This window comes from Stegodyphus dumicola, chromosome 6 (genome assembly GCF_044657685.1).
Source record: "Stegodyphus dumicola isolate Sdum_Otavi_A_Nest chromosome 6, ASM4465768v1".
NCBI lineage: Eukaryota > Metazoa > Arthropoda > Arachnida > Araneae > Eresidae > Stegodyphus > Stegodyphus dumicola.
Window position 1 is genome coordinate 154875453 of NC_140773.1, and position 1153433 is coordinate 156028885.

Here is a 1153433-nt window from a genome sequence, read left to right on the forward strand (position 1 = left end):
CATGGAATTTTCTCATTTAATTACTTCTAATAATTAAATAATAGTAATAAATATAAATTTGAAGTACTCAAAAATCCCATCCTTATTGATGAATGGCTTCATATTATAACTAAGTTCTTTCGACCGTATCAATAATTGTTGATGAAAATATTTCACAGCAGCTGAAATGGGTGGCAACAGTTTTAGATGTAAACACAAATCATGTTCTCTTCAATCAAATATTTTAAGTTTGTAATACACTAAATTCATTTCGCTTTCAACTATAAAAATTAAGGTAGAAATCCATATCCTCATCAGGTTCGTAAACTAATTCTTTCTTAATTATTACTACTTAATATATGTATATGAGTACTTTCTAGTTGTATAATTTTTATCGAAATATGATTAAAAGAGACGTTCAGAACTAATAAACGATTAAATTACAAATGAGCTAAAAATGTACCACATTAAAAGGCAAAACTTACAAATTTTGACAAAAAAGTGGAATATCTGAAAATGTTTAAAAAATAGAAATAAAAAACATATTTTTACAGTTTTGTGTAACATAAATAAATTTTTTATGTTGTATTATGAAGGAGTAAGTGTAAATTGGTTTTAATAAGTAAAGTTTAAATACATACATACTTATCTAAATATTATTTTCGCTGAAATTATTTGTATTTTTAAAGATTCATATTTTCAAAAAGAATTTTGATAATATTTTTACCAGTTCACTTAAATCTATTTGTAATATGGTATTTGATAAAGATAAAACTGATAAAAACTACTGCTGGGTTATTTGCGACGTCTTGCAAATTATTGAAAAAGTTAAAAATCTTCAAATCTACAATATTAATTGTTATGATTTTGAAAATTTCTACACGTTTCTACCACTCAAAGAAATTTACAGAAAGTCTTGAGCTTACCACATTTTTTCCTGAAATACTTACTATTCTGGATTTGCAAAATGGAAAGAATTTCTACATTTCTTGCTCTACTATAACTATATCAAACATTCAAAATTTCTTTTCCTGCAAACACATGGTATTCCAATGGGAAGTTTCTATTGAATTCATCTTTGCCACTTATTTTTATTTTCTAAAGAATTTAAGTTTCTTAAAAGCTTTTTTGATAATGATTTCAATAAATCTGAACACACTTTCAGATATATTGATGACATTATTACTTTCAACAATTATAATCTCATAGAACATGTCTAACTAAAACTGAATGTCTAAAATTTAATAAGACCAATAAAAATCAAACATTAATAGAATATCTGGATCTTAGTATACATAATCTTAAATAAATTAGCCTTTTTATAAAAGAACAGAACTTTTATACTATTAAACGTATAAATTGGAACTCCAAGGTATCTAAAAATGTTATAGTAAATACAATTATTAACCAAATTTGCAGAATTAAAAAATTTTGTGCTGAAATAGAAAAACAACAATAAGAAATCTTAATTCTCACAAAATTAAAAAAAGTGAAATTCTAATTAAGTTCATTAACAGGTTTAAAAAATATGGAGTAGTCTACAGCCTATAAAGCTTTTTAAAAGTATGAATTATTTATCCGAAAGCTCCAATAAAGAAGGATGTTTTAGAAAGTTATATGGGTTTTAATTTTGATTTATTTTTCTTTTAGTTTCTTTGCTTTACTGTCATTAACTACGAAGCCTCCTATTTTCAAGTCGCCATGATAAACCCATGAACTGAAGACTTTTCTAACATTTGTACTTTACTTCCTTTTCTGACATTCCTTTGCATTTTTCATAAGACTAAATTTATAATTTTATGAAAATTTTACGTAAATTTTATATAAATATTTTCTAAATAGCATTCAATTCACCATTGGAAATCTTTAGGCACTTTTTACATTAGTTTTTAAATTGCAAAAAACTGACTACCATTTGAGTATCTAGCAATTTTTAAAGTATATTAAATACTTGAAATTTATATGTTAATTATAATGTTCTTGCTTTTTTTCTGTTTTTTTATTCTATCTCTTCTTTTTAATTGCAATTTTTTTCAACATTTTTAACTACAATTTTTTAATTTAAATTTGGGTTTTAATTTAGAAGTGACTAATTTTTTTACAACTGGGAATTTTTCTTTGTCCCCTATTTAGTTTACATTTAAAAGTGTTAGCATTTTTCTTGAATTAAAAGTTTTTCTTTGAAATTCAAAATTCTTTGCTTTGGTAGCATTAAATTCACTTTTTTTAGAGGGCTTTCTCGACTACGGTTTTGTAGTTTCTCCAAAGAGGCCAAACTGGCAAACCTAAGCGTCTCAGATCCTAGCAGTTATTTTCATTGTTTCGAACTGATGTTTGAAAGAAGGTTCTCGCAAAATTTTGTATAAAATGTTTTGCTACATTGTTGATTATTCTCAATTTTAAAGACTTTACTCAATGAAAGTTTTAATTTTTACCACGCATTATGAGTAAGTTTTCAATTTTGGGGAAGTTCGTTTTAAATTGGGAAAAATTTCATTAATGAATTTACTTTGTATTTTTGTCATTTTTCTTTCTTTGGGGAGGACCAGAAATTTCGGGTGAACTGTTAAGATTAAAAAATATATTGGGATGGTTCATCAGATGATTCTGGATACAGAAAAGCAAGAATTATTTTATGGAAATGTAGGTCTAATTAATTTCGATGTATCCTCCTCCTGACTATGCTATGTCGGAGTTAACTAAATTCCTCTTCTTTCGTATTCTTTTTTACTTCATTTATTTTTGATTTTCCTTATCTAGATTTATTTTAACTTTTCCAGAATTCTAATTCTATATTTATAGGATTTTTTGAAATTTGTTTATTTGAATTTTATTAATTTCATTTTGTTGGTCTTTGTGAAATATTGGTTCTAAATTTCATTCTTTATGCATTTACTGATAAATTTTCGGCGGTGTAATGCGAGAAAATTCTCGGAATGACTTTTATTTTACATTGGTGCTTAGGCTCCCTTGTAAAATTTCTGTCTTAACACATGCTTAGAAACTTTCATTAAAATGCCGGAACGTAAATGAATGCATCTTCATCTTAAGGGGGAGGCACAGCTGCAAGACGTTAAATAATAATAGTAATTTTTTTTGTTTAATAAATTAATTATTAATTTATTAATTATTAATTAATTTTTTGTTTAATAATGTTTTTTAATTTTAAATTTTATATCATTAACGTTATCCTCTAAAATATCTCTTCGAAATGGAAGAATTTTAATGTTTGAAAAAGAAAATTCAAAAATCAATTTTTCATTTACTTTGCCAGCGATATCAAAATAATATCAAGCTCCTTACTCTTTTTTAATTCTTGTACTCTATATAAGACGAAGCAAGACAATTAAATTGAAATGTATTTCGAAATTTCATTTTCAGATCGTGTTTCCGATGTTGAAAACGAAAATATGGCTTTGAAGGAATACGTTTCTGCTTTCATAAACAGTAACTTTTAAATGTATTCTGTTAAAAATTTTGAATAAAAAATATGAATTAAAATTTTTATTTATTGAAAATGCGTAATTTCTTTGCATCTTTCTTAGCTTTGCTGGTTACTTTGAGGAATTTACTGCAGAATCTGCATGACTTCATCCGAAAGTACAATCCTTTCCCTGAATCAGAAACACTGGAAAAGGAGGCAGTTTTACAGTCATGTTCCTTATATTCTGGATCTGGCATCAGTTACATCAACCTAGTTATTTTGCTTGCAATGTTTGCCATTTCAACAGGTAATTGCGATTTCATAGTTAATCAGTTTGCTTACTGTCAATAATGAAAACAATTTATATGGGTCACTCAAATAAAAAGGTTCTGAATATTATAGTTGTGTTCAATAATGCAGAAACTAATTTAGTATTGCACTCATCATTGTTTATGATTTTAGACTATATTGTACTGTCATAGATTGAAAAATGCGAAAATAGCATTGGTATTTGTAAACGGAGAGCTAAAATATATAAAAAAATACTATTTTAATTAGTACAGTTCCTATCTACTGAAAATAAATATCATGTAAGAATTCATGAAGGTTTAATATGTTTTATGCTGGCAGTTAGCAATAACAGGCCAGGGATGTGGAGTAAAACAAGTGCCATTCTATAAGTTCATTTTTTCCCCTAAAATGTTAATTTGCAGGGAGTTCCTTTAAACAACTTATCTAGGAATCATTACAGTATAGCATACCATGTAAATGTTATCTATGAATAATATTATCTGATTAAATCTTGTACACACTGGATGGTCCAGATATAATAAATTTAGAACCTGAGAAGAAAATAGATCTAAAACACAGCTTTATTCAATTAGTTACAGATCAGAAATAAATTTAAATGCGCCACACATTTATTTCATTTGCAAGAAAATGATTATTTCCTAAAAATAAAAACGCATTTTATAAAACTAAGTAAAAAGATTTAATTCAACGTAAATACAACATAATATTTACGTTACTTATATATCTATCCTACACTCTCTCCACGCACCTGTATAAAACACCACTGGAGGCGTTAGAGGCAACAATAATTATAATATCTCAGTAGTTACATTAGCAATTCTTAAAGTTTAGTTTATGCAGTTTTATAATCCTCTCTTTCCCATAAACGGCAGAAGGAATCATTGTCAAATAAGGACTAAAATGTTAAAATATATATATATATATATATATATATACATATATATATATATATATATATATAAAATCTGAATTCATATGGTGATGGCTATAGAAAAACAAGATGGTTGAAGATAATTAGTTTGGCATTTCATGATGGCCTCCAAAACCCACATGGAACTGATAAGTCAGACAAATCTGCTGAAAATAAGTAAAAGCTGTCATCCAAGAAGGAGAACTAAGATCACGTGATCCAACCTGGTGGTCCATCTAGTGACGTGATAAGAGAAATTAAATTTCTTATCACATTATTTCTCCACATTTAGTGCGTGGCACAGCTGTATAGCCCTGATTTAAGATACTATTAATGAATATTGCCTTGGGACCTCTTTCCATTTGTCCTCTGAAAAATCAGAGACGTTTGCTGATAAAGACCAGTGGTATTTTTTCATATCACCTGACATTTTGAGATGGACGAACAGCTCATTGTAAATATTAAGTACTGATTCTGCATGCAATGTAAAGACTTCTTTGAAAGCGGAATCCAGAGATTAGGTTAGAATTATATGAAACCTGACTACAATGAGGAATACTTTTGAACAACTCGTACAAATATTATAAATGTTTGCCCAAATTACATAACCATCATGAATATTTTGTACAATTCGATACCATTTCTTTACAATATCTTTGACAGTGATTGTCGAAAGGTTTGGTGCTTCCTTCGACTCTTGTGAAAATATTAGTATAGATATGTTAAGTTAGAATTCTTTTAATTGTAATTCTTTTAAATAATACCTTTATTCAATTTCTTGCAAAACTCTATACGAAATTCATACGAATAACTACTTAACAATTTTTTAAAAATAAAAATAATTTAGTTAACCCTTTTCCCCAGGAAAAAAAGAAAATCCAAAATAGCTTTAGGACATCATCTATCTCCAGAAAAATTAGGATCCTACAAAAGTCTCCCTCATGCCTTTTTTTTAATTATGGCAACAATATTGAAATACCATTTGACTTCATGTCTGAAAATTTAGAATGCAAATAAATTCCAGTTTAGTATGTTCTGTGATATTTTAGGACGTTTCATAAAGGAAAATTAAATAAAGTTAAGAAACTAGTTATTTTCATTTAAAAATAGAAACAATATCGCTAGAAAAATGCTGAAAATTTGAATTTGCTCTATTTTACTGCTTGCGGTGTTATGAAGAGATTTAGAAAAGGAAACCGAATTATAAATAAGGGAAGAAGCTGTCATCGCCAAAGCTTGCTCTTTGAGACCGCATTTTGTACTCAGAAGAGTTTCAAGAAATCCATGCGCAAATGCTGAAACACTTTCTGCGTATTAATAAAACATTTGATGCACGAGTTTCCCTTGAAACTGGCGGGTGAACCATTAGATTTGCAGAATACCATTGTAGTACAGCTAGAGCAAATAATTCGTATGCAAGAAAAATAAGTAACTCAGGTTTTTGTTTGCCATCTCAATAATAAATAGAATTTTTAAAAAATATATAACTAAATTCAAGGATCTTAGTACCTAGAAGACGAAAGTGTCCTATTAGGGAATAACTTACTTGCAGCAGGACAAGGTAATTTAGTTTTTATAGTGATGTTCTAATAGATCATACAAAATGTTTGAATGGTTTAGAAATGAACTTATTGACATTAAAGCAGATTTTAGGTATCGGGGACATTTTATCAAGACAAAAATCGTAAGCAGGCTGCTTTAAATATTTCCTTTTGATTGTTGGGCAGTCACTCAAAAGTGACCAAATATCACCTCAGCTTCCTGATTTAAATAAATTTGAATATATTTGCAGCAAATAAGGTACAGTTTATGAAACAAGTTTTTATTTTATCAAAAGTCGATATATAAAAGAGATGAAACAAGAATGGAACAATTTTAATGCAGAAGTTATGAAAAAACTTATTTCACCCAATATCAAAACACTCCCATTTTGTAGTAAAATCAGAGGAATGGCCCATCAAATACTAGACGTTTTAAAATTTAAGTATTTTCGGTGCTTTTAGTAGATTTTTCTTAGAATCTCAAGCCATTTGAGGTTTTTGTTGGAAGAGGGCGGACGCTGACTAAATTTGTTAATTTTTAAAAATTTTTGAATCATTATTTGGATACATATTTTATATAATTTAAGGAAGAGAATAAAGACGATACATAATATTACAATTAAGAACATTCTAATTTAATTTGAATACACTCCTACTGTAAAAGCAAAGCTACTGAGGCACTGTTGAAGATCCATTGTATATAAAAAAGTTTTACTTTTTAAACATAATTTATTCTTGTAATTAAATGCTTTGATTGAATAATTCCCAAATTGATACAACAAAATATTCCTTGTCACTCAGAAATTTTTGAAATAATTACTGTTGAAAATTACTTAGACAATGCAATAATATCTAAAATAATAATAAATTTCAAATTGAATTTTTGATGATTTTTCAGAATTAATCATTAAAGTTGAATTTTCATAGGCCACTCACAATCTCCAGGAAAAGAGGATAATTATCCGAACGAAGCTGAGATAATTACAATTTTTTAATTACTTTTATAACGCTTCGCAAACTCAAAATATTGACTCTCGATAAAATGTTGCAACATTCACTTTCAACAAAAGTCTTATAAATTACACATCTTTGCTCCTCTCAAATATAAATATCCCTATCAATAAAACTAAATTGGTATGTCAAGATTATTCAAAAGCTTTTATATATTAAAGGGTTCTAGGTAGAGGGCGAAGAGAAGAGCAAAATTTACATTTAATATTAATAAATGTAAATTCATTAATATTAACTGCAATTATCATTTTTATATAAAAATATTTAATATCAACATGTAAGAATATTAAGTATTTGAAAGACACATAAATACGCAAAAGGAAAACAACGAACATTTTTAAGACACATTTAAAAGCATAAAGTGTTTTTAGAAATACAGGAAGTTTAGTCCTTATATTCGGAGAAGTATGCACTATAAGGTGATACTTTAAAATAAAAATATTGTTATAATTTTTAAATAGAATTAATAAGGCCCAAAACAAAGCAAATTAAAGGAGCAAAAACCTAATGCAAAATTTTAAAGATATTATTAGTTTGATCCATGCAAAAACTTTTACGTCGCAAAAGAGTTTTAAAAAATCAAGAGCTGAAAAGTAAGTTTGAAATAAAAAGGTATTATATTAGCAATTATTTTCCGAAACTTTTGAGAAGAATAATGCAACTATGTACTTTCTGTATGCAAATAATTTTATTCTTTTCAGCTTTAGCAGCTCACAAATGGAAGCACTGGAGAGAATTGTTTGATTCATTTGCTGTTGGGTCCATCATTTATACAATGTTTTCTTTAAAGAAATACATTTTTGCAGCCATAGATTCAATTATCTCAAGCATCCAGGTACGTAATTGTAGAGAGATATCTTTTATTGAAAAGTCTTCTCGTTAACCGGCTCCATTATGTACAAATTTTAATGAATATTTGAATATAGATTTAAAGGATTCAGATTAATACATAAGAGGGAAATAAATTTAATTTAAGAAGTCAGAATATATTTGTTGCTTTTGTAAATGAAAGCATATTTGTTGCTTTTGGAAGTCAAAGTATATTTGTTGAACAAAAAGCCGTTTTAATGAGTTCTTCGCTATATATTTCTCTAAAGAAGATTAATTACGTGAGGCGAAAGATAGAATTATTATCCATCATTTAAAAACTGGAAATCAAAGAAAATTCCTTGTTGATATTTCCTGTCAATTTTTTATTTTTGCATGGCTAATTTAGAATATGATATAAAACAAACATGTCATGCATTGCAATATCTAGTAAAATAGTATGTCAAATCCTAGAAATCTTTTACAAAAGTGCAGAGGAGTGCGTAGGTTTTTCAGAGTCAGCAGAGGTTAATGCTAAAGTCCCATTATTCAGGATGATTAATTTTGCATATTTGCAATAATGTAGATGTTTACATGAAGTTTTCGAGTACCAAGGCAGTCCTAAAAAAAAAACGGAAGCAGTGCATAAAAGCATCAGAAACAGTTTTAAAGGCAGTCTTGCTTCGCAATAGATATGATTGTCCATTAATACCGCTTGCTTAAGCTACGCATATGAAAGAAATCGTTAGAAGAAATCAGAAGAATCATCATAAGAAAATATCAGTAATATAAATTATGAGAAACATTAATGTGCAGTATTATTTATGGAGATTTCAAAGATACTTCTTTGACAAAATCTGGTTGGATAAATTATCATCAGATTTTATGTGCGTGTAATAATGAAGATAAAATGTAGCATTGTGTTTAAAAATTATAAACTAATGATGGGTACTAACACCGGAAATTAAAAATCTAGTTCTTACTATTTAAAAAAAAAAAAAAAAGAAAGAAAGAAAGAAAGAAAGAAAGAACGATTACTTGCCACTTCTACAAAATCAAGTTTGGTTTAATGGAAAAAAAAATGTGACTGGAATATATAGAGAAAAATCTTTGTTTTCCAAAAGCAAAATTCTTAAAAATAAGGGAAATCAGATTTAAGGAAGACATCTTTTATTGATTTTTCAAATTATAGAAATTGTAACTCATTTTATTATTATTTTTTTTTTTTTTTAAAGCTGAATAAGGTGCATGGTAACTTCGTACGTAAAGCAAAAGAGAAAAATTACAAAAGAAATAACTAGTGAAATTCTGAGAACTAATATATTTGGGTGTGACACGGTAATTAAGCTTCATTTCCTGAATTTCGTCCTGAGACTTCCTATTAGAATTTAAAAGGCGTTAATCAACAAACATTAAACATGCAATAAAACATGTTATATATAGATATAAAAAGTCAAATTCGAACCTTATTCTAAGGAAATTGTCCCATAACTTTAATACATATGTAAAGAAATAAAACATTTTTGTAAAAATCAGTTGCTTAAAAAGAATTCATGTCTTAAAATGTTAGCAGCCAAATTTTAAATCAAAGCATACAATGACAATGTTCGAAGTTTTTGTAAAATAAATAAATAAAATCTATTGCTCAGTTCTTATATCATTGAATTTAAGTTGGAAATTCGTAACAAGCTTTCGCAGGTAGTATTTCAAACCCATATTCGTAGAAACATTAAAAATGGTGCATTTTTGATTAATATAATTTACTTCCACTTTTTTTAACTTTATTTTCAGTGTACTTTAATCGGAAACATCCTTTCATATTTAACATGAAAAATAAAAATTAGTTGAAAACACTACTAGGTTTTTCTACCCTTAAATTAGATTCCTTTATTTAAAAAAAAAAATTCAAATATTTATTAAAATTTTGCAAACTGATTCTTTCCAAATTTCCAATCATTCCTAACAGATGGAAGCACCAGCCCATACCTATGCGCTGGTGCTGCCATCTGATGCTCTCAGTAACTTCTACTACCCTGGGCTCTTGGAAGAGCGAAAAAAAGATCAGAAGGAAAACATTTATCATTTTTATACGATTTATTTTGGTCCGGCACAGTTTAAATAGTACCTTTTAAAAGAATCTAAAAATATCTATGCCGAGCTGTAATATAATCCTTAAGTATATGGTTTGAATTATCACTGAAAATTAGTGAAAAAACTTTTTTTTTTTTTTTTTTTTTTTTCATTTTTATGGCGGGCTCTAGCTATTTTTAGGCTTTCGCCACTATTAAGGCTAGATGTGGTGGCTATTTTATTATGGAGGTACCCTTACTTCCTGTGAGGATAACACAATTTGCATTGTAACAGATTTAAATAATATTGAAATCTTGTAGTTTAAATAATTTAAATAGATGAACATTAAGGTATTTGTGAATGGCAATATTTGAAACCAGACTCGAGTGCCTCGTGCGACTCTCGCACGAAGAATGTAATTTATTTTTAAATGTTAGAATATGTTTTCTCTTCTTGTTTGTATGTCGCCATTTTGAGTGCTAAATAAAGTTTTTTTCTGTGTTCCATCATTGGAGTTGCTTCATATTGCCAAAGAAGTATCACAGTCTTAATTATTTTGGAGGCACCGGCGAGATCGAATAATCGTGCGTATTTTTATTTTATTAGTTCATCACTGAACATAATATTAGCGATACCAGATTATTATTTCCTGTTAATATTAAATTGTCTTATTTTATTACCGTATTTGATATTATATTTAATATTCATTTTAGTTGTGCAGACGGTAGATATTTATATTGCTCTATGTTATTATTCTTATTTTAATCACAATTAATGTGGTAGAGAGAATGAACTTCATATAATTTAAATATTTAATTTTTGAGCTATTTTGAGGAAATATAAGGAACACAGTGTTCGTTAATTTTAAACGTAGAAACAATGTCTTACTTAGGAAGAGCTCGTAAGGAAGATTTGCAAAATCTCGCAGCTGAACTGGGAGTTCATGTGACTGCAGATTTGAAAATAGTTGATTTAAAACAGAAAATTGTTGAAAGTAGAGATTATGATGAAGTCTTCGTCAAAGGAGTTTTAGACACAATAATAGAAGAACGGAAAGAGAAGAACGGAAAGAGAGGGAGGAAAGAGAAGAACGGAAAGAGAGGGAGGAAAGAGAAGAACGGAAAGAGAGGGAGGAAAGAGAAGAACGTAGGAGACAGGAAGAAGCAGAAGAGCGGAGAAGGAACGAACAGTATGAATTAGAGAGATTAAGACTTGAAGTAGAGACAAAGTCTCAAAATACCGGACAGATCCGGCCGAAAACGGAGCTGCGTCACCTTATGCAGAAATTCGATGACAAGAAAGGAGATATCAGTCTATATTTGCTATTGTTTGAAAGGCAAGCAGAATGGGCTAAAATTGATAAAGAAGAATTTGTATCTCATTTACTAGGACTACTTCCTTACGAAGTAACCTAGTTAATAGCTAGAGAACCATCCGATAAAGCTAAAGACTATGAACACGTGAAAAATTTATTGTTAAGACGGTTTAAACTAAGCCCGGAAAAGTTTAGGCAGAAATTTATGAAACATCAAAAAAGTACCGAATCCACATGGGTGGATTTCAATTATGAAATAGAAAATTATTGCAAAGAATGGGTGACTGGTCTAGGAGTTAAGACTTTTGATCAGTTGCTAGATTTGATGGTGCTTGACCAACTTAAACGTCGAGTTCCTCCTGAAATTCGAGATCATTTTCTTGATGAACGGGTAGAGATGATTTCATCGAAAAAATTAGCTGAAAAACCTGATGCCTATGAAAACGTTTGTGGAAACTTTCAAAAGAGGCCTGTAGTGGATCGGCAGAAAGAAAGATACAATGCGCTAACTCAAGGTAAATTGAGTTCAGATAATAAAAATAAAACTGAAAAAAAATTGTCATCAGGATTTAATTCGCAAAGCTGGTTTCATAGACCTAGAAGTCCACGTCCAGATGATAAATATGAAAAACGAAAAACGCCACAATGCTATCAGTGTGGGTCCTATCAACATTTAAGACCCCAATGTCCAAAACTTAAGAATAGTACTGAATCTCCTGCTAATCTTAACAGAATTAGTGCAAAACCAGAGGATAAATTTCTATTACCTTATACTAGTATGGGTTACGTAAATGGTCATACAATTCCTATATTAAGGGATTCAGGTGCTAGTGTTGATATAGTTTGTCGCAAATACATCACGCCGGAAATGCTGACAGGTGAAAATGTGTGGGTGCAACAGCCATTAGATTTGAATCCAACCTGTTTACCATTGGCTGAGATCGAACTAAATTGCGATCTTGGACGAGTAATAACTAAGGCTGCCATTATTAGAAATGAACTCGACAAAGGAAGGTATTTATTAGGCAATCGAACTTTTGCACTGTTGAATAAACAAGGAAAGGAACCTGATAGTTGTCCTCACCAGGTTAATGCTATCTCTACTAGAGCTCAAACGAAAAGAGAAACAGCCGAAGAGAAGATCTTGGAACCGATGAAGGAAGAAAATAAAGCATCCAGAGATGTTTTTGAAGAAGAAGATAATTTACCGGAGCTAAATTCGGAAGATGAAACTCTCATGAAACTGGTAAACATTGACTCAGAAGAAATTGCACAACTTCAGTTTGCTGATAAGGAACTGTCTAAAATCATCCAAGAAGTTAAAGAAGGTACATGCAAAAATGAGAACTATAGTCTGACAGGAAAAGAACTTTTAGTTAAAAAAACGACGGATAAAATGGGCTTTGAAAGACAGCTTGTCGTTATACCTGAAAAACTCAAGCCTTCAATTATAAAGATGTGCCACGAAGGAACTTCTGGTCATTTGGGTGTCAAAAAGACCAAAGACAGACTTGCTAGATATTTTTACTGGACGAGGTGTTACAAAGAAACTGAAGATTTTGTAAGAACCTGTGATGCTTGTTAGCGCGCTGGAAAAGGAAATGACAAAAAGAAGGCTCCAATTGCATTAGTACCAGTAATTTCCGAAATATTCACTAAAATAAATGCCGATGCCGTTGGTCCGCTACCTATTTCAAAGACTGGAAAAAAATATATTATTACAGCTCTGTGTATGTCGTCCAAATATCCAGATGCTGTTGCGGTGACAGACATTTCTTCGCCATCTGTGATTGATGCTTTCTTACAGATTTTCAGTCGTATGGGTTTCCCAAAAGTGATCCAAACAGATCAGGGGACCTCTTTCGTCAGTGCTTTGACAGAGGAATTTTTGGAGCGTTTCGGCATTAAACATGTAAGAAGCTCTGTGTATCATCCGCAGAGTAATCCTGTTGAGCGATTCCATAGAACGCTAAAAAGGGTGTTAAGAGTCGTATGTATAGGAGCGACTTCGGATTGGGAGAATTATCTACCATCAGTTCTTTTTGCTCTCAGAACAGTCACACACGAAAGCACTGGTTTTACACCAGCAGAATTAGTTCATGGCAAAAACCTACGAACGCCAGTCACTTTACTTTATGAGCAGTGGCTAGAACCGATTGAAGAAAGTAATAATGTTGTCAGTTACGTTTTCGAACTTATTAATCGAATGAAGAAATGCCAAGAACTTGCCGTGGAAAACATGAAAGAAGCTCAACAACGGAGGAAAACATGGTACGATCGAAACGCAGTGAAAAGAGAATTTGATAGAGGAGATTTAGTTCTTGTTTTATCAACGAATCGTCAAAATAAACTAGAAGTACAGTGGAAAGGACCTGGAAAAATAGAGCAGAAAATTTCAGAAACCAATTATATTGTAAGTTTCGAGGAACAAAATGAGCCAAATCAAGTATATCACATTAACATGCTTAAACCATATAACAAAAGACCAGAAATGATTAATATGATAACTGAAGTGGAAGGAGACTTAGAAATGGACATTCCTCGTTTACCTTCCAATCCAAGTATATTAAATTTTTCGGACATCATAGAGGAGAATGAACTCGAGAAAAGGTTGAAATCCGAGCAAATAGAAGATTTACGAAAGAATTTATGGAAATATTCTGGTTGTTTTTCAAATAATCCTGGACTAACAAACTTAGTTTGTCACGATATTGAGCTATTAAATAACGAACCAATACAAATAAAGCCATACAGACTGTCACCCCGACAGACTGAAATTCTCAAAAGGGAAATACAGAAAATGCTCGATCTTAAAATTAAAGAGCCGGGAGAATCGGACTATACATCTCCCATGATTTTGATAGAATCTTCATCAAAGGATCCTCGGCCTTGTATTGATTATCGTAAACTCAATGCTGTTACTAAAACTGAATACTATCCTTTGCCTAATATTGAACAACGTATCGAAACTGTAGCAAAAGCAAAATATATTACCCTATTAAATTTATCTAGAGGCTACTGGCAAATTCCGTTAACAGAAAGAGCCCAAAGATATGCAACATTTGTAACTAGTTTTGGAAGTTTCAGGCCTCTACGTTTACCCTTTGGATTAAAAAATGCCCCATATTTTTTAGCAAAGTTATGACTAAAGTCCTGGCTGGATGCGAAGGTTTCGCTGTACCATACCTGGATGACATTGCCATTTACTCAGAAAACTGGGAAGAGCACCTTAAAAACTTAACTTCTGTTCTAGAGAGAATACAGAAAGCAAATTTACGACTAAAACCATCAAAATGTAAATTTGCACAAGATCAAGTGAGATACCTAGGCCATGTTGTGGGACAAGGACAACGAACCCCGGATGAAGTAAAGATCCTGGCTGTAAAGGAGTATCCTACACCTAAAACCAAAACAGAAGTACGTGCTTTCTTAGGACTGGTAGGGTATTATCGCCAGTACATACGGAGATTTTCGGAAATTGCTTCACCCCTCACGGACGCTTTGAAGGGGGGTAACAAAAAAAGGAAATATACAATGGTCTGAAATATGTGACAAAGCTTTTAAAAATTTAAAAGAGTTGCTATGCAAGAAACCAATTCTGTATGCTCCCGATTTTGATAAAAGGTTTATTATACAAACCGATGCCTCAGACAATGGCATGGGTATAGTACTATGCCAATTAGATGATGAACAACGTGAACATCCTATCTTGTATATAAGCAAAAAATTTACTAAGTTTGAAAAGAATTATTGTACTACTGAAAAGGAGTGCACTGCTATCATCTACGCTATCAAGAAACTGCATTTTTATCTGGATGGTCAGCAAGAATTCTTGATTCAGACTGATCATAATCCTTTGGTCTGGCTACAATCCAACGCCAAATGTAACTCTAGATTGATGCGCTGGGCACTCTCATTACAACCTTATAATTTTAAGGTCATTCATCGCAAAGGATCTTTGCACAAGTACGTAGATGTTCTGAGTAGAATTAAGTAATGTAATAACTCTTAGTGTATGTAACCACGTTCAGGATTTATTTATTTATTTAATGTATACTCAACTGATGTATTTGAACGTTCTCCATTTTTTTCTTCCTATTTAAATGTGGTGTAAAAATATTTGTTTAAAACTTAAAATTTTCGGCCTGAAAATTTGGAAACTTATGAGAGAAGTTATCTTTTCTCTTTAAGCAATTGAACAAGCCGAGCTTATAAACTTTCGAAATTTACAGAACTTTTCCCTTCGGTAAAAGTCTCTCCGTTCCGTTAGGGAAGAGGTTGTAACAGATTTAAATAATATTAAAATCTTGTAGTTTAAATAATTTAAATAGATGAACATTAAGGTATTTGTGAATGGCAATATTTGAAACCAGACTCGAGTGCCTCGTGCGACTCTCGCACGAAGAATGTAATTTAGTTTTAAATGTTAGAATATGTTTTCTCTTCTTGTTTGTATGTCGCCATTTTGAGTGCTAAATAAAGTTTTTTTCTGTGTTCCATCATTGGAGTTGCTTCATATTGCCAAAGAAGTATCACATCCATGCGTTCTGCGGGCGGCTTTCCTAACCACTATACCGTCCGTAATTAGAGTAGAAGTGTTTAAATAATGTAAATAATGTCTGTAGAACACTATAGGGAACCAATATTTTTCTTTAGAAGTTTTGAACCCAAAGGTAAATTCGAAAGAACTTTAAATAACATGTAAACTGCAAAGCTAAGCATCTAAAGTAATTCATTACATAATCCTTAAAAATTGATTGTATTAATAAATTAATATTCTATTGATTAATAAATTAATATGTACACTTACCAAAATTTTGTTCGAATTGATCAATGTGAAATTATAATGAAATAATGATTTTCGTTTAATTTTTTCCACGAAATGTATGCAGCTTTAAAATATAGTGCAATTGCAAAGTTCCCGAACTCTAAAATTTGTTTTCCTCATGTGTCTTAACATAGTCATAGAATACTGTTTATATTATGAAATTTCTTCCAGTTTTACATGTTATTGAAATTTATTCTTATTACTTTTGAACTGAATTATCATTCAAGAGATCACACTTTCTGATAAGTACCATCTTCAGTCAACTTTCATGTGGTTAATGGGTAAATTCTACCTCTCCCCTCCTTCGTGGGGAGCCTTCGGCGCATACCTTCGTGGTGTAATGTTAACACACTCGGCATATTCGAGAGGTCCAGGTTCGAGTCCCGGAGAGGGCGTAGCTCCGTTTTCACGTCTCCAGCATAAAAAAGAAAAGGAAAAAAAAAAAAACACGACTAATGACCATGGGAAAATTAGTTCTGAAACATACACTGACAACAGTAAATTTAAACACAATTTCTAGGGGTTATTTTATTCATTACTAAAACTCATAAAACACTTTCTGTATTTTGTTATAAATGTGTTTTTATATCTTTAGGTAAAAGATGACCAGAATGTCCAAAGGGATGATGACTTGGAGACATTACTGAAAACTCTATACGTGGTGAAATCAACCTTTCAGTCCTTTTCGTTGTGTCCTACATGTTTGAGAAATAGCGTTCAGTCTTCAGGAAAGCTGACGGGATTCTTAAGCGAGAGAAATTTAAGCAACCTCGAAGATAAGCTGAAAAATGCCATAGACGCCATTCATTTTCATCAAAGAGCTCAAGCTTTAATGAAACTGAAGAGGCCTGGCATGTTAGAGAAATCTACACAAGTAAATTTTGCAGAAGATGGGTTTAAAGATGACAGTTATGAGTTTTATACAAGAAGCATTATAGTAAGTGCGTATTCACTTCTGTGCACCTTTATATGAATTGAAGGGAGTACATTGAAATTAAGTTGAAAAGTATGAATAATGTTCCCCAGTTCCAATGAAGTCATTTTAGTATTTCTTTCGAGAATATTTTACTCTAGACGCTTGCACATACTTGTATTACTAATAAATTTAAAATTACGTATACGTCAGCTTAAAATACCTAACATTTTTCAGCAGAAAGAGACAAAATTCATTACTAGTAATTATTATCTCATGAGTAAAGATTCTCTGTGAATTGTAGTATCGTTATTAGTGCAGTTTATTTAAGAGGTGTTGATGCTTTATTATGTAGTAAGCAGTGTTAAAAATTTTCGGTGTGCTGATAAAGGATACTAAACGTGGGTACTTATTGCATATGCTAAACTACCATTATATTTATCGTTGCTGTACCTATTTATTTTGATTGTTTTTTACTTGTTTTGATTTTTTATTTGCTTTCGAAAAGGTCAGAATTGCTGTACCTAATATAAATAAATAAAAATCTTTTGGTGCTGTCATAATATTATATCTATATCAGTGGTTCTTATTCTTTTTTTTTTTTTTTTTTTTTTTTTTTTTTTGCCCATGCACGCCCTTCATCACTGCCAGACGGCCATCCTCCCTCTTTTCCCAAACTCAAAAAAGGCATATACGCATTTACTTAAATTTATATTTTTTAATGCGTACTATAAATTAGGCAAGGGGATGTATAGAAAATGTTGATAAAGACCAGGAATTTAATAAAAATAGTCTTTTCTATCCCTAAACTAAAACTAAGTACTTAACAGTAAATAAGAGGTCGACCGCATTCTTCCCTGAAACTTTGAAATTCCCCTCAAGGGGAATTCTACTTTGGTTAAGAATCCCTGATCGATCTTATGAGCAGCGAACTCTCCTGCTAAGGTATTATAGCTCTCACTACAATGGTCTTTCTCTCTCTCTTAATTCTGGATGAAGATTTTATTTGGTGACAGGCCGAGGACGATTTTTTGTCTTATATTTAGTAGATCTCTATCCTCGTGTGGGGAGAAAAACCTTCTAAAATTGAGAATATTTTGCTGGAAACGCGATAACATAACGCGATTTTTCCCATCTTAAGCTTTATATTTTCTTGAATTTGATTCCATTTTATTTATTGAATAAAAACGGAATTTCTTTGTAAAGAATATTCTGAAGTTATTTTAAATATTACAAATTTTACTTTGTTTGAACAAAATTATCCTACGAAAGAAAAATTTTGTATATAAAAAGATTTATTGGATGTTATAATGTAAAATTACAATAGCTCGAATGGCGTAAAGTGATTGATGAAATAAAGATGGTCATAAGAAAAGAGATCAAGGAACACCGAATAATTAATTTTGTATTAATACCTTATTTCCATTCTTATCACTCAATGTAAACTATTATATATATTTATGTGTACTATTTATCATACGGCTATGTATTAATAAACTTTGTGTATCATTAATCTATATTGATAAACAAAGCTACATAAATAGTTTGTAGCATGTTTGTAGTTTGTAAAAATGTTTGATAGCATTTTACGAATAATGATCTGATAATGATGAATATAACCTATAACATTCGTAGCTAAAGTTCCCAAATGCATTATAAATAATTGAATATAAAATCCTTATAATAAATAGAAGAATCCCAATGAGTAAAGTAAAATATTTTGCATTTATATTGCAAGATTAATAGAAAATGTTAAATTTACATTGATAAATTCCAAATTTTTATACTCATAACTATTTTTTAAAATTTTAATAGTAATTTATTCCATTTCTTCCATTTAGGATAGTGAAAAGCCATGCATTGTTGGAGATTGTACAAATCAAACTATGGAGCTTCAAGAAATACCTAAATTACAAAATGAAGCAACAGGAAAATGCGCCGCTGTGACCCAAGGGAATGTTCTGAGCATTCAAATAGAATTCGACAGATATCTAAGGCTATTGTAAAATAGAAAAATGAAGTTAAACTAATAGATATATAAATTAAATCTTAAGTATAATTTCTTTCTTTCTGCGAATAGTGTAAAATAGAAAAACTCAGTTTTATTGCGCAATTCCTGTAACTCATAAAATAATCATTTAATCGTTTTTGTGCCATTTGGTAAAGAGTTTGTTATATTTCCCTTTTTTGCTTCATGTACTTACTGAAAAAATTGCTTTTGAGGAGAAACACTACAAAAAGGAGCCATCTAAACAGATCAAATGGGGTAAAATTAATTAAATATGCCTGTTTTTAACTGTTTAAAAGTAAGCCTATCTGCCTTGAATATATATTATATTCTTTTAGAACTTGAAAATAAATTATTTTATTATAACTATTTTAAAAAATAAGCTGCGTTTCTAACAAGGATATTTTACCAGAAAAATGAATATCATCCTATATTTGGGCCAACAAGATAATTGGATTCAGACTCACACGAATATTCGATTTCAGATTACTTAGTTGATTTGATTAATTTTGAGACTTTGTTTTACTTGGTTTTATAAATCACAGAAATAAGCTCTTTAACTGGTTTTCTTAGAAAAAAAATCTCGCAGTTTTCTTGATTTAAATACACGTTGCGCCTCTTCGCACAACATAACTTTTACAAATGTGTGCCTTTTATATGTACTTGAACAACAAAATAAATAACAATGTTCTTTTAAACAGTAATATTTGAATCTTGTGCTTTAATTATCTGTTATTTTTCATTCCATTCTCGAAACTAATTCTTATCCCTAATAACGAATACAATAAAAACATCCATTTGTTTACAAATCACAAAATCATTTCCTCTTCTAACGCATTCAGAGGTTTTAGCTACCTAATTAAAATTTTTACTGCGAGAAACAGACACCGAGATTGGAAAGAAATTAGAAAGATTGAGGATGCTTTATTTACAAGACAATGTACACAATAAAATAGAAAATTTAAAAATAAAATGGCGTGCCTCGATCAACGAGTTTTTTTAAATTTAACTGGTGAGTACCATCTCCAAAGTCACAACTGCTTCCGTCTCCAGATACTTTTGAAGCAGGTCAAAATGAGAAACCTTCACAAATATTTTACACCTGATGACCCCAGTGGCTCCACACAATATTTTCCATGTTTCTTCAGATTTATCGGACGCTAAAATAAGATTAAAAAATAAATAATTTTGTAAAATTGTTAGAGTGTATTTATATAAAAGATGGCAAACACATTAACATTTCCCACATTGCCCATTATATCACATGTATATACATTTATAATAAACAACTATTTAAAAAAACGCTAAGCAATAAAACAAATGAGGTACTTGTTGTTACCAATCTCAGTTGCCTGACAATGGTCAGCACAAGTGAACGACATTCATCGTGGCAAGGAGTCAAATGCCTCTGCCGTTGGCATGAGCTTTGAGCAGCATATAGCTCAATTTCTCCCCCAGTTTTGAGGAAAAGCATACCGGGTGGACGGGTCTGAAGGTCTTCCACCCCCTTCCCCTACCATCAACCTCTCGAGAGAACATTCAGCTCACGCATATTTAGAATGCCCCCATGTCGCACAAACATTATACATTTACAAACATCAATTCCTTCTCCGGGATTCGGAACCGGGCAAAAGTCACCAACCACTGTCCCTACTGGCGGGAATGAAAGACTTTATCTATAACCGGACTAAACAAAATTCATGTTGTATACAAATGAATATGATTTATGTCATGGAACGTATATGGCGGAAAACTCGAGAGCCGCGGCACGATTATGACAGCATGCAATTTTAAACTCAACTGCCCTTAACTAACCCTAACTCTAATGCCTATTTCTTTGATTTTTATAAGGAAATTCAGAATCATGAGAAATTATGTATACTTTTATTTCAGCGTATTTCGAATAAAAAAAAAACGCTCTTTGTCTAATAGAAGAAAAGTGTTCAGAACTTTGAAGTAATATAAGAACGATTTTTTTCCCAAATTTTAATATTTTAAAGTTTTAATCTAAGATCTCCAGTGCACTTCTTTAGCCTAGAAATTTTAATCAATTTAAATTTAAATGAGATTATGTTAGAAATAAATCTGTATAACCATAAACAAAAAAGTTCTCTGAAAATTTTGTAGGATGATTGGTGTTTGTTCTGTAAGTTTTTTTCTTGCAAAAAATATGATACTCGTAGAAGAGGTATGTAAATTAGGTAAAGTTTTTTAATACGGAAAATCCCAGTAAGGTTATTTGCATAAGGAAAGGGATGCTTCGTGGAGGAATTTATAAGGGAAACTGGCTCGCATTCACGCTACAGAAAAGTAGAGAAAAACACTAAATCCAAATATGCAGCCAGCTCATTCGCCTTCAGCAGTCTTAAGCGCTCGGTGAACTCGTGGAACCGGGAAAGCTTGTAGAGTTAATGGAATGGCAAAAGTGGGGGTTTTAGAAAGATGATAATAACGATAGACTCATATCCATTATTTTGCATCTATGTCCTTTTTTAAGTTTAAAGCAAGTGTTAAAGTAAGAAATAATACTACTTAACTATTTAATATGAGTAAATTTGCAGGACTATAATGTCAAAGTAAGAAAACCTTCTCCTTCAACTGCGGAAGTATAATTGGCAAAAAGATAGAAATGTGCTTGCGTGGGAACAACAGTGTTTTCTAGTTAAATTATAGAGAAGGACGTCTCTGGCATCAGTTATGGACTACAAGGCGAAAGAATAAAGCAGCTGAAAAATAAATTTGTTTAAATTTGGAAAATTTAGCAAACTACTGCAAAATTACTCCTGTTATGCTGATTTATGTTGCTTATCAATAAGTTATGCTGATTATGTTGCTTATCAATTTAACTTCTATATTACAGATTTCGTTTTTCATTGTTATTATTATCGGAAAAATCTTGATTAGTTCTGACTAACACAGAATTTCACTGTTCGTAAATTGCCAGAATAATGGACTGTGTTAATTTAATAACATCAAATTAAGTAAAAATTTATAGGAAATCATTTTCAGAAAAATAGGAAAATAATATGCCTGCTGGGAAATAAAAAACAAATATATTCACGAGTCCATAATATCTAAGCAGTTCTAAAATGAGTGAATGACAGAAAAATTGAGCTTTAAGAATATCATAATTAATCCGTTCGCAACTGAATAAATTTTTATATTTCCTCAAATATTTAAAAAAAAAAAAAAAAAAAAAAAAAAAAACTGCATATTTGTAAAACATACATTGCTTTAAATGCTCTTTTACATGAGTATGAATTTGATTGATCTGAATTAAATTTTGCATGGTTTAATGCACATGTATGAAAGAGATATAGCAGTTCAAAACGTATGATGTTTCATATCTATACTTGCGCACTTATCTATACTTGCTCATATAACTTGCGCATTTTTCAAGAGAAAAGAATGCGATGTAATTGAGGTGAATTATTTTTAAGTAAAAATACTATTTTCTTATTTAAATTACTTTCAAGAATTTAAAAATTATTTGAATGTAAGACTATTTATTGTCTTTATATACAGAGACAAATAGAGCTGTGATGTTCATTTGTTTAGTCGAATACGACAAAGCATCATAATATGAAAACGGCAAATAATTCCAACAAATATTACATTTCAGTTGGTACACAGAAGGAAAAGAAATTCATTATGGTCTTTAATAAGTTTCGCACTAAATGAAGTTTTTTTTTTTTTTTTTTTTTTTTTTTTTTTTTTTTTTTTTCAAATTTTTACTAACTTTTAACCTTTTTAAAAAATCATACAGTTTTGCTTTTCTCTTATTTTATGTTAATTTAGTAATAGCTAAGAATATGGATATGCTTATGGTTATAATACTTGACTCTGCTTTAACCTTTGCTAACATGCCACATTCGAGGTTTTGCTGAACTACTCGAATAACGAAATTTGTAGATTTTGGTGTTCATAAAATTCTTCCTCAGATTGGTAGCTACAGTAAAGAAATTATAACTGTAGACTTTGAAAAAAAAACCTTCATAAAGATAATTATTATCTTAAAGTGTTCTCGCGAAATTTTGAAAATCGTTGCAATAGCAATAAAACACTCCGTAGTTTAGAATAAATTTTAAAGAAAAAATTGCTTAGTATTTTATGTATTAAAAATTTAATGGAAAGTCAAATTACCAGAGCTCAGCTCCTCATATTGTATTTTTCTTCGGCTTCGTCTAACATTCTTAGGGCTCGGAGTGATTTTTCATCAGTGTCATCGTCGAAAGCACCCCCGACAGATCTCTTTTTCCTTCCTGCACCGGCTGGGGCTCCTGTTCCTGATAATGTGGAACTGAATCGATCGCGCACTCTGAAGCATAAAAATGAAAAAAAATCAGTTTGCACATTTATCTGAAATTTTTGCAGAACATTTACACACACACCATATATATGCACAGTATCATTATACCTTAACAGAACGTAAATCCAAAATGTAAAAGTAGGGTTAATAACAAATAACATTATCTGAAAGGTTAAAGATTCATTTCCTTTTCAGATATGCTATAAAATGCAAAAATAAGGTACCTTTTTTCCTAAAAAATTTAAAATACGATAAATCTTGAAAATACAAAAGTAAATTTTCAAATATTTCACTTTTTATAGAAAAAAATAACGTGCCAAGAAAAACCGATTGTGGTAAAACACAACGTTGATTGAAGAACATTTTATTTCAGCAAAGGCACTTTCAGCAACTAAAACAGATCTTATTCAACTGCAACTAAATGAAAGACAAACAAAGATCAAACAAAGATCAAACGAAGATCGGCTAACAAATATCAAGAATTTGCTAGAAATACCCATGATATCCTTTACAATGAAGATAGGAAATAGGTAATAAGGGAATTGAACACAAGAAAGTTGCACCATCTAGGACTAGAAAATATATTCAAAAACGAATTCTTGATGGATGGGTGCGAAATATGGGTTAGAATTTGAGTCATTGACTAGTGCAGAGAGATTAATATGGATATGGGAAGCCTCAAAAGAATCTGATACACCAATTGAGGAAGTTATTGGATGATTTTGACGGAAGTAAAATTGAATTTGTAGCCCAAATAATGCTGGCATTAGGAAATTTATTTGTTTTATTTTTTCGAATGCAACACTCCTGCTCTCTGATGCGAAATTTGTCAGCTTGCTTTGTTTATGCGAAGTACTACAAGCTGCACTGCTATAGAACACTATTTTAGCGTTCCTTGTCAGCTAACGTAAAACATGCATCGATCAATGCTGTATTTTCTAACTCTTTTTCTGTTATTTGACAGAAACAGTTAAAACTGCTTCAGATAAATGTGTATGAAAATAAAATGTCAAAGAATATATCTAAATTTTTCACATACATATGAAAATATAAAGCAGATGGAAGAACCATGACAGGATATTATAATAAAAAATTAATTATTTTTATAAATTATCGTATAACGGGTATAAGATATTTTCTCCCTCCTTTCCGACTGCATTTGTGGTGTAATTTCAAGCGTACTCGTTTCGTATTCAAGAGATCCAAGAGTTCGAGTTCCGGCGAAGGCACTATGTATTTTTCACATCTGCTGCTTCAAAATAACCTAATGACTCTACAGGGTTATAATGAGTTATGTATTTATATAAATATGCTACGCTTAATTTATTTAGTTAATTAGGACTGATAGCAGTACTACTGATTAAGCAACATGTTTTTCTTGGCAATAGTTTCAACAACTGTCTTTCTTTTCTAAGCCAATTTGCATTAACTTAAATTCAGAGTAAATAATGAGTGTTCGAAAATTACTCAAATTGTATAAGCTTTCAAATTTTTTCAAGCATACGACCTGCTTCTTTTGAAAGCAATTTTTGTAACTGGAATGTTTGCAACAAAGAATAGGTACTTCAAGATTTTTTTTTTAAAAATTCCTCAGTTTTTCACATATCAGCATGAGAAAATTTTTATGATACACTGTATAATTACACATTTACAGTTTTAAGGGGAAGAATTTAAATCATGGGCGATGGTCTCCCAGCGAATGAGAATATATGAAGAACAACGTTTAAAATAAGGAAAACCGTGACAAGAAATTTTCTATTTTATGAAATCCTGCTCTTTTTGAATTTTAAATTTGAACCTAATAATAAAAGCAGCCAAGGACTTATCTTTAGGCTGACAGAGGTCTTCTGAGAATGATTCAGTTATAAGATTTTGTTCCATTGGGTATTAGAATGCACAACTGAATATCATACGCGTATTGGATAGCCTAAGGAAACGAAAGGACGTCAGAATAGAGTCGTAAAAGCACGTGAATAGTACCGGTTAATTTATAGACATTTGTAGCCGTAGCGGATTAACTGCAGAAAGAGAAGTATCCATCCGTCAAATGTCAAATAGTTTTCAGAAAGAGAAGTTGTAAAGTCATTAGATATTTATTTCGGAATAGAAGACGTGAAAACTGAGCAATGCCCTCACCGGGATTCGAGCTCTGGACATCTTGATTGTTGGCGCGAAATTACCCGCGACGGCATGCGAAGGTCATCTGAAGAGTTATCGAGGTAAAAAGTACAAATAATCTCCTATAAAAGCAACTACTGAGACAAGGTTTACTTCGGCGCTCCTTCTACAGACCTTATTAAATGTTTCGGTGCACGAATAATATGGTTGGAAGGTCAATAAAAAACCTCATTTTAGTAGAATTCCAGATGGTCTTCATGCTAGTTTTAGAAAATTTTCTTGTTACGTCTCCATTTTGGGACAAATGAAACACCAAAGCATACTAGCCTAAGAAGAACTGCCTTCAGTAATCTGAAAGCGATTCGTAGTATCAGGTGAAATTCCTTTTCTATCTCTAAGAAATGCTGGTCTTACTGCTTAAGTCAATCCAAATTTCATCAAGCAATTTGTCCTGGCTCTGGATAGAAAGCTGGCTATTTTGAAACACTTCTTGGACTCTGTTTTCAAATTATCAATATATGAGATTGAAGTAATAGTTTTCTTCACATTTCAGATAAAAATCATGGTAAAGAATAAGAGTTCTTCTAAGAAAATCATTGCCTTTGAAAAGAGATTTAGGATTTGTAGCTGTGATTAAAACCTTCCTGGGTCCTTGAATGTCCTACAACATGCTCATATTAGATGCCTACTTGGAAAATTCAAGATAAAAGGATATAAATGAGAATTCAGAATAAGGTGAGAATTTTCACCATGACATGCGATGGTCATAACGTTGTTAACAAGGACAATAGAATAAAACTATGATGGATTGCATGTGGGAGTTATTACAATAAATTTAGAATGATTTTGAAGATAATTCCTCCACTGTTGAGAGAAAAAGTGCTAATGATAAATTTCTGTTGCATTCATGCTTTTGCAACCTGATTCATACTAATCTTTCTGAATATACTACATACTCGTTTCATAAAATATAATTTTTTACATTATTTACTTCACAATATCTACTGAAAGCGAACTGCTTTTCTTACGAAACAAGGTAAACTTTCAATTAGTCTCGCCTTAAGGATGAAAGTTCTAATGCTTTATCAGTTTCTTTATTTTTGTATCCTACTAAGAAATAACTAACAATGTTTGACTTAAAAAATTAAATAAATAAGGTAAAATTTAATAAAAAAATAAGATATTATTCTTAAGCATTACCTATTGAAAAACATGGGTATCCGGCCCATGAAGTTAGCCATACCGATCATGAAAAGTATGGGTTGTATGAGAGCTCCAAGAGTAGAAAGGCCTCCTATGAACTGTCTGTCTTCCACTGCTTGTCTTCTTTCCCTGAGTTTGCCGTTAGTTTCATCTGAAGGTCTGCAGTATGCTTCAAGTATAATGGCCGCCAGTATTACTACAACTAATGTTGATACTTGCCAAGAGGTCTTCATTTTCAGTGATCCTGGAGAGCAGAAATGGGTGTTACTGCTGTTATTTCATCATAAACAATTAAAGTAGAAATGAATATAGGAATACTTCAGAAGGCTATTTTCCAGTTACATGTTTTAAGTGAATAACAACATAACAGCCAGTTGCAGTTTAAAAATGAAAATTGTAGTGAAAGAATTGCTATCTTCAAATACATAATTAATTTAATTGAAGTAAAGCATTAGCTTGCTTAAATAACGTTCGGTAAAAAGGTTTTAACGAATACTTGCTTTTCTAGCACAAAGAGGCGTTAGCCCAGAAGGGCCATTAGTCTCGAAACACATTTTGCGTCGAATCACTAAAAGGCCTGCATCACTTTTCAAATTTTTGCCATCAAATATTACTGTCCTATATTATATTTAATGAAATGAAATAATGAAGCATCTACATGAATGTATGTATGTTTCTCGCACTGTGAAAAAACAACAGCACCCAGAGTCATCAAATTTTAAATAACGTAGTCCTCCACTCATTTTACCGAATTTTCGTTTAAAAACTCAACGATTTCTAAGCGAGCATTGGCAACACTGAATGGAATAAAACAATCTCCAGCGCTCGAGAATTTCTATCGGAAATTCTAAAGGTATACTATTTAAAAATATTTTTAGCTCAAATGAACGTTACCACAAATGCTCGCATGTGTAAATGAAAAAAAAAAAAAAAAAAATTTGGAAGTAATATAAAATCTGAAACCTTTCAAATATATATGTTTTTTTAACTCGAGGAAAATATAATTTTATCCTTGTGACTAATAATGACTAAATGGTTATTCATTTTTTACATGGTTCACCTTCATTCATCTTGAGTTTACTACATGGTATCAGTTCAGAGATATGATTTTCTAATTAGGTGACATTTTTGCAAGCAGCCCCGGTGATAATTTTATATATCTGTAAACTAAGCTTCAATAAATTATTCTTCAATTATTTCAATGCATCATTTGAAAAAATCAAGTTTTTAGAAGTTATAGATTCCGGCGCCTTTAAAATTCACATGTTTAAAGCAGTAAGAACTCAACATTTTATCGAGGTAAACTATGAATAAAGCTATAAGGTATTTCTGCCGCCTTCGTAGCGTGACATCGTGGTATAGTGGTTCTGTACGCTGTGCGGGTATTCTAGAGGTCCGTGGTTCGATTCCCGGCGATGGCGATATTCTTCATCTTGCTTGCTTACAAACAAAATACTTAATGAACCTATATATGATTATATTATTTATGATGAAAATTTATGAGGAAATGATCTTGCTATCTAATATAAAATTAAATAATGCATAATCTTCCGAAGCGTTTTTGAAAATTATTCTTTTATAACCTATTTTTTAAAGAAATGTGATATATTGTAAATAGACGGGATATTTCGGCAAGATTACTTGATTACTTTTGAAATTCGGTTGTAGGCTAATGCCTGTAGTTAAAAAAAAATAAACAAATAAAGCTGGCTGACTTTCATCCTATTGCAGTTTTGCTCATGTGACACCTCAAAGTAAAAATTATGCGGGAGGAAAAATCCTTGAAATAAAACGTTTTTAAGGACTATTTGTAAAGAATATTTTTAATTAATCAGGAATCCTTCAGTCGTTTTAAAGATGTTCTATGGTTATACAATCTAACGTATAAAATTGACCCTGGAATTTTTTTTTTAAAGATTTAGGACTTAAATTACAGTTTACCGAAAAAAACGAACAATCAATGGTTAGATATAATTTGAAACCCGAATTGTATTAGATGTAAAAATTTCAAATTTTAGCATTCCTAGAGATTAAAATCTGAAATCCATGCTTCTGAACTAATTTATATTTGACATAAAGGCAATTTTTGAAAAGTTTGCATCAAAAAATTTATGTGCGTGACTTGTTTTCTCCATGAATTTCATAGAAGAATGGTTGCCAGAGCCTGAAGGAGTGAGACTTCGGCTCGCCATGTATATAGAGTGCCCCCACGCTGCAAAAAAACTATACATTTTACATACATTCTCCGGGATTCGAACCAGTAAACTTCCCTAACCACGATACCGTCTGGGTGGCATATACATGACAATATAGGTGTAAGATCCCCAGAAATTTGAATTAATACTATTTCGAGGAATTTTATTCGTAAATAGATAAATCATTATTTTCAGCTTGAATTATTCGAGTCTGCCAATCCTCTTCCTCTAAGTTTTAAGTTAACTTTAAGTTCGAATTCTTTGTGAAGAAAACTTTAATGGGATCAAAACTGAATCAGTTTAAGCATTTAATTTATTTTATTCTTCTTAAACTGAGACATTGAGTTTACGACCACACGAATAATGTTTTGGAAACATCCTTTGTAATTTTCAGTCAAATTTGAATGTTAAACCTTTATAAAGATTTGCATTCACTAGTAACATTATTAATGGTTGTAAGAAGCATCATATGTATTGATAGCAAGGTGGTAAGAATTAGAAAAATTAGCTGTAGCAAATTCATAATGAAAAAAGGAGATGCATGCTTTTCTAAACTAACTCTAGATGTTAAAAAATATTTTTAATATTTTAAACTTTTACTTAATTATATTTTTAATCATATCAGTTAGCATCTTGAATTTTTTCCATATATATGAAAAGAAACTGAAAATTAGCAATGGCAAATACCTACAAAATTCAATTGTATTAATAAGTTTTTTACGGAAACATATTTTCCTATAGATTTTCCTAGGTCTTGCTAAAAGACGAATTCTAGCAACAAAGAAAACGATTTTGTTTGTTGCATAAAAAAGAATGCACGCTAATTATTTTTACTTTAAATTAAATAACTTTGAAATATATGGGGAATAATTTTGTAGAATAAAAAAACAATTCCTTTTTTTAAACCAAAGAAATTGATGTTTTGGTAGCTTCATACATAAATGATGCAATTTATAAATTAAAAAAAGCTGAAGAACTGCGATTAATTATTAATAGTTTAAGGAACAAAACAAAATCCTGCAAATGTATGTTACAATTTAGCTACATAATAATAAGAAAGAGAAATTAAAATATTGCAGACATCCCTCAAAACTTTTAAAAGAAAATTTCAGGCTATGGAAATCAGGTAATAAAAGATTTCATTTCCAACTAAAATAGCAATTTTCATGTTATTTGCTATGCATTAATTGTTAGATTTTACAGTCCAATGTTTCAGATTTTTCTTAGTTTAAAGTAATGGATCATTTCGAATCCCCTTTGTAGAATTATATTTCAAAATGAAATTTCTATAAAATCCTTCCCGATTATTCAAAACTACCCAACTATTCAATCTTCTTCCCGATTATTTAAAACAACTTCTTCGATTATTTAACTTTTTTCCTTGCTTCCTTCATCGAAGTTTGGGTAGTAAATTTTTTAACCACCTTACAGAAATATTGTTCTGAATAAGCGGATTTCGTATTTCGGTAAAATGAAAAGAATTCCCACTCGAGGGATACCTTGAACACGTTTTTTTTTTTTTTTTTTTTTTTTTTTTTTCAATAAAATAAAGAGCCAGTTTCCCTTAGAAAGTCCTCCGCGAAGACATCCCTCCCTTTAGGCAGATAGCCCTAGTGTGCTTTGCCATAATTAAATACACCAACAATAAAATAAAAGCCCACCTGCATTTTCAATAATTAACTCATTTATATCTATCATTTCTTTCTAACTCATTTCATTGCTATCATTCCCACCTCATTTTAAAATTGCATAATTAGACTAATTTTAAATGTTTTTTTAAACCAATGCGGGCCCTCAGCCGACTTCGGCTTGGCGACTGCTATAGCCAGAATTGGTTGTCACTTTATTATGGAGGCACCTCATAGGCGGGCTATTTTTGCCTCCTATGAAGGAACGGACAGTTACAATCATGGCTTCTCTGGAATTCGAGTGCGAGACTTTGGTTTGACACTCGGCTCCCCCTCCCTATACCGTTTGGGCGGCTCATTTTAAATGTTTAGCTTAAAATTATTTTATGCGCTAAACTGGAAACGACATACGAATAATGGATTGATTTTTAATTTTAAATAATTTTTGACTTGTTTGAGCTTTACCGACAAACTCTTCCAGATGTTACATTGTAACAAAAAATTTCTACAATGAAACTATTTTTTGTGTGTATTTAATTTTAAAGTTACACACTATTACACAGCGAGTTAAAACGTATATCTCTATAAGGAGTAAATTCGAGGTAGCAAAAACAAAAGCAATTGCAGTTAGTATTCGTAGAACTAAACAAAAGATACATGATAAATCACTTCAGTTTCAGAGCGTCTTTTCAACATGTACTTTAATTGTTAGCTTCGAAAAAATTACATAAAGCTTCTTTTCATGAATAAAAATCTATTTATAACCATGTTAAATTATTGAAACTTTAGTCAATGAAATACGCCTGACTCTAGAGGCTTTGAAAAAGGCCTTAGAATACCTTGACCTGCATATGTTTATGGAAAGAACAACTGTTAAGCGAAGCAAGAAAAGACATCGTACTAGGCAAACAATCAAAAAGGTCGCTAAACTCGAAGAACAAAAGACTGCTCAGGGTATTCACGAATGTAAAAAAGATGATGTAGCAGCAGACGTTGATTCGTTATTTAAAATAAGCAATTCTTCCGCTTTGAATTTAATTATTTTGCTTAAATTTCTTATGTAATTAATTATTAATTCTCCTAACTTACTGCTTCAGTCAACAGAAATTAAAAGCGAACTGTAAAATTATATTTAAGTTTTTAAAATTTATTAAGACAAGATTGTTATTGTGACATTTCTGAGATTTCGCTATTTTTTGTTTTGAAATAAAGCCATTTCTAAACAATTTTTAAGAAATCCTATTAGCTTCTCAGAGTAAATTTTAAATGACTTTTGAGAGCTTTTATTGCTTTTTATAAGTGATTTTTAACTGTATTTTAAAAGAGGCAGAATTATTTTTTAAAGAAATTCTCTTTCACTCTTGTCTATTAATTAAATAAACATAGGCTACAAGCAATCCAAATAAATCGAGTTGTAACAATAATAAAAAATGGATATATTTGAAAGGAAATTGGGTTATTTTAAAATTAAATAGTAAAATATTACCAAATAATGTTGTTATTTGTTGCTAAAAGAAGTATTTAAAAATTATGCTAAAATTCCATGAACACATACTTCAGCATGACATTAAACACAAATGTAATAGTGTGAAAATAGTACAAATCTCCTTTAATTAAAATACTGTTCCGAATTTTATACATAATTAAAATAATTATAAATAATTTTAGTGAAATTATGTTTCAAACGGTAGTACTTTTTTTTTCTTGTATAATGTAGCATGAAAATCTACAGAGGTGATGTTTTGCCGGAAGAATAAGAACACAGGTGCAAGTCTATTTAGCATGGAGTAAATGGCTGTCTTACTAAAATGGCGAGATATCGCCAAGTTGGCAACGATTTTGGAGACTAAATTTTGTCGCCAAATTTGGTGAGCATTTGGCAACAGGTTTTCAGACAGCTAAAATATAAAGGTTAAAAAGAAAACTTAAAAATTTATACTGCATGCGTATATGTAAAAAATTCATCGGAATTAATAAATACATTTCGAGTGAGAAATACATGTTCTTACCAAAACGTTTCTTGAAGTAATTTACATAATTTGCAAAATATGAGTTTATTAGAACAGGAACAGAACAAGGTTCAAAAATTTTTAAGTATTAAGATTATTTAATCACGGCAAAGCAATCCTGGCTACCTGTTTAAGAGGGATATGCATAAATTGCAGAAGGGAACAATCCTGTATTCACACGTTACACACACAGAAAATCTCTATAACTCCTATACAAAACTAGCTAATTCGTTAGATTTGAACACGACTTTAACTGCCAGAACTACGCGATTTAACCCTCGGTTGTTGGTGGACCAAGTGGTAAAATAGCCAGACTAAATTCTTAAGTGAGCTATTTTAAGTGAGTGATCATATATATACATATATAACATTTATATATATGTTAGAGAAAGGTATCTGGACGGTTCAATGTATGTGCACCAAATTTCTCATCAGCATTTTCAGTATATCGGAAAAATAAGCTTATAAGGTATGTTAAAAAAATCTTTAAGAGCAACGCTTCTAGAAACGTTCATAAATATTGAACAGTGCCCATAAACACTAAATGAAAATAAACTGAACGTTGGATGACATCTGTACGTACGGACAAAAAAAAATGGATTGTGAAAGGGATATAAATGGATTCAGAAGAGAATTTTGCTTGACGTCTATACGTACGTACTTACATATATATGCATCTTGCATAATAATGAATAGCCGTAGAACGTTAAAATTTTGTACATGGGATTGCTATGACATGCAGTTGTGTACTTTGTAATAATAACTTTTGTAATTTTTTAAACTAATTTATTTGTCATTCCTATAATTATTAAACGTATATCAATATACTATATATAATATATATGTTTAAATAATGTCAGAAAAAATGTGTATAATATAACAAGCCGTACAAGAAAGGCACGTTGTGCCCACATCGGATATTTTTCTTTTACATGTAACATGTATTTCTACATTTCTGAACTTATTCTATATTCACTCATTTTTTATGGAGAGTTTCAAAGAAATATGGAAATGGTGTCAAAATCAAAATCTGGCCTGAATGAATACTGAAAATATTTATGAGATGGAGGAATGGCAAGTCAAAAATTAGAAAGAAAGAACTGTATTTGACTATTTTGAACTATTTTGACATCATTTTTGTAGCCTTAGTTCCCCTGACGTTACGATATTCATGCTTCGGATGTTTATAGACGTTCATAACTTCCAAAAATAAATAATTCTAATACATTATATGTGGATATAGGAAATATATATGCACAATATGAATGTTTGCGATTATTTTTAGTGAGTGATTACAAAGAATTATTTCATCTTATTTAAGAAAGGAGATGATAAGAAAGTTCAAAGAGATACATTTTAAATACTTATTGTTAGATATGACCTATAATATGATGCTGATATAACTAGGAATTTTAATTTTATTCTAGAATATACATCTTTTAGCAAACTTGAAGTGCTCTCGAAATCAAGCTCATAGATATTGTTTTAGTGTATATTAATTTAGCTTGATGAGCCTATTTTACTCAATCTCTTTCGATGTTATGTTTCTTTCATCTAGTTTGTTCACTAGTCTTCAATTACTAAATAACTGCAATGTATACACCGAATTTATTCACCGAAAATTTATTGCTTGAAAAGATTATATATATATATATATATATATACACATTTATTTTTCAGTTGAAAGCTACAACGCTGAATTTTACGGGCCTTATTTGTGACATCTTAGATTGTATATTTAAAGTAGCATGACTAATGACTGTGAAGACCGAAGAAACAAGGGAAAGACGGATGTCAGTCTTTATAAATTGCATAATAATTTTAAAATAATCGGTTTTTCTAGCTAATTATCGTAAAGAAGATAATAAGATTATGAGATTAGGGATCAAAATGCAGCGTAATACTTTTTAAGAGGACGAAAACGGTAAATATTCGAAATTGTCTTCTTAAGTATAGTGAGTTTGAGTGAATCCGCAGCTAGATTCTTATCAACACGCTTCAACAATAAATGCAACACTCTAAACTAAAGTAATATCAGAAAGAAATAAGTAAAATTTTTTAATTGTAGAAAGAATCTAAGTGAAGTTAATTTTATATAACGTGTCAAAATTATGAACTTGAACATTTCCAAAGTCTAGCTAAATTGAGCTTTTTCAGCCAATGTCTAGATAAACAGCGTTTGTTATTATTGCTAAATTAGAATTTCCTCCTTTATGGGATTTCATACATCGGTATACCTTCAGGATATTTGTAAAATAGTAATATTTTTAATTAAAATTTATTCAGTGAACTTATTACTTCGCCAAATGAACTCTCACTAACTTTTATTGCATTACAAGCTTAATTATTCAAAGAAAGACCTATTTTAGAAAAAACAAAATATGTTTTGGAACACAAAGCTAATTTAAAACAAGCATTACCTATTTTTAAAATGACTTAAATAACTCATATTAAGGTGTATACTATTTAACTAATGACTTAAATAGTAGACACCTTAATATGAGGAAAATAGAAAATTGAGCGACCAATTATGCCAATGTATATCTTAAATTGGGCGATGCCCAGAAAAGGTTGCCTGGGTATTACTGTTATGAAGAATTGTTTCGACACCAAGGTTAAATAGTTTTACTTCTAGGTACCATGTTATATCTGAAATTCCTATATTGTTAAATGTTAAATATGAAACTACTTGCCGTTAAAGGGAGTGATCGTATAGTGAAACGTGTACAGCATTTTTGCGTTGTGAAAAAAATGCATTCCGGGACCGCGCCGTGAGAGGATCGAAAACATAAAACATATACAAGATATAAAGGAAAAGTTCATATTAAATATATAAAGAAAGCATACTGCAAGAGGTTCCAGATTAAATATCAGTTTATTCAATTACAACACAATAAGAAAAATCTTAACCTCATCTGAGAGTCTGTTCATTTAAATTCATAAAAAAAACTTAAGGTTTGTCTGGTGATTTAAAAGAAAGGGAAGGGAAACAATTTATGGCCTGAGAGTTAAATTTTAGATTCGACGTTGTTTTTACTGCTAAGGACGTTTTAGAAAAAACTTGCCTAAAGTTCCAACACACCAAAAAAAATAATACTTATCTTGAGTGGACATCTTGAAGTGGAGGAGAGCTCATATCTTAGCTCTATCCTTACGTCACTTGGCAAATCCGCAAGCCAGAGACTCGAACGGCACGACAATAAATTACATCAGCTATACCGTCAAATCTTACGCCTGCTACTGGTTTCCATAGAAGAAAATTATTCCCACTGGAAGCAAGAGAACAGCTTACACCGCACGGCTGTCTGCCTAGACTCTCAGCTCCCTCAAGGAAAACGTAGACAATTAAGCTAGGCATTTTAGAGAACGGCTAACGCAGGCTTCCAGTTGACTAAGGTGACATAATTCCTTCTGTTTTCAAGTCGGAGTTCAGAGGACATCGTCCTGACTTTTGCCGATACAGATAGAGACCCAAGTCTCTGTTAATTTTTTTGTTATTCGCTCAACAGTTTTTTTTTCTTCGCATTTTTGAGAAAACCCGCGGCCGGGGAGCATAATTGCCGCTCCCCGCCGGAAGCACTGCTCGATGCCGACTAAATCTTTTCCTTTCTCCTTCGCAACACCCACAAGTTTTTTCTCAGTCTCCGTCAACAAGTCCAGCAAGCCCGAAAATCAGCGAGTCAGTCAGTGAGTCAGCCAAAAGTCAGTGTGTCTAGAGTAAGTGTGTATCCAACTCGAATTTCCTTCGTCCCCTTCACAAAACGGGCTCCCACTATGGCTTCACTTATCGCCCCCTTAATTATGGCAAAATCTTCGTTTTCAACTCCAGAATGCGGAAAAAAGGGTGATCGCGCATGCGCGCCCTTCTTCACTTAGCCAACAACCGGACCCTCAATCGCCAAAACCTGAATGACTTACATTGAAAGACAAGTAGCAACCTTTGACCTTTCCGTCACGTACTTTCCTCTCTTAAGGTCAACTAACAATGAAAATTCTTTCTCGAACATTCTAAAGCGCGCGAAATCATGACTTGGCGAAAATTGCCTCCCTTTCCCTGCTTCTTTCACAATGAATAAAAGTTTGTACAAGATTTACAAATAAAAGAAAATAAATAATATTCATTTATACTAAATAATATTTCCCGAAGCATCTGTTTCTCCCCAAAATTAAAGCCTTAAATTAAATAATTCAGAATCAAAATAAAATTTAAATTTCCATAAATCAAAAAATCATTCACCTAATTTTTATAACGCTATCCGGTAATTTCTCTACATAACATTACTAGAACATAAAATTACAATGTCCTCACATCCTGTGGTAATGTTATCTTTTCAAACAGAAACAAATGATGCGATATTGATGTAATTAGCTAAATGGATAAACATAAAGTTAGAAGCTCATTTGTATAAAGTGATAAAACTGGTCTTCTTAGGATTCTTAGGAAACAATTTTCATTCAATAAAGAATAGTATTTTAGTCAATGTTGGAAATATTGAGATAACAACTATTACAAAATCATGAATTAATTTTTATTTCATTATTTTTAACATTAACTTAGAAATCGTATAACGTGTAAAAGGTATGATAGTCAAAATCTGCATTTTATTGATGACAGAAGAAGCGAAGCGATAATGAGAATAATAACGTAATTAAATATTCACATTACAAAGGCAAAATTTCAAAACTGCCTTCTGATAAAAAGATTACTTACATGTATGTTCAAGTAATGTGGTCTTCTGAAATGCTGATTTAAAGATACCGCTTATTTAGAATTTGATAGCTGAACAATAGTGCAGGTTCGACGTTTCAAAGCAAATAGCTCTGAAACAGTGCTTCTTAGGATTAGAAAAACGAGTATTTATTGTCTTGGCATGTGTCGACTACAACTCACTGGTATCAGAACACAGCAGAGATTCTCGAATAATTCATACCAGCAGCAGGGCTACAATGTAATGAATCTCTCACAGTTACAACAGAAGTGAAAGTATGATATTTCCAAATTATAAAGTTCATGAATACTTTCAGATATAGTGCAGTGTACCCGCAGATTCAGTTAGGTTGCACTGTTAACTGAATTCCAATGGATATGAATAAAATAAGCAAAGCCATTGAAATTGAATTATTCCTACAGAATCGAATCGTGTAGGCGGCCTTATACATATCAACAGTATGTCATTGGAGGTTACAGCGCCTGGATAAGGAAGATGAGGTATGATAGTGAAAATGATGTTTCCAACGGAAATTTGGGGATTCATTATTTCCGAAGAGCTATTCCTGACTATTGACAGTTATTTGAGTATCACTGAAGACAAGGTTCATTCATTCATATCAATAGCATTTACTAAAGTTGCTCGCTGTTATATACAAGTTCGTTTAATTGATTACGATGTAGAGTGTCACACTTTTAGGCAATGATCCACTAACTCAAACTCGTAAGAAGTGAACAAATTATCGCTATGTCTAGATGAACAGATAAATGTTAAAGATTCTCTTATTAACAACTTAATATAGCTGAACAGAAGGCACTTCTTGTGCTTATAAAACAGCCAGCATTCATGGCGTAACTCAAAAATAAAAATCTTCAAATTAAACTAAATCTAAGTCGCGAAAGATGGCTCAAGCCTACACCGGTGTCATGAGCACTATTGGTAAGAATCAAAAGCAACGCGAAAGGCAAAATAATGAGTAGAACGTCAACTAGTAACGTGGCCTTCAGCAGGTGTAACACGCAGTCTGAAATCTCCTCTTACATCCTATCTCTTTCTACCTCATTTAAATACGAGCGAACTAAAATTAGCATTCTAGCATGAAAGCTGAAAGGGAGAATTGGCAGCGAAGATGCGTAACATAAAATACTAAAATAAATAAATACTTTACAACGGTAAAGCGCATTAGGGCTATTTGCATTAAGGAAGAGATATCTTTGTAGAATATATTTTAAGAGGAACACGTTCGTATCCAGGGGAAACCATATAGTATACGGGGAAGCCATAGAAGTTCAAGTATGGGCAATACATTTGCTGAGGATCTAAACCCAAGTTGAATTACAGCAATCAGAGGTTTTATCCTCTCGGTTATTTGCAGGACAATGCTTAGAGAGAACTTTTTTTTTTTTTTTTTTTTTTTTCTGTGCGAGAAACGTGAAAAATCAAATATGCCTTCTGTAAGATACAAATTACGGATGTACGCTGTGCACCATCTTACAGCTACATCACGCGCAAGGAGAGGCGATTATTCCTTATATTCTCACACATGCGGCTGAGAAGACAGGAACGAAATGTAGTCGGCCAACTGCTGATGACCAAATTTCGTTCACCACATTTTAGGCGGATGACGACTACTGAGTTATTAAGGTTAATGAAGTCGGAAACGCGAAAATCTGTGTCCTCTTCAGGATGTGAAACATGGATTTTCAAATGGCTAGTTGGATGTCCTATCAGTTACAGCACAACAGCACGCATAAGAAAAGGCGATATTTCCTTAAAAATGAAAGCTGTGATACTGGTTTAGAATGGGCAAACTGTGGCTTAAGAAACATGATGATCAATTTTATTTCCTGTTATTTCCTCCATATTCTTCACATTTAACATTCATAGTATGAATTGAAGAATTAATTTGCACTATAATTATGCCCTAATTACGGATACTGAGAAAATTATTCTTGAGATCTGCTAACAAGTAACGGACGACGCATATTGCCATTTCATCGAACTAGTGCTTCATGACTTTCAAAGTGGATAATGTTTTGAAGGAAAAAGGATGTTCCTTATTTTATCAGGCAGGTAATCAGAATGTAATTGCTCATTCGGTGTAATTTCATAATTTCACATTATATATCAGTTTTCATACAAATTGGTATTTTGCTTTCATACGTGCATATTCACTTTACAATTTTGTGCATAATAATACATTTTAAAAAATATTTGGAAGTAAGGTGGCGCACGATAATGGCGAATAAAGTATGTCTTGTCAGTTTCAGATAGTAGTAACAGCTCACAACTAGTAGAGTAAGTTCAGTATTTGATTTTTGCATTCTGACAGTTCCTGTTAGGAATCCAGCTAAAGTTTTTTTCCATCACTAAGGGGCTTCAGGAGTGAGAGAAACGTAACTCTTTTGGTGTTGTCGCACGCTTGCCTACAGTTTTGTTCTTTTTAGTTTTTTCTTTATGATGCAAGTATGCAAGAAATACCTGTTTACGCCGTTTGGACCTTCTTTATTATTTTTACAGACACCAAAATATGAAAGAAATTGACAGCGTGTGCTGTGGTGTTTAAAAAAGCAGCTAAATATGTATTTTTATTCAATGTTTTTATGTAAAGTGTAGGTCATATTGTGAAAGTGTCAGCAAAATCAAAGTTTATGTCATTACCACATGAAGCTCAGACACAGCTCAGACACCACTACTATGAGGTATTTCTCATACCCTGCCAATAAAAAATGGCTAATAAAATTTGCATATTTATCAATATAAAATATAATTATCATCAACTGGCCTTGCTCAGCAGATTCTGACACGACGATATTGATAACCGACTCACTTAGAACTGAGTTCAACAAGGCTTGATGTTCAGGTAGAAATGATAGCGCATTTTTCCGAGGACAGGAGACCTGATCTCTGCCCTTGGATGGTACTCAGATCTTTAATGTATCAAACACTACCTTCTAGGACTTCCCTACTATTAATTATGTTTTTCCTTAATTTCTTTGCTCTATTATGATGTTTTTCACAAGACATTATTGCATATTTATTATAAAATTATGGCATTTTTTTAGAATTCAAGGTATTTAAAAGAACAATTATTTTTTTAATGATCACAAAGTACAACATATATGTCACTGTTACTTATAAAGAGTCTAACGAACATAATCAAAAAGGCGACAAATGAAACTATATAAACATAAGCCTCAGGATAACTATTGTTTACATAATTTTGTGAAACATTAGCCGTCGTGGCTTAAATATCATTTTCCCTATGAACCCAAACTACTGTGAACGGGATCTTCATTTAGATATCTGGGCCACCGTTTACATCAGCTGTCATAAAAAGTAACAAAAAATTCTATTTGAAATTCCGTTCCTCTCTAAATTCTCTTGCGTGCTAACCTCTTGCGGGAACCGACTACCTTAGACAGTAAAAACTAGGAAATGAAAACTTTGATGACTGAAGAAGCCTTGACCGTGGTTTTATTACATGGCCGTTGACTTCAAAAATGACGCAATCGGTTGGCAAATAGGACGTTAGGGATATTTCCAACCCAGCCTGTGGCCAAATTGGAAACCGAAATCTTGGTTCGAGATCAACAGCCCCACAAGTGATTCTTTGAAAGGAAAGTAAAAATTGGGTCACTACAACGCTTTTGCTTTTTTCTCGGTTGTAGACAGCGGTTTCACCCGATATGTGAGAAGAATAGGAATAAGATAATTCATCATGTGGAAAAAATAGATTCGGAGTGGCTTGTCCTGCTTCTGATTGACTATTAAAAGCAGCCCATGTAGCATTTAAGCGAACGAAGATGTGAAAAAGAAAAATAGATAAAAGAAAGTTATTGAAAGAGATAACGGTTTACGTTTTAGGAAGTTTAGTTTACCGTATAAAGAATGAAAGTGCGATGAGCAATAGCAATAAATAACTAAAATCAGTCGGTTATTAACTTATTGATTTGTTTAGAAATGTCTAAAAGACATCGTTTGAAATATGATGAGTTTTAGTTATTTCTTTTAATAAATGGCATGGAACTTTAGAGCTAGTATGACACCACTACTATGTATGAAACATGTGGTAACTTTTAACTTACTATCTATTTCTACAAGGTTTCTTCTGCTTTGTCTTTTCTCCATTTCATACAATGAGAGTTTACTCCGAAAAATATGCAAAGTAGTTGGAACACAAGAACAAGAGGTTTGGAGGCATGAGATATTCAACCTCAAAGGGTTAACTGTAATTATCTGAGTGCTCTTCTATCAAACGGAGTTTTAGCTGCTCAATACTTGGCTGCCCCTTTGATGGCATTATACTTACAAAAAAAGGGGGGAAGAAGAAGAGCCATTGATTTCTGTTTGCTAGTTGATCATGGTGATAAGAAATTAGATCTATTACCATGCCTTCTTTCTGAAGAATATATTAGATGTGCAAAAATTAATTACCTTCCAGAAGCAGCTTTTATGTTTAAATTTCAATTGCACTAAAATTTGCAGTAAATTTAATATTTAGGCATTTTTCCGTATTGCAGCTGCCATGAACTTTGGCGAATGTTCTAATTCTAAGCAATTTGTAACTACAATAATGGTTTACAGATGGTAAACAATTACACACATAGACACGCGAAATGTGTGCCGGGGGATTTTCTATCTGTCATTACTTGCCACTTCCCAAAATGGTTAGCAATTGCGTAACAGAAAAATGCTAATTTTTATTTAGACAGTGGATAGGTAACTGTAAAAAAACTACCCCGGTATTGCATAATATGCCTTGATGTTGTAAAATAACTCCATTTTTATAACAGGCCTCTTAAAAAGTATAAAAAAATAACGTAGGCTAAGATTTTAAAGAGCAAATTATAATGCGTTTAGATATTCAATATCATCAATCTCATGAAGCTTAAGGATTATGAATTTATTTTGATATTTCAGGCTTCAAAGAATTTACTTGTGTGCCGAATGTACAAGAATAATTATGAGCTATTTTCTTATAGGAAGTCTTCCATAAAGGCATGCCCTTCGGCAAATAAAGCTCCTGCGATTTGCTGTATTAAAAGAAATTAAAAATAAAAAGATTTTCATTCAAGAAACCATAAAAAGTTTCTTTTGCATGTCTTTTAAGTTCCATTTATAGCATAAGTAATTTCCAATTATTTTTAACATGCTGATAAATATTAAAATCATGTCACTTGTCTATGATTAACATTTGGTTCAGTTTTTTGCAAATTTAGTAATTCTTAAAACCTTCATTGCTGGAGTTTTGCTGTCGACATTTTTTCGCAAGGTTACTTAGGGGAAATGAAAATTAAGAGGTATACTACACATGATATAAGGATAGGTATCTTTATATACAATTTCTTCTTGAATTTTCCGCTGCCATGAATGAAATAATTGAATGCAACTGTTACAAAAGGGATTTTATCCACAGTCGAAATTTTTACCTATTGTAAAAATGAAACGTTATAAAATACTTAATTCAGTGCATGTGTATGAAGCACGTAAAATCATGCTGCAGTTACGTTCATTTATTAAGTGCATTTCTCGAAAACATTATTTTTTATCTTTCTCAATCTACCTTCAGTCACATTAAATATTTTACAAACTAATTACTGGATTAAACTATTTTCAAGATTTCCGATGTAATGTTATTTGTTTTACATTTTTATTCCGAGCTACGTATGAAACCTTAAAATAGTTTGAAAGCAAAAGCAATTTATATAACACGTTTTTCAAACACACAAGAACAGTTTATAAGTCCATTTTCAAAAATACATTTTATTCGCAAATGATGGATTGTTTTTAAAGTCCGAAAAAATGAGTATTTGATTAAATAAGGAAAGAAGTATGTATGAAAAGACAATCGGTAAGTTGGTTTCCACTTCAGTTATTTACGATACAAGAATATAATAGTATATTGCGTGCTAAATTAATAAGTGTAAACTCCTCCAAATATCGCGTTTTGCTGCTATCAGTTCTATCTTTCAAAAACTAGGGATTACTTCCGTTATGTAATTCATTTAGAGTTAGTAGTATCTAATTTAGGTAACTATGAAGTATTCTACTTTCAAATAAAAATAGCAAACATATAAAGAGGTCGTGAATAAATGGCGTACTTCAGTGAAATACTTCCTTGTAAGATAAAAAGAAAGGTATAGGCGTTGACCAAAGCCCCAACTGCTCGAAGCAATTGAGTGAAATTATATTTTATAGTCTACTAGTTTCTTTTATTAAATGGAAGATGGGCTACTTACGTTTTGTATATGCTTTACACAATATTCATTTTGCCACAACAGTAACGATGCTAGCTCTTCGAAATCTGCAGAAACAGAAGCTTACTCGAGTAAAAAACTTAAGTATTTCACAATTTTAAATGTGGCTTTGATACAGCGACTTGAATATGAGAAAATGCCTGCGCGAGAAGTTCCAAACGGATGAGGAAAATATTACAATAACAATCATACATAGAAAATGAACAAAGAATCTTCAACTGGTTATATTGCACAGTTGCTGTATTATTATTTCTACAGCTGAATCATTGTCAGAGATTAATAAAGTTAAAAAGGTCACTTGAAAAATATGACTACCTCCATCAATGACAGGATTTTAGCCGCATATGCGTATACATACTTTGAATAAGGTTCTTGGTATGTTTTTGTTTGCCGTCTTCAGCAATTGCATAGCTCATGGAAGACATTGAAATGTTGTAAGAGGTCTCTAAACCTGAATATACCCTCTATAACATAAAAGCGATGCGCCAAGGAGGAATTAGCCTAGTGAGACGAAAATCGGTAGATATGGTGTACATGCATTGGAAACAAAACGCTAGCAGTATCATATGAATTGAATGTTTTATTCAGGAAATACAGCTACAAGAGTCAATAATATCAATAGTGTGTCAAGTCAATAATGTGTTGCCCTACCTCTGGCCTGATCCAAACTGTTACCCGCCTGGTCATTGACTCATAGAGTTGGTGGATGCCCACCTGCGAGAATATTTGCCATACACATTTCAATTGGCGAGTTACATCGGAGCGATCCAGAGACTCTCGGGAACGCCTACTCGTTAGACACTAAACAGTAGAAAGGCGTGTTGTACGGTCGACATTTTTTCTAGGAGTCCTTGAACAGAAGGGCAACACTACGGGGCGCAGAGCGGGGCTGCAGATCGTTGACATACCGCCGCGCTATAAGGGTGTCACGGATGACAACCAAACATGAGCGGCTGTTAAATGAAATGGCACTCCATCACTCCTGGTTGCTGGGCTATGTAGCCGACAGCAGTCAAGTGAGTATTCTACGGCTTTCATACGCCTACTGACATATTTTTAATGGCATCAGGGCTTAATTCGAAGCGGGACTCATCGCTAAAACAATTTTACTCCAGACCGTGAGATGATAGGCCGAATGCGCCTGGCACTATTGTATACGTGCCTGGCGATATGCAACAGCGTGCGGTAGTGGGCACAATGGCCTCCAATGAAGCGCACTGGACTTAGTTGAGCCCTCCTATTAATGGCTATTGCAGTCACTGTTGTTCCGTTACACATCAGATCATTGATCAGGACACATCAAAGGCTGCGAGCTCTGCTCGCGTTCTCTCATCGATCATCGATCTCGACCAGTCACTACCTCTTGATGCTCTGTATGGCAAAGGTTCAATACATTTTTGCCAACATCGTCAAATGGTGACATCGCTCCGACACAAATTTCTAGTGGTCCTGCAATATGACTACCCTGCTTCTTGCAGTCCAGTTGTACGTCCTCTTTCAAATCGTGACATCTGCTCATGTTGTTGGTGAACTCATCTGCGAGGCATTGATACAGTGAACGTGGTTCGAGGGAGCCCCATTAACTCGGAATTTATGCCTTAGCATTGAAATTTCGTTTTTCTTATACACCATCTATATGCTTCGTTGAAACGAGCTGGAGTTCCAGCTGTTCGGTCACTGTCCGTCAAAAGTTAATTATTTGCATATTTTGTCGTAAGGTATGGGCATACACGATTTCGTTTCATTCGGATAACTTCTTCTCGGTGCTTCGCATTTTATGTTATAGAGTGTCTGTTCATTTTCTTGAAAAATCTATTGTGAAATCGTCATAGATTTGTTTACTTTAATTTTAAGCTATAAAATTCGTATTATTTTTCTTGAAGTTAGCACGTATTATAACAATTTTATCATACCTGAATCAATGCTGTATCATATTATCAGTTCGGAGTTCAGAAAATGATACTTAAAATGAGTTACATGGGTTTGGAGTTATTTATTATTTAAACGAATACTTTTTTCGTTGTTTTGATTGATGTTCGGGAAATGACTCGAAGATCCAGTCGAAGGAGTACTAAAATGTCTTGGAACTATAGTTCGAGAATTCCATTTCGCACAAACTGAAACTGAAGAGTTCATTACTCTTATCTAAGTCTCTTTAAGTCAAACCCATTTTATTTTCTAAAACGAATATTATCGCTAAATTGAAGGATTAGCTATGTGTAATATCCTCGGTCTTGTGCTTGCTGACATTTACATGCACTATTTTGATGTCAAATTATTTTGAGAAATTAGTTTTTTGACTCTCGATTCGCTACTTAGACAGTAGATTCGCGCCTTTTGATGCTAATAAAAGAGATTTAACACAGATTTTATTTGTTATTAATTCGATTTATCAAGTCAATCAGTTCACTTTTGAAGTTAAATCTGACAAAACCCTTCCCTTTCTTATTATTCTTATAATCCGCAATGAATCGAATTTCAGCAATACTACTATTTACCGCAAAGCCTTTTCTATTTTTTCCTCCGCATGCTAAATCTTCTTTTCACTATTATGTATTTTGTACTCTCAAAGTTTGTTCCTCGGAATCTTTGCTTCATAATGAACTAAATTATTTAAGATCAATTGCCACTGACAAAGAATTTAACCCTTCGATGATTGCTAAATATGTCAGTCGTAAATCTGTAATGTGAGCTGTATTTGCAGCGGCAGTGCGTAGCTGTGGTAATCATCAAAAAGTTCAAGCATTTCCATTTTGATATAAAAAAAGACATTTCGATGTTAGAAATAACATTAATAACCTCCATTCTTCGAGTTCCACGATTTTTCCTCATTCCACGAGTTCTTCCATTTCATCTTTCTATCAGTTACAAAATTGCAATGGTTCTCTAGAAGTTCAATTTTAAAGTCATTTTCTCATCTGTCAATAAAATCCATGGTTCTGTTCTTAAAGATTCCATTTCTGACATCAATTCTGGAGAATTTATAGTCTATTTTGCGAGTGTAGTTTGAGCTATATATAGGGCAAACTTAAAGAGAGTTAAAGTTTCGCATCAAGGAATAAGAATCTTATGTCCAAAAAGGTGAAATTAATGAGTCTTTAACTGCTAATCGTAATTGGAAATTTAATCACAATTTTGTCTTGGGATATGCACAAATTATCCTATATCCTAGTAAAAATTATAATTTATAATCCAGAATGAATCTAATTTCTGCATTACCACTTCCGTTAACACTTTTCTGTTCATTCGCCTCTCTAAGACAAATCATGTCACCGGTAAAAAATGGCTTCTTTTTACTATTATGTAAAATGCTTTTTCAATTATCGAATTGGATTTCCTTGAAGCTTTTTGCATTTACAAAATGTTATCTTGTTTAGTTAATGACTTTAATTCCAACCCAGTTCTTCCTAACGCTTTTAAGATTCCATTAACTTAAATTTTAAACTTTAGTTAGAATTTCTGCCGACAGATCGCAATATCTTCTCTTCCACTTTATTTACTTTTGGTATAAATATGGCCGTGGCTTACTGATCAACGGAACTTGAGGATTTCAACACGGGTCAGGCCCGGTTCGGGACTCAATCATGAACTGGCAACAACAGAACCTTTTCGCCTATTGAGTACCAGTATACTAACCGTAATATTAAAGTATCAAAGATCAACAGAACTCCCTTCGTTGCAGATATCTTTGCTCCTGATGAAGAGAGATCTGTACCTGTTTACCTTCGAAATGGATAGAGTATCAACTAAATCTACGCCAAACCCAAAACTGTAGATCTGTTTAATTTTGATTCACTTTGGCGTGTTTCTTTTTTTTCTTGAATGATTTATTGTTTAAAGTATCTGCTTCTGCTTGCATTTACAAAATTTTGCAGCTGAAAGGGTCAGGTATCTTGAAATAATTCAAAATATAAATTTTTTGTGATTTATATTAAATTTTGAATTTTTACGAGCGTTTTGAAACAAACCCCATATAAAAGTTTGTTGTTTAACCAAAATTACGATAAATAATAGTTTTAAATTTTTTCAATCTAAACGGTGGATACTTTATTTATATTTGTATTTCAGCAAATACATCATATTAAATCCCTTAAACTATATATAAAATGCTTCTGTATGCAATTTTATACAGATATATGGTTATATATAATAGAAATGTTAACTTAAAATGAATAAATATATTAATCTATATATTTATTAATTTTAAGGAAGTAGTTTACATCCCTTTGCCACTAAATAAGCTAAGTTAACCTGTGCTCTGAAAGAGGAATGGAAAATTTACTTTAGAAAATGGTAATCACTTCGGAAATAAACGTGCCACCCCTTTGTGAGATCTGTACCAAAATTTGGGATCTACTATCTGCTTTTTTTTATCAATGCCAAGTTTCTTAAATTTTTAATATGAAAGTATTTTAGAGACGTCATCCTAGATTTTTGAAAATTCCGGAGGGCTTTTATTCACACACAGCATTTTATACACTAAACGTTAAAGACAAACAAAAAATAGAAAGTAGAAAAAATAAAATACGAAAATAGGCTTGAAGAAATATAATGCAATTGAAATAAAATACAGAAGAGCTGCATAATAATAACCATCTTGTAATGCTTAATTTATTCATCTGCTTTCAAACATCAGCTTACTGTATGAATTATATGCTTTACTGGAAATGTGCATTCTTTTTTAGTAGATAAGGTTAAATTTTAAGAACATTACTTTTATATGAATTCGCAACAAAAGTAAATCCCTTAATCTCAACGAAAAATTATTTTAAATAAAATAAATTGTATTTTGTGTTACTAGTAAGTACTTCAACCATTCAGTGGCAATTATTATTTATTTTTATCGATATAGAGTTCACTGAATTATATAAAAATGAACAGAGAATTTGCATCAAAGGATGAATATAAAGCTCCATTTTCCCACCACAGCAATACGTCTCTTGTACAAAATTTAGACTCTAGACTTAGTGTTAAATGTTTACATTTTACTCATGTAATAGAGACAAAAAGAATTTATACGTACTATTGAGCACAATCATTAGAAAGATTTCCACAGCTTAATTTATCCTTTCACTTTTCAAAATTAATGATTGATGACCCACATTGAAAACTGCTAGTATACCAAAAGTAAGGAGGTTTATCAAAACCAAATATCTTGCACACAAGGCGACGATATGATTGCAGGAAGAAGAATTGTTATATTAGTTCTGTTATTTGCACTTCACAATAAAACAGTACACGCTTTTGCTCAAAATGCTGCATCGCTGATAACTGAAGACAACCGTTTGCGTGAATCCGGAGATGCCTTGAAAAATACTTCTTTAGGTCATGAAATCTAAACTAATTTATTCTACATGCGAGGAATATCGCACGAATTCCGCTTACCTGATTCTTTCTTCCTTGAATGTATGTTAAACAGTCAGTATATTCATTCTAACTTTAAATGTCAACAGGTACTTAGAAGTTTTGTATGTTTTAACTGAAGATATTTTCTGAAACTCAGCGAAACACTAAATAATTCATAAATTGTGTTTGAATGCAATAGGTTACTTATCATACTAAATGGAAACGTGATGTTATATGCTTATTTTCTGATATACTTCGCTGTTAAAAGTTATATCCCTTGCTTGAAATTTGTAATATTATAATTTGGCAGTTGGAGTAATGTACTCTCATACAAAAATGTATTTAAATGAACATCAGCCGGGACAATGCGGTCTTGTTATAATGAAAACAGCGTTAGAGAATTTTTCTATCTTTCCGCGCAGTGTTTCATTTTAAACAAGAAGGGTTTAGCAAAGAAACCCATGTTTCTTTCTTTTTAATTCAAATATAGATCTGTATCCTTCCCAAACTCCTTTATCTACCAGATGTCTCATTTTTTGACAGTGTTATTCTCTCTTTTCAGCTAAGTTATACAAGCTTACTATTTTCAAACTATTCGAGATACTCAAAATGATCAAATGTCCGATCTGTGACAAACACCAAAGCAGAATATTCTCTGGATGCTCCTAGGAATATCAACAGTGCAGAAGAAATGTCTAAATAATTTTTGTACATTTCAAACACATCTATCTCGTAACCATTTCCTTTGAACTTTTAGAACACAAGAGCATTTCAGTAAAAAGTAATTTCAGATATATTAGGACTTTGATAAAAGCAAATTTTCATCGAAATCAAGTACAGCAGCAATTGAAATATACTTTTCATGCAAATGCTGACTCCATGCTTCTTGGCACATAAACCAATCAAGTTCGTTTTAGAAATCATATTATAATTTGGAAAAAAAATATAAACAAAATTTTAGCGCGCCCGTGATGAATTCAAGTTAATCTGAAATCGTATTATTATCATTATAGAGAGTAACCGTAAGATACCTCTAGACACGCAGAAGTTTGAAAATGTGGTGATACATTTAAATATTTCAGTATCATTTGCGACAAAATAACATCGATTATTTTAGGAATATTAATATTGTTTTAGGAATAACCAGGAAATTAGGAATAATCAGGAAGTGATTGCTTTAGGAAGGAATAATCAGGAAGTAAAGTTTTATGTACACCAGTTGTGTTATAACTTTCTTTTCTAGTCTAACTTTCTTTTAATTCAAATTAATTTTTGGCCATAAATTACTTTTTTAAAATGGAACATACATTAAACAAACTAGATCAAAATTATATTTCTTCGGAAGGAAAACATACAATAAATTAATCGGTTCAGAAATTCATGAAATATGAATTGCAAAATTCGTCGTTTAGTGCAAATTTGAAATGAAAGGCAGAATTAATTTCCAGAACGGACATCTTAATCTCCCATTCTGTGGTAGCTATTTATACGGCGTTGACTACTAAGGTAGAAACTGCATAGAATATTAATAATAGTAGAAGAAGACCTAAAGAAGTTTCGAATAGTATTAATAGTTCTTAATACTAATTGAGATGGCTGGTAACAGAAGTTGCCCATCTTACTAAATACGATTTCGCTTTTTGACATAAGATGGAGGAAATGGTGATATTATAGTTGTCTTTAGTTTTCTGTGTAGTGTGCTTAGAGTCTTGCATATAAATGTAACCGTTATTATCACTTATAGGATGTGAATTAATTGTCTTTGTTTGAAACAACTGTCTTTAAAATACTTATTATTTTTTAAGGATAAAAAACTAAATGTATAGAAGTTACGGTAATAAAAATCAAATTCCATATTTGTTTATTAAGTGGAAGAATTCAAAACACTTCTCAATAAATGTATTTCGCAGTAAGCTTAGATTATATAGTTAATCAATATTTACAAGTAGTTCAGAAGTATACTATTAAAAAATCATACGTTGCAAAAAATATCTAAAGAAAGAAATTAATGTTAAAATTTTAAAATGGGCCAAAAAAACAGCATTAATTTGGCACAGATTTTGAAAAAAAAAATTATTGTTTACAAGAAAGATCAAACACAGTTCCTCTTTTCCAAAAGGAAAAAAAAATCGTAAAAGTGTTTTTGTTCCTGAAGAAAAGAAACTACTGTTCGATTTTCCTCAATACCGATAAAAGTTTAATCAAAATATAATCCAAATTAAGGTTGTTTTGTCTAATTTAAAATTTTAAACTGATGTGTTCCTCTTCCAGTTTTATTTAACGTTAAAATTGTAAGTGTTTTTGCACATTATTTTATCCTGTTTATACTCGATTTAAATTTATATTATATTTAATTTTCATAATATATGCATGTTTTATTTTAACTAATGTTTTGTTAAACACCTTGAAGGAAAGATAAACGTCGTGTTTTATTATTTTTAGTTCACGGATTTAAGTTCTTGTAAAGTTTGAAAGTATTCTCACCTCATTTGGGAAATATTTATTACAGACTTATGCGAAAGCGATTCAGCGAGAAAAATCACGGGTACGTCGTGAATAATTCTTTTTCTTATTAAATAAGCTCACTCTATTATTAAATGCTGACCTATAAAGTAAGCTTATGTGAGAAGGGAGTCCATTGACCCCTTCAGTTTTCTAATGAAAACTGCTATAAAAGGGCCTAGTTTGCTATTTCATAGCATTTTTAAAATTTATTTCCATTAATTAAAAAAACTTTAAGGGGTAGTTTGAGTCTTTGAAGCCCTCCTCTCTCCTTCTTTCTAAATGTCCCTTTCGGAATCTTCAAAATTTTTTGAGTCAAACAAAAGGTAGAAGATTTAGCTGTCCCTTGCTGAGTGCATGTATGGAGTCGACAGCTTGGCCGAAAATAGGGGTAACTGAGATTTGATTGGTTGTGACAAGTTTCGACATGTTTATTGGCAGCTGTACTCGCCACTCATGCTCAGTACTGTTTCAAACATCAACTATTTTTGTGTGTAAATCGAGTTTCTTTCCTCCTCCGTGATCTAATGCATGTTTGTTGGTGGAAAATTTATTTTCATGCCATAAAGCAAATTTTCTGTTATAATTGTAGTTAGTTAGTCGTAGAAAGGCAAAGAAAAATGTCACAAGTTTTGTTCGACAAGTGTACGTTACCTATTTCGGAGAAAAATAGGAGATCAAGGCAAAACTTAGGCACCCCGCTGCATTTGCTCAACATTTGTTGAAGGAATTGGATGGTGGTCAAAGGGTGAACAAGAAAAATTCAGATTTCGAGATATAATGCTGTGGCAAGAGCCAGTGAAATTACAGTAATAATTGTTATTTTCGTTGGACTAATACTCATGGTTTCAGTATGAAGAATAAGAAAAGAATCGTCTATGCAAATGTCGCATCTGTTATAAGTCCAATTCTTCATGGTCCGGACGTATCAGTGCCAATTCTACCAGAAATTTTACTTGAAATAAACGGTTCTATAATAACGGTTCAAATGAAGATAACGTCGAGGAATACGAACCTGGCGATAAGTGCGCAACAAAGCACTTGAGGCTTAAGGAGGCACAAAAAAAAAAAAAAAAAAAAAAAAAAAAAGGATTTTCTTCCATATTTTGAATTTTGCATTTTGAAGGAAACTGTTGCATTGATGTTCATGGGTTTTTGAATCAATTTAACATCACACATGAAAGTACCGACTTGAGATTGTTCATAGATTCCTCCAAAAGGAGCCTCAGAGTTAGTCTTTACAATGGGAATACGAATGCGTCAATACCCGCTAGACATTCTGTCCATTTAAAACAGCGTTACAAAGATTTGGAATTCAATTTCGATATAGTTAAATACGATGGTCACGTGTGGATTATGTGCGGGGATTTAAAAATAATATTGATGTTAGGGCAGCAAGGAGGGTACACAAAATTTCTTTCTTTTTGTGTGAATGAGATATCAAACATAAAGGAAATCATTGGAAAAAGATTGGCCGAAAAGGACTTCATTAGGAATGGGACCAAAATTATGCTTTAAAAAGCTCTTTTCCAAATCTGCATATTAAATTTTATGAAGCAATTTGTTAAAGTTTTACTAAAAGAAGGTCAAGGAGGTTGAAGGAGCTTGAAGAGCCTTTAAAGATGTAGTAACCAACTTTTTGGGCAATGATAAGGGACCTAACTTTAAATCAATCCCTAAGAATATGCTGCAGCAAACATTTAGGCTATTCCATGAGCTTAAAGGTTTCCCTTGCTAAATTCACATTTGGATTATTTTCCTGAATATCTGGGTGCGTTAGCTAAGAGATTAGTGAGAGATTTCATTAAGGCGTCAAAGAAATGAAGGTATAGGGAAATATGATGGCTGACTATTGCTGAATGTTACACGGAGATGAACCCCATCAAGAACATAAAAGGGAACGCATGAAGCAAAGCATAAGTACTCCACGCAAACTTCGGCACATGAATTAAAATCGTGTATTTACGTACATTGTTTGAGTATAAGCTAAAACAAAAGAATAAATTCTAAGAAAAAAATTGCAATCTGTTTTAAAGTTTAACATTTTAGAAACTTTTCGCCTTTTTACAAATTTTGAAAATTGGTATGTCCGGAAGCCTCTGATGTGATGAGAAAACAATAAACGTCATTTTCGGATTTAGCGCTAAAAATGCATAGAACTCAATTAACAAAAATTAAAATACACGCCACAAGCCAAGTTTTGCAATCTTATGTTATCACGTGTAAAAAATTATTATATTTTTAGAAATAAAAGTAAATTTTAAAAACTTTGCATTTATTTCTCTCATTAATAAATCATATAACAAGAGGCTTTAATTTTGAATACCTGTTTTTATAAAATGCTTTTTAAGAATCCTAGTTATACATTCCCTGTCGTAAGTTTTGTTTTAAAAAGGAAGAAAATAATTCCATCAGTCTTCTTTGTATTCTAAAACAAGTGGAACTTAAGTTCATTTTATTTTAACTTAGGATTTGTTCCAACTCTAAGAAAGAAACGCAACAAAAATGCTTCCCGCAAGTACAATAATCTCAAATGTAAGAAAAAATTATTTGTTCCTTCTTTCCCATGCAGAAGAATCGTGTCAGTGGAAGGTCATTTCGTTAAGTTTGACCACAAGGTCAAGAATAAATCAGAGTCACAGCTGTGTAAATGACAAGGGCGATGTTGAAGACAAGTTGCTTAGCGGAAGACTAGCATGGCATAATGAACTTACAAATTCGTGCGTTCCGCTAGTTTGCTTTTAATTTACTGTCCTCTGTCAGGATCAAGTAGGTGTGAAGGGGTAGTTGACTTTTAAGGACTGAGTGTTATTAAGGATTTTTTGATATATTGAATAGTTTGCTTATTTATATCTCTAGCAGTCATATTCATTCGACAAAGATGATGTTACTAAAATCTAATTAATGCCTCTAACGTCTGTTTAAAAAGAGTCTTGGAAGTACTGAATCTAGATTTCTTGATAAATTACATGTGCGTGCCTGTTTAAGTAAGAGATTTATTTCAGCAATTTAAGATATTCAGGAATAAAAATGTCACAGATAATTTATAAATCATACTTCGATAGGGAAAAGTTAAGTAAGGCCTAAAAATAGTTAGAAATCGTACAATCTATGAAAAAACATTATGTATGGTAATAATATCTTGCGTTGTAGTTGTTGCTATTTATTGCAATAAAATTCTTTAAGTCTGCTCTCTTAGATAAAATTAATAAAATTTATGTTCACCAAATTAATACGACTTAGACAACTTCTAAGTCGTACCACCTATAGCGTAAATCGTGTTACGTTTAAAACGGAGCGATTACAATAAAATCTCCTCTTCCTCAATTTATTTATTTATGCAATTAATTCAACAATGATCATACTTATTTTTTCATTTCCTTGTTAACTCCAGGACGAAAGTCGTATATCCATCCTTTGCATTTCAGACACTGAATCATATTCTCTTCTCGGTCTTACAAATATTGCAGGGAGACGAACATAATGTGAGACAAGGGAGTAACTCACTTTGCCTGAAGAGGCACAGTTGGCGTGATATTAAGGCAAATATTTAAAAGGTACAATTTAAGCGGTGGTACGACTTACACAACCTTACCTTACAACGTAAATGACTTCTTGCCATTTTCTGAGGATAATTATCAGGGCCCAATCACTCCTGTTCATAGTTTTCAGAAGATGATTCCGAGAATAGGAATTTATAGATATTTATGGGGCGTTTTCAGCTTTTTTTAATTTCAGGTTTTTATAAATTATAATACTGGAAAATATAATTAATTTCCTCCACGTAATTCCTAGCTTCATTTATAGAACATAAGTTTAATATTTTCAGCGTCATAAGTGCAATAAGAAAAACATAAAAAATAGTGTATCTTTTTTGTCATTAACGAATCTACATTATTTTAGATGATTTGAATGAAAATATATTTTGAAATTTATTTTATTCAAAGTACATGCGCAATTAAAATGATTGACGAGAAAGATATAAACAAAAATTGGGATATTTAAAATTTTTATAATTAGAGTAAAATGGCATAATAGATGCAATGCAGTCAAAGGACACTAAACTAAAAATTTCTAAAGAAAATCATTCATTATTTAAATATTATAGGCAGGAAAATATTTTGTAACCACAGACACTAAAATGCAGTTATTTATTTCTGTAATTTATATGGTATTTTCTCCCTTCTTTCTGTATGCCTTCGTGATGTGACGGTAGTACTCTCGGCACTTATTCGGAGAGGGCATTGCTTATTTTTCACTTCTCCACTATCAAAAAATCCTAATCACTCAACAGATTAATTGCCGGAAATGGTTGCAGTGTGTTACCCAAAAACTCAATTAAAATATATTTTCTCAAATTATTGGATTAATCAGGCCTATCCGAAATGTTTCTGATCTCAAGCAAACTTCTTTTTTTGCTTCATTAATGTTTTTATATATTTATTATTCCCCTTTTATTTTCTTTTACAAGTACAGAAGTTTTTTGAAATCAAGAAAATATCTAAGAAATTTCTTTAATGAAGCTTACAGAAAAGTCATCGTATTAATGTTTTGCATAAATTTTACAATACTATTGTAAATCTCTCGCAAGAATGTTGATGAAAATGAGTTTCACAACAACATAATATCATGGAACAATCTTACTTACACTATCTTCGTTATAATTATAAATCTTCTTTAAGTATCAAAGAAATGAACAGAATTTATTTTAGACCTTCAAATAAATTTATACATATGTTTTATTTTAGCCGCCCAGACGGCATATTGGTTAGGGAAGCCTTCCCTTTATAGGAGTCAAAATTGGTCGCCCATTAGGTGCCTCCACAATAAAATGACCAACAATTCTGGCCTTAGGAATGGCCAATTCTGAATAAGCAATTGTCCACCACTAAACAAAAAAATCTTTTTAAAAATGAAATTGATCAGCGATTTGATAATATTTTTAAATAAAAAAATTAATATTTTAAATATTTAAATATTTTTAAATAAAAAAATAAATATTTTAAATATTTAAATATTTTTAAATAAAAAATATCTTTTCAAAAATGAAATTGATCAGCGATTTGAATCACTAACACAAAATTTTATAAAAAGCAATTTCGAAACCAAGAAACATAAAAATCACTAGATTTCAAATAAATAACTGCAGTCTGATTGTGGTATTCAGATTTCAGTTTAACATCTTAAACTGGGTAGTTATGATAAGCTGGGTATTTTTAGCATTAGTATCCCAGAAATATAAAATAGAGGTTATAAAGGCTTGCATTTAAAATGAGCTGTCAAAATGGCAGAGCCAACTGATGGAAATAAATTGCAATGATAGTCTTTCTTGATAAATAAATGCCATCTCAATCTGTCGTGTTGAAAGAAATTTTTTTAAAATTAAAATTGTAATTTTATTTTCCCCCTTTCTTTTGATTTTGCTTTTATTTCTCAGCAGTATGACGGTATGGAATGATACCTATCAAGCTGAAAATATCGCTAATAGCAGCTTCTTTAAATATCTTACGATAGGCTCTTAAAATATAGGATACATCGCTTTTGTAAGTTTTCTGTTTCAAAAAAGGAAGAAATAAATTTCGTCTGGCATGTCTTGGCACACTATCTGAGCAATTTGGCAATAATGCCAAATGAGGTAATGAAAGGAAAACAAGTAATGAAGGAAAAAAACGTAGACAATACTATATTTATATTTATATTCCTATATACTATATTTCGCGTGCCCTAAAAAAACTAATGGCTATAATATTTAATGCAAGAATTTATTTATTTATTGCTGTGTAAATGCAAGTGTTCTGACAACGGGCAACGGAAAATGGTGCTAAACTTAATCTGCAAACATCATCTACATATAAATTTTGCCTGCTATTTCGAGACATATGGCTTGCAGCTATTTAAGTTACGCTTAGTGGTACAGTCAAAACTGTGCGGTAATTGGTGCATGAAGTATCTAGGAAAACACTGAGAACTTTTCAAATTTCAATAGACAGTAAGACCCATTTGGCGATCTTTAGCAGCTCATTTCAAAACTTCTGAGATATACTATATTCGATGAATATGAGTTCTGGACATTTGTTTTTGTGCAACATTCTTCTTGCTTATTTGCTTTTTGCCTGCGATTTTTTTCTAATCGTCTGACCTATTGAAGCATGGGACGCTACTTTTGTATTTTCTGAAGATGACATTTTTTGATCATCTTTTAGATTTTCAATTTCCTCATGCTAAATAGGGCGTGTCATGGTTAAGGTAAGTGTTACTTTTGGGCGAATCTCTTGCCAACCCATTGCTAATAACTTCACGCGAATGTGAATTCGTTCTCTAAAAAATTTTTTTGGGAAAATAACACGGCGAAACTTCTTTTTATTTGCAACAATGATAAAATAAAGATGACAACTCCAGCTGTTGGAAACGAACGAAGAAAAACTATTTCCTGAATGATTAACCTTGATTAGATCATAGGCAAGTAGATTACGGTAAGAATGCTGTAAGGCGTTTTGCAATGAAAGATGGAATATGCGCTCCTTCAGTTTTAATATGTTTGAAAGTCACATTATGGGAAGTCTAAGAAGGAAAGACATGTTGCTTAATCTTCAAGGCCGTGCTCTACTTAACGAGAGCAACAACTAAAGATAAAGCAAAAGAAAAGAAAAAGTTCCGTACCGAAATATGTAATATATGGCGTAAGAAACACATTTTTATTAAATGCAATAAACATGTAAATGTTCTTAAGATTTGTTAATTGAATCCAATATAATGTAAACGTATTGCAAATTAAATCAATTAGATATGTTTTTGAATGAAATTAGAGTATAAGTTATTAAAAAGTGGGGGAATGTTTTTTTAATCGAAAATTTCGATTTAAAGATAAAAGTCTTGTGGAACATTAAATGTGAATAGTTAGTAAACTGGCTATTGATTAATCATTCATGGTTTCTTGAATAACTGCGTATTTTCTTTTATTAATATCCTACTCCTATACATCTAATTTTAGATATTTGGTTTTAAATTAACAGCCAACAATTTATAATATATGATTTTAAAATGCATTCAGGGCTGGCTAGGAAGAAACTCCTTGCTTTGAAAGATTCATAGAACACTATGTAATACAATATCTGCTAGTCATCAATAATGCTATACACGAGTGATTATGCGTACAATTATGAGATAATAAGTAGCTTATTAACAAAAAAAGAGATACCAGGAAAATTATAACATATATTACAAGTCGATTATCGGTAAAATTCTCTAAATCATAATCATCGTTTTTCAACATCCTCACACTTACATGGCATACATAATCACAGCAATTGTGATGGGTTTTGTTCATTTTAAAGAACTATTTTCCTTCCTTAATTCTTTGCCTCTTTTCTTGATCAATCTAAATATATTTAAAGAAATGTATACTATTAAAATCTGTGAACGTCTACTCGTTTGTTTGTTTACTTGTAACATCATCCCGGAACGGCGGGGAGTTGACTTGAGAAACACCCATAAATTCCGTAATTTAGTGGAAAGCCATTTCGACCATTATCATCTTAGTACGACTTTAATTAGCCGAGATATTAATTAAAAACTCCGAAAACTCTTATTTTTGCACTCATTTATTCCAGTGGCAACAGTCTCGCACGTTCGAGGTAAAAAATGGTTTTCTCGAAAAGTGCTGCTACTGCTCGCTTTCTCGCTTACAAATCGTAGAGTTTGTCAATCGTGAATTTGTAAGTTTTACAAAATATGAAAGGAAAACAGCACTGCCAAGCCTTAAATATATTATTATTGTATAAGGTCACATACTGACGTTGAAGAAAGCACATGATTATATGTGACGTCATTGTATGTTGAAAAGTTTCTTTAATGTCAGTAGTTGGTAACTATTTTGCTTCAGGTAAAGATAACTGATACGATACGTTATTGCAAAGTTACTTCTTTTAATGATATTGAGAGAAAATTGTTGTATTATGTTAAATTTAAATCATGACGTCATACGTATATGTATTAACCTAAAATGTCAAAAAATTTTGTTTCCTGGTTTGACAACAAAAAATTATTTACGAATTGATTGTTTCTTGGAAAGAATGAACTTATTTCATTCCTATTGAAATGTTTTTATACATTTTCTTTTCAGGTGTACATAGAACTCATAAATTGCGCTTGCTACCCAACCGGTATAGAAGTTAGCATCGCTGACTGCTGTGCCGAAGGGCCCGGGGTCGAATACCCGAGAAGACATGGATGTTTGAAAATTTAGTGTCCGTGCGCCATTGGGGCACTCTAAGTATGCAGCGAGCCAAAAGTCCTCTAGAGGTTTTGGTAGGGGAAGAGGAATGGAAGACCCTCGGACCGTCCCCTTCGGGGTGCTCTCCATCGAAATTGGAAGCGGAACTGAAATAAATCTCATTGTCATCTATAAGGTACTCAGGGCTGTTGCCAACGGCAGACGTAAGACGTAAACTTGCGCTCCTTGTCAAGAGGAATTTCGTGGGCTTCGGCTGACTATAGGTCAGACAAGTCAGCATTAGAAACAACAACAAGAAATGGGCTTTGGACGCAGTCCGCTCATCTGGCCAGCTTGCTCGCTTGTCTTTACATAAAATTTGTCGAAAACTGTTTGAAGATAGCGGATAGTGTTACATATTTCCTCTTTATTTCAACCATCTCTTGAAAATCAGTTATCACCTGTATCATGTTTCTTTATTTAATCTCTTTATAAATGTATTTTTGTTAAATTATTAATCACCTGTACACGATTTATTCTAATAACCTCCTTAAAAAGCTAGAAATTCAATCTTTGATGCTAATATTATAAGACAATAAAACACTTTATTAGAAACTGATGATATCTGGTCCACTGAATCTCCTTGTAAAGTCTTTGAATGAAGCAGAAAGCTTAATGTTAATTCATATATGAAATATTTGATGTCTGGTTTCGTAAAAGAGGAAGGTTTAGAAAGATAGAAGATGTGCAAAAACACCGGTCACTATTAAAACCTTTTCTGTTGTTCAAAGTCTTCGAAATATCGGCGATATAAATACATGATTGCCATTTTACATTTTTGAGAAGACAAGCAGTAATCTATACGATTTTATCATTTCAGTATGCTCTAGATGAATCAGCTCAAGAAAAGCCAGTAGAAGAATGGGCAGAAGAAAGTTGAGATGAAAATGAAAGAGTAAATATGAGGCATAGTGGGGACTTGAAATGTCAAGCAAACAAGCTATTAGACTATAAACAAACTGAGTTTCAATAAAACGACGTTACGTTTTGAGCATTATTTCGGGAAGTATTCACCATAATATCAGAAAGAATGTAAGTATAACTTTCTTCAAAATAGCCATTTTTTTCTTTACTACTAAAATTCCACACATTCGTTTTCTAGTAGAATTTTATAAAAGGTTAGTAAAGTTTGGTTTCATGACAAATATTGTGACTTTTAAATCAGACTAAAAGTCGTCACTTTCCTAGTCAGCTACGGTACTTTTCCCATCATCAGAATATCAATGTTCTCCTCTTTCCTTTTAGTTTTATAGAAATACATCTGAGAATAGTAATTAACTTCAGTAAAAGTATTTATTAATAATAATGAAGCCGTTAAATGGAAACCATCGTTCATTTATAAATTCGCTGTCATCAGAAAGCTTCAAAATATTATTCAAAAAGCTACTCACTTACTTTTCAGCACAAATAAATTTACAATTTTAATAGAAAAAAACATCCCTGTAATTAGCAATTATTTATCGATTTTCGGAGTTACAGTTTTATATTTTTTCTCTTTTTCTCCAGTAACCAATAAAGTTAAGTATTTCATACGTAAAGAGTAGTATATATAATTTAAAAATGCAGATTTATATTTCTAAAGTGTTATTAATTGTATATACGTACTTTCCGAAATAAAAAAAAAAACTAAGTACTTTATATCTTTTTTTAAATATTTTTAAAAGAAGGGAGTATTTTCTTGTATATGAAAAATCAGCGGAATGAAATTAGATATAAATTTTACGCTTTGTAATTTAGATTATAAAATACAGTAGTAATTTAAAAATCTTTTTGATCTCAATATTTGTGCTAATTAAAACATTTAATATATTTATTTGAAGAAGATGCTGTAACATATAGAGCTGTTACATAATAAGAAAAACAGAAGTGAGTTCGAGTTTTAAAATATAAGATTCTCTTAACATGAATTCAGTCCGTACACGAAACTGCTCCGCTAGAGGCAAACTTTCTTACTCTCACTGCTAAAACTATGATTAACCTGAAGCCATAAATAACACGAGATATCCGCACCTAGCTGGTAATTAGGTCAACGTTAAAAAACATACGCAAAAAGTTATTTGTTATTGTTTTTTATCATATTTTATAATCTTTCTTTTAAAAGGAGATATTTCTGATACTGATGCATCTGGTAACGACGTGCATTAAGGCGTTATTCGTTTTGTTTCCTTTTTTAATATTGTGGTTACTTGCTGCATTTTGTTTTTAATTTTCTTTATGGCTTATTTATCGCGGTTATTTTTAAGAATGACCGAGAAAGAAAATAACAAGGTAAATATTACAGCTTAAATTGGATGATATTGAAAAAAAAGAAACTCCGGGAAATTCTTTTATGAACATTGTTACATAATAGCATTATATAATGATTAAACACAAAGCCAAAATTACGATATTAGTTCTTGTGTGAAAAACTAATGAAGTTATTTACTTATTTTTAAAATTATGACTCCAGTTTCTGACCGAGAGGGCCCGGAGAAAGTTAATTCTTTTATACCTTGCACGTGTTTTCGTGTTTAGTTTTAAATGCACGAATCATTTAATTTATTTACTTTAGTCTGCATGTAAAATAAAAAAAAAATGAATTTTGTTTTTGATTTAATTTCAGGGTTCTAAAATTAATAAACTAAACAATTAAATGAAATATAATTAAATGAAATATACACATCAGAAAATTATAACGTTTTAGAAAAATAAGTAACTTTTAGTGAAATTAAAAATTAAATTTAGTGCAGTTAAACACGATAAATATTTATTCATATCTTACATGCACTGGTTTCAAAATTAATTTCAAACTCACTAAAATATTTTTCAAAGAATGCTTGGCAAAACTGAATGAAATTTTGCTACGGAGCAAGTAACTCTTAACTACGTAATTTCGTGATCAGAAATTAGTTTTGAATAACGTATGAAATTTAAATATAAAAGGTTAGAAATCAAGTTAGTAGTTAAAATTTATAGTTTCGAATTTCAGTCACCTTAAAATCTTTTAAAGCCTCAGGAGTTTTAAAGACGGTAAAACTACGTTTTAGTTCTTCATTCAGTTTTTAAGAGTTTTCTGTCTAGTTTAAAGCTGAAAATTTGACTCCCTATTTTAGGTTCTGGGTGTCCTCGAATTCAAAATCATTCATTCAGTAGTTTAGCTACGCGCCGAAAAACGTTATTTTCTTTTCTATGCGAAAGCCAAATTTTGTGCATATGTTCTTATGTTAGACAAAGAATTTTATAACCTTCAATGTGACCGCACTAAAAAACATCAATATTCTTTGATGCAAACCAGAAGAAATACTGTAGAGGATATTCGATCCCCAGGTAGCTCTATAGCTAAGGGCTGTACTGTAAGCTTGTGCACGCAGCACTACTAGAAACGCTCATAAAATTTTAGCTTTAAGCGATTGATGAGTGGCAATCATTAAAATTATAAAGAAAAGTCTTAGAATTCCTTGATTTTATTTCTAAAATCTTAATTTCACTGGCGCTACTAGCTCTATGCTTCCAAATATTCAAAAACGCTCATAAATTTGAACAACCTAATTCTAAAACATTTATGTAATAATAAACATATAAAAACTATGTTCATGGAATAATAAACATATAAAAACTTGTCTATGTTTTTTCCCCATTCGTTTCTTTAACTGAAAAATAATTTTTGATAGAGGATTAAGAAGAAGCATTGAATTTTAATTCGAGAAAGAAGACGGAAAGAGATTAAAGGCATTTTCTTTAGTTATTTGTTTGGTATTAACTGTAATAGGAACTGTAACATAATTTGGAATTTTTAGAGATTTCAGAAGTTTTCAAAATGCTCTAGAATTCTTAGAATATTTGAAAGGATTTGGATATTATTGCAGAGATTTTTAATACAATAAGCGATTTTTCTAAGTATATTCAGGTAAAATCCTAAGAAAAAAGCTACGAAAAGTTCACTCAGTGTGACTTTTTGGTTACTTCTTAACTAGTGCTTTTCTAGTTAAGGTTTTAAGCATTTAGGAGGGGTGCGAATCAGGATCGTGCTTTTAGACATACTACTGATGCTTTAATTTCACAGTAAAGTTATTCTACCGAGGAGGGGCCGGGTAACTAACTATTTATCCATTTACTTAGGGTAAATATTAGATGTCCTCCTCCCTTCTACATAACATAACATAACTATTTATCCATAAATGTTCAATCAATGTCAAAATAATTTCAGACAGGTGTTATGGGGCTTGTGAGAGCTCCTCTCGCCGTGATTTGTTATTTAATATTATTTCTATGAGGACATATGGGACTTGTTTTAATTTAATTTTATATTTTTAGTGTTATGAAAACAGATCGTGCAAAATGGCATATTTCCTGATATTGGCGGAATTTCTTTTTTTGACGTGCGGCTTTAACAATACAAATCCGAGAATTTCTTGCAAAAAATTTTTATTATTATTTTATTGTATGTAAGCAGTATGTCTTGCAAGAGAAGTTACAAAGTTAGCTACAAAGACAATGTGCAGTTGCCTGGCAGCCGAATGTCTGTTGCAAAGTGCCATGAACAGTGCCATGAATCCTCAATCTCTGGTAGGAAAATTCTTTAAAAACTTTTGTTTATCTCTTTGAGCAACATTTTACTTTGACATTTATACAACATTTTACAACATTTCTCTTTGAACAACAGTTTATTTTAAATTATTTATATCGATACATCACAATTTATCTTGAGTTATTCAGATATTTTTCCACTTCAGTCTTTGACAGTTCTGTTTTCGATAGCCAAAATTTTCCATAGCAAGCATTCCTCTAAATAAAAATTTGGAGCATTTTGATAAAGTTTGATTTGGGAATTATAATAAGTGGCTTATTTACACCTAAAGTATTTGTATTTGTTGAATATTTTTTTAGGTATCGTCAAATTTCCTGATTTAAATTTAGTCTGCATACAACGAGTAAGACTTGCATGTAAAGTTATCATGGATTTACTACATAAGCTATACCTTATTTGGGAAATACTACTTAATTCTTTGCTAATGCTTAAGTTAGGAATAACTAACTTTTGTACGCATGTTAGGTTAATTTAAGAATACGTTGGTTCTGCTGATTTCACATTGCTTTATGAATGTTGAAAATGCAAAGAACTTGAAAATAATAGTAATATATTTTTCAAATATTTTCTCTATTAACATTCAGATCAAGAGTAATAAAATGTTCTTTCGGATACAATTTTCAATAAATACTTACAGCTTTAACGTTAAAATCTTCGTAATAAGAAATCATGAAAAATCCTAGGAATTCCAGTGAAGCAAGGAATACATGAAACTTAATTTTTAATAATATTTTCAATATTTCCAAAACCCTAAAGATGGTCAAAAGCATTAATTATATGTGCCTCCCAAAATGTCTCCTCAAGAAAAACTATAATTAAAATAAATATCGAAAACGCTGCTTTGAACCATAAGAAATCATTTTAAGGGACACCAATGTATTCCCTATCATAAGTAATATAGCGAAGGGAATTTTTATTTGACACGAAACATTTAACCTCTAGGGTTGATGCAAAGAAAAACTGCATGCAAATTTTAATAAATATCTTAAGTAATTTCTTATTAGATCTTGTAATAACATCCACTAGTTTGCCATTCAATTAGGATAATATTTCATAATTTCCTTCTAGCAATTAATATACACTCAACTATAGACACTCAGTCTTCGACAAGAAAAAAATTAAGAGCAAAGAAAAATCGAAAAATCTAGATTCTGATAATTCAGAATCCTGAAACTTAAATTTCGAATTCTGCATTTTGACATTCAACTCAATTTACCGAAAACGTCCTGTGTTAGTAACTGGAAGGCCAACGCTTACGGATAAAAAATGTATAACGTTGCGCGCCTCCAACTTGCACGCAACCAAGAGGTGACTGTGAAAGCTGTATAAAACACAGTCTTGTAAAGAGTTTAAGTCCCTTTTTATTCAACGTAATAAATTACAATTGCGTCCTCTTGACGCTTACAGACGGTGCCAACTCGGCAGCCAAATAAACATAATAACCTGAAAAGAAACTAAAGACAAGATTCTAACTACGAGGCTCTCTAAAATAACTAACTCACCGCGTTTTACAATACCGCTGCTAATTCAGCAGACTTGAAGCTCACTGGAACGATTAACACTACTTCCCGCCAAGCACATAGGCCGAAACGCGGGGTCCTTCAAATTCTCGCTAACTACCTCCGCGCTCGCTAAGTAAGAATATCACACACCGAACTTGTTTCCTCTCTATTTAAATCATACTACTTCCGCTGATAATTTGAATCCTTGCGCGTTCTACTGAAATTTACATATTCTGGCATTGGCAGTTCTAGGGGAAAGTAAGGCTTGACAGGAAAGATAGTTTAAACTTAAAATAAATGTTAGTTAAAATAAATATAAACCCTACAAATGATTCAAGACATTTAATATACATTTACAATCTAACTTGAGTTGTGATGAAGTACGAAAGGACTGTTCATTGTGGTATCTGATCTACTTCCGTAAATTACTTTTAAGTGAAATACGGCTGTCTGTTCATGTTAGAAGTGATTAAAATATGGTTATTCTATGAAATAATTCCGCCGAGGTCAAATTAGTAATTAAGACGCAGTACCATCATAAATGCCTATAAGTATTGAGTGATTAATAGCGCGAGGATATATTCAAACAAACTCCATTTGAAGATAATTTTTTGATTTTTAATTTAGATTATTTTTTCTTAGTTACTCAGAAGGGATTGTTTTAGGTTATTTTAATATTAATGCATAAATTAATTTTTAAATAAAAGGAAGTATTTATAAAGTACTGCTGAGGAAATAATTAATGGGGAACTGAACTAAGTGATTTACCATAATCCCGCAATCCGAATAATTTCAATTAGTAAGCGGAAAAAATATTTGCTGCCTTAATTAAAGACCGCTATTCACACATTTTTAGCTTTCAAGGGTATTTTTTCCTTTAACTTTGACATTAACCTTCTGACACATATTTGAATTTTCCATCTACTTCGCATTTCCTGTTCGTATTCCATTTGTGAAAGCAAATTATCATATGATGTTAGAGTTTTAGTTACGTTAGAATTATAAATTTTAACAGCTATTTCAGTTCTTCATTTGCTGAAAGTATATAGGGATTCAAATTCTATAGAAATCTTTACATGGAAAGCGAATTGTCCCAGTTTCTGAGGGTTTTAATGACTATAAATGGGATGAGTTTCAGCACGAATTTTGAAGTAAGGGAGATATTGAAAAAGATCGCTGAATTTGATTAACATATAAACTCTTTATTTTATCGCTTACTAGATAAATTATGTTATACTTAAGCAATCTTGAGGTAAAATGTAATTCAAATTATTAATTAAAAGACGAGAAATAAAAGATACATACTGAAATCTAAGAGCAATTATTTAGATTTTACTTTTTATTTAAATCTAATTACACTAAAATAGAATTGCGTGTAATATAATTACAATTCTTTTTTAATTTCACTTTTATGAATAAATTCAAGTAACATTTTTCCTTAGCAGTTAGAAAATGTGAAAAAGCGTTTGGAATTTAAAGCAGTCATCTTTTTTCGAATGAAACTATATTTTACAGTCTTAAAATATATATAATGGAAATTGAAATTATATAAATTTGTGAGAGTTATATTCTTAGTGTTTTAGGCGTGCTTCCTTCGTTTATAAAGACAAACAAGTTTTTCGATCAGCATGTTGACTTAATTTTAAGAGCGTGATGCAAATTTTACATCATAATCCTAAAATTAAATCAACATGATGATAGATAAAACCATTTATAAAAATGAAGCATATTCCATTATCCCCTCTAATATTAAAGCATATTTTCCAACATTTTTCTCTTTAACAATCTGTTTATACTATTTTAAATTCCAATCAAACTGTGCATATTCTTTCATAATCTAATCTAAATGTGCATTTTTCTATTTCCTTTGAAATTTTAAGTTGCCTAAAGAAAACTAAACTGTTTTTGATCATCCTATATCAAGAAGATAAAATTACTTCAGAGGCAATTGATTAGTTGATCATTTGTGAACTTTTCAGATTCTAGTATCAACTCTATAAAAGGCTGTTAAAAATTAAAAATTTTATTAACAATTCCTTTAGTTTCTCATTAACATTATGATGCAAAATTAACAGTTCTCATTATGATGCAAAATGTGGATGTGTTTTTAACAACAATTTGTCATCTGTCAATAATTTTGCTACATTCGATACACATTTACATACAATTATTGAAATTAATAAAAAAATTATCAATAACAGAGAACACCAACAGAAATGTGTCATATTGTTGTTTTCCAAAAAGGGTAAACACAAAAATTCGTGAGCTGGTTTTAAATGGCTATAGTATAAAGTATTTAAGAAGCAAAGCAGCCTCAGTAAAGAATTTTCTTCATCCACATTTGGAAAACGGTCTTTAGTTTTAGAAAAATATTAAAAATAAAAATTTGCATTTTTATTTAAGAGAAAATAATATTAGAAAGCACTAAAAAATCACACATTCTTATTTCTTGCAGCACGTTACAATTGCACTTATTGTACACTGCTCAAAACAATTAAAAGATATTGTAAATTTTATATAAAATAAAGATATAAGCGAAATGTTTTTTGCAGAAAATGGAAGAAGAGAATCACAAATAATCTGTGGAGTATGCTAATTTTGAGTTCGACGTCAAAAATGTCGCTTCAGCGGCAGCGAATGAAATTTGACTTTCAACTGAACAAAAGACAATGAAGACAAGGATGATTGGCATTCAGTGACTGCTTTGTTTCGATGAGTACGATGTCTCAGCGAAGTCATTTAACCGATTTAGAAGCTTGGAGAGTTGTTGGTAGGTTAGAAGGGGGCCAAACTCAAGCCGAAGTAGCGTAAGCCATTGGAGTATCACAAAGTGTGATTTCCAGGATCTGGAACCGTTTTTTAGAAACTGTACAGGTCGAAGACCAGGGCAAGGTCGTAGACGGGCAACAACGCCCAATGAAGATCGTTATTTAGTGTTAACGACTCGGAGACACCGAAATATGAATACTACTCTTCTCCAACAACACCTTCGCTCGGCTACTGGCACCACGGTTTCAACTCAGACTGTCCGAAACCGACTCTATGGTGTAGGTCTGTATGCTCGCCGACTGATGGTACGTGTTAGACTAACATCAAGGCATTGTCGCGACCGCATGGAGTGGGCAACAGAGCATGTGAACTGGAGGAGAAATGAATGGAGCAATGTTCTACTTTCTGACGAGTCCTGCTTTTCTGTTCATCCTGATAATAGGCGTATTTTCATCTGGAGGGACCGTGGCAGTAGGAATAATCCTGCGTTCGTGCACGAAAGTGTCAGATTTGGCGGTGGGGGAGTGTTGGTGTAGGGTGGCATCTCCATTGACGGGCGCACAGACCTCTACATCATTCGAGATGGACCTCTGACTGGTCGCCGATATAAGGATGAGATCTTCAGACCTATTGTAGTCTCTTACGCTGCAGCAATTGGAGATGACTTCATTTTAATGGACGATAACTGCAGGCCACATCGTGCTAACCTGCTGGAGGATTTCCTTTTCGAGGAAGGAATCGTACGAATGGAATGGCCAGCGTGTTCTCCAGACATGAATCCAATAGAGCACGTTTGGGACGCTCTAGGAAGACGAGTTGCTGGACGCCAACCACCCCCACAAACTCTTCAAGAACTGGAAAGAGCTCTTCTGGAAGAGTAGGACAGAATACCCCAATTCGTGATTAATAGCCTCATTGACTCCATGCCTCAAAGGTGTTCAACGTTGCTGGCCGTCCGTGGAAACCATACCTCCTACTGAAAATGATTTCCTTTGAAGAAAACACCTTTTCCTATTCTTTTTTTCTCATATGCAGAAATTGTGCTTTTTTCCTTTTGTACACAAATGCGCAATAAAATGCAATTTTTCTGCCAAATATGTATAATTTATTCTCATATAACCTACTACGTCTGTCGACCATGTATCAATCAGCTAAAACGTTTCCCAGCCACAAGATCCACCTAAAACCGCAATATCCTTTAATTGTTTTGAGCAGTGTATTACTATTAAGAGTATAATAGAGTGACTTATAAATATACACGGTTTTCCATAATCAGTGTTAAGATATGCGAGTGATTTCCATGTGAAAACTGTTCCAGTTTTTCCATATCGAGCTTTATGAATGAGATACTAAAGTAAAAAGCATCGTGACGTTACTCAAGTCTTTATTCTTTAGATTAAAAGCTTTTAAAATATCTTATGCATGCAACACACATCATTAACAGATGAATTTCAAAGTAATCTTCATACTGTTTCAGGGAAAACTTGTAAAGGAAAAAAAATATTGACGAATGAATGTTTACTTATAAAAAAGATTTCTTGATGATAAATGACTTAAATTTTCTTCCTAGCTATATTAAGCAAATATTTTTATAATTAAACTGAAATATTGATTAACTTGAATAATAATTTATTATAACAAAAATTCTTCAAAATGTCTACTGTTATTTATGAAACAAGCATCGATTCATCTCATCATCAAACTGGGAGAGAAAAACGCCAATGTTAATTTTAAAATCAGGTAAATATGCAACCTTAATCTGGCATAGCTTTTGAATAAAACTTGACATTCAAAATCTGTGATTGTAATTTTTTTCTAGTAATAAATCCTCTCAGCATGGTTTCCTATAACTTTAAAAAAATTCCTTTGAATATTTAGATAACACCATTAGTAGCTTAGATTCACATTAGAAGGTTGTCGGTCAAAGTGCTGATGACAGCTGTTGTCACCAAGTTGGCAGAGCTGTCAAGCATTCTAGAATCGCATTCTGAATGCCAGTAATATCGTGCATTTTGTCTGTCAGAGTTAGGGCTGTAAGCGTTGCTAGAGAGATATGTTCATGGTTCACTTGTAGCTCATAGAAGCATAATTTTAACTGGTTATCGCTTATTTGAACATCTTTCTACAAACAGTCAAGCAGTTGTTGTATTATAAGGCATTTCTCCCGCCTTCTTAGCGTGCCTTCGTGGCGTGGTGGCCTGCACGCTGAGCGCGTATTCCAGAGGTCCGCGATTCGATTCCTGGCGAAAGCGCTGCTCATTTTTCACACCTCCGGCTTACAAAAAAACCTAATGACTATGCAGTAGCGCCCAAACTAAGAAGGTGGTGGATGATGATTCTTCACACCCAGGATTTGACAATTGAGTACCCTAAAACCCCAGTCGCCCTTTAAAAGAGGGAATATATAAGGTATTTCTCTCGTTGGTGTTCTACGCCAAATTAGATATAAATCTCAGAAAGAATCGTTCCTGCTTCTACTTCGTTACTCAAAAAATATGTCTGGAATTCAAACCAGGTTGTGATTACTTGATTAGTCATCTCTACTTCATCAATATGTCATCGATGTGGAATTGTGAACTGTGTGCCTTCGCTGCTTGGATGAAGCAGCATTGGATTTAACCCATAGTCCTTCTGATCAAACATTTACTGAAGACACGATCTTGGACGACGAGAGATCTTCAGGTTTGTTGGTAACATTCTCAGTCGCAGAGTTAGTTATTTTATGCTTCCTTAGTTATTTCTAAGTTTCAAACTTAACTGTTTCATAAATCGTTGGTATTTTATACTTTAATTTCATATCTATAACTTTTATTACGTGATTTTATAAATTTTGTATTTTATCTATCTGTATACTAGGCCGAAGGATTTGTAACGGATATTTGTATTTGTAGGCTTACTGTATTTGAAGCTAACAAAACTGAAACGTAGTTTTGTATCTGTGAATGTTTTACGAAATAATACGCAATTCGCTTATAATATAAGAGTACGTATATTTTTCTTAAACTAAAAGGGGGAAACATTAAGGTTTGTTTGTTTGTGAGAAGCAGCCACCTGCCTGGCCACAAGTGACCCTATAACTTAATTAGGCTATTCCAGGAGCTGTTGGGGGTATGTGAATCACTTCTAATTTCATATGAATAGCTACGAAGATACAAATCCGAAATTGCGACCTAATTTCTAAAGCAACCTAGGCCACGACCCTGCCCTTTCAAGGAAAAATTCCTTTCATCTGCCTCGAGGCCAGGTAGGTCGGTGTCTAGTGACTTAATAAGCTGCAGATTAAGGGGATCATTTTTGTTCCGCTTATTGCATAAGAGACGGGAAACCATTAAGACGTTATATTTTACAAAATTAGGTATTTCTTTGGCCAAGATAACGATTAATTTTTCCATTCGAAAAAATATATTGTTAAAAGAAATATTATCTATGTATAACTGCCGATATGCTGTTTAATAATTTTTAAGGTGTATTTCTGCAGTTTTTGAAAGAAATAACTAATGCAAAAGCAATGTTCGGTTTCAAAGTTAATCAAACTGCAGTACTTCCTTTAAATATAAGTAAGTTTATTAAGAGTATCCACAATTTGCCATATATTGTTGTTAAGTAATACACCCTAATTATTTTATTTACTTAGGTTAAGAACAATTAAATGAGAGCAGTTGATTTCAGGCAAAGTATTAGCACCATCCGAGGAATTTTCAGTCACGGCATTATCTCTGTGCTTTTCTAAATTACACTTTTCTTGAAAAATTACCAGTAAAACTGGTAAAACTTAAATAAAAAAATAATTTATTAATGTCAGTTTAAAATCCTATTAAGTGCTATAAGTTGTATTAATTTTCTATGCTTAATCTTCCACTTTACATTTTCAACAAATATTTGTTACTAAATAAAATATATGAAAGTAAAAATTATCTTTCTTTCCATCTTGCGCTCACAAATTATTATGCGAGTAGCTTTTTACAATTATTAAAGCCTGAAAACGCATGTCTGCGATGTTATCGTCAAGCGATGATTTGTAGGTACTTTATTTTTTATCATGATATTTTCGACGACGATGTTTTTAAACTGCGATGTGTTTGTTCCACGACGTTTTCGCCTTGCGTTGTTTTCTCCGCGATGTTTCCGTCCGCGATGTTTTCGGCGGACATCAAATATACTAAGCTCTAGGCTGGCTCAAGTAATTTCACCAGCGACATCAAATATACTAAGCTCTAGGCTGGCTCAAGTAATTTCACCAGCGACATCAAATATACTAAGCTCTAGGCTGGCTCAAGTAATTTCACCAGCGACATCAAATATACTAAGCTCTAGGCTGGCTCAAGTAATTTCACCAGCGACATCAAATATACTAAGCTCTAGGCTGGCTCAAGTAATTTCACCAGCGACATCAAATATACTAAGCTCTAGGCTGGCTCAAGTAATTTCACCAGCGACATCAAATATACTAAGCTCTAGGCTGGCTCAAGTAATTTCACCAGCGACATCAAATATACTAAGCTCTAGGCTGGCTCAAGTAATTTCACCAGCGACATCAAATATACTAAGCTCTAGGCTGGCTCAAGTAATTTCACCAGCGACATCAAATATACTAAGCTCTAGGCTGGCTCAAGTAATTTCACCAGCGACATCAAATATACTAAGCTCTAGGCTGGCTCAAGTAATTTCACCAGCGACATCAAATATACTAAGCTCTAGGCTGGCTCAAGTAATTTCACCAGCGACATCAAATATACTAAGCTCTAGGCTGGCTCAAGTAATTTCACCAGCGACATCAAATATACTGAGCTCTAGGCTGGCTCAAGTAATTTCACCAGCGAGTAAGTTCAAAGCAATCGGCTAGCGAAATGCCAAAGCCAGAATAATTATTTTAAAATAGAGCTAGTAAAATTCTAAAAGCTCTAGGCTAGTGCCAAAAGCTCTAAGAACAAAAAGTCATCAGTTTATATGCACTTAAATGTAATTTGCATTCTCGCAAGGAATACGGAAGGAAGAAGTTATAGTAAAGATCAACTGGTTAACACAGAGTACGTTACAAGTTGAACTACTAAGTGTTACAAAGTGTTCCGACACTTACATGTAAAATTTCCACAGATATTTATAATTAATAATTACAGGGTTCTGGATACTTAATGAATAACGAGGTTTGGTTTACCTAGTACGGAGTCATTAACTGACAAAACAAACATATTTTGTTTTGTAATTACTCTTCCAGTCGAAGCGGGCCAACCATTTGCTGAGTGGTAAAGTAGTAGAACGCTAGTAGTCGTAGAACGATCCGGGGTTCGAATCCTGGCAAACGGGTTGTATGCATGGACGTTTTCGTGTTTTTGTTTTTCATGTGTAACGTGTATACGAGCAAATTTTCCTTACAAAATCCTCCATGAAGCATACCTCTCCTTATGCAGATAGCCCTCGTGCGCTTTGCTACAATCAAATATACCAAATCCAAGCATAAATTATTCTTATTCATTTGGTAGTATGTACTAGAAAATGATTCTAGTTTTTAAGTCTATTCTATTTCCATGAATAAGCGAGTTATGGGTAAAGTGTATAGGAGTTTTTCCGTTGAACATATCTAAGCACAACACATATTATATTTTATTGATTAGACATTTTTCTCTACAGATATGGGATACTAAACTTTTTATTCACGATTTCTTCCACCAGCATTACTTAAACTGCATACATAAAATTCTCTATCATATTCTGAGAATATTTTTAATTGTGAGAATTTTGATATTTCAGATTCAAGATTCAGAATTTAATCGTATAAGTCTAAAACCACCACGTATATACTGTATTATGAATTAAGGATCGGTGAAATTATGTCTTGAATTCTGCTTTACTTTTAGTCGAAGAATAACTTGTATTTAGAATATAGAAATCTATCCTTTTGGATAAGTTTTAACGTACAGTTTTGAACAGGAAAACTGAAAGATATATTAAGCATTCTAACCAGTCTGTTGGTCGTTTTACATGCTATTATCATTATTTGCCTCAAAATTACATCCAAATGTTTACAATCTTCGAACAATGAACGATCAGTTATAAATTATGAAATATTTTATTTCATATTGATACAAACGTATTTAATTGTCTTAAATTTATTAAAATATCTTTGTCTATTTTCTTTTATTCCATTGCCACAGATCAGTTTTAAATTAAGACATTTTATGTGGCAACTTAGCTGGATGTTTAGCCAAGTCATAAGGAAACCTATAATAGAAAAGCCGAGTTTTGTAAATGTTTCTCTAATTCTCTAACCGTTCTGGAGCCACAACGTATTGTTGCTTGTAATAAAATTATATTTATTCAGACTAACACTTTAATTCCATACACAGTATTTTCGTTCAGTGAGATTGAAATTATGAAAACGACTTATACATTTTATTAAATCTTTAAGGTAATAAACTAATGAAAACCATAAAAATAATGAAATTTGTATTTTGTAATTTAGCGGTACTTCATATATCAATAAAATATTCATATAGCTTCATATATCAATATCGATAGCAATGAAATTCACTAAAAGATTTTAAAAGGAATAGAAAATAAAATAATAAACCTTAATGAAACTCAAAAATTATATCAGCTCCATGATTAGTAATGACTAAAATAATACAAAGGTATAAATGTAGTAGGTTTAGCACTATATCAAACACAGTAGGAAATATAATGGAAAAAAGGAAAAACATGTTGAAAAAATACCTATTGAGACATGGAAATACAATAGATTTATTCATACTAAGTTTAAATACCTACTGTTATTCTCTCATTTCTTTCATTTCAGCGAAAGTGAAATCCTAAATACACTAAGCCAATTTAAATCCTCCATGGTTCAATCAAGTAAATAGCCAATTAATAGCAAAAAAAAAAAAAAAATGAATCCCATTTAAAGTAAACAAAATCTACCTAACATACGACTTCAGTACTGCGGAGAAAAGAACTCCCATTATAACCAATCTGTATCAGAGAAAGGGAGTGGTAATCTATTGCCACTTACCTGGGTAGGAACTCGTCTTTAACTACTGGTGCTTCTTCGTCTGAATGCGTCCATGAGGAAGGCAGAAGCTTTTATAGAAGTCAGCCTACTGACCTCCTCTGATTTGGTATTAAGGTTGCCATTCGGTACTTTCTCGCTTGTTCATTGTTTGTGTTTTTTTTTTTTTTTTTTTTTTTTTTTCTTTTTTCATGAGATGTGTAGGAGAAGAAGCATAACGCTGGCGGAATTTTGCTCAAGTCATGCATTTAAAAGCATTGCTCCTGAAAAGGAAAGTTTTGGAATATCTTCTTTTATTGTTAAGTCCAGGAAATATGTGTAGGATGTGTAGAATGTAAATTCTTCGGTATTAGCACTGGATTGAATGCATCAATTTTCAAACGTTTCATAACACCATTCACCGTTTAGGAACAATATAGAACATATCAATATCAGTGAAAGTCTTTTAACTTAATTTGTTATTCAGTCATTCTCTAACAGTGTTTGGTTTAAGACTTTTTCTTAATTAGTCATTTATTATGATTTAAGTCTTTACTACAACTTCCCTATTCCGTATTCCTCACAAGAATGCGAATTAAATTTTGTGTAATTAAGCTTAGGGATTTTAAAGTTTAGATCTTCTGGCCCCCGCGTCTTGCTGTTATTTACTCTCGGCAGCTCTGCTTAAAATTACACTTTGACTCTAGCGTCTTGTTATCCGATGTTTAAAATACGCGCCGGTAGTTATCTGAGCTAGCTTAAGTAATCTATTTTATGTCTAGCCTTAGACTACGTTATTTTTTCTATGTTTACATTTAACTTTTGTTATGTTAATTTAAAAATATCCACAAGTAGTGGAAGTTTTATCTGTAGCATAAGCTGAGCTTACTCTACTCAATTTAAGATTCAAAATTATTTTAAACTTCTTCAGCGGTGAGTTGTTTTAAGATGTAGCGATAACGCGCCTATCTCTCTAGTAAGGTCTTTAGAAATTTAGCTTGCAGTTACCACAGAATCCTTCAAAGTCATTCATTCTCTTAAAACTAGTTTGAAAAAAAAAAAGGAAGGGATTAATTAGTTCATATCCTATGTAGGCTGACTGAAATGTTTCAAAACTCATTCGTTTATTCAAAATCAGATGAAAATTGGCATTGTATTTTTTTATTTTTTAAATTTGTGTCCTTGACATTAAACTACACCTTCCACAGCATTTTATAAGCACTTTAAAAACACGAAAAAGGGTATTTTGTGATATCCTTTTCAGGCCACGGATGTGCTACTGAGAACCTCTACCCTACCTTTTGAATGTTGGGAACTCACAGAAATCACATGTCACTAAATATAGTAAAAAAAAATTGCTGTGTCTTGAGAAGATACGGCACTTTCTTCCTCATAACTCAGGCTAATATTTTTTAAGTAACTTTTCTATGTTCAGAATCTGAAGAAATTCGTAATGTCCTTGCCAGGATTCGAACTCCAGATCTCTTGATTACGCGTTGGACGTGCTTCCAGTTACGTCACGAAGGCATACGCGAAGAAGGGAGGAAATACTTTATACACTGCACCCTTTCAAAGTGGAACTGGGGAAACATGTCTCATGCTTCGTCTGCTGAGTTTCAGCTCAGTTTTATTTTTATTGGCATACACTAATAGAAATATCTGTTGAAATTTCATAAAATATCCTGTCAACTACCCATAAGGAACATTATATCCTGTATTTATGAAGCTTGACACTCAAATTTCAGTCGAAACTATTGTAGAGTCATTAGGCTTTTCGGAGCAAGAAACATGAAAAAATGTCGAAGTCGTCATCAGGATTCGAATTCCACACCACAATAGCACGCCCTAAGGACGGAGAAAATTTTTTACAATGTTTGTAGTTTTATTTGATGTCACGATATTTCTTTCTTTAAAAGAGTATTTTAACCTTTTATTCTAAGCGCGACGAGAAAAGTATATCTTATTATGCAATACGATGTATTCTAAATTACTATATTTTTTGGGAAAACTTATTTTTACTTTACCTTTCTTCGACTCATTGGTGGGCTCACAAAGACATTATTATATTCATATTATACATTTTCAACTACATATTTAATCCAAAAGGCGATCAGTAAAACTAATTACATACTGGTTTTGGTTTTTGTTGCGATAAAAATTTCTTAGCAATCGCTTTGAAAAAGAATTTGAAGCTTGTTCCTTTAGCGATGTTGCTAATAATAATCTATTCCTGTAGAAATTTCACCTCTCTTTCTTCTTTTATAGGAAAATCCCACAAGCACAAATTTTAAAAATCGAGTTTAAGACAAAAAATAATCATAATTTTTCTATAAAGCCGTTGGAACTAGGAATACAGCAAAAAGAACGCATGCGAAAATGGCCCTGTTGGAAATGATATTTGTCTTGCTCATGGCTGCCTGAATAATAGTTATGCGTTTTTGGTATATTCTAAAAGCATTGGCGATTTCTACTAAAGTGGTTGCTATAATACGTAAGTACCGAAAATAGTTAGATAATTGTAGAAATTAATTACGATATTCTGACATCACTGATAATTTTATTATTATTATTGTTATTATTATTGGAACTTCTTCCTCCTGTATGAATACTGACTTTTTCTCTCGTTACGAGACTGTCAAAATCTGGGCTTCATCCAGAGCTTCCGTTCTTAAACCATGAGATTCGTGTCACTTTGATCCTAGTGTGATTAGATTCGCATTCCATTCTATTCCCCCTCCTATTTTGGAGAAAGATTTATCATATCGATGTTGGAGAGCCTTATTACCCTCTATGGATTTATTTGGAATTAACTTATTAGTTAAGCCTCTTGTTAAAAATTTGAACCTCATTTTAAGATCGAAGCCAGAAGACTAGTGTCTTTATCAAATGAACAATTCAGAGAACTTTACCAGATCCGAGCAGTCTCTACTTGACTACGACACTAGTGATTTCTGCTTAAATATAAAACATGTAATTTGATCTTAACTCATTGACCGGATTATCATCTGAACAGACTCGATATCACAGTATATAACTGCGATTTCAAGTTAAGATGGCGTTTATACCCCTTAAATGTATTTTTCTGAAAGGAACTCTGTATTCCCCCCCCCCCAAGTTTATCATTATTTATTTGATGCTCTCATTACATAATTAGGTGACTTTTAAAATTAGTTATAAAAATAGACATATGAACGATTTTCCCGCGAAACCTTATAAGGTATTTCTCCGGCCTTCTTAACGAGCCTTCGGGGTGTAGTGGTCTGCACGCTCAGCGCGTAACTGAGAGGTCCGCGGTTCTATTCCCGGCAAAGGCTTTTGCTAATTTTTCCTCTCTACGGCTTTTCCAATTAACCTAATGTCTCTACAACCTTTCTGTGCAGCTTCAGTATGCTTTCGTAATTATTGAACCCATGTTTTTTGTTTTTGATGTGTTTTGAAATTAATTGCTATTGCTTAATCAAACTTGGGCGAGGTTTTACTCTATAATGGTAACGTTTAGAAGTTCGTAAGTAAATAATAACATAAGAAGATTTTATCAGTTATAAAATCAAATATTTATCACCATGTCGAAGCAATTTTTGTCCTGCAGATACTTTCAAGGAGGACAACTTAAGGGAAAGAAACTTATATTCACAAAATCCCATATGCAACCAAACTGCTACTCGAACCGATTACAATTAGCAAAGTTTGTCAAAATAGCTAACAGGGTCCCGTAGGTGAAGAAACAAAATGAATAAAGAAACGAAAATGAAAAGATTTTCCGCTTATTTAAAAATAGGAAATTTAAAAGAAAAATATTTAATTTACTGATTTTCTGAACATTTTTATATCTGAACTAATTACATCTCGAAATGGCTGATTGAGTGCCTCATTTAATCATTTCTTACGTCAGCTAATAGCTTAGTGCGAATTTCTTGAACTAAGAGGGTGATAATAGTTACAGCAGTGAGCCTAGGAACAGTTTGAGCTTCTACGAAATAAATTTCTGCTAGTTTGCATTCGAGATCTACAAGTTGCTATAGTATGTAAAATTAGTAATGAACATTTTTCTACAGCAGGTCTCTGTTGTGCCATTAAATCTTTGCTAGCTTGAGCATATAATTTCAGATAGGCCGTTGTAACCACTGATAAAAACAATAACTAAGATTTTAAGTACATTTATTATAATTTATCAATAGTTACTCTCCTGAGACTTGAAAAGAAAGGTACGATTCAAAGATCTATTATGCGACTTGCCATTCTAAATTAAATTAGTTCCTTTCTCACTGCAGAAGAAATAGTAACGAGGACAAGTTTATGAACTAAATTCTCAGTACGATGCTCTATGTAGTTCTTACTTCTTCAGTAGTTTATTGAGTTTCTGCTAGATACCCGAGACAGTTATCTTGAAATTTAAGGCTACTGAAGAGAGTTGTTTTTTGGTAGTAATTAAGTTAAAATTAATATATTTTAAAATGTCAGAAGTTTCATTTAACGAATACACTCTGCGTACAGACTTATTTCATCTAGCAAGAGTGCATTAGACTATATGAAGCAAATGTTAACATTGTTAATAAAACAATCCAACAATTCATTAATTAACCATTCTAATTAAGATGCAGTTGTATACGACTTCATTTCTGCATCTGGATTTGTGAATAATAAAAGTATAAGAACCCATAGGTCCGAGAGTGCAAACGTTCGTATTTTAGCGCCTTTATTGTTATTTGATACATTTCATACAGAGTTGATGTAGGTAAGGGTACCAGAACACAAACAAATTTCTGGGACCCTGTTTAATTATATCAGATTAATATCACGACCTAGCATGCGTCGAGATATTAGTCTATTAGGTAAAGTGTCAAGCAGAATAAATATGAGTCTAATCTTTCTTACTGCGACCTATCTGTGGCCAAGTGGCTAAGATCGATGAATACTGGTAATTCGACCTCCTTTGGGTTCGAACCCAGGCGAATGGGCTGGTTGCATGTACGGTTTTCGATGTTTTCCCCATATGTTCCATAGATACTAGCTTGTTTCTCTCAGAATGTTCTCCCCGAAGACATCCCTTCTCTAAAGTGAACAGCTCTCATGGCTTTGCCATATTCAAATAATCTAACGCAGTGGTCTCCAAACTTTGTCGTTCAACGGAACCCTTAAAAGTATTAGGTTTTTCAGGGGTACCTCATCCTATCCTTAGAAAAATAATCTCAAAAGAGTATATTATAGGTACTTTATGTAAGGAAAGTTAAAGAAGCATTGCACTTTTTAATATAAAATTAATGCAGTTTACACTTCAACAGCATTAACTCGTGCTCCAGAAGTCACCTTTTTTTGCGTTATATTTAGAGATTGGGGTGTGCTTGCATTGTTTTGCCCAAATTGTTGAAGTCTAGCTCTATTGATGTTATCTGCACTCGCATTTCAAATTCTGCCTTAAGGGTTCTGGGGAATATAGATTAAAGGCGCTGATCTAGCCTAAAATTTCTTGGTGTATAGCTTCCTTTCCCTCATCACATCTAACCTGTTTAATGGAAAACTGCCTATTCAGGATTCTTTTATAAATATTACCCTCTTGGTATATGTCATCTTTTGTAATGTTTGTCTTTGACTAACTTTTAATTATGTGACGCAGTATAATAATTCGTAAGTCTTACCTCACGCTTAATTTATATACAACTGAAAACACGGAATGGTTTATATACAACTATTATAAAAATCTATAATCAGAGCAGTTTTGTAGTGATTTTAAAAATAATCAATTCAGGCGAATGGTTACTTGAAAAATTTGCTTCACCAGGTTTTATCTGTTTTTCTTGTGTAAATACAAATATAAGGCCTAGTCCTTTAAAACTCCTCCATGAAGCCATCGTTCTCTTTACAGACAACTCTTGAGAGCTGTGCCTTAATTACACTGTAGAATTACTGTTACTTTGCGTTAACCGGTTATTTGTAATTTCAACATTTACTATAACTTATCCTTTACGTTTCCTTACCAAAAATGTAAATGAATTATAGAGTATTTAAAGTGAGGTTCTTTGGATTGTAAGACTGAGCATGTTTCTCCCTCTTGAGACTACATAATCAGGACTTAATCGGCTTTAGGAACATGACGTGTCCTGAATGGGAACAGAGAGCTTACTCAAGCTATGTTCAAATATGTGTGGAATGGACGACACAAGAAGGGATGGTTAACTTTACCCTTTATTTTCCACAATATTGCAGGCACTCCCGCACTTCGGGATACAGAAACCAACCACTTGTGGTCTTAACGTAAAAATATAAGAACTATTAACTAATTAAATTTAAAACAAGATCTAACTTTGAATGCTTGATACTAATACTAAGACTGGCCGCCTTTTAAATTATTACGTATATAGTATGCAAACTGCTAAAAACTACAATACGTTTAAAATAACGAGAGGACTAAACCTCTGACCTTAAAGGCGGACAACAGCTGATTGAAAACTCGTGCGGAATGCAGTGGCAAGGCGGCTCACATTCTCTCTATCTAACTCTGCTCTTGGTAAAAAGCCACAACTTAAATACTTAAGCGTTAGCAAGCACAATTTGCATAAACAAGTTAACGCGTTTATTCTGGCCGGAAGTGGAAAAATAAGAGAGGATAGTAAAGTTTTAAAATAAAAACGTTAGGAAAACTTACGATCCTTACAACTTTACTAGGCTTCCCCAGTTCTGATAAGACTGAATTTATCCGTCTTTGCATTACAGCTAGCATAATTTAAATCGTTACGTATATTGAAATTTGAGTTAACTTATCGTTTAATTGTGTAGTCTTGACTACACAATTACATTTTAAATTTTTAATTGGACTGTTTAATTTGACTAGCTTACATTTAAAATTTTTAATTTGACTATTACTTTAAGTTGCATGACTAAAAGTGGTGGCTGATTATCAGAGCACGAGATGCACATTTCATGCTCAAGCTCTGATTTAAATAAAAAGGTTTGTTTCAAAACTCTGTAGCTCATTTCAGATATAGCGCTACTTCGCTTAACGTTTGTTCGGATTTTGATGCTAGTTTATGCTCCAAAGAAAAGTTAAACTCTATTAAATCTATAAATTAAATGATGTTTTGAGCACTTCTGTAGCTTATTTCGATATTTTGTATTATCGTTACAAGATTGCAGAGCATAAAACTAGTATTTACTCTGTGGTTTTGGAATTCTAAAGAGGATTTTAAAAGTTCATAGATTTATTCCTTATTATTTGGTTTATACGGTTCTTTTATTCTTGATTTTTTATATTTGTTTATGTCTTTTAATGGGTTGTGATTGTCGACATTTAAACTGTTATGCCGGTGAGAAGGTTTGACCAAACTTCCAGTTAAATCAGGTTGTGTAGCCTTCAGCTACTAGACGTAGTTTAAAATTTGAAACTAACTATTACTTAAAGTTACATCGCAACAATTAGTTCGCTGGATTGTAAGCACGAGTCGAGCGTTTATGTTGAAGTTCTGATCTAATAAAAAGATTAATTTTCAAATTTTCCCAAGAATCTGTTGTTAATTGCAAACGCAGCGATAATTCGCTTCAAATCTGTTAGCAGTTTGATACAATTTTATGCTATCGGAGAATATGAAACTCTATAAAAGAACTAAATAAAAAGTGCGTACTGGCAGAAAGCAAAAACTGCGACAGAAATGCCATAGATATCTAACTACTAAACAACAAGAAAAAAAAAAAAAAAAATTGAACTTCACCCCCCCCCCCAAAAAAAAAGAATCTGAAAGGTTTCAGATTTTAAATTACGTTCAAAGGGACGTTTCTTAACATTTTTTGTGTTACCTTTATTTATTAAATATCATATTCTTCGCACTTAAGAAATCCTTGAGTTTGTTAATCAAAAATTCGTTAAAGTTTTACAAAATAGGAAATCGATAATAAAACAAATTCCAAACTTAAAATTTTGGCTTCCAGATGCCCATATCCGTATTCGCAGAAGGATTACGTCATTCAAAATTGGATGGCTCTAGGTACCGTTGTTCTATCAAAGTGCGAGAAACATACATACGTTTATGCGGATTCTTCATTATTTAATTTCTTCAAATATAATACAGGGTAATAGTGTTTGGTGGCAACAGTTTGAAAAGGGTGGTGTATTTAATTATGGCAAAGCACACGAGGGCTATCTGCCTAAAGGGAGGGATGCCTTTCGTGGAGGACTTTCTAAGGGAAACTGGCTCGTATACACGTTACACATGGGGAAAACCACGAAAACGCCCATGCAGCCAGCCCGTTCGCGGGATTCGAACCTCAGACCGAACTACCAGTGTTCAGCGTCTTTACCGCTCGGCCGCTGGTGGGCCTGTTTGAAAAGGGAAACGGGCATTCAGAGTGATTCGAAGCAAAATCGCGAAACTAAAACAATAGTCCCTGAGGCACAAAGCCCCTTTGGACTAATAAAAAAAAACATTTTCTTTTAAATCATTTTTAATCAGGGAATCAAAGGAAAGTTAAAAATCAAAACCGAAAAAGATGTTCAGTTTTAAATGTGACTCAGAGACCGGAAGAATTAAAGTTAATTGCAACTTAAGTTAAGAAGCCAGATAAAAATAATTATGGTAATAAAATTACTGCATTCACTGTTATATCGAAGAAAATATGCGAATTACTTCTTATTATTGCTTATTATTACTTCGAATTAGACCTTGAAGTGAAATATGTCAGAAACAAAACAACTGACGCAAAGAAAAGCGTGTTGCAAAAAGGTAACGAAAGAATAAAAAATATATTTCAAAACCAATAACTGTTTTATGCAAAATCAAAAATATCGGCGAATAAAATGAATACCTATTGCACATCATCAGATTTCTTATTCAAATTTCACTATTATTTCTTCATTATTCTTACGCAGTTATGCAGTTAATAAAAGAAGAGTGCTTGGGCAAAATAAATACTGTTTTCACAAGTATGTAAATTTAGCGGAAGAAAAGGCAAAACACTTTTACTTTCAGTGCTACTTTTATATAACAACACCAACATTAATCGCACATGTCACACTTTCTTTGTTTCATTGCTCCGTAGGACAGAATGGCAAAACAGTGTGTGACCTATATTTCCGAACTGTCCAAGATGATTGTTTCCTCTTCACTGTTTCTGAAATGGAGAGCAATTAAACGCTCACTGTAAGGCTAAGGTAGTAAGAAAGAAGGGAATCCCCGCAAAAGTTCCGTCGTAAACGGATTTCCGTGGGGGTGCCTGAGGAAAAGCGCGTAAAAATACTTTTAACAATAAGGAACAAGACTTTCCATATGACGTAAAGCGGAAGATTTTTCGCTATGAAAGTTCCCCATTCATCATATAGTTTCTACAAGAATATCACAATGACCACAACCGCGGGATTTTCTTTTCCACTGTAACTTTGCCCAGTAGGATTAGGTAAAAATAAATAACAGCATATTGCAAACCTTTCTTCACGATGAAACAATACAAAGAAATTCTCAAAATAATAATTTGCTGCTACAGCCAGTTGCCAAATGAAAAGGGTAATCATATTGTTCACTTATACCAAGAGGAAGTAATATATCAAGACAGTCCTAATTTTTATTTCAATTTATAAACCCTCTACAGGAGAACAAAAAGATTATACATTGAAATAAAAACAAACAAAACCTTTTTCGATCAAAGAATTAGTGAAATTACGGAATAATTTGTAAAAATCTTCAAAAGGAATGATCCATGCTTTGCAGATGCAAAGATGAAAAAAAAGAATGAGATTACAGTTAAACTTACGTTTAATTAAGAGGTGTCCGAGATACGATTCCATTCTTTCTTTTTTCCCCTGCAGGCATTTGTAGTGTATAAATAACTACAACATCATTATTTAAACATGATAATGAAACAGCCACATGGAAGCAGATTTTTTATTAATTATATTATCGTTATTCAGAAATAACAAAGTACGACTTGTATTATTTCGGAAGCAAATCGACTTCCTCTTTTATAATCCGAACAATTCACTGTTAATATGAAGTGTACATAAAAGAATCCTAGTGAGTGAGAATGTCTCATTAATTTCCAGTGCCACCATTTTATCCTCCATTTTCTGCCGAGAGATAATCAATTCTCTTTAAGTTTTAGGTCTTTCATTTTATGTAGAAAGCGTATGTTTCTCTAATGTTCACTCGAAAACATTAGGCTAATTTTTTATAAAATTTATTTGATTAATGGTAAGGCAAAAAGCTATCTACGTGTTCATAGAACAAATAGAAACCAACAACAATTAAGCAATAATTTAAAAGACGGCCTAATTTATTTCTTTCGGTACTGTTTTGCAACAAGAGAACTTTCAGCTGCCTAACAAATACTGTATTATAATTTATTTGCTTTGAGTAACTGAGCATAATTAAACAATTATATCAAATTAAAAACGATATCAACGACTGCAAAGCTTTTAATAGTTAACTTTGTTAATGTGTGAATATATCTATAATTATGGAAACATTTTTGTACGGCATCCAACTATAATTCAAACAGGATTTAATTTTAAAATTTTTTTTTAATTTAAAGTATTGAAACACTAAAGAGGATTGTCAGAAACGGCAAGCAATAATAAATAAATAAAATAATAAATAATGTATAATTAAAATTAATTAAAGTGAAAAGAAAAAATAATAAGCTAATAATAAATACATAAATAAATTAAAATTTTATAAATATTCCATTTAATAATAAAATAAACAGTAAGTGTACAAATGAATAATAGAGCATTATGAAATTTTTATTAATTAATAACTTTGAATAACAAGCAGCATAAAAATTAAATTAATGAGTAACCTTTGAATAATAAATGAAAGGTGAGTAAATTAATAGCAGTAAGAGATAATACTTAGGGTATAAGAAATGTAAGCATTTTGAACTGTATTCTTTGTGTTGAAATAAAAAGTGCATCTTTATTTTAATATTTAATTCATTTAAAGCCTTCATGATTAGATGGATATCGCTCATAAAAATCCCTCTTCCCGATGGGATCACACTTCAACATGGAGATTTTCTTTCTCAGCAGCTCAGACTTTTCCGCATATTTTGTTTTTCCTGCGGAAAATGAGGAGTACATTCAGTATCTAATAACAGTAAGAGTTTTATTAATTGAAAAGAAAGTATTGCATTAATAATATATTGTAATTCAGTTGTAAAACAAAGTTCAGGATTTCGTCTTATCTGAGGCTTCGGTAAAATGAAAACTGGAGTCCAGCTGAATTTAAGTCCTGCAAATTAAACAAAAATATAATACCATGTGACACAATATTATATTAAATTACCATACACTAGGCTACTCTAAGTTATCAAGAATAATAAATTAAGCAGAATCTTTGTGACAGCATGACTTATTATGAAAACATCGTTAAACTAAATTCAAGTTTTTTTCCTCTCACGAAGAAAGAAAATCTGCCAATCATTCATTGTGATTCTGAAGGTTCTACGTTTTAAAATATTGGCGAGCATTGTTTTAAAGTGAGGCAAACTGCCATTTCGTAAATACTATATTTAAGAACTGTTAGGTAGCTGTCGTCGCGTGAAGCATCAAGGCGCGCCCTCAGCTTGAAAGCATTTTCTGAAATTTAACCTCGTCACGGAAGAATTCACATTACCCACCCGAAAGAGAGGGAAAGTAGGGAAGAGCTTCTTCATCTTCGTCCCTGATGTCCGTGTCTCAAGGACACAGGTGTTCTTTGAGATAACAAGCATAGTTTGGGCCTCTCTTGAAGGCCCGCTGGTGACTTGGCATTTAATGTGAAATCCTCTGTGAAAATAACTATTACTTTAAGAAAATATAAAAATGTATATTTTTTAGCCATTTACTTACTGTATTTACTGTATCTCATTACTTCTGAATTAAGAAATTTAGAACCAAATCCACAAAGAGCCAAAAGAAATGAAATTCAAAAACCAGTGAATTTCAAAACTTCCTATAAATATGTATATAATCAATCCAAAGGCAGAAAAATTAAAATATATGTACTTTTAGATTTCTTAGTTAAATGTTTTTGACAGTTTTGAAAATGAAGATTTCGGCCCTATTTATGGCTGCAGAGGAAGAGCCAAAGTTCGCTTTATAGAATTTCATTATTTCAGGCAAACTATCGGCATTACAAAATGTAACTTTCATGTAATTAATGACTATTCTGATCAATTAATTTGATATCGAAAGACAAAGTGATTTAAAAGTGAACTTGAATGAGGAATCTTCTTCAAACATTTAAACAGTTTAAAACTCTCTCTCGATGTATACTATATTACTTATCTGCAATCTTGATTGATATATTACATTATGGTGATATAAACTAACACAAAGTTCGTGCAGGAATATGTCTTCGTAGAAAATATTCCGATGTAAACTCACCCCTATTTACATTAAAGGAGAAAAAACTGCTAAAGTCTCAGATGGTCACTTTGTTTAACTGTTCAAAATAGAACCCAATGCAAATTAACATAATTTTGTGACTAATTGCTAAGCCACAATTTACTAATTTCATAAATTAACTAACAGGGGTAGCAATGAAATAATTTTAAAAATAAAGGGTATATATTATTTATATATATATTATTTTCGTCACTTTTTTGTCATAGAAAAGTGTATCAATTTTTAAACTTAATGCTATGAGTATTTAAAATATAGTAATGGTCAACAAAGTGCTATATTTATTATGATTCGATATGAGTAACGTTTGCAAATTAATTTATAGTAATACTTCCTTTGCCACCATTTCAACAATAACTGAATGATCTGAACTTTCGATTGCTTTCGTTAAGTTGAATAAATTAACATTTTGCAAAGTGATGATAGACATTATTTGAGAAAGAGGAAGGTACAAGAAACGTACTGTGTAATCAAATGTAAATGCAGTTTTAAAAGGTTTCCTTATATCAATGAATTTTCAATTATTGTAACCTAATTTCTGCAGTAACATTTTGATGAATTACAGAATTTTAATTTCATATAAGTTAGTTACAATTATGCTTACAACGTAAGATGTTTGATTGCAATAAAAATATAGTTAATCCTTATTGTTAATGTTCAGTATGACCACCAGCTGACAAATATTCTAAATTTTATATGCTAAGTATTATATTCTAAGTGCTATATTCTAAGTGTTGTCTAATTTACAACATAAATAAATATTACTCATTGTAATAATGGATTTTCTGCAAAAGTTGACAATAAGAATATTTTGATTCATGCAAGAGTAATGAACCAATTTACGTGAATATTCAGAGCATCTAATTCTTTTTAACAGGCTAAAACAATGTAGTTGTTAGCCTAACGCAAAAGCAGACAAATATTTTCTCATGTAAGCATTACCTTATCACAAGATGTGAATCCGCAGCTGATAGAGTCAGCATATGTTTAGGATTTCCTGTCACCCATGTTCTGAAATTATGACTTATACATTATGACTTACCATTGTAAAGGAAAAGAGGTTTATGAAATCAAATGTCGTATAATATGCAGCTGTCGCTTCCTTCAGTTTCATGAGAAAATCGTCGTTTAGACACGTTATCTTTCCAAAATAGCCTCAAAGATAAATTTTTACCTTATAGCAGTACAAGCACCGTTTATGTATCCCGCTTAACAAAATATTCAATGCCTAACATCTCGTCACGCATGCAGCACCCATTATTTTAGAGTACTACGAAGAATCCAGTCTGAAGTCAAACAAGTTGTGGCTAGGCAATATTTACTGAGAAGCAACGATTGCTTCCAGCGATCTCAGAATAATAGTGTTAAAAAATACTTGTTAAAAAATACAGCGTTCTAATTTAATTACTAAATTTATATAGATTACAGAAACTGTAACATTTTTATAGCTGTTGCTACTGAAATGTAGATTGAGGTTTAAAGTTGTTCTCCTCTGCATATAATTACATAAAGCAAGACACTGAAATCGAAATATTACTCTTAAAACATTTGTACTAATGACCCTGTATTTAGTATTAAAGTCATCCGTAAAACACCCTTACGCTTAACAGTATCAAAAGCTACACACAAAGCAAAGAAAAAATGCAATAAATGAAGCATTTATATGCCAAGTAACTGCTTTGACCTTATGCCAAAAATCTTCTTAAATGGTTGCTAACTGCGTATTTTGCATTCTAAATCGCGATCTAACATTGTTTTCCACATCTGTAAGGATAGGAGGTGAATTCAAAACGAGAGATTTGAATCCCATTGTTGTATATAATTTTTTTTTATTGTTCTCACTTCATGCTTAAAAATAATTTATGTTCTGGCATGCGTGCTGCTTTATTCAGATTCCATTCATAAAACGATTTCAATTCTTCAGATTTATTGTTGGTATAACAGCATTTACTTTTGATGCTGAAAGTTATGTTATTTATGTTTTCGCTATTTTCAACTGGAAAGCACGGTATAATTACTTTTAGTAACTAAGTGCTTTGCTAATCATGTACTACCATAGCATCAATCAATTTATAGTTAATAATCTCCAAAATTAAAAACAATTATGTACAAGTACTGGTCGTTTATACATCTATTTGCATCACAATTTAATAAAAAGATTTTGAGTATTCTCAATGATTTCCATAAGTCAAATTATTTGAAGTAATAGATTGTAAGCTGTAAGGTAAGCAATAAAGGTGAGACAATGTTTTTCATGTCATCAGATAAAACTCAAGAATGTACACGCTTCGAGAACTACAGTTAGAAATTCTCTCAATTTATTTTTTTGAATTTCCTCGAAATGATAAGGAATGAAATTCTACGGTATTGCGTATTTGCTGGGAGTGATTACGGCTGATCAGGATAGACTGTGAGAGATCGAAATACTGACCTAAGCAATGTTATAAAGAATTTTTGACCAATTCTAGGGAGTGGACCTACGCAATGTCATAAAAGATTTTCAACTAATACTACAGAGTAGACTAGGGTACCGAACTAAGGTGTAAAACGCATTCCAAAGACCCCAAATGGTGATTGCACTTTGTGATGAGAAGAAAATGACAAATGTTCGAAATGCTCATTGTTCAACCTGCTAGTAATAGAGGCTGTCCCATAATTTCTGAGTATAAAGCAGAAAAGAAGATGATGGAAAATCAATGTTTTCGTAAAATGGCTGGCTTTGCAGACCAAAACAGCGGAAATGTTCTATTGATGAAATATATAGAGTATTCTAAAGTAATAAAAAGACTAACAGGAGAAAATCCCATGTGGGAACTTGCTTTGGGAGGAATTAACTACTTCAAAAGCTTCCAAAAGGTTATTTCTTATTTTTACGAAGATGTAAAAACTCAGTGTCCACTATTAAAATTAAAATTAGGTTTGTCGGGAACGAAGTTACTCGAGAAACTGAACATCGAAGAAATCGGAGACACAGTTCCCAGTTTATCATCCAAGATATTATTTCACTTGAAGTTCCAGCCCTTTGGGTGTGTCTAAATTTGTATTCTTTCTCGAAAGCAAAGGTTGGCTTATTCTCAAAATCAGGTGCATAATTCTTTGACTTTTTAGGGTGGTTATGGTATATATGATGATAACAGGTATCAGAAGTCAGCTGTTACGTTAAAACTAGTATTTGATGATAAAAGCAGACAAATGTGACTTTTCTGAATTCGAGACAAATATGATTATAGCCATTATTCTAGTAAAGGTCTTGTTCTGTTATTTGAATAAAGTTTTCATAAAGCATTAGAGTCGAACTAAATGTACCATAACTGTGACTGTAAGTGCTATCGCGAAGAAATAGAAGCAAAATGCACGAATGCTGAAAACAAAATTTAGGAAATTCGAAGTAGGTGAAAACACGTGTTAAAATATACCTTTCTTTCTGTATCAGTTCCTTAAAATTTTAAAATATACTTTTTCTGTGCCAGTTCCTTGTAATTTAAGAAATGGTTTTGGTAGCTCATTTAGTATCATAATAATTACCTGGCAGAGAATTGCACAGTTTGAGCTACTGTAACAGATCAGTTTTACGCATGCCATACATCATTATGACTGATGCAAAAGCGTCATTTGGACTGTATCATTTGGAATGATGATACCATAGCGGAGCGTTTTTACCAAGCTTTGTTCTGCCAACCGAACAGCTGGCTCTGTTCTGTACACAAGTTCTGTGGAGGCTTTATAATGCTACGGAGGTTTTTCTCATCTACAGAACTCTGACCGTAAATTATTTTACCATTAATCATAAACCCAATTACGTACTTTTCAGGGACAATTCGGTCAGTTGGGTCATATCATGAATATTGTAAGATTACTGAACTATTTGTGACTGAACATTATATATTAATACTTTATGTCTGTTGTATTCGAAAACACCACTGGAAAGCAAGCCTAATTAATCAAGGTTAAAAGTGAAAACGCACCCGTAATAATTAACAAAAGTAAAAAAATGAACGAAAATTTTAACTTCATATGCTAATAAAGCATCTTTTATTAAATAGGCTATAGTTTATCAAAAAAAGCCTAATAAGTATAAAAATGATTTAATTTGTTATTTAGTAAGTTACATAACGTTCTTTCAAAAAAGAATATATCAATTTTTTTAGAATGAAAGTTTTTATCGTACTGTGAATCACGGCGAATATAAAATTAGAAAATAAAAACTGTAAGTTTCAATTCGATTAAAATTCTCTAGAACTCTTTGTTACATAACTGTTTATGGCAAAGCATTAACGAGCTGTCTTCCTTGCCCAAGGAAAAGAGTATTCAAGGATAACTTTATGAAGAAAACAATCTTTCTCTCTCATTCTATTTAAATATGTGTAAAATTAAAATCCCAAGCAACCAGTCTATTCGGTGGAAACTGAACTTGATGCCAATTATAGTGAGCAGTAGTCTTATACATTCGATCGTTGGTAGGCAATTTTAGTGACATTATATGATGAAATTTAAGAATATGTTTTCAGTTACTAAAGCGATAATTTAATATTTTACAACTATTTTTGTTTAACTATTGAATATAAGTTTATTAAAGGAGCTTATAAAAGTTTTTTCCCTTGGGTTTAATCCCTGAGCTATTATTCAAAGTTTCACAGCTCGGAGATAAAAGAGAGATAAAAGAGAATAACACTTAGTACAAAAAGATAGATTCATTCGTCTGTTCAATACAATAGAGAATTCTAAGGATTCATTTACATTTCTTTCCTTTCAACTACTCCGCTGTGTTATGCATTAGAATTTCATAGGTTAATTTAAGCAAAAGTATTATAATTTTAATAAAGTATGAAAATTCTAATAACACTCCTAAACTCCTCAGTGAAACGTAGGGTTATTATTATTTTAATTAATAAATTACTATGATTTAGACCTTTAATAAAACTTCTCCTTTCTCATTTCCTTACCACAAATGTAAATCAGTTCGAGAGTATTTAAGCTGAAATTTTTGAATTGTAGGACAGACAATTCTGCCTCTCGAGGCCATGTTACTAGTAATCGACAGCTCTGGTAAGATTGTAATTCCTTTCTTTGTGTTTTTGATGCCGATATTTAAAGCAAGTGAGAAGTTCTGAATCAACTTAAAATCTATTGCGTAGTCTAGATAATAAGGTTTAGTTTAACTTTTGAATTTGACAGTTATTTTCAGTTAAATCGCCACAGCTGATGGCTGAATTTTTAAGCACGAGACGCGCATTTTATGTCCACGTTCTGATTTAATAGAAAGGTTATTTTAACCTTTTCAAGTCTCTGTCCTTAAAAAAAAATCATCTTATTATTGTTTTCAGATATTCATGACCGAGATTAGGTAATAAAAGAAGATAAATAAAATAGAAACCAAGTACTTTAAAGAAGTATGAATTTTTTCGTCACATCGATTGTAGACACAAATATACATTAATACGCTTACAAACGATACTTATAAACTGTACTTTAAGTAATTTACTACGCATAGCTAGCACAGTTATACGAGCCATATCTATAATATCTAGAAAAATATGTGAAGTTTTTTATATGACATCATCTCACAGACGTTGAATGTGAAAAAAAAAATCTAAGACCGCAGTACTTAGATAGTAATCCATATGGTGTCGTATGGTACCACAGTTTCTTGTGTCTTTGGCCTCTCCTCTACAATTCCTTTAAGCCCAAAGCAGCGTTAATCCAGAACAGCTATTACTCTCGAAACGGTATTTTACGTCGAATCACTAAAAGCGTTGAATCACTTTTTAAATTGTTGACATCAATTATTATCGACCTGTGTTACATTTAAAGAAATAAAATAATGAAGAATCTGCATGAATTATGTATGTTTCTCGCACTGTGAAAAAACAACGGTACCTAGACACATCGCATTCTGAATGACGTAGTCCTCCACCCGAATATGGGCACATGGAAGCCCGAATTTCGAATTTGTTTTATTATATATTTCATATTTTGTAAAACATTAACAAATTTCTGATTAAAAAACTCAACGATTTTAAAGCGAGCAGTGGCAGCACTGTAGATATGTTGTTTTTAAATACTTTTAGCCCAAAGTGTAACTAGACCAATTGCTCTCGAAACGTGTATATGTGTGTAAGCGAAAAAAAGCCCCTTTGGGAGTAACATAAAATCTGAAACCACATAAAAAGAACACAGTACCATAAAAGGAAATCATAACTGGTGATATCCGGCGACCTAGGAGGCCATTTTAGAGGACACTGTTTTATTACTCCACCACGACTAATTCAGCGATTAGCTAATTCTGTGCCTCAACATCACGGTGAAAATTTGTGGGTGCAACATCTAACTAAAGGAAACAGTTTGTCCGATTCAGCTTGCAACAATGGCATTAACCAGGTCTGCAACATCTGAAGTAAATTCTCCAGTAAAAGGTTGTTCCAGTTCTCCAGTAAAATGTTGTTCTTTTACTGGAGACCTTTTACTGATTCTCCAGTAAAAGGTTGTTTTTCAAAGAAGGAAAGCCCATAAAGTTTCGTGTGAGACATGGCATAAAAAAATTGACCTTTGGAGAATCTCGCTTGTTTTCAACAATGTTATGTAGGTTTTCTGTTCCCCAAACTCTACAACTGTGCCTGGTTACTTTCTCTTTTATATGAAATATTGCCTCGTCCGAAAAAAAATATCGAATTCACAAAAGCAACATTTTGTACTACAATGCACAGCAAAACTGGAATCTCTGATCTTTGTCTTTAGTATCTATCTTTTGCACTAACTGTAGTCTGTATGGCTTCATGTTTAATTTCTTACTCAAACACTTTACAAAGTCGTTGTTGACATTTCTAACTCATGCGAAGCTCTGCGTATAAGTTTTCTCGGACTCCTTTTGAAAGATTCTCTCACTCATTCAATGCCATTTGCATTTACACCTGGCCGACCATATGTCTTCTTGGCACACAAACACCCAGTTTCAACAAACTTTACATTTCAACTGTAGATAACGAACTTTACATTCCAACTGTAGATTTCAGTTCTAGTTAGTGCTGCTTGCCCGTACTTCTTCCTAAATTTTTGTTGGATATCCGCATTACTCTTTGTTTTCTCAAATTCTGGCACGCAGAAAGCCTTCTCAGTTCCAGGAAGCACTATTTTGATTATGGTACCACCTTCGCACCTAGGTGCGTAAAACTGCACGTCACACTTGCAATGAAGAAAAAATTTATAACTTTACTATTTGAAATGCTGTATATCGCTTCTTTGCTACAATAAATTTTTTAAAGTGTTCTCGGAATTTTGAAGCGCGCTGTAGACCACTGTAGCACTTTTGAATAGAGTTACATTTTTATTTTCAGTATGTAAGGTTTTGTATTTCTCACTACTGTCTTAATTCTCAATATTTACCAGTTTCGATGAATTACCAAGACTGTTAGCCTCTCGTTAAATGCAGAAGAAAACGCTTGAGATCCTAACAGTTACTTTTACATTCATTAAGGTTTCATAGACTAAACATAACAAAAATTGGCTTTTAGTCTTTCTAACAGATGCAGAAATTCTAAACTGCTAATTATCAATACAACAGATATTTAACGTTTGACTGAAAATAGCTATTAGTCTTTCTTTCTATGCGATTAAATGAAACATGTTATAAAATTGAAATCACTTAGCCCATCAAATTTCACTTTTTTTCTGCAGAATATTAATCTCTTTCAGCTTCTGAGCATTAGAGGAAACAATTTCAATAAATCACTGCACCAGCCGTCAGAAGGCAGATAAAATATGAAAATCGAGTTAATCAATATAACACCATTTTTTGGTTCACATCTTTTTTTATTTATGCATACATCTGAAGGGTACAATAAGAAAGGACCAAAAATATACTAATTTTAGATAATCTGAAATACGACACCAAAAGTTGTAGTTAGATTGCAATGTTTTTATTTTTAACTAAAAACTGCAAACAAAAATAGTTTCTAATATTTCCATTCAATATATGGAAAAGTCTTTACTTAGGCTATGCCTTTAGCACAAAAAATATGAAACAATTTAAATTTCCCTTAAAAAGTTCATGTTGTTGCGCTGCTTACTTAATGCAGATATTTATAATCGATTCGGTAATGTATGCAGTGCATTTTACATTAATTATGCACTTTATAATTTATAGGTCATTACTCTATTATTCGCCAACTGCAAACGCCAAGCAACTCTTTCCTATTCAGCACTATCGGGTGTTTCCTCTTTCATTTAAAACGCTATATAGCATTTTATTTTCATCTACTGTTCATTTCATTCCGTTATTTCTTTCCCCTTAGGCGTGGTTTATGGAAATTGTGATTGCCAACAAGCAAAACAAGTAAGAAGACACTTTCATTTATGTTTTCCTTTTCTTACTAGGCGTGTGTTGTTCTTTAGTAGATAACCCTAACATGAAGAAATTAAAAATAGAAATATTACGAAAAGCTAATAAATACCTATTCAGTAGTACTCATTTCAGCTTTTGAATGCTTCATGCACTATTACGAAAGTCTTGATACAAAAATAACTATAAAAGTACTCCATATGCGTTTATACTTTTCCGAGTTTTGAGCATGCGATGATATTAAATTTCTTGACAATATTTCCGTTTCTTTGAAAGTGTTGACAAACTATTAGAACAAACCAAAGCAATGGTAACATGTTTTTGTTTGGGAGGGTTAGAAAATTTCTATATAGGAGTGGAGCGTAGACGAAGGATGGATGAAAATTATTTTTCAATACCCAAACAATTTAATTCGTCAAAAGGAAATATATCCATCTTTAACTATGATTAAGACGTAACTAAGAATTGGTAAGCTTATTATTAAATAATTTAGGATTTCTTGCACAAATTTTCCATTCCTAGTTTAAAGCATGTATTGCATAAAAGAACAAAAAACTGCAGCTCGTTTTCCCATAATATCCCATACGAGCTGTACAGAACTTAGGTTTGGGCAAAATGCAGGTAAGTCGAATTGTTGTGTATCCTTAGTCTGTTGAAGATTCTACACTGATTTGGTTCGACGAGAAATCGTACTACCATCCTTAAAAGAACCACTTTGCTATTGGCAACAAGATGAGACTCGAAGTGATGTTAAATAACCTCTTTAAAACAGCGACGTACCGTCATGGTGTCATTGATCAGTACTTGTAGCTCAATCCGTCCATTAGCCTTTATGCCATTACATTATTCCAGCACTATCATAACGACATCTTTTTCGTATACATTCTTGTTAGTTTGCCTCATTATTTTTCATAGCGATGAACGGATGTCTAGAATCTGCTTGAAGACTGAACGGACTTTGCTGTCTTGTCTAATTTCGGAGGATCTGACACTGATAAAAGACCTTTAAAATGATTTCTGAATAGCGCCTCACGAACGACCGGTCTTTAAGCATTTAAAGCATTATCTTGCATAATTCTGATATCGTCCCACAGGTTGGTGGAATAATCTCACTATCCATTTTGTGCTGCAAAAGATGCGATTTGCAAATTTGTTTAATGTTATTTAAGTTTAGCCGCTGTAGCTAAATAATTTGGGTAATCCGGCGAAGTATGCGGTTTTTTAAGTATAAATATAAATGAAGCAGTGTAAAATGAATAAGCAAATTTCATTCAAGCACATAGACACTACTTTGTTCCTAACGTTTTAAAATCTCTTTGACAGCTGAAAAATTCCTTTTTACAAAAGTTGTTAGGTTTTTCATTTGTGAACAAGTTATCGATGTGCTGTTTGATACTATTCAAAGACGTGACCACCAAGCTATTCAGAGAATTTTGAGGTGACCTGAAGAGATTGAAATCCGACAGGATAAGGTCTAATGAATATGCGAGGTAACACAAGACATCTCAATGATATAAAGTGAATTTTTGTCGGGCATTCACGAAAGGTGGAGTACAGCATTCCCATATTGGACGAGAGCACCTCGAAAATTGATCAGTTCTGAGCTCTTTGTTTCGATTTCTACTTTTGAAACTGCCATTTGTGAACAGTATTTTTTCGAATTTATTGTCTGATATGGTGGCAATAATTCGTAATTTGCAGTTCTTTTATAGAGTCGTCATATGCATACTCTTTCGGTATGCATTCCATTTTCGATGTTACTAAAGGAAGTTCTCCTGACTTATAACACTATATTATTGTATACACGATATTATTGTATTGTATCCAAGTCTCTTCTACGGTAATGAAACTTCAAAAAAGGAGCTTCTCTCATTTTTTCCCGGAAAAGCATCACAAGCCAAAATTCGAGTAAGTATATTCTTCTTTGTGATAATATAGGGTACTCATACATCGTAGCAGCGTATATAACAAATCTTCTTCGAATGACCATGTACTGTACGTTTTGGAATATTTAGACCGTCTGATGGTTGCTTAACTGTGTAAAGTGAATTCTCAGCCATAGCATATTTTAATAGGTCCTTGTTTACACTGGATGATTATCTACCTCGGATATCATATTCGAAGTTGAAACTTTTATGCTTAAACTTCTGAAACTGCCTGCAAACTATGTAATCAGAAACAGTACTTTATCTATACTTAGAACAAGTTTTACGAGCAGTCTGACTCGCATTTTGCCTTTTTTAAAATAAAAGAGAAGGTGATGAGGATGAACTTCTGTGTTCCTCATTCTTAGCTTTACATTTAGAAAAAACGCAGCAATACATGCAAGAATTGAGAAATATTAGCAAAAGAGACCATATTTGAATATCTACTTAACAAAGTTCTCTCCTTATCAGCAAAAGCAAAATAATTAGAAGAAAATGCGCTTTAATTTGAAAAACCGCAGAACTTTCCGGATGACACAATGGATATTTTGGTGTTTCTCGCAGTCATATAGAAGAACGATAACTTCCCACATTGCGTCTGTAATGCATTCCAGTCGTTTGAAACTCTGTTCAAAGCCTGGAGTGAAACTTCTGCGAGATTCTAAATTCTATCGGTAACTAAGGAACCTTTTTACAAATTTCCTATAAACATTTTAAGTATACAATTATCAAAATGATGTCTTTGAGAGACTGAAATTTCGCTTTTACTATTGTAGGGTTTATATTTATTTTAACTAACATCTATTTTAAGTTTAAACTATCTTTCCTGTCAAGCCTTACTTTCCCCTGGAACTGCCAATGCCAGAATATGTAAATTTGAGTAGAACGCGCAAGGATTCAAATTATCAGCGGAAGTATTCTGATTTAAATAGAAGGAAACAAGTTCGGTGTGAGAGTTATTCTTACTTAGCGAGCACGGAGGTAGAAATCCAGAATTGAAGAACCCCGCGTTGCGGCCTATGTGCTTGGCGGGAAGTAGTTGCAATTGTTCCAGTGAGCTTCAAGTCTGCTGAATTAGCTGCGGTATTTGTAAAACGCGGTGAGTTAGTTATTTTAGAGAGCCTCGTAGTTAGAATATTGTCTTTACTTTCTTTTCAGGTTCTTATTTTTATTTGACTGCCTAGTGGGCACAGTCTGTAAGCGTCAAGAGGACGCCATTGTAATTTATTACGTTGAATAGAAAGGGACTTAAACCCTTTATAAGACTCTGTGGTTTATACAAGCTTTCACAGTCACCTCTTGGTTGCGTGCTAGTTAGAGGCGCGCAACGTTATATTGGCGCCCGAACACTTATCGAACTGAAATGGCCGAAAACTGGATGGAAGCCGCTGGACAACACCAAGAAATGACAACGCAGTTAGAAGGATTTGGATACCTGGTCCAGACTTTGAGAGCATCAATCAAGCCAAACGCTATTTCGACGGAAAAAATTCGGTGTCCGTATTTTTAGAAGGTATAGAAAACCACTTTCAGCTCTATCCTGTGCCTGAAAGACAAAAAGTTGCTATTGCCACATCAGCACTAAGAGGACAGGCCGCGATATGGTGGAAAAATATAGGCAAATTTCTTCTAGGTGAATTTGGAAGCCCGACGTATACATTTGAAAATTTCAAAAAATCGTTAGTAAAGGCCTTCCCCATAGTGAAAGATCGCGCACGGCTGGAAGCCGAGCTATATAGTTTCTATCAACGGGATACAGCACAATTGACGGACTTTATTTTACGGAAAATCAAGCTAACGGATATGCTGTATGGCAAGAAACCCGATGCGGAGATTATTGAAATAATATTACCAAGATTGTTACCCGCTGTCCAAGACTACTTTGAAATTAGAAACCCAACCACATTGCAGGAACTTTTCGAATTGGCGGTGAAATTTCAAAATCGCAGAATAGCGGAAAGAGCGAGAGGGGAAACATATTCTCAAAGTACCAGAAGGAAGGAGGAAACCAGAAATGGAAATCGCTCATATGGGGGAAAGAACTATCAAGCTAACGCATCGAAACTCGAAGGTCAAGGCCCCAAAAGAAAATTTGAAAATAAGCATCCGCGTACCCAGAAGACACAGATTGAAAGGAAAGCTTTAAACGACTAGAGGGGCCTGTGAAAGGGAGGGTCCAGACCCCGGAAGTTTTAGAAAAACCCTCAAATAGACATCTAAATACAGTCATCGTAAAAAACTCACAGCTACCAATTATACAAGTCCTGGTTGGCGATGTACCAGTAGAAGCCCTCATCGATACAGGGGCAGAAGGAAATTTCATGAGTGAAAAGTTCTTCAAAAAGAATTTTTATAGGATACGACTATTCAAAACCAGAAATACGGAAATTATAGCGGCGCAAGGAAAAACATGTTACTGCATCGGGAAAGTATCATTAAACTTACAGATAAAAGAGGAAAATCTCAAAGTATTAATTTTTGTGGTGAAAGACCTCCAACACTCTCTTATTTTAGGTATGGACTTTTTAAGGGCCGCGAGGGCCAAATTAAATTTTCAAGATAGTTCCGTGGTGCTGGAGATGGACCAGAGGGTGGTGGAACCGGTGGAGACACCTGAATTTGACCTTAGCCATTTGAATGACCAGGAAAGTAAAGCAATACAGCAAGTGGTGAGTAATTTTTCTCATTTGTTTTCAGAAAAACTGGGAAACTGTCAGATCGTGACTCACAAGATTCAATTAAATGCCGAAAAACCTTGTAGAACTAAACCGTATCGCTATGATAAACAAAAAGACTTAATCATCGAAGAACATATTCAGGAGATGTTAAAGAATAAAATAATAACGCCCATAAATAGTGAATACGCGAGTCCAGTCGTACTATCTAGGAAAAAGAACGAGTTTCCTTCTTCAGATAAAAGGGCTTGGAGGTTTGCTATCGATTATAGAAAACTAAATAGCATAACTAAATTTCCAGTTTACCCTTTGCCGGTTATAGACGAGATCATTAGACAGATCAAATCGACGAGATATATGTCTACTTTGGACTTAACGTCTGGCTACTATCAAATAGCTATGAGACCCGAAGATATACATAAAACCGCGTTTATAACAAAATCGGGCACTTATGCATTTTTACGCATGCCTTTTGGGTTGTGTGGGGCCCCATCAACATTCCAGAGAGCTATGGACATTGTTCTAAAGCCTGTCCTAGGAAAATCAACTTTAATTTATCTAGATGATATAATTATAACGAGTAGTACGTTGGAACAACACATTAATGACCTCGAACAAGTTTTTAAATTATTAAAAGAGGCCGGTCTTACAATTAACGCCTCAAAATGCAAGTTCGCAACTAAAGAACTTAAATATCTCGGTTATAAAATTTCGCAAAAGGGTATAGAAACGCAAGATTCAAAAATAAAAGCTATTAAGAATTTCCCACCGCCCAACACCGACAAGAAACTTTCGTCTTTCCTTGGACTATGTTCTTACTATCGATCTTTCATAAAAGATTTCGCTAATATTGTTGAACCACTCTTAGTAATCAAAAGAAAAAAGAGTAAATTTACGTGGACAGCGAAAGCGAACACAGCTTTTGAAAGATTAAAAGAAGCGCTTATTAATGCCCCTGTTTTAAAATTCCCTGAGGGGGACGAAAACCTGGAAATTGCGGCAGATGCATCAGACTATGCGGTGGGTGCGGTTCTTATGCAAAATAACCATCCGCTGGCATTTTTTAGTAAAACATTGAATCAGACACAAAGGAATTATACAGCTACAGAAAGAGAAACATTAGCCGTATTAATGGCTGTACACAAATTTCGAGTTTATTTCGGCAAATCGCCAGTAACAGTCTTTTCGGATCATGCGGCTGTTGGTAGACTTTACTCGGGAAAAAAACCTAACGCCCAGGTTAATAAGATGGGCTTTAAAACTCCAAGAATATAATATCACAATAAAATATAAACCGGGTAAGGAAAACAATGTAGCTGACGCACTTTCTCGTATAAAACTGGACGATGAAGGTAATGAACTTAAATGCGCTGTGTTGACTTCAAAAATTTTAGATTCTAGAGATACGGTTATTACTGAACTGAAAGCTGATCCTGAATTTGGAAATATCTATGCTTATTTGAAAGACCCCGAAAGCTTTGAGCATACAGATATCGATGCGATAAGAAATAGAGCAAAAAACTATGAAATAATAGATAATTTATTATTCTATACGAAAACAACAAACGAAAATCTTGAGTATAAGCCAGTCATCCCAGCCTCGCTTCTATTAAGCATTTTGAAGGAGTTGCACGAAAAAAAAAAAACAGCGGGCCACCTGGGGGTCAGGAAGACTATAAAAAGGGTACGCGAGGCGGTATATTTCCCGCAATTATACAAAATAGTAACGGCGTATGTCAGGTCCTGCAATCAATGTCAGTTAATAAATGATATTAATTACAGCCCGGCCGGGTACTTAAATAGCATTCGCGCTACATTTCCGAATGAAATTTTAGGCATAGATCTCCTTGGTCCCTTCCCCCAGAGCGAGTTAAATAAAAATCGTTTTCTTTTAGTAATAGTAGATCATTTTTCAAAATGGATAGAAATTGTTCCACTTAAACGCGCGTCAGCCAAAACAGTCGCAGATGCATTCTTACACAGATACATTTTAAAATACGGTGCACCGATAAAAGTCATTAGCGATAACGGAAATCAATTCATTAGTCAAATATTTGAAAACATATGCAATGGACCTGATATACGCCATATCAAAATGGTTCCGTATAGACCACAGGCTAACATAGCAGAAAGAGTTAATAAAAACATTGTAAAAATAATTCGCAGTTACGTTAGCACATATCACAAGCGCTGGGATGGCTACATAAATGAATTAGCTTATGCTTTAAGAACGGCACATCATGATACTACGGGAAAAACTCCAGCAGAATTATTTTTAGGCAGAAAGTTAATTACGCCTTTAGATAAATTATTCTTTGTGCAACAAAGAGAGCAGGAATTTAGACAAAAGGACGTGCAAAAGCTAATTGATCAGGCGCTTAAAACCTCGGATACGGCAAGAAATAGGCAGAAAATTTATTATGATAGAAAACGCCGTGAAGCAGATTTTAAAGTTGGGGATAAAGTATTGAAACGGAAATTTTCTTTATCATGTGCCCCAGACAATTTTATGGCAAAGCTAGCTCCAAAGTTTGAAGGCCCCTATGTAATTCAGGAAATCAAAGGAGTAGTCTTATATCTTAAAAACGAGAGAGGGGAAATCTGTAAAGCAAGTCCCGACCAGGTGAAAAAATACTATAATCCAAATGATTTTGAAATCCTTAAAAGTTTCTTGCAGGACTCAAGTCTAAACGAAATAGAAGGGCCAGAGACTGCAACAACTATTCCACCACCCAAGAAACGGAGAACTGAAGAGAGACCTAGCACTTCTACAACCCGGACGTCGGTATCAAAAAGAAAAAAGGATTTTCAAACTCCGGCGTTTAAGAAAAACAAAAATACAGATGAACCGGGTAAAGAAACCGTGGTAAAGACGAAAACACCACCTACAAAGGATGGCAGGAGAAATTACACATCAAGGAGAACGCGCACACGGCCACAGAGTCAGGTGCCAGCAAGGCCGCCGTTCCGGAAACTGAAACGCCAACAGGAGGCACAGAAGTACGAGGAACAGAAGAAATTCAAGGACTCCAGACTGGAGGACGTCAAGACCAGCCGTCCCAGGCAGAAACGCAAAGGCCAACAACCAGACGATTACTCCGTCAAGAGGCCAGCATGTAGAGGACGCAAAAGAAAGAGCAACGGGGACGACACTCGGAGATCAATAAGGAGAAGATTGACATCCATGACACCTCTAACTTGGGATCAATTTTGTCAAAAACGGATGACGGAGTTTCAAGCATCGAAAACTCAAAGATAAGTTAAAACCTTCTATTATTTTTTTTTCTCTTTTGTTCCGAAATGTTATGCATAAGTACGAAGTTCTATGTTTTGACGAAAGTCAATATGTCTCGGTTGAGACTTAGTTTTGTTTTACTTTATTTAGCTAAGGCAAAAGTATTATTTTCTTTAAGTGTAAAAGCTAAAAACAAGCATTTTCTGTTGGTCGAAAGACTAATTCTGTTATGTTAAAGCCAAAATTTGGCCGGAGATAAAAATAACTTCGTATTCTTGTACTAATAAGAATTTTACTTTCAGTGCCGCCAGCTTGGCGAAGAATGTGTAAAGTAAAAATTTATTTTCTCTTATTCATTTTATGGTAAATTGTAAAAAGCATATGTATTAAAAATTTGTAAATGTATGTAAAGACTTGAAGGTTATGTAAAAGTAGAATTTAGTCTAGAAGCATAAAATTGTAGATGCTAAAAGTGAATGCTTAAAAGCAAGGAAGTCAAAATTTAAGTACTAAACTGTAAAGTCATGCTTTAGAGCGAAAGCCTGCATGTTTAAAGATGAATGAGGGGGAAGTTAGAATGAATGTGTTTTGTAGGGTTCTCCACCTACATTTGAATTTTTAAGAATATTAAAGTAGCTCATTGAGTTGTAGAATGTCGAGTAAGGTGTGTCTATTTGGTTGTTGAATTCTAACAAATCATGGTGGTTAGGGGAAGTGTTGTAAGACTAAAACACGAATATTCCCGTTTGACACCACATACGGTGGAGAGCCAGGGTAAAGTTAAATTAATGCTTGAAAAATTGAATGAATGTGAAGTAAGCAATAACTAAGAAAAACGAATCGTTAAAAACAAAAATTTATTGTGTCAAGAAAGTGTAAATTATAATGTATGTAGAAAGATACTGATACTTATTCCTTCCAGATGCTGGAAGGAAAGACCAAGATTGATTGATGAAGTCCAGGAAAAGTTGCTGTAAGAAGAAAGCTTTGTAACGAATAACAGAATTTTAATATATAATTGTTACATAAGATTTTTTTTGTGTAAACGAGGCTTTCGCCAGTTAGTTCAGAATTAGATAAACTTACAACAGGTCGTTTGTAGGACCTGCTTCCAAGTTTTCCAAATTCTGGCAGCGGCAAATGTAGGGTTTATATTTATTTTAACTAACATTTATTTTAAGTTTAAACTATCTTTCCTGTCAAGCCTTACTTTCCCCTGGAACTGTCAATGCCAGAATATGTAAATTTGAGTAGAACGCGCAAGGATTCAAATTATCAGCGGAAGTATTCTGATTTAAATAGAAGGAAACAAGTTCGGTGTGAGAGTTATTCTTACTTAGCGAGCGCGGAGGTAGAAATCCAGAATTGAAGAACCCCGCGTTGCGGCCTATGTGCTTGGCGGGAAGTAGTTGCAATTGTTCCAGTGAGCTTCAAGTCTGCTGAATTAGCTGCGGTATTTGTAAAACGCGGTGAGTTAGTTATTTTAGAGAGCCTCGTAGTTAGAATATTGTCTTTACTTTCTTTTCAGGTTCTTATTTTTATTTGACTGCCTAGTGGGCACAGTCTGTAAGCGTCAAGAGGACGCCATTGTAATTTATTACGTTGAATAGAAAGGGACTTAAACCCTTTATAAGACTCTGTGGTTTATACAAGCTTTCACAGTCACCTCTTGGTTGCGTGCTAGTTAGAGGCGCGCAACGTTATACTATGTTATCGCGTTCATAATGTTGATACAGTCTTAGTTGGTGGTCCTGACTTCCATTGCACTTGCTCTAAAGTTACTCGGTGACTCTTAAATGCATGAATCAGAAATCTGTGCAATCATCAGCTTTCTACTTTAGTTTCATTTCTTTATATAAGAATGATATGAATGGCAGAAAGATAATGAAGCTTATGCATCATTCTTCGCACTTTGTAACGAAGGAATGAGTTTCAGTTCTTTTGATTTTTAAGGGTTCGGAATTACAAACATCAACTAAAAATTTCTTTTCAAGATTACAAAGCATTTTATCAGCTGAATTGATAGGAAAGATATTTTATTACTCTTAAGCTTGATTAACTATAATAAAATTATTTAATACATTTCCCATTTAATTCTGTAAGCTTTGACGAATTTACCTATACTTTTCATAACCTTTCCAGTTGCTTTGGAAGCTTTTCGACTGTCCAAAATATAAGTTATAAACTTAAAATTTTTAAAATTTGCTCGAAACGCCATATGATACTCAGCACCTCAGTCTGAAAAGTACAACAAACCAGTAAGTTGAGTGCTGCAATTCTTGGACAGTTTTCTGTGTTAGTTTAATACTGAAAAGACTGACTAACACAATAAGCCTTACGTGAAATGTCTCTTATTATGTTGGAACTCAAAAGAAGCACAAACATTTGAAGACAATATTCAGTTTTTTTGATAGATACTGTGATTTTTGTAATTCGAAGATGTTTCCAGAATATTATTAAGAATATTAATGTTATACTGTATTCCATAAATATTTTGTGAGAATGATTGGATTCTTTAGTACACTGGGAAGCAATCGCGTCGATTCGATTTTCTTTGCTATTGCGAAGCAATCATACTACTTCTGATCTATTACCAATGCATAGATTCTTTGTACCTGCAAATAAAAGTTAATTTTATTCGTTAAAACATCTATAGCTTAAGTTTTTCTATTTTTGTCTGTGTTATGTTATGTATATTATCGATGCATTGGCATGCGCCGCTGGAAACTGCCAAAAAACTGCAAAATTTTATGGATGCTCCCATTTTCTGCTTCCTCAAGATCTCTCAAATTAAAATACGATATAGCTTAACTAACTGAGAGACTTAAGAGTAATATATGCTCACTATTTCTGATTGATACAATTTATAATAGAACTAGCTGGCAATTTCGTAAATAATTTAAAACATTTTTTGCATTATTATTGTAATTAATATAAGCGATACTTCGTAATCTTAATTTAGAAAATTTGAGGGACTTCTAACAATATTTTTATCACATTACCTTTTTCATTTTGGATTTTCAGTTTATAATACAAATAGCATCTATAACAATTTTATAAGACAATACTAATGTACTTGCTAAACGCCAGAAAACTTGAATTAAATCCATCAAAGAATACAGAGCAAGCCTACCACCCGAAATTGAATTTCGAAGAATGTCCTGTTCCATAGATGTCTTCGTGGTTCAGCTCAAGTGTTACGGAATACGACTTAATTTCCCTTCTTAAATTCTCCACGAAAGTATTCCTCTTATGGAAGATAGCCCTGGTGTGTTTTGTCTTAGTTAAAATCAATTAATTAGTATTACAGATGCATTTTTCTCTTTGGGAGAACATATTTTTTTCTCAGATTACTTTATTGTAAGAAGATAGAATACATATAGCTTTCAAAATTCGCGTTAATATTTTTTTATAAGTAAGGTTTTCGGTTAATAGCAAGGTATTAATAGTTAATTTGCAAAGGAATTAAAACATTTCAGAATTTGAAACTGAGCAGTATACTAATATTCTACACTTCCGTATAATCAAAGTTTAACTATAATTTACTAATCAAATTTTTAAATCAAGGAGGGCCGTACGAAAAGATATTTTTTTTTCAAATCTCTAGGATGCTCAGTATTGAAACTACCTGTTTTAAAAATTATCTGCCTTATTTCACGAAATTTTTCAATGATAATTTCATATGTAGGATAAATAAAGATGAAGCATTTCAAGTTATAAACAAACGAATTAATTTTTGTATTAAAATTAATGAATTGAAATTTGAGTATAAATTTTTGAAAATTTTATTTTATTTATTTGTGAATTTTTTATGAAATTCAAACTTAGTGATTGTAAAATACTTCAGTTATCTTGCTTTCCTCCGTAATTACGTGATCCTCTGTGTTATATTTTATACAGGATTATTCAGAATTCCATGAAAAATTTTGAAAATTTCTAGCAAATAAACTGCGCCACCCGATGTTAAATTTTGCATCACTGGAATAGGAACAAACAATCAAGATTCTTTTACACATTTTAATGCTTACCGTATCCGCCTCTTTGATAGGACAGAAACTTATGCGATAATCCGTTTCACCCAATACCTGTGCCGATATGACATGATGGCGATATGGTTCTGGGCATTAATGGAGAGTGGATGTACAAAATATCCTTGACCAAATCTTCCCACGAAAACGTCACATGGGATTATAATCAAAATTTGATTCAGATAGTTTTATAAATGGTCTTCATTGCAGATTTTGAATCGGATATTTTCGCAAACGGTCTGTGTGGCAGCGAGAGGGAGAGGAACGCATTTTCTTTCATTCAACTATGACAGTAGCCATCTTGTTTAAGTAAATTTTTCTAGTGACGCATGTATGTCTGTTACGTAAGAGATAGTGGATATACTGAGGTTTGATGAAATATGAAGAAAATAATCTTGAGGAGGCCATTTCTATTTCAATACATTAAAATTTGGTACATGTTAGGTAATTTATTTGCTGAAATTTTAAATATCTCACAGACTTGCAGATAAAGACTGCTTTATGTAAATTATTGTACTTGTCAGACAATTGCAATTAGAACTAAATACCAAATTTTGTACGTGTGTTTTGCTTTCATGCATCAGATTTGCTACAGTGTAAAGTAATTTTTACTTAATGATAAATGAGCATTCGCACCTGCCGAATTACTATCATTTCGTCATGGCTAGAATAAAAATAGCATTTCATTTTGTGAATATCATTTTTCATTTTTTGAAAACTCAAAACGTATGTAGGATAAATATAGATATATATATATATATATTTATCCTACATACTGACATCAAAGACCTTTATGTAAAATTGCTTATGTAATACATATTTAACATGTTACTATTCTTCCCTATATTGTGTTCCTTTCGATGATGTGCAGGCTATTGTTTCAGTCTCAATGCAGTGCAAAATGTGATATAAAAACAGTGCATTAATCGTTAATAATGCATAATTTAGCTGAAAAATGGTAGAAAAGTTATATTTACAAATTTAGCATAAAAACAGTCATTTTAAATATAGAAGACCATAATATGGGTCAGTAACAATGTGAGAGACAAACAGATTCCAATTAAACAAGGAAAACTATGCAATTAACAACGGCATTATTAAACCTCTACTGAATGTTTGGTGGTTTCCGATGCAGCTCACTGGCATTCATATTTGTCATTAACACTGCTAAATACTTTCGTAGTATGTTAATAGTGCAATAATCTGAATAAAAGGATAGACAAAAGTAAGTTAAAGATTTCCTAAGCATATAAATGATCATCACATAAATCCAGAGCTAAACACATACATGTAATTATGAGTGTGATGAGTTAGGTTTTAATTTTCTGGACATAGCTTTACCGAATTCACGCATACTTCGCAGATATATAAGAAATGAAGTAAGGAATCCATCGTAATGATAATCGAACCGCTTACGTTTAAAATTACATTATTTAAACCGTAAAGATAGAGGGTTATTTTTATATTATTTAATGAAATAGTAATGTAACAGAATTTGCGTTTCTGAATACTGCTGCTTAATAAATTGGCACGCTCAGCTGGTCATCTTCCAATTTCGAGGCATTCAAATTCACGGGCTGCTTGATGATCAATTTACGCACAATTAGCTGTTCTAAATTTGATATGACCTTTCCTATTACGTAGCTTTCAATTAATCTGGCTGTGATAGCGTGAGATGCACAAACTCTCAAGAGAATCATAACCATTTTTTTATTCTTTGGTCTTATTTGCGGAATAAAGCCTCAAAGAAAAGAAAAAAAAAATTCCATTTTTATTTCGGATCAATGGATACAGGAACTATTTTTTAAGGAAAGCAGAAAAATTCTTTTTTCGTTCCATTCACAAGATTTTATTTACTTACGTAGCAAAAGATAATAGTATGTATTTAATCTTTCAAATTATTTAGCAAACTGAAAAAAACTGATGATAACTCAAAAAATGCGCAAGCAAACTGGACAACAATTGGGGATAATACATTATACAACTTGTACCTTAAAAATACAAGAAAATATTATGCGGTATATTTAGGATTTGTCAGCGAAGAACATAAAAATCACCTATTTTTGGACATAAAAATTAAATGCACAAAGAAAAAATTATCATTTACGAATATGATCACCCCGAACATCAATACAGGCGTAACAGCGATATCTTATGTTGAAAATGAGTTGCGTGGATAGCAATGTCGAGTGATCCAGCAGTTCTAAGCCCATCTAAGGTTTAGAGGAGGCGGTTGGAGGTCAGCAATACGCCTCCCGAGAGCGTCCCAAACATTTTCATGGAATTTACTTTGGGGAAGCTTGTTGGCCATTCCATTTGGATTATAGTTTCATCTTCAAGAAATTGTCGCATTACGAGAGCATGGATTATCTGCTTGCAAATGAATACCGATTGCGGCAGCGTACGGACGAATAGTAGGATCCAGTAAATGATTTATGAATTTTCAGATTGTTCAAAACTCTGAAATGGCAAAAGTATTGTAATTACGCAAGCTACAACTTTCCACCGTTCTACATGAGCCGCCGCTCATTGGATCTTCAAGTAACTTTTACCATCGGATGTGTAAGCTTTCCAGGAGAATTTTAAGACCAAGATCAAGTCGTTCTATTAAATAAGGAATTTAATATTATTAAATTTCTGATTTTACACACGGTGTGGAATGCGATTGTGAACTCTGACCTTGAGCAAAAGGCCGTTGCACTCGTCTCCCCCTCCCCAACGAAATTCGCTACGGAGTGACCCCAAAGAATGCTTCAAAAATAGAGAAGTGGGCGTTTTTATACACAGTGTTAATAGTAGAACTAATTAGTGTACCAAGAGAGGGTTAGCATCTTTGATCTCTGCTCATCGAGACGGATCCAGGTTTCTTTATCTGATGAAATTCTGACTAGTGGTTCGCAAATTACGGCTTTTTTTTTTTTTTAAACCTTAATTATTCATCTTAGTGTGTTACATCAGTTCTCACAGCGTAGTGTGTATCATGGTGAGTGTGTTGACATCAGTTCTTACAGTGTAGTGCTCATTAGTGCGTTATAGTGATCTGTTCTAATTGTGTTGTGCCTTCGCTTTTGGATTACCTAATTCAACAGATGAAATACATAGAAGATAAACGACCAAGGATTTCCCAGCTGAAAAGAGCAATCCACATAGCAGTGTGACGTAGCAGTAAGAATCAGAAACTTAAGACTTATTAGAATTTGGAAAAGTCCGCCGGATTGTACGTTTTCTATAACTTTTCTCGCTAGTTCTTTAAACTTCGGTTTTCTCAGCTGAAACTAACAATTAACGTAGTAGTGTGAGCTAATTAGTGATTCAATGATAGTGTTGTGCGAATACAGTGTTCTACAGCGTGTGTGTGTAGTACTCAGCACTATTAGTGCTTAATAAATATTATTGTGTTTACTTCATAGAGAACAAAGGAAGCGCAGAAGAAGCCCTGCAATCAAGGTAGGATTGTTTTAATTATCCGGTAAACAAAATATCCGATAATCCTACGAGCAACAATTAAGATTGCATTACATTTACACAATAGCAGTCACCTAAATAGCATCAGAGTAATAATAGCTGTTTAAAACTTATGATTTTGTGCGTTCAATTAGGAGCTGGTAAATTAGCTGCGTATTCATTCCTTAATCCTGTATACCACCCTCCTAAATATTAGCAGTTTTGCAAGGATTCGTTTCAGTGATCGTATCTTGTATATTTTTCTGTTTTATACAATTAACTATACTTATATTTGTGAGTGTTTATATATCAGTAAGTGCTAGTATCTGGTGTAATATATTTCTAGCTTAATAATAATAATAATAATAATTAATTAATTAAGTTTTTTCCCTTAATATGCGTTGTATAATTATATAATTATGGCTTACAATAATTTAACTAATTAAGTATTTATGCTGATATTTTGTGTTATATACTTCTAGCTAATTATAATAATTTAATTGATTTAGTTTTTATACAGAGAATAGTTTCAGCGCTTGTATTCTGTGTGATATCATGTTCTATACCTTTATTATGCGGCCCATTTATTCATTGATCTTTACTAATTAAGCAGTGTACAGCGCTACTGCTACTTTATTAATTGAGCAGTGTGTTACCTGTCATATTTGATTGAGCAGAGTATTTGTCATATTTAATTCAGTCATATTTGATTCAGTGATGGTATCTTGTATATTTTCCTGTTTTATACATTTAACCATACTTATATCTGTGAGTGTTTATATATCAGTAAGTGCTAGTATCTTTTGTAATGTATTTCTAGCTTACAAAAATTTAATTAATCAAGTTTTCCCCCTAATGTGTTGTATAATTATATAATTCTGGCTTACAATAATTTAGCTAATTAAGTATTTATACTGATATTTTGTGTTATATACTTCTAGCTAATAATAATAATTTGATTGATTTAATTTTTATACAGAGAATAGTTTCAGTGCTTGTATTCTGTGTGATATCATGTTCTATACCTTTATTATACGGCCCATAGACTTTTAATTGATCTTTACTAATTAATAAGTGTACAGTTCTACTGCTACTGTTTTAATTGAGCAGTGTGTTACCTGTCATATTTGATTGAGCAGAGTATTACTTGCATTACTTATCACTTTCCCAGATTGAGCAGAGTATTCCCACTATCCTGATTGAGCAGTGTATGACCAGTGCTTATGTATACTCATACAACTTATCTAGCGGCATTTCTACACTGGTAAATAAAGCAAAATACCCCTTGATTGCTATACTCAACTTCATCATCACCCATATTCCTTCCAGCACAAACCAGCACTATGCCCTATGCAGAAGCGTCAGTGCGCCTTTGCAAATTCGACGCAGCAACAATCGTAGTAAATGAAAGTCTTAATTACGAACAAAAGATTAATACACTCTACGAGAAAGCCAAAGACATTGGCACCAGTACAAAAAGTAACAAGTACCTGTTACCGACAGAGCAAAGAAAGAAACTATTGGTCATTTTAGAGGCCTTCCTGACTCTAGCCACCAGAGGACCTGCTGCCACTCCACCTCCAGCTAAAACCAACACAGGTGTTAATACTGATTCAGGACTCTCCTACTCTCCACCTCAACCAACAATACACCCAGCAGCAGCTCCGGTTATCGAGCGTCCGTACGCGCAAGTGGCATCACATTCTACGAAACACACACTTCTTATTTACCCAAAAGAAGACTCGAACACCACAAGGAAAGTACTAAAGGAACACCTGAACGCCAAATTCCCTCTCCGACCACTAGGTGTAAAAATACACTCAGTTAGAAATATCCAGAAGGAGGGGATTGCTGTTGACTGGTGGGTGACACCAAAGAGGATCTCACCCACCTCACAAAGACGGTGTCCGCCGATAACATCGCGGCAAAAACATCGCGGACGAAAACGTCGCGGAGAAAACAACGCAAGGCGAAAACGTCGTGCTACAAAACATCGTGGGAGAAAACATCGCAAAGAGAAAACATCGCAGTTCTAAAACATCGTGGTACAAAACATCGAAGTCGAAAATAAAGCGGTTCAAAAACTTCGCAGTTTAAAAACATCGTCGTCGAAAATATCGTGATAAAAAATAAAGTATCTACAAATCATCGCATGACAATAACATCGCAGACATGCTTTTTTTCAGGTTTTAATAATTGTAAATGGATATTTATTCCCATAATGATTTGTGAGCGCAAGATGTAAAGAAGGATAATTTTTACTTTCACATTTTTTTATTAACTAATAAATTTTTGCTGAAAAAGTAAGAAGGAAACTTAAGCATAGAAAATTAAATGCAACTCATAGATTATACTTTTCGTGAAAAATTACCAGTAAAAACTTTATAAAATATGATTTATTAATGGCCTTTGTTAGTTAACTATGTCGGTTTAAAATTCTATTAAGTACTATAAGTTGCATAAATTTTCTAGGCTTAAATCTCCTTCTTATTTTCTCAGCAAAAATTTATTAGTTAATAAAAAATATGAAAGTAAACGTTATCCTTTTTTCCAACTTGCGCTCACAAATCATTGTGGGAATATCCATTTACAGTTATTAAAGCCTGAAAAAAGCATGTCTACGATGTTATCGTCATGCGATGATTTGCAGATACTTTATTTTTTACCACGATATTTTCGACGATGATGTTTTTAAACTGCGAAGTTTTTGAACCGCTTTATTTTCGACGACGATGTTTTGTATCACGATGTTTTAGAACTGCGATGTTTTCTCTTTGCGATGTTTTCTCCCACGATGTTTTGTAGCACGACGTTTTCGCCTTGCGTTGTTTTCTCCGCGACGTTTTCGTTTACGATGTTTTTGCTGCAATGTTTTCGGCTGTAACCCACAAAGACACTAGAAAGCACGCAAGGCAAACAATTTGCCAAAACAAAACTGCCAGCAGTCAGACTACCTAGAGTCACAATCCACGACGTAAAACTAGACTAGACGTCACCAAGGAGTACATTGAACGGGCACTAGGCCCTGAATACAACCTTACCAGCAGCACTACAAAAGTCTTATACCGGCTAAAAGATAAAGCAAATGGCGTCAAATGGGTGCTGGAATGTCAGCCATCAGCCTTCCACCGCATCATGCAATACCCCAGATTGTATCTTGGCTGGAGAGTGCACCGAATTGCTGAATTCTTCAACACCAGACGATGCTTCCAGTGCCAGGAGTTCGGGCACACGCAGCAAGACTGCAAGAACAAAGTCTACTGTGCGTACTGCTCCGGAAGCCACAACGTCAAGAACTGCAAATCCGGGATGGCCACCTGCATCAACTGTGCAGACTATAACTACAGAAGTAATAAAAAAATATCATGCGCCCATCCCGCCTATGACATCTCCTGTCCCACCTACAGCAGTTACGTTGAAAGAATCAAACGCAGCATAACCTACGAGTAATAGCACTGCGGACGTCCATCAATCTATGCCTACAGACTACAACAACCAAGTAACATTTAGCCCCATAAAATGCGTCCAGATTAATCTACAAAGAGCGCAGGCAGCGACATCTCAAGCAGTCACTCATGCAACATCCCACGATGCAGATCTACTCCTGATACAGGAACCTTATTGTAGAGAGGGTCAAGTAGCAAGCCTTCCCATATCGTGGAAAGTCTATCAGCGTAAAGCAGAAACTAACGAACAATCCCCCAGAGCCGCAATACCATGCACAAACCCCTCCTGGTCTCCACTAGTCATCAAGCAAGAACGAGACTTCGTTGCCATCTTATTAGCATTCAATAACGCACAGTACATAATAGCTTCAATTTTCTCTTCCCCAACGGACAGTATCACTGGCACCACCTCATACATTCTTGACACCATACAACGATGCCCTTCAACCCCTCTGCTTCTTAGTGGTGATTTTAATGCGCATAACACCATATGGGGATATGCAGATACTACGACGAAGGGACAGGAGCTTGAGGACTTTCTGGCAGCCAATAACATTCATCTATTAAATACACCCGATTCCACACCTACATTTGATAATACCTATCATGTGGGCTGGCCAGATCTCACCCTCTGTTCAAGCAACATCGCAAACCTAGTGCAGGACTGGACTGTGGTCGATGATGAAAGCTGCTCCGATCACAAATACCTTCACTTTCTCATAAACTGTGACACGAAAATCAGTCCTACGTAGGTACAGGCTTCCAGGCAACAAGATCTTCCAGGCATCTTAAGTAATGAGGAAAACAACCTTGCGCTTCACAACAGCCCAGAAGGCATGGAGATTTTCACAGACCGACATTTTGAAAACCTTAAAGCAGCCTGTAGTGCATTACTCCCCACACGCGCAACGAAGAAAATACAAGGAGTTAAGTGGTGGACGAAAGAGCTCAGACAACAACGGCAAAAATGCAGAGCTATCAGACGCCGCATACGTTCCACCACCAATGAAGACAACAGGAAAATCCAACTATTGGCGATATTCCGCAAAGAGCGCGCTCTTTACAAAAACAACATACTAGCGGCCAAAATTACCAGTTGGAGGAAATTTTGCACCGAAAACAGCAATCCGTATGGAATCCTCCACAAGCTAGCCTCAAGTAAAATATATCAGCCAGCTCAAATCTTCATGCAGCCACCAAATACAAGCAACGACAATCCAGTACAAAATACAGCCACTACAATCCTCAACTAAGTCTTCCCCACAGACAACGCGGAGGAAGATACGCCAGTACAGAAAATTGTTCGCATGAATACCACCATCCCACCGACTCCACATGATATACCATTTAGTGACAAGTAAGTCAAGCAAATTTTCCGACACCTACCCCTGAAAAAGGCCTCCGGTCCGGACGGCCTGGACTATTGCATCATCAAAGTTGCCTACAAAGCACGCCCCTCCTTCTTCTACAAATTCTTTAACCAACTGTTTGACAACCAAATATTCCCGCAGGCATTCAAGAAAGGACAAGTTGTCCTATTCCTGAAAAAGAATAAAAGCCCGCAAGACCCGCGCTCTTTTCGCCCGATATGCCTTTTGCCAACCCTGGGCAAAATTTACGAGAAATTAATTGTTAACAGACTAAAATATCATCTCCATAGCCACAATCATCTCAGCCCCAGGGCTTATGGCTTTCGCACTGGTCTGTCCACTACGCATGCCCTCTGCAAAATTCTTGAAACAATTCAACGCAATAGAACCATAGGTTTCCATACAGCTTTCATATCCATTGACCTCCAGAGTGCGTTTGACACACCCTGGTGACCAGCGATAAGACAGGCCCTCCGAGACGCACAGTGTCCATCCAACCTCTTCTGCGTTTTCAGTAGTTATCTAGAGAATCGTAGTCTTCTCACAGCCATCAACAACGACACTACCTTCAAAGTGCAAGAAAGAGGATGTCCCCAAGGCTCTTGTGCTGGACCGATTCTCTGGAATTTAACATTCAACGCTGTACTGGATGCAAACTGGCCACGACATACAAGTGTCATCGCCTACGCAGACGACGCAGCTCTTCTTGTCAAAGGTCGCACTCGTGCGGAGCTCGAGAAAAACGGCACCGAAGTCTGCTCCCTCCTCGCCAATATCTGCAGCAACTTAAAGCTTACAATCTCTACCGCAAAGTCATCAGCAATAATAATATCCAAAGCAGGCACGAATCCAACGCGCCGCCCCTGTTTCAAATTACAAGGAGCCAACATAAAGATTGTCCAAACGCTAAAATACCTAGGTGTAATCTGCGATAAAATACTAACCTGGATCCCTCACATCCAAGAACTAAAGAACAAAACATCAGCTATAGCCAGAAAGGCGCGCGCCTTCCAAGGTAAAAACTGGGGTCAGAATCATCATATTCAGAAGATCCTCTACCATGCGGTAGCTGAAAAAATAGTCTTGTATGCTGCTGCCGTATGGGCCCAACCGATGGGAGGACGAAAGATCAAACATCTTACATCTCTTCAACGACCATTCGCCCTGAATCTCTGTAAAGCGTACCGCACCACAGCCACCAGCTCAGCGACAGTCCTTGCAGGGCTCATTCCACTCCACATAGAACAAGAGGCAGAACAAGAGGCAGTCTACACCACCCTCATATACCTCCGCAAAGATGCAACATTTGGCAACATAACATACAGCCCTCTGCAATTTCAAAGCCCAGGTAACACTCTTCACACTCATCCTGCACGTAAAGGCACAGGAATAAGAATTAACATCTCACGGATACAGCCACTGTCAATGACGCGAGTTTCAAGAGATACGCAAATATACAGCGACGGCTCTAAGCAGGAAGACGGAGTAGGCAGCGCCTTTGCACACTATGACAAAGGAAGAATCATCCATGTATGGAAAGGACGTCTTGACTTAAACAACAGTGTGTTCGGGGCGGAGGTGCAGGCAATTATAACCGCGGTAGATTACATTTTCAATAATATTATAGACGGGCGAAAATTTTCACTGACAGTATGTCAACGCTTCTAGCACTAAATAATCACAACCACACCTCGCCCTTGATCATCAAATTACAACAAATTTTACAGCGCAACCCGCAGAAACATCTCTCTTTAACATGGATCAAAGGCACATGCAGAAAATGAGGGGAATGAAGCAGCTGATAGCCTGGCCAAGCAAGCAGCCACTGATCCAGAAGCTGAAAAATCACAATCCCAGCCCCTCCTTCCTACCTCAAAGGGCTATTACGGGGTCAAGGCCTAAATCTTTGGCAGGAAGACTGGACGCACTGCACAACTGGAAGACGTACATACAGCTACCTTCCGAAAGTCAGCACTGAACGCAACATTGCAATAGCTCCTCTTACGGCTTATATTACGGAACACGGCCCATTCCCGACCTACTTCAATAGACATGGCATAACAACCACGGACATATGCGCCTGCGGAGCGGAAGACTCCCCAGACCACTATGTTTTTGAATGCCATCTGACAGCAGGAAATCACCTCCCTCTTCCCATCAAGAATAATGAAACTTATCACCGCTTCCTTATAAAGCACAAACCGGCAGTAAATACAATTTGCAAAGTTGTTAACAAGCTCAAGAGAATGGGCCAAGATTTGTGCTCTCCTCATTAACCAAAACTCTCAAGGCATGATACACTAACTAAGTCAGCATGCAGTTCCACATTCTCAGACACATAAGTCTACTCCTAAAACTTACATAAGTCCCTATTACAGACACGTTTCAAATAATGTACAATCAAATGTATTTAACATTTCCTCTTCTGTATATGCATAATACTTAATTTTTTATTTTTATTTATTTATTTATTTTATTTTATTTTTATTTTTATTTCCTATGAGCCTGTATTTTAATCCTATTATTTTGTAACTGTATTTTTGTATCTGTATATTTAATTTGTATTTTTATTTGAATTTTATTGTGAATGTGCAAAATTACCATAGCAAATTGCAACAACAAATGTCAAAACGGTAAAACGAATGCAATCTGCTCTTGTATGACCATGTAAATGCTCTTGTTAACATCCTAAAAAGCTCCCGAGGCGGCCTCTTGAGGCCCCAGGAAGTTGTTCCTGGTTAGTGGAGGGCGCGGGACACATGCCTGTTTACCTCTGTTAGACATCAGGCGTCCCCGTCCTCCGTTACCAACCAACCAACCATTTTGCAACTTCAGACTGTCCTTGACATGCTTCTGATTGGCCTAAGGCTCTATAACGCAGTTCTGATGGCAAATATCGCCTGAGCTATGCTTATATCCTGCTTAAATTTCTGAATCGTATTTAGAATGTACTTTTTGGACGAAAACGAAAATAACAATAAAACAATAACTCAGCAATTAGGTAAAGAATTAAACCCTTGAAATGTAACAAAATTAATTCTTTCTTAACTGTGTCTAGCAGCCAGTTATCCTTAAAATGTCCTCTCCGAAAGCATCCCTCTCCTTAGGCAGATAGCCCTAGTGATCTTTAGTATAATCTACTAAAACTAAACTTTCTTACCAGTACGTAATCTAGTAAAAAGCAAATCTTAAAAATCATTCTTGAAGTTCAATTACAATTCTGTCTCTAGACTTTTTTTAATTAATAATATTTTACTTAAAGTAGGGAAAGGTTGGAATGTTTCAGATTCGAAGCGGATTTAAAAGTTCCTGCAGCTGGAGCTCATCTTTTGTAATTTATGTTAAGAATCAGTCTTCAGAATTTTTCTGAAATGTTTCTTGCGTTCAAAAAAAGGCTTTTTTTTTTTTTTTTCTAAAGCCGCTTTTCTCGACTTATTATGTTAATACACTAGATTTGATGGTTTAGAAAATAAAGTCGATTATGCCTTTAGCGAAAGCTTATGGTGTCAATACTTTTGTCCATTATCAGAAATCCAGAAAAATGCAGGTGCATTTTCCCCCTACTTTAAAGGTCCCGGGATTTAGGATCTGTCCTTTAGTAGAGAGTATCGTCTGAGTGATATGTTTGTTAACAGAGATTTGATTATATATTTAATAATATAAATCACTAATACAATGAACATTATTTGTATTATAATTATATCATTGTATATAAGTATCATTTACTAATTATAATACAAATGATACTTATATATCATTTGTACATAAGTATCATTTGTATTATAATTAGTAGCACGCTACAAAATATTTTAACTCAATTTGCATTTTAGAAAGCATATAACACATAAACTTCAATAAAAATGAGTGTCATCTCTTGCTTCTTTCACCTGTTTGATGAAGAAAAATAACAAGCTCGAGGAAGTGGTTATTAAAAACGAAATATGAGTAATAATATGCGCATAATAAGAGTATAACTCTTGCATAATAAATCGTTTTCTTTGCATAAAATATATGAAAGGAATGTTCTTTCAGCCTAGAGTGTAATGCATTTAAATCAACATTAAAACATACATAAAAAAAACACTTCTTAATATTGCTTTTAAAATTCAGATTTTAATGCGAACTTTAATAACAGGTATGCGACAATAGTTAAAAATCTTGAAAAATGTACCTCATGACGCTCTCAAACTAAACAAACAAACTGCTTTTAAGGCTATTTCGGTAGCTGAAATTTTTCTTCAGGCAGTGGAAATACTTTATAATTAAGGAAAGTCACGACTTTCGTCCGGATGAAAACGTCATTCCTGAGGGTGAAAACTAAAATTCCTTTCTCCCCGAGGTAAGGAATCGACCTTCGAACGAGTCGTAGACCACCTGAAAAATGTTTCGAGCAAGTTGTTTTTCTTTTTACCGGCCATCTCAATTTGTGGGTCACGAGAGGCCTCCAATTCTGAGGGCAATAGAGGTGCAACTGAGACATAAATAGTAGCGTGTGATTTTTGTGTTTTTTGTTCGCTTTGTTCGAGCTGGCGCCGAAAGTGCGCCACAAACAGTTAAAAATTTTCTCCACCTCACGTCGAGAGCAGACGAGGTAGTTCTTGATGCATGAGTGTTTGTTGAAGCCTTGACACAACAGTTGGTTCAGTTCAACTGCTTCGATAGCGACAATTCACAAAGCATGCGTTCTTCCAGGAAGTTTGTTGGATGAGTAAGCGAAATAATTGTATATAGCATCCTTATTGTCAGAATCAGAAATGCAAGTGATTGGGTATCATTTGCATAAGAAGAAAATTGCTTTCGATATAGCCTCTTTTATGTACCTCAGTTTATGCAAATTTGGCAAATGGTATAATTGTTTTGTTACTGTACTAATGGCTTTCGTGGTATAATAATTAAAAGAATGATGTAATTTGCTTCATGATAATTTAAAAATGGAATATATTTACTTCTATTAATTTTAATTTCTTTTAAAGATAAGCATTTCTGAATTCTTCGTAAAGTCTTTCTTCAGTAGTAAATATAACTATTTTACATCCGTCTGTGGTCAAGCGATAGGATGTTCGAACTGGAAGAGAAAACATACATTTTACATAAACTCAGCAGTTTAGTCATACTATTATCAGTCAGAAAACCCTCAACGGAGGCATTTTCCTCCCACTGCAGAAGTCACTGAGCTATTCCATTGCATTACACAAACAAACAATTATTTAAGAATATTTTGACTTTTATGATGCTTTCATTTAGATTTATTCATTTAACTGGTTTGAATTTTTTGTTACTATATTTTTTACTTTTTAGCACGATGGATAATAGCAAAGCCAAATGGTAATGCTCAAACGCCTTTTTATAAACTCCGGTTTTGGTTGTACTCAAGCCCCTTTTTATAAAGTCATATATTTAATACTAATATCGAAGAAATGAATATTTAATTCGGATGAAGAAACTATGTACTCGCGCAATGAACAACAAACTTCAAAAGCCGTTTCCATGAAATTCATTCAACAATTATATACGTAAAAAGCGGCAAGGAAAGAGCAAAACTTCAAAGTGCAGTCGGTATTTTCCCTTTGAATAATATAAAACGCTCTGAAGTGTTAAAAGCTGCAACAAAATGAGGCGAAAGTCAACAGGATTTCCAAGCTGTTTAACTGATCTGCTTAGTACGTTAGGTTACGTACATTTAATAAAAATAAAAAAAATAAAAAGGCTGCAACTGTTTTTGAAAGTGCAGAACAGAAATAATTCTGAGAGGTATCGATAATACCATAAACAAATACATATTTATTGTTCATGATGCACTGTCAAAGTGTAATTGATGGGAATTTAATTTAGTGTACAAATTATTAATTATGAAGGCATTTAAATTAGTAACGAATTTATTAAAATTTTTAATCCCAGTTTTATGCAACTTCCTTTGAACAGAAGACTGGAGGTGTTTTTTCAAGTGTGTTGCGAAGAGACGGAAAACTTCCTTTTGTCGGAGTTGTTTATTATGAGGGTTAGTCGAACGGAAGTGGGCTTAACGTAACCGCGAGAAAATGTATGGTGAAGAGGTTTTAGCCTCTTGAGGTCAGTTATACTTTTATCCGGCAATATTGCTTTTCCATGCTAGTAGGGTTTTGGAATTCTCCTAGGAAGTCACACTGCAATAATTTCACATCAGATTTCACATTACGGTATGACTCGTCCGGAAACCTGATAAAAATTCCACACTTTCCACATTGTATTTGTTATGCATTTCATTGAAATTTTGAGAGGAGTGTTGAAGCATTTGTTACAATTCGTGTACATAACGTAGTTTTTTTTTTTTTTTTTTTTTTTTTTTTTTTAGGATTGGAATATCAGTTACAGTTTCTTAAATGCATTTATCATATTAGTTTTTTATATTAGTTGAAAGATTATTCCATCATTACAGCGCTGAAAATTGCCTTCATCATTATACCACTTGAAACATATACTTCATTACTGTAACGTTCAATATGCATTTTTAAATTTTACAATCTTTGCTCATAAACACAATGCGTTACTGTATGTTTGAGACTTTAGATATATCATACAGGTTTTCTAAATAATACACTTTCAAATGTTAATTATTAAGCTCCTTGAGGAAAAGCTTCCGGAGGTTATATTGTTCTCAATTTAGCAGGTTCCGTGTCTTGGCAAAATATAAAGTGTTGCCAGTTGAGGAAAATACTTGTTGCAAGCGTCGAGCTCAAGCTAGCCACTGAAATAATTGCACAGTTATATTTTAAATAAAATTAAACCTTTTCTTTATGTAATAAGTGCATGAATCTCCACGGTGCCAATTTAAGCACCTTTGTCATTTAATTAATTTATTTCAAACATACAATTTTAGATTCTGTTTTTTTAATTTTGGGAAAGTAGTTCTTAAATTAGCAGGCATGTCATAGCTGCTGGTTTAAAATTGCTTTAGGTGCTACACTGAAATGTTCGTAACAAGATCAAGTACTTCCTTACAATTTTCATATATTTGATACAACAAAAATACTTCACTTTTTAAACTTTAAAATAATAAACTTCTAAGGTGTTACACTCACTCCAATCTAACGTTTTCAGAATTTCCGTAGCCATTATTGTGTATAACCGTAATTATTATTTTATATATGTTTATAATATAATCACGTCTGTATTTTTGTGTATGGAATTTCATTCTTTGGATGACTAATGACAACTGGAAGAGGAAACATACATTTTACACACGGCAATTCAAAAGCTTAAATTTGCAATTTCTTGCAACTTTAAAAGTACGGAACAGACAAAAACCGAAGCAAAGATGTGCAGAATTCAAGAAAACTGTCAAATTGAATATGAAAAGTAAACTGTATAGATTTCCAGATGGATTCATTTTAGAAGAGGTAATATATATTTTTTTTTTTTTACTTCCCAGAATACAGAATGCTATATTACACTTTATACAACAGACCCAATCGATTTTAGATACAGAAATATTAGAAAAGTTATAATATTTTTTAAAGAACAAGCTAATCTTTTGCTATATTGGCTGGCGTTTCTTACAGGCAAAATAAAGGAAGAACTCTTGAGTGCTGATCCTTATGTGCAAGGTTTAACTCTAATTACACTTTATACAAACAGTGAGTGACCCTCCTAGGCTGCCAGACAAATTTTCGCCCCGCCCTTAAATCACAGTGACAGATGAACAGGTGATAGCAGATCCGGACACCTGGGCGGCTTATATAGTCTAAGCGGGTGTTGTCTGTATCCCACAGCTGTCTAGAGCAGCACTTCCTGGTGCTCTACAAAGGCAGCATCGGGAATTTGTTGAATTTACATTCTACATAGATCTCATTTACATCCTGATCAAAACTAACGAAAAGAACTGACAATAAAGTTCCAAATTATAAGAAAATATGTTAGTTAACACAAAATATGCTTTACATCCCTTATTTTACACGCACTTGTTCCAAAAGTATGTAAATTAAATAAAAATTAAAACTCTTCTTTGTACGTATAAGTTGGTACATGTATATAATTAAGGTAAATAAAATAAAACTTAATTTAAAAAATTTAGTTATTGGCAATAACACATGAATAGTAGTAGAACTGTAACAGTAGATCATTTTATTCTTTTCAATAAATTTGGCTAACTTCGAGATTCATAAGGTTTATTTTAATTAACACCCAGTTTCTTATATTAAATCTTTACTCTGTTCTACTTTCTGTCAGCTTTATCAGAAAATGAAGATTGAGAAATCAGAGACATTAGTATTTAATAAATTCAAACACACATAATACATTAATTACAATGAAAACAAATTAAACACATAATACATATTATACGAAGTAGCTGAACATTATATAAATCACAATACATACAATGTTGCTCAAATTACTTCATACAAAAATTGCTTTTGAGATACTTTAAACATAGAATACAGAATGCTATATTCTTTCGGTGCAATATGTTAATTCAATATGCATATATTATACTACTTATTAAATGCATTTTGCGTAAATCGTCACACATTATATTAAGGTTAGCAATTTTTATATATTATATAAAGATATTTTATATATTATTAAGGGTATACGTTTATATACTATTAAGGGTAGCAATTCTTTACATATTATACAGTATTGGACCAGGCGCGGATTTTACAAGATGCAAACTGTATTAAGAATAATAAACCACAGTGAGAGCAACAATGGCAGAAATAAACTAAGACATTTAGTATTTCTGCTAGCACGCTCTCTATGATAGTTACATGCAAGGCAGAGGACTACGATAGGTAGAATTTGAGATCTCTCTTAATCTCCATTTCCTGGGCCAGTTGCCAATAAACATTCTCTAAACTTGGATTCTTACTCTGTTTTCTTAATCTTCATTTTCTGATAAAGATGGCAGGAAGTAGAACAGAGTAAAGATTTAATATAAAAAACTTGGTGTTAATTAAAATAAACCTTAAGAATCTCAAAATTAGCCAAATTTATTGAAAAGAATAAAGTGATTTACCATTACAGTCCTACTATTCACGCGTTATTGCCAATAACTAAGTTTTTAAATTAAGTTTTATTTTATTAAACTTAATTATACATATGAACCGACTTATACGTACTTTTTAATTTTTATTTTATTAATTACTTTTGGAACAAGTGCGTGTAAAAAAGGGATGTAAAGCATATTTTGTATTAACTAACACATTTGCTTATAATTTGGAACTTTATTGTCAGTTCTTTTCGTTCGTTTTCATCAGGATGTAAATGAGATCCGGATATTTAAGGCAAAGTTATTGAAAGTTCAAACAGAGTGCTTTTTGACAGAGACGCTAGACGTACTACTGTTATCTCGCCCAGTTATGTGAATTAGTTATCCGGCTTTAACAATTTTGTAACCCGCATTAAAATCGCGTACTTAGTAGTTGAACCAACACTTGTTAGGCTGTTAACATTTGAAGTTCCTATCATGAAATTTAATTCAAATTTTAAGTTTAACGTTAATTTTTTAACATCTCGCAAGTAGCACTTTGTACAAGTTGCGTATTTATTCAGCTGAAAGCTTTTAATAAATGAGTTGTTCAAATCTTCTGTTTCAATTGTTAATTTCACATATGAAGCGATAGTTAAGAACTTAATTTATTTCAGAGACTTACATTTAGCGCCCTAGTGCCTCAAAGAAAAATGCTAAGATACGGCACGATATTTAGTCTGCCTCCTACCTCCCCAAGATTTCAAATTGTAAGACGCTGGCATACCTTGTGAAAGGGTTGGCTACATATTAGATACCATGCAAGCGCCCACGAACTCAGCCATCAGCTTCGACAGAAGGAAGGTAAAGGTAAAGGTAAAAGTATGGTTGACACCAGCGATGTACCATAGGTCAACTGGTAATGCCTTTCCATACAAACTCTTTGAAAAAAAAAAGGAGTGGTAATTGCAAGTTTTATAAGAATTTGCATAGACTGAAGCTTTTCAAAAGGTCTAGAGTTTGTCTCTTATGGAACATTGTGCAATTCCACAGTACGCCCCGCATCCGGTATTTATTAAAAATAATGGTGTAGGGCGTAAGTAGATTACAAAATTCTCGGAATACAATTTGAGATTCACAAGATAAATTGAACATCTCATTTGGTGCAACAAAAATAGGAGATAAACATAATTAATAAACAAATAAACATAATGAGCATAATGAGATAATTATAATTAGTACTGGCAACACGATGTTAAAATGAATTGTTATAATAATGCAAAAGAGGTGGGTGTCCATGGGTTATTTCAGATATATTGGTTTATTGCAGTTTATAAAGTTCACGAGCGGAGCCATTTTGTACATAATCACAGCATGTAAAAGTTCAGTAAGTTTAAACTGTATGTGGACTTACACTTGACAAAGATCTAGGCCGTAGGAAGAGAGTCGTTGCATAATTTTCTGAAACTTTGGATATTGATGTTTATCTTTAATCAAAAACCTTTGGAAACCTTTTGAATATTGGAGAAGCGTTAGAAAGTCAGTTTCTATCACAAACCGGTGGGCGAGCAATAGAAGTCATAAGAACGGCCGCGGTTAAAGATCTATCACACAAGTTGGTTAAGGGTACTGGAAGGAATTTGTTAAGAGAATAGGGTAATAAAAATTTACATATGATGTATTGAAGGCCGCATTTTGTAGAGCTTTTCCAGTAGTTAAAGAATGGACGCGTTTAAAGGGCTGAATTTTATGGGAAATATCATCTACAAGCGAAAAACAAACAGCGCTTATTTTACGGAAGGTCCAAATTGTAAAACTGCTATTTAGGAGAAAACCCAATGCTGAAGTTATTGTTAAAAGTTGATGCTGTCAAGATTGCTGCCTTACATTCAAAAATATTTGGAGCTCCTTTGTATATTCCTATACAAGAAATCCCTATACATTAGAATAATTATTTGAGTTTGCGATGGAATTTGAAAGTGTGAAAGTATGCTTAAGCGAGAGTTCAGTGGAAGATTTAGCAGTAGTATAATAAATCTGTAGTTGAGAAATATTATAGATTTTATGTGAAGGAAACTTCTGTAAGCCGGCAAACTGTTTCATCGGTTAAATAAAAGGGTGATTTCCAAAATGAAAAGATTTGAAGAAGAGGAAAGCCGGTGATGATAACAAAGAGAGCAATTTAAACTGAGGAGGGCTGTGGCACAGACATATCAGTCTCCTCAGAATAAAGATAAATGCCTCTTAATTTCAACTGAATACTGTATTCATGAGAAATGTCGAATTGCTGTATATGTAAGTTGTGCTAAATTCATCTTTCATCCATCATATGATATGTGATGTAATGAACGTAGCGGTCTTTATCAGAGGTCCTCCAGAAACTGCCGGATATTCTGATATTTATGGAAACCACGATGAAGAGCGCAGAACATTTCGTGATAGCTGTTCTTTTCTTCAAGGGAAGTTATTAAAATGTTCTCGAATAACAGGGTTCGTACACTTTTCTAAACCCGGAAATTAAGTACTTTTAAGGACCATTAATAAAAAATTAAGGACCTATGAGCAAATGGGAACTGAATAAATTCAATTAAAAATATTATCCATGGCTGAACTTCACTTTTGTAATACCATCCTAAAAATGAAAAAGATCCCTAAGTAGTATGCATTATTACTAAACATGAATTAATTAACAGAATTATTAATAAGTATGAGAATAAAATATACTTTATGCAGTTTATCAAGTAGCGTTAAATATTTTACACTTATAATAGACATATTTGAAAGAAGATAAGTGACATTTACGTCTTACTAACAGTTAGCTTTATGTTGATTTTTTTATGTCTCATTTTGTCACATACTTGGTCAGTCTAGAGGTTTAGTAAATAGCAGGTAGATTTTATGTCAAACGCCATAGATTAAAATGAGAAGTAAGATCATAATCAGCATGATTCATAACAAAAAACTGAATTTTGTCACCATTGCTGCTTGTCTAGAGAGAGACCTGTTGATTAGAACAAACCTGAAAGGCCTGACGTAGGCGCGGTTGGTAAATGCTGAAAGTTAGGCTCTGTTTGATGCAGTTAGTGTCGTAGCTTCGCGTAGAGTTTCAGGGATTATAACCCAGTTGATAAACTTTAAGGTTCCAATAAGCCATTAAAACACCAAAGGTGATAAACTGTTTTGTATTGCTTAAGTCTCACTAGATGCAAAGAATAAGTTTTACTTGAATTTTTACATTTTTGAGTTTTATCTTGTGACCAAACTGAGTATTAATGAAAGGCAATAACTCGCTTTAATATGTAAAGATAATTTTTAAGGATAAGCAGTTATAAATAATTAAATTAGGTAGTTTGATAATCTTAGGCATTATGGATTTACATGGCGACTATTAAATTTTATTTTTTAACAATATTTGTTAAAAAAACCTTATTAAAATCAAAATCTAATAACATTTCAGAGTTTAAAATACATGTAATTTATCACATTAGGATAATTACACATTAAAAGCTACAAAACATTAACTAAAAGCTACAAAACTTATGTTTTGTAACAAAAACACTCAAAAAATATTTATCCGTCATTTTAATTTGAAGCCTTCCCAAACATTTTGGCTACTTTATATCGATTTCCTTCTCTTAAAGTATCTTTTCCAACAAATAAAGATTTGTCTCAATGTGCAAACCAATGCCCTCGCTAGTTCAATATGCAAACCAATGCTCTCACGTGCTTTATGTCCTAACTTGTCAACCTCTCCACAATGTACCTATTAGGGTTTACTTGATCTGGTAAATGTTAAATAGTCCAAAACCCCCGACAGACATGAAGCATATTATAGCTATGTCTGAAAGTATTTACAATATCAGAAAAAGGCTTGAATAAGCTTCTTAGTTAAAAAGAACTTAGAACATAAAGGTATTTTCTAATGCTAACAAAATCAGTTACAGCTCACGGTGACGTAATTAAACAAGAACAGTCTAATTCAAACTAAAAATGTGGATTAGTGGTCAACGATTGTACAATTTATTTTGGCTCAGTAACTCTGTCATATGAGGAAATAGAAGTGGGAAATTATAGTAAAGGCTCAAATCATAAACAATTGGGTAATTTACATAATAACTGCATATATCTTTTAAGAATAATTTTCTTTATGTATTCAGTTTCTTTCTTCAACACGTTTCCTTTTCATTTTAGAATTTTTGGATTTAATTAAGGATTTCTGTTATTCTAAAGAACACACAACTTTTAGAATTTAGTGATACACCAGACTACAAAATCTAGAAATGGCAAAACTTTTAGAATTTAGAGCAGGCATTGGAAGCAGAATTTAAAAGGGCATTAGGCAGCAGAATTTAGGATCCAGAGAGGTTGCATCAGGTGGGAAAATGTGTACCAGCTCTGTGTGTAATGCATTAATACATATTAGATGAATCTTTTAAATTGTAAGTTTTCAATTTATTTATTAATAAAATCATCCCTATCTATAATGCCTGCCCATGTTATAAGAATAGAAAAGTTTTTGATATTTTCCATGCTTGTGTCTAGTGAAAAGTAGAGAAAATAAAGGGAATATAAACACGTTAAGATTCTAGTATTCGAAGTAAAACATTCAAATATTACGTTTTCATTGTTCTTCCAGAAATTCTCCAAAATGTAAGAAATTTATTGCAAACATTCTGCAAAATACATCCATTACGTGTTGATACCATGGAGACATTTTTCATTTTGTCATACATTTCTCGAATCTTCTAGAATCGTGGGTCTATGAATCTTGCCTTCAAATCCTTCTAAACTTTCCAAGCTGCAATGTCTAAAATCCTAAAGAAAAATTATTCCTACCAATTCTGCAACCGCGAAAAGCCAGAAATATTTTGGAAAAAAAGGAGGGAAAAGTGTAAAATTATAGAGAAAACTGGTGACAATCAGATGGGAAAAAATTTTACTATGAAAAAAATTAAAAAGAAGACGTTTTTAATTAATTGCATAGCTAATTTTGCTTTTGCTTAAAAACTGTTTCGTAAATTGTGCTTTTGGCATTATACTTTATTTATTTTTCAGATTAAAAATATTGCATAATAAGTTGCATATAATATGACAGCAAAAAATAATAATATTTTATTTTAATGTTATTTTTTAAATATAATTTAAATATATTACCATTATTTTAATGAAATTTATCAATGTTACGATGGTTTAAAAAATCGTCGAAAAATTCTCAGATAATTATTTGATGATTAAAAATTTTCTATAGAAACTGATCTTAAAATCGCCAAAATGTTGATTAAGTTGCCAAATTTAGAACAGTTTAATAAAAGAATTCACATACCCAAAGCAAAAAGTTGTTTAAGAGCTTTTTATTAGAAAAAAGGAATTTCGAAATGCTTATGTTTCACTTCTTGCTTAGAAAATCGAGTTTCCCATCATTCATATTAGAAATAGAAACAAATTATAAACCATGAACCCATTTAAAAGATAACCATATATGTCAGTGAATAACCAAAAATATTCCTCCAAAATGCTAATTCGCACTCAAAATGGCAGTCTTAAAAAAAGACAGAAATTTCAGATGATTAAAATTAAGGACCTTCTGCCGATTTTGGCCAAACTTAAGGACTTTCAAGAACCAAAAATGGATTCCAAAAAATCTAAGGACTTTTAAGGATTTTTAAGGACCGTACGAACCCTGAATAAGCCTTCCTTCGTGAGCATATAAACTAAATTACAAACATCATTCAAATTGTTTTCTTTCTTCTGAAAAATAATTTATGCTCCCATTTTGAGGAATGTTTTGAAAATTCTGTATTTTAAGAATTTTGAACTAAGATAGATATGATAGAAGTAACTAAGAAATGGAATACAGCAATCTTTTGTTTTAATGAGTTGTTCCATAATTACTAGCTGACTGCGGCAAGAATAGCCTGCAAATTTAATTACCTGCAAAGCATCATTAAAAGAATACTAAATGCCTATGGAAAGTGAATGGATTTGGTTGATATAGTTGAAAATGTATTTTATTTAGATCGGAATAGCTTATAATGTTATGGAGAAACACGATGTGAGATCAGTGATTTTGCCCGAATTCAAATTAAATGTAATATGTCTGAAACATCTAGCAGTACCGATAAAGCATAGCAATAAATTGCCGGCACAGTGACTGACTGAACTCGTCGAAGCCTGTTTTTAAGAATTTATGTCAGTGATGCTATTGAAATACGCCATAAGCCATGAGCTGGGTATTCTGGTTGTGTATGTTGAAGCAGAACTAAGACAGAAAGTTGGAGAAAATCAACCTCCAAGTTATGTGCCCTCACTGCTAAACTTAAGTCGTCAGCTATAGTTTCCAGATAGCTGGAAGCTAAGTGTAAAAAGAATAACTAGGATCGCAAGAACTCACCGACAAACAACAGATTAACATTTGGAAACACACATTGCTTTCCCAAAGCGTTAGATTACCATTACTTTTCTGCCTCTGATACTTATGGTTAAAGGAATATGGCTGATTTGGGACAATCGAAAGTGAACAACGCAGTAAATCAATTAATGGGAATCACCAGAAACAAATGTCTAAACCAAGTTTTCGCCCATAGAAGAATTTATATCTCTGAGTAGTGCACTGCCAAGACAAGGGTGCATTCAAGACTGCAAGACAAGGGTTCTGAGAGTGGCCAAAAGTTCACAAGCGAAGTATACTGGTTCAGTTGGTGAATGCCACCAGAATTATGCAGCAAGCAATCATTCAGTAGTCAGTCATTGGATCCCAAACTTCTGAGCTGAGATGTTTGGTCTTTTTATAGAATGGAAAACGTGTTACGGATAAGCAATGACTCGTGAAACAAACAAAGAATAATACCCCTATGTGGAGTATGAGTAATTGTTTTTGCTGTTGTATTTATAATCTGTTGTATTTATAATCCACGTATTTGTTAAATGAAATATGGTGATATGTAGCAAGTATTTGACAAAGTGTTATTGGATTAAATGACATCAATTTATGCAGCATGTTTATTGCCTTATAATTTTTTAATGTAATCTTCATGTGCTTTTACATCATTTATAATTTAAAAATTCCTTAAAAATGTTTCTTTTTCTGGTTGCACTACAAAAATGTTGTCAAAAAGTTAAAATATATAAATAAGTTCATAGTAAGTCTAATTTTGAAAGAAATTTCGGAGAGTGTGCTACCTGCTGGGAGGTTTCATGATTTTCCCAATTTATGTGGATACGAGCCATTTTCCTTTAAAACGTTCTTGCACGAAGACATCCCTTTCCTTAGAGAGATAGTGTTCTCGTGTGCATTGCCATAATCCAAAGAACCTAATATAACATAATCTAAATTTAAATGGCCTAAAATACAAGAAAAATCTATTCAGGGCAACTGGATCTCTGGTTAATTTGAATTCTGTTGCATTAATGTTGATATTTTAATATATCGTTTGAGTTAATATCCTTTTGAATTCATATTTCAGGCGTAAAGCTTTTTTAGATTGCACCTAATAATTCTACATAGCATGCGGTTATTATTGCATTGATCAGTTTGAGCTCCAGCATATTTTCAAATGATTAACAATAATAAAGAATGTAAAAAATTATTTTTTTCGAAGGACTCTCAACCGGCGTTCCAACTGTGATGTTTTAGTTGAACATTTTCAATGCATATAATTTTTGGGTCAACTTACCTTGATAAGTATAAAACTGACTATACGTATGTAGGAAGAAAAGTACAGAACAGACCGCGTATTTGAGTTCAAAGTATTTGCATAAATTTTAATGTTGTTTCATCTTCATGCAGTAATTCTACTCAAAGTGAATTAAAAATTTCAGTCAATTAATTTATTTCCTTGGTACTAATAACGTGCCAACTCATACAATTTCAATTACGTAGAGAGGCCTATATATGAGTTGCTGCATCTGTAATCAGTAGTCAGTAGCACTAATTCAACTAAATCGACTGACGAAAATGAGTACAACGACAGAGGATAGATGGCAGCACTACTTTCGTAACATACAATTTCTTAACATTCAATAATATGAAGTCCAAGTTATGACCAACAATAAAGTAATGAACAAGTAGTTGTTTCAAAAACAATTTTTATATTTATTGCTCTTGAAATTATGATTATCTGGTCAAATTATTTAATATTTAATCTCAAACAGCAGATCATGTCTCAAGATATATGCGCAAAAGTACGTGGAAAAGAAATCTATCCTGTTTGAACTGTAGCATTTAAGTAAATCAACCTGGTTATAGATGGCAGCGCTAGTTTCTTAAATATATGGCTATTTTCTCTTACGGTAGAAAGCTGCGTCCCTAAAATAATACTATTTCCTTAACACATACAAATTTTATGGATTAAATATTTGTACTGTAAATATACATACTATGTATTGTTCTTTTTCAATTTAAAGAAATAAGAAGCATAAATGTAAATTCTAAACCTTAATGTAAGTCAACGGTCTTACAACAAAGATACATTTAACGGGACACTTTGTTTACTTTATTTTTTCAATTAATAACTAATTAGGTACTGCTAATATAAAAAATTTCAATAGAATAGGAAAGTACCTGATACGTTTGGACGAATGTTTTGATATACTTCAGACTCTAGTAAAACTGTAATGTACATCACTGTAAATATAGTGCGTACTTTTTATTTAATATGTAAATACATATGTCACTTAATTTTCATGTTTATTAATTAAGTATTTTTTATTTATTGAACAAGCAAAAGAATTAATTTTCGTAATTATGAAAAACAAAAGGCGACTGAACTTGTATTTAGTTTGATCCTCATACGTTCCTTATTTCCTTTTGGTCATTGGTTAGCTATAAAGTATTATTCTTAGAAGCAAGACAGAAATCTTTTATGAATTTCATAAAAATAACCCCAAGTTTATATCATATATTCTGGAAAAAGTTGATTTGAAAATAGAAAGAATGTTATAAACTGATGCATTTCCTTCAAATAACACAGTTTTAACAAATCAATAATATATAACCCTGAAGCGTCATTCGATTAAAATCAAATTAAGCGCAAAGGTACTGTAAACTCACTGTTGCGAAAGACCAAATCATCACGTCAATAACCGAATAGCAGCCTACCATGGGACATAGAAACAATAAGAGTCGATATCGATAGTAAAGCTTGAACTTCAAAACAGTTGTAAAAAAGTTTGCATTTGTTTGAACCGCTAGGAAGTACAGTATGTCCTGATGTTGGACTTGAGTATATATGTGCACACGAACAAAACTGAGAAAAGTTGTAGCACTAACTTGAAATTGTGTAAATGGTTGACCTGTTTCCCAATATATAGAATGGAGCAAAGTGGCAACTGGACGATTATTGGTGCCAATGATTCTTAGAGGATACATAAATGCAGGGATACATCTATTAAAGTATGTTAATAAAAATAATAATAATATAATATAGAGTTTAGATAAGTTCTGGCAACAGTGAGTCATCAGGAGATCGTGCTTCGCGATACTGTCGTTCAAAAAAAAAGCTATAGTTTGTAATTCCAATAAAAGCATCGTATTTTTGCTCTGCTATTCGTTTTTCTCTTTATTTTTAGAAATACCTTTTTAGGTTATGTATTTTTAAGAAATACTTTTTTAGGTTATGGGTCAAGCAAGCTCCCATATTGCGTCAAATGTTTTGAATTGATGTTTTCTCGAAGAAACGGAACTCTTTAAGCCTAATCAAGTAAGTGTTTTGTTTTCGTTATAGCAATCGAAAGTTGTTTAGAAATCAGAGTATGGAATTATCTAAGGTCCAAGTAAAGCCTTTATCAGGTGAAAGCGATTGGCTTATATGGAAATAGAGGATAGAATTTGTTTTAAATTATCATCCTGGTGCTTTAGAAATTGTAGAAGGAACTATAATGAAACCAGAAATTCTTCCTGTAGATGCTCCGATTGCTCAACAAGAGAAATATAATGAAGCTGTTAAGAAGTTTCAAAATGCAAACACTAGTGCTATGATGGTATTAACGAATTCCATGACGTAAGAAACTCTGCAAAAAGTTATGAGATTTCAGACTGCTAGAGAAGTGTGGTTGGAATTACATAAGTTATTTGAAGCATCATCAGAAAATCAGTTGTATAATATATGCATGCAATTTTTTCAATTCAAGTGGAATGAAAATGATAATATGGCAGTTCATCTTTCCAAATTAAAAAACTTATGGAATGAGTTGAATTCAGGACTTGAAAAGAAAAATGAAAATAAGTTACCTGACATACTACTCAATTGCAAGATTTTAGATGTCTTACCAGGACAATACCATTTGTTTAAGTCAAGTTGGTTACTCTTGGGTGAAGACAAAAGAACAGTTGATGAGTTAACAGCACAGCTTTTCTCTCATGTAAAAGGATTTAAAAGTCATGAGAAAGGCAATACGAATGAACAAGTGGAATTAGTAATGTCAAAATCTGAAAACCAAAAGCAATATAAAAAAGACAAATTCAGAAGAAAACCAAGAAAAGAAGATATTTGCAATTATTGCAAAAAGAAAGGACACTGGGTAAAAGATTGTAAACAATGGATTGCTGATGGAAGACCACCCAAGAATAGGTTAGTGAAAACCAATGAAGGAAATACAGGCAGTGTAATACTGACGTCCATTGACGAAGAAGCTAAGACTGATCAAACATCTTTTTGGATTGATAGTGGAGCTACAAGACATATCATGAATTGTTTCACATACTTTATTGACTTTATGAAGTTTGATAGTCCCTGTACCATCAAGGCTGCTGGAAAAGAAACTTTAGTTGCTCTTGGTAAAGGTACAGTATGTGTCAAAACAACTATTGGTAGTAAAATCCAAAGAATTTACCTTAAAGATGTTTGGTATGTCCCTGAGATAAACAGAAATTTATTTTCTTTACTTGCTGCTCAAGATAGAAATTCGAATAGTAAATTTATTTCAACAGTTACAGAATGCTGGTTAAAGGTTAATGGTCAAGTAGTGCTTTTTGGATCTCGCAAAGTATATGGTACTTTATACAAGGCAGCTATCGAACCTATTATGCCTAAAAAAATTATAGAAGTGCATGCTGCTGAAGCAGACAATTCCTTCTTAGAGTTATATCATCAAAGATGGGGACATCAAGATAAACGTCCCATTAAGAACATGCTTGAGAAAGAATTAGGAATTAAAATCCCATTTGAAAGAAAATTGTGGGAACCATGCATTTTTGGCAAAGCACACCGTTTACCATTTGGCATAAAAAAGCCAGCCAGCAAGCCTGGTGAATTAATTTCAGCTGATGTCTGTGGACCTTTTGATGAATCTTTCCAGAAGAAAAGATACTTAGTTGTGTTTAAAGATAGCTACACAAAGTTTCGTTATGGGTATTTTATGAAGGAAAAATCTGCTATTGTAAATATGTTACAACACATGCTTGCACACGCTAAAATTTTAGGACATCCAGTCAAAGAATTTCTTAGCGATAATGGAGGCGAGTTTGACAATGACAAAGTGCGTGCTATTTTGCATTCTGAAGGTATAACTCAAAGACTAACAGCACCTTATTCTCCTGAACAAAATGGCTCCAGTAATGCGTACATAAGTACAATAATCGAAGTGGCAAGAACATTTAAGTACTCAAATTCTGAAGCTCATTTTCCTGCAGCAATGTGGGCTGAACTAGTCAACACTGCCATATATGTACTAAACAGAACTGGCAAATCATCAGTAGAAGGCATGAGTCCTTATGAGCCATAGTTTAAAAAGAAACCTCGAATTAAGCATCTTCGTATAGTAGGATCTGTGTGTTATGCCCATATTCCTAAACAAAGAAGAAGGAAAATGGAAAATGGATAATAAGGCTACAAAAGCTTATTTAATTGGTTATGATGGAGACGAAAGATACCGACTATGGATCAAAGAAACCAATATTGTGATCTGTTCACGTGATATTATATTTAACGAAAAGCTCACAAATTGTGAAGAAAGGGTGAAGTTACCTATTCAAGATCAAGATAGCCTAATTTCTGGCTCTGAACATCAACAAAATTCAGAAAAAGATAAGTCAGAAAAGTTTCTTTGTGAAGAAGATAATTCAGAAAAAGAATACAACAAATAAATATCTGGAAATATATCAGAAGAACATTTTGAAAGACAAGAATGTGAAGATATTAATTTGCAAAATAATGCACAGTCAAGATACCTAAGAGATAGAGCTGACTTGAGAAAGCCAAAGCGTTTTGAAGATTATATAATTATAAGTGAAGCTTCGATCAACTGTAAGCAAAGTGTTAATTTGAAAGAAGCTATGAATTCAGAGATGAAATCATTGATAGAGAATGAAACATGGAGTTTAGAAAAATCGCCAAAAGATGCTAAAGCTATACCATGGAAGTGGGTTTATAAGATCAAAAGGAATCCTAATAGCTCTATTGATAAATTCAAGGCTAGACTTGTTGCCAAAGGATGTACTCAACGTTTTGGAGTTGATTATGATCAAACGTTTAGTCCAGTAACAAAGTTAGGAACTATTCGTTCAGTTTTGAGCATCGCAGCCAATGAGAAAATGCATCTTTCTCAGTTTGATGTCGGTTCAGCATTCTTATATGGAAAACTTGAAGAATCTATATACATGCAGCAACCAGAAGGATATAGTGACGGTTAGAAGAAAGTCTGTAAGTTGAAACGCAGTTTCTATGGACTTAAACAATCATCACTCTGCTGGAATAAATATTTTGGAGATTTTGTGTCACAGCTAGGCTTTAAGACAAGTGAAGCTGGTCCATGCTTATATATAAGAAACAATAACGGCAAGAAGCTAATCGTATGTTTATATGTAGATGATGGTTTAGTAGCATCAACAGATCTACAAGAATCTGAAAAATTTCTCAGAGAATTGAAGTCGAGATTCAGAATCACAACTAAACCAGGAGTATACTTTCTTGGACTTGAAATTAAACATCTTGAAGATAGAAGTATTAAAATTAGTCAGCAAGCTTATGCAAGAAAAATTCTTCAAAAATTTGGGATGGAAGATTGCAAGCTAGTGTCAATTCCTATCCTGAAGGAAGATCTAACTGAAAAGAAAAAGGAAGATAAATGAATCAGAGAAATTTTTCCTTATAGAGAAGCTGTAGGAGCTTTAATGTATCTTATGTTACGGTACAAGACCAGGTTTAGCTTACTGTGTTAGCATTCTATCACGTTACCTAGAAAATCCTTCGAAAGATGATTGGAAAAAAGTGAAACGTGTATTCAAATACATAGGATTTAGGATTTAGGAACGGGGAAGACGGGCACCACGCCTTTACCATTTGGTTAATTGGTTTAGCGCCGTCTCCCCACTACGTGATCCCAGCCGTTTATTGATATTAGCAAACAGATACATAATTTGAAATGAATACAAAATTTGCAATGATACATAATTGAAATGAATACATAATTTGCAATGATACACAGTTTGGAAGGTAAAAAAAAATGCATATGAACAGTAGGAGAGTACGGAACAAACAAACAAGTCATCTGTAAAAATACTAGGCTCAAATATGCAATAGTTAAACAAAAACATATACAAAGACAGAAAGTTGCATACAAAATAAAAAAGAATTTGCGGAAAAAGCTATACTTGCTGACTGAAACTATCCATATTGTCAACAATAACTATAGTATCGACAGAACTATATTACTGACTGAATGCGATATTTGCAGATCGACTAGAATTATTTACTGATAATGTTATACTTGCTGACTTAAGAATGAAACTAGCTAACATGAGACAAGTAACAATGATATTGAAATTGTGTACTAAATAAAAAGTAGACAGATTCTTACACATAGCAGGTTCTCTAACTAAAGGTGTTACATACAAGAATAAATACAAACCAGGAATTCTAGAATGCTATAGTGATGCAGATTTTGGAGGCTGTCAAGAAACAGGAAAATCAACGAGTGGAGTAGTGATATTATATAGTGGTGGAGCTATATCATGGATTAGCCAAAGGCAAACAGTTGTTGCAACTTCGACGACTGAAGCAGAAGTAATTGCAGCTAGTGAATGTTCTAGAGAAGTAATTTGGTTAAAGCGACTATTTAGTGATGTAACCAAGTTACGTGAAACTCCAGTAATTCAAGTAGACAACGTCGCTGCAGTGAGACTGTCACAAAACCCGGAGTTTCATCGACGTACAGAACACATTGATATCAAGCACTTTTTCATACGAGAGAAAGTTCTAGAAAAGGAAATCATTGTGCAGCAGGTACCTACAGAGGCACAAGTTGCTGACATAATGACTAAACCTTTATTTAAACCGAGACTGTTAATTCTTTGTGATAACATGGAACATTTGTGACTTTTTTCTTTTAATTTATTATTATTTTTTTACAAGGGGAAGTATTAAAGTATGTTAATAAAAATAATAATAATATAATATATAGTTTAGATAAGTTCTGGCAACAGTGAGTGTTGTCGTCATCAGGAGATCGTGCTTCGCGATACTGTCGTTCAAAAAAAAAAAAAGCTATAGTTTGTAATTCCAATAAAAGCATCGTATTTTTGCTCTGCTATTCGTTTTTCTCTTTATTTTTAGAAATACCTTTTTAGGTTATGTATTTTTAAGAAATACTTTTTTAACATCAACTGAACGATACGAAGGGCGACAGTTTTATGATTGTGTGTCTTTGAATACGGTACAAAATCAGATATATGAATCTTTCTCAGCTCTGGATTAACCATTACGAAACATAAGCACGTATTTAGGCCGTCAAAGAAAGGGGACAGCACACCACAAAAGGGTCTTTATGTATTCAGAAAAGACGGCACCAAAAAATTTCCCACTGCCGGTGCTACCACAGAATGCATGATGCTGCTAAACCAAAACCGAGAAGGAGAAACAATGAAAGAGAAAGTAGCCTCAATATACGTATGTTGGGGTACCAAAATCGTTTAAGTGCTTAGGGCCTCTGATCCGGCCCTGATCCTTGTATAAACCTTGGGTACATCAGCCGAATGAATACGAATGCAGCATCAAAACTATTACAAGATGACTTATCTGAAACGGACACTACGTTCCACGACTCTATATTTTCATCTGCTCACTACTTCTGCAGCCGGTACCATTTCCAGAAGAGTCCGCGTTTATCAACGTGCAGTATTGTTCAACGAATTGAGAGTGATTTTTACTAATAAAATACGCTTTGTAATGACAGTCATTAGCCTTGCTCATATCTGTTTTCTATATAGTCTAAATTCATCAATCTGGAACAAACTGAGTAATGTCAAACATTTTCACATATTGATTTAATTGTTTAGAAAAGCATATATACGACGCGATTTGCTTGACTGATGTCCGTATCACCCTCACGGCAACATAGAATGTGGACAATATTTTCTATCAGTTTTATAAGTATTCTTATGATAGTATTTACAAGCAATTTTTGAACAAGAAAATACTTTTTCACTTAAATCACAACATTCGCAGAACAGCACTCATAATATTGACACCACCTCTTATTCTATTCCAGTTACTCGATTTCTGCCTGTTCAGCCATGTTTGGCACTCGATACATCGTCCCTATGCCCATCTTAGAATATCCTGGCACAGTTTGACAAATGGTCTACATTTGATTTGTTGCAGAACATTATCCTTGATATGTATTTCACAGAGTAAAGCAAATGTATTGTTTTCTTCCTTGTTACAGCAGTTTCATCTGAATAGCTGGTTCTGCTGTTCTGAGACCATAACAAATTTTTTTTTCATGGGCATGATGCTTATCAATTTTTATTTCTTAGATGATACTTTACTGTATCCTCGTTTTATGGTAGACGTGTGCTGTTATGGAAGGTATCTTTCGACGAAATATATTGTTAAGCTACGTTTGCTTTTAAAACAATAATGCAAGTAAGAATTAATGTAAAAAACCATGAGCTGAAGTGCAAAATGTTAAGTCATAAAATTTACAGTTTTTTAAATGCTTTTCATCTAATTTTCATGTCTGCATTCATTTTGATGTTACTGCAGTTCCAACCGAGAGAATTATACGTGTTGGTTTTAATTAACAGACTGATGGTTAGATTCGTGGATTCGTTTCCGTAAACGCACAATTAAACTTGCTGCTCTTTTGGGATGGTGGTTAGAATTGTTGACTACTTTGCTGCTGGGTCTAGTTTTGAATCCCAGAGGTGGCATGAATGCTAATAGCTCTATATGCCTTTTTCGTACGAGTGATATCCGTCGGTCCTCTGTGATGTACCCTGGGCAATGTTCTAGGTGAGATGATGAATATGCTCGTCATTTCCGACCAGTGCTTAATAAGAAACTATTCTACAAATGAGGAACGGATAAATAAACATGTGATTAGTTCGTTTTCGGCAAAATTTAAGCAAAATTCTATTCTTCAGTTTTAGCAAAATTTAAAGCAGAAATAGAAGCTTGCAGTCATGAAATGGAGTTGACAGAGCTAGACAGACTTTTTCGTGTTAAAGCTGTTATCAGATGATATTATAATGATTAAGTATGCTCCAAATTATAGCACGGGAGAGAATACTCCAGCCTGTATAAGTCTACAAGCATGTAAAAAATACAGTATATGTGTTTCACGGTGAAAGATCCTCTAAAATGATAATTTTATGTACGTAAATGATTAATGATGGGAGAGTAATTTTGATCTTTTTCTAACTAATATTATAGATGCAGACAATAGAAATAAGTCTGCATAACGAAAACTCAGGTACTCATTTTTTCCTGTTTAATTCTGAAAGCTTTTGTATTCATAAGCATCCATTTTGAATGCCCATAGTTCAACACCTTTCTTCAAACATGGCGGCTACTCAGCGGTAAATTAATTAGATAGCACTAATGATTTTATCTGGTAGTTACGTTTCTCTCTAAATTCTGGCAGCAGGCTGGGAAACGAATATTTTTGTGGCGTTCTTCGTGCGTGTCAAATGTCATCACTTTCCTCTAAACTGCTTTTTCTCAGTACATAAGTAAAATCCTCGGGTGTTTTCTCGTAAAACACTGCTAGCTATCTAACATTATAAAGTTTTTCCTTAGGTTTTCAGGGAATATTTTTCGAATCTGTAATATTACCCTTGTACCCTTGACTTTTACCTTAGGCTGATGAGGTACGGCACGAAAGAATGTTTTGCTAATTTACTAAATTCGAGAACACTCTGTATAGAATGCTATGGAGTTCCAAAAGGACTTAAAAAAGAAGGGTTTTAAGGTTGAATGAATTGCCATTCAGATGAAATCTTATACAATAAAAAATAAAATAAAAAAAAAAATAGAGAAGCGGTTACATATTCTCTTCTAAAGAAATAGCGAGCATGAAATTCCTCAGGAAATGTATCCCTTATAGGTAAGTAACACTTTTCAGATGAAACATAATTTAATTTAAAATGGTTTAAAAAAGTAATGTTACGATATTCAAGTACCAGGAAACACTACCTCTGACAATATAAATCTAAAATGCGGGGGTTTTAGCATAGTGTAATATTTTGATTCTTTATCGAAAATATTAACAAATTTAAGCTAAAAAAATAAGGCATTTCGGGAAAACACTTTTTCCCTAGGCTTTACGATTCACGATATTTCAGCACCATAATGAAAGCAATCCTTCTCAGCTCACAATGATTCAGCTAACGGCTTAAAAATTATTTATTCGATATTCTAGCAATCTAGAGCAGAACTTTATGGAAAACTTTGAGTGTAATGTTGGGTAAGACTGGCAGCTGTATTGAAAGAAGAATGAATTCATAAATGCCTTCACAATATCTTGGGAAAATATTAAAATTTAAACTTTATTGCTTTGCAGACAAATCGAATGAGGAGGATAATTAAGAATCATTGCTTTCAGAAGATAATAACTTAAATTTTAAACAAGAATTGTTCAGCTTTAATATATTTCTATGATAAAGCCAATCAAAATATATCATGAACCTTTATTATAGTAGTTGTATTTTACATAATTTCTTTAAGTTTATATTAACTTAGAGAAATTTGATTTATTTCCTAACCTTCGATAAATAAATTTCAACGGATTTTATTTTACGACTTTAAGTAGTTCTCAAAAGCTTTATATTTCAGAGAACATACCCAAATGTAAGAAAATCGATACAATGCATTCAATAATAGAGCTTGTTCAGGTCAGCTTCTTGTCGGTGAACAATATTAATTACTCATGGTGCAAGAAAGAACAACTTTTTCCTGCTGTTCATATAAATCTTGCTAAATGCTCCATATTAGGAATAATACTTACTTGTTCTGTACGTTTATGCTGTTCAAAATAAATCGAAAACTTAAGATGCTTATGAATGATGTTGATATACTTAGTAATATACAAAAAAGAAGCAGGCCAAAATAAAACACCTGATAAGCTTTGCTGCTTGAGGAAAAGAAACTCAGTGCCTTTCTCTCTCAAAATGCAATTCAAATTCAGTCTAAGGTTAGAGTTAATCAGTTTTTAATATACGTAGTTTTTTAATGTATTGTTTTTCATTAATCAAATGGGAATTTTCAAAAGTTATTCAAACCGTATGTATGTTTTTGAAGTTTATGGTGACATTTTCTATCGATATAAAAATTCTTTGGGAAATTCTTTAGGAAATAGTTTTTCTAATGCAAAATTAAAATTAACATTTTTAAGAGGCAATGTAAACATGTTCTTGATCTAAGAAAACAGTGCCGAACATTTATGGCAAATACGATATTTAAAAATGTACTTATTGTACGATATTTATTTGAAAATAAAGCCATGCTTAGCTAATTTTCGCTCTCTATCACGAAATGCGATGTTATCTGAAACAGCATTTTTTAAGTGTAAACCTGAAAGAAATGTGCAGTGGTACCTCGGTATACATCATTAATCCGTTATAGATATCAAGCCCACCAGCGGCCGAGCGGTTAAAGTCGCTGAACACTGGTAGTTCGGTTCGAATCCCGCGAACGGGCTGGCTGCATGGGTGTTTTCGTGGTTTTCCCCATGTGTAACGTGTATACGAGCCAGTTTCCCTTAGAAAGGCATCCCTCCCCTTAGGCAGATAGCCCTAGTGTGCTTTGCCGTAATTAAATACACAAAAAAAAAAAAAAAAAAAAAAAAAAAAAAACGTTATAGATATCTTCGAACTTACAGCAAACTGGACGCATTTGTTATACGAACGTTTCCAACAAGAAATAAAGGGAAAAAGATTAAAGCGTTCCGATGTAAAAATCCTATCAATATTATTCTAACATGTTTAATACTGAAATAAAGTACATATATGCAAATGTATATTTATCACTTTTCTGTCTCTTTTTCATTTGTAAGGTTTTTACTTAGACCTAATTAAGGATCCCCAGTTTCATTGTATACCTATGAAAAACGCAAATCAAGACAGTTTTCTTAAAAAGTTCACCTTAAAAAAGTTTCTTAAAAAGTTCAACAACGCAATTAGAAAATTTAGAGCTTTTTTCTCATAAGAGTTTCGTATTAAGGGAGCCACAGCCGAGAAGTTTTAATGGAAATTTATTTGCACATATGTGACATATGATACACCATAATATTGCACTCGTTATCGTTAAAAAAAGGAATTTCACCACCGAAACGTAATCCTTATACTCTTCCTGTTGTTTCTTATTCATAGAAATGTCATACTGCATATCCTATTTTTCTTATTTTTGTTTAAATTGTAAATTTTAGGTATTTTTCTAGCTTCTTGTAATTGTTCGGAAAGCATTCCGCATTTAATTACTAAATTTTTACTGCAAAGGGGCAATTTGCCCAGAAGGACTATTAATTTCGTTTCGGCATTTTGCGTCGGTTCATAATAAGCGTTGTTTCCCTTTTCAAATTGTTGCCACCAAATGTTATCTCCCTGTATTAAATTTTAAAAAAATCAAGTAATGAAGAATCTGTATTGTATGTACGTTTCTTGCATTGTGATAAAACAACGGTACCTAGAGCGACCACAGTTTGAATAACGTATTCTTTCATAGAATGTGGGAAGCCCTAATATGAATTTGAAATTTCTTTTATTAATTTAATTTTTAACTAAGTAGTTTCATCTAATGCTAATTTTGCTGCAACGCGCTTAATTCTGCACTGAATATTTAGCTACGCGTGACAGTTTACTGTAGTTTCCAACTTTAGTAATAGATGGCAGCACTAACCAACTAATAAAACTCGTATTTGCATAAAAAAAATCAAGAAAACTTCACTATTTATTGCAGACTTTTACATATTTTCACAAATTGAGAGCTTTACTATTTTAGATTAGAAAAAGTTATAATAATAATTTTCAGCTTCCTAGCATGAATGCACCTCATATTCTCAGGGCAATAAATTCTATAATATTCTCTTTATTAAAGCATTTTTGAATCTCTCTTCCAAAGCCTTTGGAAAGACAATATACATTTTACAAGTACAGTTTATTAATTTTATATTTGCTGTTTAATAAATGCTGCACATCACTTGCATTTTGATTTCATTCATGACCTCAACATTTGTAAGGAAGAAATTATCTCTTTCTTCTTCTCCTTCTTCGTTTTTTTTTTTTTTTTTTTTTTTTTTTTTTTTTTTTTTAATAATGCATTTGTGACATGATGAGAGTTTCAAAGTAGGCATCTATAAATGCAATAAATGAATGCATTGCCCATCAAAACATTTAATATAAGAATTTTGCCATATGTTTACATCAAATCTAGCATTATGACACTTATCGAGCCAGTTAACTCTAATTTAATTATTTTTCAAGTGTCGTAATTTTATATTTATCTGATTAACGTTTAATAAGAATTTTACACTGAATTTAGATGCAACAAGACAAGCGTGTATGTGATATGTGATGATTTGAATCTAGCATATTTTCATTTTAAAAAGTTGCAAGGTAGCACTTTGAAACCTTTAGTCGCAAACGAATTGAGTGGGAAAAGAAATCTTAGTTTTATATCTTTTATGTTTAATCGTAATTTAGGAAAAGCAACTCTGAAAGTGTCCAAAATTCTTTGCGAGATAATTAGGAAAATATTTAAAATTGAGAGATTATCTACAAGAAAGCGTTTACATTAACATACATTTAAAGTCAATATTTTACAACTGTCTAACCGCAGATCAAGCCTTTTGGATATAGTCGTGAATATTACTTTTAAAATAGAATTTAATTTTGATATTACTCCACACGTCTATGTTGAAGGCTTTTTGTTATTCAGGATTCACAGGAGAAATCATAAAGTAACAACAAAACTAAAGAGGCTTCCTCATATCAAATGGAAGAACGCGGTATGAAAAGGGCTACCTTGGCTTTCATAATAGACTAAACTTTCAAATATGACTCATTGGTCTTATAAGAAAGATAAAGTATTCAAATTAGCAAATAAACTGAAGGGATTGTCCCCAAAATAAAGAGTAAGCAGAGTATTGGCAGCTTTGGTGGTGTACAAAACAATTAACTATTTATCACGATCTCAGCCTAACAACTAAAAGAGGCAAGTTGTGTCCATTGAAACCTTGTGATCAATGATCCGCCCAAGTGTTTATAAATATTGGTACAGCCAAAGTATCCTCTTCGCTTTAAAACCACACAGAACAAAACCAACTAGTATTTAAGCTACAGAAGAAATCTTCAGTCTTGATTATAAAATATAAGTTAAATTATCGTGATTTTACTGAAACAGAAGGTAATACGGCAGCGAACATTGAATGAGAAATGAGAAAATGAATTAAATGAATAAATAAATAAAATGAAGATAGACATCTCACTTATTTCTTTGGGGTAATTAATAGAAGGCATGGTAAAAGACGAAAGTTTCATGCTGTGACATAAATTTGGGGAGAATGCTGGAACTGGAAGAATTAGGTTTGAAATATAACTAACTCAGAGCCTTAGATTAAAACATTAGAGCAGATCATTTTAGAATCCAACCAGCCATAGAATACGATATTTTCCAAGCTACCCATTCCAATTCTTAAAGAAAGAAAATAAAAGAAAATATGGAAAAAAAAAAAGGGAAGCTGATTATAAATATTTCTGCTAATGGGCAGGAATGTCTCTGGTGACATTCTAACTCGTAGGTAGAGAGTCCCAGAAGGAATTAAGAGTTTTTTTAAAGAGAAACTAGCTCATGTTCTTGTTATACATAAGGAAAAATCCCGAGCTTTTCTAATGCATAACTGATGGAAAAGAAGTAACTAGATCTTCGAAACTAGTTCTGCCAGTTTTATCACATTACGTCAAACTTGTTTTTATTTATTTATTTTTTGGTCTTGAGAATTAGAAATGTAAATGTTTATGCCACTTAATTATATGTTTATTTATTTCGGATTTGTAATGTAAGCGTTCTCTTGATAAATATAAATATTTTAAATTTAAACAAATTTTAAAATTAGAGAGGAAAACTAAACGATTTCTCAAAGCGTAACTGTATTTAATGTATGCATAATTTTATTAAATAACTCAGATGACCAAGATCAGTCTACAGAATTTTTTTTTATATACAATGAATATTTTAAATTCGTTTCAAAATTTATAAATGCCTTTATAAGTAAGGTACCTATAAAAGTAAAGGTACCTTTATAAGTAAAGGCATGCAATAAACATTAAAAAATTGTCGTATAGCTTTTCCTCGAACACTTATGGAAAGAGATTAAATTCCCGATATTTCGAAAATAATCATGACTTTATTAAAATCATCAACATTTTTCTCGAAACTGAACTTTACAGAAATAAACTTACAGTTGTAGTATAAGGTATTTCTCCCGCCTTCGCGGGGTTTTTCAATATATTCTGCTTCGAAATAACCTAATGTCTTTACAGTGGCGCCCGAACTAAAAGGTGGTGGAGGATGATTTTTCATCACATGCGACATGCGACGGAGGACGTGGGCACCACCCCTCTACCAATACGGTTAATCGGTATAGCGCCACGTCCACCTTTATCTAAATAACCATACGTGTTCATTGTGCTAATATACTAATACATAAACATACATACAAATTTGGTACTTAATACAGTGGCGTTAAAGCTAATTAATGTTAGACACTGGATAATACATTGCCATGTTACAAGGTATATGCAAAAGCATGGATACAGTAGCATATATACATAACATGTGTACTCATATGTTGAGTACACTATGATCCTTTGAAGCATTATCGTTAGATTCCAGAAGACATGTACATACTGAAATATTAGGTGTGCAATGTTATGCCGGAATAAGTAATTAGTACAGTGAATTAAAAGTTAGACCCTAGATTAGTACTGTGTGGTACAGTGTCTTGCTACTGAATTATTTGTACTGTTTCCTAAGTACATTAACCAATGCACAAAGATATTAAAACACGTGTATTAGGTACACAGTAATTAGTGGATACGATTTTTTTTTTTTCCTGTGATTTTTCATCACAGGGATTCCGCAATCGGGGGCCCTAATCTCCAGTCGCCCTTTAAAATGGGGAGTATAAAAAGTGTTTTTTCCCTGCTTTCGTGATGTAACGGCAGCACACTGGACGCGCATTCGAGAGGTTTGAGGTTCGAGTCCCAGCGAGGGCACTGATTATTTATCACATCTCCTGATTTCAAAAAGTACCTAATGTCTCTACAGTGACACCCGAACTAAAAAGGGTGGTGGATGATAATTCTCCACCACCAGGATTTGGCGATTGGGTTCCCTAATCCCTTGTCGCCCTTTATTTACTTATGTATCACTTATATACTCCCCTTTTAAAAGGGAAAGTATATAAGTTATTTCTCCCGCCTTCCTAACATGCCTTCGTGGTGTAATGGTCAGCACGCTGGGCGCGTATTCGAGAAGTCTGGGATTCGAGTCCCGGCGAGGGCATTGCTCATTTTTAACATCTCCTGCTTTCAAAAAATACTTAATGTCTCTGCAGTAGTTTCACATTATCGATAGATTTTTTTTCCTGCTTGCAAAACGTTTGCCTTCCCTAGTCAGATCGACTAGACAGCAAATTTATGGAAATTATATTAAAGATAGATCGATCAGTCGGTCACCTATTATTAAAATTTAATGGTATTACTGCTTTACACAGAAGTACCGACTTACTCTTTCCAGCTTCTATAATAATTTGCTCCCTCAAAGTGTTTAACAACAGAAGACATTTCTGTTGGCAACCACACTCGCAAACAATAATTGCAAACACCGCACTTTTACCGACAAACACCGCACTTAATTTCAATTTAATTTTTTGGGGAAAATTGTAATATGCTGTTCTTAATAATCACTTTAGTCTTTCCAAGGTTTCGAATTTCACTATTCTGTACATTTAATGTATAACATTTACTGAATTTCTGAAATGCGCTCTGAATGTAATATTTTACATAATGGAATATGTGCTATCTCTGTTTAAGGCTAATTGTATCGGTATGGATGTAGAGAGGGTACATTCATACACGCACAAGAAAGCAAATGTTTTAGAATAGAAATTTCTAGCCACAACTTATTATTTGAATATAATTCACTATCTCTTCTCTCTCAGTCACTCTTTCCGGTATACCTCCCTTCCCTGGAAAGCCCTGTACCGATGACCGATGACATACTATACCTACCGCGATACATTATAGTACGTCACCTTAGCTACATTATAGTAGCACCCTAGACTTTATGCATTCAAAGGCTTCATTTTGAAATGTACAAAATTTTACTAAGTTTGGATAAAATTCTATAACAGGGTAGAACTAACATTACATCATGTAAATTTCAGAAAGAATTGGAACTTATTTTGTCATCGAAAATGAGCTTACGGAAAATCACCATTCACGTTGGCCGATTTCTTTACCATTTTCGAAATATTCACAAAAAACTGATAAAAACGCACTTAAACTCTGCTTTAAAGGTTCTACACTGACAAGAAATGTTTTACACTTCTTCTAAAGCTTAAATGATTAGTGCCATCTAAGAGTTTTAATACGAACTGATAACGATAAAGCAACAACGGCACGTGATCGGTGAATGTGAATTTCAATTTTATACAGAAATCGCTATTTTTGAACGAACAACCAACTTTTTTAGTCAAAACTTACAGAATAACTGAAAAACACTTTTTAAGCGCGCGCATTGTCTGCGGTAATTTACATTTCTTAGTGGTATTATGTTGGTTAGCGTAGCAACGTGAATGCGTTACAGTCTTAACTTACAGTCCCGGGGATCTTTTCGAAGAAAAGTTGTTTTTCTTTCAAATTCATGGAACTTTCAAGAAAATGTTCAGTTTAAATACATTATTTTTTTTACAAGAGAAAGATCAGTTTAAATACACATATAAAATGTGATATTCTAATACTACAAAAATTTAAACAATGGAGTTTTAAACTTCCTAGAATGTATATTTTTAGTTGTGAGATGTTTGGCTACAGCAACTTAAACTGTCAGAATTTTGATGGTGCTTCCCCTTTCTATGCGCAACTTCATAGTTAAAACGTTGTAAGATCAAAGCTCATTGTAATAGTCTAGGATTAGTCCCAGTGTTTTTATCCAACCATACTAGAGGATTATGATCAGACTAAATAATGAACTTATGAGGTCCATCTGGGTAGAATTTTAATTTTAGGTCTGCAAAGACAATGGCAGCACACTCCCTTTCGATTGTACTCTACTTCTGTTCAATAAGTGAAAACTTTTTGCTAAGAAATATTATTGGATGTTCTTTGCCTTTAGCATTTATCTGTGATAATACAACGCTAGTACCAATATTCGAAGCGTCGCAATATTCGAAACGATAAATGGTTGAGAAAAGTTTGGATTGTATAAGACTGGATTTTGTGTTAACCGTTTCTTGAATTGGCAGTCATCAGTCCAATTTATGGTTGATTTGCAACATTTTCCTTTTAAAACATCTGTCAGTGATGCAGAAATCACAGAAAATTCAGAAATATAGCTTCGATAATACCACGCAAGTCCTAAAAATGACTGGACTTGTGTTTTCGTCGTAGGTTTAGGGAAGCCCTTTATGGCTTGGATTTTTATTTTTGGCAATCTTCTTTGATCTTGCCCTACTACATGACCTAGCCATTTGAAGGTCGTATGAGTAAACTGACATTTCGAAGGCTTAATATGCAGTTTAGTAATTTTCATCTTCTCCAAAATAATTTTTAAGTGCTTCAAATGTTCTTCCCAGGTTTGCGAGAATACTGCAACATCGTCAATATAGGGTACAGCAAATTCTTCACAGTTTCTTAATAATCCTGCCATCAAGCGGCTAAAAGCATATGCTGCATTTTTCAGCCCGAAAGGTAACCTTAAGGGTTTAAATGTTTCAAACCTTGTCACAAAAGCAGCGCAACGCGGGGCTCGTTTAGTTAGTGGGATCTGCAAGTAACCTCGAGTAAGATCTAGAACAGTTATATATCTGGCAGGTGAACTTTTTCCACTAAATGTTCAATGTTTGGTAAGGGAAAATATTGTGTCCTATTTGCCTTGTTCAAGCGGCAGTAATCAATGCATGGTCCTGCCTCTTTTCCAGGAACTTCAACCAGGATGCGTGGAGAGGTAAAATCCGATTCACCTGGTTCTATTACTTTGAGTTCTATGATCTTTCCTACTTCAGTTTTTAAATTCTCGGTTTGTCTGGCAGACATCCGATAAGGTTTTGCGCATATCTATATCATATTCGGCTTCTAATTCTATATCATGTTCAGTAAGGTCAGTACATCCTGGTTCATTAGAGATAATACAGGAGTACTTGTATATCAACTGCTTTAAATCTTTTCATTGGTCTTCAGATAATAGTGAATTCAACTGGATGCCTTGCAAAACTTCAGACATTTCAGTATCTGCGCTATAATTTAGATTCGGTGTTTCATCTTCATAGTCGTTTATCCTGTCTTCTAAACATAGCAAGTTTATATTTTCTGCTCGTTGAAAATACGGTTTCAGCATATTAATGTGGTACGCTTGAGTTTTATTTTTCTCGATAAAATCGACTACATAATATGTCTCTGATAGCTGTTGAACTATTTTTCCAGGACCTACCCATTTAACTGACAGTTTGTTTGGTTGAGATGGAGCTACAACTAGAACTAAGTCTGCTTCTTGAAATTTAAGTTCTACTTGCGACCATACCAGAGGTTTTGTCTTTCAGTAGTTCGAAGAGAAAATAAAGCCTGAGGTAAGATTTTATTCCAGTCCGGACCAGATTCTAGACATAGGACTCTAATAATTCTTTTTAAAGTTCTATGCATCCTCCCTACAAGATTGCTTTGTGGGTGGTAAACAGAACATTGTACAACTTTAATTCCGAATTTTTCTAGGAAATTTGATGTCAGCGCACTCGTAAAAGATGTAACTTGGTCGGTTTGGACACCTTTGGAAATCCCATTAAACTAAAAATTTGAAGGAAAACATCAGCAATCGTGGTTGAACAAAGATTTGCGACAGGAACTGCATCAAGATATTTTGAAGACATGCAGATTGCAGTTATAAGGTACTTATATCCTGAAGGTGTCACAGGCAGAGGTCTACAAGCATCAACATTTATTTTTGAAAATATTTCTGTGATAACAAAGACAATTTTCAAAGATTCTTTCTTTCTATCTTGCGGCTTTCCAATTCTTTGACATTTGTCACAAGTTTTAACAAAATTCTCGACATCTTTGTAACAATTTGGCGAATAAAAATTTTTGAATAATGCATCTTTGGTCTTCGTTGCACCAAGATGGGCTGAAGTTTCTTCATAAAAAATAGTCGTCAACTGCTTCCGATATTTTTCAGGAACAACAATCAATAATCTTTGTGCTCCATCGCGATCTTCGTTTTTGTAAAAGAGCATTTGGCCTTTCAACGTGTACCTCATACTTTTAGAAGATTTTATTTTAGCTTCTTCATAAATCGGCTTCAATTCGACTCTCTCCTTCTGTTCTTGTATAAATATTTCTGGAGAGGCCTTTATCAGATCTAGTTCTGAACGTTCATAGTTTCCAGGAGGCAAACTTTCATTTCCAGCCAACGTGTCTTTGTCGTTAAGCTCAATTTCAGAATTTAGCTCATTTCTTGAGACCAAATTTTCCGTTTCTTTTAGTCGTCGCTGTTGAGAACGAATTTGTACAGCGTTTATCATATAAATTTGAACTTCTTCAAATAATGCAGCGGTTTTGTTACCTAGAATAGTGTTTCTCAACCGCCGGTCCGCGAATTTGAGGGTTATTTTTGCCTTTATGATTTATTTATGTGAAAAAATTGTGCCAATAGGTCGAATTCTTAAATTTACCGGTCCGCGAGAACATACCGAAATATTTTACCGATCCGCGAGAACATACCGAAATATTTTACAGGTCCTTGAAGTAAATTCAGTTGAGAAACACTGACATAGAAGATACCTTCCTTGATCTAATGAATTTTTTAAGACTGCAGCCTTTGTTATTATATGACCAAGATCGCATTCAAGCTCTACCTCAGCGAAAGATAAGCACACTAGACGTTCTTCCATAGGTGTTCGTATCCACAACGTTTCACCCGTATACATGGAAGGCTCTACATATGTACTTTTGGCAAATTAAATCCAAAGTTGCATCGGTATCTCTAAGTATGGGCATTTTATAGCCATTTACTTTACTTAGGCTGGTATATGAAGACATAATATCCTTAAAACTATTTTTAGAAAATTCATTTGAGGGTACAGTTTCATTGGCTGCTACAGTTTCTAAATTCTTCTTGAGTTTATTACATTGAGGTCGAAGTTGCGAGTAGGATCTGCATTCATAACAATGAGGTTGTCACCGTTTCTCAAATTCCCTTTCATGAATTTTATTAGTACATTCTGTTTTAATTATAGGTTTAGGATTAAAATCTTTCGAGATTTCTTTAGGATTATGTCTATTATGATAACCACTTTGCATTTCGTTCACGTTTTGAGGACTTTCTTGAAGTTTTAAACCTTGTTTTTTTAGAATTTTCCCTCTTAAAGCTAGCGGCAACACTCTTCATTCATATTGCCAAATTTTTTATTAAATTTGAAACAAAAATATATTACTCTTTCCAAAGTAGCAGTACAAAGTTTTACTGCTGTCTAATGACTCACGCATTACTGCTTTATATTATAGAATATAACTTAGAAAATTTCAGAGTCGAATTGAAAATAGCTATATATTGAAACTGAAAAAAACTGTTTCAGTAAATTCACGACCTAAGCGATTAAATGCGATGAGACGAATATTTAGGGATACTTATTCAACTCGATGATTTCCACGCCCTTTTCAAAACTGTGAAAAATCTTTGAGATATGGACAATATCCTAATTTGAGATTGAGAACTCGTTTTTAAAACATGAAACATTTTTTTGGTTTATTTATTTATTTTTCTCTCAAATAACTGTTACAGATGTTTTTAATACTTCGGACTGAGGTTTAAGAATCAATAATTTTTCTCTTCAGTTCTCTGGAAATTCACTAAACAGAGAAACATCTGGATTTTTGTGCTTAAAATCCAGATCGATTTGAGGATTCTTATTTTCGAAATCTCTGAATATCAAAGCGTCTTTTTGATACATAGTAATTACTTTGTTCACATTTCAAATGGTTTTTCTCGCGGTGGTTTCTATGCCTTTAAAAATGATTTAGCTGCTTAATACTCTCTAAATGGTTGGTTGATCAACCATATGCTGTTGCATATTGGTAGTAGTCAAAAGTTTTTTTTTTTTTTTTTTTTTTTTTTTTTTTTTCTAATGTGCATTCAGGTAGTGTTTAAATAGGAAAAGGAAGCAATTTTGAATACTGCTGCATTTTCTATGGCAAAACTTTTAAATAATAAAAAGCCTTTATTTTGTATTATCACACGTGAATGTTTTGCATATTTGAGAACTTGTGTAAAACTTTGCCGCTATTTATTTTTCATTTATGCATTTCATTGTTTTGTGACGCATCAATGCGACTAAAGCCAGAACATTATACGCGAAGAAGTATATTATGTGTATGATTCTTGAAAGCTTGTTAAAAGCTTTAAGAGGATTAACAATAAATTCCGAATCCAAGTCGAATTTTGAAATCTGGCTATTATCTTAGGGAAACGTTTAACTACATCTTGAGAAATGGGATAACGAAGACATCTAGGAAAACAACGGCCACATCGAATATGCAAAAAACATTGAAGAGTTGCCAAATTTGTAAACCATTAAACTTTCTCTTAATTTTGTCATGATCAATTTCGACTTAAATATCATACTTCTGGAAATCCCACTCTCTATCTGTACGGAATATAAGGAAGTTCATCCTGAACTGTTACTTAGTCAGACAAAAACATTGCTGATTTCATTTGTCTACTTACTACCTAAATAGTTTGATTTTTCATTTAAAATTTCATTAAAATGTGATTTTCCTACTTGCGCGTATCATTTCTGTGAACTGGTTCACTAGAATTAAGGAAATCTTGATCAATTGAGTAACCGCTATATCTGTGTAAAATGGCCGGTTTTTGCTGTTTTGACACAAGGTTTAGAAGTATTATTGTATTTAATATCGTATGAAAGTTTCGACTTGTCACTTTTCATTGTCTCAGTTAAAAACAGGATGATTATGCATGCAATACTATTTAAATATATAATTACGCATACTTACGAACTTATAAATGCATTTTGTATTTCTTTATTGATGTTAGCAAAGTAATTTTCATTGATAGGATGAAGGCAGTCATACCTTAAAGATTTATCAAAATTATAATTTGTTTGCTTGAGCGCATAGTTGGTCTAAAAGCTATGTTCAGAATTTCAAGAATTGAGCAGCTTAATGATCAGCAAATGAGCTGCTTCTTAATGATTTTGAAAATTACCTTTAATTTTATGTTAAAAAATAATCATTGGGGATCATAAAAATAAAAGATAAAATTAGGGAGATGTAATTCGATTATTTTTAAAAGCAGGTTGGTTCAGTTAGACATTATTTTTCTAATATGGAAAACAAAATAAAAATAAAAATATAAAAATAGTGATTTTTTTATCCATAATACAGCCTGCAGTATTTATTACAATTTTATATCGATGACGAAGTAGATAATTTACTTTTTAAAAACATGTTAAAATCTGGAAGAGTAGAAAAAAAAAATAAAGTATCAGGAACATAGAAAAAAGTGTACAAAATTTCACGGTCATAAACTAGCTTTAGTTGTAAAGACATTGCTGCATTAAAAATTTAGCATATTTTAACATTTTAAAGGTAATGTAATTTACGATTATCTTTCACATAATATTATATAATATTTTTTAAAATTATTGTGTAATTAAAATTTATATTAAATTACTCACACATTTAGACTTAAAAATTGCATTATAAATTTAAAAAATAAATGTGATTGTATGAATAGTTTAACGTATCCCAGCAAAATCTTTTCTGGTTTATATAAAAATGGGGCGTTCTTGGGCGTTGTAACATATACACGTACCTGAGCAAGTCACACATAATTTGTAACCTATAAGTTTTTCAAAGTAAATTTGCCAAAGTTTTAAAAGTAAGAAATATGCTTTACATAAAACTACAGCAATCTCATATACTGCTGAATGAAAAGAAATTTACTGAAAAGTCACGCCACGTGCAAAAAACCTTATAATACTTGAATAAGGCTGTGCCGTTAGAGTACTGTTTGAATGAAAAGTGCTTAAAGTGCTGTCATCCGGGACAATCTGTTAGCATAATCACCTGAGCGTAATTAGAATAAAAGTATATTTTGACTGCTTTATCAGCTAAGTGATATTTTGCGGTAAACACTTGTGACAAAACTACAACAGATGATAAACTGGAAACAGATGATAACTGATAATCGAATAAATGTATGCCAGGACAAAATGGACAAACATCGTCATTGAATACGCCCTCATCTTTTGAGAGAAGATAGGGGAATATCAATGTTAATTTTCATTCATCGTTGATTTCCTTAAGAATCAAATACTTTAAGAAAATCAGCTTTGTTTTAATCTCAGTGCTTTTTTTATGGAAGATCAAAGGGTATAAAGCGATTTCATGTAACTTTTTCTCAGAAATCTGCAAATTCCGGCTTCATACGACGTTATCACTGTAATTGAAAATTAGATTTTCATCTGGATATGGAGATGGAGAAATGGAATTTTCTTCCAAATGGAATTTTCTGACACCAAAAATAGCACAAGCAAAACATTCGAAATCTGAAATCATGTTGATGATTTTTTGGATAATTTGGTAATTGTCAGACACAAATTCAAACAAATTCATTCTTATGTTGCACACTACATGCAAGTTTTTATGCGTTTACATGAACATGTCTGAAGAAACAAGAGAAGTATAAGTTACAGCATGACCTCTTCACCAGAACAGCACTTCCAAACACATAGTCATGCCAGTTGAAGAATTCAGATGAAGAACAAATCCCAGTACGTCCCACCTATTTTAGTTGCTGAGTTATAGGGTTCAAAGTTTCCAAAAATTCAAGATATCCGAAATTATGACAAATGCTAATTTTATGATGAATACAGAATCATTCTTCCAGTACTCACGAAAATGGCATGAGCGCTGAAATTAACTAGAGGGGTCTAATGAGTATCACTCCATTAGGTAATACTTTTTCACATTTCAAATAAAACTACCTTTCAAGTATTATCTGATAAGTTTTTGAACATTGTAAATTTAATGTTAAGCTGGAGAAATATATAGATTAAAGAAATTAAGATTAAGATCCAGCGCTTTGTCAAGCAGATGACGAAAAGCAATAAAATTCTACTCACGGTGTAAATTATGATAGATATTGGCAAAAAAGAACCTTTACATACATATATGTCAAGAACAGAAACAAAATATGAACTGTAAGAGATACTATAGGTAATAAATAAGTGTGAGAGATACTGTGAGGCTTGTAAGACTACTCTACGTGGAGCATCAGATTTATACAAAACCTTAGACAAATGTGTGAATTTAAGAATATATGGAAATGTTTTAATAGCAAAATATTTTACTTTTCATGTTCTCCCTCTAAATTACTTTGAGAAAGAATTTTGCTTTATTAAGAAAGTAGCCGTCTAAGCTTGACTTTTAATAAAAATGACAATAAAAATTACGCTATCTTAAAACTGAGGTTTTGTTAAAGGTTTTTTTTTTTTTTTATTTCAACTTTGCAAAAGTCAGTTTTAATTTACGTGTGTATGTCTTCCCATATATTCACCTACTTCTTATTTTCTAGGCACTGTAAGTCAATCTGCATAACTTATACCTCCAGTTAAATTAGTTTATTAATTAATTTAGTTTATTAAAATGTCTTTATTATGTCATCTGTAGTTTTACTTTTAAAAGTTTTATATTGCTTTATATTATACTTTGAATAATTTAATTAAAAAAAATTAAAATACAATCAGATGAACTCAGTTACTTGATTTACTAAGAAAAAGAAATGATCTATTTAACTGGAGTTCAAGATGAAGAGTCCGAATAATTGATATTCTGCTGTATTGTAAGTTATAGATACTTTTCAAATGCAGTCAAAATTATTCAGGTTAACAATGATTATGTAATCTTAAATATGATGATGCATGAGAAAATGCTAACTTATGAAGTGATAATTTAATCTGAAATCTTATACATCACTCGACAAATCCTGTAATTTTTTTATTAACAACGCGAATTACTCGATAAGAGAAAGTTTCAACGGAATTATAAGCTTTGTATTAAATTACTAACTTTTTTCGTCGTAAATTGTTTCTATTCTGTCAATCATAACGTAATACGTACGTATTTGTTACAAATGCTTATGAAAAATTTAGAAAAGCAGATAAGTAACGTAAATCAATCCACGATACTCTATCTTCTGGAAATTTTTAATGGGTTGACGATCAAAGTATGTAGTTGAATGGTAAGTGCTTGAAAAATTTCCAGTTTTTATTGTATCTAGTGTATCACAAGTACAATTTCAGCAACGAGAAGATTATCATTTTCTGTTTCAATTTTGTTTCTGTTACAATAGTTTGAACAAAGGAAACGGTGAGTAAAGATATACGGCAATTCGTCACATATATTTTGAGGTATACTAATCAGCATAACATTCTGATTAACATAATTATTAATCTGATTTGATCGATTTTCAGTGCAAGCACAATAAATATTTCAACAAACCACGCTCAAAAATCTCTAATATCTCTAGCTTCAGTACCAAAATATGTTACACAGTAATTCATCACCAGTTTTGTACTGGATGACTTGAGAGTTGCTTGTTTCGTTAGCTAAAGAGAGGACGTATGATGTTTATAACTATTTTTATCGCCTGTTCTATGTTGTGTAGTAGTCTCATATTACAAGGAAATATAATTTTACTCCACTACGTTTCATTATTTCTCACTCATAGCAGGTTTCGCAACAGTTGTAACAAGTTAGTCGATTGGTGCCGTTCTACGAACAGCATTTATTCGCATCTTGTCTCTGTATCGAATTCTGGTTATTTTCACAAAGTTTCAAAATTTTTAATATTATAGTGATCAAATTAGGATAAACATTTATCATAAGATGGTTCCTAAATTTTTCGCGATTAATAATGTATTTAAATCTTCAAAAGCGGATTATTCCGTTTTATTTGTTGTTAAAATTGTCAATCTCATTAAAATATTTATTTTCAGAATTTTATAGTATTTCGATAAATTTCGTAGATCTAGACACAGATATTCTAACAATAGTTCGAAATATTCTTACAGTATTTCAAACTTCTCAGAGATATTAATTTAAATTAGAATTTTCACTATTATACATACTATTGCCTTTAAATAGTCAAGTGAATGCATAACAACATCTCTTATTTTAATAAATATCTAAAAACGCATTATTTTAACAAAAAGTCATAACAGATCCGAAATAACTTTCTTGTGTGAAATGGCTAGTTAATTTTCTGAACATAAAATAAAAACACTCGAATGAAATCCGAAAGTATTAATCTGATGAATTCATAAATCATAAGAAAGCTAAACATCTTCATAGATAATAGTTATTGTGTAAACATGATTTTTATTTTCATTCTCAAGAAGGAATTTCTTAGGACTTTTCTTCTAGAGCGGTAGAATAAAACCAGATCCACTTAATTATACAATTATTTGCCTAGCAAAGTTGAAAATTATGCTGTAGGTTTATTAAAAAATAATTACGATATAATTTTATAGCTTTTATTATCCTACGTAGAAACAACATCATTCGGATAAACATAATTTCAACAATCGTTCTTTCATTGACATTAATAGGAAAAGTTCTATCAAAAATTTAATTGACATACAGAGTTCAGTTAACATAGGTTTCATTAAGAAACCAACAAATGAATCAAATTCATTTTTACACTTTTTCATTTATGTTCTCTGTAAAACTTTAATTCTATTTTCAAAGAAGTTTGGTACTTAATTTTTGTACATTTATAAATATTTCCATCAGCATATCTAAGTTTCAATAATCTCAAAGTTTAAAATATTCATGCAGTTCTTCGAAGGTATTCTTGCTTGAGGACTATTAATGAAGAAAGTAGAGTTTGAATCCATTGATAAACATAGCACCTACACAGCAGTAACATATGAAGAAGAGAAGTGGGAAGTACCAGCAATCTCTGCTAGAAGTTAGGTTCTTAATGATATACCCGAAGGAACGCCGAGGTTCTGTTAAAATGGCGCCAGATCTTCTTTCAGTTCCACCGAGTCCGGATTTAGTGTGTTGACGAGTCATTTCAGAAGTACAATCAGGTCACCTGGAAAATAAAATGGATTAAATTGTAAATAAGTAATACAAGTCGAAAGAAACTATTATTACTAATGTTACGAGATATATTCTTGAAAGTCCTGATTTCCTTTCCATGACAGAGATCTTTTTCTAATTATTAATTAGTGTTTGTGACCTCAAGCATCATTAATAAAGTAAGAACGATATAGCACTAAAAGGGAAGCGTAACGTTAACATATTTTTAATTACATAATTAGATCCATTAAAAGCATACAGTCTTACTGCATTAATATGAAAAGGGAAACAAAAGGAAATATGTATTTAAATAAATGTAGCATACAAATTTATTATTGACTTATAAAACGTCTTCTACAAATGGTCTACATGAAAAGTAAGATAAGCAGGCTTACATTCGTGAGAGCATCAGATACATAAGCTTTAATATGTTAAATGAGTTCAGCTGAAACGTAATTAAATTATATAAATGTTATACCTGCAGAAAGATTAAACAAATATGTTACGATATTTTGTGTAAAGAATGATAAAATTCAATCTTGAATTAATGTTATTTCGAAGCACTCTGTTATATTTTTTCCCTTTCAGACGGGTAGCATATTCAGCCTTGAAAACACACGAATGTTTCTGCCCATTTCAGGGTTCCTATAAATACATAGGATTTTCTGTAAAGCCAATACAAACATAATGTCGGAATTTAATTTTCAGTTGAAGTTGAAATGATTCTCTACAATTATACGTATCTTTTTATTGCTATAATTTCATTCTTGTGTTTTGAAAACATTCAAAGTAACCACAAATGTTTTCACCAATAAGTAAGAAAGACGAAGACACTATCTCTGTGAATAAATCAATCAGCAAGCACATTATTTACTTATTTAACTTAAAAACTTTTGCAAATTATTTTTAATTCCTCTTATGAAGTAAAGAAAGTATTGTAATTGCGAAAAATTTCGGGTATCATATTTCAAGGAAAATAATAATTTTGACCCCTCTCGAATCTATTTAAACGATGTTTCTGTGTGACATCTGTACCTGTACGGACAGAATAAAGGACTCTTTTTTATCCCAAAAGGATCGTAAAATGAATTAAAATGGATCCAGAAGAGACTTTTTTGTGACGTATGTATCTCGTACGACTCAAAAATGACCTTAAGACGCTGAAATTTCGTATATGGGACTGCTATAATATGCTGTTGTGCACCTCCTCTTTTGCTTGCAGTCGGCTGCACCAAACATACCCACTCTGTTCTCTGGCTCAGCTCACTTTCTTTTCTTATATATTGGTAAATTGAGCACTGTTTTGCTCTAAAAGTGATTGAACTATGTTGTTTTTATGTTCTTGTTAAAGTTTTATGCCTTTAGTTAATCAGTATGCAATAGTTGTAGAATTATCAACAATTTAAAAGGGGCGCCAAGCCTAACGAGGCCACCATTTGTTTACATTTGAAACTCTTAGTAGAAAAGTAAATTAAATCAGTTGATTCACCAACTTAAGTGTTTTTTTGCCGAGTGGGGACCAAAAGTTAACTTTCAATTTTGTGCACCGAAATATATGTCTTCCTGCCCGCTGGCCGAATAGTAAAATCTCTAATTTTAATTGTAAAATTTTTTTTAACTGTTTTCAACTATATTGGGTATTTTAGGTTTTACTGTATTTCACATTTTTATTGAAGGTGTTTTGAGATTTAATGTATTTTCGCCTTCCTGCGAAGTTAATTTTAGTATTTATTTAACAATAAATGTGGTATTATAAACAGAAAACATAATAAATGAATTTATAAGGTTATTTGTTCCCTTCTTTCCACATGCCTTCGTGGCGTAACTTGAAAAACGCTCGACGCGTATTCTGGAGGTCCGAAGTTGGAATCACAGCGAAAATATTGCGGTTTTGTCTAGTTTCCTTGCTTCAAAAGATTTGAAAAGTCTGTATTAAGTGACGCCCAAACTAAAAGGGGGTGGACGATAATTCTTTACCATTTGGATTTAATAACTGGTACCCCTAACACCCAGTCGCTCTTAAAAAGGGGGAGTATATAATATTATTTATCCCTCCTTTCCTCAGGCCTTCGAGGTTTAATTAACAGTACACTCGGCACGTATTCAGAAGGGCCGGAGTTCAAATCCCGACTAAGGCATTGCGGATTTCTCCACTTTTCGAGCTTAAAAAAATTCTTAAATGTCCCTATAAGTTAAAATAAAAATACCCAGAAAAAAGGTCAAAAAAGTATAAACGTTACATTTGAAGTTAAATAAAAAAATCATGTGTACGATAGGAAAGTATAATAAATACGAGGAAATTAAAAATTAGAGTATGCTAAAAATTGCGAAGGTTAAAATTTGCTAAAAGGCTAAAAATTACATCTGAAATTAAATAACAGTACATCAAAACGTATATCTGAATAATTACGCTCATAAAATATAACAAATGAGCCAAAATTCAAAATATGCTGAAGATCGCAACCGTCAAAAAGTAAGAAAGAATTGGAAAATTACATTTAAATAAAATAATAGAATGGAACGCGTATTTGAATAATTGCGCTCCTAAAATATAAGTTAAAATTAAGAGCATGCTGGCAATTATGAAAGATAGTCTGTGTAAAATGAAACAAAATGATAAAAATTAGTAATATTAAGAAATAAATGTCATTGTGAACAGAAGATACAAGTGAAAAGTGAAATTAAAAGTATTGAAATTCCATCCGCAGGGAATGTTTTTTTAAAATATGCGATAATAATTAAAAATTTACATCTAACATTATTTCCCTGAGAATTAATCAATAAATTTGGAAATAATAAGAGCGGAAACCTTTAAGGGTAGATTTGGATAGAAATTACGAAATAACATATATATAAAGAAAAATACAAGTTTCAACTGGTAAAAATTTGAGTTAAAAGTAATAACTGAAATTATCCCCGGTAAATTTATTTATAAATAAAAGATAATTTCTTATCAAAAGATTTCTTTTATCACGATCACACTATCTTTGTCAGTCAACTGACTGCCTGTTGTACCACGCTCCGCCTACGAACTTGCGCATTGGGCCACCTGACGCAGAACCGGTACTTTCCTACTACTGATGTTTTTAATGTTGTGATAACAATGATGGCTTAAGGATGAGATAGCAATCACTTAACCCTATTGAAGCGAGACCAGTTCCTCCAACATTCTCCCATCATATAGTATTACCCATTTCCCCTTCTGCATGAAAAAAAAAAAAAAAAAAAAAAAAAAAAAAGGTAACATTAATGCTTTTCAAAATATTGCTGTTATCCATTATCTCATAAACCCTCCTTGTTGCTGGTCTGTATTGAAAGAGGTTTCCGAAATGTTAAAACAACTAAGGGTTTATGCGTTTTATATTTAGAAACATATAATTAAATACTTAGTAACAACTGTATTGTAAACAACTGTATTAATTCATGCACGAACTGAATTTTCGTTGCAACGATAAACAAGTGATTTAGAAAGTTGAAACAAATTAATAAATATTATGAAACTTTCCAGATCGATAAAATAAAACTAGTTGCAGAAAACTTTTCCAAAATCTTCCAAAAATGCCCCACATACTAATCCAGTCATTAATAAAAATAATCATACAACAATAATACGGTTTGAATGGATCTCCTTCAAGTTGCATGATAATGACACTTAAATCTTTGCTGCTCTGTTTCATTCGGTTTACGAAATCGTAAGTTCTAGTTACAAAAAGAGTTTCCTGACTAATGTAAGTATGAAAAATAATTGTTGTTTACGTGAACTTATCTCAGGTATAGAAAGAATATATTACCTCACTTTAAATTTTATTTTATTCCTTTTTGATCATTGTAAACTAATAAGTTACGTAACATGTGCATTAAACAAATTATATTCTTATTTATTTCTGTTTCGTCTCGTTTAAACTTTAGAAAACTGAGGATTTATGTTTATAATTGCAATTAAACATTTAAATGCATGTTTCAAGAGTCTAATGTATTATATTGCATCATGGAAATGAATTTAATTAGAAAGAAGAGAAATAGAAAATGCTTTAAAAAATTTCAAAATTATATAAATAAAAATGAAAATATTAGCCGCAGACCTTATTACAAGAAAAATACAAAAATCAGACTTTCAAAGCTAAAAGTCTAGCGCTAACGCAGCTAAGATTAATTAAATTAGTAATGACAGATTATTCCTTAGGAAAAAATAGAGTAAAAAGGAAGTAATTAGAAAACTGTTGCAAAATAGAAATTAATGATAGAAATTGATTTAGTTAAGAATTCATTTAGAACAAACCTTTTAAAAACTAATAATATTTATTGTTGATTCCATGGGACGGCTTAACATGCCATTATCACAACTATCACTTTTAAAACTTCACTTGTGTTCACCTTTTTCTTTGTTTTGGGAAGTGAAGCTTCACTTTACATACGGTATTTCTGTTTGCATGGACTGCATAGTACATGTGTTACTATTAATGTAAGTTTTAAGTTTAATCCATGGTTTGGGAATACTCATAAATATTTACTACCTATATACTTTAATGTTAATTAATGTTTCGGTGTACGCCGTTTCAGGTTAAGAAGCATTTCGTGGAAATACTCTACTTTTGTAAATGAGGGGAATTGTACCTTTCTTTCATTTTCAATAAGTTTTCAAATTTCAATAAGTTTATAAAGTTTTAACCAATTCATCGCACTAGTCTTCATTTATTAATACTCTAACTAAAATATTTATTTTAGCTTTGCGTTTACTGTTTTGTATAAGTTGAGTTGGTTGTTGACTATAGAAAAAGAGAAAATTTATCTCATTCATTTGATTTCGTTTATTTATTTACGAAAAACCACTCGAGGGCTATTTGCTTACACACGTTATACATTGCGAAACCCACAAAAACGCCCATATAGCCAGCTCGTTCCCGAGGACCCAACTACAACTTTACTCTCAGCCGCTGGTGGGCCCCTATTCATTTGAATTAGTCCCTTTTTCCAGAAAATAAGATTAGTCATTACTCAATAACACGCCCTGTGATACTGAATATCTGTCCTGAAACTTGTAAGGATCCTAAGTTTTACTAACGTTTATTTTATTTTAAATCTTTACTATCACTTCTTATTTTCTACTTCCGGCCAGAATTAAAAGCTTTAACTTATTTATGCAAATTTGTCTTGCTAACGCCAAGTACTTAAGTCGTGGCTTTTTGACAAGCAAGAGAGAGGAAGGAGCTATTAGAAGCAGGCCGCTTGCCATAGTAGTTTTACTCGGTTGCTGGTTGCCTTCAAGGCCAGAGGTTTAATCTTCTTGATAATTTTAAACGTATCGTAGTGTTAGCAGTTTTCTGTACTACATACGGCTTTTTGTTAATATACGGACAATCTTGGAGTGAGGCACTTGTTCGATTAATCCAAAGTTAGTTTAGTTAGAGATTAGTTAATATTTTTATATTCTTACGTTCAGACCACAAGTAGTTGGTCTCTGTATTCCGAAGTCCGGAAATCATTGTAAAGAGAGAAAAATAAAGGGTTTCGTATACCCTTCCTGTGTGTATTGTCTACTTCCCAAATTTATTGAACATAGCTTTAGTAAGCTCCCTGTTCCGAGTCAGGGCAGTTAATGTTCCCTAAGCAAGTAAGGAAAAAACAGAACCTGATAGTGGCGCCCGACGAAGAAGAATAACCATGGCCGAGTTTCAAGAAGAAACTGTGCTGCCTGCAGAAGCGGCTCAGAATCCAGAAATGCCAGCTGCCGCCCTGGAAGGATTTGGTTACATCGTCCAGACCATGCGCGCATCGATGAAACCAGAAGCAACATTCAATGGAAACTCACCGGTAACCAGTTTTTTGGAAAAATAGGATGACCACTTCATGCTGTATCCAGTGCATGAGTTCCAGAAAGTCACCTTAGCTACCAGCGCTTTGAGGGGCCAAGCGCTTAATTGGTTCAAATGTATAGGCAGAAGCCTCTTGGGTCAAGCGGGAAGTCCCACCTATACTTACGAAAATTTTAAGACTGCCTTAGTAAAAGCCTTCCCTGTCGTAAGAGATCGTGCAAGATTAGAAACGGAACTCTTCAGCATATACCAGAAACGAATTGAAAATCTTTCAAGCTTTATTTTAAGAAAAAATCACGTCTTCAAACTCTTGTATGGAAACCGTCCGGATCCTGAGATAATTCAAGTGATTTTACCGAGGTTACTTCCCCAAGTACAAGACTTTATTGAATTAAGGAATCCGACTACACTGGAAAAGTTATTTGAGCTAGCAATTCAGTTTGAAAGTAGAAGAACGGCGGACATTGAAAGAAGACGCCAGTATGAGCAACGAAGACAATTTGGTGCGCCAAGACCACAGCAAAGTCAAGAACACGGCTACAGAAGCAAAGCGAATCAGTGGGCAAGGAAACCCGAGCATTCCAAAACAGCCGGCGAACGTCGACAGTTCAATAGAAAGCCACAAAAAAAGTCTGAAGGCCAGTGGAAAAAGAAGGAAAGCATGGAAAGAAAAAAAGATTTAAACTAAAACGGATTTCTGCTGACGGGAGGGTGCGGAAATCCGAAGGCCAAGAAAACCCCTCTTCCTTCAAGTTAAATACAGTGATGGTGAAAAATTTGACTCTTCCAAATATTGAAGTGTTGGTGAATAACATCCCGGCCACCGCACTCCTGGATACAGGCGCGCAGTGTTCCTGTGTGGTAGAAGATTTTTTAGGAAGTATTTCCGTAAATACCGCATATATAATTCGGATAATACGAGAGTGTTAGCTGCGCAGGGAGAAAGATGCAAGTGCATAGGTAAATTACCGTTGTACATTCGTATCAAGGACGAGCAAGTAAAGATTATGTTTTTTATCGTAAAGAATTTGCAAGCACATGTCATCTTAGGGATAGATTTTCTTTCAGAGGCAGAAGCAACGCTGGATTTTAACGAAGCGTCCCTTAAGCTGACGATGAAACCAGTTCGAGAAGAAAAAAAAGAACCACCAACGTTAAACCTCGACCACCTGCCTAAGGAAGAGCAACAAAAAATTCGACAAGTGGTAAGTGAATTTGCTTCGTTATTTAGTGATATTCCCGGATTTACTCAAGTATCGACTAACCATAGTATCGACACCGGAGATTCACTGCCAGTTCGCCACAAACCATACCGATATGATATGAATAAAGAAAAAATTATAGAGTGGCACATTCGAGATATGTTACGTAAAAAGATCATAACGCCCATCTCAAGTAGTTATGCTAGCCCGGTTGTGTTATGTAAGAAAAATAATGACTATCCGGTAACACATCCAAAAAGGTGGCGTTATGCAATTGACTATCGTAAATTAAACTCCATGACTAAATATCCGGTATATCCGTTACATATTATCGAAGAAATTCTAAGGAACATAACTTCTACCAAATACATGACTACTTTAGACTTAACGACTGGTTAATTTCAAATAGAGTTTAGACCGGAAGATGTGCCTAAGACTGCTTTTATAACCAAGTCTGGCACTTATGCATTCCTGCGTATGCCGTTTGGCCTTTCAGGGACACCGGCAACATTTCAGCTATGTATGGACATTGTGCTAAGGCCTGTTCTTGGAAAGTCCACATTTATCTATTTAGACGATATCATTATTACTAGTGATAATCTGGACCAACATGTACAGGATTTAAGACAGGTGTTTTCATTATTAAATGAGGCCGGTCTAAAAGTTAATGTCGAAAAGTCCAAATTTGCAGCCCCTGAATTAAACTACTTAGGTTACAAAATATCTGAGAAAGGAATCGAGACAGACGAATCAAAAATAATCGCTGTGCAAAAGTATCCGCCGCCAAATACGGCGAAGAAGCTCTCTTCTTTTCTAGGACTTTGTTCATATTATAGGTCCTTTATAAAAGATTTTGCAGCTATTGCTGAACCATTGTTAAAATTAAAAAGGAAAAAGGCAAGATTCTCGTGGACGGTCGAAGCCAATAGTGCTTTCGAAAAATTAAAGCAAGCATTAACGCAAGCCCCTGTTTTGAAATTTCCTGAAAATGATGAGAATTTAGAAATCTTAGCAGATGCTTCGGATTATGCGGTGGGAGCGGTACTTTCCCAAAATCAGCAGCCCGTGGCATTTTTTAGTCGAACTTTAAATCAAACACAAAGAAATTATTCCGCGACTGAGAGAGAGGCACTTGCAGTTCTGTTAGCAGTGCAAAAGTTCCGAGTCTATTTTGGAAGGGCGCCAATAACAGTGTATTCTGATCATGCGGCGGTAACTAGATGGTACTCAGGGAAAAACTTATCCCCAAGGTTAATAAGATGGGCACTCAAGTTACAAGAGTATAATCTGGTAATCAAGCACACCCCCGGAAAGGAAAATATCGTAGCAGATGCAGAATAAAAATCCAGAATAAAAATAGATGAAGAAGGTAATACTGTAAAGGTGGCAATACTCACAGCATGTACGATGAATTCCCGAGAAACTGTAATAACCGAACTGGGTAAGGATCCTGAATTTAAAAACATTTATGAGTATTTAAAGGATCCTGAAAATTTTAGCCACCAAGATATTGTGGCGATAAGAAATAGGGCGGCCCATTACGAACTAATAGATGGTCTATTATTTTATACAAAAACTACGAATTCCAACAACGAATTTCGACCTGTTATCTCAGCTAGTCTTAGATTAAATGCACTGCAGAAGTTACACGACTGCCCATTAGCTTCTCATGCTGGTATTCGAAAAACCATCCAACGCGTACGCGAAGCAGTTTATTTTCCTGAACTGCAAAAGTTAACAAGGGCGTATGTCCAGTCCTGCCCAACATGTCAAGCAGTTAATTATATTAATTTCCGCCCGGCCGGGTTTCAAAATAGCATTAAATCCGAATTTCCAAATGAAATAATTGGCATCGATTTATTGGGCCCTTTCCCAAAAAGTCAGTTAAATAAAAGTCGGTATCTCCTTGTTATGGTTGATCATTTTTTTAGTAAGTGGACCGAAATTGTTCCCTTAAAACGAGCCCCCGCGAAATTAGTTACTGATTCTATTTTAAATAAATATATTTTAAATTACGGGGCGCCCCTAAAAGTTATATCGGATAATGGTCCTCAATTTGTAAGTAATATATTTGAAGACATGTGCCAAAAACTGGGCATACGTTATTTAAAAATGGTCCCGTATCGGCCGCAATTATACATAGCGGAACGGGTCAATAGAAATATAGTGAAAATTATCCGTAGTTATGTTAAAAATTTTCATAAAAGCTGGGATAACTACGTCAATGAATTAGCTTTTGCCCTTAGGACCGCAAAACATGATACGACGGGCAAAACTCCTGCTGAGTTATTTTTAGGCAGAAAGATTATAACGCCGTTAGATAAACTATTTTATGTTCAACAAAGAGCCCCGGAATTTAAAATGGGCGATATAGAAAAATTAATTAAAGAAGCAAAAAAGAACACTGAAGTAGCACAGAGAAAACAGAAACTTTATTATCATATGAAACGACGGGGAGTAACTTATAAAGTAGGAGATGAAGTGTTAAAAATTAAGCATTCACTTTCTTCAGCACCAGAAGATAAAACTGCCAAGTTTTTTCCACGATTTGAAGGACCATATGTCATAGAAAAAATAACTCAGGCTGTAGTGGTGTTAAAAGCCAGGAATGGTGAAACATGCTCCGCAAACATTGACCAGATAAAACCATTCTATAATCGTAATAAAATGCAAATATTTAAAGATCTTTTGCAGGATACGGCACGGCAGGCACTGCAGGCACAAGCTTCAGAGGTGGAACAACGACAATCACAAGGGCAGGCCATTAGGAGGCTGGAGCAATTGAAAAGAAAGTTTCCTCGCTGGAAAATTGAAGGTAACAAGAAAAAGAAGCCGTTCCACCGACCAGAAAAGAGAGAGCACGACCACCCCCAGAATGAAGAAGGGAGAAGTACGACGAATGCAAAGAGAGCCAGGAGAAATAACGACAACTATAACCCGGCTCCCAAACGGAAAATCTACGCATCGGATAGGAGTCTACGCAGGAAATGTCGACGAATTGATGAAGGAACACCAGCTGCGGAGGCAAAGAAACAAGGAAAATTTGAACAGCCAGCAACGAGATCCAAGCAGGAACGAGAGAGAGTTGTCCCGGTTCTGCCAAGACCAGCTGCCATCAAACGGCCAACACCACAGGCAGAGGCTAAAAAGGTCTTCAAGGGTGACCGCACTGGAAGGAAAAGAAAGCTCATGGAGGAAGGAACTGAAGGGCGAACCCGCACAAGAAGGAAGATAAACCAAACCGTAATCTTCGCTACCTTCCAGGACTGGGCAGAAAAAAGGATGTCCGAATATCACAAAGATAAGTAAAACTTTATGTTACTTTGAAACCTTAAGTTAATCTTTCATTCTTACTGCAAGTGGCAGAATTCAAGACGTTTTACCTCATGTGAGGTCTACCTTTATCGCCAAAAAGGTGAGAAATGAGTTGTTACCTATTTTGGTATTATGTTTTTCAATTACTCGCGAGTAAAACTAAAATTAATGTATATTAGGAATGTGTAAATACTTGAATATTTTAAAAGCATTGATAATCTTTGAGAAAGGTACCTTAAGAAAATTGTAAAAGTTATTGTATAAAATTTTATTTAAAAGATTCTGGCAAGAAAGAAGTTTTAGTCTGAAAGACTTTTGAAATGTAGTATTTCAATGTAGAAGAATTGGCACTTGCTTGGAAAAGAATAGAAGTTAACAATGTACTACTAATGCATGTTTTAAAATGCGTAAAATTAACGGCATGTTAATATGTCCTTATATACAATGTGAACTGTTATTTTAAACGTTAAGAAATACTGTGATATGTTAAAAGTGAAAGTAATGCTAAAAATTTTAACTTATTCGTGTGACTGTAAAAAGAGCATATTATTGTGAATATGTGTTAAAGGTTGAATGAATGTAGTTAGGCTCTCTGACGCTACACTTCAGAGTTAGCCACTTTTCAGAATAGTACCTCAGGGTTTAGAGATGAATATAAGGTGTGTTCTGAGGTCTTGTTATGTTGAATTTTAACACGTTAGTGTTTTGATTGCAGGCGATAGTGTTGAACACTTGTACATAAACACGTTCGTATTTGGTGTTTTCCTTTACAACACATGTCAGAGAGCACGGGGAGATAATTATATAACGTCATGAATGAAATAAGAATGTTAAAACAGAAATATAAGTATTCATGTTACTTGCCATTTAATTGTGTAACATTTCATTAAACTAGTTTTCCTTCCAGAGATTTCAACTAAGAACTCCTGTTTAGAGGCAGTACAGATGAAAAGTAATTGTCCAAGGAGTTGATAATGTAAAAACGACTTTTTTTAAATTTCTAGTTTCTAGTGAGAAATGTTTGTAAATGATTGGCCTCGCGTTAGATTCTAGAGCTAAAAGTTTTCAAGAAGGTCGTTTTAGACCTCAGTTTCAAACTAATTAACTCTGGCGGGAAGTATGTAAGGATCCTAAGTTTTACTAACGTTTATTTTATTTTAAATCTTTACTATCACTTCTTATTTCCTACTTCTGGCCAGAATTAAAAGCTTTAACTTATTTATGCAAATTTGTCTTGCTAACGCCAAGTACTTAAGTTGTGGCTTTTTGCCAAGCAAGAGAGAGGAAGGAGCTATTAGAAGCAGGCCGCTTGCCATAGTAGTTTTACTCGGTTGCTGGTTGCCTTCAAGGCCAGAGGTTTAATCCTCTTGATAATTTTAAACGTATTGTAGTGTTAGCAGTTCTCTGTACTACATACGGCTTTTTGTTAATATACGGCCAATCTTGGAGTGAGGCACTTGTTTGATTAATCCAAAGTTAGTTTAGTTAGAGTTTAGTTAATATTTTTATATTCTTACGTTCAGACCACAAGTGGTTGGTCTCTGTATTCCGAAGTCCGGAAATCATTGTAAAGAGAGAAAAATAAAGGGTTTCGTATACCCTTCCTGTGTGTATTGTCTACTTTCCAAATTTATTGAACATAGCTTTAGTAAGCTTAGTTGCTGTTAAATGCTTTAGGGTTAGAATTATAGTTAATATAATATTCCTCAAAATAAAATCAATCATGTTTGGGCAAGTTTAGAGAAATACAGAAATAAAACTTTGATTTAATCTCGTAAAGTTTATGCAAATAAGAAATACCTTATTGCTGTTAAATGCTTTAGGGTTAGAATTATAGTTAATATAATATTCCTCAAAATAAAATCAATCATGTTTGGGCAAGTTTAGAGAAATACAGAAATAAAACTTTGATTTAATCTCGTAAAGTTTATGCAAATAAGAAATACCTTATTGCTGTTAAATGCTTTAGGGTAGAATTATAGTTAATATAATATTCCTCAAAATAAAATCAATCATGTTTGGGCAAGTTTAGAGAAATACAGAAATAAAACTTTGATTTAATCTCGTAAAGTTTATGCAATAAAAGTACCCCCCCCCCTCTCCGAAAAAAAAGAAACGGCAGTTTTGTGGTTTGGGCCTTGATTTATGGGATTGATTACGGATGATTTTGATTTGCGATTTACCAATCACAGATAAGAATTATTTCTGCATTCTTGTAGTTGCCTTAAGAATATTTGCAACTAAAGCACCGATCAATATATAACAAAACGTACTCTAAATCTTAAGTTTCAACTGATTTCTAAACACATTTAATAAAAAATAATAAACAAAATTCCTTGTGAATAACTAGATTCGATTTCGATTTTAATGATTTTTAGTGGATGTATTCCCATTGTTACGGTGGGAATGTTACTTCCATGTGCTCATCTAATAATCATTTGAGTGCAGCTGAAATCAAATGAGAGATACAAAGACTAGAGGTACTCACGATCACTAAATTAGTTTTTAATGGCTTTACCTCTCAGTTACACGGCACTTGTTAATTGTTTCCAAAGTCATGAACTTTTCTTTTGTTTATTTTAGTATTACAAATGTAATGTGTCTTCTCATAATTAAGTCAAGATATAGGGTACAATAAAAAAATAATAAAATAAGATTCTTAATGAGATGTTTACCAAGTAAGTACTAGATAACAGCAAATAAAACTAAGGGTATTAAAATTAGAATAACATACAAATGATTTCAAAATTTATTTCTAATTTTCTTCGTTTTAAAACCTTTTAGAAAAGTTAGAAAATTTCTATATGATTTATTCCAAGATACATTGAATTAATAAATGAATACAATTCACTACCCTGCACCGACACAGCTTCACAGATTGTACAGCTTTAAACGACCTTGAAAAATGAATGAATACTGACATTTTTCTCCATGTGTCTATGACTGTTGCTTAATACTCACTATATTAAACGACTCAGCAATGCTTCATAATACTTAAATCATTTGCTTCATTTTGTTTAATGTTTCTCTTTTCATGAAACATTCTACAAGAAATTTAATTGAAAGCAATTATTATTTGATTTCACAATAAAAGCTGAGTTTATATACATGAATGTAAGAAATGATTTAACATAAAAACGACCTGCGTGTAACATAACATATTCTCTCTCCCCTCATTTATAACATGAATATGAGTCCGTTTTCCTCAGAATGTTCTCCACGATGACATCTTTCTTCGAGTAGATACTTCTCGCACATTCTGTCATAATCAAATAATCAACCAATCTACCAACACTTGTCCTGTGCAAATATTTTGCGTAATTATATACGAGTAAATTTTACAGATCAATTTAAAGATGGAATCAATTTAAAGAATCGTGGCGTGTTGCAAACTGACAAATTTTAAGAAGGATATTTGATTATTTTGTTTTTCCTTTTTGAGATAGTGAATCTGAGAAATACACTGGTTATATTTTGCAAACTTTTAACACTTTATCTTATTCTATGCAAATTTCTCTTCTTTATTAAAGAAACAATAGTTTAGAAGACTTATATCTAAGAATAAAACAATATCACCGGTACTGAAACAAATACAGGAAACTTATAAGATTTCATCATTTACAAAGATTCTTTTACTAAAGCAATGTGCACAGCAAAGATCTTTTTGAGTATTATTGTTATAGCTAAATACTAAACTTTTAAATTCAATGCAAATATCACACATCAAACTTCTGTTAATCGGAATCATCATTAGTTCGATATTTTAAACGAGCAAACTTTACAAATATTTAAATTTCTCGAAACGTTTTACGAGCAAATACTGGGGTTAAAATTGAGTTAATATTTTAAAAGAAAATAGAAAGTAATACATAAAGAAGTAAAACATTCCTTTTTTTCTCTAGATTTAGGATTTTTCTAGTATCTCCGGATTTAAATTATGTTTGAATTCAACAAGAAAATTGTAAAAAAACAATTTAAACTGTTTTGAAATTCATCCATTTCATACGACACGATCAATAAGTTTTATTAGTGATACACTATCGACACTTGAACTATATAATCATTACTATAAATATTTCAGAATGTAACACAGAGCTTATAGACTCTCCATCTTAAATCTAGTTTTCGATGTGGCATTCGTTGTAGTTATTCAACATGATATTTTGAAAAACAAATTTGGAAAAAAAACATATTTTGAAAAAACAAAAACATCTGCCGATGTGCAAAATTATTGCATATCGGCAGAAGCTTCAACCAGAAACGAAAGAAGACATCAAAACAACTTCACTGCGGTATTATTTAAGCGAAAAAAGTAGTGAAATGCATAATAATATATTACAGATTGTTGAGTTGCTGGAAAGTAATACTATAAGCTTTTGTTTCAGACATGCATCCGAATTAAAATATAATGAAAACTATCATGTAGCATGCAAAGATTTTAGGGGCGTCAACAAGAGGCAAAGATGTTTCTGATATCGGGTTTTATATTCTGTTTGATCCAAAAAAAAAAAAGTATTTTCTCAGTTATATTAAATATAAGTCATGTATACATTTCGCCATCTTGTACTTATAGCACTTAAGAATTATATAACAGCTTCAATAGGCTCACTAAAATTTACTATTTCTAAAAACCTAAAGATAAAAGATATATTCATAATTATAAATATTTCTCTGTCCTTTAACGAAGGTATCTCTCCCTTTAAGCGGACAACCCTTCGTTTCATTGCCATAATCAAATAAACGAACTATAATGTCTCTGTCTTTTAAAGAAAACTGTCGGTACACTTTTCTATTCTGGGCCTAACATACTTGAACATATGCATAGCTAAGGAGTGGAACAAGGCGCGAGCTTGGTATTGCATTATTACAAGCGTAACTTTACATATTCATAACATTACACCTGGTGATGAAGTGGGAAGCAGCAGATATGTTATCGAAACTGAAATAAGCATGAGAAGAGCGAAGATAATGCGATTAATATTAGATTAAAAACAGTGAAATTGCCATATTTCTTAATAAGAAGATGTTATCTCTTTATTGCTATTGGTTTAGTGAAGGTTTCCATTTAACTTTAAATTAATAAAATATGTTATCTTCACTTTTCCATTATGAAAGTGTATACTTTGTTAGATTTATGTAAAGACAAGAATCATGTGACGTGAGTTGAATTAGAAATGACAGATCTCAGCAAAATTTGTTATGAGCATATTGGTATTATTAGGATAGAAAGAGGAAATAACCGATTAAAAATATTATAGGGGAAATTAAAACTTTATCTTGCATTTATCTAATTGTCTGTCTGTTTATGTATTTGCATTACTGGACTCAGTAAATAGCTAAATAGCAGTGGACCACACAAAGGAAAAAAAGAACATACAGATAACAGTTTAAGTTAAAAATACCTTTCAGTAATATTTCTGTTTACCTCATAAGTGTCAGGGAATAAAAATATAGCTCTTAAAATTAATATATTTTTAAGAATTGATGTAGATTGCTTTAATAAGTAATTAAAGATTACTTCGTTGGATTTAAGATGTTGTAACAGAAGCTGTTTAAGAAGCTGTATATAGGGTAAAACGAAACATGCATCTAGCACAAAATTCGCACACAGTTTTGTTTTGGTAATATTATTTGTCTCCTCCTCATAAAATTTAACAGTTTAAAGAAAAAAGCTAAAATATTTAAAAATTTATTAGTAATTGTACAATTTAAAAATTTTAGTTTTCTAACCTTTTATTTATACAGAAATTTAAATACTTTTTTATTCTACTTGCTTCCATGTATCTTATTAATATTAATGACGTAAAAATTTAAAACGATTACTATGGCAAAAAGTTTGAAAACTGGAATAAATAAGAGTTTGCCCTAAAAATAGGAGATTTCTTTGAATTGTTTCAACAATCTTTTATGTTCACTAAATCAGTTGTTTAATTATATTAATAATTACTTTACAGCAGCAATTTCATTAAAAGATTAATATCTAAACCAGATAATTCTTAAAAAGTTAAAAATATTTATAAAAGGAAGACAATAATACATTAATTTGGAACATTCCAGTAAAACTTCCAGAATTCACCTTTCAGTTATGCCCACGTTTAAGCACACCTTGAAAGCAATAATCCTAGAATCTGCATTACTGAAATTGGAAGACTATTTTCCTTCTTTAATGGTACAATACAGATAAGGATAATAATTTTGTTTACCTCAGAATTGTTTGGAATATTTCGGTATCTTTATTATTTATTGTAAGACTTATGTTAAAATGTGTATCTTATCTTAATATAAAATCATGGTGACAACTTCTATGATTTCTTAAATAGAATATGAATATACTCACAGATAATTGTTTATATAATACATTTAGTTCGATGTTGTATAGAAATTTGACGTAAGTATTATTTAATTTTATTTATTATCAACTATAAATTTATTCATGAGGTTTTAGGATTGAAACCTCCCCTTACTAAAAAAATTCGAAAACTGTTTTCATTAGACCAGTTAAATGGTTAAGATCTGAGAAGTTCTACGCTGAAAATAGTAGTAAATATAAAACACTCTTCCTAATTCCTGTATAAAGCAACTCTGTAGTTATTACGTAAAACATAAATAATAAGTTTAAAATAAATAGAATATATAAATTCATAAATATTTATAAGTAAAAATTGACTGTTTTCTCGGAAATCCATTTCGCTACTTAGGCTGTTATACATTGTTTAGCTCATGTTTAAACAAAGTCCTGTTAATAACAAAAAAAAAAAAAAAATCTATCACAGATGAATACTGAATAACTTAAGAGTTCTTCGAAGAGAATAATTAAACGACTTATGTACGCTTGAGTAATATCGAGAGAGAGGGAACACTTCACTTACGGTAGACAGCTGAGGTAGAAACAGCCGCAACAAAGTAGCTCCTCTCGTTCTGTCTCTTTGAGAATAGTTTAATGCACAAGTTCTCATTTTGTTCAGCCGCTAGCAGCATCGATGATTCAAGATGGCGGAGTGTGTTTTGTTCTCGTCCAATAAAATTCTTCTGTCCGTTTTTATGGTCAAGGCCGTTCGTTCGCTTTTTTCCATGTTTTCCGCCAAATGCATGATCTGATTCAAGCTAGCGCTTAATATGATACAATTCAGTTGAAACGAAAACAATTTTTTTAGACCGTAAACAAAATATTTTGGGAGGGACGGTTTAGGTAATATATTTTACGATTTTTATGATGGGAGTAGTTATTGGTGTCAGGTTAACTTTAAATAAGAAAATAAGACAATGCTTTACTTGTATTTACAAGTGGGACAAATTCTAGATTTTCTAAAACCTTTAACCGAATTTTGGGTTTCTCTTAACATAATAATAATAATAATAAAAGCTTTACTTATTTCTAATAACTATTAATTAAAACAAAGTTATTTGAAATCTGCCTTTATAAATTTCTTTAATAAAAAACAAGTTAAAAACATAGCTTTAAAAAGTACGTTTTATATACTAAGCGATACAAATACAAATTTAGGAAATAAAATACTTGAATAAAATTCTTAAATTTTGAGATTCACTTTCTTAATATAGTTTTTAAAGTATTTGAGTAACAGATGAAATTATATACAGAAGCATTGTAAATCAAAATATAGAGATGACAAGATTATTTCAGAAGCTAAACATAGATAAAACGCCAAACACGGAATGCTAATATTTCTCCAAGAAATTAAGAAAAATCGAAGATTTGTTTATTTTAAGAAGAAAAACCTTTAATGAACTTATTTGAGAAAACTGGCATTGAGTAAACTGTTGTGGACTCAGCCTCGTTCGTTTTTTACAAACCATGAACTCTGATTTGTTCAATCTCAATCACCAGCCAGCTCTGATAAGTTTGTAATTATTCGTCTTTGTTTTATTGCTACAAACATTTAAATTAGTTACGGTGGTTAAAGATTTTGGATAGATTTGTATAGACTTTGACGTCTAGTCTACATTTGAAATTTGAATATGACTTACATCACCATAAGTGATGATGTAAGTGATTGATTCTGTTGGCGCAAGAAGGGAGTTTATGTTAAAAAATTATGTTTTAATAAAAAGGTTGTTTAAACATTTTCAAGTCTCTGCAGTTTTTCAGACACAGCAATAATTCGCATTACATCTGTAAAGAGACTGGAATTAGTTTATACTCCCAAAGGGAGCCAGACTCTGAAAATGGCTCCCGAACTAAATGGTAATGGACGATAATTCGCCACCTACGGATTTGGTGACTAGGTCCACTAATCCCTAATCCCTAGACCTCTCAAATGCGCACCGAGTGTGCTTTCGTTTACACCACGCATGCAGAAAGGAGGGAGAAAATACCTTACATACTTCCCCTTTATAAGGGCGACTGGGATTAGGGGACCCAATTATCAAATCCTAGTGGTGGCGAATTATTGTCCACCACATTTTAGTTCGGGCGCCACTGTAGAGTCATCAGGATTTTTTGAAGCAGGATATATGAAAATGTACAATGCCCTCGCTGGGACTCGAACCTAGAACTCTCGAATATGCGTCGAGTGTGTTACCATTACACCACGAAGGTATGCTGGAAGGAAGGAGAAAATAACATGTATTAATATAGTGGAAGTTGACTTTTATGAATTGTTTAGTTTCAGTAAGAGGTATCTGCATTTCAATTTAGGGTTTGTCTGACTACATTTTTATATCTGAATAGAGTATATTTTAACAGCAGAAAGAACAGGAATATTTTATAACAAAGATTTCGTTTTTATTACTCATCTTTTCCAAGCTTCTTAATTTTCGTTTCGGATAATTCAACGTTAGACTAATAATCATCTGTTTCTTGTGCTTTTGTTGTATTTCTCTTCCGAAGTTTATAATAAACTGTAGGAAATGTAGTGCCCTTTTGACAGCAGAAAGAACAGGAATATTTTATAACAAAGATTTCGTTTTTATTACTCATCTTTTCCAAGCTTCTTAATTTTCGTTTCGGATAATTCAACGTTAGACTAATAATCATCTGTTTCTTGTGCTTTTGTTGTATTTCTCTTCCGAAGTTTATAATAAACTGTAGGAAATGTAGTGCCCTTTTGACAGCAGAAAGAACAGGAATATTTTATAACAAAGATTTCGTTTTTATTACTCATCTTTTCCAAGCTTCTTAATTTTCGTTTCGGATAATTCAACGTTAGACTAATAATCATCTGTTTCTTGTGCTTTTGTTGTATTTCTCTTCCGAAGTTTATAATAAACTGTAGGAAATGTAGTGCCCTTTTGACAGCAGAAAGAACAGAAATATTTTATAACAAAGATTTCGTTTTTATTACTCATCTTTTCCAAGCTTCTTAATTTTCGTTTCGGATAATTCAACGTTAGACTAATAATCATCTGTTTCTTGTGCTTTTGTTGTATTTCTCTTCCGAAGTTTATAATAAACTGTAGAAAATGTAGTGCCTTTTTGCCTAAAGCGTTTACGCTCGATAATATTATAGCAAGGAACATAACATAAAATCAAAAATAACCTAATTTTAAATCTGAAGTTAGCACTGATTAAACTCTCAGATTGTCTGAAAAGTCATGAAGCATTTTTTTCTATGTTCTTTAAAGGTCCTTTATTTATGTAAAAAAACAATGATCAGTCAATAGTATATTACTCTTTTTGTTCGATAAGTTTTCATTTTCATTTAACAAGCTTCGGAATTCCTCATTCACGAAAGAACCTAGCTTTATAAGCGATGATTTATCTGAATCTGACTTGATCTTTACCTTCATTGAATGTTATACCACTAAAAATTTTTTGAAGACAGCAAAACGAGTAAATATCTGAGGGCACAATAGCGGGCGAGTATGACCAACAATCCCTAGAACTTAACTCATGGCTCGGCGCACAGTTCGTGACGTCATTATAGTAGGGATACTTTCGCCCTCGCTAATTTTAAGGATGCGTATATTTGCCTTCTTAAATATTCATTTAATAGAACAAATTGAATTTAAATTTTCATATTTAATTCTCATAGTTTCTGGAAAATGCCTTGTTTTCATTCGAATGTGAAGAGCCGAGATATTTATTTTAAGAATGTTTTTGATACGAATGAATAGAATTTTTAATTCCATTAGAAGTTATCATTACTGATTTTACCAAATTTAATCGCTGAGAAACTCTTGTTAATGAAAGAAACTTCACACTTTATGAATCAGAATTTAATATGCAAGCAATAATTAAACAGAAAGATGATTTAAGACGTGAAGGCAAGATATAGATACAGATCGTAAAAAATGAAGATAAATCCTAACTCATTTAAATTAGGAAGATAGTTTAGCTGGAATCCTGTAACAACATAAAATCATTAATTGAAGACAAATATAATTAATCAAAGATGTTTGTTAGGCAAGGTTCTTAGTAATTACACTTACCACGATTTATGTCTTGACTAATAAACATATTTGCTAAGTATAAACAATATGTCTTATTTTTGACATATGTTGCCTACTAACAGTAATAATAATAATACTAATAAATATTCATATCTGAAAAAATAACAATAAGCTTGCAACGAATTAAATATGTTTTCATAATTATGAGACATTAATTGCACAGAGAGAATTATATATTATTTTGCATTCTAAACAGCGAATAGCAAACCGCTGATACAGGTTTGGTACGGATCCTAAATGGCAAACTCTGATCTCTACGGGTATATTTTATAACATGATTTAAAAGTATTATGTGAAATGTAAATATAAAAGTACCTAAACTGACTGCAATATTGAACACAACGAAGAAAAAAGAAAATTATTATGGCATTATTACTATCGAATAAAACTACTAAAATATAATGCCCTCAAGATGCACAAGCAATTTACACAGAAATACTTTAGATAATATGTACATGCTTATTTTCCATTCAGTTAATTCAAAGAGGAAGGATTATTCCAATAAAGGAAGAGAAGAGAAAGAAGAAAATAATCGAAATTGTCTTTACAATCAATTCAGAATTATTCAAAACTGTCTATAAACTTCGAACGATAAACATTCTTTTTCTAAATCATACATTGCATTTCATCAAATAAAAAAGTATGGTATGATATTTAATAAAGACTACAATTTAAATTACTTCTAAAGATAGCACAAAGAAGCAATGCTGTGTAATGAAAAAAGCACAATTAATCCATTCTTCAGCTGGGAAAACATGAAAAAGCCTTTTTTTCATTAGACAGTTTTTCTTTTTATTAATTTAAATATACATGTATACGTATATGTATGTATGGCAATATGCATATGTATGTATGATTCGATTTCTTTACAAAAACCTTGCTTCGATATACTGCTATACAAAATATAAAATTGAAAATAATATATATGCAAAGGGGGCATAAAGACAATTTTATGATTTTTAGCATATATATATGAACTAATTAAATTTAAATTAAAACATAATAAAAAATCATGACAACACATATAAAAAATTGCATTGATACTGCACTATACATGTAAATAATGTGGAATACATAATAAATACCTTTTGTAAAAAATAAATGAAATACAGAATTTCATAACTTTTGATGCATGCAGATATATTGAGATACATACATTTTCTGAAGCAGAGAAAAATTCAAATTTTGTTTGGAACCGTTTGTAATTGGGCCTTTTAACTACAGGCTTAGGCACATTGTTAATTTTTTTAATAATTATTTAACAAAGAATTTGTTGCCGCCTTTACCAAATGTTTTATTATCATTTCAACCAAATGACCATTTTCACATGCATCCATAAATATATCAAAGTCTACCAAATTCTGTAAAGTTAACTTCATTGCTATTTGTCTCTGAATTTTGCTTTGTAGAAGTTTTTGTTGGTTTCCATGGCAAGAGGCGTTTGAACTGTTATATAATTGTATATTATTACATTAACAACATCGGCTTGGCACAATAAATCTCCTCGGCTCTTATTTTCAATTAAGGAATAATTACGATTACGTTCCAATAATTTATGATGAAGTCATCGTACATATACAATCACTTATTATACTTACTATAAGATTAAATGCGTTTACTTTCTATAAGTGTATGTACTCACATTAGTTCACGATTATATTCAACGAAGAAGCACTTTTTAACACAAATAAATATAAACTCATTAATACAAAAAAAAAGCAACTTTGAAAATTTTATTGTCTTGCAATCTTTCCCTTGAATAACATTAATCCATTTCTTTAACAAATCTTTCCCTTTCGGGAAAGAGAAAACCTACACTTTGGTACCAATTGGACAATTTCCTTTATAGATAGGTACACAGCACGTGTACACCATATCCAAAATTTGAAGAACAAATAATACGAAAATGGAATATTCTTTTAAAAATTTAAAACAAGCAACAGAAAGTCGACTACTCTAATGAACGCCTAGTGACCGTCAAAACTCCGGAAATCCACCCACCACATTTCTGAGTGGGGCGAGTTAAACGAAATGTAATCCCTACTAATACTGACGTCACATCTCCTCTTGGAAAAGGCGCCATGGCCTTGTGTCTAGGGGGTGCTAGTATGACACGCAGAGCAACAGTTTTCATTCAAACTCCACTAATTTTTGTCTGGTGAACAAACTTGCGTGTGGTTTTGTTCCCGAGCTCCTACCAATGCATGAGTGCTGTCGCCAAATTGACATTTTCAATGAATCTGTCTTCTAGAAATTTCCAGAGCTCATGAATCATATAGGAACTGCATTTCATTACGATAACGCAAGACCGCGCGTAAGTTTGATAAACTATTTTATAATATCACACAGATATTTTATAATTTTCTTTGAGTGAAACTAATATAAGAGCAATAAGTTTTAATGAAATTGTGCAATAAATTTGCCAAACAGCTTTACTGATTCGTAAAAAGAACAATACATACTCGAAAAGCTATTTTTTGTTGAAGCCAAAGCTATATTTTGTTTATCGTGAGAAAAGAGAGTTTAAGAAGCGGGAGTTAAGAAATTGGTTTGTTTTGATTTCAAAAATAGTTTTTCTCAAACCTCTACTGGTAAACAAACTTTCGCGCATGAATGCATTTTATTTCAGTATTTTTTCATATGTTCTCGGAAAATATGAATGATAGTAAATATCCTTGTGATTTGTTTGCTCCAGTTACGATGAAGATTGTGCGACTTCTTTCAGATTTCTCTTGCCTTTAAAGCAAGGAAACTAACAGTTTCACCCTAAAAGTTGATTTGAGTTATGATTAACTAACTATATGAAGCATCACGAAAGAGTTTATATGTAGCTATGTTTACTACAATCACCCTTATTCAGAGAAACGGAATGAAACTTCAGCAGTTTTGTGGATTTTTACCAGCAGAATTTTGTAAAACATTAAATTGTATGACATGAAGTTAATATTTTAATCAAGTCAATTTGTAACAATCACACTATTTTATTGGTAGAATATATTGTAAATTTAGGATTCCAGTTTTATCTGCATTTGGTAATTATTCATTTTCCTGTTCTAAAATAGAAGAAACAATAAAAATAATCATATGTTGGACTAGACTTTATTGGGTATTTTACCTAATGGTCCAAACGTAAAATAATATTTTTATTTTATAATGACTTTATAAAAACCACATTTTTCATACGTGCACTATCTAAAACTTAAAACAAATTTATATTAATTTATTACAAACCATTTTGAGTTTTACACGAACTTTGATTTGGTTTGTTTATTCGATTGTGCAAAGAAGTCGAGAGCTATCTGCCTAAAGAGAAGGATACCTTCATAGAGGACCTTTCTAAGAGAGAGTGGCTCATATACATGTTACACATCGGAAAAGTCACGAAAACGTCCTGCAGCAAGCCCGTTCGCTAGGATTTGAACCCAAGACCGAACGCAAGTGTTCAGCGATTTTATTGCTCCGTCGCCTGGTTAGCAAAGTTTTACGTGAGAGTTAAACACTTTTACACAACTTTATATCAAATAATAATATTAAAAATCTTTACTTATCTTCTGCCTAGTGTGCTTTTAACATATAAATCACACATACGTATGGCCTTATTTTAAAAGCTTTTATGTAACAAAATCATACCGTTAGCCGCTCTGGCCAAAAGGTTTTCATCTATTTTAAGCTCTTTCTTAAAAAGCTACGATTTCAAATTTTGCTTACAAACTGCTTGTGAATGATCATACAATGAAGCGAAGTTTTCGAAATCGATTTAGATTTTTAAAAATTTAATGTTGAATTTGTTTTACGGACATATGTTCGTTTATTAAGGAAGTCATGTGTCCACATCAGATTTTTTTTGCTTAATTTCAATTTCTGTTTAGTTTCATAAATCTTTTTACTAGTCACAATTTTTCCTTTTCACAAATATTTTACGCTTTCCCGGATAGTTTATGCATAATCTTTTATTTTTCGATAAAATAAATTTAATCATTCTCAGCTGCATTTGCGTTAGCTTGGTTAGATTATATCTATATCTATATCTATCTATATACATATAAACTTTTATTACAGATTTGTTTTGGGTTCAGTTTAAATAAAATGAGTGTATTTGCGATAACGTCATTAACATTTTCATAATGTTAATTTTTATTTTTGAATTCTTAAAAAAAAAAAACGAAATGAAACATTCATATATTTTTTATGCACTGGTTTATCTCAGGAACTTGCAGTTGAACAGGGCTGCTCAATATTTTATTTTAAATCTAGTTAATGTCTTTTGATTCGCTTCTGAATTTTACTCTAATTCGACTTTTTCTTTCATCTTCTGTTCTTATATTATTTAACTAAAAGCACTTAGTTATTTTTTCAAAATTTTAATTTTTTACAAGGTAATTCAGTATGTAACATTAAAATAATGTTTTAATTCAAATTATTTGTAACAAATGTATTAAAATTCAAAATACAGGATTAGTTATCTACCGATTTATAAAAACTTGAAAAGTTTGAAAGAAATGAAAAATACAAAACTGAGAATTTTGGATTTTAATTTTCGCCTTTAAATCTAAGTAAATACATTTTAACATAAACATTAAATCATTAAATATTAACATAAACATAAAATAATTTCTAGCATAAACATGAAACATTTATGTGTAAATGATTAGCGTTTTTAGCATAAACATTAATAATTTGTACGTAAACAATTGAATAGATCTTCTGATTATGATATCCCCATGAAATTTGCAACGAAGATTTATTATTATACAAAAAATCTTTTAGCTGAAATTTGAAAATGTTTTTGTCAATAATTTAATCAAATTTCAGAATCCCGTAAGTAGAGTATGGTCGAATTCAGATGCGTCGTATTCTAATTTGGTGTGAATAGCGTTGCAAAGAATTTCTTTAATCGGCGGAAAGTTTCTAGTGAAATAACGACCTTTCTTTTTCGGCTAAATTTTTCTGTTTGAAATCTGCGTGATTTTAATACATGTTCAATTTCTCAATCGTCTGAAATATTTACTGTTCGTTTCTTCAATACGATATTGTACACTTTTGCAAATTTAAAATTAAAATGACTTTCGCAGACATTACCAATCTGATCTTGAATCTCTCTTCCTTCTCACACAATTTTTTTTCCTTTTTTTTAGCTTTATTATTAGGCATCGCTTTCTTCGTACTTAGCTACACAAAATTTTTAAAATCAATGTCACAACATCTTGTTACGAATTTTGTATTTAGTTAGATATTTTTTAGTAGAATTATAATTAAAATTGTTTTATTTCCTCGTGCAATGCAGCACGAGACATCTTTTAAGAGAAAGCTACGGTGGAAAAGTAACAATACAGGAGCACGTGCATTTACCATTTAATAAATAGACATCTCGGAATTTATATTTAATTTGAATAAATGTAATTGACTACTATGTTAGCTGTAACTGTAATTCTACTCTTTTGCTTTCCAGAAATCTCGAGAAAACGGAAATTACCAGAACTTTCTCGCGAGTAATTAAAAGGCTTTAAAAACGGAGAGAGATTTTTCAGCTCAGTTGTTGTTGTTGTTTACTGAGCTGCTGTAGTTTTGTTGATCGGATTAGTTTTCTCTGCGCTGTGGAGTGAGTTATATTCTAACGTTTTTAGTAGTTTAAAGGATAGTTACTGATTATATTGCGCGATATTGTGATATTGTATGAATATCTCTGAGGAAAAATTCCAGCATTTTATTTCTTGTCACAAGAATAAATTTTATTTACGTTTTATCAGACTTGTGCATTCAATCTATTACGAACCCCGTACGCACGCAACAATATATTTAGAATTCCCGACACAATGTTGAGTATTGACATATATATATTGTCTTTTCTCGGTTTATAACATCCGTGTTAAATTTTCTTAGTAAGATGACTTATAATTTTTACTTTTTATCTTTTTATTGTTAACTTTTTGTGTGTTTATTTATTTAATATCATGTTCTTTGCACTTATGCTATATAAAAGTCAACAACAAAATCATAAATTATGTAAAAGGAACATATATTTAGAAATTTTGATACGGTGTTAGGGGTTGCCACACATTTTATATTGGTTATATTATTTTTTTTAAAACTAGCCCTTCTCTCACGAAGAGAGCTATCTAAATTAGTTATCATAAAAATTATATAATGATTTTAATGAAATTTCATAAAATTCCCAAATATTTCTTGCTAGATATATCATGGTTTTAAAGCATTTTTATTTAAATCAATAATATTAAAAAGTAGAAAATATATTAAAAAAAATTCTATTAATTTTAAATCGCTTAGTTTGTTACCCCGTACACTTTCGTATTAAATCTGAAAATTAAATATTTAAAGCTTTACTGAATGGCTATAGCCTGGGGTATGGAAAATAAAAGCATTTTATTTCTAGAAATGCCAGCAGATTGCTTTGAGAAAGCCGAGTTTGTTAATTAAAACTGATAGATGAATATCTTTCATTAAAACTGAAACATAAATTTCTTTCATTCTGCAGAACGGCAAAAGACTCTCCTGCTGCAGATTTAAAAAAAATGTTTTGTTTCGAACAGTATTATCAATTCTCTCTTTCAAATCGCAGAGTTTGTTATTGAAAAATTCCTTAAATTTGTAGTAAATATTAAATAAATAAAAGAACAGGCCAAAAATGTGACTTGCGTCGCATAGAATTCAACTCTTGATGAAGAAGTATAGTTAATCCCAGGCCGCGATCATAAACGCGAGTGACCTAGAGAGAAGATGGTTTACATAACTTGCTAGATTGCTCTCTGCGGAATTACAGTTTCTAGAGTTAAATATGGCAAATATAAACTATCAGAGATTTTCTGAAATTTTCTTACCATTCATCCGTTTAAATTGATGGTGCTTACGTTTGAACTCAGATTTGCATCAGGAACTAAGAGAGCATTAGTTCCACTAAACACGTGTTTGAGGAAAAGTGTTTCAGCAAGATAGTAAACCCATAACGCTTATTTGCAATAGGAATTTTTATTACGCAAAACAAAGTCTGCGCAGTTACTCCGATGCACGTGGTTCACGCACGTGCACCGTCTGAATTACTGAAGTCGTACGTGGGATACTTCGCTATCCTACTCTGCGGTTCACGCACGTGCGGCTGAGTTACTGAAGTCGTAGGTGGGATACTCTGCTATCGTATATTATAAAAGGTTTAGAATATTTTATAAAATTAGGCCCCAGCCCCGATTCTCTAGCGAATCGAATAAGCGATCGCTTGCTCTACGGTATAAATTGTACGGGAATAAGACTGGGGGAATTAAAAAGTGGAGAATAAATTCAAATTCGAAGATGTCTACGAACTTCGAGACTTGGCGTTAATCTAAGTAATCTATATAAAGAAGAATGTCTGTGTGTGTGTTTGTTCGCGATTAACTCAGTCAGCTGATGAACAAACTGAAAATGTTAGCTTCAGTTTTCCTGCTAAACACATGCAGTCTTCGAAAATCAATTAACAACAAGCTATATTTGTATATGTTTGCGGATGTGTGCAAAATGAAAAAAAAAATTGCTTATTTTTGGTACATCAGAATTTACTAAATTCTATTCGGTATTAAATTCAATTCGTCGAATTCTTTGCTTCATTTCTGCTGGCGCTTGAACTTTCCAAACCATAAAGGCAGAATTTGGAATATTTAATTTGTAACTAGTTTTAACTATGAACTCCTCGAGATTTTTTTTAAACTTGTAAAACTGTGATTTTTGCCAATGTTCAGTATTGTTCTAAATTTTATGCCTTTTTTACTTTCTTGTAAGAAGTAAAAAGGAAGTATTGTAATCGTTTCAGGCAGCATATTTCAACGAAAATATCCATTTTGACTGCTTTCGAATGCAATTTAAAGATGTTTTTGCGTGACATCAGTACGTAAAGACAGAATAAAAGACATTATCGTCCAAAAAATATTATAAAACTTTTTAAAATGAATTCTGAAGAGAATTTTTCGTGGCGTCTGTACGAACGTATGTACGTACGTACGTACGTATCTCGCATAACTCAAAAACGAGTAGCCTCAGAACGTTGAAATTTTGTATACATGACTACTATAACATGTAGATGTGCACCTCGTATTTTGGTTGCAATCGGCCGTCCCAAACGTATATAAATATATTTATATATATATATATATCCACTCTGTTACCCGGCTCAGTGATCTCAGTTTCTTTACTATTATATGTTTGTCAATTGTAAATTTTTTGCTTTAAGAATGATTGAATTATGTTGTTCTTGTCTTCCGGTTAAGGTTTTTATGCCTTTAGTAAATCTGTATGCAATATTTTTAGAATTATCAACAATTTTAAAGTTGTTTAAGTGCCACTCAGCCTAATAATTTTTTTGATGGCGGCCATTACTTGTTTACATTTGAAACAGTAGAGTAGTGGATTTGTTGCCAATCTAGAGAAACGTAGCTTCGCAACAACAAAGATAACGCCTTCATTTATTATTGCGAATTAAATCATGCTTAATATTTTCTGGAATTTTTTCAAGGAAATAAGTGTTTAAGATATACTTAATTTTTAATAATTTAATTTTTAATAATTTAATTTTTAATAATTAGTAATTTAAGTTTTAATCATTAGTAATTTTTAATACAGATATTTTGAGTTTTTATGTATTTTTGCCTTGTCGCGAAGGGAGAACTGAATTAATTGAATGAGAAATACTCAATCGTCTGTGAGAAACTGTTTCTTTTTTGTCTTGTTTGCTTAATTTCTTTTATACATCGTTCTAGCTTTATTATAGTATTTGAATTGATCATGTGGCAGCGATTAGATAATTCTTTAAATGATATAAATTTTGTGCATTCTGAGTTATAATATGAACGAAATATAATACTGTTAAGTGAACCTAGCGCCAGAGTGTCGCTATGTTAAACAAATGGAGTGAATTTTAAAGAATGCATTTATTTTATTGTGGTTTATGCGCTGTCGACGAAGTAGATTTAATTAAATCCAATAAGTTTAAACGAAATGGAAGAAAAAAATTAATTTAATATTCCGTACAAGGAAGTCATGTGGTGTACACATCAGATTATTTTTCAATAAATTTCTTAAATGGGTTGGTTTTGAACTATTGTTAAATTGCCAGTAATAATATGTTTATGTTACTCGTCTATGTAGTCTTTATATTGAGGTTCTTTGCAGTATCAATGGGTAGTATAAGCTAGATCATGGTGGTTAATTAGTAATTTGCTAAGAGGTTATATATACGTATGTAATATTTTGACAGTCGGGCACATGAATGAAGCTTGGCAATGAAATGACGACACAGAAGGATTTAAATTTACAGCTCCATATCTTTTTCAAATCAAAAGGCATATTATTATCCTTTACTAAATAAGATTAAATTCACTGCATCATAGTATTCTAACAAAGGCTGGCAGATGAGAGCAGCAGCCTAGATCTTAGCAGCAGAGAAAGAAGTGGTTTCTCTGACGCAAAATGGAGGGAGTTCTTTATTTATAGAAGGGGTTAAGTAATAGGCTGGAATGTTCTCGAAAACATTGGTCTAGGGGAGATCTTGAAATTGCGAAAAGTTAATTAGAGGTTGCTTGTTCGCATAAAGAAAAGCCATCATGTTTTTTTTTTTTTTTTTTTTTTTTTTTTGTATTTTACATGTATGTATGTATATGTGTGTATGTGTGGGTACTTGTATTATCAACAACATCACATACTGTTCGTCAAAATTAAAGGATATTTACAGAAATAAAACTTAATTGCTACGTATTGAAAAATCATTAAAAATAATTTATACAAAAGCATTATTCAATAGAAATCACCATTTTTGCGAATTAATTAATTTCAAAATATTGAATTAAAATCAAATTTATGGAATTTTTTTAAAAAATGGAAAAATTACCTTTCTTGGTGTGCAGTAACTGTTTTCTTTAACGTGTTGTATGATCAGCTGTAACAAAAATGAAGACTTCTCGTCTTGATGGCATAGAATTTACCAAACTGTAGGTCTTTTGGGGTGCATACCGTTCTTTTAAAATTCGTTTTTTCAACTCCTGGTTTGTCTGGTATGCTATTAAGTGATCTGCTTTTCGGGAGCCCACTCAATAGGCTTCAAGCTTGCGTAAGCTATTCGGTTATGTGATAACTTCTAGTTTCAATTATTTTAACATCTGAGATGCTTAGTGTAAAAAGCGTTGTCATACATTAGCAAAAATTCTTCACTATCAATAGTCAAACACCCTCTCAAAGGGCTGCAAAACGTCTTGCATATATGTACTCGTATATGTGACCAGTTACAGAACTTGCATGCAAGGATTTGTAGCTCAGGCGGGCAATTTTAGATGATTCCACTCCAGACTTCAGCGTTTCAGTGAAAATGAGATCTTTCATACCAAGGTATTTGCGCATTTCTGGCTACCTTTAAATCAATACACATCTAGAATTTCAAATTAATGATCATTACGTATTTAGAATGACCACTGTATATCTGGACTCGTAAATTGTACAAGATTGCACTCTTCTTGGCTCCATCGAACATGCCGAAAATACCATCTTTAATGGGCCGCTCAGAAGAGGGAGTGTTTGGGACACGAATCATTGATTTTCTCGTATATTCAACCTCGTAAAGGCTTCGTGCAGCGGCAGAACGGCTGATTTGAGTTCCTTTGACAGTCTGTAGGTCTTAAACAAAGTATGCACTAAAAATCACATTAATTTTAAACAACATTATACACCTCAATTTCAACATGCATCAATTGTTGCATGTAGTTTCAACATGCTTCACTGCATGCTGTCGGTCACTTAATTTGCATATTTCATGTCCTAACCTAAGCGTGAAAGTCCACTTTTGAGTTCAGTTGAACATAATAAACATAAATAACTACATCATTAGACAGTGATTGTACCGAATAGCACACATTTTCTGCATTGACAGTATATCTCTTTTAAATCTCTCCGTTTACTGATTAAATAGAAAGACATGTATCGTACTGTTTACTGAGTGAAAAAAAAAATTTTTAAATCGGTGAGTTTTCTCATTAAATTTTAAAAATAAATCCTTACACTTTATTTTTTGAATGGTAGAAAATTGCTTTCATATCGTTGAGTCGGTTAATAAAAATTTCATTAACTTGGCACAAAATAAGAAATAAATGAAAAATCACATTCGAAATTTAAAATTAGGGTTTCGAGGAGCATATTCGAGTGGAGGAGTAGATCTGTTTAAAATATGGTGGCTCTAGGTGCCGCCGTTTTTCCACATTGCAAGGAATATAGGTACACTGGTTAAAAAAAGAGACACTTCTATATCTCCCGTTCTACTGAGACTATTGACGAAATTCAACTTGCGTTTTTCATGTCTCCAAAGCGCGACTTAGGATATGTATTAGATTTATATATAGCATTGTCCTAATATAAGTATTTTGACACAAAATAGGACTTTTTCTGAAATAACACACCATTTATTTTTCTATATTTCGATTCTACGACTCAAATTACGCCAAACTACAAAGTTTGGTAAAAAGTTTTTAAAAAAATTAGCTCTCAAAAGTTTAGCTCCTCAATATTGATTGAGTTTGGCAAATATTTATTAATCTCTCTTTTTTTTATTAAACTTATTTGATTTTTCCTTTCACATTTCGCAAATCAGGTTCATTCCAAATCAAATTCACCCATTTTTTATTATTTACTTTTAAATAATTTTTATAAATTTTTCAGAAAACATTTTAAATCATAATATATAAAAGTTTCACCATCATCTTAAAATACACGTATTTCTAAGCATACCTGCAAAAAATTACAGTTTTTTATCCAAAATTTCCGAAGATATAGGTGAATTTATTTATTGGCGCATTTTAAAATTTGGCATTTTTGTTGAAAGCGATAAAACATTAAATGTGGTTTAGACACTTTGCTAAAATTATTCGAAAGTAAGAACGTGTCACTTTTTTCCCGCTCATGCACAATGTAAAAAGGCAGGAACGAGGTGAATTTTTTTCGGCTCCGGCATAATGGAAGGGAAAGGAGAATTGGTTGCCATATATTAAGAAGTTCGCCAAGTGAATTATTCTTGGCGCAAACTGAAAAAAAAATTGCCAACATAATTTTGCGAATTTCTCCGTAAATGTCGCCCCAAATTTTACAAAATTTCATACCTAGGCATAATTTGAGTCGTAGAATCGAAATATGGAAAAAAAAGTGGTATGTTATTTCAGAAAAAGTCAGATTTTTGTGTCAAAATATCTATGTTAGACAAAGCTATATATAAATCTAATATATATATCCTAGATCGCGCTTTTGAGGCATGAAAAACGCAATTTGAATTTTGTCAATTGGCCCCGTAGAACGGGAGATATAGAGCTGTACCTCTTTCTAGTCCCAAGGGGCTTTGTCCCTGAAGGACTATTTTTTACATTTTGCGATTTTGCTTTGAATCACTATAAATGTCCGTTTCACTTTTCAAGCTGTTGCCACCAAATTTTAGAGTCCTGCATTATATTTGAAGAAATTAAATAATGAAAAATCTGCATAAATGTATGTATATTTCTCGCATTGTGATAAAACAACGGTACATAGAGCCATCGAATTTTGAATGACGTAATCCTCCTACGAATATGGGCATGTGAAAGACCAAATTTGAAATTTGGAATTTGTTTTATTATCGATTTCATATTTTGTAAAACTTTGACGAATTTTGGAGTAACAAACTCAACGTTTTAAAAGCGATTAATGGCAGAACTCTACGGCGGAGGGGGAGGAGAGAACCTTTTTATCTCCAACGAGCGCAGAACTGTGTATCGGAAATTCTAAAGATAGGCTCATTTTAAAATTATTTGCGACATTGCTACTGAATTGAATTTTATAGTTTAAGTGCAAAGAACATGATATTTAATAAATAAAGGTAACACACAAAACGTTAAAATAACGTCCCTTTGAACGTAATTTAAAATCTAAAACCTTTCAGGTTTTTTTTTTTTTTTTTTTTTTTTTTTTTTAAAGTTCAAATGGGCTTTGTTCCTGGAGGACTATTCTTTTCGTTTTTGCGATTTTGAGTTGAATCACTATAAATATCCGTTTCACTTTTCAAACTGTTGCCACTAAATGTTAGAGTTTTGCATTATATTTCAAGAAATTAAATAATGGAAAACCCGCATAAATGTATGTCTATTTCTCGCATTGTGATAAAATAACGGTACATCAAGCCATCGAATTTTGAATGACGTAATCCTCCTACGAATATGGGCATGTGGAAGACCAAATTTGGAATTTGTTTTATTATCGATTTCATATTTTGTAAAACTTTAACGAATTTTTAGCATCAAACTCAAAGATTTAAAAGCGAGCAATGGCAACACTCTACGGGGGGGGGGAAGAAGCATTTTTATCTCCAGCAGCGCGGAACTGTGTATCGGAAATTTTAAAGATAGGCTCATCTTAAAATTATTTTGCGACATTGCTACTGAACTGAACTGAATTTTATGGTTTAAGTGCAAAGAACATGATATTTAATAAATAAAGGTAACACACAAATCTTTATAAAAACGCCTCTTTCGACGTAATTTAAAATCTGAAACCTTTCAGATTTTTTTTCGCAGTATACATGTATGCAGACAGATTCTTTATTACTTTCTAATAGAGAAAATGCCGTATAGATATATGCACAGAATAGTCGAAAATAACTGCAACCGATTACTGCGATGTCAAAAATAGAAAGAAATTGTCTTGAAACTGCTTGAATATTGAATTATTAGATGTAACAAGCTGTTGAATTTAAAATTACCCAAATTGCTTAACGACTGTTTTCCTTAAGAACAGGGGGCCCACCAGCGGCCGAGCGGTAAAGTCGCTGAACACTGGTAGTTCGGTCCGAGGCTCGAATCCCGCGAACGGGCCGGCTGCATGGGTGTTTTCGTGGTTTTCCCCATGTGTAACGTGTATACGAGCCAGTTTCCCTTAGAAAGTTCTCCACGAAAGGCATCCCTCCTCTTAGGCAGATAGCCCTAGTGTGCTTTGCCATAATTAAATACACCACACACCTTAAGAACAGGTTTCGCTGTTAAAATAAGAATTAGAAATTTTGTAAAGTAAAAACGTTCTTGATTTGTTTAGTAGCTGAATTATTTTTTTATCGTAATAACGGACTAAATATTTTGTCGGCTACCTCAACGAACATTTGATGATCTCTGCCGGGATAAGTTTGTTAATTGATTGATCAAGGCAAACTCGGGCTATCTGAGAAAACACAGGAATTCCAGTGGTCTCAAACAGGTGTCCGCTGGTCACATACTGCCTACTACATTAATTATTATGAGAAGAATCTAAGAAAAAAGTTTAAGATTTTTAATGATTTGAAGTCCAGATAATGTTTACTCTGGGCGACCTTGCGGCACTAATTAGGATTTTATCCGTGATTTAGTAGATAATAATCTACGGATTACCACTGAAGAGATCGCTAAGAGACTAAACATTGACAATTCGACTGCATTTCGCCATTTAAAGCAACCTGGAAACACTTTGGAACCTAAATGTATGTGTTCCGCACGTTTTGACAGAATGAAACAAATTGAACTTGTTTCCATAGCTATTTCTGTCTTTACCTATCAACAAGACGAACATTTCTTGGATAAAATCATAAATGTAGATGAAAGATGGACTATGTATAACAACATGATAAGAAAAAGTACCTAGATGCATGGAAATGAAAGAATATAATATATAGTAAAAGCTGAACTGCATCCAAGAAAAGTGTTTTTATGTGTCTAGTGAGGATGCACAGAAATCTTTTACGAGCTTTTTCCACATAGCGGCGAGGAATTACTGTGAGCCAACTCACCCAATTTAATGTTGAATCCACACAAAACATGTATCCCGAGTTAATTGAAAGGGCATCATCTGTCGCCATGATAACGCTAGAATTCATGCTGGAAGGAAAATTGGGAAGTCCTCCAGTATCCGCCGTATTCCTATGACCGTGCCCTTTTGGATTTCCATTCGTTTCAGGTGCAAAACAAGACATCTGTCTACTTTGTCTGTCTGTCTTTATCTGCAAATTAATTTGAATGACAAAAAATTGATTCAACGGGAGAAATCAAATATTGACTTATGACTTTTTTTAAAGGACAAAGTTTCTACAAAAAAGGAATTCGAAAATTTGTAAAATGTTGAGAGACGCTCATAGAAAATGATAAAAAGACCATTCTTGATTAATAAATACTGTTACTTTTGTATGTGAATAATTGTAGTGAAGTTCTGGGTAAAATTGTAGTATCTCTTGTGTGTTGTGACATAAAAGGCCGTAGAAATGTGAAGTTTCGTTGGGGAAATAAGGTTACAGGGGAAAGTTCATTTAAAATGGCGGTAAATGGCTATTTTTCCAAATGGCGAGATAGCGCCAAGTTGGCAATAATTTTGGTGACTAATTTCTTTTACCAAACTTTGCGACCATTTGGGAACATTTTGGTAGGATGCCTACCTAACTATTACTGATCCGATCCGTATGCAACTGTAACTGTATCCGACCATGTGTAACTGTAACTGTGTATGCCTTCCAGCAATTTCGAGAAATCGAAGGAACTAGAAATTTCTTGTCGGACGGTGAAAAGCATATAGGAACGGAGAGTGCACTAGTTCTCAGTTTTAGTTTAGATATGAGTTCAGAGTCTTCAGAGTATTGAGTCTAGTCTACGAGCTTACGCGATGAGGCTTTTTGTACTATTTTGTGTAATGTTCTTTTAGTTTGAAATGTTAACTACTGACGTTGCTCTGTTATACTGAGAAGAGCTGTACGAGTACTTTTGTGAAAAGTTGGAGAACTGTATTGTGCTTCTTTTCGGAAAATAAATTTTATGAAGCTCTCAACGGTTCCGTGTGAGTTCATTTTATTATGAACCCGTACGCACGTAACAGTACTATTTTTCATGAAAATGTTTTGTATTTAATTTGGTCCAGTCACCCAGTAAATGATAATAATTATTTTTAGTAGTTAATAATAGATGTAAAAGAAAAGCTGTTTAAACACAGGAAACTTTCAAGTAAAGCTAAGCAGAATTGTGTGCTGATTATGATGATTGGTTAATGAGATGAAGAAGAAAATACCGCGTATCGAAAGCGAGTCGTTTAAATGGGACCTTGACTGGTGAAAGTATAGTGGATATAAGAAAGTGAAATACCTATAATAATACCTTTCACTTTTTCATTCCCCATTCTCCGTTTTTGCAATGTGTTGCGTGATATTGCTTTTGATATTTTCTCCAGGTTGCGATCTGAAACTCAAGCATGCGTAAAAAGATTTACCTACACTTGAGGGTTTTATCAGATACGATCAAATTCCTAACTTTTGTAAATATATGTACTGTTGTGTGTAAACACTTTATTTATTATTATTTTTTTCATTTTGCCAATTAAACATATAAATATCTAAAAGCTATTTTACCATTTTTTTAATAAAAAGAATAAAGAAATTAATGTTTAAAAAACTTTTTAATATTATATAAGCGTAGATACCTTAACTTCCTTGTAAGAAGAAAAGGAAGAATTATATACGCGAAAAATTTTGGGTCTCATATGTCATCAGAAATATCCATTTTGACTGTCTCCGAATATATATGGAGATTATTTTGCGTGACGTCTGTACGCACGCACAGAATAAAGAACTGATTTTCCAAAATGGATTGTAAAATCAATTTAAAATGGATTCAAAAGGAATTCTTTTGTGAAGTCTGTACGCACGTGCGTATTTATATATGCAGGCATGTATCTCGCATTAGTGGTAGACTGGTGAAATTTTGTATATGGGACTGCTAAACCATCAAGTTGTGTACCTCCCTTTTTATTGCAAAATTGGCAGAACCAGACGTATATATGTATATATCCGCTTACCCGACTTAAAAATTTTTAAACGGCCTTAATTTTCGCAATCTTCATATACTTCCAATTACGGAAGTGTTTTAAATGACGAAAATATTCATGTGTTGCTAATGTAAATTTTTTTTAAAAAATCATGCTCAGCAAACCAAGAAATCTAACTTTTAAATCGGTTTGTCGGTTCCTATACTTATACACTTTTAGACAAAAAAAAAAAAAAAAAAAAAAAAAAAAAACGACGCACCAAGAACGAGTTATCCGAATGGGATGAAAATAAGTAGAAGTGATGTACATGTACAATTCTTACGGACAGGGAAGCTTCCGACCCTGAATTAAGTATTAACACCCCACCGCTCTTACAATGTTGCTACCCCACAGAGCTACCATGTTGCGACCCCACAGAGCAAGGGCAGACAAGGCAGTACCCGTACGGTCCCTGCCGAGCCTTACTCTGTCCCGAAAGCCCTCAGGCCTTCTGTGAAGTCTGTTTTTATACTGCCTAGGTACAGATCTTAACCAGTACTTCCCAGGCATTCGCCTAAGTCCACCCCCGGGAGGAGATGTACATGTACAGAAAAACAAATGATTACAGAAAAAAATTGGATGATTTATTGAAGTAATAGAGCTTTATAAAGTGAAAAAGTCAGTAACGCGTTTGTCCACCTCTGCCCCTTATGCAAGAAGTTATTTGGCTTGGCATCGATTGAGAGAGGTTGCGGATGTTCTCCTGAGGGATATCGTGCCAAATTCTGTCCAACTGGCGCGTTAGATCGTCAACATCCCGAGCTTGTCGGAAGGCCCTGCCCATAATGGTCCAAATGTGCTCAATAGGAGAGAGATCCGGCGACCTTGCTGGCCAAGGTAATGTTCGGCAAGCGCTAAGGCAAGCAGTAGAAACAGGTGCAGTGTAGGGGCGGGCATTATTTTGCTGAAATGTAAGCCCAGAGTGGTGTGATATGAAGGGCAACACAACTGGACTTAGAACTTCGTCGACGTTCCGCTGTGCTGTAAGGTTGCGATGGATGACACCCAAAGGGGTCCTACTATGAAATGAAATGGCACCCCAGATCATCACTTCTGGTAGTCGGCCTGTCTGCCGGAAGACAGTCAGGTTGGTATCACACCGCTGGCCGGGGCGTCTCCAGACTCGCCTTCTCTGATCAACGGGGTTCACTTGAAAGCGGGACTCATCACTGAAGACTATTCTACTCCAATCAGTGACATTCCAGTACGAATGAGCCCGACACTACTGCAAACGGGATTGACGTTGAGGGGCGCTGTGACCTCAGCCCCCTTTCTGTGAGCCGTCTATGAATGGTCCTTGCGGTCACTGAAGCACTAGTTGCACGTACAATCGATGATAATGATGCATCTGGGGCTGTGAGTGCCGCTCTAACGATTGCTCGGTCTTCACGTTCTGTCGTTCACGTTCTGCCAACATCGTCTAATAGTGGCATCGCTCCTGCTCAAATGTCGAGCTATTCGCCGATAAGACCAACCGCTTTTTTGAACCCAGCTACACGACCTCTCTCAAATTCTGACATCTACGCATATCGTTCGCGCATCTGTATGCGAGGCATAGTTACTGTCTACCAGAGTACACAGAATGAAATTCGTTCAGAATTTATGACCTAGAATCGTAATCTCTCCTCTTAAATATCCTGCCAGTTGCGCAGATCAGATGCGCTGTAGCGACAACCGTTGATTCATTGGCAGCCAAAATGTAAAATTTTGCATTTTCCGTCGAAAGCTGTATGCATATCAATTCGTGTCCAATTTGCTTTTTTTTTTTTTTTTTTTTTTTTTATCTACGTGTGTATTTTTGAAATTTTTCTACTCGTTAAGAAAAAATAAAATTAAAAGTACGAAAATTGATCGTGGTATTTAATTTCAAAATTTGCAGCATTTGACCTCATTTTCAACTTGCCTTATGAGATTGCTTATTTAAGTTAGAATAATTAGAGGAAATACTTTTGAACAAAGTGCAGCAAAAAATATGTATAAATTAATAGGTCGTACAAGAAAATCGGGTATCACATTAGGATTTTTTTCCAGAAGGACGCTTTGAGGATAGACAACAGTCTGAAAACTTATATTAATATGTAATATCAATATACATATTTATTGTATTATTATTATACAGGGTGATTCAGAATTCATCATCAGTATTTGGTGGGGAGGTAGGGAATAGGAAAAGAAGGAGATTTCCCATAGGAATGCATGGGCGCATATGCCATGTAGTAGGGCAAAATGATCCCAGTTCAATGATGAAAAGAACACATAAAAAGGAAGTAGTAAGGAAAAAAAAACATTTATTATCTTACATGTAACATTTCTTTGCATAGGTTTTACAGACTTACAAGAGGTGCTCGAACTGCTGACCTTGTGCTAGAATGCATGACTGACAACGGTGTTGCATGGAGAACCGGACCTTCTGGAATACGCCTGCATATCTGCAAGTTCATTCCGCGTATACTAGTTCGTGTTACTTCTGCAAAGTCACCTAGTCGAATGACGATTGGCTGCACAAGTCAGACATCTGTGCTTATGTATGGAAGTTGCATACACACAGCGCCCTATACACCATCATGCGTTCCTCTGCGCCCATACTTTTCTATGTGAAATCTTCTTTTGCTATTCGCTACTTCCCTGCCACTTTACTACTTTTCCTATTCCTACTTGATGATGGATTCTGAATCCCCTTGTATAATAATTATATATATTGCTATTACATATAATAATTTATAATAATTTGTTTAAAACTAGGGTGATTTTGTTTTACAAGACCGACTCTAATCCAACGTTATTTTGTTTGATACACAACTGCATTTTATTTTAAACAATTAATTGATTTTAATTCTGTCAATACGTCGTCACAAAACAGTCAGTTATAATTATTAAATCTGTATTAGTTTACCCAAATCTCTATGATGAAACTGTGAAGATATAATTTGCAAAAAAGTTATTTATGGGGCGGGGGACATGTGATATTAAGCTAAAAGGACTAAAATGCTGAATCTGTTTAGTATTATTATAGTTAGTACTGAATTTTTTATTTTATGCGTCCAAATCTAAAAGAAGACTAAAAAAGAAAAATAACATATCATATAATCTAATGGGATGATCTTATTAAATAATTCTCTTTCTAAAATCCATCTACCATTTTATGGAGCGATCTTGAAAATTTTATAATGTTAATGCCTTATATTTCTGGCAGTGCAATTCAATTATTACATTTCATTATTTAGACCCCCCACGATTTCATTATTCGAGGTATAAAATTGTAGATGATTTTTGTAACGATAATCATTTTTTTTTCCTTTTTTCCATTAAACTCTACAATAAATTATTTTTCCATTTTTGTTCATTAATTATTTTGTAAACTTCAAATAAAGCTTAATTCATAAAACAGGGCTAACATACGGGCAAAATTTCAAGGAATCAATCATATTTCATACGTGTGACAAACTGAGCAAGGGCAAAAGATGCAGAAGAATTGAGACTTTCTGGTATCAGTGAAAACGAGGGTCATTGCGTGTGACGTTGGCGGTAGTGTTGTCCCATTGAAGTATTTGTATGAAGTCTTTGTAGGATCGAAATAATATCTGGATCCAAGATTTTACTGGAGTGTTGCTGACTATTGAGTATCTGCAATTTACTGCAGGCAAGATTCTGTATTAAAGGTGATATCATACTGAACAAAGATGCTAACTCTATTGCAACTATTATGTTGTTTAATTCATGTCTCCAGATACCATTCTAACTCTAATGACAAAAAATTTCATTTATTATAGGTGATGAGATTATACTCAGACTCATAAAGAAAGAAGATTGAGACCATCCAGTATTCCATTGTCTGTAATGAGATCGCTGACATCTACCAGAGGAAGTTGGATAAGAAGCTCTCACTGAAACAAATGTCCTCAAGTAGAGCTAGCAGACATCACTTGATGTCCTTCATTTATGTTAGGACGTTGAGGATATTGTGTCCCTTTCCCTGTTCATATTTATCTTCATGCATAATCATGTCTTTCTTCCATTCTGACGTAACTCTGGATGATGCAGATCTCTTCCTTTGTATCGAATCTTTGTAAGTCTAATGCTCCCAGGATGGTTCCATCATTACTCCAGCTCTTCTCTCAAGACGAACAGCGATCCCACCCCAGTACGAGATAAAATATTTCATTCTGGTAATTCTTCCTCTTACGAAGTCTATCAGTTGATTATAATGTCTTGTATAATTCTAAGGAATGTCTCTAAAATTTCAGCGTAACAGCAATCGAATGTACTGATGCATTGTTTTTCTTTTCATCGCTTTCTTGTATATCTGTCAAATCCTCTGGACTATATTTATACCAACCCTTAGCTATTATACGTGTACTTTTATTGGTTTGTCACTAGGAAGGGTCAGAAAGTATTCGCTAAATTTTCAGAATATTCCTGTTTATATAATGAATGGGAAAATTATACTAAAATTCGAGACTATCCTGCATAATAAGGAACGTCTGATACTCAGTATAAATACTGAATTTCATTGTAAAAGGAATAAAATTAGTATTCTCCCACGTTAAATTACAAACGTTTTCATTACGCAACGTCTAAACGTATAAGAAACGCACTTATAAGAAAAGAATTAGCTTGTCATTATCAGGTAGTAAAATTTCGTGTATCAGGTAAATGTGAAACAAAACTAACAAACCTTTCGATAACTCTTTCCCCCCCTCTAGAAAAAAGTAATGTACTTTTATCTCCTTTTTACACTAATGACAATGAAATAAATCCCAAGAAGAAGAAGAAATCAGTTTAGAGGATTGAAATGTAGCAAAGCATTCGTCTATTTAACAAATTTGATTAATGTTTAATGGGAATGCGTGAGAGAATGAGAATGAGAATGCGTGAGAACAGCCATTTAAAATATGAAATAGTGGTACATTTTTAAAATACTGTAGTCGTCACTATGTTGAATGTAAGCATACAAACGAGCTTGCGTTGTGTTGTACAGGGGCCGTATGTCAATTTGTGGCATGGAGTTCAATGCCTGTTGCACTTCGTAAGTCAAATAAGCAAATGCCCCTTCTAGTTTGTGAATGACATTGAATTTATTAATTTCTCATACGTGCTTAATGGGAGAAGGATCGGGAGATCTCACATCAAAAGGCATTTTGTAGAGCCAGCCATTTTGTCATGTTGACAATCTGTAGAGCCCAGTGGATGATAGCAGGGATATGGGAAGAGAGTTATCCTGTTGGAAAAGCCCTTTGCAATATTTCTCAAGAATGGCGACGCAATCGGTGCAGTTACCAGTTTGACGTAAAAAATTTTCTTTCAAGTTGTGTGGCATAACAAAGAGAGAGCGCCTGTTGCTATGAGAAATTGCTCCCATATCCAGATTATAACTGATGTAGTCCGAAGTGTATATGCAGCAGGCAGCTTGGTTCCAAGCGTTCACCTAGCGTCCTTCTAACCAATATGCGGTTGTCACTGGCATTAAGACAGAAATGGCTGTCATCTTAGAACACAATTAGATCTCTATTCCGACCTCCAATGAGCTCTAGCTCGACACACCTTTCTAATGACCGTAATTTGGAGTTAGTGGTATGGGTGCTACAGGGTGTCTGGCTTGGAGCTGCCTCTCAAGTACTCGAATTATTACACCCCGATGTGCATTTCTAATGCCAACAAAATCTCTAATGTCTAGTGAAATGTGAGGGATACTGCTTTATTCCCTTTCGGTGGTGCACGTATTTGGGCCAAACCTGACATTCTTGAGACAGATCGTCTTCTCGTGACCACTGCTGCCAGCACGCACGTATAGTGGATACATCTTAGGCAAGTATGTCTGCATTATTGCGAAAAGTCCATCTTCTCGCATCCCTGTAATATGGCCTTGTTCAAACTCATCTAGCTTCTGATACTGCTTTCTTCGCCTCTTTAATAGCATTCTTGACTCAAATCTTGCTCACGACGCCCATAGCAAAAGATAAATAAAGTACGCGAAGTTTACATCGTTTATTTAAAGCAAACGTATTTTGCGTGTTCATAGTGACGCTGTTAGTACCGTACTTATTCGCCTAGTGCGAAATGTGAGTAGACGCTATCTTTTAGATGTGCAAACACGTCTCTCAAGTTTCTTTTATCTAGCATAATCCTTCTGGATGTTGAATAATTTAATTTAGCAAGTCTCTTAAATGCTAATCCCCCACAGGCTGAGACAGCTGAATATTGGTAGTTAGAGCGGAATTCAAATCTCAGTAAGGGAGCTAACTGCATGGACTTTACGTCATTTTTCTCAATAGTAAGGTAGACATGAACAAGTGTTTCTTAGAAAACCCTTTAGCCTTTTTTCTTTTCTTTTAGCCCGTTTTCATTTGCTTTACCATTTTCAAATAAATAAACAAACAAAAGCGTGAATACCATACATATGTAACAGTTGTATATGGCATACATATATAGCAGTAAATACCATATTATGTAACGTCTGGTTGATAAAAATGCAAAGAAGCATATGGAGACTATTTGCGTTAAGCACCTTAGAGTTCACTTTAGAGTATAAGTTTTTAATGGAAATGTATCAAGTTTAAAATAAGAAGAAAATCAAATATAAAATATCTGATCGTGTAATACACGCAAATCAAAATCGAACTTGCTTCGAAATTACTGATAGCTGGCTGCTTTATTTTCTACATACTATTGTAGAATGGGCAATTAGATTTGGATTACCTGCTCGGCATCAAATAAAACGTCTACGGAATTTGTTACCATAATAGATTCTTATTGTTTTCATTGCAGTTAATTATTATTTTAAGGGAAAGGTCAATTGAAAATTAAAGCTAATTCATAATATGTTCAGCTGTTTTAATGCTAACTCAATGTAAAACAAGTGAAGGAAAAAGCAAATAATGTTTCCAACAGTTCTTAGAAAGAAGTAGTGACTACGACCTTAGTTTAAACCTTTCTAATTTACAATTGACAATAGTTATATCTGCAGGAGGATCTAATTGTAGTCTACAATCCTCTGTTCTACAATTCTTCGAAAGATAACGGCAGACTAAAGTCCGCATTGTAACATAAGCAGTTTGCGGAAGTTCTGGAGCTATTGAAGACCCAGTGATACGGGTCATTGCCATCCTCGCGGCTAAAGGGAAAATGTGTAACATCAAACCGGCCACTCAGTTGACGGACATAGCAGCTACAGCAAAAAGAACTTTAGGCGTGGATTTGTTTATTTATTTATTTATTGGCGGTGCTGTTCTCATTACTCATTAATGAACTTCGAAATCATCAGATTAAATTGCTGGAGCAAAATTTTAAGAGGCACAAGAAGTGCTTCCCATGGTTGAAACGATAGAATACCCAGATTTACGAAGTAATTAAACTGTAGCAATTTTTCCCATGCGTTTAATGAAATGCGAAATATTATTTAATCAAAAGAAACTTTCAAAGCAAAATTTTGCAAACTTTTGTTAAACGTTTCGCTAAATTAGTTAATTATTAGATTTTTTAAGTTTTACTTTCAATCTCTAAAACCATATTCAATTTTATAACAAGAAGTGCTATTTGATATATATTTAATTTGCGTAACTATTAAATGAGAAAAATCAATCTACGAGTATTAATGTAAAAAATTTTTAAACGAATTTACGAATGTTCCTTTGTAAATGCAGAAATAAAATTTTTATTTATTGAAAAATAATAGTTAGCGTTCATGCTAAAGGCATACTTTATTGTGATGAAAAAATTTTATTCCAGGTTTTGTTTTAAAATAAGGTTTTTTATTATATATTCCAGTTCGTAGGGCTAGTTTGCCAAAGAAAAGTTATCTTGTTTCTATTTTGAAATAAAACTTTTGTTATATATGTGTCTGTTCGGTTTATTCTTTAAATAAGCAAAATGAAATCTTAAAACTCTTTATTTTTCTGTTCTTAACGAAAACTTCCATATATAAAAGTATCATGTAGTTTTAATGCCAAAGTACTTAGCTTCCTAAATTTTTAAAATTCCCTTTTTGGTCTAAATTTACTACATTTATCAGAGATATAGATTTAACTGATTTTCCATATAATGTTACTTAGCATTCTGAGCGACAGATGTCTTCAGTGTTAATTTGCATAAATAATACTTAAATCCTAAAGCGTATTGATTAATTTATGATTACCATTTGCAGATCAATGAAACTGGTTATAGTTGACTCGCCAATGAAACTAGTTATTAGGGGTCAATGACAGACTTTGATCTTAAGGGTCTGGACGAAGACACTGTTCATTTACTTCTTCCCTGAAAAATTGTGTATCTAATCCTTTGATTCTGCACTACTGTTTGTTGGGTTTTCTACCAGTATTTTTGATAACAATGTCAACTATATGATATAAAAGGTCAGGTATCGTTACTTATGAGGTACAATATTCATTATCTATCAGGAACAATAATCTATATAAACAGGGTTAATTAATCCCTGTAAAGAACCATTTAAACGAAATAGTATGAATTGCGTTTAAAAATGCATTTCAAGTAATGCGGCGCATTCAATAACTTATGATATTTTATAATTTTATTTTTTTAATTATTTCTCAAATGAAAATATTTCATAAATTTCTAGAACTAAGAAAAAAATTAAACGAAATAAATAAAACTAAACAAATGATAAAAAATAAATTCTACTTCAAAAATTAAAATAAAACATTTCTAAGTTGCACCTTTTATAGTGCAAGAAAATAAAGCTTACAAAGCTTATTCATCCAAAACTCTTATCACTAGAACTGTATCACCATCGGTAAGTTTACTAATCCGACTCAAAAAGCGTGTCGATAGGTTTTCAGTGCATTTCTTCAGGTTAATAATCTGTGGCAATAGATAAATAATCTCAGAGTGATGTTGCTTACTAACAGGTACCTGAAGCAAATCTCAATATTGCGTCTTCTAAATATACTTTATATTAAGACTTTACCATAACATTTTAAGTATTTTCTTTTTACTTAGGATAAATACATTATATATCCCATCCTCTCGATGTTTCTCTGGCGCGTCTTCGATTCACTATCAAAATCTATCATTTTTTCAGACAAGGATATGTTTCACTTCGAAAGTATGAAGCTCTAAATAAAGCTTAGGTAATTTCTGTGCACATTTACATGAATCAATATTTCATCTTGTAACATTAAATTAATTACAACTGAAATAAAAGTCTATGATTATGAATCTGGATATTTGCCTTTAAAATTGAAGAGGTAATTTCTAAGAATAAGAAATGTTTTCAGTGAGCTATGACATTAATTTCCCTTGGACAATTAAATATACATGGTTCTTTACCTCTTAGTTACTATACGTAAAGGATATTTTATCAAATTTTTGTGTCAAAAAAGCCTGAAACAAACCAAGTCCTGGCATATTTACAGACTGAATATTCACTGGTAAGGTATGAATTACCTAAGACCATTTAAACGCATATATTTAGTTAAGAGAAAGTATATAAATTAGTCTTATCAAAGAAGTCTTACATTAATAAATTATGCTTACTTATGAAAATAATTTTGGCACGTCTATTACCATCTCAACTAAAATCCCAATATTAGCATTAAATTTTTTTTGATTGTTTGAAGACAATTAATTGTATAGAGGAATATATGCCTTCCCTGTAAATGACTCGCACCTTGTATTAATTTTGTGCTTTAACAATGTTGCAAAAGCTGCGTGATTAGGCAGGTATCAAACTCTAATTCGCTGCATCTTGGTCACTTTCTGGGATAACGTTATACGAACTTTATAACTTATATATAAAGCCCCAAAAAAATGGTGCTGATAGGAAGATGAACTATTTTTATTGCTTCCTTTAAAAAATTACAAAACGAATAAAAGAAAAGCTTTCTTGCAGGTAAAATCTGATACCTCACTGATAAGCCTCCCGTCTTTAAAGCCTTTCTGATTGGACAATTGATTCACATGACGCGCTTTTCAACTTCTTACACCCTTTTTTTCAGTGGATCAACATCTATAAGCCTCTTGTCTACAAATTTGCAGTCCACGCTTCAGTGCCTCGACTTCGAGTGCAGATACAGTAGAAGTGAAACCAGAATTTCGCTGCTGTACAGATAGTATCACTTTATTTCTTTCGTACAGATATAGTTACAATGTACTAAATGTACAGCTACACCATAAGCTTTATGGAAAGCATCCAAGACGAATACAAGGACCTACCCACCCCTCTTTATTTATCACCACACAACTTGACAGAATTTTCTCCTTGCCAGTACTTTAAGGTTCCAGTACCGTATACACCCTATTCGTATATAAACATCCATATAATATTCCATGATTCGAACCCAGGCTCAACTGTATGGAAGCCAGAATCGCTATTCACTATGCCGATCAGGGTGGTTCTGACAATTTTATTTATTGATGCACTCCTGCATCCAACAATTAACTTTAATGCTTCAAGCATTCTGTGTGCCTTTGGCTGTATGCATGAATTACGAGCACTCGCACAATTATGTTTTTTTACCTTTAAAAAGTAGTCAATAAATTACATAAGCGTTCTTAAATAATAATTTTAAAAGACGTTTATATTATATAATTTTGTTCACTTTAGACTGATAAAAATCTTCGGAATGGAATCAAGGAAACTAAACTAACATGTAGTGTTCGTAATACCGCATTTTTACTCGCACATTTGCTCCGTTTTCCCACTAATTTATCGCTTGACAACCAGTAGGGAACAAATACGCGATATATGCTATCTCTAAAGAGACGGTTTATCATATGCATTAAAAAGCACGCATAAAAACATGCTAATATTATTTTATTATGTATTTCAAAAGACTTATAAATTGAATGATATTCTTTATACGTAAACGAAATAATTTCCTATTTATGTCTACGTTTCACATTTGTACCTTATATCAGATGTTTCTAAATCATATGCTGAACCAAACTAGAGGAGAAAATAAGTGAGGGGGAGAAATATGCAAGTAAACACTATATTAGTCAGTAGGTTTCGTTTCTTTGGTTATGTTCATGAGGGCTATCTGCCTGTGACAAATGAGGGCTACCTGCTTAAGAGAAATGATACCTCCGTTAAGACCCTTCTGTTGGTAACTAGCTCGTATCCACGTATACGATGAAAACCCCGAAAACATTAATGAGCCAGCCTGTTCGCCGGAATTTTAAGATCTATCGGTCTTCAGCGACTTTGAAGTATTTAAATCATAAGAAAATAATTTTTGGTTCAAGAACTTCCTTGGAGGTCATAGGCGTTTAATAAGGAAAAGACACATTTTTTTTCTAATAATGCTTATCTTTTGTTCTAATCTACAATTTTGAAAAATTTCAACTAAATAAAAATTTAAATATTTTTGCTAACTAAATGAACTAACATTTGCACTTTCAAAATAAATGCTTTTTAAAAATGTTTATTTGTGTACTTACATTTTTAACCTCTTGTTTTTCATTTAAAGGGTGAGACGGGGTTATTTTCAATTACGTTGCTTCATGAAGTTTAAAAAATAAAGTAACTCTTCATTACTGTTTGCTCTATGAAAATGTTTACACAGCATTAGATTAGGCGTATTAATAATTTTTTCTACTATGATGTGTTTATCAGTGCGTAACCCAGTCGCTGGTCGAATAGCGTGTGCTGTTAATTGCCTTCTGAATGCAAACCCACAAATCAGACTGCTTTTATTCAACATGTTTAATAAGCAGTCTCACTAGTATTCTAAGAGGATCCTGACCTTAAAAGTAGAACAGAAGGGAGGAGGAGGAAACCACTTTTTCTGCTTAACGTAAAGTGGCCAATGAGGGATTCTTCGTGCAAAGCATGTATTAAAAAACAGCAATGTAACTAAATAAAAACAAGTTGCCCACATTCGCCGGAGGATGGGAAAACTCGTTCGAGATCGAAAACGAATCTGGAACATCATTTCCGAGTTCATTGTTCCTTACCTTTCGACCTTCTGTTGTTAAACCATTACAATTCTAGTCACTGCTATCCTGTGGTCAAGAGAACAGACATATTGTGGTTTTCACAGGTTCCAATTCAAGACTGCTTTGACTGGCAGTATCTTTAACGTACATTTTAGCTCTTGGCGTCCACGGAATTTAGTTTATTTGGAACATCGACCTTGATTGTTGACTGTAAATTTCGAACTACTAAATTTTGTTATTTATGTAAGAATTTTTAATAAAAAATTTAATTCCTAAATTTAAAATCACTACACGTTTGTTCAGAACTGCTGACAGAAGCTAATTCGTTAGAATTCAAGAAAGAATTGTCATTGAAGCCAATGATATCCATAATGATAGCTAATTGAGAGCAAATGAAAATTATTATTTAACTTCTTCTTTGAAACGTCACAGCAAGGAATAATATAAAACTGTACATCTCTGTAAATGATACAGAAATCCGTATAAAAATTATTAAAAGAAATTAATTAATAAAAATAAATTAAAATTGTGAAAACTAATAATTTTATTTAAGGTAAACCAGGGGCATAGAGTCGCACTAATAAAAGCACTCATCGAAACTTTAAGACGGCATAAAAACTAACAGATATTTTCAAGAATTAAATAAAAACCATACGTTGAAATATTACAGCTGTAGCAAGTTGAAATATTACAGCTGTAGGTTTGTACGGTTTAGTTCGTAAGGTTCATTTTAACATGACTGGATTAGCAATTTTTTTACTAGCTTTCTATGAATTACATTTATATCAACTTTATCGGGATTAACAAATGATTAAGACTATTATTTTCTTTTCAAAAAACCGATTTCATATTCAGAAAAGCCAACTATATTTTTTTATTTGGCTCATGTAATAAACAGTTTATCTCTTTTGCTGCAGTCTGACTACAACAAAATTATCCACATTTCAGCAAAAATCATATAATTTCATTTATTGGGGTTATGAAGTCTATCAGGATAAAATTCATCTTCTTTTAAATTACGCAAATGCTGTCATTATTATCATCAGATTAACTATCTTATAGTTTTGAGATCATGGGTTTTAAATTTGATTGGATATATGTTTTACATATGCAAAGTATTGTCTAATAGCACATACAGTATGATTCTAAGTTATCTGACAAAAATATAGAGGGAACCGAGATTAGCAGATTTCCTAGTAAAAATATTCATTAAAAACTCTGTAGAAATACATTTTAGATTGCCGATTTGGTATAGAGATTAAAAATAAACAGAATGTGAAATGTTATCCGTGAATAATGCGTTGAGGTGGTGGAAAACTCTGTAATGATCCTCTAGGTGAAAGCTGTCTGCCGGCTTGAATCATGATTCCCAAAGCAGATTTCGAGCATTATGCACGGCTACACGAAATCAGAGCTCGCCTATATGCATTTTCCTATGTGGCTTATGAAGAAAACGGAGCAGCAGACAATAGCTATAAAGAAAACGATTCTTAAATAAACAGCGACCAAATCGTTAAATGTTCGACAATATTTAACCGAGAGTTGTGTGAGAGTGGATTTTGTAATACTGTTGATAGTCATACTTTCGAACATCTATTGTAACAATTTTAATAGTTAAAATTATTCTATCTTTTGAGCTTTCTTACTTACATGCTGCACATAGTATTGTAATATTCCTTACGTGCACCATTTCTGTATAAATACTCCATTACAAAATTTCCTCACTTCAGTCCCTCTACTTGCCTTTCCCTTTTGCTAGATCTTTTAGAATCATCCTTTATAATGACTATTCCTCCTGGTTAATTTTAATCCAGCTTTGGGTAAAATGTTTTAATAATTTACATATTTTATGTAAAATATGATAAATGTATTATAGTACTTTTGTATCTAAATTCCATAAGATTAGCACAACTTATGTCTATTTTACGGTACTAGGACTAGAGTGTTGTAGAGTCATTAGGTATTTTTGAAGCGTAGACGTTAAAAATCTGCAGTGCATTTGCAGAGATTCGAACCCTGGACCTCGCGAACACAAGTCGAGTATGCTTTCAGTTCACACCACAAAGGCATGCGGAAAGAAGGCTGAAAATATAGTCCCTCTTTTAAAGAGCAACTGTGGATGAGAGTACCCAATCAACAGATCCTGGTGGTAACGAATTATCGTCCACCATTTTTTAGTTCGTTCGCCACTGTAGAGTGATCAGGAATTCATTCTGAAGCAGGAAAGGTGAACTATGTGCAGTGCCCTCATCGAGTCTCGAACCCTGGTACTCTCGAGTAAGCGTCGAGTATGCTTCCAATTACACCATGAAGGCGTGTCGAAAGGAGGGGAAAATGCCTTTAGTGTTATATAAGTCTCATTTTATCATTACGCATCATATGTTCATATCACCTCGATGCCTGATTTGTAAGATGATGATTTCCAGGAAAAATGGAATCAAATGTCCGTAGTTTATGTTTTAGATTTAAAATTCATTTTAAGTATTAAATAACAAAGCTAACTTACCACAGAAAATTTATGAGAATACAAAAGTCTGTATTATAGAATAATGGAAAACTGAGTTCTCGATGCACTAGAAACTATTACCTTAGATGTATTTAATTTTGAAAAAGTTGAACTTATTGCATTTATTAAATCGTTTTTCATGCTGAAACAAAATTTATATAAATAGTCACTCGTTTTCGCTTTTGCTAAACGATATAATTTAATTACACTGCCTAGTTTTGATAAATGCTTTCTTCGGAAATTATCCCTTTTCCCCTATATATAACCATATTAAAACCCATTCTTATTTGACTTATATATAATATTATTCTATTAAATTTGCATAAAATTGTAGGTTAAATTTAGGTTTGTCTTATAAATTAAGCAAAATTCAGTATCATATTTTCGTTATATATATAAAATAACAATTTATTTTCTGCCGTTTTTTTCTCAACTATGTGTTATGCTTAAGAAGGTTTTCTGTTGCATACTTGTAACGCAGTTAAACAACGTTTATGATAAAATTACACGCATTTATTTCACTTGAACTAATATGATGAAATAACAGAATATAACTGTAATATACAAAATAACTAATATTGTAAGTACTATTACAACATATATCAGAATATTTTAGAATGCACAACATTTAGTAGAATATTTTAATACGTACATACATTTATATTTTAATACTTAATGAATATTTTAATACGTATCAGCATATTTTAATACTTTTGCTCTCTTTCTGTCTAAAGATGTTATATAATAAAATACGGGTATAAGATACAGAAGTTGTTCGCACATTTCCGACGATTTTGCTTTGCAATAAGATAAAATTTTCTACATGAAAAGTTTTCTTTAATTACAGCTATATTTTTGAAGGTATAAATTATCGTCTGCCACTTCACAGTTTTGTTTTCATGCAAAATGGAGCTTTTAAAGAAGCACTGGATGGAAGGCTATGTTTGTGCTCTTTGTCGAAGAAAATTATTCGCATCTAGTTATTAAAAAACTATGTGAAAAACCACAATTTTTCGATATCTAAAGCTACGATTTGTAATATTGTCAAAACGTAAGGAAAAAAGCAACAAAGTTTGGCTTCAAGTGGAAGAATTGTTCCAATACAGTGGTTTCCAAAAGTGCTCGTACGCTTGCATGTTTCAATGAAATATTACTTTATACATTAATAAAAATTAATATTTGAAAATGATAATTTTTAATAATACCTATAAATTTCTCTTGGCAAAATACATGAGTTATTTTATGAACATAGTAAGGGTTTTGGGGGGGGAGAATCAGGAATAAAAAAGTAACAGAAGATTATTCACCAGTTTTTTTTTTTTTTTTTTTCTGTTGTTGTAATATGTGCATCAGTGTTCTTCCATTCTTCCATCATTCCTATGTTTAGTTCGGTTTTCGTTTTTATGTTGTATCTTCATATTTAAGTCTCTCCAAATGTATTCTATTGGATTCTAGTCTAGTGTGCACCTAAATAACGTACTGTTGCCATATTATTGCTTACTATTTTCCCTTGTGAAAATTATTAGGAACTCTCATGGATTCGAAACTCGTTTATTTATGTTCTACCGGGTTAGCGTCATCCGCGGGTACCCAAGGCCGCGGGTACCATCTGCATTTCGCCTCAGCCGAGGTGGTATTTTCAGAACTTGTGGATAATTATAGCAACACCAAAGCCGAAACTTGCGGTCCGTGTGCTTAAAATCATTATCCTGATAAAAAATAAAGTTTCCAAGAGTCAAATTTGGGGCGGATAATTTTAAATTATCGTTTAAAATATTTGAATAAAGATCATGGTTCATTATGCCATCAATAAATACCAAATTACTTAATGATAATATTGACACGCACCCTCACACAAGGACAACTCTACCGCCATGGTTTACTGTTCCAAACAAGTTCTCGGGATTAAGTTCCTCATTTTTTCTTCTCCCATACAATTATATGTTCATTCGAACCAATAACATTAAATTTGCATTCATCTGAACATAAGATATGGTTCCAATAGGCTTCGGGCTTATTTACCATTGATTTTGTGAAAGAAAGAATAAGCTTTTTATTTTTTATATATAGATATTTCTTACGACTACAACCCATTTTTAAATATTAAATAAAATATAACGAAGTAAGCAAGCAAAGAATAAACCAAGCGAATTTTTAAACATCACCAAAATAAAAAAGTGGCAGAAATTTTACGAAAATATTTTGGTGTACGATCACTTTTGTGGCGGGTTTATCTATGCCTCCTTACATTATTCCATTTTAGAAAAAGAAAAGAAAACAATATTAAAAAGTTTATTAAAAATGGCGTGGAGATGATATGAAAACATATTGGGATTTATAATTCGAATACAGTTCCTAAGATCAATTCCACATATTATCAGGAATATATTTTATACCCAATTTTTAAATATGAAGCACTTTCTCTTATTCATAGTGCCATCAATGAGTAGACAAAACAAGCAGCCACACGTCAAAATCTACTGTTCATTTGCTGGAAAAAATGGAACTAGAAACGGGTATCAAGGCCCTTCACTCATATCCCAACTAAATCTCGTGAATCGCGGATTTTTGCGCTTGCGGACTTTTAAAAATCGAATTGTTCGAACGTCGACCTAGAACCCTCTTTGGACTTTGGAAAGCTGTTGAAGTGGAATAGGATGAAATACTCGTACCTCTTTTGATACTAAAACAGGCTTGAAGGCTTCATTGTACTGAACATTACGGTATAGAAAAATAATGCGGAATAAGGTTTTTATCAATTAGAACATTTAAAACACAAAACTTTTAGATGAAATATTTTTATAAATACAATGAAAATCGTCTAAAAAGTGTGCGAACAGCCTTTGTAACATATAACAATTTAAGCAAGTTAAAAATGACAACGTAGTTAAATAACTGTAAATTAAACATTTAATGATTCATTTACAGATTTTTAACTGAATGCTCATTTACCAGTTCAAAGTATTGCACGTCTTTTATTTAAATTATTAAAAACTTTGGTATTGAAAATGTCTAACACTTTATTTCATGTCCAGTTAATTTTTTTCATGTTTCTTTATAAAAATATACATACACATCAAGAAAATCCTGAACGTAATATTTTTATGGAAATCATTTCAAAGACGAAATTAAACTTGACAATAATATACCATTTTAAGGATTTCTTAGCTTTTTATTTATATATGTTCGATTAATAATACAAAAGAAAAACGATTATCAATAAATAAAAAGGTTTGATGAAAATTTATTTTCTCTCTAAATTAGGATAAGCGAATTCCTTCTTATTCGAAATAATGAAAGTCATTTTATATTATAATTCCTTAAAAATATAATTCTACCGTCATTTATTTTCATAAATTTTCATTGCATAGCATGACAAATATATGTAAAAATTTTTACACTGCACTGCAAAGGCTAAACGATATAGAATCATTAAATGTTTGCAGAGGATTCCTTATTCTTAGGATATTTCATAATACTGCTTTCATAATATATTGCACGATACTGAGATTGTTGCATTTTATAGCATTTGAATGCATCTGAATACATTTTTGAGGTCATACATGATAAAATAAAACACATGAAACTTTTTAAATTGCTCTGACTTTTCCCAGGTTCTTATGCTAACCTTCGAATTTTATACAAAATTCATTTTTCGAAGTTTTTGCAATTATTATTTTAATTATCTAAACTCAATGAGCATTTGAAGAATGTTTTAATAAAAATGGGTATAAAAATAGTTCTTTTACATTTCATGTAAATAACAAAAACATTTTCATGCATTTTTCATAAACATTCTATAATAACTTCAAGATTATATAATAACTTTCATTTCAAGATGTACAAAACAATATTGACTGTTGATTTCTTCTAAAGAAAGAAAATTATCTATTAGGTTGTCCGGAAAATAATGCAGGATTTTAACCTATATTTTTAAAGTATCATAACTCAACTCAAAAGCAATTTTATTAATCAAACTAAGCACCAACCAAATCAATGCATTTTTGCCAATGAGATAAGTTTATTTATGCCGGTAGACTAAAATTATGGAGTTCTGGATGGGATAAAGTTGTTAAAGGAGTTTTTGGCCTTGGTTTCTGAAGCATTTTATCTGCAGAATGTTATCCAGATGCTTGAGAAAGAGCTAATCGGTCGGCGAGAGGTCAGGCAAATATGGCGGAAGAGGAAGAATTCGTTCAATTTCTGTAAAGTCAGTTTCACGAAGTGCGGGCGAGCATTGTCGTGGAGAAGAACTGGCCCCTTTCTGTTGACCAATGTCGGGCACATGCGTTGCATACTTTTGGTGCATTTCGTTGGTTTGCTGACAGTACTTATCTGCCGTAATCGTTTCGCCCAGATTTAGGAAGCAGTGGTGGATGAGACCGGCCGCACCATACAGTCACCATAATTTTCTTTCGGTAGAAATTTGTTTTTGGAAAGTGTTGTGGTGTCTGACTTCGGTCCAACCACTGAGCCGAATGCAGCTGGTTTTATAGAGAATCCACTTTTCATCGCACGTAACAATTCGATGAAGAAAAGGGTCGTTTTGTTGCGGAGAAGAAGAGCAGACGACGCTTCAAAACGACGATTTTTTTTAATTTTCGCTCAATTTGTGAGGCACCAACTTATCGAGCTTATTTGACTTTCCTATACGATTCAAGTGATCAGAAATCGTTGTTTTGCTCACCAAAAGCTCTTGAACAGTTGTGCACGAGTTTGTTTCAATTAATGTGTTCAAATGGTCGTCATAAACAGCTGAAGAGCGTCCACGACGCTCTTCAGCTTCCACTTCAAATTCTCCACGGCGAAATTTTTGGTACCACCGTTGAACTGTAGATTCACACACACTTTTCTCGCGCCATACTTCGTTGACATTTCGAGCCGTTTGTGCTGCGCTGCGGCCTAGCTTGTACTCATAAATGTAAATTTTCCGAAAATCCCGTTTTATCATCTAAACAAAAACACCCAGTAAATAATTTTTAAAATCATTTTGGAACAAAATGAATATTATAAAAATATAGAGCGAAAATAGAGCATCAAAATAATATATAAAATAATGTAATTCAAAATATTTTTGTTGCTAAAATTATACAGGAAAGATAAACAATTCCAAAAACCTGCATTATTTTCCGGACAATCCGATAGTATTTCACGAAAGACAGGGTATAAAATTCCAAAAGTTAAGATTGAGTATCATTCCACATACTTCCGGGGAGAAGCAAGAAACGATGCCCATACGCACTTATTTTACTTTCATTTATCTCTTGAGCTGTAACCAAATACGGCATATAAGCAAAGAAACTACAATGTTTATCTTAAGAACGAATATTAGCTATACGTTTCTTCCACAGTGGAGTCAGATTTAGACTATCTTATTTATCAAAGACTATATCAAAGCAATGACGCCTGCAGACGACTGATTAGACAATTTTAGCTGAATTGAAACATTGGATTCTCCCACGCGAACTAACATAAATGTGTAAGCCTGTTTACGTAGTATAAATTAAACAGGGACCATCTTCAATTTCTTTCCTGAGTAGTACCTGGAATGTTTTCCAGAAAGCGATCAAAATATAAGCTTTATCTTTTGACAAACCTCAGTTTATTTGAAAACTTTCAGTCGATCGTTCACAGACCCAAAACAAGATATATTTAAACTGATGTTGTTATGGAAAAAAGGTTTCGAAAATTTCGTTTTTTATGCTAAAAATCATCTAAGACATGTATTTTCATTATGCATATGTTTTTCTTAAGCTTAAATTACAAACCAATACTGTCACAATTTTTGCATGAAATCCATGATATCTTACAGCCATATTAAATGTTGAACGAGAAACAGAATTAGTTTTGCCAAAAACAGTGTGGAATATTTTTTAATCCTCCCTCGTTCCAAAGTAAACTAATCAGTTCATTCAAACTTCCCATAACTTAGATAATACTTTCAGTTTTAATATATTCAGTTTGAATTCAGTGCAAAGTTTCTGTGAAGTACAGAGCTATTATATAGAAATCAATGAACTCTCTTTCGGCACAAATATATGAACACATATATGAATTATAACTCAATCATGAAATAGACAAAACATCAACTTATTGCACTCTTCAATTTATGGCAGCTATATAAAATAGGCAATGATTTGCTGGAGTTTTACACATAACTCAATCCAAACTGGCCCGCCAGAATGTTTTTCTCTCTTATTCGGAAATGCCAATTCTTGGAATTCTTGCTAAGCATTCATAGGTCTCTCATATTTCATAACGGCAAGATTGAGTCTATTCTCGACTTCTTTCAAGATATCGTCCTCATTCATAAGATCCCTCTTCAGGCGAGTAGAGCTGCCACCGCCTGAAGCAGCTCCAGTGAAAGACTGAATAAGATTGGAACCGACACCACTAAGAACGGTCTGAAACATTTGAGGCAACATGGATATGAAGGACCCCATTCCCATGAGAAAGAGTAAGGGAGATACAAGTGTTCCCAGTGCGCTAAGTCCACTGCCAAGTTGTCTTCCGGTGGCAGCTACATTAGCCATATCTTGGATATCCCTCTCTGCACGATTCAAACTCTTGGAAGCTACCAGACTTGTTGTGAGGAGAACAAGGCAGTAAAATATAAAAATTCCCCGATGCATGGTTGAAACTGAAATAAATAAAAAAAAATGATGAGAAAATGATTTGTCATTATGTATTTACAAAAAGTTAAAGTTGTAAAATTTCCTTTACGAAGATGATTCTAGCACTGGTCGCTCACAAACGTACCTGTGTTGTTATTATAGAGATTAGTAATTACTTTTATAAATTGACTAAAACTTTCCAGAGTTTCACAAATGAGTTTCTGTCAGTAGTAAATAATCAGATGTTACCTAATCCGGCGTAGGACAGTCTATTAGTGAATGTATCAGTCCTACTTACTTACAGTTACATCAACTTTTATTACTTGCAGACTTTAATTACTTGGCTTCTATTATTTGCAACTTTTATTATTTGCAACTTACATGTTATTAAAAGGTTAGCAAGCAGATATGCAGATTAAAGTTTCTCAGCCCTTTTTGCTGTGGATTACTTTTGATCAGTTCAAAGGTTTTACAATGTCGCCCAGACGGTATAGTGGTTAGGGGAGGTAAACCGGTGAGTTGGCTTCCGACCCAGGTATACATATATCCATGAAGAATTAGTAACCAACTGCATGTTAGTAACCAATTCTGCATGGATATATCTGTACCTGGAAGTGGTTAGGGGAGCCTACTACGTACCGAAAGGCCTGGGTTTGAATCCCCAGTAAGACATGGATGTTTGTAAATGTATAGTGTCGGTGCGGCATGACGGCACTCTAAATATACGGCGAGCCGAAAGTTCTCTCATGTGAATTGGCGGGGGATTAGAGAGGAATAGAAGACCCTCGGAACCCCCTGTTGCTCTCCCTCAAAATTGGGGGTGGAAAATAGAAGTCCAACCTCACCTCGGAGTAGGCTCTGGCAACCATTGTTCCATGTAATATGGACAAGACAACAACAAAGTTTTAGAAAAAGCAAATTAATTTAACAAACATTTCAACTCATTAATGAATAGATTTAGGCAGTTTATTAAAACTGAAGAGATAACGAAAGAGCCAGTCGTGTAGCCAATATTACGTTATTGTGATTGTGCACCTTATTCTGTTAAGTAGTGGTAGATTGTGAGCACCAAGTGAGTGCGTTCTGTTAAGTTCAAATAAAAAGGTTATTTAAAACTTCTTCTGCAGTTATCTGTTCTTACAAGACCTATCGAGAATTTGCTCTTTAGCCTTTTCAGTAGGGTCTACAGTGTATGATTCCAAAACATACTAGAAGACTCTACAATGCGTATGAAACAAAAGAAGTAATTTAAAGTATTATGAATAACACTGACAAACTTGTATTCAAAAATGATTTCCAGCATAAAATATATTCTCAAGCCCTGACAATTCTATTTTTCAGCAAAATTCTGCACACAAAACTGACCGTTATTTCATATATAATTTAGATCTCCTTTATGCCGAAATTTGCTTTACAAATTTTTATCTCATTCATTATTTTTGAGAAACATACTTGTTTTTTGAGTAAATGATATTTTCGAGCCGAAAATGCCCAATTAATAGAATAACAGTTTTAAGTGAAATAGAATTATACGCATGTCATGATAATTACTTACATGTAAAGAACACGGTATCCATACGAAATAACAGAACGAAATTTTGTTAACTTTGAGTAAACATGATATTGCCATTATCATCAAGCTCTGACAAGTGACTTTAAACGTTATCATCAAGCTCTGACAAGTGACTTTAAACGGTCATATAATTCAGGAAACTGGAAACTTTTCACGGACTTTTTCATATTAATTTAAAGGCATGTGAATAATATTTTTCTACATCTGTAACTTATGTTTCGAACATGAAAAAGTCTTATGATAACATCTAAACGTTACTTTAATAACTTATACTAAAATCATTATTAGAGGTATGCTGTGGTTATGTAAAGATTGTAGCATACTAATTGGAGAAAAATTAAGCTTATCCAGTCAATATTGTTTCCTACATAAATGCAGTAATCGAGAAAGATGTAACAGTTATAGCATAAAAAGTTAGCTTGAGGAAAATCAACCCGTCATTACAGCATATAGTGAGATACGTGTTGCACGTAAAACCTCAATGAACAACAAAGGGATCTTTTTATCTCAATTTTCGTTTATTTCGCTGTGAAACTGTTACCTTACTTATAAATTTTATAAAGTGATAACTTGAATGAAACAGAAGAAATATTCTAGATCACACGTAAATATTTTTCATATTAAACTTTCCGGAAAATAAGAATTCTAAAATCTACGAGTATTGCTTAAGCGAACTGATTATATTCCATAAAATTTCAGATTGCATTATCTCAGTTAAGCTATACTTCTCTCATATCTATTTGGAATTTTTCATGAATGTTATGGTTTGACTTAGTTGATAATCCAACATTCAAAGTTTTCGCAGAAAGTGGCTAAAGCTCTATTGGAAATGTTATTACACACCCTCTTCGAAGTAATGTCCATCGGAACACTTACATATGCTCGAGTACTTCTCACATTCCTGGAATAATTAGAAGAATGACTCTTTTGAATTGACATATATTTGATGTTGAGCTAAATTACATAATTTGAAGTGTCCTAAAATGTTAACCCCGTAGAATCAACAAGCAAAAAACTGAGTTTTAGCAGATTTATCTCTAAGCAGGAGCTGCTCTGAGTAGGAAAATCAACTCAAATAAATTCGCTTTATGTTTTACATTACTTGCTTAGCTTCAATGAGCTGTTAAAATACGTTAATATTTAAATATCAGAAACAAAATGCAAAGAATGAAAAGCAAGCTTGGCTGTAATGCGAAGTCAGTGACATTAATGGCATAGAATATGCACTAATGCCACTGCATGAAGTGCAAAGCTTTCAGATTTCGAGAAAAGTTTAATCGTCGGGTACCACAAAAATGGCCGATACTTAAGGGCTAAATGAGCTAAATTACGCAAATTCGACCGAGGCCTATGTGATTCAGTCGTGGAATGATCGTATGTTATTATCGTAATGTGTTTCGAGTCGGCAGACCAGCGAAACTTGGAGATACGGACCAACGGGAGCTATCCAGAAAACGGGAGCTATCCAGTATGGTACCCAACCGATGGCCCATATATACTCCAGGAGTTTCAACAGGCAACCGGAAATGGTGTTTCAATGAATACCATCCATAGTAAAGCAAATCTGATTGATTTTCATGGTTGTGCTGCTACCCATAAGCCTTTGATCACAACGTTCAACCGCGCTGCTCGGTTAAAGTGGTGCAAAGCACGCCGACAATGAACACTTGATTGGTGGAAACGTGTTTTCTACAGCAAAGAATCAAGGTTCAACATCTTCCATTCGAATGGCAAGGTCTGGGTCTGGCGGTTTTCCTGAGAACGCCTTCTGCCAGAATGCATAGTGCCCATAATAAAATTTGGCGGATGTGGAATCGTGATCTGAGAGTGTTTCTCCTGGTATAAAGACTGAATCATTGGTCACAATTCATGATAAACTGAATATCGATGCATAATTTGGACTATTTTGGATGGCAATCCAAATAGCACATGACGTAGCAGAAACGTTAGAACCTGGTCCGAGAGGCTGCAAAGTGGTCGTGGTAACGTCTTTGTTATGTCATTTGCTACTTTGGAATGTACTTCCTACATTGTGGCAATTTCATGGGTTGGGCACATGCTACTTTCAGGATGACATCGCCAGCTGTCATGTTGCTAGGTCCACCATGGATTGGTATGGTTACAATGGGGTTAACCAATGGTCTAACCTGTCCAAAGCCCAGACCTGAACGCCATCGGGAACATATAGGACGAGTTGAATCACCAAATTAAGGGGTGCAACAACCGTCTAATATCGGTGAAGGAACTTGAAATGTTTTCCCCAAGCCGAGTGGAAGGAAATTTCAATAGCAGTTATACAAGGACTTATAGAAAGCATGTCTCGAAGGATTGAAGCTGTAATTGCTGCTTGTAGAGGCTATAATATTATGAATAAAATTATATATGAATAAAATTTGTTTATATAATATGAATAATATGAATTTTATATAATATGAATTTTATATAATATGAATTTGTTTATATAATATGAATAAAATTTGTTTTTCGTTTCTATCATAGGTGTCCAAATATTTATTGGTAGAAAGTGCATAATTTTATATATTTCTTCCATAAAGAATATATTATGGCTGCAAATTTAATCTCTGCAAATATCATGCACATTTCCTGTGATTTTTTTGAACAAAGCGACATGTTTATATGCATAGAAATTCATGAATTAGCAAAGTAGTTACATTTTATTAACACTGTTACTGTTATTAGTAAAATCATAGATTTATATTCTGTATTAAAAAAAAAAGCTAATCAAACCGACTTAAAATTATGCAAATATCTCTAACAGTAATATGAAAGTAAAAGATTCTTCAGATTTCAATTCACTTACGTGCCAGAAGCAAAGCTATTGGATTGGGTTGTTAATAGAATATACTTGCAAAAGTTATTTGACCGTCTCCAATAATTATTTTGGAATTAAAATCAAAATTTTAAATATTTACAAGGATTAAGAGAAAATGTCCGAATAATTGAAAGTATCCAAACATGCATTTGTTTCAGAATTGCCTGTACAGTGCGCATATTTTATTGAAAGATTAGATTATAACTATCTTAACGTGATGTACATATTGTGAACCATTCACTATACCTCAGCAAACAAAGTAGTAGCTTAGTCATCGGATAAAGATGAAAGTGCAACAAACATCGGCTTCAGAATTGCCTGTACAGTGCGCATATTTTATTAAAAGATTAGATTATAACTAGCTTAACGTGATGTACATATTGTGAACCAATTCACTATACCTCAGCAAACAAAGTAGTAGCTTAGTCATCGGATAAAGATGAAAGTGCAACAAACATCGGCTTACACGAAATTTAATTACGCAGTAAGATCCTGTCAGCAAATATATCTTCAGTACATGGTAGTTAATCCTATGCTCATGGACTGATATACTATTTATTATGGTTAAGTGCAACCAGCTCAGTTTTTTTGTAGTTATTAAGGCATCGTCCTCCTTGTAGTGTAGGCTTTGTGTAATTTGCCACACTTAACAACTTCACATCTCTTTATTAGTATTCTCTTAACCAATATTGACAAATTCTTTAAAGTGGTATAACAGCATATGTATTTGTACATTAAAGTTACATAAATTGCATTTTTATGTTATAGAATCGCTATGAGGCTTCCAATTAAATTTTGAATTAAATTCCGACAAAAGGACTTTTGAATGATATAAGTTAAATCCCATCAGAAATCAAATAGAAGAAAAACATGATCTAATTTTTTATCGGTCAGATAAATCGAAAACTATACTATACTATGGTCCAAAACTATGCTTAAACGCGGATGCTCGATAACCTAAAACGTCTGAGTCCTAGATTCCATTCTCAAGGCTATGAACTTCTCTTTGACCTCTATAAATTTACAGAACTGTGAGTATTTATCTCTGACACGAGTTACTAAGTTTGGCAGATTACCTGTCAAAATGAGGAAGTTAAGATCTCTTTCAAACCTGCTAAGGTATTGTAAAAATATAAGGCAAATATTTAGATAGCGTTTCTGAAAGTCTACAACGTGACTTGAAGCTAAATTTCAATGATGGTATGCAATTTCCCTACTGTCAAAGGCCAATGTGATTTCTAAAAAAAATTTCCAACAACTTAATTACAAAAATTATAATCTCTGAAATTTTTCCTCCTCCTTGATGAATGAATTATTTTTGCCGACTCTGTTCGCGAATTTATTCATCAGAAAAGAGTTGTCGGTGGAATAAAAAATAATGTAAATCGAACATTCGCTTACTAACTCGAACTTAAAAATGGTCCAGAATTCTGCCTTTAGTTGATGCAATTTGGTTCAGATGAAGCTGTTTACCTATAAAAGTTAGGCAAAACTTTAGTTCGCAATGTTACCTTTGATATTCGCTTGCGTTTTTTTTTCATGCAAACCTAAAAGAAAACACGGAGCTTATCTCTAAATGGTTTTGTCAATCAAAGCTGGATTTTGCTTAATTTTAATAACAAGTAAAATTGTTTTATTAATAATATACAAAAGACTAAATTTTGTGTTTTTAAAGCTATTCAGTTATTACTTATAAAAGAAAAATATTTTATGCAAAAGAAAACATGTAAAATATGGCAGAAGTTCTAAATGCTGAGTTATTCTCCATTGTCTTTACTTCCTGCAATACGGGTGTACTATAATTTACATATTGTTGTTGTTACTGATCTCATTTGTCTGTAGCAGATCAAGTCAAAGCATTATTATCGTCGCAAAGAGTACTAGTTTGTCTCTGTCGTGGGCCAGAGCCTTGAGCAACATGCAGGTGACAGTCCGACTTTGCTCAGTTTTGCTCAAATTTTGAAGGACAGCCTACCGGGGCAAAGCTCCGAGCGTCTCCTACTCCTTTTCCTCTGATACTAACCTCTAGATTGGTCTTTTTGCTGAAGCTTATTTTGAGTGCTCATGCTGCACATACACTATACATTTACAAATATCCATGTCTTCACCCGGGATACGAACTCAGGCCCTTCGGTATGGCAATCAGTGTCACTAACCAGTTTCTCGTTTGGGCAGCTAATTTACAAATGAAACTGTAAATGAATTAATAATTTAAATATTGCATGTTTCGTTAGTTCTTAGTTTCCAAATCAAACGTAACACGGTGTTTATAAAAATTCTCATATATCCCCACATAGTCGTTATCCTCACTTGCTTGTTTATTAAGATAGTTGATGCATAAAACATTCAAATTAGTACCTTTATTCGCATTGAAAATCAAACTTCTATCTCTCAGGATAACTAACTGAACACGATAGACTCAGGTTCAATAACTGAATACCTATTACTTTTAATCCATCACTTTGTAGGGTTTATATTTATTTTAACTAACATTTATTTTAAGTTATCTTTCCTGTCTAGCCTTTACTTTCCCTAGAATTGCCAATGCTAGAGTATGTAAATTGTAGTAGAGCGCACAGTATATTCAAATTTAGCGGAAGTAAGTTGAGTTTAAATAGGAAGGAAACGAGATTGTAGGTGTGCTACTTGAATCGCGAATGTGAATATTGCTCGGTAGAAATTTTAGAACAGCGCGTGTCGGCCTGTGTGCCTAGCTCGGCAGATTTTGCTAGGTCTTTCAACTGCTTAATCTGTAAGCTCGCTGAATCTCAGAGGTAATGTTAGAACGCGGTTAGGTTAGTTTAAGATCTCAGAGCCTCGTGGATAGCGATCTCACTATTTATTCATCCAGTCATTATTTTTTTCAGTTCTACGGTCTGTTTCAGTTAAACCGCCAGGTTGGCGTAGTTTGTGAGCCTCAAGTGGACGCATCTATTATTTTAAAAGTTGAATAAAAAGGGCTTTAAACTCTTCTTACGTTTCTGTGTACATTCACACTTAGTAGCAGTCACTACCACAGTTTGCTGACAAGTTGGGGCCTCTGGATCTTACAACTTACTTGAATAGTTATCGATAAATTTTACTTAATTTATTTCAGTCGTAGGAAACAGATATAATAATTGTTTGTATGCAATATAACTTTAAGTTTGACTGAAAAGACCAGAAAATGACTATTTTAGAGTAAAGATCTGAAGAAGAAGAAACTGATCCATTTGAAAATAAATAAATGTCTCAATTATTACAACTATCCATTTATATAATTAATATATGGTATATTCTCAAATTTAAGCCTTTTAAAATTGTATTTTATTATAATATATGAATTGTATTTCAATAAATTTGAACATTTCTACAACTAACTGCGCGTTAATATTCTGTATGCTTTCGTTAATAAAATTCAGTTTAATTTCGTGTCATTTTAAATGAAGGTTATTCAACATGAAAAATATTTTACGTATATTTTAAGCACTGTCAAAAGAGGCTTATAAGTCTCAAAATGGAAAAATCGTAATTACCGTCTCGAGATAAACATGTTACTCGGTTTTAAACACTAGAATTCGGAGATGAGGGTACAAAGCAAAATTATTTTCAATTGTTACAAAGCAAGATTGTTTTATGTGGGAGAAAACATCAATACAATTTTAGGAAATTTCGATAGTTAATGACACATTGTAGGTAATTTAGGTGTTAAAAAATTTTTTACATCAAACAGGGAGAACTTTTGGGATAAAATGGGATAATAATTGGTTACTATATTGTTAAATAATCGAAAACTCGATTAAGTAAAACAGATGTTTTTCCCAATAGGTAAGATGAGCTCAGCATGCTCAAATTTTCTAAGGTGATATAACAGAAACTGATTAGACTCCTGGTTTCGAATCATTCACTTTTACCCACATCATTCATTCATGATTAAACAATCAAAGCTATCTCTCAGTACATCAGCTGTTGCGATTTTCATCCAAAACGAAATAAGTGTACCCATGAATAAAGACTGTATTCAAACTGTTACAGACACTCATGAATCATTTTTTTTTGTTCATAGATACAAATACAGTAAAAATGTTATGCTTCATTTTGTAAAACGATTTAGTAACAAAGCAAAATGCTGTTTTATCCTATTTGAGCAAAAACATGGAATATAATTACTGTTTCTACAATTAAATATTACTCATAATAATATAAATCAGTCAGTCAACAACAACACAGCGCAATACTAGTCATTTCAGTTTTTATATGCTTCATGCACTATTACGGAATTCGTGACACCCTTTTTTGAGCATGCGGCGATATTAAGGCATCATGCATCACTCCAGTTTGTTCATAGCTCATAAATGAAATACGTAATATATTTCAATAATATTTGCAACATTTACTCCGGATACTAGAATGATTCTTATGCAAATAACTATAACATAATCATTGATTAAAATACATCATATACGTTTAAAATGTTAAGAAATAAACTCACAAAATCTTAAGGATGAGCTCAAAACGTAAGGAGTTTTACAAGTTCAGAGTGCTATATGTGAATGAAGACAAATATGACAAGCTACAACTTATTTCCCGATACTCAGAACAAGATAATAACTCAGACTCTAGAACAAACGTAAACAGTAGTAACATCGTTTTTTGAAGGGAGGGTTAAAAAAAGGTTCAGTATTGGAGTGGAGCGTAGGTGAAGGACGGATGAGAAATACTAATATCCAATCAGTTCGATTTCTTTAAAAGGAATATGGCCACCTATAACTATGATGCAGCAGTAACAAAGGTTTGGCATACGCATATTATGAAATGATTTAGGAATTCTTGAACATATTTTCCATTTCTACTTTAAATCAAAGAAAGACAAACTGCTGTTCTTTTCCTCAAAATGTGCTGTGCAGAACTGGTACATCCTTACTCTCTAAGAGATTTGACACTGATTTGTTATTATTATACATAAAAAGAACTTCTTTGGCAATGGCAATACAGAAGAGATACGACCGCAACTTCTTTAACCCTTAGACAACCGAAACCTTCGCATCATAGACTACATAGCAACTTATGTCTTTTTTATATCATATTACCTATAATTATTCATTTACAATATATTGTACTCCATCGACTGTATTCATCCTAGCACTTTTTTCTTTATAATATTTTAATAAATATTTTTGTTTAAGATTTCAGTTATGTATCAAAGTAAGTGACACTTCCTCAACGTAATTAGTTTACTCTCTGTTTGCAAAATGAAACTTAACTGTGGTAAATCTTTCTAGCTGTTATTATTTCTTCGCATTTATTTGCTAGAATTATATACTATTTACAAATACTTTAAGTGCAACTCAAATGTTTGCTTCCTTAAGCATAATGATTTTTTCTACATCTTCTCAATTTCCACGAGATCATGCGATAAAGAGGTCCACCCTAAATGGTTACAGGTAATGGATTATACCAGCTCGCCATTTTGGCATTCATGTTTTGTATCTCCTAGTACCTCTTACCGGTGCATGAGTGGCCCAACCAGTATCTCCTTATATATGGTATGATTTTGGAAGAAATGTTCTAAAGTATCATTATCTTTATCACATAAAGCATTTCAAACCGATATTGGATTGTGTGAATATCCGCAAAATCTAACATACATATATATAGACATACATATAGTATGTAGATATAATACATACACATAGTATGTAGATATAATATATTTATTTATATATAGAGAGAGAGATATAGATATAATACACGAATATAGATAAACATAATACATCCAATTATATAGCTATAATAGCCATATATCTGCTTATAGATGGATGGGTATAAACATATATATCTATATAGATATAATACAGACAAAAAAGTAATATATATAGATATAATACAGACAAAAAGTAAGAAATTTGGAAGCTGATTTGCAAAAGCATAAAAGAAACAAAATCAAACCAGAAAAATCCCAAAATTTCCCAATAAAAATCATCAATTAATTGTATTCAAACCAGAAGATTTTTTAAAAATAATAGAAACATATAAAAATACAAAAAAAATCTATTATTATGTATTTCTCAAATACCTCTCGAATATGCATCAAGGATGCTTCCAATTACAAAACGAAGATATGCGGAAAGGAGAAAGAAAACTTATATACTCTCTCTTTTAGTGGGCGACTCGATATTAAGGGACACAACGGCCAAATCTTAACAGTGACGAATTATTGTCCACAAGCCTTTTTTTAGTTCGGGTGCCACTTTATAGTCATTAAGTTATTTTAAAATAGATGTGAAAAATGAGCAATGCCTTCGCTGGGACTCGAACTCTGGACCTTTTGAATACGTGTCGAGTATGCTTTCAAGTACACCATGAAGTCACGCAGAAAGGAGGAAGAAAATACTTATAAATTTCGGAAGTAGAATCCTTTTGAAGAAATTCACAGGATGTAAAATCTAACTAAATTTATGCGGCATGAGGAAATTAAACTTGGCAAAGATCTAGGTCGCAGGAACAGAGTCGTTGTACGGTTTTTTGAAATTTCGGATACAGATGTTTATCTTAAATTAGAAATCTCTGGAATGTCAGGAGATGATTTTGTGGGGATATTTTGTAATTATCTTCAGTTACGAAGCATAATAAATAAAATTAATTTTAAGAAGTGCTTTTATACCGGCTTAATGAAACTTATTCTATAGTCCGCAGAGCCAGCCGCACTTTAAATTAATTCTCATAAACTGAAGCCGAAGTTAGCTATTATTGCCATAAACCATAAATATATTTCATGTGAATATTGCATTCACATGAAAAGTTATTCAAAATATATTATAAATGTATGAAATGTTAAAATTATTTTATTGCGATGCTGCAGACATTATATAAATGGCATATAAGACCGTCCAGTTACTACTTGTGCAAAAAAGGCGTTTCAACATAAATTAAGCATTATGATGATGTGAATAGTGATTTAAGAAATTTTAAAAAAATTGTTTCAATTACTTCAGGTGTCCTAGCTGAATTTGTACGAAAAACTCTACGATGAATTCTGAATATTATAAAGCCGCTTATAAAATTGTACACGAAGAAAACGTCTGAAAAATGGATAAATAATTTCATCGTCGATCATAACAATGTTCTGAGCCACGTTACTGTTCATAAACCGACTGTTTCTATCGTATTAAAACCTCATAATGCCCTCTTCTACTTTATATATCTTATGTAGTACCATGGGCTTTATGACACTTCCCAAATGTTAAAGCTGACCTTGAAAAAATAAGCGTTTTCTAACGATTCGGACCATACAGTCAGCCACAGTCGAACAACGAAAATTTTATGATATTAATGATCTTGTTTCTAAAATAAAATTAGCGTAAATAAATTAGTGTAGCAAGATAGTGATGCCATTTTTTATCTTTTACCGTATACTTCAATAAAGCACTAATATTTAAACTAAAGTAATTACACTACTGACTTTCATACGAAAAAAATCTTTCGGTTTGAAGTATTAAAGATATTATTCAGTCTGTGAAGTATTATAATTTATACAAAATAACTGGGTTAAAAACTGAGCTATATGTACTGCTTAATTTATGCAATAATTTGCATGAACAACTTCATTTAATAAGCAGTCTATTAGTCTATTTTATACATTAATTCAAAAAATGAGTAAACTTACTTGTATTTGTCGACTGTTATTCAAGTATATCCAAAATTTAAGACTCGAATCGTAGATCTCGAAGGGCAAGTTCAAAAACCACGCTTTATATATGTAGCCTACTTAACGCAGAACTTTCTAGGTCATTGAGACGTGCTTGTTAGGTCTTCTACCACAAATTTTGAGGGCCGGATTTCTTTTCCCTCTCCTTCGCCTTTTCGAGTCGCACAGACAACAGTTTTTTCACTATGAAGCTATTTGCATTTAATAAGTGACATATTTCTCCTATCTAGATCCCACTTAGTTCATTTCCATCTTATGACCTTGGAAAATATTTTAACCCTGGGTGGATCTAAAGGTGCTAAAATTTGGCCCCTTGTGGAGCCTCCTTGCTAGAGAGAAAGGAACTAGTTTCCCGGATTGCTGTAGGCTGTGCTTGAACTACTTTTACCTTCTAAGACGAGAAGGCTCTTTGAGTGTAAATGTTCATAATTTTTTTTTCTTGTCGATAGAGAAATGCATAATTGAGATTGTCCATTCGTTGACCTTATTACACATACTTTCATCTCTTTGTTGATGACTAGCATATACTTTCGAAATGAAATGTCAGTAGTGAAACTAGAGTTCGTTGACATTGTGGAGAGGAAATCTTGCTATGATACTATTTTTACATGGGATCATAGCATGCATTTGTGTGTCTTGTAGACGTTATGTTAGACTTTTAGTGGATAAAACACAAAGGTTCGAATTCAGTACGAGATAACCATCTGTTTGTTTATTCCATAACTTACAGCTTCTTGAAACTGAAGAAGATTTTAGAGCTTATACTTTTAAAACAATTGTTCAGTAAATTTTTATTTTCTGCGAATGAAAGACACTCTTTTCTTTCAAACGCATCTTCGTTTGAATTTAACATTATTCTTAAGTAAGGTCGCTGTTACCAATTCTCAGTTTGTATATGAAATTTTGATAAGCAATAAATGCAGTCATCCTCATTTTGTAGAAAGTGGATTTTACGAAAGGCTTGTAGGTGGATTCGCAAACTAAAAGAAATCCAAATTAAAAAAAATCTGAAATGTTCAGATTTTAGTGGCAGCCCAAAAGGGTTTGTTAAGGTTTTTTATGCTTTTTGAGATCGCTGTCTACCAGTTTGTTGCTACACTCATTCCTACTAACCCATTTGTATGTTTACTTTATGTATTAAATATCACTTTCTTGGTGCTTTCGATTCAACATCTCACGCTAGAGAGAAAAATGCTTCTCTGCCTATAGTATTTCCACTGCTCGTTGAGAAAGATTGAAATACTTGAGTTTGTTAATAAAAAATTTGTTAAGGTTTTACGCATATGAAATAGATAATGAAACAAATTTAAAATTCAACATTCGTTCTTCCAGGTGCCCACGTTTAAGTGGAGGATTACGTTATTTAGAATCTGATGGCTTTTTAGGTACCGTTGCTTTCACACAGTAAGAGAAAACTACATACATTGATGCAGATTCTTCATTACTTAATTTCCTTTAATACATAACAGGGAGATAATGTTTGGTGGTAACAACCCGAAAAGTGATACAACGCATTTAAGTGTTTTGACGCAAAATGTCGTTTAAAGACTAACATCCCATTCGGGACTAACATTCCTTTTAGGATAATAATTTCCTTAAAACATTAAAAAACTGAAGTCTAACTCTTCAATAAACTAACCACTGAAGTTTTAAAAAGTTAATGAAATATTAAAAGGGTTTTTAAATATAAAAATCGTGAAAATTTAAGTCATTGTAATCTAGTCTTCCTAGTCTAATTTTGTTTTTGTTTAACTCCTGAAACAAGTCAAACAGTTGCAATCTCCCTACTACTTAAGAATTAATCCGCGAGGAGTTCAAGATATATAGAACATAAAATCATGTATTATTAGAAGAAACATGTTAAAGATAAAAGTGCAAAGTGATGTGGGAGAAACTTAGTATGGTTTTTTTTTCTTCATCATAAATGAATACCACGTAGACCCCTGGGTAGTTACTAAACAAGGAAAAGCATTATTCAAGATATTATTTATTCAAGCACGTTTCAACTGGATCACTTGAGAATGAGGATTGCAGCAAATATTTCTTCCAGGTGAAATGGCACTTTATATTTTACTTGGAAGCGAAATTCTGGTTAACAAACAATTATTGCTTCGAAATGTTTATTGGTTCTTAGCTGAGAAAACGCAATAAAATACAGATAAAGACTCACTACATCAACGGTATTTTACTGAACTTAAAAGCAGCACTATCGTATTAACATCAAATCCTTAATTTTTGAGCTCCTGTAGCAAAATTAAAGTCAAGCATTGGATTCTAAAACGAAATCAAAGTTACAAAATTGTAACCACGAAACGATAATACAATAAATGCAAAGTGAACATTTATAGTTATTAAAATATTTGAGAGTTACTTTTATTGTTTATGCCATTGCATGTTAAAAAACGGTGAAATGTGGAAACGGCATTCGAAATTGCTCTGTGCAGTTACTGAAAAAAACTATGATTTAAATAGTAAAAGAAAACATATTTTTTCAGAATTTTTTTAAATTTTTACTAAGTTACTGCATGATAAAAAAGGTCTATAAGCGGTTATGAGTAACTTGTTATGCTTTCTCTTCAACTAAAGCAGATGACAAAATTCGATCTTTGGCACTACGAGTGAGACTACACAAGTGAGACAGCCGTTGAAGCTAACAGATTTAAATCATGATCATCTCTTTTCCTTTCTTCATCTTTTAGGGCTCTTGCATCAATGATAACCCGATCTATAATGACCTCTTCTAACGGACCAAGGCCCACCAAAGAGCGAGCGGTAAAGTGGCTGAACATTTACAGCTCGGTGTGAGGTTCGAATCCCACGAACGAGCTAGCTGTACGGACGATTTCGTGGTTTTCCACATGCGTAACGTATATACGAACCAGTTTCCCTTAGAAAGTCCTCCGCGAAGACATCATTCCCTTTAGGCAAATAACTCTCTAGGTTTTTGCTGTAATCAAATAAACCTAACGTTTCATCATAACCACCCTTTCCTTAGACTTATCGAGAATTGCTCTCTCCTCGATTTTGAGAGAACAGTTATATTGTGCTTAACGCTACTTCTTTTCATATCGGCTTTTTTTTCTTTTCTTTTAGATTTAGGTGTTATGTCGTAAGATTTGATTGCTGAATTTTGTTTTGGTAAATCTCAAAAATACATTTCATGTAAGCTAATATTTATATAAAATGTAATTCGATTTTGCATAAACTATTTGCTTTCAACCATTTTAGTTCACTACGGGTTTTACAGAAATGTTCTACTTTTATATAATGGGAGAAACTTTGATTAAGTAAACAATAGGAACATATTTTCGTCTTTATTTTTAGTCCGAAACGGACGTTAGTCTCGAAACGGTATTTTGCGTTGAATTACTATAAATGGCGTATCACTTTACAAATTGTTGCCACCAAATATTATCTCCCTGTATTGTATTTAAAGAAATCAAATAATGAAGAATCTGTATGAATGTATGCATGTTTCCCGCAGTGAAAAAACAACGATGCCTAAAGACCTCAAATTTTGAATAACGTATTCTTCCACTGGAATGTGTCAATACACTTATATTCTAATATAATTAGTATTTGCGTATTTTAAAGAAAATGTTTCTTTCATCTTTCATTCAACAAGATAACGGAACGTGTTGAATAAAAATTCTGAAAATCCTTGATTAATAATAAAAAAAATAATAATTTAATGCAATATTAGCATCTTTTTCTGATTTCTTTGCGCCTGCTTTCTTCATTTTAGTTTCAGAGAAGTGCTACGAGTGCTACATATAAACTATTTAACATTTATTTTAAATTTTAAGAGATTTTCATTTACTGTGAGGCTTAAATTAAAACAGTAAATCTTCTTTAAATTCTCGTGGATTCAATAAATGCATGGATCTCGTTTTCCTTGCGGCTTATGGGAAATCCACTTCCTTTCCAAGGAAAATATAAGTCGAAGATCAAGGCTAAAACAAGTTCTCATTTTCCTCAACAGGCAAACTTTAGAATTAACAACAAGAGTGACTTAAATGCTAAATAAAGTTAGGTGTTGGCTAAAGGACCTTGGATCAAATGAAGAGCAAAAATGAATCGTTCTCTGTATGCACATTATTGTCAAATATGCTCATTAGTACCTTTTACTAAGTATAAAAAAAATTCTTAAAAATATCACTGTTTTTAAGTAAGCCTCTTTATGTCAACTATAAATAAAAAATTAACTATAGTTAACACATTTCAAGAGGTATATCGCAATTAAAATGCATTTAAAAATTCTCCTTAATCCAATTTCTTTACAGTAGCTTCATTATTCTATTATTGAGGATTATATCAAAGAGTGATTTTTGGGCTGGCTAAGAGATGAGAAAAAGCTTAAAACTTCCGAGAGCTTGTCAGTATAGAGATAGAATGATGATGATAACAAAACTCATTATTTGAGTTCTTGCCCTCTTAAGTAATTATTTATTTAAAAAAACCATAGCCAGAATTTTAACTAAAAGGCTATTTTTCTTTTTATAAAAAACTTAACATTAAGACGCATTTCAATATTAGCTATAACTTAAAATATGTACCAGTAAATCAAAAGGTAAGAAGTTGTTGTTGCTGTCTTGTACATGTATTTTACAGAATAATGGCTGCCAGAGCCTCAAGGAGGTTGAACTTCTACTTCCACTCCAATTTTGAGGGAGAGCAGCCCGAAAAGACACTTACAAACATACATGACTTCTTCGGGATTAGAACCCGGGCCCTTGGGTACCGCAATGGACTTCCCCTAACCACCATACCGTCTGGGCGGCAAGATAAGAAGTGAGAGAACAAATTATTTTTACATCTCTGCAATTTTTTGACATTTATGCAATTTTTGCATCTATGTGATTTTCACGTTGTTATATATTAATATTACATTAATAGATAACTTTAGCGAGACAGCATACTGGTCATTTTCCCCATAGCAAACACATTGAGAAAAATAAAAGTACCCCATATGTGTTCATTGGAAATAAAGAATATATAGTCATAATTTCCAGTATTATCTATATTTAAATGCATGTAAAAGTTTACTTACACGTTATATTATGCTAACGAAAAACTATGACTTCTGTCAGCAATGTATTTTGCATTTTTTAAAAGTTAATGATAGAAATTTTGCATACATACATATATAAATATATATCCTGCCAAATACTCCATTGACAATGTAAACCGAGAAAAAGTTTTCCTAAAATTCCGCGAATAATTAATATGTCAAGAAATCACGATATCTTGCCTAAAAATTTTATTGCCATGTGTTCAAAACACCGTATCATAAATCTTAGGAATAAATTAAGCAAACCCACTTTTAAATTATGAATTATCATACAATAGAAGATCTGTTTCTTCAGTAACTGGATTGTGGACTTGAAGATAATAATTTATTTTTTAAATATGTATTTATTCACATTACTTATTAATTAAGTAAATACCCACAACTTTTGAGCGTATGACACTGACCTTTGAATACTGACAACTTGAGGGAATTTCAAATGTGGCAAATGGAATGGCTGAATAATCATTTCGTGCGATAAAATCATCAACATCATTCTTTGAGATGGGTAGAAAATTTTATGGTCATGGAATTTTGTTCGTGCTTTAAATTTCTGATTAATACAATTGTAATGCTAATTTCTTTTTCACCTTCTTTCGAATTTCTACGACCTGTAAATACAAGATCCAAAAATGTTTGATATTCATCTTATTTTCTCCAGCAAATATGAAAACTGCAACTAGTTTATTCACTGGGTTTTGAGGCAATGGTTTTGCACAACAGAACTCATTTTCAAGTTTTGGTTGATTATTATCAAGTTTTGGTTGATTATTTATTGATTCGAACACCATCTAGCTTCCGAGAAGAAGGACACTTTCGTAAAGAGAATGTATAAGGAAAATTGGTTCTCTCGTATTAATGTTACCCATAGGCAAAAACCTGAAAGTACCAATCTTTGCCCTTGAGTAACACTTGTATACAGACAACTTGATATAGAAACCTTGTTGTTTAGACTCTTCTTGAAGCAGACTGCAATTAGATCCTTTTACTTTAGATTATTTGATTTTGACAAAGTAATCTGTATAATCAGATTTATCCTCAGATTATTTGGGTATGGCAAAGTACGCTTAGACAGATAGTCCCGCTGCAGTCTACCATAACAAATAATTCAATTCATCTATCCTTCACCAACTTTCAAATCCCATGTGAAATGCTTCCGCAAAAATGGTGGTAACATTGCCTTTATTTCCAATATGTTGTTAGTTTTTATCTCGTACTTGCCATCAGAAAAAAATGCAACTTGCCATGTTTGTCTTCAGTCGTCGGCTATGTTCTGCACGGATGTCGTTCATTCTTAAATTTCTGTTAATCAGTGAGGTGTTTTCGTAAAGGACTTCTTGAAAGAAACTGGTTCGTGTTCACATTGCACATGGGACAAAACCTCGAGAAACAACCATGCAGCCAGCCCGTTCGCCTGCGCTCGAACCCAGGTAAAATTACTAGTATTCTCCGGTCTTAATAACTCACCCATTGGTGGGATCCTTGAAATTCGGACATGTGTGTTTGATAACCATGTGGTTCAGTTTCTAGATAACCAACTTAAAAAATCCTTTTTAGGTTATTTGTAACTTTTTTTCAGGTTAACTTTAACATGCTCATCCCCTGATGAGTTCTGAATTGGAGTTTCAATAAAAGGAGATTAGGAGATTTTTTTTTTCGTATAATTTTGTATATTTTCCCTTTTGCACTTTTATTTTTCGGGTTATTCTACAATGAATTCTTTCTTTAATCGGATTAGCTTTGATATTGTGTTAAACCTCTTATACATGGTTGCAATTATTATACTATAGATGAATTGCCTTGCTTGTATACCAGTTTACTAATTAATTTAGGTGCTTCAAGTTTATATATATATATATATCTTTATATATATATATATATATATATATATATATGTATGTATGTAGTATATGAATGATAATTTTGCAGATGACTTGATGATTAGAAAGTAATGTAGATACAAAAGATTTAATAATAACGCAAAAGAAGGAACTTGCAGACATTGGCGTAGATAACAAGACATAATTTAATTTCTTGATGACTAATTTTTAGGACACCTATTCTCGTTTTCGCATCACTATGTGTGTTACAATTATCCCACAGTTTTTTGTATCATATTACATTCTTTCAGAGAATGCACGACATAGAGAAAGAATACAACATGCCTTACTATAAAGAGAGAAACGCAGGTAAAGTGAGTGCGCATGACAGCAAGGGGTATTTATTGAGTTGTCTGCATTGTTTAAATTCTGGACTGCGATTGGAGAAGAGATTACCGCATTGTAGCATGAATAAGATGATGTGATGCGGATTAGTTTTCCAGACGACGCACCTTAGTTTTCAGCTAGGTGACATAGCCAAATTAAAATGAGAAATTAAAGGGACTATAGCTAAATAAAAGTTATTAGTTTTCTTTCATATTTTCTCTCTCTCTCTCACACACACATATATATATATTGCTTTAATAGGCATATAATGGTCACGTGAATAATTTGTTTATAATCTGAGTGCTTAATTGTTGTTATAGGTTAAATATTAATTGTCTAAGACATGTTCTGAAATGTAATGTTTTTTAAATTTTTTTTTACTTATTCATAGAGACAATATTATTTTTTGATGGGATATAGTGGATTTTCCTTAATTTTGTGGCATATAACTTGTTTAAAATATGGTTTTAAAGTGGCAAATGTGTTGCTATGACAATGTCTGTATCAATGCAAAACAGCAATTAAATCTGTGGCCATTCCAACACCTTAAAATATTTCTGTATAATAGCAACCTCTTAATAATATTAAAATTTCGTTTCAAATGTGGATTAATTTCTCTAGATTGTTGAGCATCCACAAGCTTCTAAAAGGAGCCAGTAAAAAATATAACACTAGAAAGAATTTAAGTATGTAATTTATAGTAATAAGGAATTTAAAACATTATACAGCTTATGATTATTAATGATTATAGTTTATCTATTTCGCGTTTATCTATTTCGCGTTTTCAGTGATTAATAAATTTACAGTTTATCGGTCATTATAAAAACCTGATACAAGGAACAGAACTGTTTTTTGACTATCGTCCTTTTCGGCAAACCTTTAGCTTTAAAAAAAAAAAAAAATAATTAAACGATTTGGCTGTCAATGTGTCGACTGAGGTGGCTTCAAGGTCAATGAACTTGGCTATCAACCCCTGAGGACCCTAAATTCTCTTCATATGTCTCCCAGTTGACTAGGTCAACTTGACTCTACTCAGATATGAGTTCTTGAATCATGACGTTCTGAGCTAAACTTAAGAATGTTATAAGGATAACCGAAGAATGATAATAGTTTAATTTCATCTAACTATTAAAATTTGTTTTGTTTTACTTCAAAATAAATCATTAGAAATCTCTAAATGAACTTCAGCAAATCAAAGTAGTTTCAGTCACATTTAAAGACTCTCGTTAATTTTTTCCATATTAAAACTCTTAAATAATTACTATTATAATTTAATTACTATTTATGCTATTTATATTACTATTTATGCTATTCATATCATCTGTGAAAAATTGTATCTTTCAAATATTTACAAACGTAAGTTATTATTTCGTTTATATTTTATTTTTATCTTTGAATAATGCTTGCTGAATTTCATTTTTGACGTGTTTGTAACTGCGCGATTTTTTAGTAGTTAGGTTCTGGCAACAGTAAAAATATTGCTAAGTCTGTTCTATTCTTTTTTATTTTAAGAGTAATTGATGCTGCGTTTTTGAGTTATAAGAAAAGAAGGCATCTTTTTGTGATATTTAAAGATGCACATATTGAGTTTCGATGTCAAAACAAATAATCGTCTAATAAATGTGTTTTATTAAACAACTTGGAGCTTTAATGAATCCTTATTGACTTTGGAGTATTTTTGAGAGACAATTATTTGTCATCATCCATCTATCGCTTGAAAATAATCTAATTTTAAAATCTGTATTTCAAGATATACATTCTAGCAGATTTTAATTCTAATTTAGAAAAACTGATCAAGCAATGACAGCTTTCGAATTTAAGAAAGTTTAAGAAATGTTTTCGCATTAATTTTCACAAACGGCTTTTAGAGCGATATATGTTTGTAAACAAAATATGCTTTTTATAAAAGTAAGTGAGTGAATGCTAAATAATTAGAAAGATTTTGTGTACTATATACGTCTGTTTATCATCATAACTAAAAGCAAAATGGAAAACTCAAATTTTACAGTAAAAATTCTCACTTTGAAAATTGACGGGAATGCAAAACGTGTGAGTGCAAGGAAAAAGTCCTCCATCTTTGATTTGCCGGCTTCACAGCCAGAATATCTGCAAGAAAATTCTCTTCGCAGTCATTACGTAAAATCGCAAAACCAAAATTTTGGAAAAAACATTTTTTCGTTGAGGTTACTGTTTGTAAACAGTACAAAACCAGGCTGATTTTTTTCGTTGAGGTTTAAACAGTACAAAACCAGGCTGATAAATGCGCATACATCTTAATGGAAGTTGAGCTCGGTACTTCTGTATAAATTAAGTTTAATAATTAAAGCTGGAAATGAGCCCATGAATTGGGACCTAAGCATATACTAACTAGAATGCACTTAACCCATATCAACTTTTCCAGGAGCAACAGCGAATTATTTGTTATGAACAGAGAGATGTTTCATTTCGTAATATGAAAAGCTCTGAAAGTTTTTCCATATGCTTTTATTATGAAGCTAACAGCTTTGTAAAATAAAATCCTTTCATTTCACTGTTTGTTTTGCAAATTATCTTCCCAGAGTTATAAGCTATATTTCAAAGTTGACATATTTATAGCGGAGGAGTTTTCAGTTTTTAACAGCAGTGTTACATTACTGTATACTGAATAGTTTATCGAGCGAAAGACGCGGCAAGTGCTGCTACTGCTCGAGACGTGAGGCCTTTAATCCGTACTTAATAAAATTTGAAAAATGACCACTTCCCAGAAATCTGCCATATACCACCTGGAGAAATATCTTTAAATTAATTTCCAAATTGTAATTGCAATTCTTAATAAAACGAAAATTTTAAAAGTGATGTGTATAGAACTTGCACTTCTTTTTACTTTTTATAATGTAGGTAATTCACATTGTTCATAACACATTTTGTAGCTCCAATTTAGATTACGCTTGACTGATATAATACATAAAACTGATAATTTTAACGAATACTTACAGTATTATTGTAATTAATAAAAATGTATTAAAAGACGTATATACTACGTGCCTTGTCATTGAGACTCTAGTAGATTTAATTCAGTCCAATAAGTAAGTTTTAAATGAAATGCGAGAAAAATGCGCATAATTTAATATTCGTACAAGGAAGTTATGTGGTGCACACATCAGATATTTTTGTTTAAGCTTTCAGTGGCTATTTCACCGCATTAACGTTTGACGTTATAGGTTACAGGAAATATTTACATCAATATATAATAATAAATAAAGAGCAATATTTATATCTCGAAACATTTTTAGGAGTTTCGGGTAAGTTGTTTTTCTATAAGTTATAGTACAATTCCTCGTCAGACGAGAAACAGCATACTCTTGAACATCTAAGCTTTCCAAACCAGATTCTTTTATTTTAAACTAGTGCTGCCATTTAACACCAATAAGAAAAAGTCAAAATTAACTTTCCATTTATCGAGCCAAAATACAAGTACTTGAAGCAAAATATTGATTTCTGCTATCCAAATAAACTCAATAACAAGATTTTTAAATGCATGGAAAGGATGAGCTTTTAGTAAATATCTTGTCTATCGTAACAAAATACGAGCAAGCAATATTAGAAAGGCTGTTCGCACACTTTTAAACGAGCTTGATTTGCTATAAAAAATCGCCTTCTTGGAAAATTAATTTAAATGCAGCTATATTTTAGAAAGTGTAAATTAGGGTCTATTATTTGACAATTTTGTTTTCATGCAAAATGGCGCTTTTAAAGAAGCAATGGACATAAGGCTATATTTGTGCTCGCTCCGAAGAAAACTATTCTTATTTAGCTAAAAATGCTATGAAAGTGTAAGAAAGAAAGGAAAACAGCGTCAAAGTTTGGCTTCAAGGAGAAAAATTGTTTAAAATACATATTCAAGATAAACACGAAATGTTTTGAATGTTGCAAAGATAGGAACGTTAATGTTAAAAGACAATCTTCGAAGTCAAAGGACAGTTACATAATCATTAAAATGCTCAGCGTCAACTGTAAACTAATTGATTAATGCTGAGTGAATCTTAAAAAGACGAAAGAAAGTAATGTGCATCGTCTTTCTCCACGACATATCGCCAAAAGCAGAACGTGCGGCAAAATTCTCTATGAGAAACGATTATTCGGACAAAAATGGAAACAGGCTGTTGCAATAGATGAATCTTGAATATATTTAAACGACCGCAATAAAAAGATATCTATTTATTATCATCAAAGAGAGGACAAAAATCTTGGAACATAGTGCAAAAATCTAGAGATAGTTTTTAAAGAGATTTATGATTGTTGTTGGTTTTTGATATGAAGACAAATAAAAATTAAAGAGAGTGCAGAAAACTGTTAAGATAAACTCCACATATTATCAGGAACATATTTTATACCCAATTTGCGAATATGAAATACCTTCTCTTTACCCACAGTGCCATCAATCAGTAGAACTGCAACAAGATAAACCACGCAACCGCACGTCAAAATCCATTGTTAATTTCCTCGAAAAAATGGAACAGGAAAATCATCAAGACTACCTCTTTCGATACTAAAAAAGGCTTCTTTATATTGGAAATTGCGGTGTAGAAAGTGTAACAGCTTTAAATAGTATTAAAATCTTGTAGTTTAAATAATTTAAATAGATGAACATTAAGGTATTTGTCAATGGCAATATTTGAAACCAGACTCGAGTGCCACGTGCGACTCTCCCACGAAGAATGTAATTTATTTTTAACTGTTAGAATATGTTTTCTCTTTTTGTTTGTATGTCGCCATTTTTTTAGTGTTAAATAAAAGTTATTGCTGTGTTCCATCATTGGAGTTGCTTCATTTCGCCAAAGAAGCATCACAGTCTTAATTATTTTGGAGGCACTGACCGAGATCGAATAATCGTGCGTATTTTTATTTTATTAGTTCATCATTGAACATAATATTAGTGATACCAGATTATTACCTCCTGTTAATATTGAATTGCTTTATTTTACTAGTTCATCATTGAACGCAATATTAGTGATACCAGATTATTACTTCCTGTTAATTTTGAATTGCTTTATGTTATTAGTTCATCACTGAACGCAATATTAGCGATACCAGATTATAACTTCCTGTTGATATTGAATTGCCTTATTTTATTAGTTCATCACTGAACATAATATTAGTGATACCAGGTTATTACTTCCTGTTGATATTGAATTGCCTTATTTTATTAGTTCATCACTGAACGTAATATTAGTGATATCAGGTTATTACTTCCTGTTAACACTGAACTGCCTTATTTTATTAGTTTATCACTTAAACGTAAACTTAGTGATACCATTTTAATGCCATTTCTACTAGAGCTCAAAGGAAAAGAAAAATAGCTGAAGAGCAGATCTTGGAACCGATGAAGGAAGAAAATAAAGCATCGAGAGATGTATTTGAAGAAGAAGTTAAATCACCAGAATTAAACGAGGAAGATGTTCACGAAAATTTAAAAAATGATAAAGAAATTAATATTGAGAATAATTTTGCAATGCAGCGTTATCATCATCTTTCGGCTTTTGATTTAATATCAAAGCCGCTACTAATAGACGAAGAAAACAATTGTCGAAAGCAAATGACAAATGAATATTATCCAAAAGGCACAGATGAACTGAGGAAACGCTTTGCTGTGAATTATAGCCAAGGAACTGGTCCACCATGGAAATATCTAGGCGCCGTCAAGGAAAAAAGGAAGACTAATTTGATAATTTTGCATCTTTTACTACTTAAATGTGGTATAAAAATATTTGTTTAAAATTTAAAAATTTTGGCCTGAAATTTAGAAATTTATAAGAGAAATAACCTTTTCTCTTTAAGCAATCGAGCAAGCCGAGCTTATAAACTTTCGAAATTTACAGAACTTTTCCCTTCGGTAAAAGTCTCTCCGTTGGGGGAGAGGTTGTAACAGCTTTAAATAATATTAAAATCTTGTAGATTAAATAATTTAAATAGATGAACATTAAGGTATTTGTGAATGGCAATATTTGAAACCAGACTCGAGTGCCTCGTGCGACTCTCGCGCGAAGAATGTAATTTATTTTTAAATGATAGAATATGTTTTCTCTTCTTGTTTGTATGTCGCCATTTTTTAGTGTTAAATAAAAGTTATTGCTGTGTTCCATCATTGGAGTTGCTTCATATCACCAAAGAAGTATCACAAAAGATAGTGCGGAATAAGGGAATATTCAATTAGAACATTTCAAATGCAAAAAGGTTTAGGTAAAATATTTTTATAAATAAAAAGAAAATCGTCTAAAATGTAAACCAGAAGTTCTGTTAACAAAACATATCATACAGATCCCCTCTCTAAGATGATTATTTTTCTGATGAACGAATGATCTGAAGCATATTTAAGGACCCTAATTGAGTATTAAAAGTAATTATTCTCTCTTCAGAAGGCCACAACGGCTCTACTCTAATGGGTCATGGATGGTCGGCTTAGGATAACTTGTACTTAACTGCACCTAAAAAAGAAAAAGCTCTGCTAATATGGAACTGGAATACAGAAAAAAGCAATAATATTTACTATAGCTGTTACGAATGCTTCTCTTTAAATACTACAGAATTTAATTCGTTATTAAAGAAAGATAAACAAAAAATCTTTAACTTTGAGATATCTATATCATCCGATTTCTGTACAGCTTTAAAATTCAGCTTGAAATAGTTAGGGAATTTTATTTTGGCCTCAGTCAAACGTGACAAAGTAGTGTTTTTAATTATGAGTTAATACTTTACTATGTATCTTTCAGTTTCATGTGCTTGATTTTTTCCTCAAGAAAGCAAAATAATAATCTAATACTATGTTGGAACAACAAGCTTAATAATAAAACTAAAGGGTTAAGAAAGCATCGGCTTGACGAAATTGATTTACTTTATGAGATTATTCTCTTTCAGAAGTTCTCATCTCGGATATGTGGAAACGATTCTTGAGGACTAATGGGCTTTGAAACAAGATATCTGAAGCAGTAAGCGAATTTCCAAACATTTTCAAATTGAAAAATTCCTTTGCAGTTCAGTATAATTAACTGACCTTGAAGTTAACTGTATAATAAAAGTCTCTTTGTAATAATTAAAAATTCAGCAGGAAAAAAAACCTTATAACATCTCTTTAATGGCAAAAATCATAACCTGTGAAAGCGTCAGAATTTGAAAAATAATCAGATTTTCATTAGCGTGTTCTTGTGACTTGTTAAATCTTGGAATCATAATCAATACCTTGTGAACTCTAATTACATTGATGGACGCGGAAAGCAGAAATTTAGTTTTAGGATTTTATTAAAGCTGAAACAAATCTTAAAAATTCTCGAATTCGATTCCGAACTTTAGAATACCCTCTCGAATCTCTCTTCTAAGAATAAAAAGAAAGAATAAAAAGAAAAAATATTCTACATAATGTTACAAATTTTTACGAAAAGCAAAATTTTAAATCTGAATTTAAAGCGAAACAAAGCTAGGAAGATGGTTTAAAAAATATATATCTAAATTTATTAAAAATGTACAAAAAACTAAGTGTAAAAAGTAAAAAGTGAACTGCATAATTGAAGTTCTTAGTTATTAAGTGAGATGCTATGCGTTGGAAGATGGGAAGCGAGCGAGAATGCGAAGCATTCGGAAGAAAGACTGTGATAGAGTAAAAAATGATTTGTTTCAACTGAAATCTTATTGGCTAAAGTGCATCTGCATTTCAGCATGATGTAAAATCGTATGATACAGATTAATTTGAAATGATGTAATATAGATTGATATGCTATAAATAATTAATATTTTTAGGCAGAAAGGGAAATACCCAAATTAAAATGAAGGATAAAATAGACTACTGTCAATTTATCTTATATATTTTGCCATATATATTATATCTATATTTATATCTATCTATCTATCTATCTCTATATATATATGATTACAAAAATGTTTTTAAAACAAAATATAAATATGCCTAATATTTTCGTGCATTAAGCTGCTGAAAAAAATCAGTAAAGACAAAGTAAGAAGTTTAGAACTAATTTTTCACAAAGACCATTCATAATTCATATAATTCATAATTATGAATTTCAATTTTTTGTTTTTGGGAAAAATTAGTTCTAAATTTCTTACTTTATGTCTATATATACATGATTATATATTTGTAGTAAAACTAAGCTAAATTTTGAAGGAGCGGCCTTTTTCTCTTTTCAGTTATGTTAAATCAAATTTAATCTATTAAATTCCTTAAAAGCGTCCTTTACCTCCTTCAAACTATTACTGTAAACTGAAAACTTTCTTGAAAAACTGTTACTGTAATTAAATAAGAGAAAACGGTAGCTCCTGACTGTTGGGTGTCTGGTTGGCGAAAACAGTCCGTTTTTACTGCAGAGGTTCTGAGTGTTGTCTGAACACTCTAAATCGTGTTACATGACGCCCCTACTAATAAAAAGGTACACAATTCTAGATCGATTCTGTATGCTTATTCTTATGCTTATAAGTTTCCTGTTCGGATCAAAATTAAAAGGTGAATCAATGAAAATTCATTTTTATTTGCAAGAAGTTTGGGTCATAAAAAATGACATTTTAATTTACCATAAATGACGATAGATGTCAGCACTAACTACAAGTTCCCTACTATTGATATCAGATGGCAGCACCAACTTGAAAAGATTCCTATTATTGACATTGGATGGCAGCACTAACTTCAGAATCGTGAGTGAGTGCTAAAGCAAATTTAATTTGTCGGAAACTCCTTAAAAAAAACTTTCTTTTTCTGTAGTATATTATGCTTCGATTATAATACTACATCGGATGAAACATATTACTCAAGTATGTTTTACCTAACGGCAATGTAGTCGAGATTTAAAATATAATTCTCAATTGAATTATTATAAATTTGATGTTCATATATGACGCTAATTTAGGTAAAACGTTATTTTAAAGTTCATAGGCAGATCAGAGAGCTACCAACTTATTCTTCATAGTCAAACTCTATCACACCATACATAATCAAATAACTTGCTGAGTTTAATTTTTTTTATTTTCTTCTGAAGAATTGGAATTATTAGAAGAAAAGTTCGTTATATTCAGACTAAGGACCATGAATTTAGTGAAAGAATGAACTGGATATTGTTGTTACAAAGTGCATTTGCTTTTTTCATATTTGACAATATAATTTCTCATTGAAGTAAATTTATTTCTCTAAATAGAAGGTGTTCAGCATTGTGGATTGGTCTTTTCTTGTGTTATTACGAACTTATTGCGATCAATCAGAGGTGAAGCGGTAAAATATCTGAAAACTGGTAATTCGAAATCTATTTAAAACTGAGCAAAAGAGTCAGCTGCTTGGTGTTTCTATGCTTCTGCTTATGTTTAACGTTGATACGAGATTGCTTCCATTAAAAATTTATTCGAAGGCACACGGTGTCTAGTAAACGTTTACAGTCATAGTTTCTTCTTGATTCTCACAGCAGAGAAACAAACTGATGAACGTATTACAGCTGCTTCCTCACTGCACAGCAATTAGTTGAGTTCATTATATTATGTTTTTAAAGGCAAAGTATTTTCAGCCGCGTGTGTTAATGGTAATTAACGGTGGTTCTGTTTATTTTTTCGGTGCAATATTCGATAAACTAAAATAATCAGCATTTTATTATGAAATGGAATGAGGGCATGTTGATCGGCAGATTAGTAATGTTAGCTGAGTTATTTTTATTCTTCAGTTAGGGAACGAGCTTGAATTTGACGACTACCGATCAAAGATAAGCCTGTATTCAAGCCAAATCTTCTGATTCGTTACTGAAATAGCAACGTGCTAGTACTCGTATATTTTCCTTTAATAATAACATTGGAAACAAAATCGTTTAATGTTTAGAAACGTATGTTAGAAAACTCACATTCATTGTTTGATGGATTCTTCCTGATTATCCGTAATCCCAGTTTCACCTTTAGAATAAAATTCCCCGTTTTGGTATATTTTCGACTATACGCGCAACAATAAAAAGTCAATGTTTTTGCGTACTACTTACATATTTGAGTACACGCGGATTTACACGTTTGAAATTTATTGGTAATTTCTGTATGCAATGCCCACCGGTAGTAAAAATTTAAATATGAACTACACGAGCTTTTGGTTTTTCTAATAAAATTCTTGTTTCTTATAAACTGCTTCCTTTTATTATTATAATCTAAGAATAAAACAACACCCATAGAGCCGTGAAGACATCCAAACAAGCATTTGTCTCCGGTTCACAAAATCACGAAAGGATTAGAGATTTTTTGCAAAAGATTAGAGATTTTGGGTAAAGTATCCTTTACCCTTTTAGGATTAATCTCTTTGATTTCATTTTCTATTATATGAACAGAAGCTCTGAATAAAATAAAATAATTCCAAATTTGTATTCCAGTAGTTAATTTAGATATAATACACACAGATGGTAGCTTTAATGAACGTAAATTTAACAAATTTTTGTATTATTCTTTACGAATTAAACTTGTTCAAGATATTTCTAGAAAGTTTGATATCTACAAATGTGCATTTTCAACAGCGTAACATTTTCTCCGAATAAAAGCTTTCTTAATCAAAAGCAAAAGATCCGACTTATGTAGCCGATGTATTTTAGAATTTTCATCTCAGAAGTGATATTTAAGTTTGCTACGCTATTTGAACTTCTTCCTGCAACATGTTAATAAAGATATTCCACCGTCATTCAAGTCAAGAAGATGTTTCGCACTCAGATCCTTTGTGGATTGTTTTAGATTAGTCAGATGTTTTTAATCAGTGAGATCCTTTATGGATTGTTTTCCGTATAGTTGCAGCAAATATATTATAAAAAAGTAAGATTTCTAACAATAGGTGATGTTTCTGTTATACTTGTTTAACTGTTTTAAATAAAGTAATTGCAAACAAGATATAATAAAACTTCGAAAACACTGAATTTTGATTGTTACAGAAATAGCAGGTTTTTAGATAAATTTAATAAAAGTTTTAATTCAAAATTTAAAAATTTAAAAAATTGTTAAATTAATTATTTAAGCTTTTGTTACATATAAAAATCACTGAAAATTTACGAAATTTCATCTTCAAAAATTTAATTTTTCATGAATGCTTCCCGTTGTTTTAAAAATTTAAGCTTACAGATTTTCACTTTGCCATATTTTAACATTTAAAAAACTTCTCGTTTAGAAACTCTCTAAAGTCTTTTAAACTTTAATATTTTTCTTAAAGAAGTCATAATTATTTTTAACGGTGCATATTTGTCTGTGAATGTGCGAAACATCTTTAGTTTCTCAGTTTACTATGTTTTATGATTTATGGTTTCGATATCAAAATGAGAAAATTTAAATAAATTGTAAAAAAAAGTGCAAGATGCCTCGATTAAAGTTATAAAATATAATATATTTGAATGCATACCTACTGAAAAAGTTCTTCTAAGCAAATCTTAATAGACAGCAAACTATCCTAAAATTTTGTTACCTCACATCTAAAAGACCTATGGGATCTCCTCTCCATTTCTTGAATGTTGAAAGAGAAGACAATATCCACTACCGAACTTTCTTTCTTTGTTTTCTTTTCCTTTCTTTAAAATAATATTTTAATTAAAGACTGCATATACAAAAGAAACATTTTAGAATTAATATGACTTAAAATAGCACTTCTGCAAGCAGCTGCTCTAGTAACACATTATACGCAGAACAGCAACGTATAACAGCAATCAAGCCACAAAGGGCGCTACACTGGATTTCTTAACTTTCCCTTAACGTTTTAAAATATTCTATACAAAAATAAAAAGATGCATAATACCTCCTAAATTATTGTTGCGGATTTACGATTTGAGCAAACTGGTGTGTTAGAGTACTGTTTGGAACTAGTAAAAATAGTTCTGCTTATGAACTCTCAGATTGCAGTTTTCCTGTACAGAATTTAATTTCTTTTTGTGATATTTGCAGCACAGCACCATCTCTCGGCGAAAATGCGAGCTAAATGTATCATATCCCCCTTCCCCGAATTGAAAAAGGTCTGCATCACTTATCAGTTTTTATAGATACAAGTAAAACTCTGATAAACCAATTTGTTGATCGTATATCAATAAATGAAATACATTCTAAGCTAACGTGCGTGTCTCATCTAGTTGAAACTCTTCATATAGCTATTATGGATAACTATATTGAGAAACTGATAAAATTAAGTATCGAGTGCGAAAGTTTAGATTTTTCTTTTCCAAATTTAATTTTTTTTTCCAAAAAAATTGCAAAAAAACTGTTTTCAACCTTTTTTCTTTAAATATTATGTTTTTCGATAGAATCTCTTAAACTCCAATTGCGACACTCTGTTTTTAAATATTTATTTCTTTTTAAAGATTAATTAGATGGAAGTCCAGATTAATTTAATAAATGTGATATTCAAAATATATTTAAATTACATTTGACTAATTAGAATTTCTGCGTTTTTATGTGCTTCATAGTTAAGAAATAAAATAAATTTAAGTTTCCTATTAATAATAGTCAAATAGTATTCTGACCTGATATACATATAACATCTGAAAACACGTAACAGTGTATAAATTAGGTTAAAAGTGAATATTGTTAATTAAACAATGATTTATATTTCTTTCTTTCCAAGGTAACCATTGAATTAATAACTAATTAGCTCAATTAATTATCTTTTACAATAATTAGTTATTCTATTGTGAGATACTAGCGGCTTTATAGGCGTTTATAATTTTCATAAAATTTAATTAATCTTTTACAATAATTAGTTATTCAATTGTGAGGTACTAGCGGCTTTATAGGCATTTATAATTTTCATAAAATTTAATAAGGAATGAAACGACAAATCAGACAGAGACCACTCTCAAACAAAGTTAAAAATTAAAACATTGTCTAATTTTCGTTAATGTTAAATCTGCAATTTTTCAAGTTACGCATAATGTTCACAGACTGACTATTACATTTTTTCTGCGCTACAAATATTTATATATGATTGATGAGTTAAGTGTAACACATATTCTGTGTAATCTATTTTACAACATAATTACCTACTTCGTTTCTTATTAGAATGTAAGGACATTTCAAAACAATTCCGTGATGTGTAAATTCTCTACAACAATTTAAATTTAATTACATTTAACTCAGAGTGCTTTTCCCCTTGGTTTTAGAAAATTTACAAATTAGTACACAATGTCTTTTATTTCTCAGAAGAGTTTTAAAGTTAGAAACGCCCTTAGAAAAATCTTTCTAAAACTTTAGATCATTAATTTTGTTAAATTATGCTATGTCGCTATCCATATATTATCCTAATGCACTGTCGGGTCTTCGGCAAGATGAAGTTAAATATGTCTATTTAACTGCAAACTCTAGTCAGAGGTCTGCCTCTGCACAAAATTTACGGTCTTTATCACGCAAATCAGTTTTCAAATTGCTGTCATTTGGCAAATTATGAGATCTTTAATTTATTTTTCAAACTTTGATTGCTCTACAAATCCTTGACAAAATGAGAGATTCAAAAAACAATAAAGGTATAAATTAAACCTATTTTAAGTAATCTGTCAAGCTGATATATATTAAAATAGCAATCTTTAATTGAATTTTATAAAAAGTATTTTTAACGTGAAATATTAGGCACCTATATGACTATAAAACGTGTTACTTCTTTATTACAGCATTCGCTGTTAAAACCTTTTCAACCTTTCAATTTTAGAAACAAAAATAATTCTAAAAAAAAAAAAAAAAAAAAAATTGTAATTTTTAAAATTTATTTTTTATGGAGAAAAAATTCTTTATTTCTTCATATAAGCACATGTTTCACAACATGCCGTCACATTTGGCTAAACAATATCATCACATTTATATTGTTCATAAAACAATCACAGAACACTTACAAATAAATACCTAAAAAGAAATGTTTACAGAAGTCATTCTTCAAGTTGCTTCTGGTTGCAAGCAAGATGAATTTTAAATTCAGTTTAAATTTACAATTAATTATATTTAAATCACAATGAATACATTAAATGGAAAAAAATGTCAATACTTCTATTTCAAATAACATAATTTATTATCAAATTTATTATGTATAAAAAAAACCTAAACTAAATAAATACATTTATGGGCACATTAACGGTCAACAAGCACAATTTGTTCAAGAAAAGTTCACAAAAATGCACACATATAGCGCAGAAGCACATAAATATATCAGAAAAAAAGCATCCAATAAATAAAGCTACAAAGAAGCAAATTCATATTTTATAAATATGCATGAAGCAAATGCATTAAATATGAAAGTAGACATAACCTGAAAATAAAGCAGCTGCATTCTGGAAAAATATGCAAAGAAAGGGCATTATAAGCAGTAAGTTTTATCTTTACAGCAAGCGAATGAAACCGAACATAAGTGGGAGGAAGAAGCAAATAAGCTTTTGCAACACAGAAGCAAAGGAACATTTACACAATTATTGCACTGTAACCATTGTAAAAGCTTGATTCTTATGTTAAAAATACACATTTTAGGCGTCGCAAAAATAAGAGGTATCATTCACTTTTGCCTTCCAGAATTTTTAAGACATTAAGTTCTAGATATTTAATTAACATCAAAGTATGATTTAAAAAAAATTTAATTATATTGAAATGCAAGACACGAATCCAGTGATATACAGTGAAATGAGAGAGGACGGAACAAGACCCGCTTGGTCCGAGCATAATACATGAATCTAGTAATGAAAAAGTCCCTGCCGTCAAGGCTTTAAAAGGTGACGTCACAGAAGAACCAGGAATGAATCGTGGAGCCACGTGGAAAGCAATTTCAATCGCAGAGGAAGATCGACTTTGGCGTCACACGGAAAGCCTCCTGAAATGAAGAAATATTAATATCTTGAAATTAAATTGTCTCAAAATTATACAATGTGTGAGATAAATAATTAACATTCAATACTATATTCATGCTGCCTTATTCTGTATTTTCAATAATCTAGTAGACAGGATATTTTCTGATTAGTGACTCTCCCTTCTTAGAAAGGCTTTGCTACCAACAGCAAAGAACCCCAAACATTGTTCCCACGGAAAAAAAAAAAAAAAAAAAAAAAGAGTCACCAAATATCGGTCAGAAAGTCTATCCCAGAACCGACGGCTATATAAATTCTTTTTTGTTTTATTTTTAGCCTAAAGGAGCGTTAGGTCGGAAGGGCTACTAGTCTCAAAAAGGGATTTTTTTTTGTTGAATCGCTATAAAAGCAGGAACCTTTTTTCAAATTGTTGCCACCCAATATTATCGCCCTGTATTATATTTAAAGAAATTAAATCATGAAGAAATTGCATGAATGTGTGCATGTTTTTTGCAATGTGAAAAACAACGATATCTAAAACCATCAAACTTTGAATAACCTAATCCTCGACCCGAATATGGGCACACGGAAACCCGAATTTTGAATTTCGAATTTGTTTTATTGTGTATTTCATCTTTTGTAAAACCATACTGATTTTTTTAAATAACAAACTCAAGCTTTTCAAAGCAAGCAGTTGCAACACTGTACGGGAAAAAACATTTTATCTCTAACACGTGAGACTTCATATCAGAAATTCTAAAGATAGGCTGTTTTTAAATATTTTTAGCCCAAATGCTTTCGAAGCATGTATGTGTGTGAAAATTAAAAAAAAAAAAAAAAAAAAAGGCCCCTTGGGCGTAATGTAAAAACCAAAAGCTTTAAGATTTTTTTCTTTTCCTTTTCTTTTCTTTATTTTTTTTTTTTTTTTTCGGGCGATGCGTAAGGTGGATAGTTCTGCGGATAAACACCACTGCAGCATGTGCATTAACAGTTTTAGAATGTATACTATTGGGATATATTAAGTAAAGATGTTCAAACGATAAAATAAATATGTCAAATTTTTAAAACCTTAATATGCGCAATGCAGCATAGGGTGTATTTTCGAATATGAAAATTATCATACTTAAATTTTTAATAAATGACATATAAACTGAGATAAAATATGAAAAACAAAAAATCTTTCACATTTACATTGTATTGCACGCATATGAATAATTATCAAGTTTCAGCCTACTTTAAAAAATGTATTTAAAAAAGAATTTATCTAGAAAACTGAAAAAAAAAATTCTGATGTCTTTTGTATGGCATGCTATTAAAGGAAAAGAAGAACGTATATAATTTCTGTGATTTATTTATTTTAATGAATTTTTATTTAATTCATAAAATACATCTAAAAAGTGTTAACTATTAGAATCATGGTGCTACCTAAATCATAAATCTAAATTGCAAATTCTGCTATTAATTCCATGAGGATAAACTATAAAAATACGTTTTTAATTCATTTTTCTCATATTGCATTTATTACCTCTATTTTTGATTAAAAATTCGCTTTACTTTTTAAATTTCTTTGCGAATAATACTCAAAATTTTATAAAATAATTAATTTGGTGATGTGATTGTTCACATGGGATGACAGAGAAGGAGGATTATTAGATATTCCTGGATTATACATTTTTACCTAAAGTGTTCGACAGAGAGCAGCACTAAAGTTAGTCAGTGTTCTAATTCAGCGGTTCAACATCACATCATACCACCTCCATTGTTCTGAAAAGATTTTCACGATTTACAACCGTTCTTTGAATCTTCAAGTACTGTACAACTAAATGCTGACAATATTAGAAAAATGATACACAACTAGACCAGAATAGGGCAGCCAACCTAGGAGCTCGTAGAATCGAACTTACTGGTTGAATAATGATTCCGGCATTTAGTTAGTTGCTCAATATAATTCAGTTTATTTTATCTCTTATGCATCGATAAGGAAATTTACGGTTTTGAGTACTCGCTAGTAATTATTACCCATTTAAGACCTAAATCATGCAAATCAAAATTTGAGATTTAAGTTTCTAATCGTATTTCAGTTTTAGCATTAATTCAAGCGTTTACTAAGCATTAACTCAATTAGAGCAGCGGAATAACAGCTTTCAGAATAATGCATCGGTTTCATCAGTTTAATAATTCAATTTTTCATACTTTTGTTATAAAAATTTTAATCTTCAAATAATTTAGAAAATAGTAAAAAATAATTCAAAAAATAAGCACAATAATTTCTTTATAGGGTAAAATGTTATCATTTTATTCTCAGCAGATCACCAATAACTGAGTGCAAAGTTTTCCGAGAGGTAATTCCCCCCCAAAAAATAATGTGTGTTACCTAACATTAACACAAAAGTGTATCATTTGATAATAGGCTATCAGTTTTATAAACACAAGAAAAAAAAATTCTCCTTTTAAAAATATTTGTGGTCATATGATCAAATGAAAGCTTAAATTCATTAACAATACTGTTCAAAATGTTTAACTGTTATAAAATATTTTTACTGGTAAAAAATTGTTTTGAATGCTATTTTTTTAACATCCATTTGTAGGAAAGTTTACTTTTTTATTTCATTCTATTTCATTTTAGTGAATTTTGCAGACAGTTTTGAAACGAAAATTAATTATCCGAAGCTACTTTTTAAAGAAGAAAGCGGGTCAAGTGCGTTTCTATTGCAATATTAAGGGGCGAGAACTTCTGTTTCAGCGACACAGCGCTGTACATATTATTTAATTTTTTATGTGTTATTCGCCATTAATACACTGTTTAATTACTTCAAAATCAAACTATTTCTTTTTAAAATGTCCAGAGAATTTCATATGTCTTTAGAGTGTCTAATAGCCGAAATGCTACAAGAATTCATTGAGAGGAATAGCAGCTTCATACAAATCGCAAATTTTCAAAATGCTAACTATTTGACACCTTCGCTTATACGCTGTTGTCATAACAATAATCAACTACAGTTTACTAGTTTGAAAATAATGCCATTAAATAACAGAGAGAACCTGACATTGGAATACTTTTCGAGGCCATCGAGTACGTGATTCTATTTGCGCGTCATGACCAAGCGAACCATTCACCTGAAAAAACTAGATTTCGACTAAGGTTACACATCCACCTCCGGCTACACTGCGTCCAATTCATTATCCCACATACTTCCGTGTTCTTCAGCCGTCGGTGATGCGTAACAGTTCGATGATGAGGTCACGAAATAATATCCATCTCACGTGTTGATTGATTTTTATTTCTCTCCATCACGTGCGCTGCATATATATTATAAAACGAATTCATCATGTTTCGATGAACCTAGTTACTGTATTAAGTAGTCTATCGGCAGATTAAGATGGCGAATATTTTGATACCCTATTCTGAGAGTAGCTTAAGTTTAGCTAGTGACAAAAACAGATATAGTATAATAACATCAATAGGCTAACTGTAAAAGTTAACTTATCTTTTAGATGAAAGAATGAACGTAAAGGTAACCAGATAAGCTATTATGATCTTATATCGAAGGGTATAAAAGAATGAACGTAAAGGTAACAGGATAAGCTATTATGATCTTATATCGAAGGGTGTTTTTAATTAAAGACGTAAAAAAGAAAGTTTATAAAATTCTTTCGTATTTGCAGTTTATTTGTCAAACTTCTGAAAGGACAACTGACTAAGGAGTCTGCCTTTTTTCCGTTTTAAATGCTGTAGTTCTAATAAAAATATTAAAATAATAACAAGGAGGAAAAAGAGGTACCGCTAAGTAATTCCTGACACATGATGTATTATTGGTATGAAGTATCGTTAAAATTAAAACTCGCTTCTAGTGTTCTTTAATAATCCTCCTTAATCTAAATTTCTCACTGGAATTAATACAAAATTATTTGCTTTATAGATTATTATAAGAAATTTATTAGGAATGCTTGATATAAGATGCACGTAATTTTTTTTGTTATTAATAGCTTATTAATTTGGTACTTACCAAACGAAATAAAAAGTTCCCTAAATACCGAATCCCACGGAAATGCGCATATATGTTATTTAAAAAAATGTCCCCTTACCTTTAGATCATTTGCAAAGTTTCCAGATATCTATAACAGATCCAAAGTTTCAAATATCTATAACTGATACCTTAAGCAAACGGAACTTACGCGCTAGGAGAATTCTATTTGCAAGTAATCTAACGTTTTTGTATTGAGGCCATTTTTACAAGCCTATATCATATCGAAAGCCGCATTATTTCAAAGCTAGTAACCGCTATACAGAAGAAGCACTCTAGTTTCATAATTGTCACGATATTATTCGTATAACTAAACGAAGTCGCCTAGAAATCTTTTAATGAAACTTTTAAGCAATGGTTCATTCACTTCTTACATGTCTTTGCTTTCACGTACCTGTAAAGTTAAAAGATTAAAAGCCCATATATTCGAGTAAATGATTACAGATAACTTAACTCAGAACTTTTTATCTTATTTTCCATTTTCTTTAAGATATGTTTAATTAACCTGTTAAGATATGTTCCTTTATCGTACAATCATACGACTTTTTTATTGCAGACTTTATTAAAAACTGCTCAAAAAAGATAAGTTTTTTTATTTTATCTTAAGAGCTTTCAACTTACCTGGACATCGACTAATATTTCTTTTCGACGGCGTCCAGCGCCTTGATGAACTTTTCCAAAATGTCCGTTACACCTTCAAGGAATGCAGGGCTTACACTGGGCAGCCCTCGTTTCTGGCTTTCACGGAAGAAGGCGCCGCCCAACAGAGGCACCAGCATCGCACCCAGACCCACCACCATCAACAAGGGAAGAGCGGTGGATAACATTGATGAGCCAGAAAAGCCACCAAGACCACTCAAAATGCTACTGAGTCCTCCACTTCCTCCTAAAATTAAAAGAAAGATGGTCATCTATCAGATATCGCTATAAGGAATTGCATAAAAATCATATGAGCTCCTTGTTACCGTTAACAAAATAGTACGAATATTCTTCCCCAAACTGTTTGAGACTCGTTTGCATTCATTGCAGATTATACAGAACAATAAGAGATAAGAATAAAAAAAATAATAGCTCGTTTAAAATCATTAGTTAGACATTTTAGATAAAGGACTTGCGTATGTCTCAAGCTGTTTTCGAAACTTAATGCAGTGACCTTAGTGTTATAACATTATCTAAAGCTGTTTAAAAAGCAATTAAATTTTGAAAGTAAAAATATAATTTGAGAATTTTTTAATATGCATAGGCTACGTATTCTTTCACATATTCTTCTTTTCTATGGATCATGTTACTGGTTATCTATTTATCGCTGATGTATTTTGAGCAAGAAATATCCTACTTATTATGCAACAGGCATTTCTTAATGGTTACTTTGCTCAAAATTCTTAAAAGAATTGTAAATTCATATTTCGCAAATTCGTACCGTACTATCATTAATTCATATGTCCTGTTATATTGTTAAAAAATTCTTTAAAATTTAATGGTGTGAATAATGAAATCAGTATGGCATTTGTAGACATACTTAAAAGATATTTATTAATAAGCAGTACCTTTAAAAAGGGTATAAATTTTATGAGCGTCAGAAGGATTCTTAAATACATTAAATTTAACAAAGATCGTTATAAGCATATTCTAAGAAGCAAAGTGGAATTAAAATACCTTTATGTTTCTTGAACAGAAATGTTTAAAAAACTTTTATAAAGTAAAATCTGACGCTGATTGAATATCGAACACTGAGTAATAGTAGCTCAAGTTTATTTATTTATGCATGTGAATAATGTTCTGCTAAAATCTTGTTATGACGTACCCTTAAAAATGAACATTATTAAAATAGTACAAAATTCTGTCTATCAGTCAAATGATACAGTCATTAATGCTACAGCTGAATTTTAGGCTGATTATTTGCTAACAGGGTTTAAACTTAAATCTTTGACTCGCGATGAACATAGCGCAGATTGTGTTTATTAGTAATTAGTAACTGTAGACGCAAATAAGTTATTTAAAATTTAATAACTTTAGAATAATCATTAATTAATTTAAAAGTATTATATTTATTAAATTGGAATATTTTCGTTTTAAAAGTTATGCATTATTAAAAGACGTTCTGAATGTAATAAAAATAATACATTCGAACATCTTAGTATTTAAATTAAACAGATGATTTTTTTGAAAATGATGAATTTCACTTACATCAATAACAAAAAAAAACTGTATGATCGGAAACTTAAAAAATAATTTAAGATGAATCATCGTAAATTTTGGAATGTTTTGGGTATTAATTATGGTTAAGAACACTCATATATGAAACATAGAGCATTCAGAAACGTCATCTGAATGTTTTAAGAATTACTTAAACAAAAGGAAGTCGTGGTCATCTGAATCCCGACTGATTTCACTGGGCACATAAATCGGTTAATTTATATCCAAGCAGATGGTTAAGTATTTGCTGTTTTACAACTATGTGAACTAATGCTCTAAATATTATACATAAACTAAGTAAATGCACAATATTAAAAAACCTCCATGAACTATTTTTAAGAAGCAAATGTATTTCCTGAAAGTCTCATTGCTGTTACGCAATGGGCCGATAAACGCTAGTTCATACTGAGCTTTTAAAGAAATGTTCACTTTTTATCTGTTCCAAAAAATTAAGTTAAATTGATAGGGAAAAACTGTTTTATCATGTAAATTTTTGTTAGCATTTTACCAGAATATAAGTAGGATTTTACATTCTTAATGACTTAAAAAAAGTCCTTTTTTTTTCTATTTATCTCCTTAAAAAACCTCAGTTTATAGCTTAACGAATTAACAAGAAACCCAATTCTTCGTAATTAAAAAAAATCGATTAAAAATGGATTTTAAACAATACAAGTACCGTTCAAAATTCCCAGTATTTCAAAAGCTTGCACTTCAGAGTAAATTTTTATTTAATATAGAATAAATGTTTTATTTAATTAATAATTTCAAAATTTCTTCTACAAATTGGCAGAAGTATACTTTATCATTCTCATTTCCTCTTCCGATTTTATTAGGAGTTTCGTAAACCTCTTTTTAGGAATTAAAGGATGTGTAGTGAAATGTTTCGCCGTGACAACGCTCAGTAGAAGAGTATTTGTGTGTATGTATATATAAATGTTATAAATAGGTTAAGAAAACATTTTGCGATTATATCTGTCATTAAAATTTTTATTATGCCTAATACTAGAATTCTACTATTTGGCTATTATTTGGTATTAGGGAAGTAAGCAATCGTTCTCTTACGGTCATTTGAAACATAATTTAAAACACAAAACGCTATACTTATTTTATTGCATTTTATGTTTCGGACGTACTTAGAATAAGAGCTATTGAAAAATTCTAAATAATAGTTGAAAATTTAGAAAACAATTGCTATCGATTTTAAAAGAAAGAAGTAAAGCAAGATAGATTAAGATATAAAATGTAGTACAATGTACTTACCAAAACTACCGCCTAAGCCTCCTAAGCCACTAAGGGCACTCCCTAGTCCAGACTGTCTTGTAACTGGGCTAGGAATAAAATAGGCTGGTGAATTATGCTGTTGTTGTTGTTGCTGGCTGCTGTGTTGAGATTGTGAAGAGGAATGTTGAGCAGCGACTATATGCAGCAACATCAAAGAAGCCGCAGTCAGGAGGTTTCCGCTAAGACCCATTCCGAAATTTTAACCTGGAATTAAAAATTTGCTATATGTTAACCAGCTAGGTAATCAAATAATTCAAAGAGCAATGGATTGATAATAAACTAAAAATATTAGAAATGTCTTCAAAAATTCAAAGCATACAGATTGCTAATATGCAATATAATTTAACAAAAAAGTTGCAATGGTTTCATATGATTCCTTTAATTATTTAATTACCAACAGTAGAAATAAATCAGTCTCATAGAAATCAATTAGTCTAAACATAACGAAAATGTAATAATAAATTTAAATAATCAGTCTAAATATTAAAAAAATTGTTATGATTTCATCCATATGAGAAGATCGCTAGTCTACCAGTAGATATTTAGTAAACCATTGAGATAGGTAAGTAATATTGATCTTAATATCTATAATCTTTCAAGGATCTGAATATGTTTAACTTTAGTGCCTGATCGTACATTTTACAAAAAAATTAATTTATTATCGTATTTCAAAGGGAAAATAATAACTCAAGACTGCGGCTGCTATTCAAAAAGCTTTTACTAATTAAGTACCTTTTCAGCATTTTTTTAAAATTTTATTTTCGTTAAGTTCGTAAGGTATTTTATACTAATTGACTAATTTTAATGATTTGAACCAATCGTATAATTCCACAGTCTAATAGTATCTGAGAGGCTTTGAGATAATATTACACAGCTGAAATAAGCTTATTTATTTATTTGTTTTAATTTTGCAAATCCCTAAGCAATTTTTTTTATTAATTTTTGCTTCTTTTCAGTTTTAAAAGAAACATGCCAACGTAAATTTTAAATTAGGTTGCGTAGATTTTAAACAAAACTTTATGAGTTTCGAGGGCAATCGGACACGAGTACCTCTTCTTCAAGAGCAAAACAATTTATGCCTTCTTCATTTTCCAGAAGTTTTATCGATAGAAATTTATTCAAAAATGTACGCCGAACTATGGTTGATTTTTTTTGCCCAGTTTTAATTCTACTTTTTTTTTTTTTTTTTTAATCTTTTTTAAAATTTTCAGCAAATGTTTAAAAATCAGATATCATTTGCACACTGTTTAATTAGAAATTTTATTAAACTAAATTTCACCTTTTTTATATAATAATTTTTTGTACTTCTCTTAACATCATCATTATAAATTTTATCTCCCATATTTGCAAAATTTACCAGCCCCTGATGTATTCAGATTATCTGAGGATTTAATACATAAGTTACATTTTCGTCTTTATATCCAAGGCATCTGTCTCTATCCAGTGATGCATAAATGGCATATTTCTTTACAGTAAATAAATAGCATAGGATTTCGAGCATATAAATGTATTACTAGATGGCAATACGTTAACAACATTAAAATTATCTAAGATTATTTGCCTAAGATATAATGCATTCAGAGAGAATTTTATAAAGGAATCTGGTTCGTCTTTACATTACCAACTCAGAAAAATACATTATCAATCAATGCAACCAATCTGTTGCAGAACTAGAAATGGAACTCATAATGCAAAAATTAACTTTAGCAGTTTTATTCTATTTATCACTAATGACATACAGTCTTAATTTTTAGACATGCATTTACTCAGTTAATCATGTAAAATCGAAAAATATAATATCATAACTTCTATTCTTTTCTGTATTATTTATACAAAAAATAACAATGCAAAGCGAAAAAATTTGCAATAAACATAAATATTTATTTCGGTAGGAAAACTACGCATTTTCTTTTTTTCCCAAATGAAGTTATTACTATTGTTTGGAAGTTATTAATATTTCTTGCAATATTTAGACTTGGGAAAATATAGACACAGTTTAGGTCAAGGATATTAAAAATGAAATTTGAAATGAAAAAAGCTGATTTTGTAAAGCTTATAAAATTAAACGTCATTAAAAATCATAAGATAATCTACTTAATTTTAGATAAATATATTTAAGTTTCACTTTTCTTACAACAACATAATACATGTATTTTCAGCGAATTCTTATTTTGGCTAAAAAAATAAAAACCTCAGATAATTTCAAAAGAAAGAAAAAAAAAAAAACTGTAAAAAAAAAAAATGTTTGGACGTTTTTCCTATGTTTTATTTTTAAGATACATTAAAAATTAACATTTTCACATTTTGACATCTCGCACATAATTTTTCAAAAGCGTGCAAAAAACACGTATCAAAATTTTCTCTGTGTCTCTTTATATATATATATATATAATGATTTATTTCCTAAACAATATTGATTAATTGATTATATTATCTCCTAAGTTTAATTAAAGTAGAATTATTTTAAAAGTGTGAATCCATACTGGTAAGTTATATTTTGAAAGATGTTTTGAAGTAATTTGAAAGCAAAATGTTAATTATGTTTTAACGGGGACTGAAATATATATATATATATAAACATATACAGTTTATTAAATCCATCTTTTATTTTAGTTTTACTATTTGTATAATACTTATATTATCTCCTAAGTTTAATTAAAGTAGAATTATTTTAAAAGTGTGAATCCATACTGGTAAGTTATATTTTGAAAGATGTTTTGAAGTAATTTGAAAGCAAAATGTTAATTATGTTTTAACGGGGACTGAAATATATATATATATATAAACATATACAGTTTATTAAATCCATCTTTTATTTTAGTTTTACTATTTGTATAATACTAAAGCACAAGCATTTTGTTAGTAAATTACATTTTTTCAAGTTAATTTCTAATGTATATTTTTATGACTTCAAAATTTACGCTTTTAAGAGTATATTATTATCAATAATATTTAATAATTTCTTTTTTCAATTTCATTACAGCTACACTTTTCAAAAAACAATTTACTTTGGTTTTTCAGAACGAAAGAGTTAAAATTCAAACAGCTTTTTTTTTTTTTTTTTTTCCTGAGGGAAATAGCGTAATAATCCATAGGAATTTACCAAAAAAGACAAATTATTTTCTATATTTGAATGTAAAACTTTTCTCGGAGAAACTTCAAAAGAATATAAGTTATCCATACAAAAATAATCCAAGAGCGAAAAATACTTCTTTGATATCGATGGATAAGAATTTTCCACATAAAATTCTTCTTACTCACCTGTTGCCAACAGAGAAAGAAGACTAAGCAGCTAGTTGTTGCTTTGTGTTTGCAGACGGTTTTAAAATGGCTGAGGGCGGGAAAGACCTGGAGTTTTTATAGCGGCCTACCTAGGAGGTGACCTTTAGTGAGGTCATATGATGGAATAAATAACACGCATGTCACCAAGATGCTATGCTCTTCCCTAGTTTACGCATCTCACAGGTAACGCAACGTATTCTCTTCTAGGCTATTGGGCTGTGGGAAGAGTGACGTAGACGCGACGTCAGAGGTAGAGCCGGCCTTTTTTTTTTTTTTGGATATGAATTTCTCTCTGGGGCATGTTTACAAACTAGTATCAACCACTAGTATTTTGTAGACTGTAGATCTGCTTTTATTTTTAATTCTGTCAGAGCGAAATGACAAGGGAACATACTATTAATTAAAACGCACTTACGAACTTATATATTTTTCTAATAATTCAGCGAAAAATTTTGGGTTTTATTTTATAACAGCAAATATAAAAATGTCTTTTTATTGTGCACTCTAATTTAGGAGATAAAAATGTAAATTTATAAAACATCCTAAAATTTCAACTTTACATACTAATGGCATAAAGTATGGTTTTTAAAGTTGAATGTTAAGATATTTAAACATTAAAACATTAAAATGAAACTTTAAAACGAAACATTAAAACGTAAACTTTAAAACCAAAAAATAAAAGAGAGAAAAATGCTTTAGAGAAACTTAATTTTGTATTTGTTGTATACAATTTATATATCAATCATATAACAATATAGTTAGTTCAGTTTAATGCAGTACACTTATTCAACATATAAAAATAGTTTTATAACATTTTAGCGCAGTTAAAATATTTTAAAACAATATTTTTTTCATACAATTTCTATATTATTTTTAGTATTTATGCTGAATTATTAGAAAAATATTACAAATTTAACTAAATTTCCGTTAAAGTAAATTCTGCTGTTCCTGTATATGATGCTTAACTTAAAATTGTTTTCGTTTTCCCCACTTCTGCTACAAAATAAAAAAAAAAAAAATATATATATATATATATATATATATATATATATATATATAGCACGAACTCATTTAAAAAGGAAGAATCCTATCTACTACTGCAACAATTTTAATGTCAGAATACAACAGTAGGATTTTAACGGTGAGACAAAGTCTGTGCGCCTTTTAATATTTTCCTTATATTTTCCCAAGTCTGCATAGTTATTAATAAATTGTGAACCTCTTGAACAGCGGTTTAGTTTCAGTGCAGCAGCAGTTCTCTTGGTTATTTATACACATAAATATAGTTATTGACATTCCACGAATGTTTCCGAGCAAAAATTAAAGAAAGAAAGAAAACTAACTGCATTTATGATAATGCTAAAGACACAAAATTAATATATAGAAGGCGAAAAAAATTATATTTATTTGTATGTAAAATTTCTCATGCTGTAATAATTAATGATATCAAAATTATTTTATGAATTCTTCAGTATATTACATACAAGTATTAAAAAAAATAAAGGATTTTGTTTCCGGTTGGCTGATTTACAATTTTAAATTACATTAATCAACAGTATTTTTACCTAAATAACTAAACTCCTGTGCCGTGGGATGAATTTTAGACAATGATTCTACTCACTTTGCAACTAAAAAAAGTGGAGAAAATATTACTTTTGCAAATTTTCTTCTGCTTAATCTCATTATTTAATGAATTCCGTTAATATGTAGGATTTCCCACTGTGCAATTCTAAGTTACAGTTGAATGCAAAAAATCTTAAGCGAATAATCGCTTGAGTTCGTGAGGTAGAAAACAGCAAGTGAGAAAAATGAAATAACCCTTTATTATTGACACTGAAGTTTAACAGAACTCCCTCTTTGGAGTTTTACAATAAAGCCTACACTCGGACTTGACTTAGAAAACTAAGAACTGAACAAAACTAATCTTAACTAAAAAGATATAGCCCAAGCTATCAAGAATCTAACGGCATTGGTCCCTTAACGCTAATTGACTGCGAAGCTATTAAGGGCCTAAACTACGGCAGAGCGTAACAATAGCTTACGAGAGAGTAGCCTAAAAAGGTGGACGCGTGCTAGCCAGAATATCCGATTCCACTAAGACAGTAGAACTTCGCGGTTAAATACCACTCTTCCTCCATTTACATTCAGACGTGATTCTAAAACTAAGTTCTGGCCGGAAGTGGTAAGTTGAAATTAAGAAGCGATAGGAAAGGCAGTTTAACTCAAAATTTAACTGTTAATGAAATTAACATAATCCTTACAAATACATTGAATTATAAAAACACTTGAAATAGTTTTATTGACTATTAAGGTTAATCAGATTGAGATGTACACCTGGAAATATAATTAGAACATTCATAATTTAGAGCACGGACTCGAATCTAAATTTTGCGGAATGAAAGATCTAGAAGGTGAATGCTCCGAAGAACTAAAAAACCACTTTCCTGGTACTATGATGACTCTGAAAGGTAGTTCCAGGGTAATATTTCAAATATGCAAAGTTGAAACTAATGGAAAAATAGGATGACAAAAGTTTAAACTACCACGCTAATGACAGGAGGAATCAAGAAACGAAATCAAACTAGAATGTACAACAGGAGTACGTTCATGAAAAATCAAAATATACTGTCATTCCTATAGAGCTCTTAGTTCTCAAACACTAAAAGCACATTACAGATAATAACATAAAGGTAAGGCAAAACAAGATAAAGCAAAATCCTACGTACTAATCAAACATGTATTAAAGATTACAAATTATAAATCAAAATATGGAAAGAGTAGGACTATTTATAGTATGTACAATAAATTACTAATTAAGAAGCAAAGTTATAATCAGCTAACAGCGGGGCAGGAATGGTGTACTAAACTCATCATCTTGAACTACATAACTGACTATCGATGAGTAATTGAAAATAGCTTTGTTAATTGACTTGGAAAAGAATCTTTCGTTGGTATTTTAGAGGCACTCCCTAATCTCTACACAGCAACGAATTTGTGATGAAGATACAAGCATTAGTGATAATACGAAGCACTTATTTTGGATGATTTTGCCGTTAATTTACATCTGTCTAGGTAGCAGCTGCCCAGACTGTGAAGGCATAGCATGAAATGGGCCTGATGTTCATTATGTATAACGTTCATTTACTCCTAAGTTCCAGATCTGATCTTTAACCATGTCAGAAACTAAATACTGAAGAAAGGCATTATATGAACATATACGAAATGGAGGGTTTCTTGAATTATGGCGTTGTCAATCTATATATGAATTTGTTATTCATTATGGATAAATTGAAATAATCTATATTTTATAAACATTTATAGTAATAACTTATTTTATAAATTCTACACTGGAATATACATATGATCTACGCCTAGATTATAAACATGTGCTGCACAAATGGAAGATTTCGAAAGCATCTGAACATTGCTTTATTTTATTAAATGAAAAGAAAACCTTAAAGAGAAATAACTAATAATATCGTTCTCAAGCAAACAAAAATTATATCTGATCTCCGCATGTAAGTATTAATTAGAAAAATGGTTACCAGCCCGATATATTTAAATGCACAAGTAACTTGTACCTGGTACTATGTGATTCAAGAAGCTCAAACGTATGCGGAAAAAAGTATTAAATTATTGTAAAATATGTATCATATACCAACAGAATAAGACATGTTATTAAAGATTTCTGAAATTAAATGTACACAAGATGAATAAAATCCTAAAATGAATACCGTTTCATGCCTATAAAAACATCATTCAACAGTTGTAAGTGTCGTTTTACCGTTTCATGCCTATAAAAACATCATTCAACAGTTGTAAGTGTCGTTTTACCGTTTCATGCCTATAAAAACATCATTCAACAGTTGATGTTAAAACTGACTCAAGGATTGTACTCATCATTTGCTGTGTGTTTTATCAGTAGTTTCAAAGCGTGTTAAAACAACTCTAATTGGCAACAAATTGGGAATAAACTAATAACAATTTAATGTAAAAATATAACGCATTTAAAAGAAATATGCATTTTTGATTTAGGCTCATGATGTGTATTTGTTGGACGTATTGTATATTTTGAGTTTTGAACTTAAGTATCGTATCACTATATTTTTATTATAATTCCTTTACTGGAGTATTAATTTGCAGAAGCGCGGTATAAGTAACAGTAGCTTTATTGATTACAGTGTTTTGCTGATGTGAAAGATATAATATTTGAAAATGAGGTTTCAAAAGGACACCGAAAATGTTTGAGAGCTGTTAATTTAATTCGTGATAATAAAAATTTACTTTTTCCCTTTAGATACATATTATTAAATTTTCCTATAAAAGATAGCCTTACACTCCGAATTTGCACCTGTTCTCATACTTACTGAGCAATCAAATAACATTAATTAAACATTTGTAGCTTAATATTAAAGAAAACGAAAAGAATGTTTTTCTGTGCTTTTCGTTTTGTAGACAAAAAGAATGTAATAAAAAGACATCACCTTTTTATTACATAGATTTCAAAATAGAATTGAAAGATATGTGTATAATGTATTCTGAATTCAACGGAAAACACTACAGTCTTCCTGTATTTGAGTAACTCGAATGATTCTTTACTTTAAACTTGCAAGAATGCACTTCATTTGGACTTCATTGGACAAAAATATGTTTTTGCTGTAATAAAATCATTTATATCTTCCTCAGGAACTAGTAATAAATCTAAATAAATAAGAAGAAATTACAAGAACGATATGTGATTAGCAATAACTAACTTAAATTTTTAAATTTTGATAAACTGTCTCGAATATTCTTTTGAAATAATTTTTTTTTTAATTTTTGCAATTTGTTTTAAAATTAAATTTTGTTACATTTTTTAAATTAAATTGTTGTCATTTTTGCAACGATACTAAAATCTTTATGCAGTAATTAACTTCGCTGTAGTTTATTATTATAAATAGCATGTGAATGTTATCGTTAAAATTCCAGAACCCTTTTAAATGGCTATGAAATACTACACTAGTGTGCAAAATTAAGCAACTTATCTGATTTTGGCTGCAGTTCCAAAAACGTCAACTCGTAGACATGAAATATAGTACTTTATACTTTATATATTAAAGACGAGTACAATATAGTACTTTAATAAAAGAGAAAGTACAGTAACGAAACAAAAATTAACATTAAACATGCAGTACGGAACGAACAGAAAAAAAAAAAAAAAAAAAAAAGTCGGGATCAATGGCACCTCGGTAAAGATACACGTAGGGGAAGATAACTTCATTAAAATAACGATTTCTGATTAAGTAAACCTCTGTCGAAAATTTGGAGCTTCGTCTGACCTTCACCATAATGCTTCCATGCCAGATCCATCAAAATGTTCTCTTTACTTAATGTTAGTGAGATAACAACGTACAGTAAGACCCCGCTTACGTTCCATCAAAGTAGAGCGTAATGCGAAACAGCGCTAAACGAGGCTATCTTTACATGTAAATATTGGGGTTAGGGGAAGATGGCTAGGAAATTGGTTAGGTATTAAATTTAAAAAGTATGTTTTTTTAATAAAAATAAAACCAAATATTTATTTCTTAAAGCCCAAATTAATACCACATTATTTTTTCTTGAAAAAATAAAAACAAAATATAAATAACAAAACGAATATTCTTAAAAAAAACAAATAAAATTCTCAGTCATATTTAGTTAGCCTTCCGCGTTTTCAGTGTTCTGCCTTTTTGTGACAAAAGCATCTAATGTTGTTTGCCTTTTTCTTTTGCGTTGTTCTCTTAAAAGTTCTTCATAAACGGATAGAGCATCTCTAACACCACGCTTTACTTTTGAGCTCCTGTCAAAATTCGGATCATTTTCAATAGATTGATCCATTATTTCAGTTATGGTAGACAAACTCCTTTTTACAAACGCCATCGAAAGTTCTTTTTGCTCTTCTTCTGAATCACTGCTGTCAACATTTTTGTTTTCTTCTTGTTCAGTTAATTCCTTGAGCTCATCATTAGAAAGACTAGCCGCTGCTTCTTGAATTATTTCTTCGACATCTTCCACATTTACCCCTTCAAAATATGTCTGTACAATACCGCACCAAACAAGAAATACAAGTACACTCTTTCGGATATGTATTTGAAACCTATCGCTGCATAATATTTCGGGGAATCCCCGTATGCTGCGAGCGATTTCGTGGAATCCCCGGGTTGAAATAAAAGAGCGCTAAACCGAAGCAGCGCTAAACGAAACAGCGATAAGCGGGGTCTTACTGTATCCCTTCCTCTCTCTATAACGTCTCGCACCAAGCCTCGATCGTCAGACTAGAACGAACTCTCATCGATAAAGATGACACAATTACAATGACGAGCTGTTCAATTTTTGTGTTCTCTACACCATTGTAAACGGTGCTGGCAATGAGCTGCTGTCATGGTATGCAGTGTTCAGGATGGAGAATCAACAGGCCACCTTTCTGAAGACGTCTGGCCACAGTAAACATGGACACATATTCTCTAATTTTGATCATCGGTTATAATTGTTTTCCTTGGCTGACCATCACCAACCTTTCTTACAGCTGTACTTCTCGTTTGGATGGTTTTCCAAGCTCGTGAAGCAACACATTTATGAATTCGAAACTCTTGGGCGACAGACGTCAAACTACGCTCCTCTTCAACTCTTCAAGACTGCCAATCATTCTGCCACATATATAGATGTCTTGATACTTCCTTGTAGCCAATAAGGTGCGTACAACAACTATTTTCACTTGCCAGATGAAGGCCTGAAAACGAGCCTCCCTTTCTTCTTTTTAAGTTGCCCTACACTGAGTGCGCTGACACCTCGCGTTGCGCGTGCTCTGACGTACTCTTTGAAGTCAGGATGCTGATATTTGCATATGTATCATCTTTCTTCTGAGTTGGCTTTGCATTCAGCTGATCCTTTTCAACAGTTTCGTACATTGTAAATTCGAATGTACATTGAAAAATGAAGTTTTTGCTTATGTTTTGAACACTGATGTATTATTATTATTATTGCGATTTAATATATTTCAGTAGCCAAGTAACAAACTTGAGCATGTTCTTTCGAGAACTGACGAAAAATATATAATTCTAGTAGGAAATATTATATGATGTTATTTGTGAGAAGATCTGTTTTTTACTAGCAGTAGAGATGATTAGGATTTTCAAAGCATGAAGCTAGTTGAACCACTTACTTAAAACACGATAAGAGGTATAAGGAAATGTGATAACTCCTTACATTCTACTCTACTTAAACAGCAACTGGGGAGAAGGAATGACAAAACCCAGGTGGTGGAATCTTCCACCGCATTTAAGTTCGGGCATCAGTGTAGAAATTATTGGGCTTTTGAAGGCAAGAAACTTGAAACTCATTTGCAACCAATGGTAAACGGACGTTTTAACGCGAACCCAAAATGCAATGGAGAGATCACTTACTAAATCTGAATTCGAACGCTACTGCGTAGATTATTAATAAAAATAATAAAAATCTGAATAAAACATTTTACGTTGCTTGATTTTTGTTATATTTTATCATGAGTATAGGAAATCGCAATCCATAACATAAAATAAATATTTAATTTCATCATTTATTTTCTTTTTTACTTATTTATTTTGCTTTTAAGCAAAACTTACTATTTCTACCTTCGTATATTCGTGTTTTAGTTCAGCATTTCTTGGGCATGTAATTGGCCAGATAATGCTGGTAGGTGTCGCAGAGCTGTCAAAAACTTTATTTATATGAATAATAAGATAATTACAAGTTACCCTTCTTACAATAGCCCTTCTTTTACACGTGTATCGTAAAATGTCTCAGCATTATTCGATGTTTTTAAACTAACACAGTTTTTAACAAATACTTTATCCACATTTCAGCCCTTTGTACTAAGAAAACTTCATGCAGTTTTTCAGTATGTCAGCTCTCGTTTTGTTTTTCGGGGGGGGGGACATTCAATAATTGTAAATAAACTAATTTTACTTATTATTTCAGTGACATATGAGATATTTTTAGTCAATCATAAGTTTAAGAAGCTGCAGATTTTCAAAATGTCGTTATTATTAGATTTCATTCACCCAAATTAAAAAATATCTTCAAAATAAAAACTAAATGAAAATCTTAGAATACTTCAGGTTGGTCTTCTAAAATACAATAAGAGATAAGTTTCTAAATTGTTTCAGTTTTCAAACTTTTTTCTTAATAACTATGACATTTAAATTTTTAATTTCAGACATTTATTTGGTTTTTCAAAATTTCATCAATTTTATTTTACCAGGACATAAAATTTGGTTACGGACTATAAATCTCTTCAAAACGTTCTTTCCTTTTATTTATTTATTTATTTATTTTTTATTATTATTATTATTATTATTATTATTTTTTTTTTTTTTTGAGTCACCACTCTGTCCAGCGTTTCTTTAAACATTTAAATATATTCCAGATGATATTTCCGTAAGGATCATTGTATGAAATGTATTAAGAAAGTGAAATTCCTCTGCAATACCCATATGTATGTCAAGCGTGCTTTGTGTTTTCCATGTCATTCAGTCACGTGCTTTACTTACAAGGGAACTTCACGCACTGATATTAAACGTCAAAAGGAACGCAATGGTTGCACAAAATCTTCGCTTGATATGTTGTTTTGGCGATAAACTCATAAAATAGCTCAGATTTAAAATATCTGATTTGGGGGCCCGACATTTAGACTGTTAAATAAATTTTCATTTACATTTCACCAGTTATTCTTCGCAACTAATTTTAGTTTGCTGAATTACAACAATTCCGTGATGACTGGCAATTAATAAAAATAAGTGCTTTTTTATCGATACCATTACATTTTAGTTCGCCAGTAGCCTGTGACTAAACCCACGAAACGCTGAAAACTCATCTTGGATTTATTTTTGGCTACTGAATGGGCTGTCAGCATGACATTTCAGTACAATTTCCCATGTGTAACATAAATAGGAATCACGTTCCTTTAGAAAGCCTTCCGGCGTTCCTCGCTTTAGTCAAGCGGAATTCAAGCGTTTTGCCATTATTGATTAACTGACATAATTGATTAACTTTACCTAATTGATTAAGGTTAACTTACATAAAATCAAATAATGATTTTCTCATGTTATTTTAAATAACATAAATTAAAAGACTTCGTTGTTCCGTCACATGCGGTATTTTATTTCTACAATATAGGCTAAGCGGAAACTTGCTAAGATATTATTTGAATATCTGCTACAGGTATCTATCTATAAAAAATAACTCATAATATGTTAAAACACAATTCGTACTCCATTAAAACATAATGCATAACACTACTATTCTGAATTAATATCAAGAAAGCCATTTCATTTGATTCACTGAAGAGAATCTTTGTAATAAATCGAATCCAAGCAATGCCGTTTGGAAGGAAAACCCTTCTGCTGCATCGAACAACATACAAATGTTTCTAAAGTAGCAAAAAAGTTACTAATTTTGGGACTTCAAAAACGAAATATTTTTCAGATTTTGAAGATCTGTGTACTCAGAAATTCAAAATCAAGTTAAGTTTGTTCTTCCCGCAATCACTGGAATGTAATTTTCGTTTCTGGCAAATAGTTTACGATTTCGTACAAATTTAGTTCTAATTTTATGAGATATAATTAGTGTGATATATCAGAATGTTAATCAGATGCTGAGGTTTTTGCCGAAACAATATGGCGACCTCATAGCGATATTTGATGAGAAACTGGCTGTTAAAACTACCATTCAAAGTGTCCTTAAAATTACAGTTTAGAGTTGGAGTTGGAGTATTTAATTATGGCAAAGCACACTAGGGCTATCTGCCTAAGGGGAGGGATGCCTTCGTGGAGGACTTTCTAAGGGAAACTGGCTCGTATACACGTTACACATGGGGTAAACCACGAAAACGCCCATGCAGCCAGCCCGTTCGCGGGTTTCGAACCTCCGACCGAACTACCAGTGTTCAGCGACTTTACCGCTCGGCCGCTGGTGGGCTACAGTTTAAAGAGTAAATAAATACAGTTGTAGAGATGTTAAGTGTTTTTATAAAGCAGCAGAGGTGAAAAATGTGCAGTGCCTCGTCGGGATTCGAACCCAGGACCTCTTGAATACGCTTCGAGTATGCTTCCAATTACACCACGAAAGCAAGCGAAAAGAAGGGAGAAAATACCTTACAAGTTTTTAATACAAAATTTGAGAACTTAATTTTGAATTAACATCCTTTTCAATGTCATTTCATTTCTATCAAAAGCATTTCAAACTCCACGATGAATTGCATTTTACATCAAGGATACTGAAAGCTGAAAGTATATGAAAATTCATTCTTCATCGTTGCCTGAACAAATCCCGGTAAATTTGTTCCCTTAAAATTTAATACTACCAAAGCAGAAAGTTTAAGTAAACATATTCCGCACTTGATATGTATTCTGTGCAAACAGTTGCAAATGAAATCACAACAGAAGTAGGTTTCCCAGTTTTGAAAATCCTGCATACTTTTATGTGCTTCCTAACCTGCTTTCGATAGAGTGAACGAAAAATGCATAATATCTTACTGCAGTTATAGACTCATGTTAGATAAGTTTAAATTGTTTCTTTCCAACTCCAAAAGAGGAAACAGAACGCTTGTAAAGCAATCTAATTATTGCTCTACGGGCTCCTAAAGCTGCGGCTCCCCTTCCAGAATTGAGGTTCTCGCTGTGCTTGGTTTGAAAAGAAGGTGACACTGCCCTAAACAAATCCGATCCCGTACCTGGTAAAATAAGTTCTGTCTAAGGGTTCTTCCCTATTATCGTTCCGGTTGGAAATCCGTCTGCTTCTTTAATCACACTGACCTAGATCTCTTCGGAAGGCGAGCTCCGGACCGTGCACTATTTGGCCTTGAACTTGCCTTCCGCTTCGCTTCGCAGCAGGAGCACAGTCCTCTTCGAGATTTGCGCCACTTTTCGGTTTGGGTTTGGATTCTTTCATTTTTGTCTTTTTTTTTTTCGCCCACCCGATGGTCCAAGGAAAATTCTGAAGGTAAACTTGTATCATCATGGTAGCGCCTCTTAAGTTCAATCGACCGCGGATTTTTTTTTTTTTTTTTTTTCTTTTTTAAATACGCTGATGGAATAAATGCAAGCGGAACTTGTAGAGTATGGTGGTATAATGCATGTAAACAATGGGCTTCTTGAGTTAAAACCGGAAATAATTTTCATTCATTCATATCCCATTTTATCGAACATCTGTTTCACATTTTACACACTGAAATGAATTGAAACACAAACTCACAGATACAATTCAGATGGCAGACAAAGAAAACAAACAAACAAAAAATTACCTCTGCTCGCTGCAAAATTTTAAATACTTCAGAAATTTAATCATCATATTTCACTGATACCGATAATTTTCATTTTATGACTTACAATATTCATTAACAAGCGGAATTGAACTGAATGTTATAGTGATATAGAGATTTATGTTCTTCATTATAAATGTTACTTATTATTGAATTGCGCCTGAAAGAAACTTTTAGTGCTCAGTTATGCGTATGTGCATTTAATTGCTCTGTAGAAGGTTATCATGATAATTATTATGTTTATATAGTTATTTTTGCGTCGTCTAGAAATCAGATGTAGTTTTGCCTTTCTATACCTATTTGAAAATCGATATAAGATGCACATTAGCTCTAAAAATCAGTATATCTTATGTTTGAGAATCTTATTTGCTGTGTAACCACTCATACCGAAAAACATAGTACTCTATCATCTTATGATACTTTATTCTGTCTTTAAAAAATTGTAAATTCAACAATATGCTTTCAAAACAAGATGTATTTTATGTGTGTTATATACAGAAGCATGCTCTTTATCAATGTATGAATCATGGTTTCACAAAATATTACCATAGTTTTGAGTGAGAAAATAAACCTCAATCGCTTTACCGAATTTATGAATACTGTGCACCATCCAATTTTACTTTGAGCTACGAATGCCATACTACAACTTTTCTCTTGCTGATTAGGAAATAAAATATATTTATTTTTTATTTAAGAAACTTGTAAGCAGAAAACGATAAAAGATAATTCCTTTCAAAACTTACCGCTATAATATGGAAATGATGAGTCTTGCGATTTAAAATGTATACATTTTCGCTTTGAGAATTGTTTTCGTGTTCTACTACATTTGCCTGAGGAAAAGGTTGACATTATGGCTTTAAGAAATTTCCTATTTCGTGTCCTCGAGACTTTCTCGATTTAAAAGGTTGAGTTGGTTTGCAACGTGGACCTAAGTTTGTAATAAATGCTTTATTTTTCATAATTTTTCATATTTGAATGAATTTTTCATATTTTTAATACAAACATTTTGTGAATTAACAATAGACAGAGAATACTGTACGACACTTCCGGTATTCGTTAAAAAGAGAAATGATATTTTTCTTCACCGATAGCACAGATTTTAATCAATAACGGGGATCAGGTAAAGGAAGAGCTGTATCTCTTCACGTTTCGAGATTTACGGAGAAGTATTTTCCAATTCCATTACACAAGAAATTCGAAAAAATAAAAGTGGCCATACAGGACACCGTTGCCAAGCGCGGATTTGCGTAACGCAATTCCGAATGTATGTGTTATCTTAATTGTTTCAATTTATTTTATTTAAGGCTAGAATTTCAGTCACACGCCGTTCAGAGTTTATTCATCAACACTGAATGCTTGCTGGCATCAGCTGTGGTCGGAAGTTATAAAATCTTTTAAAGGATTTCCATCGACTGAAAATAACGCCAAAGAAATCTTACAAATTGTAAAAGTAATTGGCGGCGAAGGGGTTTTAGGTAAGAAGGAGAATTCAAAGAATTAATCGAAAAATAACGAATGAAGAATTACTTGATCACCAGCTCACTTTCGGTGATAATGAAGAGCAAGGTAAAGCGCCTGCAACTTACAAGAAGCAATTCTTTCAGCTTAAAAGAAGTTAAAGGAATTGCTAAAAAAGCACAAGAACTGTCTAATTTTGCACTGGAGCTTGATCCCAAAAAAGAAAAAAAATACTATTTTTAAAAAGGCACTGTAAACCTCTGCACTCGTTACTGCAAAACTTGTAAAGGACTCTTTCAGTCATTGTCCCAAGCAAAAATCGACAGCCTTTTTAAAAAATATTGTTTTCTTATGATCCAGTAATAAAACCATTTTTAATTAACATTTGCTTCCTGTTTACTTCCTTGTACGAAGTAAAAAGGAAGTATTGTAATCGCGAAAAGTTTCAGGCAGCATATTTCAACGAAAATATCCATTTTGACCGCTATCGAATGTAATTTAATAATGTTTTTGCGTGACATCAGTACGTAAAGACAGAATAAAAGACTCTTATCGTCCAAAAATATTATAAAACTTTTTTAAATGAATTCTGAAGAGAATTTTCGTGGCGTCTGTAAGAACGTACGTACGTATCTCGCGTAAGTCAAAAACGAGTAGCCTCAGAACTTTGAAATTTTGTATATAGGACTGCTATAATATATAGATGTGCACCTCGTATTTTGGTTGCAATCGGCCGCAGCAAACGTATATAAAATATATTTATATATATATCTACCCTGTTACCCGGCTTAATGATCTCTTCTTTACTCTTATATGTTTGTAAATTGTGCATTTTTTGCTTTAAAAATGATTGAATTATATTGTTCTTATCTTTCGGTTAAGGTTTTATGCCTTTAGTATATCTGCAAGTAATATTTGTACAATTATCAACAATTTAAAAGCTGTTTAAGTGCGGTTAAGCCTTAAGTTTTAAATAACATGGCGTACATATTTGTTTACATTTGAAACAACAGAATCGTAGATTTGTTTTCAATCTAGAGAGACTATACGAAATATAACGCTGTTAAGTGAGCCTAGCGCCAGAGTGTCGCTATGGTAAACAAATATAGTGAATTTTAAAGAGTGCATTTATGTGTTTGGTTTATGCGCTATCGACAAAGTAGATTTAATTCAATCCAATAAGTTTAAATGAAATGCAAGAAAAAATGCGCATATTTAAATATTCCGTACAAGGAAGTCATGTGGTGTACACATCAGTTTTTTATTTTAATTATAACAATATTTAAGTTTGTTTAAACTATATACTTTCGCAATCTGAATTATACCCAACACATTTTTTTCCGTAGAAAGTTAACTTTGCGGAATGTAACGTATTTTTTTTTTTTATTAAGTATCCTTTATTAAGTGCCGGTCTTAAACATCTTTTTTCTAATCATGAAGCTTTTAAAAATAACCTAGAGAATCCCATGGAAAAATTTCAGCTCAGTCCTTGAAACGTTTCTGTTAAAAAAAATGAAACCCACTTTTATCTGATGCCAATGTCTAAGAAGTTTTACTTAAGAGAAACCATGAATTATCAAAAGAGTAATGCTTACTTTGTAGTTGCTCTGATAAGTGCTCTGAAATATCTTAAATATAAAGTTGCTTATAAGCATAGAAAAAGAGATGTAAGACAAAAATTTTTGAATATACCTACGAATGTGTCAAACAAAAGTAGCAAATTCATTGTATGCTGCTCCACTCCCAATAACTTTGGCCTACGGGTTAAGTACAGTTGACTATGAACTCATAGGCTAGTGCTAGTCAGAGCTTTAATGGGATACCGTGCCTTTCACTGTAACAGTTTTAATAATCTGCCTAAATTTATTACAATTTTCTCAACTAATCATCTATGGGTTGACGGCAATGACTAGCAACTCATTTAACGGTACTGCTTCTCACTGATGGCAGTCAACCTGTTGATCATCGTAGATCAATGGCCTTAACGGTTGTTGGATCAATAAACAGGATTATTTGCGTTAAATGTCACGTAGATTTAATTCGAGTTTTAATAATCTACTCGTATAACATAATTTTAAGTGCATTTATTTTATTTACCTTTTAAGTAACTGCTTAACTAATAAGAGATGTCTCTGACGCTGTATAATGCGTATCTGTAAATTCTGCGTTTTTTTTTTTTTTTTTTTTTTTTCTTCTGCGTTTTTCTTACATTCATGAATAAATGAAAATAAAAAATCACAAAAAAGGAAGTTGCATACAGTTATACACATAAATAGGTTGTTTATTTCATCATATAAGTTGTCGCCTTGAAATTGTATTTGCGGAACGTAGTTCTTCGGAAGCTAAAAGAGTGTATCTTACTTAAATAAAAATATCTTTTATCATTTCTTGCTTATGAGTGGACTTTACTTTATATTCCCTGTGCTGAGCGTGAAATGACTTTTGTGCCATTAGTTACTATGGAAACGGTCAGAGTTTCACACTGAGGTCAACTAGCTTAATGAAATGAATCTTCATTCCTTTGAAAGTAAAGATATATTTCATGAGCGACCTAGTATTCGCGGAGCTAAAATATTACCGTTCATTTCATTCTTAAATTAAGGTGCTGGGATAATTTTAAAAGGCTTTATTTCGCTTTCTTTTACGTATAAAAAAAGAAGTCGCCATATATAAAATCATATTTTTTTGTTGTTTTAGACAACAAAAATAGGTCTTGACAACCCAAGTCCTGCAGAACGTAACAAATCATTGTCGTCTTCTTTATGAAAACCTTTTTCTACCATAAGACTTTAAATACACGGTATATTGCAGATTAGTATACTAAGGTTAGGTTTCATTTGCACCCACAAATGTACCAAAGGATTTGACCAACGATATATATGATGTTGAGCAGCATGATCATCGAGGAACACAGTCTTTCCTAAGCTTTTGAGTAAAGTTTATAGGTAATTTTAAATTGGACAATTGCCACAAATTTATATCTCACTTGTGTTCTCAATACAATAAACCGCGTGAATGAGACTACCAGACAGTACGTGGTACCTGTCGCTTACAGAAAGAATACTAGGCAGTATGATTAGCAAGAAGCTGAACTCTGTCTTGCTGAAAGAAGTGTAGCCTTTCAGCTTGCAACACATCCTTGTTGTATCATTGATTGTTTAGAGTATTTGCAGAGTCATTAGACTACAAAGTGGAGGAAACGACACTATAAGTCATCACTATTGTGGTGGGACCGGTAATAAAGAGTATACTTTTAGAATAATTTCTCAGTCTTGGAATACCTGGCAGTACACATATCGTTTGCAAATGGTCAAAAAATGAGTTTGATTTAAATTTCTTTTAGGCGATATTTTATAGAAAGTAACATGAGATGCGCAAGTAATAACTGCTAATATTTTCCTTCTTCATTGCGTTTAGTAGAAAAATCAAGCCTTAAATCTTTGTAGATATACTCTGTAAGCGGTGTTGTAAGTTCAGTATTTGTGAGCAAATACCTTTAAGTTATGATACGTGAAGTCAGCGGAAAATATTCGATCCCACATTTAGTGCACAAGGACTTCTTTGTTCAAGTCATTGTATCCTCTGATGTCTGTACATTAGGGCAAAAGGAAACTATTCCAATGGTAATCTACAATCAGGCGCGTAGTAGTCAGCTGCCAACATTATCTGCAAACATCATCTGACGTTTATCCATCCCCTGTTTCGTAAGCCTATTTTGAACTTGCCTATGTACGATTCATTTATTATTTCACGGTACAGGTGACTGTATTTCCTTTCCGCGAGCATGTATATAGAATAATTTAAAAGTTGTTGCACAACGAAGTAGTTGCATTAAAAATGATAGAAGTCGTGCCGATTTAACATTAATTTTATTCTTAAGAAGCATATTCGTATTTTGAATTGAAAACTGCAATGGGAGCATCCTGCGACCTTTTTTAATCACATATTTATATCTTTTTTACATCTTCCCAATGAATCTTCAGAATCGTATGGAAGGAATCAATCAAGAGATAAGAGAAACATGTCAAAGTAAAATATAAAATTAAACAATTTAGCATAAAATTAGAAATCTCCAAATTTCTTTGCTCCTGATAAAGAGAGACCTGTACCTGTTTGCCTTCAAAATCGGTAGAGTCTTATCTAAAATGTACACCAGGCACAAGCCTGTGCTTTGCCTAATTTTGCATAGATTAATTTTGAAGTGATGCAGTTTAAAGTGACTTATTATAAGCTATTACTATTTTTACAACTGAAAGAGGAAATAGCTTTTCATTTATCTTACAAGTTATCAATTTTTATCTAGGAATCTGTGTTTCTGTAAAATAATTTAATATATTTTAGTGGTAACAAGCTTATTTTTTATGTCTGCATAACATTTTTGTATGGCAAATTATCTAATTTATAAAATGTAACGGAAATAAAAAATGGCTAAATCTGAGTTTAATTATATTTTGGACCTGCATACACATAAAAACTCATTTGTATATGAACTTGGAATCTGAATACCTAAACAAGATTTCAAGTTTTCTTAGAATTCTTATCTAATTGTTGGAAAATACCTGGACTTTTGAGATTCCAAAATATACAAGAATACTTGCGCACTTAAGAGCATTTTAAATTTGCATAAAAGAAACAAAAATTGAAAGAAAACTTTGGTAGTTCTTGTAATCATGCATCAGAGTTAATATTTTTATTTGAATATATTTATTCGTTCATGATGTCCACCTAAAAAAGACAATCCTTACAGCAATAAAAAAAACCTAACGAAAGACGATGAAAACCTAAATAAACATCCCTCTATATTCATACATGTAGAAAAAATACCGTGTTTCTCTTTCTTATTACTCAAGAGGTGTCCGCCCGTTTCTGTTCCACTGTCACTTAAGGCAGATGCCGTGGCAAAAGCTTTGTTATCCAAGCGGTCGGATGGCCCTTTAACTAATCTCACGCGAACATTCATCTTTTGTTTAGGACGATACACTTTCAAGGTTTCAAAAAGATTGGGCGGTGACTATCTCTTGAAGAGGATAGTGTCAGATATGAAAAAACCTTTGAACCTGGGGTGGAGGTATCAAGAAATAGCGGTCTTATTTTCTGAATAGAAAGCTTCCTTTATTTCATATGACTATAGAATTCGTTTCATAAAAGAGCTTATAAAGGCCACAAAAATTTGATATTCAGCACAAATGTATCCTTTCACAAATCATCAATGTCCTCATGTTTTGCAGATTTGCTCTGCGAGGGAAACTGGTACACAAGATTGCCGTTTCTGCATGCTAGCACTGGCTGAATATTACTGAAGAAACAGGCTTTCATTTCAATCTACCTGAAGTAGAATGTGACACTTTCTACATAACATAGATTTTGATAATTTCTGTAGGAATCCAGAGACCGGATAAACTCTTCACACGTTTCACCGTTTTCAGGGTTAAATGTGTTTTGATATTTATAAAGGTCTAAGTTTCAGTTACTAATATTTAATAAAATGTACAGTCGTAAAAATTCGAAATCTCGACACCAGACTTTAAGTGTATAGATGCATTTATGAATATGTAAGGTTGGAAAATATAATAGTATATACTTGGAACTGTCGAATTTTGCTCCGTATAACATTATTGCTAATGAATGGAAACTGTGCATCAACCCACGTCATTCACTGAATATGCACTGACTAATTACTGAATTATTATAACAGCTGCGAATGTAATAGAAATGTAATAGATTTAAACTGAAGTTATTCCAATATTCTTCCGATATTTCTGCTCATTTTCCTAATGCTTCGCTTATGAATAATTATCTTGACATAGACGAAAACATTGTAATGTAGATATTTAAATTTAGATAGAAATTACGATAAAGGAATTCCGAAAACACAAAAGCTATCTTCTAAAAAGGCTTCAATTATTGTGGTCCTGGCATCTAAAATAAAAATCTTGATCTTTAGTGCTTCCAAACAAGTATTTACGGAAGTTCCTCCTGTGAAGTTACCATGGAAACGGAAGAAGTAATTCCAATTCATTGCTGTAAAAAAAAGGGATTGAAAGCAGAAGCTGAAAAGCTTATATTGGATAAAAAGACGCTTTTCGAATTCGATCAGATACCGATAATGAGAGGATTGAGAGCTATCATACTTTGCTTGATTAGGATATCAAAACCTTTAGAAATAAAAGCATACTAAATAATAAATCGAGACCGGCTCTAATAATTTTTACATTTACATAAACGTATTTTTTAAGAACATATTTATACATGCGTTTTGACTCATGTTATTTTATATTTATTGATTTTGCTGTTTTTGTTACATTTATATCTTACTAGGATTTATTTAAATATATAAAGTGTTTTAAAATTATATTTATAATCTACTTTAAAAGAAAGACAGCAAAAGTTACGGTTTTCGAACATGCAATAGAAATTCATATATTTTAACTAATACTCAAAAATTTATTAGTTGCATTCTCATTTTAGTTATCTTGACGATACAGTTGCGTAAATATTAAGATTAACCCAAGAGTTTAGTAACCACACTAAATTGAGACCATGCGTATATGAAATAGAGGTGTGAGAACTTTACAATAAAAGTAATTTATTACTTCAAGAAAGCTTACTTTGAATAATTTTTGTTAAGAATTTTACTTTCTTCGTTAGAATGGCTTCATATTCATAGCCATTAAGCAGAAGTTTAGACACTCAAAGCAATACACTAATAATAAACAATATATTAATAATAAATAGCAATACTAAATAGTGAGAAACAAGAATAGGATTAGACAATGTTTTTTCGACTCAGTGTTTATTCAACTCAAGTAACTGTATGTCGATATCATCTCAGGAAATCTTTACATATCACTCTGCCTCCCAGTCAAAGGGCTTTTGGATGTATATGTTACCGCTAAAGCTCAAACGTTTTTAATGTGCACATTACCTTGTTAATCTGCAGATTAACTGATTTGCTGTGTTAAATTACGGAATTAATAGTTTTTCGCATTTTACCTAGATAATGTGCACATTAACGGCTTCCGTATCGTTAAAGTTCAAAAGTTTGTTTCTCTCATTTCCTTTCCCCTCTCCCTCCTTGATTGCATTAACTTGATTTTTAGATATCGACAAATAAATATATAACATTATGTTAATTTCCTTAATTGTAATAATATTTTAAACCGTTTTACTCCTTGTGTTATTTTTTTTAATTGATTGATGATTGTTGTTATCAATTAATTTGTTTGTTTCATTGTATTAACTTAACTTTTTAGATATCGAAAAATAAATATATACTATTATATTAATTAAGGCGTACAGAAACGTTGTCGTTGTTCCAGAAAAGATCTTGTTTCACTTTAACGAGTGTCTAGTAGGTAATGTGCAGATTATTTAGGTAATTTAAGAAATGAAACACTTTCCCGCACTTTAATGGATCATCCTAGTTAATCTGCATATTTGCTAGATAATCTGCAGAATAATGGATTTCCGCACTTTAGCGGTAACATAGATATACCGAAATAGGAAACTCATACATTGCGCCACACGCAAATGATAGAAACAGATGCAATAAGAAATGTTCTTCATGTTTCTGCTTTACGAACAACTAGGCTTTCTTTGTGTATCTTAACCTCTACTTCCCACGTTTATCTATATATAAAGTAAAATATTTCTCCCGAATGAATGAAGACATCTACTCTGCAGCCCTTCCAGGCAGCCTGGATCATTCGGATCAAAGAAGCTCCACCTCTTCCACCTAGACAACGTATTGTTAGTTTAATTGAACAAATGATAATACATTTTTCTTTATACCATCTCTTAAAGTGATGTGTTTTCCCTAGATATCACTTTGTAGTCGACTCATATGAGGAAGAAGAAATTACGTTAATGATACATTCTCGAGTCAAATACTTCTTGCGTTAATTTATAGCTTGAAACAAGTATTTATGAGAATGCAGACTTCAAATAAAGTAGTCTTATCTAAGAGAAATCTACTAAGTTAGACGAGAGAAAAAGTATATATAAAAAATTAATTAAGAATAAAAAATTCAAAATGATTCTGCGCTATCATTTTTTTTCCCTTAAAACATTTCTCACACAGCTATATCAATTTTCTGAATCCTACAGAAAAAAAAAAAAAAGAGGTTTTAGTTGTTTCTGCAATAAGGTATGCACTGCATCTCTGTTACTGTTAGCGTAACGAAATGTCTAACAATTTAAGAAAGAAACATCTGAGCTGTAAAGAATCTATAAAATATCAGATTGGAATGTTTTTATATCTTGCTAATAGTTGCAGCTCTCATATTGGTATTTTATCAGCATTTTACCATGAAGGCGAAGAGCGCCTTTTGACAAAAAATCAACATTCTGCTGTACCTGGATATAATTTACTATTCCACACATTGTCAATAAATCGAAACTGATGCATTATCATTCTAGAAGTAAAGTTAACTTGAGTTTCGCCTTTCAAACAGAACTGTAGGATTACCACTGATATTCGGCCTATTCCATGTCCTAACATGTAATCATTATTTCTTTCTGTTTTTTAGCGCCAGAGATAATATTAATCTCGATCATCTTCATTTTTGTACCTGTATCACTTTCAAATGTGTGTTGCCATTCGGTTAAGCGTCAGATATTTGTCTTTCAGATTTAACGAAAGAATTTAGCTATTTAAAAGGAATAGGCTGCCACTGCTTGATATAAAATATTTTTATCTTTCATGTGCCAATTTGTTGCCATTTGGCATAGAGTAAGATATTTACAAATTTTAATTTAATCTTTCTGTTACTGATGGACAAAGTAAGTGATTCAAAAGCAAGAAACGGGCCCACCAGCGGCAGAGCGGTAAAGACGCTGAACACTGGTAGTTCGGTCCGAGGTTCGAATCCCGCGAACGGGCTGGCTGCATGGGCGTTTTCGTGGTTTTCCCCATGTGTAACGTGTATACGAGCCAGTTTCCCTTAGAAAGTCCTCCACGAAAGGCATCCCTCCCTTTAGGCAGATAGCCCTCGTGTGCTTTGCCATAATTAAATACACACCAACACCACCAAAAGCAAGAAACCAGCTCGTTACCCCTGTTGTTAATAACTAGCTGGACCTGTAAAATTATAATAGTTGAGTTTATTAAAAGTATTATATATATATATATTTCTTTTTTATAGTAACAAGAGGGTGAGTGGCCGCGCCAGTGGGTATTTATTTGAAAAGGGAAAAGAACAACAAAAGTGAGGTTCGGGAATAAGAGCCTTTCCGGGGTAAAAAATGTACAACACTAACACTACATCGAGAATTCTAAGGAAATGCTGATTTTAAGTATTTTCTCATTTTGCTGCTGAATTTTATGCGGCTTACGGGCTAAGAAACATATATTTAATAATAAAGTTAAAAAGACAAAAAAAGTTGAATAGATCATCTTGTTAAGAAAAATTGGGAACTGATATGAACTGAAGAAAGACTGAAGAAGCAGAAAAATGTATGGCAACACTTAACACTGTATCGAAAATATTAAAGATTTGCTACTTTTTAAAACTTTTGTGATTTTATTGTTGAATTGCAAGCGACGGAAGTGCAGAGAAAGTGATATTTAACAATAAAATTAAAGGTAAAAAAAACTATGTGAGTCCAAGAGCATAATGAAAAAATGCCAACTCAACAAGAACATAAAAAATCATAACAAACCCTCTGTCACGTTAAAACCTGAATCCTTTCAGACATTTTTTTAACCGGTAAAGTTTACATATTAAGGCAAATGCGTGAACAGAACGTTAAGAAGAAGGATAAATATATGTAGAGAAACGGCATATCATTTATATCGGACGTTGAACTAAATTTACGTTGAACTACTAATTTGTTGCTGTTGTTTTAAACATCTTTATCTTTTAAAAAATGCATCCGGTGGTTAGAAAAAATTTTAAAAAAAAAAACTAATTGTTCTTATCAGAAGTAATTTTGTGTCTTTTATATGCATTTTCTAAATCTAACGTTTCCTTTTCCACAAGTATATTCCCTATTTCCCAACAAAATATGGAGGTCTACTTCTTTGTTTTAGTCTCATTTCCGTTTCAAGACCCTATATTCAGAAGCTCATTTCCTTGTCCTTTTCCTCCTCATCTTCTTTTCGTATATAGCATTGTAACATTTCTTTTCATTGCTTAGAAACTTAAAAAGTGTACCTCATCAATTCTTTCTTCTGTTCAAATGATAAACTTAAAGTTGGAAACTTAACTTAAAGGCATAAAGGTTTCTGGCGGAACTTATTTAAAGGAAAAAAAAACGAATGAGTTAATATTAAGGTCACACATTCAGTAGAATATCGCCATCCTCCCAGCTCATCGTTCCATTGTTCGACGCACCATTTCTTTTCTGGAACGATAAGCCATTAAATTCAAAATCATTTAATTTCTTTGAATAATTTAAGGCTGAAAAATAATCGAAAGGAATACGATTATAGAACATTATTTTACGACAATTGTTTTAATAGAATTTTTACTACTTTGGGGTTTATTTTAAGCATGATTTTTCATTCTATAATAAAACTTTGATTTGTTTATAGAAGTTTTATGCAGAAAGTTAAAAAAAATGTATTGCAGTTAAAAATGCTTTATGGTAAAGTTTCTGAAACAGAAAAAGCCATTAATTTTTCGAAAGTTCTCCTTATACTAAAAGATATCTAAATGCTATAATCCATTTGTAAATACTATAATCCATTTCTATTGATCGTCAAAAAGTTATAATGATAATAAATTTTAAATGTATGTAATAAAAATTAAGAAGGATAGTAATTTTAAGTACATTTTTATTCAATTATATATTCTTCTTAATATTTGGCTCACCAACGGATGTCCAGCAATATAGCTGAACACTGGTGATTAGACACGGATTCAAATCCAAGCGAATAGGCTGACCCATGGGAGATTTCATCGTTTCCTCCATGTGTTATGTAAATAAGAACTAATTTCCCTTAAGGCGTCCTTCACGAAGGCATTTCTTATCTTAGGCAGATAACTCTCGGGTTCTTTGCCTTAATCAGTTAACCTAATCTGAATATTTGTGCCAACATATTTTTAAAATGTTAGAAATTATAAACAATACTCAGATATAATATCAATGAATATATTTTACATTCCTCAGTTAGAACATATGGCACTTTCCTAATAACAGTATCACTTCAGAACGGTATCAAAATTTGGTACTACAATTGTCTTTTTGTGCAACCGTGTTTTTTAGCATTCAAAATATTAATTTATTATCTTTTGGTTAAAGAAAACATTTAGTGACATTTTGGTGATAATTATTTTGATATTAAAGCTTTCCTGCCATGTTTTGCTAATGCAAAGTACCCATTATACTATTAGTTCTGCAAATTTTTGACTTTCTATAGCTTTTAAATTTTAGATCTCCTGTTTTCATACTGTCTTTATCGTCCGCCAAATACTCTCTTTGTCCGAGCTAAAGTTTCTAGGAAAATTTTCATCATGTGAATATGGACCAATTCTTGGCTATGAATTTTTCTATCCTAAGGTTATTTCCTATTTTCACTGAAGTTGCGTTTGACTTTAAAGTTTTACCTTAGAAGATTTTACTCTGAATTAACATTAATTGTCTAAATTAAGAGAAGTTTCGCATTTAATCGATTTCCTTCAGAGGTGAAGGGCTTATTTTAATGAAAATGTGTATGGATATATTTTGATGTAATATAAAAAATATACAGTGCAACAGCCATGGTACACACACATGAACGTGAGTAAGGCTGATTGGCTCTGGAAAGTCTAAAACAGCAGTTGCTGGAATCAAAAGAAAGGAGGGTAATAGTATGGTCATTTAATTCATTATAATAGCAGGCCTGATCTTTATTGGAATGTAGAAGGACCTTTATAGTTAGAAATGTATGCCAGAGATGGATATGCATTAAAGTAACAACAGTAAGCTCTACGAACACTTTGCGTACCATTTACAATCGCAAAAATCTTCCTGCTTAGGGCCATGTAATGAATTCATAGGTGAAACATAACATATTTGGAGAAGGATGAAATCATTATAGTCAATAATATTTGTGCCATCCTGTCAAAATAAATATTAGTTCTTAATAAGTAAAATATTACCTGTTGCTACAAAATACAATTTTAAGCAATAAATACAGTCAGCGGAAATCTCACTCTTGATCTTCCTTGTTTTAGATTATAGTTGCAAATTCATAAACGAATGCTAACTTTAAACGTTTTTAAAATTCGTCTTTAAAATAGAATCTCTTGTGAATATTCCCTATTTAGAACTTTCTAATATAACTAACTGATCATAAAAAGCACTTTTAGGTTAATCTCAAAATGAGCTAACTTTTCCCGGGAAGATAGCTATCAGTTCCAATTTACTGATGCAGTATTATATCATTCTGCACTTTTTCTACACTTGACATTAAAAAAAATAAAAATAATAATAAAAAAAAAATAAAAAAAAAAACAAGTATTTATTTATGGAAGCTTACTCATGCAAATTAAGCAATTTCCTGTTTTGAAGTCGGCAATCGACACGATTTGATGGTAGATTGAACAGAATAATTCCTAAAACACCTCTATTAAAATAGCATTTTCAGAAACTCACAAATTACTAGTTCTGTTTGCTGATTATCCGAATAAAGGATACGTATGCTGGAGGATATTCATAATATCGCTGAGAAGCTAAAAGTTTGTTGGATGAGGTTTCTCCACACCCAGGATTTGGCGATTGGGTCCCCTGAAAACCCCAGTCGCCCTTTAAAAAGGGGAGTATATAAGGTATTTCTCCCACTTTCCTAGCGTGCCTTTGTGGTGTACTGGTCCTGCACGCTGGGTCGGTATTTCAGAGGTCCGCGATTCGATTCCGGGCGAAAGCGTTTCCTAAATTTTCATCTCTCCGGCTTTTCCAATTATCCTAATGTCTCTACAAATTAAAGTATAATATGGTGTTAAAACCAATATTTAGGAATTTGAAAATTTCGAATAACTTATTTTTATATTAATTCTGGTATTTATGATGACAAGTATCCTCTATATTTAACAAGCACTATATTTTAGTTCAAGTGATATTGGAAAGAGGAATTTATAGTTTTCTAAGGGCCAGGAAGTGCGAGAAATCACTTCTATACTTGCGTGGTTTCGATCCGCAGATCTATTTGTACATTTTTATTCAATTATATATTCTTCTTAATTACAGAATTGAGTTACAGAATTGACTTCTTTATTACTTAATTGAGTTACATATGCTAGACATTTACATTCCATTAGCATGCACGAGGGAATGCGATAATTCCTCACAAGTATTTTTCTCTCTTACAGAAATGCTCCTTTCCTCGCCTAATTTATTATAAGAATTCAGAGTGCAGAGCATATAAACGCACATAATATGTGCTTATTTACTGTGTATGTTAATGATAAGGCTTTCGATCAAGAGCAAACAGCTAATTATTATATTTTTCAAAAGTAAGAAGTTATACATGGATTTGAAACGATAGTGGATGTTGATGGATTTAACCTTCAAGTACGTAAGGGTTAGCTATTATTTTCAATATATCTTATTGATAATTTTTACAAACCTTTACACTGTTATCATAAAATATTTATCTGATATAATGAAGATTTATTTTTGATCTCTGCTATAGAATAACTACGCAAACTTGAACGACACTTTTAACTGGCATTTCTAATTTTTGCTTTATATTTTTATATTATTCGGATTTACTAGCTATATATCTTTCTTCGAGTTTTACAAACTGCTGTTAATTTCCAAAGACCTTTCCCCTTATATACGTATTTATTGAAAGCAATACGCGTTTCAGTAAATTCAGAAATTTTAACTACCAACTGTGATTCGCTCGTTTAGTCAACATCCTCAAGATTCATTCCTTTTATAAGGACATTTCGTAAACACTTTCCCCAGAAGTAAATAACTTCGATGTTTACATTTTAAAAAATTTGCATAAGTGTATGCAGATACTTTCGAATCTTCGTAACACAATTAATTATGTTTCAGCTCCGTATTTCCCGTTTTATTCGAAATCTTTTTCTTGCGAAGTAGTTTCCATTCGAATGTTTATTTCTTGCAGGGATAGCAGATTAAGCTTTCACATGGAACGTCACCTGCGGCGAGTAAATCGTCTGCGAGTTCCGCATCTCTGGACAAGCGGAACGGTTCCTTTCCGGCTGGCATCCTTTAGTAGGACGCGATCGCTAAAAATTCTCCTTGGGGTACCTGCGAATAAAAGCTTAAGCCTCTCGCTCTGTCAGCTCTTCACAATGGGTGGTTGCCATCGTAATTTTCACAGTTCAGCAGACGATACAGATCGATGATTAGAAGAAGTATTCTTTAATACCGTCTTTAAATTATAGAAGATTTGAAATCACCATAAATCATTGGCAAAGGAGAAATATCTTCATAAAGAATTAATTATTTTTCAAGACACCCAATAAACTTCATACGTATTTTAAGAGACTGAAGGCATTTTATTTTTTTAATACATTTATATTTGTATTTTATTTATTTTTTATATATTTATATATTTATTGCAACCAATGTTATTTCATCGCAAGTACTTAAAGAAATTGAAACACACTTGCAAAACTAGTGAATCGCACCAAAAATTTTTCAAGAACTTTATAACAGATTGATCTGCACAGGAAAAAATCGTATTTAATATTTAGTACAGATGCTACTCATTAAAACAAATTAATACTTTCGAAGTATTTTATCGAGACCATTATGGCATATGATTTATCAACACTGAAATTCAACGAAATGCGCAGGAGTTACAACAACCCGCTAAACAACCAGATCAGCTAAGTGCAGTGGATACCTAATGTTTAACCATCATATAAATGTTAAACGACATTCTCGACCCTAAATAAATTTTCTATGCAAGTCAATTCAAAGTTTCAATATCATAATTACAAATATGTAGTAAATGTTGATAAAAATTATCAGTGTTGTGTCTTATAATACAATATTATTGCAGAAAGTATAACTATAAGAAACCAGGAACTAATACTTACCAGACTAGCTAAATATTGCAAAAGAGCTGGGTGCTGCTTGAGAATATGTAATATTTAATAGGATCATAGGATCTCCTTAAATATCAGTAATATTTAAAGGACTCTTGAATTTGCCTTAAGCATAAACAAGGAAGAAATGTGCAACCTCGCAGTTCGTTCAATTACACTGAAGACTATCGAAAGTCACTCTAAAGCAGCGGACTAACATTTATATTGAAGGTTCGACAGGGCGTGTACGAAGATCGTGTATGCAGTAAACGTTTTTCTTTTATTTGATGCAGCCAATATTAACACCATTAGTTTTGATGGTTATCTGAAAGCAAATCATATGGATGAATGTCGACATATTTCGAATACTCATATAGACTCAACAGCACTTCAGAAAGTGCTATCGCATTGTGGAGTACAAATAAAGGAGAATGCAGATTTTCTGGTTAAGAAATGAATGAGGATTATCCCCAACCCCACAAATGTTATGAGCTTTCATTCCTATAAGTGGTTGATGAATGGTTTGGCAATGTCTTCTGGACAAGACACATAATAATCCCTCATTCATCTCGCTCTACAGCTGAGTCGTTATTCCGTCTTTTGATTAGATATGATTGTCTCAACACTTTTCTATATCATATATAAGATATAGAAATTCTATATGACAACAAGAGAATTTCTATATCATATATAAGATATAGAAATTCTCTGGTGTTTTCTCTTTGTGACCCTGTATAGACTAGCTACAAAGAACATTTAAAAAAGATAAGAAGAAACGAGTGTGACGCCAGAATTTCCCCTTTGGTTGTACAGGTGTAGTTCCACAGCATTAACAGTAGTGCTCCACCACATTTTTCGCACTTCGGGTGATGGATACGCAGGTCTCCTACCACTCCTCCCGAACCTCCAAACCAATCGAAAGGGCTTTCTTCTGGCAGTGTTTTAAGTGTCTTATGCAGCACAGGCATTATTCACTTACAAATATCCATTCTTCCTCAGGGATTCAAACCCGAGTCCATCAGTACGGAAGTTACCTTCGCTAATCACTATATTGATTAGGGAGGCAGAAGTTTTAAACACGTGGCTCGACATTTAGTACTTTTAATTCTGTCTGGAATTCTGTACTGGAAAGCAAGGCAGCAAACGAATTAAATGCCAAATGTCAGGCGTTTTTAAACAATCATAATGTCATACATAATGTTAAACACTATTATAAATTCTACATGGATGGTATTTGTGTAAAATTTGTTGAAAGTCCTATTGATTCCGAACAGTTTTGTTTATTAAAAAAACATATTGATAAATGCATACGTTGCTTTTAAATTACTCAGCCTCATTACACATGTAATAAATTCGGAAAATTCGGATTATTACAGTTTCAAAAATGGAAGAGTGAAAGGAAAATATGATTACCAAAATGCACATATATTGTTTTGAAACCTCTCAATTTTTCTTCTTGAAATAATTCGCTGTTATGATTTTAAAGATTATGAAATGAAGTCATTTAGGAATATATATATATATATATATAGAGAGAGAGAGAGAGATCGATATTTAGATATATATGATGTGATAATTTAATGAGCAGGAGGAATCAGCTTACAGTCATCATGGCCGGGGTTGAATGCGTACTGATGAAGATAATAAAACTAGATTTTCTACAAATCACCAATCTTTATTTTCGCACATATCAAAAAATCATCCTTTTGCAGAGAAGATATTTTTAAATCCTATCTGAATACAATAACTTCTTATGTACACAGGTTAGAATAATAAGTTTAGAATAATAAGAAAGAAAGGCATTTTAGAATAATAAGAACGACGTCAGTTTAGAATAATAAGAAAGAAAGGCAGAAAAGCATTTAGTTAACAGCGTGGTAGGAGCTAGGAAAAGAATGACGAAATTATTGCGCCAAAAGTATTTATACTAAGTTTGATGTATAAGTACAGCTAATCTGTGATTGGTTAATTTTAGGATGTTATACAACAAGGAAGGATCTCGAATTCGGAAGAACAGATGAATTTAGGGGTAAAGGTACCAAATCTAGTATAGTTAATTTTGAGGTCACCAATTATTTTTAAAGCAGCTATCGTCTTTTGTTATATCTTTTATGTATAGTATATAGATATATATGTGTGTGTGTACAGAATAAAGAAGATGTAAAATAAAATCTAACTTTAATTCGCAATAATCACTCAAATTTTTCTTTTTAATGTCGCTGTTTCCTCTTTCTCTCCTAAAGGCGTTACCATGCTAATTCTTAAACTAACACTTTCGTATTGAATTCTATGTACTTCTTTATATAGCTTCTCTGTCCTGTTAGCGTGCTTTGCTGTGCCCTGCATCAGCTACTTACTTAATATTGCTTATATATTATTTCTTTTGCTTTTATATTATAAAATGCATAAAACAAAAACAATATTTGCTAAAGATTGGTCGCATACCTTATGTCGGTTTAGCTGCTGGAAAAACGCTTTGTAGAGAAATAAAAGTGGTCAAATTGGCTTCGGCTGCCAATGCTTCTATATGCATAAGCTACTTCTACGTTCTCAATCATCGACATAAAAATGTTTCTTTCATATATATTGTTTCTCAATTATTCAGTTTCTTACAGTGATAGACAACGCTTTATTGTAATTTTGGAAACAAACTAAACATCTTATGCTCAGGAATGACAGCAACACTGAAATTTGGCAGTTTGTAAGGTTAGATTATGTTCTTTGAATATGGCGAGGCACACGAGGGCTATTTGCCTGCAGTTGCGAGACCGCATGGATGAAAATGGTGATGTTATGGGGACTTTAAGTAATATAACCTAATGCAAGGAAAAAAAAGGAAAGACTCGAACATCAAGAAAGAGAACATAAAAAAGTTAAATTCTTATTGAACTATTGCATTATTTTCTTTACCAACGTATTTTATCTTAGGAGTAAAAATTTATATTTTTTACTTGTCAGAAAGTTGCGTCAACAGTACCGTGCTCATTTAAGCGACGTTATGGCTCCAAGTTTCCTGATTAACGAAATTATATTATTCGTTTATAAAGCTTATATTAAATTAGAAGCATAGTTTTATGAAATATGCAAACTTACGCCCGTGAAGCTAAGACTTCATATTTTAGTAATTTCCCTTCAAGCGAATTGATAAAAGGTAATTAAATAGACAAATAAAAGCAAGTTGTTTTATTACAGAATTCCGAAGTCTTGATTGAATCTTTTGCTCTCATTCATTCTGCATTAAATACTGTTGAGCAAAGCTTTAAAGAAAATTGCCAAAAATTGTAATTTTAATTCTTAATATCTCCTTAAGTCTCATTTTTAATTCTCGAACTGTCTTCTGGGAGGGTATTCTTCAAAACTGGGATCTAAACAAAACTTAAAAAATGGATGTTTCCTTTTTCACAGACATAAATATTTTGTCTCCTGTGGTGCACCCTGGTTATGTTTTCTGTCATCAACGATGGGATTTAGTTATTCCCGACAAACGCATTAAATTGCCCGAGTCCCACTCTTTAAAAGATTACTTCTTAGACTTTATGAAACTCTCTGTAATATCCTTCAGAATATATTGCTTTTCTGGTGTATATCTTAATGAACCTATCTTCATTTTCTACTGGAATAATTTTCTGCTGTACGTATAAAATATTTTTGCTTTTTGTTCGATGAGTCTGCATTAATAAAGGATCTTTCGGTATTTGCATAGTATCAAATATTTCCACATATCCGACCGTTATTCAATTTCATTTAGAATTGGATAGTGAGATTTTACCATTTAATAGAGCCTAAATATTTCATGCGTAAAGAAGTTCATCCTCATCTTGACTACCACAGCTAAATAACTTCTAATGATTATCTGCCTATTCTTTGCGAGTCGGATCCAGTAATTATGAAGCTTCATATGAGTCGGTGAGAAAATGTGTGTTAAGGTCACGGTTGCAAGTTTAAAGAGAACAAGATGGAAAGAAAAGCAGTTCATTCCCACAGTAGTGTATTTTCATATTCTCTCTGAGTTTGAGGAATACTTGCTTCAGTTTTTATTTTGTATTTATTTATCTCTGCAAGCATTCGCTTCTAAATGCTAGAATCAATCTACAGCGTACAAAGCGGCCCGGGCAGGAAAAACCTTTGGTAATGTTATTTCACATGCCACAAGTGGTTGCACTTAATACTGGAGATATTCTCCGTAAATGTAGAAACAAATGCATGAATTAAAATTTATCTTTCATATTAATACACCTTTTATTCTGTTAGGTATGGCAAAGAAAGAACACACATGAAACTTCTTAAAGGAAGTGTTTTTAAACAAGAATACAAATTTAGACAATCCTTGATTGCGCATAACAAGAGAGATCCGATGAAGAATAAAAAGGGATATAAGAAAACTAGAGTGCTTTTTCTTTAGGAGGGAAAAGGTGAAGCAACTGCTTTGTGAGTAAAAGTGCTTTTAAATAATTAAGAAGTTCTGGAAACTTATTAAAACGTTTTAATAGTACTGCTTGAAAGGAAACGTCAATTCATTTTTTTAAAATGAAGTGCAAAATATCATTCAAAGCACAGGCTTCAGTCTACTGTTCCCAAAATAAGAAATCTTCGTTTTAGTTTTTCCCGCACTTTCTCTCACGTAATCTTTCTGATAATTACTGGAAGCTCTTATTTAATGAGCGTTTTCAACAAATATGAGAAATGATTTGTAAGCCAAATGAAATACGTTCATTGAATTATTGACGAGTGCGTTTTGGCTGCGGGATTTACTATCACGAAATGACTTACTAGCTGAAAGACATGCTAAATTATACATGAGATGTCTCTTCAGCGTGCTTTGAGAAAACAGAAATACGTTAGAACACATACTTCAGTATAACTCTCCCACACACTCATAATACAATAATAATAAAGTAACAAAAATTGAATCAAAATAAGTGGTTAACAGTCTAACTGGAAGAACGTACACCAAAATTGGGAAGAAAAAAACAACTCAATAAAATAACAAATTAAAAGTTGTAGGATTCTACTGTGTATTTATAAGTTACCGTTGAAAGTGAAGGATCTTAAGAACTGATAAGAGAATAATCGCTTGAGATTGTGGGACAGAAAAAAACAAGATAACCCTTTATTATTCAAATAAGATTTAACAGAACTCCGTCTTGGAGTTGTCTTGGAGATTCGCTTGAGTTCGTGAGGTAAAAAACAATAACTGAGAAGGGTGAAATAACCTTTTATTATTCAAACTAAAGTTTAACAGAACTCCGTCTTGGAGTTTTACAATAAAGCCGACACTTGGACTTGAACTTGAACTTAGGAAACTAAGAACTAAACAAAATAAACAAAACTAATCTTAACTAAAAAGATATAGCCGAAGCTATCAACATTCTAACAGAGTTGGCCCCTTAACGCTAATTGACTGCGAAGCTATTAAGGGCCTAATATACGACCGAGCGTAATAATAGCTTAAGAGAGAGTAACCTAAAAAGGCGAACGCGTGCTAGCCAGAATCTCTGTATCTCTAGGCGGTTGCTATTTTTCCTCTTGCCTGCTTCCAAAAAAATCCTAATGTCTCTACAGTGGCGCCCAAACTAAAAGCGTTGTTGGATGATGATTCTCGGCACCCAGATTTGGCGATTGGGTTCCCTAAAATCTCCAGTCGCTCTTTAAAAGGGGGGAGTATTTAAGGTATTTATGCCACTTTCCTAGCGTGCCTTCTTGATGTAGTGGTTCTGCACGCTGGGTCGGTATTACAGAGGTCCATGGTTCGATTCCCGGCGAAGGCGGTTGCTAATGTTTCATCTCTCCGGCCTCCCCCAAAAAAACGTAATGTCTCTACAAGTTGAAATCAAGAAGCGATAGAAAAGGAAGTTTAACTGCAAATTTAACTGTTAATAAAATTAACATAATTTTTACAAAGCAATAAAAAATAAAATCTGAAAACATTCTAATTTTGTATCACATCCAAAGGGGCGTGCTTTAACGTTTCATGTGTTTCTCTTATTCATTAAATATCATGTTCTTCCCATTTAAAATACATAAAATTCATTCAAGAGCAATATCACAAAACATTTAAAAACAGTGTATCTTTAGAATTTCCGATCCACAGTCTCGCACACTGGAGATAAAAATGTTTCTTTTTCTGTACAGTATTGCCATTCCTCGCTTTGAAATCGTCGAGTTTGTTAATCCAAAATTCGTTAAAATTTTATAAAATGTGAAATAGTTAATAAACCAAATTGAAATTCAAAATTCGAGCTTCCAGGGGCTCATGTTCGGGTGGAGGATTACGTTATTCAAAACTTCATGGCTTTATGTACCGTCTGTTTTTCACAATGCGAGAAACATACCTACATTCATAAACATTCTCCTTTATTTAATTTCTTTTAAAATAATATAAAGCGATAATATTTGGTAGCAACAATTTGAAAACTGATTCAGCATTTTATAGTGATTCAAAGCAAAATCCCGTTTCTAGACTAATAACCCTTCTGGGCTAACAATCCTTTGGGCTAATAATAAATAGCTAAAAATTTTGTCTCTTTCAAGAAGTGAAATCTTAACAAATAAAGAAATGTAATCGGTGATGTTGGTACCGAAATTTAATCAAAATCAACATCTTTCATCTTAAAATTTTTAAGACAGGATGCATAATAGTGTGCAGCACTCTTATTTATAATGCATTCTTAATCGTATAACAGTATGAAAATCAGAGTCGTGGAAACTTTCCTGCAGTAGAAATATCCAAAAATGTTTCTGTGTTCAAAATGTTCGTGTAAAAGTTCTGTCGCGTGAGTGAGAAGTTAGCAGTGAAAGGGTGTTGGTGTACTTTTTCTCTAAGGGAAGAAATATATCAAGTGATATCATCCGCGATAACGTAACTTATAATAAAGTGAGAGAAAACTTAATGTATCTTTTGCCCATCTTATCGATGTCACATCTTGAACAAAATGCGTTCATGTCCCAGTCCCGTTATTTGCCAAAATCTTTCATCTCCCGACCCTGATGTTACATGCTATTAAGATGGTTTAATGAAGTCAACGTTTCAGACAATTCAGGTTATTCAAAGTGTTGATGGCCATTCCATGACAGATACCAACTGAGTCGTTTTACTAATAATTCCAAGAATGCCCAGGAGCACTGTTGCAGATGCGTGTGGTCCAACAGATATTATTTCCAAGAGGATCAGATAATAACTTTTTATATTTCAAGTAGAACAGCCTTACAAGCATTTTGCGACAGCGTTGTAAATACTGAAATACAGCTATCTTATATTAATTTAAATTTCCGCAAGGATCGGAGGTTAGGCTGTCGCTCAAAGAGTTTTTTTTATTATTTTAAGAGTTAAATAAAAAAAGGTTATTTTAAATTTCTTATAATTTAGTGATTTGTTTAAAAGATAAATTGCTTCCAGTCTAGTAGGGTCTGCAGGATATTAGTGTAAGCTTCTATAGCAAGAAGAACTCTACATTTGGCGCCCAACATTATCACGAACCATCTCGCAAGACATCGCCATCTTAAGCCTGCATCCCCTTCCAAGATTCCACGTTCCTACAGCAGCAGGTCAGATGTAAAATTCGGTTGTATTACAGACACAGTACAGGCACCAATGAAACCACCTAGTAGTTTCAAAGATAGAACTGCTATCCTGATATTTTGTTTGGAAACTTCAGAAACGCACTTTTTATTATACCTGTTTACAGAATTACAAAAACGTGGCCATAGTAATAGCTGCGTGGGTTATAAAATACGTGCCAAAATCTGAGCCAGCTTGAGAGGTCTATTTTATCTGTAGTATCAGCCTAAATTACCTACGTTTTGAGGTTAACGTTATCTTATGTTAATTTAAATTCCCATAAGTATCGGAAGTTCGTCTGTGGCACAAGCTGTGCCTTTATGTTCTTTCAAGGCTCCAATAAAAAGATTATTTTATTTTTCTTTAGACTTTGTGATTTGTTTCAGACTAAGTGATAACTCACTCTTAGTCTAGTTGTGCGCGCAAGACTTTGACACGATTCTAGATACAGTAGAAGCCCTAATACGTTTTTACAGTAATTACAGTAAATTTGATGCATATTTGATATACGTTTAAGTTTTATTTATAATTATATGAATACCAGTGTCACGATATAATGTTCTCAAGAATCTGTGTACAGACTCCAACTCTTCTAACAGATTTACGTTCTTTTTATAATAGTGAAATGTGTGTGTGTGTGTGTGATTATGGCAAAGCCTCGAGGGCTATCTGCCTAAGGGGAAGGATGCCTTCGTGGAGGACTTTCTAAGGGAAACTGGCTCGTATACACGTTACACATGGGAAAAACCACGAAAACGCCCATGCAGCCAGCCCGTTCGCGGGATTCGAACCTCGGACCGAACTACTAGTGTTCAACGACTTTACCGTACGGCCGCTGGTGGGCCTAATAGTGAATGAATATAGCAAGTATAAATATTTAATGCATTCAGGACATCTCTATTTTTTAAACTATATTTTTAGATGCAGGCTGCGTGTCTATTTGAAAGTGTTTTCAGATTGCTTCTAAGATATTTCTCCCGCTTTCTTCACATGCCTTCGTGGTGTAATGGTCAGCAAGCTCGACGCGTATTCGAGAGGTCCGTGGTTCGAGTCCCGGCGAGGGCATTGCTCATTTTTCATCTCTCCTGCTTCGAAATAACCTAATGTCTCTACATGCTACAAAAGTCGGAAATTATTGTCAGAAAAAGATATAGCTTATTAGAATGCTAAATATACTTTAAATGAAGTCTTGAATCCCGATTCTTCTGTTTATATGGAAACACGTGAAGATGACTCACATTTCAATTTATATATTAAGAAGAGACTTTGATGTTTCTTGTTACGATTTTAAGCTGGCATTTTGTCTCGATTGTATCCATGGTGACCAGTGCTAGTAAGCTTCAAGAAATAAGAACTTTTAAGGCAAAGAATAAAGAAGATTATGGATAAGCTTCAACTTCCTTTTATGCTTTCGTATGTCATTTTCCTCAAAATCGTTTCAAAAACAAAATTAAAACTTCTCCACAGAAGTTTAAATTTGGAATATTATAAAGCATTCAAGTTTAGTAATATAACATTATATTAAATTTAAAACTTTAAACATATTCTAAATAAAAAAAAAAACTTTGGTACTGTAGGATTCTCTACTGTATATCTTAAGTTACAGTTGCATGTGAAGAATCTTGAGAACTAGTTAGCGAATAATCGCTTAAGTTCGTGAGGTAGAAAACAACAACTGAGAAGGGGGAATTAACCCTTTATTATTCCAACTAAAGTTTAACAGAACTCAGTCTTGGAGTTTTACAATAAAGCCGACACTCGGGCTTGAACTTAAAGAATTAAAAATTAAATAATCTTAACTAAAACGATATAGCCAAAGCTATGAAAATTCTAACAGAGTTGGCCCCTTAACGCTAATTAATTGCGAAGCTATTAAGGGCCTAAAGTACGGCCGAGCGTAATAATAGCTTAAGAGAGAGTAGCCTGAAAAGGCGGACGCGTGTTAGTCAGAATCTCTGGTTCTCTCTCACTAAGACAATAGAACTTTGCTGTTAAATACCGCTCTTCCTCAATTTGCATTCAAAAGTGATTCTAAAACTCGTTCTGGCCAGAAGTGGTAAGTTGAAATTAAGAAGCGATAGGAAATGGAATGGAGTTCATATTCAAATTCCTTAAGGACCACTTCACATCCTGGATATATTCCGTTTAAGAAATATATTGACTAGTCAAGCTAAAACAAAAATCGATATATTTCTTTAAAAGAATAGCCTGAATACACGGTTTTAAGCATGTATGTTAGATTCATGGTTACAAAAAAATCGAGAATGCAGAGCAGAAGCTTCTAGGGAGTCGGGTGTCAGCTTTCTCGATTAATCCTATATAAAAGACAAAACCTTCTGCCAACCATTCAGCCTTATGCTTTTTAAATTCTCAAATTATCATTTCCCAGTTGGTCCTTTGTTCATTTAAAGACAAGTGATATGTTTACCATTTTCCCATATACTGATGCGATCAGTCAGTCTCCTGAATAGAAGTTCTGAATCACATAGACTAAGATAGGAGAAAGACCTGGCATTGTCTCTTGGGCAAGGGATATAATAATCCCTGATTCTCGTGTTGTTCATTTAATAATTATTTATTCTGTTATCAAATGCACTGAAAAAAAACATGGCTAATTGCTTAAGTGCCAAAATCCAGGCATTTTTAACTTTAACATAGAACATTTGACTGATTCACTTAGGATTTGACTGAACTACTTAAAACCTACTTAGGATAATTCGGAACTCCAAACGTTTTGGGGCTCTGGTAACCTTTTCTTCGATGGTAAGTGAAATATGGGATACGTTTGGCCCTATTTGACTTTTCTATACTAAACTTTGGACAATACAACCAAAACTAGGATTTATTAGCAAAGAACACACGTTCCCCATCTGACTCCTTAATTACACTAATCGTTTAGAGCAGCAAAACAAAAACTATTGATGTTAGCTTATGAAAGTTTTCTTAATATTCTGTAAGCAGTTTGCCTGGAAATTAGTGATCTTATATCAAGCTATCCAGAATAGTATTGTATATCACGAAGTGAGACTCTGCTTAGTCAACGAAACCAGCACCTTTCAGGAAACGATGGTTAAGATGGGGACCATTTTGATATTACTTCCCGAATTATCATTTACCATTGGATCGATGAAACTATGAGGGCTAGTTACTCAAGTTAAAGTACATAACATATTTGCAGTATAATCGTCTAACTACATTATTTTGACTTATTATAGGCATATTAAGATTTCTTTCTTATTACTCTTAGTATTTATAACAGATTACAGAAGATGAGAAATGATATGTTCTTTAAACTCTTAGTATTATATTCATAATTTTCAGCTACTAATGTTAAAAGATTTATTTATACAAAACTAAATTTGAAATTTAATAAAATTTTGAAAAGGAAATTTAAGAAAATTTGTTTTTATCTCTGCCTCACAATGCATAGCTTCTAATAGTCGATGCTTAATTGACGTCTGGCGAACCATCAGTTTTCTGCTGCCATTGATTGAGCGGAATAGCTTTGAATCACAGAGTAAACGCAATGGTCTTTTGTTCTTTTCAGACAAATAACTCTTTCTTTTTACTTTCTGACACAAAAAAGTGCCAGAAGATTGTTGGGCGGTACTGTTTAACTCTCTACTAAAATTGCTTACTTAGTTAATAAAGAAATAATCTTAATGAATACTAATGACTTCTTTGAGTCGTAACGCCCATGTGAGAAAGTAAATTTATCATGAAACTGTTTTGCAAAACGATAAATAACATATTGGAAAATTAATATGAATTTAGAAAGTTATTTTTATTTTGTTTTTAAACACTTTATTACATTTTTTATATTTATTCGAATTTTAAGATATATTTAGGAAGTATTTCGCCTTAAGTTTAGATCGATACACATGTTGCTAATATGTTTTACCTCAAGTAAAGATTTGTAAAGCCGTATAGTTGTTCCTTAAAAGCCTTTTTTTTTTTTTTTTTGACGTACTTCGATGTGCTTTTCTCTGTGTGAGTGTGAAAATTTTTCTGACTATTTAAACAAGCAGAAAATTTTTAAATAGAAACACCGATAAGAAGCAAATGTACTTGGTTATAGATTGTATACGTGAAACTGAAAATTCTATGAATTTAGAGAAGTAGATTGAAAATATACTGTGTTAAAGGACATACGTTAAGAATTTAATGCTACTCTAGAGGTTAATATTCAGTTATGGAAAATAATCTTGTAGAAAGGGTGAAGTGTAAAACGATTTGGAAGCTTGTGATAACCTATCCAGTAACACTATGTTTTAGAGTCACTATGTAACTAAGTGTAGAACATTAGCTCGTAGAGTCATTGAAATTTTTGAAGTAGGAAACATGAGAAATGAGCAATGCTCTTGCCGGGACTCGAACCTGGATCTCTCGAATACGGGCCGAGTGTGTTATCGTTACAGCATGAAGGCATGCAAAAAGGAGGAAGAAAATACCTTATAAGCTGAGATGATAAAATATTCTGGTGTGTCTAGCAAACTAACGATGTATTATTTCAAATAGGATGTGAACGCTGTTTCGACACAACATAGACACACGCTTGTTAACTCACTACAAATCTGGAGTGTGGGAAAAGGTTTTGCTGTATTGGGGAAAAATATTAAAATAAATGATTAATGCAAAATTCTCAAGCCATGTGTTACCTACAATTTATGTGATCAATAGTAGCCTATCATTACTAAAATATTTTCTCCTCCAGGAGTCTAAAACACCAAAGAATTAAAAAAAAACTGCCTGTTAATGATAATTGAAGCTTATAGTAAAACAAGATTTATCTAAATCTGATGTGAAAGTCTACGCTCAATTTTAATTTTAGAATTGTAAAATTCCTTCCAGAGGCCATTAAGACCATTGCTTCCGAATAGTATAAATTCTGATGAGGGTGTCTATAAGTTTTATGTTAAGTAATCCATCGCCTAATTATATTATCTGTACTATCACTTCTATTTCCATCAGGTCCAACCAGGATGCAAATTAATTAACGTATATAAAAGAACGGAATTCTCGAAGTTAGAGAAACAGCTGTTCGTAGTTAGTATTGATGTTTACCTACACAAACTACGTGATACTTCTTACTCATTTTATTAGAACTACTTAGTTCGGCTTTAGCCCTTTGCAAGCCGTGCTGCTCAAGCATTCAGATAGTCTGAGACAAAACTTGATAGAATTTTGCTTAGCAAATTCAATCGTAACTTTATTTTAATAGTTTTCCGTTAAGTTAAATCCTGTAAGCCTCAGAGATAGTTTTGTAAGCACGAGTTGTGCAATTATTTATTAACTTTGGCATTTTAATAAAAATATTATTTAAACCTCTTATTCACTGGAGACCAACGGCTTCGAAAGACATCTATGTGCTCTGATTTAATTTTTTAAAAACATATCTAAGTTTACTGCAATGTCCCACACCGGTGGCCCAGTTTTTGTCTCAAAATGACCCTCAACCTCGACAACAGTTAACTTGACAAGTAATGAAGGGCAGCATATTTCACAAGTGCACATCAGCGTGGCCACCGAGGGAGGGGTTTCGAAAATGGACCAATGAGCTTTTATTATTCTTGTGACACTAAATCTTCGCGCATGTTGTTTATGTTTTAACTTGCATTTTTTTCGAAGTTAAAAATATATGACGTAATAGTAAAAAATCTCATAGTGCTTTCGTTTTATGAGTTTAATTAATCGCTGGTATTTCACTTTCGCGATTTTTATCTTGCATTAATATTTAGATTGATGTTCACCGCATATTGTCGCTCTTTACATCGAGAAAAATGACGCAAGCTATAATTAGCCTCGAATATTATGCATTTACTAACACCTGCGGATTAACAGTATTCAAGTGTATAATTTTTTTAATTGAGCTGAGAAGGACGGAAAGTGTTACAATGAATCTAATGTTTTCTTATTTCAGTGCTTGCATTCTTTTGATTTTTAAAGTGTAAGATTCAGAATACATATTGTGTGTGATCTGATTATATCCATTATTAAAATTAAAAGTTATATGTTAATAAGTTGAATATATTCGTTGTGAATAAAATAAATTCATTCTATTTGATGAGTATTTCTGGAGAAGACAGTACATTTAAAGAGTGAGCAGTTTTTAAATGAGAAAATTATTAAATGTGAAAAAAATGTGAATGATGACCTTATAACCTATCTAAATTTTTGAAAGGACTGAAATGTGCTCCGATTGAGCTTTGGTTTTAATATAAGTCTTCACACTTATTTCATTGATAGGGGGCACTGGGGACTAACAACCTTGAGAGGCATCTGTTTAATTTTTATTTAAGAAGCACGATCTGTTTCAGTTGGTGACTACATGTTCTTCCTCCCAACTGACCCTCGATTTGTAGTTCATTTCTGAAAATATCATTGACAGTCATCTATGTCCCGCAATTTAATTTTGATTGAAATATATTTTTATTTTAATGCACTGCAATCCGCTGGTGATCCATTTATAGATTTCAAGTAACTCACAAACTACAGGCCTTAGGATACCAGCAACATTAATGAGTACCTATAAACAACGACCTTTAAGAACACCGATATGCTTCGGACAAATATGAAGTTCAAAATACATTTAATTTTACTCCACTGCTTCACAACAGTGACCTACAGATTCACCTTCAGTGAACGTCAACTTGTACTTCATTGGTGATAAAACGCCTTGTGCTTATATTTAATTTACAACAACCACAGTGCTTGTATTTAATTGTAATTTTAAAATCTGCTTTAGTTTATTTCTACTGCCTGTAATCTGTAACTTCCTGACTTTAAATCTCAACCTGAACGGACATCAATGTATTTTGGTTTAATTTTAATTTAAAGTTTTATCTAATTTTATGACTTGCCACAAACAGTGATTTATATCTTGAACGACAAATAACTGTCAATCTACAAGTAATCTTTGATCACTTCCCTTCATTTCCACCATCGGTTTAATTTAATTTTTAATAATATGAATGAATGATATAATTTTAAATACGTATAATACATGACATATCCAATTCAAAGACAATTCTTATTAGCATGTGTTGCTTTATTTTGGTTATTAAAAGATACTTCTAGCGCCATGTATTACGTACCTGTTATAGAATAGATTCGCTTAAAGCTTCCGCGCACATTTTACTTATTTGATGCTTGGATGCTTATTCTCAATTAATATTTTCCTGTTTCCATTCTCTTCTCCTTTCCATATTTAATTCTGTTTTAGATATGAAGAATAGTAAATTCTTTTAACTTTAGCTTCTTTTTCAGCAAAAATAAATTTTCGCACGGATAGTCACTGATTTACTTTCGCAGCAGAATGAACTGTTTTGCTTTTTTTGTTCCAAACTGTTGATGAATTTTTATTTAAATTCTTAATTCTCATGCATTCGTTCTCCTCATATGTAAATTCTGATAATTTGCTTATTTACACATTTTTCTGTCTTGAAGTGTTTTTTATCTTTTACCTGTAGTCCCATTTACCTTTTAAATTTTATTTCTTACTTGTAACCCATTTATCTTTTATTTTTAATCCATTAAAATTTTAAATTTGCAATTTTCATTTCTTATAGAATTAAGGTTTTTTTTCTTATTGCATCTGATGTTATCTAATTTCCTTAGATGTATATTTGCGAATGAAGATCTTAATTATTAAATAATAAATTTTTAGGGAACAGCTGTTTCAAAGCTTTATATTGTGAATAATTGTTAACAGACATCTTTCCACCTAGCAAATTAAACGAGACATCTGAATGACGTGTCTGGAAAACTGCAGTTCAAACTTCTATAAAATAAAGTTGTTCGATTAAGACGCCCAGAATCTGATAATGTGCATTAGTATGTCGATCGATACTGAGTGAGTGCTTTTCACGTTTAGCCAGATCTTTCATTTCGCAAATCGAAATCCGAAGGGAAAGAAGATGTTTAAAACAGAAATAACTTCCTTTTCGCCATTATTGGAACTTCTCTCCACTTGAGGAGAGCACCATCAATGTATATATATATACATAGAGAGAGAGAGAGAGAATAAAAATTTAGTTTTAAGTTCTTTAATCGCATTTTCATTTAGGAAATGGTTTCTTAAATTTTTATCTAATTCCTTCACACATATTGTTTTAAACTAGCTAATATTTAAAACGCAATCATTAGATGGCGACATCTTTATCCAAACACTAAAGCAGTCTCAAAACTGATTTAACCGCTAACCAGCTATCTTTCACAATTAGTCGTGTACTTATGAGAAATTATAAAATTTCTTGTTAATACTATGAAAGTCTCCAATTTTCCATACTATCCCATAGAGACTGATATCATAAAACGACATAACAAAAATCGGTAGTAACACCGTCCAGTGACAAAATTAATAACTATATTCCTTTACAAAATTTTAAAATTAATTGTCCAATTTTCTATCACTTGTGTTCACTAAATAAACACTTAGTACACACTTAGTACTAAATAAACACTCCTCCCCATCGCAGAGAAAGATATGAAATGCAGGGCAGAAAATATGGAACAACGCGCATGCATCCCACTTTATATGCATGCACATATGATTATTAATAGAAGAACATATGAGTTAATTATTAATAGAAGCACATATGATTGTACCAAACGCACTGCGAACGCAAGTTTTACATTGTGTCTAAAATAAAAAGCATGTTTTAGGAAAAGTACGCAATTACTCATTAGCAAAGAAAAATTTAAATATAGTGGTCGAAGCGGTCTTCATCTTTTTGTACATCGAATTATCGAAACATTATTATTACATGTATGTACGCGTATAATTGTGCATCTGTGCTTATCTAAATTAATTCCAGATGAAGTAAAAAATAAATAGAATAACACGCGCTTTAAACTGTGGTATACAATTCCCTTAATAATTATTTTTACGCCGGAATGCTATTTACATATAACTTCGAAATACTATATGTAAAATAGTATATATATATATATATATATATATATATATATATATATATATATATATATATATATATATATATATACTATTTTACATATGCTATTTCGATATACTATTTACATATAGTATATATTATATTATATACTATTTTACATATAGTATATATACAGTGGTGGTCAAAATTGTGGACACTTTTGGAAATTTTTATGTTTTTGAACTTTGTATGCTTATAGAAAATGTTACGTTTCACAAAATGCGAACTTGTATATATCATTTTAAAGAGAAGTTATTACTGAATTCAATACAAAACACAAAATTCAATTATTTGCAATACAAAAAGTTATATGTACTTTAATATAAATAAAAAACACAGTTATGAAATGGTTTGTAATGTCTAGCTTTCCTGGCCAATCACTGTTCTTGTTCTGAGAACCAATCAAATGTTAGTAACTGACACCATGTTTGCACTTAAAACAATCCATTATTTTGCTTTGTTCTGTAGAAGGAGGACCTGTTTCTTATACACTGCAATTACAAGTAGGAATTTTTATAAAAAATTTTAATATTTAGTGAAGAAGCAATGACATCAAATAAAAGAGTAGATTGGACACCTAGAAAGAGATGTAATATTATTGTGTTACGAGAAAGTGGTCTTTCCTACGCTGAAATTGCAAGGCAGGTGGGTGGTTCAGTGACTACATCTGGAGACCGAAAGTTTTGTTTACGATATCATGAGACAAATTCAATAAAAATCAAAGAAGGAAAAGGCCGAAAAAGGTGCACCACATCTATTGATGACAGAAGAATAAAAAGACTATGTCTCCAAGATAGAAAAATGTCATCAGCGGCCATCAGAAGTGATCTGAATGATGCTGGTGTTTCTGTCAGTTCAAGAACAATCAGGAGAAGATTAACAGATGTTGGACTGAGAGGTAGAATTCGACGAAAAAAGCCTTATCTTAATTTTCAGCAACGAAAAAAAAAAGACTACAGTGGACAAAGGAACACATTAATTGGACAGATGATCAGTGGTCACAAGCTATATGGAGTGATGAAACTAAGATATTGTTATTCGGTAGTAATGGGCGAAAATATGTAAGACGTAGAATAGGAGAAGAGCTACATCCTGACTGCATTCAAGCAACTGTGAAGAACCCAGTTAGTGTTATGATTTGATCACGCATGTCAGCAGATGGTATTGGTCACCTTCATGTCATCGATGGGACACTGAATGCCAGAAAATACATTGACACTATTCTAGAACCAAAACTTCTACCTTCCATCAGAGATCTCTTTCCCAACAATGCTTCGTTTATTTTTCAGCAGGATTCTGCTCCTTGCCACACGGCCAAAATATCGAAAGAGTGGTTTCGTACAAAGAGCATTAAATTGTTGTCATAGCCAGGAAACAGTCCTGATCTCAATCCTATCGAAAATTTGTGGCATCGTTTGAAAACTCTTGTCCGAATGAGGCGCCCATCAAATAAAAGGGAACTAATTGAGACTATAATTGTTTCCTGGCATCATGTAATAACGAAAGAAGAGCTTAAAACTCTAGTCAGCTCAATGAGACGTCGATGTGAAGTTGTAATCAAAAATAAAGGGTACCCTACTAAGTACTGATAACTCACTGCAATCATCACTATCTAATGTATATCGATAACTATTATCGCTTAACTTTTTTTGTATTGCAAATAATTGAATTTTGTGTTTTGTATTGAATTCAGTAATAAATTCTCTTTAAAATGATACATACAAGTTTGCATTTTGTGAAACGTAACGTTTTCTATAAGCAAAATTCAAAAACATAAAAATTTCCAAAAGTGTCCACAATTTTGGCCACCACTGTATATTATTTCAATTTTTTTTATTTCAAAATTTTAAAGTTCTCTAGTTATAATTTACTTTAATTAATTCATATATAGATATAAATATATAAAGAAGCATAATAAGAGGCTAAAAATTAAAAGCAAATTTTTATACCCGTCCTGTGCTATAGCTACAGGTTCGAAGTAAATTAGACTTAAAGCAGGGGTTCTCAAACTTTTGACTAACGCGTACCATCTAAACTAAAATTGAAACCCTTCAGTACCACCACTACAAAGTACTGCTACCACCACCACTCTTGAAAAAAACTCAGATCGCATTAATTTACGAGTGTTGGAGAAAAAAACTCAATCCGGATGTTGGGGTTTTAATTTTTGAATTGAATAATTAAAAATACTTTACTTCTTTGCGTACCATCTATTTTTCTCTTGGGTACCATCGGTTGAGAACCCCCGATCTAAAGTTAAAAGTAAATTGGAGTCAAAGCAAGGCAATTCCTCAACAAAATTAATAATTGCAACCGTGTATAAGAGGTTTAACACGATATCTAAAACAAATCAAAATTAAAATAAGAATTAATATATTACAAACTCTGAAAAAAATGAAAATACAAAAAGCAAAAAAATATGCAAGATAATAAAAATCTAAATGAATCTCCTTTTACTGAAACTGCAATTCAGAACTCATGAGGGGAAAATGAATTAAAGCTTCATAAAAGTCGATTAATATCTTTGGAAAACGTGTTTCGTTCTCTTGGTTCATTTCAGATCAAACACTGAAAGAAGAATACATTAAATTTTCATTTAAGACATTAAAATTCATATACAACCGAAATATCGTATCTCAAATGTATCAAGATTTTCCCTACATGGTTTGGAAACACTTGGAGAAACGAATAAAACATGACATTGTGCTAAATTGACTACTCAAAAAATCCACTAAGTGTTACATTATGTAAAAAGACCATTAAAAATTCCAATTGGTCTAAAATTATTATATACAAAACCAAAATTCAAAAGCAAATATATATATAAAGCAAAACAAATGTACTTTAAACAAAACTGTCATTTAAACAACACTAAAAAATTAGATGGTCCTCTATTATGCTAAACTAAATATCAAATACAGTTAAAAAAAATTTACAACTGAAATTGGAGTTCCTACGCAAAAACAAGCATATCTACCAGCGGGAAGGAAGACAAAATGGTCGGTTCACAAAACTGAAAGTTAACTTTTGGTTCTACTGGGAAAAAAAAAAAAAAAAAAAAAGAAAAAAAAGAAAAAAAGAAAAAAGAAAACTGAGGTTGGTGCATCAACTAACTTAATTCGTAGTTCTACTAAGACTTCAAATTGTAAACAAGTGGCGGTTTCGTTAGGCCTAGCGTCACCTAAACTTTTTAAAATTGTGGATAATTCTGCAACTATTGCATCATATTAACTAAAGGCATAAAATCCTTAACCGGAATATAAGAACAACGTACATAAATCACTTTTTAAGCAAAAAATGCAAAATGTACCAATATATAAGGATAAAAAACTGAGCTCACCGAGCCGGATAACAAAGTGGGAATGTGTTTAGTGGGGCCAATTGCAACGAAAAAGAGAGGTTCACAACTAGATGTTATAGCAGTCCCATACACAAAATTTCTACAACTTTTCGTTTTTGAGTTACGCGAGATACATATATACGCATCTAGATACAGACGGCATGTCAAAAATCTCTTCGGAATCCATTTTAAGTTCATTTTACAATCGTTTTGGAAAAGGAGTTCTTTGGTCTTTTCATGTTTAGAAATGTCACGGAAAAACATCGGTCAGATTTATTCGAAAGCCCTCAAAATGGATATATTCTTTGAAATATGATACCGGAAATTTTCGCGATTGCAATACTTCCGTTACTTTGTACAAGGAAGTAAAAAAATAACATTTAATTTTAGAAAATTTCGTTCCCCAGTAAATGCTTTTTTTCTAATAAAAGCATATACTGAGGGAACAAAAAAATTAAAAAATAATAATATTAGCAATATTTTTTATTGAAGACCAAAGAATGAAATTATTTACCAACAATTTTTAATGAAAACTCTCTTAACTCTTAACATTTCTCTCTTAACTTGATAGATCATTATCCTTCCAGATACAAATTACATATCATTATGAAATTTATTCTAGCTGTCGGAAGAATGGGAAAACTACTTTACTGCGACAGTTTGGAAACAATTCAAATTAATGAACATCCCTTTCTCGAATTTTATATCGCATGAGTTATACGAACTAGGGTAGTAAGCTTTTCTTGAAATCCTTCCGTAATTGGAATGGGAAGCCTCATAAAATGGACGGAATCTCTTTCCTAGCAGAAACATCGAATTCGTTCAGATATTTGCTATCTAGAATGGCAGTATTCTCGGAGGAGCAATTTATGGAAAATGAAATACTCTTCTGGAAATTCGGATGCTCTTGTCTCCTCAATACTTCTTCTTAACAGTAATGAAGTCTCTCTGGTCCTTATTTATTTTCTTGTTGCTTTAAATTATTGAACAATACTCTCACTAAAGAATTTTTGGAGAGGGAGGAAGACAAACATTCAAAGTTTCGGCAAATTCAAAATATTCTAAAATAGCTATAAAAAATGCGTTGTTATAAATTAATGTTAGTAGTGCTTGTATTTTTTTGAAGAGTTTTTACTTTATATTAAATTGTGCCTCTCTTTCTGTTTACGTTTTATTACTTACTCTCATTGGAGATGTACAGGCGCTGTTCGCACATTTTTCAGACGATTTTCATTGTATTTACAGATACATTTTATATTTTAGCTAAAATTCTTGTGTTTTAAATGTTTCATTTAACCCGTAATAATTCTTCACTATCTTTCGAAACCATAATTTCGAGGACAATTACGCCTTTGTAGCATCGGAAGAAATATTTTATTTCATTATTCATGAACAGCTTTTTAAAGTCCAAGGAGGATTGTAGGTCGACGTTTGGACAATGCGCTTTTTTTAAGTCCAAAGAAGCGCAAAAATTTTTCATTTGGTATTTTTCATTTGTTTCATTTTTCTGGAGATTTAGTAGGGATATGAGTGAATTTTATGGCCTCGATCCCGTTCCTTGTTCCATTTTTTTCCAGGAAAATAACAATGGAATTTGATTTGTGGCTGCTTTCACTTGATGCAGTTCTACTGATTGATGGCGCTGTGGGTAAATCGAAAGTATTTAATATTTGAAAATTTGGTATCAGATATGTTTCTGATAATATGTCGAATTGACCTTAACATTGTTTTACACTCTCTTTATTTTTAGTTTGCAGTTACATGAAAAACCAGCAACAATCATAATTATTGTAATTTTGGAATCATAATTTTGGAAATCTTTTTTTTAGACTCTTTGAACTCTGTTTTAAGATTTTTTTCTCCTCTTTGATGATAATAAATGAATCTATTTTTATTGAAGTCATTTAAATGCACCCAAAATTCAGCGACTGGGACAACATTTGTTTCATTTTTAGCGGGATAAATGTTTCTCATAAAGACTTATGTGTTCATCGATATGTCATGAAGAAAGAATATGCACATTATGTTTTTTCGTCTTTCTAAGATTTAAATCAACATTAATCACTTTGTTTACAGTTGGCTATGAGCATTTTAAGGATTTTGCAACTGCACGTTGACTTGACGGGTTTTCTGTTAATATTAAAGATCTTGCCTTTGCAACATTTCATTTTTTCCTTGGATATGTATTTGGAACAATGTCTCCACTTGAAGCCAAACTTTGATAGTTTTTCTCGTTCCTTTCTTTGTCTGTCGGAATATCTATATATCGGAAAATAAATTTAATAACTAAATAGGAATAAATTTCTTCGGAAAGAGCACTATAGTATAGTCTTCTATTTATTGCTTCTATAAAAGCGTCATTTTGCATGAAACAAAACTGGCAAGTAGCAGACGATAATTTATAGTTTAAAAATATAGCTGCAGTTAAAAACGAATTTCCGAGCTGACAATTTTTACTTCCTTGTACGAAGTGAAGAAAGCATTGAAATCGCCAAAAATGTCGGGTATCATATTCCATCCGCTCTCGAAACCATTTGAACGATGTTTCCTGCTTGCCATCTCTAAGTACGGACAGAATAAAGGAGTGTTTTTGCCAAAAAAGATTGTAAAATGGATTTAAAATGGATACAGGAGAGCTTTTTTTGTCTTGACGACTATAATACGTATCTACGTATCTCGCATAACTCAATAACGACTACCCGTACAACTTTGAAAATTTGTATATGGGACTGCTATAATATGCAATATATAGCTGTGTACCTCCTTTGTTCATTGTAATAGGCTGCATAAATCGTATATATGTAAGTAACAGGACTGCGACAACTCAACACGACTGACTGTATCGTAGGCAGATGGATGATGGAAGATAATGAGATCAGTCGTGCTTTCGACTAAGACGTAATGGTTAGACAACCAAGATGTAACCTGTCAATCATCACTCTTTTCTCATTTGTAAATAGTCACTATTGTATTTCCATCAATACCTAAATAAAATACTTTAGTCACCTAGATGTGTGTCGTCAGCCTAGAAATCTCCTACACGCCGAGTTCACATTAATACATATTTCCACTCTGTTATCTGGCTCAGTGAGCTTAGCGTGTTTATTCTCACATGTAGGTACGTTACCCTACATAATTTTGTGAATATCTTAAAGAGAATTTGAGATAGCTTTCATTGATGTATACCTGGCCTTGGAGACCAGTTTTATTGCCCCGTTCGTGATATGTTGCTAAATACAAAAAAAATCTGAAGAATCTGAATCCGAAATTTCAGAATACGCTACAAACACACACACATATGTAAGGAAAATAAAAAAAGAAATATGTAAAAGATAAATTACAATTTAAATTAGCAACATAAATTAATTTCTCCTCTATTCTAAAAATAGTAATCTCTATTTACATTGCGACATTTCAAGATTAATTCATGTCATATGACTTTTATAGAATTCTGATGATATAAATTGAACTAAATCTCCAACAGCCAATAATAATTTTACAGCAGTGCTAATTATCCAATCAAAATGCATTGAGAACCAAACCTAACTCAATATGAATTAAGATTTCACCCTGAGCATAAGACACTTACTCGCCACTCTTCGACACAGCTGGACTGCTGTCTGCTGCTTCCTACTTGCTGCAAAGTTATCAAAAATGTAAAACTCTTGAAATAGTCACAAAGAACGTGCCAAGTTGTTTGTGGCCTCAATATGTTTACTGAAAATAAAATGAAGATTTAAATTTAATTCATTACGGATCAACATTTTTACGCCATCAAAATTCCTGCTGTTCATTACTTCTAAGATTGTTTCTATTACATGCCTATCTTTAAGTATCATCTTTCAAACTATGCAGTTAAGTCAAGTTACAATGCAGAGAGTCATCGTCAATCTGTTACTTACTTTCACAGGGTAATCTTATTATATGTCTATACATATAATTATGACGTTTTAACTTTTTAGCCTTCACATACTGCATTTAGCACTTTTTTTAATTTTAAGAAATCTAAAACAGTAGGCATGATTCTAAAAATCTAGGATAGTGGACATGGAATTACCTCGTGGACACTGAAAAATCGTCTATTAAACAGTTCCGATCTCCCGTACTTCACTGTGAAATAAGAAAGTAAAGCACAGGAGCCAGTTCATTTCAAAATTCTCTGTTAGCAAAGTTATCAGTCTTATTTCGATGAACCTGCAATTTTGATGCAGTTTCAAACACTCACATTGCGAATTTTTTTGAATCTACGTTACTGATTTTCTAAATTATCGATGTACTAAATTACTGATATTATGCTTCAAAGAAGATTTTTGAGTGGGATATCTCAGTCCTGTCAAAATAAAGTTATAACTTATTCGTCTGCAATCCATGAGGTAAATGTAATATTTATCACATTTGCTTTCAAAAGGAATAGATTATTAATATCCGTTTTATCATTTTTAAGTTCTTCAATGAGAAAAAAAACTATTCAATTCTGGAAGTTTTTGTTTAATGTACTCGAAGGCTATCTGCCTACGTAAGATGCCTTCGGGGAGATGTATTAAAGGGATCTTATCCATAATCAGTTCCGTAAGAATTAGATTACATTTCCTGTCTAGGAAATGTTTCATAACGACATTATTTTCTTTTATTATTTGTGACGTGCCCGCTATGGATATTGAAATATATGTACCCAAATAATTGGTCTTATAGGGAATCCGAGTATTTGGATCACAATATTTTGAAATTTTGAATTTTTTTTAAATTGGAAAATGATTGGGACATCTGAGTGAAATAATTTTTAGAAATTATTGGAAACATTCTTTTAAATACAATAATTCCAACTTCAAAAGATTCTGCTGAATTTGTTGTTTTTAAACTGATATATTCATATGTCTAATGAATGATATTGAAATTACGTTATGTCGTAGCTTTTCAATGCCTTGATTTTTTGCTTTGTTTGAGAGATGGTGTTATAATTTGTTTCTATTTTTCATTATTTTTAATCTGTTTTCTCTAATTTGATGCTCCTTGAAGAAAAAGGGTTCAGTATTAGACTTCTTCCGACCACACTTTATTACAAAGCGAAGGTCAAACCTTGTTAAAAGTTTTTTTTTAAATGGTCCATTAGTGGCCACATGGATAAGATACCGAACAATGATAGTTTAACATAGGTTTGAATCCGCGAATGTCTGTGTTTCATGAGCGTTTGCCTCACGTTTCCAGTTTTAACCTAAAATTTGGACATATCCCCTTATCCTGGCTTTCCCAATCTTAACATAAACTTCAGCTAAATTCTTTTGAGGAGCCCCTTGCTCTCACAATAGACAATTTGTAAAACCATTGAGCAGAATTATTTCGATACATATCCAGGAGAACTGGCTGGCTGCAGTGATGTTTTTACGGTTTTCAATAATGCGAAGCCGGTTTCCCTTAAAAATTCCTTCCCGAATGTATTTCCCGCTTATACAGGTAGCCCTGTAGTGCTTTTCTATAATATAAATAATGTAGTTCAATTCATTAAAATGTCCTCCGTGAAGACATTCCTCCTTATGAGCAGATGATCCTTTCCTACTTTGCTTAAATCAGTTAGCCAAGAAACCTGATTTTAAATCCTAATTGATTTCTCAGATATTCTAAATGTGATAGAGTATATAATTTTATATCAGGTATCAAATCATAATTGAAAGAAAGACGCAGTTAAAAAATATATATATATAAATTTAAATTTTAACAAACATGTATATACGAAAAAAAAAATTTAAAGTTAAAATAATTTAAAAAATGTGCAAACATATAAAAGATTTAATTTACGAACTAATCTAAAATATCATTTAAATTCAGATAGCCTAAGTAAATCAAGTGTAAAACCAAACCATGAAAATAAATTCCCCAATTTAGCAAATTAAAATTAATAAAAAAAACTTTTTAAAAAAATGCATAAGTGAATGACTGTTGAGCAGGCAGGAGACAGACTTATCAAGTGGAAGTTGCCTCCAAACCCAACTCTCCAATCATTCAATTCGTGTTTCGTCATTCATGCAGGCAAGGGTAAAAATCAAAACCAAAAGTAAAGAGTGAAGAATGCCCAAAAAGAAATACCAATAAAGTGGTACCTTTAGAAATTAGCAATTAAAAATTAAAGTTCTAAAAGGAAAATACTAATGAAGCCTTTGAGAAATAAGCAATGTAAAGTCAAGTATTAAATTAAACTTTTTTAAAAAATTATATTTAAAAAAAAATAATTTTTCAGAAAAATTAATTCAGAAACCAATGCATTTTAGAAACCCTTGTATGCAGAAACCTCCCCGACACGAATATGCATATCAATAAAAAGAAACTAAAAAGGAACTAGACATAATTTATATAAACCAATAAGAAACAAAACGAACTAATTCATAATTAAAAAAAACAAATATATACTTAAAAATATAATTTCATATCTAGAAAATACTTAAATACTACATAAAAAATATTTACAAAATACTTAAAGCAAGTAAATAGTAAGTTTTAATTCTAACTTACCTACTCTATTAGTGTTGAGGTCTGCAAAAGTTTTTCCAAAGTGATGTAAGTGTGTTCTTTAAATTATATAGATGGCGCTTATGTAAGTAAAGTTGAGTCCCAAGCTGCTATCTTTGTTTTATTAAAATTTTTTTTGCAAACTTTAATATTAAAATATTTAAATATAAATCTAGAAAAAATTAAATATCCTAAAAGTATGTAATTCAAGTTTTAATTTTAACTGATTAACTATTTATGGTAGGGAGTTAAGCAGCTGAGCCAATCAAGAGATGTAAGTTTCCTTTGCAAATATCATAAAAAGAGTACTAATTGAAGTAAAGTAAAGTTAAGTGGTTATTGTGAATTAATAAATGTAAACTGTTTGTAATGTGAAATGTGTGTTCTGTTGCAAAATTGTGTAAATATTGTAAATAATAACGTTGAAAACAATTTTTTTGTGAAAATTGCAAATAATTAAAAAGTAATTAAGTAAAACTGAAATGTTTTAAAATTTTTTTAAATAAGTTTTAAAGTAAAATTTAAAATTTAAAAGTCTTAAAAAATTTTCCAAAAGTTTTTAAGAAAAATATTTTTTTGAAATGAATTTCTTAAAAAAACCTCTAAAAAATTCCCAAAAATCTCCCAAAAATTCCCTAAAAAAGTTAATTAAAAGTTATATTAATGAAAGAAAATATTGAAAGTTTAATAAACTTGATTTCAACTGGTATATCAAAACTTAACTAAATGCTGACTAAAGTATAGAAAATTAGAAGAAGAAGATTAAAATCTTCACTCAATTCGGGCTGTAATTGAGACTTTTGAAAAGAGTTGGCCCTTTATTAGTAAAAGGAAAGAATCCAGTATTGATTAAATATACATATTTACAAATGTATTTACAATAAAAATTTACAAGATAATTCCTTTACTCTTCTATGCATTCCTTTATTCTTCTACTCTAAAATGCATTGGTTTCTGAATTAATTTTTCTGAAAAATTAATTTTTTAAAAATTCAATTTTTTTAAAAAGTTTAATTTAATACTTGACTTTACATTGCTTATTTCTCAAAGGCTTCATTGGTATTTTCCTTTTAGAACTTTAATTTTTAATTGCTAATTTCTAAAGGTACCACTTTATTGGTATTTCTTTTTGGACATTCTTCACTCTTTACTTTTGGTTTTGACTTTTACCCTTGCCTGCATAAATGACGAAACACGAATTGAATGATTGGAGAGTTAGGTTTGGAGGCAACTTCCCCTTGATAAGTCTGTCTCCTGCATGCTCAACAGTCATTCACTTATGCATTTAAAAAAAAAAAAAATGTTTTTTTTTAAATTAATTTTAATTTGCTAAATTGGTGAATTTATTTTCATGGTTTGGTTTTGCACTTGATTTACTTATGCTATCTGAATTTAAATGATATTGTAGATTAGTTCGTAAATTAAATCTTTTATATATTTGCACATTTTTAATTATTTTAACTTTAAATTTGCTTTTTTACGTATATACATGTTTGTTAAAATTTAAATTTGTTTAAATTTAAATTTCATTCCTTGCAGCAATGGCGCAAAGTATTAATTAAATTTGTATTTAAATTAAATTTATTTAAATTCAATATATTCTTATGAAACAATATTGCTGCAAGGGAATGAAATTTAAATTTATATATATATATATATATATTATATAATTATTTATATATATAGAGAGAGAGAGATAGAGAGAGAGAAATAAAAACGAGAACAATGCATCTCATTTTGACTGTTCTGGAAATCTTTTTCACTTTTAACAGATCTAAAGTACAGAAAGAAATCTCTATAATCGCATGTTATTTCCCGAATTTAAAACTATCACAGTTGTGATCAGCGTGTAATCCCTTTCAGCTGGGCCTCAATGTCCTCCTGAGCTATCGATAGTCTAGCCGAGATTGCTATATATAAATCCACCAATTACATCACATTTTAGCTCCAGGCGCATTTTTCTGCTGAGGTCAAGACGGTCTTTCTCTTGACTTTCTTAAGTATCCTGAGGGGGAAGGGGAATCTCCCAGCCTCAAGTAAAGCTGGCTGGTCGCATTCTTCTGTGCATTGCCCCACAGGTCAAGGTAGAGAATGCCGGAAATATAGGACATCCTCAGGGATCTTGAAAATGGCAGTACAGGAAGTCAATTGTCAGTATTTGATTAATATAAAGAAATTCCGTGAGTTCAATGAATCGAGTCTTTGTTGATTACTGATTGATATTATTGATATCAGGATTAATAAAATCAATAAAAAATTAGAAATGTATACCTACACTTGCAGATTCAGGATTTAATATTTGAATGGTAATAAATAGTTGAATCATACATTTTTTACGTTACCATACAGTTTTTAAACTTTCATTATAATACACTTTTTTATTTTTGCTTTAAAAAAATAAAAAGTTTTAATTGAAAGCTTTTTTTCAATTTTATAAAATTTTAACTTTTAAATTTGGGGATGACAGACAACTGAAATTATTTTACCAGTTTTCAGCATTTACTCAGTATCTTACTCAAAATTAATTAAAATCCTGAAAACTTCAATTTGAATTTAATTTTATCTCAATACCATTTTCAATTAATATTAATTATTATCAAAACATTATTATTATAACATGTTTTTGGATATTCAATAATTTTATTATTTTAAAACTGTCCAAAGTTGAGGTTTTCCATCAGTTTCATTTTTCCATCAGTTGGAAACGTGTCGAATTATTCAGGTTTCTTCTCTGGTAGTAATATATAGTAATTTTCATGATATTCACTTTTGGAACTGACGAAGGAGGTTCAAGGCAACCTTCGAAACTTTAGTCCTGCAAATTTACCTCCTTACGTCGATTTCTGTCGCTTATTAACTATTATAAAATTCCTTTAACAATATTAGTGTTATCTACTTAATGGAAAGGATAACTTCTTGGAGGGATTTCTTAGTGAAACAGTTCGTATTTACGTTACATATGGTTGTAGTTTTATTTAATTAAGCCAAAGCACACTGCTGTCTGCTCAAGGAGAAAGATGTCTTTATGGAGAACTTTCTAAAGGAAACTTGCTCGTAACCAAGTCACGCATGGGGAAAAACCTCGAAAACTCGTGCAGCCAGCCCGTTCGCCTGGACTTCAACGACTCTATCGCTTGGCCAATGCCCACGTTTCACGTGAGAAAAATATATGTGATAATGATATCGCATAAGAAATAATATCCCAGGCACTCAGCCCACTCGTCGGAATTTGAAGTCGGCACATATTATTAGTGTTCAGGTGCATTATCTACTGTACCACCGACTAGATTAGGATCTCATTACAGTTTTGGGTCGAAGAACTTTCAGATAAATTTTTCAGAAAATAACTAATTGACATGAAATTTTCCACATAAGAAAGGTGAAAAACTTTTCTGGCCTTTAATACGTTAGTATTTTTTTTTTAATAACTCTAGTCAGGTCCCGTGTGTAGTGCAAATGGTCTGGGTATTGTTACCTGAAGTCATATAAAATAACGAGTGTAACAACAAAACAGAGATTTTTTAGTGTCTTTTCCTATGAAGACTTATCTCCCAATCTGGATAGTGTGTAGTGACTCCGACTACTGTACCGAAGGGCCCGGTTTCAATCCTGGAGAAGGCGGGGATGTTCGTAAATGTATAGTGCAGCGGTTCTCAACCTTTTGACTAACCAGTACCATCTAAACAAAAAATGAAAACCTTTAGTGCCACCACTACAAAGTACTACTACCACCATAACTCTTGAACAAAACTCAGATCGCATAAATTTACGGGTATTAGAGAAATAACTCAATCAGAATGTGGGGGTTTTAATTTTTGAATTTAATAGTTAAAAATACTTTGCTTCTTTTTGTACCACCTATTTTTCTCTTGCGCACTACCGGTTGAGAGCCGCTGGTATAGTGTTTATGCGGTATGGGGCACTTTAAATATGCGACGAGCAGTAAGTCTTCTGGAGAGGTTGGTGGTAAAGAAATAGGGGTGGAAGACCATCGGACCCGTCTCTTCCGATTGTGCTGTTCCTCAAAGCTGGGGGAAGAACTGACTTAAATCAGGTTGTCACCTGTACGGTGTTCAAGCCAACGACAGGAAAATTTGACTCCTTGCTACGATGAATGTCGTAGGCTTGTGCTGACCACTCTCAGGCAAGTGAAAGTAGTCGCAACAGTAAACTTAAAATAACGCATTTGGAAATTTGGTTGACTGCTATAAGAAACCTACGTACAAGAAACTTAAAAATTTAATTTTATAAAATTATACAGAATATCCGGTTAATAGGAAAAGGCATCTTAAAAGACTTCAAAAATAATTTCATATATGCAGCTGCATGCAGGCGTATTAAGCAAATAAGCCTGCACTCCGCGTCCTTATATGCGGTTTTACTTTTGCAACCATTCATCGGTCGTACACATATCCTTCTAGATACAAAAATATTGAACACACCCAACTATTCAGATTTCGGCATTTTTAAATTTAAAATATTAATTTTGTAAAGTTACGACGCATATGTTCTTAAACGGCGCTATAGCCCCTATAATTTATATTTCAGAAAAGTTTATACTCGTGCAAAACATGATACACGGAAAGTTTGATCCAAACAAACACGACAAAACTGACCTTTCAAGGAAAGTGACAAAGGTTTGGCTCGACATCAACCAAAAAAAAAAAAAAAAAAAAAATTGACCGATATATTTAAAGTTTCCGATCGTGCTTTCTAAAATTTAGGGACTGGATGCAAACTGAGGAAAGAAATGCATAAATTTGTATGTAAGTAAATGTTAAATATCAGTTTAATATTTATTATTAGTTTTATTTATTATAGTTTAATATTTATTATTAGTTTTATTTATTATAGTTTAATATTTATTATTAATATTTATTTAATATTAAATTCAGTTAATTTAATATTAAATATCAGTATAGTAAAAAAGTATTTGAGTTTCTGTATTACTAAATAAAAAAAAAAAGTCATTTTCGAATTACCATATTTATTACCATATTTATTTATATAATGTATAAATTTGTATGTAAAGTAAATGTTAAATATCAGTTTAATATTTATTATTAGTTTTATTTATTATATTTTAATATTTATTATTAATATTTATTTAATATTAAATTCAGTTAATTTAATATTAAATATCAGTATAGTAAAAAAGTATTTGAGTTTCTGTATTACTAAATAAAAAAAAAAAAAGTCATTTTCGAATTACCATATTTGTTTTTAACTGAGCTCTGAAGGAAGCGATAAGTTTGTTTTTCTGGGACTGAAATATTTATAAAAATCTCAGAATTAAACATATCGGTCAAAATGACAAGCTTTGATCGAGGTATTTTCGAGTACATGTGAATTTGCCCGAGTACAAAAGTCCAATATCTCATGGTTCTTTTTTTAAAAAATTCAGATTAAACTTTTACCAAATGTAATTACGTATCCCTCGAGACATTTTTTTAAAAATTTAAAAGTACCCCAACTGGAATATTTGGATCATTCAAAACATTTTTGCAACTGGAAGTTTATGTCTAGGATAACTGATTGAGAAATGAATGTAGCTTAAGGACTTTTATAAGCACAGTATAATACAATATAAACTTAATACGGTTTTGTTTTGCTTATAACTACATGGAGAGAGAGAGCCGCAAATGTTTTTATTTGTGGTATTTTCAGTATAGTATTTACGAAATTTTAAATACTTATAATTTAAAATGAGAACACACTTGGCCAAGTGCATCGGCCAGATGCCGCGAGTGTAGACAGGCGCTTATGGGCTTTAAGTACCACTTACGGCTGTCCAGTCTTCCCCAAATCTAATGAACTTTTTATATTAATGCAGAAAGCTTAAATAAGGAAAACAGATGGAAATTTTTGCCAACCGGTGAAATCGCTGCCGCTTCTGAATTCTGCTGCCCTATACTGTTCTAAATTCTAAAAATTCTGCCGCCAGGTGGACGTCATCGACAGCCTCTGATGCCGACTTTCTACAAGACTTATAGTCAATAAAATTATTGCCTCACACTTACACATAGACAGACATCATTTTAAACACAGCAAAAACATATTATGCTGAACCTATTTACGTTTATTCACTAAAAATTCACTGTCGAATTTTTAGGCCGAAACATTATTTCCCTTACCTTCGATGTATGTAGGTCGGCTGGAGGTAAAAAAGGGAGACAAATCAACGTAAATATTCATCAGTTTGAATAAATTTAAAATATAACCTTATAATATAATATAGTGTTGAATGTTGCGGTATCACTTTAGTTGACATACTGTATAATTTCAATTTTATTCTACTTTCTTCTGTTAGAATGTTTTGCAGAAAATAAATGTGATTTCAAATATTCTGTTGTATTTCAATCTTGACTAATACCAGAGTGTATTGGGCTTTCTCTGTGTTTGTAGAAATCAAACAATTGCCTTAAATATTATTTTATATAGTCCATTTTCATTTGCATTGACAGAAGTGATTAAGATTTAAACAAGAAATAAAATAACATCGCCTGGAAGAAACTCGTTATAAAAAAATGCGCACTTTCTCTATGTAATATCATGATCAGAATGACAGAAACGAAAACCATTACTTGTTGTTCCATACATCATCTTAGCCTCTTACCTATGATAAGTATTAAGAGAGCCGTCAGGAACAAACACCTAGCTCAGTTGCCTGAGGCTATTTCTACTTCCTGTTGAAGGTCATTCGACTTAAGGTGACTGGAACTTAGGTCACCAGGTCACCGCATTCTTATCCCAAACTACTGGCCCCCTACCACCCCGGGAAAAATTCTCCTATTTATGAATTCCATAGGATTACAAAAACTGCACTTTATAATCCGGTTTGCTTTACCTTGCACTTATTCTTGAACGTTTTCATTAACATCTTAGAGATTTCAAATTCTGGGAAAGAAAATATAAAACTGTGCATTATAAATTGTGAATTATTGTAACGATGTTGAAAAGTTATATTTCCTTTTTAAGCGATGAAACTTCTACATTTTTTAGAACTGGAGACACCTGCGTTTTCTATTTTAATTTAAAAAATTATTACATTGCTGGTATTTACTGAACTAACCAGAAACTAAAACAAAAAATATCTTAATTTTCCAAAATATTATTTTTTGATTTAAGTGGAAAAACTTATCAGATGAAATTTAATTAATATTTAACTCCATAAGTATTGATATTGAATATTTACTCTATATCTTCCTTTTAATCAGTGCCCTAGAAAAACTCTTTTTTAATTAACGCTAATGTAAAGCTTTTATTGTTTGGTTTTTAATTTGAGCGACAAAGCTTCGTCACACATTTTGATATGTTATGGAGCTCAAACATTTTATGAAAAAAAAATTTAATACTTTGATAAATAAACGCAATTGACGCATTTACATTTTATCGGCAACAAACAGAAAATTTCAAATATTTCCTGCATTCTTTTGTGAGATTTCAGAATTTAAACAGTTAAAGAAATAAAAATAGTGAAGTAAAATGACGTTTAAAGTTTTCAGTTTAACTTCTCTTAAAGGGGGTGAGATATTTCAAAACCATTTAACACGCGTTCCAGTAATGATTGCCATATCAAGTTTAATTACCTGAGTTAATTAATTCAGTTACATAAATTAAGTAGTTTGATTAAATAATTAAACTGATTAGTAAATTAATTTAATTTCGTAAAAGGTTTCTGCCAAAAGAGGAATGCTTTCATGAAAGTATGTCAAGAGGATACGACTAGCATTCACTTTATATTTGAATTCATGTACACTGCTCAAAAAAAAAAAAAAAAAAAAAAAAAGGGACAGTGCTATATCTCCCGTTCTGCTGGGCCGATTGACAAAAAGCGCGACTTAGGATATATATTAGATGTATATATAGCACTATTCTAACATAGGTATTTTGACACAAAAATCGGACTTTTTCTGAAATAACATATCATATATCTGAAATAATATATATATTTCGATTCTACGACTCAAATTATGCCAGAATGCCAAGTTTTGTAAAAATCGTAAGAGTAGTTTTTAAAATATTAGCTCTCAAAATTTTAGCTCCTCAATGTTAATTGAATTTGGTAAATATTTATTAATATCTCTTTTTTATTAAACTTTTTTGATTTTTCCTTTCACATTTCGAAATTTAGGTTCATTCCAAATAAAATTTATCCATTGTGTTTTCTTTTTAAAATTTCTATTTTTAAATAATTTTTATAAATTTTTCGAAAAAATTTTGAATTATAACCTACAAAATTTTTACCATCATCTTAAAGTAGGTGTTTTTTTAAGCATATCTGCAAAAATTAGACTTTTTTACTCAAAATTTTCTAAGATATACACGAATTTACATATTTTCGCGTTTTGAAATTTGGCATCTTTTTTTTTTTTTTTTTTGAGCGATAATAACACCAAATGTGGTTTATGGATTTTTGTTACAGTGAATTGCCACAGCTAATTTTAACCCTAAATTTCAAGTAAAATTTTACGGAGAATTAATTATATAAAATATTTTCCTTCAATGATGCGTAATAAATATTTATTAATACTATATGAAAAGCTATTTTTTAAAAAATTACAGATGATATTATTCAAATTTTTAACTATTTTTTTTTAATTTCTCTCTTTCTTCCGTTTTTTTTTTTTTTTTTTTTTTTAAATAAGAGTAAATTTTTGTAAAAGTAAATTTTTACCTTCGGCGTTTTATCGTCTGCTACTTTACTTTAACTTTGTTTAAATCGAATTGTCTAAAATTGAGAATTTTCGTTTAATGTTTATTTGAATTTTATGACATTTAACTGCATAATTTATTTCTAAAGAAACTGTTGCTTATGGAGTGGCTGAAAGAGCGGCTGATACTATCATCCATATTTTTATGGCACAGTATATTTTTATAGAAACATAAAATTTAGAATAATCATTTTTATAAAAGTCAAATTATGATATAAACATACAACCCTATAGAGACTGAATTAGTGGAAGTTCAATGGGTTATGTAGAAATGATCTGCAGCTACTTAATGGCTGGATAAGTCAGCAGATTCTGTAGACAAGTAAGAATAATTATATAAACGACACCCAACATTCTGGATTCAAATAACAACGAGGATACGATGTTTATTAAATGAATTTACGAAGTTTTAAAACATAAAAAATCAACTAATTTTTAATCCTAAAATGTATTTTTGTGCGTAGCGTATTTTCATTATATCCTTAAAATTCTAATTTAGAATGTAATTGTCAAGAACTGAATCCTAACCATCAGTAATATAATAAGTAATTATTACGGTTATTAATAAATACTTCTTATAAAGTAATTGCAAATATTTCAAAAAACTTTCTGTCTGAATGAAAATATTTTTCTATGCAAATATTTTTAATTTTATATTAATCAAGATTGCACACGATATTATTTATTTACACTTCAATTCTTACCGTTAGCTCTAGTAGAAGTTACAAATCAATTATATTTAATTAAGGATTGGATTGGATTGGATTATTTATTTATGGCAAAGCACACGAGGATTATCTGCCTAAAGGGAGGGATTCCTTCGTAGAGGACTTTCTAAGGGAAACTAGCGGGTATACACGTTACACATGGGAAATACCACGAAAACGCCCATGCAGCCGGCCCGTTCGCGGGATTCGAACCTCAGACCGAACTACCAGTATTCAGCGTCTTTACCGCTCGACCGCTGGTGGGCTATTTAATTAAGGAATGACCATCTAAGTTTAGAAAGAGCGTACCGTAACAGCAATTCAATTATTGGCGCCGTATCTTTCATGTTACTCCCGATTGGTAAGCTACATGATTTTTAATGAGCATTCGGGTTTTGCTAGTAACTTCACTTGTGAAATCGCGCTTAAACTAGGTTAGTTGGTTATTTGAACATAGAAAGATGCATTGTCATGAAAGAAAGAACATTGGAGCTATTTGATTAAGATGCTTTCATAGAGAACCTTTGTAAAGAGAACCTAGAAAACTACGAAAACCAATCATGCAGCCTGGGTTAGACTTCGCAACAAACAATTAGTATTTAACAATCTTCAAATGCTAGGCAACTGGTGAGGCTCCAATTAAATCTCCAATTTAATATTTTATTTGTAAATATTTAAAATATTGTTGTATTCTTAGACACAAAAAGCAGAATTTAAGTTTTGTTAACTCGTTAGTAAACTACCAAGTCGTAATGCAAATGAATATTCAGTTTATTTTGCAATAATTGTATTCACTTAATATTCTTGAAATATGAGCTAAAGAAGGAACGTTCTCGGAAAATTAAAGAAGTGTTTAAATTCAGTGATATTAGGTTTGTCTTACAAGCTCAGGATCAAAACGATTCTGCAATTGTCCGAGCAGTTGACTTGTAAATGGCTGTGAATTAAGCAGATGACCTTTAATCTTACGTTTTCAGTCAGAAAACGTATTCAAAATGTTTTGTATTGCATGACAATGCATCTTTTCATTATTCAATAACCAGTCGGAGAACCACTTGTGTTCCGAAAATAAGTATGTGTATCAATCGTCTTGCATGTTCTTCAAATTTGTCTTCTTGTGATTTTTTTTCTTTCCCAAAAATTAAAGTTGCCTCTCAAAGGAAAGTTTTTTGACATTGAAGAGACAAAAGAAGTATGACATCTACTTTTAGAGGCATGTCAAAACAGATCTCTACAAGCCTTTTCTTCCATTACATGTTGTGCAGTCAGACAAAAAGTTGCATCAGCGTAAATTCTATAATCTATTTTTATTACACTCTGATTACTTTATTAACATACAGTGAATATACACTAAATCTTTTGCTTCAGCTTAAGTAATTCGGAATTGTAGTCGGAACTAGGACTTAGAAGATAAGTCAAATTAAATATTTCGATAACCCAATAAATTCAAGGCCGAAGTTTCAATATTTGATTTTCGGAGAGAGGTGAAATTTTTTCAGTTTTGGTGTATTGTCCTAAGTATATTTGCTTCGATTCTTTATTTTTCCATAAAAGCTAAAAATTTACGCATCGTATACATATAACCCAGAGCTTCAAATTAAAATTTAATAATATACATAGTGGTTATAATTAAAGTTCCACATTGAAACGGTCATAAAAGGAAAACTACTGGATCAAATGTTATCAAGCTTGGTAATCGTGTAAAGGAGGTCATAGGAATTTATTTTCCGGGAAAAAAAGAAAGTTCGAAACCTCACCACCAGGGGAAAATGGCGCTATATGCAATATTGTTAAACGAAATATGTGTTAGAATATAATTTAACCTTTTGCTACACGGGTTTAATATGTTGTATACCCTTAAACTTTGAAGTAAGCAAATTACCATTTAAAGGCGTTAAATTCGATAAAAATCGAGTGCGCCATCCGTGTAAGTGAGAAATTCGTCCGTGAAAACCACGAATTAGCGATTAGACAATGTGAGATCGCAAATCACTCGCACAAGTGCGTACAATCTGGAAATCGTTTTCTTACAGATCGCTAATTTGTAATTTTTGAAGCCTGAATTCGGCACTAAAACATGAAGATACTGATTCAAAACGCTTTTAATCGATTTGCGCCAAAGAAATCCCTCATGTTATCTATCTAGTTCCATTGCATTCTCCTACTTCATTCGATTGCATAGCAGTCATTCCACACCGTTTAGTGTTGAATGACAGCTAGTTTTATAACTGAACCATTTTTCTCTGAAGAAGAGTCCACTTCTGGACCACTGTGATTGCAGCTCACTTAGAGTCAATGTTAAAATGTTTCGTGATACATGAACTGCAGTAACGTGGCATTTTAGATACTACGATTTTTATGCAGAGCTGGGCCCCACCTCACGTGTGTCGAACAGTTACTTAGGCAACATTTCACGAATGAACGTCTTATAGGCCGACACTTCCCCTCTTCCCACCAGACCTCAACCTCTGTGACTTTTGGCTATGGGGTTATCTCAAAAGCCCTGTTTATGGTGTTTATGGTGATAATCTAAACAATTTGGCAGAAATGAAAAATGTGATACACTGACATGTCCGTAACATTCCTCCTGATATGCTAAGAGCTGCTGTTGAGAATGCAGTAACAGGATTTAACTTGCTTTCGGAAAATGCTGGACGCTACATTGAACATGCTTTGTAATACGTTTAGGAAACTATTAAACACATTTTAAACAGATGTTTTCATGTCTTATTTCATTTAACAATATTGTATTCAGCGCCATTTTTCTCCTGGTGGTGAGTTTTTAAACTTTTTTTTTTTTTTTTTTTCCCGCGGGAAAATAAATTCTCATGACCTCCTTTACACGATTTCCAAGTTTGATAACATTTGGTCCAGTAGTTTTCCTTTTATGACCATTTCAAATTGGAACTCTAATTATAACCACCATGCAAATTAAACTTTAAATGTTTGACAATTTGGTTCAAGTCCCAGCTTTAAAAATATATAAATATATATAAATATAATCTTTTACATTAATCCTCTTAGAAAGAATGTTTTAAGAAGCTAATTTTTCTCTCGCGTTATAGATTGTATAAAAAAACATGATCTTTAATATGATTTAGATTGTTTCAGCCGATATAAGAATCGGGTCACTCGGTAGTACAGAATAAACCCTGCTGGACTGTTTTATTTCTTTGTCATTTAGCAAAAATCTTTTAATTAAAATATTTATCCTTTGGACTTCGCTTTAAACTTTATTTATAGTTAAAATGACTAGAAAATAAAAAGCTGTCTTCAGCTGAAACGCGCTGTATTCATGTAATTGATATTTTAAAAAATTGACAAGAATGCAAAATTTATGGAAGTCTAGCAATCGAAAAATCTTAATTTTCTTGTGTGAGCACTGAAAATAACTGTAGAAGGAAAGAAGAAAATTAGGAAGAAAGTAAGCAAAAATTTTCAGGGAAATTTGGCTGTCAAACATACCAAGATGTTTAAAAAAGTTGGACGCTTTTGAATACACTTTCAGGATACTTCAAAGAATTTAGGTGTTCAAAGAGAAAACACTTGGACGTGTACACCAGCAAATACCATCAATTGAGCTTGTGTTAATGGAAAAGACAAAAACGATATCATTGCAGATTAAAGTGAAGAGCGAGTGGTTTTAGACTATATGATAAATTAGACTATTTAGACTATGTATAAATTTAAATTACGTTATAGAACATCATATCGTATCATAAATGGAGAATGGCATCATTTTCTCAGTCGAATTATTTTAAGATTCAGGAGTTAATCCAGTGATGTATGTGGATGTCACCCAATGATTGATGAGACAGCGGCCGAGCGGTAAAGTCGCTGAACACTGGTAGTTCGGTCCGAGGTTCGAATCCCGCGAACGTGCTGGCTGCATGGGCGTTTTCCTGGTTTTCCCCATGTGTAACGTGTATGCGAGCCAGTTTCCCTTAAAAAGTCCTCCACGAAGGCATCCCTCCCCTTACGCAGATAGCCCTAGTGTGCTTTGTCATAATTAAATAAACCAAAACCTCTTGAGGAAACCAGTCTTTGCTTTCATCTCATACCTTCAAAATGCTTAGCCTCTAAAGATTGATAAAGGCTCTAACCAAATACTTCGTGAAGAACTTTCTAAGGGAAACCAGCTGGCATACACGGTACAAATGGGAAAATCCACGAAAACGCTCATGCAACCAGCCCGTTTACTGGGATTCGAACCCCGGAGTAAACTACCAGTGTTCAGCGACTTTACCGCTCGGCCCTTTGCGGGCCTTTATGAAATGGAAGGCGATAACTTTATTTAAAATGATTGTCAGAAATACCTAGATATTTCGAAAAGTTGGATGCTTTTCAATATAGTTGCAGAATGCCTAAAGAAAAAGAGCAACAATAAAGTAGAATGCCTAGAAGAAAAAATAAATTTTTGCGTAAAATTTAGTATTTGTATTTTTTTTTTTTTTTTTTTTTTTTTTTTTTTACATTTAAAAACTTTTAATCTTATGATATTTGATTTTTGCGATTTCAAATATAAAATATTTGACTAAAATATGAATAACATTTTAAGAAACCAAATGTAGGATCAAATTGTGTAAAGCAATGGCACAATGATAAAACTGTTTAAAGCAGTGTATACAAGTCATCCTAAGTTAAAATGTCGGTTATACATCTCTCTTATTTATATATATCTTTTCTGAACGGAACATTGAAAGGCGTGTTAACTGTGCTTTACTGTATTTTCTCTTTTAATATATGCAGTTTTCAAACGCATCGTTGTCTGGGTTGCAAAGTATTCTTCCGAAAGAAACGCAATTCAAATAAATAAAATTAAATTCTGGAAAATTTATATTAATAAATATATTTAAAATGCTCAGTTCGAAGGAATAAATAGAAAATTTTAAAACAATTATCTGAAGAGACAATGCAACACAAACAATTAAAATAAAAGTATAAAAATTTAAAAATTACCTAAAATAATAACTATGACAAAAAATATATATATAAAGAAAACTATTTGAAAAAAAAAATAAATAAATAAACGCTGCACCTTTATTTACGCAGTTCGAATAGGTAAATAGAAATTTTTAAAACAGTTATTCGAAAAAACCATGCAACTTAAACAATTAAAATGAAATTCGAAAAAGAAAAATTACTTAAAATAATAACAGTTATAATTAAAAATATAATATAAAGAATATTATTTGGAAAAAAGGAACGATTGTGACTTTTTTTCCTTTCACGGGAAAGGAAACTAGGTTGCCATATATTAAGAAGTTCGCCAAGTGAACAATTCTTGGCGCAAACTGAAAAAAAAAGTGCCAACATAAATTTGTGAATTTCTCCGTAAATTTCGCTCCAAATTTTACAAAATTCCATGTTTAGGCGTAATTTGGATTGTAGAATCGAAATATGTAAAAACATTGGTATGTTATTTCAGAAAAAGTTCGATTTTGTGTCAAAATACCTATGTTAGAATAGTGCTATATATATATCTAATATATATCCTAAGTCGCGCTTCCGAGACATGAAGAACGCAATTTGAATTTTGTCAATCGGCCCAGTAGAACGGGAGATATAGAACTGTCTTTTTTTTTTTTTTTTTTTTTTTTTTTTTTTTTTTTTTTAGCAGTGTACCTTGCATTTAATATATTTTTAGCCATTGGCAGGCACTCGCCTGTTCAGCAATGGTCACTCCGAAAGCCGGAAATGATGGTGATTTTATTTGTGGAGGCACCTAATAGCTGGCCATCGTTACCTCCTGTGAAGGGACGGACAGTTATGACAATGCCTTGTCTGAGATTCGAATCTTTGCCCTTCGGTATCGCAGTAGGCTTCCCCAGTCACTATTAGCTTTTGGTTGGCCCTTGCATTTAATATCCGACAAAACTAACTTTTTTTGAAGATAAATTTTTTGTGTTTTACTCTTTTACTTATACTTTTGTATTTATGCTTTTTTATACTTTATTTTATTCGTTTTATTTTTTATTTTATACTTTTTATTTGAAAACGTAGTTTGCAAACATTACAGTACTTTTCGTCTGAACTTATGTATAGTATCCAAGATTGCAAAAGCGGCAACAGGAGCTTGTGATTTAAGCTTCACGCTTTTACTAATCAATCTATACAATCAAAAAGGGAAATATGAGCTTATAATTAGCGCATCAGTAATGTTATTCACATGTTAGTCTTATCAAATATAAGAACACATCGTGAAAACTGCAGTATACCGAATACAGGTTCGATTTATTTCATTATGACCTAAGGTGGATGCCTGCATAGAGGAATTTCTAAAAGAAAACAGCTCAGGTCCAATTTAAACTTGGGGGAAACCATAAAAGAATCATGCAGACAGACTGTTCGCTTAGATTTGAACCCCGGTCAAACTACTAATTTCAGCGACTTTCGGCCGTTGATGGGTGATATGATGATTTGACTACAATTCTGCTCTGCGCGTGGAAAGCTCAGTTATAAAAATATCAAATTTACTGTTGCGTTGTAAATTGCTAGTTCTTGAAGTTTTTATATCAAACAGGTAATCGAAGTATTTTTTTAATAAAAATCCTGTAATCAGTTTTTAATGCAACAACCGCAGGTCCAATGTATATGACCATTAAAATGGGTAGTTCGATCTTGGTTTTAATTTCGTGAACGTGTTGATTTTTGTGATTTTTCACACATGTATAACGTTACTTTCACTTAGACTGCCCTACATGGAGGCATCCGTCCGTGCGTAGGCAGATGCTTTTGTGAATAATTATTATTATCAATTTCCGCTGTGTATTACATTTCTTGCCTCTTGATTTTTTTTACTCAAAGATCGTAACATATCCGGCGCATCGGTTAGTCCTTCATTAGAAGATATTGCAGCTTTTAGGAATACTTTGTGTGTCACTTAACGTGTCAGATAAACGTGCTGAGAGACAGTTTCAACTTATATTTAAGGTCTGTTTTATAAAGTTTGATGCTTGCAATCGCAGAATTACAGTTCTAGCCAAATCCTACGGAGAAACAGAGTTCTCAGTTCAACTGACGACTTTAAGCGAAATGCCGTGTTTGGTTTCAATGAAATCTTTAGAATACTTGTGTTCAATTCTTTCATCTCAGATGAAGTTGAGAATTTGATAGTTGAAATCTCAGAGTTTAGATGCTAAGCGCATTAACTTAAAATTCCTTGGAATTCGCATTCAGATAATGAAATTTCGATTGTAGATAGCATGTGTAAATAAGCTCAGACAAATCTGAATTTATATGAAAATGTGTTTAATATTATGAATGTTTGATAAAGGATTTATAAATTTGTAATAAAGTATTTAAATCTAATAAAATTGCCACATGAAATATAGCTATTTAAGTTTAAACAAAATTTGTTACAAAAAGTCTGCATTTAGGATAAAATGAATATGTTAGATCCAATCATAAAAAAATTCTAAAAAACCATACTTTTGCATTTCTTAAATCAGTCGGATTTCTTAAATCAGTCAGTTGGTTATGTAATAGCCAAAGGCCAAACAAACTTTGGCGACGACATCAGTATCGTTTACTTCTGTTGCTGCAAAATAACTATTACGGCAGATTCCATATCTTTAAGGCTACCGAATATTATTCTGAAATAGATCTTCAAATCAAGAAAAAACAACGTTTTCGCCCTAGGTTTCAAATTTATTATCCCACTAATACCTTTAATTTTTAATAACATTTAATTCTGATAATTAGTAACACTTTAAACGTTTCATGCAATTACTTATTTAAAAATAGTATTGCAATATTTTAGTGTTTAAATTTTTTTGGGAGGAAATTATTCTTAAATTGAATTATGTTAATTTTATGGCCAATACTGAAAGTTAGGCTGTAATAGAATAACTGAGATTCAGGCTAGTTTGTTATCCTCTTCTGTTTAGAAATACTACGTAGTTGACCGCTAAACATAAATTATATTGATAACGTCAATTTAAAGGCGAAATTTTGCTTCAATTTAAATTTCAAATTTATGCACTATTTTATAAATGCTAATGTTTTTGAAAACATATCTACCGGTCCATTTTTCTTGCATAATTTTACGGTACCTGTAGGGTTGACGTTTATAACTGTTTATTTAAAAACTTTATAAGTTGACTAAGAAATTGAAATAGCATTCCATTATAGGAATTTATACTTTTCATAGTAAAACCAGTACTTTCTAATTTACCTTTCCATCTTGGGTTTTCGGACCACCAAGGACTGAGCGGTAAAATCACTGGACACTGCTAGTTCGGTCCAAGGTTCAAATTCCACGAACGGGCCGGCTGCATTCTCGTGGTTTTCCTCATGTGTAACGTGTATACGAGCCAGCTTACCTTAGAACGTCTTTTGCGAATGCAGACAGTCGGCATGTAGGCCTCCAGACTTTGCCGAAAATCTCATAAACCAAATCAAACAAACCATTTTAGATTTAGGCGTAATATAAAATCTGTGCTAATCTTTACTGTATGGTACTCTTGGTTTTTGTCTGAAAAAATTCCCAAGCGGTATTGGTTGCTCATGAAATCTGGAAGTTCCGCTACGCTTTTTTGTAATAGTAACTCTTTCGTATGAACCCGGGTGTTTTTCTGTAATAGTAACCCTTTCGTATTGCCTGGAGGATGGAGGAGATGGTGGTGGGAATCCTAAGCGTATGCACGTGAAAAAAAATGGTATGTTGAAAAACAGACGTTTCATTTATTTATTCGTCTCTGTGTGTTAATTTTTGTTAAAAGATTTGTTGTTTAATGTTTTTATATTAGGAAATATGTATTTTTGGTTATTTATTCCTCTCTGTTTGTGTATTTTTGGTTATTTGTTCGTCTCTGTGTGTTAAAACAGCGGCGAATTTTTCTGGTTACTATGATAGTTTTAACTTTGTTTTAGCTACCTGATTTTATTTAAGTAAAAATAGATCGATGTGTACATGGACAAAGTTAAGGAAGTGCGCAATGCCTAGTTTGTGCAATTCGGTGATTTTTTTAAAGAGAAAATAGATCGATGTGTACACGGCCGAATTTGTGTAAGTCTTTAACTTCTTATTTTGGTTTTGTGAGGCGACCATCTTGAAATTGCCACCGATTCTTCCTGGCACTGAGCTTGGCGTTAAAAAGAAACGATTCGCCAAGGGGTACCAACGAGATAATACAACGAGAAAATCACAATATTCATTGTTATATCTTTTGCTAACATCAAAGTAATAATTAAACTGGAATATCATCTCATTCTATAGTAGACCTGTTACGCTTTACCTTAGACTTTAGTAGAGTCACCATTCTATAAAGACATCTGTTAACCCATTAGCCGCTGGTGTTGCGTTAACGCAACGGTCAAAATACAAGTAAATGCGTATATAAATATAACTACGTAAGATATTTTTTACCAGCAGATGATTTTGTGCAGGGAATATTATGAAGATTATTTCTATAAAAAATATTTGCCTTCAACGATCATTTTGTTTATAATAATTAATCTCATACTTTAAGCAAAATTTAAGCAAAATTTTCGACCGGGTATTTTTACTGAAAATATTTAACGAAAGAATCGCCCTGTTTATGAGTGATCTATTTTTAGTCAAGGTCACCGTTTATCAGAACATTACATCAGTCAGATGTTTATATTTGTGTTGGGAAGGAAGGGAAAACAAGTGTTGCGTTGACGCAACGTCAGCAGGAAATGGGTAGTCATTCTCCTTTTTCACTCATTCCTTTCGATGTTCTGGATCATGTTCTGGTTGTTTAAAAATGCCTAGAACGAGGTATCTTGCATTAGAAGAAGCCCTTCAAAGATTTTTTGATGAAGAAATAGATGATGATAATGTTAATAATGACCAGAATGAAACTGATATTGTTGTTGTTCCCCAAGAAATTGCAGGCATGATACCAACGAAGTGCTAGTGACGAAGAAGAAAGGAATGGCAATGATTTAAATAATGATAATGATATTTTACCAAATGATACTGCTGGGGAAGTTGAAATTCACGTAAGAAGTAAGTTTCAGCCTTCTAAAAGCAGTTATAGTCATACTAAAAAGTTTAAAAAGCAGAAGACTGAAATCTTGAAGTGGATAAAAAAGGAATTGTTAGTTATGTTTCAGGAAGAACATTAAGAAAGAGATAGAAGAGAAATTATAAAAGACAAAACATAAGATAAATCTAGTGCACAGATTTTCGATTTCCTTTTTGGCTTAGACATTTAGTCTCTTCTCGTTGAACAGACAAATATATACGCTCAGCAAAAAAAAAAAAAAAAAAAAAAGCCCAGAATTTATTGCATCTGAAGCCTATATGAGAAGATTTATTGGAATATTATTGCTTACAGGATATCATTCTTTACCTCAAGAAAAAAATGTATTGTTTATTTGATAATGACATTTCTGTTCCTGTTGTACGAGAATCGATATCACGTTTGCAGTACAGGAATATGAAGCAGAATTTGCATTTGACAAGAGTCAAATTGACAATACTGATAAATTATATGAGGTGAGACCGTATCTAAACTTACCAAATATCACTACTTTTTACTACTGGAAATATAAAATCTCTTAGATTTCAGACACGAGAATGCATTATTCCTTTCGCAAACTCCTATTGAGAGTGTAGAATTAGCCAGAAATAGATCAGCAACAGGAAGACCTAGTAAATTTAGCATTCAAAAACCATTGCATGGAGATGGTAGACACTTTATCGTAAAGTCCGTTGATAACAAAAGACTTTGTTCTAAAGAGTATTATAGCCAGACTGTTTACAGATGCAAAGTGTGTAATGTAGCTTTACATCATGATTGTAATCAAGCTTTTCATACTGGAAACTTTCAGTTGAAATAATCTGTATTTTTAAAAGAAATATAATGTATATTTTAATATTAAATTAATTACAAGTAAAGTGATTTGTAGATTTATAAAACGTTATACAGCTAAAAAGTAATCCTGCGCTCCACTCAAAAGAAACATTACACGAGTACAATCCTACACACTGAACATCCGTAGTCTTATTCCGCTGACGTTGCGCGAACGCAACACTCGCTTTTTCCACAAGTAAGAGCTTTTTTTTATTTTCAATGTAAATTTATGTTATAAATGCTTAATTTAATATTTGTTATTATTTTCATGAGAAAAGAAACATTCCCTGTAGTTTTGGCGGTTAATGGGTTAAGTTTTTCTCTTCTAACTAAGCAAGTTTTTTAAAAAATTTAGGAACATTGCATAAGAATTTGGAAAAGTGGTTACTCTCCCAGAGAAAGCCTAATTCACATTGCCGCTATCTTTCAGTTATAAGATAAATTAACCAAGATTATTTCTCGAATTCTGAAGCTTAATATGGAACTTGAGGATTCAGAGCTCTAAAAGCTTTCTTACCTGTATTATTTAAAATCTAAACTTGGTTGATTAAAATATTTAGAAACTGGTATCTCTGACCGTTTTGCTTTAATAAGCAAAACGGTCAGAGATATTAACTACAGTCCATTATTGCATCATGAAGAGATAAATTCAGAATTATTACAAGTTAATAATTTATTTCGCAAGTTTAGAGTGGAAGAAACAATGTTATTCAAAAATATGAACCGAGAGCGATATTAGTAGGCCATATTCACAGTAAGTTATATCAAACATTCGATTTTGTTTCAGACTAGGTATAATTTATGAAATTAGCTGATAGTTAGTATATACACTACCAATTCACACAAGAAATTTGGACTAGTGAGATATGGTATATTCTTGATTTGAATACCTTACGCAAATACTGATAACTTATTTTATTGTTCTAAAATGTGTTTTATTTCGTTGACTATCAATGTTTTACAAAACGCGCTTTTATTTCTTGGATTAAATATTTTTAGTCGCACTGAATTTTTCTTTGCCTTTAAAAGAACGGAATCACATTAACTAGGTACCAAATCCTAGGTAAATATTAGAAATTCAAACAATGAATTGAAAAGGTAAAATATTAAGGTTTAATACATTAGGGAAAATTTTTAAACCTGCTTCTCTCAATAAATTTCCAAGTGCAAGTTTCGTTAACATTCGTTTGGAGAGGTAGTTATTATTTCAGCATATATCAATTAGACATCTCTTTTGTTTTCATCTCGGCTTAAAAATGCATGATATTTTCTTGATTCTCTTTTTTTTTTTATTTTTATATAACCTAGGGTTTTGCCCAGCTTATTACGTTTTCTATTTTAGAATGAGTCTAAATTAATGTCCTTTTTTGAGAATTTAAGCATTATATATTTTTACTGTATCTTCAGTGGCGTAGCTAGAGTTCATTTCACCTTGGCGATCGGTTTGCTGTCTTCCTCAGTGTTCACCAAAAAAATATATAAACTGCCAAACGAAGTATTGAGAGATAAAATAAAAACTCTGTGTTTATTTTTAAAATCAAACTTTAATTCCAGCATTCTAAAGTGCTGTTTTATTGTTTTTCTGTTAGAAAAATCGTCGATCGCATTATTGAAGTTTGTTTTATTTTTCCACCTCCTGTTAGATTGAAAGACGGTGCAAGGAATTTTCTTAAAGAAATTCAATGTTTTTTAGGTCCTAGGTGTTAGACTGTTTCGTTTCCCCAACAGTGATCGAAATAAAATCATGGAGCAATTGTCTTTCAATGAGGAATTCTTTCTTGTTTATATAATTATTGCAATACTTTAATTAGCATTTGTATTTTCCATGAAAATCTTTCGATGGACCAAGAAAGGCTTACCAAGAATGTGAAGCTGCACATGTATGATTGTGATTTCTTTAAATACTCTAACCAGAATAAAAACAATTATTTACTCAATTCATTTTCATTCAAAAATTCAACATCATAACACATTTCACCTCACCTATGCCTGTGTGGATAAAACCGTTGAATACCGATAGCTCAACTTGGACACATAGCTGCACAATTTTTATTGCGATTTCTTTCAGTTATTAATTCAGAATAAAAACAGTTATCTCCTCAATTCAGTATTATGCTTTATTTTACCTCACATGTGACCGAATAGATAAAACCTCTGAATACTGATAGTTCAACTTGGGTCGAAGTCAAAAATATCGGACTGGCTGCACTAGTATTTTAGGGGTTTATCCCAAGTACAAAGTGAAGTATGATCTTGTCGCGATTTCGTTACGTGAATACGAATGGAGTTCCAGTTTCTGAAAGTCCTTCGAGAAAAGCTTTGTTTCTCCACGATGAAGTCTTTCGTCTTAGAGAGATAGCTTTAAAAATCTTTGCATAATACAGTTGTTTCTTCTCCGATGACCCATATGACAAAATTCTGTGATAAAGAAGAAAAATTCAAAGTCCGTAGACTGTATAAGGTACTTCTCCTGCCTTCTTAGCATGTCTTCGTGGTGTAATAATCAGCACGTTCGGCGCATATTGCGAGAGGTCCAAGGTTCGAGTCCCGGCGACGGCAATTGCGCATTTCTTCAGTTTCCTGCCATCGTAAGAAATCCTAGTGACTCCATCGTACCGCCCGAACTAAAAACGTTGGTGGATGATGATAAGGGTATTTCTCCCGCCTTCGTAGCATGCCTTGGTGGTGTAATTGTCAGCACGCTCGACGCGTATTCGAGAGGTCCGTGGTTCGAGGCCCGTCGAGAGTATTGCTCATTTTTCATCTCTCCTGCTTCCGAAATAAACTAATGTCTCTACATACTTATGGATGTAGGTAGGCGGGAGATAATAATATTCATATCTTATCCTTTCATTTGTAGCAAATAATAATAATATTTTTATTACATTTGTTGTTGTATATATGTATGGTTATCCGTAGCATATGCATGTTATTATATATGCATACGTAGAATTTTATTTCATAAAACTTTTAAATTAGGGGTTCATTTAATTATTACGCTTATAGTTACCGAATTTATTTTCAAAGTTTGAGACCCACTAAGTTGCCTAGCGGTTAAGATCTCAAAAATTGGTATTGCGATTTTGATTCAAAATCCTGAGAACGAATTCGCTGCAAGGAAGTTTTCATGAATTTTCCATGAACAGTGTGAATATGACACAGTTTTCCTTAAAAAATCCTTTAATGTATGTATCTCTTTCCTTGGAGGTTTAGAGGGCTATCTGCTTAAGAGGAGGGATGCCTTCGTGGAGGGATTTCTAAGGGAAACTGGCTCGTATACACGTTACGCATGGGGAAAGCCACCAAACCACCCATGTAGCCAGCCCGTTCGCGGGATTCAACTCGGCCGCTGGTGGGCCCCCTTTCTTTAGAGAGATAATCCATTTGATCTTACCCTTATTCATAGAAACAAATTCCTACATTTTTTTTTTTTTTTTACTCAGAAAGTGGTTAGTCGCTCTGACTGCCGCACCTAAGGGCCCGGGTTCGAATCCCAGTGAAAGCATAGATGTAAATTGTCTGTCCATTCATATGCCTCGACGATGGCTCACCTATTAGATGCCTCCTTAATAAAGTAACCACCAATTTCGGCCTTAGTAGTGACCAACGTCTATGACGACTTGTGCCCGCCATTGGGAAAAAAATTCTATAATTTGTAAATTTTGTAATTCTACTTTTCTTCAAAGAACAAAAATACCCGAGTAATATCGGCCTGAAATGAATACTTAATTACAGAATAAAATTTATAATTTTTTGTGTTTTATTGGTAAGGGAAAATTATGTTCATGTTACTTGAGATTATTATATAACGATCATTATTACCAGAACATACGATTAGAGAACACAATTAATGAACTTGTAGGGTTTATATTTATTTTAACTAACATTTATTTTAAGCTATCTTTTCTGTCAAGCCTTTACTTTCCCCTAGAATTGCCAATGCTAGAGTATGTAAATTGTAGTAGAGCGCGCAGTATATTCAAATTTTAGTAGAAGTAAATTGAGTTTAAATAGAAAGGAAACGAGTTTGTATGTGTGCTTCTTGAATCGCGAACGTGAAGGTTGCTAGGTAGAAATTTAAGAACCGCGCGTTTCGGTCTGTGTGCCTATCTCGGCAGTTTTTGATGAATCCTTCAACTGCTTTAATGAGTAAGCTCGCTGAATCTCAGCTGTATTTTAGAACGCGGTTATGTAAGTTAAGATTTCAGAGCCTCGTGGATAGTAATCTAGCTATTTATTCATACAGTCATTATTTTTCAGTTTTACATTCTGTTTCTGTTAAACCGTCAGGTCGGCATAGTTTGTGAGCGTCAAGTGGACGCAGCTGTTATTTTTAAAGTGGAATAAAAAGGGCTTTAAGCCCTTCTTACATGTTTGTGTAAATTTACTTTTCGTAGCAGTCATTACCACAGTTGCTGACAAGTTGGGGCCACACGTTACTACAAACTCTTTTTCACTACTCCCAATATTATTCATATGCACTGTCGCAAATGTAAGTACTATACTTTCACTTTCTAAAACAGTTTAGTTACCTTTTATCGATAAAGGAGTATCGACTATATAAAAAGTAGATTAAGACGCGTTTCATTAGCTAATATGTATTATACTCAGTGCTATAAATCCTGTGCTTTGTCATAATGTTAAGCTAGTGGAATTAGAACATTTGAATCAAGAAATTCGTAAACAGGGGAAAATATATGTATAATAGCGAAATCTACTTATCCATATGGGAAGTTTACATTGTCTGTCTCCAAAACGAATAGTCTTTCCACGACTATACTGCGAAAGACAGCAGATGCTATACATAACTCTCATGTTAGTAATAAAAAGATAATACAAAAAAATGTTTTTATATACATTTATTAATGCTGTAGTAACAAAGAAGTGGAAATACGAATATTTTACCGTCTAATTTTCATTATCTAATCGTTATATTCAAAATATTGCAATCATCATTATTTCCTGAAAATATTCATGAACTAAAATGTTATCTGAATAAATCCAGCTTTTCTTTCTAGTAACACATTTTTTGATAAACATTTTTCAGAACTAAAGCTTCAATCCGAGAGACGCCTCTCGGGTATTTTGTGGGTATTATTTTAGGGTATGCTGGCATCAACTTCGGAGAAATCCCAGCTGCTATCGGAGATGTTTATGACTGGCCTTCATGATGATCTTTCTAAATGGCATTTATCGATTCCTTCTATGCTTAGCTCAACTATAACTTTCCTAAACAAGAGACATTTTCAGATTAATGTTACTTGATCATGCTCTTCCCAGATACATATAAATAAAGAAAAGTCGAAAAACATTTAGCTTGTTTATCTTAATTTGAAGATTTATTAGCAAAGTTCAGTCGGGTAGTTGAGAAGAAATTATGCTTCTAATATAATTTAATATGCAAATTTTTCTTTGCACTAGGTAAATAAAGGAATTAAAAAAATGCAGTTAAATTAATACAGTTTTGCTTTTTTGCTTTTTTTCCGTGTTAAGTTATAGCAAAGAATGTAAGAATACATATCAGTTTTGTTGGCAATACAAAATACAGTACAGTCTACTTGATTATCCGGGGTAGTCGGGACCGTAACCGATTCAAATAATCGGAAATTTGGTTACTAGAGAATAAATATGAAATCAAGTTAATTTTCTTTCCCTAAGATTTTCTCGAAATGTTTATTTAAAATTCCAAAAAGTGAGTTAATAAATATTAATATTAAAATTTTAACCATCTCTTTCATTGGTGGATGAAAGTTGTTTCTTGTAGTTAAACAAATAATCTGTACTACATTTTATTTCGTGAAAAAAATATTCACCAAAAAGCTGGAATAACAAACTTCATCAAAATTTTCTACAGTTCGGAAAAATGTGAGATATTTATTTACCTTTCCATTTCAATTAACAAACTCGGATCCATGAAAGCAGTGTATTGTCGCCGCCGGAAATAAAATATTTTTATCGTCAGCATGTTGCCATCTAGCGTTTCAAATTTAATCTGGAAGGTTATTGAGTGATAAACTAAGCGATTTAAAAGCAATAAACATAGTTCTTTAGACTATTTTGTCTACTTTTTAATGTTATTGTTTTCAACATGTGTTAAAATCTTTAGATGCCTAATTAGAAATGTTCAATATTTTTATGAAATTATACAAGCTAGACTAATTTGCAATCATTATATACTTTTCGTTTTCTATGATAATTATTTTAGGTGGCTAATTTTTAAAGAGATAATATAGCGAATATGAAAATATGTATGGAAACCTCCAACACTCTTCGGGAATTCTAAAGATATGCTGTTTTTAAATATTTTGTGATTTGGTGTTGAATTGAATTTTACGAGGCGTAATGCTAAGAACTTGATATTTAATAAAAGAAATTAACGCATAAAAAGTTAATAATTAAAGAAAAATATTGTTAGTCACCTTACTAAGAAATCTGAATATTAATATGATAAAGTGGAAAAAGGCTGAAAAATATAAAAACATACCATTAAATTCATACTAAAATATTAAATAAACATTAAATGCATAAATTAGATGTGTTTCGATGTGTAGTTCATGTGTATAAAAAGAAAATGGAATACCAAAAAGAAGCCTGCCCTACTTTTGTAATACAATTGTCCTTTCTGAACGAGGACATCATCTTCTTATACAATGACTTGATTCGCATTCTTTATAGAACCATTGATTTAAAACTAAGAAAATATATATATTCTCTAAATTGAAAATTTGACTCGTCCAATAAAAATCAGAGTAACGTTTGGAAAATTAGTGAAAAATTTGGAGTATTTTGGCTACCAAGTAGGACAGAAATTATATCAATAAAATTGATAACAAGACTTAATCTTTCTTTTGGAGTCAGGACAATGGTTATAAATGCAATAATCGTAAACATTTTTTAGATCTACATTTCTCTCGCTTCTTTGGTATCTAAATGAAAAAACTTCGAGATAAAGTTTTCAGATCGCCAAAGAAACGGCGCTAAACTTCAGAAAAGGATGATGCTGTGGTCAAGCGAAGAGGAAGAGGCAGTTATCGTGCTGTTACCATAGCAACAAGTGTTTGTGACCCTTAGTTCCGCTGCCAGACTCCTGATTCCTCATACCCGATCGTTTAGATATCGGAAAATGAACTGAGACAGCAACTTCCTTTGACAATAGCCCGATTTTGTAAAGATTTAATCTCAGGCGAATGAGTAGAAATTGGAAATATATTCTATTTCTAGGATCAAGCTCATTATTTCGCTGATATTCTGCGAGAAGATTAGATGACGACAGATATCATCTCTTATCTCAAATAAATTAGGCAAAGTTCATAACATTCAGCTTGCTCATTATTAAAACAGTTTTGAAACGCTGGGAAAGGCAATGTGCTTATTATTATGAAAATTATCGGACTCAGCAAAGGAAAGTAGATTCAGCTAAATGTTTTTATTTTTGCTGCAGTAACAGTAGCCAGTATTTTCAAGCTGAAGGGAAATTAAACCACTAATGGAAAAGTAATAAATCCCACTTAAAATAAAACATTTTATTCAGCTAAACATAAGAAAGAAAGTTTTGAGGAAGAATTACTTGAATTTGAGGATAAAAAAATAAAATCATCTATAGGATACAAACGATACAGTTTGGATTTAAATCTCAACCGAAGTGGAGATCTTCAGCTGATGAAATTTGGTGTCATCCTTATTCCTCAGCAAGGGGTGTAGTTAATTAATGATCTGATCAGAGTATATCCTAAATTTGTCAATGGTTAGTTCGTAATACTAGAGTAAAACGCCAGTTCTGTATTGTTAAATTCCCCCTCCCCCCAAAAAAGAAACAAATGTGACGGGCTTTAAGTACAGTTAAATATAAAGTTTGTAGAGCTTCAAGATGTAACTCGTTCCTTCGTCGTTCAGAAGCAAATTTTGTTCTGAATGAAGAATGAGTTCTGAATGAGTTTCCTTGAATGAATCCTACATGTGATGAAGAGAATCCCTGCTTATTCTCAGACATGTATTTATATGTATATATATACTATGTAGTACTTTGTATTTATTAATTTTTGGCCTCTTTTTTACTTTGTATTTCTTTATATATAGTATATATATATTACATAATTTTTTTTAATTTAAACTTTTCAAGTATTGTCCGGAGCCCACGACTGTCTAGAACAAGCAGCTCCTGATTCTCTAAGAGCACTACATCGGAAGTTCATTTAGAGTACATAAACACGTACCAGACATTGATTCAATGAATTATAACTGTATTTAATAGACTTTATTTTGACAGCAGTATTGAACTAAATGATCCGTATTTGTTTTAAAATAAGACAACCTTTTTACTTCCTTGTGCGAAATAAAATAAGTATTGTAATCGCGAAAAATTTTGGGTCTCGTACTTCTAAGGAAATATCCAGTTCCGAATGCATTTGGGCAATTTTTGTAAGCGTAAACGTAAGGATAGAATAAAGGACTTCTTTTTTCCAAAACAGATTGTAAAATGGATTCAAAAGGGATTTTTTTCATAACGTCTGTACATACGGAGGTATCTCACATAACTCAAAAACGATTAGCTGCAGAACGTTGAAATTTGTATTTATGGGTCTGTTATAACACCTAGTTTATACTCCTCTCTTTTTTATTGCAATCGGCTATACCAAACATATATATATATATATACACTCACCCTTTTATTTCCCTTAAAAATCCTTAACCATCCCCTTCCGTATTCGGAAGCATTTCAGCTACCAAATATGATATTCAGCTACCAAATTTCAGTTGATAGATCGACCTGCAGATGGCTCAGAATAGCGTCATTTTAAAACGAAAAACACTTTCTATTGTAGAATAAATTTTATAAACCGAAGTAAAGTCGCCAAATAAGTTATAAAATGTCTCCAACTAAGTGATGGATTAAAATGCCAAACAACTTAGTTTCAATGTTAGTCAAGCATTTCAGGGAAAAAACTAGTTTGATATAGATTTTTAATAACTCTATCGATTATAAGAACGATCAGGCATAGTCCCACTTTTTCAAACGAACCTGAAATAAAAATTATCTGAAAACATCTACGTGGAAGCTAAGAGTACTTTTTGCCTAATTTGGCTTCAGAATATTAGGATTACAGATATAGCATTGATTAAATATATTCCAGAAACTTTATGAACAGTTCATAAATGAATTTGTTTCATTAAAGACATTATAAACACTTCATAAAACAAACTTTTGCATTTTCTTAATTAAAATGAAGTGAAAGTATCTATTTGAATATTTTTTCCTCATCTTTTAATGTTACCATTCATATAATGATATCAAAATAGCAGTACACAAACGTGGTAACATTAGGCGGCGCTACTATAGAAGCCCGGTGCAAAGCTTTCATTGGGAATCTCATAAGATTATTTATTACCTAGGATAATTACAAACCAGTGATGAGAGAACGGAAATAATGCTAAAGTCCTTTTCTCCTCATGATGGGTTTTGTATTATCTCCAAGCTCATTTCATGTTACAAATTCAGATAAACTTGAAATCTCATTAAGAGTGTATCACACCTCAGCTCTTGGGTCCTATCAAGATGCTACTGAAATGCCAGTTTCATTGTTACGGTAATGTGAGAAAGAAGGAAATTTCTTCTTTGGTGCATTCTCAAAGTCAGCATAGGAGGATGTAACAGTCATATTAAAATAAGACTCTGTTCTAGCTCGAAAAGCCTTGCTCCAAAAGTTTAATCAAACTTAGTTTAGTAGTTCTGTAATCTATATTATAAAATAGTTCGAATAGCAGTTCTGTAAAATCTATATTATAAAAATGTTTTTTTAAAATATATGCATGTGTTTAGTTGCATGCTCATTGTGTTAAATTTATTTGTTATTTTACTATTGTTTATTTAATGATGAAAGCTGTAAGCTTTAAGAGTGTGCTACAAATTAAAAAATTTATTACATCTTCTTCATATAACCGATAAAAATTATCAATCTGGTCTTATAGTCCCTAATTCTGAAAATAGAGGTATATTTACATAGAGGCTCAATATTAAATGGCATATTATACCACGAAGGCACGCTAAGAAAGCGGGAGATATATCTTATAAGCTTAATGACCTCTAGCAGCTAAATTCAATTATTGCAAGACGCACGTTCTCAGCAAACTTTCTGAAAAGAGGATTATATATTATATCTTGAAATAAATTTAAGTATGCTTTCTTTTAACATTAAAGTTGTAGAGTTTTATTTAATTTTACTAATAATTATTTAATTTGTTCGCCTTTTCTGTTTTCTCTTATTTCCCTCGCCTTTCCTCGAGAGGCATGAAGTAAGCTAGGGTGAATTTAAACTGATGTAGCGAAACGTTTAGTCAGACCGTGATTTCGCTATTGTGAGCTCCACCTTGCTGTTTCTTCCAGCCATTGACATTGAATATCGGCTTCGCATTCTTGCCCCCGAATAATTATCCTGTCGTTGTAGCTTCTGAATCAACCTGTTACATTAAATTGAATTCTTGGTCTTGTACTACTCTATTTAGTATTACATAACTTTTAAGTTCTCACCGCAAGCGGTCGGTATCCATGCCTTCTGTAAACTACATTATGTTCAATAAAAAGGTCTTACACCCTTTTTCCTGATTGTGTTCATCTTTAAGCCTGTGCGAGAAGTCGCAAGGATTAAAGGGTGATCCAGTTAAATTTTATGATAGCAAACCGAACTAAATCTCACAAAGTCAATAGTATAGAAAAAATATGTTTTATTACATATCCTAAAACATTAGGCTCCTGAAGTAAGACTATTCTTAGCCATAAAGATATTTTAAGAAAATAAATATCGAGCTCTATTCAGAAAAACACGTGGTATAAATATAATTATCATAATTAACAATTATTAATAACATTATGTACGCGCAGTGTTTTAGGACAATTTTTGCTTTCAAAATCTATGCTTTTCCCATTCCTTTTTTTTTTTTTTTTTTTTTTTTTTTCAGATTTTTAATTAAACTTTTGTTTAGCGCCACATTAATTTTGAACAAACAGATATTGAGAGAAACTGAAAATCAATCTTCTGATGAAATCAAAACATACATATTTTACAACAATGCCAACCATCACTTGAAATGACGAATACTCATAATCATTTGATTTCCTTTGAATTAAAAATTCTACAAAGAATAAATAGATTAAATTATTTTATCTGAACTCCAAACATAATAATAAAGAAACAAATTTCTGTTTAAAATCTTTATCAATTGCAAAAACAGACTAGATTGAATTTATTAATTATATTTACCCCCCCCTAAATGGAAGTTTCGTATTTCTTCGTATCGCCCACTTTTATTTAAACTAATTATATAAATGGAAAATTTATTATTTTTCTCCGTATCTCAATTTTACTTCAGATGAATTATATTATCTCTGCTATATTCTTAAATAATTCGATAAAAATAATCCGGTTTGCATTAACACGGCAAATATTAATTACTCAGACAGAAAATAATTGACATGGCTAGCAAAATAACATGGATAAATTTTAATATGATTGTAAAATCTTTAAAATAAGTAACGTAATCATATTTTCTACATTCCCATAAAAATCTTCCAAAGACCTAAACATTTACTGATATGACTTTTGAAGACTAATTTCAAAAGGAGTAAAATTTAAGATTGTACTATCTAAGGAAAAATGTGCAGGGGGAACTAAAGAGCTCTTTAAGGTAAAAATTGGAATTTTGATAGGTAGGTCAAAAGGTCTATTGTACGAAATCCAAAGATGATAAAAACTTTGGTGTACCCTCAGAATTAAAGTAATAATGAAAACTTAATGCAAGAAAAAACAATAAATAAACAGATTAAAAAATTAATTACTCCTATTTAATGTTTCAAATAGAATTTGTCAAGGTGTTAGCATTTAAAATATTAAACCGGGTCGATTAATGAGAGATTAATAACATGTTTCGTTTCTCTCAACACTGATGAATCGTTCAAAATTTATTTGATTTTCGTAAATTATCTCTAGGTCGTCTTACACAGCTCAAAAGCTGCACTAACATGTCATCCTACCTCTTCGAATTAAAATTGAAGTAAGAATATATAAACCTTATTAAAGTAATAAAGTGTTAATGAAACATACCAAAAATAAAACATACAAAATATAAAAACTCAAAATGTAGAAATACAGTAAACTGTAATTAAAACTAATAGTGTTGTACAAAGAAATTTCAATTAATATTAGTTATGAATTACTAACGGGAAGTCAACTGTACTATTAAAAAAGGTCTGTCTCGTAAACTTAACGTCCTATCCATTTTAAGTTGAATAAAAAATATGTAAATCAAAATTCGCACTTTAATTTGCAATAATTCCTTAATTCTCGCTTTTAGTTTTAGAACTTCTCCTTTCCATCAGAAAAATAGCACATGTTTAAAATAAATCTCTCTTAACTGTGTCATTTTAAAATTAATCTTATGTAATATGAGTTTTACATACCGGCAATAACGCATGTATTTTATCAAACTGAAACTCATCCAGTCAGTTAGAACTAAGGGAAAATTAGTAACTCTTACTGCTACAAACGTATTTGAAAATTTTATATGGTACATGTGCAATTCTTCAAGAACTGGAACGTATTGCGCCAATTCACTTGAGTTGGCGTATAGAATTGCTTTTATAAATAATAAAATAAATCAATTAATAAGTATATAATTTAATATTAAGGAAGAAGAATAAAAAGAAATGTTTTAAAGTTTGATTTGACTGCAAGCTTCTCCTTTACTCTAACAACATCTGCCTGCAACATTCCAAACCATTATATATATATAATGTGTTTCCATATCACAAGTGACTTTTAAAAGCATGTAATTAGAAATACTGAGCCCATCGAAATTCATACAGCTTACTAAAATTAAGAGTTGATAAAACTAAATGTATTCGTGGAAACTTGTTATTATTTTTTGCGATAAAACCATAAATCCTCTATATGCCTATACGAATGTCTAGAATCTTGTGTGTACCACCGCAGTTCTGGGATGTGAAATCTTAGGATATCGTGGGGCATATCGCATAAAATTATGCTTCAAAGACTAATAAAGATATGCAGGACCGCAAATAGAATTTAATATTTGATATTAACCAGTTAACTGCGGCTCTCTCGTTTACGAATGCGCATCGTTTTGTGTCGCTAGAGTCGAGGCATGACGAGTATATTCGTCAGTCACACAGTAAGTTGCGCTGGTAAGATATTGGATGAAAAAGATGGCTTTATTTTATAAAATTGAAAATTTTATTACTAATATTTACTTATTTGGTTAACATAAGCATATATTACATACATATTAAACTAAAAACGCAATAAATTAAATTAAATATTATACATATAAAAGTAAGAATTTAAATTCCTGTTGTGGAGTGATATTCAGCGAAACAGGGTACTATACACAATAGGACTTTGCAAATTGGACAATGCTTAGAAAAGATTTCATTTATCATAAATGGAATACATATAATGTAGTTGCTGAGACTATACAAGAAGCACCAGTGCATCTTATGTTTACCTGCATGGGAACTAGTGCAATTTAATAGGCACATCAGCGACTACGAAGTATATACAAAATGTTTGCATGAAGATTTTGTTCTTTTTCACTCTTTATCCAGAAAGTTTTAAAAGTAAAGTGAGTTTCAACAAGAAAAAGTTATATGAATAAATGTTATTCACAATTACATATGACTTCAAACAAAGACCACTTGAATGGAAAATTTTTGGTAAGCGTTGAGAATATTTTAGATGGGTGCATATTATGCAAATCTTTATAAATAAGTTTTGTATAGTATATTGTGTGTCTGATTCCTGTTCAATTCCATTTGCAAATTTACTTGCCGATCTGACGCAAACTGAAACAGTGGCAAGTACAATGAAATGCAAATGGCATTTTCTGAAATCTAGAAATGTCTCAAAATCTTCTGATGAAATGGCAATCAAAGCTACATATTTTTCATTATTTGATTGGTACTATCTAGAAAGTATTTCAGAATGAGTTATTAAATTTCAATTTGCTTTCAAATGATATTACTCTCTAAAGCATCATTAATTTGTTGCTTTTTGTCTTTTAAAAATACGTCAGCAATTCATTTTCTATGCCTTCAGAATATACGTGATATTAACCCTAAAATGAAGCGAAGTGGGGAGACAGAAGAAATGTCACTACCATTTTGCATACATTTTATAAATTTAAATGATGAAATACAGCGCGTGTTTACACATTTTTAGAACCATTACAGTAAAGAATTAAAACACAGCAATCTTTGGAAATAAAAATTTCTGGCAACAACTTATTATTTGAATTAGAAATTACGAATATCGTCTACTACGTTTAAATTTAACCTTTAAATACATCTGTGGCAACAACAAATAAAATAATAAATTGAAATTTACGACCTAAAAAAGCTACAAAAGTAAGGTTCACCAGCTATTGTCCAGACGTGTGGTTCGACTCAGAGCAATTTGTACAACGTTGTATGAAAACTATTTAGCAGGAGATAAATGGAAATACACGGTAACCTTTGAAGAACCACGGGTTTACCTAAATGAATACAACATATAAAAGGTCTACTTGTTACTGAAAAAGAAGTATAAAAATTGTACAGACCTGGCTTCACCAATGCAAAGAAAGTTTCAGTAGGGGTTTGTGATGATGGGAGGACACTCTTACAATAGGAAATTGAAAGTAAAAATACTAGGAAAAATGTTAAAATGAACTCAACATACTATCAACAGAAAGTTTTATGTCCGATATTTACGTAAGAAATCCCATTTCTTTATCCGAACGATTTTCAAAAAGTGAAGCGTTATTAAGACAAAGCAGCAAGTCATGAAGGTAAAGTATAAAGAAAAGTACCATTGCATTTCTTAAAAGTGAAGATTTGTTACAGGTATTGCACATATACATTTTCAACTTATTCCTGTAAATTCCCTTACATATCACATATGGACTATAGTGTCCCTGGTTTCATGGAAGAAACTAGCTCTAAAATGCTCTTTATATTTTAAATATTAACTAAATGGACTCGAAATCGTTCTAAAAGTGTATACAAATCCTCTTTAGACTAGTTTCTGTATGCATTTTATGTTTTATGATACAAAGGTATACGTAATACATAACAGGAAATTTAATTGGAATTAGCCTATTAAGAATCTTTAATTTGGCCTCTTCCGCTTTCTATCGTAAAAATAGTAACATGTGTATATTAAATCTCTTTGAATGTCTTAATTTTAAAATTAGTTCCCGTCATACAATTCCTATATAATACGCATGGTACTTGTGCATAGAGCAAAATGTCTTTCACCATGCAATAATATTAAAATCTGCATACGAAAACCTTGGCTCACTAATACGAATAAGAAAATAGATGTATTATTCTTAACCTAATTCTCCCAAAGTAATCTGCGCAGTTCTTCTACGATTCTCTGTATGGTAAAATATCATAGCTTATCTTTCTTTCATTTCAGTGTACTGTTATAAAAATGGGAAAAAGCGCAGATTTAATCGCTAAAGGAAGAACTCATGTTTTACGCAGTTTAATACTGAATACGCTATATAGTAAGTACAACCTGTATCATCTTTGCGCACACCATTGTTATAATGCATTTACATCATCATCATCAAAACTGTCAATGCACATACACCTACCGAACTCATGTATATATATGTGTGTGTGTCGAAATACGATGGATGCTTTAAGAAATAACTGGCGACCTCAAAATTAACTATTCTAAATTTGGTGTTCTCCTCCATAAATTCATCTGTTCTCCCAAATTCTAGATCTTTCCATGTTACATAGCAACCTAAAATTAACCCATCACAGCTTAGAATACTTTCTGCACCTACTAGATATAAATACCGCTCGCAAGTAATTACGTCATCCCTTTTCCTAGCTGTCACCACTGCCGAAAATCTCTCCTTTGCTATGCTTAAGCAAAGATTATGTCGCCCCCTTTTACCTGATTATATAAGGAATTATTGTAATTGCTTATGATCAAAAAGTATATAGTCTACGAAGAATGATTCTAATGGGCCTAGAAACAGTGGTGGTAATTTTCATAGCTTGGTTTGTGTCAACCTCTTCCCGTCTTTCCACTCGACTACTGAAAGCTGATAACTGCGCATCGAAAATACTACATATATAAACACACACACACAATTTTTTCCTACATTTCTAGGCAATTATTAAATTCCCAGACAACGTGATTTGTCTGAGAATTTCCAGTACTCAAAATATGTAATGAAAGAAATTTAGAATCGGAAAGCCATGCGGCTCCAAGGTATGTTGTATTTCGAAGCTTATTTATAATTGTAATTATATTTTACCGATCTCTGATGTGAAAGAAAATAATTGGCATAGCATGTGAAATTATTAATAAATAAATGTTTATAGACAAATTATTCTTATGTTTTCCAAGCACTTCATAAAACTTTATTTTTTATTTTTAGTTAGTCATTTTTATGATAAAATAAATATTTTTCTAGATCATGTTGAGGTCATTCGAGTACTCGAGATTTATTTCGAGAATATAGTAAGGTTACTTTCAAAAGTAAGGCGTACAGCATATTAAGTACACAGTACTAGTACTAATAGTGATCACACAGTACATACAGCTACTTATCCATTCAACTAAGCTTGAGACATTCAGTATTTAACAAAAGAATACTTTAGCTTAATAATGTTCCTGATTCTGCAAACAACCGAAATGTTTCTTTTCACCGAACTTGTTAACTATAATGAAGGTTAATAATAAACGAAGCTCTTTACTTGTTATAGGGATGTTTGTTGTTATATTGTATGTATTATATCTTTGATATATTCATTATATGGGTTGTTATATTATTATATGTGTGTCGTCATTTTTTCTCATGAGTGTTACTTGTAGTTCAAAGCTGTAATACACTTAAATCTTAAATGAAGGGCAATTTAAATGAACCATACAGAGTTACCATACAGAGTAGGCAGAAAAAAGCATCTTTTATAATCACATAATTTTCTAAATTAGGTTTTCGAACATCAATTGAATTTACCGATTTTTTTTAATTTCTTAATTCATGAACTCAATATTCTTGCTTAAATCGAGAACATCAAATGTTCAATTCATTTTTACTGTTTCTTAAGGATTGTCGCAATTCATTTATTTAAGCCCTATAAAAAGGAAGTGATATTATTACAAATAACAGTGACAACTCTATTAAGGTCTTAAAGGTACCTTGCAAATATACACTTTTTGTCTAAAAATGTCGCTTAATTAATTTCTTATTTTATTGGCATATTCCTTAAAGTTTATTCAAGGGAAAACGTCTAAGATCTAATAGAATATTTTGCTATTGTGCGGTATTTTCAGTGCTGTATCTTCTAATTCATTAGTGCATTCATCTTCTAACTTAATAGTGTTTGTTTTTAATTGAGTAGTATAAATTAGTTTTAGTTAAAACATTTTCTTTTTAAGATTTGAAAATAATCTGTACTTTGCTGTTCCTCAAGAGATCAATTTAGAGCGTGAGACGAAATGTTCCAAAAATTACTGTCTAAAGATTAAAAGTTATCAAAAAACATAAAAATTTTTCACACACTGCATACAAAGAATCACTTTATATGTATGTGCGTGTTTATGTGTATTTGTATGTACGTATACGTACAGGAGTTAGATAAAAATATGGAAACTCATAGTAAAGACAAAAAATCATTTATTAGCACTAAATTTTTCATTGAAGCCTGTTGAATTTCGTGTACGAATAGAAATATTTAAACCCATATAATTAATGGGATATTATATCATTTTTCCTGCTCAGGGTTTTTTTTTCAAATTCGTGCAAAAGATGTTGGAGACGAATAGTGGGCGTGAGCTTTGTTCGTCAAAATGTGCATAGGCATTCTATAATATAGTACAGAGGTGTAGCAATGGAGGAGGATAGAAGATGGGGAATCTCATCGGCATGCATAGAAATTGCATAAATTGATATCTTATTTTTTCTTCAATAGCCTCTGATGCAGAAAATAATATTTGTAACATTCCTTAGATTTGATCGCTCAAAATGCTTACATATTCTTTGGTAGCGACGTGATTTTGCAGGAAAGAAGTGGTCAGGCAGAATATCATAATACGCAGACTTAACCATAACAGAAACTCTAATGTATTCTGAATCTAAACATCCGATTTTTTCATAGCAAGACCCACAAACTGAAGATAGTGGGAAAGGGGGATTCCTTAGAGTAAATGTCAGTATTCTATTGAACCGCAGTCTAAATTTGTTGAATATTGCATTACTCTCTCCTCACTTCCTTCATCAGTGGTATGATGATCGCAGCTCGACTATAAATTCACTACATAGGAAGATTTCCTCTCAATGTTATTCCACATACAGGATTTGATGCTTCATTTTTTCTGTTCATCTGTTAATTTGTAGTTGTCGTATCTCAAGTCTGGTAAAAATCCTCCTCGAAGTTCTTCCCTCTCTCCATCATTAAACGGTCTGCCATCGTGGTTGTTTATCGGATGATATTTATGCTGAAATATAATATGAAGGCATAGCACTGGATGCGATACATTAATATGCTCCAAATGAATTTAGAACTTTGGTAACAAAAGCACCCGTTACGTAGGCTGTAGTGACTTGTACTCTTTAAAATTGAAAACGTGAAGGCGGTTACTGACGCTTACTGCCATACCGAAGGCCCCGGATTTGAATTTTGGAGAAGGCGTGGATATTTGTGAATGTATAATGTGTGTGTAACATGGGGCATTCAAAACACATGGCGAGCCAGACATACTCTGGAGAGATTAGTGGTAGGGAAAGAATGATGGAAGACTCACGGATCTGCGTCCCCTTTCGGGGCGCTCTCCTTCAAAATTTTGGTGGAACTGAGCATAATTCGGACTATTAGCTGTATGATTCTCAAGGCTCTGGCCAACAACGTGCAGAATCTTGTACTCTTTGCCAAGATAATAATCTGTGGGCTTGATCTGATTGCATTAGATAAAAGAGATTAGTAACAGCAACAAAACTGAAAACGTGAATATATTTTTATAGCTTCATAGAATGATGACTAGCATATGTTAAATGGTTAAATTAGTTTTCAACTGATTAGAACACTTCTAAACAAATCTAAATATATATGCATATATAAAACAACAGCAACATCACCTACATTTTCAAGTAGAAATTTCTTTGCTTTTTCACGCATTCTTTCGTTAGACGTTTTCATATACTTGTCTATTGCTATACAGATATTGAATTTCAAAGTACATACTACTTTAAAGCATATTAAATTATATAGAAATAGCTCTGTATAGCATAAAATGCAGTCTAGTCAGAGAATTTAAATGCTATTTAGATTCACGTATGCCATATCAATATTTACTTAAGTAATAACAAAATTTGTATGAATATATATTTCTTTCAAGAAAAGTTTTTTGTAGTTCTTTGTTATTTTTGCCAAAATACTTTCGTACGATCTGGCTGAATGACTCCCAGTTTTGCTCACCAAACCTTAGAGTCATTAAACTTGATCCCCCAGTGTCTCACATTTGCTGGTTTATCCTCATCGGTGCAAAGCATTATGCTTATTACCCAATCACCTTATTATTTTGGCCTTCACTGGTCACTTCTATTTTCGTTGGTTTCCACCAGAATGAAAATTTTTTTAGTGCACATAAACACAAAATTAATGACATAGCATTTGGCAACAACCGCTGACCGTTTCGCTATTATTTCTTCGCCAGCTTCTATTTTTTTAAACTCGTATTTTAGCTTTTCTGGTCGTAATTGCTCTGGTTAATTTGAGACCTTACCCAAAGCTTATAGCTTGCAGTTTAATACTTGAATTCCAATTTTAACACTTTTCTGTTTTCTTGCCAGCTGCAAAAATCTATTTTTGTTATTACACATATTATATAACGGTAAAGCGGAAGATTAAATAAAAGTGCTTGCTTTAAATACTCTTCTGAATTAGAGTTAATTTACTCAAAAGTTTAAGAACAGACGATAAGCCGTCTGACTCATTTACGGATCCAGTAGCATTGAAAGTAGTTGGGGATCCGCACACCACAACTTTCTTCTTTCTCCCTTCTGTAGTAATTTATTAAGTGCATCAAAGCAACTTTCTTTGCTTTAAAATTAATTTTTAAAGAATAACAATTATTTGATTACTAGCTGATTTCATCTATACTAATCTGAATCTATACTAATTAGTACTGTATTTCTTATAGTCACCGCTAGTAGTTTTAATAATTTTTTAGTGTTATAGTACGTTTATAAACAAAGCTAGTACTTTCAATAATATAAATAATGACAGCAACATAAGAGTTAAAACGTATGAATTTATTACTTTTTCTTATCTGATTACCTCATATGTCCCACTGAATAACATATGTCTCTTTTTCCCTCCCTTTTGATTTTGGCCCACCAGCGGCCGAGCGGTAAAGTCGCTGAACACTGGTAGTTAGATCCGAGGTTCGAATCACGCGAACGGGCTGGCTGCATGGGCGTTTTTGTGGTTTTCCCATGTGTAACGTGTATACGAGCCAGTTTCCCTTAAAAAGTCCTCCATGAAGGCATCCCTCCCCTTAGGCAGATAGCCCTAGTGTGCTTTGCCATAATTAAATAAACCAAACCAAACCCTTTTGATTTGATTGATTATTCTTTTCCCTCACCTAATCCCATATTCATTCAGTTTTAAGAAAATCCCTTAAGAAAAAAAAAAGCATATTTTTTTTTTTTTTTTTTTTTTTTTCTTTTTAGCATTCATCCAATCCATAGCAAAAACATTTAGCAATTTAGATTATTCAAGATAGGGATTATCATGTTCATCTTATTTCATTATCTCAATTTCTCTGTTAGTAAAATCTGATGTGAACACCACTTGATTTCTTTGTACGGTCTATTCTAATATAATTAACTGATCCCTCAAGGCAACTTGAAAATGAAACCAAAATCTGCAAATTGGGAAATTAAATATCCTGGTTAATTTTTTCTCTTACGAGGGTCAAATTTCATAAAATTTCAGAACGAGTATAAGCATAAGAACCGAGAGAAAGCTTTAAGAGTTACGTTTCATTATTTGTAGAAAATTATAATTTTTTTTTAATTTGGCATTGCCAAAACGGGAATGCCTTTCATTCCCGTTTTTAAAACACTTCTATAATTGGAAGTGTGTGACTACGACCAATGATTGCTAAAGACCTGCTCGGAAAAAAAATCTTTCATGTGCTTTTGTACTGTCATTCTGCAAGGCGTGAAACATTTAATTTATCTTTCAAAATTAACCATTGTTTAACAAACTAAGCAAAATTAAAGAAATAAACCCAATCCTCAATACTTTTTTGGCTTTTTAATCTGTTTGATTTAAATAAAAATGTGTCTAATTCCTAATGCACATAATTAATAATTTTACGAAAATTTGCAGTTTCTTCTTTAATTTAGTATAAAATGTTTTCTAACGGCATGTGGTGCGAAACTGGTGCCGAACCCTTTTTTATGTTTATAGCATTTTATATTATTGTGAAAGCAAATCATTCTTCGAGTTGTTATATTTCAATCTGAATACTTTGGATTTGGTTTGGTTTTATGCGAGTACAGCAAAGCCTCGAGGATTATTTGTCTAAGGGGAGAGATGCCTTCGTGGAGGAATTTCTCAGAAAAAACGGTTTCGTATACACGTTACACATGGGGAAACCCCGTAAACGCCCTTGCAGCCAACCCGTTCGCGGGATTCGAACCTCGAACCGAACTACCAATGCTCAGCGACTTTACTCCTCAGCCGCTGGTGGGCCCTAAATACTTTAAATGCAAGTCTCTTGCTTTGTAAGATCAGTATTAATAATTAGTACGGAAAGTCTTGAGTATTCATCATGTTTACTCTATCTAGTCTATACATTTTTGTAATAAAATGGTGTTGAACTCATTTCCTGAGTTTTTTTTCGTGGTTCTCGAAGACAGATTCGCCAGACTTCGTTGCATGGGTAGATAGAAAAAAGGAATTTCATTACAGAAATAATGCGTATGACGATTACTACTGAACGACCGTTGTGTTCCCTATCATAACATTTTTCAGAAAAAAAATGGAAGCAAAATAAAGTTAAACCCTCGGTCTTTGAGCTAATATCAGTATTGCCAATATAAACTGAAAAATAGAATATTGCCACTATCATACTTGTATTAATGAAATTATACATTGAGCTGTAGTACTCACTATGCTCATGATATAACTTCTGTTGCAAGTCTAGAATTGTTGGATTGGAACCGATTAATTAGATTAAAGTTGTACAGACATGAGGTATTTTTTGAAAGCAGGGGAAATGAAATATGAGTAGTTCCCTCTTCGGGACTCGAACCACGGACCTCTCAAATGCGCGCCGACTGTGCTGACCCCTGTACCACGAAGGCATGCTAAGAAGGCTGGTGAAATAGAGCAATAAAAAACAATACTTTTGGTTTACTCTTAAAAATTATTAAATATTTTTTGAAAATTTCGTTAGCTGGACCTTGTGGTATTATACTAACTGGACTCATTACAACCATTTTGTATTTCTTTTTCCTTTTTGTAACAACTATTTTCGGCGGCTGGCCACTCAAACGGTTAGTTAGGGCATGAAAGGAAGTCTAATGAAATTCTATCAGACTGCAGATACTTCGATTGAAATGTGTTTATTATTAAATGATTAAAGTTAGAATATGGAAGCCGTCTAATGGGTTTGGATAAAAGTTAAATAGAAGAAAGCGATATAAAACACATAAGTTAATTGTTCACTTTTTTAGTAGAGTTCTGTAGCCAGGTTCTTTCATAAAAATAAATTTGAAAGTTTGTATATGAAAACGTTTAGGGATCCTGAACCTTGGAGTATGGAAATCAGGCTGCTTTCACAACACACTATTAAGAAGGTTAATATTATGGAAGAAAACAGTTACGATGAGTTTGAGAAAATAAATGGCAAGCACTGTAGAAACACCATGGCGGGACTAGAAAATTAACTTTTTTTTTTTTTTGTTGTGGGGGTTGGGAATAATAAAAATTTTTAAATAAAGAATACTATAGTATTCCTACTTTAGTGAAGGAAATCGAGACTTATTGCGGCTGCCTCGTTAATAAACAGCTACTGAAAAAAACATTTTCTTTTCAGCAATGACAATAAATAAGAATAATGTAAAAATGCCTGCTACAAATTCCTTTGATAAATTAATTTTTTTGAGAGGGGGGAGAAATGGAGATATCAAAATATTCATCAGCAACAGACATAGCCAGGACAAGGGTGAGGCAAATGAGACACTTACCTCAGGTTAACGGCTGAAGAAGCGACAATTAAGTTTCAAAGTTTTAGAAATTTATTTAAAAAATAAATTATGAGAGTTAATTTTCAATTTTGAAACGTACTGAGAAGCACCATTTTAAAATTTCAAATTGAAATCAATAAAAATGGCGAGCCTCCTATTTCCTTTAGAAAATCCTGAGCGAAGACATCATTCTCCTTCGCAAAACAGCTTTCGTATATTTGCCTTATTGAGTTAGAAAACAAACCAATTTTTACCAAAACAAACATAACAGTAGGATTATAACCTTCTTTACGAGAAATGAAAAAAAAAATTCTTGAGAAATGCGAAATTTTAGCTTTAAAGGTGATTATATCCACAAAATATGGCGAGAAGCTAAAAAAGAAAGGTTAATAAGTCAAACTGTCAAAATTCAGTTAATGAACGAATCAGGTTTTGAGAAAAATATTTTTTCACAGTAGAAATGAAAGAAAATAGTATATATTTTAATCTCACAACCAAAACGAAGCTATCAAAAACTATACGAGCTTCCGATTTCCAGAGTACTATAACTGTGAAAAATTAATGTCATTAAAATTGGGTATTTTAAAGGTTATGTTAATATAAATTTGGCAAACTGCCTGACTAAGGAGCAGGATGCATGGATGTTCTAAAAACGACCATTTTCGAACTTAGAATTTAAACAACCAGATGATAGAAATGTTCCATCAGAAATATCTAGTTTTAGAAATTACGCAATTTCAATAATTCTGATCACTAAAGCAAACATAGGTATTTTATAGATGATTATTCGGGAATGCAGTTTAGTCAGATCTGAATTCGGAAACTGTTTCCTAAATATTTTATATCGCTGGCAATTACGAAAGTAAAAGAAACCTCAGAAAACTTGAAATAATTTTCAAAATGCAAAATTTCTTTTTCGCCTAAAAACTTTGAAGCATCCCTATTGTTTTCATAGAATATAAATTAAATAATGAAATAGAGTTTTAAAAATCATTATCAATTCTACTTCGTTAAAATGAAGAAAAATTAAAATCCAAAAAGGCTTGATGAAATATTTTCATATTATTTCAGTGTTATTAGCTATTTAGCAGAAAGGTATTTTTATGTCTTCATTTAAATACTATTAATTATTACAAGCAGTAACTTTCTGAATACTTTGAAAAAGTTTAAAAACAGGGGTACTTCGATTGTTGTATATAAGGGCGCGTATTTATCTCTTTGCCTCAAGTGAAAAAATACATAAGCGCGGTTTGACAACTGATTTGCTTAATTTTTTTAAAGTTATTCAATTTTTCATTTGTCTTATAATTGAATAAAATGGAGTGAGCTTCTAGCTTTTCTTCTGACATTTGCCTGTTATATTATAATTTTATGGTTTTATCTTATTTGCGACCTAAGAGAAAGTAATATCATAAAGCTGATACGAATGATTTCTGTTGCATGGTCATTCCGTTATGAGCAGTTAACAATTAAAAAGTAAAATGGTCATTCTAGGTCTATCTAAAGACACTCACCGCGGCTTGCATTAGAGAAAAGCGGTGTACCGATTTTAACGAGACTTCGCCAAATCGCGAGTTTGGCGCTGATGTAGATTAGGTTGGCGAAACGGGTCAACTGATAACAAAGCAACCCTTTTGCGTCGTCTGCGAGCGAATTGTGCTATTTTTCTTCAGAATCTGTCATCCACCTAGGAAAGCCATCCGTACTTCTTCCTAAGGGTAAGAAACAGGCATCTATGGCACAAAATATATTTGCTTCGTTTTGCATGATGCTCAGTTTACGGTGACCTTAGATTAACAGAAATCTAAAAAAGACTCGGAAGTATACTAATGTGCGTGACAGCCAAAATATACCTGTTGCCAGTTAAACTTAAGCATGATGCATGACAACTCTATTCTTACCTATAATACATCAATGTGGAATGAAAAATTAGCTGTACTTCTAGTTATATTGTGGCTTTGTGTTATGTTGTGATTTCATATCAGCTTGCATGTTTCAATATATAAGCTTATGTCTGAAAAAGTTACCGTATACCTATCATTAACTTTTAATTGAGCAAATTTTGAAGAAAAGGCACATTTAGAGAAATAGAAAAAAGTTAAAATTCTTTCAATAGACGATCAGTGTATCTCTCTAAATATACAAAATAATATAAACGCTGCCGCATATCATGACATTTCTTAAGGATTATTTTAATTTGAGTAATTAAATTACGTTTTTCCAAATCAAAAGTGTCGTGTCATCGAAAATTAATGAAGATATCTTTTGACATCTATACCGAGAACAAAACACTATTTTATAATTAAATGGGTGGCTAATCTAAAAGGATTCTTCAGGGGTGCTTTTAAAATTCTTTTAAAAATTTAATATTTTTTTCTTCTCATTTTACATTTCAAATGATAGTTAACGAACTTTTTTTTTTTTTAAATTTTAAGCTTATTATTCATTCTCATGAGAATAATCTGAATATTATAATGCTCATTCACGATAAGTTTAAAAACGCTTCATGATATAATTATTGATTGTAGTGCAAAATAAAGTAAACAATGACATACTGAAGCATCGCATAAGTGCCTAAATCAAGGAATATATTTGTTTCCGTTGATGTTTCTGATCGTATTTATTTACATTACAAAATATCGACCATTACTGATGGAGCAGATAAGGACACGGACCTCTAGTAGCTTGATTAGGCTTCAAATGACGTCCAGCGGACTAGCTAGGAGGAGTTCCATTGCTTTTCTTATGTGTGACGTTAAATGGAAGTTACTTTTTCTCAGGTAATACTCCTCAAAGACATCCACGGTCTTAGGCAGAGAGATTTTTGGCACATTGACTTAATTAAAATTAACTAACCATTCAACTAACCTAACTGTATATTCTCATGAAAAGTAATCAAGTTTGTTTACGTTTCGAATGTATGTAAAACATTTCGAAACATAAAGCTGAAATTATGTGTTTAAAATTAAACCTGGTTAAGAATCTAATTTAATCCTTGCCAAAAAAAGATAAAAGCTATATTATAAAGCTGTATAAATATTTAAAAAATGAAGAAGTACAGCTTTCCATTTTAAATAAGTTGTCCTTAAATTGCTTTTTTACATTTATGGCAAAATTAGAAGATAAGAAATTAATTTTTTAGGTCTGTATTTCATTTCTGGAAAATAAGTAGTTTTAAAAAAGACGAAATAAATATGTATTTCAAGGGCAATTATTACTTATAGTTTCCGTTTAATGCATTGGAAATGTTATGTTCTTATCAGAATATAAATGTATTCATACACTTTTACGCTGTTTATTCATTTCCCAAGCAGTGAAACATTTACTGTATGAATTAATGTGTATGTATTTGCATAAATGGCAAACACAAAGAATTTTCGAAGAATTTTTAAACACTATTCACGAACAAAATGTGACGCTACAGTATGCTCAGATTATAACCAGTCGCTGATGGGAAATAAATGAAATCTTACCTTAAATTTTGGAATAAATTCCCGGTACCTCAAAATTCTCAAACTGTTCATTGAAATAGCCATTATATTTCATTACAGGTAATTATATAAGCTGCATTGCATATCTTGCTTTGGGGTACTTTAATTATGTGTCTTTAAATTATGTTATCCACATAATGAATTTAGAAAAATTCTTTGTATACTCTTTTATTTAATGAGAATTTAGATATAGTTAGCAAAAATTCATAAAGTGATGTGGATGCATATTATGTAAATGCTACCAAAACATTGTACTTAACAGGAAAATTAATAAATAAAAAATCATCTTTATTTAGGTGTTGCAGATAAATGTAAGTCATTGTTTACAGCTCGTTATTTAAGAAATAACATTATAATTAAATAGAAATTAAAATAAATAATATTTTAAAAATAATGTAAACACTAAATTTATATTAAATGAAAGAAATTTTTCAATCGTGCAAATAAATCCGTGGTTTCTATGGAAACACAACCAGAAAGCAAACGATATTTTTTCATGAATGCTTCTTTAATGGTAAAAAGAAAGCTTCTTTAATGGTTCTTTAATGGTAAAGGTAATAAAAGATTCATCTCATGAAATGCAAAGGTTTAGCCAATTTAAGACAAAAAATTCTTATTTCAATAACTGATTAAAACAATAAAAAAGATGAATCAAAACTAATTAAAAACTAGTGTGATCCGTTTTCCTCAATTATATCGCTTGATTCCTCTTGATTCAATGCACTATTCATCAGTTTTATAAAAAGTACTTGAAAAGATATGTTTTGCTCCAAACATCTCGAAATTTGGAGTAACAGGAAAAAGGAAAATAAAAAAGAAAAATTTTGTCGCTGACAAAATATGTTTGAAAAAAATTTCAGTCCTTAGAATGCATTTGAATTTGTATAAAAATATTATGCAAAGTACTTTTCGTCAAATTTGTAAATGGTAATTTTATTGGAAAAATTTTATTGGATAGTTTTTACTTCCTTGTTCAAAGTAAAGGAAATTATTGTAATCGCGAAAAATTTCGGGTATCATATTTCAACGAAAATATCCATGTTGATTGCTCTCGAATACATTGAACGATGTTTTGCTTAAAATCTGTACTTACAAGCAGAATAAAGGACTCTTTGTTTTTCTAAAATAGATTTAAAATAGACTCAACAGAGATTTTTTTTCGTGACGTCTATACGTACCTACATATGTATGTATCTCGCATAACTCAAAAACGAGTAGTTTCAGAACGTTAAAATTTTATAGATGGGATTGCTATAACATGTAGTTGTGAACCTCCCTTTTTGTTTACAATCAGCCGCACTAAACGTGTATAAATATATATAGAGAGATAGATACATATGTACCTACTCTGTTATTCTGTACAGTGAGCTCAGTTTTTTCTTATACGTCGGTAAATTGTCCATTTTTTTGCTTTAAAAGTGCTTGAATTATGTGGTTCTTACGCTCTGCTTACGATATTTATGCTTTTAGTTAATCTATATGCAATAGTTGTAGAATTATCAACAACTTAAAAGTTGTTTAAGTGCTACTAAAGCTAACGAAGCCGCAATTTGTTTAAATTGAAACATTTAGTAGAATAGTGAATTAAATCAGTTTCTTGCACCAACTTCAGTGTCTTCCTTTTGCCGAGTGGGACCAAAAGTAAACTTTCATTATGTGTGCACCGGAAAATCAGTCTTCTTGCCCGATGGCCTAATTCCTTTTTTTTTCTTTTTTTTCTTTTTCTTTTTTTTTTTTTTTTTTTTTTTTTTTGACATAGAAACTTATTTTAGTTCTAAAAATTATTTTTAACTGTATTTGGTGTTTTATGTATTTCTGTATTTTCCAATTTTTAATGAAGATGTTTTGAGTTTTTATGCATTTTCGCCTTGCCGCTAATTAAAATGATCAGGTATTTTTAAGGGAATCGTAAATAAGTCACTCTTTTTTGTCTTTATAGGCCCTAATGAAAACTAAAACAGCAGGCTGCTTTAAATAAACTATAATATGTCATAATTGATGTAAAAAAAAACTGTGTGACTTTTTGTAAAGTATCTGGAAACTCTGGATCGCACATTACTAATAGCTACCTAGTGCTCAAATTTTAATATTCTCTACCATACTCTACAAATTTTGAATTGCAAGTGTAACCAGTGATGCATATATTACTGTTCATCATATAAGAAGATTGTAAAAAATTACTACTAAATTTTTCGAAGCGAAATTGGATATAATGAAGCATAAATTAATTTTTTTTCTTATTTCTTTGACACCATTTTGTTTTACATGGTTAGCTACAATTATTGTTTTCCGACTGCTTTTGCTCATTATCATATCCCATTTGAAGATCCCATAGTGTCCGCTTTCATCTGCACTTTCATTGTTTTTGTAGTCACAGCTACGATTTCTAGATTTCCATTTCTAATGAGTCTATTAAAGGAACTGAACTATCTTTCTTATGCGTAATAGTTGTAGCCCACCGCTTGATTCTATCAAATAAAACATTTCGTTTTTCAATTACCACCACAGTTTCCAGTAAGCCAAGTGGCACTTTTCGAAGTTTCAACACTTATCTCCTCCTACTATCATCTGCCTAAAATTGAATTTCTATTGACAGATTTTACTTTTAGTTCGACAGATGTCAGGATTCTTGGAGCTATGCTCGAAGTTTAAAAAAAATCTTAAATTTAACACTGAAACAAGTCACCCACCATAAAATTAGTAACACAACAACCTTGAGTTTGGAGTAGATTTATGTCAAGCTCTCAATTGATTTTGAGGACAAACAGGTACCCTTCTTCGTCAGGAGCGGAGAAATCTACAAGAGTGGAAGGCAGTGAGCGCTGTTTACTGGGGAGTATAAATACGACCTTGCGCCCATTGCTTTCTAGTATTCAGTCAGTGAGTTCGTTACGAGTGCAGTTGCTGTCCCAGTTCCGTAGGCGGACAGAGCAGTTACTCGTCAGTCTAGTTTTTGATAGTGCAAATTTTGGTGGTATTGTAAACAATTTAGTTCAGCGCATTACATTAGGCTAATTAAAATGTCCTTATTTAGAACTCCAGGTGAATTTCTAATGATGACTTGGAATCTGACCGCTCGCTAATATCAACGAAATCGCTGCAATTCCCGCTAAAGAAAGATGATTTTCTGAGGTCACCTAGAAAGAAGATCAAAAAGAAGAAGATGAAAACCTCACCTGAAACGGATTCCGAGAAAAAAACAGGAAAATGAAAATACGGAAAAGGCAAAAATAGAAAGTTTGATCAACTTGATCAAAGAACATGGTTACGAGGCAGTAGCCAAAGGCTTAACGAAAAACTCTACAAGGGGAATTACCCAGAAAGAGACATAAAAGCAGTACGGTAAAGAAAACGATGGTCCATGGATCTCACCGAAAAAGACGGCTTAAGTGATTCAGGAAGTGCAACTGATGGACATTACGAGGAAGAACCATTTCAAAAGTCTAGAAGAAATGCAGAATGAGACCGAAGGAGAGAACCCAGAAGAAAAACTCCCTTCCATCGTCTTTCAGCAGGCGAAAATTGATTGGTTGAGCGTGGAACAAGAGTTAGGAGAATTTGCAAATATGAGATAGAAGCTACCATGAAATCAAGCTCGATTTTCGTCAACGGGAAAACACTTGAAGACTACAAAAACGCGACGAGATTAATGCAGACAAGAGAAATCCCTTTCCATAATTATATGATGAGCAATGAAAAACCACTCAGGGTGATCTTGAAAACCTTCCGGAAAAAAATCACTGAAGAAACGATTTTTGAAGGTCTGGAAAAGAGAAAATTCCCAATTACCAACGTAAAACATTTCTGAAGAAGTCGAAAAAACAACTTTCAGAAACTTCCGATCTGGTTATTGGAACTGAAAAAGAATAAGAGCGGATATGTTATCCATAACCTAAATAGCATGTTTAGTCTAAGCGTTGTGATAGAAAACTATAATCCGAGAAAACGCCCGATACAGTGTTTTAGGTGTCAGGAGCGAGGACACTCCCAACACCTATGCACGAATCAAGTAAGATGCTGCAAATACGGAGAAGGACATAGAAGTAATACCTGCCCCCTGAAACAGGAAGAGAAGCCGACATGCATATTTTGCCAAAAAAATCACTTTTGCAGTTATCGTGGTTGCGAGGAATATCGTAAGAAGTTTGAGAAAAGCAGAAAAATTTTGTTAGCAGAATCGATGATTTCCCTCAGCTTACAACTGACGAAGTAGCTAAGAAAGTCCCATACGTTCAATATAGCGAAAAGGTAAAGAAGGAAATAACCCAAATCCCCAAAGAAGCTGACGAAGCCATAAATTGGCTTCAAGAGTTCCTGAACAGTATGATTGAACATATCGACAAGATCAGGAAAGCCAGAACTACTGCAGAAAAACTTTCAGCTGGTTTTTAAAGCCGCTATGTTTTTGATGAAATTAGCAGAAGAGGAAAATTGATATGACTTTCAACACTGAAATGATTAATTAAAAGACTTAAACTCATTTATTAAAAATTTTCTAACTTTCTCCCTCACAGATGATCCTGTTTTCCAGCAACATCTCGCGGGGTCAGTTCATGGGAGGGTTCATGGGAGAGGGATGTGACTGGCTCCATTAAATCAACATTTATTGACTATATAGTGGACTTTTGCAGCTAAGGAGAGACTTCTCATGCTTGGACTCATGGCTTTGCCACCTTAGACCTTTTTCTCGCATGCAAGCGGTGGTGCTAATTAGCACCCTTTGATATTAAAAATTACCGTGAATGGCCTAAGGATATATTTAAGTTATCGGACAATACCGTTCTTGAGGTAGGTATCGAACATTAAGTTGATGATTTTGATACTAATTCTTGCTTTCTAGTCATTCGGATAGTGGCAGGTAATTGTAGCTCACGTAGTTTCAAACGCGCTATTGTTCTGATCTATTTTTAACTGCAGTGCTATTTTTAACTGCTACCTTAGGGTACACTAAAATGTCCATCTTTAGGTCACCGCTTGAAATAACTGATGATGAGCTAAGCGAGTATACAGATTCTGAAAGATCTATCAAATCAGCAATATTTCAGCCTAATCCATCACGGAGAGAAAAATGCCCGAGTACGCCAAATGTACAGAAAGGGAAGAAAAAGAAACTGAAAACGAGGTCAGCTATGGAGTCCGGAAAAGCCGATATATTTACCAGAGGAAAAAAAAATTAAATACGTTATGAAGATAATTAACAACTATGGAGTGGAAACTGTAATAACATTAAGAAGAAAACCTATGACAGACGAAAAGGTGATGTAAGCCAAGGAAGCTGAAGAAGCACAGCATCAGACGAAAATCAGAGCTGAAGATCCTTGTTTGGTGAACTTTTAAGGTAAATTTGCATAGAAGAATTCGGGCCACAAATTAATACTAAATCGATCTTTGTCAATGTTAAAAACATCACTGACTTTAGAACTGCTATTAAAGTGCTGCAATACAGAAGCATTCCATTCCATACCTCTCAGTTAATTAGCGATAAACTGATAGGAGTATTTCTGAAGAACTTACATGACATGGTACCAAGAAAGCCATATTTAATGATTTGGAAAGACGTAAGCTCCCAATCCTGTCAAACAATTCACCAGAAGTAAAAAGAATAACCATGAAAAACTCACAATCTATCTATTAGAACTAAGGAAAAATTCATCAGGCTACGAGATCAACAACATGAGCAATATGTTTAGCGTTAATGTAATCATCGAAAAATTTACACCGAAAAAGCGACCAGTGCAGTGCTATAGATATCAGGATTATGGTCACCCCCAGCATTTATATTAGAATCCAGAAAGATGCTGTAAATGTGGCATTCACCACCGAAGTAACCAATGTCCACTCAAACCAGAAGAGAAACCTATTTGTATTTTCTGTAAAGAAACACACGTAAGCACAGCTATCGAGGATGTGGAAACCACAAAAAGAAGTCTGAAAAGAAACGCGTCCAGCAGAAACAAACAGTTCTCGTACCTACACAAGATGATTTCCCTCGACCTCTAAGCACGACCGTAACTGACTAGAAAAGCATCCCCAAAGTACTTTACAGTGAAAAATTGAAGAAAACACTTCAAGCTCCCCCTGATGATTTTAATTTAATGAAGCCATTTCATGGTTGAAAAAGAAAAAATTAACAGATTTCTGAGAAGCGTTATTACATACATCGAGATGATCCGCGCTGCAAAATCCACTGCAAAGAAGTTCGCCGTTGTATCCCATGCACCTGACAATCATGAAGTTTGCTGAAAATGAGAACTAATTTATTACTTAATAGAAGAAACCGCTAATTACTCAATAAGGACTTTAAGAACTATATTTTCCCTATTTTACATGATTATCATATCAGCTTTAACCAAGATATATCTCTCAGAATCAGTACTTGGGAGTTTGACCTCTCACATATCCGACGAATCATACTCCATCTTCACTTTGTGAAGTAATTTCAGCTCGAACGACTTTTTCTACAAAATTTATAAGTCACATACTTTAAATACATGTTGTGTTTCGCGATTGGCGAGTTTTCGCCTGTGAACTCAAATAACCATCGCCTTAGGGCAGTCCTCCAAGATAAGCAGTAAAAGCGAAGCCCGCTATAGGCTGCCAAAACTAAGCAAGTTTAAAGATCAAAGACTGCTTTTCAGTCTTCCTTATTTCTTTGCTCCTGCCGAAGAGGGACTTCTGTTTTCTCCCGAAATCTATTGAGATCGTGGCATAAATCTATGCCAAACTCAAGGTTGTTGTGTTACTATTTTAATGTTAGTCTGGAGTGTTTCCTTTCTGTTTTCAAACGACCCAACTTTTATTTTCAGGCCAGCCTATGGCATCAGGTATACTCGTGAGTTGGTAACATTGTCAATTTATTAGTTTACTACTCATTACTCACGTCTCTTCTTCAATGTATAACTTCATTTCGCCTACTATTGCACATTTCGATACTTGTTGCTCGTCTGCAGTTTGGGTTCCGTTCACTTCTGAATAAATGGTTACCAGTAGCTTTTAAAAGAGTCAGAGGTTTGAAAATAGTACTGCCTACATACATTTTTGTCGTGATCTTGGAATTTTCAGCATAAGTTTCGAAGTATTTCTCGAGATTGTCGCGATTGTTTTTTAATAATATATTAACCGAAACAGCTGATCGTTTTAAGTAATTTTTTTAAAACTAAAACAAATTTAAAAACATGATTCTGAAAATTATTTAGATTATTAAAATATGCAGTTATTTAATAAACTATTAGCATATTTTCTAATCTTAGGTATATTCTGAACAGATGTGATGTAAAGTATCTGTACACGATGGCAGCATAAGTGTGTATTAAACTTAGGATTATACTTGCGAAATGTAGTAATCCGATTTAAACTAATCAGACATGATATACTACATAAATCCGCTTGACAAATCGTAAATTATTTTAAATCTAAATAATATTAATAAAAATCTTCTTTGAGATGCATAAAATTAATAAACTGTCATAAATTGTTTTATGTATCTTCGCACATGAAATTTTAAACGAATGGTAAACAGTTTAGTGGTTCATGCTTTGAAATATTGTGCTTTATGATGACACAACATGTACCTAAAAGAGTTGTTGAAGATTAATAAAACAATATTTGTAACTTTAGAAACCTGATAAGCATTTCAAATGTAAGTAAACGGAAATAAATTTCGTAATATAGAAAGCTTACCTTGATTACCATTTCCTTTAAAAGGATAGTACTTGTTTACGAAAGATTGCAGAGCTTGTACGGAGAACCTGAACTCGAGAATTGATAGGAAGAATGCCTTTTGTCTAGAATAAAAGCTCTAATTGCTCGCGTTATCCAGTTAATAAGTAGAGAATAGCAAATAAAAATGAATTTAATAACTACTCAGAAGCTAATGTTTCGAATGATTTACGCAGGAAGATTTTGAATTACAATTACACAAACTCGAATAAATATATTTTTTTTTTTACATTTTATGTGTTTTAAGTATTGATATCAAAAGCATAAATTTTGAGAAAGATATCTAACAAAGCCCATAAACTAAAAAAGTCATTAAAATGCCATTATTACGTTTTCCTCTTCTTTACCTACATCGCTTTAATATCTTTCCTTCTTCTCAGAAAATGTTTAGAAAATTAAAAAATACTTATAAGCGCTTCTTTCCTCAGCGTACGTATGGCAAAAGGATCTTTCCTGAAAAAGTTATGCTCATTTTCATAAATTATAAAAAAACATTGCGAATAGATGGCATTTTTGTTTATTTATCGGCTTGGGAGAATGTTAAGCTGGAGAAGAGGAGTACTCTTTCGTATTTTCAATAATGCATGTATTTAATAACTTTTATAATATCGGAATGCACACAGTATCTAGAAATCATGGCCTAGATAACAGGTCACACCAGTTAGATTATCGCACTGTTGTAAGCACTAGAATATCTCAGTTACTTTGTAAGGATCTTAAGTTTTACTAACGTTTATTTTACTTTAAATATTTACTATCACTTCTTATTTTCTACTTCCGGCCAGAATTAAAAGCGTTAACTTATTTATGCAAAATTTGTCTGGCGAACGCCAAGTACTTAAGTTGTGGCTTTTTGCCAAGCGAGAGAGAGGAAGGAGTTAATCGAAGCAGACCGCTTACCTTAGAAGTTTTACTCAGTTGCTGGTTGCCTTCCAGGCCAGAGGTTTAATCCTCTTGATAATTTTAAACGTATTGTAGTGTTAACAGTTCTCTGTACTGCATACGGCTTCCTGTTATAATAAGGCCAATCTTCCACGTTTATTATTTCAAAGTTAAGTTATAGTTTAGTTATATTTTTATATTCTTACGTTTAGACCACAAGTAGTGGGTCTTTGTATTCCGAAGTACGGAAATTATTGTAAAGAGAGAAAAATAAAGGGTTTTGTATACCGTTCTTGTGTATCCTGTCTACTTCCCACAGTTATTGAACATAGCTTTAGTAAGCTCTCTGTTCCGAGTCAGGTCCTTGCATGTTCCCAAAGAAAGTAAGATGGAACATTGAACCTGATAGTGGCGCCCAACGAAGAAGAATAACCATGGCCGAGTTTCAAGAAGAAACTGTGCTGCCTGCAGAAGCGGCTCAGAATCCAGAAATGCCAGCTGCCGCCCTGGAAGGATTTGGTTACATCGTCCAGACCATGCGCGCTTCGATGAAACCAGAAGCAACATTTAATGGAAACTCACCGGTAACCAGTTTTTTGGAAAAATTGGATGACCACTTCATGCTCTACCCCGTGCACGAATTTCAAAAAGTTACCTTAGCTACCAGCACTTTGAGGGTCCAAGCGCTTAATTGGTTCAAATGTATAGGCAGAAGTCTCTTGGGTCAAACAGGAAGTCCCACCTATACTTACGAAAATTTCAAGACTGCCCTACTAAAAGCCTTCCCTGTTGTAAGGGATCGTGCGAAATTAGAAACGGAACTTTTCAGTATATATCAGCAAAGAATCGAAAATCTCTCAAGCTTTATTTTAAGAAAAATTCACGTCTTCAAACTCTTGTATGGAAACCGTCCGGATCCTGAGATAATTCAAGTGATTTTGCCGAGGTTACTGCCCCAAGTACAAGACTTTATTGAATTAAGAAATCCGACTACACTGGAAAAGTTATTTGAGCTAGCAATCCACTTTGAAAGTAGAAGAACGGCGGACATTGAAAGAAGACGCCAATATCAACAGCGAAACCAATTTGGTGCGCCAAGACTACAGCAAACTCAAGCACACGGCTACGGAAGCAAAGCGAATCAGTGGGCAAGGAAACCCGAGCATTCAAAAACAGCCGGCGAACGTCGACAGTTCAATAGCAATCCAGGAAAAAAGTCTCAAAGCCAGTGGAAAAAGAAGGAAAGCACGGAAATGAAAAATAATTTAAACTAAAACGGATTTCTGCTGACGGGAGGCTGCAGAAATCCGAAGGCCACGAAAACCCCTCTTCCTTCAAGTTAAATACAGTAATGGTGAAAAATTTGACTCTTCCGAAGATTGAAGTGTTGGTGAATAATATCCCAGCCACCGCACTCCTGGATATAGGCGCGCAGTGTTCCTGTGTGGCAGAAGATTTTTTTAGGAAGTATTTTCGGAAATACCGCATATATAATTCGGATAATACGACAGTGTTAGCTGCGCAAGGAGAAAGATGTAAGTGTATAAGTAAATTACCGCTGTATGTCCGTATCAAGGACGAACAAGTAAAGGTTATGTTTTTTATAGTAAAGAATCTAAAAGCACATATTATCTTAGGAATAGACTTTCTTTCAGAGGCACAAGCAACGCTGGATTTTAATGAAGCGTCCCTTAAGCTGACGATGAAACCAGTTGGTGGAGAGAAGGCTGAACCGCCGATGACCTTGACCACCTGCCTAATGAAGAGCAACGAAGAATCCGACAAGTGGTAAGTGAATTTGCTTCGTTATTTAGTGATATTCCAGGATTTACTCAGGTTACTAACCATAGTATTGACACAGGAGATTCAATGCCAGTTCGCCACAAAGCATACCGGTATGATAAGAATAAGGAAAAAATTATAGAATGGCATATCACCGATATGCTACGTAAAAAGATCATAACGCCCATCTCAAGTAGTTATGCTAGCCCGGTGGTTTCATGTAAGAAAAATAATGACTATCTTTTGACACATCCAAAAAGGTGGAGATTCGCAATTGACTACCGTAAATTAAACTCCATAACTAAATATCCGGTATATCCGTTACCTATTATTGAAGAAATTCTAAGGAACATAACATCCACCAAATATATGACGACTTTAGACTTAACGACTGGTTATTTTCAAATAGGGCTTAGGCCTGAGGACGTGCCTAAGACTGCTTTTATAACCAAGTCTGGCACGTAGGCATTTTTGCGTATGCCGTTTGGCCTTTCAGGGGCACCGGCAACATTTCACCGATGTATGGACATTGTGTTAAGGCCTGTTCTTGGAAAGTCAACATTTATCTATTTAGACGATATCATTATTACTAGTGATAATCTCGACCAACATGTACATGATTTAAGACAGGTGTTTTCTTTATTAAATGAGGCCGGTCTAAAAGTTAATGTCGAAAAATTTGCAGCCCCTGAATTAAAATATTTTGGTTACAAAATATCTCAGAGAGGAATCGAGACAGACGAATCAAAAATAATCGCTGTACAAAAGTATCCGACTCCAAACACGGCGAAGAAGCTATCTTCTTTTCTAGGACTTTGTTCATATTATAGGTCCTTTATAAAAGATTTTGCAGCTATTGCTGAACCATTGTTAAAATTAAAAAGGAAAAAGGCAAGATTCTCGTGGACGGCCGAAGCCAATAGTGCTTTCGAAAAATTAAAACAAGCATTAACGCAAGCCCCTGTGTTGAAATTTCCTGAAAAGGATGAGAATTTAGAAATTTCAGCGGATGCTTCGGATTATGCGGTAGGAGCGGTACTTTCGCAAAATCAGCAGCCCGTGGCATTTTTTAGCCGAACTTTAAACCAAACACAAAGAAACTATTCCGCGACCGAGAGAGAGGCACTTGCAGTTCTGTTAGCAGTGCAAAAGTTCCGAGTCTATTTTGGAAAGGCGCCAATAACAGTGTACTCTGATCATGCGGCGGTAACTAGATTGTACTCAGGTAAAAACTTATCCCCAAGGTTAATAAGATGGGCACTCAAGCTACAAGAACATAATCTGGTAATCAAGCATACCCCCGGAAAGGAAAATATCGTAGCAGATGCCCTATCCAGAATTAAAATAGATGAAGAAGGTAATACTGTAAAGGTGGCAATGCTCACAGCATGTACAATAAATTCCCGAGAAACTGGGTAAGGATCCCGAGAAACTGGGAAACCGAACTGGGTAAGGATCCTGAGTTTGGAAGCATTTATGAGTATTTAAAGGATCCTGAAAATTTTAGCCACCAAGATATTGTGGCGATAAGAAATAGGGCAGCCCATTACGAACTAATAGATGGTCTATTATTCTATACAAAATCTACGAATTCCAACAACGAATTTCGACCTGTTATCCCAGCTAGTCTTAGATTAAATATCCTGCAGGAGCTCCATGACAGCCCTTTAGCTTCTCATGCTGGTATTCGAAAAACTATCCAACGCGTACGCGAGGCAGTCTATTTTCCTGAACTGCAAAAGTTAACAAGGGCGTATGTCCAGTCCTGACCAACATGTCAAGCAGTTAATTATATTAATTTCCGCCCGGCCGGGTTTCTAAATAGTATTAAATCCGAATTTCCAAATGAAATAATTGGCATCGATTTATTGGGCCCTTTCCCAAAAAGTCAGTTAAATAAAAGTCGGTATCTCCTTGTTATGGTTGATCATTTTTTTAGTAAGTGGACCGAAATTGTTCCCTTAAAACGAGCCCCCGCGAAATTAGTTACTGATTCTATTTTAAATAAATATATTTTAAATTACGGGGCGCCCCTAAAAGTTATATCGGATAATGGTCCTCAATTTGTAAGTAATGTATTTGAAGACATGTTCCAAAAATTGGGCATACGTCATTTAAAAATGGTCCCGTATCTGCCGCAATCAAATATAGCGGAACGGGTCAATAGAAATATAGTGAAAATTCTCCGTAGTTATGTTAACAATTTTCATAAAAGCTGGGATAACTATGTCAATGAATTTGCTTTCGCCCTTAGGACCGCAAAACATGATACAACGGGCAAAATTCCTGCTGAGTTATTTTTAGGCAGAAAGATTATAACGCCGTTAGATAAATTATTTTATGTGCAACAAAGAGCCCCAGAATTTAAAATGGGTGATATCGAAAAACTAATTAAAGAAGCAAAAAAGAATACTGGAGTAGCTCAGAGAAAACAAAAGCTGTATTATGACTTGAAACGACGGGGAGTAACTTATAAAGTAGGGGATGAAGTATTAAAAATTAAGCATTCACTTTCTTCAGCACCAGAAGATAAAACTGCCAAATTTTTTCCACGATTTGAAGGACCATATGTCATAGAAAAAATAACTCACGCTGTATGCCAGGAATGGTGAGACCTGCTCCGCAAACATTGATCAAATCAAACCCTACTATGATCGTAATAAAATGCAAATATTTACAGATCTTTTGCAGGATCCGGCACGGCAGACACGGCAGGCACAAGCTCCAGTGGTGGAACAACGACAAGTACAAGGGCAAGCCATTAGAGCCAGGAGCAAGTGAAAAGAAAGTTTCCCCGCGGGAAAAGTGAAGGTAACAAGAAAAAGAAGCCGTTCCACCGTCCAGAAAAGAGAGCTCACGAACACCCCCAAAATGAAGAAGGGAGAAGGACGACGTATGCAAAGAGAGCCAGGAGAATTGACGGCAACTATAACCCGGCTCTAAAACGGAAGATCTACTCAACCGACAGGACTCTCCGCAGCAAATGTCGCCGAACTGCGGAAGGGCCACCAGAGGCGGAGGAAAAGTTACAAGGAAAATTTGAACGGCCAGCAACGAGGTCCAAGCAGGAGCGCGAAAGAAGTTTCCCGGTTCCGCCAAGACCAGCTGCCATCAAACGACCAAGACCACAGGCAGAGGCGAAAAAGAAGGTATTCAAGGGTGAACGAACTGGAAAAAAAAGAAAGCTTCTAGAGGAAGGCACTGAAGGGCGAGCCCGCACAAGAGGGAGGATAAATCAAGCGAGAATCTGCGCTACCTTCCAGGACTGGGCTCAGAAAAGAATGGCCGAATATCACAAAGATAAGTAAAATTTTATGTTACTTTGCAAACTTGAGTTAATCTTTCATTCTTACTGCAAGTGGCAGATTTCAAGAAGTTTTACCTCATGCGAGGTCTACCTTTATCGCCAAAAAGGCGAGAAATGAGTTGTTACCGATTTTGGTATTATGTTTTTCAATTACTCGCGCGTAAAACTAAAGTTGATGTATAATAGGAAGATGTAAAGACTTAAATATTGTAAAAGTTATTGTATAAATTTTATTTAAAACATTCTGGCAAGAAAGAAGTTTTAGTCTGAAAGACTTTTTGAAATGTAGTATTTCAATGTAGAAGAATTGGCACTTGCTTTGAAAAGAATAGAAGTTAACAATGTACTACTAATGTATGTTTTCAAATGCGTAAAATTAACGGCATGTTAATATGTTCTTATATACAATGTGAACTGTTATTTTAAATGTTAAGAAATACCGTGATATGGTAAAAGTGAAAGTAATGTTAAAAATTTTTTTATTCGTGTGACTGTAAAAAGACCAAATTGTGATGAATATATGTTAAAGGTTGAATGAATGTAGTTAGGCTCTCTGACGCTACACTTCAGAGTTAGCCACTTTCAGAATAGTACCTCAGGGTTTAAAGTTGAAGTTAGGGTGTGTTAAGAGGTCTTGGTATGTTGAATTTTAACACGTCAGTGTTTTGATTGTAGGAGGAAGTGTTGAACACGTATACATAAACACAGTCGTGTTTGGTGTTCTTTTACAACACATGTCAGAGAGCACGAGGGGAGATAATTAAAATAGTCATGAATGAAATAAGAATATTAAGAGAAATATAAATATGCATGTTACTTGCCATTTCATTGTGTAACATTTCATTAAACTAGTTTTCCTTCCAGAGATCTGGAAGGAACCAGATTTGAATAAAAGCTCCTGTTTAGATGCAGTACAGATGAAAAATTGCGTGTCCTTGGAGCTGCTATTGTAAAAACAAATTTCTTTTTTTTTTTAATTTCTAGTTTCTAGCCAGAAATGTTTGTAAAAGATTGGCATCGCGTTAGATTCTAGAGCTAAAAGTTTTCAACAAGGTAGTTTTAGACCTCAGTTTCAAACTAATTAACTCTGGCGGGAAGTATGTAAGGATCTTAAGTTTTACTAACGTTTATTTTATTTTAAATCTTTACTATCACTTCTTATTTTCTACTTCCGGCAAGAATTAAAAGCGTTAACTTATTTATGCAAAATTTGTCTGGCGAACGCCAAGTACTTAAGTTGTGGCTTTTTGCCAAGCGAGAGAGAGGAAGGAGTTAATCGAAGCAGACCGCTTACCTTAGAAGTTTTACTCAGTTGCTGGTTGCCTTCCAGGCCAGAGGTTTAATCCTCTTGATAATTTTAAACGTATTGTAGTGTTAACAGTTCTCTGTACTACATACGGCTTCCTGTTAATATAAGGCCAATCTTCCACGTTTATTATTTCAAAGTTAAGTTATAGTTTAGTTATATTTTTATATTCTTACGTTTAGACCACAAGTAGTGGGTCTTTGTATTCCGAAGTACGGAAATTATTGTAAAGAGAGAAAAATAAAAGGTTTTGTATACCCTTCTTGTGTATCCTGTCTAAAAGTAAAAGTAAATAAAGTAAATAAGTACTTTTCAAAAAAGTAAAAGTAAATAAAAAATAAGAATAGATACACACACACGCACACACCATATATATATATATATAAATATTTCGGAATATATATATATATTTCGAAATATTCATGAAAATGTAAAAAAAAGTATTCAGAAATGTGTTTGAAAAAGAATATACGTATTTCAAAAAGAATATACGTATTATAAAGTGTTATTATGCCCAAACTATCGATCACTGCGCGTCGGCTCGGCTATTGGCAAAACGAATATATAGTCTAGTTTATATTAATAGCCGCTAGATGTCAGTTGTCTTCTGTTTTGCGTGGTAACCATCACGTGTTTAAAATGGCTACTCCGCAGCAAAAAGTATTTTGTGTTCTCGAGTTTGGGAAGTGTAATTCCGTGATTACAGTATAAAGACGTTTCAAGTTGAGGTACCAAAGTGATCCTCCGAATGGGTGGAACATTCGAAGATGGTATCGATAGTTTGTAAATACAGGATGTGTGTGTAAAGGAAAGAGTCCTGGCCGTGCCCGTGTTCCCGACGAAAATGATGCACGAATACAAATTGCTTTCCAACGTAATTCTTCAAAATCAACTCATCGTGCCAGTCGGGAGTTAAAACTGCCTACAACAACAATTTGGTGCGTTTTGAGATGTCGGTTGGTTATGAAGCCATACAAGTTACATTTGTTACAGGCTCTGCGTCCTGATGACAAACGCAAAGGTGCGGAATTTTGTAATGAGATTATTGATGCTATTGACAATGATAACACTTTCGCATAACGCATCGTGTTCAGTGATGAAGCGACTTTTAATGCTAGTGGTCATGTAAACAAACACAATGTTCGAATTTGGAACTTACAAAACACACTGAACATGTGCGAGATTCGCCCAAAATCAATGTGTTTTGTGCGATATCCCGATTATCTGTTTACCGCCCATTCTTCTTTGATGGAAACAGATGGTTAACAGTCAGCAGTATCTCTCTATGTTACAAAACTGCTTTTTCCGAGGCTGCACGAAGACAACTTCATTTTTCAACAAGACGGGGCACCCCTCACTGATGTCGCCAAGTGCGTGATTATCTGAATGAAACTCTATCGAATCGTTGGATTGGTCGTCAAGGGGCTGGCAACTTAGCATGTCTCACCTGATCTCCACGGTCACCGGATTTGACAACCTGTGACTTCTTCTTGTGGGGTTTCAAAAAAGACAGCGTTTATGTACCACCACTCCCACGGAACCTGGAAAAGGTGAAGAACCGTATCCGTACTGTCATAACATCAGTGACGACGGACATGCTTGCCCGAGTATGGGAGGAATTTGAGTATCGATGGGATATAGTTCGTGTCGCAGATGGAGAACATATTGAATATCTGTAACATCTGAACTTGAGAGGTTCGTACATATGTGTGTAAAGTTTCATATTCGTATGTCATACAGTTTAATAAATATATGCATTCGAAATACGTATATTCTTTTGTAAACACGCTTTATATTACATAATTTATTACATATATATATATATGTATATATTCATATATATATATATTACATAATTTAAGTAGCTGAGTAGATACATAAGATAACATTCAAAGACGGATGGGGATGAATTCCACGTAATTTTATTGCTCTATAAAGCGATTCTAGAGACGCAATATTGATTTACACATTAATATTATGGGTGGGGTGCGATATGCCCCCTACAGTTTTGTGTAGCTTACATATCTTTAGGCAATGGACGAAGCGGAAAGGCAAATGGATCCTGTTATCAGTATCAAGGAGTAGGAAAAGGAAAAGGCGAATCATACTCAGAAAAACTTTCTTTAATACTATAATTAGATAAGAACTGACCGCATTACAGCAGGATTACATAAGTAGGCATGAAACGAATTAGTTTTGAAAAACGCAGTCCGAAGAAGTTATTATAAACAATCTTGACTTTTAGAACCGAAAAGGGAGATAAAAATTCATATGCAGAATTACGCGGCTGATTGCTAACTGAAGCGATAATTTTGAGTTACCTGTTTTATTTTACCTTATATATATATATTTGTAAGATTATAATAAAATGCGATGGCTACGCTAAGAAATGATTGGCAACATCAAAACTGACTATTCTATTTTATGTTCTCCCCCCCCCGAAGTTCATCCTTTCTCCCAAATTCGAGATCTTTGTAACCTACATAACGCTTCTTGAAAAAGGGAATTAAAGCCCCAAAATAACCAATCATAGCTTAGCTGTACTTATGCACCTAGTATAAATACTGCTTCGAGAGCAATGACGTCAGTCCTTTTTCCTAACTTTGTAGAGACATTAGATATTTGGAAGCTGGAAAAGTGAAAAATGAGCAACGCCTTCGCCAGGACTGGAACCACGGGGCTCTCGAATACGCGTCGAGCATGCTGACCACTACACTACGAAGGCATGCTAAGAAGGAGGGATAAATACCTTATAACTTCCGCCATGCAAACATCTCCGCGCTGCTTATGCTTTTTTGTCTAAGATGCTTACGTCGTACTTTTACAACCCGTGTACATAAAAAGTATTGTATTCAACTATGATTCAAAAATAATTTGTCTGAAAAAGAGATGATTTGAAATGCTTAGAAATATAGATAGTGATTCTTAAAATTCAGCTTTGTCAGCTTCGTATGAATGCTTTCACTCTCAGCCATGACGCCTACGCAGTAAAATGTCATATATATATTTAACCATTGCTATTCATCAGCCCTATTTTACATTAATTTTTCACACTTCTAAATTAGTTGAGTTGCATATTAATTTGATTTACTTTATTTAATTTGCAATATATTGAAGTGCTCTTCCTAGGAGGTAATAATTAAATTCTAATATTTTATATATTACTACTGGAAGTGCCGTACCCAAGATAACAGGTGAAGTTTATAAGCAAATAATGTTTCTGTCTCTAAACTGGTTATACACAGCCTAAAAAAAATCCGCCAAACCCCATAAGTGAAAAAAGGAATGTATTAATGTGAATATAATACGAAGATTTTATAGTTTAACTGTTTAATATCTATGAATGAAATAAGGCTGAAGATTATGTTATATTGCGCAAATCTGAGAAGAAAAATATTGTTTCTTATGTCAAATGTATAATCAGAGTCGAACCGACAGTTATTCCAAACCATGAGATTAAATTCTGAATTTAATCAGAATATGTTTGAAATTAATTGAAAACCTTTCTCAAACTTCGCTTCTTCAAATCCGCTTAATACATCATTTTGAAATCCACTCTGAGAATGACATGCTATCGAAATTAGCGATTCATATTACATATTTTCCTAGAACGTTCAATGTAAAAATAATCCAAAAAGTAAGTGATAATTATCTTTTAAGATGACGCAAAAATAACCTAAAAAGGCATTCCTAATTTTGTTTGTTCTACCGCAAAAGGAATATAAATGGTAAAATTAAGGTTTAAATATTGCTCACATTTATAAATTACAGATTAGTCTCAATGCGTTGATTAATCTTGGCGAATGGGCTGTATGCTTGCGTACTAAATCCTGAAGCTTGTTGAGAAATAGTTATATTATAAGTTTCCAAATTTTACCTGTAAAACTGTTGATTTGATGTTAGAGTGCTTAAGTTAGAAACATCTTAAAAAGGTATTATTGATTATTAACATCTACTGTGAAAAGTATTACTATTTCTCAAGGCATAAGAGTTTTTATTTATAATCATCATGCCATACCAGATTGCCAGTTCTTATATGTGTAGTCATTCAACCTTCTAAAAAACTCTCTTATTTGCCTTTCAAATTAAAGCAGTACATATATCTTAAATCTGATATTAGCAACATATTCAATTGATATCATTTTAACTCATTTGTTTGCAATATGTGTAACTAGTTATTTTTATAAAATTTTGCTACATTATAGTTGTTATGAAGACTTTTTAACACTACATATTAAGCATCTTAGCACAGAGTAATTGAATTTTAATATTAAATCAAATAATTCAAATTTGTATAGTTTAAGTATGCATAGATTTTTCAAATTTTCATTCTTCTACCACTTAAAATTCAGTTATATAAAAAAGATATTCTATTCGCTAATTTTCAGTCAAAAAGCTTTATATTTGAGTCTTACATGAGACACTTTCCTAAATATAGAAAGTGTTTACACATTTAAGAATGACTTTTTTGGCTGTTGAATTAGTATTTAAAATGTAATTATTATTTTTTTAATATTTTTGGATCTGATAGCCTTTTTTACAATAAGTTTCTATTGTGATTTTCATGATAGAAGGGTTTTTCGCAACATTTACAAGGTTATTGGTTTCCATTCCTCTTCCACTACTTTCGAGAGTCCATCAGTCGTGGGAGGTTTGCGATTAGGAAGAGCTATTTTCAAGAGACGAAAGACACAAAAATCCATACAAGAAACGTCAGGTGGCTTTGCAGAAATACGTTGAAAAAAGGCATATATGCAATGCCTGTATCAATCTTCATTTTTTCAAAGAATGCAATGGTATTTAAGTAAATATCTGAAGTAAAATTGCCTTGATTTTAACACTCTATTTTCCAGTGTTCTTACACTCGTGTGCAAAATTTAAATAATTTGCAAATTATGTCTACTTCTACGAAAAGTATTCAACGAAAGGTACTAATTCTGTTATCAAAAAATTATGCAAATATTCATAATCGAATACGTAAGCGTTCAAGTGCACACTATTGGACGGGATGTAAGCGCACGAGAAGCTTTCGGCGATGTGTGTGCTTATACCTTTTCACGACATTCACCTTGTTTCTCGCAAGAGTTAGGTAAAATTTATAAGGCATTGGGTCAAATAAGTAGCCACAAATGACGAATGAATCCACGAATGACGAATGTCAACGGATGACTAAATGAAATGGAGAATTTTGGTAGATTGACTTTTTTCTGTGTGAGCATATTTCTAATTGAGTATTTTTCCACGTGAGGTTTTTCTATGTGGGCATATTTCTGTGTGGGCTTTTTTCCTGTGAGAATTTGTACCTGTGAGCATTTTTTCTGTGGGCGTTTTTCCTGTGGGCATTTTTTCGGTCACCGCTAGCCAGATATCTTGAACTTAAACCCTTTTGGGTTCATCTGGGTCGCTCTTGTAAGAACTATTTTATTTCGCTATCTCCTTCCGAAAACCATCCCGAACATGAAAACATAAAGCAGAGTATGCAACAGGAGTGAGATTGACTGCAACTGGGACTAATAAACTGCCTTTTGTCCATCATGCTGTCAAGCTGAGCGACTTATTTGGCTGTGAGAGGGACCATACTCTGTGTCAGACTCATTTTTAGTTCCATATTACAATGTGGATTTTGGATATCTCTGCAATATGAGCATTATTGATAATCATGCCTACACACAAATACTTTTGAATGCTACATCATTTTCTCTGGTATTAATGTATAATCATATCGAGTGTCGTTAAAACTCTGCCCATTAGGTTTTCAGAAATTCGACAAAATATAGTAATTCTCTTAATTTTGTATACGCACATATTTTTAATTTCTCTTTGTAAGAGAATCCTGCTACAATAATAATCCCCTTAGTGAAATTTTCATTGCATTGACTAACCATGTTTGTACACGTTTTCTTTGTTTTCTGTAATAAATCAACCTTTTTGTTTTGCAGTTATTTAGGTAAACTTATGCTTCATAAGGGCCACCAGGTATTTCTATTTATCTCCTGCTAAATAGTTTTCATACAAAGACATACAAATTATTCGGCGTTCAGCTATATGCCTCGGTAAAATCTCGAGAACATTATGTTTTTCAGCTTTTTGAAGTTCTAAATCTTGGTTTATTAACTTAATTATTGTTATTGCAGATGTATTTAAATAATTTGAAATTGATTTCTTGGTCTGCAGATTTTTGTCTTGTTAGCAACGATTTAATTTTAGAAACTTTACAAACAGTACAGCACCTTTTTCAAGTATTCGTTTGGAGTCTTCTTCCCATTGAGGGTTTTTTTCGCTCGCTTTCCAATTAAAAACGTTGCTTATTCTATTGTTAAAAATTTTAATGCCATTTATTTAATGTTTTTGAATAATGGAATAAAAATATATCTCTTCGCAAAGAGCAAAAACATACCCTTAAATCCACAGATTGTTTACAAGAGACATTTTGAAAAAAGAATAAATTTAAAAAGAGCAGACAATATTTTTCATTAAAAAATAAGCTGTTGCCTGGAATTCCAAAACATTTGCTTTTTTAAAAATTTTTTATCAAAATCGTTGTAAAAGTTTGCAAATAGCCTCTGTGAGACTCCTAATTTTTAAAAATAAGCTAGTACCAATATGTGCGTTTTTACACTGAAGAAAAGTATTAAGAAATGTTATCTAATCATATGAAACTATAAAATTGAATCCAAGATAGCCTAATTCAAAGCTATTTGCGCCAGCATTTTATTACTTTAATTTCAATAAATTTTGAAACTACATTCATGAGGTATGGTCCTAAAACTAAGCAGCACTGAAATGATTTTTCGGTTTATACTTCTGGTTTGTAGATATTTCTTAATAGTTTTATCAACTAGTTTCCTCTTTATTCAAACCGAAATGTCCTTTCTCTTCTTATGTTTTAACTGCTTTAAAAAAAGAATCTTTGATGTAAAAGAACGATTTGAGTTTCCCTTTTTTAACGACGCTAAAACATTCATTAAACGTAATTACCTTTCTTTGTTGTTCAGTAAATTCTCTTTCGTTTTATCTGATTTTATACGGTTTTTTTTTCTTTCTTTCTTTATAGAGATCGTTAGACATTTCGGATTAGAAAACATGAAAATACAACAGAACTATTACTTGATTCGAACGCCGAATCTGCCACTGCTAGCTGGACATTTTAACCACTTACACTACCATACACACCAAAATGTAATCATTCCTAATTAATAATTTCTGATTTTAACTTCTGTAGATATAGATTGCTGTCAGAAAACTCTATTCTAGTATTTCAAAAACTTGAAATTATACCTTCCATTTCAAAGCATGACAGTAGATATTATAAACGTAATATCTTTACCCATTTGTTGCAGCATGTAGGTACACGTATCGGCTGAAAAATATGCATTGTCTTCATTTTAGATGTTTTAATTAAAAAATTCAAAGACGGAAGAAAAGTCATATTACATGCTTTAGTTTATTTTATGTTCAAGTCATAAACAAGGAACGAGTCTTTGGCTAAATTTCTCTGTTGCTCCAGGAGTTTAGGCTTCTTTAAATTACCTAGACAGTATGTATAAAATTAATTGAATCGGAGATGACCACGTATAATGCAAACTATTTTATATCCAAAATCAGCAATAACTTGTACTGCTCCTTTCTTTACAGCAGGGATAGCGTTTGTCGAAATAAATTAGCTTCTTACTAATTTCGAAAATTTTCCAGTTTTCTTTTGATGTTAAATCGTTTTTTTAATCTGATTTTTTCTTCTTTGCTTTTATGTTATTTGCCCTCTTTAATTCAACTTTCAGATTTTAGACTGAAACAATATACTTCTGAAGATTTTAGGCTGAAACAACTACCTAAAACATTTGCTTTTTAATTGTTCTATTTAATAACCCTTATTCTTCACTAACGTTCTACACCGTAATTTCCAAGACAATAAAGTCTGCCCTAGTATTAAGAAATGTACTTTGTACCATTCCTCTTGCAGAGCATTCCAAAGTCCAAGAAGGATTGTAGGTCGATGTTCGGACAATACGCTTTTTAAAAGTCCAAAAGCCCAAACATCTATGGGTGATACATCAGAGTAAGTATGGATATGATTGAAGGGTACGGCCTTGATATACGTTCCATGTTCCATTTTTTCAGGAAATTAATAATGGGAATCTGACTGCTTGTTTTGTCTTCATGCAGTTCTACTGATTGAGGGCACTGTTGATAAAAAGAATCAGAAAAATAGAAAGTATTTTATGTTAGAAAATTAGGTATTATATATGTTCTTGATAATACGTGGAGTTGATCTTAATATTTTTCTCAACTCTCTTTTTTAATTTGCCGTTATATGAAAAACCAGCAAAAGTCATAAATCCCTTTGAAAACTTTCGTTAGATCCTTTGAACCATGTTTCAAGATTTGTCCTCCACTCTGAAGATAATAAATCGATCTCTTATTATCTGGGTGTATTCAACCAAAATATAACATTTTCCCCATTTTTGTCAGGATAAATGTTTCTCATAAAAAATTATGCAGCGCGTTCTGCGTTCGGCGATATGTCGTGGTATAGACGAAGTACATTATAATATTTTTTCGCCTTTTTAAGATTCAAATCAGAATCAATCACTTAGTTTACAGTTCACACTGAGCATTTTAATAATTTGCGATTGTCCTTTGACTGGCGGATTTTGTTTAGCATTAAAAATCTTACTCTTGCAACATTCTAAGTATTCCGTTTTTTCCTTGAATCTGTATTTGGAATAAATTTTCCACTTGAAGCCATACTCTGACTTTTTCCTCTTTCTTGGTCAAAATGTTAACTCTCGTAGCTTTAAATATCGGTAATCCATACTTTAACAGCTTTTTTAATAATTAGATAGGAATAATATTCTTCGGAAGTTGCACAAAAGTCGTCTTCTATCCATTGCTTACTTAAAACCACCATTTTGTATAAAAAAGTCGTCAAGTAACAGACGATAATTCCTATTTTCAAAAGCATGATTGCAGTTAAAAATAATTTTCAAGCAGACAATTTTTCTTTTAATAGCAAAGCAAAATCGTCTAAAAATGTGCGAGAAGCTTCTGTTATTGCCCATAAGAGCCGAGGGTATCTGCTTGATACTTCTTCCCTTAGTACAGTAAAAATTATATTTATACGTACGAAAAGGACAAAATTTAGTCAAATTTCTATTCTGTAAAGCATTTTAATGTACTTTGCCTCATTATTATTAGTCACTGTCTCATTTTTAGAAATATTACTGCTTCGTATTTAGGGAATTATAAAATGCCATCTAATATGGGACATAGGATGTCACACTTCTACTACAACAGCCTTGAAAGAGTAATTCTTTATCAGTATTTAATACTCTAAATCCCAGATCAAGATAAATGACAAGGACACTAAAGTATTTCTGTCATGTTTTAAAAGTTTGAGAGCCCAAAACTTATCATAAAAGAGCTCAAAACAACTAGCTTAACCTTTATAGTTGAATATTAAAAGCATTTTATGGTGGAATATAACCTATCTCTATATTGATGAGATGCAAATGAGTTCATTTCAGTTATGTTTGGTATCTTCTGATTATCCGCGCAGAGCTGTTTCATTTTGAGGCTGATTTTTTAGGTTGACTGGCTCAAAACTTTCAGAATTTGTTTTAATACTTTTCATTACTGCATTCTCAAAGAAGTAAGAAAGCTTAAACGTGATGTATTGCTAAATGGCGTGCTTTTACAGCGTGCTTTATATAAATCTATATGTGATACACACTCGCTTAACATGAAATATTTCAGTTTCGACAATGTTTTCACAAATTTTCTTTATCATTACCTTTTGTCACAATTATCTGCTCAGTATTAGAAAACCAGTATTCCACTTATGAAAGTGAAACACAAGAGGCAACAGTTCCTAGAAATATATTCTCCTAGAACTGCGGAGCGTACATATTTTATGTACCAAATTGAGTGGGAAATCTTACTAAAATACACGTACGCATCTACATCTGCGAAAAATTAGGAGTCGGCCAATTAGGACAGTTATGAACAGTTGGATTGTATAATCTCATAATGCCACGTGAAAGATTTTTTAATAGACAGAGATATTCAGCGGTTATTGTAGCTAAATATGAAGATCACTAGAATTGTGAGATGTTAGAAGGCAAAATGTAATTCCCAACAGACATTTCTAAAACCTCTTTGGTGATTGCGTTTTGCCTTCAACTCTACAGATTTTAAAACTCGGGACTACTTCCTCTGGGGTTACCTGAAGGAGATAGATCGTTTGCGGGCGACTGAATACTACCATCAGCATGGAATGCATGCTGCTACCCAGGATATGTTGAGACGCATTATACAATAATGTTTGTGAAAATTGCCACACCTGAAGGGGTTAAGAATATTGAACCAAACTTACAGGAAATGTAAAGTGAGGTAAGCCATGCAAATGATTAGAATTACAAAGCGATTGCGCATGCGTGGAATTAGAACCTGCTTCTTATTCCATACATATAAAGATTATAAAGTTGCGTTGAAATCTGTTTATCGTCCTCTGTCTGCAGTGAATGTTCAATAATGAAGTTCGAACGAGGCCCCATCGTCGGTATGCGAGAAGATGGACTTCCGTATCGAGCAATCGCAGCCTGCTTGCAGTGTAATGCCACAACAGGGATGCGTGGTTGGAAGGAATGTATAGAGGAGAACCTACCAGAGCGAATTCCTGGCAGCGAGGCACGCAAATAATACAACGGCACGGAACAATAGACACCTCAACTGTATGGCTGTAGCGGATCGTACAGCGTCCTCTCGTGTGTTAGCACAACGTTGGAGACGACTACATGTAATGTGTTGTCTAGCTCCACAGTTCGTCGCCGTTTGCTGCAGCATGAACCGCGACCAAGGGTTTCTCTACGGATAATTTCCCTGAAGCTGAATCACAGGCACCTTCGACTTCAATGGCCACGGCAGCCCAATGCGTGTTGTGCCCTGTAGCAACAATTGGTTTTCTCCGATGAATCGCGCTAAAATTTGGAGCACAATAATGGGAAAATAGGGTCAGTTTGAATGCCTAAGATTCAAGATGGCGGATAAAGACCTTGACGCGTTTTATACGTCTCTTGAAAAACATTATGATACTATCAACAAAGCACTTGCATCTAAATGTAATATGAACGGTGAGCTGCTTGAACATGCTAGGACTGCTTTGGGTGAGTTAAAATCTCTTATAATTAAAAATTTTGAAAGATTACAATCTGCTAATTATGGCGAAGCTTGTGTGGCAAGTTTGAAAACCTCGGTTATGAGACCTTCTTATGCTGAGGTGGTATCGCCACCTAGGGAAGAAAATGTAAACAAACAGTCAAATGACTGTAATTTGCTTGTTTTGGCAGCTGCTGGTTTGGAAAACTTTACATCCCTTGATGTTAAAAAACTTTTGAAGGAAAAAATTAATCCTACAGAAAAGAAATTAGGTAGAAAAAATATTAGGACGATTTCTAATAACAGAATTTTAGTGCAATACTCTTCGTCAACTGATCGTGATAAACTAAAAGATGAAATCAACAACAAACCTGAACTAATTTCTTCTCTTCCAAGATAGAAAAATCCTGCTCTACTTATTAAAATTGTGCCAAATGAAATTGATGATAAAGGTGTATTAACCGTTCTCTTTGATCAAAATCCTGACATTTTTTATGGTAATGAATGCATTAATGACATGAAATTCTGTTTTACTCTTAAAAAATTCCAAAACTCAAAGCATATCGTTGTCAAAATGAAACCCTAGCTATACAGAAAATGCTTATCTTTGGGGTATTTGCATTTTGAGTGGTCGGCTTGTAAAGTAGAGGAGTCGGCTTGTAAAGTAGAGGAGTTATAAATAGATGCTTTAAATGCCTTGGCTATAATCACAAAGGCGCTAACTGCAGAAATTCTCTTGCTTGCTTCAAATGTGCAAAAGAACATAAAAGTGAGCACTGCCAAACTCAAGAAACCCAAGCTTGTGTAAATTGCATTCGTTATAATAGCAAAATTAAGGACGTTGGCAAGAAAGTTGATGTTAAGCATAAGCTTTTCTCCGAAAATTGTCCTTCTCACATTTTTATGAAGAATAGAATTATTTCTCAAATTAATTATGGCTAACTGTCCCATTTCTGTTCTTAAAATTATTCAACTTAATCTTCATCTTTCGAAAATGGCTACTCAGCAGCTTTTTTTAAATATCGAAAATTCTAACATTGATATTGCTCTTGTTCAGGAGTCTCACTCTTATAAATGCTCTCTTCCCAACTTGCCTTCCTCTTACCGAGATTACTTTTGATGCTAATAGTGATACCATTAAAGCTGCTATCATTGCTCGGAATCAAAAGCTGTCTACTCTGCTTGATATTAATAATCTTGATTATAATATGGTGTTTCTTCATGTTACTCTCAATACTCATGATTTTATCTTTTTTTCCTAGTATTTCGAACCTAACAGAAATATCGACTTGTATTTGCATAAAATTAATATAGCATTAGCTTCAAAAAATTGTAATAGATTGATTTGGGCTATGGATGCCAACAGCAAATCTGAAATTTGGCATAGTCCAGTTTCAAATTCTCGAGGGGTTAAACTTTCTGAATTTTTAAGTATGAATAATTTGTTCTTTCTAAACGAAGACTGTGGTCCTACTTTCTTTAGTACTCAAGGTTCAAGCTATATTGACATTACGGTTGTGCGATCAGATTTTCTTGCAGGTGTTTTGTGTTGGTGTCAACCAGATTATGAATCACTTTCTGATCATTGTACGATTGAGTTTGAACTATCTGTAGCTTCTAATAACACTCTTTATGACAGAAAAAACAGCAAAATTGTCTTCAGTGTAAAGAAAGCTAATTGAAATATTTTTTACAATACATGTGAGCAGTCGATTGATGAGTTGTCGCAGTTTATTGAGTGCTGTACGGATAAACATGCATTAAACTCTCGACTAGAAAATTTTGTCTCGATTCTCTATAACGCATCCAAGGCTTCCATGCCTCTAAAAAAGTCAAGGGTTCATAAGGTACCTTGGTGGACTACTGAAATCGAATGTATGAGAAAGCAGGTTAACGCTGCTAGACGTAGGTTTCAACGAAATCGTAACTCTACTCTTAGAGAGTTATATAAACAAAAATATCTTCAATTAAGACATAGTTAGAGCTTAAAGCTCCAGGATGCAAAGCTTAAGTCTTGGCGAGAATTCCTAATGAGTATAAATGAAAGGAATGTTTGGAAAAAAATATATACGAATGGTATAAAGAAAACTTTTATGAAAGGAATTGAAGTCAGTGGAATTTATCTCCCATCTGGTAACTGTACAAAGTCGCTTGAAGAAACTGCTAATGAGGTTCTTAACAGCTTTCCCACGGACCATTTTAGCACGGATAATTCGTTTCATAGAATAATTAGGGCTGAAGCTTCGTTAAATTATGTTGCTAATCCAGATCCTCCATTTACTATGTCAGAAATTAACACTGTTATAGAAAACCTTAAATGCAATAAAGCTCCTGGTCTTGATTCTATTTCAAACGAAATTTTGAAGCAAGTTCATAGAATGTTTCCATATTTATTCTCCAAAATCTTCAATACTTGTCTGAGGCTCGGTTCATTTCCTCGTTGCTGGAAAACAGCGAATGTCGTTTTAATCCCTAAGAATAGTGGTCCTCGTATACCGCATTTAGATAACTTGAGATGCATTAGTCTTCTTTCCAGTTTAGGAAAATGCCTAGAAAAGCTGTTTTTTAATAGAATTACCTGGTTCTTGCATAATAAAATACTGCTAAATAAAGCACAGTTTGGTTTTACCCCTCATAAGAGTTGTGAAGATGCTCTTTTGTACTTAAAAGGCATAGTGGACGAAGGTAAGAAGAGATATTTACACACAGGTTTAGTGTTTCTTGATATCAAAGGTGCTTTCGACTACGCCTGGTGGTCTGGGATACTTGTTTGTTAAATTAAATCTGGTATTCCGTGTAATATTTTTCGCCTTATTAAAGATTTTCTGTATGACAGATCTGCATTGCTCTCCCTTGGCCACGTTTCTTCCTCCCGCATTTTCGAAAGAGGTTGCCCTCAAGGCTCGGTTTCCAGACCTTTATTGTGGAATTTAATTATGAATGATCTACTCAATAAACTCTCCCATTGTCCGAGTTGTAAAACAATTGCTTTTGCTGATGATCTACTAATTTGCTTTCAAGAGAAGTGTCCCATTACTCTCTTTAATACGGCTCAGAACACCCTTAATATTATTTCCAATTGGTCCAGAGAACAGAAATTGGAATTCAATCCTAATAAATCTAAAATTATGATAATTAAAAGAAAGCATGTCAGCTATACAAACCAACAACTGTACTTGGATAATACCTTACTCGGAACGGTGACTGAAATTAAATATTTAGGCGTTATTCTTGATCATAAGTTTTGTTGGAAAAATCATATTATGTATTTATCCAATAAGTGTGAAAATATACTAAGAGGATTTAATCGTGTCTCTTGCAATACTTTTGATTTAAAATCTAATGTTATTGATATGATTTATAAGCAGGGTATTATCCCCTTTATTTGCTATGCTTCTAGAGTGTGGGGAACAGCTTTAGAAAAGAAGATTAAGTCCCGTATACTTCGCAGAATTCAAAGAAGAATTTTACTACGAGTTGTGCATGGCTACAGAACAATTAGCTATGAAGCCTGTTTCGCAATTTCAGGATTTCCTCCGATTGACCTTCATGTTTTAAAAGACAAAATGTTTAAAGATACCATCAGCAGATTTATGTTCGATACCAAGGTGTTGTCTGAAGATCTTCATCCTGCCTATCGTTTGCCAATTCAAACTATCATTTATGACAATTCTGTTGATGTTAATTTCCCTATTATTGTGTTATTATACAGATGGCAGTAAAATTAATAATCGAGTTGGATTAGCTTATGTCGTTTTCCATCATGGTTCTGAACTGGAATACAAACTCTTTAGAATTCCCAATGAATGCAGTGTTTTCCAAGCCGAATTACTATGCATTAGAGAGTCAATTAAGTGGATATCTAACAACTGTTCGCTAAGTGCTAAATTTCTTATTCGCACTGATTCTCTTTCATCCTTATATTCTCTTAGGAATATCTTCTCATATAATAAATTAATTGTCACTTCCCATGCTCTTCTTAAAGACCTTAATAATAAAGGTGTTGATGTTATCTTTTCTCATGTACGTGGCCACACTGGCAATCTAGGAAATGAAAGGGCTGATTGGTTGGCAAAACAAGCTACACATCTTCAAGTAATTACTCCAATGATACTTCCCAAGTCATTTTACAAGAATAAAAGTAGGGATGATACAATACTCAAGTGGAATGAACTATACAGGAATTCTACTACTGCCTCTTTTGACTAAATTATATTTTCCTTCCATTCCTCACAGACTGAATAATAAACACGTTTTCTGCAATTTTGAAGTTACTCAATTTCTAACTGGACATGGTAAATTCAGTTCATATATGAAGAGATTTAGATTATGTAGTACAGACTTGTGCTCATTCAGTTTCGGGGGAGTGCAAAATGTCGAACATTTGTTGTTCTATTGTTCAAAGCTCAAGGAAGGACGAAAGGAACTCATTTCTAGGTTAAGCTCTGTGAATATTACATTTCCTCCCCCTCTTTACGTATTTGTCCAACATAAAATGGCTTTCTCTTTCTTCTGTAAATTTATCTCTTACGTGTCATCTGTGAATTTGTAAGTTTATTTTATTTTGTGTTGTGTTGCTGTATTTGTTTGTTTTTTTACTTACTTTGTAAGCCTTGTGTAATACTATGTGGTGCACAAGGATTTCAAATTTTCAGTTAAAAAAATAATAATGGAAAAATACGCGTCAGACGTTGCAGAGGGAAAAGTTTTCTCCCACAGGCGTTATCCAGCGTCATATCGCACAAACACCTGTGGAGAGCTATTGGATATACCTGTTGATCCAATCTAATGCACATTGAGGGCAATCCTAACAGTGATTAATACATAGGTATGTTGTGGGGCCAGAGGTCCTCCCAATTATTCGGCATATTCCGGGTCCCTGCATTGTCCATGCACATGTTTCTCAGACTGCTCAAGTCTGCTTTAAGGCACGGCAGATATCGTTTCTTTCATGGTTTGCTTATTCCCCTGATATATCGCTCATTGAGCATGTCTATAATTTCATCGGTCGGCGATGTGCTCGTACAGGTGCTCGGTCACACACTAAGACTGAAGTCAGGTTGAAGACATATGGAATGCTATCCTCCAGGATTACATTCAGAAACCTATGGAATTCAATGCCAGAACGTGTACAGGCTCTCATCGCTCAATGTGGCGGAGAGACAAAGAATAAATTTCATTGATTTCCTACAATTCCTTCATGGTGTTGCATTTTTCACAAACATTAGTGTAGTAACTTTCAAGCATCACCTCGAAGAATACATCCAAACAGGATATGAATGCATTTAGAGAACATCAATTTTAAGATTCATCGATGTTTGTATTGTCCATGTTATGTATCTTTAAACATCTGTATTAAACATTCTGAATTAGGAGTCTGTATGCATATTCTTTATTTGACAACCATATAAAGTTTTACAAATATTCAACATCATTCTGCTGTTATTTAAAATTAGAAGATACAATATTTGTCGCCCTATTTTGAATTGTGGAAATACTGCAGATTCCTATCCGCAATAGTTTACAATAATGGGGATAAGTTTTCTTCTACATTGGTATCGAGGAGGTCAGCCAACAAGAGGCAAGATCATGGAACCTAATTCCATAGAATTCTTAAAGGCAAAGATTTCGAAAACTTGCGTTCAATGGTGTATTGAGAAAATGTGATAGCATCTTAAAATTCCTTCTAAGTTACGCGAAAGAAAATGCTGTGGTAGCTCAGCTTCACGTCTTTGAAATTTGCTAACATCTGACAGATTAATTAATGAGGTTGGAATTCAAAGTATAGAACTTAACCCTTATCTATCGTATGTCTTTAAGAGGAAGGGAAATAATTAGTTTTAACTCACTGTAATGAAATGTAATAGTACATTTAAAGAAATTAAATAATGAAGAATCTGCATGAATGTATGTATATTTCTCGAATTATAAAGATACGACGGTTCCTAGAGTCATTCAATTTTGAACAATATAGTCCTCCACTCGAATATGGGCAACTGGAAGCTCCAATTTTGAACTTAAAATTTTGTTTATTATCTGTTTCATGTTTTGTAAACGTTTAAGGGATTTTTGATTAAAAACCTCAATGATTTCAAAGGGAGCAGTGAAAATAATATTAAAATATTTTATTTATAATAAAAAGAAAATTTTAAAATATTCGTAATATATTATGTGGCCGTAATTGTTTAGCAACAATATCTTTTATGCCACATCAATATTTCTTGTGGCAAATCTAATTATATCTTCAAGAATGGAATCTTTCAAATTGTTTCTATATTTTGATTAGGTTTTCTAATTTATTAGTGACATGCATGCTAATCTCGTTTACACGTCGGCTTACAAGTCTGGTGAGAAAGTGTTACTGTTTGAAATTTTCTTACCATTTCGTTGTCATTAACTGCTTGAACCATTTTTATGGCACATTTTTTAATGAATTCTCCATCCCAAAATGGCTTCTTTGCCTTTACTATTTCTAAACAAACTTCAAACGATGCATTTAAGATGCTTCTTGAAATTTTGGTTCTTGATTAAAATAAATCGTTTAATGATCCAGCTGCTTTTTCATTTTTTTCACTAGTGGTATTTTCATGTCTCGCGTGTACAAATGATACTTTTTATGCATGGCAAGATAATGGCGCATCAAGTTATATTCTTCACACATAGCTATGATTTGTAAACATTCCATACACTGGTTTACCATTCTTGTTTAGAATAAATAAATAATCTATCTCCTAGCAAACTTGAAATTCTCGATTTTTGAGGTCTACTTTTCTTTTATTACTAGCACACATATTTAATAATTATTTTAATTAATAAATAAGTACGAAATTAAGTTAATAATATTATAACACAGTTACCCTTCAACAAATTCTTGACAAGACTGCACTCGCATGATTGCATGAATCAACCAAATAGCGCAGGATAGTGTGCGCATCACGTGCGCCAACCATAGATGAACAACAACCAACCACAAATATAATATGTGGCGCCAACATTGAGCCAACCATCATCAGACGTTAAGCGGATTGCTGCTGTATTCAGCCAGGTTAAGTGAAGTTACGCAAACTAAATAGTACCTACTTTAAATTCAAATTAGATTTAAATTCTCACATAGTAAAATAATTTTAATATTAATAATAATAATTTAGTAACATAAATTTATTCATAGTAAAATGTACTCGTGGGCCGTAAAAATAACTTGGCGGGCCGTTACGGCCCGCTGGTCGACAGTTGGACAGCCCTGCCTATGTAGTAGCTTACACGAAAAGTTGTTTTAGTTGACCGTTCTAAGGGTGTTTTATTATACACTGCCCTCCAAAGTTAAGGAACCGCAATTTCTTTTGTGTGCCCAATTTGAGAACGAAGCAACATGGAAACCAGAAATTTAGAGGACATGTTCACTAAACAGTTCTTTAATGAATGCCACATAGAATGTTTCTAAAGTTCAACACAAACATGAATTACAACAAACGATTGCACTCTTGTCAGAGAAATGCTATCTTGAAGAAACATTATATCACAGTTTCTTGAGAAAACATGGGGGGGGCTAAAATTACAAAAATGGGTTCTAATAAGGAACGTGTCCACCCCTAGCTGCAATACATTGGCGGCAGAGACGTTTCATGCTTTCAATTAAGTTGTCGGTCAGTGAAATGGGAAGCAACGACCAGACACGGAATAAGCTGTGTTCAAGTTTTCCAACGTCCTTAGAGGAGGACTTAAAGCAGCAATCTGTCTCCCAATGTAGTCCCTAAGATGCTCTATAGAATTCAGGTTTGGGGATCGATCTGTTCATTCTATTCCCTCCGTACAGTGACCCTCAAAATATTCGCCAGCAACCGTAGCTTGGTTCGGTCACGAATTGTCGTCCATCAGAAGAAATCTAGAACTAACAGTAGCGACATATTGATCAAGGATCTTGTCTCGATATCTCAAGTTCCTTCATGGATACCATGCACGTCAGTGTGACTACCGAGAAGGAGCCCAGCTTGAACCATTATCACACCACCTCTCTCACTGCGTCTTTTCCCAATGTGGGATTGGTTGTAACTGGTGCGCTGTTCCCTCCAGATCTGCTGACGACCTGAATCACTCCCCAGTGTGATCCTGGACTCGTCTGTGATGAAACCAGACTCCAATTGATAACTGTCCCAGTAGTCGTGTTCTCTTGCCCAACATAAACGGGCACATCTTTGTTCTCGGGTCAAGGGGACACAAACAACTGGTCGTCTTGCATACAGATCTGTATTGTGCAGGCGTCTGCTCACTGTAGTAGCTGAGAATCTTGTTCCTGTTGCCAAGAATTAAATGGCATGTCTTCTAGACACAGAATCCTGGGATTCAAACTGATTCCATAGTCGGTGGACACTAGGTACACTGCGAGAGACATTGAGACGTCTAACAGCATCAGCTTGTGACATCCCCATTTCCATCCATCCGATCACCCACCACCTCAACGAATCGGACAAATGAGTTCTCCTGGACATTCATAAAGTCTCCTAGATATTGTCCACGAAACTGTAATAAAAACCGAAGATCAACATTCGTAAACCAAAATTACAATTTTTTCATTTTTTTCTCCAACTGCTATTAAAGTTGTAGAGACATTAGGTATTTTTGAAAGCAGACAAGATGAAAAATGAGCAGCGCTTTCGCCGGGAATCGAACTGCGAACCTCTGGAATACGCACCCAGCGTGCAGACCACCATACCCCGAAGGCATGCCAAGAAGATGAGAGTACCTTATAAAGTATACATTTCTATAAAGTAAAAGTGTTAGCTATTGTTTTCGTATCTATTTTCTTAAACTTCGTTATTGTCATGCATATGAACTGTGAATTTAAACGTTACAGACACTTTTGTGATGGTGAGCTTTGAGAAACATGCTGTTCCTTACTTTTGATCGATTATGTAGTGTACTTTTGATCGATTCCCAACATACTATTTAAAGGAAACTGAATTTCAGCAGCATGATTTATAAATCTGCTATAGAAATTAAGAATTCCCAAAAAGGTCTGAATTCATTGACAGTTTTTGCATTTGAAAAATCTAAGATTACCTAAATTTTTTTCTGGTAAAGGAATGATTCCATTTTTATCGATAATACCACATAAACCTTTTACCTGTTGTGAAGCAAATGTGCATTTAGGAAAGTAAAAAGTCAAATTAGGGTTTTAAATCTCTTTAAAACTTCTTTGACGTGAAGAATATGTTCACCGTGAGAAGATGAAACAATCAAAATATCACCTTTATAGCCAAAATAGAAATTTAAATCTGTCAAAATTTAGTCTAGTGATTATTGTATGGTTTGCATACCATTACTTAAAATAAATTTCATGTAGTTAAACCCAAATAATCCGAAAAGAATAGCTATTACAGTTTTAGGTACACTGCTCAAAAAAAAAAAAAAAAAAAAAAAAAAAATGGGACAGTCCTATATCTCCCGATCTACTGGGCCGATTGACAAAAATGCGCGACTTAGGATATATATTAGTGCTATATATAAATCTAATATATATCCAAAGTCGCGCTTTCGAGACATGAAAAACGCAGTTTGAATTTTGTCAATCGGCCCAGTAGAACGGGAGATATAGCACTGTCCCATTTTTTTTTTTAGCAGTGTACATCCTCTTTATTCGTGGTTTTCAGATCTTATTACTAAAAATTAGTTTTATTGTTTTATTTGGATGTAAATTATGTATACACCTAACTGGACAATTATTTGGAATGTAGATTGAATTTAACTTACGGTATTCTCCATATGTTCTCGAAGACCCATCTGCATCTTTTACTATGACTACTCCAGCAGTATTTATAAGTACTAGCTTTTGTGGCAATCAGTTTATCTGGCGTTTGGCGTCTAGACTTAGCCGCTAACGGAGAACCTTTAGTTTTATGTGCATAATATCATGAGTGTGCTTATTCACACTGGATTTACTGGACATTTTCTATACATAAATATTTGTACAGTTTACTGCAATTAAATTGAGCAAAGATGTTGGTTTTAAACGTTCGTATGGAATAAAAGGCAACACGAAAAAATCAGCCTCTGTGCAGACCAATAAATATGTTCTCGAAGACTTTTTCATATGCAAATAAGCGCAATTAGTTCGGCCTATGACGTTTGTCGCCGCACACGCTTGGCCATCTAGTTTTCCGATTTAAAATTGCAAGGATTGCTACATTTAACAGCTGTTTTGCTATGCGGTTCCAGCACATGCATTTTATTCGCTGGATATCGTTTCGTTTTGTTTATTCTTGGGGAAGAACCTAGCTCCAGAATTAGATGACCACGAGAATGAGATCAAACACGAGAATACAATATAAATAGTTTATCTACTTTTTTATTTAAATCAGATATTTTTTTCTGAAAGTTATCTAAAGCAGTGTTTCTCAACTGGATTTACTCCAAGGAGGACCGGTAAAGTATTTTAGTACGTTCTCGCAGTTTAATAATTCAACCCATTGGCACAATTTTTTCACATAAATAAATCATGAACACAAAAATAATTTTTAAAGCATTTTATTTGTTATAATTTACATATGTACATTCAACTTACTTAAAATATCGTATCGAGAATAAAACGACCAAAACTTAACTAAAACTCTAATATGAATGATATGTTTTTTAATTAATATATTGGCAAAAACAACAATGAATCGAAATGTAAGCAGCGTAAGTAGGTACAAAATAAGCAAAAAATAATTTATCAATTTAAAGGAAATAAAAACTAAAATGAATGAGATTGCTGCAGGTCTCGGTTGCTGACTAAAGTGTCAATCCTAGGTGTTAAACCAGTTACAGCAATACGTAAAAGAGCACGTTGATTTCGATGTTTCGTCTTAATAATAGTCATAGCCGAAAATGTAGTTTCACACAAAAAGCTGAGGAAAAAGGCAATAAAATCTTAAACGCCTTCGCATGAAGATTGAGGTATTCTGTTGCAGTATTTATCCTGATAAATATATTGACTGAATATATATTTACTGAATTGACCTGTGATTTAAGTCCTAGATCTGAAGATAGTTCAATAAATTTTGTTTCCTCAACTGTAGTAAGATTGTTATTGTAATTATCAATAATTTTTCCAGTCAATGGAGTTACTTTTAATGTAATTGTTAACTGCCTTAAATATTTCAGCACTGGTTGTTTAGGATGGTAGTTCGATACAGCACATCAATTCTTCTCTAATACCATTGATTACATAGTCAATTTAACGAACATAGCATAGTAATATGCCACTATTTTAGACGTCAATCGACTCATCCATTTGGGCAGCGAAACATTTCGATTTACGAATATCTTGTAATAGTTGACTTTCTATGTCGTATGATAACTCACATATTCTTCGTCCAATAGTATCATTAGACATATAAGTGTTTTCCTTTCATCTGCAGCAGAATGGCCCGACACTGCACAACACACCACTATCAAACAAGATTTGACAAGTTATTCAGCAACTAAGTATGGTTTCTTAGATTTGGCAATACGCAGAGCAACTAAATACGATGCTTTTAAAAGCGATTTATCAATTGAGAAACATTTTTAAAAGCATCCTTTTGAATTTTCATCTCGAAACCTTTTCTCTGGAAAAGTCCAGGGGCTTGCTTTCCAGTTGTAGGTGCTTTGTTTGTAAATGCCGCGAAAGCTTGGAAGGTTTCATGCTTTCGTTGAAACGAACATCTCTACAAACAACACATTCAGGTTTGGGATAATTTTCTTCTGATTGTGGCCAATGGACAAAACCATATTTCAAATAGTCTGCGATATAGTGCCTTACAAAGCTTTTTCTTTTTTTGTCAGATTGTGAACTATATTTACCTTCATCTGTATTCGAAGGGGCGGACGACTTTCTTGGTTTTGGAGAATCCTTTCTTTGCACGAAATTTAGGACTTTCGGGTCCGATGCTAGGTTTAATGAGTACCGCCGTAGATGGTGGACCGCCTCGCGGGTACGTTATCCCTGTGGAACCCTCTAAAGGAAGAGCGACGGAGAGCTCGAGACTTTGGTCGACTTCAGGTGGGATCTTCCCGTAAATTGAACGCTTCTCCGTGCTTCCCCGAAAGGGGAGGTATTTCCTTCACATAACTTTCGAACGCAAATGAAATCCCTCGGGGATCTATATAATTAAAAATGACAACTCTGATCAGTGAATCACTCGGCTCACGGGTCGATGAAGAACGCAGCCAGCTGCGAGACTTGGTGTGAATTGCAGAACACATTGAGCACTGATTTTCGAACGCTCATTGCGGTCTCGTGTGATACCCGGGACCTCGCTTGTCTGAGGGTCGGATTAGACTTGCCGAAGGAGATCGCTCCTACTTGGTCGTATCGGACGTAAAAATCCGTCGACCTAAGGTCTCGTATCCCCTTGGCCGAGAAGCCCACCACTTAAGGGGTCGCTCGAGACGATGCAAATAAAAACACTGAGGACGGTAAAGAGGGCCGTAACCTCGGAAATGAGAAATATATACATGAGTTATATGACAAATGGCTTTCTGGTGGCGTAAATTGATGATATGAGATTGATATGAAAATCAAATATTAAGAGTGGAAAATGAAATTAAAAATTGATAAAAAGGAAGGTATCGGTGTGATACCTCGATGGCGTCGAAGGGACGTTTGATATGCATTGTCTCCCATGCTCGGGCCTGTGGTGTGCAAAATGGCTTGATTGAAGGGTGTATGCTCTAACAAATTCGTGTACAAGACGGGCACGAAATAAAATTTACATATTGTAGACCTCAGATCAGACGAGACGACTCGCTGAGTGCCTTTCGTTTCCTTCTTACTCATCCTGCTTATTGATTTTTAATCTACCTAAAGTTACAGAAATAGTAGTTATAGTACATAAATAAATTCATAAGTTATTAAAAGCGTGCAGAACAATGTAAGCAAGATAAAAAGCGAAACCTAACCTATGACGCCTTAAAAACCGAACGCCTTAAAAACCTAACCTATGACGCCTTAAATACTACGATAGATATTCAGCGTTCAAGTAATCAGCGACAGGAGCACACTAACTGGTGTGCTAAGTGTACGGCACGGCAATTTATGAAAGGCGATCAGGTACATAGTTTCCAGTTCGTTAAATTTTTCATCATCGATCATATTATTTTCTAAACTAGTAAACTATTGTTATTGTAATGTAAGTGCTGTTGTAATATCGGTTGTCGGCTGATGACACTTTGGATTTTGGACAGATAGCTGGATATTTCGCAGACCGGCGGTTGAAAAACACTGATCTAAAGTATCAGTTGTGGCAGTTCAATTTCGATTTAATAACTGTAGCATGACGATAAGCGGTGGTTGCGAAATAAGAGATTTTGTTAGCCAGACCTGCTAATTATTTTATTTGGATATTAGATGTGGCCAATATGGCTTGCATCAGGCTTGAAGGAGTAGAAACCACAAAGATTTTTAATAATTCAGTTCCGATAAGAGGTCTAGCCATTTCCTGCATTTCTCGGAGTAAAACAGATAGGAGTTTGTTGCCTAAGTCGATAACTCTTAAAAAATTTTTAAATTTTTGTTCTTCAGAATCATAGAAACTTTAGTTACTCTTTTTAAAAAAATGTCATATGTATTAATAACTGAAGGGGGATCCATTGTGTCACTTTCCCGGTTTCAGATGTCGGTTTCGAGGTGGTTCGAAATGCAGATGTAACTGCTAATCCTGGAAATAATAAATAAAGTAATAACAAATAATAACTGAAGTAGGAAACTATCATGCTTTAAAACTCATTCGGAAATTTCTTTGAAAAATTCCATGTTGGGAATTCAATGAACAGAACTGAAAGAAAAGATTGAGAATATTTTGTAAGGGTATTCCCATTGTTTGGTGAACAAAAAACACTGTGCAACTAATGCAGGTCTGTATGACACTAATTGGTATTTTATGCCTTCAAAAGTAACTTTTAAATTAAATAGTGTTATTTTGTTGTTGTTGTATCGGGATTATGCTGCGTGGTGTATGAAAATTAATACAATATATTATGCAACATAAAACTCTCAAAATATGATACATAACAAACAGCGTGTGCATAGCAGGCAAATGCAAAAATGCAATATTTACTTTAACCAAGCCTTGAGTTTTTCAAAATACAACCCTTTCGACTTTCCGAATCGCGAATGGAGAAAGATTTTTGTTTTGAGAAACTGTGAAGGGGCCACAGGTGGCTTTAAAAAATAAACCTTTACTCAGCATTTTGCCAGCGAATCGTAATCCTAGCGAAGTGAGAGTGTATAAAAATCTTACTCTACCAAATATTTATCCTTTCAAGGCTGAGTTAATCTCGGGTTACATTTATCGTTTTTCAGTAGCTCAAAGCGTTATTTTATAACTTTTTTGTTGTTGTTACTGTTGCACTATAAACTCAGCATGTATAACTGCATTTAAAATCTTTCTTACTTCTTAATGATATTTTTTTCTGTCTGCATTCAATATGGCTATTCTAAGCGATTTTTTAGCCACAGCGATAGAATCGGGAAAGAAGAGAAATATTTCGAACTTAAAATTTGGCCATACAGCAACTTTGCATTTGGCGTAAATTTTAACTAAAAGTCAAAACTGAGTCCTAATTAAAATCGACGCCCAACACAAGGTTGTTGCTCTTTCACCTAATTTTTAAGCAATATAATCAAATCTTAAATGTTCAACTGCACAATTAATTTATAGCAAGCTGATACTGCACGGTTTTCGTAGGATCATGGGAATATATAGATTAAAGGTCCTGGGTTCGATTCCCGTCAAAGAAATCCTTTGCCAGGAGTAAAATGCGCTAGAGGTATCTGCATTTCCTTAAATATTGATCCTGGTCGTGAATTTACAAATTTTTTAAAGTAATTAAAAGAATTTCACGAAGATAAAGTTTAATAATGTGATGGGAAGGATTTAGTACAGATAAGCAATTTTATACTTTATATACTATTCAGTACAAATAAGCTTGGCCCGAGGAATTAATTTTATAAACGATTATATTTATATGATATTTAGGATTAATATTATATGATATTAATTTTATAATTTATAGGTAGTTTCCACGAAAACTACCTCAAAGAACAGAATCTTAACGTCTGCCAATCTTTCACTGCCATTTCTAAAACCTTTCGAATGGGTAGCTTTTAAGAACACACACTTTCTTATTTTAAGAAAATCTATACTCACAGTGTTTACCCTGTATTTGGGATTCGAAACCACGCTCATCACTCATTCCCCGCTCTTATTGCGTGCTTTTAAGCTCCGTTAAGCTATTGTATTATTTGAAATGTCCCCTGTATAAATATTCTTGGGTGCATACGGGTTCGTAATGTATTAAATGCACATAGAATCGATGCAAGCTTGATAAAATTTATTTTGCCAAAAGAAACATTTTAGAGTACTCGTAAACTCTTCTCAGTATAATAGAGCACAATCAATAGGTACTTCAAACTACTAAGAACGTTAAACGCAACGCAGTGCAAAGCGAAGGGCGAAGCTCGCACGGAGATCTCTCAATATTCGAAGTCTACTGAGAACTGATGCTCTCTCCGGTCTTATATATTATGGATACAGCCGCCTAGAATTTCTAGTACCTTTTATTTCTCGAAATTATTGAAAGACATATACGGTTAAGGGGTTAATACAGTTACAGTCATATATAGGGATCAAATGCAATTCAATTGATTCCTTTATATGACATACCCTACATATATTCAACTATTTTATAAATAATTCAATTGCAGTACCAATTACAGTTACACAGGGACCGGACTAAAATATTGTCAAATGGTTGCCAAGTTTGAATACAAAAACTAGTCACCAAAACGATCGTCATTTTGAGCGATATCTCGCCAATTTAGAGAGATGGCCATTTACTCAACGTTAAATAGACGTGCCCTGTAATCTTATTTTCCAGCATGTGTAACGTGTATACGAACCAGTTTCCCTTAGAAAGTCCTCCAGGAAGGCATCCCTCCCCTTAGGCAGATATCCCTAGTGTGCTTTGCCATAATTAAATAAACCAAACCAAACCAAACCTTATTTTTCAGCAGAGCTGCTACTTTTGAGGCATATTGTGTTAAATTATACAAAACACATAAGGATTTATATCGTTTCGAAAGCTAATATAACTTTTAAATATGTTTTAAATGAAATGCATTTCAAAACCTCCCTTTCTATCTCTTTATTTTTATTTAAACCGCATAAGGAACATAATATGCGTCTGCCAATAGGAAAAAAGCATTAAATTCTTAGTTATAAATTTTTTCTTATAGTATTATTCTTAGTGATAAAACTTAATATATCGTGAACAACGCCGAAAGTACGATTAATTTTTACTAGTATTTCTTTAAAATGTTTGATCATTTTCAAATAAATTAAGTCCACGATTTCAAACCTAAAATTATTGAAATAACATCATCAAAAGCGCTTTTTCTGCACAGAGGAATGTAAGAATGTAATGTAATTATTTTTATAGGGTACATATATTTGTAAAAACTATGACTTGGGTATAATTAACGTGAAATAAATGTATTATGAACTGTATTAATTAGAAATACTCTTGAAATTTAAATTAAAAATTAAGATATAAATTATAATATGCTTAGATTATTTTCTAACTTGCTCGTTAGCAATGTACTGTTTTAATTTCAAAAATAAATTACAGATAATTCCGAATGTTTTATGGCAACACCTTTGAGAGCTAACAATTAGTTAGGTCGTTTGACTGATAAATATATAGCGATATAATCCTAATCTTGACAAAAGAGAAAATGGAAGCAATTTTCTAATATTAAAAATTTTATAATATATTACAATAAATAATTATAAGTTTCAGATTTGCGGGTTATTTTCATGAGTTCTGTATAGTTCTATAAAAATATATAACCTTTCTAACGAATCTTTGATATGGGCATTTTTTTACAGATTGCAAGAATTCTAAAGACATGGTAGATTAGAGGGATGAGTTCAGTGGCGTCAGTAACTTCTCCAGACAAAAGGCTTCCAGTCGATCCTCCCACGAAATGCAGTGAAATGGATGCTTTACTGCTCGGGAGAACTGGGGTTTGTTTCTCATTTTCTAATATATGTAAATAATGTCTAACATTACTAGAATATATATTAAATAAATTAACAAAATAGTTCAGTAATTAAGGGCAAATAAGACAACTTCCATTTTCTTTAAATCTGATAATAACTACTAGCAATAAGCGATAAGCAACGGAGGACGTGGGCACTGTCCCTTTACCAAAAGGTTAATCGGTATAGCACCACGTCCAACTATATCTAGAGCCTAAGAAATCGAACATGCTATTCCCTTTAAAAATATCTCCTTTTAGAATGTTCCGACATGAAAATTGGGGCGGACTACACAAAGATAGGCAATTCATATTTTGCGGTCGCGGTGTTCAAACTGTTAGCAGATGTGAGACGACAAGCTCTGACACTGCAGAAGCAATTATTTGTTCAGTTACGGCTCACTTGACATTACAATTATAATCGCATCGCCAATGTCAAGGGATTTTAGCGATTTACACTATGTCTGTCACCAAAACCTCTCAATCGCAGTGAGCCTAACGGACCAATGATCCTGTTTCTCTTCTGATATCGTTTTAACTATAACGAATCAGAGGTGTAGAATACAACAGCAAAATTAAGAGGACTAATTCAGTCTGAAAACTCTTCTAGCCAAGGCAAGAACTCGGAATGCTCTAAAACTCTCGACTGGAAAAACGCTTACCTTTGAGCAAGGTCTTCACATAATGAGGATAATAACCTAAAATAATTGTTACTATACCTTCATCATGGATTTTTTAATATATTTTTGTTCTAGTATACGAAGTAAGTAATACGCAACCAACAACAGTTACCACGTGGAGTCACATCTTCAATGCACCGTACCACCATCATCCCCAAAATAAATATGCCTGAATTTAAAAAAAAAACGAATGCTTTATAAAGAGTGTCACATTACATTTATTACTAAACGTACTGTACATGTAATATTTTTGCTATGTGAAGATTTTCTATTATATCAGCTGTAACCAGTCTCATGGCATATAGCTGTAGTATATAAGGAATTGCGAAAGAAATGCTGGCTTTAAATTTTAGCATGGAAAACTTGGATGTCTTGAATTTTATAACTCTTTGCCTTTTAAAAAGACCGATAAGTTAAAAAAAGTGGTTACGTTTCAGATATAGCATATGAGGTCTCGTAAACTAACGAGACCTAGAAGACTGTGTGAGGAATTATCCTCAAGTCTTAAGTACTATAAAATTCAGAGAAGGTTGTAAAGTACCATTTATTAACTCCAACTCGTGTTTACAGAAGCAACACTTTTGGCTTAACTCAAAAAGGTAGCGATGAACTTAAAAAGGTAGCGATGAACTCAAAACGGTAGCGATGAATTAAATGTAGTAAGTTTAGCATAACGACTCACAGGCTAATTGAACGCGCAGAAAGGCTCTGACTCGTAAAAGTCGGCGTAAATAAGCTTAATTGCTAGAAACGCCACAGAAATCTAGTCGCTAGTAAATCAAGGTAGCAACGTAACCTTCAAGCAGATATAACAAGTTTTACGTCTTTCTATCTCATTTGAATTCACGCGCGCTGGCTTTTTAACGTTCTGGCAAGAGAGTGTGAGTTGCAAACGAGAATCAAAGGAAAGTTGTTTTAAAATAAAAATTAACTGCTAGATAAATTAAGTGAATCCCCATAAGCATATAGCACCTAGAAAACTGAACCATGATATTCGATCCACTTATCAGCAACAACATTGCCTCTAATATTTCTTTTACATACAATTACATTTTCTGCTGTGGTTTTCCAAATTTAGTCTGAATAATCGAAGAACTACAATGATACAGCAACTAACTGATATCTAGAATGTCGAATACCTGAACACGTCAACTAATTGTGCTACTTTCTCTTGAGATGGAGCTATTTTATAATCCATAAGACTGATATTATGCACATAATCAGATGGTCTCGCAGTAAATACGCTCGAGTACGAAAATTAACAAATAATAGGTCCACATTACACACCCTTGAATTAAATGTGATATCATTTGACTGATTTTAGGGAGATTTTCTGAAATAAGTTGTTCTTGTATGAGATTTTGTTTTTTTGCATATTGATGATATGCCAAACGTACAAGCATCGTAGACGTGCGTATTTTGAGCGCAATATGCTAATATATGCTTTTCAACAACAAATACGAGAAGAAACACTGGCTTTTGTAGTGTAGTCACAAGCTACTTTATAAAAAGTAACATTAACACATGCAGTTATCGTGAAAGTATAGAAATAAGGTTAGATGTGTTCTTTTTGATTAGATGAAATCCTTATTATCAGCTTGGGAAAGTATGTTTCAAGACATCATTCGGCAGAGAAAAAAATAATAAATATCTCAAATGCAGCAGTTGGAATTGAAGATGATCACTTTAAGAATTGAGAGTAATTTGGATCACTAGAAAAGAAATGAGTGAAATCGACAATTCGTTAACAGGTGAGTGATCGAAAAATAAGTACTACCCGTATACATGGAGAACAGTGCTTGTGCTTTTGCGCAATAAGAAAAGGTTAAATTTGTTTTTAAGTAATGCGTTTGAATGTAACCGTTAAATCTTTGCTCTTAAGTGCAAGTGCTTTCCACTTATTTCGAAGAAAGCAATTGAAAGCTGCGTAGTTAGGCAGACATTTTTTAACGTATTGGTAATTAAGAAATTCAATTACGGTATATACATTTACCTTTCTTTACACAACCTTTTTTTCTTTAAAGAATTACCATTGCGTTTCTGTGGATAAATAAGGCTGAGACATCGAATTTACAAACTAAATTGCGTCACAATATCCACACCTAAAATGTCCACACCAGTGTGGATATTACATTAGCGCATACGGTGTAAAAGAATAGTAAAAATACCGTAAAACGCAAAAGTGTAAAATTTCAGTTGATTTTAAAAAAACCCTGATTTGAAAGTACCTTTTGCAAGGAAAAACAAATGAAAATAAATAAAAAGTAAAAAGAATACTTGATTCTTTTCAAAATGTTCTTTTGGAAGGGTGAAGGCAGAAATAGATTTCTAAAGCGAGAGTGAAAAAAATCTCTCTTTACTTAATATCTAATTCTCCATCATAACACACTTTCGAATATATTACTTAATTACACAAAGAAAGGAACAAATAATTTCAAAATCGATAAACAAAGGGACATTCTTGTTCCAATTTAACTACATCTCACCCTTCTTCCGTCACTAAATTAAACTCTGATAGATTATATTACAATTAGAATGTTAAAAAATCTGATGTGTACATCACGTGACTTCCTTGTATAGAATTTTCCTGCATTTCAGTTAAACTTATTAAATTAACAATTAACGAATTTTGAATTAAATCTACCTTGTGGATAGCGCATAAAACACAATAGAATAAATGCACTCTTTAAAGATCACTATATTTATTTACCATAGCGGCACTTCGGCACTAGGTTCACTTAACAGCATTACATCTCATTCATTTTATAATTATATCATCTGAAGAATTACCACAAGTTCTATTCAAATACTATAACAAAGCTAAAACGATGTATAAAAAATAAACAAATAAGAAAGAAACAGTTTTCCGCAGACGATTCAGCGACGCTTACCTAATGCGCATGTGCTACCCATTAATTCAGGTCTCACTTCGCGGCAAGGCAAAAATACATAAAAATTCAAAACATTTTCATTAAATTTTAAAAGATATAGAAAAACATACAACACCAAGTGCAATTAAAACAATACGTAAAATAATCTAATAATTTAAATGATATTTCCAGAATGAATTAAACATAATTTAATTCACATTAATAAAAGGAGACTTTACTTTGTTGTTGCGAAGCTTAGTTTCTCTAAATTGGCAACAAATCCTCTATTCTCCTAAGTTTCAAATGTGAAGAAACATGGCTGCCATGGTAATCAAAAATTAAGCTTAGCCGCACTTAAAAAACTTTTAAAATATCGATAATTCCACAATTATCGCATGCAGGTTAACTAAAGGCATTAAAATCTTAACCAGAACAGCATAATTCAATCAATTTTAAAGTAAAAAATGCACAATTTTACAAACGTATGAGAATAAAGAAACTGAGTTCAATGAGCTGAGTAACAGAGTGGATATCTATATATATTTATATACTTTTGGTGCGGCCGATTGCAACCAAAATGGGAGGTGCACATCTACATGTCATAGCAGCCCTATACACAAAATTTCAACGTTCAGAGGCTACTCGTTTTTGAAGTTATGCGAGATACGTACGTACAGACGCCCCGAAAAAAATCTCTTCAGAATTCATTTTAAATCAGTTTTATAAATTCCTGGGGAAGGAAGAGTCCTTTATTCTGTCCTTACGTACATATGTCCCTCAAAAACATAATCAAATTGCATTCGATAGCGGTCAAAATGGATATTTTCATTGAAATATGACACCTGAAATTTTTCGCGATTACAATACTTTTACTTCGTACAAGGAAGTAAAAACAATAGGTAATAATAATGCAATTAGCAAACAGCATGTGGAGAATTACCCTATGTATCGAATATTGAAAATTGGTTAGCACTGTGATTATGCCAAGAATAGTTCAACAAATTTTATACAACCGGGATATTTAAGGTCCAACAAATATATAATTACTTTAAGTATCAAAGCTACTATAAGACAAGACTTGCTGTTGTGTGACGCGACCGACTTCTAGTCTTTGCAAAAGCGACGGTTCTCCCACTTCAGCAACTAAATGACGTCAGCGTTACAAAGAGCGTAACCATGTATACCTACTGACCTTGTTAGGAATCGAATAATTATCGGCACTGAATTATTTAGTAACACCGAAGTTGGGGGTTCAATGATTCGAATTCCGATAAGAAGACAATGAGAAATTTTTGCTTTCTGTATTGTAATTGCAAACAATATCGGATACCATATTTCATTCGAAATATCCATTTTGACTGTTCCCGATAGACTATATTTTTGCATAATATCTGTACATACGAACCGAACAAAATACTCTTTTTTTTTTCCCCCAGAACGGATTGTAAAATGGATTCAAAAAGGATTTTTTCGTGACTTCTATACATAAGAACCTATGCATATATATATATATATGTATGCATGTATCTCGCATAACTCAAAAACGATTAGTGGTAGAACGTTGAAATTTTATGCGTGGGACTGCTGCTGTAACATCTAGTTATGCACCTCTGCAATCGGCAGTATACCAGACATGTATGTATATATATATATAAAATTTACAAACGTAATAAGGAATATAAAGAAAAATTATCTCCTAGGAAATGCGAAATGAAATTTTGGAAACAAATATGCGCTATTGTGGTAATTATAAACTGGAATATGTAAATAAAAACACTGGATTTCCCAATTAAAATGTGAAATAAAGAGTAAAACAATAATTATTGTTGATTCCAGTAGAGAGATCCCAGCTTAATCAGAGAGTGAAACCTTTCCAAACGACCATCAAAGATTCATCCTAAACGCGTTTCGCCATCTCGGGTATCTGAACAAATCCCTTTTCAATTTTACCTTTCTATTGAATTTTATAAGGATTGAATTACATCCTAAAAATTCAGATATGTGAGAAAATTTTCGAACGTGTGAATAGACTATTAATTACAACTAAATTCAAATATACATAGCTGTTATATAAAACGATGCTTAAATCTAAAAATAAGAAGTTAAAATAAAAACAAGATGCAAATTAAAAAAGTAATAAACTGATTTTTCATAAAAGCATAAAAAATGTTTCATTGATTATTAAGCTAAAATTAATTGTAAACTCTACTTACATTTTACCTTAACAAAAAAAATTTCAAAATGGCGTCACCACAGAAACAAATAGGAGACGCGGAGGGTTGCCATTGGTAAAGCACAGGATAGTCCATTGTACTGCTATTTTGTAACTACTACTATTTGGCTAGAATTGAGACTGGAAGGAGTTACCATTAGCACGAATTTTCTTTCAATGTAGCAATTAACAAAGAGGACAGAACATAAAGGTAAACATTGTAGGAACTGAAAAAATTAAATTAAGAAAGAACGTTGAACGATTGAACGTTGTAGAGAAACGTTGAACAATTTTTATAGTTAAAAACTACATGGTATGAACTGCGTACTTAAGGAATGCAGAGTAAGACTGGTTTTTAAAAATAATTCTGACTGAAAGTCAATCCAAAAGATAAAAAAAAATTGCATCTGAAAAGGATGATTGCAGGAATATTTACAGAAAATATTTTATACAACTTAATCTTCCGTAATGTTTCAAATAAGCTTATCATGTGGTGTCTACATCAGGTTTTTTTATCTAATTATTCGTCTGGGAAACAGTCCATGATCGATGATATTATTAGCTGAAATTTCTGGAGGACAGTGTACAGTAACACAAATTGCATTTAAAATAGTTATGTATGTTTGATTTCCGAATGCTTATTTCTAAAAGACGCCTTTAATGTGAGAAACGCAAAAATTCAGAAACGCTGGTTTCAACCAACCATCTGCAGATAGGAACTTCAGAATTCGAAACTGTTTTGCAAAATTGCTATACGACACTTAAAATTGATCCTTTTTCACGTAGTAAAAGTTAAATTTGTACACATTTTATAGCATTTTCAGCATTAACTTTGCTGAATGTCTCCCTCCATCACATCTTTCAATTAAAAATCAATTTAAAAAAAAAAAAACTTGTTACTTGCAATTTGTAGGATATCCATATAAAACAAGAAATTTCGTAAAATTGTATTAAAACTACAAAGTGATGAAAGATTTGCTTTTTCTAGAGTTTCAGGATACAGGAAATTAGAAAATGAATTATAGAAAATTAGAAAAAAAATTTAATCTCTATTCAAAGCCATTGTCTCCAGAAATATAATACAAAAACTCAGAATCTCTGGTTAAACGCCTTAGAGCAAACTCACCAGAATAAAAAGTATTCTCAAAAAGAGAAGCATTTGTTGCAAGCTTTGTGCGAAGCGATCCTATGAATTAAAGACACAGCTTCATCTTGAAAAAAAGTAATTTTTTTCTATTAAATAAAACAAAAGTCTCTATATGGCGTTAATTTAAGATAAAATAATATTGTAGTATATTTCAAAACTTGTTTTTCTATTTTATGTTTACTATTACAGTATTTATAATAACAGTGCTTTTTGCCTTACCATTTTGGAGAGATCTTTTTAAATGTAAGTTTTTATGCTCCATATCTTTACTGAAATCTATATATCAAAATGAGACTGCAGTTTTTAATCAAATAATCTATAATTTTTGATTTTTTATCTTATATATTTATATTTCTAAATTAAAAAATAACTTTCTGAACATTAATGATAAACTCTTTTAGATCTCAGAATGCAATCTTTTGTTTACAGACTGCAATTTTTTATTTCATTTCTTTCAATAAGTAGTGACTTTACAATACACAAGTCGTCCCCTTTTTATTTTACTTTTTTAATTTTATTTACTGCAGTTTTTATAAAGTGCAAATTTTTTAAGATCTTACCCAATTTTCGCTATACCATAAATCTAAAGAAATGTGCTTTACTCAGTGCATAATTCGAGAATGCCATAAATTTCATTATATTTAGATTTATTCATGCATGACTATTGAGAATACGAAACAGCCTAAATCCATCGTATTGTTGAACATTATAATCCTGCAAATGACCCCATCGTCTGGTTACAGTCGCAGTTTGAAAGCCAAATTAATTGAATTTTCCGAGTTTAATAACCATATTAGTCAAAGTTTAACGGTTACGTTTATTGACCTCTGTCAAGACATGAGATTAAAGCAATTTTATAACTACTGATGATAAAAATTTAAGGCTAGGTGGATGTCTTAAGTATGGAACAATATTCTATTTTAGTTTATTTAACATTTTATATGGATTCACTTTCCCTGCATTAATCTAATAATAATTACTTAATTTGTTATAAATAGTGCAAATCTGTCTTTAAAATTAAAGCGCTAAATGTTTATCATATTCATCGTTAATCTTGTTTTTTATTAGTTTTTTTCAGTAACTTTGCGTAGTTACTTAGCATCTGATTTGAATTTTTTATGTAATTTTGATATAAATTTCTATTTTCAAAGATTTTATAATGTTGGAAAATTTATTTGAATGTACTTTACAATTTTAGTAATACTAGTTAGTTAGTCATTTCCTTGTGAAAAATTCGCAGGAAATTCTCTTCCCATACATAATCGTTCTAACCTGTTTTATATACACTGCTAATCTAAAAATTAAAGAATAATTTGAAAAAAAAAACATACTTGTTGTTTAAAGTTTTCAACTGATGTCCAGTGGTATAATTAGTTATGTTGATTATCTGCATCCGAAGAAAAAACTACACTTCTGCTCATAGGCTACCGCATGAAAATTTAACAACTGGCAACATGTTGCTTAATCGTAATGTGCCAGAATTCGGGTATGTAGTGTTGTTTAAAGTCAGCGTGGTTTTTACCGTGCTCAGTATTCGTTAATTATTACTCAAAGTCGTCATCTTATAAGTGAAGGACAAAAGTGGTAATTAATCGTCGACTCGAAGAGGGAAGATAAACTCATATAAAGGTCACTCATTATCTAGATATCCTTAAAAGTATACTATCCAAAACATGGAATTAGCTTTTAAGAAATCAGTTGATAGAGAATATGATCAAGAGAGGCCAAGGACAACATCTGCATTTTCTACCGTTTTTACCCCAATGAAACCGTGAAGCGTCTACAAGAGAGTTGGTTTTTGTCTTCCGCAGAAACTGTAATTACCCGTCCTATACTATACGAAGGTTTCATGAGTCAGGCCTTTATGCTAGAGGAATGAACTACTTACCACCTATTCATTTAATTTCCCAAAGAGGCCCGTTTAAGGTTGTGCCATCGAGATGTTCAATAAACCAAGAGAAATAGGACCGTTTATTCTTCATGGACGAATCAAGCTATAGCCTGTGTGATTCTACGTATGTTTTGATCCAGACAATATTGTCTGCCTTTATTTAAGAAAAATTTCGTTCATTGTTGTATTATTACAATTTTTCCTCGGTAGCGACTTCTTGCTTTGGAATAGAATTATCAAACATGGCCACATGAAGTTGCATATCTTTGACTGAGGTAATCTGTCACAGGTACGTGGATAAGGTCTTAGAAACCCCTATAATTCTGTTTAGAAGTATTGCCTATCGGTATATAGGAGCCTCTGTATAGGAGCCTATAGCTTTTATTATTAGAGGGTAATGATAGACCGCATCAAGCATCTGTGGTAGCTTACTCGCCAGATTCAGACCCTATTGAGAATGTGCGAGGTACTTTGCGCCACCGACTTGCAGAGCACCAAATGCCTCCCCGAACACTGTGGGTTCTGAAAAATGCAATTGCAGAGGAATTGCGTGGAATTTCATAAGACCTGGTCAGCAGTTTGCTAAATTCTAACAAATCAAGATGTGAAGTTTGCATTTCTGTCAGAGGCTACCTCACACCTTATTAAAGAACGATTTATTTCAAAACAAGGGATATCATTTTTACATCACATTTTAATTTTTCACAGTTTTTACTTTAAATTCGATGCATTAAGATTAATCAACTAGTAATCATAATCATTTCTGTCAGGTGACGCTTTTGTGAAAGCAGTTTTTAGTAATTTAAAAAAAATAAGTGTTAAGTTTTTTCTGTCAATAACCGTTAATTTTGACGTTAAGCAGTATTTAGTAATACTGATAAAAAAAAGGTACAAAGAATAAAATTGTGATGAAACGTTACATGCATACATTTAGGCTTACAACTTTCCCCAGGATTGTATTAAAAATTATTGGCAGTATTTTTTAAATTTCTTAATTCACATTCAGCACATGATTTAAAAGAAATGTTTTCTTGTTTATTTCTTTTTCGAAACGTGATATTTATTCAGCAATCTTCTGTTTAAAGGTCTAACATTTTAGATTATGTTAGGTTAATTTATCACAGCAAAGCACTCATAGGCTTATGTGCCTTAAAGGTGTAGAGATGTTATGATATTTTTGAGAAGCAGGCAGGATGAAAAATATGCAACTCCTTCGCCAGGAATCGAACCGCGGACCTCTCAATTACGCGCTGAGTATGCAGACCACTACACCACGAAGGCTCGCTAAGAAGGCGGGAGAAATACTTTTTAAAGGGCGACTGGGGTTTCTAAGGTATGAAATCGCCAAATCCTAGGTAAGGAGAATCATCCTCGAATACCCTTTTAATTTGAGCGCCACTGTAGAGACATTAGGATATTTTTGAAAGCAGTCAAGATGAAAAATTAGCAACGCTCTCGCCGGGAATCAACCGCGGACATCTCAATTACGCGCTGAGCGTGCAGACTACCACACCACGAAGGCATGCGAAGAAGGCGGGAGAAATGCCTTATAAAGAAAGGATACCTTTATGGTGGACTTTCTAACTGAAACTGGCTTATATTCATATTACACATGAGGAAAATCAGGGAAAAACACATGAGACAACCCACTCGCCTGAGATCGAGCCTTGGTCAAACTTCCAATATTCAGCACACTTAACCACTCAGCCACTTAGGAAGAGAATCCGCTGAAGACGATCGTTTTTAAGTTATGTCAGTGGAAGTGTTAACTTTTAGAATACATTGCTATCATTACGGAGGAAATATTGAGTGACAGGACGATAAAAAAACAAATACGATAGCAGAAAGCAGCCGACTGCGTCTTTCTAAAACACTGTATCGCACATTTTACACGAGCACGATCATATAAACAAGATCACTTTCAGATGAGTACCTCAACTGTTGTCATTGGTTCCTAAAGAATAAAGGGCTGATTATTGCAAGAGGTTAGTGCAGATTTATAGAGCAAATCAAGGAACTTTTTTTGTAGTTACTCGTAACAGTAGATAAACCCGTGTTTCTAGATTATCCGCTTACCAAAGAGAGAGTCAATGGGAAAGAGAAAATCGGGAAACGCTGTAAAGAAAAGAAAAATGCAGTAATCCGCGTGAAAGATAATAACCACAATTTCTGAGACTGTCAAAAGAACGTCACGATCGATTTTAAAGAGAGATAAAAGATTGTGAAGGGAGAATATTATGCAAGTCTTTTGCGCAAAGGATTTAAAGAGAAAATTTAAGTACTCCGTGTTGGATTTAAGAAATGATTATCTGTTGGCCTGGAATTTTGACGCGAGGATTCATCTTTCCCAAGATAATATCTCAGTGTGTATTGCTACCATTGCATAGGAACAGCTAGGAAATATGGATTACAGGAGACTGACTATTCTCCTTACAGTCTAGATCTAGTTTCAAGTGATTATTATCGGTTCTTTAAATTCAAATATGGGTTTCATGAATATATATTTAATGACAATGAAGCTATGAAGATATAAATTATGGAACATTTTGCTAAAAAACTTCAGTCTATTGGTTTAAATGCATAGAAATGTTAATTAAACGATGTGAAAATTTATCAAAGGAATCATTTATTTTCCAATAAATTAAATCAGTTTTTTTTTTTTTTTTTTTCTATTTTTTTATGAAAGGGTCTGACCTTTTCACTGAAAAATTCAAGACAGAATAATTTTATAGTATTTAGAGATATTTTATTTAGAACTTTCATTTCAATTTTCTTGTACTTTGTTCTATCCATACAATAATATCTTAACACGGAAGTTTAATGCTAGTCTGTCATCCTAATAAAAACTTGCTTACTTAATTTAATATTAATATGTTGTAAGCAATGCATACGAAGAGTATGGTGCTGGATTTTGTTATTTCGGTTTAATTAATGTGCTATTTTGATGTAAACAGTATATAAAAGTCCTACATAAATAAATGTAAACCACAAATTAAACGTTTCCCTGACATAAATTGATGTGTACACTCTTTCTACGCAAGATGGCACTACTAACAAAATTTAATCAGAAACAAGAGCAATTTGGAAAAACTTTAGTGCTGCCATCTGTTGACCATGAGCAAAAATGAAAACAAAGCGGTCATCAGCTTGCTTCAAAAATACTCAGTTTTATTTTCAGTAAACAGAGAATTTAAAGATTTTGATATTAACCTGTTTCCTTAGAGAAAATAACTTAAACTCGGACATGCTTATTATGTAACAATTTGAAATTCAGATATTCAATAAAAGCTTGATTCGCGAAATGAGGGTACTTATTCTTTTATCGAGACAGGATTCAGGAATGTATGTATGTGTGTAAGTGTATATGTGTATATATATTCACACACATACCTAAGTACGAATATACATACATTGGTACATTTCTGAATCCGGTCTCGATGACTTTCTTATGATAATAGAAGAAATGAAATTTCTTATGATAATAGAGAAAGAATCATAAAACATCAAATTCTGTTATTTTCAATAAGCATTTAGAATTTCTTAATTACTTGGGATATCTTTTTCAATTTGTTTGAGCATATATAACTGATTATCTGGAAATCTAATGATTTATAATAACTATGAATTTTAAGTTACTTTTTATTAAAAAATCGAGAAAATAAGAACGTTCACTTTGATGAAATATATTAGAAAATGCTTAGAATAATTCAAGCCTATTAATAAAAATTTTATTATGTTAAAAAATTGTGCAATTTTGAATTTTAAGAAGTGAATGAATCATTTTATAGGTATAAGGATTTAATTTCGAGTTTTAATACGTGAAATCACGAGTTATTATTTTCGTTATAGAAATTTCATGATTTCGCAAAACAGAAAATATTGCTACTTTTGCAAGAAAGCGAAAAGCTGCAGTAAGATATGTATAGTTATGTGCATAAAAGCATATGTAATTTTTCTGTAAGTGTTGAAGAAAAATTTAGGAAATAAAATAATTAGAATAGATTATCCATATTTATTCTAAAATTTGGCCCTATTTGGAAAGTTTTCGTAATTTGTTTAAGTAAGTTACTTGATTGTTAATTAAGCATATCAGAATTAGTTTTAAAAAATGGCATTCTGAAAATTTAATATTTAGCTGTCAGCAGCTTTGAATTACAAGCGTAACCAATAAAAATTTCTTGTAGCGTCAGAGAAAAAGGAAATAAAATTGCAATTATTTTTCCTTTCCATCATCATTGTTACTATTAATGTAAGTTTTGCTAAATATTTCGTAAGTAAAACTTAAAAAATTTAGTAGCTAAATTTAAGCATTTTTATTTTCCTCAAAAAGTATATTCGAATCCGCCAGCTAATTTCAGAAACGATTACATATACGATTAATTTTGTGTTGGAATAATACCCCAGGTATGTATTTCTGTATTCGGCGTTGTTATTTGAACAGTTATTTTCAATATAAGGTTTTATATTCTGAATCTTGAATTTATGAGGATTAACTGTTATATCACAGGGAGTATTTTCACTTAATGGGCCGTTTAATTAATGTTTAAAATGTAAAATGTAGTTTTAAAGTATTCGATCTGATGGCCTTTTTTTTTTTTTTTTTTTTTTTTTTTTTTTTTTTTTTTTTACTTCAAGCTTGTGTTGTGATTTCCAGGATAGAAATGTTTTTCATAAATGGGTTTCCATTCTTCTTTCACTACTTTCTAGAGTTCATCAATCATGGTAGGTTTCCGCTTAGAAAGAGCTGTTTTCAGGTGACCAGAGGCACAATTGGTCTGATAATGTTTCACTCTTTGAAAATCATTGGTATAAAGATATTTAATTTCTTCTGTAAATATCAGACGTATAAAACATTTTCTTGGTGTATTTTGAGTTGATTTTAACATTTTTTCCACTCTTCTTATTTTTAATTTTCCACTGTAAGAAAATCCTGCGACAATCATAAAGTTCTTACTAAAACTTTTTTTTGCATTGCCAGAACGAGGTTTATATACATTTTCTCTTCGTCTTCTATACTAAATAGACCTTTTTTCGTTGCAATCATTTAAGTAAACCCATGCTTCATGAAGGGTCACAATGGATTTTCATTTCCTCCTACTAAATAGTTTTCTTATAGGGTTCTACAAGGTATTTATTCTGTGTTGAGCTGCATGGCTCGGCAAAAGCTGATAAACATTGTTTTTAGCTTTTCCACATTGCAAATCTTGGTTTATTATTTTATTTATTTTTGCTACAGATATATTTAGAGACCCTGCAATACATTTCTGCGTCGGTGAATTTTCTCTCGTCATCAACGATTTAACTTTAGAAATATTAGATATAGTACGTACACTGCTCAAAAAAAAAAAAAAAATGGGACAGTCCTATATCTCCCGATCTACTGGGTCGATTGACAAAATTCAAATTGCGTTCTTCATGTCTCGAAAGCGCGACTTAGGATATATATTAGATTTATATATAGCACTATTCTAACATAGGTATTATGACACAAAATTGTACTTTTTCTGAAATAACATGCCAATTTTTTTCCATATTTCGATTCTACTACTCAAATTACGCCTAAATATGAAATTTTGTAAAATTTGGAGCGAAATTTATGGAGAAATTCACAAATTTATGTTGGCACTTTTTTGTCAATTTGCGCCAAGAATAGTTCACTTGGCGAACTTCTTAATATATGGCAACCTAGTTTCCTTTCCCGTGAGAGGAAAAAAAGTCACCATCGTTCCTTTTTTCCAAATAATATTCTTTATATTGTATTTTTAATTATAACTTATTATTTTAAGTAATTTTTTCTTTTTCGAATTTCATTTTAATTGTTTAAGTTGCATTGTTTTTTTCGAATAACTGTTTTAAAAATTTCTATTTACCTATTCGAACTGCGTAAATAAAGGTGCAGCGTTTATTTTTTTTTCAAATAGTTTTCTTTATATATATTTTTTGTCATAGTTATTTTTTTAGGTAATTTTTAAATTCTTATACTTTTATTTTAATTGTTTGTGTTGCATTGTCTTTTCAGATAATTGTTTTAAAATTTTCTATTTATTCCTTCGAACTGAGCATTTTAAATATATTTATTAATATAAATTTTCCAGAATTTGATTTTATTTATTTGAATTGCGTTTCTTTCGGAGGAATACTTTGTAACCCAGAATACGATGCGTTTGAAAACTGCATATATTAAAAGAGCAAATACAGTAAAGCACAGTTAACACGCCTTTCAATGTTCCGTTCAGAAAAGATATATATATAAATAAGAGAGATGTATAACCGACATTTTAACTTAGGATGACTTGCATACACTGCTTTAAACAGTTTTATCATTGTGCCCATTGCTTTACACAATTTTATCCTACATTTGGTTTCTTAAATGTTATTCATATTTTAGTCAAATATTTTATTTTTGAAATCGTAAGAATCAAATATCATAAGATTAAAAAGTTTTAAATTAAAAAAAAAAAAAAAAAAAAAAAAAAAAAAAAAAAAAAAAAATTTTACCCCAAAATTTATTTTTTCTTCTCTTTTTCTTGAGGCATTCTACTTTATTTTTGCTCTTTTTCTTTAGGCATTCCGCAAGTATATTAAAAAGTATCCAACTTTTCGAAATAATCTTGATATTTCTGACAATCATTTTAAATAAAGTTATCGCTTTCCGTTTCATAAAGGCCCACAAACGGCCGAGCGGTAAAGTCGCTGAACACTGGTAGTTAAATCCGGTGTTCGAATCCCGGTAAACGGGCTGGTTGCATGGGCGTTTTCGTGGATTTTCTCACGTGTACCGTGTATGCCAGCTGGTTTCCCTTAGAAAGTTCTTCACAAAGGCATCCTTCCTTTTAGGCAGATAGCCCTGCTTTGACGTAACTTAATAATCCAATTCAATCCATTTCATCAATATTTGGTCAGAGCCTTTACCAGTCTTTAGAGGCTAAACATTTTGAAGGTATGAGATGAAAGGAAAGACTCTTTTCATCAAGAGGTTTTGGTTTATTTAATTATGACAAAGCACACTAGGGCTATCTGCGTAAGGGGAGGGATGCCTTCGTGGAGGACTTTTTAAGGGAAACTGGCTCGCATACACGTTACACATGGGGAAAACCAGGAAAACGCCCATGCAGCCAGCACGTTCGCGGGATTCGAACCTCGGACCGAACTACCAGTGTTCAGCGACTTTACCGCTCGGCCGCTGTCTCATCAATCATTGGGTGACATCCACATACAATACTGGATAAACTCCTGAATCTTCAAATAATTCGACTGAGAAAATCATGGAATTCTCCATTTATGGTACGATATGATGTTCTATAACGTAATTTAAATTTATACAACCATATAGTCTAAAACCAATCGCTCTTCACTTTAATCTGCAATGATATCGTTTTTGTCTTTTCTGATAACACACGCTCAATTGATGGTATTTGCTGGTGTACACGTCCAAGTCTTTTCTCTTTGAACACCTAAATTCTTTGAAGTAACCTGAAAATATATTCAAAAGCGTCCAACTTTTTGAAACATCTTGGTATGTCTGAGAGCCAAATTTTCCCTGCAAATTTTTGTTTACTTTTCTCCCTAATTTTCTTCTTTCCTTCTACGGTTTTTTTAAGTGCTCACACAAGAAAATTAAGATTTTTTCGATTGCTAGATTTCCATAAATTTTGCATTCTTGTCAATTTTTTAAAATATCAATTGCGTCAACTGTGTTTCAGCTGGAGGCAGTTTTTCATTTTCTAGACATTTAAACTATAAACAAAGTATAGAGCAAAGTCCAAAGGATAAATATTTTAATTAAAAGATTTTTTGCTAAATGACAAAGAAATAAAACAGTCCACCAGTGTTTATTCTTCACCACCGAGTGACCCGATTCTTATATCGGCTGAAACAATCTAAATCATATTAAAGATCATGTTTTTTTATACAATCTATAACGCGAGAGAAAAATTAGCTTCTTAAAACATTCTTTCTAAGAAGATTAATATAAAAAATTATATTTATATATATATTTTTAAGGCTGGGACTTGAACCAAACTGTCAAACTTTTAAAGTTTAATTTAAATGGTGGTTATAATTAAAGTTCCAATTTGAAATGGTCATAAAAGGAGAACTACCGGACCAAATGTTATCAAAACTTGGGAATCGTGTAAAGGAGGTTATGAGAATTTATTTTCCGCGGAAAAAAAAAGAGTTCGAAAACTCACCACCAGGGGAAAATCGGCGCTGTATACAATATTGTTAAATGAAATAAGACACGAAGACATCTGTTTAAAATGCGTTTAATATTTTTAGAAACGTGTTACAAAGCATGTTCAATGTAGCGTTCAGCATTTTCCGAAAGTAAGTTAAATCCTGTTACTGCATTCTCAACAGCAGCTCTTAGCATATCAGGAGGAATGTTACGGACATATCAGTGTATGTCGATTAAAAGCGTTTTGAATCAGTATCTTCATGTTTTAAGGCCGAACTCAGGCTTCAAAAATTACAAATTAGCAATCTGTAAGAAAACGATTTCCAGATTGTACGCACTTGTGCGAGTGATTTGCGATCTCACATTGTCTAATCGCTAATTCGTGGATTTCACGGACGAATTTCCCACTTACATGGATGCCGCACTCGACTTTTATCGAATTTAACGCCTTTAAATGCTAGTTTGCCTACTTCAGAGTTTCTTAAGGGTATACAACATATTTAACCCGTGTAACAAAAGGTTAAGTTAGATTCCGACCCATATTTCGTTTAACAATATTGCATACAGCGCCATTTCCCCCTGGTGGTGAGGTTTCCAACTTTCTTTTTTTCGCGGAAAATAAATTCCCATGACATCCTTTACACGGTTACAAAGTTTGATAACATTTGATTCAGTAGTTTTCCTTTTATGACTGTTTCAAAGTGAAACTTTAATTATAACCACCCTGTATATTATTAAATTTTAATTTGAAGCTATGCGTTATATGTATACCATGCGTAAGATTTTCGCTTTTATGGAAAAAAGAAGTGTTTAAATCCAGTGATATTAGGTTTGTCTTACAAGCTTAGGGTTGGGTTATGGGTTATTCAATTATGGCAAAGCACACGAGGGCTATCTGCCTAAAGGTAGGAATGCCTTCGAGGAGGACTTTCTAAGGGAAACTGGTTCGTATACTCGTTACACAAGGGGAAACCACGAAAACTCCCATGCAGCCAGCCCGTTCGCGGGATTCGAACCTCGGACCGAACTACCAGTGTTCAGCGTCTTTACCGCTCGGCCGCTGGTGGGCCTTACAAGCTTAGGATCGAAGCAGATATACTTAGGATATTAAACCAAAACTGAAAAAATTTCCCCTCCCTCCGAAAATAAAATATTGAAACTTCGACAATGAATTTATTGAATTATTGAAATATTCAATTTGATTTATCTTCTAAGTCCCAGTTCCGACAACAATTCCGTCAAAAATTCCGAATTACTGAAGCTGAAGTAAAAGGTTTAGTATACATTCACTGTATGTTAATAAAGTAATAAGAGTGTAACAAAAGATAGATTATAGAATTTACGCTGATGCAACTATTTGTTTGAATGCACAACATGTAATGGAAGAGAAGGCTTGTAGAGATCTGTTTTTGACATGCCTCTAAAAGTAGATGTCATACTCCTTTTGTCTCTTCAGTGTCAAATTGGTTATTTGATTAATTTGGTTATTTGATTGGTTATTGAATAATGAAAAGATGCATTGCCATGCAATACAAAACATTTGGAATACGTTTTCTGACTGAATAACGTAAGATTAAAAGTCATCTACTTAATTCACAGCCATTTACAAGTCAACTACTCGGGCAATTGCAGAATCGTTTTGATCCTAAGCTTGTAAGGCCCACCAGCGGCCGAGCGGTAAAGACGCTGAACACTGGTAGTTCGGTCCGAGGTTCGAATCCCGCGAACGGGCTGGCTGCATGGGAGTTTTCGTGGTTTCCCCTTGTGTAACGAGTATACGAACCAGTTTCCCTTAGAAAGTCCTCCACGAAGGCATTCCTACCTTTAGGCAGATAGCCCTCGTGTGCTTTGCCATAATTGAATAACCCATAACCCAACCCTAAGCTTGTAAGACAAACCTAATATCACTGGATTTAAACACTTCTTTAATCTTCCGAGAACGTTCCTTCTTTAGCTCATATTCCAAGAATATTAAGTGAATACAATTATTGCAAAAGAAATTGAATATTCTTTTGCACTACTGCTTGGTAGTTTACTAACGAGTTAACAAAACTTAAATTCTGCTTTTGTGTCTAAGAATACAACAATATTTTAAATATTTACAAATAAAATATTAAATTAGAGATTTAATTGGAGCCTCACCAGTTGCCTAGCATTTGAAGATTGTTAAATAATAATTGTTTGTTGCGAAGTCTAACCCAGGCTGCATGGTTGGTTTTCGTAGTTTTCTAGGTTCTCTTTACAAAGGTTCTCTATGAAAGCATCTTAATCAAATAGCTCCCATGTTCTTTCTATGTTCAAATAACCAACTAACCTAGTTTAAGCCCGATTTTTAAGGAAGTTACTAGCAAAACCCGAATACTCATTAAAAATCATGTAGCTTGCCAATCGGGAGTAACATGAAAGATCCTGCGCCAACAATTGAATTGCTGTTACGGTATGCTATGTCTAAATTTAGATGGTCATCCCCTAATTAAATAGCCCACCAGCGGCCGAGCGGTAAAGACGCAGATCACTGGTATTTCGGTCCGAGCTCCGAATCCCGCGAACGGGCTGGCCGCAATGGCGTTTTCGTGGTTTTCCCCATGTGTAACGTGTATACCAGCCAGTTTACCTTAGAAAGTCCTCCAAGAAGGCATCCCTCCCTTTAGGCAGATAGCCCTCGTGTGCTTTGCCATAATTAAATAATCCAATCCGATCCTTAATTAAATATAATTGATTTGTAACTTCTACTAGAACTGACGGTAAGAATTGAAGTGCAAATAAATAATATCGTGTGCAATCTTGATTAATATAAAATTTAAAATATTTGCATTCAGACAGAAAGTTTTTTGAAATATTTGCAATTACTTTATAAGAAGGATTTATTAATAACCTTAATAATTACTTATTATATTACTGATGATTAGGATTCAGTTCTTGACAATTACATTCTAAATTAGAATTTTAAGGATATAATGAAAATACGTTACGCACAAAAATACATTTTAGAATAAAAAATGAGTTGATTTTTTATGTTTTAAAATTCTTAAATTCATTTAATAAACGTCGTATCCTCGTTGTTAATTGAATCCAGAATGTTGGGTGTCGTTTATATAATTATTCTTACTTGTCCACAGAATCTGCTGACTTATCCAGCGATTAAGTAGCTGCAAATCATTTCTACATAACCACTGAACTTCCATTAATTCAGTCTCTAGAGGGCTGTATGTTTATATCATAATTTGACTTTTATAAAAATGATTATTCTAAATATTATGTTTCTATAAAAATATACTGTGCTTTAAAAATGTGGATGATAGTATCAGCCGCTCTTTCAGCCACTTCAAAAGCAAGAGTTTGTTTAGAAATAAATTATGCAGTTAATGTCATAAAATTCAAATAAATATCAAACGAAAATTCTCAGTTTTAGACAATTCGATTTAAACGAAGTAAAGTAGCAGACGATAAAACGCCAAAGGTAAAAATTTACTCTTACAAAAATTTACTCTTATTTTTTTAAAAAAAGGAAGATAAAGAGAAATTTTTAAAAAATAGTTAAAAATTTGAATAATATCATCTATAATTTAAAAAAATAGCTTTTCATATAGTATTAATAAATATTTATTACGCATCATTGAGGGAAAAAATGTCATAATTAATTCTCCGTAAAATTTTACTTGAAATTTAAGCTTAAAAATAGCTGTGGCAATTTACTGTAACAAAAATCCATAGACCACATTTGGCGTTATTATCGCTCAAAAAAAAAGATGCCAAATTTCAAAACTCGAAAATATGTAAATTCGTATATATCTTAGAAAATTTTGAATAAAAAAGTCTAATTTTTTTCAGATATGCTTAAAAATACACCTACTTTAAGATGATGGTAAAAACTTTATAGGTTATAATTCAAAATTTTTTTCGAAAAATTTATAAAAATTATTTAAAAAAGGAAATTTAAAAAATAAAACACAAATGGGTAAATTTTATTTGGAATGAACCTAAATTTCGAAATGTGAGAGAAAAAATCAAAAAAATTTAATAAAAAAAGATATATTAATAAATATTTGCCAAATTCAATTAACATTGAGGAGCTAAAATTTTGAGAGCTAATATTTTAAAAACTACTCGTACGAGTTTTACAAAACTTGGTATTCTGGCATAATTTGAGACGTAGAACCGAAATGTGGAAAAAAATTGGTATGTTATTTAAGAAAAAGTACGATTTTGTGTCAAAATACCTATGTTAGAATAGTGCTATATATAAATCTAATATATATCCTAAGTCGCGCTTTCGAGACATGAAGAACGCAATTTGAATTTTGTCAATCGGCCCAGTAGATCGGGAGATATAGAGATATAGGACTGTCCCTTTTTTTTTTTTTTTTTTGAGCAGTGTACATTTTTGTGTTTTCGCTTCGAGCCTTCCTTCCATGAAGAAGTAATAACTGATGATTTATCTATTTCCGATTAATAATGCTGCTAATTATGCACTTAGACATTTTAATACCATACATTTCATAACATTTCTAATTATGGAATAGGAAGATTTCTCTTCGGAGAGCACAAAACCGTATCCTTCAATTCACAACTTATATACATGAGACATTTTGAATGAAGAATAAACTAACGAGCTGCAGACGCTATTTCCCATTTCAAATAATAAGCTGTTGTCAGAAATGTTTATTCCAAAACATATGCTTTTTAAAATTTTTATTGAATTCGTTCTAAAGTATGTAAGTGTTCTAAAGTATGTCCTGATCTTATGATAAAGGTTTAGAAGAGAAAAAAACTTGCTTCATTTGTTAAACTGAAATCTAAATATGAAGTCGATATCGCAAATTTTCATAATTATTAATTTTTATTTTTAATTTAAATTGAAAATAAGAGAATGAAAAAATGTGAAACATATCGGCATTATGTTACGTACAAAAAGTGCTCTTGCCAGGCGCTACATTTTCCTAAAATGCTTAGGCTCATGAAAAAGTTTTTTACTCTTTAATTACTGCTGCGTATTTGAATAATTCTACAAAAATAAAACATAGGATGTTCGAGGAAATCAAATAAAGAACATAGTGCGATGAAGACAGACTCAAACAAATTACTGTATTGTACAGCTGACTATTTCGAAAAATTAATTAATTTTAAGAACGGTAAGATTTTAAGGTGAGGCAAAAAATAAGTATATTTGCCTTTGCACAATTTTTAAGTCATTTTTTTAGCTATAAGTGTACACTCTTTAGTATTTATTTTATTTAACAATGACGCTAAGAGTTTTCGATAACTGAATCAACAAAATATTATCTCTTCAGTCTATTTTTGCTGTCAGTGTTATAGTATAGAATTATGATTGCATATTTTATTTGAAATAGCCCCGAAATAATTTCTTTTCTAGGTTTGATTTTTTGATGATGCATGAAAAATGGAAGAAATGACAGTCAGCAGTTTTCGATAGCACTGAATCTTTTCTAATGTTAGTTCTTCTGCGATATTATTATTATATTAACTAACAGTTTTATTGCGAAAGATAAATTATCAAACTTTGAAAAAATAATCATAAAATTTGGATATTTAGATATAATTTCAGCACTGAAGTTAAATATCTATCAATAATATTTTAGCTCAAATCTTTTACCTTTTTATTAAATACCAAAAATCCTTAAGCAGAGACTTTCTACTACTGATTAACTTTTCGGTGAAATAATGAAGGTACAAAATACTATAATATAAAATTAATCCAAATGTTTCTTCCAAATACACATTTTGATATTGAAATGTATACTGCAACTGAACACTTGTTTCGGAGAAAAGTGTGAGTGCGAAATAAATCAATCAATTTAGATAAAGCTTATAATTTAATATCAAGGCATTCTGTACTTATTTCCAGAGTTTGTTGTGTCATAAGGTGATACATTGTATTTATGTAATGTTTTAATGTACATGTATCCGTTTTTCTTGTCGCTGTTTTTTCCTTCAAGATCTGGCAGCATTAGTTTTAAACATAGGAAATGAGGCATTAGAAAATACTAAATTCATTGTTGGAGACAGAATAATTGTTCAATTATTTTCTTGAAAGAAGATTAAGCAAAGTTTAAAACTTCTGTCTTAGGGGTAATTTTAGCAGAACTGCGAAAAGTATTTTAATTTTTCTTTTCATTATGCTATCACAGCATCAATCATACTCTCTAACGCGCAGATCGCCGGTTATCAAATCATTTGCTGTTCTCCGAGAATAAAATCTATAAATTTGCTTTCAAATCCTAGCAGCACATTCTTTGTCAATATAATATATAAACTGATGGACTTAAAACACTATAAATATATTTTCAATATTTTTGCCTTTCTTTTACTTCCTGAACTTTTAAATTACATTGGTACATCGCTAATGTAATTTAAAAGCTGCTAATGTAGACATACTGATACAATTTATTATAAGAGAATGTAAAAAATAAGCAACTAAAAACAATAAGTAATTAATATATATATAAGTTGAAAAGTTTATAACTATCGTTCAATGTTTTATGTAATTTATTTAATTAATCATTTGCTTTAAGCATACATCCTTTCAGAGTTGACCATAAAATCAGTTCTTCTCCCTATTTTTGAAACTGCCGCGGAATAATCATTTACTTACATAGATAATTCTTTCATCTTATATTTTAAAACTCTATGTGCATTAAATCCTCAGAACTAATTATTTAATTTGAAGCAATAAAAGGTTATAAATTCTTGTGCATTTCAATTCTGCCCGGGTACCCAATATCACAGGCTTCGAGAGACCTTCGTTGTTTTTAGTAGATACCAGATTTTGATGGGTATCTACTAAAAACAACAATGATAATTCCATTCCAGGTTCAAAATAAAGCAATCAAGTTGCTTTATTTGACAATGATAATTCCATTCCAGGTTCAAAATAAAGCAATCTGGTTGCGTTGATGTTTATCGAATTATTCTGATATGGCAGCATAAAAATAAAATAAATTCTCCTTAACCTTTAAAGGCAGTCTACAAAGGCCGTATCTTGGTAGACAGTAATCAAGTGGTTTGCTAAACAGGACTTTGAATATTTTCGTTTTCGGAAAAATTATCAGATTTTACGTAATTTATACTCATTAAAATCACTTCAGATAAGCTTTTGAATAATAAGCTTTTGAATAATAAGCTTTTGAAATTGTTCCAAGAGTTTGCAAAAATCCATGTATCATGATAATATGAAAGAGAAAGTATGTTATGGTTCCTGCTCGTAGTCGCGAGATATCAGTTTAAACAGACACACACGCAAAGTACGACACACAAATTCATATTGCATGTCACATTTTACGGTACTTATTAAAATATAACTTGGACTAAAAATTATCTTTCAAATAATATCTTAATATTTTTCCTTTAATTGTTTGTAAGAAACTTATTAAAAACCCTATTGTCATATCGGTCTACAGTAAAATTCAATTTGACCAAACCTGTGGGAAAATAACAGCACAATTGTTCTCAGAGCACATTTACAATAGTTCCTTCTTTAAACAAAAAATATATTTTATTAAAAAAATAAGTAGTTTAAATGTAGTGCGTCAAAAAAGAACGATGTTTTAAAATCTCCGACCACATCGTGATTTTCTTTTATACTGCCAAGAAACGATATAGTTATTTTTGTGCACTTCAATATAAGACGTCGTCGTTGCATAAACCCATTGCAAGGACAGTCAAAGGAAGATCTGTCGTTTTTGTAAAAATTTCATATTTAAGCAGCGTGCAAGAATTGTTATTGCATACCGAAGTACAAAATCTATAGCATTAGAAGCATTTTTATTGATTACAACAATGATGCAAGCATCTATAAAATTACTAATTTCATGTATTATAAATCACATTACATATATCTGTTTAATATACATGAATATGTATTTAAAATATATGATCATAAAATAAAATAAAGAGATAAACAGTAAAATAAAAATGTAAAAAAAAATGGAATAGTACCAACTAAGAATTGCTTTTATTGCTTTCGTTAAACAATGTACTAATTAGAAAGATAAATTAAGAATCTTATGTCGTATCAAATGTCAGTATGAGAACTACTGTAGGGATAGCAAATGCTCTAATACCTTAACGTAACGTAGTGGTGCTCAGGAAATAAAGTTGTAGATGTTCGTAGCGTATTGGTATGCAGATATAATATAGTACACACTTTTGCTTAACAATATCATACGCGCTTATGTCAGTCTCTGTAATTCCTGAAATTACTGTCACTTGTCCAAGAACAAGGTTATCCGAAATACATCCAAACAGTTCATCTAAGTCCGTTTTAACTCTGATAAACGCAGTCCTTGGTTATTTAAATCTAGACGTAAATACACAGTTTCGTCCTCATTGCAAATGCATAAATTTCTTTCAGTAACTCTTAGAAGCGTCTGATTACTTTTACCTAAAAAATATATGTCATTCTGCAGGACTCTAATCTGTTCTAAAGAAATTGGTTCTGCTTTTGAATAAGCAAAGCAATTTATATCAGATGCACTGTAGTGAATGTTCTCTGAATAAGCATCTGAAGATGTGCCAAAAATATTACGTTGCATTCTGTTTTGTTCATCTCTCGAAAAGAATTTTCTTCTTAGTGATCACCCATAATATCTATATGCACTAACTGAATTTTCTAAAAGCTTTAGGGTTAATTTCTACTGCAAGCCGTTCTTCTAAATCTGCTGAACGTTTCATAGTACTAATTTTTGGATGTTGTTTGTGTTTCCGTAAAATAAATCTGCGATTATTTGGTGTTAGTTTGGATTGTGGTTCAGACCTCTGAGCATTTTCAACAATTTTAAGAGATTTCCATCATTTTATAACATCAAACATAGTTAAACGTTTTACATCAAAGAGGTTTTGGATATTTTGAATATTTTACCATCTTTAAAATGATAAAAAGCTACATTTCTAACAGAATTGATTGTCTTGTCATTCTCACCTTTTAATATGTTTTGCTAAACAAGTACTAATTTCGAAATGCAAATGACAATTTTTTTGACGTATTTTCATTTAAAATAGAAGACTGTAAACATTGCCTACGAATATATGCAAATAAAAATCCGGAATGTACGAGTTATTACGTTAGTTATTGATAAACACTAACAAATTATTTTATTGCAAGAATATTTTGATGATATTAGTTTTACAACAAGCAAGGCTGAAAACAGATAATAAATGTATTAGAAAAAAATTGAAATCTACGTTTCAAGATTTAACGCACGATCTATGCAAATAAATTTCAAATATACAAATGCTCTAATATAGATGTGTGAGCCACTGAGTATAAAAGCAATTTCAGTTTTCTTTTATAAAAGCTTCATAAATGGGTACAAATAAATTTGTTAATGAATAAGGAGAGAAAGCAACTTTCTATTATACATAAATCAGTATATAAATATATTTAAAAAGATTTTTATTTTATTTTCTATAATAGGTAAAATTTACTTTCAGCTGGGCCTAGTAAAAAATCTTTCTTTTACTTAAATTTTAATTCCAATAGTCGCTTCGAGCGATATCAGTACTAAATCAAACTATATAATCAGACAACTCACATTTATTTAAATTAAATCATGGCCTACAGAAGTTAGCATTAAAATCTCTATGTCTTCAGGGTGTTTAAATATTTAGCATTTATTAAGAATATCTGAATAACACAGAAAGATTATTCGCAGTCGGCTAGTAAAAAAGGCTTAGTAAATATTTGTTATAGCAAGGATCGCCATCAAATACGATCTGCTGGTGCCTTCTTCGAAATAGTTTTGCCCACCTACTTACTTAAATTGATTTGCATTATTGTGGAGAAAGTATGAGACATCTGAGTTAAAATAGAGAAGATAAGTGTTTGCATCAATGAAACATGATAATGGATTTGAATCATGTCACATATCATAAGTCCTTATATTATAATGGAACATGATCATGATAAGTGATTAGAATATAACTTAAATTTATGAGTGATTAGAACATAACCTGTATTTCAGTCCTGTTAGGAAGAAGGTACCACATCGCTGAGTGTTTGGAATCCTTTTTTGATTTTTAATACCTTGCGTACTTTGAGAAAATTTTCATTTATTTGTTGTTAATGTTTAAGTGCAGACTTTTCATTTAACATTATCTTCTTAATATCATTAATTCTGTCTAACATGAGTACATTTTACATGCATGTTAATTATAAATATATATGTAAGATAAAAGATATGTAAATATAAATTATAACTTAAATTAGCATTAGCTCTTTAACGTTTAATTAATTTGAGTATTTTCCCTCTCTATTCTAAAAATAGTAATAAGTTTTTCTGCATTGCATCATTTCTAGCATTTTCATTTCTAGCATTTTTTTCATACACATTGCTTAAATAACGCTGATCACGTAGCTAATTAGGAAATTAACTCCAAATTTTGAGAACCGAAACTTTCTCTTAATAAGCTGCCATACTGGCTAACTGCATACTTTGATTCTACCTCTATTCTCGCTAAGATGCTGCTTGCTATTTTTCTTCCTATCATAACAATATCAAAAATGTAACTGTTCTGAAACAGGCACGATTAATGTGCCAAGTATATGTGGCCACAAATTGCTTAACTACAATAAAAGAAATATAACTCAAATCTTCAACGACTGCATCTTATTGTACGTATATAACTTCTAAGTTTCGTTTTCATTCCCGATTTACTATGTTTGCTTCCACATCTATCTGCATTTCCCCAAATCATCAGATATATACATACGTATGTATTAGATAGACGTAAGAAAAATGTATATATATATACAGTGGATGGACTCTATATATATACAGTGGATGGACAAAAATATAGAAACACCTTGTGAAATGCATGTTTGAAAAGAAAGATTGATTTTAATGAAATATGTAGGTGGCGCTGGCGTTTTTGACTACTGACGCCACCTATATAACTTCGTAAATGTGCTAAATAGTTCAGTTGTTGTCGGAGTACTGTTATGTGAGGTTGTCATTGCATTATGTCAGAGTTAACAGACTTCGAACGTGGGCAAATTGTTGGAGCACGTATGGTAGGTGCTTCCGTAAGCAAGGTAGCCGAGGTGTTTAGTGTTTCAAGAGGTACTGTATCGAAGATTTATTCCGCATATTTGAAAAGCGGAAAAACATCATCTGCTAAATCACAGCGCGGACGAAAGTGTGTCCTGAGTGATCGTGACAGACGATCATTAAGGACAATTGTGACGAAAAATAAGAAGACCACAGCTGCAAAAATTACTGCAGAAATGAATGTTGTGTTACCGAACCCTGTGAGTACCAAAACAATTAGAAGGGAGCTTCATAAACAGGGAATTGCTGGCGGTGCTGCAATTGAGAAGCCACTCATCAGTGATGCTAATGCCCGTAACAGGAAAAGGTGGTGTTTAAGTCATAAAGCCTGGACTATAGAGCAGTGGAAGCGAGTAATATGGTCTGACGAGTCTTCTTTCACATTGTTTCCCACTTCTGGCCGAGTTTACGTCTGGAAAACGGCATCTCAAGCCTATAATACAGACTGCTTATTGCCAAGAGTGAAACATGGCGGGGGTTCTGTTATGGTTTGGGCAGCCATATCGTGGTTCTCTGCTAGCCCCATGATAACTGTGTCAGGGCACATTACTGCCAAGACTTATGTGAACATTTTGGTCGATCAAGTTCATTCCATGGTACAAACTTTGTTCCCGGATGGTGATGGTGTCTTCCAAGATGACAAAGCACCTGTTCAAACAGCTCACATTGTCCAGGACTGGATTTCTGAGCACGAGGATGAGTTGTCCTATCTCCCCTGGCCACCACAGTCACCAGACCTGAATATTATCGAACCTTTGTGGTCTACATTGGAACGGAAAGTGCGGTCTCGTTATCCACCGCCAACATCGTTATCTGAACTTGCCACCGTTTTGCAGGAAGAATGGTATAATATTCCCTTGGCAAACATACAGGAACTGTATTTATCCATTCCGAGAAGACTGCAAGCTGTTTTGGATGCCAACGGGTTTCCTACACCATATTAAGCAAAGAAACAGGTTCTTTTAAGGTGTTTCCATATTTTTGTCCAACCCGTATGTGTGTGTGAGTGTGTATTTATGTACATGACAAAAGTTTTGAGTTTGACCATAGGTGATGACAGATATAGGTTTAAGCAAGACTGGTGTCTATGCATTCCCAAAGGTATATTAGGTATCGCCGAGCCTTGCTCACTGTTCGGTTCCATTCCAGAATTTATGGAGAACAATCAAGGGTTGGTTCGGTGGTCTCCCACTCCCTCTTTTCCTGCCACAAACTTTCGAGAGAATTTTCGGCTCACCGGGTATTTTAAGTTTCTCCTTGCCACACAGATACTATATGTCTACAAACATTCATGTCTTCTCCACGTCTCACGAGCCGGCAAACGGTTAAATCAGAGGTAGTTCCAACAGAGGTTCGATTCCAGGCAAACGAGCTGGCTGCATGGACATTTTCTTGGTTTATAAACTAAACAAAACCAAAATTAGTTTTATCCATTATTCGATTCCAGAATCATTGATATTAATTACCTTCATTAATCATTAACCGCAGGTAATGACATCTGAAAAATGAAGATCACTCACTGTTGGTTAACACGTTCCTTAATCCAAGCAAAACATTCTTGAAGCATGCAAGTTAAAGTGCATACACCGAAGTAAAGACCCGCGCCATATTTTTCATATTTATGAGAAAAGCGATGAGTATTGTAGAGACATTAGGTATTTTTTTTTTTGGAAGTAGGAGTGATGAACTAATGAGCAATCGTCTGGAATCGAACCACAGACCTCTGGTATACGCGTCCAGTGTGCAGACCACTACACCCCGAAGCCACGCTAAGAAGGCGGGAGAAATACCTAATAAGGTATTTTCAGAATAGCAGTAAGGTTGAGAAGACGGAAGGCTACAATAATGACATTTGACTAAGCCTACCGAAGTTATAGTAATACCACTTTAATTCGTTTAAATTTCCATTTAATTCTATTTGGATAAAATATTTTACTTTCGTTTTTTCTATTATGTAAGCACATATATCAATAGCGCCATATAATCATCATGTGACAGATATTAATTATGAAATGAGATCCATTACAGAAATATTTATTAAAAACAGATATAGAAATATTTAGACGTTACAACTGGAAAGTCATATTTCGACATTAACTTTAAGGAAATTTCGATTTCCCCATTGTGTGCCTTCGAGTGCCATTGTGTGCCATCGAGTGGTAACTGTCAATCGGAAGATCTAGAATGCGAATCCTAGAAATGGCATAGCTTATTCTTCATCTTTCTTGCTTGAAATAAGTACCCAGATAGCTGTACGTTATATTTTATTCGTTACACTCCGTTTCGAACACAAATTAGCTATCTCAGGAACTAAATCTTCTACTCTAATAATCAGTGGTTATAAAATGAGGAGATAAGGCGTTAATCTGTATTCAAGCTAATAATATGTGTTTTAAAGATGTGTTATATAAAAATAAATGTGTTAAAGAACTTCGTATATTTTAAATCGCAAATTTTGATACCACAGTTATCAAAATAGGTAAAACGTATTCTGGTGTCTTCACAAAGTTTCAGAATAAACGTAAATATTCTAATACTGATAATTTTTAATAAAACAACACACCAAAGAACAAATGTTGAAGACTCTTTACCAACAAAAATCAGCCAGAATTTGGAGGACTAGTTTCGAAGGTTCATAGAATTTGCTTCGGCAGCTGCAAGAGTCAAAAGGGCGATACACTCATGCAACATAAACAGAAAAATTTTTCTAGAAAGTTAAAAGTAAGAAAAGCAACAAAGCTATCGTTGCCATCTATTGACAAAAGGGAAAACAACTGAAAAATAATTTATTTAAAAGCTGAAGGTAAGGATGGATTAAAATTAGAATCTTTAACTATAACTGAGCAATTCATATGATTGTGAAATGCCTCCGAAAGTCTAATTGGCCATTTGAAGCCGTATTTTGTAGAATTTTGATTGCAGAGAAATGGAAAATATGATTTTTTGACCAGCAGTGTTCGACAGTAGACGATTTCTGACTTTCGTTTTTCTTTTAATATATGTCTCATCCTCCTTAGAGTAAAATTCCAAGGCTGTTTGAGCTTAACCAAAGCATATTAAGCAACAGTTGTAGACAAGTGTACATACCCTATCAGTTTATATTTGGAATAGGGTCTAGGAGTCATGAATGGCGAAGTTTATAGGGAGGGGGAAACACGATACGCAAGATAGACTTCTCGGAAATCAGTGCAATTTTGTAGCTAATCTATGTAAAGAGTGAACGACGAATGAGTTCTGATACTCGGTCAAAACGAGAGAATACCTTTTATTGTGTTGGATTGAAGCCTCTACCTTCTACCAGATGCAGCTGCTTTTAAATAGCTGAATTCTTGATCAAGAGCGGACATGGACGCATAGAAAACGAATGAATAAAATGAAACCAATTTATTTTTATTGTAAATAAAATTTGAAATGTAGTAGAGAGCAAACCAGACAAAGGTTTATGTTGCTCAGTAATACTCAATTTAAATATATTTCGTGAGACAAGGATGTCAGGGAACAGACGGGAATTGAATATCTCATCTTCCGAAGTGAACTGAATAGTGGAATCAGTGCAATTTATTAATTTCTTTTGATAAAGAGTTACAAGAAATGTAAAATCTATTTGTGATTTTTTTAATCATTTGATCATCTTATAAAAAATGTTTTACTTTTGACTAATTTAGTTTTCTGTTTTGGATATATTTTAACTACAATATTCTTTTTCATTATTATTCTTTGGTTGCTATTCCAACTGAGTATAAATTTAAAGTTTAACTGTTTTATTATTATTACATAAAATATTTTGAATATTTTTAAAATTTTTATTACGTTATTAATAAAGCAAGTAAACAAATATTACAAAACATTTCCAAACCAGTTATTAAAAATTAACTATAAATTTTATATATAAAAAACAATAAAAAAAAAGTTGGCCAAGCAAAGTATAAATCCCAAAGTAAAGAATAACATAAGACTGATTAAACTAAAAATTTTTTCAGAGATAGGCTTAACTGAATTAATCTGAGGGACCATTTTTCTGGGATTTGAATTTATGAATTTGAAACATAATTTGATAGCATTAACTTAAATAATCAAACCATAATTAATTGACTAATTTAATCCCTCTGATTAGATGCTACACCGAAAATGTTTTTTTTTCTTCATAATTAAAAACATGGAAATAAACGAAGAAAAAGCTTTCCTTGGTTTCTTCGTAAATTGTACTGAGTTTCTAAATTAAGTATTTAAAACATTATTTAAGATGGTTAGTATATTGATACAATCAATAAAAATCCATCTAAAAACATAATGAAAAGGCATTGTCTAAAATTACAGCAAATGAAAACAAAAGAAGGAAAGTGGAAAAAACTTTTTAAAACCTGCACTATCACTTGCTTTACATACTGAATTCTTCTTTAAAATGCCTGAGAGTTGCCAACAAGCAACAGCTAAATAAGGCTTGATTGAGTGAGCTGTCTTCCAAGAATAGCATGTAAAGTTGCGCGCTTCCAACCTGCACGCAACAAAGTGGTGACTGCAGAAAACTGGAAATTAGACAGAGTCTTGAGAAAGGTTTAAGTCCCTTTTTATTAAACTTTAGAAATTACAATTGCGTGCTCTTGACGCTCACAAACTACGCCGACCCGGCGGTAAAATAAAAATAAGAAACTAAAAAGAGATACTAACAAATAACTAACTACGAGGCTCTCTAAACGTAACTAACCTCACCGCGTTTTACAATACCGCTGATAATTCAGCAAACTCTGAATATTACGTTGAAAGATTAACAATTTGCCGAGGCAAGCACACAGGCCGAAACGCGTGGTTCTTCAATTTCTAACTAGCCACTTCCACACTCGTGAAGCAAGAAAGCGCACTTAGAACTCGTTTCCTTTCTATTTAACTCAGAATACTTCCGCTGATAATTTGAATCCTTGCGCATTCTACTAAAATTTACATACTCTGGCATTGAATGTTCCAGGGGAAAGTAAGGCTTGACAGGAAAGATAGTTTAAACTTAAAATAAATGTTAGTTAAAATAAATATAAACCCTACATTTGCCGCTGCCAGAATTTGGAAAACTTGGAAGCAGGTCCTACAAACGACCTGTTGAAAGGTTTCTACAATTCTGAACTAAATTTTAAGAGCCTCGTTTACATTAAAAAAATCTTATCTCACAAAAGGTATAATAAAATTTCTGTGTATACTTAATTAAATCTCTCTTCTTACAGCAACTTTTCCTGGACTTCAGCAATCAATCTTGTTCTTTTCCTTCCAGCATCCGGAAGGAATAAGTATCAGTATCTTTCTAAATACATTATAATTTACACTTTCTTGACACTGAATAAATTTTTTTAAACGATTTATTTTCCTTAGTTACTGCTTAATTCACATTCATTCAAGTATTCAAACATTAATTTAACTTTACCCTGGCTCTCCACCATGTGTGGTGTCAAACGGGAATATTCGTGTTTTAGTATTACAACACTTCCCCTAACCACAATGATTTGTTAGAATTCAACGACCAAATAGACACACCTTACTCGACATTCCACAACTCGATGAGCTACTTTAACATTCTTAAAATTCAAGTGTAGGTGGAGAACCCTACAAAACACATTCATTCTAAATTCCCCCTCATTCATCTTTAGACATGCAGGCTTTCGCTGCTTTTGAGCATTTACTTTTAGCATCTAAAATTTTATGCTTCTAGACTAAATTCTACTTTTACATAACTTTCAGGTATTTACGTATATTTACAAAATTCTAATACACATGATTTTTACAATTTACCATAAAATGAATAAGAGAAAAATAAATTTTTACTTTACTCATTCTTCGTCAAGCTGGCGGCACTGAAACTAAAGTTCTTATTAATACAAGAATACGAAGTTATTTTTATCTTCGGCCAAATTTTGGCTTTAACATAACAGAATTAATCTTTCGACCAACAGAAACTGCTTGTTCCTATATTTTATACTGAAAGAAAATAATACTTTTGCCTTAGCTAAATAAAGTAAAACAAAACTAAGTCTCAACCGAGACATATTGACTTTCGTCAAAACATAGAACTTCGTATTTACGCATAACATTTTGGAACAAAAGAAAAAAAAATTATAGAAGATCTTAACTTATCTTTGAGTTTTCGATGATTGGAACTCCATCATTCTTTTCTGGCAGAACTGCTCCCACGTTATAGGTTTCATGGACGTCAGTCTTCTCCTTAATGACCTCCGAGTGTCATCCACGTTAATTTTTCTTTTTCGTCCTCTGCATGCTGGCATCTTGGAGTAGTATAGTCGTCGGGTTGCTGTCTTTTTCGTTTTTCCCCTGGAAGGCTGGTCTTAGCGTCCTCCGGTCTGGAGTCATTCTTGAATTTCTTCTGTTGGTGCTGGTCTTTTCGTTCCTCCTGTTGTCTTTTTATTTTCGGGAATGGCGGCCTTGTTTGCACCTGACTCTCTGGCCCTGGGAACGTTCTCCTTGAAGTATAATTTCTACTGCGATACGTTGTAAGTGGTGTTTTCCTCTTTACCAAGGTTTCTTTACGAGGCGGCTTTGCGTTCTTGTTTTTCTTAAATGCTGGAGTCTGAAAGTTTTCGTTTTTTTTTCGGTACCGTCGCATGGGTTGTAGAAGGGCTAGGTCTCTCTTCAGTTCTCTGCTTCTTGGGTGGTGGAACGGGTGACGTTATTTCGGTACCTTCTACTTCTTTTACGCTTGAGTCTTGCAAGAAACTTTTAAGGATTTCAAAATCATTTGGATTATAGTATTTTTTCACTTGGTCGGGACTTGCTTTACAGATTTCCCCTCTCTCGTTCTTAAGGTACAATACGACTCCTTTGATTTCCTGAATTACATAGGGGCCTTCAAATTTTGGAGCTAACTTTGCAGTAAAATTGTCTGGGGCACTTGAAAAAGAAAATTTCCGCTTCAATACTTTATCCCCAAATTTAAAATTTGCTTCACGGCGTTTTCTGTCGTAATATACTTTTTGCTTATTTCTTGCCGTATCCGAGCGTTTAAGCGCCTGGTCAATAAGTTTTTGCACATCTTTCTTTTTAAATTTTTGCTCTCTTTGTTGCACAAAGAATAATTTATCTAAAGGCGTAATTAACTTTCGGCCTAAAAATAATTCTGCTGGGGTTTTTCCCGTAGTATCGTGATTTGCCGTTCTTAAAGCATAAGCTAACTCATTTATGTAGCCATCCCAGCGCTTGTGATGTGTGCTAACGTAACTGCGAATTATTTTTACAATGTTTTTATTCACTCTTTCTGCTATGTTTGCCTGTGGTCTATACGGAACCATTTTGATATGGCGTATGCCAAGTCCAGTGCATATGTTTTCAAATATTTGACTAATGAATTGTTTACCGTTATCGCTAATGACATTTATCGGTGCACCGTATTTTAAAATGTATCTGTGTAAGAATGCATCTGCGACTGTTTTGGCTGACGCGCGTTTAAGTGGAACAATTTCTGTCCATTTTGAAAAATGATCTACAACTACTAAAAGAAAACGATTTTTATTTAACTCACTCTGGGGGAAAGGACCAAGAAGATCTATGCCTAAAATTTCATTCGGAAATGTAGCGCAAAGGCTATTTAAGAACCCAGCCGGGATGTAATTAATATCATTTATTAACTGACATTTATTGCAGGACCTGACATACGCAGTTACTATTTTGTATAATTGCGGGAAATATACCGCCACGCGTAACCTTTTTAAAGTCTTTCTGACCCCTAAATGACCCGCTGTTTTCGCGTCGTGTAATTCCTTCAAAATGCTTAATCGAAGCGACGCTGGGATGACTGGTTTGTACTCGAGATTTTCGTTTGTTGTTTTCGTATAAAATAATAAATTATCTATTATTTCATAGTTTTCTGCTCTATTTCTTATCGCATCGATATCTGTATGTTCAAAGCTTTCGGGGTCTTTCAAATATGCATAGATACTTCCAAATTCGGGATCAGCGTTCAGTTCAGCGATAATTGTATCTCTAGAATCTAAAATTTTTGAAGTCAACACAGCGCATTTAAGTTCATTGCCTTCATCGTCCAGTTTTATACGAGAAAGTGCGTCAGCTACATTGTTTTCCTTACCCGGTTTATATTTGATTATTAGATTATATTCTTGGACTTTTAAAGCCCATCTTATTAACCTGGGCGTTAGGTTTTTCCCCGAGTAAAGTCTACCAACAGCCGCATGATCCGAAAAGACTGTTACTGGCGCTTTGCCGAAATAAACTCGAAATTTGTGTACAGCCATTAATACGGCTAATGTTTCTCTCTCTGTAGCTGTATAATTCCTTTCTGTATGATTCAAAGTTTTACTAAAAATGCCAAAGGATTGCCATTTTGCATAAGAACCGCACCCACAGCATAGTCCGACGCATCTGCTGCAATTTGCAGGTTTTCGTCCCCCTCCGGGAATTTCAAAACAGGGGCATTGATGAGCGCTTCTTTTAATCTTTCAAATGCAGTATTTGCTTCCACTGTCCACGTGAATTTACTTTTCTTTCTTTTAATTACTAACAGTGGTTCAACAATATTAGCGAAATCTTTTATGAATGAACGATAATAAGAACATAACCCAAGGAAAGAAGAAAGTTTCTTGGCGGTGTTGGGAGGTGGGAAATTCTTGATTGCTTTTATTTTTGAATCTTGAGTTTCTATACCCTTTTGAGAAATTTCATAACCCAGATATTTAAGTTCTTTAGTTGCGAACTTGCATTTTGAGGCGTTAATTGTAAGACCGGTCTCTTTTAATAATTTAAAAAATTCTTCTAGATCTTTAATATGTTGTTCCAACGTACTACTCGTTATAATTATATAATCCATATAGATTAAAGTTGATTTTCCTAGGACAAGCTTCAGAACAATGTCCATAGCTCTCTGGAATGTTGATGGGGCCCCACACAACCCAAAGGGCATGCGTAAAAATGCATAAGTGCCCGATTTTGTTATAAACGCGGTTTTATCTATGTCTTCGGGTCTCATAGCTATTTGATAGTAGCCAGACGTAAAGTCCAAAGTAGTCATGTATCTAGTAGATTTAATCTTTCTAATAATTTCCTCTATAACCGGCAAAGGGTAAACTGGGAATTTAGTAATACTATTCAGTTTTCTGTAATCGATAGCAAACCTCCAAGCCCTTTTATCCGAAGGAGAAAACTCGTTCTTTTTCCTACATAGTACGACTGGACTCGCGTACTCACTATTTATGGGCGTTATTATTTTGTTCTCTAACATTTCCTGAATATGTTCTTCTATAATTAGGTCTTTCTGTTTATCACAGCGATACGGTTTAGTCCTACAAGGTTTGTTGGCAGTTAACTGTATCTGATGCGTAAGTATTTGACAGCTACCAGGCCTTTCTGAAAACAAGTTTGAAAAAGTACTCACCACTTGCTGGATGGCTTGACTTTCATGGTCATTCAAATGGCTAAGGTCAACTTGCGGTTGTTACACTGGTTCCACCACCCTCTGGTCCATCTCCAGCACAATAGAACTGTCCTGAAAATTCAATTCGGCCCTCGCGGCCCTTAAAAACTCCATACCTAAAATAAGAGGATTTTGCAAATGTTTTACTACAAAAATTAATACTTTGAGGCTTTCCTCTTTTACCTGTATGTTTAATGATAATTTCCCGATGCAGTGACAGGTTTTTCCTTGCGCCGCTATAATTTCTGTGTTTTTGTTTTTGAATAATCGTAACCTATAAAAATTCTTTTTGAAGAATATATCGCTCATAAAATTACCTTCTGCTCCTGTATCGATGAGGGCTTCTACTAGTACATCGCCAACCAGGACTTGTATAATTGGTAGATGTGAGTTCTTTACAATGACCGTATTTAAGTGTCTTTTTGAGGGTTTTTTTTAAAACTTCCGGGGTCTGGACCCTCGCTTTCACAGGCCCCTCTACTCGTTTAAAGCTTTCCTTTCAACTTCTGCCTTCTGGGTACGCGGACGTTTGTTTTCAAATTTCCTTTTGGGCCTTGACCTTCGAGGTTCGATGAGTTAGCTTGATAGCTTTTCCCCCCATAAGAGCGGTTTGCATTTCTGGTCTGCTCATTTGAAGATTGCCTTCGGGTACTTTGAGAATACGATGCCCCTCTAGCTTTTTCCGCTATTCTGCGATTTTGAAACTTGACCGCCAATTCGAAGAGCTCCTGCAATGTGCTTGGGTTTCTAATTTCAAAGTAATCTTGAACAGCAGGTAACAATCTTGGTAAGATTATTTCAATAATCTCCGCGTCGGGTTTCTTCCCATACAGCATATCCGTCAGTTTAATTTTTCGCAGAATAAAGTCCGTTAACTCTTCTATATCCCGTTGATAGAAACTATATAGTTCGGCTCCTAGCCTTGCTCGATCTTTCACTATGGGGAAGGCCTTTAATAACGATTTTTTGAAATTTTCAAATGTATATGTCTGGCCTCCAAATTCCCCTAATAAAAATTTGCCTATATTCTTCGACCATAGCGCGGCCTGTCCTCTTAGTGCAGATGTGGCGATGGCAACTTTTTGTCTTTCAGGCACAGGGTAGAGCTGAAAGTGATTGTCGAGGCTTTCTAGAAATATCGCCACCGAATTTTTTCCGTCGAAATTGACGTTTGGCTTGATTGACGCTCTCAACATCTGGACCAGGTATCCAAATCCTTCCAATTGGCTTGCCATTTCTTGTTGTTGTCCCGCGGCTTCCATCCGATTTTCGGCCATTTCAGTTCGACAAGTGTTCAGGCGCCAATGTGAAGTTGCGCGCTTCCAACCTGCACGCAACAAAGTGGTGACTGCAGAAAACTGGAAATTAGACAGAGTCTTGAGAAAGGTTTAAGTCCCTTTTTATTAAACTTTAGAAATTACAATTGCGTGCTCTTGACGCTCACAAACTACGCCGACCCGGCGGTAAAATAAAAATAAGAAACTAAAAAGAGATACTAACAAATAACTAACTACGAGGCTCTCTAAACGTAACTAACCTCACCGCGTTTTACAATACCGCTGATAATTCAGCAAACTCTGAATATTACGTTGAAAGATTAACAATTTGCCGAGGCAAGCACACAGGCCGAAACGCGTGGTTCTTCAATTTCTAACTAGCCACTTCCACACTCGTGAAGCAAGAAAGCGCACTTAGAACTCGTTTCCTTTCTATTTAACTCAGAATACTTCCGCTGATAATTTGAATCCTTGCGCGTTCTACTAAAATTTACATACTCTGGCATTGGCAGTTCCAGGGAAAAGTAAGGGTTGGCAGGAAAGATAGTTTAAACTTAAAATAAATGTTAGTTAAAATAAATATAAACCCTACAAGCAAATCGGAGAAGTGGATGAGATATGGTTGGGAATTAAAAACGGTAAACATGGGTCAGATTGGTGTAATGAGATGACGACCCTAAAGTTAAAATGGCTGTTAAAATTAACCAGTTAAATCTCTCACCCTGAGGAAGAGCTCAGCGAAATCTATTTCATATTATCCCTTTTCTGTTATTTATGCTTTGCTTAGTTATTGGCAACATTTAGTTTTGTTGTTCTGTATATATAAATACATTTTTATAGCTATAATTAACTTTAACTATTTTGAAAGTATTTTTTAATATTTGTTTACTTGGTTTACTAATTAGGTAATAAAAAATTAAAGAAATATTCAAAACATTTTATATTGAGATTGATTGTTTCTGTATCTGCGAAAAACTTAACCATTTATTTTATAAATTCCATGAGAATATATATATATATATATATATATATATATATATCCGGAATATAAATATTCTTATGGGTGCATGAGTTCGTAATAGAGTGAATGCACATAAGTCCGATGATAGGTTAAAAAAATCTATTTTATCAAAATAAACACTTCAAAGTTCTGGAATTTTCCGCAGAATACTGGTGCAGGAGTTCACAGTATCACAGAGTACAATCAGTAGTTAGGCATCAAACTACTAAAAACATTAAACACATTGAGCACGACGCAATGCAAAGCGCATCTAAAGAAAAAGCTAACTCGGATTATCTCAGTTCACGCGGAACAACTCCCAACAAACAATAACTAAGCAACTGTGAGCAGATGCTCTCTCGTTAGCCTTATATAGTTTTTAACCGGCTGCTGAGGTATTTCTAGTACTTTCTGCTGCCTGAAGTTACTGGAAAGCAATATGAGAGTCGAATTACGGTTACCGCTAATATAGTGATCGATTACATTTATTCATTTAAAGTACCTATTATGGTGATACAAGGGACCGGATCAAAATGTCACCAAATGGTCGCTAAATTTTGCGCCTTTTTGCGATTTCTCGACAAATTTTGTGACAAAATAAGTCGCCAAAACCATTCTCAGCTTGGCGAGATATCGCAAAATTACGTAGATACCCATTTACTCAATGTTAGTGCCCCTGTATTCTTACTTTTCTGGCATAGTTTCTCTCTTTAGATTTTTCGCGTTACATTATACAGAAAGATACAACAATTTCTCATGTAACTGTACTGAAATCATCTTTCTATGTATAAAATTCGTAATAATATTTATATTAAAATTAATATAATAATATTATAATTAATATAATAAAATTAATGTAATAATATTTATATTAAATATGAAGCAAACACAAAGTAAACTAAAAACCATACTTTTAGAAAAGAATCTTGAATATATTTTATTCACATTTATGTTTTCATTTTGGACCAAAGTATCTTTTAGATATATAGTTTTTTCTCCGTCTTCTCCGTATGCCTTTTTGGTGTAACTGGAAACAGGCTCAGTGCTATATTCGGGAGTTTCAGAGATCGAATGCCGGCAAGGGCGCTGCTGATTTTCTCAGTTCTCAGCTCAGAAATGTAAATGAGTTAGATAGTATTTAAGTCGAGGTTCTGGGCTGTGAGACAAATAGTGTTTCTTCCACTCAAGGCCATGTTACCAGAGCTCTGAGTAGATGGTAATTCTTCGACTTTGCGACGTTGCTGCCGACATTTAATTGTTACTCTATTGAGAAGTTCTGAGCCAACTTAAAATTTAAGTTAGATTGCAATAGGCTAAGTTTTAAATTTTGAATCTGACTGTTACTTTATATTGCATCGCATAAGGCAGTGACTGATTTTGCAAGCACGAAACGTGTAATTTTATGTTCAAGTTTGAATTTAATAAAAAGGTTATTTTAACATTTTCAAGTCTGTCGTTAACTTCAGACACAGCCATTATTCTACCGGAGTGTGTCAGGAGTTTGATGCTGGTTCATGCTGTTATAGTATGTCAAACCCTATAAAAAAAGATTAAAAAGGAAATATAATTTCTTCTACTACTTCTTTCTTCAGTACTACGGTTTACCGTAAACCTTCATCGGTTTCCCTTCCACCACACTTCAAAGCATGTCATCCGACTAAACAAAAATTAGCTTCATTTTATTCCTACGTTTTCCGTGCTTTTCAAGTTTGCTCCTCCAAACTAGCCCTTGATGAAAAACTAAATTACTTAAAAGCAATAGCTACTGACAGGTGCTTTTCACCCAACATTATTAATCAAGCAGTTAAAAAATTCTCATTTCAACACACCAAACGACACACTGTTGTTTTAGGAGATTATAAAAATTCTGTTGTCATTCCCTTTTTTCTATCAATTAGCTATAAAGTTGCACATACTTTGCAGAAATTTACCTTTAGGGTCGTTTATTCTCCCATCAATAAAATTCCAAGTTCATACTCAAGGACCCCATTCCGGATATGAATTCCTGGGGTATTTACAGGATTCCTTGCCAGTGTGATTTAATTTACATTGGCCAAACTAAGAGAGCTTTAAAATTTCGCGTTAAGCAACATGAGGCATATGTTAGAAAAAAGGAAACACAGAAGTCTTCTGTTGCCCAACATATTTGTTTGTGCGAAAATCACACTTTCAATTTTTCTGCTGCTAAAAATTATTCAAAAAACATCTTCCCTTGGTGAACTGGATTTTCTAGATGCACTTCATATTCAAAAAATCTTTCTTTTCTAGTTAACGACCCTAATTCTAATCCATCTTTGCTTTCAGCCTTTAAAGAAATTATGTTTTAGTTCTGGTTTCACAAACAGATGGCGCCAGTGGCTTGTCCCTTGTTCAGGCTTTCTTATCTTATCTAATCATTATATCTTATCTCGTTCATTTGCGCTTTTGCAGCTGAGGATGATGGTTCAGTAAAACATCGAAACTAGTCCTGAAAAAATTTGAAAATATAACGCTGATTTTTGTTGTTTAACTTCTAAATTAAACATTAAGTTCTTTATGCGGCATTTTGTTATATGTTTAGTGTTACCTTATACGCTTGTGTCGGGCAATGCTGTTAATGTTTGTTTAATGGACCTGGAAGCCTTGAAAGATTGACCACCTCTGCCACAAACGACCAAGCAAGTTTCAAAATTTAGCAAACTTAAATTTATCACCATCACAACCTGAGGAACACTTCAAATATTACAATTAAAATACCGCAAGTCTCAATCTTTTTTTAAGGAAAAATCAATTATTTTGCTTAATTATAAAGAAATTAAACTGAATCTGAAAGGAAAGCCTGCTGAATTGTTGCTAGAAATCTAATTCTAATATTGTGTATTTCCGAATATAAGCCGAGAAATAGGTTCTTATGGCAAACTCAGTCAAAACGGATTAATATCCTCTATATGTTCAACTATGTAAGTGAGAATAATTCATCATCTAACTTAGGTACACCTATCAGATGAGGTGAAGGTCAGTGCCAAATCATCTTCATTTTCTTTTCCAATTATTTAAAAAGCAGAAATGAGAGAATTGTAGGAAAGGTGTACGATTTTTTTTTTCGTGGTCAAAGATTTCTTAGCATGCCTATCATTTGGTGTTTTGGCAATAACTTGACGAATTTCACTTCGGTTCCCATTTGTTACAATCACTCTCAAATAGTTCCAAGATGTTACTCCTTCAGTTCCTTACTCTCGATTTTACAAGCAAGGCCTTTATTTTAGTTACATAATAACACAAACGGTCCGAAGACAAGACCATGTATTCTGCTAGATTTAAATTAAAAGTTTTCATTTTGAGCATTTCTATGGACGGCATTAAACATGTTATTATCTACACCATAAATGACAATAATGTTGATGGTCAAATGAGAGTAGACGTTCACCTGGACTTCCTCTAAACACAGACTTGCTGTAAAATATTTTCTGTCAAATTTCTAACTGGATACCGTTATTAAAATATTTGATTAACGTAGATTAGGATTTTTATAAAATAAAAATAATAGTTTTTTCAATTACTTAGCCTGTAATATATTTTGTGATTTATTTCTTATTAAATCAATATGAAATCACATCGTAAAACGCCCAATTTTTAGCAGGAAAGAATCTGCTAAACATTTTCCGCTTGGACTTGTAAATATACGGTAATTGCGTTTCAAATCCAATTTAACGCAAAGAAGTATAAGATTATTGTTGTTCTGAACAGCTCCAGCTTTTGAGCCGCACGCGGCGCACCGTGCATCTCATCCAAAGGTGCGGGTGCTTATTTAAAATTGAACAGAAAAAACATAAAATATTAATAGATTTAAAATATACACGAAGCATACATAGAGTTACATCATACATACTGTTACAACAGACATAGATTTGGTAAGGACTTTTCGTGATAGGGCTCATAATTGTGTGCCTCTGCTTGCAAGAAATTCTATTATCTTGAGAAGATTACTACGGAAGTGTTCGTGTTTTTAGGCGAATTTTATGAAAGCAGGGATCTCTTGACTGGGTCTTTTGAGAAAGCACTGACTTGTCAGTGGACAGTTTAACATATAATGTTTCAGGTGACCCTTTCTTCCACGTTGGCAGCCCATATTCACTTTGTAGAAATATGATGGGATTTCAGTTGAAGCTTGGAGGATTGCCATGGTATTTCAACTTTGGTTGCGGTGACGTCCTTTGCTGCTTCTTTGGCAAGCTGGTCGACCCAATTTAACGCAAACATAATAGTCAAACATAATAGGAGTATAATGATCTTGGCGCATTAACAGTGGAATGCTCATTCAAAACTAATTAACATTAGCAGAAAGAACACAAGAAACTTTCTTCTACAATGCTGGGTAATGTTAAGTTTTATTCGAATCTATCAATTCTTCTTGTGCGGTTTCTTGAATCTCTTGTATTTAATCTCTCATTTACATATTTCTAGAGAATCAGCAAAGGGTAAAAAAAGGAACTGTCGGTTATAAATTGGTAAGACATTAGCAATAAACCGAAAAAAAAAAGGCTACATTGAAGTAGTTAAATACATCTGCACTTTTAGCAATGTGAAAAAAAAATCTTGATAATTACCAGATTAAAATTAAAGATCTACATTTTAACTCTATAAAAATTAATCATTAAAGACCAATTAAACAAGAATTATATATTTCTTATTTTATTGTAATATGTTGTTACATATGGCTTTACTGAAAAGATCAATCCAAACATATAGAACAGCTCATGTATCGCACAAGAACAATGATATATAATAAAAAAGAACAGAAATTTAAAGTAAAAATCAGAATAAATGACTATGTGAACAAAAATAAAAAGTTAAACATTTAAACAACAAGGAAAGGAACATAAGAGATGTAGTCATTACAAGAAGTTCATGAAAACTCTGGCATTCTAGTATACTTCACTTATCTCACCATGTTTCTAAGAATCTTTATCTAGATCTGGGCATATAAGAAGATATCTGCATTTATGATGCCCGAACTGCAAATTTGGCATGCACTAGATGGAAGGATTTAAGATGATGTTTGTGGCCTGTTTGCAATCTGACGTTTGCCACAGCCTCTTTGCGGGGTTTTTGACAAAACTGTTTCCATGTGTCTTGAATAATAGCCCACGATTTGCCGATTGATTTTGCTATTTGTTCAGAATTAAGAGTATCCATTAATTTCTCAAAAATATACTTTTTAAGGGAGGAAGTGATTTGCTGTCATCTGCCTCAAGTGTTCCTCTCTTGGCTAGTGAGTCTGGTGTTTCGTTACCGTCGATACCTACATATGCAGGAATCCACTGCAAAACAATCATTTTGTTGTGTTTATAAAGAAAGTTCAAGGTTTGTCTTATTTCTGAGATAATCTGAGCATCCGTGACATGATTTACAAGGTGTGTTCGAAAAGTTCGGTGAATTTTACCATAAAAAAAGGAAACAAGAGAAACAAGCAAAATAGCTTTACTGGCCTTCAAAGTATTCGCCATTAGCAACAATAGACTTTTGACATCGGGCGTACAATTGTTGGAAACTGTCTGCAAACGCTTTGGTATGGCTCGAAGTGCCGTTGTCACATGTTGTTCGATCTCAGTAATGTCGGAAAAGTGTTGGCCTTACAGAACTCCTTCGAGGCGGGGAAACAGGAAGAAGTCCGCGGGAGACAGATCTAGGAGAATATGGAGGGTGATCCAAAACTGGAACCTGGTGCCTGTCGAGGAATTGGGTTACACGGATCCCAGTGTGCGGCCGGGCGTTGTCATCGAGCAGATTCCACTGTCCATTCCGGTACTGTGGCCGAATCCGGCGTATGCGTAGCAGCAGCCGTTTCCAAACCCCCTCGTAGTATTCCGCATTGACGGTTGTAGCCGCGGGTACGAATTTACGATGGATCAAACCCTTACTGTCGAAAAAGACGATCAACAACGTCTTGATCCTGGATTGCGTCAAACGACTTTTTTTGGAGAGGGGTGATGACGTTGAACACAATGCTATGGATTGCCGCTTGGTCTCCGGATCGTATTGATAGCACCAGGACTCATCCCCTGTAACTATTGTTTCCAAGAATTGCGGTTTCCGGTCACACATGTCGATAAAATCTCCAGAAGTTTCCATCCGGTATTGCTTTTACTCGTCTGACAGCGAGTGCGGTACAAACCAGGCGCATATCTTACGTTTATGCAAATGTTTGTGCATAATGGTGCTCACACTGTCTAGGCTTATCTGCAATTCGCCAGCTATCATTCTTAAAGATAGTCGTCGATCTGCCGCAATCATCCGTCGAACTCGTTCGACATTGTCTGGAGTTGTGCTTGTTGTAGGGCGCCCCGACCGCGGCTCATCTTTGACATCCTCCTTTCCATCTGTAAAGCGTTTAAACCACTCATAAACACACTTTTTACTCACTGCTTCCTGACCGTAAACTTTCACTAACATGTCACGTGTCTTCGTCGCCGTTTTGCCTAATTTGAAGCAAAACTTTATGTTTATGCGTTGCTCCATGTCACACTCACAATCTTTCTCACACTGACTGTGTTAAACTGCTCATAGCGTGCGCTTCCTCTTATCTGTCGTAATATGGCCGTTAGATGGCTCTAGATGATATTTCTCTCACTGCGTCTGCGTGAGTGCAAGATCCTAACCGGCGCGGTTTTTTAATTATGAGACCAATCACCGAACTTTTCGAACACACCTTGTATAACTACAGCCTGGACGGCTGCTTTGACCGTGAATTCTTCTAGGAATCGAATAACTGTTTTAGAAAAACAATCGATCTTTATCGAGGTTTTCCAGAGGTTGCAAAGATCTCTGCATCAAAATTCGACATGAAATGTCCACAGGAGTACATTAGGAAAAAAGTTGTAATATAATAAGAAGTAAAATTCGTGTTAATATACCATGAAACTTTCGTAAGTGATTTTCTATCCATCTCCAGGCGACTATTATTTGGAAGTTCTAAGTTTTATATTTGAAATAAATAGTTCTGCAATAAAGTAAAGAAAAAAACCTTCAAAATTTATATTTTCACCCACCCATTATTCTGCCGCATTGACAAAAATCATCCATGCTTTAGAATTAGAGAACGATTTAGTCACAAAGAAAAATTAGCGTTTCTCATTTCGCAATAAATCTAGCAGCATACTTTCCTTCTATCAATAATAATAATGCTTTTCACTTTTATTATCCTTGACGGATGGCATAAAATAAAGATTTATAGAAAAGTTTCCGCATCATAAAACTATTACTTTCATTAATTAACCTTTTGTCTTCTGAAAGAAGACATTCTATTGTTCCTTATTTTTCAGGATTATGTTTAGAATGAAGTTCAAACTAGTAAGCATTGTTATTTAGAAAAATACTTTTCCTTTATTAATAAGAAAGTTTAAGCACAGGATGTGAAAGAACAATTAAAATTATTATTTAAAAAAAGAGACTTCGAAAGGAACAAGAAACTACGTCAAATCATCACACATTTTTCAGTTTCTAGAGTCGAAAGTGCTTTTTTTCTCGTAAAATATAGTAAAGTATTTTACGAAGCATAAATAAAGAATAATTGCGCAACATTAAGAATTATTAAAATTTTTGTTTTTTAGAAGTAAATGCTGCTAAATGTAGTTTCCGCTCCTTGAAATATGATACTCTTATTTCTTCGGGTAGTTTGAAAAATTTGAATGAAATTAAAACTTCTAAATTGTTTATTAGCCGAAAGGGACGTTAGCCCGGAAAGGCTATTAGGTTCGAAACAGCATTTTGCATCGAATTACTATGAACAACTGTGTCACGTTTCAAATTGTTGCCACCAAATATTATCGCCCTGTATTATAGTATTTGAAGATATTGAATAATGAAGAATATGCATGAACGCATGCATGTTTCTGAGCCATCACATTTCGAATAACGTGGTCCTGCACTAGAATATGGGCACTTGGAAGCCCGAATTTTAAATTTCCTATTTGCTTTATTATATATTTCATGTTTTGTAAAACTTTAATGAATTTTTGATTAAAAACCTCAATAGTTTCAAAGCGAGCAGTGGCTACACTGTTGGGAATAAAACATTTTTATCTTCAGCGCGCGAGACAAGAAAAGCTTTCAGATTTTTTTATTTTAATTTTTTCTTATTTTTGTCTTTTGTAAACATGAAAGAATACTTCTTAAATTGCACTTAATCATAAGATCTTTATCCTATCTCTTATTATTTACTGAATACGAATGAGTTTAATTTCAAAGAAATTTAAATCAGATGCTTTTTTGTTTTCTTCACTACTTTGTTACAATTTGATATGCCTGAATAAAATAAGAAGAAACATCTGTTCTATTTTGCACAAAAGTGATATTTAATCTTGCAAAACCGTTCCATTTACGTCATGAAAGGGAAGCATCCTATATGGCAGTTTACCCAATATGTTTCTGCTTCCATTTTTTCCTTTGGTAATGATTAATTTAAAAGATTTTTTTAATTAATTTATTTTTGAGTGACTTTATCTTTTACCTTTGTAATCTTTTCAACAAAAGAACTTAGCACAGAGTTTTTATTAATTATAATTTTAAAGTGAAATACAAGTATATTGAGAACTGTTTGTTCGAAATCACGTAGCAGTTTTGGAGAATGGAAAGCAGAAGAATTAAGAATTGTCTAAAATTCAATAGTATCAATGCATAATCGGAACAGAAACCCATAAAGCGGAGGGGAGATAAATCAAAAATTTTCTCGAATCAGAATCCTAAAAGTTTCTGGAATCTTCCAAATTTCTCGAATATTAGAATATATTACTGTATTAGAATTTTATTACTATTAGATAAAAGAGAAAACATTTTTCTCACTTTTAAAGTTTTTAATTAAAGTTTTATTGGAGCAAAATTGGAAATTATTATTTAATGAAAGACAAATTTTATACATACAGTTTATAAAATATATTATATTTATCAAGAAAATGCAATTAATTTTTTTGCAAATAAAGTGAATAAAATTTCAATCTTTAATTTTTTAAATTTATTTTCTTAATATAAACTTGGCAAAGTATACTTGAGTAATAGATCAGATTTCTTATACTTTTACAGAGCCATAAGGGGGATTATTTAAAGAATAATCTTAGATAAACTCTAAACATAGAATTGTCTATTCAGTAAAATGTCTGTGTTGTTCAAGGCTGATAAGAAGTGATTTTTTTTTAATTCAGGTGAACATTAGTTGCTATAAATGTAATTTTAATGAATGCTTCTGGTAAATATCAATTTAATGTTTTTTCTAGCATTCTAAGTTTTGATTTATTGTTTGATTTCTTAGTCTTGATTTATTGTGTTTTTAGGTTAATTTTCGAAAGATTCGAATGATAACAAAAGTGAAGATCAGAATTTTTGAATCTCCAATGTTTCTTAGGATTCGTGGGCTTCGGAGATAATGCTTCTCATTTGATTGTACCTATACCTATTTCTATCGAAGCCATACACAACCAAAGGTTAAAATAGCTGAATCCTGGGAGTTCGACCAGTGTACGGTGCCAGATTAAGGGGTTAGCTACTTGGTTGGTTTTCCTGACTTTTCTCTGTGTGTAACATAAATACGATCCAGTTCCCTTACAAAATCGTCCACTAAAGTATCCGTCCCTTAAAAAAGTAGACTTTGGATACTTTGACTCATTTGAATAACCTAACCTAAGCGGTAAGGTATTTCTCCCGCCTTCCTAGGATGCTTTCTTGGTGTAATGGTCAGCATACTCGGCGCTTATTCGAGAGGTCCGTGGTTCGAGTCCCGGCGAGGGCATTGCTCATTTTTCATCTCGTCCCTGCTTAAAAAATAACTAATGTTTCTACAGTGATGCCCGAACTAAAAAGGTGGTGCATGATGATTCTCCACCGCCAGGATTTGGCGTTTGGGTTCCTTAATCCCCAGTCGGCTTTAAAAGGGGAAGTATATAAGGAATTTCTCCCGCCTTCTTAGCATGCCTTTTTGGTGAAGTGGTCAGTACTCTCAGCGTATATTCGAGAGGTCTGTAGTTCGAGTCCCAGCGACGGCATTACTCATTTTTCGTCTCTCCTGCTTTAAAAAAATACCTAATGTCAGCGCAAGGTACTTTTATTCTTTCAGAAATGTTTTATGTAATATGCAATACAAACATTTATTGTTTCTTTGTTTATTATTTTTCTTTCCAAAGGACTAGAAAAAATAAGTGAGTCTCTTCTTGAACCACTTTCCGAAAAACGGTATTTTATATTTTTTATCTTCATCCTAAATGCCTATTACGCTTTTAACATTAATAAAAAAATGTGTTAATTTTCCATTACATGTCACTTCCAGACAATAGCGTGTTACGAAATATTGTTCCACCTGACTCTGGCAAAAAGAAAATCAGATTTCTTGTACAGAGAGATATGTTTCAAGAATCTATTAAATTTGGTAACTTAGAAATCTAATGGTTTCTGAGAAACTGGAATTTTAAAGACAAGTGCTTCGTCATGAAACAAGATTTAATGACTTAAAACTAAAATTCGAAGAATTTTTAAAATAAGTTTAAAGTAAGTTATTTGACAAATCCAAAATAAATTTAAAGAGAGTTTAACTTTTACATGAGAATGAACTTGCTAGTATTATCGTAGCTGATGTTTTAGATGTGAGGTAGGTTCGTAAAAACAGTTAAGCGTTAATTATTTAATCTGCTATACCACTAAGAACATTGTAAAAATCACTTGCACCAGAGAAACACATATAAATCTTTGTACGCACAGAGAATAATAATAAATAATATATTATTAATCTATATAATGCAATAAACAAATAATCAGAAGACACTATTGAATATATAAAACAAATTTCTCTATCTGTTAATGTTAACAAAACTACGACTTCCTAGTTTGTTTTCTCATCTGCAGCATAGCTGCTATAGAAATAATTATGTTTAATCTAAAGCTATCGAAATCACATTCTAAAAAAATAGTTTTCTAAATAAAAGTAATATAAAATGGACAATAACCAATCATATTTTCAATTTAGGTATGAGAAATACATTCTCAGGTTGTCAAAGGCTAAATTTTAGATCGTTCTGATGTCAACTTTGATAATTTTAAACTAAATTGTTTTGAGAGTAAAAGAATTTGTGTTCAAAATAGAAAAACTAAGCAGCCGAAAATACTTTTACACATGCAGATTAAGATATTTAAGTCTCATTTTTACTGCAAAACTGGTCAACCATTTTAGAATTATAACTTGTATTTATGGCAAAATAAATTGAAGAGAAAAACCGCTTTTTAATAAATTGAAGAGAAAAACCGCTTTTTAATAAATTTAATTTTTGCACTAGACAAACTGCATTTTTACAACCAGTTCTACATTAAACATAAAAGCAACACCCATGCGAAGTTAAAAAGGGAAATTTTATTAAATGAAAGGAGGAATTATTATTGTCAGAATGACCAAGATTTAATGACTGAAAACTCAAATTCGGAGAATTTTTAAAATAAGTTTAAAGTAAGTTATTTGACAAATCCAAAATAAATTTAAAGAGAGTTTAACTTTTACATGAGAATGAACTTGCTAGTATTATCGTAGCTGATGTTTTAGATGTGAGGTAGGTTCGTAAAAACAGTTAAGCGTTAATTATTTAATCTGCTATACCACTAAGAACATTGTAAAAATCACTTGCACCAGAGAAACACATATAAATCTTTGTACGCACAGAGAATAATAATAAATAATATATTATTAATCTATGTAATTCAATAAACAAATAATCAGAAGACACTATTCTAGTGCCGCACGCTAAGATAAGTGGAGGAGAAGAAGAGTATTTATAACATTGTAGAGACTTTAGGTATATTTTTGGAAGCAGGAGAGATGAAAAATAGCAAATGCCTTCGCGGGGAATCGAACCATTGACCTCTGGAATACCGGCCCAGTGTGCAGAACCACTACACCACGAAGGCACGCCAAAAAAAGCGGGGAAAATGCCTTATAACATACAAAACTTACTGCATAAGAAAGCAAACGTAAATCTTTACAATTTAATATACATGAGATACGTTTACCATACACATAGAACGGAGTTTGAAGTGCCAGAAATAATGTAGAGCTATACATGAATTATAATTACAATGCAATAAATTACTAAGAAATATAATATGCCTCCAACGACAAATTAATACTAAAATGCAATAAATATATAGAGTTAATTGAACTAGAATTATAGTAATGCTCAGAATGTCATTTTCCAATACACATTCTTTATGATCTAGACTGCATACAGGATAATTTGCAATAACGTGGCAACGGAATTTCATTGAGGTTTTTATTCTGTATTGTAGATCTATTATAATATCGATAGTTACAATGATCCTGTTTACATAGCCAACAGACACAGTGAAACTTCTATTTAGTGCAATATGCATCGTAAAATGTCTAGTCATGATATATGTAATAAAACTCAGTCTTTGCTATATCTGAATAATTGACTGCATTTCATTTTCATATAAAGCTGGGGCTATTTAACTTAATTAATAAAAGATTTATTTAATTTTACAGATTTATTTATTTCATTAATTACCTTTATTAATTAAAATTAATGAAAACAAATTAATCAAAGACATACTGATATTTAAAAGTGAAATTTCCTCGCATAAAAAGGATTGAATTTTGATTGAATCACAAAAATTAGAAAATTTCAAAAATCATGGAAATTTTAAATGAAACAGAGAAAAGTCTGATTTAAGATTTAATTTTTTAAAATTGATTTTAAAAGAACTGTAATTTTAAAACTTAAGATTACAGTCTATATCTCGAAGGGCTTAACATTAAAATTTAAAAAAGAAGAAAATTTAAAAATATAAAAATGCGTTGTTATTACTAATCTCATTTGCTTGATATATATCAGATCAAGATCACGAATTATTATCGTGGCAAAGAATTGAAGACTGCATTCCTTGTTAGCCAGAGCATTGAGCACTATACATGTGGCATCCGACTCCCATACAGGTGATAGCCAATTCCGCATCAATTTTGAAGGACGGTATTCCGGGTGGTGAATCCGAGTGTCTCCCACCCCTCTTCTTCTAGCAGCAACCTCTGAAGAGAACTTTTGGCTTGCCGCATATTTTGAGTACCTCCTTGATGCACAGACACTATGCCAGGGTTGGCCAAACTTTATGTCAGTAAGAGCCTCACGTTTGAATTCAGGAATGTTCGAGAGCCGCATCTAAATTTTCTAATAAGCCACAAGTTCATATTTACATCATTATAGTAGCAGTGCAAGAGGTTTTAAATAGAAGGAAATCCCTGATAACTTTGTAAAAAGAGTCTGAACTAATTAATTACTTCCTTTTGAACACTTAATAGTTTTAGTTTGCCATTTTCCATACATATATTTTATATGCATGAGCCGCACAAATTGCCTGCGAGAGCCGTATCAGGCTCGCGAGCCGCACTTAGGCCACCCTTGCACTATCTATTTACAAATCTCCATGCCTTCTCCAGAATTCGAGCGCAGGTTTTGGTACGGCAGTCAGCGTCGCTGACAAATTTCCCGTCTGGGAGGTATATGAAAATATAAAAACCGTAAGCTTAAAATGAAACTGTAATCTAATCTCAGGCTACAGATTTCTGCTTGACAACTGAAAATATTTTAATCTAAGCCATTACTGTAGGCTTACAATTTTAATAATTAACTTCTTGAAATTAAAAACTTACGAAACATAAAATTTTATACTGAGATGTCGAAAATATCAACATAAAATGGTAGAAAATTTTGCTATAATAGTATTCCGTTTTACATTAACGCCTCGAGAAGTTGTAGATATGTATTTAATAAGGTAAAGGAATTTTGATACATGATAGCTACGGCCATCCTGGGCGGTACGATGGTTAGCGTTGTTAGCTGCTATATCGTGAAGCCCGGGTTCAAAACCCGGAGAAAGCTTCGATGTTTGTAAGTTTCTGTTTACATTGCATATCTCTGACGCGTGTGACCATTGTCCTGTCGAGCGTTTTGTGATAGGGAAAGAGAGGTAGGAGACCCTTGGATTCGTCATTCGGGGAGATTCTTTTTCAAAATTGTGACGAAATTGAACATAATTGGAATGTAGCCTATAAAATGCCCAACGCCGATGTCAAAGACAAATGTAATCCTGAGTATGGATTTGTTGTGATGTTATTTTTTGACATGGACAGGTGAGCTACGTTACGACAACAAAGACACAACCAGGCGTTTATTCCGCTAGAATTTTTGCGCGCGAAGCTTGCAGGAAAAGCTGCTTAATGTAAACAATAAAAATCTCTTTGAAGAGTTTAAAATGTTTGAAACAACATTCGGGAATATTAAAAAAAAATCTGGAAGTTATAAAAATTTTTGGAAAATTTCATTTTTATCGTGCAAAACCTAGACCTCGAACATCTTATTCAAGCTCCATTCACTTCATTCCCATTTATACTTTTTCTATAAAACTTCGGAGTTATTTTTGATAATAGCGGCGAAAAATTTTCCACTAAGGAAAACACATATAATAAAAAATGGAACCAAAATATGGCACTCTCAAACGTGAGACCGAGATGCTTAAGTTAAAAGGCAGTTTTAAGTGAAGAAACTGTATTTTAAACTTCGATTCAGGAAATTATCATTTCCATGTATATGTGTGTGCGTGCGCATGTGTGTAAAATATAAAATATGAAACAAAAGTATTAAACTTGATTGAAATACTTAATTACTTAGCTTTGAATTCATGCTTTTCAGTTAAACATATCTCTACTTCAAGGATCGCTTTGCACCATTTGGCGTTACTCTGCAGCAAGTTATGTCACTCATTTCCTGCAATTTTTCTTGCACTGTGAAATCTTGAGCCCAGTTACTGTTCAGTTGTGGATTAAAACAAAGACCTTCGAAGCTTAAGAATATGACCACAGTTAGTACGCATCACTATTTCATCTACTTTCTCTGCCTAGGAAAGTTTTGTGTTTCTGCTAAGTTCCTCTTTCTAATTGCGCATATAGAAATTGTGTGGCACTTTAGCATTCCTAATGCTATACCAGTTTAAGCAAAAATGTATCTCTGAAGAATTTTTCCCGCTCAAAGTAAAAATTATGTTTTGAAGATGAACCCGGTTGTGATCTTCGCTGCAGTTAGATCTATCTACACAGTATTTCTTCTCGGCCATGTTTAAAAGAAGTGAATTGGTTTCAATTCCTCTAGTCAGCTCTCTGCTAAATTTTATCAATGTACCACGGCTGCGAATCTCTAAAATAATCATATATATATATATATATATATATATATATATGTGTGTGTGTGTGTGTATACATATTATAATAATTTAGAAGCGCAGTTATAATAAAAACCATTTAAAAAAACAAAAGAAAATCTGAAAGGTTACAGATTTTAAATTACGCCCAAAGGGACTTTTTTAACATTTTGTGCGTTACCTTATTAAATATCATGTTCTTCGCACTTAAATCATAAAATTCAGTTCAAGAGCAATATCGCAAAATAATTTTAAATTGAGAATATCTTTAGAATTTCCGATACACAGTCTCGCGCGCTGGAGATAAAAATGTATTTTCTGTATAACGTTGCCATTACTCGCTTTGAAATCCTTGAGTTTGAATAAAATATTCGTTAAAGTTTTACAAAATTTGAAATCGATAATAAAATAAATTTCAAATTTGGGCTTCCAAATTCCCATATTCGCAGTAGTATTACGTCATTCAAAATTGGATGGCTCTAGGTACCGTTGTTTTATCTCATTGCGAGAAACATTCATACGTTTATGCAAGTCTTCTTTATTTAACTTCTTCAAATATAATATAGGGCGATAATATTTGGTGACAACAGTTTGAAATGTGAAATGGACATCCAGAGTGAATCGACGTAAAATCGCAAAACGAAGCCCCCGCTCTGGACTTTTTCCCTCAGGGAAAAAGGCCCTTTGGACTAATAATTAGCCATTTTAAGCAAATAATTAGTAATTCGCAAAGGCAGCAATCATTGATTTGGTAATTAAGTATGTTCATTAATTTTTTTTTTTTTTTTTTTTTTTTCAGTTTTCGAACTTTTAATTTAAATTTCTGTAATTCGTTTTCCCAAATTCACCTGCCATTATATTCTGTTCCATTATTATTGCCATTTATTATTGTTCTTATATATGGAAAATTAAGTTTATTAAAAGCATTATTTAATACGTTGTAAAAGACCGAAATCTGGAGCTCCGGTAAATGTTCAACATTCACATAGCCGCTTGGTATATGTCCGAAATATTTACTAAACACCCTTATTTATCACTTACACAGGCAAACGTTGATATTCGTCGTGCACTGAATGGTGAATTGAATAAAAATATTTTTGTCACGTCATATTTTAGTATTAAAACATATTATGATATAGGTCAAAATAGAAGAAAGCTTAAAAGCACAACGTCAATGAACTGTTGAACTTAAAACGAGGAGTTACATTCTAAATGAGAAAAGAAAATAACACCAATAATAAACTTACTTAATTATGCGGCTGACGTTATGCAATCTTATCTATTGCAACAACTTAAACTGTTATGACACTTTGAATTGCGCAAGAATCCAGTGCTTTTACAACTCCATTTAACCCCGGAACACTTCTTTCTACTCTGCTTATCATTTCGACCTTCACCAGAGCATATCTATGCTTGTCGTCATACATAGGTGATGGTCCGAATGTATAAGCCTATGACCAAATATTCGGCCTTTCACCGACGTATTTGGTAGTCACCAAAGAATGTCGACATTTTCCAATTTCGGTCTTTCGCGATAACATATATAATAAAATTAAAATTAATACAAATCAAATTCAAATGTCACCCTCAATTTTGTCATAATGAGAAAAGAACATATCACAAATAATGCAAAAACATATATATGTAGTGCCGATCGCTTGGAGCTGTGATGAAAACCAGATGCCGTGACGTCATTCTCTCTACGAGCTGCGAAGGCGCCAAGCAAAAATTAGGGGAATTACCGTTTTGAGATGATAGACGATTGACGTGGGAGCAGAGAAGCTGCTTCTGTTCAAAAAGAACTTTGACGAATCATTACTTGTTTAATTCTCTTAAATGTTAAATTTATGTAATAATCGTTTGTCTAATTAAAATGTCTTTCGTTAATTAATTTGTTCATCGTTTAAAATCCCCACATATATAAAGAGAGAAAGACAGTTAATTAAAATCAAATCAAAACAAAACGAATTCCTATCGACTGTTTAAATAGAAAAATGAATTGGTATAAAAAGTGTTTTGCAAATCTTCAAAAATGTGCAACAATTGGTGTATCTATTGACACTAGCGTAGAAAACTTTAAAAAAAATTCCATAGAAATGCCAATCCACAATCCAAAACAAAACTCCAAATCACCGAGGCGACCCCAAGCAACAAAAATCTACACTTGAACAAAAGCGCTTCAAACATGAAAATCGTGGAAGAACTATTTAAAATGCTAAAAGAAAATTTAAAATATGAAATAAAATTTTAAAATGTATTTTACATTTCTTAGAACATTTTCTTCAGGGCATTGGTTTATCGAGCAATTTAAAAGTAAAGGCCTGTTTTTAAGCTAACAAATGCATAAATCAGGAAATTAAATAAATTTTATAAATTAAACTAAATTAAACTGTGCATCTACTAGTTCAGTCCCTGACAGAAAGGAATCAAAAAAGCACTAACCTTAAACCGATTTGGATGCATAGTTTTATTTAGCTTAATTTAATTTAATTTTTTGAAACTGAATTCAAAATTTAGTAACTTATCTATAAAATTATTTTTGTTCGAAATTAGCTATTAATCTCTCATGACAAATAAGGCAGTCAGTACTGCAAATAGTGCGCTAAGTAGGACACATTTTAAATAGCAAGATTACTGTTAATCTCAATCAAATTTAATCATTCGAGTAATCTTATTCCTCTTGATTCTTTTTATTTAACCATTAACGTACATATCTGTTGAAGAAGCAAAATAACCTTGACGAACTGTGTGATAGGCTATCAAATGACAGTGCTAACGTTTTGCCAAAATGAAACGTTCCAAGAGCTTGTACTTCCAATTTACTTCATCACTTATTTTTATATGCCTTAAAATATGCGTATTTTATTTCTATTTATATTTCGTGTTATTTCTTAACTTCATTTCCATGGTTAATTTCAATTTACAATTCTCGGAATAGTACGACTTCCTGATTTTGTACAAAATAATTTTACGTCAATTATATATAGAAAAAATGATTGCTAGATATACATAGTCGGCCAACTACATAGGTACAGATAAATGTATGGGAGATACCAGCAAGGTACCGTAGGTCAACTAGTAATGCCTTCCCATAATAAATAACCTTAAAACAAATTGCAAGTTTGATAAAAGTTCACAAAGTTGAGATGAACGTCTGAAGCTTTCCAGAGGATCTACCTGTTACGGGACGTCGTGTAATCCAGCAATATTCCCCGTATCCAGTATTTATTAAAAATAATGATTTAGGACATAATTAATTTACAATTCAATTTAAAGTTTGTAATGTTGCGCGCTTCCAACCTGCACGAAACAATAGTGGTGACTGCTAAGAACTGGAAAGTAGACAAGTCTTGAGAAGGGTTTAAATCCCTTTTTATTCAACTTTAGAAATTACAAATGCGTGCTCTTGACGCTCACAAACTACGCCGACCCGGCGGTAAAATAAAAATTAGAAACTAAGAAAAAAAATAGTATTAAGTGACTAACTACGAGGCTCTCTAAACGTAACTAACCTCACCGAGTTCTAAAATACCGCTGATAATTCAGCAAACTTCTGAATATTACGTTGAAAGATTAACAATCTGCCGAGGCAAGCACACAGGCCGAAACGCGTGGTTCTTCAATTTCTAACCAGCCACCTCCATGCTCATGAAGCAAGAAAGCACACCTTCGAACTCGTATCCCTTCTATTTAACTCAGATTACTTCCGCTGACAATTTGAATCCTTGCGCGTTCTACTAAAATTTACATACTCTGGCATTGGCAATTCCAGGGGAAAGTAAGGCTTGACAGGAAAGATAGTTTAAACTTAAAATAAATGTTAGTTAAAATAAATATAAAACCTACATTTGCCGCTGCCAGAATTTGGTAAACTTGGAAGCAGGTCCTAGAAACGACCTGTTGAAAGGTTTCCACAATTCTGAACTAAATTTTAAGAGCCTCGTTTACATAAAAAAAAAATCTGTTATCTCAAAGGTAGAATAAATTTCTGTAGATACTTATTTAATTCTCTCTTCTTACAGCAACCTTTCCTGGACTTAAGCAATCAATCTCTTCTCTTCCTTCCAGCATCTGGAAGGAATAAGTATCACTATGTTTCTAAATACATTATAATTTACACTTTCTTGACACTGAATAAGTTTTTGTTTTTGAACGATTTATTTTCCTTAGTTACTGCTTAATTCGCATTCATTCAAGTATTCAAACATGAATTTAACTTTACCCTGGCTAACTTTACCCATATTAAAAATAATGATTTAGGACATAATTAATTTACAATTCAATTTAAAGTTTGTAATGTTGCGCGCTTCTAACGTGTGTGGTGTCAAACGGGAATATTCGTGTTTTAGTATTACAACACTTCCCCTAACCACAATGATTTGTTAGAATTCAACGACCAAATAGACACACCATACTCGACATTCTACAACTCGATGAGCTACTTTAACATTCTTAAAATTCAAGTGTAGGTGGAGAACCCTACAAAACACATTCATTCTAAATTCCCCCTCATTCATCTTTAGACATGCAGGCTTTCGCTGTAAAGCATGATTTTATCTACAGTTTAATACTTAAATTTGAATTCATTGCTTTTGAGCATTTACTTTTAGCATCTAAAATTTTATGCTTCTAGACTAAATTCTACTTTTACATAACTTTCAAGTATTTACGTATATTTACAAAATTCTAATACATATGATTTTTACAATTTACCATAAAATGAATAAGAGAAAAATAAATGTTTACTTTACTCATTCTTCGCCAAGCTGGCGGCACTGAAACTAAAGTTCTTATTAATACAAGATTACAAAGTTATTTTTATCTTCGGCCAAATTTTGGCTTTACCATAACAGAATTAGTCTTTCGACCAACAGAAACTACTTGTTCTTAGATTTTACACTTAAAGAAAATAATACTTTTGCCTTAGCTAAATAAAGTAAAACAAAACTAAGTCTCAACCGAGACACATTGACTTCCGTCAAAACATAGAACTTCGTATTTACGCATAACATTTCGGAACAAAAGAAAAAAAAATTATAGAAGTTTTTAACTTATCTTTGAGTTTTCGATGATTGGAACTCCGACATTCTCTTCTGGCAGAACTGCTCCCACGTTATAGGTTTCATCGACGTCAGTCGTCTCCTTAGCGTCCTTCGAGTGTCGTCCACGTTGCTTTTTCTTTTTCGCCCTCTGCATGCTGGCCTCTTGGAGTGGTAGTTGTCGGGTTGCTGTCTTTTCCGTTTTGCCCCTGGACGGCCTGTCTTGGAGTCCTCCGGTCTGGAATCATGCTTCAATTTCTTCTGTTGGTGGTGGTCTTTTCGTTCCTCCTGCTGTCTTTTCGTTCTCGGGAACGGCGGCCTTGTTTGCACCTGACTCTCTGGCTCTGGAAGCGTTCACCTCGATGTAGAATTTCTACTGCGTTACGTTGTAAGTGGTGTTTTCCTTTTTACCAAAGTTTCTTTACGCGGCGCTACCAAAGTTTCTTTACGCTTTTGCTTTCTTGTATTTCTTAAATGCTGGAGTCTGAAAATTTTCGTTTTTTCTTTTCGGTACCGTCGCATGACTTGTAGAAGGGCTAGGTTTCTCTTCAGTTCTCTGCTTCTTGGGTGGTGGAACGGGTGACGTTACTTCTGGACCTTCTACTTCTTTTACGCTTGAGTCCTGCAAGAAACTTTTAAGGATTTCAAAATCATTTGGATTATAGTATTTTTTCACTTGGTCGGGACTTGCTTTACAGATTTCCCCTCTCTCGTTCTTAAGGTACAATACGAATCCTTTGATTTCCTGAATTACATAGAGGCCTTCAAATTTTGGAGCTAACTTTGCAGTAAAATTGTCTGGGGCACTTGAAAAAGAAAATTTCCGCTTCAATACTTTATCCCCAAATTTAAAATCTGCTTCACGGCGTTTTCTATCGTAATATACTTTTTGCCTATTTCTTGCCGTATCCGAGCGTTTAACCGCCTGGTCAATAAATGTTTGCACATGTTTCTGTTTAAATTCTTGCTCTCTTTGTTGCACAAAGAATAATTTATCTAAAGGCGTAATTAACTTCCGTCCTAAAAATAATTCTGCTGGGGTTTTTCCCGTAGTATCGTGATTTGCCGTTCTTAAAGCATAAGCTAACTCATTTATGTAGCCATCCCAGCGCTTGTGATGTGTGCTAACATAACTTCGAATTATTTTTACAATGTTTTTATTAACTCTTTCTGCTATTATTGCCTGTGGTCTATACGGAACCATTTTGATATGGCGTATGCCAAGTCCAATGCATATGTTTTCACATATTTGGCTAACGAATTGTTTACCGTTATCGCTAATGACTTTTATCGGTGCACCGTATTTTAAAATGTATCTGTGTAAGAATGCATCTGCGACTGTTTTGGCTGACGGGCGTTTCAGTGGAACAATTTCTGTCCATTTTGAAAAATGATCTACAATTACTAAAAGAAAACGATTTTTATTTAACTCACTCTGGGGAAAAGGACCAAGAATATCTATGCCTAAAATTTCATTCGGAAATGTAGCGCGAATGCTATTTAAGTACCCGGCCGGGCTGTAATTAATATCATTTATTAACTGACATTGATTGCAGGACCTCACATACGCAGTTACTATTTTGTATAATTGCGGGAAATATACCGCCTCGCGAACCCTTTTTAAAGTCTTTCTGACCCCTAAATGACCCGCTGTTTTCGCGTCGTGTAATTCCTTCAAAATGCTTAATCGAAGCGACGCTGGGATGACTGGTTTGTACTCGAGATTTTCGTTTGTTGTTTTCGTATAAAATAATAAATTATCTATTATTTCATAGTTTTCTGCTTTATTTCTTATCGCATCGATATCTGTGTGCTCAAAGCTTTCGGTGTCTTTCAAATATGCATAGATACTTCCAAATTCGGGATCAGCTTTCAATGCAGCAATAATTGTATCTCTAGAATCTAAAATTTTTGAAGTCAACACAGCGCATTTAAGTTCATTGCCTTCATCGTCCAGTTTTATACGAGAAAGTGTGTCAGCTACATTGTTTTCCTTACCCGGTTTATATTTGATTATTAGATTATATTCTTGGAGTTTTAAAGCCCATCTTATTAACCTGGGCGTTAGGTTTTTCCCCGAGTAAAGTCTACCAACAGCCGCATGATACGAAAAGACTGTTACTGGCGCTTTGCCGAAATAAACTCGAAGTTTGTGTACAGCCATTAATACGGCTAATGTTTCTCTCTCTGTAGCTGTATAATTCCTCTCTGTATGATTCAAAGTTTTAATAAATGCCAAAGGATTGCCATTTTGCATAAGAACCGCACCCACAGCATAGTCCGACGCATCTGCTGCAATTTGCAGGTTTTCGTCCCCCTCCGGGAATTTCAAAACAGGGGCATTGATGAGCGCTTCTTTTAATCTTTCAAATGCAGTATTTGCTTCCACTGTCCACGTGAATTTACTTTTCTTTCTTTTAATTACTAACAGTATTAGCGAAATCTTTTATGAAAGACCGATAGTAAGAACATAACCCAAGGAAAGAAGAAAGTTTCTTGGCGGTGTTGGGCGGTGAGAAATTCTTGATTGCTTTTATTTTTGAATCTTGCGTTTCTATAGCCTTTTGTGAAATTTTATTACTGAGATATTTAAGTTCTTTAGTTGCGAACTTGCATTTTGAGGCGTTAATTGTAAGACCGGCCTCTTTTAATAATTTAAAAACTTCTTCTAGATCTTTAATATGTTGTTCCAACGTACTACTCGTTATAATTATATCATCTAGATAGATCAAAGTTGATTTTCCTAGGACAGGCTTTAGAACAATGTCCATACCTCTCTGGAATGTTGATGGGGCCCCACACAACCCAAAGGGCATGAGTAAAAATGTATAAGTGCCCGATTTTGTTATAAACACGGTTTTATGAATGTCTTCGGGTCTCATAGCTATTTGATAGTAGCCAGACGTTAAGTCCAAAGTAGTCATGTATCTTATAGATTTAATCTTTCTAATAATTTCCTCTATAACCGGCAAAAGGTAAACTGGGAATTTAGTAATACTATTAAGTTTTCTGTAATCGATAGCAAACCTCCAAGCCCTTTTATCCGAAGGAGGAAACTCGTTCTTTTTCCTACATAGTACGACTGGACACGCGTACGCACTATTTATGGGCATTATTATTTTGTTCTTTAACATTTCCTGAATATGTTCTGCTATGATTTCCTCTTTTTGTTTATCATAGCGATAAGGTTTAGTCCTACAGGGTTTGTCGGCAGTTAACTGTATCTGATGCGTAACTATTTGACAGCTACCAGGCCGTTCTGAAAACAAGTTTGAAAAAGTACTCACCACTTGCTGGATGGCTTGAATTTCATGGTCATTCATATGGCTAAAGTCAACTTGCGGTTGTTCCACTGGTTACACCACCCTCCGATCCATCTCCAGCACGATAGAACTTTCCTGAAAATTGAGTTTGGCCCTCGCGGCCCTTAAAAACTCCATACCTAAAATAAGTGGATTTTGCAAGTTTTTTACTACAAAAATTAATACTTTAAGACTTTCGTTCTGAACTTGTATTTTTAAAGATAGTTTTCCAATACAATGACGAGCTTGTCCTTACGCTGCTATGATTTTTTGTCTTTTTATTTTTAAATAATCGAAACCTATTAAAATTCTTAAAAAAATATTACTCATAAAATTAGCTTCTGCTCCTGTATCGAAGAGGGCTTCTACTGGTACATCGCCAACCAGGACTTGTATAATTGGCAATTGCGAATTTTTTACGATGACCGTATTTAAGTATCTTTTTGAGGGTTTTTTCAGAACTTACGGGGTCTGGACCCTCGCTTTCACAGGCCCCTCTATTCGTTTAAAGCTTTCTTTCAACTTCTGCCTTCTGGGTACGCGGACGTTTGTTTTCAAATTTCCTTTTTGGGCCTTGACCTTCGAGTTTCGATGAGTTAGCTTGATAGCTCTTTCCCCCATAAGAGCGGTTTGCATTTCTGGTCTGCTCATTTGAAGATTGCCTTCGGATATTTGAAAATTCGATGCCCCTCTAGCTTTTTCCGCTATTCTGCGATTTTGGAATTTGACCGCCAATTCGAAGAGCTCCTGCAATGTGCTTGGGTTTCTAATTTCAAAGTAATCTTGAACCGCAGGTAGGAATCTTGGTAAGATTATTTCAATAATCTCCGCGTCGGGTTTCTTCCCATACAGCATATCCGTCAGTTTAATTTTTCGCAGAATAAAGTCCGTCAACTCTTCTATATTCCGTTGATAAAAACTATACAGTTCGGCTTCTAGCCTTGCTCGATCTTTCACTATGGGGAAGGCCTTTAATAACGATTTTTTGAAATTTTCAAATGTATATGTCTGGCCTCCGAATTCCCCTAATAAAAATTTGCCTATATTCTTCCACCAAAGCGCGGCCTGTCCTCTTAGTGCAGATGTGGCGATGGCAACTTTTTGTCTTTCAGGCACAGGGTACAGCTGGAAGTGATTGTCGAGGCCTTCTAGAAATATCGCCACCGAATTTTTTCCGTCGAAGTTGACGTTTGGCTTGATTGACGCTCTCATCGTCTGGACCAGGTATCCAAATCCTTCCAATTGTCTTGCCATTTCTTGTTGTTGTCCAGCAACTTCCATCCAATTTTCGGCCATTTCAGTTCGACAAGTGTTCGGGCGCAAATGTAACGTTGCGCGCTTCCAACCTGCACGCAACAATAGTCTTGACTGCTAAGAACTGGAAAGTAGACAAAGTCTTGAGAAGAGTTTAAATCCCTTTTTATTCAACTTAAGAAATTACAAATGCGTGCTTTTGACGCTCACAAACTACGCCGACCCGGCGGTAAAATAAAAATTAGAAACTAAGAAAAAAAATAGTATTAAGTGACTAACTAAGAGGCTCTCTAAACGTAACTAACCTCACCGAGTTCTAAAATACCGCTGATAATTCAGCAAACTTCTGAATATTACGTTAAAAGATTAACAATCTGCCGAGGCAAGCACACAGGCCGAAACGCGTTGTCCAGCAACTTCCATCCAATTTTCGGCCATTTCAGTTCGACAAGTGTTCGGGCGCAAATGTAATGTCTTCAATTTCTAACTAGCCACCTCCATGCTCGTGAAGCAAGAAAGCACACCTTCGAACTCGTTTCCCTTCTATTTAACTCAGATTACTTCCGCTGACAATTTGAATCCTTGCGCGTTCTACTAAAATTTACATACTCTGGCATTGGCAATTCCAGGGGAAAAAAGGCTTGACAGGAAAGATAGTTTAAACTTAAAATAAATGTTAGTCAAATAAATATAAACCCTACAAGTTCACAAATTAAGTTGGGAACATTCGGTAATAAAAATAACAAATAAACATAATGAGATAAATATAATAAATACTGGGAATACCGTGTTATGATGAACTGTACGAATAATACTAAATAAGTGTCCAATGTGTTAAATCGTTTGACAATGACATCAGAAAGCACTGTAAGAATCTGAAAGCTCAAGGATTTGGAAATGCAAAAAGTGAAAATACAAAAAATAATTTTGAAAATAAATCAAAACAGTTTTAAAGAAAGTACTTACAATGGTACTTTGGAGCAGATTATTGAAGTTCATAAAATTCATAAGTGGAATCCTTTTAACATGTTCACAGATATAAGTATTTATTAAATTTACGCAGCATAAGGAACTTATACTTGGCAAAGTTTTAGGTCATTGTTGCATAATTTTTTGAAACTTTGGATACTGATATTTACCTTTGAATTAAAAACTTTTGAAAGCCAGGAAATCAGTTTATGGGAATTTTATATGATTATCCTCAGTTAAGAGAAGGCTTCAGCTGCTTTTTTGGCTAATTCATCTCTTAATCGAGATGGTAGTGAAATTGTCCTTTCAAGGCCTCGTTCAAATTTCAGATAACCAATTGAAAAAACTTGGTTCAAAATATTGGTCCTAATTTTGGAATAATGCTTCACAAGGAAGACGCACATATAATTTGATTTCCAAACCAAAACGATATAATATTTCGACGCAATAAATATGGCAAACTCCGACATCTGTATATGCGAGAAACAAATCATTACACTCCTGATCATTACACTTTCCCATGCTCTTAAACTGATAATCGCATTAAATCCCCACAAACTGATCTGACATTCCAAAGATTTCTAATTGAAGCTATAATGAGATAAATATCTAGGAATAAAATAGAAACAAAATATTCCTTCTTATACAAAGCTCATTCGTCTGGTTTCAGTACAATGAATAGCGATCTCACACTGATTTGGAGTGACATCCTTAAGTCGTCTTTGGGACATCTTAATGAAACATTACAAAAGTAAAAGAAAAGAAAAAAAAAAGAAATGTTATAAAATTCCAGTGGATGTCTATGCTGTTCGATGTATCTCACTTGTTCTGATAGTAACTCAGATCAAGGCCGCGAATTTAAGCGTCTGTCGTTGGTATAGGCCTTAGGCACATTTTATAAGTAGTTGACAGTACGAGTTTGCCTTGCTCCATAGCAATTCTGAAGGAGAATCTGTTGAGGGACTGATCCCAGGGTCATATTCCTTCTTCCCTCCTACCAAACCTCTCAAGATGACTTTCGGCTCTCCAGTACTTTAAGTGTGTATATCTTTGTTAATATGTACAGCTTTGCCGCAAGAGGGGACCTAGCGGCAAAGATATATTACGCTTATAAGTATCCATGTCAAAGATATCCTTGCATAGGATCCTTGTTAAACAACATATTTGCCTTGATTAGTTTATAATTCTTTTAATAATATAATTAAACTGTATATAATTACATCCGTTAAAATATATTCTTTACCAAAATTTAAAATATACATGCATTTCTAAGTTATTGCTAAAATTCTTAATAAGTTTTTACAATTTATATTATGTAACTGTAACTGCACTCATGTAGTCTACAACACGAGATAAAAAAATCTAATGTGAGCATCACATAGCTTATTTGTACAGCCTATTAAATTAAAAGCATTTTTGCTGCACTTCATTTAAACTTATTTCCTCGAATTATTCTAACTTAATTAGGCTATCTCTCAAAGCAAGTTGAAAATGACATTAAAAATTGCAAATTTTGAAATTACATATCCCGTTAAATTACGTCGCACTGGAAACAAACTTCTTATAGTTTTATTTCTTCATAACGAGTATGAATTTTTCCCAATTAACCAGGAGATCAGACCGGGAGGTAAGAAATCGGAAGATCGCATTAAAGTTAGATTTCGTTAGTTGTCAAAAATTAATTTACTTTTAAATTTGACTTTTCCAAAACATGAATATTTTGATCTATCAAATGGCAGCCTGTTGGTCACTAGGTCATTAGTCTGCGCACTCTCCAATATTTTTCCACAAGACAATTAAAATGAGATAATGCGGAGCATTCGTCAGTGTGAGCTGAGGTCATATCTTGTCCAGCTGAACACAAAATACAGATATAAAAGTCGACAATATTAAAAGGAAATAAAGGGGCACAGAAAAAGTTGTGTCCACTCAACAGTCTAAAAGTGGCCACTGGAGCTGCACAAAGAACATCCAGAACAAGATGGGAATTGGTGCTCAGGACACTCCAGAATTTAGTACAGAAAAAGTGAACAGACACTGTGTGAATGAACTGTCGGAAGATTCTTTTAATCTCCAGTTTTGAACAATTTAGAGCAAATCTCTGTTTGGTTTCTGAATAAAACTGCAACGTCATTTTGAAAAGAGGTCCGCTTTTTCATTTTGCCTCAACATTACAGTGGGAAGGTACCCACTGGAAAGACACTTTATATTGAATTCTCTTAGGCAGAGATCTACACTGCTGGACCAGAGGGCTTTTATTCTCCTGATTAGATAATAAAGCCAGAAGAGAAGATGTCGAATCGGAGCCCTCCATAGAAATTCTGGTGAATGGAAAGTTGTTGAAGAGTTACATAGATTGATTTCAGATTACCATAAAAATGGATCATGAAATTTCAAACTGGCAGATAAAAACAAAAACGTTCAGTAAAATTAGCAGTCCCAAGTTCTTGAGTAAAGTCCAGAAGAGAGCCGTCTGTATTCATGTGAAGCTATATATGAGTAGGATAACGATCGTAAATAGTTTCCAAAGCAGTCACACGGAGTGCTTCAGGACAACAAACAGATAACAGTCAACGTAGTCCAAAGAGTTAAAAAGAGAGTGTAAGTAAGGGTATTGTTAATTAAATGGAAGCAGTCAATATCATGCACACGTTGTATACAATTCCCTTCAGATTTCAGGATACGTTCTTGATTGTGATTGTAGTCTCGCCAAGAAGAGTTATTTAGAAGCCTAATTAACCTGTTATAAAAAAGATTTACATATTATATTTTATTTTCTCCCCCCCCCCACACACCTTTTTTATTTTCGTCATTTAAAACACTTTTGTAATTAGAAGTATATGAATACGACCAACGATTGCGAAAATAAAGGCCGCATAAAAACTTTTTAACCGGTTGAGAATATGGTATATATACTATGATATTAATTATTCATTTGACCGTTCATAATGAGTTAGGAGTGGTGTATAATTGTTATAACTATAACTGAATTTTGAGGGGTCAATATAATGAATTATTTGCATTTAGTTTTAACAAGATCGGAAGTTATAATAACTGCGACTCGTTAGTATTTAGGTACTAATTAATAAACGATGTAATAGTGTTTCCACACATACTTTTTTTATGCATGAACAACTCGAAAGCAAAGTTTTTCGCATTACAGCTGACTCTCTAAAGTAATAGTTCGAAACGTCGTTCCGTTATTTTTAAAAGGAAAATAATTGATCTTATTAAATGAAGTCAATTATAATAACAGAAACAGGTTATTAATTAGACACTGATTCACTTCCGGAAAAGAATCAGAATAACATAAGATACCAAGAAGTTTTTATTGGGTCAATCACTCGTCAGAAGTAGCCATAAGAAATTAAACTGTTTATCAAAAAGACCGGTTTCAGTTGATTTTTACAGTAATTAACCTCTATGCACCTAGAAATGGATCCGAAGATAATTGCACGGCTATACAAATATTAATGTCAATTGGAAAACGTAAAACTTATTAAATCAAATGACTCCTTGTTAACATAAATGTTTTCTGCAGATACATTCACTAATTTCGCTATCTTCTATATATTTAGGAAGATATAGAAAAAATCGGTTGTGGACGCCGCATGGCTTCCTTCTACGTTAAATTAAATTGTACATATTTTTTGCTGCACTTCTTTTAAACTTGTTTCCTTGAATTGCTCTAACTTAATTAACCCATTTCTCAAGGCAAGTTGAAAATGACGTCTAAAATTGAGAATTTTGAAATTAAATGTCCCTGTCATTACTTGTCATGTGGGAGTGTAATTTTATTATTCCATAAAGAGCATAAAACTTTCCCAAATATAAGTATAGAAATCGGGAGACCTCATTAAAAGTTAGATTTTGTTATTTATTGAAAATAATATTTTTTTAAACTTGACATTGCAGAACATGAATATTTTTGACATTTCTGCTTTTCGTAGATTAGTAATAAATATGTTAGGATTTAATTTTGCAGCTGATTATGAGCTAAGCAACACATAACGAGTTGTCGCGTGACGTCGCCACTCTCCTTGTAGTTTCGCTACAAAGCTTAATCTTTAAACGAACAAATATATCATTCGAGGAAACATTCTTTTTAATTTTATGCATGTAAGGCTGGATCCCATATTAAACACTTTTTTCTTTCTTTAAAAATGCTTTAAAATATACTTTAATGTATACAGCCTTTTATTTTATTCCTTCAATTTTTATACGACACTAAATTAATTTTGCCACAAACTAAGGAGAGGAATCGCCTGCTATTGAATTAAATTTTTCTCTTCTTTCCCTGCTATGTAAGTTAGACTATGTTATTTCTACGTCCTGTCATTAAATATAATGCTTAAATAAACAATGAAATATTTTAAATTACCTGATAATGGTTAATCTTAAAATTATGTAATTTTCCCCTAAAAGTAATGCATAAATAAACTTGAACGAAGTTATACAATATAATTTAATTTTTTATGTACAAATCTTATATATAAAATTTAAAAAAAAACTTTTGTTCTCATATTTCATTTTGCGTTAAACTATTATGTATTACAGTTCAAAGCAATAAATTCCGTTTTATTAAATTTCTGTACTATTAAAATCTGTGCGCGTCTGTCTGTCTACTTGTTTATTTGTTTGTAACATCATCTCCTTCGGAGCAGCGGGGAATTGAACTTCGAGAGAGGTACTCCGTATTCCAAAAAATTGCTGGAAAACCATTTCGCCCATTCTCATCTTTGTAGGACTTTTTGTAGGACGGAGCTATTAATTAAAATCTCTGAAAACGCTATTTTTTGGCATTTTGGCAACACTAATTTTTTTAAATCATTGGCAACTAGCACTAGAGATAAAAATGCTCTATTTTGAGCACTATTATGCTGTATTTTAGCAATGTTGCCAATGATTACTTTTAAATCGTAGAGCTCCCTAATCAAAAACTACTAAGTTTTACAAAATATGAAATAAAAGAAACATTGACAAATATCAAACATATTGTTATTATATAAAGCCATGTTCTGACGTTGAAGAAAGCACGCGATTACTTGGAACATCAATGTATGTGGAAAATGTTTCGTTAATTTCAGCATTTTAAATAAATCAATAGCTGCTGCTAGCAGTTTTTTTTATTTCAGTTTAAGATAACTGGGGCGATATGTTAGTGCTCCATTTATTATTTTAATGATATTGAGAAATTTTAATGATATTAAGTTGTTATGTTACATTAAATTTAAATCATGACGCTATACTCATACCTGAAATGTTAAAAGTTTTTGTTTCCTGTTTTGGCAACAAAAAATTATTTACGAATTGGTTGTTGCTTGGAAAGAATGAACTAATTTCATTAATATTGGCATGTTTTTATGCATTTTTCAGGTGTACGTAGAACTTATAAATTTTGCTTTGGCCGCAGCCCCGCTCATCTGGCGGGTTCGCCCGCTAGTATGAATAATACAAGTTGAAAGTGTAAAAGTATTGAAAGGGTAAAAGTATACAAATAACTGGATTTCTTACAAGAATTTTTGCTCTCCCATCACAGTAAGGCATTTCCGTAAGCGAGCCACTAACTGTACAACATCAGAAATAAATTTTCATTTGTTTCCGTAGAAATTACGTCTTTAAGCGCGAAGAAGGATAACTGTAAAGAACGCTGCAAATGAATATTCCATACACTGTTGCTATCTATTTAGAAAAGTTCTAGGTTGTAGAATTTTAAGAAAATATTTTCTTTATCACTCTCAAGTGTACAAATAATAGAATAAAAAATTACTCTAATCAGTTTTTATGGCTGAGCTCTTATAGGAAAATTTAGCTATTAAGATTTTCAAAACTTTTTTTTCTTAATTAACTTACATGACGATACGTATTTTTACAATTATATGCATTTATTAAATTAAAATTATTGTATTTAAGTTTACTTTTGGTAGTATTGTCACTCAAAATTTCCGAAGACAATAAAAATATTATTCTATAATGCAAGTTATTATTAGTTATTCGATAACACTTATTTAATCAATGTTGTGGAAGTTGTGTCATTAATTTGTATTAATACCTTGAACTGCAAAGCAGTCTCACTGCATGACGCAACTTCCACTCTGTTGCCGTCTAGTGCGACAAAAAATGCATCGAACTTTGCTTCTCATCTTTCAATCAAGCACTACAACTTCCACGTCAAGCCTTACACTTCTACAGCCTGCACTATTGCAAGAACAATTTTTTGAGAATATTGGACTAATCTTCAAAACTGAAGTTCTATAAAATGCTTCGCTTACTTTTGCTAAGACATCTTGTCTGCCCTCTCGGGCATTAGTGGCCCGAGGCTGCTGAGATCCAGCATGGCATTCAGTATGGCCTTCGTGGACCTTCGTCGATTCCATATTCCCCTAACATTTATGGGATCCTAACCAACACGGGCAACAATGTCGCGGAACGATAAACTACGACTGGCCATGATGCTGCCGCGGTTAAATTCCGACACGTGCTGGTAGGAGTTTCTCCTTCTTACATGAGGCATAACACGATATTTATAAAACAAAAACGTTCAAATGCGATTTACAAATGAGAAACGGGCTGTGCAATCTTGCCATTTTTACACAATACAGATAGCATTACTTATATCGGATTTATGCGCGTGGCCTGTAATGCTAATTTCCATATCCCAGCATGCAAACTTGCAAGCTTTTGTATGCCAGCTTCATGATGTAACAATTTTAATGATCAGCGGTGTATTTGTCAAGAGCGGTTTACTATTTTGTGTCATTATTCACACCGAGAAAGCAGATTCAACTCTTCGAGATTCTACGGTTAAATTTTGTTAATATTTTGTGCTCGCGATTTAGTCACTGCTAATTCTCCTGAATATGTAAGGGGCTACTTATTAATGATCTGAAATGTCAGAATCCCATAATAAAGCTGTAGCGCTTGATTCATTCTTATACCTCTTTGTTTAGAAGTAAGTAGCTTGATATTATTCATAACTTTTTTCAAAAAGATATTTTGGTTTATACGGAGAAATTTTCTTCACCATCTTTAATAACAACGAACGTTGTGATCTACACTCATGTCCATAAATTGAGGATAATGCAAAATCAGGCAAAGGAAGAGTTAGAAGCAAAACAAATTTGACTTATTTGTAAAGCTTATTTATTAAAGAAAAGGTAAAGAGCAAAAAAAGATGCTATATGTTTGATATTATTAAAAAAATTAGTGATTTTTTCTCGCTGGAGCAATTTACAAAAAAAAAACCTATTTACAAAAAACCAATATTACATGGTTGGTATGATTGTTAATACATTGTATGTCTCCCAGACGATGCAATTAAATCCGTACAACGCCTAGGCATGCTGAGTATCAAATTATCGATCTGATCTTGGGGGATATTACACCACTCAAAACGCAATGCTGTCCGAAGCTCCGGTAGACATGTAGGAGGAGGTTGACGGGCTGCAACTCGTTGGCCAAGCATGTCCCACACGTGCTCAACTGGATTCAAGTCCGGTGAGAATGCTGGCCAGTCCATACGGGTGATATCCTCCGATTGAAGGCATTCGCTTACGATGTTTGCACGGTGAGAATGGGCATTGTCATCCATAAACACAAATTGTGCGCCCATGGCGCCCCGAAACAAACGTACATGTTGTTCCAGAATGACGTCCCGATAGATTTGGCTTGCCATGGTTCCAATTTGAAAATGCAGGTCAGTTCTGGAACCCAGAACAATTCCATTTAAAACGAGCACTCCTGCACCACCGTAACGGTGTCGTTCAATGATGTTTTCTTGGTGGTAACGGGTACCTGGAGCTCTCCATATGAAAGTCCGGCGAGAATCAGACTGCAAGCTAAACCTGGACTCGTCGGAAAACATCACACAAGCCCACTGTTGCGGTGTCCACAATGCGTGCTCTCTACTCCAGGTTAACCGCAGGCGACAGTGAGTTGCAGTAAGTGGAACGCATCTGACAGGTCTACGAGCATATAGACCAATCTGCCCTAAGCGTCTGTACACGGTCTGCCTAGAAATTGTCGTACCAGTGGCTGAAGAGAGCTGACGAGACAGGTCTGAGGCTGTGCTCCGCCTGTTTCTTTTGGCATTAACTGCCAAATACAGGTCCTCATTCGGCGTTGTAACTCTGGGGCAAACTGTGCTGTAACGTCTACTCACATTACCATCATCTTGGAATCGTTGCCAAAGCCTGGAGATGACACTCTGGGCAATTCCAAGTTCGTCTGTTCCTTCTAGTTGGGTACGCCCACATTCCAGACGGCCGATAATTCTACCACGTAAAAAATCATCCTAATGCGTCCTTTGTGTCATAACTATTCGCTTATTGCACTGAAATGCTTATAAAGCGCCTGCGAACAATTTTACTTCTTTGCCTGCATTCCTTATATATCACTCTCTTACACTCTCGTCATTGTGACGTACCATCGGTGTCATCTGGTTACTTCCTGAAATCTGCATATGATTCTTGAAGATGTGTGTAGTGATTTTACAGGTGATATATTTATTTTAGAGTTCGAGTTCCGCGTGACTCCGAATTATCCTTAATTTATGGACATGAGTGTAGTAAAGAATTAAAAGTGATAATTTCATATGTATTACTGATGATTATAATATGTATTGTCTTTTGTAGATACTCCTATAATAAATTAGTAGACATACTAATTATAAACACGAAGCTGTTCTTTAAAAATTACGTTCTAATATTATTTTGCGCAATTTATGAAAATCATCATACTCAAGCAAATTTAAGCAAATAATATATTTAAGCAATATTATTTGTCCAAAAAACTATTTGTCTGAAAAATAGCCATGCATAATCATTTTTTAATATATGCGAAGCAGCTAACATAATCCAAAATTACAAAAGCGAAAGTTTTTGTTCTCTGCCATTTAGTCATTACGAATGGAGTAGCTTGTGTATTTAGTCTGCCTTCTTTTATACATACATAGATATATATATAGATATATACGTAACAAACAGAACTGTGTTTAAAAATCTATCAATCACATGTGAAATTCTATTTCTTTAATAGGATAAAATCTTCATGAATGAGCCGAAGCTTTCGTCTTTTTGGCCTACATTTCTTAAATGCATGGAACAACTTGGCTAAAAAAGTTGCGAAATATCTGTTTATATTTGTAAGATCTTGATGTATTGCGCATATAGAAAGCTATTCAGATAAAAATGCTAATATTTTAATATTGTTTTAAAATGTTGTTCTATGACTATAAAATACAAATGACATGACAAACTCTGATTAACAAATAGGTTTTCGTGAGCTACTGTTACATTTATCTTTTCGGAATTTAAAATAATTTCTCTAAAATTCACGATGCATGCTGTATAACAGCTTAGAATTGCCTCAAATAAAAACAATTTGCAATAAACTATGAGACTTAATTGACAGATGGGAAAATATTTAGACGATTTTCTGTGAAACGTTTCTGTGTGTTACTGTGAAACGCGAATAAATTTATACTTAAGTTCAGGTAAAATATTAATTATGTTACTGTAAGAACCGCTTTCTAATTTATCATGACAGGGGCAATTTTCAATGTCTCTGAGATTTAACAGAAATAAATGTGATAATGCTGTTATCAGACACTCTCTTTTTTTTACCCACATATATATCTTTACTTTTATTTCTGTCTAATTGAGTTTTATTTACTTAAAAACCTACTATTAATGTTACATATTTATAATAACCACTTTCATAATTACTCTCACTTAAGGAAAAAAAATTATGAAATCTTAAATAATCGTAACTTAGAATTTAAGTTATTTAAAAAATATAGTTTAAAGTACTGAAAATAATTAAGGCTATTATTAATTATGCATATTTAGTCTATAGAAAAATTAAAAACTATAGTTTAAAGTACTGAAAATAATTAAGGCTATTATTAATTATGCATATTTAGTCTAAAGAGGAAAAATTGTATTATCTTCTGGTTTTCAGGAAATGATAAAATATTTCAACATTAGATAAATACAAGAAATACAAAATTTTAAAAAAGAAGAAAAATATATTAATTATTAAGCTTATTTTTCTGCATAAACCGATATGTAACACAAGGGCATAATAACGACATTCTACAACTATTCGGTTCTACAGCTTCTACGTGCAACATTGTGCAATAATAATATAGTCAGAAAATATGGATGTGGTTATTCAAAATTCGATTTAAAGGCAAAAGTTGTGTTAGGGGCTCCAATTATAACTTCTAAATGTGTTTAACTAAATGCTCTTTCTTGTTAAATTCAGTAGTCGACTTTGTAAGGTATTTCATTTATTCTTACCATGTGCCTTCGTGATTTAATTCCAAAACAAGTCCGGAAGGTCCGGAGTTCGGATCCGGGCGGGAGCATTCCGGATTTCTTCGGTTTCGTGGCTTTAAAAACTCTAAAAGACCCTACGATCTCAAAGAGTTAATTCTATTGTTTGGTGAGTTACGGCTTCTGTTAATGTTTAACTAAGGGTGTACAAAATAAAATCTCACACAAAATTTTATTAACCACTGTGTTATGTCTTGGAGCAAAAACAATTTTACTTTACACCTGACTGCCGCTGGTTCCGACATAGCAATGTGAATACTCTACATCTAAAATTTTAAGCACCATTCCAGAAATTTAAATGTTTATTTAATAGAATTCTATTTCATATATTTGCAGGTTATACACCCTAAACACAATAACAAAAATTTTAACTTATCTGCACCAGCGTGAATAAGCCTGGCATAATATTCTGAACTCGACGCAACTTTAGGAGGTAAATTACCTCAAATTCAAACACAAGGGTTTCATCCTTTTCAACACAGCTAACTTTCTAAATATATTTTACTAATATCCGCAGTGGGGCAGCGGATTGCATTTCATTCACCCAAAACTCACCTTTTGTAACGCAATAGTATCGCAAAAGACGCAAAAAACATCGACTCAAAATCAAAATTAAAAATCTATAGAATATCACGCACTGTTGCCATTCCAGCACTGCCAAGGTTTTCTTCCTGCAGCTGTTTCCAGACTTATCCTCGCTGTATGTGAGAGGTACAACATCCTCCCACCCTGATTTTCTCAAAATCAGACATTGCACAAAATTTTCTAACTTTACGAATAAAACAAAACAGTATTATGTATTAGTTTAGAAAACACATGAAAGAAACTCGGTTAACATACAATATATATGACAGATCATACTAAAGTGAGATCAATAAAGAATAAACTTCTAATTAAAGTCATTGCTAAAGAAAAGAGTATATAAGTCCAAAACGTCTATATTGTACATTATGTCTAAGAGCATGTTCTTGGTTTTAAGAGTCTACCGTATCTAGATCTGTTTTCAGTTGCCAGAATTAACACAGGATCACTGGTAGTTGAAACTTCTACTGGATACAGTTTTTTGATTGGTCTTACCAAATATCCACTGCTTGTTTTACCTGTACCACTCTGGTAGCCCCATCTCTACTATTGAATATTTTAACAATTTTGCCCATTGGCTACATTACACGTTTTATTGTCTAGTTCTATGAGGACTACGTCCCCCACCTTTAGGTTTTGACATGAAGCGCTTGCCTTCTGCACCAGTTGAGCCAGATATTCCTTTAAGAAGCGACTTCTCAGTTCTTGTCTCAACGTATTGCGGTAATTTACACGCACATTCAGTTACTGGGAATCGATGTAATCCAGATCTGGTATCCCCACTTGTTTTATGTCTTGCAAAAACAGGGAAGGTGTCAGAGGTACGAGCTCTTCCGAATCATCATAGATGTACGTTAAAGGACGGTTGTTTAATATGGATTCAACATCACACTGGACGGTCAATAACTCCTCGAAATTCACCGACGATCTCCCTAGAATTCGCACGAGAAGAGTCTTGGTGGAACGAACTAAGCGCTCCCACCATCCCCCCACCACGCAGCCGTAGGGGGGGTGAATTTCCATTTTATTGGAAAACACTCGTTTTCTGTGATGTTCTCCAATCCAGGCATCTCAGAGCATTGTCTGCTCCGGTAAAATTTGTTCCGTTATCTGAATACACTGTCGCAGGACGGCCTCGTCTGGCAATGAACCGTCTCAGAGCCTGTAGAAACGTTTCGGTACTCAGAGAGGTGATAGGCTCCAGGTGAATTGCCCGGTATACGGCGCAGGTGAACAAGACGGTCCAAGTCTTGTTCACCTGCGCTTTCTCTTTAGTCTCAGAAGTAAAGGTCCACTAAGATCGACTCCAGTTGTTTCAAAGACTGCCGAATCTCTTATTCTGTCAACGGGTAACTGGATCGGAGGGGTAGATAAAGCATTAACGGTAAATATCCTACATACTACACATCGACTTACGCAAGATCTCATATTACGTTTCGACAAAATGATCCAGTATCGCTTTCTTAACTTAGCTAATATCTACACTCCCGCATGACAGTTCTTTTCATGATACTCTCTTATGAGGCATTCAGTTAAATAATGCTTGGACGGAAGCAACAGAGGATAAAGGAAGCAGAATTCATCATCACGTTCAATGATTTTAGTTTTAACTCTGAGAACTCCGTCGTTGTCTCTCACTACCAACAATCCATGGACGGAATCTTCTTTCTCTTGAAAGTGCTTCCTTTGCTCTAAACTCCACAAAAATGTTTCGGTGTTAGTATTTTCCTATATTGTTAAGGTATCCGAAGAATACGAGGGCTTCTTTAGGAGTTTATTAGTAAAGCGTAGAACTCAGCAGAATACTCGAACTATTTTAGAAAAACTCGAAAAACGTTTGTACCACTCCAGAATCTTCTAATTTTATACTCAAATTGACAATTACTCCCTTCTTAATTTCTGCTGCAATAGAATTTTCGTCTAGAGTAAACTCAAAATCTGGCCATTCTTTCGGAGAGCTTATCAGAAATTCGGGGCCCTCCCACCAATTGCATTGCCGAAAATGTTCAGGCGTACAGCCACGAGATGCCACATCTGCCGGATTCAATTTCCCAGGGATATGTCTCCAACATTCCTGCTTCGAGAGTTTCCGAATCTCCTTTACTCTATTATTCACAAATACTCCCCAGTTTTCCTCTCGTTGTAACCAGCTAAGAGCCACAGTAGCGTCTGTCCAGTAATATACCGGGACATCGACTAAGCACAGGGTTTCAACAGTATACCTTGCCAAGCGTGCACCTATAACACAGGCTAGCAACTCCAAACGCGGAATAGTTATTTTCTTTAAGCGCGATACGCGTGATTTTGCTATGACGAATTTCACGAAAACTTTGCCTTCTTCCTTACTTCGTAAGGTAATTTTCAGCCGTTAAAGGATAACTATCTATCAACTCACTAGCGAGTTCCGGGTAACATTGATTGAGCTAAATAATGTAATTTGTCAACGTCATTAAGCTTCTTATCCTCATGGATCCTTTTAAATTGACCCCAAAATGTAAGGTAACTTAATAATTGTCCATCTAGTTTTTTAATTTGAATTTTCGGCAACTTGTACCGTTTTTCATTAGAAGCACTTATGCTACTATCCTTATTAGAACTCGTATTGACACTACGGTCAACCGCATTATCTATATTCTCTTTTACCCGACGATTAAGCGTGATAAACTCATCTGAATATTCTTCACAGCCTATGACCTCTGTTTCCAGATCATCTTCAGCGGCTTTTTCCTTAATCATTGAATCTAGTATTTCTGAATCGCAAGATCTCAACTCAGAAATTATCATCTGCAACTTCAAAATTTTGTCTTTCAATACATCTCTATCCGCTTGAACATCTTTACGAAGTTCGGTTTTTAGAATCTTAGCCGTCCCTAGTAAAGGCACTACGTGCCGTTGCAAGCTTTTTCTTCAACATATCAACATCCATTTTATCTTTAAATGCAGACCCACTTAAAACTCAAAATCTGTAATGTTATCATCAATCCGACAAATTCTCAAAAACGTCTTTACTCAGCAATTCAAAAAATATAACCCAATATAATAAAAATGAATAACAATATGTCATAACATTCAAATTACAGCAAAACAAAATAATTTTGAATATTACAGCAGAAGATTTAACGCATAACCTTTTCTACGTTTACACTGCAGACGATTTAACGCATAGCATTTCGATTGAAAATTGAAACTAATTCGAATACAAATACGAAATTCAACATTGCAGACGATAAAACGCATTACGTTTCCAAATAACACTTAAATTAATATTTACTTCTACAATAATATAATATAGCAAACACAATACTTTCTTAACTGTATTAATATAATAAACCCAACACATTCGAATCAGGATCGCAATCATGGCTGGCTCGGCAATTTGTTATGTCTTGGAGCAAAAACAATTTTACTTTACACCTGACTGCCACTGGCTCCAACATAGCAATGTGAATACTCTACATCTAAAATTTTAAATACCATTCCAGAATTTTAAATGTTTATTTAATAGAATTCTATTTCATATATTTGCAAGTTATACACCATAAACACAATAACAAAAATTTAAACTTATCTGCACCAGCGTGAATAAGCCTGGCATAATATTCTGAACTCGACGCAACTTTAGGAGGTAAAATACCGCAAATTCAAACACAAGGGTTTCATCCTTTTGAACGCAGCTAATTTTCTAAATATATTTTACTAATATCCGCAGGGGGGCAGCGGATTCCATTTCATTCACCCAAAACTCACCTTTTGTAACGCAATAGTATCGCAAAAGACGCAAAAAACATCAACTCAAAATCAAAATTAAAAATCTATAGAATATCATCCGCTGTTGCCATTCCAGCACTGCCAAGGTTTTCTTCCTGCAGCTGTTACCAGACTTATCCTCGCTGTATGTGAGAGGTACAACACATTGCTTCTTAAAATACAAATAAAATTAATAAGTAAAATATATTTTAGGATTTCTCGTCAACTATCAACTACAGCACTGATTGCTAAATTACTGCTATGACGTCATTACACAATAAAGGCCTATATAATACCATTTGGGTAGGGCGGGAAACCAGCTAACTTCCTAACACATATCGAACTTGGCAGTCTAACTCTCATCAGCGCTGCAAGCGACTTACTTTCAGCAACAGCGACAGTGCCATGGAGAGAATTCAACTGAGCTGCAGTTTAAGATTTTAATCCTACGCTGCTTTCAGTCAATTTACATGATTCTCTAGGAATGAGTGAGTAAAGTGACGAGCCAATAAGTAAGCAATTAACATAAAGGTATTAGTAAAACTTATTTTTAAGAACAGTTAAACACATTTAGAAGTTATAATTGGAGCCCCTAACACAACTTTTGCCTTTAAGTCGAATTTTGAATAACCCACATACTTTTATGACACTATTATTATTGCAGAATGGAGCACGTATAAGTTGTAGAACCGAGAGTGTTTTCTAATGGTAGATGGCTAGCAAAAAAAGAGATTGTAAGGTTTTTGAATTTTGTATCTCAGGCGTTTTAACCTATAGTTTTTCCTATGCATGTGGACTACGATTCATCGCAACTTACATGCATATATCTGAGATTTTTCGTCCTCTGCGTGTATAAAGTTGTTCTGGGAAAACGCTCTTCGAAAAAATAATATTATATAAGTATCAGTAAAACTTAAATTATAAAGGCCGAACACTAACTACCACATCAACTGGAATGCTGGGTAAATTTTTATTAAAGTCTAATCCAAATTCTGTTGAAAATGAATGTCTGTTTGAAACAAATTATTTAAAGCATTCTATTTAAAATTTATTTAGAAACAAATTATTTAAAATTTACAGCCTGATCCCAAGACAATTGTTCGAAATACTATATGATGAACCGTCTCAGAGCTAATTTCTAATTACGTTAGTATATAGTAATAAAAACGGGACAAGTATGGTTAAATGCGTAATAATTTTAGACATTTATTTTTTCCAAACGAAAGTTAAATTTAGCAAATCAAAGAAAGGAGTTCATAAAATTTCAGTCATATTTTCATAGAGATAATAAATCAATAAAAAAGTAAAAATAAATGAATGAATTAAAAGGACAAAATTGCCAGTAAATATAAGTTTATTTCCTTACTCTTCCCAGTTGTCTTTTAAGATACTTCTTGCTTCCGCTATCGAAATTTTGTAGTTTTAACATTTTTACAAACACGCGTGATATAAAAATGTCATCGATATATCTGTTTTTTGTAAAATTTTAACGCTGTGGCAGGAACGTCACTTACAGAAATGAAACTTATCAAATTAATCTTTATGTCGTGGAACCAAATGCAAAATAACAAAGGTTGTAAGAAAAATCTGGTCTACAGAGACTAAAAAAATAAACGAATGAATAAATAAGAAATGTATTCGCAAGTTTAAATATCGGAAGAAACAAATCTTGTTCTCTCGAGCGCAAAGTAAAAACAAACTGTCTGCGCCACGCGAAGAATTGGCGACGGAATGCGGCCCCCGGCAACCATCGATTGGCCCGATTCGAAAAGTTGGCGCGTCTTTACAATCGTTGAGAGAATCCCGTCGCATGGCAGTGTGTCATAGTTTGTTTTGGGTTGTTCGCAACTTGTGAGATACCTGAAGGATTGAGGAATGAATGTCGCCGGGGGTACTACAACCACAGGCATCAACCGAGGAGGGGGAGTAAGATCATCCTCAAAGAGGACATCTAACAGAAAAAAGGAAAACCAATCCTTTGGTGACCAAATAGCGGTAAGGATGTTCTCCTTCCATTGTCTCAGTTAAAAGGAAAATAAGTAAACAAAAAATATTCCTCATTGAGAATCTATGAAAACGAAATTTCTTTCATTTTTAAAAATGAGAGTAATTAACTAATAAATGGCACGAAAACTGCATTTTATACAAGTTTTGGAAATGGTTAAGAATAATGGCATGCAATTGCATGCGTATTAAATGAGCTATTAAACACATTTGGTGAAAGAAAGTAAAAAGAAATTTTAAATTTGTTATAAAGTGCACAGTGCCTTGCAGAATTCAAATGAAAACTTCGATTAATTTATTGAGATAAAACCCAATGGAAGTATTAGATTACAAACAATGAAATTCGATTTAAAAAATGCTGCAGAATTTAAATTAGTTTAAATGATCTTTTTCTCTGTTATTATTAACACTCTCTCTCTCCCATGTACCTTTGCTGTGCATACATGCATTATATTCCATTTTGTTATTCTTTTAGTTCAAAACTAGTTTTAAGAAATTTTATTCATTTTTACAAAAGCTAAATTAATTAAATTAAATAGTAGAAGATAAAATAAAATAAATTTACTCTCTAAATACAGAAGATCTTCGTGATTAAAATAAAAATATCAAGGCTTTGAAAGTGCTTAACATTCTTACGCTTTTAACAACATTCTATTGACGAATTCTTTTTTAAAATTTCTTTAAAGCAAATGATAAATATATATTAAGTTAACCTACTACTCTCAAAAACATTTTTATTGCAGTTACTTAATTGTTTGTTTTAGTTTAGTTAAGAATACATCCGAATTAATTTTTATCTCAATCATGTTCTTTAAATCAATGCTAATATTCTACAGCTAAAAATTTTCCGGTGGTTTTAAATATTTTCTTCACTAACTTGCATTATCAAGGAAAATACATAGCCTCTACACATTTTTAAAATTAAATAGCATGAAATTAAATATAAAAACCATTTAGACTTTCAGAGGAACTCAGAATTTAAACTTGAAAGTGATTTTATGAAAGCAAGTTAAATTTTCATTAACGATAGTTATAATATATTTTATAGGTGGAATTTTTATGAATAAAAGTTTAAAGAAAAAAGTATAGCAAGTAATTCCATATCTCTTCAAGAAACTTTCAACAAATTTTAGCTTAACATCCAAAAAATAAAATAAATAAATTAAAACAAAATTGAAATGTATTTATCGTACAAGACGTGATCAAATAAAAGGCGATCTGTTTCGAAGATTTTTTTCCTTTTTATAAAAAAAAAGTGTTTGCATATTAGACGATTTAGTATATAGGAACTTGATATAATGCCGATATTCTAAGTTTTCTCAGTGTATTAGACGGTGCAAAATATGCCATACTGAATAAATATAAACTGGTGTCTTTTCCCCTATGAAATACCCACTTGAAAACCGTACTAGTCTTATAACATGCGTATAACATGCGCATATTCATGCAGTGAATAAATTTAATGGTTTCAATAATCTCCTTCAGTTAGGCTTGCCAGACGTCCCGGTTTTCTGACAAAGTCCCGGTGTCCAGGCTGGTTTACTTCTGGTCCCGGTAAAAATTAGATTTTATTTTATAGATGACCAAAAATGTCTAAAAATAATTAACTGTGAAGTATTATTTAGGATAACTACTTTGTCAGTTATCTCTAATCTCTGTACTGTATGAAAGGTGAAAACTACCTGGGACATCAGCACCAGTTGAGAGAGTATTTTCTTTGATGAACAACGCATGGACTGATGATAGGTATTTGGATGAAGGAAACTACGGTTAAAGACTTGATGACATATAAAATTTATATCGGATTTTAGCTTGTGAAGATTTTTATTACAAAATTAAAACCAAAAAAGACTTTCTAAAAAAAGTCCTAGCCAATGAAAAGTACATGTAAATATTGTTCAAATTTTTATTCCTCATTTAAAGTGTTTCTTCTTACTTCAGTAACTTAAAAATATTAGCATGTAAGAAATAAAATGTTTAAATTTATATGCTTGTGTCATTTATTATTACCCGTGGTTTAGGTTCGTATTAAGTAACCATTTATTCATAACACTGAGAATAAACGACCCCCTAAATACTCTAAAAACCCCCATGGGTGTGTACCGTTGAATACCCGCGACGCCGGGGAGCATTCCGGTGTCCCGGTTGAACATTTCTGAAATCTGGCAAGCCTACCCTTAGTAGACACATCTGAAAGTGGCTCGCTCATTTTTTCCTACCAGTATTTTGGATAATATAAATAACCGTCAATATTGAAAATCACCGGTCTATAACGATCGCCTCCATAAGAAACCAAAATCATCTAGAATCGTAAGTAATCATCTTACAGGAAGTTAGCTGCGTTTAAAATATACATTAAGGTAATTTATAACTCTTAAAAGTTACTTAAAAATAAATCTACTTACTTAGTTTTACCTCAGGCTATGGTATCCGTACTATTTAACTATTTTTCTTGTATGAAACTTTATACATGCTTAATATATGAGATGCTGTCTTATAACCAAGACTCTATTTTTTCTTTTATAAACATATTCAGAAATGCAGACACTAAAGTCACTGCGAAACACGAAACATGTATTTTCTTCCACTTAACACGAAAGAATAAAAATCCTAAACTTTGAAGTCGTCCTGGGGAAAAAGAGCTTATTTAAATGCCTCTATGTAGTACTTTAAAGTAAACATATATATTCATTTAAAGAAAGGAAGATAAAGAGATAAATATCTTAATTAGTTTTTGAAATGTTAAAGTGGGCATGTCAGATATGAACATAATGTTCAGAAAGGCAATCTGAAGGGGTAAAATTCACCTTGAATTCGGTTACTTTAAGTATTCTTCACAAACGTGTTTCATGCGCTTCCTTTATTTTACTTTTCTTTTTCTTTTTAATAGCTAAATATTTCAAAATTGAAAACCATGTCCAGTGTTTTATTTAGTTATTGTCTACGTATTTCACTACAGTTAAACCCCCCAAAAAATCGTCTTAAATATCGTTTTAACAACATAATTAAAACTGAAAAAATAAATTATTCAATATTAAAAGTTATTTATACTGTGTACGGACAATACATTAACCACCGAGTCATTACTTGTTGTATGAGTAAGGACAAAAGCTTACAGATTTTAACTACAAAATTAATTCTAACCCCTTATATTTGTACGTGTTCACATTTCGCGCCATTGCATCTGTTTTTATTTTCTATGCTTTCCCAAGTTAAAATTTTGTAACAATAATTAAATGGTAAATCTACACTATTTTCTCTTTAGCATTAAAGTACTTTCATTACAATTAAGAAACATTACCTTTATTTCAGTAATAAACTGAGTGATGTTCGAAATATTTTCTTTTAAATCCATAAAGAGCTATCGTATTCTTCCATGCTAACTTTTGTGAGGTAAGTAGCAACACGTCAAGCTAGCAACTGGAAGCTCTGTGTCTGGATTCTTGCCTAGGCCATACTTTATTTTTCGCATTTCCGACTCCGAGAAAGCTCAGCACTCTAATATCTCCCGAATTAAAATATGGTAGGCGATAATTCGTCAGCACTGAATTTATCTGAATAATGTTCTTACTTTAAACGCTTTTTGTTTCTATCTCCGAAACTGCATATTAGAACAAAAATATTTGCTAATTTCTTATTTGTGTTCTGCAAAATGTATTTTAAGGCATTAAAAACCACTTATTTTATAAGAAAAAAGGGAAACTATCATAAAATGTTTTCCATCGAAGCACTCAGTGTGATACAACTTGAAACTATAAGGCATTGGTAATAGATATGATTAGAAATAGCTTTAGATCAATACTGGAAAAGAATAAAAGACGTATTCATATAAGAGGGAAACTAATACCCTTCTCGCATTCTAAACTTCCAAAAGATTACGATTCTGACTGAGAATATTAAATTAAAATAAAGACATGAATTTCTGTCAGAAGTCGTAACAATTTTTTTTCCTCAATATACGCTATCCAAACTTTAGTAAAAAGTTACGAAATTTATATTTGGATGAATTTATAATAAATAGTAACGCGATTAACATAAAAATGGATAACAGTCTTGATTTCAAAAATAGTTTTGTTACGTAAATAATAAAATTACTGTCATATCCAAAAGAAAACGTTGTACCTTGGAATCCTGAGTGTATGTTCCTTCTACCAAAGTATCACTGATACAGGTCAACATCATGTAAGAAATACGTTTAAAATTTTCGCTAATCTGGAAGAAGAAGAATCTTTGGATGTGATATTTAGGCGGGAGGGAGCCTCAGCTCATGCTGCTCCTGCTGTAAGAACGTTTTGAGACAAAAGTCATTTTCATAAAATGAAACCTTGTGATTTTTTATTTTTTAATATAGTCTAATGTTGTAAGGATCCTAAGTTTTACTAACGTTTATTTTATTTTTAAATCTTTACTATCACTTCTTATTTTCTACTTCCGCCAGAATTAAAAGCTTTAACTTATTTTTGCAAATTTGTCTTCCTAACGCCAAGTACTTAAGTTGTGGCTTTTTGCCAAGCAAGAGAGAGGAAGGAGTTATTAGAAGCAGGCCGCTTGCCATAGTAGTTTTACTCGGTTGCTGGTTGCCTTCAAGGCCAGAGGTTTAATCCTCTTGATAAGTTCAAACGTATCGTAGTTTTAGCAGCTCTCTGTACTACATACGGATTTTGTTAAATAACGGCCAATATTGAAGTTAGGCACTTGTATATTAATCCAAAGTTAGTTTTAGTTAGAGGTTTTAGTTAGTATTTTTATATTCTTACGTTCAGACCACAAGTGGTTGGTCTCTGTATTCCGAAGTTCCGGAAATCGCTGTAAAGATAGAAAAATAAAGGGTTTCGTATACCCTTCCTGTGTGTATTCTCTACTTCATAATTTATTGAACATAGCTTTAGTAAGCTCCCTGTTCCGAGTCAGGACGGTTCATGTTTCCAAAGCAAGTAAAGAGGAACACCAGTCCTGATAATGTAAGTCGCAGGCATGCAGATATCACTATACCATCAATAAAAATTTAATAATATTCTATTCGTGTGCTCCATATGTCTACTCTCCTCTTCAGGCAGTAAGGAAAGATGATGGTTGCCACATTAACTACTTACTTTGAAGCATCTTGTGTTATTTTTGGATGAAACATGGTTTTATGGGTATAAATTCATTATGGAATTTTCATGGTAAAATTTCTAAAACAAACCGTTAGCCCAAACAACCCTTTCTGTGTTAACCTGTGTTATTGCAGCTTACAAATTTCACTGAAATATGCATATTCGAAGTGTTAATCGAAAATTAGATCACCCTGAACATAAAACATTATTTGATAATACTACTTCATAGTACAAATATTGAAATCCGGCTACCAAAGTAGTGTAGTTGGAAAATATATATGTTCATATGATTAAAAATTAGTGATTCCCACCCTTTTTTGGAATGAGCGTGCGCTCTCATTCCACTTCCGAGATCTTCAGAATCAGTGACTTAAATTTTGCATTATCATCATAACTATGATCATTATCGTCTCCCTCCGTAATCATTATGATTTTAATGGAAAATATGTACTTGCTGCATTTCTCCGATGTTCACAGTTCTCTCCAATGTTGTCTTGTGGCTAGACAAATGAATACGCAAATCATACACTGGATTTATTTTTGCTCGCGTTTCAATATTTTAACTGAAAAAAATTTGATCTTCCCAGTTATGCGAAAGCGAGAACGGAAATGAAAATTTTATCGCCTTCTTTTCAATTGTAGGACATTACCATTTGTAATAAATAAAAAAATAAAAGAAAAGAGAACGATTCCGTGGTAAATACAGAGTAGGTTTCTTTGTTGAGTATTACTGAATGGCATAAATTGCCATATATAAATTTGACACTTTCGTATTCCTCTAAATCGTAAATAATGATGACAATGTAAATCGAAGCATACGAACACGTTACAAGCATGTCCTTTTGTATGGAATCTTGTTGACTTCTAAAGCAAAAAAAGTTTATATGTGGACAGAAGTATAATACTAGGTCTAATACAGCTGAAGCAACACGACTTTGAATACGCTGTACCGCTGAACTATTTCTATATTTTATCTGTAAAATTACTTTATTCTTTAAGGGAATTTCACAAATATTATTAGTTTATTTTTTGTTATTCTTGTAATTATTATTAAATGCTGTTATATATCATTTTCCATATATTCTGAATATTATAAAAATTTTCCGCTTCTCATTTCTTCTTCTTGATTCACACCTTCCAAATTACTACATGAAAAAATTATAAAATGCTGCTTCTTGTTAAGAATTTCAAACGAAATATTGTATTTAACATGGAGCATATATCAATTATGTGTTATTAATTATAAATTATGTGTAAATAGAACACATAATTTATAAGTATACAGGTTCTATTCCATCTTAAATTTTATATTCTATAAAAAAAAAAGAATGTGTAAAGAGTACGTAAAAATAAAGAAAACATACAAATAACATAAAGAAAACGGAACAAATATTTTGACTCCTTTTCAAAAATGGAAAGCAAATATTTTTTGTTCCTAATTTAATTAGTTTAATAAGATATATTACAGTTTAATAAAAACTTTAAAATAATGCTGGATTGAAAGCAATAATTGCAATGAACCTTCTCTAAGACAACCTCTCCCTCTTCCAGATAATGCCTTTCTTTAAAGGGGAAAGTCTCATTACGAAGTTATGTATAATAATGATACTTATTTATGCTCTTATAAATATTGGTTTACGTAAGAAAGTGGTTGCCGTAAGAGGATTTATTGTACTTGTGTGCAGAACCGTTTTGACTTTACCGAACAAATAGGCGTCTACTCTAATGACAAAAATGGAAACTCAACGAGATGCGAATTCAATCATTTCTAACTTGTAAATAGGTTTGGGCCTACAACGAAAAATGTTGCTCATCCGTATAACTTGGCAGTAGCTAAATGATGTACTATATAAAAGCGAAATTAAAGAGAAATGAATAAGAGTGACAACTTATGTTATAAGGTATTTCTCCCGCTTTCTTCGCGTACCTTCGTGGTATGGTAGTCTGCATGCTCAGTGCGTAATTGAGAGGTCCGTGATTCGATTCCCGGCGAAGGCATTGCAAATTTTTCATTTTTCCTGCTTCCAAAAAATCATAATGTCTCTACAATGTGTATGAAGTATAGTTTGAATTACCTACTAAAAGTATAATTTTTGGTTATAAACCACATGAAGATCGAAAATATCTCTTGTATAAGAAAAAAGTGAATTCAGAGTACCAAATTAAAACAATAAACAAAATGAAAATAAATATCATAATTTTACTGCAACATCGAAAATCGAAGTTCATTTTCTTAACCAAAACTAAATATTTTTACTGAGATCAAAATTATTAAGATCACAGGCATTCGTGTAAACATATCATCGGTTTAATTGTTATCTAATAATATTTGGCAATATATTTTTATAATTTTGTTAACAATTATTTAATTAATTTTATTATTATCATAGATACTGATAATTAAAAATCTGTTTATAATAAAGTCTGAAATAGAAGGGTAAGTAATGAAAATCTTGTCATAAATTTGAAACAATGCAAATAGGATGTCTGCGATATGTATACTTAAAACTTTAACAACCTAACTCTTAATGCTATACGTACTAATTATTTTATTTGATCCGCTTAATTACTTAAAACAAGGTGGGGGAAATATTTTGTAAAAGCTGTTTCTTAATTAATGCTCACGTAGGGAAAAATAAGTGTTAAAGGATGTTTTTATTTAGTGTCCGTGTGAGAATAACATTAAAAAAGTATTCTCTTCATCTCTGTCTCTAGAGCTCTCAATCTTTCGTATCTTCTGGCGAGTTACCAAAACCAAAAAACTGCACCACCAACAAAACATCTTTTTCTTCGGACAACGAAAGTTTCTACGCGTAGAAAAAGGCGAAAGAAATAAAAAGCGTGTCTCTTCAGAAACTAACTTCCAAACTAACAGCGTTTGGAATCAATTCTTGGAATCACCAACCCCAAAAATCTGAGGCAGACGATGCCAAAACACATTTTCAAACTATAGATTAATTTATTGCTTTCGTAGAGTTGGCATAGCTAGCTATTCGCCGAATTGGATCATCGATTGGATATGTTCGACAGAAATTTTTTTTCGAAAAGTTTATAAAGATTCAGTTCACAGCCGCAGTCAGCAGTTTTTATTATTTGTGAAACAACAACTTAAACGTTCCTGCGCTGAATCCAATAATAATTTTTAATTTATTTTCTAATCAATCAATTTCTGGGCCTAGTGCCAAGTTCTTCAATTTCAATAGAGTCAAATAAGACAAGAAAAATTTGTCATTGAGGTAAAACTGCACAAACGTCTCTAACTTAGCAGAAAAAGGAATGCTGCCATAATACCATATTATGAATGACATGAATATAAGCAAAAGTATTAGTTTATGGACTAGATCAACGGTTCTCAATCTTTTGAATAATGCGTAGCATCTGAGCAAAAATTGAAAACCTTAAGTACCACCACTACAAAGTACTACTACCACCACCACTCTTGAACAAAGCTCAGATCGCATAAATTTAACAGTGTTGAAGAAAAAACTTAGTCAGGATATTGGAGTTTAATTTTTGAATTTAATAGTTAAAAATACTTTGCTTCTTTGTGTACCACCTATTTTTCTCCTGCGGACCACCAGTGGTTGAGAACCACTGCACTAGATTGTTTAAATAATGAAAAATAACTATCAATTTTCTTATTTACCCCTTTTTTTTAAACAGAAAGAACTCTAAAGTAATCTTATCCGATTTAATAGGTGTAAACAAAGATTTCTCTTGTTATAATGAATTTAATGGGATCAAAATTAAATCCATATTAGAAAGCCATTGATGGGTTCAGTAATTTCTGACATAAATAATGATATGCAATGAAAACAGTTCTAATATAGTGAAAAAAAAGAGTTCAATACACTTGTATTTATTTATCAGTAAACCTAAAAAAAATTTAAGCTTTTCAGTTGTTGTCTTGGCCATGTAACTCATCCAAGAACTGTTGCGAGTCTCAAGGTGGTTGGACTTCTATTCCAATTTTCACGGAAAGCAATCCGGGGGAGAGCAGAGGGTCTCCCACTTCTCTTCCCTACCACCAAACCACACGAGAGGAATTTCTGCTCGCCATATATTTCGAGTGCCCCTAATGCCGCAAAGGCACTATACATTTATAAATATCTATGCCTTCTCGGGAATTCGAATCGGGCCCTTCGGTACCGCAGTAGGCTCCCCTAATCACTATAACGTTTCGTTCAAAACGTATGTGGTTTAAAAGAAATTGAAAATACAAAATACGATTTGTTAAAGAAGTGAATCTCTCTCTCTCTCTCTCTATATATATATATATATATATATATATATACAAAATGAGAAGATAAATTGTAGTTAGCTCGCCAGTTGTATGCTTTAAATATTGAAATATTGATCCTAGACTTAAAATTATAGTTCCTGAAAATAAATAGTTTCAGCTTTGGGGGCAATTGGGTTCTAAAAATATGTTCATTTTATATATTCATGTATAGTGTCATGATATTTATATCATCGGAGGTTTAGAAGGACATTTGGTGTATTTTATATTGACACCACATTTCGTGGTACAAAACTCTCTACAAATAACAGCTGGACTTCTAAAAGCGTCTATGAAGGAGCTTGATAGCTACTTGTATTATTTGAAATTACAAATGAAATATTGGTTTAAATATATTCTTCAAAAAATTCCCTAGTATTGAATAACAACATGTTTCAGTTATCAGAATCAGAACTTAGAGACTAACTGATTTACTAAACTTATTTGCGCGTCTTGATGTTAGTTCAGTTAAATATGAGGTATTTCTATAAATTAAGATAATAAAGTGGAAAGGTTGAACACTTTTGGACAGGGTATTTCGATTTGAAATATTTAGAGTATTCTAAGTAATTCGCCATAAAGTTTTATAAATTGGTACCAAAAATGCACTTTAAAATTCCCTAAAATAAACTAGATATTGTGTATTATGGAAACCGATTCAATACTGCTGATGCAAGAGTTCTGTAAACTAAATTTTAATTACTTATATAATCTTCGTAAGCCAAAGCTTTCAACTCATGAAGCTTTACTATATTTTTTGTGAATTACAGCGAAATTTTCTGTTCTTCTATAGACAAAATACGCAGAGATATGTTAAACAATTATCATTAATCGTCCTGCCGCAAATACAATAAAGATTGTCTTTTACCCAAGATGATCAAAACAAGCACAAAACAAGCACATTAATCATCAAAACAAGCACTTTTATTTTAGTGCTACACCCTAATTCTCTTTTCAAAAATCGTGAATCACATCATTAGTATGCATGATTAAGTGAGATTATTTGTTACAGTAAAGCATTGGAATGTGATCTACTTTGTAACTGATTGCTTAAGTAGGCGTTTTCTTACACTAAAGTGAATCGTATTCACAGTAGATAAAGAGAGCATTCGAAAACCCTGCATCGGCCATCGCGTTCGCCGATCATAGAAACAGCCATACTAGCTTTTACCACTCTGTCCTGGTGGGCATGTGAATGAAGTCTTTCTCGTTCAACTCAGAAAATCGTAATCGTAAGTAATTAGTGTACGTTGTCTTTTAACTCAATAAAGTTCACAAATTTTAAATTTTGTTCTACTGAAATCATATAAAAATTTATATTTTTACAAAGCACTCCCATTCACAATATAACAACAATTATGGTAGAATTTCCTAACTTAATAAAATTTTGGAACATAAAATACTCTACATATACTCTATCGTTTATTTAAGGAAAACAGTCTGCAGTTATTAGTTTGCAGAATTAATCGTAATTCCTGAAGAAATGCAGGCAAATACAATATTAAATTAGACTTATGAGTTCAATCCAGAGACAGACTAGAATACATAGACATCGAATTAATTCTTATGCAAGATAAGGTTGCATTTAGTTTATCATAAGTACAAGGTAATAGCGCCTTTGTAAATTCTGCTTTTCACTCATCCCTCGTATTTTATAACTTTTTGTAAATTTAACTTGCAACTAAACCAAAAAAGAGATTTAAAGTGCTGATTTAATATAACTTCTTTTTAACACGTAGCAAGTTGCAGTATTCATCTCTGGAACTAGTAAATTTTCCTGCAAGTATTTGCAATTTATCCATATTTACAGAAAAAGGGCGTACGAATATTCTCATTACTTATATTACTTTAAATAAGATTGAACTGAAACATTTGTTTGATTACTTTCTTTTTAGAACAGCAAACAGATTATTTTGAATTTCCATCATCGGAGAGCAGAGTATTCGACAAAGCAAAGCACATATTGCTTTAACTTAAAAGTGTGGAAAACTCTTCTTTTATATAAAAGTATCAAAATTTGTTTGTTTTGCCTAACACGGGAGAAATAAATCTGTTTCTCTAGATGAAACAGCCCGCTTCTGAATTTGAGGAGCTTAAATTTTGAATAAAATATTCGTAAACTAATATTAATTGTATGTTTTTTAGTATTCACCTAGAGGGTGGATTTCTTGTAGCAAAGGTATAATACATTTTTGCATGAATGAAGACACTTGTTTTCTGCTTTTACAGAATTCAGAGGTCAGAATATGCAAAGATGAAATAAGGTTATTTCTTTGTAATCAGGTTAATTTCGTTGGTGAATATTATTAGTCAAATATAGTGAAATTTAATTAAAAAATTGTTTTAATGGTATTCTTCTATTATCACAAGAGCGTTAGAAAAAATCTTACGTTCTCATATACACTGAAGAGGTTTTTATTGTTTCAGTTAGCAAATTTTCGCGTTATATAAAACAAAAAGCATTGTCTCTTTAAGAAAATATTCTGTTGCAAGCCTTGTGCAGGAAACTCACAGTTATGTATGAGCCCAGAAAATTTAGGCAATTTTTTAACTATGTTTACTATTAAGTATTTTTATGCAACACACAACTGACATTTGGTGGGTTTTTTTCTTGTCAGGCGATGGAGGATTCCATATTAGATGAAGTATTAAATTATTGTGTCAACATTGTTGTCTATATTACTTTCATGTGCAACAAGCAGTCTGTTCTATCTACAAATTTCTTTTGTTGGAATTACAATGCTATGTGAAAACCATCAGTTTACAGCACTCTTTGTCTTCTTATGATAATTTGATTGAGTCAATTGTTTTGGGAGCTATTTCGTAAGAAATAAAGCTGAAATTTTTATGAAAAATATTAATTCCTCAGCGCTGAATCTTAGCTTCATTACTGTATGCAAAACTTTAATGATCTTATAACTACAACTTAACCACAAAACAGACCTGTCCTCAACTGTTAAAAACTGTTCCCTTTAGATTACTTTTTTTGATTCAAAAGATCCCCTATGGCTTCATTTTACCATTTTGCATTGTTGATAACTTGTGAAGAAAGTATTCTCAGTTTTTATGAGTTGGCGTTTGCAATATAATTTCAAAAACTGGTGAATTTAAAAGTTAAGATTCCTACTAAAATTACCTTAGTTTACTCACTGATTTCTGGCAAAAAGCAGCTTAATGTGTTTCACTTTCAGTACTTTAATAATATTTATTTGCAATTTTTAAAACATTCTTCATAAAATAAGTTGAAATCTAATATGTGTTATCACCATTCTGCATAAAACAAAATATTTCGAGTTTAGTGTATTAGCTTTGTTAATCCGAATAACAAAACTGTATATGTTTTAATTTATGTTATTATCTGTTGTTCTTTTCCAAGACAACGCATAGCAAAGGCATGCAATGGCTAATGTATCAGCTTATGTGATTTCATCGAACTTAAGTATTTTACACTGCTCAGTATTGAAATTGCAGACCAAGAAGCAAAAGCCGCAGAGTTTGCAAATTGGAAGGGAGATTCTAGGTGTTTCTACTATATTTGCAAATGATCAAAGTTACAAGGAGCGTATTTCAATCAGGAATATAGGAGTGGATCAAATGCTATAAAACCTGAAAAATTGCAGTTTTTCCTGCAATATGAGACTTCAGAAACCAGATTAAATTTTATGGACTGATATTGTGATCCCTCGATTTCATCAGCAACCATTCATCATAACTTGCAACAGAGAATAGAATTCTTGAAGTCAGAGGTTCTTTATCACTCCGGTAGATCACTGCGCAAGTTTAAGCCGAAGTTCTCAGCACTTTCGAACGTTATATATTCCAGTGGTTGGGAAACCAATGGTAGTTTTGGATAGCAGTTCAAGTGGAAGTCAAAGACGAACTTCTGCTCAGACAAATCTTCGAATTAGAAAAATGATGCTTAGCGATTATATTGTGAGTGAATTCAGATGCCTCATACTGACCTTATAAGATCCAACAGAATTTATATAAAACAACAGAAGGTGCTTGTATGATCCTAGGCTATGATAGAGGACCGGCGATAGCTTTTCCATTGTACCCAAGCTATTACTCTCATATATTATCATCATTTTCAAAGCAGCAATGGAGACTAGAATGGAAGACTTCCCTCTTCTGCGATGAGTCTCGCTTCTGTCTTTGAAGCAGAGGGAATCGGAGATGAATCTGCAGAACACGTGATCAGCGCTGTTAATGTGTGTGTGTGATTATGGCAAAGCCTCGAGGGCTATCTGCCTAAGGGGAGGGATGCCTTCGTGGAAGACTTTCTAAGGGAAACTGGCTCGTATACACGTTACACATGGGGAAAACCACGAAAACGCCTATGCAGCCAGCCCGTTCGCGGGATTCGAACCTCGGACCGAACTACCAGTGTTCAGCGACTTCACCGCTCGGCCGCTGGTGGGCCTCAGCGCTGTTAACAAGCCTTCATGAGTGAACGTCATACAAGCCCTGTTCCTGGAATAATGATGTGGGATGGCATAGTGTGTGGTAGAAGGACACATCTAAACATTTCTTCCTGATAGCTGATAGCTCGAATTTACGTTAATTCGGTCAAATGTTATGATTACTCCTACAGGATGCTATAGGAGCTATTTTTCAATGCTTTACCATACGTTGCTTGTAAGTGAACAGACAGCGTCTACCTGACGTGCTACTATGGCCTCTGGAGACTTGGCTTCCAACGAATACATCTGGCCAACTATTGCAAAAATAAAAGTTGTCTGTCGTCCGTCATACTTTATATGTCTAGGTGCTTATAGTGTGACAGAACATGCCTCAGACAATAATTAGTGACCTAATTGATAGCACTGGCGTGTACGTGCTTGTATTTCTGCACGTAGCAATAGCATTACGAACTTAAATAAATCTAGATGCTCTCAATATTTTGTTCCAATGTTTAGTCATTTATGAATTAATAACATATCTACAGATCTCGTGAATTTCAAATTCTGTGTAATTTCATCTTGCCAGCTGAATTAATTAGAAGCACATAAATGGAATTAAAGTTGTTCTATTGGCGGTAACTGCTCTAAGTTGCTAATGTTTAATGAGAACTTATTTCATTCAACCATCATTTAAATTTAAGTGTAATATTAGTCTTTTCAAGTCTCAGGAGACACTTTGTAAGCTATTATTTATTTCTGTCAGTCAGATGCTTAATTCAATAAGTTGTGACTTGGAGTTTTTTAAGAGTGATATCTGTTGTTAATTTTTAAGTGGATCATAAATACTCAACAGTAGTAGTTAGATAAAATAATGGACGCTTATAATTCAAAAGATTATCATTCTTAACTTGATGGAAAGCATATAAATGTAGAATATTTTAAAAATTTGCATGTAGTAAAATTTTTAAAACTTAGCTGCAGTTGGTCTAGCAAAACAAAAATTAATTTAGAATTCTTTGTTGCAAATCCCATAGCAGTGAATTAATGTTGAGAATTTTACATGCAGACTATCTGCTAATAATTCATAAAAACCAAAAGTATATCATAAAAGTTATAAGGTAGTAAGTAAATGTTATGGAAAGTCATTCCTCGGAAGTCGGATAAATAAAAATTCTGAAACTTTGTTTTCCTTTTACATAATGAGTTGCATTAGAATGATTGAATTCTTTCACATAAAAATGGATGTAATCGTAAAACGTGTCAATATCTGGAAATGAATTTCTAACTCTATCAGTTTCATTTATTATTATTTCTACTTAAATTATGAAATAGACAGATAGCCCTCGTCTGTATTGCCTTATTCAAATAACCTAACTTAATTTATAAACAATTCAGTGAGTGTATAATTTCTTCTTTCTTTTCTTTTTTTTTTTTTTTTTTGATAGAAATTCATGATAATATCTTAAATCCGTATTTCTTTCACTTTATATCAGTATTGCATGTGTGTATCAACATTCATTAATATCCACATATTCATTTTTCTTGCGCATAATTTAATACGTACATTGTGTATTAAAGTGTGTATTTAAATTCATGTTCTGTAGTGATAAAATGTTGCATAAGAATGTGAATGAATTCCAGGCATAAGCTACATTTTAGAATTATACGTAACCTTTGAACTAAACAAGGTGATCAAAAAGTCGCGCACATCAAAATTTCAAAAATTAGAGGAATTCCAAAATGGATATGCATAACAAATGCTTTCAATGGATGACATCTCTATATTCTTATGTCTAATATACCACTTGTAATATTAATTGCAGCTTAAACTGCAGGCTTTAGAAAATATTGTTTGGGGCAGATGAAGATGAATTTTCCCCAAGCGGAAAGAATTTTCATGACTGAGCATCACTTCATAATCAATTCCAAAGAATTAAATTTACATCATCATGCACTTAACAATCTCTAAAGCCATTTTCTATTGTCTTAATTACCGTATTACCTAACATTGTTTCGTGGTCAACGCCGTACACACTTCTCACATCTCTTTCCCGCCATTTTATACAAAGGAGCAATCAAACCACGAATTTATGATTTGTCTATAAATATCCGAGATAAATTCTACAATATTTTGACTATTGTTTCCTGATCGGTACAGTGTGTTGGCGTGCGGGTTCCCAATAGATTGAATGCGCACAGACCCGATGATAGGTTAGTAAAATTTATCTTATCAAAAGAAACACTTCAAAGTTCTGGATTTTCCCACAGAAATACTCGTATAGATCACAGATTACAAAGAGCAGTTACACTTCAAACTACTAAGAAGATTAAACACAGCGCAATGTAAAGCGCACCTGAAGAGAAAGCTAGTCCGGAACTATATCAGTTCACGCTGAAATAATAACTCGCAGCAACTAAGAGCAGATATTTTATTTATATATTTTTCACCCGGCCGCCGAAATGTATCTCGTAATTTCTCTCCTCGAAATTACTGGAAAGCAATATGAGGGCCGAATTACAGTTGCACCTAATGTAGTGATCAACAATGCATACAACACCTATTATGGTGATACAGGGACAAAACCAAAACATCGCAAGATGGTCGCCAAGTTTGGCAACTTTTGGCGATTTCTCGCCAAATCACCGAAATATCCATTTATTCAATGTTAAATGGTTGCGCATGCATTTTCTGTTTTCCGGCATAGCTCGTCTCTTTAGATTTTTCACGCTACTTTACGCAGCAAAACAGAACAGTTTCAAAGATAATTACACTAAAATCTTCTATCTATGTAAAAAATTCATAGCAAGTGATTAGCTCTGCTGGCTGCCTTATCGTTAGGCCCGGTTTCCAAAGCTGGAGAAGAATTGGATGTTTGTAAGTGTATAGTGTCTGTGCGGTATGGGAGATTAAAATACTGAAAAGCCAGAAGTTCTTTCCAGCAATTAAGTGGTAGGAAACTAGGATCCGTACCTGCATTTGCTTGTTCTCTGTGAAAAGTGAGGTGGAACTCGCTAATTCTAGACGGTTTAAAAACGGTCGCCCCCACCTCCGACGGGTTTTCTCCATTTCCAACCGCACTGAGTTGTAATTAATGTACCATTTTAAACAATATATTTTAATTATCATCATTAGACAATGACAGATGAAATTATTGAATACAATTTGTTCTTTTTTTTTTTTTTTTTTCTTTTCATAAAATCCCCGTTGAGGATCTCCCTTTGCCAAAACATTTTAAACTTCGTCATTACGTTAAAGTTTGTAATTTTAGATACCCTATCTATAATAATTGAATTTACAAAGTAATTGTAATACAAGCCCCCCCCCTAAAAAAAATCTCAGATTTTAAATTACGTCCAAAGGGGCGTTTTTTAAACATTTTGTGTTTTACCTTTATTTATTAATGATCATGTTCTTTGCTCTTAAACCATAAAATTCAGTTCAGTAGCAATGTCGCAAAATAATTTTTAAATGAGCCTATCTTTAGAATTTCCGATAAACAGTTCCGCGGGCTGGAGATGAAAAGAGTTCTTTTTCCTTTTTCTTTTTTTTCTTTTTTTTTTTTTTTTTTTTTTTTTTTTTCTAGAGTGTTGCCATTGCTTGCTTTGAAATCTTTGAGTTTGTTAATCAAAAATTCGTTAAAGTTTTACAAAATTTGAAATCGATAATAAAACCAATTCCAAATTTCAAATTTGGTCTTCCACATGCCCATATTCGTAGGAGGATTACGTTATTCAAAATTCGATGGCTCTACGTACCGTTGTTTTATCACATTGCGAAAAATATACCTACATTTATGCACTTTTTTCATTATTTAATTTCTTCAAATATAATCCAGGACTCTTAACATTCGGTGGCAACAGTTTGAAAAGTGAAACGGACATTTATAGTGATTCAACGCAAAATCGCAAAACGAAAACAATAGTCCTTCAGGGACATAGCCCTTTTTGGACTAAAAATTTTCTCTCTCCTCTCTTCTGTTGTCATTGGTCCTTTACAGTACTCTTCTTGCAAAGGTTTTACGCCGGCAATTTTCGTCATACGTGTATCGCTCCAACGCCATTTATGTTTTTTTAATGCGCTGATCAATTTGCGCAGGAGAAAGGGGGTGTTGTCATTGAGAAATTTAGAAACGTTTTCACTGCAACCATAACCCTGAGAGCTGTGTTGCTTCAGATCATCACAGTCTTCAGCGCATATCTTCAGGTAACAATATCTGAAATTTCATTTCGATTGGTTGAACGGATTGGCCGCTGGGTGTCATATATATCCGTGAATTTTCTTTATGATCACCCTGTATATATATATATACTGTATCTATATATACAGTTATACATTTCATTATTTCTCAATACAACTTGACACTTGATGTCATTTCAGTGCTGATCAAGTTTTTAACCTTAAAGAAAAACTGCTAAAAATTCTGTCCGTCATAGATTGTAGATGCTTATCAGTCAATCGAGTTCTTTTCTCAGACTTATTAATTTTCAACTATGAAAAATACTGTGGACATATAAATGTACTCCCAAATAAAGCGATTATTCCTATTACAAAAACTCGTAGCTGAGATTATTTATCTTTTATCAAGTATGAATAAAAGTTAATCAAATCTGTATCTTCAGATCTATGAATAAGATTCGTATCACAACGATGAATTAACTTTCCTTTGTAGATTTTATGGTGCGTTATATCTCTTCGATTTAATGGTAATGGAACTGATGTCAAACTGGACTACAAATCATTAAAGTCAATACACTTTTCATCAAATTCTTGGCGTAATAATACTATTTTTCTTGTAATTTTTTTATATTTTTCATTTGAAATAATAGGGCAGGATTTAAAATATGAGAAATATACGTTGTCGTCGATCAAGATTTGTTTCTCGTAATTGCAATTTAACTTAATGAAGTTTAAAAAATTCTAAATTTAGTCATTTAGAAAGCTTAATATAAGTATACAGTCAATGATAAGGTTAGTCTTTCTTTTTAGCTTTTTCTTGGGAATATTTAAATATGCGGTTAAGTCAACAAGGAATAGTAAAATACTTGTAGATGTTCATGTATCATTATATATAGTTCATTGAGAGTTTTATTTATTTGTTTATTTATTTTGTATCGTGATAATTTTAATTTCGTTTATTAAATTAAAAAACTGTTTTGATGCAGCTTCTCGTATAACTACCTCACCTTGTTACATTAAATAATTTCTCTATACTTACTTCCAGTTTCTTCACGAAATGCAGCAAACTCGATAATTCAGAGCTCATCCGTGAGTAAAATTTATTATTATAGTTATTATTTCGGTAACCTTGTGGGATTCTCCACTGTGTAACCCTAAGTTACAGTTGGATGTGAAGAATTTTAAGAACTAGTAAGCGAATAATCTCTTGAGTTCGTCAGACAGTAAATAACCTTGGAAAGGGTTAAAAGACCCCTTATTATTCAAATAAGATTTAACAGAACTGCATCTTGGAGTTGTACAATAAAGCCGACACTCGGGCTTCAACTTAAGAGACTAAGAAATAAACTAAATTAATCTTAACTAAAAAGATACAGCCGAAGCTATCAAAATTCTAACGGAGTTGGCCCCTTAACGCTAATTGACTGCGAAGCTATGAAAGGCCTAAAGTACAGCCGAGGGTAATAATAACTTACAAGAGAGTAGCCTAAAAAGCGGACGCGTGCAGCCAGAATATCAGGTATCTCTCTTAGTAAGACAGTAGAACTTCGCGGTTAAATACCGCTCTTCCTCATTAGCATTCAGACGTGATTCTAAAACTACGTTCTGGCCGGAAGTGGTAAGTTGAATTAAGAAGCGATAGGAAAGTTTACCTCAAAATTTAACTGTTAATAAAATTAACATAATTCTTACAACCTCACCATCTGCTCATTTTTAACACCATATGTACAACGAATACACAATTAAATATTTTGCGGGCTGCATAAAATTGTTTCGGGTTTCGCCAGTTTGAGATCGCTGTCATAAAGAACTGTTTGAAAATTCCGTATTGGATGTCGGTATTAGGAAATTTGATCAATGCATATTAAGTGAGCCGCTAAGACTGTATAAGGGTTAGAGGAGCCTACTGCGATACCGAAGGGCTCGGTTTCGAGTCCCGGAGAAGGCATGGATGTTTGTAAATGTACAGAGTCTTTGCGGCATAGGGGCACTCTAAATACATGGCGATCTGTAAGTCTGTCGAGAGGTTCGGGGTAGGAGATCCTTGGATACTTTCCCTTCCCGGGCTGCTGTCCTTCAAAATTGGAGCGGAACGGAGCGATGTCGTACTGTCACCCGTATGGTGCTCAAGGCTCTAGCCAACGACAGGCGCATTCTTGCTCTCCTTGCCACGATGAATTTCGTGGGTTTCTTCTGATTTTACTGTCGGATAAAATGAGGTAAGTCCTAACACAACAGGTTTAAAATGAGCGAAAACAATAGTTTTGAAATACTTAGCCTCAAATATTGTTTTTAAATCTGTAGCCATCCTAAACTCATGAGCCAACCCCAAAAGTTCAGTAATTCAAGAATTAGCTAAAATTTCCCGGCTTCTAAATATACTGTGCTTGCTTTTTAATAATTTTTATCTTTATTTTATTTTTAATAGTACATTCATTCGATGTTATTTAAAACTACATGACAGCTACAGAATAGGCACTTGATTGTATCAATTAATATATATGTTGCTTTTTTCCCCTTCTCTCTTTTGATCTCAGATTACATATATATATAAAAAGCCACATTCCAAAAATATAACTTTTTGTTCTCTCTCTATTTTTTGATGAATTTCCAATGAAAGAAAATACTCCAAGGTAATTCCGTATTACAATTTTGCGTTGCGCCGATAACTTTGGAGATACTGATTTTTTATGACAGCAAATCCGACATTTACGGCTGTTAGAGATTATTTTACTGTCCAAGCAAAATAAGCTCACGATAATAGCATTGAGGATCTCTGCAGTCGTATTTGATGACCACGTGTGCAAAGCCGAATACTTCTTTATGGATACGTGCGAATGTTGGGGATATTTCGGGAAGATCACGAGATATATATAATACTATTAATGGTCTCTTTCACTGCCGGTTGCAGTCACGCACCCATCGCTGCAATTATTTTACCCTCTCAACTACATTTGTAAAAATTTCTATTTACAGTTTTTAAGTTTATTATATAAAATTTCATCAATGAAACTGAGACTTTTACTTAACCTCCAATAAATATAGATTGACTTTCATAATTCATAAAGTATTTTATGTTAATAAATCAATTTTTATGATTTTGATGTGTACTATTATTCTCCTTTTCGATAGCTCTCGCCAGATGCAAATTAGTTAAGACAAGTTAGAAGAGGGTTTTGAATGCTCTTTTTGAATGTTTTAAAGCTTTTGGCAACGAGGCTTGCAGTTTGTATTTTCCCTCGTTCAGCTCTAAGTAATATTCCGGCATTAGCCAATTTACCAGCCAAAATTAAATCGCGCTATTAAAGCCTGACGCTATTAAAGTTCGTTACCTATTAAAGTTCGCTAGCTATCGCGCTATTAAAGTTTAGTTAGGCCAAATTACTTAGTCTCAGATTATGAATCAATTTTTAATTGTGAAGTCAATTTTCTGTTATTTTAATACAAACAAATAGCGGAGTTTTATTGTACAGGCAAGTTGTACCTTCTGTTAAATTCAAAGTTTAATAAAAAAAACTGACTAACAGTTAAAAAATGTAAACATTAAATTTGGTCAAATTGAATCTATCGTATTATATCAAAAAGAAACGAAATCAATAATACGGGTTATTAGTCCAAAGGGGCTTTGTTCCTGAAGGACTATTGTTTCGTTTTGCGATTTTGCGTTGACTCACTATAAATGTCCGTTTCACTTTTCAAACTGTTGCCTCCAAATGTTAGAGTCCTGCATTATATTTGAAGAAATTAAACAATGAAAAATCTGCATAAATGTATGTACATTTCTTGCATTGTGATAAAACATCGGTACATAGAGCCATCGAATTTTGAATGACGTAATCCTCTTACGAATATGGGCATGTGGAAGACCAAATTTGATATTTGGAATTTGTTTTATTATCAATTTCATACTTTGTAAAATGTTAACGAATTTATGATTAACAAACTCAACGATTTCAAAGCGAGTAATGGCAACACTGTACAGGGGAAAAAAAAAAACCTTTTTATCTCCAACGCGCGGAACTGTGTATCGGAAAAGCTCATTTTAAAATTATTTTGCGACATTGCTATTGAACTGAATTTTATGGTTTAAGTGCAAAGAACATGATATTTAATAAAGAAAGGTAACGCACAAAACGTTAAAAAAACGCCCCTTTGGACGTAATTTAAAATCTGAAACCTTTCAGATTTTTTTTTATGAGTGATAAACTTTCGATATATATATATTAAATATTATAATTATTGCATTTGTAAGATCTAGATGATTTTCCTTAAATAGCACGAGTAACATCCTGAACTATATTTAAGTAAATAAACAAGCTTAAATAATATTTAAATTTATTCCAAATTAGCTATGATTTTGAGAATTAAAGATAAACAAAGCAATTACCGTAACCGACATCATAACAGAAAATTTCATACAGTTCATTCGCAGTAGCAGCAAAAACATTCAATAATAACACAGGAAGCTCATTTACATTAAAGCTGCGGTTAAATTACGCAACCAATTAATCATACACCCGTTCTTTTTAAATCTTTGTACATCAACTTTCATTTATGTATTTTTCAGTGAAGGCCAGAGGTATGAGGAAAAATAAAGTACAAAATCTAGTTGATCACAAATACAAGTTACTAACTCGCTGTGAAAAATTTAAATATTTAAAAATAATTAATCAACAATAATATTTTTTTAATTTCTAGATAATTTTGCTATGGTAGTACAGAAGCGAAAAATCCTGGCTGCCATCAACTAAAGCATATATAAATGCATATCACGTAGGTTTCAAAAATTCCATTTAATAAAAAGACACAGCATTTGACAGCAAAACATCTTGAAATTTATGGAATATAAGCATCATATAAAATTAAATCTGATGATAAAATTTTTATTTTGACATTGCTGATTACAAAATAAATAAACCTAAAATACCTTTTATTAGAAATAAAAATTCCAGAAGAGCATTTAATGCCAAAGGTGTAGAGAAAAGTATTTTTAGTATCTTGATATGGCTTCGAACATTGCATTTAAAAATTCCTTTTCGAGATTGAAATATCCTTGAAACACACAATTACTAAGCGAAGGCTTGAGAAACTAAAAACCTTATAAACGTTAAAAATAGATTCCTTAAGGTATTTTATTAACATTTTATTGAAAGAGACAATCTGATATGTGGTCCAAAAACCTAAGTATCCTTTGATCTTTATCAAATTTAAAAACTATTTGCAACGTGAAAAAGTAAAACGGTGGGGAATTCTTTTAGAGAACTTCCCCTAAACAATGATAAAATGTTTTGTAGCTTTTTTTCAGTGTAATTTATTTTCACTGCAAGCGTAAATATATTGCGACCATAAATATTTCCCTTAATGTAATCCTCTTACTTTCTGTCACTGGTAAAATCAGATAATTTGCCTTCGTTTAACGGATTTAAGCTATTTACATTTTGCCTGTCGTCATTTGTCACCTCATCGCACTTCTAAAAAGCAGTTGTATACAATAACATTGTTATACTGTTGCTTTGGGTGATATTGAGTGTGTTCCATCAGTTATGTTTTGATATATTGGATAATAAAATGAAAATTGTGATGTATATGTCTTTATTTATTACCTTTTTTCCGTTTTATAACAGAAAATAAATAAACACAATAATATAACCCACAGCATCATGGAATCAGTGGAGGAGGTTTTGTACATGGCTGTAGCATCTGCGTTACATGAATATGGGAGTTCACGATTTATCAGCTTTAATCATCTTCCAGTATTTTAAGCATAAATCAACAGTCTACGATGTGATACTTCTTGTTATATTTAGACCTATGAACACGTCTAACCTAATCGTGTTCAGCAACCATTTGTCTGCTGACGATGGAAAACAATATTATTATTAGCAAAGTGGCAGATTTTTTGTAAAATAAATTTTTCATCAGTAACGTGTTATATTCCTTATCTTCTTGATCTCTGTGCAGGATCAGGAGTTTGTTTGTAAAATCAGTTTTCGCCAATAACTGGGTAAGACGCTTATGTTGTTGATCTCTGTGTAGCAACAGGAGTTCTCTGGCTAGTTTGTAAATAATGATTAATGTTACCTGAAATCAACTAAAACGCAGCTTAAGGGAAATTGGCAAACAGCATTTTACGCTGCCATTTACATTGTCTGATATGAGCGGTCTAAGATAACGCAAATGAATTCAGATAAGCAAACCAAAATTCATCACAGACGTACAAAACCCTGAATGACTTTAGACGGAGAGTTTCATTGGGCTTGCAATAGCATCGTCAAAACGTGGCTTTAGTCATGGGAAAAACCGCTTTTTCTAACAAATCCCATGTGTAACGTGCATACGAGCCAGTTTCCCTTAGAAAGTCCTCCACGAAAGGCATTCCTCCCCTTAGGCAGATAGCCCTAGTGTGTTTTGCCATAATTAAATACACACACACACACACACTAACAAATCCCAATGTGTTGCTGTTATATAGTCCTCTGAAAAAACGAATAGATTGAAAACCTTTACGCGTGATTTGGCTTCTCTCCAAAGATGAAACCTTTTACGAATCTCATTCACGTCCTTTGTTGAATAGGGAATTTTTTTATGCCTCATATGTGAAGAATATGGTCATTCATCTCTCCACTCCTATGTTTGATATTCAGTATGATGACATATGTAAAGTCGTGATATATATGGTTATAAACATCCTCCCAGAAGATGTCCCTATAATCTTAAGTATGATTTTTATTTTAAGGTCTTCGGCAGAGGTATTGTGATTAAATATCTTCCATGGCTTCTGAGGAATATTCAAATAGTATATGGTCTAAAACGACGTAATTCCAAAATTAGAAATCTCCTGAGACTTCACTGAGAGGTATCAAACCTAAATACATTTTTCTCGATGCACACGAGCTCCAGGCGCATTTTTGCTTAAAAAAATGCTTAATCATTGTGACCTTCAAATCGCCTTTCATTTACAGAAATACTTACTCTATTCCATCATTTCTTTCTAGTAAGAAAAGCTTTTACTTCATATAATTTAAAGAAATTTTTGTAAGCCTTAGTTCTTGGTGTTTGAGAATTTAATATTTCTGCAATTACCAGATCCGTTTTCTGCTGCTGAATCACAATAATAGCCTTCGGTGTACGGACCTCGATTTCTGAGAAATTGTGAGATTTCCTTTGCATTTTAATTATTTCTGCATAGTTAGTAATACAGTTAGAAATAATTTTGAAGAAGCATACTAATACTCTAAAGAATACTGAAGAATACTATAAAGTCTGTTTCGTTTCAGTGTAAATCAACGGAAACAGGCCACGTCTTAATCGTCGATTGTCAAGTCAGTCCTACACATATGATATGTTGATTAAAGAATATTCGAATAAAAGAGTTCTCAGATTTATTCATAGATCTATAAAGGCTTATTGCTGCAATTGAGATTTTGTGTTCTTAATCTGTCTATAACATGAGCCAAATCGATTAAAATACCAGGCAAGTTTCCCACAGTTCAGACCATCCATTTGTGCTTTATCTTGACTGTAGGAGTCATATTTTCTTGTGTTGTGACTGCAGTAGACATACTTTCATATCCTAGAGTACATTTATCGCATAAAGCTCATATACCACATTTGCCTGTTGTCACTAAAATATTTTCAAAGTTCTGAACTATTTTTGGAACTAGCCACGTTCATCTATTTCCATACTTAATCGAATATAAGACCCTCTTTGTTTTAATGTACTTTTCTCTTAAGTTCGTCAGAGTTTATAATTGGGTATTTAAATAAATGAAATTTCAAAATGAGAAGAAGGAATTTAATTATCATACTCTGTCGTATAATAAGCTGTTTAAATACTAAATAAACCACATGGGTAATTACTGTATATATAAGTTGGATAACTATTGCTAATCACAATAGCCCGCGTCTAGCTGAGAGATTTCAATTTAAGCATGCATCCTCTAATATTGTCGCAGCCATGCCTGAAAATAAATAGGTAATAATATATCCTTGACTTTCTCTAATTTGTTTTGTTGTATTGTAGTAAAAAATAGTATTTAATTATCTAGCTTACTCTCATCGTAATCAGTATTAAATTAATTCTGATCAGAATTATGCTCTCAGCAGATATGCATCCACATTTTTTGAGTTAATAGCGTAGCTAGGTAAAACAGAGATTTGCATCCAATCTATTTATCTAAGGTTTTCAGAAAAATATAGAAAGTGTAACAGTTTCTAACACTGTGCCTAAATTCTGTTTTACTGCTGGCTGACTTATTGTATTTTGAGAACTGCAACAATCTTTATGTCGCCATGGATAGTTTAGTGGTTAACAGCTGATTGCTACTATGCTGTCCAGGGCGTCGGTTCAAATCCCCTCATACTGATGGGAGGAACTCGGACGCGTCTCAAAGTGTACCCTGGGGAATGGTCGTAGTGATGAAATGCTAAATGACCAGTGAGTTGGAAAATTACCAATGAATGCAGTAAGTACCTAACAATGAACAACATAATAGATGCAGACATAAACTAAAATTGTTCAGCTACACGTGGTTAATTAGCAATATTTATGAAGTTTATATGTACAAGAAAGTACTATTTTAAGTTCTTGGTTGCTATTTTTAAACTACCACAATGTCTCGTATACCGTATTTCCACACGCATTTTTCTCACAAGCGTTTTAGTTCCAGGTTCTGAAAATTTAAAAAATACTCGGGTAATTTCCTCCTTCCTCAATGCGTTTAGAGAATGAGCTTCTCTAAATTTTAAAAGGGATTTTCCCACAAAATTATTTTTTGTCTTATCAACAAAGACAATTCAGCTTTAATGGCCTTATATTTCGATTAAGTTTAATGCAGCTTATTTGCGTTATGTAACTGATCTGAATCATTGATAATTTTCTTACACTTGATAATTCAAAAGAAAATGGAAGCAATCAAAGAAGTTACGAGATTAATCTATCAAAGAAAGAAAATGGCTAATGTTTTTATTCAAGCTTTTTGAAAGGATGTTTGTATCAAATTGTGATTCGAATTTCAACATGTAATGCGACCTTTCTCTATTCAAAAGAGCAGGTAAGAGTGATGAACGTTTTTAATATAACAAAGAATGCAATAAATATCTAGAGATACTTGTAACAATATTATGTATGTCTACCTTCTGGATGTTATTTTAAAACTGATATTAGAATGAATTCATATTGATGGAAATAGAAAATGCATACAAAAATTAATTTATATATTAATGCAATTTTATTTATTATAAATTCAACTTATCTATTGAAGAGATTTCATGAAATTAATCATTCCGTAACATAATGGATCTTCATTCCAATAATTCGAAGAAAACATTACTTCACTCCTAAATTCATAATAAACTCTTCAGAAGTATCTCACAATTTAAATCGATTGGATGATTATTTTTTTCTGGAAAATTACCATAGCTGTCAGAGCTTGTTCTTACTTTCTCGACCTTGCAATGCGGGTGGAATTCTCTGCTGAAGTTTGTTGTCTGCGAAACCTTCCTACATGTCTTTCAGAAATGCCTTTGGAAGCATGCCAGGCTTCGATTGAACACACACTTACAGAAAGCCAACAGCGACGTCGTTTCAGAATTAATGCAAAGCATATGTCAATACTTAAGTTTCTATTAACGTGTATGCTGTTAAAATTTACGTTGGTTACCATACTTTACAAAAAGACGTTTCTTATTCGAACTTAAAAAAATACGCAAATCTATTGTTTCAATGTATAATAATGATTATAATGTCAGCGGTCGAAAATAGTTTTCATCGGAAAATCTAAAATCTATCGGATATGCACTGCGAAAGGTTAAGCACCTTGACTTAAACAAATCTGCTACGCCATAGTTTTATTGAATATTATAGATAAAACCTTTTGTACATCAACTGCATCTTGACACACGTATTTTAAGGCAAAGTAATGCAAGATTGCATATTATTACTTATATTACTAATTGCATATTGCGCATATTATTACTAATTATTTCAATAGAAGTCAATTTATCCAAACTTATGGATGACGTCGGATAATATTATGCTTGTTTCGGGTAATCCATTTTTAAAGCAGTTTTCACAAAATATGTCTAAATGCTTATAGGCTATGATGCCCTTCTTTCCAAATGCGGTTGCGGTGTAATTGGAAGCATATTCTACATGTATTTGAGAGGTCCAGAGTTCGAATACTGGCGAGGGCACTGCATGTTTTTCATCACTCCTGCTTCAAAAAAATCTAATGACTATATATATTTATTTTTATAAGTATTATTTCTATTTAAATTTATTTTGGTTACAATAATTTTCAGACTTTAAAGCTAAAATATTTTATCTGCATTTAAATAACTTAAATGAAATAATTTTCATTTGCTACTCACCCAAAAAAGTTACTAACATTTGGCTTTGGCTTTTGTTGCATTTATCATTGTTAAATTATTAAAATAAAATTCTGCATTTGAAAAACTAATGATTAACTTAATACATTCTTGCAATTAATAGAATTCAAGAACATTTACTAAAAATGCAACCTATAAAATGATGAAATTTGAAAACTTAATATTCTATAAATAAACTTAAATTCCCGTTGCAAATATCTTCTGAAATATTGCCAACATCAGTGGTCGTTTATTGCCAAATTTCTTCATCGAATGACAAAAATTCACATGAAAAATATTACAACATATCAGTATTTTTAAATCATTCATGCTTTCATTTTTAGTAATTTATTCTAGTTTCAAGGGAAAAATTTTAGTAGAAAGCAAATTTTAAACAATTTACATAATTAATCAGTGAATGTGCGAGGGATTAAGAATTTAATACTTTTGTGTGTAATTATATTTATAGCATTTATTTAAATTAAAATTCATGTATTTACTTCTAAATAGTGATACAGGCAAGCTGCTTTGAAATCTGGAGATAACTTGCTTATAGATGTACTGATTTAAAGTTATTTTAATTCACCGTTTAGTAAGCGGAATTTTCGCTAAGCAAATTTTGTTTAAAGCAACATATACATGAACATAAATTTCAGTTATTTTAATGCGTTTTGTTTGAATCATTTCAAAAGAATTTAAAAACTTACATTTGGAATTACGTGTGAGAATTAATGCGACATAATTGCTTTTTTTGAGGCCCACCAGCGGCCGAGCCGTAAAGTCGCTGAACGCTGGTAGTGTGGTTCGAGGTTCGAATCCTGTGACCGGGCTGGCTGCTTTTGTGGCTTTTCCCAGCATTGTGGATTTCCCTCTCGATACTTTGTCGTAATCATATAAACTAAAGTAAACTGGTGCAGACTGCGTATACAAATTTTAACTCTCTACTGATTTAATTAATGAAATATATTTGTAATTTTTATGAATTTTTCTATTTTTCCAGAAAAGTATTTTACTGAAACATTTTCAAATTCTTTAACTGGATAAAGACTGATGAGACGAAAAGTCTTCCAAAACATTTGCTGCTAAAAGTAAACAGTATATTGAAAAATAATCTTTTGTTTATTGAAATGGGAGTTTGTAATATGTTAAGAATACATAAAGAAATTATTTACAAATAAAGTGATGTAATTAATTAAGCAAATACTATAATGGGCATTTCTAATTTTCACTAGAATTTATAACGAATCTTATAATTAAATATACTCAATTAAATCTAATCCAGCAGCATTAACTGGCCTGCATAAAATGGATTCGCGGTGAAAGTATTCAAACATGCCTTTCGTAAACAAGCACTAATGGATAAGGTTGAACAACAAAATGGTCTTGTTTACCACATTAAAGTAAAAGCACTAAGTAAACCTTTGTTCACTGTTACCACAGTGTAAACCCCCTTGTAGTGTAATATTTGAAAGCACCTGGCTATTACTGCTATTACCTATGGCAGTAATTTCATTCAACATATTTCATTTTACTGCATTTCACAACTTTGCTCATTTTCGCAAATCAAATATTTCTCTGGTCTTGCTTTAACACGTACGATAAGCATTATTTTGTCTTTTACCATGTTTTAAGGGAACATTTACTAATTACTCAGACATTCAGTCAACTATTGTTTAATTCTATCTGGTCAGACCCTATCATGGATTCTTGGTTTTTAGAATATTACACACTTCTTATAAATGTTGTCTACTTAATACATAGATTGTTAATTAGCATTTCGAATTTTTTCGTTGTAATTATACTAAATTTGGGATTATAAATAAAGGTAAAAATTTATCAATTAAGATGAAGAGTCATACGTCTTAAGACGTATGGAACTCCGAGAATGGTCGGTAACACCAGGAAGTTTTTAATGAGCATGTTTTGCAAAACTTCATTTTGGCGTTTAGTTTCACATGCAAAACAGTGCCTTATTTTATTGTACAATCAAAAAATTCTCTATTTTGCTGTCAGAATACTTAAAGTAGTTAATCATTTTATTTACGCTCTTGAATAAAACCGGCAGTTTCAAATGTTTCAGAATCGAAGACCACCATTATATAAAGAGTATATGCAATAAAATTTTGAGATTGTAACATTGCACGAGTTTCTACATTAGGCGGATTAACATGGCGGTCGGATGATTTGGTGAAAACTTTCACAACGCATCCACAAATTTAGATCTGTAGTTGTGATTGCTTTACCAGTCTATTTTTTAACACAAACTCTTCCTTCAGTTGCTTTCATGAACGTATTTCCAAATACCAACTGATTCATTGAGACGCATGCTGACGTTTTGAGGGATTAAGTTTTTATTTAGATCTTGTTATGCATTTTTTCGCATTTTTAATTTTTTAGCGTATAGGCTTGTGGTATATGGTGATCTGATTCAGTAGCTTTATGTCATTTTGTCTGAAAATGATTTTAGCATTCTCTAATACACATTTGGAATCTAATTTACATAACTGAATTTTTTGAGATTGTTAAGACAGCTTTGACAATTAAATAAAGAATTTGGGTACGTTCTAAGGCAGATTTTCCCACGCGGTAAAAACTAGCATAATGTAACGGTCTTCTTAGACCATGCTAAAAAATTTTAACTTCTGAAATTTTAGTTCCAGTATGACTTTGTGGCGGCCTCCCAATTCTAGTATTTTTGATTTGAGGTTCATTTGTAACAAAGAAAGAATGTATTGTTACGTGTGTACGAGTTCGTAATGTATTGAATGCACACAGAACCGACAGTAGCTTGGTAAAATTCATTTTTCCAAAAGAAATACTTCACTGTTCTGGAACTTTACACAAAAGTATTCGTACAGCTCTTCTCGGTACGACAGCGCGCAGTCAGCAGTTGACACTTTAAACTACTAAGAATGAACACAAGACAATATAATATGCCTCAGATGCGTAAATACGCACAGGGAGCTCTCAATATTGTAAACTAAAATCTGGGTCTAAACTGAGAACAGACTCTTTTTCCGGAGAGAGAAATTGTCTAGAAGTTGCTGGAAGGCATTTATAGTTACAGTTACATAGGGCCGGATACAGTTACATAAGGATCGGATCAATTACAGTTACATACAGGAATCTAACCCAAATACCGCCGAATGATTGCCAAGTTTGGCAATTTTTTGTCAAATTTGGCGATAAAAATTAGTTGCCAAAACCATCGCCAGCTTGAACAAAACCAACCATTTACGTCAATGTTAAAGGGACTTGCTCCTGTAACCTTATTGTTTCGGAGAAGCTTCATATTTTTTAATGCCTCTCATGTTACGCAACAGATACTACAAGTTACATATTTCATTAACTAATTTACATACCTACAAAATTCGTAACAGTGCATTAGGGCTGCATGATGGAGGTAACTTATCACCAGAGATGATAACATATTTTGTCATCTTTCCAAGAAATCTATTGACATCTGCCATTGTCTAACTCAACTTCTTACTAACTAATAACATCGCTATATCATTAACATCATTAATTGTCATCTATCTAATCGAAGAACTAAAATTATTCTCTGATCATGTTTCAGACTTTAAATAAAGAAGTAATTTTTTATGCAATATGATTTACAAATGTTATTCTTTAATTTGAAAGAATTAGAAGTGTTTTTTGTTTTATTCAATAAATAGAATGTTATAACACTGTTTAAAAAATAATTCATTATCTATTTAATATTTAAACTTTAAAAAAATTGCGGAACATTCATATGGCGAATTCTTTTAAAATCATAAAAAGAATTGTAACTGAAAGCCAGAAACGAAATTCCGAGCAGATATAGTGCATTTTACAGAACATAGTGAGTTTTTTCTAAAACGAGTCCTGATTCTAGTTGATTTTGATCTTCTGTGGAGGTGATCCTCGTAGTGAGATGAAGTTGAGTACCCTTGTTTACTTACATTCTGTGAAATAGCATTCTGTTTTCCTTTCAGAGGTGGTTCCTAGGGAGATAATCGCCCTGAGGAATTTCTCTGCCTATTATTATAAATTATATAGTGAAATTCAGTAACCAAGAAAGCTATTAATTTCAAATGAAAAGAACTGGCTTAAAACAAAAGTTTTGACAAACTTCTACTGATGTCTAGTCATTTTGACAGACCTTTTGCACAGAATACAGTTTATTTTGAAGTGATTGTCTTTAACATATTTTTGATGTGAAACTTGTTCCAGACTTCTTTTCACCTCAATATCACTTTGCCGCACTTTTGTTATATTCCTGAATGCCATTTTCCAAGTTTAGTGTTCCAAGCGTATCCGGTTGCTGGGGAAACTGACTGACAGAAATTCGCTATTCAAATAAATGTGAAATTATTCCATTGTGAGTAAAGATAAAGTAATTGCTTTGGATGAAATTCAGAAACAAAATGACCTTTAGAAATTTCTCATTACAATCCACTCAGGTTTTGTTAACGAAATTTCGGTTAGAGCAGTTGTTAACTACATTAATTAAAATTAGCATAATTTCAACACAGCAGCCTAATTATTTACGATATTTTAAAAACATTTCACAATTATTTATTTCTTCCTCTGGGGATCTATCTCTCGAATGGACTTCTATCACAGTGGTAAACCTATGGTTTTAGTTTCAGAAACTAATTAAATAAACTAATAAGTTATTTTAAATAATAATTAAAAATTGCGGCAGTTTTGATTTTGTGATACCTTTTCGTAAGAATATCCGATATTTATATTTTTGTGTAACTTTATATTTTTGTGTAATGTTTCTTATATTTATATTTTTGTGTAATGTTTCTTACGTCAAATTAATCAGGGAAAAAATAACCATTCTCAAATAATTAAAGCTACTGGAGATATCGTTATTAAACATTTTTAGAACTGTACAAGCAACGCTAGAAAGAATCACGCACGTAAATCTTTGAATATAAATTTCAAAAAAACATTTTTTTTTAAATAAAAAGTTCGTAAATCTAAAAGCACTACTTTCCAATTCCACCCCACCACCACCGGATTTGTAGAAAAGCTTTCTTTTTGGAGTTTGAAAGTAATATAACTCATTTAATTTTAACAATCTTTAGGGCTATTTTCGCGCAATGAAATCTTTACTCATAATATAAGGCACCCTCTTATATAGTGTATTACTTAGGTACTTCAAAGCCCTTTTTTCTCGCCCAAACCTTAAATCGTAACCATTAAAACCACTGCTACGGAAAAAAAGGTTTAGTCCTATAGTTTTCCAGCGTTTCAAAAGTCTGAGTAATATAACGACACACGTTACGGCTGTAAATTTGAGGAGAATCGCTACGGTCTTGAAGAGCCTTTTTAACTATTGCTAAACATTCAGGATTACTGTACTGATTATTTTTTCAGGGTTTTGATAAAAAATAATCAATGCAAAGTTATTGATCTTTGTTTTCAAGAATATTGAATTCTTTGTCTTCGATTCAATTTTCTCAATTATTAGAGTATTATATTATCGTTTTGAGAAACACAAACATATTGCTACCTGCTTAAGTGTTGGCAATATATTGAATGCACACTAAATCGATGATAGCATGATGAATTTCTTTTGCAAAAGAAATTCCAACTATTAAGAGCGATAAACTTAACGCAATGCAAAACTCATCTAAAAGGCGAAGAATCTCCTAGGAAGATCTATCTCTCAATGCTCCGAACTTCACGCTAAACTAAACAGCTCAGAAACTGGTGCTCTCTGGTCTAATATAATTTTCCTACGTCTGCGGAAAAATCTTTTTTATCTTCCACTTCTTGAAATTACTGGAAAGAGGCCGGATACGGTTACAGTTACATATAGGGATTAATTACAATTTTATTATTCAATTACGATTTTACAGGGAATGGACGAAAATGTCGCTAAATGAACGAAATGTCACTAAATGGACGAAATGTCGCCAAATGGACGACAATGTCGCCAGGATTGGCGATTTCTCGCCCCATTTAGCAAGAAAACCTAGTCACTAAAATTATTGCCAGCTTGACAATATCTTGTCAATTTACTAAATAACCATTTACCCAATGTTAAATAGACTTGCCCTGCATGCTTATTTTTCCGGCAGAGCTTTGTCTGTTTGAAACATTTCATGTTACATTATACAAAAACATTACAGTTTCAGACATAATTTCACTAAAATTATTTACATATATACAAATTCCTTAACAATATGTTTCTCATCAAAAAATTGTTTATTTTAACAGATATTTCATTCCTTAATGTTTTACCCCATTTTAACTTTAAATAAAAATGTATTTAATAAATGAAATGATATACTTTAGTTTACATTTAGTTTGATTATTACATTTGGAATACATTTAGTTTAATTATTAATAAATATTAATTTTTATCTGCGCAGATAATTGTAATATTTCGATTTTCAGTCTTTATATCGAGCTTCTCGATTTCTACTGGAACTGCTTACAAAGACATTGCAATATAGTATAATTAACCAAAGAAAATAGGGAGGTTCCATGGAACATTAACCAATTATCGAAAAGAAATATAAAAATCGATATAAAATTCTGCTGTTTAGATATGGAACTCTTCCAAAAACACTTTTTCCAAATTAACTAGTCTGGTTTTTAAATAAAACCCACATTATTGCATTTAGGAACGTTTGTGCTTAAATAAATATTCTCAAGCCAAGTATTTTTATGGCATGTGGTAATTAAATTCTGAAAAGATATTGACGAGTCAAGATTTCTAGGGGATTACCCAAAAACTAAAGAGGAAATATATAAAATATTACTAAAAGTTGTTAATTTTGCTCAGCTTATATATGCAGGTGTTGATTTAATAGCATAAAAATATCTTGCAAAGCGGAAATTTGTAGAAAGGAAACTGAAAATTACATATATTTTCAGTATTAAGAGTAAAATCCTGTAAAGGAGCAAAATGCTCGTATTTAATATTTAATTTGGTTTGAGCATTTGTTCTGAATTTTATGTAATTTGAGAAGACTTGATTTACTTTTACTAAGTTGTGTGCTGAGATCTAGCTGAGAATGATTGGTTTGGTTCATCTGATTACGACAAAACGCTCGAGGGCTATCTACCTTGGGGAAGTATAGGAATTTCTAAAGGAAATTGGATCGTATGCATGTTACACATGGGGAAAACCACGAAAACGCCTTATGTAGCCAGTCCGTTCTTCGGAATTTGAACCCCAGACTTAACTACCAGTATTCAGCGACTTTACCGCTCGGCCGCTGGTGGCGAGCTGTATTCTACATAAAAGTTCTGATAGGACAATAAGGTTTGGACATCTTTTATGGTTCTAGTACGTTTACGGTGTGGAACTGAGCAAATTCGTCTTTTTATTCTGAAGCCAATTATATTTTATTGAGCAAAAAAACTATACTTAAGTGGCCTATAAAAAAGCTTAAGGAATAGGATTCTTTTTGCTGTCTTCTGTGCAACGTTTAACCTAATTACATGCTTTAATTCCATCATATATAATTATATATCTTGAAACGAACCTGATATATTTGAAGGCAAAGGATTCGAGGTAGTGCCGTATTCCTCTTATAAGATAAATAATAATTTATACCATAATCTATCATTTAGTTTGATGTCATAAAGGAAAGGAAAAAAGAAATAAAAACTGTTCTTTAAGACTATAGCACTCGAATATATTATATAGCACTCAAAGCTTATATAAAGTTATTCCAGTTTATTTTGCCATGATCATTATTATTGAATAGTGAAACAAAAGATAACAAAAAAATGAAACATTTTTTTTTTTACTTTTCAGAAAACATATTTACTTTCTTACTCATATATTAGCGAAGCCTAAAGAGCTATTTATGTAAACTGCAAAATGCTTGATTAACTATGAAGTCTTTTTGGCAAAGAGTACTAAGATTTCTCTTAAAGTTTGTTTGCATACTTTTTCTTATCTTCTATTAATATCGTACGCCCCCAGAAAAGAGAATCGTGCGTCTTCTTCCCTGAAATATTAGACAGAACTCCAGAACGAAAGTCAGTGATTAATTATCTTGGGAAAGCTCGGTTCTTTAGTGACAAACATTAAAAAGTAAAGGTTACTATATCACATTATAGAATTAAACAACGATAAGGAAAAAATATTTTTTAAGAGTTAATTTTGCGATGCTCATTTTTCTAAATTTTAAGCAAATTAAAACCGAAACTGTAAATATAGATGTCAGTATGATTGTAAATATGGATACTGTAAATATGGATGTCTATATGATAAATATGACTTTTCTGTCTAAAGTCCGTTATGTGAAGCGAAATATAAAAGTGAAAATAAAAAAAGAGAAATGCTACGGAAATTCTATTACTAATCTAACGCAGCATCATAGGGGGATAACAATAAGCATTAAATTTAATGTTTGCAAACATAAAAGTAGTTTTTATTAAGAAAATTAAGAGAAAGATGAATAATGAAATTTCTTAAGAACAGAAAACTTTTCTTTTCACTCTTAAAATTTAAAATGAAACTAAATTTAAGTAACATTTAAGAATACGTTGCGTTGATAATTATATAGATATACATTTCTACCTCTTACTATGTTTAAATAAGAGAGATATTTGCTAGGCTGATGGAATTTCTTTAATCGTTCTGCATGTAATTCGCTTTTTTAACGAATTTAGTAAACGCGAATAGACTTGATGTCCCACGCTCATATTAACAGTAATTATTACAATCTTCTAGGTTAAATTTCGTTAGGTAATTCGGTTAGCTGTCCTGTTTAAAGTCTACACATCAAAGGAATAACTCATCTCTTTTGCGTTTTGGGTCCTGCACGTTGCAAAAGAGATTTAGGTTTCATTTCTATCTCATACTATTCGACAAATTATTCAGTACCCCCGTAAAATTCCTATATTTTTCTATAAACACTCGCAATTAATTTTAATTCAAAGACTGCATCTGATTAGCTATTTAATGGACTTAAATGGCTTCTATCATGCTTAAAGAATAAGGCCACGTACCTTCGGGTTCTCTGTGACATTCTTACCGGAATTTCAAGCGTGACCCAGGGAAAAGTATATCTTGTTTTCTGTTTCAATTGATCATGTGTTGTGTAACGAAGCTCAACAACCTTCGTCTTTAAAGCAGAGTAAAGAATTCAAAGCTTTCTTCCGAAACATGCAGTTTATGTGTCAAAACAGTTCATAACCTCATGATTCAAAAATCATCATTGACTCTAGAACAGTGTTTCGTAACATTTTCCCCCATTTCTCAACATTTCTTAACATTTCACCAATGCTAGACTATCATTCTCCTCTTTCCTAAACATAGATAAATTTATATACATTTGTTTAAATTTAGATATTTTTAAATAGGTTTTATAAATTAAACAAGAACAAATTATAGAAAATGTTGGTAAGCGCCAAAACATGAATAAAAGTAGTCTTTTACCTTCATAAACTAAAACTAAATACTTAACAAGTAAACAAAAGGCTGACCGCATCTCCCCCTGAAGCTATGAATTTCGCTCTGGTTCAGAACCCCTGTTTTAGAATGTCACTCAGATTAAAGTGTTGTAGTGGTGACTCATCATCATCCAGATTTGGCCAATTAATCTTGTCCTTCTTCCCAATCGCCTTTTAAGCGGGCAAATGAAAGAAATCCAGGAATATCTTTCCATACGTCCATGTCGTATATCGGCTATCAACACATCCAGCTTTCCAGTTACCATGGGAACTGAAGTTCTCGGTTCAGCTCTTAACGAAGGCACCGTTGTTTATTCACAGTTTTTGTTTGAAATATTTAATTGGTCTAAAATATTTAATATCTTTAAAATGATACCTTGCATTGTACATTTAATTTGTCGGTATTGTGAGATTGGAACTACAGGAAGAAAATAAGCAATGTTTTTAAGAAGACGTTTGGAAGCTTCAGTCTGGAAGGCAAGCAATTTCTTATTTAAGAGATCACGCGCTTTAAAACAAAGTTCGCTAGAGCCTCGTCTTGCCCTGTCACTATGTTCACGTATTCCGATTCTGCTATTAACCAAGTTGTCAGCATTGATTCCGCAGCGTGCAGAGATTCATGAAAAACGTAATGTCCGAATAGGTGATATGTTGTGTCAATGTGTATGTTTAGTATCAATGTTTAGTTATTGATGCTTTCATTTGATACTGCCCTAAGGTGAAATGGCACTGAGTGGGTGAAACCGCAGAAAGATCCCGAAGAGAGAAGTAATCACTTCACTTAAATAGGTTATTGTTAACGCTATTCACGAGAGAAGAAAATCCACCTCAACAAAAATTCGTATATACGGGCATTTCAGATGTTTGAGAGAAACAGATTTTGGCCTCAGAAAAGTTCATGAATATATACGTATGTCTTTTTATTTATACTAAATTGAAATGAAGACACTTATGCGTTAAGAGGTTAAAAATGAACTTAAACAATATACAAATAAAATATGAATATCAGAAATTCTATCAGTTATGCCGTCTTGTGAGATACAAATGTACACTTTTCAGAATCCTTTTGTCGATTTCATTAAAAAAACAAAAATCATTGAGGCTATTGAAGTCAGAAATTTATTTCTAGTGCGGCGCTTTTAAACTTTGAAAAGTTTCCTCTATTCCAAAATTTTCATAAATCAGCGTAACATAAAGAATTCTTGGAAGAAACTACGACTGAAAAAGTTAGAGTAATTGGTCAAATGATATTTTTATCTCAATGCATTTCTAGTACTTTTCAAAAAATTAATAGCATTAAATCTTCTTCACTAAATCCCTGTAAACGTTTTGAATAAGTCCCAGCAAAAGAAAACCGAAAAGTCTAGAAGCAGAAAATAATAAATATTGCTGTTCGTTTCTGAGAGCTTTTTGGCTGTTTCAAAGGAAGCTTATTTTTCTCAATCTGACAAGAGAAAACAGATCGGATTTTAGTTGAAACGTTCCCTTGAACAAACCAAGAGAGAACCTTATTTTTAATCTGTTGCCATATGTTGATATGTCTGCATTTTAGCATTTAAAACCTATTACAAATATTTCTATATGGGTATTAGTTTAAATTAACGGGGTTTTTAGATCTTTACTGTAACTTCTTTCCGTATTCTTCAGAAGGATGGAAAAGAGATAGTGGTATTTAAACTGAGGATTTGGGATTTTAAGACAGAACGTATTACGGGCTTTGTGTGTACGTTATGTGTTAGTTTCTGTCTGCTCGGATAGTTGTAATGTTTTGGCTTTGCGTTATATCGCTGCCGACATTCTGATCCTGACGCTCCGATAGAATTATTGAGCCAGCTTATAATAATCTATAATTGTGTATTTCTTGACTACTGCTCCACGTTTGATTGTAAAACCTCCCGCTTCTATTAACTAACATTTGGCTAACGACTTAAAAACGCCTCTTATAGTAGAAGAATTTTCTTCCTTCATTTCAAAACAATGCTGTTTTTAAAAGAAACTTCTGTCAGAGCATTTAATCTGATTAAAACATTTTATTTAAAATTATGTTTGAACTTTTTTTAAGGGTAGAAATTTAAGGACGAAAAGCACAGAAATTTATTTTTGAAGTAGTTTTTGAGTAAATATTTTCCTAATCTGTGTAAGTTCTAAACTTTTAAGAGCATTTTTATTTTTGACAATTCATTTGATAGTTACGATAGCTGCATGAACTGATATCTATTTGTATAATTTATTTAGAATTTGAGTTCCTTATTATTTTTAAATTCGAACATACTTCACTAACAAACTGTATAAATAGCTTAGTTTTAAAGTCTCGATCATCCAACGCACTGGTTATCCGAAGTCATTAAAAATTGTTTGGATTTATATCGATAAATACTGTGGGAAACACCTACAAATGAGATATAATAGTAGTAGACGAAATTCTTTGGAACTTTCTGAACTCTATCTATCGGCTGAATTATTTATTTTTTGATTTTAATGTGTATCTTGTAACAGTCCCTAATTTTACATTCACATGCTCTGCTATGCTCCTAAATCTTTCGTTCCTAATTACAGCATCTAAAACAAAAACAAAAGAATTTTGCTTTCAATTTTTAGCGTTATTATATGACACTCACCAGTTATTATGATTTAGATCATTACTATAACTTCTCCTTTTAATTTCGTCATAAGGAAGTAAAAAGAGTTAGAAATTATTTGAGTTTCATTTATTGTAAGACACAGCGCGTTTATGCTCTCGAAGTCCCATTACTTTAGTTCTGCCATATCTGATACGTTCGTAATTATTCAGCTTTGCATCATTTGCTGCTGATATTTAAACTGATACAGCGGTTACATGTTTCTGAGTTACCTTAGATTTACATATAAATAATGTAGTCTGTGATCGCTATTGAATTTGACTGTAACTTAAATTCATCGCCACAAGCGGTCTTTCATTTTGTTAAGCGCAAGAAATGCGTTCAAGTTCTGATTTAATAAAAAGGTTTACTTAAACCCTTTTAAACCTCTGTTTACCAGAAAATGAATGAGAAAGAAAGAAAGAGTATTCAAAAGAATGTTTCGAGAGTTTAGTTCAGAGCTTATTCTACTTCTCGAGGTTACTGGGTTAGCTACCTCAGATAATGTTGCATTATTCAACTTTACATTATAGTGGTCGACATTTAAATTTGCGGTACGCAGGTAAGACGTTCTGAGCCAACTTCGCGTAAATTTGAGTTGTGTAGTCTTGGACTACTAGCTTATTTAATTTAAATTCGGATTTAACTGCTATTTTAAGTTATCTCGCCCCAAGTGGCTGGCGGAGTTTGCAAGCACGAGCGGTGCATTTATATTCAAAGTTCTGATTTAATTAAAAGGTTTATTTCACAACCTTCGTAAGACTGTCTAGACTGTCTAGTAGTTCTGTTTAGACATAGCGATAATTGGATTAACGTCCTTTAGGAGTTTGATGCTATTTTATGCTACTAAAGCAAGTCAAACTTTATCAGTTAAAAAAACATAGAACGCTCACAAGTAAATTATTTTCCTCGAAACCTTCATATGAAAATTCTGAAACAATGTGACTAGCCGAATTTATTTTCTTCTTTATTTCAGAATTAAAGATACATATGTAGCTGAAGTATTTACAACTTACTCGAGATGCGCATAATATCAAAAACTGAAATCCTGCTCACTGCTGAAATTCATATGAGTGCTCGTTTAATAACATCCTATGGAAATGAGGATATACGAAATAACTGCAGAATTATTTTCATCGGCATGCTTACAAAAAGAAAGCATAACATTCCCGAAAGTATCCTTTAATGATCTGACGATTTCTAAACCAAACTTTCGAAGAGAATTTTATTTTTATTTACTTACTTGTCATCAGCATCATCGCATTATTCCATGACAAACAAAGAACGTGAAAAGTATCCTTAATTATTTCTACAGTTCTGCTTTCTAATGTTAATTTTATTAATGGATAATATAATTATTCGGAAAAGTATCTGTCTTCTCATTAAGCTGTTAACATCATAAATTAGTTGGAACACTACTATGGTACTTTTATGACTAACACACATTCGTTTTCTTCTTAATACTTTGGATAAAGGCCGCATCAGAACCTCAAACGCTTTGAAGAATTTGCCACAGCTGGTGGCTATTCACTGAAATTTCTTGTTTAATAAGATTTGTAGCCTTAAAACGTTATGTTATCAAGTCATTTATCATGACGCTTCCTTGTCAAAATCATGCAAGTCTTTCGTTAAATTTAGACACGTTACGTGGTCTAGTAAAGCGTGCATTCCTTGCATATAATATTAATAACAATGCTTAATATTTTATTAAAATATATTTGTAGAAATAAGACCTAACATTTATCTTTCAGCCATCATCTTTATTCTAATTTTGTTTAAAGAGATTGTAAAATCTATTTACGCAAGGAGATTTAAATGTTAGCAAAAGTGTTTATAAAAGATATTATTTCAATGGGTTTTTAATTAATTTTAAATAACTCAGCATAGCAACGCATAAATTCACGAGTTTTACACCGATGTTATCAAATTTGGTTTGTTTACTTCGTTCGTTTGTAATCTACAAGTTATTTTTTACCTTTCTTTAGATCCACTTTTCTTGAAGGTTTTGGTACGTTCGTATTTGTAAAAATAACACAAAATTGCTCGGTTTTTTTTTTTTTTTTTTTTTTTTTTTTTTTTTTTGTGTGTGTGTGTGTCCTACGTAAGATAATCTTTCATTTAGGATTAAAATATTTTTCCGAGTCTTCACTCAGTTAATAGTTAAGGAATTTTAACCTTTATTCCCTCGGTAAAAACCGAGAACTAATCTTCCAAAGAAAAGTTTTTCGAATCTCTAATGTAATTTGCCAAGTTTTAATGATTTTTTATTGTAGCATATAGTGCAGTTGATTCTAATGATAGATGTTAAATCAACCGATGTAAACCTTCACTTTCAGCACGGCCATGAATTTCAGTGACGATGTGATTGGATGAATGCTATCTTACTCCAGGTTAGATTAAATAATTTTGTTGCAGTCAGAGGCAGGGATTCCTTTCTTTTTTACTTTTGTATATTTTGTAAACTACAAGGTCTAAAATAAAATGAATTAAAACTTTTGAATGACATAGTCTTAATCAAATGCACCATAAAGGTGAAAAACGACTTTTTAAATATCATAATACTGTTTAATATGCATTATGATACTTAAAAATTGGTAACATGTGTGGCATTTAAACAGTTATTATGTCATTCAAAATATTCTAATGACTAGTAGTTCTATACTGCAACAGTGATTGCTTGCCTACATTTCTTTGATTTCTTCATTCATATACGTCTTCATGCAAATTGAAGTGTCACGTATTATTTTTATACAGCTGCTTTATATTGAATGTTTCCTGTCTCTCTGCACGGTTTGATGAATCACTTGAATGTTATTAAAATAAAGACCTCTGAGGATAGATTTCACTTTAGGAAAGAGAAAGTAATCTGCGTGCCAAATCTTGTGAATAGGCAGGTGAAGCATTGTTATACTTTTCTTTACTAAAACACTGCCTGACGAGAATGGGATTTTATGATGGTACATTGTTGTGCTACAGAAACCAGTTATTTTTTCGAGACTAACACGCTGAATTCTCTTCAGGATTTTGTGTAATAAATCTTAATAAATTATGGAGTTCATTGACTATCCTTCAGGAACAAATCCTTTATGAATTATCCCCTTCCAATCAAAAATTATCACCAAGATCTTTATTCGAGATTTCGGAAACAGAAATTTCTATGGGCTTGACGAGCCTCAGGTTAAGCTTATTACTGTCCTTTTGCCTCAGGATCATGAAAAACGAACTTAGTTTCTTTTCCAGTTATAATTTACTTGGAAAAGTCAGGATAATTATATGCTATTTAGAGCAAATCTTTCCTTCAGATTTACCCAGGTTTCAAATTCACGACAGCTGATGTTCACTGGATCAAAGCAAATGATTATCACATAGAAAATACTGTCCAAATGCAGATGATTTTTTTAGAGAAGCTAAAGGTCTTGGGTTTTAGAGAAGCTTGGGTTAAGCTAAAGGTTTTAGAGAAGGTCTTGGGATTTAGCTCCTCATTTTTTCTCCATACGTCCATTGGAATCAAAAATGTTAAATTTTCTTTCATCTGCAAATAAGACATGATTCTAGTACGCTTCGGGCTTATTTACCATTGATGTTAAAAAGAAAAGCCTAAACTTTCTATTTTTTGCACTTCCAAAAAATTTTCTTCGAGCTGAGCGCCTAAGTAATCCAGCTGATCTGAGTACTCGTACAGCAGTTTTAAGTGAAATCGAAGCATAACATTTTTCAGTAAATTCTGTAGAAATCTTTAAAATACTCAAACATGGATTTTTCACAGATTTTCTAACTATATATCTCTGATGACGTTGAGTCACGTCGAGTCCTCTTTGCCGGACAGCCTCTTCTTACTTTATTTTGGATCCGATTTTTTTCTTTAAAGCATTTTATCACGAATTGCACCGTAGAATGGGATAAATTTCCTAATTTAGCGATATCTCGAATCGAATTTTCATTCCTATGAGGAAAAAGGATCAATTTTCGAGAGCTGTTCGTTGTTTACTTACACCTACGAGCTGTTTTTAAATATTAAACAAAATATAACAAAGTAAGCAAGCAAAAATAAAGCCAAACAGTTTTTTATATGTCAGTTTGACGATTTTTGAAGACTTACAAAATTCGAAAAGCTGTACCCGATGAGTTACTATTGCTTAATATTTTAATGCACAGTGTTTGCTTATATAATTGCATTTGCTATTATATTTTCTATTTGAAACATTGCGTATTATTCCAAATCTATGGTTTTTATTTTTGTACCTTATTTTTCTTATTGGGAGAAACTAGATATTTGCCAATTTGCCAGTTATTGATGTATATAATATTACTATACGAAAAAGCAGAATTAATGTATTCTAGGAATTTGGAGAAATAGTGAAAGTAAAGCCGTGTATGATGTTCATTTGCTGTAAAAAATTATTTTTCTTTTTTCATTAATATATTCATTTATTGTGACATTGTGTAGCAATAAAATCATTTGTGAAATAGATTAAATTCAAGGGCTCTACGATGTCAATTTAAATTAAAAAAAAATTCTTTATTTATATTAATGGCAAAGATTAAAAAATTTTGAAAATATTTAAACTGTCTAAAATTTAAGTATGCGAGACTGGACGCAATTGGCAGTTTTTATAAGTGCTACTACTGAATTATTCTATCACAGTAATTTTAAATAAACAGTATATTATACTAAAAGTAAAGCTTAATTATTAGAAATGTAAATTTATAGAATAAAGAATTTAATGTTAATTTACAGTAATAAACAACTTACAGAGTTCCTCACTTTTCTGTCAAATTAAGTGTCGAGGAACATTGTGAACTAACTACTAATCAAATAATCGCTTAAATGCAAGAGTAGAAACGCAAACTCACGAAGGGTTAATTACCCTTTGTTTACTTCAAATAAAGATAAACAGTTGCCCCTTTCTCAGGGCGTACAGCAAAACCTCCACTTGGGCTTGACCTCAAAATGTAAGAAATAAGAACTAACTAATGTCTAACTAAAGATATTTAGCTGAAGCTAACACAGTTCTAAACTAGTTGCCCGTAATATTAAATAGCCAGCGAAGATATCAAAAGGCACTTAATACGGCCGAGCGTAATAACACCTTAGAAAGGGAAAGCCCAAAAGAGCAAATGCGCGCTACTTAGGAATCCTCACTCTCTCTGGAGAATAGTATTTAAGTCAAGTCAATTGACTTGACTTAATGAGAAAGAGAATAGTATTTAAGTCAATTGACTTGACTTAAATACTATTCTCTTTCTCATTTGCATTTAGCGCTATTCTAAAACGCCATTCTGGTAAGGAGTTCCTGACTTAAATTAAAATAGTTGTTATAAAATTAAAATATACCTTACAAACTAATTAGTGTTATTTTCAGTATAAGATACTAATTACACCTAGTGTAAAATTCGAGTCTACAATTTGACGTCATAAGCTTAGTCACCCCTATTTATGAAGTCACTAAGTTCGCCTTCACAATTTTGTTTATGCAACGTATTCTGGGGTTTTACAGTCTTTCTATGTCAACATAATTAAAAAATAAGATTTCATTGTTATTTTAAATTTTAATGTTCTTTATTCAATGTATAAATATGAACGCCTTTAATATTAATAGCTTCAAGGCAATTTTATCAGTCTTGCAAATAAACCTAGAGTAACATTCAAACTAAACTTCCTCTACATCTCATTCTGCGTGTGGCATATTGTTACGTCAAAAAGTGGATCACTAGATAAAATACTGTTTTGCGAGAGAAACTTAATATTTGCGTTTCGTTTTTAACAGAAATAAAATAATTTTCTAAAAGCACAATTAAATAAAGTTAATTCAGTTATTCAGTTATTTAAAATATCCCAGATCGTTTGCTCAGTCAGTAACATTTAAAGTAAGCTGGCGTTTCGAAGCTAAGAATAAAAGTATTCGTAAAATCGTCGTAAAATTCCGGTATAGCATAATGAAAATGAAAGCCATAAAACAGACTGCCATAAATAAAATGTCCTTTCGTTGAAATACAGAAAGTTCCCCTCGAAAATACCATTTAATTTAGAGATGTATAATAAAGCAAAAAATGCCTGTGTTAGTAATCATGAAATAAAAAATTATCTCATAACTGCCAAATGCAAAGAATCATGAGATGAAAGCTTATTTCCTAACTAGTATTGTGCTAAATCAGGTAACATTTACATTGTTTTACGTTAGTAAAAAAATCTGATATGTATACCACATGACTTCCTTGTACGGCATATTAAATTATGCGCATTTTTTCTTACATTTCATTTAAACTTATTGGATTGAATTAAATCTACTTTGCCGACAGCGCATAAACCACAATAGAATAAATGCATTATTTAAAATTCACTTTGTTTACCATAGCGACACTCTGGCGCTAGATTCACTTAACAGTATTATATAGCGTTCATATTATAACTCATAATGCACAAAATTTATATCATTTAAAGAATAGAATTATCTAATCGTTGCCAAATATTCTATTCAAATACTATAATAAAGCTAGAATGATGTATAAAAGAAATTAAGCAAACAAAACAAAAAAGAAACAGTTTTTCACAGACGATTGAGTATTTCTCATTCAATTAATTCAGATTTCACTTCGCGAGAATGCAAAAATACATAAAAATTCAAAATATCTATATTAAAAATTACGAAGTAAATCTTAAACACTTATTCCCTCGAAAAAATTCCAGAAAGGATTAAGCATGATTTAATTGGCAATAATAAATGAAGGCGTTATCTTTGTAGTTGCGAAGCTAAGTTTCTCTAGATTTTCAACAAATCCACTAGTCTGCTATTTCAAATGTAAACAATCAATGGCCGCCATAAAAAAAAGGCTTAGTGGCACTTAAACAACTTTAAAATTGTTGATAATTCTAAAAATATTGCATATGGATTTACTAAAGGCATAAAAAACTTTACCGGAAGATAAAAACAACATAATTCAATCATTTTTAAAGCAAAAAATGTACAATTTACAGTTATATACGAGTAAATAAACTGAGATCACTGAGCCGGGTAACAGAGTGGATATATATATATATATATAAATATAAGAATAAGTTCTTTGAGTATCAGCATTGGTTCATAATCCCTTCTATTCGCGGAAATATTTGGCCTGACTAGAATTGCCGGTTTGGCTTTACCTTATAACTCGAATAAAGACGAAACACCTTCGTATTTACGTATTTTTATTAATTATTGTTCATTGAACGGGAGTTGGTTTGTTCCCCTTGAAAAGTCAACTAATATCCGATCAATGACAATGATTACATGTTTTTAATTTTTCCTTTTACAATTAATATTTTGTTCTTCATGATGATTTAATCCCAGTCCCCGTTAAAACATTATTAACATTTTACTTTCAAGTTACTTCAAAACATCTTTCAAAATATAACTTACCAGTATGGATTCACTCTTTTAAAATAATTCTACTTTAGTTAAACTTAGGAGATAATATAATCAATTAATCAATATTGTTTAGGAAATAAATTGTATAAATATATTTATATACGTTTGGTGCGGCCGATTGCAACCAAAATATGATGTGCACATACATGTTATAGCAGTCCTATATACAAAATTTCAACGTTCTGAGGCTACTCGTTTTTGAGTTATGCGAGATACGTACGTACGCACGTATGTACATACGTTCGTACAGACGCCACGAAAAATTCTCTTCAGAATTCATTTTAAAGCAGTTTTATAATTTTTTTGGAGTAAACGAGTCTTTTATTCTGTTCTTACGTACAGATATCACGCAAAAACACCGTTAAATTGCATTCGATAGCGGTCAAAATGGATATTTTCGTTGAAATATGCTGCCTGAAACTTTTCGCGATTACAGTACTTCCTTTTTATTTCGTACAAGGAAGTAATTAATATGCTTTAAAACTTTATTACTCTTTAGCACACATTCTTTGCCAATTGAATAATGCTGTGAAATCTGAGGCTTTAACGCGAAATAATGGGAGTACTTTTGCCTAGGATAAATAACTTATATATGTATTTAGCAATTTTAGTTCATCTGGGGTTATTTTATTAGTGTTATATGTTTCAAAATGTTAACTGAAGTTACATTTCGTGACATCTAACTAATTTCACTGTAATTAATTATTTAGTATGCTACCGTTAACTAATAAGCAACTTCACCTTATATTAATAAACACATATTGTCGAGAGAGAGATAAGATATAATTTTATATTAAAACTTTTTAAATTATAAAAGGGTTTTAAAAAATTAGTTTTAGATTTGGGAATTATTTTTCAATGAGAGTAACAAACTTACAGAACAGATACTGTATTTTAATTATGTTTGCATTTTTATTTTGTGCATTTGCACTTTTATGCATACGTTTATATCGCATTTTATGTATGTTTCATTTTATGTATGTTTTTAATCAACTCGAATCGGATTGTTCTATAACATACCAAAACTTTTACGTTTCTCAATATTGTTGCAGAATCAATAAGGTATTCTGAAGTAGAAAACGTAAAAAAATGTGCAGTTCCATCGCTGGGACGCGCCAAGTTTGCCATCGTTACACCATAAAGAATATCTTATATACTCCCCCTTTTAAAGGGGAATCGACCGCCAAATCCATGGAGGTAGGAAGTAAGATGGAGTCGCCCTAAACAAGTTTCTCCCGTACCCTGCTCTGAAGCACCGGCGATCCCTACGTGGTGACGAAAACATTGGGTCATTTACCATTCAGCTCTATGGGATTTGACGCGTTCGGATGTAAATATTTTGTAATTACGTCGTAAATATACATATAAATGTATATATTTTCTTTTTCTACAACACTTCAGAGTCCTAAGTATGTGAAAACAACATATTTTTAAACAACATTTCATTCTGAACGGAATTAAATGCTATACTTTTCACAGGACAGTTTTCTCAGAATGGTTTAATTTGAATGAAATATTTTCACAAGTTTTCGTTAATTACATAAGAAAAAAAAAATTAAGGTAATTCGATTTTATTCGGTTAAGGTACAAAAATTAAGATCAAAGTTTATTGTATTATTAATATTAAAATTATGCATTATTTCTTTTCTATTTATAGAGCTTCTTCCTAAAATACTTTCTTAAATATGACATGATTTTTTGGCTTCTGAGGCATCTTTTAAATCGAAAAATGTAAGTTAATTTATAATTAATGCTCTATTCGGTTCATTTTAAATTAGAGAATTATTAGGAATTAACGAAATACTTTAAATAAGTATTTCGCTAATTCCTAATAATTAAATAGGTATTAAATAGTACTTGACTTTCTCTGAACATTTCTGAAAGGGAATAAAATAAGTTTTTTTTTTTTTAAGTATTATTTAAAACTTGTAACTGAGTTATTATAAAATGTAAGGGGAATAATTCTGTTAATTATACTTATCAGATTTTTTTTACCCTTCATTTCAACAATACATATTCCAAAACTCTTTATTACGTTCTTAAGTGCCCATCTCATAGCATTTGCTTTACAATACCTTTTAACAGATTGCTTTCCAATACGAACAATTCTTGCTTAAATAGTTTTATAACGTATTTGTCAACAGGATTTCAATTTATGTTTACAATTCAATATTAAGGTTATTATATATTTAGATAACATTTATAATCATTATAAATTAGATATATTTAATAATTAGATTTCTTCACAGTACTTTTGCAGTTGTTTATAAGTGAATAAATTCTTCATTTCAAATACATTTATAAATAATTTAAGGAATATTTAAGTATTTTGTCAAAGGCAGATACATGCTTTTTGCAAGCACATGCATATATACCCATACATATTTCATTTTTCATTTCCGGCATGTCCAAATCTTTAATTTTTTTGCATTCACTATATTTTTCGGGTAAAGTAATTTACACTAATTTAGCATACACCCGAAAGTTTTACATAAAAAATATATATGAATATAATTTGAATGAAAATTATAAGTATTATTTTTAATACCCACTCAAATGTCAGTTTTTCTTCAAAATTCCTCCACGATGGCATCTCTCTCTTTAGGCAGATAGCCCTTGCATGCGTTACTCTATTTAATAAAAACTTAATCTGACCTATGTGCCTAATTACAAATATTTTAACATACATAATTTTATATTTATAAAACGTGTAAGCCCAAAGTGATTATTTTTCAGATATATAAAATTAAAACGATGGTTTTAAAATGAGCAGCAGTAAAGCCTCTCCTCTAAAAAATTTTAAAAGGTACATGTTACAATAATATATGGATGTGAAAAAAATTTGTTTTATTTAAAACATTTTGACGTTTGGAAAATAAAATAAAAGTAGCGAATACTCTATCAAGGGTATCGAAAGACGTATACAATTTTAAATGTACCGTAAGGTATTTTTCATTCTTTAAGCATAACATTTTTCTTAAAATCTATATTTTTGTAATGCAACAGCTTATAATTTTATAAAACAAATTCATAATCAAAATCGCTGTTGTTAGTTATCGAAAAATAACCAAGATGTGATTTTTGCGTAAATGTCACTAAACTATACAAATTGCTATTATCCATCACTCTATGAATGTTTCTTTCATGCGAAAGTGTCCCTTTTCGATTTGTATGGAACTGTCGTGTGTCGAAATACTATCAGAATCTTGTCAAGCGAGCTTCTGAATGTAAACAAAGAACACCCCATCTGGTGACCCAAGCTTCAAAGCAGTGCTTCACTTTTAGCGCGGGTTGGCCCCTCCCCCCTTTCCTACCTCCATGGTCAAATCTTGGGGGTGACGAATTACTGTCTACTACCTTTTTAGCTCGGGCGCCACTATACAGTCATTAGGTTTTCTTTTAAGCAGGAGACATGAAAAATGAACAATGACCTCACCGGGACTACGAAGGCATGCTGGAAGGAGGAAGAAAATGCCTTATAAATGTCCATTGCAAAGCCTCGAATCTAGGTCTTACGTATAAAAAATCAGGAAAACCAAACTCAGCCAGATTTTTTCCAGAAATCAGATCTAGCATGATACACTCAGTGTTCAATATTCTCATCCACTCAGTTATTTAGCAAGCTGAAATTCTTTATTATAATTACCGTAACAGTCCTTTAAAAGGTACTTATTTATTATCGTAACCATCTTAATGGAAGTCGCCAGACTCGATCATAAACTGTAGTTACGTTCTTTCTTTTCCTCAGTGTTGCTTGCCTTATCACTTTTTAACATTTATCCTCAATTGACTTTATTGTACTTTAATTTCAGATGATATTTTTTATATTCCAAAATTCAGTCATGTGATATTTTCTAGAAATAGATTTCAGACTTTTTTTATAGTTTTTGCGTTCTACAGAATTAATTTCATCCTTTTTTCGTATTTTAATTCTACTATTCGGTCAAGAAATTCTGATTCGGTCAAGAAATAAATTCTGAATAATTCTACTATTCGGTCAAGAAATAAATTGACTAAATGACTTCTATCTTAATTGAATTCTCTTATCTTATTTAAAGTGATTTTAATCCATCTTTTAAATTGAAGTAGAAGTGCAAAGGACACCTAAAATTTACAATAGATCAGTTGGTATTACTCCCACGCATCAACCAGTACAATTATTGATATTTAATAAAATAAACAATTCATGTTATCACAGAGTTATATGTCTAAATATACAGTAGGATTTGGTATCTATCGTTTTGAGAAATTTACGTTCTTTAGTAGCATGTTTTGAATATATAATTCATATATTTATTCCTGTTTTATTTTTAGCATGTTTTTCTCGTACACAAACTGCATAGTTTTTGTGAATATACTGTGTTTGTTTTAGATATGAATTTTCTCTTCATACCATTATATAACTTAATATCATCCATTCAGGAAATTTCTGTCAACCTTCTCTGAAATTAGTTTTTTACACATTAAAAAATTGTTCTTTTTACTCTTGAATTCTACATGATTTCCCAATATCATTTTATTGCAGCAACAGAACTACTGTTCTTTCTGTATGTTGCACAGTTTTGAAAGTTAGATTAAAAAGCAACCCTACTCATGACTTTTATTATTTGTGATTGATTATATTGTAATGCAAACTGTCTTTATGGTGTTATGTTGTGCTTTTTTTTTTTTTTTTTTTTTTTCAGAAGCAAACTCTATTCATTTGATATTTCATGCCCTCATCACAATCGCAATGTAAAATACAAAAGATTTAAAAAAATGTTACTCTGTGGCGGAATGGTAAAAGCCACTGAACGCTAATAGTTCGTTCAGGGTTAGAGTCCTGGCGAACGAGCTAGCTGCATAGGCGTTTTCGTTTTTTTTCGCCATGTGTAGCGTGGATATGGGTCAGTTTCCCTTAATCCTATATGAGGCATCATTTTTTTTTTTTTTTTTTTTTTTTTGTCTGTAGTGCCAAAACAACGGAGCATGTCATAAATTTAAAAAAAAAAAAAAAAAAAAAAAAAAAAAACTCCAAATCTTCATTTCCCAACTTGATTCCATTAAAGCTGTGAAAGGGTCCATAAGACGTAAAATTGTATTTTGAGAGTCGATAATATGAACTAATGAGTTCACGATAATATAATAATGTCATAGAAAAGTCAAAATATTTGCGGTAAGAAGATACTCTTAGTTTCTAGAACCTTCTTAAGTTAACAGAAAAAAAATTGTCTACAGAAAATTTTTAAAGAAGAAATCATTATTAAAGTATCAACTAATCTAGAAAAGGGTCAGTCAGTCCGAGCTAATCGGCTCATAGTTTTATTCTATGATAATTAATTGGTATTGTAGTGAAACTGATTGTTTTTGTTTCTAGTAAACTGCGCTTCCATAAGTACCCACAAGCAGTTGCGGCTTTTAAGCTGAAGAGCGGTACAGCTGGATTCCCTCCGTACAATAAAATAAGTATTAATTTTCAGACTATTTTTAATTTTTATATTGTTTAACCTTTAATTTACAATTTCTTCTTCAATTTTCAAACTTTGATGCTCTAAGAGAAAGATAACCGCATAAGAATAAATATTTATATTAAGTGTTTTCTCCTTCTCTTCCGCATGTCTTGGTGATGAAACTGGACGCACACTCGACACGTATTTCTGAGATCCGGAGTTCGAATCCCGGCTAGGGTACTGCTCATTTTTCACGTCTCCAGCATGACCCTAATATCCTGATTGAGAGCCTAAAGAACATAAGAACCTAAAGACATTATACTCTACCGACCCTGTTTGAGAGCCTAAAGAACAGAGGAGACAATTTATTTTACTAAGATCGTATATAAATTTTTCAGTTTTACACATTTCTCTTAACTCGTTTGACTTTTATTTGTAGATGTCCGAAATGTTGTGTTGAAACTAAAATGAAAGTGAGAGGAAAGAAAGATCTAAAAATTAATTAGTCAGCAAAATAAAAATATCTGATGCGTATACCACACGACCTTCTTATACGGAATATTAAACTATACGCAATTTTCCTGCATTTCATTTAAACTTACTGAATTGAATTAAATGTACTTCGTCGATAGCGCATAAACCACAATAGAATAACTGCACTTTTTAAAATTCACTATATATATTTATCATAGCGACACTTTGGCACTAGGTTTACTTAACAGCGTGATATCTCATTCATTTTATGACTCATAATGCATAAAAATTATTTCATCTGAAGACTTATGTAACCGTTGCCACATGTTCTATTCAAATACTATAATAAATCTAAAATGATGTATAAAAGAAACTAAATAAAAAAGAAACAGTTTTTTCAGACGATTTAGCACCGCTTACCTAATGCGCATGCGCTTCTCGTAAACATTCTCCTCTGTCCGAGACAGAGTGGAGACTTTATTTTCCGCTAATACGAAATAATTATTTCCTTGAATTTCATTAGAGATATAATTCTCGTTGAATGACTTTTGTTCTCAGTTCGCGACAAATTAAAAATACATAATACCTCAAAACATCTTCATTAAAAATTTAAAAATATAGAAAAAAATAAAACTCCGAATACTGTTAAAACAACTAAAAAAAAAACAATTTTTAGAATTAAAATTAGATTTTCTACGCAAAAACGAGTAATACTGCGAGCAGGGCAACAAGACAGATTTTTCGGTGCACAAAAATGAAAGTTTAATTTTGGTTCCACTCGGCAAAAAGACACTGAAGGTGCAGAAACTGAATTCATTATTATGCTAAGTTTCAAATGTAAACAATTATGTCTGCTATGGTAAGCAAAAATGACCTAGGACGGATAGCATCTTGGCAGTGTATTGCACTTTTGGACCTTTGATCACTAAAAAGAGTTTTTCTAAGCGCAAATCCACCAATTATTAGCCACGGTTATTGGACTCTGGAAAGTAGTGGGGAAGGAATGGAAATCAGTATTCCCTGGTAATTTTATTAAAAACTCTTCTGTTATGGAAATCGCGATGTAGACCTATAGACCAGCAAAACGGCTATCAGATCAAACATTTAAGAAAGTGATCTTTACATCATAAAGATTAATTAAACGACTTCAAAGTCGTTCAACACACTCTTTATTTGAAATTTTATTTATGTACTTACTTATTTTTTTAGGATTTAGGGGTTAATGTTTTCACAGAAGTTCTGTATACTGTATGAAAATACAGTTTATTCTATACATCATTCTTGATTCTATTTGGAAGAATCCTTTTCTGCAATTAAAACTAAATATTCTCGAAAATTTTTCTATGATTTCAGGCACCATTATGTTTATATCTTCATATAGAACAAAAACTTGGTATAGTAAACGAATGTCTTTGAGAAACTTAGATCAAAGAAAAAACATTTGAATGCTTGAGTCCTAAAATTCGGAGTCCGCTAAATTAGGTCAAAAGCTTCACCCTCTTTGAGAGACACACCTTTCACTTCTTTACCTCATTTAATGTTTCATTATTATTTTTTTATTTTTGGCATTAACTGTGTTAATTTCCTATAATTTTCGTAAAAGTTGCCTTTACAAATTCCCAGGACAATTTTAATATGTATAAGCTATGGAATTTTATTTTATTAAGTTCATAATTCACTGTCAGTCTGTTCAAATCCCTCAGAGACCACGTTTTCAATATTCATCATCGTTGTTCCTTTTTCATGGCTTTCACGCTTTAAATATACATGCATGAGGTAAAAGGTAATTCATTTCGTATGAATATTAAAACAGAATTTCAGCTATTTATCAATTAAGTGGAAAAAATGGAAAATAAGAAATGAAAATAGGTACATTTTACTTTTTTTAATATTTTTTGTTGAATGAGTTCGCGAAAAAGTTATGTTACTTGCATGAAACTCATAATATTTGAATCTGATTGTTCAGAATGTTAACGTACTCTGGCTAGAAGACATTTATGAAATGGTATCGTCCGGAACAATGTATTTCATGTTGTAGTGCAAGTGCAAACGTAATTAAAACCTCTTCTGACCATTAGTTCGGTATTTCCTTTTTAGCAAAGAAGTTTTGGTTCCTTTGAACAGAAACTAGACCCTTGTCGTGAACTAACCATTCCTTACCTTCCGGAGATGAAAAATGAAATTTCATTGTTTTAGGAATATACCATTCCCTTATCTTGCTCAGATGAAAACTACAAAATACAGTTAACTTGAAGAATATAGGTTAACTTGAAACATACGTATGACAGAGATATGTTAACGTAAACATACCTTTCATTTCCGTATAAAAAGCTACATGAATTTAAAATTATTTTAAATTAAATATTCAAATTATATTTTCGTAGCATACAGTTTCGATAAATTAAACTTCTCTTTTGTATCCTAAATAAGAGTAATACAAATTAAACACTAATTTTAGGATATTCATCTATATTGTTAAATAATGAAGAATCTATATGTATCTATGTATGTTCCTTGTATTGTGGGAAAACGGCGGCACCTAGAGCTATTCAATTTTGAACACTCGCAGTCCTCCAACGGCAGACGCTTCTCGCCATGATAAAATTTATAGACTTTTTCTGAAATTATTGTCAAACAAGTGAGATAACTCACAATAGTAATTAACGTCTTTAAAAAATTCTTGCACCTAGCTCATTTTAAGAAACGACTGTTTATCACAGTGACATAAACCTAAATTATTCTGCTTTTTTATTTAAAATTTAAGTTACAATTCAACAGCAATTATTTAACTAAAAATTGCGTTGTAACTAAAAATTGGCCACAGTGCCTTTCAGTTTCAGGTGCTGTAAGTCGAACGCGTTTATTTACAATTTGTAATTTTGAAGGAGAACTTCATCCTGACATCGTTTTTTGCTCACAAGCTATTTAAAATACGATTAAAAGAATAATATAAAAGGCAATAATATAATATTTATTATAAATAATACAAATAATTATTATTCAGAATCGAATATGGAAGAATCGTAAATGTATTCGTAAAACGTTATTAAAATAACTACTTCTAAAATGAAAGGATTATACTGCTTTTTACTTCGGTTTTATTATATCTTAAAAAAGTTTTTGAAATTAATTCCTTTCATCTGCATGTTCAACAGATATCTTACTCCTGTTAAATACTTCAGAAAATTTAAAGCTTATACGATTTTGATCTTTTAAAACATAAAAATTAAAATCTCGACGTTTTTGATCGTTTAGAAATTTAAAATTTCTCTAATATTAAAATTCACATCCTTGCCATTACATTCTTCACTAAAACTCAATACGGGTGATAATTTTAACAGATTTTAAATTTTAAATTTCATTTAAAAGCACGAAATTTAAAAACTTGCGATTTAAAATTCTTTGCTTTAAAAATGAAAAGAAATATTATTTAAATTGAATATCTTTGCCATTAAATTCTGCACTAAAAATCATTACGAGAGATAATTTTAACAGATTTAAAATTGTATTAAAAAAATATGCAGGGGGCACCCGGGTTTGAACCGGGGACCTCTCGATCTGCAGTCGAATGCTCTACCACTGAGCTATACCCCCACAGCATGTACAGTAGTTAAATTCTTCCATTAGTGATTTCTATTGCATCACCAACGCAAATCATAATGTGTAACCGAAAGCGTGGTGACTGGAACCAAAGAATCTCTCAGAACGAGCATGCGCAGTTCTTAGAGAGAAAAATTTCTGTGTGAAAGAGGAAACGGAAAAATGGGCTTAGTTAAACGTACTTCAATTAAATAACTCGCATTACCTAATTTAAATAATGAAGGGAGATCGCAAAGTATCTTAAAACCGGATGCAATCTCTAAAATATTACGAAATAACAAAATATTAATGAAGTACAAGGATTAATATTATTTCTAGTCTAATAAAGTTGCAATTCGAATTTAAACATTATTTTTATTCATTTTTAATTTGAATTTTTAACATTTGATGGGGAAGTTATTGTTTTCAGTATGCAATAAAATCCTATATATCATAAAATAATCCTGTTCCCGATCGACAGTGCATATGATCTTCCATCCAATTTCGACAATAAAAAGCATGCTGTTTGCGTACAGCATTAACTATTATTAAAGTCTTTAAAAGTAATTTCCAATAAGTTATTTTGTATAAGGTTTATTTTGTATTTTTAAAAGTGTCATAAATAAGAGAGATTTCTAATACTTTACAGCATGGGCGTAGCCAAGATCAGAGCTAGGGGGTGCAAACGATCTTAGACCGAGAAAACGAATTCGTCAGTTGTAGAGCAGATAAAATTGCTGAGCAACAGTAATTCGATTTGAAAGAGGATTAATTGGTTGGCTGCATGAGTGTTTATTGGGATTTTTTCCCTTATGCATTTATAAATTAAATACTAGCGAGATTACCTCAGAAAATTCTCCTCTAAGAAGCTTTCCTTCAGGATAGCACTTACATGCTTTGTACAGTCAAATAAACATGAAATAAATAATGGAACTGGAATACATGAGTTTAAACAGATGGTTGAAATATGGCAAATAGGCATAAAGAGACTTCTGAGTATTTTTTAATTGGTCTTTATATTACAACAATTTTTCTGGTATCTGAACTAAATCGTTCTAAAACTATTTCTATTCTCGTTTCTTGAATTAGCTTTCAATGCACACGTAACATACACAGCCCATTTAAGCGACTCTCTATCATTGTAGACCGCAATCAAGTTTTTACTCTGCGCAGGGTACTTAAAGATCATTCAATAGTACAATTTTGAGACAAAGATTTAAGAAGAGCGCGTTTCATTTCTGGGAAAAAAATTGTCGCCTCTTTTACCAAATCTTCCATATTTAACTCCTTCACGTTGTCGATCTCTAGTTTCTTCGTTTTCCAGAAATTATACCAGAGTTCTCTTTCACTCTCAAAATGTTTCAAATTATAAAAATCGCGAAAGCACTCTGCCTTTTTGGTGCATTCTTCCACTGGCATCTTTAGCATAGCCACAGGTGTAATAAGAACAAAGAAAATACTGGTAAATTATTGCTAGAAATTTTTTCTTTTAGTGATAGTATTAAGGAATCCAGATAAGGGATAATAAGAGACTCTTTCCAGAATTCATCGGTTGTAGATGCTGAAGGATCTGAGAGATGTTTTTGCAGTTTTATAATTCTCGGTCAAAATATTATAAATCGATCGAAATTAGTAAATGCATATTGTTAATTTGAAAAATGATGAATAAATATTCCTAAGACAGCACTAAAGATTATTTTTCAGGAAAATTCATATCACTATTTTAATTATTTTAAGCTCTTTGAAATAACGCTATTCTTTCTGCCCACCTTCACAGCTTGTGTGACAGTTTGGACTGGATGGACTGTGCAACAATAATAATTACTTTTAGTCATATGTAATTAATAACCAGACTGTTAATAATTTATAAATAATCATTAAAATTTTATTATGTGACGTAAAACCCTGTTTTACTTTGAGGTGACATAGATATATAACATGAGATATGGCAATAACAGATGAATGCTTTTGCAGATTTCTCAGGGTTTCGCACAGGTAATCGTATATTTTCTTTATGTATTAAAACGCAACTGTAAATTCTTCGCACGTTCTCAGATCTAGTTTTTCTTAGTTTCAATTAGGAAAATTTATAACTCAAAGTGTCTCGCCTTTTCCTGCTCAAAAGTTTTATTTCTAATAAGCAAAATTTGTATGGATATCAAAGAGGATATATTTTCTTAAATGCCAAATAAGCACATGGGTATATGGCATTCTAAGCTTCTCACTGAGTGTAATATTTAAATATCTCTATTTTAAATAGGCTTTCTAAAAAATTGTTTTGTAAAGACTGCTTTTGATGAAGAAAAAAGTACTCTATTTTAATAATGTTAATTTTTATCTTTTTTAAACTATCTAGTATGCACACTGAAAAGTATAGCTGGATTAAAACTGCTTCTAAGCACACTAAGCAAAACTACTTCATAACACAATACTATATGGTACTGTGATATTGGTATATAGAATCAATAATAAGAGATATACACTGTGCGCGTAAAATTATTACTCAGCTTTTATTTGGTCACAGACATACATTGCCAGTTACAAAATGTTTTAATGACGCAAAAATTCATGTTTTGTAATTTAAAATTTAAAAAAATGTATAAAATACGAAATCTAACATTTATACGTCCTCTCGTCCCTATGTTTATATTTAGGAAAATTGTGCACTTGTTATAAAAAATGAAACACAGAAAGACTAACTTATATATAATGACCGAGATATTTTATTTTAAAACTTGGTATTTTTAACGTCATCTTCAATTTGCATTCGAAGTCGGTTACTAGTTGAATTAGGCCCACCATCTGATACTGGTAACACTGGTAATTTCACCTGGGTTTGAATCTCTGCGAACAGGCTGGATTCATTTGTGTTTTGGCGGTTTTCTCTGCGTTAACGTAGATATAGTAATTTCCCTTAGAAAGTCTTCATGAAGGCATCCGTTCCTCCAGGCCAATGATGGGTAAACATTTGTATTAGCTGGACAAAAAAATGAAAGAAAAAAATTAGCCGGCCAATATAATTTATTCTAAAACTTTAAAAAGAGTGTACAAATATTAATGGGATAAATAAAACCATAACTGCATTAAAAAAAAATCTGATGTGTACACCACATGACTTCCTTGTACGGAATATTAAATAATACGCATTTTTCTTGAATTTCATTTAAATTGATTGGATTGAATTAAATCTACTTCGTCGACAGCGCATAAACCACAATAGAATAAATGCACTCTTTAAAATTCACTATATTCTTTTACTATAACGACACTCTGAATGCACAAAATTTATATCATTTGAAGAATTATCATTGCCACATGTTCCATTCAAATACTATAATAAAGCTTAAACGATGTATGAAAGAAATTAAGCAAACAAAACAGAAAAGAAACAGTTTTTCACAGACGATTTAGTTTTTCTCTTTCAATTAATCCAGTTCTCACTTCGCGACAAGGCAAAAATACATAAAAAGTCAAAATATCTGCATTAAAAATTACGAAGTAAATCTTAAAAACTTATTTCCTCGAAAAAATTCCAGAAAGGATTAAGCATGATTTAATTCGCAATAATAAATGAAGGCGTTATTTTTGTATTGCGAAGCTTAGTCGCTCTACATTGGCAACAAATCTACAATTCTGCTCTTTCAAATGCAAACAAATATGTCCGCCATGTTATTTAAAACTTAACCGCACTTAAACAGCTTTTAAATTGTTGATAATTGTACAAATATTGCTTCCAGAATTACGAAAGACATAAAAACCTTAACCGGAAGATAAAAACAACATTCAATCATTTTTAAAGCAAGAAATGTACAATTTACAAACATATAAGAGTAAAGACACTGAGATCACTGAGCTAGGTAACAGAGTGGATATATATATAAATATATTTATATACATTTGGTGCGGCCGATTGCAACCAAAATACGAGGTACACATCTACATGTTATAGCAGTCCTATATACAAAATTTCAACGTTCTGAGACTACTCGATTTCGAGTTATGCGAGATACGTACGTACGTACATACATACGTTCGTACAGACGCCACGAAAAATTCTTTTCAGAATTAATTTTAAAGCAGTTTTATAATTTTTTTGGAGGAAAGGTGTCTTTTATTCTGTCCTTACGCAGACATATCACGCAAAAACATCGTTAAATTGCATTCGATAGCTGTCAAAATGGATATTTTCGTTGAAATATGTTGCCTGAAACTTTTCGCGATTACAATACTTCCTTTTTACTTCGTACGAGGAAGTAAAAATTCTTAAATTCAAGTTCGAACTGCAATGTACTAATTCTGAGAAGTGCGCTAAGTGCTCAGTCAGGTGATAGTCAGCACGCTCGGCGCGTATTTCGAGAGGTTCGAGGCTCGAGTCTCCGCGAGGGCATTGCTCATTTTGCAAGTCTTTCGCATAAAAATAAACTAATGTCTCTACAACTGTACTGTGTCTTCCAACATAGAACACTCTCTCCGTAGAACACTCTTTCTTATAGAATAATGACACAATGTTGTCTGCCAAACTCGTTCGAAAACACACCCTGCGCTACGTCACCTTTCTTTTGTATAATACAATACATGAGTGTTGCATATATTGGTTATTGGTACCTTTAAATTTGAAAGCCCTTCAGGAGTTCACAAAAAATATCACATCCTGTTGTTCCTTTCAAAATGATCATGCATCCTAGTTCCTGCGTAATTTGAAAGTTCTCATTAACATCTCTTAAAAATAATAATAACATTAATAAAAACATTTATATAATTTTAACATTTGTAAAACTTTAAACTCATTTTAATTTAATTATAACAGCAGTAACATTTATATAATTTCTTTCATCCATAGTTATGGAGCAGAATGTAAATTGGTCAATCTTTGACTCTGACTGTCATATCAGATTTTTGTAATGATTTCGGCTAGAAGTCTCCGTTTTTTAGGATAGGCTTACAATATTTGCCATTAGAACTAGTAAAGATAATGTGAATCTAAAATTTCCTCATTCAATATACAAAAGAAAAAAAGAAAAAAGGAAAGAAAGAAGAGGGAGGAACAGGAAAAAGAGAGAGAAATTCCAAGGGGAGACGAAAATCTTGCTAAACTTGTTTCTTCCTGTACAGAAAGGCACTGGGCACTTAAAATGTGCAGTCTAGATATCAATGAGATGAGATACCAGACCTCTACCACATGAACTGCTTTTCCAGGCTAATCAAGTGACGTACTTTTCATTTTTGGCAGGAGCTCTATGCAGTACATTTTGTATTGCATACGGCAATATATTATATAGTAATACAGTAATGTTTATATTATACATTGTATAGTAATATCGTAAAAATATTATACATGGTGCATAGGAAAGTCCCTTTAACACGAAAATTCTTGCGAACGGAGACAGTTACAGCTGCGCAAGTGAGGCAACGGTACAGTAAAATGATTAGCCCGATCTAATGCAAATGACAGCATTGCCCCTAGTGGCGAAATTTGGAACATAGGCATTGCAAATCGAGAAAGAAAAATGATACAGCAAAATTTCCAATTAGAAAGTTTTAAAGCATTAATTAATTAGTAGGAAACGACATTTGGTTCACACGGATAAGATAAATTGCCACCTGTATACCCAAAGACGTTCTCAATCAATGCGTGACGATTCTACTCTGAATATTCAGATTTCGGGAATGTAGTAGTGCGCAGTTGCAGATTGTGGCGTTGTACTGTACTGTAAAGTTTGTAAAACTTACTGTACTGTAGCGTTTGTAAAACTTATTGTACTTCACTGTAACGTCATTTCCAATGCATTTAAAATTTTAGTTTAAAAGGTGTTTGCGCTTGCTTCATACAAACAGCATAATCTCAAACCTTATTATACTCTCGACGGCAGACGATAATTTTATTTCGAATACGCCAGCTCTTTCATTTTAAAACTTTTATTTTTTGTGTTGTATGACAAGGCACTGTTGAAACGTGCCGGATTATCAAACTGGCACAGAGCCTACTACTTAGCGTTGAAAAATTCCTCCTGGGGACTATTAGCCAAACACCAAGTGCGCTGATCTATTAACATGTGGTGCGGTATCTGTTCCTGGGACCTGTGTTCTATGAAGGCACATTTAATCGGACAGATGTACCTCCAACTATTACAGGATATCATACCTGACTCTCTAGGTGATATTCTCCTGTCCGCATTACGGTCCTTATGGTTCTAACATGACTGTGTCCCTGCACACCAGGCAGTTAGAGTGCGAAGCTTTCTTAAACATTATTTTGGACAACAAATTATCGGGTATGGAGGTAGTGCTGAATGGCATCTACGATAGCCGGATTACACTCCGTTGGAATTTTTCCTATGGGATTACATAAAAATTGCTTCCAAATGCTTTCTTTAACCACAATATTGCTAAAAAAATTGTATACTCGTTAAAAAAATAAAACACAAGAAGTGTGACTACCATACGACAAAATTTTAATGAGATATATATGATGTTAAAATCGGAGATCATATAAAGTTTTATTGATAAAATTTGAGATAAAGTTTGCATGCGTAAGAGACTAAAAATAAAATATTCGTTTATAAATCAGTTTATGATGTTAAGAGATTAAGTTATGATCATTTCTGCGCAGATTGTTATGAACAGTTTTAATTGATATAATTTTTTTAAAAAATGGAGACTATTCACAGGATCTTGCAGAATTCGTGCGCTAAAAAACATCAGCAAGCTTTAGTATTGACATGTAACTTCTAATGTTACTTTATGTAAAAAATCTGATGTGTACACGACACGACTTCCTTGTACGGAATATTAAATTATACGCATTTTTCTGGCATTTCATTTAAGCTTATTTATTGGATTGAATTAAATCTACTTCGTCGATAACTCATAAACCCCAACAGAATAAATGCACGTTCTATAGCTAAGCGTTTTTAAGTTATGAAAGATGCATTCACATACGTAGAGACTTCACAAAATAATTCCTTTTGGATCCACTTTAAATTCATTCTATAATCCGTTTTGGAAAAAAAAGAATTCTTTGTTCTGTCCATACCTACAGACATCAAGCGAAAGGAATTCATCCATGTGGACTTGGGAAAGGCCAGAATGGATATTTCGGTTGAAAACCTGATACCCAATTAATTTACGATTACAATAATACCTTTACTTCGTACAAGGAAGTAAAAAAAGCGCCACTTGAAATAAAAATATATAATTTTAAAAAAACATCTAAAATATAAAGAGTTTTTCAAGAAAACATTTTTCGTGTTCACAACAAATACATTATTTATTATAGCTCAATAACATCCTTTAAAATAACGTTAAAGTCATTCTGGTGTAAATGCTTGCAGTTATTAATGCTTGAATTTATCAAATTATAACCCCACCATTTGGTAAGTGGATAAGGTAAAGGTTAGTGTTTTCGAATAATATGATTCCACGACAATTTCTGGATTATTTAAGATATTAATCTCCAAATAGAGGAAAATTATTTATATAATGAATTAAGGAATTAATAATTTTCTATAAATATCAAGTCACATTTTAAGTTTAGTCACATTTTATTGCATAATATCCTTGAATTTGTGTGAAGCGACTTCTCACGCTATAAAATACGACAGAATAAATTTCCTTTCGCTGGGTCCAAAACTATTAAGGGTTCTAGGGAGATTTCCTCCGAGACAAGGAAATTCCAGGAAATCCAACCATGTATTCATGCATGTTTCTTGCTATCAGGGGAAAATTAATTATAATAATCCTGTAATTGCTTCGCTTTGCTTTAAATACCAGGACTTTTTAAAATTATACAAATTAAAAGAAAATGTAGATGTTTAAGTAATCTTTCTTTCCATCTTTATACACATTTTGCCACCACGTTTAATGATTTAGCTGTAAGTAATTCAATTTCCATACATTTTCAAGCAAGCAGTACTCTTATTAGTACCTTTAAGTTTTGTAAAACATAAATCTTTCAGATAAATCATTAAATTGGTATATAATAAAGTTGAGCTGTATCATAAAACATAGAATATTTCATTTTGTTTATTCCTTTTAAACAAGGATACTTTTAATCATAGTGAAAATAAAAACCAAGTAATAATTTTCAGATATCAGAGCTGTTTGTTATGACCTACAAAAGTTCGAATTAATCTCCCGGTAAATCAAAGTCTACCGAGTTTTAAGTTTGAACTTTTAATTAAAGAAAAGCTTTCTCGGCAATAAATGAAATTTGAGAAATTAATCAAACTCAAATTATGAAAATTTCGTTTCTCAAACCCTAGCGGTTTCCAGCATAATTGTTTTATTCAGCATTATTTGATCTGAATTGTCTTAGTCTATTGCAGACATTATGTAGAACTTTTTATGAAACTTGGATCAGTGTTTAAAAAGTTAATACTTGTATTTAATTTTGTTTTACGTCAACACATGGTATGTTACTAAGTTTATCAGTACAATATTATGAACATTATTAATTTTATTTCCATCTTATTTAAAAGTACTTTGATCAATAAAAGTTTTCCTTCCGTACTTTAAAGTATATCTCAGTATAAAAGCGTAAGAAAACTGCGAAATGAAGTAAGCCCAAGAACATAAAATTTGGAATTTCGTATTAAATATTAGTATATTTTAGATCAAAATTTTATTAAAATAGTCTGGATCTAAATCAATTTATATTTCTTTGAAGTGGTGCGTCCTCTCAGCGCGAAAACCTCCCGCTCCTGGTTTCCGTGCAAGAACCTCTTTATATACACATATAAATTTCAAAGTTTGCAGCTATAATGTATAATGCATTGAATAACTGTTTATAAAAAATTAGTTTCTAAGCACACAATTTTCTCTGCTCTGATAAGATGAAACTTAGGATTTGGAGAAAAGTTTTAAAATGCCCGAAAATTCCATTTAAGACAGTATTCAAAATGCATTATTCCTAAGTAGTAACTTTAAAAAAGGCAGCATATATTTATGAAGTTTTATACTATTACGTATTGTGTAAGTTACATGTAAGAGCCTTTCAAAGCATTACTAAATCATAACATATATAAATATAAAATTTTAGTTCATTTCAACGCATTAATATATCACGCTTCTTCAAGAAATTAAACTGAAAAATACAGTGCATCTACAAAGTTTTAAGACTGATTAGTTTCAACTACATTACAATGCATTTATGTTTTATTTCTTGTTGCTCTTATTGTTAATTCTAATTTCAACTCATCGTGTTCCATAAAGTATACAACGACGCTCGCATAAGTAAGTTATGGTACAAAGGAAAAAAAAAGACAAATGAACGACAGCACTGCAAATGGGGAAAATGTGAAAAAACAATGATAAATAAAAGTAATAAACAAATAAAAGAATAAGTAAAAAAATACATTAAAAACTAATAAAATCTAAAAGCTTTCAGATTTTACATTACGCCCAAAGGTGTTTTTTTTTAACGTTTTGTGTGTTACCTTTATTTAGTAAATATCATATTCTTCGCACTCAAACCATAAAATTCAATTCAACAGCAATATCGCAAAGCAATTTTAAAATGAACACAACTTTAGAATTTCCGATGGACAGTCTCGCGCATTAGAGATAAAAGTGGTTTTTTTTTCGTACAGAGTTGCCATTACTCGCTTTGAAATCGTTGAGTTTGTTAATTAAAAATTCTTTAATGTCTGACAAAATATTAAATTGATAATAAAACAAATTCCAAATTAGAGCTTTCAGATGCCCATATTCGGTGGAAGATTACGTCATTCAAAATTGGACGGTTCTAGGTACCGTTTTTTATCCCAGTGCGAGAAACATACATATATTTATGCAGTTCATTATTTAATTTATTTAAATATTGTACAGGGCTGTAATATTTAGTGGCAACAGTTTGAAAAGCGAATCAACGCAGAAATTGAATCGACGCAAAATTCCAAAACGAAATTAATAGCTTATCTGTGCTAACGCTCTTTGCGCTAAAAAGAGAAATAAAATAAAATGAAAAAGTAATAAAAAAAGACAACTCAATTAATCTAAATTGAGAATGAAATTTCGAAAAGCAGAAATTTTCTAAATCCGAGAAAGTTCAGAAAACTGATACAGACAGTTTTCATGCTTATTTAAGGTAATACTCTGCTTATTTTAAGATAACATTTAAGATTAAACACAAAACATTTACAAAGTTTTAAGGCTGAACGCATTAACTAATTTTAGAGAAAGCAACTAATGGCAGTTCAGTTAATCTTGTCAAATGTTAACTAATGGCAATGATTAATAAGACATCTCAATGTTTTTTCTTTAAAACCTTATCTTCTTATGAAGATTAATTTAAAATCTTGTGTGATTTCCTTTATTTTTGCATTTTTCCACATGTAGTATCGTCGTGTAAGTTTTTAGAACGTCTAGTTAGATTTCGAAGATATGTAGTTCGAATTCCAGCCAAATAAGAGTTAATTTTGCACATTTCCTGAACTGAGGAACTAAATAAACTTAAAGAATTCTTAAAGAGAATCATTTTTGTTTAAACAAGTCATTAATGTTACATTTTTATACATGTTTTGTAGATTAATATGTGTATGTGTGAGTATGGCAAAGCCTCGAGGGCTATCTGCCTAAGAGGAGGGATGCCTTCGTGGAGGACTTTCTAAGGGAAACTGGCTTGTATACACGTTACACATGGGAAAAACCACGTCAACGCCCATGCAGCCAGCCCGTTCGCGGGATTCGAACCTCGTGTAGATTAATATATGAAATAGTGACAAATAACACCCAAAATATACCGTTGTTTGCAGTCTTACGCAAGACGTTTTACTTTGTAGACACTCGGGTTTTTTTTTTTTTTTTTTTAATCAGGAGAGATGGACCTCTCGAATACTCGTCGTCGAAAGTGCTGACCACTTCACCACGAAAGCATGCTAAGAAGGCAAGAGAAATACCATATATACGCCATGCTATTTTTTTCTGACAAAAATTCCTATCTTATCTTAAACAACTTATCACATAAACAATAAATAATAACTGCATCATTCTGCCTTCACACAGGTAGTAGCGATGAAATATGTATATTTTCGGAGGCATGCTTTCTGGAAAGATTCGTTTTTCTTTGGTTATTTTAAATAAGTAGTACTATTTATTGGCTTTTATTTAAAACGTTCTTATGTTAAAAAAAAAAAAAAAGGAATACAGTATTTAAATTTTATGGCACATACGCTAAATTGTAAGAAGTTTCAAGTCTTCTCCCCTCCGCATAAAGTTGCTTTGAAGAATCGTTAAAGGATAAATGTTCGTATCAAGAAAAGTGTGAAATCTCGAATCATTCCACTGGTAAGAAGTCTGTAATTTAGACAAGTTAAAAGCAACATGAAGAAAGGATAGATTACTTGGATTACCACAAAGTATGCGAAGTCTCTCTGTCTAAGGGATGTAAGGCCTGTGTAGAAAGCATTTTAAGGAAAAATGACCCGTATTCTCGAAACTCTCCCTCTCTCTCTGCGAAAAAGACGAAAACTCTCCCTGCCGAGATTTGAGCCCGAAATGAAACTACCAGCGCTCTGTGATTTTAACGTTTAGTCATTTATGGACCGCAATAAAATGGAAAACTGAAAGTTGCCAAATACTGATCTAAAGGATAAGTCCCAAAGAGCTGAAAAACTCATTCGAAAGACGACAGAAGAAAAGACTTGGTGAAACAGCATGTATACACAAAGACTCAAGAACTATCAAATACATCTGCCCTGGACAGTGAATTCTAGAAGACAAGTAAAAATTCGAGATTTCCTAAAGCTTAGTCTAAAAATTTAAAAAAAAATAGTGTACATACATTCAGGGAAAAATTTTCAATGCTAAAGATATCGTATCCCAAAGTATTGAATTGTATGATCTAAGTTGTGAAATCAATTATTATAATTATACTGCAACAATATACTGTTCACATGTATAAAGAGCTATTTGTACCCATAGCCACACAAAACGTAAACAAGCAGCAAATTTCAAGTAAATTTCAAATTGATATCTGCAAGTAAAGTAGGAAAAAAAACTCATTTGTCCCTAGAGAATGGTTTTTGTACTTACTTACATCTCGTACAAAAAAGTATCAACTGGCAGATCAAATTAAAAGCAATAACGGGATATATATATATATTTCGAGACGAGAAGCATACATTTGTACTATTGACGTCAACTAAAATACAGTTTTCCGTATATATATATATATATTGCTTTGCCAGTATGGGAGAAAAAAAAACTCATTTGTCCCTAGAGAATGGTTTTTGTACTTACTTACATCTCGTACAAAAAAGTATCAACTGGCAGATCAAATTAAAAGCAATAACGGGATATATATATATATTTCGAGACGAGAAGCATACATTTGTACTATTGACGTCAACTAAAATACAGTTTTCCGTATATATATATATATTGCTTTGCCAGTATGGGAGAAAAAAAAAACTCATTTGTCCCTAGAGAATGGTTTTTGTACTTACTTACATCTCGTACAAAAAAGTATCAACTGGCAGATCAAATTAAAAGCAATAACGGGATATATATATATATTTCGAGACGAGAAGCATACATTTGTACTATTGACGTCAACTAAAATACAGTTTTCCGTATATATATATATATTGCTTTGCCAGTATGGGAGAAAAAAAAAACTCATTTGTCCCTAGAGAATGGTTTTTGTACTTACTTACATCTCGTACAAAAAAGTATCAACTGGCAGATCAAATTAAAAGCAATAACGGGATATATATATATATTTCGAGACGAGAAGCATACATTTGTACTATTGACGTCAACTAAAATACAGTTTTCCGTATATATATATATATTGCTTTGCCAGTATGGGAGAAAAAAAAAACTCATTTGTCCCTAGAGAATGGTTTTTGTACTTACTTACATCTCGTACAAAAAAGTATCAACTGGCAGATCAAATTAAAAGCAATAACGGGATATATATATATATTTCGAGACGAGAAGCATACATTTGTACTATTGACGTCAACTAAAATACAGTTTTCCGTATATATATATATATTGCTTTGCCAGTATGGGAGAAAAAAAAAACTCATTTGTCCCTAGAGAATGGTTTTTGTACTTACTTACATCTCGTACAAAAAAGTATCAACTGGCAGATCAAATTAAAAGCAATAACGGGATATATATATATATTTCGAGACGAGAAGCATACATTTGTACTATTGACGTCAACTAAAATACAGTTTTCCGTATATATATATATATTGCTTTGCCAGTATGGGAGAAAAAAAAAACTCATTTGTCCCTAGAGAATGGTTTTTGTACTTACTTACATCTCGTACAAAAAAGTATCAACTGGCAGATCAAATTAAAAGCAATAACGGGATATATATATATATTTCGAGACGAGAAGCATACATTTGTACTATTGACGTCAACTAAAATACAGTTTTCCGTATATATATATATATTGCTTTGCCAGTATGGGAGAAAAAAAAAAAACTCATTTGTCCCTAGAGAATGGTTTTTGTACTTACTTACATCTCGTACAAAAAAGTATCAACTGGCAGATCAAATTAAAAGCAATAACGGGATATATATATATATTTCGAGACGAGAAGCATACATTTGTACTATTGACGTCAACTAAAATACAGTTTTCCGTATATATATATATATTGCTTTGCCAGTATGGGAGAAAAAAAAAACTCATTTGTCCCTAGAGAATGGTTTTTGTACTTACTTACATCTCGTACAAAAAAGTATCAACTGGCAGATCAAATTAAAAGCAATAACGGGATATATATATATATTTCGAGACGAGAAGCATACATTTGTACTATTGACGTCAACTAAAATACAGTTTTCCGTATATATATATATATTGCTTTGCCAGTATGGGAGGAAAAAAAAACTCATTTGTCCCTAGAGAATGGTTTTTGTACTTACTTACATCTCGTACAAAAAAGTATCAACTGGCAGATCAAATTAAAAGCAATAACGGGATATATATATATATTTCGAGACGAGAAGCATACATTTGTACTATTGACGTCAACTAAAATACAGTTTTCCGTATATATATATATATTGCTTTGCCAGTATGGGAGAAAAAAAAAAACTCATTTGTCCCTAGAGAATGGTTTTTGTACTTACTTACATCTCGTACAAAAAAGTATCAACTGGCAGATCAAATTAAAAGCAATAACGGGATATATATATATATTTCGAGACGAGAAGCATACATTTGTACTATTGACGTCAACTAAAATACAGTTTTCCGTATATATATATATATTGCTTTGCCAGTATGGGAGAAAAAAAAAAACTCATTTGTCCCTAGAGAATGGTTTTTGTACTTACTTACATCTCGTACAAAAAAGTATCAACTGGCAGATCAAATTAAAAGCAATAACGGGATATATATATATATTTCGAGACGAGAAGCATACATTTGTACTATTGACGTCAACTAAAACACAGTTTTCCGTATATATATATATATTGCTTTGCCAGTATGGGAGAAAAAAAAAAACTCATTTGTCCCTAGAGAATGGTTTTTGTACTTACTTACATCTCGTACAAAAAAGTATCAACTGGCAGATCAAATTAAAAGCAATAACGGGATATATATATATATTTCGAGACGAGAAGCATACATTTGTACTATTGACGTCAACTAAAATACAGTTTTCCGTATATATATATATATTGCTTTGCCAGTATGGGAGGAAAAAAAAACTCATTTGTCCCTAGAGAATGGTTTTTGTACTTACTTACATCTCGTACAAAAAAGTATCAACTGGCAGATCAAATGAAAAGCAATAACGGGATATATATATATATTTCGAGACGAGAAGCATACATTTGTACTATTGACGTCAACTAAAATACAGTTTTCCGTATATATATATATATATTGCTTTGCCAGTATGGGAGAAAAAAAAAACTCATTTGTCCCTAGAGAATGGTTTTTGTACTTACTTACATCTCGTACAAAAAAGTATCAACTGGCAGATCAAATTAAAAGCAATAACGGGATATATATATATATTTCGAGACGAGAAGCATACATTTGTACTATTGACGTCAACTAAAATACAGTTTTCCGTATATATATATATATTGCTTTGCCAGTATGGGAGAAAAAAAAAACTCATTTGTCCCTAGAGAATGGTTTTTGTACTTACTTACATCTCGTACAAAAAAGTATCAACTGGCAGATCAAATTAAAAGCAATAACGGGATATATATATATATTTCGAGACGAGAAGCATACATTTGTACTATTGACGTCAACTAAAATACAGTTTTCCGTATATATATATATATTGCTTTGCCAGTATGGGAGAAAAAAAAAACTCATTTGTCCCTAGAGAATGGTTTTTGTACTTACTTACATCTCGTACAAAAAAGTATCAACTGGCAGATCAAATTAAAAGCAATAACGGGATATATATATATATTTCGAGACGAGAAGCATACATTTGTACTATTGACGTCAACTAAAATACAGTTTTCCGTATATATATATATATTGCTTTGCCAGTATGGGAGAAAAAAAAACTCATTTGTCCCTAGAGAATGGTTTTTGTACTTACTTACATCTCGTACAAAAAAGTATCAACTGGCAGATCAAATTAAAAGCAATAACGGGATATATATATGTATATTTCGAGACGAGAAGCATACATTTGTACTATTGACGTCAACTAAAATACAGTTTCCCGTATATATATATATATTGCTTTGCCAGTATGGGAGAAAAAAAAAACTCATTTGTCCCTAGAGAATGGTTTTTGTACTTACTTACATCTCGTACAAAAAAGTATCAACTGGCAGATCAAATTAAAAGCAATAACGGGATATATATATATATTTCGAGACGAGAAGCATACATTTGTACTATTGACGTCAACTAAAATACAGTTTTCCGTATATATATATATATTGCTTTGCCAGTATGGGAGAAAAAAAAAAACTCATTTGTCCCTAGAGAATGGTTTTTGTACTTACTTACATCTCGTACAAAAAAGTATCAACTGGCAGATCAAATTAAAAGCAATAACGGGATATATATATATATTTCGAGACGAGAAGCATACATTTGTACTATTGACGTCAACTAAAATACAGTTTTCCGTATATATATATATATATTGCTTTGCCAGTATGGAAGAAAAAAAAAACTCATTTGTCCCTAGAGAATGGTTTTTGTACTTACTTACATCTCGTACAAAAAAGTATCAACTGGCAGATCAAATTAAAAGCAATAACGGGATATATATATATATATTTCGAGACGAGAAGCATACATTTGTACTATTGACGTCAACTAAAATACAGTTTTCCGTATATATATATATATTGCTTTGCCAGTATGGGAGAAAAAAAAAAACTCATTTGTCCCTAGAGAATGGTTTTTGTACTTACTTACATCTCGTACAAAAAAGTATCAACTGGCAGATCAAATTAAAAGCAATAACGGGATATATATATATATTTCGAGACGAGAAGCATACATTTGTACTATTGACGTCAACTAAAATACAGTTTTCCGTATATATATATATATTGCTTTGCCAGTATGGGAGAAAAAAAAAAACTCATTTGTCCCTAGAGAATGGTTTTTGTACTTACTTACATCTCGTACAAAAAAGTATCAACTGGCAGATCAAATTAAAAGCAATAACGGGATATATATATATATTTCGAGACGAGAAGCATACATTTGTACTATTGACGTCAACTAAAATACAGTTTTCCGTATATATATATATATTGCTTTGCCAGTATGGAAGAAAAAAAAAAACTCATTTGTCCCTAGAGAATGGTTTTTGTACTTACTTACATCTCGTACAAAAAAGTATCAACTGGCAGATCAAATTAAAAGCAATAACGGGATATATATATATATTTCGAGACGAGAAGCATACATTTGTACTATTGACGTCAACTAAAATACAGTTTTCCGTATATATATATATATTGCTTTGCCAGTATGGGAGAAAAAAAAAACTCATTTGTCCCTAGAGAATGGTTTTTGTACTTACTTACATCTCGTACAAAAAAGTATCAACTGGCAGATCAAATTAAAAGCAATAACGGGATATATATATATATTTCGAGACGAGAAGCATACATTTGTACTATTGACGTCAACTAAAATACAGTTTTCCGTATATATATATATATTGCTTTGCCAGTATGGGAGAAAAAAAAAAACTCATTTGTCCCTAGAGAATGGTTTTTGTACTTACTTACATCTCGTACAAAAAAGTATCAACTGGCAGATCAAATTAAAAGCAATAACGGGATATATATATATATTTCGAGACGAGAAGCATACATTTGTACTATTGACGTCAACTAAAATACAGTTTTCCGTATATATATATATATTGCTTTGCCAGTATGGAAGAAAAAAAAAACTCATTTGTCCCTAGAGAATGGTTTTTGTACTTACTTACATCTCGTACAAAAAAGTATCAACTGGCAGATCAAATTAAAAGCAATAACGGGATATATATATATATTTCGAGACGAGAAGCATACATTTGTACTATTGACGTCAACTAAAATACAGTTTTCCGTATATATATATATATTGCTTTGCCAGTATGGGAGGAAAAAAAAAACTCATTTGTCCCTAGAGAATGGTTTTTGTACTTACTTACATCTCGTACAAAAAAGTATCAACTGGCAGATCAAATTAAAAGCAATAACGGGATATATATATATATTTCGAGACGAGAAGCATACATTTGTACTATTGACGTCAACTAAAATACAGTTTTCCGTATATATATATATATTGCTTTGCCAGTATGGGAGAAAAAAAAAAACTCATTTGTCCCTAGAGAATGGTTTTTGTACTTACTTACATCTCGTACAAAAAAGTATCAACTGGCAGATCAAATTAAAAGCAATAACGGGATATATATATATATTTCGAGACGAGAAGCATACATTTGTACTATTGACGTCAACTAAAATACAGTTTTCCGTATATATATATATATTGCTTTGCCAGTATGGGAGAAAAAAAAAACTCATTTGTCCCTAGAGAATGGTTTTTGTACTTACTTACATCTCGTACAAAAAAGTATCAACTGGCAGATCAAATTAAAAGCAATAACGGGATATATATATATATTTCGAGACGAGAAGCATACATTTGTACTATTGACGTCAACTAAAATACAGTTTTCCGTATATATATATATATTGCTTTGCCAGTATGGGAGAAAAAAAAAACTCATTTGTCCCTAGAGAATGGTTTTTGTACTTACTTACATCTCGTACAAAAAAGTATCAACTGGCAGATCAAATTAAAAGCAATAACGGGATATATATATATATTTCGAGACGAGAAGCATACATTTGTACTATTGACGTCAACTAAAATACAGTTTTCCGTATATATATATATATTGCTTTGCCAGTATGGAAGAAAAAAAAAACTCATTTGTCCCTAGAGAATGGTTTTTGTACTTACTTACATCTCGTACAAAAAAGTATCAACTGGCAGATCAAATTAAAAGCAATAACGGGATATATATATATATATTTCGAGACGAGAAGCATACATTTGTACTATTGACGTCAACTAAAATACAGTTTTCCGTATATATATATATATTGCTTTGCCAGTATGGGAGAAAAAAAAAACTCATTTGTCCCTAGAGAATGGTTTTTGTACTTACTTACATCTCGTACAAAAAAGTATCAACTGGCAGATCAAATTAAAAGCAATAACGGGATATATATATATATTTCGAGACGAGAAGCATACATTTGTACTATTGACGTCAACTAAAATACAGTTTTCCGTATATATATATATATTGCTTTGCCAGTATGGGAGAAAAAAAAAACTCATTTGTCCCTAGAGAATGGTTTTTGTACTTACTTACATCTCGTACAAAAAAGTATCAACTGGCAGATCAAATTAAAAGCAATAACGGGATATATATATATATTTCGAGACGAGAAGCATACATTTGTACTATTGACGTCAACTAAAATACAGTTTTCCGTATATATATATATATTGCTTTGCCAGTATGGAAGAAAAAAAAAACTCATTTGTCCCTAGAGAATGGTTTTTGTACTTACTTACATCTCGTACAAAAAAGTATCAACTGGCAGATCAAATTAAAAGCAATAACGGGATATATATATATATTTCGAGACGAGAAGCATACATTTGTACTATTGACGTCAACTAAAATACAGTTTTCCGTATATATATATATATTGCTTTGCCAGTATGGGAGAAAAAAAAAACTCATTTGTCCCTAGAGAATGGTTTTTGTACTTACTTACATCTCGTACAAAAAAGTATCAACTGGCAGATCAAATTAAAAGCAATAACGGGATATATATATATATTTCGAGACGAGAAGCATACATTTGTACTATTGACGTCAACTAAAATACAGTTTTCCGTATATATATATATATTGCTTTGCCAGTATGGGAGAAAAAAAAAAACTCATTTGTCCCTAGAGAATGGTTTTTGTACTTACTTACATCTCGTACAAAAAAGTATCAACTGGCAGATCAAATTAAAAGCAATAACGGGATATATATATATATTTCGAGACGAGAAGCATACATTTGTACTATTGACGTCAACTAAAATACAGTTTTCCGTATATATATATATATTGCTTTGCCAGTATGGGAGAAAAAAAAAACTCATTTGTCCCTAGAGAATGGTTTTTGTACTTACTTACATCTCGTACAAAAAAGTATCAACTGGCAGATCAAATTAAAAGCAATAACGGGATATATATATATATTTCGAGACGAGAAGCATACATTTGTACTATTGACGTCAACTAAAATACAGTTTTCCGTATATATATATATATATTGCTTTGCCAGTATGGAAGAAAAATTTTTAATGCATATATTCCGCCTTGCTAGTAAAGAAACGAAGGTTTTCGAACGCATATGTATGGCTTGAACGATTGGGTGGATGTTAAGTAAAACACTACGCAAAAATTCCTTTTAAGGTGGCATTAGTTTGTTAGAAAACTTTATCTATTTCAGAAAAGTCAGACGAGATAGGCCTCTCTTCTTCACGGAGAAAACAGTGAATATAATCTATGAAAGTATTCTGCGAGCATTTCTTTATGTTAACGCTCTTTTTATTTAGCCCTAATTTAAACCTAGATATATAGAGGAGAGGATGCTAAGCATTTGCAAGCGAGATGCGAGTATTTAGACATTTTCTGTGCTCTTTATATTACGCAACAATTAGCAAAATAATAGTTTTTTTCCTTCAGTCACTTAAAACTAAGTAACAAGGGACGAATTTTTGCTGCAGTGTTATGGTTTTTATATTCTGAAACATAAATTGCGTTTCATATCCCTTTCCTCTTTCCCATTATTCAGGAATCATACGTAGCCTACGAAATAATTTAGAAAAATAAAGATGTAAAATTAATATGCTAATCATCCAGAATCTTGTTAAACAGGAAAATTCCTCGACCTTGAAATTGCGAAATAGGTCTTTCGGTAACGATTTCTAGTTTTGGAAAGGTGTTTCCATCGTTACGTAATTGCAGTCAGTATCGTGAATATTTAGTGAATATAGGCAGTTTCGAATACAAACTTTGGGATACTATATTTTCATAAACAGAAGCTTGCGCATATATGGTTAGCGTGATAAAAATATCTGAAAACAGCTTAGTTTTTGCTTTAGACGAAAGCTGTTAATTTTCTAATTTCTTTTTATATTTTAAACCGAAGCTTCACATCCAGAACTTCTTAACATCACATGACGTTGCACTATCGATTGCTATTTATTTATCATATTTTGAATCGTTGATCTTACAACTAGTGGCAATGCAAGAAGCAGAGGGGCCTCAAAAGAGTGTATGGTTTATTTTAATTTTAAAATTGATAATGAATTGAAAACACCTTTGAATATGGCTCACTCGCAACTGAGATTTGCTTGACCCAATAGTATGTTCTTTAGAGAGAAAGTGCATGTGCTTAGAGAGGCCTTTTTATATATGTGTACTCTGCGCAAATTTTATTGCATTTAATATTACTCAATATTTTATGACCCACCAGCGACGAAGCGGTAAAATCATTGGACATTGGTAGTTTCAACCTGCTTTCGAATTCATGCGAACGGGATAGATGCTTTCGTGGTTTTTGGGGGGCATGCGTATTTTCGTAGTTTTCCCCATATGCAACGTGTACACAAGCCAGTTTCCCTTACGTCCTCCACGAAGGCATTCCTTCCATTAGGCAGATAGCCCTAGTTTGCTTTGCTATAATAAACTAAATCAAACCAATGTTTGGATTCATAATCAAGGAACATCCTTATCGTGTATTCTTATATATAAACTTCAAGGCATACGTTGAGGATTTATTTAAATCTGAAACATTTCAACCTTAGATTTGCTGCTATTTGATACGGGAAAATTTTCTAACTTATCATTTAAATTATAACAAAAATTATAACAATACACTGTTGATTCAAGTCATAGCACGATACTGTTGATAGCAAAATAATAGATTAAAAAATAATTATCTGTTTAATAAATTTACCAAAGTTTTACTAATTCTAATAAAACCTCATACCTCAAATTATTTATCTGTATTACAGAATTCTGTTCAGCACTTAATTATTTTTTCTTTAAAAAACTGAACCACCATGTTTTATTATTATTTTCTCTAAAACTGGACGATTATTTTTGGAAATTAGATGCGCAAAAACTTGCTTAAAGTATTTGATTTGTTTTTGATTACTCTTTTTTTTTTCAATGGTGCAAACAAAATATTATGTTTGTATAACATTTTAAAACTGCAATGAATATTTGTTTCTATGACATTAAATGAACGAAATGAAAATTGTATTTCCAGTATCATCCTTACATTTTCGTAAACATTTCTATCATTTACGATAAATGATTTGTGAAACGTAAGTTGACCTTGTAGAGACATTAGTTATTTTTTGGAAGCAAGCAAGATCAAAAATTAGCAACGCCTTCGCCGAGAATCGAACCACGGACCTCTGGCATACCGGCCCAGCGTGCAGAGCCACTACACCACGAAGGCACGCCAAGAAATCGGGAGAAATACCTTATAACCTTATTTGTTAAAAATGCTTCCTCCATACTTTATTAAAATTTTTATAGAAATGTATGACTCATTGGTTTAACGTCCAAACTGAAGACAAAATGTATAATTATGGCTCAAAAATTACTTCCATGTTTTGTATTTTAATGTTTCATAGAAAATTTTTAAAAAGTTAAAATATGATTAATTTATTGAAAGATGAAATTTTTCAAAAAATATCGTTGCTGCTCTAATATAAAATGTATAATATAAAAGATATAGCCTAGTAATTATATTGTTACGAAATGTCCAGCCTCTTAGAATAGTTTCTCCGCAAAGCGGGTTTAGGGTTGCCACAAATGGCAAAGAAAAAGCAGGGTTGCCATGTTTGGCGATACTTGGAGATAAAATTAGGGATATGCCAAAGACAGCTGGAGAACCTTCTAAAACGAATTCTTACCTGTTTGGACCAGAATGTTCTCGGAGGCAACCTAAAAGCTATATAAACCCTGCTGGTACGGGGACCAGTCAGTCAGTAAGTGTCTAATCCATTGAGCCGATCGTCAGTCTAGTCTCGAGTTAGTCCACGGCTGCATCGCGAGTTGGTGCATCGGAGAGTGTGCATCGTTAAGGCTACCGAGTGCATCGTCTAGTGCTGCGCGAGCTGTAGCGTGGAGAGTCTCGAGAATACGCAGAGTTCATAGAATGACTAAATCGAATCGGCAGCTGTACTCTTGTGCTTTGCCGTGAAGCTGAAAGCTGTGTCGCTAATTGTTTCAGCGTGCTTGTCATAGTTTTTCGACGACTGTAAACGTGTTTTCGGAGCTACCCTGAGTAATACTGGCTAAATAAATTGTGTTTGATTCTTCACAAAGTGTTGTCGTCATTTACTCCAAATCCACGAACCCGTATGTAAGAAAAACGTAACAATATGATTAAGAAATAACTGCCGAGAACTTGCCGATTAGGCATTGGCCTGGAATTGTAGCTCAACGCTTCAGTATTTCGTCCTCTTCTAGAAAAATTTCGAAATCACAGAAGGGACCGACTTAAACTGCAGGCAAGGCAACACATAAGTGACCAAGTTTCGTATGAGTCAGCAATCAGCCTTCCCTATCTAGAACATGAGATATTCTGTGAAGACGGAACTGTGAAAACTACATAAATTTAATATATTAGTAATTATTACTGAAAAAATTCTGTAAACATCTGAGATTCGTTGTAAGTAAAATTCAAACTTGGAATTGAAAGAGCATTATACATCTGTAGCTGACATGGGCTTTCTATGGTGTTTGGGGGAAGATAACATGAACGTAGCAACAGCAAAACCAAAAATTTTAATTTCGTTTATTAAAGTTTTATTCTAAAATATTTAAGACCAGAGATTATGTCAGCAGAAAATAATACTGCAGTGAACCTTTTCATTTCTGAAAGCGAAATTTACCTTTTTGCTGGTAAATTTAAATAATCAGTTTGCAGATATCAAGGGAATGGAAGTGAACTGCTGAATCTAATTGCATGGAATTAGGCTATTAGCTCTAAAGGGTTTATAATTGTACGTGGGAAGAATTTATGAAGTTGTAGTATAAAACTCAGTTAGTTATGAGCATAATCATGTCGTATTTTTATAGCACAACATATTTACATGTAAAAGCCGTGTGTCTTTCTACATCAGCTTTCGATTTTAGGGAATTAGTTTACATTTTCTGAACTAAATAGGATTATTTATATAAATTAACTTCTTACCTGGTTCGAAACGTAAAAATGCTACATCTGCAACGTATGACACATGAACTGAAATACTATTCTTTGAAATTGAAACTTCCATATAAAAATCCCATATAATGTGACTGAGTGTTGTATTATCGTTGTTAATATTAGGGTAGAACTAATCTCCGATTTACGCTGATTCTGATGATGGGATCCAATTCAGGAGAAATCATACTTTGAAGATCAAATTTTTAATATGATCCACGCTACCAGTAGTATGTACGATGCAATACGGTTATTGAAGACTGTTAGATATAAGGAGTTCCTGTTTTGCGTAGAGACAGTAAGAAGATATTGCAAAATAGGAACTTAATATATATATTTCTAAAACAACTAGTCTCTTAGATCACAAAAAAAAAAAAAAAAAAAAAAACCACTGAGGTGTCAATGGTTTTTACCAGCTACCTCTCCCCATACCGAAACTGATGATCTTGATTATTATAGCAATTTTAAATTCATTGTTTATTTAACTTTACCGTACTTCAAATAATTATAATCACCTATACTACCATGTCATAGCAATATTTAAAAAATAAATTAAGTTCATGATATTTTATCAAACTGGTTTTGAGATTAGTTATTTTACTCGTCTTTATTGACGAAAAAGCTCTTATTGATGTATTGATGTTATAGCGGTTGGTTTAGCAGAAAGATGTCCAAGTTGTAATGGCTCTGTCAAGGAGTAAAACAGGAAATAAATGAGGAATTGCCAGCACATGAAACACAACGAGCGAACCTAAAGATACCTTGTGCTGAGGCTTTCTTAGCAGAAATGGTTTTTCAAAGAAATGGAATTTCTTTTGTGTGTTACACTAAAGGTATGTTCAGATACAAAACTGAGATACCAACCTTATCCCGGTAGTATGACTCACTGGTTTAACGTCCTACTGTTTTAATATATACAGGCTACTGGAAGTTTGCATAATATAAATGTAGAATCAATAAATAGCCTACAGAAATAAACACTGGGTTCATTTTCAATGCGCGCTGGTCTTTTTAAGCTTCCCAGTGAAAAAACATTATGATTGCAACCTAAAGACTACTAAAACCTTAGCTCTATTACAAGATCAGAGCTATTATTCCTCTGTTGGGCAAGATAGTTTCTAACAATCTGCTGATCAGATATGGGCAACGGACTAATCTGTACTAGATATTCGATCCCGTACTACACTGAGGAGACTCGTGCGGGTGTTCATTGAGAAGGTGAAAGATCCCAATAAAGATCTCTCGAATATGTTTAAGAATAAAACTGGACGTAATCAAGAGCTTTAATTCTTTTCAGTTTTTTCTCCATGAACATGGTTGGAACATGTACTGTTTTTCAAAGGAAGTAGGTGAAGTGTAATTTCAATGTGTTAAAAAATCTTACATACTTGGGTAATATGAGCTACAATCGACGTCTAGTTTGAAATGAAAATTTCAAAATTTCGTTCCTCATCCGAGAAATGTTCTTATAGACAAGCAATCTTCAGTTTTACCCTAAGTGTAACATAAATGCTAGATCGTCTCTTTTAGACGATTCTCCGACTCTTCAGGGGGTTGCTACATGACAGTGCACTCGAAAGTATCAGCTTAATTAGTCTTGCTATTTAGAGTCAGCATTAAAGAGACTACAAAATTTCTCTCTCTATTTAATGTTGCCTACTAAGTAATCTTTTCGTAGATAGCTGTCGAGTGCTATGTTAAAATAATTCAGTGCACGCAATAATCTAATAGAAGGAACTGAAAGAGATACATAATCAATAAATAGATATTTTTAAATTCCTATATTTATTTATTTAGTAAATTTAGATTCCAAACAAAAACTCGTTTTAAAATTGCTTTCGTGGATTTCTGCAAGGCTTCATTAATTTCAGCAGCAATATCGTTTTTCATAAAAACTGACATTACTCTCCCCCCTCCAAAAAAAACACCTTAATTCATTGATAAAATTTTTCTACATGATACTGCAATTTATTTCACATGTTTTTACATTATATTTACATATCCTTTATATTTACGAGAGAAAAAAGTTTTTCAGTCCAAAGGGGCGGTAACCCAGAAGGGCTACCAGTCTTAAAACAGCACTTTGTCGCGTTTCACTATAAATGGCAAATCACTTTTAAATTGTTGCTCAAAGAAATTAAATATTGAAATATCTGCATGAGTGTATGTATGTTTCTCTCACTGTGGGAAAACGACGTACCTAGAGCCATCAAAATTTGAATAATGTAATCCTTCACCCGGACATGAGCACTTGGAAGCCGAAATTTTGAAGTTCGAATTTGTTTTATTATCTCTTTCATTTCTTGTAAAACTTTAACGAATTTTTGATTAATAAAACGGTTTCAAAGCGAGCAATGATAAAATTTATTTCCAACGCGTGAGACTGTCTATTGGAAATTATAAAGATATGCTGTTTTTAAATATTTTGGGATATTGTTGTATAATTGAATTCTATGTGATTTAAGTGCGAAGAACATGATATTTAATAAATAAAGGTAACGCACAAAACGTTAAAAAAATGCCCCTTTAGTCGTAATATAAAATCTGAAAGCTTTCAAATTTTTAAATTTTTTTAATTAAATTTTTACAAAATCTTTATATAATTAGCTATAAAAAGCGTGATAAACGTTAAAAGTTTTAATGATAAAAAATGCCCTTGATATGATTTACACTGCTGATAATCATTGTATGTACCCTGCTTATTTTTTAACAATCAACAATAAACATTTCCATTACTTTAGACAAATAATTTCAATTTAAAGTAGTTTTATTTTGATTTTAATATGAAGTCATTAACATTTTAGCTTTTAACCATTGAACATCAAATTAATATTAAGGTAATTTTTATAGTTATCAAAACAATATAGTTAAGCAAAATGAATATTAATAGAATTTTCTTGAGGATTCTGTGAATTATTTTCGATAAGAAATCATAATTACCTAAAGTCTTAGATTAATATAGTTATATGATGAACAATGGCTTCATTCCCAAATAATTCCTTTAAATACTACCTGAATTTTTTTTTAATTCGCCACAAATATCAAAATTCAGATCTTTCTCAATAAACAGTCAAACTGTCTGTCTTTTCTGCTAATTTTATCATTTATTTTGAAACAGAGCAAAGTTTCTTAATATTATTTGGCAGCATTTCTTAAAAATTAATTCATAACTTATGATAACCCGTGTACCCAACCATCATTAAAAGCAATTGGTTCCTTCATTGGTATGCAGCATAGAGTTAATGAGGTGTGGCTACTTTCGCTTTTATCAGCATGTCATAATTTTTCTTGTCAAATAATAAGTATATAATCGCTGGAAATGTTGGTTTAAGGGAAGAGGCAGCCGCTCTGCTCTTAATCTTTTTAATAATCATTTTCTAGTCATTTGACTAAAATTTATGTGTGACACCTTTTATGGACTTCCGGAAAATTTGGCCCTTTTGTAGAAGTGAATAATTATTTCATTTTTTAAATCTTGTTTCAGCTTTATATGTTATTTTTCATATGCAGTAGTTCTGTTCAATAAATATTTGTGTTTAAAATTATATTTTACTGTTAGGAACAATTACAGTCCAGAACTTTCATTTTTGCGACATGTTACCCTATATTAGTTTACTCTAAAAGTATTAACCAATTACACGACCCGATAAACTTTCAGCTCCATGAATTTCTATCTTATAAATTGAGAAAGTACAGAACTCCAAATATCCGAACTCATTGGCTCGTTGTACATTGGGATACTCAGTCCATTCAGTCAGTACATTGGGATATTCGGTCAGATATTTAAAATATGGATAACTAAGCTGCTTTTTTTAGACCAAATATTTATAGTTAAAAAAATTTATTTCTATGAAACACTTTTTCATATTAATTAAGCCATATAATAAATTTTTGTTTGCCTAAATACGCAACTTTTATCTTTTTTAAAATTAAAATGAAGTGTAACCTTTTTCTCCTTCCTTATCGTGAACATTCGGTGGTGTACCTGGAAAGCACGACTGGCTACCAATCGGAAGGGCCGAAATTTCGTTATTCTCAGTGAGGATATAGCTCATTTTTACACTTCCTGCTTTGGAAAAAAAATAAAATAAAAAATGACTCTGCAGTGATGCCTGAACTAAAAAAATAATTAAAATACTTTGAAATGGTTCATCGGCTAATTCTGGACACAGAAAAGCAAGGATTTTTGTAGAAGAGAGATTTCAATTGATTTCAGTGTTCCTTTTCCCTGATGAAGTAGCATTGAAGTTGATTGAATTACTCTTCTGTTCTGTTCTTTTTTAATTTCGTTATGGAATTTTTTTTAATTGGGTGTTGATTGTTTGAAAGTTTTGGTTTTTACATTTATTAAATTCTTCGTAGCATTTATAAGATTATTTAAAATTTATTAATTATGAATTTCAAAATTTTCGTCTTTGTGAAACATTAGTCATAAATTTCTTACTTTATGTCTTTAATGACAATTTTTTGCAGCTTAAAGCGCAAAAAGCATATTTATATTTCGTTTTTAAGAAATTGTTTTGTAAATATATAAATGTACATATATATGTGTAATAATTTAAAATTGGAAGACAAATGTTGAAGCATAAAGATATAGTTGCAGTCAAAAGGCCGATTAAAATGTTTCTTCTTATTTTGGTTAATACACATTTTTAAGTCAACACAAATAAACTGACGCAAAAAGCACCTCTCATTAAAGACTATATTAGAAGCCTATATATAGAATTTTGAAATACATTTCAAGAAGGAGCTGAAGGAAGTTGGCAAAACGGGAACGAGATAGCAATATGCGACACATTCTCAGACGAAAATTAAGTTCAAAGTGAAAAATTTATAATTTCCAGACAAGTTAGTTTCTGTTTATTTTACCAAATAGATTGGATAATATTTAAGCTTAATAATTTAGTATTGGCTAAAGCCTTATATAAATTAGCTGCGTCATGAGATTTATATAAGATTCATATGATGGCTGTTAATTTTGAAATGACACAGTTTATTACAAGTAATTGCTATTTTTCGGACAGAAAAGAGAAATACCCAAATTAACTCTTTCCGGCGCAGTATGTTCGGTGTGAACACACCAAAAATATTCCTTCTTTAGACACTGAAAATAATCGATAAATATCATGAAAACTACACTAATGGTTACTTTTAATCTCTTTTATGAATAATGAATGGCAACATCACACAAGCAAATCATTAACGTTGAGGTAAATTCTGTTTTTAAAGACACTGATTTTTCAAAGAAATGTTTCAGATTTTTTTAAAAAATATAAAGAATATCAATGAAAAAAAAACTTTATACAATTTTGTTGTTCGTATGCTAATCTGCCTATTCTGTATTACTTTTAATTTTTGAAATATTGCGTATAGTAAAGCCTTCAGTGCATGGTGTGTTCGGACTGAAAACACAGTACTGGTAGCGCTTGTCACGTAAGTGTGAGTCACAGAATTTCTTTTTTTTTCTCGTGCTTCAAACACGGGGAAGGCTAAAAGCGCAGATTTATTTATATTTTTTTATTCTTTTTTGTTTTTGGTTTTGAAGACCCCGGTGCTTTGTTTTCACTTAGCTATTTCATTTTCAGCGAGAGCAGACCCTTTTTTTCTCTTGCTTTCATCGTGCGTAGTTTGCTTAGTTTTGATTTCTGTAGATTTTTATTTGTATATATATTTAATAATTATTTTTCTAGTCAATAATTAATTGTAAATATTATAGTATTTTAATTATTTTTTTATAAACTTTAAAATTGTGTAAATGGCTTGGAGAGGCGAGGCCTCAGCATTGCCGAAGCAATGAGAGTTTCCCTTTTTTGGGGGGGGTGTAGAGTAGCAGGCCTCCCCGTGGTGCATCCTGGGTTATGCTAAATCTGCTACAGAGATCAGATTCTACTGTTTTTAAATCATACACAAAGTATTTTACTGTAATATGTGTTTCACAACAATGCTCACTTATCGCAGCTCGTGCGACTCACTGTATTCGCTTCGCACGCACCCACAAAATGGAAACGGTTTGTGCAATCTTTGTAAAATTATACCTGCATACTCTCCTAGGCCTATATAGACTGCCTACATTTTTTTTTTTTTTTTTTTTTTTGCAAAATTCTAACTTTAAAGAGTAGCGTGCCGGAAAGGGTTAAATGAAAAGTTAAAAGACTGCTACAAATTTAAGTTATTATTTTGGTTTTCCTATTTTTACTTTTCATATACGTATGTAAGAGAAAATTCCAATTTTTATTTATAATAGTCTCTAAAATCTCCTTTTTAGTTTGGTTATTTCTTCATCCCTACCTCTAAAAATACTAACGTGCATACAGCAAATCTAAAATGTGTCACTTTAAAATTAATCCTTGTTGTGTGATTTTTATACAACAATAATGCAATTTTTATACAACATACTTACATACCGACACAAATCTTGTATCGAATCATAACCAATTCAAAATTGTAACCAGTTTAAATTAAACGAAACTGTAACCAATGGTAATTAAAAGACACTATGCCCTTTCTTCCAAAGAAATATAGTAACTTCATTATATTTAATCTAACATTAATAACACTATCATCACTCATTTAATACTTGCGTCTGTCCAGTTAGGATGCAGTCTGCTGCGCTTTTTAATTGCCAGTTATTTGTAATGAATTATCGAATTAAAACTTGAATTATCGAATAACGATTATAATTATCGAAAAACAGGCGTTCCTCTGATACTAATTTAGATGTAAGTAAGTTTCCATTAATACTCTGCTAAAAATAAATAGCCACATTAAGTAAACGTGACAACATAATTTTTTTTTATGCACCTCTTCCATCATTCTCTTTTTCATAACGTCAAACCCAAAATTTTCGGCACATATATGTAAGATGGAATTTGCTTCTGAAAATGCTCTTTTACATAAGCAAAAGGAAACCTTTGTTTTGGGTAGAACTGCAGTGAGTTTCTCATTCCTGATTTATTACGTATCTTTTCTGTGGATAGATTATTTATCAAAAAGATTCTACTTCATTGTCTGGAACAGCACCCAAATTTTAAATTGTTTTTTACAAGTAAATTCAGTCTTTGTACTTAAACATCACGTTATCTCAAAAATAATAAATTCATTCCTTCTAATAATACAGATATAAGCTCAGAATAACTAAGGTCCATATATCAAAAGCTGTCGCAAAACCCGATAACTCCGTTTTGGCATAGTTCCTAATGAATACAATCGCTTAGCGCTGGCGACAACAGCTCTCACACACGGCGCGTTCCCAGTCGGCTTGACCAACAAAAAACTGCCTACGATTGTCCAACGGAAAAGAAGAAATGCGACAGTTATATGGAGAATGACCTTGGAAACACTGCTGTCACACAGAGGTTGAGATTGACATACCATCCATGAGATAAAAAGAAATAGATTTTGTTTGACAGATGTTACCACCGAAATGCTGTATTTATGGAAGAACTGTGGAATTAAATATGAACTTCAATATATCCGTACGTATGAATATATATTTAGGTGCACAGTAGTATTAATCTTCTGAAGCAAAAAAAAATGTGCAGGTTTTAATACTAAGTTTTATATCGACCACTGGATGAAATTTTATTATATCTTGTCACTTTTTTCTGGGCATATGGAATGAACATAAAAACTTACTTCAGAATAGTATACTATTTGAGAATCAAACATACGGTAACTACGTTGTGAAGTTATTCCTTGCGAACAGAACAAAACAAATTTAATCCATAAAGAACAGCAGTTTCCAGAGTCGGTATTAAAATTTTCTTTTAACTCTCGATGCGACAGTTGGCTTACATCTAGATATTTTATTAATATTTATATCATTAGTAAAATTAACGAAGCTCCATATACACATCCCTTTTATAGTTTTTTAACCCTTTCAGGGGCGCAATGTTATGATTTTTTAAAAGTTATGAAAAAGTAAGCATAATGACATGCAATGTGCCTATAGACAACATAAATGAGTTTAAAAAAATTTTTTCGTCCCCCTTTATGGAAAGGGGACCGGTTTCGCCTTGAAACCAGCGCCCGTCTAAAGCATTTAAGACTAGACATTTGCTTTTTTATCTTTACTTTGCTGAAAAGTTTCTGAACATTACCGAAATTGTAGATTATACTAGTAAATTACTGAACAACTTATGAAGTAAGTAATATTTGCCTAAACACGCATTTTTAATTATAAATAAAAAATTTAAAACAGGAAACAAAAAAGTATGAGACAAAAAATAACTAATAATACACTAAATTACTTGCATAAAACTATGAAATATTTTTAAAAATTATGTTTAAAACTAAGAAAATTATATGTAAAAATAAAATAAATTAAGATGCATACAATTATTTTACTATGAACTAGAAGCATGAGAAAAGCGACCGCTAAGAGAAGCATAATAAAAACGCAACTGTGAGTGTTTTTCAGTGTGCTCTGTGTCTCTGTAAAAAAATAAGAAATGTTTTCCCTCTCTCAAAAGCTCCATAAATCCTCATCTTTGAAGCCACTCAAATGAAGATATTGTGCAACTGTTTACAGCAGTGATCCGAAAGCAATAAATACAACTGCAAAAAATCTCGCGACTGCGTCATCTGATACTTTTTTCGATGTCCCATAGGAGCGCTGGTTTCATACTGAAACCGGAATGAAAACATTCAAAATTAAAAGGGTTCCATTACTTTTTATTGTGAATTAAGGACATTTTATTACTCATTGATGCCTGCTTATAAAATATATTGTGGAAAAATTAAAAATTTTTGGGCTTTTTGTTTTTAAAATGGGTCAAAAAGAGTAGTGTGCAAAAGAAGATATTTTTGAATGATTCGTATCAATTAATGGATGCCCAGAAAGGTTTGCTGCTGTCATCTGTTATCAGCTTTAAGAAGTAATTTAATTTTAACAGCGGTTTCGAGAAAAAAAAACCAAATTTTCTAAATTAAAAAAAAATGTTGAAAATGCGGTTTCAAGCCGAAACCACCGTCCCTGAAAGGGAAGTTTTTACTAAGCACATTAAAAATGATAAGATTTCGTAGCAACAAATATGATTTGTAGAACATGCAGATCGTAATCTTCTATACGTATCTTCAAGTTTTAAATTTTATTTATGTAGTCAAGACTTTACCGAATGACAACAAAAAGCATTATTTTTTCTTTCAACAGAAGTCAAAATATTTGCACGAGTTTTTGCTAATTTGTGCATCAAAAAACTTCGATTCTTAGAATTCTTAACTTTAACAGCCGCTATTTAATTTACGTGTCGTACATATATCGAAGTATATATTCCTTATAAAAGAATTTAGCTTGGGTTTTATGACTACCTCACATTTTCGCGCAGCAAGCGTACTGGTGTACAACATTTTTGTTAAACGTTGTATAAAGGATACGTTGTTTGTAAGGATACGATTATAAATTTATAATGTTTCTTTCTCTGTGACTTTGTTATTCGGAGGCGCATGGTTGTTTGCTTAGCTTCAGATGTGAAAGTTCCTGAGCACTCAAGTTTTTGGATTTCCTATTCATTAAAATTTTTTAGATTCTAAATTAAAGCAAAAAATGGCTCATGTGTGTCTGTATTCACTAGTTAAGAGTTTTAAAATTAGGCAAAAGAGAAACCAGATTGTGAACAAAAATTTCGATTTGAACGTGATCCAGAATAGAAATCAGCACCCCCTTCCTCTTGCAAAATTTTTTTACGAAGATGGGCGGAATGACAAATAGTGAATTAAAAGATTTATTATTTTATTGCTAACATGCTCGCGATTTTATTGGACATGGAGATATCATTACAACACGAAAGCAAGCTGGAAAGAGGAAGAAAATACCTTGTAAACTTGCTAACCATGCAGTCAATAGCTGCCTTTCAATAGCTTTCTTTCCGCAGTCAGATCAGATAGCTGTCTTTCCGCAGGCCATCAGCGGAAGGAACATTAGAACGTATATTGTGAATCATATCGATTAAGATTTTTCTTTTGATTTTACCTGATGTCGCTCACCATAAAATCTGTGTAAGCCCTGGATTGAGCTAGTATATGATGCATAGAGGAAAGAATCAACATATGTTAATTATCGGTAAAACTTTAATGAAATATCACACGTTTGGAAACATCAGTGATTTCTCCCGTATATGAACCCAAACTCAAGACTACAAGTCGGCTCTTTCTACCACCAAATCAGAACGGTAACAAACAGAAATTGAAATGAATTTAATTTTATCATACAGCAAATTAAAAGAATATTTTGAAGTTAGAGGCAGGGATCTTCTTTCCTTATTAAGTCCCGCATTCTATACAGTAAAGTGTACAAAACAAAGTCCGAGATCCGGAATCTCCCGGACTTCTGCGATTCCAATTTTTGGAAAGTTCCAGATTTTAGATCATTAGTTTGAAGCTAGTGATATGGCATGTAGACATAGCAACATTGGGGTTTCACTTATTATTAAGCCAAGATAGGAAAATGCTAACCTCCGCCATTGGATGCCAGAATTTAGGGGCGGCAGAAATTTTAGAATTCAGAAGAAGCACCTACCAGAAAAAGACAGTAATGGCCAAATGTTTGCAGCAAAGATTGCGTTGGAGGCAAAATGCATAACGCTGGCCATGCCCCTTCCACAATCACTTAATGGCCGAGAGTTTGATCCTGGCCAAGAGCAATGCAACGTCTAATCAATGCTTTGTTACTGGCCACAGTGCGACTCCCTAACTAGCATGTATATGAAAATGACATGTAGGAATCTGTTAGTTCGGAGAAAAATCGCATTCGCACTCACCTTCTTCCTTTTGTTCCCTATTCCAAGACTTCCAAAGGGGGAATTTTAAAATTACTTTGTTTATTTATTTAAATGTTTATTTGTTTTTTGGATGGTGGTCTGGAGGCCCGGATATTGGACGCCCGGATTTTAGACTTTGTGTTCTATATAAAGGGTATTTTGAGTTATCCAGTTTTGTTACGTTAAAAACGGGTATTATGGTAACAATTTTTAATAATAAGTAAAAATAATACCCATTGCTTTTATCTACTAAAAGAAAGCCTTTATTATTTAAATGAAATTGAAAATCTGAAATGCATAGAGAAGATTAAAATCTATATATTTCTATATTTGTCACTCCTCCTACCTTGGCAAAAATGATTTTACTTCTGAAGAAAAGGGATCTATGTCTAATTACCCTCGCAATGGATAGTTTTATTCATAATTTATGCTAATTAAAGATAATTGTTTTGTGCGGTTTTAAATTTAACATCGGTCTGTTTCTCTTCTAGTGATATTAACTGAAAAGTTTTACACTGCTCACTATTTTATTTTTAGCCGCATATTATCAAGATTATTATACTTAAAAATAAGTTTTTAATTTTTTGTGTATTTGATTAAAACCAGGGATATTTAACCTTTTTCTTACATCGACTCCCTTTTAAAAGAATGGTGTTCTGCATCGACTACTTTCTTACATTTTTTTCTATAACATGCAGCATACAACATAATCATAATACAAGTAACTGCACATAAATGAAGTAAAAATAACACTTAGATTCGAATATTAGCAAACGATGCGAAAAAAATAATAGTTTAGTAGGTTTGTTTTATTACTTTAAGTATTTCGAATATAAACAAGTTTTCAGAACCAAAATCACAGATTCTAAATGAATAAAAATTCGGTTTTAATTAACTTGATGGATATAGTTCATATACTAATGTAATGGTTTTAATATTTAGTATAAAACTTCTTAACGTAATTTTCCCCTTGTTTAATATTCAACTTATTTCTTGTTTTCCGCAGCAAATTATTGACTTGATTAAAGCCTGCTTCTACTAGGTACAAAGAGGGAAAGGTAAATAATGTTCGTTTTGCAACAAATATTATATTAGTATAAATTCCAAAATACTAATTTGCAGATCCATGTGTTTTCAATCACACTCTTACAGTTGAACATTCTTCTCTAGTGCAATCAACACTTTTTAGATGATAATATCTAGGTGAAATATATCGCAGTTCAGCGGTTCTGTAAGCCATGCTACCACATTCAAATATTCAATGTCTTGGAAGCGAATATTAAAATCCTCTTTTAAATTTTGCTAATAGCTTGTATATAACAATTATGTTCTGAGAAACACAGTTCTTTGCTATAAAGAACAATGGCATTAAATTATGAAACTAGTGGAATTCTTTTCAGTTTAGTGTCGATAAAAACAATTCTTTAGAACGGACACAAAATATAATCAGGATATAGTTTTATATCAATAAACAATTAATTGTGACTTTTATTTTTAATTTGTTTTGTTATCATTATGATCTTGATTGTGCCGATAAGTTGGCGATGTATATTCGGCTATCGACCTCTTGATCATCTCATAGTGATCACCGGCTCTCCTAGAGGGCCAGTACTGATCCCGTTGAGAACCCCTGGGTTAAAATTATATAATTTAAAAGACATTTATACAGTTTTACCCGCAGAATGCAGAAAAGTAATAAAGAACGAAATCACTGACTCTAAATGCAGAAAAATTATTCTTTCTAGTTTGCAGTAAGATTACATTCAATTCATACAAATTTCTGTTTGATTTATAACTCTAAAATCATGAATATGTTAGAAATGAAGGTTTAAGTGTTTTTATTTAAACGACCGTTATTTTTAAAAAAATATACGTAACTTAAAAAAAATGAACGATTTTTAGGAAAATTGCAGAAAACTTTTACTTCGAATGTTATGTTTCAGTCTGTCCGACAGTGTAAAGGTCAAAATTATATGATGATTAATCTGACCGCAAAGGAAGGATTTATAATACATTGATAAGTATCTGTATCGAACATTTTACAAAATCTTTGTAGAGACATTAAGTATTTTTTGGGAGCAGGAGTCATGAAAAATGAACAACGCAACGCACTCGCCGGGAATCGAACCACGAACCTCTGGTATATGCGTCCAGCGTGCTGACCACTACGCTACAAAGGCATGCTAAGAAGGCGAGAGAAACAACTTATCTACTCCCTTTTTAAAGGACGACTGGGGTTTTTAGGGAACTCAATCGCCGAAGCCTGAGTGTGGAGAATCATTATCCACCACCCTTTTCGTTCGGGTGCCACTGTATAGACATTAGGCATTATTTGAAAGCAGGAATCGTGAAAAATGAGAAACGCCATTGTCGGGAATCAAACCACGGACCTCTGCAATACGCGCCCAGCATGCTGACCACTACACTACAAAGGCATGCTAAGAAGGCGGGAGAAATTACATATTTATGAACACTAATCTTATGAAATCTTATGAAATAATCTTATGAAATTGTGTAGTGTAGTCACAAATGCATATATACGAAACATTTCAAGGAAATCTAGTCTATAGAAAAGGGTCAAAAATGAATTTCAAATTTTGAAACATGCAAACACTACGTCAAACAGATCAGCATAAACTTTTTTTCACTTTTTTGGTTTACATGTCACACGCATAAATACACATTTTGCATTGTCAATAAACTATACTTTAATCTGTTTACATATATAATATTACAAGGATGCCAACTTGCTCCACCTGTGAGAAGCTCAAATATGATCAGGTGCAAGGTAATGGGAAAAGTAACTGAAACCGCGCACAAAATAACACAGGTTCCCGTGTATCTGATTAGTGTTCATAAATATGTAACTGTTCCTAGGCACGAGACGCATTTCGTCAGCAATCTTCCAGGGATACCAAAATAAACATAAACACCCTGGAGAAGTAACGAAAGGTTCGATGACTCGGAAATGACCACGTACCTGCTACTGCACAGATCTACATGTTCGTGACGTGTTCCAGTTCAATCCCGTGTCATTTTGTTTTCGCTCATCTGCAATGATAAAATAAATAAATGTAAGGACGAAAAGTTTAAATCATCAAATCTCATGGACCGTAAAAACAAACTCAAAATTAGAAAACTTAGTCTTTGCGTTAGTTTGGTCATTATAATCTTTTGTATCTTAACCTAAATTTTCATTAAATCTTTTAACTCAAAACTTTTGAAAAATTAACATTATTTGTATTTATTTCACACAATCATAATTTTTACTGATCCTATAGATCTCCAAAAATGCTGAAGTTGGCTCTGGCTGTAATTTCAGTTAAACTGGAATATCAGTATTATTTCAAAGTAGACTTGACGGCAACATTCTAAATTTTCTAGACAGAAATTAGCATACCATGTTTAATGTTTATTTCAATAGTTAACACATATTTTATTTCTTTGTATTTATACATGTAATAAAAAAAGAGAAAACTGACGTAGCGATATTGGTTTGGTTTGGTTTATTTAATTACGGCAAAGCACACTAGGGCTATCTGCCTAAAGGGATGCCTTCGTGAAGGACTTTCTAAGGGAAACTGGCTCTTATACACGTTACACATGGGGAAAACCACGAAAACGCCCATGCAGCCAGCCCGTTCGCGGGATTCGACGTAGCCATGTTGATGGCGTAGTACATAGAATTCATAGAAAGTAGATCCATATTGAAGAAGAAGAATTCCAATTGTGCAGAATGCTAAAATGTTGAATCCGTAATGAACAGCAAATTTGACGGTTGAGTAAGATTAAATATTCATTTTTATGTCAATTGACACTTGGCACTCTAATCACGCCTATTTTCAGTTTAGAATACAGAAAGGATATACCCAAATTAAAAATGACGAAATAAGAGGCTATTGCCGAATTACATTATACAGCTGATCTACATATTTTTTATCGTACATATATATTGTTTTGATTTAATAAGATTCTGGGAAAATCTTTAAAAAATTGAATTGTAATTCAATATATTTTGTCTAATTTTATTGAGAAAATGAACCTCAAGATTCTCGAGATTTAATTTATTTCTTCTACTAAATTTTCTTTCTGTCTTCTGAATAATTACAGATATATTTTTCTAAATTCTTAAATCTAGATTTCGTTAAATTCCAGAATTTAAATTTTGCCTTAACTGAATACTGTTTTAGTTAAGCAATTTTTTTCTCTTGTTCTTATTAGTTTTATATGAAGAATTCAAGAGATATGAGAATCTTAAAAAATCCATTTTCGAATTCACGGAAATTTAGAATTTTTCCCACCTGTATTTAAGAGTGTATGTCCTACTTAAGTGACTATTGATGCCGTATTGCCATTACAGAAATCGGTAGTTATCATGAAATTTTTTTAAACTAAAATTCTTTCTACAGAATTTTTTTAATGATCCTTTTCCTGATGTTTTATTCTCTATTATATGCAAGAATTTTTATTTGCTGTTTTAATAAGAACAGAAATATTTGAGTTATTGCTAAGAATATATGAAAATTGTAAGTTTAAAAAGTAAGATGGTAAAACAGTTCTCAGCGAATGCTTGTAAGTCATGCAATGCAGGAGATATGAATCATAGAATTCATCTTTTTACAAATCTCTGGATGTCATTACTTCAAATTTAAATGAGTTTCTTGTAATTTGTAGCGGGCTATGATGCACTGTTATACAAATGATTAGCAATATATATTATTGCCCACTGTCTATTCGAATTAGTCTGTTCGTCCACTATAGACAATTCGAATTAGAGTTCCCTCTTTTCACTTCAAAATTGATATTACTTACTATTTTATTTATTTTAAATCGCAGTAGAAGTAATTAAAAAAATTAATCATTTAACATCTCAGTTATTATGAGTACTTTAGAAGGACTGTACAGTTTATAAATTTGATCTGGTCATTGGCTTATGATTCAAGTAAATGAAATGAAAGAAGCAATGTAGACCTTTCAGATTACGATATTATTTTTCATGTAATATCTTTTATTAAATTATTCAATATCTAATTATTTTATACTAGCCATTTATATGAAAATGTCTGAGTGATTAATGTTCTTGAAAATTACGTTTTATTTATGTTATCAGAAATCTTCGAAAAGAGCTTTCGTTCTGTAAACTGGAACAGAAACATAAATTATTTAAACAACTTTTAACTGATGAAAAGAAATATAAAAGATTAATTTTAGAAGTCAAGTAAAGTCTAAATTTCATTAGTTTGTATTTTTTTCAGTTTAGTATTTCTTCGAATGGAATATGTTTATCATCAAACATAATAATAACGCAATAAATAACAGCTAATGCTTTAGAACTCGTACGCTTTTCGATATTGCAGATTAAGAATAAATGCAGAAATTCAAATTAGGAGCTGAGCAATATAATCCCCTACGTTGAATTCCTTCCGTCTTTTTATTTTATTTTAGTTTGCAACTCGAATTTCGCGAGATCGAAGACAAACTTTGCGAAAACTCGTTTCTTTGTTCTCAAAAGTCTGTAAAACAATAGCTTTGGAAATGCATTTTTGAAATAACAGCAGTCCAAAGAAATGCTGAAAACATTCTGGTGTTATAATTTGATCTGTTCGATATTCAGCTGTGTTCCTAAATAAAGATATCCTTTTTATTGTTTTATAGGAGGCATTGTTATTGAGCATTTTAATTTTGCTGGCGTATTGTGATGAAGATAGATCCCTACAGTCAGCTTTTCAGTATAAAATATCAAATTATACTTTGTAAGAGTAGAAAATAGAATACTTCTATATTTTACATTGGTGAAGAATAAACTGCAGTTTACGTATGAGCATTAGAAATGAAAGCGTGTTATGCGTTTACAGGTCGGGTTTATATCCTTGAGAGGAAAGAGAGCAAACAGAGATACATAACAGATACATAACAGAGAATGTTTCAAAAATATTGATTAAATATCTCTTGATCGCGTGTAACCGGAACAATTATACTAAACATAATAACGCAAGTAATTCAGAATTATTTTACATACCCTTAACGGAATTATATAAAAAACACTATAAATGACTTTCAGCTCATTGATAGTGTCATTTCTGTTGAATCGTTTTACTTTTCTGCACAATCCTCGCTTCTACCTTGCCATTTCTTTGGAATTTAACGAACTACGGTTTGCACTGGATTTCATACTGTCCTCATTTGCTCATTGTTGATTGCATAAGAAACAAAACAACAAAAAATTATAGTCTTAATTGCCCTGTAGCGCGACATTTGTTAAATAGTAAATTTATTGCCTCTCAGTTATTCTTCCAGATAAATAACCTTATGTTTCCTGAATTATGTTATAAGCCGTAGCTTAAGTAATGAAAATAACATGTTTATTATGCTGACATTTTTGCAAAAGCAAACGAGCCCGTTTCTCTCTTGTTGTTTATTTTTGTCTTGATAAAGGCTAATTTGCAGTTCATTTATCCATAATTTCCTTAATAAACTATGGATTCCCAATAATTAAATAGTCCCCCATTTTAGCCCTAAGGAAAATAAAAATATTTTCAAAGCATGAACATAATAGGAGATTTCAGGAGTGACACGTTTTTTAATTGGTAGTTTTACCAATTTGAGGGTTAAAGTCATTATCATGCTTTCAACTTTTGAATAAATTTTTCAAGAGCTGAAGAAGCTGAGTGTATACAAAGAAAGTGGATTATGCACTACGATTTCGAATCCTTGCATCATCTCTAATATACAACTAAAAATTGTCCAAACTCCTGTTTTGAAATATCATGAGAACATGACAGCAACAAACCTCGTAACTTTGCTGATAAATAATTCAAAAACGATAGCTGGATTGGGGGTTATGTATATTTAGGAAAAATCATCGTTGTACATTATAACCTTTCACAATATTCATTGTTATATCTTTTGCTAACATCAAAGTAATAATTAAACTGGAATATCATCTCATTCTATAGTAGACCTGTTACGCTTTACCTTAGACTTTAGTAGAGTCACCATTCTATAAAGACATCTGTTAACCCATTAGCCGCTGGTATTGCGTTAACGCAACGGTCAAAATACAAGTAAATGCGTATATAAATATAACTACGTAAGATATTTTTTACCAGCAGATGATTTTGTGCAGGAAATATTATGAAGATTATTTCTATTAAAAATATTTGCCTTCAACAATCATTTTGTTTCTAATAATTAATCTCATACTTTAAGCAAAATTTTCGACCGGGTATTTTTACTGAAAATATTTAACGAAAAATCGCCCTGTTTATGAGTGATCTATTTTTAGTCAAGGTCACCGTTTATCAGAACATTACATCAGTCAGATGTTTATATTTGTGTTGGGAAGGAAGGGAAAACAAGTGTTGCGTTGACGCAACGTCAGCAGAAAACGGGTAGTCATTCTCCTTTTTCACTCATTCCTTTCGATGTTCTGGATCATGTTCTGGTTGTTTAAAAATGCCTAGAACGAGGTATCTTGCATTAGAAGAAGCCCTTCAAAAATTTTTTGATGAAGAAATAGATGATGATAATGTTAATAATGACCAGAATGAAGCTGATATTGTTGTTGTTCCCCAAGAAATTGCAGAGGCTAGTGACGAAGAAGAAAGGAATGGCAATGATTTAAATAATGATAATGATTTAAATAATGATAATGATATTTTACCAAATGATACTGCTGGAAGTTGAAATTCACGTAAGAAGTTAGTTTCAGCCTTCTAAAAGCAGTTATAGTCATACTAAAAAGTTAAAAAAGCAGAAGACTGAAATCTTGAAGTGTATAAAAAAGGAACTGTTAGTTATGTTTCAGGAAGAACATTAAGAAAGAGATAGAAGAAAAATTATAAAAGATAAAACATAAGATAAAACTAGTGCACAGATTTTCGATTTCCTTTTTGGCTTAGACATTTAGTCTCTTTTCGTTGAACAGACAAATATATACGCTCAGAATTTATTGCATCTGAAGCCTATATGAGAAGATTTATTGGAATACTATTGCTTACAGGATATCATTCTTTACCTTGTAGAGTTGCGCTCCTCCAACCTGCACGCAACCAAGAGGTGACTGTTGAAACTGGAAAATAGACAGAGTCTTGCTAAGGGTTTAAGTGCCTTTTTATTCAACTTAAGAAATTACAATTGCGTGCTCTTGACGCTCACAAACTACGCCGACCCGGCGGTAAAATAAAAATAAGAACCTGAAAAGAAATAATAACAAGACTCTAACTACGAGGCTCTCTAAACGTAACTAACCTCACCGCGTTTTACAATACCGCTGATAATTCAGCAAACTTTGAATATCACGTTGAACGATTAACAATTCTCCGAGGCAAGCACACAGGCCGAAACGCGGGGTTCTTCAACTTCTGGCTAACTACCTCCGCGCTCGTGAAGTAAGAAAGCACACCTCGAACTCGTTTCCATTCTATTTAACTCAGAATACTTCCGCTGATAATTTGAATCCTTGCGCGTTCTACTAAAATTTACATACCCTGGCATTGGCAGTTCCAGGGGAAAGTAAGGCTTGACAGGAAAGATAGTTTAAACTTAAAATAAATGTTAGTTAAAATAAATATAAACCCTACATTTGCCGCTGCCAGAATTTGGAAAACTTGGAAGCAGGTCCTAGAAACGACCTCTTGTAAGGTTTCTACAATTCTGAACTAACACTTAAGAGCCTCGTTTACACAAAAAACAATCTTATGTAACAAAAGGTATACTAAATTTCTGTAGATACTTATATAAATCTCTCTTCTTACAGCAACTTTTTCTGGACTTCAGCAATCAATCTTGTTCTTTTCCTTCCAGCATCTGGAAGGAATAAGTATCAGTATCTTTTTAAATACATTATAATTTACACTTTCTTGACACTGAATAAATTTTTGTTTTTAAGCGATTCGTTTCCCTTAGTTACTGCTTACTTCACATTCATTCAATTATTCAAACATTAATTTAACTTTATCCTGGCTCTCCACCATGTGTGGTGTCAAACGGAAATATTCGTGTTTTAGTCTTACAACACTTCCCCTAACCACCGTGATTTGTTAGAATTCAACGACCAAATAGACACACCTTACTCGACATTCTAAAACTCGATGAGCTACTTTAACACTCTTAATATTCAAGTGTAGGTGGAGAACCCTACAAAACACATTCATTCTAACTTCCCCCGCATTCATCTTTAGACATGCAGGCTTTCGCTCTAAAGCATGATTTTTATCTACAGTTTAATACTTAAATTTTGAATTCATTGCTTTTGAGCATTTACTTTTAGCATCTAAAATTTTATGCTTCTAGACTAAATTCTACTTTTACGTAACTTTCAAGTATTTACGTATATTTACAAAATTTTAATACATATGATTTTTACAATTTACCATAAAATGAATAAGAGAAAATAAATTTTTACTTTACTCATTCTTCGCCAAGCTGGCGGCACTGAAACTAAAGTTTTTATTAATACAAGAATACGAGGTTATTTTTATCTTCGGCTAAATTTTGGCTTTAACATAACAGAATTAGTCTTTCAACCAACAGAAAATGCTTGTTCTTAGATTTTGTACTTAAAGAAAATAATACTTTTGCCTTAGCTAAATAAAGTAAAACAAAACTAAGTCTCAACCGAGACATATTGACTTTCGTCAAAACATAAAACTACGTACTTGCGCATAACATTTCGGAACAAAAGAAAAAAAAATATAGAAGATTTTAACTTATCTTTGAGTTTTCGATGATTGAAACTCCGTCATTCTTTTCTGGCAAAATTGTTCCCATGTTATAGGTTTCATGGACATCAATCTTCTCCTTACTGACCTCCGAGTGTCGTCCACATTAGTTTTTCTTTTGCGTCCTCTGCATGCTGGCCTCTTGGCGGAGTAATCGTCGGGTTGTTGTCGTTTTCGTTTTTCCATTGGACGGCTGGTCTTGACGTCCTCCGGTCTGGAGTCCTTGAATTTCTTCTGTTGTTGCTGGTATTTTCGTTCCTCCTGCTGACTTTTTAGTTTCCGGAACGGCGGCTTTGTTTGCACCTGATTCTCTGGCCCTGGGAGCGTTCTCCTTGATGTATAATTTCTACTGCGATACGTTGTAGGTGGTGTTTTCCTCTTTACCAGGGTTTCTTTACGCGGTGGCTTTGCATTCTTGTTTTTCTTAAATGCTGGCGTCTGAAAATTTTCGTTTTTTCTTTTCGGTACCGTCGCCTGGGTTGTAGAAGGGTTAGGTCTCTCTTCAGTTCTCTGTTTCTTAGGTGGTGGAAGGGGGACGTTATTTCGGTACCTTCTACTTCTTTTACGCTTGAGTCCTGCAAGAAACTTTTAAGGATTTCAAAATCATTTGGATTATAGTATTTTTTCACCTGGTCGGGACTTGCTTTACAGATTTCCCCTCTCTCGTTCTTAAGGTACAATACGACTCCTTTGATTTCCTGAATTACATAGGGGCCTTCAAATTTTGGAGCTAACTTTGCAGTAAAATTGTCTGGGGCACTTAATAAAGAAAATTTCCGCTTCAATACTTTATCCCCAACTTTAAAATCTGCTTCACGGCGTTTTCTATCGTAATATATTTTTTGCTTTTTTCTTGCCGTATCCGAGCTTTTAAGCGCCTGATCAATAATCTTTCTGTTTAAACTCTTGCTCTCTCTGTTGCACAAAGAATAATTTATCTAAAGGCGTAATTAACTTTCGGCCTAAAAATAATTCTGCTGGGGTTTTTCCCGTAGTATCGTGATTTGCCAATCTTAAAGCATACGCTAATTCATTTATGTAGCCATCCCAGCGCTTGTGATGTGTGCTAACGTAACTGCGAATTATTTTTACAATGTTTTTATTCACTCTTTCTGCTATGTTTGCCTGTGGTCTATACGGAACCATTTTGATATGGCGTATGCCAAGTCCAGTGCATATGTTTTCAAATATTTGACTAATGAATTGTTTTCCGTTATCGCTAATGAGTTTTATCGGTGCACCGTATTTTAAAATGTATCTGTGTAAGAATGCATCTGCGACTGTTTTGGCTGACGCGCGTTTAAGTGGAACAATTTCTGTCCATTTTGAAAAGTGATCTACAATTACTAAAAGAAAACGATTTTTATTTAACTCGCTCTGGGGAAAGGGACAAAGAAGATCTATGCCTAAAATTTCATTCGGAAATGTAGCGCAAATGCTATTTAAGTACCCGGCCGGGCTGTAATTAATATCATTTATTAACTGACATTGATTGCAGGACCTGACATAAGCAGTTACTATTTTGTATAATTGCGGGAAATATACCGCCTCGCGTACACTTTTTAAAGTCTTTCTGACCCCTAAATGACCTGCTGTTTTCGCGTCGTGTAATTCCTCAAAATGCTTAATCGAAGCGAGGCTGGGATGACTGGTTTGTGCTCGAGATTTTCGTTTGTTGTTTTCGTATAAAATAATAAATTATCTATTATTTGATAGTTTTCTGCTCTACTTCTTATCGCATCGATATCTGTGTGCTCAAAGCTTTCGGGGTCTTTCAAATATGCATATATATTTCCAAATGCAGGATCAGCTTTCAGTTCAGTGATAACTGTATCTCTAGAATCTAAAATTTTTGAAGTCAACACAGCGCATTTAAGTTCATTGCCTTCATCGTCCAGTTTTATACGAGAAAGTGCGTCAGCTACATTGTTTTCCTTACCCGGTTTATATTTGATTATTAGATTATATTCTTGGACTTTTAAAGCCCATCTTATTAACCTGGGCGTTAGGTTTTTCCCCGAGTAAAGTCTACCAACAGCCGCATGATCCGAAAAGACTGTTACTGGCGCTTTGCCGAAATAAGCTCGAAATTTGTGTACAGCCATTAATACGGCTAATGTTTCTCTCTCTGTAGCTGTATAATTCCTTTCTGTATGATTCAAAGTTTTACTAAAAATGCCAAAGGATTGCCATTTTGCATAAGAACCGCACCCACAGCATAGTCCGACGCATCTGCTGCAATTTGCAGGTTTTCGTCCCCCTCCGGGAATTTCAAAACAGGGGCATTGATGAGCGCTTCTTTTAATCTTTCAAATGCAGTATTTGCTTCCACTGTCCACGTGAATTTACTTTTCTTTCTTTTAATTACTAACAGTATTAGCGAAATCTTTTATGAAAGACCGATAGTAAGAACATAACCCAAGGAAAGAAGAAAGTTTCTTGGCGGTGTTGGGCGGTGAGAAATTCTTGATTGCTTTTATTTTTGAATCTTGCGTTTCTATAGCCTTTTGTGAAATTTTATTACTGAGATATTTAAGTTCTTTAGTTGCGAACTTGCATTTTGAGGCGTTAATTGTAAGACCGGCCTCTTTTAATAATTTAAAAACTTCTTCTAGATCTTTAATATGTTGTTCCAACGTACTACTCGTTATAATTATATCATCTAGATAGATCAAAGTTGATTTTCCTAGGACAGGCTTTAGAACAATGTCCATAGCTCTCTGGAATGTTGATGGGGCCCCACACAACCCAAAGGGAATGCGTAAAAATGCATAAGTGCCCGATTTTGTTATAAACGCTGTTTTATGTATTTCTTCGGGTTTCATAGCTATTTGATAGTAGCCAGACGTTAAGTCCAAAGTAGTCATATATCTAGTAGATTTGATCTTTCTAATAATTTCCTCTATAAACGGCAAAGGGTAAACTGGGAATTTAGTAATACTATTTAGTTTTCTGTAATCGATAGCAAACCTCCAAGCCCTTTTATCCGAAGGAGGAAACTCGTTCTTTTTCCTACATAGTACGACTGGACTCGCGTACTCACTATTTATGGGCATTATTATTTTATTCTTTAAAATCTCCTGAATATGTTCTTCGATGATTAGGTCTTTTTGCTTATCATAACGATACGGTTTAGTCTTACAAGGTTTTTCGGCAGTTAACAATATCTGATGCGTAACTGTTTGACAGCTACCAGGCTTTTCTAAAAACAAGTTAGAAAAATTACTCACCACTTGCTGGATGGCTTGACTTTCATGGTCTTTCAAATGGCTAAGGTCAACTTGCGGTTGTTCCACAGGTTCCACCACCCTCTGGTCCATCTCCAGCACAACAGAACTGTCTTGAAAATTCAGTTTGGCCCTCGCGGCCCTTAAAAACTCCATACCTAAAATAAGAGGATTTTGCAGATTCTTCACTACAAAAATTAATACTTTGAGGCTTTCCTCTTTTACCTGTATGTTTAATGATAATTTCCCGATGCAGTGACAGGTTTTTCCTTGCGCCGCTATAATTTCTGTGTTTTTGTTTTTGAATAATCGTAACCTTTAAAAATTCTTTTTGAAGAATGTTTCGATCATAAAATTATCTTCTGCTCCTGTATCGATGAGGGCTTCTACTGGTACATCGCCAACCAGGACTTGCATAATTGGTAGATGTGAGTTCTTTACGATGACCGTATTTAAGTGTCTTTTTGAGGGTTTTTTTTAAAACTTCCGGGGTCTGGACCCTCGCTTTCACAGGCCTTTTTACTCGTTTAAAGCTTTCCTTTCAACTTCTGCCTTCTGGGTACGCGGATGTTTGTTTTGGAATTTCCTTTTTGGGCCTTGACCTTCGAGGTTCGATGAGTTAGCTTGATAGCTCTTTTCCCCATAAGAGCGGTTTGCATTTTTGGTTTGCCCATTTGAAGATTGCCTTCGGGTACTTTGAGAATAAGAGGCCCCTCTAGCTTTTTTCGCTATTCTGCGATTTTGAAACTTCACCGCCAATTCGAAGAGCTCCTGTAATGTGCTTGGGTTTCTAATTTCGAAGTAGTCTTGAACAGCAGGTAACAATCTTGGTAAGATTATTTCAATAATCTCCGCGTCGGGTTTCTTCCCATACAACATATCCGTCAGCTTAATTTTTCGCAGAATAAAGTCCGTCAACTCTTCTACATCCCGTTGATAGAAACTATATAGTTCGGCTTCCAGCCGTGCTCGATCTTTCACTATGGGGAAGGCCTTTACTAACGATTTTTTGAAATTTTCAAAAGTATATGTCTGGCTTCCAAATTCCCCTAATAAAAATTTGTCTATATTCTTCCACCATAGCGCGGCCTGTCCTCTTAGTACACAGGGTAGAGCTGTTAGTGATTTTCTAGGCCTTCTAGAAATATCGCCACCGAATTTTTTCCGTCGAAATTGACGTTTGGCTTGATTGACGCTCTCAAAGTCTGGACCAGGTATCCAAATCCTTCCAATTGGCTTGCCATTTCTTGGTGTTGTCCCGCGGCTTCCATCCGATTTTCGGCCATTTCAGTTCGACAAGTGTTCGGGCGCCAATGTAGAGTTGCGCGCCTCCAACCTGCACGCAACCAAGAGGTGACTGTTGAAACTGGAAAATAGACAGAGTCTTGCTAAGGGTTTAAGTGCCTTTTTATTCAACTTAAGAAATTACAATTGCGTGCTCTTGACGCTCACAAACTACGCCGACCCGGCGGTAAAATAAAAATAAGAACCTGAAAAGAAATAATAACAAGACTCTAACTACGAGGCTCTCTAAACGTAACTAACCTCACCGCGTTTTACAATACCGCTGATAATTCAGCAAACTTTGAATATCACGTTGAACGATTAACAATTCTCCGAGGCAAGCACACAGCCGAAACGCGGGGTTCTTCAATTTCTGGCTAACTACCTCCGCGCTCGTGAAGTAAGAAAGCACACCTCGAACTCGTTTCCATTTTATTTAACTCAGAATACTTCCGCTGATAATTTGAATCCTTGCGCGTTCTACTAAAATTTACATACCCTGGCATTGGCAGTTCCAGGGGAAAGTAAGGCTTGACAGGAAAGATAGTTTAAACTTAAAATAAATGTTAATTAAAATAAATATAAGCCCTACAACCTCAAGAAAAAATGTATTGGTCTTTTGATAAGAACATTTCTGTTCCTGTTGCACGAGAATTGATACCACGCTTGCAGTACAGGAATGTGAAGCAGAATTTTCATTTGACAATAGTCAAATTGACAGTACTGATAAATTATATGAGGTGAGACCGTATCTAAATTTACTAAATATCACCACTTTTTAGTACTGGAAATATAAAGTCTCTTTTAGATTTCAGACGCGAGAATGCATTATTCCTTTTGCAAACTCCTATTGAGAGTGTAGAATTAGCCAGAAATTGATCAGCAACGGAAAGACCTAGTAAATTCAGCATTCAAAAACCACTGCATGGAGATGGTAGACATTTTATCGTAAAGTCCGTTGATAACAAAAGACTTGGTTGTGAAGAGTACCATAGCCGGACTGTTTATAGATGCAAAGTATGTAATGTAGCTTTACATCATGATTGTAATCAAGCTTTTCATGCTTGAATCTTTCAAATGAAATAATCTGTATTTGTAAAAGAAATACAATGTATATTTTAACATTAAATTAATTACAAGTAAAGTGATTTGTAGATTCATAAAACTTTACACAGGTAAAAAATAATTCTGCGCTCCATTCAAAAGAAACATCACACGGGTACAATACTACTCACTAAACATCCGTAGTCTTATTCCGCTGACGTTGCGCGAACGCAACACTCACGTTTTCCACAGGTAAGAGCATTTTTTTAAATTTTAAATGTAAATTTGTGTTATGAATGCTTAATTTAATATTTGTTATTATTTTCATGAGAAAAGAAACATTCATTGTAGTTTTGGCGGTTAATGGGTTAATGTAAGGATGATGATGACATACTTAGTTTTACATCTATTACATTAATTGTATTAGAAAAATATATAGCTTAGCACACACAACAAAGCAAGTTGAATCAAGCAACAAAGCAAGACATCACATGCATTCATTCAAGCATCAAGTCATTCAATACAATCAAAAATGAATTATAGGTAGAACTCCACAGTGGTAGCAAGCATGCTAGTTCAAAGCCAACCCATATCACTCGATATGAGACAGCTCTTCACTAATCGCTGCCTACGACGGAGTGCCCTGTCCAGTCACGAATTCACCCCCATCGGACAGGACGGAAAAGCTGGTAGCGCCATTTTTTGGATCGTTCCTGCGATCTAAGAGTTCTCCACAGATCCTTTTTACGTTCTTTTTACAAAACACAGACAATATAAATTATCTTAGTTCTGTGTCACTAAAACAATTTAAATTTCCACGTAATTTCTATGAAATAAAAACGCTTTATTGCAAAATGAGAATTCTAAATAAGCTAAAATCAGCTTTCAAGAGGAATATTAGTTTTTGATATCTGTTTTCTTCAAATATTTCAAAAGAAACATCTGCATAATCATAGGTTTTCTTTTTATCTTCTGCATTTACGCTAAGGACAAAGGAGTATATAGGCTTCTAAAAATTCGGAAAGCTTTCATCCATTCTGTCTAATTTACAAAATACCAATTTTAAGTTCTTCTAAAAGCACTGCAAGCATTTTAAATTGGCAGCACCTTTTCTTTGCTTCGAAACGATCCTAGCCCTAGAAAACTTCAGTTGGAAGCTAAACGGATGAATAACGGATTTAGAGGTGGCGTTTGTTTTAGGTTAGTTTAAAAATTCAATATTTATATTTCTGAAAGGAACAAATTTAATATCACCGTACCAAAGAAATGCACTTTTCGTCTTTAGATCGAACCAGAAAATAAATCGTAATAATTTAACTGCTAAATGACCTTAATTCGGATCATTCTACTCTACTCTTCTTTACTTTGCTTTTTTAGAACGCAAATGATGATTCCTCCAGATAACTTGTTAAAAACTCTGATAATGCTAGAAGTCTCAGGGAATCGATAAATTAAAGCTGTTATCAATTTAATATTCTGGAGGTTTTCACACCACGCCTTTTGACCTAGAGTATTTCAGAATGAGGGACACTTTGTAATTGATCCTATTTTTAGGATCCCGTCACCGTCTGAGAACAACCACGCCCATAACTTTAAATGTCACAAGCTCATGAGCTTTCCTTTATAAAAACAGGAAGAGAGATTAAAAACATACATCTGTATCTTTTCTTAAGCTTACAGCCACAATAAAGAATTTCAGGAAAGATTTCAATAGTAAATGCAAAAGATGAAATACCATCGGGCTAAGGAAACGGCATTCTCTCGGTGCTTCAGCTCCTGATTATAAGAAGAGTGAAAAAAGAGAGAGTTATAAAAAATATAAAGTAGGATGCTTGATTTAGATAAAGATCCTTTGCAACACAATAGAAAGTATCAGAACGAAAGTGTAAAATATAGGTATCCATGCAATGGATATAAGGAAATTTTTTTAATGAACTGAAAGTATTTTCAGTATATATAGTAAATATAAATTGTTTAACTGAAAGTCTACATTCAAAATAAATGATGCATTGGAAATAATGCGAATGAGCGTAATAAAAAGAAAATGCATAAATGATCGAAATGAAAATAATAAAGTACGAGTACTTAATTAATTAGCACAAACAAAAGGTTCACATATCGCAAAACTGTGAATTTCTCAAACAGTATTTTTAGAACTTAATGAATTTTTATACATTTCTGTATCCCTTTAGTAAATGATATTAAAAGAATGAAAAAGTTATATGAACAGCTTAAACACATCTCCAGGTTAGAATTACAAAACAGCTTGTAGAGACATTAGGTATTCTTTTTTTTTTTTTTTTTTTTTTTTTTCGGAAGCAGGAGTCATGAAAAAGGAGCAACTCCTTCGCAGGGAATCGAACCACGGACCTCTGGAATACGCTACGCGCCCAGCGTGCTGACCACTACACTACAAAGGCATGCTAAGAAGGCGGAAGAAATACCTTATATACTCCCCCTCTTGAAGGGCACAGGGGTTTTAGCTGACCCAGTCGCCAAATCTTGGGTGTAACAAGGCGGAAGAAAAATACCTTATAAACTGCTAAAGAGAAATGAACAAATTCAAATTATTAGCGTCCTAAATGGCATATTCCTTGCTCAGAACAATAAGCCTCATAGAACGTTTTATTAATTCCTGAACAACCATAATCAATGCCCGTAGCTTAAGTTATGTAAAAAGCAATGAATTTAGAAATTTAAGTCAGACACATATAAAAGATGACCCTAACTTAGCTTCTCAAAGATATCTGTAACTGTACAGAAGAACGATAGGGTTTTGCTAATTAATTCCATGTGTACTCATAATGTTCTGATATCAGTTTATAACTGAAGATATATGTAACAATACTATATTAAAATAGCAGTAATAAAATTAATGCAAAATCGTTCTGTGTTCGGTTGTACTTAATCAAATCCATAAAATGAGTCGTGAAATCTTTAAACCATCGTGAATTTTCTGAAAAATGAACGATTATTTTCATTGTTTTAAAGATATTGCGAGCTATTGATCACCAACATTCTTTTTTACGAGCTGATCGGAGCTAAATTTGATTCGGCAGCAACCTAGTAGTTTAAAGTCATAACGTTAATGTTCCTCGAATAAACTTTTTTTATACTTTATCGGATTCGTTTGCTTATTAACTCTATGTAGAAATTTTACGAAGTTCTCCCTTCCCCAATACTTATTCAAATTATACTCTGCTGCTAATAATTATCTAATATTGTTTAGTCACTTATTTTTAATTCTTTTGAATTCTAAAGGCAACAAATTCGGTTAGCAAAAAAACAATGGGACAAATCTATATCTTCCGTTTTACTGGGTCTATTGACGAAATTGCGTTTTTCATGTCTCGAAAGCGCAACTTAGGATATGTATTAGATTTATCTGCAGCATTGTTCTAATATAGGTATTATGAGACAAATTCGGACTTTTTCTAAAATAACATATCACGTTTTTTCCATATTTCGATTCTATGACTCAAATTATGCCAAGTTTTGTAAAAATCGCAGTAGTAGTTCTGAAAATTTTAGGTCCGCCATGTTAATTGATTCTTGAATATATTTATTAATATTTCTTTTTTGATTAAATTTATTTGATTCTTCCTTACACATTTAGAAATTTAAGTTCATTCCAAATAAAATTCCCCCATTTTTATGATTTATTTTTAAAATTTATATTTTAAAATAATTTTTATAAATTTTTCGAAAAACATTTTGGAATTACAACCTAAAACATTTTACCATCATCTTAAAGCAGATGTATTTCTAAGCATACCTGCAAAAAAATTAGTCTTTTAATTGGAAATTTCCTAGGATCTACTTTAATTTACATATTGGTCCGTTTGGCAATCTGGCATATTTGTTATAAGTGATAATAACGTCAAACGCACTTTTTAAAAATTATTTGAAAATATGAACAATGACTTTTTTCCGTTTGTCTGCAATGAAGAAAAGGAAAGGAAAATAGGTTGCTATAAATTAAGAAGCTCGACAAATGAATTATTCTTGGTACAATCTGAAAAAAATGAACCAAGATAAATTTTTAAATTTCTCCATAAATTTCCCCCCAAATTTTGCAAAATTGAATATTTAGGTATAATTTAAGTCTTAGAATCGAAATATGGAAAAAACGTGGCATGTCATTTCAGAAAAAGTTCGATTTTGTGTCAGAATACCTATGTTAGAACAATGCTATATATAAATCTAATATATATCCTAAGTGGCGCTTTCGAGACATGGAAAACGCAATTTGAATTTCGTGAATCGGCCCGGTAAAACGGAAGATATAGAACTGTCCCATTTGCCTTTCTCATATTTGCATATACTAAATGTGTCGGTGTACAGCTCACCGAATGAATGTTCTCATAAAATTCACGAACCAACATCCTTCACAGCATTCAAAAATAAAGAAAAACAAATTAAAACGATATTTAGTCAATCCGCATCAAGCGAAATTTTATGCACAAATGATTAAAATAGATGAGTAACTATTCAATAATTGTACATTCCAAATAGCGTTTAAAATAAAGAACTGCGGATGTAAGTCGGTCATTCCAAATTTTCTAGTGCTCTTAGATTTAAAAGTTAATTTCTTAAAATTTAATTTGAAAATTTAAGTTCGCAAAACCCAAATCAAATCTTAAGTCTTACAAATATTTCTAATATGTCCACCAGCGGCCAAACGGTAAAGTCGCTAACCTCTGATAATTCGGTACGGGGTTCGGATCCCGGCGAAAGGGATGGTTGGGTGTTTTCATGGTTTTCTCTATATATAACGTGTATAGGAGCCAGTTCCCTTAGAAAATCCTCCACGAAGGCCACCCTCCCTTTAGGAAGATAGTTTTGACGTAATCAAATAAACCAAACCAAATTAAATAAAATAAATATTTCGTCGCTGTTATTGCAACGTGCTTTAAGTCAAGTCTAGTTTTAGATTAAGAGGACGTTATGCAGAGAAACAATTCAGTGTTTCATAAACTTAGATATTTTTCAAAACGTCATGTAAAATCAGCAAACTAAAATATCAGAATGCAGTTTGCATACAAAGCGTAACAGAAAGGATGAGTTTAATTTTTGCATAAAAATAAATTTTAGTTCAAATTTTGGCACTTACGTATTAAAACAACCACATTAAAAGAAGTCGCAAATTTCGAATGTGCCAAACTCTGGCAACCATGCGCATAACCACGCTTCCAGCTACCATACTCACAACTTGCTTGCGATAAGTAACGCTATAAGGTATTTCTCCTGCCTTCTAGCATGCCTTCGTGGTGTAATGCTCAGCACACACTCGGCGCGTATCCAGAGGTTCGAGCCCCAGCGAGAGCATTGCACATTTTTCATGTCTCCTGTTCCAAAATAACCTAATATCTCTACAACGTTTACCTTTTCGTCTGTAAAAAATCGCCGAATTCCGCTAAGGCGATTGCATAAATACGTTAAGTACCCAAATTTTCAGCGATAGATAGCGCCATTAATATCATCTTTTGGCAATATTAAAGGTGAGTCCATCTATGCAAATTTTAAAACAAAACTAGTTTGCTTCTGTGATAGGTATTTAACTGCAAATCTCACTCTGATACGCCAGTCTTTTGATTTTATATGATTGATTAAGTATCTAAATTTATGGCTTACCTTACATATCTAACTTCCTACAAATCGCCATATATAGTAGGAAAAGTAGAAAACGAGTATCAGCATGCGCCAATTTCTCCATGTGATTATACATTTTATTAGCAGCATCAAATTGATCTACATTTTTAATTTCCCTGGAAGGCTGCAAACTAGTTTTGTTTAAAAATTTCCGGCACACAGAAGCAAACTAGTTTTGTTTTAAAATTCCCGGCATGTGAACTATTGTGATAATAACACTATTTTTTTACTGGTTGACTGATATAACTCTGGTCATCGTTTTTTCTTGACACTTCTGTAAAAAGAACCGAAAATCGCTGTCCTCTTGCTGCAGTAATTGTGAAACAAATATACAAGACAAGCAGCTAGTTTTAATATTATGTCAAACTATAGCCGACGCTCGTTATAATAGCACTTCGCATTATTTAAAATAAAAGTACGTTATAAGGAATGGTCGCTTTGCCAAAGTAGATTTAATATACTCTCGTATAGAGCTTTTCTAATCGAAAGTTCGGCTATCATAAGCTGTCAGCTGTGCTAAGAAAGATCGGAGACATTTTGTGAACTTAAAGCAGCATTCCGTAAACTGTAGAGAAGTTTAAAGATTATCATTTCAAAAACATAAAATAGCTCAAAATTTTCTATCTTTGTCACTTCAGTGCCCGCGATTCGTGATGATTCGCCCAAAATGCGTCTTTAAGACCAGTCCTTGGTAGAAAAAAAAATCTGAAAAGCGAATATTGCTAAAGCAAAGTTTCTTATGGATATCACGATTTCTTCTTTGCATAATCTAGAATATATAACCTTTAAAAAATAATAACAGAAAACGAGGTTATCTTCATATCATAAATATTTTGCCTCTGTTTTTCTTTTTACGTACGTACACGTAGAACACAGTTACGTAAAATCTACAAAATTTTCCTTTTTGTGTTTCGCATGCATAAATTTGAAATAGCTGTTTGTAAACCCATTTCTGTAATATTTTCACGTGTTTGCAATTATTATTACACTTGTATAAAATACTACTCCTACTTTTGAGAGCTTGCCAAGATTAAAACCCTCAGGAAATCAGATCTTCCCTTTTGATGCGCCAGGTTTCTCTGCACTGTCTGCTGCCACTTTAACTGTCGCATAAATTAACATGATAATTTATGAAGCGGCATTTTGCCTAACTTAAATTTCAATGCTTAAGCCCATTGAATGGGAACTTCTTCCTATTCTGTCAAAAGTTAACATTTCCAAGTTTTGAAATTCCTGTTCTGGAAGACTAGATTTTCAAGCAGTTCTTAAACAGAAATTTTCAGTATTTTCTTTATATTTAAATAATTGATTTATTTTGAAGTAATCTGAGAAACAATACTGTAATTTTAAAATAAATTGTAAGAAACGGTTTTAGTCTGTTTATTATAAGAATTCCAGAATTTAGTTGAAAAATAAACACTTTTCTTACTAAATTTCACCGAAATCTAATTATCCGTTAAATATTTTTATTCCTCCAAAAATCAGGTACTGTAGTTGTGTATTAGCCTAATGATGGTTGGTCATTTCAGCATCTCATCGCCAAATATGTTATTCAGAAAGCACCATAGGATGTAGAGATAGAGAGAGACATATATGATAGAAGAGAGACATATATGATAGAAGAGAGACATATATGATAGAGATGTAAATATTCAGACATAGGATGTAGGGAGGATATAGAGCAGCAGTTCTCAACCTTTTGACTAACGCGTACCATCTAAACAAAAATTGAAAACCTTTAGTACCACCAACTACAAAGTACTACTACCACCACCACTCTTGAACAAAGCTAAGATCGCATAAATTTACGTATGTTAGAGAAAAACGATTTCTTGCTTGCAGTTTGTAATTTCAAACCATTATTTCAGTTTCCGTATGAAACTTTTCATCATTTGCGATCCACTCTCAACATTAATGTCACGAGGCATTTAACAGCTTTTATCTTTCGGCGAATTTTGTCCAAGATGGTTACTGGTTTCGCTTATCTCTGTGAGCAAGTCTAAAGATTAGAAAAAAATATTGCACAACACCAGCTTTTGAATATAATCTTGAATACTTGAATGATTCCTTTACTAACAGACTTATGGAAGGAAACAAAAATTGCGTTTCTCATTTTAACTCTTCCTGAATAAGATGCAAAAGGGCGAAGATTAAAAATTTCGGTTTCTTTTCTGATATTTTAAATTCAAATTCACTCAGCAATTTAACACAATTTTCTTTCCACTGCACACCAAATTTGCTAGGATTCACTTTTTAAAAACACCTTAGCCTTTCTGTCTTTATTGCGTATAAAAAGAGTTCTACAAGATCATCATTCATATTGCAACGTAATATTCCAAATATATCGAAGCCTCCTCTTCGAAAAGCAATTTTCTTTTCTGGAGTTAAAAAAAACACATTTATGCAGATTATTAATGAGTTTAGATTGAAAACTTTTAAACAACTTTCAAGTTTTCAGTCGGTTCAATCATTAGTTGAAGATGTTGTTCTTGCTTTTTCATATATTCATTTCGGTGACGTATGATACAAAGTTACTCATGTTCTCTGCGGGGAAAAAAAAAAAAAAAAAAAAAGACAGTTCTATATCTCCCGTTCTACTGGGACGAATGATGAAATTCAACTTGCGTTTTTCATGTCTTGAAAGCGCGACTTAAGATATGTATTAGATTTATATATAGCATTGTTCTAATATAGGTATTTTGACACAAAATCGGACGACTCAAACTACGCCAAACTGCCAAGTTTTGTAAAAATTTTGGATTTTTTAAAAAATTAGCTCCTCAATGCTAATTGAGTTTGGTATATATTTATTAATATCTCTTTTTTATTAAACATATTTGATTCTTCCTTTCACATTTCGAAATTTAGGTTCATTCCAAATAACGCTCGCCCATTTTTAATGATTTATTTTTAAAATTTGTATTTTTCATTAGTTTTTATAAATTTTTTGAAAAACATTTTGAATTATAATCTGTAAAATTTTTACCATCATGTTAAAGTAGATGTATTTCTAAGCATACCTGCAAAAAATTACAGTTTTTTATTCAAATTTTCGAAGATATTCAGATTTTCGAAGATATAGGTGAATTTATATATTGGCGCGTTATGAAATTTAGCATATTTGTTGAAAGCGATAATAACATAAAATGTGGTTTAGACACTTTGTTAAAATTATTCGAAACTGGGAACGATGTGAATCTTTTTCACTCATGCACAATGTAAAATGGTAGGAACGAATGACTTTTTTTCCGCTACTGCACAATGGAAGGGAAAGGAAAATAGGTTGCTATGTAACTAAGAAGTTCGCCAAGTGAATGTTTCTTGGGGCAAACTGAAAATAAGGCAAGATAGGTTTTTGAATTTCTTAGTAGATTTCGCACATTATTTAGGCATAATTGAGTCGTAGAATCAAAATATGGAAAAAAAAATGGTATGTTATTTCAGAAAATGTCCGAGTTTGTGTCAAAATAACCTATGTTAGAACAATGCTATATATAAAGCTAATATATATCTTAAGTCGCGCTTTTGAGACATGAAAAACGAAATTTGAATTTCGTCAATCGGCCCAGTAGAACAGGAGATATAAACTGTCCCTCCTTTTTTTTCGCAGTGTACATTTGTTTTATAAAATGTAAGTAAAATCAGTTAAAATGCGCAGTAGCATTTAAAGCACGTAGTCGTCTCTGATTAGAAAGTTTATAAAAATAAAAATTGTATATCATGCATATATTTTGTAAAATAGCTTTTTTCCTGAGTTGCATATTTCAGAAAAAACTATTTTACTATTCTCCGTTTTATTACAAATTAAGACGATAGGTTTAAAATTAGGAAAAAAATAAGATAAAGTACATTTTAGGGTGCCCCTTGGCGAAACTTTCCGATTTTTTGGCGGTACATGGATACCGAGTTTGTGCAATTCTTTGACTTGTTATTTTGGCTTCCGTAGCGGCGATTTTTCAGCCAAAAATCACCGCTTCACAAAGCCAAAATTACAAGACAAAGAATCAACCTATTTTCACTTAAAAAAAATCACCGCTTCACGAAGCCAAAATTAAAAGACAAAGAATAAACCTATTTTCACTTAAAAAAAATACCAGAATTGCACAAAAATGGCATTGCACACTCCCTTGACTTTATCCATGTACACATCGACCTATTTTCACTTAAAAAAACATAAAACAATTGCACAAACTATGCCTTACGGACTACCTTGAGTTTGTCCTTGTACACATGCCATCGATATATTTTCGCTTAAAAAGTCAAAGGAGCACCCAATTCTACAGTAGAGGCAAACAAAAAATATACAATCTCAATAAACTACATTTTAAACCAAACAATAAAATTACATAAAAAAAGAAAAACCTGTTATGCATTTAAGGACTAAACAGAGCAAATATCCACTTACCTTATTTAGAAATTCGTTCGTCTTCAGTCTGCGGCACACAAAATTCCTTAACAGCATCCAAAAACTTCCTAAAATTATCTGAACTAGAATCCGTATATTGGCGTCGCTACATAAATTCACAAAAATAACAGTCAAAAATATACTACGTAATTCCGAAAAATGGCTACTATGTAAACCTGCATTTACACACCAGTCAATTAATGCACATTTCCCCTTTCTTTCCAAATCGTACAGAAACTTCAAATTAATTTTACTACATTCTGCCATTGTCCCGTCTAAACAATGAAATAAGCAATGTACTTCCTAAGCAATACACACCACAAAAGCCCTTACAAAACATCCCATGATTCAAAAAACGCAAACAATGACTTCATAATAGGATTTCCGTAACATTCAACTACTCAGATTACCATAAATGATACAACAACTTGGAGATAAACGAAACAACAACTTGGCGATAAATGAAACAACTTCCCGATAATACAAGGGGCTCTAACCAAAAATAATCTTGGACTGACGTAGATTTTGAAATTTAATTTTAAAGTTGCTTTTTTTGCCTGATTTCAAGTTGTGTATCGACGTGTTTCTTTTCCAATTTTAAAAGCATACTATATGTTTTTATCTGTAAATTAGAAACTCAATTCTAACGATACCAAATTCTGAATTATTTGATAGATATATAAAACATTTCAGAAAATTCCCACTGAGCGCCTTTGAATAACATTCTACTAATTTATATAACTTAATATTTTACCAAGTTCCATTCTTTACGCCCGTGACACCAAGTCAAAATTCGAGACATCACGCTAGAACGAGTGAGAGATAAATTTATTCTTAAACGAAAAGTTTCCTCATAAAATAACTATAATACAATATACCGGCTGACATGTAATATATTTTAGACACGTGCTTTATTCTAGATTACTAGTTGCTGTCAAAAGTTCCAAAAAGATGAGCGCTTACACCCCGCAAGTAATTTTTGAATCTTTCAGCTGAAACAAAGATATCAAAACTGAGCTTGTGGTTTCCAACTTTAATATGCAACTCTTTTAATAGTACAGACAGATGAGAAACTTCCGATTTAATAACGTATTTTTTACGTTACTAAACCAAACACATTTTTCAACAAGAGCAGCTCATTTGGCACAGTGTTTAAGAAACAAATCATCAAAGATATGGGCGTGGTTACTTTTCGCTATGTTCTACCCCCCTTCCGTTCTTTCATCAGTGATGGCCCGATTAATGGACTATAAAGATCGATTTAGCCTAGCGAATACTTATTAAGCTTTTATATTATTAAAGGTTCCATTTTTTTTAATTGTTTAGGCTTTTCATTCTCCCAGTTCTTCATGCGTCTCATTTGGATACGACAAAAGGAAAACAGGTTCTTTCAACGGTTTTGCTAAAAATATATTAAGGAAGATAAAATCATAATTCCTTCAGGAATTGAACACGGGTCATTTTTACGGAGCAAGTAAATGCATAAGAGATAATGCCCGCTTATTTAAAGCTTATTATACACTAGCTTCCAAAAGTTAAACACGCGATTCGAAAACCAAGGAAACTGAAAAAGTAAAGCTTTTATTAACACTAGATTTCATGCTAAAGTAACAAAACTGTGTATCTATGAAAGAAAACAGCATTACATACAAAGATGAAAACAATATTTAATTTTCTTAAACTAAATGATAACTTTTGGGTCAGTAATAAATTGACGTTTAAAACTATAAACAAACAAATAAAACTTACAATAGTACAGTATGTGATTACCTAGGACCTCTACACAAAATTGCATTGAAACAATCAACCATCGCATATGCCATTTCCCCATTAGGGCGGTTTCCAGCTGTTTGAGACTGACTGGAGGAAGTGAATGTACTCAGACTGCTTCACCCGGGAACATCCCAAAACTTTTCAGTAGCATTAAGATCGGGAGAATACCGCGGCCATTCCATACGATAAATGCTCTTAATCTCCAGGTACTCATTCATGATGTTGGCTCGATGTGGACAGACACTGTCAATCATGAGGAAGAAATCAGGACCAACTATTGCAGCGTAGAGTTTCCCAATGGGGATGTGGGATTTCCTCCCCCTACCACGAAGCCGTCATGAAACTATCTTTAAAGATGCATAGCTAGATGCAATATTCTAATTAAACTCAACTACACCATGATGGTGGCACCTCAGAATTTGGGATGTTCGATGACGTTCAGGTCCTGATTCCGTGTATTTCGTTCTCTTCAGACGTTTATACGCTTATCATCTGATTCCAGGGAAAATCTGGGCTAGTCTGCGAACAGGAGCTTACGCCAATCTGACACAGTCAAGATGCTCACGATACTACTTTAATCTCTCCCTTCTGGAATGGGAAGTTAGTGGAACACAAACACTTGGTAATTGGATGTACAGACGTTTCATGTGAAGCCTTTGGTGCGCAATACTCGGAGATATTGTCTAGCCAAATGGCCGTGCAATCCCAAATGTAACAATTGTGAAGATAGCTCGTTTATTCGGCTTGCCTACTATAGTAACATGCCGATCATCAAAAGGACTGGGAATTCTTGTTTGAGCGGGAGCAAATCTTCAGACATGCGACATGCGACGGAGGACGTGGGCACCACCCCTCTACCAATACGGTTAATCGGTATAGCGCCACGTCCACCTTTATCTAGATAACCATACGTGTTCATTGTGCTAATATACTAATATATAAACATACATACAAATTTGGTACTTCATACAGTGGCGTTAAAGCTAATTAATGTTAGACACTGGATAATACATTGCCATGTTACAACGTGTATGCAAAAGCATGGATACGATAGCATATATACATAACGTGTGTACTCATATGTTGAGTACACTATGACCCTTTGAAGCATTATCATTAGATTACAGAAGACATGTACATACTGAAATATTAGGTGCGCAATGTTATGCTGGAATAAGTAATTAGTACAGTGAATTAAAAGTTAGACCCTAGATTAGTACTGCGTAGTACAGTGTCTTTGGTGCAATTAATTTTAGAGTGGGGCTCTAGTTAGTTCTTTGCGATACGGTGCCGTGTTACAGGATAAAATGTGCAGATGCATAGTTACATTATCATATATACAGAACATAAATTCATATACATATATACAGACACATTAGGTACATGATTATTCCGTGCGTAATAGATGTATATTAACTATACAGTGCCAAGATATGTGATAACACTAGTAGATACATGGGTACAATTACATATAAACAAAGACATACACAATTACATATAGACAAAAGCGTATATACGCTTATATTTTGGTACACAATAGTCATTGGTGACATAAACATTTCGTACTTACTTCATATACTGAAACTCTAGATCCATAAAATAATGTTATAACTAGTAATAGGTGCTTATTTAATTTCATAATAGGATACTACGTTGATATTTTGCCTTACTGTGTCACGTTACATAGAAATGTATGCGGGTGCATGGGTACAGCTTCCTATTTACAATGCTATACTGTTTTCCTATTTACAATGCTATACCTATTTACAATGCTTATATCATTCGATTTCATAATCAATAGGTACATGGCACATTTATATACATGAGCAGATGGTACATTGTAGAGTGCCGTTGAGGATAATTGATGCAATTAATTTTATAGTATTTTAAAAATAATGCATTTATACGCAATTATAGGGTGCATAATTGTCATTGGGTACTTATACAATAGGCGCATACTACATATACATATTCATATATTAGTTTCTTAATACAATGCTAGGGCAAGTAATTGGTGCTGTTATTTTTACATGTTACATGATGCTGTAGGCGATTGGATGGATAAACTAATATATATGCTAATATACATATGCACAACTTTTAGGCACATAATAATCACTAGATTCTCAGACATTAGGTACATGGTATACATATACATATATAAACAGATAGTTCATAATACAGTGCTATGGAAAGTAATAAATGCAGTTAATTTTATAGTAAAATTCTAGTTTAACACTATGCGAAACGGCTTCATGTTACACAGTGTTAAATACTGACGCATGAATACAGTGATATTTCTACTTGTTAATACTATATATATAAAAATATACAAATATTTTAGGTGCATACTTAACATAGGATACATAATTATTAGATGCACTATGCATATACGTACATAATACATAAGATTAGTACAATACTGGAACAATTCATTGGTGCTGTTAGTTTTAGTGTAAGATCCTAGTTTAACGCTATGAGGTACAGTGCCATACTACAGGATGATATGCGCGGAGCCATGGATGCAGTTATATACATACTAAAACACGTATACACAATTATTAGGCACGCAGTAATCATTGGATTTATAAGCATTATATACATGGTACATATACAGACGATACATAATATATAAACAAATATATATATAATAATAATGCTATAGAAGTTAGTTAATGCAATGGGGTTTTTAGAAATAAGACTTTAGATTAACACTATGCGGTAAAGTGTCATGTTGCGTGATGTTATATTCGGATGCATGGTTACATTATCATATATACGAGGATATATATACATATTATTAGGCACATAGTAATCATTGGGCTCACAATCTTAATGCACATAGTGCCTTAGTCTCGTGGACTTGAAAGTACGTAATAAGGTTCAAATGGTGCTATTAATTTGATGGTGCTAAATAATATTAATACAATAATGCAGCAATGATTAATACAGTTAATGATCAATACAGTAACATTTATACTAGAACATGTATATACAAGTACAAGGCGCATAATTACATTGAGTATAGAAGCATTGGGTGCATTATACATATACATACATAAAACATAACTACATGGTGATAGTACTTAAGATACATTTATAAACAGGTACAGATGGTCCTTATTTACATATTGCGGTACAGATAATAGACATAATTCGTTTGGTTGATATAATGCAAATTGATTAAATAGTTTATTCTTGCTATATTACTAGGAGTGTTGGACACTCCTTACGATAATTCACAGTTATTTTGTGGTGTTGGTAGTTGGTGCTAGACACCGAATTACTATTCGTCTATATGGCTAAGTATGGCACAGGTCTGTGTTAAGATCGGCCAGTTTATCCATTAAAAGCCCTATTTTTCTAACCAAGTGCCTCTGTTTTATCAAAAACTTACAGAAAGCTTGTCGATTGGTCGACGGAAGGTTGATGTGTAGCCCTTCTGTAAGGGGACAGGAGGTTAGATAATGCTCCGGAGAGCCAGTCTGTCCACAGGCGCACTGGCTAGTGTTACTTATCCCGCGTTTGTTAAAGTACTCGGGAAATGGTCCGTGGCCCGTAATGTATCTTACCAATTGCATGTTTGCAAAATTTTTGGTAGTGTCCACGTAGCTGACATGGTAATAAGTCCGTCGGCCGGTATCGCTGTTATCCCATGTCTGCTGCCATTTCCCGATTGCCGTTAAGCGCAATGTTCTTTTCAGGTAAGACACTGGCCATGGGATGTTGATTTGTTGAGATGTTGCTCCTGTGGCAGCTTCTTTGGCTAGATGCTCAGCCAACTCATTGCCGTGGTGGCCGGCATGCGCTTTGATCCATTCAAGTCTTGTATGGAGTTGGGAATTTTTTCGCAGATCTTCCTGTATTCCCTGAATAATATCGGAGGGGTGGTCAGGGTTTCCTATTGCGTATAGCGAAGAAAGACTGTCTGTCTTTATTGTAGCGTTGCGGGAGTGGTGGGATTGCAGGTAGCGGATTGCTTGCGCAATTGCCACTGCTTCTCCCTTAAAAACGCTATTAAATTGCCTTAGTTGACCCTTCCATTGATCTTTGACTGTATCTTGCAGCATGACCACATAGGCACTTCCCACGTTTTCGTCTATCTTCGACCCGTCAGTGAAGATAGTAATCTGTGCTGGACGGTGGGCCGTAGTTGGATTGGTAATTATGCTTATTCCGGTGCCTTTGGCTGCTGGATGGATTTTCAGAGGGCAGCATTTAGCTTCATAGTCCTCTGGATTAAAATATTCTTCCTCAAAGGTGACAGGTCTTTTAAGCTGCAGGACGATTTGTCTTGCTGCCTCCTCTTCGACACGGATGTGTAGGAAAAGAAGGCCAGCCAGCACGTTGATCGCGTCTGAAGACGTCGTGCGGTAGGCTCTAGTGATACCCAATGCAAAAGGTCTTTGAATGGTAGAAAGGTGTTTAATTTTCCTGCTTTGCATTGGGGGAGCCCATACTGCTGCTGCATAAGTGACTATCTTTTCCACCACTGTGGTGAAGAGGACCTTCTGAATATGAGGATTGAGGCCCCATTTGTGGCCATGAAATAATCGCATTTGCTTCGCTATTGTCACTGTTCTAATTTTGATGTCCTGGATGTGTGGTATCCAGGTCATCTTGTAGTCGAACGTAAGGCCCAGATATTTTAGTTGATTGACTATTTGTATCCTCTGATTGTTGATCTTAATGGTTGGTCTTCTTGAAAGAGAACCTCCCTTTTTAGGTATTAATAACACTTTGGATTTGTGCTCTGCAATTTTCAGTTTAAGGTTGTCACATAGGGCATAGAATTGTTGGCACACTTCGTTACAGTGAGTCTCTAATTCTCTTCGGGTTCGACCTTTCACTATTAGCGCTGCGTCGTCTGCGTAGGCGTAGATGTTTGTGTGCGCTGGCCATGTAGCTGTTAAAACTTCGTTGAAAGTTAGATTCCACAGGTGTGGACCAGCGCACGACCCTTGTGGACAGCCTCTCGTCTGCTCCTGCTCTATTATGCCTGAGTTGTGAACTGCTAGTAGTCTTCTATCCTGTAGATAGTTGCTTAGCATCTTATACAGGTTTCTCGGACATTTTGCCTTCCGCAGAGCCTGTTTGATAGCCGGCCACCATAATGTATCAAAAGCGTTTTTGAGATCTATGCTTATCATGGCAGTATGGTGGCCGCTATGTCGATTCTCTAAAATTGCTTCTCTAATGTCGAAGAGTAGGTGGACTGTAGAAGTGCCCGTCCTAAACCCGTATTGTCTCGGGCTTAAGAATCCTTGCGTGTGTAAATGGTACCGTAGCCTGTTCATGATAATCCTTTCTAGTACCTTACCCATTGCCGATAAGAGACAGATAGGACGAAAGGATGTGGCCTCGGCTGGGTTCCGGTTCTTTTTCAGAAATAAAATAACTTGCCCTATCTTGTATGGTTTTGGGAATATACCTGCTGCCAGAAGCTTGTTGAAATAGTCAACAAAGAATTTGGGGTGAGCTTTGATCGTTGCTTTGCTGATAGCATAGTCCATCCCATCGGGCCCAGGGGCTTTCTTGCGCGGCAGAGTTGCAAGAACTTTTTGAAGTTCACTAATTGTAATATCCGGGTCTGTTGGGGTGTCCAGTGTGGTTGTTACTGTCCTGAGAAGAACTTGTTCTGTTGTGTCCTGCTGTACATCATCTTTGCAGAAAACTGCGTTTAGGAGCGTACGTAGGGTGTCTGCCGTGTACTCCTGACTGTTGGTGATTGAGAGAGGGATCTGTAGCTGCGAAGGTTTAAAAATTTTACCGGTAGCTATTTTGTGGTGAATACCATACGTCTTTTTTGCTTGGGTGCAAAAATTCCCTCCAGGAAGTAATCTTAGCCTGAATAATCATCTTTTTGTACCGCGCCCGCTCCCGTTGAAATATGGTGAGGGTGTTGGACTCTATCTCCAACCGTCTTTCGCTTTTGAGTTTTCTTCGCAGTGCTCTGCCCTTTCGTTGCTGTATTCTGAGCGCACTCGACCACCAGTGAATACCTTGGAGTCTCTTAGGTTTTCTAAGAGGGAGATTTTCATTACATATGGCTTGCATTGTTTCTTGTAATGTTACGGATAAGTCTTCTAATTCTGCTGACGTGTTAGCTAGTTGGAGCGAAGGTTCGAGGCGCATTAGCTGCACTTTAATTTTCTTCGTAAATGTTGTTGATTTTCGGCCAGGAAGGTTATAGCGTTTGATCTTGGACACGGAGGTGGTCTGCGATATAGAGAAGGTAATGAACTTGTGATCACTGAGGCTCTCTTCCTCTTCGACTTTCCAGTCCTGCAAAAGAGGTGCTACGTGCAGAGTGGTCAGGGTGAGGTCTGGCCATCCCTGCGCAAAGACCCTGTCGAAGGATGGTGGTGCATCTGCTGTATTCTGGACTATTAGATTACTTGAGGATATGAAGTCCTCTAGTTCTCTCCCTTTCGGGTCTGTAGTTCGATATCCCCAGGCCGTATTATGTGAATTGTAATCGCCTGCGAAGATCATATTTGGGATTTTAAATCGATGTATGACACTTTGGATGAATCTTGTCGTCGGGCCAATATCCGCTGTTGGAGGAGAATAGATCGACGCTAAGATAACAGAGAAGGATTGTACTTCTACGAGCACTGCTACATGATCTTGATCGAGGGAGATAGATGTTGGAGACCAGTCTGGATTACAGCTTATTATTATAGCTCTTGGTGGATGGTCGTGATTGGAACTTTGAAATACTGTCCATTGCAATGGAAAACCTGCTGCCGCGCCATCGCGGGTATATGGCTCTTGACCTATGATAAAGTCTATTTTATTATCAATTGCGAATTGAACTGTCTGAGCGACCGCAGCCCTGGCTCGCTGCATATTGATTTGTAAAAATCTGATGGGTTCTTTGTTTGAGTTAAACACTGTATTTATCTGAACGTTTTGCGCTTGTTGACTTTCGCAATTACGTGGTGTGTTGTTATTAATATTGGGTGATGTAGGCAGCTGCTCGCTGGTATTCTGCGCATTCAGTTGCGTAGGCTGGGTGCCTACAGTCGTGCATGGTTCCATGTCTATCGTTTGCGTCACGGCAGTTAATACATTCTGGTAGTTCTGCTTTGCAGTTTTTGACATTGTGCGGTCCGGCGCAGTAGGCACAGAAGTTCTTCTTGCATGTGCATTTATTCTGGGTATGTCCGAGCTGCTGGCACTTGTAGCAGCGACGGATGCCCAGGTACTCTGTGATTGCGTGTGCGTGCCAGCCTGTGAAAATTCGTCTTGCCCTAAGAACTGCCGGAAGGATGGACGGTTGGCACTCCAAAACCCATTTGACTCGCTTTGGGTTCCGTTCTCGGAGTCTGAAGAGCGCTTTGATGCCTGTGGATGGGATGTCTGCTGTTGCAGCGATTTCCCCGATGAGTTCCTCGGGCATGATGTTGTCCGGGACACTATGAACTGTGCAGCGTGGCTTTCTTCTTTGCCGTCTTTGCAGATCAATCTCAAGGTTGGCATTTTGTAATTTCTCTTCTAATTGATCTATGTCTTTAGTTGATTTGCAAAAGACCTCTAACTCTCCTTTCGATGTTGAGGAGATATGCTCCACCGCAATTTGTAGGCTGCTAATCGGGGCTTTTTCTTGGAGCTCCTACCTGAGTTGTGCTTCTCTCTTCTTACCAGTAGGCTTTATTATTAAACTAGGCCTCTGTGTTAATTTCACTACTTCTTCAAAAGAGCGTGGGGGTGGCTCCTGTATAACTGCTGATGTTGCTGCGTAAGAAACTGATGCACTCAGTGCAGGAAGATCGCTCGAGGTTGTAGAAATCTGTGCGCGTACTGCTTCGCAACAGACGAAGGTGGATGTGTTGACCCCAATTTCAATTGTCTTAGGCTTCAGTGTGTATTCCGGGCCTTCTAGAACTAGCCCTTGTAGAACTTCTAACGACTTTTGTATGCGTATCCTTACGTCGTTTGGCAAGAGGTACTTGTTCCTTCTGGATGTCGCCGAGGCCTGTGTGATATCTTCTGCTAATGCTACGATTTTCTCTGCGTGCGTCCGATCTGAAGAAAGTAAGGCAAAAGGGTCTAGTATGCCATTGATAGGCGTATGGTCTTCTTCAGTCGGTACAGCAGATTTTCGTCGCATGGCAAGGAGCACTATTCAATATTGCAACACTATTCAAAATTGATGTCACACAACACTGATTCTTAACATTCACGAATATGATAGAGAGGTATGCAATTGTGTTTAAAAATGCAGTTGATTGCACAGTTCAGTAATACAGGGAATATTATCAAGATAGCAGTACTGAACAAAAAAAAAATAATAGTTCAAAGTTCGGTACAGGGTATTACTGCATTAAAGTTCAGTCAGTGTCACAGATAGGACTAACTCAGTTCAGTGAGAAATATGTTACACTGTGGACTATTAAAAGCCTAGTGTAAAAGCTGTCATAGTAAATAAAGTAAATATTGTATTGAAATATTGTAATAAAGTAAATATTGTATTGTACTATTGTCACAGTAAATATTGCTTTGATGCAGGTTCTAATGTATGTGTGGCATACACTATATTAAAATAACACTATCACTATAGCAGTACAGATAACAGAGACAAAGTGACACTATAATTAGGGTAGGCTGTGAGTAAGTACAATTTAAACAGTAAGCCTAGTAAGAAAGTCACACCTGGGGATATCACACTTGGGGATGTCAGTGTATTATACCTTGCACTAACCACAAAATGTTCTGAAGTGTAGTTTGAGATTGTTAATATACGGGCCTACTGCTCCCTGTTTATCTCAGAATGCAAGAAAGATGAGGTAGTTTTACCTCAGTAGATTAACATTACAGTTAGTAGTATACAAGGATTATTCATTGACCATCTAGTAAAAGAACCGTGGTTGGAGAAATTCCTCTAAGTCCACTATGTGTCGGGAAAACTAAGAAAGAAGAGGGATGGACACTGAGAACAGATGAAAGAAACAAATTAGAAAGGGGGCAAGAAAGAGGGGGGTCGAAGAGAATAGTAGATGAAATTGTTAATAAGGGAGAAGAAGTGAAGTCAAACTGTGGTGGAGTGGAAACTTTGGGTTAAATAGTTACTGAGTAATAAGAGAAATAAAAAAGGGGGTTAGAATCAAAAGGATGAATGAAGGATCGTAGAGAAAAGTGAGAGGTAAAATCGGAGAGGTAATAAGGAGGGAAGACAAACGAAGGTGGAATGGAGGCTCTAGGTGGTGTGGCTGCTGAGTTATTAGAGAAATAAAAAGTGGGGATTGTGAATTAAAAGGGGGAAAGAAGAGGGGTAGGGGCTTATAACTTCTTAACTATAAGTAAGGTATCTACGAAAAGGGAATTTTGTGTAGAGAGTGAATAAAAAGAAAAGAAGGTGTTAGAATGTTACAGGGAAGAGCTGCAAGAGAAATAAAACGTAATTAAATACAATTAAACGTAATTAAAATAGGAATAGCACTGAAACTAATGGAGTTAGAGAAGAGGGGGAACTGGGGATGTCAATAGGAAGGAAAGGGGAACCTGTGTATGTAATTTTGTGGGGCTAGCTTGGGTTTAAAAAATTGGGGGGCTTAGCGTATGATTAGTCTAAAAAGTGTTCCTGTGTGTGGGGTACTTATCCCTCAAATTTTCCTTTATAATTCTGGTATGAGACTTAGAAAAATTTCTCCGTTGAACAAAAATGCACTAGTGAACACATTTTCCAATAAAAAAGCACAATAATTGCAAATAAACACATAATATGTTTAAAAAATAAATACAGTATGAGAAAAAAAATCAAATAGAGCTAAATTATAGTTTTAGATCATAAATTAATATGCCTTTGAAACGTTGTATAACACAATACTACCACAGAATACTAAAAATATGGGCAAAATAGCTAAGTACAAAATATAAACAAACACACGTGGTGAATAAAACTCATATATCCCACTTTGGAAAATTATTTAAAAATAATTAGATAGCTATCGGAGACCTAAAATACCATTAGTGCTTTGTACTATAAGTATAAAGTTATGAAAAAAATACTATTATTGACACATATGTATTCAGTTTTTAGTAATAGCCTTTTGAAAGTACCTATTTAGCACAAAAACTACCAGCTCTTGTGAAACCCCGGTTGTGTAAGTCCCGGTTATGCAAATCGGAACCAGAGGCTATTGCAAATTTACAAATTAATTTTTAATAATTTAATTAAAAGTGATATCAAAAATCTGGTTCGATAAGTCTTCCAGATCAGACTTAATGTAACTAAATAATAAAAAAAAATTTTAAGTTTCTAGGATAATATTAAAATTTTGACATAATGTATAGAAATAGGCTGTATAAAAAAGCAGTTACATAGAACAGAACCAGCTGCCTCTATACTATTGAATGAACAGAACTTACAGCATTAAATTCACATATAAATGATATTAAAACTGAATACGCTGTTACTACTAACAACAATTGAGCATTATCAAGAATTTGAAGTAGGATTAAATAATAAGATTTAGTTACATTCAGTAATCAAGACCACAGAATCAAATGTTAAAATACAAAGTGCCTGTTACTAGGCTCTATCGAACTGTGCATACGACCTTAGTCAAGGTCGAGTTGTTGTTGACAATATGGCTGACGCAAAATGAAACTGGTCAGTTATTCAATGTTACTCATTTTTTTTTTTTTTTTTTTTTTCCCCACAGCTCAATAGATAGGAAGTAAGAAGCCTACCTTGGCAGTGATAAGACGAACATAGTAATCCAATGTAATCCTGGGTAATGAATTTTTAAACACTTTTATCAATGATTTCTTGGACTTAGAATAAATTTCGTAAGGTTAACACATTACACAACACTGTTGACACACACAGAAGAGACGCTACGAAGACAAGAACAATGGACGAATAACAAAAACGCTAATTTCACAAAAACCACTAGACGCACAAACACATAACTTATATCAAAATGCTCCTCCAACACTCACTCAACTTAAAAACAACTTTTCTATCACTTGTAATTAAAATTTCCGCTAATTACAGGGAATAATTGCGGAGCGCTTACAGACACGTCTTACTCCCTCGGCGGACTTTGGACTCGCCAAATCTTCAGACAACCGTCTGACGTCTTTGAAATTGTTTCCGTATTCGAAAACTTACTGAATGGGCAATGTTAAAGGAAAGAGCGACATCTTTCACTGGCTGTTTGTTTGAATACTTTCGACAGCACGCCAGCGCTCACTATCAGCTGCTCGTCTCCTTTCGAACATATAAATACTAATGTCATCAAAAATTAACCCAACAAAAGTTATAAACACTTCATTTAAATGAACCTCTTCACACCCTTCAGAATGCAGACGTCTTGAACGACTGCCTAATTCCCATGTGTTAGGACAGTCAATCGTGATTGGCTGTAGATAGGATATTTTCATACTGCCATCTGCATCCGCAATAATTTTCAACCGTTCAAATTCAACTGTGCTTTCGAAAATTGTTAATTTGCATTCCATCCTTAACGTTTGGAAGCCAGTGTTTTAAATCAAATAGCCTATCCTCACAAAGTAAGAATTTACCTCACTGTAAGCTTTCGTTTCTTAGAAATAAGTATTTGTTTATTTTATTTATATATTGTTTAATTTAGTCGTATGCTCAATTTTTTATTTCAAATTGGAGTGTAAAGTAAAACAATCTTTGTTGTTATTTGACAGCGTCAATGTGAGCTAGTATTATAAATAAAGATGGGTAAATGCATTTCCATTTGTTACTGGCCATGGAACTCTTGATCACAAGTGATGGTAATTCGGCTTTCCGACATTTCCCATCTTAGTCCCAGTTTAATTCGTCCCAATTTTGTTCGAGAACAGTCTCTGTCCCAGTTTTGTTCGAGAGTAGTTCAAGGGGTATCATCTGGCAGCTTCAAAATGTTCTTGCCACCTTTCGATGAATTTTCCGAACCGACAGATTTATGTGGTATTTCTCCGTAATGATTCTACAGTCACTAACTGCAGTGTTCCAAAGTGCCCAAAGTATGCCCAAACTGAGGTCGCCTCCATCCTCAGCAATATATTAAATGCCATTGTTGCAAGAGATGGTTGATTGGAATACGGATTTCTGCATATTGTATACTTCAAAAGTGCCTGACATTTTACTCATTTCATCCTTTCTTATAATAATTGGCAAAATAGGCAAGATTCTGCTAACAGCTTTTCTTCATAGTGGGACAGTTTTAATAACCAACTGTGTATGTGTTAAAAATAGTCGCCGTTAATATTTATCTTCTTTCTAAGAATATTTAAACTCGTCATTATCGTAACTATTTTGTTTGTTAGCTTTTAATGTTGATGTTAGAATTCTCTTTAACAAGGTCTTTCTAAATCTTCTGGGCCGTTACCCTGCTGACGTGTACTTTTGCTATACAAAGCATAAAATCTAAAATTTATCTGCCATGCGGCTTGTCAAAAACTTTTTCCGGCGTATTGCCAATTGTCATCATGTAAAATTTTAAATGTATTTTTAAAATCATAATTGATCAACAAATTGAGATATTCCAAAGTAATAAACGCATTTTTAATAACTTAAATCCTTATTTTATTTTTAATAATATATGTAATTGATATAATATTAAATACATCTGATAAATATTAATGAACCTTCGCAGCATTTATTAATTAATAAAATATGTGGATAACGCCATGTATTATATAATTTGGTAGATAATCCTTTTCCAGTTCTTACTTAAATTGACTTATTACTTATTGAAATTATACGTTTGATTGAACAATAGCATTACACAGAATGGGGCAATAAAATTGCGGATATGTATTATTTAAATTGAAATGTCATGGAAATTTACTGTTGTATATTTTTCGGAATCAGATACTACCTAATGCAACTGCATTAATGGCACGATCAGATAAACGGAAAACCAACTAGTAGAAGTCTCTGATACTGTCCAAAAGAATATATCATAATTCTTTCGATCTTTTCACTGCCAGAATTAATTTTTAATTTAAAAAAGAAACAGTAATCATAAGAAGACTGATATAGAGAAGGGGGATACACATTTGTGTCAGAAATTTTACTTGCACAGTTGTTTAATCAGATTTTGTTGTACTCAGTGTGACCCTTAGAAAGTCTTCTATTTAGTTATCATTTATTTATTCCTTTTATAATAAAGTTCCTATATAGGGGTCTGATTATTTCCTATACTCTTAAAGCTAAGGGTAGAGCCCCAAATTTTCTAATATATTAGGGGAGGCCTAAATATTATCCTTTCTGGAGCATAAAAATCCTTTAGGAGCCCTTTTCTTTAAAAGATCCCAAAATCCTACATTATTTTCCCATAATCCTTTTTCTTTTCATTCAGGGTATTGTGGTTACTAGAAAGAGCTTTATGTGTGGCTCTTCAGTTCTGTATTAACCTGCATATTTGCTCCGTAAAAGCATAAATTTTTCTCTTATTAAAATCAGTACTGAAATTTTCTTTGAAATTAAACAGTATTTTAAGGTGTAAAGACTAAATCTTTAGCTCTCTTTCTACAGCTTTAATGCAAAATAAAATAAACTGGGCTGTCTTAATTTATTAATGTTTCAATTAAACCACATTTATTATATTTAAGATTTGAATGAAAATGAAATATTTCGTATACATTCATCTATGATGAAATAACATTAGTGAATAGCATTTTTAGAACGCTGCCAGATATTTATAAAGCTACTTTTAAATAGCTACTCATATTTATAAAATTACATTCGAAACCAAATTCAATATAAATTACTTTTTCACTTCGAAATTAAAATTCAAACAAATTTATAGATCAAATGGACGGAAACAACTGCCAATATAAAATTTAAAGTTATGCAAAGAAATCAACATTCCTTTGACATTGATTTTTAAAAAAACTCTCATGAATTTCGATACTTATTGATTCGATTTGAAACTCTATTGCAACACAAGTTTCTCTTACTGAAGAGGGGGAAAAAGAAAGACGAAAAAAAGCGCTATTGGGCGAATGAAGACGACGAAAAGGAGATAGATGTATAATTTTTTTTTTTTTTTTCCTTTGTTGCTGAAGAAAAGGGCCACGTGTTGGATCGCTCTTAAAACTGATATAGTTTTATTCAAAATCTATATCAAAATAAGTTTGTATTGTAGATTCTATTCATTTTTCGAAGCTAGGCAACATGAGCAATCAACAACGCCTACGCAGGAATTCGAACTCCTGGCCCTCCGATGCTAGCCGCACGTTCTTCCAGTTACATCTCCGAGGCATGCGGTTATGAAGAGAACAAACACTTTAATACAGCCTTTTAGTGTAATAAGAAATTATTACGTACTTAGAAATTTTACTTATTTGATGTAGTATATATTTCATAAGGTATATACGGCCTGATATTATATTTTGACAGTACATTTAAACTCATTCATGTAATGTTAAATAGTAATTCATCAAAGCTATCAGCTGTCTCGTATCAAGAGATAATCGCGTTAATTTTAACATTGTCGAAAAGATGTAAAACATTAAATTAGAGTTTTAATGCGCTTAAGTCTCTGATGCTTTAAAGTTATTTGGTAATAATACGCTTGTGCATTTGATAAATATACTTTTATACATTTCATATTAGAGTGAACTTTTCGAAGGAAGCTGATCTGAACGATTTTGAGAACTTAGGAAGATACTGGAGTATACTTCAAGAACTGGTATTAAATAAATTTATTAATTAAAATTGGCTAGAATGACAAGAATACATAACTAGCAGAAGTGAATGATTGTGGATGGATAGCTGATTTTTTAACAAGCTGATTTTTTTTTATTATTATTTGTGACAGGTAGGTGGAGGTGTTAAGCATGGCGATTCATGACTCTGACGAAAATCCGCGTATAATTATTTACCCCTAAAACTTTTATTGCTAATATCCATTCGTTGACCGGGAATCTCCTTGATAATATTCAGTTCCTTTTGCATGGTCTCGTTGTGTAAGTGCACCTCGTAGCATGCCCGCGGAGCAGTGGAAAATCCGTGTTCGAATACCGAAAAAGTCATTGTTAATTATTCACTTTCTGTACTAAGTTCTCTATGAATCTCAACAGTTTTGCTTCAACTAAAATTAGCTTAATAAAAATTCGTCCCCACCTGAATCTGGTCACTTGCGTGTCATTTCTATCTCTCTTCTCTCTCTTTCTAAGCGGGCAAGAATTTTAGGATATATCACTTTCTCCCATGCGTACTTTTGTGATGTAAGTGGTAACCATATCCAAGCGGAAGGTTCGTGGCTCCGTGATCGAGAATGTGCAATCAATTTTACATGTTCCTGCTTCAGAACAACTTGTGAGTATCAACTGAGAAATCTAAAAATGAAATGTAACTAAAAAGAAGAGGGGGGAAAGAAAGTACGTTTAACTATATGTTGCATTTATCAATGTATAAATTTGCTTATTTTTATTATAAGGTCAATTGCTTATCTTTCTATACCTGCATTATTATTATAGTACCTATTTAAAACGTTGTAAGCATTTTACTCCTTTTTAACAGTAGATATAAAAAGCAGAAACACTTTCAATAGGTTCGTGTGTATTTTATCTCAAAAAGTACCGAAAAGGATTAGTATCTTTATATATTTATTACAGATTTAGGACATATGCAACTTCTTCTCATTGTTTCGGTATTTAGGTTTCAAGGTTAGTCGGTGAGTTTTCCAAATCTTCGCAAATCTCAAAAATTTCTTATTTATTTTCAGAAGAATATGCACTTCCAATCCACGTTATTCAAGGTGCAAGTGTATATGCTTATATGTAAACTGTCACAGCTGAAAATCAAATGACAGTATAAATTTAAATTTTCCATTATGGCATCACGGCAGCCCCATATTATTTGTACCGCTGACCGATTCTTCTTTTAAAAACCGGGCTGCGTTTCTATTCAGGAGCACGTGAATAATTAAGCAGTCGCGTGAACAAAGAGGTTTCCGCACGAAGCTGACCAGCGGTATGCCATTTTAGAGGACGCCGGAATACGATTAGCCGAACACTCGCAGCTCATTGCTCTAACTTAGTCAAACAGGAAGAAAAAAGTCTTCTTGGCCACCACACGCAACCGTGGAACTTCCACTCTTCCTATAGCATGGCAGAAAATTATATTTCATGTTATTCTTTTTAATTTCAGTTTTGGGAAGGAAATGTCAACGCAGAGGTAAAAGCAAACAGGCTTTTAGTTGATTTTGGAACATTTACAATAAATTAGTTAAGCATCGCAGATCATTAAAATCAATGATGAGGAACTACAGTAATATAAGCGAAGTGGAAGGAAATTTTCTGCCGAAAATTGATTGTTTTCTGATCATAAGAAAATGAAAACTTTTATCTCTTGATTAATTTTTCTTTTCTATAATGGAAGCGATGCATTTTAATTCATAGATTTACAGAATAAAAATTTGTTGAGCCCAGTTAACTTATTGCGTCATATTGAAGCAGTTAGTTAAGATTAATTTATGATTACTGTCTTGCATTGAATATGCATTTTTATTAGTATTATAGGTATTTAGGTGAATGGGATTTTAAATTTTCCACTTAAGATTATCAATGGGTTGCATCGTTTTCGAGGAGGAAAAAGTTGTTACGGGCTGTATCTTCTAAATATTGATTCTAATAGTTATTCTTCTTCCAGTTTCAAAATTTCTTACAATGCAGACTTATTCATAACTTCGTAGAACATTTAAAAATATATAAAAAATACCTATAATAATGATATCCAATTTTACGGTGCTAAAAAGAGCCAAATTAATCAAATACTTTTACATAGCTGATAGATGTTTATTATCGGGATTTTACGAAAGTTTCCCGCCATCATAAATATCGTCTGCGCAGACACTTCGCGTTGACGTGTTTAATCATATTTTTTCAAACGTTTTTGGCATTTGAAAGAAAGAGACTTGCTTTAGAACACTGTGTTGTGAAATTTGTAAAAAAATATCATTATCATTATCATTAAGTACGAGTACAAGGTGTCTGAAACTCAACTATCACGCTACCAGATTAGAACCATCATTTACTTCCAGCTCTGTTGCAAAAAGTCAGCTACAGAATGTAACCGAGTCATGTGTACAAATTCAGGAATAATGTTGTATCATATGACACTGTGAAGTTTTGGTACCGAATGTTCAAAAACAAGGAATGTGACATTCAAGAAGCGCTCTGGCCGGCCTACTGAAGTTGATGAGACCCGCCTGAGAGAACTTGTTAAAGAGGATCAGTATGCAACCACTCGAGAGCTTGTTAAGGAGTTAGACGTTAGTTCCATGTCCAATAGTCGCGCTATGCATCGCATAAACTTGACGTGCAAGTTCAATCGCTGTATGCAGCATGAGCTGGCTTAAGTAGATAAGGACAGACGTGTTCGGTCCTGCTCTAATTTGCTCGAATCTCTACTCAAGGACAAATTGGATGAAACGTGGACTTACTTTAATAGCACATGTCGAAAAGCGGGTTGGTCTGCGCCTAGTGAGCCAGTCGGCAGCGTCGCAATGCGCAATTTAACTAAGAAAAACCCATGTTTTGTATCTGATGGGCTTCTCGTAGTATTATCTACAAAAGGTAATCTATAAACAGGTAAAAACCCTCGATAGTAAGGTGTACAGCGAGATGCTAGACCGTGTTGACACTGCTATCAAGGAAAAACGTCCAAATGAGTTCCGGCGCAAATAGGTAATATTCCGTCAAGATAATGCAACACCACATGTTTCTGCATTCATCCAACGGATTCTGTGCGGATCCAAATGGGATCTTTTGCTACACCCGCCATACAGCCACGACTTCGTTCTTTCGGACTTCTGCCTTTTTTCACACCTGCAGCTGCATCTTCCTGGTGATACCTTCCATTCTGCACAGAACGTCCGTAATGAGATTGATCTGGTTTTGGACTTGCGGCCACCAAGTTTCTGGCCCGAATGCTCTGAAAAACTACTAAAACGTTGGCAGAAGATCATAGCTTTGGGTTTTGAATACTACCATGACGTCAACTGCCCCTCGTACGGAAAATACATCACTAATATCAGACGCAGTACCAGATTCGAGTGATTTTGCCACAGCTGCCCGCCCAAATGATGCAAACACCAGACATCCAACGAGAAGTTATCAAATGCATCCAGATTAATTTATAAAGGGCAAAAGCCGCCGCGTCACAATTGGTCCAACATACTATCAACCATCAACCAGATATACTATTGATTCAAGAACCTTACTGCAGAGCAGGGGAAGTAGCCTGTTTGCCACTCTGTTGGAAAATCTTTCAGCGCAGCACAACAGAATGAGCCACCACCAAGAGCAGCAATCGCCTGCTGCAACCCGCTCTGGTCCCCGCTGATAATTACACAGAAGCGAGACCATGTAGCAATCCTTTTCAGCTTCTCAAATTCACAGATAATCATTTCCTCCATCTACAGTCCCCCACCAGATGATATCCACCAGACCATCATGAGCATCGAAGAAGTAAAGACAAAGTGCCCCACAACATCACATGTTATAGGCGGTGATTTTAATGCCCACAACATCATATGGGGTTACCCAGCTACCACTCCAAAAGGGCAAGTCTTGGAAGACTACATATTGGCCAGCAATCTGCAAATCATAAACACCTCCAACGCGCCACCCACATTTGACAACACGTACCACCAGGGATGGGCAGATATTAAACTACTAATGATATAGCCAATAACCTACAAGACTGGATGGTAGCAGATGAGGAGAGCTGCTCGGACCATCGCTACATACACTTCAATATTACAGGCGACACGAGGATCAATATCTTCAAAAGATACAAACTTCCGGGTAACAAATTACGAGTGCATACCAAACCTTTCTCTCTAACATTACAGCAAGAAGAGCAGGAGCTAAGTCAATAAAGAGCCCCAATGATCTGAACACTTATACCCAGCGGCTGCTTGACACTCTACGGAGCATTTGCGATCAGCATCTGCCCACCAAAGCAGCAAAACGTTTGCAAGGAATTTCCTGGTGGACAAAGGAACTGCGACAGCAACGGCAAAAGTGCAGGGCTTTACAACGTCGCCTTCGCGCCAACATCAACGAAGCCACCAAGAATGCAATACTAGCAACCTTTAGGAAGGAAAGAGCGCATTATAAAAATAATATCCAGCTGGCGTAAGTTCTGCACAGAAAATAACAACCCATATGGAATTCTGCACAAGCTTCCCACCAACAAGGTCTTTAAGCCGGATCAACTCTATCCCCAAATTGCCGACCAACACATTACCACCAACATAGCAGAATCCAAGGCAGCCACAAGCTTAAACACAGTCTTCCCAGCAGATGACCCGGCTGATGACACGCCAGAACAACGGCACACAAGGGAAAACACCACTATCCCAGAGACTCCAGACGACGAACCATTTGAAATGGAAGAGATTAAACAAATCTTTCGCCAGCTTCTAGTCAAAAAGGCACCAGGTCCTGACGGCCTGGATTATGCAATAATCAAGGTCGCCTTCACTGCTCGATCCACTTACTTTAAAGCTCTGTTTAACAATCTTCTACAATGTCAAATCTTCCCTACTGCATTCAAAAAAGGACAGGTCGTCCTGTTTTTAAAAAAAGCATAAATCCCCGTAAGATACAAGATCCTTTAGACCCATATGTCTGTTATCTGCATTGGGTAAGATCTACAAAAAACTTCTAGTCAACAGGCTGAAGCACCATCTATACCGAAAAAATTTTCTTAGCCCACATCAATATAAATTCAGGACAGGCATATCTACCATCCATGCTCTAGAACACATTCGGAAACATATAAACGGCAACAGAATCAACAATCTACATACTGCATTTATCTCTTTAGATCTTCAAAGTGCCTTTGATACCCTCTGGTGGCCTGCAATAAAGCAGGCCCTCAGGGGGGCAAAGTGTCCAAGGAACCTTTTTAATATCTTCACTGACTATCTCCACTCCAGAAGTCTAATTATAGCCAATAATAACGGTGTCGTCACTAAACAGCAGGAAAGAGGGTGACCACAGGGCTCATGTGCCGGGCCTCTACTGTGGATAATTACGTTTAATTCCTTATTAAAAATCAAATGGCCTACCCATACCAGAGTGATAGCATACGCAGATGATGCGGCATTGCTAGTCTCCGGCCGCACATGAGAAGAACTCGAACGAAATGGTACGGAAACCTGTTCCATATTTTCAGATAAATGCAGTAGACTCAAATTGATCATTTCCGCACAGAAGTCAACGGCAGTAGTCATCCCACGACCAAGAACCAATCCAACGCGACGGCCGTGTATAAAATTGATGGGACGAAATCTAAAGATCTCAAAAACCATAAAGTATCTCGGAGTTACATGGCATCAGGGTCTCACATGGCTTCCCCACCTACAAGACATCAGAGTAAAGACAGCAAATATAGCTAAGAAAGCCAGACAATTCCAGGGAAGCAACTGGGGGCAAAACCCTCACATCCAGAAACTACTATATTTAACGGTAGCGGAGAGAATTGTTCTTTACGCATCGGCTATATGGGCGCAACCAATGAGCAGTCGCAAGATCAAACTCCTGACAATAATACAAGGCCCATTTGCTCTAAACATAAGCAGAGCATATAGGACAACGGCAACAAGTGCAATAACGGTCCTTGCGGGACTAATACCACTGCACATAAAGACCAGCATAGAAGCTGCATATGAGCGCCTAATTAGGCTGAAACAAGATGCCAACTTTGCTTGCACCGCCTTGCATACAACACAGTATGAATCACCAGGGAGTAGGGAGTGTGCAGTACGTGCACCCGGCACACAAAAATAAAAGCATCCATGTTGTCACAGCACAACACCCAAAGCCTCTCAGAGAAACTCCACATGTGAACTCTCGATTCTACACCGACGGATCAAAGCATGACAATGGAGTGGGAAGCGCCTTCGTTCACTTCAAAAATGACCGAGTGGAAAGCAAATGGAAAGGCCATCTCGCCACCCACAACAGCATTTTCCAGGCAGAGGCTGTGGCAATAGCAGCTGCAATTCAGTATGCTCTGAACATTAATCTAGCAGCAACGAAATTCACACAGACAGCATGTCAGTGCTACAGGCAATCATGAATCACCACCATACCTCACCCACAATTATAGCAATCCAACAGCTCCTGCGTAACAATCTGCAAACACACATCAAACTAATCTGGGTGAAAGGGCATGTTGGCATAGAGGGTAACGAGATGGCCGACCAATTAGCAAACGAGGCCGCACTCAACAACGATGCGCAAGAGGTGCCAACTCCAATCCCGGCTTCGTATTTAAAGCGAACGCTAAGAGAACAGTGGCAACAGGAGTGGGATAACTGTGATACAGGAAGAAGGACACGCGATTCTACCCAATAGTAGATAACGAACGTGTCCAGGCCATTGCACCTTTGACAAACTATATCACGGGGCACGGCCCATTTCCATCCTATTTTCAGAGACATGCAATTTCGGTGACAGATATATGTGTCTGCGGGGCAACTGGCTTCCCCGACCACTACAAATTTGAATGCAGCCTTACGTCCAACTTTCACCTACCACTCCCAGCCACAAATATAAAATCATACAAACGATTCATCATTAAGCACCCACCAGCGGTCAAAAAGATCTGTCAAATAATTAGGCAGGTCAACGCCCTAGGGCAAGACATCTGTCAACCAAACTAGCGTCAATTATAGCGTTTCATAAAGCAACCACAGTCAGCTTTTACTAGCAAATCATCACCAGAATTCTGACAGTCTCTTATACTGACAATAACATAGTGTCTCCACTACAGTTATTGCCTGCACATCATATCTGTATTACTCAAACTATTTGTATTATATCTGCACTGTATCTGACATATGCATAATGTATAATTCATTTATATCTATCGAGGTTCGAATCCCGCGAACGGGCTGGCTGCATGGGCGTTTTCGTGGTTTTTTCCATGTGTAACGTGTATACGAGCCAGTTTCCCTTAGAAAGTCCTCCTCGAAAGGCATCCCTCCCCTTAGGCAGATAGCCCTAGTGTGCTTTGCCATAATTAAATACACCAAATACACCATTTATATCTATCAATACTGTATCTGCATTACCTGTATAATCTCATAGCTTCGCATAGAAATATATAGTTTGGCAACATCACACAACATAGTATGCATGGTGCTGCGTACTATAATTGTGTGTATATAATAGTATAGTTTTTTAATCTGTTAGTATAATTGTGTTTATATAATTGTGCACAATTGTGTTATATATGGTAGTACAGTGTTTTAATCTGTGTTTTAATACGTTAGTATAATTGTGTTTGCATAATTGTACACCATAACTATTGTATAAAGTACTATAGTGTCTTATTTCGTTTGTACAATTGTGCGCAGTATAGTTTCTAATATTTAATGCTTTACAAGCATAGTGTATCTGTTTTTACATTGTGTATCAATTCTGTAAGCATTATGTATATAAAAAGCGCTGCATATCTATTCAAATTAAATAAGTATTGTGTACCTGATATAATGTACTGCATAATGTATTCTACAGCGTAAAGTTTCATCTGTAATTACTACAATCTAATAACAAAATTTAATATTCTACAGTGAGTCTGCATGCTTTATGTATGTTTATATGCGTATTTTACATGTGATCTATATGTGTCTTTAGTGTAAGTGTATACTATATATTAACATAATTATGTTTCATTATAAGTATGTGTTTTACTTGTATAAGTGTGTGCAAACTAGTATCTAATTTCTATTATTGTATAATGTGCTTACATGTTTCATATGTGTTATGTATGTGCTTTTATATGTGTTTTACAAGTGTTTTGTATGTATCTTTATATGTGCAAGTGTAAATGTATGAGTATATATATCCTGTAATTAGTGTCTAACAAACCAAGATGTAACAAATCATTCGCCTATCGATCAAAACTAATGTATTCTTAAGACGCCTCTGTATGGCCATGTACAATTACGTAAAATTCTTCAATAAACTCCCGAGGTGGCCTTATGAGGCTCCTGGGAGTTGCTGCCACTAGATAGGGGAGGGCGCGGGACATATGCCTGTTTACCTCTGTTAAACATCAGGCATCCCCGTCCTCCGTCACCTGTCACCTGAACTAAAGGTACAGCTTTCCTGCTTTCTTTTCTAACTTTATAATGCACGTTTTTTGGCAGAAAACTTTCATTAAAACCAGGTATTTGCAACAAACCATTTGCACTCATGTATTATTTTATCATGATCGACAGGATCCATAGCATCAGGGACTCGGCGGCGAAAATGCTGGTGATCTTGGAGGAATGTAGAAAATAAAGATAACATGTTTTATAAATCTAACAAGAAAATGTCGCGTGGTATTGAATTCGAAGACTAGCGACCATCTCATTAACGCATCATCTACTCGCCTTATCCTGTAATTGTTGATTGAGATTATCTCGCAAATTGTCTCTATCTTTGTGAAACACTTTGACTAAGAAATTGTGCCAAATGGTCTCAGAGTTACGGTGTGTGACTGTGTATGATAGTGAGTCGGACGATGGTGTTGTTGAAAGAGATAATTACCACTGTTTGGGTTCGCTAATGGCATTAGCCAGTTTTCCAGTATTTCCAAGTAAATAAGCCCAATAACGCATATATTTCAATCGTACCAGCAAAACCGGCACTTCTAATATTTATGTATAAAATAAACTTAATGAACTTACTTATATTTCACTGTAACGAAATTTGTTATTCGCTGCGTAGTTTATTAGCTTAGAAGATATTTTCTAGCATTTCACAGATTTGTGATTAATCTTGTAAAACAGCAAATTTTACGAAAGTTATTTGAACACAATGAGAGTTACAGTTATTTAAAAGTAAAAGTCTGAGTTTTTATAGAGTCTTCACATATCACTAAATCCAACAAACGGAAACTTTAACATAATTTTATGAATCAAAATCAAAATCCTCTACACCTTCAAGTGCAAAATTCTCATAGATATGCTTAACAAATACCTGTATGAACGATATAGTGCTTAAGGGAGGCTGACGGCTAGACCCAGATAAACCGTACAGCAAAATAAGCATGTATTTACGGCATCAGGGAAAACAGGATATCACAAAAGCATACTTAGGGACTCAGAAAAAGAAAAGGCAACAAAAGTTACTGATTGCAAGTTTTACAGTGGAACTTATCGTATCCAAGGGAAAGAGTGAAGGGATGCGAAAAAACAGACGTAAATGTATGTAGGGACAACAAAATTTTTTAAGTGCTTAATGGCATCAAAATGTTTTCATCCGGCTCTGCTGAGAGCTAGTGTAAAAATTAAGTATATGAGTTCCACTCCCGCGTAATGTTATATTGTTTGTGTGCGTGTCCACTTCCCTTCTCTCGGCTGTAATATTGGTCAATCAGCTGTGAGAGTTTGTTCAGAGGAAGGATTTTTGGTCATAAGGCTTAACCTCTTAAACGGTAACTCAGCAAAATGAATTTCGTTCTGCAGTAAGCAGTCACCGTTTTTCGTCCGCTTCAGATATAATTAGTTTCCCTTTCTGAAGCTGCATTTCTCCTCTCTTCGAATTAGGAAGCCCTATTGTATTAACCGCCGCCTTGTAAGTATTTGGAGCGCTTCTAAATCACTGTAAGTATTTGGAGAGGGACAGGTTTTTTTCTTTGATAGATTTCCCTAGTTACTTTTTTTATAGCGCTGATTGCTAGCGGTCTCTTTGGCGAAGGAAACGAAAATATGCTTTGCAGTGAAAACTGAAGGTATTTACTTCTCTAGGTAATAAAATGTTAGGCGCCTGAGGACACCCAGCACAATCAAGCGAATCACTGCGTGATGGTTTTCTCATCGAGGTAACTTAAACGAATAATGGAGAGGGTTGAGGCATAATTAAATCCGTTTAAACCTGTGTAACAGGGTTTAAGTAATAACCAGTCACGCAAGATAAAGGTTGCACATAAAAATTTGTAGCTGACTTATCGAAAAAGTTCACCAAATTTCAATTTGTGTTTACTTCGCTGTGATTGGTTGTCCCTTGCATTAGTTGGCTAAAGTCAGAAAATTAAAAATTTTGACAAATTCCTTAAACTGTTTTTTGTAACGTAGCAAGGTCTGGTAGTTCGGCAAAGAGCTCTTATGACTAAAACGCCTTGGCCTGAACGGAGCCTGAGTAGGTAGTATCTTCAAAGACAGGACTGCTGAAACAAAGAAAAGATCAATGGACTCAATCGTTAGCGGTGAGCTGCCGTTGCGCAAGTGCCTGGCCACTGTGGAAAGAGGAAAAAAAGTGCTCAACAAATACTTTCAAAGGACCAGCCATAAATTTAACGAAGAATGCTCTCTTACTCGATACAGAACCATTGATCGCAGAAACAAACAACTTTTATTTTGCAGTTGCTTTCTAAATTTATTTTGGTAATCTTGTGTAACGGCGATGAAAGGCGTGAGAGCACGATACGTCAATAAATTGATTCCTGAATATTTGCGAAGTGTCAGACATAAAATTATGTAACTTTGTATTTTATCACATTAGAGCAAGTGAATAATTTACTAACCGGAATTTGGATGCTGTGAAGATTAAATAAAATGTTAGGTTTAATTTTCACAGAAACCTGCAATTTCAGTATAGAAATTATTTTCATAAAATTCTCTAATAGTTCGTTAATAGTTGAAGAATTAAAGGTTACAATTACCTTTTCATTGTATCCTGCATATAACTGCTTTCTCATGTACTGCAAAAATTTTAATCCAATAGCTTAAAAACTGGCTCGTGCAGGTTATCGAGATTTTCAGAAAGCGAATTCATTTAAATATTTTAAACACCCATTGCACTTATAAAGAATGTACATTTTTTGTTGGGACTTAAATATCTATTCATCTCCACATACAGTAGATCATTTTTAAGTTCTCTTAGATTAATATTCTTTTTAACTTATCAGATTATACCCAAAATATAGTAGATTAAAACTCTCTACGAATTACTGGGCCCAAGAGAACCCCAGGAACTCCGTCAATTCAAAGTACATAATGAAGAAACTGCGACGTAATTTAGCATGAATACGAGTAAATTTGTCAGTAGACCTGAAATTTTAAAATTCTGAGTATGCCCAAATTTAGGCTTACTGACAAGTTTTCATTGAAATAAAAGAGTGTTCACTGAGAATAATTTGATTTAGTGATTATATTTTTGTGACATTTTTTGGGTGTGTTGAAACCTTATTTCAAGGAAAAAATTTTTTGTTATGATGTGAGTAATATTCGGTATGTAATGTAAGTTAAATCAATTAGATGTATAAAAAGGAATAATATCAATCAGATAATCAGGGCGGAACACCAAAATTTAAATCACAGCAAAAGGCGGATTAATGCTTGAAATAACTTCATGTGATTGATTGTGTATTGAACATAGAAATTTAATGCAGACAATATAAATATAAGTTAAAATCGGGAAAGGTCTTGGGAAACAGCTTGCACTTCATTGTCGTTTTTCATTCACTTCGCTGCTGATTACCGTTTTCAGTAAATTCAATAGTCCACAAATGATAGAAAAAGACTCTCTTCTTCAGATAACAGTAGAGGAAGTAGTCCTGAATTGTCAAAGTTGAGAACAGAAAGGGTCAAATTAAATCTCTAAAGCGTAATAACAGACGATTTGGAAATGTCTGCCGAAGTACAGATATAATTGTGCTTGGTGTTAAGCCTTAATGCTGAAATCAAGCGGTACCAACCGTCTGTCTTGTCCACAATTCTGGCAATTCATTGTTAGTCCTTCGTAATATTCACTGAGCGTCTATGATTCTCGGCGAAGGCTCTCATTGCCGCAAAGTCCAAAGGTCCATGACATACTAAATGCTTGACTCCTAGCTACATATAGATACAGCTATGCCCGACATACGCAAGTGCATTCTGATAGGACAGCCAACTCAATTTGTTAGATACTATGTGCGCCACGGTATTTTATTAAAAATGTCTAAAGATGTAAATTATTAAAAGGTGGGTTTATTGTCTAAAATTAGTTCAGTATCTTATACAATGGGAGTCGTAATTTGAAACATAAACTTATGCTGCAGACGTCGAATGGCGAAATTCTGATAACTAGCTAGTTGTCAGACTACTTGGAAGATAAATTAAGGATTATATTTTTTGCCATAGCAATATTTGACAAATTGCCATGAATGATAAATGATGTGATTGCATAATCTACACTGTAAAAAAAAACTGTAAAGTTACTAAGAAAAGTCGTGGAAACTGGGATGCCATGGATTATTTGAGTAATCAAAACAGGAATTTTCTTAGTAACTTTACAGAGATTATACCTGTAATGGTTACAGATGTTTGACATGTAATGTTACAGGAAGTTATTCTGTAGGCATAACAAAGTTTTTGTATGTTGATTACCGAAGCATATGCCTGTAAAGGTTACAGATCTTTGATCTGTAATGTTACAGGAAATTATCGTGTAAGTATAATATGTTTTTCATATGTGATTTACCAATGTAAACATCTGTAAAGATTACAGGAAATAATAGTGTAAGTAGATCGTAATTTTTGAATGTGAATTACTAAAGGGAATATTTGTAGATTACTAGTGTTCTGCTTGTAAGGTTATTGCAAGTGATTATGTAAGAACATGTATTTTCATGTGAAATTTTAAAGGATATATATGTAAAAGTTGCAGATAATTTACTTAAAAGTTCTTCCAAATAATTATGCATATAGAACATATTTGTCTTATACAAAATACAAAAATGATGTATTCCTAAATATTAAATATTTTGATTGTAATATTACTATAAATAATTACACATGTAGAACATATGTTTTATGTGAAATGTCTACAGCTACTGCTTGTAACAAAATATGCTGCATTTATTTATTTGTGGGGAAAGGGAAGTTATGTAACTTTAAATATTAAGTTTTTTTTTTAAGGAAAAATACCTTAGATTTTCTAAAAGATATACAACATTTTCTTTCAAAATATTTCCAATGTTAAAAAGAAGCTCAAATTTTATGTTTTTCTTACATCTGCATTACTTTCCTTTATTGAATTTTAAGACATCTCAAAGTTACATATGCATCACGAAATAGCTGGAAAAAAAACTTGTGTATTAGACTTAATGGTTTTTTGGCAATAAATTAGTAATGTTCTAGAATTCCCCCGCTGAACACTGGTAGTTCGGTCCGAGGTTCAAATCCCGCGAATGGGCTGGTTGTATGGGTATTTTCATGGTTTTCTCCATGTGTAACATGTATATAAGTCAGTTTCCCTTCGAAAGTCCTCCACAAAGGCATTTCTCCACTTAGGCAGATAGTCCTAGTGTGCTTTGCCATACTTAAGTAAACTAAACCAAATCATTCTCCTTATACCCAACAGTGTAATCTAAAGAGACTGCAATTGGATATGATTACAGTAAAAAAATATTTTAATGAAATTGTTTCAATAAACAATTCTAAACATTTTTTCAAATTCTAAAAAAAATTACTTATGTAACTCAACAATGAACTTAAATTCAGTTATCACAAGTTATCCAAAATTATTTTCATGCTTAATTGCATTATTCATTTTAATTACAAGATATAATTCTTTTAGGCATAAATGCTTTTTAATCTCTTCTGCTACTGACCATTAATTGAAATAATAGATTAATTAATCGGACAGTTGTACAGGTATTTTCCCAGATTTAAAACTTTATTAATAAATTACATTCTTCTCATTGAATACAAAATTGAAGAATTAGTTAGTCCTAAATTTAATTTTTCAAGTATTCCTTCTACTAAAACATTTATTGCCTACAGGCAGCCAGACAGTAAGCTGAACACTAGCATTTGGCTCTAGATTTAAATCCTAGAGAATGGGCTGCCTGTGTAAATGTTTGTGTAACATGAAGTTTTCCTTAAAATATTCCTTTCCTTGGACAGATGGCCCTCTCTTGCTTTGTCATATTTCAAATAATCAATTCAAGCATTTAATGTAGGTATGACTTCACAACTTCGTCCCAAATTCTAACTGAAAAATTGAACAGAATCCCCTGATACTGTGTCTATAATACATGATGAATATAGAATGATCTTAAAAATTTAAGGAAGAAAATATAATGTATTTGGAAATGCCTTGATCCTATAATTATATTTTTCTCTGCTATGCCTAGAAAATTAAGAAAAGAATGTAAAAACTGAAGATAAAGAATTCAGCATTAATAATGATATGATAGTAGTAATAAACTAAAAATTTTTTAATGAAAAATTGATAATGCATAATGGCTCCTTAAAATTTTAATTTTCTATCCTACTATTAATGGAACTAATTTATCACTATAATCAAAATGACTCAGATTTTCTTTCTTTAACTGATGTCAAAAATACGATGATTATTTCAAAATTCCTGTGGATGATTTAATTGTTCTCAAAATTTTCTATTCATTTATTAAATGGTTCAGATTAATGTTTTTGTTATCATTATTTCAAACGACTTTTTAAATCTTCGGGAAAAATGTTTAAATCTTCATTCAACAAAATTATATTTTTAGATAGATTTTTATGGAATAAAAAATTCTGTAAGATAATATTCACTCACACAAGATATTAACTTAGTATTTGCTCATTACTTTACAAGTATTCGATGAAGCCTTTTAGTGTAACATACAGGTTACATAAGGAACCATTTCATTTTAACGTAATATTCCATAATCATATATTTTATTTAAAAAAATATCATATTTTGAAAATATTGGATATTGCAATGGATTTCGACTCTTTATTCCAATACACAGAATATAGAAACAAAAATAGGTTTATTTTTATTTGAAAACTATCCAAAAGGAAAATAAAATAAAAAATAGGTAAAATTTATATTATTGTTATTTTTAATTAACTAGTTGTGAAGATGCAGTCCTCTTCTTCTTAGGATTCAAAGCATGGCTCCTAAATAAAGAAAAAATCACATTCGTTAGAAGTACATAACATATTCTAAATTTGTTATGTGACATTTTAATTTAGAATCTCTTCATAATAATTGCATGCACTTGCACATATTCCATATGATTTAAATCTTTTTTAAATTAAATAATTAAATTGCAAACAAGATTCCTTTTGGTCCTTTCATGAAATCATAAATTGCATGTATCATCCATTTTTGAAGCAAAAACAGTACAAATTTAAATAATTCATTTTGAAGAAAATAATTTGAAGTTTATTAGATATTTACTATATTTATTTGTAATATAAAATAAATCTGTAAAGTAGTTTTAATAATGATGAGATTTTTTTAAGATTAATTTCTCTAGAAATTGAAATGTATTAAGGTAGCACTTCTCAATCTGTGGATCATACAGCTTGCCCTCATGGTCCTCCGAAGTTTCCAAAGGAGACAAAAAAATTTAGTTGAAAAATCTCAGAGTTTAAAAAGTTACATATGACAATCATCTATCACCTTTTCTCGTAAGATAGACATTTTATGAAATTTATTATTGGTTACCCTACTTACAGACTTCCCACTCAGTCTTAGCAGTAAAAGATGGATTTAAAGCACTATAACTGTGGTACTTACCACCATATATCCAAATATACTATCATATATCCACTAAGACTGTGGTCTTACCATCATATATCCAAATATAGAAGAGCCATGCAAGAATTACAAATCATCCTTCTCATTAATAATCTTGAAATATTAGAAATATAACTTTTCTTCAATGGACTTAATTATGAAATATAACGGATTTTAATTATATATTAAAATATAAGTGTACTAGTAGTAATATATGCTAAAAAATTGCTTTCGAAGGGAACAGCAGCAAGGTGATTCACAAATTATGATAATTCACATAATCTCTATTTGAAAAAAGTTTGAGAAACGCTGAAACAGGAGAATAATTAAATTATGGTTAATACTGGTAATTTCAGCCATATGCTTTAAGCTTGATGATCAACATTAAAAAATTCTCAGAAAGTGTTAGATCAAAAACTACTTTTCCACATAATATGAACTTATACGTAACAGCATTTAATACTTAGCTCACTGGCAAAATATACAAAATTTTGAAATGCAAGTATATATATATAAGGCCAATAATATAGTTATCAACAATTAATGCATGAATTTCAATACTTACACAATTAACAAACACATGAACAATGATGTTACATGCATTCATCCTCTGAATTAACTAGTCAGTTTGGGTATTTTCTATCTTAGATATCGCAAAAATTGATCGTGGATTTAATATTTTAAATGTTCCTCTCATAGACATTTTAATACTTGTATTTTTTACATAGAGTGTCATCTTTAGTTTTACAGACAGAACAGATGATACCTGATTACATTAAGTGGTATTTAAGACAAACTTACTTACTGGTACTTAACACAGTTGCTAGAAAAATATTACATAGTGAAAGACAGGGTACAAAGTCAGAATCTGAAAACTTATTGACTTACACTAAGCTATTTAATGCTTGAAATATTTATGATTAGATAATATCTTTTACATCATCAATATCTAACAGTGATATGATATACTTTAAGTATACAGTAAAACCACTCTATAACTTTTCCATAATTTTGTACAATTTTGATATTTAATGGAGGTGGTTACTTCACAAAGCATGATTCTCAGTGATAATTAATATCAATGTTTGTATCACCAGAATACTTGACATAATCACTTAAAGAGGTATAGTTGCTAAGGAAGGTTTTTCTATACTTCAAACAATGGTTTACATATTTTAAAAAGTATATTTTTCTGACACTGTTATTTAAAAAGTGTATAACTCCTTCTACTCTTAAGCATAAAAATTTGAAATTTTTATGCTTAAGAGTCATTCATTTAGTTGTAACTTACAGGAAGATATCTTAAATGCCTAAAATGTTTTAATTTATGAAAAACAACAGTTAGAGTATATTGAAGGGTGCTCCCTGTATTATCAAGGTAGCGCAAGTTTGTGCAATTCTCTGATGTTTTCTTAAGTGAAAATAGGTCGATGTGTACATGGATAAAGTCAAGGGAGTGCGCTATGCCAAGTTTGTACAATTCACAGATTTTTTTGAAGTGAAAATAGGTCGATGTGTAATGAGGATAATTTTGAAAATAATTCACATTAAAATATATCTGAAAGAGATTTTTAAATGAAAAGATGACACAAAATAATTATTTTCAAAAAATACATGTTATCTCAGATATAGAAGAAATTTGGCATTGAGCTGAGTATTGAAATTAATATATGCGACTGACGTATCATTACTAATATTTCCATGATTTGATATTGAATGCTATAACTATTAAATATTAGCAAATGCATTTTATAATGAACTTTGCACCAAAATTTATAGTAAATTTATATGTAAATTTACATTGTAAGTACTAGAATGAATGTTGTACCATTTTATTAATATTTTACTTTTCAACAAGCATAAAGGAAAAAATAGAATTTTTTTTCTTTAATGTTCCTAGTATGTTACATCATAGTTAAAAATATGTCAAAGTCACGGCATTTCGATTGCCTTTTGTAAATGTTGGTTATAATGTAACTTAATAGATGCTTTATAAGTTGGTAAAGACTGTCCTGGATTAAAACTATCTTTAACACAAAAAATAATATACATTGAATACTTTTACAAATATGTAATTGCTATCCGACTATATAATCTTTTAAGGCGAACTTATCGCATGTATTAATGAAATGATATTCCATTTTTAATGTATGTTAAGTTATTTTGTCGAATTTTTTAAATATATTACATTTATTTTTTCTTTTTCGTTGAGAATAATAATAACATACATAATGTAATAATGCTCTGAAAAATATTCTAAAGCAGTTCACGCTGGGATTAATGATAACATGTATGGAATAATAATGTTACATCTTGAATCTTGTTGTTTGACTTCTGAATTAATGTTACATCTGTCAACAAAATGAAAAATATGAATATTCTAACGCGATATGTTTTAAAAGATACATAAATATTTAACATGAGAAATTATTAGACTATAGATAGAACATTAATATTAAGCTTATTTGTTTTTAAACTAACATATTAACAAATTTGTTTCTGTTTATAAATATGAGCAGTTTAACTGCAGACACCTGCAGATGTAACGAATAAAAGTTGTTATTTTACTAAATGGAACACAAGCTCTGTGATTTGACAATAATTCAACACAGGTTTATTTAGGAGCATTAGAATTATAAGCTAAACATTAAAAGAATTTAATTATAGATAGTGTAAAGAATATAACAAATACATTACATAAAATTAGTAAAATACACGTCAAACACTATTTCGAACTTACCTCGACCATAGCAAAAATAATGGCTAACATGGCGACTATCGTTGAACTCTCCCGCTAAGACGCTGTTTTTCCACCTTCTTCCTGATTGGTTCTTCTCTCTCAGCCGTTTTAAGCCACGTGATCACACGCTACGGACAAAATCCAAGCAAAACTTCTTGAAAAACTCCTGTAGAGTTTACAGTTTCGTTTGGTTCTGTGTTCGTTAGGCCCATATCACACGGCGTTTGTTTAACACGAACAACTGTTTCGGACAATTTTTCTGCCTGGTTTACTGTTGAAAGAAAGACGCGCGACTTTTTCCTTCCTTTCCAAAAAAAGATCAAGGATCAAGGAAGTTAATTTACGGAGTGCGCTAGGCTAGGCCTTTAACTCCACATCATCAGAGATAGAATAATTACATCAAAAGAGGGGTTCATCTAATAAGGGAAGATTTTGAAGCCTAATTATAAAAATAAAAGCTTTTCAGATAATGCCTTCCGCATGAGAAAAAAGGAAAACTCTTAGAAATTCTTTAAATTAAATTTTGTGTTTAAAAAGGGCCAGGAATAAATTTTGAGAGAGGAGTCAACATTCAAAAAGTTTTGAAAAGAATAAAAAGGTGCAATACATTTCCTTGATTCTTGATATCAACAGCAAAATAAAATCCTTAGGACAAGCAATCCGGAGAGTTGGGCAAAAAGGGCTGGGGGCGAAACCCGTTGGGTGGGTTCTAGTAGCAGTTCAGTGTGATACAGCTGAAGGAGGAGAAGAAAATTATTGGTCGCTATTTAGTGCGACGTTAAAAGTTCCCCTTAGGGGGTCGAAAGCAACCCGTTTAGCGGGTGGAGAAGAAGCTTTTAAGAAGCTATTGAGAAATTAAGTGCAGTCGCGTGCGGCTGCGGAGATAGGTTGTCCCTTGTTAAAGAAACGTTAGAAGGCTCTTCTTAAAGAGTTAAAGAACAGGATTCCTCCGGTCAATGCCCTTACGCATTGTTAACGCGGGGGCGGTTGGGGTTTAGGAACAAGAGGTAAGCATCCACTTGGGCATCTGTATTCCAATACCGACGCCGTTTAAAAGGTAGTTGAGCATAATCAGGTTGTAAGATTGCTCTGAGTCGCTTTTTAGAAGAGGCAACCGCAGGATCATATACCGGCAGGGTATATAATACTGGATTTCCAACAAGATGGATGTTTTTGAAAAATCTTTCCGAAAGTCGCTGTATAAAGCGATTAATGGGCATAATTTTGAGGTCGTTATGAATGTCATCGTTCCTTATGAACCATGGAGCGTTTAATATCTGCCGTAAAAATTTTGATTGAAAAATTTGGACGTGTTTACGGTTGGTCAGAGCAGCTGAGCCCCAGATGGGACTCGCGTAAGTGAGAATAGGCCTTATGATAGATTTATAAAGCAAGATCTTGTTATCAAGTGACAGGTCGCTATTTTCAGCGAAAAAGGGGCGCAGGTTGGCTTTGACAGCTTCCGCATTCGCAATAATTTTTTGAATGTGAAGTTGCCAAGTTAATTTTGAGTCTAGTAGAACACCAAGGTATTTGTAAGTAGTAACCCAGGGAATAGGTTCACCGAAGAAAATTAGATTATCTAAACGAGGGATGTTTCTTCGGATGAATAAAGTGGCAGCACATTTAGCGACATTAATTTTGATTTTATACAGTCCGAGCCAGAGTTCTAAGGCTGAAAGGTAACTCTGTAATGTAGAGATTACTGTGGTGATGTTGGTATGTTGAGTTAGGATGGCCGTATCGTCTGCATATAAAGCTAAATCGATACTAGGTGCCTTAGGCACGTCGTTGATATAGATATTGAAGAGCAGAGGTGAGACAAGACTGCCCTGAGGACATCCAGCATGGATCGGGCGGGGAGAGGAGAGTTCGTGGTTAACTCGTACGCGGAAGCTTCGTCCGGCTAAGTACGAGCTAATAATTTTAATGATGTGAGCCGGAAATCCAAGTCGCATGAGCTTGTAAATAAGTCCGTCATGCCAAACCCTGTCAAAGGCTTTAGCTATGTCAAGATAGACAATTCCAGTATTCTCTCGCTTACGAAAGCCTTCATGAATGAATTCCACTACACGTAGTAACTGGTGTACCGTGGAGTGTTTAGGTCGGAAGCCGAATTGTTCCGGGATGATTAAGTTTTGATCTCGACAGAATTCATTCAGGCGATTAAGTAAGACATATTCATATACTTTTGAGAGTGAGGAAAGCAGACTAATTGGTCTGTAGTTGACGGGTAAGTTTAGATTTTGCCCCGGTTTTGGAATGGGGACGACCGTTGCAATTTTCCAGCGGTCGGGGAAGTAGCTTCTCCTTAGCATAAAATTAATAAGGACCGTAATCCAAACAATAAACATTACAGGGAAATTTTTAATCATGCGATTAGAGATAGAATCCATGCCTGGAGCCTTGTTGGGTTTCAGTCTATTGATGTATTCCATCACCTCTTTAGGATCAGTGGGCCTAAGTTCAGGCGTGAAAGGTTGTGTTAAAAACTCTTCAACACGTGAATGTATGCGCCCTTGAGTAACCGGGCGGTTACAGTAGGCGTCGTTATTAGGAGCGAATTGAGTAGCAAGGCTGTCGGCTAAGACTTCTGCCTTTTCAGTGTCTGTGTAAGCCATCTGTGCGTCATCGGCCGTTTGGAGCGGCGGACTGTGTCTGGATTGTTTGCGTATTCGAGCGGCAGCCCGCCAAATCGAATTGTCTTCAGTCGTTAGGGACTCAATGTAGTGTTTCCACTCCGTCTGTTTGAAGAGACGGGTTTCAGTCCTTATCTCGTTCTGTATTTTGCGAAATTGGGCGCGGATATTGGGATCACGCGACCTTTGCCAAAGTTTTCGCAAAAAGTTCCGCTGCTTAATTTTGGATTTAGTCTCAGGTGGGAGTCTGACACCCGGATAGAAAATTGGTTTTGAAGCCGCAGCTCTCGCTTCTTTGAGAATAAACTCCAAATTTAGTAAACACCTGTCAAAATCCGAATTGCTGGTAATTTTGATAGGGGGGTAGCAGTACGTTCCAAGATAAATCTAAAATCGTCCCAATTTGTAGAGACTTGCTCCTGTAATTTTGAGTAACGATTTTGGATATCTAGGGTGATCAAAACTGGATAGTGATCAGAGTCAAGGTCTTGAATCACTTTTATTTCGTGTCTAAAATTGACATTATAAAAGGCAGCCAGATCAAGAACTGCAGGGGACCCTCTAACAGGGTAGTAAGTCGGGAGGGTAGGAGCTATGATCTGTATATGGTTTCTCTGGCACCATGAATTTAGACTAATGCCATACCTGTTCCTGTTAGGGCAAAACCATGCGGTATGACGTGAATTTAGGTCACCAACAATAATTAGGTGATTTGATAATGATAAAAGTTTATCAAAATCACTGACAGGAAAAGTACCTCTTCCACGTGCAGTTGATAGTGGAGGCAGGTACGCCGAGATGACTGTTAGTGGGGGAGAATTTTGGAGGAAAATTTTGATAATTGTCGCTTCCAAAATACTTAAATCAGGAGGGGGTATCATGTGATGCTTAATCGAACGCTTCACGTAGATACAGGTGCCACCACTTGCACGCCTGGCTAATGACACCCTGTCAGTCGAGTACATGTCATAATTCCCAATTTGGGGAGTTCTCCCTGGGGTAAGATGAGTCTCTTGGACTAATAACACGTCAAGATCGTGCACTACAATAAAATCTTTGACTTCATCGATCTTATTGATGAGGCCGTTTGCATTCCATGTGCACATGGTAAGTTCTCTGTTGGTAACTGAACTTTGTCTTAAACAGTTGAATTTAAGGCCGTAGTAAAAGGTTACAGCTCTGAAAAACTTAAGACACGGGTCTAAAATAGCCGAGAAATCCTAATTTGAAAGCATAATATAGCTTTCATAAATTAGGAAGGCCCTCGTAAGAGCGTCTGCCTGCCTAAGCTTTGGCAGGGCCCTTTGGAAGGCTTGTAGTAGAGTATGCCTATCTACCGCAGGATCGCGGGAGATTTCAATTAGGCATTTTAAAGTAGAGGAGAAAACATCCTCTGAGTCTCCACTTTCTACTTGGGTAACCGGGGGAGCTATTTGAGGCACATTCGCCATAGCCGCCGGATTTGGACCCTGATTTTTGGGTCGGGGCTCTGTAGGTCCTTTACCTAGGGTCGCTGCATAAGACAGCGAGCTTGTGGTTTTAGGTGCAGTCACAGTTGCTGGTTGTACAGCTTTTGCTGGGGTGTTTGTAGTTCCCTGAGGGGGGGCTGCAGGAGCAGCTGCCCTAGGGGCATTCTTTTTTGAGCTCTTTTTGTTATTACCTGGGTAACGAGGACAAGATTTAAAGGACGCTGGGTGACTACCTCCACAGTTGCAGCAGCAAGCAGGTTGATCGTCACTTAATGTGCAATCTTTTGCCCAGTGCGGGCCAGCGCATCTCACACAACGGATGTTAAGGGTGCAAGTTTCAGAGGAGTGAAAAAATCCTTGGCACCTAAAGCATTGAGTAGGGCCTTTACGGCCTCTGTAAGCCTCAAATTTGACCTCAGCGCCCCACATATCGGTGACACTGTACAGTTGGTCTATGAAGGGATAAGGTCGGACTTGTATGTAAACAAGTGGCATAGGGTGTCTAGTGCGCGGTTTAGTCAACCGGGCGCACCTATGCACTTGGAAACCCCATGATTCCACTTCATTTTTGACGTCCTCGATTTCAGTTTCTTTAGGGAGGCCTCTGATAACAATTTTGATAGGCCTGTCCTGCTTTAGATCAAAAGTCTTGAATTGGATGCCGGCCTGCCGCATCCATCGTGTAACCTCCCTAAATTCTAGTTCTGTTTGAACAAATAATTTTAAAAAAGGTCCAGTGAGAATGCACTTGATATTAGGGGCAATTTCTTGCAGGAAAGTCATCTGCGTTCTCCACTGTTTGCTGCTCTTAACGTGAATAGCCGGAATGGAGGGTTGCTGTGGAGGGGGGGGGGGCGCTCTGTGACTGCGCCGTACTAGTTTCTTCTCCTGAAGTTTCCCCGTTAACAGGGGGGGGGGTGATTATCGAGCTTCCCTTGGCAGGACTGCGACCGCTGTCCAAGAGGCTTTCTTTAATTCTTTCATATTTGTTTTTAGAAACAATATTTTTTGAATTTGCAATTACTTCAGTGGGGTTACTATCATCAATTGTAATTATTTCTGGAGGTTTTCCCTGTTTGCGTGATGCGGGGGTAATAACTTTCCAAAAAAATTGCAGGTTGTTCGTTTTCAACCAATCAGCTATCAGCTTCGATTGCTATCAGCTTGTTTGTAGTGGGGAACCAGTTTCCCCTGCGTTAACCCCAAAGCGATCTGTTTTGATTGGCTGTTGTGACAAAGCAGAAAAATTGTTCCAAACAGTTGTTCTTCCGAAACAAACAGACGTGTGATAGCCCCTTTACAGGTATTTCCTTCGTAATTGTTCGCATTTCTGTAACTATACAAGACTTTTGTCTGTAAACTTCGAGGTTTTTTTTTACAGTGTAATACCCCAAAATCTGAACACCGTTAAAGACTTTTTTAACCTTAAAATGGCAGACAGCAAAATTATCGTTTAATTACAAGTAAAAACTTGCGTGTTTACTCTTTGTAAGACCAGGATACAGAAGTTAAATTTATTTAGCAAAATTTAAAAAATTTGCACTTCCGGCGCATTCATATTCACTTCTCATTTTTTTTTATGTTATATAAGAGAGTTTAAAAGATTCCTTAACATCGTACAACTTATCCTTTTAAAAAGAATTTCTAACTCATACTCATTTTATAATGTTCGTTATTAACTTAGAATATTTTATCATTCATTCCTATTAAATTATCCTTTTTTAGTCCAAAGAGGCATTAGCATAGAAGGGCTATTAATCTCAAAACGGCATTTGCTTCGAATCATTAAAAACGTTGAATCACTTTTCAAATTGTTGCTACCAAATATTATCTCCCTGTATTATATTTAAAGAAATTATGTATGTTTCTCGCATTATAAAGAAACAACAGTACCTACAGTCGTTCAGTTTTGAATAATATAGTCCTCTACCCGAATATGGGCACCTGGAAGTTGGAATTTTGAATTTCGAACTTGTTTTATAATCTGTTTCATACTTTGTGTTTATGGGATTTTTGATTAAAAAACTCAACGATTTCAAAGGGAGCAGTGGCAACACTGTACGAAATATAACATTTTTATCTCCTGCGCTCGAAATTCTCTATCGGAAATTCTAAGGATATACTGTTTTTAAATATTTTAGCCCAAAGGAGTATTAGTCCGAATGCTCTCGAAACACGTATGTGAGTATAAATGAAAACAAGCTCCCCTTTTTGCGTAATATAAAATCTGAAATCTTTCAGAATTTTTTGCACGCTTGAGGTCAGTGTAAAGATTAGATGTTTTCAATTTTTTAAAGTATTTGAAACACTGATGTTCACTGAAGCTTACATTATTATTTTTATCGCTTTATTAGTTTTTTTTTTTTTTTTTTTTTTTTTTTTTTTTTTGCGAAAAAATGTTTTCACGACAACAGACTATACTTAAGCTATTAAGACTGCGCTTAAATAAATAAATTTCTTAAAACTCACTAAGGTGTGACTAATTAAGCAACGGCAGCCATATTATGTATGTTGTTGAAGAGTAGCTAAGCTATGTTTTTTTCATTATTTTAAATCGGAAAATTTGAAAATTTTGAATAAATTCTCAGAATTAGCTGCTTGCTTATATACCTTGCAATAAAAAAGTAAAAGAAAATTATACTGAAATTTTCGAAAAGTTTTATGCCGTTAATAATTTAGCGAAGTGTGGATAAAATGTGTTCGCTCGGAAAAGGCAGAAAATATTCATACTCTTACTTTGATCTTTTATACTGCATTCAGAATTATATTATATTTGGGAGTGAGATAAAATTTTTTTAATGACGGTAAAATATTGTATTGAATAAAGAACATAAGTGGATATGATACTACATTCGTGCAAATCGACATCATCCGGAAATTATCACATGCAACGAATCGCTTCGAAATCATATATCCGATGAACACATCTGCCATTTGTAATTTCTCATATTCAATCTTTTGTGCTAGAATGTGACATCATATCTATGCATAAAAAAGAATAAGACATAACATTATCGAAATAGTCAGCAAGTTTCATTGATAGTTTCAGCTCGACAAAATCATCTGATTGAACATTTGCGTGATGCTCTGTCATAAGATTATGCGGAATGAAAACGTGAAGGTCGACTGTCAATTCTTAAGTGCAACTTCTGATCACAGATGGCGCCACTAGCACTACCTTTCCATTCGCGTTCCCTTGAAATTCGGAGATTCAAATATTTACAATTCTTTTCCATTTCTTCTTATGGTTATCAATAAAAAATAATATTTAACATCTGACTGCTGCTTTTTGTCAGCTTTCTTCTGATTTTCAGTATTAGTATGATATCAAATCAAAAGATAAAAACGTGTCATTTCCATTAAGTAACCTGAAAGATATTATATTATATAAAGGGTAGAGAAATAGAAAATTCTAATTTTTACATTGACGTGTTTGTCGATGTAAAATTCATGTGTCACTCTCATCCATTTCCGGCAGGTTCTCATTTTTCTGATCCACTGAAATAGGATATTGGAACAATTGATTTGTAACGGGCCGTGAGCTATAAAAAGTTATGCGACTTGGAAGATAAATTAAGGATTATATTTTTTGCCATAGCAATATTTGACAAATTGCCATGAATGATAAATGATGTGATTGCATAATCTAATACCCTAAAATCTGAACACAACAATTTCATTCAGTTTATTATTGAAGTATAGCTTGGCCTCCTTCTATGATACTGGAATTTAGTGATTAATTGCATACAGGGAAACGTAAATTTTGAATTCTGCTGATCACTTGCGTACAAATGCAACCTATTTTTACTTCCTTCTACGAAGTAAAGGAAATATTGTACTCAAGAAAAATTTCGGATATCATATTTCAAAGAAAATATCCATTTTGACAGCTCTCAAATCCATTTTACTGTTTTTTTTGGGCGACATTTGTACGTACGAAAAGAATAGAGGACTGTTTTTTTTTTTTTTTTTGGAACAGATTGTAAAATGGATTTGAAACAGATTCAAAAGGGAATTTTTCGTGACGGCTTACGTACGTACGTATGTATCTCATATAACTCAAAAAACAATTACCCGTAGAATATTGAAAATTGTATATTGCTATAAGATCTGGTAGTGCACCTCCCTTTTTGATTGCAATTGGTAGTAACAAACTTATACGTTATACCATTCCTTTTACTCGGCATAAAAGTCTTTACCTGGCCTTTATTTTCGCAATCGTTGGTTGTATATACTTCCAACTACAGAAGTGTTTTAAATAATGAAACTATTTTAGATTTGTCAATGTCAAATTAAAAGAAAAAAATAATTTGGACAACTAACAAAATCTAACTTTTAATGCGGTCTCCCGGCTCCTATACGTACATTTGGGAAAGTTTTATACTCGTTACGAAAAAAAAAAAAAAAAAAAAAAAAAAATTACAAGAAATTTGACTTCCATACGTCAAAAATTGACCGGGTATTTAATTTAAAAATTTGCAATTTTTGATGTCATTTTCAACTTCCCTTAAGGCGTCTGTTAACTAAGAATAATTCAAGTAAAGATGTTAAAACGAAGTGCAGCAAAAAATGCGTATAATTTAGCAGGCCTTAAATGGAAGTCACGTGATCTGCATATCCTACTTCAGCAGATAAATTACTGTTAGAATAAAGCACCAAGGGAAATATAAAGCTGCAAATTTAAAAAACAATTAAAAAAAAGCAGAAATAAATGAGCTGTAAACTAAATTTTTCCTTATAAATGTCAAACAAAGCGGAAATAGATTTTTGATAGCCTTGAAATTTTCTATAAATATTTCGTAGTTTATTTTTCATCATCAAGAGTTAGTTTAGAGTGTTTAGACAATAGGTTTTGCTTTTGTTTCATGGAAAATTAACTGTTCGAAGTACTTGTTTTGGTAAATCTTTTAATCAACATTTCAGTCTAATTGAAGTCGACACGGAAACTGCAAGGGAAATAGGATGTTTTCTTAATTTGTTTTGACGCGCAAATGGAGCTTAAAGGCACTTGAAAACAGCATTCCATCCCTCTAATTAACTAATCTATTTATCAATTATTGTGTAAATTCCAGTTTTCATGGAAATGTTAGGGAAACAGAGTTTAAAAAATTGCTTGCAATTCCAAAAAGAAGTAATCTTCCACAATAAAAAATTAAATTTTCATAATTTTAGTTAATGTCAAAATAAAGTGCATTAATATTTCTAAAAAATGAAGAAATAAGAATTTGCAACGGTATCATAAATTAAAATTAATTACAGATACGATATTTCATTCAGTTTATTTATTGCGTATTGTTTTATTTACTATTGTTTAATTCACGGGAAGTTTCACAAAAAATTGACGCTTATACAAATTTTTACTTAATGCCTCAAAAAGGATTGCGCATTAAATATTTGTGTAACGGTTGTTTACAGGTATATAATTCTTGGAATTAATGAATTGGATACCAGACTGCAACAAAGTTGACCAAGTGATAGATTTTTGTGAAAATAAAAGTAGAGGAAGCTTTAAGAAAATTTATTTTACTACATGAAGAAGATTTGAAGATAATCTCCACAGAATCCATTAGAACTAATCGATGAAGTACTAATTAAGATTAGCTACCAAAGCCATGTTTATTTCTTTTATTTTCTTTTTTCTTATTTTTTTTTTGGGGGGGGTGTAGCATTTGTATTCCATGATGCAAAATTTTTACGTTCTTTTGGCTGACCTAATATATGTCAAACTACACTGGCAATAAAAGCTAGGAAATCTCCAAGAAAATCAGAGTGAAATTATTAAATACCGAATAATGAATTCTACCGATAGAAGAGAGAAAATTTGAAAACTGAACTTGTTCAGAATCCGAACAATTTTACAACTGACAGAGGTGGGAGGTAGGATAACAACAAGATTTGTATGGTTAGAACAAACGCCTTCATTCACTGCGTGCTGATTCGTTGAGATCTATGAATTTAAATGAACTGATATAATTATTTTCCTTCAACAAAGTATAAAATACTCGTAAGTTAGCATTAATGAACCCCTTTTACAATATAAATTCCAGCACAGTCATCCGCACTATTAAATGCTTTCTGAAACTCATAGCTTTGTCGCCATTTTTAATTTAAATATTAAAAGAATGTATGATTTTTGTGTCAGATTATTTGATTAATTCTGTATTATTTAAATCTGTTTTCATTTTTTCTGATTAAAAGAAACAGCATTTAGCATTTAGCAAGGCAAAGAATGACTCATAGTTTTTTTTTTTTATGTATATTTCATCTTTCAAAGCCTTCAACGCCTTACCATATAATACATTAGAAGTCTGATTACCGTATATTCCGGTGCATGACGCGAACCTATAATTTCAGCCTACATTTTTAAAATTTTTACTATATTCGCCGTATAACGCACACCCGTTTCTCTACGAAGAAACCTGAAATATAACATGCATAGTATTCTTATCTTTTGAAGTCATTCATTCGAAGAATTTTTCCAGTCTTTCGTACAATGTTGTACTGAAATGACAAGACTTAAGGGGAACAATATGTGTGGGAGAGAGGGAAATGCTTGAGGCAGTATACACTGTCAAACTCGCTTATAAACCATGAAGTGACTGCGAAATTTTCTCGTTATAACCCAGTGCTTGTAAAAAACGGATTCGTGAAAAAAATCATAAAATTCATGCATACTTAGAACATTACAAATACTTTATTTATTTTTATTTCTGTACAGTGCAAAAGAAGTTCGTTAATTTGTTTTGAACTGCCTTATCTCTTTCTTGTGTTATTGTTCTTCGGAGAAGACTCGTGACTCCAAAAAATCGTCATTTTCACCCCTGGGCTTCTAAAACTGTTTGAAGATTTTCTGCGCACTCAAAAGCCATTCAGCATGTTGGGAGCGGTTCAGCTTGAAATTCTTCACATTTGTTATTACCATCTCCGCTTTCATTTTTACTTCTGCTTTAGCTTAAATTTCAGCTACAATATCCCCGTGAGTAGGTATCTCGGAAGTGGTAAAACTGGCTTCAACAGATAAAGCATTTTCAAATTCTGCTCTACTCATTTGCAAATTTTCCAATACGTCTTCCTCAGTGATTTGCCGCTGTTGAGAAATGTCCAATCCAACTTTACTTTTAAGCAATTGGTAATGGAACGTTCATTAAACGTATCGCTCCGAGTAAGTTCACATTAGCATTATTTTCTCTCTTCTGTCGAGAAGCATCAAAATCAAGTGCTTACTAAATTTCTGATGATTTAAAACTTCTGTTTAACCCTTGGTCCATAAGCTAACACTTGTAAACTTTGGTGTTAAAAGATCAATCCTGATCACTCTCCAAGTTAAAAATGCCGCCGTCACGTATGCGTAGGATTTATGACTCGTAACTAACTTTCGATTGACCTCGGAATGTCAAAGAATTTTTTTCCAAGAAAATATTAGCTATGCTAGAGAGGTGGAAGTTAATAGAAATTTTATGAATCACAAAATTGTTGCTACCTATAACCGTGGTTTGCTCGTTTTAAAAGCGAGTTACGCTCCCATAGACTTACCATTGTACCCATTAAGTATTTTCGATTTTCTCGTCAAATCCGGGTTCTCGTTAAGTAAAAGTTCTCATTATTAGCGAATTATACTGTAATTCTGCAATGATTTAAGATTGTATTCAATGTAGATGTACAATAGAATGTTATTCTAATGTTTCGAGAAAAGGGGGACATCATTTAGGATACGAATGTACTTCCGATCCGAATGAATTCGCGGAATTATGAAGCACTTTCGGTAGTCATTTGAATTCGTGATTTTTAAGTGAACATCGAAGGCACACTGAACAATGAATTAGAAACCCAAGATCAATATTTTATTGAACCACCTTTTGCACGGATAACTGCTCTGATTTGTTTGGGCATCGAGTTTAAATGCTTCTAGAGTGCATTTACGTCCAGAGAATGCCATGCATTGGCTATGCAGCTTTTTTAGATCTTGTAAATTAGATGGAAAAAGAGAGTGCTATCGGATGTGTCTACGGATTGCAATTTCGGACCGAAAGCTCAATACCTGTATTCGGTATTTTTTATATCTTAATACAGGAATACAGGTTTTATTACCGGTAGTAGGAATTTTAGAAAACGAAAGAAAACACAGATGTTTCTTTGTTTTATTTGCCAGTTTTATTAGAGACAGCAAATATCACAAAATATCATTTCTGACTCGTAAATTATAACAGTATATAAAGAATCATAAAAAATTAAAGGAAAAGAAGCATCTTATGTATTTGATCAAAAAAAAAAGTGTAAAAATCACTACTCAGTCTGTGGTACTATTACAAATTTTTTAAATGTGGTCTTAAAAAAACATAATGCATCAATTGTACTGTCATTAAGCCTGGAACGTAATTTTGTGCAAACATTACCAGCTGTCGAAAACGCTCTTTCAGCATCTACGCTAGTTGGTGGTACTGTTAGCAATGCGCGATATACTTTTCCAAGTATTTAGCTATAAATACCTCATCTTCAAATAAATCGATTTCTCCTCAGATGGTTTTGGATATAACTGATTTCTGTATTGTATTGTGTTTGATTGAAATTTTTTTAGTTATCGCTAATTCTAATTTTTGTTCAAGAGACAATTCCTTTTCACTCTCAATATCGGCATTGGTGCAAATACAATGTGAATAACAAACTCACCAATTTAAAAAATTTAGAAATATTACGCACTTTTTTCACAACTGTAACATTGTTTTCATAGATACGAATATCAGACTACGAATCCTGCGCGTGTGCGAAATCGCTCTGAGCTGTAATAGGACAGGACAGTTTTGGCTCGCCTCCTTGGACGATTCACATATTGCATCACTTCTCTAGACTGTGCGATGCAACTTTTTATTCACAGTCTAATTAATTTCGTCCGTTAGGGAGACATAGAAACAAAAACGTATACTATTTTGCTATGTTGGCGACCCCTGAACGTATAGTGGAGACAATTTATAAAATATCTAGTAAATACCAAAAAACGCTATTTATACTTGTGAATACCGGTATTACAAAATTGTACAAATACCGGTATACTGGTATTCGGTATACCGGTATTTTGAGCAATCCCTAGATGCGTCCTTCCACCATATCCCACATATTTTCTATGGAATTAAGATCCGGTGGCCAGGGAAAGTGTGTGAAGTCAGACTGATGTTCAGCGAACCAATTTTTAACACTTCTGGCACGATGTATGGCACGATCATATAGTAGTCGATGTAGAGTTCAACTATAGTCCATAAAGTATCCGTGGACATCAGGGTAAAAATGCAACATTGTATGTGTGATTATGTGTGATTATGGCAAAGCCTCGAGGGCTATCTCCCTAAGATGAGGGATGCCTTCGTGGAGGACGTTATAAGGGAAACTGGCCCGTATACACGTTACACATGGGGAAAACCACGAAAACGCCCATGCAGCCAGCCCGTTCGCGGGATTCGAACCTCGGACCGAACTACCAGTGTTCAGCGACTTTACCGCTCGGCCGCTGGTGGGCCTAAATGCAACATTGCAGGTTGCACTTGATCTGCCAGTATATCTAGGTATCTCATGGCTATTTGTTTACTCTCGGGGAACAGCAGGGCCCCACTTCCATGCCACCAGAACAAGTCCCATATCATGATTTTCCATCAGACCCTTGCACAGGTCAAGTGAGGAAATATGAATTGATGGCTTCATGGGGTTCTCGCCAAATTCGACGTCTTCCATCAGTGCAAAATAAAGTGGAGCTTGATTCATCTGACTAATATTGCCCGTTTCTAATCCTCAGATGTCCAGTGAAATCTTTGCTGACACCACTGCAAACGAATTCTTGCATGTCGGACAGAAATGAGTGGTTTTCTCACAGGCACCCGACTGTGCATTCCTATCCTCTGCAATTCCCTAGCATGGTTCGAGCTGAAATCTGTTGGGAAGAACCTTGGTTGACGATCTGTGTCAGTTGAAGCACAGTACATTTCTGCCCTACAGTTCATCGGAGACGACGCCGATCACTCTCTTGGACAACTATGCTCGAACGGGAGTTACGTCTTCTAGATAAGGACCGTGGGTTCTGATTTCAACTTTTGAAAATCTTTAATATGACTGCTTTTGAGAACCCAGTGAGATTTGCTGTCTTCGAAATCGAAGCCCCCTGCTAAACGGTCACCAACAATAAGCCCTTTTTCAAATGGTAGAAGACCTGTCGTTTTTCCCGTTTTACTTCATTCATCGTGAAAAACACTCTTACTTATATTAGCATTCTAACCACGTGTAACCCATGTCACAGAAAAATTGCATACTTTATCTCTAGCACGAGTTCAAATGGAAATATCAAAGGTTTTTAATTTAGCCAATGTGTGTAAATCTCATTTCCTTTAGTAGAAATACAGTTGTTCTAGTGTTCCTTTTAGCAGTAAATATGGCTTCTGCCAAAAGAAGCAAACATAAGTTTAAAATGCAAATCCTGCTGTAGCAAGGATGTTTGTTGTTATGGAAGAAAAATGAAAATCGCAATAATTGATACACTAAAGAATGAATGTACTTGTAAATGAGTAAAGGACTAAAGAAATAGATTATCCTAGAAAGTACTGCGATCCGCCCAGCTGGATAGTGGTTAGTGACTCACTGCCGTAACGAAGGGCTCGGGCTCGAATCCCGGAGAAAGCGCGGATATTATAATGAGGCATGGGGGCACTCTAAATATGCGGCTAGCCGTAAAAAAAACCTCTCGAGAGTTTGGTGATAGGGGAAGAGGGATAGCAGACCCTCGGACCTGTCCCCCGGGCTGCTCTCCATCAAAATTAGGGGTGGAGTTGAGTTCGTATTGTCGTCTGTACGGTTCTCAAAGCTCCGGCCAACGACAGACGCAATCTTGCACTCCTTGCCACGATGAATTTCGTGGGCTTGTTCTGACGTTGCTGTCAGACGAGTTAAATAAATCATAAAAGCAACAAATATTGCGAACTTGGTCCTAGACAATCACTAGAATAGCCGGAAATAACGTTTAGTGACATGTGAGAATCTCGTTTTCGCATTCTTCTCATTTTAAAATGTATAATTTTTATATTCGAAGCATAACGCGCACCCGTAAATTTCGATCTTATTTTTGGTATTGAAAATGCGCGTTATACGCGGGAATATATATACAGTAGTTAAATCGCATCTTTTTACCAAATGTCTCGCAGGGAAGCTGAGAAAGAATGCGGTTAGTCAAGGGAACGCATTACGTGGATGCTCCGTTGCCAAGTACTCCGAAGAATAAATAAGCAAAGAAAGTCCATGTAGTCCAGATTTATGTTAAATAGGATTTTAACCACCTAAAACTGGAAAAAATATGCAGTGTCAATAGAGAGCTGATGTATTTAACAAAGTATAACTATTTTGGAAATAAATCATTCCTTGTACTTCAAGCGCATCAGTAATATAAGAATTAGGACATACTTTTTTAATAAATGAAGTTTTTTCCCTATAGTTTCCATAATTTTTTGCCTTTCCTTCTCATCCTCACATAAGGCTGATTTCTCTTAAATATGCCCTTGTAAAAGTGTTTTTTATTAACTTCACGGCAGTTGCATTTTTTTCTAAAATACACGGAAGACCCTTGGTGGCTAATTTTTACAGAGTTAAAGGAAAATATATGCATAAAAAGTAGTAAGAAAAAATAGGTCAAACTTTCAGCTGCTTTTCAGTCAAAACCTTCGAGTAGATCGATGGATACATTTAGTGCATCATCATTGCACATTTACAAGTAAGTTTAGAGGTACAGGCATAAGGTTTCGACGATTCACGAGGCATAATTGCGCTGAAGTTAAAGTGTCAGCGAAATTTTATACTTTTTTTCCCCACTTGCTTTCGGATTCCGAAAACTCGTGGGAAGCCATGTCGACTATTCTCATCTTCGTACGACTTTAATCAACCAAGATAGTAATTAAAACTTTTAAAATGCTAATTTTCGCATTCATTTTCCAGAGTGACAACAATTTGCTCGCTGGACATTAAAATATACTTTTTCGAAGTGTTTCCACTGTTCGCTTTCAAATCTTAGAGTTTGTTAATAAAAAATTTATAAGTTTTACAAAACATGAAATAAAAACACCATTTCTAAACATTAAATATAATATTCCGGATTCGAAAAATTTGTGGGAAGTCACTTCGACCATTCTCATCTTCGTACAACTTAATCAACCGAGATATTCATTAAAAACTCTAAAAACACCAACTTTCGCTTGCACTTTTCTTTGTGTCGACAGTCTCGTGCGCTGGAGATAAAAATCTGCTTTATTTAGGAAAGTATTGCCAGTACTCGCTTTCAAATCATAGAGCCTGTTAATAAAAAATTTGTAAGTTTTACAAAATATAAAATAAAATATATAATAGAAAAAAATTGAAAGCTTTCGGATTTTATATTACGCCCAAAGAGGCGTTTGTTTTTAACGTTTTGTGTGTTACCTTTATTTATTAAATATCATGTTCTTCGCACTTCAACCATAAAATTCAATCCAACAGCAATATCTCAAAATATTTAAAAGCGCATACCTTTAGAATTTCCGATACACAGTCTCGCGCGCTGGAAAATAATAATGTTTTTCCCCCTCCCGTAACAGTGTTGCCATTGCTCGCTTTGAAATCGTTGAGTTTCTTAATCAAAAACTCATAAATGCTTTATAAAATATGAAATAGACAATAAAACAAATTCCAAATTTGTTCTTCCAGATGCCCATATTCGGGTGGAGGCTTATGTTCTTCAGAATTTTATGGCTGTAGGTACCGTTGTTGTTTCACAATGCGAGAAACATACACACATTTATGCAGATTTTCATTATTTACTTTCTTTAAATACAATACAGGGCGATAATATTTGGTGGCGGCAATTTCAAAAGTGAATCGACGCAAAATGCCAACACGAAATTAATAGCCCTTCTGAGCTAACAATAACTTTACCAAACATTAAATATATTGTTATTATATAAGGTCATATTTTGACGTTAAAGAAAGCACGCGATTGCATGTGACATCACTTAAAGTCGAAAATGTTTCGTTAATGTCAGCCTTTTAAATAACTAGCTGCTCGGAACTTTTTTGTTTTGGGTGAGGATATTGACACGATATATACCATTACCACATTAATTCTTAATTTGGTATTGAGAAAATGTTGTTATATTACATGAAATTACTCATTAACCTGATGTGTCAACGATTTTTGCTTCTTGGCTTGCAACCAAAAAATTATTTACGAATTGAGTGTTGCTTGAAAAGAATGAACTCATCTCAGTAATACTGAAAAGTTTGTGTACATTTTTTTAAATTATATATATAGAACATGTCAGTTTTGTTTCGGCCGCAATCCGCTCATCTGGCGAGCTTGCCCGCTAGTTCATTATAAAATCGCTGATATAGAATCCATGCAAACTTAAATTACACAGAAAGTCCTCGCGAGTTCAGTGCTGCATAAAGTGATGCAAGACGAAATGGCTATCTTTAAGTATCTAGGATGCCATTCATAATTTACGGAAGTAGAACGTAGAGAATTAAATTGTACATTAAAGGATAAAATAGATAAAATATGTTTAACTATTATTCTGGGAATAACATCACAATGTAGAAAACATGTAATGCCTTTGCCTTGTGTCTCTAAGAACTTGCTTTTGGTGTCCTCTTGAATTCAAGGAGATGTCTCTCAATTCTGGCAGCATGTCCAAACTTCGGATTCAATCCTCGGAGTGAAAATGTGAGTGCTTACTTTTGCATTTCGGGCCCCAAAACCAAAGAACGTCTGTATATATTCTTTGCCTAAACTAAACTATGTATATAGCATAGATTGAAGTACTGAGAGTGTGTTTGGGGCCCCAAACTTAACTGCGCGATTGAAACATTGTTGGAAACTCTGAGCCTAGGGTCACAGATTGTCTTAATCGGGCCTTCGGAATACATATCTAATGTTACCTCTACAAAAACGTAGCAGGTAATACGGGTATGAAATAAAAGAGTTAAACTCATGATATGGGTATCAGTACGGACTTAACAGTTCAATGAAAAGAAATAAGGGAAATATATTCAGTGAAGGAATGCTTTCGTGTAGGATTTTTTAAGGGATATTGGCTTATATTCGTAATAAATTTGAGGAAAGCGACGAAACGTCCATGCAAACAACAAGTAACCGGGATTTCGGAAGCACTAACGGCCGAGCGGAATTTGTGGAATACTGATAGTTCGACTTGGGTTCAATTCCAGACCAACGGGCTGGCTGTAACGCGTTTTGTTTTTATTTTCTGCATGTGTAACATAGATACGAGCCATTTTTCCTTAGATTGTCTTCCACCACGAAGGCATCCCATCCACTTAGGAAGATAGCCCTACTGTTTTTTTGCCATAATCAAATAAATCAAAACAAATCAATTACCGAGATTTCATCTCGGGTCGAACTACTAGTGTGCGACGTAATTCGGTCACTAATGAGCCTCTGCATTAGCTTTACGATCTTTGCCAAAAGGTAAGTCATGTGATTTATCGAACTTTTTTAGCATTCGCAAAATATTTTCGCATGTGGCTTCTTAGTTACATTTAACACTTTTTTTCTTCTTTCCGAATATATGTTGACTATTTGCAAGCTACATTACAAGTTCTGCGGAAGACAAACTGTATGCACATTTTTAACTATAACAATAATTCCAGTTTTTCATAAATATTGTTGAATATTTCAATAAGTAATTTTCATATAAAATGCTTTTCACACTGCAAATTGATCATGATATTTAACAGAAGAACGGGAATTTGGAGTCGCTTTCTCTAATTCTGAGAACAAAATTCTACGGATCTACTTCTGTGCATTTTTCATTCGGGACTGTCTTAGAAGCAATGCATATTATTGTAACCTAAATATTTTAACATGTCTAAAGTTGAAAATATTATAGCACATGAATAATGTTATGAATTAGACACTGTCGTCGGTTGTGAAACATGCTATTACTAGATTTAAACAAATTATAGGGACTGGAAGGTTTTTTTAATTCATTACGGTAAACCATATGAAGGCAATCTGCTTGCGAAGGTTGCTTTCATGAGGACTTTTCATGAGATAAAACTAGCTGTTTATGATAATAAAGAACAACCATTGGCCATAGTTTTCCTCATTTCTTGCTTACTTATTTTTTCATATCTTTCCACTTTAACCTTTAAGTATATTACGATATTCATAAAAAAGTGTGTTTCACATTTCTAATAAAGGTTAAACGGTCATTTGATACATGGTAAAACTTTTAGACTTGATTAGCATAAATTTGTTACCTATCGAAAATAATTAAAATTTCAATGTATTCTGATAAATAGTATCCAATATGTAGGCACAAAAATATATGAATTTTTTTCGTTAAATACACTTTATTATATTTCTTCTGATAAATCAGTTTAATTCGATTGCAAAATATCCCTCTCTTACGCGAAAATCCCCAAAGTCTCAATCCCATAAGAAGACATGTTAAAGGTATTTTCTTACGGGATTTAGGAACATTTACCAAGCAATTACATACCGCGTTGGTCCAAACATAAGACGACATCACATTGAGATAAATTTGGATATTTAAAAATGTAGTGCATGGAAGAGACTGGTATTAGACGGCCTAGCGAATGAAAAACCACAAAGTAGGTACTTGAGTGTTCTACATTTTGGAGGTAAAATTAAATTATTATATTTTCCTTCAGTTTAAAAATTAAAGTCAGAGGGCTTTGGGACTTGAAATGAATGAAGCGGAATATTATATGTCTAGTTAGAATGTACAGTCTTCACTATATATCCTAAAAAGTGATTTCCTTATTTATGATTGCAGTGGACTTATTAGAATGAAGCTAGAAATTTACAATTCAAAAATGTTTTTAAATTCTTTATCTTTGATAAGTTAGTTGGTGAACTAACAAAAATAATAATTCTGCGAGTCTCTGTTTTTTAAAAAAGGTAAAGGTTGTTAATGTATGTTCAACAATATGCTGAACTCTCACTATGAAATAAGAAAAGATGAATTTTTTATTTGCATAGTAATGTTTTATTTGTAAGTAATTTGTTTTTCTCGTTTCTTTTACATTTTAGGTAAGTGGCGCTTGATGTTTCTGTCTCAAGCGTTTATTGCAATTAAAGGTAAGGCTTAAGTTTAAATTTTCGTACATTTGTGCATTAGACATCAACTCCACATATATTCTTATACGGAAATGACATAAAAAACATTTCATAAATAAACATCACATCAGCTAATATGTAGTATACTACAGCCGGGACAAGCATGAGACAAATGAAGTACTTGTCCCAAGTAAACGTCTGGGGGGGGGGCAAATTAGTTGCGAAGTTATTGAAATACATTTAAAAAATAAATTATGATAGTTAACTTTGATTATTTTAAAACTATCGACAAGCATCGTTTTAAATTAGCAAATTTAAATCAATAAAAATGGCACTATACAAATCTCCAGTTTCCCTCAGGAAGTCCTGCGCGAAAGCATCTCTACTTTGGCAAATAGCTTTCATACGTTTGCCACATTGAATTAAACAAGCAAACATAATAAATACCTTATACCTTCCTTCTTTTTCGAGAAAGGAAAGAAAATATTCTTGAGATTTAGGAAAATTTAATTTTACAGTTGATTATATCAAGAAAATATGAAAAATCAAGAAAATAAGTTAAAAAGAAAGGTTAATAAATCAAACTGGCAAAATTCAGTTAATAAAAGAATCAAATTTTTTGAAAAATACTTTTTCATGATAGAAATGTAAGAAATTATATTGTAAGATATTCTCCCGCCTTCTTACGGATCCTTCGTGGTGTAGTGGTCTGCACGCTCAGCGCGTAATTAAGAGGTCCGCGGTTCGATTCCCGGCGAAGGCGTTGCTAATTTTTCATTTTGCCTGCTTCCAAAAATACCTAACGTTTCTGCAATATATATTTTAGTCTAATAACTAAAATGAAGATATCAAAAACTATATGAAATAGTTTCCGGTTGACAGTTCCTATAACTGTGAAAAAATAATTTCATTGGAATTAGATATTTTAAAGGTTTTGATATTTAGGTATATTAATTAGATATTTTAAAGGTTAGTTTTAGCAAAGCGCAGGAAGACTGCTTTGCTGAGGAGAGGGATGCTTAGGTGTTTTAGAAAGCACCAGCTTCAAACTTAGCATTTAAATATCCAAATGATATATATTCTCCATGTATTCCATTGGAAATATCTAGTTTTTAGAAAGCAAATTATTTCCGTGGTTCTAATCTCTACCGAAACCAGATCTTTTATAGATTATTCAGTAATGCAGTTTTGTTTAAGCACACTTGAATTCGCAAAGTATGCTCAAAATATTTTTAACGTTGACAATTACTTACTATTGTTAAGGTGAAAGAAGCTTCAGGAAACTTGAAATATTTTTTTAAATGCAGAATCTCCCTTTAATTTAATCCCTTTTTTCTCTGTAGAATATATAATTTATAGATTTGTGAATAGATATATAAAATATACAGATTTTGAAAAAATCATTCTGAGTGTTACTTCTTTAAAGTCAAGAAAAATTAAATTACTAAAAAAAAAGGCTTAAATATTAATGAAATACTTTTTTACTCTGAAGTACCATTGAATCAGAAGTCAATAGTGAGTTCGATCTCCTCTGGTCTTGATAATGGCTGCCACACGACGAGCCATAGAGTCAATAATTTTGTGGAAGCTTTCTACGGGATTGGCTTGCCAAATATTGGTTAGAGTTGTCCATATTTTAGGAAGGGTCGATAGTGGTGTGTGATGTGGTTTCACACCTTTGTCCAAAACATCTGAAAGGTGTTCAGTAGAATTTAAGTCAAGGTTTGTAGGTAGCCATTTCATGACAGAGAAGTAAGATGAATACTCATCCAACCAGGCAGTAGCCAACGGCACCTATGAGAGGTGCAGTTATTTTGCTGAAATACTTCATTTCCGTGTGAATGACAAAATAAATGAATGGAGATAATCGCCCAGCAACTCTACGTACCGAATCATATTGAGGGAGGTTAGTACAAGTACTAAGGATCTCTAACACCGCTAAGAGAAAATACTACAGACCATGATTGAGCCGCCAATTCCTTGTACAATTACAACCTGGCATGCAGGATCCATGGCCTCATGAGCCTGACGCCATATTCTCATCCTTCCGTCGGTATTAAGCAGTCAGAATCGACACTCATCACTGCATGCTACTGGTTTCCAGTCCTCTAGAGTCCATTCTCTGTGTTATCTTGCCCACGTAAGACGTGCAGCTCGATGGCATGCATTTGAGCAATGGTACTCCCATGGGTCTATGGCTCCCGAAGCCCATATGGTGAAGCGAGCGTTGCACTACTATACGACTGGCGCCATGATTCAGCTGGATGGTGATCTGAGCTAATATTTGGCTTCGCTGGCTATGTACAATACAGTTGAGCTGTCTCACACCACGCCCGTTCAAGGCTAATTGTCCTTTGCAATTTGCCCGATCGCTAGTTTCTTCCCCACCATCCTTGTATTTCTCATGACACTTTCGACCTTGAAAATTCTAGCCCTCTGACGATTTCGGAAATTGAATGGCCCGTGCTTTGAGCGCCTATTATCTGTTTGCGATCGAAGGTGTCTAAATCAGAAGTTTTACTCATACTGGCAATCCATATGACTGATTAACAACAACCAGTTAATATTAACTATATATGCAGTTATTACAACGCCTTCCCTTGAACATAAATGAGACGTAGTGCTACAAAATTTGCATATGTCTATCCCTAATTCAGTGGCACTTCAATGTATATCATTTCAGTGTTATTAGCTATTTGGCAAGAAGGTACTTTTTAATGTCTTCATTTAAAAATTTTAAATTATCACATATATTGGTTTTCTGAATACTTGAAAATATTGCAAATATTATAAGTGTATGATTTAGTATAGCTGACATTGCTAAATATAAAAGTATAGATATATAGATAATTTGATTGTATATAATGGTGCATATTTACCTTTTTGCCTCAGGTGAAAAAATATCTAAGCACGGGTGTAATATAATGTTTTAGAACTAACAGCAAATTCCAGCAAATCTGTCAGACGATACATGACAGCATTTATTGTTATGACCATTTGCTTTTCCTAAAATATTGTCTGCTTAAGTTAATCTTTGCGGTTAATCGATGTAGTCAGCAATTTTTGTCATAAAGTCGAAAGCTTCGGTTTCAGAAATCTCAAGTACAGTTTTTTTTTTTCTTTTTAGACAGGAATATTTCACAAAAAAATTTGTTCCTGAGAGACAAGCAATGAACTCCATATTTTATAAAGGTGTAGTGTACAGGTTTGTACATCGCCTGTGAACAATTTGTAGCGCAAAAAATAAATAAATAAGTAAATAAATAAAAACAGTTCTCATAGATCGACTTATACACTAGATTTGGCACATTCAGACTACTTTCTCTTCCCTAAAGTGAAGCCGAATTTTCAAAATGATTACTTTAATAACACTGAACAGATTTAAATCCCATAACCAGAGATTTTAAGAATATTCCAATATATAAGTGTTGTAAAAGAATCAAGTAGTTATATAAATATTGGTTTACAAAGATTGCACAGTGAGTTCATTTTAAAACAGGTTTGAAGCAAAACCATTACATGAGTCTTGCATTTCTATTACTTGACTTCATTGTTTAGCTCTGATTATTGATACAGCAATTTCAGGGGTGAGAGTAGAGAGCAGAGAAAAGAAAAAAGTTTCTAAAACAAATGTAACAATGGACATAACTAAATAAGTCAATAACAGAAATACAAGAACTGGACTGTTTATTTTGTTTTGTACCTGTTCTTAAATGTGCACATTGTATATTGAATTCTAAGAAAGTTGTTTTCACCAGTTTTCGCTTTTGTAGGAACTGGATTCTAGAACTTTTCACACACTGTATGCCTTACAAATAAAATTGTATTGCAATTTAGAAGGCGTTATATAAACTGAAGAAAGAGCTTGCAAAGAGGACTCCCTTGAAATGGAACTTGGTATCGTAAAGGTCAGAAGAGATAATTAACGTATCTAAATAACAAACTTTAAAATAAAACTTGAGGAATAAATGATAAATTATACATACCTTAATATATTTTTTGTTCAGTGATAAGCTGTGCAAATAAAGCAGTGAGATTTTTTCGAAGAGCATTTTAAGATAAAGGATCTGTTGTCTTCTATCCCAGAAAATACTATAGATTCTGTATGAAATATATTCATTCGAACTAGAAGCAAAATGGCTATTCTGATTGAAAAAATAAATAATATAAGGTAATAAAGCTTATAAGTAAATAATATATATATATATATATATATATAATACTATAATAAAGCTAACAATAAAGCTTATTTTATTTTGTGAATTGTTTTGAGGAAAACCAATTTCTTAGCAAAAGTATGGACATGAAAAATCTGTATCAACTAATAATATATAAATATTGATACAAAATGCAAATCAGTTAGGAAGTCGGGGATTATTTTATACATTAATGATATATTTTTAAGGAAGAGGACTGTGCAAAAAATGTATTATGAAATTTAGGTTAATCTAAAATAATACAGCAAATCATAAAGAGTTCATTATCAGTTGAACACTAAAAGAAGAATGCAGGTCTACCGGAAAGTTCTGTCAAATATTGTTTTCAAGTTTCAACACACATGCAGATGTTCATTTGAGACAAATATGTCTGTCCATCTTTATCACTGAATTTACAATCATCTGCTCTTCTAAATTAACTGGAACAAAAGTGTCTTATATCATTATTAAATGAGATATGTTCGCGTAAACGTGGCCTGAACGTTCATTTACGACACTGTATTTTGTACGAATTCCAACAAGAAAGAATTACTACAGGGACAGGGACAGGGAAAAGTGGACGGAGCACCAGAACTTCGTCAGTGACTTTTACAGGTGTTGCTCCGCCGCACTACTGTCAAAGAATCTCTAAGGAGAGAGAGATTCTTTGCTACTGTACCCCGCTGGGCTTTTAATTGGCCCGCATCGGATGCTACCCTACCAAGACATTTACATAGTAATTTTACATTAATATTAGACTTACGTATTGAATATACAATTACAAAGACATAGTATACAATTATTGCAAAGAAATTAACCTATTAACAAAAGTTGGATTATGGCAGATTGATATAACATAATTACTTCGAACATACATACAAACTTTCATTGTACATTGTACTTCATACAAACAATATATTTACATTAATGTATCTAGTTACATCGAATTAAAATAAACATCCTTTTAAGGAACTAATTGAAGAACTTTTTTTGTGTGCATTTTATTATACTTAGTTAAATTACTAAGGCGAATTCTCTTATTAGTACATTTCCTTTCCTTTTTTTAACTTGTTACACACAAATGCATCAGCACTGAAGTCTTACATTATTATTTTTGTAAATTAATGTATCATAAATACAGAAAATCACATAATACTTATATTTACACTAATATATCTAATAGAGTCGTATATTATTTATATTATTTTTTAATTAATGATTTAATTATTACAAGATTTTCCCCCCTCATCTTCTAATACAGTCCAAATTCTTAATGTAACTATTTTATAAAAACTATTTATACCGTATTTAGCCTGTTTCAGACATTTGCAATATTTCTGAAATTTTGCATTATTTTTGCAAGTTGTAGAATGAGAGGTATATACAGATGTGATAGCATCTTGACATATGTCTTCTCTTTTATATGCGGAAGGTTTCTTCATAATCAAGGAAACCTTTTGTTGTAATTGAGGTATCGTTAGCATGCATTTAATGTACTCAGGCGTAATTTGTGACCTTTCTTTGCAGTGTAGCTCTTTTGTGAGCTGGCACTTGAAAATATAGTGTTCTGGGTCTCCCTTTTCCCCACATACGCACTTGTCTGAATCGCTCAAATTTCGTGCAAAGTAGTACGTGGGGAAAGGACCATGTCCAGATAAGAATATGTTGATGAAGAAGTTATAAAAGATTGGATCATATGTGGGTTTCTTGTAGAAGTTGAAAAGCCTTCTACCTACTTCTGCATTTTCCCATTCAGTTTGCCATTTTTTTTAATGTAATTTTTTTCAACATATGTTTCACATACGATTTAGGGAATGGGACATGAATTGGAGGTACAGATGGGTCTTGAGCTGCATTTTTAGCAAGCGCATCTGCCCTTTAATTTTGGGCTTGTCCAGCATGCGCTTTTACCCACTTTATTTTTATAGATGTTCTCTTGTGCTGTGATAATAAATCGTAGATATCTTGCACTATTGATGATTTGTTTCTTGCATCATCGACAGCTTTAATTGCCGCTTGGCTATCACTGTAGATGGTAACATATGTTAGATGCTTTTGATGAGACCATAGAATAGCGTGTTTTATGGCTGAAAGCTCAGCTTGGAAAACGCTGTTGTTGTTCCTTAGGTGTCCTTTCCATTCTGTTGTTTCTTGTTCTAAGAGGAGTGCAAAGAACGCGCATCCTACTTCTTCGTTTAACTTTGACCCATCTGTGTACACGACTGGAAATGAAGGTATACTGAGGGTGTCTTCTTTTGTAGATATTCTGAGTTTTGCATGTACTGCAGGGTGTCTTAGGTAAGGATTTCGTGGCTGTTCAAAATCAAGGAAGCACAGGTTTTGATCTTCTACCTCTATGTTTTTCTTGAGGTGGAATAATGTGGCTAAGTCTGCATCTTCTTTTGCTTTCAGATGGAGGGATGGGATTCCTGTTAATACACAGAGAGCTGCCGTTGAGGTAGTTCTGTATGCTTTTGCTATTTGTAAGAGAAAGGGGCGTTGGATCGAAGCTAAGAGTCTTTTCTTTTTCACTGTCATAGGGTGAGTCCATGCTGATGCCCCGTAGAGGATTATTTTTTCGATCAAGGTATTATTAAGAATGTTTTGCATCCTCGACTTGAGGCCCCACGTTGTGCCTTGCATCCTTGCGAGGGCTCTAGAAATAGTTTGGGTCTTCCTCCGAATTTCCATGAGGTGTGGGATCGAAGAAAACTTTTGGCCAAGAAATTTGATTTCTTTTGAGATCTTGATTCTTCTATTATTGATTTTAATGCAAGGTAGCCTTTGTAGCGATTTGCCCGGTTTTGGAAATAAAATAATATGTGATTTGGGCTCTGAAATTATTAGTTTTTGATTGACGCAGATGGAATGGAATATGGAGAGAGTCTCGTTACTATTCTTTTCTAGTATGTCTCTTGAATGCCCATTTGTTACAAAGGCCACATCGTCAGCAAAGGCGATGAGCTTTGTATGGTCCGGTCACTTGTACGAGGTGATATAATTGAAGGTGATGTTCCACAGGTCTGCACTTAGACAAGAGCCCTGTGGACAGCCCCTCGTTATTCTTCTTTCTACTATACAGTTGTTGTTGATGATTATCGTTGCTCTGTTTGTTACGAAACTATTCATTAGCTTGAATATGTTCTGAGGGCATTTAATGTTGCGCAAGGCTTCAAAGATACCAGGCCACCACACGGAGTCAAACGCATTTTTGAGATCCATGCAGAGTACTGCTGTATGGAGAGCTGAAGATTTATTCCTACGGATCTGCTCTTGAAGTTCTACTATCGCATGTGCTTGCAATTTTACAGATGACTCATCACACCACGTGCTAGCTAAATAATCTTACGTAATTAACGTAATAATAATCTGATCACTACGAAAATAGTTCCAAGGAAAACCTGACACGATTGCCCGTCCGGTGATATAAATTTTGAGAGTAAATGATGGACTAAAAAGCCATGTTGTTCTTCCTTTGAATGAACAATGGCGGACACAATGGGCTCCCACGAGTAAACTAGAAATTAAATAATAACTTTTTACGTATGGATGGTACAGGCTTAATCCATATATCAAAACGCATGTCTTGGCTTCCTAAATAGTATGATATGATTTACTCAATCTAATTATGAGGACTTACGCGAAAAATGGCGAATATTGAGGAGCGTGAAAACAGCGACGCACGGCAGTTCTTCACTTCATCCACCAGCAAAGAATTACTACAGAAGAGTGTCGAGATTTATTGATAGTTTTTGGTGGAGATGCAGTTTCGGATATAACGTGTAGAAAATAGTTCAAAAAATTTGAAGCCGGTGTTTCCGACTTAAATGATAAGCCTTGCTCAAGGCGGCATCTTTAATCAATGGTGATATTTTCAATACCATTTTAGAGCAAGATCCGTTTTTGACAACATCGGAGATTGCAGAAAAGCTTTTTTTTTTTTTTTTTTTTTTTTTTTTTTTTTTTTTTTTTTTTTTTTTTTTGGTCAATAAAACTTTTCGGACCATATTCGAAAACTAGGATAGGTTATAAGTATTTCAGATGATTGCCTCATGAGTTAAATGAGAATAATTTCCATGATTGAGTCGTCATATGCACATCTCTGTTTTCTCGAGTAAGAACAAACCCTTTTTGAACCGGATAATAATTGGGGATGAAAAGTAGATTACCTACGAAACCATCGTTAGAAAAAGAGCATACTGTGAACCCTGATAGCCTGCCCTCTCGACTTAATCGAAGCTAACCAAGGCTAAACCGAGTTTAAGCCTGAATAATGATGTCTATATATGGTGGGTCGTCCAAGAACCGGTATATTAGAAGCTTTTGAAACCTAAAGAAAAACTCATTTCGAAAGATACTGTCAGCAAATCGATGATTTAAATAAAAAAGATCGTCTATGTTCAATAGAAAAGATGAATGAAAAAAATGCCGTCGATGTTTAGTAGGAAGCATATCATAATTATGCCAAGACCTCATACTCCTTTAGTGACTCTTCAGAAAATCGCAGAGCTAGGCTGGAAAATTCTGCCGAGTCCATTACTCTCCCCAGACCTAACACCCTCCTATTATCAAATGTTTCTCTCCATGGACAATATTTTCAAGGGGGAAAAAATTCAAAACTGGAGCAGATGTCAGCCAAGCATTACTTGAGTTTTCCAGCTTTGAGGACAAGACATTTTTCAAAAATGTTATCTACGAATTACCATCACGCTGCTAGAGGTCATAAGTAACGATGGAAGTTATACTGTCCAATGAATATTATTAAAAGTATTAACAATGAATTATTTTCTTTTACTTCCCAAATGCACAGAATTTTCCAGTCGACCTTATAATAACTTTTTGAAAACAAACGGATAATCTGTGACTGATATAGGAATTTTTACATTGCAAAATTTTTTCATGCTACATCCTATTGCATGAAATACTAAGCAATTACTACAGAAGTAACTTTTAATTATAATATTAGGATGCTTTTAAGATATGCGCTGTTCAATGTTTGAAATATTTCTTGTGCATGCACTAGTAACGGAATTACAACTACGATTTCAGTATCTCAGTAGCAGTTTTGTTTTCATAAATTTTTAACTCTAGTGCGCAACCTGTTTATAGCACGCTGAGCATAAATAGAGCAGTTACTATGAGGTAAGCTGTAGGATAAATATAGTGCTGAGAGATATGAAGCAGCACTATGGAGAAGACTTACATAATGTGTCATAAGATGACATTAAAAAATACTTTTCAACCATTGCGCAGTTATTGTATCTATCCACGGATAGGAAATAATTACCCTTCCAACTTATAATTAAATAGGATAAATAGTAATTATTTCTGAATTACTCTCATGGTTCTTTATTTCCAGATATAACAAGAAACAGTGGCTATCGGGTACTGTACTACTGCATGATATATATTTCCTTCATGCAATTTTTCTGCATTCAGAAATACATGGTTGTAACGAAAGATTTCCTCCAAAAAGGTTATTAATAAAGTTAGAAAAAAAACATGAAAGCACTATCTTTGGTGCAGGTAGTAATCACCACCCAAATCTATGATTTTATGTCAACGTTTTGGTAGTACTCCAACGCTTTCGGCCTAGAAACTTGATGGCCGCGAGTCCAAAAACAGATCAAATTTATTTCGGACGTCCTGTGCAGAATTTCGACGTTTTTGCTTAAGAGCAGCATCAACACGGACTAGCATCTTGCTGTACACCTTACTGTCGAGAGTTTTACCATTTTCCAGATAATCTTTGTGGATAATAACCACGGCAATCCAACCAGTTACAAGCATGATCTTTTTGTTAATCAAATAGTGCTTTGCGACGCTGCCGGTGGACTCACAGAGGACAGAGCAACCCCCTTTCCTGCCTGTGTTGTTGAAGTAAATCCACTTTTTATCACAAGTGACAATCCTGTCCACAATCTTGTTCTTGTGTTGATATTCGAGCAGATTAATACAGACCCGAACACGTCTGTCCTTACCTGCTTGGGTTCAGTTCGTACGGCACACAGCGATTGAACGTCAAGTTTATGTAGTGCTTATCGGGACTAATGGACATGGCACTAACGTATAACTCCTTAACAAGGTCTCGAGTGGTTGCATACTGATCTTCTTTAACAAGTTCTCGAAGGCGGCCCTCTACAACATCAGTAGTTGAAGATTCAAGAAATGCCAGAGTTCCTTGAATGTCACAGTCCTTGGTTTTGAACTTTCGTTATCAAACCTTCGACAGTGTCATATGACACAACATTAGTATCTAAAACTGTATACATGATTTGGTGACATTCTGTAACTGACATTTTGCAACAGAACTGGAAGTAAATGATGGTTCTAATCTGGTAGCGGGATAGTTCCATTTCAGACCCCTTGCATTTAATGATAACAATATTTTTTATAGATTTCACAGCGTTCTAAAGCAAGACTCTTTCTTTCAAATACCAAAAATCGTTTGGCAAAATGTCATTAAATACGCCAACACGAATTGTTTGAGCAGAAGATATTTGTGGTTGCCGTAAACTTTTGTTAAAACTCGATATTAACGGAAGATTCAAGAAAGAAGTACGTAGAGTGTATAAAAAGGGCTTCATCTTACTTTTTCCCCCTTTTTTTCTGCAACTTAAGTCCGAGTTTACCTTTTAATCATTTCATCCTAATCATATGTCATCGCAAATAATTATTTAAGAAATTTTAAAACTCTTTTTACAGGTAAACTGTTTTCTGTTTTTCAAAATTACTTGCAACTAAATATCAGGATCTGATTAACAAGAAAAATTTGCCAAGCTTAATCTCCATATTAGTTTGAAAAAAACGTATGGCTGCTTATTTATCTTCAAAAAGAACGATATCGGTTAAAATTAGATGCTAAATACATACAGGTAATGTGTGTAATTTATGCTGTACATTTAATCCTCTATTAGCATATAGCATGAAATGTGCATCATTTTTTCAACATGAGTTTGCAATTTGAAGCATTCTCCTAAAAATATAATGTGGTCAGCACATACCTCCCATCATTTCTATGTTTTAAATAGCAACGAGCTGTAAGTTAAGTATATCACTTCCTGTCCATCATTTGTAAACGAAATCTAATTTATTGTTCCAGTAAACAGAAAGTTCTGTAATACGAAGTTTCGAATTATATTTTAGTATGTATAATTGGATATGTGTAAAAACTGCTTTTTTTTTTTTTTAATTTATACTGACATAAGAAAATGTTTGACCCTTTGTTTTTTTATTAAAATTATATTTTATTGGCTAGCTGAATAACATATAATTTAACTGGTTTTAATTGAAGAAAACCGAATGTTTATAATATATTTAAAATAAATACTTTAAAGTGAAAATACAGTAATTTAATTTTCTCCTATATTATTTCTGTAGTATCAGCAAATCTAAGTTCATTCTGATTTACACATGTAACCCTTCGATATTTAAGTATCGGTAAACAATATTCATTTAACTACAACATTATGTTAGGGTTTATATATGCAACGAAATGTTGCAATGATTGCTACAAAACTATTATGGGCTTCAAGTACCAATTTCGGTTGTCTAACTTTACCTAAAGTATGATAAATTCTTTATATGAATGCAGAAAGTTTAAATACGGAAAATAGGATTTTTGGAAAAAAAAAATAAATAAAATAAATAAATAAATAAATAAAATAAAATAAAATTTTAAAAAAATGTTGTCAGAATTCTAATTTATGCTTATTTACTAAAAACTCACTGTTGAATTTTGGGACCGAAAACATTCAGCTCCCTTACTTATCTATACAGGTTGGCGAGAGATGGAAAAGATGATTTAAAACATTTAGCTGAATTCTGGCTACATTTTTCAAAAAAGTAAATTTCTTCCTTGTTTTTGCTTTGTTAAGTAAATTCATAGTGAGGAAAAGAACACACATGTTCTTGCATGAACTTTAGTAAAAATGGGAAAAATACACTGACATATTTTTATTGACACATTTAATTTACATATTTTTATTTGCTTTATCACAGAATTTAGCAGCTAATTTCTATCACTATATATTTTTAGATGAAGAAATTAATATAGTTTTTTTAAAAAAATATCGTGAGTTCGAAGCTGTCAGACTTTGCTTGGAATGGAATTAATGAATTACACAGAGAAAGCGATGGATACTTTTATGCGGATTTTCAAAATTATTTCATCATTTTAGAAGTTCCAAAATAAGTGGACGTATATTTAGTTTATAAAATAGTGTGCTTTAAAAAGTACTCGCCATTAATAAACATAATTTATTAATTTATTAAAAGTATAATTTTCCTTTTGTCATAGCTCAAGTGTCAAATTTTCGTATCTAAACGTTTTCAATCGAATCATCCAAATAAATCTTTAAAATTTTTGCGTTTGCAGAAAATATTGTAACGCTCATTATAAACAGTTTCATCATTTTATAACTAAGAATCATAGAAACAGCTGGTCTGAATTATTATTAGCGACAGAAGCTTTAATAATTGATGCAAATATAGGTGGAGCTTGTAACACATAACTAGTATCAAGGATAAAAACATTGATGGGTTAAGGACAGTTGATCCACATAACATAGTTTAAAAGCTCGGAAGCACAAATTATTTATACAGAAAAATTGATTGCAGGCTTTTAATATTTGTGTTTATATATTAATGCACTTTTCCTATTTATAATACATATACTGCACTGCACTTAAAAATAAAATCTTCATCTTCAATTATTTTTAAAGTCGAGCAGAAATTCTGGTAAAATTTCATTTGGAATATTTAAAACCGCTAGATGGCGGCAGCAGTTATAAAGTTTATTTGGTAGTTAGTATTGAGAACTTTTATTGTCGAGTGTAAATTTGAACATCTCTAGTAAAAAGTTCGCGCTGACCCATGCCTTTTACAACAGATAGAAACCGTTATACGCGAGTATGCATATCAGAAGATGACAAGCATGGCCTACTTAACGATGAGGTAAGCTCATTTATGCACTTAAACAGTAACATATTTAGACTTTTATTTTTCATTTTTTCCTTCATTTTACCTTGCTTGGCAGGTAGCAGAAAAAGCGCTCCGCAAGAAAGTTGCTATTCCTTGATGCGTGAAATTTATTTTTCTTTGTTGTTATGATATCCTTCGGTATATCTCTGAACTTCCTGATTTTCTAGTTAAACATTTTAGCAGACTCAGCTATAGGTATTAAAACATGTTAGCATATCTTGCCCTTATGAACACATAAGAATAATGTAATTTTTTTTAATATCCTAAATTGTGATTTTTATTTAATATAAGAATAAAATAATTCCTGTTTTTTTCTGGTTAAAAGTTATTGTTGTGCCAACGAATTTTTTTTACAATAATGATTAGAAATATTCTTATGCTGGATATCTGCTTTTTAAAAGAAAGTTTTCTGTCGGAAATGATGCCCCGAAAAAGAAGTCTTAAATGCGTTCAGCAATAACAAGAATTGTATGAACATTTCATCAGACTCTGAACTAAAGTTCTCCCCCCCTGTAAAATAAATTTCACATTCCCCTTCCAGATGTTGATGCTCAATCAGATCTGAACATTAAATTGTGTAACAATAATATTTATTTTTTTTTTTATTTTTTCAGATATAAAATAACACTTTTATTTTATTTCGACTCATTTAAAATTAAGGTTAAAAAATATTTACTTTTGATATTAAAATTATTTACTTAAATTGTGATTTAAAATTATTTATTTAAATTATGATTTATGATTATTTATTTCAACAACGGAAATGTATTCATGTGGCTCACGAGATTAAAACATTTGGAAGCAATACTCCAAAGGATAACGAAATGAATTTCCTGTTTATGGAGTTTTCTTTTTACTTTTTTTAACTTATTCACAATATCATCAATTTTATTCGAAATTTTCCATATCATTCCTATAACATTATGTTATAATCCTTCTTTTTCTTGTTTGTTTCCACATATTTTTGGGATATTTCATTCACATTCAAAATTTTTTGCTGTGAATATATGTATCGAGTTCAAGAATTTTCGTTTAAGCTCATTTTTATGTTTTGAATTAACAATATAGTCTTCTTTTATCTATAAAAACAAACCACTTGAATGAGAGTGATTTCTTCACTTTCGTGTTTTAAATAAATTTCCAGTTATGTTAGTTATTACTTAAAGATAAAGCTACTACATTATACGTTATAATTTTTCAATTATTTTTCATGTTCAAATAATTTTAAGGACACCTTTCGTGAAAATTTACTTGAAAAGTACACAGCAGTTTAATCGTTTTGCAAAATCCATGCCTGAATTTTCAATCTTAAACTATTACTCAATTTTTATTAGACACTTGGAATGCAATAAAAGTAGAAAAAAAATTTAAATTACGTGTACGCTTTTATAAACAGCTTCGATGACAATTTTTTTTTTTTTTTTTTGAAAATGCTATTTGATGAGAATGGATTTTTGTCCATGCATAATATATCAAAAATATCAATGAAAATCTTGATCCCATATTAACCACGTACATATTTCCAGAAATTGACTGTGTTATATACTGTTCGTAAAAGTTAAGGAATACTCTGAAAAACCATTTAATTGTTTAAAATTTCCCCCTAGTTCCCTATGCTGCAACTATTTATTTTTATTAGCCCCAACTGAAAACAAAGTTGAACCTCTGCGCATAGATTCGGAGTGGTCTCAAATTCAAATTGCATGTGGGCCGAAATAACGGCCTGAAAGCATTGACAGGCCGAACTTTTTTTTTTAACTGAAATTGAAAGGTCTTAAAAAAAATTAACAAACTACATTTTATTTTATTAACTAAATATTTATCAAAACGTACGTAAACAGCGATAATAATGACTTAAAGAAGATAATTCCAATATATATATGTAGTGCCGATCGCTTGGAGCTGTGATGAAAACCAGATGCCGTAACGTCATTCTCTCTACGAGCTGCGAAGGCGCCAAGCAAAAATTAGGGAAATTACCGTTTTGAAATGATAGACGATTGACGTGGGAGCAGAGACGCTGCTTCTGTTCAAAAAGAACTTTGACGAATCATTACTTGTTTAATTCTCTTAAATGTTAAATTTATGTAATAATCGTTTGTCTAATTAAAATGTCTTTCGTTAATTAATTTGTTCATCGTTTAAAATCCCCACAAAAATTTTCATCCGAGGGTGGACTGGCCCTCCAGGACACTTATATATAGAGAGAGAGATTTTGTCTCAAATGAAAAGGCTGGTATCTACATAATTCAGTTGCACTTTGTAATTCAAACATATTTACAGCTAAATACCAAATTTTAAGACTGAGATTTATTTTAAATAATTCTAATATAATAATAGCCCACTAAAACTAAAAATAAATAAATTACGAAAATTTTCCCGGTGGACCAAAAAATGACAATAAATAATGACAAGCTATTTTTTCCTTTTATCTATTAAATTTTTCTTTGATGCATACATATGTTTATAAGTCAATAATTACGAACTTCTTTATTTCTTACTACACCACTTCATAGCGTTTCGATTTCGATTTCGTTTCGAAGTTTCTAGCTTTGAAGGAAAACTGCTGCAAATTATCTTGAAGGATTGCAGATACAATTAGTCAGTCTGGTTCCTTTTACTTCCTTATACAAAGTAAAGGAAGTTTTTTAATCGCAAAAAATTTCAGGTATCGTATTTCAACGATCATATTTTATAACTCAAAAACAAAAGCAACGTCAGAACATATTTACAGCTAACGCTGAAATTTTGTATATATGTATTTCAAAATAAAAGTAATTAAAAGTGAATTAAAAAGCCTATGACTTGCGCTAAAGCTGCAAAGCAATAAACCAATAATTCATAATAATTTATAAGAAAACTTTCCATATACCATCTCCAAGGAACACAAATTCAATTTAAAATCATGAACGAAAAACATTTTTAGTTAGAAAAATAGTATTATAAATTAGTATATTCAAAACCTCCTTGCTTAAAAGTATAAAAATCTGCTGAGAAAAATCTTTATATCTATATCTATATATATATGTATATATATATATATATATATTCCTACTCTGTTATCCGTCTCGGTAATCTATTTTTTTTTATTCATATGTTGGTAAATTACGCACCTTTTTGGTTTAAAAGTGTTGCATTGTGTTGTTCTTATGACCCTATTAAGGTTTTTATGCCTTTAAGTTAATCTGCATGCAATAGTTGCAGAATTATCAACAATTTAAAAGTTGTTTAAGCGAGACTAAACCTAACGAAGGCGCCATTTGTCTAAATTTGAAACTCATAGTAGAATAGTGAATTAAGTCAATTTGTGCAGCAACTTCAGTATCTTTTTGCCGAGTGGGACCAGAAGTAAACTTTCAGTTTTCTGCAATCGAAAAATCTGTCTTCTTACCCATTGAAAGAACTGCTTATTTTGGTGTAGAAACTCTAATTCTAATTGTGATTTTTTTTAAAACTGTTTTTGATTGTATTTGGAGTTTTATGTTTTCCTGTATTTTACAATTTTTAATGAAGATTTTTTGTGTATTTTTGCTTTGCCGGGAAGCGAGAATTGAATTCATTGAATGAGAAATATATCTCTCATGAAATTCGAGGAAATACGTTTAAATGAAATTCAGGAAAAAATGTGTATAATTTAATAGGCTGTACAAGGAAGTCAGGTTGTGTCTACATCAGATTTGATTTTACATTTATTAAGCTGCAGGAAAAAGAAACTTTTACATATAAACCTACTCCCAAAAACCAAAGCAATTGTTGCAAAAATTTGGAACTGAGGGTGTTTATCTTTTGACAGGTATGAAAAATGCTAATCAAATATGCTTCAAATCTTTGAATATTTTTTATTTAGCATAAATTAATTAACTTCATTTTTAGATTTGGTCGGGCGTTGTTCACATTCGTTTTCAATGGTAATGAAAATAATGTCAAATTGGATACCAAATCAATAAAATCATAAATCTGTCTTCAAATTCTTGTCATAGTAATTAATGTCATACCAATATCAATTAATTTATCGGAAATGTATTCAGGAGCCCCCAGTTTGCGATTATTGTATTAGGGCAATGCAAATAAGGCGACTAAAACCGCGTTGCATAATAGACGCAGCTTGTTCAAAGCTAGTGTGGTTCCTGCGTGTGATAAGTACTCGTTAGTTATGACTCAAAAGCATCATCTAAGAATGTTTTGAATCATAATTAATGAATACACGGTGATTAATTGGTACTTCGAAGGGGCAGGTTATTGGTGAATTCAGGGGGAGGAGGGGGAGAGACAAACAGAAATGGAGGCCGCCGAAGATCTGAATTTTCTCAATGTTATCTCAAGTACTTGGATCTGTTTCTTAATCAGTGAATTTATTGTTAGACAACCTTTCATGGGCGACCAAGAACAACAATTGCATCCGAAGGCCATTTTCTGTCATTGTCGGCTGGTAGAAGCCATTAAGCATAGAGTCATTAGGCTTTTTGAAGCAGGAGACATGAAAAATGAGCAATGGCCTAGCCGGGACTCGAACATGGACCTCTCGAATACGTGCCGAATTGCCCACCATTGCAACACGAAGGCATGCTGGAAGGAGGGGAAAAATATCTTATATACTCCCTCTTTTAAAGGGCGACTGGGATTTAGGGGACCCTATCGCCAGATCCTGATGGTAATAGATTATTGTCCATCACCTTTTAATTCAGCACCACTGTAGAGTCATTAGTTTTTTTTTTTTTTTTTTTTTTTTTTTTTTTTTTTTTAAAGCTGGAGACAGGAAAATTGAGCAATGCCCTCGCCGGAACTCGAACCTGGATCTTTCGAATACTCGGCGAGTGTGCTACCGTAACACCACGAAGGCATGCTGGAAGGAGGGGGGAATACATGATTACTAAAGAATTGGTTTTGTACCTTTAGGCTGTCACAGAAACTCGAATCCGTTATTCTACTACTGCACATAGGCTTCACGAAGTTAAACTTTATGCGAGAAAATTAATAGGTTGTGTTACAGTCGCTTCATTTTCCAAAGAATTTCCGTTTAAGTTGATGTCGTCGTCATGTTCGACTGAGCAAAGAAAAATAATATTTACTGATGAGTAGAGATATAGCCTGAATTGTGATTCTAGGCATGTTTGGATATGGAGGGAGTAAAGACACTCAACTTGCTTTCTTTCCCTTGTTCATAAAAGATATCATTTTCACTGAAGGAGATTCGTACTTTTAGTGGAATCATAAAAACTGGCCGCACTTGGCTATGCTTCTTTAAAGAGTTTCTAGAATCTGTCACGTAAACGTGGACAAGATCTTGGAATCTCATGTAAAGCTGTTTAGAGAGCTGTGTGGTCCAGATTTTATTGCCGAATTGAGGACAATGCTTGTTCTGTATGAAGTATCTCTGCTATCAGAAGGCTTGAAATGAGAAGATACCACTCGAATGGATTGGTCAACCTTCTAGACTTGAACCCGATTGAGCATTATGGGATACTTTAAGCTGCCGAACTGCAACGCACTGAATGCTTCTTCGGATCTTCCGGAATCTGAAAAGTCTATTTTCATAATAGTAGCGTTTAATTCCACAAGATTTTATCAATAGTAAGTTTAGTAAATTCTATGAAACCAGGATTAATATTTGCATTTCTGACAAAGATGACCATGCTAAGATTGTCTGAATATTAAAGAAACGTTTGTCGCAAAACAACGGAGACCATTTTCCTATCATTTCGTAATTTCCATATGTTTGACTTTAAATTCAGTGTTCTGAGATTAATCAATTGGCAAACACGCTTATTTGTGACAGGTAGTGTACAATTTTAATTTCAGTTTTAAAAATATATATGATGTTTATCTAGTAACTCACTAATTACTTTGCATTCCATGGACGTACGCTGCGAAGAAGAGAGAAAGTGCTAGAGTAAATTTTAGTAAACATTTTTCGATCTCAGATTGCGAATTTTTCTCAAACTTTTCCCCGTGACTATCCCGAGAATTTAGGTTTTTTTTTTTTTTTTTTTTTTTTTTTTTCTTTTCTTCTAGCAATAAAGTTATTACTATAATTATGACATTCTGTATTTCTTGTTATAAATATATCTACGCAACTTATTAAGATATTAAAAAAAATTCTTTTTCTTATTTTTTCTTAAACATTCAGTTCCATATTTCGTCATCTGTCTGCAGTCTACTAACACTGTAAACTGATTATTGGTATCCGCCGTTTTTTCGCATGTTTTCTTTCGCGATGTTTATGCCTGTAACCTATGTACTGATTCCCATACATGCAAAATCGCCCTATTAAGTTCAGAGATGGTTTGCTAGAAATGCAGCAGATGTTTCTAGAATAAAATTTAGATTTATAATAAAAAGGATGAGTTTCTTGAATGAAAATAAATTAATTTTAGTATTTATTTATTAAAAGTTAAATTCGTGAAAAAAAATTAATTACATTATTTTAGTAGAAGGATTTAAAAAATAGCTTTATTACCATATTTGCTCGCCGAATTCTCCCTCTTTTTTTTTGCTAACTTTGTCATACAAAAATCGAGAAGGTAAAGTTATGCAAATAATTTAATTTTCGAAGGACGCAGTTGCAATACGAACATTACGAATAAAAAGCATTCATTTATAAATTACAGGTAATTCTCACAACATTATTTAAAAGAAGCCTAGTACATTACAATTAGAAATACATAGTAATGTTAACATTACAATGCTTAATAAGATATCTTCATTTTTATTTCCCTGCATCTTGAATCTAACCCACTCTTATTGTTATCCACTGTAACTCCCTAGGGCTCGAATCATTTAAATGCTGCTGTCACTGCTGTTTATGTCGTCTGCTACAGTTTGTAAGTCGTCACCATCTTCATCGTTGCCATATAGCCTTCATTGACGCGCAGTCTGTCTTTCCACGTGCAGTGGCCTTCAGAACCATCATGATAAACCATCGCGAATACTTTTCAGAATCTTGTGCTAAAACGCTAGAAGTGGAATATGCGAGTAAACGCGGTATTTTAACTCTCGTGATATTCTTGATAATATGGGACTAAAAATGGAATCATGAGGTCCTCATATAGCAACTAGACATTAACAGACATTGTATTAGGACATTGACAGAATTTCAAGGAACATTTAGATTTGAATTTACTATACCATCGCAAAGCCCATTAAGAGGAAAGGAAAGCATTTTAAGGGAAATTGGATCGCATTCACGTTATACATTGGAAGAAACAACGAAACCAACCATGCAGCCAGCACGTACGCTGGATACGTAATTTGTATCCTGGTTGAACTACCCAAGGTAAGTTGACAGAAAAGGTCAAACTCTTCCTCGCTTGAGTTCAGTGACGTCATTTCGCTAACAAAAGTGAAAAAAAAAAAGACACAATTAAATTTACTTTATTATCTAAGGCAGTAGTTTTTTCTAGTAGACTATAAGCCAAGGAGTTACTCGCTAAAAGATTCTGCTTGGAAAGGGCAAACCTCGTAGTATAGTAACCTAATAGTACTCAGCGGTTTTATTCTGTCGCCGCTGGTGGATAATTTCAAAGAACATCAGATTAGAAATAGTTAGCTTAGAACTAGCATATGTAAGCATGATTATATATAATTATCTTAAACTTTTATTTGACACTAGTTTAAAATATGTCATCGTTAGCAGCTGTGTGCGTCAGACTTAAACATTACAGTTAAATATAAAATTAATGCGAGATCATGCGAAGAAGCAGCTGAAATTGCTGCAGAGCATATACTCTTCTGCTTAGAAAGATTGCGAAAAGGTCAGATCGCGTACACTGACTTTTGTGCTTGAATCTGATTATGAAAGAGCGTTAGAGTACGATTTTTAGAAGTTATATGTATATATATATATAAAGTGATGTCATTCAAAACAGTGTAGTTCGTTCTGTAAAGCAAGTGGAGTTAAAGCACCTTTCGACCATTGGGCAAGATGCCATATTTTGAGCAAAGAAATTTCATCAAATCTTATACAAGTTATTTGCTAAATTTTTCACTATTTAATAGTCTTGTTCTTTTTCCACTAAATTGGTTGCACTGAATCAATATTTTCTGGCAGTTTAGCTATATTCACAACGAAGTGACAGCCATTCTGTTACAGATACTAAAAGAATATATATATTAAAAAGTAAATACATGAATTTTGATGGAGATATTTTAAAAGCTAACTACAATAATTTTTTTACATTCCAGGTCGAACTGTTCTGCAAGCGTTTTCATTCAAAGTTTCTTAACACAGGAGTATAATTTTTCTCATTTCTCAAAATTTTCTATCTTGTACTCTAAATGCTCTACCAAATAAATTAAGGTCTCCTATCAAAAGATAAGCACTTTTTATTTCGATCATAATAGGAGAATGTATCTTAAACTATATTCTAAATTAACTTTACGAAAAGAATTCCCATAAAACTAACCACAACCTATTAGAAAAGAGAAAGTTTTAAATTATGAAAGAAATCAAATTTTACGTTACAAACAAAGTATTCCGAGTTTGATGGGAAATTCAGTAATTTATTAAACATTTTTCTTATTCAAATATAAAAAGACAGTGTATTAACCTAACACGCGATAAAATCATCAGGTGTTTCTAGAAAAAGCACAAAATATTTTTTTTTTTTTTTTTTTTTTTTTTTTTTTTTTTTTTTTTTTTCAGAACATCACTAGAAGTTTTGAATAATGTCTGTTGCTAAATTTCCTCTTAATATGTTTTAAGAAACATTTTTTTCCTTTTAAGTCCACACTGACAAGCGATTCTCACTCCCAAAATATTAATTAATGATTTTTTTGACTTTTTCTTGATTGGTGATCCACTGTTATTTACTCTTTGGTTAATAAACATGCATTTCAACTTGATTAAAGGAAATAAGGTTCCTGATTTGAATATAGGCAAACGGACTTGCTGCATGTATGTTTTCGCAGTTTTCCCCATGTGAGGTACGAAATATGGCATTAAATGCATCTGAGCCTTAATCACTTAATTAATCTAATTGTCAGAAAATGTCTCATTTTCATCGCAATACAATATCAAATATCACAGATCTAAATTACAAGAAAACAATTTTTATTTTTTTTTTTTTATTTTTTTTTTATTTGTGGCGTAAAATGCTACTAGTATAAATGCATGTACTGCGTGTAAGGAATGGAGTCGAAAACCGTTTAACGGAATTCAATATAATTTTTAAATACTCTGACTAGAAAAGATAAACTGAAATGACGATAGTTTGCAAATAAATATTTTAATTAGGGCATACCGCAGTAAAATTATTAGTCAGAACCAAGCTCCAGCCGTGTAGTAAAATCGCTGAATACTAGTAATTTTACCTAGGTTTAAATCCAGGCGAGCAGGCTGTCTGCGTGGGTGCTTTTGGGTTTTTCCCAATGTGTAACGTGGCTATGAGACATTTTTCCTCTGAAAGTCTTCGACAAAGGTACCCCTTTCCTTAGGAAAATGGCCCTGGCATGCTTTTCCATAATTTAGTTAACCCAAAACCAGAAAATAAGGATTCCAACAGCGGCCACGCAGTAAGATCGTTAAGCACTGGTAGTTTGACATGATTTCAGATTCCAGCAAATGAGTTGCCTGCATGCGAGTTTCCGTGATTTTCTCCATTTGTAACGTGAATGCGAACTTTCAAAAGTTCTGCCCATAGGCGTACTTTGTCGCCCAGATGATATAATGTTTAGGGTAGCCTACTACAGCCCCGAAGGGCCCGGGTTCGAATCCCGCAGAAGACGTGAATGTTTGTAAATGTATTTTGTCGGTGCGGCATGGCGACACTTTAAATATGCGGAAAGCAGAAAGTCCTCTCGTGTGGATTGGTAGGAGAGGAGAGGGGTATGAGACCCCCCGGTGTGCTCTTCCTCAAAATTGGGGCTACTAGTGTTCGACGGTCTTAGCCATTCAGTCACTGGTAGGTTCTCGTGCTATAAATCTAAATGAAAAAAAAGGTAAATGTTTTATCTTTATATATCGATACAATTGTTATATTATATCATAATATAGTTAATTTCGAAATCGTGGGAAACGAAATGAAGAATTGTTGTTAAAAGAATTAAGATACTAAAATACTAACGGAATATTATCAGAAACGTTTCAGTTACACGCTATTAATAATTGACCAATGACATGTGTAAAATTGATAAATATTGCTTCTCTTCTCACTGTTAACACTATTCATAACCATTAAAAGGAAACATTTATTTCTGCCTAAATCCCTTTCTTTTGATTACGCTCGTGATATCTGCATTTCTATGCTGTGATTTTCCACAAAGCAGCGGTTAACTTATCTTTATTTGCGATTTTCTGAACAGACCCTTAAATACCGAATATATGAAAATCAGTACGAGACTTGAGCTCATATTCACATTCTTACTGAATTCATTTTGTACAAAACAGTAACAATTTTTGTATGATTAGATTATGGTTTTAAAGTAATAAAGTTGCATGAGATTTGTGATTACTGCATTAGATGATGATTTTAATCACGCACGTTTAGCATTTGAAAACTTACAGATTACCTGTGGGACGCTTCTTTTGATTTGGCATGTGTAACAAATTATAAATTAAAGAATACTACATATTTGGAAATCACAAAATATCTCTGAATGACATTAAAGGAAAAAAATCAATTCGAATGTATTTTATAATCGATCTTTCCATGCAAGAGAGTAGTGATCACAAAAATCCCAAATTTTTGAAATTAAATATCTCGAACAATTTTCGTCGCATGGCACTAAATTTTTTATGTTTATAATTATTAATATGACTGCTATTATATTTATAATGAGTGTAAACTCTTGCCAAATTTAACTATAGTGGGCCGAGAAATATATATAAAATTTGATTTCGTAATTTCTACAAAACTGACTTTTTTAAAGTGAAAACGCAGAAGCATAATCATAAATATTTGCATCATTTAAACTGCACATGCTGCCTCGAATCCGTTCGATGTATTACTAGTATAACCCCCAGCACAGCGTGCAGCCCACTTTTTGCAAGCAGGAGCGTTGGAAACACATCCAGCATTTAACTGTAATATCGTAGTCTCCACGAAGCACTCATATCACTCACCACGATCACTATATTTTACTAATAATGTATTAGACATGCAGTAGTGGGTAAACAAGATATATTTTAAATAAGATATATTTAAACAAGATATATTTTTTAAACTGGAAGTTGGGAGGCAATCCAATTTTCAGAAGAAATTTCGTTCGTGGAATTTACTGAATTCCACGCTTTATGTTTGCCTCGAAGCCTTCACTTATCCCTGTTCACTCTTTTCCTTATATAACCTCGTAGAGACATTAGGTTATTTCGAAGCAGGAGAGATGAAAAATGAGCAACGCCTGCGATGGGACTCGAATCAGGGGCCTCTCGAATACGCGCCGAGCGTGCTGACCAATACCCCACGAAGGCATGCTAAGAAGGCGAAATAAATACCTTATAACCTAAGATGCAAAAAATATCTGATGATCTGGATTGCCAGAGTCCATTCGAAATGATACTATCACTGGTTTGATTGTTGAGTAAACAGTCTACATCGGTGCTAGCCAATCGCACTACGTTTTTAAGAAGATCGTAAACTACCCTTCTATTACATTATTATACTTCTATTACATAAAGACTTTGAAATATTTATTGTTTTCTGTAAGCATTTTATTCCTGGCAAAACAAAATATCGCTCCTTTAGAGAAATATTTGTTGCAAACCTGGTATGCAAAAGATTTAATGAAATAAATGTAAAGCTTTGCCGTGAATAATTAGTCATTTTTGCGTTAAATAGTAAAATATCATTTCTCCGTGCAGCGTAAATTTGCGATGACAAAACATCAAACCAATTTTTTCCTGTTATTTTGCTTTGTCATTTCGAACAGATTATTTTTAAATAAAAGATTTTGTATTTGTATCTGGATGGGCCCCCTTTGTAACCGCTTAGGTTAGACTTATTTCAAGTATTAAACTGAAATTTGAATACTAAGGTAAGACTGCAATTAACTTTCAATCCTATAATTTTTATATTTAATTTTTTTAAAAATATTTTTCACTTTCTGATACTTGAATGGTAAACCTTCGTGGTGTTAGAATCTTACAGATGTTACTTTCTTTTTTAGCTTCTTATTTTTATATTTGTTTTACGTGCCAGTCGATAGCATTAATACTCGAATAAAAGAAATTAGCTCATGCTTCTAAAACGACTGGGCAGCCCTTTTTAAGCTTACAAAGGATTATCACGTTCTTCCATGCTTACTGTCATCACAGGTCAGATTGTGACTGGGAAATCTGTGATTTGAATATTGGCAATATGTCAGCTCTAACAAGTTGGACAACAATATTAACTGAGCGTTAACCAACCTCGCCTGATATGGGTCCCTGCTCAAGTAGGCATAGCAAGAAATGAAGAAGCAGATAAACTGGTCAAATAGGCAGCTAAGAATTCCAACCTAATTAACATGCATTCGGAAAAGACACCTGTTTTCTACTTGAAAAAGATAACAATGAAAAAAGCTCATGGAACAGTGGCAAACTTAATGGGACAACTCATTAATGGGAAGAAAAACTCACAAGTTCTTTGCAAAAGTTAGCCATGATCTGAAAGTGCCCAATAGATTTTTCGCATAGTATTTCACAGGCCATTGGCCTTTCCCGAAACATCTAAAGCTTTTTGCACTTTGGAGCTTTGCCAGTGTGATGTAGCTTACCCTTATCATTACCTCTTCCACTGTACTAGCACAGCCGACTGTCTCCTGTGGCTCCATGCTTTCATTATTGACTGCAGTGGACAGATAAAATTCTCAAAGCTAATCCTGTGAAAAGGAAATTAAAAAAAGTGTAATTAGTTGTTGTCCTTCGCAATATACAACTACAAATAGCCAGCCATAGTAAATAATTATTGACTTCTTTCAGCAAAGGAACAGAGAATAATATAACCTGTATTTATTCAAGCATCTTTAATATTTTGTTTGCATAGATAATCCAGTTTATATGGTAGCTAACACATTTAGTATTGTGTGTATATGAATAAATTGTGTATAACTGAGACTGTTAATTGTTTAATTGTTTACATATGCAATCGAGTTTTATTTGTTATCAAGCCATTTTTTTTGTTAATACAGTAACGAAAAGAGTATGTTACAACTGTGCTCTAATTATTTGATATATAAGTAATATTGGTGCATATGAGTATGTCTAAATATACCCAGTGCTGCCTTTGCAAGCTGTAGTACACTGGCAACATAAAATAGTAGCTGCACTGGCAATATAAAAAAAATCAATAACTATGTGTCTATATACAATTATGACAATAAAAGAAGTATGTAACTCAACGGCATATGTAACTATGTATTTTAAATGGGCCTTGTTTGACAACGTAATTATTTAAAATTTGAATTTCAATAAATGCCGCCCGAACCACTGGCCCTATCCGACTGACGACTTCTAACCGTCTAAACATATGAGGCCAATCAATGGCCGAGCAGAAATTTGCTAAACATTGGTAATTCGACCTGGGTTCGACTGCAGGCGAACGGCTAATTGCATGAGCGTTTTTATGGTTTTCCCTATGTGTAACATGGATGCGAGCCAGTTTGTCTTAGAAAGTTCTCCACGAAGTCATCTCTCCCTTATAGATATAGCGTGCTTTGCCGTAATCAAATAAACCAAACCAACCTAAACATGCATTTTCAGAGCGACTTCTTATAGTAAGGCAGCAGTACGTCGGAATGAATTATACAGAGCTGCCGGTTAAACTAACATCCTATTTTGACTCAAATTTTACGCCGCGGACTGTAAAATTTGCATAACCTCTAGTCCGGGCGAGTAATGTAAGGAGTTAAAACATGCAGGAAAGCAATTAGCATAAAGCTACTGTTAGGCAAGCTTTAGTCATAAATCACAAACTTGAGTCGCAGTCAACTCTACATTAACCTGGTTCTATCTAAAAAAAAGTTAAAACTCAATGACATTATTCAAATTCTCTTTAAAATAGTCTTCTTTAATGCCATTTTAAAGTTAGTTCAGTGGAAATGATGTTTAGTTTTATGTTATTTTCAATGTGTTCTTTCTCCGTATTAAATTGCTTGAAATGGTAAATTGTAAATAATATTTTTCTGCTAATTATAATTTGGGTTGTCCCTCTTTTCGTGTTCTTTCATCTGTTCTTAGAGTAACAGTGATTTAAAATTAATCTTGAACGTTGTTGTCGGTATTAATCTACATAATCAACAGTGTAATCAACATATGGTAAAATACCGACAGACTGGTGATTTTTTGCAAAACAAAGCCCCAAAACTAAAGTTTGTTCATTGTTTTTACACTAATAATACACTGACCTCGAATTTGCTGCTCTTATCTTTCTTTCGCATGTCTTATAAAAGGAAAAGAAGCTTAACGCGACAGTCAATTCTATTTGGGACTTCATTCTAAATACATAATAAGTAATTACCGTATTTGCCGGCGTACCGGCAAATACGGTAATTACGGGTTAAGACGCACCGGCATATAAGATGCACGCCCTTTTTTATACACAGATTTGAAGGATAAAACTTTATTACTGATCATTATAATGAATTTATGGTATTTTAAATATAAATTAATAAAATACAAAGTAATACTTTCTGCAAATGCACAGTCTGTCTGAGAAAGAACACCTTTTAATCTTCTTCGTCAAAACCCAGATACTCATCTCCAAAGCTAAATGAAGAGTCACCTGAAACCTCTTCTAAATCAGCATCTTAGTCATACAAAACATTGTCCTCTGTACCATCCAGTGCATTACTAATGCCACACTTCTTCAATGCATCATCTCTCGTTAACTGCATTTCTTCCCTGTAAAATTTCTTTGATGCAGTAGGTTTTACTGATATTGTGCATGCGCTTGTATGTTTCTTGCAACGTGTTACTGAAAAATTTGTACAGTAGCGGAAACAGGAAATGAGGCCAAACGCTTGCTGTAAATACAAGTGATTTATGAGCAGACGCAACAATGGGAAATAATGGGTACTATTCCTGGCTGATTCAATTTGCAGAGAGGGTTCCAGAGAATCTGTATTAAGCGCAATGTTTCATTTATTAAAATAAAATTGCATTTTAAGGATTTTGTCTGTAAGATAAGGAAATGTGTGGATGATATGGAGATAGTTATGGGAGCAAGTAACAAATACTGTATGAGAATATAAGGAAGTCATGCCTTATTTACCAAATATTTCCCCCTTTTCTAATTAATTTCATCGCTTGAATCGGCAGAAGAAAAATGCGCTGTATATGATATTTCTGAGGCTACGGTTATAATGATAAACATTGAAAAGCACACATAAGGGTATACTATTAATTATTATATCATGTATTTCAAAAGATTTATCTCTTGTAACAATAATCATTTTATTTCTACAAAATATTTTTTTATTTGTACATACTTTTTATATTATCATAAGTCAGAAGTACCTAATCGTATACTAAAAACACTAGGGGGTAATACACGAGCGGGAGAAATATGCGAATAGATATAGTATCACAATACTTTTAGAGAATCTCGATTGAAAATAAATATACATAACTTGATATGTTATGCTTTGTCTCCGGGGAAAAAAGACAAATTTCTGGGAAGAAATTTGCCAGAATATTTCATTTTCTTGTGTTGAATTTATAGGATTGTAGTTCATTTTGAAGTTCTTCAAAATACAGTTTTAAATTTTTGGGCAATTTCATTCTAAAACACTGATATATATCATTCAAAACTGAGATCTTTAATTTGTTATAAATATTTAAATTCTTGTTTATTACTTTAGTTTCAATTTTATTCAGTTTTTCTTATTAAAAAATTTTGATGATCATAACTAACTTTTCAAAATTATCAAATACAATATTGATATAAGAAGAAATTGTATTTTGTGCCATAGTTGAGTAACATAAACGTCTTTCATTAACTGCACTAATAATGTAAATTTTACCAAACCTTTTTAGGCTCAGTAAACGAGAATGCGAGGTGCGGCTGATTTATGCCAATTTACAATGATGTGAAACCAGCACTATTCAAAAAGGAATTCTTCGGTCAAGGAATCAAATAAAAGCTGTAGTTCATCATTAAAAATGACGTCTCTTTAATCCGATACATCCCCTACGCTTTTTCTTCGCGACACTAGTGTAATCGTTGCTGTCGATGTAAAAAATTATTCGTAAATGCGTCACTCAGGATGCCGACAATGGAGATGCAAACCCTTCTTTCAAACAGCAAATAAACTTCTGCCTAGCTTCTTGCTACTATGTTTTGTAACAAGCCTCGTAGTTACTATACACGCTTAAGAAGAGGACGCTCAAGCAGCTGTGACTGGAAGTAACGAAATAGTCTGTGTACTTATGGCAAGTCTTATTATCGCACGATATTATTTTTAGAATTTGTCAGCATTACAGTTATAGGTGCGTATTTGGAACTCTGGTAACAACAGTGTGTGTCATGATTCTGAACCTTGCGCTGAGAAATTTGTAGGTATCGCTAGCCCGCTTCCTAAAGGCGATGATGCAACCTGTAATTAACTCTGTCAGTTCATTGTTCTGTCATTGAATGAATCTTCGGGACATCTTCATTTGCCAATACAACCTCAAAAGCAAATCGAATTGATACTCCAGCCAAGCAGTGCACTTATTTGCGTTGTGAGTGCATGTTTTCTGTGACTTTTATACCTGAAGTTCAGATATTTAATCTTGCTTCGCTATGAAGAAAAACTGATTTTAGAGCAGCGTCGGTTGTGTCAGCTATATGCGTTAGCTTAGATAAACCTCAGTGTGAACAGCCCTTTAAGTCCTCTCTTCGTTCAGGCGCCTACCCGGATGTGTGCCGTGGCCACCCGAGCATTCCTCAAGCCGCGGAATGATATTAAAAAAAAACCTTTAATGCATCAAAATTATGAAATTTTTTTATCCGAAATTTTTTTAATCTGAGCATCAGTCAGATACTTCAATTTTGGCACTAATTCGACTGATTAGCCAGAATTTCACACAAAGCATAAAGGTTTTGCTCTTACCTAGAAAATATGAAATGAGAATTACAAGCAAACAATGCATAAATCTTACGCGGCCAGAAAATCCAACTCGGGGAAAACAAAGAAAGGACATCCTTTTTTTTATATAAGCTTTTATTTTGTTCACTCGTGATGTTTGTCATAACAGTCAAAAGTTTGTCATTGAGTTTTAAACTACTTCCTGATAAGTTGTCGAACTCGATTTCATTCTTCCCGGTGGTGTGAACAGAAAAATTCCGAGATTTTTAGTTTGGTTGTTAAATGAGAATATGTGAAAAAATGTTTTGGATATTAAATTAAAAAATTTCTGAACCGAATTTTAAAACAATTGTATTGCCATCAATCAAGAATCTATCAGCAGTTATCAGTTAAAAAGCGATGGCAAACTTTGGCCAGTGGAGACAAGTACCATGAGTGAGCTAAATAAAAGCTTATAATAGTAAAAGTAATGCTTAATAATAATCTAATTTTAATTCATCATTACTTTATTAAAAGAAAGAATAACTAAGACTGAGTTTTGTGGTCAATAATGGCAAATTTGTAGCACGAACTTTTCAAGAGAAAAACGAGGCTGTAGTTACTTTGAAATAACAAAATTAATAGCATATTGTAAGCTCAAATGAAACGTTTTAAGTTTCTGGGATTTATAAGTTTTCAAACCTATTTGAAATTTCTTTCAATATTTTTAATAAAGGAACTCTTATGGTATTTAGCACAAATGAAAATAACGTAGTAGTAAAATCATAAAATATAGTTACCTGTACCTGCCTTCAGAATATAACCATCAGGGTTCAAGCTCGAAAGATGTATATTTCAGAAAAAATACTAATATAAAAAGGGATTAATTTTATAATGTTACAACATATTAAAACATAAAATAAAAAACTTTTAACTAAATTTAGCCAATTCATACTAATTTTAATTTAAATCATATATCCTATTACGTATACAGTTAGCCTTTTTCTGGAATAATTGCGTTTCAACAATTGCCCTTCCCTGTCAGTTTCAGGGCTGGCTACACCGTTGACGTTTATTGATTATTCACCTTATGTAATTTACATTGGAAGAGAAATCTGTATGTTACGTGATGTCCCATTTCAGCTTTTCCTTCTTCAGGCTTTCTAGAGATGACAGTAAAAATCGAGATTTTTCTTCTGTAGATTTTGAAGTAAGAGCATCAAAATCGTGCCATTTCAGCCTTTCCTTGATATCAAAGACGAATTCTATTACTTCGCTAAATTGTATTGAATGCGTGTCATGAATCGTAGCTTAAATTGTGTTGAGTCAAAGCTTAAATTATATTTAGTGCCTATTCACTTTATTGACCATACATTAAATCAGTTCCACTTCTTGGCCATCAAATGTTTATCAGCGAGAAAACCCTCTCAGCGTTTGCTTTCGAAACAGGTATTCCAAAATAAAATTCCCATGTTTGAAATAACTCTGTGGGGGAAAACAAAATCTGATGTGTACATCACGTGACTTCCTTGTACAGAATATTAAATTATACGCACTTTTTCCTGCATTTCATTTAAACATATTTCCTCGATAATGAAATTCATCAAACTATCTTTATTAAAAATTGAAATATATAGAAAAATATAGAACATAAATACAGTTAAAACAATTTAACGAAAAATTTTTGCAATTAAATTTAGTTTCTACGCAAAAACCAGCAATTCGGGCAGCAGGCAAGAAGGTAGATTTTTCGGTGCCCAAAACTGAAAGTTTATTTTTAGTCTCACTCGGCAAAAAGACACTGAAGGAGTGGAAACTGACTTAATTTGTTGTGGAAGCTATGCTGAGTCAATATACGAGATAATTTAATAACTTAAATGATAATTCCAGAATGGATTAAGCATGCTTTAATTCGCAATAATAAAAGGAGGCGTTATCTTTGTTGATGCGAAGCTTAGTTTCTCTATATTGGAAACAAATCCATTATTCTGCTAAGTTTTAAATGTAAACAAATATGGCTGCTATGGTAAAAATTTAGGCTTAGCCGCACTTAAACAACTTTTAAATTGTTGATAGTTCTACAACTATTGCGTGGAAGTTAACTAAAATTATAAAAACCTTAACCGGAAGACTAATATAATTCAATCATTTTTAAAGTAAAAAATGCACAATTTACCATTGTATAAGAATAAAAAAACTGAGTTCAATGAGACGAGTAACAGAGTGGGTACATATATATATGTATATTTTTTTTACTTTTGGTGTGGCCAATCACCACCAAAAAGGGAGGTGCTCAACTGCATGCTATAGCAGTCCTATACACAAAATTTCAACGTTGTAACGCTACTCGTTTTTCAGTTATGCGAGATACATACATACGTACGTACAAACGCCACGAAAAAAATCTCTTCTGAATCCATTTTAAATCAGTTTTATGAAGCGTTTTGGGAAACAGCGTCCTTTAGTCTGTCTTTATGTGCAGATGTCATGCAAAACATCGTTAAATTGCATTCGATAGCTGTCAAAACGGGTATTTTCATTGAAAATATGGTACCCGGAATTTTTCGTGAATACGATACTTCCTTTACTTGGTACAAGGAAGTAAAAAGGAGAGATATCTTTTAAAGGTTGACAAATTTGCTTATTTCTGCTGGAAGGAGGTCATATTTTCTATTTTAAAACCATATAGTAAAAAAAATTTTCAAAGTATTTAATCGCAAATATTCATTAAAAATCAAAATAGTCGCATTTCAAGATAGTATCGCATTGTTATCAAGTAAGGGATATTTCCATGTTTCTTGCATTAGTTATTTTCATTATGTGACATTAATGTTGTACCTAAATTTTTCCCGAACTTGAAGGTCCAGAGAATCATTGGAACACCATTTCACACATATTTCGCACTTAGGTATCCTTGAATTGCATTTTTGTATTTTACGTTGACTGTAAACTTAACCCATCGAGAAAACCTAAAACTGGACGGTTTTTAACCCGTTGCTGTCGTATGTCTACTCTTAGCCATTTTTACCGTTCCAATCATATGTCTGCTGTCAGCCATTGCAGCAAAGATATTAAATCAAGAAGCTTCGTAATCTTGCATATTATGTATTATTGTTCGTTCAAGGAAACTTAATTTCGACCAGCATGATACCTTTGTAGAAACTTAATACAACCGCTAAGGATTAAAGGAACATAATCGTATGTTAACTCATTCGATTAATGGATGATTGCTTCGGTGCAAGGATTTTTACTTGATTACTTACATATTTCTGCATATTATTGTTATATTTTATTCATGAAAGATAATAAAATTATCTTTAAATTATGTACCAGCCTTCCACTGCAATGTTAAAGCTGCCAGGACACACACACACACACACACATATATATATGTATATTTGCAAAACTACGGATCGTTTGTATGAACAGCTAATGACATATTTGAAAGTGCTTGCAAAATGTATAAATATTTTGTAGATCCGTAGGCTGTACCTTTAATGATAACAATATGTAGTTAATTAAAACTGACTACGAAAACCTTTGACTAACTACAGTTCAAAATGCTTAATAAGAATTGTTCCATTGTTCCTCAAGTAGAAATATTTGTTCTTATTTGTAGCCTAATATCTTATGTAGTCTAGTTTTATAAATATAGCAGAAGGAAAAGGAAAAGCATAAATATTGAAGTAAGACCAAATAGTAGTGACAAACAAGCTTAGCCAGTATAACTATACTTCCGTTCCTTCATTTCCGAAATAATCAGTTAAATTAATCTTGTGGTATTTTTTTTTATTCCTGGAAATGTTATCATTTGCGGAAGTCTTTACAGAAAATTTAGTGTTTTCTATCAGAAGAGATGATTTCCTGTTCGTTTTCTTTTATTGAGTCGCTCTGACTTATTGATTACGATTTTGAAATGTACTGATTACTGATATCAGCTTCAGCATCAAAATCAAACTCTTTACGTGTTCTGGCGCATGAAAGTTTCGATTTTTTTTCAAACTCTGTCTTTTTCTAAATAACTTTCAAATATTTTCGTCTCAAAAAGAAAATGCACGTATCCTACTGCATTCTGTATTTTGACAGAAATATGTAGAGGATATTCGCAATATTTTCAAAGAATTCAATCGTGCTATTTTCAAAATTCTGCATTTCTAGAAGCATTATTTTATATTTACTTATTTAGATACCACATATTCCGGGAAGATTCTTTCGCTCTGAAATGGCTCAAAGTTTATTTTAATGGTTTAACAGTCTAATAAAGCTTAACACTTTTGTTTCGTTTAAAGTACACTGCTGCCTGTATACCTGTGAAATTAATAAAAGAAATTCTGTCTCAAATCCGACATGCTATGTTAATGCATATTCGGTAATTACGCATGTTATCCCAAACTAGACCTTCCACCTTAAGAAAAATTTCGAATCTGTGAAAATTTAATGACTGTGTTTAGTGCGATTTAAACAGTTAATACATGTTGTAGCAATGCATCCTTTATTGGAGCTTCCATATTTATTATAAAACATTTATCACTTTAATAATTTAATTGCTAAGATTTATAGGAACAAAGTCATTTCCAATATTGCTTCGTTTGGTATTTATATGTATTTTATAAAATCAGTGTACAGTACCTATTTTTAAACACTTAAATGTATTTTTAAATACGTAAATGTATATTTCGAAATTCAAAAATACTTAAATGTTTTTTTTTTTAATTTTATTGAATTTTACAAACGTAAAATAGTCTACCACCACATTATGGCGTATTAAAAACGTTCATGTCATGCTCAGATTTTTTTTTCTAATCGTAATAGCCATTTGGACGAATAAGCTAAAGTATTTAGGTGAATAATAAAATATAAATAAAATCAGATAAAATCTGATAGCTTTTAGGTTTTATATTACGCCCAAACAGGCGTTTTTTTTTTCATTTGCCGACATATACACGTTTTGAGAACATTTGGGCTAACGCCACATTGAACTAAAAATATTCAGAAAGCATATTTTTCGAATTTCCAATAGACAGTCTTGAGCGCTGGAGATAAAAATATTTTACTACCTACAGTGTTGCCACTGATCGAAATTGTTGAGTTGTTTTATCACAAATTCGTTAAAGTTTTACAAAATATGAAATAGACAGTAAAATAAATTCCAAATTCAGGCCTCCAGGTGCCCGTATTCGGGTGGATTACAACTTTATTCAAAATTTCATAACTCTAGATACCGTTGTTTTCTTACAGTGCCAAAAACATTTTTCATTACGTAATTTCTTTAAATATAATACAGGGCGATAATATCTGGTGGCAACAATTTGAAAAATAATACAGCCGTCTATAGTGATTAGACGCAAAATGCCGTTTCGAGACTAATAGCCCTTCAGAGCTGATAATAATAATAAAAAACTGTCTTAAACTTGCAAAAAATTTTACCTCAAATATTTTTTTACAGTTTCTGTAATTTGACTGAAAAAGAAGAAATTTTTTTTTTCAGTTTATGTAATTTTAGTCAAAAAAGAAACAGTAGTGGATGCTATTGAGGAATGAGAATTCGTAAAGTTACCTTATTAAATACTTTCCATGCTTTAAATTGTAAATCACATGATAACTGAATCATTATTTTACTCAGAAAGTGATAAGTTGTAATTTTAGTGATGTATTATAACTATGGAGCCATATCCTGCATGTTATTGAATTAACATCAGAAGTATATTGAAAGTTATCTGCAAACTTTCTTTGAATAACTTCAGTTTAATATCTAATGCATGAAATATTTTTCGTACATTTATAGCTCTTTAATATGTTTTCCGTTTGCAAGAATGTTTTCCCTTCAAAATCATTCATTTCGACATCGCATATTCATCTTCATCAGCAGTTCATTTTTTGCTTCAGGAATTCATCCCGCTTATACATTGTAAAAAAAGAAGACTGTAAAATAGGAAGCATAAAAGCAACACTTTTTCCAGAACTATTTCAAAAGAGTAGAACTTAAACATGTATAGCTGATCCATCACTGACAGTATTGAAAAGAGTTGAAAACATAGATTTTGGTGCAAAATAGACAAAAAACAACTTGAAAGCAAAAGGCAGTCTAACAAAACAGCTCCTTATTCTTTCAACAAAGTAACTCATGTAGTTAAAATCGCCAGTTTTTCTTGACACCATTTAATGGAACTTCAAATGCCAACATTTCAAATAAACATCTGCTGTGTGAAATGCCGCATAATGCATTTCATTTTAAACAATTAATTTGACGCTTTATAGTCCTTCAACATTTTATAGTAAAAAAAATATAAAAAACAAGATATTTAAAAATATTACATTCTTATTCTTAGACCACTGTCCAGTTTTTCAACTGTCATATTTTTTCCCCTCTCGATTCAACACAAAAAGTACTCTGTTATACGGATTGGAGCTAGGAAAATTCGCTCTAATCTTTTATTCATTCTGGGCTGTTTGTGGAATGCAAAACATACAGTGGCTTTTAATAAATGTTTGCTTGTTTATTTAAATACATCAAAGATCTTTTAACACACATAGGTACCCTTGGATTCCATTCTCTGCGAGTCTGTTGGTCAAAACTGAAATGGTATATAGGCAGATAGGTATATAGGCTTGTGTAATCTGAAAAGGGACAAAGCACCCAGGAGCTATTTAGGCAGCTAATTCTCTTGTAATCCAAAATTTGGCAAAGTATACGGGAGTTATCTGCAAGAGAGACTTTTCTTTGTAGACTTTGTAAAGAAAATTAAATTGTACTTACGTTATGCATGGGAAAAGTTACAAAAATATTCATGCAGCTAGCTCATTTGTCGAAATTCGAATCTAGATCAAACTACCAAAATTGAACAATCTTATCCTATCGACTACTTATGGACTTACTTTTTCAGATAGCAAAAACCTTCTGGTGAATTTTTCTTGCAATGCTCATGCATAACTATGAGCACTCTGTGATAATTACCAAGACATTTAATTAAATAGCTAAAACATACTGCATGCAGTCTCAGCGAATGCAAATGTAATGAATATAATAAAAATATAAATCAGTTGTTAACACGATTAATGTAAAAGCGGAAACGAATTTCTAAAATTTTTAACTTTATGATGTTTTCTGGTAGGACAAACACAGATTTGCAATTACACTCGAAACATAATCAAATCAAATTCATTCGCGTATGACTGAAAATTGATACCTGAAACAGCTTAGTGTTTTTGCTTGATTAATTCTTGGTAAGTATATTTTTGCTTCGGTTAAAACACTTGTCTTTCACGAATATAGCAATATTCTTGAAAACTGAAATGTAAATTGCCAGGAGCAGCTATAGCAAGACCAATAACTGGGGAAAAAATGAATATCTAAAAAAATTTTATAAACTATGTAAAATTAAAAGGCGAAGTTATACCCAGCTTACTTACAAAACAAATTCGTTTTAAATTAACTGTGCATCATAGCGGCTCTCAATTTCTTAAGCTCAAGTTCAACATCACATAATATAAAAATTAAATTTCATCTTTCTCAAGCAAGAACTCAGATTTCTTTGCAAGAAATTAGTTCAAAAAAGTATATTTTGAACATAGATTAATGGCGAATCTTCTGGGAGAAAAAATTAATTTGGATGGGCAAGATAGGTTTAAAATATTAGCACGTATTTTTCAATCTGTAAAACATTACTTAGTCATACGACTGTGTGAAAAAGAAAGCAACACGATATGGCAGTTTAAAGCAGGTGGTACTCTGTCCAGTATGATAACTGACAGCAATAAAAATGTCAAGACATATTAAGCGAACACTATGTACCCTAAGGCTGCATGGTGCAAATGGATATTTTAACTAGTGGGTGCGTATGGGTGCTGCATAGGAGTGGATATTTTAACAAAATATCTATGTGCTTTGCTTCGCAGACATATCGTTTGAAATCAGTGGAGCACATATTTTCTTAATCAAATCTTATAGAAACCTTTATTTTTTATTTTGGTGTAGACAGTTTACAAAGATAGTCAGCTGTAGCGAAAGAAAAAAACGCGAGTTGATCCATAGGATATTTTGATATAAGGGAAAATAATGAAGTCTGAATTTTATATTAAATTACCCTATTGATAACAAATTAAACTATGAAGGAGAAGGATTCACTGCTTTCAATGCAGCGCTGAATATAAAAATATACAATTTATAAAAAAACTGTAAATTAAAATTCGTAAAACCTTATAAATAATGGTGAGATTTTAAGTTTTGGAAATCTTTTTCTGAAAGGCTATCTTTCTCAGTGGTAGGTGAATGAAAATATTCTCCATTTTATATTCAAAATGAAAAACTTTTTTTTTTTTCATTCAAAAGTCAAAATTTCACTCCCCTTTAAAATTTTAATAATTGATTATTATCTTTATCTTTAGTAAACTTGAGATTTTCTTTCTCACTCTGCAATTCATTATTATTATTTGATGTAAAGAGAGCATAATTATGTGTGATCTGTAATATAATGCTGCGAATTTCGTATATCTATATGTGTAAAACATTTTAGTGAAATTAAATGTCAAATTAAAATTTTAATAATTGATTATTATCTTTATCTTTAGTAAACTTGAGATTTTCTTTCTCACTCTGCAATTCATTATTATTATTTGATGTAAAGAGAGCATAATTATGTGTGATCTGTAATATAATGCTGCGAATTTCGTATATCTATATGTGTAAAACATTTTAGTGAAATTAAATGTCAAATTAAAATTTTAATAATTGATTATTATCTTTATCTTTAGTAAACTTGAGATTTTCTTTCTCACTCTGCAATTCATTATTATTATTTGATGTAAAGAGAGCATAATTATGTGTGATCTGTAATATAATGCTGCGAATTTCGTATATCTATATGTGTAAAACATTTTAGTGAAATTAAATGTCAAATTAAAATTTTAATAATTGATTATTATCTTTATCTTTAGTAAACTTGAGATTTTCTTTCTCACTCTGCAATTCATTATTATTATTTGATGTAAAGAGAGCATAATTATGTGTGATCTGTAATATAATGCTGCGAATTTCGTATATCTATATGTGTAAAACATTTTAGTGAAATTAAATGTCAAATTAAAATTTTAATAATTGATTATTATCTTTATCTTTAGTAAACTTGAGATTTTCTTTCTCACTCTGCAATTCATTATTATTATTTGATGTAAAGAGAGCATAATTATGTGTGATCTGTAATATAATGCTGCGAATTTCGTATATCTATATGTGTAAAACATTTTAGTGAAATTAAATGTCAAATTAAAATTTTAATAATTGATTATTATCTTTATCTTTAGTAAACTTGAGATTTTCTTTCTCACTCTGCAATTCATTATTATTATTTGATGTAAAGAGAGCATAATTATGTGTGATCTGTAATATAATGCTGCGAATTTCGTATATCTATATGTGTAAAACATTTTAGTGAAATTAAATGTCAAATTAAAATTTTAATAATTGATTATTATCTTTATCTTTAGTAAACTTGAGATTTTCTTTCTCACTCTGCAATTCATTATTATTATTTGATGTAAAGAGAGCATAATTATGTGTGATCTGTAATATAATGCTGCGAATTTCGTATATCTATATGTGTAAAACATTTTAGTGAAATTAAATGTCAAATTAAAATTTTAATAATTGATTATTATCTTTATCTTTAGTAAACTTGAGATTTTCTTTCTCACTCTGCAATTCATTATTATTATTTGATGTAAAGAGAGCATAATTATGTGTGATCTGTAATATAATGCTGCGAATTTCGTATATCTATATGTGTAAAACATTTTAGTGAAATTAAATGTGAAATTGTAGTATCTTTTGTATAACGTAAAATGAAAAGTATGAAGAAAGCGAAGCTCTGCCAGAAAAATAAGATTACAGGGGCATGTCTTTGTAACATTGAGATAAACGGCTAGCTCGCTAAACTGGCAAGATATCGCCAGGCTAGTGGTGATATCGCTAAAAATTAAACGATTTATCACCAAATCAATTAATTTTTGTCGCCAAATTTGGCGAGAAATCGTCAGAAGTCGCCAAACTTCGCAATCATTTGTCGTCATTTTGGTCCGGTTTTTGTATAACTGTAATTGGTACTGTGACTAAATAAGCGTAATTGATCTCTCTATGTAACTGTAGCTGTATCCGGCTCTCTGTGACTTCCAGCAATTTCGAGAAGTGGAAAGTACTAGAGATTTCCCGGTGTCCGGGTAAAACTGTATTTGACCAGAGAAAGCATCAATTCTCCGTTTTTAGTTCAGACCTGGCTTCGAACTATTGAGAGCTCCGCCTTAGCGAGCTTCGCCATTTATATGCGAGCTTTGCCATTTATATGCGCTTTGCATTGCTTGTGTTTAACGTTCTTAATAGTTTGAAGCGTAATTACTGATTGTGCTCTATGATAGTGAGAAGAGCTATATGAGTACTTTTGTGGAAAGGTCCATAACTGCAAAGTGTTTCTTTGGTGAAAATAAATGTTCTCGAGCTATCCTCGTTTCTGTGTGCATTCAATCCATTACGAACCCGTACGCACGCAGCAATAATAAACATTTTTCAGCATCCAAATATTTATGTTCCAAAACCCACTATTTTCAACAAAGGTTGATTATTTATTTATTTAGATCGATTATATTGATCGCCTTCAAGCGTATGGCCCTTATTTCGATCCCAGCAAATAGTTTATATCGATACAGGGCTATCCTAAATCCTTACAGAACACCTATATAAGTTCTGTGGTGTTTTGTCGACGAATAAAAAGAGGAATTAATGGCAGATAATGGTCCTTGTGGGATTAGGTTTCCATTTACGACCTTGCGATCTTCATTTTACCGTTCCTGTATTTTTAGAATTCATTCTACAGTTTCTCAGAGAAATTTCTGACAAATCTCAGTATTTCCAATGGCCTATAGAGTTTTCAATTTTCAACCTATGTATCATTTTCCAACTTATGAAATATGATAAATCGTGTCAATGACATATGGTTCATCATGCTTGAAAATAAATTTCCTTAGTGCTATACTATTAAACCCCGTGAGTGTTAAATCAAATATCCACCAGTTAAAATTAGATGAGTAGAGCTCGTTATAAAATCAAATTTAGCTATTCTTTGAGATGTATAGTAATGATCAAATATTTAATACTGGTGCACTATATCCTGAGTTACAGGATTTAAATATTCTGTTTATAATGCATAATTACCTATTTTGGCTGAACTTTCTTTCTATCATATCACTTAAAAATCTAATTTTACAGACTTTTTCCAATTTAATAGGCTAATTATTTAATAGTTTTCTAATATGTTATGTTTATATAAGAATTTAAAGAATATAATCTAAACCCTATAATTTATTATCAAAATTATTTTATTTGTTAAAATAAAATTATTAGCGAATATTTTTCTTACCTGCTATCAGTGCTAATAGTTGAGGTTATTGTATTAATAAACTTATATTTTACTGCAACGAAGCTTTTGTTAACTCTCCGAAAAATATGTAAGTAAAATTTATATCCAAAAAATTCAGAGACTAAGCTTCTTCGGTAATAAAAAAATTTGTACCTAATAATACCTCGAAAGATATTTGTTTCCAATATCAGAATGAAAGAAAATTTAAATCCAAGCTCTAGACGGCTTACAATTGCTAAAGTTGGTGTAAATTCAGCGAAATGCATTCAATGAACAATGATCTGGTTTCATTTATATTATATATTTATATTATATATAATTGCCACCTAGACGGGATAGTGGTTAGTGGTTAAACGGGTTTGTGGCCCGTACCAAAACGCTCGGGTTCGAATTCCGGAGAAGACATGGATGTATGTAAGCGTATAGTATCTGTGCGGGAAGGGATCATTCAACATACACTGCGCGCTGAAATAGTCTGGAGAGCTTGGGGGTAGGGAAAGAGGGTGAGAGACCCTAGGACTGCCCCCGAGGTACTCTCTCTTGAAATTCCAAATTGTGTAAAGAATTTAATAGCTAGGTACAGCAATACTTCAAACACTTATGGGTACTGCAAGAGGTACTGACCTAGCCTCCACCTGTACCTGTACAGTACGGTTATAATGGAAAATAATAAACGCATATGAAGTTTCTCTTGCATCAGTTTTTATTTATCTATTTATTTATTTTTTATTTATTTTCCCTTTCATTAATTCCAGTAATATTTAGAATTTGAAATGTGTTCTTATTTATGATAAGTCTGGGTGCTGAAAGTAATACCGTTGATAGAGAACAAGGTCAAATAAAACCAAGTGTGGGTTTATGTCAGAGATTCCCAGTCTGTGCTAAACACCTAAAGGTTCCATGCTGTCTTCCCAGAGACTCCTCGGCCGCTCCAAGAAAATAAATAGATGAAAAATAAGTTAAATTCAAAAACAAGAAACAAAAAGTAGAATCAAAATAAGAAATTTAGGAATTAAATTCTGCACATGCAAATTCGCAAAGTTGGATTTCGCATTTCTGTAGCAGACGATGCTTGGCCATTCCTTGGAACCGCCCTTTAGAACAATTTTCTCGCTTATTCTCGATCCATCCAGAATTCGTGGAATTTGCTTGAAACTTAATCCCATATAAATACGGATAGCTAATCTATTTGAAATTACTTCACTGTAAATGTTCATAGAGATAACATCGTGATTTCTTGGAGATCCTTCTACGAATTTTCATTTATTTTTGAGGTTTAATTGTCTAGCTAGGAAATGTTCATTAATAAATACTAAAAATAATGAATTGTATAAAATCGCAACCTCCTAAAAACCGACTTAGTTGATTTAAAAGTAAATTCAAGAAGCCACCAGGAGTCCCTGCTACTGCACATAGAAGTAAGGTGGTTGTCTCGAGGAAAGGCTTTGACATATTTGTTCAGTGTAGCGTGTTTAACAAACCATATCACTATATTTCATTACGGTTTATAATGAAAAAGACTAGGTGCTTCTCAAAATTTGTATCAAAATGAACGAAATGAATCTTTATTGATAGGAGAAAATGCTACAGATTTTTGATGAAAAAACCAAAGTGTGTGCTTTTACGAGGAAACTTAATCTCCGACAGTTGAACAGAAACAAAAAAATAAAAAACTATCCAGCTTAACGGAATACGAAATTTTCATTCTGCCATCTCAGAGAAAACTAAAAAATTAAAGTTTGCTGAAGTTTTTGAATGCATATAAGACGAATTTAAAATCTTATCTCAGAAAGCAAAATTAGTGCTGCTTCCTCAATTGCGCATCCGTATAAAGCAGAAGTATCCGCCTAAGCAGTTATCCGAACAATATACAGAATCTGCCTAAATACAGAGCAAAACATTAACCTGCTATTATAGAAAGTTAATCTAAAATTAGAAAACTGCACAAAAATGCACACACGGGTGTCTCACTAAACATTTTTATGTTATGTCTTAATTTTGGCCTACAGTGCACTATAGTTGCATAATAGTAAAATTAAATTGTTTTCTATTATGAGTGATAAAAATTTCGTATAAAACTTAATGAACTAATATGTATTTGAATTGAATTTCATGTAATTAACTTTTCAAGACCCGAATTTATTGTAACTACCTTAATGAGTGTCAGCAGTAATTTCAAATAGTTGTTGTAACACAAGTTGGTTTTATTTTTGAACTGCGAAAGAACATTTACATATACCTAAATTTTGACAATATGACGTCGAGGAAAAGTAGCGACATTACATTCTGTTGAAATAAAGAATAAAAATACATGATAAATTTAAATATTTGTGATAAAATTTCATTTTATGGGCAATGCTCAATTATTTAAATATCTTTACTTTATATTCCCTTATTATCTATACCTTTCCTACCCCTGTTATGCTGTTATGTTACATCATTAAACCTGTAAAACATGGAATGGGCCAAAGGAATCTATTGGAGGAATTAATTTTAAAAGAATCTTGGTGAGTTAAAGAGTCTGGGAACTCCAGATTTATGTTTTCGTATGGCGCTCTTTCTTTGCAGAAGAAATTTGAAACTGCTGTGAGTTTTAAGTCGCCAGATAAATATTTAAAAAGTTCTTCGTCCCAGAATCATGCTTTTTATCCCTTATCAAATGACACTGAGGCATTACAGAGTTTACACATAAAAAAAGGGGAAAAAAAAGCAAGAAGAAATAACAAAATCTATGTAATGCTCCTCTACTCCAGCGGTCATGGATGGTAGAGCATGACAATTGCTTCTCGTCTGGACAGCAATAGCGCTATTTTGGTAAAACATCTGTCAGATTTGATTATTTACGCACCTGATTGCTTGATGTGTCGTTCATTACAGAGGTGTTGATGGAGTAATGGTTGGAAGACCGTGATCGTAATTTGCATTGCGGCCATGCTCATACTCTTCCTGTTTGTTAACAGACACGTTTAGAAGGAAACTCGAATTTAAAGATATTATTTATATCGTTTTAATTACATATCAGTGACACTGATAACAGATGCGATAATCTTCGCATGCTTTGCGGTTTGACTCAGTAATCAAGCAATGATAGAGTTATACATTCTGTTACATTTAAAAGAAGAATAGCTGGAACTTCTACTAACCATAATAGATCTGAATGTCCTTAAATTTTGTTCTTTAGAATTTTCCCATGGACTTTCAAATACGGTATTTCGTTGTTACAACGAGCTCAGTTACCATGGTTTCGCATACTGCGCAAGGAAATATTGCCTAAAGCCGCAATTATCCGACATATGTTCCTGGAACAATATATTTAGCAACAAAACAATGGGACTAATAACATTAAAAATCCTATGCGGAACTAGGCCTTATAAAAAATCTTTATTAATATTATTCCCTTCGAAAAATTCTCTTTTAGTATGAAGCTGGTGATTTTGTAATAAAAGTTAACTTTGGGTTCTACCACTCGAGTTTCAACACTACAGACTGCATGTAATTTAAATTTAAGTTCAAATACGTAAAAGATTATCTTCTCAACATTTCTGTTACTTCATATTTTTTATTACTTCATCAGAAGCTATCTGATATATTTAAAACATAAAAATATCATAAGGAATTTGTATTATATTGTTTATATTCATCAGATAGTTTTTGAGCTTGCTACTCAGCAAACTGTTCACAAAATGCACCTATCAAATTTTAAAAATTTGGTCAAGAAATGTCAAATTGAAAACCTACTTCAATATTTTAATCGCCTGTTGGTACAATTCCATTCTTTTATAAAAATATATTTATTAAATCTACATGCAACAACTTAACTTATTTTATATTTCTAAATGTGTATGCCAGAAAAAAGGTAGGCAAGATAAAATACTAGAATTTGAAACAACCCTTTCTTAATTTAGTATTTCCCCTTGCCATCCTAATAGTAGTAACTGCTTGAAATAAATCTCTCTAAACTGCATCATTTTAAAAATTAATTATTATCACATTATTCTGACATAACTCTAATAAAGCAGTACTTACAAACTGAAACTAACCAATCAAACGAAGTGAAAGCATAATTGAACCAGTCTTAACCAAATCTTCCTTTGAAATGGAATCATTCTTTTACCCTTTCTTCCTCGTTCTAATTTGTTTAAAATATTTTGCAAGAAGTCCCGACATATGTAACCATTCAGTAATACTCGAGCTTACTGCACCAATTTATCTGTAATTGTGTCGAAAAAATGTTTGCCTACAAAAAAATGAATATTAACCGGGCTGCGACTGCATCTTCTCCTTTCATGAATTGACTTTTATCGTGTACATCTACAACGTCATCAACACCAAAATTATTACACATACATATGTTATAATCGATGGTAGTTGTGGAATGTGAGTGTATATAGTTTAGGTAACTTTAATTTGGCAATAGTCCCTTTTATTCCTCATTTCAAATTGGCTACTTGTGATATAGATCCTTTACGTATCGTAATGGGTGCGATATGCACTTAACGATTCTATATAACTTATCACATCTTTAGAAATTGGATGAGACAGGGAGGCGAATGATACGTGCTGACAGAGTAAGAAAAAAGCAGAAAGTAAGTACGCATTTTTGCAGCAGCTACATATATATAGCGTCAGGTCTTTGTTAAAAATTTTGATTTGTTAATGGATAAAAAATATCCGTAATGCTTTTTGCTACTTAAGATGGCGTAATAGTTTAATTTTTGAGATGCCACACTTTAGATTCATTAGGACAGGAAGTTAAAGGAGCCAAATTAAAATGAGAAATACAAGGAATTATTCCCAAATTAAAGTTAGGACTATCTTTCATATTTTGTATTTTACCTTTATATACGTATGTAACGATTCACAACGCTATTAGTTATATAAGAAGGTGAACAATTTTATGTACGGGTATCACATCTTTAAACACTAGATGAAAGCAGCAAAGCGATTAATTACGTGCTTGCGAAGCGAGAGCAGAGTGACTGCGTAGATAAGATATAAACTCGGCTTCTTTGTTTTAGTTTTGAATGGTGATTGGACTGCTGCAGCTCCACGTAAGTGACGCATTACAGATTCTTTGAAGGGACGGGGACGTAGACTAAATAAAATCTGTAATTAAAAAGGCTATTACCAAATTAAGTTAGTAATTTATTCGTAATTTTCTTTCATATTTTGTTGCGCAAAGCTGACTTAGCCTTTCATCCCTTGAATGAGTCGATAAAATGAGTACCAAGTTTGCTTGGGTCTAAACATCGGGGTTCCTACGACAAGTTGTCCACTTATCCAGGGAATACGCTGATGCATTCCAGGGCCCAAAGATCAGGAAAGCAGATTTTGGGGCACTGCAGGCCGTGGCCCACTGGTGCTGTTGCGCCACTGAGTTTAGTTTATACAATATGTATGAGAAACTAAATGAATTGCTCCAAGAACACAGCGTTTAGGTTTCATTATACCCCGTCATTTTGGTTCATGAGCTTTCATATAGAACATATAAAAATGTAACTTGAAAATATTATAACAAAGTATTATTTGATATCTAAATAAAATATAGAGTTCAATTGTAAGTTCTCTGAAAATATAAGTTTTTAAAATTCTTGAAACAATTTCTCCAAATAATATAAAAATGTTCTAAATTTGGAGTCTGAATATTTTCATGAAATAACTAAAATCCTTGCTTGACTATTACATCATAAATTTGAAGATCCTTGCGTTTTGAAAGTCTTTAAAATATAAAAACTATGGTGATCAATATAAAACCAAAATATTTTTATTACATATTTCTGAGTTTATATATAGTTTCTATTAATATTAATTATTATTCACTTATTATGAAAGAAAATCAGATTTTCTTATTTTAAAGCAATGTAAAACGTACTTTATAAATTAATACACAGAAACAAACAAACTACAATATAATGATAAAGTAAGCTTTAATGAAAAATGGGTAGATCTGAGCGTTAAATTTGCTGATGGCTGTGGGGATGCTTAAGTACAATTGTACATAAAAACCTCTGTTCCTAACATTTTATACTTCTAAATTCTGTCATTATTTTTCAAATATGTAGCAATAAAAACGGTAGCCGTTGTAGGTATTATATATCTTATCTAATACTTTTGCTGACTAGCTTTCCTTTAGTTTATTGGTACACTCGCCGCAGCCGTAACAAAATAAATGTGATGTTTTTTGCAGTTGCTATGACGACTGTTTTCAGACAAATAACTATTTTCAATGATCATTACGTAAGCTGTTTCTTATGACTTGAATTATATTTCCATTTATTATGCTTCTGCTATGGCTACGAGATTACACCTTTGAAAAATCCATCTGTTATGTTTATGCTATAACTACATGATTACAGAACCTTTCAGATATCCATCTGTTGAACTCATGCCACAGCTATGTGATTACACCTTTGTTTCATTTGAGAATACCCATATAAGTATTTTGTAATAGTAACGAAGTATTGTTAAAAATGAAACTTACAGATTCGTCCTAATGATCGCAAAGCAGATGATGAATCTGCAAACGACATTTTTTAGCATAACCATTTGAAGAGGAAACGTAATGAATCAATAAAATATATATTCACAACGCCTTTTTAAATTATACGATTTTAATCAAAGGTGCTAAAACATGGAAAGTACATTTTAGCTATCACAAATTCTGGGTCATACGTGACTAAAAATATTATAATCATCTGGCTCTCATAAAGAAAATGTATTGAAAGATTAATTTCAGTTTCAGAAGTTACAGTACAGACATGATACTAGGAAGAAATGATTACATTGTGTTTGCTTCAATTTTAAACTAAAATTCGCCTTTGTTAGCAGCTCCACGATTTTTGGCTAATATCTTAACCAAATACTACTTCCACGATATATCACAGTTGTATACACTTCAACGATTTTATTTCTTTAGTCACATATAACTAAAAGCATTATGATAATTAAAAATCATTTCTTTGCATTTTATTTTATTTAACGAAAACAGTATAATATTAAAAAATTCTTTACATATTTTATTTTGCATTCTTTAAACTATAGAATAAAAAAAGTCATAAAAAAGAGTCTTAGTGTTCCTGAGCGTGGAAGACTATTCTTTCTAATTTGGTTTGAGATTACATTCAATTCATTTATATTTCTGTTTGATATAAAATTCCGAACTCATCATCATTTAAAATTATGTACCTGATAATAATGAAAGATTGAATCTTTTAATTTAAAAAACTGTCATTTGCACTTTCCAATTTAACTTGCACACTATTTACGAAAATCTAGCGATTTAAATAATATCTCCAAACTTCGGTAAATTAAGTTAGAAATTATGAATAAAATCCATTTGAAGATTGTATTTTAATGTATCTGATTATATTAGAATCCCAAATCTGCGATTATTACTTTGGCTATTAAACAAATATTCGTGACAGAAATTGACACTAAGTAAAACAATACCTATATCGAATTTTGAAAACATTTTCGCTGGAAAATTTTATTATCGTTTCAGATATGTATTGGAAACTTTCAAGAACATTTTATCATTAGAAAGCAGTCAGAAATTGATTTTTAAAATCTCACTCAAACAAATGGAGAAACCAAGTTGAATAAAAACGCGAAGGAATTTGTACCTTTGTAATTATTTATTTTACTCATTTAAATAAAGCGAATAATATGCTTTAAAAGGAACGTTTTATTCAATGGGCGATTTATTTTTCTAAAGACCTGAACGGTTTAATAGAACTTAAAGTACATCTGAGTAACGTCTTTGTACTAGGGAGAATGGAAATTGAAGGTCTTGTTTATTTAAACAAAGTATTAAAAAATACCTCTGAAGTTTTATTTGAAGACGCTGAATGAGGGTTTCCTTCGATGCGAAGAATTCGAATTGTAATTCAGCTCAATTTATACTTCCACGTGGGACTGCCAATGCCCCCTTTCGTGCTCATATGCATCCTTGCGTTTCAAATGTATGAAGCTACCTTTGTTTTAAGACAGATTCTTGCAAAATTGCTTCGTGAAAGCACATTGAACTGAGTTAAATGAATTTGTTTTCTTATGCCGAATAATGCAAAATCGCTTCTCTACGGGAGACACAATTTTTAAATATAAATGGCAGCCTAGAAATAACAAATAGAAATGTCTTATGTAAAAAAAAAAAAAAGAAAAAAAAAAAGAAAAAAAAAGAAAGAAAAAAAGTTCACATTTTTTTCCCCTACTCACGGAGATTGCGTAGACTTGTTTATCTTCTTTCTTGCACGATAGAACTCTAGTCATCAATAACTGGGATCACAGCTCATTCGAAAATTCCTGATAGATGTATTTTTTATAAACCAAATAATACGTGTTACTGTAATGAAATATAATAACCAAATATGGGTTTACTCTAATGAAAGTGATAGAATTTTATTTTCTTTTTCTGTATTTTAGTTCAACAAAGTAATGGCATTAAAAACTAAAATGCAGCGAAACCTCCCTAAAACGACTATCCATGGCTAAGGATGATTTGGGTAACGTGCGTTTGGTCGCCTGAGTGAACATGGCTATCTGACATTGCTTATTGGTTACTTTTAGTGGTGGTCGTTAAGAATTTGGTGGCTATTAGAAAGTCCAGAGTTAATTATTTTTATTAATATTATTATCATTTATTTTTGTTTAATTTTTGCACTCAGTATACATTTGTTTCAACAGTATTAAACAATGACATAATATTTTGTATTCTTTGACATAATATTTTGCATTTATTTGAAACAGATACGCACACAGTGCGTATCTGTTTCAAATAAAGCAAATCAGTGAAATTAGTTTTTATTTACCTTAAACTGCGCAAAAAAAATCTCATTTATATTTTTATTGTATATAAGTATCAACCAATGAAATAAATTTCATATTTCGAAATTGCATATTCAATACAAAATTTATTCTGGGAAGAGAGAATTGATAAAAATTATTGCTTTTGCTTAACCTTTATTTAGAAAAGGAAAATTTACTTATAGCTTAGTAATGACTTACATAATAAAAACACAACAACAGGCCTGGGTAAAATGTATAAATGCTTTTTCCTTGATGTATACAAGCTACATATTGCAGAAAACTCTGGTCCAGTTTGTATTTCTTATACACAGGTACAAATTAATTTAATATCTTCTTGAATAATATGTATTTTACTGTTCTTCTTCGTTGTGTTATTTAAATAAACGAAACATTTAAGAACATGTAAGATAAGTTAATAAAACAGCTTAACTGTACTTGGTCCAATATGGAGAAAAACGACCTAGATCATTGTTACATTTTTGGATAATTTAAATAAGGATAACTTAACTTCTGTTGCATTTAATCTCCAAAAAAAAAAGTATTTCAATATGTCCTGTATGTCCTTTGTGAATGTGAGCAATCACGCCTGTTCACGAATCATCACGCCTCTTAGGGTTTTGTGAGTCAACATGTTAGGCGTAATTTAAGGTACTAATCCAGCACTATTTTATTTTCCATTTCGATTTGAATTATATTCTATGTTTCAGTTTCACCGCCAGTTGACGGTGCCATTGTAAAGCACGAAAATTGTGCCTTTCTGTTAATCATTTTGAATTAAATAAAGAGTTATTTTTTACCCTTCTTCTGTGCTCGTAGTTTATTCACGCCTGTGCGAGAATTCGCCAGGTTCATTGTAGGATCTAATTTAGTTTATATGGAATCACAGAGATAGATCTTACACAAGATTCTTAATTGGAAAAAAGGTAGAAATAGCAGAAGTAGACCATCGAAAATTTGGCAGAAATTTGTAAAAACTAAAAAGGGTCATTTTATTTGTTTAAATTATAAGGTATTTCTCCCACTTTCCTAGCGTGCCTTCATGGTGTAGTGGTTCTGCGCACTGAGCCGGTATTTCGGAGGCCTGTGGTTCGATTCCCGGCGAAAGCGGTTGCTAATTTTTCATCTTCCCTGCTTCCAGAAAATACCTAATGTTTCTACGGTGTGGGGCTCGAACTAAAAGGGTGTGGGATGAGGTTTTACCATACCCAGGATTTGGCGATTGGGTCCCCTAAAAACACCAGTCGCCCTTTAACAAGGGGAGTATATAAGGTATTTCTCCCACTTTCCTAGCGTGCCTTCGTGGTTCTGCACATTGAGCCGGTATTTCAGAGGTCTGTGGTTCGATTCCCGGCGAAGGCGGTTACTAATTTTTCATCTTTTCTGCTTCCAAAAAATACCTAATGTCTCTACAAAATAAAACTCGGTATATAGGTGTGCTGTCCGCATTGGAAGGAAGGCTATTTAAATGAATCTAATTATTAATTATCTAGCCCATTAAAAACATTGTACAGTAAGAAGCCACAAATGAGCAAAAATTAAATACAGTTTTAAATCGGCGATGCACTGTTCACATAAAAAAATGTATCCATATCAGTTTATTCAAATAAATCTGTTAATTTCCGTCTTAGTAAAATGTGGGTTATATTGCCTATTCCTTCGCATTAAAGAAGAATTTAAATATAAAGTTCGCTTTGATAAAAGAATAGTTAGGGAACTTAAAAGAGCTCTTTAGCAAAGTAAAAACAGAACCAGTTATTGACTCTGTCATCTTTTTGCATTCAAGTAAATGACTACTTGAATGATTCGTTCATTTCTGTGAAGAACTGGAGTTTCAGTTCATACAGAAGTCTGAATAATCTTCGTTTCCTGATATTTACCATCCTTTTTTACCACTCTCTTTAGACCGTGCAAAAGTTTCTAAAATAAAAGCTCTTATTACTCTTTCTGTAAGAAAGATGAACTGTGTGTTTAAATTTCATTCAAATTCGTGATTTTAAATTTTATTGCTTTTATACTTATTATATTCCTGTTACAGTTTTTAGAATTCTGAGTTTTGTCGTTGAAGAAGGAAATACTAATAAAATGTTAAATTCTACATTCAGTAAAACCTCCTTGACCAAGTATGATTTAAATAATTTTGCTCGTTGTTGGAGGTAATTTTCTTAAAGCACGGGATTATATTTGATGTTACAAAACCATAATTTAAAAAACGTGTGTTAATTTAGTTTCTAAATTCCTGTCTTAGCAGTGTTAAAACCAATAGATATGATTAGGCTTTGAAAACTGGCGCATGAAGAGAGCAGAAAGAATCTAGGATTATGGAATTGTGACAAAGCACACGAAAGTTACCTGCCAAAGGGAAGGGGTGATTTCTTAAACCCCTTTTTAAGGGAAAAATGGCTCGTATTCAAGTTAAATCATGGGGAAAAACACAATTTCCATGTCGGTAGTCCAATCGCAATAATTTTAACCTGGAGAAGAATATTCCATTTCCGCTGAACGACCAGTATTCGACGATTGCTGGTAATCTGAAATGAAACTAGAAAATAGCCCTTAGCAAGATTTGTTAATTTTATATTGTGTTCTGAACAAAAGTTCTTTAATTTATTTCTCCCTTGCCTTAGATGATAGCTGCTCAGAATGTTGTCATTCGACAAAACTTAACCTCTTCAATTTATCTTTTAAACTGAGTCTATTACTGATTAAGAAAAGTCAAGAATTGTAAAGGAATAAACGCCCTTCTTAATAACTTAGATCTTTATTTTACTTTTCTAAATAATGTGTATTTATGTAAATTAAAATACATTAGTTTGTGATCAAATTGATAGTTTTATGAATATTTTCAGCTCTGTTGTCATTAATAAGTATGTTTCTAACGCTGTATGTTAGGTAATTGGTCAGAATCCCTTAATTTTTTTAAGAATTTTCTTGGGTAATTTGGTAATTTTCTATTGAATTTGTTTATTCATAATGATAAACTCTTTGAGATTTTATCTGAAGTTATTATTACTTAATAGTAGTAAAAGGCTTTAGATATCTACCTTTCCAAGGTAATCAAGAACTCCAGTGGCCTGATTCTAAATCCGCGCTCAAAGCCATTCTAAGGGGCAACTCTTAATTTACCCAGGTCATTGCCATGCTCATAAACAAAACTACTGCAGCCCAAAGGACCTGCACACTACAGTGGATACCAGCGCATGTTAATATTTACAGAAATGAGCAGGCTGATGGCCTTGCCAAAGACGCCCGAAATAGTTCTCAATTTTCCAAAAGCTTAAGCCTTACCGATGCTGACACAATCCCCAGCCGAAGAATTATCTCTCAATCAATCAAGAAGAACTCCATTCCTACTCTAAATTGTAACCGTGTCATTTCCACTTCCATAGCCAGACTGAGGACAAAACACTTTAAAGGAATGAAGATATATCCTGATGGACAGCGAAATTATAATAGCTGTCCTCACTGTACTGATATCCAACTTATGTACTTCATACCATCTCTTCGACTGTCCTGCTATTTTCGCCAAGCTCCTCAGTATAGATATAGCTCCCTCACACCAACTCCTCTATTATTCAAAGATTATTGATGTTGCGGCTGCTGTTCTGGATACTTTCGGTGCTATTTGACTCCTCCGCGCTGACTCCTTGGACAAGACAACAACAACTAATAGTATATTAATATTATTTCTAAACATTCTGGTTATCGGAAGTGTTTATAGTTTTTTATTCCAAAATTTAAAGCTAATTTTGCAAAAGAAATTCAAATAATTATATATTTATCCTAATGTTTTGTTCAGATTAATGTCATATATCGTTCAGCCTTTTAATTTCTAGTGATATCACTGAGTTCAAGGCGAAGAATTTCTCAATAACCGGAAGAAAAGCATCTTACGTTTCCAAACTGCTGAATCATTACAAATAATGTGTTTTTACTTTTATACCGAAATATAAGATATAGGTCAAAATAAAGAAAGGTTAGAATCTTACATGTACTCAGATGTAGAGGTCAGTGATTGCACATGAAATTGTGATATATCACTGGTACTGGAACTACCTAATGTAGAGAATCAAGTCTATCATTTCGGACTAAGATTTGAAAAATAGTTTTAATATGAATCTTGGTCCGTAATTTTTATGTTTCAGTTATGGTTGTTCTATGTAACGGCAAAGTATTTTGCTGATATTGTCTTTTTCTTCTTCACAATGAGTAGAAGAACTAGAATGTAATATGCTTTATCGTCATAATGCGTTTTAATCGTAATATGCTTTATCGTCGTTTATGCGTCGTAATGTAGTTTATCGTCATTTTTATGCATCAGTTAAGTTGCATTAGGTTCTTGCTTTTTCAAAAGTTTAATATTACAAGTCACTTCTGCTTATCAAAATACAACTTTGATACTTTGTAGGTTATTCTGGTATGCAGCGGGAGATGCACTACTCCTGCTGTTTCCAGATTCCTGAATGAGTCCCTTTAGGGTCCTGACATATGTAAAAGTCCAACTCCAGTTAAGATAAGCTTGTAAAAGGAAAAGAGAAGTGAAGTCCTGAGCTTCGGTGATCAGGAAGCCATGTCTGGGGCAGATGCAGAAGGGCAGGGAAGTGGGGGAAAGCTGGCCTGACCACATGAAGAGGGCTGTAGAATCCGAAACGTGGTGAGCTTGAAAACCACTGAGTGAGTAGGCTGATCTCTCTTTGGTCGGTTTAAGTAGACTGTGATAAGTAAGCAGCGAATGGGCGAAGAAGTTTATCTTCATCAAGTATTTCGTAACTTTAGATATTATCGAAATTAGCCGTGTTGTAGCTGATAGCTCTGTTGAAGAAATTTTCATTGATGCAATTAATAAATTCTTGAATTTGTTCTAAGTTTAAAGCCGAGTGCAGACTACGATTTTTGACGAAGTAGGCACAAAATACAACGAACAGATGAGGTAACTTTCATCCATTTTTCACGGTTGCTTTCGCAAGAGGTTTCTTGGAATATAAGTATTCTCATTTTGTTAGACTTTCAAGAAGCAGCATTCCGTGGTCAGCACTTGGATGGGTGACCACTCACGTGACTGATCCCCGCGACTCAGAATCTGCTCTTCCAAAGTTACTCTCTCTCTAATCTAAGCTTCTAATTGACTCCCTTTTGTGCTACTCTTTTTAACCACACAACCACGCACTTATTTTCTGGCTCAGTTAAATGCAGTTTCACCTGACACTGGCCTGGGCCATCTTCTCACAGATTCTAATTAAGGTTCTCCTATAATGTATTTTATGTGTGTCCCACTAGCCGGGATTATTTCAGGTGCCAGTAATAGCTGGATAAAATTCCAGCTGAAACTAGCAAAAAGTGTAGTATCATAAGACTTCAGATAAGACTTAAATCAAAGCTTCTCTTCAGATAGACAAGTCCTCGTACTTTACTGCTGAGCTATAAAAAATTAATGATCCATTTTAGGCAATTTCTATTGAAGTGATGGTGATATACGAGTAATTTCTCGTCCATGAACGTCATTCGTCAGTCATCTGACTGATCCCGTTCTTGCAGTGTGCACTTAGGCTTTCATTATCCTTAAAAGTTCTTACTGCAGAGTGGATAAAGAACTCCGAACATTTGTAGTTCACCTGGTTCGATTCTTTACTGGTTATAGGAAATTGAATTCTTCATGTGTGACGTAAATACGGGCCAGTATCGTTTAGAAATTCCTTAGAAAACTGCGTAAGCTATGCCCATTTAGGAAAAAGCTATCTTCTGCTTTCATACACTCGGTGAACAACCGATACAAAAATTAAGCATATAAAAAGTTTCATAATTTTATGTGCCAATTTCAAGCCTCCTCTCTAATTCAGCAAATTTAATCCTTGCTAAAGTAATGAAAATTTTCTAAGATGATAACCTACAGTTTCAGATGATTTTTGGCCTTCTTCAAAAGTAAATTCTAAGAAAGGTGATGTTAAATACCGATGTATTTTAAGTGCTGTTCTCAAAAACTATTCTGGTCAATTTCATAGGTGGTTGTTCTTAAGAAGCTGGTCGCCTCGACCTATTCGTTTTTATGATCGTCAACAAGCTTCCGTTGTTTTCGTTATTAAAATAACTTAAATTAAAAAATTTGTCAACAGCAAACAACTAGAAAGGCTTTCAAAAAATTAAGTTATCAATAGATTAAAACTTAAAAATTAATAAGATAGTTAAGAATAATTTGATTTCATCTGATGATGGCTATGAGAATGTAACGGTTTTAGCGTGCCTTGAAAGTTATCATTAATATTAGACTTGGATTTTATAAAAGGTTTTGCATCGTAATCATTGTTTACATTATCTGTCTATTACTTCCCCTTCGATGGCGGTGCATCTACAGGTGTAGAATCGAGTAGCAAAATCTTTATCCTATGAAAAGAGAAAACTATCTGTAGAAACCTTTTATTACTGTAGTAGATTTTTCATTATATAGGCCCCACTAGTGGCCGAATACTAGTAGCTAGTTCCGGACTCGATTTTAGGCGAGCGGGCTGGCTGAATTATTGGTTTTTGTAGTTTCCTCCACATGTAACGTGAATAATACGAGCCTATTTCCTTTAGAAAGCTCTCCAAGAAGGCATCTCTTCCTTTAGGCAGATATTCTTGTGTACTTAGGCATATACAAAAAACAATCAATCATTAAACACATATTCTAATATTTGAAACAACTTCAAATTTAAAACTATGTATTGCTGTCGTTTAATTTTAGTTTGAAAGGCTCGGTTGGGACATGCTAAGTTATAATGGTAAAAGATAACAAAATAAAAGCATTTTGGGATATACTGTACCATTTCGTACAGTTTTAAAAACCTACAAAAGTTTTTAATAAGCACATTTTTATTTCTTTTTTGCAATATTTCTCGATTACTTCAGCTTAATATTAATAAGCGTAATGTCTTCTTACTGTTAAGCAAGCAAAAGTGCTGTTTCATTGACATTTGAATTATCTGTTCGAGGAATGCTGTGCATTTTGGTGCGCTTCTTGCAGTACTCCCATTATGAATTGCGAGTAAGGTAGTTATTTTATCGCGGATAATTAAAAAAAATTAACTTTCACGGCCAAAAATTTATACTGGTAATTTAAACCACGTTTACTAGATTAGATTTACATTTATAAACTTAGTCAACGGTGACAATATTGCGTAAATAAAAATTTCCGCTGATAACTGCTTTAAATTATATGATTATTTTCCGCTGATATAAAAATTTTCACTGGTTACATAAGATTAAAAACTTTCGTTTTTACGCGATTCGCGATTTGACATCACACAATAAAATAAAATTCGAAACGCGATTTTTATTTCAATGTGTGATGTCAAACCTATGAGGGCTTCGTATTCCGTTGAGTTTTAGCTGGATAGGTTTTCGTTCACTCTGAATCTATTCGGTACTCATTTAAAATCATTCAAGCATATTCTCTTGAGCTGTAGAAAAATAAAGTTCAAACAAGTTTCTCAACATATCGAGATGCGCCAGATAATGTTTTGTGTTTTTTTTTAAATATCATGATATTATTTTCTTCCAACAAGATTTTTGTAAGAGGAATGTATTCATTACCTTTATTTTTCATACACTCGTAATTAATACTATTACGAAATGCCGAGCCGCGGTAAGATAGCTTCCCTGTAAAGCGGGTTTAGGGTTGCCAGAAAATGGCATTTTGGATTTGGCGATTACGCACGAAATCACCCATTTGTCGACAAAATTGGCGATATGCCATAGATGGATGGAGAACCTTCTAGAATGAATTTTTACCGGTTTGGCCTAGAATGTTCTCGAAGGCAAGCCAAAAGCTATATAAACTCTACCTGTACGCGGAGTAGCAGTCCAGTGAGAACCGTGAGTCTATCGAGTTGATCATCAATCTATTGAGTGCTTCAAGTCTAGTGTCAAGTGCATCGAGAGTGTGCATCGTGAGTGGTAGCGTGGAGAGTTTCGAGAGTATATTGAGTTCCGAGAACGACTGGACCGAGTAGGGAGCTGTACTCTAGTGCTTTGCCGTGAAGCTGTCTTCACCGTTACAGCCTGATAGACTGAAGGCTGTGTTGCTAATTGTTTCAGCGTGTTTATCGTATTTTTCGACGACTGTAAACGTGATTTTCGTACTGTCCTGATTAATATTGGCCAAATAAATGGTGTTTCCATTCTTCATCAAGTGTTGTCGTCAATCACTCCAAATCCTTGAACCCGTAACAATGCAATAATACATAAGTTTTCGCTTGAAAGAAATACACTGATGTTTACGTTAAAAACTCTGACATTTTCCCTCAACAATGATCAATTCCATTCATTTGATTCATGCCGCTAAAAATCTCGACCAATAGGCCGTTTTACACAACCAGTCTTCGTTACTTTAAATTGTCGCCGGTACGGCTTTATGGTTCATTAAAAATGCTGCCACATGTGCTTGCAGTTTCAAAAAGTTCCCAACACCTTTCTTCGACACAACCATCGGATTGATATAACTTTTCAAAATTAAAATTCACTAGATTAGAAATTTTTATTTTTATTTGTCACGCGAGTCAAAGTATGTGCGATTAGTTTATTATGGCAAAGCACACTAGGGCTATCTGCTTAAGGGAAAGGATACCTTTGTGGAGGACCTTTCTAAGGAAAGCTGGTTCGTATAGAAGTTACACATGGAAAAAAACACGAAAACGCACATGCAACCAGACCATTCGCCGAGATTCGAACTCCGTACCGAACTACCAGTGTTCAGCTCGGCCGCTCTTTTACCGCTCGGTCGCTGGTTAGGCCTCCTTTGTAGATGTGTGTGTGATTGTGGCAAAGCCTCGAGGGCTATCCCTTTGTAGATGAAACAACAGTAATATGCATAGCTTAATTTAAGTCTAATAAGAAAATCAGTTGTTTTTATCAACCCATATATTCCACAAATTCTTTTGAGCATCGGCAGGACTCTTAAATATTCACTGATCTAAAATACAGCAGGAAAAAAATGTAACAAGGTTAAAACATTTTCTAAGAATTATACATTTTTTAATAAATAATTTATAAATAAGTTTTTTTTTCAAATTTTTAGTAATTTAAGTAATAATACACAAAATTACTAAGTGTAATATTGACGGAAAGCACAGACACAACAACTGTGTTGAATAAAAAGTTTCAAATTTTACTTAAAGAAGTCTAACCTGAAATTGTCTTTTTTGTTTACTGCGGTGAAAAATCTTACGCAATGTAAGTCCAGTTTGTGGTAATTGAAATTAAAGGAAGTGGAATGTAAAAAGCTAAAAGTAAAGCATAAAAAACCTTCACAGAACATAAATAAAATCATTTCTTTTCACATTTTATACTCCAATACGACTCTTTATAGAATTTAAGGTACTATTCCGATATGCAACTGCTACGTAATTTGGCGGTAGTATTGTAATAATATGTGAGCGTTTTAATTATTCTTATTTACACGTACGCATAGTCTCCATATGGTGCGATCTTTGGGTTTCGGCATGTGCTTGGCTTCTCTTTCATAGAGGCCAAAAAGCGTAGCAGGTGCAAAATGGAAATGTATATCGATTTGTTCTTACAGATTTACTAAGCATCGAGGAATGTCACTTAAAAATAATGATTCTAAAAATTCTATGCCTTAAATCAGCGAATACATACGAAATTTTCCCATTTTAGATGTCTGGCAAAAACGTTTGTTAACCAATGCAATTCATTCCTCACCGTCTATAAGTTTGTGAAAATTTCATTCTCGAACTTGCTTCAAACTGAAATTGAAATTGCTTCAAATTGCGACATTTTTTCTGTCAAGTAGTGAATGTATTTCGGCAAGACAGTATACAGTAAATTTATATATACTCATATTAAAATCAATTCCAAATACACAAGTTAATTTATACTATTTTATCAGTGAAAATTGCATAAATGCATATTGAGGCGAAGGCGATTGCTCTCTTTCATTTTTCTTGCATCCAAAAATGTCTCTACAGCTTGACGGAAGAATTGCACATGCTGTTGAATTGACTATTAGAACAATGCGAACTTAAATTTACAAGCATCATTAAAACTTGTTTTGAAAGAATTATTTCCATTTCATTGATTTGGGGCAAACTTTAGAGATTGGTTAAAGTAAACAATGAAAGGGAAAATGAGTATGTATCGACAGCACTACTTAATTATCCAGTAAATCTAAACAAATTTCAATGAAACTGAAACTGCGGTCTTCAGTGTAATTGGAAGTGATTGAAATGATAAACAGTTTTAATAGAGTTGTTTACATTTTTCCATTTTTTTGGCAATAATATCATTAATTTTGTAATTCGAAAGACCAAATACTCTGAAAGAAAGAGCAATTAGCATAAATTGTGACATTAAGCTGTACAATTTTGACTGGATTGATTAAATACGCTTGATCACCAAGGATTGCTTAAAGTTGCCAAAGATTTCCGTGTAACCAGTTTACTGGCATATTAATGGCTAATTAAAACCGTTCTGTGAAAATATGTTGGTTTACCAAAATTAACTATCTTAAGATTAACTAGCACAATAAAACTAAGGCTAAAGTTCATCAAACAACAATAAAGCCACGAAAAAAAAGTGTTTCACAGTATATTCTATTGTAGTGGTGAAATATTTTTATAAAGTGGAATAAAATGAAACGCTCATGATGCTTGTACAGCCATAAATTGTGTAATTATCAAGGGTAGTTAGAAATTTGGCTTACAATTGTGTTACATATTGCTTCAGATGGTCAGATTCTAGGATAGGTCGTCTTGTTAATATAAATATCTGTCAAAGGGACATTATTTCCTGAAGTTCTAGATTTCCCTCCAAAATCGTAACTGCCATGCTCAAACCTCTCGCTTTGTTAGAATTGTTATATTACTTCATATACATGTTAACTTAAATCTCCCCTCCCCAGATTCATTCCTACACGTATTTACATCAATATCCCTGGAGGATAGACAATCCTTGGTTTATCAAGCAATTTTGCTGATATGCACCATAAGCGGTAAAACAGTTTGAACAATGGCATTTACAATTTATTACACTTTGCAGTAATAATATAAATACGTACAAAAATAAATTACGTACTGTATACCATTCCTAATGCACAATTTTCTGAACAATAGATGTCGAGTAAAACAATGCAATTGTAAAATACGCTTGAACAGAAAAGGGACAGATCCTTTATAAATAGATAAAAGTAACTAACTGCTGATTACTATAATATGCTTTAATTCACTAACAATAAAAACCTTACATTTCTTGCATTAAATATAACCGGCCTTTTGCACGATATTTTGATAAGTAAAATTGAATTTTACTTATCAAAATTATTATATATGTCCATAATTCAATATTATTCATCACTATATGCATCTGACTGTATAAATTCACTATTAGAGCAAATGTATGTAAGTTCGGATAATCAGTGAAATAAATAACAACTTTTTTTACTTATATATTACTCCGTCGACCAAGAAACTGTCACCAAGCAATGCGGTTTAGCCTCGGTTATGGCTAAGCGTGACTTAGCAACACGCCATAATATCTGCACTTTCATTTTGTGTAAACCCAACTGATTCTTGATAATTTAGCTTTTATTGCTCTACTTTCTTTCTTGCATTTCTAAACCATGATTCAAATTTGAAACCTACCTTCTACAGAACAGCAAGCAGTGGAGTATTTTCAAGGTTATGGAATTCAAGCATAAAAACGTTTATTGATGGGGTCAGCTGAATGTGTCCGACAAAACAGTAACAAACTAGAATAATTACTTGCAGGAAATCTATACTCATATTTGTACACAGAATTTACAGGAAAATCAGAGTATCTAACAAAATAACAGAAATCGTTACGAAAGCCGTGCAAAAACAGAATGAGTCGAATATCGATTGTTTATTAAATAAAGAGGCGTCAGTTCCATCAGAATTCCGCAAGTTTGCGCAGTTTTGTTGGGATCTTCACTGATTTAGTGAAACTGGTTAGATGGTGGCTGACTTTCACGGTCGATGGGATAATACGTAATTACCAACTTTTACTTAGATAGGTCTTACAGATTTAATGAACAAAAAATTATAAATTATTTGAATCATTTATTATCAAATGATTGAGATATAGATAAATAACTATATATAAATCTCTTAAATTATCAAATAATAATACTTTATTAAACTTACGCATATCATTTGTGTGTGTGTGTGTAATGATAGCACATAATATGCTGAAAACTATGGCCAGCGAAATATTGGTTGGTCATTCAGCAGTTTATAGTGGAAGTTTTTTTCTTTTAAATAAAAATTGGGAAATTAGCTAGAGAGACGATGGGATCATGTGCTATCACCGTTTGTATCCTCACTGAGGAAAAGATGCAAAGTGGGAAACTTCATATTAAAGTACAAAAAATTGTTAAACGTTTTAAAATATTTGGCAGTTTAGTTAGAAAGTAAACATTGATTAGTGTCTTCCTTTTTCTTATCTCTGTTTTCTTTGGAGAAAAGTACATAATAATTATACATATTTTAATAGCCCTTCAGGATCTCTTCAATTTGGATACCTCTGCTTCTGTTGTAAAAACGGTGAAATGTTTATAGAAAATATTTATAACGTCTATATCATTCTGAATTTTTTAACTGACTGTGGGAAAAAGCGATGTCACCAAAATAGGAAAGTAAAATAATTTATTATATAAAAACCAAATATTTCATCATCGAATTGTAGTAAACCAGTACTACATTCATTATTTAGAATTAAAAAGCAATTTCACTATTCTTTGAGGCCCACCAGCGGCCGAGCGGTAAAATCGCTGAACACTGGTAGTTCGGTCCGAGGTTCGAGTCCCGCGAACTGGCTGGCTGCATGGGCGTTTTCGTGGTTTTCCCCATGTGTAACGTGTATACGAGCCAGTTTCCCTTAGAAATTCCTCCACGAAGGCACCCCTCCTCTTAGGTATATAGCCCTAGTGTGCTTTGCCGTATTCTTAATACACCAACACACACCACTATTCTTTGGTTAAAAGAGTAACATTGCTTTACAAATGCCTTCTGGTGACAAACATGTAGTTTGCCAACATTTTTGTTTCTCTCTCCAATAACCGTATAGTATCTGGGCGCTTGCGTTAATTAATTATGCATATTTTACAAATTATACTTAAATAAAAGAATATATATGCAAGTGCCACCGACTGCATCTTCATCGATAACTTTCTCCATCTTTATGCTTCAGTGCCACTTTTATCTTCTACTTCTATATCGTATATGTATATGTATGTATGTATAGAAAATGTTTAAGCAGCTGATCGTATACTGGTATTTAATTTACATATGACACAGATAAGAATGTATTTGTAGAGTGGATAATCTTTCCTTTTCCGGGACTTGTAATTAGTTTTATTTCTGTATTAATTACCTAAGTGTGAAGATGCATGGTATCAAAAAACACTCCAAAAATCCCTTATTATAGCATGGAAAATAAATGAAAAACAAATTTTACTTTAAGCAATTTTTATACTTCACGAGAGATTTATGCATTAAATGTTTACCTTTCTCCATTTAAGCTCTCCAAAAGTAGATCTGTTTGAAATACCTCGCGTGAGCTAAAATTAGAAAAACTAAAAAGTAGTATGCAAGTCGCTACGTTTTAAGCTCAACGTTTTTGAAATATATTAAGTTGATGGATAGGAAATACTTTCGCTTAGTCTGCAGGAATTTCAAAAAGTAAATCGATTAAAATTTTTGATTTATTAAATCAAGAAAAAAATTTTTTAATGGACTGGATATGATAAACCGCATGAAAACAAATAATGGCTGGCAAAATAAAAAACTAACTGTGTTACTCATGGCTTAAATAGCTAAGAGTTTTATATTAACCTAAAAGTTTTCCATGAAACTTGTATTAAAAATAAAAAGCACCCGTATCGTATTTAAAGCTATACTTGATATATTTTTTATTTGTATCCATACAAACGGAAACGTACTTTACGAATTATTGCTGAAGCAGCAAGGAATATAAATAACCATAAGTAAATTAAAAAGCTTACGTCAAGCAACTAAAAAGTATACAAAATTTATTACTGAATGCATGCAACAAAAAAGAGACTAGTGGTCTTTTTCTAATTACTGGGAGGAACTAGGACAAATAACAACAAGTTTTAATTTATTTACGTTTGTAATAAAGTTGTAGAAACATTAGGTATTTTTTGGAAGCAGGAAAGATTAAAAATTAGCAACGTCTTCACCGGGAATCGAACCACGGACCTCTGGAATACCGGCCCAGCGTGCAGAACCACTACACCACGAAGGCACGCTAAGAAAGTGGGAGAAATACCTTATATACTCCCCTTTTTAAAGGGCGACTGGGGCTTTTAGGGGACCCAATCGCAAAATCCTGGATGTGGAAAAACCTCATCCAACACCCTTTTAGTTCGGGCGCCACTGTAGAAACATTAGGTATTTTTTGGAAGCAGGAAAAATGAAAAATTAGCAATGTCTTCACCGGGAATCGAACCACGGACCTCTGGAATACAGGCCCAGCGTGCAGAACCACTACACCACGAAGGCACGCTAAGAAAGTGGGAGAAATACCTTATATACTCCCATTGTTAAAGGGCGACTGGGGCTTTTAGGGGACCCAATCGCCAAATCCTGGGTGTGGAAAAACCTCATCCAACACCCTTTTAGTTCGGACGCCACTGTAGAAACATTAGGTATTTTTTGGAAGCAGGAAAGATGAAAAATTAGCAACCGCTTTCGCCGGGAATCGAACCACGGACCTCTGAAATACCGGTTCAGTGTGCAGAACCACTATACCACGAAGGCACGCTAGGAAGGCGGGAGAAATACCTTATATAATGATTATGTGCTTTTGTAAGCAAGAAGTTTAAAAAATCAATACTATCATTTCCAGGAGGCCCCAGCAGCGGCCGAGCAGTAAAGTCACTGAAAAATGGCTTTTTGACCTGGGTTCGATTTCAGTCTAACGACCTGTCTGAGTGGACGGTTTTCATGATTTCCCCATGTATAACTTGGATACGAACCAGTCTTTCTCAAGAAAATCTTCCACGAAGTTATCCTTTCCCGTAACTAAACAAATTAATCAAATACCTTTCCGCTAATCTAACCGAAAACTTTTAGTTTGATATCCTGATCCTTGTTTCATTACAAAGTCCATTAATTTCATATATTCCCCCAAATAAAAAGGCTATTTGGGGAAGGGGTGAGATCCAATCGGCCAAATCAAAATTTTGATAATTTATCATTTGTCATATTTTTATTACAATATAATGTCATAATGTTTTTTGTAAACAAGAAACTTGAAAAATCAGTCTGTCATCGTCAGGATCGAAACCAATATCTTCGAGTGCTAGCTAGATGTGTTGAAGTACTAAAGGTACTTGGAAAAAACGCGGTTATTCCTTAAAAAAGATCCAAACATTTTTCTTAATGCTTTTCACTAGACATTTTAGGCTCTGGTCACTTCTAAGGCCAGAAGCGGTGGCCACTTATAAAGAGCCACCTGATAGGCGACTACCGTTGTCTCCTATGAAGAAGCAGACACTTTACATCCATGCCTTGCACGGGATTCTTTGGTCTTTGGTTCTTGGGAGTCTTTGGTTCTTCTACGGGATTCTTTCATCTTTGGTCACTTCTAAGGCCAGAAGCGTTGACCACTTATAAAATCCTGATAGTCGACTACCGTTGTCTCCTATGAAGAAACAGACACTTTACATCCATGTCTTCTACGGGATTCGAACCCGGGCCCTTCGCTACGGCAGTCACTAACCATTTTTCCGTCTGGGAGGTAAGATCCAAACTTTAAATAAAAAATAAGTACAGTGTCTATCATTCAGTTTACAGCCGACGGTACATGATCTTAATAATGATGTAATTTTTTGATATGATGTGAGTGTGAGCAAACTCTGTGTTTTGTTGTTAGAAGGAAGTATATAAAATGCCTTTTCTAAACTTCATGGTTTTAGTTAAATGAAATGAAGTTTTGTACCCATATTAATTTATGTGGGAATTTGCGACTAAAAATGAAATCATAGAGCTAAAACAGCTGATTTTAAATTAAATTTCTCAAAACGATTTTAAGGACTTAACAGCAATAATTTGTATGTGCTACTGTTATAGTACCACTTCTATTGTTCCTTAAAATTATTTTAACCTTCAAATATAATTCATGTGTATGAGTTCCGTGATTTAATTTGTTTAGTCATACACGACCAAAAATTTTACGATACCTAAATTCTTTTAGACGGCATAGTGTTTTTAACCCTGCATTAGGCTAGCACTTTCGTGTTGCACAATTAGGCGCATGGGTGACAGGTGTTACCCACCTATTAAAACGTATCAAGAATAAGGAAAATCATTTTGAAATGATGATTCTTTCATTTATTTGACAAAATGTTAATTACAGGCATTATTTTTGATTCAAACTCCTTTTCATAACCTATAGACAGATTACAAGCATGTTAGACAAATGCCTTTGAGCTGTCCACAGCAAACACCAACAATTAACACTCAGGCTTCTGAAAGGCACTATTCCGAAAATCAACATACAGTGTTGCAAACTTAACGACAAATATCACTGGGCACCTATTATCCACGCGCTTAATCTAAAGTTAAATAAAAACAAAAAGATTCAAAAAGGCATTTTATGTATTTTATTTTATATTTTTTAGTTCATGAAACATGGAAAAATATTAAAAATATTGCTGTCTCTAAACGTAGAATGCAATTTGGCGTAAGATTGTATTTATTTCATTAAAATTTTCATTTACCTTATAAAGTCGATCTCATCATCAATTACTATGCCCTCGCCGAGATTCGAAATACAGATCTTCCATATCTTGGATTTGCTACCATTTAAACTATGAGAAAATGCTTTAATTCTATACATTCCTCCCTACTTAATGGGCAATTAGGGAGAGGCAAGAGATTCAGGCCACTGTAAAAACACTAAGATTTTTTTAACCAACAATGCGCTCACCGAAATTCCAGTCATGTATTTTTCAGTTTGATAACTGGACGAGCTGACACTCTGAAAGCGCGCACAAGGGGAGGCGATTCAAAATTCGTCTTCTTTAGTAAATCTAACGACTTTTTGGAAACCTCCAATATTTGGTAGAAACGGGTTCGTTCAGAATAACATTCCTCGACTTATCCGATGGTGTAAAAAACAAACTTTTGCAACAGTATGAAGGAATTTAACAGAAAAACTCAAAATGAAACAAAAAAGAATGTATATCGAATTTTGAACATATTTCTCTGGAATAATTTATTGTCATCGCAAATACATTGTGTCTGAAAAATTTCAAGAAAAAAATAGAGGAAAAGGATTAAAATTTATGTTAAAATTTGACCCAAACAAACAAACGGAAAAACAAAGTTAAATAAAGCTGTAAGAACCACCAGCTGGCAAGCGGTAAAAGCCGCTGAACACTGATAGTTCGGCCCCCTGATTTGAGTCCCAGCGAACCGACTGACTGTATGAGTCGTTTCATGGTTTCCCTCATATGTAACACGGCCACGAGCCAGTTTCCCTTAAAAAGTCCTCCATGGGTTATTCTTGCTGTGTTGTGCCTAACATGAAGTATGCAATGGTGAATGATATGGAAGAAATGCAAGTTTACTTTTAAATTCAATTGTTTTTATGCGACTGAAATTCAGCGATTGAGTATCATCACACAAGAGAAATAATTACTTTGGAAAAGCAGGAATTGTAAGATATAACTGAATGTGATTTAGTCTGTTCGAAACTATATATTGTTGTGAAAAGCATACTGTTAAAGGGAGAAATGAAATTTCACAGATCAGTCAGCTTTCTTATTATATAGCGATACATTTTGCGATGTTTGTATTTTGATGTAAGATTTTTATTCTATCATGGATATTATTGAATTGGAAGAGAAGTACGTGAAAGTTAAAATAAGACAAGAAAGCATTTAAAACGATTTAGAGAGGAATTTCTGTGATTGCTTTCGAAGGACTTTTATTCAAAATCTTTCCCAAAGTGAGGTTGTTTTCTCGTCTAAATGTGCATGGTGTTCATGTTTGGTGCTTTAGGGGATAACAGGATAAATAACTCTGAAAACCGAGTATTTTTCACAAAACTATGTCAGCAAAAAATAGCTGAAACTTCTCCATTTCCTTGCATTTTTGTGTCTGTACACACATGACTTGTTTAGCTGTTAAATCAATGGACTTCTTGTGTGCATTGAAAAGTTGTTTTAATTTTGAAACTCAGGTTATTTCATTTCTCCCTTTAACAGTATGTTTTCACGATTATATTGTTACGAAATGCACAGCCGCGGTAAAATAGCTTCTCCACAAAGCGGGTTTAGGATTGCCAGAAAATGACAAGGAGATGTATGGTTGCCAGATTTGACTTGATATCGTCTACTTGGCGACAAAATTGGCGATATGCTATAGACGCAGCGAGAACATTCTAAAACGAAATCTTCCCATATATATCAAAAATTGAATTAAATTAAATAAATTCATAAATCGACAGTTCAGCCCTCTACCCGCCCAGTTCAAGCTCGGACACCCAACTAGTAGTACTCTACTCTCAGAGTTCCGAAAGCGCTCCTAATACCTCAGACATTTCTATTTTCGTTGTCATCACATCCATCCTCAACATTAATTAATTGCATTTTTTCGCTATCTTCAAAATATTATGTCAATCAACGTGATATGGTTAAAACTTCATCTTCGTCTCAACATTCGAAAAGAGACTTAGCATCGATTGGGATAAGACACTCCAGTCCAGGAGGCCATTGTAATGAACATTTGTTCGAGGACCCAGCGGTTTGCCCCAGAATGTTCTCCAAGGCAGGTCAAAAGCTATGCGGAATAGCAGTTTATTGACAGATTTTCAAGAGTACGTTGAGTTCAGTAATAGTGTCTTGAGCTTCGAGAACGACCGAACCGAGTCGGGAGCTGTACTTTAATGCTTTGCCGTGAAGCTGTCTTCACCTTGTAGCCTGAAGGCTATGTTGCTGATTATTTCAGCTTGTTTGTCGTAGTTTTTCGACGGCTGTGTAACTTTCCCGTGACGCAAATATGGACTATACTTCAGTCGATGAACCTGTCGCACGAATATTACAAACCAAAGCAAATTAAATTTAAATATTCAGAGTGTATTGTTTTCATTAATTATGGCAGCATATCGAGGACGTTGTTCAGCGGATCTGCTACATTCCACAAATGGATAGGCTACTGTGGATCCCACTGGCCTTCGCATCCATTTGTCACTAATGTTCATTGTCTCGAAATCATAAAGTATGCGTTTTCTGCTGTTTGGTCTTGGTTCACTGTTAACTATCTTCTGCCGCATAACATATATATATATATATAATAACAATTTAAGTAATACAGCAGAGGATGATGATCTCTTATATATTTCTTCACTTTTTGGGGAAGGATATAACATCATAAAATCATTAGGTTTATTTTGGAATAATTAAATGGAATATTCGCCAGTGTTGTCATTGGAAATTTCACGCTTTTTCCATCGTTTAATGAGCAACTCTAATCTCCGGAAAAAGCAGTCTGAAGGTTTTTCTGTATGTTTCATAACTGCTATTTTTACGTCTTCATCATTAATAAATTTCTTTCCTTCAGTTTAGAAAATAGATAATAATCACTGAAAGCTAAATCTGGGCTTTAAGCAGGTATCAAGCTTCTTAAGCTGACACTGCTGTTTTTGAATTGCTTTATACTTTGTTGTTTTGCAGTACTGAAAGAAGTCTGAGTACCCATTTTGCAGAGACCGTTCAAGTTAAGCTACTAATATAGAATGAGAAAATCCGTTGTTTTAAATAGATCCAATCTTACTGCTGTCTTCTTGACTTTTGATCTTCTGCTCTCACTCAATATTTCCTCCTATACACAAGCAATATTTTCTGATGTCAGTGACTTCAATGGTCGACTTGTATGGTTTCCTTTAGTTAACTAACATTTTGTTCAAATTTTGTTGTCGTTCCTGAACTCCTCAACTTTACCTCGCATTTCCACGCCAGGATGCAAATTTAAAGTGAAGTGAGTATTTAAACGAGTGAGTCTCTGAGTTTCTCAGTTTCTCGAGTGTGTTTTCGCTAGCCAGCGCACGTTTCGTTATCTCGCTGTTCCACTAGTACGTCCCTTGGCCATTTCGGATAATTGTCACTCGTGTTAGGATTTGTTGAGTCAACCAAGTTAGCCTTACTTTAACATGCTAATCCAGCACTATTCTATTTAGACTTGATTTTGATTTGTAAAAGTTAAGTAAAGTTCCACTTTTAGGTTCCACCGCAAGTAGTTGATGTTATTGTAAAGCACGAAGTACGTGCCTTTCTGTAAATAGTTGGAATTAATAAAGGGTTATTTTCACTCTTCTTTTGTGCTGGTATTTATTTCACGCCTGTGCGAGCATTCGCCAGTTTCATTGTAGGATCTGGTTTAGTTTATGTGAAAAAGAAGAGACAGATCTTACTGACTTATACGAAAATCATTTTCTACGGATTCTCTGCCTATCCGAAATTGCAGAATAGGAAAGGTCACATCAGCATACACATGATCTAAGCATTATTTTACTTCTTTGGGATTTAGATATTTTAGACAAAAATTGAATCGCAGAATGATATTCAATTTTAAACATTTAATATTAACCAGTACATCACATTATTTCATCCAGTATGATTTCTCTAAAGGAAATTTCAAATTTATTTATTTAATATTAGTATTCATAGTAATCAAATCATTCCAGAAGATCATTTGATCAGACCATTTGCTACTCATATGCTTAGAGATAGCAACTTCGTAACATAGCTTTTACTGCCAACCTTTACTCGTTTTCTTGCCGACGTGATTTTAGTCTTTCAACGTCTTATGGACACACATGCATTAAAGGAGGACAACGGTCTCCCCACTTTTACCTCACTTTCTGGACCATTCCTGGGGTTCCGCCTACTAGCTCATCAAAGTCATGTGCCTTCAGTGGCTTAATTTGCTTATCGATCTTTGTGAGCCCCCTTCTGGGGCAACATAAGCAACTTCATAATCAGTATCAGTATCAGTTCGAAAGACAACCTGTGTGGCAAACCCTTACCCTATTATATCTCCTTACTGCTTGAGTTGATTTATCGTCTTTAGCTTTTGCAGACTGCGTTTGCTTCGTGAATACTTATAGGTCCGAGCTACGGCTTACTTAGGCGGGTATCAATTTGTATTTTACATTTTGATTTGAATTGAACATTTGTTCTGCCATTACTTACTATACCTGCGGATATTATTCTGTTACATTTTTGGGTTCTGTATAATTGTCAGTTTGACTTAATAATAAATAGGTTTCATTGTAAACATTCGTTTTGTATCTGTGCTTCTTGTATTTAGAAGGTAAGATGAAAGGGCAAGTCATCTGTCTATCTTTTCGGTTTTAATAGTTTGGTATTTTAAGGTTGTTTACACATTGCTATAATACATTGCTTACCAAAATGATAATATCTTTATCCAATACATTTTTACCGACGTAATGAATGTAGCTACATAAAAACAGCACACTTGTTGGAAATTATTTAGTTACTTTTAATACTATTTTAATGCCTTGTTTTTGAGATTTAGTACAAGAAATCACCCGAATCTTTATAATTGGGGAAGAAACTTAAAACACGGGGAAAGTTCTAAAATTAGCACACCGTCTCAGTGCCATGATTTTGCTTTTCACTAGAAAGAGGATGATTAAAAATTTTTTATCTAGGTGTCAGACTTTTTAGTGTTTTCTAATGCAGTAGTACCTTTTGTTTCAATATATATGAGTGCAGTCAATACTGTTAATAATAGAACACACTTAACGCAAGGCTTGTGAATGCAATGAATTAATTATCTGTCTTATTTTTAAAAAAATGGTATAAAAGAGAAGCGTAATATCAGTTGATCAGTCGATTAATAATAGAATACACAGAACATAGGACGTGTGAACACAAGAAATTAATTATATGTCTTATTTAAAAAAAAAACATATATGATATAAAGAAAAACATAATGTCCATTGATCAATAGATTAATAATAAAACAAACTGATTACGGCGTGTAATCACAGTGAATTAAATATATGCCTTATTTCAAGAAAGCAAATATGGTATAAAATAAAAAGCATAATGTCAATTTATCAGTCGAGTGATGAATTTTCAATTGATCAATCGATTAATAAGAGAACACACTGAACACAAGGCGTGTGAATACAATGAATTAATTATAGTCTTATTTTTTTAAAAATATGGTATAAAAGAGAAGCCTGATATTACTTGATCAACCGATTAATAATAGAATAAACACAGAACATAAGGCATGTGAACCCAAGGAATTAATTATATGTCTTATTTAAAAAAAGAAATACGAAAGTAGAAAGATAACATGAGCTAGAGAGACCTTAGTGGTCAAGAATTTTGCGCATTGACCTGCAGAATTTTTTTAAAAATTTTAAAGATGAGGAATGTTTAAAAGCTAATGCTAAAAAATACATTTAACACTGTAGTTCCTGAACAAAAATGTAACATCATGTAACAACAACAAAGAATACTAAAGAAGTAAAAGCTATCGCGTAAAAACTAAATGTGAAAATTATAAAACGAGATAACTTCAAAATCATAAAAGGTGAGAAAAAATTAATAAATTTTAACACGAAAAATATTTTAAAAGGATGCTTTCAAAAAATTAAATACATTTCAAATACACAGAAAATATGTACAAAAAATTGTAACAAGTGGCAAATTAGCCCAACCCGAGGTCTTATTTAAAAAAAACGTATATGGTATAAAAAAAACCATAAGGTCATTTGATCAATCGATTAACAATAAAACAAACTGAACACGGCGTATAATCACAGTGAATTAATTACATGTCTTATTTTTAAAAAAGCAAATACGGTACAAAAGAAGAGGATAATGTCAATTGATCAATCGAGTGATCAATTTACAATTAATCAATCGACTAATAACAGAACACGCTGAAGACACGTGTGAATACAATGTATTAATTTTACGTAAAATATGTATGCATATATGATATAAAAGAAAAGCATAATATCATTGATCAATCGATCACGGTGAGCTGTTGCTCGTAGAAAGAGGTAGTGCCTCAAAATTTCCTTATACAAATAAACTTCGTTCGCTTTCTTTCTTTTTTTTTTTTATTTTTTTTAATGAGATAGTCTTTTTTTAACAATCGTCTGGAAATAAGGTAGAGTAAATGGTTAATTAATTTTTAAATGAAGTGACTCGAATTTGCGCAGATATTTGTCAAACGTTCTTTCTTTTACTATCGCGGGCTGTAAAATGTTCGCTCTCTCAAACGATGCTAAAACTTTAAAGAGTAGTATCTCGAATTAATGAAACTGATATTTCAAAACCTGTTTTTCGAAATTCAGTGTAATGCAATGTAACAGTGTTAGTCATAAACGTAATATACCTTTCTAATCTAACTAAATTTAAATATTTGCAATCAAGAATCATGGAAGAGCAGATGGTGTTAACAACAGAAACAAAATAATGATTGTTGTAACAGATGTAACAAAATGCTGGTTGATGTACGGCAAACCATGTAAAGACCCTTAGCCTTTAAAGGAAAAATGCTTTAGTGCAGGACCTTTCCAAGACAATCTAGCCTGTAATAGCGTTATATATTAAGATGTTGCTTGATATTTTATTTAATCAAATACGGTTAAACCACACGAGGATTATTTACCTAGGGGTAGAGATACCTTTATAGAGGACTTTCTGAAGATAAGTGATTTGTATTCACGTTACATATTACTCTTGCGGAAAACAGTGAAGTAAAAAATTTTCATTTCTTCAAAAATATAGTCTCATTTTCCAGAAGTATATTTTGACAAAGGTAGGCTGAACAATGTTTTAATTTTTTTATTTTTTATTCCAATACCTAAAATGTTTTCATAAATTAAGTCATTTACTGCAATATTGCAAAACTATGAGCGAAATCTTCAGCTGTCCCAGGGCACTGAAAATCTCAGCTACGGCTATGAATAAAACGCAGCTTATTTTACCATTATGCACAACAGCCATTGCTCAGATTTAGCCTAAAGCAAATTGCGTGTTTAAAGGAACACATATTGTGCAGTGATTTGATGTAATTGCTTTTTATTTGGCTATCTTTATTAGTGTAAATTTTAAAAAGTTTAAATTCGGCAATATTTTTAGTTTTTGTTCGCTTCTGTTAACATAGTTAATAAAACAGTGTCATGATTAACAGCAACAACTTCTTCATTCATTAAGTCATTACAATGAAAAGATGTTTACCACTGCATGAAACGGTGTTGTAAATATTTTTCATTAATTGCAATAAGGGTATAAAGGCTTATGAAAATTTAGCCCGAATTTAAAGATTAATTTTGCCTAATTTTAAAATTAAAGTCTGCAGATTTCTGCCCCTTATATCATGTTAAACATAATATAAATAAAATGCAAAAGTACATCGATAGTCCGAAATTCAAAAACTGCGATTTTTATCTAATATATTATTAAAATATCTGTTTCGTTCAAACTGTCCCACAATACTTTTAAGAATATTTTGCAGTATTCTTATTTTTGACTTATTTTATAGAAAACATGTACTGTAGGAAACCATTATCTGTAAATTCGAAATTATTTCATAAAATACTTAAACAGCTACAAAATAAATCGTTAAAAATCTTATCGATCAAAATGCTTAGAAAGGGGAAAAAATTAAAAGTAGTGAGAAGTGATGGATCATTAAATAGTTTAAAATAGAGTCACTTAGCATTTTTATAAAAGAGTTTTTAAAAAATTTTATTTTTAATCTCGGCAAAACTTTTTTTTCTACATAAAACAGTTCTAAACTACGAAAACTTAATACGTACGGATGCGAACATCATTATGAAAGGTTAAGATATTGACATAATGTAATTATTACAACATGTGAGATCCTTTTCGAAACTCACAACCAGCAATATTATTTTAATTCACGGAAAATAACACGAAACTTCTATACGATTAAGGATATCTGGGATTTTACATAAATGTGCCAGGGTTTTTATGTCGATCCACTGTTTCTTCGTAAAAGTACGATCTCATTTATATCAGTTCCGTGTATTTCATCAAGGGGATCGCACAAACATAAAATACACATTAAGTAATTTTACGTAACGTTGCTACGGACTCAACTCATCCTTTGCACAATTGATTAATCAGTAAAGGTAAGGGAAATCTCATTTAGGTTGCAGTACTTTGCCCTAAAGGGGCCGCACGTTTGTGAAATTTGCCTTTTCTTAAGTTAGAAATTGCTCTGCATGAGCGTTCGGTCACCATTATGTCAGGGCATCGTTGTGATGGTTCCTACCTTTACAAAGGTTGAATTGTATCACTGTGTCCTTGCTTCATTATAAAGGTACCCTCGAGACGTACGGATGATAAATGCATGGTAGCGTTATCAGGTTCAATGTTTCTTCTAACCTTCTTCGGAAACATACAATGACCTGACTAGAACAGAGAGCTTACTAAAGCTATGTTCACTAATTGTAGTAAGTAGACAGGATACAGACGAAGGGTATACAAAACCCTTTATTTTTTTCTTTATATACAATGACTTCCGTACTTCGGAATACAATGACCCTCCACTCGGGGTCTAACTTAAAAGATATCAAAATAAAACTAAACTCTAATTTAACTTTAGAATAAGATTGGCCTTATAATAACAGGAAGCGTATGTAGCACAGAGACTGTGAACACTACAATACGTTTAATTTATCAAGAGGATTAAAACCTCTGGCCTGGAAGGCAAAGTAGCGACTGCGTAACTTCTAAGGTAAGCGGCCTGCTTCGAACTCACGGCTTCCTCTCCTCTGCTTGGCAAAAAGGCCACACTTAAATACTTGGCGTTCGCCAGACAACTTTGCATAAAACTCCTTCACGCTTATAATTCTGGCCGGAAGTAGAAAATAAGAAGTGATAGTAAAGATTTAAAATAAAATAAACGTTAGTAAAACTTAAGATCCTTACATACTTCCCGCCAGAGTTAATTAGTTTGAAACTGAGGTCTAAAACGACCTTGTTGAAAACTTTTAGCTCTAGAAACTAACGCGAGGCCAAACTTTTACAAACATAACTTAGCTAGAAACTAGAAAATTTTAAAAGGAAGAAATTTGTTACAATAGCAGCTCCCGGAATATACAACAATCTTTTTTTCTTTTTCATCTGTACTGCATCAAAACAGGAGCTTTATTCAATTCTGGTTCCTTCCAGAGATCTGGAAGGAAAACTAGTTTAATGAAATGTTACAGAATGACATTGAAAATAACATATAGAATATACTTTTCTTAACATTCTTATTTCATTCATGACTATTTTAATTATCTCTCCCCGTGCTCTCTGACATGTGTTGTAAAAACACCAAACACGAATGTGTTTCTGTCTATGTGTTCAACACTTCCTCCTACAATCAAAACACTAATGTGTTAAAATTCAACATACGAGACCTCTTAACACACCCTAATTTCAACTCTAGACCCTGAGGTACTATTCTGAAAGTGGCTAACTCTAAAGTGTAGCGTCAGAGAGCCTAACTACATCATTCAACCTTTAACACATATTCACCATGATTTAATCTTTACAGTCACACGAATAACAAATTTTTTAACATTACTTTCACTTTTACCATATCACGGTATTTCTAAACATTCAAAATAACAGTTCACATGTATACAAGAACATATCAAGATGCCGTTAATTTTACACATTTGAAAACATACATTAGTAGTACATTGTTAACTTCTATTCTTTTCAAAGCAAGTGCCAATTCTTTCTACATTGAAATAATACTACATTTCAAAAAGTCTTTCAAACTAAAACTTCTTTCTTGTTAGAATGTTTTAAATAAAATTTATACAATAACTTTTTACAATATTTAAGTCTTTATACAACGCTATTATACATCAACTTTAGTTTTACGCGCGAGTAATTGAAAAACATAATAAGAAAATCGGTCACAACTCATTTCTCGCCCTTTTGGCGATAAAGGTAGACCTCGCATGAGGTAAAACTTCTTGATATCTGCCACTTGCAGTAAGAATGAAAGATTAACTTAAGTTTGTAAAGTAACATAAAATTTTACTTATCTTTGTAATATTCAGACATCCTTTTCTGGGCCCAGTCTTTAAAGGTGCTGCAGACCGTAGCTTGGTTGATCCTCCTTCTTGTACGGGCTCGCCCTTCAGTGCTTTCCTCTGGAAGCTTCCGTTTTTCACCACTACGGCCACCCTTGAACATCTTCCTTCTGTCCTCTGCTTGTGGTCTTGGCCGTTTGAAGGCAGCTGGTCTTGGTGGAACCGGGAAACTTCTGTCGTGATCCTGCTTGGACCTCGTTGTTGGCCGTTCCAATTTTTCTTGTACTTTTTCCTCCGCCGCTGATGGCCCTTCCGCAGTTCGGCGACTTTTGCTGCGGAGAGTTCTGTCGGATGAGTCAATCTTCCGTTTCACAGCCGGGTTATAGTTGCCGTCCTTTCTCCCGGTCTTTTCCACATACGTCGTCCTTCTCCCTTCTTCATTCTGGGGGTGTTCGTGAACTCTGTTTTTTGGACGGTGGAACGGCTTCTTTTTCTTTGTACCTTCAATTTTTCCGCGGGGCAATTTTCTTTTCACTTGCTTCTGTCTCTCATTGGCTTGCCCTTGTACTTGTCGTTTTCCCACCTCTGGAACTTGTACCTGCGGTGTCTGCCGTACCGGATCCTGCAAAAGATCACTTGTCGGATTCTATCTTGCTCGTCATTAGGCAGGTGGTCGAGATTTACCCTTGGCGGTTCAACCTTTTCTACACGCACTGGTTTCATCGTCAGCTTAAGAGACGCTTCATTAAAATCCAGTGTAGCTTGTGCGTCTGAAAGAAAGTCTATTCCTAGTATTAAGTGTGCTTGCAAATTCTTTACTATAAAAAACATCACCTTTACTTGTTCGTCCTTGATACGGATGTACAAAGGTACTTTACCTACGCACTTACATTGTTCTCCTTGCGCCGCTAATACTGTTGTATTATCCGCATTATATATGCGGTATTTGCGAAAATACTTTCTAAAAAAGACTTCTGCCACACAGGAACACTGCGCGCCGGTATCCAGGAGTGCGGTGGCCGGGATATTATTTACCAAGACTTCAATCTTCGGAAGAGTTAAATTTTTCACCATTACTGTATTTAACTTGTAGGAAGAGGGGTTTTCGTGGCCTTCGGATTTCCGCACCCTCTCGTCAGCAGAAATCCGTTTTAGTTTAAATTATTTTTTCTTTCGGTGCTTTCCTTCTTTCTCCACTGGCCTTGAGACTTTTTTCCTGGGTTGCTATTGAACTGTCGACGTTCGCCGGCTGTTTTTGAATGCTCGGGTTTCCTTGCCCACTGATTCGCTTTTTCTCCGTAGCCATGTGCTTGAGTTTGCTGTAGTCTTGGCGTACCAAATTGGTTTCGCTGTTGATATTGGCGTCTTCTTTCGACGTCCGCCGTTCTTCTACTTTCAAACTGGATTGCTAGCTCAAATAATTTTTCCAGTGTAGTCGGATTTCTCAATTCAATAAAGTCTTGCACTTGGGGTAGTAACCTCGGCAAAATCACTTGAATTATTTCAGGATCCGGACGGTTTCCATACAAGAGCTTGAAAACGTGAATTTTTCTTAAAATAAACCTGGAGAGGTTTTCCATTCTTTGTTGATATATACTGAAAAGTTCTGTTTCTAATTTCGCACGATCCCTTACAACAGGGAAGGCTTTTAGTAGGGCAGTCTTGAAATTTTCGTAGGTATAGGTGGGACTTCCTGCTTGACCCAAGAGACTTCTGCCGATACATTTGAACCAGTTAAGCGCTTGGCCCCTCAAAGCGCTGGTAGCTAAGGTAACTTTTTGAAACTCGTGCACGGGGTAGAGCATGAAGTGGTCATCCAATTTTTCCAAAAAACTGGTTACCTGTGAGTTTCCATTAAACGTTGCTTCTGGTTTCATCGAAGCGCGCATGGTCTGGACAATATACCCAAATCCTTCCAGGGCGGCAGCTGGCATTTCTGGATTCTGAGCTGTTTCTGCAGGCAGCACAGGTTCTTCTTGAAACTCGGCCATGGTTATTCTTCGTCGGGCGCCACTATCAGGTTCAATGTTTCTTCTAACCTTCTTCGGAAACATACAATGACCTGACTAAAACAGAGAGCTTACTAAAGCTATGTTCACTAATTGTAGTAAGTAGACAGGATACAGACGAAGGGTATACAAAACCCTTTATTTTTTTCTTTATATACAATGACTTCCGTACTTCGGAATACAATGACCCTCCACTCGGGGTCTAACTTAAAAGATATCAAAATAAAACTAAACTCTAATTTAACTTTAGAATAAGATTGGCCTTATAATAACAGGAAGCGTATGTAGCACAGAGACTGTGAACACTACAATACGTTTAATTTATCAAGAGGATTAAAACCTCTGGCCTGGAAGGCAAAGTAGCGACTGCGTAACTTCTAAGGTAAGCGGCCTGCTTCGAACTCACGGCTTCCTCTCCTCTGCTTGGCAAAAAAGGCCACACTTAAATACTTGGCGTTCGCCAGACAACTTTGCATAAAACTCCTTCACGCTTATAATTCTGGCCGGAAGTAGAAAATAAGAAGTGATAGTAAAGATTTAAAATAAAATAAACGTTAGTAAAACTTAAGATCCTTACAGCGTAACGTAACACAATGCTGAAAAATTATGAAGTATTTCTTTAAGGATGCTTCCAGAGTCAAATTAGCAATTTAATATGTTACAAACTGCAAGAATTCGACGTATTATAAATTGCATCAATTGATGATGATTAAGAAATAAAATCAAGATACAAACTGTCAAGAAATAGTTACATTGCGTTTAACTCAATCGATGGTTTAAGCAATGCACTATTTAAATTTGAAAGGTAAACTGGAATGTTAATGACCTGACTATGATATTTCGAAAACTAGTGAACTGACACATAGCAGGCAAATAAAAGCTCATATGCCGCATTGTAGATGTAAACATTTTTTGGGTGCTTGGAGGATACTTCGGCAACATAATGTAACATAGTCATGAAAAACGTAGAAAGACTAAAGTAAAGACTTTTCTACGATCAAAACCAGCAATATTACCAGACTTTTCTACGATCATTTTTCTGCAACTATAAAAAAAGCCCCTGTTCTTTGAATTTAATTAAAAGCAGATGGTGTTTCTGTAAAAATGGGTACCTTTCATTTTATCTGATATTTTTGCTGTACTTTTAGTTGTGCATCAATAACTAATGTTCGATTTAGCATTTCCTTTCTAACATAATCTTTAACAAATTTATCATAAAATAGCTTCTGATGTTAGAAAACCCTTATACTTTATTTTTCCAAAGTTCATGTGATGTAGCCTAGCAAATAATCACTTTCTAGAATGTCGTCATTTGCAAAGCGTAAAATCTTTATTTTTGTTTTCAAATTAGAGCTGCTTTATAGCATCATTCATCTGAAAACAATAAACTTTCATTTTAATAATTTAAAATCTTTGTTGTCTCTAATGATATACCTATATTTGGTAATTAAGTAATTAAGTCAAGGTTAATATCCAACTAATCAGTAAGAAGACATGAATTCCACCAAGCTTTTGTAATACACTATAACAGCAAGGTAAAAAACAAATATACTAAAACAAAAAGCGATCCTAATGCGTGAAATAAAAATTAAGAAAGCATAAATGCAGGAGTTAATCTCCTTTACTTGGAGCTTGCATTTTATAATGTAGAGCCTATTGACAGTTATGAATATTTACAGCGTTTGGTAGTTAATATATTTTTATAGCGCTATATATTACAAGCTTCGGCAGAGAATCTTTTTTTAACTCTATTTCTGTTCATCTGATATGTTACGAAACGGGGACATTTCAACGTATAACATTACCCTTATTACTCTTCCAACAGGTGGTCTCATTTCAAAACGCTTGTCCTGCTTCAGATTTCTGCTGAAAATCATGTAAGCGTACGATTAAAACAGCAGCATTCAGAGTAAAAACTGAAATTTAATAGTCAAAAAAGGAAAAAGAAAATATACCTCTGCAGGCAATTGACGATATCTGAGCAGGAAAAATCCCGCATTATTCATCCAGAATAAATCTTTGCACATTTTTTTTTAATTCACGCTCCGTTTGATAGTTTGAGGAAAAGTTGCAGTTTAATTATGCGTATTTTACCCCTTTCCCTCCGCCGACCTTTCGAACTTAACCTCATCGCGTACGTAAGGCCAGTGAAGTAGGCCTTGTGTTATTCTGTTCAGTTTGGATGCGTGGTTCTAAATTCACATTGAATACACTTCGATTTTAAACCTTTGGATAAGTTTGAAACATGGGTGTGAGAAGCTATGTTTTAAGGGTGAGTCATTTACATTTGTTTTTGACATGCATACGTCAAATAATTCTTATTCTTATAGCATTTTGTTCTAAATACATCACAAAATGAAATTTGTTTTTCATGAAAACACCAAATGTTACTTTTTCCATTGGCGATTATTTCTTTTATATACGTACAAAAATTTAGAACTTGTAGAAAAAAGCGCACTTTTTTCCGTTATGAAATTAGTAAAGAAATGCTGTGTTTGATTTAATAAATCAACTCTTTCAATTAATGTGCTAAATATTTTTTTTTAAATTTTATCACTGACTTGGGTAAATATAAAATGGTCTAGTTATAGTATTGTATTGTACGAAACATTTTTGAATGGTGTCTACCTATTCGTTTGTGCAGATTTAATGCAAATCCTGCTCGACCTATCGACTTGAAACTTTACATGTATGAACTATGAAATAGGTTAGATTAGATTTGAGAGCAACATAGGTTTATAGTGCAGCTCTTTTATCCCTTTAATGGGACTCCCAAGTCATATGTGGTACGTCGGCTCGATATATGTGCCTCGCATTATAACAAATGGTTAGTTTTATTTATTTTTAATAATCAATAATTTATTTTTTTAATTATAATAGTGTAATAATTTTAAAGTGTGTGCCAGCAGCCTAATCATCAGAATAATGAAAATAAAATATGTTAAGGAAGGTTTATAAAATATGATTAGGAATATTTTATTTAAAACTCATAAAATAAATTAAGGAGAAAATTAATGTACCGTATAGTTTAATGGGAATAAGAAGTTAAGTAATTTTCTTTACAAAATGCCCCTGCAATTTTATATCACGAATAATAAGAAGTGTGCTGCACCCTTCATAAATTTATAAAATTAGTAGCTTATACTTTTGACCAGACTTTGATTTCGCAAAGAAGATTTAGAATCTAATTCGTAAGATGATAAATGTGGTGACTGGAAGAGAATTTTTATTAATGAGATGTAGTTGGTATTTATAAATTTCAAAATATATTTGAAATATACTTTTTATTTCACCTAAAATTTGACTAATTTTAATTTGCAACGTATTATAAAGGTATTACTTTTAATTTTATTCATACCTAATACACATTAGTTAAATTTCTCAATATCCGTATCCAACTTATAATTTTTAGAATTTTCATAAGTCTATCTCAGATAGAAGCAAATCCCTGCGAGTGTCTTCATTTCTCTTCCACCATTAAGATCGTGGCCATCCGCCTCATAGCATCTCCAGTTTCGCCTATGTATTGTTGATGAAAATGTTTTTGAATGATAGAATTCTCACGTTTGGTGGAATCTTTGCCATGTGGTTTTTTTTCAAGAATTTTACTCATGGCATGCGAATTTTTTTTATAAATTTCAAACTTACAAATGCCATTTCTTTCTGGCGAAATTTGTGAATTATTAACCTATATTTATTTTCATTTTAATTTGCAACATATACTTTTAAGACTAAAAATAAAAATACATATCAGAATTTTTATAGTCTTTTTATAACCGTTTCTCTTTTAATTCCTTTTTGTTTTCATTTCTTTTTTCGTATTTGAACTCCGGACAGAACTACCAGTATTCAGCGCCTTAACCGATTGGCCGCTGGTGGAACCAGTATTATAGGAATACGTTTTATAGCTCGATCGTACCCAGCACCTGAACTGCTTTGGATGGAAACCATATTGTAGGAAGGCCGTCTCATGCGGTGGCTGCTTATACTATAATTATTCGTTTCAAAGATGAGCTGAGTTAATTTTTGCAGATTGTGGGATTATAAATAATACGTCTTGAAAAATGTGTTACTATTGAATTTAAAAACATATTAAACAAAATTGACGATTATTAAACGGTTTTCAGAATTCTAGTTTTTCCTGTATATGCATCGTATATACAAGAGTGTTTCGAAAAAGTGCGCACTTGATTTAACTTGCTCATAAATTTGTTAGTTCTTACAAAAAAAATGGCTAATGATGATAATGAGTGATAAATTTAGGGATGATAACAGTTGCATTCAAAGAATATATTAAATACAGTTGAACACAAGAACCAACGTGCCGAAATTACGAAATTGTATTTTTCGCCCTAATTTTTATTCATAATTTAACTTTAGCCCAAGCATCTAGAAACTTTTAAAACTTTTGTATTATATACAAATTCATAATCAAGTGCAATTCCAGTTCTAAGAATAAAAGTTTTAATGATATTTATGACATCCTGTATTTCAGTTGCTAAAATAATTATTTAAAAATCATTTACTAAATGTTTTGGCAATGAAGATACAGTATAAATACCAAGAAAATGAAATAATCGAATATTCGATATGATACTAGAAGTTTTAGAGAAATAAAACTTTAAAAACGTTTGGTGCAACAAAAGTGAATCCTGCGGAAAGTAAACTAGAATCCTAAAAATGGAAAACCTAAAAACAGAATTCTGTAGAAAAAAAATAAATAAATAAATAAATAAATAAACGCAAATCGATTTAAAAAATTCTTTATTTTTTAGTTTTTGTTTTAAGATATCTACAGAAAATTTAAAAAAAAAAAGAAATAAAATAAAATAAACCTTTTTCTGTCCGTAAAAGTAAAACAATGGGTTTAAAAATACTCTCATTACATGCAAAACATTAGTAATTCCTTTCTTTCAGCATCAGTTCTTTTCTAAGTGTTAGGCGCATAGGAAAGATCTTCTCCAATTGCAAGTGGACTACAATGATTTTCTTTGTATCTTTTTTCCTTTGCTTTGTGTTTAGTTTGCGTTCTAATATACATTAACGTAATCAATAAGAAACTTTTGTTTTGTTTTTCTGAAAAGTTCGTGCTTAATGATTCATCTACAGAAGCTTTTTCTTAAAATCTAATACTTTTCACTTGAATATAGTTTTGTGTATTTGATTATGGCAAAGCACTCGAGGGTTATATGCCTTCTTGGAGGACATTCTAAGGGAAACTGGCTCGTACATACGTTAAACTCTGGGAAAACCACAATACTGCCCATGCAGCCAGCCCGTTCGTCGGGATTCGAACCCCAGACCGAACTACCAGTGTACAGGTATTTTACCGCTCGGCCGTTGGTGGGTATACTTAAACATGAAACTAGACTGCTTTGACAGCAGGAACCTGTTGACTTAAATTTTCTATTTAACTTAAGTGATTACATGCTGTCCAGATGGTATAATGGTTAAGTGAGCGTACTGTGATGCCGAAGGGCCCGTGTTCGAATCCCGGAGAAGGCATGTCTGTAATTGTCCATCCCTTCATAGGAGGTAACGGTAGCCCACCTATTAGGTGTTTCCACAATAACTTGGCCACCACTTGCGGCCTTAGCAGTGACGGCCTAACACTTGTGGCCCAAGTTGGCAAAGTACCTGCCAGTGAGGGGGGAGGGAAGATACTGGTAACATGGAACAAGAATGTTCTGGGTTCAAATCTCAGCTGAAGGCAAGTCTTCTATTTCTTTCACGTATTTTCACTTTCATTATCAATGTATTTATCGATTTTTGTTGAATTTTTTATAGGCAAAGTAAACAGATTTAATTCGCAACTAATGTGTTATTATTTTGAAACACCAAAAATTCTGATCACCTGTATTTTGTCTCGTAGGGCGATGATACACATAGAAAACAATGTAAATTGCCATAATGAGACTGAATTTTCTATAACTATAACTTTTTCCCTGCAAACATTTCATAGGTTTCATAAACACCACAGAAAGTATTTATCTTTACTAGTATTTTAGTCATTGTAATAATATATTTTTCATCCTAAATAAGAATTTATCATTTGAAATCTTCAAATGATGAATTCTTAATTATGATTTTTAATTATTTTTATTATTTCTGATTTGTAATTATTTTTAATGTCATTACGTACTTCATAAATAATTAATTTAGTCAGTTTAAGTATTTGTATCACACTTCCTCATTAATATTTAAATATTTATTTTGATCTTTTCTCGTTCTTTTATCCGAGTTAAATTTTTCATTCGTTTCCATACTCCCCTTCCACACACATTGTATTTCCCCATGTGTAACATGTATACGAGCCAGTTTCCCTTAGAAAGTCCTCCACGAAGGCATCCCTCCCTTAAGGCAGATAGCCCTCGAGTACTTTGCCGTAATCTAATAGAACCAAACCAAAACAAACCCCTTCCACACACACCCATGCGCAGATCTGAATTTAGGTGTATGTAAAGTAAAATGTAGACAAGAAACTCTCATGGCAAAATGAAAGTGTTGCCTCTCTGTGTACAGACAAGTAAAATGGTGAAATGAAATTGAAACTTTTATCACAAAGCATATAGATAACGAGCGCATAATAAACTGTACTAAAAAGGTGAGGAAAAGAAGTGAGATAATTTTGACCATGTTATAGACCATGTTATAGATATTAATCTGAAATTAATAAATTTGGTAAAATTAAGTGTGAGTCATTGGTTTTGAGTGAATATATTTTAAGAAGTATAAAAATATGCTGATTTACTTTCAGCATATTCTGCTTGAATATTATTTAGAAGTAAGAAACTAGTGAAGGCTTTATTTTAATACAAGAACTAATTTAAATATAATTGGTTTAATTAATTTAAGTCAGGAATATTCAGTTTAGTTTATTTCAGTCAGATAAAAGTTCAAAAGAATAGATTTATTTTATAGGAAGAAGAAAGCAGGTTTATTTTAGTAATTAGACATACGAAAAAAAAAATGGTTTTTCAGACTTTTCTAAACATTATTTAGTTCAAGAAAGCGAAACAGTGTGTATTAAAACCTTTCACAGCAAAAACTCTCTAAGACAAAGCAAAAACTCTCTAAGACGATTATCTTTTGAATTATTAAGTAAGGTATTAAACATCACCAATACTGATGTTTTATAAGCGACCACCTTCATAAATGATCAAAACTTTTCGGCCGTTTTAGAGAAGTTTCATTGTAATCCAGTCTAGTCTAATATGTATGCAACTATGACATTCACTTACAATTAAAAAAGAAAATAAAGCGTTATTTTCTGAGGAAAACTGGTTCGATTACACATTGCGAAACCACTGAAGTTGGTCTCTTCTGCCTCCGAGAGTAGAATCCCGAAAGAACTACCAGTATTTTACAACTTTGGTCTCTCGCCCATTGATCGGCAAGAGATGAAGATTCCACGCAAAATTTGGCATTATAAATTTCATTAGTGTTATTACACTTGCGCTAATCTTTAAGTTGTCTGAAGTCGTTTTGACTCTATTCTTGACAGCAGATAATAATTTTAAATCCATTTCAGACTGCACCTTTTTAAGCAACTTGTGATTTAAAATGCGTAAACAGAGTACCAAACTAAATAACATACGACATCAGTCTATGTACTTAATAACACTTGTATTTATATCACGTAAAGAAAAACGTAGTTTTTCAGACCTCATCCCACCTGAATTCGATTATGTTATAATGAAGTTATCTCAAGCATCCGTAACCTGGAATCAGAGAATGTTTCCTTTGAGAAACAGACGCGTTTGGATTTCAATCTGTTCGTCACAGCTGTTTTCGTAGATAATGCTTATCTTTGCTTCGGTTACGCGAATGAGTCAATTCACGTCCCTCCCATTCGTTTCAAGTCATATGTTTACCTTCCTGTACCTCGTAATAGCCATATGCTACGTTATCTGTGTATGTTCACCTGCGGTGCTAACATAATCGACGATTTCCACTGCTGGTATAACATTTATATTTATAATGGCATCGTCTGGTAGCTATAAGCTTAAGGTGAGAATTCCATTGAATTGATTTAAGGCTATTTGATCTTGTAAGATTGTATTGCATTAGGCGTAAATGAAAAAAAAAAACAAATAATTGCAACTCGGATGTTTTGTTTTTGATGTCTCTTACGTATGATCAAGACTCTATCCAATAACAACTTTTAAATTTAATAAAATAATAGTTTTAATACTCTGTTAGTTATTTGATGCATTCTTTAAGTGTGAAATGTTATTTTATTTTTATTTTAGAAGAAAGTTTTAGAGTCATGTGCATTTTCTAATTCAAAATATTAACAAAATTTACTGAATCGCAGTCTATTATTATTTTTAATTATTATTAGAATGATTGTAAATGTAGATGTATTACTAATGTTGACATATGTAAACTTTAAGTACATACATTTATAGCTCACAGATGCATGTCAGAAAAGGAAAGAAAACTCATATATGTTCATTCTAATTATCTGATAAGTTTTTATACAGGATCTGAAAATCTGAAACTCAACTAAATTTCCGCTAATTTCCATTCAGAATTTAACTTACGTATATTAAAAAGATTTTATTCTCGCTTCTGCATGAAGAGCATTTGCAAAGTTTCAGATATGTGTGTGTTTAAATCAAAATAATCACTTTTTGGCAGAATCTGATATATTTATAGCCACACATTTTAAACTCACAGAACGTATTACATTTTTTTAAATGAATATCCCTTCTCAGTCGTAAAATATCTATCTCTCAAAGAATGTAATTTTCTCACTAATTACACTCTCAAGCACTTCACTAATATCATTTTAAAAATATTTAATTAATTTTCTTTGCATTTAACTTTGAATTTTGTATTTAAACTTCGTATGCATTTCTAATTAATTCGTAACAATGAAATATTATTCCAAGAATGATTTGAATTTTGTCATTTTGGAGTCATTTTGAATGATTTACAAATTATGTTTTCATTCAATTTTCTTCACTACATTTTGAAAAACTGCCACCTGTTTGGGAAAGCAATGGATACAATTACAATTGCCAAATAATCACATCACTATAAATGAGATAAAACAACAAAGGCGTTATTACAAAGATCACACCATTTGATAACCTTCACACCTTATACCTGATAGTACACCTGATAATGGAAAATGTGATAATGACTGGGAATATGGTTATCGGTTTCATTTTTTAAAGCGTTTGATAACCAGTCTACGCAAGGTCTTACTAATTTTAAAATATTCCTTAGTGCGTCAACGCGTAAAAGGTTTTAAGATAGCAAACAGACAAGCTTAAAAATAACTTTTGAATAGATAATACTATAATTATAGTGATGAATTTTTCCAAAAGGAAATGATTAAAGTCATTGACATTTCTGTAAGCATAAGTACAAAATAAAGTGTGTTCAAGAAGTTTCTCCTTTTTAATTATCATGTATAAAATTACTACATTTTAAATACATTTAAGTATATATTGAAGAAGTTCTTTAAAAAAATTAAATCGTGAGTTATATGTTTTGAATGAGAGAATGAGAAATGTATAAAAATAAACGTTTCTTAACCATCACTTTTACCTATAATGTAGCATTTAAAATGCTGCTAAAATACATTTCTAAATTATAAATAGAAATATTTCATGATATGGCTCCAGCATATACAAAGTTCTCCTAAAAAACTACATTAAGTAATTGCTTACCAAGAACAACTTAACATGCATAAGAATAGCCATAAATTGTTGTTTTTATGCTATTTTCATTTTGTTTCCTTGTTTTTCTCTTAAATAATAGCTTTCTGGGTATTTTGGTAAACTAGTATTTCTTTGTTTATTAATTTACTTGAAATGCGGCCCTGGACGGTATTTGTGGTTAGCAAAGTTTCCTACTAATTCGGTTTCAAATCCCAAAGAAATTATGGGTATTTGGAACTGTATAGTATCTTTGTAGCGTGAAAATAAAATCCTGTTGAACAGGAAGTCCTTCAAAGAGTAGGAAGAGAGAGATACGTGATCTTTCGGCTCCATCCGCTTGGTGGGTACTGAGAAGGTTGGCTATAGTATAATCTCAATCAGATTTGGGATAGAGCTGAACAGAATATTGTACCGCTTACTTAACATTTTTGCCTACAACCAACGCATTTTTACCTAGTCATGAGGCAAATCCTGCGACTGTATTTCCAGAAAAAGTATAAGCAAAAACAGCTAACTTGAAAATATTTCTTAAATAGAAAGCTTAAATAGGAATACGGATTTCTGCTTTTAATAACTCAGTTATCAAAGAAAGAACTTAAATCTATCTTGTGATTCTTAATGGTGGTACTAAATAAATTTAATGAGTGTGGTCATGCTAACTCTTCAGAATTAACTCTCTAAATTGAGAAGTACAATTTCTAAAAAAAGCACTAAAGTTGTGTAAGCGGACTTGCTTAAACTGTCTTTTTAAAATACTGTCCTCAAGAAAAACTAGTGGTAATTTAACATTCATAGTTGCTCAAAACTAAAATACAACCAATCACAGGCTCCTTTCTGTGTCAATCTGTTCATTATTTCAGCAGCTTGTACTTTGTTTCTTTGTAAAATCGCGCGTATTTGTTTCTTTGTAAAATCGCGCGTATTTGCTTGCAAAATAACATGCATCTTCGCTGTTTTCTTATATCTTGTTAAATGTTCATCTTGTTTCTTTACTTGTAAAAATACTTTCTTGACAATTCATAAGCATTAAATTTTTTTCCACCAGGTGAGAAATAAACACTAATGAATAAAATAGCTTAATATTTAATTGCGTTCTCTTTATTGTAATCATTCTCGTACATTAAAGATCGTATCATCCTTATAGAACTTTTACTATGCTAAAAATATGACTGATATTCAATTACAGTTTCAAGAGTGTTTCATACAATGTTGTGTTTTTGATTAACATTGAATCAACACAGAGTTTAAACACTGTTCCATTAAATTATACTTGAATGCTTAAAGAAGAATTTGAACAGTTATGAAGTTCCTGGATTTAATTTAATTAATAGGAAGAACTAAAATTAGTATCAGCAATTGGCGTAAGTATGTAAATTTACGCCATCTGTTTCAGTTTTGATCCTAATATTTTTTTTCGGCGGAATGAGACCTGGACTACATGGGAAAGCAAAATCACAGAACAACATTCGAGAAGATTCTGCAATAGAGCGGCTGTGTAGTGTCTGGAAACGAAAGAAACGTAGCTATTCGCAGTTGATACAAAAGTAGCCTTGAAACATTCCAAGGATCAATTCTTTCAAAAACTAATGGTTATAATTCGCATCATTAATCATAACAGGAATACTTTTAGAGATATAGAAAGATTCTTGGAAAAGTAATCAATTCATCAATAGAAAGCATTCTTTAAACTAATATTGGCAAAAGAAAATTAAAAAATATGTGATTTCAACCACCTGTGCTCTAGAATGGGTTATTTATGAATTTCTTTCTTTGAAATATGAGCTATGCATTCCTTGACACAAAATTTCAAGGTTGACTAAATTTATCAAGTGCTTGATCATCCAGTCTGACGTAGTTCCTCTTTACTCTTTTATCTATAGATGATATTATGTGCTTTTGTTCTTATTATTACTGCTTTGTTGCAAAACCTTTTTTTTCCTCCTGTGATTTTTATTTTGCCTTTGGTCTGCTTTTTCACTCTCTTAGTTCCATTGGAGAAATGTGATGAAAGTTTTTGAAATATCTATGGTCATTCAAAGTTAGGTCCATTTTCATTGATAAATATAAAATTTAATTACAACTCAAATAAATAAACTAACATATTCAGGTGATCACACGTAGTTAATAAAAATAACAGACTGATATCGGGAAAGCATGAACGTATGTTCTTTAAATATTGAACTGCTATAAAATGATATTAATAAATAGAATTTGATTTTTTTGTTTTGTGTTTTCGAATGTTTTAATTATTTACGTAAAGATCATGAAATAATCACTTCTAAATTACCTTTTACTTAACGTAAACTATGCGAGATAGAGACTTTTAAATATTTTTTCATAAACAATATAAAACTTTTAATCATAAAAATTATTGATTTAATACAGCAAATTGTATGAAATAAGCTGACAACGACTGAACTTTCTTAAGCCGAACTGCATTAATTTGAAAAAGTGTTTGTTCCCTTGGCTGCTAAGGTTTCAATACTTCCAATGAAAGTTCGTATGAATCTAGTAAGTCAATGCTTTTGTTTTGTTTAAATTGCACTGTTTTTGTTTTTAAACGCTTTTCACTTGCTTTGTATTTATCTTTGTCATCAGATCATATTCTTCGAAATTAATTCATTTCCACTTAGTTTAAGAAGCTAAAAACATGCAGGGTAAGGGAAAATCGGTGACAAGATATTTTTCTGGTATTTTTAAAGCTGGCAACCAACTTAAGTTCATTATACTGGCATTTTTTAAAATTTTATTCTTTCTGTAACTTTTAAATATTACAGTTTTTCTATACAAAACCTACATCTTTTTTGGGGGGGCTACTGTTCTGTTATCAGGACTGAATCCAGAAATGTATGTATATGCTCATGCATGCATGTATATATGTAAGCATGAATGTATGTGTATGTATAAATATACACATATGTGCACATACAAACATACACACGCGCATCGTACATTTCTGAATATGTTCCCGATAACAGAACAGTATCCTTTGGGGGGGGGAAGGGGAACTTTAACATCTCTAAGTTTATAGTTTTCAAATAGTACGCCTAGAAAAAATCAGTGGTTGGGAAGTTTTTTTGTCATGAAACATTGTCTTATAACGTTTCAAAACTTTAAAAAATTGGTGGATGCCGAGATAAGTCGATCAGTGGAAACTTTATGATAAAATACATGAGATCTTCTACCTTGAGGAGCTCATGTATTTTTTCATAAAGTTTCCACTGATCGACTTATCTCGGCACCCTTTGTAACAAGATTTGTAACGGGCCACGGATCCTTTCCAGAGTATTTGAGATTTTTCTCATCTAATGCCCACTCACAGAGACGTTGCACATGCGACTACCAGTTGATGATGCACCATTCATGCGCTTCTTCAAGCAGCCTGCTTTACTCAGAAAACTAAAACTCTCAATAGAAAAACTGCAGGCTTTGGACACGACCTTCGTCATGACACTTAGTGCACTACAGATTCCTGCCCAGTATTTAGTACTTAATGCCTTATTCTGCTCTTGTGCGGCATGTTAGTGTGCTATTTAGTGTGTGTATGATGGAGTCCAGTACATGAACATTCTAAAGTAACTAACCTATCCACAGCTACTATATATGTAAAATGCACCAGGGTAACTTATGCGTGTTTATTTATTTATGTGTATATGTATGTATCATTGTAGAACTGGCCTGTAATCAAGTGTAATATGTTTAATTATTAATGTGGAATGTTTATGTACGTGCAACAATGTGCAAAACAAATATTATTGTAATAATTTATTCCCAGTTTTTAAACCTAGGTGCACATAAAATGCACCATGGTAATGTTTAATTATTAATGTATAAAATTTATGTAACAGCTGCAGTATGTGCATCAGTATTGTAAATTACAGTTATTGTAAACTGTTTAAATATCAGTTTAAAATGCCCAAATTTCAATATACAGCACCAACAAAAGTTTCTATTAAGCTCCCGACGCCGCGCTTCTGGGGCGCCAAAGAATTATCGCGTTGTACAGTTGCGGATTCCGGACGATACCCGAATAGTCCTAGTAAGCCGCCCGGGTGTCCGGATCCGCTCCCACCTGTCACCTGTCACTGTGTCAACATTCGTTTTTAATAGTGTATTATGTAACAGTGTATTTAGCATCTACGTATCTGTATAATGTCTGCATTAATATTTCATATCTGTTTCAGCATTCGTAATTATCTGTGTAACAATGTGTAAAATCTAGAGTTTAATGTCTTTATCAGCATATTTAGCATCTTAATAAACTCCCCATGCGTTCCTTGAGGGATGCCGGGGTGGTTGTACGAAACAAGTGCGGGATCCGGACAATACCCGATTAGTCTATGTAAGCCGCCCCAGTGTCCGGACCCGCTTTCGCCTGTCACCTGCCATCCTGAAATGTATTTTTTTTTGGGGGGGGAGAGGAGTTTCAGAGGAAAAAAGGTGATATAGTTTTCTCTATATGACATTTTAACTCATGGAATAGTACAATGGTTTACAGTTTTGTATCCAAATGTGTAAGCTTTGCATATAGTAAAATAAACTAACAGTAATTAAATTCGTATTAAAAATATGTTAAATAGGCGAATGCACTTTCTTCTCCCTCATCGCTCGCCAACTCTTAGAAATGCGCTTCTTGTTGCTTCTTTTGGTTCGCTTTTCAAATACGAGTATACAGAAAAAAATGTCAGGATGAACCATCACAGAAAATAAATTCGCACCGCTGATCACTGTGTATTGGAATTTCTATGACTTCAACTATATTATTGCAATATTATAATTATAAGAGTGTGCTTTTAAAATTTTCACCGTATTAAGCATATATAAGTTAAATTTGTTATCCCTTATATGTGTACATTAATTCATAAAGGATCTTATTTATGCATTTGTGCATATTTATGGGCCAACAGCAAAGCTTCAGTTTACGAAACAGAATTTTTTCCCAAATAAAACTAAGTAAGAATTCCTAAATAATAGAAAGTGTTGGAGAGAGAATTTTTCCATATTCTACGAGGAAACTGCTTGCTTGCACTGGATTTTTAAGTTAACTAATCGTATCAAATTTAGAAACCCAGAAGAAGGGAGAAATTATTTTAATTTTTTCCCTGCTTTTCATTTCATGCTTTGCGTTTATTCGCACCTAAACGGAGAATTATTTTTTACATTATTCTATTTTGTATGAATCAATTAATTCATTTATATTTCTAAATCATTTGTAATTTATATTTCTAAATCATCTATTATGATGCTACTCCACATACTGCAGTATCAGTTGATTTTGGAGGTGTGTAAACACTGGAAAACAGTAATGAATGGTTTGATGTGATTTTGTGTCACACCTATCTAGCAATGGTAACCATAGTGCCAAAAAACCGGCTAAGCGGGTTGCAATTCAAATATACCTGCTTAACAATGCAGTCATAATTTTTTCAAATGTCAATGTCTCTTTCTCATGGTCTGATTACCACTTGGGCATACGATGCCTAGGCCTGGTGTTCCAAAAGCCCCCAAACGAAAACTTTTACTTATGATTTACATTTTTTCTTAATCGGGTCATGCCTTTCCTATCCATGGCGCGGTATCGATGTAGCACACCTAGCTATTCAAAAGTTCAAGACGTGGGTCTTAATACCATCGTACAAATTTTCCGTGATCATAAGTTTAATTTTACAAAATGTTATTGAAAACCCAAACAGCAGATGAATTAACGGAAATGCTTTATCAAAAAATTATTTCGCAAAACAAACATATTGCATCCTTTATTTAATATAGGTCTTTCCTATATTAAATAAATGTACATGTTTTGGTGCATTTGTGTGTATTTATGTGACAATGGCTGATGATATGATTCTGATTCTCATACATGATCACATGTGTTAGTTTTCTGCGTGGTATTTACTGCTTAAAGAGCTGAAAAACAAATGTTTAAGCAGTAAATAAGCGGAAGTGTCATTGAACCAACTTTTGTTTTAACATTGAACCAACTGCTGTTGTTTAGCTGCTGTTAGGTTTTTTTGTACGATAGAATTTTTATTTATGGTGCTCTTGAAAGTGACGATAGAAATGAGCATCATTATCGAGAAAAATAGCTATGTTATCGAAAATATACGAGCACACCCAAAAATTACTAGATTCGCCCACTTACAATAACATTGTGCACTAAAGTGGATATAAACAGAGTTCATTATTTTCAAACAAGTCATAGCAAACCTTAAAATGCAAAATGGGAGGGAAGCATCAGTTTAGTAAATTTGAAAGTAGAGGAGTACTCTGTAGTTTCCATTGTTGAAAATTTTTTTGTGAAATTTTGGCAATGTTAAAGTGACACGTTCAATTATAAACGATATTGTAAGAAGTGAAATGCTTCAGAAGCTGCATTTGTTTCGTTTGTGATCACGTCAACCAAGTAGTTTGACAAGCAGGAGCCGATGAACGCTTCGTAGAACAGAGGAACAAAACCGTCTGGTACCAGCCAAAAAACATTTGTGACAATTTCACTTTTCGAACATCAGCACAGTAATAATTCATCAAAAAAGGTAAAATTTGAATTTTAACCGGAGAGCAGAACAACTCATGAAATTAGCTGCATGTTTTGTGCAGCTAATGTCATGCGTTCTTTGACATTGCATAAAGCTACATGTAACTGGAGCCTGGTACAGCGGCAACGTATTACGTAGAGCGACAATTGCCAGTACATAGTTGGGAAGTCCGATGGCCATGTTTAGATGTAAAGAATGCAAGGTGAATGGCATTTACGAAAGTGTATTGTTACTCACGTTAAGTTTGGTTGGCTGGAGCATTATAGTTTGATGTTGTTCCTCATGTTTTAGCCTTGCCTGCTGGCTTCCATGAAGAGATATATGAATACAGAGGCCTATCCTCATGTTTTAGACAATTCAGTGTTGCTTGTATTGTAGCAACACATTGATGCGGGTCTTTCCTATTTCAGCACGATCGGATTCCAGTCGTGAACATTATTGTTAACACACAGTTTTCTGATATACGGATGCTGTAGAAATAGACTACCAAGCTCGGAACCGCTATTTTAATTCCAAAGGATATCTAAGGGAAAAGTTGGAACATATATGAACTAAGTCTCATCGTCCAGAATACCTGGACGGTCCACCAGCGGCCGTGCGGTAAAATCGCTAAATACTCGTAGCTCCGATTTGGGTTCGATTCCAGGGGAACGGGTTGGCTGCATGTGCGTTTTCGTGATTTTTCCCATGTGTAACTTGTATAAGAGCCAGTTTTCCGTAGAAAGTCCTCCACGATGGCATTCCTCCCCTTAGGCAGATAGCCTTAATGTGCTTTGCCACAATCAACTAAATCAAGCCAAACCAAACCAAAATCCTAAGAAAGATTGACTATTGTTCTTCTGCAAGAACAAGAAATATTCCAGTACCAGCATTACCTGTTACGGTGGCTGTTTTCGTTCCAGATAAGTGAAATCCCTCTCCATAGTAATTTTTACCATATAAGCATGTTATACGCACCATTAACTCTTTTGCCGGATGTTTATGACCACAGAGTTCAATTCTGCAATGTTATTCAGAAACTCGATATCCCAGATTCATATATTACGTGAGTTTTGCGAAAAATCTTTGTATAAAACGTATTCCAGGAATAATGAACCTAAATAAAAGGATTCATCAAGAATCATTGTTACAAATTAACGTCTTAAAAATATAGTTTTGAAGGTCCTTACATTTTTCAGATTTTATAGCACAATATTTTGTAAAGCGTAAAGATGAAATAGAAATTTTGGAAATGGCTTAAATTATGGTATCATAAAAGGTACATAATGTTTCCATAAATAAGCAATAAATATTTCTATATATGAACGTAATTTAAAGATAAAATTGTTAATAACAAGGACTTCAAATTTTGGGGTATTACATTATGTTTTGTTACTTTAAGATGCCAGGGTATTTATTATTCACGCGGGCTGGCAACTGTTGCCATTTCAAGAGATTTTGTTTAGCAGTGTGAATATTAATGCTGTGGCAGTGTAATATAAGGTAACCAGGCATGAAACAAAAACTGGAAGAATTAAAACGTATTTAAAAGTCTTTTGAGTCAAAATTTTCATTTTTTTCTTGTTATTGGATTTGAAAGTTAGCCTGTTATGTTTTCATATAAAGTGTTGACATTAGTTTTCACAACACCTTTCTATTTGTAAAATGCTTATGTAGAATAATTCTGAAATTCGATATTTCAACATATTTATCGATCGTGTGAACAATAAAATAACAAAAATCTAACTCTTTTTGATGGCAATTTTGACCAAATGTATGCAAAAAATTATAGAATTGAGCATCAGGTGTTTCGTTTTCTTTCAGCATTATCTGTTTAATTTTACTATTGAATTCTTTTGTTTCATTTACTATACATAATACATTAGGTTGAATATTAAAACATATATTTATGATCTTATTTAATAATAATTATCACTTTTCCTTTGTATCATTGCTTGCGATAAAAATAAGTACTGCAAAATTTAAAACTACCAGAACTTTAAGAAAAACAGGATTAAATACAAATATTCCAGTTTCTTTTTTAAATGTTTGTTTTTTCCCTTTGCCGGCTTCCACCTATTCCAACCACTAAATGTTCTATGTCCAAATAATTGAAAATTCATAATTAAATTTTGGTTTAATTAAACGAAAATCCTATTAAAAACAGTGGCAGAATAACGCTCGTAATAACAAAATTCTGTAACAGAGGCAACATAATGAAGACTGGCTGCTCGCGAATGAGCAAACTGGCAGTTACCGGAACTGCCAGTGTGCTCATACGCATGCAGGATTAATACTGTGGTAGTATAGCGTAAAATTTGATACGAAATATGGAAAGACTTTTAATATGGGCGTTTCTAACAAAATCAAAAACTGTAGGAGTATCTTTGTATCGGTTGCCGTTTGAAATAATGTTTCGATATATATAATATTGTCTGAGAATTTTACTTTTTATAATGGATAAACTTAGATCAAACGTCTCCGATTAAGGAATAAACTTTCCAAAATTGTTCCCTTTGTGAGATTCGATAACCGGCTATTGTCCAAGATAAGAAATTTTCTAACATTTAGGAAAAGTGGTAGATATTATTTCCTTCCTTTGTACTGTTATCTCTCCACTTTGTTTGAATCTTTAAGCCCTACTTTAGGAAAGAAGCAAGACCTCACAAAACGTCAAATAAATAGCTGGCGCTTAAATGTAGGTGGCCATAAAGCTCCAAAGAATATATCATTGGCAAAATTTAACAAGGATTTATACTTTTGATAAACATTTGTGAAAAATGAAAACGAACAAGAGCGCATAATCCATTTCTCGCTGTTTAGGTACTTAATATGTGAAAATATTGAATTATACTTTATAAATTATAATAAAAATTGGATATGTTCATAAACTGTAGCAGTTAGTTATATTATAAAGTGTATTAGTTAGGTTTCATTACAAAGTAAAAAAACTAAAATAAAGATGATAATAAACATTCTTAGTACTTGAAATATCTGACGACGGAAGGACATGCGGCAGAATCACCGAATCAGTCACAGATGGCTTGTAAGTAGTAGCCATTTTAAAGGTCAGAGTTTATTTCTTCTATCATGAAAACTATTTAAATTTTCGAAACTCTCCGTTTATGGAAACTAGACACATTTTTTAAACATTTCCACCGATGTGGAACGTTTTACCGGAATAGATTGAAGGCATCGAAGTATTTGTTTTATTGAATAAATAGGAGAGATGCATAAATGACCTTGAATCTCAAAAAGCGCTGTGTAAATTCTGCAAAAGAAATTGGCGGTGTTTCATCTTTTGTTTGTTAACTGACGATATTGAAAGCAGCAAAACAATGTGAAAGAATTTAAAATAGGAGAGCATTTTCCAAAACGGTTTGCTTAGCTTGTGTTACAAAATTCTAAAAAATTTTATTATCTTCAGCACAACATCAAATATATCCTGAGCATGCTCAGTAGTTATTAAATTTCTAGTTTAATAAGTAATATTAAATTTCTAGTTTAATAATAATAGAAATTAAAAATTTCTAGTTTTAATAAGTAAGAATAGATAACCAGATCTATTCTTTTTAAAAGCATCTAAAGTCCTTGAAAATTTCTAAATGAAGTTATTCATTCGAAGAAAGTTATAGATCTAAAAATCAAATTAATATCTTTCTTGCTATAGAACAGCTAATAATACTACCTGCTATATCAGTGCATTTATTGAAGGTGGGAGTAGTTTCAGTCTTGATATATTTAAATTTAATACTACAGACACTTTGAAATGAGTAAAAATATCTCAAAAGTAAACTCTTACAAAATACTGTGTTAGAAACTGAACTAGAAATTGCTATAAAGTCTATAAAATGATATACTAGAAAAGTCTATAAAATGGTAAATACTTTTGCAATGTTTGCCATTCTAACGCAGTTTGTTTGTTTTTATACTTCGTTAAGAATCAGGCCATTCCTAAAAATCGCGTCAGATAGAGTCGTACTCATCATCGGCATATGCTTTTAGTGCGTAACTAATCTCTTATAGGCGATAAAGCCAATCTTATTCATAGCTCTACACAATTACATCTTTTTAAGCCATCATAACAAATCATTTTGAAGGCAAATATTTTCAGAGAAATATTGAATGATCCAAAAAAGTGTGATCTTAAATAAAAATTCATTTTTTTCAAGAAGTACATTATTTTCATTAATAATCGTAATAGTTGAAACATTATACATGTTGATAAACGGTATGTAATGATACGAGGTGTGTAAATAAAAAATGGAGACCGATTTTTGATAATTTTATTATTCAATTAAAATCACAGTCTCACATTGTTTTCTTTAAAGTAATCATCCTGAGAAGCCTCACAAGAATTGGAGACGATTTTTCCACTCTTTTTCCTGGAGCTCGGCCACTGGAATTGCGATCAGTCGGTCGGTTAGGCTGCTATCACACATCCGTTTGTTTTGGATGAATAACAGTTTGAAACAATGCTTTCTGCTTTCTCGCAACACCCAGTCACCATAGATCACTTTGGGGTTAACATGCAAAGGGGAAACTGGTTCTCTATTACAAGCAAACTGATAGCATTCGAAGCTGGTAACTGATTGGTTGGAAACGAATAACTTGCATTTTTTTTTTTTTTTTTTCGAAAGGAAGGAAAAAATCGCGCATCTTTCTTCCAATAGTAAACCAGGTAAAAAAAAAATATTCCGAAATAGTTGTTCGTATGAAATAGATGCGTGTGTGATATGGGCCTTACGGTCATTTTAATATTTTCTAGTGCCCTAGACTGACGCATTTTGTGGTGGGTTTTCAATCCTAAAAATAAAAAATCTGATGTGCACACCACATGACTTCCTTGTACGGAATATTAAATTATACGCATTTGTTTCTTGCATTTCTTTTAAACTTATTGGATTTAATTAAATCTATTTCGCCGACAGCGCATAAACTACAACAGAATAAAGGCATTCTTTAAAAATCACTCTATTTGTTTAACATAGCGACACTCTGGCACCAGGTTCACTTAACAGTATTATATTTCATTCATATTATAACTCAGAATGCACAAAATGTATATCATTTAAAGAATTATCTAATCGTTGCCACATGTTCTTTTCAAATACTATAATAAAGCTAGAACGATGTAAAAAAGAAATTAAGCAAACAAAACAAAAAAGAAACAGTTTTTCACAGACGATTGAGTATTTCTCATTCAATTAATTCAGTTTTCACTTCGCGACAAGACAAAAATACATAAAAACTCAAAATATCTGTATTAAAAATTACTTTATTAAAAATTAAATTACTAATTATTAAAAATTAAGTAAATCTTAAACACCTATTTCCTCGAAAAAATTCCAGAAAGGATAAAGCATGATTTAATTCGCAATAATAAATGAACGCGTTATTTTTGTTGTTGCGAAGCTTAGTCTCTCTAGATTGGCAACAAATCTACAATTCTGCTGTTTCAAATGTAAACAAATATGTCCGCCATGTTATTTAAAACTTAACCGCAATTTAACAGCTTTTAAATTGTTGATAATTGTACAAATATTGCTTCCAGAATTACGAAAGGCATAAAAACCTTAACCGGAAGATAAGAACAACATAATTCAATCATTTTTAAAGCAAAGAATGTACAATTTACAAACATATAAGAGTAAAGAAACTGAGATCACTGTACCGAGTAACAGAGTGGATATATAGTATATAAATATAGTATTTATATACGTTTGGTGCGGCCGATTGCAACCAAAATACGAGGTGCACATCTACATGTTATAGCAGTCTTATATACAAAATTTCAACGTTCTGAGGCTACTCATTTTTGGTTTATGCGAGATACGTACGTACGCACGTACGTACATACGTTCGTACAGACGCCACGAAAAATTCTCTTCAGAATTAATTTTAAAGCAGTTTTATAATTTTTTGGAGGAAACGAGTCTTTTAGTCTGTCCTTACGTACAGATATCACGCAAAAACATCGTTAAATTGCATTCGATAGCGGTCAAAATGGATATTTTCGTTGAAATATGCTGCCTGAAACTTTTCGCGATTACAATACTTCCTTTTTACTTCGTACAAGGAAGTAAAAAAAGGTCACATTGACTACAGTTGTGTAAATAATGGAGGCTGAGGAGGAGCCACAGGGATTTTTACTCGCCAAAAACTCATTAATTGAAAATGCAGTGTAATATAAGGTGCATTGTAGCAGTGCTGTGTCCGGCCATTTCGGCAGACACTGTGATTCCCCCCCCCCAAGAGAAACAGGAAGTTCTCTGATATAAACCTGATGTTAGGACAGCACCCAGCTGGTCTTGGCTTTACAAGCATGCCCTTTTTCCAGGTCTTTGAAAGAAGTCTGCAAAAGTGTTGGTTTACTGTTTTGCATGGAGGCACAAACTCTTTGTGGCCGAATCCATTGCCGTCGAAAAAGCTAATCAGCATACTTTTGATTTTAAACTTTCTCATTTTTGCTTTTTTTGGTCTTGGCGATTTCAAATGTTCCATTCTTAGCTCTGACGCTACGTGTTTGGGTTGTATTCAAACACCTAAGACTCAGTAGTAGCATATTCCAAGAAATTAGGATAATTTTTAATCTGCTCCAAAAAATCAAGACACTTGTCCCTTCTGTAATTCTTTTGTTCCTCTGGAACAATTTTCGTATAAATTTTTCTCATTGCTATTTTTGTGATGTCAGGCTTATTCCATCTATTGTAATCTCCTTGTATAAAACATTTTTATCTGTAGCGCATAATACTGTTGCGTGCGTACGGGTTCGTTATGAAATGAATGCACAAGTCCGATGAAAAATGAACAAAAATTTATTATTATCACAACAAAAATGCTTAAATTTTCTCAAATTATCATGCAGTATTACAATATCTCACAGTAGTTATCTTTTAACTACTCAAATGTCCAATAGAACGTAATTCAAAACAGCTAAAGAAAGCTAATCCGCTACAATCAACAAGAGCAGTTTTCTAAACAACAACAAACTAAGCAACTACAACAAACTGAGAGGTTTTCCTCTGTTTATAAGATTTTTAAATCGTGTGCGAGAATTTTCTGGTACTTTCTCGAAATCAAAAAGACATTTACTTATTTAATGTTAAATGCACGTGCTCTTGTATTTTTAATTTTCCAGCTTAGCTTTCTTCTTTTAATATTCGTCACGTGCTGCACTGCGCGGGAAATGAAACCATTTAATTTATAATTGAACAACATTAGCTTTTTAAATACCAAATTCTTAACAATACTGTTGCCATTCTTCAAAATGTAAGATATTTTATATTTCAGCTTTAATCAACAATCTCGGCTATTTGAAAACAATATGTTGCCAGTGCCGGAAGTCAAATACTTTTATTTTCCTTACCCCAGCGCGTTTCCCATTAAGTAAAGCCCAAGATATTTAACTTAGAGATTTGATCTGAAAGGTTATTGAGTAACAAACTAAGAGATTTAAAAAGCAATAAACAGAGCTCTTAAGAATATAATTCTCCTTTTCACTATGAGCAATTTAAATAAAAAACGCATTTAAATCATGAGATATCTAGTCAGAATATTAAATATATTTTTATGAAATGACTTCATTCAGCTGGATTCATTAAAATCATTATATATATTTTTTTCTTTTTTATAATACCTGTTTTAGGTGGCTGGACGTGTGAGCGGATATTTTTTTAAGAAATAATGTAGCGAATATAAAAGAATGTATCACAATCCCTAACACTGTTTAGATAATTCTTAAGATAGGCTGTTTTAAAATAATTTGTTAGTTTGCTATTGAATTTGATTTGGCGTAAGTGCGAAGAACGTAATATTTAATAGGTAAAGTTAAACGCATAAAACGTTAATACAAAAAAAAGTTGTAATTCATCTTAGTAAGAAAATTAAGCTTTGATATGATTAACTGCGAAAAGACTGAAAAAAATATGTAAGCCAACACTTAACACTGTACCAGGAATTCGAAACAAATGCTGCTATGCTGCTGTTAAAAATTTTGTGATTTTGCTGTTGAACTGTGTGTGGCGTTAAGTAAAAAGAAAAAGATGTTTAGTTAAAATCTGGATCCTTTCAAATTTTTTTTTCCTTTTTCCTTTTGTTTTATTTTTTACTTTATTTATTGATTTTCATGTTTTTTGTCCTAATGACTCATTTTTAATCAAATTATTTATTTGAAAAGTCATTTTCCAGCAATAAATAATCACTGTTTTACTTTCAACAATTCCATTACGTAAAATAGTTGAAATAATCCAGGGATAAACCTTAGATAAACTTCATATAAAAGTCTGCTTTCCTCTTTATTCGATAATGTAAACAGTAAACTTTTAATGCTTTTAGTTTGTTCATTTAACGGAAATACACTCTTAGACAAAACAAACAAACAAACAAACAAACAAAAAAAAAAAAAAAAAAAAAAAAAAAAAAAACGCACCATGAAACACATTGAGAAAATATAAAGTAAATTGGACACAAATTGATATGCTTAGAGGTTTCGACTGAAAATGCAAAATAATTACATTTTGGCTGCCAAAGAATGAACGGTTGTCGCTACAGCGCATCTGATCTGCGCAACTGGCAGAAGAAATTACGATTCCAGGTCATAACTTCTTCACGAATTTCATTCCGTATACTCTGGTAGACAGTAACTATGCCTCGCACACAGGTGCGAGAAAGATATGCGCAGATATCAGAATTTGAGAGAGGTCATGTAGTTGGGTTTTATCGGCGAATAGCTCCACATTTGAGCAGGAGCTATTAGACGATGTTGGCAGGAATGGGTGAACCATGGCCGTACATAGCGTCAAGAAGGAAACGGTAGGCCTAGAGAAACGACAGAACGTGAAGACCGAGCAATCGTCGGAACGGTACTCACAGCCCCAGATGCATCATTATCATCGATTGTACGTGCAACTAGTGCTTCAGTGTCCGCAAGGACCATTCATAGACGACTCACAAAAAGTGGGCTGAGGTCACGGCGCCCCTTGCGCCGACTACCATTGACCTCTATACAACGTCAAGCCCGTTTGCAGTGGTGTCGGGCTCATTCGCACTAGAATGTCACTGACTGGAATAGAATAGTTTTCAGTGATGAGTCTCGCTTTGAACTGAGCCCCGATGACCAGCGAAGGTGAGTCTGGAGACGCCCCGGACAGCGGTGTGATACCAACCTCACTATCTTCCGGCAGACAGGCCGACAACCAGGAGTGATGGTCTGGGGTGCCATTTCATTTGATAGTGTGACCCCTTTGGTTGTCACCCATCGCAACCTTACAGCACAGCGGTACGTCGACGAAGTTCTAAGGCCCGTTGTGTTGCTCTTCATGTCATGCCAACCTGGGCTTACATTTCAGCAAGATAATGCCCGCCCCCACACTGCAAATGTTTCTACTGCTTGCCTTAATGCTTGCCGAACATTACCTTGGCCAGCAAGGTCGCCGGATCTCTCCTATTGAACACGTACGGAGCATTATGGGCTGGGCCCTCCAACCAGCTCGGGATGTTGACGATCTAATACGCCAGTTGAACAGAATTTGGCACGATATCCCTCAGGAGGACATCCGCAACCTCTATCAATCGATTCCAAGGCGAATAACTGCTTGCATAAGGGCCAGAAGTGGACAAACGCATTACTGACATTTTCACTTTGTGAAGCTATGTCCCTTCAATAAATCATCCATTTTTCTCAAACTGTAATCATTTAATTTACTGATTTTCGTCCCATTCGGATAACTCCTTCTTAGTGCGTCTTTTTTTTTTTTTTTTTTTTTTTTTTGTTGTTGTTGTCTAAGAATAGTGTATGTGCCAAAAAATTGTTTTAGCTTTAATTTTTTTTAAGCTATAACAAATTGAAATTTAAAAAAATGCATCTCCGCTTCGTACTGTCACCCACAGGCAGTTTGTGTACAAAATTTGATTTCGACAGCTTATCAGAAAATAGTTTAACATTAGCAGGCTGCGGCCGAAACAAAATCTGTAAGTTCTATGTATACCTGAAAAGAAAATGTTTAGAAACATTTCAGTATGAATGAAATCAGCTCATTCTTTCCAAGCAACAACCAATTCGTAAACAATATTTTATTGCTAAACCAGGAAACAAAAATATTTGACACTTCAGCTTAATACGTATAACGCCATCATTTCCTTAATATCAATAAAAGAATTAATGTGGAAATAACATATCGTGTCAATTATCCCGACCTGAAACAAAAATGCTGCCAACAGCAGCTATTTTTGACATTAAAGAATAGCTTTCGACATACAATGACGTCACAAGCAGTCGCGTGCTTTTCTTAACGTCAGACTATGACCTTATATAATAATATGTTTAATGTTTGGCAATGCTATTTTTATTTCTTAAAACTTAGAAACTTTTGTAAAACTTGAAAATTTTTGATTAACAAACTCTAAGATTTGAAAGCGAACAGTCACAACACTTTTCGAAATAAAGTAGATTTTCGTATTCAGCGCACAAGACTGTCGCCATTCGGAAAAATGAGAGCAAAAATTTGCGTTTTCAGAATTTTTAATTAATATCTCGGCTGATTATTTTAATTAATATCTATGATAATTATGATTTTTAATTAATATCTCGTACGAAGATGAGAACGGTCGAAATGGCTTCCCATAATTTTTTGGAATCCGGGGTGGGGTACCTCTCTCGAAACTTAAATCCTCATCGTTCCACAGGAGGTAATGCCATAAACAAACAGGCAGACGAGCACAGATTTTAATGGTAGAGACTAGATTTACGGACGTTTTTTGTATATCTCTATTTGTAAACATTCCTCTAACTGACAGGTACAGGAAACCACTCATTTGCTTGGAAAAAAGGATTCATTTAATTTAAAAGCACTTACAATCTTAACACTAGAACTACCGATAAGCGTCAGTTTGACGAATTTGTAGCTGTTTTTATCTGTGTAAAAAACGTTACGGTATTTTTAGTTTAACAGACTTATTAAGTTTGAATCAGAGCAGTTTTAGCTGACTCTTAACTTTTCTCTCTAACAATTCAATATCTCCTCTTGAATTACTCGTGATGACTAAAGAAGGGTATTTCTTCAGAATAAAGTAATATAGAAGTAATTCTATGATGATATTGGTTATGCTTATAATAATCTAATCCTTTCTTCTCGATCTTCTCTACTGGCACTAACTGAAAATTTTACTAAAACATCTTGACACATTGACTGGAACTCAACGACTGCAGATGATTCCTTAGTCTTGAGCCTAATGCTTCATGGTTACGCTTAGGCACGTATGATTGACAGATAATCAATCACACATCCACATGACGTATCCCTTGCTCTGGCGAATCTATGCGCGTTAATTTGGTTCGAAGTTATCGGAAGATTTCCGTTGAATTATGATTTTTATTTAGTGTCTAGTTTTAACAACTTTCACATTTGTCGCCAGAAAAATAATTTCATAAAAAAACGGTTTATTACGATTAACTATGAATCTAGCTTACCCATCATTTCGAAGGGTATCCATAGAGATAAGTATGCATCATACAGAGTTGTGAAATTAAGGAGCTGAAGAGGAAATAAATTATTTGGGTAGGTTTTCTTCTCATTTCATCATTGTCAGCATAAATTAGAAAACTATACAAATAATAGTTTTTGTAACTTTGCTCATGAAGTTCGAAATCCGTCAAAATGAAGGGTCTCGTAAATCTAGGGATAAAGAGTGGATAACAAACCTATAAGGTATGTTCTTCTCCCTTTCCGCATGCCTTCGTAATGTAACTTGAAGGACGCTCGTATTCGGGTGGGCGGGAGTTCGAATGCCGGCGAGGGCTTTGCGGATTTCTTCAATTTCCTGACATCGAAAAATTCTAAATGACTCTACAAGTGGCGTCGGAACTAAAAGGTGATGGACGATGATTCGTCACTACTAGGACTTGGGTATTGGTAGCCTAATCCTCAGTTTAACAGGGAAAGCATATAAGGTATTTTCTCCCTCCTTTCCGTATGCCTTGGTAGTGTAACTGGAAGCATGTTCGATGCGTATTCGGGAAGTCCTCAGTTCGAATCCTGGTGAGGGCATTGTATATTTTTCATGTTCTTGCATCGATGTAACCTGATACTTCTACAAACCTTTGACCGCAGCGACAAACACCATGAAAGAACTAAATAAAAGCTTATAAAAACTTTTGAAGAATCATTGTTATATCATTGCTAGACGCGCTATTCCAGGGCAGTGTTGTACTTTCAAACAACATCCGCTTAGTAATGCTAAAGGCTTTTATTTGGAGTGCATTCTTTGGAGAAAAGAAAGAAATCATTATGTCATTCTTTGCAATTTATTTCAAGACGGCTTTATTTATGTATGATTTCAGTCAACATCCGCGTATTATCCTAAACGCTTTCTTTTATAACAGGATAGTGCAGGTATTTACAAGTAGTGGAAATAGTAGCGTTATAACAAGGCAATACTGTGTAATCTTTTGGGATAATTTATAAGGTCATTTATTAATTGAAATGAATAATTATCAATGAATGAGATAAATTAACTTAAAAGACTGCGGTTGTTTCTTAAAAATGAAAAACCGATTCCTTTCATTTGATATAAGTAGAGGAATGTGAAATGGAATATATTGAATGTCATACTAAAACAGTTTAGTAATAAAATAAAATTGTCTTAGATTCGACAGAAATAGAGGAGTATGAATAAGAAGGAAATACTGCACTGCAAAAATTGACTTATCCCAAGAAAATCTGAAATAAACCAGTAACATAAAAGGAAGAATGGAATGTAGGAGTGAAAAGAAAATACGGGTTTCATAAAGAAATTCTTCCATTTTATGCGTTGAAATGGTTTAAAATAATAATAAATATGACAACTTTAGTGTGAAGGCATTAGATTCTAAAAATCTTCTTTCTAAGGAAATACTTTTAAAAGAATAAGTTTGAAATTTTTTTTTCCTGTAGATTAAAGGAAAATAAAACATTTTTCACATGTTTTCTTCTAAATGTCAGAAAAGATTGGCCAGAGTGCTTAAATCATGTTCTTCGAAATTCTTTATTACGTTATGTTTAGCTTTGTACTAAGAGGTACGATTAAAAGAAGGATGTACTTGACAATAAAGCTAGAAATAAAAAGACCTGGCGAAGCAAGGCATATGGATTCAAAAATATAGATTAACGCGCTGAATTAATAATATATATATATATATATTACTTGAGGCTGACTCATGAGGAATAAAATATTAATTAATACATAAATTCCTATCTACTGGAAGGCCAACAAGCGGCCGAGCGGTGAAGTCGCTGAACACTAGTAATTCGACTAAGTTCGAATTCCGGCTGGCTGAATTTTTGTGGTTTTTCCCGTGTGTAACGTGGATACAAGACAGTTTCTCTTAGAAAGTCTTCCACGAAAGTATCCCTTCTGTTAAGCGTATAGTTCTGGTGTGCTTTGCTGTAATTAGATAAACCAAATCAAAACCTAGCGAATTGGCGAGACTTTGTTTTTCTGCCTTACGAGGCTGTCATCAACCAGCGGATATAAAACCTCTAAACAGAGATAGGGGCGTCCTGGGTTCGAATGGTAATACTGTTCCTTCTAAAAAATGGCAAAATAACTTAAGAGGAAGAAATGAGTGTTAAAAAATCAGCCTCCTGAGTGACAAGTTGGTAAGCATAGGCTGATGATTCTAGTGCCTTCGGCCCGGGAGGGCCGAGGCCGAGTAAGACATACACGTTTGTTACCGTAATGTCCTTATGACATGTAAGCACCTTAAATCTATTGGGCTGAATTAATGTCCTTTCCAAAATTCGAACGCCAGACTTCCTGATTGCTAGCCGGACGTGCTATACAGTTAACTACGAAGGCATGCATTTGAAAGTACCTTATACACTTCTTGTGTACTTCTTTCTTTGTATTCATGGTTTTAATTTATTATATGCTATTTAAATTATAAACTTATATATTTTAAACCAAGGTTTTATATTCTCTAGAAAGTTTTAATTGATAAGGCAAAGCATACTATAGATATCTGTCTAGAACTGAAACAAAAAGAGAACTTCACGTAGGCCTAATTCCTTTTCCTATTTCTAAGTTTGTAAAACGTGGGATTGAAAAAATGCATCAGTTTGACGAATTTTAAATATTACAAAAGGATATGTGGGCTCCTTGAAAGAGGAGATCTATATCAAGTGCCTCCTTTGCCATTGTATAAATTATGTCCTGGAAAATATATATATTTCTGTTACCAACAACTATAATTTAGTGAAAATGTACAGATTTCATCCAGTGCTTCCATTAATAACGATGTATAAGTAGAACTATGCATTAAATTTTTCTTTAATAATTAAATAAACATTTCCTTTAACTCCCACTGTACAGAGAGAACTTTTATTGATAATCTTGTTTCGAAGATAATCCTTTGTGCTTATTCTAATTTTTTTGAAAAGATTTTCCTTTGTAGTTTCTAACCTTAAATTGTCTTTGAACTTTATTCTTTGCAAAAATATTTTATTCTTTCAACAGCTCCAATTCCAATCTTTCCCCTTTTTAAATTCAAATTGAATTTTTCAGGTTATCTTTGCTTAGTTTCTTTGATTTACTTTCGTTCTCGTATATTTCGTTAACTTTGTACAAATTCTAATGGTCAAACGTAACATTAAATGCTCAGAAAACATCGATCGTTAAAACTTCGTAAAGGCTGTTACAACCAGGCGTCTGTTCTAAGATATTTTCCTGCTTTGTTGAAAACCGAAACTTGTTTTAAGTAAAAAATACTGCAGATCAGAAAATTTAGAACTTTCAGGAAAATGTTATTGAACCAAAACCTCTTCATACTTTTCTCTGGAAAGCTATAATTATTAAAATATATAGTGATAACTTAAAGACATGTACTGAGAAAGCTTTTTTTTAAACAATTTACCTCATTCTTCCTACTACAAAATATTCATTTATTCTGAAGTCTGCTCAAGCACAAAATGCACTACGTGAAATATCATGACATTCGTCATGTTGTAAATGAGTTTGACTGCAAATGGACTATTACTGATAATCTTTTATGTACATATTTTATTTCCAGTTTCCACAACACTACCAAAACGGAAGAATTAAGGCACCTTTCTAACAAATCTTAATTTATAGATCACTGAAAGTCCCCCCTATTGATCGATGAAAATAAATTGATCCCTGTTAAATATTGATCGATGTGTAAAGTTTTCTTTGGTATATATTCAATTATATGATTTGGTATAATTTAAACAATCCAAATTCAGTCCATATAAGGGTGATTTTAATTAAAACGTTTTTTGCTTAGCTTACATTCTGGCCTCTCTTAATGTCTTGTATCTACTGCTCAATAAAAAAGCGTTTTAAATAGTAGTAAGAATACTAATCCAGATTGTGTGTAGTTATTGTGTCTTAATTAGTAGTAAGAATATAAGTGCGAGGGTTGGCAGCTTCCAAGAAACCGCAGTGTAGCGCCTATGTTTGTGTTCGACGTGAGCGATATTCCTGATAGTTGGTGATTTTCTCCTTTGCTTTGAATATCAAGTAATTTTTCGTGAAACTATCCGAGTTAGGTTTTTCATTTTTTCCCCTGTTATGGTTGAAATAAAAGAACAAAGCTCCGTAAATCCGTAAGCTGTTGGCTAATGCGCTGCCAAACTGTAATAGTGTATCATTTACCAGTAAAGCAGAGAGAGATTCATTCTGCGTCTTAAGACTTAATACCGCATTAAACACCAAAGTATTCATTACAGCACTTTTTAATACAAATAAAATTGCTAATAAAATATTTGCAATTTAAATACAGAGGTTGTTTACACATATTTAAAAAGATTTCTGTGCCGTTTAAATAATGTTAAGAGTATTTTTTTTAATGCTGGATCTGATCAGCCTTTTTTCTGGATTATAAGTCTGCATCGTGATTTTTGTGATAGAAGGAATTTTCATAAAATTTCCATGGGTTTTGATTTCCATTCTTCTTCCACTACTTTCCAGGATCCATCAATCTTCGTGGATTAGCTCTTAAAAACACAGCAAAGGCATAGCAGTCCATAGGCAAAATGTCAGGGGACTTCGCAAAAATACGTTGAAAAGGTATACATATGAAATGCCTGTATCAGTCTTCATATGTACAGGGAATCCAATGGTACCTTTTCGTAGTATGACTTATTGCTTTGTCTTGATGAAGTTTCATTCTTTGAAAGTCACTGGGATAAAGAAATATAATTTAGTAAATAGCGGTCGTAAGACTTTCTATTGGTGGTACGCGTTGAGTTGATTTTAACACTTTTTTTCCACTCTTCTTATTTTTATTTCTCATAGTAACAGAATTCTGCGACAATCGCAGATCTCTTACAGAAACTTTCTTTGCATTTATGGAATTAGGTGTGTATTTTTTTTCTTTTCGTTTTCTATAATAAACAGAACTTTTTTTGTTGCAGTCATTTAGATAAACCCATGCTTCACCAAAGGTCACCTCCTCCTAAACAGTTTTCATATGAGATTCCTTATGCGTTGAGCCATATGTTTTGGCAAAAGTTGGTGAATATTATGTATTTTAGCTTTTTTAAATTATAAATCTTAGTTTATTACTTAATTTATTGTTGCTACAGATGTCTATAAAGACTTTGCTATCGATTTCTCTGTCGGATTAGTATTTTGCTTGTTACCAACGCTTTAAAAATATTAGAAATAGTGTTTTTCGGGTAATCGTTTGGAGTCTTCTTTTCATGGAAAAGTAATAACTGACGATTTTTCTCTCTCCGATTAATAATGGTGCCTTTAGAAATCTTAACACCATGCATTTCACAATGTTTTTGGATTACGGAATAGGAGTACTTCTCTTCGGAAAAAGCAGAAGCATATTATTCAATCCACAGATTGTTTACATACGGCATTTTGAGATAAGAATAAATTTAAAAGTATGATATTTCTCAGCTGTTGATTGAAATGTTTATACCAAATGATTTGCCTTTTTTTAAATGTTATCGAAATCGTAGTAAAAAATGTGTAAATTTCTTCTATGACCGTTTTTATGCAATAGTTTCATTTTTATTTATAATTTTTATTATTTATTGTAACATTTGCATTTCCTATGTACCTTTGCGTAGCAGTAAACAAAATTATAGTTTGGAAGACGTTAATGTATCTGTAATTTCAATGAACGTTGACCCCCCTCTTCCAGCATAAAATAAAAAATGCCAGTAGAGTTTAACTCCGAAAAAAACTGCATGCTCTTAAAGAATTCTTAAATTAAATAATCCACAAAACCATTTTAATTTTTTTTTCATTTCTAATTTCATTATTTTTAAAGGAAGGTTTCATCGTATTTCCTTTCTTTAATTCACTCAAAGTGTTGGTAATGTTTTATAAAATGAAACATCTTAAAATATGCATCATAATGAAATTCATGTGAGAAATTGCATTCCTCTTTGTTACAGATCCACTTTACGTAAATTAAAACTCAGATAAAAGGTAATTTTTTGTAGCTTGTCTCCTCCTTCTTTTTGTTAAAGTTCAGAATGAAAAGAAGTATCTCATTTTAATGAATAAATCAATACTGTCAGATACGGGTATTGTAATAAAACGAAAATATATTATTAGCGTGTATTCTGCATAGCGAGTTTCCTTGAAATACTTTAAGTATTTAATTATAAATAACCATCGGAGAAAGCTAACTTTGTGCTTTGTTTTGAAGCGCCTTTTGTAAAAGATGTCATACGGAATTTGACACTTATTTACGTCACGTGTAATATCATAAAGAGACCTCTATTGCTCTCGAAATATAATTCCAAATGCTTTTCTAATTTTTCGGCAATTTTACTAATTCAGACATTAATGTATCTGAATTTTATCCGGAGATCATTAATTAATAAAATATCATTAGGTTCCTTACTTATTTGTGTTTTTCCATAATACTACCTTACCCAATAGAAAAAAAATCTAAAAGCACACTCAAAGCTCATAATGACGGTTCTATTTAAACAACCATACAACATGCGTACAGCTTGTGAAATTATATCAAATTTATTTTCGCTGTGATTTATGACATTGGTAATATAACAGAGCACAACAGAGTACTGAAAATAATTTACTAAGCACGAGAGAATACTGAAAATTTAACATTTAGACTGAATATTGTGACTTTAAGTTCTGGCTTAAATACACATATCAAGTTAATTCCATCAATTAGATACTCTTTAATATGATTTTGTTTAATATTAATAATTAATAGGCACAAACAGATTTCTGGTCGCGACCATATCCCCGACCGTTTATGAAATTGACAAGATTTCTGAGGGCAGAATTAAAAATTGGCATTGAGTATCATCGGGAGACATATTCTCTAAAGCAACCTCCTCCAGAGAAGACCGAAATCATTTGGAACGTACGTAGTTACCTTATAACGAATGTCTTATAAGGGTTTCATCGTATTTCCTTTTCTTTCCTTTCATTGAAAACCGGAAGCGTTGGTATCTTAATGTATACCATTGCATAATAATTATCAAAAAATAATAATATGCGTAAATGTATACCATCAGCTTTTGATAATTATCGTGTATAGGTGTTTCCTACTATATTTACGACTGGTCTGATAAGCCAAGCGTAAGTTTAAAATATCATTAAATCGAATATGTAACTATCTGGTTGACATCCCAGTCTAGTTTACCTTAAATGCTTCTAAAAAACTTATATTTTGTCGGAGGAGGAAATCGTTAACGTAAAGGGTATTTCATAATAAAATTATAAAAACCTCTTAATTTTTTGGACATTGTGCTGAAAATGAAAATTATGAGTGTTCGTGCACTTTAATGCACTCGTCTTCACTTGAAAGCACGGGGTCTGAAGAATGTCTAAAACATTTAATCAATTAATTACTGGTTAGTGGGATGTTACAGTTGCTAAATTATAAATTAATGTCTTTTCTATAGGAACTTGCATTAACTGGTAGAAGACGACGGGCCAAGAATACTTACATATATATTAGATGCATAATGCTTTTCAGGAAGATCTCCTCAGAATATTTACACTTTGATTGCACAATTAATTTTTAAACTTCTTTATAGTCAATTTTATTTAATTTTAAATAAAATTCATTTGATCATAAAATGAATTGATTATTATTATTTATTTATTTATTTATTTATTTATTTAAAAATACAATAGGTTACTCAATCAGAATATCAGCAAAAATCTTAATTAATATGCTGTGAGAACAAAAATATTAAAAGTTTTAACTGATATGTCTTTATCGTTCTTGGGAAATGGGGATGGCCGAAAACTTTTACTAAGGTATTCAGATTTATGACTTTTTTAAACAGATTTTTTCCTGTTTCAATTTCCATTGATATTTGATTTAAAGTACTGAAGAAATAAACTTCTTTCCCATTACAATAAATACCTGAAAAGCCAATAGAAAAAAAAGCAAATTACAGTCGAAGCTCATAGTAATTATTCAGTTAAAACGATAATACAAAATATTCCCATTTGATGAGATTATATTGAATCCATTTTCTCTATGATTACTTACAATAAAAACCTTTATCTCTAGGATGTGAAATGTCGTTATAATAAGCATAATATTGTTCCGTTCTACGGGTTTGTGAACTTGGAGTGAACGATGACAACAAGAATCAAAACACAATTTATTCGTCAGAATTACACAAGACAGTTCCAAAAACGTGTAACCGTCGTCGAAAAACTCCGACAAACATGCTGAAATAAACAGCAACACAGCCTTCAGACTATCAGGTTATAATGGTGAAGACACTTAGACTTAAACAGTTCTATATTACCGAGCTACTGCAGGCGCAACGTTGCCGATTCCTTAAATTAAGCCCAAGGGCACAGGACATAAGGAATTCTGGAAATGGAAAACATCTCGGATGAGAAAAAGGAGAAAGGAAAAGCGAGAGGAGTACCAGAAGGAAAAAAGGCCAAATGCATCTGGCAGGTGAACGGAACTTAACAAGATGAAGAAAATCCGAACGGATCCTTGACAGTTCAGAGAAACGACAAATGCAAAACATGGTTCAAAATACAATACAATAATACAATACAACAACAAAAGTTGAAAACTACACAAATTCAACCCATACAACAGAAAATCAACACACAACGGTTATTAAACATCACACAGCAAATCCAAACAACATAGAGTACAGCACTGTCTTAATCAGATAAAATGAAAGAAATTACAGCCACCAATGGAGGAGCAAGAGAAGCAGAGGCCTCATCCCATGAAGGTGTGAGCTGCAAGTCGTCTTATGTTGCGGTTTTCATTGAGTATTTCGTAGTTGAAGACTTTGGAATAGTTCACATAGTCGCATTGGACAGCTTTATAGAAGAATTTCTCATTTGTTCTTTTAATGAATTCTGTGATGGTTTCAAGTTTAAGATCCCTATGAAGAAGTTCATTTCGGATGTGAAAGTCAGCATCAGTGATAATACGAAGAAATTTATTCTGCACTATTTGAAGTTCATGTAATTGATTAGAAGAGGCAGTATTCCAAGCTGTAGATGCATAACAAAGAATAGGTCGTATACAAGTAGTATAAATATGTCTCTTGGTTCTTAGGCTAAGGTTAGAAAATTTTCCAATTACTGGAAGAAATCTGCACATAATTCCAATTGCTTTACTTTTAACATTCTTAATTTGGTTAGTCCAATAAGATTATGGTTAAGAATCACTCCTAGGTATTTGGCTTTTGTAACTAATGGAACAGGCTCTTGAAAAAGGAAATGTTCTTTAAACTTGGTGCGTTTTTTGTATTTGCGAAGGATTAAAAGTTGAGACTTACTGGCGTTAATTTTAACTTTCCAGTTGGTGAACCAGTCCTCTACAGTGTAAAGAAAATGTTGCATTTTATCAATTGCATGATTAGCTTAGATAGACTTGATGGCTATCGCCGTATCATCGGCGTAACATGAAAGAAGAGAGTAGATGCCAAGTCCAGGATGAGGAAAGTCCTAGATATAAAACAGGTAAAGAACCAGTCCGAGGATGCTTCCCTGTGGGACACTAGATCTTATAGGTCTTAGAGTAGAGGTTTCATTGCCTAGTGAGACGAAGAACTTGCGATGTTACAAAAAGGAATAAATCAGGAGAATTAAATTCTCTAGGCAATCCAAGATTGATGAGCTTGAAAACAAGCTCCTCATGCCAGACGCGGTCAAAGGCTTTTGCCACGTCCAGCATAAGGAGCGCTACACTTTGCTTGTTACGAAAAGCAGAACCGATGAATTCCACAATCCTGACCAGTTGACGAATGGTGCTGAGATTTTTACGAAAACCAGATTGTTTATTAGGCAGAAGATGCATATAAGGTTCTAATCTTTTGAGGATGAGACGTTCATAAATTTTTCCAAGGTTCGATTATAAGCTGATTGGTCTGTATCCATCCGGTTTAGAAACATCTTTGCCTGGTTTAGGCAGAAGAAAAATTTTGGCTTGCTTCCAAGAATCAGGAAAATAATTAAGGCAAGCATTAAAGATACAAGTAAGTTTACTAATCACTTTTCTTGAGAGATTTCGAAGCACTTGATTAGTGATTTGATCTTTTCCAGGAGCCTTTATAACATTTAGATAATGAATGATGTTAGCAACCTCCAATGGAGTTGTAAACTTGGGGAGATTGTGAGCAGTGGAAGAATAAAGCCATGAATGTACATAACTTTCAAGAGTATCTTTAAGAATAGGATTCATCCGGTCCATGTTTGGAGTGAATTGTTGTTCAAGGTAATCAGCAAAAATGTTAACTTTATCATGAATCGAATATGCGATAGTAGAACCAGAATGGAGAGGTCTATTGTAAATGGTCTTCTTCTTGAGATTTTGAAGATATTTCCAAAGTGAGCCATCATTGATGTTCAGTTTGGAGATGAATTCTTCCTTGGATTCTCTTTTGAAATCAAAAATAAGTTATTTAATTCTTCTGTTTAAAATGTTAATTTCTCGTTTTAAACCCAGATCCCAATTACGATGCCAGAGTTTAAGTTTTCTATTGCGTTCTTTAATAACTTCTCTTATGCTTCTATGGAGTTTAACATTATTATTAGTCAGTTGCTTAGTGACAGTCGCATCACGAAAAGCTTTCAAAATGTTGTCAGTGAAGACCTTAATGGCATGGTCAATGTCCTGTTTGGTAGAAAGAGCATGGAAATTAGAGTGTTGTTTAATCAGGATGTTGTGAAAACTGATTCAGTTAGTATAGCTTTTACAATAATGTATCTGAGTGGCATAGATTAGCTTGTCTATAAGTAGATCCAATCGGGACATGCAGTGCAATTGGGCGGTTACATATGAAGTTATATATAGAATACGTCCATTGGCATTTGTTCGGCGGCATCCCCAGTCAATATGTTTGGCGTTAATATCTTCAGCAATGATTACTTGTTGATCTTCTGGGAGTAAGCTTTTGAACATGTTATCAGAGAGTCTATGTTTAGGTCGATTGTAAATAGCAGTAAAATGTATGACTTCTTTGTTTGGAAGCACAACAGCAGCTATCACACTTTCATATCCGTCAGTACAAACTGAGGAGAAGAGGCAAGATTGAATAGAGTTTTTTAATAAGGATTGCAGCTTCACCACGACGTTGCGTGGTTCTATCACCTCTGTGTGTACGGTAATTTGGCATATAAAGTCTACCGGCAGGAAGAAGATATGTTTCCGAAATCATGCCGATGTCGATGTTATATTCCGCTAAAATGTTCGTGTATTCATCAGTTTTATTCAATATGCCAGCGGCATTCCAGTAGCACAATTTGAGAGGATGTTTGAAATTATTGAATTTGCTCATTTGATCTGTAGATCTCTGATTCTGTGAGAGTTTCTTGTTTTCTGATATTTTGTGCTAAAAGTTGTATTCCTGAATTTTTCAGGAAATTAACTAATGTATTAAGATCTTCAAAGATCTTTTTAGCTGCACTGATGAAATTAGGTGTGGATCCATTTGTGGTTTTGATGGCATTCGCAAAGGACTTGTTGATGATAAATCTGTCGGCAGAAGTTTTAACAGGTTCTTTATTGGTTTCTTTAGGAAACATTTCGCAACCCTTAAAGGAAGCGGTATGATCCAGTTTGCAGTTGGAACATTTAGCTGGATCATTCTTATCTTTTTGACATGTTCTAGAATCGTGGTTGTCTCCACATTTGACGCATTTAAAATCATTATGACAGGAGGCTTGAGAATGATGAAAGCCTTGGCATCTAAAACATTGGACTAGACCAGAGCGTACTTTATATGGTTCGACTTTGATATGTAATCCACAAATTTTGGTTTCTTTAGAAATTTCTTTAGATTTTTCATTGACACTTATAACTGGATAATTTTTGCTTCAAAGTTCTTCTTTGATTTCATCAGGATCTGTGTCCATTGTAAGATGACGGAAGACCACTTTATGATTCTTCTCATCAGGCAAGAGAAAGGAGTGATATTTAATTTCTTTTTTGTTCAGAATACTTGTCATTTCTCTATGAATGTTGACATGAGAGGCTTTAATTTTAAAGCCTTCTTTTTGAATGCAACCTGTGTAATCAGATTTGACTGATAATTTACGTTCTGCAAATAATGCTTTTAGTTGTTTCCAATTAAATATTTTGCCATTTATATATATAGCAGGTGGCGCTTTGCCTTTTTTGTTTTGATAGTATTGTATTTCTTCATTTATCTGAGGTTCATTTGGAACAACAGAACTAGTGTCCATTGATTCTTGACTGTTAATGGAAGGAGTAACTTCTGGTTTGTGCTGAGAAAGATTAATGGGACGAAAATGAGCTTTTTTCCTTTTACTCACTGTACGATCTCCTTTGGGGTTTTATTCAGATTCGTTACCTGAACTATCCATTTCTTGCTCTAAAGGTATTTCATTTGAATTCTCTTTATTTGGCTTACTAGGTGAGACTTTCATGCGTTTTCTTTTGACAATTTTCCATTCACTTTCTGTAGCTGTAGAAGGAGTTACCTCTTGATGTTCTAATGACTCTTCAATTTCTTTGTGAGCAGTAGTTAAAGCATCATACAGTTTTTGAAGTAGATCAAATTCTTTGTCTTCTTTGATAGAAAGATTTCCATTTTGTTTCTTGATTCTCAGCTCCTCAACGGTAGCCGCAAAAACTTTCAAAAAGGGTTCCATCGTCCATAAGCAAATTCAAAAAATGGAGCGTCTGCAAATCTAAAACCTTAATGGATGGAGTCCGGCGCCCTTGGAACCAGACCCACACGAAGGTGTTCTGGCAGACGGATGAGCCATCGGAAGCTCACAAGGCCCTTGACTTGACTTCAGTACTGAAAGCCAAAGCTAAAGGGTAACTATGTGAGGGAAACAATCCAGACCAATAAAAATCGACATCCAACAAATCAGTGATGAGCAATCAATGGCACAAGATAAGCAACCACAGGGCGAAAACGCAGGCGATCTCCAAACACCAAGGCGAGAAAACACGTCATCTAAGTACGGGTACAACACCGTGTTTTGGTGAAGACAGCTTCACAGCAAAATTTAAATACAGTCTCCAGTCGGTCGATCGCTCTCATTGCCGATTTTGTCGGCAAATGTTTGATATCGCCCCAAATCTGGCAATTCTGCCTTTACGTGCCATTTTCTTACAACCCTAAACCCGCTTTGAGTGAAAGCTATCTTACCGGGCCTAGGCATTTCGTAACAATATGTATTTTTAAAAAGGTACAAAATAAAACAATCTAGTTACCCGGAATTTTCGAATATCTGAATTTTCTCTTGCCCTAGTTAGTTAGAAATTCCATTGTATTAATTCGAATCAGGTTCAAAATTTATATCATAAGCTAGCATTATTTTTTATCAAATTTTCATCTGATTTGTCCAACATTGAAATCATCATTTCAAGATGTTATAATCATTAGTAGAAGGATCATCTTTCGTAATGAAATTATGAGTGTCAAGTGAGTGGGAATATGGCACTACCTGTAACTAACACCTTAAAGCGCAATCTATGCTCTTTTTATCGTGTTCAAAGAGCCTGCTTATATCATAATCTATTTGCATATCCTAATTAACAGTCCTCTCTGCCCAAGTGACGAAAAAAAGGGGAGCGATTTTCTCCAGGCATTTTGTTCTCATGGTGAGTTGATTTCGTTCTTGTTCTAGTTCACTGACATTTTCATTTAATGAACTTTTATTGCTGCTGCACGTCGCTTATCGTGAATGGAAGTGCCATTTATTGCTCGAAGCTGTTTATTCTAATGACTTCCGTAAGGTTCTTGGATATTTACTTAATAGCGAAAGTAATAATTAAGTGGAGAACTTGATATCGATTATAAAACGGGAATATCGGGAAAGCGGTATTAATTGCTTTACTGAATTTCTTCCAACGTACTTTGATTCCTAAATATAACAATAATGAAAGATCGAAGAGTCAATAATTTCTTTATTCAGAATTTTGAGATTACGTATTGTTACATATCAGCTTATTTCTTAATTACTTTTGCTGCTTTTAGGAGAAATATGAACCTAATTACCTTCAGTACAATGAAATAGTGACATTTATTTATGGATCATTTCAGATTTATCATAAATACAAATTTTGACTCTAATTAAATTCACAGTTAACAAAATTTATATAGTTAATTTTAATTACGTAACTGTTGCACACACCAGCAAATTTAATTATATTTAGAATTTTATTGATTTTCTAAAGCTTTTTAATCCTTTCAAAAAAAAAAAAAAAAAAAAAAAAAAAAAAACATTCACTCAGAAAAAGAAAGCAATTGTTGCAGTTTCATTGGTATCTCGATTACCAGTGTCACGTTGTGGCTTCTCTGAGTGCTACACTTTTAACTTTCTTAATAGAGTTTAGTATTCCACGTTCAGCGTTTGAATTCTTTAAATAATCTTTTCCCCCTCTACGTTTGCTTTAATATTAAAAGATTTTGGAATAATGTAAAAATGTACACTATTATTAAAATATTTTTTCAAATCATGCTGGTAAAATGAAACTCATAATTCAAGAGTTTTAATTAACCACTTTTATGTGTTAAATTTGTTTTATAGCTTTTCAATACACAGTGTTTATTTTTTAAAAAACTGTGTATAAACTGTGTGTGTCAAGTTGACTCAAGTGCAGTTTCAAATTTAGCTTTAACTAAAACTTTTCACTTTATGTTGAAGATTTTTTCCCTTCTTTCGTTTTTCTTTTTATTATTATTACACTTATAATCAAAGATTAAAAAGATTCCAGATCCGACAGATTCAAGAATATTTAGGATTCAGATTTAGATTCTTATTCGAGAAAATTTAGATTCTTCCCATTTCTAAAAAAGGTACGTAACCTTGTCTGCAAAGCTTTTATATTTAATTTTAAAATAATATTGAGGTCTACAGAAAACAGTTTTTCAATCCTTAAGCCCATACATGCATGCATTTTTTCTGATGTTTTATGTCTCTTCGAACGTTTCGAAGAGCTTCTGCACTGCTTGGTTGCTTTGTGGAAGTCATCTCTTTAAACAGTCTTTCAGCACGCCATTATAGGTTGCTGAAGTTATTAAGGACTTTTATAGTTTAACTTTAAAAAAACAGGCACTTCAAAGTCGTAGTTACCCTCCTCTCATTTACGACTCTCATGTGTATCGTCATCACAGCGCAGAGGGAAATTTAGCAAATAGGAGAATTCAATTTTTTTTTCACAGAAGTCTTTACTGTAATTATGGGACAGGGTTTGGCGAGCATGAATGACTTTGAAGTGCCTGTTCTGAAGTAATAAGTTATAATATAATCCTTTAAAATAAAATTTCACACAAAGAGGAATTAATTCGCAAGTGTCACGCGTGGAACGGAATTTAATTTAAATGTTCCAAATCTAACAAGTAAAAGAGAAGGTTAGTAAAGCTTTTGTTTTCAATAAGCTGTTTCATGATACATGCATTGTGCGAAGACGGCATTCTTGTTTTTTTATCTGTTTAGCCATGAACCCCGAAAAAGCCAAGTGCGGTAGACGCACCTTAATGTGATCTTCGATCGGTTATTGTTACTGAATTACCGAAGTCCCGCCCGTTTGTGTACGAAAACATGGAAAAAAGCATTCCGCATTGTGATCAACAAATCGGTTGCTATTATCGAAGTATTGTGGAATATATTTTAACTGAAGTACTGTTACCAAATAAGATCAAAATATATTACAAAAATTACCAAGGGCCAGAAAAATGTCGCCAAGTAAAGAACTATGTCGCCGAGTAGCTTGTTTTCAAATTTAATCAACCATTTGAAATTACGTAAAAAAGCAACCTTAGATTTTGAATAGCTCTATTCGATTTTAAGTATGATCAGACACAGGTGCTTCTTCTTCAGAAGCAAACAATATTCTACAGACTTTTTATTTCTTTTGCTTCTTTAAAAAAAATATCCTCTGAAAACTAAAATTGCCAAACTAAGGTTGCTTTCTTGTCTAATTTTATACATCTGCATAATCTCATCCAGTGAATGAGGGATGCCTTCTGAGTGTTAAGATCAAGAGTACGGCATCGGTCAAATGATTTCCAGAAACGTTATGATTGGTTTGGTTTGGTTTAGTTGATTATGGCAGACTTGGGCTGTCGCCTAAGGTAAAGTATGGCCGTATAGACCGACTTTCGTGACCGACTTCTGTGAAACTATTTATTTATATGGTTCCTGTTGCATTTAGTTAAATTTTGTTGCTGTCTTGAAGGATCTTTTCTCTCAGCCATGAGCTAATTTGATCTTCCTTATGTATTGCCAATATAAAATCAAACAAATAATCGTACTGGAACTTTTTTCTAAGCAGTTGTCCCGCCGGTGCAGGCTCGGCAGTGGCTGTACGGGTGCCATCAAATCTGTCTAGGGCTGTGTGATCTCTACATATTTGATTTTCAAAAGCTGTTCTCGGCGCTTCGCCTGCGCTGGTCAAGCTCAAAGGAACTGACGCTGTCTTTGTTTCTTCGGAAAACTAATTGGTGCCTGGTTGCCTTTGTCTTGCGCTCATACGAGTATATCTGACTTTTTTCATTTTCGCCTGGGGTTGAACACTGGGGGCTTGCTGTCCCGTGGATCGCCCTTAGGAGTTGAGGCTGTACTTCATACTCTGCAGCCTAGGTCAGATCTTCTTATCTTCCAGTGTACTTTAAACAAACGAAATTTTAATCAAACAGAAATATGTTATTAAGGCATTACAACTGGTTATTGATTGGTTTGTTTGAAATCAATCAGTCCAAAAATTTTGTAGATTCAGTGTATGCGATTCAGAGGTTCACAACCAGGGCAGAGGGGGGTGGGCGGATTTCATAGTTTCAGGGGCAATGCGGTCAGCCTTTATTTGCATTTAGTGTATGAATATGAAAGATTGCTTTTCTTCAAGTTTTGGATTTTATCAACATTTTCTATATTTTATGTTGTTTAATTTATGAAACACGTTAAACAAATAACCTAAATCTTAATAAATATATATGTATTTTTCGAGTTTGGGAAGGAAAAGGTGGGAAATAATCTTCTTAGCAATGGGTTAAAGAATGCGTGGAACAGAACTGGTTGACAACTACTGGCGTAATTGTTAGAGGGTAAAAAAATTATAATTCCTTTTGTTACAGCCTATTATATATTATCATAATAAAATCTAAGTTCTTAAAGTATCGCTAAATAGTTACCGTATAATTTTATCTTGAATTTTGAAGTTATTTGTTTTTTTTCTGTGGTCTCCAAGTCAGAATTCTTTTTTTTAAATTGACTCGCTCAAAAGTGTCTGTTTATAATTAATAATAAATAATAATAATGTATTCGTTTTTTGTTAGAACAAGTTGTTTGGGGGAAACTTTTCAAATAATAAATGAAATAAATACATGATTGTGGAAATTCTGAAAAATCATCAGTTTAAATATTTTTTTGTAAATGTTCCAAATTTAAAACATTGGCAGATAAAGGTTTAATTTATAGTTTGCATTTTATCCCTTCATTAGTATGAAAAACTAAATGTTAAAATATCGATATTAAACCGATATATCGAGTTATATTTTTATTAAACTCTATTTTATCCCCTTCAGATATGTAATTCAAGCTAAAATAAATAACGAACGTATCCCAGAAGGTATTTTTACGTGCGTAAGATCTTTCACTTATCATCAAAACACAGAACTTATCAGCCGATCGAGATGAGTCATAATAAAAACAACGTTTTTCTTAATAATATTTTCGTAATTTTCAATGCCAGCAAGAGTATTTATAGATTATTTCCTGCTTGAACATAACGTCCGAACATTGATTTCGTCGTCATTTTCAAATGTAATGATGTTTTCTCATGTTTAGTCAATTTACAAATATATTAGTGTAATTGCACCAATTAATGTAATTAAAACATGTTCTTAAAGCCAGCGATAAAATGACATTTCTAAAACCAGTTATACCATTAGTATAATTAAAAAACATTAAATAATATAATTAAAAGACATTTCGCTTACAGAACTTTCTGTGTAAGCTTCCTGTATTATTACTGTTGGCATTAGAAATAAAACCTGATATCAACAATACAATTTTGCAGCAACATATAAATGCAACTGTTTTTACATATTCCTTTTCTTTTTTTAAATTTAAATTAAAGGGTAACACCTTTATTTTATTAGATCGTAACAGCTGGTGTTATTTTCGTTTATAATGAGTAAGGAGAAATAGAATTGAATTTTAAAATTTATAAAGCTGGTACTGCAATTTTGATTGAATACCATATTATTGGATTAATTCGCAGCATCATACTCAAGAGTGGCGTATGAATGTAATGCGAAAGAGATATAATTATTTCTATTCTGAATTTTTAATTTTTTCCTTCAATCCATTAATATACAAATTTTCAACTCGTATTTTAATGTTTTTAAAAGGAATTAGCCTTGATATATAGCCAACATTCTTTCAACTGAGTGTTTGTTCTTTCATAAAACACATTATAATGCTCCTGCTATCTAGTTCTTATTTAATTTTAGTCATTATGCTACACTATTTTCTCAAAATAATATCTTTCATAATTTGCAGTAGCAAAACATCTCTTCTCAAACGTGCGCATGAGACGTAGGCTGAAGATAACTTTTATCAGACTGAGAATCATTAGTCGACTGTATGTCATATTCAGTGGTTTATCTATTCCTTGTCATTTTTTCCTATTTGCATTCTCTTCAGAACGCAAAAATATATTGTGGGAGTATTTTACATATGCATCTCATTATTCATTAAGCATTTACAATGTTTAAAGAAAAATAATCCATCGAAACTATTTGTTGTCGATTCAATATCTCAATATAATTAAAATAAATGAATAATGAGATCATTTTACGCAGAGTGTACATCGCAATCCCTATCGCGAAACAAATGTAGTAAACCTCACGTTTATCGATATAATTAGCCATACAGAAGATTTGAATTTTATTCGGTCTGAATTCTTGAGGAAAGAAACAGAAAAATGACTCTCCTTAATTCTAAATTCTTTTCATTAGTCAGAATTAAAACAAAAAGCTTAGTATTGTGCCAGTTAATGAACGCTTTGGAAACTTCTATAATTCTTTTAATCTGGGATTACTTCTATACGGACTTTATATTTTTACTTGTTTTTTGGTACGGTGATTGAAATGCATTGATTGCACTTGACATTTTTTAATTGGAACAATTTATTGGTTTACGACGAATCTCGCTTTACTCAGTTCAAAATGTTATGCATAATAATTTAGTTGGACATATTATTTTTTTGTGCATTTAAGTCTAAATATTTAATGATAAGAAATAAATCTGTTAAAAAAAGGATAAAAGGAAATCTGTTATCTTTGCTACAAGTATATTTTAGAGATTAATAAAAAATATACCTATTTCTCCGATGTATATCGAGTCTCAAAATATAGTCCGAAAGGTGTAAATAAAACTTCAAGAAATACAAATTTAAAAAAAAAAAAAAAAAAAAGAAAATTGTCCCTAGGCTTGAAATTTTAGTGCAAATAAAAAGTTGCTTTCAAATACATCATATCAAAAGCTTTAATTAAATTTAACTTCATTTTTCGCATTTGAATGTGTTTTTTCCTAATGAATTTCAAAGCTGTATTTACATAACATATAAAAAGCTGATCTTTGTGAAGAAAATAACATATCATTAGTGGTACATAATTTTCGCATTTATGAAATAGATCTAAATAAATACAAAAATTTTCATTATTAGCAATTAAATGCAAAATGTATGAAATTTTTTGAACGAAAATTGTTGAAAAGTACGTATTTAAGGATGATTCGTTCATTCGCGCGACGATTCTCTGCATGTTGTCCGGAACTTCTGTCTTCCTCTTATACGTTCTTGCCACCCACTGTCTTTTGTCCGTTTACCTACTCACTTGCACCATGCCAGGAGTATCATTCAGTTATTTCAGTGGTGTCACGATCTATCGGATAAGTGCAGTTTTCTGTTTTGTTTTGTTTCCTAAATATTGTTGAACTTAGTGATCATAAATTTTTATTATATAAATAACCAAACTTCAAATTCTTGGTTTCAAATTATTTAAAGACAACTTCGAAACAGGAATTCCATCTCGCAAATAGTACCACATACCATTTTAGCAAATTATACAGCATACCATTGCTTTGTTTCAGTGAATATGACGATTACAATTCTAGTATCGGTTTTCTAAAGGAAGTTTTCAAAAACGAAATCCTATCTCCTAAAAATACGGACTCGGATGGCTTTCGTTTCTGAATTCTGTCAAAAAAATTATGAAACTGATTCAGAATTCAGAAGAATCAAAATATAAATTAGCTCAAATCTTGTGGAGTCAGTCAGATGATTTAAAATTTTGAGCTCCAAAGTAATAGTCATGGGGGGGGGATAAGACGGAATATATTTTACAAAAAAAGAAAGTAAAGTTGATCAGAAGCACAAAATGATGTTTGTAACAACACCAGGGAAGAGTTTAAATAAATTCACTTCATACATGCCATCCAATGCTACGAGTGATTCTGCAGACATATCTGCACATTATTTTGTCCGCCCCTAGCTGAAAGAACTACCACACCAGCTTTGAAGCCAAACTTATTATTGAAAAGCTCTGTGTTAATCAAGACACTCCCACTGATGATTGTTAAAACAGCGGCATTGTTTTTAATTTTGCGCAAATGCGGCTATTCGAAATCTTCACAACTTGAGTAAGGGGATGCTAAGAGATATTTTAGTATCTAAGGCATCGTAGCTATGTGAAAAAGACCGAGACTTCAGAGAATAGAATACTGAGACAACAACAATGTTAGCTTTAATTTTTTTTTCATATATTACAGTAGTTTATTTGATTACGGTAAAGCACTACACTGGTGTGCAAAAATTAAGAACGAAGTCGAAAAATTAGCATATCGGCTGAACGAAGAGGCAGAGCGGACAGAAAGACCAATCAGGAGATTAAGTAAGGTGATGTACGATAGCACATGCGCAGATACGCAGGTAGACGTAAAGGGGGAGTGTCTGAGTAGTATAAAGCATGTTGTCGGTGTAAGATCAGTATTTCTGGCAAAGAGATTGCACGCCATATAGCAGTTAAAATCACACCGATTTGCTGCTTCAGCGAGAAATGGCGAATAATCAATCTGTTAGACGAAATCTGGATGCTTTTACCCGAGGTCGAATCATTGGGAAGTTGGAGGAAGCCCGCAGTGTGACAAGTGTGGCTGCAGAGTTCCGAATTTCTCACAGCATCGTTTCACGATTTTGGAGACAATTTCAAACTACAGGAACAGCTATCCGGGGGTTTAGTAGTGGTCGTCCACGAGGAACCACACCCGCAGATGACTAGTATATTGCCTCACAGGCCAGAAGAAACAGGCGGCAGACAGCGGGAGAAATCGCTAGACACACGACACAGGCGACTGGACGACCGATATCGCGTTTTACCGTGGCCAGAAGACTGCACGGTGGTGGTCTGTTTGCACGACGCCCTGTACGGTGTGTACCTCTAACGCCTGCCCATCGGAGAAGGCGTTCTCTGTGGTGCCGGGAACACCGGAATTGGAGAGACAATGAATGGGGACGAGTACTCTTTACAGATGAGAGCAGATTGAGTCTGAGTAGCGATTCTCATCGCATACTCATCTGGAGAGAGCGGGGAAGCCGCAATCATCCCTCGAACATCATTGAAAGGGACAGGTATGGAGATGGCGGTGTTCTCGTTTGGGGAGGCATCATGCTTGGTAGTCGTACAGACCTTCACATCTTCGACGCAGGTTCAGTCAACGGGACCCGTTATTGTAACGAGATTCTTCTTCCATATGTGCGTCTTTTTAGAGGCGCTATGGGTCCGCAGTTCCTTTTCATGGACGACAATGCACCATGTCATCGCACAGTAGCTGCCGAACAGCTCTTAGAGAGTGAGGATATTGAACGTATGGATTGGCCGGCACGATACCCGGATCTCAATCCCATCGAGCATGTATGGGATTTTCTAGGCAGACGCTTGGTAGCTCGTACCTTACCACCAGTAACGATTCCGGAGCTTCGATTGGCGCTGCAAGACGAATGGGCAGCAATGCCTCAACAACTCATTGACACCCTCATTCTCAGCATGGGCAGACGCTGTGAAACCTGCCTAGCAGTCAGGGGAGATCATATCCCCTATTAAAGACCGGATGTTTCTTCCTGGACACCCATCACAGGGATGTTTCGGCCTTAAGTCGCATTGCGCTCCATGCTACTTTTTCAATAAAGCTTCTTTTTATCCCTCTGATTTCTCTTTTAGTAAGTGTTGCTTACATTACTCATGTCCTTACGTATTGGGGATCTTACGGTATTAAATGTGTTGATTTGGAAAGCTTTTGTACAAAGTTATATTGAAAAAAACCGTCTCGTCCTTAATTTTTGCACACCAGTGTAGAGCGCTATGTGCTTAAAGCGCTTATGTCTTCGTGGAGAACGTTCTAAGGGGAATGCCTCGCATACACGTCACACATGGGGAAAATCACGAAAACGCCCATGCAGCCAGCCCTTTCGCGGGATTCGACCCTTCGATTAATTTTAATCACTTTCATCGATTTTTTTTTTAAATTTAGGGATTCGAATTCCGAACCGAACTACCAGTGTTCATCGACTATACCGCTCGGCCACTATATTTTCTTTGTCGTCCCGTTTTGTGTTTACTTTTAAATGAAATAGGCTATACAGAGATTTTTCGTATAAATATTCTCTAACTAACTAAACCACTTTCTTGATCAAATTTGAGATCTCTTAAATAAAAGCTGTATAAACGTGAAAAAGTTAAAAAATTTTGTTGAATTATTAAAATGAAATTAAAAAAGCCTTTTTGTGTAATTTAGTGCTGTTTACACTTTGTGACAAAGAGGGAAGATTTGTGGAGATAAGATGTGACTTTTGAATTTATAGCTATTTCGAAAACTTTAATAGTGTTGCCTTTGATAATAATGTAAAATCCAAGAATGTTTTTGGAAAAAAAAAACATGTTTGCAGAATTAATTTCAAATTTACAATTGCAATTATCCATTTGAACTGGGTTAAATCAAATTAATGTAAAAAAGGAACGGAATTGTTTCTAAATTAAGTGAAAAATCGTTTCAATTCTGTGTAAAAACAGACTTGTACTTTATATGTTGACTAATAAGCATTTAAAATACCTAGCAATTAGACAGATTCTCTATGAGCACTTATTTATCATAGCTTTCAGTTAACATATTCACATTTTTCACTCTGAGTTTATTTAAAATATAAATACAAGTCTTTACTTTAGAAAGTCGTCTACGAAGGCACTCCTTCTCTTGAGTATATGCCCTTCGTATGCTTTCCAGAACTGAATTAAACAAGTAAACGTTATAAATAAAATTAACTTTTTTCATTGCTCTTCAAATCATTAAACTTCCAATTTACGTCTGTATCTAAATAGTCAGAACTAGCTTTAAATGTCTTTGAAAGATGCAACAGCATATGATAAACAAACAGTATTGGGGAAAAAATGCATGAATTTTTTTTGTTTGTAAGGCCTTGAAGACGATATATTTCTTTAGTAGTACATATCATTTAAATAAGCAAGTATTGCAGGCAAATGCAACAGTGTTTAACTCTTCCCAGCTGGGTGTTAAACAAACAAAGCTCACCGAACTACAGAACTGCTTTATGCAACAAACTAGTGCTACTGGACGAGGAAAGCCGTAAAACCTCCGTAGTAGAGCAGTTTTTTCCTGAAAACAGTTAACACTTTTGGTTACTTTATATCGAAAATTTCCGTTTCATGCATCACTGCATTAGAGGATAAGATAAGAATTATGTTTATTTTTGTCTAAATCTAACCAGTATCTGGATTAGGCTGTGTTCGTAGTGCATTTGGATTAATTCGTACGTATTTGGACGAATTTTTTCATGTAGCTTAAATTCTTTCTTAGAGTTTGTGTGCTTTCGGCATTGTGTGTCTTCGTAACTATGACGACTAGTTGGAGCTATCAAGTAAGCCTTTATTGCATACATTCGATATTTTAAGTTCTATACTTTTTGCATAATTTAATATTTTATTTAAGTTGTGAACCTCTTTTTTATATGTATTGATACTTCTGTTCATGATGATTTATTCCACATTGACTCATATGTTGACACTTTCCACAGTTTTTAAGTTTATTTCTCAAACTATGCGTTTCGGAAGGATTATCAAAATTTAAATGATGTAGGTAAATATTTTACTTTAATGATAACTTTAGTTTTAAAACATTGAAGACATTTTTCTAAAGTTAATGACCTTGCTGTAAATAAGGGAAAAGCTTTAGGAAAATAAGTAATACTTTCTTATTAATATTCCTTAATCGCAATGCGATAAAAATAACTTTGAAATCCCATCTCAAAACACTTTTCTGTACGATAACCCTTACTGTTTACGTGATCTCGCTTTTCAGTGGAGAGATTTAGTTCGAAATCAATCATAGCTAAAGCATCAAAAAATCGATAGCAGTAGTCCCATTGGCATACTGTAAGCCTCTCTTGGCATTCTTATCTTTTTATCTTTTGTGACATTTACTAATGTGAATGTCGTGAAAGAAAGTTTCACGAATTTGCTCAAGCAGCATTTTCTTTCTTTCTGCTTCGTCTTTTTCATCTCTTTTCTTAATTAACATTGAGAAGCTGAGATTTTGAGAGCTAATTTTTCAAAAACTATTCGTGTGATTTTTACAAAACTTGGCACTTTGGCCTAATTTGAACCGTAAAATTGAAATATGGAAAAACATCGGTATGCCATTTCAGAAAAATTCCGATTTTGTGTCAGAATACCTATGTTAGAAAAATGCAAGATATGTATATATCCTAAGTCGCACTGTAGAGACATGGAAAATGCAAGTTAAATTTCGTCAATTGGCTCAGGCTCAGTAGAACGGGAGATAAAGAACTGTCCCCCCCCCTCTTTTTTGGTGCCTTTGTATATGTGAGTAAATGACATCTGAAATGATAAAGATATGTGCCCTATGAGGAGAAAAATGGAAAAATGTCTTACATTACCGAGAGCTTACCATTAAACATTAAAAATATTTTGAATATTAAAAAAATAAAAATATGTCGTCTAAGAGGTAAATAAGTGCAATCTGATAATTTTATATAAATCTCAGTTTAACACCCGAGGTAAAGTTAAGCTGAATTGTTAAGCTTAATATTTAGGAATTATATCCCCAGAAACAAAAGATGCAGAACATAAAAAATCTTATACTTAAGAAGAGCTGTTTAAAATGGAAAAGCCAAATGGTAAGTTTAGAGGAAAAAAAAAAAAAAAACTCAACATATAAATTCAGCCCCCTCCCCCGCAGCGGCTGAGCAGTGTGAAAGACGCTTAACACTGGTAGTTCGGTCTGGGGCACTGGTAGTGCCAGCGAATGGCTGCATGGGCGTTTTTGTTTTCCCAATGTGTAACGTGGATACGAATCAGTTTCGCTTGAAGAGACCTCTGCGGTGCATCCCTCACTTTCCGTGTAGTGCCTAAGTACGGAGCACGTAATAAGTATGTACAATAATTCATTGTAAATTAACGCCATTTTAAAGTTTTGTATACTTATTTAGTAAAGAAAAGACATAATTATTCAAGATTCCTGCGCATTTCGTTGGATTGCATGCGCAAGATGCTTGTAAAAAATGTTTCCCTCAATCGCAGTGCTTTCTCTTTTGCTAGGGCATGAAATCTGGGGATGAAAAAATAAACAAAGTTTTATTTTAGTTGTTTGAAAAATAATAGGAGAAAGAAAGAAAATAAAAATACCTTCAGGTTCTATTTTCAAACTATACAGGAATACCGTAAATTTTATATAGTTTAATAATAATCTGCTTTAACGTGTATATTAGTGCTATAAAAAGAATTAAAAGCGAGAGTAACAAATATTGTAATAGATATTAGGAAAGAAATATGGTCCATTTTTAGGTAGGGTACGAACTGCGCCAAATTTGATCGAAGATCCCCGTCCCCCTCTTTTCTAATCCACGAACTGCGCGACGTTTCCTGTCCCCTATTTCTTTCCCAAGAAGATTGGGTGCTACAAAAAGTCATTTATCGCCATTAATGGGACATTCTATTAAGATTGCAAGCCTTTACTTTCGTTTATCAATATTGTAAAAATTGTGCATGCAAAACAAATATTAATTTAAAGTCTGGCGTGTGCTAAAGTAAAAATAAAATTCTTTCACACTCATTTTAAAGTTTTATGATGCTTAAAGGAATGATGAGCCAGATCTTTTTTATTCTCTGTAAGCATTAAAAACTTTCCAAGTTGTAGATTTTAGTCGCTGATATATATATATATATATATATATCAGTTTTGAATAGTAAAATTGATAGATTAATGACATACACAAAACTGATACATAATCAACCTATCAAATATCGGATTTAGCGCACCTTAAATAAGTTTCTTGTCTAGGTAAATATTAACAAATCTTCTTAGATAGCAGAATGGTTTTAACTTTCAAATTTACCATATTAGGTAAACAGTTCTAATTTAAATTAAAAGATTCTCTTTATTAAATCTAAAAATTGGACGTATTAAGTTGTTCTAAATTCACATTAATATTATTGAAATATCTTCCCGTATTAAGCTTTCCATTTTTAGTCATTGAAGGTTATTTTAAGGTTATTTAACTTTCTTACAAATGCCATATTTTAATACTAGAAACGTTTAAATATTTATTCTGTTTTCCACCTGATCTACTTTGGCATACATTTAATTTCTAATACACGTTTAATTAATAAATTGATAATTATGAGCGTCTGCAGAATTTTCATAATTAACAAAAAAATTCAACTCCCTTATATTCATATCCTGGGATTTTCAGTTCCGTTTTAATCCATTCCTTTTTCACATATTGTTGCACTGTACTCAAGTTTTCATGTATGTAGAATTTATATATTTTGTATTGTATTTATGCCAATTTATATTTAAATGATAATTTTTACAAATTCTTGCATCATAACTCTAGTTAACAGAAGATGTTTCTAACACCTTAGCAAAGCTTAATCTTCAGCATGTAGCTTATTTTCTAACTTAGTTTCAGGCTGAATTATTTGTAAAATTAATTACTTAAAATTATTTGTTAACAAAGACGGTCGCTAAATCACGCTAATAATATTTCTAACTGTTGTAATTTATAATGCAACAAGTTCATGCGATTTATAATATAATTCATTTATTATTTTTTCAGCAGTATTGAAATTAATAGTAGATACTAATAATGTTATACATTTAAATTACAATGATTTAGATTGCCATTGCCTTCTCACGCTTTTATGCTACATTCCTAATATTTCATAATAGCATACAGGTAAGTTTAACTCATTCATTAAACATGTAAATCTCTAATTCAGCCCACTTTTGATCTTACGTGTGCTGTATCTTCTATTTTATTTAATCTATTGTTCAACCTAATTTCAAAAGGTCTTAATGATCAAGCGGAAAAGTTACTAAACATTGGCAGTTCGACCCGAGTTTCTAGTCCCAGTGATCCCCAGCTCTTTTTTTTTTTTTTTTACTTATTTACTGTGTAAAAATTTAATTTCAGTTCATGAAGTAAAAATACTTTTTTAATTTATTCTTTAAAAATATTGCAAAAATTTTTACCTTTACCTTAGCATATCTTTTTACAAATCCCTCTAATAAGAAAAAATAAGGAAAGAAATTAAATTTTTTATTTACAATAGAGACAAATTGGTACGCATATTTTCGGTGATTGATACCTCGGTGCAAATTATATGTAACATTTTCCAAAAGCAGAGTTTATATTGGATATCAATAAATTAAGGATTATTTCTCCATCTAATTTTTTTAACGTGTTTATTCCAAAATTTTCTTTTTACACTGTAGCGCTTAACTTTATGAGTTTTCTATAATCATTCAATTTCTCTAGCTATAGCAACTTTGCATACCTTCTGACAAGTAGTCATATTTTTAACCACTGTTATTTTATAATTTGTAGTACTGTTTACTTAATTCTTTTCTTCTAGATAAATTTTAGAAAAAACTTCTTAGCATAATAATTTAAATTTATTTAAAATTTATACGTCAGTGTTCAAACGCCTACTAATGTTGTTATAATAGAATTATAATAATAATATAATTTTTTGTAATAGATTTCATGCTAAGCTTTTTTTTTAATTTAACTATTAATTTCTGCAAATATTTACATGATTACTTTGATTAACAAAAAATATTTCTAGCACACTTTGATACGGAATAATCTTTTGCACGCCTGTGAGCTCTACTAAATTTTCCAATCTAGTTCAGACATCATGACTATTATTGATGTCATTATAAAAATTGTAAAAAAATATAATTTATAAAAATCATAAAATAAATTTATAAAAAACCAATTGTATAATTGGTATGCTTTATAATTATTTAATTTATGATATTACTATAATATTCCTTGCTGTAATATTGTAATTAATGAAAGATATTTGTAATGCTAATATGTATATTTACCAATACTTTTATTTTCTTTGTTAACTCTCGCATTTATTACTGTTATTCAAGTAATTGGCCTGCTTGTTAGATATTCTTTACTTGTTCTTGTGATTGTGATATGTAATTGTATTTCTTTATTTTTATTTTCCTCTTGGCTACAATTGGCTTCGAAAAGTAAAATTGTAACCCTGTAGGCAAAGGGCAAAGAAATTTTGATTGGCATAGTTGGACTATACCAAAACGAGGGGGGGGATTTTCATTAGCGCAGTTAGAGTACATCCCATTTTTAGTATGATTTACCTAATTAAAAATTCCAAATTATCAAATAGCTTTAAAGTCCTTTTCTCAAACGAGCTTTTGGTAAGTAGGCAAACAGCTGCCCTATATTTCTGTATATAAGCCCAGAAATTTAAAAAAATGTTGTACTCGTTTGCTCGGTTTTAGTTGCATATGGGATTAATAAAACGAGTTTAAAATTGATTACAAATAATTTATTCGCAAAAATGATAAATACGTTAAATAACGAAACAAATTTTACTTTTAATTTAGTCTGAGTATGCTTTCATCAAATTTTTCAATGTTGGTATCGGATTCGGAATTTTCTAGCAATTCTTAGAAATCTCAATCTGCTGCTGACAAATACAACATATTTGAGTAACTGAATGATATTTTTTTAATGGATGGAGACTTAGTAGTAACCTTAGCTAAGTTAGACGATTAATTATTCTTTCTTTCGGCAATATATAGCCAGATTCGTAGAATGATTTTAAATTCGGATACGGTTTTTAAGTGTTAGCTGATGTTTTGAGAAAACGCTTACCTTTTTAACTTATACATGGATCAGCTTATAGTCAGAAATATATGTAATAATCCTAATTTAGACACTTAATACTACAAAATTGTAAAATTAAACTTGTTTGAATCTTCTATTACTCTAACGGCAAATATTTATTTTTCTTGTGAAAGAATGATTTAAAATTAATACACCTTTATAGAACTTTGTAGTTCTCAACATTTCTAAGAATTCATTCGCTTCGCGATCTGTAATTTCTCAAGCAATTTGCCTTAAATAAAAGTAATTTCCATATCAATATTTCGTATAAGAACATTTTTTTTAAATATTTGTTTTATTTTCATATTATCTAGGTTCTGACTGAATTTTTTTAATTAAAAAAGGGAGTTTATGTTAAAATAAAAAGAATTAAATTCTTTTCCCGTATTTTTAAAACATTAGAAACGTTAGAAAGCAGCAAGAAGTGAATGAGTTATCAACTCGTGGATTTTCTCAAGGTTAAAAAAATGTGTAACTTCTTCCACACGCAAGCCCCCTCCTTCGAGACCGCGAAGTTCAGTGAATCGAAATGAAACTGACGTAAGAACCGCATGGCATGCACGCGAAAGTGATATGAATAACAATAAATTGAAATGTTACGGTAACATGAAGCAAATTTTTGTATAAGTACAACCACTTTTTCGTTTAGCAAAGTGATCATCAGTATAAGTGAAAATCTATAACTGACGTTTGACTGGTACCTGCAGCTTGAAAAACGCTGGCCCAAAGGTTTGAGCCTAAATGAAATTATCATAGTTTGAATTCTTCAGCTTTATAGTTTTTTCATCTTTTATAATTGTCTGTATATTCTGCATTTCAATCCATTAATGGCTATCACTCAAATTTAAACTACGAGTTATATCTTCCTGTTCCATCAAATGCTGAGAATTTATCACTTCATTTAAAGATATAAACTTTTATCATTTCAAAACACTAAAATGTATATTGCAGCTCATTCAAAAAGCAGATACTTTATCGGGAATAAGCTGTTCTTTATCGGGAACAGGGTAAATCATGATTTTTACCAAGATTTTGGAAGATTTTGAAAGTTGTTTTTTACTAGTTGTTTACACTAGCCATTTTAGGCTTTAGCCCCTACTAAAGCCAGAAGCTGTGGTCATTTTATTATGGAGGCACTTAATAGGCGGCCACCATTACTTCCTATATAGCGACAGACAATTTACGCTCATACCTTCTCCGAGGTTCGAACCCGTGTTCTTCGGTACGGCGGTCAGAGTCACTAACCACTTTCTCGTTCAGACAGCAGTTTTTAAAAGTATTAGAAATACAGAGAGAAAGGGTGGGTATCGGTGCAGAATCTTTCCATATTTGTATTCACAATAGGCCTGATCACATAAGAGTAGATTTTGAAACCTCGTAGGTATTTTCGAATCTTCTTCATCACATGTTAGTGAGGACTATGAATCCTTCAATGTACCAAATCATCGTTAACAATAAAGTCTAACTAAAATAATTCGAACTTAGTTAAATTAGTTAATAAACTCCATTTTAGTTGAACTGGTTTTAAATAAAGATAGGTATTCATCTTCTTAGTATCAGTAACTTTGAGACAACTGAATATAAAACTTTTAAGAATTTATCAGATAATACCGAGTTAATACGATCTGTTGCTGAAATTTTGACTAAAAGCAATTTGATTTCTCTTTTGCATTTTAGTCCTTTCTTAATTTAGAACCAACCAGCGACTGAGCGGTAAAGTCGCTGGAAACTGATAGTTCGGTCTGGGGTTCGAATCCCGGTGAGCGGGCTGGATGCAGGGCCGTTTTCGAAGTTATCTCCATGTGTAATGTGTATTCTAGACAGTTTCCCTTAGGAAGTCTTCCACGAACGCATCCATCTTCTTAGGAAGATAGCCCTTGAGTGCTTTGCCATAATAAAAAAAAAAACTTAATTTGGAATTGCATATCTATGCGTATTGCTTTTTTTTTTAATATAAAAGAAAGCAGCTTCTTAGTAATCATAATCCAGACTTGATACTAATAAAAAATGTCTTTATAATTTTCAAGTTATTAATTCATATTTAATTAATACAAAATAGAGAGTACATAATTTGTTAATAAGAGCTCGTAGTTATTTTTTTACATTTTCAATATTTTTCTAGATGTTATAGCTTTCATATCTCTCGGATCACATCCGAACACCAAAATTTAAAACTAAGATGTTACTGCTATTTCACGTTGAAATAAGAAAAAATAAGAAATATTTACTTCATCAATTACATCACAAGAATATGTTGTTTATCCGGGCAACACAGTGAATCGTTTTAAAGCATTCTATTTCTTAATAATATTTTATAACAGTTGTAATTAATTTTTTGTTTTATTTTGTTACTTTAATTAATAAAAGCGTTTTTAATGTCATATGTTATTGATTCTTACTGGAAAATTCCTCTGAAGTTTGTGCACTAAATTCTGCTTCAGAAATAAAATTCTGTGAAAGTTATAAAAGTCTATTGCAACATACCAGTCTGGGAATCGTCTGTGTACCTCTTTCATAACTTTTTCTATTGATTTCTATATTTAAACACCATTTTCAAAATGATTTCGTAGTAGAGAGTAAATAAAATAATATGTTTGGGTGTCTGTACAAATCACTTATAATACCGTTAACTCATTTTAATTTATTTACCTTCAATGTCTCTGCATGTTTTGTTTTGGATGCTTTCTGAAAAGTACTGCGGTTGCAATTAAAGTTCACTACATTTTAGCAATACAATTTGCCTTTTAACGGGAAAATCTTATTGCTACATAAGCAAAAATGTTTTAAAAGAAAAAGGAGTTTCATCAGTTAATAAACGATTAAAATTTTGTATTTATTTATGTTTCAGCATTGTGACAGTTTTGGCGAAATTGAGAAATTGTGCCAAAAATTTATCATCAAATTGAGAATTTTAAACGAAGTATTGAATTGGATCAGACTACAGGTTTTTTGCTCGCTTTTATTGTATTGCATTATTGCAGTGGTATTTTATGTTACTTTAAATTTATTACTGTCGTCTGCACAACATTGAGAATCCGATGTCTAGACAATATTGCGAAAGGATTTATATTTCATATTCATATATAAAACTCTAAGACAGTGCACAGACGATTCACTCTTTGAAATCACTGTTGCTATATATACAGTCTTATTTTCTTAAAAACAAAAGGCATATTTCAACAATCAGTTTCTAAACCCTCTTGTTGGAATGGGAATTTATGTTCTTTCTCAGATAGAAAACACGTAGTAGCTGATTTTTTGACGATTATATTTTAATACAGGCGCGAAAGTATCATTATATGGATGATACAGCTGATTTAAATTAGTTTTTGACACTTTTAGTTTTCCAGGCGGACGTGTATATAACCCATTTCTTAACCTGGAGTATATTTCTGTACGCTTAATGATAACAAAAACTGTAACTGTGGTATGAAGCAAGAAATGGGAATATATGCATTAATTTAGTATTGTCTTTCTAAATTTCTGTTATATTTTTATAAAACTGATGTTGATCGCTTTAGAAGTTTAGATTATCATAAAGTATTTATCATTTTATTTGCTTATTTTTTCTCTCATTACTACAACCAAGAAATGCATTTTTATATTTTACAGTTGCTGTGAATTTGCGTTTTCATCAAATTTAAACAGTCGAAATTGAATTATGCTCTGAATCTTATTCTTTATATCGCGGCATACTTTCCTATCATTAATGAAAAATGCTTTGTTATGAAGATAGCATAACAAACCATTTTTCATTAATGACAGGATATGTCTTTTATAGATAATTTTTTCACACATTTTTTTTTTTTAATTTAAAGTCAAACCCGTTATGCGCCAAAGTCTATGAAACCCAGTAAACTATTGCTGGCCATTTCTTTATTCTTCGTTAAATATTAAAATGCAAAACGTGTATTTTATCGCGTATGGATTTATTGTTAATAGGTAAATGATAATAATAAAACTAATAAATTACAAGTTATTGAAATCAAACACATAAAAATAAAAAATAACTTTTCAGAACCATAAGATATCATTCTAGAAGGATCATTGTACTGAAAGGTTTCTCCCTTATGTATTTCAATAAATTATCTAAACTGAAATATATGACAATAATATCTCCCTAGATAGAGCTAGTTATTCCTTTCTCTTTTCGTAATGAGCTTTATTCTCTTATTGATAATTTCTGATAAAAGTGCAAACTTTTCATACGACATGAAAAGCTACTTGTAAAAAGAAAGATTATTTAAGTAATATTCTATGAAACACAATTTTAAAAATTCCAGGATTTTTGCAAAATAGGACAAAACATCCGGAATTCAGGAAGTATAGTTGTTATACATTATTTTCCCCATACTACTTGATTCATTATCAACGGTTTCAGTTATCCACGGTTTAGAGTTAACGATGAACTGCATGTGTAAGTTCCTAGTTTTCCCGACATGTTCCGTTAATATAAGTCATTTGTCCTTAGAACGCTGTCACGCAAAGATATCTTTCCTTGGCGAAAAAACTCGGGTATATTGCTATAATCGGTTGAACAAACAAATATAAAATTTGACTCCATTCTGCTTCTAGCATTCTTCCTGTTTGGGACGCCGAGCGGTAAAGTCGCTGAACACTGGTAGTTCGGTTCGAGGTTCGAATCTTGCGAATGAGTTGGTTGCTTGGTCGTTTTCATGGTTTTTTCCATGTGTAGCGAGTATAAGATCTAGTTTCCCTTAGAAAGTCCTCCAAGAATGCATCCCTCCTCTTAGCCAGATAGCCCTCGAGGCTTTGCCTTAATCACATACACCAATAAAATAAACATTCTTCCTGTTCTCATTAATGCCTTATCTCATGTTTCTTGCGAAAAAGTCCTTATTTTTGCAATAATTTCCACAAAGAGTAAAAGTGATTATGCTACTAAAGCGTGAAAACTAATAATATGCCAGCAAAATAAATGATTTTTCACCTTTAATATTATCCACAGTACATTACACTGTAAAATGTAGAAATGATTTTCTAATTTCAACGAAGAATTTTCAGTTTTATTTTAAAATGCCTAAATCATTTTCTTTTATGAATATGAGAATGAGAGTGAGCACCGGTATGGTGTAATTTGCATTACTTTCTCTCGTACGTGTTGTAGTATAGTAACAGTATACGTATTTAAATGTTAGTAATGCTTTTCAGTGCGTAATTCTTCAATAATATGCATGTTACATGAATATCAATTTTATATAATAATAGTTAGTAAATCTAATTTCTAACTTTTATTTAAATTCTAATTTTTTTCTTAAAAGCATGATTTATTAACCTAATTTAAATTCACTCTCCCTCAGTTTTTTGTTAATTTTTCTTTCCTGTTAAAAATTAATTTTAAAGTTTTTATTTCTTTTAAAAGAAAATCTGATGTGTGAATCACATGACTTCCTTATACAGCCTATTAAATTATACACAATTTAAACTTATTTTCTCGAATTCCACAAGGCACAAGATCTTTCATTTATCATCCACGCAGTTTGACAAATAGCCAGTTCTCAGATATATTGTCATTTCAACATGGCTTAAGACCTTTAAGTTTTCTTTGAAGTTAAATTACTAAGCTTCTTAATTAGCTAAGCAATTTACATAAATTCCTTTTTCATAATTTACATAAATTCTTTAGCTTGTTAATCTAGATCCTTTCGTTTTTTAATACAGTCGACAATGCGATTTGTACGCTTAATTTATATAGAATTTGGTATAGAATAATCGGGGTATCTTAATAATGGGTTTTTATTAATTATATCGATGGTATAAATATCAATAATATGTTACTATTACAAAGTATCAAAATATTAATAAAAATAATTTCCTTACCGGTGGGGTGTGGTGTGGTGTATTTAATTATGGCAAAGCACACTAGGGCTGTCTGCCTAATGGGAGGGATGCCTTCGTGGAGGACTTTCTAAGGGAAACTGGCTCGTATATACGTTACACATGGGGAAAACCACGAAAACACCCATGCAGCCAGCCCGTTCGCGGGATTCGAACCTCGGACCGAACTACCAGTGTTCAGCGACTTTACCGCTCGGCCGCTGGTGGGCCGAATTTCCTTACCGAGAAGCTAAGATTGGAACATGCTTTTCTTATTTTTAAATTCTCGAAAACGTGATTTCTAGGACATTACCAAGAAATAAGAAAAGAACCTCAATTTAATTTTTAACCTAATGAAGTACAAGAAATCCGTTCCAGAGGAAAGTTTTATTTTCATTGAAATGATCTGCTTCTATTGGATGCTACGCACTATTGACTGAAAAGGGAGTTCTTAAGCAGGGGCAATTTCGTAGTTTGAGGAGAGTGTAATATTGTCAGCCTCACTCCACTTACTTCCTACTGTATTGTTAAAAAGTAATCTAAATCTAAATAAATGTGCTTGAAATTTTCAAGTTTCGGAAAGGGAAGAATGATCTAGAAGTGGTAAAAGGGGTGCATGAGGCAAAACAGGTTGAGAGCCATTGTGTGCACTAGAAGATACAATTTTTAAATGCAGTTTGGAGAAAAGAAGTTATTTAAAATTGCTTTCATTCATTTACTTAGTCGATATTTATAATCAGCCTATCTTTTTTCTCCAAATGCTCAAATTTCCCGCATAAATTCATTTTAGTCGCAGGAAACCAATATACCTTTTTAATTTGAGTTTCTTCGTTGTTGGGAAATTTGATTACCCCTTACGCCTGCTGAGTGCTGAAGAGGTGAGGCATTCAACGCTATATAATCCCTCCGTAGAAATATGTGAAAACTATATATCGCCCTGGTTATTGACGTGACCAGTAGCCGTGTACAGTGTGGTGCGGCGATTTGATGCATGAAGCCTCGACGTGGAATATAGCTGTTAAAGACTACATTAGAAATAGGAATCTAGCAGCTTATCCCGGACAGCAGTTACTATAAAGTTTCGCATGGAACTGTTGCAGCTAAGTACCTGCCGACCTAAATAAATTGCCAAATAGACTCTACTGACATAACGTAGCACTTTATACAAGCCAAGTTAATCACCTGCTATCCATCATGCTTCTTCTCGCATATCATACCCTGTTCATCTATTTTGTTAAGCTCAACGAAAATACCACTAAAACTTTGCTTCACTTACATCAATTATGCTCCTTTGGTAGGCAACCACGTTTTCTACTACATATTGCTCTCAAATACACCAAAAATCAAACAACAGTTATCTAAACTGCTTAATTTTTAAATGTTTTAGACTATAAAATCGATTTTCTAAAACTATATAATTATTTCCGAGAATTAGTACAACTTCCCTGGAAGTTTGCGAAAAACCATAGAAAGAAAACGAACTGCATAACTAAAAAACTCTCTTGTTTGCAATGTTGATGAGCATTATTCTGTTACAATTCAGATGATATAATATGAAAAGTATTTGCCGCGTTAAGCGGCCGTTTCAGAAGCTGCTTTGGATGATAACGTGATAAGATGATAATGAGCGAACAGCGACTTAGTAATGAAATATAACGAAGCGTAATACAGCATGAAGTGTCTGAGAGTGAAAAATGGAAAGTTTAACCTATACATATCCTGATGTTAATAGAAAAATAAAATCGGACTGCAATTTAATTACTCAAAGCAAACAGTCAAACAATCTAAAAAAATATTTTTTTCAATTTCAGTTACATTGCATCCCTTTAATAAGTACATTGCGTTATTATAAATGCGTTTCTAAACATATAGCGTGCGTTCATGTTACAAAAATAGTGAACTAATTAGAAAAGCCACTGAACTTAAAGTATCAGAAAACGTAATTACAATAGTTTTCTTTTAAGGAATATATTCGCCCTTAAAACACGACCTACGAATAAACATGAAAAAAGTAAAAAATGTGGACATGTAATTTAAAAGCAATTACAAATAAAATAGCAATATAAACCAAAATACTTCTCACCTTTAGAGTCACTTTTTTTTATTTGAAAAATCTCTACTTAAAGCGTCTTGCAAAATAAATTGTAATAAATCTAATACGCAAATCACAACTCTAATATAAATAACATTTATACTCCAAATCCATTTTAACTTTTTCACTGTTTAACAGAGGGTAGTTAATTTTCTGAGAATTTTTTTTTTTCTTGGAAAATTTCAGAGCGGGTATTTCGTACTCGTACGTGCGTTTCAAATGTTGACTAAGCACGATCTCTGTTTTTTTCGGATAATGTTTAGTTGGGGATACTGCATCTCAGAAAAATTTGCGCTTGTTTTTATTTCAAATCATCACTTAGAGGTGCAATGAACTTCAGCCCATAGCCCATGTTCGTGCTCTGAGCTCTAACTTCAGTATTTCCATAAGTATACCTGGAAACTTCTGTTTTTTATACATTATTTATTTATTTGACCTCAATATTACAGCAATAATGCCGGTGCTTCTAGCGGTAGGTAGAACACACCTCGATGGTTTCTGTGGCCTCATTTATTTATTTTTATTCCCTTGTTTTGAGATTGAAATGTTGAAAAGGAAATAGATCTTTTATTTTTTTTACCTGCGCGGCTAGTTTCCGTTAAAAATAACTGAAATAATAAACGTAGTAATCAAAAACCGGAAAAAACTTAAATGTATTTTTCGTGTTATAGTTACAATAAAACTCCAATTCTAGAGTTATACAATTAGTTATATTAAATATAGTAACATTCAAATAAGTATAATAACTGTGTATACATATAAATGCAATTCAAACTCCGATTTCAAACACCAACAAATGCCATCCGCAGTGAAAAAGGAAAATCTGATTCAATCCTTTCGCCTTTCTGAAGGTATAGGTGCCCACCAGTGGCCGAGTGGTTTAAAAAAAACACTGAGCACTAGTAGTTTGACCCATGTTTAAAGCCCGGAGAACGAGCTGGCTATATGAGAGGTTTCGTGATTTTCCCATGTGTAATGTAAATACGAACCAGTTTACCTTAGAAATCTCTTCATGAAATTATTCCTTCCTACAGCCAAACAGCCCTCACGTGCTTTGTCGCAATCCAGTCCTAAAGGCAGGGGCTTATCCGTTTTCTTAATGGGCATGCTGCTTAATAAAAAATTTTAAAAAAATATATTTAAGAATGGAAGTTATAATTACATATTGTTACGAAATGCCCGCGGCAAGCCGCGGCAAGATAGCTTCTCCGCAAAGCGGCTTTAGGGTTGCCATTAAATGGCAAGGAAATGCGGGGTTGCCATATTTGGCTCGAAATCGCCCGTTTGGCGACAAAATTGGCGCTATGTCATATACGGATGGAGAACATTCTGAAACGAATTCTTACTAGTTTGGCCCAGAATATTCTCGAAGGCAGGCCAAAAGCTATATAAACCCTGCCTGTACGAGGAGTAGGAGTGCATTGGGAGTTGAAGCGGGGAAAGTCTCGAGAGTACGTTGATTTTCGAGAACGACCGAACCAAGTCGTGAGCTGTACTCTAGTGCTTTACTGTGAAGCTGTGTTCACCGTTATAGCTTGATAGCCTGAAGGCTGTGTTGCTGATTGTTTCAGAGTGTTTGTTGGAGTTTTTCGACGACTGTAAATATGTTTTTGAAGCTGTCCTGAGTAATTCCTGGTTAATAAATTTTGTTTTCATTCTTCACTCCAAATTCACAAACCTGTAGAAACGCAACAATATAATTAAAAGTTTGCTATAGTATTTGCGTATTAATATATTGCTAATTATTGCATGGCATGTAAAATAACGAAATGCACACAATAAAAATTTAAATTCACCAAATTTACGGTCTGAAATCAAAAACATTTTTGGATAAATTTTGTGAACAGTTTAAATCCTAGAGTCATAACTCACTTTCCCTTGATTGAGACATATCGCACTGTAATATATTCCCAATATAAATAATTAACATTAATCAATTATTAATTCAACTTAATACCAAATAAAAGTTGAACACTGTTGTAGTTAATGCTGGTATCGGCAAAATCAACGACTCAAACTTTTTTAAATTCTACTAATCATGTTAACGAATGCTGCTTGTGTTTATGCATGGTATAAATTTACGTACAAATTTATTTTCAGTCTGAAGGGAAAAACAAAGAACATTGAATTCAAATAATTCGTAAGACTAGTGTTACGTGAACTGTGCTTTTTGACTGAAATAAAATTAACAAATCGCTATTTCCTTTATATGATATTCATATGACTTTTTAATTCCAATTTGTAAAATTATCCAGCTCAAGCAATAAAAAATACGCATGCTAAACTGCGCCTATAATTTCTACTTTCTACTTTATTTTTTACTTACTTAAATTTATCAATTTTATATAATTTTATCTATTTGTGTAATTAGCAAACTGATTAAGGCAGCTCATGCTTTATGAAGACTTATACATTTTATTATTGTATCTTTAGAAAGTTTTACAGCTCTTTCCATTTTCTTATTTTACTAAAGATCTGCTGTTTATCGCTAGCACATGAAGAGCTCTCTGTGTATTCTAATACTACTGCCAGGACTTAATTTCTAAAATTCGAAGTGCTGGATCTCTATAGAATGCAGATAGAAAAGAGAACTGAAATAAATAAGTAAAATAATAGATAAAGCAAAATAACGAACAATTAAATAAAATATAAGGAGATAAATATTAATAAATTAAGTTAATAATAATTAAGTAACTACTGAATTAAAATAACATGAAACTTAAATGAAAAGAAGAAAATTATAATAACTTAACATGAAGTTGAAAACATTAAGTGAAATAATTAAAAAAATTAAAGGTATGGAAGTCTATAATAATAAGACATGATACAGAGGATAAACGATGGGCCTCTTTGCTTTCCCCCCCCCCCTTTTTTTTTTTTCCATATGACCAGACTTGTATTTCTTATGTATTTGTCAAAAATAGCTGAAGCGATGAATCATAGAGTGGTCTCAACGTGGAGAACATTGTACCTGGGTGGGGTGGTCCGATATCACGCTTACGTAAGGAATGCATAAATGACTAATCCTTACAAAGGATTCAAATCTTCACTCAGCCATTCAGACTGCTAGTCAGCCCTTTCTAACTGCTAGACAGTCCAAGGGGATGAGAAAAGGAAAATAAATATTTTCATTCCGGAAAAAAAATGCACTTCTATCTCAGTAGAAAGAAAAATATTTTTCTTCACACTGAGATATATATTCATTTTGATTTTGGCTTCTAACCCATTTAAAGACATTTTTATCAAATAAACGTAACCCATAATTTTTTTTTCGCAGTTTGACAAAGAGGATTTTCTTCAGCTGCTGAATTTTCCCATGCATTTTCTATTCCCATGGAAATTGAGTCATTCATTCGTTCTGTTTCTTGTACCCATATCAGCTTTGCTAAGTATTAAATAAAATGTAGCATTACTATTTCTATTAACGACATTTTCCGTTAATGCTTCAATTCAGGTGGGAACAGATAGTCTGATTTGAAACTAAAATGCAGGCTGGCTGGAATTATGATTTTGTTCATAAAACTGAGAAGTACCCGAACTTGACATTGGCTGAATTCAAGTCTTGATCTGAGCGAAATTTTTCATGCCTTAATAATAGGTACTAAAACATACTGAACTTGTTAAGTTCATATTTTGCAAATGATCATGACAAAAAAGCCTTTCTTTAATATCATAAACTGTTAAACGGCTAGTTTTCTTGCATTATGCAGTTTTAATATATCTCGTATTTTTACCTTTATATGTCCTGAATATGCACCTTAAATTTTTATCTATTTTAAGCAATTTTAATTTTTCAGAGAACGACCAAAATCAAAGTATTGGTTGAATTATGTTCTTTGAAGGTCCCTCTATTTCATTTTCAGTTATACTTCAAATTTCTAAAAAAAACTATACTTCGCTTAATATTACAGGTTTAATACATTATCATATAGAATTTTGAAAGGAGAGTAAAAGCCCAGAAGTAAGAATAAACATCTTTAAAATAAGCCAACTGTAATGAAAAATAAACAACTATAAACTGAAATTAAACTTCGGGGCGGAAAAGTCTCCTTTTCGTACGTACGTACTCGTTATGGCGCTAAATTGAATGCTAAACAACGAAAACTCATTTCTCCCAGCTTAAATGTCATACAGAGACAACATCCAGATGGCGAAAAATACGCCAATTATCTCAAGCTACAAGAGAAAAGGAGGAATAAGTTTCCCCTTTGCCCCCATCAAATATATTATTTCATTAATGATGCATTTTTATAGTATTCGGATGTAGAATTAGAGACGACACAGCAATGTACAACTCGTTTTGTTTTGAATTTCTGATTCTAAATAAAATCGATGACGCAATACAAATCTGTGTATTTAAAGTAATTAATATGAATTTAACGATATTTATATATTAATTAAAAAGTAATAATCTTTTTTTAACAATTTCAAACTTACAGGCACCAGCCGCATGTATCGCTGCTCTAATACCACGCTTCTGCCTTAAAGTATAGGAGAATCCGTATAGAATTTGTTAGGAGTTGATTGAATTTTCGCAGTCCTTTCCTACAGATTCAAATACATTTTATTTTAACTGAGGATGGAGAGAATGAACATGCAATTTTATTTTAACTGAGGATAGAAAGAATAAACATACAAGTGCATTACTTCATTTTTGAAACCAATTCTAAGTACTAAAAGATACATGGAAAAGTGTAAATCTGTCTCTGTTATAGTTTGTAGTGTTCTCAAACTATGCCCTGAAATTAAAGAAAAACTTGATTTCAAATTTTGATTTTACAGCCATTATCCTTGCAAAAATAAAACATTTTATGATTACTGAAGTCTGAAGAAGATTAAAAAAACTTCATTTTGGAGGGCTGAATATTTTCACATAAACAATTTTATGATGAAATTATTAAATACTATTATTCTGCAACTAAAGTTTTATTAGCATAACATAAAATCATGACGGGAAAAAAAAAAAAAAAAAAAAAAAAAATGGATGAACTCTACTATAACATTTTCAATGTCAAAATTGTTTGTTGTTTGCATGTAAATCATTTTAATATAGCATTTTAATATAAAAGAAAGCTAAATAAATTCTATAGCCCAAAAGAAGACTAAGTCTCTAAAATTTGATTTTAAAAATAACAATAATTTTACAATCTTTATTCAGCAAAATTGGTTACTTGAGAAAGCATCAACTCTGATCCCCCTCATCATTAAAGTCATTTGAAGTATATGTGCAACATGCTAACTGTCATTATTATCACACTTTAAAGTTCAATGCTATAATTATTTGTTCGAAATTACGTTCAAAAAATTATTTCAGAAATAGCGAAAACGAATTAAAACTGCAATTTCGCCTCGGAAATGCTTTACTGTGAAAGAGCTTTCGAAGGAATCATGCGTGTAATGCAGAGAAGTTCATTATGTGTGTCTCTCACGTAAACATTCTCGGCTTAATGTTAGAAACATCTAACTGAACTTTTTCGTATTATGTTGAATTGGGAAAAAATAAGTAATAAATTCGCTAAAAAATAATGCCCAAAAATACTGATAAACGCTTTAAATGTCTTAGTGGGGTAGTTGGGACTGTCTGATGTTTTGCTCACATGGCTGCCATAAAAAAATGTTAAAATAACATGGTACGGATACTACACTACTTTTATTAAACTGGCTTTGATCCATCTTATTTCACTCTAATCCAGTATTTAATTAATAATATCAAGTTTTAATAAAAGCTAATTCGAAAATTCATTTCAACTGCCTGCAATGTGTATTCAATGAGTGCGGCTCACTGTACAGTATTTATATTAAGATTTTTGTATTACATGTAATTTTTGAAGGTCTGTAAATTTTCTGAGAAATTTAAGTTTATTCACAGAATCTAAGAAATGAGAATATTAGTTTGGAAAATAGGTTTTATATTTTTATCTACCTAAAAACTATAAGTTTTAAGAAGGTTTTATTATGCTTCTAACAATTAAAATATTTGTGAAGTAATAATAAAAAATAAATTTTAAAAAAGCCTTTTTATATAAATTGTTTGTATTTTTAAATGAAAAAAAATCTTTGTTCCTTTTCGTGTATTTTTAATATAATTTTTTACAAAACCGCCTTTTATTCCTTTTGCTTTGTTTCTAAATTCCATTATAAGCTCTCTTGTTGGTCCCAATATTAACGATAGTTCTTTCTACATTGCTTTTATTTTTTTTCTGACAAAAGACTCATGAATAATCAAGGGTGGGTTCAACTGCTTCTGTCTTTGAAGCCTGTGCATTCTCATCCGAATTTTGAGCAAGAATACGTTAGTGGGTGTAATCTAAGACTTTAATAGTAGTCCTCTTTCCACGCTACCTATCTGTCAAGGGCTTTGTTGGATTTGGGCTGTTCCATACCGCGAAGGCACTATGCATTTATATATATATATATATATATATATATATATATATATATATATACATTTTTTCTTCGGAAATGGCGCCCGAACCGAAATCATATGACAGTCTGCTCGGATAACCAACATACAGCTCGTTTAATTTAAAGGAAGTTTTCAGCGCTGTCAGTGTTTCTAATTTATTCGAGCTCGCATTTTGATTTTCGGTGGTCGCGGTTGTCATCAAACGCCGCAAATTATGCTGCATTAAATAGCTCTTGCCGCAGCCTTAATTAATGATGCATGTATTTTCACCTGCTTTTTTTAAATTCTTTCTTAAAATACATCTCTGACATATTTTGAATCAGATGCAAAGATATGAATTTGGACTGTCACTAACTCTACAAAAAATTGTGTGAAGGGGGAAAGGGTACTCAATCTGAACTGATAAGTCATAGAAGATTATTATTAGTAGCAAATTGTATTCAATTTAACCGAGCTGGGAACGAAACTTGTACTAACAAAAAGTATTTTTCCTTCAGGGGATCATTTTCATGTTTTCTTATGGTCATATTTTTAGCGTATAAACTATGAATATTATTTAAAAAAAATAACTGAATGAAAAGTGAAATTTTAAATTATTTTCGATTTAAACTGTATTTAAAATTTTGTTTTTAGTTTAATTCTTTGAAGTCTAAAAAAATTATTTTAAAAAAATTTTTATTTCTTTAACAGAAATTTATTGCAATTTTATTGTGTTAGACTTAAAATTTTAGAGCATTCTTAATACTGCTGAGAATCTAAAAAACTGTGTGGGAAACTCAGAAAAGATACTATAATCTTGGGAAAGAAACTACAGGGAATTTTATGTTAATTACCAATTATTTATAATTTCACCCTTTACTGTAAATTTTCCTCTCCGTATTCTTCACCAGAATGCGAATGAGTTGCAATATTAAAATTGAGATTTTTGGATTTTAAAACAGAGTGTGTTTTTTGCATCACGTGCACGCTACGTGTTCGTTTCCTGCCAGCTCTGATAGTCTGATAGTTGAAATTATTCGGTTTTGCGTTTTCTCGCTGCTGACATTTTAATTTTGTCGCTGCAGTAGAGAAGTGAACCAGCTTTTAATATCCTAAGTAACTGTGTAATCTTTGATTTAAAAATGACCGTACTATTTAGTTGCATCGTCACAAGTTGTGGTTATATTGTAGCCCAAGAGAGTGCCTTTGTATTCTAAATTCTGTTTAAATAAAAGTAGTATAAATTATTTTTAACCTTCTCACGATTTTGTCGTTGTTCAGACGTAGCGATAATTCGCTTCACGTCTGTTAGGGTTAAACAGCATTACCAAGATCAGGTGTAATCCTTCAGACCTTAACTGAAATATGGAACTGGAAAACCGAAAAGAACCGAAAGAAACGAAATCACGTGGAATATAAAAGAAAAGGTTGCATTGGCCATATATCAGCGCTTCCCACGTGTGAATTCGCCTTGATTTCGACAATGAAATATTTCGTAAATAATTGGTTTATAGAATGAATGATGTGAGAGCTTTTATTTTATAAACAGCTATAAACGAAGAAAATAAATGTGAAAGTATTTCTGTGATTCGAAAATATAAATACGTAAAATTACTAGGAAAAGGATGCCTTCGTTAAGGACTTTCTAATGGAAACCGGGTCGTATTTGCTTTTTACATGAGTACGACCAGGCAATAAGCCATCACTTTAAGCCAGGTCTAACTACCAGCGCTCGGGAAATTTACCGTTCGGTCGCCACTGATCCGTTAAAAAATATTAACATCAATAAAACTGTTTCAGAAGCGGATTATGGAAGTTGATCCCCATTCTGAATTTCGTATTTTAATTCACCAAAGTACTATATACATTGCAGCACATTTAAATTCATAAATCTAATTTTATTATGCATTTTAAGTACGGAATGCTTACATAAATATAATTGAAGAACTGATGAAAAGATGTTCTCAGAAACTTTAATTACCATTTTTGAAATGTATTTAATTCCTAGAACATATCGGTTTCAAGTGGTCTGAGATGCCGAAAAAGCCAATTAGCCAGATTTTGAAAGTTATTCCTGTGTTTTATAAAACTTTTTTTTTTTTTTTTTCAATGCTTGCAAAGTGAGAAAAATTTAAAAAAGGACGGAATTATTTGATCAAAATACTTAATGCTTTTCAAACCGTAAAAAATTGCTTAAAAATAAATAAATCTTTGCTCACATCGTTAAAGTTTTTGTAATCATTAGGAAGCGATACACGAGGAGACGGATGGAATTAAAAGAAACCTCAACGCTAACTGCATGATTAAAAGAACTTAATTATGAAAAATATTATATCAGACTTTTTAACGATTCTAAGATGCTTAAACCACTAATTAATGTTTTTTATTAATACGATTCAAGCGAACTGAAAACAAAAGCATTTAATATTTCAGTATTGTTGTCTGTTTTCACTTCACTTGTAAAACATCGGAATTTTGAAATTTAGTTCGAGACCATAAACGAAACTATTGCCTACTTGTGCAGCTTAAGATTTTAATTTGATTATCATTCTAATCCATTAATAATCATTCTAAAGAATAAAATTTCATGAAAGAAATTTGAATTTATAAAACTACCATTCGCATGGTAAGATGTCATATAAAAGAGTGTTACTTATAATTGCTTTTAAACCATTTATTTAAACTACGGTATAGGTCCACCAGCGGCCTAGCGGTAAAGTCGCTAGGCAGTTCAGTCCGGGATTCGAATCCCGGCGAGCGGGCTAGCAACATGGGCGCTTTCGTGGTTTTCTCCGTGTGTTGTAACTTGTATACGAAGTATACGAGCTAGTTTACTTTAGAAAGACCTCCACGAAGGCATCCCTCTTCTTAGGCTTCTTAAGCTTTGCTATAATCAAATGAATCAAACCAAACTAAACTGTGGTATAATATCCCGTTTTTCTGAATGGCAGTAGACTCGGATGAAAAGTGAAACAACGCAAAAGCTGTTTCGAGGCTAATAGCCTGTTTGGACTAATTATTAAGATTGTTATATAATGAACCTATCTGGTATTTTTTATGAATATTTTATATCGTTAATTAGTATATTTAATAAAAAGACGTTTCTGGCGTTTTATATTATATACAATAGTTACGACATAATAAAGGTTTTTTGCGGATTTCTGTGCAACAGTTTTGATAGCTTTTTATTAAAAAAAAAGAGAAGCTCGCCTGATTCATCTTTCATATAATTGCATCTTTTATGTATTTCAGGTCAACCTATCTACAAATTAAGAAACTTATAAATGGACTCACCTGTTGAGGACATATATCGGTCACTATTTGCGGTTTAAAATTCTATTTAAAGGAATTGAAATAGCAGTAGAAGAACGAAGCAGGAGATATTTTCTCAAAATCAATGTAGGATAAAAGTTGGGGATGAATAAAAACAATAATGGCTGAATTTTCTCTTGAATCATCTATTGAAAATCTGCAGAGCATTTCCATTTCTCATGCCATCCACTTTTAAGGCCCTTACTTCTGTAATGTATCTAATCTCAGAGAAAACCAAATATTTTTCACAACATTACTAGCACTAAACACTAATAGATGCCAGTTTTCAAAAATTTTCATTTCGAAATAAAACTGCTAATCTTTTTAACAGTACTATTGCATTTACAGATAGATTCTTACATATAATGCTAAAAAAATCTAGCGTTTGACAATAAATAGCAGCATTTTTTAAAAGTTTAAATTGATATCTCTATATTTATTTAAAACTGAGTATAATACCAAGCTAATATAATAGTGTTAGTAGAGTGTAATATCAACCTTCATCTCTAAACTAAAATACAAGGTTGAATTGTAATTTATAATATATAGAAAAAAAATAATAATTTTTATTTATTTACATTTTTGTTATTTTATATTTTAGTATAGTCATTAATTTTCCTTCAGAAATGCACACTTCTTAATTTTCTAGATAAGCTAGCTCGAAACCTCTAAATGTGAGCGAAATCTACGCAAGCCTAATGCTACCAATCCATTTGCAAAGAACTGAAGCCAAGACAAGTTACCAGTATTCAGAGTCTCATTAATTCTTGGAGTGACATGGAGTTATTCTTTCTGATAATGTAATCCTCAGCACTGTTTTCGCAATTATTTGAATCCTTAGTTATTGAGTACAAAGTGATTATGTGTAGTCAACCCAAAGAGTGGTCCAATTTTAATGCCTATATAAATTGATAATACCAGTATAGTTCAATAAAAACGAATCTGAGACGCGCCTCAATTGTCACACATTTGTCACATATTTGTCTCAATTGTCACCTATTTTTGTCACTTAACACGATTTTGATAGTCACTTCTCAATGTTTACCAGTACCTGGTAACAAACGTTCTTTTAGGCCCTTAAAATCTATTAGAAATGACTTAATTTGCTATATTATCCTTAACATATTCTTTCAAAAGCTTATTCTTATCGTTAATTAATACTAGGACGAATTGGGCTAAACTGGTCTACCGATTTATGACACAGCATATTATTTACTTGCTTGTTTGATTTTTTTATTGTGACAAAATACGAGGACAATTTGCCCAGGGATGCCTTTGTCGAGGACTTTCTAAAGGAAACTGGCTTGTATTTAGGTGGATAAAATCACAAAAACGCCTATGCAACCAGCCTGTTCTTGTCCATTCGACCACTGGTTCCTTTTTGCCTTACATTGTCTTCATGGAGGCTTTTCGGAGAGACACTATCCATATTTAAGCTCCACATAAAGAAAATACGAAATCTTCATTTAAATAATTCTTTCGACAGTCAACAAAACGACCCGAAGCGATTTACCAGTGTAGAGTTCCTCACTGAGTAATTCTAAGTTACTGTTGAAAGTGAAGAATCTTAAGAACTAGTAAGCGAATAATCGCTTTTCGTGTGACAGGAAACAACAAAATAGAAGTGTAAAATAACCTTTTATTATTCAAAATAACGTTTGACAGAACTCCGTCTTGGATTTGTACAATAAAGCCAATACTTGGGCTTGAACTTGAGACTAAGAATTAAACTAAGCTAATCTAAGCTAAAGAGTTATAGCCGAAGTTATCAAAATTCTAACAGAGTTGGCCTCTTAACGTTAATAGACTGCGAAGCTATCAAGGGCGTAAAGTACGGCCGAGTGTGATAATAGCTGCCAGAGCCAGAATATGAGCGAGCAGCCAGAATATCTCGTATCTCTCTCATTAAGACCGAAGAACTTCGCGGTTAAATACCGCTCTTACCCATTATGAATTCAGATGTGATTCTAAAACTATGTTCTGGGTGCGAGTGGTAAGTTGAAGTTAATAATCGATAGGAAAAAAATGTAACTGTTAATAAAATTAACATAATTCTTACACCAGTATTTTCCAAATTTAACTATTCAATCACTAGTAGAAATTTAAGATGGCAAAAACTTACCACCTTGATACATTCAATTAATACTGCTTGCATGGGTTCTGAAATGGGTAAAATACCAAACGTTAGTTTAACTACATGCGCGTTTTCATGGTTTTCCCCATTTGTAACAGGTATACTAGCCAATTTTCCTTATAAAATCCTCTACGAAGGCATCCCTCCCCTTAGGTAGATAGCCGTCGATTGTTTTGCCATAATCAAATAAACCAAACCAAACTTCAGTTTCACACTTATCCATAAAGAATAAACCACAAAAAAGGGATTCAAAGGTATTAACTTATTCAAATGCGACTATTTCTTATCTTTTAATTCAAGATTGTTATTAAATGCAGGTACTATTTTAAGATTTTTGTATGTGCTTAAATTGTTTCCTGTAGAATAAAAGACAGTTATTTATTTTTCTTTTTTTTCCCCTTTTTTTCACATATACATAAGTGTGGGTATCACATATACATAAGTTTCACATATACATAATTTTCTCATTCTTGCATTTCTAACAGTACATTTTTTTTTCAACACCATCGTTTTAAAAGTGCATATTTTTTTTTCATTTGCTGTATTTATTTGACTGATTGGTTTATTTGATTACGGCAAAGCACGCGAGAGCTTTCTTCCTAAGAGGAGTGATACCTTCGTTGAGGACCTTCTAAGGGAAATTGGTTCGTATCCAGGTTACACATTGAGAAAAACCACCAGAACGCCCATGCAGCCACCGCGTTCGCCTGGAATCGAACCCAGATCGAAATACCAATGTTCTGCAATGTTAATGCTTGGCCGGTGGTGGGCACTATTTGACTGGTTTTATGAATTGATAAACTACACCGAACCCCCAGTTATCCATATGCAGATTACTCATAAAGCATACTTTCTCTGCACCGTCTAACACAAAAGTTAATCTGACTAGTCTTGAAAAGATGAAAAACATTGCGTGGAAAAGGTTTGGAATTACTTTTGAAGATTTTGGAAGGATTCTGGAAGAAGTTTGCAAATTTTATACCACAAACTTCTTTGTTAAGGTTTCGAATGAAGATCCAATGCTTAGCGCTTATTTATTAAAAAAAGAAAGATCCTTGATATCTTTCGATAAATACAAAATTTCTACCAGTATTGAGGTAATAACATCAGGTTATATATACAGTGCTGGCCAAAATTGTGGACACTTTTGGAAATTTTTATGTTTTTGAACTTTGTATGCTTATAGAAAATGTTACGTTTCGCAAAATGCAAACTCGTATATATCATTTTAAAGAGAATTTATTACTGAATTCAATACAAAACACAAAATTCAATTATTTGCAATACGATAAAAAGTTAAACGATAATAGTTATCGATATACATTAGATAGTGATGATTGCAGTGAGTTCTCAGTACTTAGTAGGATACCCTTTATTTTTGATTACAGCTTCACATCGACGTTTCATTGAGCTGACAAGAGTTTTAAGCTCTTCTTTCGTTATTACATGATGCCAGGAAACATTTATAGCCTCAAGTAGATCCCTTTTATTTGATGGGCGCCTCATTCGGACAAGAGTTTTCAAACGGTGCCACAAATTTTCGATAGGTTTGAGGTCAGGACTGTTTGCTGGCCATGACAACAATTTAATGCTCTTTATCCGAAACCACTCTTCCGATATTTTGGCCGTGTGGCTTGGAGCAGAATCCTGCTGAAAAATAAACGAAGCATTGTTGGGAAAGAGATCTCTGATGGAAGGTAGAAGTTTTGGTTCTAGAATAGTGTCAATGTATTTTCTAGCATTCAGTGTCCCATCGATGACATGAAGGCGACCAATACCATCTGCTGACATGCATGACCAAATCATACCACTAACTGGGTTCTTCACAGTTGCTTGAATGCAGTCAGGATGTAGCTCTTTCTCCTATTCTAGGTCTTACATATTTTCGCCCATCACTACCGAATAACGATATCTTAGTTTCATCACTCCATATAACTTGCGACCACTGATCGATCACCTGTCCAATTAATATGTTCCATTGCCCACTGTAGTCTTTCTTTTTTTTTTTTTTTCTCTTTTTTTTTTTTTTTTTTTTTTTTCGTTGCTGAAAATTAAGATAAGGCTTTTTTCTTGGAATTCTACCTCTCAGTCCAACATCTGTTAATCTTCTCCTGATTGTTCTTGAACTGACAGAAACACCAGCATCATTCAGATCACTTCTGATGGCCGCTGATGACATTTTTCTATCTTGGAGGCATAGTCTTTTTATTCTTCTGTCATCAATAGATGTGGTGCACTTTTTTCGACCTTTTCCGTCTTTGTTTTTTATTGAATTTGTCTCCTGATATCGTAAACAAAACTTTCGGACTCCAGATGTAGTCACTGAACCACCCACCTGTCTTGCAATTTCTTCATAGGAAAGACCACTTTCTCGTAACACAATAATATTACGTCTCTTTCTAGGTGTCCAATCTACTCTTTTATTTGATGTCATTGTTTCTTGACTAAATATTAAAATTTTTACAAAAATTCCTACTTGTAATTGCAGTGTATAAGAAACAGGTCCTCCTTCTACAGAACAAAGCAAAATAATGAATTGCTTCAAGTGTAAACATGATGTCAGCTTCTACTGGCAGTTACCAACATTTGATTGGTTCTCAGAACAAGAACAGTGATTGGCCAGTGATTACAAACCACTTCATAACTGTGTATTTTATTTATATTAAAGTACATATAACTTTTTTTGTATTGCAAATAGTTCAATTTTGTGTTTTATATTGAATTCAGTAATAAATTCTCTTTAAAATGATATATATAAGTTTGCATTTTGCGAAACGTAACATTTTCTATAAGCATACAAAGTTCAAAAACATGAAAATTTCCAAAAGTATCCACAATTTGGGCCACCACTGTATATATATATATATATATATAATTTATTTACTAAATAATATTGATTAATTGATTATACTATCTCCTAAGTTTAATCATAGTAGGACTATTAGCAATTGCGCAAGTAGTAGTAACTTGTTTTCGCAGTAAATGAATTTAAGATCATACAACATATATATATATATATATTTTTAACCAAAAGAGCGTTGGCCGAAATGGGTTGTTAGTCCAGAAACGGGATTTTGCATTGACTCACTATAAACGGAGTAAAATTTTTCAAATTGTTGCCATCATTGTTTTTAAAGAAATTAAATAATGAAGAAGCTGCATGAACGTAGGAGTGTTTTTCGCAAAGTGGAAAAATGACGGTACCTAGAGCCATCGAATTTTGAAAGTCCTCTACCTGAACACGTGCACCTGAAGCCCGAATTTGGAATTTTTATTATCTACTTCGTATTTTGCAACTTAATTAATTTGTTAATGAATTTTTGATTGACAAACTCAAAAATTTGAAAGCAAGCAGTGGCAACAAACACTGTACGGGATAAAACATTTTTACCTCCAACGCAAGGTCTATCGGAAATTCTAAAAATATGCTGTTTTTAAATATCTGGTGACTGGCTGTTAAACTGAGTTTTATGTGGCGTAAGAGCGAAAATCGTAATGCTTGATAAATAGAATTAACACAAAAAATGTTAATAATAAAAAGACAAAAAAATTTGCCAGCCGTCTTATTAAGAAAACTGAACCATGATATGATGAACTGAGAAGCAAAATAGTGAATGAAAAAAAAATATATAAATATATTCTAACACTTAGCATGCATCGGGAATTCTAAATTTTGTTAAATTAAATAAAAATTTTATGATTTTGCTGTTGAATTGTATATGGAGTAAGTATGAAGAAAATGATGCTTAATAATGAAGCTAAAAGGCCAAAACAAATGGATTAGCAGGAGTAAGTGCAGCAGCAGACTGAGTAGACTGCGAGCTTAGCGAGGGCTTAAAAAAAACTTTAACAAACCCTTTTGGGCGACCGTTAAAATTTAAAACCTTTCAGAAATTTATTTATTTATTTATTAATCATTACATGGGATGAAAGTTCTGTTAATGCATTACTGCCTAACAGGAGTGATGTACAGCAGCAGCATTTAGATATATACAATTTTTTATATATACGTAATATGTTTAATCTTGAGAAAAGTAAAACAAAGGTGGCGGAAAATAATATGAAGGGGAGAAGAAAGGGAGAAAAAGAATTTATTCGCACTTTTCAACATTTTCGGAAAAGTATTTTAGTGCCCGTCCATAGAAGAACCATTATTAATTTCGCTTTTCAACCTAGAATCGATAACCTGACGAAAAACACAACGAACGAATCATTAAACAAAGCCATCAGAAAAGACAAGCGGAACCTTTCTTTCTTTTATTTGCCTTATAAAGTTTTGACCATGGCAAAGACTTGGCCTTTGGTACGAATCGCTATCATTTCTCCCTCTTTCCGCAACTTGTAAGTGATTGCTGCATTGTACTTGTTGAGCTTAACTGAATTATGAAAACATCAAAGATGCTATAATGGAGCACTAAAGCTCGTTGCTCTGCTCCTTCTTTTAAGAACGGGGCGCCATATTTGGCATTGAATCGCTTTTCTGTTTTTTGCGTGAAAAAATAGTTACAAGCGGCTTTTACTGCTGTAATCAGTATAAACAGATAAATATGGGTAAGCTATGAAAAAAAAGAAGTTCATCATTCGATATTATATTTTTATAATTTCATCATTCGATATATATTTTTATAATAATTTAATCTTTAGGTTTAATATATTACTGTAATAGTGATCCAAAATAAACGAAAGCAGAGGATTTAGAAAAAAATCACAATTTTCTACGAAAATTAATAAAAAGAAAAATATTGTTACGATTTCTGTATTTAGTTTGCTATTTTTAGTAGAATTGTTATTAAAATGTTTCATTTCCCTGTGCAATGCTGCGCGCGACAAATTTTAAAAGAAAGCTAAGCCGAAAAAGTAAAAACACAGGAGCACGCGCATTTAACATTCAATAAATAGATATTTCGTAATTATACTCTTTTGCTTTCCAGAAAAATCGAGAAAATACCAGAATGTCCTCGTGCATGATAAAAAAGCTTATCAAAGCCGGTGGAAAGCATCTTAATTCAGTTGTTTACATAGTTCTTATTGTTGACTGTACTGAATTCGCTTTGAGATCGGATTAGCTTTATCTGCTTTTTTTTTTTTTTTTTTTTTTTTTTTTTTTTTAATTAGGTTTTATTTAACATTTTAGTAGTTCCAAATATAACTACTCTGATATTATACGAATATCTCTGAGGAAATAGTTCAACATTTTGTTTTATTTCTTGGGATAAGATTAAATTTTATTAACTTTTTATCGAAATGTGCATTCAATCCATTACGAGCCCGTACGCACGCAACAAACAATATTTTTAAACTCATTTTCATCATTTTTTTTTTATCCGTGAGTAACTTATTGCCAATGGGTATAGAAACCAAAATTTAATTTATTTCCAATTCAGAGATCTATCATTTAAGTATTGTACGCTTTTACTAAAGGCATGTATTTTTAGTACAGTAGTGAAATCAATCATTTTCCTGCATTTCTATTGCAACTGTCGCTGAATACACTACTGACCATCCAAAATTCAACACGAAGAAGGACAAGAGATATCAAAGCCAAATTTCTTTTTTTTTTTCAGAAATTACATTTAATTTCAATGTTCATTCATTTGAAATACAGCTTTCCTTGAGGTGAGGAAGATGAGAAAAATAAGCAATGAATTGTTTTCTCTACTTTTTTCAATAATCGCCGCTACACGTCGCGGCATTGATGAAAAAGGCTTTGGACATGTTGTTGGGAAATGGTAGCTAATGCTGCTTCTACAAGGTTCATCTTGTGTTCTCGCGGGTGCTGCAAGCCGGGCTAGACGTTCTGCAGTCATTGATCAGGCATGTTTGATGGGCGATAGATCTGGAGAATGAGCAAGCCAGGGTAACAGTGTAGTATGGTGGGCTAAGAAAAAAGTGCAAATATTACATGGAAGTGTGATTGTGCATTGTTCTCTTTGAATATGGAAACAGGCAAGCCCTGAAGGTAAGGAAAGAGAACAGACTGCAAAACCTCAGAGATGTACCATTAGCTAGTAAGTGTACAGATAATGCGTACTGGCGGATGTGAAAGGGAAATCTAATACCACCCCACCTCATAAATCCGGGTGCAGGACCAGCGACTATGCATTACACAACAGTCAAGCAGCTTCTGTGCACGGTGTCCCCATACTTTAATCTGACCTTCGTGGTACTGCAGGCAGAAGCGCGATTCGTCCGAAACCACAGTGTCATGCCATTCGAAGGTTCATCTCCGCTGTTAAGTGTACCATTGCAAACGCAAACGCCTGTGGTTTAAAGCGAAGCAATGGACGCATAACGCCCATCCATTGTATTGTAAACGACGACCGGCAACATGGAGGGACCATCCAGTAGGAGAAAAGCGAGAACGCTACATGTGATGAATGTTGTGCTAGAACAATAGTGTTACAGAGCAAATCGAATGATGCTCATATTTTTATACGAAGCATACTGAAGCTGCACACACAAAAAAAACCTCACGAGGGAACAATTCATGTCATTCAAAATGGCAATCGTTTCTTCATTTTTACATACGGGTTGCAAGGAACGCTGGAGTCCCCCACGATGTGCGCCTGAGTTGAAATCGTAATTATTTGCATATTCTATCGCAGTATACACATAATACAAGTTTCATGTTGTTCGGGTGTTGTCTATATGGTGTTACACTTTCGATGTAATTAGATATACTAATGTAAATATATTGTTTGTATGAAGTACAATGTACAATGAATGTTTGCATGATGTATGTTCGATGGAATATGTTATATTAATTTGCCATAATCCAACTTTTCTTAATCGATTAATTTCTTTGTAATAATTATATACCGTGTTTTTGTAATTGTATATTCAATACGTTGTAGGGTTTATATTTATTTTAACTAACATTTATTTTAAGTTTAAACTATCTTTCCTGTCAAGCCTTACTTTCCCCTGGAACTGCCAATGCCAAAGTATGTAAATTTTAGTAGAACGCGCAAGGATTCAAATTATCAGCGGAAGTATTCTGAGTTAAATAGAAAGGAAATGAGTTCAAGGTGTGCTGTTCTTACTTCACGAGCGCGGAGGTAGTTAGCCAAAAATTGAAGAACCCCGCGTTTCGGCCTGTGTGCTTGCCTGGAAGTATTGTTAATCGTTCAACGTGATCTTCAAGTTTGCTGAATTAGCAGCGGTATTGTAAAACGCGGTGAGGTTAGTTACTTTTAGAGAGCCTCGTAGTTAAAGTCTTGTCTTTAGTTTCTTTTCAGGTTATTATTTTTATTTGACCGCCGAGTTGGCGCAGTTTGTGAGCGTCAAGAGCACGCACTTGTAATTTATCACGTTGAATAAAAAGGGACTTAAACCCTTAACAAGACTCTGTCTTTTATCCAGTTTTCACAGTCACCTCTTGGTTGCGTGCAAGTTGGAGGCGCGCAACGCTACAACGTAAGTCTAGAATTAATGTAATGTTTCTATGTAAATGTCTTGTTAGGCTGGCATCCGATGCGGGCGAACCGAACGCCCAGCGGGTACAGTAGTGCGGCGGAGCAATACCAGTAAAAGTCACTGACGAAGTTCTGTTGCTCCGTCCACTTTTCCCTGTCTCTATCCCTGGTGTTACACTTTGGATGGCTAGTAGTTTATTTAAAATTCATCATTCAATTAATCTAACTTCACAAACATGCTTACTGTTAAAAAAAGGTCGATCTCATTCCTCAACGCGTATACCTTTAGCTTGTAATCACTTCTGAAGAGAGAATTCCATTTAATGATGAATATGAATGCTGCAAAATGTAAAAATGAACATCTATGATACTGATTATAAATTATTCAATCCAAAATAAAATTCAGTTTTTTCACCTGTTTCCAGTTACTTTGTATAGACTATAAGATTTTTGGCAAGACGGAAAATGTGATAAATCAATTGTACCCTCTCTGGAATTCAAGCTACGGCCACCCATTTACATAGAACACGCATGAGAGAATACGATTGTTCCTGACAATTTAAGCTTACGGACAGCTTTGCTGTCTATATCGGCCGAACCTCTCACACCTCTCTCCTATAAATTCCTTGCAATTTTTATAATCCTATTAGCCAGCAGTACTTGCTGCTGTTATCAAGAAGTACTACTTCTTCGAAAGTGCGCTGAAAATGAAAGTCGATTTATGTGTTAATAAATGTATATTCTTTCATAATTTAAAAACTGTTTTATAGTTTTGGGACATTACTATTTACATACTTTGATTTAAATCTGTAAATATTCAACAATATTTGTTTCTGTGCGGTTAGAATAGGAGTAAAATTAAACACATTATTAAAAATACAAATGTAGCTACTCACATTCATAATGAAGATCTCTCGCTTTTTACAAGAAAAGGACGATAAAATAAATGGTCGCTATAACAGAAAAATTAATTGAATACAATTGTCATCAATTAGAGTTTTTTTCCTCCTTCTTTTACTTCTTTCTTGGCTACTTCAAACCTTTCCTTACCGTTTTGCCTAAATTGCAGTTTTCTCTTGGATGAATACTTTTGATTAGAATTTGTTCGTCTGGTATTTTGAAGTTGTTGGACATAAAGTAAAACTTTTGCTTCAAAGCAATAAATTTCATCATAAGTGCTGGAATGCCCTAATAGAGTTGAAAATTTACGCAGAATTTGCGAAAGATATTTTAATTTAATCTGGTAGAGTCTACCAATCATGAAGAATAAATAGCCAATTAATTAAGCATAACTTCTTTAAAGGAATCATAACGTGCTATTAATTCTGAGGAAGATAATAAAATTAGTATCATTAATAAACTTAGAATCTTGCCTTAGCCCAATGTATCAGCAGAAATCTTGGCATAAGTTATGATTCTGTATACATGTTTTAAAGATTTCCTTATGCAGATGTGAGTTAGAACCTACATATTCATATCATGAGCGAGATCCTTTCCTTTAGTTCTTTTGAAAGAGGCATCGTTGCTAAAAATTTATTTCATGGTAGTATGAGAACTTGAAGAGAAACAAGCCGAATTTTATAAACTAAAAGAAATTGAACTAAAAAAATTGTAAACTAAATTCGCCTATTTTTTAACCCTTCTAATTATGAAAATCTTTAAAGCAAAAAGTAAACTCAGTTTAAAAGTAATACACAATACTGATGATCATTCATGCTTACTGCTTCATTCAAAATCATGCAACAAGTGTTAATGGTGAAAAACAAGCAAACCAATTGGTTGCTTTTACTTCATCCTACGATCCTGTGTTTCACAGGATCTGGCTAATATTGATTTCCGAAAGCAACTGATCAATAAGCTGATGTTCGCAGAATATTGCTGAACTAGACGCACTGATGAGCGATGCTGAACATATTGTACAAATATAATTCAGTTTTAATATTTGTTAAATTATAATATATTTCTCCCACCTTCTTAGCGTGCCTTCGTGGTGTACTGGTTCTGCACGCTGAATCGGTATTCCAGAAGTCCGTGGTTCGATTTCCGGCGAAGGCGATTGGTCATTTTTTATCTCTCCGGCTTTTCCAATTAACCTAATCTCTACAGTGACGCCTGAACTAAAAGGGTGGTTGATGATGATTCTCCCCACCCAGGATTTGGCGATTGTATCCCTAAAAACCCCAGTCGCCTTTTAAAGAGGTGAGTATATAAGGTATTTTTCCCGCCTTCTTAACGTGCCTTCGTGGTGTAGTGGTTCTGCCGGCATTCCAGAGGTTCGTTGTTCGATTCCCGGCGAAGGCGATTGCTCCTGTTTCATCTTGCCTGCTTCCAAAAAATATCTAATGTCTCTAAAAAATATATAAAGTCCATCTCTGCTGTGTCCATCTTTGCCATTTACTCTGCCAAAAATTTCCACATAGGACAACAGCATAGGAAATATTTGATCCTGTTCATAAATTTATAAGTGGAGCATAATGTATACTGAAAGTAACACTCTCTTATTAAATCAGATCTCGGATTTAGATTAACGCTTAAAAATATTAAAGAAATAAATAAAATATTAAAAATTAATCTGGGTTTGCTGGAATGTAATTTTTGCTTACATCATGTAGTGAAATGTTTTTAAAGAAAATTCACCATTTTAGTCGGACATCAAACCATTTTATTTTTTCAAACTTACAAATACAAAAACTTTTCCAGCGCGAAGCTCTTCATAACATCTTCAAGCGAGCTTTTTTTTTAAGCTTGAGGACATTTACATTTTTCCATTTGGGCATTAATAAGCTGGAGAATTTTACATTTCGTTGTAAGCGTGAGGATATTTAGTTTGCAGCAACGTAGCAACTCAAAAGACGTTGCAGTCTGCAATAAAATGGATATTCGTATCTGGAGGAATCGGACTTCACTAAGTTAATATTTTTCTACCAGTGAGTGATATGGAATGTCCTTTCTTCTGCGGATGTTAAGGGTTCGAATCCGGCGAACGGGCTGGCTGCGTTGGCGTCTTCGTGGTTTTCCGCATTGTTGTAAATAGAGTAAATCATTTTCTTTAAGAAGCTGAAATGAGGTTTTAATCAATATAAAACTGCACATAAAATAGAACATCAAATGCTACACTGTGAGAACAACATATGAACAAAGAATAACTCTTGCCATTCCATGTCATATAATTTTAGTGCTGCCAATATTAATAAATATTAGACCATATTCACTCCTCCAAAAGATTATTAATAAGTAAAGTAGTCTGCCAGATTAACAGGTTAACGTCTCTGCTTTTTCGGACGCAAGGATTCACTCTCATGCAAGTTATCATTTGAAGTCTTCAAAAACCTCATGTTTGCTAGGGCACGGTAAATCACTGCCTTGGAAATCCTCTTCTGTTGATTTTCTGGCAATTTTCAATACGGGTTCGTAGCTTCAGTGATCAAATCTTCATTCTGTTAAGCAAAAAAATCTGAAAACTGCTGGTTTTCATCTAACCCGATATCATGAGCATGTATACGAGTATCTCCTCTAGGTGCTAAACATCGTATTCAAATATTGGTTTCACAACCGTTTGGAAGTTTAAGCTTAATCTGGGTTAGCCTAAATGAGCTCTACTTCTTGCACAATATTCTCATATTTATTGGCTCGTATATGGTTCTTCATTAATACTGTTGGTGCGTACGGGTCGTAACAGATTGAATGCACAAGCCCGATAATACGTTATAGAATTTATTTTTATCAAAAGAAAGATATCAGAACTCTGGAATTTTCGTCAGTAATATTCATACAAGTATTCACAGTATCACACAATATAATCAGTAGTTATACTTGAAACTACTAAAAACGTTAAATACAACGCAATGAAAGATCATCTATAGAGAAAGCTAATTCGGATTTCTGAATTTATGTAGAAATAACAACTCCAAGCAACACTAACCAAGCAACTAACTAAAACGCTGTCTGTCCGGCCTTTTATTTCAACCGGTCGCGAGATAGTATTTTCTGCTTCTCAAGATTTCTGGAAAGAAATAAAAGGATGGAATTACGGTTACAGCTGACATAGCTGTCAAATACATTTATTCAGTTTCAATACAAAATTACCGAGATATTAATTTGCTCAATGTTAAATGCACGTGCCCCTGTGGTTTTACTTTTCCGGCATAGCTTTTTGTTAAAATTTGTCTCACGCTGCATTGCACGGTAAGATACAACAATTTTAATTATAATTCTACTAAAATTAGCTATCTAAATACAAAATTCGTAATGAGCTCTACTTCCTGCACAATAGGCTCATATTTATTAGCTTGTGTATGGGTTCTTCATTAATATTGTTCCGAACTTTGTTAACCCTGTAGGTAAAGAATGCCCATTATATAATCTTCTAGCATTGATGAACATACGTTCATGTTGTGTAGCATTTATTGCTGTACATAAGAGTGACCGGATCGAATGCAAAATAGGTTGCAGAACTCCTATACAACGTTCGATAGCCATCTTCTTTGAATTTAGTGTTAGCTGAATGGTTTTGCATATGATTCCATTATGCCTCTCTATTTGGCAATTTCCTTGAAGATTATACGCAGTTGTGCGACTTGTTGCTACACCAAATGAAATTAAGAAGCATTTTAATTGAGACATAATTAAAGATCCTCTATCAGAATGTATGTAGGCTGGCATCCCAAAAATTCAGAAAAGATTTTGCAGATGAGCAATAACAGTAGCAGATGACATATTAGGGAAAGGTATTGAGAAAGGGAATCTTGAAAACTCGTCCACAATAATAAGAAGGACCAGTTTTTGGAAGCTGTATGCAAAGAATCTATGAAATCTAGATTTAGTCGTTTTCCAAAGGTGCAGTTTCTTTAATTAAGTGTCCTTCAGATCTATTGAAGCGATGTTTTACTTCACTGCAGCATACACATGAATTAACAGTTGATCTAATTTCTTTTGGTGAAAAAAGCAAATTTTTAGACCTTATCCAGTGATACATGCGAGTTATTCCAGGATAACAAAATTCTCCATGTAATGCCTTGTAATGCTCAAAGATCTATTTGGAAGTTTTATAGCTGCTTTTATTCTTGATAAGTATCTGCAGTTTCATTTTTATTTCCGGGGCGATATATAATATCAAATTTGAAGCAAACAATTTTAATCGTCGACGCATAATTTTTCTTATTTTTGATTTGGAATGGTGTTGATCAAACATAAATTCGACGGATCTTCGATCTGTAAAAACTTCGAAGTGCCTGCCAATTAAATAGTGTCTCCAGTTTTGTAAAGATTCAATAAAAGCATATGCTTCTTTTTCAATAGAAGAGTGTTTTCATTCTGAAGAGTTTAGTGTTCTAGAGAAGAAAGCAATAGGACGACCAGCTTAAGAGGACGACCAGCATAGAGTCCCTCCTATTGCAAATTCAGAAGCGTAAGTTTCAACTCTGAATGGTTGAAGGCTTTATCGGCATCTTTACAAAGGGGAAAAGGTCCTTTAGTCAAAAGACAAGTGAATCTTTTCAGAAAAATTGGTAATCCAATGGTAGTAATGAGCAAACATTCCCAATGCTCGCTGTAGAGATGTTATATCTTTACGAATTGGTAAATCCATCAACGTTTTCGTTCTACAAAGATCAGGTTTTATTATATTATTAGCTACAGAGTAGTCGAACAGTTTTACAGATTTCGTGGAAAATGTGGATTTTTCCTCATTCGAGGTTAAGTTATACTTCTTAGCAGCAGCTATAAAGCTTTCTATTATATTCAGCTTCATTCTTGACATATATATAGTTAAATCATCAAAATAGGGAAAGGTTCCCGATAATTTTTCATTTGAAATTATTTCATCGGTTGTTCTTCGGAAAGAAGCAATTTCATTTGTTACACCAAATGGAACACGTAGAAATTCATATAGTTTACCATCAGCTTCAAACGCTGTATAGTGTTTCTTTGGTTCTTTGATAGGAACCTAATGGTGAGTACTTCGGATATCAGCTGTGCTAAATATTTTACATTATGATACCTGTGAAATCAATTCTTCAATTTCGGGAAAAGGCTAAGCATCAAACACAGTAAATTTGTTTATAGTCTGGTAATAATGTATAACCGTTCTGGGTCTGTGATGTTCTCCTTTTACAACAAAAGCTTGTGCACGCCAAGGGGAATTACTTGGTTCAATTATACCTTCTTTAAGTAAATTTACATATTTCTGTAGCTATGAATGTTTTACCTTCTTCAGTTTCGCGTCTTGATTTTGTAACAATAGGTCTATAATCGGGCGTTAAATTAGAGAACAATCGCACAGAGGCTACAAGAGCAGTTGCTAATGAACAAATTCTAAGAGGTTGTCTGTCACCTTTAAATTCTATCTCAACAGAAGAATGATATTTTAGTAAATTATGCCCGATAAGAAAGTATGCACAGAGGTTTTTCATAATTAATACTTCTACAGTAATGTGTACATGGGCTTGCAATTTAATAGCAACTAAAGAATAACCTGTAATATCTAAGCTTAGAGAAGATTAGCCATTGTTATTCTATCAGAATATGATTTTACTTGAATTCGCACGTTTTTACAAAATCAATTAGGGCATTCAGCTGAACCCCATTTACTAGGACTTTACCCATTACTAGTTATTGGCCTTTCAAGACAGTGGAAGCATCGAAGCTGATGTTAGTGTATAAACTGCCGCTGTGGTATCAGTAGTACTGCGTACAAGTTTGGATTTGCACACCTTTTGGTAATAGCCCTTTTTACCACATTCTCGACATATTGCATCTTTAGCTGGGAAAATACTTCGTAAATGAAGCTCTCTTCCACAAAAGAAACATTTTCTGGAACGAATAGGAGCAACCAGTGCCCATTGTTCATTATCGTCATTTTTGCTCTCACGCTGTTCAACAGCAGCTAGGAAGAAACTAAATGTGAGGTAGAATGAAGTTCAGCAAGTTCTAATGCTTGTGCTTGATCAAAAGCTTTTTCTAATGAAATACTGGCATTTTCTAATAACCGTTCTGGAATGCTTGAATTCTAGGATGAATGCATCTCTAATATGCTCCTTTGTACATTCTTCTGCAGTAACAGACAATCATTGCTCAAATGTTTTAATATTTGTAAAATATTCATTTACAGACTCACCCGTTTGTTGAAATCTAGATGCTAAACAGTGCGGGGCAAATATTTCATTTCTTTTAGTAATGTAGTACAATGAACCGAAAACATTCATTGTATTATCATACGATTCTGAATCATTAATATATTGATAAACACTTGCAGATACGAAATTACATAACAGACGAATTTACATACAAAAAAATTGAAAGGTATTAGGTTTTAAATTACGTCCAAATGGGCGTTTTTTTAACGTTTTGTGTCTTACTTTTATTTATTAAATATCATGTTTTTTGCACTTAAACCATAAAATTCAGTTCAATAGCAATGTCGCAAAATAATTTTAAAATGATCATATCATTAGAATTTCCGATACGCAGTTCCGCGCGCTGGAGATAAAAAGGGTTTTTTCCCCCTGTAGAGTGTTGCCATTGCTCGCTTTGAAATCCTTGAGTTTGTTAATCAAAAATTCGTTAAAGTGTTACAAAATATGAAATCGATAATAAAACAAATTCCAAATTTCAAATTTGATCTTCCACATGCCCATATTCGTAAGAGGATTACGTCATTCAAATTTCGATGGCTCTATGTACTGTTGTTTTATCAGAATGCGAGAAATATGCATATATTTATGCAGGTTTTTCATTATTTAATTTCTTCAAATATAATGCAGTACTCTAACATTTGGTGGCAACAGTTTGAAAAGTGAAACGGTCATTTATAGTGATTCAACACAAAATCGCAAAACGAAAACAGTAGCCCTTCAGGGGCAAAGCCCCTTTGGACTAAAAAGTATAAATTAGCTATAGTTGATTAAATTGTTGTAAATATTGTAAATCATTTTAAGAAGCTGAAATGAAGCTTTAATCAACTAAAACTGCACATAAAACAGAACATCAAATGATCAAATGCTGCATTGTGAGAACAACATTTAAACAAAGAATAACTGTTACCATTCCATGTAGTATAATTTTAGTGCTGCCAATAATAATAAACATTATACACTACATCCATGTGTAACGTGTATACAAACCAGTTTTTCTTAAAACGTTCTGCAAGAAAGCATCCCTTCCCTTAGGCAAATAGCCCTCGAGTGTTTTGCCATAGTTAAATAAAACAAACCAAATCAAAATCTTCCGATGTTATTCTAATAAAAAATTAACTTCTCCTCTCCCTCCAAGGTCCTATTTTTTTCTCTTCTTTTCTCCTCGAAACTTCCATCATGGGAAATTCAGTGGAAATTTTTTTAAATTAAATAAATCCCTAGCAAAATTTTAAAAATAACTTTTCAAATATTTTTACGTTAATGAATTTTTTATTTCTGCCCTTTTATTAGCCTAAGTACTCTAAAAATATATTCAACCTTATGAAATCAGGTAAAAATCAGCTTTGCATTGGCTTCGGTTTTATAAAAAAACTATATATCGATTTCCAGGGGATCAGTTACTACAACTGCTTAATGATCAAAAAATGATTTGAACTGCCAGTAAAAATCAAAGCACCATTTTCTCATGCAAGTACTAAGTCCAAGAAGACTATTAACTTGCGTTCCTTTTATTTTTGATGTTTCAAAAATGTGAGAAAAGACTCGATATAATATCACCATGAAAAATTTGTTTTTGCCCTCTTGTAAGACTGGTCTGTAATAACAGACCAAAAATTAGGACCATAATTTACAACATAGGACCATAATTTACAACATTGCGCATTCCTTAGTACTGGGAAGTGACAATACTTTGAAGGTTAGCTTAAGTTTTTTTGATTAAGGAAAAGCAACTCGAGGGCTATTTGCTTATGGGAAGGAATCCCTTTAAAGCGGACCTTTTTTAAAGGGAAACTACATTACGCGCGGGGAAAACCATGTAAACGCTGTGAAGCTAGCTCATTCTTCTGGAATTAAAAGCGGCTGAGTGGTAAGATCGCTGAACACTGGTAGTTCCGACTTGGGTTCGATTCCAGGCGAACGGTCTGGTTTCATGGGCGTTTTCGTGTTATTCCCATGTGTAACGTGTACATAAGTTTTCCCTTAAAGTTTTCCTTAAAATGTCTTCCACAAAAGCATCCCTTCCCTGAGGCATATAGCCCTAGTGTGCTTTGCCATAATCAATTAAACAAAAACCTGTAATCAAATTCAGGTCGAACTACCAGTGTTCAGCGACTTTATCGCTCGGCCGCCTAGTGAGCCGTCAATTCTTTGAAAGAAGATGAGAGTAGTTTTTATTGTGTGATGGTGAATATTGTCTACATTAAAATCGTTGTGGATTTGAGAGTTCTCTGAATATCGCATTGGGTTCAGTAGAGTTGGCGCTTATTATAACGACACCTGATATCATGAAAAAAATAAAAAAAAAGCGTTATAAGTTGCAAGTTACCACCTATGCTAATGCCCAAGCAGTAGTCAAGTGGTTAAAACTGTTGAATGCTGGAGTTAAATCCCCTGTCAAAAAAGTAGCTGCTATAAGTGTTGGTTTTTGTGGTTCCTTCCATGTATAACGCGATTGTGAGCCAGTTTCCTTAGAAAGCCCACCTCGAAGTCATCCCTCCACTTAGGCAGATAATTCTCGTATGCTTTTTAAAGTCTTAATAGCCAAACTTAACCAGTGTGTTGAACGGTGGTCTTAGTCCAGCATAGTGCCTATATCTATAGAATGACGTTTGGTTAAAAGAGAGCTCTTTGAACGATACTGTTTAGTGACGGACGAAGACATTTTCGCGCAGCGAACCGAAAACGTCTCGGGCACCTTTTGATGCAATATTGGTACCAGGCAAGCAGTAATTTTAAGTGAACTTTGTAGCCGCATTAAAACTAATGCCCTGCGCAGTCGCAAGTGTAACGTATCTTTTAATCCGACGCTAATAGGGTTTCCGTCTTCCCTCCATAACTACGGTACACTTGCGATATAAATGTAGAAGGAAAAGGAGTAAAGGATCTCACAGTCAGATCATGGTCAAATCGAAATAAAAAAGAAAAAAAAAAAAATCTTTAAATAAATCTGAATAATGTCTCATCTTAGTAAGAATTGTTGGAAGATGGTTGCTAGTTTCAGTAACTCGGTAAGTCACAATCATGACTAAGAGAAGATCTAAATTCCCCGACGTTCGAATCCCCAACGGACTGTTAGCATGGACGTCTCGTATACACGTAAACACAAGGCATCTCGTATACACATTACACAAGGTTTTCCACATGTGTAACTTCTATAGTTTCCCATAGAAAGTCCTCCACGAAGGCTTCCCTCCCATTGAACGGATATCGCCAGTGTGCTTTGCTATAATCTCAATAAACCAAAGCAAATCAACCCTCCTCTTAAGCAGATATAGATAATATATTAAATGTACTTTAACTTAAACCTAATAAGCCAAACATAATTTAGAATCGAATATTTATACGGAATGAGTAAAATTCCGTGTATATTTATTTAAAAGTGAATTTCAATGTGATTTTTATGCATTTCAATCACAAGTTATGAAAGTAAATAGCGACAACTAAGAAAAAAGAAAAATACAGTAGAATACGTGTCACACAAAAAATTAATACATACGATGAGTACATATATATGCATGTATATGAAATCAGTCTGATAGATTGTATGTTTTATAAAATTATTTTATAAAATTATTTTTTTAAATATTTCGAGGCCTTTATCTGTTATTCGGATTTTAGATTTCTTTGTAAATTAATCCTTTTATTTAGGATAATTGCATAGTTAACATCTGATGTATATTTTGAGCTTGAAGACCAGTGCATTTTCACATATTTAGATAGCTTCTAATGCCAGTACTTCAAAGGTACCGTCTCGGTTTTTTGCTTTAATTTAATTCAACCTTCTTCGGCCTAAAATACGTGTCATTAATATTTCAGCTATTTTACAAATTAAAACCGAACTTCTCTTTTGGTAAGAACGAGCTCTAGTTTGATTTAAATATGACAATCGTTCTTTTTTTTTCCCCTCTCCCTCCCCGCAACCCAAATGATTGTTCTGTAATGAATAAAGCTTTTTTTTTAATAAACTGGTACTTAAATCCGGATTCATATCTCAGGTCTACTAGCGGCCGAGCGGTAAAATTGCTGAACACTGGTAGTTCGGTCTGGGTTGGTTTCCAGGCGAAATGCCTGGCTGCATGAATGTTTTCGTGGTTTTAAATGGGATATGAGGCAGTTTTCCTTAGAAAGTCCTTCACGAAAACATTTCTCGCCTTAGGAATAAGCCTTCGAGTGCTTTGCCATAATCAAATAATCAAACCAGTCAAGTCTGAGAGAACGGGCTGGCTGTATGAAAGCATTTATTGTTTTCCCCATATGTAGCATGAATACGAACCAGTTTTCCTTAGTATTCGCGAAATATTTCTTTTCTATTGTGCTTTTTCATTATCTAAGGAATACAAATCTTTATATGGAAAAAAGACTATGTTTTTATTGACGCTTTCAAAAATGCCCCGTAAAAGGGAAATAATAATATATGAACTGAAATTTACTCTTATGTATCAAAACTTAAGCCAATATATTACGGAGCATAATATGATTGCAGTATAATTCCAGTTATCCAAAATTCGAGTATCCGGAACACCAGATATCTCCATCGTTTGTTGTTCTGCCTACATCACATAAATTAAGCTCACCAACGTTGCAATTTTGTTTTGTTTGGTTTATTTTTCATTTATTTTTCATTTATTTTAGTTATTTGTTTCTATTTGGCGTAAATTTAAGTAAAGAATAACTGTACATTTTCTGTAATAAACAGCGAAATTAATTTAGATAAGTTGTATTTTGCATTAATGTAATATACAATTGTATTTTTTTTATTATTATGCAATTTTTGCTGAAATGCGGTAAATATATATACAATATGTGATTAAACGAAAGACTTGTATTGTCTGTGTTTTGCATTACTGTAAATATTATTTTTCCTGCAGAAAAGTTCAGTTACACGAAGTTTTCTAATGTCCCAATAAATTCTAGTTCCACTTATTCTTCCAGATATTTGAAATTCTGGTGTAATGTTCAGAAACAATTTTAGCGCTGAGTTTCAGCATGCACTTCCTTAGCTGTCAGTCAGTTCTCTCCCCTTTTTTAAATCCAAATCATTTCATTTACAGACTTAATTCCAATTTTTTCTAACCTAACATTCTGATTAATTACAGTTCTAGCTTGTATGGTAAGTTCTAGCTTGTATGTTACATTTGTTCCTTTAATTTAGCGTTTTTATTATTTTGTTCTTCTCCGTTAAAATGACAGTTCTGCTTTTAGTTCTATTTTTGTAATTTTGTGCAGATGGCAGATTTCATTGACTTATATTTGTTTTTAGACATTGTATTTTGAATTCATTTGCATAGATCTTGTACTAAATATTAAAACCCAAATTTTAAATTTTATTTAGTATATTATTTTTTCTTTATCTTAAACCTCGCATGTTGTAACATAAATGTCCTCAAAATATTCTTTGCAATAAAATAATATCTGCAAAAAGCGTTAATCAGTAACTCGCAATATAATTCGGAAATATCGCAACAATTATCGTCTGCATTTAGAAATTATTACTTGTTAAGCAAAACATATTATTAATATTTCCGTATCTAAAAGTAACATAGCAAGACGCTACAAATTAACTCACATTTTTGCTAGAAATTTAATAATTCATCTTTTTAAAGATACCAAAAAAAAAAAAAAAAAAAAAACTGGAAAGCATTCGACTATCTTTGATATTATGGAACGATGCACTCAAAATGCACTGAAGCCTGGACCACATATCCAGCTAACCCCAAGGAATTGCAGATTTATTCTACGAAACAAGGGTAAAAAATTAGCATTGTAAACATTCAGCAAATTTAGAAGAAGGGTTTGCAATAATAGTAATCTCTGGAGCTTTTATCTAAAGAGTCATAAGGGCAGGTGGATACACTGGGCGATCAGAGAGAAAATTATTTGCCAATAAGAAAGCAAGAAATACACTCCTGACATTCGCAAAATCAAAGTTTAGCGTTATTGGAACGATATTATATTTGAAGAAAAGCCAAAAATTTAACATATTTGGATCAGGTAGATGCATTAATATATTGCAAGAGCCGACTTAATAATTGAAATCGGGAAACCTGTTGCCTACTATCACGCACGGTGATAGAGGCATAATGGTTTCAGGTTGTTTTACTGCCTTTGGAATAAGAAATTTAGTGTTTATCGAAGATAATATAGGGGGGGAGTGTAAATATATAAGTTTTATCAATTTTTTTTCATGGCAGTCATTAGCCATTTTAGGGTTTAGCCACTACTAAGGCCAGAAGTGGTGGCCATCTTATTATGAAGGCACCTACTAATAGGCGGTCACGGTTGTTATAAAGGGATAGACGATTTTACATCCATGCCTTCGCCGGGATTCGAACCCGGGCCCTTCGGTAAAAGTCATTAATCACTTTCCCGTCTTGGAGGCATATATAAATATTCTCGTTGAAAACCTGAAAGTATATACAAGAAAACTCGGAAGGCAAAATACATTCATGGTCTGTCAAGATAACGATCACAAATATTCACCTGTGATTATCATAAAAATTTCCTAAAGTCACCAAAACTCCTAATTATTCTGCGAGCTTAAATCTTATTGAACATGCAGGGAGTGAATTGAAGAAAAGAATAAGAAAGCATGATATTTCTTCGTTTTACTAAAAGCAACTCTTACATAGGAATGAAATAAATAGAACATTCTTACACAAAAAAATTAGTTGACTCCGTTCCAAAGTCATAAAAAGCATCATTTTAGAATTTTAGATAAAGGATGTCCAAAAATGTATATGAAAAAAAAAAAAAAAAAAACTTATTTTGCTAATACTGAGTAATCGATATTTGCAAATAAATCTGAAAAACTTTAGTGTCTGAAAACAATTGTAAGCCACTGTATGTAATTTTGACTGAGGAATAGTTCTGAGACTTCATAGATACCGTTAGTTCGGGCATTTTATCCTTATTGCTGTATGGGCAGCAACTGCTGTCAAACAGTTCTAAATAACTAGAATTTTGTTTTCAGCAGCAGCATTATCTTTAATACTAAAGAACGAAAGAGAAGACAGGAAAATTATTTATTTTCTTTTGCCTCGACTTTATTTTAATTTTAGTAATATATAAAATATCATCTCAGGTAGCGTAATGGCGTTTGTTGGCTGACTTGGCGATGATATAAGGTAACCCTCCTCTAAGCACTCGTTACTATTTTGTTGATTGCATCGAAAGAGGGAGGTCGAAATGCTGAGGGGCATCTGGGGTCTCGTTGAAGCTTTTGCGTCCCGGGTATTAAGATGTAAATCAGAATTGGGTGAATGAGGGAAGGCCCAAAAGAGCTTCCCATAACGTTTGTGTCTAGTTTGGCGCGAAAAAATGACAGCAGACGCTAAACTGGATCAGGGAGAAATACCACCGCTCAATGCGGTTCATCAACAACCGCAGGAACCTTTGGTAAGAGTTGTTTACAAAATCGAAGATATCGCTATGGTGATTGTATGATACATGCTTGTTCGTGACATCGCGCATTTTTATAGGATATCGAATACTTCCGTGAATGATAAAATTCAAAAGTAATATGTTTTAACTCATTTTGCGGTAGTGTTTCGATATTAATTATGTTAGCTAATAACGAGATGAATGTAACTAAGCTTTTTAAATACTTCTGGATTTTTTTATTTGGAGTTAAATTAATCTTGCCTTTATTTCAAACAGAAATTGATACGCTCTGTATTAGAGGGATTTAGTTGTTTATTTAATTTTTTCCCTCCATTTTTCTGAGTTTATTTGACTGTTTTATTGTAAGTGTTGCACTTCCCAAGTGCAGTTGATATAAGTATAGATGATTTATTAAATGCATAACATATATGTGGAAGAAGAGTAAAACAGTTTCTTTGATATTTTTAATCCATGTTATATAATTTTATATTTGTAAAGCTGCTATAATTTTTTCTTACTTTCAGGAGCTTGTTGCTGCAGGACCAGATCAGAAAAACTGGCGGGGTATTGGTATAGCACTTTTAGTAATTGTTGTGGTTTGTGCTCTTATAGTTGCAGCTATAGTCCTATTAACACCAGGTATGTTATTCGAATATTCTTGTACTACTGTACTAAACAAATTGTTACAAAAAAATGCGTCTGATCTTTTTTTTTTTTTTTTTTTTTTTTTGTCTTTTTGCATTTGATCTTCTTTTTATAAATTTTGCAGTTCAGAATTTGTATTGATCATCCTGTAAATTCTTATAAAAATTGTTACATTGCATTTTATAGCAATGTAAACTATTCTCAAATTATATACCTCTTCACACAATTTAATGTACATTTATTTAAATGTCTGCAATTATAAATTAGCCTGCATTAAAATTCTTATTATTTGAAGTATTTGTTAAGATCCATATTAAGAAATTATGAAACAATCTCACATTTCTCAGATTCTAGGTAGTTTTGGCATGATATTGATAATAGTTTATACCTACTCACCCCAAAAAAGTTTGCATTCTTCTAAAAATGTTAGCTTGCATTTCATGTAGATTTGATATAATGGATTCTAGTCACACTGGTGGTCATTATCTTTTTGATGAATGAAGTAACATTTGCAAGCATTTTAAAGCAATGCAAAAATATTTAATGTTAGGAAAAGTATTTGCTTATTTAAAAAGAGTTAAAGGTTCATTTGAAAGAAGTTTGAGGAATTGTTTTTATAGCTCATCAAAATTTTATCAGTTAAAACTTAGTTTTATTAATCAAAAACCTAAAATTGGCAGTTGAGTTAAAATTTGGTACAAATTAACTCTTTCTAAGGTTTTAGCTTTACTTAAGTATCTTTTATATCTAATTTTCATTCTCAAATGTAATGCAATAGAAATTTATTTTACACATACCTGAAGCATATTAATCACATTGATTGTCCAAAATTTGTTTAACTCATGAGCACACACATCGGGTATTTTTGACCTGATATTTCCTATTATTCACAGATATTTTAGAAATTTCTCAAAACCTGTCACCTGTCACTTCTGGTACCTTATTGAGTAGTCTAGTAAGAAGAACTCCTAGGAACAGAAAATTTAAAAACAAGTTTTTTGTCTGTCTGGATCAGTTTTACCCACAGTGTATGCTAATGTTTCGTAGTCATTTTACATTATGAATCTGAGTATGAATTGAAGCAGCAGAGGCTGCAAGATATTCTCGTTAGTGCTTTGACAAATGAGGAAGTTGATAGCATACACAGTCATCAAGCAAGAAAAGAATTTGATAGATTAGCTTTTTTTGAAAAAAATAATTTATAATTTTCAAAAGGTGTATTGCATTCCTGAATATTGTACTAGTGATGAGAAAACTAGAACCATTTTCAAGAAGATATTTTGCCAATACTTCAAGAGCAAACCAGCGAAATACTCTAAAATATTTTGCACTGTTTAATTCTTGCACTAGCTATAAAATTAACAATGAAAGAAATCATAATTCATGATGAAATTATTTGAAGGAGCTTGCTGTTGACTTAATAAAGGGACATCTTCTTGATAGGTCAGAGTACACTTTACCACAGCATATTAGAACTAACTCTAAAACAATACTAAATTTGCCAGATCATAGACCGGCGAAATTTCTGAAGAAATATCCAGTTCATCGTCAATGTGAATGGTGTCTAAAGAAATCTGACTAAAAGTCTTAATTTGCTTGTTGAGAATGCAATAAATCATTGTGCAAAACCCGTTCATTCATTATATGCTAGAATTGTTTTACAAAAAAAAAAGCGATAAAAATTATTTTGAATAAAAAAAGTATTTGGAACCAAGAAAATAAATTAAATCTACCAACTGAATATAAATGCTCAGTAGTGCAAGTTTAAGCCTTTTTTTACTCAAAATTTACCATTACAAATGTGAATCAAAATATTATTTTTATTGTTATTTAAATACTGAAAAATAGTGTTAACTGTATGTATTAATTGTTTAAGTGTTTCAAAATAGTAGAAAATGAATTAATGTTAAAGAAGTAGGGCTACAAAATCAAAAATAAGTTAAATTAGTTTTTTTGTAATTGTAACATACTGACGCTTAAGAAAATATTCAAATACCCTGTTTAGGTATAATTTTTTGTTTAAAATGCCTATACCTTACTGAGAAGCTAACATAAAAATTATGATCAAATTGACCCGTTGCATGTGGTATTGTCATCAGGGCTTAATTTCTAAAGTTAGAAGTGCCAGAGCCCTATGGAAGACTGTGAGGAGCGAAAGGAAAAAAAAAATAGCTAAAAATTAAACTAATTAAATTTTAATTAGGAGAAATGTAAAAAGAAATCTATTAAACTATTAAATGAATTTTAAATAGTCAAATAGAAAATAAAATATCGGACCTTGTCTTATTTGGGAATTGCAATCCACTTAGAAGTTAAAAAGCAGCTCAGCTGATCTCCGTCTGAATTATAATGTCTGCCTTGATTATATGTATAATGTACTATTCCAAGGGATGATAGGTACCACTCTTTTCTTGCAGCACACCAAGGAAAAAGGATAAAACGATTAAAGCTCCGCTAAGAAGAATGACGAGAATTCTAGAAACAGTATAAGTATATGGAAAGAAATTTTAATGTAAAAGTGTAACTTTGAAAATAAAGAGGAAGGAGTTCAAGACTTTCTGATCGCGATGCTCGATCAATATAATTCTAGCCGTCAAGGAGAAATTTTCTCTGATTACGATTCGGTAACAGCGTGAGAATAAACGTAAGACATCTCTGTACAAGTGACAGCAGTGGTTCGACCCCCCCCCCCCGTTTGGCTACATCATTCAGAAAGTCTATAGGAGTTCAGCAAAATAGGAAGTCACTAGCGTGGAACGTGTATGATCAGGGTATCACTTTTAGTACTTTGAGAAACACAAAATTTGTCCACCGTCATTAATTTGTTGCAGATACTGGAGAATAAGCCTTTGGCATATGATTAGGAATTTTTCTTTCCTTAAAAGTCTCAACCTCTGTGCAAGGTTTGAGTGCGAAGGAAAGACAGACCTGCATTCATAAGTTTGAATTGATTTTTAAGGCATGTTTACCATTAAAACAAAATTTATCTGATGAAATTGTGGTTCACTTACATAAAAGAAGTGTGGGCTCCGGCTGAAATTATAATTTATCTCGAAATTTGAGAAGTACCGGAGGCGGGTTCCGGCTAGCGTTGCCACCTCTTAGCTGTCAAAATAAGGGAGAGGGAAAAAAGTTTCCGGGAAAAGAAAAGAAAGTTTTTTTTCAGTCAGAACTGAAAAAATCTCTACCTCCTTAACCTTTAACTGCTGTGAGGAGACCACGCGACATTTTCCATTAAATGATTCCACCCCTTAGAATAATTAATGGGTATTGCCATTCCTAGTACCTTCCTAAAGCAGTTGTCCAAAGTCACATACCAAGTTGCACATGGGTAGCTCTATTTCTTCTTTTATTTATTTATTTATTTATTTATTTATTTTTAATTTTTCCCCTTCAGCGGTCTGTGGGACCGATCACAGCAGATACGATTCAAATTTTGCCCAATAAAGTTCACTTTTCGTTGTTGTTACGTATTTCGCTTTTTTATAAATGTTCTTGAAATAGCTTCAAGTGCATGCAGGAAACATTCTATATATCTTATCCAAGACCAAATTAAATAAATAGTTCAAAATTGGTCTAATTTACAGTTCTCTGATGAAAATTCCCATGATGAAATTATTGAGAGCGACCACGACACAACTTCAGAAATATCTGCCGATGAAAATGAAAATGCATGTTCTCCTTCTACAACAGATTTTTTTATTGGAAAAAATGAATTTAAATGGTCTTTTCAAGAGCCCAGCAAGGGTGTTTGAATACGTAGACATAATATTATTCTTCGTTCAATCTATTCAACTGCTCGTTGAACCTGACGTTGGCCTATGGCAATATTCTTCAGAAACTTTGATATCTGTGCAATAAATGCATTTGTATTATTTCAATCTTATCCCATTGGCTCCGAAAATGAAATGAAATGATTTCATTAGCAATTCAGTTGATGCAGTCTCATGTAAAACAAAGGATAACTTCATCATTTTTACCTAAAGAACTCAAATTTACAATAAGAAGAGTTTTTGGAATAAATGATGATGAAGGAAATATTGCGATCGAAGACAATAAATTAGATTTAAAAAAAAAAAAAAAAAAAAAAAACGTGCTATATTTGTCCACCGAGCAAAAAAAGGAAAACAGTTTACAAATGTATAGTATGCAAAGAACCAGTGTGTTTATAATGCAGTAGAAAAGTATGTATAAAATGCAGCTCGAATTATAATTTAAAAAATAAAAATTAATTTTCTATATTCTTATTAAAGCATTCGTATCGCAAATTTTAATATAAAATAAAGTTGAATTTTAAAATTTACTTCTTCCATCCAGATACATAAGCGAAGGAATTATTATCATAGTATATATATTTTAATTTTATGAACTGATTTAAGTATAAAAATTGCTTTATATCTTCATGAAAAAGTTAAATTTATGAAATTAAATAACATTTATTCAAATAAGAAAAATAAAACAATATCTTATTTTGTTTTTAGCAGAAGTGGTCTGAGAGACTGCTCACAGTAGTTATGCGACAGTTTAAGCCACAGTAGTTGAAGGTTAATCTTGTATTAAAGCATTTTTTGAGCTGCAGGAGCAAGCACACTCTCGCAAATACTTGTACATTTTGTTTTACCACAAGAAATCATTTTTTGAAAAGAAGAATCTGGAAATAGAGTGCTATACAATTTGTGCAATCTTGGCTATTAAAAGTGTGATGGTGCTTAATCCTATGATAGACTGAAGTAATTTCAATTGCTGTTATATTATTCTGCTTTGAAGATTTCTTTATGAAAAAGTTCGAAACCGATTGCGAAGAATCCCTATTCAATATTAACGACTGGTGTTTCTTACTTTGTACAGTTAAAGCTCTAACATCCTCATACTTAATATTAACTGTTTTCCGACATACTTTACATTCTCTGTTAACTCCATCCAATCCGCTTGACACGGCCTTGCATTGAAACAACCAGAACCGCCCAAAAAACGGCCGAAATTGTAATCTTGTTTGCTTCCCTTCCCCTAAGATATGCAGTAGCAGGTGCAGTTTCCCCAAATGCATCCTATCAGTTTACTGCAGACAGCTTGCCTTAAGAAATTTCTTATCTTTTGGTTGATCGTGACATTTCGTTGTTATTCTTTTGTGGTATAGTGTGCTTTTAAGCTTTAAACAGCAATAAAAGAGCAGTTTAAAAATTTAAGGATTATATTTATTTTTAAACAATTTATCCCTTCCTATAAAAATAACGAAAATAAACAAAATCTTAGTTGTGATCATAACAAAGCCAGAAAGGCTTGTTGGTCTGACCTTCAGAGTAGTTTTTATAAAAAATGGGGTCAAAGGCTAATGGAATCTTTGTCAGAAAGTACAAATGATGTCATTGGAAATCTTCACACCTATTTTCTGCATTAATGGATGGGGAGGGGAGGAAATTGCTGTGAAACTGGAAAACTATTTTGAGCGTTTCGGTGTTTTGAGGACACAAGTTTGCGAAAGGTCTGGATTTCAAAGAGTTAAAGTTGTCTCTCTTCATAAGCTAATCAAATTGAGTTAACCACCTTGTCTTGAATATTTTGTCTTTTTTGGGGGGGGGTGGGGGTACCTGTAGAATTGTTTTTTTCACTAGACATTATTATGAAAGCATTTAAATAATTTCAAAATACCACTTGTTTGTAGATAGCTAGCTAATTGCAGACTAGATGAAAGAATGGATTGAAAATGAGAGGGTGAGGGGAAATGAGGGCACATATGCGCGACACGCCAGCATGAAACCACGACTCATCCCATAAGGTGCTTATTCACTGCTCACTGTAGATCACTGCTGCAAAGAATATGTATTGACATAGATGTTCTTTGGCTGCTGTGCACAGTTATGTGATTTTCGATGCTCTCAACCAGTGTGTCGTTATTTTCGAGAAACTTGATATTCCAGGAGAGTAATATTTATTTTAAATTCCCTCCGGGAGACGGAAGATTTTAATTTTCAGGACTCCATTCCGGGAGAATCCCGAAATTCCGGGAGAGGTGGAAACTCTAGCTCCTGCGTAATTTAAGCTCTGATTGTCATAGAAAGGGTGTGTGCGGTGAAGGGTTAATATGTTTAACACTGAAAACAAATAAGCAAAATAAGGATTGAGACACACAAGATTTTAAGTTTCATGGGAAAAATTCCGTGTTATTACTAAATTTCATTATTCAGTGCAGTTCTGATTAGAATGATGGTATAGGTTGTAAATTTATAAACAGCTTTTTCTAATCAACAAAAAAATTGTATAACCTTTTAAAAAGGATCAATAATCTCTGAACTTCACCTGGGATAGAACTGCTCATCAATATTTAGAAGCTTCACAGCTAATCTTTATTATGCCTTCAACAGTTAATTTAGAAAATAGGTTGTTCTAAATGAAGCCTGTTACAACTTTTATTATTATTATTATTATTATTATTATTATTATATATGAAACAGTTATTTATGGTCTCGCATGGAGACAAAACCCTTGTTTGCTAGAAAGCCTCGATATCATGACTGCAAAAATTAAATTTTTAAATTTCAGCATCTAACGACAGAAAATCTAAAATACCAGCCACTGAGGTAGCTTGTGCAGGCCACAAAGTTACTTCTTATTTAATATTAAGCTGCAGTAAAATCTTCGATACCCTCTTTCTTTACCAGTTAGTCAGTTTTAAAAACTTTTACTTCAAGAGATAGTAACATGTTTTCTCTAATTCATGTTCAACACTCAGAAAAAGCACGGTCATAACCAAAATGGCTAAGCTATAAATTATACTAAAGATAAGTGATTGAAAACTCATTGTTTATTACAAGGAATGGGGGAAGAAAAAATCTTCTTTACCCTTTTCTTATTATGTATTCATAAAGGACTTGACACCATATCAATAGTTTGGATAGGAAAAATTAAATTCAAGGGAAATATTTCATGCCAACTTTCCTCATTCTGCAGCTGTACATTAAAACTAGTTTTTAAATTTTCCTTCATCTGACATAAAAGTACCCTAAAATTTTATGGAACTTGAGTTCCTGAAACTGATTAAAAATAATAATGTATCCTAATTAGTTGTCAGTATGTACCTAACAAATTTAATATTTTAACTAAAGTGAAAATGTCCTTATGAACATAGATTTTAGGGAAAATTCTATGCAGTGCTGTTATTTTCAGTAAGAATTACTTACATAATATATACCTGTGATACTATCTAGGAATAAATATAAATGTGATTTTACACCTTTTAGTGCTTACCTCCTCCTGAAAAAGAGAGAGAGAGAGACAGAAAAAGTTACTGATGTTTAATGAAATAATAAATACTAGCTCTGCATAGTTGATATAATATTTAAGCTGTTTTTCAACTCATTGAGTCTATATTTATGTGTAACTGTTTAAATGTTAAATAAAATTCTTGCTAGAAATAAATTCTATTCTTTTCTTTAGGTGATAAAGGTTTTAATCTTAAAAAAAGTAGGATATCTTTAGAAGAAGTAGTAAAAGGTCATTTTAGCTATAGGAGATTCAATGGCACTTGGATATCAGGTAAATATATATGTAACTGTTATTATTGTTCTTTTAATTTGTACATTTATTTTATATATTTGCAAATTTTTAAATTGCTGTACTTCTTTGCTGGAAATAAGTTGTCATAAATTTTAATACTAATTTTCTTAAATTTATTAATTTTTTTGGTGGGACATCTTTTTCTTTATTTTATTTAATTAAATATTTGTTGCAGTTGAGTGAATAAAAGCCATGGCCCAAATGTGGTTTTGGGTTATGAATGCAATGGTTTTGCTGCAATTTTGAAGAGTTTATTCATGAGCAGTATGTATAAGCCAATTTTCCTTGGCAAGCCTGCTGTGAATGCATCCCTTCTAAAGAAGATAGCATCATAGGAAACAATTTTACCCTACAGTCAGTCAGGAAATGTAAAACTGGTCTTGAAATTTAAATAAATATCTGTTTTGAATAAAACTATGTCGTAGCTTGTTAAAAAGGAGAAGGGAAAGTGAATTGCAGCTAGTGTATATAAAACTTCAAATATTGCAGCAAAACTTCACAAACTGCAGCAAAACCATTGCATTCATAACCCAAAACCACATTTGTGCCATGGCTTTTATAATAGCAGCTATATAATTCAGGAATACGTCTTTAGTAATATAGGCATTTCCTCACTGAAATTTTTCCATGAAGACTTCTGTGTCTTTAAACATATAACCATAATGTGCTTTGTATAGTTTAGTTAAGCAACAAACAAATCATATAAATGTTCAGTAAAAGCTTTAAAATGTGCAGTTTTCTTTCTGTTTGCATTTAAATCATATGTTTACTTATAAGACAGTGTAACTGTTAAAGGATTTTGAAAGTGGAAAATATTAATAAGTTTAATATTTGAAGTTTTATATTCTGAAATTTTGTGGAGCTGTCCAAAAACCACCTGAGTGCGTCAAATTATGTAAAGCTGTTCAAGCTGAATTTTATAGTCTCAAATTATGTGAAACTGTTCTGTGTATGTGGGCTGTTCAAGACTTTAAAAGTATTTACTGCTGTTAATGTTTAAAAAAAAACCATTAGAGTAAGTAAATTACAAAATGTTTTAGAAATATTCAGTATTAAATGGAGTTTTATTGCAAGATCTGTAAAACTAGCCATCTCATGATGATGATTATAATGTTTGTAATTTAGAAAAGGCATTAGGATATAAACAGAATAACATAGATTAGAAAATTTTACATTCTATCTGATACTAATGTACAATTTAACTTGTGTCATTGTTTTCATCTATGCAGCAATTTCCTCCCAAGTAACTGCTTAATTTTATTTCTTTAAAGTCGTCTCCTTTTCAGCAGCAAATATTAATGACCAATAAGGCATCTCTAATGTAAGCCTTCAAGTTTTTAATTATGTATGTTACTTAATAACACTACAATAAATGACACTGAAACGTGATTATCAATAAATTATCTGTCATTTGGACATCTGTTTCAATGGGTGATGGATCTGGATATTGTGCAGACCAGGGCAGCATTCGAATACCTTGTGTATCGAGGAAAGTCAGAACACGACTTGCAACTTGTGGTCTTGCATTATCTAGTTGGAACGTGGCATTTGGGGGCCTCAATGATAGGGCATGACCACTAGATGTAAGATGTCGGAAATGTACCCATCTGCATTCAAATTACCGTCGATCTAAACTAGAGATGTACGTGTCGTCTACCTGATAGCTGCCCAAACCAACACACCAGGTGCAGGGCCCCTATGCTGATATCAAATTCAAGCAGGCAACGTGCAGTCTCCTCGGACACTCCAAACAGCCATAAGAACAGCCATACTCCAGACTGCACATAGAACTGGGACTCATTTTAAAATCCAACATTGTGCCACTCCTCTACCCAGCTTTGTCATTTTGGCACACAAGAGTCGCCATCTCTCTCTATTCTACATTGTCAAGGGAAGCCGAAGTAATGGTCACCCTTCTGATGCTGCTGCAAACATCGATGCACCTTACGAGCTGATACTAAGCATGCTGCAAACATGTCCATTTCTTGACTAATGATCTGTGAGGTGGTCATATGGTTTTGCAGAACTGACCTCACAATATGTCTGTTCCTCTCTGGCATTAGTCATGGTAGGGTGTTGAGATCCTGCATGACATTCAGTATGACCCTCAGCAATCCATTCATTCCATATTTCTATGACAGTAGTTGGATGTCAACTAGTGCAACCGGCAATATCATGGAACAATAATCTACACTTTCGATAGGCAACGATCCTGCCTCTATCGAATTTCGAAACTTGCTGGAAAGTATTTCCTCTTCTTATTCGAGGCATAATACAATATTCTATTCTGAGAAAACTTCAATCTTACAATGCACTTTCCCAATGAGTTATCCACTACACAACTTTTCTTTTATGCAGTGCTTCAGAGGTCCTTTTTTCCTCCTGCATCATCTGAATGCATTGAAATACTAATCATTTGCATATCCCAGTTTCTTCCTTTCATGTGATTTTGATGTTCATCAGATCATTCCTTTCTGGTGTTGCAATTTTAATGGCCAGCAGTGTATTTTGGAGTTGATAATTCAGTGTTTTTTAATTTCAACTGTCGTAAATCTTAAGTGATAAACTTTGATTTAATGTGTGTCTGTAATCTTAGACTGCAAACGGAAAGTATTAAATATAAAAATATGATTTTTAGTTACTGAAGATACTGCTAACAGTCTGCTGCAGAAGATATTAGTAGAAAAAGATGATGGATAATTGATTGGCTTCATGGAGCTCAGTATTAAAGAAACTAAATGTTTAACTAAAAGAGAAAATCAAATAAGCAGTCACTGTTGGATGAGAAGTTTAACAACCCATGGATATTTTTGAATTTATTAAACTAAATTTATAATGCAAGTTTTTGGTGATATTTTCTTCTCCACACATAATGTTTCTTCTCCATATTTTAAAATATTATTAACTCATAATATTAAAAAAAATTACGTATAGGATCATTTTTTCAGAGGGAGGCTGCATTATTTACTATGTATCTTAAAAATTAATCCATAATTTTATTAGTATAATGATGTTAATAAATTGATGTACTGTACTTTTTCTTGTTTATGTTTTTGTATATTTCTTCAGCAAACTGCAGTAATTTGTAAAGAATAAATCCATATGTAATCTGATACTATTGTGTAGTGAATGATGGCAGTTTCTTTAAAGTTATTACTGCTCAAATATTTGTGCATTGGAATACGTTAAAATAATAAGTGTGCTGCAAATTTTAGTCATGTTACAAATAAAGAGATGAACTGCATTTACTTTTAAATCAATTGTTTATTTTGTTAATCAAGAGCGGACTGATTAAATTTGAAAGAAAATTTTCAGCATCTTATACTTTGCTTGATGGCAACACATTGGCATGTGAAAGATAGAAGTCTTTTATGTCTGGAAGTGGCAATGCATTTCTATTGGTGAGATGAGTTTGCTGATTGAATTTAATACACAAATATCTTATGTCTTGTTGAATGGCAACATATTACTTTGAAACTGCTGAATTTGTTAATCAAAATTTCATTAAATTTGCACAAAGCATAAAGTAAATAAACAAATTTTGAGTTTCATATGTTATGGTGAATGACTATGTATGTTCAAAATTTGATGGCACTGGGTAGCACTGTTTTTCTATAATGTGAAAAACAAACATACAAATTCTTCATTATTTAAGAATAAACATGTATTTTTTTTTTTTTTTTTTTTTTTTTTTTTAGACCATGAGTTTTTGTTCCAAGATGCTTTTGGTGCTATCGGAATCTATAATGTGGCAAATAGTACTGAAGAAGTTATTATGTCTAATACAACAGTTGTAAGTATTTATTTGATGAATGTAGAGAAATTCTAGATAAAGTTACAAATTAAGCATTTGAAATTTATATGTGGGTAAATAGTAACAATTAAAAAAATTGTCTGTGATTATCTTAATTTCATAAAATGATAATTTTGATGTCATGTGTAAACTATCATTTCATGAAATCTATAAAATATTTATTTCCTGTAAACCATTACTTTCATTCCAAGCTACAAATCTGAATGTATTATTATTGTGCTTAGACTTATTACCATCTTCAAACAGTTCATAGAAAATAGAAAAATCTTATCACGTGCCTAAAATGTTCAGTAATTGAATTTGGCCTTAAAGGGGTTAGTGTACTTTCTAAAGAAGAAATGTTTAAAGTGGGATCATCCGGGACAGCATAGTTCATATTGTACTGCAAAAAGAATTAAAACATCCTTTGACTACTTGATGCGACATCACATTTTCATCAAAGAAGTTAGGGTTTCTTTGATAAAAAACAGATCTCTGTCTTGTCACTGATACCATATTCATTTGATTTTTCATCTTCTGATCCACTTTACTTTCTTATCAAAATGGACCTATCAGTATCTTCAGGTAGTTCAAGCTATCCAATATAATATGACCCCTACTTGAAGAGGCTTTCTACCAGTGTTTCCAGAATTGTTAGGAAAATTAAAGCAAGTATGCTTATTTCCATAGATTAGCCCTGCCAATGGTCAAGTGATGAAGTGGTAAAATGAACTTTGGTAATTTGACCTGAGTTCAGATTCAGGCAAATGGGCTGGTTGCACAGTTGGCTTTCATGGTTTTCCCCTTTTGTAACATGGATGCAAGTAAATTTTCCTTAGAAAGTCCTCCAGAAAGGCATGCTTCATAAGTAATAATTATTTTACATTTCAGATATAACTCATTACATATACAGTACAAAGTCTGTAATCCAGACGTCCATAATCCAGACCTCAAAGCTACAAACTTTATGCACGTTTAATTTATAACCGATGGTATAAGCTAGGCTAAAATTATCTGAGGCATTTCAGTTAATGTTGCAGATTGCACTGTTCCTTAATCTTCTAACTTGGATCTGGCTTATTATTTTTGCAGACTATTAGAACAATTTTATAAAAATTAAGCTTGAACTTTCGATTATGTCAAAAAGAGTTTTCAATTTTGGAGCTGCCAAAGGATCTACAAAGCAAAAACATGTTTCGATGTCCATTAAACAAAAAGTGGAATTGCTGCAAAAAATGGATAAAGGCCTATTTATCTCAAAATTATGCGAGAAGTATGGCACTGGAAAGTGCACTTTATAATGACACAAGAAAAAGGAACTTTTTGAATTTTTTGTGGAAGCATCTTAAACAACTTACATTGAAAGAAATGTTTAATTTAGTAAACAAATAAATATTAAGCTTTTTTTTGTAAATTTTGATACCCTTTAGATCATAATTGTTCTGTATTTCATAAATTATGATTTCATATTTTTAATTGTATAATTTCTGCATGCCATCTTACCAAATTTAAATTGAGGATCTATAATCCAGAAAAAACCCTAATCTGGAATCGCCGAAGTCCCGACGAGACCGGATTACGGATTTTGTACTGTATTTCACATGAAATTCATGAACATAAAAATATTCACATCTAATGAAATAATGTAATCAAAAATAAATCATAATTTATATTCATATATATATATATAGTGTATATTTTGCTTCTGCACTAGAATTTATTCATTGTAAATTAGATTATTGATTAAAAGAGAAGAGAGAAATTATTGTATTAAAAGTTTTGTTTGACATCGTCTAATCTGAAGCTATTTGTTGTATAGAGGCAGTACAGCATATCTCAGTTTGCTTTGTCTCCTGATAGACAATATCTCCTTCTGTCACATAAATATCAAAGGGTAAGTTATCTCTTTTTTCTAAATATGCTTAATTTCTGTAAATAGTTCTCCTTTCGTATTCCTATTTAATTAATTTGATTTCCTGTTATAGGTTTTCAGGTATACTTTTAAAGCAGCATTTTTGTTATACAATATCAGCAGTGAGTAAGTATATAAAAATTTTATCTTTCAACCTTTTTTTAACCATTTATTGTTTAGATTTATGTAATAAGTTCATACTACGGGTGGCACCTTTTTTTTTTTTTTTTTTTTTTTTTTTTATGCTGTATATATTGCTTACATCTATTACTTTCATTCTTACAATTAATTTGTTTAATTTTATTTCTTCTGTGTTGCTTTCAATAGCAAATGTTTATGTATATTTTATTTTGTTATTCACAGCTACTTAGCTCCCCTTTTCCCTGAGACACCAGAATTACACTTGCAGTTTGCAGCATGGGGACCAGTGGGAAATCAGCTTGTAAGTATATTTTTAGTATATTTACAAATAAAGTAATCATTAAAAAGTTCATTTTGAATTTTGTTCATGAATATTGTTCTAAGTTACATTTTTTTAACATGAGTTGTTTATTTTTAAACATTTAGGTCTATGTGTTGGATAATAATGTATACTATTTATCTGAAATTTCTGCAAAACCTCGCCAGATAACTTCAAATGGTATTCAGGGAATAATATATAATGGTATTCCTGACTGGGTGTATGAAGGTACATTTCTGTTTTTAACTTTTTAAGAAGCAAGCTGAAATGTTCGCATTATTTTGATACCATAATGTAAGAAATGAAATTTTAAATTCTATAAATGTACTTGTTATCTGAGCCACATTTCAAGTTTCTTTGGGTAACAGAAGGTTAGATCCTAAGATTTCTATAAAATTTCAAATATTTATGTGTCTGTATGTTTATATTTTAAATTATTTATAGAGTATGCTTTATTAACAAAATTGTCATGTCTTATTTCTCTTTTTATTTTTCCTAATGATATTTCCTTAGTTCTATCATAGTGAAGAACGTACTTCACATAGTTGTGATTTATTTTAGTAGCCATTCAACGCATTTTGAAGTTTATAATGGTATGTAGAATTAAGTAAAAAAAATGATGTGTACACCTCATGACTTCCTTGAACAGAATATTAAATTATATGCATTGTTTGCTGCATTTCATTTAAAATTTATTTCCTCGAATTTCATTAGAGATATATTTCTCATTCAATTAATACAGTTCTCACTTCGCAGCTAGGCAAAAATACATAAAACCTTGAAATATCTTTATTAAAAAATTGAAAAATATAAAACACCAAATACAGTTTTTGTTGTTTCACTTCTAAATTAACACCAATTAGTTAAAGCAGTTAAAAAACAATTTTTACAACTAAAATTAGAGTTTCTTTGCAAAAACAAGCAATTCTGCCAGCGGGCAAAAAGGCAGATTTTTCGATATACAAAACATAAAGGTTACTTTTGATCCCATTTAACAAAAAGACACTGAATTCATAGAAACTGGCTTCATTCACTATTCTGCTAAAGTTTTAAACGTAAACAAGTATGGCTACTATGGTGAAAAAATTAGGCTTAGCCACACCTAAACAACTTTTAATAAATTGGTGGTAATTCTAGCATGCAGATTAACAAAAGGCATAAAAGCCTTAACCGAAAGATAAGAACAACATGATTCAATCATTTTTTAAGCACAATTTACCAACATTAAAAAAAAAAAAAAAAAAAAAAAAAAAAAAAAAAAACTGAGCTCATGAAGCTGAGTAACAGAGTGGGTGCATATATATTTATATACTTTTGGTGCAGTCGATTGCAACCAAAAAATAAAGTGCACAACTACATGTTATAGCAGCATACAAAATTACAAGTATACAAAGTATGAAAGCACTATACAAAGTTATACAAGATTTCAATGTTCTGAGGCTATTCATTTTTTAATTATGCGAGATAGATACAGACATACCTACGTTCATGTGTGCAGACGTCATGAAAAAAAATCTCTTCTGAATCCATCTTAAATCCTTTTTGCAACCTGTTTTGGAAAAAAAAGAGTCCTTTATCCTATGCTTACGTACAGATGTAACACATAAACATTAAATTGTGCTCAATAGCGGTCAAAATGGATATTTTTGTTGAAATATGATGCCCAAAAATTTTCCTGATTACAATGCATCATTTATAAGGAAGTTCAAAAGCAATCGAAAATTGTTCTGGATTAGGATGACCAGATTTTGAAAAAGGGGTGGAGGACTCTAATCAAACTGGCATAATTTGACATTGTGTCTTAAAAAAGTCATTGTTAGTTATTATTTCTTTATTCATGCCAGTAAGCTAAAATGTATCTAATTTGTTAATTTAGCCAGATTTTCATTTATTTGACCTTATTGCAATTTTCTTTCATACATTATCATTTTCATGCTTATAGAATCAAGATCAAGGGCATTAATTTTCCGTTGAAACTCTCATTTTTTTTAATGAATGAATTTATTCTAGAAAGGTAATTTTTTTTTCTTAGCAAATAGTGTAGAATTCCATACAGGAAGTATCTTTAAAATAAGTTTGTTATAACTATTTCCTTGACAGTTTGAATAGAGAATTTGTTTTTCTCATCGGACTAGACCTAATTCAGTAAAGAAAACACCTTTCGTGGTGATACTTTAGTGCCAGATATTGCTGAAATAAGAGTCACTGTGTTTACTGATATTCCTGAAACTGATTTGATTTTTCATAATTTGAAATGTTTCAGTTCACCTCTCATTAGTTTTACATATCATCTCCTCCAGTTCTGACATCACAACACATATATTCCTAATATGATTTTACTTTATTGAAAAATAACATCTTCATTTATCATTCAGAGCATGAATATAAATATCAAAATAATTATAAAGTATCAACTTTGACAGTATTTTGAAAAAAAATTCTGAACTTTACATTAATAAGTAGAATTATTTAACAAAGGCCTCTTAAAATGCAGACCTTTTAAAGGTTTGCCTTATTTTTCAGAGTTTTATGGAACTATACTGTAAAAATTGTTAATTAGTTCTACAAATTCAACTTTTGTTATAACACCATCATCAAACAGTTGATTATTTATTTCCAGAATAGAAGATATCCATCCTAACAAAAATTTGTTTTTTCAATATTTTTATATCTTCAACTTCTTTACTGCTATAATATCTTCGCTCCCCCATTGTTTGAATGATATTAATACATCTTAAGTATAGAAAGGAGGGTTGATTACTGCTGCCATGATTCTAGTGTTATTTTTAAAAGCAGTAATATAATGTTAGATCATTGATCATCTTAGTAGTTCTTAATGCTTGCAACAAAGATAGCCATGTGGTCTTCATGTTTCTTAAAACTGCTTTTTACTAGTTTCTATTAAATTACAAATTGTTTTTAGATTGAGCATGATACATCTCTTTGCACAGCATTATGAATCGAAAGTGAAGCTCAGCTAATACCCAATTATTAATTTTTGTACTATTTTTTAATTTATGAGATTAAGTGTTTTCAAAAATGTTAAGATCAATTTCAGTTTTAAAAAATTATAATCAATAAAATAAAGCTATCCTTTCCAAGTGGTAAATGCCTATATACTGTTTCACCTGAGAACTATTATTTAGGTGTAAAATTTTATTTTAAATATGTGTTAATTTAAAATATAAAGTAATTTTTTTAGCTGAAAAATATTAATGTCCTTTTTTAAGTTAAACAGCAAATAGTTATTAAGACTGTGAAAATTAACTTAGTTAAGGTGGTTATGTTGGGCCATCCTATGAATAATGCTCTTTTTTTAGTTGCATGAAAAGTTGAAGGAAAATGGGATAATTTACCTACCAAATAAACTTGCTGTGAAAGCAATTAGTAATTTTACCTTATTCTTAGTGCAAGTACAGTTTAATTTTAACATTTATTAATTAACATAATTTTTTTCAAAGCTATAATGGAAATGACAAAGGAGCATATTCAGCATATGTTGCTTTATGAGTTTAATAATTATTCATTGGAACGATCGGGCAGTAAGCATAAGCCAGTGTCAGCAGTGTTTCCAGAAATTCTGAGCCAGGAGCTTCAGCCTAAAAGATGAGCCTAATTTATAGAAGATCTGTAGAGCTTAATGATGACATCCTGCAAATCCTGCTGTAAAAATTCCATTGTAGCTGTTGAGAAACTAGCAGAAGATGAAGGAGAGTATGTTTTAAATTTAAAAAGAACTTTATCTTCATTTTGAAAAATAAAAGAAGCATTAAAAAAACTGCATTATTTATTGGATGACCCAATATTTACAGTAGTAATATTTGTAACTGAAATAATTAACTGCTTGTAAGACTATAAAACCACCAAATGTCTGTCATCATTAGTTATTAATTATCATTGTCTTATGATTCTTTGTACATGCTCATGCTCTAAAATTGTTTAAAACTTGATGTACTGCCAAAGTTTGATATTCTAATATCAGTTAAGTCAGTATGCATGAAAAGGTTTTAGTTTATATAAAAATATAAGAATTTAGTCATTGTTCATTCACAAAACTAGTGATTTTGATACTATAGTATGTGCCATCTGAAATATGGCCCATTCATGTATGAAAGCTTGCTTTTCACAGTTTATAGATGGTCCTTTTTACCATTAATACTATTAAGAAGCCAGAGCATGACTAATAAATAGCGTTACTTCTTTATTTGTTTATTAGCCAAATTATTTATTTGTTTATTATTTTATTCTTTACTTGTTTATTTATTTTTTTGTTTATTAGCCAGGTTAATTTGCTTTTTTACACCATATAGAAAATAATTCTTTTGATAAAGTTAGATTTATAAAGTAGTTTTTATAAATAATTTTTTTAATTATTTTCAAAAATTGTGAAAATAATAGCTTCAAATAAAAATAGGAAAAAGTCGTGTAAATTGAAAGAAGCATCATTTGGTATTAAATGTACAATTGATGTTGTGCAGAATTGAATCTTAATGCTAAGATACTGTGTGTATTGCAGAAGAAGTTTTGAGCTCTTCTCATGCTCTGTGGTGGTCGAAAGATGGAAGAAAACTATGCTTTGCTACATTCAATGATACAAATGTGGATATCCTAGTGTATCCATACTATGGTTCCTATACAGAAACTAATAATGTGTATCCAGAACTCAAGAGTTTGAGGTATCCAAAGGTAGGCTACTAACAAATGTTGTTAAAAATGTAGTTAAATCATTATTTCATATTATCACATGATTAGAACATATAGTTTGTTTCCCTTAAATTATTTTACTGTTTGCATTGTGTGCTTCTGTTTTATTTGAAGGTTTGCTTAGAGTACCTAAACAGGGAAGTACAAAGCCCTGAATTAAAGTTTGTCCTGCTGCATCAATTATGGAATTTATATTTTCTTATTTTTCAAAATTGAGTGAAATTTAAATAAATATTTTAGGAATGTTTTAATATTTGTATTGCTGAAAATTATTTTTCTAATGACATTCACTAATTTAATCAACATTAATTAAAAGTCTTCATTAGCATTCACTTTTAAGAGCAAATGCTTAGAATGCAATTGCAAAACATGGTTGGCAAACTTAACAATTAAAAAAAAACTTTCATGCAATCGTTTGGAGTAATGGAATATATTTCCTGAGTAGGAAGAAATTTAGGTTTAAAACCAAATATATCAAAATTTCTCATTTATGTCTTTTTTAACTATGACAAGTGATAACACACCATTTATATTTTTATCATAAAATGTGTGAATATATGCTCATATCCAGTTATAGTTCTGTAGTCAAACTATAGTAAAAAAACTTCATTATTTTCTGAGCATGAAGTCAAAATCAGCTATATTAGATTAATATATTAAGGCATTTATCTGGATCTTTACTGCAATGATTGATTGTTTAAAATATCAAATCAAGATGAATGTTTTTAATTTTCATCATTAACCAAGTCATTCTGTCATTATGGTTTTTTCCAAGTGCTAAATTTATGTTTCTTTCTATATTTTTCATTTGTCCTGTAATATTAGCCTATAAAAACTGACATTGCAATATTAATTTTAACTTTTATAAATTGTTGTCAATTGTATCTACTATCTTTTCTACAGCAATTTCTTAATTTTATTTTATAAAAATTTATCAAACCTTTATATATAAAGTAGCTCACCATCTACTCTTTTATTATTTAATAAAAAATATATATATAAACTCGTTTACAGTTCTCATTTGTCAAGTTAAACAGTTGCTGTTTTTAATAGACCAATGGTAAAAAAATTGAAAACGTTTAAATTTTTCTTGCATTTACAAGCATTTAATAGACAGAAAAAATTTCAATTTATAGGCTGGTCAAACAAATCCTACTGTTGCTCTTTCTGTCGTTGACTTGATTTTACCTAGAGATCCTGTTAATGTTCAACCACCTAAAGAATATAAAGATGTGTGAGTAGCGATTTTTAGCCTTAAAACTTTTAATATTTCATTTTTATAAAAAAAATTAAATTACTAACTCTCTTTGCTCAATTGTATATAATGAAAGATTTTTTTTTCCAGCTCTTAAGAAAATATTTCATGCAATTTTTGATTTGTGTTCATCTGCATTTTAAACTCTTTAATAATCTTAAATAACAGTGTTTACATATATTGATGATATTCAATAGCATTTTACATATTACGAATTTGTTATGAGCTATAGGATAAAAAAGCTCAACATTCTGTAACTAATTATGACTGGTATTAAAATATTTAACATTGTTATGAATTTTGCACATAGATAGGTAATTGTACTGAGATAATATGTGAAATTGTTGTACTTTTTTTGTGTAATGTAACATGAAAATTTAAAGAGTGAAGCTTGCTGAAAAAGTAAGAATACAGGGGCAAGTCTATTTAATATTGAGTAAATGGTTATCTCGTTAATTTGGCGAGAAATTGCCTAAAGTCGCCAAACTTCATGACCATTTGTTGACATTTTGGTCCAGTCCCTATATCACGTAATAGTATTGTAATTGAATAATTGTAATTTATTTCATTTGTAACTGTATTCAACACTAATATGCCTTCCAGTAGTTTTGAGAAGCAGAAAGTACTAGAAATATCTTGGCGGCCGGCTGAAAACTATATAAGCCAGAGGCAATATCCTTACTCACTCATCCTTACTTACTTATCCTTATTGTTACTGTGAGTTGTTAGTTCAGAGCAACTTCAGAGTATTGAAAGCTTTGCCTTTTAGATGAGCTTTGCTTGCATTCTGTTTAACACTCTTAGTAGCCTGAAGTATAACTACTGATTGTACTGTGTGTTATTGTGGATACATGCACTGGTAATTCTGTGGAAAGTTCCAGAACTCTGAGGTTTCTTTTGATAAAATAAATTTTAGTAACTTATCATCAGACCTGTGTGTATTCACCTATTATGAACCCATACACCCACAAAAGTCTTGGTGTCAGAAATGAGGTTGAATGCCAGTGACAGAACTGATGGAGGAGCAATTGAGACTCTGCTGTCAGCCTTTTCACATTCAAAAAAGAGACAAAAGTTGTTCACGAAAAGAAGGAAGCTGTCCAAGATTCCATTAAGGAAAAGACGAAAGCTGACTTAGAATCTGTTAAAGGAGAGAGGAAAGCTATTCAAGTAAAGATGGAAGCTGGTCGAGAAAAGATGTAAGCCGGTTAATAATCCATTAAAGATGAGATGAAAGCTTTCAAGGTCAAGAGTAAATCAAAAGAGAAATTACCTGCATAATAGAAAACAAATTTGAAGCTTTGGAAGGCAGAATAGATGCAGTTGGGAAAAAAATGGATAAATTGAAGAAAAAGTTTTTTCTGTCAAAACACAAATATACGAAAGAATGTTTGCCATAGCCAAAGAAGTTGAAACCTTAAAGAAATACATAGTAACAGCAGGAAGCAATCATCCTGATGGTTTTAAAATTTTATCCATGAATTCTTGTCCCTCTCTAAAGCTATCCACTTATTATGGAAAGACCTCCTGGCAAGTGTATAAGATACAATTTTCTATAGTGGTGAAAGCGAATGGATGGGATTCCCAAGCTAAGGCCTGTCATCTCTCTGCTTCTCTGGATGTTTTTTAAACTCTTCCTGATAGCCAGAGGCTAAACTTTGAAGTTCTGTCCGCATATTGGAGCTGTGCTTAAAGAAAAAATGTTTAAAAGACTACAGCAGGCTTCAGTTAAAATCTCGTCAACCCTCGGAAACACTCCAGGAGCTCACCACAGATGTTGAGAGGCTGTCTCATCTTGCCTTTTTGGAGTTCCCGGCAGAAACAAGGGAAATCCTGCAGCACTTCATTGATGGCATCTGGGATCCTGAAATACAAAAAGCTTTGTGAATGGTGGATGTCAAGGATTTAAAAGGCACTTTAGTGTATGCCATTAAATTCGAGGCAGCCTAGCAAGCAACTCGTAGAGACCGCCACCCAATCAGAGCTGCTTAAGTCTAGAAGCCAGTGGATTAAGTGACTGCTTGTGTAAGATGATTTAACCAGACAAGTCAGTGTCTTGAGATGGAATAGGAGTGACAAAGTCATGTAAGAAGAAACTGCACAACGCTACAGGGCATGAAAAATAAGACCACTGTCCAGGAAGGATGCAAGAAACAGTGGCCATCTTGCAGAACAGAGTTTGAAACATAATAAGAAGCCCATTTTAAAGCAATTCAGATTTTTGCAATAGATGGTGTTAGTAATGGAACATATCAATAGAGTTCCCTGCAACATGACTATCAATACAGGAGTTAATGATACCGTCATTTGAAAAGCATCACACAGCATATGTGGCAGATATTACAGATCCCTGCATACTCAGATTGACTTTGTAAGGAAATATAATTTTTACATGGATTTTAACTATAATTAACTTCATTCTGCCTCAGAAGGAAATAACTCTATTCAGAATTAATGATGAAGCAATTAAATATGTCCATTGAATCATAGCTCAAGACAATATCAAGAACACAATTTTTACTTCTTGATGCATAGCTGAAAATAGAAATTTCCATTACAGCATCATCGAATATCCCAAGGACTTTAAGAGCCTGAAAGAAGTGCTCAGCACTCGCCGACCTATCAAGGACTGTTATCCCTGTGACAGTCGCCAATGTAACTGATAAGCTGAGAGTTATTAGGAAAGTTGTAGCATGTACTCTACTAACCAGCATTAGACGAAACAGCAATCCTCCAGCATCCATTTCTTCAGAGAGCCTAACATTGTAGTTATTGCAGAATGCATAGCTAAGCGATAAAGAGGGGAGTGCTGCTGAATGTGTCATTCAAGAATTTCAAGACATTTTTTCCCACTTATCCTCTGACGTAGTTTGAACCAGTTTGACACAACACAGAATTGATACTGGGTTTCATCCAATAATTAATACTTTACCAACCGATTGCCTATTAATCGGCTTTTTATCGCCAACGCCTACCGACCGATAGCCTATTAATCAGCTTTTTTCCGCCAATGCCTACCGACCGATAGCCTATTAATCACTTTTTTCTTGTGGCTACCTAAAAATAGCCTATCAATCGGTAGCCATGGTGATAAGCAATTGTCATTTGCTATATCATCTGCATTTTATTTTTAGTATTGAGGTACATTGCTCACTTGTGTTAAACTGAAAAACAGCCGGTGCCAGGGAGAGTCTGAGGCTGTGTAGCCGGTCAGACGTGCGTATGCTGTTGAACCGCTAGTGGTCGGTAAATTGTTAACAACATCCAAGACGTCTGTTGATTGCTAAACAGGAAGAGGTAAGAATACTTTTAACATTTAGAGGCCAGAGTTTCAGAGTCTCAAAAGGATAGCTGTGCCCGAAATTTCGACCAGAAAAATTCTCCTTCCCCCATTTAGGGTGAAAAGATAATCATTGTCCAAAAGCCTTCCCCTGCCACTTGTCCAATGACCTTCATGCCTATGGGGTTTCGTAAACTCCCTTTCATTTTCTTTCAACATTACCTTGAGGCCAAAACTTTCAGCTGTGTTTCGCATGATCAACTTGCTCTCTAGAATTCTATATAAGTAGCCTAATCATACTGATATGCATATGCGGATGGTATAACATATGGAGATGAGGTATTGTGTGGATATGCAACACAAACGTGAATGTGTAACGTGTATGTAAGCTAATTGTGCACGCACATTCAAACAGATACTATATGCATATTACAGTCAAAAGTCTTTAATGCGGACTCGTCGGGACTTTGGTGATTCCGGATTATAGATCATCAGTTTAAATCTGGTAAGATGGCATGCAGAAATTATAAAATTAAAAATATGAAACCGTAATTTATAAAATAATGAGCAATTATGATCTAAAGGGTATCAAAATTTACAAAAAAAGAAGCTTAATATTTATTTGTTTACTTTATTAAACATTTCTTTCAACGCGCGCATGCATAAAGCATACCTTACGCATAGCCGAAATTAGAAAATTGCAACCAGAAAACTATTTGATTTGTATTCGTGATATTTATAACGATGAGGAATTTGATTTAAATCATATCAAAGACGGAGTACATCGAGATGAAATTCTACATTTAGTAAGGAATTATAAGCCGAATAAAATAAAAACATCTGCCCTGAAGATAACGATAGTGCTGACAGATCAACTTCCAGTTCATTGCGCGCAGCGACGCCCCCCCCCCCCGGGCGCAGAGCAGCGTGAAATTTATAAACAGATTTCGGAACGGTTAGATAAACAAAGGATATGCCTTTATCCATTTTTTGTAGCAATTCCACTTTTTGTTTGATGGTGATGCTAAAGCAAAGTTTAAAGTTTATAAAATTAAACATTTAGCAGTAGTAGCAATAAAAGCTCCCTGAGATACTATGTTGTGCAGACATTGAAGACAATAAAAGGTTTTGAACTTAACCAATTTATTAACAATATAATAAGGAATAAAAACACAGAAAATAAATTTCAACAATATCAGATTCTTAGGAAAAATATAATATAACCATCATTCCTCAAATAATATTTTTACCTGGTTTCCAAAAACACTGGCATTCAATACAAATAAAATGTCCTAAACAGTAATTAAGCGGCCTCAAAATGAAGTTGGCTACACATTCAAAAAGTCCATGATCAATGGTCGATAAAACACCTGAAATTTAAATCAAAGTTCTTGAAAGCACTCAAAACTGGCCTAACTCCGTTTACCTTAGTTAAAGACGAGGAATCGCTGCTCACGTATTTTAAATGCCACCTTTATTGAAGAACATGGATGCCGCCCACGGCAGTCACTCACATGGTAGCCTCTGGAACCAAGGAATTTATTCTGGAACAATCATCTTGTGGATATGAACCAAGGAACTTATTCCGAAACAATCATCTTGTGGACAGGTACCAAGGAACTTTATTCAGGAACAGTCATCTTGTGAACAGGAAACAAGGAACTTTATTCACCAGACTGCATGCATCCTTCTGAAGGGGCTGGAAACCACACACCCAAGTGCCAGGAAAGCAGGAACTAGAAGGGTTGAGCCAGAGCGACGCGAGATACTTATAGCAGAAGTAGGCATGACGTCATCTCACGGCAACCAATCAGATATCGGCACGAATCGGCTTTCCAGATGACGTAACATCACGTTTCGTTTTTGCATCTCAATTAGGTTGAAACAGTCCATTTTCAATGCAAACAGTGGCAGTAAGAAAAAGAAGTAGAAGTAACTACTATATTACATTAAAATAAGAACTAAACTAAATAAACATTTCAAGGAGGAGAGATGATGCAGTAAAAGGTTTACAATAAGTTATATTTTCCAACAAATGCCCCCCACATCATCATCTCCGACCTGAAATAAAAACTGAATGCCAGTATCTTTACAAAATTCAAAACAAGAATAAATAAATATCACAATTTCATTCAGAAAAATTTTCCTTTGGGAACATCTTATCCCATTATTCAAAAAATTTTACCATAGCAAGAAAGTCCAACATGTTACAAAACAATACAAAGACATATATATGATCACACACTCATTACTTTTACCCAGGGCCCTGGTCAATCATACAACATTCTACACTATACAGTTTTACATTTACCTAATATCCATCATAATATGACTTATAACATTAGTTTCAAATAAACAAAACTCTTAATTTAAATACACACAAAAACAAATTTCATAAGAAAATTGTTCCACAAAATCTTATCAGGTTAGCGGTTTTGTCATGGGATCAGCCAGATTATCTTTACTTGGAACATATTTTAAATCAAAAATTTCCCTGTTCAATAGATCACGAATGAAAAATAGTTTCACATCTGTATGTTTTGTCCTTGAGTTTTCAATGGGTGATTTTGTAAAACATATAGCAGCCATATTATCAGCAAACAATATTGGTCTTGAAACATAGTTACTTGCAATTTTAAACTGAATGCATTCATCCAAAATATTTCTAAACCAAACTAATTCTTTTGCTGATTCAGTCATGGAGATAAATTCAGCCTCCATAGTAGACAAACTCACTCCCCTTTCTTTAAATTTACGCCAAGATACAGGTGATTCTTCCAACAAAGCTATTTCCACCAATAGACACCATATCACCCCTGCTTGAAGCAAAATCCGAATCTGGATATATATTGAGCTTCAGTTCCTTGCATACAAGTTTAAGTTTGTGCTGTCTGGTATTGGAAACGTACCCTAAAAGTTTAAGTAATCCTTCCCAGTGAAACTTACCAGGATTGCTATGGAACTGAGAAAATATATTAACAGCATAAGCTGTATCCGGATGAGTACGATTGCAAAGAAACGAGAGACATCCCAAAACATTTCTATAAGGATAGTTCATCATTTCAGTCGTTTCTTCTTGTGTACTGGGACTTTGAGACTTTGAGTATTTCACACCTTTAACTATTGGAAGGGAAGTACTTTGTATTTTAAAAGACTTAAATCGATCAACTTTGTCTTCTATATATAATTGCTGATGAATTAAAATACTATTGTTCTCATATTCAAACTCCACACCCAGAAGCTTTCTTGTTTTACCCAAAATTTTCAAATCGAAATGTGAACTCAGGACTTTTAATATCCTTTTGGCCTGAACTTCACTTTTCCCAAACACTACTATATCATCAACATAAACTAACAGAATGACAAAATCTTTAAAACGATAGACACAATTGCACCACTCAAACTTGATAAACCCTAGGTTACAAAGTGTTCTATCCAAATCGTAGTACCATAATCGCCCACTCTGATGCAAACCATACAAAGCTCTATCTAAACGACACACAAAAGTTTCTTTATCTCGCTCTACAAAACCCTGAGGTTGGGACATATAAATTTCCTCTGATAAAGGAGCGTAGAGATAGGCACTTTTTACGTCGCATTGTATATTTGCCCATCCAAGGTGTGCAACTAAAAGGGAGAAAAAGACCCTTATTACTGAAAAGTTGACTACAGGAGAGTAGGTTTCATCATAGTTATCGTATTTAATTTGCCGATAACCCTGAGCCACTAAACGAACTTTAAAACGAACAATGTTTCCAAATTCGTCACGTTTAATGTTGAAAATCCACCTGCAACCTAGTGGAGTCTTGTCTTTAGGAAGTGGAACAAGATGCCATACCTTATACTTTCGCATGTTGGCCATTTCCTCTTCCATTGCCTCTATCCATTTAAGGTTTTCTGTAGATTTCATTGCCTGGTTATAAGTGTTTGGAATTGAAACCTCTAGTCACCTATCTCGGGTATATGACGTTGAAAGAGTGCCAGTTGGGTCGATTTCACCACTATAGTATTGCTTCCCTTGAAATCAAGGTAGGATCATACTGAATATTATGTTCAGTGCAATACCTTTCTACATCATTTGGTGATCGTAGTCTTTGATTAGACCTCTCAAAATAATACACATCCGTACGAGTGCCGTCTGGCTTTGGAACAGGTTTATGAATCCAAGTTACTTGTGTCAATGTAGATTGAGTGTCAGTGCCAATTGTAGAAGAAGGTACATTGGTATCGGTTCTTTCCTCTATTTCAGGAAAATAGCTAACTGGAGTATCAGTAGATTGGAACTCTACCCTTTCTTCAGATTCCAAATCAGGAAGGGTGCCCAGTACAGCTCCACTGCCACTTTTCTGCATTCCAATTGAATCTTTAAAAGTAGCATTTAGGGTTTCTACTACCTTTTGCTCATTTTCCAACCAAATCTTGTACCCTTTTGTTCGTACACTGTACCCAATCAATCGGCCCTTCGTTACCTTTGGATCAAGCTTAGAATTTCTTTTAGCCTTTGGAATTCCCACATAGGCAATCGTTCCAAATGCCTTAAGGTGACATACTGATGGTTTCCGCTTAGTGTACAATTCGAATGGGGTTCTATCTTGGCCCTTATGACAAATTCTATTAAATGAATATGCAAAATACATTACTGCATCTGACCAAAATTCGGAACTCATTCCACTATCATGTAAGATTGCACGTACATTGTTGAGAGCTGTCTGATTAAATCTCTCACAAACTCCATTCTGTTCTGGAGTATATACATCTGTAAATTTGTGCTTTACACCAATTTTATTACAATATGATCTGAATTGATCATTATCATATTCTCGCCCATTGTCAGTCCTAAAGTATTTCAATCTAAGGTTCAAAGATCTTTCCGCACGTGCTACATGCCTTTCAAATACTTCAGACACCTGACTTTTCTCCACAATGGGGTACACTACCACATAACGAGAATATTCGTCAATAAAGGAAACGAAATAACGTTCACTATTCCTATCTGGAATGTTAATAGGTCCCCATATATCAGAAAAAACCCTTTCAAGCGGCCTCTTTACTTGAATACCTTCTAAGGGTCTATAGGAGATTCGTCTTTGCTTATTGATTTGGCAATGTTCACAAACAAACTAGGTGAGTGCTTTAAAACAGGAAGACTTTGAACCGAATGTCTCTTACTATTCCTGACAATAACACCATAATTTATATGACCAAACCAACCATGCCATAATTCACTATTGTTATGCTGAACTGTGGATGCCTCAAATTTTACAGATTTGCCCCCCCCCTTTTTCACTATTTTCAGGAATACATGATAGTTACTTCCTATCAACTTAGCTTTGTACAAAGTTTCATTTTCATCATCAGTAACTTTAATTTGCCCATTTTTACCATAAAATCTCACTCCATTGATGATCATGGACCTTAGGTCCAGATATTAAATTTCGTCTCAGTTCAGGTGAGTATAACACATCTTTAAGCAAAATAACCGTATCCCCAAATTTCATTTTAACAGTACCCTTTCCATGAATTGGAAAAGTTACCCCATCAATAGCTACTAGCATATTCTCATTTTTCACAGGAGAAAAAGTATCAAACAATTCACGATTTTTACAAAAATGATGAAATGTAGCAGTATCAAATATCCAACTATCATGATTTTCCTCCAAATTGTTAACATTAGCTTGAGCTATAAAATGGGACTGAGCATGGGAATTATTTTTACCTTTACTCAACTTGGGTTTATTCTTACACTTAGGAGATGTTTTATTACTTCTAGATACAGCTGAGGAAACAGAAGAAGCAGGTGAGGGTGATCTGGAAAAATTACCTTTCATTCTACAGTATTTTTGAATATGACCTGGATGGCCACATTTATAACAATTGAGCCCTTTAATCTGCTTAAATTTGGGTTCACAGTGAGTACTTTGAACTTCTATAGTCTTATTGGAATTTTCCCTACCTATCTCTCTTAAGTTAAGATCTGTTTCCTCTGCTAGTATTTCAAGTTCAACATTTTTAAAAATGAACTTTTCATCTGGCCACCTCAAAACATTCTGAACTACTTGATCAAACTTATCTGGAAGGAACCTAAGAAACTGGAAACATATATATACATCTCTTACAGCCTGATTAATATCAGCTAACTGTTCAGTTACGCGTTTTAATCTAGAAGAAAAGAAACTAATACTTTCATTTGGCTTAAATTTAAGTCTAGACCGATAATCTGGCTGGAAGTATTTGGCAAGCGTATTCCATGCCACTACCGGGTCATCAATTTCACTTATCAAGCTTCTATATTCAGGGCTTACATTCATATAAATTAAAGATAATGTCAATCGACTTCTATTTTGATAGTCGGCAATAATTTCTTTTGTAATACCCTTAACATCATTTAAATCAGGACATTTTTCAATACCTTTAACCAAAAGCCATGCATTTTTCTCATTTAAGACAAACTTCATATCTTTGGACCATGTAAAGTAATTACACGCATCAAGTTTAGCAATATTATGCATGACACTAACAGTAGCCATATTTGAATTTTAACAAAAACCGCCCCCCAATCTCTTAAGTCCTAAATTAACTTTAAACTTCAAAAGTCTGCACTAAAAATAACTCAGGGGCTGTGCCCATAACCAAAATGATGCTAAAGCAAAGTTTAAAGTTTATAAAATTAAACATTTAGCAGTAGTAGCAATAAAAGCTCCCTGAGATACTATGTTGTGCAGACATTGAAGACAATAAAAGGTTTTGAACTTAACCAATTTATTAACAATATAATAAGGAATAAAAACACAGAAAATAAATTTCAACAATATCAGATTCTTAGGAAAAATATAATATAACCATCATTCCTCAAATAATATTTTTACCTGGTTTCCAAAAACACTGGCATTCAATACAAATAAAATGTCCTAAACAGTAATTAAGCGGCCTCAAAATGAAGTTGGCTACACATTCAAAAAGTCCATGATCAATGGTCGATAAAACACCTGAAATTTAAATCAAAGTTCTTGAAAGCACTCAAAACTGGCCTAACTCCGTTTACCTTAGTTAAAGACGAGGAATCGCTGCTCACGTATTTTAAATGCCACCTTTATTGAAGAACATGGATGCCGCCCACGGCAGTCACTCACATGGTAGCCTCTGGAACCAAGGAATTTATTCTGGAACAATCATCTTGTGGATATGAACCAAGGAACTTATTCCGAAACAATCATCTTGTGGACAGGTACCAAGGAACTTTATTCAGGAACAGTCATCTTGTGAACAGGAAACAAGGAACTTTATTCACCAGACTGCATGCATCCTTCTGAAGGGGCTGGAAACCACACACCCAAGTGCCAGGAAAGCAGGAACTAGAAGGGTTGAGCCAGAGCGACGCGAGATACTTATAGCAGAAGTAGGCATGACGTCATCTCACGGCAACCAATCAGATATCGGCACGAATCGGCTTTCCAGATGACGTAACATCACGTTTCGTTTTTGCATCTCAATTAGGTTGAAACAGTCCATTTTCAATGCAAACAGTGGCAGTAAGAAAAAGAAGTAGAAGTAACTACTATATTACATTAAAATAAGAACTAAACTAAATAAACATTTCAAGGAGGAGAGATGATGCAGTAAAAGGTTTACAATAAGTTATATTTTCCAACAAATGCCCCCCACATCATCATCTCCGACCTGAAATAAAAACTGAATGCCAGTATCTTTACAAAATTCAAAACAAGAATAAATAAATATCACAATTTCATTCAGAAAAATTTTCCTTTGGGAACATCTTATCCCATTATTCAAAAAATTTTACCATAGCAAGAAAGTCCAACATGTTACAAAACAATACAAAGACATATATATGATCACACACTCATTACTTTTACCCAGGGCCCTGGTCAATCATACAACATTCTACACTATACAGTTTTACATTTACCTAATATCCATCATAATATGACTTATAACATTAGTTTCAAATAAACAAAACTCTTAATTTAAATACACACAAAAACAAATTTCATAAGAAAATTGTTCCACAAAATCTTATCAGGTTAGCGGTTTTGTCATGGGATCAGCCAGATTATCTTTACTTGGAACATATTTTAAATCAAAAATTTCCCTGTTCAATAGATCACGAATGAAAAATAGTTTCACATCTGTATGTTTTGTCCTTGAGTTTTCAATGGGTGATTTTGTAAAACATATAGCAGCCATATTATCAGCAAACAATATTGGTCTTGAAACATAGTTACTTGCAATTCACCAGACTGCATGCATCCTTCTGAAGGGGCTGGAAACCACACACCCAAGTGCCAGAAAAGCAGGAACTAGAAGGGTTGAGCCAGAGTGAGGCGAGATACTTACAGCAGAAGTAGGCATGACGTCATCTCACGGCAACCAATCAGCTATCGGCACGAATCGGCTTTCCAGATGACGTAACATCACGTTGCGTTTTTGCATCTCAATTAGGTTGAAACAGTCCATTTTCAATGCAAACAGTGGCAGTAAGAAAAAGAAGTAGAAGTAACTACTATATTACATTAAAATAAGAACTAAACTAAATAAACATTTCAAGGAGGAGAGATGATGCAGTAAAAGGTTTACAATAAGTTATATTTTCCAACAGATGGACATCGAAATATACTTTCGTTTTGTAGATCCTTTGGGAGCTCCAGCATCAGAAATTCTATTTGACATAATTGAAAGTTCAAGCTTACTTTTATAAAATTGCTCTTACTGTCTGCAAAAAATAATAAGCCGGATCCAATTCGAAGATTAAGGAACAATGCAATCATCAACATCAACTGAAATAGATAATTAGATAATTTTAGCTTATACCGTTCGTTATACATTAAACGCGTACGCGAAAACGTATTCTGCGCTTGCGCAGACGCATATGCGCAGCCGTAAAGGTCTTGCACACACACGTAAACGCCTATGCGCAGAAAGATTTTAACTTTGAGGTCCGGATTATGGGTGTCCGAATTAACGACTTTTGACTTTATATGCATATGCGGATAAAAGCATACACATGTACATATGTGTAAATGCCATGCATATATGATAACTGTGTATATGTATAGATGTACCCATATATCTATGTGTGTTTGAAAATCACAGATTTAAATTCAAGTATATTAATTTATATTTTTTAACGTTCAGCATTGAAGTTTTATTGAAAAACATGAAAGAGATGAAACGTAGTAATATTCCAATTATTGATGATTTTATGCAAAGAGACTAATTCCCCTTATAAAGTCAGGACCTTCTATGATATCAGCAATAATTACTCATGTATTTGCTTTCTATATTTCTTTTATTATAAAGATTTGCAAATCCAAAAAAAGCAAGAAAACAAAAAGTGGAAAATGTATTAAATAAATTTTGCATTCTATAGTTTTAAAGCATTTACAAAGATTCAAAAAAAAAAAAAAAAAAAAAAAAAACTCATTAAATTAACATTTACTCTTTGTTTCCTAAGAGATAATCAAAATTAATATTAATAATTAAACTATAGATAAATATGTATCCTTTTGCTTCAATTTTTTTTCTTATAAGAAACTGTACTCGTTTTGATAACAGTCAGGTCATATCTTCGGTCAATTGAATATTACCTAATGGCACATCAGTGAAGTTGATATATCCTGATGGTTCTTGAAAAGCTCGAATTAAAAGATTCTCTGCTGCAGCTAAATAAAACTTCTGCTTTTTCCTTCACAAGCGTACGCACGTACAACGAACATATGGGCCAGTTTCACACAGAAAGTCCTTTTTTTCCAGAAAGCCCATGAGCGGCCGAGCAATAAAAACCACTGAACATTGGTAGTTCAGTCTGGGATTCAAATTCTGGCTATAGTAGTTTTTGAGGTTTCCCCCATGTGTAACATGTATACGAGCCAGTTTCTTTTAAAACGTCTTCCATGAAGCGTCCCTCCCTTTCCATGTAGTGCCTAATGGCAAAGCACATAATAAATAAATAACAATAAATATAATCCTTAATGATGTTATTTTTCCATATAGGCAAACAGCGCTAGCATAATTTTGCATATTCATATGATCTAATTCCTCTATACTATCTAATTTTATCTATATTACTGAATTTATATTATTTCATATTTTACCAAGATATGGAATTACTTAATCATTTACCGAGATACTGAATTACTTATTTAATATTTTACCGAGATACTGTGTAAACCTTTTAAAATTAAAAATGAAATTGTCGTCACTGTCGTAAATTAATAATGAGAAATTCTATTTTAATAACATTTGTAATTTTAGTATTCCTCACATTCTTGTGCTTAATGAAAATGCAAGCTAAATTCCTGCAGAAGTGACCTGCATAACAGCATCTATATTTTGATAAGGTTATTATAATGATAATTCCAATCTTTTAATGCATATAAAAAAAACTTTGGAATATTTGAATTACGACCAAGGCACAAACAGCTATCTACCCAAGGGAGAAGGGGCTTTCTGGAGGGCTTCTTAAGGGAAATTGATTGGTACTCATGTTACACTTGATGCCTCTTACAGCTAGGTAGTTCAACGAAATGTGAACCAAACCTAGCTATTAGTGTTCATGGGCTTTACTGCTGGACCTCTGGTGGGTCTATATAAATAAACAAATAAAGTTAATAAATCCACTTGAAATTTTATGATATTAGTATGAATTTCAGCAATTTTTCAGTGTCATCAAAATGTGTTTCCCCCTTTTTATTGTAATTTTGTATTTGATATTGCAAATAATACATGCAAAATGAAATGTAATGCAATAAAAATATAATCAATAAAATCTTTTTTATAGTAAAGGAGAATATTAAAAAAAATGAAACATGCTAAAAAAAGCTTTTATGACAAAAACACAAGAATGAACAATGAACAATAATGTAGTGAAAAGATGAAATACAATACAATGGGAAGAAAATCAGTAAATTAAAGAAAAAATGAATGTAAAAGGTAAACAAAATTAATATTGCAAAAATACAAGGGAATTTAGTGTATAAATATAAGCTGTTACATAATGCTTGTAACAAAATGAATGCAAACTGGTGATTTATGTGAGAAACAAATAGTAAAACATCATTTTCGAGTATTAATTAAAAGTTTTAATAAGTACATGTAATTCTAAACTAAATTCGGTTTGAAAACAAATAAAAACTGATAAGACTATGTACTTATTTTAGGCTTACTTAGGAAGTATTTGCTGCGAAGGCGAATTTTCATTAAAACACAGTGTCAAAAATTAATATTCCACCATTCGACAATTATCTGAAAATTAACAAAGACGACCTAAAGGAAAGGTTACAAAATTAGTAGTAGTTTTCCTTTACAATGGCATCTAAAGGGGGTAGAAATGCATTTGGATTACCCGTCTTTTTAAGTGAAACCTTTCCAAGCTTCCCAGTCTTTTAAAGGTTATAAAGGACATGCAAGAAAGTGATGTCATCAAGCCTTCAGCTGGTCCATGGGCATCTCCCATCGTCCTCATCAGAAAGAAAGATGATTCAACCAGATTTTGCATTGACTATCACTGATTGAATGAGGTTATGAAGAAAGGCAGCTATGCTCTTCCTATAATTGAAGACATTCTGAAAACTCTTTATGGAAGCTAGTGGTTTTCGATGCTTCATCTAAAGAATGGATATTTGCAAGTAGAGATACAGCCTGATGACCAAGAAAAGATGGTATTTACTATGGGACAAGGATTTTGGCAGTTCAAGGTGATGCTGTTTGGACTCTGCAATGCCCCGGCAACATTTGAATGCCTCATGGACTCTGTTTTGAAAGGTATTTCCTACAAAGCCTGTGCTATGCCTAGATGGCATCATCATTATCGGGAAGCATTTTGAAGAACATCTAGAAAAATCTTAGAAAAATCTTTTGTTTTAAATTTGCAGAGAGCAGTAATAAAACATTTGAAATGTTATGTCTTACACATCTTGGTGAAAAAGGCCATGCTTCAGTATTTTAGTGGTTGAGCCATATCAGTGATAGTAACTTACGAGTAGCCATTGTGACTGTGGATGTCAATATTGTCAATCTCTGAGCAGAAATAGTAAACAGTAAAGTAATATTAAAATATTCTGAAAATACATTTGCATAGACACCAACAAGGAAGAAAGGTCAAGAAACAGGGGCTTTTGCTCTAGAATAATGTCAGCCCTGTTATTACTTACTGTTATGGCTCCAGCAGCAATATTTGAAATCAGTGGGACAACAATACCTTCTGCATAGTTCAGACTTAATGCCATTGCTTTTTGGCATCCTCATTTCTGAAGAGACTACTGCACCGAAAGAAATTCTCTTCAAAATATGTAAAAAGTGCCTCTCTAAAAAAAAAAACATCTTATTTTATAAGTCACAATAGTTTATTTTATCTGACTGCTATAGCTCTTAAAATCTGTTGGTTAAAGTAGTACTTTGATTGGTAATCGTGTTCGCAATTAGTTTTACCTTTTTTTAAAGATTTTATTTTAAAAATTATTAAAATAAATTAGAAAGGAAATAAAAAGTACTTAAATAGGGCCCTGAATTAAATTTTATCCATCTGCAGCAGCTATGCAGTATATGCTTCCTTATTTTTCAAAGTGAAATTTAAATAAATATTTCAAGAATGTAATATTTCAAGTAAGTTTAACTTTGTTGAAAATTATTTTATTTATGGCATTCACTATTTGGCTTCATTTGATACTTTCTCTCAGTTGCACAGAAGAAGTTATGTTTTATTTAAAATGATATGATTTCAAGATCAGATGAAGAAAAATTATGAGGATAAATCTCACTTACAAAGGATGAATTAGCATGCAGTCTCAGTGAATTTTGGAGATATGTATATCAGAGGATTTTTTATACTAATAAATCAGTCAGACCAGGGCCGGCGGAAGCGGGCCCGCAAGGCCTTCTTTGCAGGCGGGCGCCGACCAGCAAACGACACAGAGCTTTTTTTTTAATGAAAAAGAATGTGCACTTATCGGGGAAGAAGAAAAATATTCCTTGAATGCTTACACAGGACAGGGACCATGGGAGTTCGCACCCCCTCCCAACACGTAACAGAAGGTGTTAGGAGGTGTTGCCCTTCCCCACCTTTCCTCTCCAGCTCATCCATCAATGCCTTGTCACCCATCCGTCAATCTTCAGGGATAGTATCATACAAAGAAGTTCGAGTTGGGAATTCACGCTGTGAGCGAGTTTAAATCTAGGTAATACCCTCAGACGTTGTTCATTACTCACAATGAGCCTTCTGCGCATCTAGTCTAGAAAGCCACGTATCATCTACACATTCCATTTTCGTATTTACTGAGTATCACTGAGTGGTTGGCGAAGAAAATTTTCGATGCACAATAACCTTACTACCATTGGAAAAGAAAAGTCCATTTGATGAAGTACGTTCTTATTTTATTTTACTTAATATAATTTCTATTTATCCTTATTTTATCGTTTTTATTATATTTTTATTTAAAATGTATACAGTGAACTACAGCTTTTTTTTTTCTTGAAAATTTCTGTTTGGGTGGGAAGGGAGAAACGGATTAACCCTTTCTATCAGGGAAAATTTGCCGTTTTGCCATATGTAAGAATGAACACAGGCACCAACTTTTCATATTTTCATGGGAGTTGGAAGGGAGGGCAAGATTTGCATGGACGAAAACGCAAAAGTCTATAGAGAAGTGCTTCTCAACCTTTTTTGGTCCGCTGACCGGTAAAACTTACGAAAAAATTTCGCGGACCAGTGTGTTTTTTCCCTCTTCCCCCCAAAACTTTACAAAGTATTCAAGAATTACTACATAAGTTAATTGTAATATTCTTATTACCATTTGCCTACAATCATATTTAAATATATGTGCCTTTCGTTTCCTTCTTACTCATCCTGGTTATTGATTTTTAATCTACCTATAGTTAAAGAAATAGTAGTTATAGCACAGTATTAAATTCCATGGTTATTAAAAACCTACGCTGATGTATAGTTTTCAGTTGTCCAAGCATGCAGAAGAATGTAAGCAAGATAAAAAGCGAAACCTGACCTAAGACGCCTTAAACACTACGATAGACATTCATCGTTCAAGTAATCAGCGATACTCAAGGCAAACAGGAGCACACTAACTGGTGTACTAAGTGTACAGCACGGCAGGTACCTAGTTGCCAGGTTGTTATATTTTTCATCACCGATCATACACTGACTACCAATAAGTATTTGGACACCTATGCAAATGATGATATCTGCGGTCTCCAGATACGCCACGGACTCCGCCGGTATATATCGTGTAGGAAACGGCATCGGCTTTAGTCGCATGCAAGATGGTTCGGAGCTCTCTGATTTCAAGAAAGGTATAATTATCGGGTATCACAAATGTGGCCAATCCTTAAGGGACATATCTAGCGATCTGAAGTACCCAATATCGACAGTGGCCAATGTGATTAAGAAGTGGAAGGTGAGCGGTGATTGTCGGAATGTGCCCCGAGTCGGCAAACCAACGAAACTGTGGGATAGAGACCGACGAGTGCTGTTCAGAGAAATTCGGAAGAACCACACCCAACCGATAGCCCTCATCCGCGAGGAGTTTCAACAGGCATCCGGGAGTATTGTTTCAATGAATACCATCCGTAAGGAAGCACATCTGCTTGGTTTTCATGGTCGTGCTGCTCGGTTAATGTGGGGAAAAGCACATCGAAATTGGACCGTAGATCAGTGGAAATGGGTTCTTTGGAGTGACGAATCAAGGTTCACTCTTTACCTTTTGGATGGCAGGGTCTGGGTCTGGTGTCTACCTGGAGAACGTCTCCTGCCAGAATGCATTGTGACAACAGTCAAGTTCGGCTGAGGTGGAATTATGGTCTGGGGGTGTTTCTCCTGGAATGGGCTGGGACCCTTGGTCCCCATTCATGGTAAGCTCAACTCCGATGCCTACTGCACTATTTTGGAGGACAATGTGCTTCTTACGTTGTGGCAGTTTTACGGGTTGGACCCCTGTTACTTTCAGGGTGACAATGCCAGTTGTCATGTTTCGACGTTAACGAAGGCTTGGTATGGTGCCAATGGAGTTCATCAAATGGACTGGCCTGCCCAGAGTCCAGACCTGAACCCTATCGAGAACCTCTGGGACGAGTTGCATCGCCGAATTCCGCGGTGCACTACTCGTGCAAAATCGGTGAAGGAACTTCTATGTCTTCTCCAAGCCGAGTGGAAGAAAATAATACTAGCTGTCATACAAATACTTGTGGAAAGTATACCCTGGAGGGTCCACGCTGTAATTACCTCTCGTAGAGGCTCTACCAACTATTGATTTTGAATAAAGTTAGTTTTTCTTTTCTATCACAGGTGTCCAAATACTTATTGGTAGTCAGTGTATTTATTTTATAAACTGGTAAACTATTTTTATTGTAATGCTGCGTGCGTACGGGTTCATTACAAAATGAATGCACAAGTCCGATAAAAAATGAAGAAAATTTATTATTGTCACAACAAATATGATTAAATATCCTCAAATAATCATGTAGTATCACAATATATCACAGTAGTATCTTTTAACTACTCAAACGTTCAAGAGAACTTAATTCAAAACAGCTAAAGAACGCTAATCCGCGAATTTGCTACAATCAACAAGAACAGTTTTCTAAACAAACTCTGAAAACAACAACAAACTAACTAACTCTCGAATTGAGAGGTTTTCCTCCTATTTATATGATTTTAAAATCGCGCGCGAGAATTTCCTAGTACTTTCTCGAAATCAAAAAGAGATATTTATTAAATGTTACATGCACGCGCTCTTGTATTTTCAATTTTCCGACTTAGCTTTCTTTTAATATTCGTCACGCGCTGCACTGCGCGGGAAATAAAACCATTTAATTTACAATTCAACTAACATTAGCTATTTAAATACCAAATCCGTAACAGTGCCTCCTTCCCAAAGACTGCACGTCCCGGGCAGTACAATCCCTGGACAGGAAGCCAAACTTACAATTGTGGCATAAATACAATAAACAACATAAACACTAAATGCAATAACTAACTTAAACAAATCAAAGGCTAAATACAAGTCAAATCAAATACAAAATACAAAACAAATACTAAATACACATTTAGAAACAAAAAGGACCATGGTCTTACACTATTTAGAATTGTTTACATTGCGTACTATGGCCATAGTAATGAGCTAACCTGTCGTAACGAACGACTTTAGGTTTAGAGTTCTAGAGTTCGAAGACTTACGGATCCGAACCACGACGTCATTTAGCCCGTTTAGGACTGTGCACGGACCATCCCAAGATGACTGTAATTTCGGACATAGTCCCTTCTGTCGAGTCGGATTCCACAACCAAACCTTGTCTCCATCGTGGAATTGATGTTCAGTAGCTCTTGTGTCGTATCGGGTCTTCATCTTCTCCGTCGCCAAGTTGACTCGCTCTCGTGCAGAGTTGTGCATCACTTTAAACCGGACCTGGGGATCTTGAATATATTCCTCAGGCGATGAAGGAGCATCCGAAGGACGACCAAACAAGAGATCACAAGGCAGACGAAGGTCACGACCGAAGAGCATCTGTGATGGGGAATAGCCGGTAGTCTCATGAACAGCACTGCGGTAAGCCAGTAAAAACAGTGGTAATTTCTTGTCCCAGTCCTGTTGGTTTCTGGAAACCACTAATGAGAGGTTATTAAGGATGGTTCGATTGAACCTCTCTACCATGCCGTCCGACTGGGGATGCAATGGCGTCGTTTGAGTTTTGTCAATGCCGAGTAGTTTGCATAGTTCTTTGATTACTGCCGACGTAAAATTCCTTCTTTGATATCAACTAGGACCCTTTAAGATATCAACTAGGAGAAATCTATGATGCTCTCTTTGAAATATCCGAAGATGAATGCTTTTCAAACGAAGTGCAACATGAAGCACGAAGTCTGTGTACCAAAATCAAGGATTATAAATTTGTTTGTTCTTTGATAGTTTGGCACGATTTGCTTAACAGAATTAATCCTGTCAGCAAACAAGTGCAAGAAAAGGGTTTGAGTGTTACACTAGCCTTAAAGGAAATAAGTAACTTAAAACATTCATTGTAGAATATAGAAGCGATATCAATTACAAAAGTATTCTTGAGAAAGCCAAAGAACTTAGTGAAGAAGTGGATGGCGAGCTACAATTTAAAACTGTTGAAGAAGTCCGAAGAAGGAAAAAGAAATTTCACTTCGATTACGAACATGCTGACGAATTTCCTCAATGTCCAGAAGAGAAGTTTAGGGCAAATGTCTTTTTTACAATTTTGGATACTGCTTGGACATCATTAAACGAAAGATTTGATTCAATGAAAAATCACTATGATAATTTTAGTTTCCTGGGTAATTTATCAGAAATCGATAACGCAGATTTGAAAATAAAATGTGATAAATTAGAAAAATTGTTACAGTGTGGTGACAATAAAGATATTAATGCAGAAGAACTCTATGACGAAATAGTAGCTTCGAAAGGCATTTATACAGCCTGTTTGAATGACCCATTCGATATTTTGAACTTAATTGTGTCAAATAATTTGTGCTTCCCGAACTTGAAGATCGTACTGAGAATACTACTTAGCATTCCTGTTAGTGTTGCTAGTAGCGAAAGATCATTCTCCAAATTAAAATTGATCAAGACATATTTACGTTCAAGTATATTGCAGGAAAGACTCATATATTTAGCTTTGATTGCCATTGAAAATGAAATCTGTCAAGAACTAGATGCAAAAGAAATTATAGAAAAATTTGTAAATATGAAATGCAGAAAAAATAAATTATTAAATTATTAAAATCAATTTCAACAAATGCTTTCTTCAAAACTTCCTTCTCCTATACAAAAATTTAGAAAAAGGGGGCGACTTCAGGTATTTTGCAGGCGGGCGCCGGATAACCTTGCGCCGGCGCTGAGTCAGACCTGCTCTCCTAATGTGGCACTTACAGATTTCTTTATTTGGAATACTTTAAGGATAATGCCTTAAATAATAACTAGACATGTTATTTCATAAATCAATAATTTGAAATGACTGCAAGGAATTCAATTAATATTTCAGTTGAATTGTGCTCTAATGCATGCATCTATGTCATTTATCATCTCCAAGCATATTTTGCTCTTGAGAATGAAATATTTGATTATTACATCAAAATCATGTAAAGGTACTTTTCTCACGTATGTTTCCTATTACTTCCCGTACATTTGTTGTGAATTTTATTCTTAACCAATATTTTGAGTCCTATCGCTTTCATGTAATTATTTCTGTGCCACTAAAGATTTTTAACGTATTTTTTCTGTATGAAAACCTTTTTATTAACATGTATGTTAATACTTTTTTTCCTGCATATTTGAAAATTTTTTGTAAAATATATTAGAAAATGGTACTTTCATAGTTGTGTTTGTAAAGAAATTTAATGGTATTTGAATTTCATATTATTTTTTAAATAAAGAACACAAAATATTTATTTTAAAAAAAGTTTGCTAATTTATAAGTTTCTTTTACAGAGAGTATTATTTTACTGAAGTTCAGTGGCTTGACAATGATGCTCTTTCAATAACATGGTTAAAACGATCTCAGAATACATCAATAATAAGTATATGTCAAGAATATGATGGTTGGAGCTGCAGAAAGGTATTCATAAATTTATAAAATGGGATTTTTATTTCATATTGATGGAAGTCGCAATAATTTATTTTTTATATATACCTTCTGTATGTCTCAATATGATGTAAATTTTAACTTTTATCAATTTTGACATTATTTAAAAAATTAAATAGCTAAGAATATGAAAAATATGTAAATAGAACCAAATTATATCACTTTATAGCATTCAAAGTACGGTTTAACAATTTTTTTATAAATTAGCCAATGTTTTTTTAAGTATTTACTGGCTTCAAAGAAAATTTCATAGACTTTTCCAAAAAATCTCTTTCATGGAAATGGGATAATCTTATTGTAAAAATTACCAGTGATTAAAAAGATATGAGGAATTTTAAACATTAATTGCACACAAGACTGTCATACTTTTCTTCTGTGTATTTAATTCTTCAGTGAGCAAAAAATGAAAACTTGCAGTAAGTTAATTGTGTATGTTTTAATTTTCGATTCAGTTTATATGAAAGATAACAATTTAGAAATAATGATTCAGGAAATAAGAATAAATTTCCTTAGCGTTTCTTAATATTAAGGGAAAAGTCAACTTTCATAATTATTTCAATTTACAAATATATTTTGTGCTGCTTGAATTTCATCAATGGGTAAAAATCAGCCTTCGTAATTATTTCAATTTAGAAAGATTTTTTATGCTGCAAAAAGTAATTATACTTTTTATTAATTCATGGTGTTATTGTGATGGTACCAGATAAATATATACATTTGCTTGATACCTCTTTTATATAAATTATTAAGTTTCAAGAAAATGGTTAAAACTGCATATTTGCTTCAGATATTTAATTTACTTTCTGTAAATATATTGTCTGCAGAGTATGTATTTTATCTCATTCTGTAACACAATATGATTCACCCTAAGACTTCATTCAACAGAAGTGTTAAGAGAGGGGACATTTTCTAGGCTGAAATTCGAATACAAAATGCGATTTGATTGCTTCCACATATATGCCATTTCATTCATATTCTCGTGGTGCCGTAGTGGATGGATTCTGGCAAAAGCAGTTTCATTCCATTCTCCTTGTCTGTTGACTGGCACCAACTGATGTGGTGTTCACAGTTGCTAAATATTTCATTATCATTTAAATATGATTTTAAATCTTGTCAAGAATTTTGTGACAGTGGGATGCCTTGTTGATTTGCATTCAAGAGGGTGACCTGCAATCTGAGAAAGCACTGTGAGGTATATTAAACATAATTTGTTCAATCTTGAAAAAAAAAAAATAGTTACACAGGTTGTCACAAAACACAAGACTGGCATATTTCCCTTGTCAGAGAATTATAAAAAATAATTAAGCTGATGTTGTATTAGTTGTTAATGAGAGTCACCAATCAATGAACTGTAATAAATGTGTTACTGCTGATGATTTAAGGAATTTTTCTTTCAAAATCCTACCACATTAGGCATTACTTGATATGGACAAAGGATACATTGCTTTTTCAGACTAGAGGATTTCATAGAATACATGAATATAGTCAGGTTGAATCACCATGTTGCTCATTTAAAAATGTATATATATCTCATTAAGACTGTAGTGTGGTGCATCATTTCATGGATAATTATCAGTCGCATGTCAATACTGAAGTGAATCTCAATATCTTTACTCAATTTATGTACCAGCTATATGACATTGAACTACAGAGCAGAGAAAAGTGGCTGAAGCACCAGTACTTCATCAGTGATTTTACAGCTATTGTTCCACTACACTACTGTAACTACTGGATGCACTGTAGGCCCATACCAGAAGCCGGCCCAAAAAGTGATTCACAGATATTCTTTACATCAGTTTTAAACATCTTCACATTGAATATGTAATTACTCATTGATTATATAATTACAAGGTATAAAACGTTGCTATGATCTTAAGAGATGGATATAATATTTACACATAATTACATTAAAACCTCAGATCTCTATATAAATCTTAATATATGGTATGTCGTACAACTCATAACAGCTAGCCATTAAGTTTATGAAAAAGTTACGGTTAGCCATTAAAGTTAATTGTTACTATTTTACAATGGTATAATGCTACTTAGAGCATACTGATATTTTTTTCTGTTCATAATTATAAATTTTTTCTGTTTGTAAAGTATGTATCAATTTACAAATTTTTTTCCTAACTTTTAATAATATTGCACTTCTTGGTTATGAAAATTTTGAAAGATTATAAGATTTGCTAAGATCCTAGCATGGTATTAGTATAGATGTTCATGCTTTCAAATGTTTGAGTTTCAGTCAACATATCTTATACTTTTGAAATGCTTTACAGTGTATAGCAGGGATGTCAAACTCATAGGTACACTTGGGCCAAACAAACAAGGTTTAACTTTAGGCGGGGCGCAAAAAAAAAAATCAATACTCATAGAAACGTAGATTTATTTCGAATAATACAATAATAAACATATATATATATATTTATATAGAAAAGAACAAGAAAATTTTAATGTTTACATCCTGATACTTGACATCTCTTCTCTGCTATTATCTTTCCTATTTCGGGAGAAATTTTGTTTGCAGTGATAACTTTCAACGCTGATCCAAGGTGAGCATCATTAATGCGGTTTCTAATAGGAGATTTATTACCTTTCATGACTGAAAATAACTACTCGCACCGATAAGTGCTACCAAACATGGAAATAATTTCATATGCGAATTTTCGAGTATTTTCAAACTTCGCTGGTAAATATTTGTAAAATTAAGGCATGCCCACTTCAATGAATTTTGCTTTCAAATTTGAGTTGCATTGAATCTCAATCACCTCCATTTGCATATGGCTGGGTACTGAGTCAATACTTATTGAGAAAATCGAAGAAAACAAAAAAAAAAATTTGTCAAGAGAACTAAGCTCATTAAATCTTGTTTCAAATTCAGTTGTTAAATTTGCAATTTTTTCTGCGTATTTCTGATACGAACAAGTATCATCTAAACTTCATTTGTTCATGCTGCACGTCAGGAAATGCGTCAAATCTTCATTTTTAAGTTGTTTTTCCCAAAGAACTAGTTGACATTTGAATGCTTTAATTATGTCAAACATGTTCGTAATGATATGATCTTTTCCTTGTAACGATAAATTTAAATCGGTTAAGTGTTTGGTTATATCAACCAAGAAAGATAAATCTTGTATCCATATTGAATCGTAAAACAAACTTACGTCTTGATTTTTCGTTTTTAAAAACTGACATATTTCTTCTTTCAAATCCCAGAATTATTTGAGAATCTTGGAGCAAGATAACCAAAGTACCTCGGTATAGTAGGACAAACACGAATATTTACTATCTAACTCACTTAAGAAAGCAGTGAATTGACGCTAATTTAAACCTCGAGATCTTATAAAATTTATAACTTTTTTTTATATATGATAAAACACTCTCCATATTTATTACTTTTGTGCATAGAACTTCTTGATGTATAATACAATGCATATGATGAATGTTTGAACAGTGAAATTCACTAAGTTTTTTTCTTAGTAATGCTACGAAGCCCTTGTTTTTCCCGGTTATTGATGGAGCGCCATCTGTAGCTACAGAATTTAATTTTGCCAAAGGTAGATTGTATTTCTGCAGAAGTCCAAAAACACAAGTAAATATATCTTCTCCTGTGGTAGTACCAGGCATCGGTATTAGTTCCAGTAATTTCTCAAAAATGTTAAAATTCTTGTCATAAGAACGAAGAAACACTGCTAATTGAGCTTTGCCACTAATGTCCGTGCTCTCGTCACAGGCAATGGAGAAAGTTTCGAAACTAGATGATTTTGCTTTGATCTGATCACTTAAATTTGCGGCTAAATCAGTAACTCTTTCTGCAACTGTATTTCGAGACAAGAAATTGATTGAAAAGCCTTCACATTTCCAGGACAAACAATTTCTCCAGCTTTCATTAGGCATTCCTTGATGAAATCACCGTCAGTAAAAGGCTTCGAATGTTTAGCTATCAACTCGGACAAGACGTAGCTTGCATGTATCGCCGCTTCACTTTCTTGCAATACTTTACTAAACACGGACTGTTGCTTTTTCACTCCTAACTTGAGCTCTTTCAACTTTTCTTCTCTCATTAATCCTTCGTAATTGTTATATTTCGATTTGTGTTGTTCGTAATGACATTTAATATTATATAACTTTGGTATATTAATAGTATTATTACATATCAAGCAGATTATTTTATCTTTTATTTCACAGCAAAAATATTCTAATTCCCATTTTACTTGAATATTCTATGTTCGTCAGCGATTTTTCGTTTAATTTTACTACCACTTGGTTTTTATATAGACATACTGAATACAAAGGGCTGGAATTACCACGGTTAACATTAAAAAGTTAACAAAAATCTATTCTTTCCACAAGAGATAAATCAAAATGCTGAAATATTTCTTCAAAAATATTCTAAAAATATAACAAAATGTCAAATGTTTAGCAAAAATCAATTCAAAACTGAGAAACTAATTCTATCTCGCAACGAAATGGCTACAAATCAATCACAGCATTAATTAAACAAACAGTTCGCTAGAACTACAACTACTACTGAGATGAGTTGTTTGTTCTCGGCTTTTATAAGCTTTATAATTAATTTCTCGAATATACTGGAAACATCTATAAATATCTGGATTTTTGTGGATGGCAACAGCAATTACGAGATATTTATTTATTAGATATTAAATGCACGCACTGTTCTATTTTTAACCTTCCAACGCAGCTGTATTTTCAAAAATCGTCTGCGTTGCTAAGGCAACATGAAGCAAATCTAATTACAATTCTAAATAAAAAAACTAAATAAATAAAGAACTATGAAATCCGTAACAATATGAATTCAGTAATAATTAATAATAAAGCAAAGTGCATGCACATGCATGCACCAATATATCGTACAAAACTATGATTTGAAAACTGAGACTATGAGTTCGGCCACATTCGGCTATCGGGGGATGCGTACTAGTTCTGAGTGCACGTGTACCCCAAAAGCCGAAGGTAGCTGAATGCAAGCTACTCACACGCATTTGTAATTTAAGTAGTGTGTGTGTCAGCTCGCTGTGAGTAATCCAACAACACTGAATAAATTATTGTTAATTACTTAGGATTAAACTTAGCAGTAAACATTTCATTTTTTTCTTCGTTGATATGTTATTTTATTATTATATATTATTATTTGCCGATATATTGGCCGGGCCGCAAAAATATTTGTAGTGGGCCGCAAATTTGACATCCTTGGTGTATAGCATTCTTAATAAATATGGAAAATAGCTGTGCCATGCTTTTATATATATTTCATTGGATTACAATGTATGTCGTATTGTACAATCTCTTTTAACATGAATTTATCATTTTTATGCAACATAGTGATATAATTTAAACTGATTTATATAAATAGTAATGAACTTAGCTTATTTTTTAAATAATTAAAATAACAACATTAGGGCCAATGAGCTCATTATTATTCAGTGTACTGTCTTGTGGTATAAATTACTGTTTCAAAATGATATCTCATGGATGTAGTTGTTCTCTATATGTTAACTCTTTCGACCGAACTTTTGCATGATTGAAATTTAACTATGAAAAGTAGTTTAATTTAATGTTGACATATTAAAAGAAGCATGATATGAGTTTAAAGTTTTGGACTTTTTTCCGTTTCATGAAAATCTGCTGGGACAGTATGACTCAATTCTATTGTCAACTAGGACTATTTGTACCAATCGTCTAGGATATTGTAATAATAACTTTACAGTGCATGTGAATAAATAATAGATTTAAATGAAATGTACCAAATATTTTAATCTTGCATGACAAGATAAGCATGATATGGTGTAAAGTAGTCTTTGCAAATTGAAACCTGACAACTTTGGCAAATAAACCAGGTTTCTTTAGTCATGTATTTGTTCCCTAATTCCTTAAAAACACTGCAAATGTAATAGCCCATTTAAAAGTGGGTTTTGTTTACCCAACAGGGAATGAAATCTAATCTCTGAAATGTATGTGCCCATTAGGACCGAAAGGGTTAATAATCATATTTTACATGTTTGTAGCAAGTGAGTATACAAAAATATGCATCTTCTTTTAACACTCATCGTAATTCTTAAATTAAACAGAAACTAAATTTCCATAATAATATTATTCGTATAACCATTTTCATAATGTTGCCATAATAACAGTTGCCATGAATTAAGCATGTTATCTTCTTAATTAGACAAATTAAAAAATTTACAGATAACGTATCTAAGTTACACTTCCGTATACCATTTTGGTAAATGTTTCAGTGTTACAACATTATAGTTTTAGGTAAATGTTAATGGCCAGTAGTGGCATTGCTGTTGCAAGATATGTTGGCTTGCTTAATTTTTATATGTTAAATACCTGTTAATTTCAGTAGAATAGTATGCAAAGCAACTGAGGATTCCTAATATTATGGTACCTTAATTGCACTTTTATAAAGTATTTTGCACTTTTTTGCCATGGTCTTGGCAGTTTTACAAAAAATTTAATGTACCACATTTCTAATTAAACTAAAGTGTACCAGGTTATTAGATACATTTGAAAGTGTCACTAAGTTATCCTTTTTTATGTGATTGTGGGTTTTTTTTTTTTCGGGGGGGGGGGGCTTTTGCTAATGACATGCCAAACAACATTATTTTATAAATTATGATTATCGATAAGAGTAGAATGGTAAATTGGGTATGATAGGCTTACTTATCTTATCTTATCAGAAATGTAATAGCTATATCAGGTACCTAAAACCTGAATTTTTTAAGCATCTTCTGATGAATAAATATTTTGTCTATTTCCTGATGCATTGTCATATTCTCAAGGCAATTATCTTGTTTGAACATTTCCTTTTATTTTTAAGATGTTTCAGACAGCTGAATCATTTCTGAAATCTTACATTATTAATGTAAGTTGTGGACTATATAAGATTTACGCAGACATAATATTGTCTTGGTCTATCTCTTCTACTATATGAGAAAAGTCTCTTAATGGAAATTTTTTATCATAATTGAGGAAATTAGACATTTAAAATCAGGTGAAATTTGTGCTTGACATGCAGTATAAGCTCATTTGTGAGCTGGCACTTGAAAATAAAAAGCTCAGAGTCTCCCTTTTTCTCATCAATTATTTAGATTTTGCACAAATTAGTATATGGGGAATGGACCATAGCTGGATAAAAAGATGTTAATAAAGAAGTTATCAGAGACTGAAACCATAGGTGAGAATTTTAAAGAAGTTGAAAGCTTTCTGCCTACTTTTGCATTTTCCCATTCAACATGCAATTTCTTTGATGTAATTTTTCTGAAGCACATCTGCCCTTTCATTTTGGACCTGTCTTCCATGCACTGTTTTTGTCCTGTTGTTCTGGGATATCATAGATTTCTTGCACTATTTATGATTTGTTTTTTACATCATTAGTGGCTTTTCCTGCCACCTGTCTTGCACTGTAGATGGTAATATTTTTTACAATCCTTCAATGGGTTTTATGGATAAAACTCAGCTTGAAAAGCACTGTTGTTGCTTCTCAGATGCTCTTTCCATTATGTTGTATCTCCTGAAAGGAGTGCTATGAATGCACATTTTACTTCCTTTTTTATCTTTGACTCATCTGTGTACACTGTTGGAAATATATGCACATGCACATGCTATATCTGTATCTTCTGCTTTCAAGTGAAGAGGTGGGATTCCTCTTAGTACAGAGCAGAGCAGCTTAGTACCTTTGAGGTAGTCCTGTATGCTTTTGGCTGTTTGTAAGAGGAAGGAGTGTTGAATCGAAGCTAGAAGTCTTCTTCCTTGCTGTCATGGGATGACCCCATACTGGTGCTCCATAGAATATTAGTTTTTCAATCACAGACATTGAATTACAGAATGATAGTGCCAGTGGCATTCTCTTGATCTAAAAGAACTACAAGATGATAGTGCAGCTTGCCTCATTTCCAATACCAGCATGACTTGAGATTCGAAATGTAAAATAAGCAAAGTAATACAGTCAAAAGTCGTTAATTCGGACACCCATAATCCGGAATGATCTATAATCCGGACCTCAAAGCTAAAATCTTTTTGCGCATGCGCCGCGTTGACGCATGCGCATAGGCGTTTTGCGCGTGCGCGCAAGACATTTACTACTGCGCATATGTGTCTGCGCAAGCGAAAAATACGTTTTCGCGTGCGCGTTTAATGTAAAACGGACGGTATAAGCTAAAATTATCTAATTCAGTTAATGTTGATGATTGCGTTGTACCTTAATCTTCGAATTAGATCCGCCTTATTATTTTTTGCAGACTGTAAGAGCAATTTTATAAAAGTAAGCTTGAACTTTCGATTATGTCAAATAGAATTTCCGATGCTGGAGCTCCCAAAGGATCTAGAAAACGAAAGTATGCTTCGATGTCCATCAAACAAAAAACGAATTGCTATAAAAAATGGATAAAGGCATGTCCTTTGTTTATCTAACGGTTCCGAAATCTGTTTGTCAATTTCACTCTGCTCTGCGCGGGGGGGGGGACGTCGCGGCGCCGGCAATGAACTGGAAGTTGATCTGTCAGCACTATCGTTATCTTTAGGGCAGATGTTTTTATTTTATTCAGCTTATAATTCCTTACTAAATGTAGTATTTAATCTCGATGTACTCCGTCTTTGATATGATTTAAATCAAATTCCTCGTCGTTATAAATATCACGAATACAAATCAAATAGTTTTCTGGTTGCAAATTTCTAATTTCGGCTATGCGTAAGGTATGCTTTACGCATGCGCGCGTTGAAAGAAATGTTTAATAAAGTAAACAAATAAACAAATAAATATTAAGCTTCTTTTTTTTTTTGTAAATTTCGATACCCTTTAGATCATAATTGCTCATTATTTTATAAATTACGATTTCATATTTTTAATTTTATAATTTCTGCATGCCATCTTACCAGATTTAAACTGATGATCTATAATCCGGAAAAATCGATAATCCGGAATCGCCGAAGTCCCGACGAGTCCGGATTAAAGACTTTTGACTGTAAAGTATAATAGGAGTAACTCTTAACATGTTGCTCTAAAAGCTGCACCTTGTTGATTAATAAAATCATATATTTTATGTATACTTTTACAATATTTCTGTTACTAACCCAGTTTTATTTTGTGGTTAAAAATGCCAAAATGTTTTTATGAAGGTATGTAATTAATTTAGTAATAGTTTCAAGAAGAATCCACATATCATAAAAGATTAATAATGGTGTTTCTAATTAATGCTAAGTAATATTGTATCTGAAAGAAATATGGGTTCCTTTTTTTTTTTTTTTTTTTACAGAACTTTCAAGTTGACACAGCTGGAAGTGGTTGGGTTGAATTAAATACAAAATCTATATTTTCCTCTGATGAAAAGAATTACTTCCTGCGACTGCCTGGTCCACCAGAAGGTAGTGCTGGACGCTTTAGACATGTTGCTTCTGTGGACATCAAGGTATAACAATATCATGTAAAGATATTTTAGGGTACTTTTTATGATTTTATCATGAAATATTTTTAATATGTGTTAATGTAAAGCTTTCTGTTCTTTTTTTAAATTTATTATTACTTATTTCTTGAACTTAAAAAATATGTTTTTGTATTCTCTAGACAGGATCAAAAACATTTCTGACTAGTGGAAAATATGATATTGTTCGTATTTTAGCCCATAGCATGGATAAGAAAACTGTGTAAGTAATTCAGTTTAGTATTTTTAAACTATAATTAATAAAAATATTTAATAATTAAAAACAGTTCGGGTTAATTCAGAACTCACTAATTCATAATATTAATTAATATGAATGAAAGCTGAAGTTCTGAAAATCTTAATTAAAGAGGGAAAGATGCCCAAAAATGCTTTTAATAATCTGAATTCCTGGTGGTTCAAACTGTTTTGGTAATTTTCATGAGTTCAAATTAATGAGAATCCGTTTAGTTTATTATGATTAGATGACTAGTATTAATTTTTTGTAAAACATTATATATTATACTTATGGTGAAAAGTCTAAATTAAAAAATTATTATTCATAGCTAACTTGTGTAAGGGAGAAAATTATGCTGACCTAAGGCTTTGGAGTGGTTTTTTGCTGAAAAAAAGTAAACTGCATGCTTCTAAGAAAAATTCAAAGACGATTTCGTTTAGGAAAATTTTCATTGCTACATGACTATTAGTTACAAGACACTTTTTACTGTCGCTGGCATTCTGTGCATAGACATTGAAATTTTCAGCATTACAGCGATGAAAGAAAGCATTTACAGGCAATCCTCATCAAATTTTCTTGATGCCAATCTTCCAGTTTCTTCTTTGCTGCATCCTTTTAACAGGAATCCCACACCAGTTGTTGGCTATTCCGATTCTGTTCTTGAAGAGCACAAATTAATTTGTTTTACAGATGGAAGTAAGATGAATGATAAGGTTGGTCTTGCTTCTGTTATTTATGAAGATAAACAATAAAGACATTTCAAACACCAGAATTAATGATAAGTGTTCTGTTTTTCAGGTTGAGTTGCTACGCTTAAACCTTGCTGTGAAATGGATTCAAAATTTGTGGAGTGGTTTGAGATCAATGTGCATTTTAATGTGTATTGATTCTCTTTCTTTGCTTCAGTTATTATAGAAAATTAGTGTTTCAGAGAAACTTGCTGTATAAATTCAGGTATTCTTGCTGTATAAAAACCTTGCAAGATCTTGATGTTGACGTTCATTTTGCTTATGTTCATAGACAATGGGGAAATTTAAAAATGAAGAGAGTTGATGCTCTGACAAAGCTGGCTCTCGTTAAGTCTCCATGTTCCTGTTTCTCATTGGAAGTGCTTTTATAGAAATGATGCTATCTACATTTGGAACAGAGAATATCTGGCCTCACCAAAAGCACAGTGGACCAAAAGATTTTTGCTACGATTTTTCACAGTGGGGGAAGCTGTTTTTTTTCAACAGATTTTAAATTAACTGAATTTTTTACTGGACATGGTGATTTTAAAAGCTATTTAAAGCGATCCGGACTTGCCTTAAGTGCTTTGTGCAGCTGCGGTAGCAGCAGTTAACATGTTAAGCATATTCTTCTTGAGTGCATTTGTAATGTATAGCAGAAGATATTTCTGGCAACTTTGACACACCTGTCTGTATCTTAGCCACCAAATTTTTCTGAACTTTTTCGGCCTAAAGAGACAGTGTCTGCTTTTTGAAATTTTATCCTCAATATAGATATTGAGTTCTATTTATTTTATTTTTTTCCTTTACTTATTTTTAAATTAATTTATTATTTGTTTATTTATTTATTATTAATTTTTACCCATTTGCAGTGCTATTTTACATTTATTTATTTTGATAGTGCTGTAACTTACTTGTGTAAGCCTCTTGGTATACTTCGTGGAACTTGAGGAGTTAAAAAAATTAGAGTTAAAAAAAAAAAAAAAAAGGTTCATTTATTGTGAGATAGGATTCTTATACCAGGCTTTGCCTGTTCATACTTATAAATATATGACAGGCATTAAAAACATTAAGTAGTATAAATGCAATTAAAAATCTTTGAACAATTTATTTAAAAAGAAGAAAATTTAATGATTATTGGCATGCACAATTTAAGAAATAACCAGATTTTCATGTACATATTTGAACTCAAGCAGCCTCAAAATGGAAAAACCAAATTTAAGATAAACCTTTTCTTTAACTTCAGTTAGAAACATAATTGAATAAGCTGATTTTTTCCCTTTACAGCAGGGATGTCAAACTCATAGGTACACTTTGGCCAAACAAACAAGGTTTAACTTTAGGCGGGCTGCAAAAAAAAAATCAATATTCATAAAAACGTAGATTTATTTCAAATAATACAATAATAAAGGTATATATATATTTATTTATTAGAAAAGAACAAAAAAAATTTAATTTTTTACGTCCTGATACTTGACATCTCTTCTCTGCTATTATCTTTCCTATTTCGGGAGAAATTTTGTTTGCAGTGATAACTTTCAATGCTAACCCAAGTTGAGCATCATTAATACGGTTTCTAATAGGAGACTTATTACCTTTCATGACTGAAAATAACTGCTCGCACCAATAAGTGCTAACAAACATGGAAATAATTTCATATGCGAATTTTCGAGTATTTTCAAACCTGGCTTGTAAATATTTGTAAAATTCAGGCACACCCACTTCAATGAATTTTGCTTTCAAATTTGAGTTGCATTGAATCTCGATCACCTCCATTTGCATATGGCTGGGTACTGAGTCAATACTTATTGAGAAAATCAAAGAAAACAAAAAAAAAAAAAAAAAAAATTGTCTTCGAGGGAACTAAAATTATTAAACCTCGTTTCAAATTCAGTTGTTAAATTTGCAATTTTTTCTGCGTATTTCTGATACGAACAAGTATCATCTAAACTTGATTTGTTCATGCTGCACGTCGGGAAGTGCGTCAAATCTTCATTTTTAAGTTGTTTTTCCCCAAGAACTAGTTGACATTTGAATGCCTTAATTATGTCAAACATGTTCGTAATGATATAATCTTTTCCTTGTAACAGTAAATTTAAATCGGTTAAGTGTTTGGTTATATCAACCAAGAAAGATAAATCTTGTATCCATATTGGATCGTAAAACAAACTTACGTCTTGGTTTTTCGTTTTTAAAAACTGACATATTTCTTCTTTCAAATCCCAGAATTATTTGAGAATCTTGGAGCAAGATCACCAACGTACCTCGGTATAGTAGGACAAACCCGAATATTCACTATCTAGCTCACTTAAGAAAGCAGAGAATTGATGTTGATTTAAACCTTGAGATCTTATAAAATTTATAACTTTTTTTATATATGACAAAACATTCTCCATATTTATCACTTTCGTGCATAGAACTTCTTGATGTATAATACAATGCATATGATGAATGGTTGAACCGTGAATTTCACTAAGTTTTTTTCTTAGTAATGCTACGAAGCCCTTGTTTTTCCCGGTCATTGATGGAGCGCCATCTGTAGCTACAGAATTTAATTTTGCCAAAGGTAGATTGTATTTCTGCAGAAGTCCAAAAACACAAGTAAATATATCTTCTCCTGTGGTAGTAACAGGCATCGGTATTAGTTCCAGTAATTCCTCAAAAATGTTAAAATTCTTGTCACAAGAACGAAGAAACACTGCTAATTGAGCTTGGCCACTAATGTCTGTGCTCTCGTCACAGGCAATGTAGAAACTTTCAAAACTAGATGATTTTGCTTTGATCTGATCACTTAAATTCGCGGCTAAATCAGTAACTCTTTCTGCAACTGTATTTCGAGACAAGAAATTGATTGAAAAGCCTTCACATTTCCAGGACAAACAATTTCTCCAGCTTTCATTAGGCATTCCTTGATGAAATCACCGTCAGTAAAAGGCTTCGAATGTTTAGCTATCAACTCGGACAAGACGTAGCTTGCATGTACCGCCGCTTCACTTTCTTGCAATACTTTACTAAACATGGACTGTTGCGTTTTCACTCCTAACTTGAGCTCTTTCAACTTTTCTTCTCTCATTAATCCTTCGTAATTGTTATATTTCGATTTGTGTTGTTCGTAATGACGTTTAATATTATATAACTTTGGTACATTAATAGTATTATTACATATCAAGCAGATTATTTTATCTTTTATTTCACAGCAAAATATTCTAATTCCCATTTTACTTGGAATGTTCTATGTTCGTCAGCGATTTTTCGTTTAATTTTACTACCACTTGGTTTTGATATAGACATACTGAATACAAAGGGCTGGAATAAACACGGTTAACGTTAAAAAGTTAAAAAAAAATTTATTCTTTCCACAAGAGATAAATCAAAATGCTGAAATATTTCTTCAAAAATATTATAACAATATCACAAAATGTTAAACATTTAGCAAAAATCAATTCAAAACTGAGAAACTTATTCTATCTCACAGCGAAATCGCTACAAATCAATCACAGCATTAAGTAAACAAACAGTTCGCTAGAACTACAGCTACTACTGAGATGAGTTGTTTGTTCTCGGCTTTTATAAGCTTTATAATTAATTTGTCGAATATACTGGAAACATCTATAAATATCTGGATTTTTGTGGATGGCAACAGCAACTACGAGATATTTATTTATTAGGTATTAAATGCACGCGCTGTTCTATTTTTAACCTTCCAACGCAGCTGTCTTTTCAAAAATCGTCTGCGTTGCTAAGGCAACATGAAGCAAATCTAATTACAATTCTAAATAAAAAAAACCTAACTAAATAAATAACTATGAAATCCGTAACAATATGAATTAAGTAATAATTAATAATAAAGCAAAGTGCATGCACATGCATGCACCACTATATCGTACAAAACTATGATTGGAAAACTGAGACTATGAGTTCGGCCACATTCGGCTATCGGGGGATGCGTACAAGTTCTGAGTGCATGTGTCCCCCAAACGCCGAAGGTAGCTGAACGCAAGCTACTCACACGCATTTGTAATATAAGTAGTGTGTGTGTGTCAGCTCGCTGTGAGTAATCTAACAACACTGAATAAATTATCGTTAATTACTTAGCAGTAAACATTTCATTTTTTTCTTCGTCGATATGTTATTTTATTATTATATATTATTATTTGCCGATATATTGGCCGGGCCGCACAAATATTTGTTGTGGGCCGCGAGTTTGACATCCTTGCTTTACAGTATTAAAATTATTTTTATTTATTTTACATTGATATGCTGAAAATCTTTTAGGAAGAAAGAAATTCCTGTATGTGTTTTCATTTTGTTATAGAATTATGTAACTTTGAATTTTATAGTTTTTCAAAGTTGTAAAGAGTTTACTTATTAATAAATTTTATGTCATTCAGTTTTTTTATTAAGTAAACTCTTTACAGTTTTCAAGAAACAATAAAATTCAAAGTTATAGAATTATAGTACAAAATACAAACACATGCAGAAAATTTCTTTCTTCCTAAAAGATTTTCAGCATATCAGTGTAAAATAAATTTATTTCAATATATGTGAATTTGCTTAAATTGTAATTTTTAATTCTTTATTTACAAGATTCTACATAACAACTCTTGAAGGGAAACCAGGCGAAAGACATCTCTTTAGTGTCAAAGAAACACAAAACAGTACAAAATGCTACACATGTGATATAGGGCCAGATTGTCTTTTCAATGATGTGCTATTTAGTCCAAATTTGACATATTACATTTTGGAATGCTTAGGTCCTGGAATTCCACGCATAGAAGTTCGTTTAACAGACACTAATAAACTAGGTAAGAAAAGTTAATTATTTTTTCTTTATTGCTGTATGTTAAAATATTTACTCAAATAATAAGAAGTTTATTGGGTTGTGTATGTTATAAATATTTTTACTTCATAATTTTTTATTGTTTGCCTAATTCATATCAATTCCAGTAATTATCTTTAATGCAATCTATGTAATCCCCCCCCAGGTCTGGTATAAATTACCTTCATTTAATTTATGTATTGTTTCACAGTTTTAGAGTTTCATTAGTTCCTGTATTACTGTATATTTACTACTTTCTTTTTCATTTATCATGCTGTGAATTCTGTCAGGAAATTTTTTTTAACTTCTTTGCTGTATCTTTGTTAATGCTTACAGCATTCTCCATGTAATATGGTTTGGTTGCCAGACAAAAGCCCACTGGACGAAAGCACACGTGACAAAAGCCCACAAAGAAAAGCCCACTATGATAATTGCCCATGCGACAAATACACACAGCGATGAAAGCACACATTGATAAAAGCCCACACTGATAAAAGCTCACATAATCAAGAGGGACTTATGGTTTTTTATTACTAAACTATGTATTTATAATTTTAATTATAATAGATGAAGTATTTAAATCTGAATTTTAATGTCTCATATATATGTCTGTTTGTATATTTTATCACTACTTTATTTGTTTAATTTATTAGGTTGAAAGCAAACTTTCTACTCTGTGATTAAGTGATTAGCTATAATGTTTTGATGATAAATCTGAAATTGTATTTTATTATTTATTTACTTATTAAACTTTGGTATGTGTATGTGAAACTTAAAAATATCATTGTAGAGTTTCTCACATGCTATTTTTAAGGTAATATGGCTGATATTAAATATAATTATGTTTCATTATTAAAACTATTAACTTTTTAATTAAAACACTTGAATTTTATTTTATTTCTTTTCAATTTTTTCTTTACTTCCTTTTTAGTTTAGGAATATTAAAACAGTTAAGCACAATGAAAACTTGGCAGAGAGATATTTTAATTTTTACTTTAGACTGAGCTTATTATCAAAGTTTAAACATATTTCTCATTGAAAACTTTTTTGAATGTAACAATTATAATTTGGCGATTTTCTAGAGATATCTTCTTTTAGATTTCTGGATTGATTAAAACTGTCAGCTGACACCCTGTCAGAAAATAAATTCCAAATGTCTTAATATTTCAACTATAACAATTTGGAATAGTGTTTTTCATTTTCATTTCATTTATTTATTTATTTTTTTGGGGGCGGGAATGGAACAACTCTTAGAAGTCCACATATCTACAAATTTAAGTACAATCATCTCAAATTATACTAATAAATATGTAGTACAGTCAAACGTCGTTAATTCGGACACCCATAATCCGGAATGATCCGGACCTCAAAGCTAAAAACTTTCTGCGCATGCGCCGCATTGACACATGCGCATAGGCGTTTACGCGTGCGCGTAAGACCTTTTACGACTGCGCATATGAGTGTGCGCAAGTGCAGAATACGTTTTCGCGTGCGCGTTTTATGTATAATGGACGTATAAGCTCAAATTATCTAATTATCTATTTCAATTAATGTTGATGATTGCGTTGTTCCTTAATTTTCGAATTGGATCCGACTTATTATTTTTTGCAGACTGTAAGAGCAATTTTATAAAAGTAAACTTGAACTTTCGATTATGTCAAATAGAATTTCCAATGCTGGAGCTCGGCATGGCAGTTACGGTACTTGAACAGCGGAACTTGGTAACTGAAGAAGAAATTATGTCTGTTTATAGAATTAAAGAGAAAATATTGTCACATAAAACGAAGCAACTTAAACAACTTACATTGAAAGAAATGTTTAATAAAGTAAACAAATAAATATTAAACTTTTTTTTTTGGTAAATTTTGATACCCTTTAGATCATAATTGTTCTTTATTTCATAAATTATGGTTTCATATTTTTAATTTTAGAATTTCTGCATGCCATCTTACAAGATTTAAACTGATGATCTATAATCTGGAAAAATCAATAATGCGGAATCGCCGAAGTCCCGACAATTCCGGATTAACGACTTTTGACTGTATTTATTAGAGATTGTGAAGACTACAAAGAACTATGCACATAAATAACATTACAAAGAACTATGCGTATAAATAACATCTAATAATATTTTGTAACTACATAAATATATATTTATAGAGTCATCAGATTCAAGTGCATCGTATTTAGATTCTAAGTATACATATTATAGAAATTCATCATTCATTAATAGTATTATGTATAATAATAGAAAATTAGTATTAATGTTTCAAATTGTAATTTTTTAATAATTTGTCTTGCATTTGCTGTATATTTGTTCAAGACATATGGATATCAGTTATATAACATGAAAAATACACAGAAAGCAGCTAATCTTACATAACAGTTGATTGTGAAAGAAAAATTATAGTGCTCTTAATTACAGTTATAGTGCTTTTAAATCTCCCTATTGTAAATAGCCATTTTCTAATTGGCATTAGATTAAATTAATTCCATTATCTATCAGAAAATAATCATAGTGAATTATATCTATTGACGACCATATTACCTTAAAAATAGCATAATCTTAGCCATATTACCATCAAAATAGTTAATCACTAAACACTGGTACTTCTGTCTGAGGTACGAGTCCTGCAAAGGGGCTGGTTGTATGGAAATTTTCATGGGTTTTCCCATGTGTAACATATATACGAGCCAGTTTCTCTTAGAAAGTCTTCCACGAAGGCATTCCTCTTCTCAGGCATATAGCCCTCAAAGCTTTGCCGTGCTTACATACACCAAACCAAATTCACTAATCAACTTGATGTTCAGTAACAACAGAATAAGGATAAAAGTTGAAACCTTTTATCCAAGAGAACTAGTATTTACAAGAGTACACCTTATGCTTAACATATAGACCACTGCTTGTGGTGTTTTGTTACGTAGAAGTGAAGGGGCCAGCTAATATTTATCTGAAGTAAGTAGCCATTAGCCCTACACACTAACTAGAAAAACAACAACCATCCCACGTCTTTGAGTTATGACTCCAGCCAACACTGCAAGTTCTGCCACCACCGGGGGTTAAATTAGATCAAGTAAAATGCATTACATTACATGATATATATAGCGATACATAGTTGTACAGGTGTGTGTTTTATGGCATTATTTATTGTAATGGGTACAGACATCATGTTTCAGGACATTACATATTGCAGACGATAAAGGCGTGATGAAGATGATGTTTCAGGACATTATATATTGCAGTAGATAAAGGCGTGATGTAGATGATTCTTTTAGGACGTGTTTGCACACATGATCTGTTCACATCAGTGTTTACTATCAAAATTAAGTTAGCACTATAAAATTGTTTACAAAGCTTACTTCATTCTGCATATTTATGCTTATTGCTTACATTTAAATATTATTGTATTGATGTACTCATACTTTAGCTACTCAGTATTGACGAATGAGTTGCTAAAGTATCAGTACAATCATACAACAGTACTTAAATTGTTGTATTGATATTTTAACAACTCAATCAACAAAATATTGAGTTGCTAAAGTATCAGCACAACTAATAAGCTTAACATTTCAAGGTAATAAATTAAGTAGAGGAATTACACAAAGTTACACATACATGTATGTGTTTTTAATTGTATTATTTTGATTGACTCTGTTCTATATACATATAGTATTTTAATTCAGCCGGAGCCCAAAATTAAATGTGTTCTGCTATTTAAATTCATTGTTCAATTATTTGTTATTAATTTAATTTAATTTTTATTTTATCTTTATTCATGAATCTGCTTTGTGAAACTGAAGAAAAAAGGGAAATAATATTAATTTTAATGCAGCATATATATCGGTGTGGGTTTTTGTCAGTGTGGGCTTTTATCAACGTGCGCTTATATCTATGTGGGCTTTTATCAATATGGGCTTTTATCAATGTGCGCTTTCATCAGTGTGGGTATTAGTCGTGTGGGCAATTATCGCAGTTTGGTCTTTTCTGTGGGCTTTTGTCGTGTGCGCTTTCGTCCAGTGGGCTTTTGTCTGGTCACCTATGGTTTTAATCAAATCAGAGTTTAACTTCAGCTTTCTACGTTTATAAGCGATATAATTATTAACGTGTTTTCTGACTCCATATGTATATGGGGTCTTAGTGAAATTTATAAGTAGTTTTGTTTAAATAATTATATAAATATAAATTTGTTCTGTTTGGCTAAGGAACAAAATTATTATTTATACTTCTCAGTCAGACTAAAAATGCACTAATAAATTAGATTATTACTTCATTAATAGCTGACCTTTGCATGCTAAGAAATACATTTTAGAGGATGAAACTTTAATTACATACCTTAACTTTCATTCTTTAGTTTGTTGTTTGATCCTTTTATTACTCCAAAAATTATCTTATGCACAGTGCTGTTCCCTACTACTACAGGCAATAGTGTGTTTAAATAAAATTCAACTTTCATTACAAATTACAGCAGTGCCGTATGCATTGAACACACATATGAACTGAAAAATGTTCAGCTTGTGTAATATTTGTTTCAATTTCTTTTACTTTCTATTTAACAACATATAAATACAAAAACTGGTCTATGCATGAACAATAAAAAGAATAAGAAAGAATAAATATATATATATATATATATATAAATCTGAAAGCCTTCAGATTTTATGTTACACCCGAAGGGGTATTTTTTTAATGTTTTGTGTGTTACCTTTATTAAATACCATGTTCTTCGCACTTAAACCATAAAATTCAGTTCAACGGCAACATTGCAAATAATTTTAAATTGAGCATATCTTTAGAATTTCCGATACACAGTCTTGCATACTGGAGAGAATTTTTTTTTTATTTTCATATAGTGTTGTCATTGCTCGCTTTTAAATTGTTGAATTTGTTAATAAAAAATTTGTTAAAGTTTTACAAAATATGAAATAGATAATAAAACAAATTCCAAATTCGGACTTCCAGATGCCCAAATTTGGTTCCTTTGGACTAAAAATAGATTTCTTAAAATTATACTAACCCTGAAGAACTGCAAGCCCTCTTTGATCAGGAATGTGAAATAACTGCTTGGGGAGTTTCTTCCATTGAGGATGAGCAACTGGCTGAGAAAATTCTTTTGATGAGGATGATTACAAAGATTTCATATCAACTGCAACTATGTAAGACCTTCTGAAGAAGAGGGAAAACTGTTCTGCATTTCTTTCTTAGACTGATTTCATGTTTCTTAAAGCAAAACTTCAGTTAATCAGAAGTAGAATGACATCCAGGTCATAATCAAGCAATGTCATTTCAGTTAACTGAGGAAAACAGAATAATCGGTCTGTTCAAGGATAATACAGTGTGTTGTTCCAGGCTCATCCTTAAGGTAAAGAAGACCACATTAAACAACTACTTTAAATCTGAGCCTCCCACAAAACTAAAGAAATATATGCAAAGTAAAGGCCAGCTGAATCTTAAACCTCAAGTGGAAAAATTAAAAGATATGAAATAAACTGAACTAAAAAAGTGATAATGTGTACATATATAATACATATAAATATTTTTATAACTAACAAATTGGTGAATACCTAACATTTTTTAAATTGGCAGTGTGCTTTAATATTCTTTGAAACTATTTTACAATGTTTCAGCATCATTTTCAAACAGATAAAAATTATTCCCATGATAACTTATTTAAAAACAGCTTCTTGTATAGTGAGCGCTAATGCAGAATGGATTGCATTTATTATGCAGAACATAACTATATGCTGATTGTATCTAAAGTAATTTGAACACTAAACAGTAAATTTAAAAATAAAATTATGTATTTCATTGAACATTAATATCAACATCAGCATTTAATTGCTTAGTCACTATTAAGCAAGAAACAAATATCTTTAAATAGCTTAAATACATATAGTAGTAACTTTAGAATCACCGTCAAAGACACCTACTTACTATTATATATATACCCTTGGGTGTACAAGGGTAAAATCCTTGGTAGGCCCATGATTGCACATGTCTTCTCGTCAGAAGGACCTAATAAAAGACCTAGAACTAGCATTTACATTTCTAAAAATATAAAGGCTATGAAATTATCTCAATTTACATCAGAGGACTTGACTGCTATTTTAACCAAGGACATAAACAGTTCACTGAGAGGAAACATTTGTTTTTTCTCAGTTTACATGGCTTATGACCTCAACATTCCGCAAGAATTTATAGATCTTGTGAGTTTCTGTGAAATAAACAATATTTCTATGGTTATTGGTGGGGATGTTAACGCTCACCACCTATCATGGGGCAGTTCTGATACCAATCCTAGAGGAGAAAAACTCATGGAACTTATAATGGATGCCAACCTAACTTGGGTAAGCAGGGGAAATCGCCCCACCTTTGTCAACAGAAGAAGAGCATCGCCTTATACAATTTTGTATTAGAGATGAAATTCCAGCTGAATATTTCAGAAACATTAAAAACACAAATTGGGACCTTTATAAGGACTCCCTGGTTTTTAATGTCATTAACCTTCAGGTTTTAGACAATAATTGTTCAGTCAAGGAGCTTGATACTCAAGCAAACAACCTGACAAATATCATTATTGAATCTTATCATGCTCTCTCAAATGAAGAAAGTACTCTTCTAGCAAGAGACTCTGGTGGACCAAGGAGCTTGAAAGCCTCCGCCTAGAGGTTCAAAGAGCTCACAGTAAAGCAGCCAGAAATAAATCTAAAGTTAACTGGTCTAACTTTAAAATTCTACAAAGGAAATTTGAAAGTGAAATCAGGAAAATTAAATACAATTCATAGAGATCCTTCTGCACAGATACTCTGTCCTACCATGAGACTGCCAGAGTACATAAGATTCTTAAGAGGTCTCAGGAGTCTCAACTCTCATCGGTTATGCAACCAGATGGCAGTTATACTATAAACCCTTTGGATACACTTTCGACCATGTTGAATTTTCATCTGGGGGACACAAGTGTCACCTCTGGCCCCCAGGAAAATCCATTGTAACTACTTCATAATCCATTAGATTTAGATTTTGCTAAAACAATAGTGAACTTTGAAAAGGCTAAAGCAGTCCTAGATGTATTTCTCCCCTTTAAATTTCCAGGGAACTATGGCATTTACTCAATTCTGCTTCAGAAAGGCTGGGATATTTTTGGCCACATTCTCGTGGACATACTCGAATCCAGTTTGGTTTTAGGATATCTTCCTAAGGTGTGGAGAACTTCAGAGGTGTGTTTCTCCCCAAACCAGGAAAAGATACATATGAGAAACCAAACTCATTTAGAATGATTATGCTAACATCCTTCCAGCTCAAGCTGTTGGAGCGATTGATTTTCTGGCACCTCCAGTCAAATAATAATCTGAACCATGCTTTTGGTTTAGATCAACACGGTTTTAGGCCTGGCTTCTCCACTGAGTCGGCCCTACGCTAAATATTGTGGAGAATAGCAAAAACAATTATAGATAGACACTTTGCCAATGGGGGATTTTGTAGGAGCCTTTGATAACATCGGTTTCAAGAAAATACATAAAACCCTTAATGGAAGTTATATTTACCCTATGATAACTAGATGGGTCATCTTTATGATTAAAAACAGGAATATCTGCGTTAGTCTCACTGACTTTGAAGTAAAGAGAGATATTTCTAAAGTGTGTCCACAGTGTGGTATTCTTTCTCCATTCCTATGGAACCTAGTATTCGGCTCACTCATAGTACTTCTACAGGAGGAACATGGCATGTCACAGGCTTATGCAGATGACCTTATTGTGTTACTACAGGGTTTCGATATTAGAACCCTACACAATCAAGCTCAGCAAATCTTGAATAAAGTATCACACTGAGGTGAAACAAATGGCCTATCTTTCTCTGCTGAAAAATCAGAGGTCATAGTTTTCACGTGGAAAAGGAAATGGAAACTGGCAGATTTGTATCTGGGTATCCAGATTATCAGACATAAGGAATGTGTTAAATACCTAGGTTATTACCTGGACAGTAAACTCACATGGATCACCCATATAAAAGAAAAGGCACAAACAGCCACAAATGTACTAGTACTTTGCAGGCAAATCGTTAGTAAACAATGGGGCCTTAACCCAAAATCTAATCTATGGATTTATATTGCCATAGTCCAGCCAATGCTTTCTTACGGATACATGGTCTGGATCAATGTGATTAAGAAAAGCACATATTTAAACATTTTACAAAAGGTGCAAAGACTTGCTTGCCTATGCATTAGTGGGGCTTTAAACAGTACCCCTACTGCTACATTAGAATTTTTATTGCAAATTCCAACCTTGAAATTATTATTAAACAGAGAAGCAATTAAGGCCATGTATAGGTTGAATAAAAATGGCACATGGTGCCAAAGGACAGGTTTCAGTCATAAAAGCTACATTGACATATGCCTGAACTTGGGCAATGAGATCCCTATAGTCTACTATATGCCCAAGGATGCAATTACTAAAACAGTAGTTCCAGATAAACTATTCTCAACTTATATACCAAAAAGGAGTGAGATAGAATCTCTAACTGACCTAATCCCAACAGGATCAATTGAATGTTACACAGATGGGTCAAAATCCAACTTCACCAGAGCTGGAGCTATTATAAGAACCAAGGGATCTGAAGAAGATCATTAGATTTCATCTATACCTTGGTAATCTAACAACTGTTTTCCAAGCCGAGGTTCTGGCGATCAATATGGTCCCCAGGGAGCTCTTAGCTAAAAATACAGTTGATAAGAATATATATATTCTCTCTGACAGCCAATCAGCCATCCTTGTCCTGGCTAATTGTGTCAAGTTACAAAACTGTGTTTTGAACTGTACTCAAGATCTCAATTCTCTGGCTCAGGCCCATAAAACCATCAGTTTAGTCTGGTTCCCAGGTCATTGTGATTTTGCTGGAAATAAACTAACTGACAAAGTAGCTAAAGATGCTTCGCAACAACCCATGTCTAGCCCAGAATCATTTTACCCTGTTTCATATCAAACTGTTAAAAAAGTAAGAAGCTGGATAAAGAACAAACATGATGATATATGGTCTAAACTACCAGACTGTGCTCATTCTAAATTGGTGCTCAGTACACTTAACTTATCAGGTAAACTCATACACCTCAGTAGAACTAACTTACACCAGGTAATTCAAATCGTTACCGGATATGCTTATCTGGCCAAGCATCTCCACAAATGTGGTCTTGTCGAATTTCCTCTCTGCCCAGCTTGTGGAGAAGAAGAAGAAACACCTTTTCACTTTCTGGTGCGATGTTCGCTGTTTTCTGTCCCTAGAAATAATTCCTTGGGTTTCCCTATATTAGCTTTGATCAAGCCCTTCTAAACAAAGGGCTCTCTGGCATAATAGGGTTCCTGATGTATACTAAACACCTACAGGTAAGGTGAATTTGAAACCACAAGAAACAAGCATTAAGACACCCTGTGAGGTTTTTTTTTTTTTTCTTTTTTTTTTCTTTTTATGTAAAAGAAACTATGCAGGGATTTCCTTCTGATAGCTGTGTTTTGGAATATAATTTGGAAATAGATATCAAATATACACCACCTGGCCATTTGGCTTAAGAAAATACCTCTGCTCTCCTTAATTAATTAATTAATTAATTTTTTATACTCACTGTTGCACCCTTGTTTGGTCAAGAGTTGCGTTTGGTGGTTTGGGAGGGATTGAATCGGCTCTTCATCCAATTGGGAAGTTTTAATGATTTAACCAACACCCTGAATTTAGAGATGGGATCTTTTGCTGATACTATACATTTTTGGTGTCACTTTGAGATCTTATCTACTTATTTATTATTTATCTTTCACGGGAGTTACCATTTAAAACCTTTGACTTAAATGATCAAATGGTGGAAGAGCAAATGGTGGGCAACATTGCCTAAGCTCTTTTCATAAGAGGGAAGCGCCACAAATGTTATGTTATGTTATTATATATATACTCAAACATGCTAGCATCTGTAGTATTGAATGCATGTGTAAACTCATAGTATATAATAAATATTTTTGGGGAAGGGTGAACTCATGTATAATTGCTATTGCTTGAGGGATTTCATGGAATTCATGTATGGACTCGTACTGCTAAAACATTTCAAAATGAACTTTCATGGCAATGTATAGTATAACTGATTCTTGAAATGGGCAGCAATGAAGGATACCAATAACCCATGCAACTTGAAAATCTGTGAATTTTCCTGTAGCTTCACTATTAATAATTATAGTAAGCATTAGCTCATCAGGCTATTCTGTTTGGATGTGATTTTTCATTTTTATTTATTTTTCTTTGCATTTGGATTATTGAAAATTTATTTTGCTTTTGTTTTCCTTGTTCAGGGTTCCCCTCTCTTTAGTTCTGATACATGCATTATACAGTCAAAAGTCGTTAATTCGGGCACCCATAATCCGGACCTCAAAGCTAAAAACTTTCTGCACATGTGCCGCGTTGACACATGCGCATAGACGTTTACGCGTGCATGTAAGACCTTTACGACTGCGCATATGCGTGTGCGCAAGCACAGAATACGTTTTCGCGTGCGCACTTTATGTATAACGGACGGTATAAGCTCAGATTATCTAATTATCTATTTCAGTTAATGTTGATGATTGCGTTGTTCCTTAATCTTCGAATTGGATCCGGCTTATTATTTTTTGCAGACAAGAGCAATTTTATAAAAGTAAACTTGAACTTTCGATTATGTCAAATAGAATTTCCGATGCTGGAGCTCCCAAATCTACAAAATGAAAGTATGTTTCGATGTCCATCAAAAAAAAAGGTGGAATTGCTGCAGCACTATCCTTATCTTCAGGGCAGATGTTTACCTTTTATTTGGCTTATAATTCCTTACTAAATGTAGTATTTCATCTCGATGTATTCCGTCTTTGATATGATTTAAATCAAATTCCTAGTCATTATAATTTGCTTCCGATAGTGAAGAAGGTGACAGAGAGGTTAGTGAAAACGAAAAAATTTCGATTGACAAGTTAGTCGGTATTCTCGGCACAGCAATTACGGGACTTGAACAGCGAAACTTTGTAACTGAACAAGAAATTATGTCTGTTTATAGAATTAAAGAGAAAGTATTATCACATAAAACGAAGCAACTTAAACAACTTACATTGAAATAAATGTTTAATAAAGTAAACAAATAAATATTAAGCTTTTTTTTTTTTTTGTAAATTTTGATACCCTTTAGATCATAATTGTTCTTTATTTCATAAATTACGGTTTCATATTTTTAATTTTAGAATTTCTGCATGCCATCTTACGAGATTTAAACTGATGATCGATATTCCGGAATCGCCGAAGTCCCGACGAGTCCGGATTAACGACTTTTGACTGTAAAAATTTTTGCTGAAAATTATTTATCTTGAAAGTGAATTTAAAAAAATATGTCATTTTTCCATCCAGTTTTCTCTTAAAAAATTTGATAAATCCCTCCCCTAAAAAAAAAAAAAAAAGAAAAAAAAAAGAAAAAAAAAAAAAAAATTTGCTATGATTCATTATATTGATTTATATTTGATCAGCCATTCCATATCATTCTTCATACAGATCTGTTTTTATTGCATTTATATGAAACTGAAGTAACAAAATTTGTAAAGTGACTCATTAAAATGCGTTATTTTTGAGTAATGGTTTTTCAGTATGTAACAAAATTGTACATTAATGTTTTAAATAAAGTGTTAATTTATGTAAGTAATTAGTTAAGTAATTATTCAATTCTTTGCAATGTTCTTTCTTCTTGTTATGGATTTAATTACGTTTTGCAGAAATGAAAATGAATAAAAATGTTCTAGGTTGACCTATTAAATCCATGCTTCATGAGTTTGAAATTCAGAATATTGTTTTCTTTTATCTCTGCAAACTTCCCTAACCTATAAGTTTGATTAATATAGAGAAGTTAATAACAGTATTCAGTTTCTTAATCTCCTGGTCTTAGAATTGGCAACCTTCTTCAGAGTACAGTATTAGAACTAAAAAATTCTGCTCCACACCTGAACTTTATGAAAAGGAGTATAACTATGACTGTACTCTGAAGACTGTAGAAACTCTGTATGACTTTCAGACTATAGCAAACAATACAAACCCTCTCAACATTTTTTGAAAAACTTATCAAGAAAAGGAATAGATAAGCTACTCAACCAAATGGAAATAAATTAATTGGAATATTCTCGAATTATCCTCATGCATCTGCTTTATTTTCAAAAGATTTGGACATAAACTTGTCATGACCATTTAGAATTAATATCAAAAGATTTGGATACAAACTTACTCATTCATTTGGAAACTGTTAAGAATGGAAAAAATTAGATGGTAGCACAATAGACAAATTAGGTATGTATACTATCTCTAAATGTGATAAAAATACAAATACAGAAACTCAATATATCTGTTCAATATCAAGAAAACTGTCAATATGAATTGTGAGGCAGAAAGAAGATATTACAAACTCTCTGCCAACTAATAAACCAGTAATAATAATACACTTTTGGGTTAAGTACTTCTTGAAGCATCTGAACTCAATAACTGAATGGGACTGAGCGAAATCATCAGCAAACCCTGGCTTAAAAGCAACCTTAAAATCAGACAACCACTAGAAATCACCATTAAACCTTGTTGCAACCAAGATCTTGCTTTAGATATATCATGTGTCCAATCATCAATCCTGCGACATACGGAAGCCCTAGTCCAATGAACCCTGTGGGAAGCAACAATAAAAGAAGACAAACTTGATCACACCATTCATTTCAGTTCCCAATGATGAAGCAAAAGGGTCATCTGCAAAAGCTCCTGCTATACTAATATTTAAACATGATTTTAACCTGTCAGTCTAGAGCATTTTATTTCATTTGAACTTCATGTTAACTGTGTTTTTATTATTATTATTATTATTCACCATGCTTCTCAAATTTAGTCACTATGCATTTGCTATTTCATGTTCTTTGTGGCCAGATTGAGTATTTTTAGAAGCATATCTAATATTATCCAAACATGTATGACACTGTAGTTACAAAGATCATGTGGTAAATATTAAAATTAATAATGAACTGCATGATTTTTATGTTTTTGTAATATTTCGTGATATAATTTACATTTTGAAATTCATATGTCTGTGCTTATTTTCAGTATCGATTTTGGAAACAAATGATGATTTGAGAAACTTAGTAGATAAAAGAGCCATGCCAAAAATTAAAAATCTAAAAGTGCCTATTGATGGAAACTATTGTAAGTTTATTGAATTTATATTACTAAAATTTAAGATTTTAAAAAGTTTTTATTCTTATGACTTTTGTCAAATGCATCAAATATAAATCAGATATTTCATTTTCATTCATTTGTATACATCTGTATTTTATTATCTCAATGTATATATCTAAGGTATAATTTGGGAATTCTATTGTGCAGAGTCTGTTATAAAAGGTACTAACTGCTTTAATTAAGTGAACAAAAATAAGTAACATGTTTGAATTCTGCTTTATCTATTCAGCTTTTAATTTAAATTCAAATGTTGCATGCAATAAAAGAGAGGTTCTAAAAATTTTTTTTTGGTCAACTTATGCTAACCAGAAACTACAGTCAACTCCTGATGAATCAGGCCATATCTTAAAAAACATGTTAAGCTTGTTCATTGCAGAATGATGGAAGAATTACTCTTAACAGACAGTCAGAATAAAGCAAAATTTCTGTGGGAAGAAAAAAAGAGTGAAAAATATGTGTAAAAATAACAGTGATAGCAGATAAATGTCTACAACAGTATATAATATAATTGTATATAATTTGGAATATATAAGCATTGTTAAATCATTTATTAAAAATAAACTGCTAAATCATAAAAATAAGTGTACAGCTATTAATCTGCTATTTCCTTTCAACTCCTATTGAAATGCAAGACTAGTTAGTAAACAGGAAAATAGTTGCAATCCACTGAGAGATGGCATAGTGCAAAAGCCACTGTTAAAGAATGCAAAATTAAGAAGCACTAGACAAAAGAACGTGAATAAATGTAATATCAGTGTGTTATAATTCCCCAGCATACAGCTGGATGTACATATGTAAGTAATTAGTTCCTATAATAAACTAAAGGTAGTAAAACATGTGGCATTTTTGATGAGTCAGATAAAAGATAACACATTGTTCTTTGTGTTTAAATTTGTTGTTGTTTTAAATGCTGATTTCATTTGCATAATCGTATTAACTTATTTTCCAAATCAAACTGCTTAAAAATACAGGTTAATATCATTTTTCCACTAACTCTAATATGAGTTATCCTCTTTTTTTCTAAACTGCTGGCAGATTAAAACCGTGATTATAGGTTAATTGTAAACATCATTCCCAGTGTTGTTCTGATTAATTAGGAATCTACTATATAATGTAAAGACCGTCTCTTAACAGGGGTCAGAATATAGAACCTAAAGACATAAAATTCCTAATGAGGGTAATAAAAAGTAACTAATGAAACTTTCATTTGTATTCACTTTTAGAATATATATAGATCTAAAAGGAATTTCATTATTTGTGTAAATAACCTGAAATTAGATGCATGAAATTGTCAAATCTGCATGGTAAAATTATTTTTTTACAAAGTACACATAACTTATTTAACCTGTCTATAAAAACTGCATCAGTTTGTACTTTATATACATTTAACTAAAGTTAAGATCTTTGATTAATGTCTATGCTGCCTTCTGCATAGCAGATTTTCCATTTTCTGAAAATCTGCTATGCACAAAGCAGCATTATGCTATTCAACAAAGCACGAGATCTTTCATTTATGTTTAAAATTTAATCAATCTGTTATGAACAAAAATATTTTGTTAGCTAAAGTAATTATCTATTTATTGCATTTATCTGAATCTGAGTAAACTTTAAAAAAAAAAAAAAATTGTGTGTGCATATTATCTTATATTTTAACACTAAGAACGAGTAATTTCCCTTGGTAATTTTTTAAAATTCTTTTAGTACTTTATATCTTGTATTTTTACTTTTTTTTTTTTTTTTTCTGTACAGGCCAAGAATGGATATATTACTAACTAGAAAAAATGTGTGTGTTATTGTATTAACAGAAAGTATTTATTTTCATACCAAAAGCTCTTTTACAAAAATTTGATTGTCTGTAATCTTTTCACTTTTTAGATGCTAATGTACGTCTCTTTTTACCACCTACATTACAAGAGTATGAGATTACTAAATATCCAATGCTTGTTGAAGTGTAAGTTATTTTTAATTATTAATTTCTGTTAGAGGACAGGAATATTTATAATTTAGTTGCAGATATTTTAGTTCTGTGGCACTGGCTTATACATCTCTTGTTGTTTATTGAAAAATTATAATATTCAGAATTTTGAAATGATTTTCTGAAGTAAATATCAAAGCATTAGATAAATATGCAATGTAAATAATTCTGTGTATCAAAAAACAAACATTTACTTTTCTGTAATGGCCAGATGCTTTATTTAATAGCTAGCCTTGTGCCACTACAAGGGCCAGAAGTGGTGGCCATTTCATTATGAAAGCACCTAATAGATGGCTAACATTGCCTTCTTTGAAGGGGACGGACAGTTACAATAATGTCTTCACCGCGATTCGACTTGGACCCATTGCTACGGCAGTCAGGATCACTAATCACTGTACCGGCTGGATGGCTCAACAAACATGTGTTTTATTAAATATTTCATCTCAGCAAATTTATAAATTAAAGGAACAAAAATAAGTCTAAAAAATGCAATTTTCTGAATATTTGGATCTGAAAGTACATAACAATGATGGAAAAAATTTGATGTTTTTGTATCATACCAGAGATGTGCCTTTGGTCCATAAATATCATTTTGTATGCACATATTCCAATGATGTTAATATTGCATTTAGAAATTAACTCATAAATTCCCTTAAGCAAAGCTATCATCTATGGTGAGGTAACATTTCACTCTCTAAACAGCAAATATTCAACAATGAGGGGATCAAACTAATTTATAAGGTGTTATCTCCCTCCTTCCAGCATGCCTTTGTGTTGTCACTTTTAGCACACTTGCGCATATTCAAGAGGTCCAGGTTTCCAGTATTCAAGAGTCCCGGTAAATGCACTACTCATTTTTCACATCTCTCGCATAAAAAAAAGATAAATGTCTTTACAGTGGCTCCCAAACTAAGAAAGGTGGTGGACGATGATTCTTCACCATCAAGGTTTGGGCGATTAGATCCCATACTCCCTAAGTCGCCTTTTAAAAGGGAGAGTATATAAGGTATTTTGTACCTTCTTTCTGCATGACTTCTAGTGTAATGGTTAGCATGCTCAGCACGTATTTGAGAAATCTAAGTTCGAGTACTGGCGAGGGCATTGTAAATTTTACACATTTCCTACTTCAAAACAGCCTAATGACTCTGCAAATTTAAGAAAAAATATATCTCTCGTGTATACTTTGTTCAAGTATTTCTGGTATTTAAAAAAGTGGTAAACAAAAAAAAAAAAAAAAAAAAAAAAAAACCTGCTAAACAATAACATAAATATACCTATCATATTCACATTTGTGATATTATGCTTAGAAAATAGTGTGCTTTTAAACATATTTTAAAGAAGAATCTGCTTCAAGACCTTTTTCAATTGTTTGAGGTAAGTTCAGTTTTCAGTTTCACCACATGAAGGAGTTTTCATGCCTATAAGGTTTATGTGTATTTTATAATTGTGCAAATATAGATGGATTTTAAAAGGCTAAAATTTGATTTGGATTTATATATTAATGTTTGATTTAAAATCTCCTAGAAACCTAGTGGGTATATATAACATGTTTACTGAAATAAAACGAAGATTTAATCTGCCTCGGCTGCCAGTTTCCTATTCATTTTGAATCACCATTTCAGCATTCTCTGCCATCAAAATTCTTGTTCTTCATCATGGATTCAACTTTCTACATTTTATTGTCACCACCGGAACAAGGCCTCCCTTCTGCTGCGAGTGACGTCACTAGAGAGGGAACTAGTAGGCATAACAAACCATGGCTTGTTTCGGTGGTAACGTGCAAGCATGCTTGTAGTTTTAGCGGGAAATTTGTATATTGCATAAAAGATTTTTTAATATTTCATTTGCTAATAAACTTTAAGAATGGTTTATACTCGTGTTCCTAACTGCAGAGGATATTATTCAAATATTGAAAAAAATCCAGTTTCTCCCCCCCCCCCCAAATCGGATTTATTGTGCAGAAAATGGCTACATACTATATACCGGCAGAATTTCACCCAATCAAAACATTCTAAGGTATGATATGATTATTGTTTGGTGAGAAATAAAAGTGTTATTATTACTGAATCCCTAAATTTCATCCCATAAGAAAATTCCTGTTCAATTTGCTAAAAATTTATATCATTTTGTATAATTAATGATTAAAGGAAATTGTATGCATTGTTTTTAAAATATTTAAGCTATGCAGATTATACATTTTATAAATGAAAGACTTTTATGCTATTATTTTTTGCATATAAAGTATGAGGAATAATGATTGTGGGAAACTGTATGATCTATATTACATATGTATATAAAATGTAATTATTATTCATTGCTCTGAAAAGCTACAGTGCATTAAATAAAATATTTTTAAAGAAAATTTAGTGTAATTTTTTTTTTTTTTTTAATATCAAGCTATGCAGATTATAAATTAAACGTATTTTATATGATTGTGAAACAATAATTTTGAAAGTAATTTTGTATTTTTTTTGCTTGACTTACTTATGAACTGATCTTGAGTCTAATATTCAAAGTTCAAAACTTCATTATTTATATTATACTTATGTCTAGTTACTAATTATTATGCTAAAAACTTGCAATGTTTTGAATAAATAATGCTTGAATGGAAACAGATATTTAAGAATTAAGCTATGTAAAATTTTTTTTTTTTTTTTTTTTTTTTTTTTTTTATGAAACAGAATATTTTCTATGCTATTAAATTGCTTATCAAGGCCATGTGTTCCAACAAATACTGCGAATAATTCCAAAGCAACTTAAAATTTAAAAGTAAATCGATAATAATTCATCATAAAAAACTTCTTAAATAGTATCCGAATCATATAAATTTAGTGTGAAAACAATCTGATAAAAATTAAAATGCAAATATATTTTAAATACCTATAACTTTCCAAAATCTTAAATGCATAAAAAATAGCTTAAAAATACTTTTACATTGAAATACATAATTAATACATTTATTAGCTTTTTCTCAGTTCAATTTCTGTTCAGCTGGTTTCAAAACAATCAATTTTACTGCTTTCAGTAAAATCAGATTATATGTTATGTTGTGTACACATGAACAATGCAGAAAATGTTACTCATCATTTTAAATTATTTTATGAAAAGCCTAATAATTCCTGTAAATGTTTATCAATGATAAAATGCATTGACAAATCTCTTATGAACAGTATTAGAATCTTATAAATTTAATGTGGAAACAATTTGATAAAAATTAAAATGCAAGGAACATTTTAAATACCCAAAATTTTCGAAGATCATAAATGCATGGAAACTGAATATAAAGAATTTCTCCTAGTTGCATAACTTGAAAACTGACTTATAAATGCTTTTATATTGTAGTATGCCATTATATATTCACTAGCTTTTCCTGGGTTCTCTTGTTTTTGCACAATTGGTTTCAACAGAATTAATTTTATATGTTGTGTCACATTCTGTAGACAAATGTAGTGCATGAATGTCACTTATCATTACATTTCATATGTTAGACAATAACTTATAAATGCTTTCACATTATTATTCTATTTATAAGTTCTTTCTGAATTCAATATAATTAATTTTATATGGTATGCTATGTAAATAAACATAACACAAGATACATCACCTCCTATCATATTTCAAATGTTGTTAATCTCAATGTAATTTACACTTATATGCTAGAAAATAATTTAGGATATCCTCATGAATTATAATGTACCACTACTTTTGCTAAAATCAATTTTCGTTTAATTGCTTTCAAAAGTATGAAATGCTGTAAACAAACATTATTCACAATACATCACTTTTTATTATATTGCTAACCTATTTTTACTTACATTTCACATGTTACTGCTTAAAAACTTGTTGCTTTAGTTATTCTATATAGCATGTCAATAATAGTAAGTGTAAATATATATCAAAAATTATATTTATTAAATTTTATACAGCTTCTAATTTTGATTATGGCATCATTTTGAATATGTTTTAATATTTAAGAAAAATTTTATAATTAAATCAATAAAATAAATTTTTGTTATCCTGTATAATATTTCATATAAGAAAAATGGGTAAATTTTAGTCAGTCAAAATATAGGCGATTAAATATCTGAGCTTTCCATGTCATCACCACCATAATGTAACACTTCCTTTAGATGATCTGTTGCTTGAAGTTTTTTCTTGTCATGATTATGTCAAAGGACATGAGTGTGTTTCATCTACATGCATGTTTAGATTTAGATATAACCACATATTTTAAACATACAGCAAACGAACTTTGTTTCGGCGCTAATACAAAGTTGAAAGTAGATGTTTTTGGCATTCAAGGGGAAAATAATATACATATTGCCATTCTTACAGTAAAACCAAAAGGAACTTATTGGTCGACATGCAAAAAATGTATGGAAACCATAATGTGCCAGTCCTTTAAATGCCCTTGAAATGTTCACGCATAAAGCGAAAATTCACCTAAATTTAATTTTTTTACGTATTTTATTTACTTACACTATTTTTTATTTTGGGGAATAAACAATGAAACGTCTAATTTTTGAAGAAAATTCGCGCTCCCTAGAAGCTGCTAGCCCGTTTGTTTCTTTATGCGCTACTAATGACGTCACGATCGCAGTGTCGAGGCCTTGTTTTTCCGGTGGTGACGATTATACACCATCAATATTGCAAAGCCTTTTTTTTTTTATTTGCAAATAAATACGGTCAATGTGTGTGTGTATATACACTAATGGACAAAATTAAAAGATGGAAAACATTTTTTCACATTCCTCCTAAAATACCAGACAAAACTTAGACAGTTGGTTGCCATATGATATCATTGTGGCTTTGGTGTCGCTGAGATGAGTTTATGTGTTCCTGTGGGTGTTGCTATGCCAGCATGAGGTATAAAAGTTTGCATCCAGCTGTTCAGCTCATTCCGCTCTGCAATGCGGTAGTGATTTTTATTATTGTTCTTGAATAATCTTGCAGTCTTTTGATGTTGTTTAGGTGAAATGAGTACATATCATTGCTTAGACAAAGGTACGAGATTAAGATTCGTGGCCAAGTTTGAGGTAGAGCAATCCCAAGCTCAGGTTGCAACAGAACTGAATGTAGCACCTAGTGTCATCTCTAATTTGTGAAATCAATTTAAAATCAGCAGAACAGTAGCCAAAAGACCAGGACAAGGTCACCCAAGAGCCCCAACGATAAATGATGATCGGTATTTTGTACTTTTTGTCCACCAGTGTATATATGTCATAATTTCGAGGCACAGTCGCGATGGCTGGAACTCTTAATGGCTTTTGATAACAGCTATAGCTGAGCAGACATTAATGGTTGAAGGTAAAAACTATGATAATGCAGTTAACACACTTGAGCTTGAAGACTTTCCAGTCTTTATTTTCACACATATAAAATCATCTCAGTAGATATTTATCCAATCATATTGAAACATCATAAATTTCAATGTACATTGGTTTTTAACAAGAAATGGCACAAGCATTTTTAAGGAAGCGAAGCGGGGAGATATTAGCAACGCAGAAGCTAGCAGAATAATGACTTAATTAGATTGCCAATGGGATTTATACCAAAGTTGGAGCGATTCTAGAGAAAAGCTATGTTTGATTAATATTGGTTTTAGTTGCCCTTTTCCAGTAGCATTATATAATGTAGAAAGATCTCGAATTTGGAAGAACAGATGAATTTAGGGATAGAGCACCAAATCTAGAATCGTTAATTTTAAGTTTGCTAATTATTTTTTTAAAGCAGCCATCGTATTTTGTTATATCTTGTTTCAAAAGAATAAAAATAAATGGTAAAGTTAAATTTAATTTAAATAATTCTCTTGAACCAAGGAATGAAATTTGAATTTAGCATTCTCTATTTGTAAAAAGCAAATTTAAAGTTAATTAAATTTTAAATAATGAAATTTAATGCATACAAATAAATGATTAATTATTGCTGCAAAATAATCTACAATATCATTTAAATTCTGAGAGCATATGTAAATCAAGTGCAAGTATCGAAATCCATGAATAAATATATAATTCAAAAAAATTTTTTTAATCCTAAAAAATTTATAAAAATGCATAAGTGAGTAATTTTTGAGCAGGCAAGAGACAGACTTATCAAGGGGAAGTTGCTTCCAAACCTAACTCTTCAATTATTCAATTCGTGTTTCAATTACCCATGTAGACAAGGGTAAAAGTCAAAACCAAATGTTGTGAATTACTGAAAAGAAATTTAAACAAGTGAAATTTTGAGAAATTAGCAAGTAAAAGACTAGAATTAAAATTAGAAAAAGGTCAATTAAGAGTAGAAAACCAAAGTAATTTAGAAACTCTTGCCTACAGACTTGGTTATTAACCTGAACATTAATTAGCTTTATTATTTCTTCCTTTAAATCTTCTATTTCAGTACATATATTTTTTATTCTGATTATTTGCTTATAAAAAGTGTTACCTATTTTATTTTCTAGAGATATTAACAGTTCCAATTAATTAGTTTAATAGTATTAAACTGGAAATTCCTCTTTTATCATATAATTTAATTTTGCTGTGTTTAATTATGAGCAGGTCTAGGTATTCAATAGTATCTTGATTCATATTAGTTTTATTAAGTGTTAAACTATTTGGGCAAATTTTGAATTGTTCAAAAGCAGAATTATTATTGAAAGTTATAATATCATCAATGTATCTAAATGTATTTGCAAATAACTTTTTTTCATTTGTATTCAAACTTAGTTGGAATTTATATTCATAAGCAAAAAGAAATAAGTTACATATTTGTCTAAAATTGTTTGCTCCCATTTGTATACCTCTCACCTGCTGAAAGATCTTATTATTGAATTTAATGTAGTTATTAAATAATGCACATATTAAATAATGCACAATTCAGGTAAGATTTCCATCTTTCAATTTAAAGGATGTTAAGCATGTGAGGAAAAAGTTGTGGGAGTTGCATTAAACTAGTAAAAATTTGTAGAGAAGTATAAAGGTTTTCAAAGTCATAGCAGTTAATGCTCTTGATTTCTAAACTTTTAAATTTGTTGAGAACTGGAGCATTATTATAAATAATCCAACTATAGTTGTGTTGCTTGTTAACTAGTTGATGAATTAAAATACAGATTTTTTTTAAAGTTTAATTGCAAATATGTAATCTATATTCTTTTTATAATTATTTGTACCATTTGCTATAATTTAGTATTTTTTATGTGATTTTTATAGATAATATCTAGTTTCTTTTTGATTTATATGCATAAATTATGTCGGGGAAGTTTTCTGTAGGCAAGAGTTTCTAAATTACTTTGGTTTTTTACTCTTAATTGACCTTTTTTAAATTTTAATTCTAGTTTTTTACTTGCTAATTTCTCAAAATTCCACTTGTTTAAATTTCTTTTTAGTAATTCACAACATTTGGTTTTACTTTTGGTTTTGACTTTGACCCTTGTCTGCATAGATGATGAAACACAAATTGAATAAGTGTAGAGTTAGGTTTGGAGGCAACTTCCCCTTGATAAGTCTGTCTCCTGCCTGCTCAACCATTATTCACTTATGTATTTTATAAAGTTTTTAGGATTAAAAAAATTTTTCTAATTATATATTTATTCATGGATTTTGATACTTGCACTTGATTTATATATGCTCTCAGAATTTAAATGATATTGTAGATTAGTTCGCAGCAATAATTAATCATTTACTTGTTTGCATTAAATTTCATTAAATTTGTTTTTATGAATAGAGAATGTTTGTTAAAGCAGGCACATTTTTCTCTTTTTTCAACATTAACCATTCTTAAGGCCGGAAGTGGTGGCCTTTTATTGTGAAGGCACTAGTAGACGGCCATCATTACTGCTTATGAAGAGATAGAGGGTTACACCCATGCCTTTTCCGGGATTCTACCTGGACCCTTCTGTACCGTAGTTGGCTCCCCTAACCACTATACCATCTGGGTGGCAATTTTTTTTTCAGCATATGATTTAGAAACTTCTAATCTGTTAAAAAAAATGTAAAATACATGCATTGAAATTGATAAGTTCTTTGAAATACATAATATAGAAATGTTAGTATGTCTTTGTGTGCTTTTTCATGTGCTGTGTGTATCATTTAAGCTGTTTCTTCAGAAACAGTATACATCTTATATTTCTGCCCTTCCGATTATCAGGTGATAAAATTATTAGGAAAAAGGGGGAAATATCTGAGTAAATATCGTATGTGTGTATCTATATATATATACAAGTGATTCAAAACTTATCATTCATATTTCGAGGGGAGGTAATGGAAGGTGTCAGGAAACCGATTTCACATAGGAAAATATGTTCGCAAACATCATCTATGTGAATAAAATGGACAAGTAAAGTTAACACCAAGAAACAGTACAGTTAAGTGGTAATGAATGTGACCTTTATTCAACAAGAGTAGAGTACCAGGTTCACAGTAGGGGTGTCCGCCGAAAACATCGCCGACGAAAACGTCGCAGAGAAAACAACGCAAGGCGAAAACGTCGTGCTACAAAACATCGCAAAGAGAAAACATCGCAGTTCTAAAACATCGTGGTACAAAACATCGTCATCGAAAATAAAGTGGTTCAAAAACTTCGCAGTTTAAAAACATCATCGTCGAAAATACCGTGGTAAAAATAAAGTATCTACAAATCATCGCATGACGATAACATCGCAGACATGCGTTTTTCAGGTTTTAATAATTGTAAATGGATATTCCCATAATGATTTGTGAGCGCAAGGTGTAAAGAAGGATAATTTTTACTTTCACATTTTTTTATTAACTAATAAATTTTTGCTGAAGTAAGATGGAAACTTAAACATAGAAAATTAAATGTAACTTATAGATTATACTTTTCATGAAATATTAAAAGTAAAAACTTTATAAAAAAATGATTTATTAATGGCGCCTTTGTTAGTTAACTATGTCGGTTTAAAATTCTATTAAGTGCTATAAGTTGCATTCATTTTCTATGCTTAAGTTTCCTTTTTATTTTCTCAGCAAAAATTTATTAATTAATAAAAATATGAAAGTAAAAATTATCCTTCTTTCCATCTTGCGCTCACAAATCATTATGGGAATATCCATTTAAAGTTATTAAAATATGTCTGAAAAAAGCATGTCTGCGATGTTATCGTCATGCGATGATTTGTAGATACTTAATTTTTTACCACGATATTTTCGACAACGATGTTTTTAAAGTTTTTGAACCGCTTTATTTTCGACGACGATGTTTTGTACTACGATGTTTTAGAACTGTGATGTTTCCTCTTTACGATGTTTTCTCCCACGATGTTTTGTAGCACGACGTTTTCGCCTTGCGTTGTTTTCTCCGCGATGTTTTCGTCTGCGATGTTTTTGCCGCGATGTTTTTGGCTGTAAGCCACAGTAGGTGCTCAAAATTGCGACCATTTACACAAACACAGGATTCCTAGTGCCGTTGCTGTTTCAAAATTCAAAAGTTGAGAGAAATCGACATCGAATAATTTTTAAAAGTGTAAAGTTTAATATTTATATATATAAAGATCATTGATTAAAGCATTCAGTGGTTCAGTATTGCATTGATCAAATGAGATCTATATACTTTCACAATCGGGAAAATTGAATCTTAATTGGAACCGAAGTATTCCTAATCAACTAGTGTTCAAAGTATCTATCTATTTACCGACTTGCTGGTGGAGGGTCTCTGAAAAGACAAAAAACAGGTCGTGTTTAACACGAAATGCTAGCGCCATCTATTAAATAGTCAAAATAATTTCCACGGTTGCATTAACCACCGAACATTTTCAAAAACGCCTGACAATTCCATTTCCAATTAACAGACAATTCCTGCAGCAGCCATTATTCATGCGACAAAGCCCATTTCACTGTCGACAGGGGGTCTCTCATTGCTCCCCACAAAAAGAAATCCATGAACAATAAATCAGGTGACCTGGGTGGTCAAGCGATCGGTCCACCTCTGCCGATCCATCGAGCTCCGAATATTCAGTTCAGGTAATCATGCACAACAATTGTGCTATGGGCTGGAGCCCCATCATGTTGATACCAGATATCTTGGCAGATATGCACTGGAACAGTGCCCAGAAAAGTTTGTAACGCTGTCTTGAGAAAGATTAAGTATTCCCGGCCATCCAATCAGGGCAGTAGCAAGTAAGGTTCCAACAAACAGTCACCAATGATTACATCCTACACATTTATGGCAAAACTATGTTCTGCAGTGTGACTTCTGGTACTATACAGGTTTCCGTAAGCCCACACTTATACTTGTGAATTGTGAGTATTGAACACAAGTTAATGAAGCTTTATCTGTAAAAAGAACAGAAGCTGGAAAACTGGGGTCCATGACACCTTTCTGCATGAACCATTGTGAAAATTCCACACTCTTCGGATAATCATTAGGATGCAGTAACTGCACCCTTTGCAGATGGTAAGGATGCACACATTCCTCTTGCAGTATCTGCCACACTGCTGAAACCCCAAGCTGCTGAGCAATAGCTTGTGTGCTGATATTCAGATTATCTTTAATGAACTGTAGGACTTGTTCTGCAACGTTGACAATCCACATCAAGCATCTTCTCTCCACATCCTGCATGTTGCTGCGCAGTGAACCACGTTTGCAAAGATTGCGATGCACATGTGCAAACATTTGATGCTGTGGTATTCTTCTGTTGGGTATCAGTCTTTGTAAACTTGCCTACTCAGTGGCTGCTTTCAGCAGCTGCTCCATATGCGAGATGCATATCCACTAGCTCTTGATACATAAAACGATTCATCTTATGACTAGTAAGTCAGCTCGTAACTGATGACAGGAAGAGTAGTTGCGTGAGCTGTACACTGATTGGGTACCCACAGCACCCTCGCGTACATTTGCAGACGTACTCTTCTATGTGAAATCAGTTTCCTGACATCTTCCCTACCTCCCCACGAAATTTTAACAATAAGTTTTGAATCACCCTGTATATTCTTTTTGTGAATACGTTTTCATCAGCTTTTCACAATTTTGTAGCCTCAATTTATCTAAGTTTGGATGAACTGTGATTTATGTAATTATTCCAATCAATCATTGTGTTGTAATTCATTTGAAACAAGCTTTAGTTCACAAAACTCGGTAGATGTTAACTCTTGAAATCATAAGTAAATGAATCATATGGCAATAACAAAAGCAATACATCATCCAGCAAACCATACCATGCTTGAATTTTGGAATTCGTCCCTCAACATGAGAGAAGGCTGCAGGATCATTTTGGCTTTGAGTCACGTTTTAAAATCATGAGGTTATTCAAATAGTCTGTCTTTCTGAAGAACATCTGTTTTATGAAGAAATGGGATTGCTGCTTCTTCATCTCGTGGAAAATCCCAAATTTTGAAATCCATTGTAATAATAAAAAAATGTGTTCATAAAGCATTTATTTCTAAGGTACAAGCCAATTCAAACTTGTATCTTCTCATGCTAAGAAAATATGGCAAAATAAGAAAAGCTGCAACTGATATGGCTTTAATAAAAAAGCACTGAATTTTCTTTCCTTTGTGAATTTTACCATCTGAAGTAAATAACCTTTGAAATTTTGTATATTTTAGCTATGGTGGACCTGGAAGCCAGATGATTACTGAGAAATTTAGTGTGAACTGGGGCTCTTATTTAGCTAGTAAAAAGAATGTCATTTACACATGGATTGATGGAAGAGGGAGTGGTTACCAAGGTGACAAAATTTTACATGAACTTTATGGTAGGCTTGGTACTGATGAAGTTTTTGATCAAATTTCAGTTACAAGGTAATCTCACTTTTGGATATAGTTTCTGTGAATCTTCTTCTAATAACTTAATTTAGGTATGAATTTTGAATAATTTAGAGTGATTGTAAAGAAATATGTATCAACTATATTTCCTAATAATAGAGATAATTTTTGGTATATTATCAAGTCATTTCAAATCTAAATTTATCAAACATATACAAGTATGAGTTAGTTGTTTAAACAGTCATATTTAACCATTAAATTGCAGTTATAATAAATTCAATAAAAATACCATGTCCTTTTAGAAGTAACTCTGTCATAACTAAGAGGAACGAATTTTGAAACAATCTGAAATAAATATTGAGCAAAATATTTAGACATTATTTGCTAATAATTAAGCATTATTTAACTAATTATGAAATATTTAGGCAATCTGAGGCATGTCTTTTATTGGATAATTTTCATAAGGGGATCATCAATAGAGAAATAGCAAACATTCTATAATAATAATTTAGTAACTGAGAAGGGAAACATTCCATAAGAATAGTTTTTGCATGTCTGAAATTTCATACTGTGTGTATTTTGTATAAATATATGCTGTGTAGTGTGCCTTCAGTTCAGCATATGATTTAAAGGATGGAATGGAAGTTTAACATGAATTGGGAACTTGAATAAAGTTACCGCTGGCATAATATTGTGATTCAACAACAAGTTAAACAATTTGGGCTTTATTTGAACTATCTTACCACCATAAATAATGAAACTGAACTTTTGACAATATTGACTCGATCAAGTAAAAGTAAATTTTTTAGAAATTTACCCTACTACTCAATCACCCCATGCATCTGTTCCATGTTTACAAGATTTGGTTATAAACTTGTCATTGTCTCTGCTCCATCCATCTGGAAATTGGTCATATCTAGTGAAATAAATTGGATGTACCACAACAAGTACTTCAAATGCATATACTGTTCTGATTAGCAATGAAAATACAACCACAAGAACTCAATATATCAGGTCAGCATCTAAAAACCTATCAATAAGAATTGCCAAACATAAAAAAGATATTTACAAACTCTCTAGTAACCTGTTCAACAATGAAAATAGTGCATTTTTTGGTGAAATACTTCTCCAAGCATCTGCATTCAAGAATTGAATGGGACAAGGCCAAAATCATCACCAAAACCTTGACATAAAAGTAGGCTCAAAATTAGAAAAGCACTTGAAATCACCTAAAAACTGTGTTGTAATAGAAACCTTCCTTTTAACCTGCCTTACAACTGGATATTGTTTCTGAGTGCAGAAACCAATAAAAGACTATGAACTTGATCAAATGACCTGTTTCAGTTCCAGCTGATGAAGCAGGTAGATCATCAAGTTTCTGTACTTTTATATATGTTAAAACATATTTCCAACATACCAACCTAGAGTATTTTATCTCAATTTTAATTTCATTTTCGCTACATGTGTCAGTTAGTTTTTCAACATTAATAACAATGCTGTTGTATCCAAAACAAATTCATTATTGCCAGGCAACTTTTCTTTTGTAGGATCTATCTTAAATTTCTTCTCTAGAACTACATTAGTAACAGACTTGGAAAAGTGACCTAATTCATTCTAACCAAATATGTTATTAATATCTGCATGAAATTTGCTTATAAATGTGCAAAAAAGTGTTGGTAAGATAATGTGTTGCTGAAGATAAAACAGAATTTAATAGGATTGTGGATTAATTCATTAATGCAAAGGAACTCGAGACCTAGCTATGTGTGAGGAGGGATGCCTCATTATGGAAGACTTTGTAAGATAAACTGGCTTGTATCCACATTACCCAAATGGAAAACTTGAAAACTTCTGCGCAACTAGCTCATTTGCTGGGATTTGAACCTAGGTCAAACTACCACTGTTCAGTTATCTTGGCCACTGGTGGGTTAGAAACAAGATTTCTATGAAATTTTACTAAGTGATATTAAAAGAAGTATGGGATAGTGTTTTTTCATAAGAAAGCGTCTTTTTTGTTGAATTTCGAATTTCTTAAAATTGTACTTTTAATATAATAAGCCTAAAATTGTCAAAAGTTCAGTTTCAGTATTTATGGTGGTATGATAGTTCAAATAAAGCCAAAATCGTTTAACTTAATGTTGACATATATTAAGTTTTCTTATTCAAGCAATTTTGTTTACTTAAAATTAATTAAATATAGATGAATATTTTAGAATGTTCTTGCACAGAAAAATAACTGTTTTTAATTTTTAAAAAACAAAAGCCTTTTATTTAAGAATAATTTTAGAAAGGATGTTAAAAGTATTTATTGTGCAAAATTGTCAGAAATAAAAGTATTTTTATTATTGATTTCTTGTTATTTGAATGGATCCAAAAAATTTTCATATTAAACATCCTGATTGTGATAAATATCTAGGTAGCATTTGATTAAATGGTTGTAGTGTATATCCATAAAACTAAAAAAAAAAAAAAAAAAAAAAAAAGTTATTGCAAATGCATTGAATATGATCATATGTTATGCATTTTTATGCTTCATTGTTATGCATTTTGCTAACTGTTGTATTTGAAGGTCATAAAAAATTTATAATTTTTTAATTGGGGAAAAGTATTTAAATTTATTAAAAATTTAATTAAATTAAAATTTACTAAAATTTTAATGCAATTTTTAGGTAAAAAGATTCTTTTCTTTACAACTTTTTTTAAAAATTTTTGTTTATTCTTAAACATTTTGACACATTTTTAATGCAATTTTTATATTTAATTATTCACACCTACAATACTTTTTGAATTCAACTTAATTTAGATTAATGTATATAATATGCTTATGTTATAAAGATTATGTGGGTTTTCTATTAAAGAAACAGATGCTTTCAGCATTATATAAAGCCAATACCATGGGCATACTATTTAAATAGTATCATCAAAAGATGATGAAAATGCTTTCCTGGTACTTTTTTGTGATGAGTTTCAGTATTATGTTGATGAAAAATCCACATTGACCTTGGATTGTCCAATTAACATGATATGAGAACATGGCACTGACACACATTGACCTCTTTGAATTCCAGGTTTGATATCTGCAATTTCTTCATATGGGAGTATATCAGAGTTTTTGTTTTCATTTCAGTGCTACATTGAAAATGTATATTTCATATCTAGTAGCTCTGTACTTATGTGTGTAAATAATATATATATGGTTTATATGGAATTTACAAATAAGATTATTTCATATAATCCATGATATTTTAATTTTAGATTTTAAATTGAAAATTATATGTTTAGCAAATAATGAAAAGAAAAGCATTCTACTTCATATCATTTGTTTTTAACTGTAAGCATCAGTTTCTTAAATGTTAAAATATTTTTTAACTTGTCATGTTGAAACACATTCATTTATTTTTTTGATACTGATGATTTAGTATTTATGACTATTAGAGAATTTGATTGCAGAAGGATTACCTCCTTCCCTATTATTTATTTAACTCACTGTACCTTTTTCATATAATCAATAGATTATTTACAGCTGCATTCCATATTAATATTTGTTTTCCTCCTTTCTATATTACAGTTACTTAAAGGAAACTTTCCAGTATATTGATAGCAAACGTGTAGCTATATTTGGTTGGTCTTATGGTGGTTATGCCTCTGCTTTATCTTTAGCAAATGATGAAAAAGTTTTTAACTGTGGAATTTCGGTTGCTCCAGTAACAAGTTGGCGTTATTATGGTAGGATATTATTTATTTTAAAATTTTTATTTAGAAAAAAGCATGATTTTAATTTTAAAATATTTTTAAAGCTTGTAATAATAGTAATGTAGTTGTAATTTATTTCATTCTTAAAACTTATTTTAACAGTTCAAATGCTTTAGAATTAAAAGAAATCTACTGAGAATAGCTGTGAAATTTAATTTGTTCAAATATATACAATTTATTACAGATTCTGTATATACTGAAAGATACATGCAACGACCTCAGGATAATCTTAAAAATTATGAAAATTCGGATGTAATGAAGAAAGCTGCTAATTTTAAAGGAAAGAAATATCTTCTTATTCATGGCAGTGCTGATGGTATGAATCAAATCTTAAATGCGCAAAATATTACAGTTTTTTTATTCTTAGACTATTTTAAACTATAAACATACTTATGCAGTTAAGCTATTCATTCATTTAACCCTTGAAGCAGACAGGAGTTTGGTCTTAATGCCCTAAACTTTTCAAAAAAAAAAAAAAAAAAAAAAGAATACTTTTAAATGATATATTATTTTCCTTTTTACAGACAGTTTTGATTAAATATTTCATGGATGTAATTGCTTTTTCAGAATGTGTAATAACACTTACATTTTCATTAAATGCATAGTTGCAATATTTTACATGTATAAAATACAGATATTTTTGCACTGGCAATTTGCTGATAGGTGACAAGCTCTTATGCTGTTTTAGTGTCATTTGAAATTAGGATTTATTTAAATTATGTTAAAAGACTTGGTTAGTATTTCATTTTCACCCTGTAAAGTTTTAAATGATTTACCATCACAAAGTGATTTCCAAGTTTCAGATTATGCATGAGTATTTTATTTGCTTTTTGACTGCTCACAGAAAATGCTGGCTGATATGGTTTTTAGACACACATTTATAGTCTATAGATATTACTTATGTACTTTAGCTAGGAAAAGTTTTAAGTCAAAATCTAAAATAGATGGTTTTTAATTTTGTAATTAATTTTTTAATTCATCATATTTTTTATTTATTTCCTTAATAGATAATGTTCACTGGCAGCAGTCAATGATGCTTGCAAAAGCTTTAACTGATGCTGGGGTTATATTCCGTATGCAGGTAAATATAATACTTTAAAGTAATACACTAAAAATGAAAAATTAATAAATTCATATAAAAGCTCAACTAAATATACTAAAAGCTGCAGTAAATTATATATCAATAACAGATGAAACTTTTTAAAATTCAATCCATAAATTTATATTCTTTCTGGAACTGTAAGAAAATAAGTTTCCCTCTGTTGTATTTTTATTTTCTTTCTGTTCCAAAAATAATACAAAGTTTCTTCTGTTATTTTTAAATAATCATGCACGATTCCAGAATGTTTTTTAAGAAATATAAAATCCATATTTCTTTGATTCTAAAATTCTTCTTCTTTGATTGACCCCTTGATCTCAGTATCACTAACAGACAAAAAAAAAAAAAAAAGAAAGTCTAAGAAATAAAATGCTGCAGTTCATTTAGTAACCCTGGTTTCAACTTACTTGAGCATCCCTCAAATGAGGACCAGCTGAAGTCTAAACCAAACCACCACAGAATTGTTCACCATGTTAAGGAGGAATGGAAGAAAATACCTCTAGACATGTACCGAACTTAGTAGAAAATCTTGCTTACACAGTAGTTGTGTTAATAACGAATAGTGGAGTTTCATTGTACTAACACCTTACCAGCTGCAGCTAAGCAATTTCATACAGGTGTCTGGTCATTAATGACAATATAGTGTACATCAGTTCTTAGTGATTGTAATGTTGGTTAAACGTATACAAAGGTTAGAACTTTAATAGTTGCAACTACCTGTTTACAACTAATACAAAAGTGATACTTTTCTGAAACTTCATACTGTCTTTCAATTTAGACATCAGCATTGTATACAATTTCACTGCCAACAACTGGAAAATCATAGTAATCTTATGCTAGTTCGAATGGAGTGGTCTGTTGCCTGCTGGATCTCTAAAACAATTTGGAAATGAATTAAATCATAGTGACAGCTGTTTAAGTCGCGAGAATTGATGAATCTTAGGAACAGTTACCAATTGCACTGAATGAAGAAATCAGCCACAAGTTACCCTGCATGCATCTAAGCATTGTCTGCAAAATGATAGTAGAAGGATTCTGCCTATAGTATCACCATTTCTTTTTCAGTACTAGTTGCATGTTATGTCCCAAAAAATGAACAGTAATATTGCACACTGATAACCCATCTTTGAGGTACAATATGTATTAAGATAAAATCATTACAATCATACCTGAGAATATCAATAACTTTCACAATGCTGTGATTCATACAAAATTTTGATTGTCAAGATAATGGTAATGATGCCATTCCTTTAGCTGCCTTCTCAGTTTTGGCTAGTATGATCTGACTGACACATATTTTATTCAACATAATGATATGCATAAGAAAGTGTCTTATTTGTGCTTTTAGTATTGAGCAGTATCATATCATAGCTATTTCTCTATTTTCATGTAATGGAGTAGAATGTTTCACAAAGTAATTCACTCATTCCTTCAGACTATGAAGTGCATTCTTATGTGATAACCTTGTCTTTCAGGTAAGTTGACAAATTGTTTGGTTTTGATTCATTTCCAGCAAACTGCGAAGAACTTTCGCCTCCTCTTCACTGACACTCTGACAGCCAAACTGAGACCTGTGTGCCACATTTTACCATCTCTTATTGAAGGCTTTTTTTACCTGGCTTGCCTTCATTGTGTAAGGCAATGCAGATTTCTTGCATGTTTGATGAAGATTTTGATGACATTGTCATACTGTACAACCACAGACATATTAAATTTTTTCCCACCTTGTTGTTTCTACCTTGATAACATCAGGGCTGCCATTGATGGACCATAAATTTGCCTGATATTTTGTTCTTCTTGTCATGGCATTTACATATATGCATATTGTTGGAAGAAAGAATCTATTTACTGTAAGGTAGGATAGGTATTGAAATAACATGTGCTGTATGTGAGCAGTACTTGTTCTTTTTCATAGTGCATACAGAGCAGTATTGTAATTATTAGAGCTCTAACTAATTATATTAATAACTGTAGTAATGTTCAAAATTGTACATTTATAGGTTTATCCAGATGAAAACCATGCACTGGGCCATGTAAAGCTACATCTTTATCAGACAATGGATGATTTCTTAGACCATTGCTATTCTGACATTTCTAAAGAAGATGCTGCTTATTTTCAGCCCTCATCATCTGATCCTGAAAGATAGGTCTGAAAGAAAACTGTTTATTGGGAGGGGGGATATCATTTTCATCTGATACGAGCATCATCTCTGTCATTTACCATCTGTTATTATAAACTGTGGTACTGATTTGTAATTAATTTGTTGTGTATCATTTTATTGAATTTTCTATGACAGGAAGTCTGAAATGCTTGCTTTATAACTAAGTATAGATTGTAGCTGAATGTAGTGGACATCTCTGTGTTTCCATCTGCATGTAGCTGTTGTGATTTTAATTTATAATTCAAAATATATAACTCAACAAATATGTATTTACAATTAAATAGAGAACATAAAGCTATGTAATAACAGAAAGAATAGTGCTGATGTTCCTGAAATTTTCTGAAGATTGTACTAGAATGCTTATGATTGTTATACGCTAAATTAAATTAAAGATATTTTCTGATTCTCACTTTATTTATAGCAAACTTTTTTTAATTACTGATATCACAATAAGCTTTGTGCTTGCTTATGAACTTAATAAACATTATTTCTATCTTACTTAAAAATTATATTATATTACAGTACTTTATATAATTTTCACTTTTCAACTTTCTAATAGTATCTGTCTTTAGGAAGAATACCTATCATTATGATCATTGATAATTGTAATTGGATAATTTGTTTCTTTAAAAATTTTAAATATTTTGTTCACTGTGGCTAAAATTATTAGTTTCTGAGATAATTCAGTTTTACTTAATTTTATCAAGAGCATTGAGTGGCTCACATTTGTTCTTGGACATCTGTGCTTTTTAAGTTTTATTTCCAAATATGAGTACCAAATTTTAGTGAATTAACTTGTTTTCTCTCATGTATATTATTGACAATCTTTTTTTAAAACCTGCTTTTAAAAAAAAAATTATTCAAAATGTTTTTGGTTTAAAAAAATTACTCAAAAAATTCTGAAAATGAACTTACACAAGTATCCAAACACTTCAAATGAGCAGCTTAAATTTAATAAAAGAATGAAAATAACAGGACAGCCATCATTAATCATCATTAGATAGCTTTAAGTTAAAATTACACTATTCATACGCTTTGGTTTGGATTTAATGAAATTTTTCAAATAACAATATTCAGTTTTCCCCCCTCCCTCCACAAAAATTGCTTTAATTAGAGCTTTCAAAAAAAATATCATGTTTATTTATGTTTTCTAACCCACTCCATACATGTTCTATAGTATTTAAGCTCAAAGAATATGAATAGTATAGAAGAATATGACTTCAAAGAATATGAATGAAATAACAGTTATATAATAATAACCACAAGTGGACATTTAAAAGGCTGTATGTTTAGGATCATTATCCTGATAGAAGTTAAATGTATTTTGCATTCGAAGTTTATATGCAGATGCTTCATTAATAATATTTATATATTTATACTGATCTGTATTATTTTCTATAAAAAGTGAATTTCCTACCCTGAGGCAGAAACACATAACCAACCCATTATGCTTTCACCTTCATGCTTAACAGTTGAACATAGCTTTCAAGAATTCACTTCCTCATTTGACTTGCAATTCATCCATTGGACCCAACTATATTAAATTTTGACTTATTTTGCAAATATGTGTTCAATATGATAAATCTTTGCTTACTGCGGACTTTGTGTATGTCAGGTCAATTTTCATTGCTTCTTTGTGGAAACGCTTTCTTCTTACTGATCACCCATTATATCAATGTGCCCTAAAAACTCATCAAAAAATTTCAGGATTAACTTTTATTGCTAGCCATTCTTCTAAATCTCCTGCAAGTTTTACAGCACTAACTTTTGAGCTTTATTGGAATGTGGTCCAGATTTCAATGCATTTTAAAGAGTTCCATGCAATTTCAGTCATTTTAATACATTAAAGGGAGTTGAATGCTTTCATCAAGAATATTTTTAATAGTTTTATCATCCTTAAAATTATAAATAATTAAATTTTGAACAGAATTTGCATTATTTTATAGTATCCTACTATGTTCACTTTCAGTATGGAACTGTTAATATGGTTTGCTAAGTAATTCATAATTTCCAAATGCAGACAATAATTCTTGTGATTTATTTTCATTTTAAATAAAGTAGGATAAGAAACATCATCTTTCAGAACATCTCAATAAAACTTTAGAGTGTCCTCAATTGAAGGCTGTAGAAATTTTAAAGTGTTTTGTCCTGATTGATTAATACTTTTGGAATAAATTGTTTTATTGCAAAACATATTTTAATGATATTTATTTTCTGACAAGTCAGTCTTAAAAAAAGAGAAAATATATATTGAGAAAACAATTTGGAGGCTAAGTTTTAATATCTAATACAAGATCTATACATATAAAATACAAGTGTGCAAAAATAAACGTGAGCCACTGTATTTCTAAAAGGAATCAAAATATTCTGGAACATTTGAATCTCATTAATCCTAAAAACTGCACATTTTTCATCATTTGAACCTTCTGAATTCTAATTAAAAAAAAAAAAAAAGAATGCCATTTTTGCTATTTATTTCAATTGTACATGGGATCTCATTATCAATCTTATGACAGTCTGCAATTTGCTTTAATTTTTAATCTTTTTTTTCCCCCTCATTTTGCATAATTATAACAAGATTCAAACATTATTGTACATTATTGTACATGTAAAAAATTTCAGTTTATATCTTTGTTGCCAATGCTTTATGATTTCAATTTTGGTAAAATTTTTGCCAGATTATTTTCAAGTATTGTACAAGCATAATACTATTTCAACTTAGCCTATAGATTTAATTACATTCAGTTACACGGTAAGCTTGATATGGCCTTGGCATACAGTATTTCAGTAAATGACTAGTGATAATGTAAAAACATAATTTTATATAAGATAGTTCAAATTAGTAGATCTGATGTATATTTAGATTGGTTCCTTGTTATCTGTGAGCTATGGTGCTTTCAGCTATTATGCTAAGATACAATATGTGCTAAAAAAAACACTTTTCATTGTTTCACACTTATAAGATGTTCAGATTAAAAATCTGTGCATTTTTTATGCATTGTGCAATTCAAAAGTCTCTAGACTCTCATTGTAAATGTTATGTACTCTAACAACAGAAAACATTCACAAGGATTGCTAAATTTGGGGGAAATGTTGATCACTGAAGTACCCATGTGCATTATGTGCAGTTATTATTAGAATATCAAGTGTAGGATTTGGGAAATAGGTAAGAAAGGATTATCACTATGTGAAAAGTTTCATGCATGAACAGAGGTTTGCTTGTTATAAGCATGCTAGAAGTTGAGTAATTTGCATAATATCCTCTTAAATGGGCATTTGTAATATCCCAGTCAGCATTTCAAACAAAATGCTGAGAAACGTGTTGATATAGATTTGTATATTACAAAACATTATGGTAATTTCCTGCATCTTTTATAAAGGGATACATTTTGTTCATTCTTATTCTAATTCAGTAATCCTTTACGTTAGTACTCTACACCTAAAACAAAATAAATGAATGGTAAAATAAAGATGTGACCTTTTAAGATTAAGAGTTCAGCTACTTTTGAATTGCACAGTATCTATGAAAAGAAAATCCATGCTATTTAATTATACTGTTGCATTTACTGTAGAGAATGGTTATTAATATATAATAATTAATATTAAGAATTTAATGTTTTCCCCCAAAGAGATTCTTAAAATTTATGCATTTTTCAAGTAAGCTACATTTTTATATAAATAAAATGGCAGGAATTTTTTTTTTTTTTTTTTTGTAAGAAAATTTTTGTTCTTAAATCAAGCCAGTATGCATATTATTACCTCAAAAGAAAAAGGAATATTTATATGAAATTGTAAAACATTACGTATAGTTCTGATATTTAATTTAAATTTTCTCTCAAGTTTTCTTTCTTTTAAATTGTCATTACTTAGATCTTACTAATTTATTCTGATTATTTTTGGATCTTAAAAATTAAATTTTTCTTAATTTGTTGAAAAAAACATATAAATCTTCCCCAGGAAAAAAAATAATTAAGTATTAATAGAACTTGTAACTTTTTTGTTCTTGTGTGTTATTTAAAATAAAATAATATTCTGCTGAGTTTGTTTGTAGTGTTTTTGCTGCATTGCTTTTGATGCAAGTGTAAAAAATAAGAATTCCAGAAATTTGATGTTGAATAAATATTACTATCAGCTGATTTATGTTTTTAAAATATTTTGAAATTGCATTTATTGAGTCTGTGCAAATTCAAACTTTGAAATACTGCTGCTTAAATTAAATCTTTTTTAATTTATGTGTTAAAATATTACTTTTACTGTGTGTTTTATTTTAGAATTATATAATCAGGATAAAAAATGTAAATAAATTATTTATTCTAGATTATTTTTAACCTTTGAGATTCACTTTTATCTTTGTTATTTTTATGCTACTTTGATACTGTAGATTCTTTGGCACATATTTCTAATTGCATAGACTTCTACTATAATATAAAGTATGAAGGGCCATTGTGCAAGTTGACATATGCATGTTTTTTCATGCGTAAGAAAAAAATTAAATACAAATTTGCTTGTTTCATATTAATTTATCTTAAAAACTGAGATTTTTCATTGTTACTTCATAATTAAGATGTACATATTTTTGAAGTTTTTGTATTTATTTTTTAAAGCAATTTAGTGTAGCAATTCATTTCTGATGATTTTCTTTTAAAAACATGACACTATTAATATACTTTACTGAAATATTTTATTCACAAATACAGAAAAACATTGTTATAAAGAGCTTCATTAAGACATTTTGTAAAAAAGATTTTTTTGTATATGCTGATATATAATATTTCTTTTGTAAAAATTTTATACCTTAGAAACATTTTCTTATATAAAATTATTTAAATATTATACAATGAGTTCAACATGTGGCCCAAACAGAATTACCACTCTGGGTTTTCATAGTTTAGAAATTTCAGCCACTAACATAATCTTTAAATGTATAATGCAAATTTTTCAGTTTCAGCTTACTGTGTATATATATATATATTTGTAATAAAAATACAGTTCATGTCAACTGCTTATTTTCTATCAAAGGTTAGAAATAATGTTGCTTGTATTCAATTATATGTGAGAAAATGTATATATCTGGAAATGTATAAAATTCTAGATTGTGTTTGTGATTGGAAGAGAAATGTACGATTTGTATTTTATCTTGCAAAATAATTATCTGTAAATAAATTTTTATACATGTAAAAGATTCCTATTATTTTTATTTCATTGCATTTAATGCCTCTTGTTAATTTTTCCCCTAAAAAAAGTTAGCTTTTAACTGCCTAAAGAAATGTAGAATGGAATCTCAATGTGGTATTACTAGCAAAAATTATTTTGAAATATTTTTATTATATGACAGTGGGGGGGAAAATCATTTAAGTCAGTAACATTAAATTGCAATTAATTTTTGTTCCATTAAGCTGTCATTCAAAGTAAGGTTCTTTAATGTTAGCATGAAGATTTTATTGGTAAAGCACACAAATGCTGCCTGCTTAGTGTATAGGAACTTATAACTTCGTGATAATTTTAAAATTCTCCATAATTAGCATTCAGGATAATCTGATTTAGGAATCTATACTGAATGCTTGACATATGTGATTACGTGTATGCTAGTTTTATTTGAATGCTAATTATGGAGTTATTTGCTAAGAGAATAAAGCAAAAAAAAAAAAAAAAAAAAATTCTGCTCTGGCCAGTACATGACTTCCCGCCAGTTCCATGTATTAGCACAGAATTGACAGAATTGCAATGAACTTTAACTATCATTTCCGTTTAATCATTTGTAAATAAAATCCAATTCATTTATAAATGTTATGGCTTATTGCAAATTATAAACTTTACTCATTTTTTATTATTCTGTTCTCCCAAACAATGGACAATGATAACTATACATGCTCATGTACACATCTATTCTCATGCTTTTATTTGAAAATATTGCACTGATTGTACTACACTGCTGGCCACTAAAATTGCAACACCAAGAAAGACAAGAGATATCACAACAAAATTTTAGTAGGTAACATGTTGACCAAGTATCAAATGATTAAATTTATAGAAGTGTGGTTCCTTCCAGAATCAGTAGCCAGAATAGCCTCCATTGTTGGAGATCACCGCTGCCACACGCCTCGGCATTGACTCAAAGAGACTTTGGATGTGTTCTTGGGATACAGCAGACCAAGCAGCTTCCACACGTTGCCAAAGTTGATCTGGTGTGGCAGCTTGAGATGTAATCTAGGTCAATCGTTCAGCAACCATGGACCACACGTTTTCTATCGCCGAAAGTTCCGGAGAGCGAGCCGGCCAGGGAAGCAATTCAATCTGGCGATTGATGAAGAACCCTTGGACAATGTGTGCCACGTGTGGTAGCGCATTATCCTGTTGATATATGGCTGTGAGCAAGCCCTGAAGGTAAGGAAGGACAACTGGCTTCAACACCTCGGAGATGTAGCGCTGGCTGTTTAAAGTACCTGCAATGCGTATTAGATTAGTGCGAAAGTGATATCCAATACCAGTAGTATAACATGGATGGACTCTGGATAGAATTTTACTCTCTTTAGTGGCCATGGTGGTTTTACTCTCTTTAGTGGCTATGGTGGCGATCGCCTCGATGGTGGCGATGGTGGTTTTACTCTCTTTAGTGGCGATGGTGGTTTTACTCTCTTTGGTGGCTATGGTGTGTAAGGAAACTTGATGTTGTCGGAGCTGAGTTAAAATATGTAATAATTTCAGATTATTATGATTTTGAAATGTTTAGTCATGTCATATATTTTTTTTCTGTGATTCCTACTTTTATGAAACGAAAGATATGCTTTTTATGATGTTTTGGTGTATATACATTGTTTACAACTTTTTTGTGAGCATATTGGCATAATAAGACATACTTATATTTTCGATTCTTGGGAATGTTTTGGACAAATTGTTGATATGTTCATTGCTTGGCGTGCCAATATGCACATAAACTATTTCAAATATCAAATTTATGTGCATACTGACACGAAAAGAAACGCATATTAACTGTGAATATTCTTCTTCTCTGAATATTTTGAGATTTTTTCGATATGGAGATATCTTTGTCTTGGATGGAGTGTTGATGTGTGCATTGCTTGGTGTGCCAGTATGCACATAAACTATTTCAAATATCAAATTTATGTGCATACTGACACGAAAAGAAATGCATATTAACTGTGAATATTCTTCTTCTTCTCTGAATATTTTAAGATTTTTTCGATATGGAGATAACTTCGTCTTGGATGGAGTGTTGATGTGTGCATTGCTTGGCGTGCCAGTACGCACATAAACTATTTCAAATATCAAATTTATGTGTGTACTGACACGAAAAGAAATGCATATTAACTGAATATTCTTCTTCTCTGAATATTTTGAGATTTTTCCGATATGGAAATATCTTCGTCTTGGATGGAGTGTTGATGTGTGCATTGCTTGGCGTGCCAGTACGCACATAAACTATTTCAAATATCAAATTTATGTGTGTACTGACACGAAAAGAAACGCATATTAATTGTAGACATTCGTTGGGAAAACAAAATATCGTATTTTTCCTTTTCCATCTTCATGAAATCTTTCCGTATTCGCTCTGCAAAAGAAATTTTATTTTGATGTTTAAAAAATGGGAAGGGAAAACAAAATTTGACTGATGCATATTGAATAATTTTTTTTTAAATTTTGTACATATCATAGAAATATATTAAAAAATGAGCAAATGCGTGTGATTTTCGGATCATGTCATTGATTGGAATCAAGTGCTAATTCATCAAGAAATATCAGAAGAGTTTATCTCAAGAAATATGCATAAAATATCTGAATGCGATGTAATACTAAACAAGCATTTTTCTGAAAATGTAATAAATACGTTATACAAGCGATTGGTTTTAAAATATTTAGCACATATTTGCAAGAAATTGTAAGGAAAAAAAAATGATTTTTCTTGTGTTTTTTTAATATAATTTTCATGAAATCTTTGGAGAAGGTTCATTTGAGTTGTTGCTGTCGTAATAGAAAGACTATAAAAATGAAGTGGACGTTACAAGATCGAAAAAAAATAATCTTAATTTGTCTCAGTGTTCGTATCATAGAAATTCTAATATACATATGTTTAAACTGTGTGGAAAGACAAAAAGAAGAGGAACCAAAAGTAGATTTGAACAAAACATCTTGCATATATTCTGAACATGTTGGGAGAAGAATATTTCTACATATTTGTATTAAGGATGGAAAAAGGATATATGATTTACGTTACTTTTGGAGAAATGAAACTGATTATTTGAAACCCGAAATTATTGGAGTACAGTTAAACCAAAATGAATTTAAGAAAGTTTGTTATCAATGTAAACATGTAATCTAAAGAAAAAATAATAAAAAAGATATGGATAAATTGCAAAAACTCTTGTGTTGTTTCTCTTTACTTTCTTCTATCTTTATTTATTTTGAAAAAGCACACTTTTCATTCTACAGTAACATTTTTTCTTTTAAATTGTATGTTTATTTTTTTTTTCCTAAAAAATTCGAAAAACCATATACAATCAAATAGTCAATAAGGAATGAGGATCTGAAACATTTTTTTTTTTTAAAAGAGAGAAATCCACAGCGATAAAAACACAGATATAACAACAAAAAATTTATTTATTCGAGGAACATTATGCGGAGATGAGATACATTACCTTCCGTTGTTGTTAAACGGTATTAAAACAATTTATTAAAAATAAAACTTATAAAAAAAACACTGTTGAGAAGATGTTAATGTTAAAACATCCAAGTTCGTGTTTGGTTGTTGGTCCGAGTCAATCTGGAAAAACATCACTAGTTCGACAAATGATAAAAAATAATATCTTCGATATTCCGAAACAAAACATTAAGTGGTGTTATTCATATAGTGCACCATGGTTTCTAGAAGAACCAAATATTGAATTTATACACGGGTTGCCAGAAGTATATGAAAATGGAGATTTGATAATCATAGATGATTTAATGCATCGATTAAATGAAAAAATTGCAGATTTATTCACAGCCGCATCTCATCATTGCAATATCAGTGTAATACTAATACTACAAAATTTATTTCCTCGTTTAAAAGTTATGAGAGACATTAGTCTTAATTCTCATTACATTATTTTATTTAAAAATGCAAGAGATATGAGTCAAATTAATTGTCTAGGAAGACAAATATATCCACGTAATTCACAATTTTTATTGGATGCTTATATAAAAGCTACTGCTGAAGCATATAAATATTTAGTTATTGATTTACATCCCGAGACGGAGGAAGAGTATCGTCTGCGAGGGAATTTATTTCCTACTAATGAAGGAGTTTTTTGGATTTACCGTCCAAAATGAAAAAGAATTTGAAAAAGAACTATCATTTTCTACAAGTGTTAGCCAAATCATCTCCTAATCAAAAACGAGCCTTACTGAGAACTGCAAATAACGCACAAATCGCTTCTTTGTGCGAAATTTGTTTAAACATTTTAGCTGGACATCTTCCTGTAAACGTAAAAAAACTTCAAAAATATAAAAATATCGTGAGAAGATTGGCCAAACGAATGTCTTCGATTCAAAGTATGAAAAGACTTTTAATAAATCAGACTGGTGGTTTTTTGCCGCTGATAGCTCCTGCTAACATTTCTGCTTTAGCTGGTATTGCTGGGAGTGCTATTGGTAAAAGAATATAAAGAAAAATTATTAACATATTGAACAAACACTATAAGCAAAAAAAATTTTTCATGATATACATTATTACAGTTTAAAAAAAAGAAAAAGGATATCATGGCGAGAAAGGTAGCACTTATTCCTGAAGAGTTGGTTTCATCGTATCATTTGCACAAACCAGAAATTCGCATTGAGGATGATATTGAAACTTTGTTAGAGAGAAACAAATTACCAGATGATATGAAAGTAAAATTATTAAGTCAACTTATCACTCGCTATCAAAAAACTATTCATACGCCCGCAGATCCAGTGCGGGTAAGCATTACTAATGAACAACTACTAGATGATGAGAAGGAAGACAAAAAGAGACATTTGAAAGAGGATTACGACAACGATCCCAAGGTGAGAGATATTGTGGTTTCATCACCTCATCAGTATTCCAAATTCGTACCGCTGATTGTTGAAAAACTTAAAACAAGACAATATTACTGGAATGAAAAGGGAGAATTCACCCATGATGGTATTCCTGTCAGAGGCAGCAGAGTAGCCGATTTCTTCTCCTACATGTTTCGAAATACAAAATCTCAAATTGAACCCGATCATTTTAGTGAATTTTTAAAAGCTATTAAAGAAATAAATATTCCTCTGTCTTGGATAGGAAATAAGAAATTAGTATCGAAGTTGCGCGAAACAAAAAGCGAACTAACACGAGAGAAAAGCAGAAGTGAAGAAATTTTACAAGAATCGGAAAGTAGAATATTAAAAGGAAAGAAGACTCGAAGTCATCCTTCGCTTGTTGGACCCTATTCAAGAACATGGAAAGCTCACGATCTAAAAACGGACAAGTGGCTAGAATTCTAAAAAAAATATATTATGATGTAAATAATCCAGCAGCATTTGGGGGTGTATTACGTCTTTCTAAAACGAGTGGCATTCCCATAAAAAAGACTAAAGAATGGTTAATGACACAAGACACTTATACACTCCATAAACCGATAAGATACAAGTTTAAGAGAAGAAAAGTTTTATCTTTTGGAATTGGTGAACTGATCTAATGTGATTTAGTCGACATGTCAAAAGTATCTAGATACAATAAAGGTGTAAAATATCTTTTAACTGCGATAGATGTTTTCTCAAAATATGGCTATGCGATACCAATAAAATCTAAAAATGCTGATGCACTCGTTGAAGCTTTAAAAAATTATTTAAGCAATTAAAGACAATAGTAAACTTGCAAACTGACGAAGGGAAAGAATTCTATAATAAAAAAGTACAAGCACTACTCAAAAAGAATAAGATACACCATTATTCCTCATATAGTGAGCATAAAGCTAGTGTTGTAGAAAGATTTAATCGTACTCTAAAATCTAAATTATATCGCATATTTACACATCGAAATTCCTATAAATATTTAGACATCTTGAAATCTGTTTTAAAAAGTTATAATGAAAGTGTGCACCGCAGTACCGGCTTTGCTCCTGCTGCAGTCACGTCTGAACTGGAACCTGAAATTTTTAAAAAATTATACAATTTTCAAATAGCGTCAGAATATAAGTTCAATATTGGTGATCAAGTGAGAATTTCGAAAGCAAAGAAGACATTTCGTCGTGGATATTTACCTAATTGGACTGATGAAATATTTACCATAGTTAAGCGATATCCTTCGAATCCTCCTACATATGTGTTGAAAGATTTGAAAGAAGAAATTTTAAAAGGAAGGTTCTATGAGGAAGAGCTTCAGAAAGTGAACAAGCGATCAAGTGATTTTTGGCGAATAGAAAAGGTTCTAAAAACGAAAGGAACAGGAGAAAACAAAGAATTCTATGTGAAGTGGAAAGGATTTGATCATCGTTTTAATTCTTGGGTAAAAGCATCATGGATGAAGCAGTAACTGATTTTTATGTTACCTTACCAAGCAATTCCAGCATAAAATATTTCCCACAAAACACTCAATCTTCATATCGTACCAAACTCTGCAAACCTCTTATTTTTAATGATAATAATTATGTTGTAGGACTTTCTGAGATATTCATTCCGCGAAATTGGTTTAACATTGGTGATCATAACAACAAATATTCTGTTTCTTTTAGAAAAGAGGAAAGCATAGTAATGGAAAATATACAATATGACATATCTTTAATGTGTGAATCAAAAGATAGTCTTGAGAATTTTTTGTTAAAAGTGAATGGAGAAACTGAAAAGACACATAGTGTGAACTCGAATGTAAGATTTGCTTCCGATGGAGACAGAAAAAATCGGATTACAATCGAAGTCAAAGAAGGATTTGAAGTCCATATTACAACAAAACAAGCTCCCATAATACTTTATATGTTGAATTTGCCGTTTAAAGATATAATTATAAAAAAGAATCAGACTTTCAGGTTTAGACCAACAGTTCAGAGACAAATGCAACAAACATTTACAATCATAAATAAAAATCCTAAAAATATAATTTCGCATATAATACCAGCAACACCTATCAAGCGTGGTGTAAATAATGAAAAAGACGCTTACAGCATCATAAATGAAAATATCGAATTATTGGGGCTTCAGAATTATGTTAAGTTTTCATATGAACCAATAAAAAAAGAAGTGGAAATTAAACTTTCAGATTATGTCGAATTGGTATTGAAAAAAAGCAACGCTAATTCACTAATGCAAAACCTAAATTTGAATCATGATACAGTCATAAAAGGAACTCAACGATTCGCTTGCAACCCGTTGATTTTAATAGCAGAGAGAGAACAAATGGAGTTAATTATAAAAGAATATCATCAAACAAAAAGGACAGAAATGCAAACTGAACATCTATCAGTGAATGTGGGAATGTATAAAAATGCATTAAAATTATTCGAAGAATTTAAATGCATTCGATTGCAACAGCTACCGAACCAAAAGGTTGCTTTAAACGTTCCTTCCGAACATGAAGTAAATTTCGGAAAAGGTCTGGCAGACATGTTAGGATTTAATGTCTTGCATTTTAAGGCTGGAAATTATATCAGTAATTATCCACTAGAGTTGGATGCTGGAATAACTGAAATATTTGTTTACACAGATTTAATACATCCACATCATGTTGGAGATTCTTACTCACCTCTTCTTCGAGTTATACCATGTATGAATGAAAAGGAAGAACAAGTAGTAAAACACTATCATAAACCGCTTTATTTCCCGATCAGAAAGAATTTTGTTGACACAATTGAAATTGAATTAAAAACAAGTAGTGGTAATAATATAATATTTACTGGTGGAAAAACGTTTGTAGTGTTGTCCTTTAAAAAACGAAACACTCTATAAATTAAATAGTTTGAGCACAATTTTGTCATTCTTTGTTTCCGAAACGAAACAACATGCATTTGAGCGCAAAAGAGTGCGAATTTTATTACTGTTCCCAGGTTGGTGGAGGAGGTCCCTACTTTCAAGGTATAGCACATCAACGAGGTTATGGAATTTTTGGAGATTTGAGGCGATATATTACTCCATTGGCATTAAAAGCTTCACGCTATTTAGGCAGGCATTTGCTACAAACTGGAAAAAATGTCCTTTCAGACGTCGCATCTGGTGCTTCTCTAAAAGACTCGGCGCGCTCTAGATTACGTGAGACAACAAAAAAAAATAAAAGATGATATTTTTAACAAATTACAACATCGAAAGGGTATAAAAAGAAAGCGAAACAAAAAATCTACTCAGTGTACTAAAACAAAACGTCGAAAAACACAGCATAAAGATATTTTTCACGATGGAATCCATGTGCTTAAAAAGTGAACTGGATCTTTTTACATCTTCACCAACACAACTTGCCATTGAAGAATCCTCATTTTTAGAAATTCATCCTGTGGCCTCGCTGAATGATAAAACTCCGATAGAGTTTTATATAAGTGGAAATGAAGAGCATTATCTAGATTTGGCACATACTCTTATACATATACAGGCAAAGATTGTGAAAAAAAACGGACACGATTTAACAGAAACAGATGATGTTGCTCCGATCAATTATTTCCTAAACACTATGTTTTCCGAGTGCAGTGTTTACCTCAATGATAGACAAATTTCTTCACAGGGAAATTACGCATATCGTTCAATTCTCGAAAGTCTTTTATTTTCTTCTAAATCTAGCCAAGAGAATATGTTAACATCCTCATTGTTTTATAAAGATACGGCATCACAACATAATGTATTTGGCAAAAATTCAACCAACTCAGGATACAAGAAGCGACACGAAATTTATGCTAAAAGCAATTTAATGGATTTAATAGGACCTCTTCATTTTGATTTAGCTACTCAACCGAAGCTACTGATTAATGGTGTTAATGTGCGCATCAAATTAGAACAAAACAAAGACATTTTTTCTTTGATGTCCAAAGACGACGAATTTAAAACTGTGATTCATTCTGCAAAATTATACGTTCGTAAGGTAAACGTCTCACCTTCCGTTTTTCTGGCGCATGAAAAAGCGTTAGAAAGTGGCGTGATTAAAATGCCAATACGTCGAATAGAAGTTAAGACCTTTGCTCTATCATATGGACCACAATCGACAACAATAGCGAATGCATTTATTGGGCAGCTACCAACGCGCATCATTTTAGGTTTTTTTATCAAATGAAGCATATAACGGGAATGTTTCAAAAAATCCTTTTCAATTTTCTCATTATAATTTAAATTATCTCTGTATATTAAATGGGAGTCAAATGATTCCTTCTAAGCCTCTCCAACCTGATTTTCAACAGGATTGTTATGCAAGATGTTATATGAATGTTTTTACTGATTTAAACCGTTACCATAATTTTCAGAATATTAACATTAATTATGAGGAATATAAAAATGGATATACGCTTTATGTTTTTGATTTGACTCCTGATTATGCGGCAAGTGAATCACATACAAGCGTGAATAAAAGTGGAAATATCGGAATCGATATAAAGTTTTCCCATAGTTTACCAGAGACAGTCACTTTATTGGCATTTGCAAAATATCGTAATGTCATAGAGATTGATAAATCTCGAAGTGTATTTACGGATTACTAAAAAAAAAAAATATATCTTGTGGCGAAAGGAGAAATGAATACGATAAGTTTGTGTAGATTAGCTTGTAGTGATTTAAAAATCAAGAAACATTTTGGCGGAGTATATGCATCGGATATTTTACCTAAAGTAAAAAATCAATTTAGAAGCTTTATAGTGAATTTAGATCCTCAAAATCTACCGGGCAGTCACTGGGTTGCTATTTATTTTAGAAACGATGAAGCGTATTATTTCGACAGCTACGGATTACCTCCATCAAATAAAAACATCCTGCGATTTTTGAATCAAAATTCTCAAAAAGTATTTTATAACAAGTTTTGCTTTCAGAATAATTTTTCTTCCTCGTGCGGTTACTTTACGCTTTATTTTTTATATCAGTATTCAAGAAATTTGACATTAAAGGATCTTAACAAAAGAAATACAAGAAGAAATGAAAAATTTATCAAACTATTCGTGAAGAAAAATTTTAAACTGAATAGATGTTGCCACCACACATTTCATTGGGGAAATCAACGTTGTACTGCGCTTATATATATGAGCAAAGCCATCAAACATTAGTTCATCGACGAAACATGGAACGTTACGGATATCTGTTGTTTGATTCCAATGGCACAGAATATTATTATGTACATAATGTTTTATTTAAAGATATTACTAGCTGTATCAGGAATTCAATTGAAAATGAAATGATTGGAAAACGATGCTATTTTAAAATTTTGAACAATTCGGAAGTGATGAATCACATTCATGCTCATTCGAAAGAAAATGAATATGGATATTTACTACTACAACTCTCCTGCGATAAAATATTATTGCATGACTCATCACTAAATTTGTTTAACAATTTATTTGACTGTGTGATGATGGGGAAACAAAATATACGCGGCGGTGAAGATGTTCCAGATATAGTTCCTTGCACTAAAAAGAAGATTGGATACTTCATCATCCTTCCCGACGACGAAGTTATTCGGGAACTTCATTTGTAAACAATTATTATGTTAAAAAAAAAAAAAAACTATGTAATCTCTTTTTTTCTGCAATAAATAAAAAAAAAGTATATTTAACAAAACATGTTTTTTACTCACTCTTATTTTATAATCACACAGACTAGATATTTTTTAAAAATATACAAATTATACTATAAGTTTCATACCATATCTTTTTCCCTCTGTCTGGCATACTCACGTTAAAAAGCATCTGATATATATTTCGACAGATTGCTCTTCATCGTGAATATGCAAGCCCTTGAGCGACTTGCCATTTTTTTTTTATTATTTTTATTTATTTATTTTTTTTTAAATCGTAAAAACTAGTTTACATGAAAAAAGTAACTATACAAATCAAAATACATAATAACAGAATATGAATAACATAAAATAACATGAAAAAACATAGCATTCAAAAATATACATACAAAAAAATTATTAAAAAAAACATATTGTGTGTAGCCTGTTTTTCACTGGAGTGGATAAAATCCATTGGCAAATATATTGATCAGTTCTTTCGTAGTGAGATTCTTTCTTTTACATGATGTAAGAAATTCGGGGGTCGAATAATCGACGTGGAACAACATTTCGTTGCTTTTTATATTCTAAGTAGAGGAAAAAAAAAAAAAATTACATGAAACAGTTTTTTCAATTTTCTTGAAATGACTGCTGTTTATATAAAAATAATTACATATTAAAACGTGTTTTCTATTCATTCATCTTCTAAAAGCAGATTTTTATGATGACCATAGCAATTGGCATTTATGCCGTCTGCTTTTAAGAACTTCTTGTCGTAAAATGGCGATAATCCTACTTTGTTTTGAAGAACAGTGCATATATCATGCTTTTTGGAAGTAATTGTATATTGATACTGTCTCATTAATGTTTCATCATACAAAATCTTTTTATATGACTCAGCGGTCAGATCTGCGACACTAGCTTTTTTAATTCCTTTTAACTTTTTTTTACATGTATTTCCGAAAGAGAATGCATACATTTTGCACTTTAACCCCACAAATTCTTTGATGGGTAAATTGTTTTCATTTTTCAAAAACCCTAATTTGCCTTTATTATTTATACTGTACATTAAATGATGTTTTTCAAAATTACTACAATCTAAAATTTCATTGAAATACATTTTCATGTCATTAAAAATATCGTGAGTTTCAATATTCATATATAATGAGTCAGTATCAGTATAAATCAATTCGCATTTATCATTGTACACGCTCTTAAAATACTTATAATATAAATTATACATATGCAATTTCGACAATTCTAACACAGTGAAACCCACATAAATTGGTTTATCTAAACACAAATTTTGTTTTTTCATTTTATATAATGATAAATTTTCATTTATCACTTCAAAATAATCCAGTAAGGGACTTTGCAAGTATTTTTTGCTCTGAATTTCATTTAAGGCCGCTTTAACATTAACACGCTTTCTTACGTTTTGACATGTTTTGCCATAAAAACTATTATTCATTTTTTTAAAGAAAGATTTTTCAAAATCATTTTCGGATGCCGTTCTTTTATCGTTATTAAAAGCTATATAGCTTTCTAACCATTTGCATTGGGAAAAAGCCAAAATCTTATGTATCTTTTGTAGAACAAGTCTTTGTTCAAGATAAAATTTTAAGTTTAAATAATGACATATATAATTTTTCTTTTCGAAAAAATTTGGTGTCAATTTTTTGCAGGGTAAAACACTTTTCATGTTTAATTTGTCGCACATCTTTTTCGCATATGGAGACAACATGTCATATGTTATTGTTAAATGTTCTGGGGCCAACGGAAAATCATTGTGGATATCATGCAATTCAGGTGGATATAGGAGATCTACCTCTAAAATATATCCAACGCTTGAATTAGGATCGATGTTCAAAATATCGAAATGTCGTACTTCGTCAGTCGTCAACCATGTGAAATGTCCATATGGTAGCGACTGACTCATGACATATCCATACAAATTGTTAGCATCAAGTGCTAAAATATAATTATGGGGTTTGTATGGGTCATAATCTGAAGTATACGGATTATTAGCCACTACATGTCGCTTGCCTAATAAACAAATCCCCCCACGCATTTGTGATTCTATCCACATGTAATCGTTGGCATTGCTGAATAGCTGTAATTCTACTTTTGTATATTTCAATCCCGCATTCCATGTGAGATCCGCTCCTGTCACGAAATGGAGGGGATCCAAATTATAGTACGTCATGGACATTCGGCGAAAGGCCGAAAATATTTCGGCTAGTAGAACAGTATCAACATTTTGATAAAGCTCTAAATAATCTCCTATTGTTTCACAGTGAAATGTTTTGTACACGAGTTGTGCATGCATGTTCATATTCATCATCTGTTATATGGTTATTTGTTAAAATATTAAAAAAAGCACTTTTATCTGGTAAGCAGGTTTCCTTTAAAACCGCTTCTGAATCCAGATAACTGTATGGGAATACTCCTTTCCTCAGCAGTAAAAATCTGTTTGTTTCATCTTTGAAAAAACTATTAAAAATCTCGAATTGGTGTTCGGACTTTTTTAAGTTCTCAACTAATGTATCTAGCGAAGCGTCTAAAAATTGATAAGAATCCAAAAATTTGATTTCGTCTAGAGTAAACATAGTAAATTTTTCCAAATTTACTGGTGTGATATTAATGCATTTGAAAACATCTTTCGGCATATTTCGTAAAATTAAATGGGAATCGCAATTACGCGCATTATGTATTACCACTGGAATAAAATATGTACATCTATAATTTAGATTGCATGTCTGGTGTGCTAATCCGCGTATATGTCCATCGCTCCAGTGGCAGTGATCTCGAACGCGTATCTCGTTTGGTAAAAATTGCTTTTGACATATGTGACAACAGTTTCTGTCATAAGTTTCAGAGCTTTCCACCATCGGTAGAATCCTTTTCATTTTCTGTAACAATTTATGTGATAGGTATTTCAAAGTTTTTAGAAAGTTATTAATGACATTATTTCCGGAGTAGTATTCCGTAAATATTATTTCATCCTTAATGTTTGTGACAAGAATTGCATAGCTGATAGGTTCGTGGTGTTCTACTGCTACTGAAAAACTCTGAAACTCAGACGGAAAAGCTGAAGAAACTTTTCTAGTGAGAGACTCGAAATCCGCAAAAATGCAAAAAGGATGATATAATTGTTTAGACAAGTCAGTGAATTTAACTACTAAATTTTGAGGGATGCTTACTTTCTGAGGTTCTTTGCCTTCGCACAATTTTATGTGGGTTTCTAAACTGCATTTTCGCTGAAACCCTAACAAACAGTTTTTACAATAGTGATGAATACCTTTACGAACATTTAATAATCTATTTAAGTTTGTGATTAAAAAAAATTATTTTCAAAAAAAAGTAAATCAATTTCTTTCATTAAGTCGATATTTTTTTGTTTGCTTATACTTAAAGGAAAGATTTCATTTTCTTCAAACGCAAATACATTAATTTTTAAATTATTTAACTTTTCAAATTTTTGAATTCCACTTAAGGAAATCGGAAATTTTATCCCGCTAATTTTAAGACATCTCAAATATTTTTTATAATAATTTAACGTGTTTTTATTCTGTTTCCTTGGATATAGTTTTGCGATAACAGAATACAAAAAGCATTTATTATCATAACAATTAATGTTTAAAACTGCTTTTTTGTTTCTAATTTTTGCTGGCAATTCTATGTGTTTACATCCGCCTCTTATTTCTCTTAAATTGCCTACTTGAATGTCGATATAGTTCAGACGCTTTATTGTCCATCCACTACCGTTTCTAATAAAGTTATCAATGCCTAGAAATATTTTTCGAAATGCATTGTCAATCGCTATCAATATCTGTCCTCGTGTTAGGATTCGTTCACATTTGGAGCAAAAATAGAAACTTTTTTCTGTTTCTTTGTCTCCATCGCCTTTCTTAAATAATATGCTTAAGCATATAAGTATTCTTAACCTAAGAATATTACTACTACTTAATAATGAAAAAATTATTTGTCGACTGTCCTGATATAGTAGATGAGGATCACTGTAATTGTTGCAAATAGCTCTATACGAACGCACAAAGCCGCGATGGGCATTTCTGTGCACATTAAAATTTAGCATACTGATTTTAGAAACTATTATTTTGGATTGTTACAAAAAAAAAGGTTGTGCTGAACAAAACAACCTCATATGATTTTCTTAAATTACTTCAAATTGATATATTCATTTTTTTTGAATAATTTTAAACAAAACGTACTTTACAAATGCTACACAATTAAAAAAAAGTAGTCAATGTTAAATATATAACACATTCATTTATACATAATAACACACTGATTTCAAAAAAAGAAAAATGAAAAAAATAAAAATAATACAATTAAATTTAAAAAACAAGCGTTTTTTTTTAAACCACTCGATTGCGTTTAATGTGATTGATCATGTGCTCGTAGGCCTGTTTCAAGGTATCCAACATTTCGAGGGGGATGTTAAACCGATTTTTGATGTCGTTATTGGAGGTCTGTCTGGATAAGCCGATGTAATGAGATCCACGGAACTCCTTGAGTTCCATGACAAGATTACGACCAAGATGTATTGAGTACGATGGGAAGAGGGTTTTTTTCTCTTCGCTTGCTAAATCTAAATCGAAGCTCTTTGCTTTTTTACGGTGGGGATTATTCAATTCCACATCTTCGTCGTCAAGCAAGTTAATGTGTCTTTTCACTTTGCAGTCTAAAAAAATAATTTAAAACTACAATACTATGAACGAAATTCTAGGGAGCAGAAAAAAAAATAGTTTTTTTGAAAAACATAGCGCAAAGCATAAAATAAAAAAAATGTCTTACCATTGCTCGTCGAAGCTGAACTTTCCATTCTGTCAGGAACTGCAAATCAAACGAGTGGAGGAATATGTTTTTCGTTGCGAATTTTTCTCTTTAAATACGCTATTCGTGTCCTAATTTCCCTCATCACCTCTCCAGTACATTTATATGCTTACTTTTTTCTCCCCTCAATATTATTTCTATTACCAAGAAAAAGGAGTTGCTAAACTTTATTCAGTGACCCACATTTTTTTTTTCGCATTCGACCCAATAGATTGACCTCCGCGCTAAAACTAACTGCTTTCGTTTTCCATACTTGAGGTTTCCCCTCTCCCTCTTTGCGACCTCCATTCGCGTTTCCTCTATGCAGCTTCGATGGCACATTCAAAGAAGGAAGAAGGGAAAAAAAACAACCCTCGTTTCCACATCTTTTTATGTTCCCGTCCTCGGAATACTCATCTGTTTTGATAACGTGTGCGCTCCCCTGCAATCTTTAATTTCTCTAGGAAAAAAACGCGCGTCCTCCTTTTTTATTATTTTTAAAGTTGTTTTTTACTCTTTTTCCATAAGTAAAATAAATCATGTCATATGTCAATCACAAATTAAGAACTGTTCCTTCCTGTAATCTAAATTCTCTCGAGTTTTTTTTTCTCATTCTTTTTTAAATCTTTTTCCTTCCTCCTTTTAAAAACGTTTTCTGTTCTTTTCCGAAAGTAAAAAAATACCATATATCATTCTGTCATTATACTCATATAGACTTAATAAAGAACCACACCAATCTAGTTGTCATCCTTTTAACAAAAAAACAACCTGTAATCTAAATTCGTTCGAACGTGTGTTCTCATTTTTTTTCCTCTAGTTCTAAAATGGATTTTTCCTCCTTCCTTTTTCCAAGGGAAGCGAATAATTATTATCACATAGCGTCTCATCATTATATATATAAACGTGTCAACTCGATACCGAATTAAAACAATGTATATACACCAAAACATCATAAAAGCATATCTTTCGTTTCAGAAAAGTAGGAATCACAGAAAAAAATATATATGACATGACTAAACATTTCAAAATCATAATAATCTGAAAATTATTACATATTTTAACTCATCTCCGACAACAACTCCCCAACACACATCTACATATCCTCCGATTCCTAACACACCTTCGACATCTCCACCCCCCTGATGTTTGTTTCCGTTCAAAACTCATATGTACTAACAATACAACCGTTTTACATACTTAAAAAAATTTTTTTTTACTTCTCCCATCATAAAAAGCATATCTTTCGTTTCATAAAAGTAGGAATCACAGAAAAAAAAATATATGACATGACTAAACATTTCAAAATCATAATAATCTGAAATTATTACATATTTTAACTCAACTCCGACAACAACTCCACAACATCAAGTTTCCTTACACACCATCGACTCCATAGCCACCATAGCCTCTAAAGAGAGTAAAACCACCATCGCCACTAAAGAGGCGATCGCCACCATCGACTCCATAGCCACCATAGCCACTAAAGAGAGTAAAACCACCATCGCCACCATGGAGGCGATCGCCACCATCGCCAGCATAGCCACTAAAGAGAGTAAAACCACCATCGCCACTAAAGAGAGTAAAATTCTATCCAGAGTCCATCAGGCTTATACTACTAATACCGCCCCATACCACAGTACCCGTGCAGGACCAGTGTGGCGGTGCATACCGCAGCTGTTCAGCAGCCTCTCTCCCCGGCGTCTCCAGACTCGAATCCGACCATCGTGTTGTTGCAGACAGAAGAGTGACTCGTCAGTAAAGACAATTTCATTCCATTCTGCGTCGACATCCTTCTTTCATCGTGCCATTGGCGGCGGAGACATCTGTGGTTCTGCGTCAAGGGTAGATGAAGCAATGGACGTCTTGTGGACAGACCACTCTCCTGTAAACGGAGTCGAATGGTACGCGCAGACACTGGATGATGCGTTACAGACTGAATGTGCTGTGCTGTGGTTCGTGATGTGACTGAGCGATCCGTCACTGCCATGCACACAATGTTTCTGTCATCACGTGAAGTGGTGCACTGAGGTGGATGTGATCGAACGCGTCGGTACGTCGTACCCTCCTGCATCCAACGGTCACAGTTGTCCGCATTACAGTTGTTTATTTCGTCCAACACGACTACCGATTTCCCTAAAAGATAATCCACACTCTCGGTAGGCCACTATCCTTCCTCTGTTGAACTCGGATATTTGATCAAACGATGATCGCTGTTTACTATGAGGCATAATTGATCTTTTCTTTTCTTTCTTTCTTTTTTTTTTAAACCACAAGAAAAACACAATTGCCGAACTTGAAATCTTCGAAAACTCAAAGCCTTAAATAGCGCTTTGAAATGGCGCCACAGGCGTGCGTGATGTGCGTCTGGGCTGAAATTCTGATCATTTGTATATCTCACCTCCGCTAATGCATGTTGTAAATTTCATGTTATTTGCATGCTTTCTTCAGGGTGTTGCATTTACGATGGCCAGCAGTGTATATTCTCTAATCACATAGTGCTTTCATTGAACTTCTTATTCTTCATATGTCTGTAGCAGTCTCTTCTGCTGGCTTTGCATTAGATCGCTTCTGCAAGGAGGACAATAATGCTGTGAGGCAAATGTTTTAGCTGTAGGGTCAGCAGTTCTCTTCTGCAGCGTAAAAGTGCTTTCATGGATTCACAAATCAATGATTTAACAATCACGAAATATTTAAAAGCATACATTTAGAATTCCCAATAGATTGTGCAGATCTCCATATATCATGGAGAAAAAAGCTGTCACAAACAGACATTATCATAACAATGTGTTGTGGGGACTCTAATTCATGTTTATTCACTGAAAAATCACTAAAATATTTTTGGACCAAAATTATTACCTCCCTTATCTACATGTATAGCTTAGTGAGAGTTCAAGAAAATACATAATATCCTACTTTTATGCTGCTTTCAGCCTTGATTTTACGATATCATATTTTTAAACAATTCCAATGGGATTTATACAAGTGTAGCTATTTGGTAAAAAATGAAATTAGGGGGAAAATGCTAAATACTGGTCTTAAAGACTCTGAAATAGAATATGATACTTGACGATTGCTAAGGAACGGAATTTTATTTTTTGAATTAATACTAGATGTTGATTGAAAGAATGAAACTTTGCATAATTTCACTGAATACATGCTTCCTTTATAATATAAAATGGTACAGATTTCCCCACATGGAGGGAAAAAAAAATGCTTCTTGAAACAGTTTCAGAGAGGCATGGAAAATGCTCCTTAGGATCTTAGGATGTATGATCTAATGTATGATTTAGGATGTATGATCTTGGATACTAGCGTATTTATTTGTTGTGTATGCTCTTGGCTAAACTTAAAAAGGGGTTAAGTTTTATTGTCCCATTCTTCATTCAAGTTATTTGGAGCTTCTACAGGGTTTGTTAAGGATGATTCTTTTGTGCAGCACATTTACTGAAACATTTCAACACATGTTCCATTGAAAGTCCAGTAAATATGCAAGCTATTCCATGCATTCAATACCTTCCCTTTAGAGGGTCTCAGACACTTCAGTTGTCCTATAGGGGTATGTATTATCATTCATGAGCAGAAAATCTAGACCACTGTACCACTGAAAAGATAGACATGAGCCAGGAGAATCTCGATGCAGTGTTGTAACAGTACCTGCATCAAGTATGTAAAACAATGTACTGCCACTGGGCATAATGCCACACACACACAAAATGACACCTCAGCCTAGAGATCATCTTCATTGATATTCTGTTACTAAAGTCAGATTCCCTTCTCTCTCCACACTAGTTGGCGACCAGAATGTCTGGAAAAATGATCGTAATGGCAAAGGAGATATGGGGTGATGAAGCATTATGCACAATGACAGAACACTGCTTCATATCTTTGATGCAGATAATCATTACATACCAAAAGTATGTTGTTGATGTTAACTCACTTTTCTGACAAAAGTCAGCACAAGCCCATGACATTCATCGTGCTAAGGAGTCAAATGTGCCTGTTGTTGGCATGAGTCTTGAGCACCATATAGATGACAGCCTGACTTTAGCTCAGTTCCGCCCCCAATTTTGAGAGAGAACATCTTGAGATGACGACTCTGAGGGTCTCCCACCCCTCTTCTCCTATCACCCGCCTTTTGAGAGGGCTTCTGTTTTTTCCCCAGATATTTAGAGTGCCCCCATGCTACACAGACACCATACATTTACAAACATCTATGCCATCTCCAGGATTTGAAGTCCGGCCCTTTGGTATGGCAGTCAGCATCGCTAACCACTATCCCAGTTCAACGCCCAAACGTAAATAATCGAGATGCTTCTGGTTCTTCGTGTCTGTCTTTGTAGTAGCATAGCGAGTCCAGATTTTCATTCATGAACAACAATGCATGCCCCCATAAGACAGTTAAAGTATCTAAGATCCTCTAAAGGGAAGACACGGAATAGCATGCATATTCATCAGATTTAAATCCACAGAATACACATTTGCACAAAGAAATCATTCTCTCCAAACTATGCAACTATGCTAGAAATTAAATCACCTTGCCCGATGAATGGGACAATGTCCCTCCAAACTATGTTTAAGAATATAACGAAGAGCATAAAAAAAAAAAAAAGATATATGAAACATGCATTAGCATACAAGAAGATTCATATCTGACATCATTTTGATGGGAAAGAGAACTTTCAATAACTCATTTAAAGTGCTCCAACAGCATTTTTCCACCTTTTCTTCTTTTTCCATAAGTTGTACCAGTTTGCATGACAAAGAACACACAGTACCTTTACATGCTAAATTTCATTTCTTAAATCAATGTCTGTTATTTATTACTCCAAAAAATGACTCCATTTCTTAGCAATTGTTAAGTGGTGTAGCTGCATACTTTTTATTGTGGATTTTCTCTAACATTAAAAACAGAAGAAAAGCCAATTTATCTTAAAAAGAAATCCCTAAAAAGTGCCTATGGATATAAAAATAAAACTGAGAACATCAATTATATTTATGGTGGGGAATAATTGTTGCAGTTTATTCAATTTTGATAACATTGTCTGTAATGGCATTTTACACAGTCCAGGAAAATCTCTCATAACCACATACTAGTTAACCAGCAATATCAAAATAAAAGCCCTTTTGAAAGTCTAAATTTAAATCCAAAATTTAGCCCTATGAGATAAAAAATATATGTAATGGGCTAACAATCTGGCAACACTGTTGTATGTAAAGTTGTGTTGCATGCCCTTATGACTCCAAAATATGTCCACACATTTTTGTAACAATTTTGCAAAGCAAACCTTAGAATTTTATTTTCTAATACGTTCAATCTGATAGCTCTTTTGTTGAACTATCATATTACATCTTGATTTCCAAGATAAAAGTCCTTTTCTTAAAACATCAAGCTTGATTTTATTCCACTCCTCCTTCACAATCTTCCAGAGGCCATACAATGTTTTGGAATGCCGCTTATAAAGATCTTGTTTTAAAATTTCAGATGTACAGTAATCCATAGGAGACATATCAGGATACTTGAGCGGGATGCATTTAAAGGGAATATCTTCAATTCGGGTTTCATTTTCGATTTTTTCAAAAAATAAAGCAATAAATTTAGAGACTTGGAGATCCTGATGGACTTAGAGCCTTATCCTGATGAACTTAACACAGTGAAGATTGGATAAAGAGACAGAATTTCTACTTTAAAAATAGTTGTTAAAACATATTTCTGATGTAATACAAATTAATTTTGACATTTTTTCTACTTTCCTTGTTTTCGTTGTAAGAGATAAATAACCATTAAACCTTTAGAAAAACTTCCCTTGTTTTCTCTGAACCAACATATTAAGTCTTTTTTTTTTTTTTCATCTTTTTCTATTGCAATCAGATAAGTATATCCAAGACTCATCAATTGTAACTATGCATATCCATTTTTGACCTACCAAATAATTTTCATACAGCAGTCTACACATAGCCTTATGCTGAGAAACATATTTCAGCGTTAGGCGATGAACATAATGTTTTTTTGTTTGGAATAGCTTTAAATCAGACTTTATAATTTTGTTCACAGTTCCTACAGAGATATTTAAAGATTTTTCAATAGCTATTTGGCGGGCTGGATTTTCCTTTAGAACATGAGAAACGACTTTAGGTTTAATAAGAGCTATACATACCTTTGTTGGGTATGCATTTTTTGCTTTTTCCCAGTCAGATGTAAACTTTGACGTTTCTTTACTTTCATATTAATTACATCACTTATTTTACATGTAGAAATACTGAAACCATGCTTTTCATATCCTTTTTGAATAATTGAATAAGAGTATTTCTCTTCAGACAGCGCAAAAGCCTTCAATCCATTATTTATTTTTCAGCTACAACATTGCAGACGATAATTAAACCTTGTTCCAATTTGATGCCAGTCACATTTGTATTTTAAAATTAATATTTAAATTCATAGGGAAAATCAAAATCGTTACAAAAAATGTGTGAACATCCTTGTACTCCTACTGGCTTACTGACTGAGAAAGATCATGTGAATTGTTCCATAAATTGCATAGACGAAACTCAGAACTTGTATCATACAACTGCATTGTATCCATGTGTTAGGCCCTTTGCTGTCACTGTGGCTTCTCCTGTTAAACAAAGAAGATAAATATTCACACTATTAAGTTAAAACTAGAGTTGCTGGAAAAAATACGGAAATGAATCTTTAGAATGAAATTAATGTAGGAACACAATGTTGGAAGTCCAGCTTTATATTACAAAGAAAGAAGATGGTCATATTTGGAGATTCTTGATGCAAATAGAATTACAAAAATTTCTGAAAGTCGATAAACTGTTCACCAGTCCTGATGTGAAGAATTAAATTATATGTTATATGAATGATTTGCCCTAAAAAAATCAGGAGTTCATATTGAGTCGAGGCTGCAAGAAAAAAGGAATTGCATAGTAAAATGAATACGTAAGATGAGAGTGGGTTTTTCGTTAAATGGATCAACCACTTTATGCCTAGTGTCAAGGAGTATTTAAAGATGAAAGGTTCCCACCAAAGAGAAAAACGATACCTTTGTTAGACAACTGTTGTACCCAATCTCTAGCTGATGACTTAAATGTGGAAAACATTTGTGCTGTGTTTCTACTGCCCAGTGTAACAAGGGATGCAAGCGGTGGACCCAAACAACTCAAGTAATCCAAGCACTGGACCAAGAAGTTATTTAGAATATAAAAATGAATTGCCAATTCCTTTTTATGCAACAAAATCTGAACTTTGAAGGTAGCATCTATTATTTTCCAAAACATTTCACACTGACAGATGCAATATTTACTTTATCCCCTGCCTAAAAAGGTGCAAACAGCATTACTTTAGATCATTGCTCGCATAATTTGTAGCCTGTGGTCATGTTTGTAGATGACAAATTGAATGATAAATATCCTCTTGGTTTTAAAACACATTTGGCACATATATCCAACACCTTAGATTTAGCTACAAGTTCAGAGAAGATTTGATGAGATCTACACAATTCTTTCCCAACACGTTTGTCAAGATAGTGGTGAAATAATCAAACATGTGCTGGAAAGAAGAATGATGAGGGGGAGGATGAAGATGGAGACAAGGCAGAGCTGGAAGGATGCTGGTGAAAGACTGCAGAATTTCAAAAGATTTCAGTATTTTGAGTATTTGTCAGCATATGATGTTCTGAAGTTTCAATGCATACATAGCAAATTTTTAAACTATCATTTGAAACTTTGATCCCGCAAGCAGACAGACATTATAAATTTTATATGTTACCAAAGTTATATATATTCAAAGTTATATATCATACATATATAAATTCATACCTTTCATGTGATAATAGGTATGGTAATTTAAAAAGGTTTATTTTTTCCTGAAATATAAAATCATTTGTATGTGTGTTAATTTTAAATAATCTGAATAATTTTTAATTTTGTATAATAAATTATGACTGATCAACCAAAAAACATGACCAATGGACTTCGCATGCTGCAGTTTCTACAGATGAATTCACAAAAAAATGAGCAGGTCACTTTTAAAAACAATATATTCAGTTATCCAGAATCAGTGAGGTCCCGTTCGGTCAGTTAAGAAAGATTATAAAAAGAAGCTGTCTGAGAGATTCCAGGAAGAAGCTGCTGCGATATGTTGACAGAAATCTTAAAAATTATTTACTAACTATGCATCAACGTGAATAAAAATCTTTCTTTCACTTTCAATAATATCCTCTAACAGTGGTTATTTCTATAATCACCCAAAAAAAAAAAAAAAAAAAAAAAAAAAAAAGCCATTTCTAACAAAACACAAGGATTTCTGATTTATTTTCATTTAGAGGCATCAAACATTCTTATGGTGAATACTTGAAGAAAAATGAGCAGTTACTTGTTTTAAGACCAGATGTTTCAAACTAATAAAACTTATTAAATAAATATCTGAATTAAGACATAAAATTGTATCTGCCATGATTCAACTTTATGTGTTTATTTTTAGCCCAAAGAGCCATTAGCCCAGAAGGGCTATTAGTTTCGAAACGGCATTTTGCGTTGAATCACTAAAAGTGTTGTATCACTTTTCAAATTGTTGCCGCCAAATATATTAACCCTGTATTATATTTAAAGAAATTAAATAATCAAGAATCTTCATGAATGTATGTTTCTCGCATTGTGAAAAAAGCAGCAGTACCTACAGCCATCAAATTTTGAATAACATAGTCCTCCACCTGAATATGAGGGCCTGGAAGCTAGAATTTGTATTATTGTACATTTCATATTTTGTAAAATGTTAGCAAATTTTTTATTAACAAACTCAGAGATTTCAAAGTGAGGAATGGTAACATTGTACAGAAAAAAATACTTTTATCTCCAGTGCACTAGACTGTCTATCAGAAATTCTAAAGATATGCTGTTTCTAAATATTTTTAACTTAAAGGAATATTAGCCCGAATGCTCTTGAAATGTGTATGCGTGTGTAAATGAAAAAAATGCCCTTTTGGGCACAATATTAAATCTGAAAACTTTCAGACTTTTTTCAATTTTATGCTTAATTCTGCAATATTTATTGCATAATTTAGACATTATATGATTAATATTGCAGTATTAAATCCACAACTGAGAAATTTCAAAACTACTGGTTCCTTGATCTTAATGTAACTTAACTGTTGTTATATGATAACTGTCCTGTAGAATTCTGATCAAAGATGAAAGTGTATCTAAATTTAAATAATAATAATAAAATAGCAGAAAATAAAATGTCTCAAAAGGGTTAACCTTGAATCTTTAATGCATACTGTAATTCAAAATTAATAATGTATAATTAGAAGTCTAATCAAAGTGTATCTAAATTAATAATAATAATAAAAATAAAATAGCAGAAAATAAAACATCTCAAAAGGTTCATTCTTGAATTTTAATGCATACTGTAATTCGAACTTAATAACATATAATTAACAGTATATTTGACAAGCAATTCATTGGCACTCATTATAAAACAGGTTTAGCTGTAAAAATTATGTAACACATAATTTCTCCCTGTCTTTGATTTCTGATCCTATCAGACTTTTAGGGATCGCCCCTCCTCATTTAAAAAAGGTATGAATTCATATTCTTAAAAATTTGTCTCTGTGCAAATAATCCTCAAGTATTTTTTTATAATTTGTGTTTAAAATTTCTTGATTACTTTTCTTTCATCAAGGAAAAAAACTTTGTATTTCTAGAATTCTCAAAGAAAAGTTCACAAGCAAATTTTAAATAATTCATGTTTAATAAATACTTTGCATGTGTCAAAAATAAAAATCGATGGTTTAAATAAGGTTGAGAAATTTACTTATATTTATTTGTATTTACACCCATTTCACATATCTGGAGATACTGAAGTTTCAGTTTCGGTTCATAATTATGAGTCATAATCAAAATACTTCTGGATTTTAAATTTCTTTTTATTTGAAAATGAGAACAGAAAATTTAGGAATTATTTCAAGACAAAAGTGGCTGACAGACAGTACAATGTAACAATATATAAACTTCAGTATCTCTGATAATTTTTTGAAGTAAGCTCGTTCATTCATAGCAAATTAGACATCCAATTAGTTCATCTGATAAAAAGTAAAAAATAATAATTAATTTTACACCAGTTCTTTTAAACGAAACATAGATTACAATCTTAAATTTCAAAGTATATATGCAGTGATTTAAAACAAGAAAGGAAATATACAGTAACACCCCGCTTAACTCTGGTCCGTTTAACACTGTTTTGGTTTAATGTGTTTTTATTGGAATAGTGGGATTCCCTGAAAATAGCACGCAGCCTTGGGCTTCCCTGAAATCGAAAGTAATTAAGCTGCATTACTTTTTCTCTGTAGTGTTACACAAATATATTTTTAATATTTCAAACATTTATTGCTATTATTGTAAGTATAAATTTATGTAATGTAATGATTGATATAGTGATAAATATTATAATTTTTAGTTTTCAATATGAGAATAAAAAACATAAAAATAAAGCAACAAGAAAATGCATTTTGCTAGAAACTAAAATGACAATAAGGACAATTCTTAAGAATAAAGAAAAAATAGTGTCATCAGCAACTACAACTAAAAATCTCTGCAACTAGAATAACTCATTCTACAAATAATACAATAGAGGAGATGGAAAAACGACTTTCTATATAAATTGACGATGAAATTGAACACAATATCCCATTAAGCCAACCTATTATAATGGATAAAGCAAGAAGAATTTTAAATCGCATTCAAATTGAAATAGGTGACACAGCTGAAACTTTTGTTGCAAGACGAGGATAGCTTAATAGATTTAAACATCGAAATAATCTTCATAACATACAGATTACAAAAGAAAGCAGCTAATGGAGATATAAAAGCAGCAGCTGAATTCCCAGCGACATTAAGAACAATAACTGAATGAGGAAACTATCCTCCAGAATTAGTTTTTAATGTCAATGAAATAAGCCTATTTTGGAAAAGATTGTCAAAACATACATTTCTATCCTGTGAAGAAAAACGTGCACCAAGATTTAAAGCTGCGGAAGATCGTTTAACATTTCTTCAGGGTGCTAACGCCAATGGAGACTTCAAATTAAAGCCACTTCTTGTTTATCATTCCAAAAATACAAGAGCTATGAAAGGAATATCAAAATCAACTTTACCTATAATTTGGGAGTCTAATTGAAAAAATTATGGACAACTATGAAAATTTTCTAGAATTGGTTCACTGAACTTTTTGCCCATTTGTTAAATGCTATTGTGAAATAAAAAACTTGAACCAAAAGTACTACTTTTAATGGAAATGCTCCAAGCTATCCAATGAATTTATCTGAATTAATAACATGCATTCGCATGGATGTGGTTTTCTTGCTACCTAACACAACTGCATTAATCCAACCAATGAATCAAGGCGTTATATCAAATTTTAAAGCTTATTACCAGCAGTAAACATTTAGACAAATGTTTGAAAAAACAGACAGAGATAATAAACAATCAGTAACAGACTTTTCGAGGAACTATAATATCATGGATAGTATAGAGAACATAAATCTTTCTTGGAATGAGGGAATGGAAAAATGTTTGAAAGGAGCGTGGAAAACCATTTGGCCAGATTTAAACAAGTGGGATTAAAGATTCTGTTGTTGATATGAACGAAATAGTGGAATTAGCAAAATAAAGAGGTTTAGATGAAGTAAATGTGGAAGATCTCGATGAAATTTTGCAAGAAACAGAAGAAAGTGTTTCTAAAGATGAGCTCAAGGAATTAGCGGATCAAGAAGAACACAAAAATATTAAAAATAGCAAGATTCTGAAGAAGAGCAAAAAGAATTTCCAGCAGCATTTCTAGAAGCCAGATTAGCTTCTATAACGGAAATTATGGATTTATTCATTAAAAATGGCACAGATTTTGATAGGAGTTCAAAGGCAAGACGGGGTGCCGTGAATGCCCTGTCCCTTTATTGACATCTTACGGAGTCAAAAAGAAAAATGCAAATGTCATTAGATACCTTCTTGGTAAAAAAACACAAAATTGGAAATGCAGAAAAATCTGAATGATCTAAAATATAAATGATGACTTAGAATTTCATTTATTTCTATATATTAATTTATGTTTCAATATTTGCAAGAAATAAGTTTTTATTCTGTATTGTTATAAAAACATATTTAATGAACTTAAATAACAAAATACTTGAACATTTTCTTTTATTTTATACACGTTTTCCACTAATCCCATTATTTATATGATGAGAAGAACTTTTTTAACGCTACTTCGTATAACGTTCTACCTTAATAGAACGTAACCCCCATGCTAAGTGGGGTTTCACTGTTATTTCCTTATAAATAATACACTCATAATCAGGATACATTACATTAATAAATAAAAGAACTATTTCTGAATGCTTTATTTTTAATATATCATAGAAATTCATACTACTATACCAGCTGTATATTATGATAGCTAAAAGGCACAAGGATTATCTTGGCATAATACACAAGAGGATCAAAGCATGACTTCATGAAGGCCATTCTAAGGAGTTCACATTTATGCAATACACAAGGTTATTTCATACAGCAGTCCATTTAATTTCCAGAAATTTAATACAAAGCAAACTGCTAGTGTTTCATTGATTAAATGGGATAGTGTGCTGCCAGAGCATGTGAGCAATGAACATGAAATGGCACCCATGTGTGAAGAACCAGGTCTCGAGTGACCAGGAAGAGAACAAGACAAGAGGATCGAAGGATTGTGCAACAACTACTTGTGGATTTCACAGTGACTCATTCTACGATACAGTTACATGTAAGGGTGCCAGATGTTCCAGAAACCATCACCAGACACCTTGAAGAAAAAAAAATCTGTAATCCAAGCACTCTTTGTGTGTACTGCCTTTAATACAGAAACATTGGCAACACTGTCTACAATAGTTCCGAGCCACAGCGATGTGGAATGCCACAGATTTGGAAAACATGGTGTTTAGTGATGAATTTCAGTTCGTTTTGGACACAGATGATAACTGTGTACACGTGTGGAAGCGCCCTGGTGAATAGTACAAGCCTACTCATGCTGTCGCATGGCACACTACCTACACAGCAGGTGTAATGATATGGGAGCCCTAGCCTATGATAGCCAGATAGTATAATTCGGACACCCATAATCTGGAATGATCTATAATCCGGACCTCAAAGCTACAAACTTTCTGCTCATGCGTCGCGTTCACGCATGCGCATAGGCGTTTACGCATGCGCGTAAGACCTTTACGGCTGCACATACGCGTGTGCGCATACGCATAATACGTTTACGCATGCGCGTTTAATGTATAACAGACGGTATAAGCTAAAATTATCTAATTACCTATTTCAGTTAATGTTGCAGATTGCGTTGTTCCTTAATCTTCGAATTGGATCCGGCTTATTATTTTTTGCAGACTGTTAGAGCAATTTTATAAAAGTAAGCTTGAACTTTCGATTATGTCAAATAGAATTTCCGATGCTGGAGCTCCCAAAGGATCTACAAAGCGAAAGAATGTTTCGATGTCCATCGTACAAAAAGTCGAATTGCTGCAAAAAATGGATAAAGGCATGAAGAACGTGACAGGGAGGTTAGTGAAAACGAAAAAATTTCGATTGACAAGTTAGTCGGTATTCTCGGCACAGCAATTACAGGACTTGAACAGCGGAACTTTGTAACTGAACAAGAAATTATGTCTGTTTATATAGAATTAAAGAGAAAGTATTAGCACATAAAACAAAGCAACTTAAACAACTTATATTGAAAGAAATGTTTAGAAAAGTAAACAAATAAATATTGAGCTTTTTTTTTTTGTAAATTTTGACACCCTTTAGATCATAATTGTTCTTTATTTCATAAATTATGGTTTCATATTTTTAATTTTATAATTTCTGCATGCCATCTTATCAGATTTAAACTGATGATCTATAATCCGGAATCGCCGAAGTCCCGACGAGTCCGGATTAACGACTTTTGACTGTACTACAACAACTGAAAATCAACATTAGAAAAATAGCTCACCCCGTAGAATAGTAACAGGACTGTAAGAGCAAAAACTATTGTAATGTAAGCTTATTACAATCTATTTTGTATGTACTTGTTATTAGTAATATTGTAAAGCAGTTAAAATGACATAGAAAATCCAGTCACTATGTAACTAAATTACAAGTTTACTTTGATTATCTCAGTAAAAGTATTGTAAATATGAATTCAGATAATGTTTAAATAATTCAAATAATGTGCACATAACTGTCATGATTATATCTAACTATCACATGTAACTTGTACAAGACAATGTCTGCAATCAACATATTTATGCTTCTACACAGGCCTTGTATGCCCATGTAAAATTTATATTTTTATACGGAAGAAATAATCTCTTCTGCCAGGATGACTATTAACACTGTAAGACTTTTACAACAAAGTCAGGTTATAAGGTATTTCTCCCCTAGCGTGCCTTCGTGGTGTAATGGTAGCACGCTGGGCCGGTATTCCAGAGGTCCGTGGTTCGATTCCCGGCGAAGGCGGTTGCATATTTTTCATCTTGTCTGCTTCCAATAAACCTAATGACTCTACAAGTGGCGCCCGAACTAAAAGGGTTGTGGATGACGATTCTCTGCACCCAGGATTTGGCGACTAGGTCCCCTAAAACCCTAATCGCCCTTTAAAAAGAGAAGTATATAAGGTATTTCTCCCACTTTCCTAGCGTCCTTCGTGGTTCTGCACGCTGGGCCGGTATTTCCAGAGGTCCGTGGTTCGATTCCCGGCGAAGGCGGTTGTTAATTTTTCATCTCTCCAGCTTCAAAAAAAAAAAAAAAAAAAAAAAAAAAAAAAAAAAAAAAAAAAAAACCTAATGTCTCTACAAGGTCAGTGGTTATCTTAGGCGGCATTCAGCCTATGACAGCCAGTCCACTCTAATTGTAATATGTGGAATCTTAATGGGCCAGCATTATATTGATTACGTTCTTCGACCCCACGAGGAACCCTTTCTAAATGGTTTTCCAGGGCAATATTTTCAGCAAGATATTGCTCATCTGCATATAGCTCGAGTTGCTCAAGACTTCATGTTCAAACTCTTCCATGGCTGGCCCACTCCCCAGACTTGTCCCATATAAAGCATGTGTGAGGCCACCTGAAATGCCAGAATCTGCCATGTCACATTGTCTATGATTTGGAAATGATTGTTTAAGATTTGTTAGCACATCTGCCCCAGGACAACATCATGTATCTCATCAACTGTACTGCAGCAGGTGGCAGTCTAACATGCTATCGAAGTTCCACTGTACTTGTCTAATTGTACACACTGCATTTGTTTATGTGTCTTGATTTTTGGACCAAGTTAATCTCTCATTTATGTCATTATGGGTACTGAATTTCATTTCTGCTTTTTTAATAGTGTGGTATTTTCACTGTGAGAGTATATATGCCATACATTTAATTATTAAAAAAACTAGTTTTAAATCTAGGGACCTAATGCTATGGTCTGATGAAAAATGTTAATTTTGAGGGGGGGGGGAAATCAATAATTGAACCATATATATATATATAATGCAAGATATTATTTGGCACTCAAATCCTTTTCAGAGCATTCATTTTAATAATGAAAATTGACTTACTGTTTCTTACTATTTGTTCCATTTAATGTACCTTATTCCCGGGAACTTCTTAACATTGTTTTGTATTTTTGTGTATTTAATTTACATCATTATGACAAAAAATGTATTAGTAGTTTATTAAATGAGCTAAATATTTATTTACATAAAGCATTCTCAATGGAAAATGACTTTGATTTTAATTTATATCTGGATAAAACTTACCTAAGTGCTGACAAAATGGATAAAAGCACAATGACAGCAATAAAAGCAGCACAGCCATATACAAAATATCTTTTCTGAAAGAAAAAAAAGAAAAGGCCCATTATCAGATAAATCTCCTTTTTGCAATGCATCTAAAAAGAAAAATCTGAACTCTTATATAAATTTACATATTTCCTTTGAAATGTAATACCATTAGAAGGATTGTTAAAGCAAAACAGATTTCTAAGCTTTCAGTATTCAATACAAAAGTTCAATCAAACCATAAAGTTTGTGATAAAATTCTTAATAAAGGAATCTATTCACCCTTAAATTGCAATCAAAGATAAAAACTGCAATCTAAATAAATATATGTATCTTACAATTTGCATCAAAATGCTAACTGAAACTGAATAATTTCAAAGCTTTAGAAAGGACAACCTAAATGAAAAAGTACTTGTTTGGGATATTCTAAAAAAAGAAGCAAACAGAAAGAAATATCTTAAAGGAAAACAGATGCACATAAAGGAAAGCTTTTGAAAATGAAGTTTGAGCATTTATTGCTAATTACTAACATTATTATAAATTAATTGTAAAAATAAATACATAAATACAAATATGTACAAAAAAAAATTTAGGTACTTTTCCGTTTTGCCGACGCAAGCGATAAAGTCGCCAATAATGGTACAACCGATGCCAAACGGAATATTCTCGCTGGTAACCTTTTACTGCTTTTACCTTTTACTGCCTCATTCAGATAGTTCAGTTTTATGTCTAAGGCCATTTTCGGCAATTAAATCAATTAGGATGCAATCACAGCGCTTACCCGAAGCCGAAAATATAGAAAAGGTAAAGTCAAGGGTTAAATTCATCAATTCTAATGAGAATGCATTAGCGAAGTAAAGCACTGCAGTTTTACATAATTTCTGAGTAAGTTATTCGTACGAATTGAAGTATTTCTTGCATTTAAACTTGTATTCCAAATTAAGATTTAACTTGAAATTAATGTAGATAATTACTGAGAGCATTATATTTTTGTAGAGTAGTATACGTGAGATGAGATCGCTTGGGGTCACGTGATATGAACCGGCGAAACAGGATGTTGAACCATGAAAGCATAGTAAATTCTTAAATTAATGTCTTTTTATAAATTTATTGTCTTTATTTATTGGCTTTTTATAAAATTTTAAGCGATATTAAAATGTTTATGCCTTCAAAAAAAGAATTCTTAGGACTAACATTTTTTAAATATTTTTTGTGTGTATAATGTATGTTGTCGCCAATAAAGTCTGCTTGGCGAGATTTGCGCCGGCGAAACGGAAAAGTACCAAGAATAATGATATATCTTACTTTTATAATAACTGATTCAATAAATTATATGAAATTTTTTCGTCTTATAGTGTATAAACTTCTAAAACTGAGCTCAATTATTAAATATGATTTTTTAAATTATTTAACAAGCAATTGTCTAGATGAATCAATAACAATAATAAACTTTGAAGTTAACATTTTAATATTATATTTCCAATCTTTGTCATTCATTACATGACTTCCAAGGTTTTAAAGAACAGATTTGCTGAAATTTTTAAAATTTATTTATAAATTAGATAATGCATTTTTATTTTAATTCAAAATTGAATTAATAAATTCCCGATTTTCCCATTTTATTTCTGAAACACATCGTAAATAAATATTAAAAGAAATTTAAAAAAAACAAACATAAAAAAGAACATTCAATAAACCTGACAAAATACCATAACAAATATTTTCAATGCATTCAAAGCTTCACATATATAATCATATATAATCAAATGTACAAAGTACATACTATATCCTCGTGAGGGCATAGCACGTTTTTCATGTCTCTCACTTCAAAATAAATGACTCAACAAATGATTTTAAAGGATCTAGTTAATTTCACAAGTCAAGCTAGCAATTAATAATAAGTGAAATAAATGTGTTCTTACTGCTTTTAAATCACTTAATTTTTTAATTAATAACAGAACAAATTTTAAAGAAAAATGAAATAGCTTATGCTTTGCCAAATGGCAACATACTAGGCATATGGAAAATAGGAGCATTTTATATTCCGCAGCAGCAACACATTTCTTTTAAATTACTGAATTCTTTTATTAAATTTGAAAAACAAAACATATCAGATTTTGCCGATTGGCAACACACTTCTTTTATATTGCTGAGTTTTCTGATTGAATTTAAAATACCATATTATTATATTTTCGTGAATGGGTATACAAAACTTTCATATTGCTGTTCATTAAATTCCCCCAAAATACAAAATAAATAAAAATTAAATAAAAAATTTTGGCTTCGAGGCGCACATATTCAGCTAGAGGATTAAAGTACTGTACTCTCATACTTTAGTTCTCTAGCTGAATATGTACAAAGTATTAAGAGAGACTAAAGTACTAAGTGCTCAAAATTTGATGGCTCCATATGCCACAGTTTTCCACAATAATGAAGAGCACACAATAATTTCCACAATAATTCATACATACGTACAGTTTCCGCATTATTTAATAGTAGAGATTAATATAATTACAAATTAATATTCCTTTTCATCATCCATTTCATGTCAATATTTAAATTCAGGATATGAAGGAAAATAAACAATTGAATATCAAAATTATAATTAGCTAGATGAATCATCAGTTAGAATTACATCAGTTAGAATGCCATTACTATTCCAGTCATTAACTGTAAAGAACAAAGTGAAGCAAAATGTATTTCAGTAATTCAGCCCAAAGAAAATAGCTTAATACAATGATTTTCAAAATACATGTGACAAATAACACATTCTAAAATGTGTTCAGTACTTTAATACCAAGAATATATGACTTGTATATTTTAAATGCAAAATAAATATTTGCACTGCCCGTTTTCACTGCTTCATTGCTATGGTTCTCAGAAAATAGGAGAACTGTATGCAATTATGAATACCATAGCATGTTCAAACACAAAATAAAATGAAGATATTAAATTATGTGTATGAATACCTTTCACTGATTAACAGCTATGGCTTCCCAAAAACGTGTGGAACTCTATATATTTGTCTGTTCTTGATTTGAACAGTGGATTATAATGTATCATTGACCCCCTTTTGTTGAATATATTTTCCATATTTCAGAAAGCTCTATTTTTTAAACAATTTATTTCAAACCAACCACAAAATAAAATAAAATAAAATAAAAATAAATAAATAAAATTTTTAATTAAAAAAAAAGAAAAACTTCTGACATCTAAATTGAAAATTCTCTTTAAATTCCAATTTTACAATTTATTGCCATACAGTAGCTGAATTTTAAACTTCTATATTTCTTCAAAAGTGGAAATGCTAGATAAGATTTAAAACAAAGAATCATACAAAAATGAATCGCTAAAATACTCAACAGAAGCATATATTTTAATAACTTTTTACCATATTTTTAAAAACAAAATCACGCATCAAAATAAAATAAATAAATATTTATAAAAGTAATCCTACATTTTCATCAGATTTTTATTCCTATTAAAAATCAAAGAATTTCATCAAACATATTCTAACTTGGCAAATTTTCAAATCTGTTTTTTCCCTTCTTGGGGAAAATGGCCTTATTTTGCTGCACTCTTTATCCTCGATGTGGTTTTCTAAATATAATTAGGACTGATTTGTCTATTAATGATTTCTAAAACTCTCACTAGTACTCAAACATTTTTTTTTTCTTTTTATGAAATTGACATCAATCAAAAAGATAAAATTTTAAATTTAAACTGGGCTTCACAACCTGTTGGTTTTAGTTTACGCTGTTGTTGACGGTAATGTGTAGTATAAAACCTGGTTCCCTACCAAAGAAGCATACTTGATGTAAGTAAAACATAAACTTCAATGAGTGCTTTCCTAGAGCTTAACAAAACAGACGAGCAGGATATGTCAACATATGACATGTGAGAAAAAACATATGATAAAGAACAAATGATTAACTTGACTGGTAGAAAACTGCTACATTAGGTCAGTATAGTGTACTTGGCTATTCGTTTAGATTGGCAGGTACTTGACTGAAAGAATTCTATGCGATACTTCATATTAATATTGTACAGAAAACTCTGCTAGATTTCTATTCCCATTCTAGTCTTTGACAGCTATAGGTCAGGAATCCAAGCATCATACTGCAGCACCAAGCTGAAGAGAATCAGGGTTACTGGCCACATCTATAACGAGGATGATGCACGCCATAACTGCGCACATCAGGAGGTCACACAGTCTTGATACATTTTTCGGCTTCCGTTGAATTTTTCGCCTCTTCAGCCACAAGGAAGAATGCAAATTCCTGAACAATATCATCAAATTTAGAAAATTTGCCATGCTTATTAATATAATGGTTGGAACTCTGGTTGTCATTGTTGAGCTTAAAGGTTCAAGTCTCAGAAAAAGATTTAATGTTTGTAAATGTAAAGTGTCTGTGTGACAAGAAGGCAGTTAAAATACTGGCGAGCTAAAAATCCTCAAAAAGGTGTAAAGGATACAACTAGGACCTTAAAGGGGGTTAAACTAGGACAGAACTTCTCAGTTCTCATGGGTGTAAAATTGGTTGCCCCCTGTAGGGGCAATGTTTTTGGTGATGAGATGAATCTATGGCAAATGGGTATGGCCATCCCTGAGCAATGCATTAAGTTACAAGTGTCCAGCCATTTGAAGACATTAACAATTTTGAAAATTTTACAGCAAAAAACGCGAAACTTCGAATTTCAATGTAACAAAGACATTTCACTAAAAGAACTCATACTTACATCAATAAAATAATTTACTACGTGTTTAATAGAATTCTATGCGATACTTCATATTAATATTGTACAGAAAACTCTCCTAGATTTCTATTCCCATTCTAGTCTTTGACAGCTATAGGTCAGGAATCCAAGCATCATACTGCAGCACCAAGCTGAAGAGAATCAGGGTTACTGGCCACATCTATAACGAGGATGATGCACGCCATAACTGCGCACATCGGGAGGTCACAGTCTTCATACATTTTTCGGCTTCTGTTGAATTTTTCGCCTCTTCAGAACTGCCGAGCCACAAGGAAGAATGCAAATTCCTCAACAATATCATCAAATTTAGAAAATTTGCCATTCTTATTAATATAATGGTTGGAACTCTGGTTGTCATTGTTGGGCTTAAAGGTTCAAGTCTCAGAAAAAGATTTAATGTTTGTAAATGTAAAGTGTCTGTGTGACAAGAAGGCAGTTAAAATACTGGTGAGCCAAAAATCCTCTTAAAAGGTGTAAAGGATACAACTAGGACCTTAAAGGGGGTTAAACTAGCACAGAACTTCTCAGTTCTCATGGGTGTAAAATTGGTTGCCCCCTGTAGGGGCAATGTTTTTGGTGATGAGATGAATCTATGACGAATGGGTATGGCCATCCCTGAGTAATGCATTAAGTTACAAGTGTCCAGCCATTTGAAGACATTAACAATTTTGAAAATTTTACAGCAAAAAACGCGAAACTTCAAATTTCAATGTAACAAAGACATTTCACTAAAAGAACTCATACTTACTTCAATAAAATAATTTACTACGTGTTTAATAGGAAATATATTAAAAAACAGAAACAAATTCATTACTTACTATTTTTTTCACTTTTTTTGAATGTGAATATTGAAATACACTTTTATTTCCTTCAATTACTATTTTACTAACTAAATGTCCATGTTTATCAATTCTGTCCATCAGAACATGCTAAATAAGATAAAGAATATCAATTGAAATACTTTAATATGGTCAAAAAATATAAATGTTTTCACATAATATAAAAAACATTATTCACAGCATGTCATTCATTTTATATTAGTACATCCATCATCTTAAATAAATCCTTCAGTAGAAGGATGTTATGTGGATGCGACATACAGAAATCACTCAAATGGAGAATTTTTCTTCGATTTTTCACTGATATGGACAACAGTGCCATAGTCAGCTATTTAACTATTGATTAGTACAGGCTATTGGAGCTAAATGGTGAACTCCAAAAATAGGTTGTAATGTTGTTCGATTTTGTCCTTCACTATGATAAATCCCTTTTTGTATTCAAAAAATATCTTCCATAGTCTTGAGATGATATTTTGAAAAACATTCAGTTCTCTGAACGTATTTTAGTAGGACAGATGATCTTTCAAACTGCCAATCACTCTTCCCCGCAAAAATTTGTTTAGACCCTCATCTTAAAGACAATTTTACTAATATGTAAACTTGCATTAATTATACTCAAAATAAGAATGAAAATATGCTTTTATATTCTCCCCTTTTTTGTTTGTGTATTTCTATATTTTGCACCATTAGTAATATATTTGAACATGTATTTTTCTTCAGTAAATTTGCATATGAAGATACTTTTTTAAAATTTCTGTACACTGTAAATGTATAGTAAGTGTACAGTTATTTCTGTAAAATAACCGTATACTTAATATACATTTTCCTTTACATTCCCCCTCTTATTTTGATCATTACATTGATAATGCAGTATGTAATATACTGCTTTAAGTTATTTATTTCTCAGATGATGTGACTAAAATATTGTTTTTAAATATGAAAATAAATACAAATAATTAAGACTACATAAATAAAAATGATTCCATTAATTAATTTAATAACCTATTAAATTTTTAATTCAATTAAATTTAAGATTCTTCCAATTTTATAAAACAAAAGCAGAAGCGGCTCTTAAAAGGACCCATTTTTATGAATGACCCAGCCATATACATTACAAATGTCGCACAGCAGACCCAAAAAATTGTCATCACTTTTATTACTGGATCTCCACCATGCTTCTGTGAGATAACATAGAAGCAGTTAGAATGTGGTACTCACATATTGTGAAGAATCTTTAGCTTTAAAGTCTTCCCGCATGATTCCACTGTTTCAGTATTGTACCGTTTGCAGGATTTGCAAAGTTCTTTTGATGGTTTACATTCAGTGATCATATCCTCGCCGGCTCAGCTTCTTGTAAGAAGGCCATTCATCACTTATGATAACTGAGGCAGGTATTACTTCCCGCTGCATTACAGGTAGTAACATTGTAGTAGCTCTTCATTCAGTGATGAAAAAGTGTGTTTTGAGCTTATAAGGTATTTTCTCCCTCCTTCCTGCATGCCTTCATGGTGTAATTGGAAGCACACGCAACATGTATTTGAAAGGTCAAAGATTCGAGTCCAAGTGAGGGCATTGCACATTTTTCCCGTATCCTGTTTCAAAATAATAATAACAATAATGACTCTACAAACTTATCATTTTGACATACCAAACAGCCCAGTCACCCTTTTTTTTTTTTTTTTTTTTTGCCATAGCTTTCTTTGAATCATGATGTTTGCTTCAGAATTGTCCAAAGATTACTCCTCCACAAATAAATTATTAAAATGCCAACCAATTTTAATAGTAACATTTAAAAATAATTAACTAAGAATGGTAGATAGCATACTACATTATTACCGATATTTCTGCGTAAAAGAGCAGTTTTCCTAAGCAGTAACCTGTACCACAGTAAATTATATCTTATTTATATGAATAAAAAATGCTATGCATGAATCTTTTGCAATCCAAAATCAAGGTCTCACTGAAGAGCACATATCACTGTACCAATGTCAGTCTTAAGTCTGACTTCAGATTGTTTTTAAATTTAACCATTTCCTACTGGTGGATTCTTTTGTGTAATTTATTATGGTAAACATTTCATAGTTTCTGAAGTATTTCCTTTGTTGTAACCCAAATCTTTTCTTTCTTTCCAGAACAAAACTGAAAGCAATCAGTTGAACAGCTTATAATGAACCCTTTAGCAATCACATACATTTATACCATAATTTTGGAAGATAAGTAAATATATACTTTTCACCATTTTTATAAAAAATTTTTTCTAATTCCATAATTATTTTACTCAAAAAGATCACAGAATCATCTATGAAGGAGACATAAAAGAATTAATAAGTAATACTGAAGACTAATTACCTTATTAATTGTATTTTTGAATTTAAAGCATAGTTAAAACATCCAAAAATACTGGGGTAAAAATTTTATTACTCAATAATTAATATACACTTACTAATGGGAATATGGAACACATTTTAAACTGCAAAAGGATAAGGTTTTATTAAACTGAAAAAAGCAAATTCTTATTTCTGCAGATTTATGACATTTGGCATATTTATTTGTTATTCTACTAACTCTGATTCCTAAAACAAGTATGATTTTCTTATCTCATTTACATTACAGGATATGTGAGGATTTTAAAAGATGAGGACATGTATGATGATTCAGCATGTTTGACATAGCCAGAATACATGCCATGAATTGTATTTTACACAGCAACATATCAAGTAAATGATAAACTTATGGACTATTAAATTTATTCATACGATAGCCAATATGCAAATTCTTAGGCCTTTTTCTTATTATAGTCATGTAATGTATTTAGTTTATAAATTATAAAATGTTGTATAAAAAATGTGTTACATTTTATAAACAAACTTGTAAAATCTTCATTAATAAAAAAAGCATAATGAAAATTTCCAGTCTTAAAAAATAATTAAACTTTGGTAGAACTTTAAAAGCAGAAATTTTTATAAGGTTTTGCTGAAATTTGAAACTGTCTGAAATAATTTTTCTCAGTTTATAAAAAAATTGCTAAAATTAGCAGTCTCAGTCTTTTGAATCGATTTATTTTAATTAGCATATTTATCATATATTGGCATAGTAATATCTGGTTGTAAAGAAATCAGAAAAGTAAGAATCAGAAAACTGTAAAGAAAGTTTTCTGCCAGAACACGTTCTTAATAAAATTAGACAACAACAACAACAAAAAAAAAAAAAAAAAAAAAAAAAAAAAAAAAAAAACATGAAAGCAGTACCCTTTAGTGCGAATAGTAATCATCACCAAATCTAGAATTTTCTGCGAACATTTTGGTAGTTTTCCAAAGTCTTCAGCCCAGAAGCAGATCAACCTCATTTTAGACGTCGTATGCAGAATGGATGATAGCAAGATGCAGCTGCAGATGTGAAAAAAAAAGGTAGAAATCTGAAGCAATGATGTCGGGGCTGTATGGTGGGTGCGGCAAAAGATCCCATTCGAGTCCGTACCAAGTCCAGCAGGTGAATGCAGATGCATGTGGTCTTGCGTTCGCTTGATGGAACATTACCTTTTTGTGCTGGAACTCAGTTCGATGTTTTCCTTGATATCAGCATCAGTATGGACTAGCATCTCGCTGTACACCATACTGTTGAGGGTTTTACCTTTTGCCACATACTCTTTGTGGATAGTATCAGGGCAATCCCACCAGATACAAATCACAATCGTTTTGTTAGTCAAACTGCACTTTGCAACGCTGTTGACGGGTTCACTGGGCACAGACCAACCCCCCTTTTTGGCCTGTGTTGTTGAAGGAAATCCACTTTTCACCATAAGTGATAATCCAGTCCAGAATTTTGTCCTTGCATTGATATTCGAGCAGATTAGTACAGCCCCGAACACATCTATCCTTATCTGCTTGAGTCAGCTCATGCGGCACCCAGTGATTGAACTTGTATGTCAAGTTAATGTGATGCATAGCATGACTAATGGACATGGCATTAACATAACTCCTTAGCAAGCTCTCGAGTTGGTTGCATACTGATCTTCTTCCAACAAGTTCTTTCAGGCTGGCCTCATCAACATCAGTAGCCCGGCCAGAGCGATTACCTACTTGAATGTCATAGTCCTTATTTTTTATCTTTCAGTACCAAACCTTCACAGTGTCATATGATACAGCATTAGTACCTAAAGCTGTACACATGATTTGGTGACATTCTGTAGTTGACGTTTTGTAACAGAACTGAAAGTAAATGATGGTTCTAATCTGGTAGCATAATAGTCCCATTTCAGACACCTTGTACTTAATGATAACGATATTTTTTTTGCAAATTTCCAACACAGTGTTCTAAAGCAAGTCTTTTTCAGGTGCCAAAAATCGTTTGACAAAATATGATTAAACATGCCAAGGTGAACTTGTAGAGACACTAGGTTAATTTGGAATCAGGAGTAATGAAAAATTAGCAAACGCCTTCGCCGGGACTCGAACCACGGACCTCTGGAATACCAGCCCAGTGTGCAGAACCACTACACCACGAACGCACGCTAGGAAAGTGGGAGAAATACCTTATAAACTGTTTGCACAGATGGTATTTGCGGCGGCAGGAAACTTTCGTTAAAACCCGATAAGTGCCACCTTCCTTTAGGTAAATCTGAAGTTAAACATAATTACTGGTATACAATAAATACAGGAAAAACATAAATATTACAATTTATGACAATATAAAGTAATGAGGTAACAAGAACTTAGGTAGAAATTCTTCTGTAAATGTAATTTTTCCACGCATTTCTTCAACATCATCATCAGGGTTTTAGATGGAAGATACAATCAAGGACGTAACATGCCTGCTCATAAACTGTTACCAAGGTGTTACAAGTAACTTGAGACCAGTAATTTGATGTCATAATGTTCATCAATGAAAATAATTATTAACATAAAAAACTGTAACCAGAAAACATTTTATTTTGCTTGCTGCATTTTTAAAGAATGGATATTTTTCTTTATCAACCAAATTCCAAACCACTAATTATTAACATAAACTTCTGTACTAATAGTTAAATCTTCTAAAAACTTCTGGTGTGACTTACCAGTCTTCAAACAACTGCCTAGTATCAAAGATTCATTTTATCTCACTATTTATTTATCTTTCACTAACACTATTTATTACTATACCTATTTATCTTTTACCTATTTTATTGTCAATTTTTTATCAGAAGATGCATGCATATGTGATGACACTGCCTTAAACAAATTCATAATGCAGCAGCCGCAGCTGCTTCTTCGACTATCAAATATCTTACCATGAAGAAATCTCAGAATTTTAGTTAGCTAATGTCACCCAGTTTCTAGAATTACTCAATCCTTTTGTGTTTGTAAGGCAGTCATTGTTTTTTGTTGGTGTGTTTCTAATAACTCAGAATTCTTTTAAAATTGAAAATCACTCTTGGTACATCGAACACAATATATTCTGTTATACTCAGTAACAAAATTCATTAGATCAAGCAACTTTAAAAGCCTCTACAATCAAAAAATCATATGCAACAATTAAGATTTCTTTCTATTTCAGTTAGGGTATGCGCTGTTTAACCATTTAATAATATATTTTTGATACCAACATATCTTTTTAATTTTCCACGGCAAAAAACATTGCAATAACATATTACATCACATTGTTAAATGTTACCGTTTCGTTATTTTTGGATAAAGGCAATAATTAAAACTAAAGAACTGCCATTCAATACTAAATAAACATGATATTTAGGCTAGGAAATATGACAAAAATAACAACAGATTATTTCCAAAAAATTCTGAAAGCTTCCAGATTTTATATTATGCCCAAAGTTTTTTTCCTTTTTCACTTACATCTACATATATGTTAAATATTTGCATAATCGTAACGGCAACCGCGATCAATAAAAGGTGGTGCTTTTCTTGGTAGCGGCGCAGTTCATTTTCAGTTCGAAGCAGAGCTGACCTGCCCAGAGGAGATTTGAAGGAATGATGGTTTCCAGTCCAGTCCAGTCCAGTTCCAGTCCAGTTCCAGTCCAGCCGTTGAGTCCAGTTCAACTTAAATGGGGATTTATGCCAGAGGGACCAGACGGATTTTTGTTCTTATAAGATGTGTTCTTTTCCTTAGTCGCCGAATAACTGATAGTTCAAAGCATTCCTAGGAATTTGAATGTGCGGGTATTTTTCCACCTAAGATGTTAAGTTTGTTCATGATGTTAAGTTATCATCATTTTGGAAATTTTAGTTGAATAAACCTTTAAGATTGGACAAGGTTTGTGTTCTTCAGAAAATTAAGATTCGAAGTCAGATATGTAAAATAACATTAACATAGGTTTTAACGTGAAGAAACAACATATACGTTTCGTGAGCATTTGGACTGAAAATATTTGAAAACAGCATATTTTTGAATTTCCAATAGATAGACCATCTATGCTATGTGTTGTACTGCTCGTTATGTGTTGCCACTGCTCACTTTAAAATCGCTGAGTTTCTTAATAAAAAATTCGTTAAAGTACATAAAATATGGAATAGATAATAAAACAAGCTCATATTCAAGTGGAGGACTATGGTATTCAAAATTCGATGGCGCTAGGTTTTGTTGTTTTTCCTAATGAGAGAAATATACTTAATTTCATGTAGACTCTTCATTATTTAATTTCTTTAAATATAATACAGGGTGATAATATTTGGTGGCAACAATTTCAAAAGTGATACAGCCGTTTATAGTGATTTGATGCAATGAAAAGTAATTAAAGTAAAGCTTCATATGTAACTAAAATCATGAAAAGTAATGAAATATCAGATTCCTATAGTCTAACAAAGAAAATTCTAGAAAAATATCAATTTTTGACTCACATCTACTTGTACAATTAGAGCCATATCAGAAAATAAATCACGTAATTCTATAATACTTTTCTCTAACTGAAGAAATTCTTCATGGCGCTTTTTTATCTCGGCAAGATAATGATGAGCAATATTATAATCAGGTAATACCTGAAAAAAATCACAATTGCCTATTATTAAAATGTTTTGAATTAAATTCAGTGAATAATACATAAAGTAAAAATTAATTCAAATACATTAATTTTTTTCCAATATCATATCTGTAATTTTTTAATCATTTATCTATTAAAGACAATAGCAACAACTGCATACAAGAAAAATTATAAAGAAATTAATAAAATAAATTCAAAAAAATGAGTATTAAAATTTCAAAAAATTACTGAATTTAATTTTTGTCATTAAACTTGGAAAAGTTTGTAATCATGAATACATTACAGTAACTGCTGCTTATTAAAATCACTTCCGTTTCAAAAACATTTGAGTTCATTAAGGAGCTGAATTTAATAAGTAGCGATTTCAATATTGCAGTTATGATGTCAATTTTGAACTTATTTAGTAAGAGAATAACTATGTAATAATTAATACCTAAATTATTAATTGAAAATTAATGCTAAAAAAAGAAAATCTGAAAGGTTCCAGATTTTAAACTACGTCTAAAGGGGCGTTTTTTTAACATTTTGTGTGTTACCTTTATTTATTAAATATCATGTTCTTCGCACTTAAACCATAAAATTCAGTTCAAGAGCAATATCGCAAAATAATTTTAAATTGAGCATATCCTTAGAATCTCTGATGCGCAGTCTCGCGCGCTGGAGATAAAAATGTTTTTTCTGTACAACGTTGCCATTGCTCGCTTTGAAATCGTTTAGTTTTTTTAATCAAAAATTCGCTGAAGTGTTAGAAAATATGAAATCGATAATAAAACAAATTTCAAATTCAAATTATTGCTCCCACATGCCCATATTCTACGGAAGATTACGTTAGTCGCGAGAAACATATATGCATTTATGCAGATTCTTCATTACTTAATTTCTTCAGATATAATACAGGGCGATAATATTTGGTGGCAACGATTTGAAAAGTGAAACAGCCTTTCAACGCAAAATCGCAAAACGAAAACAATAGTCCTTCAGGGCAAATTGCCCCTTTCGACTAAAAATTAAATTATTTGGGAAATTTGAAAATTTATTTTTATTTTTACTTTTTTAATTCCATATCTCATGGAATTTTAAACTTTTACCACTTTTACAAAGAATTGCTCTATCCATATTTGTTTCCTATTGCACATCAGCAGTCTTTTAATTGTACGTATTTTCAAATTTGTAAAACTGCTTGTAGCTTTTCTGATCACAACTTTTTCAATTCAAGAGTTCTTAGAGACTGCAGTACTTTTCTCGGTTCAGCTGATGTTGGCATGTAGTAGTCAGTCACTTTCTTCAGTATCACTTTCAATGTCAGTTTTAGTTTCTGCAGCTCTTTTAACACTTTCTGTAATATCATAGGCAGTGTTTTCACATGCTTTTTCAATACTATCATTAACTGTAATGTATTCTAAAAACGAATCGTGTATACAAGCCAGTTTCCCTTAGAAAGTCATCCACTGAGACATCCCTCCTTTTAGGCAGATAGCCCTAGTGTGCTTTGCCGTAACCAAACCAAACCTAACCTAAAAAAGAATATTCATAATTTCCCTCACTGAAATATTCCCGAAATACTAGAAATAATTTGCAGTTCTTTTGTAGCTTCTTGTAAATAAAAACCACATTATTTAAAGCAATTTTCCCCATGCATTGACTATAATACGCATCGCCTCTAGCAAAGGTATCGACTTAGTTACCTCCTCTGAAGTGCTTGCATTTTCATAAGACTAAATTTTGTTTATCTTTCTTTAATAACACCTTTTCTGTAGTGATTATTAAAGGCTGAATGACAAGTCACATTTGCAGAAGAAACACTAAGAGATTTTTCAGAATGACATCAGAGGGGTGTGCAGCACAGTTATCTAATCATACAACTTTTTTTTTGCATTATCAGTCTCATTTCAAAAGGAAATCAATAAAAATCCTGCTCTTCATTCACGAGTTCTTGTTATTATAGTAAATTAAAAGTAAATTCTTGACGCCTTTAAAACATCAAGGTTTTCCACTCTTTCCAATAACCAATGACGCCCTTTTATTGCTAATGCTGACCAATGATGTATTTATTGTTAATATCACAGCAACTCGTTCTTTTAATTTCTTAAAAACCAGCTGCTATTTCACATTAAATCATTAATATTGCTCCGGAAATACTCTGTAAAACAAACCAGTTTTTTCTGTTATCAATTTTGTATGACCTGTATTCTTTTAGAAGCCTGGGTAAAACTTTTTTATACATCTATAAGCCGAATTATGGCCTGCTCCTTGCTTCTCACCACGTTATTTCTGATAAACAATGTTATTTCTCTCTTTCCATCTAGATATCCGTCCATCACTTGCCACATTTTCTCCGAGCATTTTAGTAAATTCTACAGCTTTTGTGGTCAGTAGCCTCATAGCTTGAAACCATTCTAGAAGAACGGTTTCAATGTGTTTTGATTTTCCATCCGTTTTGTATTTCCTTTAGACATTCGTATTTTTTACTATTTTTTATAAATTTTATTTCTTTGTTTAAGTAAATCGCGCTATGTTGTTTGAGAAATTCCCATTTTAAATGCTGCTTCTCTTTAGTTGCATTTACCAAATGTATGATAATCTTTCAGGCATAATTATTTCGTTTAGATATTTTCGACATGTTACAAGTTATGCACATAGCAAATAAAAATTGTTTAATACAATTCGTAGAAATATTTATATCGGATCGAACACAATTCGATCAAATTTTGAAGGAATTTGAATTTTTCAAAATATAGAATTCTCATTTCTAGCCAGCAATAAGATTGCACTTTGCTTATCAAGTCGACCTATAACTTGATGGTTATTATAGGCATAATCAAAGCTTTTATTTTTATTCTTTAAATCAGCCTACAATGACCACTCTGCTTTTCTAATCAAAGCCTGATTTTGTACAATAATGCAAGGAAGCATTTCATGATATTTTTTCACTGCACCATAGGGAAGAGTAGCCTAATTTGAACCAATTTTGTATTTTTCACAATATAGAAGGACGGAAGAAGTGCCAATAAAAATTAAGTAGTAGAAAATAAACTCACGAAGTGTGCCTTCAAAATAGAACCAATTATTAAATTTTAAAAACTATTTATAACGGTGAAAAATGAATTTAAAAAAATCGTGTCATCGGTTCAATTTAGGAAACCGATTTCCTTATTTGGACCGCTAGTTTCCTAAATTGGACCATAAGCTTTCTTAACGGCAATTACAGCAAAAGAACCTTTTAATTGCAGCATTAACTCCAGCACACCGAGTATGTATCCAAGCGTGACATTTCATGCATTGTTATGATTTCGTCTTTCTTGGTTTCTTCACATGATATAAAAAACATGAATCACCAGTTTCTTTTTTATGTTTCTGCATTTTGTTAAACTTTGGTGAACTGATTTTTTTTTTAAGTTTTGGTAAAACCGCGATTTGTAAAGGGCTGCTTGTTATTTCCACTGCTTTCTGGGCTATTGGTGCACTGCGTGAAGACGGAGGGCCAGTTGGATTTTTCTTTGCTCGCGGTGATATTTTTTCAAGAACTGTCCTAAATCGTTTATTTTCGTTATCACTTCTATCTTCATCATCATCACTACTAGAAGGTGAAACTGAGGTTCTGCAATATTTCTGCAATTAGCTTTTAAAATAAGTTTTAAGCACGCTTACGTATACGTCGTCTCGGAGACGAATTGTTGCCATTCCCGTAAGTTTTTCGAACAGTTGCCGAAATTGGACCCGTTCAATTTCGGCAACTGTTTTCGGTCCAACTTGGGAAACTTGAATATTTAATGCTTGATATTGTACAGAAACGTCAAACTAACATAACCTCGCAAAATTATAATTGCAAATTGTACATAAATAAGCAAGTTTTATGATGGTATAATAAGACATGTAAGTAATTACGTTTAGACGAATTAACTGCCTTCACACTTATGTCGAAATAACAGATTTTCTTCTTAGCCAAACGAATAACACTTCTGTCAATGTAACCACGAAGCGTTTCTTTACAAACACAATTGCATTAACCTCTTCTACATCTACGTATAACAAAATGCCTATCTCAAATCTCGCAGATATCATCAGTCTTTGTATATCATAGCGGTCCAAGTAAGGCTACGGTCCAAATTAGGCTACCTTCCCCTATAAACTTAGTATGTGTATGCACTTGCATTCCCTATCTCAGCTGGTGTTCGAGAAAGAGAACCAGTGTTCACTTAAGCTCCACCTTTTCTTTACTCATTTACAATCAAAAAACGAGTTTCCAATGCCTCTTGAGGATTGCTTTTGTTAATTGTAAGATAAAGGTATTCTGTCGTTCTCACTGAAGTTTCTGCTAAACTCGTTTTATTGAAGAACTGTGTAGCTTAAAAATAAATGAACGAACTATAAACAAATTTTATCAGTCACAAATAGTTTATTTTAGATCTGAAGAACCCGTCTTTTGCTAGTCTGAGTTTCATAAGCGGCGGAAATGAGTTTAATAAAAGGCAGTTTTTCCTTTGATTAGCATATATTTATTTTGTTTCCTGGAAATTTGAAAATAATAAGTGGCTGAGTTTATTAATCAGTGAGTTTAATAAGAGGCGGGTACTATATCTGATCTTGAATTTTGTTTTGGTTTAATTCAAATACTATTCACTTCTAAAACTTTTCGAAACATTAGTTTTAAAAAATTTGAAAATGCTGTACTTTGTATACATTGTTTTAAAAGTTACAATCACAATACACAATATATCAAGAAAATAAAAAATTAATTGCTTATGAATAATTTATTGCTACTTTAAAACAAGTATTACATGCTACTCATTTAAATTGCTTGGAAAATGGTAGTACTCACAGTTTGCATGAATATATCAGTTTGATTTTCAATGGCTTCATCAAAATTTATCTTTGAAATATCTATACCAGCTGTATGGGAAACAGAAATTTTATCTTTTTAACATAAAACTGCACCCAGTCTAATAATTTGATTCAAATATTAACTCATGAGAAGTAAAATTCAGGTAAAAGGCTGAATTAATATTTATATCAGGATATAGCATTTTTACAAATAACAGAATAACCAGAGAGAACTCAAACTATTCAGTGCTTAAATTCAGCCAGTGTCCATCAGATTCTGTCTCCAGTAGCTTTAAATAAAATCATAATTCAAGCTAGAGACCCAAATATGATGACCTCTGATATTTTAATCTATTATTTAACTATTTGTAATTAATTCTTCATTTTTAATTTAATTATTTAATTTTATTACTCATTTCTTATTATTTTGTTTTCCTCTTCTGATGGCCTTTCAAAGGGCTCTAGAACTTCTAATTTTAGAAATTAAGCCCCTATTTTAGTATATTTAATATAAAAAAGGAGGCGAGATTTGAGATAGGCATTTTGTTATACGTAGATGTAGAAGAGGTTAATGCAATTGTGTTTGTAAAGAAACGCTTTCCTTCGTAAATTCAACTTTAAATTTAAAATTTCCCTTCGTAAATTCAACTTTAAAAAAAAGTGTTTTGTAAAAAACAAGTTTTAAAAAAAACTTTCGTTTATTAATAAAATAATCAAATCAAACAATGCAATATACCTTTCTAATTTCACACGTCATATTTTATTTGCAAACCTAAGAAGCACGTTCATATGTAAAAAATCTTAGATTATGCAAATACACAGGAAAAAATATTTCCTCCTTAAATAATTATCATATTTACTTTACAGGATAAGGGATATTTTCGGGTTTTATAAGATAGCTTTAGCAATTTTGATCATAGTTCTTGTATTTACTAAAACAACTATTTCCAGTTTTAAATATATTAAACAACTCCATGTTTATTTCTGAATAATTCTAAAATACAAGGGGCATTTTAAAAGAATATTATAGTTTTTCAGTTTTCATTTTTGTTGATCAATAACGTATAAATTTAAATAAAATTTAGAAATTAAAATTTAGAATTTTTGGTTTTGATGCAAAGTTCCTTAGCTGCATTTCCTTGCAATATTTTTTATTCAAGAATATAAAAGGAGAATTAAAAAATATCAGTGAATAATTTCAATTATTCAGGGATAAATAAATAAGGTTTTAATAAACAATTATGTAACTTACATTGATTAAAAAAATAAAGTATGAAAACAGTCCTAAAAGCTGCTTAAAGATCATATTCATTAATAGAGACGTTATTTCAATAAAACTTATGTAGTTTTAGAATTCTATAACCAACTAGTTGAAATATTATTGATAAAACATTTAACAAAATTTTCCCATAATTAAAAATGCAATTTCATAAAAATTATGCCTACAAACTTAAAAAGCATTTTCACCAATCCCGGAAAATAAATAATAACTATCAAGCAAGCCTTTACACGAAATTAGCTAATGCGCTCTTTTCTATATGATTATATTATCCAGTGTGTCCTTAAGAGGTTTTATACTGCCTTTATTTTCTCACAGGTTGAAGGCATGTGCTTCCAGTTACAAAGATGCTTTAATCCTTAATCAGTCAGATATAACATCTCCAAGTCTGTTTTATTTATAAATAGTTATGTGTCTCAGTGTATCATCAATAACACATGATCAATTAAAAGTTAAGTAAGAATAAAATATCTTTAATATTTATGTTGTGGCAGTTTAAAATTTTAAAAACTTTTGTGTAAAAATTAAAACATTCAACCATTCTGTAATCTATATAATTATATTTAGTAAAAGTTTCCAATCATTCTATAAAATAAAACACAAAACGTTTGACTTCATAAAAAGTGATCGTTATTTAGATATTTAAAGTTTGAGATAATGTTTCCTTAAAGTCTGAGGGTTGTACACCATTTGAAGAATGGAATATTTAAATATTTCATACAACTGAAAATGGAATAGCAGTTCAGATAATGCTTTCTGATGTTAATACCATAATGTGCAAGCAGCAGCCAATTCATTTCTCACATATTTTCATGAAATTATTGAAAAAGGCTTTTTGAAATAAGTATAACAAACTCGATAAAAAATTGATACATGTGCAATATCAGCACCATAACATCACAGGGTATGGGTCGAAGCACACAAAATTGAGGAGTCAGCACGAGCAGTCTAAGGTAACTTGAAAAGAAGAAAAAAAGGCGCATTTCAAGGTATTCTACTTCAACTGAAAGTGAGATGATACATGCAGTACAGGAAAACATCAGGACACCTTTTACATATGGTAGAATGACTGAGAAGCTTGAGGAAGGACACAGTTTGATGACTCTCTTCCAAGTATTTGGAACTGATAAAAGGGTTGTTTCATGAGCTTGAAAATATTTCCAAAAATATGTACAGCTGTAAGAAAGATTTGTGACGGTCGAGATTTGTGTGATTTAAGTTTTGCACACTAGTGTAGTATAAATGGTGAACATTAATATGCAAACTACCATAAGAAGTTTGCTTGATATTAATTTTTTTCAAAAAGATTTTTATTAACAGAATTTTACAGAATTCAATTTCTAAGAAATTAATGATAAACTTATAGCAACTAATAACATTATTGTTTTCATGAATTAAAAATGAAAAATATTTCCAGTAAAATAGCACAAATATTAGATCATTATCCTAAATATATAAAACTGTATGTAAATATATCTCTAGTAAATATTATTAATATATTTTTGGCATTTAAAAACACAAATTACTCGCATGAAAACGCTTTTTGCATATCAGATGTGACAAAAATTTTTAATTTAAGAATGCGACATGCTAATAAATCCTGAGGGACTATCAACAAATTATATTAAAGTAAATGCAACTTCAAATTATTCTAACTTATTTTTTACCTGGCCCCTCAAGGAAAACCGAAAAAAAAAAAAAGGCTTTCCTACTGATGAAACCTTTTAAAATACTAAACCTAGAAATACAATAATTTGACCAATTTTTAATGCATAGAGATGTAACTTGCTTTACATTACATTTTATGTAAACATGAACTTTCAGTGTTATATGGATTGAAGGACTTTATAAAAACCAGATTTTCTAATTATTACAAAACTGATTTTTATTTAAAAATGTCATAATGTGGATGTTCATTCTTCATTTAAAATATTTTTATTACTAGAGATATATGTTTATGACCAATAGATGCAAAAATAAAGTCCATATGAAGATTTTTATGGATATGATATATAATAGGGGTGCCCAAGATCCTTGATAGTCCGAGCCATTTTTCAAAATTTGAAATTTTTCGGAGCCGCAATTAAATACGTATTTAAAAGGTATGCAAAAAAGGTATTAACAATTTTTTTACAGAAATTATATTTATTGAAAACATATAAATAAAAGTACAAAATATGTGTGTTGAATTTAAATATTAAAAATTAAACACATTTATGTTACTTCTCATGAAAATTCTTTAAAATTTGGTGAATAATTGGTGACAGCACTTCTCAGTAATTCTTTGAGATGCTGGTTAGTTAATACTAATCGGTGTTTGGATTTCACGAATTTTAAAATGGAATAAAATGATTCAAATAAGTCGTTGTTCCGAATATTGAAATAATTCGTCAGGCAGCCTTTTTTTATTCAGAATGCTTCGATTCTGGTACAAATTTCCGAAATTCAGCAATCGGCTTTGATTTATAGTTTAATTGTAGAGCTTGATCTTCTTGCATCTCTATTAATTCTAATTCTCCAGATGCTTCTTGTGTCATAGTTATATTAGAAATGGAAAACTCATCTTGAATTATGTGAATTTCAAATGGATTCAGGGAAAAATTCAAGAGACGATGGCTGGAAATGAAATTTGTTACAACGTTGCACTTAGTCTTTCATATTTGTTGTCTGTAATTTAAAAGACATTTTGAAACACATACGGAACGATAATAATTTTTGTTTAATATAATAACAAAAAAATGAAAAGAGAACTAGGGTGCATTTATCGAGAGCCACAAATAATCCTTTAAAAAGCCGCATGTGGCTCGCGAGCCGCAGTTTGGCCACCCGTGATATATAACGTTGCCATCACATCCCATATCGGCACTTTCCGCCCCTCTTATATAGAACTTGCATGCCGTTTTTTGATGTTTTGTACATTATTAAGAATAAAATATACATACTCTCTGAGAGGAATGTATGATAATTATTGTAAAGTAAATTTTTCCCAAAACTTAGATGCATACCAAACTTTTAAAAACTTATTTTACAAAAAAATTATTCTCCAGATTTATGGAGAGGTGCTGGTGATATGTCTAAATAATGAAAATGAAACAAAAAGCAAAGATCTTTTAGTAGAGTAAATACTGATGTAAGCTATGACCTTATTGATAAAGCTATAGTGATCATTTAAGAGCACTCATTATAGTCAGGAAGAAATTGACAATTTATTCTAAAAATAAGCGAAATAAATAACACACACAGCCTAATAAATACCTACAAATAGCTTAAGAAATGAAGAAAATGAGAATGCAGATATTAGGCAATTCCTGCTTAGCACACAAGAATACTATTACTTATCAAAATTACTCTCAGAGTAGATTTTAGACCAATTCAGCTAACTGCTAAATCTCGCAGCTGATTAAGATGTAATTCTCTGGTTCTCAGGCCCATTTTCATATACTGACTGCAGCATGGCCATCTAGAAGCTTCTCAAAGAATCCATCATAAGGTTTAAAAAATGTGCTTTTCAGAATCTTCCAGAAAGTCACCAAGTTGGCAAGAAATCGCCAAATCTTGCTAACTTGGTAATAAAAAATGTCTCCAAAGTTCATTAGAAATGATTTTATGATGATACTTTATTGTAAGATGATGGTACTTTAATGTAAGATATAATCAACAAAAGTTTCCTTTTTTAATGCATGTAACTATTTACACAAAAAAATTAAATATTCATGAATGAAAAATTTTTTAAAAGGATATATATATTGAATGTGATATGCATGGTTATTATTGTATCATTTATAAAATGTCCTAAATTATTCATATAGAAAGACACTACTGACTCGTTAGTTAATAACAATATCTTAACACTTTCAACATTTAAAAACAAGTATCTGCTTTCATTTTAATTTACATAATTTGCATGATGACTAAAGATATATTTACCAATTTGTGCTTGGCGTTTTATTCGTTCTTTAACTTCATTGATGTATTCTTCTTGTATATTATAATAATTTGAAACAGAAGAAGTTAATCGCTGTTTTACTGTTAGAATCTACTGAAAATATTTAGACTATAACATGATTTAATTAAAAACGTACTTATTTGTAAGAATTTTATAAAATAAATCCTACTTAATTTCTGCATAACTGCAAAAATAATTAATAAAATTCTTTACAGTATATATTATTAATAAGTTTCGACAGAAAATTTTATTCATCGTTGTCTTAAAATTTTATTTTAAGTTTTTAAATTCCATTACCTTTTATAACAAGTTGAAAATACTAGAATGTTCCACAAATATCTTATTCTAAAAACATTAGATAATGCTACCAGTATTTGCAAGAACATAAACAAACATCAATATAGAACATCATCTCTTTAAGATCACTACAATAATTCAGTACTGTACAGTCTTTGACACTGAAGTGCAAAATCAAATGAAATTATGGATAAAGGAAAGAGGATTCACTTTGTTCAGATACCTACAATCGCTACCGCGAATTTAGAATTAAAGGAAAGAAAAGGGGGAAAGAGAGATTACTTTACAGATTTAGCAGAAATTCACTCAAATATTTTAAGAAAATATTTTCTTTGTTTAAAATAGTTTAAGATAATGTATCTTATTCATTTCCAAAATAACATAAACAGTTTTAAAATTGTGCCCATGAAATTAAACTTAAACAAACAGTGATGATGTGCTTGAGCTTTTAAATAAATAGCAAGTTTTTGCGTTTTGTCATCATGTAATATACTTTTATAAGACTAAATACATTGCGAACAAATCCAAAGTATTAAAATGAAAGATATAGTTATTTTAAATGTTATGCATACTTGTAAGAGTAATGAGAGGACAGGAGTCAATCGATGTTACATGTACTAGATATAATATATATTATTCTTATTGTTGCGTGCGTCCGGGCTCATAATAGATTGAATACACACAGCTTCGATGTCAGGTTGATAAAATTTGTTTTATCAAAATAAGCATTTCAGAGATCTGGAACTTCCCACAAAGATAGTCATACAACTATTCACAATATTACAGAGTATAATCAATAGTTATACTTCAAACTACTATGAAAGATAAACACAACGCATAATGCAAAGCGCAGCTAAAAAGAAAGCTAACCAGAGATTTCTCAGTACTCCAAACTCATGCCGAGCTAAAAGCTAACAACAACTGACAGCATTTGATCGTTGATCATTGCTTTGCTTAATTAAAATTTTGCCCTAGGGACACTTGCCTGAGTTGAAAAAAAAAAGTGCTACTTAGCACCCACACCCACAGGTAAAAAAGTCCAAAATAACAAAATCATGTAATTTTCTAAAAATATTATGCTTGGACAGAAAAATCAAGTTGCGTGGATGGGGATTGAACGCGCAAACTTAAAAGTCACCAACGGAGAGCAGTTGCTCTCTCCGGCCTTAGCTAGTTTTCATCCAGCCGCGGAGATATTGCTAGTAATTTTTGTTTCTCGAAATTACTTGAAGGCAACATGAGAGAGGAATTACGATTACAGCTAATAATACTGATCAATTACATTTATTCAATTACAATAACTATTACGGTCATACAGGAACCGGACCAAACGGTCGCCACCATGGATCCTGGTGAATCTCTCAAATTTGGCGAGAAATTTTTGGAGCTTTCTCGCCAAATTTGGGGATAAAAATTAGTCCCAAAAAACGTTGCCAGCCTCGACAAATTAACGAGATACCCATTTACTTGATGGTAAATAGACTTGTCCCTGTATTCTTATTTTTTCAACATAGCTTATCTCTTAATACTTTTTTTTTTTTTTTCGTTACATTACACAGAAAAATACAACAATTTCACGTATAATTTCACTAAAATTACCTATCTAAGTACAAAATTCATAACAATATTACATGTATTAGGTATAATATATTATTTGCCTAGCCTCCCATTTTATGAAACACAGCTCTACAAACTTTTTTAGCTTAGCCAATTTAAGTATGATTATCGTTGGCATATCAAAAGATTAAGACTAGGTTAAGAATATATAAATAGTTTTATATATTCTCAGCCTAGTTTAATGAAAAACAGCCTAGTTTTACGCTGTTTAATGACACTAGGATGGATATATATATATATATATATATATCAATCAATGATTGAAGTAAATATATTTATTAACCGTAATAAATTGCTTAATACTTTCGCAAAAGCTGCAAAGTAATAAAATAATAATTTATTTACAAATAAATTATTGTGTATATTATCTCCTTTGAGAAAGGTAGTAGAATTTCAGTTGCATGAAGTAACTTACAAGCATTTAAAAATTAATCTTGAAAATTTTTTTAAATGAAACATCAAATATGAATCATGAAAAATTTAAAATGGAAACTTTTAAAAAATGAATATATATATATAACATAAGCTGATAATAATAACATTGAAAAAGGGTCACACACACACACACACACACACACACACATATATATATATATATATATATATAATTGTTTCATAAGAATAAATTGAGTTTAATTAAAAAAATTAAATTTAAATACATATTTAATTAAAGATTCTTTGCGCCAATGCTGCAAGGAATGAAATTTAAATTTAAACAAATTTAAATTCTAAACAAATACGTATAAAAGTAATAAAGTAGAAAAGCAAATTTAAATTCTAAAAAAAGGAAAAAAGCCAAAATAATTTAAAAATATGCAAACATGTAAAAGATTTAATTCTCGAACTAATCTACAATATCATTTAAATTCAGAAGCATAAGCAAATCAAGTGTAAAATCTATCCATGAAAATAAATCTACTAATTTAATAAATTAAAATTAAATTAAACAATTTTTTTAAAAAATGCATATGTGAATGATCGTAGAGTAGGCAAGAGACAGACTTATCAAGGGAAAGTTGCCTGCAAACCTAACTCTCCAATCATTCAATTCGTGTTTCGTCATTCATGCAGGCAAGGGTAAAAGTCAAAACCAAAAGTAATTCCAATAAAGTGGTACCCTTAGAAATTAACATTTAAGTATTAACATTTAAGAATTAAAGTTCAAAAAGGAAAATACTAATACATATATACATATATAATAAGCTGACAATAATAACATAAAAAAGGTCAATACTTTAACAGTACTAATAGGAAGTACATACATTATAGTAAGATAAACACTATGTGGTTTTTATCAGACTATTGATCCTCTTTTTACTTCCTTGTACGAAGTAAAAAGGAAGTATTGTAATTGCGAAAAGTTTCAGGCAGCATATTTCAACGAAAATATCCATTTTGACCACTATCGAATGCAATTTAACGATGTTTTTGCGTGATATCTGTACGTAAGAACAAAATAAAATACTCTTTTCCTTCAAAAAAAAAAAATTATAAAACTGCTTAAAAATTAATTCTGAAGAGAATTTTTCGTGGCGTCTGTATGAACGTATGTACGAACGTGCGTACGTACGTATCTCGCATAACTCAAAAACGAGTAGCCTCAGAACGTTGAAATTTTGTATATAGGACTGCTATAACATGTAGATGTGCACCTCGTATTTTGGTTGCAATCGGCCGCACCAAACGTATATAAATATATTTATATATATATCCACTCTGTTACCCGGCTCAGTGATCTCAGTTTCTTTACTCTTATATGTTTGTAAATTGTACATTTTTTGCTTTAAAAATGATTGTATTATGTAGTTGTTATCTTCCGGTTAAGGTTTTTAGTAAATCTGTATGCAATATTTTTAGAATTATCAACAATTTTAAAGTTGTCTAAGTGCCGCTAAGCCTTTTTTTTATGGCGGCCATTGATGTTTACATTTGAAACAGGAGACTAGTGGATTTGTTGCCAATCTAGAGAAACTTAGCTTCGCAACAACAAGATAACGCATTCATTTATTATTGCCAATTAAATCATGCTTAATTCTTTCTGGAATTTTTTCGAGGAAATAAGTGTTTAAAATTTACTTCGTAATTTTTAATATAGATATTTTGAGTTTTTATGTATTTTTGCTTTCTCGCGAAGTGAGAACTGAGTTAATTAAATGAGAAATACTCAATTGTCTGTGAAAAACTGTTTCTTTTTTGTTTTGTTTGCTTAATGTCTTTTATACATCATTCTAGCTTTATTATAGTATTTGAATAGAACAAGTGGCAACGATTAGATAATTCTATTCTTTAAATGATATAAATTTTGAGCATTATGAGTTATAATGTGAACGAAATATATAAGTAAACTGTTATATAATTATTGGATTATATAACAGTTAACTTAGTTTCTGTTATATAATTATTATATAAGTTAACTGTTATATAATTATTGATACTGTTAAGTGAATATAGCGCCATAAACAAATACTAGAGTGAATTTTAAAAAATGCATTTATTCTATTGTGGTTTATGCGCTGTCGGCGAAGTAGATTTAATTCAATCCAATAAGTTTAAATGAAAGGCAAGAAAAAATGCGTATAATTTAATATTCCGTACAAGGAAGTCATGTGTTGTACACATCAGATTTTTTGATTTAATTATTATCTCTTTTTTATTACATTAATTTCGCAGCATAATGCATGACTTTAATATTTCATAATTTTAATTTGAAATTTCTAAGTTTTTGTATATGTATATATACTGGGTAATACTAGGGATGACATGCATAACTAATGCAAAACCTTGAAAAAGGAATCACCGGTATTATAATTAATAAAGTTGTTTTTTTAATTTACCAGAATTTTTAAGCAGATTAGTCTGGAGAATAAGTTTAGCTAGTAAAATAAAATTAAATAAATAAATAAAACAAAACGAGTCCACTAAAAATAATGGAAGAATAAAGATAATTTGAAATGAAAGAAGACATAAACAGCATTAAAAAATATTTACAATAGAACTTTAACAATACCTTTAAATTCAAATTTATATAAATAATCAATTAGAAATTTTTGTGTTTTGACAAAGTTTTCTTTTTAAAAGAAAAAGCATATATACATCTGTGTGTGTGTGTGAGAGAGAGAGAAATATGAAAGTTACTATGAAAGAAAATTACAGTTAATTGGCAGTAGACCTTTAAATTCCTGCTTTTAATTTGGTTACAGCAAAATCCTGGAATCTGCATTGCCTCACCTATGAGTTAATTTCATCTGTCATGTGAAAGCTCTTGTCGATATCTCAAACAAAGCATTTTAACACTATATATACCCCAGCTACTAATGCACACCCTTTCTCAAGGTAACTGAGAACATTCTCCTGTGCACTTCATATGTTATAAATATATGTACACATGTACAGAAAAATCACAAACTAGTATCAGTTTCACAGATTTCTACAGGACACTAATTGCAATTCGCCTTTAGTGGATATCATGGCAACAGCAACCGAAATTACTAAAGTCCAAAATCAAGACTGCACTGAATCTAGCATCTTAAGGAATTATCACAAACAACCCCAAAGCACTCCTGGACTTTATACAGGAAATTAAAACAAAAATTAGAATAAAAAACAATGGAAATTAACAAAGATCTTAATACTAAATGAACTTCAAATAACCTAGTTAAAGAGATTGTTGACCTTATCAAAGAACACTTAATTTAGCCTTAGATATAGCCTGTGAGCGTTGATTTCTTTTTGTGGGAAGCCATCAAATGTGTCGTGTATCCCGATCTGTTGTATCTGAAATGGACCTCGTGGCAAGACTCGCCTACGGAGCTGCTACAATCAAAGAAACTCCCGGTGTGGTTTGACCATGTCCGGCAATAAATGGTCCGTCAGTGTCAAGCATGTTTGGCATCTGATGGTGCAAATTGCGAGCATCTGTTGTAACATTCAAGCTGCCGTACACCATTTGCATTCAAGGTCCAATAAATGTTTCAAATTAATCACTCTTGTTTCTTTCTTTCTTTTTTTCTCTTTTTCCCATCTTCTACCACTTACCTCTGACATTTTCGGATATGGGTTCCTATGCAATTCTTAATCCTTATGATGTGCCCTACCTCTCCTAGAAGTTTGTCGCAACATTTACGGTACACCCTATATGTGCATACAAATTGCAAAATAATAGGGTTTCTTTTAAACTTTATCTAAACTCTGCACTTGAAAATATTCGTTCTCAAGAGATTAAAAGAATGTACCTCAATGATCCATATTTTTTTTAGAAAAAAGTGGTGTAATAAAAGCCTAACTAATCTGACATTCAACTAAGCAAACTCAGTAACCAGAATATTTAAGAATTTTGGAAAAAAATTTCCTTCAAAAAATTTAGTAAATGAAAGATTTGTATTGCGTTATAGAGCTTGTAATATTATTAACACATATACGTTATCGCCAAACAGTGATTTAACACCAGTAATGGAAAATCATGATATCACAACATAATCATGATAAGAAGCTCATTTTGGTGTAATTTAAATTCAATTAATTCTTGATAAGCCGGTTCAATTTTTCTAAAGAAGGATGTAAGTTGAAGTTTTGCCCTGCATTTCAGAGGAGAGGGAGATTAATATTTGGGACTGCATAAAGTCGAGCATTTCCAAAATTAAGGGTTCCAAGCATTAAAAAAAAATCTGAAAGGTTTCAGTTTCAGATTTTAAAGTACGTCCAAAGGGGCGTTTTTAACATTTTGTGCGTTACCTTTATTTATTAAATATCATGTTCTTCGCACTTAAACCATAAAATTCAGTTCAAGAGCAATATGGCAAAATAATTTTAAAATTAGCATATCTTTAGAATTTCGGATACACAGTCTCGCAAGCTAGAGACAAAAATGTTTTTTCTGTACAACATTGCCATTGCTCGCTTTGAAATCCTTGAGTTTGTTAATCAAAAATTCGTTCAAGTTTTACAAAATATGATATCGATAATAAAACAAAGTCCAAATTTCAAATTTGGGCTTCCAGATGCCCATATTCGCAGGAGGATTACGTTATTCAAAATTTGATGGCTCTAGGTACCGTTGTTTTATCACAAAGCGAAAAATATACATACATTTATTAAGATTCTTCATTATTTAATTTCTCTACAGGGCTTCATTATTTAATTTCTTTTCATTATAATACAGGGCAATAATATTTGGCGGCGACAGTTTGAAAAGTGAAACAACGTTTATAGTGAATCAACGTAAAATGCCAAAAAACAAAATCAATAGTCCTTCTGGGCAAATTGCTCCTTTGGGCTAATAAATAAAAAAATATTTAAAAATAAAACATGATGCATGGCTTATAAAACAATAGCAGATAAACAATGCAACGTGATGCAACGTGAAAAATAATGATAAGCGATTTAAGTTTTTTACGTGCTACATCCATAATCTGCATCTCTTTATTACCTAACTAAAGAACGATCATTTAAACTTCTACCGGAATGAATCACCACATCTTCGCGAACTTTCATGTTTTGCAGGATTTCTTAATAATCAAAATACGTCAACCAGAAAATGAAATGTGTTTACTTTTTCAGAATCTTATATAATTTTAAATGTAGGCTTTCGATATTCAAGTTGATAAATAAGATGATCGTTTTTATAATTTTGGATCACAAATTTTTCATTTTGATTTGGCTTTTCTAAGGTGAATTCTATTTATTATATGCTCAACTATCTGGAAGAGCCATTTCCCCAGCTTTCTGAATAGTCAAGACTTTTACTGTACTTTCTAATTATCCACACTCCTAATGTCTAATAACTGTTGTATTTCAATATATTTTTGAATATGCATGCAATACCTGCCAACTTGGGGATGCGCGTTCCATGTATATATTTGAGTACATGTGGATCTATATGCTTTATATTTAACTGTCATTATACTGAACAGTACTTACTGGCTGTAAAAATGTAAATATCTGTCACGAAGGTTTTTGTTTTATCTCATAAAATTTCTTGTTTTTTAGAAAATGCTTCAATACTTTCTGATTATCTGCAACCCCCATCTGAAAAGTCACTAATGAGTTGGTGGCTAATTTTTCTCCAAGCTTTAAGTGAAAAGCAACAACCATTCTGAAAATTGTGGTACACTAATAATTCCATAAAGGAGCAATAAATCAATAAAGTTTAAAAAGCAAGAAACATCTACAACAAAACACATTTCAAAAAAAAAAAAAAAAAAAGACTTTTTTTCGAGGGGTGGGTATTGTTTTTGTCGTGTACACAGCAATCTGTTTTCACTTTTAAAAAAAGAAAAAGAAAAAAGAAAAGAAAAAGGAGGTAAAAACAGATTTTGTATAAATTTGGCATTGCATGTGATGTCGTACTATCCATGTGTACAGTGATGTGTTTTTGTTTAAAAAACATCAAAGATTTGATCCATAAAATTCAATTAGAAGCACAACTTTATGGAATGGGAATTTTTGCATTCGTTACTTTTGGACAAAACACATTTCTGAAGTAATGCAATACTTTCTTTCACATCAGCCAGCAAATTTCACAGTCCCATTATGAATTCTTAAAAAAAATGTACTCAAAGCAAAAGCAAACACTAATCAGAAGAATGATCATTGAATTTCAAGGCAGAAATCTCCTGCATACTGCTTACTTGGGCTACCAAATAAACACATTTTGATGCTATGGTGCATTGCTTAGTGAATACACTCATGAAGAACCAGTGCTTGTTTTGATTATTATATATGAAAAACACATAAACCATAACCGTAATAAAACAAATGTCTTTTCCCAATTTATAAAGTCCCCAATTAGCTCGCAACTTTTCTGGGGATATAAATAATCAATAAGTACCAAAGAAATAAATGAAAAATTATTATCCCACATTCACAGCAATTAAAATAAATGTAGATTTTATGAACTTTGGTATGCTTATTTTGCCTGATCTTTATCATAAAGCAGTCTTTCTCAAAGTGTGGTATGCGTCTTCTTGGAGAATGGGAAAAGTTTGATGGAACTGTGCGCTGCAGTTGGCTGAGAACAAATGTATATAAATTGGGTAAATGTGCACGGCTGAAGCGTAGACAAAGAAATAAGGGGAAAACCAGAACTGTAAAAACAACAAGAAATAATTCGAAAAAAAAATCTTACTTAACATTATTGCCGTGAACATCAGCAGTGGATAAACAAAATATCAGCATTCAAAAACATCTGAAAGACATTCATGGCGACATCAAAATTTGAATTTCTCAGTTGAAGAGCCCCACGGAAACTGAATGAACCAATAAGAGCAAGCGCATCTAGGGAAAAAAAAAAAAAAAAAAAAAAAAAAAAAAAAAAAAAAAAAAACCAAGAAAGTGCAGGTAAGGGTTGCCAATGAAAAAAAAAAAAAAAAAAAAAGATATATAGAAAAGAAAAGACAAGAGATTACCACATTGGCAAAAAAAACAACCACACGTGATTCTTAAGTAAAACCTTGCGTAAGTGTACTTTTTATGTATGCATAGCCATGGCATTGCCAGGCGCTGTGATTCTGCGCATTCCCCGAGTCTATGGCACAGACAACAGTGTCACACAAAAAACTCCAATACTTAAGCTGTTACACCACACACGAGTATTTTTGGCTTTTGTGTGATTTTTCAGATAGGAAAGTTTTGTTTTGTGCTTTAGTAAGCTCCACTACTTTTATAATACACAGTAAATATCATTTTTATCCCTAATATTATGGATCATTAGTTGAAATCTCGAACTTTTAAACAGAAAGAAAGCGATGATTATATTGGGTTGGCAAGTTCCCGCCGTTTTTAATAATATTAAGAATGTATTCTCCTTTGTCGTCTACAGCGTTTTCCCAACGTTTAGCACGTATTTTCAATACCTCGTTGGTAGAAATCACCTGTTTGACACTCGAAAAAGGTCATCCAACCAAGCTCTCATTTCTGCATCAGTATTGAAAGAAACTCCCCGCATAGCATTTGAAATAGATCGAAAGAGGTGAAAATCCGTTGGTGCCAAATCGGGAGAGCATGGTGGGTGTAGCAGCACTTCCCAACCATGAGCTTGAATGACTTCCTTGGTCATATTGGCGATATGAGGGCAGGTGTTGTCGTGCAGCACAAAAACACCATGCTGCCGATTAGGTCTTTTCTCTTGAATAGTCGTGTTGAGTCGTTCCATTTGTTGCACACATAGTGCCGCGTTGATCGTTTGGTTCCTTTCAAGCAATTCGAAATGGAGAATCCCTTCCCAGTGCCACCATACGCACAACATCGTTTTAAGCGGATGAACATCCTGTTTCGAGCGTGGGGTTGCTTGTTTACCATTCCTTACGCTGCTTCACATTCCTGTAGAGGCACCATTTTTTATCGCCAGTAACGATTGGGTCAAGAAATTGTTCCTTGTGTCCATGGGTTGCACGGTGACGAGTAAGCAAACCAGCGGAGATTGTGGCTCGTTGATTTTTGTTGGTGACACTTAAAGTGTGATGCAGCCATGCTCCACATTTCTGAATTTGAAGATGCTTCTCTACAGTAGTGTGGGAGCAATCCACTGTCTCTGCCAGTTCCCTTGTTGTTCTCAACTGGACGGCCAGAACGAGATGCGTCTTTGAGGTTAAAATTTTCTTTTTTGAACTTTGCATACCAATCACGGGCGGTTCTTTCAGCTATAGCACCCACTCCATACACAGCACAAATGTTGCGAGCAGTTTCTGCGGCCTTAGAACCTTTATTAAAGGCAAAAAGAAGGAGTTGTCAAAAATGCTCATTCTTCTCAACTTGACATTCCATGCTAATGATCTGTAAATAACAGGAGAAAATGTATCTTAGTAAAAACCAAACATATAATTTAGGTAGAACAATATATTCTCTTTCGAATGATGTACAACTTCGTGCCAAAAGTACTTAATGTCATACAAATTTTTCCAATTTAAAAAAACGGTGAGAACTTAGTTGCCAAATCAATAGTTACAATCAATATATAAAAAATTATGAAATGAATGAGGGTAAACCACCTTTTATTCCTAAAGAACCTGCTAAGATAAAAGGAAGGGAAACTAGCTAATAAGAGAAAGAATATCTTAAATTTGGATTCACATTGACCGGAGATGAAAAACAGCCTATTCCACTTTGCGTCATTTGTTCTGAAAATCTAACAAATGAAAGCAAGTAAATACCCAACTTCAAGCGCCATCTTAAGATAACCACAATCAGTACAAAGATAAATGATAAAATAATCATTCTTTTAAAACAAACTTAAAAATTTAAATCAGTCTTGAAAGATAATGTGGAATTTTACAAGAGATGACAATCATAAACTTCTAGAACCTTCGTATTGCGTTGCTTTTAATTGTCAAATGCAGTGGTGCAGAGATGATTGCCAAAACTTTAATCAAGCCTATAAAAGCAAGAAAATCATTAACTACATTAAAGGCCATCCTTTGAATGCATGACCTTTTTAGAAATGTATGAAGAAATGGAAAATAGTCATACTCAGCTTCTTATTCATACTGATTGTTCGGTGTCTGAAAGAGTATTGCTTGACAGCATTGTTTTACGCCAAGCAGAGTTTGGCTTTAGTGTAACCCTAAAGTTATTTCGTTTTTGCCTTATTAGTATGTATGATTTCTGACTTGATGTAAGGTTGCTCGCTTTTAGCTAAGTTACATAGGTAACTATAAGCACATGCGTGTGCTAGTATTCAATAATGTTGTTTTTGTTAAAATAAATTTGTTATTGTTAATATTACAGTCCACTTACTGAAGTTAAGTTACATTAAATAAGTTTGAATAATCTTCGGCAAGAACAGTTTGGTCTCACGTTAGCCGGAGAAGAAAATGGCTACTAATATCGTTTCACTGAATCGCCAACGCGGCGTAGTGAAAACGAAACTCGGAGCTTTGATTAAATTCCTTGATGAGGATAAAATGGAGGAGAATAAACTCAACCAATGATGTTATTATGAAGACTAAATTGGATTCTTTGTTTGAATTAAAATCTCGGGTTAAACAACTCATAGTGGAATACACCAATTTGCCAGAGGAAATTGACTTGAAGCATAATCTAAGCATTACACAAGAATTGGAAGAAAGCATCGAAGAGTTCGAAGTAGGATTTAGAATTTTTCTTTCTAATTGTGAAACAAATAATAAAGATAAATTTGAAACCAAAACTGTTTCTAAATCAAATTTTAAACTGCCTGATTTACCTCTTCCTCAATTTTATGGTAAATCTGAAGATTTTAAAAATTTTAAAGTGCAATTTATGTCTATGATTGGTAATAATAATAATTTAAATGATACTGAGAAACTGTTTTATTTGAAAGCATCACTTAAAGGTGAAGCAAAAATTTTAGAATCATGTCAGGATACATTTGAATCGCTATTTTCTGCACTTGAAAGCAGATATGAAAACAAAAGAGCAGTAGTTGATGCCTTTATTAATAATTTGTTGAACTTTGAAAAAATAAATGACTCACCTTCTCAGTTGAGATCACTGGTAGATAACGTTAAAAGATGTTTGAGATCTTTAAGTGTATTAGAATTTGGTAGAAATAATTTATCTGATGTTTTGATATTAAATATTTTATTGCATAAATTAGATAGAGAATCTAGAAAAGCATTTGAACTAAACGTAAAATCAAACGAAATTCCGAAACTTGATGAATTTTTAGAATTTCTCGAAGAAAGAATTCGCATTCTTGAAGAAATAAACAAAGTTAGCTTTCCTAAGCAGAGCTATGGTACTAAAGTATCAAATCAATTAAGTAGCTCTAGAAATTCAAAATCCTTGGTCACTAAAACAAACCCTTTTCGAAAGTGTATTATGTGTAAAGAACCATACCCAATTTATCATTGTTCGAAATTTAAGAGTATTTCTGTTTCTGAGCGGTATAATTTTGTTAAGGAATATAAATTATGCATTAAATGCCTTTCTCCATCACACGTATTATCGCAGTGTAAAGCTAAATTTAGTTATTATGTCTGTAAGAAAGACACACATCATTCGCTTTTGCATAAAAACTACGAAAAACTAAATGAATCATCGAAAGAAAAAGAATTGAGCTTGAACCTTTCGCCAGTGAATGGGAAAGAGGACTGCCCCTCTCCCCCCCCCACAACTTTGATGGCAGCTGCAAATAAATATAAATTTGTGTTAATAAATACAGCGATTGTTTATCTTCGCTATGTTTACGATGAACGAATTCCTTTTACAGCTGTGCTTGATTCAGCTTCGACTTCTAATTTTTGTACTGTAGGTGTTATGAACTCATTAGGAATAAAAAAAGAACGAACATTTATTCCAGTTAGTGGAATAGGCAACACTACTTTGAACGTTAAATCGCAAATAAAGACGCGTTTATCGAACTTAGAAAAAAAAAAAAAAAAAAAAAAAAAAAGAATTAATGGAAAATAGAGTTATTAGTTGTTCCCAAAATAACTGACATGACACCATCGAAATCTATTGATATTTAGAAATTAAATATTCCGAAAGGAATAAATGATGCTGATGATGAATTTTTCAAAGCAAAAAAGGTAGATTTATTATTAGGAGCGGAACTATTTTTCGAATTTTTAAAAATAGATAAAATACGATTAGAAGATAATGAGTTACTTCTTCAAGACAGCTGCTTCGGCTTTTTAGTTTCTGGAAGCATTAGAATTCCACATGTAAAAAATTATGACTTAAATTATTGTTTTTTGTCAACAGAGATTAATTCGTTAAATAACTTAGTAAAATCATTCTGGGAAGTTGAAGAAGTAAATGAAACTATATCTACAGTTAATACTGAATTAAATTACTGCAATGAACTTTTTGAAAACTCATTTTACCGACATGCGGATGGAAGATATGTGGTTAAAATGCCGTTCAAGCCAGATATTGGTGAAAACATACTGTTGCCTCCTACGCGGCAATATACACTCATGTCCATAAGTTAAGGATAATGCAAAATCAGGCAAAAGAAGAGTTAGAAGCAAAACAAATTTGACTTATTTGTAAAGCTTATTTATTAAACAAAAGGTAAAGAGCAGAAAAAGATTCTATATGTTTGATATTATTAAAAAAATTAGCGATTTTTCTCCCTGGATCAAATTAAAAAAAAAAAAAAAAAAAAAAAAACTATTTACAAAAAAACAATATTACATGGTTGGTATGATTGTTAATACATTGTATGTCTCCCAGACAATGCAATACAGTCCGTACAACGCCTAGGCATGCTGAGTATCAAATTATCGATCTGATCTTGGGGGATATTACACCATTCAAAAAGCGATGCTCTCCGAAGTTCCGGTAGACATGTAGGAGGAGGTTGACGGGCTGTAACTCGTCGGCCAAGCATGTCCCACACGTGCTCTACTGGATTCAAGTCCGGTGAGAATGCTGGCCAGTCCATACGGGTGATATCCTCCGATTGAAGGCATTCGCTTACGATGTTTGCACGGTGAGGACGGGCGTTGTCATTCATAAACACAAATTGTGCGCCCATGGCGCCCCGAAACAAACGTACATGTTGTTCCAGAATGACGTCCCGATAGATTTCGCTTATCATGGTCCCAATTTGAACATGCAGGTCAGTTCTGGAACCCAGAATAATTCCACCCCAAACGAGCACTCCTGCACCACCGTAACGGTGTCGTTCAATGATGTTTTCTTGGTGGTAACGGGTACCTGGAGCTCTCCATATGAAAGTCCGGCGAGAATCAGACTGCAAGCTAAACCTGGACTCGTCGGAAAACATCACACAAGCCCACTGTTCCGGTGACCACATTGTATGCTCTCTACTCCAGGCTAACCGCAGGCGACAGTGAGTTGCAGTAAGTGGAACACATCTGACAGGTCTACGAGCATATAGACCAATCTTCCCTAAGCGTCTGTACACGGTCTGCCTTGAAATTGTCGTACCAGTGACTGAAGAGAGCTGACGAGACAGGTTTGAGGCTGTGCTCCGCCTGTTTCTTTTGGCAGTAACTTCCAAATACCTGTCCTCATTTGGCGTTGTAACTCTGGAGCGACCTGTGCTGTAACGTCTACTCACATTACCATCATCTTGGAATCGTTGCCAAAGCCTGAAATGACACTCTGGGCAATTCCAAGTTCGTCTGATACTTCCAGTTGGGTACGCCCACATTTCAGACGGCCGATAATTCTACCACGTAATAAATCATCTAAATGCGTCCTTTGTGTCATAACTATTCGGTTATTGCACTGAAATGCTTGTAAAGCGCATGCGAACAATTTTACTTCTTTGCCTGTATTTTTTATATATCACTCTCTTACACTCTCGTCATTGTGACGTACCAACGGTGTCATCTGGTTACTTCCTGAAATTTGCATATGATTCTTGAAGATGTGTGTAGTGATTTTGCAGGTGATATATTTATTTTAGAGTTCGATTTCCGCGTGACTCCGAATTATCCTTAATTTATGGACATGAGTGTAGGTTTTGTACAGCGCATTGTTTCTGCGCAACTTCAAAATTATGTACAGCGCATTGTTTCTGCGCAATTTCAGTTAGTTAAGATTCGAACTTCTAGCGTAGCATACATGTTTTGATCCCGTATGGTCGGGAATTTATCATTTTCGATTTAGAATTTTAGTTATGATACAGTCCACGAAATAAAATTGTTGTTGTTGTTGCTGTAATTATTATAGTATACAGTGTAACCAGAGACCTCAAAACATTGGTCATCGTCGAGACGCAGCTAATTAGAATAAAAAATGGCTAATGAAGACATAACTACGTTGAACAGAAAACGTGGCGGCATTAAAGCACAAATAAGGAAATTAAAGTCGTCTGTCAGTGGAAAAAGTGATGATTTTGGTTTCGAACAAATAGAAGTATTGCAAGAAAAAGTGCACAAGTTAAATAAACAAATTGATGAACTTCGCTTGGATTATTACAAAGTGTGCAAAAATGATGAAATATCAGACATCGAATCTACTTTTGAAGAAATCGAGATGGATATTACCAACGTTCAGGTAAGCCTGAAATGTCTTTATACTACATTATGTAGTAAGCATGCAAATAATAGTATTTCAGAAGCAAGAAGTAATTCATTGAATTATAAATTGCCTGAAATAACATTACCTAAATTCTCTGGCAATTTCGAAGACTGGAATTTATTTAAAAATCAATTTGTAGTTTTAATTTCATCTAATAGACAATTAACAGATTCTCAGAAATTGTTCTATTTACAATCTTGTTTAATTGGTAATGCAAAGCAGATACAAACAATAGATTATACATTTTCTTCCTTATTTAAGGCACTTGAAGAAAGATATGATAATAAGAGACTGGTTGTAAATTCTCATAACAATGAATTACTTTCTATTGAAAAAATAGTTCATGAAAATCCTAAAGATTTACGATCATTAATTGATAAAGTTCAGAAACATTTAAGAGCATTAAAAGTTATGGAATTAAATATGGATAAATTAAGCGAAGCTTTGCTGATTAATATTATTCTCAATAAAATAGATAAAGAATCGCGTAAGCAATTTGAAATGTCATTAAATAGTAATGATTTATGTGAATGGGATTCTTTCATGACATCTCTTCAAAAGCGATGCCAGATGTTAGAAAATATGCAAAACAAAACTGTATTTGCTAAAACAAAACAAAACATTCCTCCAAATAAGATTCGATCGTTAGTGACAAAAACGAATAATAATAAATTTATGTGTCTGGTTTGCAAAGATAATCACGCAATTTTTAAATGCGAAACATTTCTAGCATTAAATCCAATGGAACGATACGAAATGATTAAAAAGCTTTCTTTGTGCATTAATTGTTTACAGTCGAATCATAAAGTAGCTTCCTGTCAGTCTAGACACTTTTGCTCGGTTTGCAAATTAAAACATAATTCACTTCTTCATCGGAATGACGGATCCATGTCGTCTGCAACAAGTGGCGGAAAGTAAAGTGAAACTACGGCCTCCGCAGAGAACCGCAAAAATGAGGCTGTTTTGAATAGCAATAAATCAACAGAAAAAGCCTTATCGGCGTGTCTTTTTTCGAAAAAAAAACTGTTCTCCTTTCAACTGCGATTGTTTGGGTTAGAAATATTTACGGCCAATTCGTTAAAGCAAGAGTAGTCCTTGATTCAGGCTCAATGTCAAATTTTGCTACAAAGGAATTCTGTGAGCGTGCAAATTTAAAAAAGGAAAGAATAAATATTCCCGTTTCTAGTTTAAATGGGCAAATTTCAAACATTAAATCTCGTACTTTTGCTTCTATTTTTAATGGAAATAATTCGTTCTCTGCTTCATTAAATATTTTAGTTGTAAATAAAATCACAGATTTAGTACCTCGTACAAAATTAAATATTGAAAATATAGATATTCCTAATACATCAAGTTTGGCTGATCCAGAATTTGCAACTCCATCTAGTATATATCTGCTTTTAGGAGCAGAAATATTTTATGACATTTTTATTAATGGCCAATTTAAATCTTCTACGAAATCACTCGTTTTCAGAAATTCTGTGTTTGGTTATATAGCTACTGGTTCTTTGAAAACATCCCTTGAAAATTGTCAGAATTATTGTGGACTTCTCGGTAATGTTGATAATATTGATAGATTGGTAGAAAAATTTTGGTTAGTGGAAAATATTGGTGAAGAAAAGCCAATGCTTAGCCAAGAAGAAGAATTCTGTGAACAACATTTCAAAGACACTTACAGACGAAATGAAGATGGCAGATTTATCGTAAAAATGCCTATGAAAGACGAACAATTAGGAGATTCAAAGCACTTAGCCAACATTAGACTAAATCAATTGGTTAAACGTCTTAGCAAAAACGCTACATTGCAACATTTATATCAAGATTTCATAACAGAATATGAAAATTTGGACCATATGGAAAGGGTCGATGATAATTCAAAACCGGAACTTGAATATTACCTCCCCCATCATGGAGTATATAGACCAGAGAAATCAAGTACAAAATTAAGAGTTGTGTTTAATGCTAGTGCCCCAAGCTCAAATGGCTTAAGTTTGAATGATTTACATTTAGCGGGAGCAGTCCAAGAAGATACTTTTGATATTCTTGTGAGATTTAGAAAACATCAAGTTGCAGTTATTGCGGATATACAAAAAATGTACCGGCAAATTTTGGTTGATGAATCCCAAAGAGACTTACCTCGAATCTTACGGAACAGAAACCTTAGCGACTCACCTGTGACATATGTGACTCAAAACGGTGACTTATGGTACTAAAAGTGCTCCATTTTTAGCCATTAGATGCATAAAACAAGTTGCATATGACGAAATGCATAAATATCCTGAAGCTGCCAAAGCTGTCTTGTCAGACTGTTATGTTGATGATGTCATCTCTGGTTCATCAAACTTAGCAAGGGAATTGAAAAATCAGCTTATACAGCTTTTTCATAGTTGTGGAATGACTTTGCACAAATGGAACTCTAATTCTCCTGAACTGTTGGATAGCCCTTCTACAAGCTCTGAGCTTCCATTCTCCTCCAAAAGTGATAATGTGGTTAAAGCTTTAGGCATTACATGGAATTCTCAGAAGGATGAATTCAGCTTTAAAGTCTCAATCAAGGAGAAATCATCATACACCAAAAGAGACATTTTATCGACAATTGCCAAACTTTATGATCCTTTAGGAATGATTGGTCCGGTAATCGCCAAAGCCAAGATATTTTTACAAAAATTATGGGCTCAAAAACTGAGTTAGGATGAACCACTTTTCGCAACTATTGCTCATGAATGGCAACAGATAGTTTCAAATTTAGGGCTGTTGAGAACATAAAAATTAATCGTTGCATCCTCTCCAATCATCCAAGCAAGATTTCACTCATTGGATATGCAAAAGCTTCGGAAGCCGCTTATGGTGCAGTTGTCTACTTGATTTGTGTCGATGAAGATCACGACTCGTCATCTCATCTACTAGCCAGCAAATCTCGTGTGGCTCCATTGAAAACTTTATCTATTCCAAGATTGGAACTTTGTGCATGTTTGTTATTGGCTCATCTGATTTCGAAAGTTAGCAACTCATTGAAGATGCATTTAGATGACATCATTCTGTGCACTGATTCAACGATAGCGCTGTCATGGTTGAAGACTTCTCCTCATCTTTTGAAGACCTTTGTTGCAAATAGAGTAAAAAATCCAAAGACTAGTAGAACCGCGACACTGGAAGCACGTATCATCAGCAAATAATCCGGCAGATCTGATTTCTCGTGGTGCTTATCCTCATGAACTTGTGACATCTTCCTTGTGGTGGAATGGTCCTGAACGGAACGAACTTAGTGATGCTTCTTTATTTGAACTTGACAAGACTCTCATAGATTCTCCTGCTTATCAGGATGAACTTAAGAAATCTTTATACGTTAATTTGAACTGCAATTAAAACTTGTTTTGGAATACCTTTTTTGAATTAACAAATAATTATGTTAAACTAATTAGAATTTTAAGTCTTATTTTCAGGTTTCTGTCCAATCTGAAAGGTCCAGTGAAGAAAACAGGCCCCATTAGTAGCACTGAATATCAAGATGCGGAAATGCACTTGATAAAAATGGTTCAGGTAATAGAATTTGCAGGGGAGATTAAATCACTTCAAGATCAGAGAGTAATCAAAAGTCAGGTAAAAACTTTAAATCCATTTTTAGATGGAAAAGATATATTACGTGTGGGCGGTCGCTTAACTCATGCCACAATTAATTATGATTCTAAACATCAAATTTTATTGCCAAAAAATCATAAGCTAACCAAGCTAATATTTATTCATTAGCATTTAAAAAATTTTCATGCTGGTCCTCAAGCATTGTTACATTTTGTAAGGGAAAGGTTTTGGCCCATTGGTGGCAAGGACTTAGCTAGAAAAACAGTTCATGAATGCTTAATTTGTTTTCGTCATAAAACAAATTAAGCCTCCTGAACGTGTAAATCCAAATATAACCTTTCATAACACAGGGATAGATTTTGCAGGCCCTTTTCTAATCAAATATAGAAATCAAAGGAAAGGTAGTTTACATAAAGTTTATACAGCAATCTTTGTTTGCTTAGTTACAAAGGCGATTCATTTAGAAATAGTATTTGACTTAACATCTGAAGCCTTTATTGCATGTTTAAAACGATTTTTTTCGCGTAGAGGTAAAAGCTCATGTCTGTTTAGTGACAATGCAACTAATTTTGTAGGAGCTCACAAAGAGTTAAAGAAACTTGCTTTTTTAGTTACTGTCCTTGATGAAAATTTGGGTAAGTATTTGGCATCTGAAAATATCTCTTGGAAATTTATTCCTCCTCGTGCCCCCAATTTTGGTGGAATTTGGGAGGCCGGAATCAAATCTTTCAAATTTCATCTTAAAAGAACTATTTCCGATGCAAAACTAACATATGAAGAATTTTTAACCGTAATTGATCAAATTGAAGGAATACTAAATTCGAGACCTCTTTCTCCTTTATCGTCTGAACCTTCAGATTACGAACTCTTGACACCAGGTCACTTTTTAATAGGTAGACCCATAAACTCAACTGTAGAACCTCAAATTTTAAACTTGTCAGAAAGATTGTCCAAGATGGCAAAAGTTAACTAAAATGATACAGATTATATGGAAACGATGGATAACTGAGTATCTTAATCACTTGCAACAACGAAAGAAATGGTATTTTTCAAAGGACAATATAAAGAAAAATACAATGGTTATTATTAAAGATGATCAGTTACCTCCATTTAAATGGTTACTAGGAAGAATTGATCAGACAATTCCTGGTAAAGATGGTAAGATACGAGTAGCAGTCATTAACACAAAGTTTGGTCCGATTAAAAGTCCAATATCAAAAATTTTTTTATTGCCTATTGAGGATAACTTCAAGGATTAATTTCTATTGTTAATAAAATATACATTGTTCTTTATTATACTTATATTTTGGTAATTTTGATGAAAAATGTCAATATTTTTTACTGTTTGAAATGTTGATATACTTACCATAATTATTGAAAAAATTTGCCAAATGTTCAAACTTTATGGAATTTTCTGAATTGTTTATTTCATTCTGTAAATGATTTACTAACTTTAAGTCTTTTGTTAATGCTTAAGAAAACTGAATAGCTGAATTGTTAGCATTTGATATTGAATTGTATACTTAGATTTGTTTGCATATCAACGTGGGGCGGTATGTTGCCTCCTACGCGGCAATATAAGTTTTGTACAGCGCATTGTTTCTGCGCAACTTCAAAATTATGTACAGCGCATTGTTTCTGCGCAATTTCAGTTAGTTAAGATTCGAACTTCTAGCGTAGCATACATGTTTTGATCCCGTATGGTCGGGAATTTATCATTTTCGATTTAGAATTTTAGTTATGATACAGTCCACGAAATAAAATTGTTGTTGTTATTGTAAAGTTGTCTTTAGTATACAGTCTAACCAGCGACCTCAAAACACATACAATTAGGAGATTCAAAGGAAATCGCTGAAAAAAGACTGAATCAATTGTGGAAACGTTTGTCCAGTGATTCTGTAATGAAAGAACTTTATGTTTCATTTTTAAGGGAATAGTAATTATTAAATCATATGGAAAAGATGGAAGACTTTTCTGAAACTGAAGGAGGATATTTTCTTCCTCATCATGGCGTGCTGAAACCTGATAGTAAAACAAAAAAGTTACGTGTCGTGTTCGACGCGAGTGCCAAAACTACTAACGGTTGTTCATTGAACGACATATTATGTAAAGGTGGAATGATTCAAGAGGAACTTTTTTCCATCATGATACGGTTTAGAAAACACATTTATGCATTTACTGCCGATATTGAGAAGATGTTTCGACAAATAGAAATATTGCCATCGCAGACCAAATATCAAAAAATACTTTGGAAGGAAGATGAAGATAAGCCTATAGAAATATACAGACTCAAAACGGTAACTAAACGGCACAGCATGCGCTCCATATTTGGCACAAAGGACTCTTCAACAGTTAGCGAAGGATGAAGAAAAGGATTTTCCTGTAGCATCGAAGGTGGTCTTGGAAGATTTCTATGTAGACGACTGTCTTACTGGATCTTCGAATTTGAAGGAATGCATTCAGCTCCAGAGAGATTTGACAGAATTGCTCCAAAGAGGAGGAATGAAGCTACACAAGTGGTGTACTAGTTTTGATTCGCAGAACTCTGATTTACAGAATTTTTCATTTGATCGTAATAGTAATACAACTGTGAAGACGTTCGGTATGTTGTGGAACAATAAGAAGGATACATTGCAATATAAAGTTACTGTTAATGAAAAGCCTGATGTTACGAAAAGAGATGTTTTATCTCAAATAGCGAGATTATATGATCCTTTAGGCCTACTCGGTCCTATTATTAGCAAGGCAAAGATATTCATGCAAGCACTTTGGTTGCTTAAGCTAGACTGGGCTGAACAGTTACCACCACCTCTTGCCAATGAATGGAATGTGTTTATTAAAACTCTTCATAGTATAGAAAATATACAAGTACCTCGTTGCATCTTAAAAGAGACTTTTTCAATGCTCCTTTTACATGGATTTGCGGATGCGTCCGAGAAGGCATTTGGGGCAGTGATATATCTTCAAAGCATTACAAGCCCTGGTGAATATTGTAGTAAACTTCTTTGTAGCAAATCTCGTGTAGCACCAATCAAGACCATGACTATTCCTAGATTAGAACTATCAGCATGTTTACTCCTGTCCAAACTTATGCAAAAGGTTTTAGAAGCTTTGAAACTCAAAATTGATGACGTTAAGCTCTGGTCAGATTCAAGCATTGCTTTAGCCTGGATCAATACATCACCACATCTTTTGAAAACCTTTGTGAGTAACAGAGTCTCACAAATTCAACAACTTACTTCTAACTATCAGTGGGGACATGTGTCTTCAGAAATGAACCCAGCCGACATCATTTCCAGAGGATCAGATGCTACAACTCTTGGATCTAACAAGCTGTGGTGGAAAGGTCCTGATTTTTTAAACAAGGACAATTTTCAAGATAAAAATGGACTTAGTGATGAGCTTTATTCTTCAGAACTGAAACCAGTTACGACTTCCTTGTTGACTTTAAAAACTGATTCATTCTTTGATGACTGCCTAAAAATAACTAATGATTTCTTGAAACTAATACGAATTCTTAGTTTACTTTTCAGATTTATCTACAACTGTAGGAACACAAGTGAGAAACGAACAGGTAGTATTAGTATAGATGAAATGGAGCTCTCAAGGAATACACTCCTTAAATATATCCAAGGTAGGTATTTTGCAGAAGAAATTTCTTTGTTGCAGAAAGGTCTACAGATAACATCAAGGAGTAAGTTAAAATATTTTGATTCTTTCTTAGATGAAAAAGGTCTGTTAAGAGTAGGTGGTAGGATAAAGAATTCAAATTTAAGTTATAGTCAAAGACATCCCATTATTTTGCCTGCTTGAATAAGTTAACTGAACTTATATTTATTTATTTTCATGAAAAGAATTTTCATAATGGTCCAAAATCACTATTAAATTCTATTAGACAAATTTATTGGTTCATTAATAGCAGGAATACAGCTAGAAAGATAGTCCAAAACTGCATAATTTGCTTTAAGGCAAAACTAATAATTTCTCAACAATTAATGGGAGAATTACCTAAAGAGAGAATTAATATTAACTTTACATTTAATTGTTGTGCTATTGATTATTGCGGCCCATTTTTGACAAAGTACAAAGCTCAACACAAGCGTAACTATCATAAGATATATGTTTGTATTTTTGTTTGTATGGTGACAAAAGCAATCCATCTAGAGATTGTCAATGACTTAACCGCAGAAGCATTCATTGCTTGTCTGAAGAGGTTCTTTGCCCGACGAGGTAAACCAGAAAAAATATTTACTGACAATGCAAAAAACTTTGTTAGTGCAAATACAGAAATTAAAACATTAATGAGTATTTTTCTAAAGCAGAATGGAATTTTAGCTAATTTTCTAGCCGAGGAAGGTGTACAATGGAAGTTTATACCCCCAAGAGCACCAAATTTTAATGGTCTATCTGAAGCAGGAGTAAAATCCTTTAAATTTCATTTTAAACGAACAGTAGGAAATTCAGTATTAACCTACGAAGAATTTTTGACAGTAACAAATATTGTTATGATTTTGTATATATGCAAATGATTTTAGAGAATTTATATGTAAATTGTAGTACTTCTTGCATAATTTAATATAAAAGGCCTCAAGAGTGTGAAGCGTCAACAGAAAAATAGGGTTACAGGAGTAAGTCCATTTAACATTGAGGTAAATGGCTACCTTGCCCAACTGAAAAGAGAGCTTCAAGATTCTGTTAGCTTTGGCGACTAATTTTATCGACATATGGTCGCCAAACTGCTAAACTTGGCGACATTTTGGTCCGATCTGTATGTAACTTAAAACTGCATCCAGCTTGCAACTACCTATGCCTTCCAACAATTTCGAAAAGTATAAGATAGTGGAAATTTTTCAGTGGGTGGAGGTAAACTATATAAGAATCAATTTTTAGTTTAGTTCAGAGTTCAACTCGGAGTAATGTGAGCTCACTTACTCTTGAATGAATGCAAGTTTATGCATTGAGACTTATATTATCTTGCGTTAAAGTTCTGAGTAGTTTGAAGCGGTAGCTACCGATTGTGCTCCATATGCTGTAAGAGTACTTTTGTGAAAAGTTTCAGAACTATTAAGTGTTTCTTCACGGAAAATAAATTTTATCAAACTATTATCGGTTTTGTGTGTATTCAATTCATTATAAACCCATAAGCAATTAACAATAAATATATTTTAAATTTTATTTTTAAATTACGAAAATTATAGAAGTGCTACACAGATATCGAATTTTTGAAAAAAACCTGTTCTAAAGGATGTTTAAAATTATTGTCGCTCAGACCTATACATTTTTGTTATATACATACATATATAATAATTTAACCTTCACTCTTTCTTTTGTTTACACATGTATAAAGATAAATACAGAGAGATAGAGATACACTGATGTATTATATACAAAAATATACAGGGTAAATAGGAATTTCGGTTCATCTCTAAATAACTGGTGAACAAAGCCAGTTACAGCTATGAATATAATGTCTACCTATAGTAAATGAACAGAGATCAAAATAATTTCCAATTAGAATAATTTAGAGCTTAGCCATCCTACCTCAAAAGCAATGAGAGATGTAGAAAAATTAAAAGTTGTGCTGCAACATCGATTTAGGATGAAAAAACATATTGTTCACATGGATACGATAGATAAATACAGCACATTTATTCATATGAACAGATAAGTTTACTGAAACTAATGAAACTTATGAATGAAAATTATGCACTAATGAAATACTAATATATTTTGTTAAAATAATTTTGTTTTTTAAAAATGAAGCATCTAAATCTCTCATTCAAATGCATTGATATCAACAACAAAGCTTAATTTTTCCCAATTTTCAAAATTTAAATGAACATAATATTGCTTATATGTTAATATAGAAATGTGACTTTTTAGCATTCAAATAAAAATAAAAATGTACTCTTTAATCAAATTCTAAATTGAATCTTAGAGTATGAAAAGTGAAAAACCTGTACAAATGGTCAAATTTAATTATAAATATTTAACACGAGATGAACAGAAAAAAAAAAAAAAAAAAAAAAAAAAAAAAAAAAAAAAAAAAACAATCAGACATACATAAGAAAACAAGTCTAAAATTTTCTGTTTCATTATGTTTTGTTTCAAATATAGTATAAAAATGAAAAGTGTTAAGTTTACAACTATCGGACACTACAACCTCACTCTGTTAAGATTCCATATCATTCAAAATGTTACACAGTTTTGATTTTCAATATTTTTACTTTGGTTATTAATTAAAGTACACTTTTAAAAAATTAATTCTTCGTTATACTAAGCTTACCCAGTTCTTTAATTACATTATTAAAATTATTACATTTTTTTAAAATTTATTTTACAGAAAAGTTATTACCACACAAAACATAGATCAGTATTATCACATTATCCACCCAGCGATCCCGCAATGTCGCCAGTCATTAGCGACTACTCTTTTGAAATCCTAACGCGTGAAAAACAGTATCCTTTTTTTCAAAATGGTGAAAATTACATAAAACAGCAATGAATTAACCAAATTAAAAATTCAAAAAACATTTATAATTAAGCAGAAAAAATTAACAAAACAAACATTCATATTAAAAGACTTAAAATATCATGAAACAGTAATAAATTAACTAAATTAAAAAATACGATAAACATTCGTAATAAAACACTTATTTAGCTTCTTGGTCAGTGCCACAACTTGACCTGTTTTAACTAAAAAAAAAAAAAAAAAAAAAAGAATTCTAGAAATTCTCGGCATCATAAAGTAACTCATTCGGAGAATATTACAGAGCTAGGGTTTTCTATATTGCTCCGGGACAATTGCAGGTTTCGCATTCCCTCCTGATTTCCATTAATGGAAAACATTTCATTCTAAAAACTCGTAACATCAATTTGGCACCCTGTGACGTTCAGAACATATGCACCCCTCGGACTTCCAGATGCTTAATGAGAGATATCTGTTTCTCAAAGACAGAATGGACAGCAGACCTTTGGAAGAAAGGTGCAGCGAAAACCCCCCTGGTGTGGTTTCCGGACATAAGGGCCTAATTAAGTTTCTTTTCCAGGTTGTAAAAAAAACGAAGAGAAGGCTTTGTGTAAAAGCTTTTGATGCTATAAACGAGTGAAAGCAGACGCATTTTAGTGTCGTCGCCGCGTCAGCGGCCTTTGCGTGATTTATAGCTGAAATGATTTGATTATTTTAATTACTATTCAAGAATTTCTTATTAAGTTTTTAAAATAAATATCTTAAAAGACAACCGGTCTTTTCTTTCACCCAACGCGGGTGTTCTGACGTTACAGCTTTATAAAAATGGTGGCAGCGGTTCAGACGAGAAAATCCATGCAGAGATTACAGACCATCAGGTTCTGTATTTCCACGAAGTTACGAACATCAGTTCGAAAAGAGAATACAGCTCATCGTTAAGCTGTGTGGATCGGAAGTCTACGGAAAAGATTACGGAAGTCAGTCCAGATAAAGGGGAACGACAGTCTCCTGAATATAGCTCATCGTTAAGCTGTGTGGATCGGAAATCCACGAAAAAGTTTATGGACGCCAGTCCAGATAAAGAGGAACGACAGTCTCCTGAATACAGCTCATCTATAAGTTGTTTGGATTGGAAATCCACGGAAAAGTTTTACAGACGCCAGTCTGGAGAAAGAGGAACATCAGTCTTTTGAATACAGCTCATCTTTAAGCGGTGTGAGTCGGAAATCTACGAAGATACGGACGTCAGTCCTGATAAAAGAGAACGTCAGTTTCCTGGATTCAACTCAAGCTGTGGGACAATCATTGTCCGAAGTTCATCAGATCATTGTGAATGTGTAGTGTAGTGAAAAAGTGATACGTGTGTGATCATTGTTGTGCTTGAGAAAATTTAGTGCGGTGAAGTGCTGTGAAAGTTGTAGTGCGTTGTGATAATAAGTGCCTGCATCATCAGCGTCCATAAAAATTTTAAGTTGTGAGAAATCTTAAGCTGTGACAGCATTCTTTTTTCCAAACATCAACCATTCGAGTCTACAATCCAGACGGGTAAGTACCTCGGATTTTTATATTGAGGCAGTGAAGTAATTTAATTTATTTTTGTAATTTACTAGTATATAAGTTCACATAACTGTTTTAAGTCTACTTTGTTTCTGTAAGCTTAAAGAAATGTGCTGTTTCGGTTTTATGTTAGAATAAGAAAGTATAAATTTTAGAATTTAAATCTGTGTTAATAGATTTTTTTAATATCTGAAAAGTTAATCTGTTGTGTTCGAATTAAGCTTATATAATTGAGAGAGTGTAAAGGAGAGAATTACTGTAACTTTGAAAAAATTTTCTACTGAATGAGTAAAAGGGGAATACTAGAAATCCGCAGTATTTTTCATTTTAACGGTTGTCGTATTAATGTTTAGTTCTGAGCATGCAGATATATGTTTTTTATAATTAACCTTTGAATGCATATTTTAATATACCTCAAATTTTGATGAAAGTATATTGTATTGTTGCGTGCGTACGGGTTCGTTACGAAATGAATGCACAAATCCGATGAAAAATGAACAAAAATTTATTATTATCACAACGAATATGATTAAATTTTCTCAAATTATCATGCAGTATTACAATATCTCACAGTAGTTATCTTTTAACTACTCAAATGTCCAATAGAACGTGATTCAAAACAGCTAAAGAAAGCTAATCCGCGAATTCGCTACAATCAACAAGAGCAGTTTTCTAAAAAACAACAAACTAAGCAACTACCACGAACTGAGACGTTTTCCTCCTTTTATAAGATTTTAAAATCACGCGCTAGAATTTTCTAGTACTTTTTCGAAATCAAAAAAGATATTTATTTATTTAATGCACGCGATCTTGTATTTTCAATTTTCCGGCTTAGCTTTCTTTTAATATTCGTCACGCGCTGCACTGCGCGAGAAATAAAACCATTTAATTTACAACTGAACTAACATTAGCTTTTTAAATACCAAATTCGTAACAGTATTATCATAAGCAACTGAGTTTAATGCAACTGAATTTAAAGCCTTTAAGAGGAAATATTATCCGTGGTTTCATAAGTTCTCAAGTAGACATTTTTATTTGAACGCTTAATGTGCATATTATAGGGTAAACTATCTTCTTTTTGTTTAAGATCTGTAAAAAATGTGGTGAAAAAAAATTAAGGGTTAAATTTTACTCTCTCTTTGTGAAAATGATAGCTGTTCAAATAAATTTTATATATATGTAGTGTGAGGGAGCTAAAATTGTTAGGATGTTAGCATAATTTTGTTCATATCATGGCATTCTTAGCAAAAGTTAGGAAAGAGGATCTTAAATCCTTGGCTGAAGAGTTAGGGCAAAACGTTAGCCCTGAACTTAGGATAATTTAAGACAGCTGAGTATGGGAAATGAATCCTATGAGGAGGAACTATTAAAAGGCCTGTTAGAAAATATCACTTCAGAGAGGCAGGATAGAAGTAGGAGAGAAAAAGAAGAGAGGCAAGATAGAATTAGGAGAGAAAAATGGAATTTGAATTAAAGATTACTGGTCGCTAACAGAAATGACTCTGCAAATGGCGGGAATGACGAAAATGGACTTAAGAAAAGCCGTTACGATCTAAAAAAAAAAAAATTATTCCAAAATTCGATCCTGAAGAGAACAACTATCTAGTCATGTTTGAGCGCCAAGCGTGCGAATTTTCACCAATCAGAATGTGTTTCGGTTTTATTGACAATTTTGCCAACTAAAATAGTTCAGCTGATTATGCTCGAACCAGAGCAGCAGGCTTATGACTACGATTACGTAAAGAGGATATTGCTTAAAAGGTTTTAAGCTTAGCCCAGAAACATTTCGTATCAAATTTACGGAATCCCAGAAAAACACTCGAACCACTTGGAGAGATTTTGCCTTTGAGGAATTATTTTAAAGAATGGATCGCAAGTTTGGAAGTTACCGATTTTTAACTTTTAAAGGATCTCATGATAACGGACCAAATGAAGTGCCGTGTAAATGTCGAAGTGCGGCAGCATTTTATTGACGAATGGTCGAAGATAAAGACTACAGATAAATTAGCAGAAATGCTAGAAGAGTATGAAAATGTACGCGAAACCCGGAAGAAGATATCTCCTGTTCATAGTTCTGAGTCACAACGAGGAAATAAAAATCCACAAAAGTATCACCAATCTGGAGGGCAAGATAGATATGCCTCTGACAGAAAGGAACATCTCCAGAATCAGAATGAGCGTCAATTTGATATGAGAAGACCACTTAAGTGTTATTCTTGTGGTTCAAAGGAACAATTTAAAGCCTCAATGTTCGATCAAGTTAAAAAGGATCTCAAAACTCCGTTTATTGTAAATAGAGTCCAGGAGATTGAAGAAGATTGTTTAGCCCCGTATCTAGCGATGGCTAAAGTGAACGGTTTTGATCTTCCAGTTCTGAGAGATACCGGGTTATGCATTGACGTAATATGCAAGAAATATTTCACTCCTTCGATACTGACGGGCGAGACTGTTTGGGGAAAACACCCGTTTGATGAGGCCCCAATTTGTTTACCCTTAGCAAACGTTACAATAGAAGGAACTTTTGGCCAAGTAACAACAAAAGCAGTGGTCATTCGAAATGAATTGGATCCCGGTCATTACCTGTTAGGAAACAGAACCGCCAAAAAATTAGCAGTAAATCAACACGATAAACTTTTCTTTCAAGTGAAAACAGGTACTCGAGCTCCGAGTCAATCAAAGAATGAAATCGGGAAAAGTTGTCCGCTGGAGTTTGAACGCTGCGAACTCGAACCCTAAAGCGAAGTTTCTCCACTCATTACAGAAAGGGGTCTTGTCTTAAACAAAAAGGATGGAGAAAACCAATTTCTCTCTGCCTGAAACGAAGGTGAATGAACTGTCACTGTCTACAATAAATATTCTTTTGTAGCAAACCTAAAAAAAAAAAGGTGACGTTGTAAACCGTTCTTGTGACCGGGTCGCGTTAAACAATCACAGTAATTCTTTGGAAAAGGATTATCTTGAGGACAAACGTAGCAGTTCTTTTTCAGGTGTTGGGTTACCATTGAGAGATTACCACAAACTGGAAATTAAAAATCTGCAAGGTTTCCCATTTCAGCCTGGATAAAAAGATAATAAATGTTAAATTTGGAATGTATATTGTATATTACATATTTCAGAACTATACGTCCTTTTATTGCATATGTATAATTAAGTTTAGTTCTCAGTATTATATTGATTATGTTTTTTTACTGGCCTCAATATAGTTCTTGTTATGCTTATCCTTGGTACTTAGCCCAGCGTTGTGAAAAAAATATTAGTGCTAATAATTATTAGTTAGTTTTATTATTAAGACTTGCTGTGGAAGGTACGAGGAATTAGAGTTCTAAACCCCCCCACCCCCGGAGAGGGTAAGAGTTGTGACGTTCAGACATATGCACCCTCGGACTTCCAGGTGCTTAATGAGAGATATCTGTTTGTCAGAGACAGAATGGACAGCAGACCTTTAGAAGAAAGGTGCAGCGGAAACTCCCCTGGTGTGATTTCCGGACATAAGGGACTAATTATGTTTCTTTCCCAGGTTGTAAAAAAAACGAAGAGAGGGCTTTGTTTAAAAGCTTTTGATGCTGTAAACGAGTGAAAGCAGACGCGTTTTAGTGTCGGCGCCGCGTCAGCGGCCTTTGCGTGATTTATAGCTGAAATGATTTGATTATTTTAATTACTGTTCAAGAATTTCTTATTAAGTTTTTAAAATAAATATCTTAAAAGACAACCGGTCTTTTCTTTCACCCAACACGGGTGTTCTGTCTGACGCTACAATCGCATGGATGCTGCGACTGGAAACAGATGACACCCCCTGCTCCCTTCTGGCACTGGAAAACTACTATCACAATCAGCCAAGAACAATTAATAAAGTAATTTTGAGCTACAAAATCTCTATAAACACTGTTTTTTTTTTTTTTTCCATTAGCAGTTTCACAGATGTGTCAAATTTTTTACAAGAAGAAAGAATTCTACACACTAATGAAAGTAGAAATTACAAATGTAACTCCCCAAGTCTAAAATTTCATGCATTACGTGATGGCATAGTGTGCGCACATATTAGTGGGTTGCCAGATCATGTTCGTTATATCCTGGATTATCATTATATGCAAATTTTATTTTGGCGACATAGCACTTTGCCTGGTGATTCTTCTCACCGCTGAGAGGATGACGTGAATGTACCAATAAATCTGCAGACTTTTGTCAATAATAAAAAATTACTTTTATGTATAATAGAATTTGTTTCACATATAAAACAAATTATCATCATTGTGTTACAAAAGTGTAATGATTTTAAAAATATATTAAAAAGTTTGCTTTTTTAAAATATATTCCCCAACTCTCACTTAAAAACCACACAAATAAACAGAATGAAACAATAAATTTGTTGTCACCTGTATATTACATAACTTAATTTCAGTATCTGAAAGTTGAACTCCATCTGAAAGTTTTCTACTTCGATAATAATTTTCTAATCCTTTGAAAGAGAAGGAATATAAAAAATGATGAGCTATTGTAATAAATAAAGCAAAAACAAAAACAAATATGTTGCACTTAAAACAAAATATACTACTTACTAGTTATGCAGTTGGCCAGATCATGAAGTCCTTTTTTTGTTCTGTTGTAAATACTATATAAACCTACAAGGAAAAACGTGCTGAAAAAATATTACATTTTTTAACAGTATGTTAAATAGAAATAAACTGCTCAGCCAAAACAGATTGTGCGTACTGTTTAATTTAAGATATAAATATCTGAATTTTCATGTACTTTCAACATTTTATGAACGGCTGTCTGTATTGTTGTATAAATGATTTTTACAATGAATACAATTAACTCAAGTCTCAATACATATTTAAATTTACCTTACTGGTTAAAAAATAGCATTTAGATTGATAAGCCAAAACATTACTACAATCCCCAAATTTTTAATTAACTTATCTGAATGATGTAGAAGGCATGTGATTAAGTAGGAATGGTATTTAACTGGTTCTGGAGAGAGTAAAAATCATTCCTGCACTTACTTTTGCGAGTGATGGGAAAGAGTGATGCGAGTGATGCCCAAGAGATCTACGCGAATTTAATAGAGGGTAGACTGTAATGGCTCAAAGATTTGGAACAAGTGTCTCTGGAACTACATGTCAGGTAGGATGTTCACGATCTGCTTTGATGTCATGGTTTTCGACGATAATTTTTACATGAGCATACCGCAAAAATTTTGAAATCAGATAATCATATTCTAATCTATCTTTGTTATTTTTGATTTTTGAACTTTGTTACGTAATGCATATCGTAGTGCCACTACTATTAACTAGGTGCGCCCTCTAGCGGGGTAAATATACGTATAGCATCTCGGTATCTTTGCTCAAGCTCCAGCAACTAACAAAGTGTAAAACTTTTGTCCAATGCAAACTGTGCATTGATAATAAACTACAGTCCACTATTTCATAATCAAACCTCCGTAATATTTGGTCCTAGAGACCCGGAGGGGAGGTCTTACCAGTGCATTAAGTTAAACATTTCAAATCGTAAGAACAATGGCGACTGATTCAGCCATTACAATGCTGAATCGCAAACGCGGGAATATAAAAGGACAGTTAAAGAAGATTACTATATGTGAAGATAATAAAAATATCTCCGAGCTACAAGCTCAGTTGGATGTGATTTCGAAACTTCAAGAAAAATTCGATGTTCTAAAGGAAGAATATTACAAAATCGTCAGTGAAAAAGGTTTTGAAGAAATTGAAAAAACGCTGTCGCAGATAGATGAAGACTTGCAAAATTCAGAGGTAAGTCTAAAAACTTTGATTAATAAGCTTAAAATTAGTGAAAATAATTCTGCTTATCTAAATCAAAACACTGACAGTTCTACTTATTTGAATTCGAGCAATAACGATCAGTTGAAGCTAATGTCAATAAAACTTCCAAAAATCCCTGTTCCTATTTTCACTGGAAAATTTGAGGAGTGGAACTTGTTTAAAAGTCAGTTTGTTAGTCTAATTGACGAAAATTCAGAGCTTTCTGAAAACGAAAAGCTTCATTATCTCCGTGGGTCAAGTTACAATTCCTTATTCAAGGCTCTAAAGCAAAGGTACGAAAACAAAAGAATTATTGTTGACTGTCACATTAAAAACATTCTCAATCTTCAAGCGATCAAACGTGAGTCAGCCAAAGAACTTCGAAACTTGCTAGATAATACAAATAAAAATCTTAGATCGCTGAAAATTTTAGATTTCGAAAGAAACAAATTTTCTAATGCCTTGTTATTAAATGTTATTCTCGAAAAAATAGACAGAGAAACAAGAAAACAGTTTGAATTCACGTTAAAGGACAATGAAGTCCCAGATTTTGATAACTTTTTACAATTTTTAGAAAGAAGATGTCAAGTTCTAAGTAGTGTTAACAACAACATCTAAGCACATACGGTCGAAAACCTTTATTGTCAATTCTAATGATTCATTTAAAATATGTGTAGCTTGTACATAATCCCAAACTAATCATTCATTATATCACTGTGATAAATTTAAAGAAATGAAATTAACAGACAGATTAGATTTGGTTAAAACTAAAAAATTCTGTAATAGTTGTTCAGGTAAGCGCCATTCTGTTTATGATTGTAAGTCTAAGAGAGTTTGTATTATTTGTAAAAAATCTAATCTTAGACTTTATAATTGACCGAGCTATTGCAAAAAGCAATGTTGCCGGTTCCAGAATTAAAGCCCAAGGGCACTTGATGTAAAGAAATCCGGACGTGGAGAAAATCTCAGATGAGAAAACGGAGAAAAGGGGAAGAAGAGAAGTACCAAAGGGAGCAAGACAATCCAATCGGACAAGTTCGCAAAACGTGACGAGCGATCATAGCTTTCAAGGAGGACCCAAGACAATGCAAATCAATGACAACAATATGAGAAGATACACTACAGCAATAGTTATTCAAATACCTCAATCAATAGTGCTAAATACAACACAATACAATACAACTATACAACACAATTTTAATACAACTATTCAACGCAATACACTACAGCAACTCAACAACAACCTAAGCAACCTATTTACAACACTACTATATCATCACAATGCGAAAAATCTCATAGCATTAGTTTTATTATTCACCAAGAATAATATTCAAGCTACAGAAGTACTTCAATCAAAATCAGATGCATTGGAAGTATAAACAACTACCGATTCAGGAGATAAGTGAAAAAATTGTCGTCTTCCCCCATGAAGGTGTGAGCTGCAAGTGGTCTGACGCTTCTATCTTCGAAGAGAATTTCATAATTAAAGACTTGGGAGTAATTAACAAAGTGACATTGCACAGCTTTGTTGAAGAATTTTTCATTAGATCTTCTGATGTAATCTGGAATCGTCTCAAGGTTTAAGTCTGTGTAAAATTTTATTGCGGATAAGATAGTGTGAATCAGTTCTAATGCGCAGAAATTTGTTTTGCACTACTTGTAATTGATGCAGTTGAGTTTGAGTGACCGTGTTCCAAGCAGGAGCAGCATAACAAAGTATCGGTCGAATGCAAGTGGTATATATATGTTTTTTGGTACGCAAGCTAAGATTTGAATATTTTCCATTGACCGGGAGAAACCTGCATATTACGCCCATGGCTTTGCTCTTGACACTATTAATGTGGTTAGACCATGTGAGCCTTTGGTTCAAAATAATTTCTAAGAATTTGGCTTTTGTGACCAGAGGAACAGCTTCCTGAAAAAGGTAGGGATATTTAAAAACAATCTTTTTCTTAGTTTTGCTAAGAATTAAAAGTTGTGACTTGCTAGCATTGATTTTTACGCGCCAATTTGTGCAGCAGTCTTCTACGGCATAGAGGTAATTTTGCATTATGTCTATTGCATGATTAACTTGGATGGATTTAATTGCAATCGCCGTATCGTCGGCATAACATTCTAACAGAGAGTAATTGTCCAAATCAGGGTGAGGAAAATCTGATATGTAGAAAAGATATAGCACTGGACCGAGAATGCTTCCTTGAGGGGCGCTGAATCTTATAGGTCTTGAATTGGAATTTTCATTTCCTTGAGTGACGAAGAAAGAGCGGTTCTGCAAAAAGCAGAAGATCAGAAGAATGAGTTCTCTAGGAAGTCCCAAGTTGATAAGCTTGAAGACGAGCCCCTCATGCCAGACGCGGTCAAAGGCTTTTGCCCCGTCCAGCATAAGGAGCGCAACACTTTGCTTGTTATGGAATGCAGATCCCACAAATTCTACAATTCTTACTAGTTGTCGAGTAGTACTGAGGTTTTTTTCTGAATCCATACTGATCATTACGTAGCAGGTGAAGAAAAGTTTCCAATCTTGTGAGAATAAGTCTTTCATAAATTTTACCAAGGCTGGATAACAAACTGATTGGACGATAGCCATCAGGCTTGGTCATCACTCACCCGGTTTGGGAAGAAGAAAGATCTTGGCTTGCTTCCAAGGATCAGGGAAATAGTTGAGAGTAAGACAAGCGTTGAGAATACTAGCGAATTTACTGATAAGATTTCTAGGTAAGTTACGAAGCATTTTATTAGTAATTTGATCACTTCCAGGAGCTTTATTGATGTTGAGATATCTAATGATATTAGTAATTTCCATAGGAGAAGTAAACCTTGGGATGTTATGAGACGAAAAAGAATGAAGCCAGGAATACACATAGTTTTCCAGAACATCTTTAAAGGTCTGATTCATGGGCTCCATATTAGGAGTAAACTGCTTTTCCAGATATTCAGCGAAAATATCAACTTTAAGTGAGTAGGTAATTTTAGTATCCGTATGATTAGGTCTATTGTTAATACTACGTCTTTTAATATTTTGAAGATACTTCCACAAAGAACCATCATTAATATTAAGTTTAGAAATAAAATCTTCTCTTGTTTCCTTTTTAAAATCAGTGATAAGCTTCTTGATTCTTCAGTTAAAAATATTGATTTCTCTTTTAAGCGCAGGGTCCCAGTCACGGTGCCAAAGCTTCAGCAATCGGTTTCTTTCTTTGATAATGTCTCTGATACTGCGAGGGAGTCGGATATTATTGTTAGTTAATTGAATGGTAACTGTAGCATCTCTGAAAGCTTTCAGTATACTGTCAGTGAAGATTTGAATGGCAAGATCGATATCCTGTTTGGTAGAAAGTGAAGTGAAAATAGGAGGATGTTTGATTAAGATATTGTGAAAAGTAATCCAGTCAATATTATTTCTGGTAATAGGAGGGTCGACTTTAGAAACACCAAGAGAAGCAATGACAGGTACATGATCAGATGTAAGTTCTGACTTGACTTCCAAGGAAATAGGGATAGAAGTATTTGTAAGGATAATATCCAAGATGTCCGAGAGATCTGGAGAGGCAGGACGATAAGTGGCTTCAGAAGGTACATGTAATGCGACAGGATGATTGCAGATAAAATTATGCATAATACGTCCACTGGTGTTAGAACGACGACATCTCCATTCGAGGTGCTTAGCGTTCATGTCTCCGGCAATAATAACTTGTTGATCTTCAGGAAGTAAGTTTTTTAACATATTTTCAGAAAGTCGATTTCGTGGTGGATTATAAATAGCCGTAAAATGGATGGTACCAAATTGTGGGAGTATAACAGCAACATTCACACTTTCGAATCCAGAAACAGAGTTTGTCGAGACAAGACAGGATTGCAGAGAGTTTTTAACAAAAATTGCAGCTCCTCCTCTTCTTTGTGTAAGTCTATCACCTCTGTAGGTGCGATAATTAGCAATATACAGTCTATCGGCAGGAACAACATGTGTTTCAGAGATCATGCCAATATCTATGTTATATTCTATAAAAAAGTCCGAAACTTCATCAATTTTGTTAACAATGCCAGCAGCATTCCAATAACAAAGTTTAAGCGAATCTGACTTATTGAATATGCTGGTCAGAATTAGTTTCATCTGATATTGTATTAGTGGCATTTTGACGGATGTTTTGCGCAAGGAGTTGTATTTCTGAGTTTTTCAGGAAGGTGACTCGAGTATTAAGGTCATCAAATATCTTTTTTGCTTCTGAAATAAGATTTGGAGAAGGATTGTTATTAGTTTTGATGGCTTCAGCAAAAGACTTATTGATAATAAACCTATCAGCATATGATTAGATTTGTTCTTTTTTTAGCTTGCGTCGGGAACTTTTCACAACCTTTAAATGAAGCTGTGTGGTCTAGACCACAATTTGCACATTTAGCAGGTGCATTCTTGTCTTTTTGACAGGTTCTTGAGTCATGGTTATTACCACATTTAACACATCTAAAGTCATTGTGGCAATCAGATTGTGAATGGCGAAATCCTTGACATCGGAAGCACTGGACTGGGCCAGACCGTCGTTTATATAGTTCGACTTTGATATGTAATCCACAAATTTTGGTTTATTTAGATTTTTCATTTTTCTGCAGAGTGATAAGAAAAAGAGGAAATTTTTTAACTTCTCCTTTAAATCTACGAGAGAGTTGATTGACACTTATAATTTGGTAATTTTTGCTTAAAAGTTCTTTGATTTCATCAGGATCTGTGTCCATCCTAAGATGACGGAAGACCACTTTATGATTCTTCTCATCAGGCAAGAGAAAGGAGTGATATTTAATTTTCATTTTGTCCAGAATACTTGTCGCTTCTCTATGAATGTTGACATGAGAGACTTTAATTTTAAAGCCTTCTTTTTGAATGTAACCTGTGTAATCAGATTTGTCTGATAATTTATGTTTTGCAAATAACGCTTTTAGTTCTTTTCAATTAAATTTTTTATCATTTATATAAATAGCAGGTGGCGCTTTGCCTTTTTTGGTTTGTATTTCTTCATTTATCTGAGATTCATTTGGAACAATAGAACTAGTGTCCATTGATTCTTGACTTTAATGGAAGGAGTAACAACTGGTTTATGCTGAGAAGGATTAATGGGACGAAAATGACCCTTTTTTCTTTTACCCACACTACGATCTCCTTTGGGTTTTTGTTCAGTTTCGTTACCTGAACTATCCGTTTCTTGTTCGAAAGGAATTTCATTTGAATTGACTAGGTGAGCCTTTCATGCGTTTTCTTTTGACAATTTCCCATTCACTTTCTGTAGCTGTAGAAGGAGTTTCTTCTTGATGTTCTAATGACTCTTCAATTTCTTTGTGAGCAGTAGTTAAAGCATCATACAGTTTTTAAAGTAGATCAAATTCTTTGTCTTCTTTGATAGAAAGATTTCCATTTTGTTTCTTAATTCTCAGCTCCTCAACGGTAGCCGCAAAAAGTTTCAAAAATGGTTCCATCATTCATAAGCAAATTGATGGAGTCCGGCGCTCCGGAACCAGACCCACACGAAGGTGTTCTGGATGAGCCGGCGGGACTTCACAAGGCCCTTGACTTCAGCACTGACAGTCAATGCTAAAGGGTAACAATCCAGACCAGTAAAAAAATCGAAGAATCGAAATCCAACAATTCAGTGATGAGCGATGAATGGCACAAGATAAGAAACCACAGAGCGAAAACGCAAACGATCTCCAACACCGAGGCGGGAAAACACGTCATCCAAGTACGGGTAGAACACGCAGGTGGAAAAGAGCGATGTCCACAGACAGCCAAGTACGGGTAGAACACGCAGGTGGCAACTCGCAAGTGGAAAAGAGTGACGTCCACAGACAGCCTACCCTTACCGCTGCTCCACTGGAACTAAAAAAAAATCTAATCACTATTCACTGCTTCATAAATATTTCCCCTCGGCAATTAAGAAAAATACCTCGATGTATTCAATTCAAGGTTGTGGAAACATTCCGTTTTCTAACGCTATAAATAACTCGAAGATAGTTCCCGCTCATAATGATGTTTCGTCACATACTATGGTGTCGACAATCAATCAAAATAAAAATGTTACCAGGCACCTCATTAATCACGGATGTGGATAAGCGTTGTCTACCATCAAGCAGCCTTCTATGCACTGCGATGTTATTTATTGAGAAATCATTTGGCGAAAAAATAAAAGTAAAATCAATTTTAGATAGCGGAAGTTCTGTTTCTATATGCACATACTAAGAAGTGGCTCATATTTTGGGATTAACCCCTTCGAGCCGGGTAGCGAAAACGCGCGCTTATCGCTGAGGCCGACAGTGTCTTACGCGAGCGTCTCTCCAGGGCCGGGGGCTTTTTTGCTACTAAGCCTAAATCCATGAAATTTCCGAAGTATCAACGCATTGTTTAATAATGCTCTATAGAGTTTTTAAACGGCTTATGCTTTATAAATATTTATATATATATATATATACTTTAATTACCTTATTTCTTGTTTAAATGCATATTTTACACATTTTATTTTAATTACTCACCATTTTATGAATTTTAACATTATACATCTGAAAACTAAATATATTACTTAAAATTCTCTTTTCGTATGAAAAATTTGAAAACAGGGATCTACACACAGTCCTACGTTACATTCCTTGCACTCGTAATAACTCATTTGTCGTTTTGGAGGACTTTTCCGGGAATGTGAACAAACGAAGCATCGTCGTCTCATTTTTTTATCAGTCTCTTCTGAACAAAGTTTTGGAAAATGTCTTTCAGTTAATCTTTCAGAATCAATATCAGAATATCAGAATTTCAGAATCCATATCTGAAATATTTTGCATCATTTCTGCTATTTCATGCTCTGTTAAACATTTTCGACGCTTCGACATTGCAACGGTAAAAACAAAGAATTCACGTCTAACAAGATCTAATTATTTTCTAAAAACCGAACTGCAAACCAAAATACCCAACGCTTTAGAGCAAATAAAACTTCTCTACTTACAGTAAACAACTACCACGTGCGAATAAAGTGCGATTTAAAGAGACGTCATAAATCACGCCATTCGGAAACATTTATTTCCCCGTTTGTTTATATAATCAAAAACACGTGTATGTGAGTCATGCTTCTCTCATTTCGAGTAGAAGGTCTAATTTATATGTATCTGAAACCATATGGACATACAGTGCCATCTTGTGGCAGAAATTATAGTTTGAAAAACGTTCCAAAGTACTGACACAAATACGTGACAGTCGGTAGAGAATGGAACAATCCTCTGGCACGCCTGCGTGTCGGCCGGTAGGTAAGTGCGTTCGTTGCTGGCACGTATACACGTATACAGTCGGCGCGAAGGGGTTAAAGAAAGAAAAATTTAATTCCGCTATTTCAGGAATTAACGGAGGAGAATATTTTATTAAAAATAAAGTAAGAGCACAAATTTCTAACGATGAAGGTAACTTTTCAAAAACATTATCATTTCTTGTGCTACCTAAAATCACAGAATTAACACCTGTGAAGAAAATAGACATTTCTAATATTTGTATACCTCGCGAATTAAAAAATTAGCTGACCCTACACTTTACATTCCAAGTAAAATCATTTTTCTTATAGTTGAGTTTTTTGAATTTCAAGACAGAAAAATTCAAATCACACGACAATAATTTAATGTTTCAGAACAGTGTCTTTGGGTATTTAGTCACGGGGACTGTAAAAAATACAGTTTCTTACAATTTTAATGGTCTTACTCGTATTTCTCAATAGGATTCTTTAGAACATTCTATCAAAAAATTCTTTGAATTTGAATCCTTTCCAGCAGATGATACAAATGATGATTCTCAAACATTTGAAAGAGAATATTGTGAGCAACATTTTATGGCCACTCACAAGCGCGATGACGCTGGAAGATTTATTGTTAGATTACCCATTAAGGAAGTCAAACTTTCTAGTTTAGGAGAATCTAAATCAATGGCGAAAGGACGTCTAAATTTGCTCTGGAACAAATTGGACAAAAATCAAATTATGTCCGCTTTATATACGGCATTCATGGATGAATATCACATTAAATCATATGGAAAAGGTTACTTCAAACTGCGAGAACTCTAGTGAAAATTATTACATCCCACATCACGCAGTATTCCGTCCAGAAAGCATTTCTACCCCTCTTCGCGTCGTGTTTGATGCATCAGCTAAGTGCGCAAATGGAGTAAGTCTCAACTCCTTATTACTCAATGGTGGAACTATGCAGCAAGATCTATTTTCAATAGTAACTCATTTTCGAACACATACATATGTATTAAGCACAGGCAGTACTAAAATGTACAGGCAAATCCTTGTTGAAGAAACTGATAGAGAACTGCAGAGAATTTTGTGGAAATCAAGTTCGTGCTCACCTGTTGAAACGTACAGACTGAAAACAATTACATATGGTACAACATGTGCCCCGTATTTGGCCACTAGAACTTTAAAAGCTTTAGCTGAGGAGGAGCAAGTGTGTTTTCCCCGTGCTTCCGCAGTTTTATTTACCGACGTCTACGTAGATATTTTATCAGGTTCAGAAAATTTAGAAGACACAATTTCTTTGCAATTTGAATTAATAAATCTATTGAACAAGGGTGGCATGCAATTACATAAATGGGTTTCAAACCATACAGACTTGTTAAACGACAACAAGGCTACTGAATATAACTTTTCTTCAGATTCTCATCTTGTGAAAACTCTCGGCATGCTTTGGACATGTAATTCCGATAATTTAACCTTTAAGGTTAATATAGAATCAAAGGCAAGTTTCACAAAAAGACATGTTCTATCTACCATAGCAAGGCTGTTTGATTCTCTCGGACTAATTGGTCCAGTGATTACAAGGGCAAAGATATTTCTACAAAATCTGTGGACACAAAAATTAAAATGGTCTGATCCAATTCCTCCCAATGATATGAAAAAATAGTTGTGGCAACAGTGATGTTTTTGTTTATATGAGCGTGATACCACACGCAATGTTCCTTTTTTTATATGTTTAGAATGCTAAAATAAATAAGTTCATTGTTAATTAAAAAGGTTTTCTCTGCGAAATATATTTCCATTCGTCCGAAGTTATTAAAATAAGTTAAGAAATTAATTAATTTCAAACAAGCATAATGTAAATGCAGTTGACAATGTTTCGTCATGCCATCCTACTTTCCTTTTCTGATCAATGAGCAACTCTTACTGTGATTTAGTAAAAGTTTTTTTTTTTTTTTTTTTTTTTTTTTTTACTGCGCTGGAAAGTTTTGTACATTTAATGGCATTTCTAAACTTCTCTTCTCAACTGCGTCATTTCCTTTTTCAAATGCCTCAGTTGTTTCTTCAGGAAGCAACTTGTATCATTGGCAGATTTTAACATTTTCTGTAAAGTGTTAATTTCATTTTCTTGCTCAATGTTTTCTTTCTGTACATCTAGGCAGGAAAGTTTTTCTAATATTTTCTATTCCAGAGCTTCACTACTGTAACTTTTTACGAATGTTCCAACGTAGTTTCCAGAGGAAGCTTTTTCTAGCAAATGAAGGGCATGATGGTCACTGAAATGGCGTTTGTGTCGTGAATTACATTCTTGGTCAAGAGAATCCTTTGACAAAATAAATAGCGAAGGAACAGCCGTTTTCCTCAGTACCTAAAATCATAATAAAATACCTATTAATTCATTTGTAACATAAATTAAGAATTAGCTAATTAATAGATTCAGCTCAGTATTTTAACATCTATCATATTTCAGAAAATTATATCTATTAATTTCAATTAAAATACAGTTCAGGATTCTTGAAACGTATAGTTCTCTAAATGCAGAAATTTATTAAACTACGGGATTCTGTTACATTATAAAAAATAACCTATACAATTAACTTCTTTAATGGTTGAATGATTTTCAGTTATTTTAGTATTTTAAATTGCAACTTTTGAGTGCATCTTTAAAAACAATAACCGAAAATACTAATACTTTTTGACTTTTTGGTTCAAATGAAGTTAAAAATTTGCAAGAAGGAAATTTCAGTCTCTAACTAAATAATAAAAATAAAAGCTTAGTCTAAATTAATGCATAAGTAAATACATTTCCAAATGTAATTTACAGAACACATCTCATGCATAACACAGTTATGCATGAAATAATTATACAGAAACCTACAGAAACACAAATAACTAACCTTTTTATGAGGCAAGTCCAGTAACTCTGCTTGTAAATCTCTCTTACTAGTCTACAGTAAAACAGGCAGGGCATATCCTAGATGAGTTTGCATTCCATTTACCTCTTCGACGGCAAAGATTGATCCATTTATTTTTTAATGTTGGATCACTTGGAAATTTGTCATAGACTATGCCCTAATATAAATTTTTAGTTTTCCTAAACTGTTGTTGCAAAGACCAATGGCACATCGCATTCCAGGCATATAGTAAAATTGAATTAAAAGAAAGAATATCAGAATATGATTTTCTGCATTATAAGTATTCCATAATATAAAAATATTCAGTAAATATTTTCACCTTTCGATATAAAAGTATCAGTTACGTTACATTAATATATATAGTATATATACATATTTTTATAATCTTTATTCTGTAATTTAAGTTTGTTAGTAAAGTTGTTTTGGCACAAATAGATGCAAGATTCTTCTACAACAAGCTCTGAACTTAAGCTTATTATTTACAATTAGTAATGAACATAAAATACTTGATAATAGTGATGCTTGGTACTTGGTATAAAACAGAAGTGAATATGACATAGCATTAAAATAACTATTGGAAATTTACTAACCTTGGAAAAAGATTCTCACTCACAGGAAATAGAGAACTTCATGGAAGTTCGGCATTCCAAACAATGCCTTGGTGTTTACCCTGAACTCTGGTCTCCCTGTAACATCAGATGCTCAGATTTGATGCATGTGCACCACGTCTCAGTTTCGGAATGCACAAACCTTTTCATTTTACAGACCTTGGTCCTAGTCACCTAACTCGCCAGATCTTAACCCAACAGAGCACATTTGGGATGGAATGGAGCGGCAGCTCATATCTCAAACATCACCATGTTGGAATATCTCGACTTCGTGTAACCAATGCTTAGATATTTGTTACAACCTGCCTCCAGTCATCTACCAAGAACTTGTGGCATCCATAGCAAGGCAAGTTATGGCTGTTTTGCATGCCAAAGGTCGTACAATGCGTTATTAAGCAGGTGGTCATAATGTTTTGGCTCTTCAATGTAAAATTCAATAATCATTATTTCAATCTCTTATGATTACAGATCATCATATATGAATCTGATGTATTTGTTGAACAGAAATAAACTGAAAGCAATATGGCAAAATAGCCTGAATATTTAATCGAAATAAATTGACCAATTCTATGAATCTTCAATTATTTAATGTATTTAATATCAAATTTTTAGCTAGTTGATTTCGTATATTTGACAAAATTTTATTGAAGTGTAATAATAAATTTCAACTGAATGGATCTCTCATTTTGAAATCTACAGCATATTTTGCAAAATACAATTTTTGCTTTTAAAATATCTCATAAAGGTCAAGACTTTGTAAATATATTTCTATATTTTATGGTATTGGCCAATTGCACGGCCAACTGCCTAAAGTAGTTATTATAAAAATTAATAAATCTGAAAGGGTTCAAATTTTAATGTCTACCCAAAAGGGCTCATTTAAAATTTAATATCATTTAGCAGTAAAGATAATCAGTAGAGATGGTCAGAGTGAAATAGAGAAGCATTTTATATGATGCTAGATGAATTTACTTTTTGGCTAACCTAGGAGCATCATATACCTTCTGTGCATTTGACAATTGAAAAAATACGTTATGTAATTCTATAAATATATTTCATGTTTTTAATTAGATATATTATGAAATAAATGCATTTTTATTTAAAAGAGTCATATTAAAAAGTAAAAAATGGTATTTTTAAGAACTGCATCTATTGCTTTTAACTAGCCTAGTTTTTAAATCAATAAAATAATTTTTAATTTGAAATATTTAAATTATTTAAATTTAAAAGATAAATATCTCACATTTTGCCAAATGGCAAGACTCAAATAAAAAGTGAAACAACATAAAATTGTGTTTCGAAAATAACTCTTTTGGGCTAGGAGAAAAATATACAATGAGTGTTAATGAGTTCAGCTATAGTGTAATTGCACAGGTAATTCTACTAATTAATAACAACGGAAACGAAGAATTGTGCTTATTGCTTTTAAATTGCTTGGTTTACTAGTCAGTAACAGACTGGCTTTGAAAGAAAAATTTTAAAAATACATTTTGAATTGGCATGGGGAAGATAAAAAATATTTTACTTCAGGTGGAGGCAACATATTTCTTTTAAATTGTTGAGTTTGTTGATTAAATGTAAAATGTGAGGCTTTGCCAAATAGCAGTACATTTCTTTTCAAGCACAGACTCTTCCGATGAAATCTGATAAATTAATATATTAGTTTGCCGAGTAGCAACATAATGTTTTTAAACTATTCATTAAATTCATATAAAAATGAAACAAATAAAAATCAAATTGAAAATTCAGAATTCGAGGTGCACATGTTCAGATGAAGGAATATGTTGCTCAAAATTTAGTGACTCTAAGTGCCACCGTGTTTCCAAGAGAGGGGCAAGCACACATGCATAAATTCTTCATTATTTAATAATAGAGATTATCAATTCCTACAACAGAAAAGCATTTTTTGGGATGATTTTACTATAAATTCTAGGCTTTTCTGTTATTCAGTTTTCTGTTTTGCAAAAAGACTATAATATATTCATCTAGAGTAGGAGGAAAATGAAGAAAAAAAGCTAAAAGGGAAAAAGAAAAAAATGGGCGAAAAAAAAAAATGTGTTTTATTCTATCACGTTATGACAAGGTTGTAAAAAAAGAATTTTTCAATATATATAAAATGATAAAATTATTGTTCATTTTTAGATACTTTTAGAGAAAAGATTATTTAAAAATTCATTACTTTCATCAGTTTCAAAGAATTCTATAATTGTTTGTTGCGTATCAATAACATCTAATATCCTCTGGTCCATTGCTGCAAACATATCATTTATATCTTCTACCTTAAAAAAGAAATCAAATATATATTCATGGTATCATAAAAAACATTAAAGTATTAAAATTGCTGACATGATTTTAAAAAAAGTATGATCTGTTCTACTATAGAACAAGATGCATCAAACATCAACTATTAGCCACCATTTAAATTTAATGGATATTCCATTAATAATTGTTCGTGTCTATTGGTGTTAAATTAATAATTGTTCTTGTCTATTGGCGTTCCATTAATAATTGTTCTTGTTAATAAATATTCTTGTTTTTTCTGAGCGTTGTTTTGTTTACAAAATAAGTACTATTAATTAAATGTCTTTAACGATGTCATTCTATTTCATTCATTATTTATTGAAACAACTAGAGTAAGAAACAAATTTCTTAGAAAAATTTTATCATATTTATTTTATAGAAACAAGTTGATGATGAAAATAAGTTTTCTCATTGGAGATACAAGCTGGCATATTTTCGGATTATATGCACCCCGATTTTAACTTTAGAACAGCCCATTTTGGCGTATCTTTGAGTATATATGTCACAACAATTAACATATGCATGCGCATACCACATACATATTTGATTACACACAAATTTCATGTTCTATATTTAATGGTCATTTCGCTAAACAGTATTTCACTGGCTGCGAAAATGTAAATATTGGATATAAAGAATTTTTTCTGTACTTACCTGTTATCCTGTTGACCATGAAATTCACACCAAGCTGCGCGATTTAGCAACAGTTATGTATAAGTTTGACGCAACAACACATTCATAACATCTGCGCTTTTGCTTGACGAAGCACGAATGGTTCTCGATAAGCCACTTTTATTTTATAAACAAGGATATAAATTAACTGTTACTGCTGTATTTTTTCCTTATACTGTGAAACAAATGATTAAAATTTGGGTCCTGTCTTTTACAACAACAACAATGGATTATTTTGAAAGTTACGAGAGTCTAACATAAAGTGCATATTAATGCACATGATATGGTCAGATGAATTTGACCAACAAAACAATAATAGATTGGAAGAACCTGCAAGAAGTTTGTACTCATAGCGTTTTAAAACAGAGCTTCCAGTAAAATCTGAAGGTCTAACAAAAATAGCAGAAAATAAATAATAAAATAACAAAAAAGCGTTTTAGCAAAGCACAGAAACAAACTGGGAGGAATACTGGTCGTTTATTAAATAAACAGGCATCAGTTTGTTTAGAATATCGCAGGAACAACTGACACAAATTTCACAATTTCGTGGCAGACAACTTTCAAGATTGACGGGATAATACATACCATTTTTTCTTATAAAATGCTTCTGTACTTTTCTGTTTTGCCGGCGCAGGAGATAAAGTCGCCAATAGTGGTACAACTGATGCCAAACGGAATATCCTCTCTGGTAACCTTTTCGCCTCATTTTCAAAACAAGTCGAAGCCTGGCTTTTACTGTTATCAGATTGATTGTTTCTTTCAATACTGGCATAAAATTATATAGAATTTTTACCAGATAGCTCAATTTTATGCCCTAAGGCCATTCGCGCCGGCAAAACGGAAAACTAGCGTTTTATCTAAGCATGAATAATAACATAAAAACAAATATCCTAATACGTCATTTTTAGATTTTATGTAATAATAAATTAGTGATAAAATTACATAAAATTTTTAGCAGGTAGCTCAATTTTATGGCCTAAGGCCATTCGCGCTAATTAAGTCAATTAAGATGCAATCACACCGCTCACCCGAAGGCGAAAATATAGAAAAGACAAAGTCAAGGGTTAAAGTCATCAATTCTAATGAGAATGCACTGGCGAAGTAAAGCACTGCGTTTTTACATAATTTCTGAGTAAGCTATTCATACGAAATGAAATAATTCTTGCATTTTAAACTTGCATTCCAAATTAAGATTTAATTTGAAATTAATGCAGTTAGTTGCTGAGAGAATTAGATTTCTGTAGCGCAATTTACGCGAGATGAGATCACTTTGGGTCACGTGATATGAAACAGCGAATCAGGATGCTGTACCATGAAAGCATAGTAAATTCTTAAATTAATGTCTTTTTACAAATTCACTATCTTTATTTATTGGCTTTTTATAAAATTTAAAACGATATTAAAATGTTGAATTCATAAGAATTCAAAATAAAAAATTTTTAGAACTAACATTTGTTAACATTTTTTACGTGTACCCTGTATAGTGTCGCCAATAAAGTCTGCTTGATGAGATTTGCGCTGGCGAAACGGAAAAGTACCAATGCTTCTTTTCATCATCATTTAATAGCAAAATAGTACCTAGGAGCCATATACTCGAGTTAGACCTGGAACGTGAAGGTGCTCTACCCCTCGCTCGGACTAGCTCTTATTCTGTTTGCTGCTGCTTTTCTGCCGCTCTCTTTTGCTTTACTGGTGTAGTATATATGTAGGTTTGGTCTCGCTGAACCTCGTGTTTAGAGACCCGTAAAACGGCCTCGCTGCTGTACCAGTACTACTTTCATTATGGAGCAATTATCTAACTTATTAAGCTGTGAAATCACAAACCTTGTACAGGAGGATAAAGGTTTTCTTACAAACGATGAGTCCCGAGATATCGCGCTTTTAAGACGTCTCCGTGCTTTTGCTGAGCAGGAATTTAATCAAAGAAAGAATCAGACTAAAGCTCCTAGAACTCATACTGATTGACCAGGAGAAATTCCCACCACTTCCTTTTGCAAAAATCAATGCAAGAAAAGCATCCAGTCCTGCAAATTCTGACGACGACATCATTAAATACAAGGCTCTGGACGAAAGTTCGGACTCGGATGAAGGCCCGCGCGGAGATGTCACATACCGGGTTCGCTAACCGATCAAGAAGGTTCCTGCTCTGAAATCCATCACCGACGCTTCTGATTCGCCAGCTGCTGATCCTCGCGTCCCCTGCGATACGGAGCTGAAAATGGAAGTGACTCCTGAAACTGACGGCGTTCCCGTGACCAATAGAGACTCACCTAGAGCATTAGGACGAAAGCCACCACCGATAATTGTGAAAGATGATCGATATCAATGAAACCAACTTAGAACTTTGCTTAATAATCATAACTTCAGCCTCCATGACTATTTTGGTCAGACTATCCAAGGAGGGATTAAAATTCAAGTCAAATTGCCAACAATCTACAGGCAGATGACGAAATTTCTAAAAGATAAAGGAATTCGATTTCATTCATTTGAACTACCGGAAAGTAAAAACATCAAGATAGCGACTAGAAGCTTGCCGGCCTATATGAAAGTAGACGAAATTGCAAAAGAACTCATAAAAAAAAAGGATACGACGTTATTCGGGTAAATCAAATGAGCCGACGTAGAAATGGAGAAATTATTTACCTGCCTTTGTTTCTGGTCACCCTTGCACATAAGGACAAAAGCAAGGAGATTTATTCTGAAAAATACATCCTAGGGATGAAAATCAATATCAAGAGATATGAAGGACGTTCGGGACCCTGCAGTGTTATCGTTGTCAGGAGTTTTACCACACTCCTGACAACAAATAACAAAACAACTGTCACCACAAGCCGTGTTGCGTAAAATGCGATGAGGCTCATGAATCCTTCAAATGCACCAAGGCAAAATCTGAACCGCCGCGATGTGCAAACTGTCTGGCTGAGGGACACACGTCAAATTTTCGCGGCTGTGAAAAGTTCCCAAGACCATTCAGAAAACGAAGGCCTATGCTGAAAGAGTTGTGGTGAATAAATCATACTCGCAGGCACTCTCAAGCGGCTGGCTTCCGAATCCATCTCTGAGCCCAAACAAATATTAAGTGATCTGAAAATGTTCATTTCCCTCATAAAGGGCTCAGGAATTCCTCTTCTCTTCAAGCAACTCAGTAGTGACAAAAATAATCAACCTGAAGAATCCGCAGTTAACCCCACTCTTAATGGATAATTACATCCGTATAGCTGCTCCCATCAGACTGACAATTTGGAATGCCAATGGGCTTCTAAACCGTGTACAAGAACTTCAACATTTCTTTCCTATGCATGATATTGATATCGGAATAATAACAGAGACGCATGGACAGTCGTGTCATCGTTTATCAATTGCGAACTACAGAACTTACAGATGCGACCGAATTAGTCACCGTGGTGGCGGTGTCATGATATACGTTAATAAAGTGCCTCAGCTCCTATCTTATAAGTACAAACAGAAATAATAATAGTGAATTAGTGACTGTGAGTGTAAATCTTCGATATTACAATGACTTGCAGTTTAGTTCATACTGCAATCCGCCGGGAAACAGGTTAACTGCAAGTGTGTTGGATCTGCTACTGCCCCCCGACACCCCTACATTTCTAGCAGGTGATTTTAACTCTAAACACTTAGACTGGAACTATAGACGAACAAATACAAAAGGAAGGATTTCGCACAACTATATCCTCAATCATCCTGTCGTACTCCATGCACCCAGTGAGTACACTTATCGCCCGAATAATATTGCACATTCGGATATTCTGGATATTTTATTATCCACCACTACTATTCCTGTGGTGACCGAAGTTCTTTACGAGCTAAGCTCGGACCATCTTACAGCTTATCTTATAGCTATACTTGGGATTTCTAAAATCTGTGTAAATAGTACTCGTACTGTGACGGATTGGACTTTATTCGAAAAACTGATGAAAGACAGAGTGTTGAACTTTACTAACTTACGCAGTGAGAAAGGTATTGACTCTGCTATCAGTACCCTGACAAATACTATACAGAACTTTGTCATTCATGCAAGCGAAAGCCTTCCGAACAAGGATAACCTCTTTAGACTTCTTAGACATATCCGGCTCCATATTAAACAGAGAAACAGGCTCCGGAAAGTCTACCACCTGACTTGGGATCCGGCCATCAAAAGGGACATTAACCGGCTAAACAGAGAAATTAGAAAATCAATCAAGCAACATAAGGAAGTTCTTTGGTCAGAGAAAATGCTTTGTCTTGACATCAGCGATAGTTTATTTTGGACTCTAATCAAAAATCTAAAGACAACCTACTCGTGCAACCGTCCCCTGATTTTTAATAACATAATTATAACTTCAAACCAAATTATAACTTCAAACCAGGAGAAAGCAGCTATTTTCGCCAAACACCTGGAACTGCAGTTCACTCCTAACAGTTGGCCAATAAACAAAGACTCGGAGCTTAGAATACTTCTATATATCCGCGATCGGTTAAATTCCCCTAGTGCGAACAACCTCATCAAATTAGCTACGCCCGCAGAAGTAAAGACTCATGTAAAAACATTACGATCAAAGAAGGCTCCTGGAAAGGACGGCATCACAAATACGGCAATTAAACACCTTCCTAACAATATTATCTTTAAATTAACCAGCATCCTGAATGCATATCTTGTCTCGGCCTATTTCCAAGACAAGTGGAAATTCGCTAAAATCGTCATGGTACCCAAACCGGGCAAAGACCACACAAATCCAGACGGATATCGCCCGATAAGTTTACTCTCGGGATTTGGTAAGATCTTCGAAAGAAATCTTCTTGACAGAATGAAAATATAGCTCAACCTACTCCCACCCGAACAATTTGGATTCAGGGCAAATTTGTCAACTACGAAGCAACTTGTAAGGCTCACAGAGTTTGCAGGAGCTGTTCTGCATTGTAAACAAACAGTTGCGATCCTCATGTTAGACGTGGCGAAAGCTTTCGACGGCGTCTGGCATGAGGGTCTTATTTTCAATCTCATCCAGATGAAATTCGAAAGGGAACTCGTACTCATACTCTTTTCCTTCCTAACCAACCGGAAATTCCCAGTCGCTGTTAACTAAACAAGCTCCTACGAAGGTAGTATACGTAGGGGAATTTCAGAAGTATCAGTGATCGGTCCGATTCTGTTCCTGTTCTATGTTACCGATTTTCCTCATCTTCAGCTTCACGGCAGCTCCCTTCTAGCGTGTTATGCAAACGATACCGCTCTGGCAGTAAAGTCTGCAAATGTAAATCACGTAATTAAGAAGATTCAAGATAACATCCCACTCACAGAGGACTGGTGGAGGAATTGGAAAGTTCAAAATCAACCCTGCAAAATCACAACTTCTTATTATAAGACGGAAGAAACGACACGTTCCAGTCAAGAAGGATTTGGTCCTTTTCAACGAGCCAGTTCCTATAGTTCCACATGCAAAATATTTGGGTGTTATACTGAACGAGAGACTCACATTGACAACTCACATCACCCATATCCGCAAGAAAGCAACTGCAGTGATGAAATCCCTCTACTCGCTCTTCGCCAAATACTCTAGATTGGATTTATTTAAGAAAAGACTCATTTAAACGCCTCCACCAGGACCTCAAGATTAACACTATCAAGGACTATTTACGAAAACTAAACGAGAAGTTCTACAAAAGTGCAGAAGAGTGTGATCATATCAGTGCATTCAATTTGTTTCATTATGAGATATTGACGGAAGACAAACACCTTTGTCCTTTTGCGGCATTTATACTATGCAAAAACCAAGTCTTCCCCACCTAGCTCTGATAGTTTCGATTGTGAATGCTCATTAGCAGTAATGAACTGTTTACTACTTTCAAGCAGCATCTTCATGGGTCACAACCAGGGAGGGTAACCCTCTCAAGTGAATATCACATGATTATGGACTCCTGACTACGTAGCTCGTCTTATCGCTTACACAGTTTACTGACATGTAAATAACGTATATATTGTACATAGCATCAAGGAACTTGATTACTTTTCTTATCTATATATTTTTTAATTGTTTATTCCTGTGTAATTTTGTGCGTAGCCTGTATTCTCAATTACTTGCCTGAATCTATCTCAGCCATTCAGACGTCCTCAAATCTCTCACGTGACAAATGGTCACTCCCCCTACACTTGCAAAGCCGTCCTCTGGACTCACAGTCCTGCATTTCCTCACCTGATGTGCTCGAAGAAACGTCTACCTTATGGCAGCCGGAATACAGTTGTCATTGCAGCCAGCTATTCGCAGCTCACAGCGGAACTTGGAACTTAGAAGCTATATAGATAGTTAAAGAGACGTTTCTTGTCAATATACAGAATTCCGAATAAATTGGCGACCTTTTGTGGTACGAGGTAATCAGAAAGCACTTATCTTTCTAAAGGAAATGGCTTGCCTCATGTTGTTTTATAATACAAGAGATATAAAAGTTAATTTGAGTTTCAATAATATTTTTTATTATTACAATCTGGATCAGCATCATATAAACGTAAAATATTTAATTAATTTCCTTTTCAAAGATTATGATTGAATGCTTCCGTTTGTGTAATAAATGATAACATACACAAATACTTTGCAGATAAAAAATGAAAAATAATTGACATACATTTTTACATTATACTTGCTAAACATGAACAGTCTTTGCAACCTAAATTTATAAAACAGTTTAACTTCAAAAATTCTTTATTAAAACTATATTTTATATGTACTGAAATATAAAATTATCAAATATCATGGTTAAAAAATCTATATGTATACTTTAAAAAAAAATCCTTGTTCATCGTTGACCCTTCCAAAACAGTGGCCAGACATTTGTTTGCATTTGTTGAGAGGGGCTAAAATCCGCTGGTCACTTAGACATCCTATGACCAACAGCATTGCCCAGGATTCTTGACGAATAGACAGGTAGCCATATAGGTGTGATGGTACTTTTGTTTTAATGTAATTACTTCGATGGAAATTGGCAGTTTTTTATACATGAAAAGATTAAAGTTACTAATGCAAGCTGGCAATTTTTGCAATATTTTTTTAAAGATTTGCAAACAACCGATATTTATCACACATCAGTAAATATTATTAATAAATCAAAAGAAAAGATATTTTAGCAATTTAAAATATAAATTTTAATAATTAAATTATATAATACATTAAAAAATAAAATGTGTACACTTTTCGGGAAATCCTTCCGTAATTTTTTCGCTGTTTTTCTTCCCATGTACGCGGCAATCTATTTTCATTTTAAAAACATTGGAAGATTGCACTAACTCGTCATTGCGCATTGGATATTTATCACCGCATCTTACAATTTTCTCTTTAAAAGTTTCGTGATAAAATACTGTATTTCTTCAGAAATTTATCCCGTGTACGCAGCGATTTATTTTCATTTTAAAAACATTTGAAGATTGCACTAACTCGTCATTGCGCACAGGATATTTACAAACGCATCTTATAATTTTCTCTTTAGAAATTTCGTGATAAAAAACTGTATTCCTGCAGAAATTTTACGGCACTTTCTCCCTCCATAGGCAAAACCCACAAGCACGTACAGTAGAACCTCTAATCCCGAATACCTCGGCACAAACAAGTTTTCCGAATGAAAAATGTCTCCGATGACTATATCGCACGATCAAACAACTGAGCCAGCAACGAATGATACTCCAAAATGCAGAAGACTACGTAAAATGTGACGGTCGTGTACAATAACATCATAACAAAAATATCTGTACATAAACATTGCAGAGTGACACTTTGTCGAGATCAAGGGCGACAAGAGATTGCCATTTGCTGTGAGGCTTTCGCTTGATCTTATACATGTCTGCTATTACTTCTACTGAAATTTTGTTGTGATTTCTATTTTGTAATAAATTACTAAATAAGATGCTATATGGCAAAGAACAGATAATGATAGCGACACAAATAAAAGAAAATTAATAGAATCATGATATAGGTGAAGAAAAAATATTACAGGCAAATACAAAAATGGTGTTCACGTATACGATCTTGCTGCTCAATTTGGCACGGCAAAATTACCGATCAGCCCTATTCTGAAAAATAAAGAAACAATTAAAGGTGTTGATGTCGTAACAGACTATTCAAACTAAATAAAGATTACAAACAACTGAAGATCTCGAGAAATTGCTGCTCATTTGAATAAACGTCGAAAGTTAGCTAGTAGCAATATTTCTAAGAGCATCATTCTTGAAAAAAGCAAGGCGATTCATAATGGCCTGGGAAAAAATAACCTGATATCTTGGTATGGCTGTTTATACCGATGTTTTCAAAGTCAACAGAGGGTAGCTTGATATTTTTAAGGAAAAAAGTAGCAGTCATATTATAGTTAGTACAAAGAAGCAGAAAGTGCAAACCAGAGAACTGTTGAGAATTTTATGTTCTATTTTAGTGTCCATATAAAAGTTGAAGGTTTTCTTCCCCAGCAAATGCCTCAAATTATGATCAGCTTATTCTGGAGTAGGGAGGGTGGAAATGACAAGAAGAATATACATCATCAAAACGAAGGGAGCATCACCGAAATACAAATCAAGATGAATAAACTAACTCTTTTGCTGGAGATGCAAGTGGAAACTTTAATGCCAAGACATTACTTGTGTACTACTTAGAGAATTTGAAGCAGTGGGAGTAACTAGAGCTTTTGCCGCCCGAGGTGGTTCCTGAATGTGCTGCTTCTCTTGATGTACAAATAAAGAACTAAAAAATGCAAAATAACATATACATAACTAAATTTAAACTTTGTTTATTTTTGAAAAAAAATTGTTATTCTTAATTTTTAAATAAAATTAATGAATGAAATTTGATTAATAATTATTATTATTTTCAAAACCATCGACGCTGCTGTAGAGGGCTACTTGATTATTGCATTTGCTATAATGTAGACAATACAGAAGGATTTTTTAAATGCAAATAAGCATTTATAGATCTTAAATACAAAACAAATATTTATAACTCTTAAATACTTTCTAAATGATTTTTATTTAGAAACTTCTTCTTACAACAAACAGCAATTTGAGGAAAATTCGCAATAGTATTACAAAATTTGGAACTTTGTTCTGGTGATAGCATTTTAGAATAAACTATAAAATATTCAAAATCACTGCCCTTCAACATTCCTGTTTTGCTTTTCCTATCAATGACAGAAATAAAACTCTTGCAATACTTCTCACTTAATGAGGAATTCTTCATTACAGGTACTCCTCATTTTACGACCTATCTTGCAGTGATCAATCGAGTTTCAATCTGCAATTCAAGGAATCCCCTTTCTAAGCTTCAGTGTCGGTCAATCGCGAATGGTTACGTGTGCACTGATCACTCTAGAGGCTTCCTATGAACTTTATCAGTCAGTTCCATTCCGACAAACGATCACCTTTTTTTTTTTTTTTTTCCCCAGTAAGTCTCATTCAGACAAGCAACCACTGTGCAAATTCGTTCTTTTTTTACATATTTGTATTCTCACCATATTACAGATGTCAACGAAAGAAAAAGCATGACATCACCTGGAGAAACTTTAAAAACGAAGGAAAGCTATCGACCTTAAAATGAATTTTAAACTTATACAAGACTATGAAGCTCGCAAAACAGTTAAAGAAACAGTATGTGACTTGAAATTGGCACATTCAACAATATCAACGATTTTAAAAGGTAAAGTTAGAGTGAAAGAGGCTGTAAAGTATTGGTGCGAGAAACCTCGGTGGCTTTTGAGTATGGTAGTAGCTTACTCATCTCGTCATCTACGACCACCAATGAGAATCGCAACAGCACACGAATTTCGTATGACTTTGAAGATGATAATGACCTTGGGATTTGACCCCGGGTCTATTACGTGCGAGTTAAATTCTCTACCAATTGCGCAAAAGAGCTGCACTTGATTCAAGAATTCCGACTCTCAAATTTGCGAGCCCTGAGTGGTTCTTGAAATCGTTATATACTCCCCTCCCAAGCATTTTTGATGCGATATGAGGTGATAACCTTGCTTTGTGGGCGTAACTGTAGGATTAGTGCGCTGATAAGATTCATCATTGCGCTGATGAACTGTGACTGCTGCACCAGTGTGTGCGAGTTCTCAATTAGATGTATTAATGCATGGTGAAGCATGGTTGAAAGACCCCCCAATCTACTGGCATGTGTGCCACTATTAGGTTTTTTTGAGTATGGAAAAACGCCTTGGCCATGTGTGATACAGTGTGTCATTTGTCTGCAATGGTGGGAAGTGTGCTCCGGGTCGCCGTTGTGGCAATCGCGTGGCGTGAGAGACCTCGTTGCTTTCGGGTATTGTAGTTGCTTGCTCGTGCCGCCATCTATGAGTATAATGAGAAGTGTATGAGTTTTGCATGCCCTTGAAGATAATAATGACCTTGGTATTCGATCCTGAGTCTGTTACATGACAGCCGAATTCTCTACCACTAGCGCAAAAGAGATTCCCAGCGTTATATTCAAGAATTCCGAAGCCCTCAAATTCGCGAATCTTGAGTGTGGTTCTCAAGATCACTACAAAGCGGTTACATCATCGAATCTTTGACAGGATTCAAAATCTTGATAATTAGGCAGCCAAAATGTCTTATTCATGAGATGAAGAAATTAATTGTGATCTAGTTCGAAAACCAGACGCAAACTAGTATGCTGATAAGCGTTTAATAATTAAAATTAAGGTGCGCCGTGTCTTTGAGACTTTGCAGGCATATGAAAGCAAAAAATCGGCAGAATCATTTACAGCAAGGCATCTATCTATATTTGGAACTCCTGCTTTGTTCAAGGGAAGGGAGACAATTTTGAATACTGTGCCGAAATAGCCAAAACAATTGATCAGCCATCCGGCCGGCATATGCAGCTGTAATGCTGAGAGTATTAACATTAATTAACCACACTGAATTAAAAATTTGATTAATCTCATCAATAGAACCCACTGACCCTTTGTTAAACATATAAAGTAATAAAATAATAGAGTACGGAATGAAAATATATATAAGATACACAAATGGAAAGAAGACTTGATATAAATCTCTCTTGCTCTTTACAGATGTAGATAGGAATGTATAATCTTTACTTGCTCTTAAATACACTGCCTTCCAAAAGTTAAGGAACAGGATGTTTTTCAAAGCTCACCATTACAAAACTGTCAGTAACATTTAAATTCACAGTTTATATGCATGACAGTAAAAAAGTTTAAGAAAATATATGGAAAAACAATAGCTACCACTTTTATTTTACAGAAATAAATACTTATTTAGGAGTCAGAAAAATTGCAAGTTTTGTTCATGAGTGCTGATCTTCAGTTGTTATTAGCAATTTAGTAATATCCAGGAGAGTCTATTAATGTCCAGAGAAAGTCGTTTGCCCGATTCGTTGATGGATGGATGGAAGGAAATGAGGATGTCACAAGCTGATCCTACTAGAGGTTTCAATGTCTCTCATAGTATGGTCCACCGATTATGGAATCAGTTTTAATCCGAGGATTCTGTTATCTAGGAGACATGTTCCAGGCAGACCAAGGGTTACAGTACCTGTGGGAGACCATTATTTACCTCTTTCGGCCCGAAGAAGGAGTAACATTACTGTGCCTCATCCCATGGCAGATAATTAACTGGCAACAAGAACAAGAAGCTCAGCTACAACAATGCGCAGACGCTTGCACAATACAGGTCTGTATGCAAGACGACCAATTGTTTGTGATTCCTTCACCCGAAGACACAGAGGACGTGTTCCAGCAAACGTGTTCTATTGTCCATTTATGTCGGGCAACAGAACACGTCTTCTCGAGCAGACAACAATGAGCATCTGTGTTCTTAACAGACAACTCCAAGTTCACACTGGTGAGTGACTCACGTCTTCAGCTGATCTAGAGGAAACAACGCACCACATACAACCAATCCCACACTGTGGAAAGACCCAGTTACAGAAATGGTGAAATAATGGTTTGAGCTGGGAATTTCTCTCAGTGGTCACACTGACTTGCATGTGTTCCATAGCGGAACTGTGACCAGCGTGAGATATTGAGACGAGATCCTTGATGAATATGTCCGCCCATATGTCGCTGCTATTGGTCCTGGATTTCTTCTGACTGACGTCAATGTGCGATTACATCGAACTCGGTTTGCTGAAGAATATCTTGACGAACACGGTATGGAGCGGATGGAATAGCCAGCTCAATCTGCAGCCCTGAATATGATAGAGCATCTTTGGGACTGCCTTGAGAGACAAGTCGTTGCTTTAGGTCCTCCTCCAAGATCGTCAGATGAGCTTGAACAAGGATTACTCTGTGTCTGCTCGTTGCTTCCATTTCACAGACGGACAATTTAGCTGACATCATGGAATGCTGCTGCCGCCAATGTATTGCAGCTAGGGTAGGACACATTCTTTATTAGAACGCATTTTCGTAATGTTACCACCACATTTTTCCACAAAAAAGCTGTGATGTACTATTTCTCTAAGACTGGATTTCTCTGCCAAGAGTGCAATTTTTTGTTGTAATTCATATTTGTGTTGAACTTTAGAAACATTCTAAGTCTATTCATTAAAGAACTGTTTAGTGAAAATGTCCTCTAAATTTCTTGTTTCTATGTTGCTTCATTCTCAAATTAGGCACAAAAAAAAACAAGCAGCTCCTTAACTTTTGGAGGGCAGTGTAATTACTGAGTCACTCATGTAATAGGATTAATTATTTATAAACATCATGCCTTTACTTTCAATAATTCATTTCATAATTTGCTTAAGTGCAGATACCAACTTTGTATCGTAGAATAAATCTTTCACTGCAATTTTTGTTGTTAATCCTTCTAAAGGCTTTGCTCTAATAATAACTGAAAATTATGGACACTGCCAAATACAGTGAATGGAACCTTGAGATACGAACACCTCTATATACGAGAAATTCGAGATACGAGGAAAGTATGAGCGAAATATTTTACTCCTTGCTCGTTACTCGAATCAATGCTCTAAATACGAGCATTGACTCAAGTAACGAGCAATGAGCCAGGCTGTTGGTATGCGTGGCGCCATTTCCCGATCCGACTCGACTCGGGTAATCTCCTCGTCAAATCGCTCAGTATTCTTTGATCTCCATGTTTGTGCCCTTGTGAGTCAATTGTTTATTACATTTAACGCAAAAATAATTATTTCATGATGCTTTCCAAGAAGGTTGTTGCCTCAGATAGTACAGAAAGAAAGAAAAAAAAAAGGGGGAGGAGACCATGGCCTTTGATATTAAGAAAGAAATCATTGATAAACATAAGCGTGGTGTAAGAGTGATGGAATTGGCGAAGACTTACGGCCTTTCGACATCGACGATGTGCACTATTCTGATGAAGCAGGGAAAAATTAAGAAACTTAATGTAGCCAGAGGAGTTACCATTACTTCCAAGCACCGTCCAAAACTCCTAGATGTTGAGAAGCTGCTGTTGGTGTGGATTAACGAGGAGCAGTGTCGGTGTCGGAAGCTATCTTAAAGGTAAACTATGGTTACATCATTTACCAGTGTTATTTATTAGAAAAATTATATTTTGGGGAATGCGGAACGGATTAACTGGATTTCGATTATTTTTAATGGGGAAGTTTGTTTCTAGATTCGAGAAATTCGCTATACGAGGTCAATGCTGAAAAAAATTAAACTCGTGTCTGGAGGTTGCACTGTATAATGTTTAGCATCTGCTAGATGTGCTGGTGTTCCGCACCCACATCTTACATTTCTTCATAAGAATCACTGGAAATAAGATGGAAACTTTGCATGATTTGTTACTAACTGTACTATCAGGAAATTTGTTTTTATTCTTTTTAGAGGATACTTGTGGAAAGTATTCATGATTTAATCACCCTGCTCCTGCCTCATCCCATCTTTTTTTGCCATCTGATGCTGTTGTATCAGCAGCTTTATTCACTATTATACATGTATGTCTGAGTATCTAATAGAACGAATATTTATCTCCATATTTATTGTTTCTTGAAGAGCTTGAATAAGAAAATATGTTTTCTTCGTAGAAAGCAACGCCTTTAAAATGCTTTGGCTGTCTGTATAAATGCTCACATTTTGTGACTTATTGCTTTTAAGAAAGGCATTTAGCCATAAAATGGCTTGGTAAACTATGCTTGAACCATTTAGACTAAATTTTTACATATTATGACTTCTTTATCTTCTTAAGCTATAAATGCAGTCCAGTTTTACCTTGGATACTTGAAACACGCCATGCGAGATTGAGCTGGATGATTGCTCAATTTTGCGACATCTACTTCCACTATAGAACTTGGTATATTAAATTTATCTACAGTGCTGTCCACTTGAAAGTGAAAAAGATGGAATAACTTTAACTTTGATTCCTGTTCTGCTTAAATATCTAGCGGAAGTGCACTAAACAAGAGCCTTTAAAAGTAGCTGTTGGCGTAGCACAAAACGCTTTAGTTTACAAAACGCTTTAGTTAAAACGCTTTATATTATGTAGTAATATTATTCGTTGAATATGTAACAATTTATCTGTTGCTCTTACCGTGCTGCTGTAATGTTGTAAAATTAATCTTTCAACTGCTCTTAAATGCAATTCTTTCTATATTTTCCTTCTAAGTCCCCATTTGTGCGTCATAAGACGATTTAAATAGTTAACAATCGCATGAGTTCATTCTCACATTTCCGAAAGGTGGGGAATCTAGGTTAATTTTTTATCAAGAACGAACTCTAGATATTTTAATGCATCTTTATTTCGAATAGAGACATTCTTTTATCGTAATCTTAGTGAATTTTTTACTAGTTTTGAATTCTTAGGAAATGTTATCATTCTTGCTATTAAAACTATTCTCACTCCATTTTTCTACATTATCTAATGATTTCTTTCCTTTTTTAAGTCTGTTCGATTTCTACTGTTAACCAGAGAACAGGGGCTCCATTACCTAGCTGACATGATGTCTGCCTTACACGGATTAAAGCCCCTGCCTCTAGAAGCTATTTATTATAACTAAGCAGAATAAGTTTACAGTGGCATAAAAGGCCTTCAAGAACACAAGGACATAAGTAACATAGTCATTAATAAACCCTAAAGAAAGCATGTTACAAGTAGTACCTATAGCATTCAAACAATAAACCGAGTATACTTTCATAATTTGTACTGAAAATACGAAATACTTTCAAAACTGAGTCCAACTAATTTAAATAAAATATAATACATCCATTACATAAAACAAAATATAATACATCCATTACTGTATTATACACAATTAATTTCAATAAGATTCACAATATCAAGAAGAATCATTCAATTTAGAAAAATGCATAAAGATAAACTAAGACAATAATAAACTGCCAAATAAAATTTCTTCATATGAATTCAGAATTAAGAACCAATAACTTTGATAATTGAACAATATTATCATAAAATACACTGAACCTAAGATATTATTACAACACAAAACATAAATTTGGTTTAAAAACAAAACCACTCCAAGTAATATAAAAACTCTACATCAGGTTTGCTGGCAACGCTATAGAAATACAGTACAAGAATAACGCCAACATAAAGATATGAAAAATTTCAAATTCAAAAACCACATTTATTCAAAAATAATTCAAACATTCAAAAATAAGTCAAAGAAAATTATTATAAAATACTGCCTTAAATGCAAATTTTACGATAGAGAACACAAGTAAAACCAATCAAATTCACAAAAACAGGTCAACTATTCAATTCAGAAAAGTGCAAAAAGGTATACAAAATAATTATTCTAGATTAGGTTTGCTGGCATCGCTAAGACAAATGCAATACTAGAAAAATGCCGACATAAAATTTTACAGAATTTCAAAATCAAATACAAAATGCATTCAAGATTAAAGCAAAGAAAATTAATATAAAATAACTATCATGAATGCAAATTTTTATAAAAGAATGCACAATTAATGCCTATCAAATTCACCAAAGCGAATCAATTCAATTAAAAAAGAATGCATTAAAGTATGCAAAATAATTAAAATGTTCTGTTAAATTTAATTAACAATTGCAAAATTGAACAAAATAATCATGATATATATATGATTAAGAACGATTTCAGTACCATACAACAAATACTATGCGCGTCACAAATAAAACCGACCATTTGTACAATATAAGAAAGTAATAGGCTACAAGTAACGGTTACAATTTAAAAGAGCATAGATGCATTCAATGTCAGATACGTCTGTTCTACGTAAAACCATTTCTAATTTTAAATCAGTAACATAAGTAGTGGAAACAACAAAACTGAACAATAACAAGCAGCATCAAACACAATAAGTTAAACAATTACCATTATGCAGTAAAAATCCAACAGTCGCTGAAAGTCAATTACTCACTCCCAATAGAGATGATCTCAGCGAATTATTTACAGAAAAATTTAATTCCTGACAGAAAAGCATAATTTCCTTAAATTTCTTACTCTCACTAGAGTTCTTTAATATCAATTCAGCCCATTTTGGCCTGTGTTGATCTAAAAGTTTATTCAAGTGAAGTTTTTTAGTAAATGAACAGTGAAGTGTTCAGGGTCTCCCAACTCCCCGCAAGAACAAAGTTCAGTCGTACGTAGTCCAAATAGAAAGAGATATGTATTAAAAGGTCCATGACCAGTGAAAAATTGAGTATAAAAATTCGATGTGCTTCTTTGACTGAGAGAAACTTTTGGAAAGAAAGAGAAGACTCGTCTTCCTGTGGAGTCATTAGTCCATCTTTCCTGCCATTTCACAAGCAGTGCATTTAAAGTCTTGCTCTTCAAGTGTGAAAAAGGCAATTTCGTTGGATTTTCAATTCTGTTGATATCATTAGCAGCCCATTTAGCTAAAGTATCTGCTTCTCCGTTGCCCAGTATGCCAACATGAGCCGGCACCCAGGTAAGAAGTGGTCTTTCAGATGAATTAAATCTTAGCAATTTCTCTTGAATAACTTGTACAATCGGATTTCTATTCGTAATGTCTAAGATAGCCTGCAGACTAGATAATGAATCACTGAAGATCTTAGTCTTGCCCGATAGATTTCTTTTAACATAAGTGAGAGCAGCGTTTATCGCTAAAAGTTCTGCCTGAAAAACAGTATTTCTGTTATCAAGCCTTCGAGTCCATGTATATATCTTTTGAGTATTGTTAAATGCACAACCTGTTCCACGTTGTTTTAGAACCATCTGTAAATAGAGCAATGTCATTAGCTACTGGAGCCGTATAGTATAAATTGACTGCAGATTTGAGTTTTAAAGAGGCAGGATGGCCAAGATTAGATGGAACCCGTAGTTCATAATCATTTGCTAGGTGATGTTGGTTCCATAAATCCCCATTCAATCGTAATCGTAGGATCCGTCCTAAGAAAGAGTCTCTTTCAGCTTTTTTTTCAAATCTAATGGAGGTATACCCGCCAAAATCTGCAGTGAGGCTGTCGAGGTTGTTCTATAACCTTTTGGAAATAAGCAATAGCTGATGCCTCTGTATTGAATTCAGTAAGACACTCATAGTTTTGTTCGTATCAGAACCCCAAATGGAGACTCCGTACAAAAGAACTCTTTCAGTGATTGTTTTATACCACAGCCGCAAGATTTTTGGGGAAGTACCCCAATTAAGGCCCATAGTCTTTGTCATGCCATTCGTAAGAACGGCACATCTCTGTTTAAGATGTTTCACATGTGGAAACCAAGACAGCGTATTGCTGATAACAAAGCCTAAATATTTCAAGGTGTTTGCACATTTTATGGGCCTTCCATGGATTTTTATAGACAGATTTCGACGCATTTTTATTTTCCTACCGATAAACAACATAGTAGTTTTTTCTTCAGAAATTCTTAATTTATGCATTTCTGCCCACTCTACAAACTTATTAATCGCTTGTTGAGCTCTTACTTCAGTGTCCTTTACGCCTGAGATAATTAACAGAAAATCATCGGCATAAGCTTGCAGAGTTACTTGTTCAGTATTTTCAAACATACCAAAGGCCGTATTAGCGACTAAGTTCCACAGGGTTGGTCCTAAACAGGAACCCTGTGGACAGCCTCTTTGCAAATCTTTTATTAAAATTTAATTATCAAGGGTTAATTGAATTTTGCGTTGTTCAAAATAATTTCGAATTAAATTCAAAATTTCTACAGGGCAGTTTGCGCTATCCAATGCATCAATTATGTCAGGCCACCAGACCGTGTCAAATGCCCCACGTATATCAATGGAGATGATTAACGTGTGCCTGTTACCATCCCTGTTGCCTTCTACTGTGTTTAGCAGATTAAAAACTGCCATTTCAGTTGAAACCCCCTTTTTAAATCCAAATTGAAAGTCGCTGATCACTTTATTTTCAGTTAGAAAATAATTTAGTCTGTTCAATATTAATTTTTCAAAGAGTTTATTTAAAGAAGAAAGAAGACTCACTGGTCTATAAGAAGACAAAATAGCAGGATCTTTACCTTTTTGCCAAATAAAACTATTTCGGCAATTTTCATCTGCCGTGGAAATAAAGCCAATTTCCAACATGCTCGATATAAAGATAACAACAATTGGGGGAATTCTTTGAAAAGTATCTTTATGATAATATTATTAAGATCGTCTGGTCCGGGGGCCTTCTTAGATGGCAGAGAGCGAGTTGTATTTTCTAACTCTTCAAGCTCCAGCAGGGCAGAGTCACTTAAAGTAGAGTTCCAAGTTTGATTTTTAAATTTTTCTCGCATTACTTTATGTAAATTCATATCTTCAATCTCCAAATCCAATGGAAATAACTCATTTAAATTTTTTTTATATTTCTCTCCCAGAGAAGTACAGTCCGGAGCTACCTCTACTGGCAGCTGAAGAGGTCGAAATACTCTGTCCACTGCAATCTTTTAAGTGATGCCATAAGGATTTTCAATAGCTGCACAAAATGCCTTCCAAGATTCACTTTTTGTCTTTATAATCAATCGTTTAAAAATTGCTAGTACCTTCTTATAAGAAATTTTAAGTGAATGCCTTATATTGTCATCCCTTTCTTTTTGCATACGTCTCCTCAAAGCACGAACTTTGTTCCTTTTTATTGTGAGCGAGTCAGACCACCATGATGTAGAGGTTTTAATCCGTACTCTTTTCGACTTATAGGACGCTGTTGCTGCATCCATCAATGAGCCAATAAAAAAGTCGTAGTTATTTTCTAAATCCTCTCGAGAAGTATTAGATTCAAATAAATTTATAAACTGAGAAATTCGGGGACGAAGATTCTCAAGGAATTTTTCATGTCCACCATATGAAGTTTTAAATCTACGTTTCAAAATTATGTCTTCCGAGGTTCCAATTTCAAACAAAATAATTTAATTATCCCTAATAGACAAACCTGTCAACACCCTCCAATTTGTTATAGAAATTGCAAAAAAAGATGAAACTAATGTAATATCAGGCCAACCCTTGGCTCTGACAGTCAAGAATGTTGGCTCTGAATCGGAGGAATTAAGAACACACAGTCTGTTTTCGAGGATAAAATCAAGAACTTTAGCAGCCCTATGATCTTCTTGATTTCCACCCCAAAGAGGACTCATAGCATTAAAATCACCCGCAATACTGCCAACAATGACGATTTCTACTGCCAACAATGACGATGAAATTATTGCTATATGCTTCAAATGTGACATTGCCTAAGTCTACCATTAATGCAGTATTAGCAACAATGCTCCACAAAACTGGACTTAAATTAGATCCTTGAGGTGCACCTGTGTAATTTTTGAAGACATTGACACCATTTCTTTTGTAGATGCCTTTTCTGTTATGAAGAAAATAATGCTTCAATAAATTGTATAGATTTCCTGGATATTTAAGATCTTGGAGTGGAGGAATAGACCCACCCACCAAAGACTATTAAAGATGAACATCACATCTAGATAAATTACATAAGTGTGTCAATTTCGAGTATAACTATCATTGGTGAAGGTGTTTAGATATTCCGATGCATCTGCCGTTCCTTTATTTGGCATAAATCCAAATTGATACAGATGTAATAGTTAATTATTCAAGAGAAAATATGCTTCTTTGTACTAGCATTTTATCTAAAATTTTCCCAGGTAGAAAGAAGGCATATCGGTAAGAACTAGGATCTGATTTATCTTTTTCTTTTTGTGGAAAATAGCATTAAATTAGTGAGTTTCCATGACCCAAAACTTAAGGAAAGAGTTCCTGGTATTGTTGCGTACGTACGGGTTCGAAATAGACTGAACGCACAAGTCCCATAATAGGTTAATAAAATTTATTCTTATCAAAAGAAATATAACAGAACGCTGGAATTTTCCTCAGAGATATTCGTACAAGTGTTCACAATATCACACAGTATAATCAGTAATTATACTTCAAACTACTAAAAACGTTAAAATACAACGCAATGAAAAGCGTTATGTAAAGAGAAAGCTAATTCAGATATCTCAGCTCACGCGGAACTAAACAAATCGCAACTACAATAACTAAGCAATTAACAACTCTCTCTTTGGCCTTTTGTAGATTTCAATGGGTCGCGGGAGATCTTTCTAGTAATTTCTGATTTTCGAGATTTCTGGAAAGCAAAAAGAGTGTGCAATTATGGTTACAGATAACAAAGTGGTCAATTAATTTTATTCAATTTAAATACAAATTACCGAGATATCCATTTACTCTATGTTAAATGCACGTGCTCCTGTATTTTTAATTTCCGCCATAGCCTTTCTCTTAAAATTTGTCTTGCGCTGCACTGCACGAGGAAACACAACAATTTTATTTATAATTCTACTAAAACTAGCTATCTAAATACAAAATTCATAATACTATGTAAGTAAAGTTCTCTATTTGCCAGATAAAGTTCTTCAACTAATTCTAAAGTAATTTCATGGCTACCTTGAGCTCTACTTTTATTTGCCATTTTAAAAATACCTTTAATCTCATTATGTGCAAAGTAGAAATTTTGAGCGTTTTGAGTTGTAATGGTAGACTCAGCTTTTTCTCTTATCGAAGCATGTTCTGTAGTATCTGCCAACATATCATCTTGTGGAAAGCGACAGGAAATAATGTATCCCACTGTTTCTTGGGCATTCACTGTAAATGAACAATCTTATTTCTTTATTTGATAAAGCTGCAAAAAAGAGGTACATTCCCCTTTTACAAAGTTGTAGTAAGTGCCAAACGGCAACTTGGGAGAAACATTTTTCCCAAAAATTATTCTAAGAAATAGACTTGGCTTTATGAATATTACGCTTATATAGCGCTTCTTCTTTTTTGTAAAATGACGTGCAGTCTATTTCTCTCCAACCAATTTCCAAAAATCATGAAGGGTTACTGCATAATTTTCGTTTGCTGGTAAGGCTTGGGAAAAAGTCGTGTAAATAAAACTCTATAATGCCCACTCTGATATACAACAAGCTATGGATGGTTTCAATAGTTTAGGTGGAGAGTCAACCTGCATAACTGAAGAATCAGCGGTGAGGTGGCAAGCAAGAATATAGAAGCAGCAGAAAAATTTGTTGAAGAAATTTGTAGAATAATTAAAAAAGGCAGCTATTGCCTGAAACAGATATTTAATATGGATGAAACTGCACTTTGCTGGGGGGGACGAATGCCTGAAACGTCTTATATGCACAAAGAAGCTAATGCCATGCCCAGTTTCAAGCCTTTTAAAGACAGGATCATGTTGTTGTTGGCAGGGAATGCTGCTGTGTTCAAGTTAAAGCCTTCCTAATCTATCACTCCGAAAATCTACGTGCATTAAAGAATGTTAGTAAGAACAGTCTGCCTGTTTACTATTACGCAAAGAAAAGGGCATGGATGACGCAACTTTTATTTCGAGCTTGGTTTTTGAATTGCTTTATACCCTCAGTTCAGCATTGATGTTTGAAAAAGGGAGTTTCCTTTAAAATTATTCTCTTACTTGATAATGCTCCAAGCCACCCCCAACATCTTGACGAACTAGACTCAGATGTAAAACTAGTCTATCTTCCTAAAAACCTAACAGCTGTCCTAAATACAATGGACCAGGGCACTATACTGTTTTATTTACACGACTTTTTCCCAAGCCTTACCAGCAAACGAAAATTATGCAGTAACCCTTCATGATTTTTGGAAATTATGCAGCACTTTAACTTGCATTTAAAACATTAAATCGGCTTGTTATGAAATAACAGATAAGTGTACGCAAGGTATATGGAAAAAGTGAATAACAAGTTTCGTGAACACTATCGAATTTGACAGTCTTGAACACACTGTTGTAATTCAAGCAATTGCGGGCCTAGCCAATGTGCTTAATTTAAATGTTGAAATGGAAGACATTGCTGAATTAGTGACTTATGCGATGGGGAGATAAAAATGAGGGTTTAATAGAGTTCGAAGCGCTGCAACATTTAGAAGAGGAAAAAACTGAAGAAACTCAAAAGTAGTTCACGATACATGCGTTAGCTGGTGTGTTCTCCAAAATGAATGCAGCTGTGGTAAAACTTCAGGGCTGTGGATTCAAATACTGAACATTTTAATACAGTTGAACATGGATGCGTGAACATTTAAAGTGCTATAAAGAAATTTATCAGGGGGAAAAAAAAAAAGATGATAACAAAGCAAACCACACTTATGAGTTTCTTGTCAACTGATTCAGGACCCCCCCCCCACCCTTGAAGTTAACATTTTCTATTTTTATCGCTGCCATCTCCCTTACCCAGACCCTCTACAGTTTCAGATATCCAAATATAAATGATAATATGTACACTGCACAAAAAAAAGGGGGGGACAGTTCTTATATCTCTCGTTCTAGTGGGCCGATTGATGAAATTCAACCTGCGTTTTTAACGTCTCCAAAGCGCGACTTAAGATATGTATTAGATTTATATATAGCATTGTTTTAATACAGGCATTTTAACACAAAATCGTACTTTTTCTGAAATAACATGCCAATGTTTTTTCCATATTTCGATTCAACGACTCAAATTATATCAAACCGCCAAGTTTTGTAAAATTCGCAAGAGTAGTTTTTAAAAAATTAGCTTTCAAAATTTTAGCTCCTCAGTGTTAACTGAATTTGATATATATTTATTAAAATCTCTTTTTTTATTAAACTTAATTTATTCTTCCTTTCATATTTCGAAATTTAGGTTCATTCCAAATAAAATTCGCCTAATTTTTATGATTTATTTTTAAATTTATATTTTTAAATAATTTTTCGAAAACATTTTGAATTATAACCTATAAAAGTTTTGCCATCATCTTAAAGTAGCATCATCTAAGCATGCCCACAAAAAAAGTTAGTTTTTTTTATTCAAACTTCCGTTAGATATAAGCGAATTTACATTTTGACGTCTTTTGAATTTTCGCGTATTTATTAAGTGATACTAACAAAAATGCAGTTTACGCATTTTTTTAAAATCATTTGAAAGTATGAACGATGACTCCCCCCCCCCGCTCGTGGACAATAAAGAAAAAGGAAAGGAAAATAGGTTGCTATAAATTAAGAAGTTCGCCAAGTGAATTAGTCTTGATGCAACTGAAAAAAATTCGCCAAAGATAAATTTTTTAATTTCTCCATAAATTTCTCACCAAAAATTACAAAATTTAATATCTAGGCATAATTTGAGTCGTAGAATCGAAATATGGTAAAAAATTGGGTACTTTTCCGTTTCGCCGGCGCAAATCTCGCCAAGCAGAATTTAGTGGCGACAACGCAGAGTATAAACATAAAAAAAATGTTAACAAATGTTAGTTCTAATAAATTTTTATTTTGAAGGCATAAAAATTTTAATATCGTTAAAATGTTGTAAAAAGACAATAAATATAGACGATGAATTTGCAAAAAGACATTAATTTAAGAATTTACTATGCTTTCATGGTACAGCATCCTGATTCGCTGTTTCATATCACGTGACCCAAAGTGATTTCATCTCACGTAAACTACGCTATAAAAATATAATTCTCTCAGTAATTATCTAAATTAATTTCAAGTTAAATCTTAATTTGGAATACAAGTTTAAATGCAAGAATTATTTCAATTCGTACGAATAGCTTACTCAGAAATTACGTAAAACCACAGCGCTTTACTTCGCTAGTGCATTCTCATAGAATTGATGAATTCAACCCTTGACTTTGCCTTTTCTATATTTTTGCCTTCGAGTGAGCGGTGTGATTGCATCCTAATTGACTTAATTACAGCGAATGGCCTTATGGCACAAAATTGAACTATCTGGTAAAAATTTTATGTAATTGTATGCCAGTATCGAACGATATAATCAGTCTGATAAGGAATGGATGCGACTTGTTTTGAAATTGAAGCGTGAAAGGTTACCAGCGAGGATATTCCATTTGGCATCGGTTGTACCATTTTTGGCGACTTTATCGCTTGCGCCGGCAAAACGGAAAAGTACCAAAATTTGATATGTTATTCCAGACAAAGTCCGATTTTGTGTCAAATCATAATTCCTTCTATTCGCGGAAATATTTGGCCTGACTAGAATTGCCGGTTTGGCTTTAACTTATAACTCGAGTAAAGACGAAACACTTTCGTATTTACGTATTTTTATCAATTATTGTTCATTGAACGGGAGTTGGTTTGTTCCCCTTGAAAAGTCAACTAATTTCCGATCAATGACAATGATTACATGTTTTTAATTTTTCCTTTTACAATTGAAATTTTATTCTTCATGATGATTTAACTCCAATCCCCGTTAAAACATTATTAACATTTTGCTTTCAAATTACTTCAAAACATCTTTCAAAATATAACTTACCAGTATGGATTCACACTTTTAAAATAATTCTACTTTAATTAAACTTAGGAGATAATATAATCAATTAATCAATACTGTTTAGGAAATAAATTATTATGTTAGGACAAAGCTATAAATAAATCTAATATATAGCTATATATGTATATAGCTATAATATAACAAGCAAGGTAGTTAGTACAATACTGTATGACCAATTTGGTCTAGATAACATTTTGCGCAAAATGCTGCAAAATTAAGTAAATTAGAAATTGTAGTAAGCTCGCCTAAAAGTTACCAGGAGCTGTGGCTCCAAAAAGTTCAACACATTTTAAAAAACAATGTCATTGAAGGGTGATAAATTATGTTTACACGAGTAAAAGAAAATAAACACAGTAAAATACTAAGCGTTGGAAACTAGTAATGGCAAAAAATACAGTAAAATACCTATGGATGTGACACTTGAAAAATTAAAACATATGAAAATCAAACCAAGAAACAAGTTAAAACATAAAACAAACAAATCAGATAAAAATAGAAAGCGGAAAATGGTAAATTAGCTGAATTCGAGGTCCAATCTGGCTTTTCAAGGGAAATATCTAATTGAACGTCGAATCAAGCTAACTCCATTACGCGTTTCGCCGAAACAGACAATTGAAACTTTTTCGCTACAAAATTTTTAATTAGACAAAATATCTTGGAAAAGTTATTAGTCTCAATTCTCTGTTCCTATTTCCCGACGCGTCCGCACAAAATGACACATTAAGGTGTTAAAATATGTGAAAACTATTCCGATAACATCAAAAATCAAGACAAAAATAAAAATAAAAATAAATAGCGGTCTGCTATTAGTCCTAAATATACAATAACATAAGGGCTGGACCTGCTAGCTTAAAGATTTATACCTTTATAAAATTTAGAAATCTGTAATTATATTTAAATGAAAACAATCACAGTGGGTCTTGCTAAGACCAAGAAAAAAGTTGTAGTAAAAGAAACGGAAAAAACTGACTTGTGGCGATGCAGAGCTCTCCCTCTAAAAACAAACTGAAAAGGGGTTGTAATTCCCTTCTGTGGGCTTCAGCGTCATCCCACTCGTCCTGTGACGTAAGTAGGGGGGAGCGATGTCTTTTGGGCATCAGCCAATACGAAAAAGACTGTCCGTTAGCTGTAACTCGTCTCTAATTTTTGAAGGGGGTCGGAAAGCTCGGAAAAATGTGTAAAGATTTCAAAATGGCGTCAGTCAAGTTGTTGGAAGAAAAAACTGTTACTGAAAGTGAAAATGGCTAATTCAGCTAAAACTACTAAACTTGGCCACTAAAGTAAAAGGAAAAAAACAGTCATTTTGTTAATAAAAAGTCGTAATTCTTCAAGCTAGCGGGCGATCAAGCTACTATGAAAAACGAAAAGGCCCAATTTGTTAATAAATGTAGTAAAATTGGCCATCAAAGAAATTTAAAACTATTTAAATAATAGTATTAAAAGTATTGTGCCAAAATTTTTTGCAGGAAAGAAAATGTAGTAACAAGAATTATCTGTACATTTTTTACATTAGATTCTCTGAATCAGCCATCCACTTTATACCTTCCCATTGGGCTTTAAGCATAAAATATCACTATCTAACTCAAAAAATCTAAAAATAGGTAAGGCTAATGCCAGCTTTTTTTAAGGTATTTTTAATTATTTTATGAGGAATTAGGTTACTTTTCAATATAGTTACGAAGTATAGTATTTCTTCTTGTAGGTGTTTTGCAGTATTGGAGATTCTTTTTATTCTGAGTAGCTGTGAATAAATTGTGTTAAGAATGACTCTTTTGGAAATATTTGAATTCCAGTTGGTTAATTTTAGTGTGGAAAAATTAAATTCTCTTCTTTTGTCATAAACTTTTATAAAATTGTAATAAATAATATGTAAATCAAGGTAGACTACATTATGCTGCTCTGTATTTGTTTTATTTAGTTTTAAGCATGAAGGGTAGATATTAGCAACTTCTATTTTGTTGTAGTTATTAAATGCAATGACATCATCAATATATCTATAGATGTGTTGGTAAAATTTATGTTCTTCTGTACTGAGTGAACGGACAAAGGTCAATTCTTTTGTAAAAAGGAATAATTCACAGACAGAGCTTGAAAAATTACCACCCATGGGGATTCCCTGCACTTGTTTAAAGATGCTATTGTTAAATTGAATAAAATTATTGAAGAGCACACTGGAGAGGAAAAGCTGCCATTTTTCGTTGCTAATAATGGTAGAAATTTGCGGAAATAAATCTGGAAGAGCAAGTAAACTTGTAAATATTTCTTCAAGTGGTAGAGAAGTATAGAGGTTTTCGTAGCATTGGATATGGTCTATTTTAAGTGAATTTACAGTTTTAAGAACTAGTTCGTCACTAGAGATCATCCAGTTGTAATGCAGATCCTTAAAATCATAGTTAAGTCACGTATTATATGAAGTTTTTGTGCAAAAAGATAATCTATTTCTTTAAGATAACTTTTAGTACTATTAGCTATAAACCTGAATTTTATTGGAGACTTATGGAATTTTGGTAATGCATAGAGATTGGCAAACCTGTTGTTATATTTCTGGGGATGTATTTTAAGCCTTTTATGTAGTGCGTTAAATTTATTGAGAAGAATCTTAGTACTGCTAATGATTTTTTGGTAAGTGCAGGTGTTATTTAACTCTTTATGCAGAAGGTTGAAGTAAAATTGTTTTCAAATAACACTAAAATTGTTGCTGGCTTCGTCAATTTTCGTGATGTTAAAGTTATCTTGCAGTGTTTGAATAAGATCCTCTAGACGTTCTTTACTGTGTAAAGAGTTGAAAAAAGGTGACTTGAACAGGAAATGTTGAAATTCTTTAATTAGTGCAGCTTTCCATTCAAGAAAAGTTGTAGTAGGTAAATTGGATCTATTACTAGCTAATATGATAAATTTATCAAGATCATTATTGAATTGTTTGAGGCAAACGTGCTTATTAATACCGAAAGTAGGCCAAAATTTGGTGCCAAGTTGCATAAGGGTTCTTAATTCTATATCTTCAATGATATTAAGATCTCCAGTAATAACATGTTAGTGGAAAGGATCGACATATTTTTTGTAGACAGGCATTAGGCAATTACATTTGCTATTATCTTGTATAACGTGGTGGTTGATAACAAGTTGACCTAAGGTTTTTTCAAATTTAAAACAGGGCTTAATTTGAAGTGGTTGTTCAGGAAGCAAGGGTTGAAATTTTTTTAAAATGCTAGGTATTTTTAACTGATCGTAAGAAGGGTGTTTGAACTGAATAGTACAAAAAAGTTTTTTGTGAAAAAAATTACTATTCTTTAGTTTAAAATTGCAGAAGTCTATAATCGGATCCTTGACTATTTGGAAGCATTGAGAAGGTTGATTTATTATTTTAATCAGATTCCATAAAGTAGTATTCTTAAAGGTATGAAGAAGTTTTATGGCATTATTAGTGAATTCTTTATGTCCAAGGTAGGATTTAAGATTTTTAATAATTAATTTCAGATCTTGTGTTGAAATATATATATATAAACGCAATTTGAAAATATTCAATTGGCCTAGTAGAAGGGGAGATAAGAACTGCCCCCCTTGTTTTTTTCGTCTATTTTTGATTACTAAATTTGAAGTCTGTTGCATAAATTTTAGAATTTTATAACGTCCTTATATTCTCGGTGTAAGCTTCTTACTTATCGACCATTTTGCTAAACGACATAATCATCAGAACGGAACTCAGTCGTAAAGGAGTACTTGTATTAATGTCACTGTGATCGTAATTCAATTGATATTTGTAATTTTCATTCCAAAGTTTTAACGTAATATGAAAGGCATAAGAAAGGTATGTAGTTGTTGAAATCCCTTGGTGATTTCTTTGAATACTTTGCCTTGGGTAAAAACAAATTTTTCCCCTCTTAATTTAATTCACTATGCAATTCAGAATCTCATTACTCTTAACTTGCCTCGGTGATCCACATAAAATAATGTTGGAAACGAAAAATACCACCCCAAAATGTGCCACCCCCTGTAGTTAGGCCACTGATTCGAATATGTTTTATAAACAAGGTGATAAAAAGTAAATTGCCCGTTATGTGGAAAGCTAATTGTAAGGCCTTGGGCAACGAGGCAGTCTGTTACATAGTGCATCCGTACAGTCTTTCCCTAGATGTGAAGAATAAAAATTAGCCACTGAAGTGTTCCCCAAATGTGAAACCAATACATTAAATCAATTAGCAATGACGTATCTTAAGATAGATAATGCACCTGTTCATCCTTCAGAGTTGGCAGACAAGGTGATGGAAGAGTTAGATTTTTAACATGGTGAAGTTTCTACCTCCTAACACATCATTCTTCTAATAATGGATCAGCAAGCTATTTCAAAATTTTAAGGAGCTCTACAACAAAGCAGTTTTTAAGAGGTGTTTTCAGCTAACATCTGGCACAAAATACTCACAGCTTCTGAAAACATTTTAATACACTGCTGGCCATTAAAATTGCAACACTAGGAAGGAATGATCTGACGAACGTCAAAATCACATGAAAGGAAGAAGTTAGGATATGCAAATGATTAGTATTTCAGTGCATTTCAACGACACGGGAGAGAGAAACAACATCTGAAGCACTGCATAAAAGAAAGGTTGTGTAGTGGATTTCTGATTCGTAAAGTATTTTGCTCCGAATATCGCGTTATGCCTCGAATAAGAAGAGAAAATGCTTACCCGCAAGTTTCGAACTGAAACAAATTAGATAATAATAAATAGAGGCAGGATCGTTGCCTATCGAAAGTGTAGTTTATCGTTCTATGATATTGTCGGTCGCACACGTCAACATCCAATTACTGTCATGCGAATATGGAATCAATGACTAAAAATAAAATCCTTTTTCATAATGAGCTAATACAGTATAACCTTTATGTTCTTCATCAAATAGTCAATTGCAATATTCTTCAACAGTTTTAAATATAGTTTCTTTTCCATTAAAATCATAATTTATTACTAAATTAACTTTATGAGTACCTGTTTTTTGATCGATTTAAAAATCAGAAAACATATATTTTTCTATAAATCCTGATTTTTTACATGTATCACATTTATCTTTTTTCATTACTTTTGTCACATCTATATCTACAGTTTGTTATATCATATTCACACCATATACACCATCTTACTTTATTTTTAATACAACTATTTTCACACAATGCTCCTAAAGCTTTGCATTTTTCATATAACATTTATGATCTTTTGAAACCCAATTACTGCAATTTTTACAGTAAAATTCACCACATTGATGTTTATATGGAATTCTCTTTAATCTAGAAATACACTTACTGCATTTTGGACATTTCCATAACATATCACAGACTTTCTCTTTTTTGATTTCTAAAATGTTTTTCACCTTTAAAATATCTAAAACATTCATCACAATATATTTCTTCACCTTCACAATTATTACCTTTTACAAAACATCTGTTACATTTTAGAGGACATTTATGTATATTTTTCTTATTATAACTCACTTTACAATGATGACAATAATAATTTTTTCCTGTAACAGAAGTAACATTAAAGTGATTTCTATTTTTATAAATATATATACCTACAGGTCTATTTTCTCCATTATATAATATTTGATTAAAATTTTCTCTGCAAAATATAGTAATTTGAATATCTAAAAATTCTTCAAACTGTTTAACATCATCTAATTCGCATACATCTAAAGGAATATTACACATTTCATGTAGTTTGATACGTAATGTTTCTTGTAATAATCTTCCTTTTTTAATATATGTAATATCATTTTTAGTTAATTTCTTACATTTTAATTTTTCACATAAGTGATCCAGATTCTGAATACTTAGAGCTGTTACTATAAATCTAGCTAAACAAATATTATCATTATTTTTAATCTGACAGATACTTGTTTTATTAGATATATCTTCTTCTTTCAATAGTTTTAAATAAGCACCTCCTTCTGATAATTCCTGTATAGTAAATTGAAATAAACATTCTGTTATATCCAGTTCTTTATATTCGATTCTATAATTCAAAACATCTAAATATGTTTCAAATGCATCCCGAGTAGACATCATAGGAGGATGAAAGAGTTCATTAAGCAAAGGACTTTTAACAATAATATCGACTTTACCTCTTATTTTTCCGATTTCTTCTAAATAAATCTTTTAAAATACCATAATATTGTACACGCATTAAATAATTTAATGCTACGACCCTATAATACTTCTTCTAAACACCATATTTTTCTATATATTTATGATAATAATTTATAATTTTATAATCTGGTTTAAAAAAGTTTTTTAGATTATAATCTTTTAAGTTTTTTTTACTATCTCTAGGTTCGAATTTATTAGTACTTTTATTAAATTTCAAATTGTACGAACCTAATATTTTTTTAATTTTATTTCTTTTTTTAGGATGTTTGATGAATTTTTTTTGTAGTCTTTTGATAAATAACTCATCAGGATAAAAAATTCCTCTTAAATTATTAGGACGGGATTCTTCCTGTGATGTTTTTGGTTTAAAATCTTTTATTTTATTGTCATACTTTAAATTAACAGTCGAAATTTTCTTAATTTTACTACGTTTTTTAGGTTTCTCAATAAATTCTTTCTTTTTTTTTTTTTTTTAATTTAACTAATTGTTACATCAAAATTTAATAAATCAACTAAAACATACTTATCTCCTGTTTTTCTTACATGTTTAGTCAATATTTTTATTAATTCATCCTTTCTGGTGCCTTTAGGCTGTTTGATATTAAGTTCTTTCAAAATGGAATGAATTTGGTTGGCCTTTGCATCCTTTAGTTGCTTCATTTATATAAGAAAAATTTTTAAAGCACTTTGACTTCAGGACATCTCCTGCTATGATAAAGACTTCTTAAATGCCTCTGAAAATGAGTTTTTGTATAGAATTTTCCCCACTTGCAAATTAACTTTTCATATTTATAACTTTTATCACAAGATTTGCAATAACTTTGTAATTTATTAATCTTATGATAAAATAAGTGGGTTTATTTTCTTTACAGTACAAACAATTCTTCTCCATTATTTGCTATTAAACTATTTTTTTCAATATTAAATAAATTAAACCTTTTTTTAAAAAGCAAGTGATAATTCACAACAATTTACTGTAGAATTTTCAACACGTCTTCGTTTTTCAAAAATTGCTTTACAGGAATTTAGTATGGAAGTTTCCTGGGATAACATCAGCGATTTTTATAAGAACAATATATTTAGTTATTGGAATGGAGACAAATAGAATAAAATTGTAATACCCGATGGATTTTACATATTAGAGAGATTGAACATTTGTATTCAATTTTTACTGTTTAGTAAAGAATTAAATGAAACAGAAAAAGAATTTCAAAAATATGCATTTCCTAATCAAATTGGAAAAATAAAAGAAAATTAATTTAGTATTAAATTAGCTGAAAATTATAAAATTGGTTTAACTGAAGGTAATTTCCATAAAGTATTGGGATTTGAACCAAAAATATATGAAGAAAAATGGCAAGAGCAGGTTCACTTCATGGAGACACTGAATACTTATCTGACGGTATTTATGTTCATTGTAGTATAGTCGAAGGTATGCAAATAATCATTCTACAAATGTTATTTATATGTTCGTAAATACTCATTGGCCGGGCATTAAAATTGTTCAAAAATTTGATAAACTCATCTTTTATAAAGTTAATAATTCCAATACAGGAGTTTCGAGAATTAAAATGAGTATAACAGATGAACAAAGAAATTTACTAGATTTAAAAAATAAGAAAGTTAAATGTAAATTTATTGGAATTGATAAAAGTGAAAATTACTTAGAAAAAAGGTATTGTTTACTTCAGAGAACTGTCAGTAAAATTACTTGAGTAAATTACTCAAGTAAAATTACTTGAGTAAATTTTATTTTTACTTGAGTAAATTTCTTATTAATAATGGATTTGAATCAATTAGAAAAAGAACATGAAAAAAAAAAAAAAAAAAAAAAAAAACTTAGACAGGAATTAAAGCAAAAGATTGGAAAAAGATTAAATAAAGAAATTAGAAAAAAATAGAGATGGTCAATTGAGAGAAAAATTAGGAGTTCAAAAAGTATTGCAAGAATTTCATAAACCTGTTACTAAAAAGATAGAAAAATATGAAAAATCAAATAAAGAAACTGTAAAAAATATTCAAGATGCTTTACGAAAAATATCCTTTCCTTCTTTAGAATCATCAAGACCTGACATTGAATATGATTTAGGAAATTTATTTCAAGAAATAGCTACAACAGGTACACAAACTAAGCTTGTGGGAGATAATATATTAGATTCTTTTATTGATACAGGTTTTGATTATAAAAAAAAAAAAAAAAAAACTTATTAAAGACATTTGATTAAAATTACCTAGTGAATTTTTAAATGAAAATAAAGAAACATTAGAAGATGCAATAAAACAAGCAAAAATTATGAAAAAAGAAAAAACTCAAGTAATAGCAACACCTGGGTCAGCTATTACGAGAACAGAAGATCCACATATCAAAGAAACGCATAAAGAGATAAAAGCAATAGTGAACACATTTCCAGTCATTGGGATTTATACATGAAAAAATTATATAATGTTCTTGATTGGCTAAACTCTAAAGAGAAAATGATGGAGAAAGGTTTAGATAATTTAGATATTTTACCAGATTTAACAGATAAAATACCTTCTATCAGCTCAATACCTAAAAAAATATTTAATCAAATAGTTTTATTGTTAATTATGTTATTAAAAATGGTACTATATCTGAAACAGATGTAAAGCAATATTTTAATAAGTTTTTTGTCCTAATAAATGAGTAATTATATAAAAACGAAAGTACATTTGAGTGATGGACAGATTAATAAATTGAAATCTGCAAGAGATGAAATAACTTTACAGATTGATCAAACTAAAACTCTTAAATTATGATTTATATTTAATAAAAACATAAATCAATCAATTTAATAATGGTAAAAGAATTAAGTAAAACACAACTTAAATCAAGTAAAAAATGTAAAGAAGGCGGTTCATTATTACTTGATATTTTAAAACGAATTAAACAACCGATTTTAAATGAACTTATGAAATATATAAATATGTCTAATCTACTTGAAATATTAAAAACATTTAAATTTGGATCTGGAATCTTTCATATACAAAAATTAAAAACTCAGGTTTAGAAAAAAATGGAAGCTTATTACCATCTTTCAATACTTTAGATAAATTAAAGAAAGAACAACCTGAGGTTTTGGAGTTTTTTTTACCATTTTTAATACCTATTTTAATGTCTTTAGGTTTAGGAGCTTGGGGAACTAAAAAAAATGTTAGATATAATTTCAGGACATGGAGTTTCTCAGCCTTTTGAATATCATTATGGCTATGGCGTGAATAAAAAAAAGTGGAAAATTATCAGATCAAACGATTTATGAAAATATGAAAAACAAAAAAGGATTTAGTGGGGTTAATACATCCGATTCATTACCTGAAAAAATTAAAGAAATTGAGAATGGAGTTATTAATTTGGATGTTTCAAAAGGCCTGGGTACATATTGGGTTTGTTATTATAATGATCCAAAATATGAATTTATAGAATATTTTGATCCATTTGGGGAATATATATACAACAATATAAGATTGGAAAGAGATTACATTTCTAAAAATATAAAAAATTTTCTTATTAAATCGAATAAAAAACACATATTGGTAATAATGATAGTTTTTTACAAAAACTGACATCTGTAAAATGTGGATTATTTTGTATGAAATATGTCAGAGAAAGAAATAAAGGGAAATAACCTCAAAAAGTATTATATTTATTTACACAAAAACCTAGTAATTATAATGAAAAATTTGTTCTAGGAAAGTAGATTTTTTTCGTTTATAATAAATGGTAAATAAAAAAATTATACATATTTTTAAAGACATAAATGAAAAAGGTATTATAGGTGTTATTAAAGGAGGAGATCTTCTTGGATATGTCGAAGATAAATTGAATCCTCCTGAAATGCATATACCTGGCTATCAATATTGTGGACCTTATATAAGATATAAACGAGTTGATAAAGTGTGTAAAAAATGTGATTTTGCTTATAGTGAAACAAGATATAAAAATGAAAGACATGTAGCGAATCGTAAATTTTTAGAAGATTTAAATAATATTCCTGATCCAACATTAGGAGAAAGAATAGCTATAGGTGTCATTAAACCAATTATGAAAGCTAAATTGAAATTTGGATTAGGATTGGAAGATCTTAAGATTTATTGTGTTAAGTGTAAAGAGAAAACAGAGACTAAAAATTATCATGAAGTGACCTCTAAAAATGGAAGATTAATGGGAAAAAGAAATTGCGTAAAATGTGAAAGTAAAAAGAAAGTTTTTTTAGGAAAAAGGACTTAAAGATCCTTGAGTCAATGTATTATAATCTTGAAACAGGTTATTGTGGAATTGATGAATTGAAAAGATGAACAAAGATGTTGAAGAATTTTTACATACACAAGATTAACATACATGACATAAACCTGTTATTCGTAAATTTAAAAGAAAAAAGTTTATGTTCTAAATAGCAATACTCAATTTGATGATGCATGACATAAACCTGTTATTCGTAAATTTAAAAGAAAAAGAGTTTATGTTCCAAATAGTAATAATCAATTTGATGCTGATTTGTTACTTGTTAAAAATTATAGTAAATATAATGATGGAACCAAATATTTACTAACCATTATAGATGCATTTAATAAATATGCGTGGGTTTTTCCTACAAAATGAAAAACATCCGAAGAAGTAGTAGAAGGTTTTAAAAAAGTTTTTAAAGAAAGAGTACCAAAATTTATTTTGACAGATGAGAGTACTGAATTTACAGGAAAATGTACTCAAAAACTATTTATAGATTATAACATAAAATGGTTTACAACCAAAAATAAAGAAATCAAGTCGGCCGTAGCAGAAAGTTTTAATAAAAGTATCAGACGAAAAATTGTTAAATATTTATACCCAAATAATACAAATAGATATTTAGAGGTATTACCCAAATTAGTTAAAAAAATTATAACAATTCATATCATAGATATATAAAAATGATACCTCTCGAAGCCAGTAAACCTGAAAATGAAATAAAAGTTTATTACAATTTATATGTCGATCCATTGCATGAAACTGCTAGAAGACCTAAATATAAAATACGAGATCATTTCAGAATATCGAAATTTAAAACAATTTTTTCTAAAGATCCAACTTTTACAGAACAGATTTTTATTACATCGAATATTATAAAATCAAAAATACATCCATATGTATACAGTTATAGAATAAAAGACTTGAATGGTGAAAAAATTGAAGGAATATTTTATGAAATTGAAATGGTCAAATATAATAAAAAAGATGATGTTTACAAGATTGAAAAAATATTAAAAAAGAAAGGAAATAAATATTTAGTAAAATGGTTAGGATATCCTGATGAATTTAACAGTTGGGTAAATAAACAAGATCTTTTATCTCTAAATAAATGAATGAATATTGATTATATACAGAAGTAAAAAAATAAAAAATTTTATATTAACTGAATAATAACAACAAATCAAATTGCACAAAATTGGATAAAATATTATCTAAAACAAAAGGATCAGGATTTAAAAAATTACTGAAGTTTTATTCTTAATAAATGGAAAATTATCATGACTTGACAAAAAACTTTTATCATTATGATGATAATATAGAGAATAAAGAACTGACAGTATTAGAAAAAAGGAAATGCAGAGTATAATAAAGTTAGTAAGTATGAATTTTTTATACAAAATAAAGCAAGAATATTACTTTCAGAGTCTTATATTCAAATAAAATTTTAAATTCTAAAGAATAACGGTAATTCTATAGGTAATGATAATGTTACAGCAAACTGCGAATTAGGTTTATTTACTCGTAAAAAACTGACAATAGGTGGTAAAGCCATTGAACATACTAGTGAATACGTTTCTATTATACAACAAGTTATAAGACTTGGTGAATATACACCTGATTATACAACAATACAGCCCACTGATATGTTTTTTTTTCCTTTTTTTTTCCTTTTTTTTTTAAATACGAGTGATCATCCTAATCGAGTAAAATACATCATTAAAGAAGATGGATCCGTAACAGCCCAAATGGCCATCACTGAAATAACTAATAAATTAAAAGTTGAAAAAAAATGAAAACTATAACAAAGGATTTAATGAAAGATGAAAAATGACAAAAGATAGTCAATCCGTTACAATGTGGTTACCAGTAGATCAAATTTTTGATTTTCTAAGATATTTCAGGAAAGCAATAACAGGTTTCCTAATAAAAATAGAATTTGATAGAGAAAAAAAATAATGCGAATAGGATATATACGGAAGTTGCTAATCCTGATTATAAATTAGAAATTTATTTATCTCTCATTTTAGCTCATGTTAAGTTTAAAAACAATGCAGAAATATTATATAAGCAATTACTGTTAGCCCATCAACCTATAGATATTCATTGGAATCAATATGTCACTCATAAGTCTTATGTCATTGAAAATGCACAATTTGGATCATATCCTATACACATTACATAGAATGAAGTTTTAACATTATATGTTGCTCCCCAATATATAGACAGAAATGAAAATTATAAAAAAAAATAATATGGTATTTGATCATTTAGATATGACCTAGTGTTGGGTTACGATAAATTCAAAAGTCATACCATCTGAAAAATATAACATGGAATTTTTTAATAAAGAATGGAATAAACCGTATGAAGCTTTTTTTAGAAATTACGAATAATAGAAACAAAGAAACAGGATGTGTGATAGATAATTTATCATATGGTAAATTATATCCTATTATCGTTTTTGATCTATCCCATCATGAAAACTATACAACTGTAGGAAACTTAACACTAAATTTTCATTATAAATTAACACACGTAACTGCTAAAAACTATATATTTTATTTTATTGTTGAAGAAAAAAAGAAAACCCAATTATATATGAAAAAGCAAAAAGTTATATTAATTGATAGTATAGAATAGTTTTTTAACTCTAATAAATGATTGCTATTTATCCACCTTTTGATGATAAAAGAAAGGCAGGCCCACCTGGTCCCCCTTGAGAAGGTTTTAAATTAACTGATGATAGAAATTATGATATGGATAATAAAATTTTAAAAAATTGTAAAAATCCTATAGATGATCAGGATGTTATTACAAAAATGTATGTTTTGCGTGCATTGGCAAATTTAAGAGAAATTGTTGATTTAAATAAATATAATCTTGATGACAGTTTTCTAAATTTAGTTAATGAAACAGCCGATAAAATACAATCATTAGATCAAAGTATTAGAAAAGAAATGGATAATTATTTACATTCAAAAGATGGCCATGTTTTTGATGCAAAAGATAAAAGAATTTGTAACGTTAAAGATCCGATAAATGGTAAAAATGTAGTTAATAAAAGATATTTAGAAAATAATGCAATAACATTATTATCAAATGAGAAATATAAAACAAATAATAAAATTATAACAAATGTAGCTAATCTTGTTAATGATATGGATGCAGTTAATAAAAAAATATGTAGATAAAGCTATATATGTTGAATCTGAAAATAAATTAGATGAGCATGGCACTGTAATATTTTAAAATGTTAAAAGTGATTATTGTACAGAAGATTTAAACTTTAAAATGGATTTGAACATAATAGTCACTTTATTTTTAAATGCTAAGGGTTATAGAGCAACAGAATTATTGTTTTATATAGCTGATGGTACTACAAAGAGGGGAAGGCCAAAAATATATAGGACAGAGCAAAATGTTGTGGATCAAGCTGCTATTGGTCCTTCATTTTTTTTTTAAATTGGAAAAAAGATGAAGTATTAACAATACTCTTACTAGATTTTGGAGGTATATTGGAAATTGAAAATATTTTATTAAAAATAGAAATTATATGAATAAATAAATGATAAAAAATTAAAGATTATACAGAACCAGAAGAATTACCTGATGCTAATCAACATCCATAATTACCTCAACATCCATTCAGATTATTTATAGAAGGCCCATCCGGATGTAGTAAAACAATTATTAATGGTTTTGAAAAGCCAAAAGATTTAAGATTAGATTTTGATGCATTATACATATGCACAAAACATATAAATGAACTCAAATATTCTAAATTACAAGAAACATATACTTTCTTTGAAGATTTGGAAAGAGATTATATTCTTAAAGCTGTAAAAAAAAAAAAAAAAAAAGATTAAAGAAAGAAATATTAAATTTTTATGATAAATATAAAAAAGAAGTGTTATTTTCATCAGATTTAAATTAATTTATAACAGTTGATGATTTAGATCCCTCACGTAAAAATCTTGTTGTTTATGATGATTGCGTAACAGAAAAAAAATCAATAAGATAAGATATTGAAGATATGTTTATTAGAGAAAGAGAGAAAAATGCCTCTATTATTTACATATACCACAACTTTTATTTATCTCCTATCACTATTAGGAAAAATTGTAATTATTTTATTTTTTAATACACAATCTAAAAAAATTCAGCAAATAATAAGAGACGTTGATGGCTATAAAAAAATATCAAAAGATAAACATGTCATTATTAATCGGTATATATATTTTAAGTGTTTCCTGTTTATCAGCATTTGTTTTTATACCTCTTGCAGCCTTAAGTGTAGTAATTACTGAATTCCTTGAAATTAAAGGAGAATACAAACAATGTTATATTTTTTATAAGCATTATTATCTAGATCAATTACAGAAGAAGAAGTTTATCAAGGAAAACAAGATTTTGTAACTACTTTAAAATATCCAAAGAATTTTTATCCCTAATAAGTGCAGGAATTCTTCAAATAATTGAAGAAAGTAACAATATTTCAAATGACGTTATAAACAATTATTAAATTCTTGATTTTACATGATCACAATCTGAGCAGAGGTAATGGATACAAATTTTTTGACTTTTTAAATGCCTGTTCCTGACAATTAAACGGATATAAATATATTCATAAATCCTAAGAATTTCAGCCTAATAAATGGATGTTAACTGGGGTGAAGTTTCTAAAAACACAGGTTTAAGTGAAGATTTAATTAGAAATTTTGAAAATGCAGTCGATTGGCAATTGATATCTAGATATCAAAGATTATCAGAACCTTTCATTAGTGAATATAGAGATAGAGAGTAAGATATATTAGTAGAGCTGATATATCAGAAATTAAGTAATATATTTATGATTATGCATAAAAATGAAATTAAATCGGATATAATATCTAGATCTCAACAATTGTCTGAAATATTTATTTTAGATAATGAAAATAAAGTAAATTGGGATAACATATCAGAATATCAGACATTAAGTAATAATTTTATTTTACAAAATTATAAAAAATAAAATATATAATTAGAAATGTCATATGTTTTAATTCAAAAAGGGTTTAAAATAGGCATTTCTAGATATCAAAAACTATCAGAAAATACTGTAGAAGAATTAAAAGGTATAGTTGATTGGGATGAAATCATGAAGTATCAAAGTCTGACTGAAAACTTTTTAAATAAACACGAAGATAAGGTTGATTGGTGTAAACCTGAATTATATAAACAATTACCTGAAAATTTTATCGAAAGACATAGAGAATTCATATTAAATTATTAGCCCATATGTGTGCAACTCTTAATAGAAATTATGTATGATAATTTTCCATGATTTTATTGCTTTTTTCTGAAATTTTAATATTTCTTTGCCTCATTTGAATTTTTTTTTTTTAATTTGGGTCTTGAAAAAATGTATAAATAACTTGATTTTTTAATTATTTTTATTATTTTTTGTTCTTTTTTATGTAGTTTGTCTTTTTTTTTATTAAAATTAATGAAAATTTTGCCTGAGTTTTTCCAGGTTTTTAAAAAAACGAGAACATGTGAAATAAAATGAAGAATTTCCGAAAATGTGAAAAAACGCTATGTTTATGTGAAAATGTCATATGCTTTAATTCAAAAAGGGTTTAAAATAGGCATCCTATGTCCTACACTATGGTGGCCCATAGTATAGGACATAGGCTGCTCTTCAGGTAAGGTAGATAAGGGATCCTCATTTGCTCGTCCAGGGACCGTCACTGATCCATGTTTATATGCAAGGGTTTTTATTATTATTTTTTTGTAATATTATGTGATTTTTCTCAAAGGTTTATTTACTTATATATGATAATTACACTGATATATAATAATTACAATATTTACTTATCTTTATCATAAAATATGATTGTAGGCAAATGGTAATAAGAATATTACAATTAACTTATGTAGTAATTCTTGAATACCTTGTAAAGTTTGGCCGATGCTATTTGCACCACTGGTGCCTTTAGCCGCTTAAGCTACTCACACCAACATTAACCACTCATGCGCATTGAGTTGTCAGATCCGTCAATTGAACCCCATCGAAAGGAACGGATTCTACGTACGCGAACTGTTGTAGTGAATCTTTTTTTTAAAAAAAGGCGGGTTTCCACCTTAGTGTAGTTTTAAGCGTTGGCGACTTTCAAAAGTTTTGAAAGGAAAATGGGTTCCTTTTCTTATAAAAAGAAGGAACATATTTCCTTTTATTAAAATATATATAAAAAAGGGCAGATTTTTATGTTGGCAATGATTATCCCTTTCTTAAACGGTTTGAATAGTTTAAATGACTGATTTGGGGGGGGACAAAATCTTGTTTACATTTTTTGTACTTCTTAGAATACATTTAGCTTTAAAGATGTGTTTTGCCCAATCAAGACTTTAATTCATTCCTCTTTGAAAAATTTCATCCGATAAAATATACTAAAAGTTAGACAGAGGATTTCTTTGTAGAAAATTTAGACATGAAATAAGTTAAAAGCGATTATATCAACTATTAAATGAATTATACTGTATGCCTGCTCATTTTTTTTTATGGAAATACTTGGCATTTTCAGGATACAAAAAGTGCTTCAAAGAAATTTGAAATATTAGTACAAACACATTAATCAATTATTCTACTCTTTTTTGTTTTCCAGAAATTGCTAGAACTATCTCGTGCTGCCGAATTAAAAATCTATAAAAAGCCAGAGACAGAACACCTCAGTTCAGATTTACAAAGGGTGTGTTAGGAACTCAAATAGTATCCAAAAAGCCATGAAAGAAGCAGGAACTCATAATAAATTCCAACTAAAAGCGTCTGAATTCCCCACCCTTTCAAATACAAATGAACAAACCAACTCTAACAACACAGCATGGCCCAGCAAGAAAAATCAGGATACAGAAAATGAAAATGAAATGTCCATTTTTACATGGATAAAAACCCACCTGAAGATAGAAACTTAAGAATGTACAGACATTTAAGAATGCAAAGTTAATGATGAGCAAACTTGAAGTTGGCATCGCTGCCCTTGATTATTTTTCAAGTATTGATTTGAAATTCTAGTTTAAAAAAACTACAATTCCCCAACTGCAACTTAGACTCATCTAATCTTCATCTTGAAATATTCAACCTGCAACTTGATGACTGTGCATAGTTTTTATTTAATAAAGATTTTACTCTCTTTTTGGACTTTGTGTATTTTTGTGTAATTGTGCTTCGTACACTAACCGCTCAGCGCATTGGTTCTCTCAAACCTCGCCTACAAGTTCAAGTATTTCATTTTTAACATTAAAAATTGTGTGTAAATAGTGCAATCTGTCTTTTTTCTCACTGCTTTGGACTATGGACTAATGAAAAACACAAAAATGTATTTCATTATAAGCTAACTTTAGTTTTACTTAATTCATGAGCTTTCATTATTATTTTTTGCCTTGTGCGACGATGTACAAGTGTAGATCTTTAATTATTTAAACCTAGTAAATGTCTAAATGGTTATAATTTTCAGTGTACTGGTAAAAACTCCTAGTACTTGAGGCCGGAAATAAAGATACGATACAAGATACAAGATCTCTCAGTTTAGTTGCTTAGTTACTGTTTTGCGAGATGTTTAGTTAGCTGCTGTTATTATTGTTGATCGGATTAGCTTTCTCTGCACAGTGGATTGCGTTCTTTTTAACATTTTAGTAGCTTAAAGTATAGCTACTGATTATATTGCGTGATATTGTACAAATATCTTTGAGGGAAAATGTTCTGTTATATTTCTTTCGATAAGAATAAATTTGATTAACCTTTTATCGGACTTGCGCATTCAATCTGTTATGAACCCGTATGTGCGCAACACGTTTTAGGTGTCAGAAGTGGGATTGAATGCCAATAACAAAAGCAATGGAGGAGCAGTTAAGACTGTTGATGGCAGCCTTTGCTGCATTTAAAGAAGAAATGAAAGATTCCGTTAAAGTAGAGATGAAGGCTGTTAAAATAGCGATGAAAACTGTTCAGGAAATGATGGAAGCTAGTCAAGAATCAGTTAAAAAAGAGATGAAAGCCTATCAAGTATCACTTAAAGGAGAGATTGAAGCAGGTCAAGAAATTGAAAGAGAAATTACCTGCATAATACAAAACAAATCTGAAGATATGGAAAACAGAAAAGATGTGGTAGAAAATAAAGTTGGAAAAATTGAAGAAAAAGTTTCTTCTGTCAAAAAACAAATAGAAGAGAGAGTTTCTGCCGTGGAACAACAAATCGATTACAGAGTTTGTTCTGTGAAAGAACAAACAGAAGAGAGAGTTTCTGCTGTAGAACAACAAACTGATGGCAGGGTTTCTGCATTTGCCAAAGAAGTTAATAACCTGAAATTCGTAGCGGTAGCGGCGAGCAATTCTGCTGGTTTTAAATTTTTATCCATGCCTGAAATTATTCACATATGATGGGAAGACATCTTGGCAAGTGTATAAGACACAATTTTCTATAGTGGCAGAAGCGAATGGATAGATTACCCAAACTAAGGCCTGTCATATCACCGCTTCTCTGAGAACAAATATCCTTCAAATTCTCTCCGAAAAGAAAAGGCCGAAGCTCTGTCCGGCGCACTGGTAAAAGGTTTCGAAGCTCTGTCCGGCACACTGGAGCTGCGCTTGAAGCAAGCAAACTGGGGAGAAGTGTTTAAAAGACTACATGTTTCAATTAAAATCTCATCAACAAAAGCCCCGGAAACTCTCCAGGAACTAGCTATGGATGTTTAAAGGCTGTCTCATCTCACCTTTTTGGAGTGCCCGACAGAAACATGAGAAATCCTGTCTCTGCAATACTTCATCGATGGCATCCAGGATCCTGAAATACAGAAAGCTCTGTGCATGGAGAATGTCAAGGACTCAAAAAGCGCTCTAGTGTATGGTTTGAAATTCGAGGCAGCCCAGCAAGCAACTCATAGAGACTGATACCCAATAAGAACTGTTAAGTCCACGAGCCAGTGCAGCAAGCAATGTCTCATTTAGAAGATTTATCCAGACAAGTCAATGCTTTGATACGGAATAGGAGTGAGAAGGAACTGAAGTGCTGGAAATGTTGTACTGAAGGCCATGTTTGAAGAAACTGTAGAACACCACAGAGCACGAAAATTAACACAGACGATATAAACAGACAAGTCAGTACTTTGAGACGGAATAGGAGTGACAAGAAACCAAAGTCCTGTTATGAGAAAGCAAAAGAAAAGAAGGGGGAAAAAAGAAAACTAGTAGCCATAGGATATTTTTATGGCAAAGGATTTCATTTTTCAAACAATGACATCTAGCCCCTTCTCTACTGTTTTCTATCTACACCATAAAATTTCCTTCCTACAGATATGGTAACATTTAATTAAATATTCCTGTTTAATATTCAGTTAATATTGCATAAATTTTAGATTTAATTAATCTGATTTATTTCGTACTATGACTTTAATATAAATGAATACAAAGTACTCTTTTATAAGCAATCATTTTATTGGGTCTGGGAATAAATACATTCATTTCACTCTTAATTCAGGTCATTTCGGTTTATAACATTTCGGATGATTAACTACTTTCAGAAACGAATTAAGCTAATAAACCAAGGTTTCACTGTACCTTAAAACTGAGTTTAGGGCAAAAAATACCATGATTTGTCTATAAAAAAACTAGAGAATACAAGAAATAAATAAAAGAAAAAAAAAAAAAAAAAAGAAAGTATACAAAAATGGTGACGTTGCTTAACTGAAGGATTACTAAGAGCATGGTTTCCAGAATTTGGCACATTCTGAAAATTTAGCAACTTCTTCTAAGGTAGTTTCACTAATATATAAGTGCTTAAGAGCTGGTGTGGTAACCATTACTCTTGCTAGAAGGGGAAAAGATTTTTTTTTTAAATCTAGGTCTATCAATATGACAGCTGAATCTACTAATGACCAAACCAAAGAGAGTGGCTAGTTTTTCAGTATGTGAACTGAATAGTTTACAAAAAAAAAAAAAAAAAAAAAGTTAAAGAGTAACATATATACCTTGTTTAAAAATGTTTTAATAAAATGAGCAACTTCAGATTCAGGTGATAATTCAACCACTGGAATACTCAAATCTTGATTTTCAAAATGCTATTAAAGAAAACTATAAATAAAGATAACAGTTTACATAATAATATGCACAGTTAATATAAGTATATATACTTATCAAACATTTAGAATTCTTATGCTTTCAAAAAGTACATAATTAAGTAATGTGGAAAATCATAATTAAAACAGCTATAGTGAAACGTTCTAGAAATAACCACCCAAGATTGCGGATGTTCACTTTTGTAAAGATAGTCAAATTAGAGATGCAACTTTCAATAATAATGTTTATATATGTTCCAGGTATAAAAACTGAATAAAATTTTTAATTATGTGCCAAATAATGTAGTTTGTCTATACTCAGTTTTACTTGGCATGCCAGTCTCTCCTAAATACTCATCGTCAAAGCTATGAGGTATTTGTCAAGTCATTCGTATTGACATTCACTGTAAGTTTCACTGTATAACAATTGCTTCAAAAACAGATATGTACAGTTTTAATAATAATGTTACGAATTTTATAAATATGTAAATAATTAGAGGGAAATTACATGTAAAATTGTAATACCTCACATATATTATAACATGAAATGCCACAAAAATGCAAAACTCTGCCGCAAAAATAATGCTTATAGGGACAAGTCCATTTAACACTGAGGCAGTGGCATAGCTAGGATTCCAGTGCCCGGGGACAACTAAAGAATTTGCGCCCCCTTCTGTGTGCCAAGAGTGAAAAACATTTCAATAAAAAATTTTGTAGCATCAATTTGGCGCCACCTGGATGTTGCGCCCGGGGACAGATGTCCTCCTTTGCCCCATCCTAGCTACGCCACTGCACTGAGGTAAATGGCTATCTCACCAAGGTGGAGAGATAGTGCCAAGATGGCGATGGTTTTAGCGACTTATTTTTGTCACCAAATTTGGAGGAAAATTGCCAAACTGGGTGACATTTTGGTTCAATCCCTGTATAACCTAGTAACTGGTCTGATTACTATATGTAACTGTATTCAGCCTTATATAAAACTGTAACTGTATATGTATATGTCTTCCCCCAATTACAAGAAATCAAAGGTGCTGAAAATTTCTTGCCTATGGGAAAAAACTATGTAAGACCAGAGAGAGCATCAGATCTCAATTTTTAGTTTGGAGTATTCAGAAATCTCTGCACGAGCTTCAATCTTTAGATGCGCTTTGCATTGTGTTAGCATTCTTAGCAGTTTGTAGTGGTATCTACTGATTGTACTGTGTGATACTGAGAGAACCTGTAGCAGTACTTTTGTGAAATCTTTAGAAATGCACAATCTTTAGAAAATGCCTACACAGCCAGCCTGTTCGCAGGATTCGAACTTCGGACGAAATTACCAGTGTTCAGTGACTTTACCGATCAGCCATTAGTGAGCTAAAGATGAAGGAGTACAATACATACACCAAATCATAGACACTATCACAGTACCAGCAAGAATAGAATTATTTCTGGGATCCATAGTTGAAAACAGAAATTTTCGGTACAGCATAGCGGAAAATCCTAAGAATTATAACAGCCCGAAAGGAGAACTAGTAGACTCCGCACTCTTTCACCTATCGAGAACCATCATCCCAGTGAGAGTTGCCAATATAAATGACGAGGCAAAAGTCATTAGGAAAGGCAAAATGATTGCAGCGTGTATTCCAGTGACTTGCATTAACGGAACCAGCAGTCCTCCAGTCTCTGTGTCTTTGGAGAGCCTAACATCAGAGTTATTGCAGAATGCATAAGTAAGCGATGAAGACAGAATTGCTGCAGAACGCATCATTCAAAAATTTCGTGATGTTTTCTCTCGTACAGTTTTTGATGTAGAAAGAACAAGACTAGTACAGCATAAAATTTATACGGGGGATCATTCACCAGTCAAGAGATATCCAAGATGTCTACCAAGTACTAACCAGGAAAAGATAGGAAAACTTGTAAAGGACACACAAGAAAGCAACATTATCAAGCTTTCAGTACATCCTTGGGACTCTACTATCCTCCTCATCAGAAAGAAGGGTGGTTCAACTAGATTTCGCACAGACTACTCTGCTTGCGACATCATGAAGAAAGACAGCTATCTTTTCCCAAAAATGATGACATTTTGGACACTCTTTCTGATAGCAAGTGGTTTTCAACACTTAATTTAAAGTGTGAATATTAGCAGCTAGAGATACACCCTGATGACGGAGAAAAGACAATTTTTACTATTGAACAAGGATATTAGCAGTTCAGAGTGATGCCATTTAGATCACATTATTTGGCGGCAACATTCGAATTCCTCATGGAGACCCCGTTGAAAGGTCTTTCCTATTAAGTATGTCTGATACACCTTTATGACATCATCATCGACAAGAAAATTTTGGAGATCATTCAGAAAATATTAGGAGAGTACTTCAGAAATTGAATGTAAAGTTAAGTCCTACTAAATGTAAATTTTTAAGAATGGAAATAACTTACCTCAGACATGTCACCTCAACTGAACATGTGTGAACTCCATAAACACTTAATGAATACAGAAGAAGTGTCGGCAGCTAAACATAGGAGATGCCCCAAAAATAATCTATTACCTAAGAAGTTTCTCGGAGATTTGCGAAAGAATTTTCTTCCATCGCAAGACTCCTTCACAAACTGACAAAAAGCAAGCAAAAGTTCTTGAGGACAAAAGGATGTGCGAAGCTGCATTTAACAAACTTTAACAAAAGGCGGCGGGGGGTGTTACACACGTCCGTAGCATACTTTAACTGCATGTGCCCCTGGGTAGTGCTAAACATGCAGCAGCTTTCTCTTGTTTTGCTGCATGCTCGAAAGAGTCTAGGCAGGCGTAATAAAAAAAATTAACAAATCGAAAGAGGCTTTAACATCTGTAATAATCCTAACAAATCTTTATCTCTACAAAGCGTGATGATCTGAGCAATGAGAGTGCTGGTGCTATTTTGTCCCAAGAAATAAACGGTCAAGAACTTGGCATGACATACTGGAGCAAGTGAAACCGGAAAGGAATAACTGTGTCACCAGCAAAGCGTTGCTGGCAACAGTTAAAGGAGTAGAACATTTCCACCATTACCTCTATGGCAGAAAATTATTGCTCTGCACAGATCATGCATCTTTGTCCTAGCTCTAAAATTTCAAGAATCCCAAAGACTAAATGGCCAGATGGATACAGAGGCTTCAGGAATATGACATCATTACTGTAATCAGAAAGGACTATCACACGGAAATGCCAAAGCCCAGTCTAAAGGACCCTGCCCGGAAAGCTGCCACTATTGTTTCAGGGTCGAACCAAAATACAAGCTACTTAATCCGGTCGCATGACAGGCTACAACTCTGATCGAGACCCATGGATTGACGAAGTCAAGTAAGACCATTTGGAAGACGGGTGACATTAAACCTATAACTCACTTAATCTTCAAATAGGAAACCTACCTGGCAAGACATTTTGTTCTATAGTTCTATGACAAAACAATATTGGGATCTGTGGGATTTACTCAATATACGAAATGAAAAACCATCAATGTTCCAATCTGCACGAAATGAGATTTCATTCGAATTAATCAAAGAGTGTATGGCAATGTTCGAAAGATATGGAATCAGTAGAAATCTAAGCAGCCAACTGGTTTGCAGCAAGTAGATTGCTATCAGATTCCTCTACTACTAGTCTAAGGAAATGATATTAATAAAAATTCGCATGGAAGAAATCAACATAGCTGGAAAAAACTTATAAGAGACTGATGAAAGTCTGTTCTTGAAAAGAAAAATTAATGTTGACCACGTTGTGCTGCCTTAATGGATTTTCGCCAGTATTTGCAGGAAAAATAAAAATATTTTTCTTATTGCAATGCCTGACTGAAAAGCCAAAACTTTGTTAAGGTGGTCTACTACAGCAGCATTACAATACTAAAAATTTGTTTACACGCAGAATCGCTAATTAAGAAACTATGTTGCGTGAAATTTGGCAGAAATATAAAGCAATAGGTCAGTTTTGGAATCAAAATGTTAGAATCAGGTTTGGAATGAAATTTACTTAAATATTATATTTAAAAAAAAATTAGTTTGAAATACGTAATTTTAATGTGTAGTTTGGAAAGCCATCAATAGATGGCGCTACGAGTTAAAATTTAGCATTGTAATCTTATTTCTGCAAAAATTCACAAAGTAATTGATTTTGATATCAGTTATAAATCATATTTTTTTCTAAATAATATTTAGAAGCGTTTCATATATTCCTTTATACACAGTTTTCACTAAACAGTGTCAGCTGTCAGCGGAATGACGTATTTACGGCAACCCTATTGCATTGCTATTCCGCACTCGTTTTGTTTACATTTATTTGTACTGTGGTCAGTTAGCAAAAAATATGCGAAAATATCAAGGACGACCGAAAAAACATCCTGGTGTTAATAAAAGATCCAGAATTCAGCGAAAACGTCGAGCTCAAGAAAAAAATATGAAATTAAATTCCCGAGAAGTGGAAGATTCCGAACAAGCGGATGTTTTCGAAAGGTGAGAAATAATTTATTCTTTATATCGACTACCTCGTGTTTATGATTTCGTAGTAAGTTAATTCCGAAGTAAAATATGCGTATTTTTTTTATTGAAGCTCAGAAATTATTGATACAACTGCATCTGTGTCAAAGAAGAATCATTGCCCGGATGATTTTTTTTTACAATGTAAGGGTTTTTTTTTTTTTTTTTTGTATGTGTATGTTTGTGTGTGTGTGTATGAGGGGATGCTAATAATTGTTCAATTCTGTTATAACAATTTATTCCTCCATTCACACTAAATTGTTGGGAAATATTGAAAGGGTAAATTCCAATTCACAAGGAATTGCTGAAATAATTCAATCTTTTCAAAAGTATGAGCATGTTCTTGCGATCTAAATTGAATTCACCATCATTACATGGTATTATTGGAAATTTTATAGTCATATGTTTGCTACGAAATACTTCAGTTACCTATGGTATATTTTTACAGGTGTATGCACATTTCATTCATGTGCTCGCTGTTCAACTTGCTTTTTTTTATTATGTCATTTACTTGGATGTTAAAACTTTCTGGTACTTTTCCGTTTTGCCGGCGCAAGCGATAAATTCGCCAATAATGGTACAACCGATGCCAAACGGAATATTCTCGCTGGTAACCTTTTACGCCTCATTTTCAAAACAAGTCGCAGCTTTTTCTTATCAGATTGATTGTTTCTTTCAATACTGGCATACTGTAATTACATAGAATTTTTATCAGATAGTTCAGTTTTATATCTAAGGCCATTTTCGGAAATTAAGTCAATTAGGATGCAATCACAGCTCTTACGCGAAGCCGAAAATATAGAAAAGGTAAAGTCAAGGGTTAAATTCATCAATTCTAATAAGGATACATTAGCGAAGTAAAGCACTGCAGTTTTACATAATTTCTGAGTAAGCTATTCGTACGCATTGAAATATTTCTTGCATTTAAACTTGTGTTCGAAATTAAGATTTAACTTGAAATTAATGTAGATAATTACTGAGAGCATTAGATTTTTGTAGAGTAGTTTACGGGAGATGAGATCGCTTGGGGTCACGTGATATGAACCGGCGAATTAGGATGTTGAACCATGAAAGCATAGTAAATTCTGTCATTAATGTCTTTTTACAAATTTATTGTCTTTATTTATTGGCTTTTTATAAACATTTAAGCGATATTAAAATGTTTATGCCTTCAAAAAAAGAAGTCTTAGAACTAAAATTTTTTAAATATTTTTTATGTGTATACTGTATGTTGTCGCCAATAAAGTCTGCTTGGCGAGATTTGCGCCGGCGAAACGGAAAAGTACCAACTTTCTTTTAGCGTTGGAACATTTTATGATCATTTAGTAAAATTTATATATAAATATATATTATTGCTTGTTTATTTATGGTTCTGTGTATTTGTCATGTATGCATGTTGTGAAGTGTAGTTTTTGAAAAATATGTCACAAATGGTAAATTCCACCAAACGCTGAATTGGATTGATATTGGGATGCAGGTAATTAGAAAATATCTGCCGTGTATTTTGAGCGTAAACCATACTATTGCCAAGAATGGGACCAATACGCTCAGGCTTGCTTAGCCTTTTTGCCATTGTCCAAATTGAATTATCTCTAGTAGAAAAGGAGTGAATGATTTCTCTGTATAACAATAAAATATCTGTCTGATAAAAAATCTACCAATAAGAAACTTTTCATATGTTATGTGACAGACTTTCTGCAAACAGAAGTCCTTAGCTCTGTTCTTGTACATGTTTTTTAATTGTGGTTCAGATGTGTACTTCTCAAAGGAATTCTTCTCATAGGAAGATTGTCTGAACATTTAAAAACTATATTCTGCTTTTAGGGGCCTAATATTTTAGGCCCCTAAAATTAATATTGAAATTTCTAAAATCTTGAAAAATATGTCATCTGGATTCCGTGCAAAAAATATAATCCCTTTTTCATTTCTGCATTTGCAATTCCTGCATTTTCTTTATTCCTACATTTTTTAACTGGAAGGAATTTCATTCGCAGAGCCCTCTAATTTATTCTTACAAATCATGTAGTAATGTACCATTTTAGATAGATATAAATAACACATTTTGTAATTTTTCTAAACTGTGGTTATACAGCATGATATAATAGCTACACAAGTATACAGCAATATCTGTCGCACTGTCTGAGATGGGTGGTAGTCATACATGGCTTAATGCTTAAATTTGTTATGTGTTATTTATTTATTCATGTTTTTTTTTTTTTTTTTTTTTTTTTAATTATGTTATAGCAGTTTATTTCTTTCATTCTTAGGTCTGGAAGTGAAAAATTTGACTTTTCTACGCCAGAAGTTACAGCTAATGTTCCTAAGACAAACCAGGCTTTCTTGAGGTAAGTTGGTTTATTTCTAAAATAGATATTAGCTGTGCATGATATTGAAACTCTTACAGTTACTTAATTATGGTTAACTAATTATGTATTAATTTAGAAGTCAAGCAACCAAAATCAGCGTTATATTTTCAAATAGTGAATATTTCAAAATATGATGCTGATTTTGGTTGCTTGACTTCTAAATTAATACTTGATCAGCGTGTTATTGTATCTTAATTAAACTAATTATGGTTCTTTTCTTCTCAGTTCTGATCTGGACATTTCAGTTATTGACTCTGACGTAGAAGGTAGAAATACAAGCTCTCTTTTGGGGTAAATATGTATTTCTCTATGCCAAAATTAAAATGTCATCATATATGTTTTTCTTTTATGGTGTTACATTATGTTGTTTACATACTGATAGCTATTAAAACTGTTAAATATAATATTGTAGCTATCAAAAAGAGGGGGATGAATTTGATTTGTACCAAATTTGGACGTTTTGCATGAAAGAACTTCAAAATAAAAGATTTTTTTAAAAATATATTCATTGAAATCAGTGAAATTTTCAGACGGGACGCAGAAGCAAATGAAAATATTTTGGGATTCGATTCTTTTGATGGGAGCCTCATCAATAAGCCTACTATCTTTTTTAAATATTGCTTCTTTTTCATTGTTTTCATGATGTTTTATGTTCCCTTCATGAAAGAGATTTTTAATAATTTAAATTTTGTTAATAAAATATAACAAAATGAAATCTGTGATTATGTGCCTATTATTTTTTCCATATATATTTATTTGAGGAAAGCCAAAAATTTCCTTTTACAGAATTTTTAAGAAAAATATAAGGATAAAATTTTTTAAATAATTCTGATTACTACCTTTGCTTTTCTCTCGTAATGTGCCTCAAGTTAGACAACAAATTTAAGTCATGTGATCTTTTTTTCCCAAGTTTTTTTTTTAGGCTTAGGAGTATAAATTGCTTATCACCACAAGATATTGCATCTTCTTAGTATGCCATCCTAAGGCTCCGTTCAGATGATGGTATAAATGTCATAGACGCATAATCATAAGGCATAAAATGTGGGAGTTCCATTCACACCTGCGAGAGAGGGTCTAAGCCATAGCCAATTAGAGAAGCTAAATTTGTGCATGCATGTATGTGTCTACAGCTTTCTCTCTTAATAGGTTTCATGTATATGCTCTGATTGGCCGACTCTTATATCAAGTCGGCACAAAGTTGAAAACTTCAAGCTTAATGCCCAAATTAGTTTTTGTGACATAGCAAGGTTGCTACGAAGCGTTGTTAGTTGGGAATTATGACATTTATACAACGACGCAGACGCATATGCGCAGTCGTAAAGGTCTTGAGGCACGTGTAAACGCCTATGCGCATGCGTCAACGCGGCGCATGCGCAGAATGATTTTAGCTTTGAGGTCCGGATTATAGATCATTCCGGATTATGGGTGTCCGAATTAACGACTTTTGACTGTATTTATCTTTTATAAGTCTTGTGTTTATTTTTTTGTTTACTGCATTTCTTCTAAATAAAAACTTTATATTTGAGTTTTCTGGGTATGAATAAGTATTTTTGTTTAGCTTTATTGTATCAGTACAAACATTGTATTTTGAAATCTCTGTATTTGAATTTGTAGAATTTTTGTTATAAACTACATATATTTTGTAAATATTGTTTAATAATAAAGAGTTTGGTGAGGTGAATAAACATATGAAGGCAGAATTATTCCAAATTAATCTGGCCAACGTTAATTATTGAAAATTCTAACTTGAATTTTCCGTTTAGCCATTTGGCTTCTCAGTGATACCTCTGAAGACCGTTCCTTCCATGTATTGCTGTAAACTGCGCTTGCAGTGAAGTATTGTGGTTTTACTCCTATGTAACATGAATGCCAGCCATTTCTGTGAGGAAGATCTCAAAATCACTACTTCTGTTGAAAGACTGGAGTATAAAGGGTCTAACTTATTCTTATGTTGTGGTACTATGGTATAAATCAAGTGTGATGTGTATATTAGTTTTCTCTTAGGATATCCTCTGCGAAGATACTGCTTCTGCAAAAAAGGTAATTCTACTAACTTTTTCAATTATCCATCTGCTGTTTCAGATTGAAACCAATTTCCTGCATCTGATTGATGTTTTTTGATTTATTTCTCATGCAATTCTGATCTGACATCATCTTCTAAATATTAGTAGATATATATCTGCATTAGTGATAATCAGCTGTGAGCACATAGTGCATCATCTGCAACTCATTTGGGTATAAACTATGCTAGTGATTATAATGTCCTTGCTTTTTCCCATATGCCATATGTTGCATGAAATTTTGTTATATGAATCTAGCTTATAATAGTGCATAGCAAAATTTTATAATTTAGCAGAGGGCACTGAGCAGCAGAATTTAGAGGCAAAAAAATGTGCAGAACTTACGAAGGCATCAGCCAGCAGAATTTAGGATATGCAGAGATTGCATTGAGTGGCAATAGTGCCATATGTTACATTTGCTATCTGCATTATTAATTTGTGAAACAATTTCAGCTGTTTGAAAATCCATTTTTTCTGTTAGAAATTTGTATTTCTTGCAATTTCTTTTTTTGGGGGGGGGGTATGTGATGTACTCTGTTGTCGAGAATATGGTGTTAAAAATATTTTATCATATTTTTTTTCCAGATGTAAATTTTGTGCATGATTTGGCTTTCATTGAGACGTCTCTGGGTAAGGAGTTACTAAGGAAGAGAAACTTACATGCAGTGTCAAATGTATAAGGAATATAAAAGATGCTGTATATTAGTATAAGTTTGAATAACCATAATAAAAAAATTTCTTGAAAATTGTGTTTTTTCTGCGAGTTATTAAAATTGGAAATAATTAATTACAATATTTATGAAAATTTTCGAAAATAAAAATACAAGTAGTATTTAAAAAGTACTGCAAAACTCATTTTTAAGTAGAAAAGTTATTCTCAGATGAAATCCTTTCGATTATGCAAAGGGACTATTTTAGTATTTGAAAGGCTCATTTGAACTCAACAACTGAAACTAACGTATCCCCAGTTCATTGATACCAACCATTTTGTTGGTATCAATGAACCCACTACTTTCTAAAAGCATTTCTGTCAATTACTAAGGGCTAATGAACAGGTGTTGAATTCTCAAGATGAATGTTGCCGAAACAGAAAAAAATTTACTTCAGAACATTTTGCAGTAGCTCAAACAAAGTCACGGACCTGATCTATACTGTAGTCAGGGAGAAATTATTCCCCTTCCTTTTCTTTCAAAAGCTGAGTTTCCACAACGCACAACGGGAGGCCGTTGCTAAAAGCTGTGGAACCAGTTTTATAGCTATTTTTAGCAACTTGTGAGCTGTTTTTCAGATAACACAGTAAATCTCGGGGAGGGGGGATTTGAAATTAATTTAGGTACAGCAAAATTGTAAAATTCAGCGAAGCATCAAGCAATAAAATTTTAGAATTTTGGGGGAAGGGCACTTGACAACAGAATTTATTGCATACAAAGTCAGCAAAATGCATAGCGCCGTACCTGATTCCTGATACAGCAGTATTCATTATTAATAGCAAACTTGTTTGAGGATAAGTTCGAAAAAATGTTTTCTAGTTGTTACCTAAAATCGGTAAACAATAATCTTTGAAAGATTATTCGATTATATCGCTACTAATACGGTAAAAATTTGAATAGCAATCAGAAGCCGTATCTCTAGGGTCTTCACGTCACGATTTATTTTTATTTGTTCGAATATGATATTTAGATCTCTCTTCCTACAAGTATGTATCTTCGTACGTATAAAGTATCAAAAATAATAAAAGTAATTAATAAATTTTCTCTAGTTGCCCTGAAAACTACATCTGAATATAAAGATAAGAAAGACATCAGTAAATTGCTGTTATTTGCTGATCATAATGGTAATCAACCGAACGTGATCACATATACCGTCTTCAAAACTTTGATTTTTATCAAGATTCATATAAATACTAGGTTTTTGTTAGTCACGTAACTAGGCATCTTAAATTTAAGATGACAGATGAAATAACACTAGTTCTGAATTAGCTCACTCAGGAAGTGAAATTTTCTCCTTCCCGTCAATATAGCATATTTATAGCTTCCAGTTATGGCGATCACTAACTAAATATGTTATGGATTAGAAGCCTATTGCACTCCATAAGTTTTTCTTTATTTGCTTTATGTGCATGCATGCTTGGTTGAGGAAGAAATTAAAAAGCCCCCCCCTTTTTTTTTACTTAGATTATTCGAATGACTACGCCAGACATTTATTTGTTGAACTGTAATTATAATTTGGAACGTGGTGCTAGAGCCGTTGGAGCCGAACCGAACGCCAGTTTGTTTAGAATTATAGAGTTTGATTACGCATAGACTCCAACTACTACGGATTCTCCGTAGTTTCTACGGAAATTCATGAAAATCTACGAGCTACGAAAAGTATGGAAAAAACTACGGATTTTACAGAAACAAGAGCAGGAGAACCAGTACGCAAAACGGAACCAACTAATTCATCCGATGATTGGCTGAATACTCGTGTTATCATATATCACGTGTTGAGTGCGTTCCTAGTTTTGAAGAATTAGCCAATCGTAGATCAGTAACTCCAACCGTTAACGACTTATCAATAGTTCCACCCAATTGTCTGTCTCCCAGGTTCCTCGCTGATGCGTGTTTAGGCTGCATTCGGCTGCATTGTGTAGTTTACGGCGAGAGCTTAGCGTGTGTCTTGTGAACTGTGAATCAGGTGAAAGATTTTTAATCATAATGCTGCCTCGAACGAAGAAGCCAAAATTATCAAAGCAGAAGTTTAAAGATTCATATTCTTCAGAATTTCCATGCATTAAAGCGTCCGAAATTTCTGTGAATCACGCACACTGCAGTGTATGCAACAAAGACTTCTCAGTTGCTCATGGCGGAAAAGATGACTGTAAACGGCATGTGTTTTCTCAAAAGCATATAGAACTTGGCACCGTAAAATCTAAAGAAATAACAAATTTCTTAATAAAAGATGATGAAACAGATCCTATAAAAACCGAATGCTATTTTGTTCGTTTTTTAACCCTCTGAGCTTTATGACCGGGTTTAGGCGGTCAAGACGGCCTACCTCGAAAGCGTTACGGACACTTCTAGGCGGTCACTGAAAAAGTGTTCGAAAGCGTTACTGACGGTTCTAGGCGGTCAGTGGTGAAGACCTCGAAAGCGTTATGACCGCCTTAAAGCGGCCGTGCAGATGTCTCCTGCCCCCCTTATTTCTGGAACCCTGAAGATCTCTAAATGACAGTTCTCAGTAGGAGGCAAAGAGGATTGCTCTTTTTCGTTTTAGACCGATATGTTTAATCGCCAAGAAAACGCTCGAGCATGTAGTGGTTTATAAACAACAAACAAACGTGGACATTCTTCGCGAAATAAAAAAGTAGCATGTAAGCATGTTTTTTCAATACTCTCTTTAAACAGATAACATTTTCATAAAATATCCTTTAGTTTTTAAATTGAATGTTCAGAAATATGCGAAATGCTCTGAATTCAATTAAAAAATAGCATTAGGAAATATTTAAAATAATTAAATAATTAAAAATTAAAAAATAGCATTAGGAAATTTAAAAAAAATTTACTTATGGATATATAGATACATAATTAAAACCGACAAGTTATAAGTTTTAATTATTCGAGCGAAACGAATAGCGCATTTAATTTAATACTGCATTTAATATGAATTATATATAATTACATGTAAAGAATAACATAATTAAGCAATAATTCAAATAAAAATTAGCCATAACAGTAATTTATAATAAGCGTATTTTGAACGGGTTTATGAAGCATAATCTAATTTGATAGTAAAAATAATAATGGCGAATTATTTATTCATTTTGGAACAATATTCGTGGCTTATACTGGTTTGATGAAGTTCTGTTCAAATTCATTTCAAATATTCCAAATCTTTTTATGTACATTGATTTCAATGCGACTTTTATTAGAAAAAATTTCAATGAGTTTGATTTTCTTACATAATTGCAATTACATTGTTCAACGCAAAATAACTACAAGCAGAAAGGCAAAGGTGTGTTAAAATTTCTGTATTTTGCTATATAAATTATTAAAATAACTAACCTACAGCCTAACAACTGAATGTCCGAAATATAACCCGCAACTTTTCTAAAAGTAACAAATTTCAGTTAAAAAAAATCGCAGTAAATAAATAAAACGAAATACTATTAAGAAAAGAAGCACGAAAATTTATTTATTTATTTTTTTTTTTATATTTATTTACTTTATTTTTAGTTCAATTTGCCCTGAAGGACTTTTAATTTCGCTTTGGCATTTTTCATTGAAAACTATAAACGGCGAATCACTTTTCAAATTGTTACCACTAAATATTATCGCTCTGTATTATACTTAAATTAAATATTGAAGAATCTGCATGAATGTACGCATGTTTCCCGCATTGTGATAAAACAACGGTACCTAGAGCTATCAAAATTTAAATAACGTAATCTTCCATACAATATGGGCATGTGGAAGCCCTAATTTGAATTTGAAATTTGTTTTATTATCGATTTCATATTTTATAACACGTCAACGAATTTTGGATTAAAAAAACTATACGATTTCAAAGCGAGTAATTCAACACCGTACGAAAAAAAATCCTCTTTTTATCTCCAGCGCGAGAGACTCTAAGATACGGTCATTTTAAAATAATTTTGAGATATTGCTGTTGAACTGAACTTTATGGTTTGAGTACGTAGAACATGATATTTAATGAGGTAACACACAAAACGTTAAAAACGCTCCTTAGTTTAAAATCTGAAACCTTTCATATTTTTATTTATTAGTCCAAAGGGACGTATTAGTATTTAAAACAATAGTCCGTGAGAGACTATTGTTTTAAATACTAATACAGTTTTCGTTTTTGCGATTTTGCGTTTAATCACTAGAAACGGCGAATCACTTTTCAGACTGTTGCCACCAAATGTTATTAGTCCCGCATTACATTTGAAGTAATTAAATAATGAAAATCTGCGTAAATGTATGTATATTTCTCGCATTGTGATAAAAAAAAGGTTTGAAAAAAAAACCATCCAAGTTTGAATGACGTAATCCTCCTACGAATATGGGCATGTGGAAGACCAAATTTGAAATTTGGAATTTGTTTTATTATCTATTTCATATTTCGTGAAACTTTAACGACTTTTTGAGTAACAAACTCAAAGATTTCAAAGCAAAAAAAAATTTTGTAAATATTACGCTGATTTTTGTTGTTTGTCTTCTGAATTACTAGTCATAAGTCCCAAATATAAAATTTCAACATTTTATGTTAAGTTATGCGACATACGTACGTGTAAACGTCATGATGGAACTATTCAAAATGGAAATTTCCTTTGAAATATGAAAATCGAAATGTTTCGCGATTACAATACTTTATTTATTTCTCACAAGTCAAAAGTGTCATAAATAACTAACTACTAATAAATTTATGATGCAATCTAAAGAATTATTTAAATCTAACACTTTAAACTGGAATAAACTTATAATATTTGAAAATTAAATATAAACATAATACTAAAATAAGTTGCGAATAATTTGTATTCGAAAAATTGGAACACGAGAGAAAAAAATTCTCACAAATTTCCTTTGTATATTAAAAAGTATTTCCTCAGAAAATAAGTATAAAAAATGCAAGATTAATTTTTCACCATTATCGAAGAAATTCCTTAAAGAAACTGAAAATTTAAAGCATTTTACATAGTTTCTCTTACTGATGTATATTAACTAACTTTCTGTATTCGGCATACATCTTGATTTAAGGTACGAGTAATATACAGCATATGTGTAAGTGTGCAAATTATAAAGTAGTCAAATAGGAGATAAAATACTATTTTAGCAACCAGTCTCGTGACGAAGATACCATAGAGAGAAAAACTAATTTCACTCGCTAAATTCAACGGAGGGGAGAATTAGCTTAATTATATCCACATGGTAAGGGGGGGCCAGCTTTTGAAGCAGTTTGAGTAAAAATGCTTGCCGCTTTTGCGACAGTCCTGGTAAGAAAACACGATTATTTTTAAGTCGTTTCCTGAAAAAACCCGTAACGCTCGGGGGGTTAATTGAACATAATCTACCGCTTTCTGTTTCGGATCATTCCAAAGAGCTTTTCAAAGCAATGTTTCCGGATTCTGCCATAGCAAAAAAATTTAGCTGCGGTCATACCAAAACTGCTGCTATTGTGAAAACGCTTGCAGAAAATACTGTTGCTGATATTATAAAATCAGTGTGCAGTACATCATTTTCTCTAAGTACTGATGGAAGTAATGATAACAATGATAACAAACTGTACCCATTGGTTATAACATACTACAGTAAAGAAAAGGGAGTGATAATTACTTCATTGATTTCTATTTTAGAATGCACGAATAATACACGGTAAAAAAAAAGTTCGCTCTTTACAGGCAAAAGTTTTGTTACAGAAATCAAAAAGTTACAGAAGAATTTCCTGTAATGGTAACAGGTTGAAAGGAAACGGTAGCGGTAACAGCTGATTTGCTTGTAGCATTACAGATAATGTTTCAGTAGCCGCGCGGAAGAATCACGTGACTGACTGGAAATTAGCCAATCAGGAGAAAAGTGTTTGAAAGCTAGTTGTAGAAAAAAACATGGCTGAATGCATGTTGGTTGTATAGCGCAATTAAGTAAGAAAATGTTTACAATTACTGCTTGAAATATTTTTCGTTCATTTTATGCAGATTATTCTCATGCACTTTGCACTGTTATATGTAGTGAGTAAGTATTTAAACGTGTAAGCTTTGCGATTAATTAATATCAGTGTTCGTAATGTCTAATGAGTTGAAAGAGTGCAAAATATTTATTCCAAATGCAGATCTAATAGTAGTATTTTGTCATTGTACATCCGATAAATTACGCCTTAAATTGCCCGTATTATTATTTAAAACTAATTATTCCAAAATTTAATCACTGTTTGTGGTATTTAATTGAAATGGTAATGTGGTTGTTGAAAACAAAACTAATCATGTTAGCGTTCTTTTCCAATCGTCTGACCAAAGAACGTTTGACATCTTTTTCCCGGCAGGCCTTGCGAGAAACGTTTATATAAACATTTAGAATTCTGAATGTAATGTATATATTTTTTGCTTACTAGGTTTAGTTTATTCTTTTTCTAGGATTATCTAATTAGTTATACCTGGTTTATAATTCAGTCTAATATGTTTATGTACGAGTGTGTTATGAAGTAAAATTACAAAAACTTGAACAACGCGGTCGAGAATCTCGTTTATTCCTTTAGTGTAATAATATTTTCTTCAGTGGTATTAATTTCTTACGAAAATATTATAATTCCAAAATGAAGTAATTATATTGATTAAAAATATGCTGTATCATACTTTTCGTAATGTTTTGTTTTACTAACTAGATGCAACTTAATTATTCCATATATTTTAATATACCAATATCAACAGGGGAAAAATGGAAATGACCTAAAATATTTTTCTAACAATTCGTTAAACTAATTATAAAACAAAACTAAAATTTTGTGCATTATTTCCAAACATATCATTTCATTAATATTTTATAAATGACAACATATATTATATTGTATATGTAACTACCATTGCATACTTATAAGTTTTTAAACATTTAATGTAGAATTTATGTTGATTTTATTTTGCCCAGTTTTAATACAGTTTTGAAGTATGATAGTCTTGTTACTAGGATAGCATGAATCTGCTAATACAAGTTTAATACATTTCTTGACAAATGTTTCTCTTATTCATGTAATATAATATATAAATCATAAAATAAGTTTTCTTAAAAATAAATTATTATTGTTTATTGGAATTTAAAACAATTCTGTATCTGTATATTGTATTAAAAATAAAATAATGAAGAATTTTTAATGAAGCACTGATTTTAGCATTAACAATGTAAATATATATATATATATATATATATACACACATGAATAAATGGAAATGCAAGCTACTTTTCCTTACAAAACCGCCCATGAATATATACTTCCCTTTAGGCTGATAGCCTTTGCATGCTTTGCCATATTCTATCAATCCAAATGATGCAAATATGCAGAAAATTTTACTTTCTTTGAAAGTTAATACCGGAAATAAAATTCAGTGCATTTGTAAACTACATTAGTTCTCTTATAGCTTGGCATTTAATTGCCCAATGATTTACTAGTCCAAACTAAGGCAGAATTCAGATATCGTTCAAATAAAAGAAAATTAATAAGGTCTGATTTTTAGACGTATATATGAAGATTTATTTTTTTTAATATTATTTTAAGTCAACCAAATTAATTTCAAATTTAAGTAAGTATTCATGCCTTTCAGTAGCATTATTTTTGATATCTTAAATTAAATAACTGAATGCAATATTTCTTGTTAATAAAAGAAAAGCAATGTTATGAAAGACTAGCGAAGTGGATTTGCAAGTTCTAATTACGAAAGGTCCCATGCTTTAAGGGGTCATTTTTAAAAATACTTAATTAAAAAAATATTTAATGTAAAACTTCCAAACTTCACACATGTGGAATATTAATTCTATATATTTTATCTCATTCTTATTTTATTAATTAATTTCATAGCATTTCGTGTGACACTAGTAGTAATTATTAATTAAATTTTATGCTGTTTCTGATCTATGTTTTGATTTTGTTATTAATTAAGTTAGTTTACATAAGATTTAAAATTATGTAAGGTACAAAAACCTTCTGCATCTATTAATATATGCTGAAGTGAATGAAATTATGCCAGTGAAATTTTTTAAAATCAAAAACAAATTTCTGTGGAAAATTAAAGTTATAAATTCTAAATGCAAACAACGGAGTGAATTTGAAAGTTATCAAAAAAGCTAAAGTGTTAGTCATTTTTTCAGTTTTGCAGAAGAATTTTTATACTTTGCAGAATGGGAATATTATGTTTGGTTTTGTTAGTATTAATTATTACAACTGAATTATTGCAACTTACATTGCAACACGTAATTTAGCTTAAAATTTATTTGAACTTAATTTTCTAATTTATTTTGATCATGTATATTTCATGTGTTATTAATTAAGTTAGTCTTTGAAATGAACTTAATTCTCATCCTATTTATTTACACAATTTTTTTTAAGAAGAAAAAGTCACATTTGTCTTGCTTAGTTGCACACGAAGATACATGTCTATATACAGAGAGAGAAAGAGGAGTTATGTTTACTTGCAGACTTTTTTCCTCCTTTTATATTATAGTATGAAATTCAAGGGGGAAATTAAGCAATCAATTTAATTTTGAAGGATGTGATTACAATAAGATCATAACCAATCAAAAATATTCATGAATGAACTACTGGTAACTATCATAGTATTATTATTTAAAAGAAACCTACATTCCAATAAGAACGCTTAGTAACATAACCATTTAAGTTATCTGATAAAAGTAATTTTCATTCCTACTTCCCTATACCTTGAATTTCACTCTTAGTATTGCCCACTGCTACTCCCTAGACCTCAAAGCATTTAATGCATCTGGAACTGCAATTTGTGTCTTCTTCTACAGCATGCAAGTTATCACCGTTTAGTTTGTACTGCCACGAGCAATGATCTTCAGAATTACCGTATTGCGTAGCATATTCCACCCCACCCAGCTTTAGAACCAGATTCTGAAAATTAAAAAAATATTTACATAATTTTCCCCCTTTTAATGCATTCAGAAAATGAATATCCCAAGATTTTAAAATGGATCAACATAATGATTGTTTTCGTCATACTAACAAAGGCAAACTTTTGCACACTTAAGGCCCCGTTGAATCTTTCTCTTCTAACTGTTGAATATTATGTCAGCCTAATACAAACAATGATCTATGATAGTGAAAGCAAATACCAACTGCCATTCACTGTGCAATTTTGCCATATCAGCTGAATGTTCACCCTAGCAAGCATCGGACCACAACCTTCTCTAATTATTTATGTATGATCTGAGGCCTAAGGATTTGCAAGAACAACAATGAGAATGACAGAAGTTCAAATTATAAAGAAGAATTGAGATAACTTATTAGATGTTGCAATTATGTGTATTCTTATTAAAATAGAGATTTCTTTTAAATAAATAATATTGTGATAGTAGTAGTTTATCCATGATTACTTTTCATTTGCTATATTCCTGTGACTGTGTCCTTTGGAAATTAAATTATTCGTTTAGTTTTTCCCTCTTAAGTTTCGGAAGATAAAATTAGTAAATATAAGTGGGAATATGGCATCAAGAGCATTAGATATCCCCATTTTCTTGAAGCTGTTCACTATTATTGTTTCATCAATGATAGGCCATGCACCCAAAATCCACTAGCAAATCAGTTAGTAAGATGAAAATGACCACTATGCGGACAAAACATTTAGGGTAACTTGTTTTGTGAGCGCCTTAAGGAAGACAAACATTACCTAAATCTTTAAAACATATTCAGAATCCTGGGCTAAAAGAAAGCTAGGGGGGAATGTTGTCCGAGTCCCAGTGATTCCTTTGAACGAATATGTAATATTGTTTTAGAAATTTAAGGTAATAAATATAATATTTTTCGAATGCTAAAACAGTTCGAGAAATTTATTCAAATTCTGAATTCTGAATATAAGTATACTGTATATTATATTTAATAACTATGGTGGCTTCATTTATGAAAATATTTGAATATTGGCTGTTTTTGTACAATGAACCTTCTCTAAGCTAGCTATACGTGATTCCTGAAAATTTTGATCTTTAAATGATAGTGGGCATCCTAGAGAAGTATGTTTACTAATTAGTTATTTTATGAGGAATGCTGGTTAAATTTAAAAAGTGATTGACTGAGGTAGCTTGTCGTAATGAGACGGTTCACTGTAATCCAATTTTTTAAAGAATTTAAGCTGTTCTTAATTAATTAAGATATTATAAAGAAATATGATTAAAAGTGTTATATAAACACATGTTTAAAACATCTATTAAAATAATTTTTATAAGCTTTTTAAGAGCATGATTATGATTTTAAAAGAAATGTTTTTTTCTTTATTTAGGAGATATGATTTACAAAGAGGGGAAAAACCATTCATTTTTTCCAAGCTGTCGAAACGAATTTTTATGAAATGTTTATTAAATTATATTATGTTATTTTTTAATTAATTCTTTTTTTCAGGTTTTATGTAAAGTTTATGAATTAAGTAATAAATTATTTTTACTTCTGTATTTTAATTAGCATATTATTTGCTTCATAGTGTTTCACAATAAAATTATAATTTCAATAAACTTTTTAATTAACATGCTGTAATATAGAGAGAGCATAAAGTTTGTTTTCTGTTGTCACATGTTTATTTCACAATTTTGTATGCGAATCTTGAAATTTATAATAACTAAAAATACTTTTTTAGTATCAATTTTGAAATGGTAAATATTAAGCTTAGATTTATTACATATTATGTTTGTAAAAAATTATAGGTAAAATTAAAATGCATTAAATTTTAAGCTAAACTGAAGTATTAATTTTAGAAATAAATTTCTTAAAGGCATAATTGTATTAAGAATTTTAAGGGAAACAAGGCTTTAAAAATTAAGGTCAGTTGGCAAAGTTTTATGCTTATTCAAAAAGCATGACATTAGATTTTTAATGAAAGACTTCTATCTGTTAGGCCCACCAGCGGCCGAGCGGTAAAGTCGCTGAACACTGGTAGTTCGGTCCGAGGTTCGAATCCCGCGAACGGGCTGGCTGCATGGGTATTTTCGTGGTTTTCCCCATGTGTAACGTGTATACGAGCCAGTTTCCCTTAGAAAGTCCTCCACGAAGGCATCCCTCCCCTTAGGCAGATAGCCCTAGGGAGCTTTGCCATAATTAAATACACACACATCTATCTGTTAATTCAAAGGAAATTATTTGAAGGTAAGTAAAAAAGTTATGCATTATTTCAAACAATAGCAGACTGTTGACAAACACTGAGTGCAGATAAGAATAAAAAGATTAGTTAGACGTTGTAATTCAAGCGTATGAACAAAATTTGAATTCCTTGTAGTAACAAAATGAAGTTCATTGCTATGTTGAATTCTTTAATTTACTGAAAATGTCATTTTTTAGAAGGAGAGAATATATTTTTGAAATATGAAGAACAGCTGTTCTGAGTTCTTCATAGAAATATTTCACAAAATGTCTTTTACTGTAATAATATGATCATATCAACATGCAACACGTTTACTCATATAAGTTAAATCTAAAGCAACATGTGTCTATTTTAGCTAAAATTACTAAAAAGAAAGTTCTAGAACATATCTTATTAACTGACACTAAAACATGCAAATAAAACATACTATTTTTTTCAGCTATTTTACGGGACAAATATAAGGAGTAGCATATCAATTTGAACTTTTAAATTAATCAAAATGATAATATGAAAGGCCTTTCAATAATATCAGACATAAGTTTCTCTTCATAAAACAAAAGTACTCTGCAACAGACTAATGTTACTTTTTGAAAAAAGAACATTGCTGTTGAAAGCACATCTTTTAAATTAATGCTATTCTGAGGTCAAATTGACTAATTTAAAAAGCCAAACTATTATACTTCACTTGCATATATCTGTATAATGATATACACATGCAGATATTGTTTTACTCAAAACATCTTGATTTCAATATATTTTATTATAATAAGCATCATTTTAGACAAAAAAAATCTATTACTTTTATAGACATATCCTTTAGTATTATCTATGAAAAATATATTCTACACACATAATTACTTAATGGGATATTAGAAGGAAATAATCTGAAACCTTTACAGATACAACCATTGGAATTTTACGTAAGAAAAGTATGTTCTACTCACATAATAACTTGCTATAATAATACAAGCAAATAACCTGTAACGGTTACAGATATATTGAGATTTTACATGAGAAAAACATGTTTTTTTTACATAATTATTTGCTGTAATATTACACGCAAATAATCTGTAACCATTACAGATATATCGTTTGGGATTTTACATGAGAAAAACATGTTCTTTTTACATAATTATTTGCTGTAATATTACACGCAAATAATCTGTAACCATTACAGATATATCGTTTGGGAATTTACATGAGAAAAATATGTTCTACTTACATAACTATATGCTGTGATATTACAAGAAAAAGATCTGTAACCATTACAAGCAAAAAAAACTCTTGTAATGTTACAACGAAAACACCTGTTTCTGTTACTCAAATAACCCATGGCATCCCAGCTTCCATGAGTTTTCCTAGTAACCTTACAGATTTTTTTTTACAGTGTACAGGAGAAGGTATTTTTAATTGTATAAATGAAAACTTTAAAAACAAAGGTTTAGAATGGAAAAATTGCTTATCATTTTCTTTAGATAATGCTAGTAATATGATTGGAAAGTTTAAAGGTGTAGCATCATTTATCAAAATGCATCAACCAAGTATAATCACCCGAGGTTGTCCGTGCCACCTCTTGCATATAGCTGCAAAAAAAGCTACTGAAAAATTAATTGGCTCAGAAATTGAAATGTTGATAATAGATATATATTTTTACTTGGAGAAAAGTTCGAAACGGAAGCATAGCTTCAAAGTTGCTCAACAAATTTTGGGACAGAATGCAAAATCTCATAAAATTTTGAAATATTGCAGTACAAGATGGTTGTCTCTTTTAGAATCTATAACAAGGATTTTGGAACAGTGGGATGCTGTGATAAATTTTTTTGGAGATAAACCAGATAACAGTGAGAATGAAGGAAAGAGATTGCAAAACATTAAAAAAATTTTACAGTCACCGACCACCAAATTGTACTTGTTATTTTTGAAAAATACTTTGCCTTTGTTCATAACAGTAAATATTAATTTGCAACAACAAGCTCCTTATATACATAAATTGAGAAGAGAACTTTTTGAACTTTTAATAAATTTATTTGTTAGATTCGTAAAACCATCAGTAATTTCTAAAGAAAATGAAGATGTTACTCTAACGTCTATTCCATTTCAGAAGTATAGTAAACAAAAAGAAAATGAAAATTTAGTGATTGGTGCGGAAACAAGACTATATTTAAAAAATGCCAAGTTGAATGAAAGTGAAGTGAAATCATTTTTCAATTCTGTGCGAGCTTTTTTTGTAACTGCATGTTCATATATAATTGATAAATTTCCACTGAGTGATCCATTTCTAAAACATGCTGAAGTTGCTGACATCAACTTGAGAACTGAAGTCTCATTTTCATCTGTTCTTTACTTGATGAATACTTTTCCATCCATTATTGATGAAAAATGTCTTAATCAAGTAGAAATTGAATTTTCCATGTATCAAGTAGATGATTTGAAAGAAATTGTAGATTTGCGTATTGATATAGCATGGGGAGAAATTGCCAAATTAAAAAATATGAATGGGTGTATTAAATACAAAGTATTGCCTTCTGTAATGCTTGCTGTCTTAATAATACCTCATTCAAATGCAGCTTGCGAAAGAATTTTTTCTATTGTTAAAAAAAATCAGACGAAATTTCGACCAAATTTAGGTCTTAAAACTCTTGAAGCAGTTTTGATTGAAAAAATAAATATGCAGGCAAATGAAGAACTGTGTTATAAAAAAACATTCTCAAAATCAGAACTTAAGCTTGCTAAGCATGCTACATATAAATCTTTGCATTCATAAATTATGCGTATTTTGTTTAATACTTATATGTATCATTCTTGGTTATTTAAATTTTATTTCCCTGTAGAAATCATATCCAGAATAAAGATATGATTTATAGCTTCTGATTTTTTCTATGATTAGTAGTGATTTGAAGTACTTTTTATTAGTGAATGCTTGAGGAGTTAAAAGAAAATTTCTAATTAAATGTGCATATAATTTACAAGGTATATTTTTAATTATTCAGTTTTATATGTATATGGATTTTAAATGTAATAAAATTGATTACAATTAATTATTAATTTAAAATTAATGAATGGTTAATTACAACATACGCTACGCGCACATTTTCAAAGTTGTAAAAATGTCGTTCGCGCGTTGACTACTGACAAGGTTTGCTGAAGGTTGCAGTCTATGATTACGCCAAAGCAGGTGAATTTGGAAAACACCAAAATCAGTCATGCATCCAACTCGTTCATCGAGGCTTGAACTCCGGATGAACTACCAGTGTTCGGCGGCTCGCTTGCTAGAATTTAGGGAGGAACTGATTGTTAGAATTGCGTTAGGCTCTTTGAATGTAGCAAAGCCACGAGGGTTACCTTCTTAAGATGGCAGGCTTTCGTGGAGGAATTTTCTGAAGGCTTAGATTAGGTTATTATGGCAAAGCACAGTAGGATGCCTTCATGTTGAACTTTCTTAGAGAAATTGGCTCCCCATACACGTTACACATGGAGAAAATTATGAAAACGTCCATGCAGCCGGCCCGTTAACCTTGATTCGAATCCACGTCGGAACTACCAGTGTTCAGCGATTTAATTCCTCTACCGCGAGAGGGCCTAATTGTTGAAGGGAACTGGCTTGTATTCATGTTACACACGGTGAAAACAAACAATGCAATCAGCTGATTTGTCTGGCATCGAACACAAACCAGTTCGAACTTCCAGTATTCATTAGTCTTAACCACTCGGCCACTGGTGTCGTGTGGTAGGAGCCACAGATAATGTAGTGAGTAGCAAAAATCCCTCATAGTGGCCCTGGTTACTAGTAAGATTGTAAGTATATTGGTAATCATGCAATTTACAGCAAGGAAATTTCGGAACTTAATTGCAAAGTCAAATGCCACACTCCGATAAACGTGGTATATGTAGAGATGGAAAAATTTATTATTTAAAATACTTGTATTTATTAGTAAACATTTTATAAAATTTATTCTTAATTTAGCGTTTAAGAATTCTAAGAGAGTTATCTGAGTATTTTTTCTTCCTCTGGTAATCCAATAAAATTGAGTAAATTTATGTTCTGTAATATCTTTGCGTGTTATATACATAGTTTTTTTTTTTTTCGTTCAAAGTTAGACAAGTTTACACAAACAATACAAGTCGAAAAGGGAGCTGGTCTGCGCCCGGTAAGCCTGTCGGCAGCGTCGCAAAGCGTAATTTGACTAACGAAAAGATCATGCTTTGGATCTGGTGATATTGCCATGGTATTATCCATAAAAATGGTTGGTGTTGGTGTATTTAATTATGGCAAAGCACACTAGGGCTATCTGCCTAAGGGGAGGGATGCCTTCGTGGAGGACTTTCTAAGGGAAACTGGCTCGTATACACGTTACCCATGGGGAAACCCACGAAAACGCCCATGCAGCCAGCCCATTCACGGGATTCGAACCTCGGACCGAACTACCAGTGTTCAGCGACTTTACCGCTTCGGCCGCTGGTGGGCCCCATAAAAATGAATCTCTCCATTAGTCGCACTATGCATCACATAAATGTCAGCTGTGCGCCGCATGAGCTGACTCAAGCAGATAAGGTCAGACGTGTTCGAGCCTGTACTATTCTTCTCGAATATCAACGCAAAATTAAAGTTCTGGACCAGATAGTCACTTGTGTTGAAAAATAAATTTATTTTAACAACATAGGCCAAAAATTTAGTTGATCTGCACCCGTGAATCTGTCGGCAGCATCGTAAAGCGTAATTTGACTAACAAAAAGATCATTCTTTTGTATTTGGTGGGATTACCGTGGTATTAATCACAAATAGTATATGGAAAAAGGTAAAACCATTGACAGTAAAGGATACAACGAGATGCTAGTGCATGTTGACACTGCTATCAAGGAAAAGAGTAGAATTAATTGAGTTCCGGCGCAGAAAGGTAACGTTCCATCAAGATAATACCATACGTGTCTGCATTCACCGGCTGGCGTCTGTACGGACTCGAAAGGGATCTTTCACCACACCCACTATATAACCCCGACATCGCACGTTCGGACTTCTACCTTTTTTTCACACTTGCAGCTACATCTTGTTGGTCCTATCTTCACTTCTGCACAAGACGTCCGAAATGAGGTTGACCTGTGTTTGGACTCGGGCCACCAAGTTTCTGAGCCGAAGGTTTTGAAAAACTACCAAAACATTGGCAGAAAAGCATAGATTTTTGGTAGTGATTACTACCCGCACTAAAGGTACTGACTGCTTTTTTTTTTCCCTAACTTTATGAAGAACGTTCGTGTTTAAAATTTTCGTTACAACCATTAAATTCTGTAATTTATGAATTCCTTCCCACTTATGTATTTATCAGCTGTACTTTATGAACCTGATATTCCTACAATTATCAGCTGTACTTTATAAATCTGATATGTAGAAACGCAATTTGATTTTATGCATTTCAGTATCAAGTGAAATCTTTAAACTAGTCGTTCATTATAACACTTTATGTTGTTTTCATTCAAAGCTGAACTCAGATAATGTGCCGACTTTAGCGCTCGTCCGCTAGAATTTAGAGAGGAACTGAGTGCTAGAATTGGGTTAGGCTCTTTGAATATAGCAAAGCCACGAGGTGGCAGATAACAGATGCCTTCATGGAGGAAGTTTCTGAAGGCTTAGTTTAGTTTATAGCAAAGCTCCTCATACACGTTACACATGGGGAAGATTATGAAAACGCCCATGTAGCCAGCCCGTTCGCCTTGATTCAAACCCAGGTCGGAACTACCAGTGTTCAGCGATTTAACCGCTCGGGCGCGGGTGAGCCTAATTGCTGAAGGAAACTGGCTCGTATTCATATTGCACAACAGGAAAACAAACCATGCAGCCAGCTGGTTCGCCTGGGATCGAACCGAAACCAGGTCTAACTTCCAGTAATCAATATTCTTAGTCACTTGCAGCGCGTGGCAGAAGTGAGAGCCACAGATATTGTAGTGAGCAGCAAAAACCTCTGATACTGGCCCTGGTTACTAGTAGGATTATATATTGGTAATCATCCAATCTACAGCAATGAAATTTCGGAGCATAATTGTGAAGTTAAATACGATACTCCGATAAACGTGATAAAGATGGAAAAATTTTTAAAAAAAGGAAACTTACTATGCAAATACATGTATTCATTAGCAAACATTTTATAAAATTTATTCTTAATTTAGCGTTTATGAATTCTCAGAGAATTATCTCATCAGATTATTTTTTTCTCCTCTGGTAATCCAATATAATTGAGTAAATTTATGTGCTGTTAATATCTTTGCCTGTTATGTACATAGTTTTTTTTTTCGTTTAAAGTTAGATAAAACTGAACGTACGTTACACTGAAATTACTTTGTCTAGAAAGTAAGTCGCTTGGATAGAAACAGATGTGGGGTTTCATTTTTAGAAGACATGAGATCATTTTCTGTAAAGTAATGTTATAAAATTTTGAATTTGAAATAATCTTACTTCGTTTTTAGTAGCGCAGAATGATAAAGATTTAATGAGAATATAGGAAAGCATCTTTTTAGAAATGCTGTTATAATTCTGCTATTTTATTTTTTTATGGTAGGTCAAGGAAAAAGGCAGGCTGTTAAATACGGTAACAGCACACTGCTCTGTTTCATATATAGCGAATCCGCTCTGAAATGAGGCACGAAGCAGTAAAGTAGCTGAACACCAGTAGCTCGGTCCGACTAGCTGCGCTTTCGTGGTTTTACCCTGTGTAACATGTATAGGAGTCAATTCCCCTTAATTTCAATTAGACTTTTGAAATAAAAGTCTTCCACGAAGGCATCCTTTTCCTTAGGCAGCTAGATCGTACCGGTGTTTATGTTATCAACAGTACTGGTTATTTTCAAAAATGATCATCCTAGAAAGGTGATTGCCAAAAGTATTCACTTCGCTTATTTATACGTTATGCATGAATATACTCTTTTTAGTCAATCTAACATATATAAATTACTAATGCTTAAAACAAATTCAATTTTCAATATTCTGTTTCCTATTTGTTCCTGTTCAATGAAACAAATTCATTCACAGCAAATCCAAATGCGTCGCTACAGGAAGATGATAAACCAGCTCAGTACGTAATTACAGTTGCATCCGGAAAAGAGTACATATACATATAAATATATAATATATATATATACGATATACAATATATATATATATAAATATTATCGTTTTTGGGGATGTATCTATAATATGTATCATTTTACTTTAGTAAAATATAATATTCAATTTTGTAATTTAGGAATTTCTTCCCCCTTATCATGTATTATCAGCTTGTACTTTACCCCTTCAATTATCAGCTGTATTTTATAAACCTGAAACATAGAAACGCAATTTGATTTTATGCATTTCAGTATCAAGGGAAATCTTGAAACTGATAGTTCATTATAACACTTTATGTAGTTTTCATTCAAAGCGGATCTCAGATAATGTGCCGTGTACTAGAAAAATTTGATAATGATTTATCCACTTTTGAAATAAAAAAAATAATAGTTAGGAGTGTTATACGATTTTATAATACAAGTAAAAAATATATATAAAGCTCTGGAAAGTGCTAACACATATTTATGGAATATTATGGATGGTAATTTATGAAATATTATGGATGGATAAGTAAATGGAATATTATGTGCATGCTATATATGTATACACATATCATCAAGTATAAATTCATTTATATATAATTTTTATGTCGCGATGAAATTACCGAAATGCTTAAAAATCCAGTTATTTTTAAAAACTGTTTTCTTCCGCAGAATAACGGCAAATTATGAAACATTACGTAACATTGAAAAGCGTGATGAACAAATTTTGCGAAAAGAAATAGCGACTGCTGCACGTATCTCACAGATATCTTTCATTCAACACAAAAGTGGAAAAGTTCTATTCCTGTTCAAAACATACCCTGCAGTCTGAGTCACAGACAGAAGAAATGACAGCAAGTCCTTTTGTTCAACTGAGGGGATGTGTTTAAGTGTTTTATGGCTTACTCACTTTCCCGCCAAACGAGTACAGAGAAAGGGAAGCGTCGTTGCCATAGTAACCGGGCTGTAGGTAGTCTTACAGATCTGAGTCTTTATCGCTCAACGTTCGTAGCGTCATCTGTTATTGACAATCGACATGAGAAAGGGGTATTAAACGCTCTTAAGGAACAAACAATTTATTCTGACTCCCGGGTCCTCTATAAAACAGAAGTCCAAAAAACCAGTTTTTAGCTTTCCAAAATGAACCACAAATTTGGTTTTGTAGATCCACATGCTAGAGTTCATATGCATGCATGTGGCAGCAGAAAGTTGTAGCTCAGGGTAAAAAAGCCTTTGAAGCTATTTTAGAAGCAATTTCCGAGTATTTTCTACTCAAAAGAAGAAAAACTTGTTGCATCAAATTACTGCTGAAGTTAGCTCATCTTCCTCCTTTAACACATAAGTACCGAAAACTTGATATTAATTTCATTCTCTTCAAGAAGGCTTTTTAATGGTGTAGGAGGTGCTGGCTCTTTGTTAGCATGTGCGTTGATAAGACTTTTGTGACCTTTGCGTGTAGTTTGACTCGAACTGCAGTGATTTTGCCTCGTGTTAAACCTGCAAAATGTCCTTTTTTAGGACACTGGACTGTGTGGAAGATGAGTAAAGCGACTATGCGGAATTCTGAACTGCTTATAAAATCGCAGCCTGTTATCTGGGCTAGGAGAAATAAATTCTTAAAATCTCCTCAGATGAAAAAGAAATCAGGATTTCATGTGAAACCTAAGAAAAGCTTTCTGATTCTGAGAAGAAACAGGACTTTTCCTAATTGGATACTATGAAAATATTCTTGGCATTAGGGAATTAATATGGATTCATGGTGTGGATAATACGGTTGGAGACGTTAGGTAATAACAGAATTTCATCTAACTGGAAGAAAGTTAAATTGACGCTGAAAAAACCTTGAGCAGATGACGTGTGTGCATAACATAAAGAATGATGAATGGACGATCCCTCGTCAACCTGCTAATAGCCAATGGAGGCTGTGCAGGAAAACCACTTTCAAAGCTTGGATAACCTGACTTGAACCAGTGACTGTAAACAAAAAATAGGAAGGAGGAAAATTATTGCTGATACCACTGGATCAGAACGCAACAGAGTGGCTCCAAATTCATGAGATCTTTCGTAAAACATGAAAATACTTTAAAGCAAACATGAAAAACCAATAAATTTTTGTGCATGTGAAAACTCTGCCAGATTTGCGGAAGATGACTAAAATCCTGAAAGATAAAAACATCTTGTTTAACACTTATCAGTTGAAGACTGAAAAGCATCTCATGACTTGAAGAGCAGTTTTGAAGTATTTACCTGCATCGGTAAGGGAGCATTTCCAGCATCGGTAAACTAAGAAGCAATCTTTTGGGATCTGGAGAAAAAGAAACTTTTTCACAATTAAGATGAAACAATTCGCGAGAACTAAAAATGGAACTGCTGAGAAACTAAACATATTTTTGCTCGAACTGCAGGGGAATACAGAATACAGTGGGTGAAGCAATTTCCAGCTAAACAGCATGTTTAGTCTGAATATGTGGACTATAAATTACTCTCCCAAGAAGAAGTGAACCCAATGTTTTCAATGTCAGAAGTGGGGTCATACCTAGCGCTTACGTAAATCTGCGTTCAGATGGCGGAGTAAAGAGCATAGAGGCATAGTCATAAGGGCATAAAATACGGGAGTTCCGTTCACACCTGCGAGACGGGGGTCTAAGCTGTGGCCAATGAGAGAAATTAAATTTGCGCATGCGTGGATGTGTCGACACCTTTCAAGGGCTATTTTCCAGCGTGATTGATTTCCCGTGCTCACTCTGCTTAATTTCGTTATTTTGTGTCATGCCCTTTTCAGCTCACCACAAAGTTTTACTGGTTCAACAGAATGCTCTTTTATCTGCCCTTCTTACAAGCCAAGAGACAACGGAAGAAGGTAAAAAAAGAAAAAGAACGAAATGGTCTAGAGATATTTTTTTGGGAAGACCATTACTTGGTTGGCACATATTTCTGTGCAAAGCAGTATGGAATATTTCTGCATTGTACTGTTGTACTCTCTATACTATAAACATGCACATGCATATTTATATATATAAAACCTTCTTCAATTTTTATATATAATTTCTCTTAGGAGAAATACAATATTCTAAATATGCCTAATTAAAAAAAAATCTTGAGGATAAGTGACAGATATCCCGTATATAATATTTTTCCATTTTGCAGGTGTGAAAGCAGTTAAGCGGAAAACAGTACTTACCATACATTATTTTTTTTTAATTTTCAATTTAATTTTTTTACCTGTTGTTTTAAGGATATTTCACTACATTTTTTCCTTCTTGGAATTCGTAAGAGCATTTTCTCAAAAGATTAATCTTTTATTACTTATACAAAGCTTACACCATTGAATTGACTATTGTGACTATTCTTAAATTGTGACTATTCAAAAGGAACATGTTTCTGTGCTTAGAACTCCTTATTCACTGTCACTGTCGATCACTACAGTAGTTGGCTGCACTACCAGTATCAATTATCACTAGTACTAGTATCCCACAACTTGTCACCATAAGCAGCAACCACAACTAGTACAATACTATGAAACGTTCACCCAAACAATGTATTTTATGCTCAATCATTAAATACATTTTGCTGTGTTGCCAGCTGTTTGTATACATCTATTTCTAATAATTTTCATGTATAAGCTGCACCCCTGAATTTCATATGCTTTTTCTGAAAAAAAAAAGGGGGGTTACACTCGAGAGACTACAGTACATAGTAAACACTAACTTTCAGAAATTTTTGTGGATAATTCTGCAAACTGATATGTTTACATCATAAGAGTTATTCAAATTAAACTGTGCTCTGCTGTGAGATGTCATAGATGTAAGTTTCATCCACGTCTGTTGTCAGAAGTAATTACTTTTAATGATTTTTCATTTGCTGACTGATTATGACAATTCTTTACTCACTGGCAGACATGCATATTAAAGCACCAAAAAGAGTTTAATTTCAACATATACTGTCATTTCTATTTATGACTAATATCTCAAAAGTAATTTCACATTGACAAATTTTAGGTACCCAAGTCTCCAAATACAACGAAATTATAGACATTCATACCTTATTCAGAAATTTCTACAAGAGAAATAGGATGAATTTAATGATCAAAATATATGCATATTTATATATATAAAACCTTCTTCAATTTTTATATATAATTTCTCTTAGGAGAAATACGATATTCTAAATATGCCTAATTAAAAAAAAAATCTTGAGGATAAGTGACAGATATCCCGTATATAATATTTTTCCATTTAGCAGGTGTGAAAGCAGTTAAGCGGAAAACAGTACTTACCATACATTATTTTTTTTTAATTTTCAATTTAATTTTTTTACCTGTTGTTTTAAGGATATTTCACTACATTTTTTCCTTCTTGGAATTCGTAAGAGCATTTTCTCAAAAGATTAATCTTTTATTACTTATACAAAGCTTACACCATTGAATTGACTATTGTGACTATTCTTAAATTGTGACTATTCAAAAGGAACATGTTTCTGTGCTTAGAACTCCTTATTCACTGTCACTGTCGATCACTACAGTAGTTGGCTGCACTACCAGTATCAATTATCACTAGTACTAGTATCACACAACTTGTCACCATAAGCAGCAACCACAACTAGTACAATACTATGAAACGTTCACCCAAACAATGTATTTTATGCTCAATCATTAAATACATTTTGCTGTGTTGCCAGCTGTTTGTATACATCTATTTCTAATAATTTTCATGTATAAGCTGCACCCCTGAATTTCATATGCTTTTTCTGAAAAAAAAAAGGGGGGTTACACTCGAGAGACTACAGTACATAGTAAACACTAACTTTCAGAAATTTTTGTGGATAATTCTGCAAACTGATATGTTTACATCATAAGAGTTATTCAAATTAAACTGTGCTCTGCTGTGAGATGTCATAGATGTAAGTTTCATCCACGTCTGTTGTCAGAAGTAATTACTTTTAATGATTTTTCATTTGCTGACTGATTATGACAATTCTTTACTCACTGGCAGACATGCATATTAAAGCACCAAAAAGAGTTTAATTTCAACATATACTGTCATTTCTATTTATGACTAATATCTCAAAAGTAATTTCACATTGACAAATTTTAGGTACCCAAGTCTCCAAATACAACGAAATTATAGACATTCATACCTTATTCAGAAATTTCTACAAGAGAAATAGGATGAATTTAATGATCAAAATATATGCATATTTATATATATAAAACCTTCTTCAATTTTTATATATAATTTCTCTTAGGAGAAATACGATATTCTAAATATGCCTAATTAAAAAAAAAATCTTGAGGATAAGTGACAGATATCCCGTATATAATATTTTTCCATTTAGCAGGTGTGAAAGCAGTTAAGCGGAAAACAGTACTTACCATACATTATTTTTTTTTAATTTTCAATTTAATTTTTTTACCTGTTGTTTTAAGGATATTTCACTACATTTTTTCCTTCTTGGAATTCGTAAGAGCATTTTCTCAAAAGATTAATCTTTTATTACTTATACAAAGCTTACACCATTGAATTGACTATTGTGACTATTCTTAAATTGTGACTATTCAAAAGGAACATGTTTCTGTGCTTAGAACTCCTTATTCACTGTCACTGTCGATCACTACAGTAGTTGGCTGCACTACCAGTATCAATTATCACTAGTACTAGTATCACACAACTTGTCACCATAAGCAGCAACCACAACTAGTACAATACTATGAAACGTTCACCCAAACAATGTATTTTATGCTCAATCATTAAATACATTTTGCTGTGTTGCCAGCTGTTTGTATACATCTATTTCTAATAATTTTCATGTATAAGCTGCACTCCTGAATTTCATATGCTTTTTCTGAAAAAAAAAGGGGGTTACACTCGAGAGACTACAGTACATAGTAAACACTAACTTTCAGAAATTTTTGTGGATAATTCTGCAAACTGATATGTTTACATCATAAGAGTTATTCAAATTAAACTGTGCTCTGCTGTGAGATGTCATAGATGTAAGTTTCATCCACGTCTGTTGTCAGAAGTAATTACTTTTAATGATTTTTCATTTGCTGACTGATTATGACAATTCTTTACTCACTGGCAGACATGCATATTAAAGCACCAAAAAGAGTTTAATTTCAACATATACTGTCATTTCTATTTATGACTAATATCTCAAAAGTAATTTCACATTGACAAATTTTAGGTACCCAAGTCTTCAAATACAACGAAATTATAGACATTCATACCTTATTCAGAAATTTCTACAAGAGAAATAGGATGAATTTAATGATCAAAATTCCATTCAAATGATAGTAATAAAGAGTGGATAATAATAACAAATACTATTCATTAAATTATAGTCCATGTTATGAAGTATGTGTGCTATTCAGTTTCATTAAAAGTAAATTCTTTTCAAGGAGAACGTAATTAAAAAAACAGAACAGAACATCAGCACAAGACAAAACTGTCCAGACTGTTGCCTGTTGTTTTAAGGATATTTCACTACATTTTTTCCTTCTTGGAATTCATAACAGCATTTTCTCAAAAGATTAATCTTTTATTACTTATACAAAGCTTACACCATTGAATTGACTATTGTGACTATTCTTAAATAAGTGAAAATATTTTATTCTTTTTTTTTTTACAGCAATATTTTTACTGTTAAAAAAAACAGCAGATTCTTGATATTGATTTGATGTTTTAGTACAATTTATTCATGAAGTTTGTTAGGAAAGAAAATCACCATTTGAAGCAAATAGCAATACAATATTTCCAGCTTTTTCAATAAATTTATTCCTAAATACAAAAATAATTAAACAGGAAGAAAATGATAGTAATAATTTATGCAAAAATAATAGACAGAAAGAAAGTAATAATAATAATTTACACAGAAAAAATAAAATTTTTGCAAGCATGCATTTTTTAAAGATTTTCATAATAAAATGAAACATAATGGATGGAATCAATCATCTACAGGATCATACATAGCATGCCTGATCCTGAGCTTAACTTTCGCTTTACAAGTTTCATGCATATTTTGATTTATTGTGAAAACTCATTAAAAAATGCATGTCATCATCGTAGATTTCTCGCGAGATCAAGTTATTATTTTGTTCAGACACAATTACAACTCATTCGGATACGATGTGCTCCATATTATAAAAAATGTTGCCATCAATGTGACAGTGAAATCGTCTAAAGAAAGCCGCTTCATTTTACCTTCGCTCTGATTGGGTGGTGCTTATCCCAAACTCGGCGTAAAGTTGAAAACTTGGAACTTGTGCCACGAGCCTTAAACCAGATTATGTGACACAGCACAGACTGGTTTCCTTGGCAACGCAGCTCGGCTTTTACCCCTTATGCCCCGTCTGAACACAGCCTAACAGGCCTGAACACTGCTGCAAGAGTGGTCAAGGATATAGAAATAGAATTTGCTTGAAAAAAACAGAAGAGAAACTGTCCTGCATTTTCTGTGGTGAGGAGCATGCAAGCAGTTATCATGGGTGTAGCACCTACAAAAATAAGTTTGAAAGGAGGAAAACTTCTGAAAGTCTGCTGATTTTGTTCCTAAAATGAAAGAATTTCCAGTCTTAAGTAAAAAAGAAGAAACTACCAAAAAGGTGCAAAGGGGTCCTCTGCATAGTGAGAAATCAAAGGGAAATATAGTTCCTCCTCTGGACATTTCGAACGAAGACTTTAAGGGGCTACATGATGATAAAACTCAAACGTTTCTGGAGAAAATTATTCATCATATCAGCAAGATTAGGGAAGCTAAGTCCCTAGCTAAAAAACTGCAAGCAGGATTCCAAGCTACCATGATGATTATCGAGTTTGCAGAAAGCACAGATTAAACTTTGTTGCTACTTCTACCTTCATTTACCAGAGTAAGTGTTCTTCTTTACATGGCATTTTCATAGCTTCTTGAAAGTTGAATTTTTCGGCTTTGTTCTTGCAGGATTCTTAGAACTTCTGTGCAAATTATTCATTTCTTATTATTAAGCCCTTTTATGCAAGTTATTTTCTAGCAATAATTTGTAACTTTTAATCTTTGTTCTACAAGGGGTAGGCCCTCATACCCAAGCATCCTGGTGCTCAAGTGCTGTTTACACTGAATCAAAATTGATTATCTAATGCATTTTGTTTGTGAATATATTTATTTTCACTCACACATTTCTGAGGCAAAGTCTGAACAGCTAAAATTCTGCAATATGTATTTTTATAATGCATAAAAAAATGAGAAGTTTTGTTTCAGACATTTAAAATAAATTATAACTCTATTCTAATCACCTTATAAAAAGCATTACACCTGCAAATGCCTAGTGTTAAATTATTAAGAATAGAAATGCAACTTACATAATTAATGCAATTATAAAATTAAGTTCATTATTAAGTTCAATCTGCCATATTTCTTTTACATCCTCTTATTACCTTATTAACCACATTAATGCAAACTGTTTATTACCATTATGTAAATGTGAAAAGTAGTTTTTAACATTAGGATTTTGAAATTAAGATGAAAATTTCAATACATAGTGCTAAGATTAATGCTAAAATTATGCAGTATTCTATATGGTATTTTGTATTTGAAATACTCAGCTAGACTGTGGAAATTATAATGATTCAAACTTATAAATCTTGGTACTTTTCTGTTATAGAAACCAGGTTCAGAAATGTATGAATATACATGTTTGTATACATACATACACACCACACATACATATAGAAGCATACATACATTTCTGACTCCAGACCCGATAACAGAAAAGTACCTAAATCTTTTATTATAAAACTAAAGTGGCAAATTCATCTAGTAAATTTCTTCATCTTTAAAAACTAGTAAAATGCTTTACACTTAAGGAATACTTTACTATTAGCAAGAATATATCCAAGATTGATATCAAAATGTAATTCAAAAGTAACCATTATTGATAAGATTATAACAGTTAAAATAATTGAAAGGTAAATGTAGCTGGGCAAAGCTGATTGAGAAGCAAGAAGTGTGATAAAAGAAGCATTTAATTTTATTGCATTTTTAAAATTGCTGAATTTTATATGCTTGGATTTTAGTAAGTTTGAAAATTACTCTTCAGATTTATTTCACATTATTCAAGAATAAATACTTTGAAGATACTTACATTTTTTAAAACAAAAAATACAGATATAAGAATAGTTATTAATAAAGATATGGAATTTTAATCAAATAGCTTGGCACAACTTTTAAACAAAAAAAAAAAAAAAAAAAATATTTCTCACTTTCAAACATTCATCTGTTCTGTCTCTCATTATGATTATTCAGGCAGTAGCTTAATTACACTCGATAGTTGATGTCTGTATCAGCTAGATGATAAAAAAGCAGAAAACTTAAAAATTTTTACACATAGTGAATTAAATTACAAGCATTACACATTAAAATACAAAACCTCATTAAAGAAAAAGTGGTAAAAATATATTTATTTAAATTGGCGATTTTTGGCAGTACATGGACATTGAGTTTGTGCAATTCTTTGACTTCTTCTTTTAGTGTACAAAGCCAAAATAACAAGTCAAGGAACTGCACGAACTCGGTATCCATGCATACATTGACCTGTTTTCACTTAACATCAGAGAATTGCAGAAACTTGGCATTGCACACTGACTTGACTCTGTCCACCTATACATCAATCTATTTTCACTTAAACTGCAAAAGCACCCAATTCTACACTAAAGCCAAACAAAAAATATATAATCTCAATAAACTGCAATTTACATCACACAATGAAATAACATAAAAAAGCACTATGCACTACTATCGCATCTCTGCACTACATAAAGAAATGTCCACTTACCTTATTTAAAAATTTCTGTGTCTTCTGTCTGTGGCACACATGATTCCTTAACAGCATTCAAAAACTTTCCTCAAAACATGTTCCATTTCTAATGGAATGCTTTATACGATGACCATTTGAACCTTTCTTGCGACAAACCCATTCAATCTTTATGATTAAGCCATCTTTATGATTTTTATGTTCAACCATATGCATTTCCTTCATACAAACAGGACACACATAATTATGTTCTTCTTGAATTACATCCAACAGTTTTCTTTTCTTCTGCCCTCAACCACTTAAAAAAAAAAAAAAAAAAAAAAAAAAAAACTCTTTCGTTCTATTCCACCAAACACACACTTTGCCATTGGCAGTCATTTTATGATGCAAAGCACACAATATGTGACGTACTTCCTAACTGCCATCCAACAAACATTTTCCCATCAGTCAAATTCACCACAATCATGCAACCAATTACATAATAATAGAGTTTCCATAACATTCAACTACTCAGGTTACTGTAAATGAAACAACTTGTCGATAATCTAATGGGCACCCTTAAATATAGGCTAACTGGGAAAGTAACTCAAATGGGATTCTTTTTTTTTTCTACATTTAATAGGTTTATGTTCGACACAGAACCCATTTTACTGGGAATAAAAAATAATCAACAGTTCTTATGATTAATATACAGTCAAATAATAATTTCTTGGAACTAAAGATAAAATTTATTATTCCCAAATTTTTTGTTAAAGTGTTAGACATTAAAGTAAACTTTGTAAATATGAAATGAAACAAAAATTATGCATAACCTCTGTATACTAGTTTCATTAAAGTGAATAAATAAAAGACATTTCATATATAAGGGAAAACCTCAGAATTAAAAAAAAATTAAATAATCATTTTTACAGATAGAAAGATATGATACAGTCAAAAGTCGTTAATCCGGACTCGTCGGGACTTCGGCGACTCAGGATTATCGATTTTTCCGGATTAGAGATCATCAGTTTAAATCTGGTAAGATGGCATGCAGAAATTATAAAATTAAAAATATGAAACCGTAATTTATGAAATAAAAACAATTATGATCTAAAGGATATCAAAATTTACAGGGAAAAAAAAAAAAAAAGCTTAATATTTGTTTACTTTATTAAACATTTCTTTCAATGTAAGTGGTTTAAGTTGCTTTGTTTTATGTGATAATACTTTCTCTTTATTTCTATAAACAGACATAATTTCTTCTTCAGTTACAAAGTTCCGCTGTTCAAGTCCTACAATTACTGTGTCGAGAATACCGACTAATTTGTCAATCGAAAATTTTTTCGTTTTCAATAACCTCCGAGTCACTTTCTTCTTTATCGGAAGCGAATTATAATGAGGAGGAATTTGATTTAAATCATATCAAAGATGGAGCACATCGAGATGAAATACTACATTTAGTAAAGAATTATAAGCCAAATAAAATAAAAACATCTGCCCTGAAGATAACGATAGTGCTGACAGATTAACTTTCAATTCATTGCGTGCCGCAGCATTTCGGCGTCCCCCCCTCCGAGCTGCAGAGCAGCATGAAATTGATAAACAGATTTCGAAATGGTTTGAGAAACAAAGGATATACCTTTATCCATTTTTAACAGCAATTCCACTTTTTGTTTAATGGACTCCTAAACATATTTTCGCTTTGTAGATCCTTTACATATTAGTAAATATATATCGGAAATTCTATTTGACATAATCGAAAGTTCAAGCTTACTTTTATAAAATAGCTCTAACAGTCTGCAAAAAATAATAAGCCGGATCCAATTGAAAGATTAAGGAACAACGCAATCTGCAACATTACCTGAGTTAGATAATTTTAGCTTAGCTTATACCGTCCGTTATGCATTAAACGCACAAGCGTAAACGTATTTTGCGCATGCACACATGCATATTCGCAGCCGTAAAAGTCTTACTTTAGTCTTACTACAGTCAACACGACGCATGCGCGTTGACTGTTAGAGCGTTGACTGTTAGAGCGACTGTTAGAGCGAAAGTTTGTAGCTTTGAGGTCCGGATTATGGGTGTCCGAATTAATGACTTTTGACTGTATTTAAGTCATTCCTGATTTTAAAATTCCCTCTCAAGATGCCTTTATCAATATTTTGAATGCCCTTAACCATTCCAAATACTATTTTATGGTTTACCAAGAAAAGTATGTAGTGTTTAGAACAAAATAAACATTTATACATGTGATCTATCCTTCCTTTTTGGACCACTGATCAAAAACTAACGTAAGTCTGTGAAATTCAGTATATCCCCCCCAACAGCATCTCTTTCATAGGTTCTCAGCAGGGAAATAATATTACACTGCACACATTTTTTTTTTTTTTTTTTGACAGAGGAATTATCCATAATGTTAAGAATGTAATATAATTTCAGGTTAGTCTATACTTTAGGGTGTCCCTTGGATTATCACAAAGTTATTTCATTTATGGTAACCTGAGTAGTTGAATGTTACGGAAATCCTATTATAATGCAATCGGTTGCGGTGAATTTGACTGATGGGAAAATATTTGTAAGGGTCTATTTCTGCATTGGATGTCAGTTAGGAAGTACATTGCTTATTTTGTGCTGTACAGCATAAAATGACTGTATGTGATGAGATTAATCTGAAGTTTCTATAGGATTTGAAATAAAAGGGGAAAAAAACATTAATTGACTAGTGTGTAAATGAACGTTTACTTAGTAGTCATTATAAGTGTCCTGTTTATACGAAGGAAATGCATACGGTCGAACGTAAAGATCGTTCAGATGGCTTTGAATGGGTTTGTCACAAAGTTTCATGCACAAAATGCCTCCGGCAGTACGGAGGATATTTCTTACTCTTATTTTTGTGAATTTACATGGTGATGGTGGTATGCATATTCTAGTTAAGATAATTTTACAAAGTTTTTTAATGCAGTTAAGAAATTTTGTGCGCGAGAGACTGAAGACATAGAAATTTCTAAATATGGTAAGGAGATATTTCCATTTTATAGTACATATATGCAATAAATTTCATTGCATGATTTAAAATGCAGTTTACTGAGTTTCGATTGGCTACAAATTTTGTTAATTTTTGGTGACGGGTAACTTTGTTTTAATATTAAACGTCATATTAATATTATACGTCATAATTCTCCTAATTTTTTTTAAAGTACAGATAGATAAATTTGTACATGGACAAAGTCAAGGGAGTGCACAATGAAGATGTTGTGCGATTCTCTGATGCTTGTTAAGTGAAAATCGTTGGATTTGTACATGGACACAGAATTTGTGCAATTCTCTGAATTTTTATTTTGTTTTTTTGCAGCCGCCATCTTGAAATTGTGCCTTTCTGGACATCGTAAAAAACCGCCAATTCTCGCCAAGGGGCACCCTTAAATATAATTTTTACCTAATTTCATTCAAGAATCTTAAGTTATATTCATCTCAAAGAGAAGGCCGAGTTTAAATGCTGTTATTTAAGATTTTATTTCTATACTGCTTGACACTGACTGGCCTTTAATTTTTTTTATAGTGGGTCACATTTGTTTTCAGACACTTGTGTTTTTCAGTTTTATTTACAAATGTCAATTACTAAATATTAGCAAAATGGCTTATTTCCTTCCCACACACACATATACTGCTGATCATCTAGTTTAAAACCTGCTTTTTTTGAAAGAAGCCTTTCAAAATATTTTTGATAAAACAAAAATGTATTCAAAAAAATTTTTAAATGAACAACCTCGCAGGTGAAAATCAGCTTTAACCTACACTTTTGGCACAATTTTTAAAATCATGCTAAAGGTCATGCCAGATTCGCCCACATACATTATATTATTTTAAGAAATAAGGATGTGGATTAAAGCACATTTCACCCAAACTCTCATAAGTATTTGGTCATTTTAAACGAACAGATTATATTTAATAAAAACAGAAAAATAATCGGACATTCAATATTTTGTTTGATATCCTTTGACTGAAATGATGCTTTCCATGAACCTGCCATGGATTCAATTAATTTTTTTGTGTAAGAATTTCCATTTGCTCTTCCTACGTAAGAATTGTTTTCAGTAGAACTTTCGAAGAAATATCACATTTTCTTATTTTGTTCAATTCCTTTCTTGCATGTTTAAAAGGATTTAAGTTCAGAGAATATTTAGGAATTTTAGTAATTTCAGGACACCTTTTATGTTAATCAAAAGTGGATGTTTATGGCTGTATTTTTAGAATCATTATTTTTTTTACCGAATTTGAATGTATTTAGCATTCCAAATTTTCTTGCAAATGCTTTCGGGTTACCATTAAGAATATTTATATACTTATACTAATCCATATTATTTTTGATTAACACTAAATTTCTTATTTTATAAGCAGCGAGGCATCCTTATCTTTACTTGAACTTACATGGGGGTATAGTTTAAGTTTTAACTTTAAGCTTTCTCCCCCCCTCAATGCATAACAATATGTAATAGGATTGTCACATTCTTCTTAAGTCAGCTTTTACCATACATTAATTCATCTATCTGCCACAAATACACTAAATTTTGACTTTTCTGCAAATATAACACATGGGCGTAGCCAGCTCAAACTGCTGGAAGGGGGGAGGTTACAACTCCTATGGCTATACTGTTCTACCTATTACAGCATCTTCAAGTATATAGGAATTATTATGTGATGAATATATTGTGTTAATGGCAGTTATATTAATATAAATAATAATTATATTATGAATCTTATTAATAAAATATTAATAATTATGGATATATTGCATTTCGTTATTGTATTTATAATTATTACCTACAATCATACTAAATGCAAAACTCAATATTTCTGTTTTTAAATTAATTAAACATTATTATTAAAATATTAAAAGAATTATGAAATTCATTTTATTTTGGTTACATAACACAACTAGTATAAAAAAATATAAGATAAATATATAAAATCCATATTTCTGTTGTATATAAAGATATTGAATTAAATACATCATTTAATCTGGACATGAAATTAAATTGCAAATAAAAATTAAAAAAAAAAGAAAAAGAAGGCAAACATTTTTCTGGCCTTTCATTTTGGTTCGGCATTTAAAATATACCCGAATTCCACTTTCCCTGTCTGTAAACTGGCAAATATGTATATCAATAATTTTGTCAATTAATATTCCTTTAGTATAATTAATGTTCCTTAATATCAAGGAATTTCTGCACTCTTCCGTCTTAGTACCTCTATTATAATTTTCTAACCGTTTCAAAGCACCTGCGGAACGTAAACATTCACAAGATATTATCAGCAATGTAGCTGCTATGTGCAAAAGCACATTAGTATTTGGTAAAAAGATTTTATTCGAAGCTTTTAAAAACAAAACTGGTGTGCCTGGGAACTTTTCTTTGGGAATAGACATAAAATGCCATTGGCAATGTTTCGTCTCTTCTTTTAGAAGTTTCGGAGAGGGTAAATCACCTTCTAAGGCATTTCTCCCATCTTCTTAGCATGCCTTCGTGGTGTAATGATCAGCATGCTCGAAGCATATTCAAGAGGACAGTGATTCGAGTCCCGGTGAGGGCATGGCTCATATTTTATCTCTCCTGCTTTAAAAAAATACCTAATGTCTCTATAGTAGCTCCTGAACTAAAAGGTGGTGAATAATGATTCTTCACTACCAGGATTTGGCGACTAGGGTCCCCAAAACCTCAGTCACCCTTTAAAAGGAGGAGTATATAAGGTATTTCTCCTGCCTTCTAAGCAAGCCCTCGCGGTGTAGTGGTCAGCACGCTCGACGCGAATTCAAGAGGTCCGTGGTCCGAGTCCCGGCGAGGGCATTGCTCCTTTTTCACATGAGTCTTGCATAAAAAAAACCCTAATGACTCTACAATCTTCAACTCATTTACACGATCAGCGCAAACTGATGGCTGTATACAAAACAGGGATGATGCAGTCTTTTCTAAACTTGAAAATCGAGATTTTAAATGGAAATTGAGATGGTCAAGTAAAGGTATTGCTAAAATAGTTTTATAATAATTAACTCTTTCGCATCGAGAGAGGGCAAAATCTCAATTCCCCAAACATCGAAAACGCCCATATCTAAGCATTTCTCCTGGAATGCCTTTCCTTTCCCCATGACAAGTTGAATATTACAGCGCTAACAATAGCCTGACTTAAGTAAAGCGAGAACTTCTTTCTTCGACGCTTTGACACTGTGTGAAGTTCCCCTTGGGACGGGATTGCAACTTCAGGCATCAAAAGCTAAACACTGACAGTAAACAAAGGAAACAAGGAAGCTACTTTTAATAGCTTCAAAAGAATGATTGACATGTGATTTAACAACACCTGAAAGCAATGAGTAATGCAGTAACGTGATGGGGAAAAGCACTAGGTAGGAAATTATTCAGGCGTTTCGGGCGTCCAGCCGATGTCTGAATGTTTGGGCGTTTGGGGCGACTTCGATGCGAAAGAGTTAAACACAGAATCACAATGAGCATTATATCGATAGATTTGCTTTAGAATGATGTGTGGCAGGTAATTAAAAATTGAAAAATTTTATCACTTATCAAAATTTTCAGTTTCGATAAATACAGTTAAACACACAATGGCACATACCGCATGCAATTTTGAATGCATTAAAAATTAATTTTATTATTATAATTATATCTATTATTATAATATCTATAATTGCATAATAGTCTGAATTTTCAAATGGGGGGATATTGCATTTCCCACAACAGAAATGCTTCTGGTAGAAAATGTTCATTAGAAAATGTACAAGTGTTTGGAGAAAAGAAACTCAACTTTTTTGCACCTTTTCCTAATTTATGCTTTCTTTTTTCAGGGCGTCCCATATTAAGTGATTTGCATTAACCATATTAAGTTAAAGCATTATTTCTGGTAACACAACACATAGCAAAATTTGCAGGAAAAATATAGACTTTAGATCTGATCTGTTACTTTTCGCTTTCGCATGAACAAATTGACCGGATCCCTCATAGTTTATTCCCAAGGGCTGATTGAACCTCGTATAGTGATTCCCGCAATTTAGTAAAATGCTTCGGTTCTATTCGTCAACACGCCTAGCTTGTAGGAATCCTCACTGTGTAATTCTAAGTTGCTGTTAGAAGTGAAGAACCTTAAAAACTGATAAGCGAATAACAGCTTGAGTTCGGGTGACAGGAAGCAACAAGATAGAAGGGAAAAATAACCCTTTGTTATTCCAACTAAAGTTTAACAAAACTCCATCTTGGAGTAGCACAATAAAGCTGATACTTGGGCTTGAACTTAAGAAACTAAGAATTAAACTAAACTAATATTAACTAAAGAGATATAGCCGAAGCTATCAAGATTCTAACAGAGTTGGCCTATTAACATTAATAGACAGCGAAGTTATCAAAGGCCTAAAGTACGGACGAGTGTAATAATAGCTTACGAGAGAGTAGCCTAAAAAGACGGATGCATGCTAGCCAGAATATCTGGTATCTCTCTCACTAAGACCGAAGAACTTTGTGGTTAAATACTGCTCTTCCTCATTATGTATTCAGAAGTGATTCTAAAACTACGTTCTGGCCAGAAGTGGTAAGTTGAAGTTAAGAATTGATAGGAAAGGAAGTTTAACTCAAAATTTAACTGTTAATAAAATTAATATAATCCTTACAAGCTTTAAAACTGAAAAAAAAAAAAAAAAAAAAAAAAAAAAAAAAAAAAAAAAGCAGTTTTAAGAGTTTTGCAAAAATCGATGTTCTACACTATAGAATTAAAAAATTAATAACTATTGTTTTAAAATTTTAGGCCATGAATCTAATTATTTAATGTAAATGAACCATACTTTCACATTCCCTTCCAGGATAACTGTGATACCCTTTAATATTAATATTTAATTTTTTTATGTTATTTCTCTGTTTTGCATTATGATCTAAATGTAAAATGCATTTGTTTTTGATAAATATGTTAGAACTATAGTGTAGAACATTGATTTTTGCAAAATAAAGCCCATGCCAATAAAATTATTTCCCTTGAATAGGGATGTTGTTGATTCATGGTTTTGGCTTGATGTTGACGATGGATATGATCTTACATCAAATTTTTATCATTATAATTAGTATTTCATATATGCTTGCTACTGTTTGTTGAAATCAGTACGGAAAAGTATACAAAGGTTATCTGTCTATGGGAAAGGATGCCATCCCATTTGTGAAGGACTGGGAAACAGGATTGTATTTACCTTATACACAAGAAAAACAATAAAAGCTCTGATATTCTAACCTATGTCGCTATGCTCTGATATTCTAACTATTCCCTGATATTCTAACCTATGTCGAACTAGCACTGTTCAGCAATCTTATACATTTTACACAGTATGCATTTACACACTTATACATTTACACACTAATGGGCTACGTACATTTTTCATTCTATTTCAATTCTCTTGTTTTATACTTCCTTTTAATCAGTATTTATCTGATTATTTCTCCCAAATGCAGCTGCACTAAAAATAAATCTGAAAGCTTTCAGATTTTATATTATGCCCAAAGGGGCGTGGTTTTTTTTTTTATGTTTTGTGTGTTACCTTTATTTAATAAATATCATGTTCTTAGCACTTAAACCATAAAATTCAATTCAACAGCAATACCCCAAATAAAGTAAAAAAGAGCATACCTTTCGAATTTCCGATGCACAATCTCTCGCACTGGAAATAATTACCCACCCACCCCCCCCCTTCGGTACAGTGCTGCCATTGCTCATTTTGAAATGGATGAGTTTGTTAATCAAAAATTCTTTAAAGTTTTACAAAACAAGAAATAGATAATAAAACAAATTCCAAATTTGGGCTTCTAGATGCTCATATTCCAGTGACTACGTTATTCAAAATTTGATGCCTCTACGTATTGTTGTGTTTTCACAATGCGGCAAACATGCATACATTCATTCAGATTCTTCATGATTTAATTTCTTTTAAATATAATGAAGGGCTGTAATGTTTGCTGGCAACAGTTTGAAAAGTGAAACGATGTTTATACTAAACAAACGCAAAATACCAAAAATGAAATTAATAGCCCTTCTGGGAAATTTGCCCCTTTGGGCTAATAATAAAATAAAATAAATTACTTGACAGTGAATGACCTATCTGCATATTTAACAGCTACCCTATTAAATCATTTTAAATAACAATAATTTAAATTGCTAGATGACTAATAAAATCAAATTCATTGCACTGAATTCAACAAAGTTGACATGCTCTCTACATTATTCCAAAAAAAAGTTTAAAATGTATGCTATACTTCTTGACTTAACTGAATTTCGAAATTAATGTAAAAAACAATCTCTCAAAATAATTTTACTAGCTTTCCTTCCCTCTTTTGTTCAATAATTAGATATTATTATATTATATTTAGATAATAAGTAGCAAATCTCAAAATGAAATACCCTAACTTATCACTTTCTTTTTTGGTAAATACTTATTTTCTTTTGGTCCGAAATGAAAGGGCTTTTGATTCTTTAGTGACATAAGCTTAATAGCTAGAGGGAAAGTGGGACCGGATACGGAGGGCTATTCAAAACTGTAAAAGAACAAAAGCTTTACGACTTGAAAGTGTCACCTAACCTTCGAAGCATTTTCCCGCCGCTTGTTTGAAGAAGGTTGACTTTTCCAGATCTTACTTCTAAATTGAATATCAGAGACTGTTTCAGGATTGTTTTTCTAGTTTTCTTGTTGATAAAGAATTTTCTTCTTGCTGATGACTTACTGTATCTATATGCTCTAAATGATTCGTTTAAAAGCTTCAGAGTTAACTTTACTTCAAACTGTTCTTCTAAATCTATTGAATTCTGTGCAATTCCTTGGTGTTAGCTTGAAATATGATTCAAACTTCTTAGCATTTTCAATGGTTCTATGAAATTTGCATTCAGAGATAGTTGAATAGGTAAAAGTATATTTACGGGTACCCCTTGGCAAAAATTGGCAATTTTGGGTGGTACATGGATACCGAGTTTTTGCAATTCTTTGTCTTGCTATTTTTTCTTAGTGTAGCAGCGATTTTTGGCGCTGCTACACAAAGCCAAAATAAGAAGACAAAAAATTGCACAAACTTGGTATTCATGTACACATCACCCTATTTTCACTTAAAAAAAATCCCAGAATTGCACAAACTTAGCATTGTGACCTCCCTTGACTTTATCCATGTACACATCAACTTATTTTCACTTAAAAAAAAAAACAACAGAGAATTGCACAAACTAGGCATTGCGCACTCCCTTTGTCCATGTACACATCAAATTATATTCACTTAAAAAGTCAAAGAAGCGGCCAACAAAAAAATATATATAATCTCAACAAACTACATTTTGAATCAAAAAATGAAATAACATAAAGAAGGAAATTCATTTTTGCACTACACAAAGGAAATATCCACTTACCTTATTTACAAATTAATACGTCTTCAGTGAAACAAAAACTTCCTAAAATTATTTGAACTAGAATCTGTATACTGATGCCGCCACATAAATTCACAAAATAAGAGTCGAAAATATCCTCTGTAGCGCCGCATCGTCTGACCATACCTTCCTATAAACAGGGCACTTAATAATGGCTACTAAGTAAACCTTCATTTACGAACCAGTCAAGTAATGATCTTTTCAAATCGTACAGAAACTTAAAATTAATCTTACCACATTCAGCTATTTTATCATCTAACCCAGAAAACAAGCAGAGTACTTCCTAACCAACACACACGACAAGCCCCTACAAATTCACAGCAATTATGCAATAGATTATGTCATAATAGGATTTCCATAACACTCAATCAGTGGCGTAGCGAGCATAACTTTCGCCTGGGGCAAAATACCTTTTTAGCGACCACCCTCCAAAAAAAACAGTAATATTATGTATAGAACATATTCAGAATAAGAAAATAATGCAAATAATAATAAAATGGTGAATCTGCCATAAAATACTCTAAAATATATTGTTCCATTATTTTCTTCCTTCACGTTTGTACGAGGTTCGTGTAGATTTAGAGTGAATAACGATGACAGCACTTGATGGAATATCGAAACACACTTTATTTACCAATATTAATCAGGACAGCTCCAAAACACTTTTACAGTTGTCAAAGATCTACTAAAAACACACTGAAACAATCAGCGGCACACCCTTAACAATGTCAGGCAATAACGGTGGAGACAGCTTCACTGCAAAGCACCAGAGTACAGTTTCCGACTCTGCTCGGTCGTTCTCGGAACTCCACGTACTCTCGAGGCTCTCCACGCTACAGCTCGCGATGCACTCGACTACATACAGAGCACGGCTCCCGACTCTTCGGTTCAGTCGTTCCTGGAGCACAACACATTCTCTTGACAATGCACTAGCCGCAATAGACTAAAATATTCTTTCGGTGCACTCGACAACCCACTTGGCACTCTCTGACCGACTGTCAACTCGATCAACTCCCACAGAATAACTGACTTGATACTGACGAGACACACTAACTGTCTGCGGACCAGCAGGGTTTATCAAACTTTCAGCTTGTGTTCGAGAACATTCTGGGCTAAACCGGTAAGAATTTGTTCCAGAAGCTTCTCCATCCGTCCATGGTATATCGCCAATTTTGTCACCAATTGGGCGATTTCTTGCCAAATGTGGCAACCCTGCCTTCCCTCACCCTTTTTATGACAACCCTAAACTGCTTTGCAGGGAAGCCGTCTTACTGTGCCTGTACATTTTGTAACAATATTATTAAGAATAGTCACTACCTAACTACACTAGCATTGGATTCGGAAATGTCGGCGGAGAAAGCAGACATACGATGATCTAGAATTAGTTAAAAAGGTATTATCTATTTTACATATTTGTATAATTGTTTTTAAAAAGGTACAATTTTTAAATAATTAAAAGTTTAATATATATTATAGATAAGTAGATATATTTATTAATAATAATATAATAATACATTAATACAATTAATTACTATGTACACATTTTTCTTGCCATTGGATGAAGCAAATTTATCAATTACTTCATCATAGTCGATTATTTCAAATTTTTCTCTTTCCACATTTAAAAATGCTAGATGACTTAGGGAATCTTGTCCCATAGTTGATTACAAATATGTCAAAATTTATTTTAATTTTCTGAACAAAAGTTCATAGCTAGAATTTGATAATGAAATATTAAGGAATACTTGAAATGCATATCTTAGGTTTGGAAAAACATTTTCTCCGTAGATCTGTAATAGAGTTTTAGATTTAGTGTCTTTTCTACTGCGGAGTAACATTTTGCAGTCACATTCCCTGCTCAAATCAATTAGGGGATATTATTATGGCATAAAATAACCATATAATTGACAACCTTTTTAACAAAAGGAAATAGAAGAGATTATAAAGGAAAATTATAACGTTTATGAAGTTGGGAATGTGCAAATTTAGTCTGTGATGATGAAAACTGCGTTTTAGATAAGGAGTAAAGAGCAACGTACAGCATTCCTTTTGTAGAAGGAGATTAAAAACAATTGACACGCTTTGAATGCTTTGGAGCAGTGAATATACGATGTTTCAGCAAGATGATGGAACTACTCTGATATGCGCCCTCAAGTCGCCAAATTTCTCGCCAAATATTTTTTTGTGAGAAACTCCACGCTGCCATATTACTATCTAAATTTTTTGTCTACCTTTTAAACTTTTAGCCTAAAATGTCTCCAAAAACGCGGTTTTCGCACATGCAAAAACTACGTTTTGAACACACAATTCAGCTAAAAATCCGAAACAAAAATTAAAAATTTAGATAGCAAAAACGTAAAGTTTCTAACCAAAAATATTTGACAAGAATCCATGTACACAGCGACATGTTTTAACTTAAAAAAACATCTACGAATTGCACAATGTAGGCAACAAACGAATCTACAAACTACGCAGACCTCGCTTTAATAAATTAACATAACAACAATAAATTTCAAAGAATATCATGTACACAGCATCCTGTTTAAACTTAAAAAAAATTCTACGAATTGCACAATTTAGGCAAGAGAGGAATCTATGATCTACGCACTTCTCGCTTTAATAAAATAACATAACAACAATAAATTTCATATAATACCATGTACACAGCGTTCCGTTGTTCTGTTTCAACTTTAAAAAACATCTACGAATTGTACAGTCTAGACACTAAACAACAAAATAAACTAAAATAAATTTCAAACTATTTAAAAAAACAACAATAACGACAGAAATTCATACTAAAGAACTAATGAACATAACATTCTACAAAATAAGAACAAGGATAAAATGAAATGCACTTACCATGAATTAATGCGTTTTCGAATAGCAGAAATATAAATTTCATACCGCCTTTAACATGCTGCCACGTAATCACTATCGTATTTACATGACAGCCAGACACACTATCCAGAAAATTTATACTATAGTTCACAAATAAATAAAATCACAAATCCCTACTTCTATCATGCACTGCCATTAAAAATAATCTCCCAGACCCTCTTTCCACACTTCCAAATACCCACTACCCCTCAACAGGAAAGCCACAATCATATTTCCTTTTGCCGAACTTCAATTCAACAACTACCATTTTATCTTTCTCTCCCATCTTCTCAGACACAGAGGCGAACCAACGAGCTCCAGCGAAAGATTTTTCAACGTCAACAGGGTTGCCATAGAACACGCAATCGTGCCAAAAACCAGCGCAGAACACATATCGCCACATTTGGTGAAATTAGGGCGTATATTAGAGTTGTACCAAGATGACTAATCGGAAGCCAGGAAGGCCATCAGTCGTTTACAGGAGAGTCAAACACAATCCATTCTAGCGGAAGATTTAAAAGTTTCCCAAAACGTCATTTCCAGATTATGGAATTGGTTTTTGGAAACTGGATATGTTTGAGAAATTCGGAACAATGTTGTGTTATCGTTTTAAAACAAAAAGCGGAAGCTATACGTGCATTAAGTTTTAAAAAAAAATAAAACTATATCTCTATTTTTAGAGAAATAAAGTGGTCAGAAGATTTTGCGGTTGATCTTTACAATATGGTAACTGGTAGTTTGGCGACATTTTGGAGGCGATAAAGGTTACTACCTGGCACTTTGGTAATAATGTGAGCAGTACTCAGTTCCGATTACACATTATTTTGCGTGAGGGAAATGAGAGATCATGGGATATGTCGTGATATTAATGAACGAATTACGGTTCTTTAATCGGAAAAGGGGGGAAATCTGGAAAAAATCTAGAAATTTTGTATTTGGCTTTATTCTGTGTTGTGTGAAACATTGTTCGTGAATTTTTGGATCCCATGGCCGGAACTAAAGTGAATTCGAAATGGGTATTTATGTATGTATTAATTTAGTGTATGTGCTCATTTATATTTTAAGTAGTGTTTTTGAATTTAATTATATTTTAATTAAATGATAGTTATTTTGTGAATTTTATGTTTATAGGAATTTGGTATACGTTTTAGTTGAAGTAAACGTGCATGGAAATAATATAAATATCTGACATACATGTTCTTTTTACCAGGTTTAAAGATTGAGAAAATTGTCATGTATTTTCGTGAAATTTTTCTAATTTATGAGAAAAAAGCAGTGTACATGGATATAGTGAAGAGTGTGCGCAATGGCATTTTTGTGCAATTCTGGGATGTTTTTTTAAGTAAAAATAAGTCGGCGTGTACATGGTTTAGTGATATTTTAATTAAATGATAGTTATTTTGTGAATTTTATGTTTGTAGGAATTTGGTATACGTTTAAGTTGAAGTAAACGTGCATGGAAATAATTTAAATATTTGATACTAAGTATTTGTAATGCTTGCGGTATGAATTCGTTGGTGACATGTATAATGTAATAGATGATTTAGAGGTAAAAGTTTTTGGATATTTTATTTATTTTATATGTGGAAATGTTCATATTTGGAAAGGGTAAATACTTTTCCGCGATCAGGTAATTTCATATATGTTCTTTTTACCGGGTTTAAAGATTGAGAAAATTGTCATGTATTTTCGTGAAATTTTTCTAATTTATGAGAAAAAAGCAGTGTCCATGGATATAGTGAAGAGTGTGCGCAATGCCATTTTTGTGCAATTCTGGGATGTTTTTTTAAGTAAAAATAAATCGTCGTGTACATGGTTTATGCGTATGTGTTATTTTGAAAAACGCGTAAGGAGTATGGTATTGTGCACTTTTCCCAATTTTGCAGTGAATATTTGTCATGATTAAGCAGTTTTGTTAGATAAAATTTCTAGCATAAGTGTAATTCGGCTAGTAGATTGTTGGAAGAAGTGTTCAGTAGATAAAAAGAAAAGAAACATGTCTTTACTTCGTGAAGACAAAATGGCGGAGGGAAAAAAAAATAGAGGGTTGCTGTAGGAGAGTTGGTCGCCAAATTTTCGCCAAAAAAAAACGCCAAGTTACCATAATGTAAAGATCAACCGATTTTGTATGCGAAGATATTTGGTTGATGTACTGCAAACATTTTATTACACATTTTATTAGACAAATCGAGAAAATAAATAATTAATTAGATTGCAATAATTATTAATTTTAAATTTATTTTCCAGAAATCGATCAAAATAAAAACTGAAATCTTCCGGAAAATATTGTTTGGAGACAATTTGGCGCCCCTCTGAGAGCGGTGCCCGGGGCATCATACAACCCTTGCCGTCCTCTCGCTACACCACTGTACTCAACTACTCAGGCCACCATCAATAAAAAACCAGTTAGCGATAAATGAAACAACTTCATAATAATACAAGGGATACCTTTCTCTTTACTGTAACCATTGAACATTATAAATTTTTTGCATATTTTGAATACTCTTTAATGAAAAGATGAATTATTGAATTTCAAACAGAACTGATTGTTACTATGTAGCATCCTGCCCTGTTCGCTTGAGATACAGAAACATTACAATATTTAGCTTAACAGCAATAATTTCCAAATGCAGATGATAATTCTTGCGATATGTTTTCATTTTAAAGAAAAATTACATCAAGAAACATCATCGGTTGATCTTTACATTATGGTAACTTGGCGATTTTTTGGCGAAAATTTAGCAACCAACTCTCCTACAGCAACCCTCTATTTTTTTTCCCCGCCGCCATTTTGTCTTCTCGAAGTAAAGACATGTTTCTTTTCTTTTTATCTACTGAACACTTCTTCCAACAATCTACTAGCCGAATTACACTTATGCCAGAAATTTTATCAAACAAAACTGCTTAATCATGACAAATATTCACTGCAAAATTGGGAAAAAGTGCACAATACTTTACACGTTTTTCAAAATAACACATACACATAAACCATGTACACGTCGACTTATTTTTACTTAAAAAAACATCCCAGAATTGCACAAAAATGGCATTGCGCACACTCTTCACTATATCCATGTACACTGCTTTTTTCTCATGAATTAGAAAAATTTCACAAAAATACATGACAATTTTCTCAATCTTTAAACCCGGTAAAAAGAACATATATGAAATTACCTGATCGCGAAAAAGTATTTACCCTTTCCAAATATGAACATTTCCACATATAAAATAAATAAAATATCCAAAAACTTTTACCTCTAAATCATCTATTATATTATAAACGTCACCAACGAATTCATACCGCAACCATTACAAATACTTAGTGTCAGATATTTAAATTATTTCCATGCACGTTTACTTCAACTAAAACGTATACCAAATTCCTACAAACATAAAATTCACAAAATAACTATCATTTCATTAAAATATAATTAAATTCAAAAACACTACTTAAAATATAAATGAGCACATACATTAAATTAATAAAAATTACCTTACAATCCTAATTACTTTAAACTAAATCATTGCTAATAACAATTTTCCCAATAATACCAAATTTCTTTCCACCTTACATTTAGAACAATGCATAAAAATAATATCCTCAAATAATTAAAAATACTAACTTACCTAATCTTCTTCAGAATCTTGATTACGTGTCCGATAAACTTTTCTTCTTTCTCTTTCAGGATCTTTAAAATCATACTTATATTTCACAGCAAGGTACCAGGTAAAATAAATAACTTAATAAAACATCTTTATTTCTATCTCGCACAACCTTAAACAAACATTTATTACTACCCTTTTCAATACCACTAAATACCCATTTCGAATTCACTTTAGTTACGGCCATGGGATCCAAAAATTAACCAACACTGTTTCACACAACACAGAATAAAGCCAAATACAAAATTTCCAGATTTTTTCCCGATTTCCCCCCTTTTCCGATTAAAGAACCGTAATTCGTCCATTAATATCACATGACATATCCCATGATCTCTCATTTCCCTCACACAAAATAACGCATAATCAAAACTGAGTACTGCTCACATTATTACCAAAGTCCCAGGTAGTAACCTTTATCGCCTCCAAAATGTCGCCAAACTACCAGTTACCATATTGTAAAGATCAAACACATCATCTACCAAAACATCTAAAAAAAAATCTGGAGCCCACGAATTATTATTATTATGCGAGTTATTGATAATCCCTTTTTAAAAAATTATTGCAATGACTATTTTGATGATATTCACTTTACAACAAGCAAAGTTTAAAATATAGAATAAACAGCCTGCTAGAAAGAATTTCGAAGTCTGCATTTCAGTATTTAGTACGATATGTACGCAAATTAATTTTAAAAATACCCAGATTAGTGTTTGTTTCCAGTCGCTTGATTACAAACAAACGTGAGCTATTGTAAATGCTAAATTATTTTCACACTCAGACAATACCTGCACAGTGGGATGAAAGCTGCCCACATGGTATTGTGGTTAGGTGAGCCTTCTGCAATACTGACGGGCTCAAGTTCGAATCCCGGAGAATACATGGATGTTTGTAAATGTACAGTGTTTTAGCGGCATGGGAGCACATTAAATACATGGAGGGCCAAAAGTCCTCTTGAGAGGTTGGTGGTAGGGAAAGAGGGGTGGGAGACCCTTAGATCGTCTCCCTCAGGTGCTCTTCGTCAAAATTGGGGTGGAACTGAGCGAAGTCGTTTTGTCACCTATATGATGCTCAAGACTCTTACCAATGACAGGTTCTCCTTGCCCTGATGAATTCCATACGCTTGTTCTGATGTTACTATCAGACAAGTAAGGTAAGTCACAACTTTCATGTTTAGAAAATCCCAATTTGTCAAATAAGAATAGTTAAAGCGAATTCTAACTTGCATATGAACAGGGCTCACACGCAATTTATAGTTCTAAATTAGCTAACTTAAAAAAAAGATATATGCTTTCAAATATTTGAAAATAGAAACTTGGATCATTTATTTAATGGGGATAAAATGTAAATTAAAACTTTCATCTTCTTTAACTTTCGCCAGTTTCGTTTACAAAACGTAAAAAAAAAAAAAAAAAAAAAAAAAAAAAAAAAAAAAAATATTCATTACATAAAGAAAATCGTTAAATTCGAATTCGTAAGTCCAGATTAGACTTTGGTAGATAAATTTAAAAATGTTATTACTAACCTTCTTATTTTACTTTTAAAGTTCTTATATGACTTATTATTTATAAGTTCAGTTTTTTTCTTGCTGAAATTCTATTATTTTCATTTGTGAGTGATACAATATGACACTTCGTAACAAAATTCTTTACGAAACAGTAATATCCATTTAAATTTGAGTAAATAAACCAGCCATTCAAACTTCGTTCCATCTTAAAGTTGCCAGATATATCATTTTGCAACACAGGTACTGAATATATCACGGTGGCAAAGACCTTGTCATGGAAATGAGAATAAAAAGAATACACCTCAATGTCTGTATGTATTTATGTGATAATTTAGAGGTTTGCAGTCGTGGTACGTTGATTGAATTTAGCAAAGAGCTGACTGGAGAAGATGACACCAATCCACTTTTTAGTATTGGCCGAGAAAACTGCTGCATTGATATGACAGGAGGGAAAATCACAACTCGCTTGATTTTTATTTTGAACAGGAAAAATTCTTCATAAATAAATATTTGTTTCACTTGTACAACATTAGGAATGTTAAACTCAACCCCCAATTTCTATATACGCAGCTTTTATTTTAGATACTAGAGAAAGAAGCTGACCAAGGACCAAGGAAGGTTTCAATTAGGAGGTTCCTAGGCTTAATGGCTTTATCACCACATTATCAAAGATTAATTATTATCGCCAAAAAAAGCGTATCGCAAAGAGGTAAATTTAGTGTCGAATTATTAAAAATAAACAAATGGTAAACTGCTGTCCACAGTGCAAAAAGATAAAAACACTGAAGGACTTAATTTAATAATTTTAATAACGAAAAAGGGCCAGAATTGATTTTAAAGGGTTACATCATGAATTTTGGAAAGATTCTATTTCCTTGATCAGTAGTCATGTGGTGTAACAACACGAGAAAGGAACCACTCGCAAAAGGTTATCCAGGCAAGGCCAACTAGTAGATATCTAGTTGGCTTTGATCCAGGTCGCAAGTGATTCGGATCGGGCGAGGGAGAGGTAGAGGAACTCGTTAGGGAAGTTAGATTTAAAGAGACAGGGCCAGATCTGAATCTGAGGAGAAACTGAATTGATAAATAATTAAGTAGCTTGAGAAAGAAGCTGTAGATCAAGGATCAAGGAAGGGTTCAATTACGAGGCTCATGGGCTTAATGCCTTTATCCCCACATAATCAAAGATTAAATAATTATCATCAAAAAGAGGGTTCGGTAAAGAGGTAAAATTTTGTATCGAATTGTCAAAATAACAAAAGGTAAACTGCCTTCCACTGTGAAAAAAAGGTAAAAACACTGAAACACTTGAACTGCTCACAAACTAAAAAAAACCTTATACAGTCAAAAGTCGTTAATTCGGACACCCATAATCCGGAATGATCTATATCGCCTCACGGGATCTAGGTTGTTTCTTCTTTGGCTTTCGCCTCGCAAAAGCGTCGCCTTAACTGCACTGCTGCAACCTTCGCTGGATAAAACAGGTCGTATTTTATTCTTTCTTCTGATTTTCTTTATTCACCGTGCTGATAAGGGTACCTTCGGGTACGGCCTTTAGTAAGGCCTTTTTCCAACTTATTTGCCTCACATGATTAATCAATATGACACAACTGTAACTAATAATAACATAAACATGGAAAATTCACCTCCAAACTTCGAAAATCCTCACATGAGACATCTCAATGATGAACCCAACGTTCTCCAAATATTAAGTCACAAAATTACGTTATCCAATGACGTCAAAACTACCAGATCCTTGGTGGAAGATATCCAAGATATCCGTAACGACCCAAATGTGATTATGTCCGCTAGTGATCAAAAAGAACTAAACTTTCTCCTTGAAAAAGCCATCTGTTGGGAATGGCATCACTACGCCAGCGAATAAAAAGCCAGATAGAGACTGACGTCATGGGACGCCAGAGAAAAAGGAACAGTTCTGGTTTAGTTAGTTAAGCACGATGTTTGCATGATGTGGCTAGATAGATATTGTAGCAAGATAAATATTTTATATTCTTTTAACTTGTCTTTATGTGTAAATAAATCTTTTTGCTTAAGTTTAAATGAAGTACTCCATTTATGACAAGATAGCTGTTAATTCATCGGGTAGATGATTTACGAATCCCTTCTGAGCTAGCCATTGTTCAAACGTAACGCCTTACGTAAGATATCACCATCAATCAACTGCGTACGCAGGAAAACGAGATGGCCAAAGCAAAAATAAACGAATTACAAACCTCTAACGAAAAGCTCGCTAAACAATTTGAAGAGATCAAAAACTACTGCGACATACTTCAATCCACTAGTGCTTTCAAAGAACAAAGAAAAAGAAAATTGCGCCATAAACAAACGGATTCTGACTCCGATGAGGAGCCTTCTCTCAAAACCAGCAATCGATATAAACAATTAGAGAACCAAATAGACGACATGCATTTGGACAACGAAGATGAATCAGCCACACAGCTCACTACCACCCCCAAAAGACCAACCAAACAAAAGTGACACCATTCCCGCAAATAGAAAACCAAACTCCAGCCCCAAAACAAGCAGAATTGATAAAGTGCCAATTATTGTTGTAGATGACGTACCAAAAGCGGATGAATTCTTAAAAAACTTAAACAAGCAAACCAGAAAAGAGATAACTGGCACCTTAAAAGGTCGCCGCCTTGAAATACAGCCTGCAGACTCTGACTCACATCGATTCATTCGCAAAATAGTCGAAGAAACAAAGCTTAAAGCCCACACCTACTTATTGCCCGAAGATAAAGTTTTAAAAGTCATAATAAGAAGCTTACCCATCACCACAGATCCCCAAACCATCACTCAAGAACTTCTTGACAAAGGATTTAAGGTTAACTTTATTACACTATTAAGAAACAGAAAAGAAAATAAACCAATGCCGCTTTTCTTAGTACATATACCAAAATCAAAAGAAAATAAGGAAATGTTCAAAATCAAACGCATAGGTTATATGAACGTAACAATAGAAACATTACGCAAGAAACCTGGCCCTCCACAATGCTATAGACGCCAGGGATTTTTTCACAGTTCCCTGCTTGAGACTGGAGTTATGACCTATGACTTGACCTGCCAGAGACTGGGTATGCGTCCGTTGCGGAGGCAATCACAAACCTATAGAATGCACCCGTAGCCGCGACCAGCTAGCCATATGTTATCACTGCAAAGGTCCTCACCCAGCCAACTTCTCAAATTGCCCGGCCAGACCAAAAAACAAACAAGTTCAGTTCCAGCCCAGTCCTCCACCAGCAACCAATCCCTGGACTAACAGAAGACAAGACTTTCCTCCGCTGACATCAAACAGTAACGAAAATATCGCTCAAACCTCCATTCAAAACGAAATTCTAAGAGAAGAAACTACCAACACCACAGAATCCTCCCTGTCAGACCTCTTTGACTTCTCTTCGCTAAAAACAATCTGGACAATAGTGATACAAGGACTCAAAAACATTAAAACCAAGAAATCACCTCTTGATAAAATAATCGCAGTAGTCGAAATTATTGAAAAAATAGGAAATAATCTTTAATGCTAATAAATTCAAGAACAGATTCAACATAAAAATCCTTTCTTGGAACGCTAACGGTCTTTACCATAAAAAAGATAAATTATCCAATCTCATTATTGAAATTAAACCTGAAGTAATACTCATACAAGAGACTCACCTTATAGCAGCACTCAAAGTACTTTATGCTAATTATAACACCTACCGTACGGATCGTGAAACAGGAAGAGGCGATGGCATCATCACATTTGTTAATAGGAGCATAAAACACGCTCAGATTCCTAATCCCAGCACCACTTTCGAAAGTAACACAATAGAAATTGTAATAGAACATAAAAAATTCAAAATTTCGAATATATACATCCCACCAAATAATAATCCCAGCGAACAAGAATTGATTCACCTCCTTAATTCTAATACTTCTACCATTGTCGGAGGGGACTTCAACGCCAAACACCCCTGCTGGAACCGAGGACCTGCTAACAAAAAAGGAAATGACATATTTAAACTCATTCAATCAAATAATTATAACATTCATGCTCCAGACGAGCCCATCCATTACGGGTACAATAGCGCCACCACAATTGACTTCTTCATCTCAAATAACATTACTAACAGATGCAATATCTCTGTAATTTCAGCCCTGTCTTCCGACCACAACCCCATTGTATTTGAAATCCCCATTAATAAATACCTCCCCTCACTTGACAGAAGTATAGGAGTTACAAATTGGATCAAATACTCTGAAATTCTAAATAACTCCATACAAGGTAACCCATGCATCAACAATACAGAAGATTTAGAACACGAAGTCACAAAATTTACCAACAGCATCAATTCTGCTTTAAAGGAAGCCACCAATACTTTTTATGTGAACAAGCCTTTCCTTCCCCTGCCTGCCGATATAAAAAATGGGATTAAAGAGAAAAACCGGATCCATAAAAGATGGCAAACCACCAGGGATCCACAACTCAAACACGAACTAAACTCTATGCAAAAAGAAATCAACAGAAGAATCAAGAACTTCAAAAACTAAAAATGGACCAATTTCCTAAATAACCTAGCTATAGAGGACAATTCCCTAATTGACATTTCCCGTAAATTCAAGAAACCTTATAATCTTATTCCACCTATCCATGGATCTAGTGGAACTTCATATACAGAAGAAAGCAAAGCTTAATCTTTTGCGGACTATATGGAAGATACATTCACTCTTAATCCCACTCCGTACGACAATAACCATATTGAACGGGTTAACCAGGTGGTCAATAATACCCCTGCTCCGTAGAATTTCACTTTCCTGACTACCCCAACAATCGTTGCCAACACCATCAGCGCCTTACAAACGAAGAAAGCCCCAGGGCATGATGGCATCTCGACCAAAGCACTGAAGCATCTTCCGATCAACGCTCTTACCTGCCTAACTAAGATAATAAACAACATTATAAAATTCGCTCATTTTCCTAACTCATGGAAGCAAGCTATAATAATTGTTTTTGCTAAACCGCAACAAAATCCAGCTCTCCCACAGAACTATCGCCCTATCAGTTTACTTAGCCACCTGTCTAAAGTTACTGAGAAAATCCTACTTTTCCATATCCAAAAAATTCACCCTTCCATGAATTTTCTCACAGAAGATCAATTCGGTTTTCGTAATCATCATAGCACTTGCCACCAACTTCTTAGAGTTATCAACATTATCACTGAAGGCTACAACTGCCAGGTTCCGACCGATGCTATATTTCTCGATATCGCGAAAGCTTTTGACAGGGTATGGCATCTAGGCCTTATTTACAAACTAATCACTCTTAATTTTTCAGATCATTTTATTCGCTTAATAGCCTCTTTTCTCAGCAACAGAAAATTCAGAATCAAAATCGGTACTGCTTACTCTACCGCCAGAGTAATCAATGCTGGTGTCCCACAGGGGTCGGCACTTTCGCCGTACCTTTTTAATATTTATACACAAGACATCCCTAAAGACCCTTCTGTTCATCTTGCACTCTTTGCCGATGATACCGCCATACTTATTAAAGCCTGCACAGTTATCGCCGTAACAAACCAACTCCAAAGCTATCTCATAAAACTGGAAAAATGGCTTACCTTTTGGAGGATTAAAATTAACACTGATAAAACTAAGGCAATAATTTTCCGTAAAGGAAACATGAAACACTATCCTCCCCCCTGAAATATTTGACGAAGAAATTAATTTTATATCGAATTAATTCAAACAAATTATTCTATATCGCTCCATACTGCGCCCAGCCCTCCTTTATGCATCACCGATCTGGGGACATGCCGCTAAAACCAATATTAATATTAAACAATTACAAATTTTACAAAATAAAATTCTACGAGAAATTATCAATGCTCCTTGGTATATTCCCAACATCTATATTTACAGAGACCTTCGAATCGAACTTATTCAAGAGTATATTAAACGATTAGCGGTCAACTTCTTTTATTCAGTACAAACCCACAGTAATAGCCTTATTAGCACTCTCAGACACTCCCCGCGTCCCAGAGAAAAACATCGCTATCCTGGTGACGTCTTTCCCACATAAGAATTAAAACCTTAATTGACTCATTCACGCCAAACTAACTCTGCGGTTTTACCACCCGCGGCTACATCTTATAACAACACTGAACTTGACACCCCCCCTTTTTTCGCAGCCACTAGTGCAGACCTCACTCTCTTTCATTCGCCTCCCACATTCCTTTCACCCTTCTCTTTTTCCTCCCACCCGATATTTATCAGAAGTCGAGTAAAAAGATGTTTCTACATCTTGACAGAGAATAAAATACGATCTGTGTGTGTGTGTGTGGAATGATCTATAATTCGGACCTTAAAGCTTCAAACTTTCTGCGCATGCGTCTCTTTGACGCATGCGCGTAAGACCTTTACGGCTGCGAATATGCGTGTGCGCATGCGCAAAATACGTTTACGCATTCGCGTTTAATGTATAACGGACGGTATAAGCTAAGCTAAAATTATCTAATTCAGTTAATGTTGCAGATTGCGTTGTTCCTTAATCTTCGAACTAGATCCGGCTTATTATTTTTTGCAGACTGTTAGAGCAATTTTATAAAAGTAAGCTTGAACTTTCGATTATGTCAAATAGAATTTCCGATATATATTTACTAATATGTAAAGGATCTACAAAGCGAAAGTATGTTTCGAAGTCCATTAAACAAAAGTGGAATTGCTGCAAAAAATGACCTAACCATTCCGAAATCTGTTTATCAATTTCACGCTGATCTGCGGCGGGGGGGGGGAGAAATGCCGCGGCATGCAATGAATTGATCTGTCAGCACTATCCTTATCTTCAGGGCAGATGTTTACCTTTTATTTGGCTTATAATTCCTTACTAAATGTAGTATTTCATCTCGATGTATTCCGTCTTTGATATGATTTAAATCAAATTCCTAGTCATTATAATTTGCTTCCGATAGTGAAGAAAGTGACACAGAGGTTATTGAAAACGAAAAAAAATTCGATTGACAAATTAGTCGGTATTCTCGACACAGCAATTATAGGACTTGAACAGCGGAACTTTGTAACTGAACAAGAAATTATGTCTGTTTATAGAATTAAAGAGAAAGTATTATCACATAAAACGAAGCAACTTAAACAACTTACATTGAAAGAAATGTTTAATAAAGGAAACAAATATTAAGCTTTTTTTTTTTTTTTTTTTTTTTTTTGTAAATTTTGATATCCTTTAGATCATAATTGTTCTTTATTTCATAAATTACGGTTTCATATTTTTAATTTTATAATTTCTGCATGCCATCTTACCAGATTTAAACTGATGATCTATGATCCGGAAAAATCGATAATCCGGAATTGCCGAAGTCTCTACGAGTTCGGATTAACGACTTTTGACTGTATGTATACCACATGACATCCTTGTACGGAATATTAAAATATACGCTTTTTTCCTGCATTTCACTTAAACTTATTTCCTCGAATTTTCATTACAGATATATTTTTCATTCAATTAATTCATTTCTCATTTCCCAGCAAGGAAAAAATACATAAAAACTCAAAATATTTTTATAAAAAAATATTAAAGATATAGAAAAACATAAAACACCAAATACAGTTAAAACAACTAAATTTTTTTTTTCAATTTAAACTACTGTTTCTTCAGAACAAGATAAAATTTCATTAATTTTATTTATTTCAGGTCTGACTAGGTGTTAATACCACTGAATGCTGGTAATTCTACCCGGGGTTCGATTCCAAGCACACGGGCTAATCACATGGTTGGTTTTCATGACTTTCCTCATGTGTAATGGGAATAAGAGGCAGTTTCCATTAAAATGTCCTCCACGATGATACTCAGATAGCTCTTTTGTTATTTGCCATATTCAGATAACCTAACATTAAATCAGAGCTGGATAATATTTATAATAAATGAAAAAAATGATTTCCTCAAACCTAAAAATTTGATACAGAAACATCAGTTAATTAAAAATAAAGTTATGTATATAAAAAATACAGCGTACGTACGTATAATAAGTGAGTTCTCGCACATATACAGGGTGTTTATAAAGTCCCGGACCCATTTTGATGTTTAATAACTTATAAAATAATAAAGATATAAACAAACTTATGGCATTTATTGATGGAATTATTTGTATATTTTCCTTTTCAGGTTTAAATATCTTTCTTTACTTTTGCAAATATCGTCTACGCGTGTGGTTAATTTCAGATAATTTCATTTTCCAGTCTAAATATCTGTACTTTTCTAAATATCATCTGCTTATTAATTGCATTTTTGTCTCTTTTGTTTATGGCAACTATTGCAATGTTATGTTTACTTTTATGTGTTTGTTTTACCAGCGCCGGATTTAGCATTTTTTTTAGGCGGGGCAAAAACTTTGCCGCCCTTACCCATCTTTCTTTAAGTTTCTGTAACAAATTTTAGTTTTTTTTTAAGTAAACATAGAAATAGATAGTTTTCGAGATAAAATGTAAAATCCATTTTATAGTGATAAATTCTTTATGTGCCATTTTTGTTCTAAAAGAAACATACGTAACAAATGGTTTAATTTCTTTACTTATGGCAAAGCATAAGAGAGCTACCTGCCTAAGAGAGAAGATGTCTTCGCTGAGGTCTTTCTAAGAGTAATTGGCTCATATGCAAGTTACGCATGAGCGAAATGGCGGAAACACCCATGCAGCCAGCTAATTCGCTTGATTCTAACCCCCGACCGAACTACTAGTGTTCAGACTTTACATCTCAGCCGCTGGTGACCAAATATACATACCAAAAGTTACATAATTAAAAACCCGTGCGACCCCTCTTAATGCAGTTACTTCTCCAGTGCACTGAAATAATCAAATTTACATTTTCCCTGAAATGAGGATTTTTTTCAATATTTGCAACAATACCTACTCACAGTAATAAATGGTGTTAATAAAAAACGATTCAGCACTAAATACTAAAATAGTTTAGCACAGCACAAAAATGGAAATCAGACATTACTAAATAATAAAAAATTTCATTTAAACAAATATAAGCAAATTACAAATCACTAATAGAATGAATTGAATAATTTTGAACCAATTTCTCGATACTAACAGTAACTTTAACCTAGCAAGTTAAATATTCATTTCACAATAACGCCTTCATGTAGCCTACTCAAGAACTCTATTATCGTCCTCACAAAGCCCGATAACATAATAAATATTTACATATTCTCGCAAAAGACTATTTTTGTACTGTAATAATCATTTTCTCTGAAATACGTAATTTTGCAATATTTGCAACAATAACTAGCCAGACCAAGGATGTAACAAAGAAAGGAGGGGCCAACCCAGCACTGCGAGTTAAGCACTGCTCCGAGGGCTTCGGTCTCCAGATGGAGTGTTTTTTGTTTACATTCAGAACCTCCCTTGACAGCGCAGTGATAGTATTTCGACACACGATACTTCCATACAAATCGAAAAACGGGACACTTCCGCATAAAAGAAACATTCACTGTGTGATTGATAATAGCAATTTGTATAGTTATGCTTATACAAAAGGTTACGCTTAAAGAAGATTTTAGGAAAAGTGTTGCGTTTAAAGAATGAAAAAATACCTTATTGTACCTTTAAAATTATATACGTCTTTCGATACACTTGATTATGCACTCGTAAAAAAAATCTTTAGTTACAAACAATAGATTACATAAGTTAGGACAGTAGGTGAGCTGATTAATAACGCAACTAAGTTTCATTAGCTATACATACCAACAATACGGGCTACTGCTGAAAGGAAAAGGTTAGTATTTGTACTCTGAAAGATAATTAATTTCTTTCAAGGATTTTACTACTTTCGGTAAATTCGTTAGAAGGGCTTTGACAGCCACATATTTTGACGACCATCTCGTCTGGATGCTTTTTTTTGAGTTGGTTTTTGGAAATCTTTTCGTATTATCCCATCCAATAGTGAATCCGGCAGAAAAGCTAAATATCTTCTGGATAATTCCAAAGAAGTTAACTGCTTCGGGGCAAGACGAGGCAGAAAGCACACAGACAAGATTCAAAGAGTGAGCCAAACATCGCACATATTCAGCCAGCTTACTCATTTCTGTAATCCTGATTTGTACTCCAGGATCTAATATGGCCGGTAACTACAGGTCATGTTAGATCCGTTATCCTCAAATTGACCACGACATTGTCAATATCCAAACCATCAAGTATCAGTTTTTCCACAATCCGTTGAGAAATACATTCTCCTGTCTTTCCACCAATTTCTATGAAATGACTAATGCTCTCCTTTATTTCACACACATCACCACATATTTTTTTACGTATTGAATCACCTGGTTCATTTGTTCTGTATGCGACACATCTGGAATGCAATCGAACATTATTGTATAATATTTGGCTTCTTTAATATACTTTAAAATGCTATTGCGAACTGTTTTCTTCATTAAATCAGTAATTTCATTTTGAAGGACACTTTGTGAGCAGACTCCCAAGGATTTCATCAGATCCACGTAAAGAAAGACAGTTTGTTGAAAGATACGTAAGTAACTTGAAAAAAAGTTTTCCCTGTCGACTGTGGTCAGAGTTGTGTATGAAAGTCAAAAAATAGAATGAGACATTAAAGATATGACATACCTTTATGTTATTATTTTCGTACGAGTACGTTGAGACATTTGTCACATCGCTTGATAAGCTTCAAAAAGTCCTCCAAGAAAAATTCACGCTTTGCATATGGAAGAAGCGTTGAACGGCTATGGGCTAAAGGCGACACAGCAGGAAAACGCGCAAGTCACCGATACACCATTGGGTAGAGGTCGCTGCAAATCAAGCAGATGGCGCTGTTGCAGTGCCTGCGCAAAGCGGAGACCAGCCTCTCATTTCAGCCCCGATAGGTATGGAGAGAAGGTGCGTTTTGAATTCGTGGTCAAAGGAGGAAGTGAGAGCGGTTATCCGCTATGAATGGGCACGTGGAGTATCAGGAACAGAAATTCATAACCGCCTCGTGGAAGTCTATGGGCCAGGTGTGATGTCGAAGCAAATGGTGCGGAGATGGTGTCGCACATTCAGTGATAGACGTCAGCAAGTGGAGGACATACCGAGAGCTGGACGGACGCCCACGGCCACTACAGATGCAAATGTCAGGAAGGTGGATGACATGATTAGAGCGAGCCGGCGTATCACCATCGATTAAGTAGTGGAAGAACTTGGAATCTCACATGAGCGAGAATAATATCTTCCATTTGAATTTCAGTATTTATTCGATTGATTTCTCGAAGAATATTAGCCCAAATTGTCAGGCTGATAATAAATTCAAAACTTTTTACAACATGTAGCAGATGTTCAGCTTCGTACTTTGATAGATAATTAATTTTGAAATAGTAATATAGTACTTTGAAAGATAATTAATTTCTTTCAAGGATTTTACTACTTCCGGTAAATTCGTTAGAAGGGCTTTGACAGCCACATATTTTGACGACCATCTCGTCTGGATGCTTCCTTTTGAGTTGGTTTTTGGAAATCTTTTGAGTTGGTTTTTGAAAACATCATCCACGACATTCTTCGATACAGAAAAGTGTCAGCACGATGGGTGCCCCGACAATTGACCTCGACACACAAGGAACAACACATGGGGGGTCAGCCTGGAACATCTCGTGCGTTACCATGAAGATGGCAATGACTTTCTGTTTCGGATTGTGACGGGGGATGAAACGTGGGTGCACCATTTCACGCCAGAATCGAAGGCCGCATCTATGGAGTGGAAACATCCGCCATCACCTGTCCGAAAGAAGTTCAACACAACTCCCTCTGCAGGTAAAGTGCTCCTCACAGTTTTCTGGGACGCCAAAGGAGTTTTGTTGCTGGACTTTTTGGAGGTTGGAACCATCAATGCTACGCGTTACTGTGACACCCTGTCGAAATTGAAAGAGCGATTCGGAAAAAGCGGCCTGGCCTTCTCACATCTGGCGTTCTGCTGTTGGATGACAATGCCAGACCACATTCGGCGACGGCAACGCAAAACCATATTGCAACTCTTGGTTGGAAGCGCCTACACCATCCGCCATACAGTCCTGATCTCGCACCAAGCGACTTCCATCTGTTTCCGGCTTTGAAGAAAAATCTCGGGGGAAGGCGCTTTGGAAGCAATACTGAAGTGAAACAAGCCGTTCAACGCTTCTTCCATATGCAAAGCCCTGATTTTTTCCTAGAGGGCTTTTTGAAGCTTATCAAGCGATATGACAAATGTCTCAATGTACTTGGTACCTATGTGGAAAAATAAAGGTATGTCATATCTTTAATGTCTCATTCTAATTTTTGACTTTCATACACAACTCTGACCACAGTCGACAGGGGAAACTAATTTTTCAACTTACCCTCGTACAATACAGCATCAGTACTCACTTGTAGAATCTTTCCCTTTTTCTTCCTCTGTGTGAATTAGTCTCTTAATGTCATGATGTCTTGACACTATTTCATTTGTTGTAGCAAAATTTTCCACTTAATCATGCACTCTCTGTGGGATTTCAGATATTTCATGCTCAGTTAACCTTTCTGAAGCTTTTTTCCAATTAGTGAATTATGTAGTACACAATGCTGATGTAACGGCAGTGGCATGTTTCTGACAAATCTCACAGGTTTTACAAAAATTGTATTTTTAGATTTAGAATAAATAATTTAAGATCTTTTAAGCCTTTCATTATTTGCTAATGATCTGTGCGACAATGAAGATGTCAAATGTCTTCCAACACGTTCAGTGTACCTAAGGTCTACGCTGTCTGGATATTTTTCAGCTAATAATACAGCTTGACTGCTAAGAAAAATCGTTGCTGATCGTTAATTTTTTCTGTGATTGGCCAACTACCTGGATCCGACAAATCAAAGGATTTTAAGTCTTCGTTCTGCTGCCCACACTCACCTAAATGAGAAAATACTTTATATCCTAATTTAATGTGCTCTAGATGTTAGTTTGGGGTCTATAAAGAAAGTTGTTCTCTCAGTTTCTGAAATGAAGTCTGTTTGAGGATGATAGATGAAGATTCTTCATCTTAGTAATGCAAATTACAAGAAATACCAATATCGTTTAGAATCTCGGCACCATCGGAAGTTGCGGTTTCCGTGAAGCCATCTTTCATTTTAGCTGCAATTTGTTTTCTCTGTTCGGTCCTATTTTTTGCTCTGGTTCTATATTCTGCCCCTGAGAGTTTTTTCCTAGACCCTCTCATGATTTCTTGCACCCTAAATAATATACAGTATAACTTGTCTTAAAAGAAAAGCTAAAAATTGACGTAATTACATTCAACAGTCTTAGGGCCGCGTCACGGACGCGCGTGCTAACTAAATGGTTGCGTTTTGCTAAATATTGAGGAATATTGGAAGCAAGCATATTAAAGGTAATGAGAGAACAAAAAAAAAAAAAAAAAAAAAAAAAAAAAAAAAAAAAAAAAAAACCCTCCAAACTAAAAAATTTCAAAAAAAAAAAAAAAAAACTCTAAAAACTAGAAAAATAATAAATCCATTTTTAAAACCTAAGTTGCCG

General features: G+C 32.7%; 8 protein-coding genes, 2 long non-coding RNA genes and 2 other non-coding genes across 26 annotated transcripts; 4 read left to right on the top strand and 8 right to left on the bottom strand.

Annotated features, from left to right (window-relative positions):
- The first annotated feature begins 203 nt into the window (after nt 1-203).
- On the top strand, nt 204-19971 carry LOC118180601 (uncharacterized). Its single transcript, XM_085819066.1, has 6 exons — nt 204-297; nt 3361-3426; nt 3525-3710; nt 7879-8012; nt 16793-17134; nt 18952-19971. The coding sequence occupies exons 2-6, from the start codon at nt 3390-3392 to the stop codon at nt 19114-19116; spliced, it is 864 nt and encodes a 287-aa protein (XP_085675192.1). The 5' UTR covers nt 204-297; nt 3361-3389; the 3' UTR covers nt 19117-19971.
- A 40-nt stretch (nt 19972-20011) lies between these two features.
- LOC118191985 (uncharacterized) lies at nt 20012-75588 on the bottom strand. Of its 2 annotated transcripts, none has more exons than XM_085819067.1 (4): nt 75514-75588; nt 26746-26992; nt 23262-23436; nt 20012-20278 (listed from the first exon to the last, which is right to left on the bottom strand). In XM_085819067.1, exons 2-3 carry the CDS (start codon nt 26979-26981, stop codon nt 23268-23270), a joined length of 405 nt encoding a protein of 134 aa, XP_085675193.1. In that variant the 5' UTR covers nt 26982-26992; nt 75514-75588; the 3' UTR covers nt 20012-20278; nt 23262-23267. The 2 variants fall into 2 exon arrangements, with proteins under 2 accessions (XP_085675193.1, XP_035218753.2); XM_035362862.2 differs by lacking the exon at nt 75514-75588 and adding an exon at nt 48573-48603.
- Nucleotides 75589-160284: 84696 nt separating this feature from the next.
- Nucleotides 160285-178274, bottom strand: LOC118198936 (uncharacterized). The gene is made up of 2 exons (XR_004759870.2): nt 178051-178274; nt 160285-160864 (listed from the first exon to the last, which is right to left on the bottom strand). It is a non-coding gene; the product is annotated as an uncharacterized LOC118198936 (long non-coding RNA).
- A 35057-nt stretch (nt 178275-213331) lies between these two features.
- LOC118198935 (uncharacterized) lies at nt 213332-231740 on the bottom strand. The gene is made up of 2 exons (XM_085819068.1): nt 231506-231740; nt 213332-219480 (listed from the first exon to the last, which is right to left on the bottom strand). Exon 2 carries the CDS (start codon nt 219470-219472, stop codon nt 219068-219070), a length of 405 nt encoding a protein of 134 aa, XP_085675194.1. The 5' UTR covers nt 219473-219480; nt 231506-231740; the 3' UTR covers nt 213332-219067.
- Nucleotides 231741-252538: 20798 nt separating this feature from the next.
- LOC146996877 (uncharacterized) lies at nt 252539-264520 on the bottom strand. Its single transcript, XM_085819069.1, has 4 exons — nt 264366-264520; nt 261084-261308; nt 258249-258513; nt 252539-253628 (listed from the first exon to the last, which is right to left on the bottom strand). Exons 2-3 carry the CDS (start codon nt 261292-261294, stop codon nt 258260-258262), a joined length of 465 nt encoding a protein of 154 aa, XP_085675195.1. The 5' UTR covers nt 261295-261308; nt 264366-264520; the 3' UTR covers nt 252539-253628; nt 258249-258259.
- A 139281-nt stretch (nt 264521-403801) lies between these two features.
- On the top strand, nt 403802-403954 carry LOC118193928 (5.8S ribosomal RNA). Its single transcript, XR_004759019.1, has one exon. It is a non-coding gene; the product is annotated as a 5.8S ribosomal RNA (ribosomal RNA).
- Nucleotides 403955-408574: 4620 nt separating this feature from the next.
- Nucleotides 408575-937861, top strand: LOC118189660 (prolyl endopeptidase FAP-like). Of its 8 annotated transcripts, XM_085819077.1 has the most exons (22): nt 750570-750704; nt 754754-754879; nt 841814-841928; nt 849369-849467; nt 853187-853281; nt 855101-855175; nt 855267-855319; nt 855557-855635; nt 855761-855881; nt 860170-860339; nt 861494-861591; nt 883366-883492; nt 892798-892950; nt 893106-893185; nt 898513-898730; nt 911859-911957; nt 913866-913941; nt 925509-925703; nt 929236-929393; nt 929605-929736; nt 930428-930501; nt 932520-937861. In XM_085819077.1, exons 2-22 carry the CDS (start codon nt 754859-754861, stop codon nt 932664-932666), a joined length of 2385 nt encoding a protein of 794 aa, XP_085675203.1. In that variant the 5' UTR covers nt 750570-750704; nt 754754-754858; the 3' UTR covers nt 932667-937861. The 8 variants fall into 8 exon arrangements, with proteins under 8 accessions (XP_085675198.1, XP_085675197.1, XP_085675199.1 ...); XM_085819072.1 differs by lacking the exons at nt 750570-750704; nt 754754-754879 and adding an exon at nt 408575-408708; XM_085819071.1 differs by lacking the exons at nt 750570-750704; nt 754754-754879 and adding an exon at nt 490667-490906.
- On the bottom strand, nt 548105-548176 carry TRNAC-GCA (transfer RNA cysteine (anticodon GCA)). Its single transcript has one exon. It is a non-coding gene; the product is annotated as a tRNA-Cys (tRNA).
- On the bottom strand, nt 611070-613596 carry LOC146996878 (uncharacterized). The gene is made up of 2 exons (XR_015041494.1): nt 611561-613596; nt 611070-611517 (listed from the first exon to the last, which is right to left on the bottom strand). It is a non-coding gene; the product is annotated as an uncharacterized LOC146996878 (long non-coding RNA).
- An 8198-nt stretch (nt 937862-946059) lies between the features above and the next one.
- Nucleotides 946060-946923, top strand: LOC118189661 (uncharacterized protein F54H12.2-like). The gene has a single exon (XM_035360322.2). It carries the CDS (start codon nt 946060-946062, stop codon nt 946921-946923), a length of 864 nt encoding a protein of 287 aa, XP_035216213.2.
- A 1654-nt stretch (nt 946924-948577) lies between these two features.
- On the bottom strand, nt 948578-953528 carry LOC146996879 (uncharacterized). Of its 2 annotated transcripts, none has more exons than XM_085819080.1 (2): nt 953164-953528; nt 948578-953050 (listed from the first exon to the last, which is right to left on the bottom strand). In XM_085819080.1, exons 1-2 carry the CDS (start codon nt 953189-953191, stop codon nt 952725-952727), a joined length of 354 nt encoding a protein of 117 aa, XP_085675206.1. In that variant the 5' UTR covers nt 953192-953528; the 3' UTR covers nt 948578-952724. The 2 variants fall into 2 exon arrangements, with proteins under 2 accessions (XP_085675206.1, XP_085675204.1); XM_085819078.1 differs by having other exon boundaries at nt 953164-953520.
- Nucleotides 953529-962634: 9106 nt separating this feature from the next.
- On the bottom strand, nt 962635-1140390 carry LOC118196321 (syntaxin-1B-like). 6 transcript variants are annotated; one of them, XM_085819082.1, is made up of 14 exons: nt 1139915-1140390; nt 1134509-1134576; nt 1120880-1120963; nt 1083739-1083828; nt 1074424-1074441; nt 1037860-1037959; nt 1023687-1023749; nt 1023504-1023586; nt 991619-991727; nt 986411-986481; nt 981452-981589; nt 974601-974711; nt 969004-969077; nt 962635-963266 (listed from the first exon to the last, which is right to left on the bottom strand). In XM_085819082.1, exons 3-14 carry the CDS (start codon nt 1120907-1120909, stop codon nt 963263-963265), a joined length of 891 nt encoding a protein of 296 aa, XP_085675208.1. In that variant the 5' UTR covers nt 1120910-1120963; nt 1134509-1134576; nt 1139915-1140390; the 3' UTR covers nt 962635-963262. The 6 variants fall into 6 exon arrangements, with proteins under 6 accessions (XP_085675208.1, XP_085675211.1, XP_085675207.1 ...); XM_085819081.1 differs by lacking the exon at nt 1134509-1134576 and having other exon boundaries at nt 962637-963266; nt 1139915-1140387; XM_085819085.1 differs by lacking the exons at nt 1074424-1074441; nt 1083739-1083828 and having other exon boundaries at nt 1139915-1140389.
- Nucleotides 1140391-1153433: the final 13043 nt, after the last annotated feature.

Excerpts from the sequence above, each read along its gene's own strand:
- LOC118180601 (XM_085819066.1), top strand. The coding sequence starts at position 3,390 with ATGGCTTTGAAGGAATACGTTTCTGCTTTCATAAACA. Across the intron at positions 3,427-3,524 it reads CGTTTCTGCTTTCATAAACA|CTTTGCTGGTTACTTTGAGG; the intron begins GTAACTTTTAAA and ends CATCTTTCTTAG. Across the intron at positions 17,135-18,951 it reads TTTATACAAGAAGCATTATA|GATAGTGAAAAGCCATGCAT; the intron begins GTAAGTGCGTAT and ends TCTTCCATTTAG.
- LOC118191985 (XM_035362862.2), bottom strand. Across the intron at positions 23,437-26,745 it reads ATACCCATGTTTTTCAATAG|AGTGCGCGATCGATTCAGTT; the intron begins GTAATGCTTAAG and ends TTTATGCTTCAG.
- LOC118198935 (XM_085819068.1), bottom strand. The coding sequence starts at position 219,472 with ATGCATCGGGGAATTTTTATATTTTACTGCCTTGTTCTCCTCACAACA.
- LOC146996877 (XM_085819069.1), bottom strand. The coding sequence starts at position 261,294 with ATGGGTCTTAGCGGAAACCTCCTGACTGCGGCTTCTTTGATGTTGCTG. Across the intron at positions 258,514-261,083 it reads AGGCTTAGGCGGTAGTTTTG|GAGGAAGTGGAGGACTCAGT; the intron begins GTAAGTACATTG and ends TTTTAATTTTAG.
- LOC118189660 (XM_085819071.1), top strand. The coding sequence starts at position 490,787 with ATGAATGTCGCCGGGGGTACTACAACCACAGGCATCAACCGAGGAGGG. Across the intron at positions 898,731-911,858 it reads AACAGACACTAATAAACTAG|TATCGATTTTGGAAACAAAT; the intron begins GTAAGAAAAGTT and ends GCTTATTTTCAG. Across the intron at positions 911,958-913,865 it reads GCCTATTGATGGAAACTATT|ATGCTAATGTACGTCTCTTT; the intron begins GTAAGTTTATTG and ends TTCACTTTTTAG.
- LOC118189661 (XM_035360322.2), top strand. The coding sequence starts at position 946,060 with ATGGAATCCATGTGCTTAAAAAGTGAACTGGATCTTTTTACATCTTCA.
- LOC146996879 (XM_085819078.1), bottom strand. The coding sequence starts at position 950,689 with ATGATGAATATGAACATGCATGCACAACTCGTGTACAAAACATTTCAC.
- LOC118196321 (XM_085819082.1), bottom strand. The coding sequence starts at position 1,120,909 with ATGAGAGACAGAACAGATGAATGTTTGAAA. Across the intron at positions 1,083,829-1,120,879 it reads GAACAGATGAATGTTTGAAA|CATTTTGAAAATCAAGATTT; the intron begins GTGAGAAATATT and ends TTTCTTTAATAG. Across the intron at positions 986,482-991,618 it reads AAAACGCCAAGCACAAATTG|CTGGTATAGATATTTCAAAG; the intron begins GTAAATATATCT and ends TTTCCCATACAG.